Source organism: Hemicordylus capensis, chromosome 5 (assembly GCF_027244095.1).
Source record: "Hemicordylus capensis ecotype Gifberg chromosome 5, rHemCap1.1.pri, whole genome shotgun sequence".
NCBI lineage: Eukaryota > Metazoa > Chordata > Lepidosauria > Squamata > Cordylidae > Hemicordylus > Hemicordylus capensis.
Genome location: NC_069661.1, coordinates 96,831,237 through 97,845,931, shown reverse-complemented (window position 1 = coordinate 97,845,931; position 1,014,695 = coordinate 96,831,237). Strand labels below are relative to the sequence as shown.

At 43.2% G+C, this 1,014,695-nt stretch overlaps 6 protein-coding genes, 8 long non-coding RNA genes and 4 other non-coding genes across 39 annotated transcripts; 13 read left to right on the top strand and 5 right to left on the bottom strand.

Annotated features, from left to right (window-relative positions):
* Positions 1–142,517: 142,517 nt before the first annotated feature.
* On the top strand, positions 142,518–143,126 carry LOC128327395 (uncharacterized). Its single transcript, XM_053256196.1, has one exon. It carries the CDS (start codon positions 142,518–142,520, stop codon positions 143,124–143,126), a length of 609 nt encoding a protein of 202 aa, XP_053112171.1.
* A 61,910-nt stretch (positions 143,127–205,036) lies between these two features.
* On the bottom strand, positions 205,037–252,080 carry USP46 (ubiquitin specific peptidase 46). Of its 5 annotated transcripts, XR_008308500.1 has the most exons (11): positions 251,090–252,074; positions 245,857–245,978; positions 231,196–231,276; positions 227,835–228,048; positions 225,391–225,620; positions 222,688–222,764; positions 216,850–216,933; positions 215,682–215,879; positions 214,364–214,442; positions 208,283–210,150; positions 205,037–208,192 (listed from the first exon to the last, which is right to left on the bottom strand). XR_008308500.1 is itself a non-coding variant. In XM_053255487.1 (10 exons), the coding sequence occupies exons 2-10, from the start codon at positions 245,920–245,922 to the stop codon at positions 210,049–210,051; spliced, it is 1,131 nt and encodes a 376-aa protein (XP_053111462.1). In that variant the 5' UTR covers positions 245,923–245,978; positions 251,090–252,074; the 3' UTR covers positions 205,037–210,048. The 5 variants fall into 5 exon arrangements, 4 of the variants coding, with proteins under 4 accessions (XP_053111462.1, XP_053111464.1, XP_053111463.1 ...); XM_053255487.1 differs by having other exon boundaries at positions 205,037–210,150; XM_053255489.1 differs by lacking the exon at positions 215,682–215,879 and having other exon boundaries at positions 205,037–210,150; positions 251,090–252,080.
* Positions 252,081–268,542: 16,462 nt separating this feature from the next.
* On the top strand, positions 268,543–280,894 carry LOC128328361 (uncharacterized). Of its 3 annotated transcripts, none has more exons than XR_008309162.1 (4): positions 268,543–268,653; positions 270,542–270,646; positions 273,721–273,990; positions 280,679–280,894. It is a non-coding gene; the product is annotated as an uncharacterized LOC128328361 (long non-coding RNA). The 3 variants fall into 3 exon arrangements; XR_008309161.1 differs by having other exon boundaries at positions 268,627–268,711; XR_008309163.1 differs by lacking the exon at positions 268,543–268,653 and adding an exon at positions 268,720–269,401.
* LOC128328612 (small nucleolar RNA SNORA26) lies at positions 268,913–269,035 on the top strand. Its single transcript, XR_008309334.1, has one exon. It is a non-coding gene; the product is annotated as a small nucleolar RNA SNORA26 (small nucleolar RNA).
* LOC128328611 (small nucleolar RNA SNORA26) lies at positions 272,281–272,398 on the top strand. Its single transcript, XR_008309333.1, has one exon. It is a non-coding gene; the product is annotated as a small nucleolar RNA SNORA26 (small nucleolar RNA).
* Positions 280,895–328,504: 47,610 nt separating the features above from the next.
* On the top strand, positions 328,505–360,570 carry LOC128325890 (uncharacterized). 2 transcript variants are annotated; one of them, XR_008307715.1, is made up of 6 exons: positions 328,505–328,591; positions 330,081–330,266; positions 333,132–333,269; positions 339,315–339,462; positions 353,348–353,505; positions 354,789–360,570. It is a non-coding gene; the product is annotated as an uncharacterized LOC128325890 (long non-coding RNA). The 2 variants fall into 2 exon arrangements; XR_008307714.1 differs by lacking the exon at positions 333,132–333,269 and adding an exon at positions 332,889–333,074.
* A 12,849-nt stretch (positions 360,571–373,419) lies between these two features.
* On the bottom strand, positions 373,420–373,547 carry LOC128328615 (U6atac minor spliceosomal RNA). Its single transcript, XR_008309337.1, has one exon. It is a non-coding gene; the product is annotated as a U6atac minor spliceosomal RNA (small nuclear RNA).
* Positions 373,548–376,332: 2,785 nt separating this feature from the next.
* LOC128328387 (uncharacterized) lies at positions 376,333–383,609 on the bottom strand. Its single transcript, XR_008309177.1, has 4 exons — positions 382,999–383,609; positions 381,607–381,676; positions 378,507–380,639; positions 376,333–378,411 (listed from the first exon to the last, which is right to left on the bottom strand). It is a non-coding gene; the product is annotated as an uncharacterized LOC128328387 (long non-coding RNA).
* A 194-nt stretch (positions 383,610–383,803) lies between these two features.
* On the top strand, positions 383,804–389,799 carry RASL11B (RAS like family 11 member B). Its single transcript, XM_053258336.1, has 4 exons — positions 383,804–384,109; positions 385,100–385,156; positions 387,198–387,274; positions 388,206–389,799. The coding sequence occupies exons 1-4, from the start codon at positions 383,959–383,961 to the stop codon at positions 388,668–388,670; spliced, it is 750 nt and encodes a 249-aa protein (XP_053114311.1). The 5' UTR covers positions 383,804–383,958; the 3' UTR covers positions 388,671–389,799.
* Positions 389,800–391,341: 1,542 nt separating this feature from the next.
* SCFD2 (sec1 family domain containing 2) lies at positions 391,342–691,074 on the bottom strand. The gene is made up of 9 exons (XM_053258322.1): positions 689,889–691,074; positions 686,020–686,188; positions 636,396–636,523; positions 600,520–600,695; positions 570,467–570,713; positions 446,767–446,912; positions 431,030–431,164; positions 406,803–406,922; positions 391,342–393,677 (listed from the first exon to the last, which is right to left on the bottom strand). The coding sequence occupies exons 1-9, from the start codon at positions 690,736–690,738 to the stop codon at positions 393,585–393,587; spliced, it is 2,064 nt and encodes a 687-aa protein (XP_053114297.1). The 5' UTR covers positions 690,739–691,074; the 3' UTR covers positions 391,342–393,584.
* On the top strand, positions 412,813–431,169 carry LOC128328393 (uncharacterized). The gene is made up of 3 exons (XR_008309185.1): positions 412,813–412,986; positions 429,450–429,533; positions 430,431–431,169. It is a non-coding gene; the product is annotated as an uncharacterized LOC128328393 (long non-coding RNA).
* Positions 437,976–438,044, top strand: TRNAT-UGU (transfer RNA threonine (anticodon UGU)). The gene has a single exon. It is a non-coding gene; the product is annotated as a tRNA-Thr (tRNA).
* On the top strand, positions 474,532–485,833 carry LOC128328392 (uncharacterized). Of its 2 annotated transcripts, none has more exons than XR_008309184.1 (3): positions 474,532–474,593; positions 476,758–476,806; positions 485,559–485,833. It is a non-coding gene; the product is annotated as an uncharacterized LOC128328392 (long non-coding RNA). The 2 variants fall into 2 exon arrangements; XR_008309183.1 differs by having other exon boundaries at positions 474,587–474,751.
* LOC128328391 (uncharacterized) lies at positions 566,551–607,930 on the top strand. Its single transcript, XR_008309182.1, has 3 exons — positions 566,551–566,639; positions 592,935–593,034; positions 607,496–607,930. It is a non-coding gene; the product is annotated as an uncharacterized LOC128328391 (long non-coding RNA).
* Positions 615,225–622,555, top strand: LOC128328389 (uncharacterized). Its single transcript, XR_008309180.1, has 3 exons — positions 615,225–619,504; positions 621,244–621,375; positions 622,453–622,555. It is a non-coding gene; the product is annotated as an uncharacterized LOC128328389 (long non-coding RNA).
* Positions 691,075–691,118: 44 nt separating the features above from the next.
* On the top strand, positions 691,119–761,979 carry FIP1L1 (factor interacting with PAPOLA and CPSF1). 10 transcript variants are annotated; one of them, XM_053258331.1, is made up of 20 exons: positions 691,119–691,192; positions 694,155–694,256; positions 697,518–697,557; positions 708,224–708,281; positions 710,440–710,543; positions 711,971–712,032; positions 712,546–712,653; positions 713,230–713,360; positions 713,653–713,721; positions 717,331–717,440; positions 719,148–719,255; positions 733,255–733,348; positions 736,693–736,849; positions 739,906–739,920; positions 740,598–740,624; positions 741,012–741,069; positions 751,399–751,454; positions 757,081–757,294; positions 760,161–760,298; positions 761,648–761,979. In XM_053258331.1, the coding sequence occupies exons 2-20, from the start codon at positions 694,241–694,243 to the stop codon at positions 761,796–761,798; spliced, it is 1,716 nt and encodes a 571-aa protein (XP_053114306.1). In that variant the 5' UTR covers positions 691,119–691,192; positions 694,155–694,240; the 3' UTR covers positions 761,799–761,979. The 10 variants fall into 10 exon arrangements, with proteins under 10 accessions (XP_053114306.1, XP_053114305.1, XP_053114301.1 ...); XM_053258330.1 differs by having other exon boundaries at positions 691,124–691,244; XM_053258326.1 differs by lacking the exons at positions 691,119–691,192; positions 694,155–694,256 and adding an exon at positions 695,142–695,505 and having other exon boundaries at positions 757,102–757,294.
* Positions 761,980–762,622: 643 nt separating this feature from the next.
* Positions 762,623–898,465, bottom strand: LNX1 (ligand of numb-protein X 1). 4 transcript variants are annotated; one of them, XM_053258318.1, is made up of 11 exons: positions 898,289–898,465; positions 854,973–855,451; positions 813,012–813,253; positions 808,043–808,198; positions 798,578–798,780; positions 794,511–794,882; positions 789,731–789,865; positions 779,704–779,884; positions 776,043–776,274; positions 764,716–764,874; positions 762,623–763,353 (listed from the first exon to the last, which is right to left on the bottom strand). In XM_053258318.1, the coding sequence occupies exons 2-11, from the start codon at positions 855,362–855,364 to the stop codon at positions 763,218–763,220; spliced, it is 2,208 nt and encodes a 735-aa protein (XP_053114293.1). In that variant the 5' UTR covers positions 855,365–855,451; positions 898,289–898,465; the 3' UTR covers positions 762,623–763,217. The 4 variants fall into 4 exon arrangements, with proteins under 4 accessions (XP_053114293.1, XP_053114295.1, XP_053114294.1 ...); XM_053258320.1 differs by lacking the exon at positions 898,289–898,465 and adding an exon at positions 880,692–880,800; XM_053258319.1 differs by lacking the exon at positions 898,289–898,465 and adding an exon at positions 859,671–859,780.
* LOC128328388 (uncharacterized) lies at positions 859,823–913,949 on the top strand. 2 transcript variants are annotated; one of them, XR_008309179.1, is made up of 4 exons: positions 859,823–859,925; positions 899,357–900,037; positions 911,440–911,615; positions 913,558–913,949. It is a non-coding gene; the product is annotated as an uncharacterized LOC128328388 (long non-coding RNA). The 2 variants fall into 2 exon arrangements; XR_008309178.1 differs by having other exon boundaries at positions 912,623–913,949.
* The last annotated feature ends 100,746 nt before the right edge of the window (positions 913,950–1,014,695 follow it).

Below are 1,014,695 nucleotides of genomic sequence, written 5' to 3'. Positions count from 1 at the left end.
AAAAGGTGCACCTCTATTAGTAATATATAAACAGTGGATGACATTCAGACGAAGTTGCTCAAAATTACACTTAGGAGTTACAATAACAATTAATAATAACAATTAATAATAATTAATACTACTACTACTACTACTACTACTAAGAGCCTATATTCTGTGACGATATCTATAACAACAACAACAACAACAATATTGATAATAAAATTCTGGCATCCCAGGTCCTTGGGAAGGACTCGATGTCTGGATAAAACAAACCAGTAAATAACACCTGTCTGACAGTGTAAACAAGAAATAATAATAATAAATAAAAAGGAATATGCCTGGCAAAACAGGTGGGTCTTCAGAAGGGCCTTAAAAGCAGCAAGGGAGGGGGCTGAATGAATCTAGGGGGAAAGAGTGTTCCAAAGAAGAGGGGCGGCCACAGAGAAGGCCCTCCTATGGGCCCAGGCACTATGCACTACACCAGGGCTGCCCTGGGACACAAAGGTGGGCCAGCTGAGAAGACCTCACAGGCTGGGATACAATCGTCCGAAAGAGGCGATCCAAGAGTTGCACACTTAATCTGTTAATCTGCTGGTAGTTGTATGTGCGTGCATGCCTCCTTCAGGCTGATGGTGGAGCAATCCACCCTCACAATCATGGATGAGCCTGCCATCACGAGGACTGCTTTTCGCTCTTCAAACAAGTTCCGTCTCAACTGTGAACAGTGCATAGATGAGTGACGCGGCAGGGCGGTACTTCCTCCCCTTCACCCCACTGTAAACAGCTACAGTGGGGCTTTGGGATAATGTCTGAATCAAGCTAAAGTTGCACAACAAACTCACAACATTGCAACATTTCATTGTGGGTCCATACTTGCATGATATAATCATCTTCACATTTTTGTTTCTTTTCAAAAGCTTTTATTTAAATTTCTATGGTGCATCCATCACTAGTCCTTAAACAGTTTTTGCATCTAATCAAATAGTTTTGCATCTGCCTTTATTCACAACCTGCCTTGAAGGCAGTCAGCTTCCTTAGCATAACTGAAACACTTAGTGCATTTAAATATCCAGCCCCATTTGGGACACAGGAATGAACCAAGGACAGGACATTTTCACAGGGAAGCTTCCTTCCTACAGCTGCTGTCAAATAAGACTTTTCAGATCTAGAATGAATACATTATTCTCATCCACTTCTTTTAAAAAAAACACAAAAAAACAGCCATCTATACCCTGCAATTTGATAAAATAAATGAAGAGTTCACTGAATGGCAAAAGTTGCCTAAGAGAAGCAGCTGCTGGCAGCTGTCCCTTCTAATTAAAATGCATGTCAAAAACACTTCAGTCTTTGAGAATAATTAATAAAATGCCAGCCGTAGATAAGGGACAGATAATTCTTTGTGCTCTTTGATTTTGCTCTGCAGTTAAGAAATGTGGGATCAGCCAAGATCATTCTAATTATTTCATGTCATTAAATAAGGGTGTTTTATTTTGAATTCAAAATTAGAAGCTCTTACTTCCATAGCTGAATAGGAAGATGAATATACACTGGTTATCTGAAATCACAAAAAGAACAATTATTATTCATTTCAATTTTAAAATCAATGCTTCCACAAATGATGGAAAGTGCATTTACAATCAATGCTTCCACAAATGACTTCTTTCCCCCCCTATAAATAGGTATTAGACTATACCCTGGATGTACAGTTCAAGTATTGTGCTTAGACTTTGAAAATCTGTACAGCAACAGACTGGCTGGTTTGTAGCAATGCATCACCCTGATCTCAGCAAGGGAGAATCAGGCTTCTGCACATGGATTCCTTTGCTAATTGGAACCACTTGCACGTAGTCATATACATATGCATGCAGAGCAGCTAATGCAATACCCATTTGTTTCACCCAGTGACTTGAGCTCTGGATTGAAGCCACTGTTACTCAGTCTCATTTTTCCTTTCCATATAATGGGAACAAGAATCAACCAACTTACAAATTGTTGGGAGACTGCCTAATATTTTTTTTTAAAAATGCAATTGAGATGTCAGTGCTAAAGCTGTGACAGGTTCTGGCTCAGATCAGGCTTTGGATTTTGAGTAGTGAACTCGGCAAGATTTCTGCAGAGCGGCATATTAGGCCCATTGCTGGTAAAGTGTTGAGATGAAACTGAGCGGGATGGCCCATTGGTCTCAATACAAAGAAAACCCTTAGACCCTGAATTCAAAAAGAGAGGAACAACAGTAATATGAACAGATGCATGTTTAATATAATGTTTGCACATAAGCAGATGCAAGTCTTCTTGGGACAAATTACTTCAGGGCTCCTCAACTTTGGCCCTCCTGAAGATGTTGGCCTACAACTCCCATAATCCCTGGCTATTGGCCACTGTGGCTGGGATTATGGGAGCTGTAGTCCAAAAACAGCTGGGGGGGCCCTAAGTTGAGCAGGCCTGGATCACTTCCATGAGACTTGATGGTATCACAGGCTGGGAATTATAAATAATATTCCTGTGTCTTCAGAAGGGCTCCTCTATCTGTCTTGTTTTCCCCCCACCATTTTTCTTCTTCTTTTCATTTCCCTTCACAAGAGACATTCCCATCGGCTTGCACTTACAGTGGGCTATAGTTGATCTAGAGCAGGAGTAGGCAAGCTTGGTTCTTCAGCTGTTGTTGAACTACAACTCCCATAATGATGGGCATTGTTGTTCAACAATGGCTGGAGAACCAAAGTTCCCAACTCCTGGCCTAGGGACTATAGTAGTGACAGCATTGTCTGTGAAACATCTCTGTACCTTGGTCTTGGATTGAGGATGTAAACATAGTTCAATCTCATTGGATTCTTTAGACAAATTTATGTTACACAGAGTTTGTATACAAGAACAAGAACTTGGCCCCAAATCTTTTTTGATTGGTCTCATACGTATCAAGTACATAAACATTGGCAGCTTTGAGAGTCCTGTTTCCTTCTGATCTTAATTGAAGTGAGCAGCAGACAGTTTATGTGCTCTCCCAAGTTAACCCACAAGAGTTTATTTGGCATAGTCTGCATTTCTGACAGCTAACTGCAAGCCTAATCAAAACCAGACTTGTTCCAATGGGGAGTAGACTAATGAGCATTTATTGAGCTGCAATAAGACTGGGCTAAACAATGAGCCACTAGCATGGAAACTTCACTCATTGGCCCTCTTTCTTTTTCGTTAAATTGACATTGCAACAACAAATCCAGGTTTCTTTTGCCTCCACCATTATTCCCTCTTGCTGGAAAATATTAAAATGCTTGTGGGGGAAGCTAATGTGCTGCAACTAGTCTCTGACCCTGCTTGGGGTTTAGCTAGGAATATAGACTTTAACCCTGTTTTGCACAAGAATTGCTCAAGAAATCTATGTACCACGGAGCCCTCTGTCCACAGTGACTTCCAGACCTTTGTGGTGCGGTTAGAAGTAGGGATGTGCCAAAACAGTTCACAACTGAACTGGACCATCGAACCAACTGGCCCAGCTGATTGGCTCAACCAAACCAGCTTGCATACCCGTGGTTCAGTCCGAATTTGGTTCAAATTCGAACTGAACCACTCCAACCGGTCCATGCACACCCCTAGTTAGAAGTGATGTTAACTTATTTATTTATTTGTTTGTTTTGTTTGAGCACATTTATATCCCACCCCTCCAGCACACTACTGCTTGGGGCAGTTCACCACGTTAATGACTTGCAACTTATGTTGAGGCAGTATTGCTGGTGTGTCCCTGAAAAAGAATATGGTTCTCAGGGTGTCTGTGGCATCAAGCTAAGCTGTTCATTGTTTCAGGTAAGATGGCTCTGCTGCATACGATGCAGGTTCTGACATCATGAGAAACCTTGGTTGCTGCTCACTACAAGAACAAGCTGGGAGACTCTTGGCTTTGCATGCTATCCCTCCCTTTCTTTTACATATGAGCAGAGAAGAATGAAGGCTTTTGTTTTCAGTTTTAGCTAAATCACAGTTCTGCACTGTGTATGAATTGGGGAAACTCTTGTTAGTACAAACCACAACAGGTAACAAACCAGAATCTGACACCATGGTGCCAGAAAGCATGTCAAATTGTGGCTTTTTACCCAGGCTATTATATGATTGTCTCCACTGCTGCTTCTTGTATTTTGGACTGTTTTTATGCTTGTGGTTTTTTTAAAAATCAGATCTGTTTTTATATTTTTTAGCTCAATGCTTTAATGTGTCTTTTTTATAATCTTGTTTTTAAATTTTATTGTGAGCCGCCTTGGGTTTTTCTTATGAAAGGTGGGTTATAAATTTAACAATAAAAAATAAAATAAAATGGTTTGATCCTGGTTTGTTTAGTTATTTAGCAGAAGCCTTTGTTCCTCTCCTCTTGCACACAAAAAGGAAAGGCCAGCTATCTCCCATCTATTGTGGCTCTCCCAGGATCATTCTTGGATGACAATGGTTGCCCATTATGTCTGAACCCACATGTCTTGTATATTTTCTTTTTTGCCCGGGACTTACACATGTATGTGTTAATGTATTTGTTTGTTTTTCCAGTGCCATCAATGTGCATGGTGATTTGCTGAGTTACATAAGCAAACAGTCTGGCCCAGGCCCCAGGAGCTGACTGACAGTCTAAATTCTTACAGTGAGGAAGATAGAGGGGGGAGATGAAGGTGGTGGTAAGGATAACAAAGATGAATGAGAGCACATATTAGGGATGTGCAAAGCTTTGGAATGATATTCGATTCAGTCAGATGATATTCCTTTCAAATATCCCACCCAATATCTAATCCCAGATTGAACAGCTAGACCTCCAAATATCTCTGAAGAGACTAAGCAAAGTATCCATGGCAGATATTTTTAGGCTTTCTCTCTACTTTTTTGAAATGGCAAACATGTAACTTGTTGAAACTGTCAAGAGGGAGGAGATGGGCGATTGTGAAAAGCCCTGAGTGGAGAGGTGCCAGAGTCCTTTGAAACTGATATCTCGAGCTGACCAATGACTTTGCCTTTTGTCTTGTGTCTTCCTCTTTTAAAAACCCCCCACAAAAAACCCCCTAACAATCCAAAGTTTACTTTTCCAAATATCCTTGCATCTATTTGCTTGAAATGTTGCAACATTTCTTGAAATGTTGCAATTGTTGCAAAGAGGCTACCAGTCTCTGCTATTTTCACCCGACTGGTGTATACAACAAAGAATTTTTTCTACAATTAAAAAACATATTTCCTACAATTAAAATCATTTAAACATTAAAATCATTAACACTAAAATCATTTAAAACTCAACATTAAAGGTATTAAAACTATAAATCTAATTAAAAGCCTGGGCGAACAAATATGTCTTCAGTGCCTTTTTAAAAGTTGCCAGAGATGGGGAGGCTCTTATTTTAACAGGGAGCGCATTCTAAAGCCCAGGCGCAGCAATGGAGAAGGCCCGTCTCTGAGTAGCCACCAGACAAACTGGTGGCAATCAGTGTTCCCTCTAACAGGGATTCCCAGATGTTGTTGGCTACAACTCCCATAATCCTCATTCAAAGGCCATTGCAGCTGGGGTTTCTGGGAGTTGTAGTGAACAACATTTGGAAATCCCTGTAAGAGGGAACAGTGGCAACTGTGGACAAACCTTTCTAGAAGATCTCAACGGGCAATGGGGCTCATGGTGAAGAAGACATTCTCTTAAATATCCAGGGCCTAAGTTGTTTAGGGATTTATAGGTAATAACCAAGACCTTGTATTTTGCCCAGAAACTTATTGGCAGCCAGTGTAGCTCTTTCAACACAGGAGTAATATGATCTCTCCGAGATGACCCAGAGACCAACCTGGCCACCTCATTCTGTATCAACTGCAGTTTTCTGACTATGTGCAAAGACAGCCCCACATAGAGAACATTGCAGTAGCCCAGCCTAGAGGTTACCAGCATATGTACCACCATTCTGAGGTCGTCCATCTCAAGAAACAGACACATCTGGCATATCAGCCAAAGCTGATACAAAGCACCTCTGGCCACCACCTCAACCTGGGACACCAGGGAGAGGTTTGGATCCAGAAGCACCCTCAGGCTCCATACCTGTTCCTTCCGGGGGAGTGTGACCCCATCCAGAACTGACAGATCAAAATCATAACCTGAGTTCTGATCCCGCACAATAAGTATCTCCAACTTTACTACTACTACTACTACTACCATGACTATTTATATATTGCTCTTCAACAAAATTCTCAAAGCAGTTTACATAGAAAATTAAATACATAAATCAGATGGATTCAGCCTCATTTTTTATCCCTCAACCAGTCCATCACCACCTCCAGGCAGGCATTTAGGGCCTTCTCTTGATGAGTGGGAGAAATAGATTTGAGTGTCATCAGCATATAAGAACATAAGAACAGCTCTGCTGGATCAGGCCCAAGGCCCATCTAGTCCAGCATCCTGTTTCGCACAGTGGCCCACCATATGATAACACCTGGCACCAAATCTGATGATCTCTCCCAGCAGCTCCATATACGAGAATGATGTATATCATAGATAGATAGATAGACAGATGTTAAGCAACATTAAAGACAATACGGAGCCCTGAGGGACACCATACAAAAGTTCAGATTTTGAAGAACAAAAGTCTCCAAAAGATACCATTTAGAATCTGCCCATGAGGTAGGAGCAGAACCACTGCAAAGCAGTGCCTCCCACCCCCAATCCCCTCAGACATTCCAGAAGGATACTATGGCCAATAGTACTTAAGAGATCTAAAAGAACCAACAGAGTTGCACTCCCTCTGTCAATTCCCAGTTGGAGATCATCCATCAGGCCGACCAAGGCAATCTCCACCCATAGCCTGCCTGAAAGCCAGTTTGAAATGGGTCTAGATAATCAGTTTCCTCCAAGAAATTCTTCATTATGTGAAGAAATGAAGACATTATAGGCATTCTGGTGATTATCCCCATTATATCCCTGGACAAATATCCAGACAACCCAAATACCTGAATCTAAATTGTGTGGGGCATCCTAATACTGAATTGAATAATACATGTTCTGAATACCGAACTGAATGCTTGCCAATTCATACAGGTCAAGCAAGTACAATTACACATTTATGCTTTGTCTCCCTTTAGGATAAGGAACACATAGAGTGCTGCCATCCATTCATGTAACTGGTGCTGTACCTCATATGTAAAAAGACCCCCCTTTTCAAGAAACATGCAGTCTAAAGGATGAAGAGAACAGATGGTGGGGTGGGAGGGATGAAAGAGGGAATGAGAGCAGAAATGAGCCACTGCAGTACATGGACCTGGCCTTTGTTTCAGTTGGGAATAATTTTGTAAGAGGTTAAGGTTTTGAGCTTCTTGCTGTTTAAGGAGTCCTGGCGCACAGATCAGCAACTTCCTAGCTGTTTGTACATCAAAGAGTTTTTCTTGCCTCTGTAGAATCCTTTGAAAAGACCTACACAAGCCTGTTGTGTGTCAGGGCAGCCTTTGCGCTGGTTTGTGATGACACAACTCCTTCTTTTCAGGACTGGAATGCTAATGGGTTAAAAATAATTATCTCCAAAACCTGCAGAAAGAATATCTCATTTTTATATGTGGACACCTAATCAAACTGGCAATAGAATGCCCCATCAGATATAATCCAGAAATTCAACCAGTTCGGCTTACAATTTCACTGAAATTGGGGAGCAGGGATTTGGATCAGGACTATGGGATGAGGGGTGTGATAGAATTACCTTCCCCTCAACCCCAGCAACAAAGCCCTGATCCAGATAAGAGCCTCATGGGGAAGATTCCTCCTCACCCATAAAAAAAACTAATTGGGAGATTCAATAATGAATTTCCTGCATCACATAATGCCTCTTACTTAAAATCTCCCACATCTCACTGAAAATGAACCTTGATTTTATTTTTGTTTTGTGGCTGCATATGCTGTGAGGTTTTTAACCCTAAGAAAAGCAAAGGTGTGTGTAGCTTGAATTCTGACCAGTTTCACTGATGTCACAGCTGCTTTCTGAATTTTCATGTAGAAATTAGAAGAGGACCTCTGTTTACATTATTCTGGAAATAATGTATATGATGATAGATAGATAGATAGATAGATAGATAGATAGATAGATAGATAGATAGATAGCACACACATACACTGGTGTTGCATTCCTCAGTAGAGAATAAAGTGAGAGATCAGTATTGTTCCCTACTTATCTTTTAAACTAAGCTTTGCTGAGCTGAGAAATAGGGGGAAAAGTATTCTCTCTCTCTCTCTCTCTCTCTGCCTGGTAGAGTGGAATTAAAACCAAATCCCTTTTCTATGGATGTGCATAATTAACATCTTAATTACTAAATATGCAAGCAGTTGCTTTGCATTTGAAAGGTTTGTCTGATGAATCTTAATTGATCAGACAGTGTTTCAGAAGCAGACTCTCTGTTGTATTTCTAGTTCTTTGAATACCTGGAGGATCTATTATGTAATGTAAGTTCAATGGAGAACCTAAACACTGTATCCATTAACTGTAGAATGTTTTCTTTTCAGAAGTCATGTCTCAAGCACAATGGAAGCATGGTGTTGGTTGGATTAAGCGTCTGATTGTCAAAAGGCCAGGTGGTCAGAGTTGTTTACAGCTGCCTGTATACATTTGTATGCAATACCCCAGCTATGTTTTGCTCATGACTTCATTACTGAGGATGCCTTGGAATTAAATGTGGGTATTTGCATGGTAGGAAGGAAGGAAGGAAGGAAGGAAGGGCATAGCATAGCATAGCATAGCATAGCATTGCATTGCATTGTATTGCATTGCATTGCATTGCATCCTTTTGCATAAGACCTTACATTGACACTAGAGTTGCCACTGAAATTTGGCCTAAAACAAATTTGAAATAAATCCAGGGATTCCTCCTTGAGCATATGAAGCTCCCTTATACAGAGTCAGACCACTGAGCAATCTAGCTTGGCATTGCCTATGTTAATTGGCCACAGCTCCCCTATGATCTTTCCCAGCCATACCTGGCGATGCCATGAATTGAATCTGGAACCTTCTGAATACAAAGCATGTGCTGTGCTCTACCTCTGAACTACAGCTTCTCCCCACTTCCTTGTGAGAACTACCTGATGACTTTTGAAGGAAGTCAAATGATGATAGGACAAATGAAATATCTCAGTGATGTAATAGTGATTTAATGAGAGAGGTCATGCAAGAGAGGAAGATGTTCACTGCTTCCATTACTCGTTTACAACAAACCAGTGTTTGTCATTGTGCCCAAACCTCAAAAATCCCAGTTTGTTTTAACTACAGTAGATGAGTAAGCCAGCATATCATACCAGGGCTGAAATCCCAGCTTGTTCATAAACTGTGGTCAGAACAAATCAGAATTTGCTGGGTTCGAAGCAACAATAAACCATGGTTTGCTGTAAATCAGAATTGATTTAATCATGATTTAGTATTACATCTGAACCTGGCCAGTATGTGTGTGTGTGTGGTGGGGTACAGATTCCGAGACTGACACTAGGTTACATTTACAATAAAATTGAGTATGTATTTGACAGGTCCTCATTTGACAAAATATCTGAGGGGTTTTGAGGGAAGCCAAATGAGTTTCAATAAGCCTTTAACACCCCCAGACTATGTAGCATTCAGAACAGAGAGACAATTGTAGAAAAACCTAGAAACTGAGGGAAATTTCAATTTAAATAATGATGCAAAATAAAACAATTGAATTTAAATACACACACTTAAAAGGTAATAATACAATATGCAATGTAATTTAGAGAGAGTGGAAGGAATTCCTGCTGGTTGCCAGAACATAAATAACAGTTTGAGATTTCATTTATTCTGTGGTATCTTTGCCAAAACTATTGAGGGAGGGCAGCAAACATGAGGAAGAAAATCAAAATACTCTAGTCTTTCCATTTATTTCATGCCAAGCCTTTTCAGCTGGAGGATCCAGAAAAGGCCAAACTGTTTGGAACTTGTTAGACTTGTCACAGTAATTAAGGGAGAGCTGTGTTTGAAATGCAGATAGGATCTACTCTACAACATTTGTGTGCAACGTCAGGATGAATTTTGCAAAGTGCTCAACTGCATTTCACTGCATTTCTTGAAGGCAGCATCCGCTCATAATGATGTGGCACCCCACAGGCTGCTATTTCCAAGATGGGTTTTAAAATTCTGATGCTTTGTAAATTGTAATTTTAATACTTTTCAATATTTCTGAATGTGTCTCTTTCAGAATGGAATCTTTGAACAGGATCAAGACAAGTGTTGGGTTAGCATTACACTATTTTGCTAGTGTAAGGATGTTGCTTAAGGTTGTGTATTTCCACAAAGGAAGTAACCTCTGTACCAAAAAAGTTTTTGTGCTAGTGGAAGATGTTGCACTACCTCTAAAGGAGCATATGGGGCACTAGCTAATTGTTGCACAACAGAGTGCACAATCTCATATATGTCCCGGAAAAGGTTTTTCACTAGTAGTTGAGCAACACTGTAGTATATAAGAACATAAGAACATCCCTGCTGGATCAGGTCCAAGGCCCATCTAGTCCAGAATCCTGTTTCACACAGTGAACCACCAGCCTACAGGCAGGAGTTGAGGGCATGCCCCCCTCTCCTGCTGTTACTCCCCTGCAACTGGTACTCAGAGGCATCCTGCCTTTGAGGCTGCAGGTGGCCTATAGCTCTCTGTCTAGTAGCCGTTGATAGACCTCTCCTCCATGAAGTTATACAGACCCCTCTTAAAGCCATTCAGGTTGTTGGCTGTCACTACATCTTGTGGCAGAGAATTCCACAAGTTGATTATGTGTTGTGTGAATGTGTAGTGTAGCACAAACCACTTAGAGCAATGTGTATTATGCAGCTGTAACACTATTCTGCATTATGCAGGAGTAACACTATTCTGGATCCTGTCCTGTTCATATAAGGCATAACCTGTATGCAGATAAGATGTTTTATATATGATATAATTTATAAAATAACATTATATATAGGATATGACCAGACAGAGTTAAACACATATCATTACCCTGCTTTCAGTGTATGGGTTAAAGCACTAGATCAGCTCTCTTCCACTAAAATTGATGGCCAACATTCTCACTAATGCTGCATCAGTGCAGCAAGAGGATGCCCAGCCACAGTGGTAGCATCCCTGCTTCGGAAACATGGGTATTCCCATACAGTAAGATTTTTGCCAATCTCCCCTTCTTCTGGTAGCAGTCTGAGCATCCTAGAAATATGTCCCTGAAGTCTTTGTGATCTTCAGGGACATATTTTCTAGGTTGCAAAAAGCAATTCTAGGGGATGGGGAAATCACCCCCCCCCCACACAAATCCCCATTTTGTTCAAGTACCTATACTTCCAAAACAAGGATGCCAGTCCACCACTGCAGCTGGGCACTGTTTTGCTGTACAGATGCAGTGTAGTCAGGCTGTCAGCTGACCAATTTAACAGCACAAGATTTAACAGTGCCGAGCCCACAGGAAGTTGTTGCTTATCAGTCTGAACAGCACTGGGCTAAACGTATCAATGGTCTGACTCCATATATGGCCACTTCATGGGTTAAAAATTCTTAACTAGGCTATTGACAGCCAGCAACTAAAAGAAATAACCAAGGAGTTGGTAGCAGAATTCCCTTTGGGCTTGATGTCCATTGTCACAGTGGCAGTGGCAGTCCCAGTTTTTTTCCTGATACAGACTGATTGATTGATTGCGCCGTTGAGTCGGTGTCTACTCCTAGTGATCACATTCCATGTGATTTATTGGTAGAATACAGGAGTGCTTTACCAGTGCCTCCTCTTGTGCGGTGTGAGATGATGCTTTTCAGCACCTCCCTATATCACTGCTGCCCAATATAGGTGACTACAAATGCATTTACTAGGCAAAGTCTGGGAAGCACACCGGCGGGGATTTGAACTAACGCCTCTTGCACTGTAGGCAAGCTGCTTCCTCGCTTTGCCACCACAGCTGATATACAGATGGAGGCCTAGTTTATATAGCACCAGAGCAGCCATTTCCTGGTGGCTGGATTCCATGATACTGCTCTAACACTGGAAAGGTAGAATAATTTGGCAAACTTGTATTTTCACATTTAAGAACTTGCATATAGTGGTGATTTCCCACCATGAAGCATCTGACAAAGCAAAGCCTGTTTCAGAAGACGCATTACAATATTTGGATTCATGTGAGGCATTTAATATTGAGATACAAAAACAGGAAACTGGACTTATTTTTAAAGCTAGAAGACAAAATTTGTTGCTGACAATTTGTTGCTCTGGGGCTGGAACATCTGAAATGTAGACAGCAACATTTGCCATTCAGTCTCTAACTAGAAACACAGTTGGAAATGGTCTCTTGGCACCACTAATATATACATGAACACGTTGTACACAGGAAGCTTCAAGATAGTGAGAATGACATGCAGGCTCTACATAACATAACAATGACTTAAAAACTTTTCTCTGCAGGGCCTAAGTGGTTCATCCTGCTGGAAAGATGCTTTAAACTATTAACATTTCATATCTTCTATATTTATAAAATTGAATGTCTGTTTGTCTGTCTGTTCCCTATACATTGCCACACTCTTGGAGCTATTGGGACCAAACTTTGCATAGTGACTCCCTAGGACACTATGAGTAACATAGGGTACCTGGGAACCCTGACAACTATCTCACACAGAAAGACAGATGGATATTCTACGGGTATATCCACAAAACTTATGGATGCAGTAACAACGAGAAACCCGCACTATAAGCCCGAGCAACACTGGGTACTTAAAGCTAGTTTCATATAAGAGCAAATCTTCCAGAAGAGCAGCCGGGTAGGATTTATGAGGCTGAATTAAGAGGCAATAGAACACAGACACTTTTCTAGGAATAAAGAGAACATCAAGAAGATGCATCTCTGGGGGAAAAAAAGTAATATTTTTTGGAAAACCTTGAAAATTTTTATTTTTATTTTTATTTTATTGTTAAATTTATATACCGCCTTTCATTAAAACAATCCCAAGGTAGTTTACAGCAAAATTTAAAAGCAAGATTATTAAAAATGACACAGTTAAAATATTAAGCTAAAAATATAAGACAAATCTGATTAAAAAAAATTAAAACACAAAAAAGCCTGGGCTAGATTTAACATGCTTTCTAAAAGCTGTGATGGAGACTTAGGAGCGAATAACCACCGGAAGAGCATTCCAGAGTCTGGGGGCAGCAACAAAGACGGCCCTGTCCCACGTGCACGACAACCTAGCCTCCCTCATAGTCGGCACCTGGAGCAGAGCCTCCTCAGATGACCTCATCAAGCGGGCAGCAACCCTTGGGAGCAGGCGGTCCCTCAAAAATCCAGGGCCCAAACCATTAACTACTTTAAAGGTCAAAACCAGCACCTTGAATTGGACCCGGAAATAAACTGGTAGCCAGTGCAGCTCTTTCAAAATGGATGTGATGTGCTTCCATTGGGCAGCTCCTGCTAAAACCCTAGCTGCCGCATTTTGTACTAGCTGCAGTTTCCAGATATTCTTCAAGGGCAGCCCCATGTAGAGCACGTTACAGTAATCCAGCAGTGACATGACTAAGGCATGGGTAACTGTCCCTTCTCGAGAAAGGGACGCAGCTGGTGCACTAGCTGAGGCCGTGCAAAGGCACCCCTGGCCACCACCTTCACCTGAGCTTCCAGAAGCAGAGTCGAGTCCAGGCATACCCCCAGTAATACCCCCCAAATAGAAATGATTAAGATTAAAAGATAAACTTGATATCAGGCCTGTGCAATTTTAGGTACCAGATTTTAGAAATGGTCCAAAACAGGCTGTTTCAGAAGATATCAGAAATAAAATTGATCCAAAATAGGGAAGTCTATATTAGAATGGAATATATGGTTTCAGAGATTTTAGGGAAATTTCCAGTAAAATTTGGGGATTTTGGAGCACAAAATGGCAGCGGAAATACAAATGGAGTCTACATTTTCCCCCTTGATTGCAGCTAGGGGGAAGCCATATCCTGCCATCTGTCTGCCTGTCTATGTGTCTGCCCGTGCATTAATTTCTTTATTTAATTGATCATTTACTTACAAATTTGAAAATAAAGTAATAGATTCTTGAATGTTACATCACTTCCCCTGTGATTCTCAGATATTATATCACTTTCTCTGGGATTTTCAGGTGTTCTGTGACTTTTTGTTGTGATTCTTGGATGCAAGTACAATTTCTGGGTTACTTTAAAAACGTTAATTAAAAATCAACAGATGGGCCAATTTACTTGAACTCAAATACACACAGCCTTGCCGTCCTCTACTCTGTGTGTGTCAAGTTTCTGTTGAAGGGTGTGAGGAGAAACATTAAGATCCTCACACAGCAGAGTATGCTCTGATGATAAAGAAGTTTAGCCCAAGAGATTATCTGGAGACACTCTGATGAATTAAAACCCCCCACAAATAAATATTTATTAAGAAACTAAAACATCACTTCCTGAGAGAGACATAGAACAACATACCCAAACAGGCACTAGCCTTCAACAACTGAACAATTCTAACTGACTCTTAAATGACCAAGAGAAACCTATTAACATAACTCCTCATGTCTCTAGTGGCCAGAAGAGGTTCCTGCGGTGCTAAGAGCAATAATCTATCTATCTATCTATCTATCTATCTATCTATCTATCTATCTATCTATCTATCTATCTATCTATCACATTTCTATACCGCCTGAAACGCAAGTTCTCTGGGCGGTTTACAAAATAATAAAAACAGCCAATAAAAGATTAAAACCTTTCAACAATTAAAATTAAAAAGTTAAAACTATTAAAACACAATTAAAACACAATTAAAACAGTATCTAATTAAAAGCCTGGGTGAACAAATGTGTCTTGACTGCTCTTTTAAAAATTGTAAGAGATGGGGAGGCTCTTATTTCAGCAGGAAGTGTTCCAAAGCCTTGTGGCAGCGATGGAGAAAGCCTGTCCCTGAGTAGCCACCAGATGAGCCAGTGGAGGAGGTGAGCTGTGGCTTTTCACTATCTAGCCTCCTTTGTCAGACAGCTGAGAGCTTTGGAGCTACTCCTCCCCACTCTTCGTTTGTTGGACGGACCAACTGAGCCCAGCACAGACCTGCTGCCTAATTGGGATCTTCCCTTCCCCAAGTGCCAATGATTCACTACCTGCAGGCACTGAGTGCTTACATCAGCCCTACCCAGGGTCCTTTGTGAGAGGAAGGACTTGGGGGGCTATTTAAGGGAAGAGCTGCGCCGCCAAAGTGGGCCGGCCATTGGTGCCGTCCTTAGGTGTAGGGGTGAAGGTTGGGCTGCACTCTATTCAGTTTAACTCTTTGAGGAGTTGTAGCAATAAGTGTGCCAGCTTTGCCACTGAGATTGGGTAATGTGTTTGGGTTTGCCTGGAGATGGGGAGACAGGGGCCGCCTTCATTGAATGTGGGGCAGCTATTCCGGTGGTAGTGGGGAATAGAAGAAGTAACATTGGCAGGTCAGCAGGCTGTTCCAGGGGAAGGGTAGTCAGAAATTTAATAGCTGTCTCCCCTTCTGGCTGTCCTGCCAGCTCTTTGACCTCGGGGAGCATTGCCAACAACCCACATAGCCTCACCTTGCTCCTCTGCAATGCCAGGTCGGTCCAAAATAAGCCAGAGCTCATCCGAGATTTGATTATGGATGAAGGGGCTGACCTGGTATGTATTACTGAGACTTGGTTGGGGGAAGCTAGTGGTCCAGTTTGGTCCCAGCTTCTTCCTCCAGGATATTCTGTAGAGGAGCAGGTGAGGGGATGTGGGCGGGGAGGTGGAGTGGCTGTGGTCTATAAGGATGACATTTCCCTTACCAGGGTCCCTGTTAGGGTATCGGACCATATTGAATGTGTGTGCTTGAGTTTGGGGGCCAGGAATAGATTGGGACTTTTGTTGGTGTACCGATCGCCCCGCTGCCCAACGGAGTCCCTTATTGAGCTCATGGACTTGGTCGTGAGACTTGCGTTGGAGTCTCCCAGACTTTTGGTGCTGGGGGACTTCAATGTTTGTTTCGGGACCAATCTTTCCGGGGCAGCTCAGGAGTTCATAGCGGTCATGACAACTATGGTCCTATCCCAAGTGGTCTCTGGACCGACGCACACTGCAGGTCACACACTTAATTTGGTCTTTTACTCTGATCAGGGTGGTGTTCCATGGGTTCCTGTGATTTCCCCATTGTCATGGACAGACCACCATCTGGTTAAGGTTGGGATCACAACCACTTCCCACCTCCGCAGGGGTGAGGGGCCTATTAGATTGGTCCACCCAAAGAGGTTATTGGATCCAGTAGGATTCCAAGAAGCCTTGGAAGGATTTAATGTTGGTTTTGCCGGCAATCCTGTTGATGCCCTGGTTGAGAATTGGAACAACTTGCTCACCAGGGCAGGAGACACGATTGCTCCTAAGTGTCCCCTCTGACCTGCTTGAAAATTGGCCCCTTGGTCTACAGAAGATCTACAGGGGCTGAAGCGGCAGGTAGGCGATTGGAGCGCAAGTGGAGAAAGACTCGACTCGAATCCGACAGATTGCAACATAGAGCACACTAAAAGATCTATGCTCAGGCAATACGTGTGGCAAAGAAGCAATTCTTTTCTGCCCGTATTGCTTCTGTGAGTTCACGTCCGGTGGAGTTGTTCAGGGTTGTGAGGGGACTAGTATCCGCCCCCCTCCCTGGAACCAGAATTTGGAATCATCAGTCACCCGCTGTGATGTGTTTAATGAATTTTTCACGGACAAAATCTCTCGGATTCGGGCCAACCTAGATGGAGACTCTACAATTAATTTGATGTCTGAACAGGAGGTGTGCAATAATTCCTCTTATATGATTCGACTAGATCAATTTCAGTTTGTAACTCCTGAGGATGTGGACAAGCTGCTTGGAGCGGGGAGGCCTACCACTTGTTCTCTTGACCCTTGTCCAACATGGCTTATTCTATCTAGCAGGGAGGCTATTGTAGGTGGCCTGGTAGAAATCATAAATGCTTCTCTGAGGGAGGGCTGGATGCCTCCTTGTCTTAAGGAGGCAATTAGACCTCATCTAAAGAAGCCTGCACTAGATCCCTCAGAGTTGAGCAATTATAGGCCTGTCTCTAACCTCCCATGGCTGGGCAACGTAACTGAGAGGGTGGTGGCCTCTCAGCTTCAGACGGTCTTGGAGGAAACTGATTATCTAGACTCATTTCAAACTGGTTTTTGGGCGGGCTATGGGGTGGAGACTGCCTTGGTCGGCCTGATGGATGATCTCCAATTGGGAATTGACAGAGGAAGTGTGACACTGTTAGTCATTTTGGACCTTGCGGCGGCTTTCAATACTGCCAACCATAGAATCCTTCTGGAGCGTCTGAGGGGGTTGGGGGTGGGAAGCACTGTTTTTCAGTGGTTCTGCTCCTACCTCTCTGACAGGTTCCAGATGGTGTGAAATGGAGATTTTTGCTCTTCAAAATCTGAGCTTAAGTATGGTGTTCCTCAAAGCTCCATACTCTCTCCAATGCTTTTTAACATCTACATGAAACCGCTGGGAGAGATCATCAGGGGATTTGGAGCTGGGTGTTACTAGTATGTTGATGACACCCAGATCTACTTCTCCATGTCAACTTCTTCAGGTGATGGCATATCCTCCCTAAATGCCTGCCTGGAAGCAGTAATGGGCTGGATGAGGGAGAATAAACTGAAGCTGAATCCAGATAAGAGGGAGGTACTTATTGTGCGGGGTCAGAACTCTAGAGATGATTTTGATCTACCTGTTCTGGATGGGGTCACACTTCCCCAATAGGAACAGGTTCACAGTCTGGGAGTACTTCTGGATCCACACCTTTCCTTGGTTTCTCAGGTTGAAGCGGTGGCCAGGGGTGCTTTCTATCAGCTTCAGCTGATACGCCAGCTGCATCCGTTTCTCGAGATATATGACCTAAAACAGTGGTACATTTGTTGGTAACCTCAAGACTTTACTTCTGTAATGTGGGGTTGCCTTTGTACGTAGTCTGGAAACTCCAGTTGGTTCAGAATGCGGCAGACAGGTTGGTCTCTGGGTCATCTTGGAGAGACCACGTTACTTCTTTGCTGAAGAAGTTACACTGGCTGCCGATAGGTTTCCGGGCAAAATACAAGGTGTTGGTCATAACCTATAAAGCCCTAAACGGCTTAGGTCCTGGGTATTTAAGAGAGCGTCTTCTTCGCTATGAACCCCACCGCTCACTGAGGTCATCTGAGAAGGTCCGTCTCCAGTTACCGCCAACCCGTTTGGTGGTCACACAGAGATGGGCCTTCTCGACTGCTGCCCCGAGATTGTGGAATGCGCTCCCTGTTGAGTTACGATCCTCCCCATCTCTGGCTATTTTAAAAAAACATTTGAAAACATGTTTTTTTACCCAAGCCTTCTCAGGTTTTTAATTAAAAAATACTGTTTGTTAATTTTATGGTTTTTAAATTATTTTATTGTTTTAACTTTTATATGTGTTATATGTTTAACTGTTTTAACTTTTTATGTGTTTTAATTGTTGTTAGCTGCCCAGAGACATAAGTTTGAGTGGCGTATAAATCAATCAAACATACAAACAAACAAACAAACAAACTGCAGACATACCTCTCCAGATGATCTCAATGGGCAGTGTGTTTCATAGCGAAGAAGATGTTCTATTAAATACCCAGGGCCCAAGCTGTTTAGGGCTTTACAGGTTACTAGCTGACCCCGCACAGAGCATCTGTGCGCTCTTCGGGGCCGGCAGTTACCTCTCCTCCCCAGTCTCTGGCCATCTCCGCTGCTGGGCCCAGGCTGCGGGGCTGAGTGCCGTCTCCACAGACGGGCCCGCCACCGCTGCCACTTTCCTCTGCGGCCATGCCCGCCACCGCCTCTGGTCTCTTGGGTGTGCCGGCACCCAGCCAATCAGCTGGGAGCCAGGACGCACATTCCATGGCACACCCAGGAGAATTAATATAATAGATAACCAAAACCTTGTACTCTGCCCAGAAACTTACTGGCAGCTAGGGTAGATGTTTTAAGATAGGAGTGATATGGTCTCTCCGAGATGACCCAGAGACCAATCTGGCCGCTGCATTCTGGACTAACTGCAGGTTCTGGACTACGTACAAAGGCAGCCCCACATAGAGCGCATTGCAGTAGTCAAGTCTGGAGGTCTGGAGTTCTAAAGTCAAGTCTTTAGGATTCAGAACTCCCTGCCCAGCCATTTCCCCCCACCATATTTCTTTTAATTTCCCCATAGATACCTATGGCTATTTTTAAAAAACTGAACATTATTGAATTCCTAAAAGGAAATCTGATACTGAAACCAAAAAAGGATACTCTGAAGGGTCCAAAGGACCGGAAACTGAAATCTGTGGTTTTGTATCTGATCCAAAATTTGCAGTCGTGCACAGGTCTACTAGATTTTATTTTACATGAATTATTTGACTGGAAGTCTATATGTTTTTTTCTTCTCCAAAATAATCCACGTGGGTCATCTGATTTGTATTGGCTGAAGAGAGAGAGAGAGAGTGTGTGTGTGTGTGTGTGTGTGTGTGTGTGTGTGTGAAGGTTTTGCTCCCATGCCAATTCCCTAACTTAAGTCATGTCCTCCTGTGCCTGTAGCTGCAGGGAGGCAATATAAGCTGAGAAATCAGCACAAGGCAATAGATAACCTCCCATCAGAGCTGCACGGGGTAATTCTGGAGCCTGGATCTAAAGGCTTTTGGACCCCACCCCTCACTCACTGACATAGTATTTTAAACACATTTTTAATGCGACCATACCACCCAGGACAGACGGAAAAGGATTTGGGGGCCCCAAGGAGTGTGGAGGCCCTGGACTTCGGCCCTGAAGTCCAGGGGTAAGAGCGCCTCTGCCTCTCACTCCCTGTGCCACAGTAGTCCCAACCCAAATCAGGGGTTCATGCAGCAGAATGGAGATTTTCAGTCACAAAACTTCTGTATGATGTCTGTGTTGGCCCTATCACCACCATTACAATGGATATTTTGCCATTACATATTTTGCCATTACCAATATAATGTTCTTGTCCAGGTATTCCAAATGCAAGTGGTTATTATGAAGATTGTAGGATTAAAGGACTAGTTTAAGAAATCAAGGACTAGTAAAAAGATCAGAACAGATACTTTTTGAAAGAGGATTGCATGTCTATATACTATAGCTTTATAGGAAAGAGGCATTAGACAAATACATTTACATGTTTAAAAACATTATGTATTTGGTTTAAATATAAGTCAAAATTGAGAATGGGGCTCTTTCCACTTACCTCATGCTGTTATAATGAGCAAATTCATGCAACAGATATTTTAGGGGATATGACTTTATGGGAAATTTATAATCTTTTAACTCCATGGAACTGAGCTAAAAATGAGAACATTTTATTATATCCAGAAACAGAAAGCAAAATGAGACCACAAAAACCTCCCATGGAACAGCTCTTTCAGATAAGACATGCCATCTTTTGTTTTATTAAGAAATATGAACCTATGAAATAATGATATGAATTTGAGAATATTTTAATCCAAGATGGTGCTAAGGGACTTGGCAGAATTTGCTAGGTGTTAAATTTAGAAGCGACTAGTATGTATACCTTCCAGAAGATCTAGGCTTTCCAATTTCATCTCAGATATGAAGATTTTGGCAGAATGCACCATATAATTTAATTGTTGTTAAGACTTGGGATCTGGTTTTGTTTTATGCTGATCAAATAACTACCTGGTTTCTGTTTACTACGTTTCTGAATGACAAATTAAATAACAATGTAAGATCATGTGCTTTAGTAGGCAAGATAGAGATAAGTTGGTCATCACTAATTCCCATTGAAATTAATGGGACAAGTGAGTCATGTCTCATTTATTTTAATGGTGCTTAGCCCTGATTAACTTAGTCTGGACCTGCCTGTTATATTTCAAGTTTTATGTTTTTTTCAAATCTAGTTTTAATTAAAGAAGATCAACTATATCAAAATCTCTGCACACGGAAATCTTGCATATCAGGAAAAAGATTCTAGCCTAGTATTCTATTTCTATTGGATTTTATTATGGTTTGAATGTTTCTATTGGAAACTGCCTTGAGATATTTTGTGAAAGGCAGTATGTAAATATAACAAACAAAAGAAAGAAAGAAAGAAAGAATGTTCTCCCAATATGTAAGCTGTCTACATGCTGGAAAATTCTGTAAGCAGTTTACATGGTTCTTCATGGCTATTCTGAGTTGATGCAATCACAACTCCCAAGAGAGGACTACACAATAGACTAGATTACTCAATGGAAGTCCTATTCAGATTAAGCAGGCTTTTAGAGTAATTTCTGAGTAGTACTATTGAGTAACTTAGTCTGCATATCAACCACTATTTACAGACTTGAGGGATTTCCTAATTAGTCTGTACTCCCTGCAATTATGTTACTGTAGACAGCCATCTATGTGGTCTATTGAGCTGGACCAGCCTTGCTTGGAAATTTCTTTGGATTGCTGTTATGGGCAACCTGGGGATCCCATTCCACTGGTGTGTTTCAGCCCATGATTTCTACTTCTCTTTTTAAATCTATTATCCCCCACCCCACTGTTTTTTGTTTTTTTCCTGTTTTTATACTCATTCAGCGGCTTTTTGTAAGATCATCCCAGGAGCCAGCAAAATTCCAAAAACACTTAAACACACTAAGATATCTCCTAATTAAAACACTGTTTATCAGGAACTTCCAGTCTGTTAGGTATCTTTGCTTACACTTCCTTCCCTAGGACACAATACATTTTTCCGTGAACAAGACTGTGATTTCTGTTATGGTCTTTTTTGTTGGGAGCTGGCAAGATAAGGTCATTTGTAGCATATGTTGTATATCAGAGAAGCACTCAGATGGTTAAAACCAAAGCAGAAAGAACATAGCAGCCAGTTTGTTCCACTGGGCTGTCTCTCTCATTACAGCAACTTCTTTATTTCTTTAGCTATGACGTTACTTTGGATCGCTGCCAAAAACAGACATTTGCTTTCCATTAGCTGCACATATTCTCTCTTTATAGGCTTACTATGATTTGCGATACAGTGCTGGGCATGGCTCTGATTTAAGTAAGGCATCTTTAGATAAGAATAAAAAAAGTTCACTAAGTCATGCCTTCTACAGTTCTTTTAACTGTGCAAAATAGATAGCCCTGCTCTTTATACTGAGAGATCCTGACGTGTCCCTTTTGAGAGATGTGTTCTCTAGCAATAAGAGCTAAGGAAGCATAATGAAAATGGGAGGTATTTTGTCTTCAGGAGCCCCATAATAGTTGCACTACATAGAAATGGGGGTGGTGGTGGGGGGGGGGAGAAAGAGATAATAAATTCTTTGACCCTTCAGCATAACTGTAGTGGTTTTAAGATGCAATCCATCTGTATTTCAGCAAGGGGATATATAAACGCTCCAAAGAAGCTGTTTCAAGGCCCCATAGCAGAAGAAAAAGAGGGAAACTGTTTTGTTCATTTCTTTTTATGATTGAAGGACATCCATATATCACGAACGCAGTTCTATGTGAAATCATAAATCAACTATGAATGCAAGCAGCTATGGTTTTATTTCCTTTTCAGAACCAGGTTATTGTTCTGTTCAGGCACCTGGGGCATCATAAAGGAGACTTGGCTGCTGTTGCTCCATAATTTCAGCTGTCCTGCACCCATCCCCTTATACTGGTTCCTCCTCACATATACTACTTCCCTCTGCTGCCATGTCCTGCCTGCCCTGCTCCTATTGCCACAGCAAATTCCTCACACTCATCCCTAAGACCTCTAGGTTCTTCTCTCCTTGAAAGATTTCCTGCACTTCTTTCCAGTTCTCTGCCTCCAGTTTCCTTCTTCGTTCTCTAATCCCTAGCTGCCCTCCTCCCCACTGCATGTGTCCACTTTCTGATCCTAGTGCTTTAGCTCTACATCAGCTCTTGATCACTTTCATCCTGTCCTTAAGACATGCCAACAGAAATGGTGCTGGCATGGATCAAAAAGTGCCATAGTGGCATTTTCCATGGTAGACACTGCATCCATCCATGTAAAGTCATCAGGAAGAAGAAGCATCCCACATGGTGAAAGTAATGTGAAGACTGGCCCCAAGTCCCATGCTCATCAGCAGAGCTCCTCCTGTTGGAATGGAGGCAAAATTCTTCTCCAAGGGTTTGCTGAGGTATGCATTCCCTGTTGCAGAGAAATTATCCATCCTTTATAAGTAGTTGAACAGGAAGCCAACTTTAACTGAGAAACAAGAGTTTGATATTCATTATTTACTAAACATAGGCTAAGAAAACAATAAACAGGCTAACAGTCTCTTATGCAGAGGGAGGGAGAACCTCTCAGTTTGAATTTAAGTCAGCAAGTAAGGAGCAAACACTGTGACTCCACCCCCAAGCTAGTACATAGATACATTCAAATATATACACACATGCCCCACATAAAGAACTGAGATGGTCCGTAACAAAATCCCAACATTCCCAGCATCCCAACATTCTGAACATTCCCAATCCCAACATTCCCAAACATTCCCAAATTCCAACATTCCCAAATCCCAACATTCCCCATCCAACACTTTCTGTCTGCAACCACTGCCTGAATCACTGGCTGAGGACCAGCTCACATGTTACACCATCCACAAAGAAACACTGGGAAAAAGTATGATGTGGCAGTGGCTCCATGTGGCAGACATATATTATGAGACTCGAAGTAAATAAATCACTGGAAACTGGATATAGTCCCAGCACACAGAGACCTGGTGGTGGCTGAAATGGGTAAAGAAACCCGATCCATTTCCAAATATATGCTCTCCTTTCAAAAACAAACCTACAAAATGGTTATTACAGAGCAGCAAATATAACTCACTACAAATATTAACATTCAGCAATAAACAAAAAACAAACAAACAGATATCATAACACTGGAGGCAGCATCTATGTGACACTTGCCTTCGAGATCTTCTTGCTTGCCATCACATCATACTTGTATAGGCCAGTTGCAAACATGATCACATTACACACATGACTGTATCACAATCCAAATTTAGTTTTGACACTCAACAATCTATGGCTCAAAACGTCAGTGAAAAAGGAATGTTTCACACAGGGGCATAGTTATAATTGAGCAAGGGAGGGGGACAAATGTCCTGGAGCCCCTGATGGAGAGAAGCCCCCACCAGCTGAGTGACAGCTTGTTTTTTGCTCTCCCCCTCTTAAGAAGACAGTGCGGGGGGGGGGTGTCAGGGGCTTTTGTCCCAGGGCTCACTCCAACCTTGCTACATCCTTGCCTTCACAGCCTTCTCAAAAGGGCCAATAGAGCAGATCTGGTCAATCACTTGTGTAAAGAAATGGGAACCATAAAGTTGCCTGGAGGCATCTGGGTAATATGGGCATGCCAGTTAAAGACTGAAAGCAAAATAACAGCAGGAAGGATCTAGGGAGTCTGAGACATTAATCAGGCCTCCACAATACATGAGAGGGCCAAAATTACTGGCTGAGACTCTTTGAAGAAGTCAGTAAATGACATCAGTTTCTTCTAGCATGGTTGGTCAAGGCTAATGAAAGAACAACAGAGATAATTTCTCCCCATGGGGGATCTCTTGAGTGTAGATGCTTGATTGTAAGAAATGAATGACTCAACAGGAGACTAGAGGATGTTGAGAAAGAGGCATATATGGTGTCTCTCTGCAAATACTTGCTATGCAGAAAGAGCACGGAGAAATATTAATGTGGTCAGAAATATCCTGTTGCCTTTGGAAGAGGCATTGCTCAGAGCAAGGGCAAACTGGCTACAAGCCAGTCCTTCTGAACTGCAGGGTAAGCACAATATGAAGCAAATGTGTTGATTAGAGCTGGAGATAATTTTTTATTCCAGCGTGAATAACCCATAGCAAAGAGACCCAAATGACCTCCTTGATGAAGCTTGATCAGACCAGGAGATGTTTACCCAAGGAAGAAGTAACTATAGGGAAGCTACGGTTCAGATTTAATTATTTTGGCTACTATGGTGCAGGAAGGAGTCCCGAAGAAGGTTCACAACTATTTAAGCATGTATCGTAGACATACTATATGGAGAAAGATCCTGATTAAGCATTAAGTTGCTATACTGTGAACTGAGCAAAGAGACACTTTTAAAAGCAGTGATTCTTTTATATTTAGCAGGAGAGAGCAACTGGCCCTTTCTAGCCCCAGCACAGCATCCCTCCAGTGGCTGTTGCTGGTGTCTACCTTATATTTCCTTTTAGATCGTGAACCTCTTGGTGACAGGGATCTATCTATCTATCTATCTATCTATCTATCTATCTATCTATCTATCTATCTATCTATCTACCTTAGGCTTGTGCCCGAAACGTTTCGGAGGTCATTATGAAGGCCTCTGAAATGTTTTGGCTCTGGGGGCCAATGTAATAAATGCCTGCCATTGTATAGGCAAATCTGCATAAAATGAAAACATAGAAAGGTATCACATCTTATGCAAAAGCAGGGGCGAAGAAAACAGATGTAGGACGGCTCAGATGAAGGGGAGAGCCAGAGTTCCCATTCACACATGACACTGGAAGCAAAAAAAAGAAAGAAAAAAAGAGGAAGCAGAACCAATCACATTTCATTTCTCCCTTGCTTCTTTGTAGAAATTTAGATGAGGCTGTGGAGATGTTAAACTAGTGACTGGAGTCAGTAATGGACTAAGTGAGGGCCAAGGACTGAAGTTAAATCCAGACAAGATAGAAGTACTGTTGTTAGCTGATTTATCTGATTTGGGAAGTGGTGATCACTGGATGAGGTTGTCCCTCCTACCTACAACAAAGATGAGGTTTGTACCTGTGGGTGCTATTAGACCTATCCTGGCCAATGTTATCCATGCTCTAGTTACACTGGCCAATGTTATCCATGCTCTAATTACATTCTGTTTGGACTACTATAATGTGTTCTTCATGGGACTGCCCTTGGAAACTACTTGGAAGCATCAGTTGGGACAAAATACTGTAGTTATTACCTGGGATCACACCTGGGATCAGTTGATCACATCTCACTAGTTTTGAAACAACTTCACTGGCTACCAATCCATTTCTGAGCATGGTCTAAGATGCTAGTTCTTGCCTTTAAGCTCTAAATAGCTTAAGACTACCTGAAGGACTGTGGCTTCCCATCTGTGGCCTACCTGAAGGACTGTGCACCTCCCACAGTGGTGCATCAGCTGGTAACTTCCAGGCTCAACTACTGCAATGTGCTCTACGTGAGGCTGCCTTTGTACGTAGTTCAAAAACTTCAGTTAGTTCAAAATGCGGCAGCCAGATTGGTTTCTGGGGTAACCCGGAGAGACCATATTATGCCTGTCTTAAAACAGCTGCACTGGCTGCCGATATGTTTCCGGGTGAAATACAAAGTGCTGGTTATTACCTTTAAAGCTCTGAACGGCTTGGGTCTGGGTTACCTTAGAGAGCGCCCTCTTTGGTATGATCTCCATCACTAGTTGAGGTCATCTGGAGAGGTCCGTCTCCAGTTACCACCAGTAGGTCTGGTGGCGACTCGGAACCGGGCCTTTTCTGTAGCTGCTCCTGGTCTATGGAATGCACTCCTGGCAGATATCCGCAGTTTAGGCTCGCTATTGGCCTTTAAGAGAGCCCTAAAAACTTATTTGTTTGGCCTGGCCTTCCAAGGCTTGTAAAGTGTTGTTATTTTTAAAAAGTATTTTAATTGGTTTTAAATAGTTTTAATCATTTTTGAGTTGTTTTTATATTGTTTTTAGCATTGCGTTTAAATTGTGGGTTTTAGGTCTTTTAAAAAAGTTGTTGTACATCCTCTACAAACCTGCCTGAGATCAAAATCATCCTTTGAGGCCTCCCTCTGAGATTCCCTGCCATCCAGTGGAGGGTGACTGAGAAAATGGCCTTTTCTGTTGTGGTCCTCTGGCTGCAGAATGCTCTCCGCAAAGAGGTGTAACTGGCACCAGCTCTGCTGCCTTTTTGGTGCCATGTGCCTTTTTATTTGTTCAAGACTTTTAATGCCAACTTTGAGATGTTTTAATTTTCAGCTACAACTGAAGAGATTGTGCTGGTACAGTTGCTTAAAAAAATTATGTTGAAGTTTATAAATGCTAAACTGCCCTAGAGGACTTTGGACTGCATAGGGGGATGATGAATATTTGCAATAAATAAATAAATGATTTATTTAAAGCATGTTTAAGAATTAAATTACATGATTTCCCAGTTTTTTTCAGGGGAATGTACTTCCTGGTAAGGATAGATACGAATGCAAATTTACTGTAGCCTGAGTTGTTGTAGGCAATGGGTTTACTTCATTTGATGCATGAGGAACCTGGAAGCTAAACTGGGAAGTGATCTGGAGAGGTATACAGAAATTGTTTCTATCATCTGGATTACACAGAAACTGATTTGAATAATTTCTGTGAAAATACTGTTTCAGCTGAGGCTTTTGGGAGTGAACATGCAGAAAAGAAGTGATGAATTGATTATTTGAGTAGGGGACTGGAAGTTAGGGCTGATAGGCTCCAAAGATAGATCTTAAGCTAAGCAGAACCTGCAATAACATATTTAGGAATAATTTTTCTAGCCTGCTTTGTGATTTGATCTGAACCTGACCTTCTGAATCTCACATATAGAGAAGGCAACAGGTTCCCTTTTTCAATTCAGTAAGGGAATATTCCTTACTTCAGCCACACAGGCATGAGGACACCACATTCTGTAGTTCCCTTTAAAAAACTATATGTTGCCAATTATACTAAAAGACAGGAATGCTTGAACAATTTCATGTATTTGCATTTTCTGGATATATCATTATGTCAAGTGCTCTCTAGATAAGGATCTTAGCAATGGGCACCTCCTGTGATTTAATTATTTTAATTTTCCCAGTGTAGAAAGTGGTATCTTGCTCCCTGCAGTTCAGACGGCAATGGCTTTCTCTTTCTTCATCATAAATCAGGGAGACTGTGCACCCAACATAGGACATTTTAGACCAGGGCGCTTTCCAGATTACACGCTCTTGAGCAGTAAAATGCTTCAGCTTGGCAGGATCGTTTTGGAAACGTAAATAGCTTGCACAACCCTCCTACAACAAGAAGATACAGCTCTTTTTTTGCGACGGACTTGCAACGTTGCAGGATCAAAACGCAAGGATAAAATCCGAAAGAAGGCGTCGGAAATGAGAACAACACCTTGCTGACAGTGCAGGGACTGCTATGTCGAAACACAGGCATTACAGAAGTCCACCTAACGGACATGCAGTGACACTGTTGTAGCGTGTAATCTGGAAAGCGCTCAGGCCTGCTCAGTTTAGGCCCCCCAGCTGTTTTTGGCCTACAACTCGCATAATCCTCAGACACCGTGGCCAATAGCCAGGGATTATAAGTGTTGTAGGCCAACATCTGCAGGAGGACCAAAGTTGAGCAACCCTGTTTTAGACCAATAGTAACCTGCTCAATATGTAGAGCTGGATATTCTCTGTCCTGCAGAGACACTGAAATTTTACAGACTCAAAATGAGGTGGACAGAAATGAGAGAGATTGGGTTGGATCTGAAGGTGCCTTTCTGCATGTGGAACATGTCTTCTGCTCATGGAAGGGCTCCTTTCCACTAGGCACTAGAATGTTGTACAAGAAAAATGAAACTGAATCCAAACATGCTCTTCTGCTTGCACAAGCACTTGGGAAACTTCTTGAGCAAGCAGAATCATTAAAATTTCTATACAACTTACTTATTATAGCACTTTGTGAACTCTTGTGTGAGCTCTTGCACAAGCATTTGTGGAAGAGTACCTGCTCATGGTTCTTTGGATCCAGCCCATAGTTTGAATGTATGTATGTGTTTGCTTGTCAGAATTTTATTTATGCCCTTGCTATATTATCTCTCCTCCAAAGGGGTCTGGGCAGTATATATAAGCTTCTCTCATTTTAGCTTCCACCACCCTGCAAGATGGGTTAGATTGAGAGGGTGAGTTGTCCAAGACTACCCAGCAAGCCTTCATCAAGACTGACAGGCTTGGAGGCTGAATGTTCATTTGAGGTCCCCTCTTCCTTCTTGCTGCACTACATATGAACACTTTTTCTCAGATGGCATGCACTCTTTGTCAGTGATGATGTGGCTTCTATCTCACTCAATATGAGATCTGAGGCAATTGGTCAGCACCCAATGAGCTTCATGACTAAGCAGGGATTGGAACTCAGGTCTCCCTAGATTAAGAAGCTATTCTCACGAGCGGTAAAAACTGGGCTAGGGAAGCCCAGCCTGGTTTTCACTGCATGTGATAACTGCCAGGAGCCACATGGCTCCTGGTGGTGGCATGCTGGCGAGCCCTCTTAGGTAGCCCGCTGTTTAATCCAGGGTTTGGGCACGAGCATGCCCCCAAACCGGGCTAACTGATTGTGTGGCTGCTGTGGCTGCTTGCAGCCATGGCGAGCACACTCGGCGGTGGGCGGGGGGGGGAGAGCTCCCAGGAATGCCTCACACATACGGTGCATTATTGGGGCTCCAGGGGGTGGGGCGCTGCATGGTGGCGCTTCCCTGCACTTGACCTCCAGAACTGCTGGGCAAGGTGCGGGAGAGCCGTAAGGGAGCTGCCGCTTGTCTGGGCAGGCAATCTGCCCACCTGAGGAAGGGTGAGTGCTCGTTTGCAGGGAAGGTAGGGTAAACCCACTCTCCCCGCAGACCTCCTTTCAGTGCTTCGCACTGCTCGTGTGGAGCACCTCTTAGTCTATTAAATATTCCACACTACCCTGGGTATATACTTGCATATGAATGTTGGCAAATGAGAAACAGCTTATAAATGCTGAACAGGGGCCTTAGAAAATGATTCCGCATGGGGTCCTCAGGCTCTTTGATCTGACCTTACTCTGTATCATTCATTGGTTCTTGCAAATGCCCTGGTTTTGGCCAAGTTAATATTCAGCCTGAGCTTGATAAACTTGTAAGATCTGTAAGTAGCCATAGATTTCATTAGGTAGCAGATGTACATGAGGCCAGCAAATTTTGGTAGCAGCAAATTGACAGTTGCAGAGAATGATTCTGGGTTGGCCCAAGATATGTTGGTACACAGCACACATGGGGAAGTTCTATCCTAATTCTAATTAATAAGGGACAACATCCACTAGGATATTCTTTTATGAAAGCTTTATTGAAATGAGCAGGAGCGAAGCAGGAGTATTTCCTCGAGAGCTTCCCAACATCCGCATTTAATGCGGACTGCTTTAGCAATTTGAAATGCATCTTTCATATAATTTGTGTTGCATTAATTTAAGACAGATCTGATTAGGAATGAAGCCTAAGATTTGTGGCTAATTATTGCTTGAAATGCCCCTCACAATTTGATGCTGGTTTGAGATAAGGTTGCTACCTTTCAGGCTCGGACTGGCCCACAGGGCAACAGGGCAAATTCCCAGTGTGCCCCACTTGTGGGGCGCCCCTGCTCCCTGCCACACTCGGCAGCAGTGAATACTCCCACCCTTAAGTACCCATTCTGCTCAAAACCTGGCACCCTCCCCACATACATTCCACCGCCCTCTCAGTGCTCCCAGTCCGGCCCTGCTACCTTTTAACCTGGAAAGCAACAGTCACCTCAGTCCCTTGCTCTAGCTTGATTTCTGGCTGAATGTGAAGTGGGCAAATGGATTTCTATGTACTTTTTAATGGAGAGATCTTTCTAGGTAGGCATGTTCCTGCTAGAGAAGAGGAGATGGACAGTCTAGGTCAGGGTTTCTCAACGTGTGGGTCCCCAGATGTAATTAGACTTCAACTCCCATAATTCCCAACCAAAGGCCACTGGGGCTGGGGATTATGGGAGTTGAAGTCCAATAACATCTGGGGACCCACACGTTGAGAAACCCTGGTCTAGGTCAAGATGACAGCAGTGTCCATTACTATGAAGATTTGTGTTGTGTGTGCAGGCCCCCCTTGGGTAATGCAGTCAATTGAGTGACAGGAAACAAACAGTGGCTCTAATTTTTTGTATAGGCCTGGCCCATTTCCCTCCCCCACCCCCAGCTCTCCTGTTAAGGAATAACAATGATACTCTAGATGAATGAATGCAGAGATTTTACTTGTAATCCAATTATAGAAAAAAACATAGGCTGAGAACTTGAAGAAACTGGGGGTAAATTAAAGGTCAAGAGACAGAATTAAATTATACTCTGTCAATAACCAGAAGCAAGATGCTGGTTATCCTATAACAATAATACACCACTCTTTTAAAATACCCTCAAACGTACAAATTGGGATTAATTTCCACTGTTATTCTTTTGATTCCATTCCTTTGGTGAATCTAAAGTCAATGAAGGTGGAAAAAGAAGTCACATGGTCTCTGAATACTCCTCAAAAGTATTCTATTTCTTTTCTTCGTATTTTCCTGTGAATTTAACATTGTAAGCATATTTGTCATTAACAGAATCTGACAAAACAATTAGGTATCTGCTTCCCTGATGATAATCTCCTATGAAACCAGTGTAGCTGAGCAGACAGAAGCCCTATTCAGAAGCCTTGACAAAAGTTAGTACAGTATATTCAATGCATGTATATTCAATGCATTCAATTTTGGGGCTTTTAATTACTGTAAATTGTTTAATTGTTGTTTTAAAATGTTTTTAAATTGTTAATTGTGGCTATATTGTTTTTAACTTGTTTTAGCTTTTTATTTTTTTAATTGTAAACCGCCCTGAGCCATTTTGGAAGGGCGGTATATAAATCAAATAAATAAATAAATAAATAAATAAATAAATAAATAAATAAATGTACAATAGTACCCTTCCTAAGTACAGTACATCTGAGGGGGCCTGATCCCAGGTTCACTTTATAATGAATGCACGCATAGTAATTCATACAAAAATATGTATTCATATAAATACACTTGTACACATGCACAATGTAATGTCCAAATAGGCCTAGAGTGTTGTATTACGGTCAGGGAGGCTTTGGTTCAAATCCCAGATTCCCCACTCAGGGCCAAACTACACAGTATGTTAAACATGTAGTTTTGGGTTTTGTTTAAATGTTAAATAACAGCCTTGATCCCAGGAGAGGAATCAGGATCAGAACCAGAACACGCAAGGAGTATTTAAGCTTTTTGTACTACACTGCAGCCCAGACAAACATCATATCATATCTCCAAAGTCAATGAGGAGTCAATAGGAGCTTCCCTCCCAGGACTCATAACAGTTTGGGATTATGATTTTTGCCAGAACTGCAGTGCAGTGAGAAAAGGTATAAAACCCTCTCCCTGTGTGCTGTGGTCCTGATCCTGATCAGGCTCCCTGTTTCTGTCTAGCTTATTTTAAAGGGCCAAATTATGTGGTTAATTGTAGTGTGTAGCTTGGCCCTTAATCATGACACTCACTGGGTCACTGTGGACCAGTTACGATTCTTCAGTCTATCCAACCGCACAGGATTGTTATGAAGATAAAATGCAGGCAACCTATTTATGCTGCCCAAAGTATATGAATTTTGATTTCTATAATCTACTTTAAGAATGAACACAAATAAAGAAATAATCTGTTGACAATTTGCTAGATTTTGAATACAGGTGGAATTGCATTGTGTGAAATGATCTAAATGACCAGGAGCTCTTCCAGAAGGCGATAAGCGGAGCTCTGAAAACAGCCTGCGAGTCAATTGAAGGCAAGAGCTTACTCATCTCCCAGATATTCCCACAGATAGGGTAGGCTGTCCATTAGGCGGACTAGGCAGTCACTTAGGGCGCCAAGTGGGGAGGAGTGCCGATGGCCTGGGTCACGTGTCATCTGGCGAGCCAAAAGCAAGGCTGGTCCGCCCACTAGGCAGCTGCCTGGGATGGCAACCTGTGGAGTGCACTAGTGTATCTCCCACCTCTTCTCCTGCACGGGCGCCCCACGTCTCCTCATGGGGACGCATGCACCTCCCGTCTGAGTGAGCGAGTGGGTGGGCAGCTGAGTGGGCATTCCCCATTCCTTCTCAGTTGGTCACCTACTTGCTCTTCTTGCCATCAATGCCCACCACTCCTGCAGCTGCTGGCTGTTTCTGGGCATCTGCTCTGCCGTGGTGCATTATTATCACATTCCCATGTCGTACGGCAACATCATTGTAATGCACCGTGGCAGGCCAACTGCCCAGAAGTAGCTGGCAGCAGCAGGAGCAGCAGGAGCAGCAGGCAAAGGCAGAAGAGCAGCGAGGACAGCAAGCAGGCCAGCAGGAAGGTGACAGGGACAGCCTACTTGCTCAGACGATGGAGACTCCCCGCCCACCCTCCCACCTGCTCGGATGATTGGAGGAGCCCACTTGCACAGGCAAAAAGGGAACGGGCACCCAGGTGGGCATAGGAGGTGAGGGGACAAAAGCCTCGCTTTGCCTGTGGTGCCAGGCGTCAGCAATCCTTGGGCTGGCCCTGTGTGTTTTATGCACTGTCCATTAGGGCTTGGAACTTGGTGACTTGCAATTTCAACCCATAAGTGGTTTTCCTTAGCTGTACTCCAGTGTACTTCAAGTGTCTTCAGTGTACTTCAACTGTACTTCAGTGTACTTCAGTGTACTTCAACTGTACTTCAAGTGTCTTTTAACATGAGGACTTGGAGGCATCAGATATCTTATTAACTCTGCATGGTGTTGACTGCTCATAACTTCACACTTCTAAATATTCAGAAACTAGACGATAGGTGAATTGACTAAATGCAAGATGTTCAGCGGAAGACAGGCCACACGAGAGGCTTTGAAGGTTTGGCACCAGTCCTGGATCTTTTATTTTCAGTTATTTTCAGTTGGCTTTAGGGCCAAGAAGTTTCTTTTTGCAAGGAGGATCATAAACGCAATAGGAAACACCAGAATATGTCCCTATGAAACAAGTAACAGAATATGTATGAAATTTGAATTCTATATTTGTGCAGTATCAACTGATAACATGCAGCATCAGGGTTGCAAAAATAACTCTTATTTTTGAAGCCTAGTTCTTATTTTGTTTCTATACTATGCCTTGGACCCAAGTTTGAGGGAGAAGCAAGGGGACACTTTCCCCAGATCTGGAGGTATGAGACCATAGGGAGGCTGGCCTGGGCGTAAGCCCACAATCATAAGGGTGGGGCGGGGGGGGGGTTGGAGAGATTAAAGTAGATCATATTTGGGATGTTTATGCAAACTCATTTCCTAGTATCTATTTGGGGTGAGCTGCAGCCAATCAAAAGCTGTGTTAGAATAGAAAAAGCAACTTTCTGATCTGAGAGCTATTGCCTCAGGCTCTCCTCTAGAAGATGGGAGTGATGCTTGTTCAGGAGGTTCTAGGGCTGGTAGTTTGAGAGACAGAGAAATGTGTACCCAAGTGTCAAGCTTTCTCATTAACTACAGATCCCAGAATGCTTTAGTTTTTGCTGCTATTTCCTATGCAAAGGCAGAAGTAGCCAACAGGATGTGGCAGCAAACTGGCAGTGGGAAGTAGGAAGAAGCAGAATAAAATCCCAGATACTACGGAAAGGTAAGAAAATGAGTTAGGTCATTAGTCTCTACAGTGCCCAGAAGAACTGACCTTTGATTCCCAAGATCAGGGAATATAGCATTGAGAAGACATATGCCACTTCTACAGGATTTAGTATACATACATACTGCGGGGTCTGCTTAAACAAAAAGAAGTCAAATAAGTTAAAGGACACCAATCAAGACTCCAGTTTGCAAAAAATACAAGACCTTTTGTGAGGAGGTAGGAGAGTAGTGAGGAAAAGACCCATGCTAAAAGCTTATATTGGGCCCAGAGAAATCATGCTTGGGTTCTGATGATGCCTGGGACTATACCTGTGGAATTTTGAAATAGTAACAACCTGTATTATTAATTTATTTGTATTTTATTTTTACATTTATATCTCACTCTTCTTCCAAGGAGCCCAGAGTGGTGTACATGGTTATGTTTATTCTTAGAACAACCCTGTGAGGTAGGTTAGGCTGAGAGATATGCAACTGGCCCAGAGTCACCCAGTGAGTTTCATGGCTGAATGGGGATTTGAACGTAGGTCTCCCTGGCCCTAGGCCACATTTTACTGAACGTTCTGCATTTCATGGCCCTCTCCAGATGGCAATAAACTGTACAATGTGGAAAACTTGCATGCAAGTTCTAAGCACAGGTTTAATCGCCCTTCACACACTTCTGCAGGCTCCAGTCCTCCTTCCAGCATGATATCATGCTCTGTTCAGATGCTGGTGAGGGACCTTGCAGGATGTTTGCAGCTCCACCTGCTGGCCAGCTCTTGCTTTCCAAGATCAACTAGCCTTTCCCCCTGTTCACCAAGAAATAATGAAAAGGTAGCACAAGCAGAGAAGCATGGATATTGCCAACACAACATCCAGCCAGATGTGTGCCATGGTCAGGAGGCAACATGTATGGAAAACTGTGAAGGAAGGAAGCTTTAGAGAGAAGCAGGTGGGTCTGAGGTCTGGAAATATAAAAGGAGGCCTCTTTTCCCTTTGGGAACATCATGGGGCCCTCTAGGAGAGTAGGCACATAGACTTGCCCCACCCCCCACCCCAGGTCTGTGCCCAATGGCGCCCGTGGTTGAAACCACCGATGCAGGGAGCAATCTTGAAACTGCAGTATCTGCTTGATCTGTTCCATTTGGCCCAGCTGATCCCACAAGGATAAAGGAATCGTGAGTGTTGGGCCAGCAGCACTCATAAGTTATAATGGTTGGAGTGGAGGGCCTGGCATTCACTTACAAAGGTGGCTGGCTGTGTTCCTCATTGCCATGGAGGCATGAAGTTAAACCGATCTGCATTGGGGGGGTTCATGGCCATGTTGCTGACCACAAACACTCAAATACTACCAGTTGGGGTGGGTTCTTTAGGCAGTACAGTTGCTCCACATCATACATGGGAGATATTTACAGAGAGCCGTATTAGTAACCATTCTCTTGACTTGTCATGGGGGCCTAAGGCTCAAACATGTCAGTCGCATGGCTGCAGCTGCAATTAGGAGAAGGGAATCCACAGGCTACTGCCCCAGTACTGAGGCTTCCTATCATCTGTGTGTAATTATCAACATAATTAAAGCTGGATTAGTGGTAGTGCCATGGAAATGGTAAGGAAGAAGCTGTGCTATTGTTTCACGGAAAACATTACCCAAATACCATTGCCAGAATTAAGGACCAGTTCTGATATAACATTGTACATTGATTTCCTTTCTTTGACTAGAATATGTACATAAATGATTGTTTGGATTAATATACTGTTAGTTGGAGAACTGAAGAACGTTGGCACATTCTGGAGGCAGAAATGCCTTATGCTGCTAATTTGCTTATTTGTTGCTTATTTATTTTTAGGGGACATATTTGCTATAGGGGGCTGTAACTCCGGGGCTGGAGCATATGCCTTGCAAGCAGAAGTCCCCAGATTTACTCTCTGGCATTTTCAGACAAGAAAAGATCCCTCTCTGAAACCCTGGAGAACTGCTCCCAGTCAATGCAGAGCATATTGAACTGAATGGACCAATGGTCTAACTCAGTCTAAGGCAGATTCCTATTTTTGGATTTGTAGCGTCTTGCCCTCTAACAAATATTGGTAAAGCAATGGAAAAGGTGTAGTCTCCTACTTGCCACATGATGGCAGTGTTTTGTAAGATTACACACACTGGCATATATTATGGCACTTTGTGAATACAGCCTTAACTTTCCTAGGTGATGAAAGCACCCTGTCTTTCCCCATAGTCCTACAGAATTTGTGACTGCCAAGCTTAATGCAGCCACCAATTGTATGTTGGGGCCTGCCATGTTCTTGACCCTTTTTGCAGTCCCAGGCAAGCAACAAAACTGGGAGTTTACTGAATGCTTGGTGGGTCATCTTTCATGGTTGCTTGATGTGTCACAACAAATGGTGCAGGCTTGCACTGAACTCATGTTTACCCCAATCCAGCAAGTAACGGCTATCTTTCCTAATCCGAATTTTTTGTTGATTTAGGCATCTTAGCGCTCTTCCAGGTGGCAATAAACTGTGGGATGTGTGGGGCTTTCACAGAAGTTCCAAGTGCGATCTTACTCCCTGTACACAAGTTGCAGTAAGCTTCTGTGCTACTTCCTAGTGTGTTCCTACTCTCTGGCCTCATGCCCAGTAGGGACCTAGTGTGATTTTTGCTGCTGGTCAGCTCTTGCATTCTGAGAAGAGCCCACCCACTACTTTTGTGGTGACTAAAGAAAGGGATGGTTTGTTCTTGGAATGCAAGAGCTGGCCTATGGGTAGCACTGTGAAAATTACATGAGGTTCCTGCTTGGTGTGTGGCCAATGGGTAAGAATGTGCTAAAAATTAGCATGAAAGCAGGCTGCAGCGGGTGCATGGGAGGTAAGATTGTGCTTGGAACTTCTGTAAGAGCTTTGCACATCCTGCAGTTTCTTGCCAGCTGGAACAGCCCACCTACCTATTCCTAAATTACAGCATTGTAGACAACTTTGAATGGTGGAAAAGGTGGTGTGGAAATGTTTTAAATAAATAATTAAACCTCAATCTCTGGACAATGACTGTTGTTTTCCAGGTGACCTGTAGTCTATCTGTTCTTTTATCTCAGTCTTAGATTACTCTCGATAGACATATTAATTCTCAAATTGATTTATCCTCTCTAATAAAACGCTTGGTGTCCGTCCGTGGACGGACACCAAGCGTGCGTTCGTGCCTGGCCTGTTCTGGGCATGCCCAGAACAGGGCAAGGGAGGCACGAACGGCAGGACCCGGCGGCCATGTTGGGGCCGGGAGAAGGAGAAGTGGCCGCCGCCTACGCCAGGAGGAGAGTGCGGGAGAGGCGGCGGCGCAGCCGTGGCCACGGCCAGAGGTGGCGGTGGCCGCGACGGGGCAACTGGCGGCGGGAGTGCGGGTGAGGCGGCGGCGGGGCCAGAAGCGGCCGCCGCAAATAAAGGAGAGAGGCGCCGGGGGAAGAGGCGGCGGGGAAGCTGGCCGAGGTGGTGGCGGAGCCGCCGCCGAGGCCTGGCGCCGCCAGTAAAGCCGGGCGGGGGGGGAACCTTGGGGCCCGATTCCACCATTCCTGTCCCCCCGCCAAATTACTAAGGGCCAAATTGGCCCTGAAAAATGCCGCCGCCGAACCGCCCTCCCAGCTGCCCGATCCCACCATTTGTACAGGAAAGAGGAGCTCGCTAGCAGAGCTCCTCTTTCTGCAAAGGCTCTTCTCAAACTGGCGCTTTGAGCGGAAAGGGCGTCCTTTCCGCTCAAAGCGCCAGTTTGAGAAGAGCCTTTGCAGAAAGAGGAGCTCTGCTGGTGAGCTCCTCTTTCCTGTACAAATGGTGGGATTGGGCAGCTGGGAGGTTCGGCGGCGGGGGCCGAAAGCATTACTAGCGCCCGTTTTTCAATGGGCTAAAATTCACTTGTGGTTTTATATTAGTGTTCGTGTCAAACCAGCTATTACTTTAGGCACATTCTAAGCAGCTGCATGCTTGTTTTTCCTTTGTTAAATAGCATGCATGGGGCCCTCTCATCCAGATTGAGACTGAGGTAGGGTGGAATGGGCTTTAACCCTTTGCCTCCAGTATGATCCCAGTTCATACCATTCTCTCCTCTTATGGTTATTGGTTGGCCAGGGACAAAAACTGCCATTGGTGCCAGTGGGATATTTTCCCCTAGCCAAATAACGATTGTGGATTGTGAATGATTCAAATCAGGTCTCCCACAAAGGCAGAAGTCTAAAAGCTTCTCTATGCATTCTATTTACTTAACAAACAAAATGGCAAGCATGTGACTGCACAGCACTTGCTTAAGTAACATTTAAGTGACATGTGAGAAGTTATCACATGCAGCATTTCTCCAAGTTGTATTTTTGATAGTTCTCTGAACATATCAGACTAACAAACTGAGGTCATTCACACAATCAAAAACTGTGTTGTACCCAGGTTTGGGAGCTGTGCGAGCTCCCAATTTTTTGTTGTTTGGAAGCAGGGTAAGAGGAAAACCTGGGCAGAAGTGATTACGTGGAAGCAAGGTAGGAGGAAAAGCTACCCAAACCTGAGTAGAACACAGTTTTTTATTTGAGTGAATGACCTCATTGTTTGGTCTGGCCACAGGGAATCTGAGCACTCAATGGTTGTCTACAGTAGGGTTTCTCATGAATAGTTAAAGCAGTATGTATGCATGGTAGACACCTTATGGAATTCATTAGGAATCTTCAGATTATATTTCCCCTAGGATGTAACTGCATGAAGCCTGTACAGCTTGACATAGTGAAGCTATTCACACACGCATGCAAAATCTAGCTAAGGAAGCCCAGCCCGGTTTTGCACGCATGTGTGTACCGCTGGGATCAGGACTGATCCAAGTGGCACTGTGGTGGCAAACCCGCCTATGGAGCCTCCCTCGAAAGTGAGGCTAGGAGAGTGAGTGCTCTCCTAAGTCCGCTTTTTTAATCGTTTGCCAGCCGTGTCTACTTGCAGCCACAGCTGGCCAACTGTGGGGCTCCTGGTCGGCTCCGGAGAGGGGAGGGTGGATCCCCATAATGCACTGTGAACTTGCATGGTGCATTATGGGAGCTCCATGGGGCGCGGTGAGGTAGGGCAAAGCATCTGGCACCCCAACCCTTGGAGCAACCAGCAGGAGCTAGTAATCATCTAGGCGGGCAATCCGCCTGCCCAGAGGGAAGGACCTGAGTGTCTGCAGGGAGGTAAGCTTTTTGAGGTTTCCTCCCCACTAACCTTCTTGCCCTTTCTCACTGGTCATGAGAAAAGGCTCAATATGTTATTCAGAGCTCTTCCTTCCTGCTGTTGGGGAAAGCAAAAGGGATAGCTTACAACTGATGTGAGGGTCACTGGATGGCACAATAAAAATAAAGGTCTGGATGATGGCATGAAGTTATGAAAGACTACTTAAAAGGTGAGCAGATTTAAGTCCCTTATATTGTTATTGATGATGCCCCTTGCCCTTTGGCATTACAGATCAAATGGGGTTTTCCTGTGGTATTTACCAGCTGGTTATTTTAGTTACTCTGCATAGAAAATAGTCATTTTGGAGACTCAGAGGCGAGGTAATAGCTTTCATTGTGGTTCATCTTTGGTATCATGCTGTGGTCTCTCAAAAACTGGTTTTGCATGTTTTCATGCAAAAATGAAAAGATTTCATTTGAAATTACCGCAATGCATTTTATGTGGGATTGCTTTTGTCTGGAAACAGCTGGTACAAAATAGGGTTGTAAGATTAACTGGGACTGCACATTTTGATCATATTACACCAGTGCTTCATCAGCTGCACTGGCTCCCAGTCCATTTCTGGGCCCAATTCAAATTGCTGGTTTTAACCTTTAAATCCCTAAATAGTTTGGGACTGGGTTACCTGAGAAAGCACTTTGCCCCTTACGTCTTGACTCGGACCTTAAGATCTTCTTCAGAAGCCCTCCTCCAGGTGCCTCTGCCAAATGGGGTGAGGAGGGTTGCTGCTAGGGAGAGGGCCTTTTCAGTGGTTGCACCCCATTTATGGAATAGCCTCCCCAGTGAGGTTCACCAGGCTTCATTACTTTGTTCTTTTAGATCAGGGTTTCTCAACGTGTGGGTCCCCAGATGTTATTGGACTTCAACTCCCATAATCCCCAGCCCCAGTGGCCTTTGGTTGGGAATTAAGGGAGTTGAAGTCCAATTACATCTGGGGATCCACACGCTGAGAAACCCTGTTTTAGATGCTAGGTAAAGACCTTTTTATTCACTCATGCCTTTTAAATATTAATTTTTAAATTTGATTTGTAAAACTGATTTTTATAAAAGTTTTAAAATCTTTTTTGGGTGTGTGTGTTGTGATTTCATGTATTATATGTTTTTACTTGATGTTTTAATGCTGTGTTGTGAGCTGCCCAGTTAACAATTTGCTATGGGGCAGCTAACAAACTTTATTATTATTTTTAATTTTATTATTCATGGCGCTGCAAGCTGTACCATAGAAAAGCTGAAACAAGCTGCTAGAAGTTTTACAAACACAGTATACCTTCTGGTGTGACTTTTGCTGATGTCTTTCGAATCATGCCTACTATGAATAGTTCACTCCTCCACTGCACTTCACACCAGGGAGTTATTCACAAATGACTTCATACTGTGGGGTAAATGTTGAGCGAAACCACTTTGAATCACATTCGCAGCATTGAGGGAAGCAGCTCCTCCCCTCTGCTCTCGGGTTTTGTTTTGATGCAAGTTCACATGGCATGCTTCTGTGTTTTCCTTCTAGCCAATGGGGCCGGGGGTGGGGAGAGCTTTTAAAAGAGCTACATCTGCATTCCTAAAGCCTGTATCCCTCTTATTGTGTTAATGATTCTACCTCAGTGCCTTTCCCTATTAACTCCTGCGTTTTCAGAAAAACTTGCTTAAAACCAGCATTTTAAAAACCTGGAAATACACCAAGATAAGCTAGAATTTGGGAGACAAAGCCCGATTTGTGTGTGGAGTGGGTCCAAGGATCTCGGAGGGACTTCGGGGTAGGTTTGGCTGGTGTGTAAATGCACACACTTTCTTCCGAAGGAGAGATTTGAGGTAACAGCCCTGTCTGTAAAGCCTTCTGGAGAGCGTTTGGGACTGTTTTCTAAAAACTTAAATGTAACAATATTTAGAAAGTATTAAAATATCATTTGATGTAGCCATCCTATAAGAGAATAACCAGACAGCCTTATTTAATTATCTCGCTGGAATCTTTGTGTTGGGTTTATCCGTCATTTGTCCAATTTTAGAGTGACTAATTAACAAGTTCATTGACCTCATACTGATTATAGATTAAGGAGTCTTTCTAACTATTAAATACAGATGGGATTTATGCTGAGCAATGGGATACAACTGCTAGTGTTTCAATAATAACAGTCATTGCACCTATCTAGTGGAAGAAAACAGCACACTAAGCAAACATTCCATATTCCCTCCTTTTGATAATATCTGACTTGCAAACAAAATAGCTCAATTTGGCTACAATCGTGAAGTTTTGTGCAGTGCAGGTGCTCACTGCAGCTAATTGCTTCCCTGGGAACAATGAAATATCAGCTAACTTGAGCAAAAGAAAATAATAAAGTAAGGGGAAATTCCCAGTTTGAAACAAAGCATGGATTTTTACAGCATTCAAGGTTAAATTACTCTCCATAGGATGCTGAAGGGAAAAACAATATGAAGTTCTAAAAGAATGTATTTAAATTTCCTGTCTGTTAAAATATTTCTCATTTTAAAGGTGCAAAGTTAGTGGCAGGAGTATTTCTTGGCAGTTGGACTCTCAGCTACAGCTCGAAGGGATTTCCCTTCCATTCAACAGCAGCTAGTTGACCTGAAGCCCAGTTCTGAGAGTTGCTACATCAGCAGCTCAGGGTATGTCTTCATGGATGGGGTGGGAATGAACGTACCAAGAGGCCTTATGCTGTGAACGTTTCCACACAATGGTTTATTCCGTATCTTTTCAAGCTCTTGCCTTGCTTAGCAATGGGCTCTCCCTTAGGCTCCAGATGCCTGTATCGGGTTCTGAAGAAAGAAACTCGTTATCCCTTCCTGGGAGCTTCAGCACTCCAGCCGGAGAATCTTCCACTACTTTTGGTGTGCTGTGCTTACTTTCCTTGGAACTATATACACACATTTATATTCCTATTCCATTTATATTCCTGTTGCCAGGGGCGTAGCTAGGGGAGAGGGGGCCCGTGTTCACCGCTCTCTCTGGAGGCTCCTGAGAGTGAGGGAGATAATGAAAATAGGGAGGGGTGGATCTGGGGGCCTCTCAGGAGCAGGGCCCCCCGGTTTTTTTGAACTCCTTCGCTCAATTATAGCTACACCCCTGCCTGCCTGTTGCTGCCCAGTAGTACTCAGTGTCCATAAGTCTTAAATGAAATGTGCTATTCTTGGGGGAAATGTCACAGTCTTGATGTACAAGTTCTTTCTAGACTGAGCCTGTCCAAGTTATGATGTGCAGTCCACCAACCATGTATTGGGGCTTGCCAGGAGTGTAGCAAATTTCTGATTTTCCCATCTCAGGCAGGCAGTAAATACAGGAGGTTTCTTGGGCCCATCCTGGGCTGCTATACATGTCTGGAAGGCTTTATCTGGCTTGGTGGTTCACATTTTGGTCAGTCCTATTTTAGACCATGGAGGGGATTATTTTCAGTGTTTTAACCACCTTCACTATGGAAGGAGAGGGGTATATAATTGCTTCATGCCGACTTGTGTCTATGCAGCTGTGGTTATGTGCATTGAAGGTTTGGAAACATTTTGAATGTTGCTAGATACAATGCAAGGCTGTTAATGAAGTGGCCCAAGCGCTTTATTTTGGCTCTGTTAAGAAATGAATAGGAACTAGAATGTGTCTACTGCAGGAACTATATCTATCACTATATGTCTAGTTAACCCTGTGTTTCCCATGCAGTCTCTAGAGGTTGCTAAAGCAGAAAATTACCATTTACAAAAATGGTAATACTTTAAAAAAATTATTTGGATGAGGTCCTTGCCACCTGGGAAGCAATCGTTTTATGAAGATATTTTGTAGAGAACCAGGAGCGTTTCCAGGCAGGGCTGTTACCACAAATCTCCATTGTAAGAGAGTGTGTGCATTCACACACTGGCCAGACGTACCCCAAAGCCCACTTGAGATCTTTGGAAGCATCCCCCACACAAATCAGGCTTTGTCTTCCAAATTCTAGCTTGTCTCTGTGTATTCCTGTGTTTTTAAAATCCTGGGTTTAAGTGAGTTTTTTAAAACACTGCTGCAAATGCCAGGAGAGGCACTGACTAGAGTATTTACATAATCAGTAACATGACAAAAGAAAAGCATTCTTTAGGAATGCAAATAGAACTGCCTTGCCTAGATGTGAACAGTGAAAAAAAAACAGTTTTCAGGAAGCAAACTCTTTGCAAGTTTTAGTTACAAAACCTCTGTTGTTTGTTGCTCAAGTTGACTTTTTTTTTGAAAAATATTAGTCTGCTTGCTTAAGGTTTTCACTGGTTAAAAAAGAGATTTTACTAACACACTGATCTAAAGCACACCATGCATGTGTTGGGAAAAAGGCAAGAAATCTGTTAGTGTATACAAATGCTCCCAGACTAGGACATGAGGTTTTGAAGGCAACATTGAGGCGATTCTCACGATCAGTGGAAAGCAGACAAACGGAGCTTAGCCCGCTTTCCACGGACTGTGGGAACCACCGGGCTCGCAGGCGAGCCTGGTTTCCCCAAAGTGGGTAACCCGCTTAAATACCCCTCCCCTTAGCCCAATTAGTGAAGCGAGTGCTCCGCTAACCTGGGTTTTCCAATAGGGTATTGCCGTGCCACGGCAACACATGAGGAGACCCCTGTCAGGAGGCTGCAAGCAGCCTCCCAATCTTGGAGGTCTCTCCAGCATGCCTCGCATGCTAGAACTTCCGGGAGCCGTGCAGCCTCCGATCCTCGCAGCCCCCATCGGCTTCGTGACAGAGCTGGCAGTCGTGTGGGCGGCCGATCCAGCTGCCCAAGGCTGCAGCCTTGATCGTCTGCGGGGAGAGTGGGCTAAGCCTGCTCTCCCCACAAACCCCCTTATGGTGGGTCTCACCGATCATGAGACTCGCCTCATTGTGTTCTTCCCCATGGAGCTCCCAAACACACACCCCTACCCCATTGGCTGGAAGGAAAACACAGAGGCAAGCAATGTGAACCTGCACAAAAAGTAAACCTGAGTGCAGAGGGGTTTTAGACTTAAACATTCATATACTCAGTCTTTTCTACTAATCAGAATGTCTTGGGTGATGCGTGTCCCACATTTCAGCTTTCCATTTGCGGTGGAAATACTCCATCAGCCGTGAATCATCCATGAATCAGGCAGTAAGTCTTCGGGTGTTATTCAACTAAACCTCCGGCTCACACTGCTGCCCCCCCCCCCAACTTCTTTCTTTGCAACTCTCTCATGGTAAATTGTAGTTTGCCATTACATCTGAACTGTCAGACTACTGGCAGACTATGGTTTGGGCTTCTTTTCAACACCAAAGTTGTAAACTATAGTTTGGCACATAAGAGTATTGGGATTTATGATTATTTATCTTTCCCTTTGCGGAAAGTACAAAGAATTGTAGCAGAGTGCCAAGAAAAGCTGCCACTCTAGTTACAGAGTGTGGAGTTTCGTTGTTGCAGCTATATAACGGACACGCATGGAGATAACTGTAGAGCCTAAATTACTTAATTAGCATATTGGTGAAATACATTAGAATAGGAAAGATCTAATCCTATTTAATGGCTACTGTCTGAACAGGTCTGGCTGCCCCCTACTCCAGGCTGCAAGGCAAGACTTTGGGGGTTTAGGCCTCAGAATACGCACGGGAAGGGTTTGTTCATCACTCTGGTCCTCCTCCCAGGTCTGCTTTGGGCCTCTGTCACAGCATCTCTTCAGAAACCTGTGACTCTCTCTCTCTCTCTCTCTCTCTCTCTCTCTCTCTCTCTCTCTCTCTCTCTCTCCCTCTCATCATTGGCCAGCCCCCTTTTTTACAAGCCTGTGCACACTCCACTGCCCCAGCTGCCCTTGACTGGGCCCCTGCCCCTCTTTATTTCCCCCATCAACCATGAACAAGCCACAGCTGAAGTAACCCACATCCCTCTTGCCTCTCCTCCCTTGCCCAGCCTCCTCCCTTCAGGAGGCACACTGTTGACATCATCAAGTGGTGCATCCTCTGCTTTGGCCAATCCGGGCCTTGCCTCCCTGGCAGCCACCCGGCCACCCATGCCTTTGGCAGCTGCTCGATTGAGCTTTGGGCTGGGAGGCCCCACCGCCTCTTATCCTTTTGGGCCATAGCCTGCCACCCAAGCTTCATCAGCCCCCAATTGGACCATCAGGGGCCCCGCAGTAAGGCCAGTGTGTCCGTCTGCTGGACACCTACATAACGAATAGGGAGGGAGATAGAGAGATGTTTCCATCTCCTCTCTAGGAGGAAAGGATGAGGAATCACTCACCACAGAAAGTACCGGAGGAGTCAAAGCAGGGGTCATAGAGGCAAACAGAGACAGGTAAGGAGACCCTCACTGACTATCTCTACTCCCAATGCCCCTAGTGGTCATTGGGATAATCAGTGCAAAGGGTCGATGGCACTGGAACTCCATCTCCAACAAAGAGGAAATGCAGGAGCTTCCCCAGACAGCAGGCTTTACCACGGGTTTACTGCGAGGCTTTACAGCGAGTTCAAAGTTGCCCCCAAAAACCAATGCTAAAAGTTGATTTTTTATACCCCCGATATAGATCTATTAACACACACTGAAAAACCCAACTTGTGTGTGAAGTGCTCCCCAATAGCTTGCAGAGACCTCAGGGTAAGTTTGGCCAGTATGTGCACGCACACCTCTATTCCGGAGGAGATGTGATTGTGAACTAAAAGCTGGGTGTGAAAAACCTCCAAGAGAGCACAAGGAAGGGGAGGGGGGAGAATGCAAATGGAGGCTTACTCATGTACTGCCATCATGATTCGGTGTTATGTCAAAATAAGCTCACCATGACTGTGATTGCAGCTTGCATCTTGACTGGTAATGATCAGAGGAATGGATATATTACTTGACTGGTAATGATCAGAGGAATGGATGGCTTGCCCCATTTTCTGCTCGTGCTGGAAATCCTCCTTCCCCGAAAAAAGACCAGAGTTCCTTTCACCAAGGAAAGGAAATATCACCAGGATATTGGTAGTGGGGTTGCCAGCTTTTGATTTTTAAAAAGTATTGATCCATTAGGTGGGCTAGGTGGTGTTGGGGGCCAGAGCAAGTAGAGCTTGGAACAATATAGTAGGTGAGCAGTAGAACCATGATGAAATCCAATAGGTCAGGAGAGAAGTTCTGGCAGAATCTGGATTTTACTGGTTTTTCAGGCCTCAGTACTGGTTACCTGATGAAACATAGTTTCATTGGTTAGGCCTGTAAAATGCTGGTTGATTGAGAAATGTGATTAGCAGGAAGGGAGCTACTGCAATCTGAATTGAAGTGAGAGCCACATATGTATCAAATCTGTAGACTATCACAGAATGTATACTTCACGTTACTTGAATGCCCAGCATAAGGAATTGGCTCCTTCATTATTTTTACTAGAGAGAAGCAAGTTCCTCAGGGAAGAAACTGGAGATCCTAAATGGAGAACCCCTCAAGGAGATCTTTCCCTTTGAGGCCCAAGATGACAGGGAAAGCCAGGGAGAGAGCAGTTTGATTGGAAGTGATTAGAAGTACTTCGGGGGCGGGGGGGGGGCGGGAAATCCAAAACAACTATAACACATACCACTAGATGTCAGGAAAATTACATGGTTAATTATAAGATGAAGATAAAAATCTGCAGCCCATGTGTATATTGCAAATGTAAATAATTGCTTTATGTAAATTTTTTATGTGCACACAATTTCAAATTGGCCATTTATAGATTTTCTTTTAAACTAAATAATGTATATCCATTATTTCACTAATGCTGGTGAATTTATATCCATTTTGGACATGGTTAACAAGGTTCTCAAAAATGCTTCCTTTTATTATTATTATTATTATTATTACATTTATATCCCGCTCTCCCTCCAAGGAGCCCAGAGCGGTGTACTACATACTTGAGTTTCTCTTTCACAACAACCCTGTGAAGTAGGTTAGGCTGAGAGAGAAATGACTGGCCCAGAGTCACCCAGCAAGTCTCATGGCTGAATGGGGATTTGAACTCGGGTCTCCCCGCTCCTAGTCCAGCACTCTAACCACTACACCACGCTGGCTCTTTTGTACTTAGGATCTTATCATTGGCTGCCAAATGCATATTCAGACTATAAGTTATGGATGGTATGAATTTGATTAAATAAATAAATAATTTCCCTGTAAAATTGGTGTAAAATCCTATCCTGGCTCCATTTGTATAATGCAAATAAAACAAACATTTTGTATTATGCAAATAAAATATACTAGCCGACCCGCACAGAGCATCTGTGTGCTTTTGGGGGGCCTGCTGTTCCCCCCTCCTGCCACACTCTCTTTTGCTCCCCTCCCCCACCCTCCTGCCCCACTCTCTCTTGCCCCCTCCCCCTCCTTCCTGTCCCACTTTCTCTTGCCCCCCTCCCCTCCCTCCGGCCCCACTCTCTTTTGGCCCCCTCCCCTCCCTCCGGCCCCACTCTCTTTTGGCCCCCTCCCCTCCCTCCGGCCCCACTCTCTCTTGCCCCCCTTCCCCATCTGGCCCCACTCTTTCCTGCCCCCTCTCCCTCCCTCCTGCCCCACTCTCTCTTGCCCCCATCCCCCTTCCTCCTGCCCCTCTCTCTTGCCCCCTCCCCCTCCTTCCTGTCCCACTTTCTCTTGCCCCCCTCCCCTCCCTCTGGCCCCTCTCTCTCTGGCCCCCTCCCCCTCCCTCCAGCCCCACTCTTTCTTGCCCCCTCCCCTCCCTCCTGCCCCACTCTCTCTTGTCCCCCTCCCTCCAGCCCCACTCTTTCTTGCCCCCCCTCTGCCTCCCTCCTGCCCCACTCTCTCTTGCCCCATCCCCCTTCCTCCTGCCCCTCTCTCTTGCCCCTCCCCCTCCTTCCTGTCTCACTTTCTCTTGCCCCCCTCCCCTCCCTCTGGCCCCACTCTCTCTTGCCTCCCTCCCCCTCCCTCCGCTCCCGTCCCACTCTCTTTTGCCCCCTTCCCCTCCCACCACAGCCAGGTCCTTCTTACCAGGGTGGTGTCGGCAGGCCGAAAAGTTGATCTCTTCCATATTTTGGACGGCCAGGCCAGGCCGTCCCGCAGCCTCCGCCTCCCACTTGCTCAGGCCGCCACGGCCTTTCATAACTGGCCTGGCCTGGCCAGGCCAGGCCAGGCCAGGCCGTCCCACCACCTCCCGCCAGGTCGGGCCACCGCTGCTGCCTCTTCCATACCTGGGATGGCCTAGCCTGGACAGGCCAAGCTGTCCTGCTACTTCCGCCTCCCAGCAGCCAGCCGAGGCCACCTCTTCTGGCCATTTTGCTTGCGGCCCACCCCCACTGCCACCATTTTTTCTGTCCCCTCAACTCTCGCTGAGCCCAGGAACTCTCGCAATGTCTCGCGAGAGTTCCGCCGTCAAATCCAGGACATGCACCAGCTAAGAGAATTAAATATATAGATGTGCTTCTCCTTCATCAGTGACATGTTTTTGGCAGTTACACTTCAGTTTCTGAGTACAAAATGTCGTCATACTCAGGTTTGCTCCACAAACCTATTAAGTTGGGATAAGGGATTTCAAATAGATTTAAGATACAGTAGGAACATAGGAAGCTGCCCTATACTGAGTCAGACCATTGGTCCATCTAGCTCAGTATTGTCTACCCAGACTGGCAGCAGCTTCTCCAAGGTTGCAGGCAGGAATCTCTCTCAGCCCTATCTTGGAGGTGCCAGGGAGGGAACTTGGAACCTTCTGCTCTTCCCAGAGCGGCTCCATCCCCTGAGGGGAATATCTTGCAGTGCTCACATGTGTTCTCCCATTCATATGCAGCCAGGGTGGACCCTAATGGAACCAGTCATGCTTGCTTCCACAAGACCAGCTCTCCTTTCCTGCAGTCTCCTATGCAGATTTACTGAGAATAGGTCCCATTGATTTATTCCTGCAAAAAAAAAAAAAGTGCATTGGATGAAGTAGCAGCAAGTTATAATGAAATCAATATGACTATACTAGTATAAGTCCAATTATTCAGACCTAGTTGGTGGACTACTTGAATTTATTTACTACATTCTTATACTTATTTTCCTATGGCAGCTCAGGGCCATTTCCCCATCACAACAACTGAGATTGGGCCTGATTTTTTCATTACCTGGAGGCCAGTGATATTGGCATGGGAGCCATGTGGCATATCTGCTGTATATGATGCTTCACAGCACATATGGGAAATTGCTATGCCACAGCAACTCACAACATAGTGACTTACCCAAGGCCATTCAAGTGAGCTTCAGGAGACCGAATTTAGGTCACGCCCCTATTCTAGGCATATGAAGCTGCCTTATACAGAGTCAGACCACTGGCCCATCTAACTCAGCATTGTACACTGTCACTGGCTCATGGTAGCGCTCCAGGGTTTCAGTCAGGGTCTGACCTACCTGGAGAAGATGCCAGGGCATTAATTTAGAACCTGGAAACTTCTGCGTGCAAAGCACCTGCTGTAACACTGAGCGGTGGTCCCATCTGCCCCTCGTTATAGTTCATTGGTGAGATCCATTTTTCAGTCTTTTTAAAGCTGCACAGAGTCATGTTGTCTAATATTTGATAGTCAGAATGGGATTGTTAGTAACCTGTACGAAAGCAGGAAGGATCAGTCCATCATTCAGGATGTTGTTGCAGGGTGTGGTGGTGACATTCTATATGCTACCTTTTCTATGCATATTTTTAGGATTCAGACTTCATATTTGGCTGAGATCTGAAGCGTCATACATGATGTTTCACATCTGTTTTGGGGATTTTCAAGTCTTGACTTCAGACTTTTGTCTGCATGCATAGCTGCTGGGGGCTTCCTCTGGAGGGGCATTCAGTCAGTGTGGCACAAGTTGCTGCAGGCAGAAGCAAAAATTGGCCTCCTTTCCCCTTGTTCATGTGGAACAGGGTTGCTATGTCCCCAGGAATTTAGGGTAGCCCCCAGATTTTGGCTCCTGCACCTGGCTGCTAAATTCCACCTGGATTTACATGGATTTCAAATGTGCTGCCCAGATTTTACTGTGGACCCAATCACATGGGAGGGCAGAGAAGGAAGGGAAAGTATATAAATATGTCAAATGAATAAACTGCAAATTAGTTGCTGTGTAATTTGCATAATATGCAAATTAGGTCACCTGGATTTGGGTGGCTTAAATATGGCAACCCTAATGTGAAAGCCACCTTAAGTGGCACAGCAGGGAAATGCTTGACTAACAAGCAGAAGGTTGCCAGTTCGAATCCCCGCTGGTACTATATTGGGCAGCAGCAATATAGGAAGATGCTAAAAGGCATCATCTCATTCTGCGTGGGAGGAGGCAGTGGTAAACCCCTCCTGTATTCTACCACAGAAAACCACAGGGCTCTGTGGTCACCAGGAGTCAAAATTGACTTGACAGCACACTTTACCTTTAATGTGGAAGCACTTTACCCACTTTCATGTTCCTCTTTGCCAGCCTAGGTACTCTGTTGCTTTACACTGATGCTTGATGTGCAAGCCAACCACTGCTTCAAAAGGCAGCTATTGTGACAGAAGAATGCCTTTTCTTCACAATATTGTAAATAATCCCTGAACCATATTTATATTGTTTCTGTGAAATTATTTCAGGTTTACTCAACAATTCCATCTGCTCTATCTACCTATCTGATTTCTATACCACCCTTCCAAAAGTGGCTCAGGGTGGTTTACACAGAGAAATAATAAATAAATAAGATGGCTCCCTGTACCCAAAGGGCTCACAATCTGAAAGAAAGAAAAGAAAGAAAGAAAGAAAAGCTAAAGCTCTGACCCTCAAAATGAAGATTCGAAGCCCCCCTCCCCAGCTCTGCTTCCCTGTTGTGGTTGCATCAATTACACAGCAGAAAGATGTCCAGTTTTCATTGTCGGCAGAGAATCTAGCGTCCCAAATTGTGTTTACATAACACTAACGTACATGTATCAGGGCTTTGCCATATTTGCAAATGGATTCTTGTCTGAATGCTTTTTCTCCTCATAAAATGCTGAAACTGGAAAACCCAAATGAGATATAACCATAATTGTTATAATCTTTGGACAGCTGTGGTCAGTGTCCTGATTTCACAGGAATGATTCATTTTCATAGGATGGATTTCATGTATACTTCTGTGGGAAATGGTTTCAGGCCTGATCTACGCATTTCAGTTATCATGCCATGACTGCTTCAAATAGTCTCTGCATGATGACTACTTGAAATACTTGGTACATGATGATTTACTTCCGTTGACACTGTGACATGTATGCGCAGGAGGTCACCACATTATACTCTTACATCCCAAAGGCACATTCCATGCCAGAAACTATGTTACTTGTGGTGACTGGTGCTGGTGTGGACTCTGGAGCTTCTCGTCCGAATGTGGCAACCTGCTCACTGTGCAAGCAAACGTTTTTATTTTGGAACCTCATTCATTTTTGTGACTTGCTTCAGGAGCCATCAGATGAGCTAGATTCATTTCAGGAACTATTTAGACAATCCTGATTAGTTTACATAGGAACATAGGAAGCTGCCGTATACTGAGTCAGACCATTGGCCTGTCTAGCTCAGTATTGTCTACACAGACTGGCAGCGGCTTCTCCAAGGCTGCAGGCAGGAATCTCTCTCAGCCCTATCTTGGAGAGGCCAGGGAGGGAACTTGGAACCTTCTGCTCTTCCCAGAGTGGCTCCATCCCCTGAGGGGAATATCTTACAGTGCTCACACTTCTAGTCTCCCATTCAAATGCAACCAGGGTGGACCCTGCTTAGCTAGGGGGACAAGTCATGCTTGCTACCACAAGACCAGCTCTTCTGAACCATCATTTGCTTTGGTTTTTAAATTTTTTAAAAATCCCACTCTTATTTAGATGAAGCGGGATGCTAGACTAGAAGAGCCTTTGGCCTGATCCAGCAGGGATTTTTCTTATATATTTATGGCAAGCACAGTTAAACAGTTAAGAGCATGACATGAGAACCCAGAATTTCTGGGCAACTGCAGTCAAACCACTGCATTTAAACTACATTTAACTGAGTCCTAATTCATTCCCTCTCTCTGTCGCTCTGTCGCTCTCTCACCATGCTCGCCATGGTCATGAGAACGTGGCCTTGGTTTTCCTCGCCATCTTTATCATTGTCAGCAGGCACTGAAGTGTGCAGCTGCCACCTGACAGGCATCAGTTTGAATATCCACATTGTCCTGAAATGACACTGCATCCTGGAGCTGTGTGGATGTCCACACTGCAGCTCCTACCAGTGCTAATACAGACAACAGCAAAAAGCAAGTAAAGGTGAAATAAATAAAATAAGTAAACATATGAAAATGAATCGGTGATGAATGTGGCTCCCAAAGCAAATGCAGTTTGTACCCATTAATTCCACATCATGTTCATTTCAGAACAAGTGGAAACTAAACTGAGTGGGTCCCATTCAGTTTGGTTTCCATTCACTCCAGAAAACCAAGGCACTACCCAGCTGCTTGACATGATACAACATGAATGGATCCAAACAGAGGCGTAACTACTATCAGGCAAGGGGAGGTGGCTGCCTGGGCCCCCCCCACGCCTCGAGGGCCCCCCCAGAGGCAAGTCACACGTTAAGTGTGTGTGTGTGTGTGTGTGTATCAGCGAGGGGCCCGTTTTAAAATTTTGTCTCTGGGCCCACTCCAGCCTTGTTACGCCCCTGGAGCCAAATCATCTTATGCAGCCAGATCCTCATATGGTCACTCTGTGATAACATCTAGATCAGCCTGTACTCTGTTGATCAGAATACCATGTAGACCTAATGCTTATGTGTGCTCTACATTTTTAACATTTAGCATCAACACGTCTAGTAAAATTAAGAGATCTGAGGGAAAGAATAAAGTTGGTTCTGTCATAAGAAAGGCAATAAACACAGGCCAAGGAGGCAATTCTAGGATTAAGTAGGCAAGGGAGGAAGGCATATGAGGACTGGGAGAGAAGTATCAGGCCGATCAAGCTAGAAAACCTCTAGGGTTTTTTTCCTTCTTCTTAAATGTTTAGATTGGGCCTGAATTAACCAATAGAAGTTTATATAGGATTCCCTGCCAATCAGAGGGGCATGCTTACAGTCAATCAATGCCTTGTGCGGTGTGCACAAAACTGGATTTCCCAGTTTGGCTCAAATCCAAACCAGATTAGCGCTGGCCTGGCTCAGTTTTGGTCCGGTCGAGCTGGACCTAGTTCAGGTTTGAATAGAACCGGTTCGACCAGCTCAGAGCTATACTGGTAAAGGGGAATCTGGTGAGGATTCCCCTTTACCAGTACAGAGGCAGGGGGGCTTTCCTAAGTAAAGAGGGGGCGGGAGGGGAGTAAATATGTACTTATAAATATGGACTGCGGTGGCCAGGAGGGGGTGGGCATCAGGGCATCAGTGGCTCCCCCCACCCCCTCAAACCTCCCCTTGAGCAGCCCAGGCAGGTGGCGGCCTGGTTTGGGCCTCTGCACATGCACAGGGGCCATTTTAATGACCTCAGTGCATGAGCAGAGGCCATTTGTGTGACCACTTCTCTAGTGGTTGACTGTTGTTGATCTGGCCCTTGTGTTTCTTTTTTAGATTGGGACGAAGAGTCATTGTCTTATTTGTTTTGCTAAGTAAACCCCTTTGAGAACTTTTTTGGGGGTTGAAAAATGGTATCTAAATGATAATTTTTATCATTATTATTCTCAAAGATAACTTAATTTAATGAGGAGAGAAATAAGGGCAATGGACCCAGAGGCTTTATTAGAAACACTACCAGAGAACTGATGTAGCACAGCAGCTAAGAGACTGAGCAGTGAATCAGAAAGTCCCTGGTTTGAATCTCGCCTCTCCAGTAAACTCACTAGGTAGCTTTAAGCAAGCCAATCAACCCTGCATCTGTAATATGGGGTGTGTGTGTGTGAGACATACCTTATAGGTTTATTGTGATGTGGAGCACTTTGAACAATGAAAGTGCTATACAAATGCTACATATTACTACTACTACTACTACTACTACTACTACAACTCTCTACTAGGAATAGTTCCTTGATTTTTCAGCAAGAAACTGCAGTATTACCCTTGCTAACTAAGCAAAGAGGCATAAAAGTGGTGATTCTCTTTCAAAGTGGCGATTCTCTTATATTTAGCAGGGGGAGAGCAACTGGCCCTATCCATCCCCAGCACAGCATCTCTCCAGTGGCTGTTGCTGGGGTCTGCCTTATGTTTCTTTTTAGATTGTGAGCCCTTTGAGGACAGGGGACCATCTTCTTGATGTATTATTTATTTTTCTATGTAAACTGCTTTGATCACTTTGGTTGACAAGCGGTATATAAATATTGTTGTAGTCGTAGAAATTTGTGCCCTTACCAACAAATAGAGCTGCTCCCAGATAATTTTATATCCAGACTCCCTTCCTCTTAAAAGAGGTTTTGATCTTTGAAATGTAGGCCTTAATCCTCTACATTTTTCCTCCAGAGTACATTATTGTTGGGAAATGACATTTGGAACATGTAGGACTCTTTTTTCCCAATCAGAAAGGGTGAAAGTGACTTTAAGAGGGGAGTTCAGGAAATTGTCAATAAAGTAACAGAATTTTTAAAACTAACAGGTGGTGATATTGACAATAATAGAAAGAGAATAATACATTCTTGTTGCCTAGAGTTAATTATAGAGAAAACACAACATTTGGAAAGGGTTGAATGCCAACAGCCAATGAGTGATAAAGAGGAGCGTCCCTACAAAAAATACCCAGGTTTGGTTCCAATTAGCTGGGTTACAGCTGATGTCTCTTATTTTGTTTTAGTTCAGCTCTTCTTTTTCAAAAGAGTAATATATGTTTTACCACATATATTCCCATGGGGAAGCCATAGTTTACTTCCAGCAATTCATTTGATCTCAGAGTCCTCTGGAGTTATTTTCAGTCTGCTTTAGGTGTTTTGAAAAATTGGAAAGAGTGTGTTTTCTCTAAGATTGCAGTTCCAGTCCACTGAGAATAAGCCAGTGGGACTTATTTCTGAGTAAGCATCTGTTGGGATTTATGTGTATAAACATTGTCTTTGTTCTTGCCACTGATGTATTGTATGCATATCTGTGGATAGTCTTGGGGTAGAGTTTAGAATGTCCATGTCAGTCATCAGTTCTGTATTTTTTACTGGAGCTTGAGACTGTTATATTTCTGTTAGGATGCTCTTTCATGCAGAGTAGGACTGATTTAGTAATCATTCAGTAATAAATCTTAGTAACTTTGTTCAACAAACTTAACAAACCTCAGTTTCCACTCTGTTACACTCCACTACAACATCCATAGGAAAAACTGGACTTCAAAGTTCCTAAAGGTGAATATGCAACTATCTGTCGTTTGCTTACTAGGTACATTACTTTAGAATACAGTATCTGTTTCTTAGGGCTTTTTCTAAGGGTTGGTTAGCATATTAATTTCTTCCTTCTGCCATGAATGGAGTTCCTATGTGATGACTGAAGTCACACATTGCAATGCCAGCTCAAACAAGCTGTCACTTAACTGCTCTTTCAAACTCTCCTTTGTTGATGATGTGTAGATTTGCCCAAGCAATGGATAAGCTTAGTCCTGTGCTAAGGTATAATACAGTTTACTTACAATTACACTTTAGTCAAAATAAAAATATGTCACCCATAAATGTCTGTTCTGTCCTAGTTTTTTACACTTGGCATTGCATCAGTCATTTTTCCGTCTTTAAAATAAATAAATTTTATTTATTTAAATAAATAAATTATTTATTAAATTCAGGACAGGAACTGAGAGAACTTTCTTTTTATTAGAAATGTGTTGCTTGAAATAAAAGAGATGAAAAGAACCTTTGACTTATCAAATGTACATAATATTTTAGAATTCTCATCTCTCTCTCACACACACACACACACACACACACACAGGGGTGTAACTATGTGGGGGGGGGCAGGCAGGGCACGTGCCCTGGGTGCCACTCGGGAGGGGGTGCCAAAGCGCTGCCATGACCCCCCTGCCCCCGCCAAATTGCCGCGCTGACACGGCGCCCCTTCCGCGACCTTCACCTCGGCAGTGGGCGACAGCGCGGTGGCGGATGTGTAACACGGAGCGACGCTGAGGCCTGCCGTTCGGCCTGGCGTCGCTTCTCAACTGCGAGGCGTGACTGTGCAGGCGTGCCTCGCAGTTGAGAAGCGACGCCGGGCCGAACGGCAGGCCTCGGCGTCGCTCCGTGTTACACATCCGCCACCGCGCTGTCGCCCACTGCCGGGTTGAAGCAAGTGAAGGACATTGCTTGCTCACCCCCCGCCAAATTGCCGCGCTGACACAGCGCCCCCCTCTGCGAGCTTCAGCAGCAGTAGCACAGGAGGTGAGGTGGCGGCGACCCATCCGCCCTGCGCTCCTGCCTTTGCGGCCGGCCCAGCAGCCAGCCAGGGCCTTGCGGACGCCGCGGGAGGCAGCAGCCACACTGGGCTTGGGCTTCGCTCGCAAGAGGCTAGCGAGTCGATGGGGCGAGTTCTCGACGCTGGGAAGCGATGGATGACTTCGGGATCATCCACCGGAGGTGGCTCCAGGTAAAGGCTTCTTCCCAGAGCTGCTCCCCACTCGCCCATCTTGCTTCCATCCCCCTGCCTGCCATGTGGCCATCCAAGAGATCCCTCTTCGTGCTCGCCCCAGCCTCCAAAGGGCTAAGCTGGAAGGTGATTCCGGGAGCTGCTCTCGGGAGGTGAGGCATGCCTGATGGGAAAGGCAAGCAGCACGTCGCGAACCCTCTCTTTCCCCCGAGATCTGCCCCAAACCTTTTTATCTGGAAGACAACAATGACTTTATTGTTCCGCAGGGCACAGGTGTGTACGCTGCCAGCTGGGCGGCACTTTGCTTGGCTCCTGCCAGTATGGGAATGGGGTGTGTGTGTCCTGTGTTGCTGCGGCGGGGGGGGGGGGAGGCTTGGCTGGTGGTGGCTGCAGTGGTCGCAGTATCCATCCCCCCTGCATGCCAGACCCAAACAAACCTCCGCTGCTCTGTCGCAGGGAGAGGTTTGGAGGAGAAGGGAGAGATCAGGAGAGGGAAGGAATGGCAGAAGAATCCCCCCCCCGCCCACGGCCATCCCCTCACCTCAGAGGACGCACGGCAGCAGGCAGCTGCCTCCTACTGCAGGGTGGGGGGCGAGGGGTGCGCAATTTCAGTGCTTGCCCTAGTTACCCCTAGTTAAGCCTCTGCGCGCGCACACACACACACACACACACGCACAGAGAGATATACTACCCTATATGAAATCTCAGGGCAGTTTACAATCCAATCAAATAACAACCAAAACCTAAAAATCATATAAACAGATTAAAATTACCATAAATAAAACCTTAAAACTTAAAAACATCATAAACTAAAAGCCTGAAAAAAAACAAGGGTGTTTTCAAAAGTTGTTTAAAAACAACCAGAGATGGGGGGATTCTGATTTCATTCCAGAGTGTGTTTCAGAGCCTCGGGGCAACCTTAAAGTTAAACCTTAAAGGAGACCTGGTTTTGGGTCTCCACCAAGCAAGCCAATGGCAAGCCGGTCTCCACCAAGCAAGCTGGAACTGTACCGCCCCCGATGATCTGGGGTTCATAAAGAAGCCGCTCTCTTAAATACCCTGGTCCCAAGCCAGTCAGGGCTTTATAGGTAATACCCAGCACTTTGTATTTTGCCCAGAAACAAATTGGCAGCCAGTGTAATTCTTTTTAAATAGGAGTAATGTGGTCCCTGTGGGTGGCCCTGGAGACCAATCTGGCTGCCTCATTCTGCACCAGTTGCAGTTTCCAAACTACGCACAAAGGCAGTCCAATGTAGAGTACATTGCAGTAGCCAAGCCTGGATGTTGCCAGCACATGCGCCATTGTTACCAGCATATGTACTACCTCATCTTCTTGTGCGGTAGTTAAATTGCGACGTTGGAGTAATTCTTACCTTCTAAACCATTGCAGGAGGCAGCTAGCAATGCCTCCCTGTGGTCATGGCTCTGTGGATAGCATTTGAAGCTGCACTCCAGGTGGCCCCAGCCGTGTAGAAAGGATCCAAACTAGCACTGCCATTCCTGGAAGCCAGTAACACAAGCATAGACACTCTCCACCCCAGTGGAGCAATGTGAGTGGGGCTTTCCAGACGTTAGTCCCTGCATGGATCCTCTGACCCACAGAAGTGTTTCCAGTGGCCTCCAAAGCAGAGCAACGTGAGAATCAACTTTTAGTGAATTGTTTAACACTACATAGCAAACTCTGTAGCTGATCATTGTTTTTGAACCTGGATTCCTCATGACTCAATTCAGTATTCTGTCCACATACATCATGCTGTTCCAAACTTCATGTGAAATAATACTTTTTCCATAGCAGCCAGGAGCAAAATCTTGTAAAGCCAATAGCAAAACATGTTTCCCAAATGCAATATCATTTACCACATAGCTTTTCTTCCCAGCAAATATAAAAGTTACCAAGGGTGGGGTGGGGAACATTTCTCTGAAGGACAGGCTTTTGATGTGAGATCTTGGGGTCAGAGGTCACACATTTGGACAATTGCTCATCTAACAAATTTGTTGATATTATCTGGGTACCACAAGCAAAAATTAGTGGGGGGTCCTGATCTAAAGAGCCATATGGTGAGTTGTGCATGCAAGGGCTTCTGAGCTGCACCCCTTTCCAGAAGCAGTCTCATGCATTGCTACTCCAAAAACATGGGAGAAAGACACACTCTCTGATACAGCACAAGGAAAGAAAAACTAGAGAACTTTACGTGGGCAAATAAAGCCAGTAAATAAAGTGGATCCCAGTCAAGGTGTAATTTGTAGGATGAAGATGATATTTATTAAAATATGCTGAATAGTCCTTTTCTCAAAATATATCAGAGGTGAGTAAATGTACATAGAGGGAGGACTTCGGCATGTGCAGTCTGCTTAGGCAAGTCTATATGGTGTCCACCCACATAAAATTGTATGCAAGTGACATAGAGCTTTTTCTTGTGAATAGAACCCAGCTTTTCCAATGTTCCTCATCATGGGGAAAGAGCCCAATGCACATATCTGTATGCAGGTAAACACCATGTTGATAGTCAACTGAGTGAGTAAAGATTCAGGGCCGAATCTGACACCACAACCCTACTGCCCCCACCACTGTACATGCACCCACTCACCCTGGATATGTTGTGAGAAAAAGAGCTTGTGGAGATTTTGATCTCCAAAACAGGAAAATTTCAGCACAACCCAAATTTGCAAATCTAGTCTGAACAAATTTAATTTAAAACGAAGGCTAACTTGGAACTCTCTGGTCTTTTCTGGACCCGAGCCAAATACTGAATTCTAGAAGTCATCAAGTTCTCTTCCACATGATCTTGTTTATGCTATTTTATGTTCCATAGATTTCAAAGATCAAATATTGTGGATATGGTCTTATTTTCTCTTCATGGTTGATTATAGGTCGAATTCCAGGACTGCTACTTAATATGACACAATCCATGCACAGAAGAAGATGCTAATCTTTGTGGGAGGAGGGAAGGGAGTGGTCAGATTGGCATCATGGGCACATCAGAAAGAGTGGGAAAGGGGACAAACAAGTCAAAAAAGAGATAAGCATCCCCAATTTTCAAAGCAGCTGTTTGATGTTTTAATTATGTGTCAGTTTCAGTTCCAAATAAAATAATGTCAGTCTTTCTCTACTGACTGACTCACAAACCATCAGTCTAACTATTGAGAAGGCTTTGAAAAGTGCCTGCTTCTTATTCAGCTGGGATGAATATTCCTGTGGAGCTTGTTGGACTGATCACACAACCGATTAAATGCATTTTTCTCCATTATTGCCTTTCCATTGTGCCCTGCGGGCTTTTAAATTGATGCAGACCAAGTGTGGAGAATGGCACTAGAGCCCTTACCAGAGAAAGAACTGCTAACCAGATGTAAATATTCAATTCCTGCCAAAAACTGCTTCATGCAGGAATCATTTCAAGTTGTTCCCCAGACTTTATATTTTCTTCCTGCCGCTCTGAAGAAAAACTTCTGTAATACAGCAAGGTTCCTACAAACAAATTCAGGACAGCTTTTATAGAAAGTTTAAAAGGCAAGACAGAAAGACATTTATAGTTTGTCTGGTGCAGTCCTTGCAATGAGACTCTTTGTTTATACACAGATTGTTTGTAGGCAGGAGAAACTATAAAGGGAAAGTGGAAACCTGAATTCTACCTCTCCCCAGGTGCCTTTTATTAAATGGTGATGCGTTCCTTTATTTTGCTCCTGCAAATTTTGATGCAACCATTGACTAGAGCTAAACCAAAACTACTTATAGCTTTTTGCAAATGTTTTTGGCAGTGCCCAAAATGTTCCTCCTTTTTGATCAGTTTTGGCACTCCTTATGAACAGTTTTGCTTATTAGTTTATATTGCCCTCATTTGCTCTCACTCTCAGCTGCCATGGCCATATCTGATTGTCTGCATGATGTTATGATGAATGAACGAATATCTGTATTATGGCCAGAGGCTGGAAAAAAGAAACACAATTAGCAATAAGTAATAAATTAAAGGTAAACAGAACTAATCAAGCTTCTATCGTAGACTGCTGTACTCTAGAAGCAAAAAACAAACAAACAAAAACAGAACTTGGCAGCATTGTAAGTGATCTGAAACTTTTGATCTGCTAAAAGCAATGTTACATTAAAATTATCAGAATGACCTGAAAAATCCTTTAAGAGGGGACAAAGCAAATTATGTCATAAATCAGAATAAAATCTACAATATAAAAGCACATGTGTTATTGATTCGATTTCTTCCGCACCGCAAGGGCACAAACAACATGCAGTGGGGTTTTTAAAATATCTGCCCTCAAGAAGCGCCAAGGGAAGGGCATTAAAGTTGCCCTCGGAAAGCCCAACAATATTTCAGATATGTCAGAGTATAAAGGTAGGGTGCCATAGCTCTCCCATTTAGGATCTCCATCTCATTTAGGGTCCTGAAAAAAGTGGGAATTTGGCTCAAATTAAACTGTTGTTCTAAATCTAGGAAGTGTCAGTTCTTTGGACTTCTCCCTATTTAACGTATGCAGATTGTCCAGAGATAGGCCACAGGTAAGTAATTTATGGGTTATACATTTCTGCCTGCTAGAATGGAAATTATCGCTCAAAGTAAGAGGGGTCAGCCCCAAAGGCGTACTGTTCAGCCTATGCCAATAATTAACTGCTGTTATCCATAATCTGGTCTCTACTCTCACAAGGCCAGCCTCCAATCTCAATACCGCATTGGTGTCACACTTGGGAGGACTAAAAAGAGAGCTAAGAAACCTGGATTGCACACTCTCAAGCAGCCCAAGTTGGTGTATGGGCCAAGTGACGCTCCATATAAAAGTTGTGCCAATGACTTAGCCTGGGAAAATTTAATCACAGCAGGCAGGAAGCTATTTCTTTGTGTGTGATGGTATCATAAATGGCTGTTGCACTCCTTTGGGCATGATCAGAAACATATTTGGCATGGGCAACTCTCCCCCCATTGGCCTGAAATGCAACCCAAGATATCTAAAGATGTAGACTTGTTCAATTGCATGGTTATCCACTTATAGACTTTGGGTCTATTGGAGAAGACCATTATCTTAGTTTCTTGATAATTAATCAGCAAGGATTCCTCCTTACAGTGTTGAACCAAAGCAGCAATGGCTCTCTTCAAACCCACCCATGTTTGAGATAGAATGATTGCATCATCCACGTATAGAAGAATTGGAAGATGCCAACTTGCCAATTTAGGAGCATGTAAATCTAAACCTTCTAAATGATGAATGAGTGAATTAATATAAATATTAATTAAAGTTGGGGCCAATATGTAATCCTGATGGGCACATCTATGGGTAGATACAGTATGTCACTAGAGAAGAGTCCAGTATGCTCTCACTCTGCCCTTACTTGCACTTACATGGCCATATCTGGTTGTCTGCACAATGTTGTGAGGCCTTCCTGACCATTGTGTGATCTTTTTTTAATTACATGTCATTAATTTTACAACATACTTCCCAATGGACAATATTAGTTTTTAACTTGTGTGAATGTTGTTTCATTCTTATTTAATACTCCAACCCCCACTCAGCAACTCAGTCAATTAACACTGCATGATCTTTAACTGGACGGGAACAATTCAGAAAGAAGCAAAAGCCAGGAGGAAAGATGACACAGAAACAGCAGCAGGCAGTGGAAACAGAATGGTAAAAACTGAATATTTTATTTAAATTATTTCTAAACCGCCCAAAACTTGCGCCTCTGGGCGGCTTACAATTAACAGTATACATGCTTTCTGTAAAAATATTCCTGCAATGGTCAGTCCCCTTCAGCTCTATGTGCAATGGGCTCAGCTAATATGGGTTGTTAACCAAAAAATCTGAGAACAACTTGTATTGTGTCTGAACCCATCCCCATCTCACTACCAGTGGCACTGAGTGAATAATAGGGCATGAGCTCAAAGGCTTCACTCCACAATTCATTCCACTGTTGCTTCTTTTCCTCCAAAACTCAACTGGCAGCAATTGCATCAACAAGGAGGCTTCATAGGAGGCCTCCTCACAGACTGCCTTTCTGCAGTATCTCTAGAACAGCCCTGCTGGATCGTGGCTCACCAGATGCCGTTGGAAGACCACAGGCAGGAGTTGAAGGCATGCTCTCCAGGGGCAGAGCCACTATTGGGCCAATGGGTTCAAAGAACCTGGGCCGCAGTCAGGAGCTGCACCTCGCAGCCCTGACACGCCCCCTGCATCTGACGTCAGACGCGGGGGTGCTGGTTTATCTCCTGAGCAGGGGCTACAGGGCCCCTTCGGGAGCTAAACTAAGGCTGGCACTGCGTTCACAGCATAGCCAGGAGTGGCTCTTCCCTGCCGAGCCACTCCTGGCTGCTCTGCAAATGCAGCGCCAGCCTAAGTAGCTCCTGAAGGGGTTGCACAGCCTCAGATCCCATCACCGTATATGTGAAGCTGGGGTTTTTCGCCCCGATGTGCAACACTTTACACTTGCCAACATTGAACTGCATTTGCCATTTTGTCGCCCACTCACCCAGTTTGGAGAGATCCTTTTGGAGCTCCTTTCCATCCTCTTTGGATTTCACTACCCTAAATAGTTTAGTGTCATATGCAATTTTGGCCACCTCACGGCTTACCCCAACTTCTAGGTCATTTATGAATAAATTAAAAATCACCTGTCCAAGTACAGATCCATGGGGGACCCCACTTCTTACTTCCCTGCATTGTGAAAACTCTCCATTTATACCTACCCTGTTTCCTGTCCTTCAACCGGTTACTAATCCACACATGTACTTGTCCCCTTGTCTCATGACTGCTAAATTTTCTCAAGAGTCTTTGATGAGGAACTTTGTCGAAAGCTTTTTGGAAGTCCAGGTATACTACGTCAATTGGATCACCTTCATCCACACACCTGTTGACACTAAAAGAACTCCAAAAGGTTGGTGAGGCAAGATTTCCCTTTGCAGAAGCCATGCTAGTTCTCTCCCAGCAGGGCCTGTTCTTCTATGTGCTTTACAATTTTATCCTTGAGGATGCTTTCCATCAATTTGCCAGGAACAGAGGTTAAGCTAACCAGCCTGTAATTTCCCAGATCGCCCCTGGATCCCTTTTTGAAAATCAGTGTTACATTTGCTACTTTCCAGTCCTCTGATACAGAGCCTGATTGTAGGGAAAAGTTATATATTTTAGCAAGGAGGTTGGCAATTTCACATTTGAGTTCTTTAAGGATTCTTGGATGGATACCATCTGGCCCTGGAGATTTGCTAGTTTTTTAATTTTTTCAGACAATTTAGAGCATCAACTCTTGTCACTTCTATCTGACTCAGTTCTTTAGCCTCTGTCCATGAAAAGCCTGTTTCAGGAACAGGTATACGTTCTGTATCGTCCACCAAGAAGACAGGTGCAAAGAACTCATTTAGCTTCTCTGCAACCTCCATATCCTCTTTAATATACCCTTTCACTTACTCATTGTATAACAGTCCAAATGCCTCCCTGGCACGTTTCCAGCTTCTGATGTATTTAAATAATTTGTTGTTATTCCCCTTGATGCTTTTAGCTAAATGTTCCTCAAACTCTCTTTTTGCCTCTCTTATTGTCACCTTGTATTTCTTTTGCCAGAGTTTGTGTTTCTTTCTGTTCTCCTCATTTGGGCAGGCCTTTCATTTTCTAAAGGAGGTCTTCTTCCCCTTTATAGCTTCCTTGACCTTACTTGTTAGCCATGCTGGCATCTTCCTGGTCTTGGTGGTACCTTTCCTCCTTTTGGGTTTACAATCTAACTGGGCTCCTAGTATAGTGGATTTAAGTAAACTCCATGCACTCTGAAGCAAAGTGACTCTCCTGATTTTCCCTTTCAGTTTTCCTTTCACCAAACACTTCATTTTGAAAAGTTTCCTCTTCTGAGGAAAGTGTCTGTGTTAAACGACTATGACAAAATGGGCTCAAGATGTGGGTCATAATATAGATATGGCTGCTTGGGAAAAATTATGGGAAACTGATTTAAAGTTTACTGCATGTTATACTTTAAAAGAAAATTATTATAAGATGATGTACAGGTGGTATCTGACACCGAAAAAAATTATCACTGATGTATAAAAATGTTTCAAACAAATGTTGGAAATGTGGACAATGTGAAGGAACTTTTTTTCATATGTGGTGGTCATGCGGGAAGGCAAAGGCTTTTTGGGATATGATATATAATGAGCTGAAGAAGAATATTAAAATGACATTTCCTAACAGGCCAGAATCCTTCCTGCTGGGAATAACTCTTCTCCAGAAGAAATTTAACATTTTTTATGTATGCAACCACGGCGGCTAGAATAGTATATGCGCAGAAATGGAAAGACAATAAAATGCCCTCAAAAGAAGACTGGTTGATAAAAATTATGGAATATGCTGAGATGGCAAAACTTACAGCATTTATAAGGGATGAAAATTTGGAATGTTTCAAAGAAGATTGGGAACAATTTTTCCTTTACTTAAAGAACTATTTTTCTAATATGGACCTTTCGGCAGGGTTTGAAATATGGTAATAACAGCAGCTTGGGTTGGGTAAAATCGAGTAGTAATGTGGTGTATGTATGTTTTGAATTATTATAGCAATGGTTTATATGTATAGTTAACGTGAACCGCGCAGACAGGTAAGCGGGAAGTCAATATTTACTTAATCAAATAAATGAATGTAGTTGGATTGTAAAGCTATTGTAAAAGCCAGTAAATGTTAAAATGCAAAGGCAAGTGTCTGTGTTAGATTTCCTTGGCGATTCTCTCCTCGCATATATGTTGAATTTGATCGCACTATGGTCACTGTTCCCTAAAGTATCCATAACACTGACATTATGTACCAGGTCCTGAGTGTCATTCAGGATTAAGTCCAAGGTTACCTTCTCTCTGGTTGGTTCCATGACCAACTGTTCTAGGGCACTGTCATTCAGTGTATCTAGAAATTTGACCTCTTTGTTATTACCTGACTGTAAATTTACCCAGTCTATGTGTGGATAGTTGAAGTCACCCATTATTACTGTCCTGCCTCTCCTTGCTGTCTCCCCGATTTCCTCCTGGAACTCCCAGTCACTGTCAGTGTTTTGATCCGGAGGGCGATAGCACGTCCCCAGTAGCACATTTCCTTTCAGGCCTTGTATTGTCACCCACAGGGTTTCTGTGGAGGACTCTGGTCCTTCATGGCTTTCTACCTCGTTAGATTCTATCTTTTCTTTAACATACAGTGCTACTCCACCTCCAAGGCGACCCTCCCTGTCCTGTCTATAGATTTTATATCTAGGGATAACAGTGTCCCAGTGGTTTTCACTGTTCCACCATGTTTCTGTTGTGCCCACTGTATCTATTTCTTCGTTAGCAACCAAGGACTTCAGCTCACCCAACTTGGCTTGAAGGCGTTGGGCATTGGCATATAAGCACCTATATGCGGAATCTCTTACCTGGTGTATGCTATCTTTCTTTTGGCTCTTTGATCTCTTTGACCAGCTAGCACAGCCTTCTGTCTGCTCTTTATGTGTAGTGATTTATCCACCCAAGCTTTTTAACTAGACTTGTGGTTTTAAATTGTTTCAAGGTTTTATTTTCTGTTTTAATTTGTTTCATGTTGCTGTAAACTACCCAAAGACAGAGGTTTGGAGTGGTGTACACATAAAACAAAACAAAATTAAACAAAATTAAACAAAAATTTAAAAATAAAATAAAATAGCCTACCCGCACAGAGCATCTGTGCACTCTTTGGGGCTGGCTGCTCCCTCCTGCCCCACTCTCTCTTGCCCTCCCTCCCCCTTCCTCCTGCCCCACACTCTCTTCCCCTTCCTCCCCTCCCTCCTGCCCCACATTCTCTTTCCCTCCCTCCCCTGCCCCCTCCCTCCTGCTCCCCTCTCTCTTGCTCCCTGCCCTCCCCTCCCACCCCTCTCCCTCCTGCCCCTCTCCCCCTCCATCCTGCTCCCTCTCTCTTGCCCCCCTCCTGCCCCACACTCTCTTGCACTCTCTCCTCTCTCTTGTCCTCCCTCCCCTTCCGTTCCTCTCCTCCTCCCCCCCCCCCGCACTGTGCATCTTACCTCAGTGGGTGACAAACAGGGAACCTTCTCCCAGGTGGCGAATTCCCACCACCCGTTTCCCTCCCACCCCAGCCTCCAACGGGAGCCGGGGCTTTGCGCCATCGCATGTTTCCCATTCACCCCTCTTGCCGACGTCTACTCTGGCTGTCCTGCCACTGGCGCCGCCTCCCACTCCCAGCGGCCAGGCCTCTCACCCTTTGGTGGCGGAACTCTTGCAACATGTCGCAAGAGTTCTGCCGCCAAATCCTGGGCACGTATGCCGGCTAAGCAAATTAAATATATAGATAAATGTTCTTCTTATGTTCAAAGCTTCTCCACTGCAAACCTCAGCTTCCCAATCTTGATTTGTATGGGTGTAGTGGTGGCTGGGACTTAAAGATAAAAAGTTCAGATGAAAAATATAATTTCAGTGTTGTGAGGCTAAAATGAAGCTCTGACCTCCCTAGAGAAAGGGCAAGGTAGAACTGTGACAAATAACTACTATTTATATATCAAGTTTTATATATAGATGGTCACAAAATGTGCAGGTATTCCCAGAAAATGATATGAAGAATGCTGAGATCATCTGACATCCTGAACCTTAGCTTGAACCTGAGATCATCTGACATCCAAGCAGTTAAAAATATCTAATCTGGTTGATTGAAATGACTGGCAAAGCATTCCCCACAAAAGCAGCATATTTTCACTCCTACTGAGATAAAACCATACCCCTGCATCTCCCAGCTGGAATGGCCTGGAACAGTGATGGGAAATATCAAAAGTGAGGTACAGATCTGTTCCCCCGCCTCCATTTCTTTGCAGGAATGATGGGGATTAAAAAGTAATTACCAAAGAATTGTATGGAATTGACTTCAAAGACCATCAAAATAACATTTGCTGTTCTTACCAGGGTATGGTTCACTGTACCTACACAATGCCAGCCTGCATCTTTGTAGAGATTTCTCAGGAAGATATTACGGTGGCCTTATCTGAGCAATATGATTTGATCTCTCTATGGTTGTAATACAAAGTAGGTTTCTAACCAGATAACTGATTCTGAATGAACCCAAAGTGTAACTCAAATATAAAAGGGAATTTACTATGCATAACCCAGGGGTTTCCAAGGTTGTGTTCTTGGATGTTGTTGAAGCACAACTCCTGTCATTCCCAGCCGCAAAGACTATGAATAATAAGAGTTCTAGTCCAACAACCTCCAAGAACCAGGGGCGGATTAAGCTTTTTGCCACCAGTAGGCAAAAAGGCTTTTGCCACCCTTTTACCTTAAACAAAAAAGGTTTGACTTTTTTTTTTAAAGATAAAAGAGGGGACATTCTCCTTGCCCATTCCACCCTTGCTGCAGCCGCCACTGTTCACAAAGAGGGACGGCAAAATTTGGGGAGGGGAAAAATTTGCTGCTCCTCAAATTTTGCCACTGTAGGCAAATGCCTACTCTGCCTCTCCGTTAATCCACCACTGCCAAGAACACAACCTTGGAAACTCCTGGTGTAACCTAATGCTTCATTATTATTCAACACTTATTAGTCTTGTCCTAGGGCCCTAGTCATTATCCATACATGTCCTGCTTGGGCTTCCCACCTTTGTCACAAGTTCCAGTGGCACAAGTAGCAATCTGCCCTCACTGGAATCCATGCTAGAACCACGAGCTCTGGCAGAGGTGGAAGAAGCCTAGGACCTGCTGCTTTCTGGTGGGTTCTGGATCTACTTCAGAAATAGTGAGGCTTCTGGTGCAGGGAGAGGAAGGTGCTTTTGCATCCTCCCTACCCTGGAAGTCTTGAGAAATACAAGATGGAACCTGTACTAAACCCATTCTTTCTATGTGCATTCAAGGATGGAAGTCCTCTGATCCTATCATCTGACGTGTTTTTATAACTCTGCCACTATTTTCAACAACATAATGTTGCTTAGGTGCAGCATTTAGGGCCCTCAATTTTCTTTGACATCTGCTGCTTTTGACATTCCCAGACATGCCACCATCCATGTTTTCCTCTTTTCCTTGGGCTTCTTGGGGAAATTTTCACCATGCTATGGCAAACCTCTTTGTGAAAGCATGGGGGGGGGGGGAATCACCCAGTCCATATGGTAAGTCTCATGAGCATATCATGTGAGAGACTGCAAGCTGTTCCAAAGTGCCAGCTATAGGCTTGGAGACAAATGATGGAAAAAAACTTGCAAGAACTGTTTACTTTGAGATAACAGCAGGATAACTGTTATAGTGTGTAAGTGTGTAAGCCGTAGGCAACAGTGTATAGGCCATAGGCAAAAATGACCAGTAGCAGCTTCTGCTGACTTAAAATGTATTCTCTGTCTTCAGGCATAATGTGCAAACTGGCTCTTAGATGGAGGGCAGGCAGTGAATATAAAAATGAACAGCTAAACCCCAAACGTTTAAACTCAGATAAAAATGTGCTGTCACGCCTGAATATAAATGTTATCATTGTGAAAAAGTCAATGCAACAGATTTCCCAGGCCTATTACTGTGGTATTTGCATCTCTGCATTTTGCACTGCATCTTCTTCATTCAAAACAAAATTCTAAATGACTTGTGGAAACCTCTGGAATGTATTCGGCCTGTCTGCCCAAACAACAATCTATCATGATGGGACATAACTCTACCTCAGGACTTCCCTAATTTATTCTACAATGCAAACCTTCCTTTTAGCTGCTCACTGAAAATTCTCCAGAGAGGTGCCCCAGACTCCTTGGAGTGGGCATCTATCATGCTTCAAAAGAATCCAGTGATTTGTAATGCTTCAGGGAAGGCATTGCTTGAATCAGTCAGATACTTCTTGTAAGATGGGATCAGAGGTTCACCTAGGTAATTTTGGAGCCTGGACCTAAAGGCCTTTGGAGCCCCCACTCCCACTGCAAGTTAAACATCATCCCCCTACACACACACGCAACACACACCATGACACATGTCGTATTTTTAACACATGGGTTCCTGAGGGCACAAACAGCTACTGAGCTCACAGGAAAGTAAGAATATAAAGCAGGTATATTTATGCAAATATGCACTAGCAGAAACATTTCAACACACAACTGATCATATTCTCATCCCACCTATTTCTTTCTCCACTCCCCACTCTGACTCTAGAGCACATGGCACAGGTCATAATCATACTCAGCCACCCGGCTCAGTGCTGACCAGCAGCATCATGACCATCTTACCTAGGACAGACTGAAGAGGATTTGGGGGACCCAGGGGGTGTGCAGCCCCTGGACTTCGGCCCCAAAGTCCAGGGGTAAGAGCACCTTTGGACAGGATCTTTTACGTATCTCATGAGTGTGCTTCTTGTAAATTACTGCTCATATCTGGGAGACATTCAGCATTATTTGGCACCCAGTTATTTGTTTGTTTGTTCATTTGTTTATTGATTGTTCACCTTTTATACTGCCTTTCATAATGTATCTCAAGGCAGTTTACAAAAGTTAAAATATAATAAAATTCCAGAAAAGTTACATTTAAAACCTTAGAATCAACATTAAAAACCATAAACACACCAAAAAGCAATTTAAAAGATAAACAGAAGTAAGAAAGCTGAGAAACCTGACAGCCTCTTACAGGTAAAAGCCCAAGTAAATAAAAAAGTCTTTAATTGTTTTGTTTTTTTTAAGCAGGCACAGATATCAGAGAGTGGACATTAACTAGAAGAGAGCATTCCAGAGTTTGGGGGCAACAACAGAGAAGGCCCTGTTCTGTGTGCATGACAAATTAGCCTCTTTCAACATTGGCACATGGAGCAAAGGTCCCTCTGATGATCTTGTTGGGTGGGCAGAAACCCTTGGAAGCAGGTGGTCCCTTAGGTATCTACTTCAGTTAAGCTGAAGTCTATTAGTCCAATCCTAACCATGTTTCCTCAGTAATTGGATTTCCATGGATCGTAATTCCAAATAAATATGCTTAGAATATGCACCCCTGCTAACTTGGCAAAGAGGCACCTTTTAACACAGTGATTCTCTTTATTTAGGAGGGGGAGAGTAACTGGCCCTATTCACCCCCAGCACAGTACCTCCAGTGACTGTTGCTGGTGTCTACATTTCTTTTTAGAATATGAGCCCTTTGGGGACAGGAATCCATCTTATTTATTTGTTATTTCTCTGTGTAAACTGCCCTGAGCCATTTTTGGAAGGGTGGTATAGAAATCAAATAAATAAATAAAAGAATTTCAGATTAACACCCTGACCATAAGTTACTGTTAGTACTGTACAAGCCACAGTTTATTGGAATGTTCAGAAAGTGCCTGGTGTGTTTTGAGCATCTTGGTTTCTCCCTGTTTGGCTTATTTACCTATCTGGCTCATTTGAATATATCAAAGGAGCTGGTCCGTTTTGGGGTTATGTGTGTCTTCTAAAGACTCATTCAACATCATACATAGTTTGACCCAGGGATAATAAGTCCTATTTGGATGCTCACAAGCAGCATTCCTCCCACCCCCAGGGAGTATCCGGTGCATCAGTCACCCTCCGGGCCAACCTCTTCACGCTTACTGTGTTTGTCTGAAGATGCGAATGCTCTAAACGTGATTGCGCCCATTTCTGTGATCAAGAGGCAGAAATGCCCCAAACTCCCAATCATGGAAATAGGTACAATCACATTGAGCCATCAGTGGAGCTGAGTTACTCTGTAAGTGTGCACAGCACAATTAGTTTGAATGTCCAAATAGGGCTAAAGTAAATCATCCTTGCCAATCCATGTCCAACTATGTGATCACCTTCAGTATTGCACAGTGTGGGCAGGATTGTGCCTTCCCATATGATATGGATACATTTGCTGTCTCTATGGAACCCATTCTCTTGGTCTGTATTCATTTGTATTCATGAAATCAAGCATGTTGCTTTGTTTGTGCATGGCTGTATTCTGGGATAGGGTCCTTGAGAATAAAATTGTGACAGAAACATGGCAATGCATTGCATGGAAATTGCCAATGGGATTGTGTTGCTGAGACAATACCTGATGGAAAAGCCAGTTTGGGAAAAGCCATTGGAAAGGAAAGCCTATAGGAGCCATGTAGCTCTTCAGAGGAAAGCAGTTTATTATAAAACAATCAATACAGCTGTCATTTTGGGTAAACTCCAAGTTTTTCACAAAACAAATAGGGATAACCCCCCTATTCAACAGACTTAAAACAAAGAACATATACTTATTTCATGACCTATTAAAGTTGATAGAAAATTCAAATTTTTCATAGTAAAACTGAGATTATTACTTCTTTTATAGCTGTTATTCTTCAAGCAAGCTAATACAAATGTTCTCACAAATAAGCATTTTGACCAGTTCTTATCATTATGTTTTGGTTGACTTTAAACAAGAGAATGAGAATTTAACATTCTTTATACATATCCAAACCACCATGCATAAAATGGCTGAACCACAGGCCTGGTTCATACGTAATGGTTAACCGCAGTTACAGTTGGCCGAGGTTCCAATTCTTAACTCCAAATAACTTTGCAGACATTCACCAAACCACAGCCAGCCAAACTCCAGTTGCAGGACTGGGTAGCCCCTCCCTGCTGCTTGGCCTTCGAGGCCAATCCCAGCTGGCTCCATGGCCAGACTGTGAGCAAAGCATCACTACATCAGCAGCTCTGCTGCGATTGGCCATGATCTCCAGGGAGGCATGCCAAGTTCGATCGTGCATTTTTGGAGTGCTCCACCCACCCTAGGCAGGGAAAAGTTATTGAGAGGGCTGTCTGTGGGAGAAGAGGATGCTTTGCCATCACATAATTTTGGTGGTTGTAGTTGGCACAACCCTTCGATGGTTCTTCTCATTAGTTCTGTAGGGGTGTCCCCATGGCCTTTCGCTCTCATGGTTGAACACTGCTCCCTGGGTCGGGTGGCTCATTCCTCACAGAATTTATTTATTTATTTATTTATTTATTTATTAGATTTATATACCGCCCTTCCAAAATGGTTCAGGGCGGTTTACAACATGATAAAAACAATTAAAACAAATTAACAATTAAAATCAAACTATTAAAACACAATAAAACCAATAAAACAGCTAAAAGCCCTGAAAATCAGGGCAACAGTTTAAAACAGTTAATCATTTAGAACTCTGGAAGGCCAGGCCAAATAGGTAGGTTTTAAGAGCTCTCTTGAAGGACAGCAATGATCCTTTAAGAGCTCTCTTGAAGGACAGCAATCCTCTGGGTTGCCCCAGAGACCAATCTGGCTGCTGCAATCTGAACTAACTGAAGTTTCCGGACTACGTACAAAGGCAGCCCCACGTAGAGCTCATTGCAGTAGTCAAGCTGGGAGGTTACCAGCTGATGCACCACTGTTTTGAGGTCCGAGGAATGGATGCAGCTGTCGAATCAGCCGAAGCTGATAGAAAGCACTCCTGGCCATGGCCTCCACCTGAGATACCAGAGTGAGGCCTGGGTCCAGGAGTACTCCCAAGCTGCGCACCTGTTCCTTCTGGGGGAATGTAACCCCATCCAGCACAGGGAGATCTAACTCATCTCTCAGATTCTGAGCCCCCACAATGAGCATCTCCGTCTTGCTTGGATTCAGCTTAAATTTGTTCTCCCTCATCCAGCCCATTACTGCCCGTAGGCAGGCATTTAGAGAATGAGTGCCATTTCCTGAAGATGAAAAGGAGAAGTAGATTTGGGTGTCATCAGCATACTGATAACACCCAGCACCAAACCTCCTGATGACCTCACCCAGGGGTTTCAAGTACCGACAAGAGCAGTTATTCTATTTTTCAACAGAAGTCTGATATACAAGGCAGAGATTGGATTGTGACTATGATATCCCCAAGGAAATCCCCAAATCAGTGGAGCAGATTTGCACTATTCATTTTTAATTAATAAAATGGCAGCGAAATGGATAAGTAGATAGATGTACATGCAGCACTTTATTGACAAAATTTAATGGCAAACAGTGCATCTGAAGCATGAAGGGGAGGAGCAAGAGTAATGGCAGAGCCAGGGTTTGATTTGCTGATGTGCATGTCTGTCATTTTAGATTCAAAGCCCGGAGGAATTTGGACTCACCCCATGGCTGAGGGGCCTGCTGGAAACTCTCTTTTAACATTACATTTGTCATCATCCAGTCACAGAATTTTCTTGTGTTGTTGTGAAGGAAAGCCAAAGTAACAATGAGGGATGGGGCCCAGAGAGGAAGGATTGAAGGCTGGTGAAATAATTTGAGGTGTCTAACTTCTTTCTTTCTTGAACACAGCTGAGGAATAAAACTAGAATGCACCCAATATCTTCAAAGCCAAATAACTGGGTACATTATTTACCTCTAGGCTGTTCTGTCAGTCGCTTTTGTTCTGATGATTAGAGAGAATGTACTTTCAATACTAACTGTTCCTCAAAATTATTGTTACCAGAGGAGAATGCAACTTTGCTATAGCCTGTGGGAGGAAATGAAACAATAGACTTTAATCTATATGCTGAATTACTGATTAGGTGATCACAGACCAACACCTTTGTTCCAGAAGGAAAGTAACAAACCACTTATTGAAAACAGGCTTCTATTTTAATGAAAAAATAATTAATACCTGCTGCTTCATATGTGCTGTCTCCAATGAAAGAATAATGAGTTTGCTTTCCTCTTGTTCCGCATGTCTACTGGAAAGAAAATATAATTTTTTCCTTATAGAGAAGTAAATGAGAATACCTGATCTAGTTTATATCTTTACTGTTATGGTTCCTGTAAGTTGCACAGCCCTTAGGGATTGACTTCTGGGTCTTAGGGAGTGCTTCAAGGGATATGGGAGATTGGCAAAAATCACCCTCTTCTGCGTGACCATTAATTTGTTAAATGGCAGCCACAGGGCCCCTATCTTAAACCCTCCTCCCCTCATATCATAGTCCCAGTCCAGATCAGGGACCCCATGACTGCTATTTAATTTTTTAAAACCCACACAGAACCATATAACATACTTAAAGTCATAGCCTATTGCCCTAACTACATTTTTAGAAGCTGATGAGGGTTTTTTTTGTGGGGGGGAATGCGTGTGTGTGGTTTTTAAATCAAATCACTCTTTTTGAAAAACCAAGTCAGAAAAATAGTACAGATTGTTGGAGAAGTTAAGAGTCCCTGTGTCCTGGTTCGATTGCTTCTCCACCATTACATGTAATATATATCTGATTGGCATTGTCCTTAGAGCTGTCAGACACTATATACAGAGCCATGCATAAAACTGAATTGGTTTGAAGAGGGATGAAGGTTCTCTGTTTTGTAGCACCCCGTTATGTAGCACATGTAGAGTGGCAATTCAGATTATTACCCCTCACATGCAATTAAAGGACATGCTGCGGTTGCATTGGCACATCCTTGAGTGACATCAGAGCGCACTGTGGCCCCGACATAATTGCATGTAAGGGTTGCTGTGGGCCTCCACCTGTCTGAACTGGCCCAGGGTCTGTAGGGCTTATGTGTCAAAGGCTGTGCAGAGTTTTATCCCCCAAGAGCTGAGGAATAGAGATGAAGCAAGATGGCTTTGGGGCAGAGGCCTGGAGTGCAGCAAGCAGAAGATATGGCTCTGTTGATCAGGTAAGGAAAGAAGACTGGACATGATGACTGGTATCGTATGTCATGTGCCTGCTGTTGCATAGTCCTGTCCCTGTCTGTGCCTGAAGAAGGCTTTGAGGCCTGAGCACCACAGCCTCTGGTAACTCCATGAGCCCCACCGCTTGCTAAGATCATCTGGAGAGGTTCGCCTGCTGCTTCCGCCAACTCATCTGGTGGCTACTCAGGAACGGGCCTTCTCCGTTGCAGACACTGGACTTTGGAATGAGCTACCTGTTGAAATAAGAGCCTCCCCATCTCTGGCAACTTTTAAAAAGGCACAGAAGACACATTTATTCACCCAGGCTTTCAATTAGATTTATAGTTTTAAATAATTTTAATACTGGGTTTTAAATGTTTTAAATCTTTTAAATGATTTTAAATTGTTAATTGATTTAATGTTTTAAATGATTTTAATTGTAAACTGCCCAGAGATGCAGGTTTTGGGAGGTACAGAAATATTTCAAATAAATAAATAACTCACTCACTCACTCACTCACTAAGCCAGGAATGGCCAACCTAGTTGTTGTTGCTAGACTACAGCTCCCATCATCCCTAACCACAATAGCCAGTAGCCAACGATGATGGGAGCTGTAGCCCAAGAACAGCTTGAGGGCCCCTGCTAATTGAGCAAAGAGGCACCTTTTAACGTGGTGATTCTCTTTATTTAGCAGGGGGAGAGCAACTGGCCCTATCCATCCCCAGCACAGCATCCCTCCAGCGGCTGTTGCTGGTGTCTAGTTTATGTTTCTTTTTTAGATTGTGAGTCCTTTGCGGACAGGGAGCCATTTTCATTTATTTATTTATATTTATGTAAACTGCTTTGAGAGCTTTGGTTGAAAACTGGTATATAAATATTCATCGTATTCGTATTCATTTGCCAGGCCTGCTCTACGCCCTTGATACAATTTTCAGCCCATGAAAATTGCTAGTTCAGGTGCTTGACAATATGGATGGAAACCATATAAAAAGGACATTGTGCATACTGCTGTGCAGGATGGAACTTCTTCTGTACTTCCCTTTCCCCCTGCTTGTGTGTCTGTTCCCCATAGAAGATAGGGACAAAGAGATACACACCTGCTTTAAGCAGTTTCAGGCTGCAGGGTATAAATTAGGGTTTCCAATTGTCTCGCATTATGCGGGACGTCCCTCATTTCAGGGATGAAATGGTGGTCCCTATAGGGACAGCATTTGTCCCACATTTTGGTGGTGAGGCGAGAAGTGGCAGTGTAAAATACTTGCAGTGGGTGGCATTTTATTCCTTTTGCTATGTAAACGATTTTGAGATGTTTTTGGTTGAAAAGTGGTATAACCCGATTATGTTCTAAAAATAATAGCAATGCAGGCATTATTCAATAGCATATAATTCAATAATATATACATCAATGATACTCAGGCTCTTGATTACCACTGCATAAACCTCCCCCCCCCCCGCCACTCCCAAACTTGGGTCCCTCATTCTGGCAATGAAATGTTGGCAACCTTAGGCCATAAATGCTTAATGTGACAGATTGGTACAGAGCTTAGTCCTGCATTCATTGAAGAAAAAGGTACTCTGCATTATTTTAACCTGGACAAGGATTGTATTAATGCTGCCTGGAAACAATGTGTGAAGGATTACAGACAGTAGCATTAAAATGGAAGAAGCCCAACTCAGAGATGCTTTCCAGTTCTTAAGTAAAGAATGCTGCTTTTTTTTTTTTAAGCATTGTTGTGTGGGTGGTGTTGAAATTCATTTTGTGAATAAAAAGATTCAGCTAGCATGGACTCATAGTACTGCTTTTTCTATTCCCAATCTAACTGATGAAATGATACATTTTAGTCATGCATTTCATTCCCTTTGGAAAGATTATTGTGCTTGCAGTGCCACAGTGGTAATAATGACTAGCAGCCAGAAATGGAACCAAATATGTTCTGCAGAGGTAAAATAAAAGAGTGAGGAGAGGTTGAAGTGAAGATTCAGGCTGAAATTTGTTTAACATTGTAATATATATGCCTTTTTGTAAAAAGAAAACCGTGAAGACATGAGAACTCAAACTCATTCACCTCCTAGCATATCTGAGCAAAAGCCTATAAGGTTCCTGATCGATCTGACATGAAATAATCAAACCTTTGCCACTGTTTCTAATACAACATTCTAGTTCTGAATCTAAACTCTGAATCTGAATTTTGATCAAAATGTTTTATCTCAGTTTTTTAAAACTTATTGGTATTCCTTGATTGCTCTGATTTTGGCATGTGTCAAATATGAAACCGCACCAGCTGTCAAATGCAAATGCCAAATAGCATCATACATCATCTATCACATATTACTCATGGTTGCAAGACAGATTTCAGATACTTTTAGATCCTGTATACCATTGCATGTCAGATATCAAAAACAATCAAATGCTAAACATGTTTGCATGTTAATTATTTTACCACCAAATGTTAATTGTCAAATATCAAATACGGAAATAGGTTGTCAATAGCTGTTAATGTCCATAAATATTAATATGTCTTGATTTAGTCAGCGCCATCCGTAGATCATTTTGGAATACCATTTTCCTGTTCATTCTTGGCCTGACCATGTGATCATTTCTGTTTGGAAATTATTCATGTTTGCATGAGCTTAGGTTTAGGTGCATTCTGGAGTTATGAACTATTGTGATCATGAGAATTTGAGTAGCATCAGGTATATCCTGCAGTGCAGGATGAATTCCAGCTCTTGTCTCTGAACTGTGGTTCAAACTAGACAGGAAATGTGTGGCTGAAAATAAACTGCATGTATAGCTCCCCCACAATTAAATCTAGTAGAACTTATCTCACCAGGAGTTATCATTTCCCCATCCCCATTAGTGGCAGACAGGCATGCCATGTGCAGGTGGGGTAGTGCAGAATGTCATGTTATGAGATAAGGGGGCTATTCACAGGCAAAACTGGGTTAAGGAAGCCCAGCTCAGTTTTACACACGCATGTGTGTAACCATTGGGATCAGGCCGATCCTGGCTGCACCAACGCAACAAACCCACTTCCTGAACCTCCCTTTAAAATGAGGTTAGGAGAATGAGTGCTCTCCTAACCTCCTTTTTCTGATTGTGTGTCAGCCACGGCTGCTTGCAGCTGCAGCTGAGAGACTGCAGAGAGCTTGGGGAGGGGAAGGTAGAGCCCTATGATGCACCATGCACTTGCACAGTACATTATGGGCACTCCGGGCTGACTCATGGGGAGTGCAACCAACAACACCGGATCAATAGTCTGCGGGGAAGGTAGGTTTCACCCTCCTTCCTCGCAGCCCGCCCTCAAGCCCTTCTCCCTGCACCTGAGAAAGGGTTCATATTCCAAGATGCTACCAAGTGGGAGAGGGAGCTAAACGTGTGCTTGCTGTTTTCAGTTGCAGTAGTATGTTGAGTAGCTACCTTAAGTGGCACAGCCGGGACATGCTTGACTAACAAGCAGAAGGTTGCCAGTTTGAATCCCCGCTGGTACTATATCAGGCAGCAGTGATATAGGAAGATACTGAAAGGCATCATCTCATACTGCGCGGGAGGAGGAAAATGGTAAACACTTCCTGTATTCTAACAAAGAAAACCACAGGGCTTTGTGGGCGCCAGGAGTCGAAATTGACTTGATGGCACACTTTACTTAGTATGTTGAGTATAAAATCAAAGCTTTATTTAGACACTGGGCTTATTGGGACAATACATTTGAACTGGCTCCACCCACACATGATGCAGGATAGGAGCACACACGTCCTGTTCCCCTCTTGGCATGCCATTCCAGAATCTAGTGTGTGTACATTGCATGCGAAGGGCAGTTTGGATGAACCACCCATATATGATTATGAAGCTGGGGGCCAATGCTCTGGGAGAGGAAGAACATGTATACTCACATTCCACATAATGTGCAGGCAGGAGTGGGGTCCTGGGTTCTGTACTAGCCCCCCAGCCAACTTCCTTGTGCTCAGCTTAATGTCAGCATAGATGCTGTGCATGTACAACTGCTTGCATATAGGAAATTTCTGTGCAATTAAAAACCTTGCATTTCCAGGGTTCTTGATCACATGGAGCAAGCCAGTTGGACACCTGTGAGCTCTGTTCCATCATTAAGCTGAACATGTGGAAGTTGGGAGCAGAGACAATGCACGCTATCCCTCTCCTTCCTCTCTGTGCATTCAGCGTAATGTCTGAATAAGGCTCTAGTCTGGCCCTGATTCCTGGTAGCAAGCTGTGAATAAATATAATAAAATAAACCACCCATTATGTTCATAGTGACTAAAATCTAAAACACATTTTGGAGGCTTATGCAACTCACTAGCAAAAGAGGCAGGTAGGAGCTGACCGGAGCATATTTGTGAGGATGGATGGATGGGTGGGTGCTATAACATTTGCATATGTGGCAGTGAATTTAGAAGAGGATGTGGGGTAACTTGAGGCCCCCTGGAGAACTAATTTCAGGCTTTTAAAAAAAGGTTTTGGAGTTGGAAAGTGAAACTGAAAACATAATTGCTATTTGTTGTAATAAACACTGATCCTGAGGTAATTTCACTGAAGTCTCATTAAGTCCATGATTAATTTCACTTTCTTGGTGTCAAAATTAAAAGCCAGGAAACCAAAAGGACTGTGGCAGCTGGACATGATTTTTAAAGAGAACAGAGCAGCTTTGATTATTAATGTATCAAATGACAATGACGGTTGGTAAATATCCCACTTTCCTACAATGTCTTGAATATAGTACAATAATTAAGATAAGCTCATAAAACATAAGTTCATAAAACATAAGTTCATAAAACAACAATACCCAGTACAAAATAGATAACTAAAGCAGCAGCAGAAAAACATATGATCGTCAAATCAGATAGGCAGAAGAATAACTTCAATTTTGCTTAGAACTGTAGGGGAAGAATGGCAGTTCAGTCCCCAAATAGCAAAGCAAAACCAGTTTAGTGAGAAAGCAGCAAAGTAAGAGGTCTTGAGACAGTTCTTTAGTATTGAAGAACTACAAGGATTTATTTAAAGAAAAGGTTTAAACAAATGTGAAAAAAGCCTGCAGCTTAATTTCAGCTGTAGCTCATGGCTGAAGAGAGAGACCAAAACAAACAGCCATCTCTGGAGAGACAAAATAGAGACTAACACTGGAAGAACAAAAAGGGGAGGAGTCCAGCACTTTTATCCATGACCCTAAAAAAACCCCAGTGGTCACTATGAGACATTGCAGCTGAGAGCTGATGCTGCCAGGGTCCTCGCTCCAACACTCCTCCTCATCAGCTCATGCTGTTGTCTATAAGTCCCAACTTCTCTCAAGGTTTTGAAATGACCACTGGGCAATGGCTTAGTTAGCACATCTGCTACCATTTGTTGATTTGGACAATACATCAATTTTACAAGTCCTTCTTCTTGTGTATCCTGCACATATTTTGTTTCAATGTGTCTTGTTCTAAATTTAATTTTCTCTGTTTGTGAGATTTGGATGCAGCTTTGATTATCCTCGAACATCTCAGTGGGGTTTGGTTTGTCTATGTTGAAATCCGACATTAGCTTGTGCAGCCATGCCACCTCTTGACATGCTTGAGTGGCAGATACATATTCTGCTTCAGTAGATGAGAGAGCAACAGTTGATTGCTTGAAGCTATGCCAACTGACTGCTCCACCACCATAAAAGAATACATAACCACTGGTTGACTTCTGGTCTGTTTGATCCTCAGCCCAGTTTGCTGTTGAAGAAACTGCCTTGGGGGTGATTGGTAGAGATGTGTGAACAGGTTTGATTTCAAACCTATTCAAAGTTGAACCAGTTCAGTTCTACGGCTCGATGTCAAGCCAACCCCTCCCACCCCACCTGGCTGTTCAGGTGTGTGTATGTGTGTGTGTGTCTGCAAATGTTTTTTTTTTTTAAAAAAAAATATATATATATTATTTATTTTATTTTATTAATTTTTTGGTACTTTATCCCCTCTGTGGGGCTTCTCCGAGTGTGTGTGTGTGTCAATGGATGCCCCCCGGCCTTCCTTATGTATAAAAGTGCCCAGTTGGGGTGATCTTTGGCCCCTTCTGGGCCTTGCCCCCATCACGGTGGCCATTTTGGAGATGGGACACCAAGGTGGTCTGCTGTAGTTCTTGTTGCAGTGGATTCCCAGGTGTGAGGCACAAGAGATCAGGAAGATGCTTTGCAGTTGGAGTCCCAAGTTGGAAGGACAAGGGAGCATGTTATGGAGTCCCCAGTAGGATGGAAAGGGGAACACACTGGGTCACAGAGTCAGGGATACTTATATCTCAAAATGTGCCTTGGAGGCATAATTCTTTTGTCATATTTTGCTGGCATGGAATGCATTGTGTCTGATCATCCTTCCTGTGAATAGCCTATTGTATGCAAGGCTGATGTAATGAAAACTAAAGTATACAGGTACATCAAAGAATATCCTGTGTTGTGAAGGACTCTTCCAATAATCCTTTCAAAGGTTTCAATAGGCACACTTTCAAAGTTACGTCACAATGACTCACCCCTTTTGTGATGGAGACTTATCTTATCTGCTTTCTCGTCCTGGCCTAATTGCTTCATCAGCAACAGGTGTTATCTCTCTTGCAAGAGGATGATGGAAATTTCAGAGTTCATCCTAAGTCCAAAATGACCTTGAATGCCAGATAACCTGCAATAGCTAATTCTGGAGTCTGCTTAGGCGGACCTCCACATAGGAAGAGGGGATGTGAAGCTAATCCCCTTTGCAATTTGTGTTACTTGCAGCCCAAATCTACCAACTAAGCGACTTGTCCCCATGTATAACATAAACTGGGAGCCCACATTGCGGTGCAGCTCCTGAACATAGCAAAGTGCAATCTTCAAGCCTGGAGATGCAGCTGTCAACAGGGAGACTTCTGGAAGCTGGGCAAAATAAGCTCAGCTAGTAAAACTGCATCCATATAACCTACTAATTTGGGTCCACTACTAGCAGGCAACTCTAATTTTAGATGGATTGTCCCTTTTGAGTACCTGCCTAGTCTCTTTAACACAGTCCAGTAATCTTTGCTGGTTATGCTTACTTCCTACTCAAGATTCCCACAGATGCAGCTATATCCGGTCCTGTTATCATAGCTACATATAAAAGTTTTCCAGTCACTGTCCTGTACTCACTGTTGTATGGCAGAAATTCACTCTCCTTCTTCTGTATAGGTAACTGTTTCCATAAGTGTACTCATTTCTTTGGCCCCTGTACATCCCAAATACCCTAGTAAATCATTTATTTTCTGTTTTTGGTTAAGCAAATACAGGTGAAACTCGGAAAATTAGAATATCATGCAAAAGTCCATTAATTTCAGTAATGCAAATTAAAAGATGAAACTGATATATGAGACAGACGCATTACATACAAAGAGAGATAAGTCAAGCCTTAATTTGTTATAATTGTGATGATCATGGCGTACAGCTCATGAAAACCCCAAATCCACAATCTCAGAAAATTAGAATATTACATGGAACCAAGAAGACAAGGATTGTAGAATAGAACAATATCGGACCTCTGAAAAGTATACAGTGTACTGTGCTTGATTGGCCAGCAAACTCGCCTGACCTGACCCCATAGAGAATCTATGGGGCATTGCCAAGAGAAGGATGAGAGACATGAGACCAAACAATGCAGAATTGCTGAAGGCCGCTAATGAAGCATCCTGGTCTTCCATAACACCTCATCAGTGCCACAGGCTGATAGCATCCATGCCACGCCGCATTGAGGCAGTAATTGCTGCAAAAGGGGCCCAAACCAAGTACTGAATATATATGCATGCTTATACTTTTCAGAGGTCCGATATTGTTCTATTCTACAATCCTTGTCTTCTTGGTTCCATGTAATCTTCTAATTTTCTGGGATTGTGGATTTGGGGTTTTCATGAGCTGTACGCCATGATCATCACAATTATAACAAATTAAGGCTTGACTTATCTAGCTTCCGTCCTCTTCTTTGGCATCTCTATGGCCTAACCTTCTATGCCACAAATTCAGTCATCCTTTGTGTGTTCATTCCTTCACAGTTTTGGCTTTTTCAGTCACATATTCTACTTCAAATAACCCATTATCTTGTAAAACTGCTTTCATAAGCAGTTCCTGTTTATGAGTAATGAAACAGTGTCTTCCTTTAAATTTTACTTTGTAGCCCCTTTCTGTAGCATATTTTACAGACATCAGACTTGTTTCTAGACTAGGCACATACAAAGCTTCTTCAATTGTTAATGCAGTGGTTTCTCCTTTCTCCAGTTTGCAGAGCAACTGTGTAGATCCTTTCCCTTCTGCATACTTCAGTTTTCCATCTGCCAAATATATAGGGATTTTACAACTTGTATCTAGGTTTATAAATCTCTCCCTTTCTCTAATCAGGTTGCTTGTAGTATCTGAGTCAAAGCAAATGCCACTGCTGCATTTCTCAGACTTTGCTTCCAGAACTTTATCTGTTCTTGCAAGATATATCCGTTGCTTATTAGCTTTAATCTCTGATTGCTTGTAAATTCTGTACTCTGTGTTCCCAGACGACTCAGTCTCTTTGCAACTTTGTTTTGCTTGCCTTTTGTCTGCAAACTCTTTATTCTTGGGACACTTATTCTGCAAGTGTTTGGGCCTTCCACATATAAAGCATTTATTATTTCTTTTCAAGGTTCTAAATGCATTTCCTTCACTTTCCTTTGGTTGCCTCTCATCCCTTCTGTGCAAATCAAAGTCCTCTAGACGGTTAATTACAAATTGTAAGTCTGCATCCTCCTTGACTTCCAAGGCACTAGTCACAATATAAAAGTAATGTGGCAAACTATTCAACAGCAGTCCTATCAAAACTGCATCTGGCATGATTATTTCTTGAGTTTGCAGTTGCCTAGATATTTCTAACATTTCATTAATGTGCTCGGACAGACTTTCTCCTTCTCTAAGTCTTTTATTGCTCAGTTTTCTTACTAGACACACTTTGGAGACCACATATTTTTATATAATCCCTTCAGCGTTTCCCACATATTATTTGCATTTTCTGTGTCTCTTAGATGCACTAAGATTGGGTCACTCACTGCCAAGCAAATCATTCCTGATGCTTTTTCATCTGCTATGTCCCATTCTTTTTGCCCCTTTCCTGCATCTGCAGGATGCTGGGTGTGCAGAATGCTGCCAAGTCCTTGAGTCTTGAGGAGCATCTCCATCTTGAAAGACCAGAGCTCATACTCAGGACCTTGCAACTATTCAAACATCTGGAATCATTGTGCTATTTCCATTTTCAAAACTGTTCTTATTGCTTTACTTTCTATTTAACTCTCTAGACTTTTCTCTTTTATTTTCTGGCTTCTGGTCCCATAACCCTTTGCAGGGGAAGAATGGCAGTTCAGTCCCCAAATAGCAAAGCAAAACCAGTTTGGTGAGAAAGAGCAAAGCAAGAGGTCTTGAGACAGTTCTTTAGTATTGAAGAACTACAAGGATTTATTTAAAGAAAGGATTACAAACAAATGTGAAAAAGCATGCAGCTTAATTTCAGCTGTAGCTCATGGCTGAAAAAAGGGACCAAAATAAACAGCCATTTCTAGAGAGACAAAATGGTGACTAACACTGGAAGAACAAAGAGCGGAGGAGTCCAGCAATCCATGACCCTAAAACCACCCAGTGGTCACTATGAGACATTGCAGCCAGGAACTGATGTTGCCAGTTCCAACAATCTCCAACAAGAACAATCTAAAGGCACCCACTGAAACAAAAACTTTACAATCATATGCCTATTGAAAGGTGGACAGTGATGGGGCAAAACACACCTCCCTTGCGAGGCTGTTCCATGTCTTGGGTGCCACAGCAAAAAAAAAGCCCTTCCGTTGGGTAACCTACTTGCTTCACCCATTATGCTGGGGGATCCCATAGAAGAGGTTCCAATGTAGAACAGAGTCAGGCAGTCATGTATGGTGGTGGTGGGTTGTATGTGTGTGTGTGTGTGTGAGATTCCTGAAATATGACAGTTCCTCCTTGAGATCTTCCATTCCCTAGACTTCTGTATCTTTCATTTTTTGTTGCATTAGTATGAAGGAAAGTGGCTAGCATATACGAAAAAATGGAGGGAAGTTTCATTAATTTGGTTCCACAAGTCAACACCTTTGTAAATGATAACAACACTAAAGAGGGATATTATGACTGTTCATATTGAAGTATATCTTCAATTAAGACCACTTTTGTAAGTGAAATGTTGACTCTGGAGAATAAAGCACTGCTGAAACCAACTCAACAAATGTATTGTCTTGATTTCACAGTCCAATACATTCACAGACTTACTGCGTATTGAAGCTGCTTGGTGTGAACTGTAATGAAGTAGCAGTAATGGAACCAAGTCCAAACAGCCAAATAAATAGAAAATGCACAAAATGCATGAAACCGGATATGCAGCACTGTAAAAAGTTCTAAGTCTAGCATTTGGGCTAGAAAAAGTCATTTTAGGCTTCTGTTCCAGGAGGCTGGTGTGGGAGAGGAAAACAGGAAACTGTATTTGTGTTATGTCTCAATTTTCCAAGCTATGGTATCTGGCTGCTTATATCTGCAGGATAAAAAGGTCCTCTGTCACTCACAACTTTGTTTGAAGCAGCCCTTTTTAAATAGTATGCTGTCTTTATTTGTATTCTTGAACATTAGCCTTTCTTCTTTTTCCAAAATAATCATCACTCACACAGCAACTTTCTTTTACCCTTTTTAAAAGCAGATAAAAAGAAGTGGTGATATGGTGTGTATGTGTATGTGTACTTCTTAAATGGAAATGCATAATGAATAGTTTTTGGATGCTGCAGCTGTAAAACATTGTTTGTTTGTTTATAGAATTTGTACCTTCAGTGAAATACTCAAAGGATAGCACACAACTGATAAACACAATAAACAATACAGCTGCTTATCAATGACAATAATGAAATTAAAACTGCTGAAATTGAACAAAATATAAATGAACATCAGGGGAAAGTTAAAAACAAATTCAACTAATGTGTTAAAAGATGGGAAAAATTAATACTATAGGTCTTTGCATGGTATTGAAAGGACATAAGAGGAGGTGCCAGGTGAACTTCTCTGGGAGACCATTCCAGAGAAGGGTGCCACAGCCAAGAAGGCCCTTTCAGCCATTTCCGTCTGCCCAGTTGCAGAGGGTGGGGATACCTGATGAAGGTATCAATGCACAGTTACAAGTGGCAAAGGAGAGTCTTTCAGGTACCCAGCCAGGAACTAAACAATAAATAGAGTTTTAAAGGTAAGCATCAGGACTTCGAATTGTGCTCAGAAATGGACTGTGAAACTGATCCTTTATGGTGTCGGAGATGCAGCTCCTGATGGCATCATCATCATCATCATCATTATTATTATTATTATTATTATTATTATTATTATTTCAATTTCTATACCGCCCTTCCAAAAATAGCTCAGGGCGGTTTAAAAAGAGAAACAATAAATAAATAAGATGGCTCCTTGTCCCCAAAGAGCTCACATTCTAAAACGAAACATAAGATAGACACCAGCAACAGTCACTGGAAGTACTGTGCTGGGGGTAGATAGGGCCAGTTACTCTCCCCCTGCTAAATAAAGAGAATCACCACGGTAAAAGGTGCCTCTTTGCCCAGTTAGCAGGGGCATTGACTCTTAGCACCAGCAACTCTTTTGACCACTGAGGGGTAGAGATGGTCAGGAAGGGCATTCCCTTTTTGTCTGTGCTTTCTCTACTCTACGTCCCCTTTGTTAGAATGATAGTCTTAGATTTCACTCTCTCACCTGAGAGACAGACTTCCTTCTTCTGCCCTATCCATCCCCAGCACAGCATCCCTCCAGTGGCTGTTGCTGGTGTCAATCTTATGTTTCTTTTTTTAGGTTGTGAGCCCTTTGGGGGCAGGGAACCTTCATTCATTCATTCATTCATTCATTCATTCATTTATATCTATGTAAACCACTTAGGGGACTTTTTTTTGAAAAGCGGTATATAAACATTCATTGTATTCTCCCTTTTCCTCTCCCTGTACGTAGCTAGCAATGAGGCATGATAGGTCTTATCTACTTCTCTGATTATGGATTTCCTAAATAAACTACTTTATTTAGACCTCTAACTCCATGTTTCAGACAATATTAGTTAGCAGTGCTCCCTTACCTGTGCCCTTCCACTGTAGTTGGGGAAGATAAAGAAATCTTCCCTCCTGAGCTCTCTAACAATTGGGAAGTGTAATCCCATATAGAACAGGTTGGCCACCACATTCACAGACAGACAAACAACCCACCAGCAGAACTTCTACCTTGTCAGGACTGAGTTTCAGTTTATTGTTCCTCATCCAGGTTATGACTGTTACAGAATCTCTTGCCCATCACTTCTTTGCCACTGGGTTGTCAGTGACTGAGAGCACTGATGGGTTTGTACTGGTGGTGGCCATGGAAGAGGATGAGGAAGCAAGCAGAAGAGGATGAATTTCTGTCCACAGAGTTGGACTAGCTTGGTGCTGCCCATAGATTTGGACTGGCTAGAGGGTGCCAGCAGCTTGTGGTGAAAGGTGAGCTGAGTGGAGGGAGGGTTCCAAATCTACCACTCTCCCAACTTAACTTCTTGAGGCAACTTGCCTTGCCCTGCTGCTGCTAAGGCTGGCCTTGGCTACAGTATCCTAAGTTTTTATTTATTTACTGAGACATTCTTAGGCAGATGTAGATATTAGACTATTGAAAACTATACCTTGAACGTGTGTGTTTATGGCATATAATTGTGTAAACATAACAAAAAGGCAATTTCAGGGTATGTAGTACATTAACATCCCAATTCCAAGATAAAAGGAGTCTAATTATCTATTAGGGATGGGTCCGGACCGGTCAGGAGGCCATTCCAAAGGCCTCCAGACTGTCCGGACCGCTCCGGATCTGGCCAGTTCGGTTTGGATGGGGGGGTTCCTTTAAGGGCGGAGGAGGGTTTACTTACCCCTCCCGCTGCTTTCCCCCCTCCAGCGTGCATATTGTATGTAGTAATTGGGGCGGCAGGATACCTCCCTGCCGCCCCTTCTCCCTCTTCAGTGCAAAAGACTTCACGGAGCCTTTTGCGCATGCGCACGTTGCACACGAGCTTCACGTCTCCCCAACGTGCTTGCGTGCATGTGGCCACGTGTGCGCGCACGTCGGGGAGATGTGAAGCTTGTGCGTGACGTGCACGTGTGCAAAAGGCTCTGTGAAGCCTTTTGCACTGAAGAGGGAGAAGGGGCGGCAGGGAGGTATCCTGCCGCCCCAATTACTGCATACAATATGCGCGCTGGAGGGGGGAAAGCGGTGGGAGGGGTTAGTAAACCCTCCCCCGCCCTTAAAGGAACCCCCGACAAAGTGCCGGACCGCAGCGCTGTGGTTCCGTGCACACCCCTATTATCTATTATGATCTTTCCAGAGAAAGCATGATATAGCCCACATCATGCGATAATAACAGCATTTCCTGTTGTCTTCGCAGAGCTGAGGACAAATGAGAAAGGGGGAGTTAGTTAATATCCCTGCTAACTGGGCAAAGAGGCACCTTTTACCGTGGTGATTCTCTTTATTTAGCAGGGGGAGAGTAACTGGCCCTATCCACCCCCAGCACAGTACCTCCAGTGACTGTTGCTGGTGTCTTATGTTTCGTTTTAGATTGTGAGCCCTTTGGGGACAGGGAGCCATCTTATTTATTTGTTATTTCTCTGTGTAAACCGCCCTGAGCCATTTTTGGAAGGGCGGTATAGAAATCAAATAAATAAATAAATAAATAAATAATAAGCAGAAGGGAAACATTCTGGAAACAGGTGGCTATTTTGCTAGGTTCCATCCTGTTTTGAACCAGATAGATTGATACATTTCTTCACTGGCCACAGATTGTGTTGTTTAAAATAGCTTTGCCCAGATGCTAGGCAATGATAACTTCTGGGTATTAGAATGAATTGACATATGCAAATGAGCAAAGGAATTCCCTGAGAGACAAAGCCATTCTAAACCTTCCAGGAAGCCACATTACTAGCTCTAACAGCTATAACTAATTTATTACATGACATTCCATTTGCAGACTCGGAGCACAGAAATGTAAAGGTTCAGATGCTCTATAACGTATGGAAGGTTACTGCATATCCAGTGGGTCAATAAGTGTGTCGCCCTTTTCTCTCTAGTAATATTAATCTGCATGGCATTTGAAAGCAGCTGCTTCTTAAGCTTTTATGAATGTTAAAAGATCTCACATTTGGGTGCACATGACTGGTTCAGAAACTGAGAAAGTGGGAGAAAGCTTCTCTGTGCCAAAACTCTCTCAGGTTTGAGTGTCACCTCCAAAAATGCATTGCGGTTTATTACCACCATGTTATATAGGGTTGTCATGACATCTTCTGTGCTTTCTTTAGATTTCATTGCTAGTATCTCATTTTTACTGCATTGATAAAAATTCAGCTTCAGATTTCACCCAACACAAAGGGAAGTAATGGTTGGTTAATGGAACAGATTAAGACCCATAAGCTAAGATCAACCATTTCAGTGAAGTTGCATCCTTTTAAATAAGTTCAAAGAACAGATTTTTAAAATGATTGTTAGTGCAAGGCAATCTTGATATAATGCTGTTGCGGTAATTCATTTCTTGGTTGCTGTTGGCTCAAGATGTCTTGGCATCTGAAGGCCTGGCTACATGTTACACACAAACACAGGCAACCGAAACCCAAGAGCGTCTTTTTAAAAGAAAGCTGATTTGAGAAGGGGTAATTTGGAATTGAGAGGAGGGCAAGGAGATGCTTAGCACTACCCCTGATGGTTGTATCTCTCCCCCAGATCACCCTCAAACTGCATTCCTACTCTTAGGGTTCCAAATGTGTGTCTGCTCTTACAAATATGGGCTTGGAACCCCATGGGGGAGAAACCGACTTGGGGGGAGTTGTGGTGGAGAATTGGCGCATGGAAAAAGAGTTAATTGCCCATCAATACTTTGCAAAGTATTTTTTTTCTTGGGGGAAATTGGTTGTTGATATTCAGTTACATGTGTTGAGGTGTAACACATAAGTAGACACTAAGGCAGAAGATGTAAATATCTCCCTACAATCCACACAATCGAAAAAGAAGATGATAATACAGTACATTTCATAACTGGCAGTTTGTTTCCCTTTAACGTTAATCCAACATTTCGTTAATATTGCCAGGCAGACTCCCCACATGCGTGGAATGCTGGTGACTGATTTTGAAAGCACTGAATCAGTGTTGCTGCCTAATTCTTAAAATTAGGCCTTTCTGGACATGCCAAGTCAAGTTAGATCCAAATCCAGCTTCCCTAAGAACTGCAGTGTTTGGATTTGGTGTCTGGTTCAGCATATACAATTAAATATGTCAGTGATGTGTATCAATTAAAGAGGATAGTTATGGATAGTTTGGGATAGTTGTAGGGTTTTAAGTTCATTCCACATGTGTAAAACCTGCCAAATAGAGATTTCTGACGGGACACTTCAAAGTTTCTTCAGCCCCCTTTTTGAATGTTGTAAGCAGAAAAATCCTTTTGAATCACTGAAATGAAGTGGGTCAATCTGGAGGCCAAAGCATTACACAGCCCTAGTCAGTAGAGCTATTTCAAAAGGCAAACAATATGGAACATAGGAACACAGGAACATAGGAAGCTGCCATATACTGAGTCAGACCATTGGTCCATATAGCTCAGTATTGCCTACACAGACTGACAGTGGCTTCTCCAAGGTTGCAGACAGGAATCTCTCTTAGCCCTATCTTGGAGAAGCCAGGGAGGAAACTTGAAACCTTCTGCTCTTCCCAGAGCGGCGGCTCCATCCCCTGAGGGGAATATCTTACAGTGCTCACACTTCTAGTCTCCCATTCATATGCAACCAGGGCAGACCCTGCTTAGCTAAGGGGACAGGTCATGCTTGCTACCACAAGACCAGCTCTCCTCTCCTTATGGTTTAAAAAATAAAAATAACGGGGGAGTGGAAGATCATAATAGTGATAGAACTGGTGTGTGTGTAAAAACTGTGAAGAGCAATCACTGAAAAAGTCGAACTTAGGTGTGGAAGTTGTGTGTGGGGAGGTGCCCTTGGGAGCCAGCCTTCCCATATGTCACTACCTACATAGAAAACCGCTCCTCTTCAGATTCACATAGGTTGTGCTATCTATTGAAAGATCAGTACATGCACAGAGGAGATTTCCAAGGCAATGTAGAGACTGCCTTTATTTATTTATTTATTTTATTTTATTTTATTTTATTTTATTTTATTTTATTTTATTTTATTTTATTTTATTTTATTTTATTTCTATACTGCCCTTCCAAAAATGGCTCAGGGCGGTTTACACAGATAAATAATAAATAAATAAGATGGATCCCTGTCCCCAAAGGGCTCACAATCTAAAAAGAAACATCAGATAGACACCAGCAACAGTCACTGGAGGTACTGTGCTGGGGGTGGATAGGGCCAGTTACTCTCCCCCTGCTAAATAAAGAGAACCACCACATTAAAAGGTGCCTCTTTGCCAAGTTAGCAGGGGTATATGCAGTGTCTGAGGCAGCAGAGGGCAGCAAGAGGCAAAGAAGAAGGTCAAGATCTATATTCTAATTTTGGATTCGAAATATTGGCCACAATCCAATACACAGTTAAGTGTACTTAAACCCATCAAAATAAATAGGCATAAGCATGTTTAACTCTGTGCTGTATTGAGTCCAGCAGCTTTCAATAGAACAATACATATTCCATAAAACATTTAAACATAAATCATCTTCTTCCTCAGATCGAACTGAATCAGACTGGAGGGGTAGACGCTAATATTACATGGTTCCTAGGTACTATAGTCTAGAGCATGGATTCTTAATGTTGGGTCCCCAGATGTTATTGGACTTCAGCTCCCATAAGCCCCAGGCCCAGTGGCTTTTGGTTGGGGATTATGGGAGTTGAAGTCCAATAACATCTGGGGACCCAACGTTGAGAATCCCTGGTCTAGAGCAGTGTTTCTCAACCTTTTTGGAGTCAAGGACCGCTAAATTCCTCCTGCAGAGTTTCAAGGACCGCTACATTCTTCATGCGCGGTTTCCCAGACCAGCAGTTAGTAAAGGGGTTTCAAGTTTAAGTTTATCTATCTATCTATCTATCTATCTATCTATCTATCTATCTATCTATCTATCTATCTATCAGACTTCTATACTGCCCAAATCTTGTATCTCTGGGCAGTTTACAATTAAAATAATATAAGCATTAAAATAATTAAATTTGCAATCTTTTGCAAACATGGAATATTAGGGGTTCTCAACCTTGGGTTCCCAGATGTGGGTGGACTTAAACTCCCATAACCCCCAATCACAATGGCATTTGGCCATTATGGCTGGGGATTATAGGAGTTGAAGTCCACCCACATCTGGGGACCCAAGGTTGAGAACCCCTGAATCCAAAAGCCTGGGTGAACAAATATGTCTCCAGTATGTGCGGGGTGGGGGTGCTTGTGATTACTCAATGGAGAGGGGATGTTGGGCCATTAGAAAAATTCAAAAACTACAAAACCAACATACAAGCAAGCTTTTGAATTCCCCAAAACTCTTCATCAGGCTGGATGTCAAGCAAAGCAAAAAGGAGGTGAGGACAGGAGAGCTGGGCAAGTTGTCAGTAGAACCTGAAGTCTACAGTTTAACCCTCTCTTGATGGAGGTGGAGTTTTAGCCGGAGTTCTGTAGTCGCAGGGCCGGATCCAGACCATGTTAGTCAGGACCACCCACTCAAATTAATTTAGTCATCTCTAATTTGTGTCAATGCTGCTTGGTCATGATCACCTGGCTTGATCTGAATCCTGCTCTTAATTGTGCACTTTGTGAGGTGGACCTAATGAAACCCACGCAGCTTCTCCAAAACTCCTTAAAAACAGTTACGTGGCAGGTGCTGGGAATGGTTTTTTTTAATGGTGAAAGAAAACGTAAAGAAGAGTGGTGGGGACCTGGTGTTAAAGGGAAGGGGGCAATTCTGAGATGGCGGGGGGTGTTGTAGTACAATGCGGGGTGTTGTAGTGGTGGATGGCTCATCTTCCTCACTGGGGAGACAAGGCACTGTTCAGGGTGGGCTTGGAAGGTCGCCTGGGTCCAAGAGCTGCTACCGCTGTGCTTGCGCACCAGAGTGTAGCAGGTGTTCCCCCATTTTCTCTTGCAATGCACGCTTCTGTGCCCCCTCCCAACTCCCTTGAATGCGCCAATCACACCATCCTGCCTTTGGGGCCACGCAGCTCACGTGGTCCCACATGCTGCCCGTACGTCGCTGTGAGGCAAGCCAAGGCAGCCCTTCTCCCTCCCTCCACTGCTTAGCCTTCACTGCGGCGTGATCCCGTCCAGAGGTTGTCCCCCCCGCCCGGCGAGGTCATAAAGGGGACTGCCATCTTCCACCGGCGGTGCAGACCAGGAGGTTATAGGGGGCCGAGGGACCACAACGCCCCACCAATGCAAGAGGGAAATGGTGTTCCCTCTCAAGGTGCCTTGGCCGCAACAGGCAGCTGGTTTTAAATCGGTTGGGATCGGACACGAACCGCGCTGGGCATCAAATCCCCAGGATCACTTTATTCCAGTGCCATTCATCCAATGACCCTTTTGCATGAATGCACAAAATGGTCTCTTGCCTCTCCCCCGCACCACGCCACCTCCCTCCACCACTTAGCCCTCCTTGGTACGTGTGCTTGCTCCCCCTCCCCGAGGAAGGTCCACTTGCACTCCCTTTCTGTAAAGCCCGAGCCAAGGCGGCACTCCTCTCTCCCTCCACCGCTTAGCCCTCACCATGGCATGATCCCAGCCAGAGGTTCCACCACCTGGCGAGGTCACAAAGGGGACCGCAGACCAGGTGGTTACAGGGGGCCGAGGGACCACAACACCCCACCGATGCAAGAGGGAAACAGAGTTTCCGCTCAAGGCGCCTCGGGCGCAACAGGCAGCTGGGTTTCAATCAATCAACCTTTGGCTGCAAATAATGAGCATGCAAGAACCAGCAGCCCTTCAAGTGGCACCCACTGCCATACCTTTTCCTCGATGCCCCCACACCGCATACAGTTTGAAGTTGTAAAGATAAAGATAGCTGTAGGAAGATCTCAGCAGCACGTGGCGGAAAGGCAGAAGCAGGGTCCCGTGCCTCCATGATACTCCTCCTTTCCCTCATCCGTGCCATGTGCAAAATTGAGGAAGTGAGTGCCTTGATTGCAGTTGTTTGTGGGGGGGTTGACTCCCAGTCAGGGACTGGCACTCAACCCTTCAGGGACCGGCAGCGGTCCAGGGACCGGTGGTTGAGAAACTGTGGTCTAGAGGATGTTAGGATTAACTTTAGGCCAGCTAATTATCTCACCAACTTCATAATCCCCAAACACTGGATGGCATTTACAATGGAACATTTGAATGTTCTACCCTTGGGTTTGCTTGAGGTAGTACAGGAACATTCTGCTCCTTAAACCCACATGCCCTTGCAAAGAAAGTGAAATCAAAATGGTGGATCATGTTATTTTGCATTGTTTTTTTGCCAAGACATCCATTACAGTTTTATTTTGCCCTTTTTAGAGAATTTGCCAAGCTGGTCTGTGGAATTTTCTGTTTCTTTCCTCCTTTCTGATCAGAACCCTACCATAATGTAGGTAGGTTCTTAGCCTGTAGTATCCAGCAATAGCTTACTAAAAGTAATTAATCCCATGTGCTAGGGCTGAATATTAAAAATTATTTTTAATGTGTACTGAATTTATGCTATGTATCTTTCTTGCATTCTATGTAATTTAGCTGCTCTTTGACCATAATAAAATTCAATCAATCATCATGTCATATGATTCTAGATATCACCATTAATATAATGCTAACATGGAGCTTCATGAATTGTATTTATTGTTTCTAACAGAATCAAGACCTGGGAAACAAATGGTTAGAAAACAAACCTTTTGAATTAAAAATATTTGTAATTTGATTGCTAAGACCTCATATTCCATCGTGTCATCCTTGTCATTTTAATCTTTTTTTAACCTTACTAGCTGAACCCGCACAGAGCATCTGTGCGGTAGTTCACTTCCTTTTTGGGGTTAGTTGAGAGAATTTGTTTGGCTGGTCCTCCCACAGCTCTATCACTCGCTCTGTCCCCCCCACAACAGCTCTCTTGCTCTCTCTGCCCCCCCCACACCGCGTCTCTCACTCGCTCTGTCTCCCCCCGCGCCTCTCTCGCTTGCTCTGTCTCTCCCCCGCGCCTCTCTCGCTCGTGCTCTCTCTCCCCTGCGCCTCTCTCGCTCACTCTGTCTCCCCCTCCCTGTGCACCTCTCTCGCTCGCTCTGTCTCTCCTCCATGCCTTTCTTGCTCTCTGTCTCTCCCCCCACGCGCCTCTCTCGCTAGCTCTGTCTCTTCCCCCGTGCACCTCTCTCGCTCACTCTGTCTCTCCCCCCGTGCGCCTCTCTCACGCACTCTGTCTCCCCCGCCACCTGCCTCTCTCAATCGCTAGAGTCTGCGGCCACCACCGGTCGCCAGGCCAGGCCCACCAGCGTGGGCCGGCCAATTCTCCTACTTCCCTCCCCCCAAGCCTTCTGGCTCAGTCCCCTCCCCTCCAAGCCTTCTGCCCCAGCTTGCTCCCTCCTACGTTTCCCCCCTTCTCTCTCTCTTTTTCTCTTTCTCATTCGTGCTCCCCCCCCCCCGCCTCCGCTTTTTAGCCTGCTTGTGTTTTCCCTGCTGGCCGTTGCCGCATCCTCCTTCCTCCAGTCCCTGGTGTCGGGCCGCCAAACGTTCAGCCAGCTCCTTCCTGCAGCCCTCCCTCTAGAAAGCATCTTCCGAAGTGGCTGGTTGGCCACGTAGGGAAGTGGCCATTTGGGGAGGAAAAGAAAGGAAGGAAAGCGGGCAAGTGGAGAGGAGAACTGAACGGACTGGGGCAGAAGGGAGGGAAGAGAAAGTGGGGGAGCCTGGCTGGGCAGAGACAAACAGTTGGCCGCTTCGGAAGATGCTTTCTAGAGGGAGGGCTGCCAACTGTTTGTCTCTGCCCAGCCAGGCTCCCCCACTTTCTCTTCCCTCCCTTCTGCCCCAGTCCGTTCAGTTCTCCTCTCCACTTGCCCGCTTTCCTTCCTTTCTTTTCCTCCCCAAACGGCCACTTCCCTATGTGGCTGCCCAGCCAATCCGCTGTGTTGCCGGGACGCATCCCCACAGAGGCACGTCTACGAGAATTAATATAATAGATTATGCAAAAGGAATGATGTGATTTCATATTGGATTAGGAAATGCAATTAAGTCGCTAAGGAGAAGTTAGACAAAAGGTTAATAGAAAGGAAAATATCCTGATTCACATATTTTCAGGTTAGGAACTTAACAGTAAATTTGAAAACATTTAAGAAATTAAATAGAACACAAATGAATTTTGAAAAACTTATCTAAATAATAATTTCTCTTCCAAAGGACCCAATCTCTTGAGATCTAATCTCTGTAAACTATTAAATTCATTGAGGTAGAACTGAAAAAGCTATAACTACATGAAAAAGTGGAAGGACGCTTTCCAATTTACACGCTACAACATTGTCACTACTGTCCACTAAGTGTGCTTCTGTACTGCCTGTGTTTCGACATCGCAGTCCCTGAGCTGTCAGCAAGCTGCTGTTCACATTTCCGATGCCTTCTTTCAGATTGTATCCTTGTGTTTTAGTCCTACAACGTTGCATGTGCATTGCAAAAACACAGCTGTATTTTCCCGTTGTAGGAGGGTTGCACAAATTTACATTTTCAAAATGATCCTGCCAAGCGAAAGCACTTTACTGCTGAACATCGTGTAATCTGGAAAGCACCAAGGTGGATTTAGATACAGTTCTGGGACTAGAATGTTGGAAAAAGAGAATCAGTGCCTCAAGTCACAATATTTGGATATTAAGGAACTAAATGTGAAGCTGAACTAAATGATTAGGTGGTATAGAACACCACTCTGACTGCCACACATGTTCAATAATTATTCATCTTTATGTTGGAGAAAAAGCAAAGATACTGGGTCATATACCCATATGTGGTATAATTGTCAGAGGATAAAAAAATTCTGGTTAAGAGTTCTCTAACAGATGAAATCTATAACCAGTATTCAGTCACACCTGGGTTCAAAGCTAATTGTATTAGATTTTATTAAACTACTTAGATGATCCAAAATTGGTAGTATAATGTTTGATTTTTACATCTAATAGGAACATCAAAACTTGTCATTGTGTAGACCTGGAAAACTTTAATCTTTGTAGAATTTTTGAAGATAAAATCATGCCCTGATTTTTCACCGTCTCTGTAACACAACATTAAAATGACAGTTTATTGTTAAATACTTTGAAATGACTTAGTGTTAAATGCTTTGTTTTAGATTTATTTATTTTTCAAAAGGAACATCATATATATGACTTTTTAAAAGGAACATTACATTTAAGAACTGAATCTTGTAATCATGACCTTTGAAAGACCCTGAACATCTTCAAGGTGAAAATAATGATTTCAGTGAGTGCACACAGTCCCAAAAAGGCCGCCTTCAGATGTCACGGGGAACCTGAGGCAAACTCACCTCAGGTTAGCCCCCCATGATGCCCAAATTATTGGAACCGTGGTTTCCAGATCCAACAGCAATTCCGATTCGTCATACATCATGTCAGAGGTAAGAGAAATGGCATGAGGTAGGGGTGAAGAGAGAGGGAATTCCAGACATAGGAGGCAGCAAGGGAGAAAGGGTGGCATTATGTAAGGAAGCAGAAGACCTTCAGCTGGCTGCAGGAGTGGACTGGAGCAACAACAGTAAGGGATGGACAGGGATATATTGGAATATGAGGGCAGAGCGATAAAGAAGACAAGGTAATAGAGGGCTTTTTGGAAAGTGAGGTAAGAAGTTTGTGCTGGATAAGAGAGAAGAGAGGAAGCCAGTGAAGGGATTGTACTGTCTTCCTGTAACTATTGCATTGTTGTTAGTTAATATGGACTAAACACTGCGTTCGGTATCATGACTAATATAGGGCAGGTTCAGCTGAACATCCTCCTCTAGACGTGAGGATGATGAGACAGCAGCGAGAACATGCTTGCCACAATGTCACTAAGGGATGTATTGATGCAATCTTGGCACATTGCATGTGAGAGATGATCAACCAAATTGTCCCTCTGGGGTGTGGACAAAACCAGGTTACCTGGTTCAGTTTTGTCCACCCTGAACATACCCCCAGCTCATCTCTAATTCGAGCCAGTTCAGGGGTTCTAAGTTGGAATCTATATCTATATCTATATCTATATCTATATCTATATCTATATTTATAAACACTCACTGCTGGGTCCGGGTTGGCAGCTGTGTGTGTGGGTTTCTGCCATCTCCCCCTCCCTGCCAGCCTTCTTCCTTTCTAAAAAGGGCTGGTTCGGCCCATTTTCGGGCTGTTCCGGCCCTTCCTCTAGTGGCAGTGGCCATTTTGGAGGCTGCCACGCATGCCCAATGGGCTTTTGCATGGCCTGGGTCTTTTTAGAAAGGGGGCTGGCTGGCAGGGGGATGGGGAGATATCAGAGACTACTTATGGCCACTGCTGCCGATGGGGGAGCAGTGGCCATATCACGATGGGGGAGCAGTGACCTTGTATCTAGGTTTATAAATCTCTCCCTTTCTCTAATCAGGTTGCTTGTAGTATCTGAGTCAAAGCAAATGCCACTGCTGCATTTCTCAGACTTTGCTTCCAGAACTTTATCTGTTCTTGCAAGATATATCCGTTGCTTATTAGCTTTAATCTCTGATTGCTTGTAAATTCTGTACTCTGTGTTCCCAGACGACTCAGTCTCTTTGCAACTTTGTTTTGCTTGCCTTTTGTCTGCAAACTCTTTATTCTTGGGACACTTATTCTGCAAGTGTTTGGGCCTTCCACATATAAAGCATTTATTATTTCTTTTCAAGGTTCTAAATGCATTTCCTTCACTTTCCTTTGGTTGCCTCTCATCCCTTCTGTGCAAATCAAAGTCCTCTAGACGGTTAATTACAAATTGTAAGTCTGCATCCTCCTTGACTTCCAAGGCACTAGTCACAATATAAAAGTAATGTGGCAAACTATTCAACAGCAGTCCTATCAAAACTGCATCTGGCATGATTATTTCTTGAGTTTGCAGTTGCCTAGATATTTCTAACATTTCATTAATGTGCTCGGACAGACTTTCTCCTTCTCTAAGTCTTTTATTGCTCAGTTTTCTTACTAGACACACTTTGGAGACCACATATTTTTATATAATCCCTTCAGCGTTTCCCACATATTATTTGCATTTTCTGTGTCTCTTAGATGCACTAAGATTGGGTCACTCACTGCCAAGCAAATCATTCCTGATGCTTTTTCATCTGCTATGTCCCATTCTTTTTGCCCCTTTCCTGCATCTGCAGGATGCTGGGTGTGCAGAATGCTGCCAAGTCCTTGAGTCTTGAGGAGCATCTCCATCTTGAAAGACCAGAGCTCATACTCAGGACCTTGCAACTATTCAAACATCTGGAATCATTGTGCTATTTCCATTTTCAAAACTGTTCTTATTGCTTTACTTTCTATTTAACTCTCTAGACTTTTCTCTTTTATTTTCTGGCTTCTGGTCCCATAACCCTTTGCAGGGGAAGAATGGCAGTTCAGTCCCCAAATAGCAAAGCAAAACCAGTTTGGTGAGAAAGAGCAAAGCAAGAGGTCTTGAGACAGTTCTTTAGTATTGAAGAACTACAAGGATTTATTTAAAGAAAGGATTACAAACAAATGTGAAAAAGCATGCAGCTTAATTTCAGCTGTAGCTCATGGCTGAAAAAAGGGACCAAAATAAACAGCCATTTCTAGAGAGACAAAATGGTGACTAACACTGGAAGAACAAAGAGCGGAGGAGTCCAGCAATCCATGACCCTAAAACCACCCAGTGGTCACTATGAGACATTGCAGCCAGGAACTGATGTTGCCAGTTCCAACAATCTCCAACAAGAACAATCTAAAGGCACCCACTGAAACAAAAACTTTACAATCATATGCCTATTGAAAGGTGGACAGTGATGGGGCAAAACACACCTCCCTTGCGAGGCTGTTCCATGTCTTGGGTGCCACAGCAAAAAAAAAGCCCTTCCGTTGGGTAACCTACTTGCTTCACCCATTATGCTGGGGGATCCCATAGAAGAGGTTCCAATGTAGAACAGAGTCAGGCAGTCATGTATGGTGGTGGTGGGTTGTATGTGTGTGTGTGTGTGTGAGATTCCTGAAATATGACAGTTCCTCCTTGAGATCTTCCATTCCCTAGACTTCTGTATCTTTCATTTTTTGTTGCATTAGTATGAAGGAAAGTGGCTAGCATATACGAAAAAATGGAGGGAAGTTTCATTAATTTGGTTCCACAAGTCAACACCTTTGTAAATGATAACAACACTAAAGAGGGATATTATGACTGTTCATATTGAAGTATATCTTCAATTAAGACCACTTTTGTAAGTGAAATGTTGACTCTGGAGAATAAAGCACTGCTGAAACCAACTCAACAAATGTATTGTCTTGATTTCACAGTCCAATACATTCACAGACTTACTGCGTATTGAAGCTGCTTGGTGTGAACTGTAATGAAGTAGCAGTAATGGAACCAAGTCCAAACAGCCAAATAAATAGAAAATGCACAAAATGCATGAAACCGGATATGCAGCACTGTAAAAAGTTCTAAGTCTAGCATTTGGGCTAGAAAAAGTCATTTTAGGCTTCTGTTCCAGGAGGCTGGTGTGGGAGAGGAAAACAGGAAACTGTATTTGTGTTATGTCTCAATTTTCCAAGCTATGGTATCTGGCTGCTTATATCTGCAGGATAAAAAGGTCCTCTGTCACTCACAACTTTGTTTGAAGCAGCCCTTTTTAAATAGTATGCTGTCTTTATTTGTATTCTTGAACATTAGCCTTTCTTCTTTTTCCAAAATAATCATCACTCACACAGCAACTTTCTTTTACCCTTTTTAAAAGCAGATAAAAAGAAGTGGTGATATGGTGTGTATGTGTATGTGTACTTCTTAAATGGAAATGCATAATGAATAGTTTTTGGATGCTGCAGCTGTAAAACATTGTTTGTTTGTTTATAGAATTTGTACCTTCAGTGAAATACTCAAAGGATAGCACACAACTGATAAACACAATAAACAATACAGCTGCTTATCAATGACAATAATGAAATTAAAACTGCTGAAATTGAACAAAATATAAATGAACATCAGGGGAAAGTTAAAAACAAATTCAACTAATGTGTTAAAAGATGGGAAAAATTAATACTATAGGTCTTTGCATGGTATTGAAAGGACATAAGAGGAGGTGCCAGGTGAACTTCTCTGGGAGACCATTCCAGAGAAGGGTGCCACAGCCAAGAAGGCCCTTTCAGCCATTTCCGTCTGCCCAGTTGCAGAGGGTGGGGATACCTGATGAAGGTATCAATGCACAGTTACAAGTGGCAAAGGAGAGTCTTTCAGGTACCCAGCCAGGAACTAAACAATAAATAGAGTTTTAAAGGTAAGCATCAGGACTTCGAATTGTGCTCAGAAATGGACTGTGAAACTGATCCTTTATGGTGTCGGAGATGCAGCTCCTGATGGCATCATCATCATCATCATCATCATCATCATCATTATTATTATTATTATTATTATTATTATTTCAATTTCTATACCGCCCTTCCAAAAATAGCTCAGGGCGGTTTAAAAAGAGAAACAATAAATAAATAAGATGGCTCCTTGTCCCCAAAGAGCTCACATTCTAAAACGAAACATAAGATAGACACCAGCAACAGTCACTGGAAGTACTGTGCTGGGGGTAGATAGGGCCAGTTACTCTCCCCCTGCTAAATAAAGAGAATCACCACGGTAAAAGGTGCCTCTTTGCCCAGTTAGCAGGGGCATTGACTCTTAGCACCAGCAACTCTTTTGACCACTGAGGGGTAGAGATGGTCAGGAAGGGCATTCCCTTTTTGTCTGTGCTTTCTCTACTCTACGTCCCCTTTGTTAGAATGATAGTCTTAGATTTCACTCTCTCACCTGAGAGACAGACTTCCTTCTTCTGCCCTATCCATCCCCAGCACAGCATCCCTCCAGTGGCTGTTGCTGGTGTCAATCTTATGTTTCTTTTTTTAGGTTGTGAGCCCTTTGGGGGCAGGGAACCTTCATTCATTCATTCATTCATTCATTCATTCATTTATATCTATGTAAACCACTTAGGGGACTTTTTTTTGAAAAGCGGTATATAAACATTCATTGTATTCTCCCTTTTCCTCTCCCTGTACGTAGCTAGCAATGAGGCATGATAGGTCTTATCTACTTCTCTGATTATGGATTTCCTAAATAAACTACTTTATTTAGACCTCTAACTCCATGTTTCAGACAATATTAGTTAGCAGTGCTCCCTTACCTGTGCCCTTCCACTGTAGTTGGGGAAGATAAAGAAATCTTCCCTCCTGAGCTCTCTAACAATTGGGAAGTGTAATCCCATATAGAACAGGTTGGCCACCACATTCACAGACAGACAAACAACCCACCAGCAGAACTTCTACCTTGTCAGGACTGAGTTTCAGTTTATTGTTCCTCATCCAGGTTATGACTGTTACAGAATCTCTTGCCCATCACTTCTTTGCCACTGGGTTGTCAGTGACTGAGAGCACTGATGGGTTTGTACTGGTGGTGGCCATGGAAGAGGATGAGGAAGCAAGCAGAAGAGGATGAATTTCTGTCCACAGAGTTGGACTAGCTTGGTGCTGCCCATAGATTTGGACTGGCTAGAGGGTGCCAGCAGCTTGTGGTGAAAGGTGAGCTGAGTGGAGGGAGGGTTCCAAATCTACCACTCTCCCAACTTAACTTCTTGAGGCAACTTGCCTTGCCCTGCTGCTGCTAAGGCTGGCCTTGGCTACAGTATCCTAAGTTTTTATTTATTTACTGAGACATTCTTAGGCAGATGTAGATATTAGACTATTGAAAACTATACCTTGAACGTGTGTGTTTATGGCATATAATTGTGTAAACATAACAAAAAGGCAATTTCAGGGTATGTAGTACATTAACATCCCAATTCCAAGATAAAAGGAGTCTAATTATCTATTAGGGATGGGTCCGGACCGGTCAGGAGGCCATTCCAAAGGCCTCCAGACTGTCCGGACCGCTCCGGATCTGGCCAGTTCGGTTTGGATGGGGGGGTTCCTTTAAGGGCGGAGGAGGGTTTACTTACCCCTCCCGCTGCTTTCCCCCCTCCAGCGTGCATATTGTATGTAGTAATTGGGGCGGCAGGATACCTCCCTGCCGCCCCTTCTCCCTCTTCAGTGCAAAAGACTTCACGGAGCCTTTTGCGCATGCGCACGTTGCACACGAGCTTCACGTCTCCCCAACGTGCTTGCGTGCATGTGGCCACGTGTGCGCGCACGTCGGGGAGATGTGAAGCTTGTGCGTGACGTGCACGTGTGCAAAAGGCTCTGTGAAGCCTTTTGCACTGAAGAGGGAGAAGGGGCGGCAGGGAGGTATCCTGCCGCCCCAATTACTGCATACAATATGCGCGCTGGAGGGGGGAAAGCGGTGGGAGGGGTTAGTAAACCCTCCCCCGCCCTTAAAGGAACCCCCGACAAAGTGCCGGACCGCAGCGCTGTGGTTCCGTGCACACCCCTATTATCTATTATGATCTTTCCAGAGAAAGCATGATATAGCCCACATCATGCGATAATAACAGCATTTCCTGTTGTCTTCGCAGAGCTGAGGACAAATGAGAAAGGGGGAGTTAGTTAATATCCCTGCTAACTGGGCAAAGAGGCACCTTTTACCGTGGTGATTCTCTTTATTTAGCAGGGGGAGAGTAACTGGCCCTATCCACCCCCAGCACAGTACCTCCAGTGACTGTTGCTGGTGTCTTATGTTTCGTTTTAGATTGTGAGCCCTTTGGGGACAGGGAGCCATCTTATTTATTTGTTATTTCTCTGTGTAAACCGCCCTGAGCCATTTTTGGAAGGGCGGTATAGAAATCAAATAAATAAATAAATAAATAAATAATAAGCAGAAGGGAAACATTCTGGAAACAGGTGGCTATTTTGCTAGGTTCCATCCTGTTTTGAACCAGATAGATTGATACATTTCTTCACTGGCCACAGATTGTGTTGTTTAAAGTAGCTTTGCCCAGATGCTAGGCAATGATAACTTCTGGGTATTAGAATGAATTGACATATGCAAATGAGCAAAGGAATTCCCTGAGAGACAAAGCCATTCTAAACCTTCCAGGAAGCCACATTACTAGCTCTAACAGCTATAACTAATTTATTACATGACATTCCATTTGCAGACTCGGAGCACAGAAATGTAAAGGTTCAGATGCTCTATAACGTATGGAAGGTTACTGCATATCCAGTGGGTCAATAAGTGTGTCGCCCTTTTCTCTCTAGTAATATTAATCTGCATGGCATTTGAAAGCAGCTGCTTCTTAAGCTTTTATGAATGTTAAAAGATCTCACATTTGGGTGCACATGACTGGTTCAGAAACTGAGAAAGTGGGAGAAAGCTTCTCTGTGCCAAAACTCTCTCAGGTTTGAGTGTCACCTCCAAAAATGCATTGCGGTTTATTACCACCATGTTATATAGGGTTGTCATGACATCTTCTGTGCTTTCTTTAGATTTCATTGCTAGTATCTCATTTTTACTGCATTGATAAAAATTCAGCTTCAGATTTCACCCAACACAAAGGGAAGTAATGGTTGGTTAATGGAACAGATTAAGACCCATAAGCTAAGATCAACCATTTCAGTGAAGTTGCATCCTTTTAAATAAGTTCAAAGAACAGATTTTTAAAATGATTGTTAGTGCAAGGCAATCTTGATATAATGCTGTTGCGGTAATTCATTTCTTGGTTGCTGTTGGCTCAAGATGTCTTGGCATCTGAAGGCCTGGCTACATGTTACACACAAACACAGGCAACCGAAACCCAAGAGCGTCTTTTTAAAAGAAAGCTGATTTGAGAAGGGGTAATTTGGAATTGAGAGGAGGGCAAGGAGATGCTTAGCACTACCCCTGATGGTTGTATCTCTCCCCCAGATCACCCTCAAACTGCATTCCTACTCTTAGGGTTCCAAATGTGTGTCTGCTCTTACAAATATGGGCTTGGAACCCCATGGGGGAGAAACCGACTTGGGGGGAGTTGTGGTGGAGAATTGGCGCATGGAAAAAGAGTTAATTGCCCATCAATACTTTGCAAAGTATTTTTTTTCTTGGGGGAAATTGGTTGTTGATATTCAGTTACATGTGTTGAGGTGTAACACATAAGTAGACACTAAGGCAGAAGATGTAAATATCTCCCTACAATCCACACAATCGAAAAAGAAGATGATAATACAGTACATTTCATAACTGGCAGTTTGTTTCCCTTTAACGTTAATCCAACATTTCGTTAATATTGCCAGGCAGACTCCCCACATGCGTGGAATGCTGGTGACTGATTTTGAAAGCACTGAATCAGTGTTGCTGCCTAATTCTTAAAATTAGGCCTTTCTGGACATGCCAAGTCAAGTTAGATCCAAATCCAGCTTCCCTAAGAACTGCAGTGTTTGGATTTGGTGTCTGGTTCAGCATATACAATTAAATATGTCAGTGATGTGTATCAATTAAAGAGGATAGTTATGGATAGTTTGGGATAGTTGTAGGGTTTTAAGTTCATTCCACATGTGTAAAACCTGCCAAATAGAGATTTCTGACGGGACACTTCAAAGTTTCTTCAGCCCCCTTTTTGAATGTTGTAAGCAGAAAAATCCTTTTGAATCACTGAAATGAAGTGGGTCAATCTGGAGGCCAAAGCATTACACAGCCCTAGTCAGTAGAGCTATTTCAAAAGGCAAACAATATGGAACATAGGAACACAGGAACATAGGAAGCTGCCATATACTGAGTCAGACCATTGGTCCATATAGCTCAGTATTGCCTACACAGACTGACAGTGGCTTCTCCAAGGTTGCAGACAGGAATCTCTCTTAGCCCTATCTTGGAGAAGCCAGGGAGGAAACTTGAAACCTTCTGCTCTTCCCAGAGCGGCGGCTCCATCCCCTGAGGGGAATATCTTACAGTGCTCACACTTCTAGTCTCCCATTCATATGCAACCAGGGCAGACCCTGCTTAGCTAAGGGGACAGGTCATGCTTGCTACCACAAGACCAGCTCTCCTCTCCTTATGGTTTAAAAAATAAAAATAACGGGGGAGTGGAAGATCATAATAGTGATAGAACTGGTGTGTGTGTAAAAACTGTGAAGAGCAATCACTGAAAAAGTCGAACTTAGGTGTGGAAGTTGTGTGTGGGGAGGTGCCCTTGGGAGCCAGCCTTCCCATATGTCACTACCTACATAGAAAACCGCTCCTCTTCAGATTCACATAGGTTGTGCTATCTATTGAAAGATCAGTACATGCACAGAGGAGATTTCCAAGGCAATGTAGAGACTGCCTTTATTTATTTATTTATTTATTTTATTTTATTTTATTTTATTTTATTTTATTTTATTTTATTTTATTTTATTTTATTTCTATACTGCCCTTCCAAAAATGGCTCAGGGCGGTTTACACAGATAAATAATAAATAAATAAGATGGATCCCTGTCCCCAAAGGGCTCACAATCTAAAAAGAAACATCAGATAGACACCAGCAACAGTCACTGGAGGTACTGTGCTGGGGGTGGATAGGGCCAGTTACTCTCCCCCTGCTAAATAAAGAGAACCACCACATTAAAAGGTGCCTCTTTGCCAAGTTAGCAGGGGTATATGCAGTGTCTGAGGCAGCAGAGGGCAGCAAGAGGCAAAGAAGAAGGTCAAGATCTATATTCTAATTTTGGATTCGAAATATTGGCCACAATCCAATACACAGTTAAGTGTACTTAAACCCATCAAAATAAATAGGCATAAGCATGTTTAACTCTGTGCTGTATTGAGTCCAGCAGCTTTCAATAGAACAATACATATTCCATAAAACATTTAAACATAAATCATCTTCTTCCTCAGATCGAACTGAATCAGACTGGAGGGGTAGACGCTAATATTACATGGTTCCTAGGTACTATAGTCTAGAGCATGGATTCTTAATGTTGGGTCCCCAGATGTTATTGGACTTCAGCTCCCATAAGCCCCAGGCCCAGTGGCTTTTGGTTGGGGATTATGGGAGTTGAAGTCCAATAACATCTGGGGACCCAACGTTGAGAATCCCTGGTCTAGAGCAGTGTTTCTCAACCTTTTTGGAGTCAAGGACCGCTAAATTCCTCCTGCAGAGTTTCAAGGACCGCTACATTCTTCATGCGCGGTTTCCCAGACCAGCAGTTAGTAAAGGGGTTTCAAGTTTAAGTTTATCTATCTATCTATCTATCTATCTATCTATCTATCTATCTATCTATCTATCTATCAGACTTCTATACTGCCCAAATCTTGTATCTCTGGGCAGTTTACAATTAAAATAATATAAGCATTAAAATAATTAAATTTGCAATCTTTTGCAAACATGGAATATTAGGGGTTCTCAACCTTGGGTTCCCAGATGTGGGTGGACTTAAACTCCCATAACCCCCAATCACAATGGCATTTGGCCATTATGGCTGGGGATTATAGGAGTTGAAGTCCACCCACATCTGGGGACCCAAGGTTGAGAACCCCTGAATCCAAAAGCCTGGGTGAACAAATATGTCTCCAGTATGTGCGGGGTGGGGGTGCTTGTGATTACTCAATGGAGAGGGGATGTTGGGCCATTAGAAAAATTCAAAAACTACAAAACCAACATACAAGCAAGCTTTTGAATTCCCCAAAACTCTTCATCAGGCTGGATGTCAAGCAAAGCAAAAAGGAGGTGAGGACAGGAGAGCTGGGCAAGTTGTCAGTAGAACCTGAAGTCTACAGTTTAACCCTCTCTTGATGGAGGTGGAGTTTTAGCCGGAGTTCTGTAGTCGCAGGGCCGGATCCAGACCATGTTAGTCAGGACCACCCACTCAAATTAATTTAGTCATCTCTAATTTGTGTCAATGCTGCTTGGTCATGATCACCTGGCTTGATCTGAATCCTGCTCTTAATTGTGCACTTTGTGAGGTGGACCTAATGAAACCCACGCAGCTTCTCCAAAACTCCTTAAAAACAGTTACGTGGCAGGTGCTGGGAATGGTTTTTTTTAATGGTGAAAGAAAACGTAAAGAAGAGTGGTGGGGACCTGGTGTTAAAGGGAAGGGGGCAATTCTGAGATGGCGGGGGGTGTTGTAGTACAATGCGGGGTGTTGTAGTGGTGGATGGCTCATCTTCCTCACTGGGGAGACAAGGCACTGTTCAGGGTGGGCTTGGAAGGTCGCCTGGGTCCAAGAGCTGCTACCGCTGTGCTTGCGCACCAGAGTGTAGCAGGTGTTCCCCCATTTTCTCTTGCAATGCACGCTTCTGTGCCCCCTCCCAACTCCCTTGAATGCGCCAATCACACCATCCTGCCTTTGGGGCCACGCAGCTCACGTGGTCCCACATGCTGCCCGTACGTCGCTGTGAGGCAAGCCAAGGCAGCCCTTCTCCCTCCCTCCACTGCTTAGCCTTCACTGCGGCGTGATCCCGTCCAGAGGTTGTCCCCCCCGCCCGGCGAGGTCATAAAGGGGACTGCCATCTTCCACCGGCGGTGCAGACCAGGAGGTTATAGGGGGCCGAGGGACCACAACGCCCCACCAATGCAAGAGGGAAATGGTGTTCCCTCTCAAGGTGCCTTGGCCGCAACAGGCAGCTGGTTTTAAATCGGTTGGGATCGGACACGAACCGCGCTGGGCATCAAATCCCCAGGATCACTTTATTCCAGTGCCATTCATCCAATGACCCTTTTGCATGAATGCACAAAATGGTCTCTTGCCTCTCCCCCGCACCACGCCACCTCCCTCCACCACTTAGCCCTCCTTGGTACGTGTGCTTGCTCCCCCTCCCCGAGGAAGGTCCACTTGCACTCCCTTTCTGTAAAGCCCGAGCCAAGGCGGCACTCCTCTCTCCCTCCACCGCTTAGCCCTCACCATGGCATGATCCCAGCCAGAGGTTCCACCACCTGGCGAGGTCACAAAGGGGACCGCAGACCAGGTGGTTACAGGGGGCCGAGGGACCACAACACCCCACCGATGCAAGAGGGAAACAGAGTTTCCGCTCAAGGCGCCTCGGGCGCAACAGGCAGCTGGGTTTCAATCAATCAACCTTTGGCTGCAAATAATGAGCATGCAAGAACCAGCAGCCCTTCAAGTGGCACCCACTGCCATACCTTTTCCTCGATGCCCCCACACCGCATACAGTTTGAAGTTGTAAAGATAAAGATAGCTGTAGGAAGATCTCAGCAGCACGTGGCGGAAAGGCAGAAGCAGGGTCCCGTGCCTCCATGATACTCCTCCTTTCCCTCATCCGTGCCATGTGCAAAATTGAGGAAGTGAGTGCCTTGATTGCAGTTGTTTGTGGGGGGGTTGACTCCCAGTCAGGGACTGGCACTCAACCCTTCAGGGACCGGCAGCGGTCCAGGGACCGGTGGTTGAGAAACTGTGGTCTAGAGGATGTTAGGATTAACTTTAGGCCAGCTAATTATCTCACCAACTTCATAATCCCCAAACACTGGATGGCATTTACAATGGAACATTTGAATGTTCTACCCTTGGGTTTGCTTGAGGTAGTACAGGAACATTCTGCTCCTTAAACCCACATGCCCTTGCAAAGAAAGTGAAATCAAAATGGTGGATCATGTTATTTTGCATTGTTTTTTTGCCAAGACATCCATTACAGTTTTATTTTGCCCTTTTTAGAGAATTTGCCAAGCTGGTCTGTGGAATTTTCTGTTTCTTTCCTCCTTTCTGATCAGAACCCTACCATAATGTAGGTAGGTTCTTAGCCTGTAGTATCCAGCAATAGCTTACTAAAAGTAATTAATCCCATGTGCTAGGGCTGAATATTAAAAATTATTTTTAATGTGTACTGAATTTATGCTATGTATCTTTCTTGCATTCTATGTAATTTAGCTGCTCTTTGACCATAATAAAATTCAATCAATCATCATGTCATATGATTCTAGATATCACCATTAATATAATGCTAACATGGAGCTTCATGAATTGTATTTATTGTTTCTAACAGAATCAAGACCTGGGAAACAAATGGTTAGAAAACAAACCTTTTGAATTAAAAATATTTGTAATTTGATTGCTAAGACCTCATATTCCATCGTGTCATCCTTGTCATTTTAATCTTTTTTTAACCTTACTAGCTGAACCCGCACAGAGCATCTGTGCGGTAGTTCACTTCCTTTTTGGGGTTAGTTGAGAGAATTTGTTTGGCTGGTCCTCCCACAGCTCTATCACTCGCTCTGTCCCCCCCACAACAGCTCTCTTGCTCTCTCTGCCCCCCCCACACCGCGTCTCTCACTCGCTCTGTCTCCCCCCGCGCCTCTCTCGCTTGCTCTGTCTCTCCCCCGCGCCTCTCTCGCTCGTGCTCTCTCTCCCCTGCGCCTCTCTCGCTCACTCTGTCTCCCCCTCCCTGTGCACCTCTCTCGCTCGCTCTGTCTCTCCTCCATGCCTTTCTTGCTCTCTGTCTCTCCCCCCACGCGCCTCTCTCGCTAGCTCTGTCTCTTCCCCCGTGCACCTCTCTCGCTCACTCTGTCTCTCCCCCCGTGCGCCTCTCTCACGCACTCTGTCTCCCCCGCCACCTGCCTCTCTCAATCGCTAGAGTCTGCGGCCACCACCGGTCGCCAGGCCAGGCCCACCAGCGTGGGCCGGCCAATTCTCCTACTTCCCTCCCCCCAAGCCTTCTGGCTCAGTCCCCTCCCCTCCAAGCCTTCTGCCCCAGCTTGCTCCCTCCTACGTTTCCCCCCTTCTCTCTCTCTTTTTCTCTTTCTCATTCGTGCTCCCCCCCCCCCGCCTCCGCTTTTTAGCCTGCTTGTGTTTTCCCTGCTGGCCGTTGCCGCATCCTCCTTCCTCCAGTCCCTGGTGTCGGGCCGCCAAACGTTCAGCCAGCTCCTTCCTGCAGCCCTCCCTCTAGAAAGCATCTTCCGAAGTGGCTGGTTGGCCACGTAGGGAAGTGGCCATTTGGGGAGGAAAAGAAAGGAAGGAAAGCGGGCAAGTGGAGAGGAGAACTGAACGGACTGGGGCAGAAGGGAGGGAAGAGAAAGTGGGGGAGCCTGGCTGGGCAGAGACAAACAGTTGGCCGCTTCGGAAGATGCTTTCTAGAGGGAGGGCTGCCAACTGTTTGTCTCTGCCCAGCCAGGCTCCCCCACTTTCTCTTCCCTCCCTTCTGCCCCAGTCCGTTCAGTTCTCCTCTCCACTTGCCCGCTTTCCTTCCTTTCTTTTCCTCCCCAAACGGCCACTTCCCTATGTGGCTGCCCAGCCAATCCGCTGTGTTGCCGGGACGCATCCCCACAGAGGCACGTCTACGAGAATTAATATAATAGATTATGCAAAAGGAATGATGTGATTTCATATTGGATTAGGAAATGCAATTAAGTCGCTAAGGAGAAGTTAGACAAAAGGTTAATAGAAAGGAAAATATCCTGATTCACATATTTTCAGGTTAGGAACTTAACAGTAAATTTGAAAACATTTAAGAAATTAAATAGAACACAAATGAATTTTGAAAAACTTATCTAAATAATAATTTCTCTTCCAAAGGACCCAATCTCTTGAGATCTAATCTCTGTAAACTATTAAATTCATTGAGGTAGAACTGAAAAAGCTATAACTACATGAAAAAGTGGAAGGACGCTTTCCAATTTACACGCTACAACATTGTCACTACTGTCCACTAAGTGTGCTTCTGTACTGCCTGTGTTTCGACATCGCAGTCCCTGAGCTGTCAGCAAGCTGCTGTTCACATTTCCGATGCCTTCTTTCAGATTGTATCCTTGTGTTTTAGTCCTACAACGTTGCATGTGCATTGCAAAAACACAGCTGTATTTTCCCGTTGTAGGAGGGTTGCACAAATTTACATTTTCAAAATGATCCTGCCAAGCGAAAGCACTTTACTGCTGAACATCGTGTAATCTGGAAAGCACCAAGGTGGATTTAGATACAGTTCTGGGACTAGAATGTTGGAAAAAGAGAATCAGTGCCTCAAGTCACAATATTTGGATATTAAGGAACTAAATGTGAAGCTGAACTAAATGATTAGGTGGTATAGAACACCACTCTGACTGCCACACATGTTCAATAATTATTCATCTTTATGTTGGAGAAAAAGCAAAGATACTGGGTCATATACCCATATGTGGTATAATTGTCAGAGGATAAAAAAATTCTGGTTAAGAGTTCTCTAACAGATGAAATCTATAACCAGTATTCAGTCACACCTGGGTTCAAAGCTAATTGTATTAGATTTTATTAAACTACTTAGATGATCCAAAATTGGTAGTATAATGTTTGATTTTTACATCTAATAGGAACATCAAAACTTGTCATTGTGTAGACCTGGAAAACTTTAATCTTTGTAGAATTTTTGAAGATAAAATCATGCCCTGATTTTTCACCGTCTCTGTAACACAACATTAAAATGACAGTTTATTGTTAAATACTTTGAAATGACTTAGTGTTAAATGCTTTGTTTTAGATTTATTTATTTTTCAAAAGGAACATCATATATATGACTTTTTAAAAGGAACATTACATTTAAGAACTGAATCTTGTAATCATGACCTTTGAAAGACCCTGAACATCTTCAAGGTGAAAATAATGATTTCAGTGAGTGCACACAGTCCCAAAAAGGCCGCCTTCAGATGTCACGGGGAACCTGAGGCAAACTCACCTCAGGTTAGCCCCCCATGATGCCCAAATTATTGGAACCGTGGTTTCCAGATCCAACAGCAATTCCGATTCGTCATACATCATGTCAGAGGTAAGAGAAATGGCATGAGGTAGGGGTGAAGAGAGAGGGAATTCCAGACATAGGAGGCAGCAAGGGAGAAAGGGTGGCATTATGTAAGGAAGCAGAAGACCTTCAGCTGGCTGCAGGAGTGGACTGGAGCAACAACAGTAAGGGATGGACAGGGATATATTGGAATATGAGGGCAGAGCGATAAAGAAGACAAGGTAATAGAGGGCTTTTTGGAAAGTGAGGTAAGAAGTTTGTGCTGGATAAGAGAGAAGAGAGGAAGCCAGTGAAGGGATTGTACTGTCTTCCTGTAACTATTGCATTGTTGTTAGTTAATATGGACTAAACACTGCGTTCGGTATCATGACTAATATAGGGCAGGTTCAGCTGAACATCCTCCTCTAGACGTGAGGATGATGAGACAGCAGCGAGAACATGCTTGCCACAATGTCACTAAGGGATGTATTGATGCAATCTTGGCACATTGCATGTGAGAGATGATCAACCAAATTGTCCCTCTGGGGTGTGGACAAAACCAGGTTACCTGGTTCAGTTTTGTCCACCCTGAACATACCCCCAGCTCATCTCTAATTCGAGCCAGTTCAGGGGTTCTAAGTTGGAATCTATATCTATATCTATATCTATATCTATATCTATATCTATATTTATAAACACTCACTGCTGGGTCTGGGTTGGCAGCTGTGTGTGTGGGTTTCTGCCATCTCCCCCTCCCTGCCAGCCTTCTTCCTTTCTAAAAAGGGCTGGTTCGGCCCATTTTCGGGCTGTTCCGGCCCTTCCTCTAGTGGCAGTGGCCATTTTGGAGGCTGCCACGCATGCCCAATGGGCTTTTGCATGGCCTGGGTCTTTTTAGAAAGGGGGCTGGCTGGCAGGGGGATGGGGAGATATCAGAGACTACTTATGGCCACTGCTGCCGATGGGGGAGGGTGAGATGTCAGAGACCCCCCCCCCACGGCCACTGCCACCGACCTGGACCCAGCGGTTAGTCACAGAGGGTCTCTGCCAAAATTATTATAATTTTTTTCCAACTTAGAACTCCTGAATTGGCTCCGGTCTGGCTTGGGGGGTTAAGCTCAAGGTCGAGCCAAACCGGGCAAGCCCTCGAACCAGGCCATTTCAATGGCAAACCATCACGACCTCAAGCCAGTTTGCACATCCCTAGGCACTCTGTTTAAACAGAATGCTGGACTAGATAGTCCTTTACCTGATTCAACAGAGCTCTTCTTATGTTCAGATGTGAGTTCTTAAGCAGATGATGAAGGCAGTGAGAGGAGGCAGATCTTCATGTTCAGTGAAGAAGTTTCCAAGAAGAATCAAACACTATAATAGTGTTCTATTATAATAGCAACCTTCTGCTTGCTTGGTAGAATGGATTTGCATCATTTCCTCCTGTGGACCAGGTCTCAGGTGCAAAGGGTATCACTGTGCTATATTAATTGTTTGACCTCTGTGCTGTGATGCAAATGGAATTTTAGATTGTGAGCCCTTTGGGGACAGGGATCCATCTTATTTATTTGTTATTTCTCTGTGTAAACCTCCCTGAGCCATTTTTGGAAGGGCGGTATAGAAATTGAATAAATCATCATCATCATCATCATCAATGGTTGTGATTTGTAGTGTTGGTTTCTTTTGAAGGCACAACTTTGCTTTTTTAATGAGCTGAGGTCACCAGGGAGTTCTCCACACAGCAGGCTTTACAGTGAGTGTTCTGCGAGGCTTTACTGCGAACTCAAAGTTAACCCAAAAACCCGACGCAAAAAGTGGATTTTTAAAACCCCAGATATAAATGGGGCTGTGCTATAATGTGCAATGAAAAACCTGAATAGTGTGTGAACTGCTCCCCAATAGCTAGCAGGGACTTTGGGGTAAATCTGGCCAATATGTGAACTCCCCCCCACCCCGCATTCCAGAGGACAAGCAAGCTAAAGGGCTTTAAAAGCCCTGTGTGAAAAACCGCCAGCTCTTGCATGAGCCACACGGCTTAAGTAGCAATACATTTCACTGAGCAGAGACTGTTTCAGCTATGAAGGCCCTCAGTAATGTGTGTGTTGTATGCTGGTGTGACAGCCTGAAAGTGCAAACAGCTGATATTAATGGAAGCAAAAGTATCCACACTGTAATGACTTACAGTCATTGGCGTGTTTTTTCCAAAAAGAAATGTCTGCTTTCCATTTCATTTGCATGCAATCAGTAGATGTAATGCAAAAGTCAAATCCCTTGATCATTTCTGTTGTCTTTTAATCATATTTTTGAAAAGCACCAAAAATCCCTGCGCATATTCCAGCCTATCTTCCCTCCTCCAAATCTCCATATTTAGACTCTACAATACATTACTGGTGGGCTGCATTAGGCTTGGTGGGTCACAAATTATACTGCCTGGCTTAGGAGTAAGAACGTCAAAGAAACAGAACAGGCACTAGGCTCTAAAATGTATAGGCCGGAATACAACATTCAGTTCTGCCCACTTAAGCCTGTTGATTGCAGTGGACTTAAGCATGCTTCACTCTGTGCTGGACTGTCCTGGACTGTGGTTGTAAAGCAAACCTGTTCAATAGCCTCTTCTCCCGTTTCCTCTTGTCAGTGCTCAGCCTGTTTTATATGCTGTAATGATTTCATATTCTCTCTCCTGACATTCAAAATTATTTTTAAAAAGTCTCTCCCCAATATAGCAACATCATCACTGCATATCTTTAAGGAGAATTTTGCCAAGTATATCCTGTACATTACTCACACAAGTCTCAGGGGATGCTTGGATAAGACTTAAAGTTCAGACTTCATCAGTGGGAGCTTTGATGCCATTAACATCACTGCACAAGCAACTGTGCATTAGGATTAATTAACTCTGAGAGCTGTGGCTCATATTACTTTGGGGAAATGTACAAGATTGCTTCTTTTCAAAAGGAAAGAGAGCTTCTTAAAAATGTATACTTTTAACAATTTATTTGAAGATAATTGCTGACTGTGCTTATGAAAAATATACAAGCCGATCCAGCAAAGGAGATCTGTATGTGGAAGTTGACTCTCTTGATTGCATCTGACATGGATCCAGAGAAACACAGTACTCAATTATGGACCCCCATAGAATTAGCTAGACTGAAGCGTCTATTGATGCAGTAGAAACATCTGTCTGTCTGAGCCCACTAGATGTTGTCTGTCTGAGCCCACTAGATATTCAATCCTTCTGGACTGAAAGGCAGGATAGACACCACAGATAAATAAATGAACAAAAAGAGAGGAGTGATGTCTCAAACTTTCATGATGACTCATTTCCTGCTAGTAGTATTTATATACCGCTTTTCAACAAAAAGATTCTCAAAGCAGTTGAAGAGGTTGAAATACCTCTGGGAGTGAGCTCACAGCTTGGGTGAAATCATGTGGAAGTAACTTTTATGTAAACCATCACTTCCATGTGATCAGGAAGGTGGAACTGGAGTGGCCTCAGGCAAGCTCTTCACATGGAGATGCTGGTTCATACTAATGGCTCCTTGACGTTATGTGGCCAAGCTGCAAGCCCAGTAACAGTAGTTCATGCTCATGGAGGTGACAGTGTGAGTTTTTATCATGGGAATTAAGTATTGCGTAAAGTGTTGGTGTTTTCATAATGGACTTGTGCAGAAGGCCAGAACTGGCTGTTTGGTCTCCCAAGGCTTTTCTTCTATTAGCCCTGCTTGGGAGAAGGGAACAATGAAAAATACATGCCTCAGGTCAGGACCTCAGCTGAGACTTGGGAAGAGACAAAGCAACCAGCTCCATCATTAAACCATTCCATTTCTTCCTCCTGACTGCTGGTGCAAAAGCTCTGTGGGGACCACTCCATCACTGAGCACTGCAACCCAGATCCTGCTGGAAAACTCCCAGCTGGTCCAGGCCTCCTTGCCCACTTCTTGCACTTGCTGCTCATATGTTCCTGCACCATTTGGGGCTGATGGGAAAGGACAGAAATGGGGATCCTGCTGCTTCCCCGGATATCCAGTTCTAAACTCCCAGAAACTCCTGTGGGATCACCCACCAGGGCATGTTCCAGATTACACGCTGCAATGGATTCATAATGTATCTGTTACGTGCCCCTCCACATTGCCCGTGTCTTGACATGACAGTCGCCGCTTTTGTCATCCAGTGCTGTCCATATTCCAGTGCCTTGATTCAGGTTTTATTGATGCGTCATGGCCCTATAACGTTGCAATAGGGTTGCAGGGAAGTAGGTGTATTTTTTCGTCGTAGGGAGGCTTGCCCTGTTTCAGTGTGGTGTGGCGTGGACGGTTATTTCCATTCCTCAAATAACTTTTATTTCACTGCTGAATCTTTACCATTTGTCAGTTTAAGAAAAAGTGAGTGAGTGAGTGAGTGTATGTGTGTGTGTAGATCTCACCCTACCTTCACCCCACAACAACCCAATGCCATTTTTCTGTCTGTAATGCCATCTCCCCTTTCCTTTCTGACATGGCCTGTCTCTCCCACCGCACCCCCCCCCCATTTGTGACAAATGCTTCCAGCCATTGAAGTCTTTCTCATAAGGCGCTGGGCTTGGATGCCTCCTGCCCGGCTCACGCTGAGGTGGCTGCTCCTCGGCAGCGGTGGTGCCTAGCTCCATCATGCTAGTTACTGGAGCTCGTTACTGGATGGTGCTAGTTACTGGAGCAGCTCCAGAGCGGCACACTTGTTGCCCGGCTGGCCGGCCAGCTGCTTCTCACCTCAGGCATGCTATGGAGCCGGGCCCTGCCACCAGAGGAACAGCCGCCTTGTCATGAGCAGGGATCCCCGCAGCAGCAACAGCAGCATGGCTGCAAAGGAGAAGGTGGGGCTGGGCTTGTAGAAACCAGGCCTCCTCCCAGGCAGCCCGGGTAGCAGCCACCCACCTCCCCCAGCCCTGCTCAGCAGAGCCTCTAGGCAGGCAGGGGCAGAAGGCACAGGGCCAGGGCTGGGCAGCCACTTCCCCTGGGGTTGGTGCTGCTCCCTCCTATTATGGCCCACTCTCCACCATGGGATTAAAATCCCCCCCCCCCCCGCTGAAATCACTTGTGCAAGGATGCAAGGATGCAATGATTTGTTTTAGAATAGTGCTTCCCCCTGCTGGTGGATTTGTGCAAGACAGCTGAGAATTTTTTAAAAATATATATATTATGTCACACACACACACACACACACACACACAAACACCCCAACTCCACTGGCCCATATAGAACAGGAGGAGGGGCAGACAAACACGTTTGAAGGAGAATATGGACACTTCTGCCTTGAAAACATGTTACTGTGGACAGAAAATATGAATGGCTACCAGCCTACAACGAAGCATTGAATTACGCTTTACTCTAGGTTTTAGACCGTTGCACTATTCCATCACATTTTGCAACCTTTCACCCGCTGCAGATCTCATAGTCTGGAAAATGCCCTGGAAGTTTTTCACACGGGGCTTTTAAAGCCATTTAACTTGTATCTCCTCCGGAATGGAGGGGTGTGTGTCCACATATCAGTCAGATTTACCCCGAAGTCCCTGAAAATTATTGAGGAGCAGCTCACACATGATTCAGGTTTTTCGCAGAGCATTAGCTTGTAGCCCCATTTATATCTGGAGTTTTAAAACCCACTATTTGTGTTGGTTTTTGGGGACAACTTTGAGTTCACAGTAAAGCCTCCCAGTAAACTCATGGTAAAGCCTGCTGTGTGTAATAGTCCCTGGAAACTCTGAGTCTCTGAATGTACAGTGATGGATGTGTATATATAGTGATGTAAATTCATGCTCATGTGAATATAGCATCAGTGTGTTTAAGTTGTAATCAATTATACATTTCCTTCCCTAGCCGTAGTTTTGTTCTTCACATTAGTTACAGTTTGGGCCTTGCATTGTCTCAGTGCACAACTATTTTAAGAAAATATCTGTTTCTTAAGCATATGATGTAGCTACATTAAGCCATAAAGTTTAATGGTATGCTGAGCTAGAGCACTGCTCTTACAGTTTTGTTTTGTTTATGTCCTACCAAAATATGAGTGCGTTAGTGTTTTAAGAAGTCTACTTAAAAGGAACTCTGTTGTTGCTAGCAGAGTTGGACATTATCTACATGCAGTGTTGCTAATAATATAGACGTGCTTTGGTGCAAGCAAGAAAGGGAACTAGGTTAATTGGACTTTCATCGTTAAAGACAAAGTACTCCTCGGGCATAAGGCTTTTCACATTAGTGGAATTGGAGTAGGCAAGTTTGAGAACCAAATGTTTATCTAGAACAGTTCAGGCTGAGTATTTACCTTAATAGTATGGAAGTAGCAACACCACTGCTCTTTCCCACATCACTGGAGTAACCTGAGAAGTTCCAGACCATACTGGAGAGTCCAATGCTATGACTCCTCTCTAAGCCAACATCAACCCTAAAAGAAGTCTGAGATAATCCTGATGTGGGGAAGAGCTGCAGTGTGAGCGTCTTCCATGTTGTGTGGGGATTCTCATGGCACCTGAGTGGCACGAGAAAGAGTGGCATTGTTGTGAACCACATACTGCCAGGATAAAGGGAATACTCGCTCTCAGATGTTTGTCCACAGCTCAGTGGCCAACATTCTGCACATTGGCACAGTGCTGCTGGGAAACTGCCAGGACTGCTGCTCAACGTGACCTGGAAGGCAGCCTCACTGGTGAGGAGGAGGCAGCAAGTTGAGCAATGAGCTAAAATAGTGTGTGGGCACTTACACAGCACTCCTTCCACTGGAAACAATGGAAGTAGCAGAATGCAGGTGCTCATGTGCTGCTCTTTTAGGTCATCGCACCACTTCCTGTGGTGAAGAGAGGAGAGCTGGTCTTGTGGGAGCAAGCATGACTTGTCCCCTTAGCTAAGCAGGGTCTGCCCTGGTTGCATATGAATGGGAGACTAGAAGTGTGAGAACTGTAAGATATTCCCCTCAGGGGATGGAGCCACTCTGGGAAGAGCAGAAGGTTCCAAGTTCCCTCCCTGGCAGCATCTCCAAGATAGGGCTGAGAGAGATTCCTGCCTGCAACCTTGGAGAAGCCACTGCCAGTCAGTGTAGACAATACTGAGCTAGATAGACCAATGGCAGTGAGGCTGCCTTCCAGGTCACTCAGTACATGGCAGCTTCCTATGTTTTGTGCCTCAGCAATGTTGCTGGGACTGCCTTTCACTTTCCACAGCAGTCCCCGAGGGTCTCTAGTGCTTGCATTCCTCTTCACGGACTGTCAGCCGCTGCTTTTGTTTAAGGATTTCCTTTTCTTCACAGCATGTTTGATTGTTAGGAGATGTTTTGGAGAGTCATTTCATAGTGGTCATTTGCTGTTGTAACTGTGCAGCTTGCTGTTTTTAGATTTCTATAGAGCAGCTTGTCTGTTCCATAGAAGGGTGCCAATATTGAGACAACTTGATGGAGCCCCAAATAAATACACTTCAGTATATGTTAATGTCCAGAGTGCCCTCCAGTTTAGCAAGCTGAATTAAAATTGCATAACCCTTTGCCTAGACGTTCAGTAGCCTGGAACCTGACCAGGTTGCCAATTAAAATTCCAGCAAAGTAGTGGGGGACTTCTAATGCTCTGAGTTACACATGTCTGTTTGGATTCTTTGAAGAAGGAAGCTTTGTTTGGAACTGGAGTAAGACTTTGAATAGATCTGAAGATTTTATCCCTGAAGATAGAAACCAGATGATATTCTTGTCTGTTCCATTACCACCTACTTATAAGCTAATCTAGTGTGTCAAGAAGAGGTAACAGGGCCAAATAAAATAGGATCAAAGAGAAGTCAAATGGAAGTTAGTATTAGCATCGTTCAGCTAGAGACGGTCCAAATCCAAAGTTGTGTGTGTCTCTTATAAACATAACAAACAGCTGATTGATTCCAGCATTAATTCAGGCTTTCCATGGTTAAAGTAAATGGCTATAGTTTTATTCTAGCCCACCTATAATTATAGAACACTTTCAATCCAGCACTGAAGATCACCTTATGGAAGTATTCACAGTCTCTTTCTGGCCTGAGAACTGCAGGCACAGATTGGATGGAATGCGCACCTGGCTGTGCATCAGCCCCATAACTGGTCATGAGGATTTGTCTGTAAGGCAGCCAGGATGATCCTCATCTGCAGTGCAGATGAGGCACAGTCTTGATCGGGATTATGCAATGCATACTTTGCATTGCAACCCACTCTTTGCATGCAATAGCTTGTTAATCATGATGATTATATCTGGATAAAGGCCTTCATTTTCAAGCAGTTTTGATGACTATATAGGTGAAATGATCCTGCACATAGAATGGGGACTAGATCTCAGGGGCCAAGCAGCTGTCTGCCAGAGCCTATTGGCCTGGTAGTGATCCAGTTGCCACCATTCTCTAAGGTAGCCTGAGGCTTGCATGGGGTTAAGGTAAAGTATGCTGTCAAGTCGATTTTGACTCCTGGCACCCACAGAGCCCTGTGGTTTTCTTTGGTAGAATACAGGAGGAGTTTACTATTGCTTCCTCCCATGCAGTATGAGATGATGCTTTTCAGCATCTTCCTATGTCACTGCTGCCCGATATAGTACCAGCGGGGATTTGAACCGGCGACCTTCTGCTTGTTAGTCAAGCATTTCCCCACTGTGCCACTTAAGGTGGGCATAGGGGGTAGGAAAACAGAATAATGTATAATGGTACAGTTGTGTCATCAGGAGTGGGAGAGAGAAAAATACCTCCATGTAAGAACTCTGGAGGATGGAGATAACTCATTAGCTATTTGGAGCATGGAGGAGGCAAGGACACAGGTTCTAGAGGCATTCGGGGTTAAGGCTCTATATGGGAGCATATCAATGACTGAAGAACAGTTTTTTAATATGCATTCCAAGTTTCCACCTAATAGTTACACCGTCTTTTCCTTCATGTTTTTTAACTTGTTTTTTAACTTGTTGTCAAACTCCTGTTAATCAGCTCTTAAGAAGAGCCTTGCTGGATCACTGGATCAGGCCCAAATACTAACTAGTCCAACATCCTGTTTCCCTCAGTGGCCCACCAGATGCCTCTGGGAAGCCCGCAAGCAAGGGATGAATTCATGTCCCCTCTCCTGTTGTTGTTCCCTTGCAACTGGTATGCAGAGGCATCCTTCCTCTGAGGCTGGAGTAGCCTACAGCCATCAAGACTAGTAGCCATTGATGGACCTGACCTCCTAAGCCCCTTTTAAAGCCATCCAAGCTGGTGACCATCACCACATCCTGCAAGCTCAAGTTGGTCAATGTACCCAATCAGATATTATGTCAAGGGACTGATGCTAGATGTAATAATATCTAAGCATGAGTGCAGCACCATTGTTCAAAACACAGATGAGCCTAAATAAACATTTTAGAAAAGGTCGCTGAAAAGTCACAAAAAAAGAATAACCACACTCAATATTTAAAACTATTGACCTGCTCTATACGATGACCTTCTATATGCCAATTAAGTCTCTTGGGCCTCTTGTCAAAAACCATCACTTTGGATTTCTGGAAATTAATTACCAGGTGATTGTCCTTGCAATAAGTGGCCAGGAGCCTAAGCGTTCTCCTAAGGCCCACTGGAGTTCGTGAGATGATGGCAGCAGTATCTGCATGCAGCAGGATTGGGATAGCTGCACCCGCAATAGTCGAGGATGCTACCTACTCTGCTACCTACTCTGTAACTGGAGTGTGTGCTCATTCCTTAGTGCTCTGCTGTTTTACCTATTGTGGGTAAAAATCAACAACCTCTAACAGGGTTATGGGCCCAGCAGGAGCAACAGGCTTCTAGGCACAAGCAGAGTTTATATTATTTTATTTTTCATTTTTGAAAGTGCAGCTGAGTTAGTTAGAAACTGCAGCATGGATCCTGAGACTACAGCCTACTCAGGAATGGCTCCTTCTTTTCCCAAACTGGATGGCAATAACTACAAAACCTGGGCCCTCAAGATGAAAGCGATCTTCATGACAAAAGGAATCTCTGAGGTGCTCATGGAGGGATGGCCAGCCCAAGATGAAGCTGTTTAAGCCTTGTGGGACAAGAAAAACCAACACGCATATGGCCTTTTAATTTTGAGTATAATCTATGATTTATTGATCTATGTCCGGGATACAGATTTAGCCTCAGAAGCGTGGGATAGACTGAAAAAGCAATGTGGCCAAGTTTCTGCAAATGCAGCTCTTCTCTTGTATAAAAGGCTATGCAAAAGCAAACTGCAGGAAGGGGGAGACTTTGAAGCCCACATAGTGAATATCTTAGAAATTAGCAGGCTTTTGAAGAATAATAAATGTGAATTGAATGATGTTATTCTAATTGGGGCAATCCTACAATCCCTGCCTAAAAGTTTTGAACCCCTAATTGTCACTCTTGAACTGTCTCATTGTGAACTGAAGATTGATCATGTTGTGTCAAGTCTGAGAAATTTTAATATAAAGTTGCAGCAGGAGAAATTTGAAAGCAATGGCACTCTGGCACATTTCAGCAGACAAAGTAATTTCAGCATTAGCAAGCAAAGTAGCCTCAGTGACTCATCAGCATATTCAAAGAGTGGGAAACTCAGAGGGCACAGACCTGGTCACCATGGCAATAAAGTAAACACAGGGATGAGTCCTGATGACAAACAAAGAGGGGAGGAGAAGTACGGACAAGGTGGCTTATCTGAAAGGGCAAGTAACTCCAAAAGCTACAACATTGCCTTAAAAGAGCCAACGAAGGGTCACACTTTCATCCTGGACTCAGGTGCATCCCAGAATATAATCTGTGATCCTGGTTTGTTTATTGAACTTGAAAAAAGCTACAAATCAGATGTGACTCTAGCAGATTCAAGGAAGATAAGCGTGACTGGCAAGGGGACAGCAAAGATACTTTGTGGCTCTGCTACTGAAGCTTAGGAGGTTAAGATAAATGATGCACTTTTTGTGCCAGAGATGCAAGTCAACTTGATTTCAATTGGGCATGGACTCAAGAAGGGTTGCAAAGCAATTTCTGAAAATGAAGCATGCTACATCTCTAAAGGTGATGAGTTAATCATGACTGCCCACACGCAGGATGACGGACTTTTTGAAATAGACTGTGCTTCTGCACAAGCAAATGTGGCAAGTAGTTGTCAACACAAAAACTGTAATTTCTTATGGCACAGAAAATTGGGCCACCAAAGACTAAACTTTAATACTGACTCCCAAATGAGGGAACTAACCGAGGGATGTAATATAAGGGCATGTCCAGAAATGGCCAGCAGATGTCAGTGTTGCATTCTTAACAAGGGAGTCAAGCCAACTTTTCCGGCAAAGGGAAATGTACAGTCCGGAAGCGTTTTGGAACTGGTTCACTCAGATATTTGTGGGCTGTTACTGATGAGTTCAGGTGGAAACAGGTATGCCCTCACTTTCATTGATTATTACTCCCGATTTTGCTATGTGTATGTTCTAAGAGAGAAAAGCCAGGTGTTTGAGAAATTTAAAGAATATATTGCACTGGTGAACAACAAATTTGGAAGGAAGCCCCAGTGTTTGAGGTCAGACAATGAAGGGGAATATATGTCAAACCAGATGAAAGAATTTATGAAATCAAATGGTATCTCTCACCAGACTACCCCTCCATTTACTGGACAGCTCAGTGGGGTAGCTGAGAGAAAGAACAGATCTCTAGTGGAAATGACCAAATGTCTACTGCATGATGCCAATCTAGCAGACAGGTTCTGGGGAGAAGCAGTGATGACTGCTAACTACCTGCAAAACAGATTGCCAACCAAGTCAACAAATAAGACACCATTTGAACTTTGGCATGACAGAAAACCTTCCCTAAGACACATCAAAGTGTTTGGATCAATGACCTATGCATATATTCCCAAAGCAAAGAGGACCAAACTCAATTGCAGATGTGAACTAGGAATTTTTGTTGGCTATGAATCTAGAGGATACAGAATCTTTGATCCAAAGAGTGGAAAGGTCGAAGTCTGCAATGCAGTGTATTTTGATGAAAGACAAAGACCAAATAAAGATGAAGCATCAAAGATTTCCCCAGAAATCCAGATGAATGAAGAGCCATGTGATTGGACTCAAATGGATCTGGAGTCAAGCAGTGATCCCGAGGAATCAGTGCCAGATTCAGAAGGGGCTGCACAACTGGAACCCGAACTGAGGTGTTCACAGAGGCATAACAAAGGGGTTCCACCTAACAGATTATCACTCATGGCTAAAGGAGGAGAGATGCAAGAACCCACTACATGGCAAGATATAGAAAGGTTGCCAGCTGATGAAGCTGAGAAGTGGAGAAAAGCAGCAATGGAAGAAATTGATTCCTTGCACAAAAATGAGACTTGGAGACTTGTGGAACTACCCACTGGAAGAAAGACTGTGGGATGCAAATGGGTCTTCAAAGTCAAGCAGGATGCAGAAGGGGGTGTACAGAGCTACAAAGCCAGACTAGTAGCCAAAGGATACTCCCAAATCTATGGTCAGGACTATGATGAGACTTTTGCACCTGTCGTGAAACACACATCAATTAGAACATTGTTCAGTGTGGCAGCAGCCAAAGGGATGCAAGTTGAGCACTTGGATATAAAGACTGCCTTCCTACATGGGGAAATCGAAGGAGACATCTACATACAACAACCACCAGGCTTTGAGGAACCTGGAAAGAAGGGGCTAGTGTGCAAACTGCAAAAGAGCATATATAGCTTAAAGTTGGCAGCCAGAGCATGGAATAAAAAACTGAATCAATTACTACTTAAGGAGGGGTTCACGCAAGGAAAAGCTGACCCCTGCCTATATTCTAGACTCAGAGACAATAGATGGACTTACATTCTGACTTACGTTGCTGATTTGATTCTTGCACATGAGGAAAGGCAAGACAGTCATGAAATTGTACAACACCTGAACAAGGAAATAGAGGTGAAGGAACTCGAAAGCATGTCATATTACCTTGGCATCCAAATAGAAAAAGAAGAGACTGGAACATTCCTTCTTAACCAAAAACAGAAGGTAAAAGATTTTCTAGAATGCCTGGGACTGACAGATGCCAATGAAGTCAGCACACCAGTGGATGCTGATTTCTGGAAGCAAGATGAGGACAGCCAGCCTTTACCAGCCAACAATCAATATAGAAAGGCAATTGGAAAACTTTTGTACATAGCCACAGTGACAAGGCCAGACGTTGCCTCAGCAGTGGGAATCCTGAGCAGAAAAGCGAGTGTGCCAACGAACAAGGACTGGATAGTGGTCAAAATACTGGGAAGGTACCTGAAAGGTACTGCACATTATGTATCAGAGATTCCAGCAAACAGCAATCCCAAACTCGTGGGATATGTGGATGCAGACTGGGGCGAGGACAGAACAGATCGCATGTCCACAAGTGGACACCTGTTCCTGTATGGAGGTGGAGCCATAACTTGGAGTAGCCGCAAGCAGTCACTTGTTGCGCAATCATCCACAGAAGTGGAGTATGTTTCAGCAAGTGAAGCGTGCAGGGAAACAGTATGGATACACCAACTACTGTTGGACTTTGGCATCGAGGAACCAAGGCCCACAGTGATGTTTGAGGACAACCAAAGTTGTATCCAGATCTCCCAAATGAAGAAAATGAAATCTCAAATTAAGCATATTCCCATAAAGTACCACTATGTTTGGGATTTGCAAGAAAAAGGGGTGGTCCAGCTGAGGTACTGCCCCACAGAAGAGATGCTGGCAGATGGATTAACCAAGCCATTATCCAGAGACAGATTCCAGATGCTTCGTGAGAAGATGGGAGTCGACCAGGTGCGACAGGCGATGAGAAGGGGTGTTGGAGATGAACTTCCAGTGCATCGACCTTTTGCACCAACTGTCCTAATGACCACTAGGGGCATTGGGAGCAGAGACAATGAGTAAGGGTCTCCCTATCTGTCCCTACTCTATGACCCCTGAACTGACTCTGCAGCACTTCCTGTGCGGAGTCACAATTTAATTTTACATTTAATTTTACATTTTATATCCCACTCTTCCTCCAAGGAGCCCAGAGCAGTGTACTATATACTTAAGTTTCTCCTCACAACAACCCTGTGAAGTAGGTTAGGCTGAGAGAGAAGTGACTGGCCCAGAGTCATACAGCAAGTATCATGGCTGAATGGGGATTTGAACTCGGCTCTCTCGGGTCCTAGTCCAGCACTCTAACCACTACACCATGCTGGCTCTCCTTCCTTTCCTCAAATCTTTCCTTTCCTTCTAAAGAGCAGATGGAAATGTCTCTCTCTCTCCTCTTACCTATCCATTATGTAGTCCTTTAGATTAGTTATAGGACTTTCCTATCTAAGTGTATTTAACCAATAAATATTTAGTGTTTAGTTGTACAAGGATCTCCATTTGTTTTCTCTAAATAGCTGCAATATCCAAACCACCCTCTGCTACCTACTCTGTAACTGGAGTGTGTGCTCATTCCATAGTGCTCTGCTGTTTTACCTATTGCGGGTAAAAATCAACAACCTCTAACATCTTTTACCCTGGATATAAATCGGGCTACACTCTAACGCACAATGAAAACCCCAAATCGTGTGTGTTCCCCCCCCCCCAAGATAACTCGCAGGGACTTTGGGGTAAATCTGGCCAATATGTGAACACACACCTTCCATTCCGGAGGAGATGCAAGCGAAAAGCCCTGTGTGAAAAGTGTTGAGACAATGGTTTTTTTCTTTCCAGAGACTGACTGCTTGTACAGCTTAGAAAAGGCATGAGGGAGATGTTTGCTACAGGGATAGAGGAGGGACTCCTGCCATATTGATGTTTCTGGGGATATGGGGAGTCCTAGAATGGGAGCGGCTCAAGACATTTTGCTGCCTGATGTGAAGGACAGTGTGACCCCTTCCCACAACTGCGAGTGGGTGCTCAGAGTCCTCAGGCTGTGCTGTCGAGGCAGTGGCAGCAATACGTGAGCACTCTCATACTATGCCAACAAACCAGGCCTAGATCAAGTCAGGAGTGGGGGGAAGAAGAATTGTGCCCCAGTGGGGCAAGAAGGAGGAAATGAACAGTGTGCCCCAGCAGGACAAGGAAAGGTGGCAGTGGATTGAAGGGTGGCACCTGTAGTGGCAGTGGCCTGGCTCTTGTTACTTCCTGTGCCCCTCCCTGTACCCACACCTGAGGTGACCACCTCATGAAAGAGCCTCCCCTGCTCTAGAAAACCCACTAGACATCACATCATATGTCTAACCCTGCTAACTTGGCAAAGAGGCACCTTTTGATGTGGTGATTCTCTTTAATTAGCAGGGGGAGGGTAACTGGCCCTATCTACCCCCAGCACAGTAACTCCAGTGACTGTTGCTGGTGTCTATCTGATGTTTCTTTTTAGATTGTGAGCCTTTTGGGGACAGGGTCCCATCTTATTTATTTATTTATTTATTTATTTATTTATTTATTATTTCTCTGTGTAAACCACCACAAGCCATTTTTGGAAGGGCAGTATAGAAATCAAATACATACATACATATATACATAACTTGAGATTTTGAGGGTGTTGAATCTGATCATTATGGGACTTGTTGCAGGCACACATTTCAGAAACTGCTAACTCTTCTACTAATATGTCTGTTTTCTAACACTTCTGTTTTATGTAACAATTTGACTTATTTTATCTATAATCATATGGCTGAAGATAAATAAAATAGGGATTGAATGGGTGATAGATCAAGACAGACATACCAAAGTGACATTTTTAGTGCAAAATAGAAATGGAATTTGCAGAACAGCAAAACCTGTCTTCACTGAGCACATAAGATTCCAGTAAAAATAGAATGTTCTGTTTTGTTTTTAGTGTGAATGGATGTTCATAAGGTAGTCAGGACAAAAATTAAGATAGTGGCTAACCAGTAGGTGGCACTACTGCTATAGGTGGTTCTTCCCAGATACAAAACAAACTTAAGAAATTGGAGAAAAAGTTGTCTATCCTTTTTCATGAACCTTTTCTGTGACAGTACAGTTTATACAAATCCTACAGATGAATTGTATAAGAGGGCTGATCTAATTGCACTGAAATCCATGTAAAATGAATCAAAACTCCATTTCATAAGAACATAAGAACAGCCCTGCTGGAATCAGGCACAAGGCCCATCTAGTCCAGCATCCTGTTTCACACAGTGGCCCACCAGATGCCTCTGGGGACCCACAGACAAAAGGTATATGCATGTCCTCTCTCCTGCTGTTGCTCCCTTGCAACTGGTATTGAGAGGCATCATGCCTCTTAGGCTGGAAATGGCTCATAGCCACCAGACTAGTAGCCATTGATACACCTGTCTACCATGGATCTGTATAAGCCCCTTTTAAAGCCATCCAAGTTGGTGGCCACCACCACATCCCATGGCAAAGAATTCCATAGATTAATTATGTGATGTGTGAAAAAGTACTTCCTCTTGTCGGTCCTAAATTTCCCGGCCTTCAGTTTCATGGGGTGACCCTGGTTCTTGTGTTGTGAGAGAGGGAGAAAAATTTCTCTCTGTCCACCCTCTCCAGTCCATGCATAATTGTATACACCTTGATCATGTCTCCCCTTAGTTGTCTCTTTTCTAAGGTAAAGAGCCCCAGATGCTGAAGCCATAAGGAAGGTGCTCCAGGCCCCTGATCATTTTGGTTGCCCTCTTCTGTACCTTTTCAAGTTCTACAATATCCTTCTTAATATACGGTGACCAAAGCTGTATGCAGTACTCCAGATGTGGCCTCACCATAGATTTATATAAGGGCATTATAATATTAGCAGTTTTATTTTCAGTCCCCTTCCTAATGATTCCTAGCATGGAATTCCTTGTCATGCAGATTGATTGGCCCCTGGACCTTGATTACAAAATGACTTTAGTATTTATTGATATTAATAAAATCCTAGGGCATGATCCATTAGCCCACAGTCACAACTGCACACATGGGAAGGATTCAACATACAGATCAGGGGAGCCCCTTTCCCCAACCCTGGCTGGCTTCAGAAGTTGAGGAACTTGTGCATTATAGCACAGGGCACTGGGAGGGGAGAAATGGCTGGATGCATTTTTTAAAAGTTATTTATTTATTTATTTATTTTTGTAACATATTTTTATACCGCCCAAAACCCATGTCTCTGGGTGGTTGACAACAAGCAAACAAACAAACAAACAGTTAAAACACTAGTTAAAACAAATGACAACAAAAACTTAATACAGTCGTTATAACAAAATAAATGCTATAGTAACAGTTAAAACACTACAACAACTCAAATTCTAAAACAACATTTTAAAACGATGCCAAAACTGTTAAAACAATATTTAATTAAAAGCCTGGGTGAATAGGTGCACCTTTAAAGACTTTTTAACAGCTGTCAGAGATGGGGAGGCTCTTATTTCAGCAGGGAGCATGTTCCAAAGCTTTCCAAAGTAATGCCTAGCATGCTGTGATGTGTGTACCTACCAAGGGTCTGGGTCAGCTTGGGAGGGAGAGAGAGCGACATAGCAAGCTGCCTTGTACCAAGTTCGACCATTGGTCCTTCCGGCTCAGTACTGTCTCCGCTGACTGGCTCTCCAAGGTTTCAGGCAGAAGTCTCTCCCAATCCTCCCTGGAGATGCCAGCAACTGAACCTGGGACCTTCTGCATGAAAGCTCTGAGCTATGGCTCCATCCTCTAAGGGGAATATCTTACAGAGACAGTGCTCACATGTAGTCACCCATCCAAATGCAAACCAAGGTAAGCCCTGGCTAGCAAAGGGAACAATTCATAACTGCTACTGCAAGACCAGCTCTTCATCATTGAGCCCTATGTCAAGTTGCAGCTACACCAGGCCTGCTCAACTTTGCCCTCTGCCCAGCTGTTTTTGGATGACAGCTTCCTTAATCCCCAGTCACAATGGCCAATAGCTAGGGATTATGGGATATGTAGGCCAACCTCTGCAGAAGGGCCGAAGCTGAGCAGGCCTGAGCTCCACCCATGGAGTGATGGGTTTGTGTCCCTGGGTTTGTTTCCAAGGTAGCAAATCCACCTTCTAAACACAGTGATTTTAAAATTGTAGTTCAGAGGCTATCACCTTCAGATGATGACATCGAGCTGTACCTTTCCTTTCCATCTGATTCCAGGGCTGAGTCGGTGTTTGGAGGCCCTGATGAACTGGACGTGGCAAACAAGCTGAAGTTAATCCAGGATAAGACAGAGGTGGTGTTGGTCATAGAAAAGCAAATCTGTGATTAAGTGTTCTGTTTGTTCTGAATGCCCTGATTTCACCCCAAAGGAACAGGTTTGCAGTCTGCGGGTGCTCCTGGTTCAAGCATTGCTCCTGGGTTGTCAAGAGCTGCTGAAACCAGGAGTACCTTTGTGCAGCATCGACACGTGTTCCTGTTGCACCCTTTCCTGGAAAAGGCAGATCTGGCCTCTGTCATTTGTGCCTTGGTCATATCAAGCATGCTCAGCTACTGTAACACACTCTTTTTGGGTTGCCTTTGGAAAGAGTTCAGAAATTGCAGCTGGTCCAAAATGCTGCAGCCAGATTGCTTTCAGGTATACTCTCTTATTGTTAGATCTTCATTGGCTCTCAATTTGTTTCCAGGCTCATTCCAGTGCTGGTGATTATCTTTAAAACCTTTTACTCTTTGGGCCCAAGGTATCTTATGAACTACGTTCTCCCCAATGGACCTGTCTACCTGTTAAGATCTTCTGTGGGAGCCTGGCTGCTCTTCATTCTGCCTCATAGGAAAGCCTGGCTAGTGATAACACAGGACAGGATATTCTCAGTAGCCGCATCTTGGCTTTTAAATTCTGTCTCCCTGCCTGACTAAAATGCCCCGCCTTATATGCATTCCACCAGACTGGTAAGTCATTTGTCTTTCATCAGGCACTTGGCCTTTTACCTCCTCTTCACCCTATAATAGTGAAGAGTAAAAATAATAGTATTTTTCTCACTGTTCTGCTTTTAACGGTTTTCATATTTTGTATATTTCCTTTTCACATTGTAAGCAGCTTTGGGCACCTTTTGATGGAAAAACATAAATATGGTGGGGCAGAAGAAAACAGAAAGCAGTGTTGGTAGGAGTTTGTACATGTTTGTCATCACTGAGACATTTGCAGAGCAGTCAACCTAACCTGACCTTTCTCGATCATACAGAGCATGTAGGAAAGGAAAGATTGTGCTGTTGAGTCAGTGTCAACTCCTAGCGATCACATTCCATGTGATTTTCTTGGTAGAATATAAGAGTGGTTTACTAGTGCCTCCTCCCGCGCAGTATGAAATGATGCCTTTCAGCACCTCCCTATATCTCTCCTGCCCAATATAGGTGACTCAAAATGTATTTACTAGGCACAGTCTGGGAAGCAGACCAGCAGGGATTTGAACTAACAGCCTCTTGCACTGTAGGCAATCTGATTCCCCACTGTGCCAAGGCTGTATATCTACCAACTGGCATTGGAATGCAGAAAAAATTGAGCTTAGTTTAAGGAGCAGGAAAGTTGAATAGTAATTTGTAGCAGTGTGCATGAATAGTGTTTGTTGCATTCATTTCCAGCTTTCAGCACTTCATTTGATTCCTCTTTAATTTGTTTAAATCATATTAGTTTTGTCATAACTTTCATCTAGAGTATTTGCATCAATCCCATGCATTTCTGCTTGCAAGACCCAGCTGGATTTCTACTGTCTCTAACTTTTTTGTCTTCCACTCAACTGGCATTTTGTTTATGGGTATTTTAGGGATCTATGCAAAGACCTGCCAAATTTCAAACAGATAGGAAAAACAGGCGTCATTTCTGAGGCAATTAAAAAGTCATAAATTTTACAGGACCGAACAGCACCAATGAGTTGGGCATTGTTGTGTGTATAAATGAATGTACATTTAACTTATGTATTGCAATTTAATGTAGGACACAATATAGCCAGGGTTAAGCACATTTAAATCCAAATTATTCCAATTGGTAAATTATGCATGTTCTTAACTCCTTCCCACTAAAATTAATGGGTGAGAAGTGGGTAACTAGGGCTGATTCGTTCCCAATGTGATGAAAGCTAAATTACAAAGTGTGCAACAGCAAGTATTTTCCAACATACTACTAGGATGTTCTATATTTCTAAAACTTTGGAATGTAACAAACACTCTAGAAGTTATATTTCCTTACTCATTATGAACAATATTGATTTCTAAATAATGTAGCAATTAATTCAGTTGAGGCATATTCTAAAGGACGTGCTGTACCATAGCCATTAAAATACCAAAATTAAGCTCACATCTGCTTATTATTCTAGCAGTACAAAGCATTTTAGAAGAGGATTTCCATTAAAGGCTAGTCTTAAGCAGTTACCATGGTGATTGTGTGAATAACATTACCAAAAGGCTTAAATTTGTTTTCAATTACATGGTCTTTAAGAGCACTTGTATAATCAATAACAGATTGCTGTTTTAAGATATTTGTCCCCAAAGACAAGCTCCCATAAAATAACTGTGCCTTAAGTGTACAAGCATTGTTTGGACACTTCAGTAATACCACCAAGACAGCTGTTAACAGACGCAACAGAAAAGAAATATAGTTCTTGTAGAGTACTCAACAGCTCCTATCTAAATACAGCTGTGTGATACCTGGGTTTTTTGTACTGCTTTGCAGAGATAATCCTGTGCCCTAGAACAGTTGGTCATGGAATCAACCAGAGAGAAGGCAACCTTGGACTTAATTCTGAGTGGCACCCAGGATCTGGTGAGTGATGTCAGTGTCATGGACCCTTTAGGGAACAGTGACCATAGTGTGATCAAATTCAGCATACATGTGAAAGTCTAACACAGACACTTTGAATTTCAGAAGAGGAAACTTCTCCAAAAATGAGGAGTATGGTGAAAAGAAACCTGAAAGGGAAAATCAAGAGAATCACTTTGCTCCAGAATGCATAGAGTTTATTCAAAACCACACTACTAGAAGCCCGGTTAGAATGTATACCAAAAAGGAGGAAAGGTATCACTAAGTCCAGGAGGATGCCAGCATGGCTAACAGGTAAAGTCAAGGAAGCCGTAAAGGAGAAGAAGACTTCCCTCCAAAATTAGAAGGCCTGCCCAAATGAAGAGAACAGAAAGGAACACAAACTCTGACAAAAGAAATGCAAGGTGACAATAAGGGAGGCAAAAAGAGAGTTCGAGGACCATTTAGCGAAAATCATCAAGGGGAAAAATAAAAACCTAAATACATCAGAAGCAGGAAACCTGCCAGGGAGGGGGTTGGACCATTAGCCAATGAGAGAATGAAAGAGATTATTAAGGAGGTTGCCTCACAAACCTTTTGGAGTTCTTTGAGAGTGTCAACATGTGTGTGAATAAAGGTGATCCGGTTGATATAGTATGCCTGGACTTCCAAAAAGCCTTTGACAAAGTTCCACATCAAAGACTCTTGAGAAAACTTAGCAGTCATGGGGTAAGGGGACAAGTATATATGTGGATTATTTGAAGGACAGGAAAAGAGAGTAGGTATAAATGGAGAGTTTTCACAATGGAGGGAAGTAAAAAGTAGGGTCCTCCAGAGATCTGTACTCGGACTGGTATTTTTAAATGTATTCATAAATGATCTAGAAGTTGGGGTAAGCAGCGAGGTGGCCAGATTTGCAGATGACACTTTAAGTGGCGCAGCAGGGAAATGCTTGACTAACAAGCAGAAGGTTGCTGGTTTGAATCCCCACTGGTACTATATCAGGCAGAAGCGATATAGGAAGATACTGAAAGGCATCATCTCATGGTAAACCCCTCATGTATTCTACCAAAGAAAACCACAGGGCTCCCTCTGTGGGTGCCAGGAATAGAAACTGACTTGATGGCACACTTTTACCTTACCATACTATTTAGGGTAGTGAAATCCAAAACAGATTTTGAGGAGCACCAAAAGGATCTCTCCAAACTGGGTCAATGGGCGACAAAATGGCAAATGTGGTTCAGTGTTGGAAAGTGGAAAGTGATGCACTCTGGGACAAAAAACCCTAACTTCATGTATACGCTGATGGGATCTGAGCTGTCAGTGACTTACCAGGAAAGGGATCTTGGGATCATGGTGGACAGCTGCTTGTTGAAAGTGTCAACTCAATGTGCAGCAGCTGTGAAAAAGGCCAATTCCATGCTAGAGATCATTAAGAAGGGGGTTGAAAATAGAACTGCTAATATTATAATGCCCTTATACAAAACTATGGTGTGGTCACAATTGGAGTACTGCGGAAAATTCTGGTCAACGCATCTAATGAAGGACATTGTAGAACTGGAAACGATTCAGAAGAGGGCAACCAAGATGATTAGGGGCCTAGAGCACCTTCCTTATGAGGCAAGGCTGCAACACTTGGGACATTTTAGTTTAGAAAAAAGACGACAGTGGAGAGACATGATCGAGGTCTATAAAATCATACATGGTGTGGAGAAAGTGGATAGAGAGAAATTTTTCTCCCTCTCACATAGCACTAGAACCAGGGATCATCCCATGAAATTGGTTGCCAGGAAATTTATGACCAACAAATGGAGGTACTTTTTCACACAATGCATAATCAACTTTTGGAATTCTCTGCCACAAGATGTGGTGGTAGCCAACAACCTGGATGTCTTTAAGAGGGGTTTTGATAACTTCATGGAGGAGAGGTCTATCAATGGCTACTAGTCTGGTGGCTATAGGCCACCTCCAGACGCAGAAGCAGGATGCCTCTGAATACCAGTTGCAGGGGAATAACAACAGGAGATAGGGCATGCCTTCAACTCCTGCCAGTAGGCTTCCAGAGGCATCTGGTGGGCCACTGTATGAAACAGGATGCTGGACTAGATGGGCCTTGGGCCTGATCCAGCAGGGCTGTTCTTAGATATTGATGTGGCATCCAATTGACCATAAAGGTGTGGATTTACATAGGCAAAGTCATACCAGAACTCTTTCATGGCAATGGAAAATATACTTATATAGGCTTGCACATCTTGTGATCCTTATCAGGCTGAACACAGCCTGCCAGTCGTTTATGGTGGCCCACCAGGGAGTTATTCACACATGGCTTTATGCCACAGGATATCCAAAGAGCAAATCTGCTTCATATCAGATTCGAGGCAGTTTAATTTGGGGATTAGATGGACTGTCCACATAGCCGTTGGCTCCTCCCCGCATTCCCGGTGATCTTTCTCCTGTGTGTGTGCCCATTGCTTGCTCTGGGTTTTTTCTCCCACCAATTACATCCCAGGAGGAGGTGCAAGATGCCTCCCTTAATTATTACTTTTTTTTGTAGTTTGACAGCCAGCCAGATTTCCGCAAAAGTGACAAGTCAAAACAACAGAACGCTTAACCCCAACCTGCCAAATCTGACCCAAATCTTTTCTGGTTTTTAATCAACAACAAAAAATATGTATATACTGCTTTTCAAGAAAAGTTTCCAAAATGGTTTACATAGAGGAATAACAAATAAATAAGATGGATCTCTGTCCCCAAAGGGCTCACAGCCTAAAAAGGAAACATAAGATAGACACCAGCAACAGTCACTGGAGGTACTGTGCTGGGGGTGGATAGGGCCAGTTACTCTCTCCCTGCTAAATAAAGAGAATCACCACATTAAAAAAGGTGCCCAGTTAGCAGGAGCAACTGAACTTGCCTTTGTGAAATCATTGCTTTCTCTCTGTGATGATGAAAAAGACACAAAGGGCTCAGGTTACATCTAACCTGCAGTCTCCATTGTTAAGTTTTCATAACATCTGCATATGTAAAGCTGTGTTCCTATGGTGACCAGGCTTCAATAAGAGGAAGCCAAACTTGAAAGCATAAGAAGACCCACGTTTTTCATGTGCTTGCATTTAACTCAGGAATTTCTCCCTCCCACTCCCCTTCTGGACTCTCTCCACAGAATTGCACAATCTGCCACAACCCCTTCCTCTGCCCCCAGTGCTTGCAATTTCAACCCACTCAAAAAGCATACCAGACTGAGTTGTCAAAACACTCCTTTGCTGACATTTGTTCTAGAAATCCACTCAGCAAACATTTAAAAAGAAAAAGAAAGAAAGAAAGAAAGTGTGAGTTTGGAAAGAAGCCGAATTATCTGCAATGGCCCCTCCACACATCACAGAGGAACTTCGGGGCATAACAGAAGCCTTGGGTTTTTGTTTGTTTGTTTGTTTTGTTTTTAAGCCACTGAAAATAGAGGATTTTTTAAAAGCTGGACACAATTCAGGGCATAAACTGCCCTGAGCCATTTTTGGAGGGGCGGTATATAAATCAAATAAATAAATAAATATAGTCTGGCTAAGCCAGAATGTGCAGCCATGATTTGGGGAGAAACAAAGTCTGTATTGGTCCCTGATAGCCCACAGTGACTTCAGGTTAAATGCAGCTAATATGTGGATGGGCACACTCCATTCCAGAGGAGATTCAAGCTAAAAATGTGTGTAAAGCTCCCGGGGGAGGGGGGGGCGGTGGTGGTAAGCCAATTAACCTCCTATTGCTACTGCCTGCCTAAGAATGCAAAAAATTATATGTGTAAGAGAGCCAGAGAGAAGTATCACAATATACGGCAGGGGCCTTACCGGCTCCGACGTTCATTCAGCAGCCAAGGCCATAGAGACCCCAGGTGGGGTGGGCGGCCAGAAAGGGCAGCCCGACGAGCGGCAAGCCGAGATGTTGCGAGATCAAGGAGCTGGGCTAGAGGGGAAGGGCGAGGGCGAGGGAGGGAGGAGGCAGCAGCAGACAGAGGCACAGCTGAGGGGGATACGGGTGAGAGCAGTCTGATATGGCAGGGCAGAGGTCAATTAGTGGGGGTGTGGGATGCATCAGGAGGGATTTAAGGCAGGCTCGGCCAGTGATGAGAGGCTGTTGGAGGGTAAGTGGTGGAGGCCTCCAGAGAGAGACTTCCACAGTGACCCCAAGGAGCCTGGAGGTGGAGGACTCAGGTGAACCAAACCCCCTCCCCTCAAAAACTCTGAGGCCCTGCCTGGGTGAGGCAAGAGGGAGAGGCAAAACAGCCTTGGAGAGACCAGTGGCGTGACAATGGCATTAAGTGGAAAGAAGAAGGCTGACAATGACAAAAGCTTCTCATAATTATTTATCTGGATGTGCATTAGCCATATCATATCATATCATATCATATCATATCATATCATATCTCAGGGAGATGAGCAGGGGATTCCAAAACATGAATGACAAAGAGCATCTCGGTTGTCTTTGGTAACATAGTAGTTAAACACCTGCTAGTCATTCATAGACTAAAATTAAAAAAAGGTCTTCAGCGCCTAGCTAGGCATTAATAGATGTTCTCTCAGCATCTGCCATAACTGAATGAATGAATGTATGAGTAATAAAATCAACATATGGAACTTTTCCCAATATAGAATCTTGGATGGGGGAAAAACATATGGTGAGATTTAGCTCTGCTAAGCTGATTATTTGTACATTGCAGATGTCGTTAGTTCTGCTGATAACTTTTCTTTCCTAAAGCAGTGGAAATGAATTCATAAAATGTATAGGTTTATGGTTCTGTAATTAGACAACTGTGTGGCTGTACCTATAATTCTTTTCATGAATCAGGAGATGTATTGCTTGGGAGAGACTAACTCCATTTTCTCTACACTGCCCTTCTGAGATGAATAACCGGTGCACAAATCCAATATACAATGTACAAATCTAGCCAAAATGCCCTTAACTTGTACTGATGGAGAACTATGAGCTTCTCGGCATTGTTTTTGATGGATATGGTACCACAAGCCAACCAATAAACTCATATTTTAGAGCAGGATAGTTAATTGGTTGCCAGAGATCTTATCTGGCCCTGAGGGTTTTTCAGGGTTTCAGGTTTAAACATGGTTTAGTAGCATGTGTAGAGTGGCAATTTGGATAAAACTCCTCTCACATGATTAAAGAATGCCCCGATAACTCTCACCATGACCCCATCCTCCTTGCTTTAGAGGTTAGTCACTGGTGATCACCTGAACTGGCTCAGAACTCACCTGTTTCTTGAGTGAGTTCCACCCCTGACCTGTATGTGGAAAACTAGCCTATCAGGAGGATGGATTTTAACCTAGTCACCCCCATATTCACTCTTTTTATGTGCATGAAAGTATCTCTATATATAATTCTCTAAGGTGTACCCATGGCTAATCCCATGCATGGCAGCTCTGACGAGAGTTCGTGAGGAGCTGCCGGGAGAGGTAGAGGAATGCCGGTAAGTGGCCACTGGCTGGCTGAGAGAAAGCGGTGGCGGTGGAGGACTGGCTGAAGGGGTGGGGGTGGGTGGGGGGAGAACGAAGTGGCTGAAGGGAGGTCGACAAAATGAAGATGAGGCAGGGAGCCAGATCAGTTGCTTATCCGTACACACACACACACACACACACACACACACACACACACACACACACAGAAACACACACACGCGCAACCCTTTTCACCTGCAGCTTGAAGTTTACAGCCCAGCAGGAGCTGCACCATGTAATTTTCTTGATTGTGTTTTGGTTCTTTGATTGTTATGTCATCTGGGCATCATGCCAGTTCTGTCCAGTGACACATTGTTGGCTTTTAATCCCAGATTCCTACAACCCTTGCTCTGTATCTAAGCACCGCTTCAGAGCCCTTCCCTCAAATGCAGCTGGGAGCATCATATAAGTTGCTTGAGTTTGTGGGGAGGTAAACTGACAGCTGGTTTTGTTTTTGTATCATATCGACATGATTCGTGACTATCCTTTCTAGAAAATGGGGCTATTACTAGGAAAGACATCATATTTCAAAATGGCTTGTGAGCACAGAGTGATGATTCCAGTAACCACTGTTGATTTACAGTTTATCCTGAAAAATGCAAGTGCTTTCTTGATTACTTACAAAAACAAGGATATGCTGGATTGTTTATATAACAGAACACCATAGCAAATTCCTTGAATTTTGCTAATACACCAAGCTGTGATTATAGATAGCTGCAGCAAATTATAATGACATGTCCTTGTTCTCTTATTGGCACCATAAGTAGACAGCTTAAAAACAAAAGTACCCGTGTTTCAATTTACTGGGTAATATGAGCCCTCAGAACAGAATAGTGCATCATCATCATCATCATCATCATCAACAACAAACCAGTCAATAACACCTGTCTGACTGTGTAAACAAGAAATAATGGATGTTTAATTTTTTGTACTTTCTTGAATGATCGGTTTTTTATTTGATGATGTACTAAACATGGAATATTAACATGGATAAAATCTCTTGTATTCGGGCCGACTTGGATTTAGACTTCACATTTACTGCAGTGTTTGAATCGGAGGTGTCCAGCAACAACTCCTCTTATGTGGTAGGCTGAATCAGTATCTGTTTGTGATTAATGAGGATGTGGACAAGCTGCTTGGAGCGATGCGGCCTACCACCTGTTCTCTTGACCCTTGCCTGACATGGCTAATACTATCCGGCAGGGAGGTTGTTGTAGAAGGCCTATCAGAGATCATAAATGCTTCTCTGAGGGAGGGCAGGATGCCTCCTTGCCTTAAGGAGGCAATTATTAGACCACTTGTGAAAAAGTCTGCCTTGGATTCCTCAGAGTTGAGCAACTATAGGCCTGTCTCCAACCTTCTATGGCTAGGCAAGGTAATTGAGAGGGTGGTGGCCTCCCAGTTCCAGACAGTCTTAGATGAAACTGATTATCTAGACCCGTTTCTGACCAGCTTTCAGGTGGGCTATGGGGTTGAGACTGCCTTGGTCAGCCTGATGGATGATCTCAAATTGGGAATTGACAGAGGAAGTGTGACTCTGTTGGTCCTTTTGGACCTCTTGGTGGCTGAGGGGGTTGGGGGTGGGAGGCACTGCTTTGAAGTGGTTCCACTCTTACCTCTCGGGCAGATTCCAGATGGTGTTCCTTGGGGATTGTTCTTCAAAAACTGAACTTCAGTATGGTCTCCCTCAGGGCTTCATATTGTCTCCGATGTTGTTTAACATCTATATGAAACCACTGGGAGAGATCATCAGGAGATTTGGTGCAGGGTGTTATCAGTAACCCAAATCTTTTTCTCCCCAAGGAATGCATCATCAGAAGAAGGCATAACCTCCCTAAATGCCTACCTGGAGGCAGTGATGGGCTGGTTGAGAGGTAATAGGCTGAGGCTGAATCCAGATAAGATGGAGGTACTTATTGTGCTGGGTCGGAACTCGGGAGATGATTTTGATCTGCCTGTTCTGGATGGAGTCACACTTCCCCAGAAGGAACAGGTACACAGTCTGGGGGTGCTTCTGGGCACAAAACTCTCCCTGGTGTCCGATGTTGAGGCAGTGGCCAGAGGTGCCTTTTATCAGCTTCAGCTGATACGCCAGCTGAGTCTGTTTCTTGAGATAAATGACCACAGAACTGGTGACATCTGCTGGTCACCTCCAGACTTGACTACTGCAATGTGCTCTATGTGGGGCTGCCTTTGTACGTGGTCCAGAAACTGCAGTTAGTCCAGAATGCAGCAGCCAGGCTGGCCTCTGGGTCATCTCGGAGAGACCATATCACTCCTATCTTAAAACATCTACACTGGCTGCCGATAAGTTTTCAGGCAAAGTACTTGGTTATAATCTCTAAAGCCCTAAACAGCTTGGGCCCTGGGTATTTAAAAGAACATCTTCTTTGCTATGAACTACACCGCCCATTGAGATCATCTGGAGAGATTCGTCTGCAGTTGCCACCGGCTCATCTGGTGGCTACTCGGGGACGGGCCTTCTCCATTGCTGCCCTGAGGCTTTGGAACACACTTCCTGCTGAAATAACAGCCTCCCCATCTTTTAAAACTTTTTAAAAGGCAGTCAAGATGCATTTGTTCACCGCATTTGTTCATTTGTTCACAATAGACATTGTTTTAATTGTGTTTTAATTGTGTTTTAATGTTTTAAATTTTAATTGTTGAAATGTGTTAATTTTTTTTATTGGTTGTTTTTATTGTCTTGTAAACTGCCCAGAGAACTTGTGTTCTGGGCGATATAAAAATGTGTTAAACAAACAAACAAATAAATATTAAAAGAAAACTTGAAGGAAAAAATAGAGAACAAGCCTCTTTCTGACTAGTTTGTCTCTTACAGATGTTCCAAGTGAATGTTATTTTTAATCTGGAAAACTATGCTGAACCTCATTTCCTCAACACCTATATGCCCCTTCCACATGTTAGAACATGTCCATTCATAATTGTATATGGGAGCATACATTTTGTTATGTCCATTCATAATTGTATATGGGAGCATAAATTTTGTTACCTTTTATTTGGCATACCTTACCTTTGCATCTTAGACAAGGAGCACTTGTGCCCTAGTGGTTAGAGTACAGCTTTTGGATAGGAAGCCCTGGTTCCTATCTCTGCCGAGACATGAAACTTCCTAGGCAAAAAATAACCTTTAACCTAAATTAATCAAGATGAAGATACAATGATGTAAGCTTTGCACATGGAAGGAAGTAGATGCAAGGAGTTAAAACATCTGGGTTACATAAAGAGTGTTGCTGATCCCTGTATGTATATCCGTGGGTCAGGAATCAACAGAACCATGATCCTGGTCTATGTTGATGATCTTCTAGTGCTAGTGCAATGTGAACAACAAAGAAAAAAGATTGAAGCGGAACTTGGAAGGGTGTTTACCCTGAAGAGCCTAGGTATAATTAAGACCTATATCGGGATGCACATAGAGCACACAAGAAAAGGGTATATACTGATACAGAATAGTAAAATAACACAAATGTTAAAGGAGTGTAACCTAGAGCAATGCAAGACAGTCGAGACGCCTATGGTGGCTAACTTCCTGGGTGAAGAAAGTTGTGACAGTGAGCCATTTGAGGATGTGGAATTATATCAGTCTATTATTGGGAAATTATTGTATCTATCACAATGGTCAAGGCCTGACATCTTGACTGCAGTAAACATACTAAGTAGGTTTTCCTCCAAACCCACAAAGAGACATTGGGTTGGAGTGAAAAGAATACTGAGATACCTGAAAGGTACCATAGATAAAGGAATGTACCTAGAACCTGATGAAGATCTTAAGCTAGACGCCTGTGTAGACAGCGATTGGGCTGGTGATATACATGATAGAAAATCCACATCTGGATACATAGTATTACTTGGTGGATGCCTGGTTGGGTGGAAAACGCGGAAGTAAAGTAATATCGCGACCTCCACAGCCGAAGCAGATTATGCATCCTTGTCAGATCTGTGTACCGAGTTAACCTGGTACAAACAGATCATGAGTGGACTGAATGAACATGTAGAATATCCAATAACTGTATATGAAGACAACCAAACTTGTATACAGATAGCTGAAAGCGTAAAGGTAAAAAACAGGAGAAAGCATATTGATATTAAGTTTCAGAATGTAAAACAAGCAGTAGAGAACAAAGTGATTGAACTGCAGTATTGTGCTTCTGAGAACAACCTTGCAGACATGATGACCAAACCCCTGTGTGCGATGAAACACAACGACATAAGTGGAAAACTGGGATTGCACACCACCTCAAAGTGAATAGGAGGGGTGTCAGGATGTATTGACTGTGAGGTGTTGTGTGTACAGCTTTAAATGCGAAGTGCAAGTCACTGTGTTACAGCAGGTGGTGTAACTGGCAACATGTGAAGCCTATTAACAAGTAATAAGGCCCTGAGGATCGGCCTGTGGTGATTGGTCACTACTTGTATAAGAGTAAAGCTCAAACCAGAGCAACTTGTCCACAGTGGTAAATGCTGCACCACTGTGGTCCTCCCGGCTGCTGTTGTATATGTGCCTTATGTTGTGTAGCTGGACTTACTGAGACAATACATCATGTAAGTGTCCTCAACTTCAATATATTCTTTTGTCGAACTTTTACCTGTGTGTGGAGTGTTCTTACTCAACCAAGTGGGACACAGGTGATTTACTCTGCAATAGGGTGCAGCACCCAACACATTGTTATGAACCCAGCTTGCATGAAGAACTGCAGGTGGGAGTGAGGAAAGAAGGCAATTTCCCAACATCGACACTCAGGGGAAACCTCCATCCAACTGAACACCTTTCATCCATCTTGCTGCTGCAACCGCCAAACAAAAGTTGATATTGGGAGCACCTTGTGGGTGCAGTGGGGCTCAAGCCCACTCTGATTTTCCCCAGAGGGGGCAATGCCCCTGCCAGGCTACCAGGTGGGGGAGGCGGGGCTCAAGTCCTCCTCCGGATTTCCTGGGGGAGGCAATGCCCACCTGGCTGCCCGGTTGCATCGGCAAGCTCTCGTGCTCAAATTCGTCAGTCAATTGAACAACACTGACTGTGTTGTCCTGTGTTGTCTTTGTAGCAGCTCAGCAGGTTCTTAGGAGGCACAGCTTCCCCTCAGGGCCCTTTCACTCTATGATTCTCTGATTAGAAGTAGTATAACAAGGAGAAAAGCTAATTGTGCTCTATGCATGCAGGTGCTGTGCCCAGAGTGACCCCATCTCCTAAGGGGAATATCTTACAGTGCTTACATGTAGTCTCCCATTCAAATACAAACCAGGATGGACCCTGCTTAGCAAAGGGAACAATTCATGTTTGCTACCACAAGAACCCATGTGCTCCATGCTCCCCGCCCCCCAAAAACTGAGAAATCTAGGCCCCTGATTGGGAGGAGGGAAAGATGGTAGTGCTGTGCCACCTCCAGTGCTTCAGCTTCTCCCATGGTCTAATTCCACTGTTGAGTGTGTATCTTCCTCTTCCTGGCCACCTGCTAGCTAATGCTGCCACTGAGAGAGAGAAGACCTCCCACTCTGGCTGCTATTTTCCCCAGGAGGGATGCTCCCAATAGAAGCTTCACCCATACAGAAAGATAGACAGGAGGGGGACACACCTTGATCGGGTCTATGGTCAACCCCATCCACTCAAACTGTGGCCATGTTCTAGATCAGGGCCTTCAATGGCTGATCTTTAGCAAGGGAAAACAAGCACACAACTGACAGAGAGGAGGGAGCTGTTCTTGTGGTAGCAAGCATGACTTGTCCCCATAGCTAAGCAGGGTCTGCCCTGGTTGCATATGAATGGGAGACTTGATGTGTGAGCACTGCAAGATATTCCCCTCAGGGGATGAAGCCGCTCTGGGAAGAGGAGAAGGTTTCAAGTTCCCTCCCTGGCTTCTCCAATATAGGGCTGAGAGAGATTCCTGCCTGCAACCTTGGAGAAGCCACTGCCAGTCTGTGAAGACAATACTGAGCTAGATAGACCAATGGTCTGACTCAGTATATGGCAGTTTCCTATGTTCCTAAGGGAAAACAAGCACACAACTGACAAGCAGATGCTTTTTGTAATATGTTTTTTGGCCCTAAGCCCCCCAGTGCTGCAATTAGATCCAGGCAGGTAGTTAATTGCATCCATGCAATTAACTTTCTCAATTGTCCACTAACAGCAACCAGCACAGCAACATCTGAATATCACACACACACACACACACACACACACACACACACACACACTACAGTGTTTGCTATTAAGATGCCATAATAGAGACCAAACTGGTGCCTTCCAAAGCTTAAGACAGGATGTTTCTTAAACCTACACTCAGAGGCGTATCTAGGGAAAATATCGCCTAGGGCAAGCAGTGAAATTGCTCCCCTGTCCAAACAGGAATGATGGGGCTTGTAGTAAACAATATCTGGAAATCTCTGTTAAAAGGAACACTGTACCATCTAGACATGGTTGTTGATCAAAACCTGAAAACATGAGCCATCTCTGTAAAAGACTTAGAACAACAGTCAGGAGTTATGCGAGGATTCCAAGTGTCATTTTCCCTGTCTCATCTTATGCTTTTTAAAAAACATGACTTTGTCCTAGAGGATCACATGCCCAAATAGCCACTAGCAAAATAGGAGAAGAAGAAGGTGGCGGGGGGGGGGCGGTCCTCCTATAAACCAGTGAATGATTCCTGCCAGCCTTTGTCTTGTGATGACTGTTGGCTCATGATGGGGTATATGTGCATTCACCACACCAGTGCTTACTTTGACACCAGGAGGGAGGAGGATACATTAGTTTGCCACACTAGATGGAGGCATTTGCAACAGAAGCAGACAGCCAAGTTCTGCCAGGGCCAAAGCCATCCCCTGCCAGACTAAGAAATCATTGTAATTTGCCCCTTCCTGTCACAAGCAGGGTGCTGTTCTTTTATTATTGACTCACTCTCAGATATCCCAGTCATGGATGGAAAATTTAGGGTCAATTTACAAGAGACACATTTTCTACATGGGAGTTTTTTCTGTGCAGGTGTTGTGCAGAAACCCATGTGTAGTGATCAATACATATGTATCTATTCTGCCAGGGGCACAGCAAGGTTGGAATGGTCCCAGAGATGAGATTTTAAAATGGGCCCCCAGCCCCTCAAAATCCAGGGCATCCACACACCCTAGGCCCCCAAGGATTTAAGTCTGATATTTCAAAATAGGTATGCTGCCTGGAAATACATTTCACTGAATACACACACGCAAACTTCACAATATATAGTGATATACATTGAGTACTATATATTCGTGCTACTTTTAATGCCTAGAACACACTAGAAACGCTAATTATTAAAATGGCCCCCTCGCTGCAGATTAGCAAAGGAAATTTTCAACCATGCAGGGTGAGCCTATGTTTGTTTTCTCAGAATTCTGATCAAATTCAGTAAAGTTTGATTCCAGGAGGTTTTTCATACGGGGCTTTTAAAGCCCTATAACACACATCTCCTCTGGAATGGAGGAGCTGCATTCACATGTTGGCCAGATTTACCCTGAAGTCCCTGCGAGTTATTAGGGAGCAGTTCACACATAAGAAAAATAAAATAAAATAAAACAAAAGCACAACACATGCTTCACAGTTCTCACTCAGACCTTCTGGGTTGCAAAACAACTTGAACATAAGTGCATTTATGAATGAATGAATGAATATAATATTGTTCCAGAAGTTTTTCTAATTTTCTTCCATGAAATAAGCCACTTATAGGGCTTTTTAGATAGTTTTTGTTTTTAAAGCCAGCAAAGTTTCCACTTGGTTTTAAATTAAATATTCAGACTTTTCAGTCTCTCCCACCCCCCGTATCAAAGCCCTATGGCAAGCAGATCCCTATAAATGGGGGGTGGGGGATTAACCACAAAAAGGAATTCACAGTCTACCTGGCAAAAGGTGTGCTGGATGGTCTGGGCAGAGGGTCTGCTGCTGCATAGAACTCTGCCTGCCTTCTTCTTCTTCCTGGCTTCCTTGGGGCCTGCCGAGTTCAGGCTTCAGGGAGGCCTACACGGAGGCCTCTGTAAGCCCCGCCCACCCAATGATAAACTGAGAGGCGGGGAGAGAAGAGCTGCTCTGCAGTTTGCAGGCCTCACCTGCGGCTGATCCTAGGCCTCGCACGGCAGAAGGCAAGCAGGATGGCAAGTGACTGAGGGGCCCTGGGGCTGGGCAGGTGGGCAATGGAGTGGGGGTGGCAGGAACTGGTGTGGCGCCCCTCCCTCAGTGGTGCCTAGGGCACGTGCCCTGGCTGCCCCACCCCAGTTCCGCCCATGCCCACACTATAAAGCCATTTGCTTTATACTGTAGATGGTGTATAAAAGCATGCTCTCCAACTCTCAGCTTAGATGATATTCTAAATGCACAAAATTAAGAAATGTACTTTGTTCCTTCTTGGGTAGTATGCAAATCAGGGACACTTAGATGTTACCCACAGCAATATTTGTGGCTCTGCATTTCAATTTGGTGCTGAAAAAATGTATGGCACTTTTACAGTGCTGGATTCAGGGACCAACATTTTGCACAGAGGAACGCCAGTGTTAGGGATCTGATGAGCAATGGTGTTGTAGAGGTGGGCAGTTGCACAGTGACCTAAAAGAGAGTACGGGCACATCTCAGTAGTCCATTTGAAACAATCCCTTTCACATTGTGAAGCAGCCTCAGCAAGTCCCTAATGCCGATGTTCTGATGCGTGGAATGTCGGCTAAGCACCCTCAGTCAGAGGCGTAATGGGGGGAAATGACGCCTAGGGCAAGCTCTGCCCCTGAAATTGCCCCCCCACCCCTGCCCCCCCACATACCTGCGCCCCCCTGGGCTGGCCGGAGTGAGCGCGGTGGTGGCAGGCGGCAGCAGATCGCGCAGTGGTGGCGGGCGGCGGCGGGAGTGAGCGCGGCGGTGGCGGACAGCAGCGGATTGCCGAGTGCGGTGGTGGCGGGTGGCGATCCAGTGCGGCGGTGGCGGGAGGCGGGGGATTGCCGAGTGCGGCGGTGGCGGGTGGCGGTGGATCGCCGGCCGAGTACAGCAGAGCGACTATGAACTGCGCAGGCGCACCTGTGCAGTTGGGAAGCGACTCCGGGCCAGACGGCAGGCCTCGGCGTCGCTCTGCTGCACTTGGCCGGTGATCTGCCGCCACCCGCCACCGCCGCACTCGGCGATCCGCCGCCTGCCACTGCCGCACTGGATCGCCGCCCGCCACCGCCGCACTCGGCGATCTGCCGCCGCCCGCCACCGCCACCCTGGATCGCCGCCCGCCACCACTGCACTCAGCGATCCGCCGCTGCCCGCCACCGCCGCGCTCACTCCCGCTGCCGCCTGCCACCAACAACGCGCGATCCAGGGGGGGTCGGGGGCATGCCACTTTTGGGCGCCCCCCACATGCCCCACCAGAGTGGCACCCAGGGCACGTGCCCTGCCTGCCCCCCCTATCGTTACGCCCCTGCCCTCAGTGCCCTACCTTAACCTGGAAGAGGTAGGGTATGCACTGGCTCTGATCTTCCTGTGCACTCCATGCAAGGTGAGACTGGTGGTACTGTTGAGGCAGTGAACCCTTTAGTGGTATTGAGGCCTAGGCAGGTGCACACTGTGAAGCTGCATCTGCATTTTCAATATTCCATAGTGTAAAGGTGTACTGTACCCTCTTCTCTTCTCTTCTCTTCTCTTCTCTTCTCTTCTCTTCTCTTCTCTTCTCTTCTCTTTTTGCCTGAGGATGTTAGAATAAATGTGAATGACTTGGTTCTGAATATGCAAGAGTAACTGGCCTGGTTCACACAACCATTATAATCTAGGTTTAATGTGGGCTACTGACATTAGCGTGATTGTGTGAATCCACACCAAGGTGGAAAACAGAATCATCATGAGTCATAAACCACCTTAGTGTGACTTCACAAAATCATGCTCAAGTCAGGACTCCCACATTAAACAAATGTGTGAACCTATAGCTTAGCAATTGTAGTTCAACCATATAGCCCATCTACTCTGACCTCGCAGGGCCAAACTACACATTACGTTCAGTTCATTATTAAGAGAGAGTCTTAAAAACTGAAGTGTTTCTTTTTCTACAAAGGAGTGGGTGGAGGAAGAGATCCAGATGTGGTCTGAAGCAATCAGGGAGTGGGGCCTAACACTTTCCTGGCTGTTTTCCTAAATTTACTTGGGATATATATCTGGAAACTCTAGCTGGAGGAAAAGTGAGTTGGGGCATGGGTTGCAAAGAAAAAGAAGCGTAGGTGAGGGAAGGGTTAAGCAACTCCTCCTATCTGCTGCTTTCACCTTGCAATTGTTTTGTTGATGGAAAATGCAGAGCTTGGAATTCCATGTTTGTTGTTCAAGTCTAGTTCTAGCCTGATGGCAGATCAAAAACTTACCACAGGGATACTAATCCCCATGGTGTCCATGACATGTATAGTCGGCTTAGTAACTATTGCCACTTCTAAGATTGATGAGATTATTCTAAAGGTATTACATGTTTTGCCTAGAAGCAAGTGCTGAGGAAGTTTCTGTTCTACTATGAACTGCTACAAATGTATCTAAAAGCGCTGGGTGAGAAAATTATGTGAGTTTAACTACTGATTTCAGTAGCAGCATATTTAAAACAACTTTGACTGCTTTTGATCCCATATCTAGACTTTAAGTTTAATATGAAGTGTTGTGTGATCAGAGATATGACAGGTATCTGTTAAAAGTCTTCATCAACAGGAAGTAGAGAGAGTGACCTATCACCTGAATGTGCCTCACTTTATTAAATTCTTCCTTTAACAAACTCCAGTTTCTTTGGCATTTGGAGGATGAATCATCCTTTGATGAACTCTATTCGAACCTTTTTCAGCCTTCAAAGGGAGAATCTGTAGAAGAAACCAACATGTGACAGGACCTTGAAAAAACCTGGAGTCTCCAACACTGCCAACTCTTGTGTTTTGATTACAAGTCTTGACATTTGGCATTTTCCTAAAAGCTCTTGGCTGGGGAGGGGGGGGAGTTGTGTTACTGTAAGACTTGGCTTTGATTTGTTTTAAAGTTTCCTTGTAGCCATAAAGAAATAATAACTCCTAAAAATATAAACCATGTGAACTTTATGAGTGTGAACATTCATCTTGCAACTTTAACACAAAACGCAGGGTGTCACAATGCTTCCTGTTAGAGAAGAATTTTAAGCATCTCCCTTGTAAAGGGAGGTTTGAGCATTGTTAACATCATAGTCAGGGGCCTGATCCACAGACTCTTTTGTATAGCAGATCATTTGTTGCAAGGGTGAGAAGAGTGGCTTAGAAACTGGATTCAGTTTCCTCCCCTTTCCCTAACACATGACTGTTACTTTAGTTCAGTTATCTCAGTAATAATAATTATTATTCAGAACAATAGAGGATTGGGCATTGGCAGGCCAGCACACCATTATAAGGGAAGGGAGTCCAGTAATTTAATTACCTTTCCCCCTTCCAGCTGCTCTGTTACCTCTCAGGCCTTGGGAAGTAGTTCCAACTCCTTACTTGAACCTAAGTAACCATGCTCCTTTGTAATGCCAAGTCAGTTCAAAATAAGATTGTAATCATCCATGATCTGATTGTGGATGAAGATGATTTGATTGTGAAGAAGATTTGATTGTGGCTTGTATAACTGAGACCTAGCTGGGAGAGTCTAGTGGCCCTGTGTGGGCCCACGTCCTTCCCCCACAGTACTCTGTTGTTGAAGAGGCTAGGGGAAGTGGGCGGGGGGATGGAGTGGCTGTGGCCCATAAAAATAACATCTTCCTTATCAGGATCCCTGTGAGAGAATTGACTTATATTGAGTATGTGTACCTTAGGCTGGGGACTCAGGATAGACTGGGGATTCTGTTGGTGTACCGTCCACCCTGCTGCCTAACAGACTCTAACTGAGCTGAAGTTGCTGGTAGCTGATTTGGTCTTGGAGCTGCCCAGGCTTTTGGTGCTGGGTGATTTCAGTGTCCACTTTGGGACAGGCTTGTCTGGTGCTGCTCAGGAGTTCATAGCGGCCATGACAACTATGGGCCTATCCCAATCAGTCCTAGGACCTACATATGTTGCTGGTCACATACCGGGTTTGGTCTTTTCCTCTGATTGGGGGGGTGTTCTGTGGGTGGGATCTCCTGTAGTTTCCCCCTTGCCCTGGAATTTCCCCCTTGACACTTCTTGGTTAAGGTTGGTTTCACAGTCACATCTGAACCCTGCAGGGATGTCCTCCCGAGAAGGCTACTGAACCCAGCACAATTCCAAATGGCTTTTGGAAGTTGCTTTTGCTGGGTTTTGGAGTTGGTTCTACTGGGGGCTTTCCAGATTAGATCCTGCAGTGGGGTCACGACGTATCTCTGAAGTGTGGGTCGGCACTTCCTGTGTTGTGACCCTGCAGTCCCTATGCTGACAGCAGGGTGCCATTCACATTTACGATGCCTTGTTTTGGATTTAATCACTGTGATTTATTGCTATAACAATGAAACAATGTCTCACTGTAACACATTCAACGAGTTCTTTGCAGATAAAATCTATCGCATTCGGGTTGATCTAGACTCCAATATTTCTGCAGATCCAGTTAGGGGTGTGTCTGGCAATTCCTCTTGTGAGATTAGATAGGATGAGTTTAGTTTGTGATTCCTGAGGATGTAGACAATCTGCTTGTCCACAGTTGGTACAGGTGGTACAGCCTACCACCTGTTCTTGGGATCCTTGCCCAACAAGGCTGATTTCTTGCAGGGAGGTTGTTGGAGCTGGCCTCGTTGATATCATTAATACCTCACGAAGGGAGGACAGGATGCCATCTTGTCTGAAGGAGGCAGTGGTTAGACCTCTTCTTAAGAAGCCCATTTTGAATCCCCTGATGATGGATAATTATAGACCAGTCTCCAATCTCCCATGGTTTGGTAAGATGATTGAGAGGGTGGTGGCTGACCAGCTCCAAGCAGTCTTGGAGGAAACTGGTTATCTAGACCCATTTCAAACTGGCTTTAGAGTGGGCTATGGGGTTGAGATGGCCTTGGTCGGCCTGAGAGATAAACTTCACCAGGGAATTGACAGAGGGAGTGTGACTCTGCTAGTTCTTTTCAATATCTCAGCGGCTTTTGATTACATTGGCCATGGTATCCTGGATCGCCTGAGGGATTTGGGGATAGGAGGCACTGTTTTTCAGTGGTTCTGCTCCTATGTCTCGGGTAGATTTCAGGTGGTGGAACTTGGTGACATTTGCTCTTCAAAGTGGGATCTATTATATGGAGTCCCTCAGGGTTCCATTCTGCCACCAATGCTTTTTAACATCTACATGAAACCGCTGGGTGAGGTCATCAGGGGATTTGGCACTGGGTGTTATGACACCCAAATCTATTTCTCCTTGTCATTAATAGCTGGAAATTGTGTTAGCCCCTTAAATGCCTGCCAACAGGCAGTAATGGGCTGGATGAGGGATAATGAACTGAAACTGAATCCAAGCAAGATGGAGGTGCTCATTGTTGGGGATCGTAATCTGCAAGACGGGATATAATTTCCTGTTGTGAATGAGGTTACACTCTTCCAGAAAGAATAGGTTCGTGGCTTGGGAGTGCTCTTGGACCCAGGTCTCTCCCTGGTGCCTCAGGTTGAGGCTGTGGCCAGGAGTGCTTTTTACCAACAGCAATTGATTCAACAACTCCACATGTTTCTTGAGAATGACTTGAAAACAGTGGTGCGCCAGCTGGTAATCTCCAGGTTGGACTGCTGCAATGCACTCTACATAGGGCTGCCTTTGTATGTTGTTTGGAAACTTCAGTTAGTTCAAAATGTGGCAGCCAGATTGGTCTCTGGGGCATCTCAGAAAGGTCACGTTAAGCCTGTTCTCAAACAGTTGCACTGGCTGCCAATATGTTTCAGGTCAAAGTACAAAGTGCTGGTGATTATCTTTAAAGCCCTGAATGGCTTAGGTCCAGATTACTTGCGGAAACGCCTTACTCTACAAGATCCCCACTACTCATTGAGATCATAAGGAGGGGTCCATCTTTGGGTGCCATCCGTTCATCTGGTAGGAACCTGAGATAGGGCCTGCTTTGTTGTCACTCCTAGGTTATGGAATGCACTCTCTGTGGATATAAGAGGATTGTGTTGGTTGGAGGCCTTCAGGAGTGCCATAAAGACCCATCTTTTTAGCCTGGACTTTTAATGATATTTAGTTTCAATGTTATCTAGTTTTAATTGTAATTTTAATTTGCTTTTAACTGGTTTTTGTTTTTAATTGTTTTTTTAATGTGCCACTTTTGGAAGGGCAGTATATAAATCAACCAACCAACCAACCAACCAACCAAACAAACATTTATATACCACTTCTCAGCAAAAATGGTTCTCAAAGTGGTCTATACAGCAAATGAAATAAAATTATGGTTCCTGTCCCAAAAGGGCTCACAATCTTAAAAGAAAAAGAATGCAAACAATCACTGGAAGAGACATTATGCTGGGATAAATAAGGATTGTTGTTCTCCTCCTGCTAAATATAAGAGAACCACCACTTAGAAGGAGCCTTGCTCTTTGCCCAGTTAGCAGGACCTTTTCCACACAGCAGGCTTTACCACAAGTTTACTGTGAGGCTTTACTGGGAGTGTGAAGTTGCCAAAAAAATCCAATGCAAAAAGTGGGGTTTTTTTGCACTGGATATAAATTGGGCTACACTCTAAGACGCAGTGAAAAACCCGAGTTGTGTGTGAAGTGCCCCCCAATAGCTTGCAGGGACTTGGGGGCAAATCTGGCTGATATGTGAAGGCACACCCTCCATTCCGGAGGAGATGCAGACTAAAAGCCCTGTGTGGAAAATGGCCAGGTATGGTGACAATGGCTATTTCTTTCCAGAGACTGACTGCTTGTGAAATGTTATGTGTTGGTTCAAGAGCACTTTTACACAACAGACATTGCAGACATTGTTTTAGACACCTGCAGCAGTACTGGTGGTTGTTAACTGTTTGTGTTACTCAGCCAGTGCAACTATATCATCAGCTGGCAGACTGGCAAAGCTGCTCACAAAAAGGGGAGGGGAAAAAGTAAGAAAGAGTTTGAACCATTTGTTTAGGTGTCAGATAAATGTTTAAGTCCGTTAGTGTTCCATCAAGTCAATTTCAACTCCTAGCACCCACAGAGCCCTGGGGTTGTCTTGGGTAGAATACAGAAGGGGTTTACCATTGCCTCCTCCCACGCAGTATGAGATGATGCCTTCAAGCATCTTCCTATATCGCTGCTGCCCAATATTTATTTATTTATTACATTTGTACATCACCCCAAACTTTCGTCTCTATAGTGCCAGCAGGGATTCAAACTGGCGTGACGACCTTCTGCTTGTTAGTCAAGCATTTCCCTGCGGTGCCACTTCAGATGAGTTAAGTCCATAATGCTTCCATAAATATCCTGGTACTGCCTATGTTGATGTAACTGTGGCTATGTCCACAGTACAGATCTATATCAGTTTTATACAACTTTGGCTTTCCACATTAGACCCATTCACACATTATGTTCAACACTTGTATGACGAGGATACAGTGTGAACAGGTACAGATCTGTACACAGGAACAGTCATTCACGTGCTGTGTTGAATGCAGGTGCAGAAATACCCTTTCCACCTGCACCATGCTTTTGAAGGGCCTGTGTGCAGATTCACTTTTAAAATCAACATAATCATTCACACAGACACATTACAAGTATACAGATATCTGTACAGAGAGCCAGCATGGTGTGGAGAGCCAGCGTGGTGTAGTGGTTAGAGTGCTGGACTAGGACCAGGGAGACCCGAGTTCAAATCCCCATTCAGCCATGATACTAGCTGGGTGACTCTGGGCCAGTCACTTCTTGCTCAGCCTAACCTACTTCACTGGGTTGCTGTGAAAGAGAAACTTAAGTACGTAGTACACTGCTCTGGGTTCCTTGGAGGAAGAGCGGGATAGAAATGTAAAATAATAATAATAATATCTGTATACTCATACAGCATAATGTATTGTACTTCAGTGAGGAATTGAAAATTATTTATTTATTTATTTATTTATTTATTTATTTATTTATTTATTTATTTAACATATTTTTATACCACCCAAAACTTGCATCTCTGGATTACCATAATTCTGTGGGGTGCTCTGGGAAGTGGGAATGACTGTTACATGGAAGTGTTAAGGCTGTAGCATGTTCCTAGTTATGTCCCTAATTATAAAACCAGAACAGTCCCACTACAAGAGCTCTTGGGGCATGCCCTCTCCACTGCATTCAGTGAACATGTGGAGGGGTGAGCTGGACCGTGCCGGCTAGCCCTACTTCAGTGTCAGTGTGGCCTGTCCCTGACCTACATATGTTTAGCCAAATGTATGAAAGGCGCCTGTAACACACCCACAACTGTACATGTGTAAACCTTCCACATGCAGGTCTACATGCATATAGCTGCACACATGTAAAGGCCCCTTTCACAAGTCTGGCCAATCATGCATGGAGGATGAGGCCCAGTGGCGGACTGGGTCTAAAAATAATGGTTGCCAGGAGACCAAGGGGGCCCACCCACAACTATAAGGCTATCATTTACTTTTTATAAGAAATAAATAAAATTTTCAAAAATACATAAGTGGGAAAAAGGTACAATTAACATTTTTGTGAAATAAATGTATATTTTTTAGTAATTACAGTGTACATATATTGTACATATTACTGGCAGTATACAGTACAGATTGTTAAAATTGAATTTTTCATTTTTCATTTAAAAAAAAATAAATGGTGGATATTTTTAAATAGTTTGCTTGTACTGAACATTTTACACATTAACAGGTAGTTCAAAAGCGTATTTCATGCAGTCCACTATATTAAGAGCAATCGTTTGAGTTCACTAGATGATTGTGCGAATCTGTCAATAATTGCTTCTGCATCCAATTCATCTGAATTCCTTTTCATATTGTCTCATGTTTAAGGGGGCCCACATCTTCAGGGGCCCACGGGGCCCACTTGCCATCGGGCAAGCTGACACCCTGGCCAGTCCGCCACTGGTGAGGCCAGTGGGTGTGCTGATACTGGGGCAGGACTAGCAGGTCTAATTGCCCTCTCCAAGCATTCAGTCAAGGAGCATCTGAGTAGTTCTATACAAAGCCCATTGAAATGAAAGGGGGCTTTGCAAGAACACAGTAGTAAGCAGCTGTGCTCCAGCCCCTTTCCCCATCACATTAAAGAGGTTTAAAAGGAAAACTTCCCAGTGGAGAGTCCCTAAGGATATTCATCAGTTTAACCATATTTGTTGTATATTTTTACTTTTGCAATATGCAGTGCTGATCAGGTGGCACAGATTCACGGGGAAACATCAAGCAGGATATCCTTGCTAGAATAGTACACATAGATTAGAAGCCTGCAGTCAAACTATTAACTGGTTAGTCCCAGTCCACCCGCTCACCGCTTTTTGGCACTTGCTCCTGTTGGATCAGATAGTGATGGAGGAAGCCACAACTAGCAGAATTCCCCTGCGAGGATCCAAGCATACTTAGAATCATATGCCCCCTTGGCCTCTCCTGTCTGTAATGAAGCACTGTGAGCCTGTTATCCCTGATCCCCTTACACAAGGTGTTTTGGCTTTGGAAAGTGGTGGGGGTGGTAGGGATGAGAGAGTGATGGCTTAATTGGAATTTCTGAGTGCTTCAATCGAACACTCAAAAAACCCCTTGAGGTTTTTATGAGTCTTCAGCTGGAACACTCAACAATCCTATTTACATTGAACCCCATCCCTAGAAATGATTCAACTCGGCTGACAGTTTGAAGAACATAGGCTGTTTTGATTGTTGAAGGTCGTGGTTTTCAAACTTTCTAGCTTCGGGAAACTCTTCCCACATCGTCTTGTTTGCTACAGAACCCTGGAAGATTGTGGAACATGGGGTGTGTCCTCAAGCCCATATTCAGTTAGTGTATTGGCCAGCCTGTTAGGGCTCATTGTTGCCTTGCCTGAATTGTGGGCCAAACAAGATGTCCCTGTGAAAAAGGCTAATTCCATGCTAGGGATCATTAGGAAGGGGATTGAAAATAAAAATGCTAATATTATAATACCTTTATACAAATCTATGGTGTGGCCACATTTGGAGTATTGCGTACAGCTCTTGTCACTGTATCTTAAGATGGACATTGTAGAACTGGAAGAGGTACAGAAGAGAGCAACCAAGATGATCAGTGGCCAGAGCACCTTCCTTATGAGGCAAGACTACAGCATCTGGGGCTTTTTAGTTTGGAAAAGAGGCAACTATAGGGAGATATGAATGAGGTGTATAAAATTATGCATGCAGTGGAGAGAGTGGTAATAAATAAAATTTTCTCCCTCTCTCACAACACTAGAACCAGGGGTCAACCCATGAAACTGAAGATTGGGAAATTTAGGACTGACAAAAGAAAGTACTTCTTTACAATGCACATAATTAATCTATGGAATCATTTGCCACGGGATGTGGTGATGGCCACCAGCTTGGATGGCTTTAAAAGGGATTTAGACAAATTCTCGGACAGGTCTATCAGTGGCTACTAGTCTGGTGGCTGTGGGCCACCTCCAGCCTCAGAAGCACACAATGCCTTTCAATACCAGTTGCAGGGGAGCAACAGCAGGAGAGAGGGCATGCACATTTCTCTTGCCGTGGGCTTCTCAGAGTCATCTGGTGGGCCACTGTGTGAAACGGATGCTGGACTAGATAGGCATTTGGCCAGGCTGTCTACTCTAGCATGTATTTTCCCTAATAAACCTTTTGGACTTTAATCATCAGTCTCCAGGTGCTCTGGAGACTGGTGCTTAATGAGCTGCTCTTTTCTCACACATACATCCTCTGTTGCATAAAACTCTCCCCTCCAACAAAAAGTTGCTTTTTGCCCCAGGAGGGAAGCTGCCATTGACATCAATAAGTATGGTTTAAAGATTATACCGAAAAGGTCAGTGAGAAAATAGTATCTGGATGCAAGCTCAAGAAAAAATGGGTCTAAAATATGAGCGTGCCAGAAAGACAGAGTGCAGCTTTGGAAGAAATAAGAGCAAAAAGCCAGATGACTTTTGAACAACCAAAATGCTGCAGTAGCAATGAGCGATCAGCCACATCAGTGAAATCCTGAAGTTCTGTCATCATCAGCCTTAAATGTTGATCCTGCTATACCAGCATAACATGATGTTTTGAGTTCCTTCGCTGGTGTTCTCTTGATATGCCCCATTTGAAGCCATATTTTGGCCCAGCAAATTGTAGGCATGAGACTAGAAGAAAGGTAAAAAATACACAGCCCTCAACGATGGTCAGTGTGAGGCTGTTCATACCATGCAATGTGTTGCTTTGTAAGCACAACTCGTGTTTTTAATTAATACAAATGCTTAATACGTTTTGTATTAAAATTGCATGTATGGATACGAATACAGTGAATACGGTTAATATTTATAAACCGCTATTTAACAAAAGTTCCCAAAGTAGTTTACATAGATATAAATGCATAACTAAAATGCCTCCCTGTCCCCAAAGGGCTCACAATCTAAAAAAGAACCATAAGATAGACACTAGCCAGCGGAGGGATGCTGTGCTGGGGATGGATAGGCCCAGTTGCTCTCCCCCTGCTAAATAAAAAGAATAACCACTTTTAAAAGGTGCCTCTTTGCCTCTTATTTACGTGTTATTTATTATTCTATGTAAACCGCTTTGAGAACTTTGGTTGAAGGGCAGCATATAAATATTCATCGTCGCCATTGTTTGCTGAGTTAGCAGGTGCCAACATCCTGCCTTCTGCAAAATTATTACAGGTTTGGGAGGCCTGCCTTGTCTTTATCCTATCAACTTTCCCCGTACACATTAGGGCCAGGTCCATACACTTTTCAGGCTGCCAGCCCACTTCAGATGGTGGAGGAGCAGGTACACACCGTTCCCCTCCTAAGGAGTTCAAGTTCAGCATATAAAATGGATGGTCCCCAGGAGCCCTGTGCAGCTGTTCTCAAAACTGGGGACATTATACTCAGTGGTTGGGTGTGGCTGTAGAGCACGTCAGTACGATGGCAGGGCTGGCCAGCATGCTCATAAGGAAGCTGTGTAAAAGTACAGAATCACCCGTTTTGACAACATCTGAGGTCTTCTCATGTGAAAGCATGACTTGCATTGTCTTCCACTCCATCCTTTTTGACAAGTGTGTAAATGGGTGTTAGTTGCCTATTTAGTGTGTTAATGTGTCACATTTCGTGTGCTAATGGGTAAAATGACTTATTTCGTGTGTGTACAGAGAAGTGTGTTATGTGTAAAGCGAGGCATACACATCTGCTCTTCCACCATGTGAGAAGAACTGAGCATCTCTTAGGAACATAGGAAGCTGCCATATACACTGCCTTCAAAAGAAGATTGGTTGATAAAAATTTTGGAACACGCGGAGATGGCAAAATTTACAACACTGATAAGAGATCAAAGCTTAGAAGGTTTCAAAGAAGATTGGAAACCGTTTCTGTTGTACTCGAAGAACTATTTTCCTAATACGGATCTTACAGCAGGATTTGAATTTTTTTTTTAAAATGCAGGTTGGGTAGATTAATGGTTTTTTATTTTTTATTTTAAGGTTTAAATTTGTGTTTTGTACTAATACTATAGCAAGGGTAAACTGTATAGTTGATGTTTCACGAAGAGAGGTGCGCGGGAAGTTCATCTATGTCTATTATGATTGTTATGGATATTACTGTTAAAAATTAATAAAAATTGAATTTGCAAAAAAAAAAAAAAAGGAAGCTGCCATATACTGAGTCAGACCATTGGTCCATCTAGCTCAGTATTGTCTTCACAGGCTGGCAACGACTTCTCCAAGGTTGCAGGCAGGAATCTCTCTCAGTCCTATCTTGGCAACGTACTGTATGCTTTGGTAGTTTGTTGGTTCAATAAAAAAATCTTGTCCTATTAAAAAAATGTCCTATTTTGGAGAAGCCAGGAAGGGAACTTGGAACCTTCTGCTCTTCCCAGAGCGGCTCCATCCCCTGAGGGGAATATCTTACAGTGCTCACACATCAGGTCCCCCATTCATATGCAACCAGGGCAGACCCTGCTTAGCTAAGGGGACAAGTCATGCTTGCTTACCACAAGACCCCCTGTAAGTGTATGATCTGGGCCTTTATGACAGTCCCATTGATTTGTCATGCAAGAAGTCTATAGTTTAAGTTCCCTGGAAGAGCATGGGCTACTTTGAATGAGGAAGGATAATATCTGCTGAACTAACTCCTCATGAGTGCTTGATTTCTATGTCAGGGTTTAGATCTGCTTTGATGCATTGTCTTTTGATTTGGATGCTTTGGGCCCTGTTTCCTGATGTGTGAGAACTTTCTGTTGTTGTTTATTGGTGAGGGTCTGAGGAGAAGCACTTTGCATCTGCTGGAACATATTTCATATTTCATATGTTCCATGGTCTCGGCCTAACACTGAGCACAGGTTGTAAGGCTCAGTCTCTGCCACAAAGTCTCAGCCTTGTTCCTCACAAGGTAGGAACAGCATAATATTCTTTGTTGTGGAAGTTGTCAGAGTTAAAAGGAATTGGGTCTCACCACCACCACCTCCACCACTGCATGACAGTTCTACATACTTTGTCTATGCAGGCTAATATCTGTTCTAAACAAAGGAAGAACTCTAAATAGGTGTCACAACTGCCCTGATGGAAAAAACATTAGGGCAGTTGGCAGCTGTATATCTCTGTGCTTTGCCATACTCTGGATGGTATCTTTTGTTTCTACTTTGTGTTCTCAGTTACCACTTAGTTTCCTGCGAGACTGTGACAAACACTGCAGTTAATATAATCTTCTTATCTTCTTCAGTGACTGCTTGGGAAATATTGTACACTCTCAGAATCAACATATTTCAGACCAGACACTTAAAAAGACTCCTACCAAATGCCAGACCTTCATAAGGACCAAAGTATATGTTACATGGAAGTTCTGTGTAGTGTGTGTGTGTGTGTGTGTGTGTGTGTGTGAGTGAAGTGGCCCGACAGATGCCTTTGAGAAGTCCACAGGCAAGAGCTGAGGGCATGCCCTCTCTCTTGCTGTTGTTCCCCTGCAACTGGTATGCAGAGGTATCTTGCCTCTGAGGCTGGAAGTAGCCTGAAGCCATTGGACTAGTAGCCATTGATAGACCTGTCTTTCATGAATTTGTCTAAGCTTCTTTTAAAGCCATCCAAGCTGGAGGCCATCACCACATTCGGTAGGAGATAATTCCATAGATTATCTATCTATCTATCTATCTATCTATCTATCTATCTATCTATCTATCTATCTATCTATCACATTTATATACCACCTGATATGTGTATCTGAAGGTGGGGTGTAGGCTGATAAGGGAAAACACCCCACCCAGGACTGGCATACCATACTGGAATGTGGCGGTTGCACCCTGATAAGCACTCCTCCCATACTTACGGCAAAATAGAACCAATCCGCTCTTTCCACGCTCTCTCCCTATACATTTGCACCACCTCTTTTGTACTCTATAAATAAACGCACCCTTCTGATGTTCAGGAGGTCCTGCATTGACACCGTTTCCACCTTGTTTGTTCCCTCATCTGGTGACCCCGACGTGATCCAGATCCCTCAGCACCCTGCTTACGCGACTGGAACAGTCTTCTTAGTGCACTCAGCTTCGGCTCCCTCGTAAGTATGGGCTCTAGTCTTTCTGTTGATCAGAAACAGCATGCGGAAGAATTGCAAAAAATTATCCGGCAACATTCCGGGGAGGTGGTGCCTGTGCACGATCTCGCTGATCTCTTACGGGAGGTCGATTGTCAATGCCCTTGGTATCCGTACAAAGGGACATTGAAAGCAGAACATTGGAGAAAGATAGGGACCGAGCTGCAGGCGGAGCCACAAGCTCCGATCCAGCACCTCCTGCTCAGCAGAAAGGTGCTGGAAGCAGTCGCGGCTTTTTTCAGTGGGGAGCCTGTGCTCCTGAAATCTGAAGTTGTGGATGCCGCGCCCCCTCCGTACCCTGTGTTGCTGCCCGCCGTCACGCCGACGGCCTCGGGCCCCCCGAACGCCAGGGCTCTTAAGGAGAATCTGGGCTTTCGAGGGGTTGTTATGGAGGGACTCCATCATGCCAAAAAGTCCGGACAAATCCTGGTAGATGGGGAAGAATGGGCTGGAGAGAACCCAGCTCTATTCCCAGTGACGCGAGGTCCGGTAGACGGCCAAGGAAACGCCCAAGTGGACTGGGAACCACTTCCATATTCGGTCCTCCGGGAGTTAAATCGAGCCGTGAAGGACTCAGGACTCCAGTCTACCTTTGTCCAGGGCATTTTGGAAGGTCTTAACAATGGATACCTCATGACCCCGCACGACTGGAAGGCGTTGTTTCGTATGATTTTAACGCCTTCACAGTATGTGGTGTGGGATAGCGAATACCAGCAGGCAGCCCGTTTGGGCGCCACAGCGCAGATTACAGCAGAGCAGGTTTATGGTTTTGGGCAGTTCGAGCCTCTGGCCATGCAATGCCAGTTGCCTGATGGACACATTAAGGCGGTTGGAATGTGTGTCCTCCGAGCGCTCCGCAGGGTGCCCTCGGCTGGCACCCCGGTTCGCTCCTTTGCAGTAATCAAGCAAGGACCCTCAGAGCAGTACACAAGCTTTGTGGACCGTCTGAAGGTTGTGATCGCTCGGCAGTTGGACAATGTAGAGGCTCAGGGAGAGCTGCTGCAAAAATTGGCATTTGAGAATGCCAACGCGGACAGCAAAAAGGCCTTGCAGGGAGTTATCCACCGTCAGACTTATTCCCTGGCGGACATGATTCAGGCTTGTGCTGAAATCGGCTCAAAATTGTACGATATGGGCCTGCTAGCTATGGCTTTGAAACAATCCAATAAGCCCACGGGGAACTGCTACAACTGCCAGAAGCCTGGCCACTTCCATGCTGCGTGTCGAGCGCCAGGCGGAGGAGCACATAAATCTGGATCGAACCAGAAGAATGCTGGTCGCCCCTCGAAGAAGTGTCCCCGATGTAGTAAGGGCTACCATTGGGCTAACCAATGCTGTACTAACCCTGTAGGAACAGAGACCTCCCCGGGAAACCGGGGAGCGGGCCTTCCTCGGGCCCCGGAATAAAGAAAGAGGAATCATTGCCGACACCCGGATGTGCTGTCGCGCTTGTGCTTCAAAAGAATGCCACCTCAGTGTTCCCAGGGGAAGTTATACTTGTTCCCACATAGCAAGCGACTCCCTTTGAGGGTCGTGAGCCACTGCTTATTTTACCAACGCAAGCAGCGAGCCCCCAAGGGATTTTTGTGGTCCTGGAATTGCTTGACTACATTCCCCAGACATCTATCATGCTTCAGGTTTGGGGGCACATGCCCCTGACCCTTAAGCAGGGAGATTCGTGGGCTCATTGCCTAAGCGTACGGAACCTCACCCCAGTGGGGCCTAAGGCCTCTATGTTATCCCCACAGGTTGCGCTGGTCCAGACGAACATTGCCAGTGGAAAGCCAACTCATAAGTTTTGGATTCATGGGCACTGCCTAGAAGGGTTGTTGGACACTGGGGCGGATGTGTCGGTCATTACGGTAAAGGAATGGCCATCTCAGTGGCCTAAGTAGCCCGCCCCCTCTATTTGGGGAGTAGGTGGGGAACAATCTTCTAGCCAGAGCACTGAGTGGTTGGCGGTGAGAGCAAGTCAAGCCGGTCCAGTTATAGCTCACTTTCAACCGGTCATAATACCGCTCCCTTTTAACCTATGGGGACACGACCTCCTGCAACAGCTGGGAACTCGGATCAACATGCGGGAGTAGCTTCCCCGCACCGAGCATTGGCCCTCACCTGGAAAACTGAAGAACCCATTTGGGTAGAGCAATGGCCTTTGCCAAAGACAAATTAGAGGCTCTGCTGCACCTGGTAAAGGAGCAGGTGCAAGCTGGACACTTGGAATTTTCCTCTAGCCCTTACAATACCCCTGTTTTTGTGATAAAGAAAAAATCAGGGAAATGGCGACTCTTACATGATTTGAGGGAAGTAAATAAAATTATTGAACCCATGGGCCCCTTGCAATGTGGACTACCTAATCCTAACTTAATACCTGCGGGTTACCAGGTCGCCATCGTAGATTTGAAAGACTGTTTTTACACTATTCCCCTTCAACCTCAAGATAAGAAAAAGTTTGCATTCACGGTACCAGTTCTGAATAATGCCCAGCCCACACAAAGGTATCATTGGTCGGTATTGCCCCAAGGCATGTTGAACTCCCCTACGCTGTGTCAGCTTTATGTGCATCAAGCATTATCGGAGTTTCGTAAGCGTTATCCGACCCTCCTAGTTATTCATTACATGGATGATATCTTGGTTTCGGGGCCTAGATTACCTCTTAATTGGTTACCTATTCTAACTCAGTCCCTGAGAGAGTTTGGGTTAATAATTGCACCTGAAAAAATCCAGCTCTCCGAGCCCTTTTTGTATCTTGGCCACCGTTTGATGAGCGCCTACGCCATGCCCCAACTACCTGAAATTATTTTGCCACTAAAGCTGACTTATGTACACTTACAACAAATCTTAGGGACCCTTAATTGGGCACGGCCATACTATAAATTGACAACTAATGACCTCCACCCGCTTTTTGAGGCTCTTAAGCAAGGCCGACAACCGGCTGACCTCATAACATTATCTCAGCCTCAGTTAGAAGTGATTAAGAAGGTGAATATCGCCCTAAAAGAGCGTTGGGTAGATCGTGCAATAGAAAATATGCCCCCTGCACTTCTAATCGTAGCAACCCGACCTCAGTTCACCGGAGCAATCGCTCAAGTCTCCTCGTCGGAGGTGCATATTTTGGAGTGGCTCCACCTTGCACATACGCCAAAAACCACTGTCTTGACTCAATTGGCTATGCTAGCTTTGATCCTCCGCAAAGGGCGCGATCGTTGCTTGGCCCTTTTTGGCATGGATCCTATTCGACTCCACATACCCATTCCCCAAGGTGACTGGGAGTCTGGTTTCCGTTCTTCCTTAGCCTTGCAACTCGCGTTAGCTGATTTTACTGGAGAGGTTGTATACCACCTTCCCAAGGATGTACGGTTGCAACTTCTCCCCCATTTGCCTATTAGACTCGGCACTTGCCTAAGCCCAGCCCCCCTCCAAGGGGCGCCCACTGTCTTTACTGATGGGTCACCTACCAGAGGTGTGATGACTTGGCAGGTGGACGGCGAATGGAAAGCCCGATATACTACCCCACAAACATCTCCGCAACATGCAGAGCTTGCTGCGGTAGTCCTGGCTTGCACAGTGTTTGCAGACTCTAGTTTTAATTTAATCACTGACAGCTTGTACGTTTATAATGTCCTCACTGTACTTGAAGGAAGTTATGTCTCTCACAATCTAGACAGGAACCTTCTTGGTTTGTTTATTGCGTTGCAACGTCTGCTGGCGCAGCGCTGAACGCTTCTCTTTGCCGCCCATATTCGCAGCCATCAACCCTTTCCAGGCTCGCTGGCAGAGGGAAATGCAAAAGCTGATCAGCTATTACGCGCCTTTCCAGTCTCCCCAGCGCAAAGTCATGCCATGCACCATCAATCTGCCCGCAGCCTCGCCCATAGGTTTTCTATTCCCCTCACAGACGCCCAGGCCATTATTCAACAGTGCCCCCAATGTTCAGACCAAGCCTCTTATCCGTCCACAGGGGTAAATCCCAGGGGGTTGGGAGCCAATGCGTTGTGGCAGATGGATGTAATGCAGTGGCCCCCATTCGCTCCCTGGCGCTGGCTTCACGTTACAATCGATACTTACTCAGGGTACATTTGGGCCACCCCGCAGAAGGGCGAAAAAACTCGCCATGTCTGCAATCACCTTGTCCGCTGCTTTGCAGTCATGGGACAGCCGTCCGCTTTAAAAACTGATAATGGCCCTGCCTACTGTTCCTCGGCCTTTGCTTCCTTCTGTGCGCGTTGGGACATCCGTCATACTTTTGGCATACCTTACAACTCAATGGGCCAAGCTATCGTCGAACGGGCCAACCGCACTTTGAAGGCTGCTTTCGTTCGACAAGACAGGAAAGGGGGAAGTCCCCTGTCCTTGCCGGACAGGGAGCAACTGCTTGCATCTGTTCTATTTACTATTAATCACTTAAACCTTATTTTCTCTGATTCTCATTATTTATCCCGCGTACAAAAACACTTTCGCACCACCGAGCCATCCCCCCGGCCCTTGGTGCGTTACAAGCGCCTGCCGGACCCGCAGTGGAAAGGTCCTGTTCCCCTGATCACTTGGGGCCGGGGTTATGCTGCTGTGGATCTCCCAACAGGCCCGTTGTGGGTACCTGCCCGCTGTGTTCGACCAACCCAGGATGTCGTGGCATCAAGGTCTGTCCAACCTGATCCCGAACTTCGGCCTCCACCTGAAGGAGAGCTTCCCGGCACAGCCCCGACAACGAGGCAGCAACAGGAAGAACAACCCGCCAGTGACCTGGGGAATGGTGAAGAATCTGGCAGCGCAGGCGACCGTGCTCCTGGAGCAGGAGGAAAAAGAAAAGACCCCTGAGAACTTTCTGGCAGCCGTGTTTGCAGCCCTGAATGCAAATTCTTGCCTTATTCTGTTTTGTTATTTCTTCTGCCTTTTTTATGTACCTACTGAAGCTTTGCCCTTGGCTTCGCTATGTCCTCCTGACTATCGTCGGTGTATTGAGTGTCGGGGTTCTGTTATGTTGCTGTATACAATGTGTCCCCTCCTTTTTTATCCTTCTCCGACCCCACACTCCTACACGCCAAGAGCTTTATTATGCATATCACCGTGTGAAAACAGAAAAGGGGGAGATGTAGGCTGATAAGGGTAAACACCCCACCCAGGACTGGCATACCATACTGGAATGTGGCGGTCGCACCCTGATAAGCACTCCTCCCATACTTACGGCAAAATAGAACCAATCCGCTCTTTCCACGCTCTCTCCCTATACATTTGCACCACCTCTTTTGTACTCTATAAATAAACTCACCCTTCTGATGTTCAGGAGGTCCTGCATTGACACCGTTTCCGCCTTGTTTGTTCCCTCAGTGGGGTACACAATTTAAAACACAATGAATATAAAACAAAATAAATTCACAGAATAAAAAGGTTAAAACAATTTCATGAGATAAAAACAATTAAACAGTTTAAAATTATTTTCAGCCTCAGAAAACAGGTGTGACTTGAGGGTCTTATTTTTATTATTATTATAAGCATTCTCTCTCTCTCTCTCTCTCTCTCTCTCTCTCTATCTATCTATCTATCTTTATTTATTGTGCGCTGTGCGAAAGCATACTTCCTTCTGTTGGTCCTAAATTTCCTGGTGATCAGTTTCATGGATGACCCTTGGTCTTAATGTTGTGAGAGAGGGAGAAAAAATTTCCTCTGAGACTATACACATGTGCGTGCAAAACCGGGCTAAGGGAGCCCAGCCCAGTTTTGCACACTCATGTGAACCACCGTGATTGCACCTGATCCAGATGGCCACACGGCAGCAAACCCGCCTAACTAGCCACTTAGTTAAACAAGGTTAAGGGAGCCAGCACTCCTTTAACCTCTGTTTTTTGATGTGTGTCAGCCGTGGCTGCTTACAGCCATGGCTGGCATGCTCGGGGGGTAGGGGGCATCCCAGTAATCCACTTACATAGTGCATTATTGGGACTCCTTGGGGCGGGTCAATGCGTGGTGGCATGTCCCAGCACCCCAACTGCCGGAGCTGCCAGGCGAGCTGCAGGTGAGCTGCCACTCATCTGGGCAGGTGATCCAACCACCCAGAGACTTCACTGAGATCGTCTGCAGGGAGAGTAGGCTGAACTCACCTTCCCTGCAACCCACCCATGAGCTCTCCTCACTGATTGTGAGAAGAGCTTTTCTATCTACTCTCTCTCTACTCCATGCATAATTTTATAAAGAACGATCATGTCTCCTTGCAGACACCTGTTTTCCAAACTAAAAAGCCTCAGATACTGTAGCCATGCCTCATAAGGAAGGTGCTCCAGGCCCCTGATTATCTCCTGATCAGGCCCCTCTTCTGCAACTTCTCCAGTTCTACAAAGTCCTTCTTAAGATAGGGTGACCAAAACTGTACACAGTACTCCAAATGTGGCTGCACCATAAATGTGTATAAGTGCATTATAATATTAGGATTTTTATTTTCAACCCCCTTCCTAATGATCCCTAGCATGGAATTGGCCTTTTTTTTTTTTTTACAGCTGCCGTGCACTGAGTTGACATTTTCAACAAGCTGTCCACCATGACCCCAAGATCTGTCTCCGGTTTAGTCACCGACAGCTCAGACCCATCAGTGTATATGTGAAGCTGGGATTTTTTGCCCCAATATGCATCACTTTACACTTGCTTACATTGAACCACATTTGCCATTTTGTTACCCACTCACCCAGTTTGTTGGAGGGGAGAGTTTTATGCAACAGAGGGTGTATGTGTGAGAAGAGAGCAGCTCATTAAATACCCATTTCCAGATGGGTGGGGATCATGTAGAAGAAGGAGCTAAGGTAACCTTGACCTAAGCTGTTCAGGGCTTTAAAGGTAATAACCAGCACTTTGTGTTCTGCCCGGAAACATATCGGCAGCCAGTGCAAGTGTTTTAAAACAGGCATAATATGGTCTCTCCAGGTTGGACAAAGGACCAATCTGGCTGCCGCATTTTGAACTAACTGAAGTTTCCAAACTATGTACAATGGCAGCCCCATGTAGAGTGCATTGAACATTGGAGGCTGGTAACCTCCAGTCAAGCCTGGAGGTTACCAGCTGATGCACCACTGTTTCGAGGTCGTCCTCTTCAAGGAATGGACTCAGCTGTCGAATCAGCTAAAGCTGATAGAAACCACTCCTGGACATAGCCTCCACCTGAGATACCATAGTGAGGCCTGGGTCCAGGAGTACTCCCAAGCTGCATACCTGCCCCTTCCGGGGGAGTGTAACCCCACCTAGCATAGGAAGATCTAACTCATCCCTCAAATCCTGAGCCCCTACAATGAGCAGCTCCATATTGCTAGTATTCAGTTTCAATTCATTATCCCTCATCCCTCAAAATTGCCTCAGAAGGGTGTTGAAAAAGCTCAAAAAGCATGTCTCCCAATGCTGCTATCCTTTTAATTAAAAGGATTTACAAAATGCAGCTGGAAGAAGGAAATCTTTCAACTCATATAAGTGGAATGCAGGAGACTCACAGATTACTTAAATAACATGGATCTACTTTGGATGATCAAGTGTTAATCGGCTTGATTCTGACATCTTTGCCACAAAGTTATAATCATGTAAAAATGGCACTGGAGGTTTCAAACAGTAAGCTGTGATTGGAAAATGTAATTGCACACTTGCAAGATTTCACCCTTAAAAGGCAGAAACAGATTTTGAAAAGCATGGGGATAGTACTACAGCCTTTTTCCAGAAACAAAGGTTTTGCTTCAACTGCCATAAAGCTGGGCATTCACATGCTAATTGCCCAGAACCTAAATGCTGCAGATGCAGAAAGAATCCTAGAGGAGGAAAACCTTGTTACCATAGCTACAGAGATGACTCACAGTCTGTCAACACAATAGAAAGGAACATAAGCGTGCCTCGAAGACAGAGGAGCAAAAAACAGGCTCGATTTAAAGAACAAGAGACAAAGAGAGACAGCCAAAGAGCCAAATCATTCAACATAGCAACCAGGAATACAAGAAATGATTTTATTATTGATTCAGGTGCCACCCCAAATATTCTGAATTTCCCTGAACTGTTTATTAATTTAGACAGAAGTTACAAAGTCCCTGTTCTTATTGCTGCTGGGACCACACTTTTTTTGAGGGGGAGAAGATCAGCTGAACTGTATTGTAGGCAATTTTATGGAAAAATTGAAAATATTTTGATTCAAGGTGCCATCTTAGCCCCTGAATTAATATAAAATTCAGTGGTTGAAGCAACTGTTTCAACACGGATATATTAGTATTCCTGAGTGATTTGCAGATGTTTACCATAGTGTGCTTGAGAAAAAGCAATGGTGATATGGATCCTTCCAATTTCAGCTGCATAGCCCTTCCCGCCTCCTTTAAATGGAAGGAGAACTTGTCTTGTGATAGTAAGCACAAATTGGCTCCTTTGCTAAGCAGAGTCCATCTTGGTTTGCATTTGAATGGGAGACTACATTTGAGCACTGTAAGATATTCCCCTTAGGGGATGTGGGCTGCCCTGGGAAGAGCATCTGTATACTTGCATGCAGAAGGTTCCATTTCCCTCCCTGGCATATCCAGATAGGTCAGAGAGACTCCTGCCTATAACCTTGGAGAAGCCTCTGCCAGTCAGTGTAGACAATACTGAGCTAGATGGACCAATGGTCTGGCTCAGTATAAGGCAGCTTCTTGTGTTCCTATATTCCAGTTCAGGAATGTGGGCCCAGTGATGCAATGAAATGAGGTTGCAGAACATTCACAAGCTTTGAAGGCTCACAAGCTTGCTTGACTGATTGATTAAGTGTTGTCAGGTCGGTGTCAACTCTTAGCGATCACATAGATTCTTTCCAGGATGATCTGTCTTCAACTTGGCCTTTGAGGTCTCTCAGTGGTGCATTCATTGCTGTCGTAATTGAGTCCATCCACCTTGCTGCTGGTCATCCTCTTCTTCTCTTTCCTTCAACTTTTCCCAGCATTATGGACTTCTCAAGCGAGCTGGGTCTTTGCATAATATGTCCGAAGTATGATCGTTTGAGCCTGGTCATTTTTGCCTCGAGTGAAAATACTGGATTGATTTGTTCTATGATCCATTTGTTGGTTTTCCTGGCTGTCTATGGTACCCACAAAAGTCTTCTCCAGCACCAAAGTTCAAAAGCATCAATACTTTTTCTAGCTTGCTTCTTCAAAGTACAGCTTTCACATTCATAGAGTGTCATGGGAAAAACCATTGCCTAAACAATTCTAATCTTTGTAGATATAGACACATCACGGCATCGAAACATCATTTCCAAGGCCTTCATTGCAACCATACCAAATGCTAGTCTGTGGCATTTTTCTTAACTGCTGGATCCTTTACTGTTGATGGTCAATCCTAAAAGGCAGAAGCTATCCACCACTTCAGTGCCTTCATTATCTATTCTGAGGCTGGTTGCTGTACCCATTGTTATTAGTTTAGTCTTCTTTACATTTAGTCGTAGTCCCATTTTTTCACGTGCTCTTTGACTTTCATTACTAGAGCTTGCAAATAATCCATATTCTCAGCTATCAGAGTGATGTCATCAGTGTAGCACAGGTTATTGATGTTTCTTCCTCCAACTTTAAAACCATGCTCATCTTCTTCCAATCCAGCTTCTATCAGGATATGTTCAGCATATAAATTGAATAAAGAGGGAGAAAGTATACAGCCTTGTTTTACTTCTTTGCCGATCTGGAACCAGTCTGTTACACCATATTCCTTCTGGACTGTGGCTTCCTGTTTTGTGTATAGGTTTCTCATGAGAACAATGAGATGTTCTGGGACACCCATTTTCCTAATGATATTCCGCAACATGATATGGTCGATGCAATCAAAGGCTTTTCTGTAGTCAATAAAGCAGTATTGAATTCTTTTTTGTATTCTTTGGCTTTCACAATTATCCAATGTGTATCAGCAATAATGTCTCTTGTTCCTCTCCCTTTTCTGAAACCAGCTTGAACATCCAGCACTTCCCTTTCCATGTAGGACTCTAATCTGTGTTTGAAAATCCTGAGCATTATCTTGCTAGCATTCAAAATTAAGGGTATTCTGTGATGTTTTGCACAATCGGTTAAGTTTCCTTTCTTTAGTATGGTTACATAGGCTGACCTCCCCAATCTGTTGGCCACTGTGTCATTCTCCAGATTTGCTGGCCTAGTTTGGTTAGAGTCTTGACTGTTTCTTCTTCTGTTGACTGCCATATTTCTGTAGCTATTCCATCCATTCCTGTAGCCTTCCAACTTGGTAATTACCGGAGTGCTGATCTAACTTCATCTTCACGTAATAGAGGTTCTTGCTAGTACGGAATACCTGCTGTACAGATTTTCAGTATACTCCTTCCATCTCTGTCTGATCTTCTCTGAATCAGTTACTAGCTGTTCTTTGACATCCCTTAACATACCATTTTGAGGTTGGAACCTTCTTCTGAGTTCAGAATCTTTTGGAAAACATTCCTTGTTTTTCCATGTCTATTTCTATCCTCAAGGTCTTTATAGATGTCATTGTAGTACTGCTCCTTCTCTCTTCTATCAGCTTTCTGAAATTCCCTATTAAGTTCCTTCCTGAGGCCTTTATCTTTCTTGACTTTGGCTTCTCTCCTCTTCTTGGCAATTTCCACTGTCTGTTCTGACATCCATTTTGCTTTCTTCTGTTTCTTGGTCTTTGGCAGTCTCTTTTCACATTTGTCCTTAACAACTTCTTTGATTTCATTCCACATTTCCTCTAGTTCCCTATCAATGAGGTTCAGAACTTCAAAGTGGTTCCTGATGTTCTCCTTGAAAATGGTTGGTACATGCTCAAGATCATATTGTGGAAACTGGATTGCTTTGTTTTTCCACTTTAGCTTGACTTGGAACTTGCATATGAGCAGTTCATGATCTATTCCACAATTGGCCCCCAGCCATGTTTTTGCTGTTATAACTGAGTTCTTCCACCTCCTTGCAACAATAACGTAATCAGTTTTATTTCTGTGTATGCCATCTCTTGATGTCCATGTGTATAGGCGCCTCTTTGGTTGTTTGAAGAATGTGTTAGCAATGATGAAGAGATCATTGGCATGGCAAAAACTAGTAAGTCATTCTCCTGCTTCATTTCTGTTTCCTGTTTGCAGGGAAGAGCAGGTTCTCCTGGGGTGGACAAGGAAAAAAGGTGGTGGTGGGATCTGAACCATGCTGCAGTGGGCATCCAGTGATCAACAGAGTCCAGGACTGAGAATGCCAAAGTGCCTTCAGGGGTTGTGCAGATCAGGAAGCTGGAGAAACAATCAGCAGCAGCAATAATAGAAAGCAGTTCAGGAATGTAGGCCCAGTAATGCTATGAAATGAGGTTGCAGGAACATTCACAAGCTCTGCAGGCTCACATGCTTAGCTGGTTCAAAATCTCATCACCAAATGTTTTATGGCTGCTTCCCTCAGAACCACAAAGTAATCTTGTGTAGATTTAACTAACAGTTTATTCAGAAACAATTCCATTTTCTCCTCCTTTCCCTCCCTTTTCCTTTCTGACTCCATCCCCAAGACTCTACAGGATTCTCACTAGGACAAAGTTCTCAACAATACAACATAAAAGATTACTAGATAGAATACAACAGCTCTCAAGTCCCAATCCAGAGACATAACCCAGAATGATACCATGGTTGAAGGTATCAAAAGCCGGAGAGAGGTGCAGGAAAACATTTGCTATTTGTTATTTGTAGGGAAAGTCTGGTGCCAAATATAATTAATACAACAAACAACAATGCTCCATATTTCAGTAACACTCTATTTTAACATTAATCTTTTGGCTTAGAGCTGGTTCTTGCACATTTTGTAACTATAAGGCTGTTCTCATGAACAGCCTAGTCCAGGGTAGGACAGCCGAGCCTGGGTTAGGCTGCTCATGTGGAGCTCTGGGATCTCTCCTGATCCCAGTGCTCCCACCCAGCCTGACCCTGCTTTTTGCCCCGAGTGTTCCCTTAACCCTGGTTCCAGGAGGATCATGTGTTTGCTCAAGCTGCTTGCAGCCCAAGCAGACACAGAGTCAAGTGCCTAGCAAGCCCATTTGATGGGGGTATCTCCCAAGGCACCACACTCATCGCACCGTGCCTTGTGGGATATCTGGAGACTGTGAAAACAAGTCCTGGCCTCTGTTGATCTGTGCTGCTCTGTGCAGAGCAGATCATGTGGGCATGCAGTGGCCTGCCAAAGACATTGCCGGCAGTCTTCTTAGGGGAAGGTAAGCTGGATCATGCCTTCGAGGGGTGAAGCCACCATTGGATGGCCAGGTTCAAAGAACCCGAGCCTCCATCTCTCAGGGGCTGCACCTAGTGGTGCCCCAGACACACACCCTGTGTCTGAAGTCAGATGCAAGGGGTGTGATTTAGATCCCAAATGGGGCCTCCCAGCCCCGTTTTTTGAGCTAAATCAGCCAGTGCGGCCTTCACAGCACAGCTGGAACAACTCTCCCTTCCTTTTAAAGGCAGGGAGAGCCGCTCCTGACCATGCTGCAAATGCAGTACTGGCTGATTTAGCTCCCATACTAGGCTGCGTGGCCGGATGATTCTCCCTGCCTGTAGTTGCTCCAGCCATGCTGCAAATGCAGCGCTGTCCAGCTTAACTTCCATACGGGGCCGCGTGGCCCCATTTGGGAGCTAAACCAAATCCCAGCATCTGATGTCTGATGCAGGGGGCGTGACTGAATGTTCCCTGAGTCTGATGTCAGATGCAGGGGGTGTGGCTACGGAGGCCACGGTGGTGGCAGAACGCAGGCTGCTGCTGGCCTCCCTTCGCCCCTGCCCCCACCCTCCCTGCTATTGAGAGCCAGCATGGTGTAGTGGTTAGAGTGGTGGACTAGGACCGGGGAGACCCGAGTTCAAATCTCCATTCAGCCATAAAACTAGCTGGGTGGCTCTGGGCCAGTCACTTCTCTCTCAGCCTAACCTACTTCACAGGGTTGTTTTGAGGATAAACTCAAGTATGTAGTACACTGCTCTGGGCTCCTTGGAGGAAGAGCAGGATATAAATGTAAATAATAATAATAATAATAATAATAATATTCACGCATGCATGTGTGATTAGCCTTTGTGTTTGTTTCTGTTCAGTTTATAACTCAGAGAATGCTATCCAACCCGTTCTATTGTGTTACCTTTATGGATGGATTCCATTTCCACACTCATTACAGATTTCTTCTCACTCTGTGAAAATGCGAATTGATGCATAATCATGGAAATATATCCTCACATTGTTTCTATGGCACTACCTCATCTTTACAAAAAAAAGCTGTGTTTCTGTTTTAATACACACGTCTCAGATTCATATACCAGAGATCTCCAGAGGTAGGTCTATGTTTTGGCTTTCTCTGTGTTCTCCCCAAATTTGTCAATGCATGCCACAGCTCATGAATCTTCTGGGTAAGAATGTTTCTGACAGTATCCTTGGTGATAGTTGCTATAGCATTTCCCAGAATTTCATTTCTGCTCATTCTTCAAAAGCAAGTGTTTGGACATCTCTGTGGGAGGCTTGGAGTTCTACTAACATCAGATTTTATTGGCTTCACTGCTCTGCTCCCACTAGGGAATAATCTGTTATTACTATCTCCCCCACCTGTAGTGTACCTCTGATATTTCTGGCAAAGCAATTTTTCATTCTTGCTCCAAGGCTATATCTTGTCTGTGTCTATTGCAGCTTATATACCCCCCTCCCCTGCCCCGTCTTTCTATTCCAGATCCAACATTTTCCTCCTAATCCCCAAGACTTTTAATTTCTCTCTCCATTTTCTCTTAAACTCTTGCCTCCTCTTTTGAAGGTATATTCACAGTAAGCATGTGGGATCTCCATCGGTCTTTTCATACTAGAGGTGGCAGCAAACCCAAGTGGCTACTGTGTACAGTCAACAAAGAGCCAATCTCAGATCACTAAAAATTACACATGTATGATGCACATATCTGTTAAAAAAACCCACTCAATCCCAGCACCATCGGCTGGGAGAAGGGGTGGCTTTTGCACCCGGCCCACTGGGACAGGACCGGCATGTAGCCGTCCTCCCAGCAGCACGTGGCGCCTTTAACCAATCGGCCAGAGCATAGTGTTCATGGAGCGGTGTGCTGGCCCCCAGCTCAGGATTGCGGCTCCCACCCTCCCCCCCTACTTCAGTGAGAGATTAGCTGGTTGCTTTTAGGGCTGAGTAGGAATTTTTGGTCTCCACCTAATTAGCCTTTTGTGGGGATATTTTCACCTACTCCTCACTGACAATGTTTACTCGTTATTCCCTTGTTAGGGGTGGGAGTCTGGGTTTCAGGTACAGTGGTCACTATGGCAGGTGAGTGCCCACTTTGGAGGTTAAGATCTGAACTGGTGTTCAGCCGGAGGCACCTTTAAGGTGATAGCACTTACAGCACTTACATTTATATACCGCTCTATAGCTGGAAGCTCTCTAAGCGGTTCACAATGATTTAGCATATTGCCCCCCAACATTCTGGGTACTCATTTTACCGACCTCGGAAGGATGGAAGGCTGAGTCAACCTGAGTCAACCCTGATCAGTGGTTAACAGAGCAGCTCCTCAGGGTTTTGTGGCTAGGGTGGTGTCTGGGAATGGACCACTTTTGGGGGTGCTGTCCAACTTACCCACTCATAGTCTTGTGGCTTGTGGGGGATGGTGGCCTGGATGGCCGGCTACCTCCTTGACACAGGTAACTGTGTGGCTTGGTGGGGCCATGCTGAGGCTGAGGCTGGCACCTGCCAAGCATAGCTGCTTCGCCCAACAGTAAGGGGAGGCCTTTCCTCTTTAGGAGGTTGACCTTACCTGTGAAGGTGTGGAGTGCCCACACTCTAGGTTAGGTGTATTGGTTATGTTTGTTGCAGATCCTGGTACAGTTATCCTCTCTAATAAAACGCTTGGTGTCCGTCCGTGGACGGGCACCAAGCGTGTGTTCGTGTCTCCCTGCCCTGTTCTGTGCCTGCGCGAAGCGCAGGCGCAGAACAGGGCAAGGGAGACATGACGGCCGGCACCCGGTGGCCATCTTGGGCGGCCAGAAGCGGCCGCCCCGAAGAAGCCGGGAATGCGGGGAAGGAGGAGACTGGCCGAGGCGGCGGCAAAGCCGCCGCCTCGGCCAGAGGACGCAGCGCGGCCAAGGCGGCGGCGGAGCCGCGCTGCCGAAGCCGGGCGGGGGGAGGAGGTGACGGGGTAAGCCGGCCGAGGTGGCGGCAGAGCCGCCGCCGAGGCCTGGCACCGCCGCCGCAGCCAGGCGGCTGCGAGTCCTTGGGGCCCTTGCCCGTCCGGGGAGACCGGCCGGGAATGTGAGGCGGGGGCGGACCGGACCGGCAGCGGCGCCCCCAGAGTCTGCCCGGCCACCACCACCGCCACCGCCCACTCTCCCGCCCTCCCAGCTGCCCAAATACTCCTTCCCCGCTCCCCCCCCGCAAATGATTAAGGGCCAAAACGGCCCAGAAGAATGCCTCCGCGGCCGCCGCCATGGCCGCCAACCGCCCTCCCAGCTGGCCGAGACTTCCTTACCCAGAGCAGCCCGCGACAGTCGGGCGATCAAAAATCCATTTTTTGCGAAGAAGAGAGGAGCTCCGGAACAGAGCTCCTCTCTGTGCTAAGCCAATGCCCAAACTGCTGCTATGGACGCAAAGGACGCCTATTGCGTCCTTTGCGTCCATAGCAGCAGTTTGGGCATTGGCTTAGCACAGAGAGGAGCTCTGTTCCGGAGCTCCTCTCTTCTTCGCAAAAAATGGATTTTTGATCGCCCGACTGTCGCGGGCTGCTTTGGGTAAGGAAGTCTCGGCCAGCTGGGAGGGCGTGGGGGGGGAGGCCAGAGGAAGTGGGGCGGGGGGGGGAACTCTCCCCTACTAGCGCCCGTTATCACAACGGGCCTGAAACACTAGTTGTTCAATAAAAGTGGCCCTAGTCTTATCCATACATGCTTGTCCTGTCTTTATTGGGGGTCTGGGTGCAATGTGTTTTGTCACATTTACACTTTACATTGTGGGAAGTACATAGAACATTTTAGTCACAAACCTGAAATACACAACATGTGAAACAACTCATCAAAGCAAATTTCAAACATGCCAACTGGTTTTGTTCGGTATTTCCTGGTTTGTTGTTTCATCAAAGTGATATTTCCTAAACAGAACAGTTAACTGCAAACAAACAAATTAAGGCTATGATTCATTCAAAGTTCAGCATTTGTATAATCCTTTGATTTCAGTGGGGGAGACTTAAGAATAACTTCAGCTGGTATTTAGTATATATAATTATAACCAAAGACAGAGCAGAGCATTCTCTAGTTCTGTGGCATATATTGAGTAAGGTAAAGGTAAAGTGTGCAGTCAAGTCAATTTTGGCTCCTGGCTCCCACAGAGCCCTGTGGTTTTCTTTGGTAGAATACAGGAGGGGTTTACCATTGCCATCTCCCGCGCAGTATGAGAGGATGCCTTTTAGCATCTTCCTATATTGCTGCTGCCTGATATAGTACCAGCGAGGATCTGAACCGGCAGTCTTCTGCTTGTTAGTCAAGCATTTCCCCGGTGCACCACTTAAGGTAGCTATATATTGAATAGGTATACATTATACTATATTCAAAGAGATAGCTCAGGTGTACCAAGGACTTGGGCATGCCCAGTGGTATTTTGTTACTTAAAAAACACAAAGCAGCAGACCATTGTGTCATATCATAAACTGCTTTGGGAAATTATTTGCCATGTGACATAGGGATTTGCTGTTTAAGTGTAAGGTGCCCACAGGCTCAAACCAGGGAATATGGCAGCAGAGAACCCAGGTGCCTTAATTGTCCTGAGCTTTGTTATTCCCAGTGCCTCCTGGGAAGGCAGGAAAGGAAACTGCAGTGAGTCAGCTCAGGTGACCTCGGGGGAGCCAATAGGTGCCCTGCTGGCACTATATAAGAACTCTTAGAAGAGCTTGGCTCCCCAGTCTGAGCAAATTGTTGGACTAAGTAACTAGACCGACACCCTCCTCTTCCTTTGCCCTGTCCCACCTCATCTGTCTGCTCAACCATCTTTTCTGCTTCTGACCATGCTGAGGCCTGCCATCAAAATACCCATGCACAAACCTCCTTGGCCAAGCACACACAACTAGTTCTTCATTATTATTATTTTAGATCCTAGTCTTTATATTTAAAGAAGTCTCATAGGGAAATCATGAGCATCTACAAACTATATAAGAAGAGCCCATAATGCAACAGTTGTTGTTTTTAAACAGAAGCAGTATTTTATACTCATACACACTACTGGACTTTGGTCAGAAATAAGGAACTTAATTAGTTCCACCTTAAAGTTCAAATAATACACTTAATCATTATGATAGTATTTGTCTATGAAATACCCTTTGCTCACCACTGAGCTGAAAAAGGACTGGTGGTGTAGATTTTGCCCTTGTCTTCCCCAATGCTAATATAGAGGTTACCTAAAGGCCCCCATATCTGTGTCAGAGATTTAAACTGATCCTAGGGGGGCTGATGGGAGGCTCCCTACCAAGTGCTGAGTAATCTCTACACCAGCTGGGACAGAATTTGCCTCAATATGGTGGCTTCTCAAATTCAAAACAAGACTTTTATGATTTTTACGTTTTAGCATTCTGGGGAAGGCTTCTGTAACAATTCATTTGCTAGTGTCTTTAAGAGCGGAGTACAGGGCATGTACTATCTATATATATAATTCTCCTGGGTGTGCCTTTAGAACATGCGTCCCGGCAGCCCAGCTGATTGGCTGGGCTGTGGGGGGGCCTGATTAGTCCTGGCGCACCCAGGAGAATTGGCTGGCTGGGCGGCTGCGGAGGCAAGGCGGTGGGCGCGGCGGCGGCGGCACTCTCGGACACGGCCACGGCGGCGGCGGCACTCTCGGGCCCGGCCACAGCGGCGGCACTTTTGGGCCCGGCTGCGGCGGCACAACTAGAGACGCAGATGTTCTGCGCCCGGGCCCACTAGTGATAAGAAGTATGATAAGAAGTAGTAAAAGCAAGTTTTAAAAGCTCTATTTATTCATTTTAGGATTATATGTACCTGCATTTTCAAAAACGCTTGAATTCTTTGGCTTTATTAATAGAGTGATAAAGTGACCAGATTTTTCATGACTTCCTACCAGTGATACAACTGTTGCCATGGCAAGGCAAATAAGATATTTAAGCAATTCTGTCCACTCTGTAACATGCAGTGTTTAGTTTAATCGACAAAAATAGAACTGCTTCTGAAAGGGGCGTATTCCCTTTTGTTTTACATTCTTGCTGCATGATACATTCCAGTCATTCAGTAGGAACTTCTAAATTTTCCGCACTGAATCTATGGCCAACATTTATAAACAGCGTGTAGTAGATTTATTTCAAGACTAATAATATAAGTTGTGTACCTTGGAGATGCCCAATAAAAATTAACAAACACTTTAAGCAGGCATTAAGTGGTCATGAAATTAATGGGCCCACATAAAGAACAAGAGACAGGCAGGGTACAGGAAGGCGCCACAAAGGCTACTTCACAGACCGCTGTGCCAGGGCCTTTAAGAGTCTACTATATCCTTCTTATGCCTTCTAAAGGCCTTACCAGATGTTATGTGGGCTTCTGTGTTACCTTCTCCTGATTATTATTTTTAAAGAAAAGCTGCCCATAAATGCTGCAATCCAGAGCTCAAGAAAGACAGGTTGAGAATGGATGTGTCACAGAACATTAAATAGAATATGCACATGTAACCCCTCTTCTTTCTCAAGAAACAGGGGATTTGGGGTTCAAGTCTCTATGTTTTCTGAGACTGTGTATTTCCACCAATAATTGCAATAAAGGCAAATTCTAATGCCAAACTCAAAAGATTTATAAGCATTTAAAGTTTCTTTGTACATATTTATTTATTTAACATATTTTTATACCTCCCAAAACTTACGTCTCTGGGTGGTTTACAACAAGATAAAAACATTAAAACATTAATTAAAAACAAATCAAGAAATTTAAAACACAACAATTAAAATTTTTTAAAAACAATATTCTTAAACAACAATAAAAATAATCAAAACAGTATCAGTTAAAAGCCTGGGTGAACAGATGCGTCTTTAAAGACTTTTAAAAAATTGTCAGAGATGGGGAGGCTCTTATTTCACTAGGGAGAGCATTCCAAAGCCTCGGGGCAGCAATGGAGAAGGCCCGTCCCTGAGTAGCCACCAGACGAACCGGTGGCAAATGCAGACGGACTTTTCCTGATGATCTCAGTGGGCGGTGGGGTTCATAACAAAGACGTTCTCTTATATACATATGAATTTGTAAAGCACACGTAAAGATACTCTTGCAAATACCTGTTTACAAAATGATACAAATAATAAAACATACATAAATGACATTGTAAGGCTATTTTATGATAGCTTCTCTTCCACAATGTAGCATGTGACTTGGCAAAGAAAACCAAATCAAAAACAAATTCCCAGTCTCTTTCTTTTAAGAAAATTGTCCCAAATGACACTTTTGCATAGTTCATACCACTCCTATAAGAGGTCTTGTGAAATGAAGAAAACAGATGTGCAAGGAGCTGTTTGGGCTTGTCCAGAGTTTCAAACTGGTGCACAACTTGTTTGAAGAGGAACTGCAATAAAGAAGCAAGTTCATAAACCAGAGGGTTTCCAAAATTTCCTTTTCTCCTTCTGGGCGTTTTCCAGATTACACGCTGCCACGTGTCCCATTAAGTGCCTCTCCGTATTGCCAGTGTTTTGACATTATGTTTACTGTGCTGTCAGCAGGGTGCCATCCATATTTCCGATGCCTTGTTTCAAATTTTAATGATGCGTTATGGCCCTACAATGTTGTGATAGCATTGCAGGAAATTAGCTGTATTTTTCCATGGTAGGGAGGCTTGCAACTGAGTTTATGCATTGCAGTGTGTTGCAGTATGGACAGTTCTCAGCCCCCCATACTTGCTTCCTCTGCCCCATTCCTGCGGGGTGGGGGAGAAACAGGCAGGGAGAAATCTCGGCTTTCCCCTCCTTTCCTCCCAAAGATCCCAAACCCCACACCACCCTCCTCCTCTGCTTGCTTCAGATATAACTTGAACCTGTCAGCACAGAAGGGGAGGGGTTATGGAGGGGGATGGAGGAGATCAGAGGGATTTTATTATTTTTACACCGAGGGTCTTTTGTGCATTCCACTTTTGATTTGCTACTTTGGCCAGAAACTCATACTAGTGCAACGGAGCAGATTTCTGAATCCAACTCTTTCTCATGCACTTTTTACTGCAGAGGAAGCCTATTGAACTAAATCATTTACTTCTGTGCAATGATCCCACTTGCTTACTACAAGGCAAAGGGCAGGGAGACAGAACAGTCACTTACTTAAAAGGAAGCCCATTGAACTAAATCATAATTCATTTATTTCTGTGCAATCCCACAGCTCTCACTGGAGGAGTGATCGCCTCCCTTCTCCTATTTCATTCTTTCTCTGGAGGAACACCAGTTCCTGTCTTTCCCCCTTCCTGGCTCACCCCAGGATTCCTTTTTGCTCCCCCACCCAATAAGCAGTTCCCTTGTTTTGTCACTCCAAAGGATCTCTCACACACCCCACTCCCCATCTTTTTTTCTTTTCTTTCCAATTTTCCCTGGTTATTGCTTGTGCAAAACTGGAATGATGCAAGACAAAGTTATATTTTTGTTTTGGGATGGTGCTTCCCCCTGCTGGTGGATTTGCACAAGGCAGCCAAGAAGTTACAAAAAATATTTCACGTCACCCCTCCCCCACAACTCCATTGGCCCAAATGGAGCAGGAGGAGGGGCAGATAAATGCGTTTCAAGGAGAATATGGACAGTTCTGCCTTGAAAACATGTTGCAATGGACAGAAAATATGAATGGCCACCAGCCTACAATGAAGCATTGAATAACACTTTGCTCTCAGTTTCAAACCATTGCACTATTCCATTAAATTTACCCGTTGCAAATCTTGTAATTCGGAAAACCGCTCTGGAGCTCTCTGCTTCTTGGTGAGCTGGAACTTCCAGAAGGTTCCAAGGACCTTCTGAGCATGTTCCACTACCAATTAAGAAAAGGGGAGGCGAGATCACTTTAGTTGCCAAATTCTATTGTCAATCTACACCATAAGCTAACTATTATCCTGGTAAAAATGGTGGGGGTTACACAAAGTTACAGGAGTTATATGTATTCCTCTTCAAGTCTGTAGCTGAATGGGCCAACTTGTCTCCATTTCTAAAAGGCAAGGTTGATTGTAACTGCCTTTTGTTTCACCCCAGATATTGAATGCAATGCACAGTACATGCCAAGGATGCCCTATATCCTAACTAAATCACTGACGAAACCATTCCTTATATCACTTTTGCAGCCAGCTAACAAACCTTTTGTTAAGGGAATTCAGTCTAGAGTTAACAGAAGCAATGCTCCCTAAATTCCATGTTGCATCTTTCTGCCAGAAAAGCAGAAAGGAACTTTCATTCCTGTCTAAAAATTCCTGCCTTCTGCCATTGCGCTTCTGTAGCCACATAAGATATAACAACCTACCTCTTCTTATATCAGCTAGGGCAAGTATAGAAAACAAAACATTTTACTCTTTATTTCCTTGACTGCGATTATATGTTTGTTGTTTATACATGTATATACTGCTATTTCTCCCAGGAGCCCGGAACGATGTACATGGTTAAGGTTATCCTCACTACAATCCTGTGAGGTAAGTTAGGCTGAGAGATAACTGGCTAGCCCAGGGTCACCCAGTGAGTTTCATGGCGTGGTGCCAGCGTGGTGTAGTGGTTAGAGTGCTGGACTAGGACCGGGGAGACCCGAGTTCAAATCCCCATTCAGCCATGAAACTAGCTGTGTGACTGGGCCAGTCACTTCTCTCTCAGCCTAAACTACTTCATAGGGTTGTTGTGAAAGAGAAACTCAAGTATGTAGTACACCGCTCTGGGCTCCTTGGAGGAAGAGCGGGATATAAATGTAAAATATGTGAGCTTGAGTCTCCACAGACCCATGCTCTTTTTGTTTGTTAATAAAGGACACATCTCAGCCCCTGGCCCTCCCTCCCACCTGGGCATGAGGGCAATCGTCTGTGCGCGGGGGAGTGCACCCAGCACAGGAGGAGCAGTCATCTGCTAACCCACCTTCCCCACAGCCTGCTCTGGAGCTCTTCTCACTGCTCATGAGAAGAGGCTCATCAACTCAGTAGGTGGTGGCAAATACTGCTTTTTGAGGTATTCGAGGCTGATTTTAGCCCCGGTGGTTAAGCTGGAGCAACTAGACACCCATCTAATGCATCTTGCCCAGTGAGCCCCTGGAGTACCAGGGTGAGGATTCTTTAAAGAACTCCAGAGATGTCATGGGGCACTTACTTAACCCTTTCCCTGCTCATCATTTTTCTTCTCCATTTCCCCTGCCTCTGCCTTGCTTGATTCAGGAACTGGTTTTTCACTTTTCCACTCCTCCACCCCACCCAAAAAGTATTTCTAATTACAATTAATTTCAGTAAGAAAGTGATGCGTGCTTAAATTTCTTCCATTGATATTAAAATGCCTTAACTATGTTTACGATATTAAACAGATCTTAATAAATATGTTTCCTAATAGAAGCATTCATGACACAACAAACACTTTTACTGAACTGTACTTAAGTGGCATAACAGGAAAATGCTTGACTAACAAGCAGAAGGTTGCAGGTTCAAATCCCCACTGGTACTATATTGGGCAGCAGCGATATAGGAAGATGCTGAAAGGCATCATTTCATACTGCACGGGAGATGTCAATGGTAAACCCCTCCTTTATTCTACCAAAAGAAAACCACAGGGCTCTGTGGGCGCCAGGAGATGAAATCGACTTGACAGCAGACTTTACCTTTACTTTTACTTAATGTGTAGTAGTTAATCATGCAATTATCTCTCTCCATATGGGAAAATCATAATGTAAAGTGGCCCTAAGCCGTATGAAGAGTGAGGTGAAATGGGACCTAGGCTATCAAACTGATGTTTATCTTTGCACATTTTCTTCCCATCTATTTCTTGTGTAAAGTTTCTGTGTGGCCAACAGGAACATCGGAGCAGTTCCAGACATATTAACAAATGCTGAAAAGGGCAGTTTGTGTATAAGTGAACCTATAAATTATTTTATTTGTCACTACTTGTTAGTATTATTCCTCCGCACTTCTCTTGTTAAACTCAGCCTCATTTTTCCCTCTCTTACAAGACTGTAAGTGTATACTCCAGGTCTGGCTCTGACTGGAGCAGCCCCTTCTCACAGTGCCAAGCTGCTTTGGGGTGGTCTGCTGAGACAGCTCCCGCACCCGTCCCCCGCAACCCTGAATGCTGTTCCCTCTGATGCACACCACCCACTTTAAAATGGGGAGTCCTCTCTTCCAAGTGGCATTTAACTTTTGTGAAGCTGGTAAAGCAGAGCTGTGTAGCGAAAAGAGAGAGGTGATCTCCGGGACCAGCAGTGAGCCCTGAGCAGCTGCCTGAGGATGCCAGTCCCTGATGCCAGCCTTCATTCCCTCTGTGGTGGCACTACTGGCAGGCCTTCAAGGGTTTTTTCAAGCAGCCCTGCAGACCAGATCAAACTGATCCAGCCTGCGCTATATAGCACACAAAACATCAGAAGTGTTCATATATGCCTGCTCCAAGACTCGCTACTGCAGTAATTCAGCCTCTGACTCAAGTCTTCACAGCAAGAGAGTATTACACTATTATCCATATTGGCATGAATCCAGAGAACTCTAGAGCACCAGATTGCTGCTTGTATTATTTAGGACGGTTAGAATCTGCCCATCTTTTTAAAAGCTCAGGGTGGCAGACATACTGTCACCCTGCTTGATCCTCATGTTACTATGTTACCGGGCTTCCATTCCCACAGGACTGATAGGTGTTAGAGCAACAACTTCTCACAGTGCCAAGCTCCTTTGGGTGGTCTGCTGGCTGAGACAGCTCCCCCCACCCCTGCAACCCTGAATGCTGTTCCCACTGATGAACACCACCAACTTTAAAATGGGGTGTCCTCTCTTCCAAGTGGCATTTAACTTTTGTGAAGCTGGTAAAGCAGAGCTGTGTGGAGAAAACTGTTTCCTCGTGTGGATTCCAACTGTTCTGCTACCACAGTCAGCATACCTCCAATCTTGATTCACAATTGATTGCTAGTAAGTATGAAAGCGACCACCTTAAGTGGTGCAGCAGGGAAATGCTTGACTAACAAGCAGAAGGTTGCCAGTTCAAATCCCCACTGGTACTTTCTCAGGCAGCAGCGATATAGGAAGATACTGAAAGGTATCCTCTCATACTGTGCGGTAGGAGGCAATGGTAAACCCCTCCTGTATTCTACCAAAGAAAACCACAGGACTCTGTGGGCAGCAGGAGTTGAAATCGACTTGACAAACACACTTTACCTTTTAAGTGTAAAAGCCAGGTTGTAAGAGACTGGGGTATATGAGCAAGCTTTGTACCTATTTTCACAAGAGCATTTTCTCACAACAACAGAAGAGGTAGCACAATAGTAAGTACCACACAAATTGCTGGCTTTTTGTGCTTTGTTGCAATATAATCTTTTGATAAGGTTTTTATCTTCATATCCATCACCAACTGAGTAGTCCTTTAGCCCAAATCTCTTGGAGACAAGAATGTTTCTACTACATTTGGCAATACAGCCAGTCTATTAAGATCAAGAGTATACTGATTTATGTCAACTCACAAGTTCCATGTCCATCAGCCGTTGATAAAGAGCCATTTTGAAATGGAGGTCACCGGGTCACTGTAGTGTGTGGACGTGTTTACCGTCAATTTCATCATAGACTCTATTGCTCTGTTTTGATATATAGTCCGTGGACTCTGTCATTCATATGGTCGTTTCTACTGTGGATTCTTTTTTTTTTTGTATATATCATTGTTCTATTTACATCCAATTGATCCATATTGAATATTCTTTCCAATATAGTAATTTTCTATCATATTGTGCGTATTTTGTTTCCTTCTATTGGCTAGTTTTATGGAGGATCTTTTCAGTATAGAATACAAGCATGCTTGTCTTGGTCTTTAAATTTCTTGAGTTCTAGTCTTAAGTCATCTAAAAGATGTCTCTAGCTTGTCATTATGTTATCATATAACAGATAAGCATGGGCTATTTTTTTTTACTTTGAAATGTTTGAGAAAAAGCATAATAAACTCTGCATTAACCTCAAGATTAATTGCAGCCCATCTATTTTATCTGCCTCAAAATAACAAGCCACATACTCAGAGTGATAAGATATCGTCGAAGTTAAATGTTTGAATTTAATAATTTCAAAGCTAGGGCAAATAATGCTTTGGTTGAAGACTAATGCTAATCTTTATCATTTCCAGCAGTAAAGTTGAAGCTTATATATTAAACATGATATAACAAGACAAGCATTGATCAGAATCTCAAACTATTTTCCTGTCTCCTGCCTGATAAGAATGCTTACTAAATGGAAAGGATTTTTCCATATATGTATTCTTCTCCTCGTCCCTAATAATTTTCATATTGTATGGCAACACATATTCTAATCATGCTCACTGGTTTTATAAACAAAGTAAGTAAAAGTCCAACACTATCAAGATCTAACTCCATCAAGATCAATGGGAGCTTTGTCAGGGATCACCAAGATCTTAATTGTACCCAATGCTTTAAAGAAGGAACCCATAGATAACAACTTTGTGAGTGACTACTAACTATGAAAGGTAGAAGTGACACTTTCATTTTCAGTGATGTTACACCTTTGGTTCCTAACTGTTGCATTTTAACATGAATGGATGGACAGCACCATCATGCCCTGCTAATGAAATTCCCTAAGGAAAGGTTTACCTAGCTGCTGCTGCTGCTGCTGCTACTACTACATAACATAACATAACATAACATAACATAACATAACATAACATAACATAACATAACATAACATAACATAACAACAGCCCTCCTGGGCCCTTTCACTACCCGAAAGAGTGTGGCATCATCTGCAAATCTGGCCACCTCACTGCTTATCCCTACTTCTAGATCATTTATGAATAAATGAAAAAGCACAGGTCCTAGTACAAATCCATGGGGCACACTACTTCTTACTTCCCTCCATTGTGAAAACTCTCCATTTATCCCTACCCTCTGTTTACTGTCCTTCAACCAGCCAGCAATCCACACATGGTCCCATCCACAAACTCCACGGTCATGTTGACAGCTATGGCTGCAATCAAGTGCAAATATCCAATCAAGACAGGACTTGGTGCATGGCTGGCAAAGCAGTCAGAACACACATTGGGTCCTTTGGTTCCCCTGCCATTTTGGTGAAATCCATGCTTGCTACAGCTCTGAAAGGGAGTTGGAAAATATCTCAGGTTGTCAGATGATGAAATAATTTGGATTTCTTTACAGAAAGAAGATACTTCTGAATTTCCTTTAAGGTTACCTGCAGTAATGAGCTTGTTCTGAGTAGTTGTGATGCATATTAATATTAGCATCAGTGATATGAAATAATTGACACCTGGGTACAATTAACTATGATATAGTGCACCCATATTGTTGCTATGCTTGCATTTCCTAAAAAAAACCCCAAAAACCCATTTCAAGCCATTTCAGTACAGTTTCTACACATGTGCTGTACTGTATTTGTTGAAAATAAAATAGAATTTAAAAAACACTTCAGGGAGTAAAGCTGAGATCTGGAACATCAGAAATTTGCATCAAATAACTTTGAAATTTGGTAATCCAGATGCAAGAAACAGGCAGATGGTGTCTTATTATAGTATCAAACCCCTTTCTTGGATTAACTTGTGATCCAATCTAGAGCTTCTGGATATGGAAGAAAATGTCAAACTTTTCTGTGATGCTTCAGAAAGAAATGATGCTTCTTTGCAAAAAGATTACAGGAAAAAAGTATTTGCATCCTTCCAAGAAAAGAGTTGACAATATGTTATGGTTCAAAGTTTTATAACACATCCAAAGAAATAATAGACCATGTGACTGGTGGTAGTAGTAGTAGTAGCAGCAGCAGCAATACAAACTCTCTCTCCAAAATAGTCCTAAAGAGAGTATTGTCTCTGTGCAAAGTTTTTTTTTCATTTACCCTTTGTGCTCTTTTCATGCTCTTGAATGCTTATCCTGGCCCAGATGTTATCAATCACTTTGTCGGAGGAATAAAGCCCCATCATTTGGCTGATTGCTTAGGGAGAGAACAATTGTATTCCCATGGGGTTCACTGCCCCTTTAATAGTAATGGCATAGTCTCTCATTTCTCCACCCACTACCTCCTGATGTGACTGGCAGCAGAAAAGATGCCTTGTATATCCATGTATAGAACAGGGCACTGCAGGTCTGAGGTTGCAAAAAGTGAAGACATCTTTGCAGTAGTGAAGTTATGCTAGTGTAAAATAATGCACTGATCAAGGAAATTAGCCTAGTGATGATAACTATGGATCAGAGACAGAATTTACAGAATGTAAATTGAATCACAGCCTGAATATACTTATGCTTTTAAAAAATACAATTATGAGCATTTCAGACAAATGTACTCACAACTGAGAGCAAATATGTTCTGTATGAGTCAGCTGAAGTTTGTTGAGCAGGATAGGTCAAGACATCAAGCCAATCAGAGGCAAGCAGGAAGCAGCAGGAAGCGGTAACTGAAGTCAAGGTCCATGTTGGAACTGGCTGAGGTTATGAGGCAAGGATGATGTGATACAGTGGCTGACATGATGCGCAGCCCTCCATCACAGGAAGGAGGATTCACTGTGGGTGCATGCGCAGCCTTCAGCGTCCCTGCACTGAAGGCTGCATTGCACAGTGATCCAGGTACATAGGGGGAGGGAGGAGCAATGTTCACATCTGCCCCCTCCCTCCTCCCCAAAGCCCATTCCAGTTGTGGAAATCTGCTCCTGGGAGCTATGAAATCTCAGTCTGCAGGACTTAGGTAGCTCCTAGGCAGACCATTTGCTCCAACAACCTCCAGACAGATCTGAACTGGATATATTGGTGCAAACCCTGAAGACTTCACAAACCTTTTTGTGAAGAATGGATCTCTTGGTGCATCTTGAGTGTTCTGTATTTTCTTGAGGACCGTGGAAGGCAGAGGAAGGAAGGCAAAGATGCAGTCTTGGGTAACTGGCAAGGCAGCTCATTGGAAACACAAGTTGATGGCCTGTATGGTCTGGGCTGTTGGTTACAGAATCCCATAAGGCAGAGGACTCCTTCAGCATTGCCAATAATAATCAACTTGTCTCCAAGTAAGGGTTCAGATCCTTGGAGCCCTATGAGTTTTCTCCGCCAGGTCTTTATTGGAGTAATTATCATGGACTGGAATGTAGAAGCTGTTAGAGGTTGTTGATTTTTACCCACAATAGGTAAAACAGCAGAGCACTAAGGAATGAGCACACACTCCAGTTACAGAGTAGGTAGCAGAGGATGGTTTGGATATTGTAGCTATTTAAAGAAAACACATGGAGATCCTTGTATGACTAAACACTAAATATTTATTGGTTAAATACACTTAGATAGGAAAGACCTATCTCTAATCTAAAGGATTACATAGTGGATAGGTAAGGAGAGAGAGAGAGACGTTTCCATCTGCTCTCTAGGAGGAAAGGAAGGATTGTGACTCAGCACAGGGAGTGCTGCAGAGTCAGTTCAGGGGTCATAGAGTAGGGACAGATAGGGAGACCCTGACTCACTGTCTCTACTCCCAATGCCCCTAGTGGTCATTAGGACAGTTGGTGCAAAAGGTCAATGCACTGGAAGTTCATCTCCAACAGAAGCACCTTTCTCTGAGTCAGTGTCTGTCTGGATTGCTCATTGGAGCATGACAAAATCTTGCAGCTTATATTCCCACAAGTGAATTTTAGCCCGTTGAAAAACGGGCGCTAGTAATGCTTTCGGCCCCGCCGCCGAACCTCCCAGCTGCCCGATCCCACCATTTGTACAGGAAAGAGGAGCTCGCCAGCAGAGCTCCTCTTTCTGCAAAGGCTCTTCTCAAACTGGTGCTTTGATCGGAAAGGACGCCCTTTCCGCTCAAAGCGCCAGTTTGAGAAGAGCCTTTGCAGAAAGAGGAGCTCTGCTGGCGAGCTCCTCTTTCCTGTACAAATGGTGGGATCGGGCAGCTGGGAGGGCGGTTCAGCGGCGGCATTTTTCAGGGCCAATTTGGCCCTTAGTAATTTGGCGGGGGGACGGGAATGGTGGGATCGGGCCCCAAGGTTTCCCCCCCGCCCGGCTTTACTGGCGGCGCCAGGCCTTGGCGGCGGTTCCGCTGCCACCTCGGCCAGCTTCCCCGCCGCCTCTTCCCCCAGCGCCTCTCTCCTTTATTTGCGGCGGCCGCTTCTGGCCCCGCCGCCGCCTCACCCGCACTCCCGCCGCCAGTTGCCCCGTCGCGGCCACCGCCACCTCTGGCCGTGGCCACAGCTGCGCCGCCGCCTCTCCCGCACTCTCCTCCTGGCGTAGGCGGCGGCCACTTCTCCTTCTCCCGGCCCCAACATGGCCGCCGGGTCCTGCCGTTCGTGCCTCCCTTGCCCTGTTCTGGGCATGCCCAGAACAGGCCAGGCACGAACGCACGCTTGGTGTCCGTCCACGGACGGACACCAAGCGTTTTATTAGAGAGATGATGTGTGACAATAATGTATAAGTATAAAATATTCTAGGCCACCATGTTATTTGCAGAAAGTGGCTGGCATACTGTGCAAGAGTAAACCAACCAAGCATGCTGCATTTGTGCAAGTTGCAAAGTGCATTATGCAAGAGTAAGCCCATTGAAATTAATGGCTTGGCTCGTGTGTAATGCAATGTGTGCAAAATTTGTGTTTGCACAACTTATGCCAATGAGTTGTACAGCTTATGCCAATTACTAGGCTGACATACTGTTGTGACATACGCAGTCAGTTTCTGTCTTTGGAATGTTATTTACTTGTGAGAACAGCCTTTGCCACCATAAAATAATAAATCTTTCCCAGCAGTCCCAGGCTGAGGCAGTGGCCAGAGTTGACACTCCAGCTGAGTCTGTTTCTTGAGATAAACCACCTCAGAAAGATTAGTGCTTGACCAGACTTGACTACTGTAATGCACTCTATGTGGGGCTGCCTTTGTACATAGTCCAGAAACTACAGTTGGTACAGAAGGTGGCAGCCAGGTTGGTCTCTGGGTCATCTCAGAGAAACCATATTACTCTTATACTAAAAGAGCTAGACTGGTTACCAATAAATTTCTGGTCTGGTTACAACCAATAAAGCCCTATACAGCTTAAAGGTGAAGTGTGCCGTCAAGTCAGTTTCAACTCCTGGTGCCTACAGAGCCCTGTGGTTTTCTTTGGTATAATACAGGAGAGGTTTACCACTGCCTCCTCTTGCACAGTATGAGATGTTACCTATCAGCATCTTCTTATATCTCTGCTGCCTGATATAGTACCAGTGGGGATTTGAACCGGCAACCTTCTGCTTGTAAACCTGCTGCGCAACTTAAGGTGACCCCTATGGGTATTTAAGAGATGGTCTTCTTTTCCATAAGCCCTACTGCCCATTGAGATCATCTGGAGAGGTTTGTCTGCAGTTACTACCCACTCATCTGGTATCTATGCAAAGACGGGCCTTCTCTGTTGCTGCCCCAAAGCTCTGGAATGCACTCCCTGCTGAAATAAGAGCCTCCCCATCTCTGACAACTTTTAAAAAGTCTCTAATGACTTATTTTTTTACTCAAGCTTTTTAACTGCACTGTGGTTTAAAATTGTTTTAAGGTTTTCAGTTTTGACTTGTTTTATTTTGTTGTAAACCATCCAGAGAGATGGAAGTTTGGGGTGGTCTAGAAATTTGACCTACAAATCTCCCCAAAGTCCTGCTATGCTGCCTCATCGTGGCACTGTGTGTGTGTGTGTGTGTGTGTGGGGGCGTGCGTATGTGTTCCTGGGAGGAATGAGCGAAGTACGCCGGGAGATATACTCCCAGTAGGGTCACCCAAAATACAAAAGTCATCCCAGCTGCCCAGCTAAAGCAAGCAGGCACTTATATTGGGCAGCAGCGATATAGGAAGGTGCTGGAGGCAGACAATCACTTCAGTGACAACGACAAAGGCATCATTTCATAATGCGCAGGAGAAGGCAATGATAAACCACTCCTGTATTTGACCAAGAAAACCACATGGATAGACAAAATGGAATGATTGTTGATGTAGTGCCAGATGATGGGCCCCTCAGGTTGGATAGTACTCAACATGCTACTGAGGAAGAGCTGAGGATCTCTCAGAATACCGATGGTGTTTATGATGTGGTTAGACTAAAGCCTTTTGGACGTCTAGCAGCTGATGTTGCCGTGCGGGAAAAGAATATCTGAAGCTACAAAGACAGAATTACAATGGGAACAATAAGAAGCATGGATATGGGAAAGCTTGACACCGTGAAAGATGAAATGAATTGACAGATTGGGCAGGTGGACATCTTGAATTAAAATGGACTGGAATGGGACACTTTCAGTCAGGAAATCATACCGTTTACTACTCAGGACATGAGAAACAAAGAAGGAATGGTGTTGCTTTCATAGCCAGGAAGGATATAGCAATGACAGTACTTGGGTACAATGCAGTCAGTGACCAAGTGATCAAGTGACCAGTCAGTGATCAATTAGATTTCATGGGCAACCCTTTAACCTGACAGTTCTTCAAGTCTATGCCCCAACAACTGATGCAGAAGAAAAGGAAGTTGATGAGTTTTATGCTCGCGTTCAGTCTGAAATTGACAGAACGTGCAAGCAAGATGTAATGCTGATGGTTGGAGACTGGAATGCCAAAGTTGGAAAAGGTAAGCTGGAAAACACAGTTAGCCTATATGGACTAGGAAACAGAAACGAAGCAGGAGAACGACTTATTAGTTTCTGCCAAGCCAATGATCTCTTGATTGCTAACACATTCTTCATACAACCAAAGTGGTACCTATACACATGGACATCACTAGACTGATTACATAGAATTCAAATTGATCAAATTATTGGTGCAAGGAGGTGGAAGAGCTCAGTCATAATAACAGCAAAAACATGGCTGGGGGCTGACTGTGGAACAGATCACGAACTGCTCATGTGCAAGTTCCAAGTCAAGCTAAAGTGGAAAAACAAACTATCCAGCTTCTATGATATGAGGTTGAGAATGTACCCACAATTTTCAAGGAGAACATCAGGAACCGTTTTGAAGTTCTGAGCCTCATTGATAGGGAACCAGAGGAACTGTGGAATGAAATCAAAGAAGTTTAAGGATGAATGTGAAAAGAGACTGCCAAAGACCAAGAAACAGAAGAAAACAAAATGGATATCAGAACAGACAGTGGAAATTGCCAAGAAGAGGAGAGAAGCCAAAGTCAAGAAAGATAAAAGCCTTAGGAAGGAATTTAATAGGGAATTTCAGAAAGCTGAAAGAAGAGAGAAGGAACAGTACTACAATGATGTCTATAAAGACCTTGAGGATGGAAATAGACATGGAAAAACAAGGAATTTATTCCAAAAGATCTCTGAACTCAGAGGGAGGTTCCAACCTTGAATTGATATGTTAAGGGATGCCAAAGGACAGCTAGTAACTGATTCAGAGAAGATCAAACAGAGATGGAAGGAGTATACTGAAAATCTGTACAGCAGGGACGTCAACATCCAAGATACTCTAGAAGATATCCCCACATGCAAGAACCTATAATACGGGAAGATGAAGTTAGATCAGCACTCTGGTAATTACCAAGTTGGAAGGCTACAGGAATGGATGGAATAGCTACAGAAGAAGAAACAGTCAACAGAAGAAGGAATAGTCAAGACTCTAACTAAACTATGCCAGCAAATCTGGAGAACAACACAGTGGCCAACAGAACGGAAGAGGTCACTCTATGTACTCATACCAAAGAAAGGAGACTTAACCGATTGCGCAAAATCACAGAATATCCTTAATTTCACATGCTAGCAAAATAATGCTCAAGATCATCCAACGCAGATTAGAGCTCTATGTGGAAAGGGAAGTGCGTGACGTTCAAGCTGGTTTCAGAAAAGGCTGGGGAACAAGATACATTATTGCTGATGCCCACTGGATAATTGAGAAAGCCAAAGAATACCAAAAAGAAGTCTATACTGCTTTATTGACTACAGAAAAGCCTTTGATTGCATCAACCATGTCAAGTTGTGGAATATCCTTAGGAAAATGGGTGTCCCAGAACATCTCATTGTTCTCCTTATTTATTCAATTTATATGATGAACATGTACTGATAGAAGCTGGATTGGAAGAAGATGAGTGTGGTTTTAAAGTTGGGGGAAGACACATAAATAACCTGCTGATGACATCACCCTGATAGCTAAGAATGTGGATGGTCTGCAAGCTCTAGTAATGGAAGTCAAGGAGCACAGTAAAAAAAAAGGGATTACGACTAAATGTCAAGAAGAATAAACTGATGACAACAGGTACAACAACCAGTCTCAGAATTGACAGTGAAGACATTCAAGTGGTGGATAGCTTCTGCCTTTTAAGATTGACCGTCAACAGTAAAGGATCTGGCAGTCAAGAAATACGCCACAGACTGGCACTTGGTAGGGTTGCAATGAAGGCCTTGAAAAGATATTTAGATGCCATGATGTGTCTAAACCTACAAAGATTACAATTGTTTGGACAATGGTTTTCCCCATGACACTCTATGGATGCGAAAGCTGTACTTTGAAGAAGCAAGATAGAAAAAGCATTGATGCTTTTGAACTTTGGTGCTGGAGAAGATTTTTGAGGATACCATGGACAGCCAGAAAAACCAACAAATGGATCATAGAACAAATCAATCTAGAATTTTCACTTAAGGCACAAATGACCAGGCTCAAACTATCATACTTCGAACACATTATGCAAAGACCCAGGTCCCTTGAGAAGTCCATAATGCTGGGGAAAGTTGAAGGAAGGAGAAGAAGAGGATGACCAGCAGTAAGGTGGATGGACTCGATTACGATGGCAATGAATGCACCACTGAGAGATCTTAAAGGCCAAGCTGAAAACAGATCATCCTGGAGAGAATCTATCTATGTGGTCGCTAAGTGTCGGCACAGACTTGACGGCACTTAATCAATCAATCACAGATTTGAAAATAAATAAATAAACAATGTCTCTTTGATGCAATGGAATGAAACAGAGAGATCATTATAAAATATGAACAATGTTACTGGGGGATTATTTAGGATGACATCCCTACAATGGATTGAAATTGGCCAGGACAGCTGTCAGATAACCTATTACTTTGTCACAGGACCACCATCAGCAAATGAACCATCCTGAGCCATTTTTGGAGGGACGGTATATAAATCAAATAAAGATAAGATAAGATAAGATAAGATAAGATAAGATAAGATAAGTTAAGATAAGATAAGATAAGATAAGATAAGATAAGATAAGATCCCTTCTGGACAAGCTTTGGTTCTGGTCTTTTCTGAACAGCAAGCAGTGGCAGTGCTAGAAAAATCAGTGGAGTGGGGGCAATGACAAAGCAAGGTACACTTTTCAGGAAGTCACCTCTGCCTCTCATGTGCAAACTCTTGTAGAATGCTCTGTCATGGGTTGGAGGGAGTAATTTTTAACATCCACTTGCCTATCTTTGCACCCTCTGAAGTGACAGCAAAGTTGAACAGACTCATAACTAATACATTTAAAGCTGTAGACTTTTTAGGAATTTTACATATAGCAATGTCTAAGTTTGCCCCTCAACTGGCTGCTGAAGCAGTAACAGTTGAGATGTGACAAGAGATATAGATTTGATACCTAATCCAACATGGATGCCATGCCATTACTGTATTTGCTTAATATTTCAAAGAGATGACAGATTTTGAGCCCTTTTACTATCTTTTCTTATCTTCCTCATATCAGGAAGTATACCAGACCTCTCAGAAGCAAATATCAGACCCCAAAAGCCTTTTAACTCATTTTGTTCATATGACAAGACGATCGGCTTCCATCTGCCTGTTCTCATTTTGTTCAAAATCTGGGTCTCACTAATGGATATCCCCACTGGCAAGGTCAGACAGTGCGATTTTTAAATGTGCTGGTATGAAATTTTGAGCGCAGTGTTAGTAAAATGATTGAAGTGCTGCCTACAGATAATGAATTCAGAAGCTGTTTAACTGGGGAAGTGTTCTCTTTCTTCAAACACACACACACAAACCATATGAGACAAAACAGCATGATCAAGAGAGTTATTAGTGTCTGACCATGGATCATCATAATCAATTATTTATCTATGTACAAATATTTATTTTTATTTATTTAACACGTTTTTATACCGCCCAAAATGCAAGTCTCTGGGCGGTTTACAAGAAAACAATAAAAACAACAAATTAAAAGGTTAAAACATTAAAACAATTTAAAATTTCCATTTTCTTATTTGGACATCTGAAAAAAACAACAGCAGCTTAATCCAGCAATTCCTTGTGAACCTCACTACACACTACACACGAACAGCATCCTCATAGGATGTCCACTTCAGTGTGAGGACACTCAGTGTATAAAATGTCATGTCCAAATATGGACAAAAGTGCTGCCCTCCACTAAAGTGAGTGATAAATGTTCCCTTTGCAGAGTGTAAAAGGCTCTAGGTAGATAGTCCTTGGGCTTGAACCAGAAAGGCTGTTCTTATGTTCTAGGAAGGAGCACAAGTATTTGTTTTCTTTACTAATGTAAACATTGATGGCAAATTGAGCAGAGACTTCTGGTCTTTTCCAGTCCTAGATGCTAATTGTTTCCAGGATCTCCAGTATGTAGAACCCCTGCTAACTTGGCAAAGTGGCACCTATTAATGTGGTGATTCTCTTTATTTAGCAGAGGGAGAGTAACTGGCCCTATTCATCCCCGCACAATACCTCCAGTGACTGTTGCTGGTGTCTATCTTATGTTTCTTTTTAGATTGCGAGCCCTTTGGGGACAGGGATCCATCTTATTTATTTATTATTTCTCTATGTAAACTGCCCTGAGCCATTTTTGGAAGGGCGGTATAGAAAACTGAATGAATGAATGAATGAATGTATAAATATAAAAACCCTTACACTCAACCAGTTACATTGTGTCTTGTTTGCATGACCCACAATGCAAAGTGAATTAATACTTTTTTTGCTGAAAAGTTAATGTGGGAGAGTCTAGACACTCTGGGCACACACACACTTTCTTCATGTACTAATCCCCCCCACCCCGTCACCACGTTGTGCAGTGTAATGTGGGATTCGGGTTCTGAACTGCTTGTGCCACCCCTGCAAGCATCTAAAAGAAAAAAGAAAAAGCTTGCTGTCTTGCAAAAGAGTGAAAATACTTAACTCGCGTGATTGCACTTCCACAAAGCTACTTACATTCTTTCCAATGTAAGTAGCATTGTGGAAGTGTGATCGTGTGGGTTTCAGTTCTTGTGTTCTTACTCACTACCACTGGGATTCTTAGATGTCTGCAGTGGCTGTCAGCCAATATCTGCATAAAGTATGGGGATTTGGTTACCATTATCTGTGTTCATATATAACCCATGTTCAGAGCTGTAGAAATCCACTAGTCTACTAGTCTGTGACGAGAGAAAAAAGATGCCTGACGAGTGAACAAAAAAGTCCTGATGAGCAATGTACCAACATAGCTTGATGAGTAAAATATTTTGTCTGGCTGATAAACTGAGCCAACATTTCTTCATCTCTGCCCATGTTTATGAAGAAGCACCAGTATGTGTCATAAAATGTCCCTTTTCAAGCTATTATTTGTAATAATAGATCAAGGTGCAAAGCCCAGTGCCAGGGCCATCCTTTGTGGGAGGGGGGGAGGAAATTTGGAGCAATTGCCCTGAGCCCTATGCTACTGCTGGCCCCGCACCATGGGTGGAAGCATGTAGATCCTGCCTGGAGTCTTCCACCACCACCACCACCTGTCCCCACAGCCGTCATCCTAGGAGCACAGGTCCCACCAGAGCAGCTAAGCTCTGACCCTGCTGGGCCCCTGCAGCACAGTGTACTTGACTGTGTTTGCAGGCAGGACTCTCCTCCAGCTGGGGTGCTCTCCTCTCTGGAGCCACAACTGCATGCAGCTGAGCAGAGCATGCAACGAGGCCCTGGCTGAGCTGAAACATAGTTGCTGCTGCTGCAGGAGCTATGCTCTGGGGCTGGCAGCAATGTGGATAGGGAGATTGCAGGCAGGAACCTCCCCACTGCTGCTTTGTCTTGCCGGGGTTCCACATTTCCACACAATTGCTGCTTTGCCTCACCGGGGCCTTGCACCCCACATTGGGCCATGCACTCCATTAGGGACATCTCTGCCCACTGCCTCAGCATTCTCCATGGCAGCTCAACAGCAAAAAAAGTCACACACTTCCAAGCTCCATCCAGGGTTAGAATAATCAATGTAACAATGGACTCGGAGGCTTCCCCATTGCTGGCATTCAAATTCATTACAAGCATTCAAAACCAAAAGGGTCTGCTCAATTGAGGCTGATCCATGTGCTGAAGCGGACTTCTGTGTGCATCGCCAGTGCATATGTGTATCTGGATGCATACTGCCATCTACATCACAATGTTCTTTCAGGATGTATTGAACTGCTGAGACGCATCTTTTGATGGAAATCAGTCCCCACTTCCCCAGAAGTTCTTAGCTGCAACTAGAGCAGTTAGGCGCAACTTTCTGGGTCCAGAAAGTCTACCATGTTCAGTGTAATTATGATGCATATCTTTTGTTTGCATACCTTACAAATTCCAGACTATTCTGCATCCTTAACTGACTGTGTAAGGATATAGTAGTGATTTGCCAGACTGCTCATAGAGTCAAAATCTTTTAACAATTCTGGTTGGGAGCCAAAGAACTTCTGAAGCTCATGCCAAGCGTGTAAGCTAGCCCAGCGGACTCATTGAAATTTCCCCACTTTCACGAACAGACTGGCATGCCATGTCATCATCTGCTTTTGAAATCTTTTCCGTTTCAAAAGTAAGTTGCCGTGGGGCATGATGGAGCTGCAGCTTGAGAAACATATAAATCCCCTTTCAGCTCATGGAACTACTCTCATAGCTCTTTGGATACTGGCCCCCTAGATCTTACTCTCAGTATGGATCTGTAAGGAGAAAGTGTTTATGTTTTTATCTGAAAGTTGACATCAGATTTTAACTGGAAGGTCACCAAGGATCAAAACTGAAAACTGTACTAAATAATTACCGTATTTTCACTTTATTTTGTAGGGAAATTGTTAAGTGGCTGAAATTTTGTAGAATGGATAGTGGATCAGCCTTGGTCTGACTCTTATATGGTGCACATTGTGCTATATACTTATTTTGTGTCACTGGAAACTATTTCTGAAGTGGAAACTAGAATCTGGCTGTTGATGTGTAATTTCTGGTTCAAGCTGGTTTCCCCCCAAAAGGGACTGCCCCCACTGGTTCTGGTTCTTGCTGTCTAGTCGGAGCTACATCGATATGGATTTTCTCCTCAATTAATACTCGAGGTGGGTTATGAGTGAGCCAAACTAGCTCTCCAGCAAAGTATTTTGGATATTGCACAGCAAGAAGAGCTAAGCTGTGTCTCAAATAAAATTATCTATGAGAATTATTTGCCTAATATTACATCTGCAAGTTATCTTGGTTTGCTTACGTTCCTAAATATAAAAGGATGTTTTCATTGAAACATTTTAATGCATTTCCATCTGCAGTTTTTGTGGGTAGGTTTTAAAATATGTTTAAAAAAATGTTAAATAACAGAAAAAATGTATGTATGTATATATATATATGTGTGTGTGTGTGTGTGTGTGTGTGTGTGTGTGTGTCCCTTACGCAGCATGTTTATGCCAATGTGGTGATGGAATGGTTGAGTCAATCTCCAATGGTCTATTATTTTGTAAACTTTACAGTCATTTTTGAATTTCACTTATTGCTCCACATTTATGTAGCTTTCCAGACTATTCAGATGATTCCTATATTTGTTATTTGCTCTCTTTCAGTTACATTAAAAATACAGTTTTGTTTAAAAAGCAGAGGGTTTAAAATCAGTTGCTAAATAAACAGTAATGCAAATACAATAATCATGGAATGACCAAGAAATAAGGAACACTGCAAGTTGCTGAACTGATGAACACTATAGCCCTTATTTACACATTCTGCTCAACACACATATAATCTATGAATGATGTACATATGTATAGAGGTGCACCTAGGTAATTTTGGAGCCTGGACCTAAAGGCCTTTGGAGGCCTAAGCATCATTTCAAGTCATTTTTTAACACATAGGTTCTTGAGGGCACAAACCACACCACTCAGGACAGACAAAAGAGGATTTGGGGGCCCCCAGGGGGTGTGTAGGCCCTGGACTTCAGCCACAAAGTCTAGGGGTAAGAGCGCCTCTGCATTTGTACAGATCTGTACACGTGCAGTTTTTATTTTATTTTATTTATTATGTTCAGTGCATGTACAGTAGTAAACTTCCTATCTGTACTTTTCATTTGAGGAGGCCTGCACCCAGGTTCACATTTAAAATGGCTGCATGTACAGTCATTCAAACAAAAACATGGACATGTTTACAGACACCTGTAAATATATACAATGTACTGTCTGAACAGGGCTGGATTGATTGACTGATTGATTAAGTGCCATCAGGTTGGTGTCGACCCTTAGTGACCACATTCGCTAAGAGATTCTCTCCAGATTCTCTTCAGGATGATCTGTCTCCAACTTGGCCTTTAAGGTCTCTCAGTGGTGCATTCATTGCTGTCGTAATCGAGTCCATCCACCTTACTGCTGGTTGTCCTCTTCTCCTCTTTCCTTCAACTTTCCCCAGAATTAAGGACTTCTCAAGGGAGCTGGGTTTTCGCATAATGTGTCCGAAGTATGATAGTTTGAGCCTGGTCATTTGTGCCTTGGAATAGGGCTTAATGTACTAAATATCTCTTTAGAACTAAGTCTCAGTACCCAAAAGGTTTACTGATAATGGGTACAAATACTTAATGAACTGTATGTGCTTGAAGATAAAAGTAATCTGTGGCAAAATGCTTGGAGCCATAATAATGGTGAATAACTTCTAGTTACACTTCGGTTCATTTGTTTCTAACCTCCCAAAATGAAACATGCAGCAAGCACCTGCTGTTCTTTTCCCCAGGGCAATTTTTAATAGCATCTGTCTAATGAAAAATATTCTCACGCTTGAATGGATGGGGGTGGGGGGTGGGAGGAGGGGCCTTTTCTGGCTTCTGTTCACCAGCAGCTTTGTTAAAAATAAAAAGAGGGAAGTGAGGGAATCTCTAAATAGTAAAGCCATTGGCTGATTAACTGGTTAATTAATTGTATGAGTATAAGTTGACTAATGGGTTAATTTATTTATTAATACTGCTTCTGTGTACTTTTACAGTAAGCCCCACTGAATATAGTGAGTCTTACTTTTGAGTAAACATGCATACGGTCTATATTTGCATAAGAATAAAACAATATTTCCCAAGGGAAAAAATCATATTCTCAGTTTCTCACTTCTTCTTTTTCTCCAAGTGCCTTTCTTCCCCCCAAAATACCAATATGCCAAATCAACTTCTGCTATTCATTAAAATAATTAAGCCTGAAGAACTCATTCTTCAGATGAATTGACAAACCAGCTTTCTCCATTACTCCCTTGAGCTCATGGTATCAACAAATATGTGTTTTATTCCATAAATAAGATCATTGTCATCTAAAAATACTATAGTGATACTTAAGGATCATTTTCACATGAAACAAGCAAACATCTAATCTATTCCAAACCCAAATATGATGATGGACAGCTTGTATGAAAAGCAAATGCCTTTTATAGGACTGGTTCATGCTAACTGGTAAACCTCATATGTGTTCTTCGAGAATTAGTACGTCTACTTGTGAGTTCTCAATGGGGCAGACTCATGTTGAGATACTATTTATGTGAACTGACTGAAAAAGTGCCACTTTAATTCCACAAGCCTTGATGGAGACACATCTGAGCAACTCCATATGAGCCTTGACTGTCTGCAGGATGGGTGATGCCCCTGTACAGTGAATGGTGACTATTATCTAGTGCGGACATTGTCTAGAAAAGCACCGCCCTTCCAAAAATGGCTCAGGGTGGTTTACAAATCCCTGTCCCCAAAGGGCTCACAGTCTAAAAAGAAACATAAGATAGACACCAGCAACAGTCACTGGAGGTACTGTGCTGGGGGTGGATAGGGCCAGTTACTCTCCCCCTGCTAAATAAAGAGAATCGCCATGTTAAAAGGTGCCTCTTTGCCAAGTTAGCAGGGGTATAGCAGGGAGACACACACACACACACACACACACACACACACACACCATTTGCTGGTTTCACTTGGTTCCTATCACTCTAACATCTCACCAATCAATACTTCTGAGAACATGCTCCTGTACACTCCCCATTCATTTCAGTGGCACTTGCATTGGAGACCCATGTTGGGGGCATTAAAATGAACCGAAGCTCTGGAGCAACTTGGTTTCATGAAAATGTCCCATGTTTCACTTTAAGGGCGCCATTGACTTTTAACCTGGCCAGATTATTGTTTGTTTGTTTGTTTATTAAATTTATATACTGCCTAACATCGAAATCTCTAGGTGGTGTACACTACACAGAGATTAACTGATGTGTAGTGCACACTTGTGGGCAAAAGTGGTGGTGGGGGAAATTATAGAAGTTCTAGAGATCAATAGGAACAATGTGTTTCTTAATTAGCACTAAGGTAACATTGGTATTTCGTTAGTGCGTACTTACACATTCCATGATCTACTCTCCCCCACACCCCAATTTGGCTACAATCACTGGCTAATATACAGAGCAATGATGCACTGGTGCAGCAAGAGAGCAGCCTAACAGAATTCCCCAACTGCATCAGTTCAGTGGGTAAGTGGAAGCCCTCTGTGCCACCCAAAAAACATCCCCAAGGGCTGTGCAACTCTCAAGGACATATTCATTCACTGTTCCAGTGAATCTTTGCTCTGTATGTCAGCAACTATAGGCAACAATGATCAAGAGAGGTTCCACTGGGACACTGCTGAGATTTGCTAGAGACTTCCAAACTCTGACATAGTAATGGAAAAATATTTATTTAATGCCATTTAAAAGATAGGTGTCCACAGACAATGAAGAATTATAGAAAAATCTGAATATGGGGGTGGGGGATGCAGTGGTAAAGCCCAGCCATTCTAGATGCAACAGGTTATACACTTCTCCATTGTGTTGCCTACAAGGAAGATTGCATTTTGTGAAAAAAATGTCCTGAGAATATAAGGTAAGGGGATGTACAGGTATAAGCTTGTGTGTGTTTTCTTTAGATCCTGCCCACAATCATGTGATGTTTTATTCTTATAACTCATCTGAGACACATTGGGTACATGAAAGGTTATTTTTATGCCATGTATGCTTTTTTTCTGCCACATTTCAGCTGATACACATTTTGTACATGAAAGGTTATTTTTTCAACTACACAGAAGAAGAGAGGGTCCCCACTTCTTCCAGGGTGCTAAGGGTGCCACCACCTAGAGCACTGAAGGTTGGTCATTTACTGAACTCAAGCCAGCTGTGAAACAACCAGTGTTGCACAGGTTGTGAAGATGGAGTCATGCTAGATTAGGCAAACCTGCACTGATTTCTCAAAAGACGTTACTCTGCATAGACCCTCAGTCCCATTGAACAGAGTTGAGGATTTAAGACGTTTACATTCCTATTATCTTTTTATCCCATCCTTTTCTTCATGGACCTCAAGGTAGCATACACATTTATCCTTATAACAATCCTGCGAGACAGGTTAGTCTGAGAAGATGACTGGCCCAAGGCCACTCAGTGGACTTTACGGCTGGATGAGGATTTGAACCTGAGCCCTGCCCTGGAACAATTCGACCATGCTAACCACTACACCTCCCTGGCTATCTGTTTAGGACTGGACTGCCAGTTCAACTGATTTCAGCTGGAGAGAGTGAAACATATGTTTTAAGTTTCCCATAATGCTTGAAGTACTTATTACTCTGATCCCTCTGGGTATACAGAAGCAGGCTTCCACATATGTGACCATTTGTGACTGGGGAACTGTAGCTGCAATCAGATACTGCCTGGGCCGCCAGCTAGGAATGTGTATGTGTGGCCTTGATGAGATATGGTGAATATCTAATGGTGAATGGCACCGTTCAGCAAGAGGCTGGCTGCATACACACAATGTTGCTTTAGGGCCTACACATTTTGCCGGATTATGTCTTCATTCTGTAAGACAATAAATGGTGTGGGAGCGAGGAGAGAGCTTGCTTGACATAGCAATTTTACTGTCAAACAGCAAATAAATTCACTGCATTTATTATCCAATGGAAATTATGAGATAAAGCAAGGAAAAACATGTTGAATTGTATGTTTTAATATTTAAATATGAATTCAATCTCTTGACTTCATTACCTACCACAAAAAGAATATTATAGTTAAAGTAAAACCCAAATATGCCCTAACCCCTAGTTGGTTGGGTGTTTTTTTTTAAATTCACCAGTAATGCAAAAATTCTGTTCATACAAACATCAGCTCCAAACATTCAAGTTATACATCAATACTAGCCATTTTATTTAAAAAAAAAAAAAAAGGTTTAACATATATCCTAAAAATGTTTGGCAGCAAACTTTGCAATGTACAAAACATCTGTATTACATTGATTAACACTGAACTAGAAAGTGCATTTATTTACCACAACCAGAATAGCCTAGCCTGCCAAAAAAGTGATGGCCACATCTCAGAAAAATGCTGTGCAAGGTAGCGAAGTAAAGAAAGGACTTTATTCACAAAGGATCACCTCCCAACCTCATGGGAATCAATTGTACAGTGTCTGTTGATTTGAGTGGGCTTTAATGGAAAGACCTCGTCCTATTCTTTTCAGTGCTTGGCTGGGCAAGCTAGTGTTTTTCCAGTCTCAAAGGAAAAATTTTCATGTTTATGTCCTCTGAGAAGTGCATCACTGATATCCTCCCTGTGGGATGGTTCACACAGTCTTGCTGATCACTGATGAGGACACCTTCATGTGATGATTTGCATGTGTGGAAGAGCCATCACAGATCAAACATCACATCAAGTACAATGCTTTTCAGCACATTCACACTTTCAGCTGCCAGTCATCGAGTAATGAATAATCAAAGGAGGCATCTGTATTCTTGAAACAGTCCTTCAAGTTAAGGAGCTTTTGAGACAGTCTCCTGTGCAAGACCCTTTGAAATTAATGGGAGATTCATACAACCCATGTACCTGACTTTTTAAATATAAACTCAAATTTCATTGCTGTGCTTAGGAAACTGGCCTCATAAGGAAACTGTAGATTAATGTATGTGTTCATTGTAAATCTATAGCATTAGTCTGCTCAGATAACCACCAACCATTCTGCATATAGGGAACTTTGATTATTGCGCTTGTGGGAAATAACTCATGGCATTCTTGCACTAAGCACAGAGGTGAGTGCACAGCATATCTGTGTGATGCATTCCCAGACCATGTCTATAGTTACCTCTGTGAAAGCTATTCAGTTGCCCTAGCACAGCACTCACTTCTGGTACAGTACGTCTGTGATAATAAAATACTAGTGTTTTCATGATCACATTCTGTTCAATAGATACCTTTTGTGTTTGTGTCAACAGATATTTAATACCACTGATGATGCTATTGAGTCAGTGACTTTTCTCTTTGTAGCGGATGCATCTCTTGAATTCAGGGGGGAAAGCATTACACTAACTAGATACAGTCACACGAAAGAGATATTTTAAAAACCAACAATTTCATGGAGCATAGGACTATCAATAGCTATTCAGCATGATAAAGCCTCTGTGTTCAGAGCCAGTAAATCTCTGAATAGTAGATTGCTAGGGCCAAATACCAGGGAAGGACTGTTGCCTTCAAGCCCACTTTGTGAGGCTCCCAGAGGCATTTGGCCCCCAGCCACTGCTGGAAACAAAAGACTGGCCCAAATGACTTGTGGTCTGATCCAGAAAGGCTTTTCATATGTTATACTCAGGACTGTGTGTATTCTGTGCATCTCTGATAATAGTGGGCAAGTCTGTGATTTGGTATCTTATGGAGAAGGCAGCATCCGTCTCAGGTTTGACTTTTAAAAACAAAAACATGTATTTAGTCCATATGGCCATGGCTATAAGTTCTGAAACTTGTGTTTAAAAGAAAAATCATATACAGGACTTTGAGTTGTAAGGAATATACACAGCTCTTGTATGCCGTGTATGCATAGGTGTATATTTGTCTATACAGAATAGCCAGAGCCCTGCTGAACAAATATAGTATTTCTGTTAGCAAAGGTCTCTTTTCTACCCCACTAGAACACCACAGTGATAACTGATGGAACTTTGAAGATTAAACAATATCTGGTTTTGTTCCTCGCCCAAGTAAAGTGCCACACACCTTAGGTTACACAACAGCCTCATATTGTTTCAAATGAACAGTGAACGGTGTTCTAGCAACAGCTAATGCTGTAAGAGCACTATCATGTAAAAAAAAAGGATCATTACATGCGCATGAGGAAGATTTTTCACGCTCTGAAGGGAAACAAGATGCAAGATTCAACAGTGCTTTAAAAATACATCTGATGAAATAAGCAGCTTAGCAGCAAACTAGTAATTAGATCTCTCGTCAAAGAGTACTAAAAGGGACCATTTTCTAATAAATACATGCATAATTTTTTTTAAAAAATAGAAACAAATGCTGTGAGATTATGATCCCTTCTGGAATTTCCTCACTTGACGTTGCACTCCGATCCACAGAGATTTGGGACACGATCCAGCAGGAAGTAGAGCTCTTGCGCAGCTCCTCTTTATTTCAATGGGATTGCACAGGAGAGCATCCTACTGGATCCTGCCCATCACTTTTTATTTTACTTGGATCAAAATCTGATGTTAGAAGCCCAAGCACCACGGCATACAAATGTTAAGTGTCAAGACAGTTTAAACTCTGCAACGATAAAGTCAATAACTGAGCACACCAGTCCCCTTCTCTTATATACATTTCAACGTGACTTATGCAATATTATGTAGACAGCCGCTTATTAGCAAGAGTGCAGTTATCGTAAGTAACAGGGAAACGCCTCAGGACATTCAGATTGCCTTAATACACACATTCATGATAGTCAATATGCATAAGTGTTGATGCTGCTCATAGTTTATCCCTGCAGGACTAAATTCTCTTAATTATATTACACAGTCACTCACTTCAATTTTTGGTGTGGGGGGAGCAGGGTTTTATGGCCTTCCCAACAGTCTTGGGAGGAAGTCAATTCATGTTGTCCCACCCATAAAGCTTAATGGGAGCCATTGCAAATCAAGCCTGCTCCCCCCACCCCAAGGATGTCAATAGCAACCATTCATTTTTATAGCAGAAAGTAAAGGGATCCAACAGGAGAGTGGCAAGCCTTCTCCTTAGGGAACTGTTTCATGGAAGCAGCAAGCTTTGCACCTTCCCCAACTAACTTGCCAATTACAGCTCATTTAATTAGTCCCATAGAAATTAATGGGAACCTCCTCAGCTTGGCCTAGGAGGCCCCCATTAATTTCTGGGTTGATTTCTTGGTCATGCTACATTGTGACCAAAGGATGGAACCCAGGAACTCTGTATGTGCGTGTGTAAAAATATTATAGAACAATATGAAACGTTGCCTTAGCCTGGATGATGCCATTCCATTTAACTCTCAACACAGTCAGTGCGACCTGTCAAGTCTGGTCCTCTGCAGGATCGAACACCATGGCAGATATTCATTTAGATCCAGTGGCTGACATTCTAAACAGCATATGTGGTTCTGCACCACCTGCGCTGTTGCAGGTGTCAAAAACTATTCGAGCACCAATGGCTATATCACATAATAATGATTGTACAATTTTGCATATTAGCGCAATAATTTTATTTATTTGATTTTTATACCGCCCTTCCAAAATGGCGGTTTACAATTACAATTAGAATGCTGTTGCACAGCAGTGTTTTTGTGTTGTTTCAGACACCAGCAGCAGAGCAGGTGGTGCAGAGCTGCTTGTGATATGCCGCACAGCATGTCAGCCAGCAGCTCTGATGTCCATGCAGAATCTCAGTTTTGCACTTGATGCTTTCTGTGACACCAAGAAGCTCAGAGATCCCTCACATGGAGCTCTAGTGTGTGCTGGAGTGCTGTGGAGCTTAGGATCATGGCCACTATTGCTTAACTGGATTGCACAACTGATGCACAAATAGTTGCTTGCATGCATGATACTGGGACATGTGCAAACCCAGGGAAGCAGGAACAAAGGGTTGTGGTATTTCTTTGGGTTAAAAAGATACGATCACTCATTATACAGTAATGTGGAGGAACAACCTCCTCTTCTCTTCAGTGCAAATCCCCTAAAGCATTTTATAGTGTGGGAACTGGAAGGACCAGTTTGGCTCATGTGTGCTGTCCCACGATAAACAGGAAGACGACATATTGTACTATTTGGTTCCAATGGGACTGAAATCTCCTTGAGTGCATTTGTGACTTGAGGTTGCCGATTTGTTGTTTTTAATAACCCAAAGCTTAAAAGGATCAGGAGAGAATAGCTTTTTGTCTGAAGAATACCATGTGACATAATCCACAATTCAATCCCAGTTCCAGAAGTTATGAAATATATTTTTTCTTTCCACTTACCACAAATATGAGTTACATTTCAGTATGCATTAACAGTCATGGCTTTCAAACTGTCTGCCTTCAAGGAACCCTTTGCAGATCAACTGGTCTGCCTAGAAACCCTTATGATTTGTCACAGCACTCCTGCAACAGCAGAAGATTCTGTGACAGGTTCTAGAGTGCATGCTGATTTCATATGGAGTGCTGGGGCTTGCTGTAGCCCCCTGTGTATTAGGAGTGTACCGCAGAACACATCCAATACTCTCTTGTGGCTGTACATTACAGGGGAAGATTAGTAGTTGTGGGTAAGCTCTCTCTAAAGGATGGTTGTCCACTATTACTCCTGATCTTCTCATTGAGGAGCCCCTACTAAGTTCTAAGGAATCACAGGGTTCCATGGATCATCATTGGAAATCCTCTGTTCTGAAGGAATGGTTCTTTTAAAAGTGAACAAATGGTCCTTAATGATGATGCACACAGCTGTGTAACATTATACCTCAGCATTCAGCAAACGAACATGAGGTCATTCAAATGTATTCTTGTTGCAGTTAATAACAGTCTGTCTAATGAGAGGAGGAGGCGGCGGGCGGGGGGGAGATCTTCCAGTCAAAGATGGAGATTTTCTCTCAACGATTTAGACACAGGCTTATCTCTGCTAGACCATATTGGATGGGTCTACAGAAAAGTCATTTAACAGTGTTGGTCAGTTTCTCCTCTTGAGTGAAAAAGTCACAGTCTTCACAGTCATTCTCTAGACTGATAAAATAAAATATATCCAGATTCTGAATTTTTTGATATATCTGAAGTCAGACCATAGAATTCTTCAATAGCTTGTGCATCAATTTTCTGTAAAAAATAATTAAAGAAACCTCAACTTATCAAACTATTAAGGAGAACACTTGTTTAAACTGATGTAACAATGTAAAAGCAAACACTTTGAGGAAAGGCTGTGGTCAGTTGAGATCTTTCTACCATTTGTGGTAGAAATACCATGCAGTACAAACTCTTGGGAACTATGTTTTACACTTTTTAAAAAAAATTTTATACCGCCCAAAACTCACGTCTCTGGGCAGTTTATAACAAAACAAACAAACAAACAAACAAACAAACAGAAACAAACAGAATTGCAGGCGTATTTTACATTGTCCAGTTAAGAAAGACTGAAAGTGATATTGCTTAACCTTATTCTATCCGATTCGCCTCTGTTTTAACATAAAGACATTTTGTTCAGTTTTTTAAATTGGAGGCTAAGATTTATTTGGCCAGCAAATGGGAGTTGCCTATTCTCCCTTCAGTGAATGAATAAGCTACAACATATTTTGGTATTGCAGAAATTAACCTGTCAAGTTAATTTCTTGGATCAAATTTCTTTTGCATTTAGAGTCACAGGAAGGAACTAGGAGTGTGCATGGACCATAGTTTGTGCATCGGTCCAAATTTGGATCAGTCTGCAGCCCAGTGGCCCGGTTCAGTCAAACCTTGTACCGGTTTGGCCAAACCTCAAGTGAAGGAGCCTTGACAGAGCCACGCCGCAGCAGCAGGAAGGTGCTTGGAGGGGTGGTCTGGCTGGTAAGGCCTTCCATCTTTACTGTAAATGGTGCTGCTTGCTGCCCTCCCTTGGCACTGCCTCAAACTACTGGACTGGTTCAAGGTTTGACCGGACTGGGCCAAACCAGGCTGCACAACCACAGACTGGTGCACAAACTGTGGTCTGTGCACACTCCTAGAAGGAACTATCACATCTCCCTACAAATGCAAGTGTATTTCTATATTGTGTTATTTATTCTTCAGATCTATGCCATCTTCCTTTACTGTGGCTGAAATCTAGGAACATATGAAGCTGCCATATACTGAGTCAGACCATTGGTTCATCTAGCTCAGTATTGTCTACTCTGACTGGCAACAGCCCTCCAAGTTTTCAGATGGGAGTCTTTCCCAGCCCTACATGGAGATGCCAGGGATTGAACCTGAGCTCTTCTGCGTTCAAAGCAGATGCTCTTACGTAATTTATTTATTTGTTTATTTAGTGAATTAGTATACCGCCCACTACCAAAGTCTCTGTTTGTTTATTATATTTTTATACTGCCTGATATGTACATCTCTAGGTGGTGTACAAAATTTAAAATATTTAAAAGTCACAGATTAAAATACATGACACAATAGAAATAGAATGAAATCGTTATTAAAACAAGTTTTTAAAACTATTAAAATTAATTCTAATTAAAAGCCTGAGAAAAAAGAAGAGTCTTGAGGTTCTTCCTGAAAAAAACATAGAAGTAGAAGCTCTTTTCTCAGCAGGAAGCTTATTTCAAAGCACTGTGGCAGCCACAAAGAAAGCCGGGTCCTGGGTCACCACCAAACGAGCCTGTGGCAACCGTAACCGGACCTCTCCAGAAGACTGTAACAGGTGGCAGGGATTGTAACAAAGGAGGCGCTCTCTCAAATAGCCTGGACCCAAGCCATTAAGGGCTTTATAGGTAAACCAGTACTTTGTATTTCACCCAGAAACATTTTGGCAGCCAGTGCAATTCTTTTAAAACAGGTGTTATGTGGTCCCTTTGTGTAATCCCAGAGGCCAATCTGGCTGCCACACTCTGTACCAATTGTAGTTTCTGGACTACGTACAAAGGCAGCCCCACATAGAGTGCATTACAGTCATCAAGCCTGGAGGTTACCCGCATATGTACCACTGTTTTAAAATCATTCGCATTTAGAAATGGACATAGCTGATGTATCAGCCGAAACTGATAAAAAGCACTCCTGGTCACCGCCTCAACCTGAGAAACCAGGAAGAGCTTTGGGTCCAGGAGCACTCCCAAGCTACATACCTGATCTTTCAGGGGGAGTGTAACCCCACCAAGAACAGGCAGATCTAAACCATCTCTCAGGTCCTGTCCCCCCAGTCAGTACCTCCATCTTATTTGGATTCAAATTCAGTTTGTTATCCCTCATCCAGCCCATTACTGCCTCCAAGCAGGCATTTAGGGAAGATATGCCATTTCCTGATGAGGTCAGCATGGAGAAGTAGATCTGGGTGTCATCAGCATATTGATAACGCCTAGCACCAAATCTCCTTATCTCTCCCAGTGGTTTCATGTAGATGTTAAAGAGCATTGGAGACAGCATGGAGCCTTGTGGGACTCCAGTTCTCATTTAGCAGAACAACAGTCTTCAAGGGACACCATCTGGAATCTGCCAGAGAGGTAGGAGTGGAACCACTGTAAAACAGTGCCACCGCATCCCACCTCCCTCAGGCGGTTCAGAAGGATACCATGGTCGATCATATCGAAAGCCACAGAGAGATTCAAAAGGATGAGCAGAGTCACACTCCCTCTGTTGACATCCAGTTGGAGATCATTCATCAGGCCGACCAAGGCAGTCTCAACCCCAAAGCCCACATGAAAGCCAGTTTGAAATGGGTCTAGATAATTTATTTATTCAATTTTGATTATTTTTGATCATTCTGTTATTCAATTATTTGATAATCTGCATCATCCAAAACTGCCTGGAGCTGAAAGGCCACCACCCGCTCAACCACCTTGCCCAACCATGGAAGATTAGAAACAGGTCTGTAATTAGCTAACTCTTAAGGGATCCAGTGTAGCTTTCATCAGAATTGGTCTAATAGCCTCCTTAAAACAAGGAGGCATCCTGCCCTCCCTCAGAGAAGCATTTATAATATTTACCAGACCCTCTCTGATAATCTGATTATTAGATGAGATAAGCCAAGTTGGGCAAGGGTCAAGAGAACAGGTTGTAGGATGCACAGTCCGAAGTAGTGTGTCCACTTCTTCAGGAGTCACAATCTGATAATGATCCAATCTAATCCCATAAGAAGAATTGCTGGACACCTCCACAGTAGACTCTGCAGTAACTGTGGAATCCAGCTCAGCCCCAATATGAGAGATTTTATCCACAAAAAAGTCATTAAAAATGTCACAGCAAGTGACCGACGGTTCCAAGTTTAAATTCAAGGGGGAGGGGGTATATACTAGCCCCCTCACAACCCTAGACAACGCAGCTGGACGTGAATTTGCAGAAGCAATGCAAAGCCATTGAGCTCTAGGTGGCTTACAGCATAAAACAAACCAAGAATAAAACATACCAAGAATTTAACAGTTAAAACATATAAAAACCAGATTAGAATATCCATAAAAACACCAACTAACTAAAAAGCTTGGCTGAAGAGATGTGTATTTAGTTGTTTCCTAAAAGCCAACAGGGATGGAGCAGCTCTAATATCGGCAGGAAGTGGATTCCACAGTCCTGGGGCAACTACAGAGAAGGCCTGCCTTTGAGTCGCCACCAGATGATCTTAATAGGCGGTGGGGTTCATCACGAAGAAGCTATAGGTGGCGGGGTTCTTAACGAAGAACCTGTTGAGCTATGGCCCCCATCAGTGTGCCCTCTAACAGGGATTCCAGATGTTGCTAACTACAACTCCCACAGTCCCCAGCCAAAGGCCATTGCAGCTGAGGATTTTGGGAGTTATAGTCAAAAACATCTGGGAATCCCTGTCACAGGGATCACTGCCCCCCATCCCCAGTTTGTTGTCATGTTTCAATGATCATACTTAATCTGCAGTCATGTTCCAAAGATTATCCAAGTTTATGATATTATTTAACTGTTATTTTGACTTGGGTGGTAGTATTTGTTGATTGTATTAATGCTATACATAGTACTTATTACTTTTGAATGTATGGTTTTATATGGTATACATTCCCTCCCCAAATCATTTATTGTATATATACATTCTCAACCCCCACCCCCAAAATTCATGTTTAACAAAGAATGAATGGTACATCTGCATAATTCCGATCATATATACCAGAGGGACTCCACAATACATGGCTGTTGGGCTGTGTTGGGCTTGATGGGTCACAAGCTGTGCAGGCCTGTTTTAGGGCATGTGTGTTTTCCCACCCCCTGGGATCCCACAAATAAACACTTCAGTGCATCCATTTTGATGGGTGCTGATGCTATTATAGTAGAAAAATAGCTTGAATTGGAAGCCACGTGATACATTTACATTCTGCTCAGCAGTTATCAGGATACTGACCTCGACAATATCATCATCGAACAAAAGCCAAAATCCATGACTTTTCACAATGGTGATATAATGTCCCCGATTAGGTCCACTAGGAAGAAAGGAAAAATCAGTTTTTAAAATCAGAGGGACAACTGGGACATCAGTAACACAAAAGTCTTACTATAGTAAACCACTAAAGGTTAATGGAAGCATAAAGGCAGAGATAGAGATACACATACACACATCAGGGTGCTTATAAGGCAGCAATCTGGTATGCTAGATCAGACAGGTGTTCACTTTTTCATCTTTCTTTGGGATTCTTATGACCTAGTTCTTACTGAGGCAATACCAATCTATATCTGGGCAATACCACTTAATACTGCAGGTAGAGGCTCAGATGGTTCAATGTTCCTCCATACCAAAAAAACATCATCCACATTGCATTCTAGATTATCACACAATTCACATTTTAATAAACAGCATAATTCTAATTATAACTTTTTTGAATAAAACAAGCGAGGAGAGGTTTTATTAAAATATGTGGTATCTAAAACCATGCCATGGAAAAATATTAGCACCAAGATATGGATTTTTAACTTTTTGCAACTCCTTTTGGTCATAGTACATTTTGAATTGTAAGTCTTATAAGCCTTAACTGGCTTCAGTATGCAACTCACTATTCCTTGAAATACCGAATACAGAAACATGAATCCTTGTGAAAACATGGAAGTTTTGTGAAAGAGCACCCAAGATTCAAACTAATATATAAACTATTGGTTTTGATCTTGGGTGCTCTTTCAGAAAGCTTTTGTTTCATTTTTATCTCCGTTATTTCAAGGAATATACAGAAGCAAGTAATGAAGCAAGACGAACACCACTGAAAAGGGATGGATGGGAGAAGTGAGATTTTTTGTATGTGATACAATATAACTTCACGGACATTTTGGCATAAAGAGATTTTGTATTGGAATTACCCTGAGATTAAACTGTATATTACCTGGTCAATTAAAATTAGTTTGCTGGATCATTAACCATCATGTATCCCCTGTTTCCAAGAGTGGGCAGCCATATGCTTCTAGATCAGGGATTCTCAACCTTGGGTCCCCAGATGTTGTTGGACTTCAACTCCCATAATCCCCAACTAGAGGCCATTGGGGCTGGAGATTATGGAAATTGAAGTCCAATAACATCTGGAGACCCAAGGTTGAGAATCCCTGTTCTAGATTATCATATGCAGGCCATGAATTGGATGGCCTTCTCCTGTTGTCTACCCCCAGGACCCTGCTACTCAGAGACATTTTCTTCTGTACAGGAATTACTCTTGGGAGAATATGAGAATACAGTTTACCTGCCACAGTGAACAACTACAGCTACCAAGTCATACATGCGATCCAAGTTGATAGCATCCCCAGATGTGTTAAAGAGACGGAGCTCCAGAGGAAATACCACACGGTAAGACAGTTTGGTGTACCGATGTAACTGCTCCATGTACTTAAACCTCTTCAAGTGTAATGCAAGAATCATGGGCAGCTTTTTTACTCTCATCCTGCAATGCCAAAATAATATCATAACATAACAATGGCACACTCTACTTATATCACATGGGCAGATATTTATCCAGGAATGGGAACACAGGCAACCATTGTCAGAAAAACATCTTAAAAAATAAAATAAAAATGTCTCTTTTTACCTGAGGTTTCCAACTTTCATGTACAACAAGTCATGAAAACAACAAGTCATGTACAGACCTTAGTGAAATGAAATGTGCTGGCAACTCTGTGTCCCCATTTAGTAAGGTCTGGGCAGCAGAATTAGAGGAAATGAAGCAGCAGAGCCCTGAGGTGGTAGCATGGCATTGTATTACTTCACACTGTAGTGGGAATGCTTTCCTATGTAAAACAACAAGAAACCACTCTCTTTGCAAGTAAAACATTACCACAGTAGAGAGAGGACAGGGCCAGAATCTTTCTCTCTAGTGTGCTAGTTTTCTACTTGCAGGGGATGTTTTTCTTTTTACATGGGGGACAGGTTTTTTTTTTTAAAGTACAACAGTGTATTCTACCATCTAATGCCATTTTCACATTTTCCCTACTGCTGCAGCCTTATAAATGCATGCATGGAGTTGCTCTGGATAGCAACCACTGGGTGCACCTTCCATTTTGGATTTTTAAAATGCTTGTTAGAGGAAATACATTTAAGCTATTGCTTTGTTTATTGCTCTTATCCCCCACTCTTCCTCCAAAGAGCTCAGGGTAGCATATAATGGTTCTCTCCTCTTTTATACTCACAACAACCTTCTTGCAAGGTAAATTATGCCAAGAGAACCTGATTCATCATTTACACTTGTGCACACGTACACACTCCCCACACCTGACACCAGCAAAAGCCACTGGAGAGAAGCTATGATGGTCTGAATAGGGACAGTTGCTTTCCTTCTGCCAATGGAAGAGAATCGCCACTTTAAAAGATGCCTCTTTGCCCAGTTAGCAAAGGTTACAATTTTAGTGCCTGCTTACCGTTTTTGTGCCTCCTGTTTGCTGCAGCAAGTCTCACAGTAGTACTTCTGTTCACTACATAGTGTTTCTGTGTTGCTGAAGTCTCTGTAAATCAACAGAGGTAACAGTTCTTAAAATGTCTTAATACTCCTAATCTCAAATACTAGTTGAATTGACTGTAAATTACATGTGTGTGTGATTTTATTGTGTCTTAAACCCAATTATTGGAGGCAGGGACAGGAGATATCTAGAACATTTTGTGTATTTCTCCGTTATGGATATCTCCGATTGAAGCTTTATCACGCAAAGAAGTAAATATGCAAATATGTTGGGGTACCTATAGGGATTTGTTACATTTTCAAGATAAGGATTGTAAGTTAAAAAGTTTAACAGAAATACAAAATTTGGTTAGAGATTGGTTTCAGTATCATCAGTTAAATGAGATATATAAGAAAGACTTTAATGTTGGATTTGAGGATCAGATTTCAAGTTTTGAGAAGGAATTATGTCAAAATGATGAAAAAGTAGTTTCTAAAATGTATAAACTGTTACTTCTGGAGGAGACAAGATAGGAAGTGGTTAAAACAACCATGATAAAGTGGGCTCAAGATGTGGGGCGTAATATAGAAATGGCAGCCTGGGAAAAGTTATGGAAAACTGATTTAAAATTTACTGCATGCTATTATAAGAAAATTATTATAAAATGATGTATAGATGGTACTTGACACCCAAAAAATTGGCATTAATGTATAAAAATGTTTCAAACAAATGTTGGAAGTGTGGACATTCTGAAGGTACTTTTTTTCATATGTGGTGGACCTGTGGGAAGGCTAAGGCCTATTGGGATATGATATATAATGAGTTAAAGAAAATATTTAAAATGACATTTCCTAAGAAGCCAGAATCCTTCCTACAGGGAAAAACACAAGGTTTAATTTCTACAAATAATTTAACATTCTTCATGTATGCTTCTACGGCGGCCAGAATAATATACACACAAAAATGGAAGAGTAATGAACTGCCTTCAAAAGAAGATTGGCTGATAAAAATTTTGGAATATGCGGAGATGGCAAAACTTACAACACTGATAAGAGACCAAAACTTAGAATGTTTCAAAGAAGATTGGAAACCATTTTTGGTGTATCTAAAAAACTATTTTCCTACTATGGACCTTACAGCTGGATTTGAAATTTAGAGAGAGAAAAAAAATGCAGGCTGGGTAGACTAATTGTGTTTGTAAGGGTTTAAATTTATGTTTTGAATTATTATTATAGCAAGGGTAAATTTTATAGCTGATGTTTCACGAAGAGAGATGCGCGGGAAGTCCACTTCTGTTTATTATGTTTGTTATGAATGAATATTATTACTGTTAAAATCAATAAAAATTCAATTTGAAAAAAAGAAGAAGAACATTTTGTGTATTTCTGCTCCACTGGCGCAAAGAACAGACTGTGTGGGGCTGCCTTTCAATAGTGCTCAGGAACGGCAATGGATTCAGAATATGACCACCTGGTGCTAATAGGGTCAAGCTGCTCAGAGCATATAACTCTGATTCTGAAGCAATTTCACTGGCTCTCAGTCCAGTTCAATCTAGGTGCAATTCAAAATGCTGGTTTCAACATGTAACTCCTAAATGATCTGGGACGAGGGTGCCTCAAGGAATACATTTTCCCATACAACCCATTTGTACACTCAGATAATCCACAGGGACCCTGCTCCCCCACCCCCCACCAGCAGAAATCCAGTGGTGGTGATGCAGACAGGCCCTTTTCAAGAGTGGCCACCAAGGGGATGGAATTTGATCGAATTCTCTTCACAGAGAGGCTCATTTCACATTCCTTAGATGGCAAATGAAAACAATTGTTTCTGAGGGCTTGGAGGAACAGTTGATTGGAGAGATGCTGATTACCAAGTCTCTATGGGTATCCGTGCCTGTAGTTTATAACATGGTGTACTTTGTTCAGGCCCACTTTGCCTCAAACATTTCCACATGGGTGGTATTTCATAAATTTTGCCATTATTTGCAATCATGTTTTGTGGGAAATTCAACTATGGTTACAAGTTGGTTAAGATCCAGGTAACTTTAGTTTCCTGATCAATACGGACTTACAATGGAGAACCATTTTAAGGATGAGGAAGATGGTGATGGACCAAGAACTTTCTACCTAAAATAAGTTGCTGCCAAGATTGTACGGCCACAGTCACATCTCCTACTACACATCCCTCTTGTCCCTGGATTGGAAAAGAAGGGATAGGCGGGATTCAGATTTGACTTGCCATTGCCACTTGCTGACTCCTAGTTCTTTTCCAGTTCTTGCAGACTTTTAAGAAAAGGTGTGGTGTCCATGGGGCACCAACAGCCATGGATTAGAGGTAAGCATTCAACAGACGTCAAAATACTTCCTGCTAATCCCCATACTTGTATCTTGCAGCTCAAATCTACATACTGAATTTGTTTTCTTTGACAGAAAAATTTCTGGAAGTATTATTTAATAATGAGAAATATTTTTTAAAAGGAATATTTCCAATAAAACAAAGAAAATGAAAGAAAATGGGCTGTAGTTGAGAGGGTAAGTTTGACCGAATCAACCAGTCTTTTCAACTCCTCTTAGAAATAAAAATAATTGATACATAATTTATTGTGTTTTTCTATGAATTCCTCTCTTCTTTGTAATGTGAGAACTGATACCCAGAGGAAAAGAACTATGTTAGAGGCTTAAAAAGAAAAGGCTGTTTTCATCTAAAGACATGTGATATCACTGGGAGGAAGAAGGGTTGGATGTAGTATTAAAAGAAAAAAGGAACTAATTGAGCATTTACTTCTGAATATCTCCTGTTTCTCTTTCTAAATCTACATTATTTATGCAATTAAAACCAAACAAAGATGTGTCTGTTCCTGAATGTGGCAAATATAATTTCCAAAATAAATTTTGAAACCCTGCTGGTAAATGGTACATTTCATACTAGTTTCAATAAACAAATGATGCAGTGGATCAAAGGATGGCGTTCTTCTTTCACAGTGACTGTCCTCAGCCAATTTATTCTTCATTTGCAGAAAAATGAAAAGAAAATGGTGGCTGCTAGCTAAATGGCATCTGTCTATTACTAGCTGAAACTCTGTATGTATGTCTAGAGAATTGAATTGAACATATTTTTAACTACATCTTTGGGCTTCCTGCAACTTCCACAGCATATTCTCTGGAATCATGTGGGCGCAACTCACGATGAGGCCTGGATCATGGAGAGCTACCATTTGTATGATTCAGACAAAATTTCTGCGAAGAACTCACACCCTTAGAAGACATTCACCAAAAGCCAGCCCAGAATCCTTAAAACAGCTTAAGCTGATCTTATATAATAATTTTTGACAGGGAAATGGAACACTGTGCTAACTTTCCCCTGTGTTTTGCTCATAATTAAATGTTCTTGTGAAGGAACTCCTGTGTATTCTGATTTATAGTTAGCCTTGCTTTGTGTCTTATAAAGGTTTGCTCAAAAGTAAGTCCCACTTAGTTCAATGGAATTTGCTCCTAAGTAAGCACACATGGGATAGAAGTCTTAGGATCAAACTACATATTACATTAAATAAGTCATGGCATGCTTGTTTTTCTAAGTGAAATAATCATGGTGGCCTAAAAAGGATTGGGACCATGGCATAGGGGAGAGGGCTTTAATCCTTTCTCTCCATTATGGCCCCATTCTGGATTGTCCTCCCACAACTGCTCTTTTCTCCAGGAAGAAGCAACCATTGATGTCAATGTGAACATACCTCCTGGGGTCTATAGCAGCTGCAGGGGTGGCGGCTGATCCAGATCAGGAAAACAGCGAGGCAAAAGGATTAAAGCCTCTTCCCTTGATGCCATGATCCTGATCATCACTAGGACTCCTGTTGCTATTTCATTTAGAAAAATGAGAACACAAAGGCAAAACTATGCATTTAACATCTTGGGTGGGCTCATATGACCAACAGCCAGTCTGGAAGTGGGGAAACCGTCTGAAATATGTCAGGGTGCACTCTTCATGAGCATTACATTGGAACCTGTTCAAGTCTGATTCCTGAGATTCTCCACCTGACATTCTCCCAACTTCTGTACTCAAGATCTGGAAGTCAGGTGGAGAATCTTGGGAAAAAGTTGGGTAGAGAACTGGACTTTGGGAGGTTCAAACATCATATCTGCCAGGAGCATATGCTCTCATGTTCCATCATATCGCCAACATTTCCCCTACTTCCAGACCAGTTGATGGTCACATAAACCTGCCCAATTTATAGTCTGGCCCTCAGTTTTTTAAACTAGCTCAAAACACAACTAAACATAAATGTGACTACACGAGAGCACCTTCAAAAGAATTCTATAGAGCAACTTCTTCCAGACAATTTTTTTGCATAAATAAATATATTTATGCAAAAATATGCATAAATATTTTGCTTTGGTGAGTCTTCATTGGAATGGAGATGAGTTATGGCAGAAATGCTAATGTGAGTGCTTCTCTATGTGCCTTTGTCCTCCAGACTTCCCTGAACAAATGGAATATTTAAGAGCAGGCCTGAAAAACGTATGACCCACTAAATTGGATGCAGGCTGCCAGGTGCCTGACAATCCCCCTGTTTTCCAGCCCAATGGCATAAACAGTTTTATCAAGCTCCTGGGGGGCTGCTAAACAGAGCTGTATGCTTTTGGCCTGGTTGAGTACAAGTTGTGCAGGCCAGATGAGATCACGGTGAATCTGACATATAAGTTGTGATGTGTCAGATCATGGTGGATCGGACATATCATGATGGGACACAGAAAAAGGCACACTCTCTCTGGCAACACTCATACTCTTGGGCAGATGGACTTGATAACTGAAGCAGTACAGTAATCCTCCATTCCTGGAACCCTCACGGTTGGCAAATTCATAGTAGGTGAGACATGGACTTTAATGGGAAACAGGGGTTAGAGGAATTGTGAGAGGGAAAGTGTCAGAAAGATCTCCTGAACCTACCAAAATCATACCTGAACCACCCCAAATAACACCAAACCAAATATACCACCTGACCCCCAGAAATGACCCTCTGACCCTCAGAATGACCCCTGACCCCAGAAATTGCCCCCCCAAACTGCCCAATTTTTTTTAAAGGGCACCAAACCACGAATACTTGGGTTGCGGTTGGCAAGGGTGGTGACAGTTTTCCAATTGCAGATACTCAAATCCACGACTGGCAAACCCACAATAGGCAAGAGACAACCGTATATGAAGCAATGAAGAGAGAAACACCATTTTCAGCAGCTATTACTAGGGGCTTGATTCCAATAGTCCATGTCTCATGGTTCTTAGGGGAGTCCACCCTGACTTGGTTCAAAACAAAGCTCTGGCAAATCTGCATAAATAAAGAGTTGCATTTAATTCAATGGTACTCACAAGAGGCCTAAGGATTTCTCACATGTTAAACTACTATTATAAATAAAGTTCCCTAATGCTTGGGTTCATATTATTCATCAGCAGGCCCTTTGATTGACAGATTGACAGATGATTATTTACCCAACAGGTATCTATTCTGCATGTATGCACATATAGAATTCTCCAGCTATTTGCACCAGAGTAATCCTACTAACTTCAGTGGGACTTCCCTGGAGTAAACAATTTAATGACTCAAAAACTGCAGTTTCTTACTGAATATTCAGTTGCACCATGATTGAGTTATACTCCCACATGCCTGCCATGAACAAAAGCTCCAATTGTATTACTTGATCTGACGAATGCCATACCGTAATGGAACTCTTGTATTGCTTTTATTTTCAATTCCCACTTATCTAAGATGTTCAGAAAGCAAAACCTTTGTTTCCTCAGCATATATTTCTGCAGCGGCCACACATTTACCTTAAGCAATGAGTAATAGATGTATTCTGTTCTACATCAACAGAGAGATCCAGAAAATCTTCATCTTTGCTACTAACCTGCAACAAAAATAGAAAATCCAGTAACATTTTACAGCCAGTGGCCTGAGCCTCAGTCTTGCTTCAGCAGTGAAAAGATGCACAACATGAGACATAGCTACAGTACTACTGTGTCAGCACAACATCAAGACTATGACATGATGCCAAGTGTTGCCAGAACATCTGACATCCATGCCCCAGAACCGCTTAGTAAGAGAGGAAGCACATTCCTGAGGGTCAGTGACATTTCCCCTCCCTTGCAGATTATTATTATTTATTATTATTATTTATTCGATTTCTATACTGCCCTTCCAAAAATGGCTCAGGGCGGTTTACACAGAGAAATAATAAATAAATAAGATGGATCTTTGTCCCCAAAGGGCTCACAATCTAAAAAGAAACACAAGATAGACACCAGAAACAGTCACTGGAAATACTATGCTAGGGTTGGATAGGGCCAGTTACTCTCCCCCTGCTAAATAAAGAGAATCACCACGTTAAAAGGTGCCTCTTTGCCCAGTTAGCAGGGGTCCTCTAGAGTACAGGCAGAGCTGGGAAATTTTGCCCTTGGCACAACAGTGCATGCAGAGGAGACTGGGGAAGCTGCACTTGGGCACACTTTGGGAGTGCAACTTACACTGGAAAAAATGTAAGTTGTGCTCCTGTGTGCAATTGCTCCAGTGTGCAATTTTAAATATTTGCACACTTGCGCTCTTGTTCCATCTGCTGGTGCTTCCTTAGACACCTGCAGCAACGCAGGATGATTGCTGGTGTTAAAATGTGAAATTTAAAATGTGAAATCTTTAAAATGTAAAATACCACTGCCCCACTGTCCCTCTTTAAAATGTGAAATCCCACTGGACAATATGTCTTATGAACAAAGCATTGCTAAAAAGTAACCGTCCTCATCATATGCAACAATTACCAAATTCCAGCACACTGGAGCAAGAGAACAGCTATTGAGCTGCAAGACATTAATGAATGACATGGGGGGAAATGCTGGTGAGTCCAAAGTACTGACTCCAAATGACCAACTGATGCAGCTCCGCCATGAGTCACGGCTCTGGCCTTGCCTCTTTCCAATCAGCTTTCACTGGAAGCAAATCGTTCTGCCCTGGCTCTGCACCCAAGATACAAAAGAGGAGGCTCTCGGTTGTCTGCGCGAGAGTCCTTGCTTTGGACCTGCCTTCAGGAAGCACACCCAGCACAGCGACTCACACAGAGAAGGGTTTTTCAGAGGGCAGGTAATTCTTATTTGTGCACACTCTCAGGCATAAACGGCACATTAAGCCCCTTCACACGACTGGGTGGGCGGGAAGGCAGAGTCCAACTCACCTTCCCTCCAAGCAGCACAGATCTTCAGAGGCCAGGATGATATGTCCTGCCCTCCAGATATCTTGCAATGCACCACACTACGTGTGCAGTGAATTGGGGGATATCCCTGTGAGACAGGTGCTCTAGGCACCTGTCTCTGAGTGCACCCGGGCTGCAAGCAGCCTTCAAACACCCACACGATTTTGGTGCCAGGATTAAGGGTGTGCTTGTGCCCTTATCCTCGGCCAAAGGCCAGGCTTACAAGTGGGGTTAGGCAGGTGGACAGCACTAGAATCCACACAGATCCTGGCACTGCACATGCACAGCCTAACTCAGGCTGGGCTGCCCTAGCCTGGGTGAGGCTGCTCATGGTCACAACCTTATTATGTTGTTGTAAGCTGGGCACTCCAAGGCAGACTTAAAACAGGAAGCAAAGAGCAAGTTTCCACCCACCCCCCACAAAAAGCAGCCAATTCAGGTTGGAACAGGGGCACAGAGTTGGGGGTAAACACTTTCTTTTTGCACCATTTTCCCACCGAAGACCACCCTCCAAAGTGGGCATTAGGGAGGATGTTTGGATGGAAACTGTTACCTCCCCTGCCCCATGCACTCCAGTCCCAGTCTGGATTGTGCACGCACACACACATGCACACTGCCCCATGGCTGTTTTTTTGACAAAAGAGAGGCCCTTCCTGTGTTAAGAGACCATTTGTAAATGACAAGTTTAACATAATGTGTAGTTTGGTTCCTAGCTAGGGCAGGGGTGGCCCCTGCAGATGAGCTGGGGCAGGGAAGGGGGCGTGGAGAACAAGCTGCAAGTTCATTGCTCATTCACCATTCCTGCTCCACTCAGACTGCCCCTCTCTCCCTCTGTGCTCGCCCCACTCCAAGCTGCATGGGCTGTCATTCACCTGGTTGGAGATAGGAATCCCCAACCATGCAATTCCTGGTCAAATGCTGGTTAACTGGAGCAGTTTGATCATGATTGCTCTAAAAATTTGTTCGTACACTCAGCTCCAGTGGGCTCACTAATCCCGATTAACTTTTTCCCCAGGATCCTTGTAATTATGTGAACACAGCCCATGATGGCTTCTGTGAATGAGCAAAGTTAATTAAGTTCTGTTTATCAAATGCCTACACACACACACACACACACACACACACACACACACACACACACACACACACTTTCTTAGAATAAGACAGCACTCATTTAGTTACATAGAAACATATACTTTTCTCAGATGACTTTCTAAATTCACACGTTTATATCCTTGTGTACAGATTATCTAGCTACTGCTGTTCGAAGAACCCCAACTGACCCAATGCTTACCGTTTCACAGTTCAAACATCTTGTTTCATTTGTCAGTGTTCCCTGAAAAATCTCGTGCACCCAAGTGAGTTCTTGTTTATTGTTCTCCTCTGCTTCATTCATATTGCCATTTTTTAGTTTGCCATTTTGCTTTTCTTGCTTCTTCTCCTCCTGTAGAATGTCAGCTACAGTGTTCAACAAGTAGTTTAAAAATTCATGGGCATCCTGCTGCATGTAGTTGTCGAACAAATCTGTAATATTTAAAAAGGGCATATATTTTCCTGGGTCCTAAAGTGATGTGCTTTTGCTTGTGAAGAACACAGGAATACAGGCAGTGCCTGTTTCCCTCCAGTGTTTCAGACAGAGGTCTTTCCCAGCCCTACATGAATCTATAACTGAAAGTGTGTATGCCGTTGAGTCGGTGTTGACTCCGGGTGCCCACAGAGCCCTGTGGTTGTCTTTGGTAGAATACAGGAGGGGTTTACCATTGCCTCCTCCTGTGCAGTATGAAATGATGCCTTTCAGCATCTTCCTATATTGCTTCTGCCCAATATAGGTGTTTCCCATAGTCCGGATTTGAACTGGATTTGACTCTGGCTTGCTAGTCAAGTAATTTCCCCACTGCACCATTAGGGAACTGAAAGTAGCTGACACATAATTCTAACTTTATTTAGCTGCAATAAAGTCTAAGGATGATCTGTTTTGTCTTCTTTTTTACAGCCTGATGCTTTTTGCAACAGAGGTATTATTAGGAGATGCCTTTGTGAGGCCATGATAAATGTGAATTATAGTGGAAAGTACAAAATAGGGATGTGCTGAAATGTGACACGGCTGTCCAAATCGCGGGCACCTCCCGTTAAAACAGAGGGCTTACACAGCCTCTTTAAAGCAGTCCTTACCTTCTCCTCTTCCACTTGCCACCACTGCTGCCATCCCGGCACTCCCCACAGCTATGCCCATATGCCAGTGGGGCATCTCCCAGCTGCCCCTGCATGGTGCAGGCACACCTATAATGGCCTCTGAGAATGCATGGCGGCCATTTGTGTGGTGGCCATGCTCTTCTCTGCTGTGTAAGGGGCTGTGTAAGCCCTTTCTTTTAAAGGGAGATGCCAGCAGTTCAGACAGCCAAATCACGTTTCAGCACATCCTTAGTACTGGTGATGTTATTATCAGGTTCGTTACAGATATACACATAAAATCAGATATATTTTACATGTGCTTCCCACCCTGCCCCCTCCCCCCCCTGCAACCAGGATTGCAATCCTATGCACATATACATGGAAGTAAATCCTGTAACCGCACTGGGTGTTATCTCTAAATAATAAGAGGATCCATTTGCAGATAGTACCAAAGAAACAAACAAATAAACAAACAAAGCTGCTACTAAGCTTCTTCGAATGACATTTGGGAGCTGTGCATGCTCCCAATTTTTAGTCATGGGTGACTTAAAAGCTAGGTTGGCGGAGGGGGAAGTGATCATGTGGGAGGCGGGTGCAGGCTCCAATAGCATTGTCCTACCCAGCACCTTTAACCAGCATCATTACCAAGGTAGAAGGAAACATTGTCAGAACCTGTGCCTGCCTCCCACATGATCACTGTCCCCTTCTCCGGCCCAGCTTTCAACTCACACATGGCTGAAAATCAGGAGCATGCCCAGCTCCTGAGGGTGGATAGGACAAGTGTCCTCAACAGTTGTGTGAACAAGCCTACTAAATCATTAAACACATTTGCCACAATTCAGAGAAAGTTAAACTTAAATCCTCTTCAGCGGCTCTTAGGTTGCACGCCTATGTAAGTTCCACTGACTCAGTGGGACTAATTTCTGAATAAAAGCATAGGATCAGGTAAACATCAAATTAGGATGGAAGGAGATTTTTCAGAATAATGAAAGTGATATATGGCTGCCTGTGGTATATACACTCACCCCAGTATCACCTTAGGTCTTTCAGGTTACCTTCCAAAAACCTGCCCAGCCTTTTTAACCAGAGGTAACAGAGAGAAAGAGGGAGAGCTGGTCTTGTGGTAGCAAGTATGGATTGTCCCCTTTGCTAAGCAGAGTCCACTCTGGTTTGTATTTGAATGGGAGACATGTGTGAGCACTGTAAGATATTACCCTCAGGGGATGGGGATGCTCTGGGAAGAGTACCTGCATGCTCCAAGATAGGGATGAGAGAGACTTTGGAGGCTGCTGCCAGTCTGTGTAGACAATACTGAGCTAGATGGATCAGTGGTCTGACTCGGTATAAGGTAGCTTCCTATGTGTCTATGACAATAGAAATGTTTACGTACACCAAAGGCAATGATCCCTCTGTCATACCACTTCCAGTTCTCTTAAAAATGAAGGTCTGTCTCCAACCTTAGTTGCAGCTAAGTTGCCTATTGCTGCTAAGTTGCCCTCAATAAGTGTGACTAACTTTCTTGGGATCAGGACCAGAGTCTAAAAGGATGCTCAGACTTAGGCTTACCATTCTCCTTTCGTAACCTGGAGATGAATTTCTTGGGTGGAATCACCCCAACTTTCTTCTTTTGTGTAGCAATACTATGGAAAAGGTCTGCCAGGCAAGTCAGGAGGTTTTCTTTCTTTTTCTGCTGGGCCTTGTATGCCAACACATTCTCCCGAAATGGCCGACAAAAGTACAGGGCCTGCAAGACCGAGTTACAATAGCACGTGTTCCCAAACTGCAAAATAAATTGGGGAGGGGAATAATGAATCAATGCAATATCCATGCAGTCAATTCACCTTCATCTTAGCTCTGGATTTCTTGCTTTTTGTTAACAACAGTTGCAAGGTCTGACTGTCTGTTTTTAATGTAGGTCAGATGTTTCTATGTGGAGCTACAAAGTATTAATCTTCAGTTAGGAATAAGAAGTACAACACAATGTTAAACAGGTTTCTCCACACTGTTTTAGTGTTCAGCATCAGCTGTTTTTAATATAAACTGTGCTTCTATTCCAGTGATTCCTAAACTTAGTATTAAAAGGATCAAATGGACAAATGTGTGATTCATTAAGAAGCAATGAGAAAAAGAGAGGATGTGCATTTGGGAGGGGGACTGTAATACAGACACACAAAAATGTGGGTGGGGGGTGGGTATATAGAAGTCAAGAGTACTTTGAAACTAGATCTCTTGAAAACCAGACAGCCAGAAATCACTTTTATAACTGCACCTATTTTTTCATGAAACAGAAGTAATGGCAAACGCACTCCTTGCTAGGCCTCCTTTCTAAGAAAAGAGCCTCTGGAAATGTGGCACTGATAAAGTTTGGTGACAAAACCTATTCTTTGCAAAGTGCCATATTTACAGGGGCCCTATATCAATCATTGTCATTGTCATTGTCATCATCCACCATTTCAAAACAACACCCCCACCCCCGGAATGGGAAGTATTGAGTAGAGTGTCACAGGGGACCTGTGCTGTCCAACATGTTTATAAATGACTTGAATGAGGGAGTAGAGGGGATGCACATTAAATCTGCAAATGACACAAAACGGGGGGTGGGGTAACTAACACCTTAGAAGAGAGAATCAAGATTCAAACTCATCTTGACAGGCTCAGACACTGGGCCAAAACAAACTATATGGAAGTTCAATTGAGATAAGCATAAAGTCCACATTAAGGTGAGCAAATGCACAAGTATAGGATGGAGAGAGCTGGCTTGGCAGCACTACATGTAAAAAGGATCTTGGTGTCTAAGCACAGAATCACAAGCTGAACATGAGCCAACAGTGTGCCACAGCTGCTAAAAATGCTAATACAATATCAATATAAACAGAGGAATAGTGTCCAGCTCACAAGCAGCGATAGTTCCACTCCATTCTGTGCTGGTCAAACCTCACTCAGAATACCGTGTCCAATTCTGAGCAGCAAATTCTACTGATAAACTGGAACAGGTTCAGAGGGAGGCAACAAAGATGGTGAAAGGTCTGGAAACCAAGTTCTGTAAGGAGCAGTTGAAGGAGTTGGGTGTGTTTAGCCCAGAGAAGACTAGGGGGATTTATAATAGCGGTCTTCAAATATCTGAAGGATTGTTGCATTAAAAGAAGAGCCGACTTGTTCTCTGTTGCTCCTGAAGGTAGGATTAGAACCAGTGCATTGAAATCACAAGGAAGCAGATTCAGACTAGAAATTAGGAGCAATTTCTGAACTGAAAGAGCTGTTTGACAGCCTCATACGGTAGTGGGCTGTCCTTTTAAAACCTCTTTTGTATTTGAAAAAATACAGGCTGCACAGCTTTCTGTCAGGGAGACTATAACAATTTCCTGCACTGAGTAGGGGGTTAAACTCAAAGGTTGGACTCCAAAGGGGGACTAGAAGATGGAAGGCAGTTGGACTCCAAGGTCCCTTCCAACTCTATAATTCTATTACTCGGAGAGATGGCTTCCCAGTGGAATTCTTCAAAAAGTACCAGGAGATCTTCTCCCAGCTTTTGGCAGTGGTATGCAATGAGATCTTACAAGACGGCATTATTCCAACAGGCAGAATAATAGTTTTTCCTGAACCTGGAAATAATTATACTGTGGTAGAGTCCTACAGACCAATCTCCTTGATGCAAAAAGATAAAAATAACAATTTAAAAAAACAAATCAACTTCATTTATGGCTACCTAACAAAATCATAGGGACATACATGAAAACTGACCAGAGAGTTTTATTCCACAGGGACATTAGTGAATAATGGAAGGTGGACTCAAAATGCTTTGCACTTCTGCAGAACAGAAGGATCTCCATTGATAGTGCTCTTATGCAAGACAGAGAAGGCCTTTGATCACCTGGACGAAACCTATCTATTCAATCTCTTGAGACATGTGGGATTTGGCACGGGCATGGGGCATGGGCTTTTTCGTGGCAATCAGGGCTCTCCATCAGGACCCCACTGCACATGTAAAGGTCAACCATAAAACATGAAAAACAAAAGGCCATTGTTAACTAAGATTTCATACTCTTTAATTCTGAGATGGAACTAAAGATTTTTAAAATGCTGTAGGATGACTACAACAAAACTGGCCAAGCAGTAAGCCTGCTAGATTCCACCAATCAGGTGAGAATCACCACTTCAGAATGAATATTCCATGTTTGTCTTAAAGGGCCACAGTATTTTTCTTCACCTGAAATCCATGGCAAGGACTCTGTTGAAAGCAAGACTCTATTTTAGATATGAATAACTAAATTATCATCATGAGAGTGATATGTTGACTAGCATTTTCTCTCTTTTCAGGCAAGTGTCAAACACTCCCAGATGCACAGATAAAATAAGTAGTCTGAGCTTTACTCAAAGCAAGGGAGCACTTCTGATTATTCCTGGATGTGTTTAAAATTATTTAGGCACAAACATCTCCCTCAGCAGTAGCTTTTACCACTAGAAAAATAATGCAGTTTTTATTTGAAGGAGGAGCAACAATGGGGCTTTCTGTGAAGATGTTATCACTTAATTGCCAAAAGTGAATGGGAAAATGTGGTTGTCAGAAGACAGTAAAGATCCTTAAACATATATACAATATACCAAATTAATTGACAGTGAGCCTAGAGACCCACCCTCCTCTCTTTAACAGTCTTGCAGGGAAGGTCAGTGCAGGTATAATTTCTTCTGCCCTGTTCCTCCCGCAGTCCACTTCCTTCTCCCACCTGCTGTTGGGCAAAATGAGAGTCTTGCCTCTTCCTCCTCCAGCAAATGAGCCACATGACTGGTGGAGGAACAGTGTGAAAGCCACAAGGCTTGTCTCTTCCATCAGGAAAGTGTTTAGGCTATGCCCCCAACCACCCTAACAACATACTTTCAGATTAGTGACAAGCAATCCAGAGTATTTTCTGAGTCTAGTAATACTTACATTGACCAGTCCAAAGTAGTGTTCATTGATTGGAAATTGCTCTGGTCCAATGTCTTTTTCCAGAGCAGAGGCATTGGTGCCCTAAGGAAAATAAATGGCCAGTTATTCTCTTCCATACTAAATGCTGACCAGAGGGTGACAGACTGTCTGAAAGGCCAGGCCCTCTCAAACGTTCTGTGGCATGTAGTTTGTCTGTAGAGCTTTTAGTCCAGGGGTTCTCAAATTTGGGCCCCCAGATGTTGTGGGAATACAAATCCCATCATCTCCATTGTGGCTGGAGATGATAGGATTTGTAGTCCAACAACATCGGGCAGGGGCACATTTGAGGACCTCTGCTTTAGTCACCTTATAACGCATACAGCCCTGGTTTTCAGGCTACCATGCTTTTGATGAAAGCCCTGGTCCTTCAACAACTCAGAATACAACCCTAAAGTTTTGGCTTTTAAAAAAAAGTCTGCTATCCAGATACAGTGAAACACATTCAAGTCCCATTGTTTTTAAATTAAAAGCAGTGTGCAGGATCCATTCTTTGACACATGAAATTGGAATGGATCGCCAATGAACTCTCTCACCCTACATCCATTAACCTGTCATAGTCTGTTTCCCAGATAGAATAAATTTCCAAAATAAACAGTCTCCAGTCTTTCGGATGTCATCCTGTTTAAATTAGTTTTGCAGTCTAATCTAATGTTTTCTTATCATTCTTTCTACTTGTCTGATTTGTGAAGGCTGGGAAAGGGGTACTGAAGGGCTATTTTTCTCTTGCCTAGATTAGTATAGTAACCTTCATTCCCCACCCCCTCAGTAAACAAAACCTTTCAGAGTGGGAACAGCTGAATGAAAATTGGAAAAGATAATTGTGGAGAGCTTGCAGGCTTTAAAAGGAAATCAACTAGCTTGCAGTTGGCAGCCAGTAATACAAGGCTCTTTATAGTTTCATGTTGCTGTCAGAACATTTCCCCTATTTTTCAACCCTAGGCTACAAAAGATTTTGCATATACCATCCCAGGGAAAACAATGTGTTGTATTGAATTTCTTCAGGCCACCTGAGCCCTTCCCAAAGAGAACTGGGTGATGGGAAGCCATGCAGCACAACAGTGAACCATTGTGGGCGACTTCTGTTCTTCTCTGGCTTGGCTTCAGTGAATGTCTACTCAAAATTGCTTCATTTGCATCTCAGGGAGGATCAGGTATTACAGAGTCCCGTCCCCCCGCCACCCGCAACAGATATCTTGGGCCTCATGTGGTGTTGCAGAGTCATATGGACTAACTTCTAGGGATGTGCTTGAAATGTTTTGGGCAGGTGGGGTGAAGGGGGCAGAGAGTGAGGTCCTGACCTTATACAGGTCCTCCACCACCCACTGCCGTTCCGGTCGCGGTGCTGTGCTGCTCAAAAGGCAGCACACAGCTGCATGCACCTCTTCCCACCAACCTGCATGTGGCGTTGGCATGCATATGGTGTCTGCGCATGTGCGGGCACCATTTGCATGGTCAGCATGGTGTTCTTGACCATGCAAAAGGTGCCATAAACAAATGGTGCTGCTGACCACACAAATGGCACCTACACATGCACAGACACCATGTGCATGCCAATGCCACATGTAGGCTGCTGGGAACAGGGAAGCAGCCATCATGTGCGGCCTTTTGAGCAGCACAGCACTGCAGCTGGGGTGGTGGTGGGGCAGTGGAGGTGCAGGTAAGGACCTGCGTACCTGCTCCTAAAAGCTACCGCTCATTTAGGCTGCGGCAACCTGAATTGTTTCGGTGTGTTTCTAAAGAGGCACCAAAACATTTCGTGCACATCCCTACGAACTTCCCTCCATGGCTGGGAAGTTCTGCTGCACCAGAATGTTCAGCTTGCACACACTGGCTCTATACCACTTCTGTAACAAAAGGTGGCCAAATCAACCCTCTGAATAGGACTGCCCCTGAGGTATACAGAAGGTTTGGCCAATGCAAAAAACAAAACAAAAACCCAACTGATGAATTGACAGGCACTGATATCTTGCCTTTCTTCCAAGAAACTCAGAAAGGTTCTTCCCGCCCTCTATTTTATCCTCATATTAAACCTACAAGTTAGGTTACACTGAGAGATGACAGTGTAACCGGGTCAGTGTAACCGAGTCATTGGCTGACCCGGTCCCCCAGGTCAGCCAATGACCTTCATGGTTGAGTGGGGATTTGAACCTGGCTCCTAGTGCTACACTCTTAACTGCAACACCACACTAGCTCGCTTGACAAGCATGGGCTGACAAGATGTAGTCAATTCTGCAGAAACTGCACTGGTTTCCTGAGCCAATCTACAGTACTGGTGATAGCCTAAGGGTACTTTTATTCCAGAGGAGCATCTCTCCCATACTTATTTCTTTTCCCTCTTTGAGACAAGATTAGAAGGCCCTGATTAAAATACCTATGAAAGTGTGAAAGAGAATATGTTCAGTAGTCACTATGGAAATCTGTGGAAACCCATTTGAGCATCAGACTATTTAGATTAAGAAAGCATTATAATGCTACTTTTAGCAGGGCTCACAAATTAGGGAGGGGGGAGCAGCAAAGGAAGAACTGGAGATAGATAGATTTGGTAATTGTTATTAATGCTCCCTTTTCTAATGACTTTATAAATGATCTGATTGATTTATGTTTTAATGAAAATTACTTTAATTGTTCATAAATTGTATCTAGTACTAGCAATGTGCATTGTTGTGTTGTATTACGAATAATTTAATTTAACAATAATAAATGTTGACTGACATCCTGAATAATGGTGTCTGCAAACACTAGCACGCATGCAGCACTAGACCCCATATTCACCCCCACACTTCCAAGGTGAAGGCACTTTTGCACAAGAGTGCAAATATTTCAGAGTTCTCTCAGCACCCTGGAAGTGTCCTGTTAGACTGAAAACACATCCCTGGGAGTCGGGGACATGTATTATGGGCTAAGAGTGCTTCTGGAGTGCTGAGAGAGCTCCGAAGCATTTGTGCTCTCATGCAAAAGTGCCTGCACTTTGGAAGTGTGGGGGTGAGCGTGGGAACTAGCACTGTGCACTATTATTAGTAGTTAAGCACCTCAAACAGCAAGGTGCTGTACGGAAATAAAAATATAGCACAACCAGTGTTCTCTCTAATTTTGTTCCTCTGTGTGCGGAATGAGTTTTGTTCTGGGCGGCAGTATCAATGCAATGTGTGTGCACGTGAATTCAGAATGGGGCCTTCCTGATTCAACCTGAGCAGGATCTAAAATTAACTGAGCAGACATCCGAAAATGTGTGAGCGCGTGCAAATGCTCACGCCTTAGCGGGAACAGTGAGCGCAACCCGTGTCTTGAAGCTTATTACTGAATTACTCTTTTAAATTGTCGAATTGTTTATTATGACTACTGTAAGTTGCACTAACCCATACAGAATCTGGAGGTATATACATTAGATACATAATGGTAACAATACATAAAACAGTCTCCAAGCACCTGTGACAGTCCAGTCCTACCACTGCAATTTCCTAGTTCTGACTGGACGGGCCTAGGGCCTGATCCAGCAGGGCTGTTCTTATGACACAGGAGTTTTGATTGATTTCCCATGCGGGGGGGCGGGGGGCGGGATTGATTGATTGATTGATTGATTAACAAAAGTGTGGGCCAGGGTGTTTTCCAGACTACAAGATTTCTGTCGGTTACAGTGTTGTAAAATGCAACGGTATGAGGCAGCAGCTTGAAACCACGAGTACAGCATTTCTCAGTGTGTCTTTCAATGCATAGTGACAGCAGGGGCGTAGCAAGGTTGGAGGGGGCCCAGAGACGAGATTTTAAAATGCCCCCCCACTGCTTTCCTCTCCTTCACCGCAATTGGATAACCTTGACAAATAGAAGGAAACATTTTTCTTCATCAGCAGCACAAGCCAGCATTGAAGCAGCAACATGGGGAGTCGGTTGCATTATCCAAACATTCTTGGAGGCGGCGGGGTGTGGGGTGGTGGAGGAACCGTAAAGACATTTTGTAAGCTGGCCACTGACTGCACACTCTAGTTTTAGGTCTACAGGAGAGCTGCCCTGCCGGGGAACCTGCAGCTACTGGGCTTGCCTCACTTGCGTGGGAGTTCAGGCAGGGGCGTAGCTATAATTGAACGAAAGTGTTCAAAGAACATGGGCCCCCAGCTCCTGAGGGCCCTCCAGCTCCATCACTCCCTATTTTCTTCATTGTCTCCCTCACTCTGGGGGGCCGCCCGAGAGAGGGATGAACACAGGCCCCCTCTCCCCTAGCTACGCCCCTGAGTTTAGGCAACTGCTCTGCCCTCCTCGCCTGCAGCGGCCTCGGCAGGACAAAGCGAGGGAGGAGGTGGGCAAAAGCTACGGCCGCTCAGGTGTCTGTCTGAGGAAGAGAGGCTGCAAAAATTAAAAAGGAGGGTTGTTGCCTTTGTGAATCCCCACCCTGTCAACCCAGGTGGAGTGCGGCTGCAAGAAGTTTTGACACCATACGGAGCTGTTTCCCTCAGCCAGTCTGCCTTTAATTCCTATCCCCCTGCCACACACACTCCCCAGCTAGTATTTTCTCTTTCCTCAGACATAAACACACCTCTCTGTGACTGAGCAGCCAGCCAGCTCTCTCTCTTGCGCCTGCATATACACACACAGGCGCGTAACAAGCCTCCTCAGTGTTTGCCAGGGAGGCGATGCCACTCAAAGCAGGGCAGGCTCTTGAAAGCAGCTTCCCAAACAAGTTCTCTTTCGAGCAGGCAAGCCAGAAGTCGCCCAGCCCCGATGCCCTTTCCACGGCGAAAAAACGTTCTATTCAAATCTGCGTTCACGCTGCCTCGGAAGGGAAGGGAAGGCAGGAGGGGACGGAGAATGAATGAGTGTGTGATGAAGAAAACTTGGGAGGGCGAGGTGGGGAGGAAAAGGGGATCCAGGGACTCCAGAGAGAGGCAGGCAGGAAGGAAAATAGAGAGGATTCATTCAGGACCCAGCCCCCCGCCCCTTGCAGACGCTTTGCCCTGGAAGGAATGAGCGGTGGTGGTGGTGGTGGTGGGTCGAGAGCCTTTTCACAGAGGGGAGGCTGCGCTGCCCCCAGTGCCTGGTTTTCCTCCTTTTCGGCTGCCCCGGCCCCCTTCCCATAAAAGGCAACCCTGCCAAAAGCCGGTAACCAACGTCAGAGAAGGGCAGCTGAACGAGGAAGGAGGAGGAGCCTACAAGGAGGGAGGCAGGGAGGGAGGCAGAGAGAAGGAAGAAATACAAAGGAAGGATCATTCAGAATAATGAAGGAAGCTTGCCAGGTGTTGGGGAGTCATGTGACTTGCCTCTGGGGGGGCCCTTGAGGCGTGGGGGGCCCCAGACAACCGCCTCCCCTTGCCTAATTGTAGTTACGCCCGAGTGACAGGGTTGTGGCCATTCAAATTCCCACCACTGCAGTGGGTTTTCCGGGCAGGGGGTGTCCATATTCCACCTGAATTGCATTCACTCCTCCTCCAATGGGGTCGCAAAGGGGGATGACATGGTGATCTTTGTGTGTGTGTGTGTGTGTGTGTGTGTGTGTGTGTGTGTGTGTGTTTTTAAATCTCTAGGTGGTTTTGCACAAAGCCACCACTAGGGGGAGCATCATGGCGCAAACTACAATTCCTTGATTGCCTCTTCTGCAAGAACCCAAGCAAAAGGTTTTTTTAAAAAAATCATATATGGAAAGGGGCTCTAGATCCTAACAAATCCTTGAACTGCGGAATGAGCCCTCCACACCACAGGGCATTGAGAACAGTTTGCAGGCTTGCTGGTAAACGATTCATGGGCTTCCTTGCAGTAAACAAGGTGGGGGGGGGAGTCCATTGCCTTTCAGTAAACAAATGGGATTGCACAGAAGTAAATGATTCTGTTCAATGGGCTTCTTCTTCAGTAAAAGTGAACGAGAAAGGGTGAAGGCTAGATTCATAAATCTGCTCAGCTGCACTAGTATGAGTCTCTGGCCAAAGTCGCAAATTAAAAGGGGACTGCACAAGAAAAATTATTTCATGAATGGAAAGGGGGAAGCAGGGGGAGGTGCAGCTTCTTCTGTTCTTCTTCTTCTGCTTGTGTAAGCAAGAGCACCAGGCAATGAAACAGAGCGCAAATATACATATTTTAAAAACACATGCCCTTACATATCAACAGATCCTCGATCTGTTGAACGATCCAGCCAACCCACAACATGCACAAAAGGAGGAAACATGTCTAAAAAATAAGTCTGAAAAAACAAAAGCAAATGTGATCGAAATCAAAAGCCAAAAGCAGATGAGAATCGAGTTGCACCTTTGTGCAAAAACCCTGGTGGAAATTTTTTAAAAAAATTATTTCTTGTGCACGAGATGGAAAGGGGCTGTAAAAATCAAGAAATCGTTGCACTGTGATTTGAACCGTCCACACCACACCACACCACACTGCAATGCATAAACTATGGGGCAAGCCTCCTACAATGGAAAAATATAACTACTTTCCGGCAACACATATACAATGTTATAGGGCTACAATGCATCAATAAAACCTGAAACAAGGCATCAGAAATATGAACGGCACCTTGCTGACAGCGCAGAGACCGTGATGTCAAAACATGGGCAATACGGAGGGGCACTTAGCACACACATTGCAAAACTGTTGCAGCGTGTAATGCAGAAAATGCCCCGGTGTGTCTTTTTCTAAGCACATGGAGCAGAAAAGGCTTACCCTTTTGCATATTACTAAGAAGGTAAGGCTGTGCTGGGCCACTCCTGAATTTTTTGTCATTCACAAGGTCTTTCCTCAAAAGCAGGCATCTGAATATATTATAAAAAGCTTTCCCAGTTTGCATTTTTAGAGCAGGTCGATTTAGATAAGATGCTGTGTTGAGAGCTGTGCTATTGAAAAGCTCACACTCATGAAGGAGCTCCATGCAGCAGCTGCTACATTTAAATACTTGTTTTCTTATCTGTCTGTTTATTTATCTTACAATCCAGTCCACAAAGAGATACAATATGAACCCTATTCAGACCAGGGCTTCAGCTAGGTAGTTTTGGACCCTGGTGGTCCTAATGAGCTTGGCGGGGGGCGGGAGAGACCCTGCAAAATAAGTATCCTCTTTCAAAGCAGATGTAAACTGCTTTGAGAACCTTTGTTGAAAAGCAGTATATAAACATTCTTAATAATAGTGGTGGTGATGGTGATGGTGATGATGATGATCACCACAAACCAACAGGTCTGGGCCAGAGTGCATTTCAGGGGCAGGATGGAAGGGAGACTACACAACCCAGAAAGGATCCATACATCTTCTTTATCATTCACCACAAACCCACAGATCTGGGCCAGAGACCATTTGCAAAAAAAGGCAAAAGAAAAGAAAAAAAGACAACACAAGCTCCAATGGATTCACCCAGCTTCTTGACCATTCACAAACAAAATGGGGGAAACAACATGTGTTCCTTGCTCCACAGTTCAAACACAATACTGACATATAGTGCATTCATAAGGAGGGGGGAATTAAAACCAGGGGTGGAGCCACCATTGTGTGAATGGGTTCAAAGAACCCAGGCTGCCAATGGAAAGAGCCAACTAAGCCCACAGGGGAGTGTGGCTTGGGCTGTGGAAGAACTCCGAGTGAACTCCCCCTGCCCACACCCAAGCTCCGGAGAGCCCCAAGCGAGCTCTCTCCTGTCCTTTATAGGCAGCATTTGCGGTCTGACAACCTTTTATTTCCCTTTCTCTCCCTCCAAGGGAGGGAAAGGGAAATAGATGTTGTCAGGCAGCAAGTGCTGCCTGAAATGACAGGGGACAGTTCACTCAGGCTCTCCGGAGCCCGAGGCCATGCCTACAAATCTCCATAGGTAGTCCTTTTAAAAAAACGATTGGGCAAGACAAAATGTTCTCTTTTTCAGCAGTGCCCCACCAGAGCTTTCTTTCTTTGGTTCCCCTTAAAAGTGACTAAACCAGAATTGAGCAGACCACACTGCAAAGCAGTTTTACTGCTCCACTCAGCTATATGGCGGGGGTGGGGGGAGTGACTGTAATTGTATTCACATGTACAGAATACCATTTTACTAGACATCCTGCACCTGATGTACAGCAGCAAGATTCTCCTTAGCAGGTTAATAAAAGCTACCCTGGGGTGAGAGACTCCACTCAAAACCATCAGGTTGTCCATGTTCACTCTCCAATAGCAGTTAATGTGTGCAATGCCCACCTCTCCATTATATTTCCATGCTTAAAAAAATATCAACTCTGAATCACACCAGCACCCAGTTATCTTCAGAAATAATCATTTGCACTCAGCCTGAGGACTGGAGTTTCTCACCCTTGTCCTCTTCTCCTCTCTCAATTATGTCACGCTGCCATTAGCTAACTTGCTAGTTGCCAAGATGTAGGTCAGCCTCCTTTTCTTCCATGTTGTTAACTCTCTTAAAATTCCAAGCGGCAGCCTCACTGGCCCTGCAGCTCCCTCTATTCTCATTCTACTTCCTTGTTGCCAGTTGCAATGTCAGACTCTGTTGTCTGAGTTTACATTTTCTTCCAGGAGACTACAACTCCCCCGCCTCTCTCTCATATTTTCTGAAGTGAATACACTTTGACACATGCACACACACACACACATCCCTCAAAGATTTGCTTGCTAGTCTTGCATTTTCTGCAGTTTCTCTCTTTGGGTTCACAGTTCATTCAATCGCCTCTAGTTCCTTGAATCACAGTTTACTCTAACAATGTTGTTGATTTTTGTAATTGGTACATCAGTCATATGAAGATCCAACAGCAGTTTGTTTATAGCCTATGCACATGTTACTGAAGCCAGTTTGCCAGTGCAAATAATGGCTCATCCAAGTGGTCTGCTCCTGTGATCAGTGTAACTCATGAAAAATTGTGCTGCTTCTGCTATTTCAGAAGCCTTGACTTGCCATTTTTTCAACCACAAAGGAGAAGCGGTGATTCTGTGCTCTGGTTCTATTGCTACAAAGAATTACATGTGTCTGTGTACCAGGTATGCATGCCAAAACCAACTCCTCCCTTTCAAAAGATGCCTTTCCTATGTTGCAAATGCAATATTGCTACTGTGGTTGTGAGGAATAGACAATAAGCACTAATGTTGCTCTTAATATATTCTGCTTCTTTCGTCTTCCTTTAACCATTTACTTTTGAATGTATCCAAGAATGGGCCTTTAAACTTTGTTGGGAAGCCCTTCCACACATATCTGAAATGGAATGCCTGATGGGAGGGTGTTTCACATAGGAGTGCATATTACCCTAATTGCACCGGGTCTCTTAAAGCTCTGGGAGCTCTGCTTATATGGACCTTCAGGCAGTCTATGTATAAGAACCCCAAATCAGACCATTTTATTTTCATCCCCACCAACACAAGGCATAGAATCCAATTCACTTTGGGATTTATTCAGACTACAGATCCTCACCACAGGGACTGACAGGCATTGTTAACAGTATCCCAAGTAACTATAATGTATGTGACACCATGGCGCTTTCCAAATTACACGCTACAATGGTGTCACTACTGTCCACTAAGTGTGCTTCTGTACTGCCTGTGTTACGACATCGCAGTCCCTGCGCTGTGCCATTCACATTTCCAATGCCTTCTTTTGGATTTGATCCTTGCGTTTTAGTCCTACAAAGTTACATGTGCATTGCAGAGAGAGAGAGAGAGAGAGAGAGAGAGAGAGAGAGAGAGAGAGAGAGAGAGAGCTCTGTTTCCCTATTGTAGGAGGGTTGCACAAGCTATTTATGTTTTCAAAACGATCCTGCCAAGCCAAAGCATTTTACAGCTGAACAGTGTGTAATCTGGAAAGCACCCATCAGAAGCTATTACGACATGTCAAAATTTTGCATTGAACTCATGATTTGCTATTGTTCAGGATCCTGGGGAGGGGTGAGGTGAGGAACAAAAGCCAGATTATAGCAGGATGAGATTCCCTCTCTGCAGCAGAGAGTTAATTCAGAGAGTCTGAAGCGGAATTGGAAGACTGCAGTATGTGTGATGGAGAGAAATGTACTGCAGCGGATTTCAGGAACCTCAGGAACTGACAGCACATCTGCAGGCCCACATTCCAGAGTATCATGAAACAGTTTGCTTATTTGCTTTCCTTTTAGAGATTTTGCAAAATAAGGCTATAAGAATTTAAGAATGGATACAATTTGTAAACAATCGATAGCACAAAAGAAATCTTGTTTCATCTGGACGCCATGAATACAGCTTCTAAATAATAATTTAGTAGTCAAGACTCATCTATTGGGTAAATGGCATATTTGTCATCAGAACCCAGCCCTGAAGAGGGTGTGTTTCACATATGCTCGAATGGTCCATATTTACCAGGTACAGTCCCTATTTTCTGTAATCTGTTCCTGGTCAATCACTGTTCCTAGTTTGCCCCTGGCCTTATTTTTCATAGAAGTTGCTAGCATTGCCAGGATCTAGCTCCCTCCCCAGAATCTCTAGAAATTAAATCTCTAATTGGATAGGTAAATGTACTGTGTCTTTAGTGTGCCTGCATGTCAATGGGTGCCCAATACTAAGGAACTGTGCAGCACACGGCATATCAAGGAATCCTGCCTTCAGGAAATGTATAATAGTGTGGTGGGGGAGAGGCTTGAACAGTAATCCTTGGTACGAGAATTGGCTGTTACAAGTGTGCCCCTGTTTCCCTTTGTGAAATGTTGCAAGCTATCAGCTTGGCTCACCTGCTTCCTTGGCTCCCACTACTCTGGAGTAATGTGCCCTTCCAGTATGAATCTGGCCATCTATTTTCCCCATCTCATTAGATGATTCCATGTGTCTCCTGCCCCATTCCAATTAGCTCACCACAGTTAGTTGAGATGACTATGAGGTCACTCATTTGGTTCTTAAATGGACAGGTCTCCGGTCTAATGGAAGATCAAACTTTTTGCTTTGCTGACATCATCACAAGTCAACATAAACTTGTAATCTCATTTTTTCAATGGCCTACCCCACTGAGTCCAGGTCCAAAGTGGACAACACATGCCAAACAATATTTTCTTTGCTTTGTCTAGGGAACTTCAAACCAAGTTTTCTTGACATGAAAATGTTCACTTTAAAAAATCTGCAAACTTTTCAGTTACTTAATGTAAATAAATGATTTGTTTTAAAAAATCCTGGAGTTGAGATCTTCATCCTCAAACTCCACAATCTCTCATTGAATCTGCTATCTCAGGAATTATCTGAACCCCGAACTTCATCAGGATTCAAAATCAGGGGGAATTTATACCCTCAGGCAGCGAATGAAATCAAAACAAGCATTCTCCCTATGCTTCTGACTAACTACATTTGATCTGGCTAATTTCACAGTTTAATTCTCAGTTTACAGTATTCATTTCAGTTAAAAATGAGAGCATAGATGTTTCCAAATGAAGCAAAAGAAAAATCAATAGAAGGATATGCATCCTCCAAGATATCCAACACCTATAATAGTATATAAATGTTTTACAATAGGTTGATTTTTTAAAAAGTCAATGAAACAAAGAAATCTCTCTCTCTCTCTCTCTCTCTCTCTCTCTCTCACACACACACACACACACACACACACACACACACACACGGAACTAAAATAACTTAGAACAAAATTCTCCGAACTAGAAAATGATTGGAGCATTATGTTGTACCTAGCTTGCTGGATTTTGGATCAGAGACCCAAAAGAGCAACATCTTTCAAATAGCAGTCTGCTCCCAGTCTGCCATCAAACCAGTATGGCCAATGAAAGAATTCATAGCTTAATCTGAGTTAACCACAGCAGCAGGACTACAATTGGCACTAATGAATGAGTTCTCATGTCGTGTTCCACAGGAGCATGCCCAGCTAACCAATTGTAGTTAACCCCTTAACAACGATCACTTGGGTTGTGTGAAGATGGCCTCTGTGTAGATCTTCTGTCACCAAACTGCACACTATAATATTGCAATACTCTTCTTAGGTGCACTTGGCACATAGTGGGCTTGTTCTCATGATCACAAAGTTAGTCCTAGGAGTGGCTAGCTAAGATGCAGGAGCTGTGCGTGCTCCAAAAAAGTGGTCACGTGCAAGGGGGAAATGCTGGTTGGAGGACTGGGAAGTAATTGTCTGTGAGGTGTGATCGTAGTTGGGAGCTGCTCCAAGCTGGCATTGGCAGTCTTAGATCTGATGTGCAGTGGTTTGGTGCGGGGCCAAACTGTGATTGCACCTTGCAGATGATCACTTCCTGGGCCAGAACTTCCCTCTCAGACATGATCACTTTTTGGAAGTGTGTACAGCTCCTGCTGCTGCTCAGATCAATTTTGCCATCATGAAAACAAGCCCAGTATTTAAGTAATCTTTATAGCAGCTCTGTAAGGTTAGCAATAGAATCATCAGCACATCACAGACTGTGAGGAGGGGAAAGGGGCTGAAATGTTGAGACATAGTGGCTTGCTTACAGCTAGTCAATAAGTTCTATGGATGAGGTGAGATTTAAGCTCAGGCCTTTTTAGCTCACAGCTCATTATTTTAAATCACTAGACTACCTCTCTAGTTGAGAACACATATGTGTGCATTCGGCTGCACATATATGCTAGGAAACTGATTATCCACATTTCCCAAGTACTCACATTTGCAAAGAACCATGGATCATGATCAAGAACCATGATCAAGGTAGATCATGGATTTCATCTACCTGCTGATTGCATACTGTTCTGCAAGGAAGTGCTTTCCATTTAGAAGTTATGTCACATTTGAATCGCTCATAAAATCTTAGAGTGAACACAGACTCAATATTTTAAAAGAATCGCAGGTTGTTGACCAACCATCGGAGCAGGTCTTCTCAGTTTGCACAACAGATGTGTGTTCTGCCAACTCAAGTGCCAGCTTAGACACCAATCCTGCTCCTCCCCCATGCTTCACGGGGGTTGCTCACTTTTTTAGGCAGGGGAGTCTCCCAGATACACATATCCATTTATAAATTCATAAAAAAATGAAAACATTTCAATAACAGTTGCAAAATTGCTCCAAGGCCTAGGTGGGAAGGTAAGACACCATCTAGGCTGACTAATTGCATTGCACAACTGGCTTCCTATGTGCATGAAACAATTTTGCATTTCATTTCGAGCTCGAAACAAAATGCTCAAAACATGTTGTCAGGACAGCAGCCAAGCTGGATGTTTCAACAAAACAAACTTCAAATGTTTCTAGTGTTTCGAGAGCCATTTTGGAGGGCTGTTTTTCTGGGGAGAGCTGGTCTACAGATTGGGGTCAGTGGGCAGACCTCTGCTCCAGACAGCAGGTCAGCCCACCTCAGAGGCCTGGTCTACCCACCTCACGTGGCAGGCAGACCAGTTTGCTGACTGAGGTGGGCCAACATGCTAAGTCCAGGGTAGAGGCTGATCTACCCACCTCCATTGGCAGCAGAGGACTGGTCTAACAGCCAACCCCAATCGATAGACCAGCTCTCCCTGGGAAAACAGCCCTCCAAAATGGTGCTCAAAACATTTGAAATGTTTTGACTCAAAATGGGATTGTTCTGTTTTAAGACCGAAACAGATCCTTTATTTTAAGGATGTTTTGTTTCAAGCTCAGAACACTCAAAACAGCCCATTTTGAGCTCAAAATGTTTTGACCATCCCTACTGGCTTCTACTGCCAATGTGCAGAATTGTTTCTTCTTCTTCCCACAACTCCATCTGGGGAAGGGTCATGCGCAGTGGCAGAGCACCTATTTTGCTCAGTCTGAAGTAGGGCTGGAAAAGCTGCCTGAAATTCTGGAGAGCAGCTCTGTATGTTCACTCCTGGAGAAGAAAGGGTACATTGGTATTGAACTTAGTGAGGAGGAGGAGGACACTTCCCAACCAGCCCCACCATTCTACAAACATATATATGCCTTTGCTCTAGCTGTCCATGAGGAGGCATAGAATAGTCATGCCCAGCATGAGACAGAAAATGAGAAAACTTGCAGTAAATTAGTTAATTACAGAGGAAAGGAAACAGAAGCAAAGTCGAGGAACCACAAGGGATACAATGAGGTGTAATTATTCTGAGGGGTGAAGAAAGATAAGCCCCTGCTCCCTTACAAGTCTCTCAGACATTCTTCTTTTCTGCTCCCATATGAAGAACTACACTGTGGAGACACGGCAGTATAAATGCTAACAAAGGAAGGGAAGAATAGGGAGTCCTGAAGATGTCATCATGCTATTTTAAACTCTTCTAACAATCTCCAGCTTCTCTTCATGCAATGTCCTATCATGTATTCTGCAGATGATCAGAACCACCATTCACCAGGAAGCCTGCCTATGGAGGAAGACAGGTCATTCATTCTAGGTTTCCTCCCAAATACTCCATGGTTTCATAAATATTTCTGGGCAATAGTCCTGCCTTTCTGACCTAGAGGGCATGCAAAAAAGAAATACAACTTTTAGGAAACCATATTGCACTGAGGCAACCACACTCGGGAAGGAAACACAGATGATCACCTACTGCAGGGATTCTCAAATATTTTTAGTTCATGTGTCTCCAAATCATCCAACTTCTTCAGAGTTGTCACGGAGAATCTTGGCACATGTTTTTGGAGGGGTGCTTCTGGCAATAAAATATTTCAGTGGAATATTGGAGACAAGAGAAGGGGAGCATGCTCGCAACTCTCAATGCCCTCAAAAAACAAAACAAAAATGCTGGTAGCCCTGGTGGGGTCATGACCCCACAGTTGAGAACCACTGCCTTACCCTATAGGCAGGCTCCATTCTCCAGTGCTGATGAATGGTGGATGTGACATCACCAGCAAAGGGCATGCTGGGTCACCACATGGAGGGAAGATGGCGACTGCATGGAACTGCTCTTGCAGAACCTGAAAATAAGGGGGAAAATATAAACTAAAACAATAAAGTGTTCTAAGGAATGACTTCAGATATTAAATTGGGTATTTTTCACCTATCATCAAACTGATGAATTTCATGGGTTACTTTTTATCATTCAGGAAGAAAATATTTTGAATGAAGACTTTGGAAATCCTAAATTAGGCAGTAGGAAACTAAAAACCCAGGGTTCATATCCAGGGGCGTAGCTATAATTGCGCGAACAGGTTCAAAGAACCTGAGCCGCACCCAATCAGGAGCCGCCATTAGCAGCCCTGACACGCCCCCCATGTCTTTTTTTAACTTTTTTAACTTTTTAAACTTTTTTACTTTTTAAACATTAACTTTTTAACTTTTTTTAACTGCCGAAGGGGCCACATGGCCCCTTCGGCAGTTAAGCTGCTTCTCCCGAATGGAGCCTCAAGGCTCCGTTCAGGAGCCAGACCATGCCCCCTGCATCTGACGGCAGATGCGGGGGCGGGGCTATCGGGGCACCCGCCGCGGCCACACACAGGCCGCCGGCAGGCTAGCTACGCCCCTGTTCATATCTGATCCCCAAATGCTGCCCATCTGACCTCCAATATTACGGATCCCCAGGATCCCTTGTGTGGGTACATGCATGCGCACACATACACAATGATGTGCTTCAGCCACTTTTCTCTCAATGTGTGGCACAATGGGGCAAAACACTCTTTAATCCCATCTCCTGCAGTGTGAGCAGCAAGAAAGGAAGCTGCCATCAGCTGAGTCAGACCATTGGTCCTTCTAGCTCAGTATTCAGAAGATTCATCCAGTCAGAGCAAACAATAGTGACAAGCTGATAAGGGCATTTTTCACACAGGGCTTTTAGCTCTCATCTCCTCCGGAATGGAGGGTATGTGTTCACATATCAGCCAGATTTACCCCAAAGTCCCCACGAGCTATCGGGGAGCACTTCACACACGATTTGGGTTTTTCATTGCATATTAGAGTGTAGCCCGGTTTATATCCAGGGTAAAAAAAATCCAATTTTTGTGTTGGGTGGGTTTTTTTTGGTTTTTTGTGGGGGGTTTTGCAACTTTGAACTCACAGTTAAGCCTCACAGTAAACCTGCAGTAAAGCCTGCTGTGTACAAAACACCCAGGGAATTTTTACAAGGAGAAACCATTCAAAAATAGGATAAATAATAAATAAAAATGCAATCCTTCAGCTGCGTTCTGAAGTGATACAATTCCAGAAAGGCTGTACAGTGTGCTGTATTGAAACATGCAGATCAGCTATAGGACACACACACACAAGTAAGTAATGAGCTTGTGTCTCCCATGGCAATTTCTCAAAATTTGGTAGAGAATTACAGATCATGCTGAGAAACCTGGCTCAGGAAACAGCAGGCTCTTCTTCCCCTAGCAAATTGTGCCTCATCCAGGCAGTTTCAAGAGGCTGACCCTACCTCTTGAAGCTGGGTTAGAAAGAGTCTGTGAGCAACTATGACTCCATCTTTACTGAAAGGACAGACTAACCTCCTTTATTTCACTTCTGTGTGGGTGAGAGCCCCTTCACCAAAGCAGTAAGGGGTTAGCATAGCAGCATCTACTAGCCAGAGATCTAGCCAGGCTCCGCATTTTTAAACACAAGGCTTAACTTGGATTTTCTTCACATCAGTGTGCAATACAATCATTAACAATGACATGGGGGATATTGTACACTGATTTCTCTTCTGCACTCTCTCCTGCATTAGCAACATTTTCACATGGCCCAAATGCATGAGAGAGATGCAAAATCACTTTTTTTTGCTTGTAAAAATGCCCTCCGACTGCTGGCTGGGTTCTGCATACACTGAGGCTATTCACACAATGGAGGAAAACTGGGCTAAGAGAGACCAGCTCGGTTCCCCTCCACTGTGAGAACACCAGGCTCGCAGGTGAGCCCGGTGGTTCAACGGTGGCTAGCCCGCCAAACCACTTCTGTGATCGTGAGCTGTGGCGACTCATGAGGAGACCCCTGACTGGGAGGCTACAACAAGCCTCCTGGCCTCGGGGGTCTCCCCAGAATGCCCTGCACACTTGCATAGGGCATCTGGGAGTTCTGGGGGCCAGGAGGCCCCCGATCCCTGCCGCCCCTACCGGCTCCATGACAGAGCTGGTAATCATGTGGGTGGCCGATCCGGCCGCCCAGGGCTTGATCAGTGCTCATGTGAGGGGAGAGAGGGCTCGACCCACTCTCCCCGCCAACCCCCTCCTGGCTCTACACACCAATCATGTGTAGAGCCTCACTATTATGATTATTTCGAGCACAAAATGTGGAACTCCTGCAAAAAAGACCACTGAAATATAGAACTCCAGAAAACAACCCCAGTTCATAGATCAATACATAAAATGAGGATTGGGATAAAGCTAGGTCACAAAGTGGTTAAGAGTAGTTAAGAGAATGTGGTCAGACAGTTCCACAGTGAGCTCTTTGGGAGTCTTTAGGCAAGACATGCCATTGCATGTGCATACAGGACTCTGCACACATCTACACATTTTTGTGTGAATTACTGCACATGCATTGATTTTAAAAGTGAACCAAGGTGCAGGCCTCCTCAAATACAGGGTGTAGATAGGAAGTGGCCTACTGTACATGAATGCATGTGGATAAGAAGAGATCTGTCCATGGGTACACTGTACACATATGCATTGAACACAATATGGGAGCAAGGCCTCTCTTTCAACCTCAGTTTCTGATTCACCATATGAGGGCAATTATGTTAGGTAGCCTTACAAAGTTGTTCTAAGGATTACTGAGCTAATAGATGCAAGCATTTTGAACCTGTAAGAGCAGTGCTATATAGACACAAAGGATTGTTATCATTATACTTTCCAGGTGCAACTGTGATTCACACAACTGCCAAAAATTAGGAAAGTGTTGCATGTGAATTTGTTCTGTAGAGGGGTGTGTGTGTGTGTGTGTGTGTGTGTTGCTTTATGAATTCAGAGCTGATGTCCCAAACCATGTATTCTGCTACTACACTTGACTGGTTTTCAAAGTAAAGGTAGGAAACCAGAGTCAGTTCGCTGCTTAACAACACCATGTGCTATCTCAGTTGCTTAAGTCAACAAAAATAAATGACATAGAAAATAAATACCATTTCGAAGCCCACGTTTTCAGAAGTGAATCACTCAAAGCTGGACACCATCTGGTAGTTAAATACATAGTCTGATTTTTCAAATCAAGTACACTCTGTAATGAAAATCCTCAGATCTATTCTTCTCCCTTGGGCCTACAGTGGAGCACACAGCTGGAATATTATAGTCTTACACCGCTCGGGTAATAAGCATTCAATGATTCTCTGACACCAGCTGCAAGGCTGGTTGGTGCACCATCATCTTCTGTGACATTGTGCTTGTGTTTCTATTGATGCACTCCATTCTAAACACTTCTGTGTCAGCATAGCAACTTGTGGGGTATATCTAGGACAGGGGTTGCTCACACCATCAGCAACTGATAGATGCACAAGCAGATGCTCAAGTCAGCATCTCATCCCATGACCGTCCCTGCTTAATGCTCCACTCAGTTCCCCCTTCCGAGCAGAATTTTGCACTTTACTAAAAAGATACAAGGGCTCCCACAATCGGTCTCACCCTGGCAACCTCCAAGCTATTCTCCTGTGATTCCCCCTTAGACAATTCAGTGAGGCTGTTCTCATGAGCAGCCACAACTAGGCTTGGCTGCCCATGAGAACTCCCAGGATCCAAGTGGATCCCGGCACTGCCGCAGCACCAAACCCAGCTTTTAAGCCCAGCTTTTAGCCAGGGTTAACAGTGCAAGCAATCCATTAATCTAGGCCAGGGCTGCTCAACTTAGGCCCCCCAGCTGTTTTTGGACTACAATTCCCATTATGCCCAGCCACAGTAGCCAATAGCCAGGGATTATGGGAATTGTAGGCCAACACCTGCAGGAGGGCCGAAGTTGAGCAGGCCTGATCTAGGCTCAGGGATCATGTTTGCAGCCTGCGCTGACACAGAGACGGGTGCCTAGAGTGCCTGTCCCCTAAGGGGATCCCCCAATGCACCACACTTGTCACGCAGTGCATTGTGGAATTCCCCCGGCCTCCAGAATGCCACACTGGTCACCACCGTGTGGTGATCATGTGCACAGAGGCATGGCTGGGGTCAGTCCGGGATCGTCTGCAGGGTAGGCTTAACCCTGCCTTCCCCCCCCCGCCCACCCACCAGCCCGTGCAATCGTGTGAAAGGCCCCAGTATTTTTGGCATTTAGCAGTCAGTTCAGAGAATCTCAACTCTTAGGAAGGGCTGTGTGTGGAAGTTTGGAAAATTCTTGACCCACTGAGGCCAGAAGTTTAAAACTGAGACATAAACTTCAACCTTAATTTAAACAGCAGCAGGTAGGGGGGAGCTCTTGGTACACATTTCTATAAGAGTAAAATAGAGCCAAGCCTTGCATTGAGCTCCAGATAATAATGTCGCTAAACAGAGAGAGGTGGGCAGAAGGCCATCTTACCCACCGAAAGCTAAAGATCATTTAATCAGAAGCTTATTCTGCAGTAGGTGCTTCCTCAAGTAATGGAGCGGCCCAGTCCGGAATCACATGTTTAACCCTTAAACCCGCCCAGCATGTTTGCATATTTGAAAAAGAAATCCCTCCTGCTAACCGGATCTCTGTCGTATCCCCAGATATCCGTGTACTCCTAGGTGAAACGGCCTTGCTTGGACTTCCGATTACCCCAGCGTTTTCAGTGCCTTCGTACCGCACCGCCCACAGCATAATTAGAAAGGTCCTCCAGTATTCCCAAACCTCAGCAGCTTCCCCCTCTAAACGTCTAGTCCGATCCTATGCATGGTTACTCCGAAGTAAGTCGCTTTCTGTTTAGAGGGGCCGTAAGCACTGCTAAGTAAGGCGGGATTGCAGGCTAAAACTCTGGTAACTGAGAGATGCTGTCACCAGAATCTGGGAAGGCGGCTAGCTCTCCTCCGCTCTTCCCACCCCTTTATTCTGATATCCCCGCCTGTGGTGTGATGGAGGCGAGTGGGTGATCTTCTGGTCTCCTCCTCTCCATCCCAGCCCCCCCCCCGAAATCTCCTGCTTTAAGCCCCCAGGCAGGTCAGACAGGCCAAGTACTACTCACCATATTACAAATGGAGGCGATATTTCTGACAGTCATGAGTCTAAAGGTTGCAGTGATCCCACACCGCCATCTTTATAAGGTGAAAACCGAGATGGTCATGGTGTGAGGACCGGGAAGAGGCTGTGAGGGGTGGGTGGGTGGCCGTTGAGAACTGAACGGGAAAGAGAGCAATGAAGGCTCTTAGGATCGGAGGGCGTCTGCGGCGAGGAGGAATGAGGGAGGGGAGAGAACAGCTTCTCAGTCCCCCCCACCAGCTTTGCAGGATCAGAAGCAGCGAGGGGGGCATCCACTCACTCCGGGGTCTGTCTGCCTCCTACTCTGCCTGCTTCTGTCTCTCCCAGACCAGTCCAGGAGCCAGAGAGGTCCTCTCAGCAGCGCAGCAACGGGAGCATTTCTTCTGCTCAGTGTATTTGCTTAGCACACACCGAGCAAGCCCGGCTCTCAGAGATCTGAGCAGATCAGCAGCGCCTCTGTGCTTCCACCAGCCGGGACGGAACTAATCTCAATCCCCCCCTTCTCCTTCGTCTTCCTCCTCCTTCTCCTTCCCTCGCGGCGGGTGCTGTTGCTCCTCTTCCCTTCTCTCCATTGCAGTGCAGCGCCCGATGATCAACTTTGACAGCGACGGGAAAAGGGAAGGTCAGCACTGATTAGTGGCACCGCCATGAGCCAACCGCCGGTTCTCCTCTCGGGGAGCGGGCCTGCGCAACAGCCAATGCAGATGCGTGGAAGAGGAGAGGCGGACCCAGTCGCTAGGACAGCCTTAGGGGTCAAGTGGCACTGAAGAGAGTGGCAGAGTTGCTCTGCGTGGTTTTCCCAAGGGTCAGGCAGGCTTCACCGTCACACATTTTTAGGACTTAAACACGAGAAGTGAGCATCTGTTGCGTTGGACTCAGTTCATCCAGGAAGCGCCTCTGTAGAACATTTCTCCAGCATTCAAAACTGCAATACTTTCACACATACATGCAGGCATCAAGTTACGACTTTCGTGTGGAATGGAAACACACACACCCCTTTCAAAACTCTCACATTGTCTCTAAGGCACGTCGTGTCTTTAAAGGGACTTCGTTCACACATTCTGCTGCCGCCAATCAAGTGCACACAGCTAAGAGGCATAATTTAAAGTGACGATTCTCTTACGTTTAGCAGGGGAATAGCAACTCTCTGTTTAGCCCAGCATAGTGTATCTCTCAGTTGCTATTGCTGGTTCCTTTGTGTTTCTTTTTAGACTGTGAGCCACTTTAGGACAGGGAAACAACTTTTCCTTCCTTCCTAAACCTCTCTGCAAACTTTTTTGGTTGAAAAATGATAGATAAATAGCAATATGACCATCATCATTATTGTTATAATTTTAAAAATACTGTAAGCCACTCTGAGCCTATCAGAAAGAGTGGGGTATAAATTTAACAAACAAATATCATTATTAATCAAGTGTAGAGAATTCAAGGTATGTACATGCAAAATCATCTTCCTGACTGGCAAATATTCTGAACAGCACAGATGAAAACTGCTATGTTATGTATCCTTCCCCACCGACCTCAATAGGCATAAGCATGGCTTTAGTGCCAGGATCATTGGGGCTTTCCAATATAATGAACAGATGCCTCGGCAGGTGCAGAGTGCAATTCCTTCACCACTAACTACATAGAGTCCCCCTCCATCAGGAATGAGATCAGAGGATGGTGCTTCCAGACAGACTTAAACCCTGTCCCTTTCCCTCCCCCAGAAATTATGCATGGGACATAATCCAATCCCTGCCACCCTCCCCACTCCCAGCCCACTGCATGAGAACTAGGCATGTACAGACATTTACACTGCTCATATACAGTTGATCACTCAGTGAGGGCTTGTACTCACGTGCCTGCTCGTTACATTATAACTGTAGTATTTAGCAGTGATTTGCATATATGGATGTGCCATAATGCCACAGACTAAAATCTTCTTATCACCTTACATTACCTCAGACATAAATGTTTCTCAGTGGAATCAGTTTATGGACACTGCTGCAAGCCATTCAGTGTTTTATAATCAAATGTGGTGGCCCTAACACCAGAGGATGTATGAACTGCCTCCATAAAAAAAGAAACTATATTGAGCTTTATATGATGTCCTGTGATCTGAAAGCTTTGTTCAGTCTGATTGCCTCTGGCAGGAAAGTAGTCTCTCACCCTTCCTGCTTTAACTAGACAGATTTAGCAACTTAAAAGAAGAAATAACTTGTAAAAATAACTACTTTAAAGAAAGAAACAATTACGTTAAGGTTTGTTTTTTAAAAGTTTCTTTTTAAAAATGAAATTGAATCCCACCGCCCTTCGTTTTGAGAATGCTATCCCAGGCTTTCAAACCTTATGGTTACATCATAAGACAAGATGTAAGACAAGACATGACATGATAACGCTATTCCATAACTTACTGTACTTCCTCACTTTCACTGCTGTGCTTAAAAGGGCAAAGGAATGGAAGAAATGTATATATATTAAGAAAGGAACATATTGTTGCTGAATTCTAGAACCACACCATTCAGTCTTTGCTCATAATTTGTTAGAGGAATCCATTGCACATGCTGACTGAAATACACACAAGTACTCTATTATAAGTTGCTACGTTATTTGTTTTGGAAAAGTCACATGCTCTGTGGAGGTCAAGCACCCTTTTGTTGAATCTGGCAGTGGAGAAGGATGCACTGCAGACTACCCTCCAGGTGCATTTACTCTCCAGGGCTAGTTGTACTGTCCAGCAATAAATAACATTTAAAACTAGTGCTTGATATTAATACTGAGATCTTGACCATGTTATGTGTTTACCATGAGTCAGTGCTGAGGCAAGGTTTGTGTAATCAGCAGTAGCTGAACTGCAATGCCTCTCCTAAAAGCATCAGGAGATCACTACAGTTGCCACTGGAAGTTGTGTGTCAAGTTGAATCTCTTCCGTTCACAAAAACCATAGGTAGCCATGTTGGACCTTTAGAACAGAAATCACAATGCTAATATCTTTGTTAGGACTTTTTCTTTAAAAGAAAATAAGTTTCTTGTTAAGCTATGCTATGAGGTTTTTTAAAAGACCTAAAAGAACAGAAAACTAACTTAATGGTCTGCTTCAACTGCATCTTTTTCCATGGCCAGGTTCTCATAACCATGACCATATTACTCCCAGTTAAATGGAGTTGACTGACATCAGTGTGAGCATGTGAACATGTGTTGGGAAGCAATCCCAGTTAAGTTCTTCAGAGTTAACCAAGATATTTGATCTAGGATCAGACCTGGGTTAGTCATCCCCCTGGATGCCCTAACAAGGACCTAATGACCATGTGAACTCACACCTCTCACCAATCCTGCTTACCTGCATGTGTTATACCCTCACCTGCATGTGTTCACCATAGACATCTCTGGATAGAACAGATGCCACACACTGATGCTCTAGCCTCCCTCCTACACTCCATGGCCACAAAATCAGAAGACCTCCGGCTCCATTTTGCCTGACAATGCATCAGATTATCCATACCTGACGCTCTTATCCACACCTACTCCAGTGCCTATTCCTGCCCCTTCAAGCTACAGCACAGCATGCCTTGGCCAGCAATGCAGGGACAGCAACCCAAAACTTGAAGACTGAGAGATGCCAGTGGACTTGGCTGCTCATGTGATAGCAGCCAGGGCAGGCGCGGCTCATGAACTCTCCTCCAGGGGGGCGGCGGATGGCTTCTTTAAGGTAAATGGAGCCGGTGCTCCATGCCACCCAGCAGCCCCCACGGCGGGGAATGGCCTCTGCCACTCACCTGGCCGCTGGCGGGGGCTCCAGCTCCATTTACCTTCTATTCTATTTTTGGCCAGTGGAAGTTGGGGAAGAAGCCTCCTCCAAATATTGTCCTCCCTATTTGGGTGTTCATGATGGCACCGGCTGGAGGACCAATTCATTTGCCAGAGTAGAAAGAAGATGCCAAGTCGATGGGTAGGGGAAATTGATGGCTGAGTGTACTCCTACCTGCTGCTCTGGGTTGTCCCAGAGACCAATCTGGCTGTCACATATTGAACTCACTGAAGTTCCCAGACTATGTACAAAGGCAGCCCTATGTAGAACACATTGCAGCAAAGCCACACAAATGACATGAAAGCTGTGAGCAGCAAGCTTTGGAGTTCCCCAGAACTCTCCTTCTGTACTGAAACTTTCCAGAGATTGCTGAGTATGCTCAGAGCTGCTTCGGCTGCCCACTCCAACACTGGGGCCACTGAGAGCATGACTGGTGATGCACGGAAAGCTTTCCAGGGTGAGAGCAGTGCAAGGGCTGCTGGGATTTCATGTGGGTCCCTGGAGACCAATGGTTGCCACGATCCGCTCCCCAAGAGCCATTAGCTGGGATCATGGTGGGGGGCTGCACTATAGCAACTGGGCAGTGCAAGTGATCATCTGCCAATTCTGGCTAACCTCCAGGGCCAGAAGAGCATTCTTGAGAACACAGCCCATCTATGGTTACCCCTTCGTTAATAATCAGGGAAGGTTCAGGAGTGGACCTATTGGCATGACACTAGGGTAGACAGGAGAATTATCATGGCCACTAAATTTTCTTCATGGTATGGTAGATTGAAAACTGACCATCAGGAAGGCTGATATTTGGTAAATACAACTTATGATAAATTGTGCCAGACATTTATGACCTTAAGTTTTCAGGCCATTCCAACGGCAGCAATTGATGGCCAAACATTTTGTATTTGCAGTCAATGATTGGAGATGTGCCCCAATTCATGATTCACTGCCTCTTATATTTACAGGTGAGAGATAAATACTCTAACAAGGGATTAGTCCCTACAGGCAAGATTTAAATGAGGAAAGGGTCTTTTTTGGTTATCAGATTGGGACACTAGCATTACTCAGTATGTCTCATTGTTTGCTTTAGAAGCCTCAAATATATGGACTGATTTTCTTAAGACTATAGCAACTGATTGTAAGGCGAATTCCCTTATTTGAATTGAAAATTTGCCTCTGTTATTGATTGGTGCATATTGGTAGGTTGTATTCTTATTCACTAAGCAAAGAGGCACCTTTCCAAGTGGTGACTTGGAGAAGCGCTGCCAGTCTGTAGTGTGTAGACAGTACTGAGCTAGATGGACCAATGGTCTGACTCAGTATATGGCAGCTTCCTATGTTCCAGTGTTTCTTATATATAGCAGGATGAGAATAACTGGCCATGTTCAGCCCTAGCATTGCATGCATCCAGTGGCTATTGCTGGTGTCTCCCTTGTGTTTCTTCTTAGACTGTGAGCCCTTTGGGGACATATTCTTTTTCTATGTAAACAGCTTTGAAAACCTTTTTGTAAAATATATATATATATATATATAGTAGTAGTAGTAGCAGTATTATTTGGTGCAATGGCTATGCATGTGACAACACATAATGAATAAACCTGAGCTAAGCATCAGGACTGACCAACCAACCTATCTATCTATCTTTATTATATTATATTATATTTCTATACCACCCTATCTGTCAGCTATGGGCTGTTCACTACAAGCAAAATAGAGACATAAAACCAACAATCAAAAGCTAAAACAGTATGAACAGTTTACAATGATTTAAAAACAGTTTAAAAACCCTGGAAGGCCATACCAAAAAAGTAAGTTTTAAGGGCTCTCCTGAAGGCCAGTAATGTTGATAAGCCTCTGATTTCTGTGGGGAGTACATTCCACAGCCCAGGAGCAGCTGCAGAGAAGGTCCAATCCCGAGTTGCCACCAGACGAACCAGTGTTACCTGGAGGTGGACCTCTCTAGATGACCTTGATGTGTGGTGGGGATCATGTAGAAGAAGGCGCTCTCTAAGGCAACCTGGACCTAAAGGTAATATCCAACACTTTGTATTTTCCCACACATATTGGCATATTGGCAATTGTTCAAGTACAGGCATAATGTGGTCTCTCTGGGTTGTCCCAGAGACCAATCTGGCTGTCACATTTTGAAATCACTGAAGTTTCCAGACTATGTACAAAGGCAGCCCTATGTAGAGCGCATTGCAGTACTCAAGCCACACAAATGACTGAAAGCTGTGAGCAGCAAGCTTTGGAGTTCCCCAGACCTCTCCTTCTGTACTCCATCTTAAAACTCTTATATAAACTGCAAACTTTGAGCCTCTGCTGCTATGCCCCACTTTTTTCTCCCTCCACACTCTCTTTTTACTTTGCCATTCAGCCTGATGAAGAGTTGTGAAGAACTCTAAATCTTTCTGCTCACAATCAACTTTTGTTGGTCTTAATAAAGGTATTATGTGACTGGGGCTTTTGTATCTCTTCAGTTAAGGAAACATACATAGCACTGCAGTCTTCCAGCATGATTCTATGTGAGTTTACTTGGAAGCACAGATGTGGCATGTGAGTCTATAGCAGGCTAGTCTATGGTCTCAAAATGTAGGCTGTCACAATACCACAGCTAACACCAATGTGACATGTGTGTCCAGCTGTATTTTAAAATGGTAGCTGTTCTCAAAACAAGAACATTACAAAAGGGACTCTGACCTGCAAAATATATGCCACAATAATTTTGTGAGGTTTTCATGGTGCCATAGGGACTCCTTGTTGGTTTTGCCACACAACGGACTAACGTGATGATCCATCTGAAAATAGTAACTATAAAAGCATGGTTAGTGGGGTATAAACCATACAGACATACTTCCTCTCTTAATAGTTGAAAAAGAAATGCTGGGAAAGCAAGAAATGTTGGCTTTCAAAATAGTATCAGAAGGATAAGAACATCAAACAATTGTTCCCATTGTATCCCTTGATACAAACAAGTAGCCCTGTGTTTCCTTTCCCTGGTAAGACAAAAAGAACTATTTATAACACAACTGTGCTTATATAACTTGATTGAAAGGTCAGAACAAACCCCCTGCATTTCCTTTCAGAAGCCTGCTGATCATCTGGCTGCAAATACAGCCAATCAAAATCTTACCAGAAAACTTCCACTGTGTTTGGTGAGTATGGTAAATGTCAACAGGCCCTGCTGATATTGTTCTGGAACCTATGTAGATTTCTACTTAGAAAACAGCAGCAGACCCCTATACACTTTGAATTAAGGGATAGGACTTCCTGATAGCCAGTGTGGTCAACTTTTGATTTCAAAAATAGTGGCCTATGGAGCAGAATTGGATCGATGGATCAGAAGCAATGTCTGGACTCACACAGTTTCTCAACCACTGGTCCCTGGACCGCTGCCGGTCCCCGAAGGGTTGAGTGCCGGTCCCTGACTGGGAGTCAACCCCCCGCCCCCGAACAACTGTAATCAAGGCACTCACTTCCTCAATTTTGCACATGGCACGGAAGAGGAAGAGTATCATGGAGGCGTGGGACCCTTCTTGTGCCTTGCCTCCACGTGCTGCTGAGATCTTCCTACAGCTATCTTATTCCCTATCTTTACAGCTTCAAACTGTACGCGGCACGGGGGCATTGAAGAAAAGTTATGGCAGTGGGCGCCACTTGAAGGGCTGCTGGTTCTTGCATGCTCATTGTTTGCAGCCAAAGGTTGATTGATTGAAACCCAGCTGCCTGTTGCAGCCGAGGCGCCTTGAGAGGGAATGCTGCTTCCCTCTTGCATCGGTGGGGCGTTGTGGTCCCTTGGTCCCCTGTAACCTCCTGGTCTGCACTGCTGGTGGAAGACAGCTGTCCCCTTTGTGACCTCGCCAGGGGGGTGGAACCTCTGGCCAGGATCATGCCGTGGTGAGGGCTATGCGGTGGAGGGAGGGAGGAGGGCTGCCTTGGCTCGGGCTTTGCAGAAAAGGAGTGCAGGTGGACCTTCCTCGGGGGAGGGGGAGCAAGCACGCGTACCAAGGAGGGCTAAGTGGAGGAGGGAGGCGGCGTGGTACGGGGAAGAGGCAAGATACCATTTTGTGCGTTCATGCAAAAGGGTTATTGGATGAATGGCACTGGAATGAAGTGATCCTGGGGATTTGATGCCCAGCACGGTTCGTGTCCGATCCAAACCAATTTAAAACCAGCTGCCTGTTGCGGCCAAGGCACCTTGAGAGGAAACGCCGTTTCCCTCTTGCTTTGGTGGGGTGTTGTGGTCCCTCGGCCCCCTATATCCCCCTGGTCTGCACCGTCGGTGGAAGACGGCAGTCCCCTTTATGACCTCGCCGGGTGTGGGGGACAACCTCTGGCCAGGATCATGCCACGGTGAGGGCTAAGCAGAGGAGGGAGGGAGGAGGGCTGCCCTGGCTTGCCTCGCAGGTATGCTCTGGAAGCATGTGGGACCACGTGAGCTGCGTGGCCCCAAAGGCAGGCTGGTGTGATTGGCGCACGCAGGAGAATTGGGAGGGGGGCACAGAAGCGCGTGTTGTAAGAGAGGATGGGGGAACACCTGCTACACTCTGGGGCGCAAGGACAGTGGCGGCAGCTCTTGGACCCAGGCGACCTTCCGAGTGCGGTCCGGTGCACCATTGCCTCACCCACCCTGAACAGTGCCTCGTCTCCCCAGTGAGGAAGATGAGGCATCCACCACTACAATGCACAACGCCCTCCGCCATCTCAGAATCACCCCCTTCCCTTTAATGCCAGGTCTCCATCGCTCTTCTTCACATTTTCTTTCACCGTTTTTTTAAAAAAAACCCATTCCCAATACCTGCCATGTAACCGTTTTTAAGGAGTTTTGGAAGAGCTGCGCGGGTTTCATTAGGTCTGCCTCACAAAGTCCACATCTAAGAGCAGGATCCAGATCAAGCCAGGTGATCATGACCAAGTAGCATTGACACAAATGAGAGATGACTAAATTAATTTCAGTGGGTGGTCCTGACTAACATCATCTGGATCCGGCCGTGCGACAACACAACTCCTGCTAAAACTTCACCTCCATCATGAGAAGGTTAAACTGTAGACTTCCAGCTCTACTGAACTTGCCCAGCTCTCCTCTCCTTTTTGCTTTGCTTGACATCCAGCCTGATGAAGTGTTTTGGGGAATTCAAAAGCTTGCTTGTGTGTTGCTTTCATTGGCCCCATGTAGCTTTTGAATTTTTCTAATGGCCCAACATCCCCTCTCCATTGAGTAATCACAAGCACCCCCACCCTACACATACTGAAGACATACTGGAGACAAATTTGTTCACCCAGGCTTTTAGATTCAGGGGTTCTCAACCTTGGGTCCCCAGATGTTGGTGGACTTCGACTGCCATAATCCGCAGCCATAATGGCCAAATGCCATTGTGGTTGGGGGTTATGGGAGTTTAACTGAGGGACCCGTTTGAGAACCCCTAATATTCCATGTTTGCAAAAGATTCCAAATTTAATGATTTTAATGCTTATATTATTTTAGTTGTAGACTGCCCAGAGATGCAAATTTTGGGCAGTATAGAAGTCTGATAGATAGATAAACTTGAAACCCCTTTACTAGCTGCTGGTCTGGGAAACTGCGCATGAAGAATGTAGCGGTCCTTGAAACTGTGCACGAAGAATTTAGCAGTCCTTGACTCCAAAAAGTTTGAGAAACACCCCGGAGGACCAGAGTCAGATTGTCAGAATGGAAGCTGACAGGTTAGAAGTAGAGTCAGGGCTGACTCTGGTGGGCTGGAATGGAAACTAGGGTAGATCCTATTGGATAATGTGGAACATGGCAGATTCTGGGAAATTATAGGCAGAATCTGCCAGAATCTCAATTTTACTAGCTTTTCATACCCTAATACTGATACATAGTTTTATTGATCAAACCTGTAAAATACTGAGCAATAGACAGCTGTATTGGCAATGTGCCCAAGGAAACCTGAAATCTCTCATTTCCTTTTTTAAGAAATTAAGCACTGTCCTCACAACTCTTTTCTTTTCTTTTCTTTTTTAAGTAAGCTGATTCCTAATAGTGGTACTGCATACTTGTCCATACCTGCTCACTTTCATTACTGATAATCAGGAAGGTTCACAGTGGCGCTCTCAGTCATAAGCAGACTGCAAGGCAACACTTAAACAAGTGTTTTTCTAATGTGAGAAATCCCAGTTGCCATGGGATTTTTGTCTGAGAATTTGATAGCTGGTAGTGACCATCAAATTCTTCAAATGTAACAAGTCATCATACATTAAACAAATAAAATGTTATACTGGTCATAAGTTAGGAACCTTCATTCATATCTGGGTTATTTATAGTAGCTTTTGGAGTCAGTCTAATTCCCCATAAATACCTTGGAGTGTGATTATCTTATAATATAGCCATCCCCTCTCCTACCTTAATTACCTTTCATAAAATTGTATTCCCTATGCAAATCAGTGCCTTTGTGGAGAGAGTTACAATGAGACTGCCTTTGCATATGGAGCTCAGCTCTCCTTGCGTGCAAACTATCTTCATTACAGCTGTTAGTTAAAAATGTTTCCTGCCTTCTGTGGAGTACAACCATGAATAAGGTTGTAGCCCTGGCCTCATCATTGGTAGCTCATTCTGTGAATAAGTAATGAGCTATATTAGCCCAAGAGTATTTAAATTGGAAAATGCTGCATAAAATATTAATCCCTTCAAATGCACATGATCTTTACCCCGCAAATTACTACAACATGCAATTAACCAGAGAAGATATCTGGTTAATCTCAAATTCAGTATTTTATTTTATTTTTTAAGAAATCTAGGAAAAAAGGATTAGACAAATTTATGGCAGAGACGTCTATCAACATTTATTAGCCACAGTAACTAATGAGATCTTCTTGTCAGGAAATATTATTCCTCTCAATAGCAGATGCTAGGGCGGTTGTGGGCCTTTGTGCTCTCCTTGTGGACTTCACAGACCTAGCTGACAACTTGCTGGAAACAGGATGTTAGATTAGATGGAGATACAATCCATCCATATGCAAGTTTTCAGGAGCAGGAGATTGCCTTGCTCTTCCAAGTTCACTAGCTCCTGTTCCATTTCTGAGTACAATTCAAAGGGGCTGTATATTACATGTAAATCCCTTGATGGTTTGGGACCAGGATATCTAGGACAGCCTGCCCCAGCATGAAGCTGCCCGCTGCTTATGATCATCTGGAGAAGACCTTCTGCATGTCCTTTACCTTTTGGTGGTCCAGTTGGTGCAGATGCATGAAAGGACCTTTTTGCTCCAGTTACCTTGTTGCAATATGCCTGGGCTAAGTGAAGGAATTTGTGTGTCTGAGCATGTGCAGAATGCCATCCACGCACCAATGAATCAATAAGATATGGCCTGAATGAATACCTGGGCACCTGGCATTTCAATCCAATTAATTTTAAATTTATAAATCAAGTAACTTTAAATATCAGGCATAGGTTTAGGTTATTCTTCTTTCATATTGACTTACCATGGGACTTCACAGTGACCAACATCCAGATTAAGGCCAGGGTTTTCTATCATGCGAGGAGGGTTGGGGAACCCTCCGGTACATTGTTCTGGGAGACACAGACAGCTGCAGTGGGAAGGGGGATATCACACTCCCCCACATGCTATGGAAAACCCTGGCATGCCAATGCAACATTAATATGGATGTTGGTCAGTACTGAATGTTCTTATGCCCCTCACCATAGAATGTCTGGGTGCAGGCCTGGGCTGTGGTTATAATGAGCAGTGGTTTTCATTAAAATAGTTGAGGACTGAACATGTAACATGGTTCATGGACTTTCTTAATTACATATCCAATTAAGATGTGGTTGTTAGTGAATAAACATTTCTCTCACACATAAACAGGTAAATCATAGATGCAAGCCCAGATTAACTAGATAAATCATTGGGATTCACACCTTTTAGGAACAATGATAAACCTAACTTTGCTGAAGACATAACCTTGAACTGAATAGGTTGCCTTCTTTCAAGGGCATGTGCGCATTTCAGGTAGTCCCCCATCCAGATACTGGCCAAGATGGGCTGAGTTTCAGGAATCATATTAGAATCCTTCAGACCAGGGATTCTCAATGATGGGTCCCCAGATGTTATTGGACTTCATCAACTGCCATAATCCCCAGCCCCAGTGGCCTTTGGTTTGGGATCATGGGAACTGAAGTCCAACAACATCTGGGGACCCAACAGTGAGAACCCTGCTTCAGACTATCCTAAACCATTAGGAACCTGTTCTTCTTTTACCAAAAGTGGCTGACATTCTCCATAGCCCCCCAGTGATAGAAGGAGGTGCACCTTCAGGTGCACCTTCAGTGTTTCTAACCTCAAGACTTCTTGCATAGCAGACCAGGCATGAGGAAGCAACTTTGCATCTCTCCCCTCCCTCCAAAAGCCCTTTCCACGTCTATAAATATATTCTCAAGGGCTATGTGACCCTCAGGAACATACAGTATTTATAAAAGTGGAAAGGGCTTTTGAGGGGAGGGCAGAGATGTGAAAATCACTCCTTCCTCCATGCCTGATCCACTGTGCAAGAAGCCTTCAACTCGGGACAATGAAGGCTCTTTTTAGACCTCCTTTCATCACTTGAGGGTTGCAGAGAATGTCAGCCAATAGCATTATAGTTTTGAAACCAATGAGACCAAGTATGACATAATGGATGATCTGTGTGTAGGATGTTTGATTGGGGATACCAGAATTTGAAGCCATTAATGTTTCCGAGTGACCTTTCTCAGAGCAACCTTCTTTAAAGAGATGATGTGAGGATAACATGGGATGACTCCATATAGACTAATGTAGTCACTTAGAGAAAAAGAGGCTACAAATGTAATTTACAACTAATAATATAAACAATAAAATCCAGAGACAGAGTAGCAAGAAAATAGAGAAACCAACACAGACAAAGACCTGAGCAAACAGCAGGGTCTTTACTTGCTTCTTTAAGGCAGCAAGGAAAGCCAGGAAATCTATCCACTGGAAGAGCATTTCAAAGCCTGGGGGCAACAACCAAGAAGACCCTTTCCCAGCACAACAATCGAACCTCTAAGTGTCAACACAGAGAGCAGAGCCCACTCCAATGATCTTGTCAGGTGGGCAGAATCATTAGGGAACAAGCAGCCCTTCAGGTATCCAGATCCCAAACCCTTAAGAGTTTTAAAGGTGATAACCAGCACCATGAATTTGATCCAGAAACAAATTGGCAGCCACTGCAGCTCTTGGGTGTAATATGTGTGTAATATGTTCCCAGTGAGCATCCCTGAACAGAACCCTAGATCAGGGTTTCTTAACCTTGGGCCCCCAGATGTTGTTGGACTACAACTCCCATCATCCCCAGACATGGCCTTTGTGGCTTAAGATGATGGGAGTTGTAGTCCAACAACATCTGGGGACCCAAGGCTAAGAAACCCAGCCCTAGATGTCACATTTTGCACCAACTGAAATTTCTGAATATTCTTCAAGAGTAGCCCATGTACAGTGCATTAAAATAATCAAGCCATGATGTGACTAAGACATGGGTAGCCATGGCCAGATATGTCTTCTCAAAAAAGCACAGCTGATGCACCAGCCAAAGATGTGCATTGGGATCCCTGGCCACTGCCTGCACCTGAGCACCCAAAAGCAGAACTGGATCTAGCAGTGCCTCAAGATTGCACACCTCAAGACTGCACACCTGCTCTTTCAAGGGCAATGCAACTCCGTCAAGAACCAGTCAAATCCCCTCATCCCCATTGGCTCTGCTACTGACCAGCAGTATCTCCATCTTGTCTGGATTCAGTTTCAATTTACTAGCCCACATCTAGCCCATCACTGCTTCCAGCCCACAGTTCAGAAAACCCACCACCTCCCTAGGATGAGATGACACTGGGCAGGTTCACACACAGCACTGAGTCTGTGACTCCCCCAGTCTAGGTATAGAGGGAATGAAGTTGGCACTGCTGACAGTCACATATCTGGGTTTGAATTGGTAGGTCCACTGTCTGCACCTCTCAGTGAGGCCCTTAATGCTATCCCAGCTTGATGGCAGAGAGGGCTGGCTTGCCTGAATGAACCAGAGGTCCATGAAGAACATAGGTCTGGATGTAATATGAACATATGGTGGAGCATTACTAGGAGTGATAATCCAAGTCTTGGTTACACATCTAGGTTTCCCCAAGGGAACACATCGTTCTTGCATAGAATGGGTTCACACAAGGACAGAAAACATTGATTACAAGTAGGTTCCATGCTATTACTGACCACCTTAGAGAGTTGCTCTAAGGTTGACCTGCAGAGCTTGTGCTACACCAAGCTAACACAGCCCTCCAGGGGCACAGCAAACCTCCTGTTTGGGACTTTGACAACAGGAGGTGGGGTTGACAGGCGCCTCCTTGTTATGAGCTGCATTTGGCTTGGTTAGTCACAAGCCAGTTGTATACAATAATGCATCTGAAGTGCTTTGAAAAGTTTAAAGCACTATATAAATGCTAAGCATCATTAATAATCCAACTCACAAATTAAAGCCCCCAGAACCACAATATGGATTTGGATCCTCTGGTTATGAATGCATGAATTTATTAGTAATCATATAAATATGGGTTTTACAAAATTATGCTGAAAATAGCTCGGGTACTGTTTGCAGTCCACATGCCGTCATGGCAGCCCACCATTTGGCTTCCACAATGCATATGCCCTGCAATGAACACTCCTAGGTTACTAAATACAAATACTGGAGGTAAAAGAGCACAAGGAAGCAAGGTGCATTTTACAAAGGCAGGAGTGCCATTTTGCATTTCTGTTCAAAGCTTCAATGACAATGTGTGGTTTTTGTTTCTTAAATACTATTTTCAGAATACTAACAATGCATTCCTCACTTCCCTGAGGGGGGCAGCATGTAATTCCAGGACAATAATACAGGCTTTCATTTCCTTTGTGTGAGAGAGTACTGAAGACTCATTATGCCTTGTAATGTTTGCTTTATTTACAAATATATAAAAGTGGAGGCAAAGAGGCACTCCTAGAAGACAAAAGATCCCTACAGAAAAATTAGGCACCCCCAATTCCAGCTAATAGAATTCACTGGCTGACATCTAGATAAAGTTACTCATGAGTAGTTCCACTGAGTTAGTCATGACTAACTTGTCCCATTAATTTCAGTGGTACTACTCGTACTACTCATGAGTAACTTAGTCTGGCTTTTTGTATTCAGCCTTTATTTGATTTTATTAATCATAATATTAGCAAGGTTGATGTATTAATGGTTTAACACACAATAACTGGCTGGAGCCAAGCAGAGCCGTTCACTACCTACAACCATAACTGCTACCAGAAGTGTGTTACGAAGTAACATGCTCATGTGGCTGTCTAGCCTGTATGTTGCAGTGTTACAGTAAGTGGGCTGTGATGAACAATGTTTGTTGGCCTAAGAGAATAGCCTGAATGATTATATCTTGCATGATAACCATCTATTTAGGTTACAAATGGTAACAGAGACTGTCATTTTTATGCTGCATTAAAAAAGAAACTTAAGTTATACATAATAAAATTAAACTCAGAATTATAGCACAGATAATAAATGTTGGAAATCATATAGTTTTTGTTTCTAAGAAATTCCAGTGTAAGAGTTCTCAAGATTAATCTGAAATGTTTCCCATTCAAGTAATCTCCCACACTTCATTGTCAATTTACAGTGTGATCCTAAGCGTATTTACCTGGAAGTCCCACTGAATTCAGTGAGACATACTCCAGCACAAATGTGCATTGGACTGCAGCTTTATTCATGTACATTATGTTCCATGATTTCATTATTCATGTGCTTCAATCTCCAGTTTTTCACATTTGTTGTCCTTGACAGCACTGAAGTAGGTGTCAATAGCATCACTGTGTTGTTGGTATTAATTTAATGTCCCACCCAGCTTGACAACACAGCGAAGCCAGATAATGGATTTAATCAAATGATAGGCTCACTGAAGTCAAGGGGTTACAAATTGCCTGAGAGATCAAGGACTTTTGCTCAACTGGATTATGGTCAGGCTTTCCCCACAGTATATGTTTGGCTCTGGATTAGCTGGAAGGCAGGTAGCTGAAGGCTAATTCACACTTTAGTTTTTTCTACAACAAGTACGAAATACAATGGCTCTTATCTTCTGAAGAACACGTGCTTGTAAAAATGGACACACACATCACTTCAAAATACTCTGAAAGATTAGGTGCCTGCTAACAAGTATTTTAATTAGCCCCATTTGGTCACTCCAAGTATGAATCAAGGAGAGCTGAAAAACATCTAAAGCCTCCCTTTACTGAAGGGTGGGGTCTAAATTTGCCATCATCTCTCCCTCCTTGGCAGAGGCTCTGTGCTTTTATCAGATAGATGCAGAGTGGTAAGCCCAACTGGGATGCAAACGGTTGGAGCACAATGAATTTGCATGCACGTGAGTGATGGCTTTGGTTTGCAAAGGGGACTCATGAGTTGAGCCCCTGTGTCAAACATGGAGGTCATAATATGAATATAATATGGAGATGTTAAAAGAAGTCTATAGCCCTATTGACACATTATGTTCAATACTCATATGATCTGTGTCCAGTTACAGACCTATACACAGGTAGAGTTATTCACATGTTAAGTTCAATTCAACTAAAGAGTGCTGTTGAGTCGATGTCGACCCCTGGCGACCACAGAGCCAGCTGAGCCCTGTGGTTTCCTTTTTGGTAGAATACAGGAGGGATTTACCATTGCCATCTCCCTCACAGTATGAGATTATGCCTTCCAGCACCTTCCTATATCGCTGCTGCCTGATATAGGTGTTTCCCAGGAAACGTACCAGCGGGGATTCAAACTGGTAACCTCTGGCTTGCTAGTCAAGTCATTTCCACACTGCACTATTAGGTGGCTTTTAATGCAACTGCAGCAGTACATTTCCTGTTCTGCATATGAAGGTGCCTGTCCCAGATGCATTTTAAAAATGAGTTTTAAAAATGAATGCAGGTACAGTCATTCACCCAAAAACATACACGAGTGCAGAGACCCATGCATGTTTCCGTGTGAATGACTTGTACCTTGAGTATGAATGCTCATGCAACATGATGTCTGCATAGGGGTTTATAAATCACTCTTTCTCAGCCTGCACCGTAAACCTAGTATCTGTCAACCGGTCTCCTCCACTCTATCTACAATATGGGGAGTACACTTGGCGAAAGTTGTGGTAAATTATTTTCTCTCACCTCTTCACTCCCAAACTGCAATATGTGGACTATGAATAATTATACCGGACAATAGTCTTCCTTCCCTCTTAGAGCAGGAAGGGTTTGGAGAAAAAGATTTTACATGTTTAAGAAACGTTTTTAAAATGCACATTCTCCTCCCCCCCCCCGCCCGCCACCAACAAGACTGAATGTGAAAGAGCATTAATGTCTTCTTTGGAGATCAAAACATGAATACCAGTCTGTGGGAAATATAACAACCTCACCCACCCGCCGTATTCCTCATGCGGCCCAAGGGCTGAATCTTTAATTCTAGCAACTCCATGTCTCCATCCCATTTTATCCTACTTTTGCGCAAGCTCTCCGAGGCGCTTATTCGCGCCTGCGCTTCTCCTCTTGCCTGGTTAGTTTAGCAGCCGGAGCAGCCCAGTGACTGCTGCATTCATTCCACCCATTCCCCCGCCCCCCTCTCTCATTAGGAAGGAACCCTTCTTACCCATTGCACGCACGCGCTGGACTCTAGTCTCGCGGGATCGACTTTCTCACTATATAAGCTCTCGGAAGGGACGTTTCGTTCTTTTGCTAATGTTTAGACGGTGAGTGCAGTAGTTTGTGCTGGCTGTGGGTTCTGCTGTGAGTGGACGATGCTATTCGGTAGGGGAGCAGGAAGCGATTCCGCGGGCTAGGGGGAAGAAAGGGTAGACGTGTGATCAAGGCTGGGGAGTGGAACATTCTTGAAGCTAGCGTGGCGAAGAGAAGTGTTGCTTAGATTCATGGCTTCGAAAACGATGTTTGCCGCGGAGTGTTTGAAATGTGTCCCATTTCCGCCGGCTTTCTTTCTGAGCCCCTTAAGCTTTGCCCGGCTAAAGCAGTCTGTGCTTTGGACTGGCCAACACAGGGGGGTAGAGCATTCCTCTCACTAAAACCCAGGGCAGGGTTTTTGCTCTCTGCTTTTGGATCCTGTCGTGAGACACACGTCCTGTTACTGCTTGCATGCTGGTGTCTAGGCCCAAGCCTCAGTACCTTACCATGGTGCTGGCTGGGTTGCTCCCTGTAGCTTGGGGAGAACATTTATGCAGAAAATTATGCCTTTCACTCTGTGTGTGTGTGTGTGTGTGTGTGTGTTGGACTGGACTAGTTGTCTCCTCTCCACCCATTTGAGTCTCAAAAATCAGTTATGTGGGTTTAAATCCACAACTTGATTCAGAAAAATGCATGGGGGTGTGTGTGAGAATGAAGGGAGAAGATAATCTCTACCACGTGTGTATGATGTTGCTTCTGTGCTTAATAGCTGCATAGCAGGAGAATGTGGCCACCAGGCCCAGAAGCAGTACCATTCATTAGGTAAGTTCCCTCTATCACCGAAGTGCAAACTATGGAAAACTTCCCTATTCGAATCTCTGTTTGCCATCTCTGACTGAAAGTCAGATGAGCCTTATAAGAAATAGAGCAGGCAGTGCTCCTTTACTAGTATATAATACTGTCACCATCAGGACAGATAGCAGGTTAAGTGGGAGCTAATATCCACCCTTTGTTAATTATCTTCCCTATTGGCAGTAGTTTCACTTGAGTATAAAGTATGAAGATTATGAAAGTCAGCTACAAAACTCAGCCTCCTCATATGTATGTAACTGCCTTGAGCCATTTTTGGAAGGGTGGTATAGTAATCGAATTAAATAAATAAATGTATTACATTTTGCTGTTTCTGTTGTACCTTATCTCTTTGTCAAAATATTTCAGAGCAGCGTGAATATAGTAGCTGGGCCTGTTTGGCTTAACCACTAGAACTGTATTGTGTGGCTTCCTTTCTCTGCACTTCCAACATGGGGCATGCTTGTATTAATTTACAACATGCTTTTATTTACTTTCACACCCTCCCTGCCAGTATCCAGGTGCACCCATCTCTTTTGGGTGTGTCCCACTAGGTTCAGTAGGGCTAAATTCCAGGTAAGTAAGCATAGGATTGCAGCTTTAATTTGTTGCCTGAGGACAAAAAATACTCCAGAATGACTCCTAGATTTCAGAAGCCATCTTGTGAACTGAGTTAAATGCTTGGTTATGCAGAAATGGAGGTGGACCCAATGAGACCGCTTTCTCTAAAACTGATCATTCTTTACACTGATAATCCTGGATCTTGAGGATAAAATGTGGTCTCTAGGACTATACAAACTGCCACAGACACATTGACTCAATGCTATAGAAATTTAACTAGAACTTCGGTGTAAATACATTTTGGTTGCAAACAAAGGGAATACTGAAATGAGGAATCTTTATCATATTGATATTCCTATGCTGCTTTCTCAGTCTTTGACTTTAAAACAATAGTATGCAGTTTGTTGATACAACCGTTTGTTCTCACTGATTTGTCTTTGATACATATGAAGTCAAATTGTAACAAATTGGTCCTTTAAGACTGAATTGCCTATAGTTAGAAATGTGCTGGCTGCAGCAATTATGTTAACATTGTTTACTTTTTCTCTCCAGGTGGTTCAGTTTTTAAGCTTATCAGCTTAAAAGCATAGCTGCCAACAAAATGTTTGGCAGCTGAATGAACCTGAAGTAGTTAGTGGCTCATGTTTTTACTAGAAGGTAAGAATAAGTGATGTTCCTCCATCTTTCAAAACATTGTTAAAATCTTCTGTTTCATTTTCCATGCTCATGATTAGAGCATGTACCAACATTAGTCATCTAAACTGCTAAGACCATCTTAGACCTCTCACTTTCAAATCTTATTCTATTTGGCCTATTCAGAACACCAGTGACAGAACATTATATCTTTGTTCAGACACTGTGATGACCAGTCTCTTAAACACAGGCTTTTTATCCCATTTTGCAACCAGCACAAACAACTTGTCCTTGTTTTTCAAGCTCTTCATGGTCTTGCTGTAGTTAATCCATTGCCCTTATTTTCCATTATATTCCTGACTAATTGCTACTCTGTGCAACCTTCAATGTCTCTCTTGTAAAGCATTCTACCAGTGTTCTCTTATTCTTGGGATTTCCTTTCTGAACATTTGTATGGTGTCATTACCTTCTCTCCAGATTGCTTCTCAAAATGCATCTTTAAAAAAAACAAACTGTCTTCCTAACATCTTTGTGCTTATTTGGTGTTGTGTAAAAATGTAATTTTAATGATGTTGCACAGAATATGCAATCTCAAGCAAGATTGCACATTTCTGTCCAACATCTTGTGTAACACAGAAGCCACGTTGTTTCTAACTACAAAATGTGTAATGTGGACAAACCAAATAAAAGATGAAATGGGAGCCTGAGTAGATGAGTGAGTAGCATGGAAACAGAAGGGGAGGAGGCAAGTGGGTAACCTATAGATGTTCCCAAACATCTGAGGCTTTGTTTGAGGAAGAATTTGACAGGTTTGAGGAAAGATTTGAAGAGAGCGGTGCTGTCTCATTGTTCCCATCTACAAAGAGTATACTTGAAAACAGGAGCAGAGCTATGGGGAGAGGATCATTTTCATTTAGACAAATTCTTGTTTGCTTTGGGCTAGTTCACACATGCATCTTGTTCTGGCTGCTAATAGGGATGTGCATGGAACCAGGTGAGGGTGGATCAAGGAGGTGGGAGGTGCCACTTTAAGGGTTGGGAAGGGTGCACTTACCCCTCCCCTCTTTCCCCCCACCAATGCCCATTTTTTGTAAAACCCTTAGGGGTGGCAGTGTACCTCCCTGCTGCCCTTCCCCCCTCTTCCGCCAGAAGTGACCAGAAGTACTGGGTGCGCATGTGCATGTCGTGGGTGTACATGTCAGACAGGCATGCACATGCTGTGCGCATGTGCACCTGGTACTTCCAGGTGAAGGGGCATCAGGGAGGTGCGCTGCTGCCCCAAAGGCTTTTACAGAAAATGAGTGTTAGTAGAGGGATGGGTAAGTGCACCCTCCGCCACCCTTAAAGTGGCGCACACACACCCAGCTTCAACCGTTGAACGCCCCCCCTCCCCGGTGTTCAGACCTGTTCGGAGGCCCATAAAAGGGCCTCTGAACAGGTTTGTGCACATCCCTGGCTGCTAAATGGGTATCTGTCACTTTTGAAAATCACTGTGCTTAAGAAGTTCTGTCATGTAAGTTCTGGGATTCCCATGTGCAAATCACTGGTAGATGGGGCAATTCTCAAATAAATACCAATGTGTGAACCAGCTCCTTGATCTAAGTACTAATAATAAATGTATATGGAACTGTACCTGGCAGCCTTTCCCCTTTTGAGCTTTGCCCTCTTAAGGCTGGTAGTGCTTTAAGTGGCCAACACAGAGGGGTATAGTAATTCTCTCTTAAACCCAGAGGTAAGGATGGAGCTTTCCTCTGGATCCTGTCGGGAGGAACAAACATATTAAGCAAAAGTAATTCTTAAATGTTTCCTGTTATAAGACTGCTCTAGCATTGCTGTAACTGATGTCAGTGACATTTTAAAATTCATTAAATGTAGCAGTTCATTGTAAATAATAATGTGAGTTTTGGCTGTTCAGCTTGCCAGTCAACAGATTTGTCATTTTTTGGAATTTATGTGATTGTAAAGTAAGATAAGAGTGCTATTTTTAAGCAGATGCCTCATGGATGCTTGTCAACACCTTTGAGAAATATTACTGACATGACAATACTTCTTGAAAAACCAAGCTTCTCAGTGAAGACTATAAATGGCTGCAAACAATAGATAATGGGTGATTCTGCAGCAACTGCAGGTGTAATGGGGAATGATTCAGTTATATGACTGACCTTTTTTTAACCATGAAAGGGCAGTTAAATATCTGATTTGAATTATTGCTGCTTGAAGCCATATTTGAGTCTTCCCCCCTGTCTTGTGGATGTGGAAGAAGTAAATGTTTCTAATAGATCCTAAAACTGTTGGAAAACAGTTTTGAAGGTACTTCTATAAGTGAGACCTTTTTCTAGGCTAGGGGACCTTTGGCTCTCCAGCCATTGACTAGAACTCCCATCTTCAATCACAGTATATTTGGGCTGAGGATGATGGGAGTTGTAGTTCAACAGCTGGAGTGCCAAGGTTGCCTACCCCTACTCTAGGCAATGCTAGAATAGGAGTGGTTATTCTAGTGGGCCTGGTGGGGGAGAAGACAAGAGACTACAGCAAGTGCATGAAAACCCAGATTTGTTCAGTGGTGACATGGCCTAACTCTCAAAATCCTTTTGCAGTTCCTCTCTAGTCTTTTTATTAAAAACAAGAACTTCTATATCATCTGCCCTTGCTCTGTACAGAAACTTAATGGAAGCTGAGTTGCAATGAGTTTCCATCCTAAAATGGATTATGGTGTGGGGTTATTTTAGTTAAATACAGTACATGCAAGACATTATGGCACATTTGGTTGCTGTTGAAAACAGAAGCACTGCATCATAGGAACATAGGAAGCTGCCATACTGAGTCAGACCATGGGTCTATCTAGCTCAGTATTATCTTCACAGACTGGCAGCGGCTTCTCCAAGGTTGCAGGCAGGAATCTCTCTCAGCCCTGTCTTGGAGAAGCCAGGGAGGGAATTTGAAACCTTGAAGCCTTCTGCTCTTCCTAGAGTAGTTCAATCCCCTGAGGGGAATATCTTACAGTGCTCACACATCAGGTCTCCCATCCATATGCAATCAGGGTGGACCCTGCTTAGCTAAGGGGACATATCATATCTATTTTTTCTCTCCTGTTTCAGCATTTGTAAACCACGGAGCCATTGCTGCATATGAAGAGACCCAACAATGTTGTATGAACAGAGCATTAGATGCCAACAAGTGAAGACTGAGTCACTGTTGCGTGGAAGTAAAATGGTGTTATAAACCATAAAGAAGGCAGCCGATGCAAGGCACAAACTGCAAAAAGCAATGTATAAAGAAGCAGTTAAGCGAATTAACACTATTTTGCAATCTGAGGGAGATAAAACCTTGATTCGGCAGAGATATTGCTATGCAGTTTACTGATAAAGGTAAAATAAAAAATATATATGGGATATACATTCCCCATCAATCACTAAGTGGTATTTAGTCACATGAAACTGCTTTCAAACTGAATCTCTACTGAGAAGATTCACACAACTAAAATTACTCCTTCATAAAAACTTTCGCCTATATGCCAAAGAACGCTGGAAGCAGCAAAATATGATCATGTCTTATTTATCAGACTATCTCTGGTAAGTGACCTAATTGCCGCAAAGGGTAGGTACCATCTGTTGTGATCAGAAGGGGGCAAGGGAGGTTTTCTGCCCTCACTTAAGGCCCCCCCCCCCAGTTTGTTAGAATCCCGGTTAGAGCTGCCACCAGTCTTTTATGAGACAAAAACCATTAAAATCCAGCCTTTTGTGCCTAAAACCATGGTGGACTCAAAACATAGCAACTGCCTCAGAACCTTTTAAAGTGTGTGTAAACCAGTGTAGACATCATGGGGAGGCTGAACAGCATAAAGATTAAAGCAATTTAGAAGTCCTAGTGTAAGTATAAAAAGCAGGACAGTTTACAGGCAAACAAGCTAGAAATGGTTAAAATGCACAAGCAAGGTACCTTTCTTCCTGTCTGGTGTTTATACAGGAGGCTCAGTAAGTCTTAGTTCTTGCATCGCAGTTCAGAAGACAAAAGCTTGCATCATGGTGCAGAATCCTAGGAGCCATGCATCCATGTTTGACTCCTGTCAAGAGTCCATCATAGACTCTAACAAAGCTAATCTAACACGGAAACTAACATTCTAGAATCAGCACTCCCAGAAGCCACAGACAAAAGCTGGTTTCTGCTTTTAAAGGGAAAATATGTGGTGTTCCCTGTCTGACAAGTGGAACTCTGTAAAGTATGTGTAAATCTGAAATCTCCCTCTTAGATTGGAGCAGATGCCTCTGGCAGGATGGGATTCAATTGCTCAAAACACTGAATTCAAGGACTCAGTGTTTCTCTCTGATAGTGGTATGTCCTTAGATGATAGGGAAACTAGGGATGTGCATAAAACCGGTTCTCCTGGTTCGGTTCGGATCCGAACCGGGTCCGAACCGGACCAGGGTGGTTCGGTTTTGGTTTTGCCGAACCACCCCCCCGGTTCGGTTCGGATCCGAACCGGTTCGGATCCGAACCGAACCGGTTCGGATCTCAAAAAATAGCTGGTTTGAAAGGGGACCTTGTGTTCTACCTGCAACCCAAATTTCAAGTCGATTGGACCTTCCTCTGATTTTTGGCGATTTTTTAAAGTTTTAGTGACTTTGGGGCAGTTCGGGGGCATAGCATGGGATCTGGGCAAAAGGAGTGGGGTGGGGTGGTAGTGCCTAATGGTTGCAGGCTACCACCCCAATTTCAGGGGGGTTGGGCAAAGGGCTGATTTTTGGTAAATTTCTGAAAATTTCATGTCTTTGGGGCAGATTGGGGCAGATTGGGGCAGAAAGTGGGGGCTGGGGCAGAATAGTGGGGTGTGGTGGTAGTGCCTAATGGGCGGAGGCTACCACCCCAATTTCAGGGGGTTTGGACAAAGGGGTGATTTTTTGAGAATTTTTGAAGTTTTAGTGACTTTGGGGCAGTTTGGGGGCAGAAAGTGGATCTGCCCCAAAATAGTGGGGTGGGGTGGTAGTGCCTAATGTGTGGAGGCTACCACACCAATTTCAGGGGGATTGGGCAGAGGGCTGATTTTTTGAGAATTTTTGAAGTTTGGGTGTCTTTGGGGCAGATTGGGGGCAGAAAGTGGATCTGCCCCAAAGGAGTGGGGTGGGCTGGTAGATAGTGCCTAATGGGTGGAGGCTACCACCCATCCCCAATTTAAGAGTGATTGGGCAGAGGGGTGAATTATGGTGAATAGAAAAGGTGTGAATTCTCATTCTATCATAGCAAATGAGATATTTTTCAATTAAACAACTCTCATGACCCCACTTTCACTTTTTCACACTTTCCTTTACTATGAATAATATGAGGAAGTAATCAATTTAGCACACTTCACCTTATGAAGACAAACCTCATACAAATAAATTCACCATAATTCACCCCTCTGCCCAATCACTCTTAAATTGGGGATGGGTGGTAGCCTCCACCCATTAGGCACTATCTACCAGCCCACCCCACTCCTTTGGGGCAGATCCACTTTCTGCCCCCAATCTGCCCCAAAGACACCCAAACTTCAAAAATTCTCAAAAAATCAGCCCTCTGCCCAATCCCCCTGAAATTGGGGTGGTAGCCTCCACCCATTAGGCACTACCACCCCACCCCACTATTTTGGGGCAGATCCACTTTCTGCCCCCAAACTGCCCCAAAGTCACTAAAACTTCAAAAATTCTCAAAAAATCACCCCTTTGTCCAAACCCCCTGAAATTGGGGTGGTAGCCTCCACCCATTAGGCACTACCATCACACCCCACTATTCTGCCCCAGGCCCCACTTTCTGCCCCAATATGCCCCAATATGCCCCAAAGATATGAAATTTTCAGAAATTTACCAAAAATCAGCCCTTTGCCCAATCCCCCTGAAATTGGGGTGGTAGCCTGCACCCATTAGGCACTACCACCCCACCCCACTCCTTTTGCCCAGATCCCATGCTTTGCCCCCGAACTGCCCCAAAGTCACTAAAACTTTAAAAATTCACCAAAAATCAGCCCTTTGCCCAATCCCCCTGAAATTGGGGTGGTAGACTCTACCCATTGGGCACTACCACCCCACCCCAAAATTTTGCCCCTGGGCCCCTTTTTACCCCCCCGAATCGATTCGGATTCAGATTCGGATTAAATCCAAATCCGAACCAAATCAAGGGTGATTCGGGTGACCCAGATTTGGGCACAAAACAGAACAGGGGTGATTCGGTTCGGGTCCGAGCCAAATCACCCGAAATCCTGAATTGCACACCCCTACTAAGCACACACACAGAGAAGAAGCAGGAGGCGGAGTGTGGATTCTATGATAGCATATTAGAGTGGATTGATGGTGTCTCATTGAAAATCTCATTTGCTATCATAGAATCCACACTCAATACCTCAGAAACAAGAGAACCCTGTACCCATGGGGGTGCCCCTACCAGAGATCCCTGTACCCCATGGGTTAGAAACCCATGGGGGTGGTTGGCACCCTATGTGCACTACACCACCACTTGCTCTGGGCCACCCCAGCACCCCCATGTGCACTTATAGGGCTGCTGAAAGCTCCATTATAACTTATTATGAGGAAAAACCTTAAAGACGCGTAAACTTCAAAAATCACTTAAAAATCACCTCTTTGCCCAATTCCTTTCAAATAATTCTGATAGCTTCCTTGCCCACCCTAGGAACTACCACCCACCACACTGCACTCTATGACACCCCTTTCCCCCCGATGTGAAGCTATACATTTGCTGCAATCCTAATTATTCTCTATGAGGAATTCAAAAACACTTAACAATTCACCAATAATCAGAGGAGTGTCCAATTGCCTTGAGATTTTTTGGGTGGTAGGCACCCATGCCTGTCTACCACCCACCCTGCTTTTGTGCTCCTAGGTCCTCCACAACAGGGGATATGGACTGGTTCGGGTCCCATTATACTCAATGAGAAAAATAATTAAAAATATTTCAAATATTCATAAAAAATCATAGGGGTGTCTGATTGCTTCAGGGTTTGCATGGTTGTTGGCATCCATGAGTGCTCCACAATAAGAAATAATGGCCTGGTTCGGGTCCCATTATATCCTATGAGAGAAAAATAAAAATATTTTTCAAAAATTCATAAAAAATCGTACGAGTGTCCGATTGCTTTGGGGTTTGGGTGACAGGTACCCCTGGGTGCCAGCTACCATCTGACCAATTTTCAGCTTTCCGAACCGATCCGAACCGGTCCGAACCGGTTCGAAACGAACCACCCCCAGTTCGGTTCGGATTCGAACCGAACCAGGGGTGGTTCGGTTCGATCCGAACCTCCGAACCGGAACCGGTTCGGACCCGAACCGGTTCGGATCCGAACCGGTTCGCACATCCCTAAGGGAAACTTCTTTGGATGATTTGGGTATTCAACAGTTTAGGGTTTTCCTGGCACACAGAAACAGATGGAGGCCACCTGATGCACAACAGTCTTGTATGCCATCAAACAAACAATCTCAAAATGGAGTTTAGAATCCAGGGAAGTCTTGATATAAGGAACCTTTGAGCTGAACAAAGACCTATTTCATCGCACCATGCTAATTGCTACAAGAGGTTTATAAAAATATATATGTATCAAATGAAGAAGCAATGTGCAAAATAGTAACTGTGCTTAGTGAAGAGTTAAAGCCCCTGTTGAACAGGACACTGACTGACATCCAGAGCAGCCATCTGGGGATGCAGCTGAGCTGTGTTCTAGCACAGAGGCTGCTCAGAACTCAGCCAGAGTGTTGCTGAGCAGCAGAGTGCATATATAGAAGGAGGGGCTGCGGTTTTCACTGCTTCCTTCTGCTCCCCTTGAGTGCTCTTTGCCTTCCAAAAATATGTCCCTGAAGTTCAGAAAATTGTTTGATTGATTGATTGATTGATTGATTGATTGATTCCTATACCATCCTTCCAAAAATGGCTCAGGGTGGTTTACACAGAGAAATAACAAATAAATAAGATGGATCCCTGTCCCCAAAGGGCTCACAATCTAAAAAGAAACATAAGATACACACCAGCAACAGTCACTGAAGGTACAGTGCTGGGGGTGGATAGGGCCAGTTACTCTCCCCTTGCTTAATAAAGAGAATCACCACGTTAAAAGGTGACTCTTTGCCAAGTTAGCAGGGGTTCCCATTCTTATGAGCTCTTCTGGAACATGGGCAGTTCTCAGAAGTATTTGTGCTCTTTCACAGTAGTGCAAATGCAAGAGGATTTGGGGGTGGGGTTGCATGAGGGTTCCTGCTACATCCCTACAGACCCTACCAGCACACAATTTATTAGTCAGACTGTCAGGTGACTTTATTATGTGGTAATCTTTAGGGTCTATTACTGGATTAGCTGGTACATCATTTCTGGATATATAGACCTTCCACATGTTAAATCATGTTTAAATTTATAATGACGAACAAGTAACTGGTAGCTAGCAAAAATGTGTGTCTTGATTTATCCTCTTGGAGAAATGGCTGGAACTGGCTCTAGTTAGTGTCTCTGTCATGGATCATTTAGTTTACTTCTCTGAAGATTAGCTCCTCGATGTTAAGGAAGCAGATCATGGCTTTAAAAATCCCCATCTAGCTGCTCTGTGTTTCTACGGAAACTGCTTTTTTTAGAATTAGGTTGTTAAGCAACAAACATTCCAATCATCTCATCCTGGTCATATTATCAGAGAGGGTCTGGTAAATATTATAAATGCTTATCTGATGGAAGGCAGGATGCCTCCTTTTCTTAAGGAGGCTAATATTAGACCACTCTTGAAGAAACCTGCATTTGATCCCTTGGAATTAGCTAATTAAAGACCCATTTCCAATCTTCCATGATTGGGAAAGGCAAAAGGGTGGTGGCCTCTCAGCTCTAGGCAATTTTGGGTGATACAGATTGTCTATACCCATTTCAAACTGGCTTTTGAGCGGGGTGGGGGTGAGGTGCGGCTGCTTTGGTCGGCCAGATGGGTGATCTCCAACTGGCTATTGACAGATGGAGTGTGTCTCTGCTGATACTTTTGGATCTCTTGGCAGCTTTCGATACCATTGACCATGGTATCCTTCTGGGTTGTGTGAGGGAGGTGGAATTAGGTGGCACTGTTTTTTACTGTGCTTCTGTTCCTACTTCTTTGGTAGATTCCAGAGTATGGTATCACTTGGAGACTGCTTTTCTGCAAAGCAAGAATTAAAGTGTAGAGTTCTACAAGGCTCCATACTGTGTCCAATGCTCTTTAACATCTATATGAAAAAGTTGAGCGAGATCAAAAGGAGGCTCGGTGCAGGGTGTTATCAATATGCTGATGGCACTGCGATCTACTTCTCCATGTTTACCTCATCAGGAAATGGCATAATGTCCCTAAAAAGCCTGCCTGGAGGTGGTAATGGGCTGGATGAGGGATAATCCAAATAAGATAGAGGTTGATTGTGGGGTTGGGACCCAAGAGATGGTTTAGATCTGTCTGTTCTAGATGGGGTTACACTCCCCCCGAAAGATCAGGTACGTAGCTTGGGAGTGCTCCTGGATCCAAAACTCAGGTTGAGGCAGTGGCTGGGAGCAGTTTTTATAAGCTTCTACTTCTCCATGTTTACCTCATCAGGAAATGGCATAATGTCCCTAAAAAGCCTGCCTGGAGGTGGTAATGGGCTGGATGAGGGATAATCCAAATAAGATAGAGGTTGATTGTGGGGTTGGGACCCAAGAGATGGTTTAGATCTGTCTGTTCTAGATGGGGTTACACTCCCCCTGAAAGATCAGGTACGTAGCTTGGGAGTGCTCCTGGATCCAAAACTCAGGTTGAGGCAGTGGCTGGGAGCAGTTTTTATAAGCTTTGGCTGACATGTCAGCTACACCCCCATCTCCGTTCACTTTTAGGAAGACCCTCAGGACACACTTGTTCTCTCAGGCTTTTAACTGAAATTAATTGTTCAATTGTTTTTATCCTATGAAACTTTTTAAATGTTTTATTCAGTGAAATTGTTTTGTTTTTACTGTTTTATATTTTAAATTGTGTACACTGCCTAGAGATACATATATAAGGTGGTATATAAATAAGATAAAATAACTATATATTTTTACATTGTGTAGGAAATTGCTAGCGACTAATGAAATTGTAGAGGAAATATTCAACCCATCAGCATAAAAACCTAGCAGATAGTGCTGGAACATGAAAAAGGGAGAATGAAGTTCAGTTCTCTTGAGTAGGCTTCCATCAGTCTTGTAATTTCTGTTACCAATATAAATGACCTATCTCACAGGGTTGTTGTGAGGATGAATAAAATGGCTGTGAATTAATGAATAAAATGTCTGACTTCATTGAGATTCTTTTAATAAGGAACCTGGTGTCAAGGTTGACTCCTTACCTTTGATTGGTTTTCTGTGGAAATATTGTATTAGAGGATCTAATAACAGTGCATCAATAAAACTGATGAAAGGATTCAACTTCACTGTTTCAGTCCTTCTCTTCAGGAAGCAGAAGGGCATGTCCATAGAAAAATGACTGGATTGTGGGATGTTTCCACATTCCTATAGCAGTGCTGAGTTCCATTCCATGCTGGATATATACTGGCAACAGAATTTTGTTTCTTTGAGAATATTGTGGTACAGTATTAAGTGTGCAAAGTGCACACTGTCCTTTTTACATTTGCAATGTAGTAGCAATAGGTTTGTAGTGGGGACAGACCAGAAGCCAGAATGGACAAGTTTTGATTCTCAGTTGCTACCCCCTCTGTGGGAAGTGGACTGAGGGTGGTGAACAAGCCCAGCCTTTCAACCCTGGGCTAGAGAGAATTGCACCCCCAGACCCCAATAAGGACAGGAACACTTAGTTGGAATAAAATAGGGCCACTTTATTAATATACTGTGGAATAAGACTTGCAACGAGGTACCTAACCAGAGTGTGGGTACTCGTCCCATGTGGGACCAACTCCTAGGAAGGGCCATCCCACACCAGGGCAAAGCGCCGGGTACTGATTGGGTCAGGTGCCAGGTCCTAACTTGTGCTCACCGCAAGGCCTTCCCCTGCTGGGGGGTGGCAACCTGGCCCCACCCCCAGCTCAAGCTGCCAAACTGAGTTGGTGAGTCGAGCCAACCCCACCCTCACCTCGAGGTTGGGGGCATTCCCAAACCTCAGGGCTGAAAAAATCATGAAGGGCTGTTCCTTTGCCCCCCTCACCCCAAAGGGCCCTCCAGCCAAACACCATTAATCAATCTACCTACCCAACACCCACACTCTCCTGCCACAATAGTGAGGCAAACCTCTGTTTAGCCCCGCTTACCCCACGCTGCTAATCTACGTAGGAACAGCTCGTTCCCCCAATCAGTCAATTGTACTCCATCCCCCCCGTACAGCAAAGCATCCTGAACCCAAATGTGGGTTATAAGGAAGGTTAGTGGGTGGCTTGGCCATGGAGTTGCCATGGTGTGTACCGCAGAGGGCCAAACCAGAAAGTCCAGTGCCTCCCTTTCCTGCCTTTGGAGCAGAAAAGGGAGGTGAGGCTGCCTCCTTGACCGAGCCTAACCAAATGAGTGCTTTACTCTTTTGCTCCGGTACAAGTGGAAATCACTGGGGTTGGTTTTTGCCCTTGGCTGTACTCAGTGGCGGCACCCTGTCAGCAGTGGGCAGACAGCTGCAATGGTGACTCAAGACCAGCCAACAATTGTGGAATACTGGCTGTGGGCACAACAGGGATGCAATTTGAGGACACACAGACTTTAGAGATCATATGCAGTGGCAGAACTCTGGCTTTCAGGGAGAACTCATTTGACAAAGTATTTCACAAAGCCCTTCAAGGCTTAGGACAATACCAACACCTTGAATTTAGTTTAGAAACAAGATATTTCTAAAGTAGTTACTTAAGCAGTGGTATGATATTGCCCGTGTAGCTAAACACAGTAACTGCAGTCACATTGTGGATCAACTGAAATGGTCCAAGACAGCCTCATGTAGAGTGATTTACAATGTCAAATATTAAATCTCAGGCTGTGACAAGATCGTTTTACAAGAGTGGACACAGTTGGCAAGCTGGCCATTGCTGAAAAGGCACGCTAGGCAAAACTGCTACCTTGATATCCATGAGTATCCCTACACTGAGTGAGGCTATTCTCATGACCAGGTGAAACTGGGCTAAGGGAGCCTAGCCCAGTTTTGCCTGGTCCTGTGCTGCAACGGGAACTGCGTGACTCCAGGCAGCAAACCTCCCTAAATGCCCCTTCCCTTAAATGAAGAGACCCCTCCCCCTACTGGGAGGCTACAACAAGCCTCTCAGCATTGGGGGGGGGCGGGGTTTCCCCAGATTGTCCTGTGCACTGGCATGGGGCATTCTTGGACTTCTGGGGAGGCCCCTGATCCCCGCTGCCCCAGCTGGCTCTGTGATGGAGCCAGTAATCATGGGGGTGGTTGATCCGGCTGCGCTGACTGCTTGTGTGTGGAGAGAGCCGGCTTGGCCCGCTTGCCCCGCAAACCCCCTCATGGCTCTCCACACTGCTCGTATGGAGAGCCTTACTGTGTCCTTGATCCTTAAGGTAGGACTCACCTGGAACAAGCAAAACAAGTTTCCTGGTTAGGTCTGTGCCATCACAATGTTTGTCTAAATCTGAACTGATCTTCAGTAGTCTCTCCATCTAGTCCAGTGGTCCCAACTTTTCTTTTTCTTTTTAACAAGTGTGCTTTAAATGAGGCCCTTGAAGAATATTTGGAAACTTCAGTTAGTGTAGAATGCAGCTGCCAGGGTTCTCTCTGGAACTGCTTGCTTGGAGCAATTTACACCTATTTTGAAAGAGCTGCACTAGTTGCCAATTTGTTTCCAGATCCAACTCACGCTGGTAATAATTACCTTAACAGGTTTGGGCCCTGGATATCTGAAGGATCGCTTGCTCCTAAGGGTTTCTTCCCACCCAACAAAGTTGTTAGAGGGAGCTTTGCTCCACATGCCAACACTGAGAGAGGCTAAATTGTCGTGCATGCTGCTTTAAAAAACACACAACTAAAAACCTTTTTATTTGTTCAGGCTCTCACCCTTTAGGGGCTGCCAGGTTTATGAACTCCTCTGCTATTCTGCCTATCTTTTATGGTGGTGGTTTTTTGGTGTGTGAGTTTTTAAAATTGTGTTTACTGATTTTAAGGTTTTAATGTGATTTTTATGGAATTTTATTGTATTTTAATTTTTGTAAACTGCCTCGGGATATCTTATGAGAGGTGATATAGAAACTGAACAATGTGCACTCCTCCTGTTGCAAACCTTCAACTCAGGCACCCCATAAGTACTCTCTCTCTCTCTCTCTCTCTCTCTCTCTCTCTGTGTACACAAATTTAAATGTTACTGTTATGGGACAGGCTACTCCAGGCATTCACTTACGTCCAGATTAAGTTTCTCATGAGTACTCCCTTTGAAATTAATGGGAAATTACTTAATGCATCTACTTGTTACTGGGAGACAAGAGGGTTCTGAGTACCCCCCGGGAGCTCGTAAAGTACCCCTAGAGGAATTAGTACCCCCTGATCTAGTCTTACTTGAATCCAACACATTTATTAATGAAGCCCAGTGTTTCCTGAATCTGATGAAAAAGACTAGAAAAAGTAGATATCAGCACAAGATACTATTTTTCTTGTTACTGAACTTGCTGGTTTAATACAGATGTTCAATTAAATGAGAGGCAAAACTGAAACTTGTAGAGTTCCATAAGATAACGCTTTTAAATGGTAAGACCCAAAATTTCCCACCAACCCCATTTACAGGTGAAACTCGGAAAATTAGAATATCGTGCAAAAGTCCATTAATTTCAGTAATGCAAATTAAAAGGTGAAACTGATATATGAGACAGACGCATTACATGCAAAGCGAGATAAGTCAAGCCTTAATTTGTTATAATTGTGATGATCATGGCGTACAGCTCATGAAAACCCCAAATCCACAATCTCAGAAAATTAGAATATTACATGGAACCAAGAAGACAAGGATTGAAGAATAGAACAATATCGGACCTCTGAAAAGTATACAGTGTACTGTGCTTGATTGGCCAGCAAACCCGCCTGACCTGACCCCATAGAGAATCTATGGGGCATTGCCAAGAGAAGGATGAGAGACATGAGACCAAACAATGCAGAATTGCTGAAGGCCGCTAATGAAGCATCCTGGTCTTCCATAATACCTCATCAGTGCCACAGGCTGATAGCATCCATGCCACGCCGCATTGAGGCAGTAATTGCTGCAAAAGGGGCCCAAACCAAGTACTGAATACATATGCATGCTTATACTTTTCAGAGGTCCAATATTGTTCTATTCTTCAATCCTTGTCTTCTTGGTTCCATGTAATATTCTAATTTTCTGAGATTGTGGATTTGGGGTTTTCATGAGCTGTACGCCATGATCATCACAATTATGACAAATTAAGGCTTGACTTATCTCGCTTTGCATGTAATGTGTCTGTCTCATATATCAGTTTCACCTTTTAATTTGCATTACTGAAATTAATGGACTTTTGCACGATATTCTAATTTTCCGAGTTTCACCTGTAGTATTTATCTGTGAGGTAGGAGTAGTCAGTACCTTTAACACCCAATCCAAAGAGATCCTATGGTCAATGATATCCAAAACTACTTAAGGAATCTAAGAGACTTAGCAGGGTAGTGATTTCCCTGTCTTCTAAAAGTTGTTAACCAATATGGTTTCAGTCCATAATCAGTCCCAAAATAGATTTTAAAAATCTAGATAATCTGAATCATTCAAGAGTATAGTGCTGTGAATGACAGGCCTGGGGGGTGGAGATGTGAGTTCAAATTCCCTGTTCACCTGTGGCAAGCTGATGCAAGTGGTGCATCAGCAGCTAACCTCCAGGCTCGACTACTGCTATGCGCTCTATGTGGGGCTGCCTTTGTACGTAGTTTGGAAACTTCAGTTAGTTCAAAATGCTGCAGCCAGATTGGTCTCTGAGGTAACCCAGAGAGACCATACTATGCCTGTCTTAAAACAGTTGCACTGGCTGCCGATATGTTTCTGGGTGAAATACAAAGTGCTGGTTATTACTTTAAAGCTGTGAACGGCTTGGGTCCGGACTACCTTAGAGAGCGCCATCTTCGGTATGATTCCCATCACTCGTTGAGGTCATCTAGAGAGGTCTGTCTTCAGTTACCACTGGTATGCCTGGTGGTGACTCAGAACTGGGCCTTTTCTGTAGCTACTCCTGGCCTATGGAATGCACTCCTGGAAGATATCCACAGTTTAGGCTCGCTGTCGGCCTTTAAGAGAGCTCTAAAAACTTATTTGTTTGGCCTGGCCTTCCAAGGTTTGTAAAGTGTTTTTAAAAGTATTTTAATTGGTTTTAAATTGTTTTAATTGTTTTTATATTGTTTTTAGCACTGTGCTTTGAATTCTGTGTTTTTAGGTCTTTTTAAAGTTGTACACCACCCAGAGCCTTTGGATGAGGTTGCTTATAAATGAAATTAATTAATTAATTAAAATAAGTCACACACCTTGGCAAGTGACTTGCTTACCTTTACTGGTTTATAGGAACAAAATGAAGTAACTCTATGGCTAGGCTCACACATAACCTAGCACTGTATATGGTTCTGCAACCACAAGAGCACTCACTTCCAGTATAGCTTCCTGTATGCCAGGACAGGTTGTGTCAGGAAAACCCACCAGTCTTGGCTCATTCTGAAGTCAGGAAACCTGACTTCTGACCCTCACTTCAAAACCAAGTTACAGGTTTCAGGATATGCCGAGATTGGTTGTGTCATGCAAATCCACCAATTATGTCATATTGGAACCTACACCCAAAATAGGGGTGGTTGGTATGTGTTCCCGGGGCATCTGGCGCAAACCTGAAGTGCCGCATTATGTCTGAACCTGGCCTATGTGTATGTTCAGCCACTCCAAAAGCACACTATGATGATGAATGTGACAACCCTGAGTCAGATTTCCCCTCTACTCCCACTTCCAGTAATGGCAGTCACAGCAATGTGTGCTGTCATCTCATGCATTCCCTCCCCAGTAGTAGCCAATAATGTGGAGATGGAGTGGTGGCAGGCAAATAACATATGATGACATACCACACTAGGGGGAGGTGGAACTTGATGTGGGGTTGCTGTTTTGTGCTACATCACAATAGTTCTGACCTAAGATCCTCCTCAGAGAGTGTCTGTTGAGGCAGCCACATGAAGGAAAACATATTTGAATTAGTGTTATTAGACTGACAGATAGCACTGGTGGCAATTTGCATGGGCATGGTAGCTCTCCCCCCCGATCTCACTCCGCATGCTGTATTTGTGTGACTCTCCAGCAGGAAACATCAGTGGTCAACTTTGCTTCTTCCATGCAGCTGCTTCATATCAAGATGTTTAGAGTGACCTTCTATAGAAAACCCCTAGAAAACCCCTGCTAACTTGGCAAAGAGGTACCTTTTAACGTGGTGATTCTCTTTATTTAGCAGGGGGAGAGTAACTGGCCCTATCCACCCCCAGCACAGTACCTCCAGTGACTGTTGCTGGTATCTATCTTATGTTTCTTTTTAGATTGTGAGCCCTTTGGGGATAGGGATCCATCTTATTTATTTATTATTTCTCTGTGTAAACCGCTCTGAGCCATTTTTGGAAAGGCGGTATAGAAATCGAATAATAATAATAATAATAATAATAAATAATTAATATGCCACCCTGAGCTCCATGAAGCAAGAAGGAGATACTTGATAAATGCAAGGTTTTCAGCAAGAAAGGTCTCTTTACTTTAAAACAAGTTGTTTTAAAATAAATCAAAGATGATCAGCATAATTTCCTTTCACTGACTCTACACCTGTACTAAATTTGGTGCAAATCAAGGTCCACAAGTTAGATCTCTTGCACCTCAAATGTTTATGTGTCCACCATCTTGGATCGAGGTGGATGTCGTCGTTACAGACTGCACCATTGAGGTGTCCTGTGTGCCATTCACTACAGCTATTCCAAATTTGATTCAAATAGGTTAGACAGTCCTCAAGTTAGTGTACTTGTGCCTCAAAAGTTTATGCATCCGCCATCTTGGATTGGGGTGGGTAACATCATCACAAACTACATCATTGGGGCATCCCTGTGTGTCCATTCAGCTGTAGCAAATTTGGTGAAGATCAGTTAGACTATCCACAAGTTAGTGCACTTGCACCTCCAAAGTTTGTGTCCACCATCTTGAACTGAGGTGGATGACATCATCACAATCTTTGCCATTGAGGTGTCTCTACAGCTGCAGCAAATTTGGTTCAACTAGGTTAAGCGTGTCACAAGTTAGGCCACTTGCGCCTCAAAAGTCTGTGTCCACCATCTTGAAATGGTGTGGATGACAACATCACAAGCTATGCCATTGAGGTGTCCGTGTGTGTAACTCACTGCAACTGTACCCAATTTGGTTCAAATAGGTTAGGCAGTCCACAAATTAGCCCGCTTGCACCTCAGATGTTCATGCGGCCACCATCTTGAATTGGAGTGAATGACATCACCATATACCACACCCTTTGGGCATCCCTCTGTGCCCCTACATCTGTAGCAAATTTGGTTCAATCAGTTAGGCGGTTCATAAGTTAGCCAACTTGTGCCTCAAAGGTTTATGTGTCCGCCATCTTGGATCAGGGTGGTTGACATCATCACAAACTATGCCATTGAGGTGTCTCTATGAGTCCCTAAAACTGTACCCGATTTGGTTCATATTGGTCCAGGCGTTGTGAAGTTGATGGCTGGGGGACACACGGACACACACACAGAATGTCGGATGATCTCATAAGCCTACTGGAAAGTAGGCTAAAAAAATCTGTTTTGTTAGAAGCTGCTGTCATTTTATTTTCCTCACAGAGTTGTCTGATGGATTCTGCAGCAGATTGTGGACAAAGTGACGTTAATTGTGGGAATGCGTCCTAGAAAAAAAGATCAGCAGTTATTTTAGGTTGCTTGTCAAGTGAATCTTCTGTGACCTCTTACATACAATAAAGACAAAACATTAAAAAAAAATTCAGCTTTAGACTGAAATGAGAAATATATGGTGGACAGAGATGCCATCTCATTCAGGATTGTTTATATATTCATGTCATAGGTTATGACGTTGACATCTATCTAATATTTTGTTAAAAGTGCACCTAACTTGATAAAAGCTCTCTAGCAGCAAGCCTGTTTAATGGAACTTGTTTATGCTGAAGGACATGTAGAAAATATGCATATAAATTGCAGGCTAATAGTCCTACTAGGCAGTGAGGCTTGAGCATATTTAATAATATCTGATCAATTGACTTTCAAAATGATCTCTTATTTATCAGTGTTCTCAAACGGGATGTTGCAGCTGGGGATGATGTAAGTTGTAATCCAACAACAGCTGGAGAACCTAAAGTTGGTCGCCCTGGCTCTATGCCAGGCCTGCACAACATAAGGCCCGGGGGCCGGATCCAGCCCACAGAGACTATTTTACTGGCCTCCAGGTATCCTGCAGCAACACAGGAGCTGGAAACTGCCTTAGAGCACCATCCTGTGCATGTTTTCTCAGAAATATGTTCCATGGTGTACCCAGTGAGGTTTACTCCCATGTAAGTATTCCTAGGATTGCAGCCTGAAAGCAATGACAATTTAGGGAGAGGAGAGGAGTTGGCATTTATTTGGGGCTGGCTTGCACTCCACGGGCTCCACTGATTGAGCAGATACAGGACCTATTTTCGGGTCACTATTCTTGGGTCCATTGACAGGGGGAATAGATCCACAAGTAACTAATAATAATTTTAATGTAATAATGTGCTAAAAATTGACCTTGGCCCCTGCATGACAAGTTGTGGATGGTTCTGGCCCACTAGGGCATTTGAGTTATGCAGCCCTGCTCTATGCAGTACAGATCCCAGTGTGCCACAGGCAGAAAGAGAAGATAAAGCAGCTCAGTATGTTTCAAGCCACTGATTCAAGTTCTATCTTTTCTATGGGAATGGGGAATGAAAATAAAGCATCTAACACCCCTGGGGACCTGAACTTCAAAAAGTAGAATCTCTTCCTCTGGCCAGACTGAAATCAGGCAAACTGTTGAATTCAAAGCTGACAGAGAAAGGTGGGTGTGACCTCATCAAGGAGATGGGAGGAACTGGCCTTAATCAGGACACAATTCTCCACCACATGGTACCCATCTATAAAAATGCCTAAAGGTGGCGGGAGGGAGGGGGAGGTTCAAAAGTATGGCTGAAAGACTAAATAGTCCCATTGGCAAAAACTTATTTACATTAATGTGGGGCATCCAGTTTTTAGAATGCTCAGTTTTCCAATTAATGCTGTACACAACTTTTCAGATCTTGAATTGTCTCTGGTAATCCCTCAATATGGAGTTCTGTATCTGTGTTCTATCAGTTTGGATTCTGGCATTCCTTGTGTTGTATTGTAAATCATGTACCATGAATAAAAGAAATTCCATTTGCAGAAGGGAAAGAACTTTTTTTTTTTGCCAGTCTCCTCTTCCCTACTCTAGCCCCTGCCCCACACCCTCCTCCTGATAATCTAAGACCTTCCAGAATAATATGACATGCTGCATGATGTGCTCCACCAGGAAGGGTATTGATGGAAATAATCCCACTGGTATGAATGGAGCTTCTGTTTCTGGTGCAATTTAGGATGCAACCCAGTGTCTTTGTGCCAATTGAATGCGGGGGGGGGGGGGGCAGCTGGGTACCAGCTTGCTCCTCATGCTCTCCCAAGAAGAAGGTGGAAGGGCAGGAGCCCATCTTCACTTTTTGTCCCAGGGCCCACTCCAACGTTGCTATGTCTCTGCTTTGTACGCTCACTCATTATATTCCTATTTTGTTCACCAAGCTACATTTAACTAGTCAAGTCAATGTCCTTGAGCACTTGTTTTTTGTTATAACTTCTCTACATTTTCTGCAGAACTTCTACACTCCTAGCATGTCATCTCCTGTGGCATATGCTGTTGAATTACTTCTGGTTATGTTAATGCAGATTTATTATCTGATGATGGTAATGATGAATGTACACATGCATCTCAAAGTGTTTGAGTTCAAAACAAAGTCACAACATGCGTATATTGCTGTTTAATTCATGGTTGTTTACAAGCGGCATCATTTTTGTTATAATCAGTTATAAGAAGTTTGCAGCCCAAACATGACCCATTCTAAGATATTCATGCTTACCTAGGAAAAATAAAATACACAGGTCAAGAAGTTGTCATGTGGAAAGCTTGGCATAGCTTGTTTACTGAAGGCTCTCTACAGTTGTACTAATTTGTTTCCATTTCAGATTCCATTACTTACGTTCTGAATGGTGAAGGGGGCTGGAGATGCAATTTGTAATCTGAACATTTTTAAGGAGTTAGTTACAGACATGATGGTAGAACTGCATTCATTTCTCTCTCTGTCGGACCCTGAAATTAGTTATCCATGGTTTTATTACCTCAAGATTAGATTTACCACTTGGATTGCTTGAAAAAGTTTTGCATATAATTGGGTATTGAGGAACATAGTTGCTGCATTCTTGCTGGAAAAAAATAACCTTCAGAATGCTTGCCTCAAAGCCTTGAAGTGGGAAATAGCTATGTTACTTGTCAGACAAGCATGATATTTAATTAAGAAATGCTTTCCAAATCTTGTGAAAACCAACCTTAACTTCATCATGCCTGCTGTTTCATTAAGCTGCCTTTCTAATCCACTGTGGCAAATATCTTTGGGGCAGATTCAGGAAATTCTCAAGTCTGTGTAAAGGTTTAAAATGAGGGGTTGAAGAGTGATCTGATTCCTTGAAGGAATTCTGAGGGAAATCAGGCCATGAAGTTAGGCCAGTGGTAATGATCAATGCCATGCCAGCAATACTCATTCCAAAATGGTGATCACTAGTACATTTAGCCTGGCTTTAGTGGAATTATCTATGTTTTTGTTCAAGTGATGACCAAGATGCCAAACTTCAGCCCTATGCAGATGTGGGCTGGCATACTGCACAGCCCCCCGTGGATCCAAGAGCAGGGCGTGCACACTACTTCCAAGAATCTGAACAGCCTGCCCTTGCTACTAGCAAACGTAAGGCTGTTCCATGTCTCTTAAGGAATGCATCACTGCTGCTCTATTGCTGCTTCCATACGGAATAATGAAAGTAGTGACACAGCAGCAATGACATTCTCCTTGGGTGGCATATTCACAAGCAGCAAGCACAGGCTGTTCAGTGATCCGGAAGCATCACTGCTCTTAGCCGGTGCATGCCCTGCTCTTGGATCAGCCATTAAGATTGTTCACATAACCTCTTACCCTGGCGGTGGGGAGGGAGGACAGGCAGACAGGCTCCTACCTGCCTACCCACAGATGATCCAGGGGTTTCCTAAACCTATGCATGAGCATAGCATGGGGTGGTGAGCAACAAAGCGCTGGCTAAGGGGATGCACAAAACCGGTGGGCCCGCTTTGGTATGAGTCCAAACAGGACCCAAACAGGACTGGGCCAGTTTAGTTTTGTCCCCCATTGAACCCCGCCATGTTTGGTTCCGGGTGTGTGTGTGTTCACGAGTCATTTTCATGCATGTACAATAGGCCTCTGTGTGGCCTGAGTCATGACCTGACCATGCAGAGGCCCATTGCGCATGTGCGGTGGCATCCAAAATGGAGACTACGATGGGGAAAAGGCCCAGAAAGGGCCAAAGAACACCCAACTGGGTGATTTTTTGCATGAGGAAGGCCAGCGGGGGGAGAAGGCCTCAGAGAAGCCCTCTGGAGGGGGTAAGTACTAAAAAAATTACTCATGAACACCCCCCCAAAAAAAAAAACAGCCGGGGGGGTCAGTCTGGAGTCAGACTGGGGGTGGTTCGGTTCAACCCCAAACTGTCGAACTGAACTGGTTTGATGTCAAACATGTTTGCTTATCCCTAGCGCAGGCAGTAGTGCTCAAAGCCATGCTGGGTTCTCCATGGACCAAGAAGCCAGCATGAGCAGCAAAGTGTCTGCTTTTATTACTGCAGCGGCTCTGCCTCGTGCAGATGCTCTTTCCCCTGACTTGCTGTCCAAAATGACAGCAGGCTGGGTGGGCGGGGCGCAGCCCTGCTCCTCAGTGGCGATCACACAGACATTGCCTGCCGTAAAATGCCAGGTAGAGACATCAAGCTACCCGCAATTTGAGCAGCCAGGAGCAGAGGGCTCCCCGCCCTCCAGACGATGTGAGTTGCCTGTGAGAATGTTCTCATTATGTTGAACCTGTATTCAGATATCTGTACAAACATACATGTTCTTGTGTGAATGACTGTGCCTGTGTCATTCTGAAACAGAAACAAAATTAGTTTAAAAATTGAACCTGGCTATAAGACCTTCAAATGAAGACATATAGGAAGTGTACTGCTGTAGCTGTGTTCAGTATACTGTAGCATGTAAATAACTAGACCTGTGTACAGATTGTATGAGTGTTGAACATAATGTGTGAATAGGGCTTTACTTTAAGACTTTGAACTTGTTTTTCTTGAATAGAAGCCCCCTAAGCAAAAAGAAAAAGTGAAGGCGGTAGTGAAGGCAGTTTCAAAAGCATGGTGATGAACTGGGAGTCTGCTGTGTCTCACAGCAATACAAAAAATCCCCCCTTGACATACCTAAAATACTCCTTTGGATCCTGGCCTATAATTGCATGGCCAAAGATCAAGGTATCTTTTTCATAATGGTCTAAAATGCTTATCTCTAATGCTCTTGTTCTGCATTGGTATGCTCCCCCGCCCCATGGGGATTGATGAGTCCACAGATTTGTTCTTAAATATTTATAAGCTGGATATTGGAACACATTCATTTAGAAAAACAAGAGGCCCCAACATCAAGAATGTTCTAAGCAAAAAAATAAGCAGCCATATATTGGATGCTAAAGAATAGTGTGGGGAAAGAGGGATTGTGTAAAAGACCAATAAAATGTGTTGTGCTTGAGTTTCATTTTTTTTAAAAAATGAACACAGTCTTCTTAAAAATCACTTGCAGAATAAAACATCTACAGCAGGGTTGTCAAACATAAGGTTCAAGGGCCTCTTCAGGCCATTAAGGTCTATGCAAATTACTGAGCCATCTTCACTAATTCATCTTTGTTCTAATTCATCTTGGTACTTCGCCTCATTGTTTGATTTGGTTTTTAAAAAATATATATATTGTCCTGTGTTGCTTTATTGCGGTGTGTGTGTGTGTGTATTTTAAATTTATATATTGCCATTTTTTTGTTTTGCATTATGGACAAAAATCTTTCCCGCTGTAAATTTCTTGCACAAATGGAAGGCACCTCTCCTCATGCAAGAGATCCAAAGTAGCATGAGTGGACTTATTCTTTTAATAAAGGTTTTTTTGGGGTGGGGGAGAGGTAAATGTACTGTTCATTTTTTGTAAGCCACCTTGAGGAACAATTGGAAAAGCCATATAGAATTTCAGTAAATACATACATCAAATGGATGAGTTGAATCAGAAGTTTAGGGTTTGGACTTAGGAAGAACCGAAAGCAAAATTTTCCATGCACATAGCACATGTCAAACTCTTCCAGTTCTTGCAACAAGAAAAATCCAAATTATCTTCGCTCAGGCTGCACACAAAGTACCAGGGCACCTTTGTTTGTTTGTCCTGTGACTAAAGGAGGCCACCATCTTTATCACTGAGAGGCAGGCAAAGGAATTGTGTCATTTACAGAATTCTGCAGTCCTAATGGATTCAACCAAGGAGCCTTCTCTAATGGGAAATTAATGTATATTATATCATAATACCATCAAAGGTGCAATTGAGCATGATTTGTTGGGGGGTGGGGTTAAGGCACAGCATCAGTCTCCCTAGTTGCTTCTTTTCAACTATTTCCCTCCAAGTTGGAGTTGCTTGTGGTCTTGGAGGCCCACTAGGAATAAAAGGGTGAAAAAGTGGGTAATTATGCTCTGTCTCTGCATCTGGCATGACTGCATTGAAACTAATAGCAATTTTGAGGGTGTGATTTTTGTCAGGAACATGGTACAACCAGAAAACATTAAATACGTTATCCCCACATGTCATGGTCCTAATCTGGATTTCTCCTTAGCTGCTATTTAATTTTTTTTTTTAAGAAACAACCAGGTCCATACTGGTCCTAACTTTGGTATCAGGTCCAGTCTGGTCCTAACCAGGTCCAGTCCGGTCCTAACTTTGGTATCTCTTTCTCTATTGAGGAGATGCAGGGACAACCTGTGCATCTTCTGGGAGGATGGGATGCAACACCCCCCACCCCCACACCACACATACACATGTTCTGTTTCAGAGCCGACAGAGATGTGGACCAACAGAAACTGCAAGGCATCTTTCTCCAGTCCAAAGCTACTGCCAGCCCCACATTTATTGTCATGTTTTCATTTGCTTTCCACCTTATAACCTTTCAAAAACAAGGAATCATGATTTGTAACTGAGCAGTACCAGATAATATAATCTGAGCTGTGTGAACAGAGAGATTGGCCATGGGCAGTGATGCCTTTATTAAGCCACCTTCACGTCTCTGGCAATTGTGTATCCAGGGTAGACTAGGAGCTGGGAGCTGAAGTGGGGGAAAGCATTGAAACCAGATACATACCATTGATATCTCTATAAGTCTTTTGAACATAATTAGCAAATTATATGCAAGACATTTGAGTTGGAAGCTCTGTGAGCAGCTCGATCAAGAGGATATACTCGAGGATGAGCAAACAAGCTTCAGGGCCAGATCTACAACAGAGCACTGTGTGATCTTGCAGCATTTAGCAGAGAAAGATACGTGGAATTCCAGCACTTCATTGTTTGTTACTATTTGTAGATTTCAGAATGGCCTTTGATTCAGTTTCAAGAGTTTCCTTATGAGCTAAACTTAAGAATTCGACTATTGGCAAATGCTTGCTGCTACTTACATATAAACTCTATGATAATACTAGACTTAGAGTAGGATGTAACCATACCAGCCAGCTCTCTAACCCAAGTATGACCTTTAAGGGGGTCAAACAAGGTTGTTTACTGGCTGCCTTCTTTAACATTTATATAAATTCATTAATTACTCGTCTGCAGAGTTTAGATTTACATGCCCCCAAACTAGCGGACAGGCGGCTCCCTATTCTGCTTTATGCTGATGATGCTGTTATTTTGTCTCAGATCCAGATTGGCCTTAGGAGAGCTCTCAAGGCTCTTGCTCAGCACTGTAAGGAGGAGCAGTTGGTTACTGACTATCAAAAAATGAAGGTCCTGCTCTTTTCACAGTCCTAAGATTCACAAATGGCCAAAATGCATGCGTATAGATAACTAAGACACAGAGCAAGTTAATTGTTTCAAATATTTGGGAATCATTTTCCTGGCTTCTAAAAAGAAGACTGCCCAGATTAACTATGTCTCTTCCCTGGCCCAAAGAAGTGCTACAGCCATTTTAAGATTTCATCGAGCTCAGGGAGCAAATTTTCTTCTAGCTGCCATTAAATTATTAACAGCAAAATCGAAAGCACAACTTCTATATGGGGCGCAACTAGGCCCTTATTCCAACTTTGGGCCTCTTGAAAAAGTACAATCTGGATTTTAAAGATCTCTGTTCTTGACCCCTATATGTGTTCCTAATGCTGCCTTGAGATTAGAGGCTGGGCTGCTTAGAATTGAAGCTAAAGCCTGGCTAGATATTCTGACTGCATGGCTGAAGCTAAATCTAACTCCAGTTGGGCTGATTTCCTTAATACAGTCCGATAATTACTGGTCAAATTTGTGGAAGAGCATTACATGCAAGCTGCTTTCATATGGCATCTCCATATGATTATGGAGCATTTATTATCTCCAGGATTTGATAAGGCCAAGGATATTATTAAACAACGAGTCTGGGAATGCACCACGAGTCAATGAATGCACCACTGAGAGACCTTAAAGGCCAAGTTGAAGACAAATCATCCTGGAGAGAATCTATCTATGTGGTCATTAAGAGTCGACAACCACTTGAAGGCACTTAGTCAATCAATCAATCAATCAATCTTCCTTGGTGATTTTCAGTTCTGCAGGATGAGCATATGGAAAACACACGTGCTAATTTTCTTTTTAAAAAAGAGCTCCTATGTTTCTTGCTTGCTAGTTTTGTGCTTGGCAGTGGAAAGAAGAAGAAAAAGGTCTAAAGATATGAACCTCAGTTCCCCTCTGTTCAGGGAGACAGTGGCACCTGCTAATACTGGGCCTGGCTTTGCAGTTGTTCACTAGCAACCCTGGTTCCCAGATCCAGCAGTTGCTGCTAAACACATCTAAAAATGTCAGGCCTAAACTAGCGAAGCATACTTTTATATCCATCGATGAATTTCAGTTCAGTTTTGCACTATAGTAGCCTTGTGTGGGCAAGTTTTAAACATTCTACAATAACAGTCTCCAAGAACCTTCTTTCTTAATGCGTTTCGTCTGTCAGACTTGTGACGCTTTAAAAACAAATTAAATTTCCTATCCCTATGAGACATTTGGCATTTCAGTTAAACTATGGCACCACAGCAAAGCATGCCACTTATTTCAAGAACTTCGTAGCCATGGGGTCTTATTGCTGGTTTTAAGAAGTGGGCTGTGAAGCTCATGCCAAGCCTTTGGATATAAATTCCAGATGTGAATCCAGCTATAACCCCATTCTTAGAGGATGGCCTAATTTAAATGACAGCATATAAAACAGTACATTGTGTGCTATTACACTCTAAAAGCTACCAAGTGCTTCTCAGTATATACAATCCAGCATTTTCTATCTCAGCAATCTGAGCATTGCAATTATTTATGTTTGGAGAAGTATAGAAGTATTTATTGAAATTAGTAAAGTTCCTTGCTGAAAAGGAACACAAATTAGCACATAGTCCAGAAAAAACTGATAAACAATGTTTTCCCTGGGATTCCCCAAGCCCAGGGAGGTTCAAGCTCTGTCAATAAGCAGGGTGGTGGCGGCGGCATCCTTTGAACCTACTGATAATGACTCTGGGCCAGTCACTTCTCTCTCAGCCTAACCTACTTCACAGGGTTGTTGTGAGGAGAAACTTAAGTATATAGTACACCACTCTGGGCTCCTTGGAGGAAGAGCGGGATATAAACTGTAACAACAACAACAACAACAGAATAGTTTTAGGAGAAGCCTAGCCAGAAAGCTCAGCAGGGATAATTCAACATTTCTTTCCCTCCCATGAGCTTGCTCTGAGAGAAAGGTTTTAATTCGCTACAGAGATACTCAAAGAAGTAAATAAATGTTGGGTAGCATCCACATGTGCCAGCTCAAGGTACCTTCTCCACCCCCTTCCTTCCTGAAGCTTATCCTGCCCCCTCCCAAGCCATTGCTAAGGGTCAAGGCTTCTTCAGAAACCTCCCTGAGCCATTTTATTTGATAAAAATCAAATAAATTAATTAATAAACTTCATTTATTTAACAGATTTTTATATCGCCCAAAACTTACGTCTCTGGACAGTTTACAACAAAATCAAAACAAAAAAGTAAAACATTAGTTAAAACAAAAACAAAAGGTTTAACACATTAGAACAATTCACATTTTTTAAAATGATATTTTAAAACAGCATTAAAACCATTAAAACAATATTAATTAAAAGCCTGGGTGAACAGATGTGTCTTTAAAGACTTTTGAAAAGCTGTCAGAGATGGGGAGGCTCTTATTTCACTAGGGAGTGCATTCCAAAGCCTCGGGGCAGCAGCAGAGAAGGCCTGTCCCTGAGTAGCCACCAGATGAGCCGGTGGCAACTGCAGACGGACCTCTCCTGATGATCTCAATGAGTGGTGGTGTTCATGACAAAGAAGATGTTCTCTTAAATACACAGGGCCCAAGCCATTTAGGGACTTATAGGTTATAACCGGCACCTTGTATTTTGCCCAGAAACATATCAGCAGCAGAGGCGTATCTAGGGAAAATAGCACCTAGGGCAAGCACTGAAATTGCGCCCCTTGTCCAAACACCCAACACCCATCTTTCAGATAACTTCACCATAATATCAGCTGAAAAATACAAGTCAAGCTTGTTAATCTTTTAATATTTCAAAAACAATTTAGAAAACTACAAATTTCAGTATGCTGGGGCTCATGAAATACCCAAATACTATGTGGAGGTATACTTGGAAAACTAATGTCTAATTCTCTACTATGCATTGTAGCATCACTATTACATAAGTTTTAAAAAGAAATGGAGAATTGGACTTTCCCCTATTTACTCTGAAAATAATTAAAAGATATGCAGAGTAAACTGTGTCACTGCTTGGAATATATTCTAGTATTTCAGAAAGACAGTTAAAATGAGAGAAAGAGAGCAAGAAACTCCCAGTGGGCCTTAATACTAAGGATTTCACACTGATTGAAAGACAAACTCACCATTAATAGCCATATTATTAAGACATCACATTTCACTCACTTATCACAAGAAGCAAAGTAAGAGCAAATGAATACAATCCTAGCTCATAAGCTTCTAGGGCCTCACAGAGGCCATTTGAGCATGCACAGTGGTCATTTTGTTTTCAGTGGCCATTTTTAAAAAAATAAATAAATAAAATGGCACCCCCTTCAAGTGGCGCCCGGGGCACGTGCCCTGCCTGCCCTACCCTAGATACGCCCCTGATCAGCAGCCAGTGTATCTCCTTCAATACAGGAGTTAAATGGTCTCTCTGGCTGCCGCATTCTGGACCAGCTGTAGTTTCCGGACTACATACAAGGGCAGCCCCACATAGAGCACATTGCAGTAATCCAGTCTGGAGGTTACCAGCAGATGTACCACTGTTTTGAGGTTGTTCATCTCACTGAACAGACACAGCTGGCATATCAGCTGAAGCTGATAGAAGGCACTTCTGGCCACTGCTTCAACCTGAGAGACCAGGGAGAGGCTTGGATCCAGAAGCACCCCTAGACTGTGTACCTGTTCCTTCTGGGGAAGTGTGATCCCATCCAGAACAGGCAGATCAAAATTGTCTCTTGAGTTTCAACCCTGCACAATGAGTACCTCCATCTTATCTGGATTCAGTCTCCATTTGTTATCCCTCATCCAGCCCATCACCAACTCCAGGCAGGCATTTAGGGAGGTTATGCCACTCCTGATGATGCTGACATGGAGAAATAGATTTGGGTGTCATCAGCATACTGATAGCACCATGCACCTAATCTCCTGATGATCTCTCCCAGCGGTTTCATGTAGATGTTAAAATCTGAAACAATATGGAGTCCTGAGGCACACCATACAAGAGTTCAGATTTTGAAGAAGAGCAGTCTCCAAGGGATACAATCTGGAACCTGCCCGAGAGGTAGGAGCGGAACCACCGCAAAGCAGTGCCTCCCACTCCCAACCCCCTCAGACGCTCCAGAAGGATACTATGGTTGATAGTATCGAAAGCCGCCGAGAGGTCAAAAAGGACCAACAAAGTCACACTTCCTCTGTCAATTCCCAATTGGAGATCATCCATTAGGCCAACCAAGGCAGTCTCTACCCATAGCCCACCCGAAAGCCAGTTTGAAATGGGTCAAGATAATCCATTTCCTCCAAGACTGTCTGGAGCTGGGATGCCACCACCCTCTGAATTACCTGGCCCAGCCACAGAAGGTTGGAGAAAGGCCTGTAGTTGCTCAGCTCTGATGGATCCAAGGTAGGCTTCTTCAGAAGCAGTCTTATAATTGCCTCCTTAAGACAAGGAGGCCTCCTACCTTCCCTCAGAGACGCATTTATAATCTCTACCAGGCCTTCTACAACAACCCCCCCTGCCAGATAATATTAGCCATGTCGGGCAAGAGTCAAGAGAACAGGTGGTAGGCTGCACCATTCCAATCAGCTTGTCCACATCCTCAGGAGTCTCAAACTGGAACTGATCCAGACTAATCACATAAGAGGAGTTGCTGGACATCTCCACATCAGACACTAAATAATTGTGGAGATGGAGTCTAAGTCGGCCCGAATACGAGAGAATTTTCTCCACAAAGAATTTGTTAAACACATCACAGTGGGTAATCAATGGTTCCAGATTCTGATTCAAGGGAGGAGGGGCACATACTAGCCCTCTCACAACCCTGAAGAACTCCACTGGACGTGAACTTGCGGATGCAATACAGGCAGAAAAGAATCACTTCTTTGCCTCATGTATTGCCTGAGTCTTCAAATGAGCTCTTTGTTGCAGTCTGTTGGATTCAAGCCAATCCTTTCTCCACTTGCGCGCCAGTTGTCTACCTTGCCGCTTCAGTCCCCGTAGTTCTTCCGTATACCAAGGGGCCAGTTTTGAAGTGGGTCAGAGAGGACGCTTAGGAGCAATCATGTCTACTGCCCTGGTGAGTTTGCTGTTCCAATTCTCCACCAGGGCATCAACAGGATCACCGGCAGAGACAACAATAAATCCCTCCAAGGTTTCTTGGAATCCTTTTGGATCCAATAACCTTCTTGGGTAGACCATCCTAATAGGTCCTTCGCCCCTGAGAAGGTGGGAAGTAATTGTGAGTTCAACCTTAACCAGATGGTGGTCCATCCTTGACAATGGGGAAATCACAGGATTCCCCACCCATGGAACACCACCCTGATCAGAGTGAAAGACCAAATCGAGTATGTGACCAGCAATGTGCGTCAGTCCCGAGACCACTTGAGATAGGCCCATTGTTTGTTATGACCACTATGAACTTCTGAGCCGCCCCAGACAAATTGGTCCCAAAATGAACATTGAAGTCCCCCTGCACCACAAGCCTGGGGGACTCCAACACCAAGCCCAAGAACAAGTCCGTTAGCTCAGTTAGGGATGATCGGGGGTGATTGGTACACCAACAGAAGTCCCAGTCTATCCCTGGTCCCCAAACTTAAGTACACACATTTGATATGGTCCGACACCTCAACAGGGATCCTGGTCAGGGATATATAGTTCTTATCGACCACAGCCACTCCACCTCTCTGCCCATGATCCCACACCCACTCCTCAACAGAGTTCCTTGGAGGGAGAAGCTGGGACCAGACTGGGCCCCAGCCAACCCCAGCCAGGTCTCTGTAATACATACCAGGTTAGTGCTTTCATCCAGAATCAAATCATGGATAGTTTCTGATTTGTTCTCTACCAACCTGGCATTACAAAGGAGCATGGTGAGGTTCCAAGGTTGGTTGGCACTGCTCCCCAAGGTCAAAGAGCTGGCAGGACAGCCAGAAGAGAAAACAGCTATTAGGTTTCAAAGTCCACTTCCGCTGTAATGGCCCACTGACCTGCCAACGTTACTTCTTCTGTTCCCCACCACCACCAGAATTGCCACCCCATGAGCAGTGGATACTAGGCTTGTGCATTTCGATTTGGGCACAAATAGATTTGTGCCCGAAAATGGCAATTTCGGATGATTTGTCTACAAATCGAAACCAGAATTAGACCTCCAATAATTTTCATTTACAAACCGAAATGACCTCCTCTCAGATCCAAGTTTTGTTTACTTCGGAAAACGCTTCAGTGCTCCATCAGCATTGCATTGCAAATTGTCCTTTTTGGCTCTCCACCCAGACTCCAGCAGCAACTGACTGAGTGTTTGTCAGAAGGATTAGCATAGTAGAAGATAAGATATGCAAAAAGGGACACAGCTTCTGAAGACATTTAGTTAAGAGAAATGAGCTGTATTGTGATGCAATTGTGTGCTGAGAATGAAAAGATTAAGCTGAGAGCAGCCAATTCATTGTCAACTCTAAGTAACAATATCTGGAGCTTCCCACTCTGTCTGGGGGGCTGCTGGGAGCGCCTGGAGGAGATACTTATTACAGCTTTGCCCGGCCTTTTCTCCCTCTTTATTATCTTGTGTGTAATGATTAAGATTCCACATGCCCTGTCCTGTTTGCATTTAAAATATTTAAGCCCTTGCAGAAAACAAAACAAAATGCCAGCAAGGACACTGCAAGTCTCTTTCAAGGTGGCACAAGCTATTATGCTTGGTTAAAGCAAAAAAGCATACACTTGCTATTAACACACTGGGAAGTATATAAGTGGAATATGGGGAGGGTGAGGGTTTGAGAGGTAACATGATACAGGAAGACATCCTGATTGACAGATTTTTAAACTTCAGATTTGCATTGGAAAGGAAACTAGTTGGAGTTTAGACACAGCTGCCTTTATTGAATTGATGGCTCTATTTCCCATTTCCAGAAAGAGAGAACTGAGTTTGCACCAGGAATATATATGCTGGTGTAGGGCACCATTTCCTCCTTACTGCTGCATGTGTGGGTGAAGAGAGAGCTCCATTCATTGCCTGTTCCATCATCCTTTGCCCCTATCCTCCACCATTGACTTTCCCAGGGGAGCTGCCATTCTCCAGGATTTATGCCCTTCCTTAGCCTCACTGACCAGCCTGCTGCTTCTCCTGTGTGTTCAGCCTTATTTTTTTTTTTAAAAAGGCTTGATGTTGGAATGAAGGTTACAAATGTGAAATGTTAAAAAAATAAACATTTTGATGCTTGCTGATGCTGATAATGTGATGATAGTAAATGCAATGCTTTGCCAGAGTGGTGTAGTGGTTAGAGTGCTGAACTAGGACTGGGGAGACCCGAGTTCAAATCCCCATTCAGCCATGAGACTTGCTGGGTGACTCTGGGCCAGTCACTTCTCTCTCAGTCTAACCTACTTCACAGGGTTGTTGTGAGGAGAAAACTTAAGTATGTAGTATACCGCTCTGGGCTCCTTGGAGGAAGAGTGGGATGTAAACAAACAAACAAACAAACAAACACACAAACAAACAAACAAACAAACACAAACAAAATGTCTGCTGTATGAGTCTTTTCTTTGTATTTCTCCAAAATAGAAAGAAGCATTCTGTGACTTACTAAAGCAGCAGCATAGAGAGACAGGCACACATGCACCAAACTACCCCAAAGGACTCTGTGACTTGATTGACTAAAGTGGCAGCACAGACAGAAGCACATGTGCCCACCCACCCCCACCACCAGCGGTGGCCATTGATGAGCTTGATGCTACTGGTGCCCCCTCACAAATGTCTGCCGCTCAGACTTTGAGAGCAGCACATAGCATTAGGCCACAGCACAAACCCAACACCAGGGCTGCTCAACTTCGGCCCTCCTTCAGATGTTGTCCTACAACTCCCATAATCCCTGGCTATTGGCCACTGTGTTTGGGGATTATGGGAGCTGTAGTCCAAAAACAGCTGGGGTGCCGAAGTTGAGCAGGCCTGCCCTAAACCCTCTCCAACCCTCTCACAGAGCATGCAGCCATGCACATACAGGTATAAAATGCTAATTTTTACCCACCCATGTCTAGCAGACAGTAATATATTATTATTTTATTTTATTTTAACATTTATATCCTGCTCTTCCTCCAAGGAGCCCAGAGCGGTGTACTACATACTTGAGTTTCTCTTTCACAACAACCCTGTGAAGTAGGTTAGGCTGAGAGAGAAGTGACTGGCCCAGAGTCACCTAGCTAGTTTCATGGCTGAATGGGGATTTGAATTCGGGTCTCCCCAGTCCCCAATAATGAGGATTGGGTCATATAGTGAGTTGTTGCATCATCAGGGTTTTTATTGAAATATTGCTTGAATCCACAAATGGGTGGTGCTGCTGCGCTGGGGTGCCACAGGCTTCGAACTGCCGCAAAATGCCCAAATAATGGTGCCAAAAAACAAAACAAAACAAAACGGGTGATCCAGAAGGCTTAATTTAGGACAAAATACAAAATGGGGCTGATTCGGATTTGGTACAAATTGAAACAGAAAAAACAAAACAAAACACACAACCCTAGTGGATACGCTTCCTGTCACCCCATCTCCAGATAAGCCCAGACACATTTATAAACAGAATTAATACAAAATCTCCCAAGACTAATTAAAACAGAAGGCACATTAAATACCCCCCCCATGCAAATTATTGTGTCAGGAAACCTGGCCCTCACCCTCACTGTCCCCCTGAAGTTGCTTCCCCAAAGGGTCAACCCCCTTTGGTGTTGCCCCTTTGGTGGTGGGCCTGCCACCACAAGCAGTGTCCCTTTATAGACCCAGAGGTAACCACTCTGGACAGATGGAAAGCAGGGACTGCTGAGTCTCTCCTAGGCCCCAATCCCACAAAGCAGCCATTGCCAGAGGCCACAGTCCCATAGGTCAGGCACGGGGCTGGCGGGTGGTCTCACCCTCTCCCTCTCCTGCAGGCAGGCATTCAACAGCAGCAGCAACAGACAGACAGCCCCAGTCTCTCACCCGGGGGGGCTGTTTGGGAAGCAGGTGTTCTCTCCCTCTGCTGCAGGGTTTCTTGCAGGTTAAGGCAGGAGGCAGCATCCCTTTATAGGCCCAGAGAGGGCCACCCTGGTCAGATGGAAAGCAGGGTCTGCTGAGTCACTCCTGAGCCCCAATCCTGCAAAGCAGCCACTGCCAGAGCCCACAGTTCCACAGGTCAGGTAGGGGGCTGGCAGATGGTCTCACCTTCTCCCTCTCCTGCAGGCAGGCACTCAACAGCAGCAGCAACAGCCAGCCAGCCCCAGTCTCTCACCCTGGGGGCTGTCTGGGAAGCAGGTGGTCTTTCCCTCTGCTGCAGGGCTTCTTGGCATGTGTGTGGGGGGGTGGAGCTGCAGTGGAAGGGGGCTGCAGGGGGAAGGGCATACCTAAAAAGCTTAAGAGGAACCATTAGTAGATGCATGGCTCCACTCAGAGTTTCCATATATGCCCTCTTCCTCTTGTAGCCCCCTGCACTGCTTTCCATGCCATTGCTGAAGGTTCCCTGACTCTCAGGCCCAGTTCAGACACCACGGCAACCCTCAGTTACACTCACCGGAGGTTGGTGTTCCTTGTCATCCAAATGTGGGGAAACCGCACAGCCGCGGTTCCATTGCCGCTTTCAAACTGAGGACAGAACCCTTGATTTGAAGTTTGGTAGCTTGCTGGAACCAGAGCTCTGCTGACCCCACCCATTCTGTTGTCTTAATGCAGCGACCTACACTCTGTTTCACTGATCATTTGAATGGGCCCTCAGAAACAGCTTTGCAGGAGGCTCAGGATGTCTGAGTAAGGAGGAGGGGGCAGTGAAGTCCCCTTGCACTGGTGCATGTTGTGCTAGCACTACATTGTGGATGCTATCCATTGTATTGGTATTATGTGCTACAACAGGGTTATCCAGACCAATGTCACACCTGCAAAATCAGTAAACATGGGGCACATGTATTATTAGAGTGGCTTCAGATGTGCATTTTCCATGCGGAAAGTCCACTTTTATATTAAGCATGGTGCTCCCCATTGTACATCCCAACACACATTTGAAGCTCCTCAACTTGCAGTGAGGCTCACTGGGAAATGTGGACTTGGGCATGGTGAGTGTTCACTTGAAGTTACACAATGTCATTTACACAATCATTTCATTGTGCTAAATGCTTTGCAATCCTTGTCCCCAACCCAGAACCTCATACTGCTCCAATATATACATGGAGCTCTAAAGCATCCAAGCCTCCTTGTTCCATTCAGTGGAAGGAAGACCTGAAGTTGCTGCCTCCATTGAACTGAGAGTGAGTGAGGAAGTCCTTGTGCATAGGTCAGCTCTTCACACAGAATGGATCTCCAATGCCCACAAGGATCCAATGGTTAGAAGTACTTATGCTTCCCTCCCTCGCATCAGTTTCATCATTAGTACAATTCCTGTTTTAGAGATTGGAGAACTGAGGTGGAGAGACAGTGAGCTGGGTCTCACGATCAATGAGACCTGGTTTGTTGAGCTGAGCGGGGAGAGCGGGCTAAGCCCGCTCTCCCCGCTCACGATCAGGGATGGAGCCCAGGGCAGCCAGATTGGCTGCCCACACAATTGCTGGCTCCATGACGGAGCCGGCAGGGGCTGGGGGGGGAGTGAGGGCTGATCAGCCTCCAGAAGCTCCAGCATGCCTTGTGCGAGCGCTCAGGGCATGCTGGCGAGACTCCTGGAGCCGGAAGGCAGCTTTTTGCCTCCCCTCGGGGGGGGGGGGTCTCCTCGTGAGTAGCCATGGCATGGCTACTCGCGATCACAAAACACAGGTTTGCGGAGCACTCGCTCCGCAAACCTGGTTTTAGGGGAGGGGTATTTAGGTGGGTTAACCACCTCAGAGCCACTGGGCTCGCTAGGCTCCCCTAGCCCGATTTTGGCTGATTGTGGGAATAGCCCCAGAGACTTGACCAAGATATGCACATAGTCCATCTGTGCATTAACCAAGGAATTAAATGTATTCAGCACTTTATCTACTACTCTTTCATGTTGTTATGAAATCACTGACTAAACCAACAATCTCAATGAGGTCTAGAACAGATTCCACCACAGCATAGCTTTTGCCGGATGTCTGGTGCCCCCGCCGCAGACACACACCGTTTCTTCGTTTTTAAAAAGGTGGTTTCATTGCAAAACGCATTATATAATTCACTAGTGCATTGCAAATATAAGTAACATTTAAAAATAGTGTTGATAGAAATAAAACATCTAATTCAAAGGCCTTTGAATATTATTTAAAATAATAGTTATTATCACAACATTAATGGGATTGATTAGTAGGCAATGAAATACCCTTTGGATCTCCAGTTTTTCAAACATTTGTGAAATAAAAGAGTTAGTTAAAAGAAGATATTTGAATCAACAACATCCTTTGTACAGCAGAGCTGCAATGAAAGGGCCATCACTCAATGGTAGAGCATTGCCTGGTTCAGTCCCTGGCTTCTCCAGGTAGGGCTGGCAAAGACCCTTGCCTAAACCTTGGAGAGCTGCTCCCAGTAAAGTAGATAATCTTGAACTAGATAGTCTGACTCAGTCTAAGGAAGTGTCATATCTTCACCAAAGTTCTTAAATCCTTGGTTACAAACACAAATTTATCTAGCGTAGAGTGCATGGCTGCATTAGAAATTGAGCACTATTCCCCCTAGAAGTTTTTCTCCAGTTCACAATGCAAATGACCAGAGATCCAGGTTCAAATCCCTGCTCATCCCCAAAGTTCACTAGGAGATTGTGACTTAGCTCAGTCACAATCACTCAGTTTAACCCATCTCACAGAGCTGTTGTGAAGAAAAAAGACGAGCAGCATGTATGCCATCCATCCTGAACTCCTTGGAGGAATTATAAAGGGTAAACAAGAAATAAACTGCATCTGTATAAACATCTCAGTAGCAGAAAAGGGACTTCAACCCTGGAGAGACACAGACAGACAGAGAAACATTCAACAGTTTGATATATGAGGAACAACTGCTAGAACGACATGTTCCAGATTTACTGCAGACAAAAAACCACGAGCAAAATAGAAAACAGTGATTGCTCACTTTCTATTTTTGAAGACTCTCTGAAATCTGCTTGATAAATGTTCATGCTAAGGTGTTATTTCTTAAACTGTAGCCACTAATTATTGGGAAAACATAAAACCATGCATAGAACAATGGGTTCTCATTAGGGATGTACAAAATGTTTCAACGTCAAAATGTTTCAACTCAAAACGGGACATTTTGAGTGTGTCAAGCTCAAAACATAATACCCTTCAAATAAAGGGCCTGTTTCGAGCTCAGAACAAAACAGAACAACCCCATTTCAATTCAAAATGTTTTGATGTTTCAAGCACCATTTGGGAGGCCTGTTTTCCCCTTGCTGATTGGTTTTCTGACATTTGCTTCCGATTGGCTTGTGATCTGAACAGTGGCAGCTCTCCCTCTCTGTTTAACATTTCTTGGTGATTGCTGTGATGAGTTATTTCCATGTATGACCTTCCCATAGTTGACTTATGGCTCTCCTCATAGTTGACACTTTTCCAGACTAAAAAGTCCCAGATGCTGTAGCCTTGCCACAGAAGGAAGGTGCTCCAGGCCCCTGATAGGGATATGCATGAAACTGGATGGCCTGGTTCTACTTGAATCCAGACCCGATTTGATCCGCCCCTGGGGGCTCAGGCTCAATTGTGCTTCACTCACTGCTCTGCTCTGCAATATGCATTGCAAGGTGTACTCAGTCAAAATGTCGCTGAAGTTGCTCTAGTTGAGCTCATGGCTATGATTGCTGCTAAGTAAGGGTGCTGCTGTGGCAGCTGTTACAATGCTAGGAAGTAACATAAGGAGTTCTAATTGTGTTTGAGAGAGCAACTTATGCCAATGATGTCACTGCAGTACAGGCACTGTGGCTGGCAGTGGATTATGGGCCAGTTATTCTTTTTTGGCCATTTGGACAGTGTTTGAAATGTGTGTTCTGTGTTGGGCAGGGCAGATTCCATTTTACTGTGTGCTTCTGCAGTGTTTTTCAAGGCAGGGTTGCAAAATGCATTGCATCCCTAGTGAAATAAGAGCCTTCCCATCTCTGACAGCTTTTAAAAAGTCTTTAAAGACACATCTGTTCACCCAGGCTTTTACTTAATATTGTTTTAATGGTTTTAATGCTGTTTTAAAATATTGTTTTAAAATTTTTAAATAGTTCTAATGTTTTAAATGTTTTGTTTTTGTTTTAACTCATGTTTTACTTTCTGTTTTTATTTTGTTGTAAACCACCCAGAGACGTAAGTTTTGGGCAGCATAAAAATATGTTAAATAAATAAATAAATTAGTCCATTTCCCCCAAACCCATTTATTACATTTATTTCCCTATGCACTTGTCACTTATGCCATATGGTAGAACAATTCTTGTTTTTGCATGAAGCTGCAAGCCTTGTCTGTTCAGTTACACAGCCCAATTGAAAAAGACCATCTTTACGCATATAGGCTGTCATAATTAAATCATCATATTTAGTGACATCGCAAACTTTGTCCTCAAAAGTCACTTTGCAACCTTTATTGACTCCATGTTTCACAGAGATCAAGTAACTTTCCATATCAGGGACTTGGAGTACATCTCAGACCACAATCTTTTCAATTTTTCCATCAAATTGCCTGTAATACAGTTTAGCTGCTCCTCTCCTCATTGAAAAATTCAAGTCCCCATTAGCAACAGAAACAGCAACTTCATAATTTTTGCCTAAATCAATAAACCGTTCAGGGGAATTCAGGATATTTGGGGTGGCACCTGAATCAATAATAAAACCATTCCTTTCATTCCTGGTTGCTACATTGAAAGACTTGGCTCTTGCACTGTCTCTGTTTCCTTTTCTTTAAATCCATCGTGCTGTTTGCTTTTCTGTCTGTGACAAATGCTTGTCTTCCTTTCTACTGTGTTCACAGGCTGTAAGTCATCTCTGTAGCTATGGTAACCAGGTTGTCCTCCTCTAGGAGTCTTTCTACATTTCCCGCCTTTAGGATCTGGGCAATTAGCATGTGAATGCCCTGCTTTGTTACAGTTGAAGCAAAGCCTTTGTTTCCCAGAAAAGGCTGTAGTACTATCCCCATGCTTTTCAAAAACTGTTTCTTCCTAATTAAGATTGAAATCTTGCAAGCATGCAATTACAGTTTCCAATTCAAGCTTACTATCTGAAACCGCCAGTGCCATTTTTACATGATTATGTGGCAAAAATCTCAGAATCAAGCCAAGTAACACCTGATCATCCAAAGTAGATCCATGTTGTTTAAGTAATCTGTGAGTCTCCTACAGCCCATTTATATGGGCTGAAAGATCCTCTCCTTCCAACTGCATTTTGCAAATCCTTTGAATTAGGACAGCAGCATTGGGAGAGACTCTACCATACAGCTTTTTAAGCTTATCCCAAACCTCTGAGGCAATTTTAATTTCTTTGAAATGCATTAGCAAATCATCACTCACAGTCAGGAGAATCAAGCCATATGCTCTGTAGTTCTGTTAATCCCATTTCTTTTGGGCAGCCACCCCATCTGTTGGTCTTGGATCTGTGAGAGCTTCATTAAGTCCTTTGCCTTCAGGAGGGCTTCCATTTTCATGACTCATTTATCATAATTCCTTCCATTCAGTTTGTGGAGAACAGCGCCACTCGCCTCTGGATCCATGCTGTCTTACTAACTCACTCAGCTACACTTTAAAATAAAAACTCTTCTGCAGACCTTTGGGCTGCTAGGCCTATAACCCTCTTGGGGTTTGTGATTATTTAGCAAAGCACAAAGGAAGCTACCAGTCCAGTTACAGAGTGCAGAGTTTACTTGTTGCAGCTATTTAGAGAAACATGCATGGAGATCACTGTGGAGTCTAAGTTACTTAACTAGTTTATTGGTGAAATACTTTTGGGATAAGAAAGAACTATCCTATCTATCAGCTACATAATGAATAGGTAGGGAGAGAGAGAAATGTTTCCATCTTCTCTCTAGGAGGAAAGGAAGAGGACTGACTCACTACAGGAAGTATCTGAGGTGTCAAGGCAGGGGTCATAAAGTAGAGGCAATCAGAGACAGGTAAGGAGACCTTCACTAACTACCTCTACTCCCAGTGCCCCTAGTGGTCATTAGGATAGGTGATGCAAAAGGTCGATGCACTGGAACTCCATGGTGGAACACTGTGGAACACTGCTTTCTGCCATCACTGCTGCTGATTGTTGCTCCAGCTTCCTGATCTGCACAACCCCTGAAGGTACTTTTTCCTTCTCAATCCTGGACTCTGTTGTTCACTGGAAGTCCACTGCTGCATGGCTCAGATCCCACTGCCACCATTTTTCTTGTCCAACTCAGGAGAACCTGCTCTTCCCTGTAAACAAAGGAGATCCTATTTCTTCAATTATCTCCTTACCATATAGACCCCTGATTTTATTCCGGCAAAGCAGAAGTCTATATTGCTTCACTGTCTGGGCCCTGAAGGCCAAAGGATATATAACCATTTGCCCTTTCTTGCCAACTTGGAAGGGGATGCCAATTCTTATAAAGCTGCTCTTCAAGTCTTAGAAGGTCATTTCAGCCATACTTTGAATGCGATTGTTGAATGTCACAAGTACATGTCACAGCACTGCATGCCTTAAGTGTAACTTTTGAGTCTGCCAACTTTACTAATAAAATGCTCAGGGATCAGATTGTTATGAAAACAAACTGCTCCAAACTGTGTGAAAAACTGCTATAGGAGTAGAAGCTTACCTTGGATAAAGTTAGAGAGATGGCTAGGTGGGTGGAAAATGCTGTTCATTGTGCCAGACCTCTCTCTTTGGTACCCCAAACCCAACCTCCTGAAATCCAGGCTGTTTAGTTTAAATCCTTCCAAACCCGATCTGCTCATATGGCACTGCCCCAGAAAGTGGCAGAACAAGAAAGGAGGAGATACCACTACTACCTATGTAGAGATTTTACCCACAAAGCTAATTTTGCTTACTCTCCTGCATGGAAGGTAACTTTCAAAAAGGACAAGAAAAGGGGAGACTTTGCTAAGATTTGCAAGTCTGCTGTCTGCTCCATTAATGATTCACCATATAATAAGGATGAGGCAGATGAACCACTTCCTGACAGCATCTTAAGTGTGAGAGAATCAGAAGAATCTGCTTCTCCACATTGTCAAGTAAAACTTAATGGCCATGAAGTGCAGATGCTGGCTGATTCTGGTTCTCCATACACTATCATTTCTCATTTACTTTACAAGAAACTCCATATTACATCAGATCTGCACTTGCAGCCTTCAGACATCTACTGATGGGGATATGGAAGTTCCCCTATTGCCATAAATAGATACATCACTGCTATCCTGGAATACAAAGGGCATACTGCAGAAGGGAAAGTGTACATGTCACAAAAAGGAGTCTCAGTGTTGGGCTGGAAACATCAGAAAGATCTACGGATAGTGTTAGACCCAAATATCATAGAACCCATATTACAGATGACGGAACATCCATATGCGGATACGATTGCTGATTTCTCAGGTGTTTTTGCCGATACTCCTGGCACTGCCATACATTTTGAACATAAAATTCAGATGAAGGCATATGCAATAACTGTACAACACAAAGTGAGGAATGCACCCATAGCATTGCACCAACCACTTAGAGAGAAATTCTTAAGAGTACAGCATGCTGACATCATAGAGTGTGTTGATTCATGAGGATGGGTCTCTCCCATTGTTCCTGTGCTGAAATAAATGGTACACTTTGAATGTGCATAGATTTAAGAGAGATGAACTCCAACATGGTAATGGATTGCTATCCATTACCCAGTATCAATGAAATGCTGCTTACCCTGAAAGAGGCCTCAGTTTTCACAACTTTGGACGTCTTCGACCTATAATAAAATTCTTCTTCTCAAAAGTTATCACAAATCAACAGCCTTCATTAACCTAGAGGGTCTTTTTCAATTCAAAAGACTGCCCTTTCGATTAGCCTCTCTAGCTTCAGTATTTCAAAGGATGATGCACCCAATCACTTACTTTCAGGATTACATTTTAGCGTATGGCAAAACCATTGAGGAGCATAATGCTAAACTGACAGAAGTCTTAAGAAAACTCCGATAACATGGACTTACTATATCTGCAGAGAAATGTCAGTTTTGCACATACTCGGTGACATACTCGGGACACTGCTGAGAATATGCAATCCTGTTACCAAACTGGCAACGATTGACAGGGCTTTCCATGCCATTTCATTCTGAGGATGCAGAGATTTGTGATAGGGTAAGGGAGAAGCAACAAAAATACAAATTGTATGTGGATCGGAAAGCGGGGAGGAGGAACAGCGAACATTTCAGGTGTGGGACTTTGAGTATGGCTGCCTTGTAAAATGAGAAAGGGATGTTTGTGATATTCTGGACCAAAACAAATAATCAGAACCTGAGGAGATTCTGTCATATTGGATGATGGAAAGAAATGGAACAGTTCGAGACTTTCCAGCATGCATACTGTGAGAAATGAGAGGAGGGACTCATCTCCAGAGAGGAACTGGAGTGGAATTTTATCTTGCCTCCAGTTTTGACTTCACAGAAGAGGCTGATGAAAGTGCTGGACAATCTTTGGTACCAGAAAAAGCATCACTAACAGCTCCTGTGCCAAAGAAACCAGGATTTAGGAGAAGTGTGAGTGAAAGGAGACCACCTAAAAGACTACAAGACTGAATTTTAAATTAATTCAATAAGGGGAAGGATGTGTTGCATTCTATCGAGTAGTCTTTTATGTTTTGTTGTTGAGAAGTTTGTCCCAGTGGGGAACCTGTAGAGAGTGGGGTGGAGGGCAGGGGGAGTCAAGAAGGGAAAGGAGAAAATGGAATTGTTTCTGAATAAACTCTTAGTTAAATCTACATAAGGTTCCTTGTGTTTATGATGGAAGCAGCTATTTAAAAAATGATGCTTGGAATCAAAGGGGCAGCTGCTTGCTTTTTGCCATATTTTTTCAATAAGCCACTGCTTCTTTCTTTCTAGATAGAAATAACTCATTCAATAACTTTTAAAACAAATCATAAGCTACTGATATCATGGACGTCTGCATACTCACCAGTGAGAAATATCAAAATCTACGCTTTGACTAATGTGAGAATCTGTGTATGTACTCCACTGAGAACCTACATAATCCACACATTTTGCAAACCTAATAATCCATGTTTAAATCTACATGTTTAAGAAACCAAGTGGAAAGGAGGCAGCTGATGAGAGGAAGAAGAAAGAATGACTGTCTGACTGAAGGAAAAAAACCCCAAAAGAATAAGGAAATAAACACTGAGGATATGGAGAACAGGAAAGAAGTAGAGAGGTAACGAGTACTTTTAGATAAGAAAATTATGACATGAGCACATAGCCGAAACACCCACCCGCTGAGTGCCTGCTGTGTTTCTGCATGTGTTCTGCAGAAACACATGCCGAAACATGTGCTCTGGCCTAACCCCATCAACCTCCACAGGGGCTGAATAATTCTGCTGCTTCTATATTAGGGTGCAATTGGATTATTCAGTCACTCCTGATGCAGAGACGCAGAGCAGTGATTCAGACAGAAATACTGGGGATCGCTCCTCCTTGGGTGGACTGTTCTTGCTTATGTACCTGTAAGTAAACCTTTCTAGGTGTAAGAGCAGCAGTAGCTGGTGAGGGGGTTTGCTAAGTTGAAACAGTTGCTAGCCAGTGATCAAGAGGGGTGAGGGCTGGAAACCTACCCTTACCTTTCAAACCACTGGAAAGTGGCAGCAGAGGTAAGGGGTGCTGTAGTGAGCACCATGTAAGTACATGGTTGCTGATGGGATAGATGCCCCAGCTGATGTCGGCAGTCTCTGCCTGTCACCAGAAAACATCCAGGCAGTAACTGTATACTTGCGTGGTGCTGGCTGTGTCAACTTCTGCCTCCACCACCACTGTCTGCAGCTGAGAGCAATTCCCTGCTCTCCCAATCAGGAGGCAGTGGCTGCTGGCCATTTTGCCTATTTAACTGCCTCACTGGCCACTGCAGTGCAAAAGTCTGGTTTGCCTTCAGTTTTAATTGAAACACCCAGTGTGCTTCAGCTATCAGCACTTTGGGAAACACTAACACAGTGGACAATCATCCAAGAGACAATTTAAGTGGCAAATCTCTGGAGTAATCACTGCTGATCGAATGTGGGTGGCCAGAGGAAACCTGAGCGTAGTTGCAGAGGCGTAACTATAGGGGGGGCAGGGGGGGCACGTGCCCCGGGCGCCATCTTTTCTGGTCACATGGGGGGCGCCGGCATGACAAAATTTTTTTAAATTTTTTTTTAAAATTTTTGTTAATACAAATGTTTCCTGCTCAGTGCAGCAGCGCTGCAGCAGTCAAGGGAGTGCGTAGGCAGCCCATCCCCCACGAGCAGTCCCTTCCGTGCCCCCTGCGCCCCCCCCCCATTGCTTTGCTGGCGCCTGGCGGCCAGTCAGTGGCCTGGCTTGGCGGTGGCGGCGGCGGGCGCTTGTGAGGAAAAACCTAAGTATAATGTAGTATGTTGTTGCGCGGGGGGGCACGGGGGGCGCCATTTCAGTGCTTGCCCCGGGCGCCATTTTCCCTAGTTACGCCTCTGCGTAGTTGCCAACAAAGGTAGGAACATAGGAACATAGGAAACTGCCATATACTGAGTCAGACCATTGGTCTATCTAGCTCAGTATCGTCTTCACAGACTGGCAGCAGCTTCTCCAAGGTTGCAGGCAGGAATCTCTCTCAGCCCTATCTTGGAGATGCCAGGGAGGGAACTTGAAACCTTTTGCTCTTCCCAGAGCGGCTTCATCCCCTGAGGGGAATATCTTGCAGTGCTCACACTTTGAGTCTCCCTTTCGTATGCAACCAGGGCAGACCCTGCTTAGCTATGGGGACAAGTCATGCTTGCTACCACAAGACCAGCTCTCCTCTCCAGGTAGCATAGGATGAGTGTAAAATGGAAGTGTTTTACAGGGCGGTGAACTGTTGGTGCAGTTACACTCCCCACTAACAGAACCTGAAGTTGTCTTTTACCTTCTGTATACCCATGCATGTTGAGTAATGGGCAATCTTGAATTTTTACACTCTCTCTCCCTCTCCCTGCCCCCTTTTGACTTTCTCTATTTGATATCTCTTCTGAATAAAAGGAAATTATTGCATATCCTGGAAACTAACCATAATACCCAATATCTAAAGATCAGTGCTGGAATGTGAAAAGCAAATAATAAAAGCATTATTTGCCTGGATTACTTAAAGACAGCAGATAATTCTAAAAATAAATTTACTTCAGAATAATTCTGTACTGCCTGAAAGACGTCATGAAACAAATCGAAAGTCAGATCTGTTCCGAAGAAGTTAAGAAGACTGTGATGCATAAACAATTCAACCAGAGTATGTGCTTCATTGTAGCATTTTGGTTAGCCTAGTCAAGAGCTGGGAGAAGTTTAGGGTTGCCAGCTGTCCAGGGAAAAACAGACTGGATTGCTCTTGTGCCTTGAACACCAATTGGATGTGCAAAAATGAGCAGCTAAAGCAGGGATTCTCAGTGTTGGGTCCCCAGCTGTTATTGGACTTCAGCTCCATAATCCCCAGCCAAAGGCCACTGGGCCTGGGGATTATGGGAGCTGAAGTCCAATAACAGCTGGGGACCCAACGTTGAGAATCCCTGAACTAAAGCCTTTCATATACAAAGTAAGACACTGTCACCTGCTAACATTCACATTCCCTGTTGCTGTAGAAGAGTTGGGGCTGGCTCAAGAGGGAAATTTAGCCCCATCCTCCTTTGCATCTGGTCACCCTAGGATGGTACATGACTGCTATTCTAATTCCCTTCTCTCACACCTGCATTTCCAGTTTAAGAGCATTAATATTCCTCTTTCCCTATGAACTGCCAACATCAGTAGATTTTTATTTTGTGTGCTCTGACACCTGGCCTTGGACTCTCATTAGGTGCTGACAGCCCTGGATTGCTCTAATACAGGATCCCGCTGCTTCTAATTATGTATCTGATGAACATCCATGCTGCGATCTGCTTACAAAGGAATATGTTAATTCTGATTTCTTCTTCTAGCTTCAAAAGCCAAGCCTAGAGGATGAAGAGGGCGGCTGGGGAGGGGGGTGTACCTCCTGTCTCCTGAGAGTAAGCAGGGCAGTTATTCAGGGCTTTTTTTGTTGTTTAAAACAAATCTACATTTTGCACCAAGAAGACACAAATGCTGCAGCCTGTATAAATTATGTAAATGAAGTCAATTTACACGAAATTTACAATAAATAAATAAAATAAATAAATAAAACACATGTTATCTGAAATGCTTTTTTTATTTTCCCCAGTCTCAGAATAGTGTGGGGAGTGAACAATCTGGGGAACAAAAGTTATTCAGGAAGGACAAAAGGTTAGAGGCCTACATGACTTTTGGGGGAAAATTGAAAACAAGATAGCCCCACTCTTTTTTGAGAGTGGAAATGCAGTGTATTGTGTGAAAATGCCCCCAAAGTTAAGCCTGATAAGTCATAAGCCATGAAGGAGACCAACCCACAGAGTCCCAGACCTATGCTCAGGTTGAGCCAGCTCAAACTTCCTCCCACACTTGTGTTTGGCTCTACAACACCCTTGCCCACACTCAGGGAACAATGCTTCCATGTCCCTCTTCTCCCTCATGTGCTGTTGCAATTGTGTGCAACACTGGCCTTTCAGTGCCACACACCCCAGCAGGCAGCTGACAAGACTTTATGAACATTATTGCACAGAACTGGGTCAGTGTATAGGAGAGAGGAATTAAAAGATTATGCCCTGTGCATTGACCACCAGCATGACCATCAATTTTGGGCAGCATCCGTAGTGAGAGTGGAAGTCCAACAAATTGTGTCTCATAGTAGAGCCGCTAAGAACGAAAAGGGGGAGGGGAGAAGGAGGAGGAGGAGTTGTTGTTGTTCAGGCTCAGAACACAGTCAGCAGCTTAGGAAATCCTGCTCTCTGTGTTGTGTGAATCATCCCCCACTCCTACTCTTGTCTGCTGCCCATATGCTTCTTGGGGCCTCAGATGGAGAAGTGCAGTGCAGTGGAGGACACATATTTTGTGTCGTCCCTCTCAAATATATTGGGGGGGGGCAGGGGACATAGACAGGGCAAGGTGTCTAGGGTGTGATGGCAAACTTTCTTTCAGAAATCTAATATGTGGGACAAAGTCAACAGTAGCTGACATGATGCACAGCATTATGGAGCTATAATCCATGCCCCAGGGCGGCTGTGGGCCTCTAAGGCAGCCCTGATGCAGTTCAGAAGCAGCAGTCATTGAAGTGGCACTGCTCCAGTGTTCTGCATTCAAGCAATGGGGGAAACTGCCGTAGTACTGCAGAAAAGTCTGAGTGTGCTTTTTGAGGCCAATATGTTTCACTTTCAGTACAGTGAGAAAGATACCAATGTGAAGCTTGCTAGCAGGCAGTCTGAGATACTAAATAGCTCTACACAGGAGCCATGTGGGAGCCAGTGACAAAATTACAGAGCTGCGCCTATCACCATGTGAGAAAGTGTTGTCTGTTGCCTCCAACTGTTCAACCCAGCAGTGCCTCTTCCATAGCTGCTCAAAAATAACAGGGGAGAGTGGAGGTGTGTGCAAATAGACATCGAACAACTGGTTTCCGTTTTTGAGGTCGCCTTGCTTAGGTAGCTGTTAGAGAGCTTGGAGGGGAGATTTCTTTATCCAGCCCAGCTGCAGCAGAAGTGCACAGTTAAGGAGAGCACTGCTAATTAATACCGAGGCTATTCTCATGACTGCAGGAAAGTGGGCGATGGGAGCCAGCCCGCTTTCCTGCAGTCGTGGGAACTGCCAGGAGCCATGTGGCTCCTGGTGGTTAGCCCACTTAAGATCCTCCCCTTAAACGAGGTAAGCAGAGTGAGTGCTCCGTTAACCCCATTTTACTGATTGTGTGCCACGGCGGTGTGGCGGTGTGGCTCCACGGCACAGCAACACAAGAGTAGACCCCCAAACAGGAGGCTACAAGCAGCCTCCCAGCATGGGGGTCTCCCCAGAATGCTCCACACACTTGCGCGGGGCATCCTGGGACTTTTGGCAGCCAGGTGGCCCCCGATCCCTGCCGTCCCTACCAGCTCAGTGACAGAGCTGGTAGTCATGTAGGCGGCCAATTTGGCCACCCAGGGATGGCTCCCTGCTCATCTGCGGTGAGAGCAGGCTAAGCCCAATCTCCCCACAGAGCTTGGTAAGGCTCTCCACACTGGTGTGAAGAACCTCACTGACTGGAGACATGGAGTTAAAGTTCTCAATAAAGAAGTTTATGTAGGAAATCTATCAGGGAGATAGATAAGGCTTACATGCATTGGGGACTGGATTTGGAGGGACCCGTGGTTTCCTTACTGTTATGTCCTAACCCAGACAACTCTGGTCCCATCTGTAGCGTGACCCAAGGTCGCAATGACAAGATTCCAGTTTGAAACCTCAGTTTGTAGTGAGGTTCACTGCTTCAAACCAAGGGTCAAGGGAGCCTCTTTTTCATCCGAATGTAGCATTGGAGGCTGCATTTGGCCGGAGAGGAGAAGCCTCCCTCCAACCCTGATTGGCTGTGTGGGCTGTCCTTCAAGCAAGAAGGAAGTCTGCACAGCCAGCTTCCCCACTTCTCCGCAGTCTCAGTGACTGCAGAGAGGACGCTCTCCTGAACGTCTGAATGTGGACGGGAGAGCGGGGGGGGGGGCATGGAACCACTGGTCCATTGGACCCACAGTTCCATGTTACATGTGAATTCGGCCTCCATCTAACCAAGAGAAACCATGGTCAGAGAGGGAATGCCCTTACTAGCTCTCTATACCCTTAATGCCTCTAGTGGTCAATAGAGTTGATGGTGTTGTTGATGTTGATGCCATCAGAGCTGCATCTCCAACAGAAGCTCCCTTAGTTATCTGGGGTGGAACAGAGCCATGACTAGAGAGGAGTAGAGAAGAGTAGGGTATACAAATGAGAAAATGACCCATAATCTCCTGCATCATTAGAGGTGATTCAGTGTGCTCTTACTTGGCACAAGGCCCTTCCAAACTTGAACCAGTCTGTGTTGACTTGACTGAACCAGTCTGTGTTGACTTGACTTAACCAAGTCTTGTGCCAAGTAGGACCCAGGTTGGCAGTACAAGCTTTCAGTGGGTCTTGGCAACTACTCAGATCCACCAAATTCTGGAACTGAGGATGAGCTGCTGATATCAAGAATCTGGATGAATGACCTGATTGTGTAAATTCTTGCTGTGGATGGAAGAAGTGTTGCCCTTACATGGGAGCTCCTTATGTGAGTTAAAGGGGCCCTTGTGCAAGTGCAATAAGGAATTTCCACTGGCAAAGCATTAGTATGGATGCTGCACACCATGTTTTAGGCAGTTTTGGAGTGTCTCAGCAATACAGCCCCTGGCACACATGATTAGAAGGGGGACACACTAAGAATACATCTATAAGGAAGTCCTCTGTGGACACTCCAGTGTATCCCTTTATTGTGGACAGTTTATTGTGGACACTCTGTGGACACTCCAGTGCATCCCTTTATTGTGTGCAGAGGGCTGCTCATCTGAATGTCCCCTATACACACGCACCAAGTACTTCTCTAAAGAAGTACTTTAGAGTACAGAAAAGAAGTACTTTAGAGTACAAAGAAGTACTCAAAAGAAGTACTTGGAGCACGTGCATAGGGTCCATTCTGATGAACAGCCCCACCCCCCATGATAAAGGAATGTACCGAGAGGGCTTTGGGATGTCCACAGAGCACATCTCAACAGGTACGAAGGGGACAGGTATGAAGGGAACAGGTGCATTCCCTTCATAATAACATATGCCAAGGGCTGTATCATCTGATCCAGCCTCTAATTGGCTCATTTCACCCCCTTTCAATGTCAGAATCAGGGGCGTATCAAGGGGAGAGGGGGCCCATGTTTGCCCCTCCTCTGGTGGCCCCTTGGAGTGAGGTAGATAATGAAGAAAAGGAGTGGAGCTGGGGGGCCCTCAGGAGTTGGGGGCCCGGGTTCTTTGAACCTATCTACTCAATTATAGCTACACCCCTGGTCAGTATGGTTAGGTGTTATGAGGACAGGAGTTTCAGGTATGTTTATTCCAAAGCTCATCATGGGATTTTTATTTTAAATTCACACCGCAATGTTATAATTCCCTGGTATTGCCCTCACATTTCTAATGCAGTAAAAATGAAAGTTTTTGGCACTGTACTAGCATTTTAAAAATACAGGAACAAAAATATATTCTTGGAAGTGGCTATTTTACTGATTATTACTTTAAAAACAAGGCATAACAAAAATCAAAAATAACTTCAGATTTCCAGTCCTGAGGCAGCATGAGGGTAGATGACTCAATAATGTAATGCTTTACAATTAGTTTCAGCTAGCAACTTGAAGCCCTGAAATATTAACATAAGAAGAGAATGTAGAGGGCAATAATTAATACTGTGCCACAGTGGAAGGGGAGAGGTGCCCCACCCCAAACATTTCTGTCCTTGTGAATTACACATACCCCTTTTGGGTGGTTTTTTTGGGGGGGGATCCTTTTGCAAAATGGTGTAAAATAAACAGCTTAGACCCTGGGTATTTAAGAGAATGTCTTCTTCATTATGACCCCCACCACCCATTGAGGTTGTTTGGAGAGGTCTGTCTCCAGTTGCTGCCAGCTTGGCTGGCAGCCATACGGGGACAGGCCTTCTTGGTTTCTGCCCCGAGACTGTGGAATGCACTACAGATGTGCACGGAACCGGCTGGCCCGGTTCGGTTCGAGTCTGGAGCGGACTCAAAACTGACCGGACCAGTTCAGTCCGGAACCCCCTTGAACCCGCCCCCCCCCGTTTGGTTTGGTCTGGGGGGCGGGTTCACAGATTTTTCCTCTGGAATTTTTTTTTTACCTTTTGCCATTGGGGAGGGTCATTGAGGTGGCAGGGGTGGGGTCCATGTAGGTTCCCCCTTCCCCTGCCGGCCTCCGTGATCACCCCCTCTGGCAACTGGCCAGTTCTTTGGCCCATTCAGGCCTCCGTATTTTGGTGTGGTGGCCATTTTGGACATCACTTCACATGTGCAAAAAGCCTCTGGAAGATCTGGCATGACCCAGGGCCTCACAGAGGCCATTTGTGCATGCACGGCAGCACCCAAAATCGCTGCTGCACCAAAATACGGAAGCCTGAATGGGTCAAAGAAATGGCCAGACCAGCTGGAGGGGTTGATAATGGAGGCCAGTGGGGGGACAGGGAATCTCCACAGACATCTCAACTATCTTCCCCAAGGGGGGAAGGTTAAAAAAATAGTCCACAACCCCCCAAACATTTGACGAGTGTTCGTTCCAGGGTCAGACCAAACAGGAGGTGGTTTGGTTCAATCCCGAACCATCAAACCAAACCGGTTCGACACTGAACTGGCTCAATGTCAAACCTGTTTGCACACCCCTAGAATGCACTCCCTATTGAAATATGATCCTCCCCTTCTCTGACAATTTTTTAAAAGCACTTGAAAACCCACCTCTTTGGCCAAGCTTTTTCAGCTTTTTAAATTTTTAAATTTTAACCTGTTTTTAATTTTTAAATTGCCTGTTTTTAATTTTTAAATTGCCTTAATTGTTTTGAGATTTTTGTGTATGTTTTAACTTGTTTTATGTAAGTTTGGGGCGATGTACAAATTTGACAAATAAATAAATAAATAAATAAATAAATAAATAAATAAATAAATAAATAAATAAAATAGCTACCATGGGGGTCAGCAGTCAGAGGGAAGAGGAAACATGTCCCTGTTGTTGAGGGGCAACTGGACTGAAGATGCTATGCCCAAGGCATGATTAGCTGACTTCCAACTAATCATTCATAACTATGTGACAGAAGTAGATCAGGATTAAAGTTTTGCCACATAGCACTAGTAAGCCCTGAAACTGAGCATAGCAAAGCAAGGCAGGGAGTGCTGGTCTAGTTGCCTAGGCAACAGGGATATATTCCCTCTCCCTACTTCCATTTAGAGGGCAATAAGGCTTTATTTGTCCTCGCTACTCTTATCACACAGCCAAACCTGGTTGGCTTCATGGTGCTGTGACATCATCATGTTCACTACACAACATAAGAACAACTCTGCAGTGCTGGGTCAGGCCGAAGGCTTATCCAGTCCAGCATCCTGTTTCCCACAGTGACCCACCACATGCCTCTGAGAAGCCCACAGGCAAGAGGTGAGGGCATGCCCTCTCTCTTGCTGTTGTTCCTCTACAACTGGAATTTAGAGGCATCTTGCCTCTGAGTCTGCAGGTGTTCTATAGCTACCAGACTAGTAGCCATTGATAGACCTGTCCTCCGTGAATTTGTCTAAGCCCTTTTAAAGCCATCCAAGCTAGTGGCCACTGCCACATCCTGTGGCAGAGAAGTTCATAGATTAATTATGCACTGTGTGTGTAATTATGCGCGATAGTCTGGGAAACATACCAGCAGGGATTCAAACTAGCAATCTCTGGCTTGCTAGTCAAGTCTTTTCCCTGCTACTCCATGCATAATTTTATACACTTCAGTCATGTCCCCCTGTAGTTGCCTCTTTTCCAAACTAAAAAGCTCCAGATGCTGTAGCCTTGCCTCATCAGGAAGGTGCTCCAGGACCCTGACCACAACCCCTGACTGGTTACAATCCTACAGTGAAGAAACTCTTTCAGGTTAAACAAACAAATATGATGTCAAAGCAGCAATTGATCAGAGAAACCAGGGCTGTGCAGAGGCATGGGAAAAATGCAAACATTCCTCCTTCCCTTGAAATGGCAAATGCAGAAAATAGCAAACATTCAGCACAGTGCTAGAGGGGAAAACATCATTTTTGATACAAAAATACTTTAACCTGCTCTTTCCAGGTAAATCTCCTGCTTTATTAAAGGTCAAATTGAGATTTTATGTAATATCTGCAGTTCCTTATGGTGGAAGCTTGACTGTTCAAAGCTTTCCTGACATTTTAAACAGTTGTTTGAATTATTTGGTGAGAGAGACAGCAGATACATGTTCTCAGCAGCATTGCTAATGATATATGCATCTCCAAAGGGTTTCTAAAACAGTTTGGAGCCAGTGTGTGCTGCCTCTAACATAGCTGAGTCTTGGGCCGCATTTTGTTTTGTTTTCCCCTTGTACCATCCATACATGATCTTGTTTGTTCCCTGCCTGCTGTTTTGACAGTAGGGACCAGTGCAGTCACCAGAGTCAGACATAACACAAAACCAGAGGTGGAAGAACCGGTGGTTTCAATTCTAAACTGTAAACTGCACGGCAGACATTCGTCAAACCTCAGCCTGCCAACCTTCAGTTCTAGGCGAGGGGAGCCTCTCCCTGCTGCTCAGACACCAAGGGTGATCCCAGAAAGCTCCATGGCCAGACTCGGGGCAAAGCATGCAGAGCGGCAGCAATTGCCCACGATCTTGAAAGGGGTGTGCCGAGCGCGATTGTGCATTTTTTGAATCACCCACCCACCCACCCCTTGGCATGGAAAGGGCATTTAAGTCCCTTTAAATGCCATTCCATTCCATGCCGGCACTTCTTCAGACATCGATGGCACCCCCTCCCTCCTAAGAGCCCTGCACCTAAATAGTCCCACACAAGCACGATTCAGGGTGGGTGGAGGGAGCACTATTTCCCTGTTACTCAGGAAAGGAAAGGGGACATGAAGACTTCCTAGGGAGGGCCAAGGATCCTGGCTGGGGTGTGTGTGTGTGTGTGTGTCCTGTCCTGCCGTGACCTAGGATGCTGTTGCGAGCGATCACCCCATCAAAGCAGTCCACGCAGACCTCCTGCTCCCCTGGCAGCTTGTTGCTGGTGGCACACCCTCTCATGAGAGCGTCAGTCTACTGGGGAGGACCATGCACCTGTGACCACTAGGGCTCCCTTCGGACTGCATGCTCACTAGTTGAGCTAATCCACCAAAGGGGGCCCCCACTTAAGTGGCCCCAACTCTCCATGATAAAAAAAAAATAGAACAGAATCACTGCAACCCCTCCCCCTCCCCTCCCTTTGAACGCTTGCACATGCCCAAAGGAGATTTTGACGCTCCATGTGTCAGAGCCGGGCTGCGTGCACAGCTGGGGGGAACACTGGGTGCATGGACAGAACTTCAAAACCTATTTAAAACCCCCACACTCAGTCTGGCACTGCACCGTATGCAGATCTGCTGGTGTGGGGCATCACGGGAGAGAGGAGCTCCAATTTCCAGTGACCCCAGGAGAGTGGGTTCCCTGTTTGGGGGCACAAGCAAAGGGTGCACATGTCCACATGGGCGGACAGGTGGGCAGAGGGTGTGCTTTGACAGCTTCTTGGTGGCAGTCACCAAGACAGGGAGAGCAGTCATTGGGGTACCCATCCTCTGATTTTCCTGCATAAAATACTGGCTCAATATAGAGCCCCAATGGCCTGGCACTCTCGTGAGAGAGCGGTCAATGGGAGAAGGGGATTTTTTGCTGTCAGGCATCATTAGAGATTTTGCTCGGCAATTCTCTTTCCTCCCCTCTGATGGGCCTTCTCATGAGTTGTAAGGGGCTGTCCCCATGGCCTGGCACTCTCTTGAGCCTGGGTCAGCATGCTCCTGTTTCACAGCCACCTCTGAGCATTCCAATTGGAGCACTGCTGACCCTAACGCGAGGCTCTTCTCATGATTAAGCCTAGGGAGTGCAAACCCCAAGGGGAAGGGGCTGGGCCCCCATTCTCCAATCTTTATGGGGGGGGGGATAGAACTTGGCTGCTCAAGAATCCTTGCTTGGGACTGCCTTTTAAACTCAACCCTGGGCGCACACACACACACACCTGCCAAATGCCCCACTCCCGGCACTGTGGTGGGGTACCCTGCTTATGTTGCCACCCGGAGTGTTTGTGCTTGTGCATACATCATTGTCGCTTCCTTCTTGGGGAACAGAGCACTTAATGTCCATCCTGTCATCCCGTCCCCTTTACCTCCTGTTTGCCAGGAGGGGGTGTGTGTGCAAGGGGCCGAGTTGGAAGAGGGGATGCCCCTGTGTGATTGTGCCACTTGACAAGCTGACAAGCCTGGGATGGAAAGTGGTGGTGTCCCTGTTGCTGGGCAACTGTATTGCTGGAGTGGAGTCTTGGAGTAGAGTCATGGAGTGGGAGAGGGCCTGGTCCCGTATGGGCTTCTGCCTCTATGATTGGAGTTTGAAAACTGGTATGAAACTGTAGTTATGGTGGCATTTAGGATTGGATATAATGCTTTGGCAGCTTAACTAGAGGTCTTGGTGGCAAAGCTTTGTAGGATCCGGAAGCTCAAATTGGAGTTTGGCAAGGCAAACCGGAGGTTGCTTATGCCACAAAACCACAACCCCCAGTTTCAAATTTCATGAATTTGTTTCAAATTTCATGAATTTGGACATACTGGAGTTCCAACTTCAGCTACATTTAATTCTGGTTTCATATTTTGTCTGAATCCAGCCATATAGTACATGGCCGGATTCAGCTGCCTGGGGTCTCCTTCTTAATGGGTTTCCTGAGGATGGGTCTCCTGAGGAAACTAAGCAAGGAGGGGGGAGAAGCATCCTGATTTACTCCTTGGGAAGACAACAACAACAGCAACAACAACAACATATTTATATACTGCTTTTCAACAAAAGTTTCCAAAGTGGTTCATACAGAGAAATAATAAATAAATAAGATGGCTCCCTGTCCCCAAAGGGCTCACAATCTAAAAAGAAACATAAGATAGACACTAGCAACAGTCACTGGAGGTACTGTGCTGGGGGTGGATAGGGCCAGTTACTCTCCCTCTGCTAAATAAAGAGCATCACCATGTTAAAAAGGTGCCTCTTTGCCCAGTTAGCAGGGAAGAGGGATGGCCAAGAAGTTCAGGAGGGAATGGGACTTCTGCTAGCCATAGAAACCTTTTCTCCTCCATCACCTGCACTTTTGCTGAGTGCCTAAGAACTCCTTTCTCCAGCTGCCTTGCCTTGCTCGACCCAACTCAGTGCAGATTTGGACACTGGTAATCTTATAGATAAAATTGAGCTTTTGCCCAGACTCTGGGTTGTAGCCAAAGAAAGCTGGTTATGACTAAGCACCAGTGAAATCAATGGGACCAATAGCTGTAACTAATTTAAGGTCCATTAATTTCAGTTATTATTATTTAAAATATGTATATATTAAAAATAAAATTAAAAAAATATTATATGCCACTTTTCAGCAAAAAATTCTGTACACTGCCTACAGATTTTTATACTAGGTGGTATATAAATTCAATAAACAAACAAACAAACAAATATAAATTATAACTTCTTTTTTTTTGCTGAAAGTGGTTCACAAAACAAAGGGAAAGAGAAAATATTTCCCTGTTCCAAGGGGTTCACAATAAAAAGAAACTCAAAGAAGACATCAACACCAGCCACTGCAAAGGATGTTATGCTGGGCTGAACAGAGAATGTTGCTCTTCCCTTGATAAATATGAGAGCCACCACTTGAAAAGGTGGGTCTTTGCCCAGTTAGCAGAAGTCCAATTAATTTCAATATGACTAAGTATCTTTGGCAACAATCCTCTGCATGGTGTATTGAACATCCTGCTACTAAGTGACTCCAGCTTGCTGTTTATTCCAACAACTGTCTCCATTACTGAAACCACAACTGTAAAAAATGGCAGAATAGCAGAAGAGAATAAAGGCAAAGAGCCAACGAAGTGGAGAACTCAAACCAGAGAGGTTGGAACCAGTCAATAATTAAAAGCTCTTGACTGCATGGAACTGACTTCATCCAGGTTGATCCATATACACATCAGGTCCTGGAGTTTCTATCCAGGATTTTCTATCTAGATTGCTCAACAATGGTTTGTTTGTAGTGAATGTTTTCTGGGGTTTTTTTGTTTGTTTGTTTTTTGTGGGGGGGGGGGGGGGGTTTGCTGGCAAGACCAGAAGGTACAATCTGAGTTTCAAAAATAGCTCCTTTTCATATCGGCAAATGTAGTTATTTATGGACCATGGATCAGAATGTAACAATTACAGCTTCTCAGTAGCTGTCATACAAACAGAGCCGTCATATTGGAGGAGAAGAATGCTGCTGTCCAAACCTATTCACCTCTCTTTGCTGGTCAATGACCGAATAAACTTCTCTCTCTCTCTCTCTCTCTCTCTCTCTTCACCTCTGCACCTGCACAACTCTTTTTATCAATGGGCCTCAATTCCTTTGTCCATTTGCACCTGAAAAATGTGCATGTCAGCATGAAATCTGAAACACAACCCAATGATTCCACTGTATCACTAGGCAGAGGCAATAGCCTAATTATAATCAAGAATAGTTGTTTTGCTCAGTGGCCCATTTCTCACTGAGACACTAAACCTGGGCCTGGGCTGTACCATTTCAGCTTATAGGTTGGGACTCACATGACTGGCTGATCCTCCACAGAGAGGATCCTTGCACATACCGTAGAACACAGGATGTCAGGGAGAGGGGTTCTAGCCCAGAGTTCACCCCAATCTGCTAGTTTTCATTGTGCATGACATTTGTTTATATGGAGGAATATCCAATCATGTTAGCCCCTACCTGCAACTGAAAGTGGCATAGCCCAGGCCCAGATTTACCATTTCAGTGAAAACTCAAACTTAGGTTTTCGATATATCCATGTCTCATGGCTCCACATTAAGGAAACTGTTGCAGGGTTCAGACATAGCAGGTTTCAGACATAACCCACAGTTCCATCCCCCCCAACTGCTCTCCCATCTGAATTGGACATAGGAGAGAAGGCCTTCTCTGCTGTCTGTGAGACTGCAGAGAGGTGGGGGAGCTGGCTGTGTGGCCTGCTTCTCTCCTGAAAGACAGCCTGCTCAGCCAATAGCAGCTCTAGCGAGGGAGGAACTTCCTCCCTTAACTTCGGTTTGGGACAAAGCAAACAGCAGTGCCAGTGTATGGATGTAACGCTGGCCCCACCAGACCAGAGATGTGGACTATGAAACTTAGAGAGAACTGAAGGTAACAAATGGAGTTTGGGGAGGGAAACAGCAGGTCCATTTTTTTCTTTAACTGTAGTTCACCGTGTTCAGACGTTTGGTTAGTGAAACCAGAGATGAAGGGGCCTCCAGGTTTGTGTTGCATCTGAACCCTGCCAAAGTGGCTATTTTCAATGCATTTATTCCACGTAGTACATAGTGTAAAGGTGCATCAGTCTGTAGCAATGTTAGCTGGCTAATGGCAGCGAGGGATTGCTGAAGGGCAAGTATGTTCAGCTTTCAAGCAGTGGAGTGTCCCAAAAACAAGAGTAGGTGCCAGGGGGACATCACTCTTCCCTGGTTGTTATATAACATGAAATCAAGCCCATGGGGAGATGCCAAGGAAGACATGGCTTCAGGTACTCTGGCAAGTGCAGAAACGCCCTCACAGGGATCCAGCTGCCTAGGACTCACATTCTGGTATTTCACATAATATTTCACAATGATCGCAAGACCGATATCTTTATCTGTATTTCAATTCAGGATCCAGGATCCTAGTGGTTCAAAGGTAGGCAACATCTTTACAAAATAAGAACTACGGTTTTTTTAATGTGCAGATAATATGGTTTATTTTGAGCAGCTGCCCTTCCTTCACTGGGAATCAGATAATCACATTCTGTCCCATCTGAGCTCTAAGTCACTGAGCAATCCCAGGCATAGTGCATTGCCGAAGTCTAGCCAAAAGTTCCCACATCCTGGCTGTGACTTTTCAAAGATGTTTTTAGGCATGGTGAGTCATGGTCTGGACACAACTTGGAGTATTCAGAAGTTTAGTCCAGCACAGTAAAATCCACTAAAAAGTCATCTAATTAAATAATGGTTATATAAAATGGGTGGTACAATAACTTGACTAGCAAGCCAGAGATTGCCGGTTCGAATCCCCGCTTGTTTGTTTCTCAGACTATGGGAAACACCTATATTGGGCAGAAAAGATATAGGAAGATGCTGAAAGGCATCATCTCATACTGTGCAGGAGATGGCAATGGTAAATTCCTCCTGTATTCTACCAAAGACAACCACAGGGTTCAGTGGTCACCAGGAGTCAACACCGACTCAATGGCACACTTTACCTTTACACATGATAGATCTACATATTTAATTTAAAATATTCCTATCCTGCCTTTCCACAATGCAGTCCTTCAGGTGGCTTACAAAAAATGTAAGCGATAATTCAAAGTAAGAGAGAGAGAGAAAGAGAGAGAGAGAGAGAGAGAGATTAAACAGCATTATAATTGAAAACAACGTCAATGTTAAACAGAAAATCTAAAAAGCAATGGAACAATCTACCATGATACTTCTGTTCAAAAGATCATTGAAGTATGTATGAAAGTCCTAATCAACTGAAGTGGCCAGGGTCCAGCAGCACATTGGGTGGGTTCAGACATAATGTAGAACTATGGTTTATTTCATCTAACTGTGGTTAGTGTGCATGTTTGAACATATACTAGTCAACAAACTGTGGTTTATTTCAGGCAGGCAGTCAATCTACAATCTGAGCCCATGGTTTGAAGATGGTTTGTTTGTCCTAGTCATGGTCTCTTGAGATGCTTGAACCCACAATCATGGTTTAACCTTGGTTTGTTCCAGTGGCTCTGCCTTTGCAGGGCTCTCACATAAAGAGGAGCAAAGCTGGATCATAAAGAGGAGCAAAGCTGGAGGTAAAGAGAAGGGGTGGGACACAAATGAACCATGATATACTGAAAGAAGCCAAGATGTTCTGATAGTCTGTGGTTTCAATCACCAAATCATGTGTGTTTTAGTTAAAGTTTGTTAAATACACCTTAGTTAAAACAAGCCGTGGTTCTGTATGGTGTCTGAATTTGCCCTTTGTCCTAAACACATGGCTACCTCTGCATATCTCCTCCTCGAGTTCCCCAGTAACTTAACAAAGGGCCAAACTACAGATGCATAGAGTGGTATCACTTTGCTCTACGTTTTCTGACCCTACCCCTAGAAAGCGGCAGCTACAAAGTGGAGTGAGAACAGGGAAATGCTGGGCATGATGACATCATGTCAAGTGTCCACTTTAACTAAATGTTACTGGGAGACATGGGGTGAAGACATGGATCGGTGGCAACTATAGTAGCAGTAGTATTCTTTATTACAGTCACAGTCCAGAAAAATAACAATCTAAACAGCTAATAAATACATTATGGAACAGGGTGGCAACTATATGTTAATGTAACTAATCTTGTCCACATGCGGAAACAAATTTCTGCATGCAGATAAGGCTGATGTGAGGAAAGAAACCCGCCATCTAGCCATTAGAATACAGCTGTTCTTACCCTGTGTGCACCATCTAACAGATTGTCTGTGCCATCAAATTCTACAGCAGAGCTCACCCATGAGGGGGAGGAGAGAAGCAGACCCTGCACTCAATGTGGCCACACTTTCCTTCTCCCCATAATTGTTGATTGGTACTGTTCTCTGACAGCACTGATTACATCTTGCTGAGAATGGGGGGAAAGCTCTATAAGCATAGGTTCTGCAGAGCTTCGGATTGTTTACAAATCATGATTTTTCTAAATAACTGGTATTCAGTTCCCAGAACCAATCCTCAATTTGTTTTGCTGCTATAGTTAGCCTATCACTCATGACTATTATATAAGTCGGTTGTTGTTCTGAATGACAGACAGCACATGATGACCAGCCCTCTCAGAACAGAAGACATTTACATGCTGCCTTGGTGAATGTTCTCTTGACAGCAGTTGCTCAAGAGAAGCTAAATAAAGATTCAAAGGCTGATCTGCTCTCTTGAAGAAATCCATGTATTCTGACCAGTGCTCTAAGTAGGCTTTTTGAAGAAAGGTGTTAGCATTTTCTGAATATTTCCCTCTTCTGATCACTGCCATGATTTATTGGTTTGCTTTTGCACAAGGCCAGGAAGGGGGTGGGGTGGGCTCCTTTGTCTCTATGTTTTATTACTATTCTACTGCCAGAGTTACTAAACGTATTTGGTAGAGCAAAATATATCATGATGATAGATCTAGTTCTGTGCGGAACTGTTGTGAGTCATGCTGTGCCAGCATGCAAACAGATGACTGCTTTTCCTCAGTGCTTTGATATGGCCTGGTTTTTGATGAGGGTCTGGGTGACTGGCTTCAGGAGACATATTTGGGCAACACATGGACACATGAACACATGGGTGACTGGCTTCAACAGGAGACATATTCATTAAGGAAAAAACGAGTAAGACTCAGCTGCAGGGTAGGAGGAGGCTGAAGCTCATACACACACAAACACACACTTAGGAACATAGGAAACTGCCATATACTGAGTCAGACCATTGGTCTATCTAGCTCAGTACTGTCTTCACAGACTGGCAGCAGCTTCTCCAAGGTTGCAGGCAGGAATCTCTCTCAGCCCTATCTTGGAGAAGCCAGGGAGGGAACTCAAAACCTTCTGCTCTTCCCAGAGCGGCTTCGTCCCCTGAGGGGAATATCTTGCAGTGCTCACACATCAAGTCTCCCATTCAGATGCAACCAGTGCAGACCCTGCTTAGCTATGGGGACAAGTCATGCTTGCTACCACAAGACCTTGTGTGTGCAGTCAAAGAGAGTAGTAAAGAGGCAGTCCAAAGAGTGTCCCAAGCAGGGGCGTAGCTAGGGGAGAGGGGGGCCGTGTTCATCCCTCTCTCTGATGGCACCTCGGAGTGAGGGAAATAATGAAGAAAATAGGGAGGGGTAGAGCTGGGGAGCCCTCAGGAGCTGGGGCCCCCGGGTTCTTTGAATGCATTTGCTCTATTATAGTTTTGGGTGTGTGAGGAGGGGTACCAAATGCTTTCCCTGCCCGTTGCCACCTCAGTCCTATCTGCTTTTCTGTCTGCACTACTGTCTAGCTAGGCAGCAGTGTGTAGAGAGCTGTTCCATTCTTCTCCGTGGCGTACTGTATTTCAAAAGGGATGAAGCAGAAGTGCAATCTAGTAGTTTCCCAGTATGCTTCAGACCTTCCCTCCCCACTTCCTTTCCGACGTCACCCCCTCCTTTTCAAATGCAGCATGCTGAGGAGAATGACGTAGCTGTTCACACGCTGCCACTGAGTCAGGCAGCAGTACTCAGTGGGGGCAGCTGCCACCTCCCACCTGATAAACACCACCTGAGGAACTGCTTCCGTTTGGCTCATGGTGAGGCTGGCCCAGGAGGAATCATGTAGATCTGACTGGGAAGAGCTAGTGGGGTGCTGGGCTGATGTTGCTTTGAGTCTGTGCATCTGCTTTTATAATGCTTACTCAGCCTGTACCACCTGTCTAAATGAAATGTTCATTGCAAAAATTTCTTAAGTCTCAGAGCTCTTAAAATCAACCCGGCAAAGGCCGCCTGAAGTTACCACTACTCAGAGAAGAGGATGTGTGCACTGTGGGAGGCATTCAAGGAACTGGGCCTCTTCTGTGCAGTTCAAAAGGAGAGGTGGCTTTTCGAGTAATGGGGCACTTCTCTGAAATACGGCTTATAACCTGGCACTCTGAGGTACGTGCAGTGATTTAGCAGCTTCATAATGGCCTCTGGGCTACCCTTTCTCTCCAGGGTCACTTCCAGGCTTTGGATGACAGCTTCCGGTCTCACATCAGAAACCTGAGCTGGCTCTCTTATTTCAGAAGTTCTGGCACTAGAGACCATTTCATCAACATGCTCTTCTGTTGTATACAGTGTCTCTTAATTATGGTGAGCTTGAACTTTTTAGTCTTGTAAATTGTACCTAATTTTCACCATTTGTATGCACAGCTTTTGTTGGGGGGTCATTAAAAATTAACATTGCTTTTACCATGTTCAAGTGGAGAAACCTTCTGCACCCTATGAATGACTGGCAAAGAGTAAATACAGGTGAAACTCGGAAAATTAGAATATCGTGCAAAAGTCCATTAATTTCAGTAATGCAAATTAAAAGGTGAAACTGATATATGAGACAGACGCATTACATGCAAAGCGAGATAAGTCAAGCCTTAATTTGTTATAATTGTGATGATCATGGAGTACAGCTCATGAAAACCCCAAATCCACAATCCCAGAAAATTAGAATATTACATGGAACCAAGAAGACAAGGATTGAAGAATAGAACAATATCGGACCTCTGAAAAGTATAAGCATGCATATGTATTCAGTACTTGGTTTGGGCCCCTTTTGCAGCAATTACTGCCTCAATGCGGTGTGGCGTGGATGCTATCAGCCTGTGGCACTGATGAGGTATTATGGAAGACCAGGATGCTTCATTAGCGGCCTTCAGCTCTTCTGCATTGTTTGGTCTCATGTCTCTCATCCTTCTCTTGGCAGTGCCCCATAGATTCTCTATGGGGTCAGGTCAGGCGAGTTTGCTGGCCAATCAAGCACAGTACACTGTATACTTTTCAGAGGTCCGATATTGTTCTATTCTTCAATCCTTGTCTTCTTGGTTCCATGTAATATTCTAATTTTCTGAGATTGTGGATTTGGGGTTTTCATGAGCTGTACGCCATGATCATCACAATTATAACAAATTAAGGCTTGACTTATCTCGCTTTGCATGTAATGCATCTGTCTCATATATCAGTTTCACCTTTTAATTTGCATTACTGAAATTAATGGACTTTTGCACGATATTCTAATTTTCCGAGTTTCACCTGTATATACCTGTCAAAGCCACAAGCTTCTACATTTGTGGTAAAGAAGCCATTCCATTCACTAGCACCCAGTATTAACAGAGACAGATGTCTTGATAGATAAGATATTACTACTGTGGGCCAGGATCAAACTGCAGTACACGTTACTGTAAACAGATTCTATGTAGCTATGTGCTGTTGTTGTTAAACAGAGGGTGTCTGACCAAGACCCAAATTGTTGTGGTGAGGAAAAGGCTTTAACCCTTTGCCCTCCCCATGTTCCTGATCCATATCCTCCCTCGCCCTGGCCCAGCAGTTATTTGACCAGAGAGAAAAACTCTCCTTGGCACCAATGAGTACTTCTGTCTTTAGCCAAATAGCAGCCCTCAGGGGCCCTGATCTGGATCGAGAACATGACAGAAACAAAGGGTTAAAGCCATCTTATCCATGCCACAGACCTGGCCTGGATTTCTGTCCCCATGTATGCTATTTAACGAAAGAAAAATCCAAGTACATGGCTTGTGCTTAAAATAACTGCTCGTCACTCCTACCTGCCCTAGTGTGCACTACTTTTTGATGAAGCAACTGGGGAAGGAATGTGTGGGGAAAGCCTCCTGCCTCTTTGGTGCTTTAAAGATACAGTGTGACGCTGCAGGTTGCAACTTGGAAACTCTAAAGATGGGTTGATCACACATTTTAGCCTACTTTCAAGTAGGCTTATGAGATCACCCAACATTGTGTTGTGTGTCCCCATCAACTTCTCAATGCCTGGATCAATATGAACCAAACATATAGGGACGCCTCATCAGTGTAGTTTGCGATGATGTCATCCACCCCAATTCAAGATGGCAGATGCATGAATTTTTGAGGCACAAGTGTGCTAACTTGTGGATAATCTAAGTCAGTGATTCTCAAACTTGGGTCCTCAGGTGTTATTGGACTTCAACTCCCATAATCCCCAACCAAAGGCCACTGAGGCTGGGGATTATGGGAGTTGAAGTCCAATAACACCTGAAGACCCAAGTTTGAGAATCCCTGATCTAAGTAATTTGAACCAAATTTGGTACGGTTGTAGTGAGTGACATATAGGGACACCTCAATCGTATAGTATGTGATTATGCCATCGATCCGAGATGGCGGATGTGTGAACATTTGAGCTACAATTGGGCGAACTTTTGAACCTCCTAACCAATTTGAACTAAATTTGCTACAGATGTAGGGACAGGGATGGCCCAAGCACATAGTTTGTAATGATGCCATCCACCCTAATTCAAGATGGTGGACACATTAACGTTTGAGGTACAAGTTGGAACTGATTTGGACCAAATCTGGTACAGTTGTAGGGACACAGGGATACCTCAAACACATAGTTTCAAACACACAATTCAATATGGCAGATGCAAGAATGTTTGAGACACAATTGGGCAAACTTGTGAATTGCCTAAGCAATGTGGTCCAAATTTAGTACAGTTGTAGGGATAGTGAAATGAAAGTAGGCAGATTAGTTCTTACAACTTGTCTTATTGGACAATTCAGTTCTATATTGATGGGGTATTCCTCAGTAGCATTCCCATAGGTGGAGGCCCATGAAGATCCTGAGTGGAGGTTGTGCCGCAAGTGTGGTTGATGGTGTGCTCCCAGGTTGCTTCCTTTTTTCTGGTCCTGCCATAAGCACTTGTGCGGTTCCCATTCATTTCAATGGCTCTTGTATGGCGAATCTCCCACTAGATTGTGTCTCATATCCATTCAACTTCTGTTTGAAAGTGAGTGCCCCCCCCCGCCGCTTTTGTAAGTTTTGCGAACATTCTGTTCATTGAACAACAATTACACATGACACATTGCTTCGTACTATTTATGTATAGAAGTGCTTTTGGCTTTAGTTTCAAATTAAAAGAAACTAAAATTTGCTTAAAATAAACATTCTCTCACTTAAAAAAAAGATTTGGAGTGGAAAGAGTGTAGCTTCATCAAGAAAATAGGTCAAGAATGTAAAGGTTCATCAGTCTGAACTGCTGGGGGAAAGCCATTGCATTTTCTTCAGAGCACACAGCAAACAATATTATTGTGACATTTATTTTTAGTGGCCTGTTGTTTCACAGTATGTTCACTCTCCCTAGCTAAATTATGAAACACTGTCAACTGATATTTTTCTTCTTCAGAAAGAACTGTAGCAGTTTGGCAGCGATAATATGAAATATCTTGCTAGCTAGTTGCTAGCTTTTCTCCCTGCCAGAGTCAGTGCTTATAATGGATGCACAACAAGCAGAAAATCACCATGTGGAGTTTTTCCCATCACACTTGGAAACGGTGCACCTGTTGCGTTTTTACCCATTGTGCAGCCATTAAAGGTGCAAAGCCTCCATTGCAGAAAAAGGGGGCAACTCCAAATAGCTCATTCATATACAGACCAATCCTCATATGAGGCTGAGCCTTACACTGAGTCAAGCCATTGGTCCACCTAGCCCAGTATGGTCTACACTGACTGGCAGCAGCTCTCCATGGGGTCCCAGCCCTATTTGAAGATGCCAGGGATTGAATCTAGGACCTTCTGCATGCAAAGCATGTGTTCTCTCTACTATTAAGCTGCAGCTCCACCTTTTCTTGTTTCCTCCAAAGTAAGCCTAGCAGCACTAAATCTGCATAGGATTTGAAATGATGAACAATGGCAGCAAGATCTCAACTTCCTGTCCAGAGTGTTGTAAAAAAAATCTCTCTATACTTAGTAATGTACTTGTATTATTCAATACATAAGAGGTTGAGCAAAGAGACAGAGTGCATTGCTTCCAGCAAACAATTCCCCAAGTGATGCAACGGAAGGCTTTCTGTTCCAAGCAAATGTTCCCACTGGCAAAAGTCTGCTGTCCATAACTGACTTCATAGGGTTCTGGCTGTGATGTGCTTCTGTTGTATTCAATCTAGTAATCTTTTATTGTTTTGTTGCTGAGAGGTTTGTCCCCGTGGGGATCCTCTAGAGAGTGTAGGGGTGGAGTCAGACAGGGAAAAGTAGAGAAAAGAGAAGGAGAAAATAGAGTTGCTCCAGAATAGTTAAATCCATATAAGATTACTTTGTGTTTGTGAGGGAAGCAGCTATAAAATATTTGGCCATGATATTTTGAACCAGCTTTGTGAACCTTCAAAGACCGTGAATGTTCTGCAACCTCATCTGATTGCATTACTGAGCCCACATTCCTGGACTGGAACATAGGAAGCTGCCATATACTGAGTCAGACCGTTGGTCTATCTAGTTCAGTATTGTCTACTTAGACTGGCAGTGGCTTCTCCAGGGTTATAGACAGGAGTCTCTCTCAATCCTTTCTGGGGATGCCAGGGAGGGAACTTAGAACCTTCTGCATGCAAGCTTGCAGATGCTCTTCCCAGAGCAGCCCCATCCTTTAAGAGGAATATCTTACAGGGCTCACATGCAGTCTCCATTCAAATGCAAACCAGGGTGGGCCCTGCTTAGCAAATGAGACAATTCATGCTTGCTACCAGAAGACCACCTCTCCTCCCATTTAAAGGAGGTGGGAAGGTTTTGTTGCTAGAGTGGGCAGCTTCCTCTTGGTGCTTTGCTAAACAATCACAAATTACAATAAAAAAGAGGACAGGGAAGTTACACAGTTGCCTTTGCTTCTGGAATGCTTACTAGGAATGTGCACGAAAGGGAGAGAAGATCTGGTCTTGTGGTAGCAAGCATGACTTGTCCCCTTAGCTAAGCAGGGTCCACCCTGGTTGCATATGAATGGGAGGCTGTAAGATATTCCTCTCAGGGGATGGAGCCGCTCTGGGAAGAGCAGAAGGTTTCATGTTTCCTCCCTGGCTTCTCCAAGACAGGGCTGAGAGAGATTCCTGCCTGCAACCTTGGAGAAGCCGCTGCCAGTCTGTGAAGACGATACTGAGCTAGATAGGCCAATGGTCTGACCCAGTATATGGAAGCTTCCTATGTTCCTATGTTTTGTGCACAACTGGGGGGCAGAGAGCAGTCTTTCCTGCCCCTCTGTCGCTCCTCCGCTGCCCCACTGTTCCTGTTGAGCAGCCAGGCTGTCTATTGTGAAAAACCATGCTGCCCAGCTGTGTCTTGCTTGGGAACAGGAGGTTCCTTCTTCCCAGCAGCCTGTGGGTGGCATTGGGAAGGAAATGGTGTCTGAGCATGTGTGAGCACCATCTTGAATGGCCTAAACTGGGCCCCCACTGGCCTGCACTGATGGGGGGAGCACAGGCGGGGCCTGGAGGAGACACTGCTGGCCCACCACCATGTGTAAAGTGACCTCCTGCCTGCTCACCACCACTCTTTTGAAACCCCCTTTAGTTGCTAGGGATCAACCTTTGCTAAGAGGAATCCTTACCGAATTCCCTTTTACAAGCATTCAGAACCAGGCCAAATTGTTTTGACCTGGTTCAACCTGGTTCAAGTGTACGGACCAAATTGCCCCACTGGTTCTAATGAACCAATTCACGGAGCAGCAGTTTGGTTCGAATTCAGTTCTAATTTGAACCAAACCGCCCAGAACAGTTCCATGCACACCCCTACTCATAATCTTTTATGTTTTATTGTTGAGAAGTTTGTCCCAGTGGGAATCCTGTAGAGAGAGAATGTGTGTGTGTGGGTGGGTGCGGGGTGGAGTCAGAAAGAGAAAGGGAGGGAAAGGGAAAAAATTGAGTTGTTTCTGAATAAACTCTCTGTCTGGCTACACATCTGTATCTCTTTTACCCAGCCTGGCTAGGCTTATCGGAACCGGCCTCAGAGCAGGGACGGGGAGGGATTTGAGCATCACCCTGTGCATCCTCCATCCCAGGCTGCTTGTTCCTTGTGTCTGCCCCTCTCCGGGGGCCCCTGGCACTCTCCACCAGCCAATCTCCCATCCTCGGCTGGCTCCTTATATGCCTCCTCACAGGCTATGCATTGCCCGCCCCCAATTATGGGGCAAACGCCTCCGGCCCTCTTACCACTCCGTCCTCGGAGGTAAGGACAGCAGACCTCGCCAGACACTCTTAGTTAAATCTACATAAGATTACTTTGTGTTTATGAGGGAAGCAGCTATAAAACATCTGCATATGTCACAGCCACTGCAGCCGTAGAACATGTAATGCTGGCTTGGATCAGTATGATCCTTCTAAAGCTTTTGTCTACTTCAGATCACAGGAGTCATAACAGTTCAAAGGAATACAAACATTTAGACAGTACTGCACCGTTGGAACTACACTAGGCCAGCATGTTCTAATGAAGGGACATCTGGTTCTTTTGAAACTGAGCTTCTGAACACCCAGAGTCCTGGACGGTAAGGTAAGCCAGCCCAGTCAGAGAATTTTCTTCACTTATATAACAGGATGACTTGAACTAAGGTTGCAGTCCTGTGCATACTTACTTGGGATGCAAGCCTCATCGAACACAGTGAAATTTAATTCTGTGTAAATATACATGTGCTTTCCTAGACAGCAAGCATTACAGTGGGTTTTCTGCGAGGTTTTACTGCGAGTTTGAAGTTGCCCCCAAAACCAACACTAAAAGTTGAATTTTTTTTACCCTGGATATATAAATTGGGCTACACAATAACACATGATGAAAAACACAAATTGTGTATGAAGTGCTCCCCGTTAGCTCGCAGGGATTCTGGGTAAATTTGACTGATATATAGATGCATATCTCCATTCTGGGAGAAGCAAGCTACAAGCCGGGTATTAATAACTTCAATGGGATTGGCTTGAATGTTTTAATTAATTTTAAAAGCTTACAAGCTTGCTAGTGCTCCATGTCCTTTTTTATTTTGTGAGGCTTCTCCTGAGATTAAGATTAGATGGACACTTCTCATTACAGTTTTTAAAAATGAGTGCATTTTTTCCAGGCAATTTCTTGTATCAACAATATATGGGATTGGCTCAGTGGTCCATGGAAAGTTGGGGAGCTAGTCATATGCAGTCCGGTTCTAGGGTCCTCCTAGCCTAAAATAGATCTCTGAAGCCCGGGTACAGGGAGAGGCAAAGAACTACACAGGCACTGAAGCTCATCCCTATAATGACTTCACAGGCCATTCTCTTGACTTGATGTTGCCAGGCATTGGCAATGCACTTTCAGGTCTCTTTCCATAGCCTTTAGAGAGCTAGAAACCTATTTTAAAAAATGGTAATTGAGGTTATCAAGATGCTGAGTTCCATGCTTACTGCGTTTGATCATGGCACTGCAGCATACACAAAACCTTGCATTGTATGTGCTCAGCAAAAAGAAAGAAGCAAAGAAAGGCAAATGGATGACTCATGTCAGAATTGTCTTACATTTATATTGGCAGACAATAAGGAAGATTACTCATTTCAATGCCTGACTTATCCCTTTAATTTCAATGAGAATACTTTGAGTGATTTTCCTCATCAAGTTAACCATTGTTGATAATTGTGTGGCACCAAAGGGAGCTTTCCTTCTTAGGCAAACAGTAGCCATGGTGGGGGTCTGATCTGGACTGTGACCATGGTGGGGCAAATGGGTACAAAAAACCCTTTCCCCATGCCACAGTGTTGATCCATACTCTTTAGTTAAGAAAAAACAAGAACATCAGCATTAAGTTTGTGCTCACCTTAAGTGGTGCAGTGGCAGGCACAGAGCCTGACCGCCAGTGGCCAGTTTGCGGCTGCAGCAGTGGCCCCACTTGCCCCACCCCCTGCGTCTGATGTCAGATGTGAGGGCTAGCCATGTCCTGTGTCTGGCATTAGGGCATGGCTCTGTTCGGGAGCTTTGGAGAGGAGAGCTGGTCTTGTGGTAGCAAGCATGACTTGTCCCCATAGCTAAGCAGGGTCTGCCCTGGCTGCATATGAATGGGAGACTTGATGTGTGAGCACTGCAAGATATTCCCCTCAGGGGATGAAGCCGCTCTGGGAAGAGCAGAAGGTTTCAAGTTCCCTCCCTGGCTTCTCCAAGATAGGGCTGAGAGATTCCTGCCTGCAACCTTGGAGAAGCCGCTGCCAGTCTGTGAAGACAATACTGAGCTAGATAGACCTGTGGTCTGACTCAGTATATGGCAGCTTGCTATGTTTAGATACTCTATTACCCAGTCCTGTGTTTGCTCTTGGTGGCTCCACCCCTGTGCAGTGGGGAAATGCTTGACTAACAAGCAGAAGGTTGCCGGTTCAAATCCCCACTGCTACAATATCGGACAGCAGCGACATAGGAAGATGCTGAAAGGCGTCATCTCATACTGCATGGGAGGAGGCAATGGTAAACCCCTCATGTATTCTACCAAAGACAACCACAGGGCTCTGTGGGTGCCAGGAGTCGAAATCAACTTGACGGCACACTTTACCTTTTAACATAGCCTACTGTATCTTTAGACATTAGGCTGCTAATGAAATTGTCAGGCATCTGGCTGGCCAAAGAAGAAGGCTGTTGGGTTGCAATCTAGCTTGGTGGGCTGCATGTTTTGGAGGCTTCTTTGAAAGGAGTGAATTTGAGTCTAAAGGCTGCATTAATATGCAAGGCAGGAAGTTGGACAAAGCAGGAGAATATGGTATAAGATCAATGTCCTGAAGCTTAGACTGTACATGATGTATTATGTATTGGATGGAATATCAAGTGCAATAATGGTGAAATTTTTTAAAGAAAATGCTTTACTTGTTATATCATTAGGCCCAGATTTTAAAATACTTGGCCATTCTTAACTCTAAGGACTGAACTATACATTTTGGCACGCCCATGTAATGCAGGGTCACCACTAAACAGCAATAAAACTGTGGGGTGATTTCCAACAGCACAGCAGTGGGTGGGCAAAGGCTGCTGAACTCCAGCTTTCCCCAGGAGTTAGCCTCCCAGGATATTAACCCCCCCCCAAAAAAAATCAGGCTGATTTCTTTCTCCCACTTGCCAGGTCTTGGTGAGAAATCACATGATTCTCTCTTCCCCCATGTTTGAAGATATGGATCATCACGTGTAGTTCTGCCCTGAGAATGTCTGTTTAAGATCTGTGTTGAACACATAGTAGTCTCATTAGGTATTGCTAGCCAAAGGCTTAAGCACTACGTCAACACATATACATCTACTTTCCTGTGCCCTAAAGTTAAATAAACTTTAACCTCCCCCAAATATTCCATTAGCTCTCCCCTATCAATTTAATGTATTAATGAGACAGTTTTAAGCCACAATAGTCCTCCTGGCCCACCCACATCCTCTTAAAATATTTACATTGTAATAACTCAGGGGCTTTCCCCCTCTAACTGGAAGGCCCATAAGTGGGTGAAAGTATTTCAGGGTAGGGTGAGACTGAAGTGATGTGACATGTAATTGATTGGAGGACCTTAGAAGGTGAAGCCTGTGCCACCATAAATTCTAGGAATGCGGATGCGACTCACTCTGCATGTATAGAAGGCTGACAGAGTCTGACAGCTCCCATCTGTGAACAATAATGTCTAGAACTCAGAGCCAGGCAATGGGGGCTGGAATGTACCTATCAGACGCTAAGGGCTGAAACAATTTACTGCTCCTTATCAGTGACCACAGGCATAATTAGCTGCTGCAGGACTTGGAATGAAAAAAACAACAACCCTCAAATTAAAACAAAGCTTCTGTTGTTAAAACAGAGTAATGAGTATTACACATAAGGAGGGATAACTGGAAAGAGATAACTTCCTTTTGTGAGAAATTGGCAAAGTCCACATAAAACCATCAAAATGGTACCACGCCAAATCTGAACAGATACCAGGTGTCCATGGAAGAATAAAAAGGGCCTCCTTACAGATTATATTTCTTATTGTATTATAATGTCATACAAGTACACACATCAGAGTGCTGGGAATGGATGTGGCTCCTTGTTGAATATGTGGCACACTGGGTGAAATGTGTGCTTTAAGAGTAGAATTCAATTTAAGCCAAGGTTTAACAGGACCAATCCCTGGCATCTTTCAATACTAAAGTCCAATCTCAGATAACAGGAGTATCTCTAAGCAGGTGCAAAGTATATTTCTTTCAACTGACTGGCCATAACCAGGACTTTAAAAGAAAGAGAATGACATCAAGGAATGTTTGAGCCTCAACACCATCTGTTTTGGAAATTAGACACTAGATGGGATAACTAATATAGCATTCTGGATTACGTTTTTGCAAAATGTTGGCATCATGGGATCAAGGAGCTAAATGTATTTGTATCAAATGAGGTCTAGGGTTGAAACCAACATTTCTCCTGAGTGACATTCGAAAAAGGACTTCACCCAAGAAGAACCACCAGTGGATTTTCTCAGATGGTTTCTCCAAATCCAGTGCTACATACACGAGAGCATGTCTTCTACTGAGTCAGACCGTTAGTCTATCTAGGTTAGTATTGTCTGTACTGGCCGCTTTGCTGCCAGATTTGGCTTTTTAAAAGCCAAATTCTGGGTTACGGCCCATTTGACCCACGAGTATACCCCTTAGGTTCTGGCAACAGCTCTCCAGGGTTTCCGGCTGTGGCATTTCGCAGCCCTACCTGGAGTTGTCAGGTTTGTGTTGGGGGTTGTGATTTTTATCCCCCAGTTAATTAGCAGAGCACTAAAGAAGCTACCTACTCCAGTTAGAGTAGTTGCAAAGTTTCTTTGTTGCGGCTAATTATAGAAGACACATGGAGATTCTTGTAGATCTAAATAAATACTAAGCATTTATTGGCGAAGTACACTTTGAATAGGAAAGACCTAACCCTAATCTATAGAACTACATAATGAATAGGTAGGGAGAGAGAGAGAGATGTTTCCATCTGCTCTCTAAGAGGAAAGGAAGGGATCCTGACTCAGCACAGGAAATACCTGTAGGGTCAGATCAGGAGTCATAGAGTAGAGACAGGTAGAACAGTTAGGGAGACCCTTACTCACTACCCCCAATGCCCCTAGTGGTCATTAGGATAGTTGGTGCAAAAGATCGGTGCACTGGAAGTCCATCTCCAACAGTTTGAACCTGTGACCTTCTGGAAGCAAAGCCGATGCCCTACTTGCGACTCCTGCCCTAATCATGTTCTAATCATGCTTTGTGGCATGTGATCATTGTACCAAATGGGAACGCACATCCCTGTCTACATCAAGCCAACCCATCCACACAATGCTCATCCACATCCACTGTATGCACAGATCTCCATTGCTGGACTGGGGCATACAGTATTCTTTTCCAAGTTCCCTGAAAGCAGCTCTTCCTTGGAGATGGTGAAAGGAGAGAGGAAAGGAGGAAGGGTGAGGGTATAATAAACTTTACATATATCACCGAGGAATAAAGAATGCCAGCTAAATTGCTTAAGGGAGTCCCTGATAAGATGCAACAAGTTCAAGTTTAGCAAAGCAAATGGCTAGATAGGCTATATACAATGGTTGAATTTTCACCCCCAAAAGTTTTTAAAAAGAGACTGGAGATATTTCTAGAGAATGCTTCTTTTCAAAAGCACACGAACCAGATGCCTTTTACATCCAGTGGGTAGAATCCAGACTAAGTTAGTCATGACTAAGCACCATTGAAATGAATGAGACAACTTGGTCACGACTAGCTTGAGTTCTATTAATTTCAGTGGGACTTAGTCACAACTAACTTTATTTAAAACCTGCCCAGTGAATTTTTCCTCCCTGTTTCTTTCTTATAATTCAAAAGGTGCTATAAATTGAATCTGTAAATGCCTTTGCAATCTCCATCTCAAATCTAACCCTGGCCAAAAGTCTTTTCCAAGTAACTTGTTGCACTATACTGCCACTGCAGGTTTCCTGGTGGCCTTCATGATTTGTATCTGTACTGTCTACCACATGTATCCCAATTGTCAGAAAACAATACATGTTCATATTTGTACATGTAGACATTTTTCTGGGTTTCCAACTATTACTGATAGCCTCAAGGCCATCTGGATGTTATGTCAAATAAATTCTGGATTCTGTTTTTCATTAATATGTATAGCATAAGAACTGCCTCTCTTGGATCAGATCATCTGATTCTGTATTTTCTCTCCCCTCAAGTGACCAATCACATGCTCCTGGGGCAGGGATGAACCTGAATGGGCTTGGGCAGCCACAGGTGGGGCAAGGAGTAGTTCCCTTAAAAAGCAGGTGAGCAGGTCCTTACCTGTGGCTGCACCACCCCACTACTTTTCCAGGCACAGTGTTCACTCTACAAAGGCTGGTGTGGCTGCAGTGCTGCTCCCTGAAGCCTATGCATGGTGTCAGCATGCAGGCTGCAGGGAGCAGTGCTGCAGCCATGTACAGCCTTTTGTAGAGCAAGTGCCACGCCTGGAAAAGCAGTGGGGTGGCGCAGGAGCAGGTAAGGATCTGTTTACCTGCTTTTTAAGGGAATTGCTCCCTGCCCCACTGAAACAGTCGGCTGTGGGTGCCTGAGCGGGTTCGGCGCTTCCCTAAGGAGGTGCCGAACTGGTTCATGCACATCCCTACCCTGGGAAGCTAACAAGCAGAGCATGATGGAGAGAGTCGATCCATTCCCTATTGCTTCTCCCAGCACCTGCTCTTTAAAGGTACTGAATCCTGCCTCTGAATACAGAGGTTGCGTTAGGCCAGTTTACTTCTTTGCAAGGCCCGAGAGCCAGTAGCAGCTCTGATTAACCCTAAGTGTGGCTCCCTAATTGTTTGTTAGGCCTGTGCAAAGCTTTGGCTGAAATACACCACTCTGCACAGTCTCTTTGGCACCATACAGAGTCAACCGTTCCCACTGTACGGTGCTGTGCCCTGCCCAGTACATGTAGGTTCCTTTAAGGAAAATGGAGCCCTCTCAAGCCCCAGCACAATCTTGGAAAGCACATACGGAGAGCTGGTAATTTTCCAGTGCTTTCTCCACAGAACTCAATGGGGAAAGCACTGGGAAGGACAGCACTTCCTAGCACTCTGTGCACGCTTTCCAAGATGGTGTTGAAGCACGACAGGGCTCAATCAATCAATCAGCCAATCAATCCTTTATTACAGTCACAGACCAGTACAATTTACAAACAGAAGCCCAACAAAATAAACTGACAAGGGACAGGGCTCTGTTTCTTTTAAAGACACCCCGTGCCTGCCCCCAGCACTATGTTTAGGTCAGTGAGGTGGGAAATGACTAGCACACTGAATTTTTTTTCGCTAAAGTGCCCTCTGCTTGAAAAATAGTGAAGACCATTCTGTTAGGTTGTCATGGCCAATAGCCATGGGTAGACCTATCCTCCATGAATTTGCATTTCATCGATTGATTGATTGATTGATTGATTGATTAAGTGCCGTCAAGTCGGTGTTGATTCTTAGTGACCACATAGATAAATTATCTCCAGGATGATCTGTCTTCAACTTGGCCTTTAAGATCTCAGTGGTGCATTCATTGCATTCTATTAGAAGTTCTGCAAAGAACATGGCTAACTTGCAGCTGCTTTGTTCAAGCACCCATTTTATTAACACAGATAAGAAACTCACCCAGTTGCCAAGAATCAGCATACATCCCTTTGTCATAAATATAGTCACAAAGATGTACAATGACAGAAAAATTCTGGCATAGAAGTGCCTGAGAAAATGTTAACATTCACACCCTCCCACACCTGTCTTCACAGACATCACACATTAATATTTCCAACCCACACAACATATTCCCTACAAATCTTATGCACGCACACACAGCGAGTCACAGCTAACATTACTTATTTGCAGAATTCAACAATCTGAATACTAGAGCCACAATTTGACTAAGAACTGCTACAGATCTTGAAGTTACAAGTAGTGATTTGTCATATTTAATATTACCTGGTTAAGAACACATACTTTTCAAGCTCATAATGCTTTACATATTGAGCACTGTGTCACTGAAACATTCTACAGCTTGGAAAGTAAACCAAGCTAGGAGACCTAGGACAATTCCAGGGTATCTAATTATTCAATATCGATGTTGGGCACCTGGAAACTATGGGTGGGTTTGCATGACTGCTGGAAAGTAAGTTGTCCGGAACTGGAGGTTCCTGTTGAGTGTGTGCTTCCAGCACGATCTGGAAGTTGTGTGCATTTCATGTTGTCTGAACCCATCAGTGTTGGGTTGCCAGTGCCATGTTTCCTCTGCTACTTGACATCCTCTGCCCAACTTCAAGTGTGGATTACAGATGACAGGTGGTGGGAGGGAAGCCAACAAGGGCAACCCCACATTGCTGAGTTCAGACAACATGAAATGTATGCAACTTCTGGTTTGTGCCGACAGTGCATGTTCATCTGGTACCTGTGGTTCCCATCAGCTTTCTGGCAGTCATGCAAACCTGCCCTATGTGTTCCAGTCTCTTAGCACCTTGGGTACCAATGAGCATGAAAGCATTCTAGGTACAAGGAGCCCTGGGATCTTCCAGATTTCCTAATGCCCCTACTGAATTCTCAGGCACCATAGAAAATATCACATCCCAGGATCCCTGGCACCTTAGATGCTGTCATTTTAGTGCCCCAGGCACTAGGAAGGAATGGAGCACCACAGAGAAGACTCATGGTGGGAGGTTTAGTAGTTCATGAGGGAGTTTGGAGGCTCACAGGAGTGGGGGAAGGCATTTAGGCTCCATTACACTGCTGATGATGCCAATGGGAATGTGAACCCTAAAATGCAAACTATACTATATTTTTAAAAAAGGAAAAGGAAAGGTTGTGCCGTCAAGTTGGTGTCGACTCCTGGTGGCCACAGAGCTATGTGGTTTTCTTGGTAGAATACAGGAGTGGTTTACCATTGCCTTCCAAGCTATTTTCTGATTATTTGGCAAATAGCTCAGTTTGTGGGAGCCAATTCTTAATTGAGCCAATGAGAGGGAGATTTACTTCTCTGTACCTCATCTCCCCAAATATTCCATCACATCCACCCATCCTATCCATTCCTTTCCTTGCTCCTGATCAATCCTGTTAAATCCACATAATGGTGTCTGCAAACCAACTGTGCAGCTGAACAGCCACTTTGGTGTTGATTTGACAGCAAACCAGCATTCTAAGGGCCAAACTGCAGAAACGAGTGGCAAAGGTGATTCTACATTTTGCCATTTCAAGTGCAGAGGGACTTTCATGTTTGAAATGCTCCTGTATGAAAATATTCCATGCATCTAGAAAAACAGCATGTCAGGGAAAAGGCTAGGGTGGACTCTTTCCTCTACATGCTAATTTTGTATATGCATGGTAGGGATCATTAGGAAGAGGACTGAAAATACAACTGATAATATTATAATGCCCTTCTACAAAACTATGGTGTGGCCACACCTGAAGCACTGCGTACAATTCTGGTCACCACATCTAAAAAAAGGACATTGTAGAACTGGGAAAGGTGCAGAAGAGGGCAACCAAGATGATCAGGGGCCTAGAGCACCTTTCTTATGAGGCAAGGCTACAACAGCTGGGGCTATTTAGTTTAGAAAAAAGACGACTGTGGGCAGTCATGATAGAAGTCTATAAACTTCTACACAACTGAGAAGATCCTACCACACTCCCTACCAATAATTCTCCAGCATGAATGAATGATATTGTAAGAATCTGCCTTGGACACATATCCTCTGAAATATATATTTACTCAGCTAGTTCTTGTGTCGCAGTGGGAGTGTTTGTTGCCTAGAAACACATGTTGTCAAAGAACCATTGAATTACTAAAAAGAAATAACCCAAATGTTATTGACTGGTTGGAGTCAAATTCAAAGTAACCTGCTAGATGTTAAAAGTTCCGGTGACTCTTCCCATCCTCCCCTCTCTGTATTTGATTTCCTGGTGGCTGCCAACCATAAAGATTCAGATTACCAATAACCCAGCAACATACATTAATGAGGGATTAGATGGGGTTTAGCATCCCTTCTTGTTTGCTGATGCTCCTTGACAGACTCTTCTGGTAATGCTCTTAAAATGAGCATTAAGGGCCTTCTTAAAATCTGCTGTAAATGTTATTGTGGTATGCTAAACTTTTGTTTTCTTTCTTTTGCATCCAGTTGTTATTTAAACATATAAAGTATTGCTGCTACTTTGCTCAGGTTCAAATCCTTAAAAGTTAGATTTTTTTTAAAGGCAGCAATAAGCAAATTAATGGCAGTTAAAATCACATTTTTGTGAAAGACATAATGCAGTTACAATTCGTAATTCATCACTCTAAATGGATGTGACACCCTTTTACTAAAGGTCCATTAAAACTTATGAATACGAATACAAATATGTATTCTTAGGTATACGATGAACAGTTATATACCACTTTTCAACAAAAGTTCCCAAAGTGGTTTACATAGATATGAAATAAATAAATTAAATGGTTGAAACCTTGAACTTGATCAAAACATAAAACCTTGCAACATTGTTCTGATCAAGTTCAAGGTATAAAATGCATTGGCTGACATCCTGACTACATTTCCTTTGCAAAGGAAAGTGAAATATTTAGAACACACACGCACACACAGATTGCTACACACTGTTGCTCTTTACATATTCATTTCAAGGCCATCTCCTTCCTTATGCTGCTGAAGAAACCAATTACCTGTTTTAGTATCTGCTTTCATATTCTCTCCAATCTTCCTTTTGGCCCTGCTGCTCCCCAGTGTATTCCAAAGTGATTCTGAGTAGAGCGGGTCTCAACCTGTAGCACTCCAGATGTTGCTGAACTACAACTCACATCATCCCCAAGTACAATTACTATAATCCCCAACCACAGTGGCCAATAGCCAGGGATTATGGGAGTTGTAGGCCAGCATCTGCAGAGGGCCGAAGTTGAGCAGGCCTCTTAGCATATCAGTTTTAGGAAATATGGACTTACCTACAGCGCAAGGACCTGCTGTTTCAAGAGTGGGGCACCTGCACTGGTTCTGTCTGTGTGAAAAACACATGCACACTGTGGGAGGACCTCCATGGTTCCTAATAGGAGTATGCAAACAGGTTCCAATTCGAACTGGCTCGATGTAGATCCGAGTTCGAGGGTTTGATGTTGAGCTGGCCTTGAACTGAACCTGCCCCTTTTCAGCTGGATCTCGAGCCGATGGTTGTCTCAACTACATAGAGGCCTGGAACGGGCCAAAAACCACTCAAACCAGGCTGTAAGGACACTGGGGGAGGCTGGCAGAGGGAGGGGGAACTCCAGAGGAACCTCCCCCCCCCGCAGCCATGGCAGCACCCCAAAGGCAGTAAGTATCAGTTTTTAAAGCCTCTTCTTTTTAAAGGGAGAACCTTCGAAGGGGGTTGTTTGGAGGTGTTTGGGTGTGCCCAAAACCAAACATGCCCAGTCCCATTTGAGTCCAGTTTGGACTCAAACTGAACTGGGCATACCAGTTTTGTGCACACCCCTAGTTGATAAGAATAGCGCTGGCACTCAGCAATGCCTCTCCTATTAGGAATAAGGGGAGAGGCATTGTTAAGCACTGATGCTATCCTTAGGAACCATGGAGGTTCTCCAGGAGTGTCAGTGTGGTTTTCAGACAAACATAATCAGTGTTTGTGCCCTGCTCTTGAGTCAGCAGGTCTGTGCGCTGTATGTAAGTCACAGTCTCTAAGTTGGACCACACACGGATGTTCATCATTCATTGCCTGTAGCATTAAGTGATCACTTGCATATGTGAACAAGCCATCACAGGTTAATTAGCACATCTAAAAACTGAGTTCACCTCAAATATAATAGTGCCAACAGTTTACACTTTGAGCTAAGTAATTATATGCTGAGAGTGTTTACAAATCAGGACTCTGGTATAAGTTCAGATTCAAGAGTCTGGTATGGACTGTTAAGTGGACTGTTAATTCTCTTAAACCTACAGTACCTGTTGCTAATCCCATGTGTGGTAGCTCTCGCAAGAGTTTGTAAGCAGCTGCCAGATAGGATAGCAAAGGGGGAGAAAATAGTGATGCCGACCAGCGGGAGGAGGAGGAAGCAATGGCAGTGGGCCGGCCCGGTTGGCAGGAGCAGGAGGTGGTGGTGGGCCGGCCCAGCCCAGCCGGCAGGAGCAGGAGGCAGTGGCGGGCCGGTCCAGCCCAGCTGGTGGGAGCAGGAGGAGGTGGCGGCCTGGTTTGGTCAGTGGGAGCAGGAGGCGGTGGTGGGCCAGCCCTGCCGGTGGGAGCAGGAGGTGGTGGCAGGAGCAGGAGGCAGTGGTGGGCTGGTCCAGGCTGGCCAGTGGGAGGAGGAGGTGGCGGTAGCCCGGCCCAGCTGGCAGGAGCAGGAGGAAAAGCACCAGGGAAAGCACCAGAAAAAGCCGGGAGGCAGAGAAGGGAGGGAGAAGAAGCAGGCTGGTTGGCTGGCCCACCAGCCAGAAAGCATGGGGGCCCCCAGAAGCAGGCGGGGGGGAAGCAAGCCGGCTGGCCAGCCAAAAAGTGGGGGAGGGAGGAGAAAAAGGCAGCGGCAGTGGGTGGGTCGGCCAGAGGCGCAGATGCTCTGCGTCTGGCCCAGCTAGTATAGATTATAATGAATAAAGAAAATGAATAGATTTGTTCAAAATCTTTATCCAAGAACAAATGTATGAATGGGCATAAATGTGAACCACAAAGTTATAATCCTAGGCCCTGGTTTTGGATCCAGCCATCTAATGGCGCAGTGGGGAAGTAACTTGCCTAGGGAGCAAGGGGTTGCTGGTTCGAATCCCCTCTGGTATGTTTCCCAGACTATGGGAGTCAACACCCACTCAACGGCACACCTTTACCTTTTCATTTAGTTGTGACGAGTCCCATTGTAAACAAAGGAGTTTAAGTCAGTTGCAGCTAACTAGTTTCAATAGTTAACTAGTTTAGTTAACTATTAACTAGTCAATAGTTAACTAGTTTAGCTAATTAGTTTCAATAGGACTTAGGGCTGGTTCAGTTGTAATGACAAACCATGGGCTGTCATTATGTGTATGAGCTATGGGCTTGCATGACCTCCATCTTTGTCTCACCTTTTTACTTGTGAAGAGAGGATAGTTAAATCTTCTAGAGGCAGTTTGTAACAGACTACAGTTTCTTATACTGGGCTGGTTCACATGATCAGAAGGCTTTCCAGTAAATGTTAAATGCCAGATTGTTAGGCTGGTGCATGCTCCCAGTTTCCAGGCATGTGAACCTAGACATTTTCAGCAATTTCAGATAAGCACCATGCCAACCTGACATTTGTCCAGGATTGATAGCCAGATTTCAAATCTTTGATTACTGATCTAAGCCAACCCAACACAGCTGAAAGTTTACAGGTTCACACAACTAGAAATCAAGAGCACACGCCACACTAATCTGGAATTTAACATTTACTGGAGATGCTTCCAATTGTGCGAACTGGCCCTCTGTTGCAATATGATACCCTGGTTTGTAAACCAACTATGGTTTTTACAAACCATAGTTCCCCAGATTTGGACAAAGCTGGAGGTTTTAATTTTGTGAAGGAGAATAGAAGAGAAGGGGGAGTGTGTGATTCTGAGGCTTGGTGCAGCTCATGCTTGTAATGCTGTGGTTTGCCATTACATCTTAATCAGGTCATTTCCACAACATTAGCAGCACTGGAACCCCATTCTGGATTTATTCTATGATAAACTGGAGATATGCTGACTGCAACATACACTAGAGTTTGTCAGTCTCTGGTTGCTCATCTGTTTTTGTTTCATCATCAAGCTTGTTTTGAATTCCTCATTGTGACATCCTAACCTCATTGTGACTTGCTGGAAAAACAATGGCTGACATGATGCACACACTAACAGAATCACAGAGCTCCATTGTGGGGCTGCAGTGAAGCCAAAAGATAGCCCAGATGCTTTAAAAAACTGGTGACTGCACAGGCAGTATTATCACATCCCCATTAGTGGCAAGGGGGATAAATGTGTTCATCATGCTGGTTGTACAGCCACTGGTTTTTAAAAGTGTTGGGGCTATCTTCACTACAGCCCCACAACGGAGCCTTACAACTCTGTTAGTGACATGCGTACCATGTCGGTCTAAAAAATAACAATAATTGTAATTAAAACACCATTCATAACACCAAGATACTACCACCCACTCAAGTTTCTTTTGTCTACCAGTAAGACTTAAATGTTTTGTCTATCTTTTAATTTCCCCCGCAATGTCCTAATATTTCTCAGCTCTCAAATACATGCATTAGTTATGCCTTGCCAAAGGTTTCTAGTTATGTCTGTTCTTTTTCCCCAAAGGGCTGCAAAGAAGCACAAGGCAGCCAAATTTGGCAGCCAAACAAAGGCCATTTAGTAACTAGAAAGGTTGGGCTTTCTGGAATGTTAACTCTGATTCAGAATGAATTTCCCAGCAGCTCCCCTATTGAGAAAACTCTAATGTTGACTCTTCAGGTGTGTGGCTTCCGATTATAGCAGCAGATTTATGTTTCTCGAAATCATTCACTCTTGAGTAATTTGTGAAGGATAGCTTCAGAAACAAGCAAATGGGACCAGAAGGATGAATTCACCAGGCCAAACTTCTGGACAGCCAAGCTGAACACAGTCAACAGGTAGCTATGGTTGTGGCCTGCCAAGTGCTTGACAACTGCCTATTTTTGTTCCCAGGCAGTACCAAAAAAAAAAAAAAAAAAAAGGAGGGCGGGGAAGGAGATGCATAAAGCCCCAGGTGAGTCACAATATCTGGCTGGAGACATTGACTTGATGGGGCTGAAGAGCCAGTCTTGTGGTAGCAAGTACGAATTGCCCCCTTGCTAAGCAGGGTTTGCCTTGGTTTGCATTTGGATGGGTGACTACATTTGAGCACTGTCTGCTATAAGATACTTCCATTAGGGGATGGGCCCATAGCTTAGTTGTAGAGCATCTGCTTGTATGCAGAAGGTCCCAGATTCAATCCATGGCATCTTCAGGTAGGGCGTGGAGAGATTCTTGCCTGAAACCTTGGAGAGTGGCTGCCAGTTAGTCTAGACAATAGATGGCCAATGGTCTGACTCCATATAAGGCAGTTTGCTATGTTCCTATGTTCCTGAAAATGCCCCAGAAGTTTTAGTCAGGGCAGCACTTGAATCACAAAGGAACCAAAGGAGCCTGGCCCTTATCATATGCAATTCCTGCCCCTCACCTCAACTACTGTTTTAGAAGGCTACTGGCATGGCATGATTGGGCTAAAACTCTGGGCTTCTAAGAGGTGAAGCTTGTAGATTTCATTAAAGTCACCCTACCTCTTCTCCATACTCTGGGTATTGATCAGGCATCATATCAGCTTTTAGTGGTGGGGACAAAGATTTCAGTGAAGGGGGAGTAAAATCTTTATAAAGATTTATGGAACCACTCTTCGAAAGGATGAAATTGCAAGTGAGTCGTGTATTCTGAGACTTAGAATAACTATAGCAGGGCAACGAAGATCAAGTGGTGTCATCCTTTTTTTAAATAAAGAAAAAAGAAAGCAATAGCATTTATGTTCTTGACATGCTGAGAATTCTTTAATTCTGAGAAAAGTCCCAGGAAATGGGAGAACAGGACTATCTGTTTAATTAAATATAAAAATAGTTAGTACATAGAACCAGTGAATTACGAAGCAAGACAGATGCTCCTAGGGAATAATCTCACATACAGTTAGAAGGTGCAGAGAGGTGGTTACCTCACTAGCCTCCCTAGATGGGATTTGTTACAAACCACCATCTTTGTGCAGGATGGTATTATCCAATTCAGTTTAAACACCAATTTACAAGCCACACAATGTTTGTGTCACTTGCTGAGGTGGACGTTTTTCCCCCACTTGGATCTTTGGGAAATAACAAGGCATGATAAATATAATGAATTTCTTCATTTGCAGTTTTCTTGATTAGATAAAGAACAGGCTGTCCCAAAATGATGAAAGTTCACAAGGCAAGACATCGGAGATGATTTGGCCGTGGATTTTCCAGGAGATTTAAAAACAAACCATTATTGCTCAATAGAACTCAAATGAGTACTTTATTTTTTGGCATCAGAATATAGCACCAAACAGGCAACACAGTGCACTTTATGTCTATGAACATCCAACTGGGATTGCTAAGGAATTCCTGATTCCTCAAAGACAGAGGGACAATATTATAACTGTACTAAGCAGCTAGCATCACTGAACATCACAGAGATGGATTCTTCATAATATGTTGATATCTTTAATGTTTAGGATTAGAGTCTTGCCTTCCTATCCCCAAGAAGTAAGGGACAATGTGTACTTTAATTGCTCTAAAAGCACAATATGGAACAAACTGTAACCTGGACTGTTTTCTTGGGTGTGTAAGAAAGTACAGAACACAGTGCGCTTGTACTGCTTTTTCCAAAAGTTCAGAAAGTAAGCAGGGTAAAGTAGCTGAATGAGCAGCTACCATTCAGATGAAAGCAAACAACTACTCCCATCCCAACTACCTTTTCATGTTTTATGCATGGCTTATTGTAATATTAATGCAAACATTCTGAATGCATCTTGAAATCTAATTATCAGTTTTATGATGTCTCAGCCATTTAAGATGCCTTCTAGGAAGAAGCTGGTTGAGTCAGCAGCAGCTGAAATTCGCTGGTGGTTAAGGAGTGTGTGGAATGAGCTACTTCTCTCTCCACTGACTATACCATCACTTTCATGCATGAACTATTCCCCACAATCATTCAGCAAAAATAATGTTGATAAATGAAGTGGTTGATATATGGAAGTGTGTGTTTGTGTGTGTGTGTGTGTGTGTGTGTGTGTCCAAAAGAGAGAGCAAATAAAATGTTTGTTGGCACTTTTGTAAGCACCATTATTAGAATTGCTCTGATATTATACAAATCCCTGGCACATAATCTTATCAATTTTTTCAATTTGCTGTTGCTGAGCCAATCCAGCACTCTAGTCCTCAGCCAACCTTCCACAGCTTTTCCTTCCTGAGTGGTCAGTGAGTTCTGGAGCTCACCCATCATCTTCTCCAGGAGAAGAGAAGTGGGCAAAACTTGGCTCAGTTGTGTTGCCTCAGCACACAAGCTTTTTGCTGCAAGAAAGAAAAGCTCAAGTGTCGAGACAACCTGGGAAATGAGCTCCCAGTCTGTACTAGACAGGTCGCACCCTTCCAAGTCACACCTCCATGCCAGACACAAAATGCCATGGCCAGGCTACCCTCAACATATTGGCACCATTGTCGGTGACCATGAAGCCTTGGCAAAGGTTTGGCTGCCTGGACAGCCATTCCTCCACCAGGCATTTAGTGATCACCAACAGCTCATCTGCTGTGTTGTCTACTGGCTCCATATGCAGAACAGCCCACCTGGGCTTTGCTGCATGGGAGGGTCGGCCACCCCACCACCAGCAGATGAGGTCCCCCCTCTCTCTGGCCCCCACCAGTGTGCCGTGAGGTACAGGAAAGCAGTCTGCATCCCACTACAGCTGGTCCACAGATCTGTAATGAAGTGCAGGCTGGTGTTGGGCCCTGCTGACTCCAGCAGCCCTGACACAAGCTCCCTGCATGCATGGTACTTGGGGGGCGAGCACCGCCACCACTACTGTGGTGCATGAGGGAATCTCGTAGCTGGGGGCAAGCAGCTGGAGCAGTTGGCAGAAGCTGGTGTACTCCACCATCTGGAATGGCTAGTTGTCCAGAGCCACCATCTCTCCAATGGTCTGGGTGATGAGATGTGCCTTTGAGCGACCAGACTGCTTGCCCGCCAACTGCACCCACTATGCAACTGGCAATGTTCCTTGCTTGAGAGCTGGGGCACATGTCTTGCCACCATTAGTCGAGGGCACACCAGGCAGCCTAGCACTGTCAGCAGGAGCAAAGACCACCGGATGATGCCACTGCACGTGCCTCAGCATTGCCAACTTCCCTAGACACTTAGCACACTTGCCCCTGCTGACATGTGCCTTGCAGTGGTTGCAGACAGCATGTGTAGGGTCACCTTGCGGGAGCTCAATGTGGTCCCACACCATGCTGCTGTCAGTCCTGGTGGTGGAACTACTGGGGATGCTGGTTCCTGCTGGGAACTGCACACACTCAAGCTAGAAAAAACCCAAATAAAGAAGCAAGTTTTATTGCAGGGGAGGCCTTTTAGGAGGGCAGCAAGCAACAATGGGGTAACTACATCCAAGGAAAGTGGGGGAAAGGGGATTACTGTGGCCTAAGCTACTTATACCTAGTACCCTCCTAACCCAGTCCTACTGTACCTCCCAACCTGAATCCCTCCAAGTCCCTTCCCCCAAACTAGGCCCTATTTAAAAGAAAGAAATCTAACCTAACCAAAGCAAGGGGGTTTGTGGGGGGGGGGCACTCACCAATCCAACATCTTCTTTCGGTGTCTTCAGCTGAAGTCTAGCCAGGGGTTCCAGGCAACCAGGCTGAGCATAGACTGGCACTCAACAGCCGGGGGTGGGCAGATGAGGACCAGCAGATAGGCCATCCTCCCACCCCCCAAAAGAACAAAAAGATAAACTAAGGAAAACTAAAGCAGTTGATACTGCAAAAGAAAAAGAAAAAATAAAGAGACAGATAAGCATCTGTCTCTTAGGCCCAGCCAAAAGGCAGGTCCACTCCAAAGCAGGCCAAGCAAAAACGCATGTCCACTAAAAAGGCAGGCCCAACACAGGTCCAGCAAAGGCAGCAACAGCAGCAGATGGTCCAGAAAGGCAGGCCTGGAAGGCAGGCAGTTCTTCCTCCAGAAATCCAAAGGAAGAGTGAAGCCAGGCAGGCACTGCCTGCCTTTAAATACACTTTGAAACTCCCTCCTTTTTGCTACCCACTCCCTCGTCCCTCCCCCACAGCCAATGGGAGCAGAGTTGTCTTGACAACATTCTGATTTGAATGACAACAAGCAAACCAGGAGAAAGGAGATCACTAGCCAATCAGAAGACAGTGGCAGAAAACCAATAGCGAAGGTGAGATTTTTTTCAATGGATTTTTGTCAATGGAAGCAGAAAATGGCAGCTGCCATGCCACTCGAACCTTTGAACCAGTCTGAACCAGTTCTATTTGAACCGGGCTCAATCTGGTTCGAATGCAGACTAGCTGCCTCTTTTCGAGGCCAGTCTGGTTCACCTTCAAATTCATAGAATCAGGCCATTTAAAATCAACACCAGTTTGCACTGAATGCTGTGTACTTAAGCCTTGATCTTCAATTGTTTAATATTTTAGCCTGAAATCTACCTTAAATCATAGCAGGTTTCCATCTGATTTTTCAGATTAGTCTGGATTAGAATTATTATTTATTTATGTCCTTGACCATGAACAAAAACTTTAATCCATTTATAATGTGTTAAAGTCAAATAAATAATAGATCATTAGGAAAACTTTCTCCTTTCTCATTACAGAAGCCCTCACAATTTCTCAGCTACTTGGCAACCAATGCCAGGGCTTGTACCATAGAAATTCAGGAGGAAGACCAACTCTCCCATGTCTAATATCTCAGTCCTGCTACCCAAATGCTGGCTTTCGGATGGCTGTGAGTTACTTAGTCCTTTCACCACTGTAAACAAGATTAGCAACCCTGATCTCCTCTTGGGATGGGAGGGGAGGGGAAGTAGTTCACTTGACCCTTTCCTACCTTTCCCACTTCGTATCCCCCAAGCTCAGGAGATCAGCCCTATAAGAAGTCACAGCATAGATAATCTGGTGATCACAAGAGCACCACTTTAGGAGAATTCACTTTCCCCCGGCAGCCTTCTACACTTTTCCTAGAAGAAATCTATGAATGAGAACTTGCTTCTGCTCACAGATGGTCCTTTTTGAATCATGGGGAATGACTTCAGTAGGACTAAATGGATGTTACTAGGTATAATAATGTGTCCATATTTATTTATAAATTAATGCTGTGGCAGTGTTCTAAAAGTTGTTAATGGCTGCCACAGCTATTTACATAATTAGAACTGTGAATTTATACAATTCAGATCACAAAGCTTATATAATATGAAGTGCCTGCTCAACTATTTGGTTTATAAACTACATTTAAATGTAGCAAAAGAAACTGAAATCCCTGCATCTCAGGGGCCAGTTTGTTTCTGTCACCACAGCACAAATTATCTTAGCAAGAAAATGATGAATATAGTAACGAGTGAAGATTGTCAAAATAGCTAAAATGGGAAAATAGATTTTGAATCTCTTAGGTCTTGGTTGGAAATGCCTAGATTTACATTCCAGATTAAATGGGCTTTCACACTATATTCTCTGCAGAGATGACCTGACATTCCAACCTTTGTGTTTTTGGTGTTTGGAATTTGCAGTTCCTCCAGAAGCAGGATTCTTTTAAGTGTTACTTCTATTTTTGGACATGCTCTGTTCTTTATATAGAAAATCACTGCACTTTTCAAGTTGTATCAACTTGGAAGCTTTATGACTCATGCCTCTATCCTAAACCAAATTACTTCTCCCTACTATGGACCATTTCATGATCATTATGAAAGGATTTTCAAAACGGAAATATTCTTGATACAGATGCAGCCTCAAGTTTTTCTATGTTTAATTTCTGTATAGGCTTACTCACATTAAGTACTGGCTTGTTGGGTGCTATGGTTTTTCATTTCGGTCAATACAACTAAATGGTTTTGGTTGGTAAACCTTTGTGTATTGTGTAAGCATCTGTTTAATAAAAGCTCTCTTAGTACAAATTAGCAAAGAATGAAAGACACGCAACTTTCTGTGACTTTTTGTAATCACCACATATTCCAAAGTGTACCTCATAGATTTCAGTTGTTGTTGGATCATAATGGGAAAATGTTATTTTCAAGTAACACTTGCACTGAAATCTACTGATTCATTGTTTTAGAATTTTTAGAATCCCCTGCCCTGTTCCAGCCATGGAGGATGAGTTGTGCCCAATGTGTGTTAAATGGTCCTCTAAACAGCAAGACCTAGTTGCTGGGGTTTTATCCTCAAAGCCAGCCAGTAGTATTTGAATCATTTTTTCTGCTGGTGGCTCTGATCTCCGTATTATTGAAAATTATAATGGTTGGCTGGTAATAATTTGGCTGGTAACAATTACGGATAAACTTTCCAGTATTGGCCTAGATCCTGAATTTTTATTAGAAACTGACCTAGTGAATGCAAAAAAATTAGTTCGTCAATGTCTAAATGATATGGAGTTTCAGAACCAGTTGGCTTGTCTGCCAGCATTTTACAGTCAGTTTAAGGCCAGGGTGGGTTTTCCCCTGGCTTCATATTTGTCTATCATAACTGTCAGAAAGTTCCGCTGGGCTTTTTCAAGAGCATGCTTTAATGCTTTTCCTTCAGCTGTATTAATGGGGAGATTTCAACATCTACCCCGCGAGGCTCGCTTGTGCCCTTGTGGTTCGGGTGAACCTGAATCAATCGTTCACATTTTATTACGCTGTAGATTCTACAGTAACATTAGATGTCATTTGATTCTGCCACTTCTTTCTAGGTTTCAACATCAATCAGATGATTTTCTGGTGAAATTTTTACTTGAAGATAATGTACTTTGCACATCTCTCATGTTGTAGCAAAATTTTGTTACATTGCAATTAGAATTTGTAGTTCATTGATTGATGCTAAAGTTAATGACTGAGATAATGATGAATGCTAGAATTTATTGTTTGTGTTGTTGTTGTTGTTTTGGCCATTGGCCGTAAATAAAGTATCTATCTATCTAATGAATTAATTCAGTTACTTCAGTTGGTGCTCTCTATTAAGGAATCTTGTATAGCCAGAGACAAGAATTCTGCCTCATATTCTTGGTTTGATTCTGACTGTTGTGAGGTAAAAAGAAATCTGATAAAATATTTTAAATTATATGTTGAAGATCCATCTTCAGGATTTGCTACCAATGAAAAGACAATATAAGCAGCTATTAAGCAAAAAGAAGTCAGGGGCTATTAAAAACTCCTGGCAACAACTGATTTTGGCCTCCTAATTGCAGAATTCAACTCTGTTTTGGTAATTAATTTGACTAATTCTCCCTCTAGCTCCTCTTCCCTTATTCCTGCAGGTGTGTGGGAAGATTATTTCCGTATTTGCTATGCACAAGAAGGGCCATCTAACTTCGATTTGAACCTCAACATTGATTTGTTTACTTATTGGGCTCCAGTTACCTGCTCGGAAATTGAAGCCCTTGTTAAGCAACTTAAACCCAGCAAAGCTCCAAAATGAGGAGTATGGTGAAAAGAAAGCTGAAAGGGAAAAGTCACTTTGCTCCAGAAGGCATGGAATTTACTCAAAACCACAATACTAGAAGCCCAGTTAGATTGTATACCCAAAAGGAGGAAAGGTACCACTAAGTCTAGGAGGATGCTAGCATGGCTAACAGGTAACGTCAAATAAGCCATAAAAGGGAAGAAGATTTCCTTCCAAAATTGGAAGGCCTGTCCAAATGAAGAGAACAGAAAGGAACACAAACTTTGGCAAAAGAAATGCAAGGTGACAATAAGGGGGGTGAAAAGAGAGTTTGAGGAACATTTAGCTAAAAGCATCAAAGGGAATAACAACAACTTCTTTAAATACATCAGATGCAGGAAACCTGCCAGGGAGGCAGTGGGACCGTTAGACAATGAGGGAGTGAAAGGGATTATTAAGGAGGATATGGAGGTAGCAGAGAAACTAAATGAGTTCTTTGCATCCGTCATCATGGCAGAGGATACTGAGCATATACCTGTTCCTGAACCAGGCTTTTTGGGGATGGAGGCTAAACAACTGAGTCAGATAGAAGTGACAAGAGATGATGTTCTAAACTGCCTGGAAAAACTGAAAGCTAACAAATCACCAGGGCCGGATAGCATCCATCCAAGAGTCCTCAAAGAACTCAAATGTGAAATTGCCGACCTCCTTGCCAAAATATATAACTTATCCCTGCAATCAGGCTCTGTACCAGAGGACTGGAAAGTAGCACATGTAACATCGGTTTTCAAAAAGGGAACCAGGGGCAATCCGGGAAATTACAGGCCGTTTAGCTTAGAACAGGCCGGTTCCAGGCAAATTGATGGAAAGCATCCTCAAGGATACAATTGTAAAGCACATAGAAGAACCGGCCTTGCTGGGAGAGAACCAGCATGGCTTCTGCAAAGGTAAATCTTGCCTCACCAACCTTTTGGAGTTCTTTGAGAGTGTCAACAAGTGTGTGGATCAAGGTGATCCAGTTGACACAGTATACCTAGACTTCCAAAAAGCTTTTGACAAAGTTCCTCATCAAAGACTCTTGAGAAAACTTATCAATCATGGGATAAGGGGACAAGTACATGTGTGGACTGCTAACTGGTTGAAGGACAGGAAACAGAGGGTAAGGATAAATGGAGAATTTTCGCAATGGAGGGAAGTAAGAAGTGGGGTCCCCCAGGGATCTGTACTGGGACCAGTGCTTTTTAATTTATTATTATTATTATTATTATTATTATTATTATTATTATTATTATTAATTTTTACATTTATATCCCGCTTTTCCTCCAAGGAGCCCAGAGCGGTGTACTACATACTTGAGTTTCTCTTTCACAACAACCCTGTGAAGTAGGTTAGGCTGAGAGAGAAGTGACTGGCCCAGAGTCACCCAGCTAGTTTTATGGCTTAATGGGGATTTGAACTCGGGTCTCCCCGGTCTTAGTCCAGCACACTAACCACTCCACCACGCTGGCTCTCATATTATTCATAAATGATCTAGAAGTAGGGGTAAGCAGTGAGGTGGCCACATTTGCAGATGATACCAAACTCTTTCGGATAGTGAAATCCAAAGTGGATTGTGAGGAGCTCCAAAAGGATCTCTCCTAACTGGAGGAGTGGGTGATAAAGTGGCAAATGCGCTTCAATGCTGATGGGATCTTAGCTGTCAGAGACTGACCAGGAAATGGATCCTGGGGTCATGGTGGACAGCTCATTGAAGGTGTCGACGCAGTGTGCAGCAGCTGTGAAAAAGGCCAATTCCATGCTAGGGATCATTAGGAAAGGGATTGAAAATACAACTGATAATATTATAATGCCCTTATACATAACTATGGTGTGGCCATACCTGGAGTACTGTGTACAATTCTGGTCAGTACATCTAAAATAGGACATTGTCGAACTGGAAAAGGTGCAGAAGAGGGCAACCAGGATGATCAGGGGCCTAGAGAACCTTTCTTAAGAGGCAAGACTACAACAGCTGGGGCTATTTAGTTTAGAAAAAAGACGACTGCGGAGAGACATGATAGAGGTATATAAAATCATGCATGGTGTGGACAAAGTGGATAGAGAGAAATTCTTTTCCCTCTCATGTAACACTAGAACCAGGGGTTATCCAATGAAATTTATTGCCAGGAAATTTATGAGCAGCAAATTTTTCACACAATGCGTAATCAGCTTGTGGAATTATCTGCTACAAGATGTGGTGACAGCCAACAAGCTGGATGGCTTTAAGAGGGATTTGGAATACCTCATGGAGGAGAGTTCTATCAGCGCTACTTGTGGGAGGGCTATAGGCCACCTCCAGCCTCAGAGGCAGGATGCCTCTGAGTACCAGTTGCAGGGGAGTAACAGCAGGAGAGAGGGCATGCTCTCAACTCCTGCCTGTATGCTTCTAGCAGCATTTGGTGGGCCACTGTGTGAAATGGGCTTGTTCCTCTGCCAGAACCTTTTCTGACTCAAGCCAGTCCAAAGGTTTCCCATTTGAGTGTTTTGCATAAAGCTTACTTATAACACTTAAAAGATTATTGGGCCGATAATTGCCTAGTGAATCCATTTCCCCATTTTTAAAAATGGGAATTACAAAAGCAATACCCCAATCTTTTGGAATCTTTACAAAATGATCTATAAAAGTAAATAAGGTGGTTAAGACAGGCGTCAACCACATCAGATTACTGCTAATAACCTCTGCTATAACAAAGTATTTACCCGTAGCTTTAAGAACATAAGAACAGCCCTGCTGAATCAGGCCTGTCTTGGCCTCCTTATTTACTTTTTCTGTGGGAAGTGTGCATCAGCAAGCATGCATCTTACCATATCCAGGAGGCTTCTATTTTTCCTTTCTGAGACTCCATTTTGTGATGGATTGTAAGTGACCATGGTTTGATGCATGATTCCATGTTCTCTCAGGAACTGCTGTGTGGCGCTGGACATATACTCTCCTCCATTGTCTGTGCACAGGATCTCTGGCTTCCACTCAAATTTCTTGCTTGCCATGGCCACGTAGTCCTGGAGTTTCCCGAGCATCTGTGATTTCTCCTTTAGTAGAAAGGCAACTGAATATTGTGTATAATCATCAGTGATTGTTAAGAAATATTTCTGATTACCTTCTGGTATTCCTTTCACTCTGCTTAGGAAATGGCTTGTTAACTGCTTTGGACTCAAGACAACAAACACAGTTAGTCACAAAGTCACATGGTACAAAATCAATGCCATCAGCTAATCCCCTTTCCTTCATGTTCTGGATTGACTCATAGCTCCTGTGTCCCAAGCGTCTATGCCACAGTTGCAAGCATTTTTCATGTGAGCATGACTGAGCAAGGTTCACTTCATTGGGCTGGCATGCTTCAGGTTTGGACCAGGCTAGTCCTTCTCTGTCTGTCTTTGATACAGGTTGCTCCTGCACGCTGTACAGGCCTTTGCATTCAGAGCCTACAAGGCAAACTTCTCCATTCTGGGTAACAACACATTGTCCATTTCTAATATACAGTTCACAGGCTTGTTTCTCTATCTTGGATACTGAAAGAAAGGAGCTTGGGAAGTCAGGGATATACAAAACATCCTTCAGAAAAAATTCATTACTTGATCCATCTAATAACTTGCAATACAAAATTCCTTCCAAACTGCTATTATTACTAAATTTCAAACCCTGCTGAAAAATCGATATTAGAAAAATAGTTCTTTAAGTATAGTAAGAATGGTTTCCAATCTTCTTTAAAACATTCCAAGTTTTCATCCCTTATCAGTACTGTAAGTTTTGCCATCTCAGCATATTCCAAAATTTTTATCAACCAATCTTCTTTTGAGGGCATTTCCTTGTCCTTCCATTTCTGTGCATATACTATTCTGGCCGCCGTGGTTGCATACATAAAAAATGTTAAGTTTCTTCAGGAAAACTCTCCTTGCGTTATTCCCAGCAGGAAGGATTATGGCCTCTTAGGAAATGTCATTTAAAAAAATTTCTTCAACTCATTATATATCATATCCCAAAAGGCCTTTGCCTATCCGCAATACCACCACATATGAAAAAAAGTTCCTTCACAATGTCCACATTTCCAACATTTGTTTGGAGCATTTTTTTACATTAATGCTAATTTTTTGGGTATCAAATACCACCTGTACATCATCTTATAATAATTTTCTTTTAAAGTATAACATGCAGTGAACTTTAAATCCATTTTCCATAATTTTTCCCAAGCTGCCATATCTATATTATGACCCACATCTTGAGCCCATTTTATCATAGTCGTTTTAATCACTTCATCTCTTGTCTCCTCCAAAAGCAACAGCTTATACATCTTAGAAACTAATTTTTCATCATTTTCACACAGCTCCTTCTCAAATCTCGACATTTGATCCTCAAATCCAACTTTAAGATCCTTCTTATAGATTTCATTTAACTGATGGTACTGAAACCAGTTACTAACCAAATTTTGTACTTTGATTAGGTTTTTTTAATTTACAGCCCTTTTCTTGGAAACATAACAAATCCCTATAGGTACCCCATTCAGGTTGCATATTTATCTCCTTACGTGCTAAAGCTTCAATCGGGGATAGCCATAATGGAGTTTTAGATTCCAACCATTTTTTATATTTTACCCACACTATCATTAGGCTCCTTCTTACATAGTGATTAAGAAAATCTTTATGCACTTTACTTTTATCATACCACAGATATGAATGCCATCCAAACCTTCTATCGAATCCTTCCAGATCAAGTATTCTGGGATTTCTTAATGTTATCCATTCTTTTAACCACGTCAAACAAACAGCATCAAAATACAACCTTAAATCTGGCAGGGTAAGACCACCTCTTTCTTTAGCATCTGTTAAATTTTTAAATTTAATTCTTGGTCTTTTCCCTTGCCAAACAAATTTGGTTATGTCCTTTTGCCATTGCTTGAAGCAAGTTAAGGTGTTAATTATAGGAATAGTCTGAAAAAGAAACAGCATTTTAGGTAAAACATTAATCTTCACAACTGAAATTCTTCCCATTAAAGATAAGTTCATTCTAGTCCATCTTTGCAAGTCAGTTTTTACTATATTCCATATTCTGATATAATTATTTTAAAACAACAAAGAGTTTTTGTTTGTCAACCAGACGCCCAAATATTTAATTTTCTTCTCCACTTTCAGTTCACTTATTTCAAAAAATCTATCACTAGATTTCTGGTCCATATTTCTTGTCAACACCTTCGTTTTAGTCTTATTTATATAAAACCCGGCCAGTTGGCCAAATTGTTGTATTTTTTCCAAGAGTCTTCCGATCTTCTCTAATGGATTTTCTAGAAAAAACACTACATCATCCACAAAGGCTCTAAGTTTATACTCCTGTTACCCAACTTTCGGGCCTTGTATTTGATCATCTTCTCTAATATTTCTACAAAGCACTTCCAGTACTAATATAAAAAGTAATGGGGAGAGTGGACAGCCTTGTCTAGTTCCTTTTTGTATTTTACAATTATCTGATAGTTCCCCATTTATAATAATTTTAGCGTATTGCTCCGAATATATTGTCTTAATAGCCCTAATAAAATTATTACCAACTCCTGACACAGCTGAGAAGCTGAGAAGCTGAGCAAGCCCTTCTAAACATCTAGCCTTTTCCACTTCAAACAAACTAAGAGGGGAGTTTTGCAGGGGCTGTTTCTCTCTAAGGGGTAGGTCTTAGTCTCTCTATCTCTGTGTGTGCTACTTGTTAGGGTTAAGATATCACAGGGCTAGGAGTTCTTAGGGTTACCTAAAGGCAGTGTTTACTTAGTAGTGGGGGTGGAGTCAGCTAGGGCTGGGAGGGGCCCCACATTCCATTCCTTTCCTTTGACTCACATCCTGTGTGACAGTTGGAAGGCTACTCTACATATGAGGTGTAGGCCCGAGAGCATAGCGAACAGAGCATAGCGAACAGAGATAGCAAACAGGACGTAGGAGCTTTGCAGGAGTTTAGCGGGAAGTGTGCGGGGAAGCCTGGAACAAGCCCCCGTGATCACAAGGAGCACAAGGAGCCTGATGGAGAAGAGAACGTAAGTATATATCCCTCCCTCGTATCCCTCATATTCTTGGGAAAGGCTGTTTGGACAATTAAATAGCTGACCATTACAGCTGAGACCTATCCTAATAAACTATCTAATTAACGGACAATAAGCTCCCTAAATACTGTAAACAGCCAACTAAAACAGTATTAAGATAGAAGGTCAGCAGGGGAAGGGGCACTTCCCAGTGTATTGCACAGAGTGCCACATGTACGACTATTTGCCCCATGGGCAGAAGTCATGGGTGTGTGCTCGGTGCAAGGAGCTCCTGGCTCTCAGGGAACAAATCCATACCCTCGAGACCAAGGTGGCGGATCTGGAGAAGCTCAGGGAGACAGAGAGGCATGTGGATGAGACCTTCAGGGATGTGATAGAGGCATCCTACTCCAGGGCTGGTAGCTCCTCTGCTGTCAGGGAGAATAAAGGTCTTGGGCGAGGAGGACATCGGTCTGAGGAAGAGGGAAATGCTCCCTTAGAAGGGACCCCTCCCGTGGATGATTAGCCCATATCCTCTCGCACAGGGGATACTTCTCTGGGGGGTGGGGGCCTCCTTGTAGTTGGTGATTCGATCATTAGGGAGATAAAGAGATGGGTTTGTGACCTGCGTGTTGACCGCACGTGACTTGCCTGCCTGGTGCGAAGGTTGCGGACATTACACAGCGTCTAGACAGGCTCCTAGGCAGTGCTGGGGAGGAGACAGCTGTCGTGGTGCACGTCAGCACCAACGATGTGGGGAAATGCAGTCGGGAGGTCCTGGAAGCCAAATTTAGGCTGATAGGTAGCATTTTGAAGTCCAGGACCCCCAAGGTAGCATTCTCAGAAATGCTACCTGTTCCACGCGCAAGTACAGTGAGACAGGCAGAGCTGAGGGGTTTCAATGCATGGATGAGACGTTGGTATAAATGATCATAAATGATCTAGAAGCAGGGGTAAGCAGCAATGTGGCCAAATTTGCAGATGATACCAAACTCTTCCGGGTAGTGAAATCCAAAATGGATTGTGAGCAGCTCCAAAAGGATCTCTCCAAACTGGGGGAGTGGGCGACAAAATGGCAAATGCGGTTCAATGTTAGCAAGTGTAAAGTGATGCACATTGGAACGAAAAACCCCAACTTCAAGTATATGCTGATGGGATCTGAGCTGTCGGCGATGGACCAGGAGAGGGATCTTGGGGTTGTGGTGGACAGCTCGTTGAAAGTGTCGACTCAATGTGCGGCAGCTGTGAAAAAGGAAAATTCCATGCTAGGGATCATTAGAAAGGGGATTGAAAATAAAACGGCTAACATTATAATGCCCTTATACAAAACTATGGTGCGACCACACTTGGAGTACTGAGCACAATTCTGGTCACCACATCTTAAAAAGGACATTGTTGAACTGGAGAAGGTACAGAAGAGGGCAACCAAGATGATCAGGGGCCTAGAGCACCTTTCTTATGAGGCAAGACTGCAAGACCTGGGGCTTTTTAGTTTAGAAAAAAGACGACTGCGGGGAGACATGATAAAGGTCTATAAAATCATGCATGGGATGGAGAAAGTGGAGAGAGAGATATTCTTTTCCCTCTCACACAACACTAGAACCAGGGGTCACTCCATGAAATTGATTGCCAGGAGGTCTAGGACCAGCAAACGGAAGTACTTTTTCACACAACGTGTGATCCACTTGTGGAACTCTCTGCCACAGGATGTAGTGACAGCCAACAATCTGGATGGCTTTAAGAGGGGTTTGGATGACTTCATGGAGGAGAGGTCTATCAATGGCTACTAGTCAGAGGGCTGTGGGCCACCTCCAGCCTCAAAGGCAGGGTGCCTCTGAGTACCAGTTGCAGGGGAGTAATGGCAGGAGAGAGGGCACGCCCTCAACTCCTGTCTGTGGCTTCCAGCGGCATCTGGTGGGCCACTGTGTGAAACAGAATGCTGGACTAGATGGGCCTTGGGCCTGATCCAGTAGGGCTGTTCTTATGTTCTTATGTCCCATTACATCCAGTAGCCTCCACATTAACTGTCAGGAGACATTATCAAAAGCTTTCTCTGCATCGAGAAAGATCATAGCTATCTGTTTATCATTGTGTTTTTCGTAATACTCCAATATATTCATAACTGTTCTCCTATTATCTCTTAATTGCCATTTTGGCAAAAAGCCTGCCTGATCTTCATGAATAAAAGTCTTAATACAACCTTCATTCTCCTTGCCAAAATGGCAGCAAAAAGTTTATAATCATTATTTAAGAGTGAGATTGGCCTGTAGTTCTTGACTTGCGTTAAATCTTGATCCGTTTTTGGAATTACTGCAATATTGGCATACTTCCAAGACTCTGGCATAATTCCTCTTTGTGAAATATCATTCATCGTCCATTGCAAAGGCTGTAATATTTGATCTTTAAAAGATTTGTATATACGAAGCTGGTAACCCATCAGGCCCTGGCACCTTATTAGCTTTGCTTTGATTTATTACTTCTGTTATTTCCATTATTGATATCAGTGCATTCATAATTTCTATATGATCCTTAGAAAGTTTTGGAATATTATGTGTCTTGAGAAATTTGTCGTTTTTTATATCCTGCTTTGTTTTCTTTATATAATTCAGAATAGTATCTAAAGAATTCCCTTTTTATTTCCCTTTCGTCATAGGAAAGCCCATTTTTTGTTAATACCTTGGATATATACTTTTATATATATTCTTATATATACTTTTATATATATTCTTATATATATAAGATATATATATTATATATATTCTTTTATATATATATTCTATATATACTTTTATATATATTCTTATATATATTCTTAAGTATATATTCTATATATACTTTTATATATATTCTTTTTCTCACTTCTAATTTTCCAAGCCAACAACTTGCCTGGTTTGTTTGCAAATTCAAATGACTTTTGCTTCGCATATTTTAAGTTCCGTTCAACTTCATTTAATAGTAACATAGAGAGCTGCTGATGAAGCACTTTAATAACTTGAATAGTCTTCTTCTTGACCTTAGCCCATAGAAGTTCTCTTTCTTTTTTAGAAATCTCCATCAATAATCCCTCTTTTTTCAGTCCCCTTTGTTTTTTAAAGTATGCATTTTGTTGTATTAAAAAACCTCTCATAACCGCTTTTCCTGCATCCCAAACTATTTTATTGTCCATTCCTTGGTTTAAATTCAGTTCAAAATAGTCCTTTAACTTCCTTTTGGCTTTCTCCACAACTTCAGCTTTTTTCAGCAAGTATTCATTCAGTCTCCAGCGAAAGGAAACCGTTGCCTTCTTCTTCCATGTAAAGCAAATTGCATTATGATCTGAAAAGGTTCTGGGCAAGATATACATTCTTTTCATACATGGCGTAATAGATTTTGATGTCCAGACCATATCTATCCTTGAATGAGATTTGTATCTTTCAGAGAAATAAGTATATTCCTTTGCATCTGAGTTTTTGATTCTCCACAAGTCATAGAGATCCATATGTTCTACTAAATCAAAAAAAGCTTTAGGTAGCGTGCCTTGCAGATTCCTTTCAGACGTATCAGATTTTCTATCCAAGGATGTAGAGACAACTCCATTAAAATCTCCCAGTAAAACGAAATTAGCATTCGATAACTCAGCCATCTTCTGTTCTAGATATTTATAAAATTCTACTTTTTTTTCATTGGGTGCATAAATTCCAATTATCACCATTTTTATTCCGGAAACTAAGATTTCCAAAACTAGCACCCTACCTTCTTCATCTTTAAAAATCAACTTGGGTTCAAATTGTTGTTTTACATAAAGCACTACCCCTCTTTTTTTCCTTATCAGAGGAAACATATTCTTGTCCCAAGGCCTTATTAACCAAATATTTTCTGTCTTGTTTTCTAATATGTGTCTCTTGTAAGCATAAAATGTCCAAGCTTTGTTTTTTAAGAAAATGAAAAACGTTTACCCTTTTGGTTTTGTTATTTAATCCATTTACATTCCATGAAGCTATTTTATAATCCATCTTGGCTAGTTAGAATTATGTGTTGAAGGCACTGGGTGCTCAGAAGTTAAAGTTTTTTTGTATTTCCGCCAAAATTCTTGCGCTTTGAGGAGCTCTGTGAATCTATTCCTTTTCCCCTTGTAGAAAAAGGAGACCCCTTCAGGTACTTCCCATCTAAAACGTATTCCATTGGCGTTTAAAGCATCTGTTAAAAATTTGTAATCCTTACGTTTCTTTAAAATCCTGGATGGTATTTCTTTCAGAACTTTTACCTGTTGAGCTTCAATGGTAAGGGCTTTGGTGAAATGTGCTTGCAGTATCTGCTCTGTAATTGATTTGGAGTTGAATTGAACCATGCAATCCCTAGATAATTTATTTATTGTGGCAAATTCAGAATTCAGACGAAAAGCTGCATCTATCTGCTGTTCCATCTTTTCACTTGAAATTCCCAAAAGTAATGCAAGTTCCTCCCTAAGCACTTTTTTGATATCTTGACCAGTTTTATCTGGGATTCCTCTAAACCTCAGGAAACGCTCTTTTTGCCTCAGTTCCAACAAAGCCATCTGATCTAATAATTTTCCCCTGTCATCTCTTAGTGATCCCACGTCTTGCTCCAGGCTTTCCACCCTTCTTTTAAATTCTTTGTTGTCCTCCACCAATTTTTTCACTGTCTCCTCAATATTTGATGTTCTCTTATTAAGTGTTTGTATATCCTGACTTACTTGTTGGAGGGTGCCAGTATTAGCTTCTAGTAACTGTTTCATAGCAACTAGTGTCACATTTAACTCTGAAGACATTTTCCCTTCACCAAGGCCTCGGTTTGGAACAGAAAGTCTCCTAGTTTGTGTTTGGGTCTGTGTTTGGCTCTGCTGCTTTGCCTTTTGCATTATTTACAACTCCTCCAGCAACACAACTCTTACAGCAAGATTCAGCCTCCCTGTTGTCCAAGAAAGTAGAGGCCTGCAATTATTTTCTAAATAAACTCAGCTCCAGACCACAACTCTTCTATCTTATCACCGCCAGTTTAATTTTTCCCATGGTTCAATAATCCGCCTTCTTCCTCTAATTGGTGCACTTCATGATAGACATATTCAACAGCAAACAGCAAATCACTTGTTCCTTAAGTTAAACTCTCTCAGGAGGTACTAAAGAAAAAAATAATTCCAACTGCTTTGCTTTTTTAATTTTTGAAACTTTTAGCCATCAGTTCAATTTTTAAATTCCAGCATTTAATACACAGATTGAATATCCATCCTTAATTTATAGTTAGCAGACTTACGACATCTTCACACTATCGGCTTGACATCTGACCAATCTTTACAGCAAAAGGAGGTAGAATTCCAGCAATTTATCACTAATCACGCTGAGAGGTGAGCTACTTGAACTTCAACCATTATTAATTATAATCCAAACCGAAAGAAATTGGATGCCAGATCGGCTTCTGTCCATTGGATTTCCAATGAAGGAGTGTAGCTTGATGAATCCCAGCCCCCACCACTCGACTTAAATCAAAGCTGTACTTTCCAGCGCAGCCTTGAGATAAGGAGCAGGCTCCGGGGGGATGCAGTGGTCAATCTTGATCCAAACCCTTTAATCCAGGGAGGTGAGGGGTGGTTATGAAGGCTCAACTCCCCCCCCCACAAATAACTCCTCCTCGGTCTCCCCTGTCAGGAAGCGTGCAGCCTCGTTAGCAGTCCAGCCGGAAGTCTCTGCATTTTCTTTCTCAACTTAAAGGTGTATGCCCACCCCTTTTTCATATGCAAGGAATCTAGCTTGCTTAGCATTTCCTTTGAGGTCTCAAGATCACTTATAGTAGAAAGCTAATTTTTACTCACAGAAGCAGCGATAAAGAGCTTGAGCTTTTGCATCCTTGAGCAGCCATGCCTCTTTAGCAGTTTTCTCAGCGGCTGTGGTTCCATCTGCGGGGGGGGGGGGTCCTTCTTCAGTGACTTTCTGTAGTCCTTCTGCTCGCAATGCAACCCTCAGTCTAGTTTTCCATTCCAAGTTATTGTCTGGGTTCAGGATAGTCAGCCTGAGCTTTCCCTCAAGGTAAGTAGCCATCCTCACTGAGCTCCGTAAAAGGGCAGCTGCTGTAGATTAGCAATTCAAAGTGTCCACGGCTAGATCTCACTGGATCTCCTGGAACAGACTTAACTCTTTTATTTATTTATTTATTTATTTATTTATTTATTTATGTTTACATTTTATATCCCGCTCTTCCTCCAAGGAGCCCAGAGTGGTGTACTGCATACTTAGGTTTCTCCCCACAACAACCCTGTGAAGTCATCCAGAGTCATCCAGCTAGTTTCATGGCTGAATGGGGATTTGAACTCGGGCCTCCCCGGTTCTAGTCCAGCACTCTAGCCACTACACCACACTGGCTCTTTTTAAAAGCTTGGTTAGATGCCATGAAGTAAGTGGCAATGCCTTAACCATATGCGTGTTGTAAAGGCCACTAGGACCTCTTCCATCCTTATCAAGGGGAGTGCAAACCTTCTCTCCTTTCATACAATGTGTAGTTGCAGTACACACAGCTCAAAATACTGGGCCCATAACCTGTTGGGAATTCTCTCTGGTAGGAGAAACCCTTTTTCATTATAGGAGAGTGCACAGAGGCACAACACAGCGGAATTTAGTTAGGCATGCATGTATGCTAAGAGTAAAGTAACTTGGAGCCAGTTCATAGTTTCAAATCAATATATATGGTATTTATTAGAGAACTCCATTCTAGACAGGAAAGTGAGGAGTTAGGATCTCTAATCTGTTTATCTAGCTGGATGCAGATGCATTCTGCATCTCTGTAGGGATGTGCGATCCGGTTCGAATTTGAACCAGTTCGAATTTGAACCAGGGTGGTTCGAAGGTTCGAATTCGAACCGAATCAGCCATCAGGTTCAAGCTGCAGGTTCAAATTTGAACCGAACTAGGGGTGGTTTGATTCGAACTGGTTCAAACCGGTTCGGACATCCAAATATTGGTAGGATGGTAGGTGACACCCAGGGGTACCTGCCACCCAAACCCCAAAGCAATCGGACACTCGTACGATTTTTTATGAATTTTTGAAAAAAAAATTCTCATAGGGTATAATGGGACCTTTTCCTTGTCCCCCTTAGCACCTCAGTTTATAATCTTACATCCATTACATTTAGCCAGATTTGTCTGTTTTGCATAATTTACTAAAATAGCTGGCTCTATTCCTAGTTGTAGAAGGTGATTCATTCAGGAGTGGGAAGGATAGCACAGAATTATGGATTAATTAAGGTTTTGAAGGTGGTTGTGTGGAAATTTTATTGTCATAGACATGGTAGTTTGAAGTACAATGGAACAGAAGATTTATGCACATATATGTGGAGGATACAAGATTGATTGACAATCCAGATTCTACTTTCACAAAGATTCAATGGGTCAGTAATGTGTAAAATGTAGTATGTGAAGCCAGAAAGAAATTCACAGATTGCTGACCTTGGGGGCTTTATTTGCTTTAATTTCTGCCGTGGTGTATGGGGATGGGATGGCTTGCTTCTTTGAATCATTTGGATTACATTTGCTAAATTTATTTTCTGAAAACATCTCTGGTGTGGAACAGCTTCCTTACTCCTGCTTGTCTGCTTGCAGGCAGTGGTAACGTTAAACATGTTGGAAGAAACAGAACATCCCAAGAGAACTGCCAGGTCTCAGCTTCTGCCTCACCACACACTTGCTTGCAGTAAGCTGTTATTGGGATGATTTGGGTTCATCCAGTGTTGTCACACAACTCAAACTGTTTGATTACCAGTAACGATGCAAATGTATTGCTATTGTTTCCATCACCACCAAGCACCTTTGGGCCTCACTAGGCCTTCCCAGAGGCCTCTAGAAACAGGTGCATACTGATGATATCATCAGTGTGTGATTGCTCCTAAAAGCCTGACCGATTTTTGAAAGGAATCCTGGAGGGGGGGAGGTTGCTTCATAGATTATTTCTGGAACTGAACTAGCAGGGTTCATTTATCCCTAATAATATACTCAGGTGTAGTTTCAGAGGAGTTAAAGATACAACCACTATATAACCCTTTGCCCGCCCGCCCGCCTCCAGCTTATCTGAAGTACCTTTGTCTCCATACTGTTTGCTGCCTTTGCTTTTCTCAATGAATTATGATGAGAAGATTTCTGTCCATCTGTACATGAGATTAGTTTTTCCCTTTGTCATGGTTATGCTTGGATTAGACTCAGATGCACTCATAACAAAGGGAGGCTTTTATAACTGGAAGGGATTATATGACATACTTCTTTCCTACGAAGCAGATAATATAATGAGTAGATGAAGTTATCTGGAGAGACAACACATCTAATATTTGTTTGATGTTTTCTGTCAGGAAGCAAAGTTTTCCTTAAAAAATCATTGGAAATCCCTTGATAGTATTCATCATAGTCCTTGTCTTTACAGAGTTATATTTTCATTATGAGCTATTTTTATAATCTCCTCCCCACCCCCCTCGATTTACGGCTTTAGTATAGATTTTGAGTCAGTGTGTATGGACTCTTAACTAGGTGAACAAGACTGACAGCTGTTTTTGAAGTGTGCAGACTGCCACCATGTCTCCTGTCATCCAGCAAAACTGATCAGCATTCAGATTGTGTGCTGGGGTATATGCAAGAGTGGGATGGTCTGAAAGCAATTTATCACTCAACTTTCATTTTACAGACCTTAAAGACAGTCACAGCCTCCTACTGTATTTATTTAAGAGGTTACAGACTGTACCTCTTTCACCACTACCTAGAGAAGTCTCAGGGCCAAACTTCCAGGGATTCTGGCAACAAGTCTCACATGTTTTACTCCCAGTGCCACCAAGACAGTTTCCTGGCAGAGGGGATTGTTGGCCTGATTCCTGCTGTGCTGCAGTGCTAGCCACTGGAGATGGCACTAGGCCCATAGCCAGTCTAAATTTTTTGGGGTGAAATCACAAGAGTGTGGGGAGTCAGGTTATTTGGCAATAGCTGAAGAGCCAAGGCTGCCCGCCTATCCCCTTTGCGGAACATCAGCCATGCCTATGTACATTCTGTATATACAGTCTCTCTCCCTCTCTCTCTTGCAGAGCCCCAGACAAGAGACACACATCCCATTCCTCTAGCCTCTCTCTTTGCTTTGCTAGCAGCAGCCTGCTGCCAGGAGCCATCATGGGGGAAGGGGAGGACAGACATAGGCACACACTGACACACACCTACTCATATTACCTACCTCAGCTGTAAACACACCCCTCCCCACTGCTGGTGCATCATAACTTAATATCAATCAAGTCAAGAAAACAGATCGTCGTATATACCAAGACAGACACTTGCCCGATGATATTTTTTTAAAAATTCTTATACCACCCAAAACCTGCGTCTCTGGGTGGTTTACAACAAATGACAACAACAGATAAGTTAAAACATTATTTAAAACAAATGACAACAACAAAAATTAAAACATTTGTTAAAACAAATGACAGTAAAAAGTTAAAACAGATTACACATACACAGAGGTTATCCATAGCAAGGTCAGCCACAGTTTTGCATCGCCATCATACTGCAGAACCAGTTAATGGTTCACTTTTGAAAATAAAAGGAGCAAGACCGCAAACATGACTGCTCAACATTTTTAATAAGCCAATGGGCACTATTACCATTCTCCTCTACTCTAAACTCTCTTCCTCATCTGCTGGAACTTCCCTGTCCATGGCTCATTTCTCTGTCCCCTCACTTCTCTCTGTTCCTTTTGTTTTCTGAACTCTCTTTTCCAAGACTTTTCTTCTTTCCTCCCACTGTCTCCCACAAAGTTGTCTCCCACAAATTTCCTTTCAGCAAGATATTGATTGCCCAGCTGAAGGGGAGGACTAGAGATTAGTCCTCTCTCTCCTCCTCCATGTTCTGTTGCTCTGTGCTGCAGCTACAGAGCCTCTCTCCAGCCATCTCTCAGTGCCTCGAGCCGGCCTCGCTCACACTGGTTCTTTGAGCAGGTGCGCAGGCGGTAGAAGACAAAAGCACAGCCTAGCAGCTGCTTGCTCACTCGGCGGGAACAGGAGGAGGAGGAGCTGGAGTGCTGGCACAGGAGGCTGCAAGCTATTCTCTCCTCCCTCCTCAGCTGAGCTCCTGAAGGCCGCTGGGGAGGAAGAGTTTTTGGAGGAGGCAGGTACACTCCATGCCATCATGTGGCTACGGGTCTGGATGGCACCAGATGGCTGGAGATAGTACTGGGTAACCCAAGAAATCTATAGAAACTTGCTGGCCTCTATAGAACACTGTTCCACTCCTCAGTTAGAGCAACTCAGCCCACAAAGTAGCAACGCCACATTATCTTGCCTTGCTCTTCTGCTTGATCTGGTCTTTGACCACCAGCCTGTCCTTGACCATGTCATCTACCTCTAGCCCTTCCACTCCTTCTCCTCTTGATCTGGTACTTGACCATCTGCCCACCCTCAGTTGTTTCTTCTGCCTCTGGCTTCTTTTGATCTCTGCCTGACTGGTCCAATGCCTGACCCCAGCCTGACCCAACCACATTAAATACCACACTAAATTACCCCTTTGATGCTTGCTTGTTTGTGCTGGACTCACACTCCCTGCTGTTATCTGTTTTGGAGCATGGTCAAGGCTTGACCATGTGATGTGTGAGATCTGTGAATAGATCTCCATTTCTTTTCCTAAACACAACTGTGGGAGACCAAAGTCATTAAGGGCTATGATGTAGGGGAGGGCGATCTAACCCTCCCTGCACAGTGATTCCCTGATACAAATCAGCTGACACCTGTGGAAAGCATACAAGCAATTGTATAGTATGCACCACGCCCCCACTGCATCTATGAGTAGCTCCAGCAGGAAAGGATTTGCACTGGGGAAATTGGCTCAGGATAAAATGGTTAAAGCCCCCTGTGTGCCATGACCCCATTCCAGATCAGCCTTCCCACAGCTGCTGTTAGGAAAAGAAAAATACATTTGTCCCACCTTGTTCAATTATAGCTGCACCTCTGGGGATTGGCTTTCTGGTGCTAGCTGACTCTCAGGAGTGGAAGCATTCTAGACTGTGGTGATAGTGTCCTGACTCAAACTGCCTATAGTTCTCCCTTCTAACCAGCACCCTTGGGGGAACAGAAAACTGTCTCTTTTCATGGCCATTTTAAAGATGGGAAGGAAAGTGTTGGCCAGTGGAGGTGCTCCAAAAATAACAGGAGGAAAGTGCTTTGCCTCTGGCTGGAGCACCAAGACTCACAAGGAGAAATGAGAACTTTCTTCAGAACTCAAAATATGTGTCTGGAGCCTGCAGGGGAACCCATCATTAAGTAGACAGGTGTCACAAGCTTGTCTGTCCACAGTCTGGTCCCTGGTCTCTATCCAGAGAGGCCGGTAGCTCAGGAGTCACTCCACATCTGCAAAGAAGCACAAAAGAACAAATCACTACAAATTCACAAAAATCACTACACACCCCATCCAAACCAAGTCCCCCACAACCCAGGTCACTCACCAGATCCCAAACATCCTGAGCCAAGGGTCAAAGGCGTCACCAGCAGCTCATCCCAGATGAAGTCACTCAGGAATCAGGTTACAAGCAGGGGAAGCCCAGAACTCTAGAGTTCCACCACAAAGCTGGGAATTCCACATAACAGAAGGTTTGGTATGCAGCAAGTTCAACCAACACATTGTTTCCAGCAGCTTGTTTGTTGCCTGCCGGCTGATTTATAGTCCTTGGCTTAATTGCTCTCCTTCCCCAGCCAGCTGTTAGAGATTCAGTGCTTATCTTGCCTGCCAAGGAGGCACTGACTTCTTCTGAGTGCCTGCACCTGCTGTTGGTGTTTTGCACGTCTCTGCTCTTGTGGGGGTTAATGGTTGATTGTTCTCCAGCTCAGGGTTTGGCCTTCCATCTCTGCTCCCGACGGGTCTTGTTGTCCTGAACCTTCACTCTGGCTCATCTCAGCTACCTCCTGCGGCCTGACAACCGAGCTCTCCCTTTCAGGTGCCTCTTTGCCCACTAGAGGGTTGCCGGGCTCCCACTCCTCATTGTTATCTGTGGGTGAGGGCATGACAGTGGGAACTGAAAAAGATACTATTGTGTGAAAAGGTCCACACAGTGGTTGACAGGATAAAATTGCAGTGTGTGCCCTCTCTTTGGCTGTTTTAGATGGAAGATATATGAGCATCCCCTTGCCAGAACGTTTGTGCCCCAGTGATGCTGGGCAAGTTGAAACCACCAAACATGTTCTACCACACAGCCTGTTTTACAGTGACATCTGCAATGCCCTTATCCTCCCACCACTACTCGCCAGGTTGCCAGGCCATACAGGCCAATTCTACATCTCTCTACTACTTTCTGATTGCAACCCCCACATAACAGACAATGTGGCCAAGTTCTGCGCAGCAGCATGTAATATTCATTGGGCTCTTAACGAGGCCTGACATAGCTTATACTTGTTGTGCACTTACTCAATCCTACTGTTTTTATTGCCTCAACTTCTTAGATAGCACAGAGTATATCCTATTACTTTTATTATAGTTTAGAGTCATCATTTTAGTCTTATAGCTTTTGTAGCTTTTTATAGATTTTATAGCTTTTTATAGATTTTATTGATATAGACTTATAGATTCTAGTTTTACAGCTTTAATGTCACTACCTTTTAACTCTATGGCTCAAGTTTCTAGGCATAGATTCTACTGCTTTTAATGTTAATAGTTGCTAATTTCACAGCTTGTATGTCTCCTTTTACCTTATGCTGGTCAAAGACCAAAATAAATATATTGATAATTGCAATGTACGTGTGCATGCGTCATGTGTGTGTGTGCGTGCATGTGTGCACGCATGTACAGAAACCATGTATGTAATTTTGAGCTCTTTGGAGAAAAGATGGAATAAATAAAATAAGAGGCAGTTATGTTTTCATAGCAATCTGGGACTCATCCATGGCTTTTTTAAAAAATGGAATCTTCTAAACATGTGCAGCCTGCCCACAATACTCTCTGTAAGAAAACACGGGATAGAAGTTCAAATAAATAAATAGGAAAGGCACATTGGCTGCCTTGAGCAGAAGCGGGGGTGAGGGGAGGAGCAGCAACTTTGCCTCTCCTTGGCCCAGCATGTGTGTGTTACATAAGAAGGAACATTGGAAAGAGGAAAAAAATCCCACAAAAGCTTGAAGTGATAAAATCTTAATGTAGCTGCAGAACATTAGTTTGTCTTTCCTGTGGAAAGAGAAAAAATGTCTGCTATTAGACTATAATGGAAGCCAACTGGCTTTTGTGTGTGTGTGTTTTTATGTGCCGCCCCTTCCTCCCCCACTGCCCTTCCCATAATGAAGATCCTATCTCATGCAATGAGCTTGTGTGTTGCTGACCAGCTGATCTTCCCCAGTACAAAGCAAAGTTGCTTTCCTTTGTATTTAATTTCTTTTCAGTCTTGGCTTCTTCCCTCCTTTCTTTTGTTCTGTGGCTCTTTGAATGAGGTTGCTTTCTGTCAAAGCAGCAAATATACTAGTCTCACTTAGTAGCTTTGTGATCCACATTAGCTTAGACAAGGAGAGCAGAGAAACACGCGTGCTTTTGCTGTTGTACAACTGGACTTTCTTGGCTGTATTTATTTATATACAATGCAGGTGGTTGGAAGAATCTAAAAAAAGCAATGACACAGGAAGGATCAGCACATGTACGTACTCCAGCCACATGAATTGCCTGTCTAAGCATATGCTTTGAGTTAACTACCAAAGTGCTGACGACGAATAAGCGATGGGATTCTGAATAAGGTACTGTAGTTACTCTCAAACTTCTGCGGATCTTTCTGAAGCATCAGGCAGCCCTGATTAAAACCATCATGATCCAAACACACAGGTGTTACAAAATATCTTCATGTAGAATGGGCTGGCAGAAGTGAGTGTAATATTTTTTAAAAAATTAAAAACAGTTTAAGATGAGAATTAAGGTGCTCACAATTTCCACTCATGCTCCAAAAAGTGTGGAAATTGCAAGTTACAACACTCATCTTAGTTTTTGCATCATATGTGCATTAAAGAATTTGTACAATCTTGTATATTATGCTGATTTCATCTATATGCAGTCTTGGTCTTTCAGCTTGACACTGACCTGGAGCAGGATGTGTACAGACAGAAATTCAACATATGCGCGACTTCCTCATTCTCTTGCTAGTGATGCCCCTAATGAACTTCTTCCTGATGCATCTCTACAAGATACAGTAGATCCCCCAAATGCCACCTACTATAGTAAGTCCGGGCAGAAAATTCAAGAGGTGCACAATCACTTTCTACAGATGCACCATATGGATTCCACCTGATGGGTTCCTAAGTTGAAATAATCATCCCTTCTTTCTAAGAGGTGACAAATTTGAAGTCAATTTGCACCCATGAAAGTTCCTTTGTTTGATGGAATAATGGAAACGACTGTCATTTACCCCAGAACAGCCCTGAAGTAGCCTCATTCACTCCAAAGAGGCATGGCTAGATCACATGTGCGGTGAACAACCATTGTAATTTCAATGGAAGGTGTATTGGTGTGTAGACTGTTTAAGAGATCCTGGCTATAATCTTGCTAAAATGAAGTATTCTTATCAGGTCAGTACTTACATCTCTCCTTTCCTTCATCTTGGAGATTTGTCAGGTCTGGCAGCTTTCCTGCCACCACCAAATATGAAGCCTTCACATAAAACAAGTTTGAGTCAACCTTTGATTTACTGTCTGAGTCATAAGGTTTAGCATTGGGACTGAATGCAGACACAACAGACTGACATCACCAAATGGGGCTCCTGAGCATCTCCGTAGTGCCCCCTGTCCATCCCCACTACATTATGTAGATGTCTCTTCCCTATATAAGAAGTTTGTACACTCCTGGGGAACAGAGAGTGGCCCCTTGGAGTGAGGAAGATAATGAAGAAAATAGGAAGGGGTGGAGCTAGGGGGACCTGGGTTCTTTGAACCCATCTGCTCAATTATAGCTCTGCCCCTGAGCCCACAACAGCTGACCCCCCCTAAGTGACAGCAGCCCTGCAACTGCTCCTTGTTGTCTGAGTCTGTTTACTTGCCCTCTCCCAAGTGTGCAGATCAGGGGCGTAGCAAGTTTGGAGTGGGCCCAGAAACAAGATTTTAAAATGGGCCCCTCGCTGATATACACACACAAACACACTTCACAATATATAGTGCACTCACACTCACATCCCCATTATGAATACGGTGAATATCTAGTTCACATTGAATCTAGGTTTTTTTACTCTCTGCTCCTGCTGATCTCCAAGAGACTCAATAAAATTCATAGGAGGTGCAACATGGGCAGGTGAGGAGTCATGTGCTGTGCCTCTGGGGGGGCCCTCGAGGCAGTGGGGCCCCAAGACGACTGCATCCCCTTGCCTAATGGTAGTTACGCCCCTGGTGCAGATGGTATGGATGACACAGTGATAAGACTCTGGCAGTGTGGATTGGGACCAACAGGAGAGGACCATCGTATATGCAGTAGTGGAGGAGGAGGGGCCCCAACACAGTGCTGAAGGTGTCTTGCCCAGAGGTGCTCTTCATCCTTGACTTCTGGGTGGAAATCCAGGGCCTCCACACCCCCTGCCCCCCCCCAATCCTCTTTAGTCTGTCCCGGTTGGTGTGGTCGCTGCACAGCTGGCCCACACTGCTTAAGAGACAGAGGGGGGGATGGTAAAAGAAATACGGTGGATGGAAATATGTTAAGTTGCCTGTTGAAATGTTTCTGCTAATGCATATTGCCATAACTATACCTATTTTATACTCTACATTGTTGTGAGTTCAGTTGCTGTTTGTCCCCTCAAGAACCCCCCCCCCCATGTTAATACTGCAAGTGTCACGGTGTGTGTGTAGGGGGATGATGCTTAACTTTGGAGCAGGGGCTCCAAAGGCCTTTAGGCCCAGTCTCCAACCTTAGCTAGGTCAACTCTGCCCAAGGCCCTCTCAAGCCTGGAGTCTGCTTTGAGTTAGAAGAAGGCAGCTTTGTATATTCACCTGCTGAAGAACCCAGCAAATCAATTTCATGAGCTCCGCTCCACACCGATACTCTGGTTTTCGAGCCTCAACTCACGGCGCAAGATGTAATTTTAACCCAAGTGGGTTTGCCTTCCGAACTGGGACTGTGTCTGGAGTGTTGTTGTTGCCTCTGGCACTTGGGAAGCCGAGCAGCCTTTCAAGGGCGGCGGCGGCAGCAGCAGCAGCAGCGCCTCGGCTGGTGTTTGTTGACACATGGCTGAGCCTAGCGGGAGGCACACGCTCCCGGCCATGTGGACTGCTGCGGGAGTGAGTGACCCCTGAGTCACCACCGAAGCCCGCTTCCCTCCTCGCTGGCTCTCGGCCTCCGCGGAAACCAGGGGGTGGCAAGCTCTCTGCAAGCACCAGGGGGACGGAGGCGGGGCACTTCTTCGGCGGTGGGAGCTCGTGACACGTTGTTATGGGGGGGGGGGTCACCCATCAGCTACTCCCCCCGCCCCCCAATCGGAGACGGGAAAAGAGCGCGCCGCCACGGCGCGTCCCATTTGGTCTCCTCAGGGGAATCAGCAGCACTAGCGGCTGCAGCCTCACACGCGTACTCCCCTTGAACTCCGTGGGACCTGCTCGCTGCTCCCGACTAAACACGCTTAGGCCTGGCTCTGCGGGAGGGGGTGTTAGGCGGGGACCAAGGTGCTGCTCAAGCGGGCGAGAGGCGTCTTGGCTGGGTCGCCATTGGCTGCGCAAAGGGAGAAGGAGGCGGGCGGAGCTTTTCCCGGGTGCCAGGAGGAGGGGCTTGCAAGAACTTAGAAAAGAGCCGCCAGCGAGCCCAGGCGGTGCAGTTCCGAGCAGGCGCGGTCTTTGCTTTGTGAGCGGTTTTTCCGTGCGTTGTTCTGCATCGCCGTCCCGGTTCCTTGGGCTTGCCTCGTTCCCGGCAGCATCCTGTTGCTTGCAGCTCTGCTCGCCTTCCCCAGGGCAGCTGCGATGCGCCTGATCCAGAACATGGGGACCATCGCCGAGTATCCGCAGACAGGGAGCGCCACCAGCGGAGATGGTTGCGGCTCTGGGGGCACCTCCGGCCGCCCCCGCCTCATAAAGATCGCTGTGGTGGGAGCCAGCGGCGTGGGCAAGACAGGTGAGTAAGAAGTGGAGGGTGTGCGTGGCGGGCATGACTGGGGACATGCGGGGCATACTGCTGGCTATCCTCGTTCTGCCTGTCGGGCAATGATGCGGCCAGGATAGGAACCCCTAGATGTGCCTTCTCTCCTCCTGCCAGAAGATGCCTTCCCCAGCAGGGAGGAATTGTAGGGAAATCAGAACCCCCAGAAGCAGACAAGCGGACGTACAGTGAGTTTAAGTTAGGAGAGGTTAAGACCCTGTGATTCTTTTTGCTTCACTATCCACAATATAGTGAAAGTTCAAAGATAGTATTTCTTCCAAAGATCACCATTGATTCTGAGATGATTGAGTGAGCAGATATCATACTGTTATTCTATGGTCACCTGCTGACAGATCTGCAATGGCCAATGATGAGCCATAGAACACAATAAGTTGGTATTGCCTGGACAAGAACCTCCTTAGTGGGATAAGATCCATTCTCACTCCCTTGCAAAGTCCAGAGGGATCGATCTCTCTTGACACTGGTCCTCTGCTCTCATTTCATCATGCCAGTGAATTGCTACTTAGATTTGAGAAGTGAAATCAGAAAGTGACTATAGCTCACTGAAATGCCTTGGAGCTACAAGGAGGTTAAAATGTATATAGGGTTGGGACCTTGCATCTTAGCTGACCTTTTATAGTTCAGTCATAAATGTTTACTTGGAGGCAATCTGCATTGGGCACAGTGAGATTTCAATCAGTGTAAAAATGCTTAGGATTGCAATGTTAAATTACCTTGATTCCTCCACTCTAGTTTCGTGTGTTGGTGGCTGCTGTAAAATGCACTTCTAGAAAAGGATGAATAATACCTGAATCATGACCTTTTGAGATATGCTCCTTCTGCTAGGGTGTCTAACGCTTGGGTTGTGGAGCAAGTGGACATAGATTAGGGGTTTGGTGAACTAAGTGGAGATGGACTTCCTTGAAAAAATGTTTTAACAGGCATTTTTTAATCTGTTAATTGCAGCTCTGGTGGTGAGATTTCTCACAAAACGATTCATTGGAGACTATGAACGCAATGCAGGTAAGTAACTACAGCTCTTGCTTACATTGCAGTTTTGACCCCTGTGGAGAACTCAATGAACCATTGCTCCAGGATCTGTCCATTGATAGTCTGACTTCACTGGCAAATTCACTCTGAAATACTGAAACCCCAGTATCTGACTACATGCATTATTGGAGAGGCATTCATCATGTTCTCAAGAGGACAAAAATATCACACACTGTCTTATTTTAACCAGTGCACTTTGAAGAAAAGTCATTGTGTCATTTTTATTCATATTTCAGCCAAGTTTTTGGCAGATCTCTTGCCCTCCTTGACTCTTCTTTTCCTTGTTCCCCATTCTACCACACAATAAAATGAGTTCCAAGTTAAAGGATGTGGCTTTAAGCCCTCTCACCTAGTTCCACTCCTATCTTTATGTGTAATCAAGAGATTTATGTAAATAGGTTTGGATTTCTAAATCTAAAGTAGCTTGTTGTTCTCCAGGAAAAACAGTCAAGAAAGAGGGCCCCTCCCATTAAATTGTAGAACAAATGGCTGTAGGTGGGGAGGGAATCTGTAGATGTAGATAAACTAACAGAAATATAAGCTTTCAAATTATGTAGCAGAATGTACAGCCATGGAAATGAGATTTTTGGCAAAGTCTCTCTCAAACAATGTTCACTATAACAAAGATGTAATTTCACATTAATTCATTTAACTGTTTAGCATTCATTCATTCCCTTGTACTGTATACCATTCAATCCTGCAAACCTGTGTACACAGGCTTACGTCTGCTTACTTATTATAGAAGGGCAGAACTGGCCTATTTGCAATAACAAACATAAGCATATATAATTTTGTGTCAATATGAAAAGTTAGTGGGAAGATGAAAATAATTAAAAGTCCATTGTGGCACACTTTTAAAATCTCTTGTAGACAATGAAAATGCTGCCTACTCCCTTAGATAAAAGACTGTGTATTAAATGGAAGAAATTTTCTGCAAGCATTAAGGTTTTTACACAAGGTCAATTTGAGGGAAGCGGTTTAGTAGCATGACAAGCCCTGGACTGTCAAGGCATATTGACAGAGAGGAGAGCTGGTCTTGTGGTAGCAAGCATGACTTGTCCCCATAGCTAAGCAGGGTCTGCCCTGGTTGCATATGAATGGGAGACTAGAAGTGTGAGCACTGCAAGATATTCCCCTCAGGGGATGAAGCCGCTCTGGGAAGAGCAGAAGGTTTCAAGTTCCCTCCCTAGAGATTCCTGCCTGCAACCTTGGAGAAGCTGCTGCCAGTCTGTGAAGACAATATTGTCTTCTGTGAAGACAATATTGAGCTAGATAGACCAATGGCCTTACTCAGTATATGGCAGTTTCCTATGTTCCTATATTTAGGGCAATTTCCAACTAAAGTGAAGGGCTGACATGAGGAAAATTACTCAAAGTAGTCGCATTGAAATTAAAACAACAAATTAGACATTGCCTAACTTGTCCTTTTAGTTTCAATAGGACTACTTTGAGTAAGTTTCCCCATGTTAACCAATGACTTAAGTCCTATGGATTCCACTGGGGGAGATCTGAGCACACACTGAACTTTCCCATTGGACTCCATGGAACTTAACAGTGCTTCACTTTGGCTGCAGTGTGCCCTAATGTGCTATAAAAAGGCACTGGCAGCTTATTTAACTGTCTTGCTCTCAAAGTTAGCCCTGACTTACTTGTAAAGTTAAAACTTGCAGGCAAGTCTGTATAAAAGCTTTTAGCAATGCCACCTTATTGTATTAATAATTGTCCTTTTGCCTTGTGTACTTCATCCCTTGCTGTTTTTAGGCTAGAGCCTTCAAACCACTTGTTCACTTGAGTAATCTTGTTCTTGTTGATGGAATTACATTGGATAGTTTGCCTCATAAAGTCAGATCAGTGCCACTTTTCCAAAAACATCAGAGCAATGTGGCAGATCCACTTACCTTCCAAAGAGTTTATCAGACTTCGGGAGGTTAACAAATCTACACATACAGCAATAATGCATATTATAGTCATACATCTATGAGCCTAGTATGATGAAATGTATTTTTGTTGCTAGGTAATCTGTACAGCAGACAAATTGAAATTGATGGAGAGATGTTTGCAATTCAAGTCCAGGATACTCCAGGAGTACAGGTGAGTTGTGTGTCTTTGCCTTCCACAATCTAAAAGGCAACTGCAGTTCTTAAAAAGCCTCATCCTCTGCATGTCTATTCAGAAACAAGTCCCACTAAATTCAGTGGGACTTTCTCCAAGTAGGTGTGCATAAGATTGCAGCTTTTAGTTAAGAGTCTGGACTGAAAACTCTTGGTGTTAGTGACTGGTGTTGTAAACATGCAGGCTGTGATAAATGATCTGTATATAGCCCTCTGACAGCCAAAGAAAACAACCCACAATTCCAACTAAATTTTTGTCCACTTGAAGACCCAGCAGTCTTGTTTAGGAAGCCTGCCTTTTTTAAACAGAGTGCTGCTTGCTAATGTGTTAAGAACAGTTCCTTGGCAAACTAAGAAACACTTCATTTTTTATTATGTTAGCAAAGTGCACTGGAAACTGTTACAGCCTAATCAGCTTCAGTTCCATATGCACATGCGTATGTGCAAAACTAAAAGTCACAGCAATGGCAGCTGTACTCATTAAAATTTCCTAGGAGTTAATCTTATATTATGGAAAGTTTGAATGTATAGACATGAGTTAAGGTCAAATTTTGCCTTTTTGAACTGGGCAGCTTTCCAACTGTAAATGCTTCCAGCTCATATCTTTGTTCTCCCCCACCCCGACTTGCTGTCTAGCCAGCTAATTTCCTATTCTATGGCACCACAAAGTCTCTTTCTCTACATATAGTACTACTTGGGTTAGTTTTCCACATGAATATGTCAAACTTCAGAATGACCTAGTGTGGGCTTTTCTGCAGCTGGATCAACAAACTTATTAGAAGGAAAAGGTGAAAAAAGCTTTTACAAACATGCAATTTGTATGTTATATAAAAAAAGAGGGGGTTGTAAACCCAGTTGCTTTCAGCTTTTCATCTGCAGCCACCTTATGTTCTCACAATAATCTCTTTCAGGTCCATGGGCACAGTCTGGTCTGTAATGAGCAACTGAACAGATGTATCCGCTGGGCAGACGCAGTTGTGATAGTCTTTTCAATTACAGACTATAAGAGCTATGAACTGCTTGGTCATTTCCACCAGCAAATACGACAGTTACACCCAGGTAACCGAGTACCTGTGGTGGTTATTGCAAACAAAGCTGATCTCCTCCACGTTAAAGAGGTGGAACCCCAACATGGACTTCAGCTGGCCAATATGTGGGGTTGCACTTTCTATGAAGTGTCAGTCAGTGAGAACTACAAGGAAGTCTTCAATGCTTTCCATAGCCTGTGTAAAGATGTTTGTAAGCAACAAACCAGCACCCCAGAAAAAAGAAGAACCTCTCTCATCCCAAGGCCAAAGTCACCCAACATGCAGGATCTGAAGAGAAGGTTTAAACAAGCCTTATCTGCCAAAGTGAGGACTGTCACATCTGTCTGAAAGGTCAAACTAAGTGGGATGGATTTTTGTTTTCCCTTCCCAGTGCAGTCCTACAGTTCCAGCTTTGGAATGTTAATTGCTGGCACTTTGACGCCCAGTGAAGGGCAAAAGAGAGAGAGACAGACAGACAGACAGAGAGAATTCAGATGTTTGAACAGTTGTGACCCAACACACTGTAAAATGGAGGAACAGCACTGAATAAGGCCCGAATAAGGTTTTGAAGAGATGGTCGAGCATGTACTTTCAGAATGAAAACAGTACATTTGATTGAGCTGACAATATTCTCATGGTCTGTGATGGAACTTGGATCATTTTGATACTTGTACTATTCTGTTACTTAAACTGCTGTGAGGAATAGGGAGGGAATAGTATGGATGTTATATTTCTAATTGGAAACAAATTGCGTTTTTACAACAATGAGCAATTTTTTAAAAAATTGGGCAAAGGTTGGCTGCTCTCATATGCTCATGAGAGCCATATGCAGGTTTTTAACCAGCTGTTTAGAAGCACAAGCGTCACATTGTTTTGCCAAATTAATCATCAGTGTGAAACAAGTGGGCATTATTAATTGACTATTGCTAGCTGTGTGACAGACATTTTTGTACCACAATATTGTTCATTTTTTAATAGCAAGATACTTCAGGAGTTTACATTCACTATTGTTATGATCACTCTTGAGAGACTGATCATCTGGTAAAATGCTGCAACTTTTTCAAATAAGTCTTTGATTTGGATTAACAGAATATGACCATTGCAAATCTCCATTAATTGCTATGGATATGACTTTCTTGTTTCAGTCCAATACAGTTATTTGCTGTGGTCTATGATGCTGAATTTTCTTGGCAGAGCCATACTTTGGGATGGGGCATGTTGGATATTCTACTGTTGCAGAAGTCTGCCATTCGTGGCTACATCTTAAAAAGCTGAATCATCAAATGTCATACAGATCCAATAGGATTTGAGTTTGAGGGCTACAACTCTTACACCAATGCACTTTAAAATAAAACAACCACCTGTGCTTTCCCCCTTAAGCTGTAACTTATTTATTGTTGTGTTAACAGGAACCCTTTAAATGGAACACAACTTCTGCATTTTGTTTCAACATTAAATCAAACACATTGCTTTCTTATGATTGTTGTTTTTTATATCCTCGCGCCAAAAAGTGACAGCCTAAAAATGGGATTTTGGATAAGGTGGTAAGGTCTGTTTCCTGTGAGAAATGCAGACTGCCTTAGGCCACTGAGGGCTAAAGGATTCATTAGCTGAGCCATGGCCACTTTTAGAGGTACACTCTCACTGTTCAGTAATACCATACAAGTGGAAATTATCATGGCTGGCCCCTTCTTTCCAATGCCTTAGATGTCCTGCAAGTACAAACAGTGGCAGAGCAATGGCTCCATCTACAGAAGGCTCCTGGTTCAATCTCGACCACCTCCAGTTAAAAGAATCCAGTAGGAGGTGATGTGAAAGACCTCTGCCCGAGTTTCTGGACAGCTGCTGCCAAAGTAGACAATACCGAGCTAGACAGCCCTATTAACTCAAGGTAGTGCAGCTTCATATGTTCATATACAATGGCCACAATAGCCCCTGTGCAAACCCATCTACTTTTCAAATCCTCTAGGTGGCCTTGCTGTACCTTTTTACTAGAACCTTTGTATTTCCCATGCCTCTTAAAATCTTGTCATAGATACTGTGGGTGACCTGCCCCTTTCTTTGTCTCATTTTAGGTGGGAGGGGAGGAGAGAAAGAGAGAGGCTTTTATGCAATGCTTCTGTATCATAGAGACACTTGCAAAATACTGGAAGCCCAGTGTTAATAGTTGCTGCCGCCACCCCAAGACAAGGGCTCCCTGTTGGGTTACACAGCAAGGCTTAAAACTGGGGCCTAAATCTGTATTTCTAGTATTTGGGGTTGATTATAGAACCAAACGAGCTTATATTAAACAGTCTACTTCAGAAAGCCTGCATGAGCACAGTGTACTCTCTCTCTCTCTTTGTGTTTTATAAAAGTGACACACCACATTATAATCACACAAATCAGCCCCCACTGTCATGGCCTGGGCCTAAGTTCATGCCCCAGTGACACCCTGGCTCCTCCTGAACTAGGCACAGGAGGATGGCAGTCATCAGTTCATAGTTCAGCTTCAAAGTTTTCCAGCACACTTGCAGGGAGCCACCAACAGATCTCAATCTGACAAAATTACGCCATGTGATCAAGCCTACCAGATATGAGAGGAAAGGGATGATTTCTGTAATATGTCTGCTTTATTGCTCAGATAATTTCCAAAATACTTCTAGTGTAATAACAATGTGACAGAAATGGAATGGTAACCATGGAGACTCGTTGTCTTTACTTCCCTCCCTCCCTCCTTTGCTTTTCAAAAGCTTTACAGATCTGCTTTGCCACTTGTCTATCAAATGTGGCACACTAGCACATCCAATGATTGTTGCCATAAGTAAATGCCCAAACTGTGTCTTTTTCCTTCAAGGCAACCTTGTCCAGGCATCTGAGCAACCTTTCATAAACAGGCCTTTGTTCTCTTCTGTTAGCTGAAGTGTCAGATTACTGCCAAATTTAGATTCTTTTCATAAGGGGCTATGAAACGAATTGGAGAGTGGGTCTGAAGGTCCCCAACCCCTTCATACATATTCTCTGGTTAGCATGAAAAGTCTTCTTTTTTTTTTAAAGGCTCGATCTGCATCTGCTACATAGCATAGGGCCTCAACTAATAATCCTTGTAATATGTTAGCAAAAGAACGTTTTGGGAACAGGTTACATTGAAAGGCAGTGCTGAGCTACATTCTATAGCTGTAAAACTCAACAAAAAATCAGTAGCAGCTGAAGTAAAATAATACACAGATTCCAAAAATAAAACATTGTGTGCTTCAGCTTGATTTTAACACACAATTTCTTAATTTTAAACTGTTTTGTCACTATTATTTGGAAAATGAATGGTGAAGATGAGACTGACCAAGCTTTTGGCATTAAATTGGTTACAGCCTGTAATCTGCTCCTTATAGCATAAGAGCGGTGAGGTGGGGGCGGGCCTAATCAACAAAATAAAACATTTGTATTTCATTCAAAGTCAGTTCAATAAAGCTGGTTTCTGTGGTTGCTTCCATGAACACTGTATGGGCCAGTTTGTATATTCAGCAGAATCAAGTGGTGAAGCTTTTCCTGAGCGGTTTCCTCAGGCAGTGTTGAGGTTAAATGTTTGAGTGGATTTTGGTGATGAGGGATAGTATATAAGTGTAATTGGCCTGAGCCCTTGGGATAGGGGATAGGCTATGAATCCAATACATTTTTTTAAAAGTGTGTGTGTGTGTATGTTGGGGGAACTATCTTCACATAGAGAAGTGGCATGTCAGGAAGAAAGGCTAGACCGAGCCCTTGTCTCTGACATGCTAGTTTTCTAAGTGAAACGAGTCGCCTCCCTTTTCCATGAGAGAGCATTCAAACATGCAACTTCCAGAGTCTGAAGTTGCAAAGTACAGGAGAAGTTCTATCTCTCCGTTCTAAGGAATACATAAACTGCTCCTCAGACTTCTCTAAATCTGAGTCTAGATAGCAAACCAGTGGTGGGGTTCACTCCTGATAGTTCCAATTGTTTTGCACCTTCACTTTGATACTTAATCTTGAAGATTTCCAATCTTCCCATCTCTAATCACACTGGGCTAATTTTGTGATGCACTGTTAGCCATCAATGGCGGTGTATCATTCAAGGGAGTATAGAGGTTGGTGATGGCTCTGGGAGAGGCTGTCACCTGCCTTTCCATCATGCACCATGCCTGCCATGCCCCTTGAACTGGCAAAAGAAGCACCCTGAGGCAGGGGGCATGGCCAATACTGACGCATGGATGCATGGCCCCTCGCCCTCTCCCAGTTGGCCAGCCAGCGCTTTGTTCGCTGGTGAGTGCTTCTTTCCGCTAGAATGGAAGCACTCAGTTGTTGAAGAAAGTGCTGGCTGGCCAGCTGGGAAAGGGCAAGGGGCCATGTGTCTGTCTCTCCCACCCAGCAAGCACGTCATCCACCAGCTGGAGGTGGGGGTGGGTGGGAGCAAGGGGGCACCCTGGTATTTATCTTCTCAGTGTTATCATGTATATCAATACTATCTAGGATAGTGACAGAATACTGGACCAATTGGAGATTGAATTTTTTTGAAAAGCCACTAGTGTGCAATCCCAGCCCTTTCACAAAACTGTTGGCTTGTTAATGGGCTATCACAATCAAATCTGCCCAATACTGTACCTATTACTGTGAAGACAACATTAAAGCTGCAATCCTATGCATATTTAATTGGGAGAAAGCCCCACTGAACACAGTTCAATAGGGCTTACTCCCAATTAAATCTATGCATACTTACATGCATAGGTTGCACTGTAAGACACACTTTCTTCTCTCAAGGGCATATTGCATTTCAGACCAAAAATGTCATTCATTACAGATGTTGACTTAACACTTTCTCCAATGGCATCCTGTATCACAAGTCAACCTTATAAAAAGTGAAGGAAAGAATGGAGTATAAAAAATGGAAGACCCTGTGGCTATCTTTGATTGTTCTACAGTGTTCCTATGAAACAGCTAAAAGAATTGATCTTTACGTTCTCCAGCTGCTAGCAAGAACAGCCCAGGTCAATAAGCTAGAGATCAGGGATTTCAGTTAAATACAGCATTACTGCAGAGAGAGGAAGTGAATGCCAGCTTGATGTCACTGAAGAAATGAAAAGATTTTCAAATGCTATCACAATCTAGATACTTTCCCTTACAGACAGCTATCAAATCCATTTTCTCAATCAAGGTCATAGGTAATTTCAGGACTTCTCAGTTTTGCAAGAACGTCACCGAAGGTAAGGGTTTCAATATTTTCAGCAAGCCGGACCAGACGCTCATCTTCTTTGACGGATTATCTGCTCCTCAGACACCAATGTCCGGCTGTAGACGCTCGGTTGCAAACAGCAACTCCAGAATGTTAAGTGGCGTCAGGAGAGTGGTGGAGAGTACAATTACCTGGAGAGAAAGAAATATATACATATACAATTACAGAGACTAATCCCTGCCACAACCACCAGAGATAGCAAAGTGTCAGGCAGACTTAATGACAAGGGCTAGTGCTTCTGTGGGCAAATACAGTTTAGCTAAAGCTGTTATGTGCTCAGCATATAATTATGAATGAGCCTGCTACTATTGGAAGCATTGTAATTGCTAACATTGTACGCTGTTAAAAAAATGTAGCTTGGATAAGTTCCGTCCACAGTTTACAGGTTAAAGTACTGTGTTTTTAAAACAGTTATCTACCTGTAAAACTAGCTCTATCTGTTACTGCTTCCTGCTACGCTGCTAATATTTTATCAGTAAATTATTTACGTTCCTAACTGTTCCTTTTAAAAGGTTAATTTGATTTTTTCTTAGTGGAATCCGCCCCACCCCCAGCCCCCCACTGGGTAGTCAGTGAAATTCAGCCAAAATTCAGTCTTTTGCCATTTTGGTCAGGTAGTCTGTGTCAGGGCCAGTGCCAGATTTAGGCACAAGCTAAGGAAGCTGCAGCTTAGGGTCTCACATTATGAGGGGCCCCTGAATACAAAAAACTGACTAAATTTCAAGTGTTACATAACTGACAGAAAAATAAAGGACAAAGTGGGAAAGGACTCTAAAATAAAGGTGATTCTCCTGATAAGACAAAAAATACACTTGTATATGGCCACACAACTATGTATCATATTGAGTTTATAAGTCTGTGCAGAAATAACTATACATTATATTGAAACTCTGTTTGACCAGGGCCCTGTTTAGACCAACTCCCGCCATCACAGTTACAGGTAGTGCCCATCTCTTCAGATGAATGCTGCTGTAACCATGAGCAGTGGGATGGGGGTGGGGTGTGTGGGAGGGGGGGAGTGACATATTGAGGCAGGACTTCCAACCCATTTTGTTATGTTATGGGGCCTCTGAAGCTTGACACAGCTTAGGGTCTCAACATGTCACAACCCAGCCCTGGTCAGGACATTGTGGGGGTCAAATCGCGACCCCTGCAGGAGAGGCACTGATTCCCTCCTCTCTGCACCACCCAGACTGTTGACAGAAACAAGAAATTTCAGACAGTTCTAGCTGAGATATTAATGCCACATATGAGAATCCTCCTGGCCCTAGGCATCAGGTGATCCCAGAAAGTCAACTCCATGAAGCATCGGCTCTAACTAAAAAAAATAGGTTGCAATGTCTGCATCTAGGCAATTTTTTGATTAAAGAGAGGTCATCAAGTTATTCTATTGTGCCTCCTGACTGTTTTCCTGTTTGCCATTCCAACTGGGGTGGGGTGAAGAGTAGTGCGGGGTAATGGCAAAGGCCAGAACTTGGACTCGACAGTCTGCTGTGACAAAGGATCTTTGGAAAAATTGCTGATCTGTTATCAGATATGTACGATCCTGATTTTATTGACATACTGTATGCAGTAGTGCTGCCAGTGAAAAATGATGAGTGGATTAACAATCTTCAGAAGGACCACAGGTCAGTGGTAGGGCACATGCTTTGCATGCAGATGGTACCAGGTCCAATCCCCAGCATCTCCAGACAGGGCTGGGAAGCATCCCTCTCTGAAACTCTGGAGAGCGGTTGCCAGCCAGTGCAGACAATGCTCAGCTAGATGCTTAGGCAGCTTATACCTCAGCTTATCCTTCCGAGGTCGGTAAAATGAGTACCCAGAATGTTGGGGGCAATATGCTAAATCATTGCAAACCACTTAGAGAGCTCCGGCTATAAAGCGGTATATAAATGTAAGTGCTATTGCTATTGCTATTGCTACAAGACACCTTCCTGTGACCCTACAATTAAATGATAAAATTTAAATGATCTGCACACTATCCAAACCTCAATTATAGATGCCTTTTTGGGATACTGAAGGAAGTGAAAGGTGGCTTATAGCTGAAGAAACTATTGTTTTGGCTCATTGCTAGAAATAAAGGTCATCATTAATATTTTCTTTTCTGTAGGGCCATAGAAAATAATAGAGGAACAACTTGTGGAATTCAATCAACATGTTGAATTCTCTGCCACAAGTCAGTCAGTCAGTCACAAGATGAGGTGAAGGCCAACAGACTGGATGGCTTTAAGAGGGGTTTAGAGAAATTCATGGAGGACAGGTCTATCAATGGCTACTAGTCCGAGGGCTATAGGCCACTTCCAGCCTCAGAGGCAGGATGCTTCTGAATACCAGTTGCAGAAGAGTAACAGCAGGAGAGGGAGCATGCCCTCAGTTCTTGCCTATGGGCTTCCCAGTGGCACCTGGTGGGCCACTGTGTAACACAGGATCCTGGACTAGATGGACCTTGGGCTTGATCCAGCAGGGCTTTTCATATGTTCTAGGAATACACAAAATTTAAGATAAGCACAAAAATAGATACAGAATTGTCCTCAGCAATTACTCAACTACAATATTAGGTGATCTACTAATTGAAACTTGCAATCTTAATATTTGGACCATTTAAAGGCATTAAGGTAGGTCTGAAAACTATTCTCACTTATTTCTTTAGTTTACAATTCATCCCAATTATTATTAATTATATTTCTTAATCTTCATCTGGTTTTGATAGGTTGGCTTGTGCTTCTCTGAGATAGTCACAGTTATTCATTACAACTGTGAAATAGGCAACATCACAGACGAGCCGTTTCCCCTCTGCAATTCTCAATGAAAGGTAAATTTAACTTATTTCCATTTTCTATAATTGTCATGTTAATAAAACCATATGTTCTCCACCTCTGTGTTTAGTCTCAATTTGCTTGTATTTTGCTCCACTTGCTTTCAGTCAAACATTGGAAGTGATCACTGTTTGTTGATAAGGTTATTTGGGTTGCTTCTTAAAGCACTTCAGTTTTACATCCCTAATCCAATTCCTATTAAAAGGGACACTGGTATTATCTGTGAGCTTCAAGGTGTTGTTTGAATAGAACAGGATGCTAATACAATGTTCTCATCTTGCTCCAATATATGAAAGTGACTGACAAGGGCATCACATAAACAGCTCCTAAAAATGCCAGGCTCTTTGAAAACATAATCCTGAACAGGTGGTCCATATTCACAGACCTAGACAAATCCAGGTAAATCCAACCGATTCGGAAACTTTATATAAGAAATACTCTAAAAACTATTTCCCCTACTGCCTCAGGATTTCCCTTCCCTCCCACTCAAAAGCCCTTTAACCTCTAGCGTAACAGCTTTATACAAAGGGCAAGTGACTGCAAAAGTAACTGGGTACATTCTGAATTCTTTTGGAATTTGTCTTGCAGAGTGACCTGTCACTGGTGGGGTCAAGCCCAAGCAAAGCAGCACCAGATTCCGTGTCAGTCCCTGTCAAGCCTCAATCCCTCTCAGATGGTAAGCCAAAAGCCTCGCAACATAGTTTTAACTCTCCTCACTCATTAACCCTCTGCTTATCTTTCATACCACAGTAATACATTTGGAGTCTGGCTTAACATGTCCATCAGTGTAGTGCAAATTCAAGGCCTATCCAGGACAGCCAGGAATTTAACTCACTGCACTAAGGAGATAATGCAAAAAAGATATGGTATCAGATGAAAATGTGTTGCTGGAGAAGCCATTTAAACCGTAGAAACTACTAAATGAGCTCTTAACTCAAGAATGCCATTAATACACAAGAAGCATGCTCTCCAGCCCCGTAGGTGCTCTGCTTTAGTTGGACCCCCCTTTGCTCAAACATTTTCACTAATCAAACATGTGCCCTGCCTGATTTTGAACAGGAGTCTTTGCATTCCATTTATAGAACACAAACGTATTATTGGGGCAACAGCAACATGGCAAGATACCATTTTGTGTCTTGCCTTTTAACAAAAAGATAGGGAAGGAGAGGAGAGTGCACACAAGGGGGGCAGCATTTGACACCCTACCTCAAGCGCACAAAATCTCTAGCGCTCTCTCTCTCTCTCTCTCTCTCTCTCTCTCTCTCTCTCTCTCTCTCTCACACACACACACACACACACACACCATTGAGGGTGGAGTAAGATGTCTGTCTAGATCCCTTGATGAAGTCTTTAGGAATAATGCCAGGACTGCTCATTTAAAATAAACCAGACAAGTCACCAATGGCACTGACTTTGAGAGAGAAAGCTTTGGGAATTGTTTGGCACATCTTTGGGGCTATAACTGGTTTACAGTTATAAACCTTGTGAATGCTGCAAATTTGCACAGATTTGTATTTGTAACTTCACAGACATTTAAGCTGATCTTATTGTACATACAAAAGATACTAACTGATTGATTGATTAAGTGTTGGCAAGTTGGTGTTGACTCTTAGAGACCACATAGATAGATTCTCTCCAGGATGGTCTGTCTTCAGCTTGGCCTTTGAGGTCTCTCAGTGGTGCATTCATTGTTGTCATAATCGAGACCATCGACCTTGCTGCTGGTTGCCCTCATCTTCTCTTTCCTTCCAACTTTCCCAAGCATTATGGACTTCTCCAGGGAGCTGGGTTTTCGCATATGTGTCCAAAGTATGATAGTTTGAGCCTGGTCATTTGTGCCTCGAGTGAAAATTCTGGATTGATTTGTTCTATGATCCATTTGTTTGTTTTCCTGGATGTCTATGGTATCCCCAAAAGTCTTCTCCAGCACCAAAGTTCAAAAGTGTCAATACATTTTCCTAGCCTTCAGAATGCTGCACAGCTCACAGCAGCACTAGTCACATGGGTCCTCAATCGATTCTAATCTTTGTAGGTATAGACACATCACGGCATCGAAATATCCCTCCCAAGACCTTCATTGCTACCCTACCAAGTGCTAGTCTGCAGTGTATTTCTTGACTGCTGGATCCTTTACTGTTGATGGTCAATCCTGAAAGGCAGAAGCTATCCACCACTTCAATGTCTTCATTGTCAATTCAGAGGCTGGTTGCTGTACCCATTGTCATTAGTTTAGTCTTCTTTACATTTAGTCGTAGTCCCATTTTTTCCTTTGTGCTCCTGGACTTTCATTATTAGAGCTTGCAGATCATCTGCATTCTCAGCTATCAGAGTGGTGTCATCAGCGTAGTGCAGGTTATTGATGTTTCTTCCTCTAACTTTAAAACCACGCTCATCTTCTTTCAATCCAGCTTCTATCAGTATATGTTCAGCACATAAGTTGAATAAAGTATACAGTCTTGTCTTACTCATTTGCCCATCTAGAACCAGTCTGTTTCACCATGTTCCATCTGGACTGTGGCTTCCTGTCATGTGTATAAGTTTCTCATGAGAACAATGAGATGTTCTGGGATGCCCATTTTCCGAAGGATATTCCACAATTTGACATGGCCGATGCAATCAAAGGCTTTTCTGTAGTCAATAAAGCACATACTGACTCCTTTTTGGTATTCTTTGGCTTTCTCAATTATCCAGCATGCATCAGTAATGATGTCTCTTGTTCCTCAGCCTTTTCTGAAACCAGCTTGAACATCTGACATTTCCCTTTCCACATAGGACTCTAATCTGTGTTGGATGATCCTGAGCATTATTTTGCTAGCATGTGAAATTAAGGATATTGTGCGATGATTGTGCAATCTGTTAAATATCCTTTCTTTGATATGGGTGTGTAGACTGATCTCTTCCAATCTGTTGGCCACTGTGTTGTTCTCCAAATTTTCTGGCCTAGTTTGGTTAGAGCCTTGACTGTTTCTTCTTCTGTTGCTTGCCATAGTTCTGTAACTATTCCATCAATTCCTTAAGCCTTCCGACTTGGTAATGACCGGAGTGCTGATCTAACTTCATCTTCCCATATTATAGGTTCTTGCCTGTAGGGAATATCTTCTAGAGTATCTTGGATGTTGATGTCCCTGCTGTACAGACTTTCAGAATACTCCTTCCATCTCTGTTTGATCTCCTCTGAATCAGTTACTTCCTGTCCTTTGACTATCTAATAAGCCTGTGCAAATTCAAAATCTGAGGGGGTTCGGAGAGAGTCAGAACCTGAACCTGGCCAGTCCAGTTTGGATTGGACTTCCCTTTTGCAAAACATTGGAGCTTTCCAGAACTTCAAATGGTGGCAAGATTATTTTTTGCCCTCTTCTGCCCACCTGCCAGGGCAGAAATCTAATTTTAAAGCACTTTTAAAAAGCTTTTTAGCTAATTTTTTACTCACAACTTTAAGCAGGAGCCGATTTCTGGATTTCTCCTGTGATTCTCTGATGTTACATCACTTCCCCTTGGAGTCCCTGATGCTACATCACTTCCCCTGAAACTCTCTGGTGTTGTGTTTGTAGTGATCAGCCTCCCCTCCCTCTAAAGCGTTAACAGCGAGTGAACCCTTGTCTCGACTGACAGGCTGGTGAACTCCAGGGCCGCCAATTAGTACACCAGGTGGGTGGGACCTAGAGAGTAGCTGCTGGGAATTCTGGGAACAAGAAGGGTGGTCTGGGCTGGAGAAGCACGTGTGGAAAGGCTTAGTGAGGTACATGGAGTTTTTGCTCCCTCATGGTCAAAGCCAGCATGGAGTTTTCTCTTGGGGAATAAATTGCAGATCCTTGAGAGACAGAATTGTAGGAAGCTTGATTCTCATCAGCTGTAGGGCGAGTTTTCAAGGAAAAGGGGATTCAGCATAGAGAACACTTTGTTAGTCAGATTTTGCATTAAAAACTTATATTTCTTTGTGTGTGTGCTTTGCATATTCCTGATACTGTTCTATTATTGTTTACCTGCAACATAATTAAAATAAGATACACTAGCCTGTGCTCAATCCACCTAGGGTGTTGCCAAAGACTCTAAACTTTTAAGCATGCCTAAATGCAACCTGCAACTGCAGCCTAAAATAACCTAATTTTGTAACCTATTAAGTATTTCTGAGTGTATTTAAAACCTAAAAGCCTCAGATGGAAGCAGTCTGTAGTAACTGAATAAAACTGGGTGGTTTTTTTTTTTGTTATTTTCTTTTTACAAGCCTCTCAGAGTTGGTTTTTAACACAAGGAAAGGGGAGGACAGAAAGGGGATTCTTTCTGGTGCAAAAGCATCCTCAAGTGTGCTCTGTAGCTATCAGTTTTCTCATCACATTTAGGCCTACATGTGGAAGGTTTTTGTACAATTAGCAAATTAAATAGCAAATTAAATCCAATAGCAAATTAAAGAGAGTTTCCCCTGGGATTCCACCCCAAGCCCAGGGAGGTTCAAGCTCTGTCAATAAGAGGGGTGGTGGCAGCACCATTTTAATTCTACCAAAAATATAGATTAGTTTTATGAGAAGCCCAGTCAGGCAGCTTGTCAGGGATGACTCAGCATCCCCCCCCCCCACGTGAGCTGCTCTGAGACAAAGGCTTTAATCCACTAAAGTGTTACTTGGGGGGGGTTCCAAGTGAGTATCCATGGTTACTTTAATCCCCCTCCCCCCGATTTTCCCAATTCTGACCTCAACATCCTGGGTGTGTGGTTCAAAGGACCCGAACCAACATTTGCATGGTTGGACCTGATCCTGACTTTTAGATCTGTAAACAGATCAACTAACTAACCCACACTCAAAAGCTGATGAATGTTGGTGGAGCCTGACAAACAAGGCCACGCAACCTCCGAGATTCCTAAAGTAGCATCCTATACTTACTCTTATTGTATTATCTCAGCCTAACCTACTTCACAGGGTTGTTGTGAAAGATAAACTCAAGTATGTAGTACACCGCTCTGGGCTCCTTGGAGGAAGAGCGGGATATAAATGTAAAATAATAATAATAATAATAATAATAATAATAATAATAATAATAATTATTATTCAATTAAAGCAAAACACTTTGATTTATAGGGATAGTTATGGGTGTGAAGCACAGCTTCAACTGAGCTCCCAAAAGTGAGGACATCTGATGGCCCATGATGCCATTGGGGGCAGGAGACCTGATATCCAGTCTGAGATATTGTACTGGCCTACAAAATCATAACCATGGAAACACAATTTGGCTAGGTCCTCCATATTCCAATCCACTACCTGCATAGGCTAGTGGCAACAGCAAAAGCTGGAGATTAGTGTTACAGCAATGTTTAAGAACCTATTTGGTAACATGCGCCTCTGAGCATTTGGTGAGTGCTGTTACCTCAGTAGGCAACTACGAGTGAGTTTTTCAAGGGCAAAGGGCAAGTTGCCTGTGATTTTTGTTTTAAAAAGTGGGACATCCTGATAGGAAACTGACAGCATGCATGGCTCGCTTTTCATGGTGCTAAACTCTAGGCTGTCCTTTACTCTTTAGGCCTCCAGACTTTTCACTCTGGTTGCTGCCATTCCCAGCTGGGCTCAGGCTTGCTATATCAGATCAACTGTGTTGTGGGACTGTGCACTCTGTAGCAGGCTGTAGATTTCTCTCTCTCTAACAGTTGCTTTGAGTGCTCCCTTGGGAGCTTCTCTCAGACTTTTCTTCTCACTGGGTTCAAACTAACAGACAACTCTTCAGAACTATATAAATGTATATATAAATGTATTGTTGATTAACTAAACAGAAAAATAATGGCAAGACATTTCTGCTTCCGCCTTCTTCAGTTTCTCTGATATTATAGGCAAAGTACAGTAGGTACAGAAAAGAGTTATAGTATGTCTGTGATAGAGTGATCAGTAGTCTAGGATTGGCTGCCGCAGACATGTCATGTGCTGTCTTTAAGGCTGAGGTCTCCTGGGGCTAGTGTCCCGAGTGCATAGACCCAAAAATTCTCTCGCTTCCAGTTTTGTTGCATTTGATGGCATCTCTATGGCAGTAACTGACAAATCGGAGAGTTTGTGTTCATCTGTGTTAAAATAGCTAGTGTACCTTGCCAATAACATCTGAGTAACTGAAGAAGGTGGAAGCCAAAACATCTTGCCCATTATATTTCTGTTCAATTAACCAACAATGAATTTATACTCTTCCTTTTGATTAACAGCATCCACCTGGGATCCAGATATTATTTGTACTGAATTCACTTTGCAGCTTTAAAAATCGTCTTTTTCTTCCTGCCCCCACCCCTCATAAACTGATTTGCAGAAGGCAAGCATGTGTTCTATACCACAAAGTCTGGACTTTGTGTGTGTAAAGGTACAGTACCCAAGAAAACTATGAAAGTTTGTTCAAACTCCAACCCTAACTCTGCCTCCAACCCTAACCTTCACACTAAACCTAGCCCCAACCGTAACTCTAACCCCAACCCTAATGCTAATCCTCAGCTAATGCTAACATTAACCCTCATGCTAACAATAACTCTATCCCAACCCTACCTTCACCTGCACTGGAACACTGTGAACCAGCTGGTTGTAATTGTATTTTTGGATGGTATATGCAGGTCCAAATTTTTATGGTAATGATCTGCAATGTTTTTCTATAGTATGGAATAAAATAAAAAAACTTGTCCTGATGCTAACCCTCAGACCTATGCTAACCCTCACCCATGCTTTTTCAGTGGGAGAGTGTTACTGCATTTTCCAGGAATGTAATTTTTTCCCCTGGGGTTTTCCATTTTTTTGGTAGCCTGGGCAAGGTCTGGAACCTATCTGTTTCTTTCTTTTGTCATTTAGTCTGGAAGTTTCAAGTCAGTCAGTCAGTGAGGCCCAAGCAGCTTTAAATTACAGATATATCCCCTTCACCCACACAGTGCATAATTTTGCATCTCCCCTCCTCCTTTCCTGGCCACATATCTTGGAATTTTACAATTTGTTCATCCTAAGGCAGATTCAGAGCAGGGGGTGGACTTTTATGGGACAATTATAGGGATAATTTTGACCCTTATTTTCCTATTCATCTGGAAAAAGAGGGCAATTTCAACCAAATTGCTCTGATGGTCATGAAAAGAAAAGGAGGACTTTGTAGAGCACCCACTTCAGAGTCTGAGTTCAAAATGTAGAGCCCACTCTTCTCTTCTCTTCTCGTTTGCCCCATAGCAACCCCACACAGCCACCTCCCCTTCCCTAACCCTGCCAAACCTCGGGGCAGTCAGCAGTGTGGCTGAAGGCTGAAGCCCCAGCCAGCAGGAAAGGTAGGGTGGGGACTCACTTGCCCCCTTGGATCCCTTGATTTGCTTGCTTATTGGCTCCCTGTCCCCACCACTTTTGCATAAATTCTCTCCTTTGCCAGCCCCGGTTGTTTTGGGAAAGAGTTTTCCAACAATTGCCAAACTTTCTTTCACATCATTCATGAGACTAGCTTTGCAACGCAGAAAAGAGATTTAGCAAAAGAGGAGCCAAAGCTAAGTTGAGAAGTACAGAGAGTCAAAGCAGCAGAGAGATCATCTATCCAGCGAAAGAGGCAGAGCTGTGCCTCCTCATTTACTTTTTTAATCACTTGGTTTTTTAAATCACTTCTAGGATATTTCTTTACTCCTGCCCCCATCCCCCACCCCCTTGCAATTGTCTATAACTTGTGGGGTGGGAACAATGTTCCTTCTAACAGGGATTCCCAGATATTGTTGACTACAACTCCTAGAATCCCCAGCCAAAGGCCATTGCAGCTGGGGATGTGGGGAGTTGTAGTCAACAACATCAGGGGATCCCTGTTAAAGGGAACACTAGGTAGGAAGGATGATAGCTTGGAATATGTTGGCATCAGGCATGGCCTTCCCTATCTTCTTCTCTTTCCCCTAAGTGCAACCCTAGCAGGCATGTTTACTTGGAAGAAAGCCCTATAACCATTCATTTAGATACTGCTCTTCCTCCAAGGAGCCCAGAGCAGATACATGGTTATCTTTATTCTCACAATAACCCTGTGAAGTAGGTAACTCTGAGAAATAAGTGGCTGGCCCAGAGTCACCCAGTGTGTTTCATATCTGAATGGAGATTTGAACTTGGGTCTCCCCAGCCAGCCACAGGCTAGAGCCCATACTAGGGCCTATTTTAGAGTGGTGATGAAATCCTACTTTTCTGCCACCATTGTGTCTGCTCAATGTTATCCAGCATAGCTTATTCGAGTGGTTCAGGGCCTCCTACATGAAGCCCAAAGACCATCAAACAGAACCCTTGGTAGCCTGCTGTGACCAATTTGCATTACATTTTGCAGATAAAATTGCTCATATCCGTTCTGACTTGCATGCTAAGGTTTTTGTGGCACCAGAAGTAGATGTTGCCAATGCACCATCTGGTCCTGTTATATTGGATGGTTTTCAGACTGTGTTGTCTGAGGAGGTGGATAGGCTGCTTGGAAAATTTAGGCCTATCACATGTGTGCTTGATGCTTGTCTTTCATGGTTGGTGAAGGCTACTGGGGAGGGGCTGGGTTTATGGGTGATGGGGGTGGTGAACAGTGTTCCCTCTATTTTAAAAAAATAGTGAGCGGGGAGATGTTTGTCCTGGGTGGCAGCACTGAGGCAGTGTGTGCATATAACACACACACAATCTACACTCACACCCACCCACTACACTCATGCACACTTACTCTCTCACACAATGATTTTTCTTTTTTGCCCCTACAGAGGGAGCCACTGCTGCCTCCCATCCTCCCTCCCGCCCCCAGCTCTGGACGGAGACTTGGAGGGTAGGGGGAGCCACCACTAGGGTGGAGCGTAGTGATGTCTCAGCTCCAGTACTGGATGAATCTAATTACTTAGATTCTTTCCAGTTTGGCTTCAAACCTGGATACGGGATGGAGATTGCCTTGGTTGCCCTGGTGGACGACCTCTGCCGGGAGATAGACAGAGGGAGTGTGACTCTGTTGAATATCCTGGACCTTTCAGTGAATTTCGATTCCATGGTATCCTTCTGGGACATCTCTCTGGATTGGAACCTGGGGGCACAGTTATACAGTGGCTCCGCTCCTACTTGGAGGGTAATAGTCAGAAGGTGGTGCTGGAGGATGCCCATTCCACCCCTTGGCCTATGGGGTGCGACAGGATCTATTCTGTCCACTGTGCTGTTTATTTATTATTATTTATTGTTTACACAGTCAGACAGGTGTTATTGACTGGTTTGTTTTATCCAGATATCAAGTCCTTCCCAAGGACCTGGGATGGCTGAATTTTATCATCAATATGGTTGGTTATTATAGATATCGTCGCAAAATATAGGCTGTTCCCAGTAAAGTTGCTTTTTTTAATTGGCTGATGGTGATTTCTGTGGCCCCTATGGTGTTGAGGTGCTCTTCAAGTTGTTTTGGAATTGCACCTAGGGTGCCAATTACTACCGGGATTATTTTGGTCTTTTTCTGCCACAGCCTTTCAATTTCAATTTGTAGATCTTTGTATTTTGTGATTTTTTTTCTATTTCTTTTTCTTCTATTCTGCTATCCCCTGGTATTGCTATGTCGATTATTTTAACTTGTTTTTCTTTCTTCTTGACTACAGTTATATCTGGTGTATTGTGTGGCAGATGTTTGTCTGTTTGTAGTCGGAAGTCCCATAATATTTTTACATCTTCATTTTCTACAACTTTTTCAATTTTATGGTCCCACCAATTTTTGGCTACAGGTAGCTTGTATTTTTTGCAGATGTTCCAGTGTATCATCCCTGCTACCTTGTCATGCCTTTGTTTGTAGTCAGTCTGTGCAATCTTTTTACAACAGCTAATTAGGTGGTCCACTGTTTCATCTGCTTCTTTACAAAGAAGCTGTTTGTGGTGGATTTTTCGACTTTTGCTCTTATTGCATTTGTTCTTAGTGCCTGTTCTTGTGCAGCTGGTATTAAACTCTCTGTTTCTTTCTTCAAGTTGCCATTCTTAAGCCATTGCCAGGTCTTGGTGATGTCTGATTTTCCACTTATATTGTGCAAATATTGACCATGCAGGGGCTTATTTCTCCATTTTTCTGCTCGGTTCTTGACTTGTTCTTTCTTGTAGGCCTGCTTTGTTTCATTGGTGTTGAATAGTTTCACGTTATTGACCATTTTAAGTGCATCTTCTTTACTGCCCTTTATATATTCTGCAAGGCCTATTTTCTCCTCCTGGCTGTTAGCAGTTTGTATGCACTTGTACAAATGGTCCTGTAAAAGTCTCAAAGTGGTTTACATAGCAAAAGGTATAAGACAATCATTCCCTGCTCCAAAGGAACATACAGTCTTAAGGCAAACTCACTCGCTCAATTACACTATTTACACAGTATATCGTCAGTCAGTATTCTGTAATCATATGAAATGTTAAGTATGCCCCGCACATGCTGATTCGCCCCCAGTCCTGCTTCCCACTTGGGATGGCCCTGCTCCCAAGCTGCTAGTAAATTCTTAGAGTTCTGTACCTGTATTCCAGGCTTGTGTGCCGATACAAGGTCTTTCACCATTTTGACTTCAGACAGAGTTACTCCACCAACCATGAAGATGATCACCAGAGGATGGTCACTAGGGTGAGGGCGGCTCACCTGTTAAAATAACAGAGTAAAATATAGTAGAATTCTATACAGATTACATAATTTACTTCCTTGTCTTCCTGTGTTCACTTTCATCCAGCAATTGTTGCCATGGTTGCAGCTTCACTCCAGAGAAGGCTTGCCATTTGTCAGATTTGAGGGAGCAGGAAGCTGTTCCTACTGTTCAATAATAACAAGGCATTCATGTCATAGCCTTCCAAATTGTCTTTAGGCCTATGATCCAGATATTATAAAGTGGCTTCCTCCTTATCCAAATACCTTAAAAGTCTATTTGCTTGATTATCTCTAGCTGCTTCTCCAATGAAAATATATTTGTGAGTTTCATTTAAAACCACCCTTTTTCTGGTCCTCACGCGGTATGAAACTTTTGCATTACATCCATTTTAGTAGTCCGATAAGAAAATGCAAAGATCTATTTGTTTTTCCATTCATATCTGCTTTTATACATCTCTGTTTATTGTCTGAACATCTTAAAAGCAAAGTTTAAAATATTCAACAGTGCTGTTGCTGCCAAATGTTACTGGCTAGTCTAGTGTTTCGTTGCTTATAATTTTTCATCATTATTATTAATTTTTAAATGTGCTGCCTTGAGTTTCTTGTAAATCAAAAAAGAAACATAAATAAGTGGAGGGCTCTGTATGTCTTTCTAAGTTCACTGAGGGGATAATATTGTACTGGGAAAGACACAATAGCAGAACCTTAAAATGTTATATTAAAAAAATAACAGCACAATAATTAAGTCATTGGTTCTAGTGAAGAAATTTGTTAGAACTGGAGCTGACAGACTACTATTCAAATTACAGTTAAGACGTGCGCTCAGTGGACATTCTTGGCCAAGTCAAATTTCTCAGCATTGGCTCCTTATTTGTAAGTGGGATAACAGCATTCTAGCCACAATGTTTATATTAAGATGACACTATAAAATAGATGGTCTATAATTCAGTACAGACAAAAATGCACTTAAAGACAGCGAATTCAATGGGCTTAAGCATACAAACATCTGCACTGGCCATAAATTAAAAGTGCTATAATGATTAACAAGTAACTACTTTGATTTATGCTGTTCTTAATAATAAATAACTCTTAATATAGGATATCATTATTTCAAGTATATATCAACTATAGGACACGTGTCAACAAATGTGTTGACTATGTGTCAACAAAGGAGCGAGAAGAAGAGCCATCATAGTGTAGTGGTTAGAGAGTTGGACTAGGACTGGGAAGACCTGAGTTCGAATCCGCATTCAACCATCAAACTCACTGGGTGACTCTGGGCCAGTCATGTATCTCTCAGCCTAACCTACCTCACAGGGTTGTTGTGAGGGGAAAAATAAGCATGTACACTGGTCTGAGCTCCTTGGAGGAAGAGCGGGATACAAATGTAAATAATAAATAAATAAACTATTTAAAAGCATCTTCCAGACCAGAACATCTCCAACATCTCTCCAGGTCAAGGGAAAAACGCCTGTTTGAGCCTTGCTACTATCTCAACATCAAAAGCCACAACTGATCAAACTGAAGTGTGGAGAAGGGATCAAATCACCTATGACTATCCACACAGTTACTTCTATCGCACAGATTAGGCCCAATTGACATATTATGCAGATAGCCTGGTTACCACAAAAAGCGACTTTCACATGGCTGGAGTTTCATATGGCTGCCCTAGTGTCAGGAAAGTGGCTCACAGCAGCTGCTTCTTTAGGGAAGCCTCACTTCACATATGAAGAACCAAAGTTTTTGCATTGGAGTTAGGCATATTAATTTGTTCTACTGATTAAAAGCAGGAAGAGCCCTCGGCTCGAATGGAGCATAGCTTTTCTTTCAGCGAGGTCTTCTAAAACACGCCAGAGCATATTTTGCAAGGCTGACCCAAGGCCAGGGAGACAGCAAAGTTGGAGTGGGCCCTGGGATAAAAAGTGAAGAAGGTCCCCTGCTCCCTGCCACCTTCTTCTCCAGAGAGGCATGAGGGGGTCAGCAAAGAGCAAGCCGTCAATCAGCTGGCAGGGTCCAGGGACATTTGCCCTTCCTGCTTTGTTCAATTGTAGCTACACCCCCTTCATAAGCTGTTTTGCCACCATAAGGAATAGTGCCATGTAATGCAAGAGTTGTATGCCAGTATCCCTTGTAGGGGCTGCACTTTGCATCTCTTGAGTTGCAGGTTGCATCCAGTCCCTTGAGCCATCTCAGAATGCATACAGCGGGGTATGGGCACAACCCAAAGTGTGTGCTGTATCAAATGACCATTTGGAATGTTCTCATCGTTGGGCAAGTCTTGGACTCCTGGAGGCAATAAAAGATGTTTTAATCTGGACAGACATGTGGCTAAAGAAAAGCCAGACTTTAGCATATACTAATGTATAGCATATTTTAGAATCTATATACCCTTGAATTCTAAATATCAAGGGATGCATTAGATGCATGTTTAACCTAAACAAAATCAGTGCTTATTTTGATCTCTCTGGCGAGATCAAATTCGTGCAAACTTGTGCAACCCTTGTTATCATCACCTACATGAAGTTCCTTGTCCTTGAGAGCTCACTCCTAGCTCATTGTCATCCTCCAAAGGAGCAAGAAGAATTCGTGAGAGCTCTGTCTGTCTCTCAACAAGGTTGTTTTTAGTAAGATGGAAATCTCAATCAAGTGGTCTTCCCAGGTGCACAGCTCTTGAGTTTGAAAATAGCACAGCTAATTGGCAATCAAATAATGGCCACCTAGGGAGGAGGGGGAGGGGGCAGACAGACAGACAATGTGTAGCTGATGTTTTCTCTCCTATTGCCCTTGCTCTGCTGTCACTTATAAGGAACAAAGTATGGAATGACCCATTTCCTTCCAGCCTACCTTAAAAGCTCAGGCAGAGTATATTCTATATTTCCCTCATTTTACATCTACCTGTGAGATAACTCAAACTGAATAATACTGAATTGCTTTAACTCATCCAGATAACTGAATGGGGATTTAAGCCTGAGTTTTCAGTGTTCAGGAGTGCCATTCCAGGCTTCAGTGGGACAGACCACAAGGAAGATTCAGCAAGGCCTAAAGTCCCAGCCTATGGCTTACGTATAATTGAAGGTGAAAAAGCTAAAGAGCAATGTAATATATGTTGGAGATGGAGTTCTAGTGCATCTACCTTTTGCACCAACTAGGGGCATTAGGAGTAGAGGTAGCTAGTGAAGTTCTCCTTGCCTGTCCCTGCTTGCTGCTGCTCTATGACCCCTGCTTTGAGTCCTCAGGTACTTCAGTCCTCTTTCTTTCCTCCTAGAGAGAAGATAGAAACACCTCTCTCTCCCCCTAGCTAATAGATAGAATAGGTCTTTCCTATCTCAAATGTACTTCACCAATAAATCAATTTAGTTTAGGTTTTACAGCGATCTCCATGTGTGTTACTTAAATAGCTGCAACAACCAAACTCTTCATTCTGTAACTGGAGTGATAGCTTCTTTAGCGCTTTACTAAATAATAACAAACCCCAACAATATAAGAATATTTGTTGGGTTAGCTCCAGGTTTGAGGGGAGCCTCGGCAAAGTGCCCTAATGGATTTTCTCCTAGACTACTTGGGTGCTTACCTCTGATGTGGGTGAGTACCCGGGCTTACTGACTTATGAGCAGTGGTGGCATCAGCGGAAGGAGGATGATGAAAAAGGCAGTTGTGAAAGCAGGCTGGTGTCAGTTTAAATCCCTGCCTCCAATTCCAGTTGTGACATGATGTGTTGCTCCAGCATGATGTGCTGCTTCGGAGCAGGGCAGCAGCATAATTTAAATGGTAGCGGCGCTCAATGTTCTAGCCTCCTTTTGCCACAGACTCCTTAAATCGCTGTGGTGGTATGCAACAAAAGCAGAAGTGCTGGAGGAGGAGGAGACGGCATACCACAACAAAAGTGGGTTGGAGAGTGCTGCTGTTTTAACCCCCCCCACCCATACCCTGCCCTAATACAGCATTTCTGGAGTAACACTGTGAAGATGCTGAGCATTGGGGGCATTAAAAATGGAGCATGCTTTCTAGCTTCCTGGCATTCAGCATTGTGGAAAACACGGGGAAAGGAAAGTAAGAGGTCTTAGGCATCAGCAGTCGGCACTTCTGAGGTGGTGGGCCCTCAGTACTTGCCTGAGGGTGTCATAGTGCAGATGCTGGGCCAGGGTACTTTGTAGAGCTATTAAAGTAAAGGTAAAGTGTGCTGTCTAGTTGATTTCGACTCCTGGTGCCCACAGAGCCCTGTGGTTTTCTTTGCTAGAATACAGGAGGGGTTTATCATTGCCTCCTCCCACGCAGTGTGAGATGATGCCTTTCAGCATCTTCCTATATCGCTGCTGCCCAATACAGTACCAGTGGGGATTCAAACCGGCAACCTTCTGCTTGTTAGTCAAGCATTTCCCCGCTGTGCCACTTCAGGTGACTTCTGTAGAGCTATTACATAGACCCATTTAGTTATTTATAATATAACCACTCAGTGTGTAGAAACAGATATAAGTGCCCCTATTATCCTCTCTAATAAAACGCTTGGTGTCCGTCCGTGGACGGACACCAAGCGTGTGTTTGTGCCCAGAACAGAGCCAGGGAGACACGACCGCCAGCACCCGGCGGCCATCTTGGGCGGCCAGAAGCGGCCGTCCCGAAGAAGCCGGGTAAGCGGCAGCGGGGGACACTGGCCGAGGCACGGCCAAGGCGGCGGCGGAGCCATGGCCATGGCCTGGCCGCGTCACCGAAGCCGGGCGGGGGGAGGAGGCGGCGGGGGAAGCCGGCCGAGGTGGCGGCGGAGCCGGGCGGCTTGGGGCCCTTGCCCGGCCGGGGAGACCAGCCACGGCATAGAGGCTGGCGGCGGTGGCGCCACAGCCGATAACTGCCCTCCCGCCCTCCCAGCTGCCCGACTTCCCCTTCCCCGCACCCCCCCCAAAGGAATAAGGGCCGCCGCAGCCGAAAACCACCCTGTCGCCGCCCAAGCACCAGTTCGGGAAGAGGCTTAGCACAGAGAGGAGCTCTGTTCGCGAGCTCCTCTCTTTACCTTTGGAAAACATGCTTTCACTCAGCCCGGCTCTTGCGGGCTGACTCGGGTGAGGAGGGCTTGGGCAGCTGGGAGGGCGGTTTTCGGCTGCGGCCACGGAGGCCCTTATTCCTTTGAGGGGGTGCAGGGAAGGGGAAGGGGAAGTCGGGCAGCTGGGAGGGCGGGAGGGCGAATTTGGGCCCCTTCCCTTCCTAGCGCCCGTTATTCAACAGGCTAAAATTTACTTGTCATCTATATTATTACTTCTCCAAGATGGGGCATGCATGGGTACGTGGTAGAAAGAAGGCGACTGGCTGACAGAGTTTGCAAGCAGAAGCACCTGATTGGGCAGTGGGGATTCCCTATGCAGATAAGGAGGAGGAGCCTGTGATGGTGAAGGTCAGTTGGAATGCAACTGTTACTGGTTGGAAGATGTTCTTGATTGTAGAGGATAGGAATCTATATATATAAAAGGATAGCAGGTAGGGGTCTGCAAAAAGACGGGTCGTGAGGGAGGAAAGAGCCCCTTCAGGAGAAGGAGGATGCTGTTGTGTGAATTAAATGAGGGAACAAGATGAACAAAATCTGTTAACTCAGGGAGGGAGGGAGGGAAGGAGGGAGAGAAAAAACATGAAGGGAGGGGGGAGAAAGAGTGGGGAAGAGCAAGCGGAGGAGAGAGAAAGAGAAAAAGAAGGGAGCGGGAAGAGAGACAGAAGGAAGGGCAGGGGACAGGCCCGGTCAACCACCGCTGCTGCTCCTGGAGGGAGGAGTAGGCACGGGGCTCAGGTGGGGAGGTCTCTGGGGATAGGGGGCTGCAGTTTGGCCAATAGGCGGCAGCAATACTGCAGCCACGACCAAGAAGGGTGAGGGGGATGGAAGCAACGGGATGGAGGAGGAGCAGGAGTACAGCCCACGTGAGGGTGGGGAGATCTCTGAGGTGAGGGGAGCAATCAAGTAGTAACGCGCAGATGCTCTAGAGCGTGCAAGAGTTCCAGCACTGAAGCGGAGAGAAAAAATGGCGGCGGTCATGATGCAGAGGTGGAGGGTCGGCAGGCAAAGCCCCTCCAGCCATAAGAGGTGAGTGGACGGCAGGTGAAGCCCCGCCGGCCAGGAAGAAGAGGTGGTGGGCAAAGCCCCACTAGCCGAGACGAGGAGGTGGGAGGTGGCGGTGGGATGGCCTGGGCCTGCCCCTGGCCCGCCCAATGGGGAGAGCTGTGGGGGGAGAGAGAGAGAGAGTGGGAGCGAGTGTGCTGCGGGGGGAGCGAGAGCGCTGCGGGGGGGAGCAAGCGAGTGAGAGTGCTGCGGGGTGGGGGTGCCACAGGCTGAGCGCACAACTGCACAGATGCTCTGTGCGGGGTCAGCTAGTTACTATTATTACATCAGTGCCATGTGAGGCTACAACCCTACACAAAGTTAGATTTATCAAAGCAATGGTAAACCCCTCCTGTATTCTACCAAAGACAACCACAGGGCTCTGTGGTCACCAGGAGTTGACACCGACTCAACGGCACACTTTACTTTACTTTACTGATCTCAATGGGCTTAGGCCTTCTTAAACCACATAAGACTGGGCTACAGATTGCTCTGTGCTTTTCGACAAAAAGAGGAATATAGGTATAAAAACTACCAATATGGTCTGAATGTAGGGGGTGCACCCCCTAATCCTTTGCTAAATGGTGGCCATGCAATGTTCACACTCAACATTTCTGCTTGATTCTCCTCCTTAGCTTCTATAATTATAGATAATGAAACATCTTTCATTCCACACAATGGAAACATCTCCATTCTGGCTGATGTATTAGACTTGTAACAGTCATACAAATACAGCTTCTCCAGTAAATCAAGCTACAGATTCAAGTGAGAATCATCTGCTCTCTCCTTGCTTTCTACCCCCCGACCACTGCAAAATAATGCACACAGTGACGTATTGTTCATCTCAACAAAAACCAAGATCTTTTCATACTATAAATAAATGCGCAGAGTTCAAGAGAGCTCTTGACAGCTACACTGAAAAGTAGGTCATACAACATTATTAAATTGCTAAACAGTGCCATAATGTAGCAGCTGTACTTCCCAGTTACTTGTACAGGTTAGTAAATGTATGTTTAAGACTAAATGTTTGTGCATATAAGGAACTTGAAGTAACCCCCAGTGCAGGTATTCTATAGCACTAGCTCTCAGAGCTACTAAGAGCTAGTGCAGTAGAGAATACCTGCACTGGGGAGTCAGCAGCTGGAGATTCCTGGGCCAAATCCGGCCCTGAATGGTGTCATCTGCCACTCCCCCTGCCATCCTTAAGAAGGGCTTGGGTGAGCAGCAACTGTGACATTAGATTTTGTCAGCAGGTGAATTTGGATGGAGTGCAGCCTTGGTATTCTGCCTCCTCTAGTCACATGCCAAAGCGGCTTTCCAGCAAACTGACCAGGAAATTTATACTGATCTCAAGCAACCATGGTTTATTATTGTGAAGGAACCCTGTGCATGGAGAGGAGAGCTGGTCTTGTGGTAGCAAGCATGACTTGTCCCCTTAGCTAAGCAGGGTCTGTCCTGGTTGCATATGAATGGGAGACTTGTTGTGTGAGCACTGTAAGATACTCCCCTTAGGGGATGGAGCCGCTCAGGGAAGAGTATCTAAGTTCCAAGTTCCCTCCCTGGCATCTCCAAGACAGGGCTGAGAGAGATTCTTGCCTGCAACCTTGGGGGAACTGCTGCCAGTCTGTGTGGACAATACTGAGCTAGATGGACCTATGGATTGACTCAGTATTTGGCAGCTTCCTATGTTCCTATGATGGGAGTTAGCCTCCATTATCATGAAAGCGAGAGCACCACTTCTACAGCATCCTCTGGACCTGTCCTTCACCAATTCCCTAATCCTGTCTAGTGCAGGAGAAATGAACACTTTGCACCCCACCTCTCCTGTGGGGATGGTAACTGGAAAACTCTTTGAACTACGGACAGGTGGCAGCCTCAAAGTCGCTTCTGCCCACCACAGCATCTCGTCCTCTCATTGGCTGAGCAGCCGTCCAGCTAAGCCCTTGTGGCCTACCTCTGACTGATGGAAGATGCAAAGCACCCCTCCAGGTGCTTTACCTAAGAAACTCTTTTAAAAGTGTGGTTTAGCCTGAGTTAAGTTGTCAGCTTTTTACCACTAATTTGCTGGACCACTCGTCACCAAAATATGTAAGTGCTTTGCTTAGACTGTAGAATGTGTTAGGAGCTAGAAATGACTTTTGCTTTTTTTTACTAATGCCTACCTGCTCCCCTATCCACCTTGGCTCCTGTAGATTAACAAAATAATATTTTAGAAAGAACAATCTTGCCTCGTGTCGTGTGTGTGTGTGTGTCTGTGTGTGCACACAAAGACTCTGGAGTTGGCTCCCCATGAGCTGACCACTCAGTTAAACTAGTGTAAAAGGGAAATATAACAAAACAGGTGAACCAAGCCAGACTCCTGCTCTGCAGAGATTCTCCAAAGGTTGGTTCCAGGGATGTATCCCAGTTCTGAGTTCTCTCTGGAAGCAGAGAGTCCTTAGTTTTTAGCTTTTAAATTAACTTTTAAGTTGAAACCTTTAAAAAAGGTAATTTAAAATGTAAATAAAATCAAACACAATCCTCACATAGTCTCATCCGTATACCATAGCAAGTACTTCTCTAATTCCCGCCCTCCTGGCTGAACTCTATTCCAGTACATAATGAAAGGGCACCATTGTTCTAAGAGTGAATTTCCAAAGTCTTGCCTTCCCAGAGGCATTCATAAACTTATTCATTAATATGACTTGGTTGGAATTGGAAACTAGGATTAGTTTCCTACTCCATTCATCCACTGTAGATAATTGTCTACAATACTGTTTCCAGTATTTTGTAAGCAAGACTTGGGTGGAAGTTAATAAATTTCCAGCCAAATTCCTATATTTATTCCTGATAGCATTATTACAGAAGCTTGAACAAAAAGAGTGGGAAATTTATCACCTTATTTATCACCTTAAAGAACTTTATCACCTTAAAGAACACTCCCTCAAGGCAGTTACAAGCCCTTCTGCTTCAGAGGGGGAAAGGAGTGTAAAACTTATTTTTCTACCAGTCATTTCACAACTTTGTGTTTCTGAGATGGAAGGGGTTTGGAAAGAAGCTGGCACCAGTTGCCCCTCCCCCAAAAAACAACCAGAAAACATTTTTTAAAAAATCTGAGGAGGGGGGAATATCTAAAACGTGAGAAATATTGTTTTCTCACCAGCCATTTCACAGTTTTGTGTTTCTGAGGGGGCAAGGGTTTGAAAAGAAGCTGTGAGCCCCCCCCCCCAAACCCATCCAATCCAGGAAAAAATAAAGGTTGCATATGAAGTTAGACCCAAGTTAGAGCAAGCACTCCAGTCTTTGTTGCTATTTTTTGTTTTCTCACCATGCTCAGGCACAGGCTAAAGTAACACTTGCACATCAGAGATTAACTGTAACATTTTGTTGCAAGTCCATCCTTGAATCATAGAATTCTGATATGTTTTAGACAAGAGGTCTTTTTTGGGCTAAAGGATAATTCAGACACAAATGTACACTGACACTAAGCGACATGGCAGCTTCCTGTGCTCTGAATGTGGCTGCCACCACAGCCATGCCACAAGCCCTCTTTTCCCCCCACCACCAACCACTCCGGCCCCATAGTGGCTCACCATAGCCTGCCTGCTCCTAAAGCTTTCCCTGCCCACTGGTACTATAGAAATGCCAGCAGAGGCGTAACTAGGGAAAACGGCGCCCGGGGCAAGCACTGAAATTGCGTCCCCCCCACCGTGCCCCCCAGCATACATCTGACTGACACACATGTGTTTTTTCCTCACAACAACCCTGTGAAGTTGGCTTGAATCTCAAACAACAGAATTATGATGCAATGATGATACACACTACATTACACTTAGGTTTTTCCTCACAAGCAACAACCCTGTGGAGTTGGCCTGTATCTCAAACAACAGAATTATGATGCAATGATGATACACACTACATTATACTTAGGTTTTTCCTCACAAGCAACAACCCTGTGGAGTTGGCTTGTATCTCAAACAACAGAATTATGATGCAATGATTGATGATACACACCACGTTATACTTAGGTTTTTCCTCACAAGCAAGAGACAATCTCCAAAGGTCCTGGCATATAACCCCCTCCCCCATTTTTCTTGCCAAACTCTGTGTCTTTAGCAGGATACCACAGGCACTTGTTAAAGCTAACACTGCAGGTTTTTCTGAGATGGAGCTGTTATAGGAGCACTTCAGCGTAAACTGAGATCACAAGGCAAGCTTTCACAGTGCAAAAACGAGCATGCCAGCAAGCAGAATTCATGGTAAAACTCTCTTGAAACACCTTGTAACAATGCACAGGCAGCTATGTTACACTGCTTGAGTCAACTCACACTGCTGTACTACCCAGGCTGTGGGAATTGACTCTCAGTTCCATATACATGCATGCATTTAAGATTGAGTGCCAAAGAATCTTTATGATTGTTTTTCTTTCTTTTGGGGCGGAGAGAGGAGCGTATAATGCAAACATTAACACCTGTTAGGCATCTGAGAACCATAGTTGGGCAGCTAAATAAAAGCCTGATTCTTTAATATGTTTTTCCCCCACATGTGGCTTCTGTAGTTTTTGCAACTCATTCAATTTCTCACCCTGACACTTGGTCTGCTACTTCCACCCGCCCGCCGCAGAATCCTTTCTTCCGTGCGGGTGTCCGTGTGTGTCCTCGTCGTCCTGCCTGTGCCTGCTGCAGTGCAGCCCCAGCAACGATGCATTCCTCCGCGACGGCGACCGCGCCACCACGTGCAGGCGAACAGAGGAGTACGGACGCACCGCATGCATGCACAGCGCGACACGGCACGCCGGCCGAGTTGCGCATGCATGCGTCACTGACTAGAGACCCTCTGGCTAGCAAGCCACTAGAGGGCCTCTTTCTGGCTGTTCCAGACTAAGTGAGCAACGGAGCGAGCGAGCCTCAGCCAAGGGCAGGCGCAGTGAGCAGCATGAAAGGCGCCCGCCGCCAAGCCAGGCCACTGACTGGCCACCAGCAAAGCAATGGGGGGGGGGGCGGACGGTGCGGAAGGGCCCACTTGTGGGGGAGGGGGCGCCGATGCGCTCCCTTGACTGCTGCAGCGCTGCTGCACTGAGCAGGAGAAATTTGTATTAAAAAAAATTTTTTTTTGTTTAAAATTTTTTTGGTCATGGCGGCGCCCCCCATGTGACCCAAAAAGATGGCGCCCGGGGCACGTGCCCCCACTGCCCCCCCTATAGTTACACCTCTGAATGCCAGGGCCCAGCACGTTTTTATAGCGCTAGTGGCTGGGGAAAGCTTTAGAAGCTGATGCCATTCCTGGAGCTTTAGGAGCAACTACAACATCAGTGTTGGCTTCTAAAGCTCCAGGAGTGGCGGCCTCTAAAATGTTCCCTAGCCACACACTATTAAACCATTAGGGCCTGGTAAGCCAGGCCCTAACATTTGTATACTGCCAGGAGCTGGGGAAAGCTTTAGAAGCTGCCACTATGGTGCCTGGGACTTTTATACACAGCAGGCTTTACCGCATGTTTACTGGGAGGCTTTACTGCGAACTTGAAGTTGTCCCAAAAAACTGACACAAATAGTGGATTCTTTTTACCCCAGATATAAATCAGGCTACACTCTAACATGCAGTGAAAAAAACCCAAATTGTGTGGGAACTGCTCCCCAATAACTCACAGGGACTTCAGGGTAAGGCTAGCAGATATGTGAATGCACCCCCTCCATTCCAGAGGAGATGCTAGTTAAAGGGCTTTAAAAGCCCCCTGTGGAAAACTTCCTGGAGTTTAAGGAACTGTCACAATAGCAGCAGCAGTACCTAAGGCTCCAGGTGTCAAGAGCTTGCCTGCCAGACGAGGCCTGGCCTCAGATTTATGGCACAGGAGCCAGCAGCTCAGGTTCCAGGCTGACAGCAGGGGAAGCCCAAGTCTCAGGAATCCGAACAAGAAGCCAGGAATCCGAGGTTGCAAACGCTCTGATACACTGCAAGTCCAGCCGATGCGTTGTTTCCAGCAGTTGTTCGCTGCCCACACCACCTGATTTAAAGTCCTTGGCCTTAATTGCTCTCCTTCCCTGGCCAGCTGCTAGAGATTCAGCGTCTTTCTTGCTGCCTCCCGAGGAGGCACTGGCTTCTCCGAAGTGCCTGCACTTCTTGTCACCGCTTCTCCTGCCTACATTCTTGGGGAGTTAAGAGTCGTTCGCCCCCCGGCTCAGGGTTTGATTTTTCACCCTCAGGGTCCTCTGATCCTGACGGACCTTCTTGTACTGAACCTTCGCTCTGACCCATCTCAACTCTCTTCTGAGGCCTAACATCAGACTGCTCTCCATCAGGTGCCTCTCCACCTGCTGGAGGGTTGCCTGCCTCCCACTCCTCTTCACTGTCCGCGAACAAGGGCATGACACCAGGAACCAGTAGCAACAACTTCAAAGGTTTCCCCAGCTGCTGTGTGCTACAAAAACATCACAACTGGATGACACGTGCTGGGGCATGATGTCTTTAAAGGGCCATTGGCAAGGGAAAACTTAGAGGAGTCACTGCAGCTCCTGGAGCTTTAGCAGGCACCATGGAGGCAGCGAGCAAACGGGTGCAGCTCATGTTTCTTTAATACGTTTGCTCAGTTATAGCTCTGCCCCTGAACATACAGTCTGGTCTTATGTATGTTTACTTGGAATATATTCTACTCAGTTCCATGGGACATGGATCCCAGTTAATGTCCACCCAAACACAACATAACCCTAGGTTTCTGGCATCAACATGCTATGAACTGGTTGTAGAAAAGAAGTATTGAGTTGTGCCTAGGGACTTTAAAAAAATGTAATAACAGGAAGGCAAGATTTTCTGCATTCTAACAAAGAGCTTAGAGATGCTACTCCACTAAGCCACATACAGTAGTGATGTGCATGGTCCGGAGCAGTCCGGACCAGCACCAAAGGGGAGCCTATCTTTTAGGGCGGGGAGGGCTTGTTTACCCCTCCCGCGCCTCTTTGCCCCCGCCAGTGGCCGTAATCTACTGTAAAATTGGGGAGCTGGAAACCAGCCGCCCCCGCTTCCGCCGCGCCCCCCCCCCCCCCGCGAGCAGATTAGAGAAAAAAAGGCTACTGCCTACAAGGAAAGGCTACTGCCGCGATCGGAGGCCCGGTCTACCCGGCTTCTTCCCGGCGGGTAGACCGGGCCTCCGGCAAAAGCTCTATAGGATAAAGAGCTCTAGCGCGCGTGCACACACGCCCAAGGCCCCGGTTGGGCCGGAGGCTTCGATAAGAGAGGAGCTCTGTTCGCGAGCTCCTCTCTAAGTTCTTCTAACTTGGTGAGCACTCGTGGGGGGGTGGGGGGTGGCGGGTGGGGGGCGGCAGGGCGGCAGTAGCCTTTCCTTGTAGGCAGTAGCCTTTTTTTCTCTAATCTGCTCGCGGGGGGGGGTGCGGCGGAAGCGGCGGCAGCTGGGGCGGCTGGTTTCCAGCGCCCCAATTTTACAGTAGATTACGGCCACTGGCGGGGGCAAAGAGGCGCGGGAGGGGTAAACAAGCCCTCCCGCCCTTAAAGCAATACCCCCCCACCCGGACCCGGACCAACCAGGGCAGAACCGGTCCGGCAGTTCGGCCATTCTATAGAATGGCCGCCGGACCGGTTCGGACACACCCCTAACATACAGTGCTATGAGTCGTTGTGGCCAGGATCATTTTTGGACTTGAAGAAATCTAAACTTTAGATATCTACCTCTGAATATTGCTTGTCCATAATACTGACAGAACATTTGTGGGTGACTAAACCTTAATATTAACATGTGTGTGTTATGTTACAAAATTACTCTAAGGTTACCTCATATGTTTTCAAGAAAGCAATGTGATACTGATTGGATAGCAAATGCTTTCATGATCATACTAACACAGAAAGCCTCTCAATAAATACTTTCCTTAAGTCAAAAGAAGTGTGCATCCAAACACATGGTGCATATATAAAGAAGTATCCCTTTTCAAAGGTCTTAAAGTCAAACCATGCATTCCAGAAATGCATATTAAAATGCGGACTGCTTAGGCATGCACGTTTTCAATTAAAATGGCCATGGAAATGATTTTGGAATCTTTCATTTGGTTATGCAGTCATTTTTTCTTTCTTTTTTGAATGGGATAACATCTGAATGCAAATTTAACTGTGTATCAAGCTGGGGTATGAATGACATTTTGTCTGGATAAATTCAACTACAAAAGGCTCTCTGTTTTGAAGATACTAGTGCCATTGGCTAAATGGGCAAAGTTCCATGCTGAAACACCGAAATGAGATATTTGTGGCAAGCTTTTATGAGTATTATCATATTTGAGGCAGAACTGGAATTTCAGTTGAATGCGATTGGCCACTCTGATGAGTTTCCATCGCCTCTTGTGTACAGTATGGCACTGTTTCATGGACATGGATGTGTTTTTATAATAAACATTTTTTCCTTGTTCTTCAAACATAATGCATTGGGTTTCTGCTCTTTGGGCACAATATTCTACACAATATGGCCAAATCCTGAAAGCCAGTGTGGTATAATGAATGCTCTTGCATTGCAGAGGACAAGGTTCAAATTCTTGCTTGGCCATGAAGTTCACTGGATAACTTCAGAGGTGTATCTAGGGAAAATAGCGCCTAGGGCAAGCACTGAAATTACGCCCCCTGTCCAAACATCTGACACCCATCTTTCAGATAACTTTATCAGCTGAAAAATACAAGTCAAGCTCGTTAATCTTTTAATATTTCAAAAACTATTTAGCAGTGGATGTAGCCAGACCAAAAAATGCTGGAAAACTACAAATTTCAGTATACTGGGGCTCATGAAATACCCAAATACTATGTGTGGAGGTGTACTTGGAAAACTAAACAGAAGTACCTGTCTAATTCTCTACTATGTAGCATCACTATTACATAAGTTTTAAAAATAAATGGAGAATTTGACTTTTCCCAGATACTCTGAAAATAATTAAAGGATATGCAGAGTAAACTGTGTCACTGCTTGGAATATATTCTAATATTTCAGAAAGACAGTTAAAATGAGAGAAAGAGAGAAAGAAACTCCCAGTGGGCCTTAATACTAAGGATTTCACACTGATTCAAAGACAAACTCACCATTAATAGCCATATTACATCACATTTCACTCACTTATCACAAGAAGCAAAGTAAGAGCCAATGAATACAATCCTAGCTCATAAGTTTCAGCTCAGTATTCACAAGCCCTGATTCTCTGTACATAGTGCCAATCTGAATATGTTTACAGTGACATATTATATTAATTAAAATCCCCCCCTTACTTATAGCCCCTTCAGGAGGCTTCCTAAAGGCCATGGGGGGGCTGAAAAGGTTCCCCTCCCCCCCCCCCGCTGACCCCCGGGCCTTGCAGGGACCATGTGAGTATGTGCGGTGGCCATTTTGCTCAAATGGCCTCTGCAAGGCCTGGCATGGCCTAGGGCCTCATAGAGGCCATTTGAGCATGCATTGTGGCCATTTTGTTTTTGGCAACCATTTAAAAAAATAATAATTTTAAAAATGGCACCCGCCCCTTTCAAGTGGCACCCGGGGCACGTGCCCTGCCTGCCCAACCCTAGAGATGCCCCTGGATAACTTTGAGACAGTCACCCTCTCTCAGCCTGACCTACCTCACAGGCTATGTGTGGAAAAAGTGCGTGTGAGTGTTGCATATGATGAGGTATATGCCGCCTTACTCATTGGAGGAAGGGAAGGATAACAATTTAATGAAGAAGTAATATCTGTTAGGGGTGCTGGATATGGAAATGCAGTTGTCAGATTTAACACAGTACAGGGCTTCTGTGCCATAAAAGCTATCTTGATAGATCAGACCAAAGTCTAACTGGTCCACAATTCTGTTTCCAGTCACTGCCCTACAGGTATCTCTCTTCATTCTTGGTTGTCTGGCCCCAACACTCAATACTCAGAAGTAGACTGTCTCTGAACACCAAGCTTTCATTTAGCTACCATGGATAGTGGCCGTCAACAAACTTACCTTCCATAAATTTGTCTAACACTTGTGCCTAAACCCTTTTTGTTAAAGCCTCTAACTCAAAGGCCATCACCACATCTTGGGGTATTAAGTTCCATAATTCAATAATTCCATACCCCATTTATTGAAACTAATTGCATAAGTTAATTTCTGTATATTTAACTGTGGAAGGTACCATCTCAGTGGGCCCTGTGCATAAACAACTCACTGCCACCAGGTAGAATTACTTTGACTGGTTCTACCACCCAGTCACAGAAGCCTCTGGCCTTCAGCTTTACAAAAAGGTAGGGTGGTAAGGCAATTTAGGCAAGCAGGTGTGGGATAGGGAAACTAACAGACAGAAACACTATTGAAACAGTTCAAAAAAACAAGAAAAAGTTTACTTGGCTTAAAATCTTCTTAGTCCCAAAACAGTGCAGTAATATCAAGTAAAAACAGAAGAAAGTTCAGTTGGCTGAAAAAAAGTTCAGGCCGGCTCCCTCACTGTTACAACCTAGCAGTTTCTAGGGATGTGCAAATTGATTTAGGTACAAATCTATTTGTACCCAAATCTAGCTGATTTGAGTGATTCGGAGACAAAACAAATCACTCCTGTGGTCCATTGGCTAGATTCGAGTACAAACAGAATCGCACCCGGTTCGATTCAAATTGATTTGAGTTTCAGATCCCTCCTATTAATTCCCCCAGATTCCCAGCTTTAAAAAAAAAAAAAAAAAAGCTAAGTTCTAGCCCTTATAGAAGTGGAGTTATGGAGCAAAAAGTGTGGTCACTATTTTTCAAGTGTTTGGATTCTTTGGTGTATAATGACTTTCACTCAATGAATCCTTATGAATCCTTATGAGGATTCATTACACACCTTCATTTCTTCTATTCATTTTGACTGCCTTTTTGATAGTGCCAACTGTCATCTGCCATGTGCCAACTGTACCCCACTCCTATCCACAAGGCAGTGGGATACTACTCAGTTTAAGATAAGTGCCTAATGGGAAGAGGCTAACACCCAAATTGCAGAGGAATTGGGCAAAGGGCTGATTTTTGATGAATAGTTGAAGTTTTAGTGTCTTTGGGGCAGATATGGGACATAAAGTGGGACATGGGGCAGAAGAGTGGGTGGGGGCTACCACCCAAATTTCAGGGGGATTGGGCAAAGGGCTGATTTTTGGTGAATTGTTGAAGTTTACGTGTCTTTAAGGTTTCTGAGGTGTTCTGAGTGTGGATTCTCTGGTAGCAAATGAGATTTTCAATACAAACCATGAATCCACTCTCATTTGCTATCAGAGAATCCACACTCAGAACACCTCAGAAACAACAGAACCCTGTACCCCATGAATGGGGGTGGCTGGCACCCTCTGTTCACTACACCACCACTCACTCTGGGCCACCCCAGCGCCCTCCAAGTGCAGTTATGGGACTGCTGAAACCTACATGATTCCCTATGGAGAAAAACCTTAAAGATGCGTAAACTTCAACAAATCACCTAAAATCAGCCCTCTGCCCAAATCCTTTGAAAAAATTCTGGTAGCTTCCTTGCCCACCTTGGGCACTACCACCAACCCCACACCGCTCTAGACCGCTCTAGACCACCCCTTCCCCCCTACGTGAAGCGATACTCCTCCATTATACCTTATGGGGGGAAACCTTAAAGACACATAAACTTCAACAATTCACCAAAAATCAGCCCTTTGTCCAATCCCTCTGCAATTTGGGTGGTAGCCTCCACCCATTAGGCACTACCACCCCACCCCACTCTTTTGGCCCTGGGACCCTTTTTTGATCTGAATCGATTCAGATTCGGATTGGGATTAATTTGGATCCAAATCGAAACTGGGGTGATTCGGATGGGTCAGATTTGGACCCAAAAACAAATCAGGGATGTTTTGATTCAGATCCGAATTGAAACACCAAAAATCCAAATTGCACACCCCTAGCAGTTTCTGCCTCTCCTATGCTGCAGTGATTTCAAGCTCTCTCTCTGCCTGTGACTGCCCCATTCAGCTTTCTCCTGCAGTCTGCTTGTCTCTTTACTGTTCCAACTCTGAGTTGTGTCTAAGATATCTCTGTAAGTCTTACTCCTCCTCAGCTCTTACTCTAATTACTTCTCTGCTGCAGCCAAGCCTTGTTTTATTCTCTTTTTTCCTTCCATTCTTTCTTATCAATCCTATCAATTCAAACCCAAGTTCCTTCCATTTAAAAAAAAAAACAACATAGCAAATCAAACCAAACCCTCTCTGCCCTCCAAAATTAAACAGCAGAACTCCTTTCTCTCCCAAACCAAACTGTAGAACAGGAGCTGATAGCATTTGACCCCTGCACAGCTTCTTAACACAAAACAAAGGGAGTAAGCACTTACCTGTACCATACAAAAATTTGAAAAACACAAGGAAGAGGTAAAGGCCTCATTCCTTCACAATAACACCGAATGAGATTTTAATAAGTGTGGTTTTTAGTACTACTGCAGAATAAATTATGGGAGCAGCTCCATCTGCTGAAATTATCTCTTTTATATTAATGGCACAGCCGCCCCTTTTCATATTAAATATGGCAGCTGTATTTCAGACCTTCCACTTCTACAGCTCTATGATTTTTAGGAACTAAAACTTGGTCAATAATAAATAACTCTTTCAAAGACAGTTCATACAAAAACTTTCACCAGTTGTCACAGGGGTTTAGTTCTCAGAAAACTATGCTAAAGGAAATATAAAATGCCACATAGGAATTAGCATATAACTACTAAGATTTGGCTCAAAATAATTTAATATGCACGTTTGTTTTCTAGGTTTCAATATATGCTAGCAGCTAGTGGTTCTGTATCACATCAGTCTGTCCACCAAAGATGGCTGGCTCAGATAGTAATAGCTGCAGGACAAATGACAAAGCAAAAATAAGACAAGTTTTTCCTTACTTCCTTTTTTTTTTGGCAGGGGGTACTCTTACATGCTGGGCTGGGAAAAGAGGTCAATAGGTACCTATGCACCCCTGATTTGGTGCAACAAAAGGCAAATGGATGTATAGTAAACACTAATTCTCTCTATGGAAGTTCAAAGTAGTTTACTGCATGTCAGTAACATGTTGGATTTACAAACAGATTTAACAAAGCAGTTGTTCTGAGAACATCTGGAAATCACATGAGCAGAAAGAACTTCTGATAGCCAAGGTGAAGATTGGACCACTCTGAAGAGGAGCAAAATTTCCTCTTTACACCTCTTTGTTGGTTTAAGACTGTAATAAATTATTACTTACTTACTCTTTACATCCAGTGCAGTTCAAAAATGCATGGATACACAAATGCTGCATTTCAGAGTTTAACATCTTTCATATGGGCCAACCTTGGCTACCTTTGTGGCTTCCTTTTCCTGTCCTCTTACCATCTAAATCTATTCCTCTGGCACAGAGATATATGTTACTTAGCTCCAGTTTAACTGGTTTACTTGTGAAAATTACTTAGTCTATAATTCGAACAAGATAGACAGGGAAATGTGTTACAGAAGAATGTTTAGGTAAATCTTGGAGAAGCAAGGTGACAGGGAGAACTTCCTAACTAGGAAACATACTGCCGAGTTCAGGTAATGGAATTTCCATTAGTGGTGGTTTGGAAGAATGCTTTGCAGCGTATGTCTTGGGGATGTTTTATAGGTAGGATTTCCTGCCCCAAGACAGGGTGTTGGTGTCCCCTCCAACAATATGCATTTCTTTGAGCTTGGATAATGTCTAAGCCTGTGAGACTGCACTGCAGGATTTGTTAATTAGATTTTGTGTGGTTTTGGGTTGCACTGCTTACAATGCATTTGCCTTTCATCATTGGTTCCAGGTCCCTTTTCTCAAGTCCCTGTTTTTTGCCAGTGTGGCTGCAAAAGTGAAAACTGGACTGTCCGTTGGGAGGTATATGTGAGAGTTGCTTTCCAGTCACCTTCCTAAAGAGATCTTGTTGATCATTCCCACATGTTGTGCAACATCATAATTTAATAACAAATGCGATTAAGCAAAAGGGTGGGGTGGGGAATACACACTTAATAGAAAAGAAGGCCAGCACATCACTTTTACAACAGGGCAAATGGACAAAAGGCTACAGTGCAACAGGAAGGGAAGGATCCCAGGAGATGATCCACACATAAATGGTAGTGAAAAATCTGGGATAATATTTGGAGGAGGAACTTAGTGGCTGTATTGCTATGGTGCAGATCCTGCAGGGATGTTGTACATTAAACAGGCTTCTGTGGAAAGGTGCCAGTATAGACACAGTGAAGCTGTTTCTCAGATGTTACATTTTGAAATTTGGCTCAGACTCTTAATGCAGAAAAGTTTAAACAATATCAGCACCTAAATATTAAAATATGAGCTTACTAATACATACTACATAACATCTGAATAACTAGTTCCCCCTCTGGTCCTGTTTTAAGCACCTTGCACCTTTAGTTGTACATAAGATATGAAGGCTACAATCCTATGCACATTTAATCTGGGAGTGAGCTCCATTGAATAAAATGGGACGTACTGTTGGTTAAACATGCACAGGCTGATAGGTTTGCTTCCTACATGCACCCATCTACGTAGATAACTATGTACATGTTTAGAGCTCCACGTGGTAAGCTGTGAGAGGTTTCCAGAATGTGCCAATTTTAACTATGCCTATCAGACTTAGCTAATCTGCCCAAATGATGAGGGACAGTTGCTCAGTGGATCATGTGTACAGCACCACCCAAATGGTTATGTTACCAATGGCCACCCACATGGGATGCAACACAACTGCAGAACAATTTAAAAAACACTTTTATTAATATTTACCCTGTCAAACAATTCCTTCAGAGTTCCTTTCAGTTAGCTAGCTGACTTCACAGAGTCAGCTTAGTAAATTATCCAGTGAGCAGACGGTGGTTATTTTCCTGTAAAATCCTATGCAGATTTGTGACAGTGCCTTTTTAAAAAAAGCCATATTTTACAGCACAGGAAAATGCCTTTCTTGCTTTTAAGGCAGATTAACCCATCAAGATGATTTCAACAAAAAGCATTTGGAAGTAACAGCTGTGTGGGTGGGCATTTGTTCTTGAAATGAGAACCAGATTGATGGGAGATATTTGCAGGTCAGTCTTTCCCCACCACCAGGAAGAATCTCTTCCTTGTATAGAAGTCAAGATCACAGTCTTTTTGACATCACAAGTGGGAGGGCCTCCCAGCTCTTCCAAGTCAGAACTGGTTCAGTCAGAACCCTCTATGAAAGCTCTGACTGAGACAATTAAATCTACTTCAACTAACTGGGACAAGAAAATAAGTAGCAGAGCAGCCCAGCCCTGTGAGTCCTAGCCTGCGGTCCCCCTCCATAACTTGCTTTCTCTATGTGTGGGTCAAATGGGTGGGAGCGTACAGGTGAGGTATGCCTTAAGGTTCTATCTCTGGCCCAGAAGGAGATGCTTCCTGACACCACAAGGAGAAAACACTGTTTGCAAGGTGAAGACAAGGAAGTGATTCACAATTTACTGCAAGTTTAAGATTTGTTCTATGCATGTAATTAAAAAGTGCATTGCTACTTTTTTCTATTTTAGAGGAAAGCTATTTTGAGAGATGTCATTTTTACAGTCAAGTTGTTATTCTTTTTAGCTCACTGGATAACTCACTACCATCTGTAACTGCTCCTAAGAGCCACTTTTAAAAAACAGAACACTGCTTAAAATATTCGGAAGGAGAGGTGTTTAAAGACATATTGCTAAAACTTCAGCAAAGAAAGCTATTTTCCCCCTTCCTTTCATTCCTTCAGTCCCCATTTCTTTCCCCATCTCTTACTTTCTAACTTAAGTTCAGGTCTCAGGCTTGGGCAGTAGAACAATCCTTTGATTCCAATTGTACTTCCCTTCAGCCTAGTTATTTTCAGCACTAGGTGCCATGTTATTTGGAATGGCTTGATAATGGTATAGTCTCATAGTGAACAGTTCAGAACTTAGGCTGCTTGACACTCATATAGTGTACAAGTGAACCTTGATATCCATGGGTGTTCTGTTCCACAGGGGAACCACGGATAACGGTGCATTCAGGTCCATGGGATGGGGGGGGGGCTGGTTCCTGGAAGCAGGAAAATTGGCTCCCAAAGGTGGAAAAAACATGGGGGAAAGGGAAATAAACTGCCCTACTATGCTCTGTGGGTGTCCAGCTGTCCAAGAATGCCTCCCATCTCAAGTCCCAAATTCTCCATTTTCCCATGAAAAATCATGGGGAAAAATGCTTTAAAAATAAAAATAAAAATAAAATGAACCACAAAATGGATCCTCTTGACAAAATGGTGGCTGGAAATGACCTCCAAGGTTATTTCTGGCCACCTAGGAACCACAGATATGTGGGTTTTAACCCTTTTGTATCCACGGATAATGAGGTTGGGTGTCAATTAGAAACCTGCGGATAAGCAGAGCCATTAACAGCAGTACAGTGTATAGAGAAGTCCACCTATATAGATCATGCACCAATGAGAAAAAGATGTAGAGGGCAATGCTGGCAATCAGCTGTGAACTGGATTACTATCCATCCTGACAGGTTCAGGAGAGCTGGAACACACTAAAGCCACTGCTGGATGGAGGAGGAGGAAGCTGTCAGTATTTCAAGAAACCAGCTTCTGATGTAAATTCCTTATACGTATTCTCAAGGTTTTTTTTACTTTTAGGGTAAATTTATGAAGTCTTGTCATGAGCAGCACCAGAAATATATTTGGGTTATATCCCACCCCACAATAGTTTCTCAAACTGTATGGTTCTGAAGGACTGTTGCACAAATTTGAACATTTGCATTTAGCATACTAGGGCTTTTATACTCTAGCACGGCAAGAATTGTTATCTGAAAACCTAACAAAAAATACATGCACAAGACCTGAATGATGACGTTTAGTACAGATGTTCTGAAAATGTGGTGGTGGGGGAAGTTTAGAGTGACAGAAATTTAAGGGAAAATTAAAATTAAAATATATGAGAAACTGGCTCATTTATCAGAAATAAAATTTAACAATGTGGAATGCTTAAGTACTCCAAGGTACTTCAGCATATATTTTCCTAACTGACAAACGGGAGAGGGGGGAGCAGGAATGTGAGGATTTGTGGGGCGAGGATGAAGAGAGGGGACAGAGGTAGCCTTATCTTCTTCTGGATCTTCTTCCTCTCATTAATTCCTTCACCAAAAGGATATTGAATATTGAAGAGGCTGGTTCCACGCCCCAAGTACTTTTGGGATGCATACTGTATCTCCTCAGAGTCTGTTCACCAAGAAGCTCCAAGGAATATGGTCAGCAAGGAATCTTGGAGAGTCTATCCTGAGAAATCCTGAGATGCAGTGACTGCCTCTACATGGTCACTTAGCAGCTCCTTAGATTGACTGAGGGAAGCAAGGAAAGGGGAGGCTAAAGATGAGGAGAGGGGTTGTTTTGATAATGCCTCCCAATTGAGGCCATTCAGGGGATCTTTTTCCTCAGAGAAGACCCTCTTCTATCCTGATATCCCAATTGCCACTTTATGTATTCACATGCAGATTTGAAAGGCAACACAGAGAAAATGGAAAACGAAGCCATCATCACAAACAGCAAATGGAAAATAGAAACCATCATCACTGTAGTAACAAAAGCAAAAACAAAAATATATATTATTGCGGTTTGGAAATAGTATTTGACTGCTCCACACCTCATCTGTTTTCTTTAGAAGAAAACTCTCATGTTTCTATAGAAAAGAAAAATCAGAAATGCACACTCCTATTATGCAATTAACACAATTTTATGAATCATTAAAAAAAAAAATCTCATAAGAATGGGCCCAAATTTGGAAATGTTTCTTCAAACTTTTCATATGAAGCCATGAGGACAACCATCCCTCATAACATTTCCTCCTAGTTGTTCTGTTTTCTCCCCTAGGCCTTCACATCTCTAATTGTATGTTGAGAAACAGCATTTGAAACACATTCATTTTAAAGACACATAGATATATCAATTGGTCCAACAGTTGTGCCATGCAAGGATGCTGAAATTCAGCTAACATAAAAATGTCCTTACAAAGTGAGTATGCTTCCTCTTACCCAAAATGGCTGTACATTTTACTTTGTTAAATATAACCATGAGCACTAGATTGTAGTTTTACCTTCATGAACATGCTGAATCCAGTTTTCAAAAGGTCAGTGAGCCCAGACGACATATGTTCTATATCAACAGAGTCAGGTCGATCAGGATTATAGATCTCTTCTACCACTTGCTTCAACATTGGTTTATAAGAGGCCTACAAAAAACGACATGTTGGAAGTAATAAGTGCATAAGTGATTGTATAGTTTACATTCTACCTGTGGGGCTCACTGCATGGGATATTTTTATGACCAATGTGACAATGGTTAGAAATGAAAAAATTAAGTGGATTCCTTACATTTTTCTGACTGAAGAAGAAAGAGATAGCTACTTAAAGGATCATCTACACAGAGGCAGCCCAAGACATTTTCCTGCCTGAAGTGAAAGACAATATGATGTCTCCATATCTGTGGGTGGGTGCTCAGCATTCTCAGGTCATGCCACTGAGGCAGCAGCATACAAACACTCTCAGCCTATGTCATCAAACCAGGTAGTGGTGATGGGGGCATTCCTAGCTCAAGTTGTGCAGGGGGGAAAGAAGGGCCCGGTGGGGCAAGAAAGAGAACATGAACCGCATGCCCCAGAGGCAGCAGTGGATGGTGTAGCACTTGCTACACCATACGCCTGTACTTGAGGCAACTGACTCACTGTGCCTCATGGAAGGCAGCTCCTGGTCTACCCTCATAAGAACATGTCATGGATCAGCTTTAGAGGCCCTGATCTTTGGTGCATATTTAGCTAAGATTTGCCCAGTGAGTACCAGAAACAGGGCCTTCTCAGTGCTGCCACCTAAACTCTGGAATGGCTTCCCCAGGGATATACATGATGCTCCCTCTTTGTTCACTTTAAAGTGGTGCCAAGCTCCACCAGGTGAGATGCTGCAGGAGTCTGTTACAGACCTTGAGCATTGCAACCCCACAAGGTTGCAGAATACACATAGGAGGATTTATGTCACTCTTTTGGGCTCTCCTCCTGACAAACCTTCTGCCACAAAGCTTCTCTCCAGAAAACCTCCACCTGCCCTCTAGAAGACCAGTTCGCCTCTGCCCTAAATAGCCCTGTGCACTTCTGTGCCTGTATGCCACCAGAAATATCCACCCCATCCTGGGTTGCCTGCTCCAACTTCCTCTTCCTGCCTCCTCTGCAGCCCATCACTTCCCTCCACTGCCTCTTCTGCAGCTCCAACACCCCCTCCAATTCCTGGAGTGCCTCTCCTGATGCTGGTCAATGCCTGTAGCATGACATTGATCAGCTGTACCTCCACCGCCTGGCTGGGAAAAGGAAGGATGCCCCATACTGTGCCAATGCCGCTAGAAAGAGCATGGTGTCAAGCACCATGGGATGCCAAGTGGTTACCAAAACATGTTTATTATGCAAAGTCTTCTGTTGATTACAGTGGCTGTATTAGATGACCTGTATTAGATGTGGTCTCTTTTAATGCTACAATTTTAATTTCTGTTTTATATACTTATATTTGGATGTTTTCAAATTGATTATCTTTGTTAGTCTTGTATAACACCTTGTGTTATATTTTACAGAAAATGCCAGATAAAATAAACTAGTGCCTTGTTTGCAACAGCATCTTGTCTGTTGGGGAGAGAATACACAGCAAATGTTCCATAATGTGCTACCAACTTGAGGCAAGCTAATTCCGTTTTATTCTGCAGCTCTGAGCAAATGTCAAACTGTCAAATATCATTTATATTGACTGACTCTACAAAAAATACAGTTGTTGAAATTCTGTGATTCCATACATGCAAGTATTTAAACATGAATGAAGGGAAAATGTACATAATGAATGGAGGCCCAGGAAGTCTCTGGCGCAGCCTATTATATCTGCTTCAGCCAAAAGTCAACTGATCATGAGAAATAGCATTAATATGCTTGGTCCCAGCCTTGTAGAATTCTGGTTTATCTCCTGCTGATGTTTAGCATATATGGACTAATGTTTGACTGCAGTAATGAGAGCGATGAATTGGACAGTAACACTGGAGTCTTATCAGACTTAGGTGGATGGGTTCAGAGTCAGCAATGACCCATGCCTTCAGGCCAGAGATGGGCAACTTCTTCATCCTGGGTTCAGGGCTGGATCCTCCTCTGTCAAGCTGCCTTAAGGGCCAGGCTCTCCCTGCAAGACAGCAGAGTACTAAAAGAAAGGGGTGCCATGAAGCTGGGAGGAAATCCTAAGAAGGTAGTGCCTTTTGTCTGTCGAGGACTGCTCTCAGGGGGTCCTTCTTAGCTCACCAGCATCTTTCCAGAACCATACATTGAGAGCCCCATGTTCTGCCTCTAATCTAGAGGGTACATTGCACCATACGAGAGCATATGCAAACACACTATTATCACAAATATATACTATATATATTCAAATCACCAGGATAATATAGTTTCTGACATAGTGCTGGTAAGGTGAACTGCACACCACTTATTTAACCCTTTATTTGCAGGTACAGAAACCCCCAGGTTTGGGTCACAATGTAATTAGAATGAAATGAACTTAGCACTTTAAATGTGAGGAATGCTTTTAGTGAAAACTCTTCCTTATTCAGTTTATAAAGTTCTCTGCATTTATATGGCAAATCCAAATAGACAACGATTTAAGAAGCAAGTGTTACAGTCTACAAAAATTAACTTGTCTGATTGGTGGCAGGCAATCACTGTGCTATTCCAGGAATGTCAAGCTCTAGTTTTCTTAGAAAACAGTGTAGGAGTCACGCTGTTGAAATGATAAATGGAAGTGCCATTTACCTTAGATACAATAAAGTACAACAAATGAGAAACTAACGGCTTAAACTGAACAACTTGGGGGGTGGAATTATTTTCATAAGCAATAATATCCATTAAAGATCCTTTTTTCATATTCAGCAGTTTCCAATGTCAAATACAGATTCCCCCCCCATGCAGCCCCCCGCCCCCAAACCTAGTCACCTCATCTAAATCTTCCTACAACACACTTGTTTATATTTTAACCAAGCAAAGGCTGTGATTTCTTTTTGTAGGAGGATATTCCAAAGTTTGAATCCAAGAAGTCACGCAACCTATATACAACTAAGACACTGCTTATTTACTTGAAAATAGAAACACATTTATTTAAAAAGGAGACATTTGGAGGGGGGAAATGTCAAAACAGGAAATGCATGCAATTAAAAGCAACACCGGTTAGGCTTTGATTCAAGTAACACTAATGTAAAAGTAACTTCTTTTGAAATAAAGGAAACTGCCTTCCAAGTACAAAGTACGATCAGTATATTTTGAAGGGCAGGGCTTTAAAGTTTACAAAATTCAACAATACAAGTTCATACACAACACATCCAGAGCTCTTTTTGTGTACACACAAGGAGTGCCTGCACATGTGGAAGTTCCCAATTAAGGAAGAGAGTGAATCCATAGGCATGGATTGGCTCTTTCCACTGAAATGAACAGAAAAACTTTTCTGAGCAAAGAAGTTCCATTCCATCCCTGGAGCTTCTGTACCAAGAACCTATTGATGGATTGAGGTAACTGTCAGTATGAGTAAACATATTCTTTGACTGCAGTGGCATACCCATACTATGGTTTTCATAGGTGTATCTGAATCCTGAAGTACACAACCTCAAGAAAATGATGGAACTATAGAGATCTTTTTGTTTTTGTTGTCCACACAATAGGACATCAGTAGCAGCATCTAGGCATCTCCAACCTTTTGCACCTGGAGAGGATCTACTAGACTCTTAGGAACATAGGAACATAGGAAACTGCCATATACTGAGTCAGACCATTGGTCTATCTAGCTCAGTATTGTCTTCACAGACTGGCAGCGGCTTCTCCAAGGTTGCAGGCAGGAATCTCTCTCAGCCCTATCTTGGAGAAGCCAGGGAGGGAACTTGAAACCTTCTGCTCTTCCCAGAGCGGCTTCATCCCCTGAGGGGAATATCTTGCAGTGCTCACATATCAAGTCTCCCATTCAGATGCAATCAGGGCAGATCCTGCTTAGCTATGGGGACAAGTCATGCTTGCTACCACAAGACCAGCTCTCCTCTAAAGACAGCGCCCGTGGGACTCGAAGCCCTAGGGCTGGCAATACAAATTACTGCCTATTTGAAGGAACTATTTGAAATTACTGCCTATTTGAAGGAACAGTGGGTTAAGCTGGCCCTGGACAAGGTGTTAGCGTGTGTGTGTGTGTGATGCTATGATGATCAGCAAGGCTCCAGCACCTGAGCAGCTTGGCTATGGAGAGGATGTGTCCAGTGGTTATCTCTGGTCCATGCAAACGACCAGAAAAAGGTCTTTTCCTACTGAAAAACTCATGTTTTTCACTCTGTGTACTGCTTTGTGCTACAGCAAGGAAAGCTACAGCAAGAAAAAGTAAACCACCGAATCAACTCATATCAATGATATATCATGGGACATTTTGTTAATTGAAACTGAGAACTGAGAAACATTACAGTGATCACAGAATGTCTAGAAAACATTAGTGTGTCACAAAAAGTGCTATGAAACAGTATGTTGTAAGGGTACACAGAGAGCTTCAGTAATGAGATGTTCTGGAATCTGATTATCTTTTTCAGTACATAATACAAGAAAAAACGCTTTCATTTTCATTCACAGGACTTAGCATCAATAAGGAATGATCACTTTTGATGTTTATCTTTTTATCTTTTTCTGCGGGATTATGTTTAACAGTTATACTGTATGATGAGCATGAGGAGGCTAGAAAGTAATGCCACCCCCTGCAGTGCCTTTTGATGACTGACTGCAGGTGAGATTCTGAAGGTGGGCTGGTGTTACATTCATAAGGAATAGTGGTCTTGTAATGCATGGCCGATTGTTTATTTCACTCTTTTCACAGTTCAGAAAGAATTTTTATCAGTTGGGCTGGTAATCCTTTGAATTTTTAAATCTTGCCATGTGGGATGAGGCATGGGAACTTTCTTGTCCCAAGAGGTACTTTTGACACCCCTTGGTCCCTCATTCCCACTATTTGATAATCTGGATTATATGAGCTAAATTGTTAGCAGTACTGGCTAAACATCATGACAATATGATTAAAAGATTCGCTTCACATCAGGGGTGTGGGACAACAGCAACAAAAGGAGCAGCTACACTGGGGTGGCTACTGTCCTGCCAATGCCTGGGGGCTGCCAGCCACCTCCCCCACATGCCCCCTGCACTGCAGGTGCTCCACTGCCTACGATCCCAGCAGCCTTCACCGCCTCAGCTGCACCCATACACTGGTGCAGCCTGATCACGTCACCATGCCTATGCACCAACTTGGTGATGTCATCAGGCCACACTGGCACGTAGGCTGCCAGGATCGAAATTTTAAGTTCTCTAATTCCTATTGTGGTTTTAGCTTGGATTTTTAATGTTTAGTTTAATTTGGTTAATTTTATTAGTCTGATTTTACATTGTAACTATTTTTATAAATGTTGTGAGCCGCCCCGAGAAGTAGTGTACTTGAGGGGTGTGGTATAAATATTTTATTTAGATAGATAGATAGATAATAAAAGCAGTGGTGGTGAAGAAGACTGTCAGGCGGGTGGGCATGGCCACCCATCCTTAAATTCTGCACTAGGGCTGCTTCCAACTTTGTTATGCCCCTGTTTCACTTGTTATGCAAAATATGGGACCTGATAGAGTCCAGACTGTGGGCAGAAGGTTGGTTCTGATTCTCTTAGTACCATATCTCTCCCTACTCGTTTTCAGAATGGTCTTTCCTCCCTGCGCATGGATGTGCTACCATCAACTCCATGTGCTGCCTCCCTCTTCCCTTACCATCTACTGCTCCTAATTTCAAGCTTGAACTTCAGCCTGGCCAGCCATTCTGCTGTCTAGGGAAGGAGAAAGTTAAGTCTGCATGGCAACTGGAGGTTTCATCCTGAAAGTCCAAATACTAAAGCATAGCTTCCTCTTTTCCGAGGGCTGGCAAGAATGACTAGCCAAGTAGCCATGGCTGGTGTGACTGTAGTCAACAGCTGACTACTAGATGTTCAGGATAAACAACCAGTTGGACTATGAGACAATTGCCCCCCGTATAATAATAATAATAATAATAATAATAATAATAATAATAAATTATTATTATTATTATTATTAATTTACACAGCCAGACTGGTTTGTTGTTGTTGTTGTTGTTGTTGTTGTTATTAATTCAATTTCTATACCGCCCTTCCAAAAATGGCCCAGGGCAGTTTACACAGAGAAATAATAAATAAGATGGATCCCTGTCCCCAAAGGGCTCACATTATAAAACAAACACAAGATAGACACCAGCAACAGTCACTGGAGGCACTGTGCTAGGGGTGGATAGGGCCAATTACTTTCCCCCTGCTAAATAAAGAGAATCACCACGGTAAAAGGTGCCTCTTTGCCCAGTTAGCAGGGGATAATAATAATTATTATTATTATCAGCCTGGTAAAGCTTATTAATAATAAGCCTGGTAAAGCTCCAATTCAGTTTACTCTTGTTTCCTAGAAAGAAGAGCTATGTAAAACAAAATAGTATTCATAAAAAATGTAACTAATTCTCAGAAATCTTCAAATAGAATTATTTCATATTATGAATGTTCAGTACATACTTAACCAAATAAACGTTTATAGAATGTTAAGCTTTATGACTTTCCAAGATTTCACCACTTAATTTTTCCCACCCTTAAAACAGCTGAAGTTCTTGCTTGATCCTTCCCCCACCCCCACCGCTCTGTGATCCACAATATATAATACCTTACAGTTTTAAAAGAACTCTATATAAAACTCTACCTATTCTAATCTGCTCAGAAAGTATTTGTTATCCTGTGCAAAATCAAATATCCTATGAATGTCACAAGTATGGGGAATCAAACAACTCTTGTTTTACACATACTTCAAACACTCATGATGGTATTTCACGAAACCTGATAAACTGAGAATAACTGAAGCAGAGAATATTTTTTTCCTCCTCCCTGGGACTCTGGCTAGAGTAAGGCAGTTTGTCTTTCCCACATTGGTTGTAGCTCAGTGGTAGAGCATCTGCCTTGTATACAGAAGGTCCCAGGTTCAGTCCCTGGCATCTCCAGACAGGACTGGGAAAGACTCCTGCCTGCAACCTTGGAGAGCAACTGCCAGTCATTGTAGGCAATGCTAAGTAGATGGATCAACATCTGACTTGGTATAAGGCAGCTTCCTATGTAAGCCGCTTCTCCGCTTCTTCTCCTACTGCAAGAAGCCCCAGAAAAAGCAGCACAGGACAAACAGATTATTCTATTCAGTCACTGATAAATTTTTGGTTTCATTATAAGCAGCTGTTAAGTAAGTAAGTTAAGAAACTTTCTCATTATAACTACCAGTGGAGAGAGTTTGGGTTTGGGGTTTCAGAAGAATGACAGGAAACTTTGGGAATTGGTGGCAAGAAGTATATATACTTTACACTTCTATTCCAGAAGCTCATATCCCAGCAGAAACATGGTTTCAACCACTGTTCCCTCTAACAAGGATTCCCAGATGTTGTTGACTACAACTCCCAGAATCCCCAGCTGCAGTGGCTTTTGCTTGGGTATTATGGGAGTTGTAGTCAACAACATCTGGGAATCCTTGTTAAAGGGAAAACTGGTTCCAACACTTTCCTGCCATTTATGACAGAACACAAAATGAGACATTTATAGAATATCCGCTTCCTAAAACACACTTGCTACCAATGTGGCCTGCAGTTTTGGAGACAGATTGTAAGCATCTTATCGCTCACTGATTCCCAGGAAAGCCCTAGGGGAGGACATGGTAACACCGCCCCGCCCCGGACGTATACAAACTGAATACTAATTGATGATGTCCTATAATAGTAAAACTTTTTTGTAATATCAATAGCACATGTATCATTCCATCAAACAGGGTGCAAAGGATCATATACCTTTTTTTTTTTTTTTGAGAAGGTAATAGGCAGGAACTGATAAATTACCACCCAAGCAGGCTTCTGGATGTTTCTCCTAAATTATATACTCGACACCTTGCATTAGCTGGAGGACTGGACAGGGACGTAAAATCTACATAAGAACCTAAGAACAGCCCTGCTGGATCAGGCCCAAGGCCCATCTAGTCCAGCATCCTGTTTCACAAAGTCGCCCACTAGATGCCTCTGGGGCATGCCCTTTTTCCTGCTGTTGTTCCCCTACAACTGGTATTGGGAGGCATCGTGCCTCTCAGGTTAGAGATGGCCCACAACCACCAGACTAGTAGCCATTGATAGACTTGTTCACCATGACTCTGTCTAAGCCCCTTTTAAAGCCATCCAAGCTGGTGGCCATCACCAAATCCTATGGCAAAGAATTCCATAGATTAATTATTAGGGGTGTGCATGGAACTGACTGGCCCGGTTTGGTTTGAACCGGGCCAGTTCGGGCCGACCCCCATCGAACCCCCCCCGGTCCGGTCCGCAAATTTTTGTTTGCTTGTTTTTAAATTAAAGTATAATTTAAATACCTTTAGCCCCTTCGGGGGGCTTGCTGAAGCCGTGGGGGTGGGGGGAGCCACGCGGGTTCCCTCTCCCCCTGCAGGCCTTCTTCATCACCGCCGCGGCCCGCCACGGCTGGGTATCTTAGTATTTTCGGCCCTTTCGGGCCACTGTATGAGCGCGCTGCCACCATTTTGGCAGCCACCGTGCATGCGCCAACCACCAAAATGGCAACCACGTGCTCGTACGGAGGCCCGAAAGGGCCGGAAATACTAAGATACCCGGCCGCGGCAAGCCGTGGCGGTGATGAGGAAGGCCAGCGGGGGGAGAGGGAACACGTGCGGACCCCCCCTCTGGCGGCCTCAGCAAGCCCCCCGAAGGGGCTAAAGGTATTTAAATTATAGTTTAATTAAAACAAAAAACAAAAACAAAAAATTCGTGGACTGGTCCGGATTGGACCTGGTGGTCCGGTTCCAGTCCAACAGAACCAGGGGTGGTGGTTCGATTGGACCCTAAACTCCCAAACCGGACTGCCGCACATCCCTATTAATTATGTGCTGTGTGAAAAAGCACTTCTTGTTGGTCCTAAATTTCCCGACTACATTTTCATGGGGTGACCCTGGTTCTAGTGTTGTGAGAGAGGGAGAAAAATTCTCTCTCTCCACTGCATGCATAATTTTATATACCTCAATCATCTCTCCCCTTTGATTGATTGATTAAGTGCCGTCAAGTCAGTGTCGACTCTTAGCGACCACATAGATAGATTCTCTCCAGGATGATCTGTCTTCAGCTTGGCCTTTAAGGTTTCTCAGTGGTGCATTCATTGCTGTCGTAATCAAGTCCATCCACCTTGCTGCTGGTCACCCTCTTCTTCTCTTTCCTTTAACGTTCCCCAGTATTATGTACTTCTCAAGGGAGCTGGGTCTTTGCATAATGTGTCCAAAGTATGATAGAGATTGAGCATGGTCATTTGTGCCTCAAGTGAAAATTCTGGATTGATTTGTTCTGTGATCCATTTGTTTTGTTTTCCTGGCTGTCCGTCGTATCCTCAAAAGTCTTCTCTAGCACCAAAGTCCAAAAGTGCCAATGCTCTTTCCATCTTGCTTCTTCAAAGTCCAGCTTTTGCATCCCTAGAGTGTTGTGGGGAAAACCATTGTCTGAACTATTTTAATCTTTTAGGTGTAGACACGTCACAGCATCTGAATATCCTTTCCAAGGCCTTCATTGCAACCCTACCAAGCGCTAATCTGCGGCGTATTTCTTGACTGATGGATCCTTTACTGTTGACGGTTGATCCTAAAAAGCAGAAGCTATCCACCACTTTAATGTCTTCATTGTCAATTCTAAGGCTGGTTGCTGTACCCGTTGTCATTAGTTTAGTCTTCTTTACATTTAGTTGAAGTCCCATTTTTTCACTGTGCTCCTTGACTTTCATTACTAGAGCTTGCAGGTCATCCACTTTCTCAGCTATCAGAGTGGTATCATCATCATAGCGCAGGTTATTGATGTTCCTTCCTCCAACTTTATAACCACGCTCATCTTCTTCCAATCCAGCTTCTCTCAGTTTATGTTCAGCATATAAATTGAACAAAGAGGGAGAAAGTATACAGCCTTAACTTACTCCTTTGCCGATCTTTCACCATGTTCCATCTGGACTGTGGCTTCCTGTACTATGTATAGGTTTCTCATGAGAACAATGAGACGTTCTTGGCCTTTTCTGAAACAAGCTTGAACATCCAGCATTTCCCTTTCCATGTAGAGCTCTAATCTGCCTTGAATGATCCTGAGCATTATTTTGCTAGCATGTGAATTTAAGGATATTGTGCGATGGTTTGCACAATCTGCTGAGTCTACTTTCTTTGGTATGGGTTTGTAGACTGACTTCTTCCAATCCGTTGGCCACTGTGTCATTCTCCAAATGTGTCTCCCCTTAGTTGCCTCTTTTCCAAAATAAAGAGTCCCAGATGTTGTAGCCTAGCCTCATAAGGAAGGTGTGCCAGGCCCCTGATCATCTTGGTTGCCCTCTTATGCACCTTTTCCAGTTCTACAATATCCTTCTTAAGATATGGTGACCAAAACTGTACGCAGTACTCCAGAAGTGGCCGCACCATAGATTTGTATAAGGGCACTAATGTCTCCGATGTTGTTTAACATCTACATGAATCTCTGGGAGATTCATCAGAGGATTTAGTGCAGGGTGTTATCAGTACACTAAAGACACCCAAATCTATTTTTCCATGTTAATATTGTTGGGAGAAGGCATAACCACCCTGAATGCCTGCCTGGAGAGAGTAATGGGCTGGATGAGGGATAACAAACTGAGGCTTAATCCAGATAAGACGGAGGTACTTATTCTGAGAGGTTGGAATTTGGGAGATGAGTTTGATCTGCCTGTTCTGGATGGGGTCACACTTCCCCAGAAGGAACAGGTATGCAGTCTGGTGGTGCTTCTGGATCCCAACCTCTCTCTGGTTCTCCAGAGAGAAAGTCCCATGCTTTCTGGAGTGATTTTGACCCTCCTGACTTTCCCTTTCAACTTCCTTTTTACCAATCTCCTCATTTTTGAGAAGCTTCCTCTTCTGAAGTCCAACACATCTGTATTGGACTTCCTTGACCATTCTCCACTTGCATATATGCTGATCTGGATCACACTATGGTCGCTGCTACCCAATGGTTCTGCAACTCTGACATCTTGCACCAGGTCCTGGGCACCACTCAGGATTAAGTCCAAGGTCACCATCTCCCTGGTTGGTTCTGCAACTAGCTGTTCTAAGGCACAGTCATTTAGCATGTTTAGAAATTTGGCCACTCTTTCATTATCTGAATGTGAATTTGGCTTCCAGGACATCCCGCCTGCATTTCCTAACATCATTGATGCCAACGTGCATGACAGCTGACTCCTCCCCAGCACTGCCAACAGCCTACCTAGATGCAATGTGATGTCCACAACCTTCACACCAGGCAGGCAAGTCACTATGCAATCTACATGCGGGTCACACACCCATCTTTATATGCCCCTAATGACTGAATCACTGGGAGCCCCTGCCGGAGGAGTATCCTCTGTGTGAGAGGATATGGGCACATCACCCAAGGAAGGGATCCTTGCTTAGGAGCGTTTCCCTCTTCCACAGACCAATGTCCTCCTTCCCTGAGACCCTCATTCTCCATGACAGCATAAGCGCTGTCAGCCTGGGAGCCTCTATCACATCCCTGAGGGTCTCATCAACATTTCTCTGCCTCTCTTAGTTCTCCAGGTCAGCCACCTTGGCTTCGAGGGAACCAACCTGTTCCCTGAGAGCCAGGAGCTCTTTGCACTGAGAGCACACTCAGGACTTCTTCCCCTCAGAAAGATAATCATACATGTAATACTCTCTGCAATACACTGGAAGCACCCCTCCCCTGCTGGCATTCTAACTGCATAACTGGTTTGACTGGCTATTTAGAATATATAGGGCTTGTTCACTTGAAACTATGCACTGGGTGCAGTTTTCAGCTAAATAAAGGTTTTAAGTTTGTCCTCCAAGAAAATTATGAAAGTTGGGCAGTACTCACTTTGTCCTTGTGCTGCATGTCTGTGATGAAGGGGGACAGCTTTTGTACCTCCCCACAGAGTTTCCCACCAATCTTCCGCAAAACTCCTGCAAACATCCTTTGATATTTGTTTGCAAACTCCTGTTCGCAAAGTTCCTGAGAGCAAAGCTCCTCTGGTCTGAGACTTGTTTTCAAGATCGTCTGGCAATCTGATTCTCCTCAGGAATGTGACTCCTCCCACAAACTGAGTCACTCACCTGGAATTTATCCCCCACTCAGGCTAACTGGTCTTTCTCTGTCAAACACACACACTTCCAGTCAGCCAGCAATCAAACCCTAGAAAATTACTAGCCCTAACAAACTTAGCTTTTCCTTTCCCCTTTGTTTTCTTGTTGGTTGGTTGGTTGGTTGATTTCCTTGCTGTGTTCCCTTGCTTGGTATCATCTTTAGGAGAGAAATACACAGTGGTTGCCTCCTTTGTCCTCAAGATCTGCTGGCAATCTGACTCTCCTCAGGAACGTATCAGTTTGCTTTTTTATCCACAGGAGAGGTTTTAATAAAGGCCACAGTACTATAGAACTCTGTGCTACCCTGAAGGCCTTGATCCAAAAATGTACTGATGACTATTAAAAACATCTTTAAGTTGCATTTATTGACCTTATGTCTGTTTTTGACTCCCCACCCTTGATAGATCTAGACTGTGGGAGATACTTGATAGGACTTATAATGATAGATGGCTTTTCAGGTTACTGATGGAACTGCATTTTAATGTCATAGCTAGGGTGAGAGTGGGCCGACAAGGGCCTTTAACAGACCCTATAAGAGGAGTCAACTGATCCTATAAGAGGAGTTTGTTGGCTCCTTCTTAGTTTAATTTTTATATTAATGATATTGTTCAGGTCATGGATTCATCATTTTCCCCCCTCCACTTTGCTTAATGGGAGGAAAACGTCAATTTTATTTTATGCTGATGACATGGCATAACCTCCTACACTAAGACTGGACTTAAAAGAATGCTAGCGAATTTGGCCAACTGTGAAAATGAGAAATCGAGGGTCAGTTACAAGACAAAGGTGGTGGTCTTTGGTAGTAGAAACAACAAACATAGATGGTCAAATAATACCTGGCAAATTGAGCAATGCCCCTTTTGGGGGAGTCTTTTTCCAGGAGTCCCTTTCATGGATGGTAGATCTTAATGCAGCATTAACAACTGTACGCCGAACAGTGGAGGCCATTTTAATTTTTTCTACTCCAGTGGGTAGTATTCCCTGCACTTAAAGTGTTTCAGGGCAAAGCAATTGCTTAGCTCTTGTATGGGGTATAGATCTGGGGGCAGAACAAGAAAGCAATTGCCCAGCTGGAAATAATTCAGAACAAGTTTCTAAGAAAAACTGTCTGCCTCCTGTGCATTTAAAATTGGAAACAGGGTTGCCCTCAATTTCTGTTAGAGCTCACTTGGTATTTTAAAGATATTTCAAGAAACTTGATAGCCATTTGGAAAATAATTTAGTGAAATCTTGCCACCTGTATTACCTGAAAGGGCATCAGTGGGCAATATGTTGTCCAATATTACAGTTATATCCTCTGCCCTCATTGAAGGAGCTCAAGTCTTGAGACAGGAAGAAAATTTGTGACTGGCTTTTTGAGAAGGATGCTAGCTGGGATGTTATAACATAATATACAGCAACTTTATTTAAAGGCCTAATTGACCTTGTTCATCATACCCTACAAAATAATAAAAATAATAAAATATCTTGAGCAATTGTATACACATGAATGAAATTTCAACTTCAGCCTTTGGCTACATAATACTACAATTATATCATGATGCAACTCTAGTAAGAGCTAAAGATCTAATTCTATGGTTAGACAGATACTGATCTCTTTCTAAATTTACTTGTTTGGTCTAGGACCGTAAATAAAACTTGACTTGACTTAAATGCCAACAAAGCAAAGGCAGCTGTTTGGTAGCTATGGTATTGTATCCACCAGAAGGTAGCTTACACATTCCACTTCTGAACCCATCCCCCCCCCCGATAATCTGGCCCAGAATTTTCCCCCTTATTACATTAGAACGGGGTCAGAGTAAGAGATCGTGTTTAAGGTTCTCCACCAGAAACGTTCTTCCTCCAGAACCTTACAAAAACTGTGCTCATAGGAAAATAGGAAGCTGCCAAGTCAGACCATTGGTCCATCTAGCTCAGTATTGTCTACACAGACTGGCAGTGGCTTCTCCAAGGTTACAGGCAGGAGTCTCTCTCAGCCTTATCTTGGAAATGCCAGGGAGGGAACCTTCGACATGCAAGCATGCAGATGTTCTTCCCAGAGTGGCCCCATCCCTTAAGGGGAATATCTTACAGTTCTCACACAGTAGTCTCCCATTCAAATGCAAAGCAGGGCAGACCCTGTTTAGCAAAAGGGAAAATTCATACTTGCCACCACAAGACCAGCTTTCTTCCCTCAAGATAGTCCAAAGGCATAGTCTGAAATTGTAAGGTTGTTAAGTGCCTTCCTTAATGGTGCACTAGTAAAATTAACTAAATCTGTTTTTCTTAAAATAGGGATTCTATAAGGAGAATTTCAAACACTAGACTAAACAAGGTCTAACAGGCCTTTAAATAAAGTTATATAATGTTGTTTCATGTTATGTTACGACCTGTGGTTAAATTAGTAAATTAATTTTGATTCCGATTCACTAAAAATTATCTTTTTGTTACGACAATGAGGAAAATGAATTATTCAGTTGTGTTAAACTAAAACCAGAAACTTCTAAAGGAAACAATGTTCAGTTTTCCCTTCTTCCCTCATGGGAGAGAATACATTATAGAAAGGCAATGTCTCCCCTCTCCCTCTTCTTGGTGGGTCCCCCAGTTGAAGTAACTTCTTCCCATTTCTGTATTTTTCTGTGGTGGGAAGAGAGGATAATGACTTTATGTATAGCAGGGTATAGACACCTGTTGCCTTTCAACCTTTTAGAGATCCCCCGCAAACCATGAGGACACTGGGCACAATGAGGAGGTGGGTGCCTATAAGGAAGGGTGGCTTAAAGAACTGGATTTTAACCACAGAATCCTGGATCATGAGTGGGCAAGACCTGGAATGTATGGATAAGACTTCAGTCTTATGATCCAGCCTCCTTCCTAGCCATTTGCCACCCTCATTGTTTCTGGCAATTCCAGCTAGGAGAGGCCAAATATCCACACACAACTGTACACTTTTCCCTTTCCCTCCTGTCCTTATAGGATACTGTGATAACTACTAGCATAGATGTCTTAAAAATATTAGAAAAATCCATGGATATTGTTCCTTGACACCATATCAGACAGGAGGAAAACAGGGAATGGCCATCCTCATAAAGTACTGTTTGTGAGTTTCCCAGGGTTTCCTGGGAAGCCTAGAGCTTCCCAGTTCTACTAGACTATTGTTGGTGATAGAGTCCTGAACTTTAAGCATTGTCTGTTGGATTAGATCAATGTTCTGTCCCCTTCAGTGTAAAATAACTGGTTTGCAGATGCCCTTTATGGGTAGAGTCCATTACCAGACTTACCTGGAAGCAAGGCTGATGGATGACAACTTTAAAGTTACAATTGTTCACCAGAAGTACTTCAGATGAAGCAACCTGAAAATCACATGCAAAGAACATCTGCAGGCACTTGAGACAAGGCCTACTCTATAAGCCCATTTATGAACTGGGAGCTGAGGACTAAAACACATTCTGTATTAGAATATTCACAAAATCAGTCAGATTTGGCTAAATGTTCTTTTGGCTGTATGCTAGAGCAAAATAAGGTAACACTGATTAGAAAAATGTGTATCAACTTGCCTGTTGGGTATTGCTTCCTGGAATATGTACAGAATTAAACTGTTTCATGTGTGCCCGAGCTCTTGTAACATCTCTGAGGGCCTTAAATATCTCATTCACTGCAACCATGGCCTTCTGAAATGTCAGATCAAGTGAAGATTCACAGCCTGAAACAACACAGAAACACATTTTCTGGGTAAAGCCAAATACTTCCACTGGTTTAGGTAAAAAATATGGAGAAAGGGAAGATGAGCTGGAGGCAAATTGTTTGATGACAAATGCCAACTTACGTACTCTTCGCTACTTCGTTCTCCAGAAGGTGACCTGAGGACCAGAAATTTGTTTTGCCAAGGAAGATAAAAAAGTTGGCACTATTTAGTAGTAAGGGCTTCATAATTATAGAGTACATGCATCTGGGTGGTATTATGGTCAACAAAAAAGGCAGTGTGTGTGCGTGTGTGCACACAGGGCTGGATTAAGGCTTTGGGCGGTCTGGGCACTTCAGACAGGGAGGCCCTTGCGGTCTTGCCCACATCACTGGCCTCCGTGTTTGCTATTACTATATTTTAGAAGGACTCAAGTCAATAAAAGGTAAATGATTTTTACACATTAGCTACTTAGGCTTACTGTTGGACCAATTCTGCCTAGCCCATTATCCCACATTGGCAAAAACCCAATGTTGAATGGCCAATACCCAACAAACATACAGTATGTGGAGTCCACTTTAAATTGATCCCCATAACAGCTGCCTCCATATGACAAGCTATTAATTTGCTTTTTATATTCTCTCTCCACAAATGTGTTTAAACTGCCAGCTAGGGTTGGCTAAGAGAGCCTACTACACTGATGTAAAAACAAGACTACAAATGTTAAGGGGCACACTGGGACAATGTCTAGGCTTGCAATCCTACACACACTTATATGGGCTGTTAACATAACTCTCAAGTAAACATGCACAGGAGTGGGATGTACATTAGTTTATTTCTTCCAGTTGCTATTGATTTAGATCCCATCTACTAGAAACCTGATCCACCCAGCAACTTCAAGATAAAGAGTAGGTGATTATTCGGGCTAGAGAAGTGAAAAGTGATTGGATACAAGGCTGATTTAGACATTTTCACACACTGATCTAATGTGTAATAGTAACGTTATGAGGGCATATACAGACCAAGGTGTCTGGAGACCAGTGGCCATTCTCCCTCCTGAGAAGAAAACACTATGTTGATCTGACTAGTCGCCTGCAGAAAGCAAGTATGTCTTATTTCATCAAGCCACACAGAGTCTGTGGAACTCACGGTCACTAAATCTCAGAAGCCCAGTACATTTAGAAAAGAGGAGGAGGCGCAGACTACTATGACTGACCAAAATAATGGAGAATTCAACAACTGCAAATGATTAGAGGTGGAACAGGACGATGCGCTCCAAGCAATAAGAAACTCATCTGTGGTATGACTAGAACGTTCAGCCCTAAATGCTGGGATGTAGTGTTGTTGCCCAAGCACAGGGTACTGATTACACCTCCCTCTGCTGCTCAAACCCCAGCCATGCTTTGTCCCCTGGGTATCCCTAAGACCCTCAGTTCTGGAGGTTCCCACATCCCCAAGCTTTGCACCGCCACCTAGAGGGACCAGGCAACTGAGTGGAGACAGTGGCAACTCCTTGGAGCCACTCTGCCGCTTTCTCCCTCGAGCAACACAGGCAGCTGAAAAGAGAAGCAGCTGCTGTAGGGCCAACATCATGTTGTGCTGGATGCCCCTCTGTGGCGTGCTGGCCTCCCCTGCAGTCTCACCCTCTGCTGAGTCCTTTGGCTGTGACTGCTGGGAGTAGACATTTATGGCGGCGGCGGCCCTATGTTGAAAAACTCAGGCCTTCAGGCAGCTGTGGGGACCCTTTGTAATGGAGGGCCTGAGGGAAGTGCTCCCCGAGCCACTGCCTTAATATGTGTGTGTGTGTGTGTGTGTGTGTTCGTGTTCAGAAGCAAATTGGCAATGGTACTTAATCATGATAGCAATAAGTAAAATTAAAATAAATTAAGTATGAAATCTCACTCTTTCCTTTTGAAACAAATGAAACTGGGCTGAATATTTAATATACCTTGTTTAAAATTTGGTAGTGCCCCCAGGGGCCAACCAAAATGGTTCTGGCCCATGGGCTGCCAATTAACCAAACTTGCCCTAGTATTTTGGAAACAATGACAGAGAGATCTCCAGTAAATCCCCAGATTTTCAACAAGCAAGCAAAGGCAACCACTGATTTGAATCTCTTATAAGGCAGATTGAGGCAAGAACTCTTTAATCCTGTCCTGTGGTACAGACAATGAATATGACGATAACAGAGAATTTTAAGAGGAGAAGAATTATTTTAGCTTAACAACAAAAAGCTTATTAACATGAATAAGATAAGGTACCTGAACAAGTAATCATTAAGTATGCAACTTTCAACAGACAGAACATTGAAAGCTGCCTCCTTCTGAGTCAGACCATTTGCTCCATCTAGCTCAGTCTTGTCTAGACTAACGGGCTGCGGCTCTCCAAGATTTCAGGCAGGAGTCTTTCCTAGCCCTATCTGGAGATGCCAGGGATTGAATCCAGGATCTTCTGTATGCAAACCAGATGCTCTATCACTGTTCTAAGCCAGGATGAAATTTATCCTTCTGAAAGTTTTGCTATGATTCAACCATTACAATATATCTACTACTGCTAATAAATGATAAACTGTTTAAAGTGACTCAGAGTTATTTTAGAGTTAATAAAATGGGCTAATGACATTTTATTATCTCTAAAATTTTATTCAAGTTTCACTCTAATTGAACACAGGGAGAGGGAGATGGGAGTGCATCAGCTGGCATGGGAAAGCCATGGTCTGCAGGTTTCTCTGCATTTGCTGTTTGTCTGCAGAGGGCGGTGTCAAATGCAGGGAGGGTTCCTCCTCACACTTGGTGCTGCCCTCTTCAGACAATCACCAAATGTGCAAAGACCTTGGCTATGTGGTCACCAGCGAGCATGGCTACTTGGCCTACTCCTGTTTGCCCTCCGCACATACTCAAGCATAATGCCTGAATAATGCTATTCCTGAAGAATAAAATAGTACTCTGTACTAGGGATATGCACAAATCAATTTTTTAAATTCAATTTGTGCCCAAATTGAATCACCCCTGATTTGTTTTGTGTCTGAATATTGTACCCACCCCCACCCCCAATCACCCCAGATTTGATTTGGATTTGATTTGGATTCAGATCTATTTGGACCGCTTATAAAGGTCCTAGGAGTACCAAATCTGGGTGGTGGGTAGGTACCCATGGGTTCCACCTACCACCTATATTTCAAGGCAGTGGGGGCAATCGGTTGATTTTTAATGATTTTGTATAGTTTTTATTGATTTTGTGTATTTCTGCCATAGGAAATAATAAGGATATGAAGTCGCCCTATCCTAACCCTAACATGGATCCCTAGCTTTCATTTTAAAAAAAAGCTAAGCTCTAGCCCTTGTAGAAGTGGAGTTGTGGAGCAAAATGTGCAGTCACTATTTTTCAAGTGTTTGGATTCTTTGGCGTCTAATAATTTTTCCTCAAAATAATTCCCTATGAGGATTCATTGCACACCTTCATTTCTTCTGTTCATTTTGACTGTCATTGGACAGTGCCAAATGTCAACTGTCATGTGCCAGGCAGTGGGGTACTCAGTTTATTTTTTACAAATATTGAAGTGTTTAGATTCCTTGGTGTCTAATAACTTTTCCTCATAATGAACCCCTATGAGGATTCATTATACACCTTCGTTTCTTCTCTTCATTTTGACTGTCATTGGACAGTGCCAACTGTCAACTGCCATGTGTCAGCTACACACACACACACCCCACACACTGGGGTACTCAGTTTATTTATTTTTTTAAAGGAATTTTAGAAGTGTTTAGATTCTTTGGTGTCTTCATTACACACCTTCATTTCTTCTGTTCATTTTGCGGGCGGGGAATTAGTAGCATCCCATGTGCCAACTACCCCCCAACACTCAAGCCACTGGGGATATTTTAGAAATTTTTGAGGTGTTTAGACTCTTTGGTGTGTAATGAATCCTCATAAGGATTCATTGAGGAAAAGTTATTATACACCAAATAATCCAAACACTTGAAAAATAGTGACATACATTTTGCTCCATAACTCCATGTCTACAAGATGTGTATAGTAATGTATAGAAATGCATTTAAATACATACATACATACATACATACAAACAAGGGCTAGAGCTTAGCTTAAAAAAAAAAGAAGAAATCTGGAGAATTAATAGGAGGAATCCGAATCTCAAATCGATTTGTATCGAAACTGGCACAATTCAATTTGGACCTGAATCTAGCCAATGGACTACAGGGGTGATTTGTTGTGTCTCCAAATCACCCAACTCACCTAGATTCGGGCACAAATTGATTTGTACCCAAATTGATTCACACCTCCCTACTCTGTACATGCTATGCTCAAAAGAACACATTTGATTGCTTCTATAAACATTCAATTCAGTGTGTCAAGAGGATGATTTTTGAAAGATGCTTGTTTAAGATGTGTTAAAGAATTTAAGATAATTCTCATATGTTACTGAAATAAAATAATTCGCATATGTCAATGAAATACTTCACCTAACTGGGATAATCTAAGAACAATCTAAGTAGGGATGTGCGTTTCGTTTCGGATACAAAATGTTTTGTGCACAAAACAGGCCATTTCGGCTGTTTTGCAGCCAAAACAAAACACCCAATGCTCAAAACAGAAAATTTTGTAGCCAAAACAAAATGTCCCTGTTTTGGATACAAAACATTTTGTTGTTTCGGCTGTTTTGGAACTCCATTTTGCAATCGCAGAAATTCTTTCTCCTTCAGTCTCCATTTTGAGTTTTGACATCTGTTTGAATTTCCAGCCCTTCCAGCCTGCAGATTGGTCAGCGAAAGCATGGGCTGATCCGCTGGCAATTGCCTCCTTATTCCTTTTAAGCAAATGTAAGGGTAAATTTTACCCTCCTTGTCCAATGGGGCAGTGTGCATTTCATTGTTTTTGTTTCACACTGTTGTGTGTAGATCAATTGCATTTCGGGTGGGGGGGATGTGGATGTGGATGACCTTTGGAAATCTGCCTGATTTTTCCCCAAAGCTCTGCTATTGTTGATGTGTGATGTTGATGTTATTTGGGGTGGATTGGGGGCAGAAAAGGGGGCTTTAGGGGCAGAAGAGTGGTAGTGCCCCAATGCGTGCCTGCTGCCACCCAGATTCCAAAGGAATTGGGAAAAGGGCTGATTTTTAAAGAATTTCTGAAGCTGAACTGTCTTTGGGGCAGATTCGGGGCAGAAAGGGGGCCTGAGGGGCAAAACAGTGGGTTGGGTGGCAGTGCCCCAAGGGGTGCCTGCCACAACCCAGATTCCAAAGGAATAGGTAAAGGGCTGATTTCTTAGGAATTGTTGAAGTTTACGCTTATTTAAGGTCCCTCCCCCCGGGAATAATGGAGGTTTCAGCAGACCCATAACTCCACCTGGGGGGCACTGGGGTGGCCAGGAGTGAATGGTGGTGTAGTGCACATAGGGTGCCAACCGCCCCCATGGGTTGCTAACCCATGGGGTGCTGGGTTCTGTTGTTTCTGAGGTGTTCTGAGTGTAGATTCTCTGGTAGCATATGAGATTTTCAATGGCAAACCATGAATCCACTCTCATATGCTACCAGAGAATCTGAATCTACACTCAAAACATCTCAGAAACAACAGAACCCAGTACCCCATGGGTTAGCAACCCATGGGGGTGGTTGGCACCCTATGTGGTCTACACCACTACTCACTCTGGGCCATCCTGGTGCCCCCCAAGTGCAGTTATGGGGCAGGAATTATGGAGGTCCATCATTCCCTATGGGGAAGAACTTTACAGACATACAAACTCCATTACATCTTTAAAAATCAGCCTTCTGCCCAATTCCTTTGAAGTAATTCTGGCAGCTTCCTTGCCCCCACTGGGCACTACCACCCACCCTACTCTGCTCTGGGCCACCTCTTTCCCCCCAACATGAAGCTATACTTTTGCTAAAACCTCCATTCTTCCCTATGGGAAAAATCCTATACTTCATAAATCCACCAAAAACCAGCCATTTGCCCAATTCCTCTGAAATTTGGGTGGTAGTTTCCACCCATTGGACACTACTACCCCCACCCACTAGTTTTCTCCTGGGGCCATTCTTTAAAATCCAAAACATTTCAGATTTGGATTTTGCAATTTTGAACAAAGAACAAAATTGGGATGTTTCGGATTGGCTGGTTTCGAACAAAGAACAAAACGGGGGTGTTTTGGATTCGGGCCAAAAACAAAACGCACAACCCTAAATCTAAGAACAAAGAGCTTTCAGGTCATTTACTAAACATTTTTATTTTTCAAGTATGGTGCAACATTTCTTGACTGATACCTATCATCATTATAATCCCTGCTAACTGGCAAAGAGGAAGCTTTTAAAGTGGTAACTCTCTTATATTTAGCAACCGGAGAGCAGCGGTGCACAGAATCTTTCCAGTGGCTGTTGCTGGTGTCTACCTTCTATTTCTTCATAGAATGTGAGTCCTTTGGGGACAAGGAACGACCTTATTATTTTTTACTATGTAAATCACTCTGAAAAGTGTTTTTTGTTGTTGTTGAAACGTGGAATAAATAAATATAATAAAATAACAACATTTTATTTAGTCCCAAATAATAATAATAAACATTTTTACATTACCATATGGCACATAATGGGACTAAATGGCCCTCTGTATATTTGGAATGTTCTCAAATGTTATATAAACAATTAGAAGCAACTAGAAAGCAATGATTTTATTATTTATAGTCAAGTTAAGAAAAAATACCCTTGTGTTTTTAAAAAAGAGAGTATCAGGGAAAGGAAATAAACCTGGCACATTATTGGTAAATATGTTAAAGAGTAAATGGTATTTTAAAATGCCAAACTTATAAAAGATAAAAATGTTACAAAAAACTCTATACTTTGTAAATCCTCCAGAAAATGAAATTAAAGTTAGAACTGATTGTCTCATTAAATCAAGACTGTAAAATCTGGTCTAGTCTTTTGGCAAAACATTTGAACCATGTTATCCAGATTTATTAAAGATCAAAAATTATCCAATAATATATGCAAAATGATAAATATTATTCATTGAAACTCAGAATCTGGAGGCAAGAACAGAGTAATGCTTCTGTATTTGAGAAAGCATTTGATAGTGTAAAGTGAATCTTCATTTTGGAGAAATTGGGTATTGGTCAATTAATACATGGTTTAGTACGATGCCTTCAACTTGTTTCTCTTTAATATTCATTCTGCTCTTGAAAATGGTTATTCTGCTGCTGTCTTCTTGTGCTAGTAATTTTAACAAGGAGTTTTCTTGCATTTATCATATAATTTTATATTATATGGTGATAAGTGAGTTCCTTTACCAGTGCACATTGGATTAGTTCAGAAATATGATTCAGCCATAAAATTTCCTTCCCCCAAACAGGAAAGAGTTCGGCTTATTTTTCAGTCAATCCGAATTCAGTAAGCTTATATAAAGTAAGTCCTCCAATGTCATGAGCCACTTACCCCCCATATCCCTCCATTTTTCCTAGCCCCTTTCTATCTTATTTAATCCCTGACACTCCCGTCCACCCCCCCCCCTCGTTAAACCACATTTGCCTGTCTAGGTCAGCAGTGGGAGAAGGGCTCTCTCCCTGACGCCTGGAGTGCTGCATAGCAGCATGTCAGGGCTGAGGAAGCAATGGCCCTTAGAAAATATAGTTTCCCCCAAAGACTACTAAAGTGTCAGTAGCCCTAGGAAAAGCTAGATTTCCCATGTCCCATTCAGGCTTTGGGTTCAGGGGGTGTTGCTATACAGTGTTTGAAGCAACAGAAAGGGGCACACAAGTCCCTGAGGTTGTATCTGAGCTCAGATAAGGCAAGTATTGCTGGAGTCTTAATGTTGTGATTTGTATAGTAAGCTGATTTGAGCATATATTTTGGAAAAACAAGGTATACATATTTTAATGATGGTGATGATGATGTAAATTTTTCAGAGCACCAAACTTGGCCTCTTTCACCCTGGCTTTATTCCTCCCCACCCCCTGTTTTGGTTTCATAACACATCTGTTCCTTGTATAACTATTTCATCTTTGCTGTACTGACCTAGTCATAATTCTTTCCTTATGATTTTTGTCTTTTGTTTGCAAAACAGTTTTAAAGTAAATTGCTTTTTAAAGTTCTCATATTATTACTGTTTGCATTCTTCTAAATGTACAATTCAAAGATGAAGCATTCGGTTACATCTTCTTGAAGGGCAAAATGTTGACTACACTTAAAAGAACATGTGGGAGGAAAATGTTTCAGTAAAGATCATGAGGTTACTTTTAGTCATAAACATTAATGTTACACAACACAAAACAGAGTTATTGATGAAGAGGTGTGTTACAAAAACTGAAGATCTTTTCCATCTTTGTTATTATTACTTCAACATCCTTCTTTCATTAATATTTTCTATGCCTATTGTTAGTACTGTTACCCCAATAGTCCATTTTTCAGTTCCATTCACAGGTGGCAAAAACTAGGGGTGATTTTGATGATCTTAGGAAGGGGGTCACATTGATGTCTGCAGTACTTGTGCTTTTCCTGGTGGCCACTGTCCACCATTTTATTCCCAAAATGTATCCTGCGAATAACACTATGTCATCTCTTAGTGTTCTTACCAAGGAGCATTATCAGGGTAAATGGTACCATCAGTTGCTGACTGTTACACCTCTCACCTCTTTTGGGAACAATGGTGCATGAGAGCATAGTATCGTTACTAGAATACTTTCTGGGGGAATAAATATTGTCTGGCAGATGTTGAACACTGGGAAGACCTCTGCCAATGTGACATTAGTGGTGGTAGTGAAAAGGGGGGTGTTAGAAAAACGGTTTGGCAGGTATTTCCCCTTACCTTGGCTCATCCATAATTATTAGTAAGTCAATCAAAAATATTTGCTATCCAGAAGCCATTCACTGAAATAAAAACAACAATGTCTATCTTACAGCATCTTACTTGATGCTCCAACAAAAAACAGTTTGATGGGAAGAAGAGATATTAACTGTTTAACAAAAACACAAATTAGAAAATATTAGGCAGAAATGCCAGTGTGAACATGTTTGATGGATAAGCTAATTATAAAATTGCATAGTTGGGAGGATAATCAGTCTAGGGAGAAGCCATCTTCCAAAGGTTTGGTATCTAATCTTCCCCATCTCCCCTCCCGAGAGGAAGATTCAATAAGGCTCACTGCATTTACCGTGTGTGATATTATACAACATGCAAATCTTCATTTAAAATATCTAACTATAGTAAGCCCTGACTTGTCAATTTCCAAACCTGCTGTCAAAGCCTCAAAATTCTACCAGATGCTGTTCCAGTTCTTTTATGTTAAAGGCCCAGTCCAGAGAATGGCTTACATGCCGCACAGCTTAATGTAGGTGGTTCAGAACCACCTAGCTACTGTGGACAGCTAACAAACACACCTGCAGTGTTGTGCAACAGGGCTCTTCTGCTACTACTTAAGCTTGTACATTTGCATGCTGTGATGCTACTTGCATTGGGAATAATGCAAGTTGTGTAGCAACATGTGACTGTGCAAGAGTAAGTAGTAACAGAAGAGCTCTGTATTGCAGTGCCATGGTCCTGTTTGCTAGACAGAACCAAGCAGCGCAGGTGGTTCTGGACTGTCCACATTAAGCTGTGTAGCACGTAAGCCAGTATTTTCAGACAAAATAACAAATCTCAGGCATGTGTGGCTTCCCCTTACTTGCCTGTGGAGAATTCCTTTGTACCACATTCATCTGAACACTGATTTTCCCTAATCCCACAATCTATTTCCATTTTCAATCAGGAAGACGCTCCCAACAGTACAACACAATTCATATATCATTCACACCAGTATGGTGAAAACCTTATATAGCACTGATTGACTGGAAAGAAGGGGAGCGGCAACAATTTTTTTTAAAAAAATTGAAACAAACAAACAACTCTTTCCAGTCAGTTTTCTTCTTCTTTTTCTTCCTAAGACCATATCAGCTATCCAGGTATTCACACTGACATCTTGTGAGGAGGATGAAATGTTAAAACAGCATTCTGTGAGGGAAATGTCATTTACAGCATCAACTTATTTCCAACGCGCGACACATTTTCATTAACGGACTGTAAAACTTTCAAACTGTCTGGTACCTTAGTTGTCCCCTGAATCACTTACCAGAACAGAAAAAGAAAAACACTTGAGAAAACTGTCGAGCAGCCGCCGCTGCTGCCTGTAGCTGGGTTGAGCCAGACTTTCAAAATAAAGCCAGAACACTTCTAGTCTTTTCATAACAACCTTGTATTATTGTTTATGGGAACATTTATAGAGACTATGATTCTCTCAAGCTATTTTTCCTTGGGATAGCTGTGCTGTAAATGTTGTTTAAAAAGAAATCATAGGCCCACTTTTACTAAAGACTATTTTAGTTTAGAATCAGATACAAATAAACAGGCTCTTTGTGAATTGCTTATACAGTTTGATACCATACCTGATTAGTTTAATACTGAAAATAAACTCACAGACACGTCTAGGTATCTGACATGAAGCTGGGTTTTTATTGTTGTTCACATGATAGAAGTAAGCTGTGTTAAATCTGGAGTAGTTATTTGCATGGTTTGCAGTACTACAAAGCTGTGGGTATATGAATGGGAAAATGCTTCTCTGAGGGAGGGCAGGATGCCTTCTTGTCTTAAGGAGGCTATCATTAGACGATACTTGAAAAAAACCTACATTGGACACCTCAAAGATAGGTAACTATTGGTCTGTCTCTAATCGCCCAAGGTTGGGCAAGGTGACTGAGAAGGTGGTAGTCTCTCAGCTCCAGACAGTCCTGGAGGAAACTGATTATATAGAACTATTTCAAACTGGCTTTTGGGCCAGCTATGGGGTTGAGACTGCCTTGGTTGGCCTGGTGGATGATCTCCAATTAGGTATTGATAGATGGAGTACTGATACTTTTGGATCCCTTGGTGCTTTCGCTACCATCAGAACAGAGCACAGCGAACAGGGATAGCAAACAGGACATAGGAGTTTTGCAGGAGTTTAGCGGGAAGCGTGCGGGGAAGCCTGGAACAAGCACCTGCGATCACAAGGATCCTGGTAGAGAAGAGAACGTAAGTACATATCCCTCCCTCGTTTCCCTCATATTCTTGGGAAAGGCTGTTTGGACAGCTAAATAGTTGACCATTACAGCTGAGACCTATCCTAATAAACTATCTAATAAACGGACAATAAGCTCCCTAAATACTGTAAACAGCCAACTAAAACAGTATGAAGATAGAAGGTCGGAAGGGGCACTTCCCAGTGTATTGCACAGAGTGCCACATGTATGACTATTTGCCCCATGGGCAGAAGTCATGGGTGTGTGCTCGGTGCAAGGAGCTCCTGGCTCTCAGGGAACAAATCTGTTCCCTTGAGACCAAGGTGACGGATCTTGAGAAGCTCAGAGAGACAGAGAGGCATGTGGACGAGACCTTCAGGGATGTGATAGAGGCATCCCACTCCAGGGCTGGTAGCTCCTCTGCTGTCAGGGAGAATGAAGGTCTTGGGCAAGGAGGACATCGGTCTGAGGAAGAGGGAAATGCTCCTTTAGAAGGGACCCCTTCCGTGGATGATGAGCCCATATCCTCTCGCACAGGGGATACTCCTCGGGGGGTGGGGGCCTCCTTGTAGTTGGTGATTTGATCATTAGAGGGATAGAGAGATGGGTTTGTGACCCGCGTGTTGACCGCACGGTGACTTGCCTGCCTGGTGCGAAGGTTGCGGACATTACACAGCGTCTAGACAGGCTCCTAGGCAGTGCTGGGGAGAAGACAGCTGTCGTGGTGCACGTCGGCACCAACGATGTGGTGAAATGCAGTCAGGAGGGCCTGGAAGCCAAATTTAGGCTGATAGGTAGCATTTTGAAGTCCAGGACCCCCAAGGTAGCATTCTCAGAAATGCTACCTGTTCCACGTGCAAGTACAGTGAGACAGGCAGAGCTGAGGGGTTTCAATGCGTGGATGAGACGTTGGTGCCAGGAGGAGGGGTTTAGATTTGTGAGGCACTGGGACACATTTTGGGGCAAGCAAGGCCTGTACAAAAGGAACGGACTGCACTTGAACCAAGATGGAACCAGACTGCTGGCGCTTAAAATCAAAAAGGTTGCAGAGCAGCTTTTAAAATGACACCTGGGGGCCGATGGGAGCTGGGCAGTATCCCGTTTGGCAAAAGCCATCCTTTAAAGTGTGAGGCTGCAAAGAATTCAAATAAAACAGAAGGGGACAGAGCAGAACTGCATAAAGAGCAGACGGGAGCATGTGCCAGCAGATCAAAGAGTCAAAAGAATAGCATACATCAGGTGAGAGATTCAACGTATAGGTGCTTATATGCCAGTGCCAGAAGCCTCCGAGCCAAGATGGGTGAGCTGGAGTGCTTGGTTGCTAACGCAGAAATAGATATAGTGGGCATAACAGAAACATGGTGGAACAGTGAGAACCGGTGGGACACTGTTATCCCTGGGTATAAACTCTATAGAAAGGACAGGGAGGGGCGCCTTGGAGGAGGGGTAGCACTGTAAGTTAAAGAAGGGATAGAATCTAACAAGCTAGAAAACCTAGCGTCACGCCCTCGAGCTCCGACAGCGAGGAGGAAGGGGAAGCTGTCAACTTTCCAGCCGATTCAGGAGTGTCTGAGGGGCAGAGCCCGGCTGTCAGCGTTCATGAAACGGCTGTGGTAGATCCAACTAATGATTTAGAGCAGGCACGGCAACCTGAGTCAGCAGAAGGCGTGGGGGACCAATGCGAAGAAGGGCTATGTAATGAAACACCAATGACTCCACAACAGCGAAGGATCACGAGACGTAAAACGCAATTAGAGGCTGTTAGGAGGAGCAAACGCCTATTGCTGAGGGCTGACAAGCCGTGAATTCCTACCAGCTGGGAGCTCTCGGCTTGCTCTATAAATCACAGCTCCAGCCTCCTACTCATTGCTGAGAATCAACGTTCGTCAACATTCCTTGCCGACAGCGTTCAGCCAAGCCATATCCGATTTCAGCAGCTCCGCTTGCTTCATGAACTTCCCCAGCAGCTGGCCAGACCTTGACACCTAGGTGGACTGGAGTCCTCCACAGAAACCCTGTGGGTGACTATACAAGGCCGGAAAGGGAACGTGCTACTGGGAACATGCGATCGCCCTCCAGATCAAAATGCCGACAGTGACTGGGAGTTGCAGGAGGAATTCAGGGAGGCGTCAAGGAGAGGCAGGGCTGTAATTATGGGTGGTTTCAACTACCCACACATAGACTGGGTAAATTCACATTCAAGTCAGGACAAAGAGGTCAAATTTCTAGATACGCTAAATGACTGTGCCCTAGAACAGTTGGTCATGGAACCGACCAAAGAGAAGGCGACCTTGGATCTAATTCTGAGTGACACCCAGGACCTGGTGCCTGATGTCAGTGTCATCGACCCTTTAGGGAACAGTGACCACAGTGCCATCAAATTCAGCATACATGCGGGGAGAGAATCACCAAGGATGTCTAACACAGACATTTTGAGTTTCAGAAGAGGAAACTTCTCCAAAATGAGGAGTATGGTGAAAAGAAAGCTGAGGGGGTAATCAGGAGAGTCACTTCGCTCCAGAGTGCATGGAGTTTACTCAAAACCACAATACTAGAAGCCCAGTTAGATTGTATACCCAAAAGGAGGAAAGGTACCACTAAGTCCAGGAGGATGCCAGCATGGCTAACGGGTACTGTCAAGGAAGCCATAAAAGGGAAGAAGACTTCCTTCCGAAATTGGAAGGCCTGTCCAAATGAAAAGAGCAGAAAGGAACACAAACTCTGGCAAAAGAAATGCAAGGTGACAATAAGGGAGGCAAAAAGAGAGTTTGAGGAACATTTAGCCAAAAGTATCAAGGGGAATAACAAAAACTTCTTTAAGTACATCAGAAGCAGGAAACCTGCCAGGGAGGCAGTTGGGCCATTAGACAATGAGGGAGTGAAAGGGATTATTAAGGAGGATATGGAGGTTGCAGAGAAGCTGAATGAGTTCTTTGCATCTGTCTTCACGGCAGAGGATACTGAGCATATACCTGTTCTGAACCAGGCTTTTTAGGGATGGAGGCTAGAGAGCTGAGTCAGATAGAAGTGACAAGGGATGATGTTCTAAACAGTCTGGAAAAACTGAAAGCTAACAAATCACCAGGGCCGGATGGCATCCATCCAAGAGTCCTCAAAGAACTCAAATGTGAAATTGCCGACCTCCTTGCTAAAATATTTAACTTCTCCCTGAAATCGGGCTCTGTACCAGAGGACTGGAGAGTAGCACGTAACACCGATTTTCAAAAAGGGATCCAGGGGCGATCCGGGAAATTACAGGCCAGTTAGCCTAACGTCTGTTCCAGGCAAATTGATGGAAAGCATCCTCAAGGATACAATTGTAAAGCACCTAGAAGAACAGGCCCTGCTGGCAGTGAGCCAGCATGGCTTCCGCAAAGGTAAATCTTGCCTCACCAACCTTTTGGAGTTCTTTGAGAGTGTCAACGAGTGTGTGGATCAAGGTGATCCAGTTGACATAGTCTACCTGGACTTCCAAAAAGCTTTTGACAAAGTTCCTCATCAAAGACTCCTGAGGAAACTTAGCTGTCATGGGATAAAGGGACAAGTACATGTGTGGATTGCTAACTGGTTGAAAGACAGGAAACAGAGGGTAGGTATAAATGGAGAGTTTTCACAATGGAGGGAAGTAAGAAGTGGGGTCCCCCAGGGATCTGTACTGGGACCGGTGCTTTTTAATTTATTCATCAATGATCTAGATGCAGGGCTAAGCAGCGATGTGGCCAAATTTGCAGATGATACCAAACTCTTCCAGGTAGTGAAATCCAAAATGGATTGTGAGCAGCTCCAAAAGGATCTCTCCAAACTGGGGGAGTGGGTGACAAAATGGCAAATGTGGTTCAATGTTAGCAAGTGTAAAGTGATGCACATTGGGACGAAAAACCCCAACTTCAAGTATATGCTGATGGGATCCGAGCTGTCGGTGACGGACCAGGAGAGGGATCTTGGGGTTGTGGTGGACAGCTCGTTGAAAAATTGTCGACACAATGTGCGGCAGCTGTGAAAAAGGCAAATTCCATGCTAGTGATCATTAGAAAGGGGATTGAAAATAAAACGGCTAACATTATAATGCCCTTATACAAAACTATGGTGCTACCACACTTGGAGTACTGCGTACAATTCTGGTCACCACATCTTAAAAAGGACATTGTTGAACTGGAGAAGGTACAGAAGAGGGCAACCAAGATGATCAGGGGCCTAGAGCACCTTTCTTATGAGGCAAGACTACAACACCTGGGGCTTTTTAGTTTAGAAAAAAGACGACTGCGGGGAGACATGATGGAGGTCTATAAGGTCATGCATGGCATGGAGAAAGTGGAGAGAGATATATTCTTTTCCCTCTCACACAACACTAGAACCAGGGGTCACTCCATGAAATTGATTGCCAGGAGGTCTAGGACCAGCAAACGGAAGTACTTTTTCACACAACGCATGATGCACTTGTGGAACTCTCTGCCACAGGATGTGGTGACAGCCAACAACCTGGATGGCTTTAAGAGGGGTTTGGATGACTTCATGGAGGAGAGGTCTATCAATGGCTACTAGTCGGAGGGCTGTGGGCCACCTCCAGCCTCAAGGGCAGGGTGCCTCTGAGTACCAGTTGCAGGGGAGTAATGGCAGGAAAGAGGGCACGCCCTCAACTCCTGTCTGTGGCTTCCAGCGGCATCTGGTGGAAGCCACAGACAGGATGCTGGACTAGATGGGCCTTGGGCCTGATCCAGCAGGGCGGTTCTTATGTTCTTATGACCATGGTATCTTTCTGGATCATCTGAGGGAGGTGAGATTGGGTGGCACTGTTTTACAATGGTTCAATTCCTTTCTGGTATATTCTAGTTGGTATCACTTGGAAACTGTTGCTCTGCAAAGTGAGAGTTACCGCATGGAGTTCCACATTACTGTAGATGGATGACAACTGGAGTAATGTTATTTAAGCTTTAGTGTTGGGATAGGACTGTAACTAGAGAGCTACTCTACAGAACATAAGAATTTTACTTCTGAATTAGTTGATATAATGGTGATGCAATACATATGATGGATTTGCTATGATACTATTCTCCAGACCTTTATTATTGTGTAAATTAAAACATAGAAAGAGGGAATTACAACAAAGAACAGAGGTTTTGATGTATATACATCAGCTTCAGTGTTCGATATCCCACTGTTTAAAATCCACACTTTGATCCAAGACTTTCCTCCAATCTAATTAAACACCTGGGTAATACATAACAAACAGGGGAGGAGAAGGTTGATGACTCACAGCTATGCCTGATTATTGCTGACACTGAGAGACAAAAAAACCTGGAAGAGGGAGGGTATAATACAAAAATGTTATCTGCACCCTTTAATGGCCTATGTACTTTTACTTCTGATAGAAGGATCATTGGTGGTTCACTTGATCTGGTGGATGCAATGAAGTTAGTACCAACATAGCCTGAATTTTGAAGCAATGCCACTGAAGGATTATTTTGGCTGAAATGCATCTGGTGATTCATCAGGATAGCAGTTATTTTAATGTTTGGACATCTTCAACTCCAGAATTTACAACAGGAATGCACCATTGGATTATTTATGGAATTGACTAATACCAGGATATCTTATTAGTGGTTCAGTGGGGAAGTAAAATGCCTAGGGAGCAAGAGATTGCTGGTTCAAATCGCTGCTGGTATGTTTCCCAGACTATGGGAAACACCTATATTGGGCGTCAGCTATATAGGAAGCAGCTGAAAGGCATCATCTCATATTGCGTGGGAGATAACAATGGTAAACCCCTTCTGTATTCTACCCAAGAAAACCACAAGGCTCTGTGGTCACCAGGAGATGACACCGACTCAACTGCACAATTTTATGGACTAATTATTGGTGGAATTGTGGAATATACATATTTCTACTTTTTACTTTGACTTTGTGGTAATACTGGTCTTATTCTAGAATTAACAATCTTTTGTACATTTTATTATATTATGAGTATGTTATAGGTATTGTAATTTTAAATAATATATTTTTAAACATGATATACAAATATGTATGAATCTATGTGGTCGCCAAGAGCAGATACCTGATGGCACTTAAATAATCATTCATATATATATATATATATATATATATATATATATATATATATATATATATATACATACACACACACACACACACACATACATACACACACACACACAGAGTCACAGGGGGTTTTGTGTGGGGTTTTTTGGGGGGGGCTTTTGATTAATATGCCAGTGACACCAAGATCTAATTCTCCCTATCAACTTCATCAGGAAATTGCATAACTTCCCTAAATGCCTGCCTGGAGGTGGCAATGGGCTGGATGAGGGATAACAAACTCAGAGTGAATCCAAATAAGACAGAGGTACTGATTGTGGGGGGTCACCTGAGAGATGGCTTAGATCTGCCTGTTCTGGATGGGGTTACACCCCCCCCAAAAAGAGCAGGTAGATAGCTTGGGAATGCTCCTGGATCCAAAACCTTCTCTGATTTCTCAGGTTAAGGCAGTGGCCAGGAACATTTTTTATCAGCTTTGGCTGATACGTCAGATATGTCCATTTCAGGAGGTTAATGATATTAAAACAGTGGTAAATATGCTGGTAACCTTCAGACCTGACTAATGTAATACCTCTACATGGGGTGGTCTTTGTACATAGTCCAGAAACTACAACTGGCAGAGAATGCAGCAGGCTCTGGGACAACCTGAAGGGACTATATAACACCGATTTTTTAAAAAATGCACTGGCTGCCAATATGTTTCTGAGCAAAATACAAAGTGTTGCTTATTACCTATAAAGCCCTCAATGGCCTGGGTCCAGGGTATTTAAAGAGCACCTCTTTTGTCATGAACCCTACTGCCTACTAAGATAATCTGGGGTGGTGTGGTTACAGTTGCAGCCACCTCATTTGGTGGCGGCTCGGGACCAGGCCTTCTCTGTGGCTGCTCCAGGGCTTTGGAATGCACTCCCTGTCAAGATAAGAGCTTTCCCATCTCTGATTGCTTTTTAAAAAGACCCTTAACACACATCTGTTTTCTCAGGCTTTTAATTAAAACTCATTTTAAACTGTTTGTTTTATTCTGTGAAATTGTTTTAATTCTATGGACATTTTCCAATTGTTTTTATATTGTGTTTTGTCCTATGTACACTGCCTAGAGATATGCAGCTGAAGGCATCTTTAAAGGTTCTACTGCAGATAGTTTCTGGCTGAACAGGCAAACTGCTTGGCCTTGGCTTGCCCATTCATCCATATGAGCAGCTTTTGTAGGATTGGCAAAGATTATTCAGCCGCGCCTGTGGTTTTCAGGGCACCTCATTATGGGGCTGGCCATCCTCCCCTGTGGATTCACATAAGTTTATAGGACTGCATGCACAGGAAACAATCACATAGCAAAACACTGTTTTCTCTTGAGGCCCAGTGAGGCAGCTAGCTCAGGCAGCAGATTGGAAGAGCTGGTGAGCACACTCTGCCTCTGCAATTTGCTTCATAGACCTGATGTTCACCTAGCAGCAGCAGCGGTGGTGGCAGAGCTAGTTGTTGCTCATGTTACTGGTGAACTCACTCGTCTCTCACTGCTCCCGCTGGCGTTTGAAAGGGCAGGGAGCAGAGAATGAAACAGCAGAAAGTTGAATGAGAAGAGAATGGAATGGCAGAAAGTGCTCCATTCTCTGCACAGTGCCTACACAGGATTCCTTGATGAATGCCATTTTCAGCTGTCTACCTCAGGTGTATTTAATATACAGCACTTAGTGTGTATGCATTTCATGTAATATTTACATAGCCCTTGAGCTCTTTTTGGAATCTTGAGACACTATGGGTCCATGGCTGTGTTTATTCAGATGCAGGGGGGAGGGGGAGTACTAAGGTTTGAAGCAAAAAGGCAAGCAAAAGAAAGCTTGAGAGTAAAAATGGCTATCACCATTTTAGAAATTAGAGGAATTTCACTAGCTATATAGTAAAAGCAATTAGAGGAATTTCACATGCTAAGTCAGTGAAAATGCTTTTCAGTTTAACTGAATACTATTGTTTAGATGTTCAACTGAACTGCATATAATGTATGGAAATTAGCTGTATCATTCCAGCTCTGCTACTAGCTTCAGCATGAGCTAAATTATTTGTAACATATATTGTTAAATTTAGTTTGTTAACCATAATATGCGTTAAAGGTAATGGAATTGCATGTCTGGATTTCCTGTTCTGCAATGGATCACACTTTCTTTTTTTCTGTCCTGAACAGTCAATTGCAAACTTGTTCTAAGGACAAAAAAAAGTACTGTATGCCGTCACTCAGCTTAGAAGGAAGTTATGGAATCTTGTTACCACTTAGTCTTTTAGCGGTCTGGACATATTTATGTGGGTTAAGTCTATCAATAACTATTAACTAAGATAGCTAAAGGAGACCTCCATGTTCATAGAAAACAATATCTATGTTTACCATATATGCTGGGTGAAAACAGCAAGGTACGGCTGTCATAATCATACCCTGCATGTGAGTTTTACAGAGGATTCTAGTTTGCCAGGGTTTAAAGCAGAATTCTGGACAAAGCAACTGATTCTCAGATTATTAATAATTTTTCAGACAAGATGGACACTTGTATAAAACATACATTATGATAAAGAAACAAAATTATTTCATTTTTCAGCATAATAAAACATTTCCTCTTCTCTACATTAATAGCTCTTCTTATGCTCTTAGCCCTTTTCCCTGAGTATCTCTGACTTGATTCCTTTGGTTGCTATAGTATAGACCCTTCAAAAATTTCTATGGCAGCATTGGCTTAAATATGCATATAAACAATGAGACAGGAATAACTATATTGCTAGGCGATTTTAGCATATGCACCAATTAAGGTGAAACAATCATAAGTATTTCTAAAGAGGCTGCCAGAAAAACACTGGGACTATTTCTAAGAATATTTTTTTCCAAGAAATGCATCAGCTTTGGTGCTAGGTTCTTGCAAAGTTAATTGAAAATGAACTACTTTTTTAAATATTGGGCCACATGTTCCACTGGTGCTAAAAATCTGTTAGCTATGACTCCTTCAGATTTAAATGAATTTGTAAAGGAATCTGTAGATAAAATAGGAGTTTGCTGTCCATTTCAAAGGTCTTGATGTCTTCCATCTTCTTACTTCCTTGGGAATAAAATAATTTTTTTTGTGAAAGAAGAAGCCTTTTCCTTATCCATTAGATTGCCAAGATCCCAGAACCTCTCAGGATGGATGCACATGAAACAAAGCTGATCCAGAACTCAATGCCTGACCAGTACTAGCTAGAGAAATAATGTTATATACTGTCCTTAAACATTGCACTGGTTACCAGTCCCCCGGCCCAATTCAAACTGCTAGTATTGATCTTGAAAAGTTTTGAAGTATACAAATGTTAGCCACCTTGATGCACCCTTAAGCAGGACAAAAATGATAAACAAATAGGATCCCAGGCATCTGAAATAAAACCTTCTTTCCTATGTTCCCCCGGCCGCTTGTGCTTTAAGACCTTTGTATATGGCTTCACCGTGTGCCCTTTTTCTCAGAAGTTTGCAAAAGAACGGTTAGATTTAGAACTTTTTCTGTAATGGCACTTTATCTTTGGAATTCCCTACCCAGGTACTTTCTGACTTTCAGAAGATTAGCAATACCTTATATACAAATGCTTTGGGTTATTGAATGACGGGTTTTGGATGCTTTGAATTATTGAATGACTGTCATATTATGAATGTTAGTTGTTTTCTTGTTCTTAACTTGGCAGTGTTGTTTTTTTTATACAGGTGGCCATCTTTATTCATGGGGGATCCGCTCCCGCCTATTTCCATGGATAACAAAACTGTGAATAGAGACCTTAACCCTATAGGGGTTGGGGGGTTAGGTTCCTAAGCACACTGAAGTGTGCTGAAAATCACACACACACAGTGGTGGCAGGGGGAGAAGCAGGAATGAGCACAAGAAACAGAAGGGCCCAATTTTCAAAATATATTTTAATAAACAAATGGTTCTCTTATTGACAGAGCAGCCAAAATTTAAGCAATTATTAAGCATAACTCTACTATCTTTCAGAGCGGCTGGGGAAGCAAAGACTTCAATAGTCTGGACTCCATCTATTTTGGGTCAAAGAGTCCTAATTCCATCGGCAAATGACTAGAAGGAATCATCAGATTATACTTGCAGGCATTAGGTGAACATTCTCATGGTTCTACAACAGTATGGGCTGAAGTAGTGGCTAACTTATAAAAGTGTGTGTGTGTGTGTGTGTGTGTGTGTGTGTGTGTGTGTGTGGCGGACTGGGGGGTGGGTATGGCTCAAAGTCTGCTTGGAAGCCATGACTACTAATTCAGGAGTCCTCTCCACAATCCCAGATGTTTAAGGATAGTATATTGGTGAGAGTTCAAGTACCCTTTCAAAAATACTGATTTTTCAAATGTATCATGACTGAATCCTGGCATTCAAATCAGGTTTATGAGGCTCAGCTCTGAAAATCCTGATTTAATTAAACCCTGGGCTGAGGATACAAAAGTGCAGGCATTTGTTTTATCATCTGTTTCAGGTGTTTCACTACACATGGCTGACTACAGGGCATTTTACTAGACTTCCTAGCTTATAGAAGTTTAAATTTAAACATAAATAATTGCCATACCAAGGAAACTAGAATTATGTTAGTTGCCACGATAAATAGAACTTAGGACATATAAATAAGGAAGATATAAATAACAGCATTTTTTGCGAGAATGGTTTCATTCACAAAAATAACCAATGCTACATACATAAACCCCAGAACGAATTTCACAACAGATACAAGATATGAACTGAACTTTACAAAACCCCTGCCTGTTACTGATGGAACTGTTCTAAGCTCTGGTAACATCTTTCTCACTCCTTCACTGCCCTCCGCTGTTTGCTTATTAAATTGCAGTTAGCATGTGGCAGTCTTCAATGGCCTTTACAATACCAAGTAGTAATTAATTTGTGTGCTGTAGTTCCCCAATTAGATAAGAGAGGTGTTCAGTATCAGTCCAAAACTTGAGTTAAGTATGTCTAGAATCACAGTATACACAAAATAGCCTCACCAGACCTATATTTAGAGCAGAGAAGAAGTGCTTTGTCTGCATGAGGAGCCTGCTGCACACACTGAACTGAGTTTCCCAGGTTCCATTTTAAACTCCAGATTCCATCTTGGAAGGATTATGCACAGGCACCTGGCATTAATGAAGTGTGGGAGGGTGACTATCCCTGGGCTGCCAGTGCCCACAGGACCTCCAGGGGCTTGCCAGGGTCATTTCTCCCCCAGCTTTGCATACCTTGCTTTTTTCATATCTTTAAAGTTAGCCTCTCCTGTCTCTTTGCAGCTTCACATATCTGTAAAGTTTGTTTCTCCCTGGGGAGGTGACTGATTTACACAATGCAATTGCCTGCTTCTGGTTTGCGAGCAGAGCCTGTGTTTTACTTCCCCCCCCCCGATGGTGTTAATTTGAGGAGGGGCTTCCAGTCAGAGGAAATAGCAAGCGATTCCACTAATGGGGTAAATATCCTGAACAGTTTGTTTAGGGGGGATTTCAAAGAGGGAGAAGGAGAATGCACAACAAAGAGGAAGTAAAAACACTTCTCTCAGTGCTGACTTGCATCTCTCTTTGCTTCTCCATTCTGGTTCCCAGCCTCTGTTTCTGGAATGTGTGTGTATCTTCTCCTTCTCAAAATGGGAAGTTACTTAGGTGGGTGGAGAGGGTGAGACATAAGAGATGTCTCCTAAAGCCAGGGACATTGCAAGCCTATGGGGGCCTGTACTCCCATCTCCCCCCCCCCATTTGTGGCGACCAGGACTGGGCCTCTGTGCCACCCCCCACCTTGCTGTGCTGCGTCCTTCCTCCTCTCACTACCACTGCCATTACATTCCCCGCTGTTTTGCAGTGAGTGTGGGATGTCGCAGTGAGTGAAGGATGCCACGTGTCTTTCGCACTAGGGCGAGAGAAGTATGAGTCCCATCCCCTCACTTGCCACTCCAAGAGCCTGCTGGGAATTCCTGGAAGGCTCTCAGACCAGTGAGCGAAGAGATGGGGCTCATCCTTCTCTCATGCCAGAAAAAGAGGATGCATGGCATCCCCCGCTTGTCTCGAAACAGCAGGGGCCAGGAAGCATAATGGCGGCAGCGGTGAGAGGAGGAGGAGGTGGTGGTAGCAGGGAGAGAAGGATGGAGGTGATGGTGATAAGAAGAGGAGGAGGAGGAGGAGAATGATGCAGTGGTGGGTGGCACGGCCCTAGTGGCTCCTGGGGGCATGGTGGTCCATGTTCATAGGGCACATGTGAACACTGGTGGCTACGCCCCTGCCTAAAACTCTGGCTTTTTTCTTTAGCTGTCAATTTCCTAAAATCATTTGTAGCACTGCTGGAAATAAAACCAATGGATAAAAATAGCAAAACAAAGAAGTTTTATTCATTTGTGCTAATATATAAGGGCTTTATGTTTCTTAAATGTCCATTAACATCCACTGCCTCTGGAAGATTTTCCATCATAAGAAGGAAATGAGCACTTTAAAAAAAAATTGTACCATTTGTGCTTACAACGTTTTACTGTAGAATGTTTGTTCCTGTGTCTTCTGTTCTTGATATACTCTCTCTAAATTATTGTCTGACATATCTATAGGATTTTCTCAAACAATCTCCTCAGAAGTCTTTTGAATAGTTAAGTGAGTGTCAGGGAATATTGCTTGTTTCTTGGTCTATCTACATATTTATTTTTTTAAGTGGGACACAATGAACTGCTCTTGAGGCTTCTTTGTCTTTGTGTTTAATCTTTGATTTGCTTTGATCATCCAAAGGACGCCCAAACAGGTGGTGGCATGGGGGTGGGGGGCAAGAATGAGCTGGCTGAAGGGATGTGGGAAGGGGGAGAGCAAACTGGCCAGAGTGGGTGGGTGGGGAGAGTGAACTGACTGAAGGGATGTGGGCGGAGAACAAACTGACTGAAGGAATGGAGACAAAATGAAGACAGGGCAGGGAGCTGGATCAGTTGTGGAGGGTGAGTGGAGACAGGGAGAACTAAGGGTGCAGATGCTCTGCGCTGGGTCAGCTAGTACCAATTACTTCCCAGTTCTGTTTTGTATTGTTTTGCTTTACAATCCTGCAATTACTTCAGTGGCGGCTGGTGGCTCCTGGAACTGGGTGGGCGCTAGGCAGGGCAGGTAATGGGAGGATCCAGTGTGGGTGGTACTGGAGGCGGAGCCAGTGTGGGCGGCCGAGTAGTGTTGGGGATACATGCAGCAGCACAGGGGAAGCTGAATTGCCCTCACTTTGCTGAATGCAAGCCACTGTATTTTATTCTATTGATTTGTTGCTCTTAAGTAAAAACTCTCAGAGCAGTGTACAGTGAAAAATATAAACAGTAAACATGATCAAATTTTGAAAAGCCTTCTTTGGGAAGGGAATTCCAAAGCAAGGCAGCCCTGTCTCCTGTCACTCAGATGCATGGGGACTTGAAGCAGGGCCTAGAATATGTTTACTGGCCCATGTCTCATTAGCCTAGGACAGAGGTTCTCAAACATGGATCACCAGATGTTGTTGGACTACAACTCCCATCATGTTCAATCTGGGGGTCTAAGCCTTTTGAGGTTCTCATTCATGGATGCAATCTGCATGTTATGATCAGGGCAAGGACCTAGAGCTGTGAAACTACCTTGTGGATCAGAGCACTACTAGGAAAGGCTCATGTATATACAACTCCTGTTCAGAGACTTCAGAATGAAGCAGAAAGGGAAGAATATGCAAAAGCTAACATACAATTCCAATTCAGTACAAAAATAATTAACTCATCTACACATCCCACACATCTTAACACTCACGAAAAGTTTAAACTTTTTATAAATAATATGAGTCTTTACAAGATTTTAACCATTAAAACAGCAAGGAAGATATCACTTATGAGCAACAATATATAAAAAGTAAGTGCAAACCATTGGCTAGGCATGCCAAACAAAGAATCATTTTACTTCCTATGGCAGCTGAGAGTCACACTATAATCAAAGGAGAGTCTTCACATAATCAGCACGCATTCTGTTCCATATTTCTTTCGCATGTGCACAAAGCCTACCTAGTGCATTTTACTAGAGAAGATGCTTTTGACATTACTTAGCTTTTCCCCACTCCACTTAAAGTGCAAATAAGTTGCTATTCAGAATATTTGTCTCAGTACTATTTCATCTTTGTATTATGAGACTAAATTTCACATTTTGTAGTTAGTTGAGGAAAATGGTTAAACTGGCTTACAAAAATCTCTTGCTGCATTAGAACAAAAATATATATTCTACACTTCAGAATTTTTAAAAAGCCAGATTGCAAAAGTAATTGAAACAATGTTATACTTCTAAAAACTCATTTATTTTAAAAACCATTTAAAAAAAAATAAAAATCAAGCCTGAGTACAATATGAAATGCCCCCTTGATAAATTTGTCTCACTTTAGAAATAATGCACTGCTTTGCAGCAGTTTGCATTCACAGATGTTCTAGGCAAGTTATCTCTGCACATGTAAAATACTGGGAGAGAATGAAACAAGTGTAACTGTGACAGGCATTCCAAAAGTAAAGTTGAAATACATTGATTATAGAATTCAACAGCAACAGCCAGAGATGCTACACAGAGATAACACTCAGCAATAATACATCTCCCCATGCCAGGTCCCGCCTCCCCCCACCACACCTGGAAGGAAGGAAGGATGGAAGGAAGGAAGGAAAGAAATGCGGAGAGAAAGGCGGGGGGGGGGGGAGGAAGATTCTAGAAAGAATGAACGGATGGATAGATAGGTTTTTGAAAAGGAAGGAAATGCAGAGAGAGGGATGTCACAAAGTAAGGAAGGAAATGCAGAGAGAGAGAGAGAGAGAGATGCCAGGGAGGGAGATGCCAGAAAGAATGAATGTTTTTAAAAGGAAGGAAATGAAGAAAGGAAGAAATGTCAGGAAGGGATGGCAAATACAAGACAAAGGTAACAAAACATACCACAGCTCCTCATTTTAACCCCACCTGTTCCTTTTTTGCTTCTAGATTCTGAAAGCCATTCTCTCTTTCCTTGCACCTGCCAATCCAACCTACATTTGTGATGCTATTTTTTTAATCCCTCCCACCCTCCCAGGCCTGCCCCCCCCCGTGCCTGTATTCCATCCCATCCCATCCCATCCCCCCTGCCTGTTTCTCCGCCCACTCTTGTCCCCCCTCACTTCTCCTCCTTCCCGCCTGTTTCCCACCCTATCCCCTGGCCTCTTCAGAGCACTTGCTGGCTGGGGGAAGAAACAGGCCACCTCTCTGGGTGATGCACGTGCCCCAGCCTGTTCCTCCCTCCCTGGCTGGCGGGCCCAGCAAATGCTAAGAATGGAGCTCCTGTTCCCTCGTTCTGGCTGTGAGGGGTAAGGGGAGAAGACCTGGCTGGGCTGCGTTTGCTGAGCTTGCGAGGAGCCAGTCAGCCGAGGCAGGGGCAGCTGGCTGTTCCTGCCTTGGCTGACCAGCTCTGCCTGTGCACATGGCCCTTTCTGCTTGGCTCCCTTCCTGCCTCACAGAACAGGGAGGGGAAGACCAGCTTGCTCGCACATGGCCCTTTCTCCTCAGTTCTCTTCTCTCCTCACAGAGCGGGGAGGAGACGAATCCAAAGCTCAGCCATGTGCAAGATCCCTGGTCAGCCAAAGTGGAGGCAGGATCTGCCGGGATAATTCTCTCCCAGCTGCGCCTCCCTCCCTCTCGGCTGATCAGGGCTTCCAGCGAACGTGGCTGGGCTCCTCCACCTCTGCCAGGAGGGAAGGGTGCCCAACCCAGGAGAAAGGGCAATGCCAGCCCATCAGTTCATTGATGAACTCCATCAAGTGAAGATTATTTACTTAATTTAGAAGCAACAAAATTCACAGACCAACTCCCTGATCCTAGGAGAGGGCTGATCTCCAAAGCCCCCTACCCCCAAAAGCAACAAAAATCAGAATGGAAGGTAGCTGTTGCCCACACACCAACTCCCTGATCCTGGGAAAGGGCTGATTTCCAGAGCTCCCTGCCTGCCTGTGCCTCATCTGACCGGCTTCGCGTGCACATGGCCCTTTCTCCTGGGCTCTGCACCCTTTCCCTAGAGCCCAGCCATTTGCACTGGGAGCTCTGGTCAGCCGAGGAGGCAGCATAGCCCTGGTCAGTAGAGTGGAGGGGGGGGGATGGGGAAGAGTCTACCTCCCGAGGAAACCCTGTAAATTTCTGGGGAGAGGAAGCAGCAGGATGGGCTCTCAGCTAGCAGCCACTGGCTATGTAGTGCTGCCATGGGGAAAATGAGGTAAGAGCCAGGGCTTAGCCAGAGGCCTGAGAGGAGCAGGCTTTACAAATGGTAATTGCTTTGTTTTAATGAAGACAGGCAGCTCAAGGGGCACATGGGCTGCTGTGAGAAGCTTGGGGTTGGATTTGTCTACTTACTTTCCCTTCTTGATCACTCTCTCAGCCAGCTGATCACACAGATAGAACAACATGCTACTCTCTGCTCAACTCAACAAAAATGGTGATGTTCACAGACCTCGCTTGCCTATTCAAAATGTGTGCTGACCTCTACAGGCCTTCTGATTGATCAGAATACACATCAATCATCAAATCTCTTATTCTATTGGTAGAGAGCGTTTGGAGGACCAGCCCCACTTCAGAAAACAAAGGCAGTGTTTCTTGTTGGTTTTCAAGGTAAATCATATTAACTTTATGGTAGGCAAAGTAGGTTGCTGTGAGTGGCAGAGGCTGTTGCTCCTGGAGTATCTAAGTTCAGTACAGGCAGTCCATGGAGAACTGAGAGAGAAAGAGGCAGAGAAGCAGGAAGCCACGGGACAGAATGGAAGATCTGGGTAATGCTATTTTTAAATTCAAACTGGTAGCGATATGTGTGGTTCCCACTCAGTCCTTACAGAGGAATCACCCGTGAGTTACTCACTACTGCAGAATGCAGTACCATGAGTTTCTGCACACGACGTTATAATTTTAGTGAAGTGTATGTTTATTTTTACATTTATACCCTGCCTTTCCTCTGAGGAGCCCAGATCAGTGTACGTGGTTATGTTTATCCTCACAATAACCCTGTGAGGTAGGTTAAGTTGAGAGAAAGGGACTGGCCCCTGCTAACTAGACCCCCTTAGCTAAGCAGGGTCCACCCTGGTTGCACATGAATGGGAGACTAGAAGTGTGAGCACTGTAAGATATTCTGCTCAGGGGATGGAGCTGCTCTGGGAAGAGCAGAAGGTTCAAAATTCCCTCTCTGGTGTCTCCGAGATAGGGCTGAGAGAGATTCCTGCCTGTAACCTTGCTGTCAGTCTGTGTAGACAATACTGAGCTAGACAGACCAATGGTCTGACTCAGCATATGGCAGCGTCCAATGTTCCTAACTGAGCAAAGAGGCATCTTTTAAAAGTGGTGATTCTCTTTATTTAGCAGGGGGAGAGCAACTGGCTCTATCCATCCCCACCACAGCATCGCTCCAGTGGCTGTTGCTGGTATTTATCTTATATTTCTTTTTTAGATTGTGAGCCCTTTGGGGGACAAGGAGCTATTTAATTTATATAAATATAAATGTGTCTCTGTGTGTAAACCGCTTTGGGAACTTTTGTTGAAAAGTGGTATATAAATATTCATCATATTGGCCCAGAGTCACCCAGTGAGTTTCTGAACAGGGATTTGAACTCGGGTCTCCCCAATCCTAGTCCAACACCTTTTTAAGAGTTACATGTATGTGTTTATCATTTTTATAATTTTAAAATAAAGTCTTAGTTCTTGTACTTGTCTCCTTAGTTAACCTGCTACACAATATTACAAATGTCCTTAAAGTACTTCTGCAGCAAAGTCATGGGGGCTGGGGAGGAGACAGGCATTTTCAAATTTTGTCCCCAGGCCAAATCCAACCTTATTACACCCCTGCTTATTGAGTTGGCTCCTAATGGCTGAAGCTAGAACTCATCCACCCAATTAATTTTAATTACTCAGAAGCACACTATGTACCGAACATGACCTGCCCTGGGAAGAAAGCACTAAAGCCTATTCAGTTCATAAAGCCAAGTTAAGCACATCTTTGAGTAAACCTATCTATCCATTTGAGATTCAAGCAGAGCTGAACCAAATTTTTTGTGAGTTTCAGTCTGTGTGCTGAAATTTGACTGCTCAGTGAAAGAGAGTACTTCAAACATCAAGTAGTCTGATTCAGACAATGTAATTATAAACAAGGCTTTGTCATTTTTGTATATAACTGTAACTAACTACAGTTGGTAGAGTCCACTGTGTATTTAAGTTGTGCCAGAGTTCCTGGAAAATGGAATATTTTTTCAATACCACAAGGGCAGAGCAGTCTGCTATTCCCCAGGTCAAGACACCCTGAGTTTCAGTCTGTGAAACTCAGCACAGAAAATAAAATGATATATGAAATGCATTGCTCCCTGCCTCATGTACCTGGCATATTAATCTCCAACAATCCCTTCCCTATTTCCGCAAGATTGATTGACATCAAATGTGCAGTACCTAAGTCAAGTTTTATAAACTAAGCCTTTACTTAATTTTTAAAAGAAGCATCAGGCAATATTCTTTAATACTTTTTAAAGAGCTACTGGACTATTATTCTTTAAAGGATAGATCAAATATTCATTCCATAATATTCATTCCCTAAATGCCAACTGGAAAGAAGAGGTTCCCAAAGTCTCTACAGAAAGCTGAGCCTACCAATCCCAGCGCTCTCCTCCTATACTTCCAGTGGGGAAGTCACTGTTGCTGCTTACTTACCCTTATCGCAGTACAGTGCTATGCTAATTTTTGAAAAGGGCATACAAGGAAATCTCTGTCCCAACTCTTTTCCTTCTTGTTTTTTTCCTAGCATCAGCCACTTTTGCCTTTAAGGACTTTCTGGCAGCAACCAGAGGCAGGTGGGTATTTTGCAACTGGGCCGAGCTTCCAACGAGAAGAAAGTTTGATTGTCATGTTAGCTGCATTCATCATTTTCTTGAATTTATTTATTTATTCATTCATTCATTCATTCCTTCATTTATATTCCGCTTTTCCTCCAAGGAGCCCAGAGTATATAGAGTTACTGGGCTCCAAGGAGCCCAGAGTACATAGTTAAGTTTCTCCTCACAACAACTCTGTGAGGTAGGTTAGATAAAACCTTATTTTCTTGATAAGACCAACATAAAATATGAAACTGTCTGACTCAATCTGCTCTTTCTCCAGGTGTTTTTGCATGGGTAAATTATCAGCTCTGGCTAGTGTACACAGCTGTGTCCTTTTCTTGAGAAGGCAGATCTGACCACTTACCCATGTCTTAGTCACATAATGGCTAGATTACTGTAATGTGCTGTATGTGAGGCTGCCCTAGAAGAATATTTAGAAACTGCAGCTAGTGCAAAATGTGGCAGCTAGGATTTTATCTAGAGCTGCCTGCTGGGATCATATTATACCCATTCTGAAAGAACTGCACTGGCTACCAATTTGTTTCCAATTCAAGGTGCTTGTTTTGACATTCATTCATTCATTCATTCATTCAACACATTTGTATACTGCCTAAAATGCAAGTCTCTGGGCAGTTTACAACAAAACAATAAAAACAACAGATAAAAAGATTAAAACTTACAACAATTAAAAATTTAAAACGCTAAAACTATTAAAAACTCAATCAAAAATTATCTAATTAAAAGCCTGGGTGAACAAATGTGTGTTGACTGCCTTTTAAAAAGTTGTAAGAGATGGGGATGCTCTTATTTCAGCAGGAAGTGTGTTCCAAAGCCTTGGGGCAGCAATGGAGAAGGCCCATCCCTGAGTAGCCACCAGATGAGCCAGTGGCAACTGCAGACAAACCCCCCTCAATGGGCTTTGTGGTTCCTAGTGAAGGCGTTCTCTTAAATACCCAGGGCCCAGGCTGTTCATGGCTTTATAGGTTATATAAAGCCTCCTTGTATTTTGCATACCTGTATTTTGCATACCTTGTATTTTGCATACCTGTTCCTTCTGGTACTTTAAAGTCCTTAATAGTTTGGGCCCTGGATATCTGAAGGACCACCTGCTCCCAAAGATTTCTGCCAGCTTGACAAGGTCATTGGAAGGGACTCTTCTCCACAGGCTGTTGGTGAGAGAGGCTTAGCTGTCAAGAACATGGGACAGGGCCTTCTCAATTATTGCCCCCAGCCTTTGGAAAGCTCTCCCGGGTGGTATCCACTATTTAGCCTCCACCACAGTTTTCAAGTTAAAACATTGCTCTTCACCCAGGCTTTTATATAAGAGTAGTTTTTACTGCTGCTGCTTAGTGTTTTTTATGTTGCTGTTTTATATAGGTTTTTATACTTTTAAATAGAGATATATCATTTTAAAATTTACTATTTATACTTTTAATTTGTATTTTAAATTGTGCATTGTTTTAACTATATTGTAAACCATTTTGGGATTATTTTAATGAAATTAATGAGAAGTGGTATAGAAATGGAACAATAAAAAAATAAAAAGTAAAAACATGAGTCTACTCAAGTGGCTCCAGTGAATCTTCAGAGTATAAAGCTGAAATAAGGTTCTTTCCCTCCATAAGAACAGTGACCTCTGTTGTTTCAAACTAATTTTTACAGTTTGGGAAGCAATAAGCAAAAGCATAAAATCTTAACTTCTAAAGCTTATGGAAAAGAAAAGAAATCATTCCTAAGTATATTTATTTCAAATTAGGTAGGTAACTTGAAATATTGCTGTGCTTCTATTAGCTCAGTTGACTAAAAAAAATTGGCTGACATCCAGACTAACATTGTGTGCACTAATAATATTGTGTGAGCACAATGCGGGAGGGACATTTTTGTCAGCCCCCCCATCCCTTCAGTAGCCCTCTGTGCCGCTGCCCCCCCAATATGTACCTGAGGGTTGCGGGACACGCAGGGACATTTTCAGGAGGTATAGAGTTCCAGAAGGAAGAGGGGATAAATAAAAATCACCTGCCCCTTGTTATGCATATGGAATCTTATTTGGCACATACAGTGTTAGTCTGGATGTCAGCTTCTATTGCTATCTCAGTGTTTCAGCTAAATGTTTATAGAATCTTCATATAAAGCAATGAATCACTTTCTCCTTAATATCATTTAGGTTTCAATCCTAAACATACTTATGTGGGAGTAAGTCCCACTGAACACAATGCAACTTACTGACAGAACAAAATACAACTAATTAAGAATTCATACTACTGTACTGTAATACAGATTTCTCCACTCCACCATAGGGGTGTGCACAAACTGTAGTTTGAACTGTGGTTCGAGCACTTTTTGGGAGTGGGGAGTGGGAACTTTAAGAAAGAGGAGAACAGGTCTTTACCTGCTCTCTGCCATCCCATACAGTTTCCAGCTGGGGCCGTGTGCATCTCAAGTACACTCACGCGGTGCCAGCACACAGATGGCATCTATGCATATGTGGGTGCCATTTGCGTGGTCAGCATGGTATTAAGAAGCTCTCCTCTTTCTTAAGGCTCCTGCTTTGCGCTCCCAAAAGGTGCTCAAACTGCAGTTTGTGCACACCCCTACCCACCATCTTTGTGGATCATAACTTCTAGGAGAGAAGCTTTTTTCTAGAAAGCTTGTAATGCAAAGTGAAATCATAATGTTGGCATATTTCCAAAGAATTTGTATTTCCAAAGAATGTCTCTGAATCCACAGAGGTTTTAAGTGATGAAGTGGAGCATTCTCTTTTACATCTGCAATACAGACTCTTAACTCTTGAGGAATCACAGTTATTTCTATTAATTTATATTTTTCTTGTTTGTTTGTTTGATTGAGCCTTCGAAAATAGCTCAGGGCGGTTTACAATTAAAACAAACCACTAAAACAATAAAAAGCTAAAACAAATTAAAAACAACATATACATAAAAACTACACAGAGAGAGAGAGAGAGAGAGAGATGAGATGTTTTTGGATTCTGATTCTGGATTAACTACAATATACATTTATTTGGTCCGATATACTACTGCTTAGGATACGCAGAGCTTCTTCATTCATGCCCAAGGGCTTGGGTCCCCTCCAGTGAGGTTTGTTTATCTTCACCCCTTTGAACAGCTGTCATCCAAACCTACATCATATACACAGACTGCTTTTTCAAGCCCCCTCCATTTCAAAAGCAATTTGCCTTGCAGAATGGGAAGCTGCTGTTTGAGGGAGGGAATGCCCCAAACTCATTACATAGTTCTCCAAGTACCAGCCATTGTGTTTTATTCCTCATGAATTGATAGCTTCTCTTTTTTTTGCTCCATTTGATTTTTGTGGGGTAACCTCCTCCTGGAACATGTTGAAACTGCATAACAGGGAAGGTAAGAGAAGGGAAGGGAATGTTTGCATCTTCTCAAAGGGGAGGAAAAGATGACCCGCAATTAAACCCCTTCTAGAAACTGCAAACAGAATTACAGAAATTGCACTTTCACAGCCAAGTGGCTATTTTCCATACAGTTATCAAAAGGACTCATCACAGGAGAAGAGGGTACAAAGACACACACACACAAGACTAATTGGAAACTATCTGAAAAGACTTTGAACTGTTGCATCTGCCAAATGTTTACTTAAATGGGAAGCCAACCTATGAATGATGTTCAGCTGTTCCTGAGGTTACCATGCCTACTATGTCGGTTTGGACATAATCAGTTTTCTCTAGCAATGCATCACTGAAAGTAGGGATGTGCGTTTCGTTTTGGATACAAAACGTTTTGTGCACAAAACAGGCCATTTCGGCAAAACAAAACACCCAATGCTCAAAACAGAAAATTTTGTAGCCAAAACAAAACGTCCCTGTTTTGGATACAAAACATTTTGTTGTTTCAGCTGTTTTGGAACTTTCGTTTTGCAATCGCAGAAAGTCTTTCTCTTTCAGTCTCCATTTTTAATTTTGACATCTGTTTGAATTACCAGCCCTTCCAGCCCGCAGATTGGCCAGCGAAAGCATGGGCTGGTCTGCTGGCAATTGCCTCCTTATTCCTTTTAAGCAAATTTAAAGGTAAATTTTACCCGCATTGGGCAGTGGGGCAGTGTGCATTTCATTGTTGTTGTTTCACACTGTTGTGTGTAGATCAATTGCATTTCGGGCGGGGGGATGTGAATGTGCAAGACCTTTGGAAATCTGCCTGATTTTTTCCAAAGCTCTGCTGTTACTGATGTGTGATGTTGATGTTATTTGGTGTTCAGGTGGTAGTGCCCCAATGGGTGCCTGCTGCCACCCAGATTCCAAAGGAATTGGGAAAAGGGCTGATTTTTAAAGAATTTCTGAAGTTGAAATGTCTTTGGGGCAGATTCGGGGCAGAAAGGGGGCCTGAGGGGCAAAACAGTGGGTTGGGTAGCAGTGCCCCAAGGGGTGCCTGCCACAACCCAGATTCCAAAGGAATAGGGTAAAGGGCTGATTTCTTAGGAATTATTGGAAGTTTACGCTTCTTTAAGGTTCCCACCCCCCCAGGGAATAATGGAGGTTTCAGCAGACCCATAACTCTACCTGGGGGGCACTAGGGTGCCCGGGAGTGAATGGTGGTGTAGTGCACATAGGGTGCCAACCGCCCCCATGGGTTGCTAACCCATGGGGTGCTGGGTTCTGTTGTTTCTGAGGTGTTCTGAGTGTAGATTCTCTGTTAGCATATGAGTTTTTCAATGACAAACCATGAATCCACTCTCATATGCTACCAGAGAATCTGAATCTACACTCAAAACATCTCAGAAACAACAGAACCCAGTACCTCACGGGTTAGCAACCCATGGGGGTGGTTGGCACCCTATGTGGTCTACACCACCACTCACTCTGGGCCACCCTGGTGCCCCCCAAGTGCAGTTATGGGGCAGGAATTATGGAGGTCCATCATTCCCTATGCGGAAGAACTTTACAGACACGCAAACTCCATTATATCTTTAAAAATCAGCCTTCTGCCCAATTCCTTTGAAATAATTCTGGCAGCTTCTTTGCCCCCACTGGGCACTACCACCCACCCTACTCTGCTCTGGGCCACCCCTTTCCCCCCAACATGAAGCTATACTTTTGCTAAAACCTCAATTTTTCCCTAAGGGAAAAATTCTATACTACAAAAATTCACAAAAACCCAGCCTTTTGCCCAATTCCTCTGAAATTTGGGTGGTAGTTTCCACCCATTGGGCACTACCACCCCCACCTACTAGTTTTTCCCTTGGGTCATTTTTTAAAACCCAAAACCTTTCGGATTCGGATTTTGCAATTTCGAACAAAGAACAAAATTGGGGTGTTTCAGATTGGCTGGTTTCGAACAAAGAACAAAACAGGGGTATTTCGGATTTGGGCCAAAAACAAAACAGAAAACAAAACAAAACGCACAACCCTAACAGAAAGCTATGTATGAAAAACACTCTTATTTAAGACAAACATTTGCTAAAAAAAACACCCAACACTATAGATTTGAGATTTCCTAATACTTTTACAATCATATAAATGATTCATCAAAAAACATAAATATTAAACATGATACATATTGCAATGTATCAACAGACATTTTGGGGGTGGATTTAGGTAAATCTTTAAAAAATATAGCATTACTATCTTTGCTGCTTTGTTTCCATCTTACTTTATCCTCTCTGTTAAACTTGTTGTTGTTAGATGTGACTGGGTTAGTGTCTATCAGTAACAACAATGCACTGCCATATCTGTTGACCAGAACTCTCTAAAATCATTTGCTTTTATAACTGAAAGGTGATAATCAGTAAGTCTGAAAGCTTTAATTGGTGAAAGCCCATTTTAATAGTTTCAACAGTGAACAGGAGCACTCCTTAATTTCTGAGGCAATTTTGGTTCTGGAGTATTAGCATATGGCTTTATCATTTTAAGAGCCCCATGAGGGTGCAGAAAGTTTTTGAGAATGCAAAAGGGGAATCACAATTTTACTTTAAGACTTTGTCCCTGCACCATGTTAAATGCTGTTTCAGATAATCCTCCACCTTTAGGAATAGTTTTTTGGGTTTTTCTGGAGGGAGGGTGAGGAAATGTAGTGGGAAGGGCCTCAACAAAGCCCTAGTTTGCAAATAAGGCACCACACACAACTTCTTGGCTCATAGACAATCAATGGTAATCTTTGTTTATTAAATGGTACATTAGCTTATTGTATACTTCCTTCAATACCTCAAAAAGAGACCTATACAGTAATTTCAATAATAAGTATATTTATGCAAATATAATTAATGTTTGAAAGGTAGATGATTAATTGTTTGTTTGTGAAATATTCTCTGCCAACAGCTGTAGATATCATCACTGTATTATAACATGCTAGCTGGGCTGGGAGCAGAGGGCTTTATAGGTTATAACCAGCACCTTGTAGTTTGCCCGGAAACATATCGGTAGCCAGTGTAGCTCTTTCAATATGGGAGTAATATGGTCTCTCCAAGATGACCCAGAGACCAACCTAGCTGCCACATTCTGAACCAGCTGTAGTTTCCAGACTACACACAAAGGCAGCCCCACATAGAGTGCATTGTAATAATCCAGTCTGAAGGTTACCACCATATGTACCACTGTCCTAAGGGCATTCATCTCAAGAAACGGACACAGCTGGCGTATCAGCCGAAGTTGATAAAAGGCACTTCTGGCCACTGCCTCAGCCTGGGTCACCAGGGAGAGGCCTGGATCCAGAAGCAGCCCAAGACTGTGTAGCTGTTCCTTCCGGTGAAGTGTGACCCCATCCAGAACAGGCAGATCAAACTCATCTCCTGTGTTTCAACCCTGCACAGTGAGTCTCTCTGTCTTATCTGGATTCAGTCTCAGTTTGTTATCCCTCATCCAGCCTATCAACGCCTCCAGGCAAGCATTTAGGGAGTTTATGTCTTTTCCCAATGATTATTATTTAATGTGGTTTTGGTCCGGTGGCTATATGTTTGAAAGTCATTCCCTGACACCTATTTACACTCTCTTTTGTGAATCCTGGTAGTACAAAATCCATCTAATGGGTGCCACAACTCTCTTTTGTCATTTCATCTACAGTATAGTATTCCTTTTTTGTATAGTTTTGTTCCATCAGTTTTATCTATAAAGTAAAACTGGGGATTCTGCTGATGGATTGACTATGTCACTGCTTCACTAGGTGCTTATCCAAGGAAGGACTAATATTCAAAAGGCCCCAATTTGAGAAGCACAACCTATGTCTCATTATCTGACATCTTGTCAAGACTTGGCTGCCTCTGAGCAGAGGTGCTCTTACCCCTGGACTTCTGGGCTGAAGTCAAGGGCCTCCACAGCCCCTGGGCTGCCCCAAATCCTCTTCAGTCTGTCCTGGGTGGTGTGGTCACGCAGCCGAGCATGATGATGCTTAATTTGCAGGGAAGGGGGCAGGGGGCCTCCAAAGGCCTTTAGGTCCAGGCCTTTGGTGCACCTCTGCCTCTGAACCAAGTTGGAGGGGAGGGATCTGATTGGAGAGGAGGGATCTGATTGCAGCACAGGCAGATGAGGGTCAAAGGAGGCCAGAAGTGGGCCGGCTGGAGTCAAATGCCAGATCGGACAAATGAGGTTCAGAAGGGCAAGACTCAAATGATGCAGTCAGGGCTAGCTGGGATTGAGTCCCAAGTGAGATATGCAGAAGCTGAATGAAGCAGAGTAAGGCGGGGACAAAGTGAGGTGGGGTGACATAGGACAAAGTGAGCCAGGGTGAAGCAAGCATCACTGGAGTGATTTTGCTCAGACTGAGGAAAACCAAGCCTGGAGCAACTGTTATCTGGGGCCAGTCAGACCTTATTGTGCCCTCAGGTTACGAGGGCTGCAGAGTTGCAGGACTGGTTCTGGCCATTTATATGGGTGGTGCTGTACTGCAAGCAGTGAGTAGCCTGACTCCCCTCTCTACTTGGGAGTTGCTGTGAAGACAGAGGGAATAAGGCACTTAGGTTGTTGCCAGGATCCCCAGTTTGAGACCCCCAGCACCTTACACATCATTATGCTAAAGATTTACCCAAACACACCTTTTTTTCCTTTACTCTTTAGTGCAAGGAAGGGGCCGTGTGAGGTTTGCCTCGGTAGCTATCCAAGCAGTTTCACTCTCCTGTCCATGCTTTGTAGCATGAAAGGCCTTATGGGTTCATTATCTCAGTCTAATGTTTTGTATTTTAACAAAGCGCTTTAGGACATTTACAGTAAGGTGATCTCTCTCCAGAGTTAGTGGTGAAATCTGCAACTATTCAATTCCACTCAATAAATGTGAAACACATGAGCATAAAAGCTAGACAAATCACTGATCTAGGCACCAGTTAGTACCACCAATTCCCCAAGCCCTTAAGTCCATTGCTATACTCCATACCTGTTTAATAGCTGAGAGAACCCAAAGTTATAAAGACAGAGAGCGATCAATTCCCCTCCATTTTCCAAAAATGTCTCTAGCTGATCCTGCTGGTTATGGATTAGATGGAGCACACTTCCTTCCCATAACTTTAAACGCATTGCCTTTTTTGGTATGCTTTTTACCTAACTATACGCTTTCTAGAACAATCAAAAGCATTAATTAATGAGCTTTCTCCTTGAAAGTTAACTTTTTGTCCCAGAACAGTATGTAATTACCAGCAGATTAAGGGAAATTTTTTTGTTTGTTTTTAATGTAACTTTCAGAGTCAAGGTAAGATATTTTATCAGTCTAAGTCAACTTTGGTTGATCATATTCCAGTAAACAAAGCCAACTCTTTCCCCGCCCAGGTCTATGCAACAATGGAAACTGCATATAAAAAGCTTCCATATCATACCCAAGAGAAAAGAATGAAAAACAAACTTTCTCCAGAAAACCATTTTGCTCCAGACAAAGAAGTCTTACTGGATATTTAACAATTTAAAATAATGTCCAATTCTTTGCATTTCAGTTTTCCCAAGACAAAGAAAGGGTTATAATATGTCATATTTGCTGCTTTGACAATGGGAATCATTCCATTTGTATTACCATCTCAATATTGTTTGGGGCTATCTTGTAATAAAACCTTCATACTAAATCTCTGTGCACCTTATGAATTTCACTATATCTTTACCTAACCCCCCCTCTCAAGTTCCTTTAATAATAGCAGCACACAGTTCCAGCTTTCTGCAGCTGCAGAGGTTAGCCCTCCTTTGAGATTTGCAGTAGTACGGCTCATGCTTCCAATCAAAACAGTGACACAGTCAATGTGATTTACAGTCTAGAGGGGTTTGATTAGAGAACAGTACACCACAGAGCAACTACAGCAAATTTTTAATCTCCAATGCTTTTATTCTTAACAACAAAAACAGTTTCTTGCCCAAAAGCTGAAGGAAATGGGATAGCAAATTTAAGATATCTTTTCCTTTTCTGTTGGAGCTTTCTGCCCAATAACCATCATCCCATAACCAAGGCTCCTGAAACAAAAGTTTTACTTATAATTTTAAATAAAAACCATATGCTTCTTTATGCCAAAGGGAATGCCATCCCAGTGCCATAAAATGAAACAATATTCATGAGGTCAACATCAGGTTAGAATCATCTCTTAGAACCAGCAGCACTTCCTTGGTTGAATTACTGGGAATTAACTAATGATAGAAGCAATCAGAGATGTGAATGATTTGTTGAATAGCAGCAAATTTGGAATGAAGACATCTCAAGGAAGGAGAATGCAGAGAGAGGCAGGAAAACTGAGCAAGATTATTTCTGCCTGTTAGTCAGTCAGTCTTATAGGAACATAGGAAGGTGCCTTATACTGAATCAGACCATTGGTTCAAGGTTTCAGACAGAGGCCTTTCCCAGTTCTGCCTAGAAATGTCAGAGATTGAACCTGGGACCTTCTGCATGCAAAGCAGATGCTCTAACTCTGAGCCATGGCCCCATCTCATCAACATGAAATGCCAGCAGTGGTGTAGTGGTTAGAGCACTGGACTAGGACTGGGGAGACCCGAGTTCAAATCCCCATTCAGCCATGAGACTTGCTGGGTGACTCTGGGCCAGTCATTTCTCTCTCAGCCTAGCCTACTTCATAGTTGTTGTGAGGAGAAACTTAAGTATGTAGTACACTGCTCTGGGCTCCTTGGAGGAAGAGCGAGACAGAAAATGAAATAAATAAATAAATAAATAAATAATTGAGCAGAAGCATCTAGGGTATGGGCCAGCTAAAGCTATAGATTTCTATATCCCACTGACATTAATGGGAAAGATTTCGCCATGTCCTTACCTTGCCATTTCAGGAGGTTAACAAGACTTAAAATTGTTTACTTTTGTAATGCTACATGCAATATGTGGGTACAACATCCACAGACTTTAGGAAATTTCAGGAACAACAAACCTGTCACCTCAATGAAGAAATTGGAACAATCTGTGGCCAGATATTTCAGGTCAAACAACCAACATCTCACTGATATGAAAATATTCCCTATAGAACAACATACATATTGTGAGATGCTGGAAAAACAAATTTTTGGAACTATAGCTTCAAGACTCTTATGCCTCATGGATTGAATTTGGAGGCTAATATGTCAAACCATCTTACATCCCTCTGCAACATCTCTCAATCATACTCTTCTTGCCCTGGAACTCTGTAAACACAGCATTCTTAACTGCCACCTAGTGAGCTGTATGTGCTCACACAAACTCTTTTTAAAAATCCATCTGTCGCTGATGAAGGCATAAACTGAAATATTTACTAAAATTTGGTTTCCAATAATAATAGCTGTTGTCAGTCATCTTTTTTGCAGTACATACACTTTGAAACATTTATTTTACATTGGGGATACTCAACTATTATTATTACAAATATTTATACCCTGCCCCTTCAGTGCACTACTGCTCAGGGAGGCTTACAAACCGAATAGATACAATATAGGATTAAAAATTTAATAAAGTTAAAAAGTTAAAAGATCAGGCTAAAACCAAAATTAAAATAACTAGTTTTAAAACTGACATTTAAAACTGACATCAGCAAAAAGCTTAAAAAAGCTAAGAAACATACCAGATAAAAGCAGAGGATAAGATATTAAAAAGCCTCTCTAAAAAGATACTTCTTCAGTTGTTTCTTAAAAACAATAAGTGGGGGAGCATGGCGAAGCTTTTCCTGGAGAGCATTCCAGTGTCAAGGGGCCACAAATGAAAATGATACAGAAAAAATTACAGACCCTACATCTCACTGGTGTTAGTGGGAGAGATTTAGCTATGTGCTTACCTTGCTATTTGAAGTCAACTGGACTTAAAAATGCAGTTTGGCTGGTCATATTTCTTTTCCCCACAGTGGCCTGGTTCACACGTACACTTTAATGGCAGTTAAAGCTGCCAGAGTTTGTAACTGTAGTATGCCTGAATGTGCAATACCAGTCCAATCAACTCCAGTTTCCCCTGCCAAACTCCAATTGTAACCTGAGGTTTTTTCTAAGCTTCGCCACCAACAACTGCGGTTTTGCCACCAAGCTGTTACACCTGAAGGAAGACCTGCCCATAACTGAATTAAGCACCCATTTCCAAACTCCAATCATAGAGGTGGCAGCGCAGAGCAGCCCAAAGACATAGCTACATCATGCTTTTAGCACTTCTCGATGGCAGCCATTTGGAAAAAAGGCCCTCCTGTCTACCGTGCAGCTATGGAGTTGCCAGAATACAGAGATGCCAACACACCCCATCCCGGACTGGCCAGCCTGTAAAGCCATTCAGCTGATTGGGGGGCAACAGTCATGGGTGTCCACAAACACAAACATCTCAAGTGGCAGCACAAACAGGGCACTCCATCATGGCACCAGGAGGGGGAAGTCAAAAGGTAGACCCAAGCAGGGAGCAGGAGCAGCCACATTCTATTTTTCACACATAAAGGGTGGGGAAGAGGGGGCCCAGCCCCTTCCCTGGGTGGTAAGGTTTGCTCCCACAGTCTTTCTCATGAGAAGAACCGTCACAAATGCCAAATGAACAAGATGGTATTCATGTTGTACAAAGTGGTACTCTCAATAAGTACAATGAGGAGCACCCCATAACCCCATGGACTGCTCTTGCAAAAGAGTGGCAGCCTAAGAGTTGCGAGGTACAATGCTCCATGCAGGAAAGCTGCAGGGATGGGCACTCGGACAAGTGCTTTTCTTGTATGGGCAACTGCTACCAAGCCACTATCAAGCCCTGTGCCCTGCCCATCCACCTACCTACCTATGTGGAGATGTGCACCCCTACCGTGGCCCCCAATGGGCGATGTAGCTGTCCCGGTGTGGGTGGAAACTGGGGTTCTTTACTCCCTGGAATCAACATGCCTCAAGATCTACATATGTGCCTTGAGATCTATATATACATATCCGGCGCTGGTGCAGGAGTTTCGAATGTCTGGAAGGATCCACTCCGCAGCCCACTACCTGAACCCTTTGTGAGAATGTTTTGTGTGGGGGTGCTATTGGCAGGGTCTGAAAGGCAGACCCCCAGAAGGGATTCCAGAGCAACCAAGTCCTATTTTTCACAAAGAAAGGGTGGGGAAGGGGCCCCCAGCCCCTCCCCCATTTGGGGGTTTGTGCCCCCAGAGACTAGATCATGGGCAAGACAGGTAGCTGAGGACAGTCTTGGGTCAGATGAAATCCTTTTTCAAGGAAACTGTTGCCCGACACAGGGCTCAATGGCCAGGCATGAAAGTGAAAGGTCATGAGGACATCCTCAGACAGCTCATGAGATGGGCCATCAGAGTGGAGAGGAGAGAAGAGTATTGCATGGAAACAGCAGAACTGATTCAAGAGGGCAATTCATCCCCTTCTCCACAGGTGTACCTTTACAGCGCCCAGGAACAGGTGTACCTTTACAGTGCCCCGGAATGGCCACCGCGCTCTCCGGCATTGTCCGGAGAGTGGGGCAGCTCGCCTCTCCTGTCCATCCCTGCATCTGCAGATCTGCATATGGCAGGAGGGCAGACTGGGAACCGGGAGTTCTGAATGGGTGGAAAGATCTGTACAGCCCTCCACCAACACCGTGCATGTACCAGGACAAGGGAAAAGGGGGAATCTAGATAGCCCACTAGTGTGGGGAGGTTTGGGGGGATCTGCTGTATTTTTTTATTTTTTACAAAGAAAGGCTGGGGAAGTGGGGACCAGCCACTTCCCTGAGGGGGGCTACAACCCCTGGTTACTCATGAGCCCGCTCACAAGAGTGTCAGTACATGGGTGCTCTGAGTAGAGCTGTGTTGCTGTGTGTTGGGAAGCAGTGGGCAAGTGTATCCCAGAGACTGCTCCTGGGGACGGCGGCCGAGGTGCCTGGGAAATCAGCCCCCAGCCTGGCCATTCACACCTGTTCATAGTTGCGCTGTTGCCAGTGGCCCCTGCAGTCAACCCAGCTGCCCCAGGGTCGGGGGAGCACAGGAGAGTGCCCTTGCACTCGCTTATCTACATATGGCACACATGCTGACCTGGGATCTTTAAAACTTGAGTACTGTCCCATTGGCCCACCCCATGGCCGTGCATGCAGCCAATCTATGGCACATGGGGTGTGGGGATGTCCTCTGCGATACATGCAAGGCTGCAGAGGGATTTGGGGAGAGGAAAATAAGTGTGCCCCCCCTGCTATTTTTCAACAGAGAGAGTCGGGGGCCCCACTAGAGCGGGTTCCCCTTAGATTCCCTGGTGGTTAAATGGCCGGCTCAGCTCGTGAGCTTGCTGTCCGTGGGTGTGGATAATGCCTTAACGGGTACAGGCATATCCCCCAACAGACTGGCCCTTTCATGAGTGTGAGCCTATTGGGCAGCAAGTTGCTTGCAGTGGCTTGGTGATAGGTCTTGCCTGGAGTACTCTGCCGGGATCTCCCCTCGTGACCTCTTCCTTGTTCATAGTGGGGCAGATGCCCCCCCACCAGCACCCCTTGCCCTGGCCCATCTGCATATCCTGTTCTAGTGAATGTGGGTTCTCCCCTCCCGCAATAAGAGTGGGATTCCACCCCCCATGCCCCCAAACCCTCTGAGAATTGGAGTTTGCTTGTTTTCAGGGTGTGGGGCCACTTGGGGGGGGCAGTGGTGCCATGGCTGGGTGAAGCAACGCTGGCATTGCAGGCATTGCTTTTAATGCGCTTCCCCTGCTGAGGGTTGGTGGGGTGCTCCAAACATGCACGCCACACACACCCCACTGGAGATCATAGCCAATCTTGGCCAAGTGGCTGACATGGTGACGCTTTGCCCACAGTCTGTCCGCAGAGCTGGGAGGCTGAAAGGCAAGGAGTGGCAAGGACATTCTCCTCTGCTCATCATTTGGAAGATGCAGAACAACTGCAGAAGTGTGAGGGTTAATACTGCTGGAACTTTTCTTACATGACCATGTACTTTTCTTGTTTAATAATTTATAATTGTGGTGAGCAAGGAAAAAACCACAATGATGCTGTGCTGATTCATCACTTGACAGAGATTTCAAACCACATACACAAGTTGTACATGCAGACTATTAAGAGACTTGTCTAGCTGTGAAATATTAGCAAAATAATAGTATCATTATTCACGATCAGCCCCCTACTGAAAACACAGGGTGCAACACTAGTTACAAATATATTTATAATGTGCTGTCATCACAGGCACTGTGCACAAAACAACAAGCCTGTGGCTCTTTCTGATATTTATTTTCTTTTTTCTAATAGTTTCTTATATGTCACACTTTCCACTGATTTTTTTCTAACTATTTTGTTCTGAGGAAAACTCAATTCCCTGTAAAGCATTACTTCATTTTGTTTAATGTTTAGTCTGCATGCATGAATCAGTGCATAGACCACAAGCCTGTTTCAGCTGTACAGTAAAAGCACATCTGCATATGTGGAGTTAATCGTCATTTTATTAATTTTGCTAAGGCTCCCCCCTGCTCTGCTCCTAGAGAATCCTAATGAAAACCATGTTTATGTGCTCTAAGGCACAGAGGAAATTCATTACTCTGAGGAATAACACACTCCACAAGTGAAATGAAAGTAATCTTATTTATGACAGGAAGAGGCCTTCACAAGCCTGAACTCCACCACACTTGGACTGATACAGGAGTATGAAGGAAGCTGCAAAACTGTACAAACCTATTTTCAAATAGGAGATTCATCTCTACAACACCACACTTGCAATTTAACGCCAAAAGCTTTAAAAACACTTGAAGGAATGCTAATTGACAGCAATGCATTTGAGTAGTATGCAAGCACTGAAATGAGAATACATTTTTAACTCACAGGAGACTTCCTTCACTCACTTTATCAAATATTTCCTCTCCCCTCCTCGCCCCAATAGGTTCCTCATGTTAGTACTGACAAAGACACATACCTGTGCTGACAGGCCAGTTTCCTTGTTATCAGACTGGGTCATTAGTACCCTATTCTGCATTGCTAGAATATCTGGCTTTCATTACTCCCTCCCACCCCAGAACATATGCATTTAACTGTGAAAGAAGTGGTGGGAAAGGGAGAGGACACGCTGATACTGCATCAGATCCCCTACTAGAGTAACTATTGGGATTGATATGGTTCCGTGGCTGACAGCCAGAAGAGCCTGGATAAAATCTTGCCTCAGTCACAAACCTACTAGATGGCCTGAGGCAAGCTACTGTTCTTTCAAACTCTGCAAGATGTCAATAGTGCATTCCTACCTTATAGAGTTGTTGTCAGAATGTCTGAAATAGTACTCTAAAGTGCCAAAATACTGTGGAAATCTGTGGAGACTTAGGTCCTAAGGTACAGGTGGTCCTTATTATTCATGAGGGTTCCTTTCTGTGGATAATGAATAGGGGTGTGTAGAACCGGTTCAATTTGAACTGGGTTCAACTCGAACCTGGCCAGTTTGACTAGTCTGAATTTGAACCAGACTGGACACCAAAAAGAGGGGGCAGGTCCAAGTTCGAACTGAACTGAGCCCGGTTTGAATAGAACTGGTTTGAGCCAGTTTGAAGGTTTGAATGGCATGGTGGCCACCATTTTGTCTGATGCGTTTACAAGTTTTCTCCCTTGCTGATTGGTTTTCTGCCACTGCCTTCTGATTGGCTAGCAATCTCCTTTCTCCTTGTTGGCTTGTTATCATTCAAATCTGAGTGTAGTCACAGCAACTCTGCCCCCATTGGCTGGTGGGGAAGGATGAGGGGAAAAGGAGGGAATTCAGTTCAGTTTATTAAGATCTTTGATCAGATAAGGAGGGAGTTTCAAAATGTATTTAAAGCCAGGCAGTGCCTTTGTTGCTTCACTCTGCCTCTGGATTCTGGAGGAAGAGAGAGAGAGCTGCCTTGCTGCAGTGTGCCTTGCTCTGCTGCTGCTGCCTTGCTTTTTCTGGACCTCTGCTCTGCTGCTGGATTACCCCCCACCCACCCTCTCTCTCACATCCCCCCCAATGAGTTTGGTTTTAGGTTTTGTACTTTTGGTCTAATAATAGGTTTAAAATTTGGCTATAGGTTAGAGTACTTCCTTTTAAATTGGGCCTAGCTTGAGGAAAGGGCAGAGCTAGGAGCAGGGTCAGAGGGAGGGGTGATGGCAGTGATAGGAGCTTACTTCCCAAGTTGCCACTGTCACCTAGCTGGATGAGCTGTTAGCAGTCATCAGACACCAGGTGGAGGAATTACTGTCCGGGTGGCCAAACCTTTGCAAAGGCTTCCTGGTCACTGCCAATGGTGCCAATGTGCTGATGGCTAGCTGCAGTTTGTGTCCATGCATTGTATGGCACACACTCCACACCTGGTTGTGACAGATGCACTTAGCATTAAGGAGGCTAGGGCCAGGGAACATAGAGGTTTCCTATGGAAACTTCTATTGGAGGGCCTACTGCCACCATGGCTGCTCTTGTAGAGAAGTGCCGCAAGACAGCACTACTTCCACTGCAGCAAAAAGGGTAGGAGGATGCTCAGGAAGAGGCAGCATGAGCTTAGCCTACCTGGACACCTCATCCTTAGGGAATGTTGAGATGTGGTGGAACTCTGCCTTTCTCTTGTTCCAGTGCCTGCATGAGCAAGAGGCAGCCATTCACGCCCTGGTGAGGAACTGTAGCTTGAGAGTGTGTGACCTGTCCAGTGTGGACTGGAAGCTCATTTACAAGCTTGTATTGACACTTGAGACATTCCTTCTTGCAACAAGTAACTTGTGTGCCTCTGAGGCAGCAGCTCTGAGCCAGGCTTTGCCCACCACCTTTCTCTTAGAGAAGGTGATGTGTGAGCTCCAGACCTCCCTGACCACCAGGGAAGCACTTGCCCTGGCAGGCCAGTTGAAGACAGTGGTGGATTGGCTCAGTAGCAAGCTGGGTCAATTGGCAGAGCATGTTTTGGCCTGCCTATGTGACCCAGCTATGAAGGGAAATGCTGTCACCCCTGGAAGCTGCCCAGGTGGAGGGCCCTCTTGGTTCAAGAGGTTAGGCAGGCAGAGGCAGGCTGGGTCTGGACCAGGAGGAGGGTCATGGAGCATCTTCTAGTGCATAGTCTACACCCAGCAGCAGCAGCAGCACCACCACCACCACCACCACTTCCCAGTTCAGCAGTGTGGTGTCCCTGGTAGCACTAACCCAGCTGGTACTCCCACCTGTTTGTGGGGGAAAATTATTTTTTAAATCATTTAAAATCACCTGATTGCCTGATTGTTTTGTGGGTTGGATGGCAGGTAGCACCCACTATGCCCTACCACCCAACTTGGATTAGTGTCCCTAGGCAATACCTATGGGAAATAATGGGCTGGTTTGAGTCCCTCATTATTCCCTATGGTAGAGCCAGCCAGTTCAAATTAGAGTTGAATTCTAACCAAACCAGCAGTCAGTTTGACTGAACCAGTTCTCGAACCTGAAGTCCGGTTTGAATTCAAACTGAACTGTGGAAAACAGTTCTGTGCACACTCCTAATAACAAAGATCTTGAGTCTATGGGGATTGGGCTGGGTGGGTAAGGTTCCTTTAGCTCGAAAACACACTAAAAAAGCAGGGCGGAGCAGAAATACGGGTAGAAAAGCATAGTATCTTGTTCTCCAAGAATGCCCCCCAAATCCCCTTAATTTTCATTTTGAATCTTATTATTTAACAAAAAAGAACAACAAAATGGCTCTGGATCTCAAGATGGTGGCCAGAAATGACATCAGCATTCATTTCCGGCCACTCAGGAACTGCAAATAGGCAAAAATAGTCTATATTTCACGTCATGGATAAAGAGACTGGGTCTCTATGAACCATGCATGGATACATGAAACCTCAATCCATGAAACTGTGGATAACGAGGGCCTCCTGTAATACAAATCGCCAGCCACTCTTCTTTGTGGCAGATGAAACATCTGAAAACAGGGTGAAATCATGGTAAGCAGTCTGTCTCCTCATGCTGACTGACTGACTAATCTCAAGTACAGTGTAACCCCAGCTCAAGACTATCCAGACTGACCACCCATATAAATAAGAGTTCATGTAAACTGAAGGAATCTTTCCCTGTGGGATACAAATGGCAAGATCTAAACTTAGATCTAGGCAGATCTAGTGATGTGCTTAATCTACAAAGATCTAATGTATGTTGCATGCAACACAAACTAGTATTTGGATGTAAAGCCTGTTCTGTCATAAACAATTCAGAGTGGGAAACAAAAAGAATAGATAATAACCGCCCCCCCCATTATTAGAAAAGAACAAACTACACAATGCTAGACGTTCCCAACATCTTTTTCTAAAAACAGTCACATACAACCAGTATTTGGATTGAGGTCATGGCACTGGGTTTTTTTTTTTAAAAAAACAACAAACTATTTCCACTTGTGCTACTTTCCCAGGTTAAATAGTAGGGATGTGCACGAAGTTTCTTCGGCACCGGAGGGGGTAGTCCTTTAAGGGCGGGGGAGGGTGCACTTACCCCTCCTGCCGCATATCCCCCGCCGGCGCTCCGTCACTGTTAAGCCCCTCGGGGCAGCAACGTTCCTCCCTGCCGCCCCGTTTCTGTCATCGGCCGGAAGTGCCTAGAAGAAGCAAGCGCGTGTGCGCCCGTCGTGCGCGCGCACCCACACGGCAGACGGGTGCGTGCACGCCCGCAACGGGCGCATGCACGCTTGCTTCTTCTAGCCACTTCCGGCCGATGACAGAAAAGGGGCGGCAGGAAGGAACGCTGCTGCCCCGAGGGGCTTAACAGTGACGGAGCGCCAGCAGGGGAAATGCAGCGGGAGGGGTAAGTGCACCCTCCCCCGCCCTTAAAGGACTACCCCCGCCGGTGCCGAAGCACCGAAACGGCCCCCGGAGCCAAAACATTTCGGAGGCCTCCATAATGGCCTCCGAAACGTTTCGGGCACAAGCCTATTAAATAGCCCTCTCAAAAGCTGCTACAAGCCACAGAGAGGGGAAAGGACATATGATAAATGCCTTGGCCCCTTCTAAATATGGTCTTTCCTCCACCACCACCCTCAAATATATGTGGTATTTTTTTCTTTTTCTTTCTTTAAAGTTTGCTAGGTCATGGCCAGACTGCTCCCCATACTATGTTCTAAAGGAATGAAATTGAAAAAAAGGAACAGAGAATGAGCTGTTACTTTAACATGGTGGAGATAGTTGAGCAACAGGTCCTCAGTAACCTAGTTTAGCTGGTATGATGAAAAGTGCTGGGGGTGTGGTTGTTAGTCCTCAAGTGAGGACAGCAGCTACATGTTTGAAACTCCTTTAAGCACAGTTACTTGGAAGTCAATCTCATGGACTGTTCATTCAAGGAATAGGTAGAATGCTACCCTGAAGTTTAAGTTCTCTAAGTACTTTCAAAAATAACACAAACACCAAAAGTACAACTTTAGACCTTTTTGTACTTTGATATCAGAACTTTTTAAAAAACAAAAAACTATTTTTTTAATTTTTTAAAAAAATTACTTTAAAAAAAATTTAAAAACTATTTTAAAAAAACTATTCATATTGTATGGTATTAATATGAAACAATGACCTTTTACACCAATGTGGTATAGATGTTTTAACAGATAAGGGAAAACTTTTTGATTTACAAGAAGGTTTCAAGCAGTCTCAAGTCATTTTGGCCACAAGAAGGCACTCTATGCTAATAGATTTAAAAGGGTGATTTGGAGACATGAATTTTTGTTTTATGAACTTTTGCAGTTTTCTGTGAAGGATTCACCAAAATATATGAAGCTTTATCTAACAACGTGAAGGACAATTAGCCCCTCTGGAATTGAGATGTTTGGTCAACTGTAGTTTAGATGTCTGGCGGCTGTTTACAGATAATTATGCAAGGCTTATTGTGCTCCTCCTGCCAAAGAGGGATTTTAAACATGCCTAGAGCCTGTCTATGGGGGGGGGGGGGGAAGGGGGGGAGATACACAAGAATATTTTGTTACTATTCCTTTTCCACTTGCCCTTGACAATATGATATGATGCATGCTGTAATCTGAATGTTTTTTTCATATTTCAACGTTTTGCCATTTGTGGAGAGGAGGAAAACTGGAATCTATGTTGCAAATTTGCACATTTGCTCCAGTGTACTCCCTAATGGGTTAATATACAGGATTCTTTTTTGCCATAGAATCTGAGATAATATAAAATCTACATTATTACATGGACAGCAGGTGAATAACATACATAGATGTTTTTTAACATTAAGATGGCAACTACCTGTATACTCTGACAGGGATCAAAGCAACAGGGAATGCATAGAGTAATATTTGAATTGGGAAGATTTGAGTGTTCTCCAAGTCTAAATGCTATGTAGCATTTGTTACTGGAACAGCGTGTGCAACACAGGCACTTGGTTCAGTTATAACTACTAGGAACCCTGACTGTTTGCCTTTTTCTGGTCAACACAGCTGCACTTCAGGCTTCTTCAGCTCCAGCCCCTGGCTCCTGCCACTAATCTCAGTGGGCCTAAGCTAGAGAACACACCCGCAAGGTCTAGGGTCAAGTCTGGCCTGATATGGCCTCAGCTTGGCTCCAACAGTGAAACAAAGGTTAACAATGCCCTCTTTTTTGTCTCCAACATGCTATAAACTTCTATAATTTGCCAATTTGGAAATGAAATCAGTTCTTATGTTTGCGGATGACAATGTTGTGTGTTAAAAGTTCAGAAACAATACTGTATTTACCTGAATCCAAGACTAGGTTTCCCTCGCCAAGTTTTTTGATATTAGAGATCAAGAGGTTGTCTTAAATTCAGAGTCCTGCTCCTTTCAAGTAAATGCAGGTATAACCTGTATTTAACCTCTACGTTTTAAGGGGGTCATCATAAATTCAGCATCGTCTTCGATTCGGGTAAATGCTCTATGAAGAGCCTTCAAAGTAATTTTATAAGGAAATATCTCTCTTTCTTGTGAGAGTTTGCTCATCTTTTTTTCTTCTTGTTTTAAAATTTGGGGTTAGAGATACCATGGCTCAACCTCCAAAACTATGTAAGAGCTACCATTTTTAGATTCACTTCAGAAGTTACACTGTAGCCCATGATACTGTACAAAATTGTAAGGTAAATATTAACTAAATTAGTATAGGCAATTTAGGTAAGGCCCTGAAGGTTAGGGAAGATTTTTAATTCAGTTGTGGGTTTTTTTGCACCAAACACATTGGTGCACATTAAGAGCATTTATTGCAATTGGTGTCTATATAGCACCATAAATGGAAAGATACATGTTTCTGTGGAATGCAGTCAGACATGGTGGGAGTCATGGGGAAAACTGCCCCTCAGTGGTGTTCCTATGCGCAGCTTGCTAAAATTGTATTATACAGAGCGAGGAAGTGAGATTACATGCCCATCTATGTGGACTTGACTGCCAAAATCAAAATGACACCTTAGGAAGAGTCACTTCAAACACACCACACTTTAAAAATCCAAAAGTAAACACATCCACCTCAACAAAAAAGACACACCTTGCTGCTTATGTGTTGTGGCTTACAAGTTACTGAGCTGTAGCTTGATGTACCAGAGGCAGTTCGCAGAGATTTTCTTCTCCATCAGTCACCGCATCCCCACTACCCATTCTGTTAAGCTGTGCTTTCACATTAATGCATCACACAACATGGCGGGAGCTTGTGGCTGAAAGCAGTCAGAATTTCTTCAATGTCGCCATTTTGATATTGTTCCACCCACTCTCTTCTGCAAAGTCCAGACCCCGCTGTGCAATCCAATGATGCTATTGCTCCGAAAGGATGATGAAGAAAGGAAGAATGTCTCTGGCTGAAATGATGCTATCCTAAGTTGGAAAACTCCTGAAAAAACAACTTACGGTGTTTGCAAGAGATGTATATAATGCTCTGCAGCAGGTACGCACAAAGTAAATCCCATTGTACTCAATGGGCTTACTCCTGTGTAACTAAGTGTAGAATTATAAACCAATCTATTTAGAGGCAGTGTTCCAGGCAAGTAAAGCAGACTTTGCATTTTCCAACTGACATTAATTCTTGCCACAGTTCACCATGTGGGCTATCCATTAAACCCATTTATCCACAAGTATATATCTCAATGCTGTTCTAAAGACGTATACTAAACATGGTATCATATTCATATTCACTGGCGCCAAGTCATTAATGCTGCAAATGCTGCTTGCTGGGGGGAAAGTCATATTGCCTTGAGTGACTATTAAAAAATCCTATTCAAATTGCCTCCAAATAAAGAGCCAGATTTTATAAGAATGGCACTGAACAGTGTAAATTATACCTCTCTAGAACAGTGAAGACTCCAGCTCATGAGGAAACTCTACAGAGTTCACCTTTGGTGCTACTGCTTCCCTTCAGGTTTTTGCTGAGTTTATTTCTGATTTGCTTCCAGTTAGGGCTTCTCTTTACTGCTGAAGAAACAATATACAGTAATTTGGTCGGGGTTTGGAAATCTACCTGATGGTGACCCACATGATGCACAAGGCAACACCAGCATTCCCAGTCGGCTATTGCTGCTGTGCAGAGGCATTTCTAGGAAAAATAGCACCTAGGGCAAGCACTGAAATTGCGCCCCCTGTCCAAATATCTGACACCCATCTTTCAGATAACTTTACCATAATATCAGCTGAAAAATACAAGTCAAGCTCATTAATCTTTTAATATTTCAAAACCCATTTAGCAGTGGACGTAGCCAGACTAAAAATGCTGGAAAACTACAAATTTCAGTATGCTGGGGCTCATGAAATAACCAAATACGATGTGGAGTGTACTTGGAAAACTAAACAGAAGTGCCTGTCTAATTCTCTACTATGCATTGTAGCATCACTATTACATAAGTTTTGAAAATTTGAAAATTTGAGAATTTGACTTTTCTAAGATACTCTGAAAATAATTAAAGGATATGCAGAGTAAACTGTGTCACTGCTTGGAATATATTCTAGTATTTCAGAAAGACAGTTAAAATGAGAGAAAGAGAGCAAGAAACTCCCAGTGGGCCTTAATACTAAGGATTTCACACTGATTCAAAGACAAACTCACCATTAATAGCCATATTATTAAGACATCACATTTAACTCACTTATCACAAGAAGCAAAGTAAGAGCAAATGAATCCAATCCTAGCTCATAAGCTTCAGCTTAGTATTCAAAAGCCCTGATTCTCTGTACATAGTGCCAAACTGAATATGTGTACAGTGACATATTATATTAAATTAATTTTGTTTAACCTGTAGCCCCTTTGGGGGGCTTCCTAAAGGCTATGGGGTGGGGGTCTGCAAAGGTTCCCCCTCCCCCTGCTGGCCTCTAGGGCCTCGCAGGGACCATTTGAGCATGTGCGGTGGCCAGGTTTTGTTTTTTTTTAATTTAAATGGCTGCTGAAAACAAAATGGCCACCACACATGCTCAGATGGCCTCTGCGAGGCCTGGCATGGCCTAGGGCCTCACAGAGGCCATTTGAGCATGCACAGTGGCCATTTTGTTTTCGGTGGCCATTTAAAATTTTTTTTAAATTTTAAAAAATGGCGCCCCCTTCAAGTGGTGCCCGGGGCATGGGCCCTGCCTGCCCTACCCTAGATATGTCCCTGCTGTGCACATGGAAGCTAGCCCGGGGCAGCAGAGTTGCACAAAAGTGCAGTTGTGTAACTGCTTAAAAGCAGCACACCTTCATTTGCACAGTGCTACTTACACTGGAAACAATGCAAGTAGCACTGTGCAAGTGTGAGCACGCTGTTCTAAGTAGTCGTACAATTATGCTCTTGTGCAGCACTGGCAAGGCTAGCCTCCACATGTGCAACAGGAATGTTGGTACTGCTTTGCGTATCCTGTGTAAAGGGGTGCGGTAATGTGATACATTGACAGTTATGAATGAATGGACTTCACATCATCTAATTTTTGGAATAGATATACATGTTTTCAAGGTATAACAAGAAATCTCAGACATGAACTTGATCTGCAGCCTTCCACAGTAAAGCAGAGTCTGACCCAGGGGACAATAAACTGTCCAATGCTGCAACACTCTGACTGGAAAGCAACAGTTAGCAGGTGTCCCCCCCCCCCCGTTTCTTGCACAACAGTTTATGCATTGACAACTCATTGCAGAACAGCAGGAGTAGTCTGTTTGAGCAGTAAAAGCTTGGAATTTCAGCAAAAGTATCTTTAAAGATCCATAATCATGCATAACTTACTCTATGGCTTGTCATTCCTCAAAGTGGTCAGTCCAGCATTAACTTCCATTCTATATGTTTCACATACCATTTTCCAGACGAGCATTAAAAACTGATGTTGATGGGCCCCTGGCTTAGTTTTGCGGGACTTCAACATTCATGTTGAGGGAGGCCCCCTTTCAGGGGTGTAGCAAGGTTGGAGTGGGCCCAGAGACAAGATTTTAAAATGGGCCCCCCTCACACTGAAGCTCAGCTCATGAAGCAAAGACATCTTAAATGAGGCTGAATAGTGGTAACAAAAAGCATAGTAAAATTTATATATTTATATATTTATAACCTATGTGCCACAATAGAACATCATCCTAAATTATTTTTGAAAAGGTTTTGTAAATTGTGGACGATGCAAGTGATTTAATGGTACGAGAGAAAGACCTGCTGTTCTGGTAGCTCCAGGTCTTAACACTCACATCAATTTCGGAGGATGAATACAACTGAAGGAAGCCTGGGCGGGTGCGCGGCTGGGGGAGTCAGTCATGTGCCCTGCCTCTGGGGGCAACCCCAAGGCAGTGGGCCCCCAGACAACTGTCTCCCCTTGCCCTATTATAGTTACGCCCCTGCCCCCTTTATAAGTGTGGCTCTGGCCTGCATGGCCACTATTAAACGCATGGGACTGTCCCAGAATGTTTTGGGCCATTTGCTTCCTCTTCATTTTGGCATTTAGCATTTGCATTAAGTGAAACTGTTACAGAAAAAGCATTTGGTGCCCTGAAGACTGCAAGCCTCCATTTGGACTGAAATAAGCTTAGTCATGTAACCTGGACGGATGCAAACAGTCTGGAATGGAAGAGCACAGCTGTCCCGCTGTCTTGCCATCCCCCGCCCTGCCCCGAATTATTAATGACGCTGAATTTCCATTTGGAGTAAACAGGGGTTTTAGGACTATGCTGGGAGACAAAGTAATTGCACCCCAAAATGCAATTAAGGCAAGCTCCAACAGAGGTAATTAAATTTGGCATGAAGGAAGAAAGGCAGGATATATGATAGATATAAGATAATAACAGATTTGGTCTGTTATTAAAAATGATGCTGTTCGGCTCTTGAGTTTAGTTTGCTTTGTTCTATATTCTATCTTTACATTCAATTTTTTTCTGTGAACTACTTTAGACACCATTGCGGTTAAAGCAATGTGTGCCTTTTGTAAATAAACAATTTACTCAATAATTATTGTATTGATAACAACACATTCCATTTTGGTCCCTATGCCCATCTTTCCAAAAACACTTTCTCAATCCGTTTTTACAGTGAGGGAAATAAGTATTTGATCCCCTGCTGATTTTGTCCGTTTGCCCTCTGACACAGAAATGACCAGGCTATAATTGGAATGGCAGGTTTATTGTAGCTGTGAGAGACAGAATAACAACAAACAAACCCTCAAAAGCCCAGTGCCCAAAAGTCAGCGATGGATTTGCATTGTAGTGAGGGAAATAAGTATTCGATCCCCTATCAACCAGCAAGATTTCAGCTCCCAGGTGTCTTTTCACTATATGCAGGTAACGAGCTGAGATGAGGAACACCCTCTGCAAGGGAGTGCTCCTAATCCCAGCTTGTTACAGTACCTGTATAAAAGACACCTGTCCATAGAAGCAAGCAATCACTCAGCTTCCAAACTCACCACCATGCCCAAGACCAAATTGCTGTCGAAGGATGTCAGGGACAAGGTTGTAGACCTGCACAAGGCTGGACTGGGCTACAAGACTATCGCCAAGCAGCTTGGTGAGAAGGTAACTACAGCTGGCACGATAACTCGCAAATGGAAGAAACACAAAATAACTGTCAATCTCCCTCGGTCTGGGGCTCCATGCAAGATCTCACCTCGTGGAGTTGCAATGATCATGAGAATGGTGACTAGGGATGTGCATGGTCCGGAGCAGTCCGGACCAGCACTGAAGGGGGGCCTTCCTTTTAGGGCGGGGAGGGCTTGCTTACCTCTCCCGCCTCTTTGCCCCCTCCAGCGCCCGTATTCTATAGTATAATTGGGGTGCTGGAAACCAGCCGCCCCAGCCGCCTCCCCCCCCATGAGCGGATTAGGGGCAAAGAAAAGCTACTGCCGCCCCCCCCGCCCTCCCTCCCACCCACCCACCCGCCGCCCCCCCCCGAGTGCTCACCACGTTTGCCAAAAAATAGAGAGGAGCTCACGCAGAGCTCCTCTCTTGCCAAAGTCTCCGGCCCAACTGGGGCCTTGGGCGTGCGCGCACGCGCGATAGAACTCCTTAACTAATAGAACTTTTGCCGGAGGCCCGGTCTACCCTCCGGGAAGAAACCGGGTAGACCGGGCCTCCGATCGCCGGAGGCCCGGTCTACCCGGTTTCCTCCTGGCGGGTAGACCGGGCCTCCGGCGAAAGTTCTATTAGTTAAGGAGTTCTATCGCGCGTGCGCGCGCGCCCAAGGCCTCAGTTGGGCCGGAGACTTTGGCAAGAGAGGATCTCTACGTGAGCTACTCTCTATTTTTCGGCAAACGTGGTGAGCACTCGGGGGGGGGGGGGCGGCGGGTGGGTGGGAGGGCGGCAGTAGCTTTTCTTTGCCCCTAATCCGCTCACGGGGGGGGGGGCGGCGGAGGCGGCTGGGGCGGCTGGTTTCCAGCACCCCAATTATACTATAGAATACGGGTGCTGGAGGGGGCAAAGAGGCGGGAGGGGTAAGCAAGCCCTCCCGCCCTTAAAGGAAGACCCCCGACCCGGACCGGCCAAGTCCGAACCAGTCTGGAAGTTCAGAGGCCTTTAGAATGGCCTCCAGACCGGTTTGGACACACCCCTAACGGTGACAAAGCAGCCCAGAACTACACGGGGGGAACTTGTCAATGATCTCAGGGCAGCTGGAACCATAGTCACCAAGAAAACAATTGGTAACACACTACGCCGTGAAGGACTGAAATCTTGCAGTGTCCGCAAGGTCCCCCTGCTCAAGGCAGCACATGTACAGGCCCGTCTGCAATTTGCCAATGCACATCTGAATGATCCAGAGGAGAACTGGGCGAAAGTGTTGTGGTCAGATGAGACCAAAATCGAGCTCTTTGGCATCAACTCAACTCGCCGTGTGTGGAGGAGGAGGAATGCTGCCTATGAGCCCAAGAACACCATCCCCACCGTCAAACATGGAGGTGGACACATTATGCTTTGGGGGTGTTTTTCTGCTAAGGGGACAGGACACCTTCATCGCATCGAAGGGACGATGGACGGGACCATGTACCGTCAGATCTTGGGTGAGCACCTCCTTCCCTCGGCCAGAGCATTGAGAATGGGTCGTGGATGGGTATTCCAGCATGACAATGACCCAAAACACACAGCCAAGGCAACAAAGGAGTGGCTCAAGAAGAAGCACATGAAGGTCCTGGAGTGGCCCAGCCAGTCTCCAGACCTTAATCCCTTAGAAAATCTGTGGAGGGAGCTGAAGGTTCGGGTTGCCAAACATCAGCCTTGAAACCTTTCTGACTTGGAGAGGATCTGCAAAGAGGAGTGGGACAACATCCCTCCTGGGTTGTGTGCAAACCTGGTGGCCAACTACAAGAAACGTCTGACCTCTGTGATTGCCAACAAGGGTTTTGCCACCAAGTACTAAGACATCTTTTGTGAAGGGATCAAATACTTATTTCCCTCACTACAATGCAAATCCATCGCTGACTTTTGGGCACTGGGCTTTTGAGGGTTTGTTTGTTGTTATTCTGTCTCTCACAGCTACAATAAACCTACCATTCCAATTATAGCCTGGTCATTTCTGTGTCAGAGGGCAAACGGACAAAATCAGCAGGGGATCAAATACTTATTTCCCTCACTGTATATCATTCAGTCCAAACAGCAATTTTTACAACTCCCACTTTGTGTGCTTACGTAACCTACTGCAGTTGACTTCTTTTCAGAGGAAAATATTCAAATTTCCCAGCAACACTGCAGCTGAGTCATGTCTTCTGAACGCTACTTTAGTGCTGTGTTTTTTTGCAAGAACATAAGAATTGTCTTGCTGCATCAAAACCCAAAGTCCGTCTAATCCAACATTCTGTTTCTAACAGTGGCCAGCCAGATACATTTACATGTTCCATTTTTTGGATGAAAATAACTGTTTTGTGGTATAACACTGTATCGTTAAGTAAGGGGGCGGGAAGAGTATGCATGAGAGTCCTGTTATTTCAAACATATACAAGCACCACCCTTTCCCATAAATCAGGGCAATCTTGTTTTGCTAAAATAAAATAAACTTTGCCAAGAGATGAAATAGATAGCTTGCTCCTTTGCAAGGCCTCCAGTCTTGGCTCTATGAACTATTACACAAAGGAACTAAGTGACACCTTTTGGATAATGGTGCCAAGTCAACAGATGGAACACATTACAGGAATTGGGACAATGCTGTTTAAACAACTGGATGCCAGGATCCCAGGGTAAAAGTAAAGAGAGGTTAAAGGACAATGCATTATAGAACATAAACGCTAACACGACTGCACAGGCTGGAGAGAACTTCATTTAAAAGCAATGGGCGGGGGGGGGGGGCTGTTGGAACACTCCTAATCTTTCATTTTCCCCCTAGCAATAGGAAAGCTGTTGCTTGTTGCTCATTTGACAACGTGGCATGGAGTTTGCACAAATTACAAAAATCTAATAAAAGCTGGATGAAAGCACAGCCTAAGAAACTACCACAGAAAAGCCTGATTTATTTTTTTAGAATCATGCTTATCTCATTTTGCCAAGACAAAGTCAATGAAATACATTTTACAAGGCTTTCAAGCACTTTTGACCTCAACCCCTCACACTGACATATTGGCAAATAGATGATCAGCATCTATTTAGTGTTCCAGATCAAATTCTTTAGTTTTAAAATATTATTTTGAAGAGCACAGAGCAAGTTCCCATCCCCACTCCTCAGTCCTAGCCACTAGGCAGCCTTAGGTGCTGAATGCTCCGCTACCTTGTAGCTGCTATTTTAATTTTAAAAGAAGATGGAAGCAAAAATGACACATTTAGCATCCGAAGGGCCAAGCTAAGTGTGCCTTTAAAAATGCTGCTGCTCTTCTGCAGCTCCCCCCCCCCCAAGCAGCTGAGGGATTCCTCCTCCCACAAAACCAGATTGGGACCACTGTGTTGGGAGGGTAGATGTTTACATACTGTGGTTTGTCTTGCTTTTTCAGCATGCAAATATGATAATTGCTAAATGCTTTCTAATTCTCTCACTTGCTTTTTCTTTTTGCACTCAATTTAAGCTTGTTACATTGCTTCACATCCACTCATACTCTAGCTCAGGGGTAGGCACCCTTTGCTCTCCAGCTGCTGTTGAATTACAACTCCCATCATTCCCCGCCATAATTTATTGTGGTTGGGGATGATAGGAGTTGTAGTGCAACAACAGCTGGAGAGCTAAGGTTTCCTATCCCTGCTCTAGCTGCTGCTTAGTTTTAATCTCTTATTTCTGCATATTCTCCTCAGTCTTTGTGCTTTTATGGTCCTTTGGTGTCCTTTATCTTTTCCTCTATTTTGTGCCTTGGTGCCTTTTCTTTTATCATCATCTATGGATGTCTTCACCAGCTGGTAATATTCATTTTTTACCTTATTATTTCAGTGAACCTATGTCTAACTGTTTTTGGTCTTTTCCTCCAGTTAGGGTTAGATCCGATTTAGATTAGTTAGATCTTTAGATCTGTCTAAATTAGAATGTAAGCTTATTTTTATTTATTTAACATATTTTTATACTGCTCAAAACTTATGTCTCTGGGCGGTTTACAACAATTTATTAGGCATATTAGGCTATCAGTGACTGGTTTCTATACACGCTTCACACATTTTCATTATTATTATGAAATAGAAGCAGGATGATGGATTGGGATGCTAAATAATCTTGATTCCAGTTGCATTAAGTATTTTTAATTTTAAAAAATGCACATACTTTCACAGCTAATCTGATTAAGAACTCTTGTGAAACAGTTCAAGAATGTGTAAAGAAAACTACACGTTCCCAAGAAAAGACTCCAAACTACCAGCTTTGTTCATTTACAATAACAAGCATTTAATCTTTATCTGTAACCACAACAACCCACAATACAGCCTGGTAATAATTTTAACTAATCAGTGTAGAACTAATAATTTCCAAGCATGGGAACAATAAAAAGCAGCCTCTTTAAAGGCAGCAGGCTAGTGCTTGGCACACCAAAGGTTTGCCCTGCTAACCGGGCAAAGAGGCACCTTTTTAATGTGGCGATTCTCTTTATTTAGCAGGGGGAGAGTAACTGGCCCTATCCACCCCCAGCACAGTACCTCCAGTGACAGTTTCTGGTGTCTATCTCACATTTCTTTTTAGATCATGAGCTCTTTGGGGATAGGGATCCATCTTATTTATGTATTATTTCTCTTTGTAAACCGCTTTGGAAACTTCTGTTGAAAAGCGGTATATAAATATTTGTTGTTGTTGTTGTTGTTATAGAAAAGTGCTTCATTTTGCATAATAAACTTCTCCAATAACATTGAGATAAAAGCAAAGACCAGTCTAGAATTTATCAGCCAGGTTATTAACCAACACATATAATCCCCTTCTAAATGAGCAAAGAGGCTCCCAGCAGGGGATGAAGCCGCTCTGGGAAGAGCAGAAGGTTTCAAGTTCCCTCCCTGGTTTCTCCAAGATAGGGCTGAGAGATAGTCCTGCCTGCAACCTTGGAGAAGCCTCTGCCAGTCTGTCTAGACAATACTGAGCGAAATGGACCTATGGTCTGACTCAGTATATGGCAGTTTCCTATGTTCCTATGAGGCACTTTTAAAAAGTGGTGATTCTCTTTATTTAGCAGGGGGAGAGCAACTGGCCCTATCCATCCCCAGCAGAGTATCCTTCCAGTGGCTGTTGCTGGTGTCTACCTTATGCTTCTTTTTTTAGATAGTGAACCTTTTGAGGACAGGAAGCCATTTTTATTTATTTATATCTATGTAAACTGCTTAGGTACAAGGAACTCCTGGGTCTCAGGCAACAAGTTTGTTCCCTCAAAGCCAAGGTGGCTGACCTGGAGAAGCTCACGGAGGCAGAGAGATGTGTGGATGTGACTCCCAGGCTGATGGCTCCTCTGCTGTCATGGAGAATAAAAGCCTCATGGAAGGAGTACATCAGTCTGAGGAAAAGGGAAGCACTCCCTTAGCAGGGACCCCTTCCTTGGGTGATGCACCCATATCCTCTCACACAGAGGATACTCCTCCGAGGGGTGGAGGCCTCCTATCAGTGAGTGATTCAATCATTAGGGGCATAGAGAAAAGGGACTGTGACCTGTGTGTAGACCACACATTGACTTGCCTACATGGTGTGAAGGCTGTGGACATCACACGGCATCAAGATAGGCTATTAGGTAGTGCAGTGGAGGAGTCAGCTGTTGTGGTGCATGTCGGCACCAACTATGTTGGGAAATGCAGTGGGGAGGTCCTGGAAGCCAGATTTAGGCTGCTAGGTAGTATTCTGAAGTCCAGGGCCCCCAGGGTAGTGTTCTCTGAATTTCCACTTGTTCCACATGCAGGAACAGTGAGACAGGCGGAGCTGAGGGGTCTCAATGCATGGATGAGATGGTGGTGCCAGGAGGAGAGATTTAGATTTGTTAGGCTTTGGGGTGCAAACAAAGTCTGTACAAAAAGAATGGGCTCCACTTGAACCAAGATAGAACCTGGCTGCTGGCATTTAAAATTTAAAAAGCTGAAGAACAGCTTTTAAAAAGACACCTGGGGGGATTGCCAACAGAAACTGGGTGGTATCAGGTCCAGCAAGCAAAATCCCCTAAGGTGTGAGAGTACAATTTTGGATAAACCAGAAGGGGACAGAGTAGAATCTGGAGTAAATCAGAAGGAAACACATGACCGCTGGCCAAAAAGGTCAAGTGATGGTAAGGGAAATAGCACATGCCAACAACAGATAAGAGACCCGGTGTATAGGTCTCTATATACCAATGCCAGAAGCCTCTGAGTGAAGATGGGTGAGCTGGAGTGCTTGGCTACTAATGATAAAGGAGTTATAGTGGGCATAACGGAAACCTAGTCGAATGGTGAGAACCAGTGGGACACTGTTATTCCTGGATACAAACTCTACAGAAGGGACAGGGAGGGGAGGACTGGGGATGGAGTAGCTCTGTATATTAGAAGACATAGAATCCAATAAAACAGAAAATCTAGGAGGTCCAGAGTCCTCCACAGAATCATTATGGATAACAACACAAGGACAGAAAGCAAATGTATTATTAGAGAGGTGCTAGCACTCTCCGGATCAAAATGCTGAGGGTGGCCTGGAGTTGTAGAATAAGAGAGGCGTCAAAGAGAGACAGAGTGATAATAATGGGTGACTTCAATTACCCACACACAGACTGGGTAAATTCACATTCAGGTAGTAAAAGAGAGGCCAAATTTTTAGACATGCTAAATGACTGTGCTCTAGAACTGTTAGTCGCAGAACCAACCAGAGAGATGGCGACCTTGGACTTAATCCTAAATAGTGCTCAGGACCTGGTGCAAGATGTCAGAGTTGCAGAACCATTGGGAAACAGTGATCCAATTCAACTTATGTGTGAGTGGAGCATTGCCAAGGAAGTCCAACACAGATGTATTGGACTTCAGAAGAAGAAATTTCTAAAAAATGAGGGGACTGGTAGAAAGGAAGCTGAAAGGGAATGTCAGGAGGGTCAAATCACTCCAGAAAGCATGGGACTTTAAACCACAATAATAGCAGCTCAGTTGGAATGTATACCAAGAAGGAGGAAAGGTACCACCAAGTTCAGGAGGATGCCAGCATGGCTAACAAGTAGAGTCAGGGAAACTATAAAAGGGAAGAAGACTTCCTTCTGAAAATTGAAGTCCTGCCCAAATGAAGACAACAGGAAGGAACATAAACTCTGGCAAAAGAAATGCAAGGAGACAATAAGGGATGCAAAAAGGGAGTTTGAGGAGCATATTGCGAGAAATGACAAGGGGAATTTAAAAAAACCTCTATTAGAAGCAGAAAACCTTCCTGTGTGGTGAATGGACCCTTAGATGATGAGGGCATGGAAGGAATTATTAAGGAGAATAAGAAGATTGCAGAGAAGCTGAATGAGTTATTTGCATCTGTCTTCATGGCAGAGGATACTGACCATTTATCCTCTCTGGAACTGAGCATCTCAGGCTTGAAGGCTGAAGAACTCAGCCGATTTGAGGTGATGAAGGAAGATGTTCTAAACTGTCTTGAGAAACTAAAAATTAACAAATAGCCAGGGCCAAATGGCATCCACCCAAATGTGAAATTGCTGGTCTCCTAGCAAAAATATGTAACTTGTCCCTACAATCAGGCTCTGTACCAGAAGACTGGAAAGTAGCTAATGCAACTCCAATTTTCAAGAAGGGATTCAAGGGGAATCCGGCAAATTACAGGACAATTGGCTTAACTTCAGTGCCAGGTAAATTGATGGAAAGCATACTGAAGGGCAAAATTGTTAAACACATAGAATAATGGGCCTTGCTGAAGTAGAACCAGCATGGCTTGCCTCAGAGTGTCAACAGGCATGTGGATAAAGGTCATCCAGTTGACATAGTATGGACTTCCAAAAAGCTTTTGACAAAGTTCCCCACCAAAGGCTCTTAAGTAAACTTGGCAGTCATGGGATAAGGAGAGAAGTTCATGTGTGGATCGGTAACTAGTTGAAGGACAGGAAACAGGGGATAGATGTAAATTGACAGTTCTCTAAATGGAGGGAAGTAAGTGCTTCTTAATTTATTTACAAATGATCTAGAAGTTGGGGTAAGCAGCCGACTGGCCAAATTTGCAGATGACACTAAACTGTTTAGGGTAGTGAAAACCACAATAGATTGTGAAGAACATCAAAACAATCTCTCCAAATTGCAGGAGTGGGCGGCAAAATGGCAAATGTGGTCCAATGTAAGCAAGTGTAAAGTGATGCATATTGGGTCAAAAAACCACAACTTCACGTATACGCTGATGGGATCTGAGCTGTCAGTGATTGACTAGAAGCGAGATCTTGGGGTTGTGGTGGACAGTTCATTGAAACTGTCGACAATGTGCGGCAATGGTGAAAAAGGCAAATTCCATGTTAGGGATCATTAGGAAGAGGATTGAAAATAAAAATGCTAATATTATAAAGCCTTCATACAAATCTACGGTGCAGTCAAATTTGGAGTACAGCATACAGTTCTGGTCATCATATCATAAGAAGGATACGGTGGACTATAGAACTGGAAAAGCTGAATAACAGGGCGAGCAAGATGATCAGGGGCCTGGAACACCTTCCTTATTAGTTAGGCAAGGCTACAGCATATGGGTCCCTTTAGTTCAGAAAAGAGGCAACTATAGGGGGACATGATTGAAGTGTATAAAATTATGCATGGAGTAGAGAGAGTGGAATGGTGCAGCAGGGTAATGACTTGACTAGCAAGCCAGAGGTTGCCGGTTTGAATCTCCACTGGTGTGTTTCCCAGACATACTGCATGGGAGATGGCAATGGTAAACCCCACCTGTATCCTACCAAGAAAACCATAGGGCTCTGTGGTTGCCAGGAGTCAACACCGACTTGACAGCACACTTTACCTTACCTTAGAGAGAGTGGACAGAGAGAATTTTCTCTCTCTCACACAGACAACACTAGAACAAGGGGCCATCCCATGAAACTGAAGGTTGAGAAATTTATGACCAACAAGAGGAAGTACTTTTTCACACAGCACATAATTAATCTATGGAATTCTCTGCCATGGGATGTTGTGATGGCCACTAGCTTGGATGGCTTTAAAAGGGGCTTAGACAAATTCATGGAGAACAGTCTATCAATGGATACTAATCTGGTGGCTTTTAGGGATGTGTACAAACAGGTTTGTGCACTCCCGGGAGGTGCGGGGGGGGGGCTTTAAGGGGCAGGGAGGATGCTCTTACTCGCCACACCACTTTCCCCCCGTTGGTACTGTACCCCGTTGCAGTGTACCTCCCTGAAGCCCCAGTGTGCATTCTACCGGAAATTATTTATTTACATTTTGTATCCTGCTCTTCGTCCAAGGAGCCCAGAGCGGTGTACTACATACGTACGTTTCTTCTCACAACAACCCTGTGAAGTAGGTCAGGCTGAGAGAGAAGTGACTGGCCCAGAATCACCCAGCTAGTGTCATGGCCGAATGGGGATTTGAACTCGTGTCTCCCTGGTCCTAGTCCAGCACTCTAGCCACTACATCACGCTGGCTCTAGGTGTGTGTGCATGCTGTGCACATGCACGTCAGCTACTACCAGTAGGATGCACACTGGGGTTGCAGGGAGCCCCACGGCAATGGTTTTGGGCATAGGACCGGCGGGGAGAAAGCAGCTGGGCAGGTAAGAGCACCCTCCCTGCCTCTTAAAGCACCTCCCACCTCCAAACCAGTTCAAATGCCGGACTTCTGAACCGGTTCGGTGTTCCACAAAAGGAGTGCCAAACTGGTGTGTGCACATCCCTAGTGGCTATAGGTCACCTCCAGCTGCAGAGGCACGCTGCCTCTAAATATCAGTTGCAGGCGAGCAACACCAAGAGAGAGGGCATGCCCCCTAAGCTCTTGCCTGTGGGTTTCCTAGAGGCATCTGGTGGGCCACTGTGTGAAACAGGATACTGCACCTGATAGGCCTTGGGCCTGATCCAGCAGGGCTGTTCTTATTTCAAACTTCTCTTCTCCTGAATTGAGTTAATCACAAAAAGCAAGAGTTGGCCAGCAGGGGGAGCAATGTAAATAGCTTCAAGAAACTGCTTCCAATGTGAACTCCCTTATCAGCTCGCTGGGGGAAAGGCAACAGAATCTGCAGGAGGGTCTGGATCAGGGCTGCTCTACTTCGGCCCTCTTGCAGATGTTGGCCTACAACTCCCATAATCCTTGGCTATTGGACACAGGGATCATGGGAGTTGTAGTCCAAAAACAGCTGGGAGGCCTAAGTTGGCCAGGCCTGGCTCTGGATTCTCTGTGAGCGTGTGGCTTATATTTTTTACAAGCTCTGTTTATAGTGCCTTTTAATGCTATCTTAAAAACCTTAGTGCCCACTCTCTGCATCACAGATTTATTTTAATGTATCACAAATTTATTTTTATGCAGTTCAACCTTGGCTATAACTTCATAATTGAGCAACCTTCTGATGGGCCAACCACCAGCTAGGCCACTGGGAGATGCCATCCTTCCTTCTCTGGACAAATTCTAAAGGGAGCACATGTGAAGTACCAGGGAAAGCAGTTTAGGAGTTTGACATGTACTTGGCAAAGGGAAACATTGGATTTAAGTGAAACATTGGAATGGATAGACAGAATTCAGCCCCAACCAAAATCTAGGCCAGATCATGTCAAACTCTATGGGGCTATGAAAGGTCTTTACTCTGAGGATTGTGTATTAATAATAAAATAGGCTGCTTTATTATTAATACACATTCCTCAGAGTAAAGGCCTTTCATTGCCCCTTAACAAGAAAAACACACCAACTACCTTAGTTCCATTCATTCATGTCTTACTCTGTTTAGCTACATGGCAGCACATATATAGCAGAAACAAAAACAAAATAAAAACCAGTCAAATTTTGCCTTAGTCACAGTGAATATTTTCACTGTGACTATTTTGTCAGACATCCCTGACAAAATTATTTCTGCTTTTGAGCACCAACATGCTTTTTTCAAAAAAAGGATCCACAAATACCGTTGTATTATTTATATATTTAAGAGTAAATCTGGGAGCTAAAATTCCTTGGCAGTGATGATCCAAGTCTGGAGTAAAATTAAATTAAAGCAAGAGCTCTGAGAATGTCTGCTTGCATGTGGGTCAAGAACTGTTGCTGTGAGATCTCACATTTCATGGATATGGTCAATGCCAGGTCTGTTTATACAGGGGGATGTCAAGCTCACCTCATAAAACAGTATTGTTCAATGGAAACCTTTCACTCTGAAAAAGGTCCTGTAGCTCTATTCATAGAACAGTTATCACTAAAAAATAAAAAATAAAAAGGTTAAAGGACTTGCTTGATCTTTTTCATGTAAATCTTCCACAAAAGATGGAAAGCATTTTACTTTTTTTCTGAGTACATACAGCAATGTACTTAGAGCTGCCATCACTAACTCCAACCCAATCCTTCTCTGAGACATTCAAGCGCACAAAGAGCTTTGCGGTAACAGTAATTTGCAGTAATAGACTTAACAGGAAATGACAGTTACCAATAGATTTGAACCCTGCAATGTTACCATATTTTCCCAAAGAACTACATGTCAGCAGGTCAGAGCTGGTCAGGGAATGCTTTTGACACACTGTAGAGAAGCAGTGCTCAACATATAGAAAGGTAAGACAGTTATGTGTGCAATGGAACCACACAGGAACTTGGATTGTGGACATATTCAATGAGCAAAATACCCATCATTATAATGGGAAGAAGGCTAGTATATTGCAAGCTAGTATATTGCAAGGATTATTTATTATTAATTATTATTATTATTATTATTATTATTATTATTATTATTATTATTATTATATCCCTGGAGGGTGCTGTGCATCTCTGTGGGGCCTCTATAAACAACACACACACACACACACACACACACACACACACACACTCCCATTATTGAGGCCAAGTAATTGAAATCCTATACAGGGTTATTGTAAATGGTTGTAACTGTGTACAGTGTGCAGAGTTGCAATGCTGCCCAGCATGCCCCAGTCCTGCAAAAACACACTAAGCAACCATAGCCCCTGCTACTACAAATACAGTGTTTGGGAATGCAGCATTTGAGAATGCAGAAGTTCTAACCATGAAGTTCAGATAAATGCCATATTTGTGGTCAGCAGATGACAGGGATTACTTGGTGCATTAATGGGGTGTGGGGAAGAGTACTTGCCAGATGGCATTATAACCATGAACACTGTACATACACAGTTATAACACCACCTTAACAGGGCCCAAGAGTTGGGGGAGAGTGAAGGTTTTGCCTTTAGTTCAGCAGTGACTCCAAGTACAACACTTTGGTCGCCATTCACACCAATGGGGAAAAGCATTAACGTGTTTGCGAGAGAGTAAAGGAGTGTAATTTAGGAGCACTTTGGAGTGGGAACTATACTTGCTCATTGCCCCTGATGTTCCAGGCACTGAGAATCAAGTCTGTCTCTTCATTTACATAGCCTCACTCTGGGTTCTCCTCCTTGGTCACACAAAAGTGTGATGGAGAGAAAAAGAAAAAAAAGCTTCATTACAGGTTCTGTTTGATAAGCCTAGTTCACACTGACGTGGTAACTCTATGTTGGGGTTGTACCAGCTCAGCCTGAGGTGAGATCTCAATATCAAGGAATGCTTCTCCACGCAAAAAAATGATGTGCCCATTTTCTCTGTGTGTGGATTGGGGGTGGGGAGCATTTGGTCTTGCAAGCCCCCATCTGCAGCCTGAAGGGGTAGCGTTCAGAAACAACCGAATATAGTTCAGAATATAGTGTAACAACTGGGCATAGTTCATTAGAACTATGCCCAGTGTTACACTAAAGTGTATTTGAATGTTGGAAACTGGGAGAGAGAGTGCGCATTTGTTAGATTCACCACATTGTAACTATATTAAAGTATAATGTAAAGGCATGAAAGGAGCCCCAACTTATTTATTTAAGAAACTGCCAAATGCCCAAATAGACACCTAAACATGTGGGTAGGAATTTTTCTGTTTATTAGATGCTTTTTTCCTCATAGGGAAAAATAGGTGAGAGGGAGATAGGCTTCTAATTGCCCAGTGCAAGCAATCTGAGCTGAATTTTGGGGAAACCAAGGCAAGTTAAATCTGGCTTCCAGGTTTTCTACCCAGGAAGGGGACTTGGCTGAGGGGCAGAAAACCTGGAGGCCAGGTCTACCTTGAACTTCTGCCCCTTAGCCAAGACATTTTCCTGAGTAGAAACTCCATGCTTCTTCCCCTGCACCAAGCCAGCCTAGACTCCAGCTTCAGGTCCCTTCGCTGGGCTTAATGTTTGGGAAAACAAGGGGCCTGGTCCCCAGGTGCCCTGACCCTTGGCCAAGCCCCTTTCCAAGGTAGAAGCCACATGCTCCTCCCCCTATGCCAAGCCGGCCTGCAGCAGCACCTTCCCTGGGCTTAATGTTTGGGAAAGCAAGAGGAGGCAGACCTGGCCCCCATGTTTCCGGCCCCTCGACCAAGTCCCTTTCCGGGTGGAAGCCCCACGCTTCTTCCCCTGCACCAAGCCAGCCTGCACCCCAGCTTCAGGCACCTTCCCTGGCATACGTTTCAGGTTTGTCCCCTGGCCCATCAGAGACTGGGTTGAAGACATTAGAGAGCCCATCAGAGACTGGGTTGAATTCAAAACAGTGGCCAGGGCTGTGAATTCCTTTCTGGGGAAAGAAACCAAATCCCACTTTGCTGAAACCTTTTCCATGCAAAGTTCCTGGCTTAAGGTTCAAGGTTTGTCCCCTGGCTTCCAGGGGGACAGATAGAGCTGGCTCACCTCTACCCAGGCCACCTTCCTTGCTTAGGGTTCAGGGTTTGCCCCCCAAAGACTCCCAGGAAGACAGGAGGAGCTGGTTACCACCCCTCCCAGGCCCCTGTGGGGTGACAGTCTATGCACATGAGTGGGGATTAATTAAAGTTTACTGAGGACTGGCTTAGATCTGTATGGTTGGAAACACACACCCCCACCCCCACCCAGAGACACCAAATGCTGGTACTGTGGTGATGTTATTTTAAGGTACTATCCCTTTAAGGGGTTGAGAGTAAGAAACCAGCTGAAAGGGAACAGTGAGAGCAGAGAGCAATGGGAGTTAGTCTTGCTTTAGCTTGACTAACTGCTTGCTCTAATGATGTTTGGACTGTCTTGAGAATAAAGACAACATTTATTCTTACAATAAAGAACTTTTATGGACCTTATCTCTTGTGTGTCCAGGATACAACAGGTACTGGATACGTTCAGGCGCCACAGAACACCATCTGTAAAATCAATCCTCTCCGGAAACTAGACTGACCTTGTAATCATCCCAGCAAAGAGGACTAGCAAGTTGCAGGTCATGGATGTGAGTTGCGACCAGCCCTTCAAGCAGTTATTGCGGAAGAAATGGGCAGAGTGGATGTACTCTGGGGTGAGGGCACTCATCCCATCAGGACATTGTAAGAAGCCAAACCTTTATGTTACCATCCAGTGGATCAAAGAGGGGTGGGAAGCAATAGATCCTGCCATTATACAGTGAGGGTTCAAGAAATGTTTCCTAATAAATGGGATGGGAGACTCTGAAGATGAAAGCCTTTGGGCGATATTTCAATCCACTGACTGAGGGATGGAATTTGAAACTTTTGCTGAAGATGATTGTAATGGGAACCTCAGAGTTATCCAACAACAAACCCCACTATCCTGCTTCTCTGTCAGCTGTGAGCCTGGAGGTTGCTATCACTTCTCTGAGGACAAGCAGGTTTGTAAATACCTAAATACCAGAGTAGGTAAATTGATGTTACCTACTCTGTTTTTTTCTACTACATGCTTACTCCTTGTTACAGAAGTCATAGTAGTAGTAGAAATATAGGAATCTGCCTCATGTCCATTTAAGTGTGTATTATCCATGCAGGCATTCTAGAATCAGAAAAAGATGGTAGTTTATATAATTTTGGGCAGGGATCGAACCTGTTTTATTTTCTTCCTATAAACATTTTGAAGCCTTTCCTCTCATACTAGGGATGTGCACAGATCAATTTGGCATACTCATTAGGGGCACGCTGAATTGTTTTGGCATGGCCTGCCAAATCATTTAAGCAGGGTGGGGAGCAGTACCTTTAAGCATGAGTAAAGCAGGTCCTTACCTGCTCCTCTGACACCCTGCCGCCTTTTCGGGCACGGCTCTGAACCACTCAGAAGTCCATGCGCGGCCACGGGGCTTCACCCAACAGCCTGCACACAGTGGCAGAACACACTTGGCCATGTGTGTCCCGCTGCTGCACACAGGCTGCTGGGTGAAGCCCTGTGGCTGTGTGCAGATTTCTGAGTAGTGCAGTGCCACACCCGGAAAAGCAGCAGGGCGGCAGCTGCTCATGCTTAATGGTTACCACTCCCTGCTTCGCTGAAACATTCATGCACATCTCTGTCTCGTACCGAAAAGCCTAAACTTCTTGCTCTTCTAGAAGTAAAGTTAAACCATAAACGGAGACTGGGAGTAATTAGAGGTTTATTGTAGAAATACTGACTACCTCTGTATGTTTAAGTGGTTCCATGCATTCTGACCCTGAATTTCTCTTTTTCTCTTGAATTCACCCAGAGAGTAACTGAACAAATTTATAATGTTTGTCCCCAACAGAGGGCAAAACACACTTCTAAAGTTCAATAAAAACAAACAACTTCAGTGAAAAACATGCATCGGGGGAATCTGTGACCAGCAATCCTATCTTGCTCCTTCCTTCTTGGCTTTTTTCCTAGAGATTTCTCCTCTGCTGTTGACCTCTCGAAGGGCTATACTACTCTGCCCTTGAGATTTTTTGTTTAAAACACATATTTGACTCAGGATTTTCTTCCTCCTCCCAATAGGTTATCCAACACTGAGATGTGGGTGATTTTCTTGTTTTCTGTGGGTTATCTGTGCCAATACATTGCCTCTCTCTTGGGCTCCAGTATAGCTCACCCACTCACTGCCTTCGTTTTCATAACTTCAATCCTCTCCATTTAAAATGAACAATATGCATGGAACCACCAGAAAAGAGCTGAACACTGGACCAGTGCAACACGGTATCTGGTGATACTGCATCAATGCACTTATTTGCAATTGATCCTATCAATGTTTTGACTTGCACTAAAGATAAAAAACCATTCCTACAGCCCAAGCTTATGTATTTTGAAAAATCTGCACTCCAGCCCAGTGATCTAGAAACAAATGAAATACTCACTGTTTTCTAGATTATAGAACTCAAAATAATGAGGGGGGGGGGCGGGAGGTTATTTAGCACAATGACAATGCTATATGTATGAGAAAGACAGAGAATTGCTTTATAGACAGTATTTTGTAAACACTCTAAACTATTTTCCAGACAACAGCCTAGATAAGCCTCTGTCATTACAGTAGTAGGGGAAGTGGCTGAGAGATATTGGCAAACTTGTACAGCTTTATACTATGTGTGTGTACTCAGAAGTTAATCTCATGTTTAGAGGGGCTTATTTTCGTGGAACTGCACAGTATATTAGGAATGTGCACGGAACCGCGGCTGGGTGGTTTGGAAGCAGCGGGGTTGACTCTTTAAGGGTGGGAGGAGGGTGCACTTACCCCTCCCGCTGCTTTCCCCCCGCCGGCATCATTTTTTTGTAAAAACCTTTGGGGTGGCAGCATACCTCTGATTTCTGACCCATCTGACGTGCGTGCCCGCGCGCCTGGTACAAGAGCTCCGTCCTTGTAAGAACCTAACCAACAGCGTCTGAGATTTCTGTTAAGCTGCAGTGTACAGGGAAAATGATTTTTCACTTCTCCCTGCAAAAGCTCTTTTAACATGAGGAACAACCCTCATGGACATCTTCCTGGACACAACAAGGGCTTTTGCACGGAGGGGAGAAAAGTGAAAAATCGCTTCTCCCCACCCCTCTGCAGCTGTATTTTAGGTCCCACACACTGTTAGTTAGTTTCTTGCGGGGATAGTTCTTGCTTCATCCTCTTATAACTGTGCAGCATGTGAGCCACCAATTTTAAAATGCTTATTTAAAAAGGAAGGCTTTTAGGCTTTTAAAAACTAATCAAGAAGGAAGACTACTGAAGCACCATGGGAGGTCATTTCAAAAATGACGGGCCACTACTGAGAAGTCCCTGTACTATTACATGCTGATTATGAGTAAGCAGAAATTTACAATGGCATTTTGAGAGCAAACTTACATTTTTGGAAAAGTGAAAAACTACAGCTTTATCACAGCTTTTACAGCTTTATTAACAACCTACACAGAGCATATACCCAATCTTTTTTTAAAAAAGAAGACTTTAGACATTAAGTACTAAATGTAGACCAGCTGTGTACCTAAAAGTAAACTTGAAGGAATCTGTAGCAGGGATGTGCATGAACTAGGGTTCGTGCACTAATCTGAATATGAACCAGTCTGTGGCTTGGCGAACTGATCTGAGCATTAGGAGTGCTTTCTCAGACAACCTGGGGAACTAAGGAGACATCATGCATGAGGAGCAGGAGGCGCTTTCTCAAAATGATTTTATCAAGTATTCTAAGTAAACTTCCTGAAAAAAGTAGAATAAATTTATTAAAGTGCTTCTTATATTGGGGCTTATATTGCCAAGGAAATGTATTCAAGGTTGAGGTGTCAGCCACTAAAATCAACTGAACATGGAACTAACTATTCGGGGGGGGGGGAGCACATATACACACACCTAATTTGTTGGGGCTACCATAATAAATGGCAAGATTGACTTGAATGGAAATTGCCATAAAAATCTTGGCAGCAGCACCACACCATTTTGTAGCATATGTTTCACAGAATGATAAAACTATTTAATTTGGCCATAAAAGTGTTTTCTCTATGTGGCATACTGAAAGCCTACAGTAAAAAGAAATGACGCATTGTGGGTGTGAAGAAAAAAAAGCAAATTTATGCTGGGAAAGAAGCAAACAGTTGTGGACAACTTTAAACTGTTTCTTGAAGACCAAACCAGAAAAAACAAATATAGTTCATTCTGATTTGAAGATATGTAGACTAGCATTTGAAATGTAGAGTATGAAGATTTTGCAAACAGAATGTATGTTCAGTCTTATAGCAATTACTGTGAAAAGGAACAGCACCCCCAATTAAAACTTTGAAAAACTAAAAAAAATTATATTACAGGGTTAGAAACTACCTTTCTATAGGAAGCTTCTGTTCAATATTTAATGTTATCTAAAACCTGTCTACTTAAACACTAATTTGTATAGTCTTGCAAAGAGGCCCACAATACTTACTAGACCCACAAAAAGTTTTATTAGCCCAGCTTCCCATAGACGCCTATTCTATTCATTTGTAGTTTTAAAAGGAGAGTGGGGCAGAGGTGGGTGGGAGAGAGCCAACCAGTAACTTCCCTGCCTGGTTGCCTGCTGATGAATTTTACATGGTGCAGGCAGTTAAGTGACTTTTTACATGTCTGTGTTAGCACTCTTGTTTTGCTAGGATTTAACAGAACGGCCTACAAAGACACCTCAGTCTAGTGAAATATTTTAATGAGTCCATCTTGTTAAAAAGTTTCTTCCAATAAACAAGAATTCTCAGAGAAAGTATATATATTGAAATTCTACCTCCCCATATCCAAATGGATGTACACACAAACCCCAGTGCTGTGCTGCTTCTGCTTACTGCGTGTTCATCAACACATTGTAGCATAAACAAAGGTGAGGAGGCAAAACAGAAAATGTTGCAGCTGGCATATTTCATCAGGGTACCTGGTCAGTGCATTTAAGTAAAAAACAAAACAAAACAAAATCTCCTTTCCTAAAGGAGATAGATGGGGGGGGCACTCAATTCCTCAACAATTATATGAATATGATGGTAAATTATTGGGCCTCAAATCATTCGATGTTGTGAGGGGGGAGTCCTCAGCTTAGATTATAGGGAGGGAGAGAGAGAGAGAGAGAGAGAGAGAGTGTGTACTGTGTGTATTTATGTGGTGGTGGGGAGTCTTTGATAAAGTCAATGGCTGTGGGGCTGAACCCTCACCTCATCTATAGCTTACCTCTTTGAATTCTGTTCCCCCATATCATTTATTCCACGGCCAGACTCCAATACCAGAAGTGAACCCAGCTGGCCAAAAACTGCTTGGGGAGAGCAACTGCAGAAAGGTAAGTGATGGGGATAGGAGAGTTCAGTACCTCTCACCCACATTCCCCTCCTGCTTTCTAAATCAGGCCAGTCAACCAGCCCTCACAATCCAGTTGCCAACACGCACAATGAGGGAGGAGCCAGCTTGCACTCCTAAATAATTAGGCCATGTCATCCAAATTGTAGAATGTTATTGTGAACTTCATGCAAGAGGACACCAGCAGAACAAGAAATATGTTTAATGAAGCCAATAAAACCCCACAAAGCTCAAGCAAGGGACAGTGCCAAGACTTGAAAGAGACTTCTTTACTCGCTCATACATTTGGGGCTCCAGCTTAATTTTGCTGTTGCCTGCAGAGAAAGTGTGTGAAAAGGAAACAGGAAAAGGTACACTAGACAAACAAACTTTGTAAGAACAGACGACAGAGGGGAGGCAGGCACTGGTTGCATGGTCAATGGGGACAGGATGCTGTCAGCTCCCAAGCCCAAGACTTCTGCACAACAAAGGCGAAGGTCCCATAGTGGTTTACTAGAATAGTTTGGGTCCTTAAAAGTTCATTACCAACAACATATAAATAACTTATCATGTTCTTGCAACTCTCCAAGGGCTGTTTATGTATTTTGTTTCCTGAATTTCTGTGCATTTCATAAATAAATCATTCTAAAACTGAGGAGATATCTCCAACTTCCTCACTGCAAAACATTTGCCTTGGCAATCCCACCATTTGAACCAGAATAGCTTGGAGTGGGGGAATAACATAAAAACTCCCCATTCCTGCAGGATTCTAATTAACTGTTCCATCAATTGTGTTTGGTTTTCCTCCCAAATTTGTCAGCACTATATTAAAAGGTTGCACAGTAAGTTGAGCATCGCTCTAAAGTCAAAATGGCTGAATCTTCCTTTTTGGCAATATGCATACTTTTCCAGGTGTTATTTGCAAGCAAAAGAATCCCACATTTTTCCATTTGGCATTTTTGCCAGTTCATTTCTTCAACAGAAGAACATTAAAAAAAAAAAAAAACCTTTCCCTGGACCAAAATGAGAATTTCTGCAATTATTATACCAAACTGGCTCTTAAACATTTAATGTTCAGGATTTTTTGTTTTTAAAAAGAACATCCATGTTTCCTCAGCTTGGGGAGTTCTAGAGATTCATCTTCCTCGTGATGAGAAAATTGCTAGTATGCATAGTCAGAGAAAGCAAATCCTATTTGCAGTTATAGATTATGTATTTGTGTTGCTGGAAAGAGAATATGCGCTACACAGCCAGATTCTTGTGAATGACCAGCCAACCTAGAAACGCAAGTAGCCAATATTCCGCCCCACTCTAGTATACCAAGAAGCAGAACCCAGGATGTAATGGGAATGCGCAGATAAGAGGTGGCTCAGTTCTTAAAGTGATGTGCTCAGGGCAGGGTGCAGGTTTGGCGCACCTGACATGGGATGGCCCTCACCAAAGAAAATCTAGTTTAAAATGTAATTTTAATGAATTTTAATCTTGTTTAAATGGTTTTTTAAAATTTCAGTTGTTATATTATGTGTTTTTGATTTTAATGTAAACCACACTGAGCCACTTCATTTATTTATTTCAAATGTGTGGACCACCCCAAACGTCCATCTCTGAGTGGTACACAACAACATAGAACGGATAAAAAATGAAAACCTTAAAACAATTTAAAGCCACATTGCAGTTAAAAAACTTGAGTCAAAAGAAAAGTCTTTAGAGTCTTTTAAAAGGTTGTCAGAGATGGGGAGGCTCTTATCTCAGCAGGGAGCGCACTCCAGAATCTCGGGGCAGCAACAGCAAAGGGCCAACCCTGTGAGGCCACCAGATGACAACTGGCAACTAAAGATGAACCTCTCTGGATTATCTGAACGGGCGGTGGAGCTTATGGCGAAGAAGACGTTCTCTTAAATACTGAGGGCCTAAGCTGTTTAGGGCTTTATACATTATAACCAGCACCTTGTATTTTGCCTGGAAACACATTAGCAGCAGCCAGTGTAGCTCTTTCAATAGGGGTAATATGGTCTCTCTGAAATGCCCCAGAGACCAGCCTGGCCACTGCATTCTGTATCAACTGCAGTTTCCAGACTACATATGAAGGCAGCCCCACATAGTAGTCAACTCTGGAGGTTACCAGTATATGTACCCTGAAGCCATTTGTCTCAAGAAACGGATGCAGCTGGACTATCAGCCAAAGCTTATAGAAAGCACTCTGGCCACAGCCTCAAGAAGTTTGGCTCCAGAAGAACCCCCAGACTGCATACCTGTCGCTTCAGGGGAAGTGTGACCCAGTCCAGAACTGACAGATCAAAATAGTCTCTCAAGTTCCGACCCCGCACAAGAAGTACCTCTGTCTTCTCTGGATTCAGACTGGATTCCATCTGGAATCCCTCATCCAAGCCATCACCTACTCCAGGCAGGCATTTTGGGAGGTTATGCCCTCTCCTGATGATGCTGACATGGAGAAATATATTGGGGTGTCATCAGCATACTGATAGCACCCTGCACTGAATCTCCTGATGATCTCTCCCAGCAGTTTCATGTAGATGTTAAAAAAGCATTGGACACAATATGGAGTCCTGGGGGACACCATATAGAAGTTTCAGATTTTGAAAAGCAACAGTCACCAAGAGACACCATCTGGAATCTGCCGGAGAGGTAGGAGCAGAGCCACTGCAAAGCAGTGCCTCCCACCCCCAAACCCCTCAGATGCTTCAGAATAATACTTTGGTCGATAGTATGAAAAACTGCTGAGAGATCCAAAAGGACCGACAGAGTCACATTCCCCCTGTCAATTCCTAATTTGAGATCATCCATCAGGCTGACCAAGACAGTCTCTACCCCATAGCTCACCCAAAAACTAGTTTAGGAAGGGCAGTATATAAACCAAATAAATAAATAAAAATAATAAATAAATAAAATCTTGAAAGGATGAAATGCATATCTGCACAAAGCACAAGATACACTATATTATCCACAGGCCTCTTTCAATATCATAAATGTTCCTTTCACATACACCTCACTCATCATAATGATGGACCACAACAGAAATACAGTACTGGACGTATTGTTTCAGGATGACAGCTGTGCTTTTGCCTGAAACATGTGATTGCTCTGCACAAGTTTCCTTGATACCTATAAAAACTGCATGGAACAAATTACAGACCGGTTACCCGAAGTGTTATCAGACTTGGGAAAACAAGGCAAGGTAGTATAACACAACACAGAATGTTGCAATATGAAACCAAAAGGGACATCTGTAGTCATTTTCACTAAAGTGCATTAAAAAGATATAGAGCAGTGATATATAAAAAATGACATGGGGAATTTGCACATTTTAATTAGAGAGGCATCAGGGAAGCCTGAAATTACACAGTGCTCCTCTTTCAAAGATCATGCTGGTGAAAATGAATTCTGGTCAATATAATACATGGGCAATAATAAATGGTGCCCTCAGTAATAATAATTATTATATATAGCAGATGGTTATCGTAATTTTGTTAAATGCAAGGCCTAACATCATGATTTTTTAAAAAGTGAACTTTATTGAAACTGATAACAATGATACTACTGACTATTTCCATGAACAAAACATACGAATCACACCCCAACCTGCAGCTACTTCTATATTTCCATTATATCAACCAATATTTAAGTTGCCAATTGTACCCCTTTTCGGATCTGGAGTTTCCCAACCATACAGCACACTCCACACATGGTAAAACAGGAAGCAGGGAGAAAAAGTGTATAAGCAAACAAGAAATGAGGGGAAAGGGCCTTACCATTTCAATTATTTCCAGAACACTCATAGAAAGATGTCTAAACATTCTTTTTTGTTCAGTCTGATCAGTTTTAAATTCTTTTGTGTGAAGCAGTGGCTGACACTGCAGTGCTACAACAATGGAAGAAGCTTTATGGGAATGCAAAGAGGTTGGAAAGTAGCTGTACTTTTCTCCTTTTGCAGCCCAGCAGCAGCAGAAGGGTGTGTGTGAATTTAACTGCTCCCTCCTCCCTCCTAAAGGACTATGCACTTCCAGGAATGTGTCCTTGAGGGCTGCATAACCCTCAGGAACACATTCCTGCAAGTCAGTAGTCTTTTAAGAGGAGAGAGTAGCAAAAATTGCTCCCCCACAATCCTCTACAGTTGTTGGACTGCAGAAGAAGGAATATGTGCAGCTCAAGCTCTTTGCATTTCTACAGGGCTTCTTGCGTTGTTGTAGCATTATAGGGAATGTCAGTTAGTGTGTTTACAGTTCTTTCAATAAGCCCTGTGTGCCCTGCATGGTTCCTAGCACTTTGGGAGAGAGATGAACAATAACAAAGGTCTGGGTTTGCAAAAGCAGGTTTTTTATCTACATCCAAGGTTTTTTATTTACATCCCCCCCCCCATTTTTGGGGGGGTCAATAAATCACTTCACCTTAAATCAAGAGAAAAGATTGGTTGTAATCTGTTTGAATGCACCTGTATTTTCACATTTGATATCCTGCCCTAGAATATGGAATAAGCATTACATGAAGGAGAAAGAAGATCCTAATTAAGCTAATGCTTAAGGGAAAAGACAAGCAAACAGAGTATATCCCTTTGCTACGGCCCTTCTTCTTCCATACTCTGATGATCCTTTCTTAGTGGCAACAGGGAAAGACTGAATTTCAGGACATTCCTTTATGTTATGCTTTAAAAAAGGATAATCCTTTCAAGAAGCCACAGAAGCTTGGGAGGGGAAATACATTATATGGTTGGATGTATGCAGCAATGCCAGCAATATTCTGATTCAAATGCATTGGTTTCAAAATATCAGAATCCACAATATGGGTTTTGGAGCAGCTATTTTGTCTGCTTCAACATGTTTTGGCAACCATGGGAATGACACTTCTGATGTTCCTCTGTTTGGACAGCATTGAGATTCAGCCTTTTGCAAGAAGAGGCAATGACATGTTAATATAGTTTGAACAGTGCCAATTCTTTTAGGATGTTAGATGTAATTTCTGTTTCCAGTTCTAGGATTCACTCATTTTGTGGCCTGGAAAAAACCCACACAATCGCTTTCATTTTCTTGCATACAATGAACCCCCACTCTCATATTATAAATGCTAGGTGTTAATATATCACTGAATAGTAAACAAACTGTACATTGTCTTATTATCTATTTTGCATTCTTCATGATAAAATGAGGATATCACTGCTTAAAAATAAAGCTTGGAAAAGAAGGTCATGCAGCATAAACCTATGAATGTTAATTTGCAGGTAGGTTCCACTGTGATCAATAAGACTTATTACCAGATAAGTGTGCATAGGATTGCAGTCCTAGTTTCCTGACATATATGAAAGGAAAAAACAGAATTTGTGCAGCAAAAGCGCCATGTGAAAAACAGTCACTCTCTCCTGAAAAAGTATACAAACACAAACAAATAAGGTACTATGGCTGTACTCTTATTGCCATTTCAGTGGAACTTATTTTGAAGCAAACCAGTTTATATTTGAGATGTTAAGACATCCTGCTGATGAGGGTCCAAGAATATACATAGCTAGCCATTGTACTGTTTGCCTGAATAGTATCATTCCATGGAGAACAAAATTAAATGGCCACAACAAGCCAATGTACTACAAGGTAATCATAATGTGAGCATGTCCAAATCTAGATTCCAAGATGCAGGCTGGCTGAAGCAATTTTGGAGACAGGTGCTATAACAACATACAGTCTGAGCTTTAGAAAAATAATTCTTAAACCTATACCTGATAAGCTTGCCCGACGGTAGCTATGCTTATATGAACCATCTGATGGAGTATTATTGTGGCCCCTTGGCCTGCTTCACCTAGCCTAAATTCCTATCCCCATTCTTTTCTGCTCATCTGTTTCACCCAGTCAGCTCCACAACTCTCCAAGGGTAGACTTGTGTTTTGTTCTGCCACCTCAACAGGAACAGAGATAGCCCCCAAAAGACAATGGTCTGAAAAGAACAATGGTATCATCAGTTATCTCAAATTATTGGAGCACCCATTTCCAAGTGAGTACAGAAAATCAAAACAAAACATGTGGCAGGCTAATTATTTAGGGTAGATTAAAAAAAATATCCTTGATAGGCCAGCCTTGGCATGCACATTGAAATACACCACAATAATGTTCAGGCGACCTCAACAAAGTCTCTGAGATCAATTCTGTTTCAATGAGAGGATCTGCTGTGCAGCCAAATAGTCAGTACACCAGCAGAATCTTCAGTGTATCACAGGACCCCAATAGCCATAATTCTGAATCATATGGGATAGACATTAGGCTCTAGGTACTTGCCGGTAGACCAAGATTTCTTTATATATCATTGTTAATCCTAGCCCCTGATACTTAGTTGATGAGTTGTAGCAAAAGTTTTCAAACTGTGTTCTAGGGAACTCTGGAAGCATATTAGAGATCCATCAGTGAGAAGATCAGTAATGAAGACCAAACTTTTCTGAAAGAAAGCTTGCTTACCACTACCAGTCTTCCCCTGAAATGTGTTGTATAGATGAATGCTGGGTATATGTTGTAAATATGCAGGCGAATGATCAGGTCCAACTTGCCAGGCCAGTGCTCTGTCTGTCTGTACCTTAGAACATGTCATATAATGTTCTATAGCACATAGGGGCTTCTCAGCAGACATATCAATGTGGGAGGTATTCCCTGGAGGCAGAAAGTTTGAAGACCAATTTGATACAAAATAGCCAGCTGGAGCAAACTGGGGAAATTACCAGCCCAGAAGCATCATACAGCCTGTAACACATTCAAGCCCAGCAGCTTCATCCTGAATTAAGTAACAAACAATGATTACCAATCTTGCATCAAACAGCACTAAACGTGCACTTAGGAATATAAAAGCCATTCTGCAGGGAGCAAACTGTTTCCTTACCTATACATTTCTAAAGCAGACACACCCTAGTTGCCAAGAAACCGCAGAAGAAAAGTGCAGGTTCATGAAAAGCTTCACCACCCACAGAAACAGAACCAGCTGGCCCCAATTATAAAAGCTTTGAAAGAAACAAAACATTACTTATAGGAACCAGAGCATTAACTACCCTGGCAGGGTGAAGAGTAAGGCCATTTATTTTGGGTTGCTCCAAGGGCAATGCATTATATGTGGCTACTTAAAGGCCTGTTCATTAGAAAGTACCTATCTGTTTGGTCAGACTATAATCAGGATAATGAATACTTAGCAGAAAAGAGACCACCATCGGAAGAACCACAACCTTCTTGGAAGGCCTCCTTAAGCCATTCTTACTCCTGGAAGTTAACTAAAGGGAACTACTAATGGCAAAGGAATTATATTTGAATTTTCTATCTTTAGCCTTTGAAGTCTGGCAAGGATGTCCATGTTAGCCCCGCCCCCCGGCCAAAAACAACAACAACAACAACCCGAAACCAAGCCCATGTATGTCTCCAATTTGAAAATACAGTATTTCCAAATGGAATACAATTCGAGCAGAAAACGAACAGGAGAAAAATATTCAGGACCCAAGCAGGGCTTGTATCTTCAGATATTCTACTATATTAAGATACGAAGCAGTCAGTATGGAAGGAATCCATTTAGTAAACAGAGGGAAATTTCCAAAGCAAAGAGTATATGTCACAAACATGTAGGTTTTAGTAAAACAAATTCAAAGCATCTAGAAGTCTCGAGTCACATGCAATCAAAACTACCTGTCATTCATGAAGATAGCATCTCTTGCTCCAGGCATGGAGATCCTTTTAACAGATACAGTTTTATTGTACAGGCAGTCCTCGTTATCCACGAGGGTTCTGTCTCCACAGCGGATAATGGAACTGTGGATAATGAAACCTTGAGTCAATGGGAATTCGGGGGTTACATCCCTTGAAGTTAAAAAAGGGCTTAAGAAGCAGGGAGGCAGCAGTTAATAAGATAAAGTACTGTACTATGCTCTCCAGGTCTCCCCCACCCCAAACCCCCAAGTCTTCTGATTTTCCATGAAAAATCACTGGGGAATTTATTTTTGTGCTGCAAAATGATGGCCAGAAATGACATTGGAAGACTTTTCCAGCCCCCCAGGAACTGCGGATAGACAAATTTTGCTTATTTTTTGAACCATGGATAATGAGGTTGAGTCTACATGCCCCGACCATGGATATGCAAAATTTCAGGTGCTGGGACTGCAGGTAATGAGGACCACCTATGACATAATACAGGCATGAGGCTTCTGCCAATCCAGAATTTTACTTGAGGCACATGTGACCAAGCTCAAACTATCATACTTAGGAGACATTATGTGAAAACCTAGTTCCCTTGAGAAGTCCATAAGCTGGGAAAAGTTGAAGGAAAGAGAAGAAGAGGACGACCAGCAGCAAGGTGGATGGACTCAATTACGACAGCAATGAATGCACCACTGAGAGACCTTAAAGGCCAAGCTGAAGTCAGATCATCCTGGAGAGAATCCATCTATGTGGTCGCTAAGAACCGACATCGACTTGACAATAAACCAATCAATGAGGCTTCGGGGAGCTACTTTTTGCTTGTTTGTTTGCTATAGCCTTGGGCACTACCAGCATGAGCAAGTCACAAAATGGTGGCCTGGAGAGGTTGAACTTGTTGCAAAATGGTAGCTTGTACAAACATTTACATTAACAGAACAGGGGATTTAAACATCAACCCCCCTGAATTTCCAGACAATTTTGCTGCAGAACAGGAGGGGAGCAAGAAAGGCTGCTTTGTGGAGGTAAGAAATTAAAGATAAATTACAGAAGGGAAGTAAAAGCAACCCTGAGCACCGAAAAACAGAGAAATTAAAAATGGAACAGCCATGCTCCCACTGAGCCAGACAATCAGATTTGCAGTATTTGCTGAAAGGGAAGTGAGAGAGAAGCAAAACCAAATGCCTGGAGAGCTACTTCAGATAAGCCTGGGAGCCACCAGAAGCTCCCAAGCTACCTGATGCTCACCCCTGCTATCATAAGCACATATGGGATTGGCATTTTCAATTAGGTTTATAATTAAAGACATGCCCATTATTATGATGGGAGGGATGTTTGTGGAGTCTGTGTTACAAAGACCTCTATGTTACAAAGACCTTTACAGAGTCTAATACTGTCAGAAGTGGGCTATGGACAGCTACTGCTGGACAGTGCAGAAACTGAGGTAGGAATCAGGAGGGCCAAGCAGCCTAACCAGAAACCAGGATCAGGAAAAGGGCAAGAACTGAAGCCAAAGCAAGGAGCTGAAGCTGAGCAGACAAAACAGGGATTGCAGAAGAGTACACACCAGGAAGATCTTAATCCTGAGGCAAGACTTTAGTCCAGACAAGAAGCCAGCAAGGCTATTCACACAAGCAGCCCAACCCAGGCTAGGGCAGCCCAGCCCGGGTTAGGCAGCTTGTGCTCAGCACCGGGATCACTCTTGGCACAGCCACATCGCCTAACCCTAACTTCAGCACAGCTCCGCCTTCCCCCTCCCCCTCCCCCCCCCCCACCGCCTGCCTGCCTGGCAGTCATACGCATTGCTTGTTTATATCTGTCTTGTTCAGGAAGGATCCAGTAGCTAGCCTAGATGGGCAGGGCCAGTCTAGGGCCTGAGAGCTCTAGATTCGGGCAAGGGTGCTGCAGTCTGCCACACAGACTGCATGGGAGTCTACAGTCCATGCCTCTCAGCCTCAATCCAAGCAATTTTCTGACATGCACGTCTCTGCTATAAGAACATATTGTACATGCCCCATGTGAGTACAGGCTTGGCTAGTGTTAGGTGTGGATTTTGCTCTCTCAGCAATTGTGTCCTCAAGTGTACCACTTCACTTTTCCTTATAGGAAAATATATTCTTTATAGCACATGACAACCATCTCCTTATATGACAAGAAGTAAAGGGGTGCACTCAAGACTACTGGGTGGAAGCCAAACCTGCTCCCTATCCCTGATAAACTAAGCCATCAAGAACCAAGCCTACTCCTATCTCTGTAGCTTCACCCCATCTCAGGTTCTACTGATCATGTGAGTGAGATGGAACTGGCTTTTAATTCATATAGCTATATTAACAATGGGACTGTCACAATCACAATGTCTGCCAGTATTGTTACAGACTAGCAAGTAAGGTTTCCATTCACTAATTTGCAATTGCTCAGGTAGGTAAAACACTGCTAGATTAAAGCAGGGGCAGGGATGGGGTGGGTTGGGGGCTAGCAGGCCATACAGAGACATGTGCTGCACTTTCAGGCTGCTGCTGACTACTGAACATTGAGAAAGGAAGGCAAGTGCCCAGTTCATGCAGTCTCGATGCTGCTATGTTGAGCTTACGTGGAAGCCTCTAGCAGCCTCCACCGATGACAGCTGATGATATGATTGGTGCACTAGTACCTCAACAGTGAAGTTTAATCAGGGGGCAGCGAGGCAAATGGAGATCTCCTCAAGCACTATTTGGCAGGGCAGCTGAAATGTGTAAAAGGCCTCAACAGTGTAGACATGCAATGCAAGTCGCAGCTATTTAGTATGACAAAAACCGGACTGACATTTAATATCTCCAACTGTTCTTCAAAATTCTTACAACATGCTAAATTTAAACCTGGAACTTTTCTCAATATTTACCGTAACACCACATGCCTGAAATAAACTAACAAGGCAACCTGTAGAAACAAGGAGGTTTCTTCAAGAGTAAGTGGCTGAATGAACAAGGAGGTTTCCTCAAGAGTAAATGGCTCCATGACTTCAACATTAAGTGTCCTAAAAACATGCTGGACTCACAAGTAGGCGCATATGTTTTCCATCGGCTTTTGAGCTACTGTATTTGTTTAGCCACATTTGTGTGAATAAAAATGGGAAAGGGGAAAAAGGTATAGTGTAAAAGCAACAAATAATGAAAACTGAGTTACTATTTGCAAATGTTTCTTTTATCATGAGAAGCTTTAAATAACTACATATCTTCATTTAAAAATCCCCACCTCAAAGGAACAGTCAAGACCAACACCTTTTGATGTTCATCAAGTACAAATATAAAAATAATCTTTTTGTTTTTATAAACCAAAAAAACAGAGAAACTACTGTGTAGTTACAGCACAGTAGGTCTGTATTTTTAGCTTACAGCAAAGCTACCATCAGATGAAATAAAACAATGAATCATTGAGGAAAAGCTTGTTAATTGAACCAACCTGGCCCAATCCAGTGATTTGTTAAATTGTTAAAACAATTTAGTAACCCTAAGGGCAGTTACTGACATTCTGTAAGAAATGGCAACAGATAATGTCTTCTGATAATTGTATGAAATGTTTATACACTCCTATACAAAATGAAAACATTGCTACAAGACAAAGCATCACTGTTAAGATACTTTTTATGTATCTGGCAGGTTCATAAAATGGTCAACATAAACAGTTTGCGCAGCTGCTGGAATTAGCAATAAATACAATTACAAATAGATTATTTGCTCTTTTCATAAAAATATAAATCCATTTAACCTTCATTTTCCAAGTTCTAACAAAACAGGCATCTGTTTTTTTTAATGTTTAAGCCAATCTACAGTCGTATAATTTCAAAATGTAAAAGAGTTTGCTTTATTACTTCATAACATTTTACTTCTAAACTCAAACACCACTTCAATTCACATTTACAGGCGAATCTCGCCATTCGCAGATCCAGCATCCGTGGTTTTGCGTATCTGTGGTCGGATAATTGACACCTGACCTCTGAATATGCGGGGGGCAGGGGCGATGGTTTGCAAAGCATTTGCAGATTCTGCGTATTTGCAGATTGCGGGTGCCATTTTGAGGAGAACAGCCATTTTGTGGCTCGTTTGTTTTTAAACCCACAATTTTTTTTTGTTAAAAAGCCAGATTTGGGACTTTGGGGAGGCATTGCTGGACACCTGGAGACCCACAGAGCATGGTAGAGCACACACACACACACACACACACACACACACACACACACACACACACACAGGTTTTAGGGCCACCTTTCACTATTTTCTGCATTTTTCGGAGTCTAACCCAAGTCCCATTGCATCAGTGACTTGATATGCACAATTCCATTATCCATGGTTGTAGTGATGAATGGAACCCCCGCGGATACCATGGTTCACCTGTACTTCAGTTTTAAATTGTAGTGAAAATGACCTAGTTTGTTTTAGTCACTATCACTTCTGAATGTGGTGGTTCCCTAAATGCTCTGTCCATTTTTAAAATTGTTACCTTGATAAGCAATTCTTTTTTCCCCCTTGCTGGCGAGATTTTTGGCTATATTGTCTTAGCAACAACCCTTGGACATCCCTTGTTATATTGCTGTCAAGGGATGAATATGCATCCTCACCTTCCATTTTCCTGTTCTGAGCAATCTACTATCCCAAAACCTATGTCATTTTTGAGTGCTATTTTTTATTCTGCTTGAAGTTCACCATGTACAACTGCAGTACATGCATAATCAGCCAACTCAGCATTCAAATCAGCAACCTCTTGCTCCCTAGGCAAATTACTTCCCTGCTGTACCATTAGGTGGTATGTCAATAATATTCACCACCACTATATTTGAGCTAATGCAGATAATGTACTAACGATAAGATCTAGGAGAGCAATGGTAGAGCATCTGATAAGTTCTTTAGATACCACCAAAACATACCACCAAAAATCCATGCATCTCAATGGGAAACAGGGCATAACAGGAGCTCAATGAGTGAGGGTGCTTGCCCAGCTCTATCTAGGACCATGGAGAGTAAACATTGGCCCACATGATGCACAGCCCTCAGGGATGTATTTCTGAAACGGCTTTTGCAAGGAGGGGAAATAAGTGAAATTTGTTTCCCCATCTCCCTTCCTGCACACTGGGCTGCAGAACAAACCTTCAATACAGCTGCTCTCCAGTCTCTCTGTGAGGGTGGAGCCTTTCTTCCACCTTCATATTGCTGTGCAACCTGAGGACTGTTATTTCTAAATTACATCCCTGACATAAACCTCAATCTTTTAGATCTCATGGTGGACCAGGAAATGGACCAAGAGCGATTTCATCATTCCATATAATAGCGGTGTGCAGAACTTCCTGATTCGCGACATTCTGAGCTTGGAACAGGCCATTTAGAGTGTTCTGAGCTCGGAACAGAACCCCCTTTAAAAAAGGGCCCCATTCCAAGCTCAGAACAGATTGACCCCATTCCAGTCAGAACATCTTGTCCTGTTCCAGCCACCATTTTAAAATCCAAAATGGCAGCCAGGATGTTCCAGCTGGGAACATGCAATAATGTTCTGAACTGTGCTGAAATTAGAAGAGTGAGTAAAGACTACCTCACTTGAGCTGACAATAAATGACTATGGAATGGCATGATAATCCCATATTGTAACTTCCTCTTTGTAGTACAAAGTGATTCTCCTATTTATTCAGTGAAATGAGGAGACCAATGAATACATAAATTTATAATGCAATAAGTATATTTTTCAAGACAGAAAGGAGAAATATATGTAGCTCAATACTATTCAAAGAGTATGAATATTAGAAAGAAAATTGATGACTGTATTATTTTCAAATATGTTTGTTCAAAATGAGACCTTCGCTTTTAAGCTCTGTAATTATGTATTTCCACATTATCATTTTCATACATGCAGCTTCATTTCTTTTTCCCAGGCAGAGAGGAAGCTAGGTTCAAAACAGATATGAAAATGACAAGCAATATTAACATAAAACTGCAATCAAGTGGGAGATATTGTGGAAACCATTTTAAAACTTTGCTCAAGATGTGTTTACTTAAATGCCAAATTAACTGGCTAAAAGCCCCTTTCCTCCCTGAAAAGACAGATTAATGTTAGTATTAAATAAGTAGCAATATGCACCTGAGTCAAATTTAGATATCCTCTCTACTGCTGTTCTAGATGGATGGGAAAATCTAGTGGCGAAACACTGAGCATCTATTTTAATCTTTATACAAGACACTATTGCTGGCAGGGCTGAAGGGAGAATAAAGAGAAAACTCTTCTTATAACCCACTTGTTTAACTTCAGACGGATGTTAATGATACAAAGCCAGTGATGTGATAAATAGGTTTTGGCAGAGAATTCTTTCTACCTTGAGCAGTACTACAGTTTATCGTTCATTTTAGCTATTCAGAACAGGAAATAGGGGAAGTAGGGAGGTGTTGTCTCAGTGTAAGTTCACAGATACTTCTTTGGCAAATACTCTATGTGTACTAAAAGAGCATAAAAAGTGGCTTTATTTCACAAACAGATTCATCTCCGAAGGTCTGCTGGGGGAAACCCAGCAAAAGAGGAGGCATGAGCCCGAGTTAAAATAGCTAGTGTATTCACTTCTTCACAGTGAACAAGGGGCTGACTGATTCACCAGACAAGTAATTGGCTAATTTTACACTGTGGGAAAGATCACAGACACTCATACGTAAATTAACAGCATCTGCCACTCCAACTCAAATGAGGATTAAAACACTGCTCTCCAATCAAGTAATAATTGGAGCAGTTTTCGTTTTCACATTGCTGTTTATAAAATCTTTCACAACACTGAGATCTGATGGTTCTCTGCTGCAATCTTATATTCTGTCACTAATGAAGGCTTACTTAACACAAATAGTTCTACTGCATATAACTATGCTAAATATTAAATACATTACAATTCAGATGTTAGATGAATGATATAGGATATGCTGGTCTGTTAAGAGGAAATCCCATAGGTTAGCCACCTGGTGTGACTTTCCCCCCATCCTACCATTACTGGTCATGACCTTTTGAGCAACAATATGTTTGGCCATTATTTAAGATTCCTACAAACCAAGCTGATTTTCCTGTCAAAATGATTCTAAGCTTGAATCAGTCCATGATAACCAATATGGTCAATTGTGCCCAGCCTTCAGAATGTCTGTGAGCAGCTGTGTCCACATAACTATCAAAGTAAGTTCTGATGCATGGGTGCACAGAAAGTGCATTTACTTGACCAGTACCAGGAGATGACAAAATAAAATAATTAGCCCAAATAAAGGCTATGTGAACTGCCCCCTCTGGAAGTATCAATATCAATGAGACTAACTTCCAAGGAAATGCGTTTAAGATCAAGGAATTGTAATTTAAATGTTCTAGGGATGTTAATTGCTACCAACAACATGAACCATCAGCACAGGCAAGCCTTTCCACCAAACAATCATGCAGAGAATGCAAGTTTTACAGTACAAAATTTATCTTTATAGTTTCCCGTAAACTTAATGATAAGTATAAAATCTGAACAAAAAACTGAAATGTTTCTAATAGGCAAGTATAAAAATAATATGAATTTTGTAGTTATTTCTATAACACAACTTGGTGCTTAAAAAAAAAAAGTGAACTTTTCATTCAGTTATTTGTCAGTTTTCCTGAATAATCAATCCTCAGTTTGAAAACATTTTGTGCCCCTTTGGCACAGCAATTTTGAGATGTGAATTGAGAATTGATTATTCAGAAAAATGGCAAAGAATAATTGCTCAGTTTCTATTGGCAGTATAAGAGTTTTACTTCGCAAAGCCCTCAATGTAGGTATTTTTTAGGAATGGCCTTTTTTATCAAGAGGCATTCTAAGTTTTTAAAGCTACAATTTTTTTGTCCAAGTTAGAAAGGCCTGTTTAATGTTATTTGTCTACAGTGCAAAAGGGTTTATTGAAGAGTAAAGAAACAGAATCCAACTGTAATGTGGGAGGACGACAGCTTTAATGATACATTTCCTCCTGGCTGCAAGGAGCGGCAACCCTGTTTTGCACAGCCTAGCAAGCCCCATCTGAATTCACAACAGTCACTGTCAGAGAGTAGTCAGAGAAGTATATACACAACCTCCGATTGTGATGCTGCAACTGCTCAGCAATACACAGAGTATCCTGCTTGTATAGATGTTCTGGGCTGCTATTGTAGGTACATCATACCACTAGCACCCTTGGCTCCTTTCTGTTGGCTAATAAAATGGTGGTTGTGGTTTGACTCACTCTTCACAGGTGTGCATTGCACTGCTGAGTGAGGGTAGGTGCCACATCTACTCAGAATGCCAACAAGGAGATACCATGTCTCAAGATGCTTGTGAATCTGTTTTATTAGAAACCCAACATGTTCCAGTCAAACGGGACTTCTTCAGTTATATTGCACTGGGATTCAAGCTTGTGAGTGGCTATTTTTTTGGCGGGGCGAGGTAAAAGAGATGTCTTGTTAGGTTTCAAAGGAGGAGGAGAGCTGTTCTTGTGGTAGCAAGCATGAATTGTCCCGTTGCTAAGCAGGGTCCACTCTGGTTGCATTTGAATGGGAGAAGACATAAGAGCACTGTAAGATATTCCCCTTAGGGGATGTGGCCACTCTGGGAAGAGCATCTGAGGTTCCAAGTTCCTTCCCTGGCATCTCCAAGACAGGGCTGAGAGAGACTCCTGCCTGAAACCTTGGAGAGCTGCCACCAGTCTGTGTAGACAGTACTGAGCGAGATGGACCAATGGTCTGAGTCTGATTCAGTATATGGCAGCTGACTATGTTCCTAATATAGTTGCGCCTGAAGAAGGCCTGTTTGGCCAAAACATGTAGTGATTCTAATAAAACATACAAGCATCTTGTGATGTGGTCTCTCCCTGTTGGCATTTTGGTGAATGTTTCCTGGTTTGTGTTTTCTGCCACATTAACTCAAAAGCCTGATCTGACCACACAACTTCCCTTAGCCGACTCAGTGTTGTTTCTACGTCACTGACATGCAATTAAAATGAAAGTGGGTATGCATTATACCATAAACAGTCTGATTAATTGCCAGCAATTAAATTCTCATATCCTAAGTTACAACTTAAGAGCAGTACTTTTTAAACATTTGTATCTTGTTAGAGAGATATTCCATTCTTTGCTTCTGGTGAAGGGGGAAAAAACCCTCAAACTATTTCAGTGTATAAAAGTAGGTGCTTTCTGCAGAATCAGTCTTGATAAGAACCATACCACTGAACAGGAAGTTCAAAAGACAGAGAATGGCAGATGAGAGCTGCTCCATCTGTTCTGGAAACATCTAACTGTACAGCAGAGGCCAAAACAACTGACAAAGCTAAGTCATCATTCATGGAAAGGCTCCGAACCTGAGCCATTTATCAAGTAGTCTTGAGCAGTCTACTGCTGGGCCTGGGCCTGCAAGTATCTCACACTGACTGGTGCTCTAATAACTGTCACATACAGAAGTGTTACTGAAACAAACTGCTGAAACATTGGGGTGAGGAAGGAATAAGGTCTGTCTATCATAGACAGACATTGTGGGCCAATTTAATAAGCAAGTTTTCAAAAGTGTCAGGATGCCTCTTTAACAAGGAAAATAAAAAAAAACTTGTGATACTTGTAGGGAAATTTGGCTGTCTGTTGAATTGGAGATGTTGTGGATTTTTTGGAACTAATATAGCTCTTTCTGTCTTTTGTAGTTTAAGTGTCCGTGTTAAGGCCAATTAAAAATATGTGATACCCTTAAATGCATGCATCAGCGAAGGGAACCAACAAAATTAGTAAGATAGCTGCTTTCGCCTATTAAAACACTTGAATTCAGTTGCAAGAGAGATGTTTTGATGGCTAAGATGAATACAGGAGACCCTCTTTATTCACAGGGGGTTCTGTTCCCACCTATTTGTTATCCGTAGATAACAAAACCATGAATAAAGAGACCTTAACCCTGAGGCAATTGGCGGGGGGGGGGGGGGGTTAGGTTCCTAAGCACACTGAAGTGTTCTGAAAATCACAAGAAAAAGCAGGAGGGAGCAGAAATAAGCACAGCACCTCTCCAGCAATCCCGCCCTCCAACTTCCAAATCTTCCAATTTTTGTTCTTTTTTGAGCATTGGTTTTTGGGTTCTTTCCTCTCTCAGAGAAGAGCCACAAAATAGCTCAGCACTACAAAATGGCTGTAGGAAATGATGTCAGAAGTCATTCCAGGACACTCAAGAAACACAGAAAAGCAAATATAACCCTATTTTTGCCACTCAAATAATGGAACTGGGTCACTATGACCCAACTGCAGACACACGAAACTGCAGGTGTGGGGACCGTGGATAATTAGGGCCACCTGTATAAGGGATTTTGTGCCAGTGATTGGCACAGCTTAACTGACTAGACAATCTGAAGTGTCTCTGGTGGCCCTTCAGAGGGATAGGGAAGCAGAAGGATCAAAGCAAAGAGGAACAGACCAATTAAGGGGAGAAAACCACAGTATTCCATCACTCTCTCAATAGAACCAGGGGTCATCCCATGAAACTGACTGCCAGGAAATTTAGGAGTGACAAAAAGGAAGTATATTTTTCACATAGAACATAATTAATCGATGGAATTCTCTGCCACAGGATGTGATAATGGCCACCAGCTTGGATGGCTTTAAGATGGGCTTAGACAAATTCATGGAGAACACGTCTATCAATGGCTTGCGACAGACCTTGATGGCTATAGGCTACCTCCAGGTTCAGAGGCAGAAGGCTTCTGAATACCAGTGGGGGGGCGGGGAGGAGACAACAGCAGGATTGAGGGCATGCCGTCATCTCTTGCCTGTGGACTTCTCAGAGGCATCTGGTGGGCCACTGTGGGAAACAGAATGCTGAACTAGGAACATAGGAAGCTGCCATATATTGAGTCAGACCATAGGTCCATCTAGCTCAGTACTGTCAGCCTGGCAGCAGCTTCTCCAAGGGTGCAGGCAGGAATCTCTCTCAGCCCGATCTTGGAGATGCCAGGGAGGGAACTTGGAACCTAGATGCTCTTCCCAGAGCGGCGGCTCCATCCCCTAAGGGGAATATCTTACAGTGCTCACACTTCTAGTCTCCCTTTCATATGCAACCAGGGCAAACCCTGCTTAGCAGGGGACAAGTCATGCTTGTTACTACAAGACCAGCTCTAGATACACTTTGGATCTGATCCAGCAGGATTGTTCTTATGCGGGATGGATCTCAGAACTGGAATGTGGAAATAAATGCAGAAGAATGAGTTGAAGAGAAGAAAGAGGGGAAGGAAAACTAGGGGAAAGAAGAGACTAAAGTGGTACACATGGCCAAGAGTTGTAGTAGTGTAGAAGGCTGAAGTTCCCAGATCGACAAAAATATTTGGCTGCAAGCCCTTAGTCAATTAGAATTATCTGCAAGATAATTTTCTAAGAGCTATTGCAAGAACTCCCGTCATACAACACAATCTCCTTTAGTGCAACACATTATTCATTCATTCATTCATTCATTCATTCATTCAATTTCTATACTGCCCTTCCAAAAATGGCTCAGGGCAGTTTACACAGAGAATGAATGAATGAATGAATGAATGAACGAATAAATAAGAAAGATGGATCCCTGTCCCCACAATCTAAAAAGAAACACAAGATAGACACCAGCAACAGTCACTGGAGGTACTGTGCTGGGAGTAGATAGGGCCAGTTACTCCCCCACTGCTAAATAAAGAGAATCACCACATTAAAAGGTTCCTCTTTGCCAAGTTAGTAGGGAGTATTGTAGGTGGTAATTGGTGTGTGTGTGTGTGTGTTTGTGTGTGCACAATGTAAGGCCATAGTGTTTTGTGGCCTACATCTCTGTCATAACTTAGGTCTGTGAACATTTCATGTCCAATGGTACCTGGGTTCCTTTTGCTCAAAGTTAGCAGGCTTTAAACCTTCTTTGCATATGTGCAACATTGCAACGTATGAAACGTGAATAAAGCAAATGAGGCTTTATTTGTTCATCTTCCCACCCCCAACCAGGAGATAAATGTCCACAACAATTTTGCAACCAAATTTTGGGGAAGCTTTCCTGGATTTTTCAAGGGAGCAAAAAGGAAAAGCCATCTACCAAACCTGTAAGAGATCACTTGAAATCTCTGTGGACACATGTTGGCCTGACGGCATTCAAAACAAGGTGAAAGTTGTCACCACTGGCATGAACAACAATCTTAGTCTTTTCTTTAAACTCATTTCAAAAACTCAAATTGGGGTGTAATAAGAGGCTGGCTATAAGAAATACATAAAACACCTGGAATAGCACAGTGATTGAGTTTATGACATCTGAGCAAGAATTCCCCAGTTCAAATCTCAGCTCAGCCATCAATTCTCCAGGTGGCCTTAGGAGAACAACTATCTTTCAGTCTCAGTTCCTCATCTATTATATGGGAATAATAATAATACTGGACAAGCATACAGCACTGTTCTAAGGATCATTCAGAGATTCACGGAGAGAACTTTAAACAAACACTATATAGCAGGCTGTGAAATTTAACTGTGGCAACTAGACCAGGATATTCAGAGTTATTAATAAAATATTTATTTGTCACAGACAGCCCTGTTTCTGTTTTAAGTATGGTACTTGTAAAGGGGATAAAGATAAACCCATTTACCCTTACCCTCCACAATGTCCATAAGTCTGATATTTTTGCCAAGTGTCCATTGTCTGGCTCCTAAATTTTTGAGCTAGCTTCTAGATTCAAAGAAAATTTAAGGTGGTATGGAGATACCACATATAGATACAAATATATATCTGTATATCTACTTAGTATATATAGATAGCATAAGGGACAGATCCACTTTGTACTAACAAAGTCCTTCACAATGCTCCAGATGTCTAAAAGAAATTAGCTAGAGATGGATTGATCAGTTGAGTAACTGAGGCAGGGTAATACTCAGATCCACATAAAGAAGATGTCTGTGAAATCCACTAATAAGAGCAAGGGTATAAAAAGATAATTCAGGGCTGGGGCAAGTCTTGGGGCCTTCTTCCTGCAACCCCTTAACTGCTATCAATATGAACCAGTTTCCGCTTTGCCCCGCACTGCCCCCATCCCCACCCGATTAAGAGACTGCAGTGAAAAATAAAGCTTTGCTAGGACAGAAAAGAACCTGGTAAGGTCTACATTATATCATAATTTGTAAGGGGCTAAAGAAGAACTAATCACATGTGAGCAATGGGAGAAGAAATGGAAGATCAAAATGAAGACTATGAAGATGAAATAATAATAATTAGTTTTGAACAAGGGTCACTTTTATCCCAAATATTTGAACATCAAGCATATTTAAATTTCCCACACCTGAAAAATCTCTTGCAGTGAAAAAATATACTCTTTTTCTCCTTGTCATCTTTTGCTTTGTGTCTTAAGATGAGACGTTCTTGTGGCAATTCCAGAGAAAATATGAAGGGAGCCTAGACATTCCTATCATTGCTTATTATCTATTTTTTCAGAAAAATGAGACATGCAGTAGAAGCAATGTTTGGAACATTTACTTTAGATAAGGACACCCACAATATAATAAACTTGCCACTCATACAATCTTACTGTCAAAACTGAAGTTGAAATATAGTATGCTGGGGGATGTTCTTACTTAAGAGCACATTTTACTCAGTCACTTTGGCATGCCATGCTGATGGTCATGGAAATCCTATATGAATATGTTAGATATTGAAACACATTACATATTTAAAAATTAAATAAAAAATAAGGATAAATCTTTCCTGTTGAGAACTGAGAAATTAAATTAATTCAACATTTAGAAAAGGAAAAACGGTGTGGGGATGACTAACTGAATTGCTGGAAAATCTAGAATGTCTACAATAGAATGTAGGTGTCCAGTTAATAAAATGAAACAAAAGACTTGCAGTTAGGGATGTGCACAGAAATGGCGGGGGCCGGTTCAATGGCGGGTGGGTGGGTGGGATGCCTTTAAGGGCAGGAGAGAATGCACTTCCCCCACCACCACTGCGTTTCCCCCGCCGGTGCGCAATTTATGAAAAGCCCGTCAGGGCGGCAGCATACCTCCCTGCTGCCCCATTGCTAGATTTACTGGATATACCGGGAAGTAGTGAATGCGCCTACACACACGTCGGGTACGTGCATGTGATGTGCGCGCGCACACAATGTGCGCGCAGGCGCATTCAGTACTTCTGGGTATATCCGGTAAATGTAGCAATGGAGCGGCAGAGAAGTATGCTGCCACCCCAAGTATCTGACACCCATCTTTCAGATAACTTCACCATAATATCAGCTCAAAAATACAAGTCAAGCTTGTTAATCTTTTAATTAACAAATTATGGCACTGCCTGAAAATTATAACTGCACCTTCTTTGCTTTCACTGATGCAAATTGCTGAGGCAGCACAGATACAGCCTTCTTCAGAAAGCAGGAATCACACCTATCAGCTATTCAGAGAGGTACTAGAAACTGGATGTAGTCCTTACACTCCCTGATCGGCATGTTTATTGCATTCCAAATCCAGCAATGTGTATTAGCAACCCCCCTGGCCCCCCAGCTATCTGCCAGCAAGCAGCAACATTCACATTTTTAATATCCCGCTCTTCCTCCAAGGAGCTCAGAGCGGTGTACATACTTAAGTTGCTCCTCGTAACAGCCCTGTGGAGTAGGTTAGGCTGAGAGAGAAGTGACTGGCCCAGAGTCACCCAGCTAGTATCATGGCTGAATGGGGATTTGAACTTGGGTCTCCCTGGTCCTAGTCCAGCACTTCAGCTGCCAAACTATCTCTCTCCAGCCCACCCCTGAGCATGTGGGCTGTTAGGACCTAGTAACCACAAGTCTTCAATGCTAAATTATGCAGCTGTCTTCTAGCCACTGGTGCCTATTAAGGTACTATCACTAGCATCACTAGCTATTAGCTTTTTTTAAAAAGGCACATGTGGAGGGTGCTGTGGTCAGTAGAAAACGCTCTGCCTTTGTCTGCTAAGGCAATCCTGCACTCCACTGTTGCATGGGGTGGGGGTGGGACAAAAGCAAGCACAATCAAGCCAGCCCTTCTCATAGCTAGAGTTCCATGTGGGAAGGGGAGGGAAGTACCCCAGGTGGGAGAGGGGGGAATCTCACTGAGCGCGCCAAACAACCTTTGTCCTTGTGTTCACCTCTCTTGAGCAGGGGAAACATACACATACACACAACACCTGGTTGGTTTTTTTTAACAGTACAGTAGTGCGTGCAGCCCGTGGGTGCTACTTCTGGCCAGTTCTGCCAAACGACCCCCTCCCCCCACTCACACCCGGGCTACTAGAAGCCTCCACGAGCGAGTACTGACTTGCCGATTATTTTCAGGGAGTGTTTGCTGCCTGAAAGTGTCTATTCCCCTCTCTCTCCCTCCAGAGAGGGAGAGAAAGAGAAAATAGATGCTTTCAGGCAGCAAGCCTGTCCTGAAATGAGACTGAAGAGCTCACTCGGGCTCTCTGGAGGGAGAGAGAGGGGAATAGACACTTTCAGGCAGCAAACGCTCCCTGAAAATAATCGGCAAGTCAGTGCTTGGGGAGGCTCCGGGGTGTGTGTGTGTGTGCCGCGCACGCTCGCCAATGAGAGAGTGCCCGCCCTGACTCAGATCTCTGTCACGGGACTTGTGAGTCGTGCCTGAGTGAGTGGGGGCAGCAGCGGTGAGCAGCAGCGTGGGCCGCCCAGCGGCGGGGATGGGGATTTTGTTTAAAAAATAAATAAATAAATTTTAAAATGTGGTGGTTGAGGGCGGGGCATGGCAGGCACTTTGCAACCCCCTTGCAACTGGTGCCTAGGGCACGTGCCCTGGCTGCCCCACCTTGATTACACGTCTGCACATGAACAGTAATGATGTTGTGCAATGCCACAAAAATGTACTTGCTTACACCTTGCCCTCCATATATTCACACTTTTCCTTGGTCTGAAAGATCAAAGATGGAATGCCACAAATTGTTCTGGTCCTGTACTGCCTTATGAAGCACCTGAGCCTTGCTGTATTGCTAGAGGAAGACCCATTAATCAAGTAGTTGCTCCATTGGTCCCAGAAACTTCAAAACAATTAGGATGATTTTGCATACTGACTCAGTTTGTTGCTTCCAAGTGGCATAAGCCACTTCTTGTCTGAAAAATACTATTTAACTCTAAAGTATGCTACCCTCCTAGCACATTTGATGAAATACAAATATTAAACTGTATAGTGATATCCATGTTTATTCAGGTCAGTCCAAAAGAGCAATGGGCCTTACTCCCACAAATGCATTGGATTCTGCAGCCTTATTTTGAATACCTTTGGAGTCTCTTAGTTATTCTCTTATCTGGAAGCCAAGGTAATAAGAGACATTTAAGATGTGAAACGGTATAATGAATTAGCCTGAACAAATTAAAGAGCCAGGTTAAATATTTGCAATATGAACAGTTATATGCACAACTAAAATATTTTTCATCCACTTTTGGACATGAATTCATAAGAGTCCTATTTTGGACGTGTGCCACAAGACTATGCTCCATCCTAACATCTTTCTCCAAAATGAGTGGAAGTACTTTTCCTGGAGCAGGCGTGCAGATCCCATGTTCACAATCTCTAAGCCACAGGAGCCAGTAAATGCTTCCAAGGCACTTGCCAAGTGAATGTGCTTGGGATCTTAGCCCTAACCGGCCAGCACTGATCTTCCAGCATGATAACATCTAAACAGTCACTCAATACGATGAAAAGTTGAAGGTACTAATTATGAAATATTGGTAAAAGATTAGTGGTGATGATGCGACAGTGATGAAGAGCCCATATTTCACAATCAGGCAGTTCAAAGGATTCCCCTCTGCCCACAATCTCCACCTCTGGTTTATGTCACAGGTCACCTAGGCAGTGTTCAAAATCTCAGTTACAAGAGATTAGATTTTTCAAGATTTAAGAGGCCAACACTTTCAAATGTTATTGTGCATTTTGTTTTAATCATCAGTAATTCTAAACTTTCACACAGCAATAAATAGATACATTTTAAAAGTGTATCAAGCTTTGGGGCTTTTAAATTCTAGGCTAACATTTTTTGCTTGCAATGATAAAGTATGTGAATGTATGAATCTGTTCAGGTACATGTAATAATTATAACTGATCATACTCAGAGGGATGTTATTGCACAATGAATATTTCTCTCACACAAATGCCAGCTGAAAATTCTGCATGAGCTGGTTCAAACTAAAATGGCCCCCTTTAGCCCGCTATATGTGATGAAGGCATGGATGTGCTGAGAATGCATCCCAATATCCTTAAAGGACGTGCCGACATATTCTCGGCTGTTCATCGGACTCACCCCTCTATATGAACTCCAAAATAGGAAAATGTGGGGACACACCGAGAATGTGCCTGCCCTGATATCACTCAAGGACGTGCTGATCTTGAAGTGCATGTAGGGGGGCAATTCTAATGAACACCCCTCATGTGATTAAAGGACACACAGAGAATGCATCAGCACATCCTTGAGAGATGTCAGGGCAGGCACGTTCTTGGTGTGTCCCCCAACTTCATCGCATGTAGGGGGCCAGTGGGGGCCATTTTTATCTGAACTGACTCCATTTGTCATAGGCAGTGGAACTATGCACCTCCCTGCACCAGGTGAATGACATAAATGCAGATAAGCGCAACGGGTCACAAAGTACACTGATCACATGGGATAGGGCAGTCTCAATGCTTCCCTGCACACGGAGAATTGAGAGCTGGCAACTGTGTAAATAAAATATAATCTAACAAACATTTCTGCTTCCTCATTTTTAGAAAGTCTTCTGGGTTTGAGTATCATTTTTTTTCATTTACTTATTAGGGTACCATGAACTTACCTTAGTTTCTCTAAGGCAGGGGTTTCTAGTACTCCTAGGGCTACTTGAAGGGCTCCCATCCCAGGAGGTACTCAGAGCGCTCATCCTTCCCCACACTGCAGTTGAGATGCTTATAAGCAGTCTTATTGAAATTAATGGGACATATTTACTTCAAATGGGAGTGATGCCAAAATGTTTGTTTCAGTGCAAGTACTTATAAGTACTTGAGGATACCATGGACAGCCAGAAGAACAAACAAATGGATCATACAAGAAATCAATCCAGAATTTTCACTCGGGGCACAAATGACCAAGCGAAAACTATCATACTTGGGACACATTATGCGAAAACCCAGCTCCCTTGAGAAGTCTATAATTCTGGGGAAAGTTGAAGGAAAGAGAAGAAGAGGACGACCAGAAGCAAGGTGGATGGACTCGATTACGACAACAATGAATGCACCACTGAGAGACCTTAAAGGCCAACTTGAAGACAGATCATCCTGGACAGAATCTATCTATGTAGTCGCTAAGAGTAGACACGGACTTGACGGCACTTAATCAATCAATCAGACAAACAAACTTATGAGTAACTTACTGGATATAAGCTAGTGACTGAAGTAGCCTGTCTCATAACTGTAGCACTTAAATATGTGTGTGTGCGTGCGCGCACGCAAATCCGTGTGTATACATCCACACAGAAACTCTATGGGGTACCTGGGCTGAAGGTTTGTGACAGAAGAGGTACACTTGGTATAAAAGGTTGGGAAATCCTTCTCTAAGGTATTAATGTCCCATATACAAGGAACCAATGAAATTTATAGTGGAGCTTTCATAACCCTTAAGTTGGTCATCTCCCCTATCACCACCTTTTAAGTGAGAGGATATCTCAATATAAGATCTGTGATTAGAAGCCTCTGTTCCAATCCTTAAGTACGTATGCTACATTTTCTCACAACTATCACTGTTAGCAGCTGGAAACACGGTTTCTGCAGCCCATCATTTGGGAAGCACTTACCAGAAATGAGACACCAGGTAGGGATTTCCCATTTTTTGTTCCAGGGCAATAATCCAACAATCTCTAGGTCTAGTAGGTCTTTTTACATGTTCTCTTTGAGCAGGAGCTTCTGCTGGCAACCCACTTTTCGATCTTAAGGGAAATTTCAAAGCAGTTTGTGAGATAGCATGCGAGACTGCCGTTCAAAGAAAATAAGCTATGCAGGACACATAAAAGCTCTTATACATACCTAAACAAGCAGTCTGGACTGTGGCTGAGTGTCATTTAAAAAACACACACAAAGGCCAAAACGTTATTAGACTAGACAGCAATGGATTAGAATGAGAGAAGCTCATTTGGACTGACTTTAACAGCCTCTTATAAAGTTATGCAAAGAAGAGCCTGCAATTTAGTCCTCAGAAACTGATATATGTTAGGTTTCTCGATGATCCTTTCATGACAACTTAAAAGAGGCTGCATTTTAGCCATTTCCCAAAACTTAAAAATGCAGATATGTTTGCATCCCTCATACTGTTAAGTATGGGAATTGGATTATATTTTTCATACGCTGAAAATAGGGATGTGCATGAAACAGATTTTGCATTTTGTTTCAAGCTCGAAATGAAATGCAAAATGGCTGAAACGTTTCTCTGAAACAGCAGCTGAACTGCCTATTTTGACAGAACTCAAAATGTTTTGAGTGTTTTGGCATAGGGAACACTGAGGAAACTCGAAACACCCAATTGTTCCTCAAGGGTAGCTCCTAGGGACACCAAAGTGGGTTGGGTAGTAGGGCATGACGGGTGCTACCTACCACCTAACCCACAGAAGAAATGGGCAAGCAGGCAATTTAAAACAAATTTTTAAACTTTCCACAAAACCTCACTAGGATCCTAGGACGATCCTAGCATTCCAACTGTTCATTGCTTGCCACAACACTATCTCACAAAATGAAACAAACCACCAAACCACAACTCAAGGAAGGAAGGCACCCAAATTTTGCCTTTATCAGTCTGAGATCCTGCAAAACCAGATAGTTATAGCAGCAATAGCACAGCATATTATACTCAGGGCTGAGAAAAGAAAACCACAAAATCAAACCTACCTTCCTCCTCTCCTGATGTATTCTCATCAAGAGAAGCATAAGGGTTCTCTCTGCCTCTCAGTTCCTTTGAATACATTTTGAAATTCCCTACTTTTATGTCCCCACTTCCCTTCTCCTTCCCCCTAGCCAATAGGGTCATGGTTGCCCATGACAACACTTGATTTGTATGATAACTAGCCCAGCGTGGAGATCACAAGCCAATCAGAAGCCAGCAACAGAAAACCAATCAGCAAGGGAAAAACAGGCCTCTCAAATGGTGTTTGAAACATCTAAATGTTTCAGTAGAAATGAGGTTGTTCTGCTCCGTGCTCGAAAAAGACCCTTTATGTAGAGGGTGTTTTGTTTTGAGCTCAAAACACTCGAAACAGCCCGTTTCAAGTCAAAATGTTTTGTGGTTGAAACATTCTGCACATCCCTAATTGAAAAGTATCTTGTTCCACATATACAGTATTAGCATATTATAAAATTAAAATGTTATAATGTCTTTTAAAAAATTGATTGCATGCACTATATTAATTAATACTACTGAAAACATAAATTGGCAACAAGAGGATGTGCAAAGGCTAAGATTCAGGAAAGCTGTATTAATGTTTGCCCTCTCACCAATCTTCTTCACCACCAAAATTTGTAAACAAGAATGCAAAATAAGTACAAGTCAACTGTAAAGTATAGGTCTTTTAAAAGACCATACTATAGAAATATCTCAAATCTATACTTGTCAGCCATCTAAAAATGTCAGAAGAGCCCAGGTCTCCTGACTGTTCTATCAGAAACGAAAACCATGGCAGTCACATTTTGGTTCAAAAACAAGAATTGTAAAACTTAATGGTTGGGAAAGACAATGTATTAAAACACTGGAAGGAGTTAGTGGTAGGGATGTGAAAACCAGCTCGATGTGAACCGGTTTGGTTCGAAGGTTCGCGGTCTAGCCAAACACCCTTCCCAGTTCGACTCGACCCTGGACCGAACACCCCCTCCCCACCCATTTGGGGAGTTCGCAGACCTTTTACTTTAAAAACAAAAAACTTACTCCCTCTGGGGGTTTCTCTGAGGCATATGTCCCAAACAAGAGGAAAGTCAAGGAAAAGGCAGATCTGTTGCTTGGAGGAGACAATGTAATGATTACGGGTGACAAAGAGAAAGCATTACTGCTTATGCCTATTTTGAATCTTTCTTCTCCCATAAGGCAAATGTGGCATGACAACAGATGTACAAATGAAGATAATGTGCCTCAAGATAGGTAAATATATGGTGAAATTTGTAGCTACCTTAACTGAGTTTAAGTCTCCAGGTCAAGATGAATTATGTCCCAAAGCACTGAAGGAACTTGCAGATATGATTTCACAACCACTGTCTGCAATCTTTGAGAACTCTTGGAGAATGGGAGAGGTTCCAGAAGATTGGAGATGACCAAACATTGCCCCTAGTATCTTCCAAAAAGGGGACATGAGCCAAGAACTACAGACTTGTTAACTTGACTTTGACACCAAGCAAGTTTCTAGAACAGATAATTAAGCAGTCTGTCTAAGAGCACTTAGAAAAGAATCTGGTAATTAGTAGAATGGATTTGTCATGAACAAATTTGTCATGCCTAACTAATCTCATCTCCTTTTTCAATAGTTACTAGTTTGACATATTGTATCTTAAGCAAAACATTTGACAAAGTCTCTCATAATATCCTTCTTGACAACTTCATAAAATGTGGGCTTAGATGATGCTACGGTCAGGCGGATTCACAGCTAGTTGAGCAACTGTACATAATGATTGCTCCATGTGATCCTGGAAGGAGGCACTGTGTGGAGTGCAACAGCATTCTGTCATGGGACCTGTACATTTTTATAAATGACTTGGCAGAGGCAGTAGAGAGGATACTTACCAAATGTAGATGGAGGAGATGGCTCACACCTTAGAAGACAGAATCAAGATTAAATCTGATCTGGACAGGCTAGAATACTGGGCAAAAACCAACAAGATAAGAACACAAGAACAGCCATGCTGGATCAGGCACAAGGCCTATCTAGCCCAGCTTCCTGTTTCACACAGTGGCCTACAAGATGCCTCTGGGGAGCACACAGGCAAGTAGGACAACTGTAAAGTCTTGCATTTGGGTAAGAAAAATAAGAAAGGGTCAAGTAAAGGACAGGGGAGACCTGGAAGCAGAATGGGCTAGACAGTACATGTGAAAGGGACCTAGGTGTCTTAGAGGATGATAGCTTGAACATGGGCCAGCAGTATGATACAGCTGCTAAAAAAGCTAATGCAATCTTAGGCTTCATTAACAGAGGCATAGTATTCAGATTACAAAAAGCCATTGTTCCACTCTATTCTATGCTGGTTAGACCTTATTTGGAATACTGTGACCAATTCTGAGCCCCACACTTTAAGAAGGGTATTGAAAACTGGAATGGGTTCAAAGGAAGGCAGCAGAGATTGCACAGGAAATGCTAACAAAGCTATGAGCAATAGTTGAAGGGACCGAGTATTTTTCGCCTGAAGAAGAGAAGACTTAAGGGAGAGACACGGCTGTTACTTAGGAAGAAGGAGATGACTTGTCCTCTGCTGCTCCTGGGGGCAAAACAGAAGCAAAGGGCTGAAATTACAAGAAAGCACATTTAGTCTAGACGTTAGGAAGGATTTCCTTACAGTAAGAGCTGTTTGGCAGTCACAGTCTGCTTGTGAAGTGGTGGACTCTCCTTCACTGGAGGTTTTCAAAAACAGAGGTTGGACACGCATGTGTCAAAGATGCTCTATTAGCTTCCTACACTGAGTAGGGGTTGAATGAGAAGGCCTCCATGTTCCCTTCCGACTTTAATACTCTATGCCCAAAGATCTGGCCAGTTTTCTGTCAGGCATAAATGTTTCCAAGGGGGGGAAATGCAATAATGTACAGACAAGTAAAGCCCTCACATTGTCAAATGCTCCAGTAACATAAAATGTCATGTGAAAGAAGATTAGTGGTTAAGAGGTTTTTTCCTTCCCGCCCCAGTAAGACAGTGCTTGGAACAACCTTTCCTCTACTATGCAGAAGTGCAGAGAATAATTGAATCCAGACCTCTAAAACCTTCATGTAAAAAAAAGAAGAAGAAGAACTATCTTCTTTGATAAACTGGGCTGGTAACCATACTATAGATTTGAATTTGAACCGCCCTGAGCCATTTCAGAAGGGCGGTATATAAATCAAATAAACAAATAAATAAATAAATTTTAGGTATTTGTTTTACTTTGATCAGTAGTCATTGCACACAACACAAGTGCACAAGAGCAAAACAAAAAACAAAAAAAAACCCACCAAAAAAACCAAACCAGACCTTTCAGCTTAACCTTCTTTGAAACACTGAAGCTTTACATTTTCCTGGAGATATGCAAGAGCCATCCAATACCAAGCTAATATATAGTAACTGTAGACTTTAACCAGTGTTTTCAGCTGGTTCACACTGAAACACACTGAAACTTCAGCTGGTTCATACTGAAACTTTTAGGGTTACAGTTTTGTATTCTGACACTGCAATATCCTATTTATCATTTTGTAAATTCAGCACACTCCTTGCTGGATTGGTATTTTAGGTCTCTCACTACAAAGAGATATGGTTTCAGATGCAGACTTTATTTTCTTAATAAGCACATGATCACATTTTTAACATTTAAAATAATGAAACTTTGGTCAATAATTATGGCTAAAGTAAGGGTGGACCTATTCTCATTTTTTAAGATCACCACTAAAAGCAGAGCACTTTCAAAAGTCTTTCTTTAAAAACTATGTTGTAGACATTGTACCCAACAGCTGCTCAAAACATAGCAAAAGTAGCAAGCACCTCACATTAATCATAGTAAATGTATAGTTCTATTTTATTATTTTTGATGCTTTTATTGAAAGTTGCCTCAAGCAGCAATGTTCTGGAGAGGCAAGGTAGAAATGGTTTTTAAATTAATGAATGAATGATTATCAACTCAGGGACTGTTTTTATTTTAACTCTGGTTAGTTAAAACCAACCAGGATTAAACTGCGATTAACTTTAGCTGGCATACCACATTTCCTCATGTTTGTACTTAATGGGCTGGTTCACAGGAACCTCAGCCCACCACCGTTCTTGCACATGATAAGTTTGGAGTCTTTTCACAAACACGCCCACCCCTACATCACTCACAGAAGTGCCAGATGCATATTCAGAGTGTCCTTTACTTGTGTATAAAGGGAGATTGTCCAAATTGCCCACCCGCACGCACTGCAAAACCCTGCGTGTACAGGGGCGATTTGGATAATCACCATTTACATGTGAGTAATGACACAGAGAATGTGTCAGCATGCCTGTGAGTGATATAGGGAAGGCAAGTTCCAACCTTATCACGTGTAAGAGCAGGGCTGGCGGGAGGCTGAGGTTCAACTCAATGGGAAACTGGTGTATTTAGAAGTGAAAGTAAAAGCCTTCACTCTTCTCCTTAGGCATGTAAAAGAAAGGGATGGTGAAGCTAGATTCTATAGGTTTTATTAAAGAAATTAATTTGAGAAAAGGGAGTACTATAGAAAGGGAGGAGGAAAAGGGAGTAGTATAGAAAGTAGGCAAGAGGAGATTTCTCCACTCCTGAGCTACAATAAATAAGCAAAATGTTTTATTCCTTTTTCCTCTTAATGAAGAAGAATGAAGTGAAACATTCTTGCCAACCATTTATAATAACTGTGTTCAACCTTCAGAAGAACTAGATAGGCAGTTTATTATTGAGGTTATAATAATATTGAATAATCATTCATGCAGCTGTGTGCACTTCTTTGTTGACAGTCAGGAGGCATGAAACAAGGGAAAGGCCAAAAAAAAGAGAGCACTTTATTTTGATTTTTGCGCAAAAAGTGTTGCAAAATCGATTGTTTCCTTTTCATTGTCTTTAGGAGGAGGTGCCTGGCAAGCGGTAATAAAGCCTGACCTTCTTGTTTACTTCATATTTATGTTTTGATAATCTCAGTAAGGAAGAGATTATAGTCCAGAGGGAGGTCATAATCCATATTCTATAAAAGCCTTCTGGACAGCGTTGGTCACTGGCTAAACAGTGGTGGCACTATGGAAAATTGAGGGGGGGGGCACAGAAGGGGCAACATGCATTTCTGGGTATGAGAGCTATGTCCCATGTGTTAAATTTCTGAAACAGAAATGGGGGGCAGCTGGGTGGCAAACTACCTGTCTGAGGGGGTGCTTCCCCCCTTCTGGAGCCACCCTTGTGGTTAAAGCAACTAGGTTGCTATATTACTCTTAAGAGATCACCTCTATCTCCACCTCACTCCTGCCTTGCCCTAGCTTCTTTATCCTCCTCTCAACTTTACAGGAGCTGGGCATAATCACTACCCAATGCATAACTTGTTTTTAATGATTACCATTCTCACCTCTGAGGCCGTATTTTTAGCTATAAGATGCTTGCATTTGTTTTCCTGAATTCTGAAGCCAATACAATATATACTGAAGGAGCAATGTCAGTGTTGGCAGCCAGGTGACGCTGATAGCTACTAGAAGCCTTGCAATAGACAAGGAGTTAGATGATAACTGTTGGACAACTGTGGAATCTGACAGCTGAATCAAGTGTATACTATGGAAATATGAAAAAGCTAACAAAGTTTGAAAAGAAATGTATGGAATAAAGAAAAGTAGCATTATCTGTAGACTGGAATATTCAGTTGATGAGCCCCAGTAGTAACCCATTACCTCCTTTGGAACAGTGGTCCCTCTAATTTTTTTCATCTCTGTGCAGAATGAGTTTTGTTCTGGGCAACAATATCAAGGCACTGTGTGCACACATGTATTCAGAGTGGGGCCTTTCTAGTTCAACCTGAGCGGGATCTAAAATTAACTGAGTGGAAAACTTGTGAGCGCATACATATGTGCACATGCATGCCTTAGAGGGAACAGTGCTTTGGAAGCTATGTAATCCAGCCAAGCACAAGTTATTCTTTATTTGCAAAAGGCCAATGCATACAATAATGCATTAGGCTGATATTTTTCCAAAGTTCACTTTCATCTTCATTATATTTACTGAAATTGTACCCTTCTAATGTGGGAAAACAATCTCTAATGAGGAGTAAATGTGAACTTGGAGTTAACTCCCAAACTTTGCTGAATGTAGCATACCAAAGCATCAAAAAGCAAGCTAGTCTGGAAAGATCTAAGACCCCAGCTTTTGAACATGCAGACAATGATTATAATCCACAGTAATACACTGCTACACTACCTCTCTCCAATGATATCCCCCCATTCTTTAACATAGTTATAACTATATTGCAATTTTTAAATGAAAATGTAAGCCAGTAAGATAGATAGCTCCATTCGCTTCCAATATTAAGAGCTGTGTCACCTTGGAGTTGGTTCCAACAATACATCATAAAAACTGTGCTCACACAACTGGTCTGATTGCTCAAGCAGCATAAGAACTGTGAACGTGCACAAGATTTTAGCTCCTTACATGAAAAGAAAAATTGCATGTTGCATTTTCCTTGTCATGGAAAGGGAATTACACTTCTTACGTAAGTAGACTCCTTATTTGAACAGCTGTTTTTCTTAAAACTTGAACAGGGTTTGTTTTTGCTTTTGCTTTGCTGCCAGGTATCTGTTGGAACCCACTCTGCTCAAAGGAATGTGGAAGGCAGATCCGTACAGTGTCTCTTGATCCAAACATGACATGTACACATTAACTAAAGAAGCAGGGACTAGTATTCAGACAGGGGCGTACCAAGGTTGGAGTGGGCCCGGAGATGAGATTTTAAAATGGGCCCCTCGCTGCCTTCCTCTCCTTCTCCTGGCCCTATGTCTCTGCTGCACAAGAACATTAAGGGCACATGTAATATAGTGTAGCAGATTAACAGAGGACAGGAGACTACAGTTACAAGGTGTCAACAACAGCAGAACCAAATAATACAACAGTATCAGCTTTGTGAAATACAAAAGGGCAATTCATGCTTGCTACCACAAGACCAACTCTCCAACCCTTCTGTGGATTCCAAAGGAAGCTTTTGTTCCAAGTTTAACAATTTTTGTCAAGGCTGTAGCATGGTGAAATTTTTAAAACAACAACAATATTTTTCATTTGGAAAAGCAGGTGAAGCGATATCCAGGGAAACCAGTTTAAAATCAGCAAACGATCAGGAAGGATGCTAGGCTAGCTCCACTCTCCCTCAAGTATTATGAGCTATTCTGGGAACAAGGAACATTTTTTAAAAAAATAACTTTAGTTGAAAAACTATTGAATATATTTTCAACAACCACAGCACCATCAAAGAACCAATCAATAAACCCCCTGCCGCCACCACCATTTCCTTTCCGCAGAGGGGGAAACATGCACGTTGGAGGAAGATCACTTCACATGGGTCAACAGGACTTAGAGGGAAGAACGCAATAATTTAAAATCATTTTTTAAAAGATAAAAATAGCTCAGGCACAAACATATTCTCTCTCTCTCTCTCTCTCTCTCTCTCTCTCTCTCACACACACACACACACACACACACACACACACACACACACCATCAATGTGGAAGCAGGAAAAAAAATCACAAAGCCTCTCTGCTGCTGCTGCTGCTACAGCCACAGCCGCTCTCTTCCACTCCAACTGACAAAAGGGAAATCAGGAGTCACAGAGAACCTGCTTGGGGGTGGGGGGAGGCTGCAGTTCACACTCCTGGCTATGGGACTGGAAAAGGGCAAGGCTGTGGGCCAGGAGACATTTGTCTTCCTTTGTCTCATTAATGGTATGCCCATGTAAAAACATGGCCATCCGTGACAGCCGAAGGTAGTGCATTAAAGCGCGGTAATGTAAACATTCTCCTTACTTTGGGGATGGTAAGTTTATATCGGTATTTAGCCAGTTTAAATCGGCACTCACAATTTCAGCCCCTGAGGAATTACAAAATAAACTACCTTGTAGGACTGCATAGCACATAAATTATTTATTACATTTATAAGTAAGTAAAACTTTATTTTGGTCGTAGACCAGTGATACAACAAATAATAAAATGAATAAAAAGAATAAGATAATCATATAAAATCAGACTACATTAATGTGCATTTGGCATATTATATAGCAATATTTGGCCACAATATGGATGACATTCAGGTTAAGGTTAGTAAGCAAATAGTTTAAATAAAAATCATCTCCACGGCCCAGAAAATTGATCAAAAGTGGGGCAATTAATTGGAATCTTATGTCCCTGTATAAATCACAATACAGGAGAACGTGAGCAGTTGTTTCAACGTTACCAGATCCACAGGGGCACAATCTTAATGCATATGGTGTACCCTGGAATCTCCCATGGAGTACGGCTGTTAGAAGAGCATTTACACAGGCAAGTGTTAGAGCTCGTCTAAAGTTTGATATTAAGATACTACTTAAATATGTAGCAGGCCTAAGCTCAGTGCCCTGACTTCCTATGTAAATATCACTTGGTAATTTTGCATGTTCACTCTGCAACTCCATGTACTGGATACATTGCAAAATAGTTCTTCTGGCCTGGTCGAAGCCTAATCTAATAAGATCATCTTGAGAAAATCCATATATTAATAATTTTCCCGTAATTTCCAATTTCCATTTGGAGATAAGAGTCTTCCAAAATTAAATGTACTGAGCCAAATTTTGTAAATACCAGTTTTAACCAACAGAGTATGATTGATCTCCAGTAACATGATTCATTTCTGATCAGACCCACCTCCCTTCTAATAATAGTATTTGAGACACAGCACGGCAGCTGTAATATAGTTCTTATAAACTTAGTTTGAAGAGTTTCTAGCAGAGCAAAATTACTAAGTGGGCCCAATTGTGCACCATACATTATCTGAGGATACACGTTAGCAAGTATGTAGCTCCCCGTGTAAAATGAAATGATTTAATTAAATTAATTGATACTTGGGTGCTCTGAATAATGTGTTTTTGATGCACAATACAGGAGCCAGATGAATGGAACACAACAGCAAAATATTTGTAAGATTTAACTTGTTCAATTGTGTTCCCATTCATGTGCCAAGTATTGCTCTTCGGCTGCTTAGCAAACACTAAAACTTTTGTCTTGTGGTAGTTTACCTCTAACCCCTCTCTGTTACAAAATAAACTTAATTTTGCCAATGCTTGACGTAGTCCAATGGGTGTCCGGGATAAAAGAATCATATCATCTACATACAGCAGGACAGCAATATGTTTCTGTGCCAATCTTGGTGGATGCACAGACAAATCGGATAAACAGCTCACCACTGAGTTGATATAGATGTTAAATAAAGTAGGTGCCAAAATACAGCCCTGCCTTACTCCTCTGCTTGTTGGAAGATCTGACGATAAGTGACCAGACTGATTACAATGGACCTGCAAGCGAGACTTCTCATATAAATTAATAGTAATAATCTCTTCTCGATTTCCAAATCTATTAATTTTTGCCAGAGCCTATCTCTTGAGATGGAGCCAAACACCGATTTCAGGTCTATGAACGCTGTGTAAAGCGCTGCACCCAAATTAGCCATGTATTTTTCAACAAGATAATGGAGGGTCAAAGTATGTTCCGTGGTAGAGCAACCTACTTGAAAGCCAGCCTGTTCAACTACAAGAATGTTCTTATCCTCAATCCAGTCCACCAACTTAATTGCTAAGTTTTTAGCGTATATTTTACTAATAAAACTCATGAGACATATGTCTGTAATTGTCAGGATCACTCCGTCTGCCTTTTTAATATATTGGGACTATTATTGCCACTCCCCAATGGGGTAGAATTTTTGCCGTATCATCGATATACGTGAACAATGAGGATAGAACTGGCACCCACCAGTTTAAATTAGACAGAATCACCTCTATAGTAATATAATTGGTTCCAGGGGCACTACCCTTTTAAAATTGTCTCACAAGACCTTCCACTTCCGAAGAGAAGTCCTAGCCCAATCTCGGGGGATCCGTTATATATGCCTCAACATTCATCATTGTGGCATCAAATTACATTTATATCCCGCTCTTCCTCCAAGAAGCCCAGAGTACATGGTTACATGGTTATTTTTGTCCTCAAAACAACCCTGTTAGGTTAGGCTAAGAGATATGTGACTGGCCCAGAGCCATCAGGTGAGTTTCATGGCTTAATAGGGATTTTAACTCAGGTCTCCCCGGTCCTGGTCCAACACTCTAAGCACTGCACCACACTAATTCTACCCTTATCCTCCTGTAGCACTGTATCCCAAATGTGTTGCTTTAGGGATTCCTTAGCTTTCACAATCCCCAAGGAGATCAATATTGAGGGATGCAGGCCTAAACTCCGGATCTTCTTTTCTAACTCCTCTTTCCAACCAGAAACAGCATGATCTTTCCAGAACAAGGGTGCAAGTCCCATCTGATCTGACTCCAATTTGAGCCAGTAGATAATCTTAATAAACCAGATACAAGCCTCAATAGGGACCAGCCCAACCTCCAGTCTCAGAGCTGTGTTGGGTGAACCACTTGGAACATCGAGAACTGACCTGAGTAAATGCCTCCGGTGAATTCTCGATGTTCAAACTAAACTGCTTCCAGAGAATGACTGGCCTTGTAATTGCACAGCGGAACCCCATAAAGCAAGTGAGCTATCACCTTACTCCTAAATACCTGAATTGCTGTGGGGACATATCCTCTCCCCTTCCCAAAGAAAAATCTAAGCCATGCCAAGGTACTTTGCTGCGCCTCTTGAACAACGTTGGCCACATGGGCCCTCCAAAACCCATTATACTGCAGCACGACAACAAAAGTATTTGTAAACTGGCTTGTTCAATTATCTGCCCATTTATCTGCCACTTATGAAGAGTAAATTTCTTCACAAAAACTAATACTTTTGTCTTCTGGTAATTAATCTCAAGACCTTCCTCCAAACAATACTCGGCAAATAAACAAAGGACTCTGCGATGACCTATCTCAGAAAAAGTCAGAATAATTGTATCATCAGCATGGAGCAGTGCAAGAATAGGGTGTGAACATAATCTAGGAGGATGTAGGTCAGAGCCTAATAAGGTCTGTACTATTGAATTTATATTGAGCAATATAAAAGTACTGCTCAATAATAAGACAGTTAATGTTTTGATGAATCAAATAAGACATTCGTTTGGCTTCACATATAGAATAATAATAATAATAATAATAATAATAATAATAATAATAATGACAGAAAAAGACCAAAATAATCCCAGTGGTAATTGGCGCCAGTTCCAAAAGACCTTGAAGAGCACCTCAACACCATAGGGGCCACAGAAATCACCATCAGCCAATTACAAAAAGCAGCTTTACTGGGAACAGCCTATATTCTGCAACGATACCTATAACAACAGCAACAACATTGACAATAAAATTCTGGCATCCCAGGTCCTTGGGAAGGACTCAATGTCTGGATAAAACAAACCAGTCAATAACACCTGACTGTGTAAAATAATAATATTTTACATTTATATCCCGCTCTTCCTCCAAGGAGCCCAGAGCAGTGTACTACATACTTGAGTTTCTCCTCAAAACAACCCCGTGAAGTAGATTAGGCTGAGAGAGAAGTGACTGGCCCAGAGTCACCCAGCTAGTATCATGGCTGAATGGGGATTTGAATTCGGGTCTCCCTGGTCCTAGTCCAGCACTCTAACCACTATACCACGCTGGCTCTCTCATTAATAATAAATAATAATAATGATGATGATGATGATGATGGAACCATTGTGAGTTTTGTTTCAGGTCTCTGCACATCTGTTATTTGCAGAAAATATACATTTCAGTTCATCATTTTTATGTGAAAACCTATATGAAATGCAGCCTTGAAGAAAGAACACACCAAAAAACCCTGGGACACATAAAAACACAAAGAATCTATATCAAGCCCACTATAATTGATGGCATCACATTTCTCCCAGGAAAATTCCTGGACTAAATCTGCCCAGTTTTGGGGTGGAAATGGTTTGTACTTGAGTTTCAAATGATGTCACAGTCACAGGGTCTAAGCGTTCTGGACTTCTAGCAAGAACTTACAACAATCAAGAATGGAAACGTTCCAGGGTACTACCAATCAAGCATTCAAGCTCATGTTTAAATTTTGCTGATCATCAGCTCTTAAAATATGTTACAGTAAACAAGATGACAATCAAAAATGCAAGTATTCCACTGAATCATTTGTGAGACATTCTTAGCAGAAGATACTGACAAATAACAGCAAGTAACCTTTCATTATCACCCTCAAGTACTTTAACAAGTGTAACAAAATGTGAATATGCAACAAAATGACACTAAATTTCATGTTAGGCAAAAGCTAAAAAATAAGGGGGGAAACCCACCATTATTGTTGTAACCTTTCACTATTTCTGAAAGTCACACACCCAGTATGGCAAAGTATAGCTAGCAGGAAAATACACTCATGTTTTAAATATGTATAAATTGAATTCTGCCAATCCTTAGAGTCTTTCCAAGGAAATGACTTGTATGGAAAAGAAATGGGGGGTGGGGAGAAGAGAAGTAACAGCCATATGTTTGAACAAACTGCTCCTTGGAAAACTGGAAAAATGCAGCTTAATGTTTAAAAGTTGCTTGCTTGCTAATTACATGGTTTACTTAAACTTGGTGTTCAGATGACCTCTAAATAGTTTGTGCTTGTGTGTTTTTAAAAACATAAATAGTTAATGAATATTGCAACATATCAGTTTCCTGCTCCAGTTGGCTGACTTGTTAAATTGGCAGGAATTCAGGGTTCTGCAAAGCTGAAAGCATATGTCTCATGTTTAAATTAAAAAAAGAAAGAAAGAAAGAAAAAGAAAAGAAAAAAGACAACTTCTTGTTACAAACACTTCAGTGAAAATCACCATCCAGTTTAGAGCCAGTTCAGACCAGGTGCTGAAGACAGAGTAAATAGGTAACACATGAAAGCCTGATAAAAACTAGAGCCTCTTTGGGAATTATGATCAACGTTCCATTCTAAATAGCAAACTGAAATATGAACCGCAATATCAATATCTATCTAGGGACACTTTTAAAAAGCCATGTGGCAGGATATTAATTTAAGAATAAGTAACTAAGCTACTTCAATACTGAGTAATTTTTAAAATACATAAAATATAAATGTTAGTGTATTTTGAAACTAAACGTATCTGAATAATACATTTTATAAAATTGAAGTGTTTATAACATTAATTCTTTTTCTTTTTTTAACAAGAGACATATGCTTTCAGCTATACTGAGCCCATGAGATCCAGATAATATTTGTTATCAGGGTATTTACTTGCAGAGATTCTGCAGGTATCTTTGCCCCACACTGTAATAACCAAACCAGTTCTGAGTTCATAGAAAATGAGGTCTCATTTTACAGCTCAGGAATTCTGAAGTAGACATCCATTCCCAAATATAGGGTTTTTAATTTCCTTCCTACTCATGTTATGTGTAGTATTTTAGGGGCTATCTCCATGGATTCAGCTAAGAATTTACATCAGACCTCTGTGAAGATGAACTAACACTATTTCAGCTGATTTAGAGAGCCATATTCCTCCACAGATAGACAGATGGCCACATCAGGTCCACTAGACCTCTTTCCCCTATACCTTTCTCTGTTAGTTTTTTTTATTTTTATTGTTACATTTATATACCGCCTTTCATTAAAAACAATCCCAAGGCGGTTTACAAAAGTTAAAAAACATACAATAAAAATGACAATAAAAATATTAAGCTAAAAATACAAAACCAATCTAATTTAAAATCTATAAAATACAAACGTAAAAACTATACGTGAATAAAACACATAGAAGCAGCAATAAAACAATCATGTAAAGGCCGGGATAAAAAGTCAAGATTTAACAAGCTTTCTAAAAACTGTGATGGAGTCAGAGGAGCGAATGGCCACTGGGAGAGCATTTCAAAGTCTGGGGGCAGCAACAGAGAAGACCCTGTCCCAAGTGCACGACTGCCGATCCTCCCTCATTGTCAGCACCCGGAGCAGAGCCCCCTCAGATGACCTTGTTAAGAGGGCAGCAACCCTTAGGAGCAGGCGGTCCCTCAAGTACCCTGGGTCCAAACCATTACGGGCTTTAAAGGTCAAAACCAGTACCTTGAATTGGACCCGGAAACGAACTGGCAGCCAGTGCAACTCTTTCAGAATGGGTGTGATGTGCTCCCACCAGGCAGCTCCTGATAAAACCCTAGCTGCCGCGTTTTGCACTAGCTGTAGTTTCTGGATAGTCTTCAAGGGCAGCCCCACACAGAGTGTGTTACAGTAATCCAGCTGTGACAGTAATCCAGGGGTGCCGACTAAGGCATGGGTAACCATGGCCAGCTCTGCCTTCTCGAGAAAGGGATGCAGCTGGCGCACTAGCCAAAGCCGTGCAAAGGCACCCCTGGCCACCGCCTCCACCTGAGCTTCCAAAAGCAGAGCCGGGTCCAGTAGTACCCCCAAGCTGCCTACTTGCTCCTTCAAGGGGAGTGCAACCCCATCCAGAACTGGTAAAATCTCCTCATCCTGACTGGCTCTCCTACTGACCAACAGTACCTCCATCTTGTCCGGATTCAATTTCAGTTTATTAGCCCACATCCAACCCATCACGGCCTCCAGCCCCCGATTCAGGACATCCACCGCCTCCCTAGGATCAGGTGATAAGGAGAGATCGAGCTGAGTGTCATCTGCATATTGCTGACAACTCAGTCCAAGTCCCCAGATGACCTCTCCCAGAGGTTTCATGTAGATGTTAAACAGCATGGGGGACAAGACTGAACCCTGCGGGTCCCCACAGGCCAACAGCCATGGGGCTGAGCAGTAGTCCCTCAGCACCACCTTCTGGACCCTCCCCCCATGAAATGACCGGAGCCACTGCAATGCAGTACCTCTGATTCCCATACTCGAGAGGCAGCCCAGAAGGATACCATGGCTGATGGTATTGAACGTCGCCGAGAAGTCCAGCAGAACCAAGTCGGACGCACTCCCCCTGTCTAGTTCCCGGCATAGGTCATCCACTAGAATGACCAAGGCAGTCTCAGTCCCATATCTGGGGCAGAAGCTAGATTGAAAAGGGTCCAAGCTGAAATAATGATATAAAATACATAAAACAGTATATACTGAACGGTGAAACATTACTAGTAAAGACTAGTAACAGCTACTTATCCTGGGGTGGCTGTAAGTGAACCCTGAGGCTTTAATATGCTTGGTAAAGTTTGAACGTATAGTAATGTTACTCAACCTTCATCTTGTATCTATGGGAAACAGCCCCTGATGAAGAGCCTTGCAAAACAGCTACTTATCCCAGGGTGGTTGTAGTGTGCTCTCCCCTACAGTATTTGATTTGTTATCTACCATCAGTCATCACAGAGCATGTCGCTTGCTTTTTCCTGTATTAAGGACTTATGATGATTTAAGGACTTATGATCCGTACAGCATACATCACAGAGCACGGCGCTTGCTTTTTTTTTTTTAATTCAACGACTCATGACCTGAACTGTATGTATTTATCACATTTCTTTATCCGGAAAACATCTTGGACTCTGCCTGTATACCTATATATACCATTTATCCATTTTTCATATTTTTGTTGTTCTCTATATTTATTGGTTCTGTATGCTGCATTTCTATGTTGAATTCAGTTATTTAATTTCTGTATGGGTTATAAGATGTTTCCACTGTGGAATGGCAATTTATGTGGTTTGACCGCAATTGGATAAGGTGTCAGTTTACCACCGTTTCGGCATCACGCCTGTTTTGAGTGTCTACATTTGGCCAGAATGGCTTTGCCAATTTCATAAAAACGATCTTTGTTAGATATTTCATATCAGTTTATTCCATAATAGTTTGACTGTTTTCAGTGTGTTGAGAGTTGGTTCATTCACTTTTTTGTTCACAGGTTTTTTTGCTCTTCTTTCTTTGATTCCGTGAACCCCATTTTTCCTTATCTCTCCTACTGCATTTCCCTTGCTGATGCACCATTAAAAAGGTGTCTGTTGGAACGGTGGCATACCTCCCGGCTGCCCCGGTGTCCTCCTCGGCCAGAAGTAAAAGGAAGTACCTGGCACACATGCATGCACTGGGTACAGGCGTGGGCACGTCACGGTTGCCCACCCGCCAGGCGCGTGAGTGAGCACAATGTGTGTGCACACGCTCCCGGCATATGCACATGCGCCCGGTACATACTTTTACTTCCATCCGAGGAGGACATCGAGGTGGCAGGGAGGTACCCTGTCGCCCCAATGGACACTTTTTAAATGGAGCACCAGTGGTGGAAATGTGGTGGGGATATGGGCACCCTCTCCCGCCCTGAAAGGTATGCCCCCACCTTCAAACCGGCAGAACTGCTGGTTGTTCAAACCGGTTCTGAGGCCCATGGAGGACCTCCGAACTGGTTCCATGCACATCCCTAGTATATCCCCCTGGAAGAGTTAATCTGCTCATATAAAAAATGTGAATGGGACTCCTTACAGCTAGAGGAGGAATTTTGTATTCCCCTCCCCACCTTTTTATCGTTACACATAAGAACATAAGAATAGCCTTGCTGGATCAGGCACAAGGCATCCTGTTTCACACAGTGGCCCACCAGATGCCTCTGGGGAGCCCACAGGCAAGAGGTATACGTATGCCCTCTCTCCTGCTGTTGCTCCCCTGCAACTGGTATTGAGAAGCATTATTCCTCTGAGGCTGGAGATGGCTCACAACCATCAGACTAGCAGCCATTGATAAACCGGTCCTCCATGAATCTGTCTAAACCCCTTTTAAAGCCATCCACATTCCATGACAAGGAACAGGGGCGTAACTACCATTAGGCAGGGGGAGGCAGTCGTCTGGGGGCCCCACTGCCTTGAGGGGCCCCCCAGAGACACCTCACATGACTCCCCATTGCCCCCTGCCCAGCCCCAAGACCCTTCAGCCACTTGCGCTGTTTGCCCTCTCTCCTGCTTGTCGTCCTGGTCGGAAATCAAAGCAGCAGGCAAGCTGCTTTTCTCCCTGGCACCTCTCAGCTGATCGGCGGGTGGGCGGGGCTTCCAGGGAGGCCTCCGTGTAGGCCTCAGTCAAGCCTGAATTCGAGTAGGCTGGCAAGCCCCAGGAAGAAGGCTGGCAGTCAGAGTAGCCACTACAGCTCTCTGCAGCAGACCCTCTTCCCAGGCCAGACAGCTCAGCCTTTGCCAGGTAGAATATGAATTCCTTTTTGTGGTTACACTCCCCCCACCCCCTATATAGGGATCTGCTTGCCATAGGGCTTTGATGGGGGGGGGGAGACTGAGAAGTCTCTGAATATTTAATTTAAAACTGATTGGAAAATTTGCTGGCTTAAAAAAAAACCCTCTAAAAAGTCCTATAAGTGGCTTGTTTCATGGCAGGAAATTACAAAAACTTCTGGAACAAATTTATTTATGTATTAATTCATTCATTCATTCATAAATACACTTATGTTCAAGTTGTTTTGCAACCCAGGTCTGAGTGAGAACTGAGACATGAGTGAGAACTGTGAAGCATGTGTTGTGATTTTATTTTATTTTATTTTATTTTTCTTGTGTGTGAACTGCTCCCCAATAACTTGCAGGGACTTCAGGGTAAATCTGGCCAACATGTGAATGCAGCACCTCTATTCCAGAGGAGATGTGTGTTAAAGGGCTTTAAAAGCCTGGTGTGAAAAACCTCCTGGAATCAAACTTTTCTGAATTTGTTCAGAATTCTGAGAAAACAAACAGAGGCTCACCCTGCATGGTTGAAAGTCTCCTTTGCTAATCTGCAGCAAGGGGCCCATTTTAATAATTAGTGTTTCTAGTGTCTTCTCATTTGCTCAGTTTTGTACATCTGTTTTTTGTATGTTTTGAATGAGGACAGGAATGTGAGAATAAAAGTCCCCTGCTAACTGGACAAAGAGGCACCTTTTTCTCTTTGTAAACCGCCCTGAGCCATTTTTGGAAGGGCGGTATAGAAATTGAATTATTATTATTATTATTATTATTATTATTATTATTATTATTATTATTATTATTAAAAAATTTCTCGGCGGGGAGGCCCATTTAAGAATCTTGTCTCAGGGCCCACTCCAACCTAGTTACGCCCCTGACAAGGAATTCCACAGATTAATTATGCACTGTGTGAAAAACATACTTCTGCTTGTCGGTCCTAAATGTCCCAACCTTCAGTTTCATGGGGTGACCCCTGGTTCTAGTGTTGTGAGAGAGGGAGAAAAATTTCTGTCTGTCTACCCTCTCCACTTCTTGCATAATTTTATACACTTCAATCATGCATAAAATGAAGTAACATTTTTAGTTTCCTCTTCTGTCCGCTCACCTCTGCATTACAGAAATTGCTTGACATTGCTTCTGTGACCAGCCTGGAGTGGTAGAAATAATTAGGGTGCCAGGTTGCTCAGACACTTGAAGCAGCAGTATGGGGCACTTAAACAGCACTGTTCTTCAGCAGGAATCTATTCATTAATATGATTCCAGACTGCTAGATGGCACTGTGCTAATGCAATAATTGCAAGTAATTATTGTGCTGCAATAATTCACTAGTTCAACACAGGCATGAGTATCCCAGTAAAAGAAAAAAGAATTTGTTGAAGGAGATAGTCTACTTATATAATTTGTTTTATTATATTTTTTAACCCACCATTCCTCCAAAGAGCACTCATTTTATTTTTTCTTTATTTTTAAGAATTTCTGCTCCACCCTTCACCACAGTCTTAGGGCAGCTTACAAGTTCGAAATAGAAATACAAAAATAATACTATAAAACTCCTAAGACCAATAAAATGCTGAAAAACTATTAGAGAGATATAAACAACTATGAACAATTACAATTAACCAGTGGAGGAAAATGCTTGACTGAACAAGAGTATCTTAGAGAGGAGGCCAAATGGATCTCTTGGGGAAGGAAATTCCACAAGGAGGGGGCCTTCAATAAGAGGGCCCTATCCCATGTGGCTGCTAAACAAATCTAAACAACATGCAAGAGGCCCTCTCTCTCAGATCTTAAAGGTCAAGCAGATTAAAATGGGGAAAGGTACCCTGGCCCCAGACCTTATCCTCACAACAGCACTGTGATGTAGATTAGACTGAGAAAGAGTTTCTCCATCTTTAGTTGTTATTATTTTTATGTGTAAATAACTTTGAGAACTTTTGTTGAAAAATGATATATAAATAGAAGCAGAGGAGATGGTGGTGGCTGACCACCTAATGAGTTTTGTGAATGACAGGACCCTAATCCCCCTGCTTTAAGTACAACATTCTAACTATTACTACAGTACACTGGCGCTCAGAACTGAAGAATAATTATCTCTGTAGAGAGAACAGATACAGAACATGCAACTACAATTGCATAATAAGTGACATTTGCTTACTGGCAGGTACAGATAGGCACATCAGTTTCATTTCATTCATTCCAAAGTGTTACTATGTGATTTTAGTGACTAAACCGAGTGGGATGTGTGCTAATAACATCAATAGGCTTTTAATAAATTGCCTCACATGATTCATCTCAAGATTTACAAGACACATTGACTAGGTCCTCATGCTGATTTCCTTTTAAATTATCCAATACTCATTTTATTTCAATAAAATGTTCAATGTTCATTTTAGACATGATTACCTTTGGAGTGCCAAACAGGGCAGATCCTGAAGTGCACAAAGCTGTGGTTTGCTGAATATGCATTTTAAATTTATTTTAACTTCCCAAAGCCAATGTTACATTGATTAATGAAAGAAAACTGTTTTAACTGGTGAACAAAGCCAATGTTTAGTCACAAAAATGATAACACTTCCACAAATTCAGTACTAGCTCTCAGCATTTGCTATAGCGTGTATCTGAAGTAATCTATACAAAATAGCTGGGCTGTCTCCTAATTACCATACGTTTATTTCTGCTTCTTAAATAGGGCTTCCCTGCATATACACACATGCACATACAAAATGTATATACTTTTTAAAAAGAAAAGTACACAAAACAGTTTACATAACCAACAAAAAGGAATGAAGCATCCTCTATCCCCTGAAAAGCCACTTCTGAGAATTGGGGAACCCTCTGAACACCATGGGTTGTGGTGTCTCTGTACATCCTTGAACCTGGATACTGAAGGCAGCTGGCAGTGAGGGCAAGGATTGGCTGATCAATGCTTCATTGGTGGGTGGTGTGGTTCAGTCAGGTCTAAAGCAGGTGGTGGAATATCCCCTGCTGAAGAAGCACTCCCTAGACCCTGGGATTCTTGACAACTAATGGCCAGTTTTCTACACACCATTCTTCTGCAAGATGCTTGAGGATGTAGTGGAGATACCTTGATGAAACTGATCCCGTTTCAGCTTCAGAAATACCTGGATCATACTGATACCTTATTCAGCTGCAGAGATTCCTGGATGAAACAGGTTATCTTGACTCTGGCCTGGGTTTTAATGCTGAAACCACCTTAGTCACTCTAGTGGGTGACTTATGTTGGGCTCTGGACAGCGGGGATGTGTTCTGCTGGATCTTTCAGTGGCTTTCTGTATCATCAACAGTGGGATTCTTCCGGAGTGCCTTGCGGAGATGGAGCTGGGAGCCCCAGTTTTACAATGGTTCTGCTCTTTCCAGCAGGGTAGGTTCCAGCAGGTGGTGCTGATAGGGATTCCTGCTCAATGGGCATTAGCCTATAGCAATCTGCAAGGTTCTATTTTTTTCCCATGCCCTTTAACTTCTACACAAAACCCTTTGTCAATGCCAGAAGGGAACATCACAAAACCTTTGTTCATTACCAATCCAGCCTTTAAAACCTAATACGAATTACAAATCTCTTTAGGGTCTTAAAAGGATGGCAGGATTCCGCCCCCTTAACTAACGGTATGAAAGTAATAACTAGAAATTGTTAGTGGTACCTTACATACCTCTGCACAATGAATCTATTTTTGGTGGATGCTGATATCCTGTGACTTTAATCATGTCTGCACAAATCTCCACTTTGAACTGTAAGGGAATTTACACTTCATGGATCCCTTAGAGGAAGTATACGCTTACCTGTTATTTTCTGCAGTAAGGTAGATAACTCGGGTTCATCACAAAGAGAATGAATAAAGGCCTCCTTCACTTCTTCTTCAGCTTCATCTAACTCTTTTCCCATTTTTATTTCTCCAACTATGGAGTAAATGTACACCAGCAATAGAAGGAGATCTTCAGGAGTATAATCATTATCTGTTCTGTTACGAGACTTGATGATAGGCAGTAATTGGTTGAGGACACTGGGCAATGTTGACTCTCCAATATTCTGCAAGTGAGAAAAAAAGAGAACCCCTTATTTTCAAAGTATAAACATATATTACCAAGACAACTGTAGAAATATTCTGAAAGAAGGCCTAAAAACCTTCAGTGGATTCTGGAGGTGAATATTCAAATCTGCAGTCTGCCATTATGCTGCAATTTCTCAATGCATTTTTTGAGGTAACTTCATTACACAATCACATATCTATTCCAGGAATGGGAAGTAAAGATATAATAGTATAAGACTTCTCAAAGCCTCATAACTTAATCTTCCCTGGGTACACAGACTGGGTAGTAAAACTTTCCATACCAAATTTAAGCCAAATTGGATCCTACCCCGCCTCAAGATTGTGATCTTTTAAAAAAGGTTTTCTACCACATTTTGAAAAAGGTGCTTGAAATTGAAAACACCTTTAAAAAACAAACAAACCTGACCTGTTTTCAAATGAGCCATGATTTTGTTTGTGTATGTGGGTTATATGGACCACCAACCATCTCCTTAAAAGCCTCTGCTGTCTTCTCCCTCTGTAAAGCAGCAGTGTTAAAAGGAAATGAAAGTCTGATGTTCTTCTCAAGACATGAGGGCTGTTTCAAGCAAAAAAAAATTTTTTTTTAAATTGAAAATCCATATTTGAATTTGAACTTTGTGACAACAGTTTCACTACAGGAAAGAAGCTGTGTATAACTGCTGCTTTTATTATTATTTTGATTGTATTTGGGACTATTATTTTATTGCTATTATGCTTTTTTCCCTATGAAGCTATCCTAAAAACATTATTGAAGGGCAGTATAAAAATCCACAAAATAATAGTCATTTTATAAGTGTGACAGTCTTGGGTTTTCTATTTGTTTTAAAAACTTATAAAATAAAACTAGTATTTAGATTTATAATTAATGGAAGAGTAAACATACTTTTAAAAGAATGTTTCAGTGGCCTGTCAAAGAGACCATAGGGAACAAGAGACTGTGTTACAACCACCGTCATAGCCCTTGCACCTGAATCTTCTTGGCTATGGGTAAAAAGAGGGAGGAACGCCAGTCACAGCTGCAAAACCTGGCCCAGTTGAATATTTTCTTTCATTTTAGGAGCAGCATCTATTTATTCGCATGAAGCAGAATTAAGGAATAACCAGGGTACTGTAACCCTGTCCTTCATAGGGGAACCCTATACCTAAAATACACTTTTAAGGTATTTAGAACTCTATGCATATAATATTCCTTCCAGACTCCATCACTAGGGGAACTCAAACTGCTCTTCCAGTTCAAAAGGATATTACTATAAGAGCACAATAATAAGGGGTGTGTTTACTTTGTGCAAAAAGACACATATATGCAAAATTCTGCAACCTGTATATATGGAGCACATTTGCGTGAGTTCATCTCTTGCATTTTATATTCTTTCTGCAATTTATGGGGAGGATGAAGGAGCTATACAAGGCACTCAGCTTAAGCCAAAGCTTTTAAATTTTCACGCAACCTTGATATTAATCACAACAGTCTAGAAAGACTTAAAAGGGGGGAAAGCCACAATAGATATCAGCTTTATTTTACAGAAAGGGGTTATTTTGAGTTACCTTTAAATATTTAGAAAAAATTGTCACTTCCTTGTATACAAGTAAATGGCTCAGAAGAATGGTGCACAATCATAGACAAATCTGGATTACTCAGGGAGTATTCTAGACACAGATTTGGTGAATGCCTGAATCTCTTTAATGCAAGTTTTCCAAAAATGGAATGCTATACATGGACACGTGACTTCAAATTCTGTGCAAAAAAAATGCAGAATTCTGTAACCTCTACACATTAAGCAAATTAGAGAGGAAAAAACTGCACATTCTAAAACTGCTATCTACTGCATGAGGGTTAAGAACTCTTTGAAACATTTTCCCCCCTTTGGATGGACATAATATTTTTGCTATTAATTGATATTTACATGTTGAGGGGATAGCGATTAATATCTGCATTTTAGAATTGATGCCATTTGCCATAAGCCTGAGATATAGAGTGGGTTACACATTTTAAAAAAACCAACTAACCAAGCAGTGCTTTAACACATGTAAAATATGGAATAAACCAATACCTTCAGAGTGAAAAAGACCACAGAGAGCTGGGAAATTTGCCGCAAACGAAATATCTAGCAGTTTGTCATTAATTAGCCACCTCTAATGATTTGTAACAGCACAAAGAGCTCCTAAATCAATCAATTATACTGACTGAACAATCCTTAAAACACACATTTTTAAAATGTAACTACCTGTGACCCAAATTTCCTGCAGGTTATGTTGGCCTCAGGTTAATATCAAGGGGGCCAGTAAAAATAATAAAAAGAGGGTCCATTCTATACTTCCCCAAACCCTCCATAAAAACATTCACACTAAGAGTGGCTCCAACCAAGTTTAGTCTACCACCTGTCTTTACTTTTGTCATTTGGCCATTTTATCGGAATACTAGAACAAGTATGCAAGAGACATTTTCTCCCAGGGACGTTTTTGTATAGGATGGTAAGTAAGTAAGTAAACAAACAAATGAATAAACAGATATGACCATAGAAGGGTCAAGAAGAAAATAATTGAATTTGATTGTGAGGGGTCCCTTCTGATTTCTGGTCAGAAGCACTTGGGTGCTTCTACTGAGATTCAGACCAAGCTCCAGAGAAAACCACCAAAATTGAAGTTTCTTCACTGACAGTCTCAAATCTAGATGATCTTTTGGAATTTTCCATGCCTACAATTATATGATTCTATGAACAGGTCTTTAGTTGGAAAATAAAGCAGTCTCTGAACAGCAGATGAAGAACAGAAGCCACAAAGGACAGCATTTGTAGAAACAAAGTCATTCACTGATGTATCTCTGACCTAAAACTTTAATGTTGTATCATGCTAGGACATACTAGCAGAAAGAAATGACATGAGTGACAAAAGAGATGCTGGCCTGGTTCAGATATGAGGTAGAGCTAGGTCTTTGAGCATCAGGCACGCATCCCTGCTCCCCTTCACATACAAGGAAAGAAATTATTCTTAGAATATGCCAGAATCTATCATGACATCTGAACCAGATCCTGCTTTATTTGCAAACTCTAACTAAAATAAGCAAGGACACCAGGTTCAGACAACAGATTCTGGCTCATTCTAAATCAGGGTCGGAAGCAAAATCTTTCCTCATGTGCCCAAGATTAGGGGACATCACATAAAACCAGAGTTCAGTCTTAACTTCATGTGATGTCTAACCCTGGCCTATATCTAGTTGCATGTTTTCTTTTCAGGACCAGGCAAATACGCTCCCCCCAACCCCGACCTCTTTACTTGAGGTATTTTTCTGCTGCTGTAATAAGCGTCCTGAAGGAATTTAATCAAGTATCAGCTCAAACAACCCACCAAATTCCAACTAGTTTTAATGAATTTATTATTTCCAAGTCATGCAATTAACTCATGTGTGGAGGCAGGAGATTGCAGAGAGATGATGAACTTATGGTCCAATGGAGTTCAAATCACAGGAGATACATTATTACAGATGGAGAGTATTGGCTGGTGATCCATTAGGTGAAAGGATAGTGGTTTTACTAACTATATACAGGGACTCCCAGTGAAAGCTTCATGGTGGAATGCACTGAGAATTGGAACTAAAGCAAGCAGGCAGGGCTGTTTGCTTAGGACTGGTTGACTGAGAGAAGAAGACTCTGCCAATCCATCCCTAGTGCTTTGATTCTGGTCAAACTTTGATTCTGGTCTTAACTAGGAGATTCTGTTTACACAAACAAGTATACTTGATTAATCTAGAGACTCATACTAAGGGACTCTCCTAAAGATTATTTAAGCTGTTAGGAAGGCTTAATCAATAACATGATTCTCTATTTTGCATGGAGCCTAAACCCATGATGTCCCCCGTGGTAACACAGCTCCTGTTTTTGAGCTGCCATTTTACTTGCTTTTTATTGTTATTTTATATCTTTATAAAAACCATGCTGAGGGGTTTACACACACACACACACACACACACACACACACACACACCCCAAAACAAAAACAAATAAATGTATTATTTTAAAACAAACAAGATAGGTTAATGCTACAGACTTAATAACCAAAATTGGGAAGAATAGATAATTTCACCAGTGGCAAAACTTTTAAATTTAGAGTCAGCCCTGTTTTCAAAACAAAACTGACTGAAAACTCAACTATTGCTTCTAAATTAAATATGATTTAAATGTGTCTCTTGAAATTAGTGCCCAAATATCGACCAGCTAAATTGAGAAAAAGAGAGCATAGAGATCTCAGAGCAGAGTGCACTACTGAAAGAGTTCAATACATCCCCCTCTTGCTGCATTTTTTTGCAAAATAGCGCTACAAAGTCTTTGCAGTTTCCATCTCTGTTTTGCTCACTAGTAGCTCCCAGCTCCTCAGAATTCTTCCCTTTTTGAGTGGCAATTTCCTGCCTTTGTTAAACTTTCAGGCTTTTCGTTGTGCTGGATTCTTCTCAGTGGAACCTGTCAAATTCTGTTGCTGATTTTATTATGCCATAAATGGAAGGCTTAAACACAAATGAGCCTTCTCTAACAACAAATTAAATACCTATAATTGCCAGATAACAAATCTTACACACACACTTCAGCAAGTTCCTTCAGTTGTGCTGTTGGGTCATAAATCATTACATCTGCAACATAAAACAACATAAATTTACAGCTATTTTGCTACAGTTTAATGGTTTGGTGGGGGGCCAACAGGAATAGGATGTTGAAACAATTTTTTAAAAAAGCACCTCCAAAAACATAAAATGAGTCTGGTTTTTATAGCACAAGTTACAGTATTTTTGTCTACTCCTCTGCAGAACCCTCAGCCTACAAACTGTTAATGAGTATAGTTATAAGCCCAACCGGCAAAGCTCAGACATGATACTTTAGAAACTGGCAGAGATTAACCATGAAGCATTCTCTAAGAAGGTAGGTGGCAGAAGTATCTGTTTTATTTGAAAAGGCACTGGCTGACATCCTGATTAACAAAATGTGCATCTTAGGAGGGCTTGAAGGGCCTCTCTGGGAGACCTCAAGCAACTCTCCTACACAAGAGGACTCATACTGCACAAGAAGACTAATATTTCTGAGCTCTGCAAGAGCATAAACACATTGCTGCTGACCCATGTTTTAAAGAGTGCTTCTGGAGTGTGAGCAGCACCTGGAAATATTAGGCCTCTTGAATAACAGTGTGAGCTCGGGAGGATTGGAGAAGTTGCTCAAAGGCTCCCAGTGCATCCCCACAGACCCTCCTAATGCCCACACTCTGGTCACTGGAATATCAGCCACTGCAAGGGCCAGCCACTGAGCAGTTCTGAGACCTGCATATCACTCATATCAGCTTGAACCTTGAAAGGTTAGTTGACCTGTTGAACTAAATTAGTTCAATTAGTGGTTATTGTTAATAAATTGCATACGGTTTCAATGTTTTATTATATTTCATAAGATCAACACCTTATTACTTTCTGAATGTTAGATATTGTGAGCATTGTATATGCATTGGACCTTGTGGAGAACCACTATAAACAATATCTGGAAGAGAAGGATGAAGTTAAAATACAAATACACAAAATAAACTACTAGCATGGCCATGGACTTCCATGAAGGGAAACACTGGCAGCTTCCATACTGCTCTCAGTTTCCATACACTCTTAGGTATGTCAAGAATACTCCAACTCATAAAGCAGAAACAACATGGTAGGGATGTGCACGAACCTGTTTGGAGGTCCTTTTATGGGCCTCCGAACAGGTTCGAACACTAGCCGGTTTGAACGTTCGGCGGGGGTAGGGTGTAGGACTTTAAGGGCGGGGGAGGAAGCACTTACCCCTCCCCCTGTCCGCTCCCCCAGCACTGAAGTTTTGTAAAATCCCCCGGGGCGGCAGTGTACCTCCCTGCCACCCCTTCTTCTTCTTTGGCCAGAAGTGGCTGGAAGTACTGGGCGTGCACACGTCGCAATTGCACATGAGTCTGTCTGATGTGCACTAGCATAATGAGCACGTGCGCCTGGTACTTCTAACCAAAGGAGAAGGGGCAGCAGGGAGGTATGCTGCCGCCCCGAGCAATTTTACAAAACTCTAGCACCGGCGGGGGGAAAGTGGGGGTAGGGGTAAGTGCACCCTCCCCTTCCCTTAAAGTCCTACTCCCCACCCCTTTGAGTCACTTCCACCCAGTTCCGTGCACATCCCTACAACATGGTACTGAAACCATATTAATTCCAGTAGGGCAATCGTCATCAAGCTCTCTACCACGTGGTTCCTATGGTGTGGCTGTGAAAAACAGACCCATGGATTTTTCACTCAAAGAAAACCTTGAAATCCAAGACACTATCAGTTGTCTAAGTTGGCATCAGCAAACACTATGAGTAAAAGATGTATCAATAGAGGATGTTACAATGTTACAGTCTTTTGCACTCATAGAATGCATACATTATCATGGTTTCTTTCTTCTGCATGCCAGGTACAAAGGTACCGTATTTTCCGGCGTATAAGACGACTTTTCACACCATAAATTTCTGCTCGTAAATGGGGGGGTCATCTTATACGCCGAGTGTAGTTTAGGGATCGCTAATTATACTATGGTTCCAAGCTCCTGTTGTGCCCCTTACCTCCTCCTGCACACACACAGCTTTCCGGTGCTTTGTAACAGCGGGCAGAGGGAAAGCGGAGGGAGGGAAAGCCCCTTACCTCCTCCTTCGCACACACAGCTTTCCGGTGCAGTGTAACAGCGGGCGGAGGGAAAGCGGAGCCCGCCCCTGCATCCACTACCGCCCATTGTAGTCCCGAGCTCCTGTTGTGCCCCTTACCTCCTCCTGCACACACACAGCTTTCCGGTGCAGTGTAACAGTGGGCGGAGGGAAAGCGGAGCCCGCCCCTGAATCCACTACCGCCCATTGTAGTCCCGAGCTCCTGTTGTGCCCCTTACCTCCTCCTCCTGCACACACAGCTTTCCGGTTCAGTTTGGACAGCGGGCAGTGGGAAAGCGGTGCCCGCCGCTTCATCGCTACTTCCACTGGGTCGGTGTGCCGGTTTGAGGAAAGTGAGTCAACATGTAGGAAGTCTATGCCTGAAGCTGCTGTCCTTAATTGAGAATAATGCCCACTGAACACGCTGACTTCGGAGGAAACATACACAGATTCCGGCAGCACATGAAACAGAGCCACTTGTGTCTATCTTCACAGCAGGGATAGCGGCACTGTTCACAGTACACGCCTCCGGCCCGCCCCTGCATCCCGCACTGCACGGCTCCCCTCCAGCCCGCACACGCGCACCCGAGGCGCACGCCTTGTAGTTCTTAGGTAGAGGCGTACGCCCCAAGCGCACACGCGCGAGCCGGAGGAAAGACGCACAGCAAAGACACAAGGGGCGGGGCGGAGGCATTTTTCCACGCACAATGCTGCTAACCTGGGACTGCTACAGTAATAAAAAAAACATACCAGTGAATTAAATCTGAATAATATAAACGTAATAAATACAATATGGTATAATAAACTATGGTATATGGTAATAGTGGTAATATGGATAAGTAGGAATAGGCAGGTGAAAGAGGTGTGTGTGCTTGGAGTTGGAGACAGGGAGGACAGGCAGGGAGCAGGGACCAATCAAATCAGGCTTTGTACACATCCAATTAATTGCCAGTATCACAGTACTGCACCAGTGTACTTACAGTACGGTATAGAAAATGTCCAACAGTCAAAATCCTATCATGCCATCATCAAACCCCATCATGGCACCAGCAAGAAGAAAGAAATATGAAGCTAGTTTCAAACTTAAAGTTGTAAACTTTGCCATGGAACATAATAATTGCGCTGCTGCAAGACAATATGGAGTAACAGAAAAGATGGTTCGGGACTGGAAAGCAAATGAAAAAGTATTAAAGACTATGCCAAGGGGTAAGTGTGCATTAAGAAGAGGCACCCCACATTGGCCAGAACTCGAAAAACATGTAGCAGACATGGTGAATGAGCATCGCCAAAACGGTTATGTAGTAACACGAAATAAAATACGCTTGTTTGCACTTCAGTGGGCCAAATCTAACCCAGATCACAGCAACAATTTTAAGGCCACTGTATCCTGGTGTAGTAGATTCATGACAAGGCATAATATGGTACTAAGGCAAAAGACAAAAATTGCCCAAAAATTACCTGCAGATCTGGATAGCAAAGTAAATAGTTTCCATCGCTACGTAATACAACAGCGCACTAAACATGGCTATGCGTTAAGTAATATTGGAAACATGGATGAAACTTCAATGAATTTTGATATGATTGGAAATAAAACTGTCCATCAAAAAGGTGAAAAAACAATTCTGATTAAAACAACAGGACATGAGAAGTCGAGTTTTACAGTGGTACTAGCATGCACAGCTGATGGCAACAAACTGAAACCGATGATTATTTTTAAAAGGAAAACAATGCCAAAACTCAAGTTCCCTGCTGGTTGTTTTGTACATGTGAATGAAAAAGGCTGGATGGATGAAGAGGGTGTGAAACTATGGCTTGATAATGTATGGAGAAGACGACCAGGCGGTCTTATTCAAAAACGTAGTCTACTGGTGTGGGATATGTTCAGGGCTCATTTAACTCCCACCACCAAGCAAAGGCTTGCAAGACTAAACACGGATGCAGCAGTTATTCCTGCAGGATTGACATCATTAGTACAGCCATTGGATGTGTGCCTAAACAAGCCGTTTAAAGATCGCATTCGAGAACAGTGGAATGAATGGATGGTTAGCGGCGAAAAGTCGTACACAAAAGGAGGAAATATGCGTGCTCCACAGTTGGATGTTTTGTGCCAATTTGTCATAACAGCCTGGAATGATATTGACGCAGAGACAGTAGTCAAGTCTTTCAAGAAGTGTGGAATATCAAATTCATTAGATGGTATGGAGGACGACTACTTGTGGCAAGATGAAGAGGAAGCCGAAGCTGAGAGCACACCATCTGATACGGAATTCGATCCATATGACGACTGCCTTGCAAATGTATCACAAGATGTCATTGATGAACTTATGATATCAGATGACGAACAGGAGGATTTTGAAGGCTTTTAAAAGGGAAACTGTCACGCTAGCAAAAAATACCATAGCTTGCAGTTATGATGCATGCTACTCGCCAGTGACTTGCCCAGCACTTGCTCTCTCTCTATTGTTTGTTAACTTCCTCCTATCATTGTCAGTTCCAGTTTAGTTTATAGCTTAGAAAACAAACAGTATGGCAGCTCCCATGCGTTTATTGTGTTATCCTTTCATTCAGCTTCTGAGTTTAATCCACCTGCACTTACGGTATGTTTACGGTACATGTTTGATGACATTCAGCCTTATGTTTATAAGTGACAGTTTTGCTGCTTTGAATTAAAATTACCATGTTGAAATCAAATCTGATGTTCTTATAAGTTTTATTTGGTGTGCGGAAGAGGGGGTAGTCTTATACGGCGAGTATATAACAAAATCTATATTTTAACTGGAAAAGTCAGGGGGTCGTCTTATACGCCCAGTCGTCTTATACGCCGGAAAATATGGTACATTTCCTACATCAGGTCTTATCGGTCAAGTATCCTTAGTTTTGAACTATCATAGTATTATCACCAGGCTAAAGAGGCAGCTCAACAGGCCACCTTAACTGCTTTATGCTGCTGCTTCCCATTGATCTACAAAATACAGTTGTTGTTTTAAAGTTCTTCAAACCTCACTGTGGGCCAGCTTGGACAATATTCTCAACTGTATGAGTAAGCATGTTTCCCTTCACAGCTGGTGCACAAGAGATTCATCCAACCACCTTCCAAATGCAGTGTTAATAGTACTATAAAATATTATTAAAACCACCTGCTGATGAGTGGTTCAAATGAATGGTCTAAGTGGAGGAGGAGGAAAAACTGATGCTCCTCTGCCAGACATTTAAAGGGGCTGGTCCAGAATATCATCCAAACTGGCCTCTTGTAAACCAGAAGTACTGAGAGGGAGGGAGAAAGGCAAAAGGTAGCAAGGAAACTGCTCAGGCTTCACCCACAGGCATTAGCTGTGATGCCCAATATGTAAGATTTCCATTCATACCTCTCAACCACCTACAACTAATTCACCTCTTAAGGCCTGGAGAATACTTTTAGAAATAAAATTTAAGGTAACAAGTCAAAATCAGCTTGACCATTACACTAGGCTATCCCACAATCTCCAGTGCAACGCAGGGGCCTTAAAAAAACAACTTAGCACTTAGCACTGTGTGTGTGTGTGTGTGTGAGAGAGAGAGAGAGAGAGATAGCAAGTCTCTAAGATTGTGTGAGTGGGTGAGGGAGATAAAAAATATCTCAGTAATCCGTAGAACATGGAAAGTAAGTAATATGATCTATCTATCTATCTATCTATCTATCTATCATATTTATATACTGCCCAAAACGCAAGTCTCTGGGCAGTTTACAACAATACAATTAAAACAACAAATAAAAAGGTTAAAACATTACAACAATTTAAAATTTAAAACAACTTTAAAACTATTAAAAACCATCAAACTATTAAAACAGTATCTAATTAAAAGCCTGGGTGAACAAATGTGTCCTGACTGCCTTTTTAAAAGTTGTAAGAGATGGGGAGGCTCTTATTTCAGCAGGGAACACATTCCAAAGACTTGGGGCAGCAATGAAGAAGGCCCGTCCCCGAGTAGCCACCAGACGAGCCGTGGCAACTGAAGACAAACCTCTCCTGATGATCTCAATGAGCAGTGTGACATTCTCTTAAATATCCAGGGCCCAAGCTGTTTAGGGCTTTATAGGTTATAACCACGATCTTGTATTTTGCCTGGAAATTTATCGGCAACCAGTGCAGATCTTTTAAGATAGGAGTGATATGGTCTCTCCGAGATAACCCAGAGACCAACCTCGCTGCTGCATTCTGGACCAACTGCAGTTTCCGGACTAGGTACAAAGGCAGCCCCACACAGAGTGCACTGCAGTAGATAAGTCTGCAGGTGAGCAGCAGATATTACAAATTGAAGGTTGAGAGGCAGTGAGTGGCTTGCCTATGTCCAACGTAGCAAATTCATAGCTGAGGACTTCCTAGTTCACAGATTATACTCCCAAATTATAAAATATTGTATATTTTAAAACAAAGTTATCAGGGATTTGTTTTAAGCAACAAGTATCGCACATTTTATTCAATAGTTGTGAAAAAGACTATTAACAACTCACATTTATGCATAATTATTTCTTTTTAAAAACTGTACATAAAAATCCCATAAAGCAATTAGCATAGGGAGGAAATGCTGTCTGTCCTCTACATATTTAGTTCTGTTGAATCCTATGATTTTCAGCAATAAAATACAATTAATGGTAGGTGGTCCACTATCACTGTGCAAAACATTTTTGTTTTAATTAGCCAAGAGCACTGAAATAGATTATTGTGCAAATACTGGCAAATCTTCAAACGAGAGCACATGCTGTCCATTTTCTTCACAATGAAAAAGTTCTTAAGAGAGATTTTGATAAAGATTTGCCTCCCTACTTACAGCCCACATTTGTAATGTTTATGTAAGTGAGGGATATAAATCTTTTTCAAATGAACCCCACTGTTCTTGAACCAGACTGCTTGTTATAAACTGCCTGTTTCCGTTTTGCCTGCTTAAGCAAGCAATGCAGAGCCTTGCCCTGGACATACTGGAACTAATTTAATGTGTTCCAGGTTTGATCCCCACTCCATTCTCCCAGCTTTTATGGGTAGATTTTACACAGTGGATTACTGCTGACTTAACAATGATTCATATGATAAGTGGGGTTTGATTTGTTTGGTTATTGCAGAAAATGTGCACTGGTAACAAAAATGCCACCAACCGCCATTAGAAATGAAACAATCCCAACTCAAAAAAAAAAGGGGGGGGGATAATAACATAAGGAACCCAACTTGGACACACAAAATGACCCCAAACCCCCTTTAAATAGGGCTAAGCCTTATTGTCTTAATACAAATGGGAGACAAGATTTTGCAGAGGGCTGTATTTGACTTGGAAACAAGCCAACAAACATTCTGTTAAACTGATTCTGTACAAAAGGATTTGTGCTTGCTCTTCCAAACACAAAAGGGGGACCACAGGAGAGAAATAGACCAAATAACAATTCTTTATACTGCCTAAGATTTAGCTCTTTATTTTTCTTCATCAATGGAAGATACATTAAGCAGGACATGATAAAGTTGGAACCATTGTTGCCAGTTTTAGCTTCTACATGAGCGCTCTCTCTCTCTCTCTCTCTCTCTCTCTCTCTCTCTCAAGCATCTTGTGTGTGAAATTTCTCTGTCCTGATGAAGACACAATTTGGCTCTGAAAGAACATTACATTTCCTCCAAAAGCAACAGTAGATGGCAGTATTGCATTTAGTTGCTCAGGGGACTAAAAAAGGGGAGATCGAGCTCAGAAAGACAGAAGATTCCTCTATACTAAATTTCAGTTGCGTCACAATGATTTTCCGAATGCAACAAAACTCATCTTGAACTACAGCAGAAATGTATTGTTTTCTTTTTTCCTTGGCTTCACTTTCAGGAATCATGATCATTGTCTCACACACACAAACAAGGAGTTAATAATTATTTTATTTGTTCTCCCAATCCTCCCTGAACAACCCAGTTGCGAACCTGGAATGAAAGATTTCTAGCTCTTTTTAAAAAAAAAGACGGGGGTCGGCATTGTATACTTTATGCTTCATATTTGAAAGGTATATTTTGAAGAGATGTTTTCAAAAGGCTTTGCATAGACAAATGTTTGCAACAAGTGCAATAATTTCCTTCTATATAATGGAGCCGTTTTGTGGTTGATAAACTTGGCAGAAGTGTTAAGCAAGGAAACAAACTGGCATTAGTATGAAACACCATCTCAAATGCTTTTCTTTCGTTTTGGGGAAGCAATAAAAAAACTCGTTGCCAGTTCTCAACACTAGAATGTCTACTGATGAGTCTCTATAAAGGACAAAGGGCATATGTTCTAGCACAAACACTGATCTTAGTCTTCTTAATTTCTGAGGGCAAATTGGCTGATGGGATCACTTTCCCAGGTGAAGATAGTGAAGAAGAATAAATAATAATTAGACTATTAACATTTAGTGAATATAAACATAGGCTGAAAGGACATTAGAGGAACAGAAATAATTAGAGAAAGCGATACATTTAAAAAGCGATTTTGGTATGATTGTATATTTCTAGAAATTTAAGCTTATCAACATTCAATTATCACTGTACTTACAGAAAGAGAAAGACAAAGAGAGAGAAGAGCAAGAATCTTACTGCAGTCCAGGGCACCTGGTCACATCCAACAACTAGCAATTTCATATTCAAATGGGCATCACCATTTGTATCAATAAGATTCACATGGGCTTGTTCAAAAGGCCTCAGATAAACACCACAATGCAGATGGGCCCCTGCATCACTAACTAGTGCAAAAAGCAGCTTACATAACTGTGATCAGCTGAAACAGTGTGCATTTAGTGAGAGCTGGTGGCTAAGAGACTGATCTAGGAATCAGGAAATTCCTGGCTTGAATCTCACCTCTGCCATGAACCAACTTGGTGGCCTTAGGCAAGTTACTCCCTCTCAGCCTCAGTTCCGCAGTAGTATTATTTCCGCAGTATGGAAATAATACTTCTCACTTATCTTACAGGATTGGTATAAGGATTGCATCAAATTAATATATGTGAATACAATTCATTCATGAATTACATGTAATACAAGCACTTTGAAGACTTGGAAATGCTATACAAATCCTAAGCATCAATAAGCTTTTGACCTTTGATGAAATGCATCTCAGTTTTTTTCCTTTTTTTCTTTTTTTGCACCTCTTTGGAAAAGGACGCAAATTGCTGAGACAACTGGACCAAAGCTCTCTTGCCCCTATTGAGTTGCAAAAGTTTACTAGTTGGGGCATAAAGTCGACAACGGTATGTAAATACAAATGGGGATTTTATGCATCCAGACAGCACTACTATAAATCTCCATCCATATTCTGCACAACTATATACAATTGTAGCAAGACTGGGGTAAAATATTTGCTACAAAGGTCTGATAGTTTATGAAATTGTCTAAACAGTTAAGCAAAGCAGGGAACATTGGCTGAATCTGTCTAGGCAACAGGGATGGATGCCGTCTTCATCTCCATTCAGAATATGAACAATGGGAGAATACACTTGCTCTCAGTTATTTCATTCATTCATTCATTTAACATTTTTGCATAACGCCCAAAATGCAAGTCTCTGGGCATTTTAAAACAAAACAATAAAAACAACAAGTAAAAAGGTTAAAACATTACAACAATTTAAAATTAAAACAATGTTAAAACTATTAAAAATCATCAAACTATTAAAACAGTATCTACTCAACAGTAGATACTCAGTCCAAAGTCCAGAGGCAGCAACATAGAAGGCCTGTCCCCTAGTAGCTACCAGATGAGCAAGTGGCAACTGCAGACGAACCTCTCCTGATGATCTCAATGGGTGGTGTAGTTCATAGCAAAGAAGACGTTCTCTTAAATACCCAGGGCCCAAGCTGTTTAGGGCTTTATAGGTTATAACCAAGACCCTTGTATTTTGCCCGGAAACTTATCAGCAAGCAGTGGAGATCTTTTAAGATAGGAGTGATATAGTCTCTCCAAGATGACCTAGAGACCAACCTGGCTGCCGCATTCTGGACCAACTGCTATGTTATGTCATCATGTAGTCAAACCTGCCTGGTTTTATCATGTAATAATAATATTCACTATATGATATCAGACTGGTTGGAATCACACTATGAACAAGTGAGTCTCCCTGAGTTGCACTGCACTAGGGTGGTGGGATATACATTTTATATTTATTTGTTTATTTAAAATATTTATACCCCACACCTCCAGTACACTATTGCTCCAGTACACTACTACACTACTGCTGCTTTTCTACACTACTGCTTTCTACACTACTACCTTTCTACACTACTGCTTTTACAACAATAAAATAGATAAATAAATAAATAAAATTACTTTTATTGTATACTGATACAATAAAAAATTAACCAAATTAAGTAAACAAGTTAAAAGTCAAAATAAAAACCACAATCAGTATTAAGTTTCAAATTAAAAGTTACTTTAAAAGCTAAACACTGATCATTGTAAAAACTAAAGAACCTACCAGATATAGCCAAAGATCATAGGCGGAACTGGGGTGGCAGGCATGGCACGTGCCCTAGGCGCCACTGAGGGAGGGGGCGCCATGCCAGTTCCTGCCACCCCCACCCCATTGCCCACCTGCCCAGCCCCAGGGCCCCTCAGCCACTTGCCTCCAGCTCCGGCCTAGGATTGGAGCAGCCTGCAAACTGCAGAGCTCCTCTCTCCCCGCCTCTCAGCTGATCGGCGGGTGGGTGGGTGGGGCTTCCAGAGAGGCCTCCGAGTAGGCCTCCCTGAAGCCTGAACTCAGCAGGCCCCAGCAAGCCAGGAAGGAGGCTGGCAGAGATCCCTGCAGCAGACCAGACCATCCAGCACAGCTTTTGCAAGGTAGGCTGTGAATTCCTTTTTGTGGTTACCCCCGTATATAGGGATCTGCTTGCCATTGGGCTTTGATATGGGTGGTGGGGCGAGACTGAGAAGTCTCTGAATATTTAATTTAAAACAGACTGAAAAATGTGCTGGCTTTAAAAACAAAAACTATCTAAGGCCTATAAGTGGCTTGTTTCATGTCAGAAAATTACAAAAACTTCTGGAACAAATATTTATTTATTTATTCATTCTTTCATTCATTTATAAATGCACTTATGTTCAAGTTGTTTTGCAACCCAGAAGGTCTGAGTGAGAACTGTGAAGCATGTGTTGTGCTTTTATTTTATTTTATTTTTCTTGTGTGTGAATTGCTCTCCAATAACTTGCAGGGACTTCAGGGTAAATCTGGCCAACATGTGAATGCAGCACCTCTATTCCAGAGGAGATGTGTGTTAAAGCGCTTTAAAAGCCTCGTGTGAAAAACCTCCTGGAATCAAACTTTACTGAATTTGTTCAGAATTCTGAGAAAACAAACATAGGCTCACCCTCTGCATGGTTGAAAGTCTCCTTTGCTAATCTGCAGCGAGGGGGCCATTTTAATAATTAGCGTTGCTAGTGTGTTCTAGGCAAAAAAGTAGCACAAATATATAGTACTCAATGTATATCACTATATACTGTGAAGTGTGCATGTGTGTATTCAGTGAAATGTATTTCCAGGCAGCATACTTATTTTGAAATATCAGACTTAAATCCTTGGGGGCCTGGGATGTGTGTAGGCCCTGGACTTTGAGGGGCTGGGGGCCCATTTTAAAATCTCATCTTGGCCCATTCCAACCTTGCAATGCCCCTGGCGGTCACTACACATGGGTTTCTGCACAACACCTGCACAGAAGAAACTTCCATGTAGAAAATGTGTCTCTTGTAAATTGACCCTGAATTTTCCATCCATGACTGGGATATCTGAGAGTTAGAGTCAATAATAAAAGAACAGCATCCTGCTTGTGACAGGAAGGGGCAAATTACAATGATTTCTTAGTCTGGCAGGGGCTGGTTTTGGCCCTGGCAGAACTTGGCTGTCTGCTCCTGTTGCAAATGCCTCTGTCTAGTGTGGCAAACTAATGTATCCTCCTCCCTCTTGGTATCAAAGTAAGCACTGGTGTGGTGAATGCACATATACCCCATCATGAGCCAACAGTCATCACAAGACAAAGGCTGGCAGGAATCATTCACTGGTTTATAGACACTCCACCACCACCACCACCACCACCTTCTTCTTCCCCTATTTTGCTAGTGGCTATTTGGGCAGGTGATCCTCTAGGACAAAGTCATGTTTTTTTTAAAAAGAATGAGATGAGACAGAGAAAATGACACTTGGAATCCTGACTGTTGTTCTAAGTCTTTTACAGAGATGGCTCATGTTTTCAGGTTTTGATCAACAACCATGTCTAGATGGTACAGTGTTCCTTTTAACAGGGATTTCCAGATATTGTTGACTACAAGTCCCATCATTCCTGTTGGGACAGGGGCGCAATTTCAGTGCTTGCCCTAGGCGCTATTTTCCCTAGTTACGCCTCTGCCAAAGATGGAGCATTAAAAAGCATATTTAAAAAGATGTGGTTTTAGTTGTTGTTTTTTAAATAGTGGGGGAGGGAGGGAGCACGGCAAAGCTCTTCAGGGAGGGTGTTTCAAAGCCAAGGGGCCACAACCAAATAGGCCCTATCTCTAGTTCCCACCAACCAGATCTCTGTTAGTGGCTGGGCTATGAGCAGGGCCTGCGACGATGAGCAGATCCTGGCAGGTTCATATGGGTGGATGCGATCCAACAGGTACCGCATATATTTTCAATATTTTAAATAAAACAAATATTTTAAATAAAATAAATATAATAAGGAGCTCTTCAAAAAGATACTGAAATGACAACATGTCAGGGGAACGACAACTGCTAACCAATGTGAGGTTTTTTTTGCATTTTTACACTTCCTCCCAAACAGAAACTTTTGCAATGAAAACCAAACTTCACAAATATTCAGCATTGCACTCTTATGCATGATGATATCACCTCTCTTTCTACATCAAGGCACCAGTGTCAACATTTAATAAGCAATTCCTTTCTGATATCAACTTCAAAGAATAAAGCAACATTTTCCTACATAAGAAAATCCTTTATTTTACAATCATGAGGAGCAGGGACAGGGTGGAAAAAGAGGTACCAGAGCACAAGCAAAAACATCCTTGTTGCATTTCCTATATCAGATAGTACTTAGAACAAACTTTAGTGACTGGATGTGTTACATTCATTTACAGCTTTCCACTACCATTTTGGTTCATTTCCTGAACACTTGCCCTGAAGTTGGGTCAGTGAGCATGAATCCTTCAAAGTGGATGCCTGGAGGCCAACTCATTAACAGCAGAGGAAATACAAGTGACAGTGATGTAACATATTCTGGGCAGGGAAAGGTTTTCTACAATGACAAGCATTTTTCAGGTCTGTCATCCCTCTGAAGTGCTTAGAGGCCAAGTTCCAGAGAGCTACTCTGAGCATGCCCAAGGGTATACATCTGCCTAGTGGGCTTTTGATTTTCTCTCTCTTTGTGTAGTAGGTCCCTGGGCCAAGTTAGCTTTTAAACAACCCCTAGTTTCCAAATCAGCTTGCTGGGGATGAGGGTGTGGGATGCAGTTTGAGAAACACAAGTCCAGAGTCCTTTTGGGTTCATGGAATTATTTGTGTGGTTGACAATAACGTTATTGACAATAACGTTTAAAGCTTCAGGCAGCAAATGAGCTACCCGATTTCTCAACATCTGCTATTAAAATTGGACACAAAATTCACCAAAATCAGGAGGGTAAGTCAACAAGCATAACTAGAACGGATATAATATTCCATACTCATAGGAACCATTGCTCTGGAATGTCCATGAATCCACATTTGAAAGGAAACAAAAGTAAAGTGCAGTAATGTTGTCAGCTTAAAATTATTTTAAAACTGTTAATTACTGCCTGTAAGGAATCCATTACTGCTACATGAATTGTGTAACACATACAACCAGATGTTAGGTCAGGCCAACATTTAAAAAATGAAAAGCCAAACTGGAATATGAATGTTGATATGATCAGTGTTCCCTCTAAGCAGTGCACGTGTGAGCGTACTCACATATTTTTTAATGTTGTTCAGTCAATTTTAGATCCCGCTCAGGTTGAATCAGGAAGCCCCACTCTGAATGCATGTGTGTATACATTGTCTTGATACTGCTGCCCAAAACAAAACTCATTCCGCACACAGATGAAAAATATTAGAGAGAACGCTGGATATGATATGAAACACACACACACACACACACACACACCCATGTAATATCTTGCCACTCTAAACTGCGACATATAATTCTTGCCTATTATATTCACAGATTAACAGCATAATTCAGGAAAAAGTACAGAAGGTGGGAAACAGAGTCTTGACAGAATTTGAAATTTTAATAACAAAGAATTCAGAGCATATGCTAGGCCTTACATATAAACTACTATTGAAGTATGATTCAGAATCAGAACAGGTGAAAGACTGTATGATAAAACGGATGCAGAACTTTAATAGGACAATAGAGATGCAACAGTGGGAATTCCAGTGGAAGCTGAATATAAAATTTACAGTGAACAGCACTCTAAGGGAAAATTGGTATAAAATGTACTTGCGTTGGTATATTACTCTAGCAATGATTTCAAAGATGGACAATGAATATCCTAGAGACTGTTGGAAATGTTCAGAGCAGAAAGGTACCTTTTATCATATGTGGTGGACATGTAAAAAAAGCCCAAAATTTTTGGTACACAATACATTTGAAGATGAAACAAATCTTGCAAATAGATTTTCCTTTTCTTCCAGAAATTTTAATGTTAAATTTTATTAAACCGTATATTCCTGCAAAACACACTGAACTTTCTTTATATATTATAACGGCGGCAAGAATCCTTTATGCTTCCTGTTGGAAAACAAATCTGATTCTGACTTTAGATTATTGGTAACTCAAACTTTGGGAATACGCATCAATAGCTAAAATTACTGCATATACTAAGAATAAATCTGAAGACTTTTTCTTTCAGCCATGGGAACCATTTATTAAATATATCGCAGGGTTTGGTACCTCATCCAAGATTTGGTTTTTCTTTGTAGAGAAATTTAAGGCAGACTATTGTGTATAGATAGTAGGAGCATCAATTTTGTTATTATTAATTGTTTACTTTTGCAGTTATATATTTTTCAGAGTAGGGGAAGGAGGGGAAAGATGTTGGCTGAAGGAATTCAGGTTGATATATACCAGGCCTGCTCAACTGTGGCCCCCCAGCTGTTTTTGGACTACAACTCCCATAATCCCCAGCCACAGTGACCAATCACCAGGGATTATGGGAGTTGTAGGCCAACATCCGCAGGAGAGCTGAAGTTGAGCAGGCCTGATATATACAGATTGTAATGAGTATCATTGTATTTGCTTTGCTTGATTATTTTTTTCCCTTTTTTCTTTTTTTCTATTTTCTTATGTCTCTTGTTTGTATTTCTGATAAAACCATAAAAATATTAGTATCAAAAGGAAAAATAAAAAATAAACTGAGACATTCAATAAAATAAAATGAAAGTTGGGAGATGATTTTGGTCAACTTTATTTATATTGATAGATATCCCTGACATTAACTGTACAGAGATGTATGCTTGAATATTCCAAGATTCTGAATACACATTGCAAGCATCAAAATGAAGTTCTGTACATGAACTTTTCAACCTGAGAGTTTTACCAGAAAAAGCTCCTTTGCAAGGGCTAATTAAAGGCACATTTCCGTCAAGACCTTCACTTCACTCTGGTTTTCATTTTGGACTTCTTGCTGTGTCAAAAGTCATGTTGCAAAAGGGAACTGAAGTTTATTATTAAATCAGGAGCAAGGTTTTTTTTTCTTATTTCTTTAGTCTAGCCTCAAACATGCTTTAAGTTTTGTCTTTGAATTTTGAATATCTAAATTAGATTGAGTTACCTGAACCAGAGGATAAAATGTAAACAGATACCAGAAACAAACGTTAGCTTTGCTCTACATAATAAGAGGACGGAAAAGTACAATGCACTCAAATGTTACTGCCAATCTTCCATGAAAATGAATTTGAATCAAAACTAAGAGGGAGTCAAATGTTTTCCCAATTTACTTTTTCTTTTAAAGTAATGATTTTGTGTAGGAGAACCCCTGTAAGGCCCTTCATCTGACTTTTTACATGCTGAGTGCAATTATTTGCAGCCACTGTTTCAGCATAGTTTTTGCTCTGTTTTCCTCCTCCTCTAGTGATCCCAGGAACACATATTAGATGTTATGACATCACAATGCTATATAACCCCTCAGACTTCATTGTATGCTTACATCACTAAAAAATGAAGCCTATTTAGATAAAGAGATATACTTCCTATACTGGGCACATGGGCAATATTAGCCACCCTATCACTCTAACAATCAGTTTCTCAGAAATCCCTAAATATACATAAGAGGGGGAAATCCTGTTTGTGAGCAGAATTAACAAACACACAGTTCTCCAAATTGTGGCCAGAATTCTTGTCTTTGCTTATGTGTAAGAAAACCCAAACAAAAGGACAGGTTGCTTACCTGTCACAGTGTTTCTTCAAGTGCTCTTCTGTGCATTCACACACATGGGATTTGCACCTGTGCAGAGACCAGTCCAGAACATTCCAGTCCAGAAAAAATAGATATTTTTTGGCAGTAACCCCACCCCCTTTGTAGCTACTCCATGGCTGTCCCACTCTGCTCCTTCAGTTAGAGCCACCACCGAGGCAACTACTAGAAAGAGAGAAAAGTAGGCTGCAGTGGGGCAGGAGGGCAGGTTGTGTGAATGCACAGAAGACCACTTGAAGTAACACCATTATAGGTAAGAAACACGTCCTTCTTCTTCGTGGTCTCTGTGCATCCCACACATGGGAGCTAGCGAGACTCTTACCTGGAAATCAGTGGAGGGGCAGCCTCAATGTGAAGCAGTCTGAAGGACATTATATTCAAAGGAAGCATCCCTTCTGGCTCTCAGGTCCAGGACGTAATGCTGGATGAAGGCTGAAGTCTGGGACCAAGTGGCTGCCTTGCAGGTGGTGTCCAGTGGAATCCCAGAGAGGAAGGCCACTGAAGTTGCAACAGAGCATGTGGAATGAGCTCATGGAACAGCAAGCAAGGGTTTCTTGGCCAGTTCGTAACAGAGCTTGATAGTAGAGCAGATCCAAGTGGAGAGGTGCTGGGTGGACATTTGCAGACCCATGTTGGGTCCTGAGTAGCAAACAAACAGAGCAGCAGCTTTTTGAAAGGGCTTCATCCTCTGGATGTAGAATGCCAATGCCCTACAGGCATCCAAGGAATACCATTTACGCTCCTCAGCAGTTTGGGGTTGAGGAAAAAATATTGGGAGGAAGATCTCCTGAGATATATGGAATTGAGAAACCACCTTCGGGAGGAAAGTGATATCATGAGTTAAAGTAACCTTTTCCTTATGGAAAGTAAGCAAGGGAGGATCAGCCCACAGTGTTCTGAGCTCACTCATGCGTCGGGCCAAGGTAACTGCCACTAGGAAGGCCGTTTTCAAGGTAAGGAGGCGGAGGTCAGTAGTGGCCATGGGTTCAAAGGGTTTCCCGGTCAACATGTTCAAAACTAAAGTCCCAGGCAGGTGCAAGACGGGGTTTTGGAGGGAACAATCACACTAACCCCTTGAAATTTTTTTTAACAGGAACTTTGAAAAAGGAACCATCAACATAGTGCGATAAAATGACCACGAGATGAACTTGAAGAGACAGGATTGATAGCCCCCGTTTCTTCAATTGTAGCAGGTAAGTGAGGAGATCATCCATGGTGGAACAGCGAGGGTTTATATGCAGCTGGTCAGCATAGGAGATGAAGCATTTCCATTTTGCATCATAGGAGTGAGGCATGAAGGGTTTCAATGCATTGTATAGCATGCTATCAACTGTCAGCATAGGTCCAGGTACCAGGCTGTCAGAGCTAGACTTCTGAGGCTTGGATGTGGGTCCATGGTGGCTGCTGAAAGCAGGAGGTCTGGACAATAAGGGAACCTCCAGAAGTTGCATGCTGCCGTGGACATGAGATTGGCAAACCAGTATTGACAAGGCCACCAGGGTGCTATTAGTACGCAGTGTGCTCATTCGTTCTGTGTCTTTTGGAGAACTCGAGGTATCAGAGGGAAAATGCATAAACGAACTCCCCAGTCCATCTGGACAGCAAGCCATTGCCCTCTGAACCTGGTTCCGCTGCATCCCTCCTGAAAAACTGTCGGCAACTGCAATTCTTGGCATTTGCAAAAGCATCTACGTCTGGTTTGCCCAAGAGTTGAAAGATCTTGGAGACAACCTCCAGATGGAGTTGCCACTCGTGAGATGGATATCTCTGTCGGTTGAGGGAGTCGGCCAATACATTGTCCTTTCCTGGTATGTAGGCTGCCTTCAGAAGGACACTGTGGTTTAGACACCAGTGCCAGCCTTAAGAGTGACCTGGAATGTGTGCCGCCCTGGCGGTTGATGTAAGTAGCAGTGGTAGTGTTGTCTGTGAAAAACGGGACATACTTGTTCTCCACCAGGGAACAGAATTTTAGAAGGGCACGCACAACTGCCAGCAATTCCAAATAGTTGAATGTGATGGCATATATTGGTTGGTATCCACATGCCAGAAGTTATGTGAGTGCCACAGTGAGCACCTCTGGTATGTGATGCATCCATGGTTATAGCGACATCTGGCATCGGTGCAATGAAGGGGCACCCCTCCATAAGATTGGGTTCGTGTGTCCACCACTTGGCAGCCCATGCCACAGCAGCCAGAACTTTGATCTTTTTTTGTCTGGCTTTCCATGGAGGGGGAGAAGCTGTCTAGGAGCCAAGCCTGGATGATTCTCATGCGCAGCTGAGCATGAGACAGAATGGCGGTCGTAGATTACATGAGCTCGAGTGTGCGCTGTACCCTGAAGACAGTGATTTGACAAGTGGAGGGGAGATGATTTGCAGCTGCAATGATCTCAGTGATGAATGGTTGAGGAAGCTGCTGAAAGGTGGGCATCAAGGAGGACACCTATGAACTCTATGCGCTTTGCCAGGTAAAGACGCGACTTTTTGTGAGGCCCAGAGCTTGGACCAGGTCTAGCGTAGTCTGAATGTGACTTTGGAGTAGAGTTTCTGATGATGCTACCAGAAGCCAGTCATCAATGCACAGGAAAATTATAACCCCACTTTGGTGCAGAAAGGCTGCAACCATGGTCATGGTCTTGGTGAAGATGCATGGTGCAGATGCCAGACTGAAGGGGAACATAGTGTACTGACAGTCCTAGTTTGCAATCTGGAACCTCAGGTATTTCTGGTACAAGGGGTGGATGGAGATGTGGAAGTAGGTGTCCTGGAGGTCGAGGGATGCAAACCACGCACCCCTTAGGAGGAGGGCTAGGATCATTTGAATGGTAACCCTGTGAAAGTGATGATAGTGTATGAAGCAGTTGAGTGTTCTGAAATCCAGGAAGGGTCTTAGCCCACCCACTCTCTTGGGTACAGAGAAGTACCTGGAGTGAAAACCTCAGAGAAGGCAATATGTGACCCTCTGTACAGCTTGTTTTTGTAAGAGATTCTGAACCTTCCTCCCGAAGGGTGTGAGTTTGTGGTGTTGGATGAGGGCCCGGGTTCGGAGGTGTTTGAGTGAACTCTATTGGATAAGGTTGGATAACTGACAGAATCCAGTTGTTGTTATTTCTTGCCACTGATGCTGGAAGGAGGACATGGAAATGTGCCTCAGGGTGGTGGTGGTTATCCTCTGTCTGGCTTTCCTGTTGGGGATAGCCTTGTGCTGTAAGGGATAAGGGGATAGCCTTGTGCTGTAGTCATATTTTCTTGTTGTAGGTGGATTGACATGCCTTGGAAGTAGCGGACTGTCTTCCTCAAGCCACAGAAGTTGGCTTATGCAATGAGCCATATTTGTTCCTCCTGTACACCTCTGAGTGTCGTGTATAAGGTCTGTAGGTATGGCTGGCCTGTTCCACTGTTTGTTTTTTGCTGGGCAGTACAGCTGGTAAGATGTGGAGGTGGTCATGGACTTAGCAGTAGATTTCAACTTTTGAACTCGCTCCATGATGTTGGTGAATAGGTATTCATCGTCGAAGGGTAGATCTTCAATTCTTGACTTTGCCTCAGGAGTCAGGGAGGTGGACTTGAGCCAGGCATATCTGCGCAAAGCTATAGAGGTACCAGTCGTGCATGAGGCACAGTCAGCAGTGTGATGTGCAGAATGAAGCAGCTGTTTTGTAATCTTATGGCCCTCATTGAGGATGTTAGAGGCTGAGTCCTTTAGCTCAGGTTGGGATAATTGCTCTAAAAATGATGAATGTTTTTCAAACAGCATATGAGTGTATTGCACCATACACGCCTGGTAGTTGGTGATGTGAAGTTGTAGGGCCGCTGCTGAGTAGTTTCTTTTCCCATTAATGTCCAGTTTACGACCATCCCTGTCCATGGGAGTGGATAGAGGCTTTTGTCAGGATCTGGTTTGAGACATTTCCACAACTACAGATGTGGGAACAGGATGCTTAAACAGGAATGAACAGTCAGAAACAGGGTATGATACATGCTGTCTAGGCACCTCGCCATGGGAGCCGACTTGTCCCAGGTCTGCTTTACTACTACCAGAATGGTGGGGATCAGCAGAAGAGAGAGCGGGGTTTTAGTATCGGCTGCTACTAAATTAAAGATTGAATCAGGAGCAGCTGTGGTGTTCTGATCAATCTCCACCCCCAGAGCCTTTGCCATATGTTCTATATGTTCTGAATAGATGCACAATTCCTCAATAGCCAAGTCAGATTTGGAATCTGGTTGTAAGGTGGTATCAAGAGGTACTTCTGAAGGCGTGGACTGTGTATCTGTATCAGACTCATATTTGGAAGCAGAGGCAGCATTGTCTGGGGCTGGGTCTAATGGAGCAGCACAGTCTGTTGGATCAGCAGTTTCATACAATGCAACCTGTGGAGTAGGGTGTACAAGAGACTCAAAAAGTGCTTGTGTCTCAGTACATGCAGGAGCCTGTGGCCTGGGAGGTAGCGCTGGCTTTGGTTGCTTTTGGGGGGTAGTGTGACGTGGGCTATGGCTCTTATGAAGTGCGTAAGTTGACCTGCTGTGCAACCTGGGTCTACAAAGGCTTTGCACTGGCAAGCAACAGCGATAATGGTCATAGTCCCTATTCAGGGACTCCTCGCACCTGCCATAGCCTATGTCATAGTGTCTCTGATGGGACTGAGAATAGCATTCCCTGTGGTAGCACTGATATCTACATGGGTCTGAGGGATGTGCATAGTCAGCATATCTTGAACATGCATAATCTCTAAAGCCACAGTCCCTTTCTCTACCTCTATTCTCCTGCCAAGGTTCCCTGTCAGAGTATTTAGGGATGGAGTCCCTGGGGATGGGTGAGAGGGGTAGCTCCATCTCATACTCCTCCTCAGAGTAGTGCTGCACGTCGGGAGCGCTGGCAGGTCTAGAGGCAGGTCAGAGGCTTGGGCCTCAGAGTCAGAGCCCAACTACACTTCCTGCAGCCTCAGAATGGTGGTGGACAGAGCTGAAATAGGAGCCTCGTTAGGAGCTCCTCTGGGCTTATGGGCAGGCATGAGAGCAACAGGTTTCTTCTTCTTTTTTACAGGCTCAGAGCTCAGAGGGCCAGTACCAAGCACTTCTTTTTAGGCGTTTTCAGCTTGAGCTTGGTTTTGGTGGGCTGGTTTGAGCTCATAGAGGACAATGAAGACAGCGGTGTAGGTTGTCCCAATGCCCCTGTAGTTGAGGGGGCAGGCACCCCTCTGGGAGACTCATAAATCATCTCTGCAGAAACTGGTCATTGCTGGGCAGGCTGCTGAGGTTGTTGCCATAGTGGGGAAATCTGTAAGGGCTATCCCTGTAGATAGGAGGAGAAAGGTAAAGGCAATCCCCTGGAGCGCAGTTGGATAGGCATGCAGCGCTCATTCCCGGAGGAGGGAGCGAAGCCTCGTGGCACGATTACAGAGCACTTGATGGGTAAAGGTTTTGCAGATTGCACAGGCTTCTACTTTGTGCCCCTCTCTTAAGCACGCCAAGCACAGTGAATGTTCTTCGGCAACAGGGATTTTAGAGTTGCAGGTGGAACAGTTCTTGAAAGGGCCATTTGTAGCCCCAAGCAGGGGTGTAAAGGGAACTGTTTGGGGTGGTGGGGAACCAGGGAGAAAATCAAATCACAAAACAAAAAGGTTGGAAAGACTGGGAGGGAGAGAGGTAAGAAAGGCAGAATAAAGAAATAAAATCAAGGAGGGAGTACTTTCCCCAGTGAACTGCTTCTCTTTCTCTCTCTAATTTATCTTTCTATGAAGGCTCTCGGAATGTCTGAAGTCAGCAGCGGTAGGCGACAAATGGAAGGATCAGAGCAGGACAGCCACAGAGTAGCTACAAAGGGGACGGGGCTACCACCAAAATATATATTTATTTTTAAAACTCTAGAAAGGTTCTGGACTGGTCTCTGCGCAGGCATAAATCCCATGTGTGTGATGCACAGAGACCACGAAGAAGAACACAGTTTTTAGGCAAAATAAGTTTCAAGAATGTCTATTTTCCATATATATACATATATTTGAAAAGAATCTCTAATATTTAGTAAGGCTGTACAAAGCTTTGGTGGCCTTTTTGGCTTCAGCATGCTTTGGCCCAAAGCAAAGTGCTATCTCTTTGGGGCCAAAACAAGTAGGTGGGAGACAAGTTGCTTCCCCGCAAACCGCAAGGGAGCAGGCAACCATCTTCCACAGCTGACTCTTAAACTAACGTTTTATTTTCATCCCCTGGAGTCTTCAGAATGGTGCAGGTGTGTGGACGATGGCTGCCTGCTCTCTCACGACTGGGAGTTAAGGCAGAGGGAAGTGGCCTGTCTTGTGCCTGATCCTATAGGTACTTTATGGGTAGAGCCAAAGGAGTTTGCTTTGGAGCATCACAGAGTTTAGCCTGAAGTAAAGTAGGACCCACCTCAAGTGCAGCTGAAGCAAATGGGGCCCCCTACAAAGTTCCAAGGCAGTCCACAAAGTGGAGATGCTTCACCCAGCCCTCAAGTTCATTGCAAAAGCTACTATCCAGATTTCAGTATTCCAGTGTTTGGCTGGAATACATTTCCCCACATATTATGGCCAGAATCCAAAGAACTGTGAAACTAGTTCTGTATACCTAAGTTGGTGCTGAACACAAGACATTTTTTCTTTAATTAAGACAGGCTGTAATTATACACTTTGACAACCCTGCTCTATGGCACTTTAATGAATCTATGTGATTTATGGTTCCAGGGTTGGCTCTAGGGTTTTGGGCACCCTTGGTGAAGTTTGACTTTGAAGGCACTCCCTGCCCCTGCAGCAGCTGAGAAGGGCAGAACCCCGATTTAAACTTGAATTGTGCAGACTGCTTAGCCCATATGGATGACCAGCAAATGACTAGCCCACACATACACACACACACACACACACACACACACACACACACACACACACGTATGTGTGTGTGTGTAGATCATGATACTAATGAACTATACATATAATAGCTTAACCCACACAGATAATGCGCACACTAGTATTGATTGTTCCCCTCACACCCTGACACAGCCCCACTCACCTCGGAGATCTCTCCATCCTCACCTGAGCTGCACTCCTGCTCCTCCTCCATCTGGTTGCTTCCATCCCCATCACTCCTCCATCCCTTTACTCCACCCCCTCATGGTCGCGGCTACAGCATTGCTAGTGCCTATTGGCCAAGCTGCAGCCCCCAGAGACACCCTAACACGAGCCCTGCTCCTTATCCCCAGAGACACCCTCACTTGAGCCCTGCTCCTGCTCCTCCCCACAGGAGTAGCAGCGGTTGACTGGGCCCTTCCTTGCTGCCGCCATCGCCATTGCCGCTCATTCCCCTCAGGCCGCTGACAGGCTCGGGACCGTCCATTGCCCTTCCTTCTTTCTCTCTTTCCCTCCCTTCTTTCTCTCTCTCTTCCTGTGTTAACAGATCTTGTTCTTCTTAACCATCACAGGCTCCTCCTCCCTATCTGCATATGGAATCCTCACTGCCCAATCACCACAGTGCCACAAGTTCCTATCTGCATACGGAATCTCCACTGCCCAATCACCACAGTGCCACAGGCTCCTCCTCCCTATCTGCATATGGAATTGCAACTGCCCAATCACCACAGTGCTTCTGTTTGTGAACTCTTGCGAGAGCTGCCACACACAGGATTAGCCATGGGTATGTCTTGGAGAATTAGATAGATAGATAGATACTGTATTTGTAGCTTGTACATACCAAAAATAATCCAGAGCAAATATGTAAATTATAGATCCATGACCATCATATTAAAAACACTTCCATATATACAAGGTAGCCAAATGAGTAGCATGATTGATTTGCCATACCGTACAAAAACCTGATAAAGCAGAGGAAGAAACATATCAAAATCATCAGGTCATAATGCTAGCATGAAGCAAAGTATGGCACTTTGTAGAAAAGAGGCATCTTGAATTTGGGCATAACTTATGCACCATTCAATGCAGACAAACTTCAGTATATTCAGAAGAAACTATAAGATTTGTTTTTCCCCTAGGTCCATACGTACCTAGGAAAATACCTCCTTTCTACATGCTTAAAATAGGGTTATGTGCCTTACTTCAAAACACAGAGAATTGCAAGCATTATGGATCATGTAATCCAAAGTTATTGTCATTTAATTGCAGAAAATGACCGTGTACTTAGGAAATAATTATAACACTGGAGAAGAAAGACAGCTTTGGCTCAAATTCTTAACCTCTTAAGAATATGGTCTGAAGGCAATGGGTATAATCCAGGGATGGGTATGATTAAGAGAGTGCTTGGTAACAAGAAGCAAAATGTACATTTAAAAGTATATGCCTGCCTTCTGCCCTTTTCCTCCTTCTGCATTGTTCTTCAATTAGTGCAACATACCGCTTTTGCTTTTTCATTGGACCTTCCACACAGTGTTAAACCTGTAGTCTGATTTTAATTAAAACAAAATCAAAACTGGCAGAACACACACACATGGCATGATCCAACCAAAGCCAGACACTTTTAACAGCCCAAAACTATGCATGTTTACTTGGAAGTAAGCCTCACTATGTGCAATGGGACTTGTTTCTAAGTAAGAATGTATATATTTGCAACCTCAGTATTGCCGATGTTAATGGGAGATCTTTAAACACATGCTTAACTCCCAACTGAGTTCAATGGGCAGCCTTTAAAGTAGAGTACAAGTAATAATATATTAGACTGTACCTGCACAAGTAGTCTTTCAAAGGCTAAGAAGTTGTCCCACTTGGTATTTTGAGGGTGTTTTAGTGCCTGAACGGTGGCCAGTGCAATCTGGAGAAGCCCACAATGGTTTTCAACAGCTTCACGTTTCTTTTTGAAAAGCTGGATATATGAGCTGAGCTGTTCAGGAGTGACTCTACCTGTGAGAGAAATCAAATTCCATATTACAACCATTTCTTAGCAGTGTGCAGATAGATGAACACATAAAATGTTACTAATGGCCAACAATACTTATGCAACATATCTGGACAAGAAGTTTTCCAATAATTCAGTACAAGGCATGTTTCCATATTATGCCAACTATCTTTTGCCATCTGTACAACAATCAAGGCATCTAGTAACTCTGGATACTGAACATATGGTTATCGACATGCACAGCATACAGCAAACACAAGGCTACGAAATCAGCACATTCTTAACCCTCCCCCCCACACTCTTTTTAATAATTATAGTCAATGTCTGCGAAAAAGAAAATAAAAATGTTATTGAGGCCATGCTTCTACAGGACTTTGAACCAGAAACCAAGGTAATGAATACATCACAAACAATTCCCAAAGGAAGGAAATATGGGAGACATCTCAAGAAACCAGTGTGGATGCTCAGAGAACACTCTGAATAGTGGAGAAGCAAAAATGATACAAACGGGAAATTGAAGGAGGGACATATAATCAAGGAAGAGTACAAAAGAGTGACCTAAACCTGTAGGGAGAGTACCAGGAAAGCTAAGGTTCAAAGTGAGCAAAGGCTTACAAGAGATGTCAAAAACCACCACCAAGGAGGGGCTTCACAGATATGTCTAAAGTAAGGGGAAGGCCAAAGAAGCGGTAGGTGTGTTACTTGGAGTAGATGGTGCAATGGTATCTGGTGACAGAGAGAAGGCCTTAACACCTATTTTGCACCTGTTTTCTCCCACAAGGCAAATGTGGCCCAACCAGGCAATAGATGCACAAATGAAGAAAGGACGGAAATGTGCCTCAAGATAGGTAAAGCAGGAGCAGCCAGAGAGGGCAGCACTGGGGCTGGTGGCGAGGCACCTTTAAGGAACACTAAGCAGGTGCTTACCAGCGTGTAAGCAGCACCTGCAATCCCGCGTGGGGCAGTAGCGCTCCACCGGGCATCTGGTGCAGCCACGGCGTCCCCTTGGTCTCTACACAGCATTTGTGACAAAAGCTGGGTGGAGCGCCACTGCCGCGCGCAGGATTGTGAGCGGAGTATGGCAGCTTGCAGTGCTGCTTACACGCTGGTAAGCACCTGCTTAGTATTCCTTAAAGGCGCCTCTCGCCACCTGCCCCCCACCCCGGAGCTGCGCTCACCAGCTGCTCCTGTGGTAAAGAGATTGTAAGAGAACACCTACCTACCTTAAGTAAGTTAGGACTACAAGTCCAAAAGAATGACAACCCCAGGTACTGATGGAACTTGTACTGAATTACTGAAGGAACTTGTGGTCTCATAACCACCTTCTGTAATTTTTGAGGGCTCCTGCAGAATGGGTGAAGTGCTGGAAGACTGGAGAAAACCAAATTTTGTCCCTACCTTTGAAAAGGGGGAAAGGAGAAGCCAAGAAACTACGGACCAGTCAGCTTGAGATTGATACCTGGCAAAATACTACATCAGATTATTAAGCAGCCTGTGGACACTTAGAAAAGAATCTGGTGATTAGCAGAAGCCAGCATGGATTTGTCAATAAGTCATGCCAGTCTAATTTGACAAACTCTTCCATGATATGCTTGCTGACAAGTTGGTTCTAGTCATGCCCTCAAGAGCTACAAAGAACGCTTCTCCTCCTATGTAACAACGCTTCAGACATCTGAAGATTAGGGGTGTACACGAACGGGATTTTCCGTTTGCTGGTCCTAAATTTCCCGGCAATCGATTTCATGGGATGACCCCTGGTTCTAGTGTTATGTGAGAGGGAGAAGAATTTCTCTCTCCACTTTCTCCACACCATGCATGATTTTATAGACCTCTATCATGTCTCCCCACAGTTGCCTGTTTTTCTAAACTAAATAGCCTCAGGCGTTGTAGCCTTGCATCATAAGAGAGGTGCTCTAGGCCCCTGATCATCTTGGTTGCCCTCTTCTGCACCTTTTCCAGTTCTACAATGTCCTTTTTTTAGATGTGGTGACCAGAATTGTACACAGTACTCCAGGTGTGGCTGCACCATAGTTTTGTATAAGGCATTATAATATTAGCAATTTTATTTTCAGACCCCTTCCTAATGATCCCCAGCATGCAACTGGCCTTTTTCACAGCTGCCGCACATTAAATCAACACTTTCAACGAGCTGCCCACCATGACCCCAAGATCCCTCTCCTGGTTAGTCACCGACATCTCAGATCCCATCAACATATACTTGAAGTTGAGGTTTTTTGTCCCAGTGTGCATCACTTTACACTTGCCAACATTAAAGCGCATTTGCCATTTTGTCACCCCCTCACCCAGTTTGGAGAGATCCTTTTGGAGCTCCTAACAATCCGTTTTGGATTTCACTACCTGAAAGAGTTTGGTATCATCTGCAAATTTGGCACCTCACTGCTTACCCCTGCTTCTAAATCATTTATGAGTAAATTAAAAAGCACCGGTCCCAGTACAGATCCCTGGGGGACCCCACTTCTTACTTCCCTCTATTGTGAAAACTCCCATTTATAACTACCCTCTGTTTCCTGTCCTTCAACCAGTTAGCAATCCACATATGTACTTGTCCCCTTATCCCATAACTGCTAAGTTTCCTCAGGAGTCTTTGATGAGGTACTTCGCTGAAAGCTTTTTGGAAGTCCAGGTGATATACCAAAAACAGGTTCTTTGTCTGGGTGTTGTTAAATGCCAATCACACACACACAGAGGAAAAGCTTTGAAAGTTTATTTCTGAAGAAATCAAGGCTATCGGGGCGAACCCAAATCGAGAGCCAAGTCCTTTGTTTGTTACAAGCATTTATACCCCAACATTAGCATTTCTCCCCCAACCCTCTCTGCCATTTGATACTAGAAAGATAACACGTAGAAAGGCCAATAGAGAAGATCCAGGCCCAACTAGCATTTATGATCCTGCTCCTGTCTTTTGTTTATCCCTGGTAGAATTCTAGCACCAGCTTGTTACATTTGAATTACATTCGAGATGGCCTCTCGGCTCATCCCTTATGTTCAAGGCCGAAGGACCGGTTCCTTGTTATTAGAACAAAGGGAGTGTGAAAGCTATATACATTCAGGAATGCAAAAGCGGGGGCCCCTACATGTCTTGGAAAGTTCAAGCCTCTTACTAACAGGAATATTTCTAACTAAGCTAAAATGGAGTCCCGGAAACAAAATGGAATCACTTTGGTTTGCATAGCATATCACAGGTATACAATGTCAACTGGATCACCCTTATCCACACACTTGTTGACACTCTCAAAGAACTCCAAAAGGTTTGTGAGGCAAGATTTACCTTTGCAGAAGCCATGCTGGTTCTCTCCCAGCAGGGCCTGTTCATCTATGTGCTTTACAATTTTATCCTTGAGGATGCTTTCCATCAATTTGCCTGGAACGGATGTTAAGCTATCTGGCCTGTAATTTCTCAGATCACCCCTGGATCCCTTTTTGCAAATTGGTGTTACATTTGCTACTTTCCAGTCTACCAGTACAGAGCCTGATTGCAGGGATAAGTTATATATTTTAGCAAGGAGGCCGGCAATTTCACATGTGAGTTCTTTGAGGACTCTAGGATAGATGCCGTCTGGCCCTGGCGATGTGCTAGTTTCCAGTTTTTCCAGACAGTTTAGAACATCATCTCTTGTCACTGCTATCTAACTCAGTTCTTTAGCCTCCATCCCTAAAAAGCCTGGTTCAGGAACAGGTATATGCTCAGTATCCTCTGCCACGAAGACAGACGCAAACAACTCATTTAGCTTCTCTACAACCTCCATATCCTCCTTAATAATCCCTTTCACTCCCTCATTATCCAAAGGTCCAACTACAGTACCTCCCTGGCAGGTTTCCTGCTTCTGATGTATTTAAAGAAGTTTTTGTTATTCCCCTTGATGCTTTTGGCTAAATGTTCCTCAAACTCGTTTTTGCCTTCCCTATTGTCACCTTGCATTTCTTTTGTCAGAGTTTGTGCTCCTTTCTGTTCTCCTCATTTGGACAGGCCTTCCAATTTCGGAAAGAAGTCTTCTTCCCTTTTATGGCTTCCTTGACTTTACCTGTTTCCATGCTGGCATCCTCCTGGACTTAGTGGTACCTTTCCTCCTTTTGGGTATACAATCTAACTGGGCTTCTAGTATTGTGGTTTTGAGTAAACTCCATGCACTCTGGAGCGAAGTGACTCTCCTGATTTTCCTTTTCAACTTTCTTTTCACCATACTCCTCATTTTGGAGAAGTTTCCTCTTCTGAAATTCAAAGTGTCTGTGTTAGATTTCCTTGGTGATTCTCTCCCCGCATGTATGCTTCAGTTCTGAAAGATCAACTTGAGATTGCCTCTGCCTCACAATTATGCTAAATGAGGCTGAATGCTACACCTACAGAATATTGTCAAAAGTTCTTTCAAGAAAATACACTGCTAAACATCCAAGGCCAAAAAAAGTCAGCAAAGTATCACATATCTCAACTGACAGCACTTTAGTATGGCTAAAAGCTGACAAAAGAGTTCTACCCTTAGCCCACAAAGGCTAAAAAAGCAACCACAGCCATATATGTTTTCAGACTAAACACTGGAATTTCAAGTCATGATTTATTTCCTTTAAAGCTGTGTCAGGCAGATTTACATGGTGATTTGAAAATGTCAACTCATGATTGCTTTGCAAAGAGTGCTTTTTTACCCTTAGCAGTGATGCGATATATAGCAGCTTATTCTAAATTTAATGATTTCATAAAATAATAAATAATGAACAGAATTACAAGGGCTCACACCTTCTTTCCTTTCCCTCAAAACATTTTATTTCAAGATTCCACATGTTTTTAAAGAAATGAATCTAAATACACCATTTGTCTTTTCCCTTTGCAATACGGTCAGCATTGTCTTCATTGAACTAACAAAATAACCACAATCAGTATTCTGAATATCATTATTCTATCTTATTTAAGGAAGGGGTTTTCCAACCCATTGGTTCCCTGGAAGCTTTTCTGGGTCTCTTTGCTACTTCAACACACCAGATATAAAGAATATGTAGGGGTATGAGCAGGGGCGTAACTAGGGTGGGGCAGGCAGGGCATGTGCCCTGGGCACCACTTGAAGGGAGGGCGCCATTTTTGAAAATTAAAAAAAAAATTAAAAATGGCCACCAAAAAAAAAATGGCCACCATGCATGCTCAAATGGCCTCTGTGAGGCCCTAGGCCATGCCAGGACTCGCAGAGGCCATTTGAGCATGTGTGGTGGCCACCTTGTTTTCAGTGGCCATTTTTTTAAAGTTATTTTTAAAAATGGCCACCGCACATGCTCAAATGGTCCCTGCAAGGCCCTAGAAGCCAGCAGTGAGAAGGGAACCTTTGCAGACCCCCCCCCAGCCTTTAGGAAGCCCCCAAAAGGGACTACAGGTATTATTTTTAATTCAATATAATATAAATCACTGTACACATATTCAGTTTGGCACTATGTACTGAGAATCAGGGCTTGTGAATACTGAGCTGAAGCTTATGAGCTAGGATTGTATTCATTTGCTCTTATTTTGCTTCTTGTGATAAATGAGTTAAATGTGATGTCTTAATAATATGGCTATTAATGGTGAGTTTGTCTTTGAATCAGTGTGAAATCCTTAGTATTAAGCCCCACTGGGAGTTTCTTGCTCTCTTTCTCTCATTTTAACTGTCTTTCTGAAAGACTAGAATATATTCCAGGCAGTGGCACAGTTTACTCTGCATATCCTTTAATTATTTTCAGAGTATCTGGGAAAAGTCAAACTCTCCATTTATTTTTAAAACTTACGTAATAGTGATACTACAATGCATAGTAGAGAATTAGACAGGCACTTCTGTTTAGTTTTCCAAGTACACCTCCACATAGTATTTGGATATTTCATGAGCCCCAGCATACTGAAATTTGTAGTTTTCCAGCATTTTTGGTCCAGCTACATCCAATGCTAAACAGTTTTTGAAAGATTAAAAGATTAACAAGCTTGCCTTGTATTTTTCAGCTGATATTATGGTTAAGTTATCTGAAAGATGGCTGTCGGATGTTTGGACAGGGGGCGCAATTTCAGTGCTTGCCCTAGGCGCTATTTTCCCTAGATACGCCTCTGGGTATGAGACAGACAATTAGACTGTACAGCCACATTACAACATTGAACACATCAGAAAGAGAAGGGGTATTTAGGTTAAAGGAGAACATTATGATGTATTAATTCAGGCTAACAACCAATTAAATAAGTTTAGTTGATTATCTGCCAAATCAGATCATTCAAATAATCAAATAAGTTTACCTAAACAAATAAATTTAAATAAATTTGCATAATACTCAACATAGGTGCATTTGGGGGTTCATGAAGAAAGTGTAAAATAACTTATGATTTTATAAAACAAAAGCTACCACATTAGAAGGGAAGTCCATCTGTGATATTTTGTATACTGCAGTAATTTGTGTTCACTGGAGAGGGCCCTCATGACCTCTGTTTTTACCTACTTTCCAGTAGGCTTATGAGATCACCTGGTAGTGTGTGTGTGTGTGTGTGTGTGTGTGTATGTGTGTGTGTGCATCCGTCCATGTGGGTATCCCCCCACATCAACTTCGCAACGCCTGGACCAATATGAACCAAATTGGGTACAATTGTAGGGACACATAGGGACACCTCAGTGGTATAGTTTGTAATGATGTCATCCACCCCAATCCAAGATGGCGGACGCATGAACATTTGAGGTGCAAGAGATCTAACTTGTGGACCTCGATCTGTACCAAATTTAGTCCAGATGTAGAGACAGTAAAAGGAAAGTAGGCTGATTAGTTCTTACTAGAACAACTTGTTCTCTCATAGGATGTAATTGTTGGCCTTTGTTGGTGCAATATTCAACAATGCTGTCGTTCAGCTTATAACCCAGCTCCAGGCCTAGTGAAACCAAGAAGCCTGATTAGTCCCGAAAAACTGCCAACAGCAAGTATTTACAGCCTGCCTGAAAAGGAAGGTTGATAGCAATATGTATCTGCTGTATCATTTACTGTAACATAATTTGACATTCTTCACTGCTCATCCACACAGCTTCCTTATTCTCCTTGTCACTATTCTCCATTTTGTGAAAATGTACATTATGTCCTCACTTTATTCAATTCTCACTCCTTTCTTCTGCCACTCTTCTTTCCATTCATACCAGGGCACAATGAGATTTGCACAAATAAGAATCTCTTCGGGGGGGGGGGTGTGTGCATGTGTGTGAAAGGTAAAATTCCCATATATACTTCTATTAATCTTATTTAAGTGATGTTTCTCACAAAATACTTTGTACTCCTTTACAAAGTCCCAAACATAAAATACACACACAGACTTCATCAAGTGTAAAAAGCACATACTGTATGTGTTTCAAATGATTTTTTTTTACTTCAAAGAACTAAAAATAAAAATGACAGCCTGATCCTGTGGTTTTGATACAATGCATTTTAAAAGCTGTATCTGAAACATACATGCATTATTTGTTCTTTTGACACAATATACCTGAATGGTCTGACTCAGGTAACTGTACCAAAGCATCTCATGAAAAGCTGCCTTTAAGTTAAGGCACTATGATAACCTTGACTTTCCTGTAGGACCAGCATCATCATCAAAAGGAAACTTTAGGTTCCAAGCTAATATGAACATAAGGACAGCCCTGCAGGATCAGGCCCAAGGCCAATCTAGTCCAGCATTCTATTTCACACAATGGCCCACCAGATGCCTCTGAGAAGCCCACAAGGAAGAGGTGAGGGCATGCCCCCTCTCCTGCTGCTGCTCCCCTGCAACTGGTATCCCCTGCAACTGGTAGAGGCATCTTGCCTCTTAGGCTGGAGGTAGCCACCAGACTAGTAGCCATTGCTAGACCTGTTCTCCATAAATCTGTCCCAAGCCCCTTTAAAGCATTTCCAATTGATTAGTGCTAAAAATGTCATGTTGTTAAAAATCACTATCCCGAAGGAGGCTTTGGTTCTCCAGGCTTTATGAATGAGCGAGGTGTCAAAAGGGAAAGTTCAGCAATATTGAAATAATGTTTGAATAGTAGTCATTTCATTTTGAGTTTCACATCTAGTTAATGACCTCTTCAGGGACCAATTAAGAAGAGAATAAACTTCGAGGAACTGAATAAGTGGCCTCTTTCCTGGGGATACAAGTTTGCCAAGTATTTACAATGTTAAACTCAGGTCAGCTTTTGTTAGTGCTCAACTACAGAGGCTCCCCATCTTCCAAATGACAGAATCAACAATGTGGTTCCTTGTTTTATTTTAAAAGGTATATCCAAACCTTTTTCTGCAAATGCAATGTAGTTATAAAAAAATAAGAATGCAGCTACACAATAAAAGCAGAATAGAAACAGCAATAATAAGAACATAATCATACAAAGAACATAAAGCAGCAAAAAAAGCCAAAAGGGAGAAACTAGCAAAGACCAACATTCAGAGGGTATTGGGGAAGGCTTGCTGAAATAGAAACATCTTCAGATTATTTTAAAAAATTGTCGGGGAAGGTGTCACCTGACAATCAGGTAGCTGGGAGTTCCAGAAAACCACGGAGGGTTGCTCATGCATTCCTATCAATCAAACTTCAGAAGGTGGCAAGACACACAACACAGCCTCTCTAAAAGATCTGGGGGGCACATTCAAGTGGGAGAGGCAGTCTTTGCATAATTTGGCCCTAAACTGTAAAAGACTCTAAGGGTCAAAATCTGAACCTTGAATTGTGACCAGAAAAACACTGTAACCGGTGAAACTGCTACAGTAGTGGCAAGATATGATCAGAACACCCCAAATTTGTCAAGCATTCTGCACCAGCTGAATTTTCCAAAAAGTCTTCAAGGGCACACCCACATGTGTTGCAGTAATTAAAATAAGAGGTGATAAGGGCACAGATAACTGTAGCTAGGTCCATCTGTGTTGGAAATGGGTGCAGCTGGCACACCAGCCAAAGCTGGGCAAGTATACCTCCAAAGACTGAGGAATAAGGTTGGGTTGAGGAGCAAACCTGCTCTTTCAATAACTAGAGCTGGGAAACAACTCAGTCCTTGATTAATGGGCCTCCTGACTAGGAGTACTTCTGTCTTATCCAGATTTAGTTTCAGCTTGAGTGGCTTCTCTAAGGTCACCTAGTGAGTTCATAGCTGCCTCGAGATTTGAACAGAATGATTCATAGCTCAGTTTCTTTTTCTAGAAAGAATCTTACATTCTATCAGCTCTCTACCAGAAAGAGAGTATTTTACTCTCATTTACTCTCTAAAATGACCCATTTTAGTGGATCATCTAGTAGTTTATCACTGGCAATAACCAAATTACTTGTGTGGTAAAGACAATTCATTTGTGCAATTATACTGGAGGAGGAAGGCAAGGTGTGGGGAGTCATGCCAGAGGTTAAAATAACATAGGTATAGAATATGAAGACTGAAATACACGATAATGATTACAAATGAGCATTGCTTCTTTCCAGTAGAAATCAATGAACTATCTGCAGGAAAGTTGCTGTAGTAGTTGATACTGCCTGAACACACTAACTATTATAAAATCAGTGAGTGAATCCAGTGCAGCATTAGGAGGGCAAAGCAGGAGCTGTGCCCTCATAGCTAGGACTGTTCCAAACTCAGCCAAAGGCTTGTTGAGCAACACACCATGAACACAGAGGGATGGGGAGCACTTTTCGCTACTCTCCCCTTCATCCAAATATGCTCTTTGGCTTCCAAGAATATATCCTTGAGGGTTGCACATATATTCTTTGGGACATATTCCTGGAAGCCCAAGAGCATTTTTGAAAAGAGGGGAGAGAAGCAAAAATCACTCCCCCCTCCCCTTGTACTTGTGCTCTGCTCAAGCCTTTGGCTGAGCTCAGAGCAACCCTCACTGTGAATGCAGAGCTCTTGCTCCACCCTCCTAACTCTGCTGGATGTCATCCAACAGAATTTGTCCCAACTTTATGAAATGACTCTCTACATGGGTGAGTGCTCCAAGGTAGCCAAAATTAAAACAAGACTGAATAAGAATTGCCTGATATTCAAGAGTTTAAAGATTTTTCCCTTGAAGTGTTCGCTTGTTTGAAATCACATTTTTGTCCCATGTATCTGCAGTTTCTTCTTTTGCCGATTTACCTCCCATCAAAAATTCAGGGAAATTGCAGGGAGGTTATCTTCCTGGTTTGATGAAAATCCATTGTATATTCATAAAGTTATGAGGTGCTAAATAAAATTGTACCAGAACCATTTATTTTGGAATTTGTTCAGGGTCACTCTGTGTATTAACTGTAGTAATGCAAGTTAGTAGAGGCATGCACACATATTCCAATATATGTAGCGTGACCTGGTATCAGTCCCATGAAACATTGTTCAACTGGATATGTTATGATGCAGGAAGGTGGTATCTAAAATCTTGCACTAATATCTAAGGATGTGCACTAATTATGATTCTAAGCATGATTTACAGCACAGCCCTGGCACCTTTAAGACAGAGAGCAGGTGTATACCTGGTCCTCCACCGCTCGCCATCACGTGAGAGCACCGCTGATATACGAAGTGGCGGTGAGCAGTGGAGGAGCAGGTATGCACCTGCTCTCCTCCATTTTAAAGGTGGCAGAAATGTGCTGTGAATCATGCTTAGAATCACGATTCATGCACATCTCTACCAGTATCATCAAGGTAAATACTGGGCTCCAAAGAAGAGTGCATTGAGGTTGCCACCCCATAAACGCTTCAGCAGTTGCTTGCAAGACTGGCATTTTTCGATAAGCCATAACTTTTGTACATTTAAACAGCCAACTCTTCTATTCCTTACAAAGTAAATATCTTGGGATGGGTTTTCTGTCTATTACCATGAACCAGACCCTGAGTCCATCTTCTGCTCCCTCCCTGTAGAGAGGTGAGCCTGGACAATATCATCAATTGCCAGAGATGAAAAGAAGCTGCCATAAAACACCTCAAAATATCCCTAATATATTGTATCTTTTTGTGGCTTTCAAAGCTGCTTCAGGTGCCAGTGTCGGCTGAAAAGCAGGATATATAAAATAATAAACACATACAATGATATTTCTATCTACCTCTTCCATGTATCTCAAGTGGAATTGCAGTATTGGGAATTGCAGACTGGCGTGGTTTGGTACGAATTTGGTTCGAATTCGAACTGAACTGTGCCAAAGCAAACCGGTTCAGTCGAACCAATCAGCTGGGACAGGCGGTTCAATGAACTGGTTCAGGATTAAATCACTTGAACCAGCCCAGTTTGCAGCAGTCTGGTTTGTAAGTGAACGGGTTCTGCACATCCCTATACTGTATAACCTGAATCATGCCTTGACATCATATACTACTCTGCAGCAAGATGGAAATACTCAACAATCATTGGGATGACAACTAAAAAATTAAGGAGCTTTGTGGTTTCACACATGGGACAAAAGCAACATTAAAACTTTGCCTACTTAAATTATAGGCAAATACTGGTTTCAAATTAAGATACTAGCAGAATTACAAGAAGATTTAATAAATATCAGTTTTTTGTCAGACAAGATCAACACACTTGTTTTCTTTTAATTATTTTTGAATTATCTTTATTAAAAAACCAAAAAACCAGCGACCATACATTTAAACTTACTTGGCCACAAATTCACATTTAAGTATTTGAGTTTTCTGTCTTCAACAACAGTTTGACATTAGTGATACATCATCCTAAAAAGCAACACACACACACACAGAAACAAAAAGTGTCAGTGAACTCCCTTGTTACACAAAACAGTAAGGTCAGCCAAATTGTACTATATCCATATGCCATCCATAATTTAATATGCAAAGATAACACACTACCAGCATATTACCCTTGTAAATGCCTCTGCATGGGATTTTTAACCAGTATTCTGTTTCCAATTTTTAATGATTTATAAGGATAAGAGGACAAGGAAAAATAAACAAGAGAAAAAGCTAAGAGAAAAGTGAATTAGCTAGGGACACAAATCTGATAAGCGTTATAGTTTTATCAGTACATACTTGTAATCTAATGACAGTATTTATATATCTGTTCCACATTTTCATCTACCACTAAACATTAAGATTAAAAATCTCACACAAGCAATGCTTTTATTGCAGCGGGGAGCTGTATCAAAAACAGGCAGAGTAAGACCCATGGGTTACAAACAGTTGACTAATATTCCCCCACCCCCTGACGACAAGGCACCACTTGAGGATAAGGCAGTAATTTTGTCTTCTTCCAATAGAAACCGAACTTTCTTCCTCTGTGTAATGCCTTAACACGTAATCTAAAGACCAATGAACTATCTCCCTTGATTTAAGCAGGTTTTGTGTTTTTGTAACAAACTTCCCAATATCCATGCTTTTGTTCAGCTGTAAATGGAAGTGTTTTTTTTGTCATTGTTATTTACACAGCACTGTTAAATTCTCACACACCATGGAATCCAAATGCGGTAGTGGAGCCTAACCAGCGGTGGACTGTGTCCAGCTGCTGCCATGGCCCAGCCCCCTACATCTGATGTCAGACACAGGGATTAGCCACACCTCCGCATCTGATGTCAAACACGGGGGGCATGGTCTGGCTCCTGAACAGAGCCACGTGGCCCTGTTCAGGAGTTAGATTCAGGCCAGCACTGCAAACGTAGCGCTGGCCATCTAACTCCCAAACGGGGCTGCGTGGCCCCATTCGGGAGCTAGATCGGGGCCAGCGCTGCGTTTGCAGCACAGCCAGAAGCGGCTCTCCCTGCCTTTAAGACAGGGAAGATCCGCTCCTGGCCGTGAAAATTGAATGCAGTGATGGCCATTTAACTCCTGAATGGGGCCGTGCCGCCCCGCTCGGGAGCTAAACCAGCCCCCCCCCCACGTCTGATGTCAGATGCGGGGGGCATGTCAGGGCCACAAGGTGCAGCCCCTGTGGGGCAGCAGCCTAGGTTCTTGGAACCCAGTCGCCCAATAGTGGCTATGCCCTGTCCAAATGTGTATTTATGGTATTAGACTTCATACAACATTTGGTACTGCCTTCAGTACCTACCACCACCAATACCTTTATCACTCACTAAAGGTGTCCGGGGGACGGGACGGACAACACACCTTGAGTTCCTGTATTTCTTTTTTTTAAAATCTAAATATCTGGCTTGTGTCTGTGTGTGTTTCATGGAAACTGCACTGGTGTCATACAAACTCATACATTTTTATTCACTGATTCATTCATTCTCCATTGGTTTCAGTAGAGGAATTACCTCCACTTCTGCCCGCTAACTTCACAATTTCCAGCCAATAAAGTTTACAGGCATTCTAGGACCTTGCCAAGAGACCATTACTGCCAAATTTCAGGCAGATAGCATTCAGGGGACCCATTTTAGATAACATTAAAAATGGCACAGAGGCACAGCCTAAATGCTATCTAAACTAATGTTAAAGAGAAATAACAACACTGCTGGCATTGTAGAGGGGTACTCAGAAATCCCTAAAATAGATGAGAAATAAGCAGTAGCTTGGAATACTAATTTTGGGGAGTAAAGGAATTGCGTTTTTCAAATAAACTGTTCCAAGGCATATACAAACAGAAAGGAAACAAAAGTACAACATGCTGGGGGAAAGAGACACATTTGGGGTGGGGTGGTGGAAATCTGGAAAGCAGGTTTCAAATTCAAATGAACTGCTTTAGAAAAGGCAAGACCTCCCTCCACGAAAAAGCCCCCAACATGATGCAGAAATAGAATAATTTGGTGCCGGGTAATAGATTTCAATGCTACTGCTAAAGCCATGCCAAACACGCACAGAAGACACCTCTCACCTCCCAAACAAAAACACCACAATCCCACAAATTCAGAACATCAGGATATAAGGAAGACAGGATGAAACGGGGTCAGATTGGAAGAAAATTGAATAATCAAATCCCAAACAGAATCAGAAACAATGCTGGGATTAAAATCCAGAACAGAAATGAAAATACTTGTTTCTTGCACATGGTAAAAATCTACAAACACCAAACAGTCTCAGAAAAAGTGTACTAAAAATTAAGAGGCAAAATGGAATGGCAGTAAAGTTTGTTGTATAAAGCAAAACCCCAGAGTTTCCACCAGCAGCCTGCTCATGTGTTGGCAGCACTGAACCAGCCTCCGTGGATGCACGGAGGCCATTTGTGTGACGTCTGCTGATGTGCAGATGCCATGCAAATGTCCTCCATGCTTCTGCGGCTGGAATTGCGCCACTGCCATGCGGGTGGGCTGCTGGGGGGGAGCGCTGGGGTATCAAGGAGTGGCCACCAGATCAGTAAGCACCTACTTTTTTAAATGCCTTCTTGCCCGCCCTGCCCCCCCCCACCGGCTGCCCTTAGAAGCCTTTTAAAGCCAGGCTTCTCCTTTGCTTGTAAAGGAGAATCCTCATTGGATTCTTCTTTACAAAAGCACAGCCCGTCGAACTGGGTCAAATCAGTTTGATCTAATGGAACAGATGGGCCAGTCGGTTCTACCAAACCTGTTTGTGGACCAGTGGTTCGGTTCGAATTTGAACTGAACCGCAAAAATCAGTCTGTGCACACCCCTAATACCAGCTTCTTTCACAAAGCCTGATGTATCAGTAGCTTGTCACTATAGGCTACGTTTGCCTTGTGCGCTGTAATGAGCAGATGCTTTAATCTTTTAGGTTTCATTCTGCATAGTTTACTAGGAAAGAACTGAGGAGGCTTTCTTCCATTAATGGAGGGTTAGAGTAACAGAAGAGAGCACTTTGTTTCTGTTATCCTCCTGGTGTTTCAGCTTTCATCATTCAACATGCCAATAAAGGGACATAATAAAGGGATTCAGGCTCAATCTAGATTTACTGTTCTCTGTTAAAACTGCCAAGCAAGACAGGCCATTTCTGAAACCACAGAAGGACATTTGTAGTAAAGAGTCTTTTGCTGCCAAATAATATGCTAATAGCAAAGCTTCAAACAAAAGCATCATGGACCATCACTTTCAGAAGCATACTAAGATATGCATCTGATCACCAACGAGGCGGTGAAGGAAGTGAGGATTGGGAAAGAAGAAGAAGCACTTCTACTGAAGGAACAACACTTCTTTGTTTTAATAAGCTGTACCCGGAATAGAACTTTTCCCCCCTGAATCTAATATTCTCAAGTGCGTTAAAATACTGTAACTGATTAAACCAATGGGAAAATAAGAGGGTTTCATGTTCACAAGTCCGATTTCCCTTTGGATATCAACGATCTTACATTACAGATCCTTAAAAACAATCCAAAAATTTACTGATCAAACAGCTACTCTTAGAGGCTGAATTTTGAAGGTGGTAAAAACTCTGAACCAATTTTTACTGAAATAGGCACTATCTAGATTGCAAAGCACACACAACTTTGGAATAAATTGTTACTGTTAACCTACAATATTGTATGCCTAACTGACAAACACTCATCTAATCTGACATACTAACAAGTATGCTGTTGAACAATCATTATGCATATTTACGTTATCTTGAGGGAGGGAGTTGAGTTAATAACATTACCAGTGATTTGGATGTGCGGAAGACAGAGAGAGCGAGCATTTGTACCCACTCATTATGTGGGGAAATGCATACACTTTGGGAAATCAAGTGGGTCAGGTCTAAACATGTCACCTGCTATTGTTATCTCATTACCTGGGAGAGCAGTTTTTACACTCCCTAACCCCAGCAGTTTTGCCATTTCAATCTGGGACAACCTAAACAGACTGAAATCTGTTTAGAGTGCAGTAGAAGCCATTAAAATCAAGCCTGTTTCTATAAGCATAGGCTCTCCTCCTAGTATTGCTGCCTGCCTGGGACTGCAAAAGGGGGGGGGCAGTGTAGGTGTCAAATACCCAGAAGGTCGCAATAGATTTCAGCTGGAAGGTTTTTAGGTTAAAGAGGCCCAAATTGTCCAGGCATACTCTATGAAGTTCATCCTGCCTCACTAACCATTTGAAGTTCTTTGAGAGGGTCAGCAATGGCTGACAATGGCTATAAGTAATTATGGCCATATGGAACCTTCAGGTTCAAAGGCAATATGTTCCTGGATGCAACTGCTGGGGAGCAACAGCAGAGGAGATCTACTGCCCTGGTTGTGGGCTTCCCAGAAGCATCTAGTCGGCCACTGTGAGAACAGGATGCTTGACTAGATGGCCCTAATCCAGCAGAGCCGCTCTTACAGTAGGTCTTCAACTGCTGAATTCAGACTAAATCAAAGGAGTCCACACTTAGGCAAACAGAATAGAGGATCAATGTCGGCCAAGATGGTTCAACAGCAAAACAAGAGCAGCTGACGGAAAAAAAAATCTTTTCCCCCAACACACTTTGATAATATCGTTTTCAAGGAATATTTGAAACATTCCTTGACCAGTGAGGAATTACTGAATTGCTTGAGGGACAAATGCTTCCAGATAACAGATACTTTCATCAGCCTGTTTAGGGCTTTTGCAAGAACACATATTTCTCAGGCAGTCAAGTGAAAATATTCCTTGAAAAAAGAAGCTATTGGAACACATTGGGGGGGGGGGTTTCATCAGCTGCTCTTGCACTGTTGTTGTGGCCAACCTAGAGTATACAACCATTTTCAGTTGTTTTTAAAGTGGAGAAAGAGAGAAGGATAAGGCTAGGAAGAGAGACAGAAAGATGATTTTAAAAAGCAGGAGAGACACAGATAAGGAAGGCTAACATATAGCAAAAAATTAAAAGACCACCCCATGTTGCAGATGAAGGTAGAGGTGAGTCCCAGGACTAAGAAACAGGGCAAATCTTCCAAAGGTTTTTTTGTCATCATTTTTTTAACTTATTCTAATGCCCCCCCCTTTTTTGCCTAAGATACAATGTATGACACTGAAACCTATTTCAATCAGCTCAGCAGAATGTGTTGAAATCATGTTTTCTCTTCAAAAATTTAGTCCATATAAACTAAAATTTTCTTTAAAAACACAGAGGTTGATCAAATAGTGCAACTTTAAACTGCCTCTACTCCTCCACCACTTCAACATTTAACATACATTATTTTGTTCAAATCTATACTGAGAGCAGTTTTTACACCAGGATGACAATTTCCTACAAATGGTAATATGGTTAGATCTTTAAAAGGGAAAAGACAAGCTATTTTACTCTACCTAGACGCTGAAGAGTTCAACTCAACTCATCTGATGAGTTCAAACCAAGTGTTCAATTTGAGTCAAATCAACTCAAATATTTTCAAATTCCAAATTTTGATTGAAAGAACACTTTTAAGTCTGTTATAAGTGGTTGCTACTAAAACACATGTATCTGGAACCCCAGTTGACAAGCAGTTTTTAGAGTGAAACTGCACTTGTTCAACCTCCGTGTCGATGCTCAAAATTTGGGATTAGATGCTGAAGAAAGTTAATACACATGCATGCTAGAAAGAAGTTTGAAACCACAGTTCGTTCCCAATGTCCTTTGTCCTTCCTAAATGCTCGAAGAGCAGGAAACAGCCTCCAGCAACCAGTAACTCAAGGGGAAAATGTTAAAGGGCACTTTCAGAAGGTACAAAGCAGGCCAGAATTAGTTACCTCCAAGTGTGAGCCGATATGGGTCACTTACATGCCCTTGCCCCTTGGCAACGCAACTATTTAGTTACTTCACATTTTTCCAGCCTCCTCGTCACCAGCAAGGAATTACTCAATTACTTGAGGGAATTCATCCTCAAATGCTTCCAAATTAAAAATGCAATCAAAGTCTGTTCATCATTCAACCTAGGTCTTCTCTCCTTGGACCACTGATATACAATATATCATGAAACATGAGGGGAAGGGCAACAGGAACTGGGTGGCATCTGATACAGCAAGCAAAATTCCCTAAAGTGCGAGTGTGCAAAACTTTCAGATAAAGCAGAAGGGGACAGACTAGAATCAGGAGTAGAGCAGCCGTAAACACATAACAGCTGGTCAGAAAGGTCAAATGACAGTAAGGGAGATAGCACACTCCAACACCCAGTAAGAGACTCAGCATATAGGTGTTTATTTGCCAGAAGCCTCCAAACCAGAAGCCTCCGAGCCAAGATGGGCAAGCTGGAATGCTTGGTTGCTAATGAAAAAAACAAGCTGCTCACCTGTAACTGATGATCTGATAGCAATCCATTGAATCAATTAGAATGGGTTCTGCGCTCTCAGTGTGGAGTACCAAAGCTCCTTTTCAGCGCTTGTGCCCCGCTCCACATGCCTACGTGGCTATTTAAGGCAGGAGGAAGTGTAAGCACCTCAGTTCCTTTAAGAGCACTGAAACCAGCGATCGATGCTGTACAAGCAGGTGAGTTCCAGTAGAATACTTGCACATTACTACAGAGGGGAGGCAGGGAGGGTTTAATGGATACCAACAGATCACTACCAGATCATCAGTTACAGATGAGCAACCTGTTTATCTGGATCGTGATCCGTTGAATCCATTAGAATGGGTGTTTAGTTAGCTCCTTTAGGAGAAGGGAGCATAGTTGGAATTACTGTAACACTCTTTTTAGGACACCTCTCCCAAAATTCGCCTCTGCCACAGAGCACAAGTCGATGGTATAATGCTTTACGAAGAGCAGTTCAGAGGACCATATTGCTGCTCTACAAATGTCCTTGAACAAAATGCTTGACAGGTAAGCCGCCGAGGTACCATATACTCTGGTAGAATGTGCCTTTATGGATTTTGGTGGCTAAACCTTATGTAGCTTATAAGTCATTCAGATTAGTTCCACTAACCAGTGGGACAATCTCTGCCTAGACAGTGCTGGACCTTGAGATCTGCCTTTATAGCAAAAGAACAACTTCCTTAATATCAACTTTGTCCTAGATAGGTAGAACATAAGAGCCCTTTTGACATCCAAGGAGTGCAAGGACGTCTCGAGAGCTGGTTTCGGAGAGCTGAAGAAGGTAGGTAGTACTATATCTTGATTTATGTGAAAATCTGTCACAATTTTTGGTAGGAAGGAGAGTTCAGGATGTAGTAAGACCCTATCCCTATAGAAGCGTGTAAAGGTGTTGGAGAAATCTCCAGGAGTTCGTTTTAATGAACGGAGGCAACACCATCCATCAGGTACAAGGTTTATTATCATGACATGCCGGGTGCCTGCACACCTAGTAGTCTTGGCAAGAGTGCTTTATATAGTTACAGATCTTAATGCAAACACAGGCCCACAAATTAGGGGCTCACAGCAAATTGTCTGAACCAATCATGATAGAACAAAGTATCAGCATTATTCAAAGTAAGGATTGTAAAGTTCCCCGCAATCAGGAGCTTATAACATAACTAAAGGTAAAGTGTGCCGTCAAGTCAATTTCGACTCCTGGCACCCACAGAGCCCTGCGGTTTTCTTTGGGTAGTTACCCAATTATAGCAAAGGTCAAACATCAGACCATATAACTAGTAACATCGAGAGTATGCACCAATCACCATTCGCCAGCGGGATGTGCAAACCGGTTTGAATTCGAACCGGTTCGGTTTGACGGTTCAAATTCAAACCGAACCAGCTATTCGGTTTGAGCTGCCGGTCCAAATTCGAACCGAACGGGGTGGGGGTCAATTCGAACCAGTTTGAACCAGTTTGAACCACCCAAAGTGGGTGGGTGGGGAGGTAGTTGGTACCCATGGGTGCCTACCACTCAACCCCCAAAGCAATCAGACACGTATGGTTTTTTATGAATTTTTTAAAAAAAATTTCTCGTAGGGAATAATGGGACTCGAACCAGCCCATTATTCCTTATTGTGGAGCACCCATGGGTACCAACTACCACCCAAACCTGAAGCAATCGGACACTCCTACGATTTTTTAAATGAATTTTTGAAATATTTTTAATTATTTTTCTCATAGGGTATAATGGGATTCGAACTAGCCCATTATTCCCTATGTGGAGTACCTAGGGGCACAAAAGTGGGGTGGGTGGTAGGCAGTGTCCAAATGTTTTGGGGTCTGGGTGGTAGTTGGCACCCATGGGTGCTCCACAATTGGGAATAATGGGCTGGTTTGAGTCCCATTATACCCTATGAGAAAATAATAATAATAAATTCAAACATTTAAAAAGTATCATACGAGTGTCCGATTGCTTTGGGGGTTGGGTGGTAGGCAGCCATGGGTACCAACTACCACCCCACCCACTTTGGGAGGTTCAAACCCAAACTGAACCGGGGGGGTTCAAGCAAAACCAAAACTGAACCTCCCCCTCCCAGTTTGAACCTGGTTCGAATTCGAACTGAACTGGGCAAACCGGTTTTGTGTACATTCCTAGTTCTTAACACTCCAATCTATATGTTGCCCCAATTCCTTCAATTCCCTCTAAACAGCATATTGATACATTATGTTACCATAGCAATCCTTGCAGCCATACTGAAGTTCATAACTCAAAGACCTAGCTAAGTTACTTGACTAGGCCCAGACCAGACCCAAATAAAGTTTTTCTTCATCAAAAGGGCACATCCATTCTCAACGCCATCATCTTGCTCACTCTGCGGGCAGTTGTAACAGCCAAGAAGGCTGTTTTTAATTAGACAAGTTTCAGGTCAGCTGTAGTCATTGGCTCAAAAGGTGGTTCTATCAGGGTATAGGTTGGAGAGACCCTTTAAAAAAACTCTTGCAACTGGGGTGGGATAATACTTTTTTCTCATCCCAACCCAGGTGCTTAGCTGAGATAGCCGCTAAGTGAACTTTAATGGAGACACTGGACAGCTCTGATGTTTTAAACGAGGTCAGATACAGCAGAACCTCATACACCACAGCCTTAGACGGCCGGAAGCTTCGAGAGGCCGAGTAAGCATTAAAGCGCTTCCACTTACTTGAGTAGTTTTTTCTGGGGGTAGGCTTTCTTTGGTTTAACATAATCTTGTTCAGAGGCCTATCCTCCACAATGTTAATTTTAGAGTGGGTACTTCTGGGTGCAATACTCGCCCGCTGTCTCAGGATAGAAGATCCTGGTATGGAGGAAGTCTCCTGCACATGTGCTTGGATAGTCTGAAGACTTGCGGAAACCATGGTTGGCGAGGCCACCATGGTGTGACAAGAATGCTCATTGCCTGGCTGGCTAGTAGATGGGCCACCACCCTGCCTAGCAACAGTAGAGGAGGATACATGTACAATAGATATTGAGACCAGTCCAGCTGTAACGCATGCCCCAATGATTGAGGGTCATGACCCACCCTTGTGCAGAACTTCCTGCATTTTGCATTGTGAGCTGTTGTGAAAAGGTCTATCCAGGGATACCCCATGCTCTGAATATTGGAAGCAAGAACTTGTTGCTCAACTCCCACTCGTGTTGTTTGTCTCTTGTGAATGAGCAACTGAAATCGTCTGCTAGAACATTCTCTGTCCCTTTTATGTGAATTGCCTCAGGAGTAATGCTGTTCCTGATACACCAATACCATATCTGCACACTCAATGCACTCAGCAACCTGGACACCATCCCCCCTTGCCTGTTAATATAGGTTATCGCTGTTGCATTGTCCAGTTGTACTTGAACAGCCCTGCTTCAGAGCATGGGCAGGAATGCCTCCATGGCCTGGAATACTGCCAAACGTTCTAGGAAATTTATATTGAATTGTTGTCATTTTTGGCAATTCCACTGTCCCTGGACCACATTGCCATTGCAGTGACACACACACACCCAATCCCAGCATGGAGGCATCAGTCATCATCCAACCCATGGGGGATTGCTGTTGAAAAGGAACTCCCCACAAAAGGTTCTCTTCTCGAGTCCACAAGGTCAAGGACTGAATGATCTGTTGTGGAACCAGCAATCTCTTTTGTTGGGGATCCACGTTCAGGCGGAAACTGGATAAGAACCATAACTGCAGTTTTCGCAGACATGTGTGCCATACTGTTGTTTTGCAGGATGCCATTAAGCCTAGGAGTCGTTGGATCTGTTTTGCATGCCGAAATGGATTTGACTGGAACTGACGTACTAGATCTGTTATGGCTTGGAATTGATCCTGAGGTAAGCAGGCTCTGCCTTTTTGTGTATCCAGGACAACCCTTATGTATGAGATCTTCTTCACAGGGTTGAGTTGAGACCTCTTCCAGTTGACCTCTATCCTGAGGTCCTGGAGAAGTTGTAATAAGTACTGTATTTGAAAATTTAACTCTTCTTTTCTCTTTGACACCAGTAGCCAGTCCAGTTAAGGGTAAATTGCCATCCTCGTGGTCCATAGATGTGCCACCACCACGGCCATGCACATGTAGGACAACACTTGAAAGTCTTTTTTTTAAATCTTTTTTTCTGAGCATTTGGGGAGGTCCATTGCTTATCCCAAATTAAGGTCCATTGCTCTGTCCCAAATGAAACCTTAATATCCATCCAATCTAATCGTCTAAGCCATAGGGATTACACAAAAACATAGCTGAATAACAGTCCAAAGTCTGAATACTGTATAAATAATCTTCTTTTAGAGAACTCACAAAGATAAGGTTCCAAAACGAAGGAGCCGCAGTGTCAGAAGAACCGGTCGCTATGACAGTCATAAAGGAACTGAGGTGCTTGCACTTCCTCCCACATTAAATAGCCATGTAGTCACATGGGGCGGAGCACAAGCACTGAAAAGGAGCTGTGGTACTCCACACCGAGAGGCTCCCGTGCAAGCACAGAACCTATTCAAATGCACTCAATGGATCACGATCCAGATCAAAGATATAGTGGGCATAACGGAAAGGTGAGAAGCAGTGGGATACTGTTATTCCTGCATACAGACTCTACAGAAAGGACAAGGATATGTGGATTGGGGGTGGAGTAGCACAGTATATTAAAGAAGGAATAGAATCCAACAAGCTAGGAGGATTGGAGTCCTCCACAGAATTATTATGGGTAACAATACGAAGACTGAAAAGCAATGTGTTACTTGGGATGTGCTGTCGCTCTCCGGATCAAAACACTGAGGACAACCTGGAGTTGGAGAAGCAAATAAGGGAGGAGTCAAAGAGAGACTTCGCTTTAATAATGCTTGACTTCAATTACCCTCATAAAGACTGGGTAAATTCACATGTGTGTATTGACAGAGAGGCCAAATTTCTAGACATGCTAAATGACTGTGCCTTAGAACAGTTGGTTGTGGAACCAATCAAAGAGAAGGAGACCTTGGATCTAATCCCAAGTGGTGCTCAAGACCTGGTGTGAGAAGTCAAAGTTGTAGAACCACTGGGGAACAGTGACCATAGTGTGATCTAATTCAGCTTATATGCAAGTGGAGCAATGCCAAGGAAGATGCATTGGACTTCAGAAAAGGAAACTTCTCAAAAATGAGGGGACTGGTAAAAAAGAAGCTGAAAGGGAAAGTCAAGAGAGTCAAATCACTCCAGAAAGCATGAGACTTATTTAAAACCACAATAATAGAAGCTCAGCGGGCACAGGGCCTTCTCCGGGAAAGCATTCCCCCAGGCTATGGAATGTTCTCCCAGTGAATGTCCACTCTTTGACATCTGTGGCTGCTTTTAAAAAAAAACAAAGATATTTTTACTACTACTACTATAACTATACTGCTTTTCAACAAAAGTTCCCTAAGCGATTTATATAGAATAAATAAATACAATGGTTCCCTGTCCCCAAAGGGCTCACAGTCTAAAAAGAAACATAAGATAGACACCAGCAACAGCTATGAGAGTGATGCTGTGCTAGGCTTGGATAGGGCCTGTTGCTCTCCTCCACTAAATATAAGAGAACAACCACTTTAAGAGGTGCCTCTTTGCTCAGTTAGCAGGACATATATATCCTAGCAGTAGTCTCAAAGATGTGAAACAGGATGCTTGACTAGATAGGCTCTGGGCCTGATCCAGCAGAGCATTATTATGCTATGTTCTTATGGCTGATGATTCTTCAAAACATGTCTATTTTTGTTTTTGCGCAGTATGAGTGCAAGAGAGATAGAGGAAAGCTGGGTTTTCTTTTTCAGGAGCTGTATTCCTGTCCAAACTGCAATGCAAGGGCAACATATCATACTTACTGTATCTGAATGAATGGGACTTGCTGAGGATTTCAGGCAGGACTATACCAATCACGTGGCACCACCAGGGTTAACAACATTTGATTGCCCAAATACAAGTCCTGCCAAGCCCCCTGCTCTGTGCGCCCCACTCCCCAGTGGGGACTGGGGCTAACTTCCCTCTGTGCAAGTCCCCCCAAACTTTTAGTTTATGGGCTCGCCCTGGCAAAAACCCCTATCTTGCCACCACCACCAACCCACTTCCTTCCTCTGCCTCCCACACTGCCTTCAATTCTCCACTGGCACTCAAAGCAGGGTGTGGGTAGATGGGCTGTTTTCTCTCCCATGTGAGAAAGGACACACAGCCCATCTTCTCCCTCCAGCCGCAAGTGCCAGCAATGAAATTGTGGCAGCTGCGCATGTGCCCTGAGCTGTGGAAATCTCCCCTCAGCTGTGAATTCACTAGGTAGAAATATGCAAGCCATATACATTTACAACAGGCAAGCCATAATCTCCCAGCCTCAACCCCTTCATCAGTAATATGAGCTACTAGTGGGCCTGGGCACAGAGCATCTGTGCCTCTAGCTGACCTGCCTCTAGCTGGCCCACCACCGCGGCCGGGCCCGCCGCCTTGCCTCCGCAGCCGGGCCCGCCGCGGCCGGGCCTGCCGCCACCACCTAGCCCGCCGCCTTGCCTCCGCAGCCGGGCCTGCCACCGCCGGGCCTGCCGCCTTGCCTCCGCAGCCGCCCAGCCAGGCAATTCTCCTGCGTGCACCAGGACCAATCAGGCGCCCCCGCAGCCCAGCCAATCAGCTAGGCTGCCAGGATGCATTTTTCCTGGGCACACCCAGGAGGAATATATATATATAGATTATTGACCTACTTTACAGGATACTTGTGTCAATGAGAATGTATGTGAAGCATTTTTGAACACTTTAAAAATGCTACATGAAAATTAATCTGAAAGTGCTTGTTGACATCTGTCCCCAAACTCAATATTTAGATAATTTTGATTATCTAGATCATCTAGAAGTAGTAAGAGATTACTCATTTCCACACTAGATATCTTATTTCTTCATCACGTGAGCTAAAATTTCTTCAAATCTACCTCCTGGAATGAATTCATTGAGGACACACATTTGATCACAAGAAAGATCTATTTCTCAGTTACTTTGTTATTACCAATAAAACAATGACACCAAATATTTTTGTATCCACCATTCCCATTAATGATGCAGCACCCAAATCAACCTTAAATTTAATGATAAAATAGGTTACAGTTTATAATTTCAAGAGAGACTTCGGAATCATAAGTGCTACAAAATCTGTCATTTTCCAATGATGGCCTTTAGGGAAGAATGGAGGGTGGGGTGTTTTATTTTTTTAATCAGAATTTAGTTTTTATATGGAACTAGTTAATTTTGGCCCGTTGAACAACGGGCCCTAGTAACGGCTCTCCTGTCCCCCCGCTGCCATTCCCCCTCCCTCCCTCATTAAGGGCCAAATCGGCCCAGCCACTTGCCCCCGCAGCTTCCGCCGCCGACCAACCGCCCGCCCACCCAGCTGCCGATACCTCCTTGCTCCCGGAACACGTCCTCCGCTTGATCCGCTGCTCGATTAACAGAAGGAGAGAGGTGCTCGCATGCAGAGCTCCACTCTCTTTAAAGTCTCTTCCCGAACTGGCGGTTTGGGCGGCAAGGACGCAAAGCGCCAGTTCGGGAAGAGACTTTAAAGAGAGTGGAGCTCTGCATGCGAGCACCTCTCTCCTTCTGTTAATCGAGCAGCGGATCAAGCGGAGGACGTGTTCCGGGAGCAAGGAGGTATCGGCAGCTGGGTGGGCGGGCGGTTGGTCGGCGGCGGAAGCTGCGGGGGCAAGTGGCTGGGCCGATTTGGCCATTAATGGGGGGGGTCAGCTGGGAGGGAGGGTCGGCGGCATCGGCTGCGGGTGCCTTTTAAAAAACATTTAAGTGGCCTCCGCTCCGCCCCCGGCCTCCGTCTCTTTTGGCCGAGGCAGCGGCTCTGCCGCTGCCTCACCCAGTTTACCCCGGCGCCGGTTTTCCGGCTTCTTCGAGGCGGCCGCTTCTGGCCGCCCAAGATGGCTGCCGGGTACTGGCGAGCGTGTCTCCCTTGCCCTGTTCTGCGCCTGCGCTTCGCGCAGGCGCAGAACAGGGCAGGGAGGCACAGACACACGCTTGGTGTCCGTCCACGGACGGACACCAAGCGTTTTATTAGAGAGGATTGTTGTCTTTCCCAAAACATCACTAAGATTTTTGAGATGCTGCAAAATGCCAACATGAGACAAAACAGCATCTCTTTGCTCTTTACTTCTATTTCCATTATTACAATCATATTGAGTGCAGGTGTCCTAGGAATTAAGTAAAGGCATCTGGAACAGAGGAAGCATAGTTTTGTTCAAAGCCAAGGAAACAGCTGATAGCCAACATTTTCTACTTCATTTCCAGCTGCCTTTAATGATTAGATGCACTATTGTGGCAAAAATGCCACTGCAGAATCAAGACATAGCTGATTTAAAGTTTCACTGAGTCAAAAAGGTAACAACAGGAGGCATTTATAGTGAAAATATTTGCTAGAACAGTTATTAACACCAAAGGGCATGGAAGGAGAGATCTAAACATAACTAAAAGTAATACTTGTACAGGTACTTTTTGGCCCTCTGCTCTCAATCACATCTTTATGGGACCAGCTGTCTCACTCATAGGTCATGTGGTTTTATGTAGATCAGGGCTGCACAACTTCAACCCTCTAGCTGTTTTTGGACTACAACTCCCATAATTCCCAACCACAATGGCCAGTAGCCAGAGATGATGTGAGTCGTTTCCAGCATCTGTAGGAGGGCCAAAGTTGTGCAGCTCTGTTGTAGAGATTAGATTCTGTGTCAGGACAAGGCTATAAGCAACCATACATAAATCTAGATCCAAGGTTAGATGCTGGAGCCAGAGAAGGACCTAACCAGAAGCAGGGAATTTATTTTTATTTTATTTTATTTTATTTATTACATTTGTACACCACCACAAACTTTCATCTCTGGGCGGAATCAAACTGAACTTGAACCCCAAAACTGGTTCAGAACATTTTTTTTTCAGTGAACTGGAACCAAACCTTAACTACAAAAAAGAGGCAACTAGTTCAAAATATTCAACAACCAGGCACTCAGAAAATTCTTTTTAGGGATGAAAACAGATCTTCTCTGCTCCAGCTATGTTTAGAGAAACTATATTTCCTAGTGGGATATTTATTTATTTACATTTATCTCCCATTCTTCTTCCAAGGAGCCCAGAGTGGTGTACTACATAGTTATGTTTCTCCTCACAACAACCCTGTGAAGTAGGTTAGGCTGAGAGAGAAGTGACTGGCCCAGAGTCTCCCAGCAGGTATCATGGCTAAATGGGGATTTGAACGTGGGTCTCCCCGGTCCTAATCCAGCACTCTAGACACTACACCACTCTGGCTCTCTTTGAAAAGAAGAGAATGAGTAGGAGAGATTGGTAGGCAGGACTTAGAACTGGCAGTCTTAGGGATGAGAGGCTTGCTCATCCACAGGGCTGGAAACAACTCCTGCCTGAATCATTGGAGAAGGATGCTGCCAGTCAGTGTAGACAATACTGAATAAGATGGACCAGTGTCTCACTCAGTATAAGGCAGCTTTCTATGTTTCAGTGTTCATATCCTTAAACAGAAGCTGGAAGTTTGTTGTATTTCCTTGGCATTGTAGTTCCTCCTTGCTGCCACTCTACCACTCATCCAAAACAGGGTATTTCCCAGTTTTTTATCCTTAGATTTTGTTTGTGATAACCTTTTTTAAAATATCAAAAATAGAGTTAATTTCTTTCAAATGAAAGTTATCATTGTATTCATTTTATAGCACTACACTGCAAGCAAAAGAGTTCAAAATTGCTCTGTATGAAATGTATCTAAACTGGTTCAAGATCAGCTCAACGTGTCTGAACTGGTTACCAAACCACTTTTTAAAGTTGTATATGAACTGGACCCATCGAGTCCAAGAGACTCCCTGGTATATAGGTGAGTTGTGGACAATGAAGCAGGCTGGTATACGGCTTGAGAATCGTTGGCGGAAAACTTAGAATAAATGTGACCAAACACAAGCTAGAATGTGGATAGAGAGAAATTCTTCTCCCTCTCACATAACACTAGAAGCAGGGGTCATCCCATGAAATTGATTGCCAGGAGGTCTAGGACCAACAAACGGAAGTACTTTTTCACACAACACATAATCAACTTGTGGAATTCTCTGCCACGAGATGTGGTGACAGCCAACAACCTGGATGGCTTTAAGAGGGGTCTGGATAACTTTAAGAGGTTTGGATAACTTTAAGAGGGGTTTGGATAACTTCATGGAGGAGAGGTCTATCACTGGCTACTAGTTGGAAGGCTAAAGGCCACCTCCAGCCTCAAAGGCAGGATGCCTCTAAGTACCAGTTGCAGGGGAGTAACAGCAGGAGAGAGGGCATGCCCTCAACTCCTGCCTGTGGCTTTCAGCGGAATCTGGTGGGCCACTGTGTGAAACAGGATGCTGGACTAGATGGACCTTGGGCCTGATCCAGCAGGGCTGTTATGTTCTTAAGTTCTTAGAGCCCATCTTAGGGCCTATTCTATTTATTATTCATTCATTCATTCATTCATTCATTCAATTCAATTCAATCACGGTGATAGTGGCAAAGAAATCCTACTTTTCTGCCACCATTGTGTCTACTCAATGTCGTCCAGAACAGCTTCTTTGAGTGCTTCAGGGCCTATGTGAGGGTCCCACCTTCAAACAGAGCACCATCAAACAAATCAAACCTTTATTGTTACAATCATTTGACCAGCAAAACACAAAACAAACAGAACCCTGAACAGCCTGCTATGACCAATTTGTGTTACATTTTGCAGATAAAATCGATCGTATCCATTCTGACTTGGATTCCAAGGTTTTTGTGGTACCAGGACTAGATGTTGCAAGTGCACTTGGATGGTTTTCAGATTGTGTTGCCTGAGGAGGTGGATAGGCTGCTTGGAAACCTGAGGCCTACCATATGCATGCTTCACCAACCAGCATGGTGAAGGCTGCTAGGGAGGGACTGGGTTCATGGATGACAGGGCTGGTGAACGCCTCTCTAAAGCAGGTGGTAGTGCCCCTCAGCTAAAGGAGGAGTCATTAGGCCCCTCCTTAAAAAGCCCTCATTCGACCCAGATGATTTAAATAACTTTTAACCAGTTTCTAATCTCCCCTTCTTGGGCAAGGTGTTGGAAAGTGTGGTGGTGTCTCAGCTCCAGGCAGCCGTAAATGAATCTGATTACTTGGATCCTTTTCAGTCTAGCTTCTGACCTGGAAACGGGGCATAAACTGCCTTGGTCACCCTGGTGGATGACCTATGCCAGGAGACAGACAGAGGGAGTGTGACCCTGTTAATTCTCCTGGACCTCTCAGTGGCTTTCAATACCATCAACCATGGTATCCTTGGACGTCTCTCTGGGTGGCAACTTATATATGATGTCTCTGCTCCTACCTGGAGAGTCGTACTCAGAAGGTGATGCTGGGGGATGCTCGTTCCACCCCTTGGCCTATGGGGTGCCACTGGGACCTATTCTATCTGCTATGCTGTTTAACATCTACATGAAACCTCTGGGAGAGGTCATCTGTGGGTGTGGGCTGTGGTGCCATCAGTATGTTGATGTCACCCAGCTCCACCTATCTTTTAAGTCAGCAGACAGTCAGGAAGGCAGTGGATGCTCTGAACCGGGGCTTGGTTTATATCTCTGGGCTGGATATGGGCAAACAAGCTGAAACTTAATCCAGATAAGACAGAAGTGTTCTGGGTTGGTAAAACTGGTCATCCAAGTAATGAGATAAATCTGGTCTTGGATGGGGTCATGCTCCCTCTGAAAGACAGAGCTTGGGGCTATTGCTGGACCCGATGCTGTCCTTGGAAGCACAAGTGGCGGTGGTGTATAGAGGTGCCTTTCACCAGCTATGGCTGGTATACCAGTTGTTACCCAACTTGAAGAAGTTGGACCTCACCTCAGTCACTCATGCTTTGGTAACATCCAGATTGGACTACTGCAATGCACTCTACGTGGGGCTGCCCTTGAAGACGGCTCAGAAGCTTCAGCTGGTTCAAAATCCTACTGCAAGAATGCTCATAGGCGCAAGTCGCTTCATAAGTGTCACATCCATCCTACGGCACTGGTCCACTTCTGGGCTCGATTCAAGGTGCTGGTCTTGAACTTTAAAGCTCTGCATGGTTTGCGGCCAGTATACCTGTCGGACCACATTCGCCCATATGAATCTGCCAGGGCCCTCCACTCCTCCTCTCAGGACCTGCCCATGGCTCCGTCATTAACAGAGACCTGGTTGGCAGGGACTAGAGACAGGGTCTTTTCAGTTGTGGCCCATGAACTCTGGAATGCCTTTCCCAAAGTAGGGATGTGCACAGAACTGGTTCAGAGGGCCTTTATGGGCCTCTGAACTGGTTCAAATGACTGGCGGCTCTGCCAGTTTGAAGTCGGGGGAATGACTTTAAGGGCGTGGTAGGGTGCACTCACCCCTCCTGCCACTTTCCCCCCATTGGTGCTCCATTGTAAACCAGTCCGGTGGGGTGGCAGCATAACTCCCTGCCGCCCTGTCCCATTGTCGGACTGAAATTAAGCGGAAGTAACCGGCACGTGTGTGTGGGCACCGTGCGCTCACTCGCGCGCACGTCGGGCAGGCACACGACATGAACATGCCCGAAGTGCGCATGCGCATCAGGTACTTCCACTTACTTCCAGTCCGATGTAGGGACGGGGTGGCAGGGAGGTATGCTGCCACCCCGCCGGACCGGTTTACAATAGAGTGCCGGTGGGGGTGGGGGTGAGGGGTGAGTGAACCCTTCCCAGCCCTTAAAGTCATCCCTCCTGCCTTCGAACTCCCCCACACTGGTTCTGTGCACATCCCTATCCCAAAGAGCTTCATCATGCTGCTTTCCTCAGTGTTTTTAAAAAACAATTAAACACACATCTTTTTAAAGAGGCTTTAAAATGTTTTATCTGCTCCTTCCTAGTTCTCAGTTTTTAGCTTTTTAAATAAAACTTTTAACTTGAAACTTTTAAATTGTAATTTCAATGTTGGTTTTAACCTGAGCTTTTAAGTTGTTTAACTTAACTTGTTTAATTTTATTAGTCCCATATTTTACATCGTGTCTCTTTTTATTAATGTTGTGAGCTGCCCTGTGCAGTAATGTACTGCAGGGGGAGCGGTATAAATATTTTAAATAAAAACAACAAGGAAGAAGTTCCCATGCAACTTTTAGAAGGGCTTCAGATATTACCTTGCTGTGCAAGAGTCAAATGCACAAAAGCTCTGTGTATCATATTCTTCTTCTACAACACTATTTGTTGTAGAAGTAAAAATACAGCCTTTGCACTTCTCCCATCTGGGAGATGCGTTTGTCTCTTGGGAAGGGAGATGCTAAGGCTGTATGTGGAAACAAGATTGTGTGGAAAAATATGAAGCATGGGGCACTTCCCTATCCTGTTGCTCATGGCTCTACACAAGTTTGCAATAGAGGAGACTGGAAGTAGAGAAAGCAATAAAGAATAAGATGAGAGCCATTCATACTGGACAAAAAGCTGTAGTTGTAACTTCAGTGGAATTTGAAGAAAAGCCAATATTCCAACACAGTCAGGGCTCTGAATCCCAGCCTATCCAAACACATACATCCCACTTCCTCCAACTCATATTTCACAGCGCTAAAGACCTGCCATTATACATTTGAACAAGTTTGTTTGTTTGTTTGTTTATTGTTCGTTTGTTTGTTTGTTAAATTTATATACCGCCTTTCATTAAAGCAATCCCAAGGCGGTTTACAGCAAAAAAATTTAAACACAAGATGGTAAAAAAGACACAATTAAAATATTAAGTGTGGGGGGGTGGGAATTAAACAAATCTGATTAAAATTTTAAAACAAAAGCATAAAAGCAATACAGACCATAAAGAGCAGCAGCAGAGAATCACATAAATTCCAGGGCAAAAAGCCAAGATTTTACACTTTTTCTAAAAGCTGTGATGGAGACCAAGGAGCGAATAGCCACCGGGAGTGCATTCCAGAGTCTGGGGGCAGCAACAGAGAAGGCCACGTCCCAAGTGCATGACAGCCGAGCCTCCCTCATTGTCAGCACCAGGAGCAGAGCCCCCTCAGATGACCTCATCAAGCGGGCAGCAACCCTTGGGAGCAGGCGGACCCTCAGGTATCCCGGGCCCAAACCGTTAAGGGCTTTAAAGGTCAAAAACAGCACCTTGAATTGGACCCGGAAACAAACTGGTAGCCAATGCAGCTCTTTCAGAATGGGTGTGATGTGCTCCCACCAGGCAGCTCCTGATAAAACCCTAGCTGCTGCATTTTGCACTAACTGCAGTTTCCGGATATTCTTCAAAGGCAGCCCCACATAGAGCACGTTACAACAATCCAGCCTTGACGTGACTAAGGCATGGGTAACTGTGGCCAGATCTGCCTTCTCGAGAAAGGGACGCAGCTGGTGCACTAGCCGAATCCGTGCAACGGTACCTCTGGCCACCGCCTCCACCTGAGCTTCCAAAAGCAGAGCTGGGTCCAGTAATACCCCGAAGCTGCGTACTTGCTCCTTCAAGGGGAGTGCAACCCCATCTAGAACCAGTAAAATCACCTCATCCTGATTGGCTCTCCTACTGACCAACATTACCTCCATTTTGTCCGGATTCAATTTCAGTTTATTAGCCCACATCCAACCCATCACGGCTTCCAGCCCCCGATTCAGGACATCCACTGCCTCCCTAGGATCAGGTGACAAGGAGAGATAAAGCTGAGTGTCACCTGCATATTGCTGACAACACAGTCCAAGTCCCTGGATGACCTCTCCCAGCGATTTCATGTAGATGTTAAACAGCATGGGGGACAAGACCGAACCCTGCGGGACCCCACAGGCCAATGGCCACGGAGCCGAGCAGTAGTCCCCCAGCACTACTGTCAGCACTACTGTTATTGTCAGCTTGCCAGTCAAACTATATTGCCTAACCTTTAAAATATACATACACACACACACACACACACACACACACACACACACACACACAATTATTCATAAACCACCAAGCTTCACAGAATAGCACAGATGGCTCATCACCAAATTTTAACAAGCTCAGAGTAATTAAAAGCCAAATTACTTCAAAGAGATTGGTGCTTGACCGAGGGAGAATAATGTAAACTTTTTAAATACTTGCACATGGATGAAAAATGGCTACTGCTATATTCTACATCATAGCTAGATAGTTGTGTATGTAGGGGTGTGCACAGAACCGGTCCGGCACTGGGGTGGGGGGTTCCAATAAAAACAGGGGGGGCCTTACTCACCCCTTCCATCATAGTAACTGTAATTCTTGTAGTAATCGGGCGGCAGGGTGCCGCCGGCTTCAATCTCCCCTGGAGCGGCTCGGGCTCCTCCATTCCTATACGTAACGGGGCGGCAGGATCGCTCCCAGTCCCTGCCGCCCCCTTCAAGCTAAGCCCCCTCGGCTGGCAGCCGCCACCTGCAGCACTCCAAATGTCCCCTGCCGCCCCCTTCTTGCCAAATATCCCCCCATCTCAAGGGGTCGGCAGGAGAACTCTCCTGCCGTCCCCGCTCGCTTTGCCGCTTAGTTGCAAATGGCTTCTAGGAAGCCTTGTGAATTGTGAATTCTCATTGTATCATAGCAAATGAGATTTTTTTTCAATTAGACAACTCTCATGACCCCACTTTCACTTTTTCACACTCTCTATTACTATGAATAATATGAGGAAGTAATCAATTTAGCACACTTCACCTTATGAAGACGAACCTCATAAAAATAAATTCACCAAAATTCACCCCTCTGCCCAATCACTCTTAAATTGGGGATGGGTGGTAGCCTCCACCCATTAGGCACTATCTACCAGCCCACCCCAGTCCTTTGGGGCAGATCCACTTTCTGCCCCCAATCTGCCCCAAAGACACCCAAACTTCAAATATTCCCAAAAAATCAGCCCTCTGCCCAATCCCCCTGAAATTGGGGTGGTAGCCTCCACCCATTAGGCACTACCACCCCACCCCACTCCTTTTGCCCAGATCCCATTCTATGCCCCCAAACTGCCCCAAAGTCACTAAAACTTCAAAAATTCACCAAAAATCAGGACTTCGCCCAATCCCCCTGAAATTGGGGTGATAGACTCTACCCATTGGGCACTACCACCCCACCCCAAAATTTTGCCCCTGGGCCCCTTTTTACCCCCCCAAATCAATTCAGATTCAGATTCGGATTAAATCCGAATCCGAACCGAATCAAGGGTGATTCGGGTGACCCAGATTCGGGCACAAAACAGAACAGGGGTGATTAGGTTCGGGTCTGAGCCGAATCACCCGAAAACCCGAATTGCACACCCCTACTACCTACCACCCAATCCACAAAAGAAATGGGCAAGTAGGTTATTTTTAACAATTGTTTAACCTTTCTCCAGGTTGAAAATTAAAAAGATTTTGGGTTTAACCTTTCTCCAGGTTGAAAATTAAAAAGATTTTGGGGAAAGGTTAAACATTTGTTACAAATTATCTGCTTGCCCATTTCTTTAGTGGGTTGGGTGGTAGGTAACACTCATCATACAACCCACTTTGGTGTCCCTAGGAGCTATCCATGGGGAACAATGGGGTGTCTTGAGTTACCCCATTGTTCCCTAAGGATGGAACAAGCTGCACTCACAGAGTGCATGCACACGAGCTTTGCATTGCAATCTGAAATGCATTTTGCAGTCCTGCCTTAAAAAACACTGCAGAAGCACACAGTAAAAGGGAACCTGTTCCTCCCAACACAGAACACAAATTTCAAACATTCCAAAAATAGCCAAAAAATAATCACTGACCAAGAATTCACTGCCAGCCACAGTGCTTGCGTCGTAACAACATCATTGGCACAAGTTGCTTTCTCACACACAATTATGGTTTTTATGTTACTTCCTAGCATTGCAGCAGCTACAACAGCACCCTTACTTAGCAGCAAGCATAACCATAAGCTCTAGAGCAACTCTAGCCACATTTTGACTGAGTACACCTTGCAATGCAGATTGCAGAGCAGACCAGAGCAGTGAGTAAAGCACAAGTTAGCCTCAAGGCCAGACATGGAGCTCATCACAGCAATCACCAATAAATATTACACACAGAGAAAGACGAGCTGTGACTGCCCATTTCTCGCCACAACACAATCTCATAAACAAAACAAACCACATCTCAAGGAAGGCAGGTAACCAAGTTCTGCCTTTGTCAATCTGAGATCCAGAAAATCCAGACAGTTATAGCAGCAATATCACAGCATATTATATTCTGTGCTGAAAAAAGAAAGCCACAAAATCAAACCTTTCCTTGATTTCTTCTTCCTCTCCTCCTGATGTATCCTATTCATGAGAGGCACACTATAAGGGCTCTGTCTGCCTCCCAGTCCCTTTGAATACATTTTGAATTATAAATTCCTTCTTTTGTGTGCCTCCTCCCTCCTGCCAGCCAATGGGGACACAGTGGCCCATGACAACACTCGATTTGCATAACAAGCCAACCAAGATTCAAGCAGATCACAAGCCAACCAGAAGCCAGTTCCAGAAAACCAATCAGTAAGGGAAAAACAGGCCTCCAAAATGGCGCTTGAAACATCAAAACATTTTCACCGAAACAGGGTTATTCTGCTCCAAGCTCAAAACAGACTCTTTATTTAGAGGGTGTTCTGTTTCATGCTCCAGACACTTGAAATGGCCCATTTTAAGTCACAAGGTTTCACCATTCAACCATTCTGCACATCCCTAATGTGTAAGTGTGCACTCACTCACAGGCTTACCCATGCTCATCTTGATTGGCAAATTTTCTCTGCTTGCAGCTTCCACCAGATGTCTCCGAACTTCCATCACAGCTTCTTTGTGTTTGAGATTCATTAAGGACTCCCACAGAGCTTTAGCCGCTGGATCACTGGGGGGAGGGGGGAACAGCCAGGTTTACACAAAACATCTGTTAAAAAACAAATAGGCTTCTTCGAGCTTATTAAGTTCTACAGTGTTGGTAGCCTACTTATTTTCAAACATAGAAATAAAGCTCAACTTTTTTTAAAAAGCCACTGTGTCTTTAAACCATGGATACCAAAGGGATGGTAAAGTGACTTAGCACAATGACCAAATAGATCTTTGGATTTAGTCAACATCGTTACCACAAAATTGTAATTAGAACAGTGAAAAGATTTTTCAAGCAATCACTAAAAATGGCATACACCACAAAGGGTATCAAGAAGGATCAACACAGTAGGTTATTTCTTTATTCACAACATATTTCTTAATCACAACAATTTACTAGAACTTTTCTTGTAAGCCTTCCTTCTCAAACATATACATACTTTCTAAAGCTAGAGCTCTTAGGTTGTGAAATAAATACAAGCAATCTACGTGCAGGGTTGGTACATGTATAATATTGTGTGAAAGTGCTAGACCTTTGTCTAGTCACCGTGGCCCAATTCAGTCATATTATGGTTTGTTGTTATGATAATGAGCTGTGGTAAGCTTTGAGTTCATGCACTCCTCTCTCCTTTCCCCTTCTTAGCATGGGAGGCAAGGAGGCTAGAAGCTTCCACTTCTAATTTCCAACAAAAAGTAGTTTGCCATTTTGTCCAAATGTGGCAAATGGTTGCTTATGCAAACCTTAGTTGTTTTCAAAGCAGGATCTCTTAATTTAAATCAGTTACATTTGAGGTGAAGCTAGAGAACCATGTTTGATTTCTACATCAGAAAATTCAACTGAGGTCTCACTTTTCTGACATAAATTTATACTCTAGATTTCTGAATGATCCTGAAACCAGTGTGAGAGTCATTATAAAGATCTAGAAAACTACAGCAGAGGTACCAGCAGGGATTCCAACCGGCAAACTTCTGCTGTTTGTTTGTTTGTTTGATTGATTGATTGAAACATTTACTATACTGCCCACTCCGGGTGATGTAAAATCAGGGACTGACAAAAGGGCCATCTGAAATGATCTAACAGGACAGGATGTAACTGGATAGGAGAGGTGGTTCTGTAGGTAAACAGATGCCAAGCCCCGCAAGGCTCTGAAGGTAAGAACCAGGACTTTGAATTGAATTCGGAAGCGAATGGGTAACCAGTGCAGTGACAGCAGGAGAGATGTTACCCTGTCATATCTTTTAGCACCCATGAGTAGGCAAGCCGCTGCATTCTAGACCCGCTGAAGCTTCCCGATCAGTTTCAAAGGTAACCCTACGTAAAGCATGTTACAGTAATCTAAGTGGGAAATGACAAGGGCATGAGTCACTGTCATTAGTGCCTGCCGATCAAGAAAAGGGAGTAATTGGCAAACCAGATGAAGCTGGGCAAATGCACTTCTAGCCACAGCCTCCACCTGTTCAAGCAGGAGGCATGAGTCCAAAAGAACCCTCAAGTCACGGACAAGCTCCTTTGGGGACAGCACTACCCCATCCAAAAAAAGGTTCAAGCCTAACTGCTGTCCGGTACGAGGACTGAGTAAGAGCAGCTCAGTCTTAGTGGGGTTTAGTCTGAGCTTATTTTGAGTCATCCAGATCTTAACAGCTTCGAGACATCGAGCAAGCACAAAAATAGCATCCCCAGCATGGTCTGGGATGGTACTATACAGCTGGGTATCATCAGCATATTGATGGAATCTCACTCCAAACTGGCGAATGACCTGACCCAGCGGCTTCATATAGATGTTAAAAAGGATAGGGGCAAGAACTGAATCCTGGGGAACTCCATAAAAGAATGACCATGGGTCAGAACACCTGTCCTCAATGCATACCGACTGGATACGCCCGCTAAGGTATGAACGGAACCACTGTAAAACAGAGCCCCCGATACCCAACCCATGCAGGCGGTCAAGAAGGGTAGCATGATCAATAGTGTCAAATCCACTGAGAGATCTAAAAGGACCAAGAGAGGGACACTACCCTGTTAATCAGTGGTGCAGTGGGGTCTTGAGGTAGCAAGCATGAATTGTCCCTTTGCTAAGCAGGGCCCCTGGTTTACATCTGAATGGGAGACTAGAAGCACTGTAAGATATTCCCCTCAGGGGATAGGGTCACTCTGAGAAGAGCATCTGCCTGTAGGTTCCAAGTTCCCTCCCTGGCATCTCCAAAATAGGGCTGAGAGAGACTCCTGCCTGCAACCTTGGAGAAGCCGCTGCCAGTTTGGGTAGACAATATTGAGTTAGATAGACCAATGGTGTGACTCAATATATGGCAGCTTCCTATGCTTCTTTGTTCCTAAGAAGCATGTGAGGATCTGCATAGCAGAGTAGCCGGAACTTATGACAAGCACCGTTTGCTTTGACAGAATCTATGAAGTGGTTCATTTTGGGCAGCGGGGGTGGGGGGGAGGGAAGGGATTAGGGAACGATTTAGCCTTTTATCCTGCCATGCTCTACCATGCTGACCATGTTTTCAGCAGGAAGGGGTTTGTGTCTGTGCGCGCCTCTGTCTGTGTGTGTGTGTGTGTGTGTGTGTGTGTGTGTGTGTGTGTGTGAATGAGAGAGAGAGAGAGAGAGAGAAGGGGGGAGATTAGTGGGGATCTGACTCCTTGATCAGGGTGAATAATTTCCAAGGTTTGAACAATACTACAATCTCCTAACAGGCCTTCCCCTATCTCTTTAGCTGCATGTAAGTGAAACAAGACAACTCTTGAAAGCATTGGAAGCTAAAATCAAGCTGTGAATTGATTCCAAGCTGTGAATAATTTGAGGATGTTCTCCAAGCTGTGAAGTTCTCTAGGAAGACTTTTTCTCTGAAAGAGATATACCCCAAAAGTCTGACATGTTTAATGCACAGTATAACCAAATACTTCCCCAAACATCAAGGATATTTTTCAGTCTAAAATATGCTTTATCAGTTTACAGATTGGTCTTGCCTTCAATTCATTTCCCCCCACCTCCCAATGAAATGTCAGTTAGCAATAAAGCATTGCACATATATATGTCTTGGTGTGCAACAAATATCAATTGGAGTTTGCTGGAAACTAAAAGGAAACTCTAATCTTAAAATAAACTGCAGTTTTGTTTTTAATGTAGAACAGGAATGCACAACTCAAATGCCCCAGTGGGCCAGAACCAGCTACAACTTAGCATGCAGAGGCCAAGGTCAATTTTCAGTGCATTATTAATTAATATTATTTAAAATATTAATGAAAACAATTATTAGTTACTTATGGATCTTTTCACCTGACAAGGGACCCACAATTTTAACCATGGATAGTAGCTATAAAATAGACGACCCTGTCTCTGCTCAGTCAATGAGGCACCTGGAGTGTATGCCAGTCCCAAACAAATACCAAGTTCTGTCCTCTCCCTCAATCACAGTTGCTTTCAGGCTGCAGGCCTAGGCATCCAGTCCTAGAGCTCTTCATGACTTCTGCTGCAGGATATTCCTACCTGGGGGCCAACCAAAGTGTACCTGCCGGCCAGATCTGGTCCCCACCTTATGCTGTGCAGGCCTGGAGTAGTAGTAGTTTAGATATTGAACCATGTGAATGACTCAGTGAAATGGGATGTAGAAAATGATCCTGGGAAAATATAAATCATAGGCTACGTAGTTTGAGATTTCAGTATGAAGCAGCCAATATCTGACATAAGAACAGCCCTGCTGGATCAGGCCCAAGGCCCATCTAGTCCAGCATCCTGTTTCGCATAGTGGCCCACCAGATGCTGCTGGAAGCCACAGGCAGGAGTAGAGGGCATGCCTTCTCTCCTGCCATAATTCCCCTGCAACTGGTTCTCAGAGCCATCCTGCCTTTGAGACCGGAGGTGGCCCACAGCCCTCTGACTAGTAGCCACTGATGGACCTCTCCTCCATGTAGTTATCCAAACCCCTCTTAAAGCCATCCAGGTTGTTGGCTGTCACCACGTCCTGTGGCTGAGTGTTCCACAAGTGGATCATGCGTTGTGTGGTACTTCCATTTGTTGGTCCTAAACCTCCTGGCAATCAATTTCATGGAGTGACCCCTGGTTCTAGTGTTGTGTGAGAGGGAAAAGAATTTCTCTCTCTCCACTTTCTCCAAACCGTGCATGATTTTATAGACCTCTATCATGTCTCCCCGCAGTCGTCTTTTTTCTAAACTAAAAAGCCCCAGGTGTTGTAGTCTTGCCTCATAAGAAAGGTGCTCTAGGCCCCTGATCATCTTGGTTGCCTTCTTCTGCACCTTTTCCAGTTCAGCAATGTCCTTTTTACGATGTGGTGACCAGAATTGTATGCAGTATTCCAAGTGTGGTCGCACCATAGTTTTGTATAAGGGCATTATAATGTTAGCCGTTTTATTTTCAATCCCCTTCCTAATGATCCCTAGCATTGAATTTGCCTTTTTCACAGCTGCCGCACATTGAGTCGACACTTTCAACGAGCTGTCCACCACGACCCCAAGATCCCTCTCCTGGTCAGTCACCGACAGCTCGGATCCCATCAGCATATACTTGAAGTTAGGGGTTTTCGTCCCAATGTACATCACTTTACACTTGCTAACATTGAACTGCATTTGCCATTTTGTCGCCCACTCACCCAGTTTGGAGAGATCCTTTTGGAGCTGCTCACAATCCATTTTGGATTTCACTACCCAGAAGAGTTTGGTATCATCTGCAAATTTGGCCACCTCACTACTTACCCCGGCTTCTAGATCATTGATGAATAAATTAAAAAGCATCGGTCCCAGTACAGATCCCTGGGGGACCCCACTTCTTACTTCCCTCCATTGTGAAAACTCTCCATTTATACCTACCCTCTGTTTCCTGTCTTTCAGCCAGTTAGCAATCCACACATATACTTGTCCCCTTATCCCATGACAGCTAAGTTTCCTCAAGAGTCTTTGATGAGGAACTTTGTCAAAAGCTTTTTGGAAGTCCAGGTAGACTATGTCAACTGGATCACCTTGACCCACACACTCATTGACACCCTCAAAGAAGTCCAAAAGGTTGGTGAGGCATGATTTACCTTTGCGGAAGTCATGCTGGCTCACTGCCAGCAGGGCCTGTTCTTCTATGTGCTTTACAGTTTTATCCTTGAGGATGCTTTCCATCAATTTGCCTGGAACGGACGTTAGTCTAACCGGCCTGTAATTTCCCGGATCCCCCCCTGGCTCCCTTTTTGAAAATCGGTGTTACATTTGCTACTCTCCAGTCTTCTGGTACAGAGCCCGATTTCAGGAATAAGTTGAAAATTTTAGCAAGGAGGTCGGCAATTTCACGTTTGAGTTCTTTGAGGACTCTTGGATGGATGCCATCCGGCCCTGGTGATTTGTTAGCTTTCAGTTTTTCCAGACAGTTTAGTACATCATCTCTTGTCACTTCTATCTGACTCAGCTCTCTAGCTGAGGTATATGCTCAGTATCTCTAGATATCTCTCTAGGTATACAGGTGAAACTCGGAAAATTAGAATATCGTGCAAAAGTCCATTAATTTCAGTAATGCAAATTAAAAGGTGAAACTGATATATGAGACAGACGCATTACATGCAAAGCGAGATAAGTCAAGCCTTAATTTGTTATAATTGTGATGATCATGGCGTACAGCTCATGAAAACCCCAAATCCACAATCCCAGAAAATTAGAATATTACATGGAACCAAGAAGACAAGGATTGTAGAATAGAACAATATCGGACCTCTGAAAAGTATACAGTGTACTGTGCTTGATTGGCCAGCAAACTCGCCTGACCTGACCCTATAGAGAATCTATGGGGCATTGCCAAGAGAAGGATGAGAGACATGAGACCAAACAATGCAGAAGAGCTGAAGGCCGCTAATGAAGCATCCTGGTCTTCCATAATACCTCATCAGTGCCACAGGCTGATAGCATCCATGCCACGCCGCATTGAGGCAGTAATTGCTGCAAAAGGGGCCCAAACCAAGTACTGAATACATATGCATGCTTATACTTTTCAGAGGTCCGATATTGTTCTGTTCTACAATCCTTGTCTTATTGGAGACAGATGCAAAGAACTCATTTAGCTTCTCTGCAACCTCCATATCCTCCTTAATAATCCCTTTCACTCCCTCGTTGTCTAATGGACCAACCGCCTCCCTGGCAGGTTTCCTGCTAATGATGTACTTAAAGAAGTTTTTATTATTCCCCTTGATACTTTTGGCTAAATGTTCCTCAAACTCTCTTTTTGCCTCCCTTATTGTCACCTTGCATTTTTTTTGCCAGAGTTTGTGTTCCTTTCTGTTCTCTTCATTTGGACAGGCCTTCCAATTTCGGAAGGAAGTCTTCTTCCCTTATATGGCTTATCTCTGCTTATCTCTGGCATGTTTCATTATTAAGTCTATGTCCTAGCCAAACTAATATGCATCACAAGGATCATGATAACAGACCACCAAAATATAGCCTTGCCTGTCACCTACCTAAATTTCCAAAATTTCATAAGACTCTAGTGTGAGTAAGAAACAGGACCCAAGTCAGCGTTCTCCAAACGGGAGAGGGTTGATCCTTAATTGTAATAAAAGCAAGGACAGAAAACTGGTGTGGATCCTATAACAACGATTTCTCTGAGTACAATAATTTACTTTCACCCATATAAGTGAATGATTGCCATTCATCCCTATGGCAACCAGACAGTGAGTAAATAATCCTGCCCATTAACTGACAGAGGAACGGGTCTCACGATCAGGGAGACCTGGTTTAGGGTGCTGAGCGGGCAGGGAGCCCTGGGTGGCCGGATCAGCCGCCTACACGATGGCTGGCTCCGAGACGGAGCTGGCGGGGGCTGGGGAGCTCGGGGGCCAGGCGGCCCCCAGAAGCCCCAGTATGCCCTGCGTGAGTGTGCAGGGCATACTGGGGAGACCCCCGAACCGGGAGGCTGCTTTTAACCCTCCCAGCCAGGGGTCTACTCATGAGTAGCAATGGCACGGACCCACGCCACGGCTACTCACAAGCAGATAGCCCGGGTTTGCGGAGCACTCGCTCCGCAAACCCGGGCTAAGGGGCTGGCTACAGGAGCGGGTTAGCCGCTCCAGAACCACTGGGCTCGGCTGCAAGCCCGATGGTTTTTACGATCACAAAAATCGGGCTAGGATTTTCCTAGCCCGATTTTTGTGATCATAAGAATAGCCCCAGTGAGTGGCGTGGCTTCCATCAGCAAGTACCCTGGGAAGAGCATATGCAGGTCCTCCCTTCACTCACACCCTGCCCATGGTGGTGCTGAGTGGGTCAAAAGAAAAAACTGGGACTGACTTCCTGCCTTTAACATCTTCTGACATCTAGTAGTTTTTATCAGCATGCCTGCAAGACTGCTATGCATGCCACATACCTAAATGGAAGAGGATACCCATGTAGATACCAAATGGAAGAGATACCAATACTGCCATGTATAAAGCAACCCTTGCATAGAGAACAACCAGTTTAAAATATCAAATATTTCTGCTCTCACTTAAGCTAATACATGCAATCTGATACAGCAAACAACCCACCACTTCCTGGTCCCAACGCATTATCCTCTTTTGGATTAACAGTATTTGAATTCCCATAATTTTTCAAAGTAAAAGATGCAAATGCATATTTTAAAAGCCAGACGGCCATTAAAGAATGTAAGTATTTTCTTGAGCAATTTAAGCTTGTTTCCCAGTTTCATTCCAACCCCTCAAGCCACTTTGATGGTGTAATCTGCTCTAGACTCAACTTTGGCTGTGTATTTTGGCACACACTCAAAAAACAGAGGTTATTGTTTGATTTAAATGCCAAAAGACTCGGAGATAAAACTCACTAGAAGCAGAGCTACAGTCTCCTTCTCCTTGGGCAGTTTAGAAAGACCTCATCTCCCTCACCCAATTTCTGCCTCTAATAAAGGAAACTACGTTACATCAAGATGAAGCACTCCAATTAGCCTATTGCTGGCATAACTTGACCGATAAAGCTATTATGGAATCAACTGCTACTGAATATTCACTGCTGCAGTTAGAAGTAGTGCACTGTTCTCTATGTACTATGCAATTTGTTCTGTTTAACCTGTGCTTTTAAAATTAACAAGAAAACAATGTGTTCCCTTCAAGAGAGTTCATCTATAGGCAGTAAAATCTTTCTAAAATCTATGACATATTAATTGGGGGGGGGAGGGAGGAGATTAAGAAACACTTACCTTAAGAATAAAAGACAAGTGGAAGGAAGATTGTGGGGAAGACATTTTGAAAGCAAAGGGAAGTCAATTTCTGTGAGTGAAATAAGTTATTGCATTGCAACAAACCTAAGAATCACTTCAACGTTCTATATTTAACATCTGTTAAGTTTAACAAATGTACCTATTTTAAAATAACTACATGGCTGCCAATTAGTTTCCAGGCAAAATACAAAGTGCTGGTTATTACCTATAAAGCCAAGTGGCTTGGGTCCAGGGTATTTAAGAGAGCTCCTTCTTCTTCTTGAACTCCATCACCTATTAAGATAATCAGGGGAGGTCCAGTTGCGGCTCAAAAGTTGTGGCAATCCAAAACCAGGCCTTCTCTAGGGTTGCCCTGGGGCTCTGGAACACTCTCCCAAATGAAATCAGAATCTTCTCATCTCTGGTTGTTTTTAAATGACTTTTGAAAACATACCTGTTTTATCAGGCTTTTAGTTTACGATGTTTTAAAGTTATTTATGGTAATTTTAATCTATTTTATGTGATTTTTAGGTTTTAGTTGCTGTTTGGTTGGATTGTAGATTGCCCTGAGATTTTATATAGGGCAGTATATAAATACAGCAGATAAATAAATAAAATGTAATGGAGGTTTTCTGGACACACGATATATTGTTCACAACCTAAGGGCTCTTCAGGCAGCAATATATTCCAATTTCAGCACAAATTATGAGGTTATATTGAATGAGCAAAAAAGACTTTCATTTTTCTCCATATACATATATACATACATAAATACCAGATAAAGGTAAAGTGTGCCGTCAAGTCAATTTAGACTCCTGGCGCCCACAGAGCCCTGCGGGTTTTTTTGGGCAGAATATAGGAGGGGTTTCCCATTGCCTCCTCCTGCACAGTGTGAACTGATACCTTTCAGCATCTTCCTATATCGCAGCTGCCTGACATAGTGCCAGCGGGGATTTGAAACATCAACCTTATTATTATTATTATTTATTATTTATTCAATTTCTATACAGCCTTTCCAAAAATGGCTCAGGGTCAAGCATTTCCTCACTGCACCACTTAAAGTGACATATACAAGATATAATCACATTATTTCAGTCCTTTATCACATAAAGGGCTTCTATACTTTTTAATCATAGTTTCATATATATCACTTTGGTTCGTATCTGTTTGAACTTTATACAGACTTGTAGCTGTTCTTTGAAAATTGCTTTACCAGCTATGTGCTGAGAGACTTCACGGCAGAAGGAAGGAAGCTGGTGCTGGCTTTAGGTCATGGCTTTAGATACATGGTCAGATATATTGGAAATCAGGACATGTAGGCAAATTTGTTACTGTGAGATGGCTTATGTTCTAACGAACAAACCACAAATGGAAGGGGCTTTTTCTGTTGAGCATTGGCCTTTAGATAATGGTCAAATGACACTGAAACCATATAATCCAAATATCCAAGCTATGTAAGTCAGCAATTCATGTTTTTTGCACACAAGACAATATTGATCAATACCTGATCATTCTAAAATGACGTCTTTCTAATCAAGATGGGTGGTATCTTGTGATCAACCGTGGCCTATAAAAATGTAACAAATACTCAAAGCCATCCTCTTGGGAGGGAAAGACACTTCTCTATCATAAGGGATTATAAAGGTTTTTATCATGGGATTTTTTTAGATTTCCCCCTTTTTGACCCCTTATGATTTTCATATATAAAGTTTTCCCTAGCAATAAGCTGTAATAATTTAATAATTAATCACAATTAATTTGTGATTTTCCTTTTTATTTCCATTAAATCTCCTATTTTTGAGTTCAATCCTTTGTGTTGCTGAGACAGCTTTCCAGACTGATTCAGTACTTCTGGTGAGACAGCTACTGAATTCATTAATATGTTTAAATTTTTCGACTTTATTTCTTCCTTAACTCAAATAAAACATCACAATAATTTATGGAGTGTGTGCTTCATTTTCTGGGCAGTGGGCAAAACAGCTGGTCTGGACCCAATAAACCCATAGCTAAATCTGACTAATGGGAAGAATTAGAAATTTAAAATTTAAAATGAGGAATCAACACAACATACAAGAATATTGTGTAATATTCTTAGCACCATCTGCTGAAATTAGAATATATCATCACCTAAAGAGCCCTTAGGTTGTGAATAATATCAAAATGTGCCCATTAAAGTTCCATTAATAATACTATGCAATACTTTGCATATCATGTGGATTTCTATTTTTATTTAGTTTGTAATTTGCACTGAATTTGGAATATAACACTGTTTGAAAGAACCCCAAGATAGGAGACTTGCAAATGTGCTGAAGTTGTCAGAAAACTCAGTCATTCTGGAAAGTGATCATTAGTTATTCTGCTTAAGGAATTATTTTCACATTCGTTATCCCTATCATCTTTGAGAGTACTGTTAGGATATATATGCCCTGCTAACTGATAAAAAATGCACCCTTTAGAGTGGCAGTTCTTTATATTTAGAAGTGGGAAAGAAACTGTCCCTATCTAATGCCAGCATAGCAACCCCCCAATGGTTGTTCCTGATGTCTACCTAATATTTCCTTTTAGATTGTGAGTCCTTTGGGGATAAGGAGCCATCTTAGTAGTTTATTTTTCTATGTAAACTGCTTTGAGAACTACTGTTGACAAGCAATATATAAACATTTATAGAATTATATAGATTATCTGATGTGAAAAGCAGCAGGAATTGACAGTCTAATTACTTGCAGTAGTCAGGATCAAAGTTGCAAGGAAGCAGAAAGAAATGGAATTAGTTTTATGTAGGGGAAGAGCAGGAAATTTTGAGATGATATTTTTATGGTCAAGAGTAATCATTTCGTCAAGTATACAGAAGTTATATAGGATTAATAACTTCTGAGATGAAATTATTATTATTATTATTAATTCAATTTCTATCAATTAATAATATTGATAGAAATCAATTTATTGCATATTAGAATAGATAATTTCAACAATATATGAGTTTATTTAACCATCAGGAGTACTACCTAAGGTGATAATCATCATATTTTTCAGTCATTAGAGCTCATATCTTTTTTTAAAAAAAAACTTCCTGCCTCATTGAATTTTTTAAAAATACAAACAGAAAAATAACAAGTTGTTCTAGTAAGAACTAATCAGCCTACTTTCCTTTCACTGTCTCTACAACTAGACTAAATTTGGTTCAAATTGAGGTCCACAAGTCAAATATCTTGCACCTCAAATGTTCATGCGTCCACCATCTTGGATTGGGGTAGATGACATCATTACAAACTACACCATTGGGGCATCCCTATGTGTCCATACAGCTGTAGCAAATTTGGTTCAAATCGGTTAGACAGTCCTCAAGTTAGTGCACTTGAGCCTCAAAGGTTCACACGTCCACCATCTTGGATTGGAGTGGATGATATCATCACAAGTTACATCACTGGGGCATCCCTATGTGTCCATACAGCTGTAGCAAATTTGGTTCAAATCAGTTAGACTGTCCACAAGTTAGTGCACCTGCACCTCAAAAGTTTACATGTCCGCCATCTTGAACTGGTGTGGATGACATAATCACAAACTATGCCATTGAGGTGTCCCTGTGTGTTACTCACTGCAACTGTACCCAATTTGTTTCAAATGCGTTAAGCAGTCCACAAATTAGTTCACTTGCACCTCAGATGTTCACGCGGCCCCCATTTTAAATTGGAGTGGATTACATCATCACACACTATGGCATTAGGGCATCCCTATGTGTCCCTACGGTTGTAATAAATTTGGTTCAAATCAGTTAAGTGGTTCACAAGTTAGTCCACTTGCGCATCAAAAGGTTACTTGTTCTTACTACGCCTGATATGCACATCTACATATATGTGCATTTGTTTGGTTTATTCCAGTTCACAGTTAATACCATTTCTTAATATTTGTGATTATAAGGAATCTGAGGAAAATGCTCAAAATATTTTCTTGTATGGCTTTATTGTTTAAATGCTAAGGCATTTATCTGGGACTATATTTTTTTCTGAAGCTATTATTTTCAGTTTTCATGCTCTATGTTGTATTCTTAGTTTGTAGCTTGCTATAATTTAAGAACAAAACAAGCAACCAACCAGTGTGTAACAAAACAGTTATTCACCTTTACTTTGCCATTTGTGGCCCAAATGAACAAAAATAAATAGTTTTGTTGGTGTTAAAATTGACTATGCCTTTATTTTGTGGTTGGGAACCTGCCAGAGCTGAAAGATGGAGCAATACAGAAATGTAATAAATAATAAATAAATGAATTTAAATAATATTAGAGAGAAAAGGGCACCTTGTCTTTACAAAGATATGTCTAGGGTTAGCGAAATCCCAGCATGAAGCTGTTTAGGACCTATACATATGATGCCAGCACTTATTAATTTGAAAAGTGCATTCAGTGCAGTGCAGAACTAGTGGTAACAACTAAATCCTGACAATTTGAATTACTGTTCTAGCTTGGAGAGGGTGTCATGGGAACTGACCGAGAACCAAATTAATTTTTAACAGAAGCCCGTTCAAGAAAAAGGAGTTCCTATATGGCTTTTTCCTTGATTAATAAGTCTTTCATATCAATCAATTTAAGATTATTTTACAGAATAAATTTAAAACAGAGATAGATATTATCAGTGTCAAGTCACCAGTTTGACATTAAGTTTAGTTCAATGGTCCTGATCTTAAAAGATCAGTACTGCAAGAATGTGTTGAAACTATATGTTTGACATGACAAGTTACACAAGTTTCCTTACTACTGATAGGACTGAGTTATCTCGATCAAAAGAAAATACTTTTACACTGAGGGTCAATTGGTTTTGAATTAACACTTTTATGTAGAAGTAGTTTCCTGAAAGTTCCCTTTAGAGATTAACATAAACTTACAAAAATAGCTTTTAATGGAGTCATTATGGATCAGAAAGGAATATAGATATGTGAATGATCAGCTGTAATTCTCTGTCCTCCAAAATTAGAGCAAATAAGTTAACATTATTGCAAGATAACATGACACTTTATCATTCTAGATATATACAGCTCTGTTAAATAAAATGTTAGATTGACAAAAAAAAATTAAAGACCTATAATTGTTACTGGATGTTCAAAAAGCAGAAACTGGGCACATCAGTGTGATCTTAACAAACCCAGTGGCCTCAATTTAGTGGCCTCATATTCTATAAGAGAATATGGTTTTTTGTGTGTGCAAATGGATAAAGTAGTTTAGACATATGTTTCCAGGGCCATGGTGTGTGGAGACAGTGGGTTTTCAATTGAAAACATCTGGGAATGCCCCAAGGCCATAACATTCCTGGAGTTCTTCCAAATCCTATTGGCAACAATGGTTTGTGAGTTTGAGGCAAAAGGGGGAGGGGGGGTACAGTATTGCTTTATTCTGTTGGAGACAGAAGTCAATACCTAGAGCAAAAACCTATTTTTTAAAAAAGCTTGAAAGATACTACATACAACAGTTTATTTCCCTCTACAAAACTTGTCTTAAAGAAACACCAGACCAGGAAGTTGCTCATTTACAAACAGGGTGGATTTGATTTAAATCAAACTGATTTAAATCACAATTTAAATCACTAGCAGGGTGGATAAAAATCAATGATTTTTTTTAAAAAATCAAAAAAATCAGATTTTTTTGATTTAAATCAGATTTTTTTGATTTAAATCAGATTTTTTTGATTTAAATCGGATTTTTTTGATTTTTTTAAAAAAAATCATTGATTTTTATCCACCCTGCTAGTGATTTAAATCGTGATTTAAATCAGTTTGATTTAAATCAAATCCACCCTGTTTACAAAGTTCACACAACTTTTCCTATTCATCTCCAGTTATAACAAAAGATATGTTAGTCTGTTTTAGAATAATCTATGAAGGCTTATAAAAGCAACAAGTCCCATCTAATAGTAAGTTGTGAGGCAACCACTGCTCAGGGATAGCTAGCATCTCTGCAGTACAGTTAAGTAAACCAGTTCTGTCTGGAAGTGATGTGAGGTGTTGGCACTAGTGCAGGGCAGCCCCAGGACATGCCCTACAACCCAGGATTGAAACATGGGAGGAAGCAGAGTGAGGGGAGATTGTCTGACCCCAGACAGGCAGAAGGGATGCTGGTCTGAAAGGCCCTTGCCCTTACTTCCCCTGGCCTTGGAACCGTGACGGTCTGTGGCCTGAAGTAACTCCATCCCAATATCTCACCTGAGAAAAGACCATACTATTACGGAAAGGTCAATAATACCTGTGCTCAGAAGCCTGTTAGTATCCTATTGGCGTCAAGGGAGCTGCAGGTCAGAGCAGAGCTGTGTGTGCCCTCTGACACTGAGTTTGCCTCGCTAGACTCAGCAATCCTAACAAAAATGTTTGGGACATATAGTGAAATCACACACACATGCTAGCCACAACAAAAATATAAATGACTGCCCAAATGTGTGAGCACTGTAAGATATTCCCCTTAGTAGGGTATGGGGCCGCTCTGGGAAGAGCATCTGAGGTTCCAAGTTCCCTCCCTGGCTTCTCCAAGATAGGGCTGAGAGACATTCCTGCTTGCAACCTTGGAGAAGCCGCTGCCAGTCTGGGTAGACAATACTGAGCTAGATGGACCTTTGGTCTGACTCAGTATATGGTAGCTTCCTATGTTCCAAATGTGCAAAATTAGTTGAATAGGAAGAGCTACAGTCACCTTTACAAAGCCATTGAGCAACTCACCAGATTCCTACGTTCAAACCGACAGACATGCCAGGATGGTAGCCCAATCCAAGTAGCTTTAGAATAGCATGTACATCACCACTATTGCAAACCACTTATCTGCCTCACTTCACATGAAACAAGAAAAGGGGCAGAGATAGCAAAAGCAAGCTACCTGCAAGAGATAACATATCCAGAAAAGGGCCCTTCTCATATGATAAAATACGGTAATCAAAGTTCGACATTTAAACAATTAGAACCCTACTGAACACTGAACAGTTCAATGTAGCTCAAGCCTCAAGGACAAATGAGTACCATATCATTTGGAAAGGGAAAGAAGGGTGAAAGCATCATTATTATGCCTGCTGCTAAATTACCACCATCCCACATATCAGCTGATACTCAATACTAATTTCTCTATGAGAAGGATAGGAGAGCAAAAAGCTAATGACATGACTATTGTACCCGATACTGAAACACAGGGGGAATAGGAGTAATCTGTGACAGACATGGAGTCTATTCGATCCTTTCTGTCAACACAGAAACCCTCCCAGATTTACTGCCCACACTTCTTTTTAGACAGTATTAACGCTCACTAGCATCAAACTTGAAAGTATGTAGGGACTGGAATGAGGCAAAATTTCAATGAATTGAATAAAAAAGCAAGCATTTATTAAAAGGAAATCAGAAAGAACAAAAATTGCAAACATTTAGTAACAAAAAGATGACATTTCTATCTAAGCACTTTTCCCATATAGATCGCAACATAGGAGGGGGTATAAAATCTTGGGCTGCAATCCTATAGATATGTGGGAGTAAGCTCACTTAACACAATAGGATTTTCTTCAGAGTAAACATGCATATGATCAGGTTGTTAGTTACAGTGATAGCAGGTTGCCAATCTACATTTCAAAAAGACATAGTTTGTTTGTGTTTGTTTGTTTGTTTGATTGATTTATAGACCGCCCTTACAAAATAGCTCAGGGCGGTTCACAAACATCAAAGACCCTTTAAAACAATTTAAGAGCACTGGAAGGCCAGGCCGAACAGGTAGGTCTTTAGGGCTCTCCTAAATTCCAATAAAGAATTCAAATTACGGATGTCTGCAGGGAGCACATTCCACAGTCCAGGAGCGGCTACAGAGCTGGTGGCAACTGGAGCCAGACCTCCTCAGATGATCTTAGCGTGCGGTGGGGATCAGACCGAAGAAGGCGCTCTCTAAGGTAACCTGGACCTAAGCTGTTCAGGGCTTTAAAGGTAATAACCAGCATTTTGTATTGTGCTCGGAAACATATTGGCAGCCAGTGCAGCTGTTTCAAAACAGGCATAATATGGTCTCTCCGGGTTGCCCCGGAGACCAGCCTTGCTGCCGCATTTTGAACTAACTGAAGTTTCCAAATTATGTACAAAGGCAGTCCCACATAGAGCATATTATAGTAGTCAAGCCTGGAGGTTACCAGCTGGTGCACCACTGTTCTGAGGTCATCCTCCACTAGGAATGGACACAGCTGTCGTATCAGCCTAAGCTGATAAAAAGCACTCCTGGCCACAGCCTCCACCTGAGATACCAGAGTGAGGCCTGGATCCAGGAGTACCCCCAAGATCCGTACCTGCTCCTTCCAGGGGAGTGTAACCCCATCCAGCACAGGGAGATCTAACTCATCCCTCAGATTCTGAGCCCCTACAATGATCACCTCCATCTTGCTTGGATTCAGCTTCAATTTGTTATCCCTCATCCAGCCCATTTCTGCCTGTAGGCAGGTATTTAGGGAATGAACGCCATTTCCTGATGAAGCAGATGAAAGAGAGAAGTAGATTTGGGTGTCATCAGCAAACCGATAACATCCAGCACCAAATCTCCTGATGACCTCACCCAGCGGTTTCATGTAAATATTGAAAAGCATTGGTGACAGAATGGAGCCCTAAGGGACTCCATATAACAGCTCTCGTTGAGAAGAGCAACTGTCACCAAGCTCCACCATCTGGGGTCTGCCTGATAGATAGGAGCGGAACCACTGCAGAGCAGTGCCTCCTATCCCCAAGTCCGCCAGGCGACCCAGAAAGATACCATGGTCAATGGTATCGAACACCACCAAGAGATCCAAGAGAACCAACAGAGTCACACTCCCTCTGTCGATTCCCCTGTATAGGTCATCCATCAGGCCGACCAAGGCTGTTTCAACCCCACAGCCCACTCTAAAGCCAGTTTGAAATGGGTCTAGATAATCAGTTTCCTCCAAAACCACCCGGAGCTGGTCGGCCACCACCCTCTCAATCACCTTGCCCAACCAAGGGAGATTAGAGATTGGCCTATAATTATCCATTGCCGAGGGATCTAGGGAAAGCTTCTTAAGAAACGGTCTAATTATTGCCTCCTTCAAGCATGGAGGCACCTTACCCTCCCTCAGCGATGCATTTATGATATTCACCAGGCCTCCTCGAAAAATCTCCCTGCTAGATCGAAGCAGCCAAGTTGGGCAAGGGTCCAGAGAACAAGTGGTGGACCGCACCGCTCCAAGCAGCTTGTCCACATCCTCAAGAATCACAGATTGAAACTGATCCAACCTAATACTGCAAGCAGGATTGCTGGACACCTCCTTCATAGACCCTGCAGAAAAAGTGGAATCCAAGTCGGCCCAAATACAGGAGATTTTGTCCGCAAAGAACCCACTGAGGGCATCACAGCAGAGCACCTCCGGGAGCCGATTAGAAACAGAAGGAGTAGAAATTAGACTCCTCACTACCCGGGATAACTCTGCTGAACGTGAATCCACAGAAGCAATGCGAACCGACCAGAACTTCTTTTTTGCCGTACGCACCGCCTCCGTGTAAGCCCTCAAGTGGGTCACATGCTCCATCCTGTCAAATGCGAGCCGAGTTCTCCTCCACCTGCGCTCCAGTCGCCTACCCAGCCACTTCAACCCTCGCAAATCCTCGGTATACCAGGGAGCCGACTTTGAAGCCGGTCTGGAGGGACGCTTAGGAGCAATAATGTCTACTGCTCTGGCAAGTTCTTTATTCCAGGTTCCCACCAAGGCATCAACAGAATCACCTGCAGCACTAACTTTGAAACCCTACAAGGTTTTTTGGAACTCTACTGGGTCCAGCAGTCTTTTTGGGTGGACCAGCCTAATTGGTCCATCACCCCTGCAGGAGTGGATTGTGGCCGTGATACCAACCTTAACCAAGTAGTAGTCTGTCCATGACAATGGGGAAACCACCGGATCCCCCACCCACGGAACACCCCCCTCATCTGAACAGAAGACCAAATCGAGCGTGTGGCCGGCAACATGAGGTGGTTCAGATACTAGTTGGGATAGGCCCATAGTTGTCATGGCCATTATGAACTCCTGAGCCACACCAGACAAGCCAGCCCCAAAGTGGATATTGAATTCCCCCAAGACCAGAAGCCTGGGACACTCCAACACCAACTCCACAATCAGCTCGGTCAGCTCAATTAGGGAGTCAGTTGGGCAGTGGGGTGATCAGTACACCAACAGAATCCCCAATCTATCCCTAGTTGCCAGCTTCAAAAATACACGCTCAATATAGGTCAGGTGCCTCACAGGGGCCCTGGTAAGGGAAATGGTATTCTTATGGACCACAGCCACTCTAACCCCTCCCCCCGCCCACTTCCCCTAACCTGCTCTACAACAGAATAATCTGGAGAGAGAAGCTGAGCCCACACTGGACCACTCACCTCCCCCAACCAAATTTCAGTTATGCATGCCGGGTCAGCTCCCTCGTCCATGATCAAATCATGGACAATTTTGATCGTATTCTGAACTGACCTGGCATTACAAAGGAGCAAGGCCAGGCTCTGTGGGAAACTGGATCTGCTCCCCAAGGCCTGAGAGTTGACAGAGCAGCTGGAAGTGGAAACAGTTACTAAATTACTAGTTTCCCTTCCCCTGTAACGGCCAGCTGCTCTCCCAACGCCAGTTCTTCTATTCCCCACCACTATAGCAATAGCCGCCCCAGAACTACCGGACGCACCCCCTGCAGTATCCCACTCAGGAGAACCCATATCTGCAAATGGGCCTGGGTCAACTCAGTACAATTAAAACCCCTCTAACCCAAAACCACCACGCACAAGAGAACCTCCCCTCAACACCCACCCCAAAGGTCCAGCTCCAAAGGCAAGCCCCTTATATGAAAAATAGGCCAAATATTCTGGCCCTCGCCCTCGTTACTCCCCCGAAGTGGCTTCCCCAAAGGGGCGACCTCCTTTGGTGTCGTCCCGCCAGTGGCGGGCCCACTGCCACTGGCAGCTTCCCTTTTTATAAGTCCAGGGCAAAAAGCCTGGCTGATGGAGCCAGGAGGGCCAACTGCCAGGTCACCTGGGCTTGGCCTCGGTCCTGCAAAGCCCCACAACACCTCAACCAGTCCAGGGGTGAGGGAGGCAGATGGTAGAAGGGGGCAGCCAGCCAAGAACCCCAGGCTCTCACCCTGAGGGGTGCCCAGCAAGATGGTAGTCCCTCCTTTCTTCTCCAGCAAGCTTCTGGGCCTCAGACAATTTTAAACAATTATATTCAACTCATTCAAACATTAACAGCATAGACTTGCAAATAAACCTATAAAAGCAGTCCATGCAAACCTTGTAATCCATCTCCCTGTACCTACTTTTATTAGTCATGTATGGAATACTAAAGGTATGAATAAAGAAAATAAATAAGACTATCCTGCTTCCTTTTACTTTACAGAGACTTTCTCTGTTGGATACCAGGAGACATTTATTAGGATGGAACTAGACACTATAAGGCAACTGCCACCATTCTGTGTCTCTTGCCCTCCTCTTAACATTTACAACATAGAACATGATATAATACTGCGTTTCTCTCCAACTCCACCAGCCAATGAGGGCAAAACACAGAATGGAATGACGTCACAGAATGAATTATTTTGAATTACAAATTAAGAGAGGTCAAAAAGGCACAGGGGTGTCAGCTCCTTTTCTCTTATGTCTAGTTTAACCCATATTACTCACCACAGGTGACTAGGCAAGCAGCCATGTACAAGTTCGACTTAATATACTGCTTTATCTCTCATATTTTATTTTATTTTATTTTATTTATTTTTTACATTTTATATCCCACTCTTCCTCCAAGGAGCCCAGAGCAGTGTACTACATACTTGAGTTTATCCTCACAACAACCCTGTGAAGTAGGTTAGGCTGAGAGAGAAGTGACTGGCCCAGAGTCACCCAGCAAGTATCAAGGCTGAATGGGGATTTGAACTCGGGTCTCCCTGGTCCTAGTCCAGCACTCTAGCCACTACACCATGCTGGCTTGGTGTGCATATTTTTGTAATAGAAGATATTAAGCCTTCCAGTCTGCCTTTTTTTTTTTTAAATGGTAAGCCAGAACATAGCAAAAAAAAAAATCTTAATTATAAAAAGATGGGCTATGATATTTATACACAACAGATGATAAAAATACTTGCTAAGTGTTGCATTTCCTGGTACCTTCGTAAGTGCAACTGGACGCACAATGTCTTTTTCAGTATTCATTACAGCTTGATATGTTTAAATTGGATAAAATGCACACAAGTCTGCCTGCCGTGGTCAACCAACATTCAAAGCAGGATTTCTACTTGCGAAATCTACAAAAGTAAACCTGTATCTTAAGCTTGGATCAAAAATTTTCTACAACCCAACATCTTGTTCACTTGAGGCAAACAACCATTTAAGCCACAAGATTATTTATTTAATAATGACCTAAACGGAACAACAAAATGTTCAGACACAGAGTCACAAAATGTTCTTTTGATTAAGAATATAAAGTTTTAAGTGTCTGTGATAATGAATAATTTGATAATCACTGTATGCTTAGGACATAACCCAGCTGTCTAGAATATGGGATGTTTATAAAGGAAAAACATTCCATCTTTGTTTATTGCCCTCCAACACCAATAGTAACTTCATACGGTCAGTATAGGTTTTTTAAAAAACAAAACTAATCCAGGAAGCATAACTGATAATATTATGAATTTAACTTGTAGACAGTTTTTCAGAATTGGTACCTATCCTATATTCCAACCAGACACTTAAGATCCACTTTAAAGCTATATATCAGTCCATGTCTACTTCTCTCCCTCTCCTAAAGATTGAACCAACCATCGTGACAAAGAAAAATGGTGGTAATGTTGCTTGTATTAACTATCCTGGATTGATGCATGTTGTATAAATAAATAAATAACAAGATAGGCTATACCTCCCTCACAGCTCAGGTGGAAGAGGAATGCTGCAAGTCCATCAAACAGTAGAGGAGGAGAAAAGAGGCCTTGAAGAATATATCAAGGACAGTGAAGAAGATGCACTTCAAATGGTCAAGAACGAGAAACTATTCAACACCAATGAAACAAAGCAGGCCTACAAGAAAGAACAAGTCAAGAGCCGAGCAGGAAAATGGAGAAATAAACCACTGCGTGGTCAATATTTGCACAATATAAGTGGAAAATCAGACATCACCAAGACCTGGCAATGGCTTAAGAATGGCAACTTGAAGAAAGAAACAGAGGGCCTAATATGGGCTGCACAAGAACAGGCACTAAGAACAAATGCAATAAGAGCAAAAGTTGAAAAATCAACAACAAACAGCAAATGCCGCCTTTGTAAAGAAGATGAAACAGTGGACCACCTAATCAGCTGTTGTAAAAAGATCGCAGACTGACTACAAACAAAGGGATGACAAGATAGCAGAGATGATACACTGGAACATCTGCAAAACATACAAGCTACCTGAAGAGATATGTGGACCGGACCATCGTTCTGGTCTGGGGGTTCGTGGTCGAACTGAACCACCCACCCTCCACCCACCCCGGTTCCTTTGGACCAGAACCAGACCACCGGGTCCAGTCCGGCAGGTCCACGAACTTTTTAAAACAAAAATTTTAAGTTAAGGAAGTACCTGTAGCCCCTTCCGGGGACTTGCTGAAGCCACGGGGTGTGTGTGTGTGTCCACGCGGGCTCCCTCTCCCCCCGCCGGCCCTCCTCATCACCACCGCGGCCGGGTAACTGAAGCCTTTTTGGCCCTTTCGGGCCTCGGTAAGAGCGAGCGGCCGCCGTGCATGTGCAAATGCCCTCTGAGAGGCCATGGAAAATTTACAGATTATTTTAGTATTCAAAAAGGTACTAGACAAGGTTGCCCCCTGTCTCCATTATTATTTATATTGGTCTTGGAAATTATGTGCAGGATAATAAGGGAAGAGACCAAAATACAAGGATTGTCAATAGGGACACAAAGATACAAACTAAGAGCCTTTGCAGACGATATAGTGCTGTTTTTACAAAATCCTTTAGAGGCAATTGATACATTATTGGAAATATTAGAATCATATGGGAATTTGGCAGGGTTCTATATAAATAAGGATAAGACAAAGGTATTAATTAAAAATATGAACAAAGAAGACATTGAAAAATTCATCTTGAGATCTAGTTTCAATGTGGGGGGGGAAAGGTAAAATACCTAGGAGTTACGGCTTACAACAAATAATGCCTTATTGTTTCAAAATAATTATATTAAAATCTGGAAGGAAATAAAGATAAACTTATGTAGATGGAATAGATTGAATCTATCGTTAAGTGGAAGAATTTCTGTTATCAAAATGAATGTTCTTCCTAAAATGCTATATTTCTTCCAGACCATACCAATAATAAATAAAATGTCAATTTTTGATCAATGGCATAAAGACATAAAGAACTTTATTTGGCAGGGCAAAAAACCAAGAATAAAATTTAAAAACCTAACGGATGACAGGAAGAGAGGAGGGTTTGCGTTACCGAATTTTAAGTTATATTTTGAAGCAATATGCCTAAACTGAATGAAATAATGGATTACATTAAAAAATCCAAGACTGTTAGATTTGGAAGGATTCGATATAAGATATGGTTGGCATGCATATCTATTTTATGATAAGGTAAAAGTAAATAAAGACTTCTTAAATCACTATGTTAGAAAAAGGCACTACATGGTCAATATTTGCACAATATAACTGGAAAATCAAACATCACCATATGGTATGGATGAAAAACAAACTTGTTTTAGAACCAAAAATTCCACTTTGGGTATCTCCACTGGAAGTTATATCTAGAAAACAGAAAAATATGCAACAGACATGGCCTAAGTATCGACAACTGCTTGTTCCCCAAAGTGCAAAATACAAACTTTAAAAACTAGATCTTATGCAGGATTGGAATATTTCTTGTTTTCAGTATCACCCGATAAGTCCCTTATTCAAGCAAGTTGTGTGACAAGGAAGACAAACTAGTTTCTAGGATGTATGATCTGTTATTATTGGAAGATACAAGAATGGAAGAAGTGAAAACTTCAATGATTAAATGGGCGCAGGATTTTGGTTACAATATAGAGTTGGAGAAATGGGAAAGACTATGGATAGAAGACATGAAATATACTGCCTGTTCTAATTTAAAGGAAAATAATCTTAAGATGATGTACAGATGACATCTAACTCCTAAAAAGTTGGCTTTAATGTACAAGAACATGTCAAACAAATGTTGGAAGTGAAAAAAAGAGGAGGGTTCCTATATACATTTATGGTGGACTTGTAATAAGTCTAAAGGCTACTGGGATTCAATATACAATGAGCTTAAGAAAGTGTTTAAAATGACTTATCCCTAAGAGCCCAGAAACAATGCTATTAGGCATCGATAATAGCTCATTGCCTAGGAAATACTGGATCCTTTTAATGTATTTGACAGCAGCAGCAAGTTTGACATTTGCATACAAATGGAAAGATATCCATTGTCTGAATAAAGAGGATTGGATACTTAAAGTCTTAGAGCTGGCAGAAATGGCAAAGCTAACAGCATTATTAAGAAATAAATTTGAAGCATTTAAAAGGGAGTGGGACCCTCTTCTTATTTACCTAAAAACATATTATAAAGTGGATTTCTATCAGGCTTTTGAGTGGTTAAAAAAATGTTTTTAAAATGCCTTAGAGCTGACCTTTGTACAATTTAACGGGGGGAGAAAGATTAAATTACAGGCAAGACTTGGGTTTTGTAACTGATACTTGTTCTAATGATGAGATGGAAGCCCTCGTTTTTTTTTTCTTTTGTGTGTTTTCTTTCTTTCTTTTTTCTTTTTGTGTGTGCATGTGTGTATCTTGTCTTGTGAAAAATTGAATAAAAAAGTTATTGGAAATACTTTGCTAGCAGAAAGCCCCAGATTCCAGCCCTGGTATATCAAGGTAGAACTGGGAAAGACTACTTTGTGAAACTCTGGAGGGCTGCTGTCAGAGTAAATAGCCAGTGCTGACCTAGATGAACCAATAGTATGACTCAGGATAAGGCAGCTTTGTATGTTTATATGAACGTAAGTGGCTCAGGCTGGTCATCTGTGAAAAGAGTTCCTCAGAAAGTTTGGAAGGCTTAAAAAAAAAGAATCATTATTTTAACACAGAAGATTTTTCGAAACCAAGTGGCAGCATGCTATCAGCCACCTATCATTACTTTTAGTTAGCACCCAACACAAAGGCTGTTTTATTAATACTGTGGGGATGGACGTAGTGGTGCCTTGAACAAGTGGAAAGGAAGGACCTTTCTGCTCCCACAAGGAGAGGCCATGATTTCTGGTAACTCCCCCCGACCACACGATATCCCACACAGTTCCCAACAGTCCCCAGGCCTTCAGGACTGGCTTCTGGGGAGTGCTGGAGGTTGAAGCATGGAGGAGGGGATGGGAATCACTGCTGCTCTCTCTAACCCTTTATGTACATAGGGTTTGTTTGATTCAGTTGTAAGCTTTATTTAGCCCCAAACTCACAAAGAGAACCATTCAGATCGAAGGGACACTGAATAATCAGAACTGATTATTATTAGCAAACTTAATATTAACCAACCAAAAAAAAGAGTTCCCTCCCCAACACTGTATTCTCTCAGGTTCAGCACTACATGAGCACCTTCTGTCACCTTGTCGAAGAGCTCAGCTCCTAGGGTTGCCACATTCTGGCTTTCCAAATCCAGGTGCCTAATTTGCATATTATCAGAGGCGAATCTAGGGAAAATAGCGCCTAGGGCAAGCACTGAAATTGCACCCCTGTCCAAACAGGAATGATGGGAGTTGTAGTCAACAATATCTGGAAATCCCTGTTAAAAGGAACACTGTACCATCTAGACATGGTTGTTGATCAAAACCTGAAAACATGAGCCATCTCTGTAAAAGACTTAGAACAACAGTCAGGAGTTATGTGAGGATTCCAAGTGTCATTTTCTCTGTCTCATCTTATGCTTTTTAAAAAACATGACTTTGCCCTAGAGGATCACCTGCCCAAATAGCCACTAGCAAAATAGGAGAAGAAGAAGGTGGCGGGGGGGGGTCCTCCTATAAACCAGTGAATGATTCCTGCCAGCCTTTGTCTTGTGATGACTGTTGGCTCATGATGGGGTATATGTGCATTTACCATTCTAGTGCTTACTTTGACACCAGGAGGGAGGAGGAAGCATTAGTTTGCAACACTTGACAGAGGAATTTGCAACAGGAGCAGACAGCCAAGTTCTGCCAGGGCCAAAACCAGCCCCTGCTAGACTAAGAAATCATTGTAATTTGCCCCTTCCTGTCACAAGCAGTGTGCTGTTCTTTTATTATTGACTCTAACTCTCAGATATCCCAGTCATGGATGGAAAATTCAGGGTCAATTTACAAGAGACACATTTTCTACATCGAAATTTCTTCTGTGCAGGTGTTGTGCAGAAACCCATGTGTAGTGATCAATACATATGCATCTATTCCGCCAGGGGCATAGCAAGGTTGGAATGGGCCCAGAGACAAGATTTTAAAATGGGCCCCTAGGCCCTCAAAGTCCAGGGCCTCCACACACCCTAGGCCCCCAAGGATTTAAGTTTGATATTTCAAAATAAGTATGCTGCCTGGAAATACATTTCACTGAATACACACACTTCACAATATATAGTGATATACATTGAGTACTATATATTTGTGCTACTTTTAATGCCTAGAACACACTAGAAACACTAATTATTAAAATGGGCCCCTCGCTGCAGATTAGCAAAGGAGACTTTCAACCATGCAAGGTGAGCTTATTTTTGTTTTCTCAAATTCTGAACAAATTCAGTAAAGTTTGATTCCAGGTTTTTCACACGAGACTTTTAAAGCCCTTTAACACACATCTCCTCTGGAATGAAGGTGCTGCATTTACATGTTGGCCAGATTAACCCTGAAGTCCCTGCAAGTTACTGGAGAGCAGTTCACACACAAGAAAAATAAAATAAAATAAAATAAAATAAAATAAAATAAAATAAAAGCACAACACATGCTTCACAGTTCTCACTCAGACCTTCTGGGTTGCAATACAACTTGAACATAAGTGCATTTATAAATGAATGAATGAATGAATATTTGTTCCAGGCGTTTTTGTAATTTTCTGCCATGAAACAAGCCACTTATAGGTCTTTTTAGATAGTTTTTGTTTTTAAAGCCAGCAAGTTTTTCAATTTGTTTTAAATTAAATATTCAGAGACTTCTCAGTCTCCCCCCCTCCATATCAAAGCCCTATGGCAAGCAGATCCCTATATACCCGGGGTGGGGGTAACCACAAAAAAGAATTCACAGTCTACCTGGCAAAAGCTGTGCTGGGTGGTTTTGGGCAGAGGGTCTTCTGGTGCAGAGAACTCTTACTGCCTCCTTCCTGGCTTGCTTGGGGCCTGCCGAGTTCAGGCTCCAGGGAGGCCTACAAAGGCCTCTCTGTAAGCCCCACCCACCTGCCGATCAGCTGAGAGGCGGAGAGAGAAGAGCTCTGTAGTTTGCAGGATGCTCAGATCCTAGGCCTTGCCAATCCTAGGCTGGAGCTGGAGGCATGGCAAGCAGGATGGCAAGTGGCTGAGGGGCCCTGTGGCTGGGCAGGTGGGCAATGGGGTAGGGGTGGCAGGAACAGGCGTGGCGCCCCCTCCTCAGTGGAAGCTAGGGCACATGCCCTGGCTGCCCCCCCCCCACAGTTCCGCCTATGCATATTATGTAAATTGGCTTTAGAATAATTTTAAAGCAGAATAGTGACTGCATGTTTTGCTCCATAACTTTTTTTCCCTCTTTTTTTTTTAAAGAAAGCTGAAATCCAGGCGAATCTGGGTGGGCTAAGTAATCTGGGTGAGATGCTTAAAATCAAGGTGAAACCCGAAATTCCGGGGGGCATGGCAACTATCAGCAACACACTGTGGTGATACAAAATGGTGGCATTTTCCAGCTGTTTATGCCCAACTCCTTGTGGGTCTCCCCCAGCCTTGTAATTTTAGAATTCTCTTTGTACAGAATGGCCTCAGCTGCTCAGCAATTGGCAGCAGCTTTCAACATCCTCAGCTCTGCAACTGCCAGGAGCAGTTTCTTTTTGTGATTTCTTACATCTTTTATTCCTCACACAGGGGCAAGAGATAAAAAATATTAATCTGAGCCTGATGACAGCTATATAGTCAACTGCTCCAATACTAAATTCCTTTCTGGCTATGACTACTCCTTAGGTTTAGCCTGAGGCTTCTATTACATTCATGTCAGGTCCCTCCAAAACACCTCATGCCACAGTGGAACTGTTCAAACAGCAAGGAAACATCCCCTTATTGGCTCCCATTGTTCAAAATAACTTTACAGCTGAGGAGGTAGGATTATGCAGATAAAGCAAGGAATGTCTCCAATAAGACTGCCAGTTCCCTATGTCTGCCACTAGGTGGCAAAATTCTACTATGCTTTTAGAGGTACAACAATATGTTCCCAATTTCATGTATTTGTTTTTGCAAAAATTATGCAATCCTTGCCTACTCTTATAACTTAAAGAACCACATTAATGTTTGAGGTGGATTTGTACCCCAATAGGATATTTATTGTTAAAAGTGGAGGTTGAATATTCTACCTATATTCTAATAAAAGTGTGCAATCAAATTTCATCCTGTGCCCTGTACACCCACAAATGAGGTAGAGCCTATTGACTTATAACAAGTTTTCTGGAAGCTACAAAATCTTATTTGAAAGACTGCTGGCCCACATGTTCTGCAGCATAAGACGGATGGTGCGGATCAGCCCATGCTGTGGCAGATTCCTAATGAAGTGCCAGTAATGTTGCGCTTTTGCACATGAGCACCCAAGAATTCAGGTAGTTTGCCTGCACTCCAGAAGCACTATTTATTATTTGCATTTATACTGGCTATGTCCTGGGACCCCAGGATGGTGAATAACAAATTAAAAGCAAAGCAATAAGACAGACATAATAATTAAATTAAAAACATACAAAACAGTATCCAGTTGCTCCATGCAGCATCACATATAGCAGGATCACAGCTTTACATTTTTTTCAGTACATATGAAAGCAGTGTTCCCACATAACCCCTAAACAGGGTAGTGCCTTCCTTGCAGGATGAGACTACATCATAGGCTTGTTATGTCTGATGGTGCCAACATGTCAAGCCATTGATTAGCCAAGTTGTTCCTAGTCCTGAACTGGTCAAGAAATTATCCCTCATCCTATTTTCTTCACATTGTGCCAGGGCTGTACTGGCTGTTATGCAGCTAGTGTCATCCTCAGAACTGGCCACTTCGCTGGTTACCCCAACTTCTAGATCATTTATGAACAAAGTTAAAGAACACTGGCCCCATTACAGATCCCTGGAGGATCCCAATTCTTAATTCCCTCCAACATGAAAACTGTCCATTTATTCCCACCCTCTGTTTCCTGTCCTTCAAACGGTTACTAATCCACACATGAACCTGTCCCCTTATCCCATGACTGCTACGTTTACTCAAGGAACCTTGTCAAAAGCTTTTTGTAAGTCCAAGTATACTGTGTCATCTAGATCATCTTTATCCACATGCCTGTGGACACTCTCAAAAAACTCCAAAAAGTTAGTGAGGCAAGACTTGCCCTTGCAGAAGCCATGCTGGTTCTCCTTTAGAGAGAATGATAGTCTGAATGTGGCCAGTGGCTGTTGCTAGTGTCTCCTTTGTATTTCTTTTTACATTTGTGAGCCCTTTTGAGACATATCCTTATTCCTTTTGCTATGTAAACCTCTCTGAAAACCTTTTTCTCAAGTGTTTATATATATATAACTAACTAACAATAAATAATACTAGCTGACCTGACACAGAGCATCTATGGCCCGAGTTCTTCTTGTCGTTCTTCCCCACTGGCCGGCCCAGCGGCGGGCACTCTCTCTCCCCACCCAGCAGCAGGCGCTTTCCCTCGTCAGCCAGCCCAGCGGCAGCCACCATTTTCTCTCCCCGTACCCGTGGCTATCTGGCAGCTGCCCGCGAACTCTCACAAGAGCTGCCGCACATGGGAGTAGCCACGGTTATGTCTTAGAGAAATAAATAGACAGAAGATTCCTCCTTAGGCATCTCAGCATAATGAGTTCACCTCAAATTCAAAATTCAAAAAACCACAAAACTGATCTGGAGGTTTTGACTAAACAAGCAAGCACACATATCACAACAATCTAGTGTGCATCTAAACAAAGCATATTCCACATCCAGCACTCTTTACACATAGGAGGAAAAAGCCTTGTCAAGTCTATTTGTGAGACAAAATAATCTAGACAACATGGCTTAATTGGATGGTATGGAAGATGAGGTAGCATTTTCTATTAAAATGGAAGATTAAACAATGGGTTCCTTCCAGTCCTATGGCTACAAGAAAGAAAATAAAATTTAATTTCCTATTTGTCAAGGTGCCTCTAAACCACCTTGCCAATTTTCCTTTGAGACAGCAACAGACATATTCTCAACTGTATCCCAAAGTTGCATTCCCTTACTTGAAAGCATTATCTCAGTACTCAGTTTCAATTACATATCCTTGATAAGTTATATCATACATGCTCAAATATAAATTTACGCATGTGGTAAGATCAACTTATATATTTCCCTTCAAATCCACAAACCCTCTTGTTCTGAACAGTTAGATCTTAAATTCCCTACAAGACTACTTTTAACTTGTGAAAACAGACATTGAAAAATTATTTGTCATCAGGGATCTGTGTTTGGTTACTGACCAAGGCAAATTACACTACAAATGAATTCTGATTCTTATAGCATGTCTATTTCTTGGTGATTCATTATCCAATATAAAGTAGTTTTCAAGCATTCTATTTTTATGTTTTAAAATATAAACCATCACTTTAATTAAAGAAACAAAACCCCAGTGTGATGGGAGAGTAGCAAGTAACAAGGTGCTGACAGCTGAATTTGCATTTAGGGACTGTAAACCGGTGCCAAATCCTTTTTTACAGATGTGGAAATCAGTTATCCAGGGGTTGCCCTGGTGTATGCAAAACACTCTGTGAATGTTTTTTGTGGCGCAGAACTGAATAGAAGAACTATGAATGAAAACTTCTAGCTTTCTATTTTTTCCTTTTGATTTTATGCAAAACAAAAATTTTGATACAATGGACTGTGTGGAGTTACCTTTCCTTTGAATGTGTTTTATTTGAAAAGTACTGTCTTTTGGTACATGACCCTCTGACCTTTCCCTCTCATTATCTGGCCTTAAACTATACATATCCAATCAATTTATGACCCTGCAATCTATTTCAACATACACTGTGAAGCCACTCTGGATGTTTAAATACCAAAGGGATATTCCCCTGCCTCTAAAAAACCTCTACAATATTTTTATGATTGTAGACAAACCATATTTTTAATCTTTATGCTGATGTCTGACTGCCATCAGCATGAACAAATCTACCAACTACCAAATCTAAACAAGTTTAGAGGATTACAGTTCAGCCACTTGAACATATTCTGAACCAGTTTCTCAGAGCCTATTGGAAGTAAGCCTCAGGATTGGGCACTCCTTCACCCTTGTGATCAGGAAGGCAAACTGACAAGAGCACAGATGTCAGGATGTGCTCCATGAATGTCCTGACACATCCCTTGATAATGCGGGGGCGGGGGGGAGTACATCCAAACGACCCCTCTATATGTGCTCCAAATACTTCTTTAAACAAGTGTCTGGTGAACATGTAAAGGGGCCATTTGGTATGTGCCAAAAGGATGTTGGGACATCCACAGTGAACATCCTGATGGCTATGCTCCTGACATGCCCCCTTCCTAACTGCATAGATGGGGACAGTATCAACAAGTCAGGCCACTCCACTCTTGCCTCACCAACCTTTTGGAGTTCTTTGAGAGTGTCAACAAGTGTGTGGATCAAGGTGATCCAGTTCATTCATTCATTCGATTTCTATACCGCCCTTCCAAAAATGGCTCAGGGCGGTATAGACAGAGAAATAAAAAATAAATAGGATGGATCAGTTGACATAGTATACCTGGACTTCCAAAAAGCTTTCAACAAAGTTCCTCATCAAAGACTCCTGAGGAAACTTAGAAGTCATGGGATAAGGGGACAAGTACATGTGTGGATTGCTTACTGGCTGAAGGACAGGAAACAGAAGGTAGGGATAAATGGAGAGTTTTCACAACGGAGGGAAGTAAGAAGTGGGGGCCCCCAGGGATCTCTACCGGGATCATTCATAAATGATCTAGAAGTAGGGGTAAGCAGTAAGGTGGCCAAATTTGCAGATAATATCAAACACTTTGGGGTAGTGAAATCCAAAATGGATTGTGAGGAGCTCCAAAAGGATCTCTCCAAACTGAGTGAGTGGGCGACAAGATGGCAAATGTGCTTTAATGTTGGCAAGTGTAAAGTGATGCACATTGGGACGAAAAACCTCAACTTCAAGTATATGTTGATGGGATCTGAGATGTCGGTGACTAACCAGGAGAGGGATCTTGGGGTCATGGTGGACAGCTTGTTGAAAGTATCAACTCAATGTGCGGCAGCTGTGAAAAAGGCCAATTCCATGCTAGGGATCATTAGGAAGGGGATTGAAAATAAAATTGCTAATATTATAATGTCCTTATACAAAACTACGGTGCGGCCACACCTGGAGTACTGTGTACAATTCTGGTCACCACATCTAAAAAAGGACATTGTAGAACTGGAAAAGGTGCAGAAGAGGGCAACCAAGATGATCAGAGGCCTAGAGCACCTTTCTTATGAGGCAAGGCTACAGCACCTGGGGCTTTTTAGTTTAGAAAAAAGACGACTGCGGGGATACATGATAGAGGTCTATGAAATCATGCATGTTGTGGAGAAAGTGGATAGAGAGAAATTCTTCTCCCTCTCACATAATACTAGAAACAGGGGTCATCCCATGAAATTGATTGCCAAGAAATTTAGGACCAGCAAACGGAAGTAATTTTTCACACAATGCATAATCAACTTGTGGAATTCTCTGCCACAAGATGTTGTGAAAGCCTACAACCTGGATGGCTTTAAGAGGGGTTTGGATAACTTCATGAGGTCTATCAACGGCTACTAGTCGGAAGGCTATAGGCCACCTGCAGCCTCAAAGGTAGGATGTCTCTGAGTACCAGCTGCAGGGGAGTAACAGCAGGAGAGAGGGCATGCCTTCAACTTCTGCCTGTAGGCTTCCAGCAGCATCTGGTGGGCCACTGTATGAAAAAGGATGCTGGACTAGATGGGCCTTCGACCTGATCCAGTAGAGCTGTTCTTATGTTTTTAACCATTACTATAAAAAGGCTTTGATTATGCTTTTCATGATTTTGTGTTACCATACCAGACATCCTCTCAGAGAGATCAGAAGATACAGAGTACAACTGACTAAAAATACAAACTGCTTAGAAATGAATGGGAACTTTACATTATTTTCATTTCAATAGGATTTCCCATTCCTAGTGGTTGTGCCCAGACAAACCATTCTGTTTTTGATGAAAGAATTTTTAGTTTGACATCAAACCTTGCTGTCATTAAACAACTTCAGCAGCACTGTTGCTAGAGTTTACCCCCTAAGAAATTCAGCAGCCACATTATGGCCTGATGCCACCAACGCAATCTGAAAACTCTATTATCAAGCTCAATTTCCTTCTTCTGAACTATCTGTTTGTTTCTTGCTTAAAACAGTCCAAAGCACTGGAGAGTTTATATTCTATCATTATAATTAAAACCAAATTCCAAGACCATCCTAATCCATCTGTTTAATCAAAGTCTTCGATTGTCATGATAAGTGGGGGCAGGGTAGGGCGAGAGAGACACACACACTTTTCTACATAATGTAGAAACTATCTATATGTGGTTTTGAAGCAAAAATCTACAGGATCTAAACTTATTTTCAGGTATAAAATGGTGCCACTCTACTGCATTCTACAGTGCATATGTTATAAAATTGTTTTGTCTCTAGTCAGTAAGCAGGCAACAACACATAACTGAAAAAGCTTCTTCTTAGGTAGGAGTATAAGTCTCCTAATTTTGTCCAAACTTTCCACAGGATGTTTGGATCTTGTCCAAAGATGCTCCTGATGCTAATGCCACTTGTGGCACACATGATGCAGGTTGGCTTCCCTTATTCTTCACTACTGTCACTATGAACACATGGATTTTCATCTCAAGACTTAGGATTCTCATGGTAGTGCCAGGTTTCTTCAGGCAGCAGAAAGGAAGAACAAAGCTGTTCAGCAACCGCTCAGGGATTTATTTGTATGGGGCAGTATAAAAATATAATAAATATATACATACCTTGTTCCTCTCTGCTGCCCAGACAAGCAAGGCATCACTAAAGGGGTGAATAGGCCAGTGATGCTGCTGTAAGGGCTGAAATGGAGCTCTCCAGGTGCCCATCAATGGTCAGAACCAAGCACAGCTACAGCCCAATGGAGGCTTTGTTACCAGACAAGCACAGAAAGCACCACTCTATGTGCATGGGACTGTGGGATCACAGTCTCCATTTTGGATGTTTCAGTTCATGGGCTCATGAACTTTTCACCTGCCTGGGTTTATCAATACCCACAGCTGGTCGCTCATGTGGGGCCATGCACCCTCAGGTCAGAACATCAAGGACAGAATGGGCCACCCCCACCCCCCTCTTTCGCAAAAGAGAAGGCACAAACTGGTGAGCAGACTAGACTTGAAAAGGTGAACCAATTAAGGAAGGAAACCTCCCTTCCACCAGAGATAATGGTAAAGTACTCCTTGAGAGTTGCACAGATAAGCGGTGCAATTCCTAACCCTTCTTTGAATTAGCCATTAGTTGGAAAGGACTCAGGGAAATTAGCGCATCAAAACTAGAGAGGTATAAGACCCCTAAAGGCACCCTACTCTTCAAATATACAATCCGGGAACAATCCATTCAACTCAAGTAACACATTTTGCATAAATTCCCATTCCCATTGTTGGCCAAGATTCACTTACCCAGATTACACTCAAGTAGCAATACACTCCTTCGTCATTTATGGAATCTGCCACCTTCAGGGTGTGTAAAATGATTTGGAAACTGCCCAGGGCATGTTTCCATGTATAAGTACCTCTGGCCAAAGCACATGGCTTCAGACTCATTTTCCTCTCAGAACCTTTCCACCTTGGAATCCATTTGGATTTACCATCCACAGACTCTTCAAGTGAGTGACAGCTTTTTCTTCTCCATCTTGTTATCCTTCCCATGAGGAAAGCTACAAGGGCAACAAATGCACCACTGGACCAAGGATAGGTAAACTAATCTCTTTCCTCAACGAGAAGCCTCCTCACCCCTTCTCTTTCCATCCTTCCCTGCCTTCAAGCACTTTCCACACAAGCCTTAAGACAGGCTTTGGTCTAAGCACCTAGGCCAAGCTGATCTACCTTCAATTTGGACTTTAAGATAAATTACTTTCTGCAAGATTCTCGCTTAGAACATTAGTAAGATTTATTGTCTTGCCTAAATAACTTTTGCTGTCCTGTACCCCAATTTACCCCTGAATAAATCCATTGTATTACATTTCTGCCCCCTCATCTTTTCCAATTACCAAACTTGTACAAATTTGATATTGAAGCCAAGCTGCTTCCTCTAGCTGAACTAATTCTCATGTTAAGCCAAAAGCACAATCAGAGTGTCTAGCCAGCACTCTGGAGCAGTTCTGGTAACAGCTTCTGTAAGCGTCGAGCCAGTTCACAGGCTCCTTTGTGAATGGGTATGAAGTCACAAAAGGGTGTAATGCATATAGGGAACTAGCTTGTATATAGGTGAATGGATTAATATGCAAACAGCAAAAATAAGCCAAAATTATGAACTAGTATAACAACATTGTTTACTTTTGGAAGACAGAACAGAAATCCCTGCCTGCTAATCATCATGATCTGCCATAAGGAGGTTCAGATAATAACTGTTTGGCAGACCAAGGCATACATGTGCCCTCAAGATTTTGTATGGTTTTGCAAACAGAAGTCTCTAACTCAAAACAGTCTATTATCCACCAAGGAAACTAGTGCGAACATGACCCTACTGGTAAAACTAGCCTATAGCATAAGCACAAAAAATTTTCATTCAACTCCATATGTTCAACAAGTGGTCTACCCTTTAGGATTTACAAATTTACCAAACTATCAACAAAATCATCAAGCAAAACTTTTTCATTCTTATCTAGATAAATCCAGATGACAATTTCAGATTTAAGATCAAAAATATATCTATGCCAATGCCTTGCTCTCACTTAGCAAATCACTAAAACTAAGCAGGTCTGGTCCTGAAGACTACATAGAGGAGCTATCAAATGGGAACAATATGTAAGTTATTGTGAGCTCTCTCCAGCAACTCTCCAGTGGGATTATAGGTGTCACGCACAACTACAACTAATAATGGCTGGGGGCCAGTCTTCTGCACATACATGGGGGCTTTTCAACTTCCTTCCAGTGATAAGTCCTGCTTACCCATCACAAAATGGAGACCATCCATAGAGCAGTCTTCTTGAAGGCTAGATCAGTAAACTGTGCCTCGCTCCCCACTATCCCAGCAAGTGCAGAAGCACATTTTGCACAGACTTGACTTCTCTAGATCTTGGTCAGTTTTATGCCCCATTAAAAAGAGTACTTTAAAATGACATTCTTATTAGCAAAATTTTGACATCACTACATTACCAGTTTGCAAATCACTGGAATCATCACTATCTAAAGAAACCATGAATTAAATCTAGACTGGTAGCCCTTTTCACAGAACAAAGTTACTATATTTTAAATGCCTGAGTTTCAAAATACAAAAGAGGAACAAAAATAATGCAGTCAGCTTTTGGTCTTTGTTCAGATTTTTAGATATAAGCACTCATGCTTTGTGTAATTCAGCAAGTTTTGCATGCATAGCCAATTGTAGGACATAGCATCACCTTTTTTTAACCAGTGTTAAGTTTATTAAAATAATAATATATTATTATTATTATCAATAACAACAACCACAACCCCTACTGAGGCACTACCTTGAGGTGGTTGTGGGGCTTGCATGCTCTGAGGAAGGTGAGAGCTATGCCAGAGGTCCAACCATACTGGACAGGTCTCATCAGAGGAGCCAGACGAAGAGTGCCTCTCCCATCAACAATATGGTGATATGTAACTTTAATAAATCTATAACGGATCAGTCATCGCCCAGGTCAACAAGGACCATGCAAGGTGCTGGAGTCCCTGGACATCTGGTGGCAAGTGGGCAACAGGACTCAGGATCTTCAGTTGAGCAACCAGGGCTGGAGACTGCAGGGTTACTGGAAGAAACGTCGCTTAACCGGAAAAAATATACGAAAAATGCCAACAAGGAAATAATGATCTGCTATTACAAGTCTAGTCCAACTAGAAGAGGTTATTTAAAAAGAATGTACCAAATTTGGAAAGAGAAGCATCCAGATACAGAAATAACAGAACAAAGGCTAGCAGACCACAGAAGATTCATAATAAGAAATAAAGTATTCACAGAAGTTGAGCTGGAAGAACTGCAAAGAGCAACACAGGCTCAAGCTACAGAAGAAGAATTACCACCAACTGAAGCAGTTGCTCAGACGCAGGTGGAGAAGGTGTTGGAATTAGAGGATGCTACTGTTGCTGAACTGTTTCAAAATCAAAACCAGGCAACCTCCCCTTTGCCTTCACCTCAAAAACCCAAATGCCGTTTAACAGAAAAGCAACAAGAACTAAAGCAAAAAATAACTGAGCACATGAACCAAACAACCAGCAGGGTTTGACTTCCAGTGCTAAAAGCAGTTGCCCCGCTCAAAAAACTTGCTCAGGTATTAAAAGATGTCAATGCTGCACTTGCAGAAATAACCACCAACTAGCTGGGCCAGGCGCAGAGCATCTGCACCTCCGGCCAGCCCACCCTCTGCTGCTTTTTCCTCCCCCCACCCCGCCCCCGGCATGCCTGGCTTTCTGGCCGGCCAACTGGGTGGCCAATTCTCACCCCCACACTTTCTATCCAGCCGGCTAGCCAGCCCACTTCCTCTCCCCCACCCCATGGTTTCTCTGCCCCCACCCTGCGTCTTCACCCCACCACCGCGCTTTCTGGCTGGTGGGCTGGCCGGAAAACTGGCCCGCCACCTCTTCTCACCCACTCCCAGTAGCGGACGCCAACTCCCACCAGCCGTGCCAGGTCAGCTCACTGCTGCCCTTTCCTCCCGGCGACCAGCCCAGCCCGCCATCACCTCCTGCTCCCGCTGGATGGGTTGGGCCAGCCCACCACCTCCTGTTCCCACAGGCCGGCCCAGTCGGAATCCCTATTTCCTCCCATTCCCCATTGCTAATCCTATCCGGCAGCTGCTCACAAACTCTCATGAAGCTGCCACACATAGGAATTAACGACAGGTACGCCTAGGGGAAATAAATATACAGATAATTTGCAAGAAACAAACCAACTGATGTACAGTGCAGCAACAATAACAACACAAGAGCTCGGATATAAGATCATGGACCTGTAAAAAAAGAAAGTAGTACATCACCTAAATGGAAAATTAGATTAGAAAATAAAATCTCCAGGCTTAGATCAGATGCTAGTAAATTGAAAGATATGAAAGACAAGAAGCTGAAGAATGAAAACACCAAACAGTATCTGATCCAAAAATACCATCTAGATTCAAGGAAATTTAGAGAAGTCCTGGAAATAATAAAGCTGCAAATAACAGCAGTGTCGAAGAAGATTAGCAGATATGAAGCTAGAATTACACAACACAGGCAGAATCGCCAATTCCAGTGGAATCAGAGACATTTCTACCAAATGATAGAAGGAGAAACTGCAAGAAAAATAGAAAGACCAAATAAAGAAGAAACAGTGCAATTCTGGGGGAAACTATGGGACAATCCAATAGATTATAATAAAAAAGCAGACTGGGTAAAAGAGGTTGAAAAATGTAACCAACAAATGCAAGATCTAATAATAACACCAGAATTAATAAGTGAAAGAGCAAAGAAAATTAAAAATTGGACTGCACTAGGCAATGATGAACTGCATGGCTTTTGGCTTAAACACCTAACAAGCCTTCATAAACAACTATCAAAACAGTTCAATCACATTTTGCAAGGAGGTGATATTGAACAATGGCTAACGACTGGGAAAACTCATCTCATAATGAAAGACTCAGCAAAAGGTGCAGTTCCAAGTAATTATAGACCGATAACCTGCCTGCCAACCATGTTCAAATTATTAACTGGAATAATAGCAGAAGAAGTAATGCAACACTTATTAACTAATAAGCAGCTTCCAGTTGAACAGAAAGGAAATTGCCCGAATACCAGAAGCACAAAAGACCAGCTGCTGATTGACAAAATGATTTTAGAAAATTGCAAGAGAAGAAAAACAAAGGAAGGCCTTCGATTCATTGCCTCACACATGGATACTAAAATGTTTAGAAACAACTGGTGTCAGCAAAAACATTCAGATATTTATAAAAAAGCAATAAGCATGTGGAGTACACAGTTAAGAATCAATGGCGAGACACTTGGACAGGTTAGCATTAGAAGAAGTATTTTCCAAGGGGACTCACTATCCCCTCTTGTTTGTAATCGCCATGACTCAACTTTCACAAACACTAAACAGAACAGGCCTCAGATAGCAAACATCTAAAACATAAAGAAAAACAAACCATCTGTTGTACATGGACGATCTGAAGTTGTATAGAAAGTCCCAGTCAGAAATCGAATCACTGCTAAACACTGTCCATATATTCAGTAGCGATATAGCAATGGAGTTTGGACTAGACAAGTGTGCTACATAAATAATGAACAGAGGGAAATAAACAAAAACAGAAGGAATAGAACTGCCCAATGGAAACAACATCAAGAACCTGGAAGAGAATAAACATTACAAATACCTGGGCATTCTCCAGGCTGATAACATCACACACCCTGAAGTTAAAAGAAAAATTGGAAGTGAATACATCAGGAGAGTTAGAAAAATCCTCAAGTCCAAACTCAATGGCGGGAACACCATACAAGCCATAAACACCTGGGCTATACCTGTTATCAGATACACTACAGGAATAATAGACTGGACCCAGGCAGAGTTGAGACACTAGATAGTAAGACCAGGAAAATAATGACCATCCATCATGCTCTGTACCCCCGCAGTGATGTGGATAGGCTATACCTCCCTTGCAGCTCAGGTGGAAGAGGAATGCTGCAAGTCCATCAAACAGTAGAGGAGGAGAAAAGAGGCCTTGAAGAATATGTACTTAAAATGGTCAATAACGAGAAACTATTCAACACCAATGAAACAAAGCAGGCCTACAAGAACAAACAAGTCAAGAACTGAGCAGAAAAATGGAAAAATAAGCCACCACATGGTCAATATTTGCACAATATAACTGGAAAAACAAACATTACCAAGACCTGGAAATGGTTTAAGAATGGCAACTTGAAGAAAGAAACTGAGGTTCTAATATGGGCTGCATAAGAACAGGCACTAAGAACAAATGCAATAAGAGCCAAAGTCGAAAAATCCACAACAAACAGCAAGTGCCGCCTTTGTAAAGAAGCAGATGAAACAGTGGACCACCTAATCAGCTGTTGTAAAAAGATCGCACAGACTGACTACAAACAAAGGCATGACAGGGTAGCAGGGATGATACACTGGAACATCTGCAAAAAATACAAGCTACCTGTAGCCAAAAATTGGTGGGACCATAAAATTGAAAAAGTTGTAGAAAATGAAGATGCAAAAATATTATGGGACTTCCGACTACAAACAGACAAACATCTGCCACACAATACACTAGATATAACTGTAGTCGAGAAGAAAGAAAAGCAAGTTAAAGTAATCGACATAGCAATACCAGGGGATAGCAGAATAGAAGAAAAAGAAATAGAAAAAATCACCAAATACAAAGATCTACAAATTGAAATTGAAAGGCTGTGGCAGAAAAAGACCAAAATAATCCCAGTGGTAATTGGCGCCCTGGGTGCAATTCCAAAACAACTTGAAGAGCACCTCAACAGCATAGGGGCCACAGAAATCACCATCAGCCAATTACAAAAAGCAGCTTTACTGGGAACAGCCTATATTCTTCGACGATATCTATAACAGCAACAACATTGACAATAAAATTCAGGCATCCCAGGTCCTTGGGAAGGACTCTATGTCTGGATAAAACAAACCAGTCAATAACACCTGTCCGACTGTGTAAACAACAATAACAATAACTATAACTATAACTAAAATTAAAATAAAATTTGAGCTTTGAAAAATAGATATTATCTTGGGTAGTACAAAACTACTGGGGAAAGCCACTTTTCTTATATCATTTCATTGTTACTGCGAATGTGTTTGAGAAGTTTTACATGACTTCATAGTTCTGATTTACTTCGTAGTCCATAAACAAAAAAAACTCACTTTTTCCAAAAACTCTTGGCTGACATCCAGACTAAATTGCTCAATAGTTACTCTAAGGACTACTTAATTTCAGTAGGACTACTCAGGAGTAATTTAGTCTGGATGTCAGTTCTTGGCCATAACCCATTTTCCTTAGCCTAATATGTCAACAATTACAGCAACAATTTCTCTGTGGAATATTTTGCAGGTGACTAACACTATTAAAATAATATTTTTTAAGTTATTCTTGAATTTTTCACAGTATCAAATGATTGTCTTCAAAGCCCAATAACTTGAGAACCACACCAGAATAAAATGTTAATTTATATCTTTAAAGAAGGCAATTGTTTCCTTAGGTTTAAGGAAAGGACCCTGCTTTATTTCACAACGCCAACCATAAATATTCATTAAATCTGTTTGCTAACCCTGTAACTGAGCCCAGATGTTTTGGCTGGAAATGCATTAAAATGTAAATATAGCAAGCAGTGTAGAGGAAGGAGGAGACCTCACTACCTGAACATATTTGAAATACATAGAGAAAAGAGAACTTTTTATTTTCATATTTGTATACTTTCCCCTGAAGACGTTTCTCCTTTAAACATGTTGGGACTTTGAATGAACTGCTATCCCAATCCTTTCCCCCCTTATTGATGTTATCCTTTTGTCTTTGAAATGCCGCAGATGTCAATGTGTATGTATGTATGTATGTATGTATGTATGTATGTATGTACGCACGCACGCTCGCTCTCCCCCCCCCCCCCCGCCAGCCTCACCCTTTTCAAAAATAACTCAGAAAGTCCCAGTGCTGGCAACAAGCTTTTTGCCATCACTGTCAAAGTTCATATGAGAGCTCATTGCCAAAAGTGTAAAGCAATTACAATACAATCAAAAATATGGATTGTATATAAAATATATAAACGACCTCAGAATGGTGGTACATATGCTGGTAACCTCCAGACTGGATTACTGCAATGCATTCTATGTAGGGCTGCCCTCGCATGTAGTCCAGAAACTACTGTTGCTCCAGAATGCGGCAGCCAGGTTGGTCTCTGGGTCAACTCGGAGAGACCATGTTACTCTCGTATTGAAAGAGCTACACTGGCTGCCGATAGGTTTCCAGGTAAAATACAAGGTGCTAGTTATAACCTATAAAGCCCTAAATGGCTTAGGCCCTGGGTATTTAAGAGAACATCTTCTTCATCATGAACCCCACTGCCCATTGAGATCATCAGCAGTGGTTTGTCTGCAGTTGCCACTGGCTAGTACAATCAGAAATATTATATTTGTTTGATCAGAACAGTGGTACATATGCTGGTCACCTCCAGACTAGATTACTGCAATGCGCTCTATGTGGGGCTGCCTTTGTACATAGTCTGGAAACTGCAGTTGGTCCAGAATGCGGCAGCCAAGTTGGTCTCTGGGTCATCTTGGAGAGACCAATAGGTTGCCAATGGGTTTCCGGGGAAAATACAAGGTTTTGGTTATAACCTATAAAGCCCCAAACAGCTTGGGCCCTGGGTATTTAAGAGAATGCCTTCTTCGCTATGAACCACACCGCCCATTGAGATCATCTGGAGAGGTACGTCTGCAGTTGCCACCAGCTCGTCTGGTGGCTGTTCAGGGACGGGCATTCTCCATTGCTGCCCCAAGGCTTTGGAACACATTTCCTGCTGAAATAAGAGTCTCCCCATCTCTTACAACTTTCAAAAAAGCAGTCAAGACACATTTGTTCACCCAGGCTTTTAATTAGATACTGTTTTAATTGTGGTAATAGTATCAACATTTTAAATTGTTGTAATTATTTAACTTTTTAATTTGTTGTTTTTATTGTTTTGTTGAGAACTGCCCAGAGACTTGTGTTTTGGGTGGTATACAAATATGTCAAATAAATAAATAAATAAATCCCTGTCTGGAATCTGAGCATTTCAACTGATAGCTGCTAAAGACCCTTTTGCATGACCTGCCCCTATATGATGACAACCTTCCCAAGACTCTGACCATATTACAACATTTCCATGTGCATTATAATATAGTTGACATGGGGAATAGTCATTCAAGTCACTCTTGTGTCTTAAGACAAAATATGAAAATAAGTAGTATACACAAAAATGGTCTATAGGATCCTAAGAACTGATGAAACGTACTATCTGTGGTCTTCCCAACAGTTAATTATGCTTCTGTCCCATACAAATGACAGAGGAAAGTAGCTGGAAAGTTGAGCTATATAGGTAAATAAGCAAAAGGGCACCCCTCTCCCATATGATAACTGTTTATTGTGATACACTATGGTGTAATAATAACTTTTTTGCATAATAATGCATATAAACCACTTTTTATAAAATTTACAAAATGTTTTATACAGCAAAAGTGGGGGGGGGGTGATGAGCCAAGGGACTCATGATCTAAAAAGAAACACAAGGGAGACACCAGCTACCACGCTAAAGATGTGCTATTCGATTCACGCCGAATTGGAGGTAATACACGTATTCAACCTCAAATAACCCATAAAATGGACACCTGATTCAAGGTTGAAATGAATTTGGGCTGATTCAACATAAATTTATTAAAGTGATTCGCATTGCGGGTGCCATTTTGTCACTGATTTTCCCCCTTGCAAATTGGTTTTCTGGCACTGACTTCCAATTGGCTTGATATCTCCTTGCTTCTTGCTTGGATTATTGTCATTCAACTTCAGTGTTGGCATAGGCAACTGTACCCTCATTGGTTGCAGGGAGGTAGTAGAGAGAGGGGAGGCCAAAGGGGGAATTTTCAACATGTATATAAGGGGCTGCTTGGAGGCAGAGAGAGCCTCTGCTTTTGTGCCTCAGAACAGAAGGATCAGAGAGAGACTGTGGGAGTAGTGACAGCAGAGTGGTGGTGGTGGTCTGGGCCTGCTTGGGCCCCAGTGAGTGGAGAAAGAGACAGAGAGAGCCTGCTGGGCATACCTGTCTCTCTATGATTATTTTTTTAGCCTACTTTCCAGTAGGCTTATGAGATCACCCAGCATTTCGTGTGTCTTCCATCAACTTCACAATGCCTGGACCAATATCAACCAAATCGGGGACAGTTGTAGGGACACATAGTGACACCTCAACGGCGTAGTTTGTGATGTCATCTATCCCAATTCAAGATGGCAGATGTGTAAACATTTGAGGCACGTGGGCTAACTAGTGAAATGTCTAACTGATTTAAACCAAATTAGGTACAGTTGTGGTGAGTCACACATAGACAGACACTTCTATGGCGTACTTTGTGATGATGTCATTCACCCCAATTCAAGATGACAGACATGTAAACTTTTGAGGAGTAAGTGAGCTAACTTGTAACCTTGATTTGTAACCCTAACCTAACTTAAACTTGATTTGATTTGATTTGTAACCTAACCAATTTGAACCAAATTTGCTACAGCTGTAGGGACACATAGGGATGCCCCAATGGTGTAGTTTGTGATGATATCATCCACCCTGATCCAAGATGGCAGACACATAAACATATGAGGTGCAAGTGTGCTAACTTGCGGACTGTCTAACCTATTTGAACCAAATCTGGTACAGTTGTAGTGAGTGACACACAGGGACACCTCAATGGTGTAGTTTGAGATATCATCCCCCCCCCGATTCAAGACGGTGGACATGTGAATATTTGAGGCATTAGAGGTCTAACTTGTGGGCCTCAATTGGAACCAAATGTATTTCAGTTGCAGGAATAGTGAAAGGAAAGAAGGCAGATTAGTTTTTACTAGAACTACTTGTTATTTAATCCTTTTGATTTGCAGTGCCAACTAGTCCCCCCCCCCACTTCTATTTTTTTTTTTTAATTGTACCAGCTGCTCTAGAGGTTTAACTGGGAGCCAATTAGGATTTTTTTCCCCTTGTGTGCCTCCCCCCGCCACACACACAAGCGTGCTTTTGGATCCCCCCTCCACAAGCTTACTGCTTGTAGCTAGGCCCCAGCGGTTTTAAAAACTGAGGTGCAGTGCTGTGCTGCCGCACCCCCCCACCCCCACCCCATAGCTCCAAGCTACACTTCTTTTTTGCTGCTGCTGCTGCCTGGACTGCATTTCTTCTTCTTTCTTTCTTCTTTTCTTTTTTTGCCAGCTGGTATGCTATGACTTCTAACTGGTGTCCAGCATGCCCAAGTATCTGTATCCCTTGGCAGGGGTGGGGGTGGGTGGGGGCTGATGGTCCTTTTTCTTTTGATTGGGTGTGTGGATGCCTGTGTCTGCTTGGCCCAAAAGTGCCTCCAAGAACAACACCTGGGAGACTCCAGCCGCAGATGCCACTGAAAGTCCCCATCAGAAGATGCTGGAAGGTGAGACAAACCTCCCACTCACCACACACCTCAGTCAAGTTAAGTTCTCTAAATAGGGCCTAGTTTGGGGAAGGGATTGATTAGGTGGCAAGACTGTAGGACCGGAGGGGGGGATTAGAGACAGGCTACAGTAATCCCTTGCCCTTTGTCTTCCCTTAGACTTGCCCCATTGTTGCTCAGTCTCCTCCAAAAACAACCACCCCCAAATAAAGCCTGCTTCTTTATTTGGGGGAATTTGTTTTTTCCTAGCTTCTATGTATGCACCACAGTGCTATACATAGTACTGTGTGTGGCACAGAGCATAAATAAGACCACCCCTGGGGACACACCATCTTAAAGGCATCTCTCTCTCTCTCTCTCTCTCTCTCTCACTCACACACACACACACACACACCCCAGAATTGGGGCATTTAAAAAAAAAAAAACACTCCAAGATGTTCAGGACAGTGCAAAGCAGAGCCAGGAGCAGAGTGGCAGGCAGAGGGAGCGGTGATGCTGGTCATGGTGGGTAATGGCGAGAGGGGCCTACTCCCCGAGTTGTCTCCACTGATGTGGTTATGCACAGGCTCTCCTTTCCAGAGGAGCCTGGCCCTTCAGCGCAGCTGCCTGTGGTGGCTGAGGTAGAAGTAGCGGGGAGGTCCTCCCCTGTCAGGGAAGAAGCTCCTTCCTGTGGCAGCAGAGGAGTTTATGTTGTCAGCTGCCAGCCCATCCAGATTTCTCTCTCCATCCTCCCTAATCCCCTTTGGCAGTGCAACTCCCTCAGTCTGAGACTGAAGAGGAGCAAGCAGAAGTCATTCCAGTTGTTCCTGGACCTTCTCAGCCCTGGATGGAGGGTGGCAACAATGGCCCACAGAATGAACCAGCAGCCCTAGTAACACCACCACCAAAATGGTCCCAGAGCAGCATGCTGCGGAACCACTTTGTGTTCTGCCCTGGTGACCTACACCATGCTGTCTGCATCCACTGCAGGACATAGGTCACCAGCAGAAAGGACCCCAAGAGTCTTGGGATGACAGCAGTGATGCAGAACCTGCAACGGCATCACCCGGGGGTCCCTACTCTTGCTGGCAGCAATAGGCCTGGTGTGCCCTCGACTTGCAGTAAGGCACCTAATCCTGCTCCCAAGCAGGGAAAGTTGCCTACCCAGTGGGTGCAGTTGGCCAATTGGTCTGACTGCCCAGAGCCTCTTCTCATTACCCGGGCCATTGGAGAGATTATCACTTTGGACGACCAGACAGTCCAGGTGATAGAAAACGCCAGCTTCTGCCAGCTGCTCTGACTGCTTTCACCCCATTACAACATCCTCTCACACACCACCTTCAGCAGGTGGTGGTGCCCTCCCTGTATCATTTGTATAGCAAGGCTGTGTTGGGGTGTGCTGCATGTGGAGGTGCTGGACACTGACCACTCGGCCTGTGAGGTGTCAGTGGCCATGAATCGTCAGGTGGGGAAATGGCTGTCTGGGCAGCCAAACCTTTGCCAAGGGTTCATGGTCATCAACAATGCCACCAATGTAACTAGGACAACTGAGCAGGGTCAGTTTGTGTTCATCCGTTGTGTGGTGCACACTCTTGTGTGGGATGCGTTTGGCTCTTCTGGTGTTGCAGCCAGGCAAGAAATTCCCACTGCAGACTCTGGCACCATCCTGCTGCTGCCATGGCTGCTCTTGTGGAGAAGTGCCACAAGATAGCTTACTTCCACCAGAGTGAAAAGGGTAGGCATATGCTCAGGGAGTGGCAGCTTGAGCTGGGCTTACCTGAACACCTGAACATTTCTCAGGATGTTCCAACCCAGTGGAACTCCACCTTTCTTTTGCTCCGGCCCTTGCAGGAGAAAAGAGCCTGGCAAAGCCTGGCAAAGAGGTGTGGCTTGGAAGTGTGCGACCTATCCAACCAAAACTAGGCCCTCATTTCTGAGGTTGTCTTGGCACTCAAGCCATTCTTTGTTGCGACAAACAGCTTGTGTGCCAAGGCAACAACAGTGAAGCAGGCTTTGCCCATCGCTCTTCTTCTCAAGAAGACAATGGATGAGCTCTAGACCTCACTGATCACTGAGGAAGCAATTGCCTTGGCAGGTCAGCTGAGAACTGGAGTGGTGGACTGGCTCAAGACTCTCTTGGGTAAATCAGCAGAGGATATTTTGTCCTGCCTATGTAACCCAAGGATGAAGGGCAAAGAGGTTACTCCTGACCAGCTGCCCAGGTGGAAGGACCTCCTCGTTGACGAGGTTAGGCAAGCTGAGGATAGGAGGCTAATGAGCAACCAGGAAGAGGGTGCTGGAGTGCCTACTGCTGGTGTGCAATCCACCCCAGCAGCAGTATCACAACCACTTCCTGGTCCAGCAGTGTGGTGTCCCTGGTAGGGCCAAGTGAGCCGATGGTTGTGCCCCCGTGTTCCACCCAATGATTCATGGAAGGGTTTCTTGGCACCTTGCAAGAGGGATAGGAGCAACCCAACAAGTCCTGCAGCAGTGTTGAGCACTGTGTGCTGCGGTACCTGTAGGAGTCGGTGGCAGGATGGGAGACAGAGTAGATCTAGTTTTGAACAATACGTCACCAAGTCTGGCCAGATTTTATGATGGTTGCCGGACAGTTCCTCTTGTGCCCGCCAACCAGCGTCAAGAGCAAAAGGGTGTTCTCCATGGCAGGGAGCATGGTGACACCCCATCACACATGCATGGGTGCTGACATGGTGGAAAGGCTGACCTTCATGAACACCAATCTTCCCCTGCTGGGCCATCCCAAGCTGGCCACAGAAGGCAAGTGACTCATGGTCACCCCCACCCACTGCAACACCACTGGCAGCTTGCCCCACCCTGGCAAACCGCAAACCCAGATGTGTCACAGTCTGCCCATTAATGCTGCTGACACACACCACTGTCATGGCCTATGATAAGATATGGACTTGTGTCCCAACAGGCTATCAGCCAGAGTCCAGAACCAATCTGAGGCCATGGTGTTATCCAGACACAGGCAGGCAGAGATGTATGCTTACGCTGGAGAAGAAGAGAAGAAAGAAGACTTCTTCTCATGTAAGAGTCTAGAAGTTTTTTTTTTCCCCTTGTCAGGCCATGACTGCTCTGTTCTCCTGTCTCTCTGTGATAGGCAACAGGATGGAAGGAAGGAAGGTTTGATTTTGTAGTTTTCTTAGCACTGAGTAATGAAGTATAATATACTTGCTGTGTTATTGCTTGCTGTTATAACTATCTGGTTTTGCTGGATCTCAGATTTACAAAGGCAAAGCTTTGGGTGCTTCCCTGACTTCCTTGAGTTGTGGTTTGGTCTGTTTGTGAGATTGTGTTGTGGCAAGAAATGGACAGTGGCAGCTCAGCTCTCTATCTGTATAATATTTTCTTGGTGATTGCTGTAAGATGCGTGCCTTGAGAGTAACTTGTGATTCACTCACTTCTCTGGTCTGCTCTGCAATCTGCATTGCAAGGTGTACTTGGTCAAAATGTGGTGGCTGATGACACTGATGTCATTTAGTTTATGCTTGCTGCTAAGGGCGCTGCTATGGCAGCTGTTTCACATATGGACGGAATCATAATTGTGCGAGAGAGAGCAACTTGTGCCAATGATGTTACTACAGCATAGGCACTGTGAGTGGCAATGGATTCTGAGTCAGTGATTCTTTTTTTGCCATCTTCGGACTGTGTGCTTGGCAAAATGTGTTGTCCTGTGCTGGGAGGGACTGTGTGTGTTTCTGTTCTGCAGTGTTGTTTTTCAAGGCAGGGTTGCAGAATGTGTGTACTCTGCTTGTTTTGCTCATAGGGAACAATGGAGAACTCAAATCACCACATTGTTGCCCGTGGGTAGGTAATAGGGACAACAAAGTGTGTTGGATGATACGGTGTGATGGGTGCTACCTACCTCCCAACCCACAAAATAAATGGGCAAGCAGGCCAATTTTTTTATCCCAACCCCCCCCCCCATAAGATCCTATGGGAGTTTGGGGAAAGTCTTTTTTTTTTTTTTAATTGCCTGCATGCCCATTTCTTTGGTGAGTTGGGTGGTAAGCAGCACCCATCATGCCCTAACACCCAACCCACTTTGATGTCCTAAGACCTACCCACTGGGAAGAATTCATGCACATCTCTATGCTATCCCGGATTGAATTGTTCCCTATTCAACTACCACTTTAAAAGATGTCGCTTTATCCAGTTATCAAAGGTTATATGAAAGTAAGGTGTATGCCAAACTTAATGGAGATTGAAAGATCTTAATCTGCATCATTTAGTAGAATTGATGCTAACTCTTATGAAATGACCCATGAACTTCAAACAATATCTTACTATAGTGTACAAGTTAAGTGAAAATATCCAATTAGGCTGTAGTGAACATCAAATCTCTGGTAGACGAAATAATCTGGAGATATATATGTAAAGTAAGATATGACAATACAATCAAGTTCCATATTTTCCAAGTTCATCTTTTTAGCAAGTTATGGTCTAAGTCAGAATGCAAATGCACATCAGCATCGAGTTTGCTTGTGTGGTCTCCAACCCAGCCAGGAGATCTGCATGCAAAAACTGCTTCTGAGCATATCTCTCATATGCTGTATGGGGATGATAATGCAGAATTAAAATCTAACAGACTTAAGAAAACACAGGGTAGAATCCAGACCAAGTACCATTGAAATTAGTAGGACTTTAGTCACATCTCATTGAATTCAATGGTACTTAGTGCTAACTTTAGTTTGAAGCCTATAACATTTTTTTAAAGACAATAAATAGTCTTACTTTGGTTGTGCCAAGCAACCTGGTGCGATAATGTTGCAATTTGCATCATCAGTCAGGAGGGTTGTGAGGTCCACCATATTAACCATCACATCATTTGTATGACCTGGAAGTTTGGGAAGCACACAGAGAATCTTCTCTGCTAGGTTGTCACCATGATGACCAACTGCTCCTGGAAAAAAGGGTACAAAAGAAAAATGCACCCATATCACAAGAAGTTATGAGAAGGAAGGAAGAAAGAAAGAAATAAAATAAAAACCCACCAGCTTCCAACAGATGTAAAAGAATATCTGGTCAATGTTAAAATGAAAGGATTTTTAAAAAAAGATTTTTGCCCTTTTGGAAGACAGCTATTAAAAGTATTCTAACCTCACAGTGAAAATATAAAAATTAGGGATGTGCACGATATTTATCGGCGCTGGCGGGGGTAGGGCTTTAAGGGCGGGGGAGAGTGTACTCACCCCCCCCGCCGCGTTTCCCCCGCCGGCGCTCTCCGAATTTGAAGCCCCTCGGGGCGGCAGCGTTCCTCCTTGCCGCCCCGTTTGCCCCCTCGGCCGGAAGTGGCCGGAAGTTCCAAGTGCGCGTGCGCCCGTCGTGCGCGCGCGCGCGCGCTCGGAACTTCCGGCCACTTCCGGCCGAGGGGGCAAACGGGGCGGCAAGGAGGAACGCTGCCGCCCCGAGGGGCTTCAAATTCGGAGAGCGCCGGCGGGGGAAACGCGGCGGGGGGGGTGAGTACACTCTCCCCCGCCCTTAAAGCCCTACCCCCGCCGGCGCCGAATCACCGAATCTGCCCCGACACCCGAAACGTTTCGGCGGCCTTTTCAATGGCTGCCGAAACGTTTCGGGCACAAGCCTAATAAAAATAAAGGATTTCAGTCTTTACCTAAAGAAAAATACAAAGTTTTCAAGTTTGAGTAAAAATAAATCATACTCCTGTTATATAGTGGGAAACCAGTAAATTACATTATTGTTTTTGTGTCTCTTATACACAATTATGTTTGACAGTATTTGAAAAGCTGGCAAAATCCTGACAGGAATGCATATGCCACAACAGTTTGTTTACAAAGCTATGGAGCTCATAAAGGCTTGCCTACTTAAATGAACATGATTTAATGAAATTACTATTCAACATTCTTAAGAAGCACTTGAGTGAGTCCTAGCATTGTGGGTAGCTGTCCAATCATAGACTACAACTACATAACCACAAATCCACGAATTGCAAACATTCACATAATTTTTCTTTATGGCAATTCAGTGAGCTGCTAAAATGTTTATGTAAAAATGATTCAGGAAGCCCAGTTCAATGCCTCAAATAATGACTGCCTTTGCACTGTAGCTTCCATCCATTCAAGCTGGAGGATATCTCACCTGCCTATATCTTTGACTTTGTACATGGTCCCTTTGCACATGGGCTCTGCTTGTTCTCACAGGTTTCTAGTCAGCAAGAACGTGCAGGGCCCTTGTAATGATGGGGAGGGGGTCTGGATGACTGCACCCCCAGCCCCACCTTCAGACAACCTTGTCTAGCTACTTGTGTGTGTGGCAGGGAAAGTGTGTGCTATTTGACTTTTGGAGCTCTGCATTGGTATTAATCTTGTGTTTCAAATAAAATCGCCACATTTGTCAGAGAGAATTTCAGGACACAGCCATCAAAAGCAGTGGGGAGAGGAAGCACAGATTTCTGCAGATCTTCATTTTTCATGCGGTAACAATAAAGGACAGTTGTGTTTTAAGGCCTTTTGCTCCTCATATTTCTTTCTGCTACTCCACACAGAAGATACTTTGTGCTGGAAAAGAGAGGTCCTCACAAGACTGCAGTGCTGCATCTTGCAATGAGCATTCTAGAGAGAAGTGCAACCCCAATAATGCCACTAGATAAAGGGGGTTCTCTCTGTCCATATACCTCACAGCTAAACTCAAAAGCCCACTATCACCCTTGCTAACTCTAGAGATTATTCAGAAAGGAGGAAGGGGTTCACTGAGTCATATACAGAGATCCAGTTTAGCCAGTCAGCAGCACTGGTGCCAGAAAAAAAAGGTAAGAATGGGGCTTTAAACATTGACACCATGAAGCTACAATGCCTGGATAGAAGCGTCAGAAAAATGTGTAAAATTCTTTACAGCTATCTCCCCACTCAAGTTCCTTGACATTTCATATCCAGGATGACACTTTTCCTAAATCCTGGCCAGGGCATCCAATTCCTTGACATCTTGCAACCCTAGTTTCACATTATATTTCTAGAGACTAGCCTCCCATGGATGTAAGTGGGGAGTTCTGATCCTGGCACTGTGGACAGCCTATCAACCAGTATCAGCACTTCCATGTTCTCCATGCTATCCATATCCTTGGAATCCATGCAAGGCCTTTCACAGCGCAGGCTATGACCTACATTTGTATACTGTAGCAGTAATCTCACTATACAGGTAAAAGGTACACATTTAAATGAGCACAAGACAGTTAGCAGATAGAACTGGGTTGTAATTGCCCATATTCATTACCATTGGAAAGGTCTAGTCATGTCTCCTCTTTACTGGTCGCATATGCATTTCCAAAGTGAGTTATGACTTGATGCACGAGTTTTTGCAACACTGAGGATCTGATTATGAACACTTTTGTCCTGCAGGTGGATCCGGTACATAATCACGTGGGAGCAAGTCCTATGAATTCAGTAGGCCTTACTCCAAAGTGAACATGCATAAGACTGCAGCCTTATAGGAGTTACTATCAGAGGTGGCATAACCCCAGTCACATTTGATTGTATATATTGATCTATTTTACTTGAACATTTGTCACCCTGCTTTTCAATCCAAGGACCCCCAGAGTGGTTTATAATCAAAATTAATAACCAATAAAATTAGTAAACAAAACCAATAGAGGTTTGACACTGCAAACAACATAATGAATACCAGCAGATTTAAAATCAAGAGAACTTGGGAAAAATCAACTCCTCCTCTAGGGAGAAAGTCCAAAGGTTGTGGTGCAACCACAGAGAAGGTCTTCTCTCTGGTTACCACCTGCCTAACTTCCTATGATTGGCGGGGAGTGGGGGGCTCTGAGGAAGATCTTAACACACTGCAAATATATGATGCTACTTTAAAAACACTGGTAGTACATAATTCTTTCCCATGCACTTTACCACAATATAGTTATAATTATTCCTAATATTGCATCTCATCAGTGATTCATCCCGAGCTTGTTGTTTACAGACAAGCAGATATGCAGGCAAGCACCCATGTAGGCCAATTATCCTCGCAACTCAATAGCTGAATTTGAGAGACCATCAATCCTGACAGTTTAAACACAGGCAAAAGCCCTTGTAAAAAATCAGAGATGCTACAGGTGTGTGTGTGTGTGTGTGTGTGTGTGTGTGTGAGTGTGTGTGAGAGAGAGAGAGAGAGAGAGAGAGAGAATGTGCACATACACACACCTAAGAGACACATGGTGCTCAATAATGTTGGCAATTTGGGGCCAGGGTTCGAGGAGATTTTATAAGCATCTCAAGTCCACATTTTGGGGGAGGAGTGGCTGGAGATGCAGAAGCTCTGTGAAGCCTCCCCAACAACAGTGATATGGTTCGAAGCCCCATGGCAAGTCAACTGGCACCTAGATCTTTTCTGTATTTAGGAAGGTCAAAATAAATTTACTAGTTTAATGAGATGGTCTTTCTCAACATGTCAAGGATTTGGATAATTTGTAGCCCCACATACCACCCCCAATACCATTGCAATAACTATGGTGGTTAAGGGGCGGGGAGTCAAATTCTAGAAGGCCCTAGAAACTTTTTATATCCAGGCATGCAAAGGCTGGTATTATTGTATCAGCTTCAAACAACAAAAAACTGTATTAATGTCCCAAGCGTTAAGATCCTTACCTGTCAAATCTAAAGTTCTGTCCACAAAGATTACAGAGGCTCTGTGTTGTGCAGTTTTTCTTCTGGCCTTGGCTGGAGAGTAATTTGCCAGATCCCCTGCAATAATCCTGCTCAGTATACCAACAGCAAAGCATTCCTCTCGCACACTGAGGTACTCAAATAAACTGTTGAAGCCAGATACCAATGACCTGATTTCAAACTGTAGTTCTGAAGACAGAGACGAGAAGTCAACATCACTCAAGTTAGCAATTTTCTTTTTCTCTGGTCTGGCGCTATTGATCTGAGCCAAATCCAGATTCATCAAGGGGAAAAGTGAAGAAAAAGCAGGTGTTACAAAGAGGTGAGGTGAAATGGGTGCTAGAAACAAAGCAGCATGTTGCACCTCTGCAGTATAATTAACGTTGCCCATCCACTGGCAGAGCTTCTCTTCAAACTGCTCAAAGACCACTTGGCCACCACCTTCAACTTCAGAACTGCTTGGAGCATTATGGGCCTGCAAGTGCACTGCATGACTGACAGCTGTGAAAACCACACAGTACTGGAAGTGGCTGAGACTCACAATATCACGAATGATGTCCACTGTCCTGCCTTTCAGCAAGGTGCTCACCACAAAGACTGCCTTGGGCTGCTTTGCACCACCAGATTCAAAGCTGGAAAATTCCTTGACGTTGAGAGCCCCGGCTTGCAGCAGCCTCCCTGCTCCTCCACACGCCCAGTGAAGGCTCTCAGCGCAAGCAGGGTCCATGAACACGACAGCCCGCTTCACCTTTGCACACACCTGTTCCCAAGCTTGGTGGGAAAAGAACGACATACCAACTGGGTTTGTGGGAAAGGAAGCGGTGCTCGTCATAACGCGGGAAGAATAGCCCACGAATACCCACCCCCCAATGGGTGGCACTCAAACTGCACAAGGAACGTGAAGCCAAGACTGGGGAGTAGCAAGAAGCCCTTGGAGCTGAGTCGAAGGGAAACTGTACCACAACCCAATTAAGCCCCCTTAGGCGTCTCGGGAGAAGAGTCTGAGTTCAAAATCCCCGCATGTAGTAATGTAGTAGCACACAAAATCACCCGCAGTCAAACGTATTCAGGAAGAGACTGTAGCGACTATGCTGACAGCACCACTAGCCGCCACACGCCTATTCGCACGCGCAGCAGCCTCACGAATATGACGTCACCCCTAAGCGCCTAACTCTGATTGGGTGTTTGAAAGGAACGAGGGGGTGGGCTGAGGCGCCGGATGCTTGAAACAACATAACTCTGTGGATTAGCTTCCGAACTTGTGTACTTCTCGTTTGATGACGCAAGTACGTCCGCCACGAGAAAAGCGCCACAGAGAAAAGAGGGAGCCTATCCGAAGTACAGTGCAACAGTGGGAGACCTCTATCGTTGTCACGGGCAACGGCGTTGTTTCTCTTTCTTTCTCTCCTGTCTTCTCTTTTCGTCGGTGCATCTTTCCCGTTTAGCTTTTGGACTTCTTCTTTCTCGATGGTTTTCTCCTTATTTTGGTTCTGAACTGTTCTACTGCTAGTCTGTTTTTTCAAACGCGTTAGCTATTACATAAAACATTACCAGGTTTAATAACATGAAAGATAAAATTGTAGTATTCCAAGCTGAGTGTATGTGAAAAAAAGTATTAATCCCACCAAAACTGATAGTAGCTCACTACTGGGCTTAATTTCAAGCCGATTTATTTCCTTGTTAAATCATGCAAATGTTGCACAACATTAATTTTGAGTCTCACAAGAGCTGGGCATAGATTTTTCTGAGTTTTCTTTTTGCGCTCATTCTCTTGAAGCTTTTGGGGTGGCGCAGTGGGGAAATGCTTGACTAACAAGCAGAAGTTTGCCGTTTCGAATCCGCTGGTGGGAAACACCTATATCGGGCAGCAGCGATGTAGGAAGATGCCAAAAGGCAACATCTAGGCAATGGTAAACCTCTCCTGTATTCCACCAAAGGGCTCTGTGGGCGCCAGGAGTCGAAATCGACTTGACAGCACACTTTACCTTTAAGTGGTAAAAACTACTTGTAAGGGGCTGGAGTTTAAATAGATAGTACAGGGTGCAATTAGTGTTTTAATAATTACTAATTTCCATCTTCCAAAATAAGTGTAGGGCTAATGCTCCAAGGTTATTCAAGCAAATGAACCTAGCTACAAAGAGTTCATGGTCAATAGTAGCCAATACATGGTAAATAGGAGGAAAATTTCTCCCTAAACCCGAATATAACTGATCCGATCCTGAATATAAGTAAACTTGCCCACTGAGTCTTCTCAAACCCCTTATGCCATACAATATTCTGCATCTAGCCATCCTTGTTGTATCTCTAAGGCAGGGTTGCTCAACTTCAGTCCTCCTGCAGATGTTGGCCTACAATTCCCATAATCCCTAGTTATTGGCCCCTGTGGCTGGGGATTATGGGAGTTGTAGTTCAAAAACAGCTGGGCAGCCTAAATTGAGCAGGCCTGCTCTAAGGTAAGGGAGAATTCAAGGTCATGAATAGAAACAACCTATGTTACCTTAATTATCCACAACTGAAAGTTGCTTTGTACTGATATTTTTGTACTTGTGTACATTAGATGTGTTGTGCTTCAGATCATGTGTAAAGTGTGCATGCATTTATATTTGCTACTTCCATCAAGCAAGCAGTGATTAGATCGTTTCCCAAACTGCTGTATGTGGGTATCTTAGATAGTGGCAAAAGAAAAAACTATATATGTATACTTACTTCAGATATGATTAGCAATATGTATAAAAAACACCTAACATCTTGAATGAAGTGACCCTAAGACATCTGAACAGAAATCTCCTTTCTGCTGTTTTAAACCTAGAAAGGTTCTATGTATTTCAGGAAACAGTAAAAAACAACACATACATGTCTGATGTTAAAAACATTCTGATTGCCAGCTTATGCCTATTGATAACATTGTTATATGTTTGTTTTTGTTTCCTATGAAACAAAAAGTCAATATTGTTTCCCACCACTTAGTTATCTTTAACTTAGTTATCTCCCCTGCACTGTATGTTCCACATCAAATTACATATATTATTACTTTAATCCTCTTTCAACCTCTCTTAATCTCAATTTATATATTCTCATTTAACGTAATCATTCTAATTCTTTGTATTTGTCCTGGTTTGAATTTGTCCTTTCTGAATATTAATAGTCAAAACTGGACACAGCTTTCTGAATGATGATATTTTATCAGATTTGTAGACTTCCCCAAACTTCTGTCTCTGGGTGGTTTACAACATAAATTGAGGCATTGAGAGTTGCTATTTTATATCCCTCACATCTTTCTTCTTTGTATTAATAGGATATGATTACAGTTTTCCCGGTTTACATTTGTTACAGAATGTTGCTACGTTGACAATTAGGCTTCAGTCTTAGGATTGTTCCCTTTGCTAAGCAGGATTTGAATGGGAGACTTATGAGCAATGTAAGATATTCCCCTTGGGGGATGGGGCTGTCTAAGAAGAGCATCTGCATGCATGCAGAAGGTTCCAAGTTCCCCACCTGGCATCTCCAAGATAGGGTTGGGAGAGACTCCTGCCTGCAACCTTGGAGAAGCTGCTGCCAGTCTGTGTAGACAATACCAAGCTAGATGGACCAATGGTCTGATTCAGTATAAGGCAGCTTCCTATGAATCTAGACTAATATTGTAATCCTAGGTGCATTTTTTCACAGCAAGTCCTATTGAATATAGTGACAGTTACTTCTGAGTAAGTGAGTATAAGTTGGGCCCTAGAAATAGTTGAGCATAGCAGTTCTTAAGTTCTTATAATTTATCAATGTTATTGATAACATTGTTATATGTTTACTCAGAGGTCTCATTTAGTTCAATGGGATATAATCCCTAGTAAGTGTGTTTAAGATTTTCAACCTTAATTACCTGAAAATCTCAAAAAAGGCTGCAGTCTAAGCCTTTCATGCAAATTTAAAAACTCCCTATGGTAAAGATGGTCAGATTCTGCCATTGCTTTAAAAAACACTGAAGCAAGACTAATTTTAAAGACATGGTTCAATCTTAGTCAGGGCTCATACACTAGGGCGAAACCATTTTTAATACCCAGATTCACCACTGGAATAATCAAGAAAACATAAGTATGTGCAGAATGTGATTACCTAGTGATGAGGGGAAGATAACTTACACCTGGAGGTCTTGGAAAACTGAGGGTGTGACTTCTAGGCAGGCTTTAATCTCAGGACCTCTTATTTTAGAAATTAATAGTTCAAATAAGTTGACTTATTCTCACTGTTCCAACTTAGTGAGCAGCAACATGAAGAGTTGAAGATATTGATGAATAAAGGAAAAGAAGAGCCACTGACAACAGTACGCAGAAGATATTTTCAGAATGAGAGGTTGTGAAGGTGATGTTTAAAGGCGGGGGTCATATTAAGACAGGTGTCTGTACAGAATGCGGAGAGCAAATAGTCATGGCATGAACTGGAGGCTGGGGTTTTATACTGTTGAAGGGCACTTAGTAAACAGAACACAGCAGGCCCAGACAGAGCCTCAGAAATAGGAAATGCAATGAAGGGCCTCTAACGAAACAAGTGAATGTGTGGAGAGCCTGCTTGGTGTTAAAACCAAAATAGTCTACATTATTTTACAGTGCAGTTCTTTCCATGTTCACTCAGAAGCAAGTTCCCTTTGTATTTAATGGGGTTTGCTGCCGGGTAAGTTAAGTATAGGCTTGCAACCATCGAGTGAAAAAGTCACAGTAATCCTCCATGGAACTTCATGGTGTTAACTCTCTAAGCATGGATCCAAAGTAGATAGTTTGAGTAGACCCATTGGGCTTGAGCCCTTTCCATGAATCCAAGTCCAATACCAGTGGGAAAATGGTCATTGACTTTAATAGAATAAGTGCATACTATGTGTATTAAGTAAACACATTTTTGACCTTCCACTCACGTGAAAACTGACTTTAATGAGATGACTTTGTAGTTCTTTGTAGTTTAAATAGTGCTGTGTCAGAGGCATTTATAGTAAAAGAGGTAGGGGACCCCCCCCCCCTTATTATCATTAACAACAACAAAACAATTTGGGGTTTGGGGACAATCCTTCCAGCCGGATCTTATAGCTGTTTTCTCTGAAGTAAGTAGTAACTGTATTGAATGGGTCTTGCTCCTAGGGAGCGTGCATAAGACTGCAGATTCGGTAGGTAGTGTTAAGAGAAGACTCGTCGTCCCTTATCTGTGTCATCCATTCCTGAGCTTGGGTGCGGGTCGGGAGAAGAGGAGAGGCGGGCAGCCGAGTCTGCCCCTTCCTGCCCCAGTGTGTATGTCACTCACACTGCGACGGGGGAGGGGGAAGCGCTGCTGAGCAAGTGGCGGTGGTGTGGCGGAGCCGCTGATTGCAGCGCACTCGCAGCTTCCCCGAGCGCTGGGGGCGGGGAAAGGCATCACCGCTGCCGCCGCCACCATTGCCCGAAGTGCGGAGGCCCTGCGGAACGCGCTTTAGCAAAGCGTCGCCGGGCTTGGCTTGTTCGTCTGTCTGTCTGTGCGGGGTGGGGTGAAGCAGCAGCTATGTCGGCCGGCGGCGAGGTGGAGCGACTGGCGGCGGATTTGAGCGGGGCCGGCGCCGGGGATGAGGAGGAGGAGTGGCTCTATGGCGGTACGGACCTTTCCCCACCCCCGTGTGTGCGTTCCTGCCACCCCCCCTCCCGGGCCGTCTGCTCTAGGTTGGGCAGCGCCTTCAGGCTAATTTAGGCCCTCTGGGCGGCGGCATCCACTAGGCCTGTGTTCAATCCGCGCTGTAGCGTGAGTGACTCTCGCAGGCCACGGTGGGGCCCTGCTCTTGCCAGGCCCGGCTCCTTGGGTCCCTTCCGTGGGACCTCCGTGGCGGCCTTTTTGAGTTGGTGCTGCTGGCAGCGCCATAATCCTCCCCCTCCAACGGGCGCTGATGCATTTTGTCAACTTCCCAAGAGAGTCCAAACCACGCCAGGGAACATTCGTTGCTTTCCCAATCCTAAACGCAGGTTTAGGCACACTTGCTCGCGAGGAAGCCGCACTGAACTCGGTGGCTCTTCCGAGTAAACGTAGCTAAGGAGGGTTGGGCTGCAAGAGGGCGCGCTGGAGGGTCTGTGTGCGTCGGCCCGTGGAGTGCCAGCCCGCAGGGGATCGATTTGGGCAGCTGGGGAGGGAGGCTCACTGAGTGTTTCACCTGGAGGCCCTGTGCCAGGACTAATTAGTGCTTCTCCCTAATCCCATTTGTGTTCCTCCCTCCCCCTGCCCAGGTATCGGTCCCCTTTTAAGACTGTAACTCAGCTCCTGTAGTGGTGCACTTCTGGCCTCCCTGGAGGTGACCAAAATCTTTGAACCGGTAGAGATTTCGTCTGTTTCTGTATTGTGGTTTCAGGGCATGTCCCACGTGATATACCTTGGTAAGATCAGCCACGGGAAAGAGGGTGTTTGGAAAGCTACCAGGATCAGTGCATAGACTGTTCTAGTCTCCTTCCATCCTGTCTATACAGCAGACATGAGGAGACCCAGTTATACACAAGCATTTCTAACAGGAGAGCTGTTGCAAGAACAGAGGCTGTTATGGAGCCTCTTCCTTGGGTTTGCTTTATGAACAACTGCTGCGGAGGGGGGCATTAAACTTGTGTGCCATGCCAGTCCTAAAAATGTAGCTGTGAAGAGAAATACAATTGAGTCCAGTTGTTCTCAAAAGCAAATTGAACATCATATTTGTGCTTCAAACAGTTTATATTGAGCTTTATGAAGTGATTGAAGTTTCTATGAATAAATGGGTTATAATATATACTATCCATGAAATAGGATTTAGATTAGCATTGCTACATTTGTGATAGGTCTCCTATAATTTTCACAAGTACATAACATATAGAAATTCAACTGGCAAAATGTTTCCTGACATGGTGACAGGGTTCATAATTTTTAAAAGCAACACAAGGAAAACACCACCAGCAGTAGCTTATTGTTGCCAACTTCTGCACAATCCCCTCCACACAATCCCCTTCACACAATCCGAGGAGATCCATCTTCAGTTACCACCAACATGTCTGTTGGCGACTCAGAGGCGGGCCTTCTTTGTAGCTGCTCCTGGGCTGTGGAATGCACTCCTGGCAGAAATCCATAATCTGAGTTCATTATTGGCCTTCAAGAGAGCTGCTTGGCCTGCCCTTCCAGGGTTTTTAAACTGTTTTAAACCGTAAAGGTTTGGCCTGGTTTTCCAGCATTTTAAAAACTCTTTTGTTTTAATAATGGTTTTATGTTGTTTTTACAGTTTTTGATTTTAATAGTAATTGATTTTAGTTTTGTTTTAATGTAAACCTGAGCCATTTTTGGAAAGGCAGTATAGAAATCAAGTAAATAAATAAATAAATAAACTTGTTCTGGCCCTGCTCCTGTGCCTTTAACAGCAGCTTGAATCATAAATTGAGTAGACAAAGATTTTCCTACCCTTGAGAAAAGTCTTGAGAAATGTTTCACTTGCATAATTTCTGTGTGTTAGGCTTGAGAACTGGACTAATACAAGAGCTGGCAATTCTAACTACATATTGTATACAACAACATTGTGATTCTACAGGTTGGAATTTGTGAGGTATCCTCATTTTTGCCATTATATTTGGACATAATTCTGATATAGGTTGTTGCTTTTTGTAGATGAAAATGAAGAGGAGAGACCAGAAGAAACACCAGCCAGGTAGATTTTGTATCATTTGTGTGTCTTTATATCATTGATTATGCAGGCTGTGACAAATTCTCTTTGAATCTAGGAGCCAGCCCAAACATTTAGAAGTCAAACAATGGACACTTGACAAAATTATGACACTTTGTTACAGACATTGTGGGAGGGTAAATGGACTTCTCTTTATCCTCTTTGCAAGTAACATCCTTAGAACAGAAATGGGGCTGCCTGAGACAAATACTGATTTTGTTAAATAACTACTTGTGAATACCCTAGTCTAGATGCCACATCTAAATTTATGGGCACCATGGCTCCCTGACACCTGGGATATGTCAAGCACTGACATATGTTTGATAATTCTTTCTTATGACTTGTTTTGTATTGAAAGTTAAAGAGATCTACTATTCTTAGCTTTGCTTTATTTTTGAAATATTCCCTGCTGTGTGTGTGTGTGAGTAGAATATACCAGACACTTTCAATCCAATTTCCTACCTAGTTAGTTCAGAATAGTTGCACGATGTAATACAATGTGTTCTGTTTTGTTGTGGATGAATCACCCCTATGTAGCAACTTGTGGTACACCTGCTGTAGGAGACTTGTGTGTAGAAGCCCATTTATCTTGTTATGTCACTGGACTAGGATAATGATCTTTAAAAGTTTTCCTTGTTCTTGTTTTGGAGATTTTCCTGACTGGGTTTTAAAAGTGCCATATATACAAAATATCATTGTAAATATAAGCAGAATATAGCCAGCCTTGGAGTAGATACATGCAACAAATAAATAGATCAAAGCAATTTAATCAGTAATCAAAGGAAGATGTATGATTTCATCCAACTTTCATCATTCCTTTAATTTGTAATATTGGGATGTGTGTGTGTGTTAAAGCAGGAAGGCTGATTATGGATGGTTATTGTAGCATTTTTATTAACTGTAAAGCCTTTGTCTCAGCAAGCTCACGTGAGGGGAAAAATGCTGAATCATCCCTGCTGAGCTACCTGGCTAGGCTTCTCCTAAAACTATTCTGTATTATTGGTAGGTTCAAAATGCTGCCGCCGCCGCCCCTCTTATTGACAAAGCTTGAACCTCCCTGGGCTTGGGGTGGAATCCCAAGGAAAACACTCTTTATTTTGCTATTCGATAAGTACAAAAATCTTCCACATGCAAGCCTACATGTGGAGAAAAAACTGATAGCTGCTGTTTGTACCAGAGAGGTCCCCCTCCCTCCCCCCTTTTCCTGAGTTAAAAACCAACTCGGAGAGGCTTGTAAAAAGACAATTTTGTTCAATCACTACTGACTGCTTCCATCTGTGGCTTTCTCGGCTTTTTTAGATGCAGTTAAGAATACTTAGTAGGATTACAAAAATAGGTTGTCTTAATGCACGCTTAGTTTATAGAGTGCAGTGCCATAGGTAGGATGGTTGTAAGCTAGTGTTTCTTATTTTAATTACATTACAGGTAAACAATAATAGAACAGTATCGGGAATATGCAAATACACACACCAAAGAAACAGAAATTCTAATGCAACCCCCCCCCCGCCGCAATATTGTTTTAACAAAGATATAAACAGAGAAAAATAAGAATGGGGGGGACCTCTTACTAAACCACTTTCTCCTGCCCTAAACTTCCAAAGCCACTATCCTTGGCTTCCTTTTCCCTTGAACTCACCAAAAACTGTTGAGAATTCAAGCTTCTTGCCCTCCTGTCTTTCAAGGATTTGCAGAGTTATTCTCCTGTAGCCAACCTCCATGGCCACATGTCCTCCTGGGCACCTCTTGCCTAGCTTTCTCTAACAAAGAATTCCTTTCTTCCTGGCAACAGCTCTCTAGGTCCCACCCACCTGGTGTGCTGATTGGCTGAGCCCTGGAGTTCACCAGTCTGTCAGTCAAGACAGGGTTCACTTCCCGTTAACTCTTTAGGGGGAGGGGAATCTGACAGTGTTCCTTCTAAGGCATGCGCATGTTCATGCGCTCACACATTTTTTAATGTTCGCTCAGTTAATTCTAGATCCCGCTCAGGTTGAATCAGGAAGGCCCCATTCGGAATGCATGTGTCCTTTTACTTTCATACAATGAATTGTATGAAATTATATTATCTGTCCTTTTTATAGTATTTGATACCCACTCAAATATTTGGGATGGGGTGGTCTATATGAATTTATCCCTTCCGCTGTATTGGATGGAAGATAGCAGAATATTACATTTGTGAATCGAAATTGCCCATGCGAAAATCTGGAATCAGTGGGTCATATACTTCTGCATTGCCCCTTCTATAGGGATATACATTTTAAATTACTTTCACCTTTTTAAGGTAAGTATCTGAACAGACCTAATGAGGTTTATATTATCCTCCTCATTTCTGATCAATATGCAGATATTTCATTATCTGGATCGTGATTTCTTGCAGTGTTCCCTCTAACAGGGATTCCCAGATGTTGTTGACTACAACTCTCATAATCCCCAAGCAAAAGCTATTGCAGCTGGGGATTCTGGGAGTTGTAGGCAATAACATCTGGGAATCCTTGTTAGAGGGAACACTGATCTGTTGCATTCATAATGAATGGATTAACTCACTGATAGATTAACTAGCTCCTCGCGATGCCCCCTCTGCCCTGCACGTGCTCTGTGCTTCCGTTATTTTTGGCAGTTGAGGTGTCCTTTTACTCAGTTTCTACTTGGCCACCAAAGTGTCAACACCATGTTCTCTAGCTCCTTGGTACAAATAGATTCTTTAAGATCAGTGAAATTTACTATTGGTTGTTGCTTGGTTTTTGAACTTTGGACTGCTACACAACTATTCTTTACTGATTGGACTAAAACTTGGTGAAAGGAAATTTAACAGATGTGTTACGGGTTTGCCTTGCGGTGCATCACTATCTCGTTATGGCGTCTAAACCTTCTACAAAAATAATTTTCAAGCGCTGTGTCGAGTGCCAGGCTATGTTGCTGTCTGTGGACTACTGCAATTCATGCTTACTGTGTTTAGTAAAGCAGCATAACCCGTTGACATGTAAGATGTGTTGCTTCCCCAAACGCTGAAGAATTGAGCGCTTCGATTCTGAGCAGCGTTGGGCAATGAAGCATTTCGACCTCCTTTCAACCTACGCTGAGGCCAGGTTACCCTTCGACATCAGCATCGATGCCAAGCTTGGGATCGAGCTCAATGGTAACGTGTCTGGTGGATTCTGTAGATATGCAGTCTAAAGTCACCAAGGAGCCAGAATTTAAACAGCCAGAAACGGTGTCGAAGAAAAACCACAGGCAGTGTTCCCTCTAACAGGGATTCCCAGGTGTTGTCGACTACAACTCCCAGCATCCCCAGCTGCAATAGTCTTTGCTTGGGGGTTATGGGAGTTTTAGTCAACAACATCAGGGAATCCCTGTTAGAGGGAACACTGACCACAGGTCTAAGAAATGGAGACACTCTTCTGAGGAGGGAGAAGAGACAAAACAGTGGTAAAGAAGAAGACACCTCCTATAGTGCCTCCAGTGGACAATGATGACGAGAGCTGGATATACTATGGATTCCATAGAAACAGATTTTGGTGGAGGTGATTTTCCTACTGATTCACCAGCAGAAGTGCCTCCAAAAATGTCACTTTCGCCAACAGAGGAACTTAAAGCCTATCAAGATCAGATTAGAGAGATGGCTGAGGCGTTAGGTTTAGAGTTGAAACAGCCTGAGATACATCTAAAGGATCCGGTCTACAATATGATGACTAAGGCAAAGGCTTCACACCTAGTGGTACCCAGGTGGCCCAGTCCGCATGGGAAGTTTTACAGACGTCTACACCTATGTCGAAAAAATTAGAGGGATTGTATAGAATCCAGGAAGAGGAAAATACATACCTGGTGCACTATCCTGTATCAAACTTCCTAGTAGTTGAATGTGCAACTTAATCAAAGGGAGGACAGTGTCTTGCTAGATATGAACATTATTTATGGGACATGCTTTTCTAGGATTCCACCTCAATGTCACCAGAGGATTTTCAGGGTAAGTTTGCACAGACCTATGAGAAGACTACAGCTGTAACTAGACAGCTGCTTAGCACATTTAAACATTTAGCAGAGACTGAATCAAGAGCCATGACGATGGCAGTAACATTACTGTGTGGTTGTGATCCACCAACCTACAGCAGGACATGCATGATCGTGTGGAGCATTTACCATATGATGGAACAGGGCTTTTTTCTGAGAGTACTGACTCTACAATGGAGTCTTGGAAAAAATCAAAATACACTCAAAGACATTTATGGCATGCCTGTACTTCTACATCAGCCCATTAACAGTTATACGGCTGTCAACAGCAGCGTTCTACCTTTAGGCATCAGGAATGGAAGGATTTCAGATGGCAATACTGCTCATATCATAGGAACAAGGGCTTGGGACAATAGAATAATGGACAGGCTACTAAACCTAATACAGAACAGAATAAGCAGACACTTTGATGGGCAGTTCTATCCACTGCAATTAAAGCCAAAGACACCAGTAACACCGCCCAAGGCTCACAACATTGGCTTTGTGGTTGCCAACAGTTCCATCAAGTTGGCAAGTCATGCTCAAGCATGGCACTACATAACACCAGACCAATGGGTGCTAAATATTATAGAGACTGGTTATGCAATAGAGTTCAAAGCTTTATCTCCATTTACCGGGATGAGGTACACAAAAGCAACTCCTGTGTTGGAAAATCCTCAAGAGAGATGGGAGCATTTGAGTAATTATGGACCTGAGGGAACTCAATGTGTAGGCACACAAGTTCAGAATGATGACGTTGCAAGGAATACTACATCTCCTTTGCAAGGAGGAGTGGGCGGTAACATTAGACTTGAAGGGCACGTATTTCCATGTCGGAATACGGGAGAACCATCGCAAGTATCTAAGATTTACAGTGGGCGATGTAGCATACCAATATACTGTCCTTCCATTTGGATTGTCACCTGCTCTGCATGTGTTCACAAAGGTGATGGTGGTAGTGGTGGCATGCTTTCAAATGGAGGGCATTGTGATCTTACCATTTTTAGACAACTGGCTAATGGTCGGTAACAAAAGAAAAGTTACGTTCGCAGATCGAGTTTCTACTGCAGCTTCTAGAGGACCTGGGCATCAATGTCAACTGAAAGAAGTCGAATCTGGAACCACAAAAATGCATATATTAAATCCAGCATTCTCTCTAAGGCGTGCATGCGCTCACACGGTTTTTTATATCCGTTCAGTTAATTTTAGATCCCGCTCAAGTTTAATCAGGAAGGTCCCGTTCTGAATGCATGTGCACACACATTGCCTTGATACTGCCACCCAGAACAAAACTCATTCCTCACAAAGATGAAAAAGAAAGAGAGAGAACACTGGTTACATTGGTATGGTACTGGATATGCAGTTAAAAGGGGCATTCTTACCAATGGACAGTTATCAGCAAATCGGAAACCTAGTTCACCTTAAATCCACTGCAACCGGCAGAAGCTGTTCAACGGCTAATGGGTTTGATGGTTTTGTGCAATGCGACCGTGTGTTATACATGTCTGCGGATGTGAACACTGCAGATGTGGTATTGAAGAAACGTCCGCCCCAATGTGGACAGCCAACGAAAGATGCTTATGGTCCCACAAAATGCACTGAACTCAGCGGTGGTGGACAGTGCAGTTGAATCTTCAGATAGGAGTGTCTTACGAACCCTTGATCCCCACATGATGGGTGACAACAGATGCCTCCTTGTAGGGATGAGGAGGGCACATTGCGCCAAGAATCAGGTGCAGAGACAGTGGAAGCAGCACCAGGAAAAGGAAAGATTGTGTCGTCAAGTCAGTGTCTACTCCTGGCAACCGCAGAGCCATGTGGTTTGCTTGGTAGAATACAGGAGTGGTTTACCATTGCCTTCTCCTGCGCAGTATGAGATGATGCCTTTCAGCACCTTCCTCTTCTATATCACTGCTGCCAGATATAGAAGTTTCCCATATTCTGGGAAACATATCAGTGGGGATTCAAACCAACAGCCTCCTGCTCTCTAGGCAGGTTGCTTCCCTGCTGTGCCATTAGGTGGCCAGCAGCACCAGAGTCATATGCGTATAAACCAGTGTTCCCTCTAAGGTGTGCACACGTGCATCCGCTCACAGATTTTTTTTGATATCCACTCAGTTAATTTTAGATCCCTCTCAGGTCCCACTCTGAATATACGTGCACACATACTGCCTTGATACTACCACCCAGAACAAAATTCATTCCACACACAGATGAAAAAAATTAGAGAGACCACTGATATAAACTGTCTGGAACTACTAGCTGTGTTCGAGGCTTTAGAAGCATTCAAACTGCTGCTTCAGAGAAGAGTGGTGCAAATCCATCTGGACAATACAACAGCAATAGCGTATTTAAACAAACTGGGAGGAACAGTGTCCTGCCCCCTCTGCTTGCTGAGTCTGCAGATATGGGAATAGTGCATAGATAGAGAAATTCACTCTTTAGCCATCTACATAAGGGGTGTAGACAGTGTGCTTGTGGATGACCTCAATCATGCGAATCAACAGTATTAACACCACGAGTGGGAATTAAACACCACATACAGTGGGTATTGAAAAGAATCACCCCCTTGGATAGACCTTAAATTCTGGTTCCCTTACATCCTGAAATGAAAACACAAAGAAAATTCCCTTCACCAGCTGTACTTATCCAATACAACCTATAACACCCAACTGAAAAACATCACAATTACAGTCCAGAAAAAGTGTCAGAAACAAAAAACAAGAATTACTGAGATTGAAAAAGGATCACCCCCCCAATGTCAATATTTTGTTGAACCACCTTTTGCTTTAATAACAGCCTTGAGTCTGTTGGGATACTTCTCTATCAACCTTGCACATCTAGACGGAGCAATATTTGCCCACTCCTCCATACAGAACTGTTCAAGTTCGGTCACATTGGATGGTAGGTGTTGGTGGACTGCTATCTTCAAATCTCTCCACAGATTTTCTATGGGATTTAGGTCTGGGCTCTGACTGGGCCACATGAGGACGTTCACATTTTTCTCCTTCAGCCACTGTGTGGTCAATTTTGCTGTGTGCTTCGGATCATTGTCATGTTGAAAGGTGAATCTTCTGCCCATCCTCAACTGTCTGGCAGAGGGTAGCAGGTTTTCTTCCAGAATCTGATGGTATTTGGCCCCATCCATTTTTCCTTCTACCCTAACGAGAGCCCCAGTCCCTGAGGCAGAGAAACACCCCCACAACAGGATGCTGCCACCTCCATGCTTCACTGTAGGTATGGTGTGTTGTGGAAAAAATGTGGCTTGTTCGGGAGGGTCGCAAGGAGAAAGCCACTTCTCAAGAAAGGCCACATTAAAGCTCATTTGAGCTTCGCCAGAAGGCACCTTGAAGATTCTGATGCCAAATGGAAAAAGGTCTTATGGTCAGATGAGACCAAGATTGAACTATTTGGCCTCAACACCAAACAGTACACCTGGCGTAAATCCAACGCAGCTCACCATCCACAACACACCATACCTACAGTGAAGCATGGAGGTGGCAGCATCCTGTTGTGGGGGTGTTTCTCTGCCTCAGGGACTGGGGCTCTCATTAGGGTAGAAGGAAAAATGGATGGGGCCAAATACCGTCAGATTCTGGAAGAAAACCTGCTACCCTCTGCCAGACAGTTGAGGATGGGCAGAAGATTCACCTTTCAACATGACAATGATCCGAAGCACACAGCAAAATTGACCACACAGTGGCTGAAGGAGAAAAAAGTGAACATCCTCATGTGGCCCAGTCAGAGCCCAGACCTAAATCCCATAGAAAATCTGTGGAGAGATTTGAAGATAGCAGTCCACCAACACCTACCATCCAATGTGACCGAACTTGAACAGTTCTGTATGGAGGAGTGGGCAAATATTGCTCCGTCTAGATGTGCAAGGTTGATAGAGAAGTATCCCAACAGACTCAAGGCTGTTATTAAAGCAAAAGGTGGTTCAACAAAATATTGACATTGGGGGGGGTGATCCTTTTTCAATCTCAGTAATTCTTGTTTTTTGTTTCTGACACTTTTTCTGGACTGTAATTGTGATGTTTTTTAGCTGGGTGTTATAGGTTGCATTGGATAAATACAGCTGGTGAAGGGAATTTTCTTTGTGTTTTCATTTCAGGATGTAAGGGAACCGGAATTTAAGGTCTATCGAAGGGGGTGATTATTTTCAATACCCACTGTACCTAGCAAGGCTCTTCGACTGGTGGGGTCATACATCGATAGACTTGTTTGCGACTGCTGCCAGCAGAAAGTGTCGGAGATACTGCTCACTTGCAGGACTCGGCAAGGGATCTCTGGGTGATGCGTTCCAACATGTATGGAACAGGGGGCTTCTTTCCCTGTTCCCACCACAACCATTATTAAATCGTGTACTGGCACAAATGTTACAGGACAATCAGTTGGAAATTCTAGTGATGCCGTGGTGGCCCAGGCAGCCATGGTTTGCACCGCTTCTCAAATTCTCAAAGGTGATCTTCCATAGATCCCCACTCTGGCCAGACATACTGGTCTGGGATGGTGGGGGTGAGGGGCAGTACATCACCCAGAATTTAAAAAAATCTATGGATAACAGCGTGGAGGGTCAGATTTTAGATGAGATATTACTTAATAATAGAAGGTCGTCAACTAGAAAGAATTACTACAATAAATGGGAAAGATTCAGAATGACGTGAGGCAACTTGGATTCTTTCCTAGGAAAGCCTAATTGAGATGGGCCTTGCTTTATATGACCTCGTTAAAAATTAAGGGGTTAGAAAATGTATCTCAAAGTTCATTTGGCACCTATTTCATCAGAATACTAGGATGGGATGGTGCAACAGTATTCTCCCATCAGGATTGCAAGAAGTTCTTAAAGGGACTAAACAACTTGCATCCCCCAGTTAAGAAGCCAATGGAATAATGGATCTTGTCCCTGGTATTGTCATCGCTAACTGAGCAGCCTTTTGAACCAATCAGAGATGCATCTTTGAAATAAAAAAAAATGAAAACTCTCCTGATTGCGATTACTACTGCAAGGTGCTGAGCAAACCGACTGCGTTGAGAGCAGGCAGACCATACACTCAGTTTTATCCGCATAAAGTAGTTATGCGCATGGATCCACAATTCTGTCCTAAAGTGCTGACGGAATTCCATTTGAATGAAGATACAATGCTGCCTACCTTCTTTCAAAACCGGAAACAATGCTGTAAAGAGCGCTACATTCCTTGCGGCATTCATTGCTATCTGGAAAGCACAAAAGACATAAGAAAGATAAATAGGCTAGAGGAAAGCCAAGGGACAACCAATATTGAGACGAAGGCGTGTAGCTGATTGTGTTAGCATACAAACAACAGGGGGTGGCTCCTCCTTATACCATACAAGCTCATTCTGCAAGGGCTTATGCATCTTCAGCAGCCCATCTATCAGGAATTTCTGTGGCTGATATCTGCACAGCTGCTACATTGTCATATCAGCAGTCATTCATAAAGCATTACGCCATTGACCTGTGATTGGCAAAAGAAACAGGCTTTGGGAGGAGTGTGCTAAAGTGTGTGCTGCCATAGTCATGGCAAATCACCCATTCATTATGAATGCAACGGATCACGATCCAGATTATCAGGTTGCTCATCTGTAACTGATGATCTGGTAGTGATCCGTTATATTCATAAGACCCAGCCTAACCTCCCCGCAACAGTAGCTTAAAGCAACATACTTACCTTACAAGGACACTAAGAGATCATCAACAGATGGTGGTCTACAAGAAACTGAGTAAGAGGATGCACCAACTGCTGAAAACAATGTAAGCACAGAGCATGTGCAGTGCAGAGGGGGCGGCACAAGGAGCAAGTCAATCTATCCGCAAGGTCAGAACCCATTCATTATGAATACAACGGATCACTACCAGATCATCAGTTACAGATGAGCAATCTGTTTTAATGTTACGAAGTTTTGTGTAGCTGCTTGCAGAATTTGAAAATGGTGTGTAAACATTCATTGAAGTAGACTACAATATGTAATAATCTAAGTAAATCAGAGGTCTTTTAACATATATATGCTGTTGTGTTGTGGTTTTTATTGCTTGTATTCTATATTGTTTATCTATCTTGTTATGACTGATCAACAGACCATAACAAGGATTTGATTTATATAAATTTACAAAACCAAATATTTGACCTGCTGTTAAATCTACTGTTTTATAAAGTTATTTTGACAGCATCTGCTGTCTTTTTGTATGTAATATATAATTTGCATAAATTAGAATATCAAAATGTATATAATTTATTCTTTCCATATTAATTATGCTATGTATAAAGCTAGCTTTACATCATTTAAACCAGTAAATTATACATTCCTTTGAAGATCCACTCTAACAGATAAGTGGTGGTATTTAATGGGCCAGATCACAGTTCTGTATGCTGGGTAGTAAAATGCAGCACACCTACTGCTGATTCACATTGTCTGTCACAAACCCCATTAAAATAATTGGAACACAGTGCTACTGCTCTGCTTGTTGGTGGATTTCATTTTAGTTTCCATGAATGTAGATTTTCCCCCTAAAACATGCCTTTCCCCTCCAACAAAACAATAATAAATGTATATGAAATTTGAATAATTCTTTTTACATAACTATTTTTAAATGATATTTTAATTCACCATAACACCTAATAATTAGTTAATGCTTTTTATTTTTAAGTGTTCCTCCCACAACTGGAAATGAAGAAGAAGCTGCTGAAAATGGTGTCGTGAAAACGGTAGCATTAATTTTCTAGAATACTTGTATCTTCTTATACTTTGTTTGTGAGAATACTACTTCTGGCAGCCTGCTTCATTATCTTTCTCTATTCTTTTATCTACTGCAGTACTGCATTTCAGTCAATAATAAATGATTATGAAATAAATGTGTTTAGTATGGTAGCAAAAATACTTAGTTCATTCTGAGCTCCTTTGTTATATAATCTGCTTTGGCTAATACTGAGCTCACAAGCTACAACATCTGAGAGAGAGGCTAGGGAGAGAGAGAGAAGTAAACCTGCACAACATAAGGCCAGAGGGCTGGATCTGACCCATGCTTTTTGTTGGCCCACACGTAGGAATACTTTGCAGGAACCATGAAGAGCTCTTGACCTGTTCAGCTGACAAGCAGCAGTAACTCAGTGCAGTTGGCTGCTCTCACTTGCATTAATATTTTTATTTTTAATATAATTCATGTGCAGAATATTGACCTTGCCCCCAAGTCATGGTTGGTTCAGCCTCACAAGGGCATTTGAGTTGTGCACCTCTGATCAAAACTAACATTGTGTAAGGGCCAAATTATGTTACATTCAAATGTGTGTAATGTGGCCCTGACAGCTAGCAGCTTGTTTAGCTCCAGGAGTAGCCAATTTTGAGTGAAGACGCAGCAGATGAGGAAAGGGTGCTTGCCCTTTTTCCTCACTGGCAGCTTTTCTGCTCCAAATCGCTCCCTTAGTTGCTTTCTCCTCTTCCCCAAAGTTTGTGTCTGGAACACCTTAGAGCAGTAATCTCCAGTGTTTTTAAAGTGAGGGCAGCAGCTGCTGAGAGGGCTGCTTCGACTGAGTCGTAGGGAGAGAACCAGCTAGGACCGTGGTGGTAGTGGCGGGAGGGAGGGAGAGAGTGCAAGCACCACAACAAGACGGGGGGGGGAGAGAGAGTGCCACAGCAGTGGTGGGGGGGGAGAGCTCTGCAGCAGGCACGATGGCAGAAGAAGGGGAGCAAGAGAGAGCCAGTGGCAGAGATAACGTGGCTGGGATAGCAAAGAGAGCCAGTGTGGTGTAGTGGCTAGAGTGCTGGACTAGGACCGGGGAGACCCGAACTCAAATCCCCATTCAGCCATGATACGTGCTGGGAGATTCTGGGCCAGTCACTTCTCCCTCTGCCTAACCAACTTCACAGGGTTGTTGTGAGGAGAAACAGAAGTATGTAGTACATTGCTCTGGGCTCCTTGGGGGAAGAGCAGGATATAAATGTGATGATGATGATGATGATGATGTGGCTGAGGTAATGGTGGTAGGGATGGAGAGAGGGAGGAAGCATGCACCATGACAGAAGGAGCAAGAGAGAGATAACAAATGGAGTGGCTGAGGGGACTAAAGGAGGATGGAAGAGGCAAGCCAGGGGGTGCCACTGCGGGGTCTGTGCATGCCACCATTGGTCTGCAGGCCATGAAAAGTAGAGCAGTGCCTTAGGGGGGAAAGTGGGTGTGAAGCGTGAAAACAGCTTCTCCCCATCCACTTCTTCCTACTTAAAATGTGTCACTCCTGAAGTTGCTTTTTGGCAGAAAAAGCAGACATCGGGGCTGCATTATATACATTTGTGTGTTAAAATGTAATTTGTTCCAAGCAATAATATGCTTCATCCATCAACTATATTAACCCATCAACTAGTTAAAATTGAAGAAAAGAGTAAGATTGGGATGATGAATAATTGCAAATGTAGTGATTATTTGTGAACTGCATAATGATTTTATTCATCTGTATGGCAGGAGTGGGAAACTGTTATTTTGTAATGGCAGAAATTGGTTTCTCCTCAAGTTTTTTCTGGTCTTCCTTTGTTTCCACATTTGTTGCAAATCATTGGCTAAGCCTCTACTAGCTTTAGCAGTGGAAGATTACAGTGCACATAGACACCCTGAGATTCTGAAGCCAAATTTAATGTTTAATAGGAACCTATAACATCTTTCTGCTTAGAGATACTTCTGTTCGACCCGAGCACACCCTCATTTTTCTTTTTCATAGATTTATGTTTTTTAAAGTAGTAAATGCTGTCCAGAATATAAATAACATCATAAATTGGCAATCATTTGTTCTCCAATGGGATGTGTTTCGCTTGTTTAATTTGCTCTTGATGATGATTTAATTACATTTAATGCCTAATCATGATCTTTTATTGTAGAAAGTGGCAGAGGCAGAGGATGATAGCGACAGTGATAGTGATGATGACGAGGATGATGTCCAGGTCACTATAGGAGATATTAAAACAGGAGCCCCACAGTATGGGTAAGTTATTTGCTGACATTAAGGTTCTCAGTTTTGTGACACAATGTTGGTGGCTCTGATCTAAGACAGGCCTGCAAACAGCCTATTGTCTTTTTACTTGTAACAAATAAGGTTGCCTCCAGGCAGGGAAACATCTGAAAAATTGGAAAGTTGGATTTTAAAAAGATCTTTCTCTGTGGCTTGCAAATGATTAGCATATATATATATGCATGGACAGTCTGGCAAGTAAGTAATTTTAATGGACTAGGCACTTTATCTGGGCTTAATTACTAGTCTGACATAAGGAGAAATTATATATAAGCTCAAGACATGAAGAGAGCTGCTCTTGTGGTAGCAAACATGACTTGTCCCCTTAAGCTAAGCAGGGTCCACCCTGGTTGCATATGAAAGAGAGACTAGAAGTGTGAGCACTGTAAGATATTCCCCTTCAGGGATGGAGCCGCTCTGGGAAGAGCATCTAGACTCATTTCTTCCCTGGCATCTCCAAGATAGGGCTGAGAGAGATTCCTGCCTGCAACTTTGGAGAAGCCGCTGCCAGTCTGTGTAGACAGTACTGAGCGAGATGGACCTATGGTCTGACTCAGAATATGGCAGCTTCCTATCTTCCTATGTTTGTGAACTGATCACATTGGCTTCTTTAGGACTCCTCAATAGTGCTAATAGTCCCTTGTTAGGCAGTTAGGAATGGTAGATTAACTTTCACTAGATGTCATGAAAATGCAAATGTTGTTATGGGGTAACTCTGTACCCCCAAATTGGCCAGTCTTGGCAACCACAGGAGTATTTACTTTTGAAGGCGCATCTATTATGCTATGCTCTCCTCCTCCTCCTGTTCTCTTGCTTGATCTTCACCCTTTAATGTCCTTGCTGGTAAGTAAGGATGTGTGAACCAGCTTGTGGTCGAGCCGGTTTGCCATCTAACCAAGCCAGCTCGAGGGCTCACTCAGGGCGAGTTCAGGGCTCTAAAGAGTTTTGGTTTAAACGTGCACGCACACACACACCAAAAAAACCCACCTCACGCAAATGGACGTATGCATGGCAGCCTCCAAAATGACCACTGTGATCACAGTGGCCAAAACAGCCTGAAAAGGGCTGAACTGCCACATATAAGACCAGGGGGAGGCCGGGGAGTTGGAACCACTAGAGACTTTGTCCCCTGCTGCGGCAGCATCCCCAGAGGCTGCCAAATCTGGCTGTAAGTTTAAAACAAATGTTTAGGGTTTTTTGTTTTTAGATTATATTTTGCACTTCAGAACCCCAAACTGGCTCGAATTCATGCCAGGGTTCTAGTTCTGAGTGCCAAAACTGAACATGCCCGGTTCGAGTCCAGTTACCCAAACTGAACCGGGTAAACAGGTTTTGTGCACGCCAGTGAGGGTTAAACAACCTTTCTTTTTAAGGATAATTAATATATGTTAATGTTTTAGGTATGGAGCAGCACCTGTGAATCTCAATATTAAAACAGGAGGACGGTCTTATGGATCTTCTGGTAAGCATCTTTTATGCTGTCATAAATAGAAAATGGCAGAAAAGATGGAGCATTCTGTACTGAGTATCCCATTCATTATGGCATAATAGGGTATTATAAAAACTATAAGAAAAATAGGGATGCATTTATACAAGATTGTAAAGATGTTCATTTTAGCCTTTTTGCATCCTCTCATAAGGGATGCAGACTCACAAGGTGAGTTACAATTAAAATAACCTTTGAAATAGATTATGTTGAGAGATACCCTAATGTCTGAGATCTCTACTGTCCAAACTCAACATTCACTCCAAATTTTGAACATTAAGCAGTTAATTACAATTGTAATTTTTCGTACTCTTGATTTCTTTCCTGTTTCTCTATAGCCAGCTTATTCACTATTTTTAATTATATATCACAGTCTTTTAATAAAATACTATTTTAATACAAGTAGCAAATAGTTTAGTTTTAATGTGGACTGTTGATAGTGTTGTCTTTATGGTTATGTGAAGTTAATCTTTTAATATTTCTTGATAGGGGCAAAAGTGAAAGGCGTTGATCTCGACGCCCCAGGAAGCATTAATGGTGTTCCACTATTAGAAGTTGATTTGGATTCCTTTGAGGATAAACCTTGGAGAAAACCAGGTAAGAGGTCTTGGGTTGAAATATCTGTTGCTATAGAAATCAGTGATTGTATAGGTGAACAAAAATGTTACTTTCCATGGAGAATGTGAGGCTTTCTTCAGTCGGAGGTACAGTGCTTACTTGTGTAGAATCATATGAACACAACGTGTAATTAAGAAGCTAAATTGCTGATGTTTGTGAATAAATATTACACAAACAGTTGGATCTTGAACAACGAGAATATCTCAGTGCATCTGTTTACAAGCATCCATCAGCAAACTAGGCTTAACATGAGTGTTGTTTCATGCCTATTTGGAATTTTCTGCAGTTTGAGCTTAGCTAATAAGCTGTTTGGGAAACCACCCTCTCCTTTGAAGTACAGCTAATTAATTCTTGCTGGTAGCTGCTGGCATGTCTTGTAGAACATAAAGTAGTATGTTATCGGAAGATGCTGCTTTTTGTAATGTTTCTTCAGCGATGCTTCATTTAGACATACTAGCACCTAGAGAGCTTGGTGAAATAGAAAGGCTGGAGTCTTTTCCTTCTTCCATGTCACTTGCATTTCACTTGAATGCTTTCCCCCCACTTCCTTTTAAGGTGCTGATCTCTCAGATTATTTCAATTATGGCTTTAATGAAGATACCTGGAAAGCATACTGTGAAAAACAAAAGAGGATACGAATGGGACTTGAAATTTTGCCAGTTACCTCCACTACAAATAAAATTACGGTAATAAATAGAATCTATGACATACCAAATTATGGAAATTCTTTTGCCTTCTGAAGTTGGCATAGTGCTATATCCACAGTAAGTGTTAGAAGCCTTTGTGTGGTTCAAAAAGTTCATACCTTTCCTTCCTATCCCAATCATCCAGAAACTTTGCTCCATTTCTTTCTTGGCCTTTTGTGTTGATAGTGTGGAACCACCAAGCTGTAACTAGCTTGTAACCTTTTGTTGGTTGTAATGTAGCCCATCAGTCCATAATGTGGTATTTTAATGGGCAATGTGTTATTTAACTTAGGCCGAAGACATTGCTATGGAAGTAACGCCAGGGGCAGAGATTCCAGAAGGGAGATACAATCTTTTTAAGGTGAATGTTGGTAAACTTTCCTTAGTCACTCTAATTACTGTTTGCCATATCACTTCCAAAGGTTTGAGTCTAAGCAGAAGTGGACATACCTATCTTTTCCAAGTTTTTTTTTTTTAATGTATCTTCTGGATGTGCTGCATGTAAAATTCTGTATTTTACTTGTGCTGCTGCAAGCCTTTGATTTGATGGCCTAATGTACTAATTACTGCTATAACAGCTACTTAACTTCTTGTATTCTGCATCCTTCTAGTAAAATGAATAGTTGCTTTTAAGAAAGTCTAATAAGAGTTTAGATGTTTTTATTATTTGTTCAAGTAAGGAAGTATGTCAAAATATGAGCATGAACAAAATATGAACCAGTTGGATTGATGGTTTCTCTTCTTTCCCCCAGATCACTTTTATATTCTTGGAGACCCGCTGAGTTCTCCAGAAACTAGTTTGGTGGCTGGGGCAGTTGACCACCTCATTGAGATCATAAAATTGGCAATGACTGGCAGTAAGGTTAGGGATCTGCAGTTTTTGTCTGGCCATTATTTGTAGGAGCCATTGACCCCTCTCTCTGATATGCATAGAGCTTGGGGCTTTCAAGGCACTGACAAGCCATAATAAGTCTGTTCCTATGTGTCTGTAAAACCCAGCCGGAGGAGAGAAATGAGACCTAACCCCTTCCCCAACTTCTGTGCATGCTAGAGGACTTGGGGAAAGGGGTAAGATTTTTATTTCTTTGCTGGCCAGCATGGAGTGGGAGATTCTTCTGTCCCTTGAGTTTTCTGTGAAGTATCTCACTTCATGCTGGGTCAAGAGCAGATGATCGCCAGGATCAAATTTATAAGTTGCCATTGGCTATTTAGAAACTTAGGAAGCTGTCATATACCGAGTCAGACCATTGGTCCATCTAGCTCAGTATTGTCTACACCAGGCCTGCTCAACTTAGGCTCCCCAGCAGTTTTTGGACTACAACTCTCATGATCCCCAGCCATAGTAGCCAATAGCCAGGGATTATGGGAGTTGTAGGCCAACATTTGCAGGAGGGCTGAAGTTGAGCAGCCCTGGTCTACACAGACTGGCAGCGGCTTCTCCAAGGTTCCAGTCAGGAGTCTCTCTGAGCCCTATTTTGGAGATGCCAGAAAGTGAACTTTGAACCTTCTGCATGCACACATGCAGATGCTGTTCCCAGAATGACCCCATACCCTAAGGGGAATATCTTCCAATGCTTACACGTCTGGTCTCCCATTCAAATGTAAACTAGGGTGTACCTTGCTTAGCAAAGGACAATTCATGCTTGCTACCACAAGACCACCTCATTTGTAGAGTCTTGCATTAAAGGCTTTACATTAATGAAGCACATATACTTCTATTTATTGTACAATAACATTAGTGGAGGATGCCACTGAGAAATTAGAGTGCTTCCAGGAAAAAATCCACTCAAGAAAGTAACTGTGATGCTTTGCCTTTCCAAAATTTTGATGAGAGAAATACATTAAAGCATATGAGATGTTGCCTCTTTCCCTCAGAAGTGAAACCTTTAAACATTGTTAAAATTTGGTTGAGCCACCAGGGCACAGGTGAAAGTTGCTTTGTAGTCTGGATCTGACCCCTATAGACAACCTACTGGGAATCCTTATTCTGCAAAATTGTCTAAAGGGACTAGTTTCAGAATGCAAATAAGGGTATTGGTTCACTCCCCCTCCTTTATTTTCCCATTATAATAAGTGGGAAGTATCTTATCCTTGTACTTTGGCTAAATAGCAACATATGATTTTCCTGTTCATTCTGCATATTATGGGAAGTGAACTTGTGCAAAGAATTTTGGTGGGATATACCATCAAATGCTCTTACTATCCCTTTCATCCAGCCACATTTTCCGTTCTTGATCAGTATACAGTGGTCATCCAGCACTAGATGCAAAAGATCTGGTTGAAACTAAACCTAGACAAGGCTGAAATACTGATAATTTGAAATGGACTTCTCCTGGTTTGTTTGTTATCTATTATGTTTTTATGTTCTTTCTCCAAGGAGTTCAGGACAGCATGTAAGTCTCATAACAATTCCAATAATTGCCCAAGGCCACCTATTGAATTTGATAACCAAGTGGGGATTTGACCGATAGTTTCCCACATTAAAATCCAGCATGCTGACTGCTACAGCATACTGACTCCTTGTATGTATGAGTAGATTTGGGGTGCCCCTGAACCCATTATTGTGATTACATTGCATTGATGACCAGTAGTGTTTACCAATCTCTGGTTAGAACGCTGCAGTCCTCTGCAATTCTAGTTTAGTTAGTCAATCGTGCCTTTTATGATATGATGGCTAAATGTGCTGCCTTGAGACAAGAGTGTTCTTTCTGAAATTCTTATGTTTTAGGATCCCTAGCAGCAAACATTGCATCAATACTCCTTATAGTAGCAATTTGGATTCCCATACTGGAGAGTGTGACAAGATATGGTCTATTCTTTAAAGACCTGGAAGATAGCACTGCAATAGTTCTATGGTGTGTTTTGTGGTTCATGGGAAGAGAGTGAGTGCTGTGGCACCTTCAGCACTGTGTTTTTTGCCCCCTTCCCCTTCTTGAAGGGCAGAAAACACAGCTATAAAAGCAGTACAACACTGCAACATACTTTGCATCTGAACAAAGAGAGAAGCTATTGCCATTAGTGTAGCAGTAATTTTTACTTGCCTCTGGCAAGTGGCTAATTGCATCCTTGTCCATTATGTAAAGAAAGAATGTTTATCCTTGTCTTTGCTTAAATGTATATGTAAGGTTTAGTTTGCATTATGTTCTTAGCAAGTGTACAGTTTTTGTTTTTTTTAATGAAAGGGTTTTTGTACAAGACAGATTGCAGGGAGAATTTAGGCTAGATTTTCACTGTCCTTGCTTAAGTGGTTTAATTTTGAAATTCTTATGTTTTAGGAATAATATAATTTAGTCTTTTGCATTTCTGATATTACAGGCTTGCAAACTGTGATGGTCAAGTTCTAAAGAAACACAACTATCTTGGTGGTAGTTTACTTGGGTTTTTCCAATAGAATTCATGAAAAGCAGCCTTCCTTCAGTGCTGAGTTTGTTGTTCTGTCTTGTAGAAGCTAGGCTATTTAAACTTTTTGAAAACTTCATTGTATTGGAATTCTCACTTTCTGCTGTTCTCCCACTGAAGAAGTGTGCTTGATTGAGAAGCTTATATAGACTGCAACAGAACAATTCATATGCTGGAATCCAAAGAGCTACTTATGCTCACCCAAGGGACTGGGCATACATAGTTGAATTCTGGATTATTGGTTTTTTTTTTCCCTTCCTTTGGGCAGCAGACTCCTATACTATAGCATAAACTGTCTTTGAAACTCCCCTTAGTTTCAAAGCAGGTTTTCCACATGGCATGGGGGGATCTTCTGTTCAAGAAATGAAAACCCCAAGGTTCCCTTTGACATGTAAAACCATTTTGTAAGGGTCTTTGGATTCAGCTCATAAAATGCCTGTGTGAAATTTATAAGATGAGCAGCCATAAAGTGTTAGAAACTGTGTGTGTGTGTCTTTTTTTGTTTACATTTTGTTGGGAAAGATCCTTTGTTATAGTTTAGACCATGCTAATGAAGAACTTCATTCTGAAGGTACAGCAGGGCAGAACTGGAAACATGGAGAAAGAAATATCACTGCCGCCAACCAAAGCTGAGTTTACATCTCCTCCACCCTTATTGAAGACAGGAATCCCATCAAGCAGGTCAGTCAGTCATATTTCAAACTGCTATAGAAAAGAAATATCCTAAGGTTGCTGCCACCGTTTTCATGAGATGTTTGTCATTTCCCCCCATATTTCTTATTTTTTCATGTTTCACTCTGTAAGCCTAGATCTATTTGAACTCTAGAGACGTAAGAAATAATCATGTTACTGAGGAAAAACAGAAGGCATTTTAACACATTTTAGCATAAGCAGTGGTAATAATGTGGACATCTGCAGTGCCTGTTTTCAGTATCTGTGTTAGCTAAGCACAGATAATAGGCTGGTTTAGATTGTTGGCATTACCTAAAAGAGTCCTGTGCATACATTTTCCTGCTTCCCTTTGAATGCTCTGCTTGATTAGTAACTTCCTGGTTTTTGGCAAACCATAGTTTTCTGTTGCATCAGAACTGGTGAACTATGGTTTGTGAAAGGCCTGTTAATCAGGATTGTTTGACTCACTCGATTTAGCAGTGATAGGCCATTTAGATTCTTCCTTTTCTTGTGTATTTTTCTAGTATTTGTATTCTAACTTATAAACCTGTGAGTGTGTTCATAACTTTTCATCTGGAGGCTGCTCAGCAATAAATACATCTCTGTGTAAAGAAATCTTGCTTGACAGTTTAAGCTCTCTGCTGCCCTTAAAAACCTGTATATTTTCTTATGCTAACTGTCAAAATGTGATAAAGCTCTTCCTTGGTTACTTCCATTCTCCAGGAGTAACCTAAGTAATGAGGAAGCTAAACTTTTGGAATGTGTTTACATGATATGCATTTCTGTACACTTTATCAATAATGTTATGTATACTAATTCAGGCTACTTACCTGCCCTATCAAAATAACAGTATATTGAGGAGGTGGAGGAACTCCTGGAGGATATGGATGACTTTCAATAAGATTCTGAAAGCAAAGTACCCGTGAAATTACTAAAAGCCTTGAAGCAGTTGATTTGAGACATTTACAAGGAATAGTGCTTTATGTTATGTTGTTTATTTATATCCTGCCTTTTCTCCAAGAAGTTCAGGGCAGTGTACACAGTTCTTTACTACCCCATTTTATCCTTGCAACCCTGGGAAGTAGGATAGACTGAGAATGATTCGTCCAAGATCACCCAGTGAATTGGGTGGCTGAGTGGAAATTTGAACTTGGGTCTGCTTTTCTTAGTCTAAACCAGGGCCACACAATTTTGGCCTTCTAGCTGTTGCTGGACTTCCATTAGCCTTGACTGTGACTGGGGGTGATGGGACTTGTAGTCCAACAGAGGCTGGAAGGCCAAAGTTATGCAGCCCTTCTCTAACCATTGCAACTATTTGTTCCTTCCCATTTCTTTGACTGAGTATTTAAAGGTGGTTGTTTTTATAGCCGAATTGGGATGGGATATAGTGACAATTTCACCTATGCTTGATGTTGATATTTAGGCTTCCATTTAAGTCAATGTTATATTCCTCAGCTCCTGTAATCAATAACCTTTTAGACAGGTATTTAGTTAATTGATTCAAAGTGTGGTTAAAAATGTGATTAAGAAGACTATATGTGTCATAAATATGTTGATGCCATCTCTCACTAGAACTGATGCTGTCAGCTAGTGCCAGATGGTGTTGTGGAAAAAGATTAAAGTTATAAAGGCTGGGTGAAGAGGTGGGAGAATATCTGTGAATCAAAAAAGAGAAAAACATAAGAAAAGAAAGACCTAGATCATTTATCTCACCAGAAACAGCACCTCTTCGCAGTCGCAGACGAGCACTGCAGCCCGAAAAACCAGTTCAGGCATGGGGAAGTGGCAGGACCGTTATGGGAGAGCCGAATCACCTGAACTAAGGTAAGAATTTAAAATCATATTATATTGTGTGTTTCCTTTATTATTTTGTCATCAGCGGAACCCCTTTTAAGCTATGTTCAGTTTACAAACCAGTTTGTAGCTGGGACTATCTATTTGGATATGACATAATGTAGTAATTTGAACATATGAAACTGCTTATCTTTTTGTGAAATTGCAAAATATATTTCTGGGCAGGATCTCCCCCAAAATTCTTGACTTACTTCAGTTTACTAACTCCATGACTTCTGTAACAGTGATGCTGTGGTAGGTATATATTTCCCCGCCTCTCAAAAATAATGTTACTATATGCCTACTTGTCTGCATCTTTTGGGGGATCAGCAGGTGGAAGTGCAGTGTGCGAGTGCTTATGTCATTTCTCTTGGTCTCCAAGCTCTAATTCCTTTGTTGATTACTTGTTATTACATCATACAGGCTCCTGTACTGGTTTGGTTTTTTTACATCCTTATATCTGGATCATGATCCATTGCCAGCCATAAGAATGGGTTCTGCACCTGTGCAGGAAATGTCCAGGTAGAATGCTATAGTTCCTTTTGGCTCACACGCTATGTTCCTCAATTCCTTTCTGACCACCTCAGTGATAGGACCTTCATCACTGTTACTCCTTGTTCAGATCGGTTCTTTGCTACAGTTGTTCTCCTAAATGTAAAGTAAAATTATATTGTATTATTGGTTTACCAGATTGACTCGAACTGATCCTAGACCATTATTTTTCAAAATCGACTGCAAAAATAGGGGGCGGGGTTTTTAAACAATGTTTGGAATGTGGAGCAAAACTACTATCTCAAGACCGCCATGACTCCGATCTGATTTGTTTGGATGAGCAACATAACATCTCAGCCTGTAAAATCTGTATGTCATTCTCAAATCAGACTAGAAAGAATCGAGCTCTTGGATTATGAGTGGCCTTGTATGATGATATCTTGAGTCCTGCAACACTGAGGCCAGATACCCCTTGGATATCGAAGCCAGTATTGACAACAGTGCTGAAGGCTGCAGAGAAAAAGCAGTCTAAACCCTCAGCGTCTTCTCCTCGGCTCCACTGTTTAAATCACTGAAATGGCCAAGTCACCCTCAGTCTCAACATTGAAAATCTAAACAAAGGCAACATCACTTGGATGACATTTTTTCGGCATAGGCATTGAAGAAGCATAAGAGCCATGACTCGGTGTCGAAGACCCCTTTACCTTCGGGGCTACAGGGTGTGCCTTTTAAAAGGTGGGGAGAGTACACACTAAGCTTTCAACTTCATCAGCAATCTAAGAAATATTGGAAGATGTGAATTCAGCAGCTCATGGCTCAGCATCAAAACCATTGACACCTGTGCTATCAGCATTGTAATCTCTGATATCAAGGCCATCAACACCAGGCAAAACTACTTTACTCACTACAATTTCACCAGCTGAGATGCCGATATAGTCCCCAGTGCCATTGACTCCGAGCGGCTACATCGAAGCTAAACACACCGATTCTTACAGCATCGAGGCAAGTGACTCCTCGACACAGAGTCTTCACCTCCATTGCCAATCTTCGATGTTGAGGACGACCTTGAAGACCTGAACAATTGTCTCAATCCATCAACGGCTCAACCACTGCTGTCCATCTTAGACTAAAAAAAAAGTATACTATTGACTACCACCTTCCAGGAATTTCTTCCACAAAGCGTGGCAGACCCTGATGAAGATCCTGATGTCCAAATAATCTCAGCTATAACTCACGCGACCATCAGTGGGACCATCACCACCATCATGGGACTGTCACCTCCATCAGTGATCTCAACATCTGCACAAAATCTTTCACCCACGGGCAAGCTACATTTTGTCAGCTTAGCATTTGTCTGGTGCCTCCCAATGGCAATAATGCAGTTTCATACATCATGCCACAGCACCCTCTGTGTGGAATCCACCACTACTGGCACAGGCATTTCCTCTCCTGGATTGCCTTATGACTATCAGGATTACATGCTATGGAAAGCACAACAATCAAGGTCTTCAAAAAAGAAATCTGCTTTTTCACTCTTGTCCACTTTAACAAATCTCTGCCTGTAAAGACTTTGGCAGCAGGAGATGCAGGAACTCTCCCAGTGAAGGTATTGCTGTCCACAACGGTATCAGCGACAAAGACCTCTGCTCCACAAGTTCAAGACAGACCTGTGCTAGTATCCACCACCACTCAAGTCGTGAAACCTGCGTTAGTATCTACCACTGCTCATACTACAGCACCTGTAAAGGAAGTACCAAAAACTAGGTCTGTGGAGACAGACTCCTGCTGCTCCTTCTCCTGCTCCATCTTCCTCGGATTAGCATAATGGCTCTTCAGATTTTGAGTCTGACTTGGAAACCACAGTTAACAATCCCTGACCTGATGTTCCTCCTGCTACCCATATTTCTCCTACAGAGGAATTGAAAGCTTGTTACTTGGAAGTCAAAGAGATGGCAGAAGCTCTGGGACATAACCTTAAAACACACCATCTGTGGATGACCCAGTCTATAATTTCATGACAAAATCTCACCCAGTAGTACTGCCATTATTTCCCGAGCGACACAATTCTCATGGGAAGTTGTACACGCATCCACGCCTGTGTCAAAACAGCTAGAAGGCCTTTATTGGGTACAGGAAGAGGCAACACTTACCTGTTAAAACATCCCGTCCTGAATTCATTAGTGATAGACTATGCAACATCTTCAAAGTCTGGCAGGAGTCATACCACCCCTGCAGTCAAAGAAGAGAGAAAGTTAGAAGTCATGGGAAGAAAGGTGTATTCCAGTGTGCCTTTCTGTCAAGATTACAAACTACTCTGCACACATGTCTAAATATAACCATTTTTTATGGGAAACTCTGCAACTGGATTTTGACAAACTATCCCCAGAAGACTTCAAAAAACATTTTGCCGATACCATAGCAAGATTAACTACTATAACTAGGCAGCAGTTAAGCATGACTGAACATCTAGCAGAGATGGAGTCCAGGTCAGTGATTACTGCAATTCCATAAGAAGGCATGCCTGGCTTCACTCTGCCTCACTGCATTCTGACATGAAGGATAAGATAGAGGGTTTACCCTTTGATGACAAGGGCCTCTCCAGCAAGTAGAGAGATGCCACCATAGAAAAGCTGAAGAAGTTCAAATTCACTGCTAAATCCTTCACAGCACCATCATATTCAAGAACTATTCTAACAACAATCCTCTTATAAACAGGATAGCAGAGAATATAAGAAACCATTCCAGCCATATCACAAGTATGCCTACACTAACAAGAATAAAAATAACCAGGACCCACATGGTAATAAATCCGAGCTCCAAAAGCAGCATCTTTGAAGTTTGTGCAAGTCCACAGTTGCTCAAACATCTCCATATCAATTCCACCTCATTGATACCTCAAATACCATCAACAGTTGCCTACTCCATCAAACTGACAAGCCATGCCAATGCATAGCACCACATAACATCAGACCGCTAGGTCCTCATGATAATATCTGTAGAGTATGCAATATAATTCAAGTCCGTGCTGGTGTTCATGGTTATCTAGTACAAGCATGAGACACCACCCTTGATGGAAGAGGTGAAGGACTTGTTGGAAAAGGGGACCATTACCCTTGTACAGTAGACGAGGCAATGGGATGGGTTCTACTCCAGTTATTTCCAGATCCCCAAGAGGGATGGTGGAATTTGTCCCATCATGGACTTATGTTGCTAGAACAAATGTGTGTGAAAAAGTTCCAAATGGTAATGTTGCAAGACATAATTCCAATATTATTTCAAGAACAGTGGCTTGCTGCGTTGGATTTAAAGGATGCGTATTTTCACTTAGGCATCCGGGAAGACCACAGGAAGTACCTGAGACTTACCGTAGCCACTTCAGTATACCAGTACAAAGTATTACCGTTTGACTGTCAACAGCACCAAGGGTTTTCACAAAATGCATGGCAGTATTAGTGGCTCATTTGAGGCCCCGGGTATTGCAGTCTTTCCATCCCTGGATGATTGGCTCCTAGCTTTGAGAGATGCAGACAAGTTTCATTTGCAGACATCTTATGTGTTGAATCTTCTTCGGGACCTGGAAATACAAGTAAATTAGAAAAAGTCGCACCTAGAGCCAGTAAATACCCTAACTTGCCTAAACACTGAATCAAAAAGCGCATACTTACCAATAGATAGATTCCATTCCATCAAGGAATTGATTCAGGAATTCTGTGCCTGTCCAATTCCACGAGCACTTCTGGGCCTTATGGCCTCCTGCATGTGACAGTACGATATGCACACTTAAAAGATGAGGAAATTACAACTATAGTTCCTCTCTGTTTTCAGTCCCAATGTAGACAGCCAGAGCCTACATCTCACAATTCCTGCACAGATACTACAGTCTCTAACCTGGTGGATGAAACCAGTCAATCTCGAAGAAAAGGTACCCTTCAAGTCCCTGACACCATCAGAATGGATTACCTTAGACGCCTCCCTGTTCGGCTGGGGTGCCCATTGCAGGGGACATCAAGAACAAGGGACATGGTCACAACATCAAAGACTACTGCACATCAATTTTTTGGAGCTTCTGTCCATGTTTATGGGACACTGCCTTCCTACTTCTGGTGAAAGGCCAGATAGTCCAACTTCAGTTGGACTACACAATGGCCATTGCATACATCCAACAGGCAGGGAGGCACAGTCTCCAGATCTGTGTGCCCTGAGTTTACATCTTTGGCACTGGTGCATTTGCAACCAGATTCACCCAATAGCAATCCATATAAAAGGTACAGACCATGTACTAGTAGACAGTTTAAGCCACTCCCACCCCCCACAACAACAGCACCACGAGTGGGAGATAAATTTGAATTATTTGACTCCAATATTCAGTGCTTGGGGAAATCCCATGATAGTCTTTTTTGCAATCTCACAGAATGCCAAATGCAAGAAATTCTGCTCCAGAATGGGACACAACCCAAGAGCCTGAGGAGATGCATTCCAGATGGACTGGACCACAGAGCTCCTATACATGTTATCTCCTCAACCTCTAGTAGATCGTGTAGTAGCCAAATTGCTACTGGTGGCCCTGTTGTGAGCAGCTTCGCTGTCACTAACACAACTGTAGCCAGTGAAGCTACTTCAGATCCATTATCCTGAGATCACGTACGATGGGAAAGAGAGAGATGAAGAAGCGTCCCACACAGACTATAATTTAAAAAGCTTTATTGAAACTATGATTACATTCAGGCAATTAAGCACGCGGGCATGCAAGCAAAATACTTATTCATTGTAATGTAGCGTTCTCAACAACATATTGAAATCATTCATCCTCAGTGGAAACAGTTAACAGCTAAAAGCAATTTCTGCTCTCAGTACAGTGGAGATACATTCCTGTCTAGTCCGGTCTAGTGGCCAAAACTCAGTCTTATCTCTTCTGTTGCATAGCAACAAACCAGAACCATCTTACCACTCAACTCTAGCAGAAAATGGCATTTCCTCCGACTTTCGCAAGCAGTTTTTAAATTAACCTCTTCTCCTCTTTAATACAGCTAACAAAGATTAGTCATATCAGTTATCTCCAGTTTGTTTCCCAATACCACAAAAACATTCCCTCCACTGGTTTTCTTAGTCAAAGTTCACAGCCTGAGCATAGGAAGGGGAGAAAAAGAGAGAGGGAGAGCCCAGCTTATTGTCTATAGAGTGTGACAGGAAGAGCTGAGAGATAGGAGGGGGAGAAGAGCGTTCATTGCTGACATGGAGAAATATGAGCCAAAGGGAATGTGGGATGGAGGGATTGAGGGGGAAGAAAAGATGGTGGCACAGAGCGGAGCACAATGTTTCTCCCTCTTTCTCTGAGGACTCCGTCGCCCATGCGGAGTGCCAAGCCAAGTGGGTGGCGGCGAGCACTCCCACACCCGAAACATGCACCCAGAAGGCAGCGATGGCCAAGAAGGCCACTGCCATCCACATCAGTTGGTGTGGCCCCAGCCAGGGGCGGCCCACCCACCAAGGGGCGCAGCGGCCATGAATGCAGCCTCACCACAAACAGCCTCCACCATCCAGGCCTCTGGGGGGGAGTGGCAAGTGCAGCCGGGCAGGCAGGAGCTCCTGCCCCGCCAGATAAGCACTTCTGTGCCACCAGAGCCTCCCTGGCATCAGAGGAGGACTCGGAAGAGGAGGAGCAGATTCTGGCCAGCTTCACAAAGCTCCTCCACAGGGCCATCACGGAGGAGCTGGGTAAGATTCCCTGGCCCACTGTCCGCACCCACCCACCCCAACCTACCATGCGGCGGTGGCCATTTTCCCCACAGCCCCTTTACAGCCAGCAGCCATCTTGGGCGATAATACCGGGCTTGATGCAGAGGGTCCAATATCCCACCCCCCACAGCCTGCCCATGCCTCCGGACCAGGAGCCCCCCGTCCTCTCTCCCTGCCACCTCTTGCTGCCTCCGGACTCATCTCCCCCACCGTGGCTGCTGGGTGATGATTCTGACTCCTTGGAGTCAGATAGGGAGGACGGGGGACTACCTGGGGGTGAGAAAGAAGCCTCTGGCTTCCAGCACCCTTCATCCTGCCTGTTCTTGGGTGCAGAGTTTCCAGTCTTGCACAAGTGTCATGGCTCAGACTTCTGACTCAGAAGAGTCAGAGCAGGAGGATCCGCCTACTAGTGAGGGCTCAGAGGCAAAGCAATAGGATTTGGCAGGGAGACCAGACTCTGGAGCTGAGGATTCAGAACAGCTGCCAGACATGATTTCTGATGAGGAGGAGCCTGGGATTTCACCTGTCTTGAGAAGACATCGCAAGAGGCAGGCTCAGTGGGAGTCACGCAGGCGCAGGAGATAACAAGAGAGGAAGCTGAAGTGCTGACTCAGGGAAGCCTGATTGGCTGCTGGTTCTCTAGAACCATATATGTTTAGCAGTCTTTCAATTGCTCAGATGCTGTTAGCAACGTCGCTGACCGTAGTCCATGTGCTATTCTGAATCCCTGACTTTTCCGAATTCCAGTTTGCCCTTGTTTGTTTTCCTGCTTTGTTCCGTTAATTCCTTGTTTCTGGTGTCCTTCACTCTTTCATTCTTCGCTCTGTGTTTTCTTTGCTGTTATTACTCAGTTATTGTTAGAGGCAGGTACCCAGTTCGGTTCAGGGGGACTTAATTCATTTACTATTTTCTTTGTGACCCTTTTATTTTCCTTCATGTAGCTTCGCTGCTGCTTTCTATTAACTCACAGTGGTAGTGCTGAAGGGGGTTGTAAATCCTGTTGGGTGAGCCAAGCTAACAGATTTATGACAACAAGGCACACAAGACCCTTAAGCTAGAGGAGGTTGTCCAGCCCACTCCAGAGGCATCCATAGGGGATTTTTCCGAATGGGACCCTGAGGTATTGCCACCCCTCAGGTCCCAGGAAATCTCCATTCCATGCCCACATCTATTCTGGAGGCTTATTCAGGGTGAGTGGGGAAATCCCACGGAGAGCAAGGGACCCCAGCCTGCCATTAGGCATTTCTACACCTCTAGCAAGGCAGTCATGGATAGGCTTAAAGTTCCCCCCAGTCGACGCCGAAGTGGCCTCCCCGGCCTCTGGGGTTGGCCTCCCCAGGGATAGGGAGGATGTCCTGAGGAAGGCTTATTCAGGGTGAGTGGGGAAATCCCACGGAGAGCAAGGGACCCCAACCTGCCATTAGACATTTCTACACCTCTAGCAAGGCAGTCATGGATAGGCTTAAAGTTCCCCCCAGTCGACGCCGAAGTGGCCTCCCCGGCCTCCGGGGTTGGCCTCCCCGGCCTCCGGGGTTGGCCTCCCCAGGGATAGGGAGGATGTCCTGAGGAACGTAGATAAGTAGTGCAACGCTGCCCTTCACCGGTCACACAAGGCCACAGCCCTTTCTATGCGTGCCTCTATGACAAACTCTGTTCGCTAGGGCAGTGATTCTGTGGGTCAAGGAGCTCCTCCCTTTGGTCCCTCCTGAGCTGTTGGCCCTGCTCCAGGGTCTCAACAAGCTGGGAAAGGCCTCAGTCTCCATGGCAGACTCCTCACTGGTTGCGACCCATCTGTTTGCCAGGGCCCTGGCCTCAGATGTCATGGTCCGCCGCCTCCTATGGCTAAAGAGTTTGAGGGTTGATCAGAAGTCCAGAAGCAATCTGGCCAACTCTGCCTTTAAAGGGGGCACTTATTCGGGGAGGCTGGAACCTGTTCTGGTAGAGACCAGAGACAAGAAGAAGGCAATGCCCTACTCCACACCAAGGCAAGACCGTAAGTCCTTCACATCCTCCTCCAAGGACTTTAAATCCAGCTTTTGCCCACGCCAGACAGGACAGGCCTTCATGGCCCAGGGCGCAGCATTCCTTTCGCAACAACGCCTCTTACAGACAACAGCATTCGTGTTCAAACCCCAAGCCTGGCCCCAAGTGCAGCACAGCGCAATGTCTGTCCTCCCTCTGCATCGGGCAGTCGGCTTCAGGCCTTCACCCAAACCTGGTCCTCCACATGCCCGGACGCATGGATCCTGAAGCTAGCCTCCCAGCCCCCTTCCCTGGAGCTAGCCTCCCAGCCCCCTTCCCTGGAGCTAGCCTCCCAGCCCCCGGATCATTTCCTCCCATCACCCAGGTCCCACAAGCCAGGGAAGCACTCCCTGATGCTGTAGGCCATTCAGCATCTGCTCGACAACCAGGCCATCGAGCCAGTTCCCCAGGGGGAACAGGGACAGGGCATTTATTCAGTCCTGTTCCTGGACTCCAAGAAGAACGGCAAAGGGAGGGCCATCCTGGACCTCAAATTTGTCAGCCGCTTCCTCTGCAGAAGGGCCTTTCGCATGGAGACTCTGCGCTTCATACTCAGGGCCATCCAAGGGGGTGACTTCCTGGCCTCAGTGGACCTCAAGGAGGCTTACCTTCACGTCCCCATTCACTCCCAGGACAGGCGATTTCTCTACTTCGCCTACCAGCAGATCCACTTCCAGTACCAGGAGCTCCTCTTCAGTCTCTTGACTGTACCACGCGTGTTCACCAAAATCATGGTGGCACTTGTGGATGAAGGGAGCGCGTGTTTACTCCTCCCTCTACTTATTAGTGTCATGTGCAGATGATCATCTGCTCTGTTGGTCATCCAGGAACCGAGGAAAATGGCGCCCATTCACCTATATATAACAACCATGCCAAGCATATGAGGCAGAGTGTGGGCACCGAGAGTAGCTATAGCTTTCCACACTGAGGTTTCCTGCACAGGCCCCATTCTTATGGCTGACAACAGATCACTACGAGATCATCAGTTAAAGGTAAGCAACCTGTTTATCCTAACTACAAAATATTACAAGATATTTTCTGTATTTCAGAAAAGAACTTATTGGCTCATTTTTAATGGTTTCAGATTAGCCTTAAAGCCATAACTCTATAAATGTTGATTTGCATTTTTCATGTTAATTACAATGAATCTTTATAAAATTAGTAATGCTGCTGTTCTGGATAGAAGCTTGTGAACTTCTGGTGTTCATTCTGCGTACTTGCTGCTACAATGTAGCTTAATATTTTCTTAATCTTTCTTTTTCTTTTTTTTTTTGGTCACATAGGTCTGGCTTTACTATCAGTGAGGATCTTTTTATTGCTGCTGCTGCTGCTGTTGATTTGTTGACAGCATTTGAAATGATTGTGTTCTAGTTTACCTGTTGCACTTGAAATATTGTTGAAGACCTAGAGGTTCTTCTTAGGCTATGTGTTCATCAGTTGCTTATGCATTTTGGCTCTTTTATAACTGATGTGGCATCCATTTATCCATATTAATGTTTTGACTTTTTGTTTAACGATGATAAAAGTCTCAGACTATCATTGCCAAAATATTTCACTACTTTGGCTTACAGGCTTAATGCAGTGCTGGAAAAATGTCAGTCTTAGGTGGCAACTGAGCCCCCCCCGCCCAATTGTGTTTGTCAGACATCAGTGTATTCAGTCCCTATATGGGTTCTGTAAGTAATCCCTCTTCCCACATGCCCTCACCATCCCTCCTCCAGTTATTTGAATACTGGGAGGTAAGAATAATTCTGGATGGAGAAAAAGTGCTAGTACTTTGTATGTCATACTTGGAGAGTGAACACTTTGGTTTTATCTTGCTTATTTTCTTTGGGTGTAGTCCAGCCCCATTAAAATGAATGGGAGTCGTGCCATTTACTTCAGTGGGATGTTAACTGTAACCTTTCGTTTAGAAACCACCCAACAAAGAAAGTTATGGGCTTGCTTCCTTCCCTTTTGTATGTGTCCCAAGGGTATATGTCCTAGCAGATTTGGAAAGTCTCTTGTCAACACATCAAAATGATTTATGGTTGAAGTAGAACTCCCAGTTCTAGAACTGATCTTTCCAACTATGTGCTCACTCAATATCTGTTAGAAATATATATACCTGTCTATAGAGGATTACACTTCAGGAATCTAATGAAGTGGTGTACGAAAGCTTATGCTTTAATAAACGTGTTTAGTCTTTAAAGTGCCACAAGATTCTTTGTGTTTGCTATTAAGGATATAGGTAGTTTTTCATTTGTTTGTTTTTTGCCACACCTAGGTATTAGTGTAGGGCTTGCTGAGGAAAATGAGCTATCAACCTCATAGGCAAGAAAGGCGTTCGGAGCAGTGACAACTGAACTTTCTGCCAATTCATGTGGTGTGATGAGGTTGTTTAGGGATCCTGGCTCACTGCTTTCCATCACTTCCTCCAAGTGGCCCTTTGCACAGCTAGTTAGGTGTTTGTGGTGGCTAATCTGCTGCCATGTCTGTGATACACACTACAGATGAAATAATGTTATTCAGTTCTGTCTTATTATTTCCTTTGTCCTTCTCTCTCATTTGTAATATTTTGACATTTCACAACCTTCAATTTCATTTGGCATGTGTGTGTTTTTTAATGGACCCGTTTAGACATGACATGGAACCATAGTCAAATCTTGGTCGATATCTCCAAGCGTTGGAAGTGCACACTCCTCCTTTATCTGTCCATTTGAGTATCCAAGCTTGGTAATTATGTCCCAACCAACTGATCTTTGTTTAGGAATAGAGGCAGCTGCCATATACTGAGTCAGACCACTGGTCTATCTAGCTCAGTATTGTCTTCACAGACTAGCATCGGCTTCTACAAGGTTGCAGGCAGAAATCTCTCTCAGCCCTATCTTGCAGAAGCCAGGGAGGGCACCTGGAACCTTCTGCTCTTCCCAGAGCAGCTCCATCCCATGAGGAGAATGTGCTCACATTCTGTGCTAGTGCTCACACCTCGTCTCCCATTCATATGTAACCAGGGTAGACCCTGTTTAGCTAAGGGGACAAGTCATGCTTGCTACCACAAGACCAGCTCTCCTTTCCAACTTTTAACCAACTTGCTTGAAATAAACTGAGATCTGAACTCGAGGTTTGAAATGGGTTCTATGTCTAGGTTTATTTCAGACAAGTTGGTTAGAATAAACCAAGCTCTGCTGGCTTGGACATCATACTCAATCTTGGTTCATTTTTAACCACAGTCGAAAGTAGGACTCTTTTGAGGCTCATGTGGGCATGGGAGGAAGGCACGCACATTCCCAAGTTTTGGGAACGTCACACAGAACCAAGATTTAATTGTGAATCTGTGTGATGTCTGAACCGGTCTAATAAAAACAAGTTGTTCTAGTAGGAACTAATCTGCCTACTTTCTTTTCACTATCTCTACAACTGGACTAAATTTTGTTCAAATCAAGGTCCACAAGTTAGATTTCTTGTGCCGCAAATGTTCACACATCCGCCATCTTGGATCACAGATGATTATATCATTACAAACTACATTATTGGGGCATCCCTATATATCCATACAGCTATAGCAAATTTGGTTCAAATCGGTTAGGCATTTTCCAAGTTAGCCCACCTCAAATATTCATGCATCCACTGTCTTAAATTGGGATTAATGACAGCATCACAAACTATACTGTTGAGGTGTCTCTACTACTGTACCTGATTTGATTCATATTGGTACAGGCATTGCGAAGTTGATGTTGGGGACTGACACACGGAATGCCGGGTGATCTCATAAGCCTACTGGAAAGTAGGCTAAAAAGAAAGCCTGTTAGCACTGCTCTTTGCAATATTTTCTCTTTTCCCATGGCTGATATTCTTAGTTGACAAAATTCCTGATACAATACTTTTAGCTTAAAACAGAAGCACAGACTTTTTTCTTCTTGGAGACTGCATGTCATCCATCAGAAATAAAATTGTGCTGGCTTTTTCTTCAAAACTAATCAGCTGAGAGGTATCGTGTTCCATTAACTAACTGTATTGTTGAACAACAGCCTTTAGAAACCTATATACAGTGAGGGAAATAAGTATTTGATCCCCTGCTGATTTTGTCCGTTTGCCCTCTGACACAGAAATGACCAGGCTATAATTGGAATGGTAGGTTTATTGTAGCTGTGAGAGACAGAATAACAACAAACAAACCCTCAAAAGCCCAGTGCCCAAAAGTCAGCGATGGATTTGCATTGTAGTGAGGGAAATAAGTATTCGATCCCTTCACAAAAGATGTCTTAGTACTTGGTGGCAAAACCCTGGTTAGCAATCACAGAGGTCAGACGTTTCTTGTAGTTGGCCACCAGGTTTGCACACAACCCAGGAGGGATGTTGTCCCACTCCTCTTTGCAGATCCTCTCCAAGTCAGAAAGGTTTCGAGGCTGATGTTTGGCAACCCGAACCTTCAGCTCCCTCCACAGAATTTCTATGGGATTAACGTCTGGAGACTGGCTGGGCCACTCCAGGACCTTCATGTGCTTCTTCTTGAGCCACTCCTTTGTTGCCTTGGCTGTGTGCTTTGGTTCATTGTCATGCTGGAATACCCATCCACGACCCATTCTCAATGCCCTGGCTGAGGGAAGGAGGTGCTCACCCAAGATCTGACAGTACATGGTCCCGTCCATCGTCCCTTTGATGTGGTGAACGTGTCCTGTCCCCTTAGCAGAAAAACACCCCCAAAGCATAATGTGTCCACCTCCATGTTTGACGGTGGGGATGGTGTTCTTGGGCTCATAGGCAGCATTCCTCCTCCTCCACACACGGCGAGTTGAGTTGATGCCAAAGAGCTCGATTTTGGTCTCATCTGACTGCAACACTTTCGCCCAGTTCTCCTCTGGATCATTCAGATGTGCATTGGCAAACTGTACATGTGCTGCCTTGAGCAGGGGGACCTTGCGGGCACTGCAAGATTTCAGTCCTTCACGGCGTAGTGTGTTACCAATTGTTTTCTTGGTGACTATGGTTCCAGCTGCCCTGAGATCATTGACAAGTTCCCCCCGTGTAGTTCTGGGCTGCTTTGTCACCGTTCTCATGATCATTGCAACTCCACGAGGTGAGATCTTGCATGGAGCCCCAGACCGAGGGAGATTGACAGTTATTTTGTGTTTCTTCCATTTGCGAGTTATTGTGCCAACTGTAGTCACCTTCTCACCAAGCTGCTTGGTGATAGTCTTGTAGCCCAGTCCAACCTTGTGCAGGTCTACAACCTTGTCCCTGACATCCTTCGACAGCTCTTTGGTCTTGGGCATGGTGGTGAGTTTGGAAGCTGAGTGATTGCTTGCTTCTATGGACAGGTGTCTTTTATACAGGTACTGTAACAAGCTGGGATTAGGAGCACTCCCTTACAGAGGGTGTTCCTCATCTCAGCTCGTTACCTGCATATAGTGAAAAGACACCTGGGAGCCTGAAATCTTGCTGGTTGATAGGGGATCGAATACTTATTTCCCTCACTACAATGCAAATCCATCGCTGACTTTTGGGCACTGGGCTTTTGAGGGTTTGTTTGTTGTTATTCTGTCTCTCACAGCTACAATAAACCTACCATTCCAATTATAGCCTGGTCATTTCTGTGTCAGAGGGCAAATGGACAAAATCAGCAGGGGATCAAATACTTATTTCCCTCACTGTATACTGCATGCTAATGATCTGAGATGTGGTCTAATATTTATCTTGATCAATTTTGTTTGTATGTAAAAGTGTTAAATTGTATTCCTTTTTTCTGTTTTTCCTTCAGGAGACTTTCAGGCACAATAGATGTGATTGGACAGACCATCACCATCAGCCGAGTAGAAGGAAGACGGCGTGCCAACGAAAATAATAACTTACAGGTTTCATGTTTCCAACTTTCTCATGCACTTGTATAAGGGCTTTCCTCTTTTACTTTGGCTTCAGTTTAAATGATGTTAAAATCAATACATTATTCTTGACGTAAAATAAAAGGAAAGAGCAAATGCAATTCGAAGTCAGTACGTATTAAGCCACACTTTGCATTGACAATATAATATAATCAGAAACCACACTTAGTCTTTCCCGTTCTGCTGCCTCTTGCAATAACCTAACAGGAAAGGAAAGAAACAAACTCCTTTCCTCCATGGGAAATGGGAAGACAGGAAGCATTGTTCTCCTTTCTTTTTGTTTTTACTATTATTATGTAGAATATTTATTTAATGCTTTCCCACAGAAAGTTCACATAATGCCCTACATGACATGCAGTGTTAAAGAGGCATAACAATGTGCTGTGGCCTCGAAAAGCAGTGTCAGAGCTGCTCAGAATGTTGGCTGTACAAGCAGTGCTTTCACAGGCTTCCTCATATGGGGCAATGGTGAGCTCTGTGAGAGCGCTGCTTGCAAACTACCCGTTCTGAGCAACTCTGGTGCAGCCTTTCAAGTCTGCAGCAGCCCTGCGGCTCAGTGTTACACATCCATAGTGCTGCATATCATGTGGGCCAATAAAAGGATTTTTTTTTCCCCAGGAGGGAGCAGCAAGGCATAATTGTTGCTTTTTTTAAAAAAGCCCAGCTTCCAAGAAAGCAACTTACCTGTCTTCCCACCTACTCGCACACCCCCTGGAGGAAAAACAAATTCACATAGCTTTTCTCCTCTGACTGAGTCTTTTTGCCAGCTGTGCCTCCAAAAAAATCCAAAAGGAAGGAAGGACTCTACCCTTCCTTTTCTCCACGGGGGGGGGAGGGGCATGTTTTCTCTCCCTCCTGGCTTGGAATCAGCAGCAAGATGTTGCTCAGGTTTCACAAAAAGCACAGCATGCAAAAGAAAAATTATCTCATTTCTTCCACAAAGTGGGGAAAAGAGAGATAGCATCTCTCCCACAAACAGAGCTTCTGCTGGAAGCACCGAGGCGCTTGCTGGCAGAGGAGGGAAACTTGCTATTGATGGGCGGCAAGTAGATTTATTGAAGCCTGAGTATATTATTTGATGATGATTAAAAATATTTTTATACTATTTTTAAACAACAACAAAAAAACCAGTTTCTCAAAGTAGTTTACATAGCAAAAGCTATGAGTAATTGGTTCCCTGTCCCAAAAAGCCTCATAATCTGGTGAAATGCACTCGCTTGCTTGCTCTCTCTCTCTCTCTCAGCAACAGCCACTGAACAGACACTATGCTGGGCTGATTAGGAAGAGTTGCTCTGCCCCTGCTGAATATAAGAAAGTCACTGGCTTATAAGATGCTCCTTGCCCAGTTAGCCAGGACATATGATTATCACTAGTGTGTGTTGCTCCTTTTGCAATAGACTGGGCTGTTACTTAACCCATAGAGGCTTACACCCCATGTCATAAAAAGATAGAGGTAATTTTGTGACTTGCATGCTCTGATATGCAAGCATATCCTTTACACTTTAATTCCATTTTCATTTGAAAAATAAATTCCCCTGAGAATTTTTGTGATAGTGTTCCAAATGCTAATTTGTCTTATGCAGACTCTTTTTAAAATGTTTAATGTTTATATTGTTTATTAGGGATGTGCACAAAACCGGTTTGCCTGGTTTGGTTCGACTTAGAACCAGGTTCGAACCAGGAGGTGGAGGTTCGGTTTTGGTTTTGCTTGAACCTCCCCCTGGTTCGGTTTGAATTCAAACCGTTTTGAACCTCCAAAAGTGGGTGGGGTGGTAGCTGGCACCCATGGGTACCTACCACCCAAACCCCAAAGCAATCAGATATTTGTACGATTTTTAATGAATTTTTGAAATTTATTTTTATTTTTGTCTCATAGGGTATAATGGGACCCAAACCAGCCCATTATCCTCTATTGTGGAGCACCTAGGGGCACAAAAGTGGGTTGGGTGGTAGGCACCCAGGGGTGTCTACCACCCACAAAGCCCCAAGGCAATCGGACACTCCGATTATTGATGAATTTTTAAAGTATTTTTGAATTCCTCATAGGGAATAATAAGGATTGCAGCAAAATGTATAGGTTCACGTCTGGGGGGGGAGGGGTGGCCTAGAGCAGAGTGTGGTGGGTGGTAGTGCCCATGGGGGGCAAGGAAACTATCAGAATTATTTGAAAGGGATTGGGCAGAGGGCTGATTTTTAAGTGATTTTTGAAGTTTGTGTTAGCAGATGAGAGTGGATTCATGGTTTTTCATTGAAAATCTAATATGCTACCAAAGAATCTACACTCAGAACACCTCAGAAACAACAAAACCCTTGGCATCCTTACTCTGGGCCACCCCAGCACCCCCCAAGTGCAGTTATGGCGCTGCTGGAACCTCCATTCTTCCCTATGGAGAAAAACCTTATACCACTTGTGGGGTGCTGGGGTGGCCCAGAGTGAGTGGTAGACTAGTGCACAGAGGGTGCCAACCACCCCCATGGGTTGCTAACCCATGGGGTCCTGGGTTTTGTTGGTTCTGAGGTGTTCTGAGTGTAGATTCTTTGGTTTGCATATTAGGTTTTCAATGACAAACCATGAATCCACTCTCATCTGCTAACCTTAAAGACATGTACACTTCAAAAATCACTTAAAAATCAGCCTTTTGCCCAATTCCTTTTAAATAATTCTGATAGCTTCCTTGCCCACCTTGGGAACTACCACCCACCACACTCTGCTTTAGGACACCCCTTTCCCTCCGACGTGAAGCTATACATTTGCTGCAATCCTCATTGTTCCCTATGAGGAATTCAAAAATAATTTTAAAATTCACCAATAATCGGAGGAGTGTCCGATTGCCTTGGGGTTTTGTGGGTGGTAGGCACCCCCCCAGGTGTTCCACAATAGGGGATAATAGGCTGGTTTAGGTCCCATTATACCCAATGAGAAAAATAATTAAAAATATTACAAATATTCATTAAAAATCGTACGAGTGTCCGATTGCTTTGGGGTTTGGGTGGTAGGTTCCCATGGGTGCCAGCTACCACCCCACCCACCTTTGGAGGTTCGAACCAGTTCAAATCGAACCACCCTCTGTTTGGTTCGAATTCGAACCTGCAACTCGAACCTGATGGCTGGTTTGGTTCGAATTCGAACCTTCGAACCACCCTGGTTCAAATTCAAACCGGTTCGCACATCCCTATCGTCTATGACAAAATGTGTTTTTCTTAGTTTTATAAGACGACAAATGCCTATATTTCTTGGTTTCAGAGAAATAAGGAGCAATGTATGTTTTCTTAACTCCTCTTTAAAGGGAAAATAAAATACTGTGTTTGCTTTTTAGGTTCTTTCTGAACGCCCTAGTACTGATGTGGACAACAGTTTTTCCAAGCCTCCTCCATTTTTTCCTCCAGGAGCTCCTCCCACCCATCTTCCACCGCCTCCTTTTCTTCCACCCCCTCCGTCTGTCAGTACTGCTCCCCCTCTGATTCCTCCTCCAGGTAAAAAAACCCAAAAAGACGGGAAATTGCAGTGTTCCTATTTCAACAGTTATAGCACAAAGCAGAATTTGTGGTATTCAGTACATTTTAATGTTTTGTCTCTTAGTCGGTACAAAGTTGCAATTTGCCTGAAAATTTTCTAGTACTGTATATCAGTTCTTTACACAAAGAGGTTACTTTATAAAATAAAGTAACCTCTTTATAAGATACATTTTATAATCTGTTTCTGATCTTTTCATGTAAACTCTTTCAGAATTGCATTTTCTCTGACATGGGTAAAGATCATTTTGCTTTATTTCACTCAGCTGCAGTTTGCTCCAGTATGAGGGTTGACAGCTAGTGGCCTACAAACAGAATCAGGCCCAAGAAGGGCTTGGGAGTAGGGAGATGGTAAAACTGCCCTTGCTCTTATCACTGCTTTTAAATTAAGGCAATGTAGCTGTGATGTAAAATTCATGGAAGAAAAGTTATATTATTTGGACTTAAAAAATAATGGCGATGGTTACACTTCAGTATACAGAAACAGAAGAAACTCCTAGTACTTGAGAGACAGATCAGACAATGAACATCACTATATTGGTCCAGTGCAGATACAACATTCCCAATCTCCTAACCATGCCAGCTCACACATTTCTCCCTTCTCCATTTTCCACATGAATCCCTCCCTTCCTTTTTATAGTTTATTTTAATCATGGCAAAGCATTACATCTGCCTTGGGTCTAACATTGGGATTTTTGGACAGTACTGTCTGAGTAACCACACACGATAAGGACATTCTTTTATATCAAGTGTTTTTAAAAATTGTTCTTTCACATGAAGATGGCAAAAATAAAAAGCAAGTGGTGTATGTATTAAGAAAGGGTCTTTCCACCATTTATTCCATTTATTCGAATTACTTCATTACTCCGTTTTTTTCAAATACCTAAATAATGTTCTGTATTCTTCAACATATGGAGAGTACTTTTCAATGTTGTTCTAGGTTTTCCATAAAGGGCCTTGGATTTTTCCAGATTTCTTTTGTTATCACATCTGTATGTAGTAGCGGCAACCACTGCATAACTTTAGAGCCAGATGGGCTTGGCAAGCATTAAATTGTAAAGTAAGCACAAGAGAACATGTATAGTCTGGACAACCACCCAATAATCCTCTGATTAGCAGGAAATGTTAAGCAATGGTTGCAGTTATCCAGAAACCACATGCATGTTTCCATTTCCTTTTTCAATGTTTAGAGCTTCCTGAGCACAGCTGGAAAGTTTCATGCAGAAGCTGCTGGCAGTGTTGGTGAACCAACACTTAGTGCCACCCCTCCTCACCATAAGTAGCCTCCTTATCGTGGCAGGGAAGGGACGCCAGAGTGGAAGGGCCTTCAGAGCATTTGGCACTAGATTGACCATTAGGCCAGGGCTTTACTTACTCCCCTTTCCTGTTCATTTAACAAAACAAACACCTCTCCATGCTTCCCCTGCCAAATATACAAATCAAAGGAATTACCAATGCTTTAAAAAAAATTTCTCTCGATCATTCTCAGTGAAGTATAGCCCTTTTCCAGGGAAGGACAACAAACATTTTCCTCCTTCCAACGCCTTTCTTTTCAGATTTGTCATCTACATGAAAAATAGCATTCTTCATTGTCTAAGCTCGCAAGTATTTACATGTACAAATTAGGAAGGAGAAAAACTAAAATAATTCTTATTGTGCAATTCTAAATACTTTTACTTGAATTTAAGCCCTGCTGAGTTTTTTAAAGATTTATTTATTTAATTAATATATGTATCTGCCGTCTGACTTCAAAGCTCTAGGCAGTTCTGTAGACTTACTATAGAACCAGTATATTTCGGGTTCCAGGCTTAGTGTTCTCTTACACACAACCTACCATATGGTTGTGCTGGAACCTTTGAATTTAAACATGGTAACAGTATTTTCATGAAAATAACTAGAAGTGAAAAAATTCATGGCTAATCTAAAATTTGGAGCAATCTTTAGTCCCATCCTCAAGTGAGGGGATCCTTAAAAGCGTAAAGATTCCACAGAAACTTTCAACTATTGGAGTTCAAAGTTAAATCAAATCTGTATGTGTTGTAATTCAGTGAGCTGGACTGATAAAAGCAGAAGAAGGATGGTAGCATTTGCACACATTTATCCCGTGAGCTTGTCCAGAAGATTGCCTCTTGCATTTTCAGTTCATTTGAAAATAACCATTAAGCACTGTGGCTTTGGTTCCTTCAGGTTTGTTTTAATTGTGCTGTTGCCAGGTTTCTATCTTCAAAGCTCTTACCAAAATAGAATCTGCCCATTCCTCCTTGGTTTAGAGGAGGGGAAGGTTTCTTGTTACCTAATATTAACTGGGACTACTGGCCAGAATGTTTTAAGCATTCAAATATAAAACATCCTTTAGAAGATCCTTTGAAAAAGGATCCTGCTTTGAAGTTCTGCTCTCTTGTACTTAGCCACTTGTGATGCTAATACCTTTTGAGGCAAAAAAGAACCATTATTGTTTAAAAATATAACTCTAGCAAACTGTATAACAGCTACTGGAAAAATTACTGCAATTGGCTACTGTAAAAAGAATGGCTGGGCTGAATGTTTCAGGAACAATGCAGTAAAATGTTGCTCAGTTTGTTGACTTTCCTATGGGTCTCAGAGAACCAGCAAGTACATTAGTGTGTAGTCTCTAATGTACTTTTACAAAAGTACTTTTACAAAAAAGTACATTAAATTACAAAATGCATTTGTTCTTATACGCATTCGCATGTGTGAAATTCAACTTTGGTTCATTGTGATTGCGAATGTGACCTACTTACTGGTGACATTCCCACTTTCATAACTAGATTAAGAGACAATAAAGTAATTTTTAAGAATCAGCTTATTCATCACAATTGAGGTTCATTTTATACAGAAACTGCTATTGAATTTCATGTGTCTGCATTACAGATGTGCAGGTTTTTATCCTATTAATGTTATTAAATAAATGCCTTTCTATGAGTGCAGTATGGCCCAGTTAACATTAACTTGTAATTTTACCTTTTGAATTTGCTGTCTTTTCTGTTAACGTTGAGGATATAAAGGCACAGGTGGGTTTTTGCATTGGATTGTGCATGCATATTTTATACATGTGTACAGGGAATAACTTTTTCAGCGTTTTTGGAAACTAACAATTGCTTCATATGTAATTTAATTAGTAAGTTTATTTTTCATTACTATGTGTAGTGTTGGCAATATGACTTAATAATCCAGGAGATATGTATCTGGAATTCAGTGAAAACCCTTCTATGATTGTTACAAAAGCTCCTTAACCTGTTATATGAGTATTCCAGTTGATTATAACTTTACCACTTCAGTCAAGTAATTTATTAATCTGGAGGGAAAGCAAATCTAAGCTCATTATGATGGACATTATGTTACTTTCAGATGTAGTTTTTAGACAGTGACCCCACTCCAGAGAACCGGGCACACACACTGGCTTATGTGCATGCAGTAGCACTTCTTTCTGATTTTTATGGATTGAAGACCTCTCACGCCAGGTTGCAGTTGGCTTAGGTCTTGCTGCTTTGTGCAGCTCTCCACACATTTCTGTATCTAAGCCAATATGAATCATCGCTAGCTGCAATTATTTCGCTACCACTTCTTATTGACTATTAATATGTTCTTGGCATGATGTTGGCGTGATGCCTGTTCTCGGAATGTGGGAATGAGATAATCAACATAAATTAATTACTGAAATGACTGGGTGCATCTTCTTTGTTTTTAGGTATACCAATAACTGTGCCACCGCCAGGTATATTTATTTGTTCTAAAAGTGTGTTACAGTAGTATGAAACATGGTTTCCATTTCGATATAGGGAACAACCTGCCACTTGCCTTAAAAAAAAAAAAAAGTACACGGTTCTCTTTGGAGAAAATTCTTAATATTCAGAAATAGTTTTAATTGCCAGTACTATAAGTAAGTCAAGAGTGCCATAAAATAATACCTTAAGTATGAGATTGCTTGGATGTGCTGCAAGAGCTATCTTTAACATAGAGTATTTCATTTCTGTCATTCACTTTTGTATAGATTTACCTTCAGATATAAACTACTCTAGATACCGCATGCAGTATTTCTTCTGGAATTGATCTGCAGTAATAACCTAAGCCAATATCTTGGTTTTTCTATTAAATATTTCAGGCTTTCCAGGTCCCCCGCCTGGAGGACCACCACCTTCCTTAATACCGACAATAGACAGGTAAACTTTGATTTGTAGAATGATCTAACATTGCAATAACTGTCTCCAATTTTAGAACTGTCCTACTGCTCTTTTAAAAATCTTGCTTACCTAATAGTTTGAACAGAAGTGCTCTTTGAAGCCCTCAAGCTGTGTTAAATCTCCATGTTCCTCAGTCTCTAAATCAAAGGATTCAATGTATTTCATCCCTATTTGTGCAAGAACTGTCACTTTACAGAACTATTAAAGGTACCAATAAGACAAAATGTGGTTTTCTATCAGCCCGTTGTTGCTTATCTAGATAGTGATCTGTTGATACTCATAAATATGGGTTCTGTGCCTGTGCAGACCAATTTGGGCAAAATTCGTTAGCTCCTCATGGCACCAACAAACATCATCTGTGTGTGCTCTGTGTCTGTTAATATTGGTGGTTCAGCACCCATTTCCCTCAGTTCCTTTCTGACCGCCAATGCACTCACATCTTCAGTTGCTTCAGCTCCTCAGAAAGTTACTTCTTTGCATTAAACCTGTTTCAAATGACAACATACTTCATTGGTTTGACCCAGACTGTTCCTGACTACTCTTTCGAAAATCATAACATTTATTATATTTCTATTTGAATGTGCATGACCTAGAACTTTCCTTTGCTTAACGGATGACTGTACTTTAACAGTCTCTGATATACATGTTTGGAAAGGACTGGATTGGTTAATGTTTTTGTTTGTGTATGTCTCTCCTCATGAGCTTGAAACCCCCAAGAGAAAAACCCACCTTAGTGCAGATTGTGAAGCTCCCTTCTATAGACGGGCACAAGCTTTGCCTCTTTGTGCCTGGGTGAGGGACACAATGCCACTTCTGGCCCTGTTTGCAACTCCTTCATTCAGCAGACTTTTAAAAATTGAGCTGCACATTTGAGAGCGGCAGTTTTGGAAGACACACTTAATCCAACTATGCCCAAATCGACATCGAGCTCGATTCGGAGATAGATGCTGGAGACTGCATTTGCAACAAAGACTAAATCCTCTGTGTCAGAGGCTTTGATATTGCGGGCAGGTTCATCTTCTAAGAAACCCCATGCCCCTGTGAAATGTAAGGCCTCCCGTCAGGGAAAAGAAAAGCCCATGAGGCTGGCTCGGCTTCACCTCCTCCAAAAAACACAAACATCAGGATAAGAGCAGTGTTTCCTCTAAGACATGCATGTGCTCACAAGTTTATTGATGTCTGCTCAGTTAATTTTAGATCAGGTTGAATCAGGAAGGCCCCATTCTGAATGCACGTGCGCACACACTGTCTTGATACTGCCACCCAGAACAAAATTCATTCTGCACTCAGATGGAAAAAACAATAGAACACTGGATAAGAGCATAAAGCCTGTAAAGTATTCATCGGAGGTGAGTGAGACTACGCCATCTCCGAGTAGCCTACAGCGTTTTGCTGATTTACAAGAAAAACAACCTTCAACACTGAGGCTGATGCCAATCACAGTCGATGCTAAGATGACCTCGGCATCAATGCCGAGCAGTATTGCAGTCTCTGGCACCTACACCACATCAGTCACCATCCACTCCTCGACAGCCAGCACCAGCTCCTACATCTTCAATGTTGAGGCCAAGGGACCACTCCCCCATGACCTTAGACTTTAATGCAGATCAGGATGCCGAGACTGCATTAGACCCAGCCACTGCTCATAATGTCCTGGCTTTGCTGGAATCCAATGAAAGCACTCCTTCGGCTGCCACTTTTAAAGGATTCCTTAGTCAAAGGCTTGATGATGAGGATGATGATCTTGTGGAGGCTCCACTTACGGTTCCAAAGACTCCTTCATTGTCACCTTTGTGCCTCCAACAGTCTACCCCAATGAGTTAGGGTCTGATTTCCAGTGGGAGGCTGGGGAGATGTGATTAGTAGACCCTCTCCATCTTTACCAGAAGACTATCAAAATTTTAAAATATGGAAAGCACAACACAAAACCATTCCAAGATTGGATCAGATTGCTACTCAGGTTACCCCACCAATACTGGTTAATCAGGATGCTGGAGTACAAACTAATATGCAGTTCCTGCTCTACAATCAAGACTACGTCTACTAATTGAGCAAAGAGGCACCTTTTTAAAGTGGTGGTTCTCTAAGATTTAGCCGCGGGAGAGCAACTGGCCCTATCCAGCCCCAGCACAACATCCCTCCAGTGGCTGTTGCTGGTATCTGCCTTATGGTTTTTTTTAAGATTGTGAGCCCTTTGGTGGCAGGGGGCCGTTTTATTTATGTATTTTTTTTGTAAACTGCTTTGTGAACTTTGGTTGAAGAGCGGTATATAAATATCAGTGGTGGTAGTAGTAGTACACGGCCACTACTATGCAGACACACATCCCTGTTCTGCAACCACAGCCAGTAAATGCAATGGACACTCAGACTGTAGTCCAACCATGATCTGAGTCTACTCAATCACAACCAACAACAACTTCAAAATCTGGCATTCACACAGATGTACCCACTTCCTCTGAAGAGGAGGATGATTCTGATTCTTCAGAATCAGAGCCCATAGACCACAATTCTGTCAAGATGTGCCAACAATTTCTCCCACAAAGGAGATGCATTCTTACCCAACTTCAAATAGCAGAGATAGCATCTGTATTAGGCCTGGAAATGAAATAGAAGAGTGATCTGGGTGATCTCGTCTACAACTTAATACAAAAAACATCTGTAGCATAGCCAGAGTATCTACCAATGTTACCAGTAATTATGAAGGCGGCTAAATCTGCATGGGATGTTCTTCAAACACCCACACCAACCTCTAAAATATTAGATACCTTATCTAGAATACAGGAGGAGGATAATAAATATCCCCTAAAACACCCAGTGCCTACCTCATTGTCGATTGATTGCGCCTCCACCTCCAAGGGTGGCAGATGTCACACAACACCATCAGACAAGGAAGGGCACAAGTTGGATGTCTTGGGACGTAAGACCTATGCCACAGCATGCCAATCTTTGAAGATAGCCAATTATATGGCAGGCTTATCCAAGTATATGCACATTCTGTGGCATTTTCTCTTCCAGGATCATGACAATTTATCGTTCGATGAGTTTCAAAAGAAGCTCACAGACATCTTCTCCAAATATAGCAGCAACTCGACAACAGCTCAGCAATGCAAAACATCTGGCAGAGACAGAGTCTCAGATTTTTTTCTGCAATTTCAGAAGGAAAATATGTATGGTTGCTTTCCTCAAATCTACAAGACATGAAAAAGAAATTCTTCAGGGAATTGTTATTGGTGTCTTTATTTGTATTATTTAGTTGATTTTTAGTTGTCTATACTGCCTTGAGTGCTTTCATTATGGAATTGGAAAGGTGTATTCTAGTTATTTTCAAATAATTCATGTGCTTTTATTTAGCTCAGGGGTGCACAGATTTTTTCACCCAAGCTTTTTAATTTGACTGTGGTTTTGAATTGTGTTATGGTTTTCATTTTGGTTTGTTTTATGTTGTAAATCCCCCAGAGACAGAAGTTTGGGGTGGTCTACAAAATTAATAAATAATAAATAAAATGGAGGCTCTGCCATTTGACAGTAAAGGCCATTTTTGTGAGGAGACTGACACACCTTTGGAGAAATGGAAAACATCCAAATATACCGTGAAAACGTTCACATCCACAGCTTCCATGTATTCTGTCACAAGGTAACATCCATCTGGCTGCCATCACAACACCTTTCGTCAAAATGATAGAAAAGATTATAGATGGCCTGCCGATATAATAAGAAACCATAGAACACAAAGGAAATGAAGTGGCACGTAATAAGACTTCTCAGCAGGCCAAGCAACATTGTTAATCATCCTGCCTGCTCACTTGTACACCCAACAGCAATGGAAACAACATTTGTAACATCATCCATCAATGCCAAAATTTCCATCAAACTGGCAAATCATGCATGTGTATGGCACAACATAACATCAGACTGGTAGGTCCTAAGAATAGTTCAGACCAGTTATGCCATAGAGTTCAAGACTCTGCCAGTTTATACAGGGGTGAAGTACACTCCTGCAACACTGGCATGATGGAGAAAGTCGAGAGAGTGTTGTTGGAAAAGGAGGCAATATCTCCAATACAGTGGGCAGCAAGATAAAGGGGATTCTGTTCCTGCTATTCCCAAATAGCGAAGCGGGATGGGGCGATCCACCCAATGATGCATCTTTGTTGGTTGAATCTGTATATTTTTGTGAAAAAGTTTCTCATGCTAATACTGCAAGCTATCCTACCTCTTCTGTACAGGGAAGATTAGATTGCAATGCTGGATCTCAAAGTCGCTTATTTTCACATTGGTATAAAGGAAAATCATACTAAGTATCTGAATTCATGGTAGGCAACAAAGTATTCCAATACAGTGTACTGCCCTTCAGTCTAGCAACAGTCCCAAGTATATTCACGAAATGTATGACAGTTATTGTTGCATAACTACGTACTCTAGGTGTGGCTATATTTCCATAACTAGATGACTGGCTGCTGACTGCAAAAACTAGAAATAAGTTACTTTCTCAGATTCAGATCACACGTGTTACCGATCTGCTGGAGAATCTGGAAGTTCAGATCCACTGGAAAAAGTATCACCTTGTACCAGTCAAAAGGTTACAGTACATAGGGGCAGTGTTGGATATTGACAGACAAAGGTGTATCTGCTGGAAGAATGTTACCAAAGAAAGGATAACAAGGCTGATAGTGATGTTACAAGCAAGTCCTGTTAAAAAAGCACATACTATATAAGTACTTCATGGCCTCTTGCACATCAACAGTGCGATATGCAAAGCTACAGATGCAGAAGCTTCAGATCTGGTAGTAATCCATTGACATTCATAAAACGCACCCATTCATCCCCACTGCAGACTGCTACCAGAATGATAACATAAATTCATAAATCAATCAGGTGAAACTCACCTCGAGGGATTCTTACCATATAGAGTACTGAGACTGCCAATCAGGCTGTCACTTCATTGGTAGCCATCAAGGAACAGAGGAAAATGGGCGCCAAACCACCAATACCAACGGACGCAGAGCACACACAGATGGCAGTTGACAAAGCCATGAGAAGCTAACGAATCTTGCCTGACTAGGTCTTTGCAGGTGCAGAACCCATATTTATGGATACAGATAATATGTTACAGGTAAGCAACCTGTTTTTCTAAAATAAAACATTGACGTTTGTGGAACCTTTTGGTTTTAGATTTCCCCCTTCACTGTTTTTAGAGGGCTATTTCTGTAATACATCACTAGATCAGGGGTGGGGAAGGCAAAAAGACTAAAAGGCTATGTGGTCTTGCCTGCTAACAGAAGGCAAGATCAACCATCTCCCATTCTATAGCTTACACAGTTACAGTCATAGAGAACTAAAGGGAAATAACAAGTGCATGCAGAGAGGGACTGAATCAGTCTCAGTATTTAGAAAATTGAGCAAAGCCAATTTCTGCAGAAGGCTCCAAAAATTGACCATTGTATCTTCAAGAAATGATCTAGAAAACCACTTCTTGTCCAATTCCCTTAGACACTCATGTGTTTGCACACATACACTGGGGATTTTTTCTCATCTACCCAAGCAGTAGTTTTTTGTGCTGTATCAAAGACTGATTTAGAAATTATTTGAAACTTCAGGGGTGGCGTATCAGTTTGTTCAAACGATGACTTTTAAACAGAGCATTCTTTGAATCCTGCTATGTGCATGGAGCTCACTGTTCATCCCTCAGGACTGGAGACATCCTCTGGCACCCAAGTTGATCTTCATGGTCTCTGTGGAATCTGCACCTATGCAGATAGACTGTAACTCAGCCTCAAGAATTTTGGTGTGCACTGTGTCTTTATAGAACAACAGCACATGCCCAGATGGTCATAGCCTGCTCCTCCTCCTCCAGTTCTTCTTTTACTACTGCATCACACAAACACAAATCTTCTCACTCTGTACTAAAACCAAGAGAGTGTGACCTCTTACTTGTATTTAAAATTATTTTATTCTTCCTTCACATACTTCCTTCTTTTGTTGTGCATATTTCTTTCTTTCATGCATCCTTCTTCTCACTGACATTTTCTTGGGTTGCAGCTCTAGGCATATGGTTCAGTTAGCCTTGCTTAAAAAATGTAAGACTTGTGGGTTTTAGCTCTGTGCCACTGGCAGTCACCAATGGTGCCTTCTGTGTCTTGGTGAAGACCACCAAGTTGAATCCTATGTCTTCTGTCTTTGTACTTTCCCAGGCAGGCAAGATGCAGTCATCTACCAGATTTTGTACCCCCCTGTGTGAAATTGTAATTTAGGTCTCCAGTTCTTTGGTTCAAACTCCAAGAGCATATGCCAAATCCTTTTATTTTGGTGTTGGCCCTGCCTGCCACTCTTCTTTTGCCTTTGGGCCCAGCTGTGGCCACTCCAGTAGTGAGCCTGGGAAATTTGAAGAGCAGAGCACTACAGACTTTCATCTCTATGCTGACTCCAGTTACTGGTATGGTGACCTCAACCTTGGAACTGACTGAGGCAACTTCCTCAGTCTTGGCTCCTACCTTGTTGGTGCCACTGTCAAACTCTATGCTGACTACTCCAAACTCAACACTTCCTGAACCCTTGGTTCCTAAGAAATTGGCAGAGAGATGATTGCTTATTCTCTGAGTCAAAGAAGGCGGCTTTGCCCATCTCCATCAGTTCCTGTTCAACATCATCCTGCACTGAGCCCCACATTGTATTTTGCTGCTTTCTCTAAATCTTTGCAACCCTTGCTATCTGTCAGCACAGCATTCTTGGCTCAACCAGTTCTGTAGATTATTTCACCACAGTTGCCCAAACATACTAAGTCCTTTCCCAAGATTCAGACTCACATTTGGAAGGTGACCCTTCAGCCACCTGCCTCTGGCATGATGCCTCTGGCATGATGCTCTGAGCACTGTTGACAACTCCTCCAAAACTCCCAACATCAAGCTGTTTAGAGCCACTGGCTCTTACCAGCACTTTGCCTTTGCCAGCCTGGTCCTCAACCATAACGGCATCTCCACCACCACCTGCTGTACATCTTCCCTTCCACCTTGACATCAACTCGGGAGCTCAATGTCATACGGCCTTCACCTCGACTGGCTTCATCCTGAAACTTGATTTCAACTCAAACTTGCTGTCTTATTAGCTAATGAATCCAAGGCATCTCCATCTCTGACATCTGATCCCCTATGAGGGTCCAAATCTCACCACTGCCACCACCCCAAAAAACCTCGTGGGGAATACCAAACCAACTTCACTTGTGGAAGATTTGCAGGTTTTTGCCTACATGGCTTCATTCTTGGGTTTGGAAATATCCTCCATCTATTAATTACTATGTCATTTGTTAGAAATTAATGCCTACACTTCCATCATGCTCCATGTACTGCTGAAAGTCACAAAAATCCATGTGTGAGCCATCTTCCGTGACTCCTATATATCACAATTATTTGGAGACTATGTTCAAATCCAGCCATCTCATCTCAATCCCTTTTGAGATAGATCTCAATAATCAAATTAGCATACCAACTTGCTTTTCGCCCTGTTCCTGAAACTGTCAGGGGCCACTCCACAAGGGCTATGGTGGTATCTACTACCACTACTACAAATATTTGTTTACATAGTTTACATATAAAAATAAATAATACAGAATTAATGTATATGGTTCCCTGTCCCCAAAGGTCTCACGGTCTAAAGAGAAACATAAGGCATACACCAGCAAGAGCCACTGGAGGGATGCTGTGCTGGGGTTAGATAGGGCTATTTGCTCTCCCCCTGCTAAATTTAAGAGAATCGCCACTTTAAAAGTTGTCTCTTTGTTCAGTTAGCAGAGGTAACTGCTAACTTTTGACAGTGGTATTGCAATTCCTGAACTCTGTTAAGCAGCCAGTAATCTCAGCTGTCTACCTTGGTGTGGCACTCCATTCTCAAAATTTTTTGTCGCGATGATGCACCCTCCTTTCAGGTAAGATAGCTTGATTGTTTCCCATAGGTGTGGCTGCACAGAGACTATGAAGAAGAACAGGCTACTTTACTTGTAACTAATGTTCATTGTCCCTGCTAAATCAGCTTTTTCCATTATTTTTCTTCTTCACATTCTGCTGTGGCAATATAATGTAACTGAGGAAATGAGTATGGTGCCATAACCATATGGGTATGAGCTGTTATTCTACAGAAGTGTGACACGTGCCAATTTTTGGTGGCTGTTTTTGTTGCTAAAAGTGTTCTATAAAGTCAGATCCCATAGGTGTGACTGCACAGATGACCGTTTGAAGAACCTCAGTTACAGAGTATCTCGGGTTTCTCCCTGCCCAATATATTACTAACAGATTGCCCCTGCAAACTCAGGAGTTTGCTTTGTGAGGGGGCGTAAGGAACATTCCTTGATCATGTTTGTGTCTCAACCAAGAACAGGGGCGTAGCCACCATTGGGCAACAGGTTTCAAAGAACCTGGTCCGCCACACCTCACAGCCCCAACACACTCCCCACATCTGACGTCAGACACAGGGTGGGGGCATGATTTAGCTCCCGAACTGGGCCCCGTGGCCCCATTCAGGAGTTAGATGGCCAGCACTGCATTTGCTGCCTTGAAGGTGCCCAGCCCCGTTCAGGAGCTAAACCAAGCCCCCCCCATGTCTGATGTCAGACACAGGGCGGGGAGGCCGCCACTGGCCTCCCTCCTCCACTGACCAAGAACAACTGTCTTGAACTCAGGCATGATGTAGTCAGTGCTCTTGAGTTTGGAGCACAGCTGAGTCTCCAAACAGACCCAGCCTTGTGCCATGCTCTGCCCATATCTTTAGCTTTGGATGGACAAGAAGGTAGGGGATAGATCCTCACTAACTTGCCCTCCTGTTGAAGTAATTATATGGACTGAAATAGGTTGGAGCCTAGCATGCTTCCCCTGATTTGGTCCAGGCCTATGTTTGCTAGGAGATAGAAACTGTAGAAGTGAGTGGGCAAGAGCAGACTTTGGGACAAATAAGTGTAAAAATATACTGCGGGGAGGGACTGAAACACGGATGTCAGATCTTAATAGCTTGTTGACATCAGCCAAGTGACGTTTCTGTACAGTTTTGATTCTCAATAGTGAAAACATTATCCATTTGATTGGCAGAAGTACTAAAGAAAATAGTGACTATCTGTCTTGAAATATAGCATGCATCTCGAAAGTTCTAAGCCCTCTTCCAGTATATGGAACATTCAAAAGATTATTTTGGAGGGGATTTTCAGATCACATTTTCAGTCGGATGAAGTCTTTTTATCAAGAAGATGCAAGAAGGTTCTGGTAAATAACAGTTGTATCATTTCTCCTAGTTTCTTGTTTGGAGTATTCTAGATTGTGATCCCTGGGCTTTTCACAATTTTCTTGTTTCTCTTGGTGTTTTCGATACTCTGACCAGATGCTGAGCTCTCACAGTCCCAGGCGGAGTCACCTGTAGAATCTAATCTAGTTTCTCTCAGTTTTCTCCAAGACTCTGTTTTGCCCAAGATGATTTGGTTCTTCCTGACTAATACATATTGCTTAAGGTTTTCATTATCCTACGTCTAAAATAAAACTGATTTAAAAGTGTTCTATAACATATTAGCCAGTCTTCAAGAAGAAAGGTAGCAGTCAAATAAATATGGTATATAAGATAAAGATAATTAATTCAAGTTACGTAGGAAGTGATAAAACTTATCAAAGTGTATAAATACTGACTTAAATCACATGAATATATTTTTTCCAGCCACAATATTTTACCTACTTCAGCTGGTATTTTATTACCCTTTTGACTGAAATCTGAATCACATTGTAATCGAAACAGGGAGGGGGGGTGTGTGTGTGCGTGCGCACACGTGAGAGAGAGAGAGAGAGAATGCAACTGCTATTGAGGCAATCTTTTAAAAAAAACAACCTGGTTGTTCAAAGGCAAAATAGTTTAATAGCCATGTTAATCCATGGAATCTCCTGACCTATGCGGGTCTAAATACTGAAGGTTGTAAATCCAAGGATATGCAGTAAGCACCCCTGTCTATCTGAAAAGAAGCTTCATTGAAACTCACACATGCAAGGAAGATCTCGGTGGCCAAATTGCCCTCCTTCAAGGTACCAGATCTAAAGTAGAGTATGCAGGGCAAGAAGTAAAGCCTTCTGTCACTCTGAATTATTGTAGCAAAGACAACTATTGGGTTCACAATGAAGAGGCAAAGAGACTGATGCACACAGATCTAACGTATCACATAAACAATTAATCCTTCATGTGATGAATACCATATCTGCTTCAGCTACCAGGCTTGTACAACTGTAAAATTTGGGTATTCTGAACAGATTTGATTAAGATGAAGACCTGACTGTATTTCTCTTCTGACAGTGGACATTCCTCTGGTTATGATAGCCGCTCAGCTCGTGCATTCCCATACGGTGGTGGTAAGTGTCTTTAAAGCAGTACTTTAAAAGATGATGTGTTGGTGCAATAGCTGTGCACCAACTTAAGCTAAACTTGATATACAAGCATATTTTATATTATGCATATACAAGCTAAAGACTTGGTATACAGTCTGTTCTCCTACACGTATCGTACCTTTATTTTATATATAGTGCCTTTTCTCTTGTACAGGATGTATTGGTATAAACTGGAACTATCCAGTTTAAGAGTTTTCCATTCTTTGACAAAAGGATTGCCAGTCTTTTGGTGATGTATTATAGTGTTCTATCCTTTCTTTCTTTTAAAGAAGTTATGTTTGTGGAAGAGGGAGAGGAAGTGACTTTTACCAGTTCCTTCCCTCCCTTCTGCAGGCACTCATGCCACCTGAAAATTGGCTCCTGAGAGCTCGGTGACCCTCAGGAGCTGTTTTGGGGGGTGCCTAGGGGATTGCAGAAGTAAGGGGGCATCAGCAAACATTCCCTGCTCTTCACAGAATTGGAACTTCCACATACATAAAAGCTTCTCTGCATACAACCCATAGAGTTCAAATGGAGAATACTTCTAGTTTACACAAGCAAATGCAATTTGCTCTATTTGGCTCCCCTCACCCCTGTCTTTAGTGGGTATTATTTTTAGCAGTTACTGCAAAAGCGGGGGGATGTTTTGACCAAATGTCTTTCAGCCTGCCTTTTATTTGTCCTCCAGCAATTAACAGGCAGTAACCTTTTCCAAATCTGAAGGCTCTTGGCTTGAGTTCAGATTTGATAGTAGTATTGCTTTAAGACTGATGTACAATTAAGCCACAGAAGCAGTTCCTATTCTCCCCCGAATCCCGAGTCTCTTGGGAAGATTAAAAGTACACTGAGTGTGTGGTGACCAAGCAGCATGGCTGAAGCTATAGCAGAATGGGAGGGAGCGTGTGGTTGTGAATGAACAAACCAGAATTTTGCTTCAGGTAACAAAAAGCAGATGTTGTTCAAAATGACTCTATTAATGGGAAGCAGATGTCTTGATTAATGCGTGTGTGCAACTATTTTAACTGTCTTCCTAGTCTTGCATATTTCAGGAGGCCTCCCACATTTGTTCTCTCTCTCCTCAAACAACATATATTATGGTCAATCTTTCTTCCATTAAAAGCAGGCTGGAATGGCTTCTTCCAAAACCTGTGAGCATTGTTCAGTGAGTTTGCTGCAGAATTACACATTTCTCTTTACTATCTTGAGTATATGCAGTATGTGTAAGGGCTGGTTACAGCATTGTGCTTTTTTACGTGGCAAGTGCTTTAGGAATCATTCCAGTCAGAGTATGCATGTGCAGAGAATCCTTTCAGAAGAGGTCATCCACATGGATTCTTCTGGAGAGTTGTGTGTGTGTGATACTGACTTCCTTCTGGTTCTCATTTTCGAGTTTTCTCAAAATTCACGTGGATGATGTGCATTGACCCGCATGCATGCCTTCACTGGAACTAATCCAAAAGTGCTCCCTGAAAAGACTGAGCATTAGAACTTCACAATCTGGAGATTACTTCAGATGTGCAAACCACATCAAGTTTCATAAGCAGGGGAAGGGATGTGTTGATCCAAGAGTTTGGGTGTGAAAATGACTACCATGTTGGCAGTTGTCTGTGCTGCAGAGATTCTTATGGACTTAGTTTCACATGGGGGTACTTCCAAACACTCAATGTTATGCATGTTGAATCAATACACTTTTTAGCTACAGAAGATAGAAAGTAATTTTTTTTCGGGGGGGAAATCAATATTGCTTTTTGACATTAAATTGTTTATAATTGCCAACATACTATGAATATTTCCTATGTACATTTCAGTTTTCAGAGATACCGTGCTGAGTTCTCATAGAGCTGCTATAAAAATAGATGAGCTTGATTATGATCCTGTTCTGTAAGAGTGCTCATCATGTAGAGCAGTTCCATGTGCGTTTAGTGGGACTTATTCCCTAGTAAATGTTAGGATTGCAGCAATCCTAATGTGCTAGCTCATCTACCTTTCTCCTGTACATTTCTAGCAGCTATTTTAGACAGTTGTATATAAATGTCTAAAATAGCTGCCAGAAATGTACAGGAGAAAGGTAGATGAGCTTGCACATTAAGGTTGCTGAGTATGAGAGTGTGCCAATCAGAAGCTGACAGAACAGTATTTTAAGACCTAATATCTTAATATTTAGATAAAATGATATGGCAATGAAATGCACATGGCAATACTTCACAAAAGTTACAAAATGACCTCTAATGCTCAAATACAGGTTGTTAAAATAAACTTACAAACTTACAGACATGTAAGCAAAGCAAACATTTCGATGTAAAACACCATCATCAGTGCTTATTTGCATACCAGCTGGTAATACTTTGAGCCTTAAATACAGCAGCCAAACTGAAAGGAGAAACAACTGAGAAATAATAGAAGCAAACAAGCAAACCCTTTCAATGACCAATATATTTCATGGCTTCTTTAATCTCTTTCTTCAAGAGATGAAAGAAGCCATGAGTATTGGTCATTGAAAGGGTTAAAAGCTTTGCTCATTTTCTTTGCTTATATGTTTCTATGTTTATTTTAACATTTTTATGCATTAAAGAGGTTGTTTTGTAACTTAAATTTTAACAAATAGGTGAAAGCTATGAAAGGTGATGATAACCATGCTTCAGAGCAATGTGGTAAGAAACAATAATTATGATTTTCTGTCATAACTTTCTATATTATCATCCTCTTAAACATAAAGCACAGACAAATAATCTCAAACAAAAATCTAGTGTTAGTGGGTTTCTAACATCTCTTTGTGGGGTTCTTGAATGGCTTGGTTCATTGTTGCTGCTCTGCCAGAGAAGGTATTTCAGTAACATGTTTATTTGTAGGTGTTCTTGGGAAGAACCTCTTGGCTGATCTTATCTGCCCCTGTAGCCTAGGAGTAGCCATTATATGCAACACAGAATGTGGATTACTGAAGGTAGTACAAGCTGTGGAGAGGGTTGGTGACTGCACCATCTGCTACTTATTGTCACTGTTGGATTGGGTACCCTGCTTAGCGGGTTAGGAGAAGTGGACAAGCTAAGAGTCACAAAGGGCAAGCAGGCAGTCTAGTACATGGATGGCCAACTAATAGAAGGGGTTTATGGCATACCAGTCAATACCAGGTGAGCCCTTTAGTCTGGCTGTGGCATAGTATCAGAACTATATTCTTGCACTCTGCACAACTTCCCATTTCCTATCTAGAAGTGAGAGCTACTTACTACTTACTAATCGAATATCTATTATTGCAGAAGCGAAAAATGATTTCAAATGAAGTGCTGCCAATCCTGTTGTAGCACCAGTGTCGTCAGACAGACGCATTTCAGATACTTCCTTAACATTTCTTTCAGAGCCCCTGGAAGTCACTACACTTTTTTCTCTGTTCTTTCACTATGTATGTTTTATATGTCTAACCGAACTGAATTCAATGTCATCAGTATTCAGGAACATCAGGAGTCAGATTTACTGTGATTTTTAGGTGTTTGTTTTTTATTTTATTTTGTTTTATTTATTTCATTTATATCTGGCTTCTCCTCCAAGGAGCTCAGAGTGGTGTACATGGTTCTTTGTATCTTCACAACAATCCTGTGAGGTAGGTTAGGCTGAGAGATACATGACTGGCCTAGAGTCACCCAGTGAGTTTCTTGGTTGAATGGGGATTCAAACTCGAGACTTCTTGGTCCTAGTCCAGCACTCTAACCACTACGCTATGCTGGCTCATCTCATCTATTCATTAAAAATGTAATTCATCAAAAATTACATTTTTGTAACTTTTTCCAACTCTTCATTTTCTGTGTACATTTTTGTAACTTAGATGGCATCTAAGATAGATTCAGTCTTGACAGTATAGCAAGTCAAGGAAATTCTCAGCTAAGTTCAGCTCTTCTGGATGTTACTTTTAAAAAAAATCCAGTTCCTTGTTTTTGTTTGACTTCCCTGTACTAAGAAATGGACAATATGGAGTTCATAGTATTGTAAATGCTGCTGTTAGAGGCATTGTCACTGGGAATGTAATAGTAGTAGTAATAATAATTTTAGTAAAAATTTCTCTGCTTTTGCTTTTTTCTGTATCTTTTTTTTCTTTTGGAACCACTGGCAAACTACCCTTAAACATTTGCCAAAGTGTTCTGAATTTGGAACTCTTGAACACAGCTCATTCCACACTAAATTTGCTTATTAAATCTTCCTTTATGGAGCATTTTCCATTATTATTATTATTATTAGCACTTGGAAGATGTGCTGCAGCAGCAGCATCATTCAGTAACAGTGAAGACTAATAATATATTAATTGGTAGGGCAGGCAGACTCATTACTGGTAAGCATTGTAGTCTGGAAGCTATTAATTCCTGATGTTACAAATTGCTGGTCCTGGGAAGAAAGACCATCACATAGATTTGCCACTCCCATGCCCTTGCTTCATAACTGCCTTGCTACTCCCTGCTTGTGCATCATTTTCTGATGTGTCTAGAAAATCATATTCTTATTCAGAAGTAAGTTCATTGACTTGCACATAAGATTCCAATGCAGAGCCATGATTTACTTTAAAGTACACATGCTGAAAATGTGGCTGGATAGTCCCCGTCAAAAATCTTGCTTTGTAGTCCTGTAACTGCTGAACAATCTGGTGCTTCTGTTAACTTAATAGTGATGTATAACAATACAGAGCATTGACCAAGGTCCAGAGAGGCCTGTGTGTGTGCACAAAATGTTTTTCCATGTGTACAGAGCCCCTTATGCCCTGTGGGGAGGTTCTTTGGGGACATGCTGCTGGACAGGGGAATTGCAAAGACACTTTGTGCCATGCTTTTGGATCCTTTCTCCCCCGCCGCCCCCCCCCCCCCACACACTGTTGTCGACAATGTATTCTGCCACAGGAGACACATTGAAGTCCTGGGGGGCTTCTCTTTTTCTTAAATAAATCTCTTTCTTGTTTGAATAACATGCTTCTTATCAAAAACCTTAATGGACAGAATAATTTTTTCTGAAAATAAGTCTGTGTGTGTAATTACATTAAACTCACAATTCTCATGTGCTGCTGACTTCTTCACCTAGATGGATGTATGAATTATTTTGCAAAGACTTGAAACACTCCTTGTCGGAGATCTTGCATGTTGTTTAGTTTTAAACTAAACCCAGCAAAGCTTGAGGTTTTCTGTTTCTGTACCAGTTAGAGTTTCAGTTTCAAAACCACAATATTTAAAGAAACAGCTAATAAGTACTAGAAAAAGGAACAATTACTGTCACAAAACAGTACAAAATGCATGTTTTAAAATATTATACCATAAAATCGCCAAGAGGAACAATCATTAATTTGGTATTATTTTCTTGTCTAACCATTGTGGGTAGTATTCATTGTTAAGAAAACCAAGTAAGTTTTTGATTTGTGGAACTTTACTATTTTAACCACCTGACTGGTTTGAAACTGACCAGAGTGTTAATTGAGCATATGGCAAAGTAACATGCAAATGAAGTGTCTAGTGTCACTGAACTTGCATTCTAGCCTTGAGCTAAAAAAGTGGGATTTCATTGATTTCGAGAGTGATTCACATTACACTTTTCAAATGTGTCAAGATGTTTTGCTTTCTAATACTGGCATTTTTTTCTTTAGTCACCTTTCCGCACCTTACAGGTTCTGCTCCATCGTGGACTAGTCTAATGGACACAACCAAACAGTGGGATTATTATTCAAGAAGAGATAAAGAAAGAGATCGGGAGAGAGATCGGGAGAGAGAAAGGGATCGTGACCGTGACAGGGAGCGAGAGCGCACCCGAGACAGAGAGCGAGAGCGGGATCACAGTCCCACTCCTAGTGTATTTAACAGGTGAGTTCAAGAGTTAAATCTCATGCTGCACTCTGAGACTCCTCTTTCTGCACTGGAGATATACTTAAACGTAGTCTGCAGCTGTATGTATATTCTTTGGGGACAAGGGGTGGGACTTGCTCTTCACCTCTTGTTTGGGGGAGGGGGACTTAGAAACCATAGCCAGCTATTTCAAATGCAAAGCAAACCTACAAAAATAAATGGTATGTTCAAAATGATCACTTGGCAATTTATACTAAGATGGTTTTCATTGTTAATTTGAGGGACGGAGTCTGCTCTCAAGGCTCATTACTCTACAAAATGCTTGAAGTGCTTGATGGGTTTGAGTCCCTTAACCCTCGTTTTGTAATAGATGTTTCTGTAGTAACTCAATGCAATGCCACTTAGTGGGTTTATTTATTTGGGGAAGAGTAGCTAACCAGGAATAAAAATGAGGAATTATTATTCCCCCCAGTAAGACACTACTATGGCGTGGTTGTGGGGCCAACCAAAAATGAGGAATAATAGTTGTTGTTGTTGTTCCAAAATTTACATAAATGATTGCACACAATTTGGTGCTGGTGTTTCGAACTCTAATTAGTTTCCTAATATGCACAACAAAGCCACTACGATTGTTTACTTTTAACAGAACTAAAAAGCTACACGTATGACATCATTCATAGCAGAGCTTAGTCGCTATTACTTATGCACCACAATAGCAAGGGAACCATTACCGTTTGTATTGGACTGAGCATGTGATGGTTGGCTACTCGCTGAACATGATCTAGAGAGCTGCACTGTTACATCTGTAAGATCAAGCAGATCTTCTGTTTGTTTTCTTACCCTGCTAACAGAGCAGTTACCCAATCTGCAGTACTTGTGGAACCACTTTTGCAACTTGGTAATTTCAAAAGCAGGGTGCAGTGTTGTGTGGAAAGCTGTATGTGTGAGGAGTAGTGCCTCTTCCTGCATGCACATGAGGCATCATGAAACCGTTAGTCTCTGCAGATCCGTTGTACATGCAAATATGATGTTGTTTTGCAGACAGAAGAATGAAGAGTTCTGCAAATAAAGAATGCTCACTAGCAGTTTCACACTTTGCCCTCCGCAGCAATACCAGAGGGTACAATACCTTCTGGCTGCTTGCCCATATTAAATTGTACAGTTCTTGCATATGCATGTCTGATGCCAGTTGTCATTTTGTACAGTCTTAGGCTTCAAAATGTTATGTGCATGAGCTGTCAAATTGGATCTAAGGTATAAGCTGCAACTTTTCCATTTAGTAAAGCGGAAGTATAACATAAAGACAGTATTACCTTAACTAACACAGGTGAGGGGATTTAAAAAAATTGCTGCCGACATAAAAGAAACAAGAGTTGGGTGTAAGATGATGTAGTTGTTTTTGTTCGTGTCTGAGGTTTTTTAGTGGTGGTGTCCTGTACTTTGTGTATGTTTTGTGTTACAAATTACAGGGTCAGTGTGATAGACATTAAGATCAGTTTAACATCTGTTTCTTAGGCAGATTGATTGAAGGCCAGAAAAAGGCTGGTCATTCAAGGGTGCTTGAAATGAGCCTTAATGTTTTCCAGGCCTAGAGAAGTCTCTCTGTTGCTGCCAGACTTATCAGCTAGGGAGGGGGAAGAGTAGTGGTTTTTTTAAAAATGTGACTAAATTATCCAACATCTGCAGTAAAGCTGCTGCCACATGGTTATGTGAGAAACCAGGAGGCCTTTAGCCTAGTAAAAACTTGATTAGGGGAGTAACAGAGAAAGTGGGAGGCTGGAGAACTGCACAACATTCAGATATGACACTTTTGAACAAATATTGCCCCACCATTCAATTTTTTTTCAATTGTCCAGTGGCTTATGAATATGTTTGTGATAAACAAAATTAACTTAAGGCTTCTTTAGGTATATAAGTAGGTTCTGTCACATTGGTGTACCTCCTCAGTCTTGTGGAGATATTTGAAATTTGCAGCCAGAGGCTGAAGCTTGACATATGGCATCTGTTCTTCAGGTCTTGAATCTAGTACTAAAAATAGGGTCATATCTTAAAGGGGGCTGGAGACTTTGCCTTTGCAGCACTTTTTGAGGAATTGATTCAGCTTATAAATACAAAGGAGCTGTATTTCCACACAGTAGTCCCAAATTGGATTTTAATTCAATCTAAACTGGATATCAAGAAGGTCTCAAAATCATGGATAATTCACAACTGAGTACTCCTGTCCTTTCTTTCTTGTATGGTCTCTTCTAGATCAACTGTTTTTAACTTAGTGCTGTCTGTGCTTCACACAATAAACTGCATACAACTTTTTAGCAGTTTTCTGCTAGAACAGTATCCCTTTATATGCATTGAAAAGGCTTCCTTCAAAAAATTGATCAGATTGTTACTATCATAATTACATGAAAAGTCAATGAGCACATAAAGAATAGCCATGAATAGCCATGCTCCATGAAGCTCAGAGCAGAGGAATCCAGGGCTGGAACTTGTTGTTCTGGCCTCCAGGAATCACACAGTGCAACACACAACATGCACGTTGCATTGAGGGATTCCCCCAAGACGAGCGCTCTAGGCACCCGTCTGTGTGTGCAGCTAGGCTGGAATAAGCCCATGCTCGCACACAAGTAAGTAGCCAGGGGTAAGGGAGCGCTCGCCTAACAGCCGGGGTAAATAGCGGGGCTAGACGGTGCTGCCTTGACAGAATTATGCCCAATCCCAGTGGTGCTCACATGCAGCCCAGTTTGGGCCGGACATCACTAGCCAGGGTTAGGCTGCACATAAGAACAGCCTCCCCATACTTTGTATGTGTATGACAGGAGCCAAGTGTGGTTAATTCTGCTGTAACATTTTTTTTGATTACTGGAAGATGTTGTTCTTTTCTTGTCAGTGATGAGGAGAGATATAGGTACAGAGAATATGCAGATAGAGGCTATGAGAGGCATAGAACAAGCAGAGAGAAAGAAGAACGACACCGAGAAAGGAGACATCGAGAAAAGGAAGAGACAAGACACAAATCATCTCGAAGGTTGGCTCTTTAATTTATGAAGTTATCTTTTGGGGCAGGATATCTGAGATGCCATGGGAAGACTTGTGTTAAAACCAAACCAAAATTAGACAGTGCTTTAGTGTAATATTAGCCCTCAAGTCTGTGAACACTGTGAATTAATTAGTTGTCCTTTGTATGTCTGTTAAATGTAAGTATTTTTATATTGCCACATTCTCAGCACAAGGGCCTTAATGAGGGAAAGGCATAGTTTCCCTGTAGTGTGAGAGAACATACAGTTTAGCAAACAGAACTACCACTCGTGTTAGAAGGAAAGCCCAGCTTTAAAGGTTTTTCATTAATTTGGTCATCTGATATTTAGAACGTCACTATAGCAATGACAGGAGGCAAAATAGATTTAAAAATAAACAAGTTCAAATATATTTATGGTTTTACTCTGAAATGGAGAAATTATCTGCTAGATTTGGATGCAATGAAGCAAAAATCTATCTTTAAGTTGTTTTTTCATAAAATTTGACAGTGAGGAGAAATTGGCAAGCTGTGTTGGAAGCTTGCACAGCTGTGTTCCCTTGAGTCTAAGTGCCAGCAATATTCATTTACAATTAAAGCTTTAGTTGATGAACCAATTGAGTTGATTAAAGCTTGTTGCCCTGTGTACTTTATTGAGGGAGCCAGAAAGGAGTGAACAGGAGGACCTTTCTGTATCTGGTAAAGTACTCCTAATGAATAGATGTGGTAAAATAAGAAACAGGTGTTTGTTTGGGAACTGGAAAGATTCAACACTCTTTAAAGTGTTATCATACATCTCTTCTAAGGCAGCCTCTGTAAAAAAAAGTGCCATCTTAGAACAGAGGGACAAGTTGCAATCCCCTCTAAGAATCTCTGCTCCCATGTGAAGAAAAAAATTCTAGTTGTGTAATTGTAGAGATCAATTTGATTATGACAGCCAAAAACTTACGTCCCTTCTAGGTGCCAAAGAAGCTCCTTACCTACCCCTGCTCTAAATTGCATATTGGCAGATAGAATTGTGGTGAAATGTAACATGAACGTGTTTTTCTTCAGTCCCTTTTTGCTTTTAATTTTTCATCACCATTGTATGCAGTGCTCCCTGTAACAGAGATTCCCAGATGTTGTTGACTACAACTCCCAGAATCCCCAGCTATAATGACTTTTGCTTGGGGATTCTGGGATTTGTAGTCAACAACATCTGGGAATCCCTGTTAGAGGGAACACTGATTGTATGTACTAAATTAATGAGCTTCATGACATCAGAGGCATGAGAAATTAACTTTCACTCAGCTAGAACTGTCTTTGATACTTCATTTAGCTTCGTGTCTGATGTTTCCCCCTTTTTAAAAATGTTCTCTTAGTAACAGCAGGCGTCGCCATGACAGTGAAGAAGGAGACAGCCACAGGAGGCACAAACACAAAAAATCAAAAAAGAGCAAAGAAGGAAAAGAAACCGGCGGCGGTGAACCTGCCCCAGAACAGGAAAACACTGAAGCTGCCTCTGCAGAATAGGCATGTGTGGTTTTTGCCTATTTTGCCTGATATTAGTGCCAGAAATAGATTGCTCTAAATCTAATTATTTTTCTGGGTCTTTAAAAAATTGCTCTTAATCTTGTTCTGTTAGTTAAAAAAAAAAAGCATAAGTTTAATTTGGATTTTTGAAAATAAAGAGAGTGAATTTTTCATGTTAAAACACATTGTTTTGTCTTCCTTTGGAATGAAAGTTAAAAAAAACACCAAAAAAATATATACATAGATTATTGTACTTAGTGAGATCCTGTGCAGTGTTAAACAAGTGCCATCAAAAGTGCAGTGTGCACAGCTAATGCAGAGCCCTTTCAAATAGGCATTAGTCCCTACACCACAGACTGGATGTTTCCCGTCATCCACATAGAGATGGATTAATTGAAACCAGCATTTGTGTGAAAAACTTGATTCTTCAGATAGCTGTTTTATGTAATTTCTTTTAAAAACAAAAACACTATAATTTCAGCCTGTTTCTGAAGTGACTTCCTCCTTTCGCTGCATACACAATAAAACAATATAAGTTTACAAGTCTTTGCTGGTGCAAGTGCTGCGTGCAGTAGCCTGTTTGTGGTGCCTATTCTACTCTCCTGAGGAGCCATGTGGCTCAGTTGCCTAAATCTTCCTTAGGTAACGGCTACTAGGTGTGCAGACAAATCCCAAAATTTCTTCATCCCTCATGTGATTGTAGCCTGCTACACCTCATCTCCTGTCATCAGTATACTGATTTCAGAGCTGCAGAAAGCAAAACTAAGGTAGGCAGAACACTCAAAAGAAACCATGCCATGAATTGGAAGCATATCAAAAAAATGTGTGGTTTTGTGCTTTTTTAATGAAAATAACCTGACTTACAAATAACAATTACAATTATTTTGACAGTAGAAATGAAATTTCATTCACAGTTATTACACACTAGGAAACCAAATGTTTGAAAAAGTCTGTGTCATACTGACCAGCAAGAGATTTAACGTTATCAGACGGCTTTCTATATCTTGAATAGATGTTCAACATAATTGTTGTTTGTAAAAATGTTGCGACATTTATTCAGGAGTGCTTGGGTACATTTTCAAATTAGGTACTCAAAGTTTTCCCTTTCTTACAAATTGTAAGTAGATTATATTACTAGTGCTGCTTTGATTAGTTATAAAAATACAAACATATGAGATGTAGAGCAGCAAAGATGTGTACCCTGACATGTGATCCCAATAGACTTCCATAGTTGCAAAGTGCATGTTGCTCTAACACATACCATGAATTATTCCTGTTATATGCAATTTACATTTCACAACTTTTTCTTTTACATGTATACAGTTAACCATACAGTGGAGCAAACAGGTGTCCATCCATATTAAGTGGCTGAATTGTGCCACACAATTTCTTGTTTTGCTCTTCAGTTGAAATATGTTTTTATAAAAAAGTGCCAGGCCAGGACACAATGGTGAGACTAATTTTCCCCTTCAGTTCTTTTAGCATCCTTGCCAAACAAGCATGCACCATTCCTGAGATACTCCTGCCATTAACTGCAAGGAGGATGTCACCACACCTGGAAGGAAAATAATGTTGAAAGGTTATTAGCTTGTTTGAGCAATCCCAAGACAAGAACTTTCTCCAGAGGGGGACCTCCTCTTGTTACCTCCAATTCTGTAATATGCTGTAGAATCCTACTTTTTGTGTTTTGTCAGAAAGACAGATAAGATGTAGAATTAAATTAACCAAATGGGGCTCACATAATTGTAGCTTCATTAAGAACAAGTTGGAGAGAAATGAGACCTTCTATACTTACTTTACAATTCATTTACAAGTCTGAGGCTTCTAGAGGCAAATAAACTCAGGATTATTTGTCTGCAATATCTATTTTAATAGCCAGGGAACCTGCATCGTGGTTTCTGTAGAAATTACACACTTTTTCTCACTTCATATGATTACATCATAAATGACATACAGATCTTTGAATGTTTGCTAATCATTTAGCCATAAAGTAAACATTCTAGCTACAAATGCTATTTATCAAAACCTATCCTATTAGTGGAATTCCCCAGTGGAATTTAATCATAATTTGGAAACCATCCATCTCTTTCAGTTTGGACCTGGAAATTAAACCTGGTTATTCCCAGTTGTTGAATTTTCCTATTTGGGACTCTGTACATTTGAAGCATTTATGACTCTGCTGTGTGCCCTGTCTGTAGATCTGTCTTCTATGATAGGTTTTACTGCACTGGAATAAAATTGAACCTACTTTGAACTATATTAATCCTTTGATGCCTTCCAGGCTTCAATTTTCTCATTTTAAGAAATGGCACCCTGATTCTATCTCTGCTTTTCATTTGTTGCAGTGCAAGCAGAAGTTCTGCAAGACTGCCATGCACAGTACTCTGTGTGACTTGCCACTAAAATCCGAGAGGAAATCAGTCTGAGTACAGTTCCTAGACAGTACTCATTCTTTATTTGGTGCCAGCCCTCATGATGCAGGTGACAGCTTTCATGGGATAAGGCATCTAGTAACTGGAATTCCTGAGCCTGATGTTTTTGGATTGGACTTCTAGAGCAAGTCCACACACCAGCCAGGCACATGGAAGGTACTTGTGTGTAAGGACTGAGATTTGGGCTTTCGCATGGCACCCACCATGTTCTCTGTAGTCAAGCACATATGTCCCAACTATGGGATCCATCATTCATCACAAAAAAAGAAATTGGGTATATCATGTTGGCAGCGTATATATCTATACATACCTGATCATATATCTCATTCTCTTTGGCAGGTGGAGAGTATGTGAATCCAAGCCTTGTTTCCACACCCTGCCATGTGTAAATGCTGCACATCAAGCTGGTGTGTGAACAAGTCTTTCATTATTGGGAAGTATTGTGATATTTGCGTGGAAAGGATTAACTAATAACTGATAATTACCTGATTCGTCCATCATTATATGCTGGTGTCCCCCCAACAATGGATTTGATAAAGAATGGTTTGTTCCCACTGTTTTCTTCATAACCTCCCACAATACTGAAGCCAAGACTTCCTGCAGTATTTCTTCGTAATACAATTTCTTTGCAACTGTACAAATACCTGGGGGGGGGAATTAATTTTCTAATTACACTAATTAATGAGCCACTTTATAATTACATCAACATTAATGAAGAATCACTGATTATAATATACTCTTTCACTTCTTGGCTGTATCAAATGTTATGCATCTATATAATTATATATATGAATTACCAGTTTGTATGGATGCTGTGTTAACATAGACTTAACAGCGTGGTCCAAATTTGGTTTAGGTCTTAAATGAAACTTCACACTTCATAGATACACAGAAAAATAAGTGATGAAGCACTGTTTTGCCCCACAGCACTCAAAAGTTCTCCACTTTATCGGACAATATCAGACCTCTGAAAAGTATAAGCATGCATATGTATTCAGTACTTGGTTTGAGCCCCTTTTGCAGCAATTACTGCCTCAGTGCGGCATGGCATGGATGCTATCAGCCTGTGGCACTGATGAGGTATTATGGAAGACCAGGATGCTTCATTAGCGGCCTTCAGCTCTTCTGCATTGTTTGGTCTCATGTCTCTCATCCTTCTCTTGGCAATGCCCCATAGATTCTCTATGGGGTCAGGTCAGGCGGGTTTGCTGGCCAATCAAGCACAGTACACTGTATACTTTTCAGAGGTCCGATATTGTTCTATTCTTCAATCCTTGTCTTCTTGGTTCCATGTAATATTCTAATTTTCTGAGATTGTGGATTTGGGGTTTTCATGAGCTGTACGCCATGATCATCACAATTATAACAAATTAAGGCTTGACTTATCTCGCTTTGCATGTAATGTGTCTGTCTCATATATCAGTTTCACCTTTTAATTTGCATTACTGAAATTAATGGACTTTTGCACGATATTCTAATTTTCCGAGTTTCACCTGTAAGTTCATAACTGCTGTACCCCTGACCTTGCTGTATGAAAGCAAGTGTGTGTGTGAAACTTAAAATTAGAAAAGTCTAGAGTGAGGCAAGTGGGCATAAAAAGTAGAATGTTGTTAGGTCAGAGTGGAATTAGAAGATCTGAAACGGAAGTTGTTTTTTTTAGTAAAGTAAGAAAAGCTTCATAAGAAATAGGCTGCCAAAACCATTGGCAAGGGGAAAGTGCTCTTTATGAGCCATTTCTGGGCCCATAATACATGTGAGAGGAGAAGGAATGGGGAAATAGGTGTGACCCAAGGTAAGCAACTGCAATCCTGGCTGTGGATGAGAAGCAGGAAAGCCTGGCCGTAGTACCCCTAAGACTCCAATGCCTGAAAGGAAGGTTACTATTTTCTCCTGCTAGTTGATGACACTGACCCTCCAGCCCTTCTCTGTGACAACCTTGGGTTGCTTAGTTGCCTGGAATGGGCCTTAAAACGTGCACTCCGCAATTTAGATGGGGTGTGGGTGAGGAGAGGCACAGTGGGAGTTTTGTCATGGTTCATCAGCAACTCTCTCTAATTTGAGTAATTTAGAGATCTAATATAAAGTATCAGGGTCATCCAGGCGTTTTATAAAAAGCTTAGGCAACTACAAAATGGTAGGAACATTATGAGTTTGGTGCACCCTTCAGGAAGAAAGTGATATTCTTATTTAAAGACTTTGTTATGAGTGCTCCTTATTACAACCTGCAAAGCTGGCAAAGAGCTGAAAAAAATAGTGTTATAGCTTAAAAGTATACATATTGGCCACCATCCTGACTAATGAAGTGCCAGCACTCCACTGATGGTGTGAGGAGCAATTTTTGCCTACCTCCCCTGCTCCCAGAAGTGGGTCCCTGAGAGCTATGCAACCAGTAGAAACCCAGTTCTGGGTTTCAGGGGGAGTTCTTGGTTGAGGGAGACTGGTGAAAACTGCCCGCTCCCCTGCCCAGCATGAGTAGGTACACTGCCTTAGCCTGGAACATATGCACATACCCAAAACAATATGCTTTGAAGTAGAATAAATCTCTGGATTAATGTCACCCTTGTCCTTTTGCAATATGCACAAGTAGTAGTTGGGGATATAATCTGAGCATGAGGGTATCCCAGCAGAAGAAAGGGTGGTAGTGGCTGTAACAACTTTTTAAAACACACACACCCCAAAGCCTCCATGTGGGAACTTACTTAAAGCTTTCCCTGAAGTAAGGTGGTGGTAACCTGTTTTGGCTGTTTCTAGGTAGGGAGGAACAGGGCAAGTAGTTTGGAAAACATTTAGGAATTTTGTCTAGAAGGGAACTAGTAAGAAATATCTTTCATCTTTAATGAAAGCACGTTCCCCAATATTATTAATTTATGAAGTACCAAAGTAAATGAATCGGTTTGCCATTGCAGCTCCTGAATAGGACTGTTTTACAACCCTATTACGTGTTCTATGTGTGCTACATTTGTCTACTAAATATCCCTTTTCAAATTCCTCTGCCTCCAAATCCTTTATCTGACAGCCACAATATAAACAGTTCAGATTATACGTATTATGATCGCGACATGTCATAAGAAGTACTTTTTCTTAGTGGAAGAAGGGTTCTCCTGAGCACCCTTTGGCTCTGTGCTACCAGCACAATTTGTCCTATAAAATCTTTTCTAGTACTATTTGGGACCATTGAAACAACTCTGCTTCTTGTCAGTGTCCTGCAGTAGTGGGGGGGGGGGGGCTTAAATTGGCAGGTGAGGTTTAAAAATAATCCATTTACAAAACTGTGTGTTAGGTTTTTGTTCGGTTTTTCAGCAGGGTTTTTATAGTACATTACAGTTAGATGAGTCCCTCGAGAACTACAAATATTCACCTGCTGGCAAGATATCGGGCACAGTTTGCAACAGTTTGCTGGCTCCTAATGTGAAAAGCAGGTACCTCTTGCTCCTTCTGGCTATATTGCTTTGCCATTTGTGTGGGGCTTTTAGCATCCGGAATCCTATTTTTCAGAAAGATGTAACTCCACCAGATTTCACAGTGCTTACCAAGGTCAGGACCAAATGTTGCCAAGATTTAATCAAACTTAATAGCTATTTGCTAAGTCACAAATACACAGAGAATGATGGGGGGAAATAGTGGGCTTCTTCATACTACAAGTAGTAGTAATACGTAGTATTTCCACAGTGTATATGACATGTTCAGTGCACTTGCCTAAGACCACTCAGTGAGGGGAGAGTTGAACCAAAAGCTTAGGCTCACAGGTTGTGCTCTTAGCCAATCTACCACATCAGTGATTGATGTGAGCAAGAACAGTTAGCCCCTTTTGCATATTCTCACCACCACTAAATCTAGAATAATTCTAGATATCCTTAATTTAGAATTGTTGTTGAATAATTCTTTCTTTGCTTAACAGTTGCACACAATGTTGACATGCATTTGGACATCACACCATGATGCATGATCAATAAATCTCATTAGTTAATTACTAAACTAATTTTATTAATTACTGAGTCATTTTTGGAAGGGCAGTATATAAATCAAATAAATAATAAACATTAATATATAATTTTAATGTAATGTTTAACTTACTAACATTAATATTTAATGTTAATTAACTTCCACAATATGAAGTCTGAGCATCAGGCTAGGGGTGTTGCTACTGTAGGTACTGAAAAGATCAGGGGCTCATAAACCCTGCTCAGGCTCCCTTTAGTATCTTTTGTGATGGCAAAACCACTGTGTGTGGTTTTTCTTGGGCCTCCTCCATAGCACCCTCCACTCTGTGTTTTAGTCTACTTTCCAGTAAGCTGCTATCATCTGGCATTCCATGTGTATGTGATCACCCCACCCCCATCAACTTTGCAATGCCTGGACCAATATGAACCAAATCGGGTACAGTTGTAGGGACACCTCAATGGTATAGTTTTGTGATGATGTTATCTACCCCAATTCAAGATGTGCTTGGCTTGGAACTGGGAGTTTAGCCTCAGTTTCACAACTGTAATTGTAGAAAATTAATTACCAACAGTCTGGTTTATGTGTTACTGGTGCTGTGTGGGTGCTGTTGATGCTATCTCCTTGGTAAACAGCTCCATTATCCAGTGCTACACCTCTACTGAGCCTGCCAGCTCAGGAGGCAATCAGGATCTGGGCAACCTGCGTGATCAGCACTTGCACAGGGTCCTATTGTGTTACAAATGCCGACCACATAGATGCAATTGACTAGTGGCAGTCATGCCCGGATGGTAACATATTTATTGGACCTCCCATACAGAATTATTCTGAGGACAGGATTGTAATGTATACCTCATATCACTTATAAATTGATGCTATTTTTATTTTTTTATTACATTTATATCCTGCTCTTCTTCCAAAGAGCCCAGAGCCGTGTGCAAGGCAGAAAGGTAAATGCCTTACCCAGAATCATGCAGTGAGTTTCATGGACAAGGATTTGAATGTGGGTCTCCCTAGTCCTAGTCTAACACTCTAATCATTAGACCAGACTGGCGCTCTCTATTTGTCATAGGGTACTTTCAAAGACATTTGAAAACAAAATGCTGGTGGTGGTTCTTACATTTAACCCCTAGCTACTGTATCTTGGATATCTGTCTGCAAGCAATGGTGTTGAGAGTTCTGTCATAATTTATTGCTAGGGTTGACAGTTTGGTGGTGCTGCTGAAGAGGAACATTCCAGAAGCTAGAAGTAAAGTCCTACATTCCTTGTGGGCACAACTCCAGCAATCACCACCACAGCCGGGACTGAGCTCTCTTATTTTCAATTGTTATGTTCATGAAATATAATTTTGGTTTAATTTGGCCTCATTTATGCCGCAAACTATTTAATTATGACATAGATAGTAAGTCCCTTGGGGACAGCTGTGTTTAGAATAAGTGCTGTAAGCAGCTCTGGATTCCTGCACTGGGATGTTCCTGCCACAGCGTAGGATGTCACTCTGATGCATAAACTGGGTTTGTGAGCCTGAGCAAGTGGAGCTCGCTGAAAGCAACCTAAAGGAGAAGCCAAAGTGAAAAACCTTTCTGACATCTCTCCTTCATGCAAATAGGTGCATTCAAATTGTTGCGATTTAGTTTAATTGGAAGAGAAATCTGCCTCAGTTTTTTAAAAAAGCAGCAGTAGTAAATGTCATTTTTAATCGCACAGCAAGTTTTTGAGCATCTAAGCAACCTTGAGAATTTGGGTCTAATACTATTAGTAGGGTTGCCAACTGTCCCACACTGTGCGGGACATCCTGACTTTCAGCGGGGAAATGCTTGTCCCGTTCAGCACGCAATTTCTCCTGCTTTTTAAACTTGGGGCAAGGTGGGGACTCTTAAAGCTGCACCATCGCTGAGCGGCAGCGGTGCAGGACGGGCGGCGAGAGCTCTCCTGTGTCCTCCCAAACTCTGGGAATGGCTGCTCCCAGGAAGGGCTGGGGCGGGCACACTGACAGGCAGCTAAAAGAATTAAGAAAAGCACTCTCAAGTACTCGCCATGGCGCTGGCACTGACTGCAGGAGCCAGAAGAGGGAGTCGTACACAGAAGCCTGAAATCGCCCGTCTGTCTCATTTGGTGGTAGGCAGGGCTGAGGAAAGGAGTCTTTTGCCCGCCCTCTCTACAGTTTCTTTCCATGATGCCATTATGTGAAAAGAGTATGCCAGTTATGGTATATGGCTGTTAGCGTTCAACTGGATGGTACACACTGTACTTGCAGCCCTGCCTCTCCAAAATTTCTGATGTACTCCAGGAAAGTTAGGATAGATTAAGGCACTGACAAACAAAACAGATAACCATCCATTATGCTGCTACAGCATTGAAGATAGCCTGAAAAAGTAGCCAAAAATCTAGCTTTCGAGCCTTCAAAATTGCCACTGTAGTGGTTACATGCCTGCATGGCTTCATGCAAGAAGAGCAACAAGTACACTTAGGTGGAATTTCTAAATTGGTCTCTGGTGAGTCATCCTCACATGTTCTCGTAGTGCCTGAGTAATGACTGCCTGTCCTCCCTGTAGGACGGATAAAATAAATGCTAGTTATGAAACAGAAGTGCATGCTAACATTTATCTGTCAGAAGAACTAGAAAGCAGGGTTTGCCTTTTTGGAAGCTGGAGGAAAAGACTACACCATGGGAGGAGGCAAGGCAGAGAGCAAGGACCCAGCTTGTCATGGAGAACCCCCAGATTCTAGTTCAGAATGCTGAAACAATCCATGCAGTTTCTTAGAAAACAAAACACTGGTTTCAGGTGGCTATGTTTTTAGCATTGTGGATATAATAATGTGAGATGAGTGTACAGCACAGGATAATACTGTAAATCTATCCAAAGTTTTGTTGCTCTGCTCTTGGCAAGTTTTAAAGCAGCTACTTTTCTGTCATGTCATTCTTCACGCATCACACAGAGAACAATTTCAGGTAAAGGAAGGGGCATGATTAGCAACCTTATCTGACACCATGAGCCTGTTTGCACCATCACAGCTCATGTGATGTGGTCTTGAAGAGACTTCTATGCTATATTCCTTGGCCAGTGCAACTTTGCATCCGCACCAAGGGATAGGGCTGTGCCCTGTCCGCTTAGGCTGCTGTGCAAGGTGCCAGTAGCAACCCTGCTCCACACTTCACCTTGAAACATGTTTTATGAATTAATAAAACTTTTATTTTATCCACTTCTATTGAAGCTCTTACTTATCCCCCTAAATCTAGAAATTATGGTTGGTGGGGGGCAATAATTTCCTTTGCCCACTTCTTTCTCTGCACTCTCCTCATCCCCTGCTCTCCCCCTCTAGCTCCTGCATACTTCTGGCCCCACCTCCTGCTCGCTTCCTTCCACTACTTTCCCCTGCTTACCTACCTTCTCCCACTTCTGGTTCACCTGTTTTTGACCACTTTTCCACCTCCTGCTCTCCCATTTTTGCATTGACTGACTGTCATTTTAATTAAGTTGCCTTCTATTTAGCTTTAGAAAAACAACAGCATATATGAACAAATTATTTCTAGGTCGTCTGCACACAAACTGGCAAGCCTGAGGAAGATACAAATCGGCATTATTATTTCCCCAAGTTAGTTTGATAACTGCAGGAAAACTTTGGAAAAATATCCTTGAGGCCCATCCAACCCCTTAAAGATTTGCTGAGCAGTTGCCCTTACCAGCACCAAATGAGAACTCTGGACAGAAAGGTTACATTCTCAGACAAGAGGGAAATGAGTTAATGTGTATTAATGTGATGCATGTTCTGGTGAAAAGCACCCACTAAAGGGCTTCCAGATGTGGTGCGCAAACCTCTGTGAGTCAAATACTGTGAAATAAGAAGGTCAGTAGAACTCACCAGGCAAGATTAAAGTATCTGATAACCTGCTCTGTAAATAAGTGAGTAAATCCATATTCTGACTCCTGGGTGCCTGGCCAAACAAGCAAGTACTAATAAGAAATACACCTCTGTTCCTGTCAATTATAATCAGCTTTACCCTTTCCTCCCACTGCCCCCCTTTAATCTGCATTTAAGAAGACCAATGTACCCATTCAGCATATTAATCCCCTTTGGTGTTCGTGTGCACTGTGGCCCTTTTCTGTGAGTGGCGCTGCAGCTGGAGATAGGATTACAATGAATTTCCTGTTTGCAGACCTGCTGATGTGGTGGGTAATTTTCCTTGAGTAAAAGAGAACAAGGGGGAAGGGGATGGACAAACGGCAGTGCGCATATAGATATCAAACTGGGGAAAGAAGACCTTGTGAAGCTGGCGAAGAGGAAAGCTCTTCCACTGCAAAAATGTTTTGAAAAGCTAGGAGCTGGCTGCTTTGATTTCTAACACCAAGCAAAATCTAATAAGCATAACATGCCTGTGTGCTCACCTACCCACTCAAAAGCAGGGTTTCTCTCAACCATTTCCTCTACACCTGAAGTGTGCTATGGGGCAGAGAGTATCCTGGACCTCCTATTAGGAGGTCATGGCCATTATCCCTTCACAGGATTACTATCTGATGGTTGCCACTTTTCCTGGCAGGGCTTCTGCGCCTTTAAAAGCTGCATAATGTGCAGAGATTCTCCTGGTGAAGATTTTCCTGTCACAGACAGAAGCCATGAGAACATCTGCCCCTTGTGCAGCTGCGACAGATGCTGCTTGCTGCTCTAGCTGGCCTGCTCTCCCAAAAAGATGGCAACCTCATTGCTTTAAAATGCCACCCCCACCCACAAGAAGAACATGGTAGCTCCTTCCTCCCAGTATCATCACCATCCCTAAACGATCTTCCATCTAGACCACAGGTACGCAATCAAGTCACTTTGGGGGATGCATGCATATGTTTTCTTTTAACTCAAAGCTGCCAAAGGAAAACGTTTTTGTTAGTCTGCCTCAGCACTTTCTTTTTGACTCATTCTCCCCTTTTTCGCTTTGTGCTCTATAGTGTACTCTTTCCTCATGCTGCGCCATTACAGATTTTGCTGACCCCCTCTGTTAATCTTCCCTTCCCGCCTTTTCTCTTTTCACTCATTCACTCTGTCTATGCCAAAAGATATTCCTCCTCCCTCCCTCTTTCTCCCCCCTGCCCCCCCCACCCCACCAAAGAGCTGCACTCCAATTAACTCCTCCTCTTCCCCAAGCTGCAGGCCACTCTGCTCACCTATCCTTCTTCCTTCAGCTTTTATTTTTGACTTGCTTCTGTTTCCTCCACTCAAATTATCTTCCTATCACTGAGTTTGGCAGCAACAGCACACAAGGATTTCATTTTCCCAGCAGTGAAGGAATCTCAAGACACAGTGTGGCTAGCTGGCAGCAAGAGGCTGGAAAAAGTAGGTGGGGGGGGGACGTTTTCCTGAATCTCCTCCTTGCCAGCTCCTGTATTGTTTTGGTTTTTGCCACTGTTGGTCCTGGAAGCAGCTGCTTTGGTACTCACTGGTGTTTGCCATTTTTACCAGCAGGCTGAGTGAGAGTGGGAGGCACTGCCCTCACTCCACTTAGCTCCAGGATGACACTGGGGGATGAAGTAACATGTCTTGGGAGGGTGGAGGGGGGGGGGAATGGCAGCCATCATCTGCCATGTTAGGTACACTAGAACTGTCAGCAGTAATTCCATTCCCATTCATCCTTTACCAAAATAGCTTAAATAATCCCTCCACTTCATCTTCACAGTTTGCAGTGGGGTGGGATTAAATAAATAGTGGGGGGTGGGCAGATTTTACTTAGCCCTGGAAAAAACCAATGCCATACACGTAAAAAAAACAACAACCCCAAACCAACCAACCAACCATACAGTTCTCAGTCCAGGGAGAGGAGAGAGGAGGAGCAACAGCTCTGTAATGATGTAGCCGTTCTCCCCGCCCCTCTCTACTCTCACTTTTGATGATAAAGCGACTGGGGGGATGGGGCCAGAGCTCAGTGGCCATAGCTCCTCTGCCATGCATGCAGAAGGTCTCAGGCTCAATCCTTGGCATCTCCTCCTAACTGGGCAAAGAGGCGCCTTTTTAAAAGTGATGATACTCTTTACTGAGCAGGAGGAGAGCAACTGGCCCTATCCATCCCCAGCACAGCATCCCTCCAGTGGCTATTGCTGGTGTCTCTCTTATATTTCTTTTTTAGATTGTGAGCCCTTTGGGGACAGGAAACCATCTTATTCTATTTTTTTTGTTTATTCATTTATTATTTCTCTATATAAACTGCTTTGGAAACTTTTGTTGAAAAGCAGTATATAAATGTTGTTGTTGATTTCCAGATAGGGCTGAGAGAGACTCCTGCCTAAAAACTTAGACAGCCTCTGCCTGTCAGTATAGACAATACTGAGCTAGATGGACCAATGGTCTCACTCAGTAGAAGGCAGTTTCCTATGTTCCTATGATCTTGGACAGGCCTTACATGTTCCCACAAAGAAGTGGGAAAGAGCCACAAATAACTGATACCTGGAATTCCCCTGGAAGCCACAGATATACAGGGAGAGTGCTACCATTGGCCTGTGGGTCTTATGCTGTGGAAGCCTGATCTAGAAGCAACTTTAAGCTTTACTCCTCTTTTTCTGGTCCAAGAGTATAATACAATTTCAATTAGTGCAATCATCACCATCACCCTATCAAGATTTTTGGACTAGTTGCTTTCAAGGAATACTTCCCTCATAAACTTGTCTTCTTTTGAACTGTTTAGCATATGCTATAGAATCCTGGCTTGGACATAATATTCATAATAAAAACATTAAAAGGGGTTGAGGGCATCTTTTAGACCACAGATTCAGTCTACTCAGTACATAAGCCAAGTTAAGGAGCAGTTGCACATTGCAGAAGAAGACGCGGGGTCATCAGCAAAATTCTCCTTCAGGCAAATTTGTCCACCATTACTGAATTTCACTTTGTGGAACACCTGATCAACTTTGAAGAAACCATCAAAATAGATAGACAGATATTAGTCCAGTACTATACCCCACTGTGTTTGATGGAGTTAATCTGAGGTAAGTGTGCATAGGATTTCAGCCTTAATAATATTTGTTTATATAATGCATTACATCAATCCCAGCAAATTGATCTGAGGATAATCTAAATTATTTAGATAATCAGAAGATGGAATAAAACAAAAGGTGAATGTGCAAAGCTGTTGAAGAGGATTCTGCAGTCCTTTGTGCAAATATGAATGGTTCCTTTTTAACTTATTTATGGGTTGCTAAATTTTAGCTTGAGCATGGATTTAATTCAACATAATCATGGCAGGCTCTCATCTTAAAAATTCAGGTTCAGAGAATGTTGCAAATGAGGCAGGATTTATGTCCCACTGAGACATTAAAGTGCCCTGTGTGAGTGGGTGACAAACTACGCACACTGTGGTTTTATTATTTTTTTCTTAAAATTACAACACAGCTGCTTCCGGCCTATTACAGAGGAACATTTTCTTTTTTCAGGGCAGGCTAAGGGTGAGGAAGGGAGGCAGTTTGGAGAAGGTCAACCCATGCATGTGTGTGTGTGTGTGTGTGTGTGTGTGTGTGTGTGTGTGTGTGTGCGCGCGCGCGCGCGCGCGCACACACACACACACACACACACTGAACATCTGGGCAAAGTCAAACAATTTAAACTGCATGTAACTAATACAGTGTCAGCGCAACCGGCAAGCTGCAGGGGTCAGTCTGAGAGGACACAGGGTGGTCCGCAAGGGCCAGACACATTTTCAAAAACAGACCTGGTCAGGATTTGCCTTAGCTCCTTTAAAAGCAGACCCATGATCTCTCTCTCTCTCTCTCTCTCTCTCTCTCTCTCTCTCTCTCTCCCCCTCTCTCCCCCCCCCCCCCAACTAATAGCCAGGAAAATTGTGCAAATCTTTCTTCTCACTCTCATTCAAAACATGGAAGGGCTTTTTGGACTTACCGTGGTAGTTCAAGCCACATCACCCAGGAAGGAGACCATTCACTGTGGCTGTATGCATTCAGATTGGCATCAAGCAGCCAGCTGTCACTAGTCCCATCCTCCAGGGTCTCGCACTCCTTCATTTCTAATGCTTTGAGTATTACAGAAGAGGAGATGTTTTTCAAAAGGGCTACAGCCTCCCCACGGCTGACACCTGTCAGATCAATTCCATTCACATTGAGCAGAATGTCACCTGGTGATAGGAAATGAAAAAAATCAGTAGACAATGAATAGCACAAACTTTCTCATTAGAAGTTGAACTTCCAGGAGTGGTCACCTGAAGTATACAGAAACAGGCTAAATGAGGTCCCGGGAACAACTTTTGTGGCCCAGTAAAAATGTTTTCAGGTTGTAAGAAATAGAGATTCCACACATCAATATTCAAATTTTCATCTGGATTTTGTACCAATAATGCTTTTCTCAAAATCCACTTAAAGAATGCTGATGCCACCTGGGAGCTTAATGTCTTTAGGCAGCTATGAAAATTGAGAGATGGTTGCATCTGGGTCTGGCAGATCTGGGTTCAAATTCCAGTTCAGACAAAGAGAAACTGCGGTAGCTTTTGGCATGTCAGTAACTGTTAGCCTCAGTCCCCCCATCTGTCAAATGGAAGAAAAAGTAGAAGCTTTCCTGAACTGAAGACAGAAAATTAGTTTTATCTATTAATATTGCAAAACAAAAGCAAAGGAAGGAGAGGAGGCATACAGATGATGTGGCCCCCAGCCCTACCAAACATACACAAAACTGTCTGTTTGGCCTATGGCTGCAATACAAGAACTACTACTACACAAAACTGCATCTCCTTCTAGCTCGCTGTTTACAGAAGAGCTGTGTATCCAGATTAAGCCTGAAGATGCAGCTCCTCTACAAGTGGAGAACTAAAAGGAAATGTAGCTTTGTGTCGAATTAACTGCTGGACAATAATTTCTCCTGATGAAAACGTCCAAAATGCATTGGGAATTATTTACTGAAATACTGTTGCATTTGCCTGTTGTAATTTTCTCTATGAAGGAGGCACCAGTCCATAGTTATTAAGTCTGATATTAATTAACGCTATGTCAGAGTGCTATTAAAACATGCTCATGTTAAATGTCCACAGCTGCAGAATGCCAAGAAAGAAAGTCATTTTAAAATGACCTAAACTGACCGACATGACTTCTTAAAGTCAAGCTATTATTGCCTCTCCAGCACCCCTCATTCTGCTCCACCCACAACAACAACACAGAAAACCAAAATGGACTCGAAGCAGTTTCTCAAGACCACACGTATGGGCTGGTTGCCCCTCAGTGCCCTTTAGCCACATGTCTTTCAAGAAGGCAGGATGAAGAAGGGTTCCCAAAGCGTTTAGCAGATGGAGGGGCTATGCAAATGTTTTACTTATTATGAAGCATTCCAAGTACTTAACCCAGAAGTAAAGATGAATGATAAATATACAACTGTAAGAAAGCTTTCACAGCACTGTATTTAGACAGTTTGAACATGGCTAGTGATGAGCACTGAGCTAGTTATTTGAGCAAACAATTTCATTCACAGGCTGGACAATATTTGAAACTGTTATGAGATGGAATAGTATTTGTAGACATCAGCAAACAAACAAGGCAATGAAGAGATTGAACATCTAGGAAGTGTTCATGGGATAAGTATGGAGAAGTAGGGAAAGCAAATGTCCTCTTAGAAGAGCACTGTGAATCAGGTTTGGGAGCAGCTCCAACAGGACCGGAGTGAGTGGAGTTTAATAAGGATTCACAGGATACTTTGTGCTCTCCAAACCATAGGTTAAGGTTATGTGGGCTATTTTCTTAATCTGCATATAGAAGATTCATGATGCCATACTTGAGATTTTTCAATCATACTTCTTCCAGTAACTTGTAAAATACGTCCATTTCCTTTGAAACACATCTGGCTGATCTCTCCGAGTCAAATAAGATACTGTGCCCTCATGTCAGTAACTGTAGGAGTTGAGTCAGAGGCCTGTAACTGCACAGTCTTTACAGCAATTAAGATATTTGCTAGTAAGTCCCCATTAGAACAATCTTACAATATCTTTCAATTAACCACAAAGGATTACTATGCGGTGAGAAAGGAATCTATGAACAGTTATTTTCTCAACCAAGATTATAATCTCCGACCAAAATTCCTTAAAACTACCCTTTTGGCATCGTGTATGGAGGAAGTCAGCCCTACTCATTTATGATTTAAATCTAAAGTTATGTTTAATTTATGAGGGGAATTATTTCTGAATATTAAAAAAACACCTTTATAAACATTCTTTTTTTCAGGTTCAAACTGAGCATAAATGAATCCCCGTGACACTGCCAAATGTCTGGAGGTGGTTGGTTTATGTGCAACATTCTCCCACGCTTTCCTTATATAAATCAATCTCATGTAAGTTTTGGTAGCATTTTATAGCCTGGACAGAGGTCCCTTTGGGCTTCTTTAAACTGCAGTGGCTGAGTCGAAGAGTGTTTTCACACAGGAGGGTTAAGGTGCCTCCAGCTGCAGTTGGCTTTGTAATGAAAATGCTAAATCGACACTGGATAGAATCCTCATTTGCATTCCTCTGCTTCTCTGCATGAACAATGATCAAAGGATACTATCAATACTGAAAGAGGTGCTCACAGGCGATTTTGGTGCCTGAGTGAAAACCTCCTAGATGAATCTGCTTATTTATATTGTTTCATTTTTATTTATATGCAAGCAGGTTTCCAAATGCAAATCAATTCGACTTCTTACATATTAAACTTGAGAGAGGGGGATCTGAACCCAACACCTAGGATGTGGACTCCTTAGCTGGCTGGTTGTCAGCTCTGACTTCACTGAGTAGATTTTATGCATGTGTTAGGATTCTGTGACTGCAGCAGCTGGTGTTCAGCTTTCTGAAACTCACTTGGGTTAAAGTCAGTAGTCTTTTGCTCAAAACAATTTGTTTTTACCTTTATAAGACCTTATGTTTTTATGTCATATTGCAATTCCAAAAATGCCAGATTTGCAAATATTACAGTTGTGGAAGAAAGGATTAACAACTTCCTTGTTAATTAATGTCTTTAAACTGACAGAGATAATAACGCTATTGCCGCTGATCTGACCAGCTTTCTGAAACTTTTTACAGTGATCTTTTCCATGTGATCTCCCCAAAGCTAATGTTACCATTACAACACGGAAAATGGCAGCTACCAAGGTAACTTGGACTAGGTCTAAATAAACATATGAGCAAAGGAGCAGCGTCTGTTACAAGCTGACACTCCAAGCAAGGAAGCACCAGTGCGGTGAGAAAACAGCTTAACAAAACTTCCTAACTGATGGCACCAGTACAAGGAAGCAATTTTTGGCACCCTCCCCTTCCCCAGAAAGCCCTCTGTTCTAGCCCCAAATATATTCTCTAAGGGCTGTGAGCCTGCTCAACCTTTGGGAACATATTTGTGGGTGGCACGGAGGGCTTCCAAGGGAAGCACAGGGCGTCAAAAATGCTTGTTTCCCTACTGCATTGATGCAGTCAGGCTGTTGGTGCCTCCTTGCTCTGTATGTCAGCCATTGTTCACAAAGACTGAACTATTATTTGAGTTTCCAAGCGGTGCTTTTGATTCACCAACTCAAAGTAGTCCTTGAATCCCTTTAATATCACCTGTTTTGATTCTGCCATCTCTGCTGATGACTCCACCCGGTTCAACACTTATTACATAGATAGGCAAGTCCCATTCCCTGTGAGAGGAGGCACCACCTGCCACAGTCATTCCCAGAGACTCCGCATTATCTTTTTGGACAACCACCACCTTTTCATGACAGGTGACTGCATGGAGGACAGTCTGCAGAGGACAAAGAGAAAACATGAGTACAATGCATATGCTAACTCTTTTGACAGCTTAATTAAGAACAGCTACTTATAATGTTGCTCCAATCTGATGGCCAAGAATCTTCCTGTGCTGCTATTGCTTCTCTACCAGGTAAGGAAAAGAAGGTGGATTACCTCCTGCATCATATTACAATAGGTATCAAAGACTTCACAGAGCTCTCAAACTATACATCCCATATCTAAACACCATCACATCGCCAACCACAGACTACGTTACTTAACTCAAAAGTTAATTTAAAACAACAACAACAACAACAAGAGCTTGGAAGAAAATTACAGTTAGGCCATTTCACTGAAAATTTTGTTTGTATATTTGCTAGTGTACATGGCAATATCTGGATTAATTTTCTTCACATACAGTAAACTAGTTAATGTAAAAAACATTGCCTATAAACCAGAAGCTCATGGACATAGATTTGTTTACCACTGCAGCAGCCAAAGTAATTGCAAAGTGTATTTGTATACTTTCTCAATACCTTATTGAGAAAGTATATGGTACTTCCTCCATTCAACCAATTCCCAGGATGACCATGTGTGCACATTTTGGTGGCAAGTCTGAACCATGCTGGCTTCCGCAAGCATCTGTGTACATGTGAACTCCTGAGCAACTGGGTACAGGTTAGATCCCCTAGAAACTGGCAGAACCATAGTATCCCTTCAGAAAGCCTACGCAAGATCCCAAAACCAAACTTATCAAATTCCAGGATATTCTAGAAGCTTTAGTGATGCTTTAGTGATGGGCCTCTATGCACGCATGGCTAGACTCCCTGTTTCAAGTGAAGCCTCTGGAACTGTGCTAGAACCTGGCAGCTTCTGGTAAGTCCTGAGAGTCAATTAATTGGTTCCACCCTAGATAGAATTGTAAAGCCACCAATGAATTTGTCTCCAAGCAGATTTTGGTGGCAACTCAAAATGCAAAGATATGCTTCTGAAGAGCATGGAGATGTGCTGGCTTGTGCAAGAGTACTCCAGGTGTACCTGAAAGTGCATTTGGGGCTCTGGACTGGACAGCATGTTGGGTAAATCTCTCTCCTTTTATAAATAAGAAAAAAGATGGGTTTTATTTTCATTAAATCAATCCAGTTTACTCATAATAATTTTATTTGAGTAAAATTGAGCCCCTGGTGGCGCAGTGGTAAAACTGCCGCCCTGTAACCAGCAGGTTACAAGTTCGATCCTGACCAGGGGCTCAAGGTTGACTCAGCCTTCCATCCTTCCGAGGTCGGTAAAATGAGTACCCAGAATGTTGGGGGCAATATGCTAAATCATTGTAAACCGCTTAGAGAGCTTCAGCTATAGAGCGGTATATAAATGTAAGTGCTATTGCTATTGCTATTTCTGTGTGAACTACTGGGCATTATTTTTACAGCAGAAAGGCAGAAATAAATAATAATTTCCACTTTTGTGAAAAACATTTCATAATGATCAGAGATTCTTCTGACTGGCAAACATTAATTTTTGAGAGGAAATTTCTTTTTCATAAATCAGGGGGATTTTTGACTTTGAAACTAAGTATGAAAACTGTATGCTTCCTCTGGCTCGCACATCAGCAATGTTGCAGCTAATATGAGCTGTTTATATAAGGAAAATGATGCAGACTTGCAGATCAGGTCCTGAAGGTGATTTTCAGAAATGAATGGTCACCCACTATATTTCATTATGAGGAAATACTACTGGATTATTTCCTGTGTCGTGACCAAAAACCTGTCATACATTTCTCCTTTAAAAATTCTCAAAATGACTTATTTAGAGAATTGTAATTAAAAGCAACTTGTGGAGACTCAAGGAAGAATGGGGAAGGTGGATAGTGATGAAAGGAAGTTAAAGCTTTTCTTTTAACAAACACATACTGTGCTCACTTGACTTTATTCCTGATAAACAAGTCAACTAATTAAAAGGCATTGTTTATCAATGAGAGTATTTCAGTTCATTCTCTTCTAAACAACTGCCTTGTTTCCATGATTTTGACATTACCTTGGGGGCTCCTCTGACAGAGAGTGAATGTAACAGCTTGCCTGCTTTTTAATATTTATTGTAAGATAAATATTTACAACAGATTATCTCCAGCTCAGTGTCCTGATGGTTGTCTCACAGGCAACAGACACAGCTGCAGCTACATGGCCAGTTTTAATTACCTGAAAGTTGAAGCTATTCCTTCAGCTACAAGATTTTATATCCCTCATGTTAAGGGCAAAGGGCCTAGTCTTTGAAGACTGAAAGATAATGTGCTTGAAAGGAAAAAGAAGCCATTCTAGTTAAGCGTAGTATGTTGTATTTTAGGGACTGCTGAGACATTATATACAAGCTTTCACAGACCTGAAGAGAGCATGATTCAAATTACATTCTACTAGGGACATAGAATCAGACCAATATTGGGAAAGAGAGAAGCTTGTGACTGCCAAAGTCCTGGCCCAATCAAACAATAACCCTTGTTCTGACTTTACCCCAATATCCAGTTTTTAGAAAACAAATTCTGAGGGAGGCTTCTTTTCTGATATAGCCTCACCACATATTCCCAAAAGTTACAGTGAGAAGCTGGCTCACTTCAGATCCAACAAGATGGACCTTTTTCTGTCACAAGTGGAGCAGGAATTCTGGTCTATTCAAGACTGTGTGGAACTGAGATTCTAGATCCAAAAGCTCTAATCCAGAGATATTAGTACAGTAAATATTAAAATCAATGTGACAATTCAATGCAATTAACTTTTTCTGGATTGGAAATAGAATTTTGAGTTTTATATTTACTTTTTAACAATCAGAGGTACAAATTTAGAGTCTCACTCATGCACAGGCAATGTTAGGGAGAACAGCATCTACGCATATGAGTGAAGAGAAGGGAATGTCCACTTTTATTTTCCTCTTGCCATGCATCCTGATACTCCATTTAATTTAGACAATAAGCTCCTCTGGGCAGGGACATGCCTTTTTAAAATCTATGCTACTCTGTAAAGTGCCATAGATATAGTAGTACTAGCAGCAACTTGCAACAAGAGGGACAAATAGTTATGAAAAGATGTCATATAAGGAAGGGTTAACAGATTACTGGGATGTGTATATGGTTTACAATGTTGAAATGTTGAAAAGGATGTCACAAAGCAAAAATGTAGTACAATCGGTTCCCTACTGCTATAGATAAAAGGAGAATCAGCAACTGGTTTAAATTGTAGATGGGAGACTTACATTAGATATTAGGAAAAAGTTTCAAGAAAACACTGATGGATGTGTTTTGATAAGCATAAATATAGTCTCAGCACTAGCAAATCCTTAGCACAAACAGATTTGGAAAGTTATATTTCACATTCTTTTGTTTTGCACGCAATATAGAAATGTACGATCACTCTTAGTATGAAAATATACACCAAATCACTATTAACGATGTCTTGAGGTTGCTTTAAGAGTGTCTCCCAATTTCCCCCACACTCAGTATTGGACAACTTACTGTTTACAATTGGCACTGGCTTCAGAGCCAGCCTCTTTCCACATGGAGGCAGGATGTCATAGGATGTCTTTGCCAAAAGGGATGGCTGAACTATTTTATAATAACAAATGAAGTTGAAAACTGAAGCTTATTCTTGGCACTGGATATTAGAAACTTGAAAGCAATATCGATCCCACATTTACATCTGTGTCTTAGAAATGTCTGAGGAGAGAGCTAGCTCTCTAAGAAAAAAAGAATTAGGGGGCTGGTGATATTTAAATCAAATTATTCTAGAGAGAAAGAATTCTTAATATGACAGTGGAAAATATAATAATTTGGAGATGGTGAGATTTGACTGTGCAATCAAATATGTTTGTTTCCATCACAATGGTACGATGAAGATGAATTAGATTTAAGCATGAATGTGCATGGCCTTTCGAGTTGGAAGCCTATTTTGATCTTCAAAACCCAAAGTTAAAAAAAAAGATAAGATTCATATTTTGAGTGAGGATCAGGATAATGGCCTGTGCAGTATAGGAAGCTGCCATATACCGAATCAGACCATTGGTCTATCTAGTTCAGTATTGTCTTCACAGACTGGCAGCGGCTTCTCCAAGGTTGCAGGCAGGAATCTATCTCAGCCCTATCTTGGAGAAGCCAGGGAGGAAACATGAAACCTTCTGCTCTTCCCAGAGCAGCTCCATCCCCTAAGGGGAATATCTTACAGTTCTCACACTTCTAGTCTACCATTCATATGCAACCAGGGTGGACCCTGCTTAGCTAAGGGACAAGTCATGCTTGCTACCACAAGACCAGCTCTCTTCACAATCCCACAAGCATTGTGAGCAGCACAAGAATTGCTATGTGCTTGCAACACTTGCACAATTGCTGGAAACTGTGTGAATGCTGTCACACAATGGTCTGGCCACTGGAAATAATGGCCAGACTATCACACAAATGCATTCATGCATTTCTGGCAATTGTGGAAGTATTAAGAGCATGCAACAGTTCCCATGGTGTTCACAACGCCTGCAGGATGCTGTGCAAAATATCTTCCAGTAGCTATTGTGCATGCAGGCTATTAGCAACTAGTAATTTAGCAACATAAATCTGGTATCCATCATAGAAGAGAAAGGTATGGGCCTTGATTTACCACTGCATGAACTAAATTGTGAATGTGGCAGGCAAACATATTCTGAGAATGATTAAGAACACAGAGGATGATACACATGGAGAAACAGGGATGGCTTTAGATTTCAGGGAACCCTCACCATACTGCTTTCCATGGACCCCCTGCTATCTGGATGAGTCCCCCTTAAAATTGGTGGTGGGCGGATTAGCTTGGTGGATGAGGAAAGGAGGAGGAACAACAGAGCAATTCTCTTATATTATTCCACCACCATTACATAAAGGCTATGGACACAGAAGTGGCCTCAGAAATCTTGGCAGCTACCTGATTATGCCAACTCCTGACATCAGTCCTGGAAATACTGTACATTGCTACAGATATGAGACTATCTCCCTTGCAGATTTGCAAAGCCAGATTTTTAACCACCTACAAAAAATGGCTTTATGTGTACACTGCATAAGAGCAGAGTTTTAGGCAGAGGGGTAAACACTGTCATACCATGCCCACACAAACTAGTTCAACTGAGTAGTAAAATCAAATGGCTTAGACCCATAAGAGTTTTGGCTCTCTTTTTATTATGGAAAGGTGAAAGACCACGGAAGCCCCGATGTAATATACACAGAGCTACAAAGCACAAACCATCTGTTAGTTGCCCAGAGGAAGGAGATGCACCCAAGAGTACAAAGAAGGGGACCAGCAGGGATCAGGTGCTGTGCATGACATGAAGCTGTTCTTTCAAGCCAAGTCAAAAAGAAGGCAAACAAGAGAGATTAGCTAATGTTGCTCAGAGCAGCATGAACTTTCTTCTTAAGCTGTGACCTCCACTGAAGAGGTCAAAAGGGGGCAAGCACTGGCTATCAGCTAGTCATTGTGTGGTCATTGAGTTGTCATTGCTAGCACATAGGACAAAGAGAGGAACAAAACCTATTAAAGGCTGTTTTATTTTAATGATCCCAAATACTTCCCAATTCCTAGGGTCTGATCAATGTTGTCGAAATCCAGAGAAGAAAATGAAAATTGCAAATGCAAGATAATTCCCCAGGAATGCAATGAGAAGTCAGAAGGCATCACTCCCAAATGTTCCTTGTTGTGAAAGGTCTCCTACATGCCTCAACTGTCATCCAAGTACTGTGACTTGAGGGCAGCAGTTCTCAAACATGTTATTAAGGGGGGCATCATTTCATGATTGTGAGGAGGAGGAGGAGGAGGATGAAAATGACAGCAAGGCTCAAAGGCTTACCCTTAAATATTTTTCAACTGCAATAAAGAAGTGGATTTCAACAGCAATTGTCGTGGTTACTCTTTATAATAACCAGAGATAGAAATGCTCCTGAGGAATAAGCACATGTGTGAAACATGGGAGAGGGAGGAATGATCTACTTCTCTCCGACGTTCTCCCAAAATGGAACCCATCTATAGAAAATTAACATGGTTTTAAAAGATATACTTTTAAAAGTGGATCTGACACAGATGTCACTTGTATTGTGCAGTCTTTAATGTTCATAACTAGCCTACCCACAATGCAGCCATGATTCTCTGTTGGGTTCCAGTCTGCCACTTAAAATATTTGGTGGTAACAACAACAAAGAAGATATTAATAATATGATGGTGGTGGTGGTGGTGATGATTAAGTAATCTTAATCATTCAGATGGATGAGGAGTTCAGATGGATGATGAGATAGAAGCTAATCAAGTCAACAAGAGCAAGTAGGTCAACTTTTTAAAAATGGCAACAAACATGAAAAGTCCCTCATTTGGAAGGGCACACATTATTGAAGAAACTAGTTGCTTTAGTCGCTAAGAACTAGCTCCTTCAGCAAGCTAAGGCAATTAGCTAGTTGTAGGAGCTAGTTTTTTGAAGCAGTGACCACCTTCCAGTTAATGCAAATTCTCCTCTGTTTATACTCCTTTATTAAGAAGAAGCTGAAGCTTGACTGTGAATCTTCTTTATACTTATTTCTCTAAGATGTACCCATGGTTAATCTCATGTGTGGCAGCACTCATGAGAGTTCAGAGAGCTGCTGGATAGCCATGGGGCAGAATAAATATGGCAGCAGTGGTGGTGGCCGGCCGAAGAAGGCGGCAGGCGGGCGGGCGGCTGGAGTGCCCAGCAGGCGGTCCTGGCAGGTGGGTGGCCGTAACAGCTGCGGGTGGTTAGCTGGCCAGCCAGCCAGCAGGGAGGTAGCCAGGAAACGGCGGTCGCAGGCGGCGCAAAAGAAGAAGATGGGGGCGGGTGGCAGAGAAGAAGATGAAGGCAGCTGCGGGAAGGGGAAGAAGAAGATGGGTGGTGGTGGGGAGACTGTGGCAGGGGCAGTCAAACAAAAAGGTGGGGGGGGAGAAGGCAGTGGTAGCAAACTAGGGGCACAGATGATCAGCTAGTTTGAAATATTACTTATTAAGAAAATTTATATATTACTTTTCAACAAAGTTCATAAAACAGAAGGAATGCACGGTGGGGTGGGGGGAATAAGCAAAAATAATGAGAAAATGTTTTCTTATCCCCAAAGGGTTTACAAGCTAAAACCTAATACATGGGAAACACCAGCAACAGGATGGTGGGATGCTGACAGAGGTACTGTCTGTAGGGGGTCGGGATCCAAGAGATGGTTTAGATCCACCTGCTCTGGAGGGGGTTACACTCCCCCTAAAAGATCAGGTTCGTAGTCTGGGAGTGCTCCTGGATCCCAAACGCTCCTTGGTTTCTCAGGCTGAGGCTGTGGCCAGGAGTGCTCTTTATCAGCTTCACCTGATTCGTCAGATATGTCCATTTCTGGAGGAAAATGACCTTAAAACGGTGGTACATATGCTGTACTGGACTAGGATCAGGGAGACCCAAGTTCAAATCCCCATTCAGCCATGATACTTGCTGGGTGACTCTGGGCCAGTCTCTCAGCCTCATAGGGTTGTTGTGAGGAGAAACTTAAGTTTGTAGTACACCGCTCTGGGCTCCTTGGAAGAAGAGCGGGATATAAAATGTTAATAAATAAATAAATAAATAAATAAAGTAATGCACTCTACGTGGGGCTGCCTTTGTACATAGTTTGGAAACTACAATTGGTTCAGAATGTGGCAGCCAGACTGGTCTCTGGGACAACACAAAGGGATCACATAACATCAATTCTAAAAGAACTGCACTGGCTGCTGCTGTTTCTGAACAAAATACAAAGTACTGGTTATTACCTATAAAGCCCTTAACAGGTTAGGTTCAGGGTACTTAAGAAAGCGCCTTCTCTGTCATGAAATTCTATGTCACCTATTAAGATCATCTGGAGAGGTCCAGATATGGTTGCCGCCAACTTGTTTGATGGCAACTTGGGACCAGGCGTTCTCTGTGGCTGCCCCAGGGCTTTGGAATGTGCTCCCTGCTGAAATAAGAGCATCTCTTTCTCTGTTTGTTTCTAGGAGGACCCTGAAGACGTACCGATTTTCCCAGGCCTTCAACTGATACCAAATTTTTTGAATTTTAATGTGTTTTTGTCTATTATGATCTTTATCTTTTTAGGATATTTTATATTATGTTTTAATTCTGTTCACCACCTAGAGAGTTCAATATTGGGTGCTATATAAATCAATTAATTAAATAAATAAATAATATACTGCACTGAATAGGAACAGTTGCTCTCCCCCTGCTCAATGTAAGACAACTACCACTTTAAAAAGTGCCTCTTGCCCAGCTAACTCAGGTAATACCCTAAATCTACAGCAAAGGAAAAAATACCTGGGATTCATTTAACTGGAAATGCCAGGGACTTTTACATACTGCAGGCTTTACCACGAGTTTACTGGGAGACTTTACTGAGAACTGAAAGTTTTCCCAAAAAACGGACACAAAAAATGTGTGAACTGCTCCCCGATAACTTGCAGGGACTTCAGGGTAAATCTAGCCAATATGTCAACACACCTCCTCCATTCCGGAGGAGATGTGAATTAAAGGGCTTTAAAGGCCCTGTCTGAAAAATTTCTAGGAATGAAAACTGGGACAATACAGTACATGCAAACAATGTGCTCTCCCACTGAACTATGTTTCCCCCATCCCAATGCTGTCACACAACATCTTAAGTCCATTAACCTTTAGTAGAGGAATTTGTTTTTTGAAAAACATTGAGAGGGTAACAACTATCTGCCACAGGCTCTATTCTAGAAAATATACATGCATCTATCTGCTGAAAAGCTGAGGGGGAAACGAAGAATGTGGGGGTGGGAAGGCGAGAGCTCTCTCTACCTTCTTAGGGCTCAAATCTTCAGTCAAGCTGCTGCCCTGATGTAGTGATGCAAATGAGAGACCAGGGTAGGGCCAATTACTCCACCTGCCAGGCATGATTCCACTCCTTGCTTGTGTCACTGTGGCAGTGTCTTGGGTGAAGGGATAAAGGGTGGGGATAAAAGATAAGTCGAAGAAGCTTTTCTGTACTTCAGCAAAATTGCTGCTGTTGAGGGGGGTAAGTGAGAGAAGTGGGAGGAAACCAAACAAGACCACCCCTCTCAGATTACTTATTCCCTATTTGTCAGACCTGAGAAGAAGATAACAAGTTGAGTTTAGCATTGAGAGCTGTGCTGCCTTCTGAAGCCTGACTCTCTTTGCCTTGTAACACAAAGCCAACATTTAGACTCAGACAATATAGTATAATACTATAGAAAAATTATAGCCTCTCATGCTTTCTGTTGGAGTGTTTCATGAATGACAGCAATGGTCTCCTTTGGATGTTGCAGAAGATGCAAGAAACTAGCAGCACATTGAAGATTCCACCTTCTATCCTTCTCTGGATAATCGTTAACCCCAAACTGATTGACAGGATGATAGTCCTATTAATCTTCTACCAGATGGTAAGAATCTCTGAAGCCAGTCTCAGCAACAGCCTTGCCTTCATAGTTTGTTCCAGATGGAGACAGTGCAGACAAGTTGCTTCTTCTTTTTATAAAAGTGTATTACACTGTGCTCGGAAGCATGTTTGTGAATAGAATACTGGGGGTATATGGGTATAAACAACAGTTTTGCTCCATGGTTATTTTTCAGCTTTTTCTCCTCTCCCCACCACACATTCAGAAAGACAGCAGCACTTACCAGTGTATAAACAAAGAGGGTCACAGTTTCTGTGTTTATACAGCAGAATTAAAACGTGCTTCATTTGCTGATACTGTCCAGAAATAATACTTAGAGACATTAACACATTAGTCAGTGTACCAGACCGCCCCCTCCTTTCTTTCCCCTTACAGAAGAAACCATAATGAGAGAAAACACTGGTAGGCCTCACCTTGTTAGGATTGTTCCTCTGAGCAGGACAGGGCAGATGGCTACTGTTGTAATCCCATCCAGCCTCCTGCAAGATATCAGGAGTCTGCTGCCTAGTCTGCCGAGAGACAGTGAAGTGGACCCGTTTCTCGCTAGCCTGTATGTTGAGACACAGATAAAAGCCCTGCTTGTCAATCCGTTGCAAAGCCAACTCTCTCAGGATGAGAATACAAATGGATTTACATGATTGAATTACTATTTATAGCCCATCACATCCTCAATTCTCCAAGAGCTTATTGAAATTTCACCAAAGACAGTTCTATTGCTGTCCCCCAATTAGTTCATAAATTGCATTATTGGCCTGTTCCCCCCCTCCCCCCATGATATTTGACTGCATTTGTTACTACTACTACTACGTATATACGACATTACTGGTATATGTTACTACGTATATACTATTACTACTACTACTACTACTAATGCTGCTTTCCAATACAAAAGTTCTCAAAGCGGTTTACACAAAAAATGAATAAGATAATTCCCTGTCCCAAAGGGTTCACAATCTACGAAGAAACAACAGTCACTGGAGGGATGCTGTGCTGGGATTGAACAAGGTCAATTGCTCACTCTCTCGCTACATATAAAGAGAATCACCACTTTGAAAGGTGTCTCTTTGCCCAGTTACCTGGGGTAACTAGAGAACTATTTTTATTTCTCCATTACTTCTTTCTCAACTGGCCTATTTTTTCTATCCATAGGATCCTCAAGGTGACTTAAAGAGGGGGAAACAAGAAAAACAAACAAATATAAACAGATGTTATTAGTCTATCCAAGTAACAAGCTACAGGTTCTGCTCAATACACCACAGCACTCAAAAGTCAAATGTTAACATTACTAAAACTTTTAAAAGTGTGAGATACTGTAGGCAAAATAGTTACAGTTGCATTCACATAGGAGAGCTCAGTAGGGATCTGTGAGTGATGACCAACGGTGTGATTTTCTTTGCCTGGGAGATATTTTTGAGGGCAAGAGGCATAACTGACTCTTGTATATCTCAGGTACTGTTGCAGATAGTCACAGAAAGTTCCACTGGCCACAATTCAGCCAAAGTAAGCCCTTTACTTTGATTCCCTGGTGTTCATCTTTATAATGTCAAATAGTTGGATTTTTTTTGCATTTTAAGTATATGGAGGAGTGTATGAGTGTACACCCCACCACACACACAGATATACATGTACAGTCACAATGTTGTTTTTTCTCAAAGACAGAGCGTTTTGTTCTGGATGTTTATAGCATGCCAAAATAAAGGAATATCAGCATCTGTACTCAAGTCCATAGAGTCACACGATCATCTGTAACATGTCTAAAAGGGTTTTAGATTAAAGTTATAGGCATGGCATGAAGTAAACCAACTGGTGGTGTGGTGTGAAGACTAATTAATACACAGATCTGCTCTATATGAAATGCACTATAAAGTCACCTGAAGATGAATTTATCTTCATGGCTTATCTCCAAACTTATTATTTACAAGGAAGTTGTAAATGTGATTAATTGTTCATGAGGGAAAAATCCCAAAGTGCAAGTAAAGTACTCTTTCAAATTCCATGGTTCTTTCTAGATCAACTTGGTTGGGTCATCTGAGTACAAAGAATTTTCAGGGTGAAGTAGGTCACTATCATTCCCATTTTCCAGGTAAGGTCTATGATTTACCCAAGGCCATACAGTAGTTCCATAGAGTAAAATCAGTCATGGCTAGCTAAGTCCAATTAAAACTAAGGAAATAAGCTGGTACTCCTGGCCCTCACAGGTCCTACTTCTTTTAACAAGGCCAACCCATGCAATCCTAAGTATGTTTACTCAGAAGTAAGACCCACTATGTTCAAAGAAGCTTTCTCCTTGAGTATGAATAGGATTGCAGCATTAGTAACTTTAGTTGGACTGAGGCCAGTGAGTCTATGCAGTGGTGGCCTATGAGGGGGCCAGTGCGTGGCAGCGAGAGGCACCTTTAAGAGTAAAATAATAGGTGCTTACCTTTGCTCTTGCTGCACCTGAACACTGCTCAGAGAAGCAGCATGCCGCCCAGCACCCCCCACAGCACAGGATCGTCTCCACCACTCACCTGGCCGTGGGCAGGGGATCGACTCTGTGGAAGCCAGGTGAGTGGCGGAGGCAATCCCCCACCGCAGGGAGTGCTGAGCAACATGCTGCTTCTCTGAATAGCATTCAGGTGATGCGAGAGTGAAGGTAAGCACCAATTATTTTACTCTTAAAGGTGCCACTAGCCACCTCTCCAATGGCACCCCCACTGGCCGCTATTGAGTATATGGTAAAGAAAAGATGAACACAAGCCTTCTAGAGTTATCCAGTTCTCTAATGACTGAACCATGCCAACTCTACATTTTACTTTAACACTTCATTTCCTAACCATTCAGGGGCACCGTTTTAGATTCAGTAGGAAGGCAAGCAGTGTGGGAGCAAGCAAAGATGGTCCAGTGGAAAGAGGCAAGATTTTCAGCCTGCTATGACACATTCATGCAGGAAACAAAAGGGAAGTGTGTGTTTTTCTTCAGAACTAATGTTTCATTAATATGTAGATGTATGCAGTTGTAATTGATGAATCTGTCAATTAATTTACCAAACCTCATATGATTAATTCAGATGTCTTTCACAGCAAGATCACATTTTTTAAAAATCAACAAAAACAGAAATATTGGAGGTTTGGCAAGCCAATTTCCCCTGAAATTACATTTTTAAAAGGCCAATCACATTGTAATCTATGGATAAACATAACAAAGATGTTAACTGACTGGTAATTCTGGGTTAGACAAGGCTTATATGATTCATGAAGTTTGCATCCAGGACTGCTTGGAAATATCACTATCTCTTTGATGGTGATGTTGTTTAAATCCTCTGCTGGTATGTATTTCAAATGCTTATATAGAATATCCATGTTTGGAAATAGTATGGGCTTCAGTTGCATTATTACATATTAGTGTGAGTGATCTCATTTTCCTATTGATCTCTCTTCTAAATCAGTTCACTGTGTATCTCTATGTACAGCTATATGGGGGCTTACTTTTTATGAAGCACACTTGCTCTCTTTAGTAACAATACGGAGCTGTTATTTAGAATATTAGTCTTTAGGAGGAGGTTCCATTTCACATACTCCTCTGCCTGGAGGACATAGTATATATACTGCTTTGTTAATAATCTGCTCAGAGTGTGGTAGTCAGGGATAGTGCACACAAAATTGTTGGCATATAGAGATCACTTCAAACCAACACCATGGCACAGTTGTCCCCACTGCACTAAGACTTCCATAAACAGTGGCTTGCCATTGGGATTGGGACATGATCTGTGGCACACTAGCCCAAAGGTGGGCCATTATTGGGTTATGTACAGTACAGTGGATATACTGTATCTATGCATGGGTGTAGCTTGTAATAGTTTCTATGTATGGAGTACTGCTGGAATCCAGCCATATGCTCCCATGCTGGCAAGCAGAGCTTTCTCATTGCCAACTATTGCAGGAAAAAGCACTCACAGAACCTATTTGTGATAGCTGGCAATAGGAGGTCTTGTATAACCATCAACTTAATCTCTGCTGTAGGAAAATCGTAGGGCAGGGTTCTCCTTGATTGTTCTCACAGGCAAGGACGGAGTTCATATGGGAGAAGGTGCTCCCTACACTACTATGCACCCAAGCAGTTAGGGCTTAAAGAATCCCTAAACTAGGATCTTGAATTGTGCCTGGAAATTATATTTCTATGTTTATTACATGTATATCCTGCCTTTCTTCCATCATGAAACTCAAGGCCATGTACATGGGGTTCCAAAGAGATCTCCCATCCATATACTGCCAGACCCAGACCTGCATAGCTTCAGCAAGATGGCTACATCATACATCCTCAGACCATAGACTGGGACCCCAGGGTAATGAACTGGAAATGAATCAGTAGCCAATGAAGTATTTCAAGCACTGGTGTAATGTGATATCTGATGCTTGCCAGGTGATCACATCTCATAGGAGCTGCAATTTCCAAATAATTAATCCTCCCTTTCCCAAGTACCACTGCTATCATCAGAATTGAAGGGCTCCCACCTGGCTGCTTTTACATGAAGAAAGCCATTATTAATCCTCCAGATGTCCATTCACAGATCTCCTGCATCACATCTGTTTTGGTCCTGAGATCCATCATGCTACAGCTGCCGTCAGCTCACAATCAAAGCAGTCCTTTGCAGTACCCTGATGGTTTGAATGTTTTGCTCAGGTACCACCATAAAAGCAATGTCTTATTTCTTGCTCACTGCCAAAAGTGGGTGCAGCTATGTCAAATCTACTGCAAATGTGCAGCTGTGTGTCTGGTTATAGAAACAGGCCAGGGTTTCTGATTAAGTCACTGCTTATACTATGGAAGATTCTATCCTTTGCAGGAGACTAGGCTTATAGTATTTTGTCACCAAAACATTTTATACAGCCAGCTGAATAATGATTTGTAATAGTTTAAGAGTGTGGTACTGAATGAGATTTGTAATGTATTCAGGCTAATGAAATGTGTTTATAATACTCTGAAGACTTTATGGCTGATATTCTTCTGACATTCAATATATTTTATTTCCACTTTTCTACAAGCACTGGCAATTGGTTTGTAGACAGGAAGCACAGCTCACTTAACTTCAGTGGAAGTGGAGAAGGTTTATGTTTGCTGAGTGTACATGGTACCTTGCAGGTTTAACTTCAAGGATTTTATCATCATTTTTCAGATATGCTCAGAAAATGTCAAGCAATTGTTGCAACAAACCTGTATTAGTTGGGCTGCACTTTCTGGACTTCCATATCGAAGGTCATGCCCATTGATTGCTAAAACTCTGTCATTCTCTTGAAGCTGCCCATCACGGGCTGCAACGCCTCCTTCCAGCAAGTTGAAAACAAACACCCCAGTTTCATCAGCCTTGCGGACCAACTTGATGCCCAGCTGCTCATCTGGACTACTTTTGTTTAGGACAATGTGGAAACTGTCATCCCTGTTGCAGGGAGCGTCGAGAGAAAGTCCGCTGTTTCGACACCGGTACCTCTGCTCTCTGAGTACTGTCAACCGGAGGACTTGGCAAGGCTGCCTCAGGACTGACAAGGCATAGCTGTGTGCAACGTTTCTGATGTCTATGCCATTTACCTGGAAGACAGAGTCATAAATCAGTAAGGTAAAGGGCCATCTAATTGGAACTGGCACTGCAGACAGACGACCTACTTACACAGATGTCTTCCTATTATAATGACATTCGGCATTTGCCTCCATCAAAAGAAGCCAAGTTTTCATTATATAATATCCTTTCCCCCCCAAGGACAGCACACACTGTACTATTTTTCCCCCTCTCTTGCTGATTATCTCCAGACATAGTGGCTGTTTTTCAATTTTATAACTGCTCCTCCTCAGGCTTCAATATCCTCTTGCCTGTCTTAGTTTGACTCCACCAGTTTCTTGCTTCCCGTGGCATTCCCCACCAGCCCTCCCTTCTCTCCTACTTATTTTGTATTTCTTGTCTACACATTCAAAGTTACAGTATTTTGATTGCAATTCAAATATGCAGCCCCAGTTTCCCAGCCTTCTAATTAAAAAGAAAACAGTGAGCAGCATCGATATAGCCCATATCCTCACTTTAGACAATTCAGTTAGTGAAACTTAGACAGCTTTTCACTTACAGAAGATGAAGTGCTGTAAATACTCCAGAAATCACATATATTTGAAATGGTTACTGACCAAACATTTTATATCTATGTTTTGCTTGGATTCAATTTGTTTGTTTTGACAGGATATTTGACCCTATCTCCGTTAATGCTTCCAGCACTTGAATTTGTGGTAATAAATAAATAAAGCAATCATTTAGAAATTGAGTTTTACAGTACAGTGTTTGACCTACTGACTTGAGTCACTCTGGAAGATGCTCTATTTCCTTAGCAACTAAATTTAGTCTTTTCTTGGAATGAGAACTGTGCAGTTAACCAATAAGTTGCCCCTAATGGGGCAAGCAACAACTCTGGGGATGATCTTCATCAGGAAAATGGTGCAGGAGAAATGATTAAACCGTCCTCCCCAATGCCATGGTCCCAATCCGAATCCCTCCCTCATGATGGTAATTTTTGAAAATGTAAGGAGATAAGCAATCCAATTGTAGAACTCTGTCATCTTGTATAGTTCAGCCCTCAGCTGTAGTGGTGAACACAGGGCTGAATCCACCATTCCGAAAAGTAAGCTGTAGAGCAGGAAACCTGCTGAAATGGGGCTATAGCGCTGATGAAAAGTTATGGGAGTTTCCTGTGTACTGTACATTGTCTCTTTCTTTTCTTGCACTCAGAGCTATAGTCCTCCCTTTATTTTAGAACACATTATACTCTTTTGTTATAAGAGCATAACCATGGTTCCATCTGGATGAAAATAATTTGTAGCAACAGAGGTGCTGTTTCTCTACAGACATCACAACTGCCTTAGTCAGGGCAACCCAAAGTACAGGATTTTTGTTATTATAGTGATGGCAAACTTTTGGAAATGTACCAGAACGAGATAATGCCACTCCAGTATGAACTACAGTATACATGCAGCCCCTTGTGCCTTGATGTGGTCTACTGAATAAAAAACAAAACAAAACTTGGCAGCAGCACAATGCTAGAGACATAATCAGGAGGAAGGCATGACAACATGCCAGTGGCAAGGCCTGTGGCTATCCAGCTTCTGCCTGCACATGTCACAAACTCCAATTGCTTGTGCCAGTTGGGCCACCTGCACTGCATGCTGGCCACCCAGGCTTTAATATCTTTGTAGAACAGGGAAGGTCACCAGAAGCACCATTTCTGCTCTCTTCTTGACTGTACCCTCTTCTTCACAACCATGAAGCTTCAAGCCCTGTTCTCCATGGCATCTTGTCACCCTACCTTGAGGACCCTTTAGATCATCTTAGAAGGTGTAGGTAGAGCCTTACTTGCTAGAACAGGAAATAAATAATGATGAACAAAGGGACAATGGAGAAACAGGGTGAGAAGCACCACTTTGGCATACTGGCCCTCAGGACTCTTAAATTAACAGGAAAAGGTATAAAAAGCTGCCATATATGGAGCTGACCTCGTTGTTGGCCTTCAAGATACATCTTTTTAATCAAGTCTTTGGCTTTTCGTTTAATTGTTTTTAGCTGATTTAGTTGTTTTAGTCACTTTCATTGTTGTTTTTGAATTTGTAAACCACCTTGAGACCACTGATTTAGGCAGCATAGAAATGTGACAAATAAATTAATGTGTTGAGTCAGACCTGTACTCTAGCTAGTCCATCTACTCCTAATAGGCAGTAGCTCTTCTCAGCCTACTGCCACAAATGTCTCCAGTCTGGATCCTAGCAACGCAACACAAGCCTAATTTAAATTATTTATTTACCTGCCAGTACAAGTAAAGAGTCCCAAGGAGCCCAGACAGGTAAACAAAACCAAAGTGTGACTACCATAGTCTTCATTCTGTAACTAAAAATACTGGCAAAGCTGTTTTAGGGGACAAGGATCCAGAGACTACCATATCCATACCAAATGGAAAATGGCTCAGCTAAGCCGCAAAATCAGGACCAAACACTCAACAAATTACAGCTGAAGATTCTATGGATGTGATTTTGACAAGTTAATATCTTTGGAAGGAAGGAAGGATGGATGGACTGAGGCAGGCAGGTGGAGGTTGGAGAAACAGGCTCAGATTTCAGCTACTTGATACTGACTGTGACTTCAGTCTAGTACTTCCCTGACAGCTGATGACCAGTACTATCACAATCCACCATCAGAGAGAGTTGTGGGAACTTAATGCCTCAGTGCATTTGGTGGAACCTAGTCTTTTGCTTGCATGTCAGTGTGTAGAGACAAATCTATGAAACATATAGCAGTCTACTGTGTATGCTTTTTCTATGGATGGCTGTGCATATTAAGGCCATTTCTCACATGACACAGACACAAACCTGATTTGCCTCTGAGTATACATTAAGAAGGTGCTGCAACCAGTCAGAAGTGTGCCTTGACAAGCATACTTGTATGATACATGTCTTTGTTTATAAGCCTATGTTTGCTGCATTTATACTCTTAGCTTTTCAGGTATATATCTTATTGTATACCTGATTGAGAGTCTATTGTTTGATTGGGAGCCAACAAGATGCCTATGGGAGAGACACGTAGCTGTCACTGGCAGCCCTAAATCTCCCTGGTAACGTCTACTAAAGAAATGCGGCATGAGAGAATCATGCTCAGGGCCTTCCTGTGTCCACTGAACTTCATTGGTTACTGGGGAAAGGGGAAGACTCTCACTGTGACTTTTAGCAGACACTACTAGAGAGATGCAGAGAGGAGTTAAGAGGTTGCTGCTCTGTACATCACTCGTAAAGTCTAATTTGGCTCTGCAGTGGCCCTTAAAAGATGGATTAGTCTATTTGCAATCATGTTATAGGGAACTGGATTTAGGCCTATTTAGCCATGCCAATGGGAAATCTTAATTGAAATACTATGGTTTAACTGGATTATGGATTATTGTTTATTTTATTTATTTATTCAATTTCTAGACAACCCTTCCAGAAATGGTTCAGGGCAGTTTACACAGAGAAATAACAAATAAATAAAATTGTTGAAAAGACCCTCCTGTGTTTGACCTCAAAATGAATGAGTGAGCTTGATAGAGGAGGAATTTGTTGTTCTTTTTCCCCCTTTCAATCACCACCTCCTCCTCTTCTATGTAGCCTCAGAATGTTGCTTGCTATGCCCTTAAACCACATTAGAAACTCCTTTTAAAAAGCTCTGCCTCTTCTTATGTTATTAAAGTCTCTTCACATTTGCATTCACTTCTGTAAGAGCGTACCTTCAGTATCATGTCCCCCGGCAGTAATCTTCCATCCCTGGCAATGACTCCATCTCGATATATGTGCTGTATAATTATATGAACCAATGGTGTTTCACTGCCGCCCACAATCCTAATGGCAAGGCTTTCATTGGGATCACTACGGCTGATCTTAATGCTGGTAATTTCGCCATCTGGGATGAGGTGATATAACCTTGGGAAGACTGAAATGCACACAGAACAGGCCTTAATTTGGAATTTAGATTTTTTTTTAAACCTTCAATGCAAAATATGCAGATTTTTCACAAATAGGTTTTAACAGATTTGCTATATGTTAAAATGGAGAGAGATTACATCCCTGCTGGTTCATGGCGATGGAAGGATTTTTTTGTTTAAAGCCAAATAATGCAAGCGAATCTTTATCTTTTTGAAATCAGTTCTTTTCTCCGTCATCTCTTTTTATATAAAGCAACTTGCTCTGTCAGACTAATGATTCAACAGTACATAGCACAAGCATGAATGACCTCTACCATTACCAATTATTTATGCAGAGGATAAAGATTTAAAGAAAAGCTGCTGCAGCTTCTGTGAGAATGCCTTAGAGAACAAAAAATAATATTCACTAAGGACCCAATCCTACAATCACATTTAGGCTAAACCTCTTCTCTGTTTAGTGATGGACAGCCAACCACCACAGTAGAAAGGCGACACTCAGAGTGAGGGCAAGATGTCATACAAGTTAGGAGAAACTGCTGGACTAAATGCCTGTCATTTCTAGAAATCTCAGTGAGTCCACAGGGCTGCATCAAGGATTGCTTGCAACTCTAGATGAAGCATTCCCCAGGCAAGCTGATTGTGTCCTTAGACATATTAAAGTACAGAAGTGCATTCTGAGTTTCTATAGGAAACTGGCCACATCATAAACAGCAGTACAACAGTCCACATTCATACATTGCTTCTATGGTGAGCAGGCAGGCACCAACTGAATTGTGCCAGGTGCCTGCCTGGTCCTGCTGTATAGATAAACTCATTCTAGGAGCAGTGTCAGCTCCTGACATTTTGCTGCATGAAGCAGGGCACCAAATGGCACCCCTCTTTCCCCTCCCCTTTCTTTTTTCTACTTTAATCACACTCCCAGTTCCTTCCACCCTTCAAATCTCTCCCCCTCCCTCCCTTCCTCTTCTATTAAGAAGAGGAAAAGCACACTGGTGCCATTTCACTTTCATCCCCCTTCGGGCCAGGGTTGCAAACCCTCCAGGACTGGCCTGGTATCTCCAGAAATATTGGCGTAAGAAATATTTTTATGATTGCTAGGCTAGAAGAGGCCTCAATTACAAAAGTCCTATTTTCATTATTTAACTTTATTTATTTAACTACTTTATTTAACTACTTTTTGAAGCATCAAAATAAATGCAAAAACTCTACCTGAGAATTTCCTGCTGAGATAAATAAATCCTCTCTACCTTGTCTACGAAGGGCCGACTGGGAGCAAAACCCACCACTTTTGTTACCAAGCTTTTTTTCTGTCTTTCTTTTAAATAAACCTTATCACTTGGTTAGACCAACCTGCTTACAATTGTACTGTATTTCTGTGCCATGATAGGGTGGAGGACTTTTATTTCAATTCATTTTCTGGGCACCTTTTCCCATTAGGTCATTTATTATATTATAAATGTTTATATACCACTTCTCAACAAAAAAAAGTTTTCAAAGCAGTTTACATAGCAAACAAAAGTCTGAAAAGCTATCTTCAGACTTGGGGCCCGCTTTTGAAAACAATCTGCAATATGCAACTCACTTTCACCTTATGTATCACATTTCCTTTTTATATCAGGGGACCAAACATACCTTCTATCTGTCTTTATAACTTTATCTTTGTTTACACACACCCCTTTCTTGTACCCTTTTACTTTCTTTCACCTTAAAATGTAAACAGAAGAAGAAGAAAACGGTGGTGCAATACACTTTAGATTACAGCACAACTTGGTTGGGGATCGTGACCCACCAGGACAAATCCAATGTCATTGGCTAACTTCATGGCTGAGAGCACTCGTGGCCTTGCAAAAGTCCTGCAATTTTGTCAGGGACCACTTGTCAATTTTAAGTTCCACTGTTTTGACAATTAGCTTCACCCTACTCCTATCCTTTCCTATTTCAAAGTACTGACAATTAAACTACAGTTATAATAGTACTGGAGTTCTATCTAGCTTTCAGCTACTGATAAAAACTTCATAGGACAGTTCAGACAATACTTTGCCTAACTGACCAGCTCCATATGATTAAGATGTGAGCACACTGTGAGCACATATTTCTCCTCATCCCAGTGCTCTGATCCTGAATCAGATGTGCACTCAGGGACTGCTCGTGTCTTAAAACACATGGGGTGGGCCAGTCAAATGAGGTATCATCTGAACCAACCCCAAGTATATTAATAGAAGCAAACACTGCAACATCAGATTTAATATTTCTATTACCTGCCTCCTAGAGCCATTATGAAGAAGCCAACTTGTATTTGCCATAGTGTAGCAGATTTGTACACTGCCCAGAGAGGGAAGTTTGGGGCAGTTTACAAATTAGATAGATAGATAGATAGATAGATAGATTAGACAGAATAAAATAGTGAGTACACTCAACAGAGGACTGTAGGCAATTCTGAGTCTCTGATGAATGTATCACTATGATAACTGTTTGCACACAAGTTCCTCACATTCACAGCATATTCACAGTTGAAATCGGAGGACACTGACAACTATTTCAGGGTAGTCATTTTTATAGTTGAATACAAAAATATACCGACATGACTCACCTGATCCAGTAGCTACAAATCTCACTTTATGTGAGACCTAAGCCACATTCTACATGCCATTCAAAACAACCTTGCTTTCCTGTCTCTGGTGTTCTAATTCCTTTTATTAGCTGTTTTCCATGCCATTTTAAAAAGTTTTCCAGGAAAGGAAAACCCTGACTGTAGCATACCTTTCTTTGCCCCCTTAAACTTCCATTTCTTACATATCGATGAACTGCTGACTCTAGAAAGAAGTATGCTTTGGGTCTTGCTTTGGCCGATTCTGCTTTGTGATTCTTCTGTGTACTTTTGTGACTGGGGTACGAGGAGTAGTATGGGACACACTGGATCTGTCAATAATCATAAAACATTATCTGCCTACAGAAATATCTGGTGTTTGGTTTCTGAATAATTACTTACTTGTTTTGTGTGCAATTCTCATTAACATTGCCAGTGATACTGTTACAATGGCAAACAACACAGGAAAGAACCATCAGCTCAGTTTAGCACAATTCTTCTCAACTGGAAGAATTTAGGACAACACTAAAAATGTGTCTTGAATTATTATACTCATGGGAATTTTTCTGAGATTTGACAGCAGGTTTAATAACTTCTTAATATTTGTATAGGTTTTATACAAGTAAACCAACCTGAGCCAGCGTGGTGTAGTGGTTAGAGTGCTGGACTAGGACCGGGGAGACCCGAGTTCAAATCCCCACTCAGCCATGATACTAGCTGGGTGACTCTGGGCCAGTCACTTCTCTCTCAGCCTAACCTACTTCACAGGGTTGTTGTGAAAGAGAAACTTACGTATGTAGTACACCACTCTGGGCTCCTTGGAGGAAGAGCGGGATATAAATGTAAAATAATAATACTATATAGTGGAGAGCTGATAGATCAATGTTGCCTTGCATATTTTGTATGTATGAGGTCTCTGCCTGGTTCAATTTCCTGTATCTCCAGTTAAAAGATCTCAGGGCTGGGAGAGCTAGAACTGAGATCAGTTGCTGGAGCTGGAGCTTGAAAAGCAATAGCAAAAAGTATTGCTCAGTTAACCAAGCAAGGGAAGGTGTCCAGGCTACTAGTATTTATATCAGGCCTGGCCAATCCAGAGGTTTCATACTGACAACCAACTGGAAGTGCTAAGGTTGCACACTCCTGTTCTTAGTTTTATCTGCCTGAAGAGGTCTCTGAGTACTGAGAACACACTTACTTCCAAATAGCTCAAGAACTTCAGGATACAAGGTCCCATGTTCCAGCCCTCAGAAACGTTTAAGAAAAGCTATTAATTCAGGGAGTAACTCTAGACAAGTAAAACTATTGGCTGGCCAATGGCTGTAATAAAATTGACTGACTGGCTGACTGACTATTAATTTCACTGATTGCTAAAGCATGGTTAGACAACTTCTAGGTCAACTTCCTTCTGAATTCAAGGGGAGGAGGGAAAACTAGCAGAAGCAGTGAGGTAAAAAGCCAGGCCTAAACCCCTCCTATACTCTACCAAAGAAAACCACAGGGCTCTGTAGGTGCCTGGAGTCAAAATCAACGTAGCGGCACACTTTACCTTTACCGTACATACAAGCAGCTGTGTTAATTTAGTACATGCATTGATGTTATTGTCACTCACATTTACCTGTGCAAGCTTTTGTTTTGTTACTGTATTTGCCTATGGACTTTGTATCATTACAGTGGCAAGAAAACACTTTATACATTTACATATTCTTTAGTGAAGCAGTTTCCTCTGAAGGATTGTACCATTTTCAATTAATTTCTTATATATCTTTTCAAAATTGGCTTGGGTAGAACTACTTAGATGTGATTTTTACAAAGTTAAAAATACCTCCATGAATTTGAGTGAGATCCTATTTAGCTGGGTCACTAATCACATTTCCCTTTTCTCTGCTCCTCTTTCTGCTTTGCGTAGGCAAACTACATCAACGACTTATCCTAAACAGTGGAAATCCTACCAGATTTCTTCAGTTATCTAGCTATTTATGCTCTGCTTATCACCAAGTCATCTGTCTGCTCCATCCAGATTGCTACTAGCAGAGTTTTGCCATATTTGGACAGCAAACTCCAACCCAGAATCAAAACTGTCTCCACAGGCCTGGCTAATTAGGATTTTGACCAATCTCTAGCATAAATTATCTGTTGTGTTATGTTTTTGGTTCTTATGTTTCATTTACCTTTTTGTCCATTATAAGTCATCCCCCTAGGCTTCATATGCAGGAACCTGAAACTCTCAGTAAACAGTTGTGTGTTTGGGTTTTTTAAAAAAGTCATTCACACTTTCTGTTATGAAATACATGTCGTGTTTATACCGTCTCTAGTCAGTGAACAGAGCTGGGTTGCTGGGTGTTTTTTTTACTCATTTTACTCTGCATCAAATCCCAATTCCTCTCATCAAAATGAAGTATTCAGAATTTATGTTGGGAAATGCAGAGGGTAAGGACAAATATGTTATATGCTCCAACCTTAACACAGGGCGCTTTCAAGATTAACCCTTACCACAATGTCACTACGGATCTGCAAAGTGTGCTTCCATATTGCCTGTGTATCGACATCTCTCTGCGCTTGTCAGCAAGGTGCCGTTCACATTTCCAATGCCTTGTTATATCCTTGCATTTTAGTCCTACAATGTTGTTAAAAAATAGCTGTATTTTGCCATTTTTGGGAGTTTTGGGCAAACTAGAAAAGACTGCTCCCCCTGCTGGTGGATTTGCACAACACCCTTTAATTACGTTGTGCAAATCCATAAAACGCAAATCCACATTTAATTCGATTCTGCCAAGCCAAAGCATTCTGAGGGGTTTTTAGCTGTAATCTGGAAAGCGTCCCATAGATGTTGGAGATGCAGCTCCTGATGGCATTGACTCTTAGCACCTCAAACCCTATTGACCACTAAGGGCACGACGGGTAGACAGCCAGTAAGGGCATTCCCCTTCTGACCATGCTTTCTCTACTCTGATTTCCCTGATGCTTTCTCTGTTCTGATAGTCTCAGGTTTCATTCTCTCACCTGAGAGAGAGACTTCCATCGTCTCCCTTCCCTTCTTCCCATATGTAGCTAGCAATGAGGAATGATAGGTCTCATCTATCTCCCTGATGAATTTCCTAAATAAACCACTTTATTTGAAACTTTAACTCCATGTCTCCAAACAATATTAATTAGCAGTGTTCCCTTACCTGTGCACTTCTGCTGTAGCTGAGGCAGATAAAGAAATCTCCCCTCCTGAGCTCTCTATCATAGGGATGGTTTCACAAAGGGCCATTCCATCCCAACACCTAAAAGTCAGGCATTGGGAACTCATGATCTTTTGATGCCATTAGTGTTTTGATCCCACAAGAAAAGGCTCATTCAAGCATTTCAGTTCCACTAGAAAAGGCTTTTTTGAATAGCACTGATTATGTTCTAAATAATAATTCTACTTTCTGCCACAATAACAAATTTGCATGAGCTTAATAATAGTAAATGTGATGCCCATGGCAAATTAATGACAACTTGACTACTGCAATGTGCTCTATGTGGGGCTGCCTTTGTACATAGTCCGGAAACTGCAGTTATTCTAGAATGCGGCAGCCAGGTTGGTCTCTGGGTCATCTCAGAGAGACCATATCACTCCTATCTTAAAAGATCTACACTGGCTGCCGATAAGTTTCTGGGCAAAGTACAAGGTTTTGGTTATAACCTATAAAGCCCTAAACAGCTTGGACCCTGGGTATTTAAGAGAACGTCATCTTTGCTATGAACCACACCCATTGAGATCATCTGGAGAGCTCCGTCTGCAGTTGCCACTAGCTCATCTGGTGGCTACTCGTGGATGAGCCTTCTCCATTGCTGCTCCAAGGCTTTGGAACACAGTTCCTGCTGAAATAAGAGCCTCCCCACCTCTTACAACTTTTTAAAAGGCAGTTAAGCCAGCGTGGTGTAGTGGTTTGAGTGCTGGACTAGGACCGGGGAGACCCAAGTTCAAATCCCCATTCAGCCATGAGACTTGCTGGGTGACTCTGAGCCAGTCACTTCTCTCTCAGCCTACTTCACAGGGTTGTTGTGAGGAGAAACTCAAGTATGTAGTACACCGCTCTGGGCTCCTTGGAGGAAGAGCGAGATATAAATGTAAAAATAAATAAATAAACATTTGTTCTCCCAGGCTTTTAATTAGATATTGTTTTCATTGTGTTTTAATAGTTTTAACTTTTAAAATCGTAATTGTTGAAATGTGTCAATCTTTTTATTGGTTGTTTTTATTGTTTTGTAAACCGCCCAGAGAACTTGTGTTTTGGGCAGTATAAAAATAAGTTAAATAAATAAAGAAATAAATTCTTTCAAGGAGACCACTGCAAATCAGGAAAGATCACAAAAGTGGTGTGGCATAGCAGTGATGAAACTAGGAGTGGCCCATACAGGTGGGGCAGGGGGGCAGTACATGAATGACAGGTGTGGCTTCCTACTCTCCTCTCCCTGATCCAACCAACTCGTGGCACCTGCCACCACCATGTGAGTCGCAGGCATGCAGGTGGATTATTTGCCTGGTTCCCCAACTGGGCAAATAACCAGCTCATGCACCTAAGGTTAACGAGCTGGCAGGCAAAACAAGGCAGAGTGAGGTGGTTGGGGCCAGAAAAGGAGAGTGGGAATGAGCTGCACCTGCAACTCATTTGTTGCTCCCCTGCCGCACCTGTATGTGTTGAAACATAGCTAACACTGGAAGGATAAGAATCCATCCTGGCAGTATAGATCCCTCAGAAATGTGTACTCCATTAATTGTCCATCCCACCAGATTTTAGTAGGGATACAGTGGGTGAAGTGCAGCATAATGGAGGAGAATGGAAGCAAAACAGACACAAAGTTAAGAAGGAAAAGGATATTCCTATAATTCTCTCTCATAAATTTGCAGACTGACTATTGGTAAAACAAGCATTCAGCTACTTCTTAAATATGTTTGAGGTGGCTTAAGAAGCATTAAACTGCTACTTGTTCCCTGGTGGCCTCTCCCTTCTCTGTCTTTCTATGTAGGCCTTGATACAGGGACAAACCTGGATCTTTTAAAATCTCACTTTGACTAAATGTTTACTGTCAGGGGACATACGTCTAGACATAAATTGAAGCTAAGCTGACAGATACCGAAACGAAAGTTACAATAATACTGGCAGTTAAACCGTATGAACTGCAGCTGACCTCAGAGAAAGTATGAAGTAGGAAATATAATTTTAGCAACAGCCAGCTCTTGAACCTTGACAGGATTAAATGAATACCAATTTTGATGGATCAAGATGATTCTAGAAACTAGATGGTAACAGCTGCAACCAACAGGAATTTGAACTTTGCTTAACTGTTGTTTTCTCCAAACCTCAACTCTTCTGATATCGAAGTCTGCAACCTAAAGCCATAGTCTTTGATCACAGTGGAGCTATAATGGGGCCCAGACCTAAGCAGCCATTTCCCCCCAAATACCAACTGTCCAAAATGTATAATTTAAATTTTACTTCATGTATAGACCTGAGAAAAGCCCTGGTTTTAATTTTTAACCACTCAGATTGCTGCTAAGAAATGCACCCCATTTCTTAGCATGTATGCCAGAACATCTCTCTGTGATGTTGGCATAATGTTGATATAAGCCTTAGAATCAGGGAGTAAGATAAGAGAGCTGTTCTCATGACCATTAACTGGATTGAACAAATATCCTACCCAGCTTCGGGAACTGTGTGCGCTCCCGATTTTTTGTGTGCAAGTTAAAAGCAAGGTTGGAAAAGGGGAAAGTGATTGTGTTGGAGGCAGAAGCGGGTTCTAATGGCATCGTCCTACCCAGCCTATTATCAAGGTGGGAGAAATGCTGTTGGAACTTGCACCTGCCTCCCACTTTACTCTCCTCTGACCTAGCTCACACAGCTCCTGAAGCAGGGTAGGATGCTTGTCCTGCCCAGGTAATGATTGTGAGAACAGCCCTAAGGAAAGGAAAGAAAGATGAGTAGCGCCTGCTCTCTGTATGCCTAAGTATGTATGGGTGAATGGGCTAAATATTTTGTGATGGAATAAAATGCATTCCCTCAGTTTTTGTCAGCCCACATGGATGAAGAATTGCTTTCATTTCTCCCATTAAAAAGAAATAAAATTATCATACAGTATGCAAAACTCAAAGTGGCTTGATCAACATTCCCAACCAATGGCACAATCCACTGGGAAGTTCTCTTGTGTACTGTATTAATTTCTGTGCATCATGTTGTATAGATGACCCACCCAATGCATAGTGTTCTAAGTGAAGGAGAGGGTGAATACTCTGCTTAAGTATTACACCATGAATGCTTCCATTTTGTGCATTCTGTTTTTGGAGGATTCCTATGCAATTCCCCATAAAATATATTTTCCATTTTGGGGTACTCTTTGCAGGTTAAAACTAAATAATAAAGTTTTACAAATATATAGTTTTTATATTTGTTTTTAATTGTTTTAAGGTTTTCATTTTTAATCAGTTTTATGTTTTACACTGCTCAGAGCTGTCTCTGGGCAGTTTACAACAACATAAAACTGATTAAAAATTGTTTGTGGTCTACAAACTAGATAGATAGATAGATAGATAGATAGATAGATAGATAGATACGGTGAAATGAAATGAAATGAAATAAATATAAATAAATCTAGAATAATTGTATTTAATTGTCAAAGAAATGGTATTATAGATATATAAACAGAAAAATTATTACCTTCCTCTGAAGCAACCATATTTTCAATATTCTCTTGTTCCCGTTCAGTATGGTTTGCTACAGCACTGCCACTTTTTGTCCTTCGAAGAACACTGAAAGCTCTGTTTATTTTTTTAAAAGACCTGCTTCTTATAGTTGAACGTTCAAAATGTCGAGCTGTGGCAGAAAGAAGGAGAGAGAGCAAGTTTTAAAAGGGATAGGATGAAGTAGGTTTGGACCATAGAATCAATAGACTGGTTCTCATGATGGTAAACTGGGCAGGACAGTGTGGTATTTTTGGTTAATCCATTCCTTGATCTAGACCAGCTTTTGAATGATGCTTTAGTTACTTTTATTCCAGTCCTGGAGTAGAGGCTAACAAACAGCCAGCAGCAAGAGCACTGAAGGCAGATTGCACTTGCCTCTCTGTAAATAATATATATCTCATTAAACCATTAATATTCATGATTCAACTCCACTGTCTTGTCCTTGCATACCACAACGCTTTCCTCTGGATTCTACAGACAGTTTTGAGAGTTCTGCACTTTGGGAAGTGACTGTGTGGGAGGTGAGCACAGGCTCTGACAGCATTTCCTCCACCCTTGATCATATGCTGGGGAGAAGTGCGGGGTAGTCCTGTGCAGTTTACCAGCATGAGAAGCAGCCAAGAAGGAGCTACTAAATGACGGAGATAATGCTGAAATAAACAAATCTTACTTCAGCATTACGTATGGCCTCTCATGTTGTAAGGTAAAGTGTGCTGTCAAGTCGATTTCGACTCCTGGAGCACACAGAGCCCTGTAGTTTTCTTTGGTAGAATACAGGAGGGGTTTACCATTACCTCCACCCACGCAGTATGATATAAGGCCTTTCAGCATCTTCCTCTATCACTGCTGCCCGATATAGTACCAACGGGGATTTGAACCAGTAACCTTCTGCTTGTTAGTCATGCATTTCCCTGCCACGCCACTTAAGGTGTTCTCGTGTTGTACTTAACCCCAAATGGACCTGCAGGCCTGGTGGGCCACTGTGGGAAACAGGATGCTGGACTGGATGGGCCTTGGGCCTGATCCAGCACAGCTGTTCTTATGAATACATTGTTAACAAGAAACATTCTGCACTGGCACCATGGAATGTCATTCCAATCAATATGGTCAATTATGAGTATGATGGAAGCATTTATCAGAGTGCTAATGTCAAAGCTAAAGTCATAGCATGGGTTATTTTAAAATAATTGAGAGAAATGATACATTCTGTGCTAGAAGCTATGATTGCTTCCCCTGGATGTATTGCAAAAACCTCTTTATCACTTTGTTTCAGAGCACTGGTTCTAAAACATAATGTGTCATGGCTCAAGGCTCAGAACTCCTGCTACTAGAGGAAGTGACTGATGACACGGAGGATGGAGAAAACCAAGTTCTGGAACCATACCAGGAGAGAACCTTAGAAGTAACTGCCACATCAGACTTCTCTGGAACGGGAGCTCTCAGGGCCAATGATGCCTCCAACCTAGGTTTCTGAGGAGGTAGCCTTGCCTCCCTCCTATGATTCACAAGTTTGCCCTTTTGCCCAAGTAGTTTCCCTCTGAAGAGGTAGCGTTTGGGACACTCACCTTACTGTAGGACTATTGGGCTACAGACTATTGCTGGAGCAACAATTCATGCTCTCTGCTTCTGTCAGGATCCACCAAGACTCCATTGTGGAGGGCACCCTCTTGGAAGTAGGGATGTGCACAGAACTGGCGGGGGCCAGTTCAAAGGCGGGGGGACACCTTTAAGGATGGGGAGGATGCACTCCCCCCCACACCATGTTTCCCCTACTGGCGCTCCCTTGAAAAATGGACCGGTGGGGCGGCAGTGTACCCCACTCTTCGGTCCAGAAGTGACCAGAAGTAGCGTGTGCATGTGCGCACACTGTGCTTGTATGCGCGCACACCGACATGTGCATGTACGCTACTTCCGGTCACTTCCAGACCAAAGAGGAGATGGGGCGGCAGGGAGGTATGCTGCCATCCCACTGGTCTGGTTTTCATAGGAGCGCCAATGGGTGAAATGAGGCGGGGGGTGGTAAGTGCACCCTTCCCCGTCCTTAGAGGTGTCCCCGCCCCCGTGTACGAACCTGTTTGAATACAGGGTTCTGAACCTGTTCATCACTCTACGAATAGGACGCTGAACAAGTTTGTGCACATCTGTACTAGGAGGAGGAGGAGGTGTATGCCCCAGCTGAAACCCCTGACCAAACGCAACGCCCCCAGATCCAACAGATCCTATGCAACCAGTGTTTGTTGCTTTTCCTTCCATCATGCCCTTAGTGGAGTCCTGGAGTTCTGGGGACTCAGATTCCCCAGTGAGGCTCCTATCCTATCCCCAAACCCCCTTTATCAACCCTGGGACTCCAAGAACAGAGGGAGTGCCATGCCAGGGCCAAACTACACTAGATGCAAAGTGCTCACCTGGCTGCCTAGGGCCTTCATTCCTATGGGTCTACTCAGGAGGAGGAGGAGGCCAGCTCTGGCTCCTGCACTGGATCAGGACCAGCCTGAACTGCAGGAAGGGATGGGGTTCCTATATAAACCCTCTGTTTGCAGCCAGCCTTTTCTAGTCCAAATATTATGTATGGTGTGGGGAAGGTTTTCTTCCTCTCTCACAATGCTAGAACTGGGGCTCATCTAGTGAAACTCATTAGCAGGAGATTTAAGATGGATAAAAGGAAGTACTTCTTCACACATCACACACTTAATCTATAGAATTCACTGCCACAGAATGTAGTGAATGCCACTTACTTAGATAACTTTAAAAGCAAATTAGATGGCCAGCTACATCCAGATTCATAGGCAATATGCTTCTGAATACCAGTTGCAGGAGAACAATGGCAGGAGAAGAAGTATGTTTTCATCTCCTACTTATGGGTTCCCCAGAAGAATCTGGTTGGCCTCTGTGGGAAATAAGTGTTGGAGCTAGGACCCTGGCAGCATCAGCTCTCAACTGCAATGTCTCATAGTGACCACTGGGGTTTTTTTAGGGTCATGGATAAAAGAGCTGGACTCGTCCCCTCTTTGTTCTTCCAGTGTTAGTCTCCATTTTGTCTCTCCAGAGATGGCTGTTTGTTTTGATCTCTCTCTTCAGCCATGAGCTACAGCTGAAATAAAATGCAGGCTTTTCTACATTTGTTTGTAACCTTTTCTTTAAATAAGTCCTTGTAGTTCTTCAATACTATAATACAATAATTGTCTGAAGACCTCTTGCTTTTCTGCTTTCTCACCAAACTGGGTTTGCTTTGCTATTTGGGGACTGAACTGCCATTCTTCCCTTACAATAAGATGCTGGATTAGATATCGCTCGGCCTGATTCAGCAGGGCTCTCTTTATGTTCTTAACTTGAATAAACAAACATACAGCAAGTGCATGTATAGGGAAGCCAGAAAAGACACACATCTTTACAACACTGGAAATAACAGATAAGGCACATGTCTTGGAAAGTGTGTGGACCTTCTGTGCAATTTGTGAGTCTCATTACCCACATCGTACCACTCCAACAAAACGTTACCAAGACATATGCTTCTGGTCATTTCCTGGAGATTGCTCCAGCAAGTAAAGAATTGCAATGTGGTTTGTTTGTGGCCAGATCTGACCACATATAATAAATTCTGAAATTTACATGTTTGCCTTCTGTATCAATTCCCTGCCCTCTTTGATTTCAGGACCATTGGTAGCACTCTTCCTACATTCAAAATAAGATCTGAACAGTCCTCCCTATTCTTACTTTGTACTTCATGAGGTATGAAGCTGATTTAGAAATATCCCAACTCTGGCTAACAGATGATTACAGGCCCCATAAGATTATTAGCAGGACCCCCACAGATTATTACATTTAACTTCACAGCTCATCTTTATTTTGTCAGCTGCTCATCAAGATGTCAACTTTTATTCCAAACTACGAGCAGATGTTAAGCAGGTTTTTCTCCTCTCAAAAACAGTAAAACATGATTTCTGACATGCCTAGGCTTCTACTGTCCTAACTTAACTGGGACAGTCCCTATTTTCTAGAATCTTTACCTGGTAAATCACTCTCCTTCATGTGAGTTGCTAGAGCTGTCGTTCTTCTGGATTTACCTCCCTCCCCAGACTCTCTAGAAATGAAATCTCTAACTGGGTCATGGGTGCTTAGAAGCACAACTGTAAATTGATGCACAACACTATGCAGTGCAGAGTATACAGCAACTGGAATCTAATCTTCAGCAATGTGTTACAGTTGGTGGTGGGCTTGGGCAGTATGAGGATTGGAATGAGGATTGATTATTACAAGTGACTCCCTATTTTCACCTGTAAAATATTAGCAGGTATGGATTTGGCTCATTTGCTTTGGTAATTTGGAACAATGTACTCTACACGCATTTGATTACCTGCTTTCCATTTATGGCATGCTTGTAGTTAGATTTGTATGCCAAGTCTCCCACTTTAGTTGGCTACACTCCCTACACTAGGGATGTGCACAAAACTCAATTCAGACACCGAATCGCAACACATCCTTTTAATACAGAGGGATTACACATCCCCGTTGACATGGAGGAGAGCAGATCCATACCTGCTCCTCCGCTGCTCGCTGCCACTTCCTTAATCACACCCCCCCAACTCTCATCTTGTGCCAGCAGTGCTCTCCCCCAGCTGCCCCTGTGTGACACCAACATGCACATGGCCTCCGCACATGTAGAGAGCACCACCGGTGCTGGCAGTGGGGGGGGGGCAGCGATTAAGGAAGTGGCATTGAGCAACTGAGGAGCAGGTATGGATCTGCTCCCCTCCATGTTAAAGGGATGTGCTGCTATTCGGCATCCAAATAGCATTTTGTGCACAACCCTACCCTACACATCCACAAGCATTACCTTATTTTCCATTGGAGAAATGCTGGAGAGTATGGACATGTAAGTAGGAGGGAGGGAGTCATTTAGAGAGGAGTGACCAGAATCTGAGATGTTTCCCAGTGGTTCTTACTTCTAGTTTGATTGCTCCTGTTGAGATCTGCAGAGCTGGCTCCTGGCTGGCAGTCCTCTGAGGTGCTGCTGAAGGCTGGATTAATTAGGCCTGGCTCATCTGTCATTAAGGCTATAGTGGCGGCAGCAGAAAGCTCAGGGCCAAGAGCTGCTACAGTTAAAGCAGCATTACAGTCAGAAGATCCATCCTGTGAACGTCGCTTTCGCTCCTTGGTAAGGCCATAATGAGATGCTCCTTTACATCTAAAGATAAAGCAGGCAAGAAGAGAGAAAAAGATGGATATATTGTTAAAACTATTTAGGTCTGCTTAAAACAGAATGCCACCAAGCCTGGAGTCAGACAACAGATATTTTTTCAGTCTTAAACTTTGCAAAATGCATTTTAACCAGAGGCAACGATAGACAAAAGTGAATGCCTGCACCACAAGCCACAATGGATGTCTTACAACCTTCAATTCTCTAAACAAACTATTGCCTGTCCCTAGACTAAGTAAGAGGCCCAGCACTTAGAATTAATTCATTTTATTGAAGAATGGATTATACTAGACACCGAACACTATGAAATGATGCCAAGGATGCCATGTTTCCCCATAATTAAAGAGGAGGGGGAGGGACAACAACATCTCATAATGATGGATTAAATTATTAACACAAATGAAAAGCCTGCTTTTGGTAAATAAACCATTCTAGCAACACAGCCCCATTTGTAGCTGCAGTTCCACTGCATAGGAAACAGAGAGACAAGCCTGGCAGGTGACTGATCAAAACAAAGGACGGAGTCTATAATCAGTTCTTTGTTTTGGGCTAATGAAAGAGGGCAGTGTGAGGCACGAAAGCTTGTTTGTGTCAGCTTATGTTTGAGGAAAAGAAAAAGTCACACATCCAGGAGGCTGATGAGTTCTGCACCATGACAAACACTGTCTGTCATAGCAGCCGGTCACTTCAGGAGTGCAATTGCAGCTGCCGTCCAGATTCAGTATTCCCACTGCCTTTGTAAAAGAAGCTCCCAGAAGAGATCTGAAATAGGCCTCTCTTGTTGCTCCACCTATTGTTAGCCAGAGCCGAGATGCTTCAGACATGCTCAGGTTTAGACCTACTAACAAAGGCCCCTCCCATATAGTTCCCTCCTCCCTAGTCAATTCAGACACCCATTTGCATGCTCCTGGCTGACTCAGTTAGCAAAGAGGCAGGCAATGCAGTGGTGCCATTTATTGAGGGCACGGAGAACAGTACATCCTCCCTAGTGATAATCACATGCATTATTCCTCAGGATCCCCTATACATCTGAATATTATGAGCTATAAAAAGTAAACAGAATAAATGATCTTAAAATTCACTTCTCAGGGTCTGGTTTTTGTTTTTAGTTTTTGCAATTTAATTTTGAATATACCCAAATGCAGCCCATAGATGCTTTGTTGTTAATCTTGTTTCCCTCCACAGTATCCCTGAAGAGAATCACAGGCTAGCATACTAGAGTTGGTCCCTCTTAATGTTGCTCATGTCTCACTACCTCTAGCTCTTATTTAAGACACTGGCCTCTTCTAGGCATTTTAGTGAAACAGAAACATTGCTCCTCCACTTCAAGCTGCAAACAGAACAACTCTGTTTCTGCATATGCAGCTGGGTGTGCAGTTCCCTTTCCCCGCAAGCCCAAATATATATGTAGGGGCTATTTTCAAGTGAACAATGGAAGGGATGATGAAGTGAACTCCCCCCTCCACCAAAAAAGAAATTGAGCCCCCTGTAAAGAGAGATTAAGAGTGGGGGGAAGTGCAGCAATCCCCACTGAACACCCCATCTGGAAGTGTATGCTGTGATCTAGGTGCATCAGACTGAACCTCTGCTCACACACAATGTGGTATGTAGATGATAGGGTGCTGCATTGGATATGAGCAACACCGGTTCAAATAAAAGCTCAAATTGTGGAGGGAAAGGTGGTGGGAGGCCTTAATGAAATCCTTAAGCTCCACCACCAAATTCCCCACAGTTTTAACCGAATAATGACCTCAGTTACCTTCTAAAACAGTAGCTAGTTAGGCCATGACAAAAGGTGATGCTCTTCCTGCCTTCTTGGGTCGGAAGCATTGATTCAAATATCTGTCTAGTCATTACGCTCACCAGATGACCTAGCTTATTCATATGTCACTTCAAGCAGCAAATTACTGGGATATCAGTGGGGCAGCAAGGTGCCCTCTACTGCCTCAACTGCCTCCCTCTACAGTTCTTCACCCCTCACTGCCTTAGCTCGCTCCTGCTCCCCAATGACATTCAGAGCAGCTCTTTGCTGAGTAGGAAAAGCTGCTCTGATGGTCCTCTGGCTCCTCATCCTCTTTCAGGGTGGTGATACTTCCTGCTGCCTGATTCAGCACACACACTGCTACATTCCTCGTGTACCACTGCCAGGCTAGTAATGAAAACAGAAAGGAAGTGGAAATGATGAAAGGGCAATAGAGTAGCGGAGACACTCTACAGAGCCTCTCATGTACGTGCTCTGTAGTAAGGGCAGTAGAGTACAAGAGACTTTCTACAGACCAACTCCAGAAATCGACTGCTCTTTAATAATTCCAATTCCTTCCCCTTTTTATAACTAAAACTGCAGAAGTGCCCATAACTAGCCCTGCAGAGGTAGGCAGGAGCTGCACCTTGAATCAGACAACAATGGCAAGAGTCACAATCCAGAACAAGGAGGAGGAGCCAGAGGTTCATGCACATGCCCAGTGAAGCTTTCAAGGGTCTTTGCACGGAAGGTGAAGAGAAGAGAGCCTTCTCCATACAATCTCATCCTTGCAAGTTTTGCAAAGAATGTGGGGAGAAGAGAGAAGGCTGTCGTCTCTCCTCACACTCGTGATGAGAGAAAAGGAGTCTGCTGGCATTGCAGCCTCCCCTCCTCCCCACTCCTTCTTCATTTTCAAAGCTTGGAAAGGTTGGCTCCAATCCTTGCAGGTCTTTAAAGGGGTTTGGCTCTGCCAGAGGCACAGACAAGATGGCATTTGCCATCTTGCCTCAGGTGCCAAAGTACCGTGCATTACTCCTGTTCACAGGATAGTTGTGAGGATAAAATAAGACAGTCATCTATTGTTATCTAACCTTGAGTGTTGTGTGGGGCTGAGCCGGGCAGAGTGGAATCTGTACTTTGTAAAACGCACACACCAACTTATAATCATGCTCAATGGGAACCAAAGTCACACTATATATTCAGGCAGGGTGATTTCTCCTAAGCTGAGCAGGATAATAAATTCTGGATGAGAGATAGGAGGTACCAGGGTGAAAGCTTCTGAGAAAGGAAGATGTTAAGTTCAGGGATGCACAAGTTGTAATCCACCAAGTCAAACATGAAGGGCCCCAACCAGAGACTTAATAAACCTTTCATTTTTACTACCTACCTGGGACTGTAGGGGGAACTGTCATGACCTAGAAGACCCAAACTTTAGAATTCTAACAAATATTACCCACATGTAAATATAATCATTTTTAATGAGGCTATTCACATGCACGGAGGAAACCGGGCTAAGGGAGCCCAGCCCAGTTTCCCCCATGTGTGTGGGGGATAGCCCACTAATTGTCCCTCTCATTAAATGAGGTTAGCGGAGCGCTCTGCTAACCCCATTTACTTGATCATGAGTCACCATGGTGACTCATGAGGAGAGCCCCCACCGGGTAGCTAAATCAAGCATGCCAGCATGGGGGTCTCCCCAGAATCCCCCGCACAAAGGACTTCAGGGGCACGGTGATCCCCAATACCTGCCACTCCTACCGGCTCTGTAATGGAGCCAGTAATCGTGTGGGCAGCCAATCCAGCCACCCAGGGCAGGCTAGCCGCTTGTGTGTGGGGAGAGTGGGCTTGACCCACTCTTCCCGCCAAACCCCTCCAATAAACCCCTCAAGGATTATTGCTACTTGGGCCTCTTTGACAGATTCCTCTCTTTCACTCCGTGCATGCATGTGAACACACAAGTCTTCACCCTCCAAGAAATGTCTGACAACCATAGTATGAGGAAAAACGAATTGCATCTACAGTATTCAATGAGAGTTACACAATAGCCGTAAAACCAGGTCACTTTGAGGAAATTTCCTGTCACCTATCTCCAGAACCAACCCCATTCTGCCACTGCAATAGTCAAAACAGGCTCCTGGTTGTAATCAATTCTGCTTTTTAATCTGTCTCTAATGGGCCTGCCCTCTTTTCTGTTACTGTTATCTTCTTTTCCTTGCAGCTAAGGTTAATGGATGACTTTCATACATATGCCCTCTAGGAAGGAAATACACAAATAACTACAGTAGTCCTTAACAAGACAAAGTTGCTTTAATGTATGGAACTGCATCATGAAGACTTTTGCCATGCTGATCCCTTTCTGGATTGACTGTCTGCACTCTGTTTTTGTCCAGCCGCATTCCCTCTTTGTCTTTAATGACCAGCCCACACCTTCACTGATCTGCATGAGCTGTTTCCCATCTGCCAAGTTTCCATTTCTCCACTCTGTATAGTACCACTCGTCATGTGCAAACTCTCAATGATCTGGAAAGTGTCAGCACCAGTGCTGGATGTTCCTCGAGGCATCTGTCACTGGCAAAGTGTTTTCACATGTGAAGTGGTACTGCTATCAGGACTCAAGCCAGTAGTTTGTCCTAAATCCAGGACTGAAGGGATGTCAGGGATTCATTCTGTGTGCTACCACCTAGCTATGATTAAAAGGAAGGAGCTGCAAGAACACCACAAGGCAAGTACTCTCTTAACACCAAAAGGCAATACCCTTGACTTCTATAAGGGCTTGTTCATTGGTTTGAGCAATTACAGCCCCTTCCAGATGGTCATTTAGGTTGAACAAATGCATGACAGAGGAAATGGCATGAGTACAGCAGGCTCTGGCTCCAACTGTGTGGATTAATTCAAAACTTGGAGCAGACTTTGTGTAAATGTAGGGCATGTGGTCGAGAACCTTGATTTTTCAGGGTCTCCAATGGTATAGAAAAAGGTTCTATGCATGTGGGCTTCAAACGAACATGGTTAGTTAGAGGGCCTGCTACTCTGAAAATGTCATCTTTTGCTCACTCACTTTCTATGGAGCTTCCACATAATACTGTTTTCTGATCATTGCAGCCTAGGGCTTTCTGTTGTCTTATTTCTTTTTCAGATCTGATTTCTAGAAATATTTTTGAATACAGGTGCAATTGCAGTGCCAGCCTGTCCAGTGCACAATTCACACATCCATCAGAAGAAGCAAAGAGGAAGAGGAGAAGGGCAAAATGAGGACAGGACTGGAAGAGTTCTGCAGGAGGGAATCAATTTCCTAAAGTTTCCCTTTATATGGAAGATTCCACATGAGTGAAGAGGGCACCACCAGGGGCTATACTTTGAGGCCCAGCAGAAGCAACAGCACAAACACTATCTCCGCTCAGCTGCTGCTGCAGAAAGATGCAGCTGAGGTGCAGGTGGCCAGAAACCCTGACTTGATGTATGTGCTGACATTTCAAGTCTGAGGTGCTGGTGACTGGGGACATTTTGGGCAGATCAGTGGGTGCCATTTCCTGCCCTTTCCTTCTACTCACCAGCCTCCAGAACCCTGAAACCAAAGAGGCTGTTGGCAACTTCTCCCCAAACCAGGTTTCATACAGCTATACTGTATGCATTGGGCATAGAAGGGGCATGATAGTAATTTTAAAAATTATTTTTCTTTCCAGTTTTGTACAAAATACATAAATAAAAAGAATGAGGACATAATGGAAACTGAGAATAATTTAATACAGCAGACAGGAGGAAACCAGGAAAGAGTTAAAAGGCCATTTTGAATAGTGTCCGGAGCCCCAGCAGCTGCTTTAAACAATGACAATCAGGAAGAATGTTGCTGATTGAAGGCAGCAATCCTTGACACAATCTCTAGAAAGCAAGTTCCATTCAACCAAATGACATTTGAGTAAACATGATTGCAATCTTGCCTATGCAGTCACGCATTGCATGAGGAATCTATATCTATAATTCTCTAAGGCATACCCGTGGCTAATCCCGTGTATCAGCTCTTGTGAAAGTTCTTGAGCAGAAGCAACTGACTGGGCAGATTCCATAAGCAGATTGGGAGGAGAAGCCTGTGATAGTTAAGGTCAGTTGGAATGCAACTGTTACTGGTCGGAAGATGTTCTTGATTGTAGAGGAGAGGAATATATATATATATATATAAGGATAGTGGGCGAAGAGAGGGGTCATGAGGGAGGGAGGAGCCCCTTCAGGAGAAGGAGGCTGCCATTGTGTGAATTAGATAAGGAAACAAGATGAACAAGATCCGTTAACTCAGGAAGGGGCAGAGAGAGAGAGAAGAAAGGAGGGGAAGAAAGACAGGGGGGAAGAGAGAAGGGAGGGGAAGAAAGGCAGAGGGGAAGAGCAAGTGGAGGAGAAAGAAAGAGAGAAAAATAAGGGAGGGGAAGAGAGAAAGAAGGAAGAGCTAAGGACAGGCCCAAGCCTGTCAGCGGCCTGAGGGCAACGAGTGGCTATGGTGGTGGCGGAAGCAGCAAGGAAGGGCCAAGTCAACCACTGCTGCTTTGGGGGCTACCGAGGCCATTGGCAGAGGGAGGCAGGCAGGCAAGGGATGGGCCTGGGCCTATCAACAGCCTGATGGGAATGAGTGGCCATGGTGGTGGCGGCAGTGAGGAAGGGCCCAGTCAACCGCTGCTGCTGCTCCTGTGGAGAGGAGCAGGAGCAGTGCTCGGGTGAAGGTGGGGAGGTCTCTGGGGATAGGGGGTTGCAGCTTGGCCAATAGGCACCAGCAGCACTGCAGCCGTGACCAAGAGGGGGGAGGGGGATGGAAGCAATGGGATGGAGGAGCAGCAGCAGCAGTGCGGCTCAGGTGAGGGTGGAGAGATCTCTGAGGCAAGGGGTGCTGTGGCAGGGAGTAACCACTAGCAATCAAGTACTAGCACACAGATGCTCTGTGAGGGTTAAGCTAGTATATATTCAGTGCTATGTGGAACTAGAGTTATAATTGATCTTAAAAGTGACAGCATAATATCAGTGCCCTTGCAGTGCTAAATGTTGCTAGTATGGAAAAAGCCGTATTAAAATACAAAACATCTTGCTAACATCCCACTCCTGGCCCACCAAAAATCAGCGGAAATATTAAAGTCTTGCATTGTTTATTGTTGAAAAAATGCTTATGCTTTGCTGAGGCTGCAGAGGGGGAGAGAATCTAAAACACGGAGCAGAGGCAAATAATACTTCTACAGGCACCTATGTCACATAGATGTGATACACATGTGATTTGACCAAGGGGGTATGCTTGCAGATCTTAAGGTCAGATAACTGTGTGATAGGATGGAAAGGGTGAATTCTGGAAGAAGACTAGATTTAAGACTTTAAAAATCAGAACCACCGCCTTCAATTGTTAATAGAAGACTACAAAGAGAAAAACTAAGGCTGTGTTCTCACAACGGCTTTTCTGGCCCCAGAAGTTACCAGGATTGGCAGGTGCACCCAGCAGATGATAAATTTTGCTGCAGTGCAAGACCCACATGATCTTGGTTAGAAGCGCTGGGGGAGTGGAGCAGCCATTGGCCTCCAGGGACCTGCATACAATCATGATGGCCCCCATGCTGCCCCTCACACTGCCCTCACCTAGAAAGCCTTCAGCACATCACCACACACACTCTCATTGGACCCAAGGCCAGAGTGGGTAGCTGAAACAGTGCTAACTGTGTCCGGCCACACTCAGCAATCTGCAGAGAGCCTCAAAACTAATCGGCAAGCCCATGAAGGCAGGATGGCATTCCGAGAGAGCAGCCAGCACTGGAAACCCTTCCCTGCCATGAGGAGATCACCTGGTTTGCAACCTGGGTGACCTGAATTTCACTCTAGTATGGAGGGGAAACAAGTGAGGAAGAAAGGGGATGTCCAGGACTAGACTGACAGGTTGGCTGCGCAATCAGGCAACCCCACCTGAGCCACAGGTTGCATTAGGCAAATGCACACCCGCTAGGACACCTGGACAGCTCTGTCTACAGTGCCCTATGGTGTCTGTTGCTTTACCTATGTGGCCTGTTACTTTACCCGCACTCATAATGGTCAGGTGTGCATCCCAAGAGGGGGAGAGCAGGGAGGGACCTATTCCCACACCTGGCCACTGTGAATGTTACCATTGGCAGGGGGCAAGGGGATAGCATTCCCCTCAGGGACCCCTTGCTCTCCAGCTGGCTAAAAAGGGATGAGTATGCCCACGCATCAACTGCCCCCCCCACACCCCGACCACATTAACTTGGCATCTCTTCCCTGGGCCAGCACCAAGCAATTGGTCCTCGGACTGATTTGCATCATTCCCAGTGCCTCACATGGGGAGTTCAGTTTCTGGATGGGCCGTTGTTCCCCAGCTTCCACTGGTAAAAGACAAACAACAAAGGGGAGTGCTTTCTGATCAAGGGCACCCTTGGGGAAGGGGCATCCAGGGGCCACCTGTGCACTCCTTCCCATCTCTGTTGGTCCGGTCCCTGTTCACATATTGCACAAGCACACACATTCCCTGATTCCTCCCTCAAGTGTGCAAGCAGCATCCCATGGCACTGAACCCACAAGCATTGAACTTGGCAACTGTTGTATGAGCAGGTAAGTCTCCCTGCTGGCATCTGTCAAAGGAGTGAATGGCTGCTGTCCCTGTATTGCTGGCCATGGCATGCGGTGATGTAGCTTGAATGGGTGGGAGTGTGGGAGGGGCATGTCAGGAATGGATGAGGTGCTGTGTTGCCAGGCAGAGTGGAGCAAAGATGTTCTGTCTGTATGACCAGCAGAAAGCTAGACTGTTGTTGGGTGTGGTCTGCTCTGGGTGCAGGTGTCTATGGTGACCACACAAGTGAGGATGTGGAGTGCAGGTATCCAGGATGGGTGAGTGGCGCGGCGTCTCACAATCAGTGGGTCCTAGTTAGGGCGCCTGTGTGGATGCTTAACCAAGATCTGATCCTAGATTAAATATCCCATATATCTCTGCAGAAGTTAGCCGGGATTGCTGTCACACGCAGATTCACATGATCACATCAATGTCAGTCAACCCAGCGGCACCATTCTCCCTGGATTTTGGGGTGGAAGTCCGGTCCCGCACAGTGCCTGGCCCCTCAAATCTTTTCTATTTTGTCCAAGGTGGCTGTAACACATCACCACTGGCTTGCACTGCGCTGGGCAGCCAAGCCAGCCCACAACCCACCCAATCTCCTCCTGGATGCAGCGGTAGCAGTGGGGCTGGTACAGGCGAGCAGCCTGCTGAGTTGACAGCCACTTCCATCTGGCCATACCAGTGTGCACACATGTAACTGCATTGGGCATACTTGAGCAGACAGCCTGAGCCGTGAGGCAGCAGGAGCTACAGTGAGGAGGGTGGGGGGCAAAGCAGCCACTAACTCTGCTGCTTGGAGGCTCTGGTCAGAGCCCCTGGCCCAGGCCAAGCCGCACGCATGGGCTGCGGCAACCACATGTCAGGCAGAGGCAGCTGTGTGTGGAATGAGTGGACAGGGAGATGCAGCAGCACCAGTGTCTGGGCAGGCACACCTACGAGCCAGCCTGCACGTGCTTCCCTCGTTCGCTTGGTTTGCTAACTTGTCACACACACACACACACCACCACCACCACCACCACCACCAAGAGAGAGAACAGCAACAGGTAAACGGAGTGCTGCTTTCCGGGCAGCAGTACTGAGTTTACATGTTACAATGTGGGTTGAGGTCTTGGAGTGGGTAAGGGAGGGTGAGGGGTTCTGGTGAAAGAGACAGAGTGCTGGTACTCCAAGAGGTATCTGGTGCTTCAACTTTTATTGTCAGCGAGACTGCAGAGAGGCAGGGCAGCTTGACAGAAGGACAGCCCACGCAGCCAATTGGGCCGGAGTGAGGGAGGAGCTTCCTGCTCAACTCGAGCTCCGTGGGGATGAAACTGCAGTGCCAGCATTTGGATGTAATGCCTGCACTGCAGAACTGGAGTTTGGAGGTGCCCAAACTCCACTCTGAACCAAAGGTTCAGAGTAGAGTTGGGAGAGGGAAACCATGGTCCCTTCTCGCCTTCAACTCCAGTTTCCTGAATTTGGACCCGGCATCCAAGGAAACTGGAGGTGAAGGGACTACTGGTTTCCTGTTACGTGTGTGTGTGTGTGTGTGTGTGTGTGTGTGTGTGTGTGTGTGTGTAGGGAGATGGTGCTTATCTGGGGGGGGGGGAGTGTTGGAGATGGAGTTCCAGTTCATCGACCTTTTGCACCAACTATCTTAATGACCACTGGGGTTCCCTAGTGAGAGTCTCAGCCCTCTGTCCCAGCTTTCCTCTACTCTATGTCCCTTCCTTTGACTCCCTGTAGTGAGTCATTCAGTCATCTTCCTTTCCTCCTAGAGAGAAGATGGAAACAGCTCTCTCTCCCCCTACCTATTTATAATGTAGCTGGAAGATAGGATAGGTCTTTACTATCCCAAATGTACTTCACCAATAAATCAATGTAGTTTAGACTCTGCAGTGATCACCATGCATGTTACTTAAATAGCTGCAACAATTAAACTCTGCACTCTGTAACTGGAGTGGTAGCTTCCTTGGTGCTTTGCTAAATAATCACAAACCCCAACCAAAAGGCCATAAGTTAGTTCCAGTCTCCAAAATTACCTAGCTGCGTCTCTGAGTCAATCCTATTTGACTGCGATTAACATGGCCATGAGAATCCACCTTAAAAGTTCATTGGCTCATCTACTGTTAAAGTTCACAAGAAAGGTACAGTCTCATTACTTATTAATGAAAAAAATGTTTCTTTTCACCCTTCTTAATAGTTAATAGACCAGCACTGTGCTAAATATATTTACAAGACCCAGTCCTACTAATACACTTAAACATGAGGACTCTAACAATGCTGAGTCAGACAGGGATATGTATACAGCAATATCCACATGTACTCACTTACAGGATCTGTACCACTGATGAGTTAATTTAAAAAACTGCACTTTTCACTTTGAATATTCAGTTCTCATTTCTGAGAGCAGTATTAATTGCTAACACTAGGGACCAAGATGAGAAGATCTATATGACATTTTTCTTATAGAAAATAGCTGCCTTGAATTTGCTGATGGATGGCAAGTTTTAAGATGTGGTTTTCTTGAAGAAGCCTTGGAATTGTGATGTAAGGTGAAAGGCATCTTCTCCCATTTCTACAAGTTAAAAATGAAGCCCATAGTTCAGAAATTGTGAAAGTCAAAGTTTGAAACCAGATTACAAAGAAACTATGATGGCCCTAAGAATCTGCTTTACACATGACAAATTTTCTCTTACATGGATATATCCTGTGTTCAGAAAAGTGTTTGCACAGTGTAGAGTGTGTGTACATAATTCTTTCCTCACAATAATTATGTTAATTTTATTGAAATCTCAGGTCTTCTCTCAAAAATTCTACAGGTTGGGGTTTTTTTTGTTTCTTGTTTTTTTTTAACCTCATCAGTTTCTTCAAAAATTTGGTTTAGGTGCAGCAGGACCTACTGTGGGTCCTACTATTTTTCACTTTACACAGAGTGTGGCAACAATACTAAGATACACAACAACAATGGTGTCTCAAGGTATTGTAGCACCTGAGACAAGGAGCCAAATGCTGCCTTGCCCCATTACCTTGGTGGGGGCCAGCCCCCTTTCAAAACCAACCCTTGCACGCCATTCAAAGTGGCACGGGACCTTGGCATTCAAAGTGGCACAGGAGGGGAGATTTCCAGAAGCCTCCACTTCTCTCTCTGAAAGTTCTTCTTGCAGGCTTGCAAAGAGTGTGAGGAGAGGTGGCCCTTGCAAAGCTCACAAGGATCAGCTCATTCTCAATGAGCTGCTCTGAAAGCGAGGGTGGCAGCCTCTTGCTGCCCAGCTGAGGCACCCGTAATCTGCTGCCTGAGGCAACGGCCTCACCTTGCCTCAAAAAAGGGCTGCCCCTGCACTGCAAGTTTGCCATCACAAATTATGAATGACCACATGACTATTTTGCTGTATGAAAACTGTGAGAAGCCCAAACACACATTTCTCCTTTCAAGCAATTGTTACTCAAACTTGTAATAAAATCTGCCATAGCAACTCTTGTCTTTCAGAGATCACAGTTTCATTTATGCTGATAAAATAGGATTAAGCAAACAAGTTCCTCTCTATACAAACTGAAACATATGGTTAAGTCAAATTAAATGTGAACAAGCTTAATTTCCATATGGCCTTGTCTGGCTTCCAGACAGACAGTTAAGCAGCTACATTTTGCTATTAATGATATCTCTGTCTCTGATACTGTTGTATCTCTGACAGTGCCCATCAGTAATTTCTATTCTTACTTGGGTCAAACATATACTTGGTCTTCAGATGTATTAAAACTCTGCAATAGGAGTACCAGGGGTGTAGCTATAATTGAGTGGATGGGGTCAAAGAACCCAGGTCCCCCAGCTTCTGAGGGCCCCCCAGCTCCCCTCCCTATTTTCTTCATTATCTCCTTCACTCCCTGGGGCTGCCAGGGAGGGGGCCACCAGGGAGGGGGGTAAACACAGACCCCTCCCCTCAGCTACACCCCTGGGAACGCCTGATAAATTCAGCCATAGAGAGGATATAATATCTGACTTGGCATGATCACACTGGGTAGCATTTACTGATGAAATGTGCTTCAGCACAAGGCAACTTCCCTACCCAATCCTCCCTAGTGAAGTTTCCTGAGCCTCCTGAAAAGCTGTGGTGGCTGGGTACCTTCAGCAACACTATGGAATGTGGGGCAGGGGGCTGCAGGGGGAGAGAGGGAAGGATACCTGGAAACCACTAACAGAGGCACTCCTGTGCTTACAGGTTGATGTGGGTTTTTTTAGTATTTTCCCCTTCCCCTGCAGTTCCCGATGCCACATCTCATGCCGTTGCTGAAGGTGCTTCAACCCACAGCTTTTTGGGAGGCTCAAGGAGCTTCAGTTGGGAGGAGGGAGTGGAGAAGGTGCCTTATACACGTGCACATTGCACCAGCAGTACTCTGGATGGTGCTCACTGAAATAGACTACTTCTCAGCAGCAAATTGCATGATTGCACAGCCCATTTGGGATCTGCCACATTCATGTGAAATGCTGCTAGGAAGTGGCTTGACAATGTGGTTGCACTAGCTCATATGTTCCTTTCTCCATGTGGCTGTGTCCATGGGAATGCTCTCTCTGGAGGGCTTTACAATTACATTGTCAGAGTCAGTGTCGGGGCTGGTAGCTGGCCTGCAGCTGGTGCCCCAGGTGGCCAATCAGATAAACACGATGTACTCAGGCAGGTGGAGAAGCAGGTGGAGGAGCAGGCTGCCCAATGTGCTCCTAAGCAGTAAGCTGCTCAGAAGAAAAGACAAATTATCTTTCTCACTGGCTGTAGCAGAAATGAAACCAGCAGCTTTATTGGAACCCTTATTGGCTCCTCATACCACCTGATCCCGTTTGGGCTTTTGGAAGTTGTAGTATAATTCTCCAATCATCTGTTGCAGTGCCCCTGAGATCAGGCCAGGAGTTTCTACTGCCTGGATACTGTAGTGGTGGCAATTTCCTAGGTTCTGTGGTGGAATTGCTGGTTCAAGACTTCTGCACCATAAAACCAACCCTATAGCTTTGCTTGAATCAAAGGTTACAGAATGTATTATAGTGAATTGTGTGAGTATGGAGAATGCTGTTATTCAGCTGTACAAAAACCAGGGGCCCAAAGCGATGGCGTGAAAGTGGCAGCAATCATTTTGACCAAAACCTAACACACTTTCTTGTGGTTCCTCCTTGGCTTTCTCAAAATCTCCCTTCTCTTCTAGGTGGAACTAGCCCAGCAATCTTACTTCTAATAAATCCTGTCCAGCTGAGAATGCTTATAATTCAATTTATGTTGTAGCTTCAGCTTCTGTTTCCAGCTTCTAAACCATTCATACTTTGCCACACTGTACATGATTTTCTCTCATTGTTTGTTTTCTGTCACCTACTTTGAACGAGTTCTTTGGTTATATCCTCCTCTGACACATCAGTGTACAATTACATAAAGACCATGAAAATGGAGAAAGCAAATTAGGATAGAAGAGTAGAAATCAGCTGAGTAATTATTACGTATAGCCAGTTTACTAGGCACAGACATTATTTGTACAAGTCAAATTACTGGCTGCAAGCATATAATCAGGATGATCCCATAACACCAAAATCTGGTTGTTTCTATTCCTGTAAACTTTTGTGGTATAGGTTCATGGCCTTTGAGATTCGCAATGCAACACTGAACACATACCCATGTGTTCCATCTACTCCTGTTTCTACTATAGTCAGTAAAAATGTGAGTCATTGTTTTATTGACATTGCGAAGAGGATGAAATACTACTATGATGTGAGCCTGTATATGCATATATACATAGCTAGAAAAACTGAAATGCTATGTTGGCATTAGGGAGGAGATAAAATACTACCATGATGAATGCCTGTACATGCACATAGATAGGGCAATGTCATGGGAAAATATAATGTTTGGAAATGAGTGCCCTCAAGTGCTGCATAACACCACCACTCAACATTTTTAATGTCAGGGCCAGCTGAGACCATGGGCGACCCTACCTAAATCTCAACTTGGAGGAGTTTTTCTTTATCTCAGGGTTCCTAAGGTAAGCAAATAGAGATGGAAACGTAGGCTGGAGAAGCTGGAAGGAGGCAGAATACACTCCTAAGTTGAAGGGCAGTATTTATACCAAACCTATCCACTTCACAGGTGTTATATTGCTTGCCAATTGCAGGGGCCAGTGTTGTTTATTTATTCACTTTATTTATTATCAACTAAATTTTTATACTGCCTCACTAGTGTTCCCTCTAACAGGGATTCCTAGATGTTGTTCACTACAACTCCCAGCATCCTCAGTTGCAATGTCCTTTGGCTGGGGATTATGGGAGTTGTAGTCAACATCATCTGGAAATTCCTGCTAGAGGGAACATTGTGCCTCACCCAGATGACTCTAGGCAGTTCACAAAGATAAAAATATATTTTTAAAAATTCATTAAAACACAAATTAGAACCGGTTTAAAATACACTTCATGCACATTGCTGATGGGCTGTGAAGCCTGAGCACACATGAAGGTCATTCTCATGACTGTTCCTGGGGAAGGCATGGCAGGACACAACCTACCTTCCCCCCTACAATCTCCAGCACTCTGTAATTGCTCCTGCCACAAGCCCACATGATCAGGGTGCAAGTGTTCACTGAGTGGGGAGGGGGCAGAGGAAAGCAGGCTGTGGCCTCCTGAATTGCACAATGCACCGCACGAGGAGCATGGTGCATTGGGAGATTTCCCTGCTACTGGCAGCTCTGCTTGGGCTGCAGGAAGCCTGAGCACAACCAGAGACACAACCCGAGACAGAGGTGGAAGGGCATGCTCACACCCCGACTACCTCATAAAAGCCCCGGGAGAAAACTCTGGCAATCTGACAGGGCAGTGCTGGGATCAAGCTCAATCCTGGTGCTCCACATATTCAGCCCTACCCGGGTAGGGCTGTGCAAGCCCAGGTAGGGCTCCTCAAGTCTATAGCCCCGTGGCCTGTTCTGGATGGGGTTGCACTCCACCTAAAGGAACAGTTTGCAGCCTGGGCATACCTTAGATCCAGCACAGTCACTGGAGCCTCAAGGGACCTTTTACCAACTGAGGTTGAGCTGTCAACTCATCTAGACAGGGACAGCCTAGCTAAAGTGGCTGACGTGATGCACAGCATTACTTCTCCAAAACACACTGCCCCAGGGCTCCTGTGGACTCCTAAGCAGCCCCAATGCTGTTCAGAAGCAGTGGTTGTACAAGCGTACTACTGTAATTTTCCCCATTGGAAAACTGTTTTGCATTGAAAAAAATTAAAATAAATTATTTTTAAAAAATATTTGTGCACATTTGTCCTATGCTGATCACAACAAAGGGAGTGGGAGCAGGTGGTAAGAGAAGAAATAGGAACAAATACATTGCTTTTTCACAATACATTGCCAATACAATCTGATAGTTTGTAATATCTTGTTTGAGCATGATTCTGTGTTTTTCTTCAATCCCTGGGGCAGAGGGGTGAGGGAAAACTTCAGAGCAATTTCTGAAAAAAAGCCAAACATTAAATCCAAATGGTTTGGCTTACAATCCAGAGAATTGTGCAACTAATGCCACATGTCCAGCAAGGCTTTGTACTCAGGGCACGACCCAGCCAACACCATCCGGCCAGATGTATCAGTGGGACTCAAAAGGGCTTAACTGTGGCTGGTTGGAACACTTTACAAACTGCAGGCCTCATGCTATATAGCTAGAACCTTGAGACAGTCCCAAAAGTGGTTTGCTGTGCAGGATGAGAGGAGTGGAAGGAGAGACCTAGGGAATAGAACAGGTCAAAAGGATCACTGTGTGTGCAGAAGCCCTTGGTATAGCATACCTACAGACTAGGTGCTCTCTGTATTGAGGCTCAGAGTCAGAGTTGAAAGTGCATCACTCTGATCTCACACTGATATTCCTGAAACCTTAATGCCCCCTGCTGCTTACCACCAACAAACCACAACCTGTTGTGCATAACTGTTTTATAGTAATAATACTATCCATCTATACACACACCCAAAAATGTGATCAATGTACATGGTTCTTCACAGAATAATATAATCAAAAGTGATGTTGTCCTTGTATAATTTTTAATGGGGGAGACAACACAGGAGGAGAAGGAAGAGTAACAATCAGAGGGGAGCAGCAGGAGAAACAAGTATAAAGGAATTTGTGAACCATTAAAATGATAAAATCATTAGAAAGGTGTCTATTCTCGGGGAGTGTGGCAAACTAATATTAGAAACGAGAGACGTGGAAGGCGGATGAGTTACATAATCATCCCGTTCCAATGCAGGCTCATGTGCTTTGCCTCCCCGACTCTACATGGTGGGAGGGGCGACTGGAAGTTTCTAAGATTTCTATCCTGGTTTGATATCCTGGTTTGCCAGCTAACAATAGTTTCTACAAACTAAAGTTTCTCGTATTTGGATGAAACAGGAAAGTGGTTTGTTTCAAACCACAAAACAGTTTCGACTTCCTCCGCTTGAACACAAAGGGGTTTTACAAGAACAGCCTGTTCAGGGGCTACAAGCAGCACCCCTCCATATGTTTTGGAACTGTAGGCTGCAGTCTTCATCTTGGCAACCTGGACTCGTGGAACCACGAGTACTCCACATGCCCATATTCAGCAAACTCTCAAGTTAGTCGCTTAACACAAGCCGCATGGGGCAATTTTACCCCAGGTTAAGTAGGACATGTGACTGAAAGGTACCGCCATGCCACTCTCTGTCTCACAATACAGAGAAGGATGCTAGACAAGTAAGACAAAAGTTAAGGAGAAGGGCTGTTTCTCAAGAGAATAGCGAAACTCCTCTTGTTGTTAGCACAAAGGATTCATTTAACTAACCACCTCAACAGGAGTTTAGATAAGGCTCTTTCACATATCCTCACTATCACAGCATTAATGGTCTGGCTCCGACCAGGGAAGAGACTTGTAGTGTGAAAAGAATTCCAGTTTCCACACATCTTGGGTTTTTCTGACCCAAGAGATAAGCTTTCAGCTTGCCAATTTACTCCATCCCATACAGGTTTTCAAGCCAATTAACTCCATTGTCTTTCAAGACTGCACACACCCGTGATTGAATCATACAGCAAGTATTATTTTGTTAACCATGATATCATCCCCTGCAACCAGGAGGTGTGACCTGTGTTTGGCCCGAAGGCATGTCTTTGCCTGTTCTAACCCTGAGCCCCACTCAATGGTGTGCTCTTTCTTCAGACCCACCATCCATGTGTGTTTTGGCTCTGGCAATTCCATCTACCACGGACATTGCTCTAGCTTCACTTCCAGCTCCTGGTTTGGACCTATCTCTTGATTGAAACCACACACAACGCTTGGCTGCCTTAAAGAGCAACCTCCCCTAGATTTTCCCTGGAACCAGCAGCTTTCCTGGATCTCTGGCTTGCAAGTGGCACTCTTGCCTCTCCTCTATCCTGTCCTTCTGCCTGGCCCCTGGGAAGGAAGATTCCAGCATTCCCCTTCCTGCAAGGGTGACAGAAACCCCAATGGAATTGGAAGAAGTTATACTAACAATCTCTCCCCTCCTTCCTAAATCTGAACTCTGCAAACTAGGTCCTCTCTCTGTCTCTGGTAAGCCTTAAGTTGATTTAATGGCAAATTGGACCGTTAAGCTAAAAATACCTCTTTGTGAGTCTCTGATTTACATTGCTTGTTAAAGTTTTATTGCCTTCATCAATTGCCTAACCATTTTTTTCATTTCCTGTACCCCAAGAATCATTAAATAAATCTGATTGTACCATATTCCTATCTCAAGCCTTTATTTTCAGACTAAAGCTTTGTGCAAATCGAAACGATAATGGACTATTCACTCTAGCTTTGCTAATTCCCCACACAAGCCCAAAAGTAGTCATGGGATGTTACACCAGCATTCCAGAATAGTTCCATTACCAGGGGGAAGGAAGAGAAGGGGAAGCATGTGGGTTTGAGGTTCACACTTACTTGTGCACATAATGACAAACCATGGTTTGCTATTATATTTGAACCAGGCCATAAGATTTAATGATACCATAAGAACATAAGAACAGCCCTGTTGCATCAGGCACAAGGCCTGTCTAGTTCAGCATCCTGTTTCACACAGTGTCCCACCAGATGCCTCTTAGAAGCCCACAAGCAAGAGCAAGCAAGCACATGCCCTCTCTCTTGCTGTTGCTCCCTGCAATTTGTATTTAGAGGCATCTTGCTTCTTAGGCAGGAGGTGGCCTATAGCCATCAGACTAGTAGCCATTGATAGACCCGTCCTCCATGAACTTATCTAGGCCCTTCTTAAAACCATCCAGGCTGGTGGCTGTTACCACATCTTGTGGCAGAGAATTCTATAGGTTAATTATGTGTTGTGCAAGATATACTTCCTAGTCTATCTTTATGATCACATTTCCATACACCTTTCCACTGTTTGCTGGGCATCTAATTGGTACTGTATTTGAATGTTGAATAGTTGGAATATTTGTACAGTACATCCCATTTTCAGTAATGCCTTAGGAGGCTGAAATGTGTACATTTGAAGCATAAAGTGAAAACATAAGGACATGGGTTTGGCTCAGAGTGTCTTTAAGAGATGAGGCTGCAAATTTCACTGTCCTACTGATTTCAGTCAGTTAAGGATGCTGAGAGAAGCCCCAGGCAGATCATTGCAAACAATTGAACACTGTCTTTACACCTCTGTATTTGATGGACTATAGTGTTAATAGCCTCCCAGAAGTCTAGATTTCGTGGCATTTACCTTTGACCTTTATGACCTTAATGCCTCAGACCTTAAATCCCCTGCTGGCTCTTTTAGGTATCAACATTTCAATGAACAACATGTCCCGATAGAGATTAGCAGTAAATAACTCACTGTTGTCCAAAAAAGCACATCAACTTCTGTCATTAACTCGCCTGGAAAGGGGTTTGTTAAAAGTTTAAAGATGTAAATCAATTGCCTAGTTGCTGGTGTGAAAGATGCTAGATGAATGGGGGGAAATATTTGCAAATAAAGATTTCTAATTAAAAAAGAGAAAGAAAAGAAAGACAGACAGCAATTCTCCTGACCTGTTAAATTCATGATCTGACCTTTAACAACTAGCAAAGAACCATTTAAAACAAAAGTGAATGACAGCATGTGCCTATAACCCCAACACAGCAGGGCCTCTTTGGTGGAGAGAGTAGAACATTTCCTTCCTTTTTATAAAGCTGACTTTTCATAGCCCTCATCATCAATATGTTCTGAGACTACAAGAAGCAACAGAGTTCTGCTTCAATCCTAAACATATAACTTGGAAGTGGAAATCTGATATAAGTGTGTTCGAGATCACAGCTTAAATTACATTTGAATAAATAAAGTATTCCTAGTCTTCATGGTTCTGTCTCAAACATTTTAAATGGAAATGCTATCGGGAAAACAGTATATCATTTTTTTTAAAGGAATTTTAAACATTCTTTTTAAAAATGAGTATGCTGTTTCTCCAAATATTGCTGAAAGTAGTTTCCCAGAATTCAAATGAAAAAAACCAAAACCAACCTACGATCTGAAACAGATTTATTGAACTGTAGACTTCAGAAAGACCCTCTCCTTGCCAAACCTCCTAGGCTTGCTGTTCGTGACAGCAGGAGAGGAAGAAGAAGATAGAGGTTGAGCAGAAAAAGTCATCCAAGCCATCCCATCAGCTAGTTCCCTTGGGGAGGGGGGAGGACAGAGAAAGGAGCTTTGGCTTCCACATAAGTAATAACTTGCTTGTGAGTAAAGGCCCAATTATTCATAACATGCCTAACAACATGTCAGCTGAATAGGAAAATACTAGGACATGATGACAGGTATGGAATAAGAGCCTGCCACAAGCAAGGATGGCAGGAAATGGGTGGAAGACCAGGAGGCAGTGCTAAACAGAAGGGCTCCTCCATATAATGTGGAACACTTGGGGATTCAGGATGAGTCGGGCTAAGAAAGGTTATACACAGATAAATGTGAGGGTTACTCCATGTATTGCAATTCTGCTACAAGTTTGTGCCTTCATAAATCAGAAGTGTGGTTCAAGGTTTTTTCTTATTGGTAATACACTAGTCAGTAGTTTGAAGGGACAAAATTACCAGAGGATGTGAAAAGATTTCATATATTATTTTTTATGACAATACACTAATGATAAAAAGTGTAATTTTTATCACTAATGATAAAAAGTGTAATGGTCAGGGGGATGACATCCCCTGTATCTAAGAAGTGTCAAGCATATGATGTGGAATGCAAAAACAAGGGCCAACATTCTGTGCAGCTGAATGTCAGTGTTAGGAAACCATGAGAGAAGTGCTGCACAACTGTGTGGATGCTCTTTTAACTCATTGCACAACTGCCTTGCTGCCATGCAACATCGACAGGGCTGCCCTTCACTTTATACAGCAACCCTGGTGGGTCCTTAGCATCGGTGGAATGCTGCCCAAGATAATATTACACAGCATATTTCATCTGACAGACTATGAAAACTTGGTGACTCAATAATGCATCAGCTTGTGACTCAGGTATGCATCAGGTTGCAATTCTATAAGTACTACACATTAAAACAGGCCTGGATTTAGTCTCTGATGGCGTTTAAAGAATCTCAAGATGTGATATCTTTTTGGAATGGTGAAATTTTATATTTCATTTTTCAAAAGTATATACATCTTAAAGCACTTCCTAATTTGCATGTCTTCTATGTCAGTTGTTATGAATCACAACTTGCATACTGGCTTTCTTTTATTGGTGTTGCAAAGTCTCACTGATGCAATAATTACTTGTGGATTTTCCCTTGTCGGAATGCCACTCTATTTATTCTAGGGCCGAAATCCAGCAAATGAGCCCCACTTATGCACCAGCAGGACTCTCCCATTGCCCATTACAGAAGGAGAAACCACTTTTGCTCTCACAGAGCTCTCTGTCTATCACAGATTGCAATAAGAACTCGAACCTTGGGTTGCTGCCAGGATTCAAAAGACGGGAAAGATAGGCCAGAAAGTGATGCTTGTCTTTATTAACTCAGACAGGAACCACATATTGTTCTGTTGAAAACCTCTGCAACTGAGCAGCCAGTCCAGAAAATCAGTTCTGCTCTCTGTTTATTACATATGTCTTGTTCTTGCTTGGGGAAGCTCAGAGCAGGTTACATGCTGCTCCCAGAGAGCCTTCCATCCAGATACTGACCAAGCAAGTATGTTTAGCTTTTACCATGTATTCAAATCACAGGACCTCAGACTATTTGCTGAGTATTTCATTACATTCATGTGAGTCTTCCATGGGCAGAAAATACATCTGTCTCATAATCAAAAGGTGAGCCAAGGCCATCTCCATCAGTAACTGATGGTGACTTTCACTGGGATTTTCATTCTTATGTTCTACAAACCATATTGTATCAAGCACTGAATATGCTGACAGACTGAATGCAGACATATTTAAAACAAATCCAGCTTGCTTTCTGTAAATATGCTGCAACAGCCTGTCACTACAGATGGCTAATCCTCACAAAATGACCAGCTTCAAGACATGTAATGCTCTTACATCTACAATAGGAAAAACTATTCCTTAAAATATCCCAGACAGGAAAATTGGATGTTTTTATCCCAAGAATTTCAGCTTTCCTTTTTGAATAAACAAGTCTGTAGTCCTCATGGTTGCAAATAGGCCGCCTCCAGCCTCAAAGGCAGGATGCCTCTGAGTACCAGTTGCAGGGGAGTAAAACAGTTCAGAACCATTTAAAACCAATTAAAATACTTTAAAACAATTTTAAAACCTTGGAAGTCCAGGCCAAATGAGTAAGTCTTTAGGGTTCTCTTAAAGGCTAACAATGAGCCTAAATTAGAGATATCTGCCAGGAGTGCATTCCATAGGTCAAGAGCAGGTGCAGAGAAGGCCCAGCTCAGAGTCGCCACCAGACATGCCAGTGGTAACTGGAGACGGACCTCTCCAGATGACCTCAACATGCAATGGGGATCATACAGAAGAAGGCGCTCTCTAAGGTAGCCCAGAACCAAGCCATTCAGAACTTTAAAGGTAATAACCAGCACTTTGTATTTTGCCTGGGAACATATCAGTAGCCAGTGCAACTGTTTTAAAACAGGCATAATTTGGCCTCTCCAGGTTACCCCAGAGACTAGTTTGGCTGCCACATTTTGAACTAACTGAAGTTTCCGAACTATGTACAAAGACAGCCCCATATAGAGCACATTGCTATAGTCAAGAGGTTATCAGCTGATGCATCACTGTTTTGAGGTTGTCCTCTTCAAGGAATGGACGCAGCAGTTGGATCAGCTGAAGCTGATGGAAAGTGCTCCTGGCCATAGCCTCCACCTGAGATACCAGGGTGAGGCCTGGATCCAAGAGCATTCCCAAGCTGCGTATCTGTTCCTTCTGGGGGAGTGTTACCCCATCTTGATGTTCTTTCTGTTTTGTAGATAATGCTTTGTAGCCAGTGTTGGTAATCCTGTGCTTTGTGCCTTTTCAGGGTGTTTTCCAGATTGCTGCTACAGTCTCATAACATTCACTAAGTGCCCCTCTATTTTGCCCGTGTTACGACATCGGTGTCACTGCATTGTCAGCAGGTTACCATTCATATTTCCCATGGCCTGTTTTGGATTATATTGTTTGATTATGGCTTTATAATGTGGCAAAAGTGTTGCAGGAAAATAGCTGTATTTTGTAGCGTGTTGTGGTGTGAACAGTTATTTTCATTCCCAATAAAAGGCAGGCAAAGGTGGTCCAGGGGTGGGGGTGGGGAACTTCCTAAGAGAAAGTTCATGGCCAGAGAGAGGAAGAAAGTAAGTGGGGGCAGCTCGGCCACAGGACCCGGCTGTGGTGCCTGCAGCGGGGAGGATGAGGTGGGTGGGCGTGTGGTGGTGGGCGAGGCTGCCTGGTGCTGCATGGCCAGCTCGGTGCTTCGGAGCGCCCGCTCACAGTTTACTGCCCGGCGCTCCCTCCTCCACCCTCGGCTCGCTTGCTCCAGGCCAGCTGCCCCGCCGGCCGCAGCAACAGCAGCAGGGAGAATGACACACACAGTCTACAGTCTTAACTTGCATGGTTTGGGGTGAATTAAAAGGGATGAAATCAGCACAATTCTGGACGGGGCTCCTGTCATCCCGACTGACCAACAGCCTCGTTCTTCCCCCCAGTCTTTCAGTCTCTGCCTTCTTCCTTTTGCGAGCTGGCAGATTCCCTACCTCCCTGTGTAATTGCTCACTCTCACACGCTGAAGATGGGAGTTTTTAAAAAAAATTGCTGGAATTATATTAGGGTGAAATGAAGCTAGATTTTTTAAATTTAAAAAACGTCATCATGCCACACATACCCCTGCGACTCCATTGGCCAAAATGGAGCAGGAGGAGGGGCAGATAAACGCATTACAAGGGAGAATATGAACACCTGCTGCTTTGAAAAAAACATTGCAATGGACAGAAAATGTAAATGGAAACCACCCTACAATGAAACATAGAACAATCCTTTACTCTCGGTTACAAAACATTTCATTATTCCGTGACACATTAGAATGCTTTAAGCGTTACAAATCTTGTAGTCCAGAAAACACAAGCAATTAAAGATCTATACTCTGGGATGATTCTGCCTGCTCCTTACAGTGCCAATAAGCACCAAGGGAGGTCTACAGACAACAATGAGAATTTCTGCTTAATGGAAGGAGCATGTTTTGCATGTCTCTTGCCACAGAAGACTAGGAATGACAAAAATAGCATTTCGCACACACAAACTTTCACCACTTCAGAGTGGTTTGTAGACATCAGTTATGTTTCATAACTCCTCTTTTATGCAAGTAACTATGGGAGCAACTTTTGTTTAATTTTTGCGTGAAAAAAAATACATAACTGTGGAAAAAATTATTCCTTTTGTACCTTTGAAAATATCTTGCAAATTCAAAGTAGTTCTGTAAAGCGGTGGCTAGGGATCTCTAATAAAGAATTCTCAGCATCTTACCAGACTACAGCTATCAGGATAATTTGGGAGGAGCCATTACAATTAAAGAAATATGAAAATACTCACACACACACCTCCCACTTCCCAGCCTTTCTTTCTGATCTCTTGGGCTGAAGTATTTGCCAATAAAAGTACAGGAGAAGGAGGGAGGGAGGAAGAAATATGAAGGAGGATTTCCTCATCATGCATTTTCTTTATCTGAACCAATTTATATATTTCCCCCCTAAAAAAGAGACAGATTTTCAAAAGAAAACGAAAGAAAATTGTTCGTTCAGAAGATTTTAGTACAAGGAAGACAATTCCAGTACAAATTGTTATGACATGAAAGAGCAAATACTTGTGTTGTATTAAATTTTGGAAGGTATGGCTCACGTAGGCTCATGTCTTTGGTGCTTCTGTTTCTGGAAGTGGGGAAGTTTGCTTAAGAACATAAGAACAGCCCTGCTGGATCAGGCCCAAAGGCCCATCTAGTCCAGCATCCTGTTTCACACAGTGGCCCACCAGATGCTGCTGGAAGCCACAGGCAGGAGTTGAGGGCATGCCCTCTCTCCTGCTGTTACTCCCCCACAACCAGTACCCAGAGGCATCCTGCCTTTGAGGCTGGAGGCGGCCTGTAGCCCTCCGACTAGTAGCTGATGATAGACCTCTCCTCCATGAAATTATCCAAACCCCTCTTAAAGCCATCCAGGTTGTTGGCTGTCACCACATCTCGTGGCAGAGAATTCCACAAGTGGATTATGCGTTGTGTGAAAAAGTACTTCCAGTTGTTGGTCCTAAATTTCCCAGCAATCAATTTCATGGGATGACCCCTGGTTCTAGTGTTATGGGAGAGGGAGAAGAATTTCTCTCTATCCAATTTCTCCACACCATGCATGACTTTATAGACCTCTATCATGTCTCCCCGCAGTTGTCTTTTTTCTAAACTAAATAGCCCCAGGTGTTGTAGCCTTGCCTCTTAAGAAAGGTGCTCTAGGCCCCTGATCATCTTGGTTGCCCTCTTCTGCACTTTTTCCAGTTCAGCACTGTCCTTTTTTTAGATGTGGTAACCAGAACTGTATGCAGTATTCCAGGTGTGGCCGCACCATAGTTTTGTATAAGGGCATTATAATATTAGCCATTTTATTTTCAATCCCCTTCCTAATGATCCCTAGCATGGAATTGGCCTTTTTCACAGCTGCCGCACATTGAGTGGACACTTTCAATGAGCTGTCCACCACGACCCCAAGATCCCTCTCCTGGTCAGTCACCAACAGCTCAGATCCCATCAGTACAAATCATCCACAGACCACATATTCAGGTAGAGGCAGAGGTGCATCTAGATCATTTTGGTTCTTGGACCTAAAGGCCTTTGGAGCCCCCCGCCCCTGCAAATTAAGCATCATCATGCTCCGCTGGGTGACCACACCACCCAGGACAGACTAAAGAGGTTTTAGAGGCCATGGACTTTCAGCCCCAAAGTCCAAGGGTAAGAGTGCCTCTGGTTAGAGGTTAAGAGTGCTTTTGCAATACGGCATTTCCTATTTCAGGGATTTCTCTGTGATACTTTTACTCTTAGCAGAAATGTCACAAAGCTCTCTCTTTAAAACTTATAGCTGGAAAATGTCAGATATATGTGGGGCAAACATTTGTGTGGTCTGTCACTTCTATGCAATCAGTACATGTCCCTTAGTATTCCCTGTTTCTTCGTGTTCCCTGTACTCGTTCCCCTTACATGTACCCAGATTGTTATATTCTGTTCAGCTACAGTCTCCTCTGACTTATTCCAAATTCAAAAGCTGTGACTGTAAGTGCCTTCAAAAGCTGCAGATGCTTAGATCACTGGAGACACAGTATGCGCACACACAAAATATGAAATGTAGCAACCATTAGTGTCCAATCTTATTATCCTCAGGCCTTGGAAGGCTAAAACTAGAATGTACTGGAAATTAATCTCTTCTGAGAGGAGGAAATTGAAAAGTGAAAAAATCTCACTAGCAATGGTGCTATGATTAAAACCCTTAATGTTAAAGTGGTGATTCTCTTTATTTAGCAGGGGAAGAGCAACTGGCCCTATCCATTCCCAAACAGCATCCCTCCAGTGGCTGTTGCTGGTGTCTATCTTATGTTTCTTTTTTAGATTGTGAGCCCTTTGGAGGCAGGCAGCCATTTTGTTTCTTTGTAAACTGCTATGTAAACTGCTTTGGGAACGTCTGCTGAAAAGTGGTATATGAATATTCGTCATCGTCGTAATAGACTAAGTTAGCATTCTTCATGTAATGCCTGGGAGCCAATGGCAGCTTTTAAGATCCTAAGTGTGACACCCTGATTGTCAGCGATCCTAACCCCTTGAAAAATACTGCAGGTACTGGACTCAGAAATACTCCAAAATATCCTGATAGGTCATATAAAGTGGAGAAGAAGGGTATTCTCAACTCAATCTGTTATCAAAGGACAACAGAATCATATGAATTTGAAGGCCAGAGCTAGATACTTGGCTCTCAGCACATGAAAACAACTGGTGTAGGATAATCTCCCAGGTGTGAAAACTAAGACATCAGTTTTACATGTACATGACATGGCCAGAACAAGTAGCCATGTCCCACCAATTCCCAGCTGATGGGAACAGCTGCACTTGATTACATCTAAAGGGAATGAAAGCTGTACAAAAACATAAACAATGAAGTTCATAGCTACACAAAGAGTCAACATTCAGATCTACAATCCTCTTTAATTCAGGGTTGACCCATCTAAACGACCTTGTTGGGAGTCTCATGCCACCAACACTTTGGGGGCATCAGTAAAGCAGCATTAGATCTAAGAAGTGTGACTTGTTTTGTTGGTTTATTTTGCAGTGTCTTAGATTATTCTGGGACACACACCTTGGTTCATGTGGTGCACTGATAATAGCAACAAAACGTTTGGGGATGATCATGCTCTGCTTCTGCAATCTTTACAAGGAGAGTTATCTGAAATGTTTATTGAGCTGAATGGACCAGATTCAATGTCTGAATTATATGCAAATGTTTGTACAGATTGGATGTAGGCCCAGTTTAAACACCAGGCTGTCACTAAAACTTGCACAGTGGAAGAATAGGTGCATGTGCATGCGCACACACGCGCACACACACTGCAAATAATGCTACATGCAATCAGTTCAGAAGTCAATATATGTGAGAGCCTGATTCACCACTACCCTTTTTTAGAGGAAAGAACTGCCTGAATTGTATGGCTGTGTATATAGCTGAGTGCCTGTGCCACAAGTTACATCAGGAGACATGGGCCCGTGAAGTGGAGGGGAGCTGCATGCACCCATTCTTCACCATGCAAAGACTGCTTTCACCTTGGTAACTTTCTAAACCAGCACTAACTGTGCTAAACTGAATCGTAGTTCTTGTCTACCCCTTTCCTTCCACTGCCCATCTTTGGAAGCTTCCACACAACTGAAAACTGGGAGCACACACAGCTCCCAAACTAGGGTAGAACACAGTTTTGGATGGTATGAATGGCTTCGATATTTTGTAAGAAATAGAGAGTGGGGGTGGGAAGTCACAGTGGAGTCCATAAGGGACAGTTGTTGATTAAAGACTGGGGAGTCTATCTGAGGCGGAAAAGAGAAGTCTTCTCAAGAGGTATAAACAAGTTCAGCAACGTTAGGAAAGAGTCAAATAAGTTAGGGGAGAGCAGTATGAATAAGAAACAGTATGAGTCTAGATGTGGTTTTCTCTTCCATTTCATAAAGCGCATGACCTCAATTGTTTATTAGCTTTCATTAAAGAAAAAGGTAGTAGACAAAATATATTTGTATTTACAGCTATCATCAATGAACCATCTATGTTAACAATATAGAAAAATCTGGTTATTTGTTTTAAAGTGATCATGTGGAGTTCCAGTTTGTAAACACCTGTGCTTAAAGCCATTGTGTACACTCTCAAAAAAAGTTCTCTTGTAGCAGGGACAGAAAGCTACAAAAAGAAAACTGGGGAAAAGAGACACATAGAGGCAAGGTGCCTTGGGTGTTATTGTTTTTCCCCTGACAAAGAGTCAAGATGGTGGCAATGAGAAGGTGAGCTCATCAGTCCTTAAAAAGAAAATCAGCAAATGGGAAAATAGGACCAGCTGGTTGCCACATGGAAAGTCACTTCAAAGGTTATCGTTTTCCTATTTGAATATAACTGTGCACATATCGTATTGCACATTGGTTTCCATACCAGTTTCTTCATAGCGGGGAAAACTCTCTTGTGCAACACGTCCAACAATACAATATGTGCTTGCAATACATATGGGTTATTATGCACATGATACTGTGACTATCCACAATTTCTTGTTTTCAGTACAAAATCTGCATATTCCTTATATATGTGGGAGATAAGTGACCTGAACAAGCAGCAGCTTTGAGATCATAATCAGATTCATGACAAAAGCTGTAACTAGATGCACAAGTTGTTCCACGATTAGGCCAAATGTACATGTAATGTGTAATAATAATTCAAATCTGCATTAGACTGTTTAGAGAGATAGTTGTACAGTACTTTCGAATGAGGAACATGATGTTCAATTATACTAGGGATGTGCACAAAATGCAATTCAGAAACCAAATTGCAGCACATCCCTTTAAAATGGAGGGATTACACGTCTTCCTTAACACAAAGGAAAGCACGTCCACATCTGCTCCTCCTCCACTCACTGCCACTTCCGTAATTGCCACCATCACTGCAGCTATGCTCGCACACCAGCAGTCCATTGCTCAGCTGCTCTTGCACAATGCCAGCATGCACATGGATTCTAGGCATGCACGGCAGTCATTTGCATGGTCAGCAACCATGTGCGGAGGACATATGCGTGCTGGCGTCGCACAGGTGCAGCTGAGAGAGACCCCACCAGCACACAAGCATAGGGGAAGTGCCAAGATTACGGAAGTGGCAGTGAGCGGAGGAGGAGCAGGTACAGTATGGACCTGCTCTCCTCTGTGTTAAAGTGGATGTGTAATCGCTCCGTTTCAAAAGGATGTGCTGTGATGCGGTTTCCAAATAGCATTTGATGCACATCCCTAAACTAGACAGTTCCAGCCTTGCTAATAAGGCCAGAAAAGTTAGTTGCCTACATTTTATTACATAAAAAAGAATTTTAAAAACAACAATACAAAAGCCTAGTATAATCAACAATAATCACCACCAAGAATATAAAATATTACATATACGTGACACTTGCTCCACCCATCTATTACAGGTACACTATTCCATATTTTAAAAAGAAAGAAATCAATTTATGCATTCCATTACTTCATAACAGGGAGATTAATACAAAATAATACGGTACATATTGTCTTGAAAATTATCATTTCAAAATTCAAGAAACTCACTCCATCTTTCTATAAACTCATTTAGCCAGGATCCATCTAATGCTATTTTATAATATGTGAGCACCATATTTTTCATGACATACACAGATGATCAGGGGATTATGAACCTTCCATGTGGTTATTATACAAGTTTTTGCGGCCATAAGGAGGCAAGTCACTAGTTTTACATCTGCTGCCAAAACCATCTCTCTAGTATAGCCAAAAAGGACCATTTGGGGACTATACAATAGAAAATACTCCATAAAATCTTGAAATTTTTTTTGGCAGTATTTCCTTCTAAAAATATACTATCACTGGGCATTGCCAGGACATATGGTAAAGATCTGCCACCATGAAATTACATTTACATTATGTGTAGCTTTGAAGATTATAAATACATTTTCTAAACTTAAAAGGAGTTAAGTACCATCTAAAATGTTTTCTCTGTCAGATGTTAATAAAACTTTTTATATTATTAATCCAGAGCTAATCCCACTTGTCATCCAATAATTTTTGGCCTACACTCTGCTTACTAGCATGAATGCTCTCACTTACTGATGTAAGCCATTTTTACCTGAAAGAGGGAAAAGGCTATCAATTATCATACAATTTAGGGAATACTTACTTACTATAAGTGGCTGTCTAGAAGTTTTAACTAAGCCAAGCACAGATAATATTATGAATGCATCACAGAGTGATTTAGATCTGTATTGTAAATATAATATATATGCTTTGGTGATAAGCATCTTGAACATGCAATGCTAAGGTGAGGGAATGGAGAAGCATCTACTAAAATAAACAAAGGCACAAGTTGCACATATTCCTGATCTCCATTTAGGCAAAAGTTGATGATTAAAGAAGTTCTACATGTTTGAGGTTGAAGTCTCACCAACCTTTGTATAGTTGTTTACAGATTTAAATAGAAACCATGAAACACATCTATCATTTATGGCACTGAAATTATGCTCCATTTGTAAAATCTCCTGTTTAACCTCAAACCACACCAACAAGATGTCAACAAACTTGTCTTCTCCTGTGTTTTGACTCAGTTGTCAAAATAACTTCCACTTTATCCAGCTTGTCCAAGCACAGTCCAAGAAAAAACAGAGATCAGCTTAATGTCTTCCTTGTGTAGTTATATCAAGGTTAATACAAAAATACATTTGGGTCCCAGAAGGAAATAAATGGACATCACATTCCTTGACCATTACAGAGAGTCTCTTAAGTCAAATTCAAAGGGAGGGTCCAAAACCTTCTGCACGCACATGAAAAATATGTATGAACTGTCTTATTTTGAATTTCCTATTTTCCTTTTGTTGAATTCTGCTGTTGCAGTGCTAAATTGCCATAAGTATGGAATAGATCCTATAATTTATCTTACAGAGTTTGTGGGGATGAAAGCAAGAGATAGCAGACATGAACATAATTGGTAGCATTTCAGTTGCATTTCTCAGTATTTGAATAAAGAAAGATTCAAGATTGGCTCTTGAATAAAGATTGTAGGCAGTGTTCTCTCTAATTTTTTGCAACTGTATGCGGAATGAATTTTGTTCTTGGCAGCGCTATCAAGGCAGTGTGCACACATGCATTCAGAGTGGGGCCTTCCTGATTCAACCTGACCAGGTTTTAAAATGAACTGAGCAGACATTAAAAAAAAAGTGTGAGCACATGCACACGCACACGCCTTAGAGAGAACACTGATTGTAAGCCTCCAGAAGGTTATAGGATGGGATATATATATGTTTCAGTACTGCAGTCGAGCATGAGCTGAACATGAGGCAGTGGTGTGATGTAGCTGCAAAAAGGCTAAAGTGATTTTAGGCTGCCTTAAAAGAATCATAATATCCAAGTGATGAGAAGTAACAGTTTCACTTTGTTCTGCCCTAGTCATACCTTATCTTGGGCACTATGTCAAGTTCTAGCACCAAACTTTAAGAAGGAGGTAGTAAAATTGGTTCAAAGTAGGGCAACAATGATGACCAGGGATCTGGCAAACATCTGTGAGGAAAGATTGATGGAACTGAGGATGTTCCCAGATGTTGTTGACTACAACTCCCAGAATCCCCAGCTGCAATGGCTTGGGGATTCTGGGAGTTGTAGTCAACAACATCTGGGAATCCCTGTTAGAAAGAACACTGGTGGGTTCTCCCTACTGGAGGTCTTCAAGCAGAATCTGGATAGCCTTCTGTTGGGGGTGCTCTAGCTCTGGATTTCCTGTATCAAACAGAGGGTTGAACTAGAAGAACCTTTCCTGGATGGATTGCTAAAGCAGATAATTGAATGATAGTAAGGCTATTCACATGAGCAGCCCCACCCAGGCCAGGGCAGCCTGGATTGCGTTGAGCTGCTCGTGTGGAGTGCCAGGATCGCTCCCGATGCTTCCACCCCTGCTAGCCTGACTTTTAACCTTGGCCCTTAACCAGGTTCAGGATCATGTGTGTGCTCGCGCTGCACGCAGCCCAAGTGCACAGAGTCGGGAGCCTAGAGCTCTTGACTCATGGTGGAATCTGCCAATGCACCAACTTGTGCTGTGCATTATGGGATTCCTGGAGGCCAGGACTCATTTTCCTAGCCTCCAGCAATGCCAAGAGCATCACAGATTGCGTGGGTGCATAATGGCGCACCTAAGAGTAGCTCCTTGCTCGTCTGTGGGGAAGGTAGATTCAACCCTGCCCCCCGCCCCTTGTCCCACCCTCTCTACCCCTATTATGGTCATATAAAGAACCTTATAATGTGTGCAGGTAATGAACAAACTAATTTACTTTAGATATGTTTGGGATGGCATTCATTCCATTGATAAGCTAGTGCTTGGCATTTGGTTAGTCCAGGGACACTCAATTATATTTTAAAATCTGAAAATGGGACATGTAGGAATATTGGAAGCTGCCTTCTACTGTGCCAGACCATTGGTCCATCAAGCTCAGTATTGTCTACACAGACTGGTGGCAGCTCTCCAAGGTTTCAGGCAGGAGTTTTTCCCAGCCTTACCTGGAGATGCCAGGGTTTGAACATAGAACCTTCTGTATGCACAGCAGATGTTCTATCACTGAGCTCCATCCCCATTTTACAACTCTCCTCCAAATCAGAGGATCCTAAATAATTAACTGACTTGCACTCTGGCTAGGATGATAAAATTTAGTACACACAGAGTGTAAGATACTCTAATCACAAAAACAGTCTGAGGGAAGGGGGACATGTGTGTCTCTCTCCTTCAAACAAGAGACTCAAAGTATACCTCAACATGTTTAAGGTACTTTCAGACCTAATTACAGGCCTACTGCACTCTTTGCAAGAAAAGTCCAAAAGTGAAAGATGTTTAAGTCTTATCCTAGAAGTGGGAGCAAGGTGTACCCCACAAATTATTAAAGTACTTCCAAGCTATCCAGAAATCTGAAATATGATTCACATTAACAAGACACATTGATTGCTAAGAAAATCTGGAAGCTGGATATTATTACAAGCAAACTGTCAACATTTGGGATATGAAGTTTAGGTCATAACAGAGGCCATCTTTCTAACACAAAACAAGCCAAGCCACAGTGGGATAGACTGTTGAGATTAAAGAATTCCATTACTCCTTCAATCAGGCTATAATTTGATGGATGGCAATGTGTGCATCTATGCTTTCAGAATTCAAGCTTCATTCACACTAGTATTATATATTGAAATAGAAATAAATCAGAGAAAAATGCAAGACAGAAGGTGTTAGCTGTGGCTTAATTTCCTATTGTCGGTTTTGATTTGTTTTTTCAGATCTATATTTTCTGCAAAGTAGTGTAATGTTTTATGTAATGGTCAAGATGGTTGACCTCGTTTTCCCTTCTTCCCCTCTCTCATATACAAAAATATAGAAAAATACAAAAACGATATTATTACATTTCCATTTTGCGATCACAGTGACTTCATATTTATTTTGTTGCTAATTTGGTTTATCCTTCACTGAACTTAAATCTATGGTTATGTAAACCATAGATTTGCTAGTGGCAAGTCACTGAGTGAGAGTGGAAAACTGTCAGTTGTACATTACCAGGGAGGTGCAGGGTGAGGCATGAATCAGCTGCACCTGTCTCCCCATAATGTGCAGTTTGGGCCTTAGTCTACACATTATTGAAAGTATGTTGCATTGGGACTCAATGCATCACTTACATGAAATCTTGTGGGTGCAAATGGCTTGAGCGGTTTAGTTGAGAGCCTTTCTGTAGAAATACCTGGCCACAATGTAAGGTACCAGGAGTCTTGAACTGTGTTCAGGTTCCAAATGTTCAGATGCTGCTGGACCTGAAGCCTGTTATCTGCTGCTCTTAGGTGCTGCCAGTATGGGCCAGGAGGAGGTACTGCAGCCTGCCACCTGGCCCTTCCAAGTTGACCCAGGAATTTGTCATATAACAAAAGGGGCCCATGAAACCAGAATCTGCCCTGGCTCTTTATCATGAACAACTTACTTTTCATAACAGCAAGACTTGGGCTTCTGCCTAGCCATCTGCCTGGCTTGCCTGCTCATCCTATACTTGCTGTGCCTTGCCTTACTGACTTTCTACTCAGGAAGGACTTGTTGCCTGCCTTCTGGATTGTGCTTTCAGCCTGCCATTCGTGACACACAGACAGTTGATGCTTGCTGTTTATATTACTGGATGATGGAAGATGATGGCAATGCAATAGGGCTAATTGTGATGGCAGCAGTTTAGTGCATTTCTTGTGTTAAGAATGACAGTGAAGATTTCACTATGATCCACTCCTTCTGCTTTCTCTTAAAAGCTGCTGGCATTGGCAGTGCTATGGCTCTCTGCTGTCGGCACCTCCATGCATGTGCTCTCAGCCCACAGGGAACACTTTGGATACTCAGCTGTATGCCAACATGCAGCAAATCAATTTGAAACCCCAGATGATAGAATGGATGACAGAGAAGGTCACTAAACACTCACCAGCTGCTCTACTCCTAGAAGCTTGAAGGCAGACTCAATAAAAAGGTCAAGGATGTTTAGAAGTTGTGGGGGGGGGGCCTCATGGTGAGCTTTAGTACTATAAGGATATACTGCAGGCAATCTCAGGGGCTAATTGAGAATCAACTATTTGTCATGTCTGTTCTAGTCATCTAGATGGTGGGGTGGGGAGAAAGAATGAGGAGGAAATCTTTTTTGGTATTGCTAGAATAATTCAATTTTGTCAGAGCTATCAGATGAAGACTGCAAGATGCTTGATTGTCTCTGTCACACTACCATAGCTAGGCCAAACTAGGTTAATTGTAACTAGCAAGGCTGGGTGAGCTAGGCCTGCTGATGCATTGAAGTAATTTGGTTTCATTCCAGAAAGGCCTTGATTACCAACATGCCCCTTATGCTTGTTCCTCATTGCCCTCAATCATCCTCTTTTTGCTTCCGGTCTCCAAGAATGGTTCCACTGGATAGATGGAGCATTTGTCTTGAGTTCTGAAGGGAGCATTGAGCAGCCCAATATCCACACTGTTGCCCGCCAAACAGCCAGCAAGTTTGGTCAGGAGTGGCAGCAGCAAAACGACAGCAAAGACTCTCAGGAAACAAGGTCCATAGCTTGGTGGTAGAGTGTTCTAGTTTGCATGCATATCCTGATCCAGCAACAGGTATATCTACGTAAGAGGAACTCAGGTAACAGAATTGGGAGAGTCTCTGTGAGGACCTTGGAGAGCAACTGCCAGGCAGAGGCATCCTTACTGGGCAAGATGAAGCAACAGACTGACTCAAAACAAAGCAGCTGTTTACAAGGAAAGTCGTATTTAGCATTCTGGATCTCCTCCAGTCTTCACTGAAGACTGCCATCCTATGCTTTCTTTCTGTAAGACTTACTTGAACTCAGTGAGACTTACTTTTGAGTATATGTGCAAAAGACAGGGCTGCATGGAACAGTCCACTAGGTGCTCTTTTTCTGCCTAGATAACCTCAGTGGACGCGTCATCTGAATTGAATTGACCATATCATGAATACATCCCATTTAGTCCCATCTTTCCATCCCCTTTTTTCCTTTCACAGTGCTCTCCACAGCATTGCCTAATGTGAACTCGCAATGTATTTATCACATTTGTATTGTATGCTTCCTCCAGGGAGTTTAGGATGGTTTATTGTCACAAAAGCCCAAGAGAGAGATTAGGGTGAGAGAAGGTGAAATTAATAGCTGATGGAGATTTTAAACCCAGATTTCCCTATGCCCCATGCATTGCATTAGGAAATAATACTTCAGAGCCCCTGTTCCATTTGGGTACGTTATATAAGTGAGAGCATGTAATGCAATTTTCATCATGCAACTTACACAAAACTAAACCACCACTGAGGCTTTGCTTATTCATAAGAAGAGACCTTCATGCCAGCCATAATTACAGTGTTACTTTTTACCTTCCTGTGGTTTAACTGCAGCAGCCAGCTTCTTTCTGATCATTTGCTACAGAAACTCTGTCCCTAACTGACTCTGCCTGATGTTTGCATTTCTGAAAACTGTCATAAAAGGAGCCCAGAGCAAATACTACATGCAACTTATAATCCAGAGCCAAATGTTGCCTATGAAATATAAAACAGCTTTTCATGAGCACTAGAAGGTAAAAACAAAAACAAAAAACTGTAAGTGCTTTCATTTAAAGCACACTCGTTGCACCATTCATCCTCTTGGATAAGAAATACTCCAGACAGCAACAGAGATTGCCAGAAGAAATTGAAGGATAACTTTGTATAACTCAAATGATATTAACAGAGAGATTAACATCTCTGTCCAAGATGCTGGTCATGATATCTAAGGGCTTGTGTTCACACTATGGCCTTGCAGTGCATTAATCTGACAGTGAGAGTGTAGTGGATAGAATGCTGTACTTGGACTGAGAAGACCTGTGTTCAAACCCTCACTCTGCCAGGAAGATCATTGGGCCAGACACTATCTCACAGCCTTACCTACCTCACAGGGTCATTGTCATGACAAAATACATCACTCTGACTCCTCCTGTATGTATTATAATACATACAAACCTATCAATTTAACCATTAGTGGGTGACATCCTGACTAATGAAAAAGGTGCTGCTAACATCAGTGCTCATGCAGCATTAGCCCTTGTGCCAATGTCCGCAGTTTATGAAGCACAGGTGCTCTTGCACAAGAGAGTAAATACTGTGGGTGGGGGGAGGGTTTCACCCATGCTGTGTGAGAGCAAAAGAACATCACAGAGTCAAGCAACATGTCTCCACTCTGACAATGGTTCTGGAGTGCAGGCAAGCTCTAAAACAGTATTTGCGCACAAGAGCACCCCCACTTTGGAAAGCACAGAGACGAGCACGAGGGCTAGCTCCATGTTGGTGCTGGTGTTAGGAGCATCTCCTCTTAGTCAGGATGTCACAATTGGGAATGGGATTAATTGCTGAGTTAATAGGTTTTAATTCATCCCAACTGAAGAAGGATCAAATCATATATAATTTAAATTTACCATGCAACAAAATGGAGGCAGGGTCGTATTCAGAACTCAGTTTGCATTAAAGGCTCAGCTTTGATGTCTGTTTTTAGTTCTAAGACTCAATCTGAAAGATGTTAGGTACTCATGAAGAAGGCAATATCTCTGGTCCTGTACAGACTACCAGTCTCAACACATCTGATGAGAAGGCGTGGTTTCCAGACATAACTGTATCTCAGCACCCCTTAAAAAAAAGAAATTATCAATTGCTCTTTAACTTTAGGATACTGTCACTGTTAGCCATCTAATGGCACAGTGGGGAAAGTAACCTGCCTAGAGAGCAGGAGGCTGTTGGTTCGAATCCCCGCTGGTGTGTTTCCCAGAATATGGGAAACTCCTATATCGGGCAGCAGCAATATAGGAGGGTGTTGAAAGGCAACATCTCATACTGTGAGGGAGGAGGCAATAGTAAACCCCTCCTGTATTCTACCAAAGAAAACCACATAGCTCTGTGGTCACCAGGAGTCTGACTCGACGGACTCTGTGGTCACCAGGACACTGACTTGATGGCACAACTTTACTGTCACTGTTGCACATGTGTGGAGTCAACTATGTTGTCCCTCTTATGTTTGCCTGGTTAATTTGTTGTTGTTGTTGTTGAGACTGTATAAGCAAGCAAGCAAAGACAACAAACCCCAAGTTCAATTATGCACTGCAATTCTTACAAGGGATATGAGGGTGACAAAAGTAAACCCCACCTCTGTTGCTCAACCTATGTACCTTGCAGACCACAGGGATTCACTGATTTGTGTGGCAGCTCAGCTGCATGACAGCAGCTGCAGGACACCCTCCATAAGAAACAGCAAGTCTATGGTCTGGGCTGGCACATTTCCAAATGCCAAGGGTCTAGGGACAGTTTGCTGGATCCTCAAATGAATTATGGTAGGGCAATAGAAGGCAAGGAGGTGGGGGAACTACACATTCAGGCTCTAGTAATTCCTTATTTTTTATATTTGGTCCATTGTAATTTAATATTACCAAGGACTAAGTCTCAAAATTTGCCATCATTGACAAGGTCCAGTCCTAAAACACCGGAAGTCATGATAAATGGTGGGGTCGGGGGAGCTCATAAGCGAAGTAGTAAAGCATTTGTCTTCATGCTGAAGAACCCAGGTTAAATCCTTAGTATCTTCAATCGGAACTCTGGGAAGATGTCTACATTAGAACCTGGAGAGTTGCCATTAGTGAAAGGAGACTATACTGGGCTACATGGCCCAGTGGTCTGAATGAATATTAGGCAGCTTCAAATGCAGCCTGCATACCTCCCATCTAGGATTATGAAGCATGGCTTGCATGCGTGTCCCAGCAAAGCCAAGGAATTGTAAAATGCACAGCAAAGTAGGTTTGGCAGATACTCTTTTCATTCACCAAACAGAGAATTAGGGGCCTCAAATCCAATTCAGCATAGCAGTTCATATTAGTACAATACACCCCATTTTATAGCACCTATGTGCTAGAATTACCAAACACATATAAATTATTAAACAGATCTAATTCTAAATGAGAACCAACTACTGCAGCCTGTGTTTGCTGCATTCATACCCTAATTTTGTTGCTCTGACCCAATTCACAAGCAATTCTGTTTGTTTTCTTCCCCTCCCCCAGTAGAGTGCACTACTAAACAGATTTATGCATTGCTGTTAATTGGAGAAGCACATCCAATAGCAAACTAACTGGCTAAAAAGTATGTCAACAAGAATAGCAATCAAGCTGTAGCTAAGAGTTTTTTAGGTTAGAGGGTAAAATAAATTCAAGTCGATAGCTACTGTACATAGTAGCTCTTTCTCTGGGTGACAGGAATGAATCAGAATTCCCTAGGAAACAACAGCAAAGGGGAGTTTTCAGAATGCATGCTCTGATTAATCTCATCTGTTTGTTTTCCTGGAAACTGGATGTCCCAGATGCCATTGTCTCTATTATGAAAGTTCATCTGGTCTGGTTTGATCTTGCTGCTCTCTAGTCTGCTTCCATTAATTCTTGTTTTCCTAATGATCCTCTTTAGCTAATGTTATAGCAGTCAAGCTACAGTTTTAAAGCAGCTTTCTTTAGACACGGACCTATTGAGAAATCCAGCATGGATTTCTCATTGTAAAGAGGTCCCTGAATTGTTAATAATAGCCTTTTATATTGTTTTCTTAAAATGCTACTAGTAGCCACATTACAGCTAAATCACCATTTCTAGACAAACATATGCATCCATTATCATGCAACTATCATGTATTATCATCCATTATCATTGAAATGCCCCCTTTGAAAGCATATGATCATCATTTCAAATTGTATGCACACCAAACGAATTTCCTAACATGTTGCAATACTTCACTAAAACATTTCACTTTGGAACATGTTTCACAGATTAGGTCTTGCTGTCCAAAAACATCAGTACAGATAATCATCATTCTGAATGCCTACTCATCATGACATTTACAAGCTAACTAAATGAGCATTGTTTATAGACTATACTACCAAAATTAATGTATTTATTATAAGCAGTAGGAATGACAGTCATATTCACACACACCCCTCAAATAATGTTTCTGCAATTATATTTCAAATAAAAGTGTTAAAGGAGGTTAGCATCTGTTCTTTGGACAGAAATTAGTATATGTTAATGCTTCCAACACTCTCCTTCACAAATTATTCATTGTGAAAAGGTTCTCAGCTACGGAGAAAGTGTATAAACATTCATCTACAGAGCAGTCTGTTTATCTGCTTGAATACATTCCCAGAAAAAGACCCCAATCCCAAATTTCCATTCAGCAAAGGGAAGTGGGCAATTAAAATGACTGACTTTCCCCAGTTGTTTCCAGTACTTTGAAAAGGGAAAGTGCTAAAGAGGCATTCTGGTTCCAAGCTTCTCACATTAGGTATATAGCTGCTAACAAGCTTATTCATTTAGACATCTACACATATACACAGGTACAACAGAGAAGTACTGAAGGGGATTCCCCCCCCCCCTTTTCAAAAGACAACACAGAGACACAACACAGAGACACCACCACAACATCACAACTGTGAGTACTCACAGCTCTGAGTACAGGAAGTGCAGATTCCCCACATTGTCTATGTAGTTTGCAGGACTTAGCCAAGGTAGGACCAACAACAAGAGAGCCTTCATTTTCAAATGCAACAATTAGAACGGCTTCTAGGATTCCTCTTTGCCCCTTCCTTCCTTCCTTTCTCTGTGATGGGACACAGAACTTCAAGCTTGTTATGTCAGCCAATTCCAGCCCTCCCTCTTTTTAAACGAGCTTTTCCATTTCAACAAAATCAGTGGCACATTATGAATTAATGCAAATCCCTTAAATGAAGCTATGTTGGGGGGGAAATCATTGACCTGTAAGAGGATTACTGGATCTGATTCTCAGATGGAGGTTAGATGTGAGGGTTTAGGGAGAGCAGAGCATGGTTGGTGTGAAGCGAGGCAGTGACTTATTGCTGCAAAAAAAACAGGCTGATGCACAGGAAAGAAGAGACCTGCCTCCTGCACTCTTCAGAGTGGTTCTTCAGAAGCAGCTGGTACATTTACATCACTGGTTGGAGGCGAATGGGTTATGAGCTAGCTGCATCAGAAGAGAGGGTAGAAAACTGAATGTGGTAAAAGGGAAACTACACGCAAATCGGAAGCAGTCAATGTATATATCATTAACAGCGATTGTCCTTTTGAATGCTCAGTCATGATACCATCTGATCGTGATGCCAGATGGAGACAGTAGCGGAGGTACAAAACTGTTGGGCTGCTGACTGCCAAAATCAAATCTAGACTTTATGTAAATCTAACTGGTTTTAAGAAATTTGGCCCAAATGCCTCGGAGTAGAAAAGGATAATTTGCGTGTACCTCTTAAGTCTGCAGAACTAAAATTAAAAGGGGTTTTGCGTACTGAGGAAGGGCAGTGGAGAGAAAATTGTAATAGCTACTGAACCTAAAGTTCTTTCATCTACTAAAGTTCTTCCATCTACTATGCCATTGGAAGTATGGTATTTGAGGAAGCCAAAAGGAGTATTCAAACCTAAGGAATGCAAAACAAAGCAAAACAAAAAGCACCACTGCAAATTTTCACAATGTACTGAATAAATTTAGCCCCACTGCAGTTCAGTCAACAGAACAGGTAAGCAGAGAGGTTCTAGACAAGACCTGTCTCTGTGGGGAGAGTGGGCTTAGCCCGGTCTCCCTGCAGATGAGCAGGGAGCTTGACCTGGGCATCCGGATTGGCTGCCCACATGATTACAGGCTCCATCATGAGTGGCAGAGATTGGGGGCCGCCTGGCCCCTGTAAGTCCCAGAATGCCCTGTGCGAGTGTAGTGCTGGGGGACTTCTGCTCAACTCCCTGGCCTCTGGGATCCCACAAGGTTCACTATTGCCCCCCATGCTGTTTAACAACTACATTTATTTATTTATTTATTTATTTATTTATTTATTTATTTAAACATTTTCATACAGCCCAAAACCTACATCTCTGGGTGGTTTACAACAGAAAAATACAACATAAAACTGCTGGGAGAGGTCATCAGGAAGTTTGGGCTGAAGTGTCATCAATACGAGGACACAGTGACATTTGGGCTTAAGTGTCATCCATCTGAGCAGATTAAAGTCTCTTAAAAGCCTTTCATTTCTTGTTGAAATTGTCATTCATTAAAAGTACAGGACACTGTGATATTATTGAGTACCTTTCCAACTTTCCCTTTAAAAAGAAAAACATACAAAAGGACTTACCCATTTTGAAAATGTTGTTCAAGGTTACAGCGCTGCACAACCTCTGAGCAGTGTTCTGTAAAAGGACAGCTAACCATTAGCTTATCTAGGAGTTTATTTACTAGTAGGCTGGATTTTCTGCAACTCTGTAAGGTTAGAGTTTTGCGATCCATAGGGCAAAAGTCTTTCTCTACAAGGAAATCTGTAAGGCAAACCGTGCAGTAGGTATGGCCACAAGGTGTATCCAGTGGCTGAAGCAAAGGTTGCAAGCAAATGTGGCAAATTAGGTCATCATCTGCTTCTTCTGTGTAACTATACATGTGATTCTCTTCCGGCAGATGTGACTGGCCACAGACCATACATAAAGCAACATCGATTCCTTCTGCTTCTTCAGATGGATCCTTTTGGCTCATAATTGGATAATGATGTGTCACCAAAGAGGCAAAGGTAATTTAATTTCAACCTGAAATACTGTCAGCTGTTCCTATGGGTATTCAAACCTATAGGGAAACACAAACAAAAACTGCATTGAAGCAACATTTATGACAGATAATTTTAGGATTCAGCACATAAAGGTCAATCAAATTTATTGTACAAGCCAACAGTCCATGACATTAAGAAGCTACAACAGAAATTCAAGTTATTATAACATTACAATACCAATGGAATCATCAATGGACGAGGGGAAAAAAACAAATATATACTATGTTCCATATAGTGCATATCAAGTTATCATTGACAAAACATTTCAAATCTGTAAATGTTATTTTAAGAGAAAACCAGCCTTTTGCAAAGACACTAATAATTTATTCTTCAGGGAATTATACAGATGGCATGACAGAAGAGTGCAAGGAGGTTTTCAACTTCCATACATCCATTAACAGGGAGTCTGAGTACCAAAAGTTAAAAAAAAAATACTAGTAAGATTTAAAGTAAAGGCTCTTCTCATATGTAAGAATGAGCTCCTGCAGTACATTTCCCCCATGTGAGAACTGCACAGGTATGTTGGAATGTATAGTTCAAAGTGTAATAGGAGGAGATGGATCTGCTCCATTGATTAAAAATAACTTATTGTCTTCCTGTTTTGATGCTGTGCAGTAGCAAAGCAAGGGAGCGGTGAAGTCCCCAGTTCAAATCTCAATGCAACTGTGAACTCACTAGACAACCTTAGTCAAACCACTATTCTTTCAGCTTCAGCATTCCCTCTCTTCTCCTGCTCATATACAACATAAAGGGGCAGCTATATTAACCTATCTAATAGAGTTGTTGTAAGAATTACTGAAACATGGTACACCAAGTGACCATCCCAAACGTGCTCTATATGTAAAACTCTTGTTACCCAACAACTGAGGGACTCAATGGGACAAAATATGCATATCCATGCATTTGCTATTTCTTAAACTGATCTTTTTTACTCTACTCTTGGGGAGAGGGAGAGAGAGAGACTTGCTATGCTTTTTCTTTTTCTTTTCTCATCGACACACATGCATAATAGGTGGGAAACAAGAAGTATGTATCATAGAGATGTAGCGATGATGACTTGTTCTTTCTTTGACAAGCTCCTCTGCCTTTACAAAATGTACAGTCAGTCAAAATTCAGCAGCAAAGGTTTGCCCCATCAGAGTATCTCCCGCTACGAAAAAATGCCACTTGCTGATTTTCTGCTTTTCACACACTTGTAAAAAAATACAAGGTCCCTACTAGGGAGAAAAAAAACCTGTCACTCCTACATGGATGTGCTCCTTTCAGGGTCAACATCTAGGTGAAATAATGATGAGGTTTTAAATGCCATTATTAAATTGCTTTGCAGCAACTTTCGTCATCACCGAGATGCTTAGCCTTAATATAAAGATAATCGCTCACAGAATAATGTGGGGGTATTGGTATGATGTTAGGCTGCAATCCTATACACAATTTTCTGGAAGCAACTGAACCCAGTGTAGCTTACTTCTGAGTAAACACACATATGATTGCCCTTTTAGTGCCCAAGCACTCTCTATGAATGTTTATATATTTATTATTTATTCTTCTATGTAAACTGCTTTGTAAACTTTTGTTATAAAGCAGTATATAAATATTTGTGGGAGGGGGAGGAGGAGGAGGAGGAGGAGAAAAGCTCACCATAGTGGCAGAGTTGTGGCCTCAAATTACATTTAGGGCCTAACAGGAAAGGTATCTCTTGTACATTGTGTCTAGGAGTTCCTAGATACCGGCTACAGTGACTACCAGCAGTTCAAATGCAGTAAAAAAGTACTTTCCAAGCTGAAAAGTAAATTATGTTGTTCATTGGCCCATGCTGTACCTAGTGACAATTTATAATGGGCTTTACCAAGGGGTGTACCTATAATTTAACAAGGGTGGGTGGGGGATGGGACAAATGTCCCTGGACCCCTGAGGGAGAGGGGACCTGCCTGCTGAACAACAGCTTGCTTTTCTCTCTCCCCTTCCTGCCTCTCCCAATAATAAGGCAGGAAGGTGAGGGGGTGCAGAGCCCCCTCTTCACTTTTTGTCCCAGGGCCCACTTCAACCTTGCTACACCCTGACTTCAGCAGGAATCCCATGAAATTCCACAGCACCTCTGGCCCTGCTCCTTTTAAAAAATGGCCCTTTTCCTTTTTAATTTTTATATGAACTCCCTTGTTGAGTGTATGGATAACTTGGATTCCCACCATCCTAAAGTAGCCAGCAAATTTATAGCAGTTTTCCTTTATGCAGTCATTTTATTTAGAACATCTGTTGGCATGAGAAGAGCTTTACGTAGGGTAGCTCAGTATTGTGAAGAGGAGCATTTATCCATGAATGCCCACAAACCTAAGAACATTATTTTTGCTAATAAAATAAAATAAAATTCTAAGAGACATGTCTGGAGGATTAATGGGGTTAGAGCATTGGACTAGGACTGGGAAGACCCAAGGTCAGTTCCCCATTCAGCCATAAAACTCACTGGGTGACTCTGGGCCAGTTCATGTATCTCTCAGCCTAACCTACCTCACAGAGTTGTTGTGAGGATAAAAATAACCATGTACACCGCTCTGAGCTCCTCGGAGGAAGAGCGGGATATAAATGTAAACAAATAAACAAACATACCTATCTGGGAATGGTCTTTAGTGAAAATGGCGCCTGGGGTCCCACTGTGAGCATGCTGCAATTAATGCTCAGAAAAGTGCCTCTGCAATTTTAAAGCTTTTCTTCCATAGAGATGGCCACTGCATACCAGCTGCAATTAAGGTCTTTGAGGCCAAAGTACTTTCACAATTGCTGTATGGGGCTGCTATTTGTGTCCCGCATACTTTTAAGCAAATGGAGATGGTTCAATCAAAAAAATTGCATGCTTATTCTTAGCTCCTACATGTGTGCCCAATGTTATTCTACGGCTGGACGAACAAGAGTGGAGGCCAGGGTTTGGATGTATATATTTAATTTCTGGATTAAAATTGTCTTCTCCTCCCAAAGGACTAGCCCCCCTCGTTTTGGAAGATGGCTTCTTGTTTTGGATGACAGCTTCCATCTAGTTGGTGTAAACAACTCTGTGATATGCTGGGCAAGCACAGATTCTCCCAGTTTTTAATGTCTCAGGGTCCTGATGCTGCCAAAGGGCTTATAAAACAATGTATAGCAGGCAATGAAAAGCAGAGTGATTTGGCACAAATCTCTGCAAGAAACTTCCTTGATAATTTTACCAACTAGGGATGTGCACGGAACTGGTGGGGGGTGGCTCAAAGGTAGGGGGATACCTTTAAGGGGGGAGTGTGCTCTTACACCTTCGACCATGTTTCCCCCACCAGCGCTACACTTTAAAAGGATCAGGTGGGGCGGCAGCATAGCTCCCTGCCATCGCGTTGCCTCGTCGGACCAGAAGTAACTGGAAGTACCTGACGCATGCACGTGCCCAATGTGCGCATGCGCGTCGGGTACTTCCTGCCACTTCCAGTCTGACAAGGCAACGGGGCGGCAGGGAGGTACACTGCCACCTCGCCTGACCCTTGTAAAGTGCAGCATAGCCTTCGAACCAGCCAAACCGCCGGTTGTTTGAACTTGTTCAGAGGCCTGTAAAAGGGACTCCGAACAGGTTTGTGCACATCCCTATTACAAACTACCCTAAAGCAGCCCACTACTTAATGAGTTTAACTACTTTATCCCCCAGAAAAGGGCCTTCTCCTTTGCACTCTTTAATGCACTTCCATCAGCTGTATTGGAGGGTTGGTATCATAAAATCCCTATCACTAACCAGGTCTGTCCTTCTGGCCTAGGTGTTGAGACTGTGATGCACACCCTTTTATATTGCACATTTTAAAGGGATATTTGTATCTCCCGTATCTCTCCCCTCTTATTAAATATCCCTATTGGAACAGATGATGGATATGCATCCTTTTTACTAGCTGATCATTGTGTACCCATAACGCTGTGTGTGGGCAAATTCTGTGCAGTCACATGTAAGATTAGGTCTGAGTTGGTTTGAGTTATTGGTATTATGAAGACCCTGTCATAATATTTTGTATTACTTGCGTTTATCTTTACTGTGATTTCTACTGTTTTTCTTTTGTGGTGTTGGGTCAATGACCATAATAAAGTCTTATCTATCTATCCAGGCGCGTAACAATGATAGGGCAAGGGGAGACAGTTGTCTGGGGGCCCCACTGCCTGGAGGGGCACCCCAGGGGCACCTCACATGACTCCCCATTGCCCCCTGCCCAGCCCCAAGGCCCCTCAGCCACTTGCCCTGTTCGCCGTCTCTCCTGCTTGTTCTCCTGGCCGGCAATGGAAGCAGCAGACAAGCTGCAAAGAGCTCCTTTTCTCCCGCCTCTCAGCTGATCGGCGGGTGGGCGGGGCTTCCACGGAGGCCTCTGTGTAGGCCGCAGTGAAGCCTGAACTCGAGTAGGGCCCAAGCCAGCCAGGAAGGAGGAGGCAGCCAGAGTGTTCTCTGCAGCAGAAGACCTCTTGCTGCCCTGCTTAACCCAGACCAGCATTTGCCAGGTAGAGTGTGAACTCCTTTTTGTGGTTACCTTTCCCCCCCCCCCATATATAGGGATCTGCTTGCCATAGGGCTTGGATATGGGGGTGGGGGAGGGACTGAGAAGTCTCTGAATATTTATTTTGAAACAGCTTGGAAAATTTGCTGACTTAAAAAAAACTATCTAAAAAGTCCTATAAGTGGCTTGTTTCATGGCAGAAAATTGCAAAAACTTCTGGAACAGTATCTTATTAATTTTATTTATTCATTCATTCATTTATAAATGCACTTATGTTCAAGTTGTTTTGCAGCCCAGAAGGTCTGAGTGAGAACTGTGAAGCATGTCTTGTGCTTTTATTTTCTTTTATTTTTCTTGTGTGTGAACTGCTCCCCAATAACTTGCAGGGACTTCAGGGTAAATCTGGCCAACATGTGAATGCAGCACCTCCATTCCAGAGGAGATGTGTCTTAAAGGGCTTTAAAAGCCTCCTGTGAAAAACCTCCTGCAATCAAACTTGACTGAATTTGTTCAGAATTCTGAGAAAACAAACATAGGTTCACCCTGCATGGTTGAAAGTCTCCTTTGCTAATCTGCAGCGAGGGGCCCATTTTAATAATTCATCTTTCTAGTGTGTTCTAGGCATTAAAAGTAATACAAATGTATAGTAATGTATATCACTATATATTGTGACGTGTGTGTGTGTGTGTGTATTCAGTGAAATGTATTTGCAGGTAGCATACTTATTTTGGAATATCAGACTTAAATCCTTGGGGGCCTGGGGTGTGCGGAGGCCCTGGACTTTGGGGGGGCCCATTTTAAAATCTTGTCTCTGGGCCCACTCCAACCTTGCTACGCCCCTGTATCTATCTATCTACAGCACAACTCTTATTGAAGACAGAATTCTGCCTGCTGCTTCTGCACAGGATCAGTTCCCTTCTGGGACACTGTGATTCTTGAGCCTTCAGGATTACTGTGAAAAAGCAGTACTAACTGCTAAAGGCCTGAAAGATTATATGACAATTTCATTAATGCCACCAGTAAAAATCCTCACAATATACCATTTGTGCCAGGCATACAAAAAAGACAGAGAGGGATTAGGGTCACTATATATTTATGCCTATGTCTATAATGCAAGTAACTGCTTTATGCTGTACTTTTATTCAGTCATCACTCTCTAGAGTGTCAGGTTTTATCCTGTTGCATACAGATTAATTAAACCTTGGGGGATACAGAAAGAAAGAAAGAAAAGTTTCATCAATTAGTGATAACGTTTGACATTCGGGACATTAAGCATTTATTGTTTATTTCCTCTTGCTCTTCCTTGCTTTTGCTTAACTGTAGCTTGCACACAAACTGGTTTGCATATGGTATATTCTACAGAAAGAATGGCCTTTCAGTTATGAACCTTTGAGGGATGATGGGCTGGAAAGGGCACAGGGGAGGGTGACATGGCAGCACTAATGGAGTGGTAAGGAGAGGGTAATTTAAAGGCGTTGTCGACCCTGTAAGGCTAGGAGAGATAGGATGGTTGGTATTGAATCAATAGTTTAGAAACCCTCCATGGAAATGGATAGATTAGGGCAGTGACTACATCCATCAGAGAGGCACAACTAAAAGGGAACAGCATTTAGGAGTGCAAGTTGCATTTCATACTGAGGAGGGAAAGGTCCTTGTCTGTCCAACTGTACACTTTGCAAAGATGAAAACATTTTTTTCTTTCCTTCCAAGAATAACCTGCCTAATAGAAGATCCTTCCCCACATTTTTATCCCTACATACAGTGGTCCCTCGACTTACGAACTACTCGACATAAGTATTTTTCGAGTTACAAATGGCAGTTTTAGATCCGGTTTTAGATGCGGTTTTTTCGACTTACAAATTTTTAGATGGGGTTTCCTCGACTTACGAATTTTACATGCGGTTTCCTTGACTTGCCTGCCTGTTTACTGCCTGTTTATTCTTGAAAAGAAATGTTCCTGTGCAGTTTGCAAGCCTTACTGGGGGTCTGGGTCTTTTTTCTAGGCTCCGGAACGCATTAATCCGTTCCCAATGCATTCCTATGGGAAACCGCTTTTCGACTTACGAACTTTTCGACTTACAAATGTGCATTCGGAACGGATTAATTTCGTAAGTAGAGGGACCACTGTATATGAGAGGTAGTTCCTCTCAGCTCATGATTATGCATACTGTGTACTAAAAATAATTTAAATTCTGTACCAACAAACTGAATTATGTGACCTGTATCATTTTTTACAAAGCAAGCAGATTTGCAAATATTTTATTAGCTTACATAATTTATTCTACTACTGCGTCATGGCAACTGTCCCCTGACAACTGGAAATCATACTAAGCTCTACTTGAGCTTTGGAGTTTTTTCCAGGCATTCATAGCTCATAGACTTTCATGCTTGACTTGGTAGCTATAAGGGTTTAAAAAGCAAGAACAAAAGGAAACAAGAAAGCTGAAATGATCAAGATGCTGAATTCTATGGCCAATACCAAATACTGAAGTTCTCTATGCTGGTGCTGAATCATAGAACATGCACAGCCCTGTCCCGCCTTCAGGCCTACTCCTGCCTGTATATCCCCTAGTTCACTCTCCATCTCCATCTGGAACATACACAAGATGGCCAATTTTCTTCCTTTCTCCATGGCTTTTCCAGGTATGAGGAACAGGAAAGTTTCTGTTCTAAAATTAAAGATTAGAAGTTCAAAGAATAAGCTGTGGATACTTCTTGTGAGGGTGGAATTTGCCCCTGCCCCCACCGAACTTTCTGGGCAAGCCCTGATTGGTATACTGCTTCCACCACCTATTCACAACCTGGAAAGGGTTTACTGACTGACCCCTTAAACCTAGGCTTTAACAGACTGGATTGAACAGAATACCCAGTCTCCCTCACAGTTTCTCCAAATACCTGAAACTGTAGAGTGATCACTTGAGAAATAATATTAGGAAAGTGTGAATCCTTCTTCCTAGGCCTTGGTAGGCATGTAACTGGGAGCCCTCCTTTCCCCACTGAGCACTCAGGAAACAGTATTAACAACTCAAAAAGCTGTATTGTTACAGTGGGATACAAACTGGAGCAAATGGGAAAAAACAGAAAAGAAGACCTCAGCTTCATCAATACACCCAGGCAACACAGAGGAAAAAAGAACAAATGCAAACTGACTACAAGTACTGTCCCTACAAGGCCTTTTGACCTGTGTCCTTGGGGCTGTTATACTCCACAGGCCTCCCAGTGACCTCCGCAGCTGAAGCTGAGCAAGGCCCCAGGGAGAGAGACAGAGAGGCACTTCCCCCACATTCTCTTCTCTCCTTCCCCACTTCCGACTGATGCTCTACCCTTCTCCCAGACACACAAAAGAAAAGAAATTCCTCCTCCCTAAAGGGAGGGAAAAGTCAACTGCCAATTTGATTGGTTCCCATAGGGGAAACTGCAGCCAACCAAAAGGCTTGGTGTGTAGTCCGACCATTATGTCATCCCACCCAACAACCTGGAGCAGACTCTATCAACCCCTTGCTGCTCACCTCAATACATGAAAATCTCGGTATTCACAGGGTTTTCGTTCCTAGCTAGTGCCACAGATACCAAAACCACGAATACCGAAGCGTTGGGGCAATGCACATCCGGCTCCTGCTCTCAAAATGCAGATCCGGGGATTTGATTCCTAAGTGGGGGTGGAAATGGCAAAACACACCAAAAAAGCATGGTAAAGTGCCCCACTGTGCTCTGCGGGTCCCCAGCAGTCCTGCAGTGCCCCCAAAAGTTAAAATATGACTGGAAATTGGCCGAAAAATATATCCCCCCCCCATTTTTTCCAAATCTCCTGCTCTCAAAATGGCGTCCGCCCCAACCCATGGATACACGTGTTTAGCCCCTTTCTTTGCTGGCTTTTTAAAATAACAGTTCAGAGAGATTTAAAGCCACTTAAGAAGAAAACCTTGGAAGGCCAGGCCAAACAAATAAGTATTTAGGGCTCTCTTGAAGGCCAACAATGAGCCCAAATGACAGATATCTGCCAGGAGCGCAATCCACAGGACAGGAGCAGCTACAGAGAAGGCCTGGCTCTGAGTCACCACTAGACGTGCCGGTGGTAACTGGAGGTGGACCTCTCCAGTTATAACATCTATATACGGTATATAATTCGCTTACAGACGACCGAGTTGAGGACTACATCCGGAGCCGTGCGGATGCCTGGAAGCATTGCCTGGGGAGGGAGCAGCAGCGAGGGAGGCTGGCGGGACCTGGGATCAAAAAAGGACTTGGGGAACAAACAGAAAGGCAGAGGAAGAAGCGAGGCCAACAGAGGAAGAAGGGAAGGATTCAGAGGCAAGAAAACGGGGGAGGGAAGGAAACAGGAAGAAAGGTGGCAAGAGAAGGTACGAGGGGGCGGCCGGATTAGAAAGGCAAACTTAGGAAGGCAAACTGAGGAAGGCAAACAGAGGGCAGCTGGCATATTTGGGGGGGGGGGAGAGAAAGAAAGGCTGCAGAAGCAGGAACGAGGGAGTGGCTGGGGCGGGTACTGCTAACAGGGCTGCTGGCGGCTAAGCTAACAGAAGAAACGAACGAAGATGATGTTGGAGACAGCTACAGTAAATCTATTGAATTATAGCAGTAGGTGATCGTCTGAGAGGGCCGTGTGAGGGCCGTTAAAACTGTTGGAACTGTGAGGGCATGCTGTTAACCTTCTCCCCACCATTGTTCCCAGCCTTCCTCCCCCACAGCCACTCTGTCACACCCCACCCCTCAATGAAAAAAACCAACAACTACAACAAAAAACCACCACTCCCAGTCACTCCTTCAAAAAGCTGGGGGGGGGGAGACAGAGCAAGACAGAGAGCTGGGGGGGACAGAATGAGTCAGAGAGCTGGGGGGGAGGGACAAAGCGAGCCAGAGAGCTGTGAGGGAGGGACAGAGCTGGGGGGGGACAGAGCGAGCCAGAGTGCTGTGGGGGAGGGACAAAGCAAGCCAGAGAGCTGTGAGGGAGGGACAGAGCGAGCCAGAGAGCTGTGGGGAGACAGAGTGAGCGAATGAGACAGTTGTGGGGGGGAGAGAGAGGGGAACACAGTGCGATGCACAGCTACAAAGGGAGGACCAGCCAAAAGAATTCTCCCAACTAAACCCCAAGAAGTAAGTAAACTACTGCACAGTCTTCTTGACCACGCATCAAAAAGAAAAAAAGAAAAAAGAAAAAAAGGGGGGGAAAGGCTCCCAGTCAACCCATCAAAAAAAGGGACTGTATGGGCCAGCATTGCCTACAATGCTGGAAACTGATGGCGCAACCACCTCCCTTAAAAACAACAACAACAACAAAAAAACACCCCAAAACCAGGGGACTGTGAGGGCCAGCCGCTGGCTGTTCCCCCCTCAAGCTTGGAACAGACCCCCCCACAAAAAAAACCATGAGATAGAAACAGGGACAGCTCCACACAGCAACTCTGCCAAGCAGCAGAGACCCACCCACAGATCCCTGTCATCCCATCCCCAAAAAACCCTGTGAGGGCCAGCATTGACTGCAGAACTAAAACTGGGGACTGTGTAGTCCAGCTGCTGGCAGTCCCCCCCCCCCGTCAAACCCACCCCCCACAGTCTTCTTGACCACCCATCCAAACAAGACACATCGGAAACTCAAGAAACAACTGAACAACCAACCAAATTCTCGCAACAAAACTCCAAAAAGTAAGTAAACTACTGCACAGATGCTCTGTGCGGGTTCAGCTAGTAAATATAATTGCAGCACAATGGTACAGTTTGTTTATGCTGTTGTTTCCTGACCTGCTCCACATTCTTCCCTTTCCCTTTCCTTTCATATGCTGGCCTCCCTCCCTCCCTCCCTCTCTCTCACACACACTTACACGTTTACACTTAAATAACAGCCGAAAATAGTATTTTCCCATTTTTAGCCTTCTTTCCAGTCAGAGGTGTATCTAGGGATAATAGTGCCTAGGGCAAGCACTGAAATTGCACCCCTGTCCCAACCTGACACCCTGTCCCCACCTGACACCCATCTTTCAGATAACTTTTGATCATGGATGAAGGGGCCGACTTGGTTGGGGGAGGCTATTGGTCCAGTTTGGTCCCAGCTTCTCCCTCCAGGATATTCTGTAGAGGAGAAGGTGAGGGGACATGGACGGGGAGGTGGAGTGGCTGTGGTCTATAAGGATAACCTCTCCCTTTCCAGGGTCCCTGTTAGGGTGTCGGACCATATTGAATGTGTATACTTGAGTTTGGGGACCAGGGATAGATTGGGACTTCTGTTGGTGTAACGATCACCCCGCTGCCCAGCGGAATCCCTTACTGAGATCATGGACTTGGTTGTGGAACTCGTGTTAGTGTCTCCCAGACTTTTGGTGCTGGGGGACTTCAATGTTCATTTTGGGATCAATCTGTCCAGGATAGCTCAGGAGTTCATAGCGTCCATGACAACTATGGGCCTATCCCAAGTGGTCTCTGGACCGACGCATATTGCAGGTCACATGCTTGATTTGGTAATTTACTCTGATCAGGGTGGTGTTCCGTGGATGGTGACTCCTGTGATTTCCCCATTGTCATGGACGGACCACCATCTGGACTTACAACCACTGCCCACCTCCGCAGGGGTGAGGGGCCCATTAGAATGGTCCCCCTGAAGAGGTTATTGGATCCAGTAAGATTCCAAGAAGCCTTGGAGGGATTCATTGTAGGGTTTGCCGGTGATCCTGTTGATGCCCTGGTTGAGAATTGGAACAACTTGCTCACCAGGGCAGTAGACACGATTGCTCCCAAGCGTCCCCTCTGACCCACTTCAAATTTGGCCCCTTGGTATACAGAAGACCTATGGGGGCTGAAGCGGCAAGGTAGGCAACTGGAGCACAGGTGGAGGAAGACTCAACTTGAATCTGACAGATTGCGTCACAGAGCACATCTAAAGATCTGTGCTCAGGCATATACGTGTGGCAAAGAGGCGGTTCTTTTCTGCCCGTATTGCCTCTGCGAGTTCACGTCCAGTGGAGTTGTTCAGGGTTGTGAGAGGACTAGTATCCGCCCCTCCTCCCTTGAACCAGTATTTGGAATCATCAGTTACCCGCTGTGATGTGTTTAAAGAATTTTTCGCAGATAAAATCTCTCGGATTTGGACCGACCTAGATGGAGACTCCACAATTAATTTGATGTCTGAACTGGAGGTACCCAACAACTCCTCTTATGTGATTCGACTGGATCCGTTTCAGTCTGTGACTCCTGAAGATGTGGACAAGCTGCTTGGATCGGTGAGGCCTACCACTTGTTCTCTTGACACTTGTCCAACATGGCTTGTTCGATCTAGCAGGGAGGTTGTTTTTAGACAGCCTGGTAGAAATCATAAATGCTTCTCTGAGGAAGGGCAGGATGCCTCCTTGTCTTAAGGAGGCAATCATTAGACATCTTCTAAAGAACCCTGCATTAGATCCCTCAGAGTTGAGCAATTATAGGCCTGTTTCCAACCTCCCATGGTTGGGGAAGGTAATTGAGAGGGTGGTGGCCTCTCAGCTCCAGGCGGTCTTGGAGGAAACCGATTATCTAGACTCATTTCAAACTGGTTTTTGGGCGGGCTATGGGGTGGAGACTGCCTTGGTCGGCGTGATGGATGATCTCCAATTGGCAATTGGCAGAGGAAGTGTGAGTCTGTTGGTCCTTTTGGATCTCTCGGAGGCTTTCGATACTATCGACCGTAGTATCCTTCTGGAACGTCTAAGGGTGTTGGGAGTGGGAGGCACTGTTTTACAGTTGTTACGCTCCTACCTCTCAGATAGATTCCAGATGGTGTCAATTGGAGATTGTTGCTCTTCAAACAGCTTAAGTATGGTGTCCCTCAAGGCTCCGTACTTTTTCCAATGCTTTTTAACAACTACATGAAACCGCTGGGAGAGATCATCAGGGGATTTGGAGCTGGGTGTTACCAGTATGCTGATGACACCCAGATCTACTTCTCCATGTCAACTTCTTCAGGAGCTGGCATATCCTCCCTAAATGCCTGCCTAGAGGCAGTAATGGTCTGGATGAGGGAGAATAAACTGAAGTTGAATCCAGATAAGATGGAGGTACTTATTGTGCGGGGTCAGAACTCCAGAAACGATTTTGATCTGCCTGTTCTAGATGGGGTCACACTTCCCCAAAAGGAACAGGCTCACAGTCTGGGAGTACTTCTGGATTCACACCTCTCCGTGGTTTCTCAGGTTGAGGCAGTGGCCAGGGGTGCTTTCTATCAGCTCCAGCTTATACGCCAGCTGTGCCCGTTTCTTGAGATCAATGACCTCAGAACAGTGGTACATCTGTTGGTAACCTCCAGACTTGACTTTTGTAATGCGCTCTATGTGGGGCTGCCTTTATGGGGCTGCCTTTGTATGTAGTCCGGAAACTTCAGTTGGTTCAGAACGCAGCAGCCAGGTTGGTCTCTGGGTCATCTCGGAGAGACCATGTTACTCCTTTATTGATGGAGTTACTCTGGCTGCCAATAGGTTTCTGGACAAAATATGAAGTGCTAGTTATAACTTACAAAGCCCTAAATGGCTTAGGCCCTGGGTATTTAAGAGAGCGTCTTCTTCATTACAAGCCCTACCGCCCATTGAGGTCATCTGATGAGGTCCGTCTCCAATTACCGCCAACTTGTTTGGTGGCTACACAGAGACGGGCCTTCTCGGCCACTGCCCCGAGATTGTGGAATGCGCTCCCTGCTGGGATACGATCCTCCCCATCTCTGGCAATTTTCAAAAAATACCTGAAAACCCATCTTTTAGCCCAAGCTTTCTCAGCTTACTAATATTTTGGGGTTTTAATTTCTGGTTATTTTAAAATTGTTAAATTCTTTTAAAGTTTTTGTATATGTTTTTAACTGATTTTATGTTATTGTAAACCGCCCAGAGATGAAAGTTTGGGGTGGTATACACATTTGATAGATAGATAGATAGATAGATAGATAGATAACTTTACCATAATATCAGCTCAAAAATACAAGTTCAGACACTTTCAGGAGAAACAGGTTGTAAGCAACACACACATGCACACACACACAACCATACATATGGCACATATGTGCCAGTCACCTTCCCAAGGAAACACAGCACATCCATGTGCTGGGCATGCCTCCATAGAGCTAAGCAGTGAAAGCTCTCTTTAGCAAATGCTCTGCCACCTCAGCACACCTCACTACAGGTTGCTGCCTCCAAGAAATTCAGGAATGGTTTTTTTCTGTCCAAACAGCTTTTGCCTTAAAGGGAAATGGCTGCAATGGGAAATCCTAGGGGGCCCAAACAATCTGAAATTATCTAGCAGCTTACAATAGGCTTGGATCCAGCAGCCTGATCAGGAAGAAGGTAGAAGTTGCAAGTAGCCACAGAACAGCAAAAGTGTGATATTCAGGTTTGTTTTTTTTTTAAAGCACCACAAAAGTTAAAGGCAGGCACTTTCCAAGTTTGAAATCCCACAAACCTTATAATCAGATTGCTTGACAAATATTCAGATAAAGATAGAGCTCTGTATAGAGAATTAAACAGCATGCGAATGAATATTTCTATTTTATTCCTTGCCTCTCCGCCCACCCTTCAGTTTTGCCAGCTTACAATGTATTAAACCAACATTGTCTATTTAAGGGATGTTTTGTCCACTTTTTGTGCCATTTATATCTGTTTTTTAAATGCTCGGGTCCCTTGCCAACAACTTTGCATTCTTCTGACTCCCTAGATCAGGGAAATATTTGGACTTTGGTCTTGCAGAGGCCATTTGAGCATGTGCGGTGGCTATTTTTGTTTTCAGCAGCCTTTTTAAATCTTTTAAAAGTGGCCATTGCACTTGCTCAAATGGTCCCTGCAAGGTCCTATGCCTCCAAAATGGCAGCTGCACTGATCTTTGTAGGCCCAAACAAGCCCTAAAATTAGCCCGAGACAGGCTGTGACAATAATCTAAGAGGCCAGTGCGGGGAGGGGAAATCTTAGCAGACCCCTCCAGTGGCACCTAGGGCACGTGCCCTGGCTGCCCCCGCTAGTTTTGCAAATGTTTCCAGTAGGCTTATGAGATCACCCGGCATTCTGTGTGTGTATGTCCATGTGTCCCCCGCCCCATCAACTTTGCAACGCCTGGACCAATATGAACCAAATCGGGTACAATTGTAGGGACACACAGGGACACCTCAATGGTGTAGTTTGTGATGATGTCATCACCCCAATCCAAGATGGCAGACATATAAACTTTGGAGGTGCAAGTGGGCTAACTTGTGAACTACCTAACTGATTTGAACCAAATTTGCTACAGCTATAGGGACACATAGAGATGACCTAACTGAGTGGTATGTTATTATGTCATCCTTTCCAATTCAAGATGGCGGTCAAGTGAACATCTGAAGCACAAGTGGGCTAATTTGTGGATTGTCTAACCAATTTAAACCAAATCAGGTACAGTTGCAGTGAGTGACATACAGGGACATTTCAATGGCATAGTTTGTGATGATGTCATCTATCCCAATCCAAGATGGTGGACACATTAACATTTGAGGTGCAAATGGGCTAACTTGTGGGCTGATTTGAACCAAATTAGGCACAGTTGTAGTGAGTGAGAGTGACACACAGGGACACCTCAGTGGTGTTTGATGATGTCATACACCCTGATTCAAGAAGGCGGAACCATAAACTTTTGAGGCGCAAGTGAGCAAACTTGTGAACCGCTTAACCGATTTGAACCAAATTTGCTACAGCTGTAAGGACCACATAGGGACACCTCAATGGTGAAGATTGTGATGATGTCATCCACCCCAATTCAAGATGGTAGACACAAAGTTTTGAGGCGCAAGTGCACTAACCTTTGGACAATCTAACTGATTTGAGCCAAATTTGCTACAGCTGAATGGGCACATCATGATGCCCCAATGGTGTAGTTTGTGATTATGTCACCCACCCTGATCTAAGGTGGCAGATGCATAAACCTTTGAGGCATGAGGACCATCTAACTGATTTGAACCATATTTGGAAGAGCTGCAGTGAGCAACACACAGGGCCCCCTCAATCGTGCAGTTTGTAATGATGACATCCACCCTGATCCAAGATGGTGGACACGTGAACATTTGAGGCGCAAGAGATCTAACTTGTGCACCTTGATTTGCACCAAATTTAGTCCATGTAGAGACAGTGAAAGAAAAGTAGGCTGATTAGTTCTTACTAGAACAACTTGTAGTTTTTGTTTTTTGGCAAAACGAGCCATAAAATGGCTCCTGATCTCAAAATGGCAGCCTAAAATTACTCCTGAGGTCATTTCCAGCCACCTCCAATGCACAGATACACGAGTTCAACCCCTTTTTGTGGGATTTTTACCGCATATACTGAGTTGGGTGTCCATTACCCAACTGCGGATACTGGCACAAATGGAAGATATTTTTCAACATCAATATTTGACAACTTTCCCGTGTTCAGTACATTCTTCTGTGTTAGTTTTAAGGAGCTCTGAGGAGAACAAAATATGCTCAGCTCTAACATTGCTTGAAGCAGAATATGGCAATGTAGGTACTCCGTTCTGACATGTAGGTTCCGGTTTCAACCCCCTCCTCCTCCTAGATATCTCTGGAGAATGAAAGGGATTCCCTAAGGTGTGCTATGATGCTGTGTTTCTAGGTTTGGTTGTTGTTTTTAAAGAATCAGTTAGTCATTATGGCAGTATGCTTATTAATCAGTTAAAAATTCCATTCCGTTGACAGAACTAATACATACTAAAAATACCTGTGGCATCAAAGGATTCCAAAGTGCTGTCCAGTCAGCTTTTATTACAAGCTGTTAGATGTCATTAATATTTTGCAGAAGAGGGTGACTGCCATACAAAGATTTTGCGGGTGTTCAAAATCATCCCTCTGAGTCAACATTTGTTAGAGGTATTAACAAGGTTCGGATTTTTGGATTGTGAATCTCTTACTCTGTTCCCTCCCCCACTCTCTTGCTCTCTAGTACAAACTTCAAAGTAGTTTATCCACTTGACATCAGGTTTAATTGGAACATGGTGCCCTGTTTTACAGCCTGTGAATGCAATTATATTCACAATGAAAGAAGGGAAAGCAAGAAGCATTGCTCCGTTCAGATCACATTCTGCTGTTGTAATCAAAGTAATCAAAATGTCCCACTGGAAACAAGTACAGTCAAGTTATCACAGACCCGGGGATGTATCAGTATGCAAGACCCACAAACTGTAGGCTTTATTTTCTAAGAATCCAACCAAATGAAGTCCTGCACTGTGCAGGTGGACCCCCCCCCCCCCCCCGCCCTGCTCCAGTAGACAGGTCAAATTTTGGCAACCCTATTCACTCTGGGAGACAGAGGCTGACATCCAGGGCAGTCTTCCAGTAGTGCCCAAGGAAGATGTACTGGCACAAGGGGAGCTTCCCCACTATTGCTTCAGTTGCACAGACATACAGCAAGAGAGAGCAAATTTTGCTAGTTCACTCTGGCTCTGAGTGTGTCCTGCAAATGTGTCCCATGCAACTCTCAGGGACACATTTTCAGGTGACTCAGGGCACTTCGGGAATCAGAGTGAACAGTCAATATTCTCTCCCCACACTGCACGCCCAAGTCTGTGCAACTGGAAAAGTAGTAGGGAAGCTCCCCTAATGACAGTACATCGCCCCTTTGCACTACCCAAAGGCTGCTGTAGATGTCAGCCAGATATTTAATTATTTATATCCCACCCCCTCCAGTACAATACTGCTCAGGGCAGCCCATAACAACAAATAATGCAATATAAAGCCATTAACACCAGATTTACAAAATTAAAACCCCACTAGAACAGACAAGAACAAAAATGTTTAAAGCCTCTCTTAAAAGACAAGTCTTAAATTTAAAAAAAAATTGCTGAGGGAGTATGGCAAAGTTCAGCTGGGCAGATATTCCCGAGACAGGGGGCCACAACTGAAAAGGCCCTGACATCAGTTGGATTTTAGTCAATGGCAGGGCCACATGCAGGGTCTGAGGTGCAGAGTTGAAGGCCCTGGCAAATTCATATGGGTGAATGCAGTCCTGTAGACACCTTGGCCCCAAGCCATATAGGGCTTTAAAGGTCAAGACCAGCACTTCGAATCCAACCAGGAAGCAAACTGTTAACCAATTAAGCTGCTGCAGGACTGGTGAAATACTCATGAAGTAATTTGAACCCATGAACAACCTTGCAGAGCATTCTGAACCAGCAGAAGCTTCTGAACTGTCTCCAAGGGCAGTCCCACATAAAGTGCATTGCAGTAATCCAGTATGGATGACAGACTGGATGCTGAACTAAGTCTGGCCCTTCTGTTCTGTGTTTTTAGGGGAGCAATTTGGCAACAGGTTCAGTGGGAATGGGAAATCACTGATTACAGGTCTATGGCAGTGGGATATTGGGCTCCTGGTACTGAGTATGTGGGGCATGCCAGCACTTGGAGGGGAAATGGGAGTTTCATGTTGATGCAGTGCAGAATCTTTTGTAATCAGAATAGGAAATAGAAAATTCAGTGCTAAAGTTTTGGATAATTCTTCCAACTGTTATTCTCTTGCTCGTTGCAAGCAACTCCAGAAAGCACAATCATGTGGAAGGGTTGATTCATGTTTGCCTAGTTGGTTTCCAGTTGTAAACCCAAGTGCTGGTTATTACCTGTAGAGCCCCAATCTGAGACCAGAGTATCTGAAGGAGCACTTTCCCCCATACAAACCTGTCCATTTACTTATCACAGACCCTATTCTGGGTGCCCCGGCCTTCAGAGTTTAGTCTGCTGGCAAATGGGAATAGGGCCTTTTTTGTGGAGGTGCCCCCATCTCTGGAATACATCTGTGGAATACTAGCTGTTATTCCAAGTAATGAGCTACAGACATGCTAGTGTCTGAGCTCTGGGAAGCTTCCCCATTGCTGCTGTGCCCACACGCACGTACTTGGGGAGAAAGCTAATTTTGCCAATTTGTGCTGCCTGTGGAAGTGTCCTGTGGCACCCGAAAATATGTCCCACGAGGGTTGCGCAGCCCTTAGGGACATATTTTTTCGGTGAACCACCAGGACACTTCTGCAGGTAGTGCAGATTTGCAAAATTTACTTCTGCCTCTGCATGACTGATGCTCCACAGTTGCTTTACGTCTTCCTAGTGCACTTGCAGGGTCTTTCTTTGGATATCTGCCACTCTTCCCAGAGATGTTAATTTGGCATTTCTGCTTCCGTTGTCTAGTCATCAGCTGAAAATTATCTTATTTTCTTGAGTATTTGCTTAAATGATTTCATGGTCTTTTGCTGTTTCACTACTCTTGCTTTTGGGTTATTGTTTTGTTGCTCAATTGTTAATTTTATTGATTGTTGTGCACTTATCTGATGATCAATTTCAGGTTTGTTTTATAAGCTGCCTTCACAAACTGTGGAAAGGTGAGATAGAAATATTGTCAATAAAATACAACAACAATGTGTTCTTAATTGGGTGGAGTGTACCTGCCCATTCCCGAGCCAGGGTGTGTCGCTCAGTAGGGCGCTGGGTAGGATTTCAGAGTTCTGACCTGCTTCTATTGGCCTGCACTGTTCTCTAAGGGTGATTAATCACCTGGTGTTCCAGTCTGCCATGCCTTGTGTAATAGTTAACAAAGTTGTGGCCCTTTTCTTCCATACTAAGTCTACGTGTTTTCTTGAGCTGGGGTCTGGGGACAATGTTTAATTTTTGTTTTAAAATGTTTTTAAATTGTTAGTTGTTGTTTTATTGTTTTTAATTTGTTTTAGCTTTTCATTGTTTTATAAGTTTGTTTTAATTGTAAACCGCCCTGAGCCATTTTGGAAGGGCGGTATATAAATCAAATAAATAAATAAATAAATAAATAAATAAATAAATAAATACTAATCGCCACAACTCTCCCACTTCCCCACCATGCTAAGGACCGAGATTCTACAGTCTCATTATCCAGATCAGGTGAAGGTGAACGTTTACTCTGCTCTTGGGCCTCCATCTATCTCTTTCTTAAGTCCCATCTCTCTCTCAAGCCTCTTTCTCTTGCCCGCCTGGGAACAAACACAATTAGACCTTAAAGCAAACGTACCTCATAGTAGTAGATTTATCTAGAAACATATTTTTAATTGCTTTAATCACACAATTCTTTTTTCTGTACCCCTCTTCCTCAAATAAATTGAATTCTTTTGATTTTGAAACCATATCCTGCCTCAATCCAGTCATTTCTTGAGTCCAAATGTTTGCACAAATTAAAACTGGTGGAACTGACTCCCTTTAAGAGCTAATTTCCCCACGAAGCCCGAACACTGGGGTGCTGACCAAACCCTCCAGGGCAGTTCCATTAATAAACCCTAGAGAATGTTTTGCCTCAAGGCTTTCTAGAATTCACACACATTCCAAGAGGGTTTGTTTCTTGTCATCTGATGTTACTTACAAAATGCATTCTTTACCATAGCTACTGATAAAATTAGGAACAAATATGTCCAGTTAATTGCTGTTCTGCATCATGGAGACCATCTTATATAAGTTGTTGCAGAGGTGTTGAATAACTTTTGTTTTATTTGACTATATAATGATTTTCTGGGGTTTGCAACTATAGCATTAACTATTAAGTTCAGTTGGGTATTTTATAAATACGATGAAGATGCTTATTAAATGCAATGACAGTAAGTCAATCAAAATGTGCTTGTTTATATCCATAGGTCATCACAAAGCAGGGCTCACATACTAACTCGTTCTATACATACACACACACACACACACACACACACACACACCTTGCTTTTTTCTCTGAGTCTTAAATAGTGCCCTGCTTTGTGATCACCTATGGTTATAAACAAGAACATTTTGACTGTCATTGGATTTAATAAGCACCTTCATCAAAGAGTTCAACATACATAGCTGGAAGCTGTTGCAACTCCTAGTACCCTGCAGCCCATGTTCACTCATGGCTCTCCTGTACATTCCTCTATGTTTCTATCTTCCACACACGCATAGGTGATTTAAGTTGGCAAATATTTCGTGTATCTGTATGTTCTAGCTGCTTCTCCAAGGTTGTACTTGGAAACCAGGATTTCATGGAGGAGGGGTTCATCCTTGTTTTCACCATGACATGTTAGCTTTCCAGATGCAGTTTTTATTTTTACGTGGGAGATAATTTAACCATATGATGTGCCAGTGGCAGACTGAAGTCACACAGTCCATTAAAATCTGGTCATAAGAGTCCATTTTAATTGACTCTTTATTTTTAATGAAGAGGTCAAGAAACATTCCTTCTACTTCATGCACAATGCTGGTAGCCTTAAAAATAAAAATAGCTCAACTAAAGTACAACAGAGGTGTCCAATGAATGTAAGGATTCCACATGAGGAGCATAGCCAGAATATCTGATGAAAATGTGCAAACACTTAAAGATAAATCCATCCAACCCCATTGTGTCATCCACATTCCGGAGATTGTTAGCAAACAATGCTGCCTGATAAAGAAAGGTAAAGCGATGATCAGAAACTGAGTAGCTTCCAGGTTTTTTTGACTTGGGGGAAGTAACAATATTTGGCTACCAACTTTAGAACTGTAAGATCCAAGCTACATACAATTTTCTGTCAATCATATAGTTTGTTTCCAACATTTTGTTTTGTTTTACAAAATACTTCCACAGAGGCTACAAACTAAAGCAGCAGTCTAGTATTGTGAAGGTTTTTTTTAACCCTTTCTCTCATTCGGGTGGACCAAAAACACCTCCTCCACCCGGTTGCTTCTTCGGAAAGATACAGGTACCATGGGTCGTCGCCAAAGAAAGTTAATCATGACAAAATCCCATTGGCTGACATCTAGACTAATGCTGCACCAGTGCAATAAGCAAAGATGCATATACGCAAGAAGGTCACAAAGCTGAGCAGATATTAAATATTGTGCAATTTCTTGCCGTCTTGGTCTACTTATGCACGTGTTGCACAACAAGGATAGTGAATAGCTCGGCATAATTCCCTGCAATCCATATGGACTGAGGAAGAGGTTTCACAGCAGGAGGTGCACCCCAGGTTGCACAAGCACTCCCTTTTTGCACAAGACTGGAATGCAAGCTTCCAACTGCAGAATCCAGAGAGGGAAGGGTTGCAGCACACAAGGATAAGGCAGTGTAGTATAATTAAGAATATATTAAAGAAAGCATTCCTTTTGCATAGCTGCTTTCGAGATTGCACACTACACCAGCGTCACTATGGGTCCACTAAGTGTGTTTCCATACTGCCTGTGTTTTAACATCACAGTCCTGCCTGCACTGTCAGCAAGGTGTCGTTCACATTTCCAATAGTTACTTTCATGTTTTATCTTTGTGTTTCGGTGCTACAACACTGCATGTGTGTTGCAGGAAAATAGCTGTATTTTCCCATTGTAGGAGGGCTTAGGAGGCTTGCACAAACTAGAAAATACTGCTTCCTCTGCTGGTGACTTTGCACAACAAACGGCTTCCACCTTATATTTATGTTTTCAAAACAATCCTGCCAAGCCAAAGCATTTTACCGCTGTAGAGCTCAGTCTCAGTCAATCTGGAAAGTGCCATAGCAAGACAAACACTGATTGCTTTCTATTATGCAGGTTCTCTACCTTCCCCTCCCCCAGTCCAGGACTAAACAACCTAAAGCACCATCCAAGAGCCAGCCTGGATCAAGGAATGGATTAACCAGAAACACCGCACCAACTTAATAGAACTATCCTTGCACTAGTGCAACATGTTTATCTTAGTGCAGCATTAGTCTGGATGTCAGCCAGTGCCAATTAATGGGACTTAAGACAGTCCTGGTTAATTCACCTCACTGACTTCAATGATACTTAGTCATGACTAATTTTCTTTGGATACAACCCAATATCTTTTCCCTTGCAGGGCAAAAAGCAACTTGGGTGGGAGGGGGGTTATTTTAAGCAGACAACCAGAAGGAGGAGAAATCCCCCTTGAATACAAGTCTTCTACTTTAGTTGGCAGCCTCTGCAGCAGCACTTTGTAAAACAACCAACATCTATAGACAAACTACATCAACTGAGCTTCCAGTGTAGTTTGTGGCATGGGAGTTCAGAGGAAGGCAGCCATTCGAAGGTTTGTCTGGAGCAGAACACCACCTAGTCCATAACTGCTTGCATCAGCACTAACCATTGTAGGCTTGTTGGCATCATAGAGGTGTAAAACTGGGACATTTGAGGTAATGTCCTTTATTTTCGTAAAGGTGGCCTCTTGATCAGGCCCCCAGCTCCAGAATGTGTTGAATTGCAGGTTTAGAAACTCCCAGGGCAGTTTGACCCTGAGTGAAACACTCAGGTGATGCCTTAAAGCCAAACTGGGAGAAGCGGTATAAAAATTCAATAAATAAGTAAAATAATTAAGCTGCAGATCCAAGATCAATGCCAAAAGATGATTACACCTTGAACAAGGAAGTTGTGTCTTTCACACCTAGTACAGCTGCAGTGTAGTAATCTTCCAGATCTGGGAAACATAGGAAAGTTGTAGCACTGCCACCACCGCCTCTGACTGGGCTCAACATCTGTGTGGCTCCACCCTTCAGGTAGCTCCAGTGTGCCACGCATCACCGCGATCTCTCTCTCTCTCTCTCTCTCTCTCTCTCTCTCTCTCTCGATCTCTCTCTGAAGCAGGTTTCACTGCTCCAGTGGGATATACACCCCAATAATTGCACACAGAATTGCATTCTTCATCACCTTTAAAAAACAAAATGCCCTCAAAGCAGCTTACAATAAGAACGTAAAACATCAAGCACAAATTTATGAACAATGGCATTAAACAAGTCTAAAATAAGCAAAAAACAATTAATATTGAAATAGCATCCACAGCAAGAAAACCAGTCCGTAGATGAGAATACTATTTTGCTACAAACAGATTTTCACCTGGTAGATGGAAACCAAACAATTTTCCTAGTGCAGTGGTTCCTAGCGTTGGTTCCCCAGCTGTTGTTGGACTACAATTTCCATCATCCCCTATCACAATGGTCAGAGACTAGGGGTGATGGCATTTGTAGTCCAATGACATCTGGGGGCTCTAGGTTGGGAACCCATGACCTAGTGGATCTTCATAGTCAGAGCATTCTCCAGGGCAGGTACCACCATGGAGAAAGCCCTAATAAGATCAGGTACCCCTTGATCTTACTTAGCTCAGTAAAAAGGAGAACCCAGAACAAGATGAACAAGGCCACACACCCTGTTTCCATGTTATAAAGAGGACTATAAAGGAAGGAAGCATTTCCTGAGGTACACTGAACCATTTAAGCCAGCCTGAGGGCTGTCATAGTTGAAAGGCAGGGTAGAAATAATAATAATTGTATAATCAGAGCTGCTGAGATGCCACCTAGAGAGGGGTAACAGTCTTGGGGCCATCCTCCTGCACTCCCTCAAATGATGTCATTATTAACCAATACATTGCAGACTCTCCATCTTGTGGGACTCTGGAGCAGCATGCCCCCCCCCCTCCCCCCACAGCCCTGTGTAATATAAAAGTAATAGCCAGCCTTTTAAATTGGGCCCTGGAGATACTATCTCACACTCACTGACACTACAGTTCCAAGACCCAAATGAGTGGCCAATGTTTGTGTAAGACAGATAAAGATTGCATGTCTTAATCCCTTTCTTTTAGGACATCACCAAAGAACATACATAACATACATACACACGTCTTAGGCAAGAGTTCTAGAGGTGGTTTTTTTCTTCTTCCACAAAGTAAGTTTTGATTTGGAAACATCAGTGAAGCTTCAGGGCTTTAATTATTTTTTGGCAAAAGACTTAGTAAAACCACTCGATGTCTTTTTCACAGTTGTGTGTGTGTGTGTGTGTGTATTTTCTTTCTCTCTCTCTCTCTCTCTCTGAATGAGAGGGGGAGGAGGGAAGCAATGTGCATGTCTTCTAATGCGTGTACTAACTAGCAACACTCACATGCAAACATTCTGAATAAATTAAGCCAAAATCTCATTTCAAAAGTAATACAAATTGCCACACTGACATTGAAAACTTTACAAGGTTAAAAAAGAATTGCAACAAAACTAATTAGACTCATTTGCAATTTAACAAAACAAGAGTTCTGAAAATCCTAAGCATTCATAACATACCCATTATATAGTGTAAATAACATAGGAAGCTGCCATATACTGAGTCAGACCATTGGTCTATCTAGCTCAGTATTGTCTTCACAGACTGGCAGCGGCTTCTCCAAGGTTGCAGGCAGGAGTCTCTCTCAGCCCTCTCTTGGAGAAGCCAGGGAGGGAGCTTGGAACCTTCTGCTCTTCCCAGAGCGGCTCCATCCCCCGAGGGGAATACCTTACAGTGCTCACACTTCTAGTCTCCCATTCATATGCAACCAGGGTGGACCCTGCTTAGCTAAGGGGACAAGTCATGCTTGCTATCACAAGACCAACTCTCCTCAGAGAGGAGACAACAGATATACTAAATAAGAAAATAATTACAGCACTAAACAATAGGGATGCACATAGTGCACAAATGCCTCCACCACAGTTGTGTATGACAAAGAAAGAATACACATTTTCTACATTTTAGATATGTAATTAAATCATTAGCATGCAATGAAAACACATCTGCCTTGATGTGGCTAGGCGGGGTAGGAAACCTTGGCTCTCCAGCTGTTGTTGAACTACCATCATTTCCTGCCACAATAAATTGTGGCTGGGGATGATGGGAGTTGTAGTTCAACAACAGCTAGAGAGCCAAGCTTTCCTACACCTGAGCTAGGAACTACACATACATGCATGCATGCATTCCTATCCAGATATGGAAGTAAGAACACATGGAACTATGTGGACTGTGCATGCTAGATTGAGGCTATACTCTCTATATAAATAAGCTTACCTTGACTCTAAATATATTCCACAGGGATGTCCTGTTTAAGCAGGTTTCAAAGCATCAGCCACTCCAAAGGATTTCCCTTTCCAAAAATAACGTGGCGTTTTCCTAGTTCTTGGGTAATTTAATAAAGTTAACTTTTGACAGAGGAGTTCTTGACTGCTCCACAAGCAAGAAGTCCTCAGACACCTATCAACGCCAACCAGCAGAGATGATCTGCTTTACCAGCATGTTTCTCATCCTTACATGAGCAGTAGACAGTCACACGGCACCAACAAGTCAGGTGCAGAGTCTCTCCTGAACTACTCCTTAAAATATGTGCTCCTCCTAATTGCCCTCATAAATGCAACGGCACTGCATGTAATAAACCTTATTATGCAAATAGGTAGGGTTACAGAATGTAAACTGCCTGACTGCTATTTAAGTTACTCTGAATGTACAATCTTTTTTCAGGCTGCCTGGTCATACATTAAAGATCACAGTTCTCTTGACCTGGCAGCATAGCCCTTTAGTGTTGAATAATCATCACTTTGTGTAAAGAGAGCTTGAAAACCAGTGTACTCACTAGGTTCGTTTCTCAATAAAGGTAAAGGCAAAGTGTGCTGTCGAGTCAATGTCGACTCCTGGAGCCCACAGAGCCCTGTGGTTGTCTTTGGTAGAATACAGGAGGGGATTACCATTGCCATCTCCCACGCAGTATGAGAGGATGCCTTTTAGCATCTTCCTATATCACTGCTGCCCAATATAGGAGTTTCCGAACAGTCTTAAAACCTGGTTCACTGGGTGGCCCAAGCCAAATCACAATTGCTCAAGCAAACCTGCTGCATAGGGTGTCATCAGATATACAGCCTGATCCTATACCTAAGGCTTCAATCCTATGCACATTTATCTAAGAGTAAGCCTCACTGAACACAGTGGGACTTGCTTAAGTAAACATACAAATGATATGGCTGTCCAGCTACAATTCCTATGGACCTCTACATTGCAAAGTGCCTCTTTGCCCAGTTAGCAGCGGATAGACCGGGACACTATGTTTCTGTTAATGCAGCTCACAAGTGCATGAGTTTTTCTTAGCTGCTGCAGCATCACACCACTGGCTCTTGTTCAACTCCTGCACCGCTAAGACACCAGGCAAGCCATCTATACTTGTACACTTGATTATTCTTACCTAAATGTTGGTGTTTGCACATTTCTCCACAGAACCATCATGTTGATTTTGGCCCAATGTTTGATCCTGTCAATATACAGGTTTTGTTTTACTTGTCTCTGAGATGATGACATCACCATTATTCCTGTTTTGCAGAGAGGGTGCAAGGCTGAGGCTGGGTGACTTGTCATGGATGTACACAGAGAGTCAACTGAGACTCCACCAGAAGCCTTTTAGACCCAAAAGCTATCTGCCAGGGTCAGCGATGGGAAGACTTTTACAAACTGAGCTCCGGAGAATGGACAGCCCACCAAGACAGGATCTAATTAGAGAGATATCCCAATATGTAGTTGTGGAAGGAAAGAATCCATCACCTAATCTGCAAGGCTAGGCACAAAAATGTATACACTGGAACGCATTTCCCCCCAAGTATTAGAAGTTACTAGTTTCCCCAGTAGTTATGTTTACTCATTTCATTGGTTTGATTCTTTTGAAATGTTCTGTTCCAGCCACTTTTGCAAAGGATTGCTGATCTCTATAAATCACATTTCCTTAATCCATGACGTATGTCTGAATTTTGAGCTAAGCTATCCATATTCTCTTGACATGTTGAGTTAACAAATTCACCTTTTACCAGTTCCTTGAAGGTGCAAGCTGGCTTTCTGATAGCTAACAGCACATCTGAAAGTTGTTATTCCTTTAGCTGTTTTAGCACAGCTGGACAGCTAATCACTAGCATTCTCTCTGCCTATGTGACTTGGCAAGAGGGAATAATCAATCAGAATAATTATTCATTTCAACATATCCAATAGAAGGTCAAGATGATGGAGGGAGAAGAGGCAGGATAGCATAGATATTAATTTGTTAGGTACATTCCAGTCACTTTAGGGAACAAGAAGTAAAAAGATTGTTTGCTTACTGAGTAGAGGAGCAGTAGAAATATACCGAGCTGAGTAATGGAAGATATCTCATGATTTTAAATATAATTTTACATGTTAGTTTAAAAAACCTGAATGTATTAGAAAAGATTAGGACAGTACAAGACAGAGAAGGAAGCATGGTGTGTAGACTAAAGGCAAAGAAAATCAGGAATTTCTAGCCATGAGACAAGAGTAGAGATGTACTGGAGACACAGAAATCTTTTTGCCAATCACTGGAGGCCTTGACAGAAGCTTCCGATTAACTCCAAAACTCCATGGGAGGTTTCAGGCAAAGGTCAGGCTCTGTAGGCAACCAAATTCTGTGTAAATTTCCATGCCCATGCTGCAATGTGCATTGACAAGCAAGGAAACACGAGAGAATCCACTCCCATACTAAGTTCATTTTGTTCTACAAACTACTTTTGTGAATTCTAATTAAATCAAAACCATTTTTTAAACTCACAGCCTTAAAAACTAGCAGATGGGAAAAGAGGATGAATATAAAAATAGGAGCCAGTGGCTGACATCCAGGCTAATCTTATACCAACAGGCTTGGGTTTTTTATTGCGCAAGGAGGAGAAGCAATTTTCAGTGATCCTCTCCCTTTCCTCTGCAGTTGCCTGTACCTCCCAAACCTATGACTCTGAGGTTCCGGGAGGCACAAGAGCTGCAGGAATGATAGCTGAGTATCAGCCCCTCCCCTCATGCCATGGAAACATTGGTGTAAGATTAATCTGTATGCCAGCCACCATGTGTTATGGCTCCTGTGAGGTGAGTCCAGCTTCCTTCTGCCATTGCTCTCCAAAGGTCTTTTGCAGTGAACACCAACTTCCTGGACAGTTTTGCCTTTTCCCTGTCCCCTGCTTCTGGTAGGCTATTCACCTTGGCTTGTTTGGATAAAATTTCATTTATTCAATTGTACATTTATGGGGCTATTAGAAAAAGTTGCTTTTAAGTTTTAACAACTGATCTGGTGTGTGCTTTACATAGCCTCTTCTGCTTCAAACTCGCAGAATCTGTTCTTCCTGACTTTTATCCTTAAGGAAAGATTGTATCTGTTGCTAAAACATTATGAGTGCACGCACAGCAATATGACTTATCTGTTTTTAAATACATTCATACACACTGCTCACCAGACTGAGCTATCCATGGGCCACCAAAGAATTACCAGAGTAATAAAACTTAAAATGAACACATACAAATAACAAGAACTTGAAGTCACAAAGTAGCATTTCTCAGAAATGTGGCATAACAACAATCTTCTGTGGCACAGTGTTTGTCTTGGCGCTTTTGAAGCAAGGTCTCTGAAATTCACTCCTAGCTGTCTGACTTGACAGCAATGCAGCCAACCCACACCCATACCAATAACAACATTACTTCATGGTTTTAGAGGAAATATAACTGCAATACAAATGAGGCAGCATATGGCTATATGCAACCCCTGTGCCACTATGAATGAGTTGGAGCCACTGTTCCTAGATCAGGGCCACTTTCCAGATGAAACAAATAAATGACATGTGAAACTTTTGCATAATGGTTTTGTAAAACAAAACAAAACAAAACAAAAAACCACCACACACACACACACACACACACAGAGCCAGAGGCAGTTGTGTTTTCATCTGTGTCTGGCTAGGTTTAAAGAAGCCAGATGGCTGGGCTTCCCATCCAGGGTGTTTCAGGTTCCTGGAATTCAAGAACAATAAAAGCTGTAGTTATTCCCCAGACATTGAATTAATAATGCAGCCTTTCATTTGGGTAGCCAGGTTAAACAAACCACTAATCTGGAATAAAAAGTAACCATCCCCACTTGCACGGTAATATTGTCACCAGCCTCTATATACAGCCATGCACTGAATCAAAATTGTTGTCATTGATACCCTTGCTTGGCAGGGATAACATTAGCACAGGGATAACAGTCAGGGATATCAGTCAGGAATAACATTAGCGCAAGGCAGTGCACCCTTGTATGCCTCAGGGGAAGCCACTGCTGATGTCTGCCTTGGCCGCTTGGGAAGAATTGCATCCAGCTAGCAACCAGCAGCTGCCAGCTAGGTGGGACCCCTCCCCTTGTAGTAGCAACAGACACAGATTTCCTTCAACTTTGGTGGCCCGGCAGCACCATCAGCAGTATTTAAACTGCTGTCAATGATGTGTGTCCCACCGATAGGGGTGTGTACAGAACCATTCTGGGCGGTTCAGGAATTGGTTCAGTTCATGCAGGCGAACTGGGTCGAACTGGCTCGGGATGCTTGTAAAGGGGACTCCTAACTCTATAAGTGGGTTGAAAAGGTAGGCACCTCTCCGCAACAGCGCAAGCCGGCTGGGGTCTGGTTCCGGCCAGTATGTGGCGGGCGGCGCGTGGGGGGGGGGGAGCACCAGTAAGGCCTAGAAGAGCTATCACTGCCTCACCGCCACAGGTAAGGTACCCCTCCCTCCTTTCCACCCCCCTTTACAGTTGAGAATCCCCTTTTCTTGTAAAGGATATTTCTTACCAGATTCCTCTTTACAAGCATTCTGACCTAGGGCAAACTGGGGCTAACAGGTCTATCCGAACCGGGCCTGGTTTGGTTTGAACTGGTCCAATTGGTTCTGCACACTCCTACCCCCCCCCAACAGTGACCCATGTAGTATTGCAATGCTATGTAGGGAACTGATGGGGACACACTAGACCAGTCTATAATGCTATAACAGAAGAAATCCACACCTGCCATCACGGTGAGAGGCACAGGCCCATCTGAAGCCAGCCATGGTGTTCGAGATGGACTGACCTGCCTGGGTCCACTCTGGATTAATCTGGAGCAAACTTATTGGTTTTCTGGACATCCACTCCAGACGGGATCCTGAGTAGACTGGGTGCTAGGGTTGCCAGATCTGATTGAAACTGTTCTTGGAGATTCCCCACTACCATCAAGTCATTCATATCCCCAGGATTGTTTTCAGTAGTCACCTGAAGATAGATGCTAGTTCCTGGAGACTCCAGACCAATCTTGAAGGACAGGCAATTTTATTGGGTGCCTATACCCTGCTGTGTTGTAATGACATCATCAGTACATATTGAGGTCCAGAAATTTCAAATTTTTCTGACGTTCCTGGGATGGGTTTTTGCTCCCTGGCACAACACAACACAGAATGAAGCCATGGTGATACATGCTCACTATGGGGAAGCTGGAAAGCATGAGATATGTGGCTCCCATGACTTTCAGAACATGCTTGCTGCAGTGTTCAGGAACAAGGAAAAAGGGTGATGTGTGGATCCATTTCCTATTGAGCAAGACTCCAGAAGGTCTGGTGTCTGATTGGAAATGGATCCTGGATGGTGGTGCAGAAGACACCCATATTCATGTCAGGACACCCTTTTAATGAGTTTGCGTTTAGAAAATGAGTTCCTTTAGAGCAGGGATTCTTACCGTTGGGTCTCCAGATATTATTGGAATTCAGCTCCCATAATTCCCAACCAAAGGCCACTGGGGCTGTGAATTATGGGAATTGAAGTCCAATAACATCTAGGGACCCAACATTGAGAATCCCTGCTTTAGAGTACTTATAGCACACCTCTCATAATTATACTTCCCAGTATGCTGAGGAGCAAAGTTGGAGAAAAATGAAGGAAAGAGAAGGCTGGGGGCATAGACAGTGGCTATTGCTAGTGTTTTTCTTGTGTTTCTTTCTAGATATTTGCCAACATAAAGACAAGAGGGGTGTTTGTGTGTGTCTGTACACACACACACACACACACACAGAGAGAGAGAGAGAGAGAGAGAGAGTCATTCGCACAATCATAAACTGTGTTCTACCCGGGTTTGGGAGCTGTGGGTGCTCCCAATTTTCAGTTGTGTGGAATCAGGGTAAGAGGAAAACCTGGGTAGAAATGACTTGGAAGCAATGTAGGAGGAAAAGTTACCTAGGTTTTCATCCTATCTTGCTTCCACACAATCACTTTTACCCAGGTTTTCCTCCTACCTTGCTTCCGCACAATTGAAAATTGGGAGCTCGCACAGCTCCTAAGCCCAGGTGGAAAACAGTTTATGATTGTGTGAATGAACTCACACAGACACAGACACACACACACACTCTATATATGAAATATTGCAGAACATTTATATGCCATCTCTAACAGCCCTTAAGGTGGCTCATATCAATAAAACCATCAGTAAAACAATATACACTGTACACAGCTCTATACTCTTCCTTTCTCCTTTACAAGCCTATTGTGCATAGGATTATAAACTTGGTTCACTCTCTAAATGTTTTGTTTGTTATTGCTTCATAGATTCAGGGCTAAGTTTTTCATCCAATCAGTTCATCAGGAGCTATCAGACTGGTTATCAACCAAGGAGCTGTAGGCAGTTTTTAGAAGTCCCATAGCACAATCATGAGATAAGAGTCAACTGCTCAGTTGTATAATATAGTACATGTGATTATTAACTAAGTGCGTTGTGTCAATTATACTGTACATCTGTGCGGCGCCTTTGCTCTATGGGCCTATTATTAAAAGAGGCTCATGCTCTCACACATGAACCTCTCTCACTGGTCAGCTGCCATGTAGTAAATTCGGATGACTTGTCCACAGTCACATCATCCTGGATGTGTCTGCAGTAGAACTGCGGCCTTTTTAAATTCTCATCTCTTAGCCACTCTAGAAATGAACTGAATTCCCCATTTGAATCATGCAGTCTTAATCCACCCAAACCATCTTTGTTAACTTAGCTTTTTGGTTGGCTTTCATCAGGCCAATAATTTGCAGAACTGCCACATTTATATTTTATGTGCATAAAAAGGGCATAGGACATATTCCTGTATGTTTCCAAGATGGCAGTTACCTGCATAACCATCCTCACCATCTACATATCTGAGCATATCCAAGATGGTGACAGCACCACTGGACATAGATAGTGCCATCTTGCATGGCGTCATACCCAAATACATTGCAAATGGAATTTCAAGATGACCAACGTTCTGGACTCAATTTCAGTGAAAAGATGGGGGAGTCTGATCATAGTAAATTGTTGGGAAACTTGTTGGGAAGAATGAGCAGAGGTTTAGATTAAATTATATTCCAATCACTGTTATTTTGATTTGAATAGTTAGCGGCACAGGCCTAAATCTTATTCCTCAGGGGTGCATGTGGGATATTTGCAGGGAGGAGACGAATGGCGGATTTCTGTGAATAGTCTAGGAGGGTGAGTGGTATAATTAGGTAGCGTGAATAGGCTAGGAGGGTGGGTGGTGTAACTTGATATCTCAGATTGATCCAGGAGTGCTTTTTATCAGCTTCAGCTACTAGGGATATGCACAAATCGATTTGGCGCTTCCAGTAGGGGGGGCGGGCAGTACCTTTAAGCATGAGCAAAGCAGGTCCTTACCTGCTCCTCCCCACCACTCTTTCAGGCACTGTACCACTCAGAAGTCTGTGCACAGCTGCGGGGCTTCACCCACAACCTGCACGTGGTGGTGGTGGACTTCTGAGTGGCAAGGTGCCGCACCCAGAAAAGTGGTGAGGTGGTCAAGGAGCAGGTAAGGGCCTGCTTTACTCCTGCTTAAAGTTACGACTCCCTGCCCCGTCAAACATTTGTGCACATCCCTATCAGCTACCTCCATTTCTCAAGATGGATGACCTTAAAAAACTGGTGCATATGCTGGCATCCAGGCTTAACTACTGCAACTATACATTGGGCAACTATAGGCAATCTGAACTGGTACAGATTGTGGCAGCCAGGCTGGTCTCTGGGGCTACCTAAAGAGACCATATTACTCCTTTTAAAAAATAAATACACTGGCTGCCAATAAGTTTCTGGGCAAAATACGAAATGCTGGTTATTACCTATAAAGCCCAGAACAGCTTGGGCCAGGTATTTAAGAGAGCACCCTCTTCTTTATGAAACCCACCAGCCATTAAGATCATCGTGGGCGGTCTGGTTACAGGTACCACTGGCTTGTTTGGTGGCTACCCAAAATCTGGCCTTATCTAGGGTTGCCCCAGGACTCTGGAATGTGCCCTTAAATGAAATCATCTCTGGTTGTTTTTAAGCAACTATTGAAAACACACATTTTATGAGACTTTTAGTTTATAATGTTTTAAAGTTTTATTGATGGTTATTTTAATTTGCTTTATATGATTTAAAGTTTCAGTTGTTGTGTTAATTTTTAAATTGTCTAGAAATTTAATACAGGGTGGTATTTAAATGCGATCAACCAACCAACCAACCAACTCACAGAATTGTTTTCACATAACCTCTTACAAATACCTGAACACTTCAAGAGTACCTACACTGGAGCTTGAGAATCACCATTCTAAAGTAGACATTACAAGTCCGTAGCAATAGGGGGTATAGGGGGATAGTGGCTCATGGGCTGCCAATGCCCAGGGGCCACACCCTGCCATGCCCTTCTGCATCCCATGGGCATGACCCCCACCACTCATGCTGCCTGCTCTTGAGCCATCTGGCCACCCATCCTGTGTCCATTTCCCAGCCATGATGCAGAAAAATTATACCTTACTCCACTGGTGCCTGTTCTCATTGGGATGGGGCAGAATGCTCGTGCTGTGTGGTGATGTCACTAGATGACATCATAGCCAGCAAAGGGAGGCAGGATGAATGGCTGGGCAGCATGTGAGTGGGCGGAGCAAGCAATGGGTGGGTGGGGGCTGTGAAGACAAGCAGTGGCAGCCATCTCAAATCTCTCCCCAGGCCACGCTCAATGCTAACTTGGCAAAGAGGCACTTTTTAAAGTGGAGATTCTCTTTAATTAGCAGGGGGAGAGTAACTGGCCCTATCCACTCCCAGCACAGTACCTCCACTGACTGTTGCTGGTGTCTATCTTCTGTTTCTTTTAGATTGTGAGCCCTTTGGGGACAGGGAGCCATCTTATTTATTTATTATTTCTCTGTGTAAACCGCCCTGAGCCATTTTTGGAAGGGCAGTATAGAAACCAAATAAATTAATAATAATAATAATAATAATAAAGTAGCAGGGATGATACACTGGAACATCTGCAAAAAATACAAGCTACCTGTAGCCAAACATTGGTGGGACCATCAAATTGAAAAAGTTGAACAAAATGAAAATGTAAAAATATTATGGGACTTCCGACTACAAACAGACAAACATCTGCCACACAATACACCAGATATAACTGTAGTCGAGAAGAAAGAAAAACAAGTCAAAATAATTGACATAGCAATACCAGGGGATAGCAGAATAGAAGAAAAAGAAATAGAAAAAATCACCAAATACAAAGATCTACAAATTGAAATTGAAAGGCTGTGGCAGAAAAAGACCAGAATAATCCCAGTGGTCATTGGCGCCCTGGGTGCAGTTCCAAAAGACCTTGAAGAGCACCTCAACACCATAGGGGCCACAGAAATCACCATCAGCCAATTACAAAAAGCAGCTTTACTGGGAACAGCCTATATTCTGCGACAATATCTATAACAATTGACAATAAAATTCTGGCATCCCAGGTCCTTGGGAAGGACTCGATGTCTGGATAAAACAAACCAGTCAATAACACCGGTCTGACTGTGTAAACAAGAAATAATAATAATGGTTGACAAGAATGTTGCTTGAAACAACCTCTGCACAGTATCTATACCACAGAGCACAGTTCGTGATCTAGATCAGTCCTGTTGTGTAAAGGTTTTCTTTCAGCACTACCAGCAACCACTGTCGATGAGCATCTTGAAGACTATTTATACAGTGGGAATGATCCATATAGTGGGACTCTCTCTGCACTATGTCTGTCATGTTGGAGCAGTTGTGGCAGAGAAACTGTTTCAATTGGCTTCCACAAAGCGACTTCTGTTAGCTGCTCCTCCTCTCTAAGCATGATGCCAAAGTAAACACTTCCAAGTGACAGTTATTTTATATGTGCAGTGAATTCATAATTGTTCATTGTCTGTAAAGTAACATGTTGGTTTATTTACCAAATATTTGCAAAGCGCTCAGGTATCTCATAAATTACTCCATTCAAGTGGCAGTTATCGTTAAAGCTGCACATAAATGCAGCATTGCTTGAGCGCTTTTTAACTATGTGATTAAATCCTGCAGATGATTGCACGCCCTAACAGCCATGTCCATATTTGTCATGTAATTAGACTCTTAAGGAACAGTGTTACACCACTGCCATTACATGAAATACAATGCCAGAGAACATTCATAGTTTGTTATATAATGATTATCATACTGGTAACATTTCCCTCACAATGAAAAGGTTATTAAAATTTGAAAGGCAGAATTATCTGCCACCCCGTGGATGGACAAAATGACTAACTGTGTTAAACTAATGTGAGTTTCTGGGACTTCTGTTCAGAAGAACAGTGCGGCTACAATATAATGGTCAACTTTTGTGCATCAACGGTGGCCTATTTGTTAGCAGATAATAAAAATAATAACACATATCCAAAACTTATTGATACACAAATAGAAATTTGAGCCTTTTACATCCCCCCGACTCAGGCAGGTTATAATATAAAGCCATGCATGAAATTGAGTGCCAATTAATAATTTTAAAACCCATGCACTGTATTGCCATGTAAAACATTAAGCCTAGTCACCCCCAAAACAGCACACACAACATAGCAGCAGCCCTGCAGTTGCAAAACAGAGCATTTTGCAGATCTATTTATTGCCACAGTCAGATGCAGATATCCTTTTCTGATTATTTTGGACTTGACTTTGAACTTGGAGTACAAATTAACATTCACATTTTTAAAAAACCAGACCACAAAGATTTCCTCTGAAACACAAGTCCATCTAGGTTTAAATGGTACTCATCAGCCCTTCACACAGGCCACATCTACATTATAAACTCAATCAACTGTCATGGCTTCTTCCAATATCTTATGAATTACAGTTTTGTGTGGATACTGAAAATTTCTCCTAAACCTTTCATAGAACTATAATTCTCAGGATTCATATAGGAAATAATGACTATTTGGGGCCTTTAGACAACCCGTATACTGTACAACACAGCAAATGCACAGTTGTTGCTTATTAGTTACCCTGGATTCAGTCATGTTCTCTCAAAATCTCTTCTGTTTGGGGGATATTGTATCAGCCCCCAAATCTCAACATATTGTTGCTGGAATCATGAGATTCTTTCCCCAGCTAGCAGGTCAACTGCAATCCTGAATGCCACATGGAATGTTGTTGCCTGATTGTTATTGGCATCTTTTGGAAGCCTGTGATGACCGATGCATCTCCCTACCCATAACTATGAGATCCTAACTCAGGGGTGTAGCAGAGCTGAAGTGAGCTCTGGGATAAGATCTAAGGATGGGCCCCTGAGCCCTCTGCCATCTGCCTTCTTCTCCTCTCCCCCATGTCTTTGCTACAGAAGAACTATATGGATATAGTGAAAAACAAAACATTCTTGGTATGCCTTTTATTTCACCCCTATGGGCCAGGGATATTTGTCCCCCCACCATCTTGTTAGTTTATAACCCCAACATTGAGCTTGCAAAAAGGGAGGTCGTATCAGAGCTGAAACTCATCAATCTCCAAGCTAAGTCTGGAAAAGCCCCCTGTCGGTTCCTCCCTACCCCCAGTTAATCATTACACAAATAGACCTGGGTTTTAAAATTAGGTGAAATGGACTATTATTATTATTATTATTATTATTATTATTATTATTATTTACACAGTCAGACAGGTGTTATTGACTGGTTTGTTTTATCCAGAATTCGAGTCCTTCCCAAGGACCTGGGATGGCTGAATTTTATTGTCAATGTTGTTGCTGTTGTTATAGATATTGTCGCAGAATATAGGCTGTGCCCAGTAAAGTTGCTTTTTGTAATTGGCTGATGGTGATTTCTGTGGCCCCTATGGTGTTGAGGTGCTCTTCAAGGTCTTTTGGAACTGCACCCAGGGTGCCAATTACCACTGGGATTATTTTGGTCTTCTTCTGCCACAGCCTTTCAATTTCAATTTGTAGATCTTTGTATTTGGTGATTTTTTCTATTTCTTTTTCTTCTATTCTGCTATCCTCTGGTATTGCTATGTTGATTATTTTAACTTGTTTTTCTTTCTTCTTGACTACAGTTATATCTGGTGTATTGTGTGGCAGATGTTTGTCTGTTTGTAGTTGGACATCCCATAATATTTTGCATCTTCATTTTCTACAACTTTTTCATTTTTATGGTCCCACCAATTTTTGGCTACAGGAAGCTTGTATTTTTTGCAGATGTTCCAGTGTATCATCCCTGCTACCTTGTCATGCCTTTCTTTGTAGTCAGTCTGTGCGATCTTTTTACAACAGCTGATTAGGCGGTCCACTGTTTCATCTGCTTCTTTACAAAGCTGGCACTTGCTGTTTGTTGTTGACTTTTCTACTTTTGCTCTTATTGCATTTGTTCTTAGTGCCTGTTCTTGTGCAGCCAATATTAGACCCTCTGTTTCTTTCTTCAAGTTGCCATTCTTAAGCCATTGCCAGGTCTTGGTGATGTATGATTTTCCACTTATATTGTGCAAATATTGACCATGCAGTGGCTTATTATACCTCTGAAAAGTATAAGCATGCATATGTATTCAGTACTTGGTTTGGGCCCCTTTTGCAGCAATTACTGCCTCAATGCGGCGTGGCATGGATGCTATCAGCCTGTGGCACTGATGAGGTATTATGGAAGAGCAGGATGCTTCATTAGCGGCCTTCAGCTCTTCTGCATTGTTTGGTCTCATGTCTCTCATCCTTCTCTCGGCAATGCCCCATAGATTCTCTATGGGGTCAGGTCAGGCGAGTTTGCTGGCCAATCAAGCACAGTACACTGTATACTTTTCAGAGGTCCGATATTGTTCTATTCTACAATCCTTGTCTTCTTGGTTCCATGTAATATTCTAATTTTCTGGGATTGTGGATTTGGGGTTTTCATGAGCTGTACGCCATGATCATCACAATTATAACAAATTAAGGCTTGACTTATCTCGCTTTGCATGTAATGCGTCTGTCTCATATATCAGTTTCACCTTTTAATTTGCATTACTGAAATTAATGGACTTTTGCATGATATTCTAATTTTCCGAGTTTCACCTGTAATTAGATATTGTTTTAATTGTGTTTTAATAGTTTTAACATTTTAAATTTTAATTGTTGAAATGATTTAATCTTTTTATCTGTTGTTCTTATAGTTTTGTTGTAAACTGCCCAGAGAACGTGCGATTTGGCCGGTATAAAAATGTGCTAAATAAATAAATATTGACCAGGGCCCCCTGGAACCACCATGCAGCTCCTGGTGGTTCTCATGTGCAGGCAAAACCGCTTTTGCCTACGCATGAGAACAGCCTCATATTTGTACCCGGGTACATATCCGCAATTTAAAAATTACCCCTTGGCTTTGTCTGTAAGAATCTCAAATAAATTTCACCATCTGTATTGTTTGGAATATTTCTTGATACTGGCTGACATCCTGACTGCCAAAGTATATTTGCTGTATTAATTTATTTTATTGTCCAATTTTTATACTGCCTTTCATAAAGCACCCCAGGGCAGTTTATAAAAGTTAAAATACAATAAAATCCATTAAAAACACATATCAAACCTTAAAACCAGTTAAACAATAAAAAGCATAAAACACCATAACACCCCCCCCCCAAAAAACTAACAACCAACCACCACTAAAAAGACAACAGAAACAGGAGAGCTGAGAGACAGCTGTGTGTAGAGAGACAGCTGGGACACAACCGGGGCTTGGTCACAACTCCCCCAGTCCTCAGTGAGGTTTCATCTTTTCCAGGTCACTTCTGGAGCACAGGCAGAGTGGGAATACTTCACCCACTTAGGAGCATTGGAAGCTGCCATATACTGAGTCAGACCATTGGTCTGTCTAGCTCAGTATTGTCTACACAGACTGACAGCGGCTTCTCCAAGGTTGCAGGCTGGAATCTCTCTCAGCACTATCTTGGAGAAGCCAGGGAGGGAACTTGGAACCTTCTACTCTTCCCAAAGTGACTCCATCCCCTGAGGGGAATATCTTACAGTGCTCACATGTGGTCTCCCATTCAAATGCAACCAGGGTGGATCCTGCTTAGCTAATGGGACAAGTCATGCTTGCTACCACAAGACTAGCTCTCCTCTCACTTGCACAATAGCACACATGTCGAGGGACTGAAGGAGTTGCGTGTGAGCCCCAGTCACATCCCTCCAGTCCCTCTTTACACATGCACTTGGGTAGTCAGGATCTCAGCCAATCAAACCAAATCTGCTTAACATCAACTGTCTTGAACCCATTGTTTCTTGTATTTTCTTCAACGGCCCTAGTAAACAGCTGTTCTCCTTTTTCTTTATGACCCTTTTCCTCTCTGTGTTTTTAAATTCTAAAAAACATTTATTTATTCAAGGTAATCTGCTCCGTCTTTTGCATTCACTAGTTTTACCCCTCCTGTGTCCCCGTTTTCTTTCACATGCAGCGGGGAACTCTATCAGGCAGTGCACATATGGGAATCCAGACGGAGAACTCCCCATTCAATTCAGTGAGGCTTACTCCCAAGTTAGTGGGGTTTAGGATAGCAGCTTTGCCTGCTTCCCTGGGAAAAGTCCTGCAGACACCCATGAGTGCACATTTTCTTAGTGGGAGAAATGTCAAATGTGTTCTTAAAAAATCATATCTGCATTTTGGGGAGCTTCAATGCAAAGTGGATATACTGTACTAAAAATGATGGAGTTCTGCACATCTCACTATGAAAAGGCCAGCCAGAAACTGATATTTTGGACACTGTGCATAGCTTGGGAAGATTTTTGACTTTATTTCTTGCCTAAAAAATACTTGTGATTTATTAGGTGATCTTACATTCTGCACAGTATAACATTTTCCAACGCAATATAGTGAACCTAATCTCTTCTCCTGATTTTGCAATTTATTTGAATTTCTCACCAAAATATTATCCTGTGGGGAGTCACTGGACCTTTTGCAGGATTCTCACATAGTATATTTATTTTCTTTACTGATAAACACACAGTATTTAGACCCAGGAACATTTCTTTTCTCAACTCAGTGCTATATGACTAATCAAGGTCCTCAGCAGTTAACACGCAGACACGTTTGGGAAAGCCCTATATATTTAAAAGTGCTGAAACAAGTGGAAAGATGATGCAAGGAAGTCCTAAGAGAATAAAAATGACCTAGCAACAGGAACCATAAATAGGAATAGTTTCAGATGGCAAGAAAATGCTCTCTCACAGTTATGCTTCTCTGGCTTGTTTCAATTTATATTTTTGGAACATTAAAAAAAAATGCTCAGAATACAAAATACTATATTATATTATAATATTATATAAACTTTAGTTTTATATTATAAAAACTTTAGTTTCTTAGACACATTTGAGCTAATAACTGACCACAAAGGGGTATACAATATGTAATACTTCCCCCCCCCCACCAACCTGTGCCACTTGGTACTATAATTTGTACTCCTGTTAGGAAGGTGCATTATACTGTCATACCATTGGTCCATCAGTGTATTGTCTTGACTGGCAGCAGTTCTCCAAGGTTTCAGGCAGGAGTCTTTCCCAGTCCTACCTGGAGAAGCCAGGGATTGAACCTGGGTCCTTCTGTATGCTAGATGCTCTGCCCTGAGCTATGACCCAGTTCATTGCTCATATGACCCAGTTCATAGCCCTGAGCTATGACCAGTTCATTGTTCTGTGGTGTGTTTAAAAGTGTTGCTAAAAGAGCACTGGGGTCAGTTAAATGCCAATTAAAATATATGGAGGAAACTAAAACTGCACATTCAAGGCACGACACATGATGATGAGAACTCTCATTTAACAGCCAATGGCTACATTATACTGATGCAGCACTTGAGATATGGACGTGTTAATCAACCATCTTTGATTGATTAATTCATACTTCCATCAGAGTTAAAGGAAAAACTGCAGGACTTGTAGGGGTCTGGGAGGCCCAACAGAAATTAATATGGTAGGAGCGATTACATAGTGGTGCCATCCAGGAGCCTGTTGAAAGCAATGTTGGAGATTTTAATGGCTTGATGTTTTGAATAATATTGGGGGGAAATAGCCTGAGTCAGTATTGGCAACCCTGAAACAGACCATCTTTGTAAAATTGTACTCTATACCATAAACAATAATCTTTAATTCAATTTCTCTATTTATATTAAATTGGGGGTCATTAAAAATAACAATGACATTTATTTGACAAACTGTAACTTAACTGAGCTTTATTTGATCTCAGTACTAGATTAGTAAAGTGCTTCTTACTAATAAGAACTGTTAATTCTCCCCCACCCCTAATTTCAGTAACAGAAAGGGAAGGGCTTATCTGACATAGAACATCTCACATACTAACATCTTTAGCCAGATAAAATTATCATCACGAACCCTAACTTTTTGGATATATTTAACTGCACAACTTGTAATCCACCAAAATATAGGGCCCATACAGGTGCCTGCAAAATGCTTGGCACTATCTTCACCAGGCTGGTTTGTTTATTTGTAGTTTTCAGTAATCTACAAAAACAGAACATTTATTTATTAGGCCTCTGGTGGGCTGTGATAACTTTCTGTTCCGTTTTCTGAGCCACAAGTTGTGCAAGCCTGTTTCACTGCTTTTACACCAAATAAAGATCAAGAGTAGCTTTGCTCATACTAACACACCTGCCTTGCTTCAGCCACTGCATTGCACAAAACTATGACTAAGCACTCAAAGCCAACAAGCAAATAACCCAAGTATTTTACACAGAATCCCCCCATTGCACGCCTAGGGCAAGTTCTGTGCAAAGAAAAGTCAGCTACATACCACAGATTCAATCTTGTTCTCTATCATGCTTGCTTACCAACATGTTAGAAGAAAAGGAAGCACAAGAAAGAGTTTTATTGTACAAGATCTTGCGTGTGAGGTTTCAGTGAGATTTTACGGTATAAACTACGCGAGGGTTTTGCCAATCGAGAGAAACAGAAAACAACACAATAGCTGTTCAGAAGGACATTGCTTAATTCGTTTCTGAGAAAATGGGAACTCAAAATTATCCAAAGAGAAACTCTCCCTGTAATCCCAGATGAATTTGAAAACCATAATCCTTAAACTACTTACTTCTCAACTAGTCTCACCGGGAATACTGCTGAGTAATCAGTGCAAAGGCTGCCATCTTCATATAGCATGGAACTCCATATTTTTTGTTACTTGTACGTACGATCTACTAAGCTCCTAAGGCTTACCCTCCACTAGTCAGTGTGCTAGTACAGTGTGCTAGTCAGTGTCACTAGCACACTGACTAGTGAAAAGATCACTGCCTCAGTGAATGAAATCTTCTAATCAAAATGTTACAAACAACCCAACTGTAAGGACTTTTCCACAATAAAATGTGCAACAAGAGACTGAAGCAAAAAGTTGCGAAGTAACAGATAATCACTACAGTTGGACTATATTTTCCCTTCATAACTATATAAGCTGGTCCGTTATCCTGGTTAAAAATGTGAAAACATTTGCTCACCTCGATGAGTTTCTCTTTGTTTAAGACTTGTTAACAGGACCCCAAGCCAGTTGAACGACAATGAAAAAGTCAGAACAAAACATCTTAACTCACCTTTGTTATCAGTGTTTACAACTTGAGTTAGGTTTCATTGACAGGGTCATATAGTGTGTCCCATCCACTGTATGAAAAAAAGAAATCAGTGTTCTTTTAACAGAAATTCAGCCCGACAACAGTGCATTGCAGCTCCCAATCTGCTACCTGCAGGAAGAAAATTTTAATTGGCTGGTCTACACAAGGAAATGTGTGACATCACAAATGGCTGGAAAGACAAACTTTGCTGCACACACCTGAGTGATTTAAAGCAGCAGTCAGCCGCACCCGACCTGTCATGTATCCCAGAGGCAAGTGAGCTGCATGTGCCTGCCTGTACACAGTGTTAGGCGAACAGTCGTGCTAACTGCAAGGAGTGATTCCTTCCTTTTTAAGAAACATACTTCTCTGCCATTCTTACCTTTTACCCTTCTGTAGTAAGCGATTATAAGATGTACTACACATTTTAAAGAATAAATACAATCTTTAAAATGCTATCAGAATGAAAGCAAAAAGCATTTATGGCCTCTCATCAAGAATGTGGTAGAGGACATAAGGCTACACTAGGGCAGGGTGGTGGTGGTAGAGGCTGTATTGTAATTTCTATATTTAAATTGTTTTTATCCTGCCTGTCCACAAGGTTAAGATGGCTTGCAACTATTCAGCATGAAGCATCAACTAATCTAAAAACAAACTACCCATATAAAATTGAAAACCAGCAGCAATGACTGGAATACTTCAACATATGCCAACCCAAACACAAAATAATCTGAAGTTTATAATCTGTTTATGATATATTTGTTGTGTGTCTAAATTATTTGTCTCTTCTTTATTCCTCCTGCTTTGGAACATTATTTTTTTATTTTCTTTCTGAAAATAAAATGGTTCAGAAAAGTCCATGCAAATTAGCAAAAGCCCAAATATATGTTTCATGTTAAAATATGCTAAAAGTTAATTAAATCAGTATTATTGAAAAATAAATGCCAAATGCCTTGTATTCATTAATTGGAACACTGGAAGGAAAAAGTTTATTTCGTACTGCATAATTGGATAGAATACTAACTGCACTTTTTTTTTTAATGCCTGCAGGTAAATGAAACAACTTTTTTTCAAAGAAAAGAAAGCTGAAAATTCAGGGGAGGATAAATGTAATAGTGGCTAGGCTGCTACAGACCCCGCCCTCTGCTCCAAAGTCCGCTACTCCCATCTCTACACGTGTTCTTCTGAAAGGATCTTTTCTGTGTCTAAACCTAAAGAGCAACATTTCTGTTCTGCCACTCATTTACGCATGCATTCTGGCAAAACACTGATTTCAGACCCCAGCCTACAGGCAGATTGGCTATTAAAACACACACACACACACACACACACACCCCTTCAGACATTGGCTCCCCCTGAGAAAATGTTAGCCAATCAGCCCTGACTATTAGCAAACAAGGAGTTTAACATAGGATGGTTCCAGAACAATCTTAATGCCATTGCTATGTGGAATATGAGATGCAAAATGAGTTTAAATATAAGAAAAATAAAAACTGTTGACAGAAAGGAGCCAAAGGAAAATATGCCAGAATATGAAAGCCTCAAAAAGCAGAACAACTTCTATGCAAGTTTAACACAATTGGCACCTCACTGAAACATAAATCCCTCTTTTGTTCTGAAAGACTAAAGCACCAGAAGAAAAACTGGTCCACCAACTAGCTAATCATTGCAGCTACCTTACTGATCATTGTCCTAACCAAAAGGGGAAGCATAGTTTATTTTCAAAGCAAGGTAAGTGCTTTGGAGAATTCCAGAGCTGCAGTGTATTAGAGGCAAGCTTCACATGATATTTATAATGTAACTAGCCCTGACAGGCTGCATTTTTCTACAGGTAATAGCAGCTGGATCGGGGGCCCTGTAGACTGGGACTATGGCAGGCACAGGGGAGCTTTAACCCTGTCTTCCATGGTTCTAATCCACAAGGTTCCCAATTTAGATCCCATTGGTGCTATGGGAGTTCTCACCATGGTGGGCTAGGTAACATTAAAGTCCGCCCACTCTCCTTCTCTGGGCCCAATCTTGCTAGTATTGACAGAGAAAACTAAGTGCATTACAGCTGATAATGCTTTAAACATCATATGTAGCTTGACATGTAGTCAGTTGTAGCAAAAACAACCTAGAGTGCTGTGGCCACCTAACAATTATACCCTGGTGTAAGCATCCATGGTTTATCCATACTTACTGAATGAAATTGTCACCTTAGTGGGTAGATCATCTTATTCAGGCACACCAAATGTACTATGCACTTTCCCCTTAACTATAGCCCATACTCTAGACTAGGGATGTTCATGAAACTGGCGGGGGCTGGTTCGATGGTGGGAGGGGTGCAGCTTTAAGAGTGGGGGAGGATGCACTTCCCCCGCATTCCCCCTGCAGTGTGCCCCGCAAGTGTGCACGTCGTGCGTGCTCATGCACAGGTGCATTCGCTACTTCTGGGTACTTCCAGAAAATGTAGTGAAAGGGGCAGCAGGGAGGTATGCTGCTGCCCCGATGGATGTTTAAGAAAGCGAGCACAGGTGGGAGAAATGTGGTGGGGGGGGGGTAGTGCATCCTCCCCCACCCTTAATGCTGCACCCTCCCCTCTGTCGAATCGGCAGAACCACCTGCCAGTTCAAAGGCCCACAACTGATTTGGAGGTCCATAAAAGGCTGTTTGAACCGGTTCTATGCACATCCCTACTCTAGACCAGTGATCTTCACCTGTCAAGCCCTAATACCATCTTAGAAGTTGTATGGAGACTGTTGAGAAGTGTAGACCTTCCCAGCAGTTTCCCCATAGAGCTCTATGGAGAAAGCACTGGGAAAGACTACACTTCCCAGTATTTCATGCACACCTTCCTAGATGGCACTGCAGCTTGGGAGGGTTCTGTTTTTCTTAAAGAAGCCCACCAGTGCTTTGGGAAACTCCAGCACTGCATGTTGAGTATGGCTGCCTCTGCACAGTGCCACGGGAGCTGCATGGAGTATCTGACTTTGGCTGAAGCTTGATGGTTGGACCATCACAGTGTCAAGAGAAGAACAAATAGCTGGGGGTGGGGTTTCCTGGGGCCAGCTTTTAAAAGGCAGCCCCAACCAGGGGATTCTCAAGCAGCCAAGTTATATTGTTTTCACATAAAGGTTGGGGAAGGGGGCCCCAGCCCCTTCCTCTTTGGGGGTTTGTGGTTCCTAGGCTTACTCATGAGCAGGGCTAGGCAGCAGGATCAGCGTTGCTCTAGTGAAAGGAGTGATGAGGATGGATGCTGGCCCAGGATGGACCGTCCTTGCTTAAGAGAGTGCCAGGCCATGGAACACCCCCCTCACAAGAAGAACCATCAGAGGGGAGGGGAGAGAACTGCTGAGCAAAATCGCTAATATTGTGTGATGACAAAGCAACCCATTCTCCTGCGGACCATTCTCTCACAAAAGTGTCAGGCTGTTGGGCTCTATATTGAGCCAGGATGCTGTATGGAGGAGAGCTGTGGCAGACAGGTACCCCAGTGACTGCTCTATCTATCTTGTGACTTGAGTTATCCCCTGCTAACTTGGCAAAGAGGCACCTTTTATGTGATGACTCTCTTTACTTAGCAGGAGGAGAGTAACTGGCCCTGTCCACCCCCAGCACAGTACCTCCAATGACTGTTGCTGGTGTCTGTCTTATGTTTATTTTTAGATTGTGAGCCCTTTGGGGACAGGGATCCATTTTATTTATTTATTTCTCTATGTAAACCACCCTGAGCCATTTTTGGAAGGGCAGTATAGAAATCAAATGAATGAATGCATGAATGACGGCTGCCAATTAGCTGTCAAAGCTTGCCCCTGCCAGCCCTTCCCAACAGTCCTTCCCAACAGACTGGCCCTCTCATAGGACAGGGATAGCCCATCGGCAGCAAGCTGCCAGTGGAGCAGGAGTGTGGTTTGGTCTGCATGGATGGCTTTGATGAGGTAATCCCTTGCAATAGCCTCCATGGTCACAGCGGGACAGAGCCCCCCAGGATCCTTTGCCCTCCCTCAAATACATATCCCCTCCTAGGAAATCTTCATGTTCCCTTCTCTTTCCAGAGTAACTATTTCCCCCAGGCCATCCCCCCACCCCAAATCATACTTATGTGGGACTATTTAGCCACCTTGAGATGTTCTTAATGAAAGGTGAGGTATAAATTTAACAATAAATTATAAACAAACAAACAAATTTAGGTGGAGGGCTCTTTGGACGGTGGCGGTGCCATCACTGTCTGAGGAAGCGCTGGCATGGCATGGCATTTAAAGAGATTTAAATGCCCTTTCCATGCCGAGGGCAGGCAGACAGCTCTGAAAATGCACAATCGTACTCAACATGGCCCCTTGGAGATCTTGGCTAATCATGGCTGCTCTGCCCACATTGGCCATGAAACTTGCTGGGATTGGCCTCGGTGGCCAATTAGCAAGGAGGGGCTCCCCTCTCCTGGAACTGGAGGTTGGCAGACTGTGGTTGGAAGAACTTCTGCGGTGCGATTTACATCTTAAAATTGAAACCATGGGTTTGCCATCCTCCAGTTTCATGTTACATCTGAATTCAGCCTCAGATTACAGGAAAAAAAAAATTGTTTTTTCTAACACAGTGAGGTGAAAAGGTCAAGCAATGCAAGAGATAGTAATGGGTGTGTCACAGGCTCAAAAGAACACAAATGAGTTCCACAAAGGGTGGAACTTGGGACTCAACATATCCTGGGAGGGACTCACTCACTCCAGAAAGAAATTGTCCCTCTTCAGATGTTTGTTTACACTGCTGAATAATGTTGCTGTGATATAACTACTACTCTTCCCTAGCTGATTGCTTTGCATTGCTTGACCTTTTGATCTCATGTTATAAACAAACAATCTCTCCCCCCTTCATACTCCACAAATAAACACCTACTAACTTAGGTTTTTCTATTTGACCAAGTGGACCCTAGCCCACAAAGGTTTATGCTGCAACAATTGTGCTAGTCTTTAAGGTGTCAAAGAACTCTTTGACCCTTTTGAAGAGAGGCTGGTACAGACTTCAAGAGAGACAAAATAGAATGGTATTAATTTGGCAGTCTAATGCTCTACTTAAAGCTTAACAGCTCACTTGTGGAATCAATACTATAACTGTATCTGGATACATGTAAAATTAATACTTTGTAAAATGATTTTTTTAAAACTTCCAGTTCCAATGATGTGTGCCCACACACACAAAATTAATTATAGTAACACATACTAATGGTCTAATTCTGACAATGTGTTCATGGTCTCATACCCAATTATATTTCCATAGGGTTGGGTGCACAGAGCTGTTCCTGCATTAATTATATTACATTATAGGCTTTTCAAATGTGAACTTCCCTCCCCATTAAGGGGAACTGTTTGGATGCAATTTAAAAGCTCTCTTTATCAGATAATTCACATGATAGCTGCAATCACGACATTCTAAAACAACCCTATGCCTCAATGAAGCAAGTGGGACTTTTACATACACTAGGTACACAACTGTATCCTGTGGCACCCAACCCCAAGCTTCAAAATATGCACAGGACTCCAGTATACTCAGGGGCTTCCCTGTTATTTTCAATGGGCAAGGAAATTTTTTATGCATGTGATAATGAACCTAAGAGCATATCCAAACGGCAAACTTAAAAGAGATTTAAATCATCATTTCCTCTTGGCCTCAGAGGCAAGACACCAGATGCAGAGGATCAACAGCGGACAGAGGGCATGCCCTCACTTCTTGCCTGTGGGCTTCTCAGAGGCATCTGGTAGGCCAAAGTGCGAAACAGGATGTTCAACTAGATAGGCCTTGGGCCTGATCCAGCAGGGCTGTTCTTATGTTATTAGAATTATTAGCACCTTACTGTCTTACAGTCAGTGCTGTAGTTATGTGTGGCTTCATATGCATGTTGTTATAGCAGCTGGCTAACTATGCTCTCCAACAATGTGCATGTCCTGAAAAAAGGGCTGCCCATTCCCCCAAGAAGCTCCTGTTGTGTGCAGACCATACAGGCCATGCTGTAGCTGCTCTTGTAGTTAGTCATTCTTCTCTACCATGTGGATGAACAGAAATACCAGCACAGGCACGTGGAATCCTGAGAACAAACACCCTTCACGAGTGCATCTGATTCCCAAAATAAGAACTGGTAGACATACCCGGAAAAGTACACTGAAATAATGCTCAACTTGAAACTGTTTGCAGTTATGATCAGCAAATGCTATATATAAATCCCATAGACTCCAACAGAGGTTAAGTAAGAACACATTTGAGTGCTGAACTGCAATCACAGAGTCTGTGGTATTTTGCCCCCCCCCCCCCGCATTGTCTCCCAAGAAGTCTGCCTATATAGCCACCCAGTTTGAACATTTAGAGCTAAATGCCTGGTACTGTGTTATTAACAGACACATTGCATTGCTGCATTGGATTAATTAAAAGCAGCTAGATGTTTTTGATGAAGAAAAACTAAATCTGGTAAAAAAAATTGCCCCCAAACTAGAAAGCCGTCTGTCTCATTGAAAGGAGAGCAACATCATGTGTGTCTCAAAACAGGCAGGGACGCAATTGCTTATTGTTATGCTTTGTGATCAAGAAGTTTAAGGTCTGTATGGAAAAAGTCCGTCAGTCAAGTTGCATTTCTGTGGGTCTTTAATTTTAACACATCCTTGTGTGGTTTGCCTCAGAATAAGTGACTACCACAACAAATGACACCATATCCCATCTGATTTTAATAAGAGTATTGCTGATGAAAACGCTTATATATTATAATTGCAGAACATATTTACAGCATGGTATATCTGCACTCTGCCACACTTTTTGCAGAGTTGTTTATTCTTGCAGTCTTCAGTGCATTCAGTAGCACATGGCATGTAAAAAACAGAATCCAAGCTATTCAACACACATAACAACATAAAATTGTAATCATCTCAGCATTAAATAACCCATACTGTAAAGCAGGAAGGCATTTTGTGGTAGTGGTGGGGATGAAGCAACTCACCAAAGCAAGTCTTACTATTACAGGAGTTAGGGTCAGGCCAAGAGAAAGGACCTAGGGAAAGAGGATTAAAAGAATCAGGGGCTTAAGAAAGGAGGATGCAAGATTTTAAGAAGCGGGCGGGGGGGCAGGGGCGGACAGAAGAAGAGGCTTTGGAGACGAGAAGGAAAACTGAGAAAGTTAATGGACTGAAAAGATCTGGCTAAATTAGGAGGACTGAAGTTCATATACTGACTTCGAGTACCAAGCCAAATCTTAACACTGATGCAACAGAGGAATGTATCACACTTAATTCCTGCATGGTTTGTCTTGGTCCCAGGACTTGATGGTGCACCTCTCTCAGTGACAGATTGCTGTTCTTCAATAAATAACAGCCTGTGCATAAAAATCCAATGTATTAATGTATTTGTTTTACTCATAAATACGTTTTGCTCAGTTCAGTGGAACTTGCTCTCAAACAAGTAAGTGTAGACTTGTATATTCAGTTCTGTCGCATATTCACTGTGGCTGCAGTCAAGGTATGCTTTTATGCAGGGAAGCAAGGCTGGATTAGCCATTATGCTAAGTAGTTTACTGAGTGAAAGCCCCAGGTGAATCATTATCCAGGATTTCCCAAAGCGAAAGTGCCCATCCTTCCTGCCCTAACCCTCCATATTTAAAATTTCTGGAGCTCTAAATGTAGTAGCTACTGCTTCATTATCAGCTGACAAACTGGTTTTTCCTTTTCTTTCCTCCCCACAAACAGGCAAATTTAAACATAGTTTTTCAGGAATGCAACCTGGAGACCTAGGATAAGAATGTATAACTACTTGTCAGACCCAAGTCCAAAGCTATTGACCTAATTATTGCACAGATGGGGAACCAGAACTGGATCACTAGAAAGAGAGAGAGATGATTTTAAGACACAAATATCTTGAAATATTTCCCCCTCTGTTAGAATAACCCAACATATTAAATCTGAACAGGACATTTGAAAAGAGAGTATTTCTGGAAATTAGCTGCATTAATCTATGAATACTATTACAGACTTGTATGTGGTTTTTTTCTTTTTTAAAGTGCACACACAGCTGGAGTATTTAAGGTTCTGAAACTCCATGAGGCAGTTAGAAGGAAAAAAAGGAGCAGCCCACAAAGATCAAAGCAGTGTTCCACCAAAGAAAACAATTTCTTTTGGGCTGAAATGTCTTATGCTTTGTTTTATCGTTAATTAGTTATTTATATTTTATCATTATATTTTTATACCGCCTTTCATTAAAAAAAATCTTAGGGCAGTTTACAAAACATTAAGTACAATATAAGACTATAACAGTGACACAATAAAAATATTAAATTGGAATATAACAAATACAAATATAATTAAAAGTTACAAAACATACACAATAGGACCATGCAATACAGAGCAGCAGCAACAAAAACAACACCCATATATATTTGTTTATTTATTAAAAATTTCTTATATACCGCCTCTTCCAAAGACTCTAAGTGGTGAACAACAATACCAATACCAATTAAAAATAAATAAATAAATAGAATTAAAGGGCAAACACCTGGTGAAACAGGTACGTCTTGAGAAGGGCCTTAAAGGCAATCAAAGAGGGGCTGAACAAATTTGCAAGGGGGGGGGATTAGTAACCCAACATATTTTTACCATAGAAAAACTTGGTAAAAAGAGCAAGATTTAACTTGTTTTCCAAGAACTGTGATTGAGACTAAGGAGCGGATGCCCACCGGGAGAGTATTCAAAAAAACAACTTAGGGGGAAATTGTGAACACTTGCAAAAGTTTCTTCAGATTGCTTAAGCCTTATAGGGTAATCAAAAGCTCCCTAAGCTGTATTCATTAGTATAGGCAATTACATTAGCAAGGATAGGAGTCATACACATACGCCATTGTTTCTACCCAAAGAGGATAATGTAACAAGAAAGATTCTGATGTGTCGTGAAAGTACGAATTCTCTTTAGACATTATATGGGGATAATAATAAATGCTCCAGATAGCATGCCATGTACATTAAAAAGTTAAAGGATTACTCTCTGCTCCTGGAACATTCATTAGGTAAATTGAAAAGCATGCATGTTACATAACCAGTTCTACGACAATTATATCTCTCTCCGAAGTTCACAGTGTTAACAGCTGTCTGACCATAGGGGAGTGAACGCATCTATGCATGCAACTATACTTTGACACGTCGGATGGGATCCAACTGATTCCATATGTCTAAGAGGACTTTCAGTTTACATTTATCAAATAGCAGTTTCCTATGTTGCATGGCTAGCCAATTTTGAAATGAAGGGGACTTCAAAAGTAGTTCCTGATGTGGCATGGCTGTCAGCTGAAAAAAAAAAAAGGAAGTAAAAAATCCTAGAGAGAGCATCCCTATGTCCTTGAAGGCACCTAAAGCAGTTATTTTGATCCTGGTCTTGAGAAACCACTTGCAATGTACTGAAAAGGAAAAAAAAGAAACCCAAAACAAATTACTAGGTTTGCTAGAAATAAATTTGGCAAATTGCAATGTTTTCTCAATGCTCTGAGCAAAGAAGAACAAATTCAGCTCCAGTATCTCACTGACACCACTTATGACTCTCTCTCTCTCTCCTCTCTCTCTCACACACACACTAGTAACCAGCTCAAAAATACATGTCATGATCTTGCTCTTTTGTCACTGCATGTTGTCCTTATGCTAATGTAACACATGAGTTCTGTTCTGACAAGTCCCAAACAGCTATTGAATTTGCAAGAGCATAAAAGGTAAAACAATATAATATATAAGTATATCCAGGCAAATATGTAAGTATACTTAGGCAAATATGCATTTAACAGAAACATTTAGCTTAACATATTCCCACACGTCTTTCCCACTCCCCCCTTTTGTCTTTAGAAAGTCCAGTTTTTAACTGATCCAAACAGCTTTGGAATGAAAGAGAAAAAATAAAAAGCAAATGTCAAACTTAAACTGCTGCCTTCTGAATCTTCAGACTTGACCCAACTCTTATTTTCTTTCAAGAACTTAACCTGCAGCTTTCCAAGAAGACTCACAAAACAAACTTAAGAATTGCAATGCCCTAAGCAAGGGGTTAAGGCTGGTTCAACCTCTGACTCATTCATCAGACAGACAGACACTAAGGCTATTCCCATGACCAGCCAAAACCAAGCTAAGGGAGCCCAGCCCGGTTTTGGCTGCTTGCGTGCAGCAACAAGAGCCACGCAGCTCCCAGCAGCGGCTTGGCGGCAAATCTGCTTACGGACCCCGCTGCTTAACCTGGGTTTCAGGTACAAGAATGCACCAAAAGCAGGTTGAATGATCATGTGTCCCTGAGGTGTGGCTCCGTGCTAAAACGGCTCACGAGTAGCCTCCCGGAATCGGGAGGCTCTTCAAAGGGCACCGCAAACCTGTGATGGAGCCGATAATCGTCTAGGTGGCCCATCCAGTCACTCAGGGTGGGCTCTCTGCTCATCTGTGGGGAGAGCGGGTCAAGCTCGCAGCCCGCTCTCCCCACAAACCCCCTATCGGCTCTACACACTGCTCGTGTGTAGAGACTCACTATCTCCTTTTGGGTCTACTCACAGCCGTGTTAGCTAGTCCCTGACCACACCTACCAGCCTTATTGGGATGTGTGTGTGTGTGTGTGTCACATTAACATTGCCTGAGTTCCAGGGGAGCATATATGAGATGGTTCACTGGTGTCTAACATACGGCTGCTGGGTATAGTAGTTTCCTAGCAGCAACTAACCACTTGCCTCAATGGAAAGGTTTTCTGAAGACAGGCAATCGATTGTAAAGCCTTCCCACTCTTGTAGTTGCTCTCTTTAAGTTCCTTCTCCTTGTCTACCACAATGGAGCTGGAAACAACCAGTACACAGAGTGGGGCATTTGGTATCTAATCCAACAAGTAAAATTGCAAGTGGTGTAGCAATCATGGTGTCAGGTTGATGCAATGGGTTAGGACATGGAAAAAGGCAAGCTCAAATTTCCCCTCAGCCATGACGCTCACCTGATGGCCTTGGGCCAACTGCTATCTTTCAGAATAAACGATCTCAAGGATTTTTGTATGCATAGATGAGATAAGAATTATAAAGTACTTGGTATTCTCAAAATCACTGACAGAATAACTGTTACGCTGATTCTTCATCATTCCCCACTTTCTCAGTTCTTTGGCTTAATTGAGGCCACATAAGTTTTGTTTGTGCAATTTTATCATGCTCAGAGAGCATTATGGGTTTTGTAGTAGTAAAATTGAATAAACACTTAGTTCTCACTCATGCATTTTTAGCTTAAGACTGCACTGCTTCATAGGTTTTAGAAATGTGTAGCACAAACTAAGCTGAGTCAGGTTTGCTTTGGGGAAACCACAGCCCTCAGCCCACCCCAAAATTTCAGACATTTTAATGTATATGTTTGGCTGAGGAGCCAATGAGGTTAAGCTACTGTCTGTGGGATTCTGACTGAATGCCTCAAAGTATGTTTACTTGGAAGTCCCACTGTGTTCAAAGAGAATTACTGTCATGTAAGTGTGCATAGGATTACAGCCTTGAAGCCTCTGCTGCTCTGATTTACAATGAATCAGAAATGAAAGAATCTCTCAATATAAAATCATTATACCCAACATGATTTGTTTCCTAAAGCCAATCACTAAAAGTGTGTTTAAAGAAGAGGGCATCATTTTCTAAACATTCCGGATCAAGGTCCTTTGGCAAAGAGTCCATAACACTGAGAAGATCTCGCTGCATACCCCAGCAGCTTCAACAAAATGGAATAAGAAGTAACATTGAGGCTGCTGCAGATATGTGACTCCTCCCCAATTCTTGCCTAAGAGCCTATAACTTCACAGCTCGAAAGAAAGGAGAACTAGAGCTCAGAGGAGAGCCTCTACAGTGCAGTCTTGTGTTGAGCAGGAGGAGTTGCCTTCCTACTGCATAATTATTGGCAAGAAAGGATTACGGGTTGTAGCAGCAGCATGGAGAGGTGGACAGGAAGAAGGGGCCAGGGAGTGAGGTATATTAATTCACTATGCCACCCACACAACATTTTTTCAAAATGAGTTGTGCTTATAATGAATGAATGTATATCCAGTATGGATTTAAGGTCTTGAGGAATCAGAGGGTTCAATGGCAGCAGCTATCCAAGTGACGCAGATTTTGCTTATCAAATATACACCATCAACTTTATATCGCACACATTTATATTCAAAGTAACAGGCATTCAGCACTGTCATTTAAATTCAGACGCTGTTATATTCCCAAAGCTTCTTGGAGGATCACTTTCCAGTTGAAGAAATGAGTCTGAGAATGCTGACAATTTTGTAAATGCTTGCCTTGAATGTTAATGCCTCCTCGTTAATGGCTAACAGTGAGGTACTGTTGTTAATACACAAGGTTTTATACACACACCACAAATAAAGTAAGTTGATTTGTCAAGTGTGTGGAGACTGTAAACTACTATACATCCCCCGCTCTTCATCTTCCAAGAAGTTTAACAAAGGACCATTATCTCTAATTTTGACATCTGAAGAGAGGATGCAAAAGCCAGGAAGGAAGTTTTCAAAATCTGTATAAAAATACTCTGTAAAAGACCTTCCAAAGGGAATATTACAACAGGATACAGTTAAGAAAAACAAGAGATGGGTATGAAGGGGAGAATGTCAGACTGTAAACAAAAAGATATCTCAGAAATACACACACACACACGACTTGGAGCCTATCAAAAGATGATTTGGGGTAGCAATTAAATATCACTAGAATGTTTAATGCTTAAAACAGACTTCTAGTTTAATGTATACCTGCCTAAGTGCTCCATGATATGATGCACAAAATAAACACCCAGCTTTAGGTACTGCTCTTACGGTCCTGTAGAGTCCTGTGGAGGGTTACAAATATCAAAAATAAATGCATACATTACACACATATACATACAACACTCTCCATATTTTTTTTGGAAAGGTGATCTGCTGTCTCCTCACATTATTTGTGGAAGTACTAAAATGGTCATTCTAAAATATCTAATCGATTACATCTATTCAGGATCCCACCTTAGAGGGGCCTAAACACACGTAATACTTTATATTTACATAGGGCATGTTAGATGTTCAAAGCACTGAATGTATATTATCTCAGTAATCTCCTTACAGAACTTTATAAAATAGGCTAGTATTATTATCTCCATATTGCTCGCACTCCACAGAAATGAATGGCAGCTGTGCAGAGTTAGGAGGCTGAAGGGCCGGCAGGGAGGGCTGGTGCCTGTGGATTGTCTTCCTCCATCACCAAAGTGCCTTAAGACAGCCCTGCAAACTTAAATCTGGCTGTCGATATGTACACAGTATAGGCAAGAAGCAACTATATCAAGGAGCATTAACAGTAAGTAAACAGTAAGTAAAAAGTAAGTAAAAGTAGATGTGATTTCTCCAGATTCACAGTAACAAATGTGGAAGAGAAGTGAGTGTCTGTTTCCATTTTAGGAGCTGCTTTCAGATGTATACTCAAAACACTTTCCCTGGCCTTGGTTGCACTATAACAGCTCCAGTGGAGACAGAGCTGCAAACCACAGTCGTCTTCAGAAGCCCTATTCAAACATGACACTAGATGTGTGCACAGATTTGTACACATATACATATTTTTGTATGGGTTACTGTAAATGTGAATATTTTAAAAGTGAGCCAAGGTACAGCCTCCCTCAAATGCACACAGAAAGTGTACTGCATGCATTGAACATAATGTGTGAATTATATGTATACATGTGTACAGATCTGTATGTGCATAAAGCCCTTTGTGTGTGTATAATATACTGTTCAAAGATTGTATGCGTGTTAAATGTAATGCGTGAATAGGCTAGTGAGTAAAAAGGATTTAGCTGGCTGGGGTTATTTCTGGGTCAGCTAGTGGCATAGTAGTCAAAAATTAAGGGCATAGTGGCATTGTAGTCAAAAATTTATTCACATGGCCTATGCTATGTGTGCCCATTATATATAGGTACAAACCCTTCTAGAGTACAGATCCTTATTTTTTTTATTGCTGCCTCTTGAGTGCTTGGACTACATTGAACAATAAAGCTAAGCATGTAGCTAAAATCAAATCCAAGCAACTCCAGGTTAAGTAATATTATCAGCATGTGTAGCATTGTTTCCATAGTAAATTACAAAGTGCTGGTTATTGCCTATAAAGCCCTTAATGGCTTTGGTCCAGACTATTTAAGAGAGTGCCTCCTTTGTCATGAAGCATGCCGACTGTTTTGGAGAGGTCTGGTTACTGTTGCCACCGGCTTGTTTGGTGGCAACCCAGGACGGGGCTTTCTCTGTGGCTGCCCCGGGGCTTGGAAATATGCTCCCTGCTGAAATGAGAGCATCTCTTTCTCTGTTTATTTTCAGAAAGACCCTCAAGTCAAGACTCACCTGTTCTCACAGGCTTTTAGTTAGAATTAATTTTAATAATTTGTTTTAATAATTGTTTTATGTTACTGTTTTTATGCTGTTTTAATTATTTTGTATTGTTATCTGTGCTGATGTCTAAATATTAATTTAAATTTTGTACACTGCCTAGAGATGCACATATCAGGCAGTATAAAAATATGATAGATAGACAGACAGACAGATAGATAGATAGATAGATAGATAGATAGATAGATAGATAGATAGATAGGACCTCCAAAGCAGACGTTTTTGAGGTGAAGCAATGAAATACAAGAAGGCCAGATTGCATAGAGAAATCAACAAAGAATGTTCTGTGGACACATGTCTCATCCACTCATCCTCCTGAAATATCTCACAGCATAGGGCACAGATCACATGGCATTTATTCCATGAAGAACTCATGCAATGCATCTGATCCCAACCGCTCACATATAGGAGGCTTCAGAGACATTATCCCCACATCCCTCCAGACAGCTGAGGAGACTGTCCATGGGATGGTTAATCAGAGGTGCCCCAAGAGGAGAAGCTACTTTCTATACCCTGAGGAGGCTAACCACAGCTAGCAAGAGGTACCTCAGGGAGTGGTTCCTACTGCATGGCTATAGCTCCATCTGTGCAGGCAGCTACTGTGTGGATGTGCTCCTAGTAAGAGACTCCAGTGGAGGTAGGATAATAACCAGTGACTTCAATATATGTCTAATTTAATAAAATACAATTAGCTGCTGCCTGCTAGAAAAAACAGAGAAGGGCATGAGTGAAGGGAGAAATGTATTGGAAGAAAAAAAGTTTGACTATCACATTCCTACTGAACCTTATACAAAATGGGAAATGGTTTTTCTGATCTTGGCATCAGATTTTAGTTACTGGATTGTACTTCTATATATTCTGATCAGGAATGAAGTTGCTGTACTAGAATGGGTGAATGAGGACGGCCTACTTTTCAAGACCACAGACCACAATTGCCCTGGAGGACTGATTCATTACAACACTTCATCTGATCATATGGAGCATGCAAGATGGAAACATAATATGACATTTCTATGGATTACATTTAGGGTTATACCCTTGTTATTGCATACACAAAAGATCCTCAGATGCACATTTGGATGTACTTATCATGGGAAAATGAGGAAACTCCTATATACAGCTTTTCTTGAGAATGGAGTCTCAGTTTCTTGGAGTGCATCCAAAATACATCAGCGGTAAAGCAATGAGATTAATGAGAAGGCCTCTGTATGCCATATGAGTCCTGAACCAAAATGCAATAAAACTATAGCCCCCCCACCCCCGATCTGTTCTGTTTTTTCCTTATCCATAACACAGAGTGGAGGAACTATGATGTGCATCTCACAAGTAAAATACAATGCGGGTAAGTTTTTTGAACAGAGTAAAATGCAGTATTTGCAGAAAATATTCAGTCTTAAAAGCCTCAATAGATGTATTTATTATTTATTATTTATTAATTTTACATATTTTTATACCGCCCAAAACTTACGTCTCTGGGCGGTTTATAACAAGATAAAAACAAAAGTAAAACATTAGTTAAAAACAACAACAAAAATTTAAAACACAACAATTTTAAGTTTTTAAAACAATATTCTAAAACATTAAAAACAATCAAAACAGTATCAGTTAAAAGCCTGGGTAAACAGATGTGTCTTTAAAGACTTTTTAAAAATTGTCGGAGATGGGGAGGCTCTTATTTCACTAGGGAGCGCATTCCAAAGCCTCAGGGCAGCAACGGAGAAGGCCCGTCCCTGAGTAGCCACCAGACGAGCCGGTGGCAAATGCAGATGGACCTCTCCTGATGATCTCAATGGCAAGAGATGGCAAGAGACAATAACAAAATAACCCATAAAGAGCCCAAAGACATGTCAAATCCAGCATCCTTTCCCCATAATAGTCAACCAGATGTTTCTAGGAAGCCCACAAGCAGGGAATCAAGGCACAGCCCTCAACTCTTGCTGCCTCCCTTCCACAACTGCCTCTGATCATGGATCCATGTAGCCGTCATGACTCGTGGTTGTTGCTTGCAAGGGTGAGAAAGAAAGCTGCCAGCAAGCTGGTGAATGAAGCACCAGCTGGGAGTGGGTGAGGGTCACATGTCCCCCTCCCCAATCCTGTCCACACCACCAGCAGTGGGAAGGGGGGGACGCATGGTCCCTTGCCCACTCCCAGCCAGTGCTTCATTTGCTGGCTCATTGGGTGCTTTCTTTCTCAACCTCAAGAAACAAAGTAACCAGTAAGCCAGAGCAAACAAAGCAGCGGCTGGGAGTGGGTGAGGGACTGTGCACCCCGCTGCTCTTGCTCTTGCTCCTGGCCATGCCCTATGTGTCGATGTGCAAGTCAGCGCAAGAGGTGTGGCTGGCACAGATGGGCAGTGGGGTGTGTGGGGGGGGGGGAAAGCTACAGCAGCAGCCTGTAACCTCAGCAATGGAGTGGGATGCAGTGCTGGTGGCTGCAGGGGGAGGGGAAGAGCCCAGGGAGAACCTAGAAACCATACGAAGGTATCTCTGCACATTTCCCGCCCCACTCTGCAGCTACCAGTGCTGCATTCCCACACTGTTGCCAAGGGTCCCGCAACCTTCAGGGACAGCTTTTTGGGTGGCTGCCAGGAGGAGAGCGGGTAGAATAATATCCTGACTTCTGCTAGCACTGCTGTGGATGCCAGTCTCTTTGTTTGAATCTGTTATATTTGTGATTGTTCTAATCTTTGCATGATCAGAAATTTACTACTGCTAGCATCATAACCTTCTACTTTCATTTCCATAGTTGGGCCTAATTTGAGATAGGAGCTTGTCAGACCTCAGCCCCAGCATCTGTTTATAGTACAAAGTAATCTCTTATATAAGATATTGCCAGCACTTCTTTCTTTTGCCATGCCTGTAGGCTGGAAGAAGAGGAGAGTATCTCTGAGCATATACAGAGTGCTTCTCTCAAACTACCAGGTACCACAGCCATTCACAATACATCTAGGATTGAGGAACAAGTATTTCCAGATTAGAGGGACTAGCTTCTGGGATTTGTAGAGCCCTGCTAACTTGGCAAAGAGGCACCTTTTAACGTGGTGGTTCTCTTTATTTAGCAGGGGGAGAGTAACTGGCCCTATCCACCCCCAGCACAGTAGCTCCAGTGACTGTTGTGGTGTCTATCTTATGTTTCTTTTAGATTGTGAGCCCTTTGGGGACAGGGATCCATCTTTATTTGTTATTTCTCTGTGTAAACAGCCCTGAGCCATTTTTGGAAGGGCGGTATAGAAATCAAATTATTATTATTATTATTATTATTATTATTATTATTATTATATCATTTTTCAACTGAACACTCTGTAATAATCAGTCAGACCTAGTCCGATAAGTAGATGATTCTGGTTATTACCAATGCAGTAGGTTTTAAACAACATTCAGCATTATAATTTTATTTATTTATTTATTTATTTATTTATTTAAACATATTTCTGTACCACCCAAAACATGGGCATTTGAGGACAGGTGGACTAGGAAAACAATTCAAGACTAATATCTTTTGTAGTGTTATTTGCATGGCTGGTATAACTATTTTAGGAAATCTAGTTTCCTCTACCTGCATTTTGGTCTGCACTTCCTTCAAATCCCTACAAAGTATCATAGAAGTTGTCTTGAAAAGTATTGGCTCTAAAAGCCCTATACACTGAAAGTTCTCATAAAGAATAGCTACTGCCTCCAGTGACATTTCTGCTACATTTCTGCATCTATTGTGACAAGACTAGTTCCGTATAGGAAAGAATAATTTGTCATATTTATGAGGACAGGCAATGGAAAAAGACAACAGCAACAGGAGGGGTTGTAAGAGGTTGCCTTGGTCCTTAAGAAATAAAATGCATGAAAGGGGCTATTGATTCTGCTTGTTTGTTCAGTGTTAGAGGTGACCGATGGAGGGCCAGAAGCATCCATCTTTTGCAGTAGAAACAAAATGGACATCCTTAAGGGGGCAAGTTGAAATGCAAGCGGAAGACTGACCCTTTCAAAATAGTAATTAATAAGTAGATTGTTTTGTGGAGCAGAAGTGCAATATGCATACTTGTATTATTTTTCCAAAACATCCACTTAAAGGAATGCAATGCAATTTTCGTTAGCTTTTATAATTTTGTACTACCAAAGTTTCTTGCTATTAGATTTGTCTAGAACAGCAAGCCATTAAATTAACTTTAACACTCGGTGACCAGCTTAAACAGACACAAATTTCAGAGTAGCATAGACTACTGGTTCTGGTGATGGGAGGGAAATTCTCCTCAGGACCATGGTGCATGGGGAGCGGAAAGTACACTTTTTCACACTGCGCTATTTTCCTGCCAAATCCCACCCCCCCAAGTTGCTATATAACCTGAAGCATGTACTGCATCTCAAGCAAATAGCAGCTTGTGTGTAGGGGAGCATTTCTAGTAGGAAAACAATGCAGTGAAAGGACTAACCTCTCCCTCCCTGCAAATAACACCTTGTGGAGGCATTTTCAGCATGAAAGCAATGCAGTACAAAAAGGGCTAACCTCCTCTCCCTACATGCTATTGTCTCAAAGAGAATTGCTCCATGGGATTTTAGTGTGTGTGCTGGCAGGGTGGGGGGGAGGCACTCCCAGTAATCAGCACATTTTTTTCTAAGGCAAGTTAGCAGACTTCTAGTTTGGCTCTAAGATATAATGACAAACAATGATTTGTCATATGAGCTACAGCAGCTCTATGGCTTCTGCACTCCTTTTCGTTTCCTCCCTCCTTGACGTGTATCAGGAGGAAATGTAAAACTTCAGTCATACTTTGTAACAAACCTCAGTCTCCCATTTTATCCACATACAGGAAATTCGGGTTTCTATTTAATTCATTCATTCAGTTTATATACTGCCCTTCCTAAAGTGGCTCAGGGCAGTTTATATTAAAATCACACACACATAATTAAAGAGTTAAAGTAGTAGTAGTAGTAGTAGTACTAGTAGTAACAACAACAACAACAACAACAACAACAACAACAACAACAATAATAAACATTTTAACCAGATTATCAAACTAGATATCATTAGAAGCCAGGTTAAAAAGATAGGTCTTAAAAGCTCTCCTGAAAGCCTCCAAGGTAGACAATCCTCTTATATCGAGGAGTGTGTTCCACAACCCAGGGGCAACAACTGAGTAGGCCCCATCCCAGGTCGCCAGCAGATGAACTAGCTGCACCTGAAGACGGACCCCTCTAATGAGTGGTGGGGGACCATGTAGAGAAAAGTGCTCTCTCAGGTAACCCGACCCAAGCCATTCAAGGGCCTTAAAAGTAATAACCAGCACTTTGTACTTTGTCTGGAAACATATCAGCAACCATTGCAACTGTTTAAGAAGAGGCATAATGTGGTCTCTCTGGGATACCCCAGATACTAATCTTGGTGCTGAATTTTGGACTAACTGAAGAGTCTAAACTACATACAAAGGCAGCCCTACAAAGAGCATATTGCAGTAGTCCAACCTGTAGCTGGTATACCACTATTTTCTGGTCATTCTCCTCAAGGAATGGGCAGAGTTGTTGAATCAGTCGCAGCTGGTAAAAAGGGCTCCTGGCCATAGCCTCAACCTGAGGCACCAGAGTGAGACCCAGGTCCAAGGGCATTCCCATGTTATGAACCTGTTCTTTCTGAGGGAGTGGAACCTTGTCCAGAACAGGAAGTTCTATTCTGTCTTGCAGATTATAACCCCCAACAATGAGCACCTCCATCTTGCTTAGATCCAGCTTCTGTTTATCATCCCTCATCCAGCCCACTACACCTGTAGGCAGGCATTTAAGGGGCTAATGCAATTTCCCGATATTGATGACAAAGAGAAATAGATTTCGGTGTCATCAGAATATTGATAACACCCAGCCTCAAATCCTAATGAACGCACCCAGCAGTTTCATATAAACTGGTGACAGAATGGAGCCCTAAGGGACTCCATATAGTAGCTCCAAGACTTAGGAGTGGAACCACTGTAAAACAGTACCTCCTGTCTCCAAATCCCTCAAGCGATCCAGAAGGATACCATGGTCGATGGTATCAAAAGCTGCTGAGAGATCCAAAAGAACACTCCAGTCACACTCCGTCCATCAATTCCCTGGTGAAGGTCATCGATCAGGCCGACCAAGGCTGTCTCAACCCCTGGTGAGCCCGATGGTTCTAAGGCAGCTAGCTCATCTAATACCCCCCCCCCCTTAAATGAGGTTAACGGAGTGAGCACTCTGTTAACCTCATTTATTTTTTGCTTGTGTGTTGCCGCGATGCATGGCAGCACACGAGTAAACCCCCAACTGGGTGGCTGCAGCCAGCCTCGCGGCCTCAGGGGTCTCTCCAGAATGCCCCACGCACTCACATGGGGCATCCTAGAACTTTCAGGGGTCACACGGCCCCTGATCCCCACAGTCCCCACTGGCTCTGTGACGGAGCCAGTAGTCATGTAGGTGGCCGATTCAACTGCCCAGGGCTGCAGGCATGATCGTCTGTGGCAGTGTTTCTCAACCACCGGTCCCTGGACCGCTGCCGGTCCCCGAAGGCTTGAGTGCCGGTCCCTGACTGGGAGTCAAACCCCCCCCCCAAACTGAAATCAAGGCACTCACTTCCTCAATTTTGCACATGGCACGGAAGAGGAAGAGTATCACGGAGGCGTGGGACCCTTCTTGTGCCTTTCCTCCATGTGCTGCTGAGATCTTCCTACAGCTATCTTATTCCCTATCTTTACAGCTTCAAACTGTATGCGGTGCGGGGGCATGGAGGAAAAAGTATGGCAGTGGGCGCCACTTGAAGGGCTGCTGGTTCTTGCATGCTCATTATTTGCAGCCAAAGGTTGGTTGATTGAAACCCAGCTTCCTGTTGTGGTCAAGGCGCCTTGAGAGGGAACGCTGTTTCCCTCTTGCATCAGTGGGGCTTGCTTGTATGTTGTTTACATTGGCCCCATGTAGCTTTTGAATTTTTCTAATGGCCCAACATACCCTCTCCACTGAGTAATCAGAAGCACCTCCACCCCCACCACGCACATACTGAAGACATACTGGAGACAAATTTGTTCACCCAGGCTTTTAGATTCAGGGGTTCTCAACCTTGGGTACCCAGACATTGGTGGACTTCTACTCCCATAATCCCCAGCCATAATGGCCAAATGCCATTGTTGTTGGGGGTTATGGGAGTTTAACTGAGAGACCCAAGGTTAAGAACCCCTAATATTCCATGTTTGCAAAAGATTCCAAATTTAATTATTTTAATGCTTATATTATTTTCATTCTAAACTGCCCAGAGATGCATGTTTGGGGCAGTATAGAAGTCTGATAGAGAGATAGATAGACAGACTTGAAACCCCTTTACTAACTGCTGGTCCGGGAAACTGCGCATCAAGAATGTAGCGGTCCTTGAAACTCTGCACGAAGAATTTAGCGGTCCTTGACTCCAAAAAGTTTGAGAAACACTGGTCTGTGGGGATGGCCTGGTAAGGCGCTTCACACAAATCGTGTGAAGCACCTCATTAGTTATAAAGCATCTTCTGTACCTGGAACTTTACAGAATTTCATATGGGAAGGGGGGGAAAGAGGATAGATCTATGCCCTGTGGAGAAGGCAAAAAAGGGGGACAATTAAGTTTGTTACTTAAATAACATAATTCAGAGTGAAGCTACACCAAGGGATCTACAAGCCACAGCACAGCAGAGAATCTAGAAAATTGTCAATGAATCGGGTTTGTTTTATATGAGAAGAGTAGCCCAACCAAATGCATTTTATCTGAGATTTTCTTTCAACACATCTATCAGTTTCCATCTATATAGGAAAATATATATTCTAAATTCCAACAAGATCTGCATTTGACTTCCATAAAGCAATCTGAATATGGTGAAATTCCTTTATGGCAAAGCTCTTTTTAAAAAGAAGTATTAATAAAAGAAAAAAGCATTTTGGCAATCCAGTTCTAAGTTAAACTACTATGATGAAGACAAATATTTATATACCATTCTTCAATCAAAGTTCACAAAGCAGTTTACAAAGAAAAATACATAAATAATATGGTCCCATGTCCCCAAAGGGCTCACAGTCTAAAAGAAACATAAGGCAGATACCAGCAACAGCCACTGGAGGGATGCTGTGCTGGGGCTGGATAAAGCCAGTTGCTCTCCCCCTGCTAAATATAAGAGAACCACCACTTTAAAAGGTGTCTCTTTGGTCGGTTAGCAGCGGTTAGCAAAACAACTGTATTGCTTCATTTTCATTATGTGGAAACAAGCAAAATACTACTTCAGGTTCACCATCTCATAGGGCTGAATCTGCAGGACCGATAACTAATGTGTCTAGTTACCACCTACAATATTGCTGTGGAAACAAGGAAATGCCTTACATTTTTGGCAATTCTTTAGTTATTTACATGGGAGAGAGAATTTGTTTTCTTTCACAAGGAGGACTGAAGGTTTAAGGCCTCTTTACCGGATCTGAGCAAACCTGACTATTCTAAACTCTTTCCATTATTAAAAAGCACACACTAACATACACAGTTACTCTGTGGGTCATTATGGTTGTGAGAAAATGAGGTAAGAAAATGTGAATAGATACACAGCTCCCCATCTATCTTCTCTTCGGCAATCTCCTAAGCTGAAACACAAACATGTACACATGCTAGCCTTGATCCAGAGAGTATGTCATGCTTAAGCATCATTGAAATGAATGGGAAGGGAATTAAATTGTTACTAACTTGTCCTATTGATTTTAACGAAACAAGTGCAACTAACTTTCTCTGGATTTTGACCCCGAAGCATGTTTTTTTAAAAACCTGTTTGGTATTTGGCAGGAAGTTGCTGCTGAAGAAAAAACAGACCAAAGAAATCTATCAACGAGCCATAACTGTGGATCCAGACCTTTGTGTAATAATATTTATTCGTATTTTGGCAGACACATATATAGCTTAGAATTGTCTGCCTGAAGGAACCATTGAGTTAGTGCCCTTCCCCCACCAAAAAATTTACTGTCATAGATTTATCTGTTTTGACAACAATCAAGCCTCAAACCTAGAACTAAAAAGATTCATTGTGATCCTAAGGGATGGCGCTGAGCAGTAACTAGAGCAACCACGACAACGCCCCCCCCCAGAACAAAACATAAATGTAATGTACTGGTGCCACTGGTTTATGCCACCCCACAACAAGAACTTTAAAAATATCATTCTCACAGAGCATCAACAAAATACCATAGTCCGTCCCAGAAGAATATAAAAACCTTCCACCCACAAAATGTACTTTGTTGTGTTTATATGAATGAGAACTGATTGTACCATCAGGAATAAGAAGGCCCAACAATTTTAGGAAAAGTGGTTTATAAACAACAAACAACAAACAAACAAAAACAGTGTGGGTGGGTATTTTAATATGATCATGGGGACAACCATGAAGTAAAGTGGACCTTAGTTCCTGTAGGGCACCTGCAATCTTTAAGAAGACTCTCCCAATAAATTAAATTAATAATAAAAAGAAAGCCATTTCTGGTTTTAAAAGTCATAACAAGAGAAATAGCAAATAAGGATTGCTTTTGATGCAGAAATATTCCTCAGGGAGAAAGAGGAATATAATTGTTTCATTATGAAGAAATTCATAGCACACTTTAGAAAGCTGATAGCATCAGCAGTGACAAGACTTTTCCACCATTAAAAAACAACTACTCTTCACTTAAAACTACTCTTCTCACCAAAACCAACAAGATGAAGTTCAGCAGAGACACATGAAAAGTCCTAGATTTGGATAGGAAGAATCAGTTGTACAAGTATATGATGGGGGAGACCTGGCTTGGCAGCAATACATATGAAAGGGACCGAGGTGTCTTGGTGGACGATAAGCTGAACGTGAACCACAAGTGTGATGCAGCTGCTTAAAAAGTTAATGCAATCCTAGGCTAAATTAGCTGGGGTATAGTGTTCAGATTATGAGAAGGAATCATTGCATTGTATTTTATGCTGGTCATACCTCACTTGGAATACTGTGTCCAGTTCTGAGCCCCGCAACTTAAGAGGGACATTGATGAACTGGAAACGCTTCAGAGGAGGGCAACAAAGATGATGAGCAGTCCAGAAACCAAGTCCTATTGAGGAATGGTTGAAGGGGCTGGCTATGTTTCGCCTGGAGAAGAGTAAGGGAGGATATGATAGCTGTCCTCAAATATCTGAAGGGTTGCCACATAGAAGAAGGAATGGACTTTTGCTCTTTTGCTCCTGAAGGCAGGAACTAGAATCAATGGGTTTATTTATTTTATTTAATAATACATTTATTTATTTAATACATTTATATTCTGCCCAAAACACAAGTTCTCTGGGCAGTTGACAGGACAATAAAAACAGCCAATAAAATATTAAAACATTTCAACAATTAAAATTAAAAAGTTAAAATTATTAAAACACAATTAAAACACAATTAAAACAGTATCTAATTAAAAGTCTGAGCGAACAAATGTGTCTTGACTGCCTTTTTTAAAGTTGTAAGAGATGGGGAGGCTCTTATTTCAGCAGGAAGTGTGTTCCAAAGCCTCAGGGCAGCAATGGAGAAGGCCCGTCCCTGAGTAGCCACCAGACGAGCCAGTGGGTTGAAATTACAAGGAAGCAGATTTACACTAGGTATTCAGAAGAATTTTCGAACTGTAAGGGTTGATCGACAGTTGATCGACAGTTGATCGACAGTGGAACAGGCTCCCTTTCGCTGGAGGTTTTGGTAGGCTCCTCACTAAGGGCAGGTGTGGGGGATGCTCTCTCCCCATCCAAGTGCCTCCACTCCCTCTCATCTCTTATTCTTGATTTGTTGAAGCAGACACTTGCAATGCTTTCTGCCAGGCTACAGGAGTCAGCTTTCTCTGGCCCCTCTCCCTTGCGTCTCTCAGTTTTCAGCCATGGATCTGCCTGTTGTTGCCCCGATCCCACCTACCATCAGCTGCCCTGCCCTCTGCCCTATCAGCCCCCATTGGCTCCAGCGGACACTACCGGCTGGACAGCCATCTGTGTCAGGGATGCCGTAGCAATTTCCTGCACTCATCAGAGGGCTAGACAAGACTTCCCAGGTCACTTCCTGCTCTAACATTCTATAATTCTGTGTTTTGCACACAGGTAGCAAGTTTCCCAGGCTCAGTCCCTGGCATCTCTAGTGGAAAGGATCTCAGGTAGTTGGACTGGGGAAGACACTTGTTTGAGGTCATGGAGAGCTGCTGTCAGTCAAAATAGACATACTGAGGCAGTATTATGTGAGGTGGAAGATGACCTGAATCTGCTGCTGCCTTTGGGAACAAGGCAGTAAGAAGCACCACATTGCACAATATCTACTGCTTGGGTTGCAGAATGGGTCAGTTTGAACTTTGCTAATGCATACATTGGAGGATGAGGAGCAGAATAAAACCCCTTTTGTGAAAGAGAAAGATTTTTTATGTCTCATCTGCTTCACAGAACATGCACTATTCTCTCTTTGCCAAGAGGCTTTGACTTTGATCCTAAATGCATTTGCTAATGGGCAAGTCTTACTTAATTCCTAAAATTTACTCAAGAGTAACTTGTAGTTAGGATGAAGCCTATCTGGTTATAGAGTAGCTTAAAGGATGGCTCTATTTTAGAATCAAAAAGGCAGATTGCAGATGGACTTTTCTTCACACTCCATTTACTAGCCAGCTGGAACCAAGGGTCATGGTAACTTTCAAGAGAATTGGGAGCAGAAAGCGGCTGGCAGCGTACAGTTTCGATACTTCCCATTCATATATTATGTGGAGAAAAGGAAAACAGCTGTCAGTAGCTCTGATCCTTTAAACAACACTAGGAACAGTATACAGATAATTTATGGAATCTTCGTGCAATTTCACAACTACCCTCTTGAGGCCAGAGATATTCATTCCCCAGTAGTAAGCAATAGTGCCCAAAGTCCATACATTGGTACAAAGTCCGTACCAAGTTTCTTTTGCCCTGGAGTGAAATTCTTAACATGGTGGGAAGTTCTAGCAAAACCACAGAGTCGAAAAGCCTCAGCTGAAGGATCATTCCAATGTCACAATGCAATATATCTGTTGTTTAAGATGTGAGCTGAATTGTGGAAGATTTTCATCTCTAATGGGAAAAATGGGTGGTCACATAGCCACGTTTTTAAGAGCAGTGTTACTGAGCCAGTTCCTACAAGATGCTGAAGACAGATAAAGGTCAACCCACATGGCCATGCTGGTTTGCTGGGAGTGTGGTCTGTGCAAATCCAGGCAGAATTCTACACATGGAGAAACAGGCTTGATACTGATTCTCCATGTGCTCACCTCACAACTGAACCTAAGTGTACCATGGCATTTCTTAGCTGGTGAAATGGCACTGGGCAGAATATGGCACATGTTCTTGGATGTATGCAGTACCTTCTCTTTTTTGGGGTCTCCTTTGGATTCCAGATGCATCTTTTCCACAAAGCCTTCAGCTTACACTCCATAATACTTATGCTCAAATGGAGAGCATAAGGGAGGGGAGCTGGTCTTGTGGTAGCAAGCATGACTTGTCCCCTTAGCTAAGAAGGGTCCACCCTGGTTGCGTATGAAAGGGAGACTAGAAATGTGAGCACTGTAAGATATTCCCCCCAGGGGAGGGAACCACTCTGGGAAGAGGAGAAAGTTCCAAGTTCCCTCCTTGGCATCTCCAAGGTAGGGCTGAGAGAGATTCCTGCCTGCAACCTTGGAGAAGCTGCTGCCAGTCTGTGTAGACAATACTGAGTGACCAATGGCCTGGCTCAGTATATGGCAGCTTCCAATGTTCCTATATTCCTAAGTCTAGGTATGCTAACAGCATTTGTTTAGGACCAAACTAGACATTCTTGCATGTGTGTGTTTTGTTTTGTTTTAAATAGCAACTGGGGGCTGGTGTGTGTTCTGGATGTGGGAGACCGTGTGGTTTATTTCAAATCCAAAATGTTGTAACTGGCCTGCATAGCAAGATATCCATTTTATTATCTACAAACATTTCAGTTTCCATCATAGTTGTTGTTATTATTATTATTATTATTATTATTATTATTATTATTATTATTAATTCAATTTCTATACCACCCTTCCAAAAATGGCTCAGGGCGGTTTACAAAGAGAAATAAAACAAATAAGATGGCTCCCTGTCCCCAAAGGGCTCACATTCTAAAAAGAAACATAAGACACACACCAGCAACAGTCACTGGAAGTACTGTGCTGGGGGTGGATAGGGCCAGTTACTCTCCCCCTGCTAAATAAAGAGAATCACCACGGTAAAAGGTGCCTCTTTGCCCAGTTAACAGGGGTATTTTAAGCTACAAAGTACTAGCAAACCAGTTAGAAATTAAATATTTTAAGTGAGTTTCAGCATTACTATTTTCAAGTCTGTCTATCTATCTATCTATCTATCTATCTATCTAAAGAGAGTCATTTGATTTCTACACCCAAATGAGGAAGTTACATGAGAAAAGGGAAGAATCAGGATTTCATTTTTGTGTTCACACCCATGTTAGGAGTTACAATTCCAGAAGAACTGAACTGGCTCTGCATCATTCCAATCTGTGTGAGATACTGTAGAACACAGTGACCCATCCTTTGCTGGCTTAAGAAACCAATACAGAAACTGTGCATATAGACAAGTGTCAACAGTTCATATGTGTCATAAGCTGTGTGGCCCCCAAACCAGGTAATTGTTAAGTACTTCAAAAATAAATTGATCAATGGCTTTCGGACTCAGAGCTTAGGATAGCAGATTCCCAAGTGTTGGACTCGCAGAAGATCACAAATAATGGCCACTTAAATATACAGATATGATTGTGGGGCAAGATGTTGATTAAGGTTGACCTTGGGCCTGTATCATACAGTTGGCAGCCTCACATAATGATCTCCTAGAGCCAGTTGTGGGGGTGCTCTCAGGAAGCTGGGATCACATGGAGTCCTTTTTTTCTGAGCCACAGTGCTCAGCCCTGCCATGGAGGCACTGGTGCCTACAATCCCACTTACGTACAATCCTGTGCAGACAGCCCCAGATTCAACCCCTCGGTAGGGCTGGGGATGGTTCAGTCTCTAGGTAGTGGTGGGAAAGGTCCCCATCTGGAGTTCTGGAGAGCCACTGCCACTCAGTGCAGGCAGTACTGAGCTCAGATTACGAATGGTCTGGCTCAGTATAAGGCAGCTTCATATACTGAAAGCTTCTGGAGGAGATGATGTGAGAGCTGCTTTTTATATGAACCAACCAATGTATGGATGCAAGAATGAGAGAGGCTTGCTCATACCTTTAGCCATCCTCCCCAGACAGTATTGTTTGCCAAAATGGAAAGCCAACATACTCCTCACAGTTCAATAGCCCATTAGACTAGGGATCAAAATAGAACTATCTACGCTAATTCTGTCTGATTTTTATTCTGCCTTTCTTCCAAGGAGCACCGTGTGGTTCTGCTCTGCATCCGGATGTTACATGCAGAGGCATGTATCCATTCCCCTGACAAGCTTTTATCTTTTAAAGAAAAACAAACAAGAAAACAAAAAGCAGCCTTGTGAAGCAGCAATCAAGCAGAAGAACTCTGTGTGTGTGTCAGTGTGTGTGTGTGAGAGAGAGAGATTGCATAACTCTTTCCCTAACAATAGTGTTCCCTCTCACAATTGCCCCACCTCACTTGTTCTCTCCATACAAGGCAAAATAGAGGAGGCCTTCATTATCCATGGTTTCATTAGCCACAGTTTTGTGTATTTGCAGCCGGGTCTTAGAGTCCCAGTTTCCTTATTCACATTATTAAAAGGGGCTGAAATTAGCCTATTCATGATTCCAGAGTGGCCAAAAGAGAGTCAGCGTGGTGTAGTGGTTAGAGTGCTGGACTAGGACTGGGGAGACCCGAGTTCAAATCCCCATTCAGCCATGATACTTGCTGGGTGACTCTGGGTCAGTCACTTCTCTCTCAGCCTAACCTACTTCACAGGGTTGTTGTGAAAGAGAAGCTTAAGTATGTAGTACACCGCTCTGGGCTCCTTGGAGAAAGAGCGGGATATAAAATGTAAAAAGAAAAATAAAAAAAAATACTTTAAAATGACCTGGAAATTACTTCCTGTGTCATTTCCAGTCACCATTTTGTGGCTTCTTAAAAAAATAAATCTTTTTTTAAAATGATTATTTGCCCCAAATTTGACCAATTTCAGGGTTTGGGGGGCATTGCTGGAAAACTGGAGGTCAAGGTACAGTGCTTTATTCCTCTTATTTCACCAGGCTGATTTCACCAGCACTTTTTTGGCCTTTTTCTTTGGGTCAGCAGCCTAACCCTAGATTTCCATAGAGGTATGATTAATTTTTTCGTGGTTTCTGTATTTATGCCTATATGCGAGAATGGAAACCCCACGAATAAAGAGGGACTCCTGTATATGGGTAGCTAGTAGGAAGGTCAAATTTGAACATAGGTAAGTAAAGGGTTAAGCACTCACTGCTCCTCTGCTCATAATTATAGTGTCCAAATGCTGTGTATGTTTGTTTCTAAAAGTGCATCAGGGGAATGTGGCATGCAATGCATCTGGTTGTTGTAACATCTAGTTTAGTCTTGGCTCTGTGAACTATTGGAGGTAGGAGAAAAACAGAAATAAAGCACAGCTACAAGCAGCTCAGATACAGAATGCCGCATACATGACTCAAACAAACAAATGGACATTATAAACATACCTTATTGGGCTTGTCACATTGGTTTGGGTCCTGTGAACATAAGGAGAGCCTGTGAAATCCTTCTTGAGACAGAACTGTCTTAAGCAGGACGAGGCGGCGGGGAAGGGGAGAGACTGTGTTTTCCTGAGTGCAATTCTCTTGCAAAGATACAGAAATAAAGGAGTCAGGAAACAAGGAGGAGGATGTCAGTTTAGAAAGCCAGGAAATGGAATTCTGCAACAGAAATAACACCTAAGTAGGCAAAAGAGGGAGTTGAAGGTAGTACAATAGTGCCACTGTTACCTGCAGATGCTGTTCTCCCGTGAGACCTAACCCAGGCTAAGGACACCCAGCCTGGGTTAGGCTGCATGTGAGAACTGCCAGGATCGGGCCCGATCCTGGCAGGGCAACACCACCTAGCCCAGCTTTGAAGCCCAGCTGTTAGGTGAAGTTAAGGGAGTGAGCATTCCCTTACACCGAGCTACCTGCTTGTGTGTGAGCACGGGCTGCTTCCAGCCCAGCTGCACACAGAGACAGGCACCTATAGCACCCATCTCTTGGGGGAATCTCCCAATGCAGTGTGCATGTTGTGCATTGCATATGGGCTTCACGGAGGCTGGGACAATGAGTCCCAGCCTCAGAGCAATCCGCCCTGCTCCACGCTGCATGGAACAGAGCTGCTGGTGTGGGAGTGGAGAGCACACTCCCACCGAGCAACAAAGGATTGTCTGGGGGGAAGGCAAGGTTTGGGAAGCCTTCTCCACACCCACCCGCCCAGTAGGTCGTGTGAATGGCCCTGCAGTGTCCATTATCAACTCTGATCAAACAGATTTTTGTACGTTTTTGTAGTGCTTCAAAAACATGGAAAACTTGTTTAATCAAAGATATGAGCTGGGCAAAAGAAATGGTGGTGATGATGATGATTTTATTTCATTATGGTTATTTTATGCATGTATTAAAAAAAATAGATCTCTGTTTTTATCTTTTATCTTAATATTTTAATTGTGTAATTTTTATAGTCTTGTTTTAATTTTTCTGTGTGAACTGCCTTGGGATTGTTTTAATGAAAGGCTGTATACACATTTAACAATACAAACAAACAAACAAACAAATGTGTTTTGTACACCACAGGCAATGATGGGGCCAATGTATGACTTTCAACTTTATATTAAAAACTACTTTATCTCCAGCCTTGGAATAGTCTAGTGGTTATAGGCCCTCTTTTATCAGCTGCATGAAAATGCACAGTTCTTGCTCAGCTGTTGTATGGCATTGCGATTTGTAGTCCACAATCATTTAAGTCAATGGAGCTGGTTCAATCTAAGTTTGTGCGTTCCTTATTCTCTGTGCCTCGCTGTGTATCAAATGTTATTTTGCAACTTGAAGCTGGCCTAACGAGAGTAGAAGCCAAGGCCTGGAGGTGTGTATTTAATTTTTGGTGTAAAATTGTGTTTTTCCCTAAAGGCCTGGCCTCCCTCATGCTGGAAGACAGTTTCAAATCTACTTGGGAAAATTGCATACATGATATGCTAGGCAACTATGGTCTCTCAGAGGAGCTATTAAGATCTTTGAGTCCTGATAATGCTAAGAGGTTTATTAAGCAGAGTATAGCAGATGCTGAAAAACAGAGTGATCTTGCACAAATTTCTGCAGGTAATTTCTTAGGTAGCTCCACAAATTATTGTAGAGGTAGCGCTACAAATTATCCAAAACCCACTCAATATGTATTTAATTTAGTTACCAAGTCTCAGAGAAGAGCCTTCTCCCTTGCACGATTTAATGCACTAACATCAGCTGTAGTAGAGGGCAGGTATAAGAAAACTCCCATTAACAAACGGATTTGTCCTTGTGGCTAAGCTGTAGAAACAAAGACTCATGTTTTACTGTACTGTTAGTTTTATAAGGATATTCGTTTGGAATTGATTTCCCCTCTTTTATTGAATATCCCTGATAGAACTGAGGATGGGTATGTTTTCTGTTAGCAGACTGTAGTGAATGTATAACACTTAATGTGGCTAAATTTTGTGCAGCAGCAGCAGTCAAGATTAGATCTAAATTGCTTGAGTAAATGGTATTAGAATGATTTGGTTACCCCCCCGCCCTTCTTGTATTCTGTCAAACAAGTTGTATTGTAATGTTTTGTTTCTGTTATGGGTCATTGACCGTAATAAAGATTCATTCATACACAGGTTAAGTAACACAACTTTGCACCCCCAGCACAGTACTTCCAGTGACTGTTGCTGGTGTGTCCCCTATGTTTCTTTTTAGAATGTGAGCCCTTTGGGGACAGGGAGCCAATTTATTTGTTTTATTTCTCTTTGTAAACCTCCCTGAGCCATTTTTGGAAGGGTGGTATAGAAATCGAATTAATAATAATAATAAAATAAATATATATACCAAGTACAAAATTAATTTTTGTTTTAGAGAAGAAGTGCTGAATTCCACCCCTGTGTTCTCTTTGTTTGATGTGACAAAACATTGAGAAAGCTCAGAGCAAGGAGTTATTTTTTCTCATTCCTGCGCCACATGTTGAATGTTGGATAATATGTAATGCACAGCAGCCAAGCCTCATTGTACCAATGGGAATAAAATCAATTAGCTCAAACAGTTTAAGATGCTGTAATACACGCCACCACCAGACTCTGTCCTAGACTCTAAGACGACACCAAACTGTCACATAACTGGAATACGTCAGAGTGAGCCTTTGCACGCACACTTTCTGGCACATCAGATCATAAGCTTGGTTTGAGTTGGCTCTCAGATATTATAGTATGTTGACTTTTTCCCCTTGCACTTTTCAAATATCAGGACCTACATACATATTTTCCTCTATTCAAATTGTTCATATAATTTTATAGTTCTGGGGCATTAAAGTAGCTTCATCTGCGGCAACAGTGCTTGAGACGACCAGTTTGGTATGTGCTCTGGAAAGCAGGAATTGATATGGACTTTTTTTTGATAATGAAAAGGGAGTAATTCTTTGGCAGATAAATTAGAAGCATTCCATTGCTTACGATAATGAAATGAAATAAAATAAAATAATAATAATAAATAACCGTAACAATAAGCATTTAATAAAAACCATATTTGAGCATTCCAAGTGCTTTACATGTCATGCATTATTTCAGCAATCTTTACAACCCTATAATAATACTGCCAGCTGTTCTACTGAAGTCCTCAAAGCACCCCACAACATAAATTAAATATGTTACCCCCCAAAATTAAAAATGAATTAATATTCACATACAAATCAGCACAAAATTGGAGACAACATTTAAAACAGAGTCACAACCACTCACACCACCCCATATTGCAATTGTGTGTCGGAGGCCATCAGGGCTAGAAACAGAAATCTTCAGAACTGTGCTCTGCTGCACTTTGTGGTGAACTACTAACCACCTAATGGTGCAGCAGGGAAATGACTTGATTAGAAAGAATCCCTGCTGGTATGTTTCCCAGACTATGGGAAACATTGATATTGCGCAGCAGCAATATAGGAAGATGCTGAAAGGCATCATGTCATACTGCGTTGGAGATGGCAATGGTGAACCCCTCTTGTATTCTACCAAAGACAACCACAGGACTCTATGGTCACCAGGAGTCGACACCGACTCAACGGCACACTTTACCTTTACTCAGGGCCAAGATATCCCAGAGAGCTCTGCCCAGTCACATAGCCCATTCAGTCTTTCCTGACCGGGAAGCACTTTAGGCTTGGGCTTTGACTGAGCAACAAAGTCTGGCCTTGCCTGCTTGCCTGCTTTTCCTGGCTCCTATTTCCTGTGCCTCATAGATTCCTTTCAGCCTCTAGCCCAGTGACTTGAGCCTCCTTGCTCCACAGGCTACCTGCTGCCTAGTGTCATGAAAATGGGAGGCTATGATCTTGTGGCTTTCCTAAGACCACTTAGTCATGCAGATGAGAACTGTATCAGAATTCTGTTCCCCCTTTCACAAACTGTATTGACTACACTTGACTGCACTAGCTCTCATGTTTGGATTTTGTTCTGGATCTGGGCGGTAGGCACAACAAGCAATAGCTGTTAGAGTTTCCTCTCTGCCCAGTGTTTTAGAAGCTGAGAAGCAGTTTTGGAACATGAGGGAAAATGACAGCAGCATTTTCAGGGGTCCAATGTTTAATTCAAGGAGCAACCAGATGTGATTGGAGTATTTGATTCACTCAGTACACGTGGGACGGCTTACACATATTTAAAGAAGCAGGTCACAGAAGAGGTGACTCCTACAAGGCCTCTGAATGAGTTGGCCAAAGAATCAGGCTTATTACTCATGAATTCCTTGCAATGAAGGCCTGAGGCTCAGCCTACTGGACTGTGTGTGCCTAGAAAGATCAAAAGCTCATATAAATAATTGCTTCCTGGGTTTTGTTGTTGTTTTACGTTTTTGTAAGATGCCATGCCCTTTGAGTGTCTCACGTTTTCATCTGCATTCAGTAAGTGATGACTGTATGAGTCACCCTGAAGAATGACTTAGTGAAATTATATATACAGTAGAGCTCATGGCTTGCTGGACTGGCTAATTAAAATGCCTGAGTAAATGCGTGGGTTGACTTATGCCAGGCCTTAAACATCAGGCTCTGTCAGAGGAACAAGTTCCTCAGAGGAGCAGAGCTCCTGACTTTTATTGTAAAATGTGCTTGAAGGAAAAAAGCTAAACAGATGGGAAGAATATTGTTATGTGCTCCCCACTTTCCTGAGTGGCAGGTGATGAGTGGTTCCAGGGCATCAGTTTAGTTTGGGTTGCATGAGAGAGATACTGGAGACTGACAGTATCTTTGCAATATCGGATTTATTTACAAATACACAATCAAAACACAATGAAGGTTCTGCTTCCCTTGTAAACATGAAGAAATCTCAACAAAGACTTTATTCAGAAGCAGCTCCATTTTAACCCTTCACCTTTCCCTCCCTTTTCTTTCTGACTCCAGTCCCCACTGGGACAAACATCAACATAACAAAGCATACAAGATTACTAGACAGAATGCAACCCATACCTCCACTTCATAACAATCAAAACTGAAATGATTTAAAATTTAGTGGCAAAGTCTTGAAGGTGGTCTCCTGTCACGTGCACTTCTCCTAAGTCTTGGGTTCTCTGACACAGGAACTGTTTGTGATTTTTTTCTTCTGGTAGTGAGGATTGTCCATCACTTTCATCAGCCTTATCTATCTGTAAGGTCAAAACTGGAGGCAAAATAAAATTCCTCATCAGTTCCTCTCTTGAGATAATTTATTATTTTTACATTTTAAAATTATTATTATTATGATCAGGTTTGCTGCCGTGTAGCCACCAGAATGGGGCCCGATCCCGTCGGTTTCCATGAGTGTGCAAAATTGGTCTGGGCTCCCTTAGCCCAGTTTTGCACGCTTGTGTGAATAGCCTCATAGAGTCCTAAAAATGATTGAAGTACATCCTTGTTGTGTGGCTCTGGTGCTTCATGAATAGCTTTCACCAAGTCTATTTGTGGGATGTATAGCACTCTGAGATATTGCGTGTCTCAAGTACGTTATCGAGGGTGTACAAAACTGAAATTTCTCTGCAGATATAATAAGTCCATGTAGGAGATTTCTTTTCTGTCAATTTAACATGCTCCTCAATTGTTTTGTCATAAACTACAATATCATCCTGAAAGCAAGTGATGCCATCTATAGTCCCCAAAATTGCATGCATCATTCTTTGAAATATCGAAGCTGTAGAGGCTAATCTGAAGGGCAGTCTTTTGTATTGAAAAAGACCCTCTGGAGTAATGAAGGCTCTGTATTTGCTAGAAATTTTGAGTAGAGGAATTTGATGATAGGCTGAAGACAAGTCCGAAGTTGTGAACACTGAGGCCTCTTTCAGAGTAAGCAGCATTTAATTGATACTGGGTAATGGCTGACAATACACGACCATGCTGGAGTTCATATCTCTACACACATTTCTAACTGTACTGTTTGATTTCTTTATAAGAGCAACGGGAGAGACCCATTCTGATGAATCAACAGTCTCTATGATGTCAGCATGCTGTAGTCTTAAAAGCTCCTCTTTAAGTGGTTGGCGCAGTGCTATAGATACATCCCTCACTTTGTGTTGTACAGGTATTGCATTTCTTTTCATTTGAATTTTATGTTTGAAATGTATGGCAATGCCAGGAGTATCTGCAAAAACATCTGAGAAATCAGCATATGGATGCTCCATCATCTATAACACGGGTTTGGTGCTATTTGGGACTAACAGTATCCATAGATTTTTCTGATATTTCCAGCCCAATATTGAGACTCCTTTTTGTGACACATACACTTTCCCTTCTGCAGTACATCCTTTGTATTCCAAGACAGCAGTGAATTATCTATTTATGGTAATAGGAGGGAAACCTGCATATCCCCATGGGTGGATGTCTGAAGACTGTGGGTGCAGATGTGATGTAGTAAGGAGTTCCTTCTAAAGTAGATGGGAAATGATAGCGTGTGGAGAACCAGAATCAGTCAGCATTCACACTCCATGACCATTGAATTTTCGTTGACAATGTGGAGAAGCAGGCTCTTATTCTGTCACACTGTCAGGAAGCAGTTCATTTGCCTCATGCTCATATTATGGTGAATCAGCAGTTTGTTTGTTTATTCATTCATTCAATTCATTCAATTTATATACTGCCCTTCCTCAAGTGGCTCAGGGCGGTGGAGTGGACAGCAGCCTTGCAAACCTTGGCAATGTGTCCGCTTTTCTTGCACCTGTTGCAAATAACATTCTGTGTAGGATATTGAGCAAAATTGGCTTTGTGGGCAGTCTCTACTTTGGTAGCATTGGTAGCTCTTCCTTTCCTGTGCTGCCACTTTCTGGGGCAGCGCCATATTTTTATTGATTGATTGATTGTTGCATTTATATACCTCCTTTCATTAAAAACAATCTCAAGGCAGTTTACAAAAGTTAAAAACCATACAGTAAAATGACAATAAAAATATTAAGCTAAACATATAAAAACAAACCAAATTTAAAACCTATAAAATACAAGCATAAAAAACTAGACACAGGTAAAAACACATAGAAGCAGCAATAAAAACAATCATGTAAAAGCCTGAATAAAAAGCCAAGATTTAACAAACTTTCTAAAAACTGTGATGGAATCTGCACTGGGAGAGCATTCCAGAGTCTGGGGGCAGCAACAGAGAAGGCCCTGTCCCGAGTGCACGACAGCCGAGCCTCCCTCATTGTTGGCACCCGGAGCAGAGCTCCCTCAGATGACCCTGTCAAGCGGGCAGCAACCCTTGGGAGCAGGTGGTCCCTCAAATACTCCGGGCCCAAACCATTAAGGGCTTTAAAGGTCAAAAACAGCACCTTGAATTGGACCCGGAAACAAACTGGCAGCTCTTTCAGAATGGGTGTGATGTGCTCCCATCGGGCAGCTCCGGATAAAACCCTTGCTGCCACGTTTTGCACTAGCTGCAGTTTCCAGATATTCTTCAAGGGCAGCCCCACGTAGAGTGAGTTACAGTAATCCAGCCATGACGTGACTAAGGCATGGGTAACCGTGGCCAGATCTGCCTTCTCGAGAAAGGGAAGCAGCTGGTGCACTAGCCAAAGCCATGCAAAGGCACCCCTGGCCACCCCCTCCACCTGAGCTTCCAAAAGCAGAGCTGGGTCCAGTAGTACCCTCAAGCTGCGTACTTACTCCTTCAAGGGGAGTGCAACCCAATCCAGAACCAGTAAAATATCCTCATCTCGATTGGCTCTCCTACTGACCAACAGTACCTCTGTCTTGTCCGGATTCAATTTCAGTTTATTAGCCCACATCCAACCCATCACGGCCTCCAGCCCCCAATTCAGGACATCCACCGCCTCCCTAGGATCAGATGACAAGGAGAGATAGAGCTGAGTGTAATCCGCATATTGCTGACAACTCAGTCCAAGTTCCTGGATGACCTCTCCCAGCAGTTTCATGTAGATGTTAAATAGCATGGGGGATAAGACTGAACCCTGTGGGACCCCACAGGCCACAGAGCTGAGCAGTAGTCCCCCAGCACCATCTTCTGGACCCTCCCCTCAAGAAAGGACTGGAACCTCCAGCTCCCATACTTGAGAGGCAGCCCAGAAGGATACCATGGTCAATGGTATTGAACACCGCTGAGCGGTCCAGCAGAACCAACAGGGACGCACTCCTCCTGTCTAGTTCCCAGCTTAGGTCATCCACTAGAGTGACCAAGGCAGTCCCAGTCCCATACCCGGGGTGGAAGCCAGATTGAAAAGGGTCCAGATAATCCGTATCATCCAAGAACCTCTGCAGCTGGGACACCACCACACACTCTATCACCTTGCCCAAAAAGGCAGGTTAGAGACCGGTCTATAGTTGTCCAGGTTGGAGGGATCAAGGGAGGGCTTTTTTAATAATAGTCTTACCACCGCCTCCTTGAGGCACTGTGCATCCTGCCCTCCCTTAATGAAGCATTAATAGTCACCTCCAACCATCTATCTGTGCCCTCCCTGGCAGCTTTTATTAGCCATGAAGGGCAAGGGTCAAGAGCGCATGATGTCGCCTGCACACTGCCCAGGATCTTGTCCACATCCTCAGGCTGCACTAACTGAAAAGAATTCAACACAACAGGACCAGATGGTACCAGAGGCACGTTTGCCAGAACTGCCAAAACTCTGGGGTCCAAATCGGCACGGATGCGAGTGACTTTATCTGCAAAGTGACAAGCAAACTGATCACAGTGAGCTGTAGATGATTCCTCCCCCATTACCTGGGGGATGTATGGAGCAGTGTTTTTTCCACATGAAACAGCTCTGTTTGTCTGCACTGAGCAGATACAATGGAGGCGGAGAAAAAACATTTATTCGCCGCCCCCAGGGAGTAGTCCCTAAAATGGGCTCTAGCCCGTGTTCATTCGGATTCATCACAACTCTTCCTCCAGCGTTGTTCCAGCCGTCGTCCGAGTTGTTTCATCGCCCTAAGCGCCAAGGAAAACCAAGGAGCATATTGGACTCCACCAAGCTGGAGAGGGCATTTAGGAGCAACCGTGTCAACAGCCCAGGCCGTCTCTCCATTCCAGAGATCAACCAGGGCCTCAACAGGGTCACCAGCTCTGGACACTGGAAACTCCCTGAGGGCCGTCTGGAATCCAAGTGGATCCATAAGCCTCCTGGGGTGGACCATCCTAATCGGCCCACCACCCCTGCAGAGGGCAGACGGAGAAGTCAAACTAAACCCCACCAGATGATGATCTGTGCATGACAAGGGAGTTGTCTCAAATTCCCCACCTCCAGATCATTTATTTCCCGGTTGGCAAAAACCAGATCCAGAGTATGTCCTGCCATGTGGGTAGGGCCCGATACCAACTGAGACAGGCCCATGGTTGCCATGGAGGCCATGAAATCCTGAGCTGCACGCACTGGGGGGGGGCCCTCAGTGTGGACACTGAAATCCCCCAAAACAATAAGCCTGGGGGAACCCAAGGCCACCTCCGAGACCACCCCTGCCAGCTCAGGTAGGGAGACTGAAGTGCATAGGGGTGGTCAGTACACCAGGCTATCTCAGAGGCCCACCCTCAAGGACAAACACTCAAAATTCTGAGATTGCCTGACCGGGCATCTGGAAATGGGGAGGATCTCTCAATAGATGACTGCAACGCCCCCTCCCCGACCCTCGAGGCGGGGCTGTTGCACGATCTGGAAACCTGAGGACAGAGCTGAGAGAGACCAACCCTGCCCAGCTCATCCAACCAGGTCTCCGTCATACATACCAGGTCAGCAAGCTCATCCAGTCAGATCGTGGATGAGAGATGTTTTAGCATTGACTGACCTGGCATTCAGCAGCAGCACCCTAATCCTCGAGGGAGTGTTCTCAGAGCTCCCAGGGGTCTCAGGGTTGGGAGAAGAGCTGGGAAAAGGAACAGGCCTCAGTTGCCTGGACCGTTTCCCCCTGTAACGGCCTGCCCAACTCCCACCGCCATACCTCCCTCTGCCCGCTACCTGTGATATTGCCGCCCCCACTCCATCCCCGCTTTTCTGCTCTCCCAGACACATCTCCCCAGCCTAACCAACCACAGGTCCTTGGCTAGATTAAAAAAAACACCAAAAACCAAATCCAGACTTATGCAGTCTCTTGTCCAAACTCTTGCTGACTTCTTGGTAGCAGGAAGGAAGGTCTTCCAGCCCCCTGGCAGCTTGCCCCATGGCTGAGAGCCACAAGGACGAGAGCCCTTCGGCTTGCGCTGAGGGGCTTGTGCCCTTGGGCCAGCCACCCTATATAGCAGCAGAGCCCCAGCAGCAGCAGCCCAGAGGAGATCCAACACACCTGGAGGAAAGGTGAGGCAGAGGCAAAAACAGCACAGTCAGTGCCCCACCCAAGCTGTTCCCTTCTTCCTTCCCCATATGAGAAAATTGGGCTTCTCCCCATATGAGAGGATTGGGCTTGGAAGGATTCTTCTCCCCATATGAGAAGATTGGGCTTGGAAGGATTTATACTGAACAGCCTGGATTTCAGGAGATTGGGTTTGGGGTACCAAAGAGAGCATATCTGGCACAGTGAAAAACATTTCCCATGATCCTAGCCATCTCTATAACTCTATCCAAGGTAAGTTTCCCTTCTAGTAGCAGGTTTTTTTTAAATGCAGTTTGGAGCAGTTTGTTTTCATAACAATCTGATCCCTGACCATTTCTTCAGTAAAGTTCATTTAAAGTAGGGTTGCAATGATCATCTAAGACTTGGAGAAAAACTTCATAACTGTTGGCATCCTTATGATGGTAGGAAAAGGCAAATGTTGGCAGAAAAGGGCAAATGTTCATATATTCTTTGGCTTTCTGGGCCCAGGCAGTGACGCAATATAGCCTTTTGCTTTGCAGGAGTAAATCAGGGGTCTGTATAGTGAGGAGGTAATTGCAGAAATAGGACCTCCATTGTTTCCAGGGCAGAGCAGGCTCTCTTGGTGGTGGGCGAGAAAAAAAGGTGGTGGGATCTGAGCCATGCTGCCGTGGGCATCCAGGGAACAACAGAGTCCAAGACTGAGAAGGAAAAAGCACCTTCAGGGGTTGGGCAGGTCAGGAAGCTGGAGAAACAATCACCTGCAGCAATAGTAGAAAGCACTCTACCCAGGGTTGCCTTTGAAGATGACCCGGAAGCTTCCGTTGGTTCAGAATGCGGTGGCCCGCCTGCTTATGCACTAGGAGATGCAGTGGCCCGCCTCCTGGACGCTAGGAGATATGATAGTGTGACACCTCTCCTGTGGTTGCTGCATTGGTTACCTATTTGCTGCCAGGTCCAATTCAAAGTGCTGGTTCTCACCGTAAAAACCTTTCAGGGTTTAGCACCTGCTTACCTTCAGGACTGCCTCTCCTGGCCAGTTCTGTCCCGTCCTATGAGATCTTCTCAGGTTGCCCTTCTTTCGGTCCCTGGTCTCAGAGAGGTCCGTAGTACTAGGGTCCATGGAAGGGCTTTCTCTGTTGCCGACCTTTTACTTTGGAATTTTCTCCCCCCCCCCCCCCCAGATTCGGTCTGCCTCCTCCATTTCAGCCTTTAAGATCTTATTGAAGACATTTCTTTTCCACCAGGAGTTTGCCCTTTAAATCTCTCTCTCTCAAATCTTGGAGGCTGTTCTTGCTCTGTACACTGCCCTGAGTCTGTGGATTGGGCGGTATATTAAAACTTTTAATAAATAAATAAATTCAGCAATATTGTTTTTTCCTTATTTTTATAGGGTATATTATGACTTTTTAACATTTTCTCAACATGAATATAAGTAGAAGCAGAAGAGCATAAAAGGATCACAGTGATATTAAAACAGCACTTTAAAAGCAGCAGCAGCACAATTTACTATCTGAAGAGGTGGTTATAGGGAAGGTGGAAGGAAAGCAGTGTGCTTTATGTGTCAATGTGCATGCATTTACATGTACTGTATATCTACACTAAACTCTCCCCACTTATTCTCCCGTCACCCCCAGGATTTATCTTCTAGTCAACTGGAGAAATGGGCACACACATACACCAAACAAACAAACAAACAAACAAACAAATGCAACTGCACATGTTTCACACTGACAACATTTTTAAAAGGAAGTTTTCCAACATCTCTTCAAAAGGCAATGTAGGGATATTTTTTCACCGTGGGCAGGTACCAGTAAACAAAGGTTGTCCATGGTAAAAAGAAACAGTTGGAACACATTACCTCCTAAATCAGAAAGCTAGTTCAGTTCCCTTACAAATCTATCAAAATGTCATGCCAGCATACCTCCCATTGAATTATGGGGGGTTTCTGCTACCAAAGTAATGTGAGGATCATGACTTCCAAAGGAAGGTGCTGTAACTGGTTTTAATTAATGAGAGAGGTCAGAAGCAAGGGGAGCACTGTGGCTCCAGTGTTTCACTCATATATGGTCTCCATAGTCTGCTTTATTTTATCTTCAGCAGAATCAATTGCCCAATACTGTTTTGAACACATAACATCAAAATGGCTGCTCTAAGCCATGCAGGTTATTTATTTAATTCAATTCTTACTCTGTGGTAAGATTGTGGTATGATCAGAATCGTTATAATTTTAAAACGTCTTTTAAAATCAATCATTAAAAACAACAACCCTGCGGAGCTAAAATATCCATAAACACAATGATCTGAATCCAGAAAACCACAAGTGGTTTTCCACTTGCGGAATGGGGCTCTCCTACCCGCTCTTCCATGCTACATCTCTCAGAGGGGCCCCGTAAAGCAAATCCTGGGGGTTAGGGGACCTTCAGGAATAGCATGAGATTTGGCACAGGGGCTGCCAGTAGAGGGGGTAGTTGGCAAAAATTGCACCTCCCCTTGTACAAGCAGGAGTATCTTTCAGCTTGCAATCTCTTCTCTACATCCAGCCCAAGCTTTCTGTATTATTCTCTTTGCTTACCAAATGTCTGTGACCTATAAGGTTTTACAGTGAATTGGGAAGTGAGTTGACATCATCCTGCTGTGGTTTGAGAAGGGGATGCCATCAGGGTGGGGTTCCTGACAATCAGGGAATCACATTGAGGGTCCATAGGTGCTATCGCTGGCTTCTGGGCCTTGCAATGAAGAATTTTGAGATAGAAGTCTGGCTGTTGGCTTGGTATAGGTCTTAAAATGGAAGCCCCCACAAAGAAACTCACCTCCAAACAACATTAATAGTCTGCTCTGTGGCACTGGGGGAGTGTCTTTAAAGAAATCATTTTGCTGCATCTCTGTGGACAGTGGTGACTTCAACAGCGCCTGCATAGTCCTAATGCATAACTGTTGCAGTTTCAGTTCAGTACTGTTTGGATGAAATTTCAAGGTTACTTGGAATCCAACTGCAAAAGTCATTAGTACATTCCAGAATAATGGCACTTTCCTTAGTATGTTATCAAGACCTGTCAACAACATGAGCCCCTCAGGAGTCTTTTAGGTTTTGCTCCTTATTCCCCGAAGTCACTAGGATTCCTAAGTCATGTCACAATTATTGTTTCTCCAGTGGAAGACAGATGGTTGGGACTTCCTTCTCTATGATTCAGTCAACAGCACTGCTCCTGGAGTAACCAGAAGCAATTCAAATAGCTATGCAATGGCATACATTCCCTTGTATAATTTAAGCCAGTGGAATTTGAAATGTAAATTTCAAAATAGGTAATAAATTATTCCTTTATTGTTTCCCTTTTCTTGTCCTGTTGCCCTTTCCTCTCCCTATGCCTTCACCACTAACAATTGTTCATTCAGTTAATGGAGCAGTTGGGAAAGTCCACTCCAAAGCAGAATTACTAGAAGGACCAGTCACTCTCTTTCCTTGAAAGTCTGAGTGGAATGTTTTGCTCATTTAGCATTTCTTTATTTATTTCCTCTTACATCCCTAACGTGGACCCTCACTCTTCTGACCTTACCTCATTTTCAGTTCCCTCAAAGTTTTCCAGCCCCTCCAACATCTGTGTTTTTCTACCTTGCTTCCCCTAGTGCCTCTGCAACCCTTTTACAGAACATACACAGAATAATTAATCTCTCTTTCCTTCCCTAAAACCCATTGCTTCCCCGCAGCCTTTAGTCCTCACCCTGGTTCATGTGATGCACATGTCACGATGTAGGACTAAAATGCAAGGATAAGATCCAAAAGAAGGCATCGGAAATGTGAACGTCATCTTGCTGACATTGCAGGGATTGCGATGTCAAAACACAAGCAGTATGGAGGAATCACACTTGGAGGATACGTAGTGTCACTGTTGTAGCATGTGATCTGGAAAGTGCCATGGGGAAAACAATACCAGCAACTGGGGATCTTGTTTCTTTAACATCTTGTTTTCACAATCACAGCAATGTCCAGTAAATGTTTTTCCCAGATAAATGTACTGTTTGCTGAAAAAAAACTTCCCAATCTTCGGCTGGCACCACATCAACCAACATTTAACTGGAATTGACTGACAGAGATCAGATCTCAGATTAACAATCCTGGTTAAATGTCAGGTTGGTGTGGTGCAAATTGGAGATTGGTTTTTTTGCAGTCCACATGATACACTCTAGAAGAGCATGTGTGATTTGGCAATCTGTAATTCAATGATTATCAGACATTGTGGAAATTGTGAGAACAAGCCCTTAGGGTTGTTTTTTTAAAAAAATTTAGTTTGGCTCAGTATTATTGATTATGCACCTGAGAATATAAGCAGAGGCCCACTGGATGAAACTGAAGGTTCATCTAAGCCAGCATCCTGCTTTCTCAGTGGCCAGCCAGATGCCTCCTGGAAGTTTAAAGACAGAATAAGAAGGTAATAAATGTCTCCCACTATGCTCCCCAGCAAATGTTATTTAAATATGGAGGCTCCATATAACCATTGTGGTGAGTGATTATCAATAGATCTATCCTCCATTAATGTAATCCCCCCTTCTAAAGCTATCTAAGTTAATAGCCACAACCACATCCTGCGGCAGTGAATTCCATATATTCACGCATTGTGTGAAGAATTACTTTTGTTTGTTCTTCATGTACTGCCAATTTCATTTGTGGATCTGTTGTTCTTGTATTGTGAGAGAGGGAGAAAAAGTTCTCTGCATCCACTTCCTTTATACTACGCATAGTTTGTAAATCTATCATGTTTCTCATTCACTCATCTTTTTTCTAAACTGGAATGCCCCAAACATTTTAGTCTTTCCTCATCAAAAAGATGTTCCTAACTCTTGATCATTTTGGATGTCCTTTTGTGCATCTTTTCCAGCTCTATTATATCTTTTTGAGATGATCAGAACCTGTAACAAGTGAGCATGGCACAGAATGCTTATTATTACATGCTGTAGTGTCTTTGAGATTTAGCAGTCTAGCAAGTAAAAAAAAAAAACCATAAGCAGACAAATAAATGATCACATTTGATGTCTCTAGTCTAAACTATAACAGAGTGATTGAGTTCCAACGGATAGTGATGATTTTTTGCTTATTAACTATTGACATTACTTTATTAGTAAAAAATAGGTTTTTTACTGATTCAGCAAAAAAATTAATGCACCTACTATATCTTTCTTGAATGTCTTTTCTCTGAAATTTATGGGATCATAAAAATGCTACCAGCTGTTTAAAATCTACTTGTAGAAGTAAATGCTAAACCAAAATGTGATGGAAAGTGTTAGAAAGTGGTAGCATTTTCATTTTTTATGGAAAGGAGGATCATGGACTTTCATGGCAATCTCTAAATGTCTTAAAGAAAATAAATAACAATGCCACATTTCCTTTTTGAGTTCCATACAACTCCCAACTTGTGCCTGGAGTTAAGCCAGTGATGCAGCTCGTTTGTTTGGGTTCTTATTGGGATTTCAGAGGCAACCTGAGAACTTTATTCTAGACTAGAGATAATAACTGCAATTTTTAAGAATACCTTCTCTAATTATATCCTTTTAAGGCAATCAATCTTGCACAAACAACCATCTCAGCAGACTTCCTGTAACAACATTCTAATACAGCATGAATATTTCAATGGTTTTCCACCAATTCGTGGTGCATCCCATACATGTTTCAAGATGTTTGACATTTGACTTTCAGATGATTAGTCAACAGAGAATAAGATAAAACTACTCATGGAGATCGCATTCCCGAATTAAAGCTGAATTTGCTGTAACATAGGTTGGGTGAGAGAAAATAGATAAAAACAAACTAAAGAGAGATTAAAACGCCTGAATACCCCTTGTGAAGGAATGGCTCCCCTTTTTGTTGATGTTTTGCGGATTGTTTTCTTTGGTCGTATGTTCTGTAATGTCTCTGAGTTCTGTAAAGCTCTGCAGGAGTTAAAAGGTTACGGGTCCTGCTAGGCTTTAGTCTAGAAGGCCAGCAAGCTTGTTTGTTTTATATTTTTAAATTGTACTCATGCCTAACTGAATTTTTCTCTGACTGTTTCTGTACTGTTTTTAATTTTTAAAGATTTTATTATAAATTATAAAAATATTTGAATCTTTGGAGATTTTGAAACCAAATATTTATTACAGTAAACCTATTCTTGTTTCCCCACTACTTTACCATTCTCTCTGTTGTTTTATTCCCACTTCATGCCTATTTTCCCTCTCACTTTACCACACTACTGAGTTGTTGTCATTTTTGAGAGACAGAGACGTCGTTCTCACGACCGGGCAAGCGGAGTGGCAGGCAGGCGGCAGGGAAGACTGCTTACACTTACCTTCCCTGCAGACCATCTCTGAGGACTGTCTGGGTGCACGGATCATGCACCCAGATAGTCTGCCACTGCCCCAGGGAGCACGGGGGCCGGGACATATCGTCCTGGCCCCAGGAAATCCCACAATGCACCGAATCTGTCAGTGCTTCAGCATTGGCTGCAAGCATCCAGCACGGGCACATGGTCAGGGAAATGTGGCTAAGGGACCACTTGCTTCCTTAACCTCATTTACAAGGCGGGCTCCCTAGGTGGGTTTGCTGCTGAGGTGCCACTAGGAGCTGCGTGCCTCCTGGTGGTTCTTACGGGTAGCTAGAGGTGTTAAGAACTGAGAGCAGGGTAACAAGAATTTATATGGTGGCAGCTAGGGAAAGTTAATTAAAAAAACAACCTGAATAAATTCCCGAAGATTAAATTGTCATAGAACAATATTTTTTAAAAAAACACCTCCCTGGAATTGAGAGTAGCTCTGCCTTTGCACCCAGGGGAGGTTTGCCAATGAGGTGAGGTATTGAGATGACTGCCTCAGGTGGCACCTCCGCCTCTGGGCTGGCAAATGTGGGCACCCCCCCTCCCCCAGATATTGCCTCACCTACCTGCCACCCCTGGCCATCCTCCACCATCGCTGCGGGGATGTGTTTTAAACTGCAGGTTTAGCAGCAAGGACAATGAGAAGGGATCTCCTCCCTCCCTCGCTCCCTCCCTGCTGAATCTGAAGTAGGGAACCCATTGCTATGGCAATGGGAAAGGGTGGAGGTGCATGAGGGAGGCAGGAGGTGCATGAGGGAGGCCCCATCCTTATGCACCTGCCCTTTCCCAGCCCCACAGCAATGAGTTCTCAACTTCAGAATTGGCAGCAAGGTCAAGAGAGGTCCCTTCTCTTTGCTGCCAGATCTAATTACTGTGGTGATGGGAAAAGGATAGTGGCAGCACCGGGGAAAATTGAGGGGGGCACCGAAGGAGCAAAGTGTATCTTGGGGCAGGCAAGCTGTGCCCCACATATTAGATTTCTGAAACAGAAAGCGGGGGCAGGTGGGACAGAACTGTTTTGCTTCCCTTTGAAGTCACCCTTGCAGGGGTATATGCAAGGGAACTGGCACTGGCCCCACACTTTGATGCTGCCTTCAGCATCAGGCAACATAGCTAGTGGTGTGCAGGCCTCACCTTGGGCAGCACTGGTGCTGTCTGTGCCCGCCTGCATCCTCCTGCTTAATAGTCAATAAGGCTCTCCACATGAGCAGCATGGAGAGCTGTGAGGGCCCCTCACATGAGTAGTCAGCTCGCGCTGGGCGGCTGGATTAGCTGCCCACACATTTACCAGCTCTGTCACTGTGCTGGTTGGGGCAGCGGGGATCTGGGGGCTCCTGGACCCTGGGGAGCCCCCTGACGCTGGGAGGTTTGTTGTAGCCTCCCAATCGGGGGTCTCCTCATGAGTCACTGTGGCGCGGAGTTGCGGCGTGGTGACACACGATCCAATAAACGGGCTTAGCGGAGCACTTGCATCGCTAACCTTGTTTAAAAGGGAGGGGCATTTAGGGAAGCTTGCTGCCTGGTCGTGTGCTCCCATTGCAACACATGACCAAAGGAAACTGGGCTAGCCTTCCTTAGGCCGGTTTTGCCTGGTCGTGAGAATAGCCTCACTGTGTTCTCTGCTTACTGACCTCTGCAACTTCCCCCATGGGGAAGGAAGAGAGGCACAGCTAATACTATTCTTTGCTCTTGGTGAAAGTGTTTTTCAATAGGTTGCAGAGACAATTTAGATATATGGACATGGAGGAGAATAAAAGGGTCTCCACTATAATGAAAGATGTATCTTCTGAAGAAAGAACTGAAGTGAAGTAGAAGAAGCAAGGAAGCTTTAGTTAATGTGGAAGCATTTAAAAGAGTGGGGCGGGGGGGAGGCGTGGAAAAGATGCTGAACAAAAATTATATTTTCACATGCTTTCCACTTCAGGGCCTATTTACTATAATTAGGTCACCACAAATGTTTCAAAATAAGAAGCTTTATAAGGACAGCTAGATGGAGGAAAGTGCTCCAAGGGTGCAAGCTATTGTTAGACAGATTTTTTATTTTGCTAGTCAAGAAGAAAGGTCAACATTGTAAATGCTGGCTTTAATAGAAGAACACTCAAAAATTGCACAACTGCTTCAAGAAACAAGAATCAGAATGCATCTGACAATCTATCAGTTTCTTACATTTCTTACAGCTTACATTTCTTCAGCTATGCGCGAAGCTCATTACAAGGTACTTTATAGATGCTACTTTACTCTGCAGAGATTAAACAAAATCTACCAGGCATATTCTCAGGGTTCACCTGGACTCCATATTGGAAGAGACCCTATCAGAGAAAGAAAGGGAGCATCCCCGGCCTGTATCCCCAATCCCAATAGCCCACCAGATTGCTCAGACCCAGAGCAGCCAGAGCTCGTTGTCCTCTCAGAGGAGTCCTGGAGGCTGAGCACTAGAGACCCAGTCCCAGTCCTTAGAGCTCCTTCAATGGCCCCCGAGGCCTCAAGAATGGAATGCTTGGGGCTTCCCTCCTGATGGGCAGGAAGAAGGAGAGGGAGGCTTGCTCAGGCAGTTCCACTAGAGCAGGGCTGGCTTGAAGATCCAGGAAGAGGCAGGGCTATTGCTGGCTATTTTGTTTGTTTGTTTGTTTGTTTGAACAGCTGAGCTCCCTTTGTGAGGTCATGCCTCCAGGAGCCCTGCTAGATTTTACTTTGGAAGGGGAGGGGTGTGTTCACATAGCGTCCAAATTTACATCGAAGTCCCTGCAAGCCATTTTTTAAACTATCTAGTTGATTGTCATTTTAGAAAATATAGACTAATTAACTCTCTGCAGGATCCCCACTGGGGCAAACATCCAAAGAATAAAACACAAAAGGTTACTGGATAGAATACAACAGTCTAGGTTGGTTAGGGTCAGGTGTAAGATTCTGAGTTGTATATGGGCTGTTCCTTCCTTCAGTTTGAGTTGGGTGAAATGTGGCAATCCGTGACTATATGAAAGTTCATGCAGGGAGGGGCTTCGAATGTCATGCCTCTACCCTCCACTCTCCAGCACATTACAAATTGGGCTCAGACCACTCCAAAGTTACAACATTATTTAGAACAGACCCAAACTGTCCCCCGTGCCAGAAGCTTCCTGCCCCCTTTTCTTTCCCCATTCCAAAGTTATCTGACAATGGCAGCATACACAGCTTGCAGTGGGGAGGGTGGGGTATGGAGAGCCCTCCCATTTGGCCAGTGGGGTTTCTCCCAAACCCCTGCATCATCACAAGGGCTAATAGATAAAGACCATTGGCTGATGGGAGCAGGGAGGAGTTGCTGCCAAAGCTGCCAAAGGCCTCAGCACCAGTTTTGCTGTGTTCCCATCTTCTTAGTAGCAGGAGCTACTGCCCTCTCTCTCCCTCAATGTTCCATAGGGTGGAGTAGGGCCCTGACTTGCCCCATCAGAGCCTGGTGCCCTGGTGCCTGGTGCCTTGGCACTGAACATATATTAAAGAGGAGCCTCTTCCTGTCCCCAACAGAGCAACCCGGCAAACTCAAAAGTCTGAAGCTTTGAGGCTACATTCTTATAGGGGTGCAGTTGGAGGGAGATCTTGAGGAGAAACTGTACTTGGAGATATGGGTTATCAGGTATGGTGGAGGTGAGCTCAGTAAAATGGAGTGGGGGTGCAGCCTTCCTTAAATCCTCAGGAGGAATTTGCACCTCTGCATTATTATGCATATACATACTGACTTAAGAGTAAACCCCATTGGACTGAGCAGGACTTGCTTCTGAGAAAACATGCAGCTGCTACTGTGTAAATATCAGCTCAGAATCAGTAAGGCCTAGCACACATCACTGTGCCCAATATTCTTCAACGGGGCTTTTTGTTACCTGGCAGGAATGTATTTAACAAATGAATAACGGCTGCTGCTCCAGCCTATGATATATCTAGTCAAATAACCACATTTCCAAAGAAGCCATTTTTGAAGGCCTCTCAGAGTGGCTGATGAACGGGTCAGAAGAATCTCACCGCATGGAGCACCATTCTAAACTAATGAACAGTGGACTGAAGCAACGGTGGAAGCAGCCATTCTGCTAGAGCCTGGTCTGTTCACAATCTACAAAGGTCAGGATAAGAGAATAAAAGAAAAGCACACAGGCTTAGGTGAAGACACTACCAGACATACTCATTGGCAATTATATGCAATAGCCTTTTGCTTTAGACCAGCCAGGTATTATTATTATTATTATTATTATTATTATTACATTTATATCCCGCTCTTCCTCCAGGGAGCCCAGAGCAGTGTACTACATACTTGAGTTTCTCTTTCACAACAACCCTGTGAAGTAGGTTAGGCTGAGAGAGAAGTGACTGGCCCAGAGTCACCCAGCTAGTTTCATGGCTGAATGGGGATTTGAACTCGGGTCTCCCCGGTCCTAGTCCAGCACTCTAGTCACTACACCACGCTGGCTTTCTCTGTCAGGTAGATACCTGACACTGGTAGACTCTGGGTAATTGTTCACTTTGCTCATTGGATAAGAGAGTCCTGTACTTAATATAATAGAGACCTGGGGTGGCAGTTGCAGCTTGGTTTTGTCCTCAGTGGCTTGGCCAAATTGGCTTCACTGTTTTACATGGATGGAAAAGCAACGAGTCTCTATGTGTATTTCACATGTTGTACTTGCAGTATAACAGCAATCTGCATCCTGGAAAGATAAATGACTGCAATACTGCCAAGGAAGGGATATTTGAAGGGATGTTTTAGGCTATTTCATATCTGCCCTCCCCTCAGTGTTGATGACTTCTTCTTCTTCTTCTTCTTCTTCTTCTTCTTCTTCTTCTTCTTCTTCTTCTTCTTCTTGTTATTATTATTTACACAGTCAGACAGGTGTTATTGATTGGTTTGTTTTATCCAGACATCGAGTCCTTCCCAAGCAACAGCAGATGGTTGATTTGACTTGATGTTTTAGATGTTTGGTATCCGAGGCCTGTTTTGTTTAGTATTTGTGAAAGTGGAGTCATGGCGATTACAAACAACAGAGGGGATAGTGAGTCCCCTTGGAAAATGCCTCTTCTAATGCTAACCTGTCCAAGTGTCTCGCCATTGATAGTTAACTGTGTATTCCATATGCTCATTGCTTTTTAAAATAAATATCTGAATGTTTTTGCTGACACCAGTTGTTTCTAGACATTTTAGTATCCATGTGTGAGGCAATGAATCGAAGGCTTTCTTGTAGTCAATCCATGCAACACTTAGATTTTGTTTTTCTTCTCTTGCAATTTTCTAAAATCATTTCAGCAGCTGGTCTTTTGTGCCTCTGGTGTTTGGGCAATTTCCTTTCTGTTCAACTGGAAGCTGTTTGATAGTTAATAAGTGTTGCATCACTTCATCTGCTATTATTCCAGTTAATAATTTGAACATGGTTGGCAGGCAGGTTATCGTTCTATAATTACTTGGAACTTCACCTTTTGCTGGGTCTTTCATTATGAGATGAGTTTTCCCAGTTGTTAGCCATTGTTCAATATCACCGCCTTTAATAATGTGATTGAACTGTTTTGATAGTTGTTTATGAAGGCTTGTTAGGTGTTTAAGCCAAAAGCCATGCAGTTCATCGTCTCCTGGAGCAGTCCAATTTTTAATTTTCTTTGCTCTTTCACTTATTAATTCTGGTGTTATTATTAGATCTTGCATTTGTTGGTTACATTTTTTGACCTCTTTCATCCAGCCTGCTTTTTTATTATAATCTATTGGATTGTCCCATAATTTCCCCCAGAATTGCACTGTTTCTTCTTTATTTGGTGTTTCTAGGGTACCTGCAGTTTCTCCTTCTATGCTTTGGTAGAAACGTCTCTGATTCGACTGGAATTGGAGATTCTGCCTGTGTTGTGTGATTCTGGCTTCGTATCTGCTAATCTTCTTTGACACTGCTGTTATTTGCTGCTTTATTATTTCCAGGACTTCTCTAATTTTCCTTGAATCTAGGTGGTATTTTTTGAAAAGATACTGTTTGGTGTTTTCATTCTTCAGCTTCTTGTCTTTCATATATTTCAATTTACTAGCATCTGATCTGAGCCTGGAGATTCTATTTTCGAATCTAATCTTCCATTTAGGTGATGTACTGCTTTCTTTTTTTACAGGTCCACTGATCTTATATCCAAGCTCTCGTGTTGTTATTGTTGCTCCACTGTACATTAGTTGGTTTGTTTCTTGCAAATTATTGGTTGTTATTTCTGCAAGTGCAACATTGACATCTTTTAATGCCTGAGTAAGTTGGATTTTGGCAACTGTTTTTAGAGCTGGAAGTTGAACCCTGGTGGTTGTTTGGTTCATGTGCTCAGTTATTTTTTGCTTTAGTTCTTGTTGCTTTTCTGTTAAACGGCATTTGGGTTTTTGAGGTGAAGGCAAAGGGGCGGTTGCCTGGTTTTGATTTTGAAACAGTTCAGCAACAGTGGCATCCTCTATTTCCAACACCCCCTCCACCTGCGCCTGATCAACTTCTTCAGTTGGTGGTAATTCTTATTCTGTAGCTTGAGCCTGTGTTGCTCTTTGCAGTTCTTCCAGCTCTACTCCTGTGAATACTTTGTTTCTTATTATGAATCTTCTCTGGTCTGCTAGCCTTTGTTCTGTTATTTCTGTATCTGGATGCTTCTCTTTCCAAAATTGGTACATACTTTTTAAATAACCTCTTCTAGTTGGACTAGACTTGTAATAGCAGATCATTATTTCCTTGTTGGCATTTTTCATATATTTTTTTCGGTTAAGCGACGTTTCTTCCAGTAACCTTGCAATCTCCAGCCCTGGTTGCTCAACTGAAGATCCTGAGTCCTGTTGCCCACTTGCCACCAGATGTCCAGGGACTCCAGCACCTGGCGCGGTCCTTGTTGACCCGGGCGACGACCGATCCGGTATAGATTTATTAAAGTTACGTCTCACCATATTGTTGATGGGAGAGACACTCTTTGTCTGGCTCCTCTGGTGAGACCTGTCCAGTATGGTTGGACCTCTGGCATAGCTCTCACCTTCCTCAGAGCACGCAAGCACCACAACCATGCCAAGGTAGTGCCTCACTGGGGATGATGATGATGATGATGATGATGATGATGATGATGATGATGATTGATTTCTATACTGCCCTTCCAAAAATAGCTCAGGGCGGTTTACAAAGAGAAATAACAAATAAATAAGATGGCTCCCTGTCCCCAAAGGGCTCACATTCTAAAACGAAACATAAGATAGACACCAGGAACAGTCACTGGAGGTACTGTGCTGAGGCTGGATAGGGCCAGTTACTCTCCCCCTGCTAAATAAAGAGAATCACCATGGTAAAAAAAGGTGCCTCTTTGCCCAGACTTCATACTACTAGGGCACATGTGCTCCATAACTGTGAAGGCCTTACTGCTAGCAATGCTAACTATATTATCGAGCTTTTCCATCCATGAGGAGGATTGATTGTTATAGCCTCCAGGCTATGATCTGAAGAATACTGTCCTCTAGAAACTACAGAATTTGCCTTCCTCAGTATAAAGGCAGAGTAGTGCATATTCCACTAATCTACACATACCATGGAAGCATTGAGACCACATTTCAGTTACTGACAACTCCATAGTCTGGTTTCTAGCCCATTATATTTATAAGAGCTTTGCTAATAACATAAGGAGCTACCTTGTACAGAGCCAGACCTATAGTCCATCTATAATTCAGCACTGCCTGCTCTGCCTGGCACAGGGGTTGCGGGGTGACATTCACTGTCTTTTTGGCTGCACGCTAAAGAACAAAATGTATATATTTGTCTAACTGCTGGTCTATGACCGAAATAAAGTTTTACTTACTTACTATATTTGTCCATGAGTCTTGATGAGATTAAGAAAGTACAAGAAAAATTAGTGCCTAACAGAATAGCCTTGTCTCAGTTAAATTATAATACTATAACTATAATACTATAATTTAAGGGGATGGTTCAGATGTACTCAAGTACTGCAATGTTATAATCTTTTCTGGACTGCACCACCACTTCAGTTTGCAGGTATGGGACTGGATGTTTGAATGTTCACCTCAGAGCTCTACATACAGAGCACACCAAACAGAAGACCAAGCTAAAACCCTTCCCTGTGCTATAGCAGATTGCTGTATCTGGGTGAGAAAGGAAACATGCAATTTCTCTCAATTGCAGTTCTGAAGTTTTGAACAGTGTGTTATTTTGGCATGTCCAAATCTGCCTCAAACTTGAGTTCTGCCCCAAAAACTCTCTACCTGTGTGTTTTTCACAAGGAGCTTTTAGCTCGCATCTCCTCCGGAATGGAAGGTGTGCATTCACATATCGGCCAGATTTACCCCAAAGTCCCTGCGAGCTATTGGGGAGCACTTCACACACAATTCAGGTTTTTCACTGAGTGTTAAAGTGTAGCCCAATTTATATCCATGGTTAAAAAAGAATCCACTTTTTGTGTCATTTGGGGGGGGCAATTTTGAACTCGCACTAAAGCCTCACAATAAACTCATGGTGAAACTTGCTGTGTGAAAAATTGCCGGCTAATTTTCAGGGTTTTAAAGGCCAATAAAGCAACTGTGAAAGCAAGATAAACATACAGAGGTACTAGATCACAGCCAGATTCCTGAGGGGAAAAGAAGAAAGGTAAGCCATACATGAACTACAAACTGCAGTAAAGAGAAAACACCCTACTTAACTCTAAACTAAATTATTCCCATTCACGCACATCTAAGGTAGGTGCAAGTTTCTCTACCCCCAGGCAGCTTGTCAATTAATGCAACTAAGACTCTGTCATGACAGGCCTGCTCTTTACTGCAATTCTGCTTTGAAATAGTCTCAGGTGTCTAATGCAAATTGGGAGCAGGTCATTCCTTAATGAGCTCCAATTGACAAAACAAGAACACAAATCTCCCTTTGCATGCAGGTGGCTCCTTGGTCATTAGCAAGTTTAACAATTAAATTGTTGAGTACTAGTGGGATCATTTCGGCATTCTTTTCACATGACTGATGATGCTGTGGTAGAAATAGTGAGTGGGACTGATTAGCATTTCCATGGTTAGATGAACAACATATGACGACTTTAGTTGTTGGACTAGCTACTATATCCTTCATCCAATTATGCTGAAGGTCACATTTTTCAACTTCCATCTAACCACAGAAGCACCCTCCCCACTATAATTAATTAGACAACTGAACACATAAGTTAACTGATCCAATGAATGCATGGTTCCATGGCAAAGGTTCCCCTGAGTTTAATGGGACTTACTTGAGAGTGAGTGTGCATCGCAGTGAGCCTTCATTTAAGAAAAGTTGTTCATGGAAGTTGGAATTGAGCTAAAAGAACATATTGAGTTCTCCTTTCACTATCGTATACCCTTGACCGAAGAATGGTACACTTCTATCTGGGATGGCCATCCTCTTCCACTGAGCACGCAGCTTCGGGAGGGACGCACATGGAATGGTGAGGGAGGAAAGGGACACCTGCCAGGCCAACCAGATCAGCCAAATCAACCCTGGCGATCAATTGGGTGACAGATGTCAAAGCCAGATTGTGCTCACATCTGTCCTTTCAGCTATTCAAAAGTTATGAGGTAGATTCACAAGACTGTTTTTTTCACTCACCCCTCGAGGCTCTCCATACGCACAAGGGAGTTCTCCACACAGCAGGCTTTACCGTGAGTTTTTTTAGTTATCCCAATAGCCCGAAGCAAAAAGTGGATTTTTTTACCCTGGATATAAATTGGACTGCACTCTAACATGCAGCGAAAAACCCAAATTGTGTGCAAAGTGCTCCCAGATAGCTCGCAGAAACCTTGGGGTAAATCTGCCCAATATGTCAATGCACACCCTCCATTTTGGAGGAGATGAGAGCTAAAGGGCTTTAAAAGTCCTGTGTGGAAAACTTTTGGATAACGAAGGAGAGGACATTACAGTCAAATGTTGCAGTTAACTCTTTCCCTCTCATTCCATGGCATCAGTCCCTCATTCAAATGTAAATTTTTCTTCAGTGCATAGCAAAGGATTCCCGAGGGCCTTGGGGGATTTTACAGCTGTTATGGCAGGCACTCCTGTTGAAGCTCTAGTTGCTCCCTGGAATGGAGAGATGGCTCAGACAGCTGACATGATCGCTCCCAAGTGCCCTCTCCCGCAAAGCAGATCCTCTGCAGCACTTTGCTATATACATGAGCTGAGGGCAACGAAGCAAGCTGGGAGACAGCCGGAACGTAAGTGGAGGAAAACTCAGGGTGAGTCTGAGTGAATACAGGTTAGAGCTCACTAAGAACATAAGAACATCCATGCTGGATCAGGCCCAAGGCCCATCTAGTCCAGCATCCTGTTTCACACAGTGGTGAATGCCACTGGAATTCCACCAGATGCCGCTGGAAGCCACAGGCATGCCCTCCCTCCTGCTGTAATTCCCCTGCAATGAGTATTCAGAGGCATCCTGCCTTTGAGGCTGGAGGTGGCCTATAGCCCTCTGACTAGTAGCTAATGATAGACCGCTCCTCCATGAAGTTATCCAACCCCCCTCTTAAAGCCATCCAGGTTGTTGGCTGTCACCACATCTTGTGGCAGAGAATTCCACAAGTTGATTATGCGTTGTGTGTACTTCCGTTTGTTGGTCCTAGATTTCCTGGAAATCAATTCCATGAGATGACCCCTGGTTCTAGTGTTATGGGAGAGGGAGAAGAATTTCTCTCTGTCTACTTTGTCCACACCATGCATGATTTTATAGACCTCTATTCTGTGGAAGTGATGGAACAGAATAAACTCCTCCCCCCCCATCCACCTTTGCATCCTCTCAATGTTGTCCAGTAGGGCTTTTCCAGGTGGTGCAGGGCCTCTGGAAATCTGGCCCAGGGCAAAGTGTATTAGAACCCTCGGTAGCACGCTGTGACACATTTGCACAGCACTTTGAGGGTAAAGTCGCTCACATTCACCACCATGAGTTGGATTCTATGGCTGATGCAGGGTCATTGGGAGAGGTGTCCAGAGTAAAACCTGGTCTAGTTTTGCTGGAGGAGTTTCAATTATTGGTCCTCAAGGCTGCAGACAAGGTGTTTAGTCAAGTTTGGCTGACTACATACATGCTTGATCCGTGCCTTTCATGGCTTATTAAATCTAGTAGGGAGAGAATTTTTAGCTGGGTCCAGCAGGTTCTAAATGCCTCTTTGAGAGAGAGAGAGAGAGAGAGAGAGAGAGAGAGAGAGAGAGAGAGAGAGTAGTTCCAGCTCCACTGAAGGAGTATTATTTAACCATTCCTAAAAAAACCCATTCTTGACCCAGAGGATGTAAACAACTATAGGCCTGTGGCCAATATTCTCTTCCTTGGCAAAGTGCTTGGAAGTGTAGTGGCTGACCAGCTCCAGACACTCTTGGAGGAAACAGACTATCTAGATCCATTTCAATTAGGCTCCAGGCCCAGCTTTGGAACAGAAACCGTTTTGGTCACCCTGTGGGATGACCTGTGCAGAGAGAGAGAGAGATAGGGAGTGCAATCCTGTTAGTTCTCTTGGATCTCTCAGTGGCTTTCGATACCATTGACTATGGTATCCTTTTGGATAGGTTGGCCGAGATGGGTGTGGGAGGCACTGCTTGGAGGTGGTTCCACTCCTACCTTGAGACCCGATTCCAAAAGCTGGTGCTGACAAATTGAGGAGAACCCAAGAACAAAATTAATCAGTGGCATTCAGCCTGCAGCACTTTCCTTTCTGCAGCTTCTTTCCACCCTTCTAGGAGCCACCGAGACAGTTCACTTATGAGCTTGTGGGTGTGTGGGTGTGTTTACTGCTGGGGGATCACTGCTCAACCCCTTGGCAGTTATGCTTTGGGGTTCTGCAGGGTTCTATTCTTTCCCCTCTGTTAATCTATATGAAATGTAGATATTAATCTACATGAAACTGCTGGGAGAGGTCATCTGGAGATTTGGCCTGAGGTGTCAGTATGCGGATGACACTCAGTTGTATCTCTCTTTTTCAGCAGACGCAGGTGAGGCGATGACTGTCCTAAATCAGTACCTGGATGCAGTAATTGACTGGATGAGAGTGAACAAGCTGACACTCAGTTCAGTCAAGACAGAAGTACTGCTTGTCGTTGCCTCCTCTGCCCGGGTGAACAATGTTAAGCCCGTTCTAGATGGGGTTGCACTCCCCCTGAAGGACCGGCCCAGGACGTAGTTTGGGGGTGCTCATTGATCCAACCCTGTCACTAGAGGCTCAAGTGGCCTCTGTGGCTTGGAGTGCTTTTTATCAGCTTTGGCTGATACATCAATTGAGACCTTATCTGGACAGAGATAGCTTGGCCACAGTTACTCATGCTCTGGTAACCTCTCACTTAGATTACTGCAGCTGGTACAAAATAGGGCTGCGAGATTATTAACTAGGACTGGACATTTTGAGCATATTATGCCAGTGCTTCAGCAGGTGCACTGGCTCCCAGTCCATTTCCGGGCTCAATTCGAAGTTCTGGTTTTATCCTTTGAAGCCCTAAAAGGCTTGGGACCAGGTTACCTGAGAAAGTGCCTTGCCCCATATGTCCCAACCTGGAGCTAAGATCTTTTTTGGAGGCCCTCCTCCAAGTGCCCCTGCCAAACGAGGAGAGGTGGGTGGTTACTAGGGAGAGGACCTTTTCAGTGGTTGCACCCTGTTTATGAATAGCCTCACCAGTAAGGTTCTCCAGGCTTCATTACTTTGTTCTTTTAGAGGCCAGGAAAAGACCTTTTTGTTCACTCAGGACTTTAAAATTTTTATTTTCAAATTTAATTTTTACTGACTTTAAAAGAGTATGTAAATTGCTTTGTATTGTATTTTGCATTTTCTTTCCCCCACTTTTGATCCGTTATGATTTAATGTGTTATGTATTTTTATTTCATGTTTGAATGCTATGTTGTGAGCTGACCAGAAAACAACTTTTTATGGAGAGGCTAATAATTAGTTAATGTCATTTATTATTATTTATTTACACAGTCAGACAGGTGTTATTGACTGGTTTGTTTTATCCAGACATCGAGTCCTTCCCAAGGACCTGGGATGGATGGCTGAATTTTATTGTCAATGTTGTTGCTGTTATAGATATCGTCGCAGAATATAGGCTGTTCCCAGTAAAGTTGCTTTTTGTAATTGGCTGATGGTGATTTCTGTGGTCCCTATGGTGTTGAGGTGCTCTTCAAGGTCTTTTGGAATTGCACCCAGGGCGCCAATTACCACTGGGATGATTTTGGTCTTTTTCTGCCACAGCCTTTCAATTTCAATTTGTAGATCTTTGTATTTTGTGATTTTTGTCTATTTCTTTTTCTTCTATTCTGCTATCCCCTGGTATTGCTATGTCGATTATTTTAACTTGTTTTTCTTTCTTCTTGACTACAGTTATATCTGGTGTATTGTGTGGCAGATGTTTGTCTGTTTGTAGTCGGAAGTCCCATAATATTTTTACATCTTCATTTTCTACAACTTTTTCAATTTTATGGTCCCACCAATGTCTGGCTACAGCTAGCTTGTATTTTTTTGCAGATGTTCCAGTGTATCATCCCTGCTACCTTGTCATGCCTTTGTTTGTAGTCAGTCTGTGCGATCTTTTTACAACAGCTGATTAGGTGGTCCACTGTTTCATCTGCTTCTTTACAAAGGTGGCACTTGAAGTTTGTGGTGGATTTTTCGACTTTTGCTCTTATTGCATTTGTTCTTAGTGCCTGTTCTTGTGCAGCCAGTATTAAACCCTCTGTTTCTTTCTTCGTTGCCATTCTTAAGCCATTGCCAGGTCTTGGGGATGTCTGATTTTCCAGTTATATTGTGCAAATATTGACCATGCAGGGGCTTCTTTTTCCATGTTTCTGCTCGGTTCTTGACTTGTTCTTTCTTGTAGGCCTGCTTTGTTTCATTAGTGTTGAATAGTTTTGCATTATTGACCATTTGAAGTGCATCTTCTTCACTGTCCTTGATATATTCTTCAAGGCCTCTTTTCTGCTCCTCTACTGTTTGATGGACTTGCAGCATTCCTCTTCCACCTGAGCTGCGAGTGAGGTATAGCCTATCGACATCACTGCGGGTGTTCAGAGCATGATGGATGGTCATGATTTTCCTGGTCTTACAATCTAGCGTCTCTAGCTCTGCCTGGGTCCAGTCTATTATTCCTGCAGTGTATCTGATAACAGGCATAGCCCAGATGTTTATGGCTTGTATGGTGTTCCCGCCATTGAGTTTGGACTTGAGGATTTTTCTAACTCTCCTGATGTATTCACTTCCAATTTTTCTTTTAACTTCAGTGTGTGCAATGTTATCAGCCTGGAGAATGCCCAAGTATTTGTAATGTTCTTTCTCTTCCAGGTTCTTGATGTTGCTTCCATTGGGCAGTTCTATTCCTTCTGTTTTTCTTATTTTTCCTCTGTTCTTCATTATTGTTGTTGTTGTTGTTGTTGTTGTTGTTGTTATACCTTGCATCAGCTACATTAGTGGACAACATCACTGATGTTGATTGCTTGTGTAATTGTATAGTCAATTGTTAGAAGGCTCTCACAGTAATTACATATTTGAAGATATCTCCCCCAGCACATGACGAGAATAACATAAGAAGATCCCTGTTGGATCAGACCAAGGCTTATCTAGTGCAGCATCCTATTCTCTCTCATGGCCAGCCAGATGCCTCAGGGAAGTCCAGAAGCAGGAAACCAAGGTATGCCCCCTCTGCTGCCATTTCTCCCCTGCATCTGGTATTCAGAGGCATCCTAGTCTGAACCTGGAGGTAGTCCATAGCCATCAAGACTAGTTACCATTGATAGACATGTCCTCCATGAATTTGTCTAAGTCCCTTGTAAAGCCATCCAAGCGTGTAGCCATCACTACATCCCGTAACAGAGAATTTAATTTCATAGCTTAATTTTGCACTGTGTGAAGAAGTACAGAAGTACTTCCCTTTCTCTGTCCTAAATCTCCTGCCAGTCTGTTTCATTGGATGATCCCCTGGTTTTAGTACTGCAAGAGAGGGAGAAATATGCCTCTGTATCTACTTTCTCCATACAATACATAATTTTCTAAGCCTTGATCAAGTCTTCCCTTAGTTGCCCTTTTTCCAGCCTAAAAAGCCTCAAATGTTGTAGCCTTTTCTCGTAAGGAAGAGGGTACTTCACACAATTCGTGTGAAGCGCCAGACAGGGTTTGGCAAGGAGAGCAGGCTTAGCCCAGATGAGTGGCTGCTGCCGCCAGGAACTCCCATGCCCGGCCGCAGCTCCAACAGGAGCTCTGGGGATCAGGGGAAAGGGAGCGCCGTCGTGTGGCCCCCTGCCCCCCGAACCCCAGGAAGGCATCGTGCAAGTGCACGGTGCCTTCCTGGGGTCCCAGCGTTTGCTCCGTTAACCTCATTTAAGAGGTTGTTAGGCAGGCTCGCTACCAGAGAACCACCAGGCTCACCCCATGAGCCCGGTGATTCCCACGATTGATCAAAACCGGGCTGAGCCCCGTTAGCCTGGTTTTGATCAATTGTGAGAATAGCTTCCGTGACTAGAACTGTATATAGTATTCCAAATATGGAATACTATACAAATGTGGAATACTATATATATTATACAAATATATTTTGTATACAAATATATGTGTATAAGGGCATTATAATATAAGCAAGGTATTTTTGATCTCTTTCCTAATAAACCCTAGGATGGAATTTGTCTTTTTTACAGCTGCCCCACATAGGATCCACTACAATCCCAGGAACTCTTTTCCTGGTTAGTCTGTGACACCTCAGACCCCATCAATGTATATGTGAAGTTGGGATTTTTTTTTATTTTTTTATTTTTGCCTCAGTGTGCTTCATTTTACATTTATTCACATACAGCAACAGGGTACAACAGCCCAAGACCTTTCCAATCTTTCATAGTTCTCTGCTTCCTTTTATCTACAAACCACTCAGGAATAAAACATAGATTTTTATATTCCATTTACAGACAGTTCTCAAGCAAACAAAAGGGAAATTACACACCCTAAATTTGTTTGTTTTTCTCTCACAATAAAACAGATAACAAAACAGTATTGATGTAGATAGTATGCCTGAGTATTGTAGAAACAAAAGTTCCATCAAGACATTCATCATGTGATAAATCAGACATTAGATGATAGATTATCTCACACATGCAATAAATATGATTCTTCCCCCTCCCAACTGCATTGAAATAAAATTCTTTAGTTGCTTTAAAAGCCCCAAATAATGTCTAAACCAAGATGAAAGATTTCCTTGATTCTAAGGATCCAGACACAAGATCTTCCATTTAGGTTAATGGATAGCCATTTTAGGGAGTCCTTTTGTCCCACACTAACTTTGCAATGGTACATCCTTCTAGGGACTATATTGGGCCATCCAAATCATAATGCTCATCTCTGAAGGTCCTCCTCCTGCGGACACAGAAATCCAGAGGAGTGGGATAGAACAGAGCCTGGGAAAGGCCCACAAAGGGGATGGTTTTTCCTATAATGTTAAGAGTGTCTGCTGTCACATGGTTGATACATTTTTAGCTGCTAACCATTCATTAACAACTAATACAAATATACCCCACACACATGCTAAACTAAATTCAGTGATCCGTATAAATGAGTATCCAGATTTCACCAAGCTTTCAAAACATTTATAAATGGAGACCAGGCATCCTGAAAGATCAAAAGGTATCACGTAGTGCCTGACAGTATGAAAAGTCTCCACAATTCAAATCTCACTTCAGCCATCAGCTGACGAAATGACTTAGGTAAGCCACTGTCTCTCAGCCTCAGAGGGATGGGTAATGACACTGCCTTACAGGATTTGCATCGGAAGTGCTGTGTGCCCTCTCAACTAGAGAGCCAGCCAAGCTCAGCCAGAAACGAGCTTTGGGACTTGCACAGCAAAGAAGAGGGGAACATTACAAGGCCCTTAACAAAAAGGAAACTGGAAAAAATGCTCAGTTCACTCAGCCTCTTGTTTCCCCAAACTCCCTTGTCCTTCCTTTTAAACCCCACTTATGGCATGAACAACAGTGGCGGTAGCAGAAAGAGAGGAAATGGAGAGACTGATCTCAATTTTTTCATCTTACCACTGAGTGCTACTGCTGCTGCAGATAGGGGAGATGTAAAGGGAAGCCGATTGGTTTGGGGACTGGCGGGGTGGGTAAGTTACTTCCGAATTCTGATAGCATGGAAAATAAACTGAGCTGAGCTATCCCTCCATCCTACCCCTCGTATTTTGGGAAATGTTTGGCTTATTTTTTGAACTAATCTGATACCACCTCTACTCCCAACCACTGTATACATATTAAGGGGGGAAACAGATATAATATAAAGAGAGAACTCATAGCAGCTCCCTCAAATGTAGAGTAAACCTGGCATTTTCCTGGATCTGCAACTCAAATAGCATACCAAAGAGTCACTGGCTCAGCTGTCCATTTGCCCTTCCTTCTGTACTCAAGCTGAGCTCTTTGCCTTTTTTTTTTTTAAAGCACCGTGTGATCATTTATCTCTTATTTAATTTTTGAATTTTTTGTAAAAGAGCAAAACTGCTCTGGGGATGAGGGGCACCTTTGTTGATGACATCATTGAGGCTAGCCAACCAGCACCAGGAGCTTTTACACACATGGCTGTTAGTTCAAATCTCTTCCAGAATGGAGGGTGTGAGTCCACATATCAGGTGGACTTACCTTGAAGTCGCTGCGGGCTATCAGGGACCAGTTCAGACACGACTCTGTTTCCCCCCCGCATTCTGGCTGTGCATTTGGCTTCGCGTGAATTATGTCTGGTGTAAAAAAATCCCCTATTTTCAGTGGCTTTTGGAAAAAATGACAATGAGGCTTCTGGTAAACCCTGACCCTTATCTGTGATATGTGAAGGGACCATTGCCAATAATTCAGGGTCCTCCCCCGCAACTCACACTTCTTTCCTTGTCTTTTTAAAAAAAAATGTTTGCTGGGTGGATTTCCGGAACACTAAGTGTCACGAAGGAGAGTTTGGCAACTCAGTCTGATCTGCTCTTTGAGGAATTTGCAGTTGTGAGCCCCGAAGGGGAGGGGGAGGGGAAGGGTTGTGTCAGATTGGTGAAATTCTGTGGATTTGAGTTAAAGGCAATTTCTGAGTTAAATGCAAATTCCTGAGTTAAACACAAGCACAAAATGCGGGTCTTCCTATGCTTTCAAGTTCAGCTTTGTCTTATTGAAGCCTGGTCACCATATGAACATAGGCTTTACATATGCAGATGTTGTTGGAAGCTTAACAATGGAGACTACAGGTTCGAATGTAACCTGAGCCCTTTGTGTCTGAGCTGATTGAGGCTGCATTTTTCTTCATGACAGACAGAAAGCAATGATTTCTACTTTAAACTTCCATGCCTTTTAAATGATTTGGGATGGCAGGTGATGAAGGCAGTCACAAAGGCAAGTTCATGATAAAAATCAGCAAAGATTTGGGTCGGATTCACCAGGTTCGGGTTAAGCATTCTGTTGTTCGGGCTCGTCAATTTTGCAGAAATCCGGCTGGCTGTCAAACTTTTAAAAAAGGTAATAATGAAAGGAGGAGTCTTGTGTCTCCTCCTCTGGGATGTGATTGGTGGGAGAAAAAACCAGGAGCAAGCTATGGGAATGCACACAGAGAAAGATGCGGAGAGGATCTGAGGAAATGCCGAGGAAATGTGAATGGTCCATTTAATGCTGCGAATTAAACAGCTCCCAATCTGCTGCAAAGCAGATTCGCCCTTCCGATAACCCGTGGCATGAAGCCATGTCTGAATAACTCCCAAGCACAGCCACCTTCCACTGCAAACTTGCAGAACCTATTCTTTTAGAGTTCCACCCGGGAGGGAAATAGGTGTGTTTGGACTGATTCTAGAGGAGTGCTAAAATATGCTGAAGGTGGTCAAAATGCTTGTTTATCATTGTTTGGTATTCCTAAAGCTTTGTAGCAAAACTAAAAGCACAATAGAAGAACAGCTAGTGACAACAGACAAAGAATTTCCTTGGGGGTGGGTGGGTGGGGGGAGTTGTAATTTCAGTTCCTTGCTTTAACTGCAAATGGATTTCTTCCTGCTAAGCTTTTAAATCAGCTCCTCATCCAGACAGCTTTAAAAGCAGATTATGTGATATTAAATAAGCCTGTAGTTAAATACTCACTTTTGAAACAGCATACAAAGTCAGGGAGAACCGCAGTATAGCGGTGAAGTGCCACCCACCTACTAGTTTGCAGCTTGGTTTAACTTTAGAAGAAGCAATACAGTACTTCGCTAACATCCCATCTGCAGAAGTGTGGAAGGCATGTTGCCCATGTGGAATAGACAGAGAAAGCATCAGACTTATTACTGAAGATTAGGCGGGGGAAAGAGTGCAGTTCGAGACTACATTTTCTAGCTAGAATGGTCCTGATAATCTCTCTCTCTCTCTCTCTCTCTCTCTCTCTCTCTCACACACACACACACACACACACACACACACACACACACACACGACCGGGTCTCACGATCCGTGAGACCCGGTTTGGGGCAGTAAGCGGGAAGAGCGGACTAAGCCCACTCTCCCCACTCACAACCGGGCAGGCAGCCCTGGGTGGCTGGATCGGCCACTCACACGGTTGCTGGCTCGATGATGGAGCCGGAGGGGTCTGGGGATCTCGGGGGCCACGCGGCCCCCAGAAGCCCCAGTATGCCCTGTGTGAGCGTGCAGGGCATACTGGGGAGACCCACCCCCCGGAGCCAGGAGGTGGCTTTTCACCTCCCAGTCGGGGGTCTACTTGTGAGTAGCCACAGTGCGGAGCCGCGCTGCAGCTACTCACGAGCAGATAGCCCAGGTTTGTGGAGTGCTCGCAAGTAGACCGTGAAAAGTCGCCTCCCGGAGCCGGGGGTCTCCCCAGTATGCCCTGCATGCTCGTACAGGGTATACAGGGGCTTCTAGGGGCCGCGCAGCTCCACAAACCCAGGCTAAGGGCAGGGATTCTCGAGTGGGTTACCCGCTCTAGAACCACCGAGCTCGCAGCCGAGCCCAGTGGTTCTGACAATCGACAAAAATTGGGCTAGGTTTTCCTAGCCCGAATTTTGTGATCGTCAGAATAGCCCCACTGTTTCCTCATAGTGCTATCCTGCATGGCTGAGATATGTGTGGGGAGGGGAAACTCAGCAAGCAGCTGCTGGAGGAAAAAGCTGCTCAGTTTCTCTCCTCGAAGTGAAATGCCTAAAACCATCAAATGAATTGCCAGGATAGCTCAAAGGGAGCGGAGAAGAAAGGAGTGGACACTCTTGCTGAAATCATCTTTAATATCCATTTGGTCCAACCCACAGATTCTTGTGTGTAGGAATGGGATGCATGTTATAGAGCCAGCGTAGTGTAGTGGTTAGAGTGTTGGACTAGGACTGGGGAGACCCAAGTTCAAATCCCCATTCAGCCATGAAACTAGCTGGGTGACTCTGGGCCAGTCACTTCTCTCTCAGACCAACCTACTTCACAGGGTTGTTGTGAGGAGAAACCTAACTATGCAGTACACCACTCTGGGCTCCTTGGAGGAAGAGCGGGATATAAAATGTAAATAATAATAATAATAATAAAATTAATTAATAATAATATGCAAGGATGGCAAAGCAGGGTGCCAAATTGTGTAAAAGAGCTCTGCTCATGTTCAGCATTGCCCTGTGTAAACAAATATTAAGCATAGAGGTGCTTGGGGTGTGTGGCCAGCAGACACGTCACACACATCCATACTGACTCACTGGTATATTCCTGCCCTCCACACACTCAATGGATATCAGGGGTGGGGGTGGGTGCAATTTCTGAAGTGGGCCAAAAGATTCCCACAATAGAGAAATCACAGCATTCCAAATTATGATGCTGAATCATCTCTCTATCTATCACAATATATTTATATACTTCCAATATATAAACATTCATGATGATCTACAACAAATCTTATTCATTTTTACAGAGATCTGCTATTTTGCTTTCATAAGTACAAATTATAACAAGAACTAATTTCATCATGCCTTGCCCTGGTAGAGGAAAGCACTACATGGATTACTCTAAAACACTTTGCCAAATCTGAATAGAGAATGTTGATTCTGAAGTTAGGCATTCTAAATATATTCTTGTTTTTCTCACCTTCTCTGTTCCCAGTGCCCAACCCACTATGTAGGTGGGATGAAGGCGTGAGAGACTGCGCTTTTTAAAAAACTAAAAACATAGTAATGTTTTCAGAGCCAGGAACAACATTTGCACACAGTACATGCAGTGGGGAAATGACTTTACTAGCAAGCGAGAGGTTGTTGGATCGAATCCCCGCTGATATGTTTTCCAGACTATGGGAAACACCTATATTGGGCAGCAGCGATATAGGAAGATGCTGAAAGGATCTATCTATCTATCTATCTATCTATCTATCTATCTATCTATCTATCTATCTATCTGTCTGTCTGTCTGTCTGTCTGTCTGTCTGTCTATCTATCTGAAACATTTAATATACTGCCCACTCCAAAGACTCCAAGCGGTCTACAAAAACATGTAAATAAGGCAACTTTCAGTAGCTAACAGAAAACAAATAAAGTAAACTACAGGGCAAAAGCCTGGCGAAAATGAAAAGTCTTCAATAGAGATTTGAAGGTCAGTAAGGAAGGGGCTAGATGAATCTGAAGGGGGAAAGAGTTCCAAAGAAGTGGGGCAGCAACTGAAAAGGCCCTTTTGCGGCTCCATCATCTCATACTGCGCAAGAGGAGGCAATGGTAAACCCTTCCTGTATTCTACCAAAGACAACCACAGAGCTCTGTTGGCACCAGGAGTCAACACCGACTCGACAGCACATTTTACCTTTACAGCAATGATGTCATTTGAGGTTATATCTGTCCAGAGCGTTCAGCAATGAAAAAAGGCAGCAACACTCAAACAAGAAGAAATGGAACAGAGGAGGTAAACTCCAACTTGGTAACAAATAATATGCTGGATTGATAATGGAGATGTTACTCATTGATTTGCATGTAACAATTAGCTTAATTACAATTAATCCATATGTATATGGGTAATTCTTTCCTTGTGGATATCTTGTAATGTCTAGGTTGCAGCTTATATAGATTGTACTGCCAACAAACTTTTGTTTAATTGTAGTATTGTGTGTGTGTGTATTTTTGTGAGCATTTTGCTATGTCTTCAAATGCAGAAAACAAGGATAAATAGCTGTTTAGACCCCCATCTGCACTTAAGAAGTCACCCCACACTTTTGTCTGAGGATCTATATGTTGATCTATAAGAAGAACATAAGAACATATCCACTTTGTCCACACCATGCATGATTTTATAGACCTCTATCATGTCTCCCCGCAGTTGTCTTTTTTCTAAACTAAAAATAAACTATACTTCACCCTCTCCTTGCTATTGACAGTTACTAGAACATTTCTGTAGAAAACAATTCTAAAACAACAGTAACTAGTCCCAGAAATGATTTTGGGCAATAGGGTAACCCAATGTAAAGAAGAACAGGGAGCCTGTACCTGTTATAGATTTGTAGAAAAAGAGAGGATTTTGGCCAGGTGCAGCTTACCAGGCATATCATTATAAAAGGCCCTTTCCCCAGACACTTGTATGAAAAAGACTCTTGGGAAACATCTTTGTCACTAACCCTAACCCTAACCCCTGCTAACTGGGCAAAGAGAAACCTTTTTAACGTGGTGATTCTCTTTATTTAGCAGGGGGAGAGTAACTGGCCCTATCCATCCCCAGCACAGTACTTCCAGGGACTGTTGTTGGTGTCTGTCCTATGTTTCTTTTTAGATTGTCAGCCTTTCAGGAGCAGGGATCCATGTTATTTATTTATTTGTTATTTCTCTATGTAAACTGCTTTGGAAACCTGTGTTGAAAAGTGGTATATAAATATTTTTTGTTGTTCCAAAATCTCAGAAAAAAGGAAAATGCATATTATACTCCAGGAAATGCAATTTTTACCCATTATTTTCATTCTTCCTGGGGGCAGTGCCAGGAGGAGCCCCCTAGGAATCAGATTGGCTGGAGGAGCTTGAGTAGCAGCTATTCCAGCCAGTAAGACCAAAACAAGAAGTAACAGTCAGGAGAGAATGGGCTGGAGGAAGCTCCCTGCTCTGGAGGATTCCCTTACTGGTGCTAAGTCTGAGCTTTTACTAGCATGCTTATTTCTGTCGGGGGACATAGCCCCTCCTGCCCTTACTGACCAGCGACCACTGGGCTACAGTCCTGATCACATATACTAGGGAATAAATCCATTGGACTGAAAGGATAAACATGTTCTAAGCAGACATGACACTTGAACAAATAGTGGCCACTTGAGCAAAACTACTCAATCTGTTTCAGGTGCCTTTATTTACTTGGGATTTGTGTGCGACCCAAATAAACAGGTGCTTAGGACTTGATATACCAAGTATTTCATTCCTCCTCCACCCCCCGGGACCCATGCTTTATTGTTACCAAAAGACATTGGCGCTGTTCACATGAGCAGCGCAACCTAAGCTTGCACAGCCCTACCCTGTAACCCTGCTGGGTAGCTGAGTTTGTTACCTGGGATTTTATTGGGATAGAAAGGAGTAAGTGCGCCCTTCCACACCAGTCCCTGGTCATATGATGTGCGTGCTCAGGCTGCCTGGAGCCCGAGTATGCACAATGTCAGGCAGCGAGAGGCCCTGGTAGCGGGGGAATTCTCCAATGCACTGCACTCCTGGCACAGTGCATTGTGGGATGCTGGAGGACTTTCTCCTCTGACTCCCGGATCTGCTGCTCACCGTGGCTCGGCTCATGTGCCTCAGCGAGTGGCAGAGCTATATTATTATTATTATTATTATTATTATTATTATTATTATTATTATTATTATTTATTACATTTATATCCCGCTCTTCCTCCAAGGAGCCCAGAGCGGTGTACTACATTCTTGAGTTTCTCTTTCACAACAACCCTGTGAAGTAGGTTAGGCTGAGAGAGAAGTGACTGGCCCAGAGTCACCCAGCTAGTTTCATGGCTGAATGGGGATTTGAACTCGGGTCTCCCCGGTCCTAGTCCGGCACTCTAGCCACTACACCACGCTGTAAGGGAAGGGCGATCATCTTCAGGGAGGCGGGGAGGAGCCCGGCTCCCCACTTGCCCTCCCAACGAGGTAATGTGCATGACCTCACTGTCTGTGTGGTTCTGAGATACCAAGAGACTTGCTTGGCCACATTTCCTTTTTTTGGATTGCACAGCAAGCCCCAGGAACCAAGGAAAAAGCATGCGTGGGCAAGCACAAAGGAATCCAGGCAACTACAAAATAAGGAAAGTGAAGACGGTGTTGGTGGAATGCCAATTCAGGAGCTCAGGCAAAGCAGGAACAGACTTGAGGCTGGCCTGCTGGCCTGCGAGGTGACTCTTGGAGAGTGCCGGGACTGAGAAAGTGGGCAAGAAAAAGTTAAAAGGACAAAAGCAGTTCTCAAGGTGGCCCAGCTACAGGTGGGATTCTTCTGGGCAAGCAAACTGTGAAGGCAGGCAACTACAAAATACGTCGTAGGTGTCATTTTGCAAATTCTGACATATCTCTCACATTAATTTTGCCATTTCAGAATTAATTCTGATTTTACCGATCTGGAAAAAGTTGGATTTGGATTTTACTGACTTTTACTAATTTTTTGCAATTTCAGATAAAATCCGAATTTATACAGGCCTAATCACTGTCCCTTTGTTTTGACCCTGTTTTTTTCTCCTCTTGTTCCATTTCCCCCCCACGTGAGTTGCTTGCTGCAATCATTCCTATGAGTTCAGCTCCCTCCCCAGAGTGTCTAAAAATTACATCTCCAAGTGGGTGGGTGGATGCACCATGTCCCTAGCTCACCTACAAGTAAATGGTTGCCTAAGGCACTATACAGTACAGAACGTATTGCAGGTGGAATCCAGTCTTCAGCAATTTGTAATAGTGGATGTGGGGCTTGGGCAGTAATCCTTGGTATGAGAATTGGCTATGAAAAGTGTATCCCTTTTTTCATTTGTGAACTGTTATTCTTGCCTCATCTACCTTGATAACCTGGAATAATATGCTCTGCATGCATTTGATTACCTGCTTGTGATTTGAGGTATGCTTGTACTCAGAATTGTATACCACATCTCCCAGGTTGCTTGGCCATGCCCCTATACATTCACAAGCATGTCCCTATTTGCATCAGTGAAATGTTGTTGGATGGTATGAAATCTGTGTGGTCTGAAAGTACTCCTGATTGAGGCATGAGGTGTAAGAAACCAAGAACTGGAAGAAAACCCATAACCATCCACATACACATATTATAGCTGTTTTGAGTAACCTTTTTGAGTAACCTTTGGACATATTTTAAAACACAGTTGGCTAATGTGGTTTTTTAATATATTAAAAAATGCTTATTACTGCAGAGTATCTTGGAGTTTTTTTGCAGGGATCAACAGAGTTCTTATTAAAGCATAGTTTCAAGAACATGGACTCCCATAACTCAGTAAGACATGCTTAAGTGTAGAATACCTCTGAGTTGCCGAGAGAGAAAGAGAATCCAGCTGACTTAGCACAATTGTATAGCTCCAGACTGTTATAAAGTATTTGGTGCTCCAGTAACATATGGGCAAACACTTCTATAGCCAATGGGAATTCTCACAGACAGGGACAGAATCCAGGAGCTAAGCAAAACACTCATGAGGAAACAGGAAAGGAAAAAAAGAGAATTGTGCCCGATGTATACAAAGGCATAGAAAGAAAAACAAGCCATTACCTTTTAACCTTCCCCCCCTTAAAAAAAAACCAAAACCCTACTCAGACTTGAGTTAAGGTTAAATTGCCTGTGCATTCAATAACCAGATGTATAGCTTGGGTTATAAATAACTCAGCTATGTAAGCAAATTAGAGAAATAGAACTCTGTATTCTGCAGAACCTTTGCTAGCAAAGGTTCATCTCAAGACATTTTGGGGCCACCACTGGGCTCTACCTCTTTGCTCATGGTCTCCATCCTTTCACCACATGACTCTGTTCCAGTACCAGATTCCCCCCACCCTTAAAATTTAATGGTTGCCTGTCTTGTAATACCAGCAAGCCCTGCCTCCAAAATCTCAGATTTCCCAATGCATTCAACCTAGCAACCTTGATCATCATCTTCTGTAATCTCCCTTCTAGGAACAAGCAGAACATATTCAGAGCAGTATTATGATTGCCTGCATGGTCCATAGTCAAGGGAGGTCCTGCATGAGGCAAGGCAATCCTCTCCAGCGGTGGATTATTGGGGTGCCACCCGGTCAGCAAGATAGCTCCCCTACTGTTTCACCTGCTTCTCTCTGCTACCATCAAAGCCTTTTTCTTTTTTGCCTTCTCCTCTTCCTTTTCTGCTGCTGCTTACCATAGTGCACACCCTCATCCACCTCCTCCCTTATGAGCCACCAGGCTGCCTATGAAAACGGGAAGAAGTAATGAGGAAAGGGCAGCTGAGTGATGGAAATGCTCCACAGAGAGTCTCCAGTATTCTTCTGCCCTTTCCTCATTTCCATTTCTGCTTTCTCCCCATTATCATAATGGCACACAGGGGAGAAAGTGGAGGAAGATGTGTGCATCACACAGTGGCTGTTATTACTGTTACAAGGGAGGAGGCAGCAGAGATGAGTGTATGTGTGCATGAGTGCACAAAATCAAGCAGTGGAAGTGGCTGTAGCCATCACTGCTCCTGGAAAAATGAAGCGAGAGAGGGAGGAGGTTGCCTGTGAGGTACATTTGGTGCCCTGCCTCAGGCACACAGGGATCTAGGGCTGCCACTCTCCATAGTTATCAGTTTCTCATGACCAAAAGCACTGAAGGCCATGGAAAGCTCTTGCAGAATCAACACGGTGTTGCTTTACCCCATCAGCCCACTTGGTCAGATGCATCATGATGTGCATCTAATCAAGATCTCAAACACATTCTCATTGCCATGCCCAGATTGAAAGCCAGACTGGCAAGGATCCAGAAAATCAATAGTATCCAGCTGCTCCTGAGGCTGAATTTCTTCCTAGAAATGTAAATCTGTGTGAATCAAGTTTAACTATCAAATTCCAGAGTGATAGCCATGCTGGTCTGTAAACACAGACACACACACAAAAGAGTTAAAGACTTATTGAGGCGATTCCCATGATCAGTGGGAAGTGCTGTAAGGGGCTTTGTGGGGAGAGTGGGCTTAGCCCCCATCAGTGAGGGCTGGAGAGGGTCCAGTTCAGGCCTCCACACATGTGCAGAGCCCATTTGCGTCACCACACAAATTTGATGGTTGGTCACTCATGAACCAACCCCTGTTGGCCTGTGCAGATGCAGGGAGCACTGGTGGGGCCTAGAGAAGCCACTACCAGCCCACTGCCACCCCTGCCATGGAGCCTCAGTAGAGACATCACACCTAAGGTGACCTCCCGCCTGCCCCACACTACTCTTTTCAACATGATTTAATTTGCTAGGGATCCCCCGATGCTTGTAAAGAGGAATCCTTACCAGATTCCTCTTTACAAGCTTCCTGAATCAGGCCACACCAGTTCAACCCAGTTTGTGTTCATGACCTGAACAGTTCTAATTCGATTCAAATTTGGCTTGAATTCGCACTGAACATCCGCTGGCAGTTCTGTGAACACCCCTACCAGTGTTTCCTCTAAGAGGGATTCCCAGACGTTGTTAACTACAACTCCCATAACCCCCAAGCAAAACTCACTGCAGCTGGGGATTCTGGGAGGTTTAGTCAACCACATTTGGGAATCCCTCTTAGAGTGAAGAGTAACCTCTACCCAGAACTATGTTTGAACCTGAAAATTGAATCAGCCTTCTACGTGGACATCTTTTTATTTGCTGTGAGGACATGTAAAAGTGGAAGCATGTAGGCAGGACTTAGAAACTATTAGAGATCTAAAGCTATAGTAATTTCTGTGGCTATAATCCGTAGGCTTTTTAATGTAATTTCCTTTTGTCAGCAAAATATAGGGACAGTTAAGCATTCAGGAAGAGTTGTTTGAGTATTTGGAAACTTTCAGAATTCCTTGTTTGAATCAATCCACATTAAAAGCAAGAGCTTTTTATTATCAAGTGAGGAATAAACAAAATATATTGTGTGATGAAATATGAAACAGATTTCTTTTTCCTCCCTTTCAGCCAGACCAAAGTGGAAATAGTAGTTAAAAAAACAAAACCCACTCCTTCATGCAGCAGTTGGATGGGTGGTAAGACATTGGACTAACAAACGAAGAAGAGGCACAAACGAAGAAGAGGCACTCTGAGAAAGGTTGGATCCTTTCTCAGAGCCATCTTGGTACTACTACACATTATATGCTGAATACAATGAACAGATCATCTTGTCCTGGGAGATTCAAAAACTTGTTACCAGAAGAATTTTTGCAAGATGGATTCACTTGTCTACAAAAACACACACACAAAAAAACCAAAAAAAAACCAAAACAAAAACCCAAAAGCCGAGCAGACATTGATTCTGCTGTTCTGAGTCAACAACTGACTATTGAGTTGAGTTGCCGGGTGGTGACAGCTTGGAGATCTGCACTGTAACTTTACATTTGCTGCCTTGGATCATCTTGATGAGAAAGGTGGGATATAAATATTTTTAAATAAAGAAAAATAAAATCTGAATATTCAGTTCTCTTAAACGTACCTGTCGCTAAGCCCATGTGTGGCAGCTCTCGCGAGAGCGCTGCGGAATAGCGACAGGGATGGGAGGAGATGCGGGCGTGGAGGAGAAGCAGCCGCCACCAGGACGGCAGGCAGCTGCGCGGGGGAAGCAGCCACCAGCAGGCAGCTGTAAAGGAGAAGCGGCCACCGCCAGGCCAGCAGACAGCCGGCTGAGGAGAAGAAGGCTGGTTGCCGAGGAAAAATGGACTGCAGTGCAGGGGGACGAAATGTGGCTGGAGCGGGGGAGAAAGAAATGAAGATGTGGGAGGAGAGACAGGGAGTACTAGGGGTGCAGATGCTCTGCACCAGGTCAGCTAGTACACATAATTTCTCCAAAGATGTGACTCCTCCCACCCACTCTTTGTGTGTCCGTTGTATTCTATCCAACATATTTTATATTTTGTTGTTTAGAAATTTGTTCCAGTGGGGATCCTGTAGAGAGTAGGGGTATGTGGAGTCAGAGAGGAAAAGGGAGGGAAATGAGAAGGAGAAAATGGTGGTGTTTCTGAATAAAGTCTTAGTTAAATCTATAGAAGATTACTTTGTGTTTGTGAGAGAAGCAGCTATAAACACCCCTTTTGTCTGCCAGCTTCTTACTTGGAGGCACACCTAGTAGTCCTGCACATTACTGCAGGTGAGGTAGACGGACAAAGAACAGGACCAAAGAAGGAACAGCTAAGCATCGCTGCCTTGCTTTCAGCCCACATCTCCAGGATGCAGCCTGCCTATCCTGCCAATGAAATTTTATTTTGTGAATATAATGCTGCTACTCTGCTATTTGTCTGGAAGGTTTTTGCGGTTACATGTGTATGCTTCTTAAGAGCTACAGCAATGTTATCAACACATTTTTCAAATATTATTTCAATTTTGGTCTGGCTGAAAAAGAGAGGAAGGAAATCTGTTTCATATTTCATCAGAGTCATCACCATTCCTTTTTAAAGAAAAGGGACAAAGGGATTTGTGCCTTTGTCATGCATATATAGTATACAGACCTATGCGATTGTTCATAACAGTAGTTTCTCAATGACTATTTTTCTTTTCTTTGGCAAAACAGTGCTATCACAACAATTTTTTTAAAAGGAGGAAATAAGTAACTTTCATAGCTCCTGCCAGAGGAGGAGGGGGTTGTTCACTGGGGTGAATCCTTGACTGTAAGGGATTCACAGTAGGCTGCCACCATCCACTTTATTTTAATGTGGGACAAATCACTCTCTCCGTAGAAGACTCCTGGGGGGTTAAAGTGGCAAAACCCTCTCTAGAAGGGACCGAGCATTTCTAGGCCTCCAGAGGCATCCTAATCGCCCCTCATTAAATGAGGTTAGCGGAACGGGCGCTCCACTAACCCCATTTTTTTGGTTGTGTGTCGCCGCTCCGTGCCACACAGACTCATGCGTAAACACACACACACGATGGGGAGGCTACAACAAGCCTCCTGGCTGCTTCTTCTCTGACTGATAGATGGGGCTGGTTGTCCACTTGCCATGATGTTCTTCCTGGAAGGCAGGAAGTCAACCTTCATAGTGTTTTGTCTTTCCACACTGGACATACTGAAGCAGCAATTGTGTCTTAATTACAAAACAATTTCCATAGACGAGGTCTGAAAAAAACACAGAAAGGCAATGCAGAAAATATTCAATGTTTTGGAAACCATGTCAAGTGCTTTTTGCTTCTTGGCCTTTTGGCTATGATCAAGAGTTGTAACATCGCATAAAAGGTGAGTGAACAAAGAATTATAATTCCAGAATGCTAGACTCGTAGGCTTTGTAGCACGCACTATAGGCAGGTTTTCATGCAATTTTTACCACTGAAATTGCACCACACTCCTGGTGCGATGCATTGAGGGATGCCAGAGCACTTCCTCCTTCAGCTCCCTGCTCTGCTGCTTGCTGCAGCACCAATAATGTGTCGGGCAAGCAGCAGAGCCCCCACACAAACGATTCTGCTCTGCCCCCACACACAAGCTTGGCTGTGCCCCCACATTGTGCCCCACACACTGCTCTGCCCCCACACATAAGGCAGACTCCTGTCTCCCCACACATGAGTGATTCTGCTCTGCCCCGATGATTCTGGCTCTGCTGCTTGCCCGACACATGATTGGTGTGCAGCAAGCAGCAAAGCAGGGAGCTGAAGGAGGAAGTCCTCCAGCATTCCTCAATGCATTGCACCAGATCAATTTCTTTTGCCCTGGGAACAGATTGCAAGTACCATGGTGCAGGATGACAGAACAAGGGCTTACCTGCACTGCTGTTTTCAAGAGTCCTCAAGCCAGTTTCTTCTCTCCTAATGTCCTAATTATACAGGCCAACATCCAGACGAACGTACTGAATAATAATACTCAGGGAGTCATCTAAAGGGCAACTTAATTTCAGTACAACTACTCAGGAGTAATTTAGTCCAGATGCAGGGGCAGAGCCACCATTGGGTCAGAGGGTTCAAAGAACCCAGGTCACCAGTGGGAAAGGCTGTTGAGCCCCGTGGCTCAGGCTCCATAGGAGCCCAGAGTGAACTCCCCACTCCCACGCCCAGGGTGTCGAGAGCCCGGGTGAACTCTTTGCCAATTATTTCAGCAGCTCCAACTGCCCAATAGAACGTTTTCCCCTTCCTCTCCCTCTCTGGAGGTAGAGAAAGGGGAAAACGTCCTATCAGGCAGCTGACCCTGCCTGAAATGAGGAGGGGAGGGCTTGTTCGGGCTCTAGGAAGCCCAGGCCACACCCCCTTGCACATGACAAGGGGCCGTGTCCTGGGCTGCAGAGAGCCCGAATGAGCTCTCCCCTCCTCATTTCAGGCAGTGTTGGCTGCCTGATAGGACATTTTCCCCTTTCTCTCCCTCCAGAGAGGGAGAGGAAGGGAAAAACGTTCTATTGGGCAGTTGGAGCTGCCTGAAATAATTGGCAAAGAGTTCGTCTGGACTCTCGGCTACCCGGGCGTGGGAGGGGGGAGTTCGCTCTGGGATCCTCTGGAGCCCGAGCCACCCCCCCCGTGTGCATGACATCATGCGCACGGGCATCTTGGAGGAGGCCGCCGAGCAGGGCTGGACGCAGGCTGCCGCTTGGCTGGCTCCACGCCTGTCCAGATGTCAGCCACTGTTTGCAATAATGTTGCTGTCCTGTTTTGTTGAGCACAAATGCCAGTGATCTTTGTCTGATAGTGTGTTTTTGAAAGGAAGGGTTCAGGAAAAAGCACCACAAATTGTTAGAATATCATTCCAGTGGTTAGTTATGCCAGCCAATTTAGTCAAGGAAGGAAAGGAGGATGAATTGTTAATCAGTCTTGCTAAGTTGGAGCAGCTCTGAGAGGAAAGCATGACATAAGACCCCTTGCTAAGTTGACAAAGAGGCACCTTTTAACATGGTGATTCTCTTTATTTAGCAGGGGGAGAGTAACTGGCCCTATCCACCCCCAGCACAGTACCTCCAGTGACTGTTGCTGGTGTCTATCTTATGTTTCTTTTTAGACTGTGAGCCCTTTGGGGACAGGGATCCATCTTATTTATTTGTAGTTTCTCTGTGTAAACCTCCCTGAGCCATTTTTGGAAGGGTGGTATAGAAATCGAATACATACATACATACCAGAAGGGCAAACCTTGCATTATATTCCAATGAATGTCATGAAGCCAAACAAAAACTTTTCCCCTTGCAAACAGAGGTGCACTTAGGTAATTTTGGAGCCTGGACCTAAAGGCCTTTGGAGGGCCCCCCTGCTCTCTGGATGGCCCCATCCCATTGCAAGTTAAGCACCACTCCCCTACACACACACACACACACACACACACACACACACACACACACACACACACACACAGTATTTTTAATATGTGGGGTATATTTATGCAAATATGCATTAGCAGAAACATTTCAATAGACAACTTAACATATTCCCATCCATCCCACATTTTTCTTTCCCGACTTCCCCCCTCTGTCTCTAAAGCACCCAACACAGGTCACCTCAAAGTCCAGGGGTAAGAGTGCCACTGCTTGAAAGTACCCACAGGAGGGGTGGTTTACACTGGAGAAGGAGGAGGGGAGAAAGGACTGCCAGTGCTTAACCTTTCCCCTCCTTAATCTTTCCCCTCCCAATAGTTTTCCCCCTCTGATTCACCCCACAACAATGATGGCATTTACCCCAGCGATTGCTCCAGGCCCTTGCAAGGATGGAACTAGAACTCTGCAGTGGCAGCTGAGTGGGGAAGTTTTCTGCAGAAAAGTGTAAGGGCTTATTGCTCCTTTTCCTCCTGTCCCCTTCTTTGATTCAAATTGCCCTTCCCAAGCACTTTGCAAGCTGTCATCAGTCTGTCAAGACTTCATCACACACGGCTGTAGCTATAATGTCTAGTTTGCCCCCAAATATTTTCCAAGTTCAGATTTCATATCCTGCTTCACTCTCAGACCTGCCTTAGTCTCCCTCAGCAAGCATGACTGACAGTTTCTGTGCCATTTTCTACTGGAAAATCTATCCGGAGCATTGCAGTCAGCCTAGCCCCCAACGTCTCTGTAACCCTTTATGCTAATGCATAACTTCAGAAAGAAAAACAATGCAGATCTTTTCTGCAAAAACTATAGCGGATGAACAATGCAGAACTGGGCCAAATGTTGAGAAACTAACAGGACAGGATCCATAATTATCACTCCCACATTTTCAAAGATACAACTAAACAGGCATGCACTCAATGATGCCCTTGATTCTCCACCAAAGGGTTAAAGTTTGCACTAAAGCGGGTATGAAAATGCTTAGAAGTCATTACATAGTTACAAGAGATTTCTGTGCTGAATGTAACCATCCAGGAAACAAACACTTCGTAAATGGTCAGTACTTAGTCTTGATTATGTTCCATGTGGGTGGATGATGAGATGTCTGTCATGGTACATGAGGTGCTGGATAACCCCCAGAGGGCTATATGGACTTGTCTGTTAGCTTAGGCGTGGAACAGGTTTTATGTAACTCATGGTTCCAGCAAGTTTTATGCTGAATGTTCAAAAGTACCAAGATTATCCTGTGTGCACTGAGATGTTGAATCAACATGCCTTCATTGACATTGCAGTTTCACCAGTTAAAATAATACTCTTCTTCAGGCTAGGATACTATCAGCATTATTGATGGATGCATTTCGGATATAAAATTTGGTTGTGTTTTCTTGGTAGGTTTCTTTGACATCCACACAGATTATTTTTGTAGATCAGGATTTCAACTTTGGGTCCCCAGATGTTGTTGGACAACTCCCATCAGTTCCCAACATCTGGTGACCCCAGGTTGTGTACCTTTGCAGTAGAGGATTGAGTAATTTGTTTAAAGTCAGCTGAGGTGTTTCATAAGTGAATACAGGAAAACTATTCATACAAGTCCCATGTATAGAAAGCAAATAATCTGTTAGATTTTTCATGCTTCCACACAAACAAGGTTTTTTTAAAAAGCCAAATAGTGATTACATCTCATTATGAGTTGTTTCTATTGCTTGATTAGTATATTTTCATAACAACAGGAGTCGTTAATCAGGATCAGAGACAAAACAGTTCAATATATGTCTCAGAAATGGATGTTTTTGGCCATAGATCATAAATCCTTTTCCACAGCAACTCCATAGATTATTCTTAATAATGAGCACATAGTGATGTACCTGGCACATAGTAATATTATATAATATTACATAGTAATATTATAATATTACATAATAATATTATAATATTACATAGTAATATTATTATGTACCTGGCACATAATAATGAGCACATAGTGATGTATTTTTTTTAAAAAAAAATCATCCTTCTTGGAGTAGTCATTCTTCACAGATTTCATGACAGGGGTGATGTAATAATGGGCATAAGATTGGGAACCATGTACAGACTAAAGGCAATGTGTTCTAATAAGTATATGAAATTCCTAGGGGCATAACTATAATAGGGCAAGGGGAGACAGTTGTCTGGGGGCCCACTGCCTTGGGGGCCCCCCAGAGGAAAGTCATATGACTGGCTCCCCCAGCCACACACCTGCCCGGGCTTCCTTCAGTTGTATTCATCCTCCAAAACTGATATGAGTGTTAAGACCTGGAGCTACCAGAACAGCATGTCTTTCTCTAGTACCATTAAATGACTTGCATCGTCCATTTAAGATTTCTTTACTTCATGAGCTGAGCTTCAGTGAGGGGGGGCATTTTAAAATCTTGTCTCTGGGCCCACTCCAACCTTGCTACGCCCCTGGAAATTCCTATTGAAATTTGCATTCCATTGCCCAGAACCAATCCAACACAGGGATGCTCATGACCAATTTATGACCTGCTAGAAACACAAAGCAGCTCTATCATTGGTTAAGGGTGGAGTTGCTGAAAGAACTTTGGAGCTGTATTAACCATCTCCCTACCACTTCATCATCATTTTGCTTATTATTTTATAGTCACTGCAAACACTGATTTAAATGAAAAGCGAACTAATGGAGAATGTTGCAAATTGGTCTGCCTAAGGGATCATTTCTGGAATACAAACCTAATAGATCCACTATGTTTTCCCTCACAGTTTGGCTTGGAGTATCCATTTAATAGGACCAGAAGACTGAGACTAAAGTTCTGGCTGGTTATTCCAGTCAACAGGTGAACAACAGCTTTTGTCGCTCTTTCTAGCCTCTGGTGTCTTTGCTTGCTCCCTCCCAGTTGTTGTTTTTTTACTATTCTTAGCTCAGGCCTTCTTCTCTTCCATTCATTCTCCTGGACTGCTCCTCTTCCAACCTTTCTAGGCTAGGTCTCTGCTTCAGTTCTACCTCTCCAGCCCTTTCACAAGACCTTCTAAGTTCCTTTAACTTTAAAGACTGCCGGTTCAAAGGTGTGTGTGTGGGGGATAACTTTAAGGACTGAGGAGGGTGCTATTACCCCCCACCCCGTGTTTCCCCCACCGGCACTGTTCTCAGAAATGGTCCTGTTGGGACGGCAGTGTACCTCCTTGCTGCCCCGATATGTTGTGGACTACAAGTGGCCGTTGCGTGTGCGCACATCATGACATCATGCAACGTGTGCACGTGCAGTGGACATTTCCGGACACTTGCAGTCCACGATGTACCAGGTGGCAAGGAGGTACACTGTTGCCTCGGCATGACCGTTTTTGAGAACAGCACCAGTGCGGGAAACGCAGTGTGTGTGTGGGGGGGCGGGGGTAAGAGCACCCTCCTCAGTCCTTAAAATCATCCCCCCCACCTTCAAACTGGCAATTGTGGGTTCCATGCACATCCCTACCTAGCAGTTTGTGACAAGCAGGCATTTGATGACCTAACCACTGCTAGAAGTTTCACCACCCCATCACTACATAATCATTTTGCATGCTGCAGTACAGTTTATGGCAAATTATTTCAGAACCCAAACATGGATACGTCTTTGCTATCTTCAGCTGTCTGGTTTACTACCAGTATGTGCCATGACTCTTGTTTCCTTTCCCCATTTTTTGTGTTGTTCAGCAGCTAGTGTGTGATCCCTCTGGAATCTCTATGGTCATTTCAAAAATCTAAGTTACAGTTCAACATGAATAAGTGTGATGGAATCTTGTTCTCTACTATAGGAGTTGTAGCAGTGAGGTTTGGCTGGAAAAAAATAACCGAAAAAATAAGAGCGAGAAGCCCTGAACAATGTTAACAATTTAGATTCCTCATCTGAACTTGAGCCTCAAGTCTTGAGGGATTTAGGCACAATTACTACACTTTTAAAGGGTTACTGTAAGTATAAATATTATTCCATCCACCCACTTGTACTCAAGCCTTTTGGCCAACTACCAGGTGTCTCCACCCATGCTTGAACTCTGTTTTTCAATTTCTATGTTTTGCAGCTGTGATAGATCATTATCTGGGTCACACCAAATCTATTTGTAACATAACGGATGTGCAAAGGATAGTCTTCTCTGTCCCACCTAAAGAAGCAGCTGTGCTCTGAGAGTCAGATAAGGGGACTTCCTGTAATGATCAAGGCATCTTTGCAGGATCAAGGCTAGATGTAGGCTGTAGAAAAAGTAAGTCCAAAACTGCAGTTTACTGGAAAATAGTAATGGGGAAGCTGAAGAGTCAAGATTATTAAGCCATGTATAGCTGAAATGGCCATATATTAAGGCAGATCATTAATTGGTCCATCTCTCTTAGCACTATTAGGGAAAGGCTGTAGCTTGGCAGTTGAGCACATGAAGGTCCAAGGTTCAATTGCTGGCATCTCTGGGTAGGTCTGGGAAAGACTCCAGTCTGGAACCCAGGAAAGCTCCTATCAGTCAGTGTAAACAATACTGAGCTGGATGGACCAATAGTCCAATTCAGTATAAGACAGATTCATAAATGTCTCCTCAGAATGGCAACGGTTCCAAGGTCTCAGGCAAGGGTCCTGATTCCTTGCCTTTCTAACTGAAGGTGACCTGGCTCAGGCCCGTAGGGAGGCCAGGGGCTGCCTGTGTTCGCCCACAGCTGCAGCCCCCCTGCATCTCATGTCAGATGCAGGGGGTGGGGTCTTGCTTGGAAATGGGGCATACGTCCCGTTTCTGAGCAAATTCCCAGCCAGCATCACATTCGTAGCACGGCCGGGAGTGGCTCTCCCTGCTTTAAAAGGCAGGGAGACGTGTTCCCAGCCAGGCTGGGAAGCTGGTGTTCGGCTAAGTGGCTCAAAATGAAGCCGCGCAGCTCCATTTTTGAGCTGCTTAGCCCAGCGCTGGCTTCCCAGCCTGGCTGGGAACGTGTCTCCCTGCCTTTTAAAGCAAGGGGAGCCACTCCCAGCTGTGCTGTAAACACGGCGCTGGCTGGGAATGTGCTCCGAAATGGGTTGTGTGCCCCATTTTCGAGCAAAACTCCACCCTCTGCATCTGACGTCAGATGCAGGGGGTGGGGTAGGGGCACGAGGTGCAGTCCTCAAGGGGCACGGTCCAAAATTTGAACCCGTTTGCTCAATGGTGGCTCCACCCCTGACCTGGCTGCAAGCCATGTGCTCTGGATAGGAATCCTCCCTAGTTGAAGTATCACTCAAAGATAGGAAGATCAGCAATGCTTGTTCAGGCAGGAATGCCGATTGGAAACTCTGTCTATGATAAGGGGTGACAAAGAAGATGTTTAGGAGGCACAGGCTCAACAGGGAAAAAGATGTGGCCAAGGGGTAACCACCACAGAGCAAAAAGGCATGTGCAGAGGCCATGTGCATGCCAGCATTGCGAGGGGCAGCTGGGAGACAACCCAGTGGTGCACAATCCTAGCTGGAGGGGAGCGCCACGAGTACAGAAGTGGCAGTGAGCGGGGGAGGAGCAGGTATGGACCAGCTCTCCTCTGTGTTAAAGGGCCGTGTCAATCCTCAGTTTTAAACTCTGTGTAAAGCCTTCGGTTTTAAAGGGACTGAGTTGTGATTCAGACACAGCATCACGCTTTGAGCACATCCCTAAAATGGAGAAAGTCAGGCCAACAAGAAACCTGTTTCATACACATTATGAAATGGTGAACATGGAACTATGTTGGCTGTTCTAGATGTTTGATTTTTTTTAAAAATAGTTTGAGCACTTTCTTACTGTCCATTCTCAAACACTGAAAACTAAATATGGTGAATTAACAACCCAAGAAGAACTCTTTGTGGTGTTAGTTGTATGGTTACAAGAGCCAGTTGGTTGTATGAGCAGAAGAATACAATCCAGTTGTTGTTTCACCTGACAATGGACTCCAGACTCTGCTTCAGACTGAATATCACGCCAGTTTGGAGAACTGGGGAATATGCCGTAAGGTCTCTCCTCTTGCATGTGAATGTTTTTGCATTGTTTTTTTGCAATAATAACTGAAAGCATTAGTGCTAACTATGGTTCAAGCTAACCAGGATTGGTTCAAAACCATGATTTGAAACCATTTTTATAAGTAAGCTTGGTTTTGAGCAATGCTGGCTAATTACTCTAACCATAATTAGCCTTGATCCGGACCTAATGCTAAATTTATAGCACTGGAAGGGAGTAAAGAATTCACATGAGAGAGGAGAGGAGAAAGGAGAAAGCATGGATGCCCACAGTCCACTTCCTATCTATAAGACAGGTTTAGAGATCAGGAATATTTATAAGGCTCTACACACAATCAGTGTGTAGAGCTGAAAGGCTTGACCTATTCTCCCCGCAGACGATCACAGAACCCTCCTTGGATGGGCGGATCACCTGCCCAGATGAGTGACAGCTTTGCTCCGGTGCTCCCACGCCTGGCTGTGCCCGGCAGCTCCAGGGGTCAGGTGAAGGGAAGTGCCACTGTGCAGCCCCCGCCCCCTGGAGCCCCTGTAATGCACTGCATGAGTGCATTCTTGGGAGTGCATTCCTGCGCGGTGCATTCCTGGGACCCCCAGCCGCGAGCAGCCATGGCAGACACACAACCAAAACACTCAAGGCTAACGGAGCTTCATTTAAGGGGGTGACTTCGTAAGCGGGCTTGCTGCCATGGAGCCATTGCACATGCCCACAAGCCCGTTGGTTCTTATGAGTGAGCAAAACTGGGCTGGGCTCCCTTAGTCTGATTTTGCTTGCTCGTGAGAATCATCTCCTTGTCTGAATTGGGCCTGCGTTAACTCTACACTGAGAAATCACTGAGATTTGAAAAAGCAATAAATCTGGAGATAGGTTTACAGGCCAACTAGTTTCCAGATCTTTTGAATACTTTCAAAAACATCATCCATGCTTTCACTGCAACTGTATGGAGGAGAAGGAATTGTGATTCTCAAAATTCTAATTGTATGGTAGACACGAAATATCCTCAAGGCTTTCATGCTTCCCTCGCAATGCAACAGCCCAGAACGCAACTATGTAACACTAGCAGATAATTTGATCCGTTGTTTTTCCCATTGCTTGTATTTCTACAAGATATTGGATATGCCTGAGAATGATCTGCTTGGATTTATTATTATCCATCAAACTTTACTTGTACATGCAAGTAAAACAAATGAAGAAATAACTTTATATTAAGCACAATATTATTAGATGTCTGCTGTGATCTTCCTAAATATACACCAAGATTACCTATCTTTTTGTATGTTAAATTAGAGCCAAATGAACTTTGGTTTGACATAAAATAGTATCCAGAAAATATTTTCTGATTTTATGAAGCTATAAGAAATAGTTCTGCATAATTATTTCTGGTAGTCAATATTAAACACTTTTTGGCTGTGTAATCCCATGTATTTTCACTCAGAAGTAAGTTCCATCATGGGCTTCCTCCCAAGAAGTGTGCATTGTCCTTGTCCTATTGATTTCAGTATCAGAATTATGTATATGCTTAAATCTCTCCCATTGAAACTAGTGAGATTTAAAAGTGTTTAATTTTGGATCGTGTCTTTAGTTTTTCAGAAGGAAAATCTGTCCCATGAAAGCTACTTTGCATCTTCTATTTTTCAATCCTTTGGTGATCTTCAGCCACACACCTGCTTTTCTAATCACAAATGTGAAACTTGATCAAAAGCCAGTCTAAATGTGGATGTATGTTAGTTTTCTTTTGAATGTATTGATGAGACAACTTCCTGTTGCACAGTTTTGTGAAGACCGAGATAAAGCGCACCTTAAAGAGGTCCAGATATTAATTCAGTTAAATCCTTTATAGAATGCAAGTTGATAAATTAGTTGTATACCCAGAGGTTTAAACAAGCTGCTCTTTGATGAGGCCAGAATGTTCTTGCTTTACAGCCATCTGGTCTTTGATTTGAAGACAGATGACTTTTAAAGTAGTTTTATATATCCAGTAATATTTTATTGTCTTAAAATGGATATTTTGATCTACAAAAGAAATGTTCTCAAGGTATTAATCTTTGCATCTTTGGGATGCAATATGATTTTTTTTTTGCTCTGTCTATAAAATCAAATCAAACCTGACAAACAGGTTAACCTACACTGGGTTTATTCACTTGAACCTAGCAAGAGAGATTTAATTTAGACTTTTCTGAAAACAAAAGAGAGAGGCTGACTGGATAGCTATCTTTGAACCGAAATGGTTGACAATGCTTCTCTAGCATATCGTAGTGCAACTGTTATCGGGAGAGCTTTCTTCCACATGAAACCTATGTGCACATGCACATGGGGGTCTTCGGGGGGGGGGCAAGGGGAGGCGGTTGTGCCCACCCCCCAATTCAGTCAGTCCCAGCCACACAGGTTTGTGACTGACCATTATCAGGAAGAGGGACTGCTCTGCTCCTCTCCCAATCTTTGCCAGCCAGTGCTTTGTTCAAGTGCTGGCTGGGACTTCTTTTGCTGCCTTGAGGCAGAGACAGTAGCCCCCAGCTACCATTTGAACAAAGCACTGACTGGTGAGCCACCATTTGAATGAAGCAGAAGACCGTGGTGAGTTTTAGAATTAGGCCAATTGGATCAGCACTTACCAAACAAAAGGGTGGTTTATTTGACCAAAGGGATAAGGGCCTAGATTTAAGAGGCGTGAAGGGAAAAGAGATTAGCACCACACAACCAAACCAAAAGATAGTTAAGACACTAACTAGCCTAACCTTCCAGCTTCTTATGGTTTACTCCAGGAGTAGAAAATCACCATTTTGTTTAGTCTCCAACTCTCAATAGGCAGATTGACTCCTCCTACTTTGAATTAGACTTCCCTGGGACACAGGCACTCCTGGGGGCAGGGCCCAGCCAATCCCTGGAAAGCTGTGCCAGGCATCCAAGGCTTTGCTTGCAGCTATTGCTAAACAAACTGAAGGCAACTGAAAAACACAGCAACCAGCACACTCCGTGAAGCTATTCATATGCGCAGGGAAAACTGGACTAAGGAAGCCCAGCCTGGTTTTGCCTGCACGTGTGTACCACCAGGATTGGTCCTGATCCCGGTGGCTCCTTGGCAGCAAACCTGCCTATGGAGCCACCTTCCTAAATGAGGTTAGGAAAGCAAGCGTTCTCCTAACCCCATTTTTCTGATCGTCTGCCAGCCCTGGCTGCTTGCAGTCTGTAGGGCTCCCGACCAGCTTCGGGGAGGGGAGGAGGGATACTCATAATGCACTGCCCATTCCCATGGTGCATTATGGAAGCTCCAGGAGGTGGGGTAATTGTCTGGGCAGGCTATCCGCCCACCATAGAAGAAGCCTTCAGTTGCCTTCAGGAAGGTAAGATTTTTACAGCTTTCTCCCCACTAGACCTCTTGCCGCTAGACCTCTCACTGGTCCTGACAAAGGGCTCACTGAGTGAAAAGACTCTGTTATACTAGGGTCTTCCAGATTAGCAGATTCTGTGTGGAACTAAAATTGACTCTCCACAGTTTGAAGGGCACCACACTATTTTCCATCCACATTAGCACTTAGCAATAGCAATAGCACTTACATTTATATACCGCTCTATAGCCGGAGCTATAGATGCCCATTAGTGGGCATGACATAGCTATATGGATGGGAGAGGGACAATGCACCTGACTGTGTCATTTTACCAGTGGTTCCCCCCCCCCCCGCTTTTAAATTTAAAATGTGTGTTATTTCGTTTCAACAATATTGCATACTTTTTAAAAAATGTAGGGCGGAAAGTTCACAGAAATAAAAAGATAAGTGAATAAAAAGATAACATTGTGACTGAGAAGGCAACAGTTTTAAATCAATATTTAAATGTGCTCAATAGTAATTGAGTCCTGATGTGTGAATACTTTCATGTAAGTCCTAATGTGTGAATACTTTAATTATTTTTAAGTGAAAATGCATTTTAGTACAAATTAAAAAACTGATTTAAGCAACAATAAACTAAAATGTTCCAACTGGGAAAGCGAATGCTGAAGGTGTGCCCAAGTGTAGATCTGTGATGATAGACTTTTCTGCCTGACTGATCACTGCATATATCAAAACTGCACACATCTGTTCAAAAAGATGGTATAGAACAGCAAAGAACAGATGGACAGTGTATTTCTGTTCTGTTCTTTCCCTAAAGCTCGTATTTTCTGTGGCCTGACCATGCAGTGTGGAGAAAATACAGGAGAACAGCAATTTGATGACCGGCTCGTCTGGTGGCTACTCAGGGACAGGACTTCTCCGTTGCTGCCTCGAGGCTTTGGAATGCGCTCCCTAGTGAAATAAGAGCCTCCCCATCTCTGACATCCTTTAAAAAGTCCTTAAAGATGCATTTCTTCACCCAGGCTTTTAACTGATATTGTTTTGATTGTTTTAGTCACATTTGAAACTGAAGTGTGTCATGATGTCTTGGTTTCATGGAAAAGCTATTGCAGATTAGATTGTAAACTAATATGTTAATCCATGGGAGGTAAACTGGGATGTGCTCAGCATATTAGCATGATAGTGACATGATCATATGGGTACATGATCATATGGAAAAAGTACTGGTGTGATTGTCATAATATCAATGACAATTATTGCTAGTTTTGTCCTGGTGGGGCTTCCATAGTTTGTTCAGGAATGCATTACCCTACCCTCTTTGTCTTTTGCTTTGAGACTAAAGCATGTAGTGGAAAGATAGCACAAGACTGAGGCCTACACAGAGATAGGTGGCTTTCCCTAGATCATCACTACGCTTCTTCTAGCAGCCATGATCATGAAGATGGCTCCCCAGTATGAAATGGTTTCCCCAGTTCATACCAGACTTTCTTCAGCTACCTGTGTTCCCGTGTACACAATCATTGTACATAGGAGGAATTTGACAGTGTGAACCTATTCTTATTCTAAACTTTCCATTTTGAACCATTTTGAAGAGATGAGAAGTGAACTTTTACACAAATGTTTCACACAGGCTTATAATGGCAATATGAACAGCCATGATTCCTGCAGAGGTATGCGGTGCTAACATAACGAAACATTTATACTTGTTGCTAGTAAATAAATGGTACATGATTTATCTTTTTGACAAATATACTGGAGCATAGAGCCTTGCTTGGCTCTATAACCCCCAACCTAGTTTTTTGTATATTTGTTACCTCTGCTGCTTTGGCAGCTGGACCATTTATTTCTGAATGAAAGAAAGGACAGATGTTTCCCATTATACTCTTTATAAAAGGATGAGACTGTGGAGATGTAAGAAGAAACTTGGCAGAGCCTACTACCTGAAGCAGCGTTACCAGATGTCCTGGTCACAAAACAACTACTGCATACAGTCTGTTCTTTCTAGCAGGCCTCAATTGTGATAGAACAGATAAAGTGTGTTTTCCAAGCCATCCCAGGATACAAAGTACTTTGACAATTTCAGAGGGGGGGAAAAACTGAACTGGAAAGAAAACACATTTTTAGATTAATGATGATTCAAGGGATTTGATTGTACTTTACTTTGGGGAGGTCGTGCCATTTCTGTGAATTGCACTGTGCTTTGTTCAGAGCTAGTTAAGCCATTTGGATGTTCTGCTGCACGCCCCATCCAAAGGTGCAAATTGTGTGTGTGTGGGGGGCGGTATTAAGAGCTAGCTTAGAAAGAGAAATTGAGACCTGAGTGTGCCAGTGACAGAAGAGATCCTGTGCTTACAGCAGGGGCATAGCAAGGTTGGAGTGAGCCCAGAGACACCATTTTAAAATGCCTCCCCCTCACTGAAGCTCAGCTAATGAAGTAAAGAAATCTTAAATGAGGCTGAATAGTGGTAACAAAAAGTATCTCTCTCTCTCTCTCTCTCCTATTGCCACAATAGAACATCATCTTAAATTATATTTTAAAAGGTTTTGTAAATTGTGGGCGATGCAAATCATTTAATGGTTCTATCTCCAGGTCTTAACACTCACATTAATTTCGGAGGATGAATACAACTGAAGAAAGCATGGGCGGGTGTGCAGCTGGGGGAGACAGTCATGTGACTTGCCTCTGGGGGACCCCCAAGGCAGTGGGCCCCCAGACAACTGTCTCCCCTTGCCCTATTATAGTTACGCCCCTGGCTTACAGGTGTATTCTTTGTTGCCTCTCCCTCCCTCCATACCTGTCTTCTAGCTGGTGCTTCATAGAGCGAAGTCAGAGCTCTGATAATGACTTGTGATCCCTTCTACCACAAGTGGTTGCTCGTTGTGATTAGGAACTAAGGAAGTAGACAGAGTGGAGGAGGAGGCCAGGTCCTATGTATCACAAACACAGATATATGGAAAAACCTGCCGCCTACCTTCTTTAGCAGCCCAGGTACCAGGACCAATGTTTTAGGTGCCATTGACAACTGTGATCCTATCTTAACCAAGTAGCCCTTTGTCTGACTTGTTGACCATGTGAAAAGGAGAAAAATACAGTGGGAAACTAATAAAACATATTAGAACATATTGAACTTGCTCAAAATAGATTTATAAATTCTAAGTCAACAGAGAAATATCTATATCTATATCTATATCTATATCTATATCTATATCTATATCTATATCTATATCTATATCTATATCTATATCTATATCTATATCTATACACACCCATAATATATCAATACACACCCATAAATATGGGAACCATAAATACAAAATAAATAACTATAAACAAAGATATATATGAAAGTCTCAACAATAATACAAAAACTATATTAAAGCTATACAAAAACATAGACATAGATGAGTATACCAATATCCAGGGCATGAAAGTCCATAATATGGTGGAAAAATCCCTCCGTTGTTGAAAGAGAGTTGAAAACGGTGAAGCCCATCACAAATATGCCATGAATAAATAAACTCTTGGAAAAATAGTAATGTACAAGGAGAAGCTCGACTTTTTGCATGGACCCAGGGGAATAAATTCCTGAAATAATTCATTCAAATCAGAGTGATAGTCTTGTGAACATGCTCGTGGGTCTCCCGCATATAGATGAATAATAAGCTTTACTCCTTATTCCAAGGTGTAGACAAGTCAAAACTTAGATGGGCATAGTAGGATATTCCAGGGTGTGATCCAAATAGTCCTAGAAAAGCTGTCAAGATTTCAGCTATTTTCGCATGTACTTCGTGGACTATAGGTAAATGTAGGACTTTCTTCAAAGACTAGAATTTTATCTCTGTTAGATACTTGCGGTATCTTTGTTTTTACGTGTTACTCCTTTTTTGATCTGTGACTGACTTGTTGACCTCCAGATGGTTGAGAAGAATTTAGATGTAGGGGACTGCCTACATGATGCTCGCTCCCATAGTCAAGACCTTGTATCAGCAAGGGGTATGATTATGCTCTGTGATTCTTCATGTTAGTGAAACATTTCTCATGGGCTTCAGGATATACTGTAGAGTCAAAGGTTTCTGTACTGCAATACATAAAGTATATCTATATTTATCTTCTTGATTCATATAATGGTACAAGGCACACCAGTTGGCTCTGTAACCCCAATCGATTTCTCTATATATCTGTCATCTCTGTAGCTCTGCCAGTTGGACCATTTATTTCTGAATGAAAGAACAGCTGTTTCTGATTTCACTCTGTATAAAAGAATGAGAGAAGTAAAGAAAAAAAATCTGGTACAGCCTGCTACTTGGGTATCTATACACAAATACAAAACACTGCACAAAACCAGACTTTTTTTCCTTCTTCTACTGTGGTCAGCTGCTTAAAGTTGCTATGGTGGGGCAGGGGTGCAATTTAAGGAGGGTAGACTATGGCAAACACCTATATTGGGCAGCAGCGATATAGGAAGATGCTGAAAGGCATAATCTCATACTGCATGGGAGAGGACAATGGTAAACCCCTCCTGTATTCTACCAAAGACAACCACAGGGCTCTGTAGTCACCAGCAGCCGACACTGACTCAACGACACAACTTTACCTTTAGATGGGTATGTGTGTCATACACATGCCTTGTACTCCAGACAACTGGTGATATAGAAGTCTGTGTATCACTGCTTCTTATGTTGTGGGAGATTATTGTTCTAAATAATACCCCATCCACATGCTTGATGCTTTACAACTAATGGAAAGAGGGATCCCTGCCTCAAGAGGATCACAATCTAAAAATCAATACAAATAAGACAACAGAAGAAGAGAAGAGACAACGATAAATTCAAGGTGGTTATTATCTTTAAAGCACTAAACGGCTTGGGCCCCAGCATCATGCATGTGTTTTGGGATACAGTTCCAGGCATAAGGGGCACCAAAGGATAAAGGCCATGTTGTGGTTTGTGATATCAAATTATATAAGAGATATAAGACTGTGAGGCTTAACCTGCTTTCCCTGCAGATGATCACCTAGCCCTCCCTGGGTGGCTGGATTGGCCGCCCAGACAATTACCGGCTCCGTCACGGAGCCATTTGGGATGGTGGAGTTCAGGGGCCTCCTGGCCCCCAGAAGTCCCAGATGACCCACGCGAATGCGTGGGGCTTTCTGGGGAGCCTCCCAACACTGGGAGGCTTGTTGCGTGTGCTTCGCTAACCTTGTTTTAGGGGGGCATGCGAGCGGGCTTGCTACCAGGAGCCATACAGTTCCTGTTGCTTCCCAAAATTGGGAGAAATCAGGCTAGCCTTCCCTAGCCCCATTTTTGCAGATTGTGGGAATAGTGTCTCTATCTTAAAGGAACATAGGAAGCTGACTTCTACTGAGCCAGACTATTGGTCCATCTAGCTCAGTATTGTCTACACAGACTGGCACGCTTCTCCAAGGTTACAGGCAGGAGTCTCTATCAGCCCTATCTTGATTACTTAATTAATTACTTAATTAATTATACTAATGAATTAATTAGTGTACTGCCTGACTCCAAAGGCTCTATGCAGTTCACAAAAATAATAAACTTGGAGATGCCAGGGAAGGAACTTGGAACCTTCTACGTGCAAGCATGGAGGTGCTCTTCCCAGAGTGGCCCTTTCCCCTAAGGGGATGGGGCTGCTCCCATCTGTAAGGGAAATATTCTCCCTAAGGGGAATACCTTAAAGTGGTCATGTGTAGTCTCCCATTCAAATGCAAACCAGGCCAGATCATGCATAGCAGAGGGGACAATTCATGCTTGCTACCATAAGCCCAGGATATAGGAGCAGAGAGATCCTCAGGAGCAGGTCATGGAGGTTTTGAAGATGAGAACTTTGTGCAGGATCTGGCAGAGGGCAGGAAGCCAGTTTAGGGATTAAAAGAGGGGTGTCACATAGTCAAAGCATGAGAGCAATGAGCAAAGTGAATGACAAGAAGTAAGGGGACTAAGGTGAGACAAGGGATACCAGAGACAAAGAGGTTGCAGTAGTCAAGGTGAACCTGACTACCCAGGATGTGTGATGAACAGGATGTGGACCTGAATTATTTCCAAGGAGACAGGAAGGAAAGGCCATATTTTTGTGATGCGGAAAAGGGAGAAGTGACATGATTTGGTCACTGACTGCAGATAGGGGGCATGAGGACAGAGGAAGGTGCCTTTTTTAAAGTGGTGGTTTTCTTATATTTAGCAGGGATAAAGCAAATGTCCCTATTCAGGCTAGTATAGCATCCCTTCCAGTGGCCATTGCTGATGTTGCTTTGTGTTCCTTTTTAGATTATTAGCCCTTTTGGGATTTTGTCATCTCTTTTGCTGTGTAAACATAAGAACATAAGAACAACCCTGCTGGATCAGGCACAAGGCCCATCTAGTCCAGCATCTTGTTTCACACAGTGGCCCACCAGATGCATCTGGGGAGCTCATAGGCAAGAGGAATGTGCATGGCCTCTCTCCTGCTGTTGCTCCCCTGCAACTGATATTGAGAGGCATCGTGCCTCTGAGGCTGGAGATGGCCCACAGCCATCAGACTGGTAGCCATTGACAGACCTGTCCGCCACAAATTTATTTATTTATTTATTTATTTATTTATTACATTTTTATACAGCCTTTCGTTAAAAGAAAACCCCAAGGCGGTTTACAAAAATTAAAACATACAATAAAAGCAGTAAAAACATCAAGCTAAAAACATACATAAAAACAAGACAGCAGATAAAAAACACAAAAGAACAGCAGTAAAAAACGATTATGTAAAAGCCTGGGTAAAAAGCCAAGTCTTTAAAAGCTTTCTAAAAGCTGTGATGGAGTCCGAGGAACGAATGGCCACCGGGAGAGCATTCCAGAGTCTAGGAGCAGCAACAGAGAAGGCCCTGTCCCGAGTGCACGACAGCCGGGCCTCCCTCATTGTCGGCACCCAGAGCAGGGCCCCCCCAGATGTCCTAGTCAAGCGGGCAGCAACCCTTGGGAGCAGGCAGTCCCTCAAGTACCCCGGGCCCAAACCGTTTAGGGCTTTAAAGGTCAAAACCAGCACCTTGAATTGGACCCGGAAACAAACCAGCAGCCAGTGCAGCTCTTTCAAAATGGGGGTGATATGTTCCCAGCGGGCAGCTCTGGATAAAACCCTCGCTGCCACGTTTTGCACTAGCTGCAGTTTCCGGATATTCTTCAAGGGCAGCCCCACGTAGAGCGCGTTACAGTAATCCAGCCATGACGTGACTAAGGCGTGGGTAACCGTGGCCAGATCTACCTTCTTGAGAAAGGGACGCAGCTGGCGCACCAGCCGAAGCCGTGCAAAGGCACCCCTGGCCACCGCCTCCACCTGAGCCTCCAAAAGCAGAGCCGGGTCCAGTAGTACCCCCAAGCTGCGTACTTGCTCCTTCAAGGGGAGTGCAACCCCATCCAGAACCGGTAAAATCTCCTCATCCTGATTGGCTCTCCTACTGACCAACAGTACCTCCGTAATATCCGGATTCAATTTCAGTTTATTAGCCCACATCCAACCCATCACGGCCTCCAGCCCCCGATTCAGGACATCCACCGCCTCCCTAGGATCAGATGACAAGGAGAGATAGAGCTGAGTGTCATCTGCATATTGCTGACAACTCAGTCCAAAACCCCGGATGACCTCTCCCAGCGGCATCATGTAGATGTTAAACAGCATGGGGGACAAGACCGAACCCTGCGGGATAGTGGTGTGTCCGAACCGGTCCGGCAGCCATTCCAAAGAATGGCCGAACTGCCAGACCGGTCCGGCCCTGCCTGGTTCGGGTCCGGGTGGGGGGTATGTCTTTAAGGGCGGGGAGGGCTTGCTTAGCCCTCCCGCCTCCTTGCCCCCGCCAGCGCCCGTATTGTACTGTATAGGGGCGCTGGAAACCAGCCGCCCCCCCCCCCCGCCGCCGCCGCGGCGAAATAACCCCTAAAACCAGCCAGCCCTCCCTCCCTCCCAGCTACCTGCCCGCCCGCCCGCCCACCCACTCACCCAGTCGCTCACCCCGGTGAGTCACCCGGTCGCTGGATAAAAAGCGAGAGGAGCTCCGGCACAGAGCTCCTCTCGCTTGGAAGGCCTCCAGCAGAATGGTGGCTTGCGCGCGCGCGCATGCGCGCGCCACAAACCACGCCGTTCTCCGGAGGCCCGGTCTACCCGCCGGGAAAGGGCCGGGTAGACCGGGCCTCCGGAGGCCCAGTCTACCCAGAGTCTACCCAGAGTCTACCCAGAGTCTACCCAGTCTACCCTGGGCGCCGGAGGCCCAGTCTACCCTATCGCCGGAGGCCCAGTCTACCCAGCGATCGGAGCCCCGGTCTACCCGGCCCTTTCCCGGCGGGTAGACCGGGCCTCCGATCGCTGGGTAGACCGGGCCTCCGGCGATCGGAGGCCCGGTCTACCCAGCGATCGGAGGCCCGGTCTACCCGGCCCTTTCCCAGCGGGTAGACCGGGCCTCCGGAGAACGGCGTGGTTTGCGGCGCGCGCATGCGCGCGCGCGCAAGCCACCATTCTGCTGGAGGCCTTCCAAGCGAGAGGAGCTCTGTGCCGGAGCTCCTCTCGCTTTTTATCCAGCGACCGGGTGACTCACCGGGGTGAGCGACTGGGTGAGTGGGTGGGCGGGCGGGCAGGTAGCTGGGAGGGAGGGAGGGCTGGCTGGTTTTAGGGGTTATTTCGCCGCCGCGGCGGCGGGGGGGGGGGCGGCTGGTTTCCAGCGCCCCTATACAGTACAATACGGGCGCTGGCGGGGGCAAGGAGGCGGGAGGGCTAAGCAAGCCCTCCCCGCCCTAAAAACAAGGCCCCCCTTCGGTGCCGGTCCGGACTTCTCCGGACCGTGCACATCCCTACTGCGGGACCCCACAGGCCAACGGCCACGGGGCCGAGCAGTAGTCCCCCAGCACCACCTTCTGGACCCTACCCTCATGAAAGGACCGGAACCACTGCAACGCAGTGCCTCCGATCCCCATACTCGAGAGGCGGCCGCCGAGAGGTCCAGCAGAACCAACAGGGACACACTCCCCCTGTCTAGTTCCCGGCGTAGGTCATCCACTAGAGCGACCAAGGCAGTCTCAGTCCCATACCTGGGGCGGAAGCCAGATTGAAAAGGGTCCAGATAATCCGTATCATCCAAGACCCTCTGCAGCTGGGACGCCACCACACGCTCCATCACCTTGCCCAGAAAGGGAAGGTTAGATACAGGTCTATAGTTGTCCAGGTTGGAGGGATCAAGGGAGGGCTTTTTTAATAGAGGTCTTACCACCGCCTCCTTGAGGCACGATGGCATCCTGCCCTCCCTCAACGAAGCATTAACGATCACATCCAGCCATCTACCTGTCCCCTCCCTGGCAGCTTTTATTAGCCATGAAGGGCAAGGGTCAAGAGCGCACAAAGTCGCCCGCACACTGCCTAATTTGTCTAAGCCCCCTTTAAAGCCATCCAAGCTAGTGGCCATAGCCACATCTCATAACAAAGAATTCCACAGATTAATTGTGCGCTGTCGGAAAAAGTATTTCCTCCTAAATTTCCCAACCTTCAGTTTCATGGGGTGACCCCTGGTTCTAGTGTTGTGTGTGTGTGTGTGAGAGAAATTTCTCTCTGTCTACCCTCTCCACTCCACTCCATGCACGCATAATGTTATACACTTCGATCATGTCTCCCCTTAGTTGCCTCTTTTCCAAGGTAAAGAGCCCCAGATGCTGTAGCCTAGCCTCATAAGGAAGGTGCTCCATGCCCCTGATCATTTTGGTTGCCCTCTTCTGCACCTTTTCCAGTTCTACAATATCCTTCTCCAGATACAGTGACCAAAGCTGTGTGCAGTACTCCAGATATGGCCGCACCATTGATTTGTATAAAGGCATTAAAAAATTAGCATTTTTATTTTCAATTCCCTTCCTAATGATTCCTAGCATGGAATTATCTTTTTTCACAGCTGCCACGCACTGAGATGACACTTTCAATGAGCTGTCCACCACGACCCCAGATCTCTCTCCTGGTCAGTCACTTACAGCTCAGATCCCATCAGCGTATATGTGAAGTTGGTGTTTTTTGCTGCAATGTGCATCACTTTAAACTTGCTTACATTGAACCGCATTTGCCATTTTGTCACCCAATGCTCCAGTTTGGAGAGATCTTTTTGGAGTTCCTCACAATCCATTGTGGATTTCACTTCCCTCAAATAGTTTAGTGCCATACTATGTCAACTGGATCACCTTTATCCACATGTCACTCTCAAAGAACTCCAAAAGGTTAGTGAGGCAAGACTTTCCCTTGCAGAAGCCATGCTGGTTCTCCTTCAGCAAGGCCTGTTCTTCTACAGGTGAAACTGTAGAATTGTAATGCGTCTGTCTCATATATCAGTTTCACCTTTTAATTTGCATTACTGAAATTAATGGACTTTTGCACGATATTCTAATTTTCCGAGTTTCACCTGTATATGCTTAACAATTTTGTCCTTAAATAGACTTTCCATCAATTTACCCAGCACTGAAGTTAAGCTGACCAGCGTGTAATTTCCCGGATCCCCCCTGGATCCCTTCTTGAAAATTGGAGTCACATTGGCTACTTTCCAGTCTTATAGGGATAAGTTATATATTTTTGCTTGGACATAGGCAATTTGAGCTGCTTCAGAACTCTTGGGTGGATGCCATCTGGCCCTGGCGATTTATTAATTTTTCTATTTTCACAGCAGTTTAGAACATCTTCCCTTGTCACCTCAAATTCTCCCAGTTCCTGGCAAAAAACTCGATTCTGGAGAAGGTATATGGTCAGTATCCTCCGCCGTGAAGACAGATGCAAAGAACTCATTCAGCTTGTCTGCAATTTCCTTATCCTCCTTAATAATCTCTTTCACACCCTTATCATCTAAGGCTCCAACTACCTCCCTGGCAGGTTTTCTACTTCTGATATATTTAAAGAAGTTATTGTTATTCCGTTTGACACTTCTATTCTAGCTATATGCTCCTCAAACTCTCTCTTTGCATCCCTTATTGTGTCCTTGCATTTCTTTTGCCAGAGTTTATGAGAGTTCCTGTTCTCTCCCTTTGGGCAGGACTTCCATTTTCTGAAGTAAGTCTTCTTCCCTTTTATTGCTTCCCTGACTCTACTTGTTAGCTGCGCTGGCATCCTCCTGAACTCAGTGGTACCTTTCCTCCTTCTTGGTATACATTCCAACTGTGTTCCTAGTACTATGGTTTTAAATAGGTTCCATGCTTTCTGGAGTGATTTGACCCTCCTGACTTTCCCTTTCAACTTCCTTCTTACCATTCCTCTCATTTTTTAGAAGTTTCCTCTTCTGAAGTCCATCGCATCTGTGTTGGACTTCCTTGACAATTCTCCACTCACATATATCATATGCTGAATTGGATCACACTATGGTCACTGCTACGCAATGGTTCTGCAACTCTGACATCTTGCACCAGGTCCTGGGCACCACTCAGGATTAAATCCAAAGTTGCCATCCCTCTGGTTGGTTCTGCGACTAACTGTTCTAAGGCACAGTCATTTGTGCCTTAGCTTTGAGAACTGTTAGATTTTTGGGCTGCCCTGAGCTGGCCTCTCAATGACAGCGGGAGGAGCATGCACATGAAACCGAGGTTACAATGGCAGCAGAATTTGGACGATACAATGCCACCTTCTAACTCCATGTTTCAGCAATGAAACTCACTACAAACTGAAGGTTCAAATTCAGGTTTGGGAACAAAAACTCAGCTGCAGTTGGGTGACAAAACTGTGGTTTCACGCATTTGGATAACACAAACTCGAACGCCGACATGTTTACCTATGTTTTGGTGTTATGTCCAAATGCAGCCTCAGTCTCTGCTGAGACTCATCTCCCTTTCTGTAACAATGGAAAACACAGATTTTCTCATGCAAAGAGCAGAAGTCCAGATAGTGTTTACTGACATAAATCAGTGAGACTCATTGAAATGAATGGTTGTATGACAATTTGCAACATCTGAGCGTTTGTCAGGAGATCACACAGATGTATTTTTATAATAATTATTAATTATTAAAATTGAGCAAAATAGTCCCATTGAACTTTAAAAGTTCAGTGGGACTACTTTGAGTTATTTTTCTCATCATGTCAGCCATTACTTCTACTACTACTACTACTACTACTACTTTATATCCTGCTTTTCCATGCACCAAATCGTCTATAATAAAAGGGTAGTGTCCGTCCGTGGACACCCAGGTGTGTGTCCGTGCCTCCCTCGGCCGTTCTGGGCATGCGCGGAGTGCATGCCCAGAACGCGCCGAGGGAGACACGACCGCCAGCACCAGGCGGCCATGTTGGACGGCCAGAAGCGGCCGCCGTGAAGAAGCCGGGGAAGCCCCGCAAAGCCAGGGAAGAGGCGGCGGGGGAAACTGGCCAAGGCGCGGCCGCGCCACCGCAGCCGGGCGGGGGGAAGAGGCGGCGGGGGAAGCCGGCCAAGGTGGCGGCAGAGCCGCCACCGAGGCCTGGCGGCGCCGCCGAAGCCGGGCGGGGGGGAAACTTTGGGGCCCTTGCCCGGCTGGGGAGACCGGCTGCGGCATGGAGGCGGGCAAGAGCGGCGGGAAGGGGAATGGTGGCGGGGGCCCGGAGCTCACAACTGCACTAGCACCCGTTATTTAACGGGCCAAAAATCACTAGTAAATAAATAAAGCCTCTGAGAGGCTTTTTTTCTAGCTCACAAACAGGAAGTTCTGTTTGAATGAGGTTCCCCTTCTTCAAAATTCTGATGAAATTTCAACACTCCTTCCTTAAAATGCAGGCAGTTTGGAGTGCAACAATAGTAAAGGGCACGAGGAACAATCTAAAATTGTGAACAGTATTCCTGTCCAGCACCATTCACCACTGTTTCATATATTTCCAAACAAGCCTGGTTTTTTATTTTTGTTTTTTAATTCAGTAAATGGTTATGATATGTGCAGATTTTGTGCAAATAGCTGAAGACATCCAGAGAACTTAAGGATACATTTCAATTGTTTGCTTACATTATTGCTTTAAAGTCACATGTTGACTGCAAAGGTCAGGATACCAGCTGTGTAGTAGTGGGACTAGAGACCAGGTGGTTCTCAAATATGATGACTAATTTCATTTCACTGTGTGTCAGTCTTATAGGTGTTTCTGTCTGCCCTTCAAGGAAAAGATTGACAGTTTCAGGCCCACGGGACAATACCCTCAGGCATTTTCACAAAGCATACAGTTCTTTGCACTGACATATCTGTTGTGAAATGTCCAAAACCGCCAACATCATGGCTTATAATTGGAGACACCTTGAGAAACCTTGTGTTCTGACTTGGTAAGCTGAATTTTGATCTTCTCTCTCAAAATCTTCTCTTTCAAAATATTATATACAGTCTTACTTTGTCAGGAAACAGCAGGCATTGTCAAAATGTCATCAGCTGGAATAAAAAAGAAGGTTGTGTCATGATATCACTCACAAGACTGAGATTTACTCTCTTCTCCTTTAGCTGTGCCATGGATCTTGTTTGGTCAGCAATCATCTAGGCAGTACTATGTATCAGGAAAATTTATGTGTGGTTTATTGATAGACCCATCATAAAAGTGTAAGTTACAGCAGCTGAAGAATAGGATGCCATCTTGTCCACCGGCCTTAGTTCAGTGACAGAGCATCTGCTTTGCATGCAGAAGGCTCCAGGTCCAATCTCTGGCATCTCCAGGGTAGGGCTGGTCAGGGCTGGACTGGGGTCACTGAGAGGATGGTGGAATTATTATTATTATTATTTTACACAGTCAGACAGGTGTTATTGACTGGTTTGTTTTATCCAGACATCGAATCCTTCCCAAGGACCTGGGATGCCAGAATTTTATTGACAATTGCTATAGATATCGTCACAGAATATAGGCTGTTCCCAGTAAAGCTGCTTTTTGTAATTGGCTGATGGTGATTCCTGTGGCCCCTATGGTGTTGAGGTGCTCTTCAAGGTCTTTTGGAACTGCACCCAGGGCGCCAATTACCACTGGGATTATTCTGGTCTTTTTCTGCCACAGCCTTTCAATTTCAATTTGTAGATCTTTGTATTTGGTGATTTTTTGTATTTCTTTGTCTTCTATTCTGCTATCCCCTGGTATTGCTATGTCGATTATTTTGACTTGTTTTTCTTTCTTCTCGACTACAGTTATATCTGGTGTATTGTGTGGCAGATGTTTGTCTGTTTGTAGTCAGAAGTCCCATAATATTTTTACATCTTCATTTTCTACAACTTTTTCAATTTTATGGTCCCACCAATTTTTGGCTACAGGTAGCATGTATTTTTTGCAGATGTTCCAGTGTATCATCCCTGCTACTTTGTCATGCCTTTGTTTGTAGTCAGTCTGTGCGATCTTCTTACAACAGCTGATCAGGTGGTCCACTGTTTCATCTGCTTCTTTACAAAGGCGGCACTTGCTGTTTGTTGTGGATTTTTCAACTTTGGCTCTTATTGCATTTGTTCTTAGTGCCTGTTCTTGTGCAGCCAGTATTAAACCCTCTGTTTCTTTCTTCAAGTTGCCATTCTTAAGCCATTGCCAGGTCTTGGGGATGTCTGATTTCCCACTTATATTGTGCAAATATTGACCATGCAGTGGCTTCTTTTTCCATTTTTCTGCTCGGTTCTTGACTTGTTCTTTCTTGTAGGCCTGCTTTGTTTCATTGGTGTTGAATAGTTTCGCATTATTGACCATTTGAAGAGCATCTTCTTCACTTTCCTTGATATATTCTTCAAGGCCTCTTTTCTCCTCCTCTACTGTTTGATGGACTTGCAGCATTCCTTTTCCACCTGAGCTGCGAGGAAGGTATAGCCTATCGACATCACTGCGGGGGTGCAGAGCATGATTGATGGTCATGATTTTCCTGGTCTTATGATCTAGCGTCTCTAGCTCTGCCTGGGTCCAGTCTATTATTCCTGCAGTGTATCTGATAACAGGTATAGCCCAGGTGTTTATGGCTTGTATGGTGTTCCCGCCATTGAGTTTGGACTTGAGGATTTTTCTAACTCTCCTAATGTATTCACTTCCAATTTTTCTTTCAACTTCAGTGTGTGCGATGTTATCAGCCTGGAGAATGCCCAAGTATTTGTAAGGTTCTTTCTCTTCCAGGTTCTTGATGTTGCTTCCATTGGGCAGTTCTATTCCTTCTGTTTTTGTTATTTTCCCTCTGTTCATTATTAATGCAGCACACTTGTCTACTCCAAACTCCATTGCTATATCGCTACTGAATATACGGACAGTGTTTAGCAATGATTCGATTTCTGACTGGGACTTTCCATACAACTTCAGATCGTCCATGTACAGCAGATGGTTGATTTTACTTGATGATTTAGAAATTTGGTATCCTAGGCCTGTTTTGTTTAGTATTTGTGAAAGTGGGGTCATGGCGATTACAAACAACAGAGGGGATAGTGAGTCCCCTTGGAAAATGCCTCTTCTAATCTAACCTGTCCAAGTGTCTCGCCATTGATTGTTAACTGTGTACTCCACATGCTCATTGCTTTAAAAATAAATAAATATCTGAATGTTTTTGCTGACACCAGTTGTTTCTAAACATTTTAGTATCCATGTGTGAGGCAATGAATCGAAGGCTTTCTTGTAGTCAATCCATGCAACACTTAGATTTGTTTTTCTTCTCTTGCAATTTTCTAAAATCATTTTGTCAGTCAGCAGCTGGTCTTTTGTGCCTCTGGTGTTCAGGCAATTTCCTTTCTGTTCAACTGGAAGCTGTTTGTTAGTTAATAAGTGTTGCATCACTTCATCTGCTATTATTCCAGTTAATAATTTGAACATGGTTGGCAGACAGGTTGTCGGTCTATAATTACTTGGAACTGCACCTTTTGCTCGGTCTTTCATGATGAGATGAGTTTTCCCAGTTGTTAGCCATTGTTCAATATCACCTCCTTGCAAAATGTGGTTGAACTGTTTTGATACTTGTTTATGAAGGCTTGTTGGGTGGCTAGGCGGAGAGAGGCTGACTCTGGCCCAGAGTCACCCAGTTAGTATCATGGCTTAATGGGGATTTGAACTCAGATCTCCCCGGTCCTAGTCCATCACTCTAACCACTACACCACGCTGGCTCCATGTATGTATGTGGGGAGGGTGTCGGGTTTTGAGAAGAATGGGTAATTAAGGGTGGAAGTATTCATTGCTGCCGTGTGAGGTGGGGCGCAGGGGCGTCTGCAGGTGGGTTGCACCAGGCATATGCCCTGTTGCCCTGTGGGCCAGTCTGAGGCTGGGGATGGTAAAGACTGTTGCTTGAAACATTAGAAAACCCACTGACAGTCTATGTAGACAATACTAAGCTAGATGGGACCAATGGTCTAGCTCAGTATAGGGCAACTACCTATGTTTCTATGAGCAAGACCCAGGAATGGAGCCTGGAGTGGGTCCAGGATTATAACTGGAGGCTGATTCCTAGGTTTTTTATAGATCTAAGTGGGAGAGCCCATTGCAAAAGCTCCATCTTCACCTAGGGTGCACACACAGCTTAAAACAAATATTGATATTTGTTGAGAACTTGCCCAGACTACCAACACAAAAACAAAAAAAGCCAAAACCCTTGAAAATTTCATTTTCATGAAAATTTGCCCAGGCTATAACAAAATCCCAAACCCTGGAAAATGTAATTAATGCCCCAGAAAAAATGGGAAAACTCTCTCATTGAAATACATGGGGAATGAGACCTCCTATTGCTAGGAGAAAATTAGAGCCAGGGAAAGATAAGCTGTTCATATGCTGGCAAACTATGAGCCATCACTCACTGCCTCATTCACTGCTTGACTGCCATGGAACTCCAGTACCATCCACAAAAGATAGAAATATGCCATTTTCACAGGTAGGTTCTAGACCTTGGCCACACTGCCACAAAAATCTAAACCCCAGGGAAATTCATTTATGTCCCTTAAAATGCAAAAAACTCTCTCATTGGGAATGATACCTCACAGAGCTAGGAAAAGCATAGAGTCACATAAAGATAAGACGTTAATATGCTTGCAAACTGCATGCCATTTTACTTGTATGTATGTATATATGTATATCTACAGTTCATGTGTATATATATATATACAGAGAGAGAGAGAGAGAGAGAGAGAGAGAGACAGACAGACAGACAGACAGACTATGGCTTCTTAAGTCTGCTCTTTACACTGTTTCCGGGTTAGGTTTTTGTTGAGATAAGGATTTACTGTGCAAGTTCTAGTTGCATTAATGCCTATGTAGCAGCATGTATGTCTTCATGAGATCAGCTAATCAGCGTTTCCACCCTTCTTGGGCATTCGTTATGTAATTCTAAGAATACTTCTGTCAATGTATGGCATTTTTCATCTTTAAAACACTTCAGAGGTATTAACAAATAATTCCCTATGAAAGGTCTGTGATGCCAGCAAGCATGATACTCTGTTGCTACTATTATTATAGTCATTAGTCACATTCATTCACGCTGTACATTTTTGTGAATGTTGCTCAGTTTCTTATGCATGCAGTAAATTGCTCTTAGTGTACACTCAGAAAAATCAGTGGAAAATAACATTTGTTCTTGTTTAATATGTCATAGTCCCATGACTAGGTTGGCAGCAGTGTTCTCTCTAAGTTTTTTCATCTGCGTGCAGAATGAGTTTTGTTCTGGGTGGCAGTATCAAGGCAGTGTGCACATACCTGCATTCAGAGTGGGGCCTTCCTGATTCAACTTGAGTGGGATTTAAAATTAACTGAGCGGACATTAAAAAACTTGTGAGCATGTGCATGTTTGCATGCCTTAGAGGGAACACTGGTTAGCAGGCCAAATATAATCTGAATCTCAGGCCAGTCAAACGTTTTTGCCACTTTCTTCCATATCACTTTTGAAGGGGAGGTATTCTTTCATCACATGCTTGAAGGTTTCAGTCGGCGGGAGGGGCAGGGTTTCAGTCTTTTGCTGACATTCAGGTCTCCTGCATCTCTGGGCTTCTGGTGCTTTCCATGGGTTACTTTCCATGGTATTACACACTTGATGATACAGAGCCCATTCTCATGATTGAGAGGGCTTGAGGATGGGTGGTGGGAAGGCTGCAGAAATTCACCTTCCATGCAGATGAGCAATATAGAGTTTCTGGGCATGTGAATTGCATGTCTAGACGGTCTGTAGCTGCCATGGGCAGCACGGACGTGTCATCCTGGACCCTGGAAATCCCACAATGTACCTGTAGTGACCAGCCTCCCAGCCCTATAAAGAGTTAACAGGAAGTGAATCCTTGTCTTGGCAGACAGGCTGGTGAATTCCAGGAAACCAATCAGTCAACCAGGTGGGTGGGACATGAGAGCTGCTGGGAGAATTCTGGGAACAAGAAAGGAAGTCTGTGCAGATGTGCAGACTAGCCTGAGGTTGCATGCCTCATGGCAGAACTGCAGGATAATCTCTCAGGGTGATCTTTAAAAAAGATCTTTAAAAAGATTAAGATCTCTTGATCTTAAAAAAACTGCAATGGGAAACTTGCCAGGTTTGAGTTACACTGACCCTTGTTCTTGTTCCATCTCCTTCTTGCACTGCACTTCCAGGAAGATGTTTGGATGGTGGTATAGATAAGGTTTTTGACATCTCATACTGTACTTTTTGGTTTCTCTTTCAAAAGAGAGGATGGCACTCTCAACAGCAGGAGAGAGGGTATGCTTTCATCTCATGCTTGTGGGCTTCCCAGAGGTATCTGGTGGGTCACTGTGAGAAACAGGATGCTGGACTAGATAGGTCTTGGGCCTGATCCAGCGGGGCTGTTCTTTCATAACCACCTGTGATAAAGAGGTATGCATGTAGCAAATACGCACATCCTTCCCCACTGCTGGCATGCCGGGGTGCCTTTCCCTAATTATTGGGTGGGGGGGGGGCAGTTCATTCAAATTGCTAGGGATGATTTGGACAAACTGCTTCCCCATATGATTAAAGAATGGCACCCTGGAATGCCTTAAAGGAGAAATAATGTGCACATTCATGTGTACACATATCCTTATTAAATGTTCTGGAGTTGGCAGGCCAAATGGAATCGGAATCAGCCCAGGATTATAGCTGTTCTGATTTTAAAAAATCATGAGTAATCCCATGGTTTTGTTCATAGCTTAGTATTTGTGTATGTCTGTAGTTCTTTTCACATTTCTACCACCTTTATTTCCTTCTCTTATTTCCTGCAATATTTTAAGGTGTTGTTTTCACCCCTGCAGTAACCTCCGTTGTTCCCTGCAGCTCTTTCCCAATTCTATATGCTCTTATGGAATTTTCAGTTACTTTAATGGATCTTGTACAAAATATTCCACATAGATTGTACCTTTGAAGTACAGTGGACCCTCGACTTATGAACTACTCAACATCCGATGTTTTCGACTTACGAACGACAAAAATGGCCGCACGCTTACGAATTTTTCGAGCTACGAACGGAAACCGTTGGTAGTTTAGATGCGGTTTCCTTGACTTACGAATTTTTAGATGCGGCTTACTCGACTTACGAATTTTTTTAGACCTCCGTGGGTGCGCTTTTCAACTTATGAAATTTTCGACCTCCGAACGTGCATTCGGAACGGATTAACTTCGTAAGTCGAGGGACCACTGTAATTACTCCCTTTGGACCAGTCCAGACAATACCTTACCAGCCCATGTGTTTAGAAAGGGGATCCATGCATCAAAAGTGTGCCCATGTCTTGCACGGAAGGTGTCCGAATGCCCTCCCGGCATGTCCCTTTACTGCATGGGCTCCGCAGCCATTCAGATGAGCGGTTCACCCCCATGTGATAATGGGAGGTGTCACAATGTCTTCCATGCAAGATGTCTCAAGCAGCACACCCAGCACATCCTCTTTCTAATTGCATGGGCTAGTAAGGTATCATCTGAATTGGTCCCACGACAAATATTCATCAGTATAAGTCAAATGCCAGCATTATGACATAGACTATAACTGAGGTACACAACATGCCATTAGCTAAGACTTTAATTTTTTAAAAGTAACTAAATGATTGATTGATGAGTGCCATAAAGTTGGTGTCGATGCTTAGCAACTACATAGATTCTCTCCAGGATCATCTGTCTTCAACTTGGCCTTTAAGGTCTCTCAGTGGTGCATTCATTGCTGCTGTAATCGAGTCCATCCACCTTGCTGCTTGTCATCCTCTTCTTCTCTTTCCTTCAACTTTTCCCAGCATTATGGACTTCTCAAGGGAGCTGGGTTTTCGTATAATGTGTCCAAAGTATGATAGTTTGAGCCTGGTCATTTGTGCCTTGAGGGAAAATTCTGGGTTGATTTGTTCTATGATCCATTTGTTGGTTTTCCTGGCTGTCCATGGTATCCTCAAGTCTTCTCCAGCACCAAAGTTCAAGAGAATCCATACTTTTTCTGTCTTGCTTCTTCAAAGTCCAACTTTCACATCCATAGAGCGTCACGGGAAAAACTATTGTCTGAACGATTCTAACCTTTGTAGGTATAGACACGTCAAGGCATCTAAATATCCTTTCCAAGGCCTTCATTGCAACCCTACCAAGTGCCAGTCTGTGGCGTATTTCTTGACTGCTGGATCCTTTACTGTTGATGGTCAATCCTAAAAGGCAGAAGCTATCCACCATTTCAGTCTTTTCATTGTCAATTCTGAGGCTGGTTGCTGTACCCGTTGTCATTAGTTTAGTCTTCTTTACATTTAGTTGAAGTCCAATTTTTTCATTGTGCTCCTTGACTTTCATTACTAGAGCTTGCAGATCATCCGCATTCTCAGCTATCAGAGTGGGGTCATCAGCGTAGCGCAGGTTATTGATGTTTCTTTCTCCAACTTTAAAACTGCGCTCATCTTCTTCCAGTCCAGCTTCTCAAAGTATATGTTCAGCATATAAAATGAATAGATAAGGAGAGAGTATACAGCCTTGTCTTACTCCTTTGCTGATCTGGAACCAGTCTGTTTCACCATGTTCTGTCTGGACTGTGGCTTCCTGTCCTGTGTATAGGTTTCTAATGAGAACAATAAGGTGTTCTGGGATGCCCATTTTCCTAAGGATATTCCACAACTTGACATGGTCGACGCAATCTAAGGCTTTTCTGTAGTCAATAAAGCACATATTGACTTCTTTTTGGTAGTCTTTGGCTTTCTCAATTATCCAGCATGTGTCAGCAAAGATGTCTCTTGTTCCTCAGCCTTTTCTGAAACCAGCTTGAACATCCGGCATTTCCCTTTCCATGTAGGGCTCTAATCTGCATTGGATGATCCTGAGCATTATTTTGCTAGCATGTAAAATTAAGGATATTGTGTGATAGTTTGCACGATCTGTTAAGTCTCCTTTCTTTGGTATGGGTACGTAGACTGACCTCTTCCAATCTGTTGGCCATTGTGTCGTTTTCCAAATTTGCTGTTATAGTTTGGTTAGAGCCTTAACTGATTGACTAAATGATACTAACTGTCAAATTTGTATGTAATACTTCAGGTGAATGTGCAGCAAAAGTACATCTATTAGGCATGTCAACCACTTAAAGAGTTTCTAGTTGATTAATAATCTGCTTTTTGAACATGTGAATATATTTGCATATTTGACCAGAAAGTGAAAATTAAAGCCCACAGTTAATAAATTAATGAATTTTGTATGCATTCCATGCAAAATGTTCTTTTAGTGAGTTATCCCGAGAAAAATGAAAGAAAAAAATTAGATGAATTTCATTTTTAAATTAGTGGAAGCATTATGCTCTCTCTGTGTTTCATAAAAAAACCAGAGTCAACATGAATACGAGTTAATTAGGAAAGAATCAATATGTAAAATAGAAAGCAACAATCCTATTCTCTAAGCCCCATTTCAAGTTTCTATGGATTTTATTAATAAATGATTTAACAAGCTGCTTTTTTACCTTCTTGCTACAGTGTGACTCAGAAAGAGGAAAACTGATTATAAAAAGAAAGAGGCCCATTATGAAATCTGGCCAAATGTACAATCTAAACCAGCTGCAAAACAATTTAATTAAGTCTTTTGTGTTGCTGATCTTCAAATTACTGCCATTTGGATTATTATTTGTAGCAGTCACAACTAATGCACCCTTTCTCACCTTCCAGTTCTATAATAACTTGCAGACAGGTTTTATTCTATTTAAACAAATAATGTCAACTCGGCTTACACCAGAGATCTTATTAACCAAGGGCTGATAGGTAAGGTTGTGTCATACATTCAATTTTTAATATCCTTCTCCCATTGCTTTGGAAATGACCTTTTCAGGAATATCAAAATGTTTTATCACAAGGCTTATTTATCTGTAAAGAGAGATCAGATCTATCACGAGTTTGCCTATTCTGTTTTCTCTCATCTTAAACAGATCTTCCTCCCAAATGATATGAAACGGAGGTGGGAGTGGGGGAGGCAGGACCATGTAACACAGACAGCCAAATAAATCTTAATTCCATTCCTCATCCAAGAATGATATAACCTCAAGATAACCTTCTATCTCATAAACTGAAAGGAGGACTGGATAAGGGTCAGTTTGTATAATTTCGAGGAGAGGGAAGAAGTGGCCCGGAGAAGTCATGCGATTCTCAAGCAAGTTAGGCCTGCTCTCTCGAAGGCTTTTAGTTTGTTTCATTTTACTGTGAAGGTTGTTTTCCCCACACCACCACCACCACAATTTTTTTTATTGTTGCCAATTATCTTGATTTTCCTCAAAGAAAGGTGGGTTATACATATTTAATTACATACATAACACTATTGACCAGTTATATAAAATCAAGCAATTAATTCATATTTACTTTGCAGTGTAAAACACTGCTATGTTTGCAGATGTAAACATAGGTGAAATGAGAATGCAAGGAAGAAGGAGGCTGATGATGGCTTGGAGAAAATCTGCAGGTTTATACATATACAGGCAGGCAGGCAAATGAATGGCAAACACAAGCACTGGAACAAGTGCTCCACATTGTATCTCATTCTGATCCATCACTCCTTCCCAACCTCTATTCTATCTTCAGAGGTGACCAGTTTTTTAAATTTTCCCTAGTCATAGGCCTAATGCGCATCTCGCCTCTGCCCCATTTCCCAGAAAACCTATATTCCAATTTAGGGTTTTAAAAATATCTATACTGAACTTCTTTCAAGGAGCTCAGGGCAGCACACATGGTTTGCCTTCCATTTTATCTTCACAAGAACCATGTGAGATAAGCTAGGCTGAGAGATAGTGACTCAGCCCATTATCCAGTGAGCCTTGTGGCTAAGTGGGGATGTGAACTTGTCTTCTCTGATCTATGTCCAGCATTTTAGAGAGCCAGTGTGGTGGAGTGGTTAGAGTGTTGGACTAGGACCGGGGAGACCTGAGTTCAAATCCCCATTCAGCCATGAGACTTGCTGGGTGACTCTGGGCCAGTCACTTCTCTCTCAGCCTAACCTACTTCACAGGGTTGTTGTGAGGAGAAACTTAAGTATGCAGTACACCACTCTTGGCTCCTTTGAGGAAGAGCGGGATATAAAATGTAATAAATAAACAAAATTTTAACCACTGCATCTCACTTAAGGGCTATTCAAGTGTTAGATTGTACACTTTTACATATTTTATACACTTATGCATGTTGCTTTCATGAATTCATTTCAAAAGTCAATATGGAGGGATAGATCCCACAAAAAGATACATTACAGATTGTGTGTACTGTTGTGTGGGCATTTAATTGAACATGTGAATAACTGTTCACACTTGGAGCTCAATGTTCATGTGAACAATGTACGCAAATGTGTTGAAAGTAATGTTTGACTGGAATTTATATTGGGCAGCCAAAGAAGACTGCAGTTCCTTTGGCTTTGGCAAAACGCTCATTTGTTTAAACTGAACTGTTTAGTATCCCCCTTCTTTGAACCAACTGATACTCCTCGAGAGGAGTATTCCCTATACACAATGGTGCAATGGTACTAGTAGCCAGGGGTGTTGCTATAATTGAACAAGGTGAGACCAATGTACCTGCGTCTCTGAGCGAGGAAAGCCCACAGACTGGACAACAATTTGCTCTTTGCTCGTGTGCATGGAGACGGAGTGTGTGATATTGCTTGCATAGGGATGAGAGCAAGGTTGTACTGAGAATGTTTTGTTTTTTACCACATCCTTACAGTTCTTCTGCAACAAAGTCACAGGAAGAGGAGAGGCAAGTGGGAGGCTTGGGTGGCAGGGGTGAATCTTCACTTCTTGTCCCAGGTCCCTCCCCAACTTCGCTCGTAGCCTTGCAAGACCATGTGCAGGAATCAATATACTAGTTGGAATACCTTCGTTATAGGAGTTTTAGTTCATCTTTAGTGCTGCCCAGAGAATATGTGCCTAGTAATCTTAACAGTAGGCTATTTTTATTCCCAGATCAAACATGAATAAAAGCCTCCCTCTCCCAAACCTATTCATGAATCTATTTTTAGATTTGCAGCCTTGAGCAACTTCGAAGTTGATCCTCATTCAACTTTTATTTCCTCTCTGAGATTTTCTCTAATATTTATTTATTTTAGAAAGTAGAACAGCTGTGTTGATTTGAAACTCAGTTGGGATTGATCTTTCATGACCAAAAGGTGAAGATGGGAAATACCACCATCTTCCACTCCCCAGTTGTTCATTTACCACCCAGATTCAGAGGGTCTGGAAACATCTAATGGATGTGAAAGTTAGGGAGAGAACTTCACTGAAGAAGGCTGTTCTCAAAAGCAGCCAAGCCCAGGCTTGGGCAACCAATCCTGGGCTTGGCTGCCCATAGGAACTGCCAGGATCCACGTGGATCCTGGCACTGCCCCACCAGCAAACCCAGCTTCGTAGCCAAGGTGAAGGGTGCAAGCATGCTCTTAACCCCAGTGATGGAACTGTGTGGTTTTTGGGGCTGCTTGCAGCCCAAGCAGACACAGAGATGGATGCCTAAAGTGCTCGTCTGATGGGGAGATCCTCTCATGCACAGTGCATGGTGCATTCTGGGATTCCTGGAGGTTGGGATGTATTGTCCCAACCTCTGGCAAGCCGCATGGCACCTGGGAGCACTGCTCGTGTGTGTGGCTAAGCCATGCACAGCCAAGCAGGCAGGGAGATCATCTGGGGGAAAGGTGAGTCCTGTGCTGCATTCCCCCACACCCGCCCTCCCCACCTCCTGGTTATGTGAATGGCCTTAGTGTCTTCTAGCCAGTTTGCTTCTGAGTTTTATTCAGGGCACAAATACTTACCTTCAAATCCTGTCATGGTCCAGACCAGGGGTCCTGAATCTTAGATCCTCACATGTTGGTAGACTACATCATAGTGGCTTGGATTGGCTTTCTGGGATGACTTGATCCCCAGGATTCTGGTGCAGTGCTAAGGTCAACTGCCTGCAGTTCCTTCTCAAACCAACAGGGAGGCACTGACTGCCTTACAGTGTAAGTTTGATGCTTATGCTTCCTGGCAAAAGTACCTGAAAGATAGACAGTACCTATGCCACAATTCTATTTTAATATGGGTTTGCAAGCCTGATGAAATAAATTCAGGTACATCATCTTTCCAGCTTTGATGTAATTCATAGATTTACATACGGTATAAAAGCTAGAGCTTTGGGAACAATTGCTGGGGAACGGGCTAATACTAATTTAGGATGTAATTAATCTTAATCCACACCTCTCCCTTATACTGAGCATCTCCAGGGAGAGCTGGGGTGGGGTGGGGTGAATCCTATATGTTAGTGTAGGCAATAAGGAGCTGGATGGACCAATAATCTAACTCAGTCAGCATAAGGCAACTTCCTGTGTTAATGAGTGAGATGGTGGATGCTGTTTGTACTGGGATGTATTGGAGAAGCTTTGGTTTATCTTCCTCTCTCTCTCTTTCTTTCTTTCTTTCTTTCTTTCTTTCTTTCTTTCTTTCTTTCTTTTTCTCCAATATAATATGTGTATGGGCAGGATTAGTTGCATTGCTTACCAATAGGTATGCATGATTCTTGCACAATCCCATTTTATACAGGGCACGATTCAGCCAGAACATCCAAGTGCCACAAGGGGTGCAGATCCTCTCTAGGGATTTGAGGAACTCTCCCCTGCCCCACAACTGTCTTTCCTCTCCCCACAAAAATGTTTAAGTGAGGGACTGCTCCTCAAGCCTTCCCTCTGTCTGCACCCCTGAGTCTCACTGATTTCAGTGGGAGAATTAAGCATCTTCTAAACTTTGACATCAAGACCATGACACCATTTTATGGGCTCCAGTCTGCCCTTGGGCTCCACTCTAGAGTTTATTTAGCATAGTGGTTAATCTTGGGATGTTTATCCAGCCTATATAAGGAAAGAAATCTTGATATCCCTTCCTCTCCCACAGTGTCTGTAGGGGGCCTGGCAGAATTTCATCTCCATGAGCTGCGTTGGTGTGTGTGTGTGTGTGTGTGTGTGTGTGTGTGTGTGTTTTAAAGTGTCCCATAAGACTACCTGGCCTTTTCTCCATGAATAAGGCCAAATCATGCTCACTCATGCATTTCTTATGTAAAACCTTATTATGACTATGCTAACAGATGGCTAAACTATTATTTTTAAATGAAACAAAACAAAACAGACAAACACAAACACCATGGACCCCCTTCTCATAATCTGGGCAGAAAGGAATGTTTATAAATAGGATCTGCAAATATATTTCTATTGCAGTTCAACACATTTCTGCAGCACTCTCTCTTAATGGAAGCAGCAAATTGGGTTTGGGAGGTTCATCTGACTGGAAAGACATGCTTAAATTACTCTCCTAAAAGCAAGGGCTATGGGTAACTTGCTAAGACAGATGAAACAGAGTTCACATGAGAACTATGGATGTACAACCTAGAAAGAACAGAGGTATACCAAAATAGAGACTGCCTCTGGGGGCAAATAATGATGCTTGTACTATATAAAAACAGTCAGTCACATAGGGCTGGTGCAGATGTAATACTCGCTGGATGGTGGCTCTTTACTCAGGTTGAGGGCTTGGCCTGGAAGCAGCTGCAAAACTGCACCCTACTTCTTCCAGAATCTCCCCTCTTACTTGCACATTGCACCCTTGCTCAGAGCTGCATCCGAGTGATGCTAACCCTTTTGATATAAATCTCCAGGGTACTACAAAATTCGCTTTTAGAACTGTTGGGCTTTGTGATTATTTAGCAAAGCACCAAGGAAGCTACCACTCCAGTTACAGAGTGCAGAGTTTAGTTGTTGCAGCTATTTAAGTAGCATGCTTGGAGATCACTGTAGAGTCTAAACTAAAGAGATGTACATTTGAAGTACATTTGAGGTAGGAAAGACCAATTCTAACTATCAGCTACATAATGAATAGGTAGGGAGAGAGAAAGATGTCTCCATCTTCTCTTTAGGAGGAAAGGAAGAGGACTGACTCACTACAGGAAGTACCTGAGGAGTCAAGGCAGGGGTCATAGAGTAGAGGCAAGCAGGGACAGGGCAGGTAAGGAGACCCTCACCAACTACCTCTACTCCCGGTGCCCCTAGTGGTCATTAGGGTAGTTGGTGCAAAAGGTCAATGCACTGGAACTCCATCTCCAACAAGAATTGCGAGAGGAGAGAAGCTGCAGAGTACAGAAGTGCAATCTCACAGCATAGTCCTGCTTTCTTTGCCACAGATGATAGCAAACTAACACTGGCCCATGTGGTACAAAAATGCACTAGCCGATGTGATGTGCCTTATCACAGAGAAGGTGCGCACCAAGCAATGCTACTGCAGGCTTGGATGGCAGCAAGGATGCTGCTGCTTCTGCAGGCAGCATCCTCCCAGTTTCTCCCATTGTGCTGAATGGGAGAAATTGTGGGGATGCTTGTGCACGTAGTAGCGTCCTTGCTGCCTTCTGAGCCCGCAGTAGTGCTTCTGCAGTTCACACTGTCTTCATGACAGTGTGCATATGTTGGCCATTGTCTCTTCTCTAACCCCAAACTAGCAGTGCACAACCATGGCTAGATCCTAAAAACAGCCCTTATTTATTGGAATGTCACTTATTCGTCGAAATGTCACATCCTTTAACTCAACCCAAGAGCTGTACAATCAGCTCAGGAGTCACCAGAGGACTAAAGCAGGCCAGACATGTTTGGATCATGGTCTTCCATGGTAGTAGGGCTAACAGCAGGGGTCAGTATTGTGGAGCAGCTGCCCAGAGCCCTCAGAGGGGCCCACTGTGGATCCCTGAGACTATCTCATAGCTTTTGTGTGGAGGTGGTGTTAGTGGAAGAGGAGCAACTCTGTTGGGGCACACTGAGGTAGGAGAGGGCCCATGGACAGGACCCCTGAAACCTGGAGCTGGTCCTGGTTGGCAATAATCA

What these genes read in the sequence shown, in the direction of transcription:
- SCFD2 (XM_053258322.1), bottom strand. Translation starts at nt 690,738, where the DNA reads ATGACGAGCACCGCTTCCTTTCCCACAAACCCAGTTGGTATGTCGTTC. An exon ending in GATTCAGCATGTTCATGAAG is followed by an intron (nt 406,923 to 431,029) that starts GTAAAACTACAA and finishes TTATTTTAACAG; the next exon opens with GTGAGCCGCCCTCACCCTAG. An exon ending in CACACAAGCCTGGAATACAG is followed by an intron (nt 393,678 to 406,802) that starts GTACAGAACTCT and finishes CTTTCTCTCCAG; the next exon opens with GTAATTGTACTCTCCACCAC.
- RASL11B (XM_053258336.1), top strand. Translation starts at nt 383,959, where the DNA reads ATGCGCCTGATCCAGAACATGGGGACCATCGCCGAGTATCCGCAGACA. An exon ending in CAGCGGCGTGGGCAAGACAG is followed by an intron (nt 384,110 to 385,099) that starts GTGAGTAAGAAG and finishes TGTTAATTGCAG; the next exon opens with CTCTGGTGGTGAGATTTCTC. An exon ending in AGGATACTCCAGGAGTACAG is followed by an intron (nt 387,275 to 388,205) that starts GTGAGTTGTGTG and finishes AATCTCTTTCAG; the next exon opens with GTCCATGGGCACAGTCTGGT.
- LNX1 (XM_053258318.1), bottom strand. Translation starts at nt 855,364, where the DNA reads ATGAGCCAAAAGGATCCATCTGAAGAAGCAGAAGGAATCGATGTTGCT. An exon ending in CAGGAGCAATCAAACTAGAA is followed by an intron (nt 808,199 to 813,011) that starts GTAAGAACCACT and finishes TTTCTGCCACAG; the next exon opens with CTCGACATTTTGAACGTTCA. An exon ending in AGAGGAACAATCCTAACAAG is followed by an intron (nt 779,885 to 789,730) that starts GTGAGGCCTACC and finishes TGTCCTCTGCAG; the next exon opens with ACTGTCCTCCATGCAGTCAC.
- FIP1L1 (XM_053258323.1), top strand. Translation starts at nt 695,418, where the DNA reads ATGTCGGCCGGCGGCGAGGTGGAGCGACTGGCGGCGGATTTGAGCGGG. An exon ending in GGAGGAGTGGCTCTATGGCG is followed by an intron (nt 695,506 to 697,517) that starts GTACGGACCTTT and finishes TGCTTTTTGTAG; the next exon opens with ATGAAAATGAAGAGGAGAGA. An exon ending in TGCATTCCCATACGGTGGTG is followed by an intron (nt 751,455 to 757,080) that starts GTAAGTGTCTTT and finishes TTTTTTCTTTAG; the next exon opens with TCACCTTTCCGCACCTTACA.
- USP46 (XM_053255487.1), bottom strand. Translation starts at nt 245,922, where the DNA reads ATGCCCTTTGCTGGTGATGTCACATCCACCATTCATCAGCACTGGAGA. An exon ending in GAATGGAGCCTGCCTATAGG is followed by an intron (nt 231,277 to 245,856) that starts GTAAGGCAGTGG and finishes TATTTTCCTTAG; the next exon opens with GGCACCAATGCCTCTGCTCT. An exon ending in TCGATGATGATATTGTCGAG is followed by an intron (nt 210,151 to 214,363) that starts GTCAGTATCCTG and finishes TATTTTTTACAG; the next exon opens with AAAATTGATGCACAAGCTAT.
- LOC128327395 (XM_053256196.1), top strand. Translation starts at nt 142,518, where the DNA reads ATGATCCTGGTCTATGTTGATGATCTTCTAGTGCTAGTGCAATGTGAA.